The sequence below is a fragment of the Hyperoodon ampullatus genome, assembly GCF_949752795.1.
Source record: "Hyperoodon ampullatus genome assembly, chromosome: 16".
NCBI classification, from domain to species: Eukaryota; Metazoa; Chordata; class Mammalia; order Artiodactyla; family Ziphiidae; genus Hyperoodon; species Hyperoodon ampullatus.
Window position 1 is genome coordinate 9,120,497 of NC_136929.1, and position 989,075 is coordinate 10,109,571.

At 39.4% G+C, this 989,075-nt stretch overlaps 4 protein-coding genes, 1 long non-coding RNA gene and 1 pseudogene across 10 annotated transcripts; 3 read left to right on the forward strand and 3 right to left on the reverse strand.

The window, feature by feature from the left end:
* Positions 1 to 1,902: 1,902 nt before the first annotated feature.
* METTL21C (methyltransferase 21C, AARS1 lysine) lies at positions 1,903 to 9,633 on the forward strand (the record flags this gene model as incomplete). Its single annotated transcript, XM_079721665.1, has 4 exons — positions 1,903 to 2,011; positions 5,070 to 5,221; positions 8,028 to 8,145; positions 9,239 to 9,633. 4 exons carry the CDS (start codon positions 1,903 to 1,905, stop codon positions 9,631 to 9,633), a joined length of 774 nt encoding a protein of 257 aa, XP_079577791.1.
* Positions 9,634 to 12,906: 3,273 nt separating this feature from the next.
* Positions 12,907 to 82,104, reverse strand: TPP2 (tripeptidyl peptidase 2; the record flags this gene model as incomplete). 2 transcript variants are annotated; one of them, XM_079721928.1, is made up of 30 exons in its annotated part: positions 12,907 to 13,852; positions 15,618 to 15,737; positions 17,854 to 18,061; positions 21,275 to 21,405; positions 22,403 to 22,499; positions 23,838 to 23,989; positions 29,234 to 29,272; positions 31,192 to 31,270; positions 31,528 to 31,772; positions 33,100 to 33,237; positions 34,097 to 34,193; positions 34,791 to 34,891; positions 35,131 to 35,247; positions 36,398 to 36,552; positions 38,531 to 38,637; positions 40,580 to 40,656; positions 40,956 to 41,113; positions 41,832 to 42,000; positions 42,534 to 42,649; positions 44,615 to 44,763; positions 46,298 to 46,397; positions 49,048 to 49,175; positions 51,845 to 51,921; positions 52,568 to 52,722; positions 54,532 to 54,695; positions 58,719 to 58,843; positions 61,844 to 61,948; positions 64,559 to 64,654; positions 74,026 to 74,154; positions 81,940 to 82,104. In XM_079721928.1, 30 exons carry the CDS (start codon positions 82,102 to 82,104, stop codon positions 13,763 to 13,765), a joined length of 3,789 nt encoding a protein of 1,262 aa, XP_079578054.1. In that variant the 3' UTR covers positions 12,907 to 13,762. The 2 variants fall into 2 exon arrangements, with proteins under 2 accessions (XP_079578054.1, XP_079578053.1); XM_079721927.1 differs by lacking the exon at positions 29,234 to 29,272.
* Positions 82,105 to 119,141: 37,037 nt separating this feature from the next.
* On the forward strand, positions 119,142 to 131,925 carry LOC307065147. The gene is made up of 3 exons (XR_013811324.1): positions 119,142 to 119,175; positions 127,404 to 127,634; positions 131,484 to 131,925. It is a non-coding gene; the product is annotated as an uncharacterized lncRNA (long non-coding RNA).
* A 43,042-nt stretch (positions 131,926 to 174,967) lies between these two features.
* On the forward strand, positions 174,968 to 754,726 carry FGF14 (fibroblast growth factor 14; the record flags this gene model as incomplete). Of its 3 annotated transcripts, none has more annotated exons than XM_079721985.1 (5): positions 174,968 to 175,175; positions 621,277 to 621,387; positions 627,181 to 627,284; positions 751,387 to 751,585; positions 754,590 to 754,726. In XM_079721985.1, 5 exons carry the CDS (start codon positions 174,968 to 174,970, stop codon positions 754,724 to 754,726), a joined length of 759 nt encoding a protein of 252 aa, XP_079578111.1. The 3 variants fall into 3 exon arrangements, with proteins under 3 accessions (XP_079578111.1, XP_079578113.1, XP_079578112.1); XM_079721986.1 differs by lacking the exon at positions 174,968 to 175,175 and adding an exon at positions 578,105 to 578,297; XM_079721987.1 differs by lacking the exon at positions 621,277 to 621,387.
* Positions 190,308 to 190,983, reverse strand: LOC307065208 (small ribosomal subunit protein eS6-like; annotated as a pseudogene). The gene has a single exon. The product of its transcript is annotated as a small ribosomal subunit protein eS6-like (transcript).
* A 7,211-nt stretch (positions 754,727 to 761,937) lies between the features above and the next one.
* On the reverse strand, positions 761,938 to 959,434 carry ITGBL1 (integrin subunit beta like 1; the record flags this gene model as incomplete). 2 transcript variants are annotated; one of them, XM_079722094.1, is made up of 11 exons in its annotated part: positions 761,938 to 762,029; positions 762,988 to 763,101; positions 770,089 to 770,235; positions 785,339 to 785,455; positions 847,341 to 847,487; positions 856,170 to 856,310; positions 858,902 to 859,042; positions 863,162 to 863,284; positions 868,657 to 868,803; positions 958,199 to 958,416; positions 959,337 to 959,434. In XM_079722094.1, the coding sequence occupies 11 exons, from the start codon at positions 959,432 to 959,434 to the stop codon at positions 761,938 to 761,940; spliced, it is 1,485 nt and encodes a 494-aa protein (XP_079578220.1). The 2 variants fall into 2 exon arrangements, with proteins under 2 accessions (XP_079578220.1, XP_079578221.1); XM_079722095.1 differs by lacking the exon at positions 868,657 to 868,803.
* Between the last annotated feature and the right edge of the window lie 29,641 nt (positions 959,435 to 989,075).

Genomic DNA, 989,075 nt, shown 5'->3' on the forward strand with positions numbered 1-989,075 from the left:
AGCTAATAATGAACACTAGGTAGATTACTGTAGTTATTTTCTAGGTTGCTTTTTGGGGAAAAAATTAATGTCTCACATCAATTATAATGATGGGGGAGGGAAGTCATTTCATTTCACAAGGAAAAATACTACCTGTTATTGGAGTGAAAACAGGTCTCCTTTTCTTGCATGCAAAATGAAGAAATGTCTACATTTAATGCACAGAGTACCGTGGTGCTGGGTGGGTGTCCTGAAAGAGTGTTGTCTTGCCTGACTACTCTCTGCCATTGAAGATGAGAATAAGTTAATACTGTTTGCGCAAGAGGCTTTGCACAGGCTATCTCACTTAATTCCTATGACCGTCATGTGAGGTCAGAATCACCATTATCTACATTTTCAACAAAATTAGTACATGGCAGAGCCAGCATTCAAATGCAGGGCCCTTCACCGCAGCGCTGAGACTTCCTCCTGGAAGATGCTCTGGGTACTCACCGACAACCAGTCAGCTGTCTTTTAGGAGAACAATTAACTTCTGGAGTCGGAGGCAAGTTGAAGAGAAGGAGCAAGTAAGTATCTGCAAGAGAAAAAAAATAACTTCTTGAGTTGAAGAATTGGGGTAATTATTTGATTGTTTGATTCTAGAGCCAGTGAAAATGCTAAATTACTTCACAGGAGCCTCACTGATTTGAAATCCTGTTGCACATTAATGTGAGGGGCACATGACCCCTCCAGGTGTGCAATAGTTAGTAATGGTGTGGCTGGTTGCTATCCCCAGCTGGCCAAAACAATATGATGGGGCAACTCTGGTATATAAAAACAAATTGGGAAAACGATTTACATTTTGTAAAAAAAAAAAAAAAAAAGACTAGAAAACGTCACTGTGACAACTAAGCATTATGAGTAATTTCAGGGCAAACTCAGCCAGAAAACCCACCACTGAAGCAAGGCAACTCAAGCCGTGCCCCATCTCGTGGTCAAGAACATAGATCCTGCAGCTGGACCTCCTGGATTTGACTCCTGGCCCTGCCACTGGCCGGCTGCATGCTCCTGGGCTGCTTTTGAATCTCTCTGTGCTTGAATTTCTCTCATCTGAGAAGAGGCATAATAATAGCATCCGCTTCATAGGGTTTGTTGTGAGGATTAGATGAATCAATTCACTAAAAGCACAAGAACGATGCTTGGCAAAAACACGCCAAGTCCCGCAGCGATGTCATGTGTTCTTATTTGGATGCAGATCAGTGATCCCAACAGCCAGGTCCTTTTTTCTTCATCAGTAGAGTTTTCCTGAGCTGCACTAATCACTTTTGCTCCCCTGTTTCTTGCCCGCAGCCCTAGGAGGCAGGTAGATATCATCCTTCCCTTTTTTGATGATGAGGAAATGGTGTGGAGGGGATTAAGTGAGTTGCCAAGAGTAAGAGTGGGCAGCCAACCAGCCTCCTGGCTCTCAGCCCCCAGCGCTTTCTACTATCTTGCGCTAAAGCCTCAGATGAGAAGGGAGCAGCCCCGCATTTGGGGCAAATCCATGATGTCATTAACCCTGGATCCACAAGGTACCCTTAAAGATATGTACGGCTGGATCAGACCTTCTTCATCAAGATTCAGTTCCAAAAGCTCTTAGAAATACACCTTAGATTGCAGCAAGGCAGCACCTGTCTGGCTACAGTGGCTCTGCTTTTGCATTTCTCCAGGCGATGGAAAGGTGGGGTGATGTATCATGGTCTCCTTCCACTTTGCTCTGCAAAACCAGGATGGCTGCTCTCCCCACTCCGCCCCCGCCCCGGGGAACTAAGCTGAAATGCAGGTGTTCTTTCCAGCTCAGCAGATGCTAAGGCGATAAAGCTGCACCTTGCAGAGGCTCTGGGCGATTCAGACCCGGAGGAGCGCTCAGTCCAGGCCAGCTCTCTCCTCCCTGGTGGCTCTGGGATGGATGCGTGTCTGCACTCAGGGCGGCAGCCCCAGTCCGTGGACGAGGCACCGAGACCCCCGGATGAGGAGGGTCTACAGACAGACGGCAGCAGCGGACCCCCGGGAGGTAACCTCCTTCCTCAGCTCCACATCTTCTCCCATCTTTTCCTGGGGATGGCGTTTTGCAGTAAACCTCAGGCACAAGAATATCCATTTCCTTTTAACCCTAGCTCCTTTTCTTATCATGATGCTTAGTAGAAAAATGCCTTTATGCAAGCAGAAGCATGACACTAAAGGTAATCCCTATGTTTTTATTATTTACCTATTAAAGACCAAAACTTTGTTTTATCCAAATCTAAGAGAGTTAGATTTTTGTAACAAGAACTTTTAAAAAAGAAATGAAATCTAGATTCCTTCCTGCTTTTCGCCAAAATTCATTCCTGGCGGCTGCGTCCTCCAGTGGATCAGTGTAAAGTCAAGTGTACTTTCGCATTATGACAACAGAACCCTTTAGTGTTGTTTTTCTGGGCAGGGAATCAGTAGTAAATAAACAACAGACATAACAAATGATGTCAAAAGAGCCAAGATGTAACATTCAAAACATTAACAGTCAACAGTGGAAAATTATGTTCCAACTCTGTTAAACCAGGATGGTATTTTTACTAAACTGTTTATATAAAAATGCAACTCTGCCTATCTTGAAAATCTGATGTCTCTAAAACTGTCAGACGAGCATAGATACAATAACTGAAAATCATGTGCAATCAACATAAATTTCTTTTATCTTTGTAGCATGGAAAATGGTCTTATGGAGGATATTTATATGCCCATGTTTCTTTACAATGTCGATCCAGAAGGTACAACCATCAGCTTATGATCTGTCATCTTGTGAAAGGATGAGCCACTTAAAATCAGCACATAGACTTTTCCTACAGTCTTGAGAGAAAAGTTAGCCTTTATTTGTGGTTATTTGTGGGAGGAAAGGAGGAAGGAACAGTCTGGGTGATATCGAGGGGATGGAAGCTGGCAGGAGGTGGCCTGGGTCCCTGACGGTCTGGCTGCTCCAGTGATGAGAGGCTCAGAGGTAAAGAGGGCAGCCCCGTACCCACTCCTCATTCCAGATGGCCTGTACCAGCGCCTGCATTTCAGGAATTTTGCGAGCTGATTGTTAAACATGGCCATTGTTAAAATTTAAGTCATATAAACTTACAATGAAACGGATTATGTAAAAGGTAAAGGTATATGAAAAAACTTAGGTAATAAATACTCACGTCTCATCAGGAATTATTTTCCTACATTTTACGATGACCTGTGCCCTTGAGGCTGTTGAGGAGTGCCGTATCCGTGTGGTAGAAATGCTTGTGATGCTGAGCCGCTTCACCTCTTTCCCAGCGATGGCCACTGTGGGAGCGTTGTCACCATGGTGATGGCCAAACTCTGCACGTCAGTGCTTCCTCACCGCCCCCAGGCTGGTTGTTAAAGTTTCTGGGCACAAGATGGTCTGTTCCTCTGCCTTCTTATTTTCTCTGAAACAGAACTCAGAGTCAGCCTCTCAGCCTATGGGAGAAGCTGGGTCCTCTTTGTTGAGTGATAAATTTCAGGTTCATGGTTTTAGATGTTGGTAGTTTCCTTTATAAGAGGTGGGTGAGGATCAAAGGTCCTCTCCTCTCCCTACAGCCTCTCCTGTGGCACATGACGGGGAAGGATGACATCTCAGGACTGACTTGACCACTATTCATCAGCAGGTTCTTGACAGCTCAGGGAAGTCCTGGGTTTCTGGAAGCTCGCCTTTGTGGTCAGGACAGAGAATGCTCCTTCCAGGAGATCAGAACCCACGGCTGAGAGCTGCAGGCGTCATTGTGCTAATTTACAAGCTGGTCGTTTGGCCCACACTGTGGTCAAAGACCGTTTGGACACTTTTTTGTAAAATGCAACACAAATGAATTTCTGGAGGAACAACATGAAAAGAAGTACAAAGACATACACAATACAAGCTTTGGTTTTTCGTAATCAGATTCAACAGATATGGTCAAGTTGTTGTAAATGTTTCTAAGTGTTCACTCCACATTTCTGGACTCTTCTGGCTGTGACCCTGTTACAAAGCGTTTGCAGAGCCGTGGCACAGAACCGTCCAGTGTGGGTGGAAATCAGTGAAACCTGAACTCTGAGGGGTGGACCCCTGATTAGGCTTCTTCAAAGGCCCCCTACCCCTCACCCTGCGCTCACCCTGCGCTCACCCTCACCTACCTCCTTGAGTGTATGTTTCTGGTTAGAGACCTTCAGATGCTCACTGAGGGCTCCTTCCCGCTAGTCCATCCCTGGTTACACATACACAGGTAGAGCTCAGGCAGCAAGGGCTGATCTCATGCAAGTCCCCCCCACCCAGACTCCTCGCTGCCAATGCCTCTCCCCGAGGGTACCAGCAGCCCCCCGTCTTCTGCGCACGACCCCTCCGTGGGCTCAGGGTCCTCATTCTGACCTTATTACTCGCTGTTCTTTTTATGCTGAAACCCCCTGCGAAACCTTTGACATTCTGGGCTTCCATGATGTCAGCCCCTATCAGGTGCTCTTTTCCACTCATTTTATATGACATCTGAGAGCTGCGTGAGTGGGTCATGAGCGTAAAGGAGTATTTCAGGAAGAGTAATTTAATAGCTGGAGCTCATCTGACAACCTCCCCCAGGACTGCGGAGCTGGCTCGTCTTTGGGTGACCTGTACCTTTTGAGAAGCAGTTGTAGAAGGACTTAAGGAACATGTTCCAGCCAACATGTGGGAATGTTACTTCACTTCAAGACCCAAAAATAGTCAGGTCCATGCTTGCCTCGGTCCTCCTTATGCAGGTGGCTCATTCGTGCCATTCTGTGTGGTGGCCTAGCTTCCTCCTCTCACCAAAACAGAGGGAGGGATGGATCGACACCGCACTGTCTTCTCCTAAATCGAGGGAAGGGCCCAGGGCATCCTTTGGCATTTCGTCATATGATAAAAATGTCCCATAGAAATGTTATGTCCCTGTCTCCCCATATCATTCAGTTTGTGCTAGTTTGCAGCCACCGTCACCGATAGCATTCCCCCCTCTGTTTCTGGAAGATTGCTCAGTCTCTTCCCATCTGACTAATTAGGTACCGAGTGTAGATTTGCACTGGATCAATAAATAATAAAACCGATTTAATTTTCTGTCCCACAGATTCTAACAAGATAGAACCATCGCTTCAAAGCCTCCAGAAATTTGTTCCTATGAGTTACGCCAGCTACACCCAGGAGTACTATCGGTTTGCAGGCAAGAAGATTGTCATTCAAGAATCGATCGAGAGTTATGGAGCCGTGGTGTGGCCAGGGGTGAGGGAGCTGTCATACTGGGGTGTCGGGGATTCTGGGGATGAGAACAGCAATTTTGTACAACTGTGGCGCCTTGGACAACTTGCCACGTGCTCTAACGTTCTGTGCTTCTCAAATTGAGGGTCCATGGATACCCCCGCCCAGGGGTGTTGCTGGTGTACCTAGATGCTAAAGAAACACGGCATCTTTCCTGAAAACAATGATTTTCCTCTATGCTATGTTTCTTGAAACATTATTTTCTCACATTAACATAAACTTGAGTATATTGGGAAGTAGGATGAAAAATTCATATGAATTGTTAAAAAATCAGAAGAAAAGTCTTTAGAGTTTAGATTTTGTAGCGGCCACCTTTGGGCCTCCGCCACAGACCTTCGGGTATTCACTCGCCTTTTACAGTGTGGCCAGTCCAGTGGAAATGCTTAGGAAGTGGTGCTTCATCTCATGCTCTCCCTGCAACAGTCCCCAGAGGATGGAGCTGAAATGGGGGAAAACACTGAATTCAGAGCCAGAAAACCTGCTATGTTCTGGCTGAGCGCACTGTTTCCCCTGGCGGGCGGCGGTGCAGAACCAGGCTGGGACGATGGACCTCGGAGGCCAGCGCCTTCATCCTTCCCACCACAGAGGTTCTCAGCCTGTGCTTGGAGAGGCTCCGGATAAGAACTGCTCCACGGTTAGCTTCGATGGGAATCCTTCTGGGTTCTTGTTAAACGCAGACTCCGATTCAGGAGGTCAGGCTGGGGGAGGTGGACTGGGGCTGCATTTCTGACCCACTCCTGGGTGACGCAGACCTGCTGGCCCGCTGCGTGGCTGTGATCAGAGGTTCCTTGGAGCGCCCTTTGCAGTCTGGGTACCAGTGATGGGGGAGGTAGAGGGGGGGACAGGGGAGGGACAGCCAAGGGCTCCAGGCTCTTAGAGCTCCCCCCTCACTGGCCCCAGCCAAGGAAGCTCGACTTTTACCCGTTATACTTAATATAAGTATGATTTCCTTCAGCTAGATGTTTTTCTTTAGCTTAACAAGTTTGAAACCAGCAAGCGACTCCACAGCTCCCTACTCTATTTGGCAAACAGACACCCAGAGCTGGGTGATCAGAAATCAGGAGTGGAAAAGGGTGATTTGTCCACTGGACTGTTTTATTCTTAATAAGGCCTCAGCCTTACATGCACCAAACCCCGGCCCTTCTCGGGACCTCAGTTTCCTGCAGGCTGCAGAAGAAGGATCCGTATCGTGTGGGGAAGCACCTTTTCCTTGTGTGACTTCAAGAGCAGCTGTGAGAGATGACTTTTCGGAGTTTGCTAATAGGACTAAGAAGCGGGGGAGTGTTTGCTGCAAGATGTAGCTGTTCCCGAGGGAAGATCCGTCCCCAGATGGCACCCACCGGGCCAGCCTGTCACAGGGCAGGGCCCTTCAGGAATGACGCCTACAGCCACCCGTTCAGGAACTCCTCAGAGCACACGTCTTGGTGGCTCTGGATGACACTCTTCCAAATACTGAAACCCCACACAGTGAATGATGCTCCTTTCTCCTCAAGAACCAAAGAAGGCCTTTCCTCAAAACTGCCGCCCCCAGCTCCGGAGCTCCTTGCCACGGGCTGGATGCCGGTGCCACCCCGCACCTGTGCCGCCCCGCCTGTCCCCCTCCCACTCATCCTCCAGCGCCCAGGGCCCCTTGACGCCCCTTACCTCCCTACCGTGCCATTGGGAATTGGTTTCCGTCCTCCCCCCACCCCCGGCCCCGGCCCCCGAGTCCCTTGAGAGGAGCTGGGGAGGAAAGGGAGGGACCCACGGGCTTGGGGCTGCCACCAACCCTGGCGCAGGCCATCGTGAGCGCGGCTGTCTCCAACGATCCAGGCCGCCCCGTACTCCAGCCTGGGCCCCAGACAGAAAGTGAGTCACAGCGAGCCCAGAGCACCTGCAGGAAGACAAGGGCTAAAGGTGTGTGCAAACGAGAGCGTTCACGTTGCCTTTTCAGCGCAGGGTTGCAGGGTTCGCATTCCCAACTGCGGTAACGCCCTCACGCCTAGTAACTCTCCCCAGCCTCTCTAGTCCACGACATCACCAGCCGACGCCCATTGGCTCACACGGGAAGGGACCTTGATTTTCTGTACAGAAATCGATCTCAATTTATTCTTTTTTTTTTTTTTTTTACTGTGTAAAGGATGTAACCTCCTTGCTGCTACCCCCCAAAGTGTGGCCCAGCAGCACTGGCTTCACCTGGTGGCTTGTTAGAAATGCAGCCTTGAGACCCATCAGCCCTACTACACGCGGCCGGGCGCCTTTCACCAGGCCCCAGGTGACCTGCATGTGCGCTAGGGTTGGGGAAGCACTGCCCGGCCAGTCGAGTGTTTCTTAGATGAACCGCTTTAAAAGGAAAATTCCTACGCAGCTGTTCAGGGCAGCAGGCAAAGTCCAGAGCAACCTGAACGTTGGTGGAGTCAGCAGGGAGGGGATGGAGCCGCTTACAGCGCAAGTCTTACAGCGGGTGGAGGCCTGACACGACGTAAGCAGAGCGAGGGCTCGCTGCCCTGCGGCCCCTCATCTCCTGGTTCTGGAAGAGCTGAGCTGCCCTTCCTGTTCCTGGAGGCTGGTCAGGGGTCTTCTGGTACAGGCGCTTTCACAAGTCTGTGTCTCCAGTTCCTGTGATGCATGTTACAGCGTTCATATTCCAGAGGTCAAAACACGCCGTGGCACGTATATTTTGATTCTTGTGAGCTGCAACTCTTTAACATGTCTTTGAGTATTTAACTTGCAGTGGGGAACAGGGTCCCCGGTTTCCAGGGTCCAGGTGACAACTGTGAATGTTTTTCAGGCCTTGGCTTTGTGCCAGTATCTGGAGGAACATGCAGAGGAACTCGGTCTCCAAGGAGCTAAGATGCTCGAGATCGGTGCCGGACCAGGACTCGTTTCCATCGTGGCCAGTATTCTAGGTTTGTCTGTCTATTCTCGGCCTTGTTTCAAAAGACGGTTACGGTGACAACAGTGATAATAACCACTTACTACTGTGTGACGGGCTGTGGTTTAGGTGCTTGGCCGTGATGGCACTCACTGAATCTATCCAGACGTCCAGGCTAGAATGACTGCTGTTATCCCCAGAGATAAGATAACTGTGCCTTAGAGGCTAACTCGTCCAATCCATTGATTATTACCACTTGAGAAAGTTGAAATTCTGAAGGTGTGACTCTTGAATTCCTGTTGCAAACAGCTCTGTTATGCTGTCTCCTGCTTTTCAGTGCAACTATTATCAACTAATGTTTTGGAAAAAACAAAAAATAAGTGAGTGAATCCAAGGAGAAGACAGATTTATACCCAAAATGCCAGTTGTGAGTCCTGGGAGCTGGGCAAGAGGCGGGTATGTCTGGCCTACTTCAGCCTACACTATTACAGATCTTCTTCTATCAAAACCAATCTGGAATTATGATTTTGTGAAACTTTATCACTAGCATTAAAATGTCTAAAAATTAGTTTAATGCATTTAGTAGGAGGGGAGAGTCATTCAAAATAAATCATCCCTTAGGAAAGAAAACTAGGTGCTGACACCTCACGTAAGAGAACACCAAAATCTTCAGATAAAGACAGTTTGGGAGGGAAAAACAAAGATGACAGTAATCAAACGCTAAGAATCTTGGTATGTTTAGTTAATTATTCCGAAATCTCTCAAAACTGCACCGCCGTTTAACTTAGTTTCTTAAAAGACGGGAACGTTATTCTATTTCAATGGTTCTTCACCAAAGGTGATTTTTGCCCCATGAAGGACATTTGGCAGTGTCGAGGGACATTTTTGATCAGCATGACTTGGGGTTTGGGTGGGGAGGTGCTACTTGCATCTTGGGGATGGAGACCAGGGACCCTGCTAAACATCTTACAGGGCACAGGGCAGGGTGCCCCAGGAGAATTATCCAGCCCATATGTCCACAGGGCCAAGGTGAGAAGCCCAGTTCCATTTCTCCCTGAGAGTATGTGTACCCTGTGGCTGCCCGAATGTTCCAGGTAATTCGTACAAGTTTCCTCTTTCTCTCTTAGGAGCTCAAGTCACAGCAACGGATTTGCCTGACGTCCTAGGGAACCTTCAATACAATCTTTTAAGGAACACACTAAACCATACAGCATATCTGCCTGAAGTGAAAGAGCTGGTGTGGGGAGAGGGCCTGGAACAGAACTTCCCCAAGTCCACGTTTTCCTATGATTACTTGCTGGCTTCTGACGTGGTCTACCACCACTACTTCCTGGACAAGCTGCTCGCCACCATGGCGTACCTCTGCCAGACGGGAACGGTGTTGCTTTGGGCAAACAAGTTCAGATTCAGCACCGATTATGAATTTTTAGATAAATTCAAGCAGGTTTTTGACACAACACTCTTGGCTGAATTTCAAGAGTCATCAGTCAAACTTTTTAAAGGAGTGCTAAAATGGGACTAAATTAAACAAGATGCCTTTCGAAACATTAGTGTGTCTTTCGAACAGTGTTAGAAATTTTATAAGATCGCAAAGGTAGTGCACGGAAACAACTTGTATAACTAGAACAAACATAATATTACAGCAACTCTCCAAAGCAACCAGTTTAGGATTATCTGCTTCATCTAAATATACACAAATAACATGAAAACATGAAAGTAGCTTTGTTGGCTTCCGAGAGTCTCAATTAAGTGTTTAATAAATTTGACACAAATAAATTAACAAACAAGTGGATTTCCTCTCATTATTTCTACTGGAAAGCATGGTTTTAAACCTGTCAATAGACTTCTGTCACTTGCTTTTTGAAAATGAGCTTGACAGGGTCCGTGTATCTTAATCTGAAGAGTCTACTTTGTACAGATTTTAACTGTAGCAAAGGGAGAGGGTAAAGAGTAATGGAAAACAAGTTCTAGGCTTTACACTGATTAAAACTGAAAACTACGGAAACAGTTCTGGAATGAGAAAATGGATGTCACCTCAGGGGCCCAGAACTAGTGCTGAGCACACACTCTGCACCATCCCCAGTGCTTCTTTCAGAAGTTATTTATGTGTATCCAGCTCTTTCCGTTGTTTTCAGTGGTGTGGTGCAGACATTGGTCAGCATTACCTTAAGTAGGAAAACTGTCCCGACTTTTAAAAGAATTTGAAAAAGAATAGATACATGTGTAACTGAATCACTTTGCTGTCCACTTGAAACTATCACAACACTGGTAATCAACTCTACTCTAGTATATAATAAAAAGTTAAAGAAAAAAAAAGAATCCACTTTATAATATAAAAATAAATAAAGAACCATTTTGTCTCCTGTATCAATCACACAGAAACGTCATAGTTTTGCCAGGGATGGCTTCTCCTGGAACGTATGTGTCGGCATGTAGGCACAGAATAATCTAGCCTGAAAGCAGGGCTGACAAGGCAGCTTGGCGTCACCGCCCAGATCCCGGCATCACTCACCCCGGGTACCACTGATGGACCAACCTTTCTAGGAATCACAGTTCAAAGCAGACTTTGCCAGTCTGTGGCTGTATGTCTAATTTCGACAGCAAACTTAATAATCATCATTCTAAAATTTCATTATCTGAGAAAGACTTACACCTCACTGAAAGACAGAAGTAGTAATTACGGATAGAAAAGTCCTTGTTACAACAGAGAGCCAGATGTGGCTCATAGATTAAAAAAAAAAAAAAAATTGCCTGTGAACTTTCACGGTGTACTGCACATCCTGTTAAAAAGCGCTGTTAGGGCTTCCCTGGTGGCACAGTGGTTGAGAATCTGCCTGCTAATGCAGGGGACACGGGTTTGAGCCCTGGTCTGGGAGGATCCCACATGTCGCAGGGCAACTAGGCCTGTGAGCCACAACTACTGAGCCTGCGCGTCTGGAGCCTGTGCTCCGCAACAAGAGAGGCCGCGATAGTGAGGCCCGCGCATCACGATGAAGAGTGGCCCCCACTTGCCACAACTAGAGAAAGCCCTCGCACAGAAACGAAGACCCAACACAGCAAAAATAAGTAAATTAATAAACTCCTACCCCCAACATCTTCTTAAAAAAAAAAAAATCCTCTAAAAATGTTAGCCAGTACAGAGCTTTTCTTAAAAAAAAAAAAAAAAAAAAAAAAAAGTGCTGTTATTCACCACCTCCCCCTGCAGACATGTACCTCACTCAACTGCTTCTCACTACCAGTCAGGACTGTGAGTACATCCAAAACCCACCATGAACTTAACTTCTCCTTCCACATTAAAAAATATAGCGAAAAGACCAAACCCTGAAGAATAAAGTGAGAAATTAGGGAACTCTGCAACAATGGTGATTTTCTGGTATTTGAAGGATACCAGAATTTATTGTATCTTGACATAACTCAGAAGGTAGTACTTCAAAATCAATCTATTACTAGGAAGTTTCTAACCTTAAAATTACAGTAAAATTGGGTACTAAAGGCATGTTCTAAAAAAAGGTGTGATTTCAGTGAAACTGGTAGAAGTTTTTGTCAGTGAAAAAGCACCTCCGAAAATTCCCTCCTCCGTTAAAGTCATGAGAAAACGGACAAAAATTCTCAGAAGCATGTAGCAATCTTAACCAAAGGCATGTAGCAATCTGAAGCATGTTCACTCAAAACGGCTGAACCTCAGCTAAGACAGCAGTGTGCTTTGTGATGTTTTCAATGGCCCTGTCCCCATGCCATCTCCCGCTCCATGGCAGCCTTGAAAACCAGCAGCCTGGCAATCCCTGGAGACTGTTCCCCAGAAAACACCATGTGCAAGGCCTTCTTTGACTGGACTCAGATCTCTCGCAGGCCGAGAAGCCTTTCCCCAGGGGTTTGTCTAGAGGATTACAGGCAACTGTACAATTTTGTGGCTGCCTTAGATGATGGCTAACCGTTGGGACTAATTAAAAAGCCTAAAGGGAAAGGCTGGGAAATGTCCAGAGGGGCTCAGAAAGCTGTCCTATTCCTGGGTACCAGCCACGCACATCGCGGGGCTGAAAGCATCCTCAGGGAAGACCTGGGAGGGACCCAAGTGCTCACCCCTGGCTGACCCTGAGGCTCTGTGCTGCAGGTAGTACTTACAGAGATGCCAAACCTGGTTGTAAAACACGTTCTCTAATTAACATTCAGCCAGCAGCACGACCCTGGGGAGCCACCCTACCCCTTCTGAGCATCTCAATTCCCTGACTGGATTGAACTTGTATATGTGTAGGTGAAAGTATGTATTTGTCAGAGAGCATGCATGTGGTTGTTCATGGGTGGACTTTAGACTCTAGATGGCTCAGAAACTGTGCAAAATGTCTGCACGCATATTTGCACTTTTTCATGAAGGGTCTAACGTCTTCATCAGATAAAGGAGTCAATTACTCAAAAAACAGTTACGAATGACTGAGACCAGATCTCTGGTAGGCCTTTTACAGTAGTAAACTCTAAGGGAAGATTTAAAAACCATACGCACACAAACACATTTGCTGTAAGACAGTAGAGGCCTTTTAATATTGTCTACGTGTGTTTATTTTACGGAGGAAGGATGAAAGAAGTATAGTAGCCAGAGAGATAAAAATAAAAAATTACACCTACACAAAAGTTAATCACATGCTAAGATTCGGAAATATATTCAAATAATTGCAAGCCTGTAAGAAACATTACAAAATAAATTATCTCATGTTGAATTTTTTATCTATGGATTTAATATATTATTCATTTCTGTTCTAACCCCCAATTTTATTTATGAAAAATTAAGACCAACTTTAAGAAGCTTCAATATTCACTTTTATTATTTATAAAAAAATTAAGGTATGAGAGTGCATATGGTGTACTGCGATCTTGGGTTTGCACATTTATTCACGTGTTTACATTATTTCAACTTTAATAAACATACCATATATGTATCTCTACAATACCTGATACAGATTTAAGCTGTCTGGCACTTATACATGTATTATTAGCTCATTCTGATGCTCTGCACGTCAAGAAGATGTTAAAAATGATTGGCCTGAAATAACTCCAAGATGAAGACTGACTGAAGCAGTTATGCTCCAGTGTTTGTCACGCATTTATTTGTGCCGGTTTTATTTTTTCCCCTTAATTGAATGTAAACGTTTGCCAAAAAAAAAAAAAAAAAAAAAAAAAATCTGGAAATGAAGTTCTTCTGTTACTTTTTAGTCTAATAAATAATTTTAGCTACGCTTAATGTAGCTTTTTTAAGGCCTTCATACAATTGAAAAAAATTAAAGTCGCGCATGATAAAACCCTGTTCATTTATAAAATAAAAAATAGAATTTTATAGGTTTGCAGTTAAAAGTTACTGTTCAAAACCTCTCATGCATGTAACAGCTGCAACCCAACTGAAAGTCCGTGGTGCTGGCAGCCAGGGCACAGCCCGCTGCCAGCAATGTGAGGCATTAAGAAAACACCATGATGTCAGAGGTCTAGATTTACATGTATTAAGCCACACGCCAGCAAATTCTCTGATAAATACACATCATTTTAATAATCAGTATTTGATAGCAGATGAAAACATGCATTAGACTAAAAATGCCACAAATTTGTTTTTATACCCATTCACTATAAAATTTTCTTTTTTAAAATTTAAAGTCTTGGTTCCTATTTTAGAATACAGAGTAATCAGGGGGATACATGATGGGGAGCCAGTTTTCAGTAAAAGACGCACAATGGGTCCATCCAAGCAGCTTCATCAGCTATAATAAAACACACACAATTATTAAAAAACAGATGTTTCAAGCTCAGCATTTAGGGTAAACTCTGAATTAACTATTTAGTAATAATAAGGAAGTAGCAGGTAGAACTTTCCTTCCATCAACTCACCCACCAGCCTGCCTTCCTACCAACCAGCCTCTCCTGGTGAGGACTGTCATCCCCGCAACCCTCCTGCCTTCCCTCCTCCCTTCCTATGGACGTGACGTGACTTGCTCCTGTCCTTCCGACCACCCTCGTTTCCTTTCCTTCATTCTTTCTGAGTGCCTACGGTAGTCCAACGCTGTTCTAGGCATTAGGAAAAAGCACTGAACAAGCTCACTTCCCACTTTCGGGCAACTTAAGTTCTATTCAGGAAAGCCAAACAGAAAGTCAGCAAGCTAATGAACAGATAATAAATAAATAAATAAGAAGAAATGTATCAGGTATATAGCAAAAATAAAACTTGCTATAATACAGACGGGGAAGTGAGATGGTCAAGAAAGGGAGCTCTGAGGAGGTGACATTGAAGCTGAAATCTGAGTGACAAGAAGAAACCTACTCTGTGAAAATCTGGGGAAGAGCTCTCCATGCAGCTGGAAGAGCTGGGTCCTCGAGAGGGAAAAGGTGCGCTGTGTCAGCCAAGCAGAGAGGAGGCTGGGACGGCAGAAGCAGAGCGAGGACGCGGGAGTGGGATATGAGATGCAGCTGCAGAGGCCGCTGGCAGGGGCCGGACCACACGGGCCTTACAGGCCACGGGGAGGAGTTTGGATTCTACTCTAAATGTGACGGAGCTTCACCAGCAGGGGTCTGAAGCCATCTTTTCCGGCTGCTGTGTGGAGAACAGACAGCAGGAGAGCAGAGTGGAGGGGAGACAAGTTATGAAACATGCCCTGGTGTGAGCATCTGGGTGGATCTCGGGCTTCACGAATGTAAGAGCTCAGTTCACAGCCTACGTGAGGAGAAGACATTAAGTTCCAGAAAGAGCTCTCTCAACCTCCTCAAAGATCTGAAGAAGTGAATTTGAAATGTCTTACAATTTGAGCTGACAGAAAAGGTCTGAGAGTAAAGAAAACCTATAGTTTACTCTAATTACCAGAAATTGCCCCAGGAACCTACAGGTGCGTTTTACATCCAAAGAATACCTTCAATATGAAGACCAGATCCTCGGCTGCCTTTGGCAGGACCAGCGTACCCCAACCTCCATATACCCTTTAAGCATAAACCAACTATACGTGTACAAAGACAAGGCTAGGCTGAAACGATTTCTGTGGGGTTCAGTAAGTTCTTACACTTGACATTTAATTTGTGCAGAGAGCTCAACCACAGAACTTCCCTGCATATAATACATGGTAAAATAAAAAATGGCCTATCGTGTCAAATGAAGAATAAAATCAAACATAAACTCTAGAAGCTCAACCATTTTAGAACTGAACCAACACGTACTTAAAAGAAATCATCTGCTTCCTTCGTAAAGGAAAACTGTCTTCTAACTACACAAAATATGCAATGCATTTTGCCTATGTTGAAAACACTAGAAGCTAAAAATATAGGTTTTCTGGACAGGAGTGAAAAATGTTTTAAAAATTTTAACAGCTTACTGACTACCTTTCATGCATTTATTTTATAGTTCACATTATGTCAATTAGACTAATAATTAGTCATGATAAATTTGGTTCTGTTTTATCACTACCATAAGGCTTTCTAACTATCTTGTCACTCTACAATATTGAAATGACACCCAACAGTGGCAATTTAAATATCACTTACTTGAATACAATTTTTCCAGTTTTCTTTTGTTGGTTTTTCTTCCACAAGTTTAGTTGCAAATTTAAGGCCTCTCCCATACATTTTATTTACGAAGGCATGCTTGTAAGCAAATGTCAAAACCTACAATGTAAAACAAGATACAGCTTATCTACAAAATATTTACAATTTAAGGCATATTGCTTTAATAATGAAAGAACTGGACTTCCCTGGTGGCGCAGTGGTTAAGGATCCACCTGCCGATGCAGGGGACACGGGTTCGATCCCTGGTCCGGGAAGATCCCACATGCTGCGGAGCAACTAAGCCCATGTGCCACAACTACTGAGCCTGCGTGCCACAACTACTGAAGCCTGCGCGCCTAGAGCCCGTGCTCCGCAACGAGAGAAGCCCCCGCTCGCCGCAACCAGAGAAAGCCCGCGTGCAGCAACAAAGACCCAATGCAGCCAAAAAATAAATAAAAATCAAAGAAAAAAAATAAAGAAGGAAAATAATGAAAGAATTGAGGCTTTAACAGAAGTGTTGCTTTTCAACTGAACATGTTACATCAAGTAAATTTTAACAACTTTTTAAAACAACATCTTTAAAAGAGCTGGATATCCCACAGAACAGATAATTTATTTGGGGAAAGAAAGCTATTATGATAAATCACTAGCTGTTGGAATCCATACCAAAATACCTCTATGCCAAAGAAAGCAGAGCTAACGTAAGTGATTACAAAATTGCAAGTTAGAAGTACAAAACTACAGAGTCACTATAAATTACCAAAATTGCAAAAGAGGATGAAAGTAAACAAATGAAGTGTCAGATTATATAAACATGTTCTTACTTTCAACTGCTTCCTTTTGTACAAGTTTTCTACCTTTAATTACTGCATCTGTCAAAAATACTCGTAACCATTTGTTTATATCTTTAGCCTCCACTTTTAGAATGTGGAGCGTGTCCTCAAAGAAAGGAATCCTGTCACACTTACCTGTATTCTAGAGACAAGGAAAGGGCTCAACAACTGTTGCAACAGACACAGTAAACAGACAGGTGATATAATGCACACCCCTAACGTAAGAGCGCTGCGGCAAGAACACAATTCGTTATAACAGCTTTATTGTGATGCTCATCAAGGGTCTATCGACTTGATGCTGGACCAGGCTCTTATTCGTCTTTTTCCCAGCAGCGAGCGCAGTGTCTGGCACACAGCAGACACGAGATAACTCTGTTAGTAAGGAGTAACAGCAAGTATTGCTGACGTCCTTCCAGGTACGTGACACTCATTCATAAAATCCCATGGTACGCAGCACCACAGTCCCACATGAGCATTCGGTCACCCGCCTGTGGTCACACAGGTCAAAGTGGCAGAGGCAGAATCCGAGCTCCAGGGGCCTGATTTCAGATCCAAATCCTTAACCTCTGGTGCTGCTGCCTTCAGTTTCCGGAACATTACTGAGTTCCTTCTACAAAAGCACTACTGTACCGAGGTGGAACAACCTGAAGCAGAGAGGAAGAATTTTCTCCTACTTCAGAAGTCTTTACTACCGATCACCATAGTTAATCTTGAAAACAACCACCTGTCTACTAAAAAACCGCAACAGTTTGTGCTGCAAGAAGAATTCCACTGATTACATTTCCTTTTTTCTTCCTTTATGTCCAGAAGAAAGGAAGACTGGCAAATACCTGTAGCTATATAATCTCTACTGTTAAGAATTATAGTAGAGAGCTAGAAGGCATTTTACATGTTTTTATAATCTAAACCCAAAAAGTTCATCAATGTTACTTTTTCTACACTGGACTTTAAAAACTGATCAGGTACAAATCAAGATGATAGTTATTTAGAAGGTAAAGAGTTTGGAGAGAAATAACAAATATCTAAACTAACCAGAATACCCCCATCTCCATCCCTGACAAATGAGCAGAGGGACAGGTGTGGGAAGGTACGAAGACAGCTTTCAGATGCCCTTAATTTTAGCTGATACATAAATGGCTTAACCAAAAGCCCGCCACACACGCTCTCCAACTGTTTCCCAAGCTAGCGTGGCCCACCAGCCACTGTGCGGGCCGACCAAACAACGGTCGAGTGGTTTCCGAGCCGGGAAGACCAGGGAGGCCTCGCTAAGCACCTCGTCTTCTTCGGAGCCCAGCTCAGCCTTGCTCCATTTACCCTCGTCCTCTCCGGCCGGGCCCGCTGGGCACAAGGGATCTGGGATGCATCCCCAAGAACTGCAGCGAAACAAGAAAGAGAAAGGGTACCTTACTGTCGAAAAGATCAGTCCATTTTGTAGCTTCCCAGAAAGTTTCCGTCAGAGAATCCAGGGCGCTCTCTCCCTCCTCCTCTCTCCCTTCCAGGTCGCCTGATACAGCGCCGTCCTCCTCCCGGGCCTGGAGAAGGTGGTCGGCCAGGGCACAGCCTTTCCTGCACAGGGCGTCTACGAGCGTCGCCTTCTGCTTGTCCATGTCACTGTGTGCCAAACCAACACATTCCACAGATCAGGGGAGCACCTTGAAAAGTACAGCCTCACCCGAAATTAACCTCATGCCTTCTCTGCCTCAGATTTACAATGCAGGAATGTGGTGTAGCCATGGAGAGATATCTGCATTGCTCAACACATGAGCCACTGTGTTCCACACACAGATTAAATGAGTTAGGATCGCTGTAATCGGCTGAAACAGCAAGCCACGCGCAACAGAGGGGAAAGACTGTTGGGCCAATTCTGTCAGCTAAGAAACTCTCAGAACGGTATCTTCTAAGTGCTTCAACTTCTTATGTCAGTCGTTACATACTTGTGTAGTCGTGAACTGTCACGCATACACAGAGCAAAGGAATACAAGGCTTACTCTAGTATTTTAACACACTAACTCATTTATACTCAAAATAACTCTATGAGCAAGAGACCACCAGTTGCCTCTATTTTGCAAAGGAGGAAATCGAGGCACAGAGAGATCAGGCGATCTGTTCAAGGCCCCACAGTTAGGGAGCGGCAGATCCAGGACTCCGAGCTCTGCGGCTGGTCCTGGAACCCCTGCTCTTAATGGCCGGGGCCACCTGCCTTGCTCCAGGCAGGCAGCTTTGTTTCTGATGTGTTCCAATGCCCAGAACAATGCCTGGCACGGAACAGACACTCAGTAAATTGCTGCTGAATGAAATACAGTAACAGCCTACACTCCTGGGACAGTACTGGCCCCTAGAATGCTTATTTGACGCGTCCTATCCAACTCCTGTCAGATCCGTCTAAAGACGAGGATTAAAAGTGCTGAGAAGATGACCAGGAGGCACTCAGATATGGGATGAACAAACTGTCTAACGGTAAGCATGATTCTGAAGGACCCAGAGTGAAACGTGCCACCTATGAAACCTGCTGGGACTATAAAGTCAACAACAATTTGTACAAAAGAATTAAAATGAGAAGAGGAAAAAAGAACCCCAACACAACGCCAATAACCTGCTACAACCTAAGTTACCCACCTTAATACATCTGCAATGCAGAGGAAATTATGCCTAAAAGATACCCAAGAGCTTATGAGCAAAGAGGCTCAAAGTTAAAAGAGCCACAACTTCCACTCTCTTTCCTGGGAAGCGTTTCTGGGGATTTGAAGTGCTTGGTCACTGTGCACTTCAGAACAGAAGGATGGACGGGCTGTCATTTACTGAGTCCCTCCTTACCCCACCTCTTAGATGCCAGGCGGCGCCTGAAATGTCTCGGCAGTCCTTCACTCATGCTTTACAGCAGCCTCAGCGGTCAAGCGTTATCCCCACGTTGTGAGGGAGAACGGGGGCCGTGGACAGAACTGGGCAGGCAGGGCAGGTCTGGATATCCACTCCCCTACGGCCACCTGACTGACTGTCCTGGCCGCCCAGAGGAGGGCTGCAGGATGCAGAGCGTGGAGGGCGAGCTGGGGTGACAGGTGTGCTGGACTCGCTAGGCGTGGATTGAATCACCTTTAAGACCCCTTCCTATTTCTGCATGCTCTGATCCAATAACCTAAATTCCACATATCTGGAATGTTCTCTTCCTACCCTCTTCAAACTTCGAACTGACCTGCTCAGATTAAATACCTATTAATCCATGATGGTTTCCCTGCCCTCCTTTCCATGGGCTTTCACAGTTTAAAATACTTATTATAACTGTTCATCACATTCCATCTAGCAATTATCTATCACCTTCTGTATTAGGCTGTATGTTTTCTAAGAGTAGAGAGTGTCTTGTTCACTTTTTTTACATCCCTCTCAGTGGTGCCACATACAGTGTTTGGTCAATAAATCTCTCTGAATCAAAGTTAGTTAGGGACTGATCAAGGTGGTAATAGCTACATTTTAGGAAGCAACTTCAATTAGATACTTTAGTGGCCCCAGTAAACTGCAGTTTAATTAAAACTTAGATCCCCTTCAAAAATTTAATATTTTTAAGATTACAAAATGGCCGTCTTGCAATTTTTGACACGAGTGACTTAAGCGAAAGCAGCTGGAAATGAGAAACCCATGCCCCATATAATCCTTTGTATATAACTGGCATTTCATAATGTATGTAACTGGCATTTCATAATGCATATAACCGGCATTTGTATATAACTGGCATTTCATAAATGGTGGCTGCACCATCCACTATTGTTATTAACAACAATAAAACAGCAATGTTTCGAGAAGGTTCCTTTGGAAAGTGTGAAAGGGCGCTGACAATGGCCAAGAACCTATTTTAAACAATTTTTATTCCGCTTGAACACTGCTGCTTGTAAGATTCGTTAAGACCTATAATATCAGTATAAATGATGTAAGGTCAAGAGTTCTAGCAGTTTAAAATCAAGCGTTCTGTATGTATATAAAAAAAATTCTGACTGAAGCAGATGGAATCTTTAAGGGAAACTACCCTATTTTCAGGCAGCCTGCACGGTTTCAGTTTATTATTAGTTACAACAACGCTAAGAGGAGGAAACTTCCACCCTCGTAAGTTAAGGACGCCCAGGGTTGGAAATAAACCAAAGCGACAGAGGGGAAACTGGTACTGGGAGTGTTATGAGGAGATGATGGTAAGGAGTTCGTGGAAGGGTGAACGGGAAAGCCGCCGGACCGACACACCAGCAAGTGGAAACCTCACTCTCACACGGATGGAGCCTTACGAACGCATAAACCCAGCTACGCGTTTGCTGTACACATCACGTTAGAGCTTATTAAGGCTAAAGTATAATCCCCCCACCCTTGTTCTCCTCAAGTGGTACTGTAAACCCAGTTCCATAAAACTGAAGTTGCCAGATAATGGTTTTAACCCAATTTTATTTCTTATCACTTTACTAATAAGCATTATAAACTAAATTTGGAGCCTGTCACGCTATTGGTCAATAAACACTTGAAAAATTAATTTTATAGGGAGCTCTGTGTTTCCTTCTCCATGTGTCCAGTTCACACATATCCCCCAAATGGCTGGACTGCTTGATCACAGTCACTCAAATCTCTCCACCATGACAGCACCTGATGGTGGAGGAAGCAAACGACTTTTCTTTTGCTTAATCTTAAACGACTGGAGAAAATTACTACAAGATATTTAAGGATGGAGTATCCCCAAATCGGTAACTCCAATGATAAGGATATAAAAAATACCAGAAAAGAAGGATATTTTCAATAATTAAAAAAAGTAACTAAGAAATGAGATGCAAGAAAGAGTATTTACTGGTTAGGTACTTTTTTATAATAGCTGCATCGGGCCTGGGGTCACTCTTCATCGCAATATAAACTGCTAGGGCCGTTTGATCTATATGAGAAATAACAGCATTTGCAGCTTCGACAATTTCATTAAGCCTTTTCATTCGTTCCTGGGGAGGAAAGAAAAGAAGAAATAAGAAAAAAATGGATGTATCCATGAGCCTCCTGACGCATTTCACTTCTGTCGGTCACGCCCGTGAGAGTCAGGACTCCCGTGGTGCGGGACCATGTAGGCTGTGCAGCCCAGGGGCTCCACACTAGCTCCTGGTGTGACCTTTACGACGGTCAGCATCTCTAGAAAACCTGAGCTCAGACGGGAAAATGCCTACCTTACACTCCCCACTGGCGCTGAACGGAGTAATAAGCATGATAACGAAGTTCACAGAAATATAAACTGTTTTCTACGGAGGCAGCTCTTTCCTTGGGTAACTTAAAAGTTCAGAAACGTGATCAGCTGTGTTACCCCAGTCCCACAGCACATGAAAACAGGAGTAAAAAAAAGCACCAGCTGATGAGACAAATTCTGATTTATTACTGAAACCTCCGAAATGAGAGTAAACAGGAACAGAAGCAACAGAGTCTCACTACGGGCCCCGGGCTGTCCTGGTGTCCTCAGCAATCCGGCTCCTCACAGGGCCTGCGGGCTCACACTCAACCCTTGGTGACTCTTAATTGGTTATGGCCACAAGCACTTTCTACAGCCAGGACTCCCAGTGAGAGCTGGTCCACTGAGGACAGCTGGGAGCTACACAGCCAATTCTCAGAAATCAGAAACCAACTTAGCCAAGTGAGTGCAGAGGAGGTCCGCTTTTGCTGCAGGCGCCTTAGACTCCAGCAGGCCACGGCCACTGCCTTCTGCTCCCGGCTCTTCAGGCCAAGGTCAGAAAAGCCACCCTTAGGGTTTCCTGTCTACTTCTCCCCCCACTGACCAAACGTGAGTCCTGAGTCAGTTTAATGAAAATAGCTCAACAGAACATTCAATCTGAGGCGACACGTTTTCAGTCGGCGAGAAGAGAAGACAAAGACTGCCCCCTTATTCCAAAGGCAAACCTTATCTAATACTGCAAACAAAATAAGAGACTCATAGTAAAATCGAACACGCCCAACCTTTTCAGCATCCAGCTGATGAAGTCGTGCAACGTACAGAGGGAGGTAATTAGGGTATGTTTCCTTCAATTCATTATAAATGTCACTAGAATCCAGCCTACATATGTAAGAAAGAGAAACAGTCATTATTTCAGTTCTTTTAGAAAGAAAATAATGTCTTTCCTATTAACATTGTTTTGAAGTTCCAGTCAATAACCTAAGGTATCAATCTGAAATATAATTACTGACAAAGATTGTATTTATTTGCAGGCAGTATAAATATGCTTACCGAGAAAACAGAACAAAACAAAATCAAACCGGAAATTATTTCATTTATGAGTTCAATAAGATGGTCAGATGAAAGTAAGCATCGACAGCTTTCCTACGTACCAGCTATAATTAGATTTATCAACGGGAGGGAAAAAAACATTCAAAAACAGTTAAGAAAGATTAAAGGATCTAGAAATGCCTAAGATCTACAAAGAAGGAAAATTTACACTGTTTTGGAAGAATCTGAAGTCTTGAATGAACAAAGAGACAGATGTTCCACGTTCCCAGCTGGGGAAGCTGAAGAAACTACATCTGTTCTTACTGACTCCACGGCGGGAGGAACAGCAGCAGCGCAGAGGCCGCGTTTTGCCCCGCCTGGCGGGAAACCAGGGCATCCCATAGGGGCGGGGCCCCCGGGCCTGCGTTCTCAGCAGTGCCCACCTGGCAGACCCTCTGCGTCGCAGGCAGGGGCTGAGCAGGAGAGAGCCCCCGCCTCTCAACGGAATTCGCCCAGAACCTGGCCTCAGCAGCAGGCAGCGGGGCTGGGGTGCCGGCCCACAGGTGCCGACCCCCTGCCTCTCCCAGCAGGAGAGTCCTCCAAGCCGAGGGGACGGGGAGCCTGCGGTCCCGGTTGCAGCCAGTCTGGAGGAGGCTCCGTTTCACTGAGCTGGGAGTGGGAAGAGAGTGACCTTGGCTCACATACCAGAGTCTCACTTTTCTTACTGAACTTTTGTAGATGTTGTTAAATAGGTGTCTCTCCGTTTGCTGTATGTCCTTAGGATCATTTCCAGAGTTTTAAAAAGGTTGTTTTAAATTTGCTCGTAATCAAATAGTAACTGGAAAACCAGGACACAGTATCACTCACCTGCTACATGTATAAATACAGAGACAACTAATAACAGGACAATGATTATCTTTGGAAAGGGGGCAAAAAGTGATTTTTCTTTTTTGTACCTTCCAATAAAATTCTCTTCCAAGAGATCAGAATGAGGATTAGAATTTTAAAAATTCTTATCACAGAAGGGCATTAAAAACTAAATATAATTACAAGAAAATTTAAGAGCACTTGCAGTCCCATCCACTGTTAACATTTCTGAATACATAGCCTTTGCATACACACACAATACTGTTGTAACTGGGCAAATAAAAGTAAACGCTTGGAGGATTAAATTCACTTAAAACTTACTTTGTCATCCACTGAATTTTAAGATCTCGTAATGCTTCAGTAAACTCTTCTTTTAAATCTTTCTCTTTTTCTGAATCTTTTTCTTTGTCTTTGCTGCCATTCTTAGTCTTTGTTGGTGGAGATATTAGATAGTAATGAACAGGGATTACATCCTGTGAAAAATGAACGTGGAGAGAGAGTCTTAGATTAACATGCTTAATTTTCCTTATTTAAAAATCTTCAATAGCCGAACAGCACGTAACATTGGCTGCACTTGAGCTGTACTACACTGTATTTCAGATTCTAAGGGCCAAAATACGTCTGAAGTTCCAATCTGAGATCACAGTAATTTTCTCCCAAACTTTAAAGCTAATGCTTCTAATAACTCCTTTAAAACAAGGAAATAAGAACAAACTTTTGTGCATTTAAGTGTTGCTTGGTATTCTTAGTTTTACTTGACAGACTGACTACAAAAACGTACCGAGCTTTCACATTTTACATCTGAGAAGAGAAAATAATTAAATTTTACAAGAGAGAAAGAAGAGATCTGCTTTTCTAATCAAATTTAAAGAGAAATTTCTTTCTTCATTCAATCCACAGGACTTACTGAGCTCTCGCGGTGTGCAAGGTAATAGCTCCGAAGAGGTGAGGGACAAAGCAGACAAGGGCCTTTCACCCTCTGGGAAGACAGCCAGCAAACGTGTAGGTAAATAAACAACGTCAGGAACGACACGTGATGCAACGACAGCAGAATAGAGTAAGGGGACAGAGTGTGACTGGTGGGTAATGGGGGGATCCGTGCAGACAAAGTGGTCAAGGAAACACTCTAATGCAGCCTCAGTGACCTCAAGGAATAAACTGCAATGAACCTGAACAGCCAACACGAGGAGAGGAAGAGATGTGCGGGGACTAGACAGCACCTGCAGAAACCTGAGGGGGTGTGCAGCAAGCGCAGGGTTAGGTTCTGAGAAAGGGCAGCGGCCACAGTAAGTAAGCAGGGCTGACAGAGTACGGGTAAAACAATACAGGTTTTATTCTAGGTGCCACAGGAAGAGCTGTATGCAAGGCAGTGACACGATTAAGGATTTTTGTTTAATAACTGGATCCTGTATGGATTAAACACTTTGGTTTTTTGGGTTTTTTGTTTTTTTTTTTTTAATAACTCTTGATACTACCTACATGGAGAATGGATGATAGAGGCCAAAGTGGAAAAAGAGAAAACAAGTTGGGACGCAGACCCAGGTGTCCCGACACTGCCTGGAACTAAAGGACAGGCTATAGAAAAGGAAGCAATAAATGGACATGAGATGTCCCGGGAAGGCAGGACCGATGGTGGTTGCTGGTGGTATTTAAGACGAGGGGCTAAATGAGACCAGCTGGGGTGGGGAAGGGGGAAAAGAGCAAGCCCAGGAATGGTCCAAAGCTTTCCACTGTGGAGGGAGAGTCTGAGGTCACGGCAGCCCCGGGGAAGAGGCAGCATGAAGATCGAGCGTGGCCCGCTAGTGACAGCTAGCTGAAAGGCGGTGTCAGGCGGGAGAAGTAACTGCCAAACCTGACAGCACAGTGGCCGCTGATCACCAACAGAGCAAGAGCGGCAGGGGAGGCTGGTTGGGGCGGAGGGCGGAGGGTAAAGGCCGAGAGGGAGATGAGAAGTAAACAGGTATGGATGGTCCTTTTGAGAAGTTTTGCTTTAAAGAGAGCAAGTGTAACTACACCTATTTGTGTCTATTTTATTAGCACGTGAGTCTTGTGAAAAGTAATGCAGGATCTGGGAAATGAAATCACCTGTTATAGTTGCTAGATCCGTTTCTGGCACAATAACTAGGTGTCCCTAATTAAATCATTATTTATTAAGACAATTTCTAAAATTCTATCTTTAGCTTTACATTAAAAACACTGCTAAACTAAAATCTTGTATTTGTTTTAATTAACAAAGTTTCTAAAATTGGAACAAATTACACTATCAAAATTGTTAAGGCCCTATTCACATAATTTCAGAAAAAACTTTGCACAGGTTGAGTCACAAACAAGTACTGGCCCCATCTTCCCCTGAGGTGTAAATATTACATAAATATGTCCATTTTAACAATTTTCACAATTAAACTTTATTTGGGGATATAATAGTAAATATAAGCAGCTACTGTTGTAGAAGTTCTAATAAAAGAGTAACCACCATTTCAGTACAACCCATTTAAAGCACAGAAAACCACTGATGGATGAGAACCACAGAAAGCCATTTTTAGCCATTTCAGCACCACTCTCCCTTGAGGTCAGGGAGCAAGTCTGCAAGCAAAGGTCTTCAGTGAAGTGTGAGCCTGGGAAGGGGAAACAGCCCTCCCGTGGGCAGGCTTCCTTCCGGTCCCTGCCACCCATCCTGCGCTCCTTCTCGAGGTTTACTCTGCTAGGTGGACACTGCCCTGAGCTTGAGCCAAGTTCAAAGGGTCTGCAACATCTGAGTGGGTAACTGATCACCAAGTTCTCACAGCAACAGCCCACTTCAGTGTCATCTGTTTAGCAGAGACAACACACCTAAGAATTAAAGGTGTAAGTGGCCTCCAACATTTACGGTTAATAGGGCCCTACGCCCTTTGCAGTCAGGCTCCTGTACTGCCCAGTGTGCTGGAATGTGCCTGCACCTGCATTCACTGTGTGCACCCCACTGCTGTCCCCTCCTCCTCGCCTGAGCAGGGAGAGGGACAAACCTCAGGAGGCGAGGTCTCTCTGTTGTGAGGCAGTTCTTCCTCTGAGGCTCAGAGGTAAGGCATTTGCTAAGATGTTTTAGTAAAGAGAGAAAACAGAATTGAATTTAAAATGAACAATCCATTAAACTTAATCGATGATTAACAATGAACTCTAACAAAGATCTGCAAATAGAGAGAAACCATATATAATAGCAACCATAAACTATCACTAAAAATGCAACAGATACTGGGAAAGTTAATGATGAATGGCCTTGGGGTGGGGGGGAACCAAGATTTTGTAATCAGCATTTTATAGAGTAAATCTGTACCAAATTGGTAATTATAAAGGCCGGTATTATCCTATAAAATATTTCCCCAACCAAAAGAGAAATGAAGTTATTTTTCTTTCATTCATTCATTCATTCATTTTTGCAATACACGAGCCTCTCATTGTTGTGGCCTCTCCTGTTGCGGAGCACAGGCTCCGGACGTGCAGGCCCAGCGGCCATGGCTCACAGACCCAGCCGCTCCGCGGTACGTGGGATCTTCCCGGACCGGGGCACGAACCCGTGTCCCCTGCATCAGCAGGTGGACTCTCAACCACTGCACCACCAGGGAAGCCCTATTTTTCATTTATTTTACCATGGTCATCTGTTCTTTTTGTCAGTAAGTATTTTTACAACTCAACTTCTCAAGGACTTAGCATAGGGTCCATTTAACAGAAATGATTTTGTCTCATTAAATCATAAGAAATCTTGATTATGATTTAAAAAGACAGTTAAAGAAGAATCTTCAGAGCAGAAATGCTATGATATAAGCTCTCTATAGCAGACACTTAACAGTAAGCATATTTTTTAAGAAAAAAATTACTCCATTATTACAAAGTATTTCAACAGTATGTGAATTGAATTGAATATTTAGAAAATGAAATCTATCTGCCAAACCAATAACTATTTAACATACCACCATTTAAATTTCGGTTCAAAACATAATACCCTTAGCTCTTAAATGATTAAAAAGTATAAATTCAAAATTTTAATACCTTTACATGAACTAAAATAGCTATTTAAAAAATTAATGTCATAGTTGAGTGCTATTTATGTTAAAAATAACTATATTCTTTCATATTACAATGAACTTAAAAAAGGGTAACATACACTTTCAACTCAAAAGTCACTGAAACCCAGAGGACAAATCCATTGAGGATTATGTATACAAAGCTGGTATTTTGTTCAGGCAATAAATTATGTATTTTGTAATGTGACTATAAAACTATATATAATAACAATTATTTTTACAACAAGAGCTTCATGTGCACTTACACTGAAGATGGGGAGAAATGGGAGGAAGTGACTCCAGATGCCCAGCTCTAGAAGCTTCACTAACCGTCAATTAAGAATAATGTTCCTATTCATTTGATAGTTTCCTATCTCAAATAATCTAATACAAACAAAAGGCACCAAAACTCCAGAAGATCCACCAAACAGTACAACAGAAAGAAAACCCCCAGCTCTGCCTTTGGGACATGCACCTTCTTTCTAGTGGGCTCCTCATTCTCTGAAGCAGCGGCTTTCAGGCTATTTTCAAAATGAATCAAAGATAATGTGTGCATAAAATGAAGTTACAGTTTTATGAGTCTGATGAACTGACATTTTCTGTTTTTGTTGTAAGGCTGGTTAAGTTCCATTAAATGAATTTACATGGCCTTCAAATGGGTAAAGATGCTCAGTTGAGAAAAAGGGCCTACAGAGATGCCGACATTCCTCTACCTGCGAAGATAACCCCCAGTGGTGTATTTTGTTTGAACAAAGAAAGTCTTTACCACTATATAATCATACAGAATTTTAGAGGTCATTTTAATAAAGACATTTTATCTATTATAAAATGGTGGCCCCCAGTTTCACATCACTATGAATTAAGAAACACTGAATTATCTTTTGTTTCTTCTTAAAACACTAATTCTTGCCCTGCAGTGCTTCCTGCACACAGGAGAGAAATCACTACGACGACGAATGATGTCAGCAGGTCCTCACCAGAGAGCTCATGGAATACGTATCCCTTTCTCTAAACTAGACCTGAAGTACAATTTTTCAAATTAAATTTGGCTCCAGCAGTCAATCAGAGATTGTCAAATAAGTTGCAGAGAAGCTGATCACATCACTTACTAGTTACGGTCTTAAAATCTGCTCCTGCTCTTAGTATAAGTTTTAATTTGGGGCCAACAGTCCTTATTTCTGTTTTTGCTACGCCAATTGCTCTTTTCGTCTCTGCCTTTCCAGAACGAAGAAGACGCAAGAGCAGGAAAAGAACTTCACTTTAAATATTTTAATAATATTTTATTAATCAAATCATCCAATTTAAGAATGACTTTAGACTTCAAAAATAACTGTTTTGTCATATATAGCTAAAAAAAATTCATCTTTCTATACGATTTTAGATATGCCAAAGTTCAAATATTATTACTTGGTCATACCTGCAGTAAGAAATGAATAGCATTAAAATTTTCTCTATACACATATAAACCAGGGGTCTTCAAGCAATTTATGGTAGGGAAAAAAAACTTTAAGAAAGCGGTTTGTCAACACTGATAAGCTAAAAGCACTATACTGCAGAACTTAAAGAAAGGAAACTAAAGGAGAGATTTTTTTAAAAAAGATAATAGTGACAGAAAAAGAAGTTTAACTAACACGCAAATAAGGCTTTAAGACATCTTTTTAAAGAACTAACAATCAGTACCTTTTTAAATTTTCCTTGTCGTTTTGCTGCAGACTGCCCCTGGGAGTTAGAACAACATTCTGTAAGAAAACATGCGTAATCTACACAGGATGGAGATACCACCTCTGTCTATTCTTCTGCCAGTTTCCGTCCCACCTGTATGCGTCACAGTACTTAGAAGGGTCAGGTCTGTCATCAAAATGGCAGGCTTTTAAAGAAAGCAATACTGCCACTTTCATTTTTTTTTTTAAATAAAAATGCACTCAAATGTGTTATTCCTAAGGGTCAATGTTTTTCAGCTTTTTATTTCAAAAGTTTGTAAAGCAAAATCCATTAGTTATCTAAACAATTCTGAAAACATTAAATTTAGGTGACAGTCCACAGAGTCAGATTTTCAAGGCTGTCACAACGATCACACATGCCCACGCGCCAGAAACAGCATCATTCGAGGGCACTGGGAACTTCAGAGAGGGGCAAGAGGAACAGTTACCTTCGCAGCGGCCAGAACCGCAAGAAACGCACCATGGCTGAGATCCGATGAAATAAACAACATGTTGGGAATTACAATTAACTCTGTAGCTTTAGGTTTTCTCAAGAAAATCTACCCTGGTAAGTAATAACTATAGTCAATCCCACTTGTTTATAACTTAATTTCACAACTGCCTCTTAAAGAATGCAGCCAGGAAGCAGTAACTATCTCTGAATTGCTAAAAGCATACTTCTAATAACAATGCTCTTCTTCTGTCTTACTAATCACAGGCAGTGGACACTTCAGAAGTTATCTGGATAGAAGCCTCACTGTTGAAGCCCCACAGCAGAGGCAGCAATATTTCCCATAGCGGAAAATGAAACCTACTTAAAAAGACCTAGACCAGGACTTCTTAAATCAGTGCACCTATGAATTCCAGTAACTACTGATTCACTTCACATTCTACTAAGGCTATATTATACTGAAGTACTTATAATTTATACTAAAGTACACATAAGTAAACAGTACGGACTGAAATGAGACTCAAGAAATGTCAGGGCAAACAACTTGTTCTAAGCACAAAAGTCCTACATGATGACGCTCCTATGACAGCGAATAAACCATCTTTGGTTCAACAGTGGTAAGACACAAGAATACTTGTTAAGACGTTTGAGCTCTATTCATTTTGATAACAGCACTTACAAATTCCAGAATTAGGTGGTAGACTTACTTTGTAAGAACTAATGCTAAAGAGAAATGCAAAACTACAAGAATGACAACTTTTACTGGCATTGAGCTAAAATGACATTATGACAGAGGGTGATAGATTTATATAAACACTATTCTCACAATAAATTTGTAATGAAAACAGATGGAAAAACTAAAACAGGTACTATCAAACCATAACAATTATCTCTAAACTATAACAACCAGAAACATGTTTTTAACAAAAAGCACAATTGTGAAACTATAAAATAAACCTTAATGCCAAAAGAAATAACTACCTTGTAGTTAACTACGTAACTACACAAAATTCCAGTAAGAGAAAGATCTGTACAAGTAAAAAATACTGTTTATTAGTAGTAATTGTCCTGATTGGTTTTTAGAAGTCACCCAAGAAGATCTGATTTATTCCTATATCCACAATATTACGTTAGTTAAAACTCTATAAATTCTCTAATTTTAAAAACATCCCGTTCACTTAAGCCAAGTTTGATCTGGATCTACATATTTCACGAGAAGTTCAAGTATATTAGCTATGCAAGGCAGAACAGGTTCAAGGCCCAAGTACTTAGGCTTGGGAAAAAGAATACTAAATATATAAAAATACAACCAAATATTAATTGACCTTTACTAGCAACTTGGGGAAAAAAACTATTAAATTTCTTTTTCCAGAGAGATCTTCTCTTTTACTCATTCTGAAATGTAGAATTTCCATTTTTAAGGAAATGGAAATTTTGGAACAGGCACTTTCAGTGTAAAGAAAAAAAGAAAAAACCCTAATACTTACAGCTTTCTTTCCAAGTTCAGTCTTTGACAACGTTAATGATCCTGCAAGGTAGCATCCAGGTCCTGCCCCTTTAGGTATTCTAAGAAGATTCAAAAGAGGAGAGAAAAGGAACAAAAAAGAAAGTTTCACAAAGAGAATTAGGGGGAAAAACATCAAAACAATTGCATTCTGAAATAATTTCCGTAGCTAAGATTTCAAAAACCAAAGGGAGAAATAACCTTAGTCGAAAATGACAAATGACAACACAGTATAAGTGTAGCCTAATATTATAAACTAGCATTTAAAGATTACAGAGTATAAGATGGACAGTGAGTGTTAAGCAATGTTATCACTTACTTGTCATCAGGTAAGGAAGTAACAAAGAATGGCTGGTTATATTTGGGTGGTAATGTCAAGTTAGTTGATTTCTTCTTTCCTAGAAGTGCAAGACTATGATTTTCATGAATATCTAAGCTCAAGGTATTAGACAACCTATGAGAAACAATAAATGGAAGATCTTTAAGACGTTCCAAATCACTGATTTGCTCATGACGAATCTGCAGTCGAATTGTATAATCTCCTTTCTCCAGTTTCAAAGAATACTATAAAAGAAAAACAACATTTGGGAAAAGTAAGCTTTAGCCACATGAACGAAAATTACAGTAAGAGGATAAACAGTTAAGAATTACCACTTACAGAGTGCTTACAGTATGTGAGGTACAGTGCAAGTTACGACACACACATGACACGCACACAACGCCCCGACTGGACGTCAAGTGAGCTGGCCAAGGTCACGTCCAGAGCAGAGGATAAGGGAGCTGAAGGCAGCCAAGCCCTCAGCCCTCAGCCCTCCCACAACAAGAGGCCACTCCTAGGCGCCCAGCTGAATCAGCATCCGCTCAAGACTGGAAAAGGCAACGATTTTCTAGTTCCTGGGTCTTCACAGGCACGGATAAAACGACACCAAGAATGAGCAGAACTGAGGTGCTGTGTAATATCTAAGACAGACACACACACGTGTTTGTACGCACATGACTGATAACCTTTAGATCATAACCACCATGCCACCCCCCCTTTACTGCAGACGGGAAAAACAGGGAGCCAATGGGGACAAAGGAGTACAGGTCTGCCACGCTCCATCCAGGCAACCTGCTCAAGAGGATGGAATGCTGTATGCTGCAGCAGCAGTTTCTTCTGAGGTTTTAAAAGCAACCAAAGGAATGGCGGCAGTAACCCAGTCTGTACTGAGGAGACGTGCCAGGGCCTGGCTTTGAGGAAAAAAAGGAAACCATTCCTTGAATGACTAACTGAAAACCCTGTGTAAATTATTTTTATTATTTAGCATAAAATTATAAAGGTTACAGGAAATAGCTCATTTCTTTGTCACAGTCTTTCAATCAGGGATAAGATTTCTATAAATTATATGATTAAAAGATTTTTTCCCCTTCCAAATGACAGTGCCAGGCACAGTGCTTGGCACATAGTAAGTGCTCACTACACAGCTGACCAAGAAGAAACATATTTCAAAGTTCTAATAAACTGAAGACACTTGGCACTGTCGTTGTGCTCTGGATCCAGTTCAGACCTGGGATCACTTCAAGGTGCTCACATATCCTGGATGATGTGCTTTCAACGTTCAGAGAGGAGCAAGCACTGGGTAGGAAGGAGAAATACTAAAAATAAAAAGCTCTGCTGGCCAGCGTCTGCGAGCATCCTCCTGGCCCTCCTTTACCCCGAAGCCGGATTCAGCCCAACAGTGGGGCTGAAAAGCTGTCACAGTCTGTCCTGCAACAGACAGCTGAGCTGCTAGCCGTGTGTCCAAGTACTAAACGCACAACCACACTGGTGTTTAAAAAGCAGGCACGTTACCAGAGCAAGAATCCGGGCTTCATCAGCTCAAGAAACAGCTGTTAATTCTAAAAATCATACCTGATGAGGGTAAGCATCACCAGAACCCATCTGTCTTTTGTTCTGGTCAAATATAATCCACAGCTGGCTGTCAAATTCTGATTCGTACAATAATTCACAAAGCAGGGGGCAGCTTGGAGTCACTTCCCCACTCTTGGGCTGTGGGGGAAAAAAAAAAAGAATGATTATTTGATGTGGTTTATATGATTTGTAATGTAGATCTGTAATATTGCTATTGATCAGATTTTTACATTAAAAGTATTAAAAATATTTTCTTGCAGCAACCAATTTCAAAAATGCAGAACACATCCAGGATTTCGGGACTAAAAAAAGGTACTTCTCTTTTACAAGGTTTAAAAAACACAAACCTAGCTAATTGTATTCATTACTAAAGCAATACCTATTCTTCAGGACCTCTAATTAACTGTTTTTTTAACAAAACTAAAAATTTCTTTATAAAGTTGAAATTAGACAGTCCACTGAAATCAATTATCTCCCCAACAGTAATTCATATTATGCTTCAATAAGAGTTTTACTAAAATCTTACTGATCCTCCATAAACTTCGATCTGATTTTTATGCCCGTCTCAACTACCTTTACTACCCATTCAACCTAGGAGCTATTCTGATGTCTCACTGTGCCAACACCTGCTTCACAGCGAGCAATCAGGCCTGGTTCCATAATCAGAAGGCATCTGGCTTTGACAAGACATCAAACCAGTGGACAGTTATCAGAGAATAGGCAGGTGTCAGTGATTACAAAAACTAAGGCTCAAAGGCCAGGTCACAACTAAATTAGACTCTGTGACTTCAGATCTGAATGGTACTTAGATCATTCTGTATCATAATTTCCCAAAGAATAATTCTAAATTAACCAGGGTTAATTACTTGTTTCTATTTCATATATATGTATGTCACACACACACACACTGAATACACTGTCCTTCCATTTTTGCTTTTATGATTCATAGAACACAAGAGTTCTTTGTAAGGGTATACTTAGTTACACAAACACTTACTTGATGAAAGTTGTAAGTCAGGATCATCTCATAAAGTTGACGATTATTTGGCAAAACATCCCTTGATCCTAAAGGTTTTGTTTTTGCACTGAGTGGGCTATAATCAGACAATTGCATAAGAGTTCATTGAAATGACAGAAAACTATAATCAGCAAAATCTATAACGTATTACAATAAATGACAAATGAGCATTCCTAGATGCTGTCCTTTTCCATGTATTTTGTAATATTTCAATCATTAACTTATATAATTCTTTACTGACTGAACCATAGCAATGCACATAGTTAAATTTTGCGGTATTACAAAGGTAATCTTCTCATGACAAGAACATTTTCAACCATCAACTGACAGTCTCAACAGAATCAGATCCCAGGACTAGGTGACAATCCCTCACAGTGCTGAAGGACAGGGTTTGACTGCAGACAGCCCTGCCCTCGTCACGGGATGGGTCCTGCCAGGTGCCACAGCAAGGGCTCTAGGCACATGTTACTTAAAGCCAGAAGCTGCTGCTGCGGCTGCCTCTCAGAGATCCGCCAGGTTCCCTGGGCTGGAAAGTCATGAACTGAATTTTCACGCCCAGCATTCACATGATTAAAAATAAAAGAGACACTTTCCAAAGAGTGAAGAAACGCCCATCCCCCCACCCCCATCACACTGATAACCAACATCTGCAGCCCTAAAACATTGAAGATACCGCAGTGTTTGGACCCAGCTCTTCAAAGTTATGCAGGGAGCCAGATCTTCATATGTCAAGGAGGACTGAACATCGAAACGGTTGATTCCTTCTGATGCATGCTACAAAGGATATTTATCAAATTAGTTTCTCAAACTTTACTGAAAACAAATTGCATTTTTAAACAATATTTGGACCTAAATGTGTCAAACACAATGTTTATAAGCACCTATGAACAAAGACTATTGTTATTTCCAGAACCATAGATAATCTCCCCGTTAAAATGTAAACCCAACCATTGAAATTATTTCACAATAACACAAATAACTGACATTAAAAATGATGGAAATGTGGAACTTACAATGTTTAACTGAGGAGCAGTACATATTATCCCATGGAAAGAAATGGTATAATCAATATTGACATCGCTAAGACTTGCCCACCAACGAGCAATGCAAAACTCAACTGCTTTCCCACCCTGCAAAGAAAAATGAAATGAAATTATCAATGCGTAAATCACAAAACATAAATAGGTGTTTCAAAGCAGTTCTATGCTTTCAAACTTTTCCTATTTGTACAGCAGGAAAATTCAAAGAACCTTATCATTAGCTATGCTTGAAGTTACACAAATCACAGTTGCTGAGACAGAGTGCAGGTATTTAAATACACAGTTATTTACTCATAATCCTAAACTGCTTGTCGTAAGAGGTCTGAGGCAGCTTCTGAAGTACATGTAATAAAATAATGGTGAAAACAAACTGGAATAAAAACTTGGGACCAAAGGAAAAATAATTAAGAACAATGACAAGAGAAGGGCTATGGCAGCTTTGTGAGGCACATTCAATAGCCACAGCTGAGTTCTGGGCTCAGGAGCTGCCTGGCAACCAAAGCCAAATGAAATTATGGTCACTCACATGTTTCTTCCTATTAAAAAAATTAAAAACAAAAGCTGTTCTTTGAACACTGAGTTTTAAATTAAGTTTTCTAGTAATCAGTGTATTAGAAAGTTTAAAGTGAACCATATTACTCTATAACACATACAAGGACACAAGTCAAAGTTATCAGAAACATAAGAGATACAGGAAAGATGAGGTAGCCATCTGAAAACACTATGTAGCAAGTTCAAGAAAGAACATCAGTGCATTCACCTTCTAGAAGGAAGGACTAGGCACCATCTCTAACACTACAGAGAAGGCTGGAGATCTGCCACACCTGAAGTAATTTGTAGGCAGGAGTAGCAGTTTCACCTACAAAGCAAATTAACCTCATGGATTCTTAACAACAGGGCATTAATAAAATAACTAAAATAAGTAGAAAACATGTAGAAAAGTCTTAAACATGGAAATAATCTACTGTACGATGAGGAGACAATCTCAACCAGGGTCCACTTTGTGAGGTGCCAGCATCTGGCAGACCAGCACTTTCCTAAGAGATTAACATTTACCTCAACTTGGTTGCAAGTATCCTAGTAAGATGACCTAACTTCCCACATTATTCAGCATTAATAAAATATACAGTCCCAATGTGCTCTGAATACAAACTATAAAATCAAATTCAAATACTTAGTCTTAGCCTACACCCAGAACGAAAGGAAACTGTTTCAGGATTCCAGACTGTTTAAAACTTACTAAGACAGGAAAAGCTTCAGTCAGCATTCCTTGTTCTGGAAGGGAACAAAACTTATAGAACTCATGACTTCGATAGGCTCTCTGCTTCACAAGCTGCACTGCATGAAGAACAAACTTGGCAGACACCTCAGAAGAACAGGAGTACACCGTAACTTCTACAACGAGAAGGCAAGAAGCAACATTTTAACTGACAAGATTTAAAATGGACACAAAATGGCTTTCATAATGCCTACTTTGGGGGAAATACTATATCAAGAGAATGAAATGATATATTCGAATGAAATCTGCATTTTCCTTAAAAACAATGAACTGACCGAGTATTAATGAAGATGAGAGGGTAGAAAATTTAGCTATGGAAAATAAATAAATCAGGACTAAAATAAGCAACCGCTATGCTGCAAACAGCAGGAAACAGCAAGCTGTCCACAGATGGACACACAATTATCCTAATCAGGTAATTTTTAAAATCCCTCCTTTCTCTGTTACTAAGTTCAAACTTTCCTCTTGCTTTAGCTAAAAACCAATCAATTCTTGGTAAAGAGGATTTTAATTTTAGAAACCTCTACTTGTTAGCATGCCTAAGTTCCATTAGTATCCATTTATCCAACTTCACTGGTAACTTTTCCTAGTCTCTCGCTCTTGGTTTATCTGCACTGTTTGCTTCTGGAAAGTATGACTATCAGAACTACACATGCTTAGCTGTGCTCTGCGGCGGAGCTGGAGACGAGCCAGGATCACCGTGAAGCCAGGTCAGCAGATTATCTCGTGAATACCTGGCCCTGAGACAAGGAACTGAAGCAAGGCTTAATTCTCTGCTTCACAAGGTCAACTGGGCACAGGGCTCTGGGAACCTAATCACTTGCTAAGAATACAGAATCTAGTATTATGACAATATGTCAAAGTATTTGAAATAGGAATCATCTGTAGTGCATTTCTTTTTTTTTCCCTGCTTTGACTCTTTTCCCCTCCAGTTTTATTGAGAAACAACTGACATATAATATTTTCAAGTTCAGGGTGTACAACGTGATGACTTGACGAATATGTATATGTTATGAAGCAATCATCACAAAAAGGTTAGCTAACACATCCATCACTTCATATAGGTACCAATTTTTTTTGGTGGAGAGAACATCTAAGATCTACCGTCTTAGCAAATTTCAAGTATACAACCCAGTATTATTAAGTACAGTCACCATGCTGGACATTAGATCCCTCAAACTTTTCCATCTTATAACAAAGTCTGTGCCCTTGACCAACATCTCTCCCACCCCCTCCACCTCCCACAGTATATATCTAATCAAAGACTGCTAAATGCTCTGAGCTACTTCTATTCTGGATGATCTGATCAATTCTTATTAAAAACAAAAAACAAACACACAAAAAAAACCAAAGAACTAATTATTTTCAATACCCAACCTAAACAAATCATAATTAGGGCATTATAATCACTGACATTTACCAGTAAACAGACATCATGTTCAATATGAATTAACTATAGATCTTTATTCTTTGGTATGATTAGCGCACATTTTATTAGAGTTAGATGTTACACAACCATTGGGCCTATGTGAGTGGAAGCCCTGAGTTGTACCACGATGCAACTCTGACTCTGATCGTGAACAGAGAAGGCATTATTCTGAGCCAAATTAAAATCCTAACTATTACAACATCTTAAGACAGCCTAGAGCAGCGGCCCCCAACCTTTGTGGCACCAGGGACCGGTTTCGTGGAAGACAAGTTTTCCATGGACTGTGGGGCTGGGGGTGATGGTTCAGGCGGTGATGCGAGCGATGGGGGGCGATGGGGAGCGGCAGATGAAGCTCCGCTGGCTGGCCGGCCGCCCACCTCCCGCCGCGCGGCCCGGGTCCTAACAGGCTCTGGACCGGCACGGGTCCGCAGCCCAGGGGTTGGAGACCCCTGGCCTAGACAGATGACTGATATAGGAGCCCATGCAAAATAGGACTAGATCTTTAAAAAGGTTTGAACCTAATAGCAAATCTACGGTGCCAGACACCTATTACTGTTGTGAGAAAAGTCTACTGCAGATATATGAACTTTATGTGGTCATAATCAGAGCAGAGATGGAATGCACGTAAAGGTAAATGGGCAAGACAAGACATTAATTTTACTTACCAGCCCATGTTGCACCCTCAGGAACCTCAATAAAATGCCTTCGAATTTGACCAGGTTTAAAATGTACATCTGTCAAGGCTAGATCATAATGGGTTGATTCATTTACTCTGAAAATTAATAAAAATAAATGATTAAACATGACACTCTCATTAAAAAAGCTTTATATAAGCCCACTGGTACTCTAGATTTCAACAGTTCATGAGAAATGAACACAGGGAATTAAAAGATGGTAACAAAACAGTATGCACAATGTCATCTCAGTTTTGCAACATGTTAGCAGAGATACACCATGGAGATGCTTCTTCTGCTTTTTACTTGTTTGCTTTATAATTTGTCTGAAGTCAGACACACAGCTCCCTCTTTTTAGGTTAAAGGAATTCTACAACATTCACAGGATTTTCCAGTTACCAGAATCTGGACTATTGTGAGTCCAAAATATTAAAATCAAAGGTAATGTTTTGTGCCACTGATACTGCCTTATAGTTGAGACTGATATTAAATTTAATCTCTTTCGTAGCTTCAAGATGCACCCATGCCATAAATGACACAGTAAAGAAGAGAAAATACTTTCATAGCGTTTTTGTAAGGGATCAGTGAAACATAAAGGTCAAATGTATAATTACCCAACCCAGAAACCTAAAGTACATACTAAGGACAAACTCTAGTCAGTATGACAAACATTTAATGAGTGCCTACTATACCTGAGGCACTGCTATTAGGTGCTACAATTACAACAATGAATATAATGTTTTCCTTTTCCCCAGCCACTCTAGCAGGGACGGAAAACCCAACAGGGACGTTGAACGTATACGCTCGGGGGAGACAGGAAGCATTAGTGGAAAAGATGCAAGGTTCCTGGTTCACGAGGAGCGGTCAGGGAAAGCTTCCTGAAGCAGATGAGGTCTCAGCTGACTCCTGAATCTTGTACATTACCTTGTCGAAGTTCCTACGGGACTTCTAGGGAATATGCGGCTGAGAATTTAACTGTTCTGCAATCTTTTCACGTGTGTGTCACTTGTTACCTCCTCAATTTCATCCTATGTTTCATATGGGCTGAGACCTACTGCATATTAAATATTACTGTGCAACTAACTCAATAGAAGCTGTTAACTCAGAGTTCTCTGCTGTTTCCAGTACCCTCATCTCCATCTTGCCCTTCATGTACTGAATAATTTGTTTCGTACATTCTGTACAACGGGCTCCATATGGGGTAACGTAACATGCAGTCCCCGTGTCTTCCGTGGGCTCACAGTCAAATGCGGTGAATTAAAAATGACAATACACTAGCTAAACTCTGTACCACAGGCAAGTGAAAAGTGCCATGAAGCAGCAGGGAGGGATTCCCTTCACCCACAGATGACCAAGAACACGCCTGGTCATTAAGTTAAGGGACAGGAAACTGAAGCAAAGAAATCAGCTGTGCAAATGCACCAGTCCTGAGGAAACTGGGGGGGTCAGCATTGGTGAGCTCGTGGAAATGTGTAATTTGGTGATGGAGCCGCGGGAAACACTGGCTGTGAAGGGCCACTGTTTACTATTTTAAGCAGCACGATCCTTGGGTGCAATGCTGAGGTACTTTATACAGCAAGCAGTGTGATCAGATCTGAGTTCCTTCGTTCAGGGGTAGAAGACAAGATGGAAAGGGAAGAGTCTGGAAACAGGACTGGAAAAGCAAAGTGGAAGAACTAGGAGATAATGGTAATGCCAGAGATAAGGGGGAATGTGGGCCGGGGGTGGGAGGGGACAAAGTCACTGTCAAACACTGCAGGAGCATCAGGCCGGATGAAGGCTAAAACAGCCTCTGAATCAGGTGTCAGGAGGGCGCCGCCATCCTGGTGGAGGGCAGGTGACAGATGCTGTCAGTTATCCTCACCGTGAACAAGGAACACTGTGACTGACTACGCACCACCTTGAACGTTAAGCAAGGAACAGAACCAAAACCCAGTCACCTGGTTCTGCCTACGGATCCTTTAAAAGTTCACCCCATTTCCATAAACAGCCATTACATAATTACACGTAACAGCAAGCTATCGGTAACTGGGCACTTACTTTTCTGCAATAACTGCAGTGATTGGGACTCTGAACAGAGGACCTGCGTTAGGCGATGCTATATCATAGCCACATACCTTGAAAAAGGAATAAGTGTCAGTATCCATAAACAGACTTTTTAAAAAAGAGAAAATAAAAAAAGGGTGAACTACTCAAAGAATAAATTAATCTACAATTAAAACATAAAGGTCCTAAGTACAAGTTGACATCAATTTTCTGATGTCAGGCCACATAATTAATGGCAAACAGCCTGGACAAATACACGCATGACAACCCTTGACTTACTCAGACTAATGGGGAAATGGACTGCTACACAAAGACTTCTACACATTTTAAAGACTAAAGAAAGTAAAAATGAAGATACCCCAATAAATACCTCTGTATAATGCAATCCTTCTCTTAAGCCCCTGGGATCCACACGTATGTTTATGTGTCTGCATTGATTCATGAGTTCCAAATGGCTGGGACACTGAACCCATGATGAATTCGAAGTTAAAGCTAAATGAAGCTGAAGGGATATTTTCTCAGAGTTTTCTGGCATTAAAAAGACCAAAAAGTAAAGATTAGTTATTTTTTCCTTTTCTTCCATTTTAAAACGTTCTGTCGTCAAGAAAATTCCGCAGATAGATGTGGTTGGTTGTAAAATGCAGTAGGCATGGGCTCCCAAAACACAGCTTACATAAAACAGCCACAGAACCTCCCTCACACTTATTTTAGGATGCTCGGAATCCATTCATGTGTTCACGCAACACGGCTGGCTACAACCTGAACACAAACCATTTTAGTGAATATTTTTCATTACTGCATACAGTTAACAGAATCTGACTAAGAGAAAAGACTCCTAAGCTTACAGTGATGACAATTTTGTTTACAGTCGTTGAGCTGGGGTTCTCCCTGGCTGCTTCTGCTTCCCACTCTCCAACCAAAAACTCTGTCTTACACCCAAGTAGTAAAAGTGGGAAAGAAAAGGAATTTGATGCTTTACTATCCACAATTTAATAAAAGCTCCAGGTCCCTAAAGGCCCATTCTACTGTTTTCCTGGTAGTCACACTGCTAACCGAATTGCCATTGTATCAGGATCCCTAATTGCCATCAGTGTCCCCTACACCTCTATGAAATACAAAATAATAACATTGTCAATTCCTGTCTTCTCTTTAGAACATTAGCCTAAACAGCATTTTCTCTATTGTGGTACAATTCATTCAAAGCATAAATGTGAGCACATCAGCTTACTGTCCGGTTATTACTCACCAGTATTTTCTGGAAATACAGGTTCAATGCCAACACCGTGATCTGAAGGTGCAGCCACCTGAACAGGATCTCGGAGGTAGATGCCACGGTTATTTCCAACAGTAACAGTGAAACCTAATTTATTAGCAAATGATGTATTCTGAACGAGGTAGTCATAGGCTTTATCAACCTAATTAAGAGAATACAAACAGTAAGATATACACGGTTGGGTCAAGAAAGTACTTTATCGCAGGTCCCCAGTTTCTTTTCCGTTGTAGCAAAGTACAAGCAAAAAGTCAGTTTCTCCATCCGCCTCTCTGACCTACATGGAAACCCCATTTAGGAGGGCAATTCTACCTCACTGGACAAAACACTGGTCTAGCCACTGGACTCGCCTTCCACTCCACCCTCTTTACTCCCAAGTGACGCAGCTAGGAAACGTCCACGTGCCATTACGACTGGCCGGGTTCTGCCCTCTGCTGCTCTGCCGTGAACTCCACCCTCTACATGTCCTATGTCTATTACGTTTCTCCATCTTAGCCCCACAAATCTGTCTTAAGTACAAAATTTGTTTTCAGACCCTCTGCTTACAGTTCAGAGACTACTCTGGCATATAATCAATTAGAAAAAACTCAATCGTCATTATAATAAGAATATTATCCAGTAATCACTAAAATATTATCCTGCTGATTTACAACCTGTTTTTCGTACAAGCGACAATACCTGAATAATACCATGTCCTTGGGCAAACACTTCTATATTGTCAGCCTTCACTGCAGTGTTTTCCAGAGCTCTTCTGACCGAATGAACCGTGTAGTTAACATTATTAGCTTTCAGACCTAAAAGCCAAAAACAGAAAACAAGAAAGTAGTGTCCATCAGGTGAGCTGGTTACTTGAAACACTCTCCGCTCACTAGTATGGATAGCGCGTACATCCTCTGGTTTTAACGTCTTGGGTTTCAACACTCACTTTTTTTTTTTTTTTTTTTTTTTTTTTGCGGTACGCGGGCTTCTCACTGCTGTGGCTTCTCGCGTTGCGCAGCACAGGCTTCGGACGCGCAGGCCCAGCGCCCATGGCTCACGGGCCCAGCCGCTCCGCGGCATGTGGGATCCTCCCAGACCGGGGCACGAACCCACGTCCCCTGCATCGGCAGGCGGACTCCCAACCACTGCGCCACCAGGGAAGCCCCCAACACTCACTTTTAAATCTTTTTTATAAAAAAAAAAAAAAAAACCAAAAAACTGACAAACAGTCTGACTCAAGCTGCTTGTGTTAACGCAAAGACTTCATTCAACGAAAATTCCTGTGCGCCCACTCGGCAGTGGCGTGAACACGGGCTCTGCACTGGGAGCGTAAGCGTCTGAGCAAGAAGTACCAAAGACATTCGAATGACGCCTTCCTTAAACTACTGCTGGTCGAACAACACGGCCACTGGCACAAGGTCTCAACCCGGGTGCACGTTATAAACACCAAGGGTACTGAAAGGAGCCAGATAGATGCTGAGGTCCCGCTGCAATTAAATCAGCACCTTTGAGACCGGATCCCAGGCATGGACACTGATTAGAAGCTTCCCTGGCAATGCCAGGGAGCAGCGAGGCTGGGGCTGACTGTCCTCTGGGAAGGATGTGGAGGCCGCCAAGCTGTCCACCTTCTGAGAACGACCGCTGTTAGAGGCGCAAGATGAGTAAGAGCGCACTCCTGTCCCCTCCAGAACTGAACACGCAGACACTCAGGAGAGTAAGCCCTGAGCAAAACAAACATGGGAACGCTACGGCGCTCTGAGAGCAAATTAAGAAGGTGACCGTTGTGTCGGTGAGAATCCACGAAAGGGTTATGCTCCATGAGAACACATACGTGAGTCGGTATCCCTAGCAGTGTCTATCAGAGGAGACACAGGGAACACACAGGCCGAGACACGGCGGAAAGGAGCTCCAGGCAAAGAGAGCAGCGTGCCACAGACAAGAGGCGCAAGCGACCCTGAGATACTCGGCGAGGCTGAAAAGGACCAGGACTGTGGGTGGAGAGCCCAGGATCTGACCAGAGGGACACTGCTGGGGAGGGGTCTTCAGGCCCGCCGGGCTGCCCGGATGCTGAGCCCTCGTCAGGGCTGACGCCCCCCTGTCCAACACCACGGCAGCCTCTCACACGCCAGCCTGGCGCCCCGTCAGCTTCGCTGGCTCCGTGCCGATATTCACTGTCTTCTCACGTGCAACAGTAACCATGTTTTATTTTGTTCACAGTCTGTTTCTCCTCCAACTTCAACATCAATTCCACACAGGCAGGTATTTTTGATGTTCTGTTCACTAATTTAGCCCCAGAGCTAAAATAACGCTTAAGTCATTAACAGCCAATAAATACGCTTGCTGAATGAATACACATGCAAATCATTATCATCACATAAACTATTCTCCACCTTAAACTTTACTTTGGGCCAGGACATTCCCAGTTGTACCACATTTTCTCACCCTGAGAAATTCAGGAATTAAAAATACCTGCCTGAAATAAGAGAAATTTATTCCATTACTTTTCACGGCCACAATCTGACTTTATTTTATGCTATGAACAGGAAATTGTCTAGATACTTCACACCTACTTAACTAAGCTTATACATAAATCATGCATTTTAGAACCAGGACCAAGATGAAGCATAAGTGATACTTTTAAAATCCATTTTATCATGTTACTTCTATCTTATTAAGAAAAGTAAGGAAACTATGGCTGAAGTACACGCGGAATAGCCAACATCTCACTGTCGCTTCCCTGGGCAATTGAGCAACGGTAGTAAGCTGAGCAACGTGGTTACCTGACAGAATCAGGGCGATGCCTCCACACGCGTTGGGAGAAGACATAGACGTCCCGTTCATGAGCTGAGTTCCGCGCAGCGTCCAGTTAGGAACAGAGGCTATGGCGCCTCCTGGGGCGCTGATGCTCACTCCAAGGGCCCCATCGGCACTGAACGAAAGCAGTTAGAGTCTGCTTACGACGGTGGACATTGGATAAACAGGGCCTTTGTAAAAAGGCCACTGGCCAAATAAATTACAGTACAACACACGAACTATCCGCAGTCACGGCTATTTCGCTATTAGGCAGCAGTTTTTTCCCTATAAGAGGACAAAATGTCTGTATGTGTGCGTGTGTGTGTGTATGCGTGCACGTGTGCATGCGCGTATCTGGGCTTACATGTGGCAGGCCATAGTATCAAGTATGTTTTATAGGACAGTAAATGAGTGTCGCTGCTCAGACGCCTGATGAATGTACTTTTCTCGTCTGTAATAAGCAGAAGCACCCTCTTGTCTACAAAGTCTAAAATAGCGCTGTCCAGGAGAAGCATGTGGGACACACATGGCATTTAAAGTTTTCTAAAAGCCATATTTAAAAAAAGCTAACAAAAAGATGGTTTAATTTTAGTAACATATTTTATTTAACCCAACATATCTAAAATATTATAATTTCAACATGAAACTGATAGGAAAAAATGAGTTAATTTACATTCTTTTTCGTACCAAGTTTGCAAATCTGGTGTTCATTTCATACTTGCAGCACAGCTCAGTTCAGACTCTTATGTGACCAGTGGCTGCCATGCTGGACTCGAGCCAGCAGGGTCCACTGAGTTAAAGCCCATAGAGTTCACCATTGCATCGTCACCAAACACCAGCTCAACAACTACTGTTGTTCCTAGCTAGGAATATTGGGGCCATTTGGTTTCACATTTTAACAGAGAACTGAAAGCAATGCAAACAACTCCTGTAACGGGTTGGTAGCAGCCCTTCTAGTGACTATCCTAAAACAAATATTATTGGGTAAATATCTGTTGACCTGTAAAGATGTTCTCACTGTATTACCGAGTGACAAAAGTAGGTTATAAAAGTGCCTGAGTAGCGTGTGCTTCCACTTATGCACACGGTAATGACTAAAAAGATGTTCTTCGAAATCTGACCCATACATATGACAGATGATGAGGTTTAGGGTGATTCCCACTTTTCTCTTTGCACTGTCTATGTTGTCTACCACTGTTTGCACTGAACCGTGATATCTTGTAACTGGAACAAATAACTGGGAAGACTCATGAATTCTGACTACTTCCTTACTCTCTATTAATTTTCCACTAGTCTGTTAAAGTGGCTGATCATAAAGCATTTCTGGTGTTAGAAATAGTGTTCTAAAAACAGGTTCCATAAAACGTAAATAAAACTTGCATTGAAATAAAAAAATAAAATTTTCCTTATATAAACCTTACATATTCTTAGTGAAGGATTGTAGACATGGGCGTAAAATTTGTAACAGAATAGTTATGTCATACATCTAACAATGAAATAACTGTAATTTATTTCTTTAATTACCTGTTTCCCTAAAACGAGATTGTTAATTAAAATGAAAATGCAAAAACCAATAGAAAGAAACGGTAAAATGACCAAAACTCTACCCCTCCCCACCATGCAGTTTAACAAAATATTTGTAATAGTCCCATGTACTACTCTCAACCTACCTGGGGCCTCTAGAAGACCACGTGTACTGATTTGCAGGTAATTTCTCTCTCAGAGAATACTCGGCAACCATCATATCAGGAGAAACGTAGGCACCAACACCTGTGGAGTGGATCTGGTCATTAACAAAAGGACACAAGACAGGGATCCTAATTCTAAACCCACTGCTCCCTCGGCCGTGTGACCCTGGTAAATCACCTACTCTCCCGATACCACAGTTCTCTCTCACAAAATGGAAAGATAAGAAAATTTAATAACCAAGGCAAGTTTACTACATGCCAGATGTTACACTAGGTGGTATGCTTTTGAATATAAAAATATCTACCAGGATTATTATGTGGATTAAATAATGTATCTAAAAGTGTATCTATGTGTAAAAGAGAAAAAGAAATGTGTTTCAAATTTTAAAAATATAACTTTAGAAAGATAAGGAATCAGTTGACTGGTCTTCATTTTTAAATGATCACTGTATCTAAAATTCTTCCAGCTGGCAGTAGCCCTCCCCACAAAAATGGCTGTAGTAAATAAGCAAATAACAAGCATATAACATGCTACATACAGTCTTTTAGATAAACGTGCAGATGCAAACTAGTTAGACTGCAATCGCAGAACATAGAGATCAAACTCAGGTCCTTCATTCTAGAAATTTGGAAGCAGAGCGTAGAGAGATTAAAAAAATTTACTAAAGGAAATGACCGGCAGAGACAAGACTTAGAATCGAAGTCTACCAGCTCCTCATTTTTCTTTACAACACACACATCTTCAGAGCAAAGTCTAGATAAAATGAGTGAGTTAAGAGGACTCAGGTTAACGATGCTGCCACATAAAACTGTAATCGTGTTGTAAAATTTAGTTTAAAATTTTCAGTGAAACTGGGGATAAAAAAATGACAAAATACTGAGCATTGTAGCAGCGTAGTGTATTTTGATCATTAGATACCTTTGAGATCTATTTTCTGTTTCATTTTAATTTGTGTACTTAAAAATATCTAGAGGGCCTCCCTGGTGGCGCGGTGGTTGAGAGTCCGCCTGCCGATGCAGGGGATGCGGGTTCGTGCCCCGGTCTGGGAGGATCCCATGTGCCGCGGAGCGGCTGGGCCCGTGGGCCATGGCCGCTGGGCCTGCGCGTCCGGAGCCTGTGCTCCGCAGCGGGAGAGACCACAGCAGTGAGAGGCCCGCGTACCGCAAAAAAAAAAAAAAAAAAAAAAAAATATCTAGAGATCTGGAATACACAAGGGATGTATCACTGGCAGGCACTGTTATCTTAACACATGATTTAACAGAATTACTGAATCAAAAGGTTTCTAACTACATAAAGGGGTCCAGGGGTAAAGAATCCACCTTGCAACACAGGGGACGCGGGTTGGATCCCTGGGAACTAAGACCCACATGCCGCAGGGCAACTAAGCCCGTGTGCTACAACTACTGAGCCTGTGCACCTCAACTAGAGCCCATGTGCCGCAAACTACAGAGCCCACGCGCCGCAAATTACAGAGCCCACGCACTCTGGAACCCACATGGCACAACTAGAGAGAAGCCCACGCACCACAACGAAAAAGATCGCGCGTGCCTCAACAAAGATGCCAGGTGCCGCAACAAAGACCCGATGCAGCCCCCCCAAAAAAACCAAAACCAAATTACATAAAGCAAGCTACACCTTGCTTAAAATTTACAAGCTATAAATAAAAGCACGTCCTATAAACATAAGGTCACTGATATTTCGAAACAAAAACATTTTCAAAAGGACCAGTTTCTGTTCTAAGCTTTGATGCCCACATTTTGTTGTGTGTCTGTAACATCAATAGTATCTTTACAACTATAACAACACCTATGATATGTACATATCTGTTCAGGTACTGATGGATACACCAGAAAAACTGTTTGGGACCAGTTTTTATAGTCATGCATCCAATCACAAATGTTAAGAGGTGTAAGCCTTATTTTGATCCCAAATTTAAAAATAAACCAAAAAACTTTAGGCCTCATTGACTACATAAGGGATCTCTCAATTCATCCTCCTCATTCATGCTCATATTTAAAAAAATCAGGGGTGGGTTTCATGTTCTGTGGAGGGGGGTTCTGCACACGGTGGCAGCTACTGTACTATGATGGACGTTACTTTGATTACTTTCATATTATGACTGCAACTAATTTCGCTCTCCTACAACTCCTGTTGACGGGCATTTTTTCCCGTTAGATTACAGTGAAACAACACTGCATCAGATCCTGAAGACCAAAGAGTGGGGAAAAGCCACATTCATAGAACAAATGTGATTCAACTGCTTTTCACAATAATGAAGCTCCCTTCCTCTACATCTAAATCTTTCTGCATGTTCCAAGAGAAATTAAAAGAGGAAACGCGACTATAAATAAATTGCCCTACACTATAAATAAGAAGTGAAGCAAGTGTCTTTATTTATGCTGTTTACTTAGCCTGGAAAGCCCTTCCCTTGCTTGTTTCTACCTATTAAAATCCTCATTCTCACACTGCTTTCAGAAAGCCTTGCCCAAATTCTCAAAGCAGAGGTAACTGCACATTTGTAATGCCTGCATCTGTACTTCCAGTAAACCCCTTACTCCAGGCTGCTGTAGGGGAAATTCTAGATCGGCAAGCCCCTAGTAGATTTCACTTTCCTAAGGATCTACTTAAGGCTCACAGTGTCTTGCATAGAGTAGAGATACAGTTAACATTGGATGAACTGAGGTTTTTTGCCTGCTTGTTTTTAAGTCTATTTCTAAAACAGGAAACTAACCTATCACACTTGATGTGGTTCCTCCTGGGCACCCGACTGTAGAAAGGCAGGGGCCGTTATTCCCAGCACTTGAAACATAAATTACGTTATGCTTCCACACGGCTTCACTAATTACTTCACATATTCTCCTGAAAGAGAGAGACAATTCCGCTGAACATATAAAACTGTTCTACTTTTCAAGAAATATATGACCATAATGTGAAAATATTTTCAAACATGGTGTATATGAAAAAACAAACCAAAACAAGGGTTCTAAGTAGCAGAAGTAAGACGGTGGTCGTGGATCAAGAGAGGTGCTTTAGAATCACTCAGGACACCCTCAAACCACAAGTGCTGAGCTCCTAAGCCCACAGTGTTTATAACACCAAACTACGCTCAAATGCACGGTTAAGTAAATTTCGGCACATCCACCATTGGTGGAACACGATACAGCCATTCCAAGAGATACACCCTCGTTGGGTGTTAGTGGAGGGAAGGAGCTAGGAGGCCCCAGGTTACACATGGGGAAAATGCTAGATACAAAACTGAATATATGTGGGGAAAATAAACTACAAAAGGACCAAGAGCGAAGACTGAACTATTAGCAGTGACTGGGTGGTGGGACAACAGGGGTCCACCGCCATCTACCACTTAAAGTATTCAGAAATGACTCCTCGGGGATCCCCACACACAGCTGTGACGAGTGGCAAAGGTGAAAGTGGAAATAAGGCACAAAGAACTGAAATGCAGGATTTAAAATATGAGAAATCTGGTTAGAGCTTGACAGCATATGAGAAAAATGTACTGGTATTAATTAAAGGAGACGAAGTTAGACCACAGGAGGAAAATGGGGTCAATATAAAAAAGGTAAAGGGCCAAGGACACTCCAAAGTGATAAATGTGAAGGAAAGAACACCAGGGAAAGAAGACTTTAAAAGAAGGGAGGTTAAAGGAGAGAAAGAAATACACTGAGGTAATCAAGCTACTGAAGCAAGAGAAGAAGGGGCGAGATTACCTTCATGGATGAAACAACTGAGAGAGAGGGCACTTGGGAGACATGCCTTTCCTGCCCCACAAGGGACTTAGCACCAGTGATCTGAGAAAATCAAGGTGTTGTTTTCTTCACTTTTTAAAATTTTAGTCTTTAAATTAACATACAGTAAAATTGATTTTCTCTTTGGTGTACAGTTCTTCGAGATTTAACACATGTATAGCCTGTGCAACCACCACCATAAACACAGTAATAATTTTAGCACCTCATTAAAAAATCTCCCTGGGGTTATCTGTCCATTTGTAGTTACATATTCCCGTCTAAGCCCTGGCAACCACTCATCAGTCTTGATTCCAGTCATTGTGTCTTTTTCAGCATGTCACATAATCTTGAGATATACAAGATTGGGTGTATGTGGATGGCGGGTGCATGTGGATGGCGGGTGCATATGGATGGCGGGTGTATGGGGATGGTGGGTGTATGGGGATGGTGGGTGTATGGGGATGGTGGGTGTATGTGTATGGTGGGTGTATGTGTATGGTGGGTGTATGTGTATGGCGGGTGTATGTGTATGGCGGGTGTATGGGGATGGTGGGTGTATGTGGATGGTGGGTGAATGTGGATGGTGGGTGTATGTGGATGGTGGGTGTATATGGATGGTGGGTGTATGTGGATGGTGGGTGTATGTGGATGGTGGGTGTATAGGGATGGTGGGTGTATGTGGGTGGTGGGTGTATGTGGATGGTGGGTGAATGTGGATGGTGGGTGTATGTGGATGGTGGGTGTATATGGATGGTGTGGTGGGGGAGTGGGGGAGAGCTCATCAATAAGTAAAGTCTAAATAAGGTAATTTCAAAGTTATCACTATGAAGGAAAAAGAGGTGAGGCAACATGAGGTCAAGGCTAAGCCAGTGGACTTGGCGGCAGGAAGATCCTGACGGCACAGGGACGGGGTGGGGCAGTGAGACACATCCTTGGAAAACAGTGAACATACGTAACAAAGTTTTGCTGGGAAAGTAAGTGAAGGCTGTGTGAAATGAAGAGGTTTTTTAGTTAGTTAATTTTAAAGCTAGCAGGTACTAGAGCATGTCTGTGTAGTAATGACAACCCAGGAAAGGCGAGGGATGATGCTGGAGCAGTCTTTGAGAAAAGAGGAGATGAGAGCCAGATCGTAAGTGCCTGAGTGGCTTTCGATCCCAGCACTTCTTTCATTACAGAGCAAGGGAAGGCAGAAGGTTGGGTCAGACAGGTCACAGGAAGGGCATGGAAGTTCCCTCTGAGTGCTTCTGTTTTCTCTGGGAAAGAAAGACGTGAGGACATCAGCTGAGGAATGAAAGGGGAGGTCGCTGAAAGGCTCCGAGGAGAAAAGGAGGTGTAAAATGGCTGTCCAGGAGTGGAAGGGCACGTGCGGTGCGACCAAAGACGATGCTAACGAACATCTCCGATTCGCGGTCATAAACAAAGTATGACATGAGTGTGACCTCCACAGACCCGGGCAGATGAGTTGTGGGATCACTGAAGGACCTGCCGGGCTTCCAAAAGTCTAGACTTTGTCAGGAAAGTACACCTGGAAGAGGTCAGGCTGCGTGTGGATGAGGAATTCTAGTAACGGATGGGCCCTCGGGTCCACCTGGCTGGCTAGGAGGGGAAAACTACATCAAAGATGTGACTGTGGGAATGGGGGCGGGGTTCTCAGAGACAGACAGTTATCATCTACCCACCGAGTCTGCTCTTTTTCAGTTGTGATATCCAATCCAGTTCTAAAAAGCATTTAATACTTTTCATCAGCTAAGCTTCTATGGCTGACAAGCGCTAAAGAACACTCACCCAGAATTTGGCCAGTGAGTTGCTTCTCCATAGCTGTAGTTGACAAGATCACACTTATGATTTATAACCTCTATCATCTATTGAAAAGATTAAGAGTCCAGTTTAGGCAGCCATTTATAGAAACAGATGAGCCAGTACAATAAAGGCATGGAATCCCATAGTTTCTTAACCAATCGTATTCCAATTCAAATCTAAATTTATAAGTTATCCTCAGGCATATGGTTGATAAACTTAAAAAAATGTAGGAGGGAGTCACAGAGTACAGGAAGTGGTCAATAAGAAACAAACTAGCATTTGCAGAGTGGAGTTGGGGAGAGGAAGAGGGATGGAATGGTTCTTATTAAAGTCGAAATTCGCTGAAGTAAAATATAATTCATATGTTAGAATGAAATGCAGAATAATAAATTCTCCTCACACTGACGGAGCAAGCTGGCTAAGAGGTCTTTTTGCTTTTTAAAGTAGCTCAAAATAGCTTCCTAAGGGATTTACTAGAAGTGAGAGTATAATATAAATAATATTTTCATAGTTTCCAAAAAAACTTTATCCTAATAATTTTCAAAAATATTTTTTAAATGAATTAAGCATTTTTGCTTTTAAAAACAAAGTCCTGTACACCAAATACAGTTCCAATATTTTTTGTAAAGCCATAGCACTTTATAAACCTGAAAATATCCATGATCATTAATCATTAGTCTTCGAAGTCACCAGCTCACAAATACTCACCGCTCTGATAAGGCCTGTGCCTGTTTCCATTGTGCTTAGTCTTGTATCACCAATCTTGATGGAAAGAATCTGAGCACCAGGAGCCACGCCATTCCGTTCAGGTTCTTCTGGAAAATGCCCGGCAGCTATACTAGCTACGTGTGTTCCGTGAGCTCCTAGAGGCAAAAAGGGGAGAAGATGATAAAACATCCTCAGAGACTCCAAGTTTTAACCATTAGATTCAATTTGCACATTATTAATCACAATAAAAGTAATAGAATAAAAATATAGTCTTATCTTAACATCTAACAGTGTATTATTATCTTAAGTCTCTTAACGATAATTCACAAAAAGTGAATTACATACACTATTCTGCCACCCTGGATTCTACTCCGTTCACTGAGAGTGAAAATGTAAGTCACAAAGGCGAGAAAATATTTGCAACATATGTAACTGACAAAGATATTATATCCAGAACATAATCTGGATATAACATAACTCTTTCAAATTCAAAAGAAAAATGGGTAAAACACTTGAAAAAGCATTTCCAAAAAGAGAATACCAAATGGCAAATATAAGTATGAAAAGATGTTTAACTTCATTAGTCACCCGGAAAATACAAACGAAAGCCACACTGAGATGCCTCTTACTACAGTTCTGAGCCTGACAGTGGCAACTGTGGGTGGGGCCGTGCATTCACACTCTGCTGCGGGGCGTTAAGGGAGCGGCCACTGTGAAGAGGAGCTCCGAGAGTCTCAAATAGGCAACCACCACACCCAACCAGTTCTCTCAGATACTGGTCCAAATTAAACAAAAACATAATCCACAAAGACCTGTACACAACTGTTGAAACAATCCAAACGTGCATCAACAGGTGAATGGATAAACAAACCATGGTGGATGCACATGATGAAACACTACTCAACAATAAGGAACAAGCCAGTTACAGTCACAATATGGATTCTGAAATAGGCAGGCAAAAAAGAAATTTTCTTCAATTCCATTTATATACAATTCTAGGAAATGTAAAGTAATCTAGAGTGGACAGAAAGCAGTTCAGCAGCTACCCGAGGATGTGCGTGGAGACAGGGCTGGGTTATAAGGAGGACATGCCAACTTCTAGGGGTGATGAATATGTTCGTAATTTTGACTGTGGTGATGGCGTCCTGGGTGTACGCACATATCAAAACTTACCAAGCCGTGTGTATGCATATGTGCAGTTTCCTGTACTTCAGCTATACCTCAGCAGAGCTTGGGGAGGGGGAGGGAAAGAGCTGGCTGTCCTACTTCACTCTCCTTCTCCCTCCCCAGAAGTAACCACTACCCTTACCCTGAAGCTGGTACGCACATTCTTCCCACCTATGTTTTCATATTTTTACCACACACACACACACACACACACATAAACATAATACAGTATTGTTTGGCATGTTTAAAAATTTTACACAAATGTTTTACCATGAATACATTTTTTTCAGTAAAGTTTATGTATCTGAGATTTGTGCATACAGGAATATGTAGATTTATTCATTTTCATTCCTATATAATGTATTCCACAGGACGAATAACACAAGTTTTTTTAAAAATCTATTCTTTTGCTGATGGGCATTTAAAAAGTTTACAACTTTTTCTAAATTACATAGAATGCTGTAGTGAGGATCCTTTTACCCGACTCTTTGCACTCATGGGTGAATTTTCAAGGGTTAATATTTGGAGGTGAAATTACTGTTCATAAGATGAATTATGCTGATGTATTTTTTGTGGTTGGACCATGCTTATACTCCTTGAATGGAGCCTACATGGTTATGGCTTTAAAAGAAGCCAGGGAATTTCCAGGGAATCAAGTCACATCCATTATTCCAGACCTAGTTCTTTAGTAGGGATCATTCGATTAAATTCTCTATAAGGCTGCTTCTGGCTAGAAGAATGTGTCACCTTACCACTTTGTAAATTTATCTCTAGTTAGCAAATCTGAAGCAGAATACCTCCACTCGTCACTATGGAGAGCAGGTTTCCATCATCATATATATTAACGGAGTAATTCAACATCTCAGCTGTGCCAAAAGAGCCATATTCCTGGGCCTCTCTGTAATTTCTCAAAACAGTAGATTTACTCAAATCCCCATCTTCATTCGAAGCAATGCAGGCTCTGTAAGATGAGAATAAAGAGAGGTAAAGAGTGGGTAATGAAATTTATCTTATTTTCTTACTTTTTTAAAAATCACGCAATACTGTTTCTCAGATGTCTTCTCACCACTCTATCTGCTTTTACCATAACAAACATGGCAACTGCCTGTTTCACGGAGTAGACAGTAAAGATGAGGTAAAATAACTTACAGGAACCAGCCCTTAAATGAAATCATGTACAGAGAGCTTTAGGAACTGTCCTTCACGAAACTCCAGGCACAAGACCATCTATCTGCTTAAGGAATCAGACCAAAGCTTAGCCTCGACCTTTAGAATAGTTTAGGGTGATTCTGACAACACAGTTTAGGCCCTGCTTCCTTCTGCTTCTTTTAGAACTGATTTCATGAATCCAACAGCGTAGGTGGGCCCTCGAAGCTAGATGAACTATACGGAGCCTCGGACGCACATTTGTAACAGCCTTAGGCAAATATTTGTTTTTCACAAGAAGCATTTTCTACAGTTTTATGGTTGTCCTCCTGTCTGCTCTTTCCTCATTTTATTAACTTTGTAATTTTTAAAATATATATTCCAAACACTTTAGAAGACAGTCTGATTAAAACTAAATGAATCTAAAACAGTCATAAATGAAACGTATGTCATTTAAGGGTCAACCATTATGTGTTTAGCTATTAGACCTTTCTGCTCATTTTCTAAATAAGAACAACTGTGTTTTAACAAGCTAAGTACATCAATCACAATCGCTATAATGAATTAACGGAAGCCCACTAGTATAGTGTAGAGAGGGCGTTATTATAAATACTAAGGCATACATTTCATTAACACACTACAGCAATTTGGAAAGAAGAATCTCTGAAATCATCGGTTTGTTTTTATGTATACTCCACTGTGTGCCTAAAATGATTTACGGCATTTCAAAAAAATACGTACAATATAGCAAGACACAGGAGAATGAACACTTACGGGGAAAGTAAGGTAAAGAGAAAACAAGCAGCATATCAAATGGAATCAAAGCTGAGGTTAGCGGATAAAACATATGCCAACAAATCTTCCGCATCTGCTAGAAAGCAGCACCGTTGATGCCAAAATTTAAGTACCTGGCCAGCCTCCATGCTGGAAATCACTCTCAAGTCCGCCCTTTCCCTCACGCAGGCCATCACACACTGAACTGCTAACAGTTCCTCCATCATTCTCTGGATCTTTCCCCTCTACCCTCAACCCCCTTTCCTACCCTCTGCTCAGCTAACTTGTGCTGACCCTTCAATGACATCTCTCTTGATGCTTCCTAGTCAGGTTCAGATGTTCCCAGGGACTACTTGCTTCTAGAGGCTGGAGTCCATGGAGCAGCTTCTAGAGAGTCTGCTTGGTACAAAGAAGCTATGTGCCAAATGGTGAAAGAAGGCATCAACATCTTTTAACAACATTCTCGCAGCAAATACTGTGACACATTTCACAGAGCACTTCTTCTAACCACCATCTACGTGGAGGGACCCAACAGTTCAAGCGCCGTATATCAAAACACAAATACAAAACTTAGGGACTTCACTAAATAACTCCACGGAGCACAAATGTGAACATGGCGCAAGGGTATACGTTTCTGAAGGTCTGGTCAGCTTAACTCAAGGGACAGTTGTTAGAAGACAGAGAAGGCCTGTGGACAGGATTAGAGTACGTGTGTGTGAAAAGAATCCACACTTTTCATCAAACTCTCAAAGGAAAACTGAAACGAGGTCAAAAACCACTGAAAAGAAACCAATTAATAGTCTTTCCTTTACGTAGTCCTCTATAGTGTTTCTCTAACCAGGTTTTGCTCCCTATTGAGGGACAGTACTTGACACTATGCATCCTGGCAAATACTTGAGTGCAGTCATACTAGGCTACCTGGTTAAGTGCAGAGACAGGGATTTAACAATTAGTAGAATTGTGTCAAGGGGAGCGCAGACATGACATTCTTGAAACAAAACAGACACTTAAGGTCACTTTACCTCCCCTCAGAAATGGTTGGCATTTCTGACATGAGACATGAGAACACCTGCAGACAGTGCCGAGATTTGCCTTAGGTGATTTGAGATCTTTAAGATTTGCTTCAAAAACTTCTGGCTCTAACTCTGAGGTGGGGTGGGGGAATCAAAGTCCCATACAATATATAGTATTGTGCAAAAAAGTTAGATGATTTCTAGTAGCACTTGAAAGCATGATTCTGCTGTGTTTTTCATTGATTATACTAACATTTTCTAAAATGTTTTCTAGTTATCACAGATTTCACTTCACTTAGTATTTGATTAAATTTCATTTCCAACACAAAAATTCTTCAAGATGTCTCAGCATACTGTTGACAAACTATTACACTTATCACTTTCTTTGTCAATTGCCTTAATGACCGAGAAAACTTTCTGGAAACATACACTGGCCCCCTGGACATCCTAACCCCAAGCCCTTCCCCTTAGGACAACGTAGTCTGCAGTGCTTTCAGCAACTGTATAAATACTTTAATTGAAACCACCTATTGCTCCACTACCCAATCCCCGCTAACATTAAAGTATTTCCTTAAGTCCTTTTGCGTGTTTTGTAGTAAATTTTCCACGTACATTGAATTTTGTATCTAGTATCTTCCTCACACTTAACCGTGCCTCCTCTCCCATGACAAAAATCACTGAAGGTTTATGACTGGGAATGACTGTATCGTGTTATACCACGGGGTAGATGTCCCAAAATTTACTAAACCATATGTTTGAACAACTTTTTAATATTACGAACACTTGATCAAAGCTTCTGCAAAGCTTTTGGAAAAAAACTGTTCACAATGTGTGCACACCTGCACATATACACACACCAAAACATACTACAATACATGGAAAAGTTGCGTGAATATCAACTATCATCTAGATTGAAATATTGTTATATGCAAATATTTTATTACCAATTTCAGGCCCAAATGGAGTAGAGATTTCCTATTCAACTGACAATTTTATATACCCATTATCAAAGATGAGTTATTACCCACATCTGTGAGTTATTACCCACATCTGTGAGAGGAAAGCCCCCTTTTAACCATTATAAACTAAATAACAAGAGACAGCAATCAAATCACCGTATCTTGTTCTGTGTTTGCCACATCTCGGGAAACAATTCTTTGCATATGAGCAGGGACTCAAACTACAAAACAATTTCTGGAAGGGTCCCTGGTTTATTGCAGCGACCCTGAAACATGTATATGTCTAAATATCTGTATTAAGAACATATTCCTGCTTCTACACAGATCGTAATTCAAGAAGACAAACTAGCTGACATAAAGAAACACAACTGCAGTGTATGATTCACTAAGAAAGAAAGTAGAAAATGTACATGATAGGTAACTTGGTATAAATCATCATTATTAGTAGTAGTAGAAGCAGCAGATACAGCTTACACTTATCCAGTACCTACTATGTCTAGAAACATCAGATTTACAAAACCCTCTAAGGAGGTACGATTATTATCCCAATTAACAGATGAGGAAATAGGCCTAGAGAGGTGCAGATAAAGCATTCAAGCTCACATGCTAGGATTCCGTCTCAGATCTGAGCTCTACGCTGCTGCCCGCATCACGCTGCCTCGCTTCAACTTAGCTACTAGGTCTCTGTTGGTAAATCTTTACCCAACTTTCCTCCTCTGCCCTTAAAACTTTTATAGTAGATGCTTTGCAACATCCTCGTGCACTTACTTTCCAAGCTGCCCAGCTTCAATCAGGAACATTTCTACATACACCAATCATCAACCTGCTAATATTATCTGTTTAATGACTACTATCTGGTTAATGAAATAAGATTCTTTAAAACAGATAAGGGTTATTAGCTTCCGTGTCTAAAATATTAAGAGGTTCAAAAGGCTTATCTAAAATTACCCAAAAGCCAATTTGGCCCTCAAGTAGCTTTGCTTGGAGATATTAATGTCACATAAACCAAACCTCTGGGCAGTTCTGAGGGTTTAATGTTCTTCAGAGCAGATAAAATGATTTTTAAATCAAGAACTGGAACACACGGCTTACCCCCAGGTCTCACCATCATGCCACACCAAGCAGTCATATACAGGGCCAGGATCGCTGTATTTCTTCTCAAAAGAGTTAAGCAATTCCACTTGACTCTGAAGCTCCTCCTTCATCAGTTTATTTGCCTAAACGATTAAAACAGACGTTAATATTAGCACATTTTGTGCTCTTGAAAAGTGATATTAACATACAACCAAAGACACCAAAGACACAGTGTGACCCAAGAGTAAAGTCATTTTACCCTGGAAAAATGTAAGAAAATTTTCTTTTTATATCTGTGCAACTTGTAGTCCAGTTTAGTGGCAGTAACAATTAAAACATTAAACAGTAAAAAATACTTCTTTTACTCACTATCATATTCAGTCACTCCCTACAGCTGCTTTGGGAAAGACACGGTGCTACATGCTAAATGGCGCTATCATTTGGCCAAGGGTGTTGGTCACATACCTATAATTGTATAATTCATTTCCAAAAGCAATGCTAAAATTTTTATAAAATAGTTTCTCTATCGACGTTTAGATTTTTATATCAGGAACATTTCCATTTCAAATTTGTTTCTTAAGAACCCAAATAAATAACAGGAACCATGAATAGTCTTACCTCTTTTAGAATTCGCTAAGTTAAGTACATACTATGTTCATGACCAAGTACATACAAGCTGCTATTCAACCACTTTGATCTACAAAAATGGGAAATTCATATGCTTCAACCTAGGCACTTTTTTAAACTACATACTACATTAGACTGCCCTACATTCACCTGAACAGTCCTCATGAATAAAAATTTAAGTTTTACATGTTCCCAAAATCTGAAGTTGTGCTTCATTTTTATTTATCCAATATATTCAACATTTACTCCTCCCTAAGGAAAAAGACAATTATATAAACAATTCTGGCATACAATATAAAAAGGATAATTAAATTCAGATCCCTCTCCTATAAAGTTAGTTGTCTATATGTAGCACCTGGAATACTATATTTCACGTCTCCAATAGGAGGCTGAAGAACAAATCTTGATCTAATAGAAGATTATACAGCTGTTAAAAAAGGATGATGTACACAGATCAATAAAAGTTAAATGTGTACGTAGATCTATACAGGCCAGTGGTCCCTGACCCAAGCTGCATGTTAATTAAAGCTCCTGAAGAGTTTTAAAAATGCTTGCCTCCCCTGCAAGGTTTTCATTTAATTCCTCTCTAGGGCACAAGCACTGACAGTTCTTAAAGCTCCTGATGTGACTCTAATATGCAGCTAGGGCTGAGAACCACTAATACAATTGCATTCCTGATTAAGAAATGCATGCCATTAGAAGCCTAAATAGACATTTCTCCAAAGAAGACACATGGATGGCCAACAGGCATGTGAAAAGATGCTTAGTATCACTAATTATCAGAGAAATGCAAATCAAAACTACAAAGAGGTATCACCTCACACTGGTCAGAATGGCCATCATTAAAAAGTCTACAAATAATAAATGCTGGAGAGGATGTGGAGAAAAGGGAGCCCTCTTACACTGTTGGTGGGAATGTGAACCGGTGCAGCCGCTACGGAAAACAGTATGGAGATTCCTTAAAAAACTAAAAATAGAGCTACCATATGATCCAGCAATCCCACTCCAGGGCATATACCTGGAAAAGAGGAAAACTCCAATTCGAAAAGATACATGCACCCCAGAGGTCATAGCAGCACTATTTACAATAGCCAAGACAAGGAAGCAACCTAAATGTCCAACAACAGATAAATGGATAAAGAAAATGTGGTACATATATACAATAGAATATTACTCAGCCATAAAAAGGAACAAAATAATGTCATTTGCAGCAACATGGATGAACCTAGAGATTATCATACTAAGTGAAGTAAATCAGAAAGAGAAAGACAAATACCATATGATATACTTACACATGGAATCTATAAAAATGATACAAATGAACTTACTGACATAACAGAAAAGACTCACAGACACAGAAAACAAACTTATGGTTACCAAAGGCAGAAGAAGGCAGGAGGGATAAATTAGGAATTTGGGATTAACAGATACACACTATTACACATTAAATAGATAAACAAGGACCTACTGTATAGCACAGGGAACTAGATTCAATATCTTGTAATAATCTATAATGGGAAAGAATCTGAAAAAGAATATATATATACATATATGTATGTGTAACTGAATCACTTTGCTGTACACCTAAAACATTGTAAATCAACTATACTTCAATTAAAAAATTCATTAGAAGAAAAGAAATGCATGCATTAAAAGAAAAATTTAGAAGGACGAATGTCAAGTTGCTGTTACCATCCCTGGGCGGTGGCATTTCAGAGGCTTTCACTCGCTAAACTTTACATGCCTGTGTTGCCCGAAAGTTTCTGCAGCTAGCACTCATTATTTTCATACTAAACCAAGAATTATTTTCATTTTATAAACTGATTCACAAAAGTGTAACGTCAAGGATGTTGAACAACGGGAGCTCTTGTACGCTTCCTGTGGAATTGGTACGATCACTTTTTATAACCCATCAAAAGACAGGCACAAGAATTTTCAAAACAGGATTTTTCATAATAGCCAAAAACTGAAAACAAAGCAAGTATCAATCTGCAGAATGGATACATAAATCGTGGCCCATCAATTATATAGCAAGGAAAGTAAACTACTGCAACACCCCACACATGGAGGAATCTCACAAAAAACATCAAACGAAAGCAGCTACGCATAGAAGAACACACACTGTATGATTCCATTTTACAAAATTCAAAACAGGTTAAAGTCGTTCGATAAGTATCGGAAATCAGGATGGTGGCTGCTTTGGGGAGGAAGCAGCAGTGAGTAGGAAGAGGCAAGAGAGGGGCTGGGGTGCTGCATATGTGGGGTGCCCACTTTGTGACAATTCATGACAATACACTTAGGAGTTATGCACTTTTACGTGTGCGTATTCTATGTTTGTTAAGAACTTTTAAACAACTGATAGACACATATGTAAACTGACTTGAGGAAAAATAAGCAAAGAAAAATTAGTAAAAGTAAACAACTTAAAACTTGTGAAAAAGAGTCTATTAATTCTCTAAGAACTCTTAATTCTCTGAGAACATGGTAACGTTTAAATAAAAGCGACTAGCACCAACTTGGGAAAGGCAATTGTTGGCAACGTCGAATTCTTCCTGCTTTCGACAGGCTTCTGCAAGGGCGACTCTGTGAACAGGGTCCCAAATTTTCTCCTTCCGTTCTTTCTGCAAAGACAGAAAAATGACCTTCCAATGAGGTTGACAAATATTCAGGTAAACCTAGATAGTCATTTACAGTTGTTATGAGCTGGGATGCTATACAATTCTCCTATAAAGGTTAAAAAGTCATTTATAATCAAGCTGATAAAGCAATGGATCAGTTATAAAAAACTGATTAGCTAACTCACCACATATAGGTTTTAAGAGAACAAGTTTACCAAGGCACAACCAAATGTATTTTTACACATCATATGTTCCAATTTAAATCCTTCCCTTCTCCAAGAATAACTAATACCATGTCAGGTAACTGACTGAAATCCCAGTCATTTGAAGAAAAAGTTTATTTTGAACCCTTACAGAATTGGGAAATGCCTTCAGCCAAGAGCAAGAAGAAGAGAGGAGTAAGAGTGCCTGCAGTTGCATTTTGATGGACCTGCCGGCTTCCTCAATCTCCTTCCTCTCTAGCCTGTTTTTTTTCCCCACCCTCGTTGACTTGATAGGGTTCTTTGCTACTGAAATTGGTCTTACTTTCATCTCTAGTGCCTCCCAATGGAAGTCTGCTAGTTAAAGAAATCCTTTCCAGTAAAATAATCAACTCCACTGAGCTAAGGGAGGGGATCCGCTTTAATTTAACCACTTTATTTGTATGATAATTTGTACCTTAACACGGTTGATTAAATTTAATATAGTGCACAAAAATACTATGCATTTCAGCCTGAAATTTTAAAACAAAACAGTATCCAATAAAAGTTGAGTTAAGTGCATTTTTTTTTTTCCAGAATGATTGGAATCTGACAAATGAGTAAAGGTTATATATGTAAGGTACTGAGTAACTTCCTATTGTTCACTGACCCCTGGAGAAGCACATCACAATACTAGATTAGATAAAAGGGCCCACAGGTCTTACCTGTGAGGCCCCTTTGCAAGGATCACATCTTGTTTTATAGTTGAAACCTGTATGGGCTACTAGTGTCAGCAGTCCTCTAAAGCAGCACTGTCAAATATGGCAGCCACTAGCCACATGTTGCTATTAAAACTTAAATTTTAAAATATTACATAAAATTAAAATTTCATTTCCTTAATCATACTAGCCACATTTCAAGTTCTCAATAGCTACTTGTGGCTCATGGCCACCATGATGGACGGATAATGAACATTTCAAACCTTTCCTAAAGCAGGCTCCTTCTCTTTCAATTCACAGTTCTTATCTCTCTAATGACAGACTGTGTTTCCTATCCTTCAGCTGCTTTAGGTCAGAGTAATTCTTTCCCTAATACTGAATGATGACTGGGATCAAGAAAGCTGGGTAAGGGCTTCCCTGGTGGCGCAGTGGTTGAGAGTCCGCCTGCCGATGCAGGGGACACGGGTTCGTGCCCCGGTGCGGGAAGATCCCACATGCCGCGGAGCGGCTGGGCCCGTGAGCCATGGCCGCTGAGCCTGCGCGTCCGGAGCCTGTGCTCCGCAACGGGAGAGGCCACAACAGTGAGAGGCCCGCATACCGCAAAAAAAAAAAAAAAAAAAAAAAAAAAGAAAGCTGGGTAAAAACTAAGAAAATGGGAAAAATTACCACAGAAACAATAGGAACGGGAATAAATAAGGCAATCCACTTTAAATCGACTGTCTTTAACTTCTCTGAAGTTAAAAAAAAGTCCTTCAAAAATCCAACGGGGGGGCTTCCCTGGTGGCGCAGTGGTTGAGAGTCCGCCTGCCGATGCTGGGGACACGGGTTCGTGCCCCGGTCCGGGAAGATCCCACATGCTGCGGAGCGGCTGGGCCCGTGAGCTATGGCTGCTGAGCCTGCGTGTCCGGAGCCTGTGCTCCGCAACGGGAGAGGCCACAATAGTGAGAGGTCCGTGTACCGCAAAAAAAAAAAAAAAAAAAAAAAAAAAAAAAATCCAACGGGGGGCTTCCCTGGTGGCGCAGTGGTTGGGAGTCCGCCTGCCGATGCAGGGGGCGCGGGTTCGTGCCCCGGTCCGGGGGGATCCCCTGTGCCACGAAGCGGCTGGGCCCTTGAGCCGTGGCCGCTGGGCCTGCACGTCTGGAGCCTGTGCTCCGCGATGGGAGAGGCCACGGCGGTAAGAGGCCCGCGTTCCGCAAAAAAAAAAAATCCAATGGGGCTTCCCTGGTGGCACAGGGGTTGAGAGTCCACCTGCCGATGCAGGGGACACAGGTTCGTGCCCCGGTCCGGGAAGATCCCACATGTCGCGGAGCGGCTGGGCGCGTGAGCCATGACCACTGAGCCTGCACGTCCGGAGCCTATGCTCCGCAACGGGAGAGGCCACAACAGTGAGAGGCCCGTGTACCGCAAAAACAAAACAAAACAAAACAAAAATCCAATGAAAGCATATCCCATCTCCCAGAAAAATACAAATACACAAAATTTGAATATAATTTCAAGGTACTCACAGATTCCCTAAACTTATCCATGTATCCAAGATTAAGAACCATGAATGGGTGACATTCAATTGAACAGAATCTTGCTTTAAGCAGTCACCATTTGAAAGCCTCCCAGACCCCCCAAACAATTAAGTTAGTGAGATTTTAGGAAATGTTTTTCTTCAGTATGAATAAAATTTGAGGAAGAAAAGAAGTCACTGATACTAGATTGCACGTTACCTGTATTCTTTCCTTGAGAGCCTTTGGATAGAAATCATAGCCGTTTTTTATGCCAATGTGGTATCTGCCTGAGGGATTTGTCCAGCTCGCAGGAATCTATAAAAAATAAAAAGTAAATTTCTCACTCACTAAATGCTTCCCAGTTCTAATAATATAGCACTGGGGAAAAAGGTATGAATGGCTCAACTTGGATGAGCAGGCTCACATGTTACAGCAACGTTTTTAATATTCTAAGTTGCCACTTAATATCTCTCTGGCTCTTTTTTTTTCATCAGTGAGATGGTTTAAGGAGAATATCTTTCATTTACACAATGCTTTATAAAGTGCTTTCAACATCACATCAAACCACTAAGATCCTCAATTCCCGAGCATCAAGGACACCTCACCGCCCCCTTCACCACTCCATTGCCCATCAACCAGGGGGGAGGGAAGCAACTTACAGAACACTTCCACCCTTAGATCTCCCATTAAGAAAAAGAACTTCACTCTCTCCTCTACAATACTATAGGGATATGCCCAGATACTAAAAAAAAGAGCTCTTTGAGTTCTTAAGAAAAAAGTTCTATAAAATCATGTTAATTACATATAACATCTTACAATAGTTTTTCCCACTATCTCAAAGTATTTAAAACTAACACTTCCAGCTTTTAATTAACAGAATGATGTAAAGAGTATGCCCAGTTTACAAACGGAGAAAGCAAAGAAGCAAAAAGAAATTAAATTGCTGGCCCAAACAACAGAAAGGTTGAAAAGAAAACTGGAATCTAGTTCTATCACAGAGACAAAAACTTGGTGTAAGGGATATGGAATTTAAAGTCAGATAAACCTGGCAGAGTGCGCAAACTCTGCCACTAACCAGGTGGGACCTACAGGCTTCTGCTTCCTCATGTGCAAAGGGAAGAAAATAGTCTTTACCTCCCAATTTGCAATGAATAATAAGATGCACGAACATCAACCAACTGGAAATGTCAATCAAGACAATGGGGATCCTTAATACTCTTCGTCATCACAGGACCCATGATCACTAAAAACAGCTTTTAAATGCGTACAGATTATGAAGTTGAACCATCAACCACTCAGAGCTGGTGGACTGACCAGTGATTCTTACTCGTGCAGGATCTTTAACAGACTCATCCCCAAGTCCCTCTTCGTCAAATTATTCCCCAGGTAGGAAGCCTTTGAAGGAAATTTTCTCACAACTAAATAGAGGAAAACAATCATTCACAGAACTTCAAAGATCTACTGACTTTAAAAAGCATGCATATCAGGGTTTCCCTGGTGGCGCAGTGGTTGGGAGTCCGCCTGCCGATGAAGGGGACACGGGTTCGTGCCCCGGTCCGGGAGGATCCCACATGCCGCGGAGCAGCTGGGCCCGTGAGCCATGGCCGCTGAGCCTGTGCGTCCGGAGCCTGTGCTCCGCAACGGGAGAGGCCACAACAGTGAGAGGCACGCGTACCGCAAAAGAAAAAAAAAAAAAAGCAAGCATGCATATCAGTAATCTTTTCTGAATCAACTGGATGTCTGGAGTTTGTGAAATTTCAAATATGTTGGCACACAAACTAGTGCTTTTCATTCAAAGCTTATCAGCCTTCTTTAGAAAATAGAGATTCTTAACTCTAACATTCCTGCAACAGCCCGTGACATAACAACAACAATAAATAAAGCGCTGCAACAACAAAAAGGTAAGTAGTCACTAGCTGGCAAATCCAAAGACTATTTCATCACAGGTGTCTCACGACACAGGTGGCTTTGTAACCCTATGCTAGCGACAACTTCTTTGCGCAAAGAGATTACAAAAAGCTGTGAAATGCCAAAGGATTAAATGGAATAACTAATTAAAATGACTGCAAAATAATCAGATGTTAAGACAATCACAATTACTTAAAATACGTATATAATACAATAAAAATAATCCAATAGACATAATTTATATTTAATTAAAATGAGACCAAATTCTGCAGGGTCCATGAACCAGATATTTCTCAAATCACTACTATATATTTTCCTCAAAGTAAAGGCAGACTAGTTACTTACAAAAATTGAGCTAAAAAAAAAAAATCAGAAAATAGAAATTATGTATAATCATGGCTCTGCCAGCTAACCTTAACCAAGTTAGAGTGAAGCTAACTTTACTCTGAGGCAATTATGGAGTATGTCATTTTACATATTTGAGTATTTCATAATATGAAGTTACTTTCGGTCTCTTTTAAGAATCAAAGTGCTTATTTTGACCATTTTAAGCTGCTCTCTTTAAAAAAGTTTTAATTACGTGGTAACCACAACGTGGTAAGACCGATTTTCAAACGAGAAACAGAATCTCTTTAATTTCTAATTACACCTCATTTCCCTGACTCTTTTTTAAAGAGAGGATGCTTAACGAATTGAAGGTTCTCTTCACAACACAAGTGTCACCATGAGTTGTTAACGTTCCATGCAGGAAAATCTGAGTTTCTGCCTCAGAACTGTACTTCAGACTTGTCAGCCTCATGGTCCTGCCAGGACACATGGACCCTCTTTCCTTCAGCTATCACTGCATCTAACTACAGTGCTAAACCTGGCCAAGGCATTCACGGTCTCTGGACTAACCGCTTTTTTACCATGTAAGGCTACATACTGATGATTTTAAAAACTGACTTCAAGTTAAATGTGGTAAAGTTTTAGAAAGCACTGTGCTCCCTTCCAAATGCTACTAAAATTAGAGTAAGGAAAAGGAAAAAAACCAAAAACCCAAAGGACAAAGAATGGGCAATGAGGCTTTAGAAGCCAAAAGTCACCACATTTTGAAAGTTGCAAAGTAAAAAGAAGGCACTGAAAATTAGTGGGGCAACTATGGTATTTTAATACATGGTGTTGGGACAAGTGGGTCTTCAGATGGAAAAAAGGATACAGGACTCCTATTTCAAACTAAGCATTAAATCAATTCCAGGTGACTTCTAAGAACAAATATGAAAAGTAGAACAATGAAAGTTTTCAGAAAATAAATATGGGAGAATATCATGATTTGGGGACAGGAAGGATTTTTTTTTTTTTTTTGCTATCAAATACGATTTTAAAAAACTCAAAGCAGTCCATCATATTTACTCAGACATTTTGCTTCTTTTGCTAGTCCTTCATTTCTGCTGCTCCATGTTTTCTTCCTGTCTGAAAAGCCTCTTTTTACTATTTTTTAAAAGTGTATCTGCTGGCTATAAATACTCTTAGATTTACCTTATCTGGGAATGTCTTTATTTCACCTTTTCCCTGAACATATTTTCACTGGATATAGAATTTGCAATCGACAGATCTTTTCTCTCTGCACTGGAAAAATGTTGTACCACATCCTTCTGGCCCCCAGGGTTTCTGATGAGAAAGCTAAAGTCATTTGAGTATCTTTGCCATCTATACAATGGGTCCCTTCTCTCTGGCAATTTTCAAGATTTTTTTTCTTTGTCTTTAATTTTTGGCAATCTGATTAGAATGTTTCTGGGCATGAATTTCTTTTGGTTTATCTTACCTGGGGTTCACTCAGCTTCTAGAATTGGTAGGTTTATATCTTTGCCACACTTGGGAGATTCTCTGCCACTATTTTTTCAAATATCTTTTTTTTCCAGCAGCACACTCCTTTTCCTCTTTCTTGGGGTCTGATGATGCAAATATGTGCCCATTTGTTATTGAGCTACAAGCTCCCAAAGCTAAGTTAGTTATTTTTCAGTGTTTTTCTCTTCATTATTCAGAATGGATATTCTCCACTGGTTGATCTTAGAGTCCACTGACCCAGACTCCTCCGTCATCTCCATTCTGCTACTACATCCACCCAGTGATGCTTTCTTAAAATTTCAGTCATTGTAAATTTCAGTTCTAACATATCCATGTGAGTGTTTTTACAGTTTCTATATCTTTGCTGAGTGTATTAGTTATTGCTGTGTTATAAATACGACAAACTTTGTGACTTAAGGAACACACTATTTACAATCTTACACATTCCATCAATCAGAAGCTGGCACAGCTTAGCTGGATCCTTGACTTGGTTTCAGCCGAGGTGCTGGCCAGGGCCCTACTCTCATCTGGCACTTGGCTGATGATGGGTTTGACGGAGTTCACTTCCCTCTGTCTGTGAGGCTGAGGGCCACTGATTCTCACTGGTTGTCAGCTGGAGAAAGGACTTCTTAAGACACAAAAAGCCCCAAACAAAAAGGCAAAAGACTGATATCCAACTACACCAAATTTAAGAACTCCTACTCATCAGAAGACATCATCTGGAAAGTGAAAATATGAGTACAGAGTGGGAGAAGACACCCGAAACACACGTAACCCAAGGACAGGTAATCCCACAAATCATAACAACTCAGTATTAAAAACAAAGGGCAAATGAACTCGAAGAGGCACTTCACAAAAGAGGAAATCCAAAAGTTTAAGCAACATATGAAAAGGTGCTCAATCTCATTAGTAATCAGAGGAATGCAAATTAAAACCACAACGTGATACAGCTAGATTCCCAGCCTATAAGCAAAATTTTAAACGCCTAAAAACACCAAGTGTTAGCAGTGCAACTATTAAAACTCCTATATACAGCTGGTGGAAATGTATTTTAGTACAAACACTTGGAAAAACTGTTCGGCATCACCTAGTAAAGGTGTATCTCTATGACTCAGCAAGTCCACTCCTAGAGGTACACATCCTAGAGCTATCTGTACACGTGTGCACAGGATTTGTTTGCAAGAATGTTCCCTAAAGAACTGTTAGTGACAGCTCCAAACTGGAAACAACTCAACTGTTCCCCAGCAGAATGGACAGAATGTGGTACATTCAAACTATGTCACAGGCACAGCAATGAAACTCAACACATCGTCGCTCCATGCAAATCATGGCTGAATCTCATGAATCCTGCAAACACCCAGGAAAAGAAGACATGAAATGACACACAAATGAGGCCATTCATATAAAGGTCACAGTAGGCAAAACTAACAAATATATTCCATGTATCCACATAGAGGTGATAAAACTGTAAAGGAAAGCAAAGAAGAGATTACCACAAAAGTCAAAATGCATTGTGATCTGGAGAACACAGAAAGCTTCTGAGGCCTGGCAACGCTCTCGGTCTTATCTGGGTGGATAAAATGGCGTCCGTTTAAATTACTCATTAAACTGAACATGTGTGTTTCGTGCACTTTTCTTCTTGCCTGTACAATTTACCATGAAAGGTGTTACCCTTCTATTCACTCTTTTGCTTCGACCTGCTCCTACGAGTACCGCTGGCCATAAGTAATGGACTGCCAGTTTCTCAAGACAGCTTAGAACAGCATCCTTAGAGAATGAGACGGCAGGAATCTTCAAAGCACCTAAGTGTCGTTGATCTTAAACTGGCAGAAAAATTAGACATTAACCGTCAGCAGTTTACGCGCTATTTGGAAGAAGCAGAAGTGGAATACAGGTATTTAACTCACTTTGAAGCACGGTTAAATCAAAGAAACTTGAAGACTTGACTGCGTTGCCTTCTGAAAACTGTGCACTAAGGAGTTCTGAGAGACCCCACTAGCTAGAATCCCAGTGACTGACAACATTACTCTTTTTAATGACTATGGCAAAATATCTGAACACCTGCACATGCTTGAAAAAACATTAACTGAGCATGTGTGTAGCTACGGTCTGTGTATGGCTGGAGAAGGGAACTGTAACCAAGAAGACGGGTGGAAAGTTGGTATGAGGACCGATTAGACCCCCGCTGCCTACCCCACATCCTGCAGGAAGCTGATGAGAGACAGTGGGATGTGAACCCTCTAGAGAGGTCTACGGAGCAGAGGGGACAGATGAGGCACAGTGAAGAGTCCCCCCGGGGGCCTGTCGAGGCTCAGGTCCCCAGGTGCTGGCGGCCAGGCTTCTCTCTCACTCCTCTGCCCCCAAACTCCAGGCCAAACAGGCGAAGGTCCTCTTTGAGGTAACTGGGCATCTCAATGGAAAAAATATACCATAGACGGAGATCCTGGGGCCTCCCATGATAGTATCGTGACCCTCCAGTGAGACCCACACCACAGACTCTCCACAAGCAGAGAACTTCCAATCACCTTTCATGTGCTGCTAAATCAGAGACAGCTGCGGTGAGGAGACACCCGAGGAAAAGCGCTCAGGTCAAAAGCAAAGCACACGGAAGAAAAGGCCGGGGAAGGAGGAGGAGGGTCGGGAGGAGGTGAAGGAAAAGGAGAGCAAGATCAGGAGGAAGAGGGAGGACGGGAGGAAGCAGAAGGTGAGGAAGAAGAAGAGGGACGGAAGTCACGAGACAAAACTTTTCAAGACAATGATATTCTCACAGATAAAACGCTGTATACGTGATATAAAAATGTGCTCTGAGGGAACACGAACAGACTCCTGCAATTAAAAACTGGCAAAATTCAATACACGAGTTAGAAGAAAATGTTGAGAACATCTTGGAACTCTCTCAGGAAGGAAAAAAAATCAAACAAAAGCAATGAAGAAAAGGTAGAAAACATAAGAAAACTGGAGGATCAACTAAAGAGGTCAGTGTCCACTTAACAGGAGTCCCAGATAAAAGAACAGCAAAAAAGTGGGAGGAAGTAACCCAAGAGACAACGCAAGAAGATTTCTCAGAAAGGAAGGACCAGAGAGTTAAACCCTCTTCTTCCACTTTTAATTCTACAGATAAAGTCTAAAACTAGGGGGTAAAAATTAAGAATAAAAAGTATTTTAGCTTGTCATTTAAAACTCTGAAGATAGGGCTTCCCTGGTGGTGCAGTGGTTGGGAGTCTGCCTGCCAATGCAGGGGACATGGATTCGTGCCCTGGTCCGGGAAGATCCCACATGTCGCAGAGCGGCTAGGCCAGTGAGCCATGGCCGCTGAGCCTGCGCATCTGGAGCCTGTGCTCCACAACGGGAGAGGCCACAACAGTGAGAGGCCCACGTACCGCAAAAAACAAAAAAACAAACAAAAAAAAACCTCCGAAGATAATATATCAAACCTTGACCCAGGTTGAGCAGGAATTGATGGTGATCCATGGAAAGGGGACTGAACTTTTCTTTAGAAGCCTTGTAGAAGGTTCTTTAAACTCTGTAGACATATTGGATACAATTAAAAATTAAATTAAAAAAACTCACTATACTGATAGGCTGAGAACAGTTAATAGCACAGCTAAAGAAATATATCACCAAGTTGAGAAAGGATGTAAATACCAATCTATCAATTTTCTGATCTTACTTCACAGCCATGTATACAATACACTAATTCTACCTTTAAGCACTAGTAACATTACAAGTGTGGATGGTTTATCTAGAGCATGGGCTACAACTATTCAAAAATAGATTGAGGATACTATTGATACTTTATATGATTCTGAATCTGCCTGACTTACTAGGAATGCTCTCTAGTTTCCTAGAGTACTGTAACTCACAGGAATCCCATGTTTCTCTTTGAAACATACTCTAAATAACAAGGTTGACTTGGGAAAGACACGCAAAACTAGAGCAATTCAGATGTGCAGAAAGTCATTTCCCTGCAGTATTTCTTTTTAAAGCACATGGTGCCTTTGTCAGCTTGGGCTGCCATAAGAAAATACCATAGACTGGGTGGTTTAATAACAGACATTTGTTTTCTCACAGTTCTGAAGGAGCACGAGATCAGGGTGCTAGCATGGCCGATTCTGGTGAGACGCCCTTCCTGGACTGAAGGCATGGCTTTCTCATGGTGTCCTCACAGAGCAGAGAGAAAGCAAGCTCTCCCTTGGAAGGGCACTTATCAAGGCGCTAATTCCATCATGAGGGCCCCTCCCTCATGACCTCATCTAACTAACACTAATCACCTCCCAAAGGTCCCACCTCCTACTACCATCACATTGGGTGTTAGGGCTTCAACATACGAATTCAGGGGTCACAAATGCGGTCCACAACATGCGGGAAAAGAAGCAAAACTGGGATATGAATGCCTGCCATCTGCCTGTGACAGGCAGTGGAACTGTGAACATAAGGAGATATTACTCCTGTGATTATGTTATGGGAAGTAATATGGCAAAGGTGAAGGGCTTTTTCAGATGCAATTAAGGTCCCTAATCAGGTGACTGAGTTCATCAAAAGGAGAGTGCCCTGGTGGGCCTGACCTAATCAGGCACACTCTTTAAAAGAGAGACTGGGGCCACCCCCGAGGTCGCAGAGATTCTCCTGCTGGCCTTGAAGAAACATGCTGTCATGAATGAATTCTCCCAACAACAAGGTGAACCTGGAAGACGATCCTGAGCCTCAGTTGAGACCACAGTCCCAACCAACACCTGACTGAGGTCTTGTGGAAGCCTGAGCAGAGAACCACAAAAAGTTGTGCCCAGACTCAACCCACAGAAACTGTGAGATAATAAATGTAGGAACGTATGTGGTAAGCTGCCGTTTGTGTTAATTTGTTGTGCAGCACAGAAAACTAATACACTGCCGTGACGATCTTACACGAGAGACAAGGTCTAAACATGATTCAGATAGATGGTAAAAGATGGGAAGTTAAATATAGCTCTCTAGATATCTAAATAACCACAAATTTACCTTCCAAACTAATTCTGCTTATTGTTTGAAAAGAGTACAGAAACACCATCAAATTCTTGCCACTTAACAAACCCATTAGCTAATATTTCATGAACTACTTTATGTTTCCTAATAATTTTTCATGTTAGCTTACACCAGCCTTTCTACCAAGTACATGGAATAAGATAAGGTCAGATATTTAAGTCCACAAATATTAAAGCCTAAATATTTCAAGTTCAAGTTCCCAGAAGGGAAAAGCGGAAGGCAAAACTACATTCTCATCACTTTTCCCACCTTTCCGCTTAAATCTTAAAATTTTTAGAATTCAGCAGCCATACTGGAAAAAAAAAAAAATCCTAATTCCAAGCCCACTATCAAACAACAAAAACAATAACATCCACTAAGATGGACCCTAAGGGTCCACACCATCTGGTACCCATGCCCTTGTAAAATCCTCTCTCTGTAAGCGTGTGCTGGATCTACTGACTCACTTTGAACGAAAAGAACATGGCAGAGGTAACAGGCATCACTTCCAACATCATTTTATAAAGGGACCAGAGCCTCCACCTGGGCTCTCTCTGACTGCTCGCCCTGGGGAAGGCAGCTGAATGCTGTGAAGCAGCCGCATGGAGAGGCCCATGTGCTGAGGAACCAAGCCCGCCAATAACCACAAATTCCCCTTCCCCAGCCACATCGAGCCTTCAGATGAAATCACAGCCCTGGCCGACAGTTAGCAAGCTCAGGAGAGATCTTGAACAGAGGCACCCAGCTAAGTCACACCCAGATTCCCGACTCACAGAAACTGTAAAATAACAAATGTTTGTTGTTTTAAAGCATGAAGTTTTGAGGTGATCTGTTACACGGCAATAGGTAACTAATACCATACCATGAAATGTAAGGTATAAACGTAAAATGCTTTGAGGTGATAGTACAAAAAAAAAAAGAAAAAAATTCAATAAAAAGATAAAAGCTCCAACCTTAAGCACTCTTCCTGAAAGACCAATAATTTCCCCATCTTTTGGCTCCACCACTGTAGCAGTGTTCACATCACCACTTCCTGTTGTGTCAATGATATCAATGATTTTCGGTCTTCCATCAGTTGTAACCTGAAAATTAAGAGACAATTAAAATATGAATTATAGATTTTAGTTTTTATCCTTGAAGCAATGCCAGCTCCCGTATGTGTGTGTGTGCATGCACATGTACCCACACCTAAAATATCCTATAAAATCTGCATTCATTTTAAAAAGAGAATTGAAGTTTTAAGCCAAAAGCCTGACAGATACTAATGAGAAGATTTAGTTACAGAAAACAGCACAGAACCCTTCAAGTGGTTTCATGCATTCAGGTAGATACTTCTCGGGCACTTACCACAGGCCACACTTCGTTAGGTGTCGGGAGTACAGCAATGATCAGTACACAAAATTCCTGACCTCACATACTCTGTGTTACATGGACTCAATAAACAAGTCAAATATATAACATGTCAGATGGTAATCACTACTATGAGGAAAATCAAGCAGGGAAAGGAGACAGGTGGTATGGGGCTTTCAATACTAATTAGGCTGGTCAAGAAAGGTATCACTGAGAAGGTTAACATCTGAGAAAAGGTCTGAAGAAGGTGAGTTTTTGGTTGGACAAAACTTTAAGGGGAAAATGTTTAATAACATTTCATTACCGGAGGCCACACTAACACTCAAACTTCTTAAAGCAAGTTCAAACTTAGCACTCAAACTTGTCTCTCCCCAGGCCTTGCCATCTCAGGAAGCCAACACACACCCAGTTGCTCAAGCCAGAAACTTACAGAGTCCTCAGATTCTTTGGTTTACTCCTCACAGCAAATCTCTCAGGAAGTCCTCTTCCTTCTACCTCTAAAGTACAGCTCAGACCCACCTTCCCTTGATTTTTCACTACTGGTGTCCTGAACCTCTCCACCACCAGCACTTCCTGCTCATACGCGATGCTGGCTCCCAGGAGGCCCTCCACAAGCAACAGTAAAGCGAGTCGGGTTGTGCCAGTCCTCCACTGAACACCCTCAGCGGGCTCACCGAGATCGGGACCAGACCCTGCCCAGGGTGCCAGTCACTCCCGCCTCTAACTACTTGGTCTCCTTTCAACTCCTTGGACGCGGCCACCTTCCTCCTGCCTCACGACTTTCTGCGCCAGGTCCTTCTGCTGGGAATTCTGTTTCTTCAGTTGCTCCACAGGTATCCCAGTTTCACCTTTCCATTTTCTAGTAAAATACCACCCCCTTCAGAAAGGCCTCCCTGATGATCTCATTTAAGTGCTTGTCAGCCTAAGCCTGATTACTCTTTCTCACTGTACCTTGTTTCCTTCACAGAACTTAACTCAATTCGTAATTAGTTTGTGACTCTTTACCTGTTTGCACTATCATAAGATAAGCTCCATAAGGGCAACGGCTATGTCCATTTTATTCACCAAGCTACCCCAAACCTAGCAGTGCCTGTTAGGTACTCAAGGCATATGGGATTGTTGGATGGCCTGACACGAATTACTTAGCATTAAGATTGATTTTCCTCAGCTGTGGTTTCTTGGCCAGCCCCAGACTTTCAACTGGGCCATGCTGACTGCTACAGCTAACAGTAATACTGAATGAATATCCTCATTGCCTTTGTGGGAAAAACTATTTTGGGGCTCTTTCTGAGCTAGCTTTGCAAAGGGAATTTGCAGCATTCAAGATATACATGCTGAGTTACCAGCAGCAATCAGGTGTGGAGACACAAAAAAGACAGAAAAATGAAGACCCCCCCACCCTCAAGAGAGAAACAGGAATGTAAAAAAATGCCTATAGTGTGACAAGAGTACAGCCTTCAGATTCCTTTTCCACCCGGAGAATTCACCCTCTTTAAGACGAAGTGTAGTGTCCATCACCAGGAGTCTTTCTGGTCTCACGCCCTCCTCCCCAACACCAACTGCAGTGTCCTCAGAGCTCTGCAGTTAGGGTGCACCCGGAAGGAGGCGGGGGAATTCACTATGTGGAGGAAACAAACACATGTGGTTTTTCTTCGACAAGGCAAAACTAGGGGGTGGCTGGTGGGTCCCGGATCTCACTCCAATCATCGACCAACTGGGGGCTGACAGCTCTGTCAGGGGCCACACAGCTGTTATTTTTATGTATGGTAATTCATCAGCTGGATGTTTATTTCTGGGGGGGCTGTCTATACTAGTAAGGAGTATTCTAACATACTGAGAAGGCTCAAAATCATAATTAAACAAAAATCACTGCAGAAATCATACCAAACCCTGATAAAATTATGATAAAACTTAAATCAGGGGCTTCCCTGGAGGCATGTGGTTAAGAATCCGCCTGCTAATGCAGGGGACACGGGTCCGACCCCTGGTCTGGGAAGATCCCACATGCCGCAGAGCAACTAAGCCCATGCGCCACAACTACTGAGTCCGTGAGCCACAACTACCGAGCCCATGTGCCACAACTACTGAAGCCCACGTGCCACAACTACTGAAGCCCGTGCACCTAGAGCCCACGCTCTGCAATGAAGAGCAGCCCGCACTCACCACAATTAGAGAAAGCCCACGCACAGCAACGAAGACCCAACACAGCCAAAAATAAATAAATATATAAATAAATTTATTTAAAAAAACAAATCAGACACTGATTTTGAAGGGACTGGCTAGTATCTTTAAGAATAAAATAAAATGAAAATAAAGGAATGAAGAAAAATGTAAGAAAATCTAACAAAAATAGAAGCCACTAAGAGGAAGTTACTACTCTTCTATGAAGTTAAAACTAGCCAGATCATGTACTAAGACCATAAGCAAATAATCTATTTTAAAATGTATTCCAAATAAGCACATAATTTGAAAGCTACACCACAGCACTAAGAACACAAACCATTTGTCTTCACTTTCTCGTTCAATGACCAAACAACTTCGGTGACTTGAGATTGAGAATCACAAGAGATCACTAACAAGTCAGACACGGATCCCTCTCATTAGAAACCTCATTATGAGTGTGAGCAAAGGAAGAAAGCCTACCGGGATTTAGTGGCTTATTTACCATCTACAACTGCCACAAGCTTTACTCACTAGGATCTCCCTCTCTCTCTCATTAAAAATTCTCATACAGGCAGTTACTCCTTCCTTCAACCATTAGGTAAAGGGAACCACTCCACTGGAGATAAGAAGATACAAGAGGGAGTTTAGGGTTAGGAAGGACAGGTTTTAAAAAGGCAAATCAGCTGAGAATTTTGCAGAGGCGCTCTGGGAGGAGGACAGGAAACTGAACTGCTAACACTGGAACTCTATCCCTCATCTTTGAGGATGGGGAGGGGTAATATGGGCCTGAAGGCACAGTTACTATGAGGAGAGCTAAGGTGATAAGCCCTGGGAACGGGGGAGGGAGACTGAGAGATGCTTACTGGGCGCCACTGGCCGAACAGAACAGAAATGGCCCAAAGGTTCTCCCCAAACATCAAGAATCTAAGTAACTTTGGGTCTCCACTGAAACAGTTACAGTGAAGTTGGTGAGGGTTTGTAGAGGATTGGAACAAAAGGGGGAAGGTTCGCAAATTATCCTGCACAAACCAAAGTGAACGTATAAGCATCCATTTGAAATTTCAGGGGAGATACTGAAAATACTCCTTTAAGCAAAGAATGGTATGTCATAAACAAACACTATTAAATGACTGTTATTCTAAGAACATAATGATGAATGAATAAGACAGGCTTTGCTTTCAGAAAGCTTACAATCCAGTTGGGAAGACAAATGAGAAAAGAGAACAGGACTTCCTTGGTGGCGCAGTGGTTTAGAATCCGCCTGCCAAAGCAGGCAACACAGGTTCGAGCCCTGGTCCGGGAAGATCCCACATGCTGTGGAGCAACTAAGCCCGTGCGCCACAACTACTGAGCCCAAGTGCTGCAACTACTGAAGCCCACGTACCTAGAGCCCGTGCTCCACAACAAGAGAAGCCACTGCAATGAGAAGCCCGCGCACCACAAGCAAGAGTAGCCCCCGCTCGCCACAACTAAAGAAAGCCCACGTGCAGCAACAAAGACCCAACGCAGCCAAATAAATAAATAAATAATTAAAAAAAAAAAAAGAGAACAGCAATATAGGACGATAAATAATAATGATAAGGACAGTGTCTAGGAAAGCATGTAAGAACACAAAAGCCAGCTTGGGGGAATCAGGAAAGGCTAACTGAAAGCGAGGTAATAAAACTTAAATTAATGGACAGCACCCACTATTAGTAAACAAGTACATGCCTATGATAACTTCCTTACTGCACTCCATTATATTTCAGTGAATGTAAAATTAGGAAGACTTTTACAGGACTACTTCCTCCTTCCCAAACTATTTTTTCCCCATGAGGAAACTGTGGACATTATCACATATATACATTTTTTTTTCCATTCAACACAAATTGTTACAAGCACATTTCATACAAAATGAATTTGGATATATGCTTTCAAGGAATTTTAACTGAACCAGGAAAAAGGTATATAAGCTGATATACTAAAGTGAAACATTTTAGGGAATTCCCTGGCGGTCCAGTGGTTAGGACTCCGTGCTTTCACTGCTGAGGGCCTGAGTGCGGCCAAAAAAAAAAAAAAAAAATTAAGTGCTATAGGATATGAAAAAATTGCTATGAGAGCAAACTAAATAATATCACCAGGGACTGGGCCTTACTCCTCTTTGAACCCCCAGGTCCTACCACAGCGGTTGGCACATACATACACATAAATACACAGTGGGGGGCTGAATTAATAGCACTAGATAACCCCAAAGGTAACAGGTGAAGGCCCAGCTGGTCTTGAGGGATTAAGTAGGCATTTACAGGTGATTGTAGAAGGCCTGCAGGCAGATTAAACCCCATGTGCAAAGGCATGTGTTGGGGAAAGACCTGGAACATCTGGGTGAGAGGAAAGCCGTGAAATGCTGTTGGTGGAAGCACAGGCAGGGTGCTTCAATGGTGGCGTGGAGCGGCACGTGGACAGAAGAAGTGGTGGGATGAGAACCGAGGCTACGCAGAGAGCTGGAGCTGAATGGCACAGAGCCGCGCAAAGTTCAAACCTGGGGGTTTCAACGCAAAGACAACTGGCATGCCCAAATAGTTCTGTTTTATACTAAGCAAAGGTGTGATGGGTTGTTTTTTGTTTTTGGTTTTTAAGGAAAGTAACTCTGGCCATGTGAAGGGTGACCAATGGCAGCCAGGAGACCCGCTGGCTACCATGGGTTTATTTCTAGGTCCAGTCCAAGGCCCGTCTCTTGTCCGCGAAGCCTGATTGCTCCAGCTCTCACTGGTCCCCTGATCAACCTCTGTTAACAGTTCTCTGCAGGACTACATCATCTCTTAACGCAGAATGTTAGGGACCTGGCAGGTGCCGGAATATTTGCTGAGGAAAGGACTTAATCATTTATTTAATTACTCCTCCTCTCATGCTGGCCACCCTCTACATTTAACGCAGCCTACACGCTATCACAAGAGAACTGGGCCCAAGGCTGACACCGAAGAATAGGACTAGAATGGGACTCCCCACTGTGTTCCTGAAAACTCTCCCCGGCACGCCCAGTCCCCTACTCAGACACCATCTGCCTTTCCAAATGTCCAGTTCAACCTCCTCTTCCTATTTCACTCTTTCCTTCCATTTTATTTCTATCCACCTTCTTATCTTAATGATGTACACACAGATCTACAAAATACACTTGTTAAAGGTAAAGGGGGGAAAATAACCTTACAAATTCACTCATGTTTGCAAGCCACCTTAGTGAACTTCTTTCAGATGGCCATGTTTAGGTCAATCTCTCAGAGTTCAAGTTGTTAGAAGATAAGAGTTATGTTTTCATTTTACTTCAAACATGTTGTTGCTCAAACGTTTATTATTACATGCACATAATATCTAATGCGTATTTATCCTTCAGAGAGATGGTGATTCAAGATCCAGCATAAACTCCCTCTACTAAAGTCTTGCTTAAAAAAATCAGTGTTTAACACTTTTCACAAGCACTTTAAGAACTCACATGTAATTAATCACCTCAATTATCAGAGCAACACTGTGGGATGAGAATTACAGCTACTTTATAGAGAGAGTAATGGAATTATTTGATAAGCAGGTCCGGGAAATTCTACAAAAGCATTTTTACTGAGACATGACTCCTCCAAACTCTTCTGATCCCCTTATTATCCGGACAAAAGAGCCAGTGACCACTTACTCCCGCTGCTCTCCTCCCACCTATCCCTATAAAAAGTAAACACGGGTTTCCCTGGCGGTGCAGTGGTTGAGAGTCCGCCTGCCGATGCAGGGGACACGGGTTCGTTCCCCAGTCTGGGAAGATCCCACATGCCGCGGAGCGGCTGGGCCCGTGAGCCATGGCCGCTGAGCCTGCGCGTCCGGAGCCTGTGCTCCGCAACGGGAGAGACCACAACAGTGAGAGGCCCGCGTACCGCAAAAAAAAAAAAAAGTAAACACACACCACACCAGAATGGAAACCATTACTGCCCTATAATGAAGCCTCAATGAGGTGATAGCTGTCACTGCTGTACATCTTCGGAGTTCTTAAGAAAACTGGACCACCAGAGCTACCAGGAGGGAACGCATCACCTGCTCTTCTTCTGATGCACCAGAGCTGCCCAGCAGGGCCACCAAGAGGTGTGCTGCTGAATAATCAACAGGAGGGAGCAACACTTCCAGAGGGATTCTCTACAGAGTCGGCCAGACTGGGAACCGGACTGGTTCCCTTTTCCCCCGGCATTACATCCTACCTTCCAAAATGCTACCTCAGTTATACGAGAGCACAATGAGGGATGCAGAGGAGGGAGAGGCATGGGGGAGGAGGAGGATTATTAGACTTCAGGGTTTTAAGAAATACACGGGAAAGGTTGATACAAGGAAGAGATCAGCGTACAGGAGGATTATTAGCCAGGTTAGACATTTGGGAGATGAGTCTTGAACAACTGTGAAATTCTGTTTGTTGCTGGGTTTCGGTGTCAGGCTCAGGTTAGTAAATTGACAAAAGTCAAACTTTGAAGACTTCAATGAGAATGCTTTCAACAGAGAAATGCATTTTAAAAAATTACCTTTCGGCATGATACCTTGATCTAACGATTTCAAAGGTGGCTAGGGCAAAACAAAATAACTTTAAAAAATCATGAAGTATGTTGTCTTACATTCTGAGGCTGAAAAAAATATATGGAAGCATAATTTAAATGCAGTCTTAAGAGTTCGCCAAAAAGAAAGTTGGGTTCTTCTTTATATCAAAGACTAAGCCATGCGTTTCACTGACCCTAACAAGTACATTGAGGAAGAGGGTTAAAAATAGAATACATAAAAGTACCAGAGGAAACAATTCCGGAAGTTGACCGAGTTATCTTCTTGAAAGCCGGCTTTCGTGTTTCAAGATAAACTATTCCTCCCCAAACCAAACCTCCCGAACGACAGCAATAAAAATGAAGTTCTGATAGGTCATTTGCCTCTTCCCTGTTTCTTCCCACCCCCCGCTCCCATGAATAACAAAACAGTAAAATCCTCGTTTGCAAATAACAGGCACCGGCCAGTTGGTGCCCGAGACACGAGGCATCCGCGGAAGAAGGCGGTGTGCTGGGCAGGAGCCCGAGGGCCCGGGCCTGGAGGCGCCTGGGTAGGAAGGGGCTTCCTGGGCGACCGGCGGCCCTGGGCGCCCCGACCAACAGCTTTTGTCTGGGCCGGGATCAGGGCCCAGCCGGGGCGCCCAGCCGCCGGCCCCTCGCACCCCGCCCCCCGCCGGGCCCTCCGCCTCCTCCCGGCGGCTCCCCCTCGGCCGCAGAGCGGGCTTCGGCCTGCGAGGCTCCGACGCCGCGTACCCTCCGCGTTCCCGGCCCGGTGGCCGGCGGCCCGCGCCCCCGCGCCCGGGCCCTCGGCGGCTGCCGCACCTGCATGCCCGGAGCCCCGGGGTCGACCCCCGTGTCCAGGACGGCGATGAGCACCCCCCGACCGTCATACTCCGGGTAGCGGCAGAGGAAGGACGCGGCCCCAGTCTCTTTCTTCGGGAGGAGGCCGTGGAAAGGGAAGGGCTCCTCGTTCGCTGCGGTGGCCATGGACGCAAGCTCGAGGGCGAAGATGAGGCAAACTGCCAGGCTGCGCGCGGACGAGCGACGCGAGGACACCCGGGCGGCCGCGGGCCTGGGCGGGGGCGAGGGGCGGGGCCAGCCGCCGGCCAATCCAGGCCCGCCAGGGAGAGGCGGCCAATCACACGCTGCTACGTAAACCAACGGTGCCGCTCTCTGGAGCTGGGCCCGAGTGTTGCCCGGGCCGCAGAGAAGGAGGCGGAGTCGGAGGCGTTGTTGGAGGCTTCAGTTCTCTAACCTGGGGTCTTAAAAAGACTCGAGTTTGGGATTTTTAGGGGACGGCCGGCTCCCATGCAAAGGGTCCGCGTGTCCCGGGCCGAAACACTCCTCCGGGAACGGGAAAGGAAATGGGCTGCCAGTCTGTTGTAGCAGGTACCTCCCGCTGGCAAGCGATGTTTTCCGAACTTGTGGTTGTGGACTAAACTTTTCGGTCAGCTGCTGCAGGATCCCCGGTTGCCCCGAGGAAAGGGAGCCAGCTCACGCTCGCTAAACCCCTAGGAGTGTCGGATTTTGGCGAAATGCCGGTACAAGAATTTTTGAGAGGGAGTTCTTTGATTCAGTGGTGTAGGGATTGTGTTCCCCTTTCTCGAGTGTGTCCCTTTGATGGGGGGACCGGGGTGGGGGACGTATAGGGTGGGGATGGGCCAGAGCTGCCATCAACAGGAAGTGGGTTGGAGGCCGTTCAGTCGGCTTCGTAGCCAGTAACAAATACCAGCCTGAAGTGGGCCCCTCCTATCCTCATTGCTCACCCTGGGCTTCCGGGATTTCTGAAAAACATTCTTTTTTTTTTTTTTTTTTTCACTCTCTCTTTAAATTGATGTTCCTGGTTGGTCCTGAAGGTTCTCCACTCAATTATGGAGCCAAAATTTGCAGTTTTTCAGATTAACAGTGGCGGCTATCAATTGCTCCGTGCGGCACTAGTGGCCCTTAATCATCTTTCTGTCTGTGTTCTTGCCAGGGTAATCTTAGTGTTTTGTGTGGGTGTGCCAGCGACCCCTTTGGCAATCTGGCGGGGCTTATGGACACCTCAGAACAATTTTAAACTCATAAAATTTAATATATAGAATTACTCCGGAAATTATGTTGAAATAGTTATCAAAATATGAAAACCAACTTTATTATATAGCAGGTTTTATACATATAGTTATATGTATGCTTCTCTGCATGAAATAACAGGAGCTAGCGCCAAATCTAATAAGCTCCCATAATTTCAAAATAGTAAAGAGCATAAATAGTATTTTGACACACCTGTAACATACTGTGATAAACATTTTTATTGGTGAAACAGTAACAAACAGTAACTGCTGATACCACTCTGGTTATTACCTACATCTATAATTGAAGGAAATATTTAATTAAAAGGTTAGTGGAAGTAAGGATGTATTTTTTGTTTCCTACTCCAGTTTTTGAACCCCTCAGATTCTATCATGGACTCCAGGTTAAGAATGCTTGGTGTAAAGGGAAATCCTATGTACACCAGTTTCCAATCCATAGGATTGGGAGATTCTCCACTAAATCTCAAAAATTACTGTAATGGCTGTGCAATTTCTTTGAATTGTTTACTTGTCCATTTTTTCTATTCCTTAAATCTTAGAGAAGCATGTTCTCTTTAGTGGAGAGGAAATGGAGAATAGTTAATGTTTTCTTTCCTACTCCCAACTGTGTTTATGTTACCTCTAGAAAAGGGCTTAAAATTAATGGTAAAGAAAAGACACACTTAGAAGATATTCAAATAGAACATGTAGTGACAGAATGGAATAGCTTCCAGTTTCAAAGGAACTGGTAGTCCAGTTGCTTCATTTTACAGATTAGGTGAAAAGGTAGACAGGTTTACTGACTGCCACGGGTTATGAAATGGAGTTAGTGAAAAAGCTGGATTTCTGTTCTCATTGTCTGCCCCCAGTATTTTCTACCACACCTGTTGTGCTCTCCGACCAGAGTGTCACCCAGTGAATGGATGGTGAATGAACTGTTCATTGTGAAACCAAAGTGGCAGACTTTTTATTAGACTCCTATAACAATGTTCTTTAAAAAATTTTTTTTTCTTATGGCTCCCATAAAAATGTTTTAGAAAAATTACGTACCCTCTTGTATAGTTTTAATATAACTTTTGAAATTTGTCATCATACGTTCAAGAAATTATAAAGGATGTGATATCTGGCATTTTATAAATATTGACATTCTTTAATGAAACTTCTACATCATTCATTTAAATATAGCCAGTTGAATGTTACTCTTTGATATCTGCCATTCTGTTTATATACCTGCACATATTCCATTTAAAATCAGATATTTGACATCACTATTTCTTCTTGAAATTTTATTAACGTTCTACACAGAATTTTATCCTAATGTAATTTACATTTATGATGGAAAGTCCTATTGATCATTTATTATTATCTGCAACAAAAATATGTATGTTAATATTTAATTTAAAATTTTTTCCTGGGATCAAAGTGTTAAAATTTTCCTTTTGGACTATCTTTCAATTACTGGAAAGTTGATCAAAAGGACATAAATAAATCTTAAGCTTTGATAAATATTTGATTAAGATAAAAATTACAGAACAAAAAGAAAATTTTTATTGAAAATGCAGTTCTTAAAAAGATGCATGAGATGCATGTTTCGGGGCTTTGATGAAAGGTTTTACTGACAGTTTTTCAAGTCGTCCCTTTATTTGATGCCCAAGAAGCTACTTCACCTGTAGCTTCAAGGTGATGCATGATAGTAAGATGCCTTTTTTTTCTAGGAAGCTGGAGACCCAGCTGTGAAACAGGTGCGAAGGGGAGGCGGTGTGTCCTCCCATCACAGGCACGTCTTCAAGCAGATAAGTTTGGAAAAGAGTAGATAGGACATGTAAGTAAGCCTCTGGAAACTGATCATATTGAAATTATCCATGACTTTAAACCACAGTTTGAAGACCACTGTTTTATAAAACCCCTGAAATCACTTTAACTCAATAAGAAGTCATTTACTCTTTGTCTTCAAGCCACAGTATTCTCCACATTGTGCGTTTACACCTCCTCCTCTCTGGATTTAATGACATTGACAGCTAAGGGAACCCTCTCAATGCCAAGTCCGTTTGCGCAACTTGACAAACAGTTTGACAGTTCATTGGCTTTAAGAAGAAAACAATGAAGATATAGATAAATACAACTAGGGCTTAGGAATGGGGAGGAGGAGGAAGGGGATGTCAGGACACAACAGGGTCAGCGGACCGGGGCATCCTATGTGGGGTAAAGTAATAGGCTGGACGCACGCACCCTCCCACGCAGCATTGTTCGGAGCGGGAAGGGCAGAGCAGGGTGTTCCCGAGGGCCACCGCCCTTCCCCATCACCTGCCGGGTGGGAGGCTGCGCGCCAGTGCAGAGGTGCGGGCAAAGGCATCGCTTCCCATGAGTCACTTTCTTTGTAGCTATTGCGGCACCGTATCATTTAGAGAATATTCTTTAATCAAGTATCCGAAACTGCGCAGAGATTGTGAAAGTGTCATCGTGTCCCAGATGCCGGGCGTAGAAATCCTGCGCAGCGTTGCAGCGAGGCCACTCCTCCGTGGCGGCTCCCAGGCGGTGATGGAAGGAAGTAGGAACGCTAGGGCCGGGCCGTTCCTGGGAGATGAGGAACTTCTGTGACAGCAGATTTGGGCTGTCGGACTCCCCTCCGGCTTTGCCAAGCCTCCCCTAGGCTGCGTGGCACCCAGCCTCTGCTTTTCTCTTCTTTTCTCAGGGTCTAACTTGCCTCGCGGCCTGATGGCCCTCCCAGCCTTTGGTGGACTCTTGACTATTTTACCTTACACAGGCATTTCCCCCGATAGAATCCTTGCTCCTTTAAGCCAGTCTTGGCACTTGCTTCTCCGAGGACCGGGACTAAACTAGCTCACACCAAACTGAGATTCAGGTGCTGCAAACTTCACAGCTGCTGCCCCCTGGAGGCCAAGGCCGTTATTACCATTCCTATCGAATATGCCGGCTTCCTAGACATTCTCCAGTGCAAAGCCAGATGGAAAAAGGTATTTGGCAAAGCTTAAATCACATGCCTGCGTTTAGCTGTAAAGGAGGCTGGGAGATTAACTTCTGACTTCTTGCATGGGTAGGCAGGACTGATAATGTGGGAAATTCTATAAACATAGAAAGGCCTTTCAAAAGATGCCTCTTAATTCAAAAGATTTGTTAATTATACCGAATAGCCACTTGCCAACATATACATATCTATAATATGTCCATTTAGCCTTAAGACTTACATGATTCTAAATACTTTATTATTTATTTAAAAAAATTTTTAGAAGATGTTGGGGTAGGAGTTTATTAATTTATTTATTTATTTTTGCTGTGTTGGGTCTTTGTTTCTGTGCGAGGGCTTTCCCTAGTTGTGGCAAGCGGGGTCCGCTCTCCATCGCGGTGCGCGGGCCTCTCACTATCGCGGCCTCTCTTGTTGCGGAGCACAGGCTCCAGATGCGCAGGCTCAGTAGTTGTGGCTCACGGGCCTAGTTGCTCCGCAGCATGTGAGATCCTCCCAGACCAGGGCTCGAACCCGTGTCCCCTGCATTAGCAGTCAGATTCTCAACCACTGCGCCACCAGGGAAGCCCTAAATACTTTAGGTTATGCTTGCTATCCTCTCACTTTCTATTCTTTCTACCTCCAAACTAAATTAAGCATTATAACGCAGTTCCAGGTCCTTGAACCTTCAATAATAAAATGATAAACTAGGCAATTTGGACCAAGACTCCTGCTGAGAGTAATCAGAAAAACTGGACAACAAATGAGAAAGTATACTTATCAGCAAAAGAGGGCTAACAGCATGGTGAAGAATTTCTGGAGCGGATGTAAACTCAGAAACTTGAGCCTAACATTTAGGACAGCCTTGCCTTTCAGGGCAAAGGGAAGTGGGGAAAAATCCTGAAAATTTAGAAAAGTGAAGGCCAGTGCTCACTTCAGCAGCACACAAACTACAATTGGAATGATACAGAGAAGATTAGCACGGCCCCTATGCAAGGATGACACACAAATTCGTGAAGTGTTCCATATTTTTGACCTAAATGGGAAGGAAATCCAAAAAAGAGGGGACATATGTATACGTATAGCTGATTCACTTTGCTGTACAGCAGGAACTAACACAACTTTGTAAAGCAACTATACTCCAATAAAAAAATAAAAAAGTGAAGGCCATGAGCCAGTGAGATGGGCCTTGTCAGATGGCCGTTCATGTCTAACCAGTGCAAAAGTTGGTATTGGCAGGTGGATGAGAGCTGGCCTTAGAAATCTGGAGATCTGAGCTTTAGTCCTATCCCTCTCTTGGTTTCTCATTTTTAGACAAGGCAGTGAACCTCTCTGGACCTCAGTTTCCTTGTTTGCATGGGAAAGAGTTAATGGAACTTCTTTGGTAGCTACGGGGGGTGGGGGAGGGATTTGAATCAATTTCAAAACAGTATGTTTTATGGTCAGTTAATATAAAAAAAGTTTCAAAATATCCCCCAGGGCACAGAAAGGTCATGTGCGCTTAGCATACTAAGGCTAGGGTTGTCAGTTCACGAGAAATAGAGTCAATGTTATATAAACAGGAGAAGTGTGAATTTTTCACATAGCAAAGATAGGTGCCTCCTAAGCCACAGTAGAAGTCTCTCACTGCTTTCCTCTCGTCTGTGGGACCAGAGCTGCCCTTTTTCCCTTCCTGACAGCTCTGACCAGCTGTCCTTAGGAGCAGAAGCCATCCCTTCCTTCTACAGGATCTGTAGAAAGTGGGCAGAATAGCAAATCCACTGGCTTCCAGAGGACATTGGAGCTGGTAGACTTACAGACACATGAAAAACGTGGTGGATGGGGCTTGATTCTTTGTGTAGGTCGGGATGGTGTGTCCTGGGATAAGCATGGGGAGGGCTTAGGCAGAGAGGCTGCCCTCCACACAAAGCACAAGCAGATGAGGAGCTCAGCCGTGGGTGGCCACAGGCGCAAGTCCGTGCCCCTCTCTGCAGCCTTCCCCAGCTGTGTTCACTGCCATCTTCAGTAAAACACCAATTGCCGAACACCTGACTGTCAGTCCAGGCTATGCCGTGGCAGCATGAAAGCCCACATTTCAGTGGTATAAAGACAGTTTCCAGCCGTGCTCCGTCTCCACTCCACCTCCACGGCGGGCTCTGCTCCAAGTTCCACCCAGTCTTGGAGTCAGGCTGGAAGAGCTGGCAGTCTCTGGAATGTTCCTGGTCACCACAGCAGGAAAATGAGAACATGGGGAAACGTGCACTTGATCTTAAAGCTTCCGTCACTCTGCTCACACCCCACCGGCTATGGCAAATCCCAGGGTCATGGCCACGTTCAAGGGGGCAGAGAAACGCAGTTCTATCGTGGGCCCAAGGGAACAATAACTGGGATATTTGAATTGTCCTAATTACTACCAGAACCTCATTGATGTTCAAGACGTTTTCACTGTAGTGAAAGATCAGTTATGTGATACCCAAAACAGAAGTGCTTCTCTGCCCCAAGGTCAGTAACCCGTAAGAACTGCCAGACAGACAGTGAGGACATCTGTTCCTGGTTGGCCACCTAGGGGGAGGCACAGGACGGCAAATACTCCAGGTCGTCTCAGGGGAGCTAGAAATACATCTTAGGGTTCGGAAATAGAACATTCAGTTAGGGAGTTTGGGATTGACATGTACACACAGCTATATTTAAAATGGATAACCAACAAGGACCTACTGTATAGCACAGGGAATTCTGCTCAATACTCTGTAATAATCCAAATGGGAAAAGAATTTGAAAAAGAATAGATATATATATATACGTATAACTGAATCACTTTGCTGTACACCTGAAACTAACACAACGTTGTTAGTCAACGATGCTCCGATATAAAATAAAAAGTTTAAAAAGAAAGAAATAGAAGGGGTAGATTATGACTGCTAAGCTCGGATGGTTCTATCCTTCCAACTACGTACCACCTAGCACAGGAGTGCTCGGTAAATAGTTAAACTACACCAGGTCCTCCTTGGGTAAAGAATTGTTCTGAAATAGCCAATTGCTTCTTACATGGCTTCTAATACAGAATAAGTTCTCAACCTTGGTGTATTAGCCTAATTTAATCTTCAAGTTTGCACACTATTTGGTTATTACTGATTGCATTGTCTCTCGGGCTCTATTTTTTTTTTTTTTTTTTGGTTCTGATAAGTGAGAAAAGAAAATAATAGAAAAATAGAGTAACCTTATGGTTTCTACTACCATGGATAAATAGGAATGCCCAAGAAACATCTCAACTTGAAGAGTGTAAAATTCTCTAGACTTCTTTGTATTTGTGTATCTTTGCAGAAATGTTGCGTGTATAAAAAGAATATGTGTGTATGTATGTGTACATACACTCTATGACTCTGTATACATATGTATGTATGCATACATAAATGTATAAATGTGTGTGAAAAAATATGATTCCTCTCTCCTTTTTTATATAAATGGTAACATACTGCACTGTCCTGTACCTTGTTTTTTTTTCATTTTACACTATTTCCTGATAAATATTAGTACAGAGAATTACTTCTCTTTCTTCTTAATAGCTTCATACTATTCCTTTGCTTGTGTCATCATTTATTTAACACGTGAGTTAGTTTTATTTTTTATTTTTTATTTTTGGCTGCCTTGGGTCCTTGTTGCTGCGTGCGTGCTTTCTCTAGTTGTGGCGAGCAGGGGCTACTCTTCATTGCATCACGTGGGCTTCTTCTCATTGCGGTGGCTTCTCTTGTTGCGGCTCGCGGGCTCTAGAGCGCAGGCTCAGTAGTTGTGGCACACGAGCTTAGTTGCTTCACGGCATGTGGGATCTTCCTGGACCAGGGCTCAAACTCATGTCCCTTGCATTGGCAGGCAGATTCTTAACCACTGCACCACCAGGGAAGTCCCAAGTAAGTTAGTTTTTAAATCTCTTGTTTTTTAAATTGGAAATGGGTACTTCCTTGCCAGTACAATTGTTTCTAAAATGTAAACGTTTCAGGCCATAAAAATCTTCACGGGAGGTGGGATGAACTGGGAGATTGGGATTGACATATATACTACTATGTATAAAATAGATAACTAATGAGAACCTGCTGTATAGCACAGGGAACTCTACTCAGTGTTCTGTGGTGACCTAAATGGGAAGGAAATCCAAAAAGGAGGGGATATATGTATACGTATAGCTGATTCACTCTGCTGTAAAGTAGAAACTAACACAACATTGTAAAGCGACTATACTCCAATAAAAAATTTTTTTTAAATCTTCAGTTCCTTTAGTTCTGACAAAGTCAAATTTCCATGCATAGCTATAGAAGTTTCACTCCTATCCTTGGAGGACTTCAGCCCCCAGTCCCTGCTAAGTGGGCAGGAAGGATATACCCCACCTCCTTTCTGTCCATAGGTGATGGGACCAGGAGTGGTTCTTGTCCTGAGGCAGATCAAAGAAGCCCATGGGCATGTAGTGTGCGGTGGAGCGTTTGAGCGAGGTTCTTGAAAGCTGGATCCTTGGGGCCCGCTGCTGGGGGGCTGAGAGCTCTCTTTAATCCAGAGCTGCTCTGTTCTCAGACAAGCCCCGGCTCACCGAGCTGCTGCTTTTGGTTTGATTCGTGGTCCCTCCCTATCCTTATATTAAATATTCTTATTTGATATGCTTTAGAATTTTCTCTTCCTTAATCAAAAGAGCTTTACCTAGAACAGAGCATACGGCGCTTCTTTTGTTTCACCCGTTCCTGATGTGTATTAGTTAGCAAACACATACCCCCACTGAATTCCGTGACAGTAAATCACACTTATGTGGACAGACATGAATTAAATTGTGCGATGCAGGAATTGTCCCCGGGTAGTTCCTGCCCTCTGGTTTCACTGTAGGAAGCATCTCAGCTCTGTGGGTCTCTCCACGACATGGGCACAGGCTGGGACCTGCCCAGCCACTGTGGCTGTTTTTACTTGCAGTACCTGCGTGGGATTTCCTAAGTCCCATCCACCTGCCTGAACTTGGAGTGCCAGAAAAGCATGTTAGGCTTTGGATTCCAGTGAAAGCCTAATCCTGGTGATGATCCTGAGTATCCTGACTTGATGGAGAGAGGGGCAGAGAATGTGCGGGTAAGAGCACTTAGAATTTAAGGGATCTTGTCTCTGGGACTGGGGCTGTCACTAATTCGCTTCACGATCTTTAACAAAGCCTCAGTGTCCTCAACTACAAATCTGAGGGATTCGTCAGAGTTAAATGAGAAAAGGTACCTTCCGCAGTGACAATAAGTAATTGCTATTATTATATCGTGGCTGGGATGCAGCAGCAATTCAATGCACTGAGGCTGGTCATATCATTTGGCATCCCACTATCTAAAGTTAAGACTTCCATAGAGCAGGCAAATTGATTTTTTTAAAAGGATTATTCAGTTTGCAAGAAATGGTTTTTAAAAATCAACTTAGGCATGTAGTACAGAGACCTTATAAGCCTGTTTCCTTGAGGTAAATAGATCAAACAATTTACTCCATCAGTGGTGAAACATAACATGGGCAGATATGATTTTACTGTTTCTAGAACTTAATGGGTTTTTTTAACTAATAAATACATCTCCAATTTCGTAGAACTATTTTTTTTCCCTTAACAAAAGAATGACACCTGGAGGACAGCTTATAAATATCACTTTGTGTGTGAGGGTGGGGTGGCGGGAGGGTAAGAGCACTTAACATGAGATCTACCCTCTTCACAAACTTACAAGTACCAGTACCTTATTGTTAACTATATCTGCTGCTGTACAGCAGATGTCTGGAACTCACCTTGTATAACTGTAACTTTATACCCCTTGAACAACAACGCCTCACATCCTCCCCTCCCCCATCCTGGGAACCACCGTTCTATTGTCTACTTCTATACCTTTGACATTTAAATGCCTCCTATAAGAGAACTCAGGCACTGTTGGTCCTAAGGGATGTACTTCACTTAGCATCCCTTCCAGTTCCATCCCTGTTGTTGAAAATGGTAATTCCCTTCCTTTTTAAAAGGCTGAATAATATTCTATTGTATGTATGTACTACCTTTTCTTTATCCATTCATCTGTTGATGGACATTTGGATGTTTCCATATCCTGGCTATTATGAATAATGCTGCAGTGAACATGGGGGTGCAGATATCTCTTAAGATCCTGATTTTGATTCTTCCAGTATATATCCAGAAGTGGGATTGCTGGAGCATTTGGTAGTTCTATTTTTAATTTTTGAGTGAACTTCATACTGTTTTCCATAGCAGCTGCATCTTCAAACATTCCCATCAAGAGTGTACAAGGGCTTCTATTTCCCCACGTCCTTGCCAACACTTACCATGATTTTTATTATAGTAGCCATCCTCACAGGTGTGAGGTGATACCTCACTGCACCTTTGATTATAATTAAAAGCTCTGTAATTCCACTGCTCTGAAATAGAGACCAACAGCCAAAATTAGACTTTTCCTGTGGATTAGAATGTCATGTACAAACTTTTCATTTACCATTATATTGTTCTCATTTTCAGAGTTTAAAAACTTATTTTATAAACATGATTTGTATATAGTTCAATGGATATACCAAAATTTTTTGAAACATTCCCAATTTCTGAACATTTAAATAGTTTCTAAGTAATTAAATGGTTGTAATATTTACAACTGAAAACTGGCTATAGAAGAAAGTAAACTGCAAATCTACACATTGTAGGAAAGTATGCTGCTGTGGTCGCAAGCTTAAAATACGATTATAATTCCATTATAATTATTCTTAACAGGAGTAAAAATTTCTCAATTCTTTTATTCACATAAACTTTCATTCAATATCTGTGTGCGTGTGTGTGTGTTTGTGTAAATCCTGGAAAATATTCTTTATCAAAAGCAATTCATTTAGGTTTTTTCACTCAGCATTGGCTTTGTAATAGTGCCACCTGCTGGTTGGGATTTGCCTTTACAAGCTGGTGTGTTGTCCAGAGGATCCCACGGGGCTCGGTAAATTGTGATTTTGTTTCAGTGAGTGAACTGTGGTAAATCAATCTCAGCAGACTACAACCCTAAAGATGCTGGTCTGCTAGGTGCTAGAGGACAAAAAGCATAGGGAATGCAGGAAACAGAGAGAGAACTAAGAAGTTATGCCAAGCACATAAACAAACCATGTAAACGTGCAATGCTTCTTTGCTTGTAATTGACTCATTCTCTTTTAGAAAGATACAGTGGAACTGTATATGTCGCAGAAAATGTCAAATGAAATATGTGGGTGTACGTGGGTCAGGAGCTGTCCAAGGTGGGGCTTTGGGCTACAAGGGCTTCTGCTTATCTTTCATCTAAGCCTTTGAATGTAGCCATTTGAATTCATCTAAAGTGATAGACCCCAAGCCCACCCCCTCACCTTGTTTCCTTTAAAGTATGAAGTTAAAATTTGAGACAACTGCCTTAGGCATACCCAGATTTTCATAAAAGCTGTTCCCTCTTTTATTTTGGTAAAAATAATGCATTACAGCAAGTTGTATTCAACACAACTATTCAGAGTCAGTAGTAAAAATGCTATATTAGGGTCTAGGATACAGAGAGTTCCCCAGTTCCACTGTTCACTTTCTCACTCAGGGAAGCTTGTAGGTGCGAGTGAGCATCTCCGTTATAGGAAAAATCATGAATTCCCTCCCGTGTATAAAGCTCAAGGACTAGCCACTTGGATCCAGTCTCAAGATAAGAAAACCCGCACCTTTCAAATGGCCCCTGAATAGCACAAAAGGGGCATTTTATAAGTAGCAAGAATTAACTTGAGACAAACCACATGCATGATCAGGACAACTTATGTTAAGACTCTCAGGCTGAGAATCTCCCACCTATATGTCCCAAATTGAATGACTATGGGTGCACTATTTATTCTCATTTATTCAACCTTTCAGAATGTGCTTAAAGCAAATCCTTCTTACAGCCAAGTCCACTAACATCTTAGTAAAGAATATCCAGATGCATGAAATTCTTGTCGTACAGTGATACTTTTTAAAGATTTTTTTTGATGTGGACCATTTTTAAAGTCTTTATTGAATTTGTTACAATATTGCTTCTGTTTTATGTTTTTGTTTTTTGGCCATGAGGCATGTATGCTCTTAGCTCCCCTACCAGGGATTGAACCCGCACCCCCTGCATTGGAAGGCGAAGTCTTAACTACTGGACAGCCAGGGAAGTCCCCATACAGTGATACTTTTAAGCAAAAGTCATATACTCCTAATTCTCAGTCATGGGAAATAATACAGGGGTCTTTTCTAAGATAAAAATGGACACCTAAAAAGGTTAACTGGCTTTTTTTTTTTTTTTTTTTTTTGGTCTCTAAAGTTGCCAAACTTCTCAACACAAAATAAAGCGGACAAAGTGCCTGTTGATCACTTTTGCAGCCAACAACCCAAAACTGAGTCTTGAATTGATATGTGAATATTGAGAAATTGATCTGATGATTTCCTTTTATTCCCTCTCTAAATCTGATGGCAAGCAAAGCCCTTAAATCTCACAGATGTATTTATATATTCACTTGTAAAACCTATTCTTGTTATCTGGACCATCAATCACCACAACTAAAAATCGACCTGACAGACCAGATATGGTGACTCATAAATATTGATGTCCCTCAAGGAGCTAGGAGCTGAGCAGTGTTCCCAGCAAGGGAGAGCCTGTGGACGTCTCTGGTTCACCAGTTATATGTGGGCTTGTGAGCTCATTAGTCAGCCATATTCTTCAACTCCTACACTAAAGTATTTCCAAGTTTGTAGGCGTGTTCTCCAGTTAAGATTGATCAATCTTTATTGCTCTCAATTTATAGCTTCCCAGATGCTCAAGTTAGCCAAGACATTTTTATTTAAGAAAAATGAGTTGATAATAGTAAATATATCATATATTTAATAATATTGATTATAATAGATTATAGTTAATAATACCATATTACACACTTGAAAGTTGCTGAGAGAGAACATTTTAAGTGTTCTCACCACCAAAACGAAACAGTAATTATGTGACATGATAAAGATGTTAGCCAAAGCTAAGGTAGTAATCATTCTGCAAGATTTAAGTGTCTCAAATCAACACGTTGTACACCTTAAAGTTACACAATGTTATATGTCAATTAAAAGAAAGGAACGCAAGTTCCTTATTTACCCTCCTTTAACTGTTTTCAATGAACTGACTTCATGTAGCCATTAAAAGTGAATTAACAGAGAGACTTAAGTCTCTGGAAAGCATCACCAGAGTAGATGATACACAGCATAGCATCATCTACTAAGAGTGAGGGGAAAGTGAGGGGTAATAGGTTTAGGCTTTTGACCTCAATATGGCCTCTCTGACCTTTTGAAAACCCATAAACTCTACGTTTTGAAACAGAGAACTACAATTTTATTCATTCAGTTAGATAAATCATTTCTACAGGAGCAGAGATTTGGTGCTAAGCCCTAGTTTACTGTAAAACAAAGAGCTATATTTAATATAATTGCATTTCTGCTTCAAGTAAAATCACTCTATGAATTTTATCCTAAAAAGGGGTTTAGGATTTGAGGTAGTCCCTTGGCTTCCATGTGACTCTGACTTGTTAGAAATGCTCCATGTGACTAACGTGGAATCCTTTTCTGTAACTGAAAATCTGGTTTCCCTGTCTTGCATTGTTATCCTCAAATATTGCCTCTGCCAATATTTTCTTCAGGATTTCTCATGAATATTTATATGATCCAGAATTTCTTTACTGGTAAAGTGAACCATCCCATCTATGGCTCTTGGCTGAGTCCTCCCGGGACACCCTCACCCCCCTAAGACATTGTGGATTCTGTTGGTTGGTTTCTATCTCCACATCTGGCTGTTATGTCCTGGTCTCCAGCTCTGGCTGTAGCAAAGCCAGCTTGTCTTCCGCCCACTCCCTCCAATCCTGTCTCCAGCAGGTCTCTTTTAGCATCCTTTCTCTGTTATCAGCCAAAGACAGCAGCAGAAGAATGTCAATTTTGCTATCTATGCCTGCACTCTAATTCCACTTCACAGCCAGCCATGGGGTTTGCCTTCATTTAATTTCTATATTAACCTGTTTACAATTTCCTCAAAAGTCACTACTCACATTGTATTTATTCTGCCAGTCAACAGATACTTCACAGATTTGGCATTGAAAAGCCCCCTGGAAATGCAATTCAAATAAAATGTTCAATTTAGAAAGGGCTTTCAATACACCATCTCAACAGACTCAGTGGTTGAGTATCATGGAATAGAGGCAGCCATGCCTCTACAGTAACCATTCCCTACTATGAAGCTGCTCATATCTTAAGACTGAAAAATATATATGCCATGTGTATAATGATTCCCTTGCACGACTGTCAAAGAAAAAGGAATGGGTATTATTTCTGGCAAAATTAGCTCCAAGCCTCAATGGGAGTGAAGATTGGAGGAGATACTTTCTTCTGATACAGGAAATAGGCTGGAAAAGTGTTATTTGCATAGACTTTATTCCTTTTGAAAATAAGACACTCCGACACTTGTAAAGCAGGTATATAGGTGAGAGTTAGGGACTGAGAGATGGGGGAGAAGTCGTGAAAGCAGGAGATAGAGCAGCTCTCTTTTCATTTTAGTATTTCACAAGTTTGGTGATGGGGGTGACTGACCTAGATGGGAGGCCAGCCATCATGAGAACGCTGCAGTGTGGTACCCACACGCCCGAGCAGAGGGGAGGCGCTCAGTGTCAGGAACAGCTGGATGAACCATCCTAGAACCACAGAAGGATGACCCTGCAGTGAAATTTGCATGTTGCACTTTGGCACGTGCTCCTTTGTAGACTGCCATCCACAGTTCCTGTATCTTTTCCGTCTTCTCCTGCCCTTCATCACTGAGGGACTGCCTTCCCTCTCCCCCAAATTTGACATCTCAGTGAATTCCCCAGGATGTACAACCTCCTTAGTTGAGGATTGAGGAAGGCACCCAACCTGGGGTGGTGGTGCCACACTCTTCCTGTCTGCTAGGCAAAGCCAGGCACTGCGCTAAGAGCTGGGTGACTTGCAAGAAGTCTTTGATAGAGGCTATTGCCTCTCAGGTTTTCTGAGCAAAGTGTCTTGAACACAATAGGTGCTTCATAAATATTTAGGATGAATGGTTTCTAGGACTGGCATTATGGATGCCGTCTTTGCAGCCCACCATTCTGGCTGGAGAAATGGAAATTTTGAGAAAACAAGCCAGCCCTGTATTTCTAAGTATGAATCTCCCTCAGGAAACAATCTAATATCGTAACTTCCCTACCAGAATGCAGTTTCCCATTGCTTATGATGAATTCTGTTGAGCGTACGTACGCGATGACTGCTCAGACGATTCCCTGTGCCACCCCCTCAAATGGGAAGGTGTCTGTTTGGATTCAGCTGGGAAAGCATGCTAAAAGTGTCTTCACTTTGGCATTAAATCAGTTTATTGGAACATGTACACTCCAAAACTAGACGCTTCTTACTTCTCTTTTTTAGTAACATATTTCACATTTACAATCTATTTCTGGAGGTTCCAGGGACTTTAAATACAAAGGTGAGGATGTGTTTTTGCTAGCTAAAAATAGTCATTGTTTTAATTAAAATGTGAAATGGTCAGAGAGGAGAGTGTTTTACCTAAACATCTGAAAAAATTTACCACTGAGATAGAAATCATGAGGACACATGGATACATTAGTTTAGCAGAAAAATCACCTTCTACCGTAAGCCAAAAATAGGCTAACAAATTTGAACCCAAAAGGAGGATTTTCATAGCTCATTTTTGACAATAAGCTGAAAATTTACTTCTAAACAATGGAAGGTAAATCCAAGCTCTTCATGTATTCATAAAGTAACTAATTCACTCATTTAGTTAGCATATGTAACCCTGTTGTGATAAGGGAACATTGACAGGTCATGTTTTGATGCTTTAGTGATAGATGAGAATTTACTCCTAATTAGTGTCTGCAGTAGCAATGCTGGAGTTTCGTGCTAGATGAGGGCTATTCTATGTGCCCATGAGCTGGTAACTGGTGACACCATAGGTGTAAATGGTGGCTAAAATAATTGTGTCGGGATAATGAATATCTTGACCGTGGAATGTCTCCAAGACAGTTCTGAGAGTCCTCTATTTTTTTTTGTTTGCTATCATGAGAAAATACTCATTGACATAGAACTGTGACTTACATTTCATAGTGTGGTGGGTAATTCCATGCACTTCTGGTATTTCTGCCAGATTTGGGGCAGTTATGATTTCCCCCTTTTGAGAAGCTATGTTCCCTCAATATCGGGATGAGAGTCACACTTATTAGAGTTGAGATGTGGGGACCATTTGCAGCAGTAACCAGGCCCAGAAGCAGATGATTTCGGTAGGGGAAGGAGAGTGTGTCAGGAAGAGGGGAAGCAGTGGCTGGGGTCTGTGGGAAGAAGCCAGCAGAGGAAGGTTACCTTGGCTGGTGTGGCTGTGCTAGAGCACAGCCTTTGCAGTGAGCAGTGCCTTTGACCATTCCTGATTTCCTCAGCCACCCTGGGGGTGTTACAACCATGGGAGATACCCCAGGATATGCCTCTGTTTATGGAGGTATGCACAACAGGACTGAGTTACTTAGGAAATATATTAGGGTAAACACGCAATGGTTTTCTATTGGTTAGTTGAGAGCTTCAGGCCCATATACAACTCTGGAAAAGAAAAGATGCAGCAGAGCCTGAGGACCCACTGGAACCAGGGACACACATGCTACCAGGGGCCTTTTTCCAGTTCTTGACTCTGCTTTACTCAGTATGTTGGCTTCAGTCTCTCATTTCATACACTTCCTTCACTTGGTGGGACACACGGATACCGACTTCTTGAGTTTTACATCTCATGGTGTCAGCCCCTAGAGAAAGGCTGTCCTTTAGCTCTCTCCAGTATCAAGTCCAAAGTCTTTTGGATTTTACTGTCAGAGAGGGGTGGGTAATTTGGATTTGGGGGGCAGACAGTCAAAAGTCCCAAGGAAACGCCATTGGATCCCATTAGCTCACAAACTCATTGTTGTCTGAACTAGCTGTGGTCAGAGGCTATGGGTCTTTTTGGTCACTACCCTTCCTCTATACCTATTCCTTCTGGTTTCCTGTGCATCCTCCCTGACTTTGACCATTCACCTGCGGTGATGACTGCTCCTGAAGAGCCGACACGTGTAGGCTGCCTGTGACGTCACTGCCAGCAGCTGGGACCCAGTTCTTCACTGAAATGGGACCTTGATGGTGTATCATTGTGTCCACTACAACCCAGTGGTTTCCACATCTGTATTCAACGTCCCCCTGGTCTTCAAAGACTTTTCTAAATTAAAATTTCTTTCATTCTGATTTTAACTTTTTATTCATAATCTGAACTTCTACTGTAAACCAAAAAACAAAGAACATTTATTGAAGGCCAGGTATATGTCTAATACTATGTTAGACATTTCCATAAATAACTATGTAAGATATATTACAAATCTTTATGAGGCTCAGAAAGATGGAGCTTAAGACATCCTGTCCGTTTGGCATGGATACCTCCATTATCACCCCTGTGAAATCCTTCATGCAACAAGGCAAAGATAATTTACTAATTAAAGTCAGTATAAGAACACATCCAATGCTGTATTCTTTGTCGGTACTGTCCGTCAGATGAAGATGAAGGTCGGATCGAATAACCATGTTAGGACCAGTGAGTTCTTAAGCTACCCCTTTAAACATGCTGATATTTTTTCTTAAACTCATTTTGGGTTTTTTCCCTAGAGAGTCCTCAGCTGTTGCTTCTGACTGTCTTGGCTCCATCGTTACCACCCGTACATCTGTCCTAAAATCAATTTACCTTCACTTCCAGGCTTGTTGGAGCCCATCTGTGCCTCCTGCTTATAAGCACCCATCTGTTTGCTGTTAATTTCAAATATATATATATATATATATATATATATATATATATATATATATATATATATATATATATAGTTTTTCAGATTCTTTTCCCTTATAGGTTATTATAAAATATCGAGTATAGTTCCCTGTGCTATACTGTAAGTCCTTGTTGGTTGTCTATTTTATATACAGCAGTGTGTATATGTCAATCCCAATCTCCTAATTTATCCCCCCCAACCCGTTTCCCCTTTGGTAACCATAATGTTTTTGAAATCTGTGAGTCTGTTTCTGTTTTGTATATAAGTTCATTTGTATCAATTTTTTTTAGATTCCACACATAAGTTATACCATATGATATTTGTCTTTCTCTGTCTAGCTTACTTCACTTCATGTGATAATCTGTAGGTCCATCCATATTGCTGCAGATGGCATTATTTGATTCTTTTTTATGGCTGAATAACATTCCTTGGTATGTATGTACCACCTCTTCTTTAGCCATATATTATGAAAAATACGTGTCATTTCTCAACCCTCCAGCAATGCTGCAAGGTAAGAATTCTCTATATTTTACAGGCGAGGAAGCTGAGGTTCAAAGACGTGAACTGACAGGTAATATGGGGCGGAAATCATAATTGAAATTTGCTATCTCTTTGACCTCAAAGTCCAAAGCCTTTCTACTGGGTTAATCTGCTTATTCAGAAATTTCTCCAAGTTGGTAATTTGAAGTTAAATATTTTTTTCAGAGAAGCAGTACCTCCCATATGTTTACTTAACCTAAAATGTACAGCCATAGATAAATGTTCGCATATGAATTACAATTTGGTTTACTTTGAATATATCCTTCCCAGTTGAGGCAGCAGAATTTGGGAATTTAAAAACTCTAGGTTACTGGAAACCAGCCAAGTTCTCCTTGGCTTGGTAGGATTTCTGCTGAGATAGATGCTTAAGGTCATGAAGGAGATGCAAAGTTTCTCATGGTCTTTCGCTAGATCAGGCACCTAGTGGGCATCTTTGGGCCCCAGGCTCCCTTCCTTCTGCCTGTTACTTTTTTTTTTTGCCGTACGAGGGCCTCTCACTGCTGTGGCCTCTCCCGTTGTGGAGCACAGGCTCCGGACGCACAGGCTCAGCGGCCATAGCTCACGGGCCCAGCCGCTCCGCAGCATGTGGGATCCTCCCGGACCGGGTCACGAACCCGTGTCCCCTGTGTCGGCAGGCGGACTCCCAACCACTGCGCCACCAGGGAAGCCCCCCTGCCTGTTACTTTAAGAAGAGTTCCATGGTGCAGAGATTTTGTCTGCAGGCTTTCACTTCCGCTGCATGAAAGAGTTAATTCTGATAGGGGTTACCTTCCTCGGGCCTACTGCTGACTAAGACAAAACCTCACAGCTTTTCTTAAATAACTGAAATAAGCACAGAGCCCCCTGGGAATGTGTCACGGTTATTAATCACTAGCATCTAAGGAGAAATATGGGCAGAAGTGACAAAAGAAAAAACTCACAAGTTGAGAAGACTCCCCAAAGGAGTTGCCCCTAATGTTCATTGGATGCCATGAGCAGGAACTCACTCTCTTTCCTTTGCTCCAAACCCTTCTCCATGCTTAGAAGCTCCAGATAACTTTCTCTTTTATCTTCCAGAATCAGTGGGCTTGGGTCTCACTCCCTTATAAAATAAGGCTCTGGGACTTCCCTGGTGGTCCAGTGGTCAAGACTCCAAGCTCCCAATGCAGGGAGCCCGGGTTCACTCCCTGGTCAGGGAACTAGCTCCCGCGTGCCGTCAAAGAATCTCGCGTGCTGCAACTAAGACTCAGTGCAGCCAAATAAATAAATAAATAAATAAATAAATGCATACATACATACATACATAAATATATAAATAAATACATACATACATAAATACATACATAAATAATTTTTTTTAAATGTTGAGCCTTCTTTTTTAATTTATTTATTTTTTTATTTTTGGCTGTGTTGGGTCTTCGTTTCTGTGTGAGGGCTTTCTCTAGTTGTGGCAAGTGGGGGCCACTCTTCATCATGGTGCGTGGGCCTCTCACTATCGTGGCCTCTCTTGTTGCGGAGCACAGGCTCCAGACGCGCAGGCTCAGTAGTTGTGGCTCACGGGCCTAGTTGCTCCACGGCATGTGGGATCTTCCCAGACCAGGGCTCGAACCCGTGTCCCGGCATTAGCAGGCAGATTCTCAACCACTGCGCCAGCAGGGAAGCCCCAATAAATATATTTTAAAAGGCTCCGTCCTATGTCTTCCTTTCTCAGCTGCTTGGCTCTTGAAATTAAATGTCATCCTTTTTATTTTGGAGATTTTTGATTAACCTCTTGGGGGCAGCAATCCCTCAGTTCTTTATGACATTTTCCCAGACTAGATGATGTTAAATTTCAAGTGAATCAGTGTTGGCTTATTTGGTTTTTTTTTTTTTTTTCCATTTTAGTTTGTTATGATATCATTGTTTTAATTTTGCCTCAGTCCATTAACTAAAATAATAAACCTATGAATCAAAGTCAGATGTCTTTGTAAATGAACAGAGGACAGATTTGCATGTTCAACGAAGAAGCAGTTGATAAATTGACTTTCAGCTTTATTTAACACATTGTCATTTTTCTGAAAATCTATAGTGAAAAATTCTTTTTTCCCCATTAAGTAACCCAAAGAATTGGATTACTGTTCTTTAACTGTTTTATGTGTTTGTTTTCATAGCTGACTGTAACCTCCATGAGGTCAAAGGCTACAAGTTACAATATCATTTATTTTGTAATTAGCCCTGTACTTATGAATGTATTTATGTAGGCACTTAATGGTGTGAAAGCCATTGGCTTGGACTGAATTAAATTATTTTAATGGCTGTGTCCATTTTAGAAAAGGCATAATGCTAGATAATTAGAACACAAAGATAAATAAGATACAACCCCTTCATTCTCAAGGACCTCACATGTCTTTTTTTATCTTTGTGTCCTAAGTCTTTGTACTTTTCTTGAGTAGGTAATAGAGACACATGGTTCCCGATTAAAGTGAGATATTGAGACGTGCATTGAGAATTGCTGCTCCTACTGTAAACATCCCCCCCCAAGTCCAATCATTCCCCAGTTGGTAATCATCTTCATTAATTAATCCCATGTGTCCTTTTAGTGCTTCTTCATGCAGACACAGGCAAACACACATATTATGTATTTTCTTATTTTTCTTTTCTTATACAGAAGTTAGCATATAAACCACCCTCACCTTGCTATTTCCACTTTATGTACTCTGAAGATCTTTTTATATCTGTACGTGCATAGAGAGTGTTTCTATCCTATTCTTATTTAAATGGATGCATAATATTCATTATATGTATGCTTGTTTAACTCAGGATTTCTCACCCTTGGCATTAGGGACATTTGGGGCAGGATAATTTTTGGTTGTGGACATTGTCCTTTGCAGTGTAGAATGCTTAGCAGCACCCCTGACTTTGACCCACTAGATGCTAGGAGTCCTCCCCTGTTTTGACAGCCAAAAATAAATCACCCCTTGTAGAGAACTTGTGTTTTAAACAATCCTCTAATGAGGAACGCTTGGGTTGCTTCTGATCTTTTGTTATCACAAAACACGCAGTGTTGAGTAATCTTGTACATATGTTATTTTGTATGTGTTCAGGGTATGAATTACTAGTCATAGGATTGCTAGGTTAAAAACAAAAATTTCCGGGATTTCCCTGGTGGCGCAGTGGTTAAGAATCCACCCTGCCAATGCAGAGGACATGGGTTCGAGTCCTGGTCCGGGAAGATCTCACATGCCATGGAGCAACTAAGCCCGTGCGCCACAACTACTGAGCTTGTGCTCTAGAGCCCATGAGCCACAACTACTGAGCCTGTGTGCCACAACTACTGAAGCTCGCGCACCACAACAAAGAGTAGCCCCTGCTTGCTGCAACTAGAGAAAGCCTGCGCGCGCCAGCGAAGACCTAACGCAGACAAAAAAAAAAAAAAAAAAAAATTTCCCCCATAGGGATCTTGCCATTTTGGAGTCCTTTCAACAAGATATGAGACTGTGATTATCTTTCTATGTAACAGATGAAAAGATAAAGAAACAAAGAATCCCGAAAAGGCCTGGTACACTTAGAATTCAATGGGGCAGAGGTGTGGTGCTCCGAGACAGAGTGTGGGGCCATGAGGCTGCAGCTTAGACTGGAAACAGCCTTCTATGACAAAGAGGAAGGTTAGGATTTAATGAAATAGGACTTGGAGCTCATAGCCTTCGTTAACAGGAGAGTGGGGACAGGAGAGTTTGGTCTGTGGGTGAGGCAAACCTCGGGGAACACGGGATACTCACCAGAGTTGGAAGAGATCTGCCACCTGGACCTTGAGGGCCGTCGCAGGGGTCCAGAGAGAGATGGGAGAGGAAGAGGCTGAAGCACAGAGGAGTGACACAGGGCAGATACCACGCGGGGAGGCTTCTCCTGGCTGTTCATGCGCTGTCCTCCTCCCTCTCCAGTTGAAGGTTGACCATGAGTCAGATCACATCACTCCTCTGCTTACACCCTCCAGGGGCTCCCAGTGCATTATGCATAAGACCCTCACCGGTTAGAATGACCCACAAGGCCCTCTGTGATCCCCAGGGGAAACAGGCTTCCCAGGAAATAGGGGTGCACAGAGGCTCAGCTTCTCACCCTCCCCTGGCTTCTCTCCCCTTCCATCCCTCAGACGTGCAGGCCTGGGAAGCACCAGGGGTGGCTGGTTTCTGGGCCTATCTGGGCAGAGGGCTGGTGGCTTGGTGGGGAGCATGGGGTGTGGGAATTTGATGTCCATCTACGGTTCCTATCCTAGCCTTTAATGTAGGTGGCGCTGATGGATGCAGCAACTAGAAACAAGCACATTAATTCTGCTTCTGTAATTGTTGAGCTTCTGGGCATGTTCTTGCAACTAACATAATATATCACATTTTTTGTGTGTGTGTGGTATGCGGGCCTCTCACTGTTGTGGCCTCTCCCGTTGCAGAGCACAGGCTCCAGATGCGCAGGCTCAGCGGCCATGGCTCACGGGCCCAGCCGCTCCACGGCATGTGGGATCTTCCCGAACCGGGGCACGAACCTGTGTCCCCTGTATCGGCAGGTGGACTCTCAACCACTGTGCCACCAGGGAAGCCCAATATATCACATTTTCTTCAGGCCTTGACTGCCACCAAGTCACCAGTATAGGCATGTTTATTTGTAGTAAGTGTCTTACCCAGGTTCCTTTATGGTCTGAGATCGCTCTTTCCTTTATCTTGATTGTCCTTTTGTGTTCTGCTGATTAGTAGCCTCACACAGATGACCTGGCTCCTGGCTGCCCAGGGAAGGAAGGCCACAGGAGTTTCTTTGGGGACCTGTTAGGGAGGAAGGATGGGGGAATGACTGCTGGCCAGGCAACAGTGGTCATCATAGAGTTAATTTTTTTTTTTCATATTGAATGCCTCTGGAAACCGCTTCAAGCTTTTCTCAGGTTATCCTCCACATGTCAAAAAGGAAATATTCTACTTAGACATTTACAAGTGGCTAAGCATACAACTTCTGAAATCAAAATTTTAATATTCAAGTTTTCTTTAAATGGAAAAAAGACAGCTGTATTTTCCAAAATTTTAAATAAATTCTTTGGGTCAAGATCTACTGTAGAAAGTTTCATGTGAGAAGGTGATTTAAAAATACCTTAGAGCTTACTGAGACAATGTCTTACTACTGTAGTCACAAAGCTTTGATAGCTGTTGCATGAAAGAACCTCACTGTTTAATTTACAAATCTGTAAAATTTCCTCTGTGCAACTGGTGACACATTTTTATATATATTTATTTATTTAAAATAAACATATACACATATATACTATATATAATGTATGTGCTTACATATACTAAACATAGATATACACATATATATACTATATATATAATGTGTATATATTGTGTATTATACATGTATGTGTGTATATGTATGCATAATATATACATATATAAGATATATAATACATAAATACTTTGTATATATAGACAAAGATATTTATATATACCTATATTATATATAGTATGTATAAATGTATATTATGTATGTAAGTATACAAATGTATATATAGTTATCTAGGTATTCCTATATAGAGAGAGTATATCCATATTTGTATATATATATCACTATAGGTCCATTAGAATGTCATGGGATTTATTCTCTCCCAAAGCTCTCACGGCAAGCTTTGGTTTTCTACTGTGTGAATATGTTCAGAATTGTTCCTCCTGTTGCTCCTGGTCCAATATTTCCTCTACCCCAAGGCTTTCTCTCTTTGGACTCTATCCTAAGGCTGTTATGGTCTTTGTTGCTCTGTTTATTATAAAAAGAGACAAAGGAGGTGGCTGTATCTCGCTCGAAGAATAGCATTAAAATGCCAGGCAATATTAACAGGAATTGAAGAGATGTAAAAGAAAACCATATTTTGAAATATTGTTTTGCCTAAATTTGTTAGCAGCCCCAAATTATTCTCCATGTTTCCACAGGGGGCTTATTTAATCACAATAATTGAGAATTTCATTTCTAGGGCAATTTAAAGTGTTTTGTGAAGGTTTCACGTTGACTCATTATTATTAACCTCATGGAACAGAGAAATGTAGAGAAACGACATGTAAAGGGAGCGAGCTCTTGAGAGGCTGAGAGATGTAAACACAGGAGCATATCTGCTATTTCAAAAATAAGGCATTTAATAGAAACTTCCTTGGGAGATTCATAAACACAGAAGCTTAACACATAACAAGGCTGACTCGGGCTTTAAATATTCAAAGGGTAAAATTAACATGTTTAAACACCCCTCAGGTTTAAGGCTGTCTTTAATCACTTTATGAGTACTGAGTACTTTCCCTTCTTAAAATATGCATTAGCCATGTCAGTACATAAGCGACATCCCTTTGTAATCACTACTGTGAAAGCCTCGAGGTTAATTACACAGTTTCTATCTCACACCACTGATCTCCCAGATCTTTCCCAACTTCCCTACACAAATCTAACTCCTCTCAACCTCCCCTGCATTTTAGGGGCCTTCAACTGTACTCTAAAAGCTCTCGGGGCATGTTTTTGTATAGTTCTCGTCAACATCTACAATGATTGGTGATGTTCTTGTCTGTCTTTCCTACTGGAGCATGAAATATTTGAAGACAAAGGCTGTACCTGGCTCACTTTTACGCCCACCATCATGAACACAGTTTGTGATGTTAGCGCGAGTTCATGTGCCCGACACACAGTGAGGCCAAAGAAACTGAAATGTGGGAACCTGGAGCAGAGAAAGGTTTATTGCAGGGCCATGCAAGGAGACAAGTGTCTCACACCCTAAAAAGCTCCAAGCTCCCCGAAGGTTTTCAGCAAAGCATTTTTAAAAGCCAGGTGAGGGAGTGCAGGGTCTCAGGGTAAGTGACCATCTCATGCCCAGTTGTCTGATTGGCTGATGGTGAGGTAACAGGGTGGTGTCACATCAGTCCTTAGACTGGAGGAGACCTGGGGCTATCTGTTCATGGTCACAAGTAGTTAACATCTTCCATTTGTTGGGGGCTTTTCACATCTGTAAAACTCAGGAAATGTGCATCAGATACTGTTATCTAGGTACTTCAGAGAGGAGCTAAAGCAGAGGATGTGGGGGAGGGACCTGTCCTGGGAAGGCCCCATAGGGTCCTGCTCAGTTACAGTGACACATGGTATTGAGGAAGCAAAATAAAGGAAGGCATTACATATTTTTCCTAACTCAGTTTTCCTTTTAAAAGTGTCCATGGGGGCTTCCCTGGTGGCACAGTGGTTGAGAGTCCGCCTGCCGATGCAGGGGACACGGGTTTGTGCCCCGGTCCGGGAAGATCCCACATGCCGCGGAGCGGCTGGGCCCGTGAGCCATGGCCGCTGAGCCTGCGTGTCTGGAGCCTGTGCTCCGCAACGGGAGAGGCCACAACAGTGAGAGGCCCATGTACCGCAAAAAAAAAAAAAAAGTCCATGGTTATCTCTGAAATATTTACATGTTAAACAGTACCAGGATTTCCGGGTCACTTTAGTGTGAGGGATGTGGCTGGCTCCTTCTTGTTGAATTTCTGTGTTGGAAAGGAGGCTAATGGCAGGAAATGCCTCACTCAGTCCATTTACAACCCCATTGGGAAGTAGGCAAGCAAGGGAATTGTGTGCATGGCTTAAGACAGAAACACATTTCTCTCCAATATTCAGACAGTAGAGTCTGAGTATATTCAAGCTGTTATGGGGAGATGTAGATTAAATATTTGTTTAGGTTGAACACAGCACAAATGGCTAATTTAAGATAAAATCCACCTTGGGTATTGCAATGCCCAGATTTTTTACTTTATCTTGTTATCAAATAATTGCCAAGTCTGTTTTTTTTGTTTTTTTGGTTTTTTTCCTATTAGGCAGATACAGCTGAAGCATTTGTTTGTTTGAATCACCTGGATAATTGTCTTTTTTTAAAAAAATAAATGTATTTGTTTATTTTTGGCTGTGTTGGGTCTTTGTTGCTGTGTGTGGGCTTTCTCTAGCTGCGGTGAGCAGGGGCTACTCTTCGTTGCGGTGCGTGGGCTTCTCATTGCAGTGGCTTCTCTAGTTGCGGAGCATGGGCTCTAGGAGCGTGGGCTTCAGTAGTTGTGGCATGCGAGCTCAGTAGTTGTGGCTCATGGGCTCTAGAGCTCAGGCTCAGTAGTTGTGGTGCACGGGCTTAGTTGCTCCACGGCATGTGGGATCTTCCCAGACCAGGGATCGAACCCCTGTCCCCTGCATTGGCAGGCAGATTCTTAACCACTGCGCCACCAGGGAAGTCCTGGATAATTGTCTTAGGTTTCCTTTCCTGATGGATAAGTTACAGAGGATTAGATTCACTTCCTATGACTAAATGATAGTCATAATGAAACCAATTGGTCAACAGCTGAGGGATAAGGGGAGAACCCTACAGCAGATATTTCAGGAGAAAAAGGAGTTGTCGAACTACTGAGTGGAAATAATGGTTGTGAGACTGGTCTTCGTGCCGTTATCGGGAGCCTCCTAACATCAGGGGTTCAGGAATCTCTTCGGCTCTTCAAAGTGGTTTGAGGCTCAGGTCTGTATGAACCAGGCCCCAGCCTGGTGGGAGGGAGGACTACTCAAGGGAAGAGCTGGGGGGTTGGGGCTTGAAGCACTTCCTTTAGTGCAGACCATTGAAGACCACCATGAAAACGCACTTCTTACTTTGGAAAGTTAGCATTTGATTGAATTACCCATTGTGCCTGTATATCCTAGTTAAATGGAATATACAGTGAGTTTATTGCAAAGAAATAATTTTGCAAATTTTCACTGCTTTAGCCTTGAGTCTTTTGCTATTTTTCACATAAAACATTCAATTAATTATAAGACATTTGTCCTGAGCCATTACCCTTTCAATCATTTAAAAATATACAGGCTATAATTACATAATTATTGGTTGTTAAAATGTTAATACTTAGTTTTAAAATGTCAAATTAGATTTCAAAAGGAAGATATGCAACAGAAATGTATTTTTTGTATTTCAATTAGCACCATTACAGTGAAAGAATTTCTAGTCACATTACACCAACATCACTTCTTTTTTCTCTATTAAGGTGGAAGAAGTAAACAACTGTTTCTTCATCAATTATTCTCATAATAACTTCAAAATGTTTCAAAATCTATGTATAGGTGATTGATCTACTGAATATCACTTTAAAATAAAGAGGAAGGAAAGAAAACTGTGAAACAATATTTTAACAAGGAAATAAGAATTACATGGCCAGTGTGCCTATTTGAATGAATCCAGTCAGTTAGCTGTTCAGTTCAGACAAATTTAACCAAAAAATCACCTAGACTCAAATTCTAAAGCAAATTTTGTTCAAAATCGTCAGCTCTTAAGAACTCTGTTAACAAACACCTAAAGGTAAGACCGGAAACCATAGAATTCCTAGAAGGAAACATAGGTAGTACACTCTTTGACATTGGTCTTAGTAGTATTGTTTTGGATCTATCTCCTCAGGCAAGAGAAACAAAAGCAAAAATAAACAAATGGGGCTTAATCAAACTTAAAAGCTTTGCACAGTGAAGGAAACCATCAACAAAACAAAAAGACAACGTACAGAATGGGAGAAGATATTTGCGAATGATATGTATGATAAGGGGTTAATATCCAAAATATATAAAGAACTCACACAACTCAATATCAAAAAACCAAACAAGGGCCTCCCTGGTGGCGCAGTGGTTGAGAGTCCGCCTGCTGATGCAGGGGATACGGGTTCGTGCCCCGGTCTGGGAGGATCCCATATGCCGCGGAGCGGCTGGGCCCGTGAGCCATGGCCGCTGAGCCTGCGCATCCAGAGCCTGTGCTCCGCAACGGGAGAGGCCACAACAGTGAGAGGCCCGCGTACCGCAAAAAAAAAAAAAAAAAAAAAAAAAAAAAAAAAAAAAAACCAAACAACACAATTAAAAAATGGGCAGAGGACCTGAACAGGAATCTTTCCAAAGAAGACATACATATGTCCAACAGGCACATGAAAAGATGCTCAACATCACTAATCATCAGGGAAATGCAAATCAAAACCACGAGGCATCACCTCACACGTGTCAGATGGCTATTGTCAAAAAGACAACAAATAGCGAGTGCTGACAAGGATATGGAGAAAAGGGAACCCTCATAGACTGTTGGTGGGAATGTAAATTGATACAGCCACTATGGAGAATAGTATGGAGGTTCCTCAAAAAATTAAAAACAGAACTACCATACGACCCAGCAATTCCACTCCTTGGGTATACATCTGAAGAAAACAAAAACACTAATTCAAGAAGATACATGCATAGCAGCACTGTTTACTCGCACCCAGCAACCTGGGTGTCCATCAACACATGAATGGATAAAGAAGATGTGGTATATAAATATACAATGGAAAATTATTCAGCCATAAAAATAATGAAATTTTGCCATTTACAACAAGATGGATGGATAAAGAAGATGTGGCATATATATATATATATATACCACATGAATGGATAAAGAAGATGTGGTATGTATATATACAATGGAATATTATGAATGGATAAAGAATGGATAAAGAAGAATGGATAAAGAAGATGTGGTATATATATATATATATATATATATATATATATATATATATATATATATATATATATATACACAATGGAATATTCAGCCATAAAAATCATGAAATTTTGCCATTTGCAACAAGATGGATGGACCTGGAAGGTATTATGCTTAGTGAAATAAGTCAGACAGAGAAAGACAAATACTATATGTTTTCACTTATACGTGGAATATAAAAAGTAAAAGAAATGAATGAATATGACAAAACAGAAACAGACTCACAGATAAAGAATACAAACTAGTGGTTGCCAGTGAGGAGAGGATGGGAGGAGGGGCAGGATAGGGGAAGGGGGTTAAGAGGTATAAACTACTGGGTATAAAATAAATAAGATATAAGGATGTAATGTATAGCATGGGGAATATAGAAAATATTTAATAATATTTGTTTATGGAATATCTATAAAAATATAGAATCATATGCTGTATACCTGAAACTAATATACGTCAATTCTACTTCAGTTAAAAAGTTCTGTTAACTATGATATTCTCCATGAATCTTAGCTATAGCCTTTATATTTTTTAATTAAAGAGAGTACATATGAAAAGAAAAAGTAACATTCTTTTATTTACAGACACCCCCCATATTAATTATTTAGTTTCTAAAAATTCAGAGAAGTTTTGCATCTTCAATAAAACAGTTCTAATATAGCTTAAAGCTAAACATTTGTGAGCTTCTGGAATAGGTCTGGTTTTCTTTCCTTTATAAAAGGATTCGATTCCGGCCTTTTCTAACCTCCAAGATTTCTTTTTTTTTTTTCCTATTTAATAACTCTATTTTGAAGAATTGCCAGCTTTTGCTAGGCAGAGCTTCTCGGATTTTAATGCATGTGAATCCCCCTGGGGATCTTGTTAAAATGCACCTTCTGATTCAGTGGGTCTGGGGCGGGGCCTGATACTCTGCATTGCTAACAAGTTCCCAGGGGATGCTGATGCTCCTGGTCCATGGACTATATTTTAACCATCAAGGACTTAGAGAAATGTTTTCTTTTCAAACCTTTAGCTGTCTCAGACTCCTTGAAAACCAACTTGCTGGACAGAGTTGAGGTCTGCCTGTGTAGACTGGCCATGAAATGCACATAATAGGGGATAATTCCCCTTCCCTGGCCTTCCTACTGTTTCAAGAGTATTTACAATGGGCAATTTCCTTATCATTAGAAAACTCTAAAATTTTTGAATAAAAGCCAACTTATTCTCTTAAAACTTCCTTAAAAATCTTACTTTAAGGTTCAAATTTCTAAAGATAAATCTGAGTTATTAAATAAAAACTCCTTAAAATAATTTTAAAATCTACTTTTAAAGGAACCTAAAAGGGTAGATTTTGACATCTTGAATGAGACATATTAATAGTTCCTTAAAATCCAGGAAGCAATGTAAAAGAATCTTTTATCCTCAGAAACAGATTTGCTTTATCTTCTGAATAACATCTATCAGAAGTTCTATACCCAGGACTTCAGAATTTCTCTCTCTCTCTCACACAGAGAGCACTTTAAATTCATTATAAAATATGATCCTTCCCATAATTCTGAGAGAGAATTATTCATTTCATCTCTTGATCTGGCCTGCTAACTCTAGTACTGTGGTAGGCAAAAAAAAAAAAAAAGCTAGAGTGTTGTCTTTCCTGTGTCACAAGGAGGATTTGAAGATCTAATAAATTTTAAATTTTCATATAGAGATGTAGGAAGTAAGAAGTATGAGGGATTTTCCAGTCAGTAGCATCAGAGTACTTTTTGTTTAAATAATATTCAAGGGCCATGTATTAATCATGGAAACCTCATGTGGGTGTACAGGAAGATGTTGTATATAGAACTGCTGGCTGTGGATCAAGTCAATCTTTGCTTGTTTTGATTATTCATTGTTTTGTAACAAAATATTTAAAAAAGCAAACATCTTTTTTAGGGATATACTTTTTGACCTCACAAATGGTTCAGACTGGTGGTTTTCGAAGTGTGGTCCGTGAATTGGCAGTATCAGCATCATCTGGGAACTGTTAGAGATGCAAATACTCGGGTCTTGCACCAGGCCTACTGAATCAGAAGCTCAGGGGGTGGGGCTCAGCCATCTGAAGTTTAAGAAGCTCTCAGCTGATTCTGATGGAGGCTTAGTTAAACTAAATCAAGTGTTCTCAACAGGAGTGATTTTTACCCTCCACCTGGTCCTGGAGGGATTTAGTGATGTCTGGAGACATTTTTGGTTGTTGCAACTTGGGGGAAGAGTGCTACTGCCATCTAGTGGTTAGAGGTCAGGGATGCGGCTCAACATCTTCCAATGCACGGGACAGCCCCCATCCCCAGCAAACAGCATCCCAGAACTCACCAGCCCCAGATGTCCATTGTGTCAAGGTTGAGAAATTCTGCACTAAATCCTTTAGGAGGAATTTCCTGAATGTAGGTAAGTTGAGTCGACAGAAAGGCAGCATGGATTAGGGAATGAGACAAAGTCTGGAATTCAGGTTCTGGCTCTGCTGATTAAAAGTTGTGTGATTTCATGTAAATCTCTTAATCTGTTTCAGTTGTCTCACTTATAAAGTGGGAATAATCCCTGCCTAGTGCATGGATTAGTATGAGGATCAAATGGGTTAATGTGTATGAACCCACTTTGTAAACTGTCATGCTAATTAAATTGAACTGAAGGATTTTTCCAGTGGGAGGAAGACACAGACCAGAGGTAGGTGTAGGATGTTATAAAATGTTAAACATCTGATTCAACTGTCTGAAAATAACCAGATTCCTTAATGTAAATCTGATTTGTGTTGGAGTTTTTATTTATTTATTTTTTCTTAGTGCTTTTTACATCCTTTCCTGTAACTACTTGGGTTTAGCTTTGTTTCTTGTTTGTTTGTTTGTTTTACTCTCAGTCATAGCATCATAGCAAAATAGCTGGCTCCTGACTTCTCTCTGCACTAGGGGTTCCCAAAGTTTAGCCTGTATCTGAATCACCAGGGGATTTTTATTTTGTATTAATAAGAACACTTAACATGAGATCTAATCTCAACAAAATTTTAAGTGCACAATTCAATACATTGTTGACTATAGGTTGTACAGTGTTGTACAACAGATCTCTAGGGCTTACACGTTTTGCTTAACTGAAAATTTATGCCTATTTATTAGTAATTCACCATTTTCTCCTCTCCCACCAAACCCCTGGAAACCACCATTCTGTTCTCTGCTTCTTTGACTTTGGTTACTTTAGATACCTCATGTAAGTGGAATCATTCGGTATTTGTCCTTCTGTGACTGGCTTATTTCACTTAGCATTATGTCCTCAAGGTTCATTCATGGTGTTGCATATTGTGAGATTTCCTTCTATTTAAAGACTAAATAGCATTCCATTATATGTATATGCCACGTTTTCTTTATCCATTCATCTTTCCATGGACATTTAGGTTGTTTCCACATCTCAGCTGTTATGCATAATACTGCAATGAACGTGGGAGTGCTGATAACTTTTCGAGATCCTGATTCCACTGTTTCTGTATATATACCCAGATGTGGGATTGCTGGATCATATGGTAGCTGTACTTTTAACTTTTTGAGTGAACTCCACACTGTTTTCCATAGTGGCTGCACCATTTTATATTGCCAGTGTTAGTGCACAAGGGTTCCAATTTCTCCACATCCTCACCAGCACTCATTGTGTTTGTCAGAGGACTCTTGTTACCATGCAGATTGCTGGGCTTAATCCCCAGGGTTTCTCGCTCAGTGGGGCTGGGAGGGGTCCAAGAAGTTACCTTTTTTTTTTTTTTTTAACAGTGTCCTAGATGATGCTAATGCTATTGGCCTGGAGAACACATTTTTGAGAACTTACCCTATTGCTAACTGGATAATGGTAGAATTGCTGATATCTAATTGTCACTGGCAAGCTTTGGCTTCAAGCTTCTTTGTGAAGCCTGTTTTGACATAAGGAATAGCTTTTATTTTCCTGGCAAGTGATGCCATCCCCCCTTATTAATTCCTTGCTTGAAAAGGCCCATTTAGTTCTCTTTCCTCTTCCCAATGATGTTAACAATTTTAGCAATCTAGTATTGATAATAGCTTTGGCATGTTCTCGGTTAATTGAGGCCACTCTGCTTTAACAATCACAGTTAATGATAGAGGACTCAGACTTGGCCTGAAGACAGGATGTCCTAATGTATCTTAGATAAGGAGTAGTTTTGTTATTCAGTGTTCATCTTTAATGCAGGAATTATTGTACTATCAAAAAAGCAAATACACAGAAATGAAGGGACATGTCTGACTTGAAGGCTTTGTGCTTGAAATGTTTTTCACCGTGTGGCTCACAGGCTATTTGCCTCCGAGTAAATTGAGATATTTCCTTAAGAGGCAGTTTCATAGGCCCCATTCCAGAAGCAAGGGCACTCAAATGTTAGTTGCTGGAGAAGGACCCTGAGAAGGGCCCATGCAGGGCTCTGGACAGGGTGACATCAGCAAAATGGCACAGTAGGTGCTTCCTACCATTGGCCCCTCAAAGAACACTGATGAACCTACACTAACACGTGATTATCCCCCGAAAGTCCATAGTTTACATTGGGGTTCACTCTTGATGTTGTACCTTCTATGGATTCGGACAAATGTGTAATGAATGACCTGTATCCATCATTATAGAATCATACAGAACATTTTCACTGCCCTAAAAATCCTCGGTGTTGGTTTCATTTCTTTTCTCCCCACTGTGCTGTGTAGTTTATGACATAACAAAAACTTGTTGAATAAATATCTGCACTATATTAAGGTACATTTTTCACTTGATTGTCTCCTAAATCATTGAGTGTTTCACACTGAGAAGAGTCTTGGAGATTATCTGCCTTCCTTTGTTTCTGTTGTCGTTGAGGATGCTGAGGTCGTAAATGGTTAGGGTGCTTGTTCAAGGTCCCACATCTAAAACTTCTGTTTTAAGGAAGGTGTTTTTCCACTATTAAAGACATTAACAATGGTTTTGCTAATCTATTACTTCCTCTCCTTGTTTCCTAGCCACATCAGTCTGCTCACTATCAGTCTCCGAATAAAACAAATATTTGTACACCTCCGTACCTTTGCTGATGCTGTTCCTGCTTCCTAGCATGTCTTTACTTTCTTCTGCTCAGTCTTCACATCCCATCGCAGTAATGACATCCCGACATAGCCCAATCTATCACTTACTATTCCTCTGAGTTCCAGCAGCATTCCAAATATAACTGGTCAAAGTGTATGCAAGACATTGTCCCCTCTCCTTGCCTGCTAACTGATGATTGCTAGTGATAAGCTGAGGTCTCAAAGGAAACAGATATACAAGCAACACGGGACCCTAACATTTATTCTGAATCCTTCTTATGTAGAACCAGGACCAACGAATTTGCCAAAAGAAAGTAGATTCTTCCTTTGTATTGATTTGTAGCACACTCAGGCCAAGGGACCTTTCTAGTCTTCCAGGCATAGTATTTTATACTGAATTCTGCCCAACTAAAGCCTCCTGTTTGTTTCTGATGGCTGGGCTCAGAAAGATCCCTTTTCTCAAAATGAATGACTTCCTGTTTCCTGTGAAATTTTAACTTTTACATACTGTTCATCTTTCTGCCCCCATGGTATAACAAGGTCTTGCCAATTCAATAATCACAGCACATAAGAACCACACATACAAGGGGCTGGTTACAAGCTACCCTCCCATCAACTAGTAGGTACTCAGTAAATATCGATTGAATGAATAGATCAGGGAATAAAGGAAAATAACCTATAATTTCACATGGTAGTGAAATGAAAACATCTTTTCCTCTAGACATCAAGGCCCACTCAATATTATTTTAATACCTGAGGTGAGGTAAAAGCTTGCCCTTCTCAAATGAAGTATAAAACTAACAATATTTATTTATAATAGCAATTAAGTTTTCAACATCTTCCCAATCAACTGCTTGGTCTCTAGTCACGACCTACATCAACCCAGGTTGCATATATTTCCTTATTCTTATACTTAACTTTCCTTATAATGTAAGCAATATATACTTAATATGTTCTGTATTTCCTTATTCTTGCACTTAAATGAATGCAGACATAGGCATATTATGTATTTTTGTGTTAAAAATCAGGTTCTCGTCAGTTGGAGAAAATAGTGTACTAGGGTTTAGGGTCACCTCACCTTTAGTGAATGAGCTTCTTATGGTCCCTTGAGAATCCGGAGTGAAGTTTCCATTGATCACATTTCCTACTGAGTCGTCTATCATATTAATCAATGATTTTTAAAGAGTAGGTCTTAGTCTGGATTAATAGAAGACACGTAGCTATCAGGACTAGTGTGAACTTTTTTTAAAAAATTAATTAATGTATTTATTTTAGGCTGTGTTGTGTCTTCACTGCTGCACTCGGGCTCTCTCTAGTTGCAGCGAGCGGGGGCTACTCTTTCTTGCAGAGCGCGGGCTTCTTACCCCGGTGGCCTCTCCCATTGCAGAGCACGGGCTCTAGGCGTGGGGGCCTCAGTAGTTGTGGCACGTGGGCTCAGTAGTTGTGGCTTGCGGGCTTCAGAGCACAGGCTCAGCAGTTGTGGCGCACGGGCCTAGCTACTCCACGGCATGTGGGATCTTCCTGGACCAGGGCTCAAACCCATGTTCCCTGAACTGGCAGGCGACTCCCAAGCACTGCGCTACCAGGGAAGTCCCAGGACTAGTGTGAACTTTTAAACCTCGCTAGAGTGGAGTGTATAGTCCATAAAATCTTCCTCTGTTCTAATATTAATGTGTATGGAAAACTCTCCAGCAAACCTTAATTAATTTATTGATGCCAGGCAATTATTTTCAAAAAATCTGTTTGCAGGGCTGAGATAACTCTCTCTTCAATCATTGACTCATCTATCCAGCCAAATACTTATTGAACTCCTATAACTTACAAATTACTGAGCTTGATGAGTAGACTATAACAACCAAAATAGCAACTGATCAAGGCCCTGCAGGGTACCTTCATGCACTACGCTGAGTGTCTTATGTGACCTTTCATTTACTCATCATAAAGAATTGTATATTCTTTTTTTTTTTTTTTTTTTTTTTTTGTGGTACGCGGGCCTCTCACTGTTGTGGCCTCTCCCGTTGCGGAGCACAGGCTCCGGACGCACAGGCTCAGCAGCCATGGCTCACGGGCCCAGCCGCTCCGCGGCATATGGGATCCTCCCGGACCGGGGCACGAACCCGTATCCCCTGCATCGGCAGGCGGACTCTCAACCACTGCGCCACCAGGGAGGCCCAAGAATTGTATATTCTTAATTCTGCTCAACCAGCTTGAGAAATTAAAGAGTCTATGATCTACGTGCTGTTTGTAAATAGATTTAAAAGCAAATCACATATTTGACGCTCATTTCAACAGAAGGATGGACACATTCCTAAGGACCTTGGATATATGAGGAAGGAAATGATGTGTATAATGATCAGAGAGGTGTTATATGATCTGGTTAATAAGTCACACAGCTACAAACACACTGATGTTATAGGGCACCTTAAAGCGCTATATGTAGAATTACTGGAAGAATTCAAAGAAAGAAATATTCACCCAGGATTAGGCAATTCGATTGGCTGTCCTCCCTGATTTTGAAAGGCTGGTCCTGAAATTGTAAAGCTGTAATGTGGTTTGTTTCAGTAATATGAGTAAAACATGAACAAGCCTAACTCTTATTTTTAGTCTGGGTCTTAGAAGCATGTTTTTTTACCCATTGGCCTACCAGGCTTGCTTTAGCATCAAACAGAAGCTGAAGACCAGAAAGAGTCCAGGTGGCAAGTGTTTGCTTCTAACTTACAGGAGGAAAAGCAACAAGAAAAGAATTTCATTTCCCTGCAAAAACATGGAGCAGCTGCTCTTTGCAGGAAAAAGCACTGGCTTCTGTAGACCATTATACACAGTGTGCATTGTGTGCAAGGCTGAAGTTCTGGAACCTTATAGTGTGTGTGTGTGTGTGTGGGTGCGTGTGTGCGTGTGTCTTCAGTCAGCCTCCTTGCTGAATGAGTCACCATGGAGTTGTCATGGGGGAAAGACAGAAAGATGAAGCAGATAAAGCAGCTCCTTGAAGAACCTGTATTTCCACCCACAAGCATGCCAGATATGGTGATCCTCCTTTCTCAGCTTCTTCTTCTTGGAAGGAATTCTTGCTCTTCTGCAGCAGCACATGGCACTAAGGTAAAGGTCGGGTTTTGAAGAGAGTTTTGAGCCTGGACGGTCCACATTTTCGTGGGAGATAATGGGATGTTTTTGACAAAGTGAACGAATGAAAAAATGGTTCCTTGCCCCTAAAATTAGACAGATGTCACAGTCAAGCAAAGGGTGGAAAACTAGTGACCATCTTGAAGTCATTTATGCTAAACTAAGCAAACTGAATTTTAAAAAAGTTTTTATATTCTCTTGTTTCATGGTAATTCGATATATTATGCTCCATGAAAAGAAGTTTCCTCAAATCCTAATATATTCTAAATTTGCTCATTATGAAAATGTTCTTCTCTTTGTTTACTGGTTTTTATTATATTATTATATTATCCATCAGAGATCAGTGAAACCCTGCTAGTTAGATAATAAAGTTTAAATCATTTTTATTTCCTGTAATTTTAATTTTGTAATAAATTATTATATAATGTGATTCCCTTTGCAAAATAGCCTCAAACTGTTCTGTTGCAGAAGATAAATATATATTATATTATACTATGTGAAATAATATATAGTAAATATCCATATATTTAAAGATCTGAGTAGCTCCTGAATATTTGCAGCTACATGATTGTTAACCAGAGGTCCATGGATCACCTGGAATTTGGGGCACAACTGGCTTATTTTCCTGAAAATTTGATCCAGAGCTTTCATCACCTCCCTTAAAGGATCTGTGATTCAAAAAAGATTATTAATTACTATATTAAATAAATATTTAATACAGCTTATATAGTCTTTACACTGACAGAGCATATTTAAATGCCCTGAGACCTACCAGACGATGCTCACAGGAATTATTATAATTAAGAAAAATGTGTTTTTCCTGCTAAAAAACAAAGTGTCTTTCCCTAAAATCTGTGTTGTAATAAACACTTATACAATGAAAAAGTCTTATTGGACGTTTTCATCCTTTGTCTTCTGGCAGTTATGGTACCTCTGTGTATTCATGGTGTGTGGTTGATGTTTTATAGATCAGGACTTGGAGTTTCATAGCTCAAGATTTCCTCTAAAACTGACTGGGTTTGCATCCACACATTTCATAGCTTTGACTGAACAATTTCCTGGTAGATTCCTTGTTGTTTAACTGTATTAAATAATACAGTGATAGATCTCCGAAAAATTTGTCAGAGTGTATATGCAATTTATCTGGTTCTGTCATTCACATTGCCAGGAATGGAAGACTGGCAATTTTTTTCCTCAAAATAGATTTTCTTAATACATAAACTATAGAAGTGATTTTTCTGAAAAGAATTCTTTTCCCTGAGCTTTTGAGTAGATATTTGTAGAACATACTGATCATTTCTAACATTTAAAAACAGTCATAGGGAAGTAAAATTTCTCTGTTTCAAAACATTGAAAATCTCAGACATTTACTTGCTCAAAATTCTAATTCCTAGTGTATTGTTGGGTGCTGTATTAGGCACCGTACGCTAGACTAGAGAAAATTAAAGGCATCATAGTCCAAATTATTTATTTTATACATGAAGAAACTTCAACTCGGCTCCTATGTTAGCTAAGGGAATCAGAAACTGCCCGTTTTGGTTCTCTTTTAACTGGTTCCCATGCTCTGATAGATCTGAAGACTCACTCCCAAGGCACTTATGGAACAAGGGGAAAAGATCCAACTGTCCTGTTGGTGGATAACAGTGGAAGCGGCACCACCTGTCTTTTTCCGATCCTTCGTCATAAAGCAGGACACTCTCATTTGCCAGGCAAGCTTCCCCTCTTCAGGGTCCTAGCCCCTCAGATGGCTACGATTAACCTAGACCAACACCCCCCCCACCCTACCCCCACTGGGACTCAAGTAGAACCAACGTCAGAGACTTCAAAGGCTTAAACTACTGTTGTTTTTGAGTTGAGGGTACTGATCATTAGAGCTCCTACATTCAAGCTCAATGAAAGAACGTCAAAACTTATGCATATGTAATCAGGGATGTTAGAAAGCTTATTTTGGAAAATGCTGAGGCTTATTAAATGTGTACCGCACCTCTTTTCACACTAAAAATTTGACAACTGTCTCACAGGATGAAATATAAAGTTATCCACCATGAGAAGGAAGGCAGCCTCGCAGATAGGAAATAGCAACAGTTTTGGAGTCGTTCAGGAATGGATTGAATCCACTTAGGGATTGTTTCATCCTTGGTCAAATTGCTTAATCTACCTGAACCTCAGTTTTTTCATCTGTTAAACAAGAAAATGTGGGGATGAGTAGCATTTACATCAAATGGCTCTTGTGAGTGTCATATTATTACATGATATTTAGAAGATATACAACTCATGGTAGGCACTCAATAAACAGTCATCAGAGCTCATCCCATATACCCAACAGTCACGATTCTTTGTAGGGTAAGGAAAAAAGTCTCTTAAAAATGTGTTTATATGTCATAAATTAATATCAAAACTGGAAAGGCAGAGCAGACAACTGGACTGGTACTTTAATAGTATTCAATAAGATCATTACAAGTAACACGTAAAATGGACATCCTTAAAAATACACACTACTATATATAAAATAGATAACTACTAAGGACCTACTGTATAGCACAGGGGACTCTACTCAATACTCTGTAATGACCTATATGGGAAAAGAGTCTAAAAAAGAGTGGATATATGTATATGTATAACTGATTCACTTTGCTGTTCACCTGAAACTAACACAACATTATACTCCAATAAAAAATTTTTAAAAATCTTTGTAGCTTCTTTAGATTAACTTTGATTTTCTGTCTTGCTTAGAGCCAATAATAGTAATAACAGCAGTAAAACATAACTCATTTTGGGGGGGGTAGCTAATATAAATGTCATTCTACAAATTCTGAAAGTCAGATGCAAACAAAATGAGTTTTTACAACTGCAGCTCAACCTGTAAATAAGAACATTTGCAGAAACATCATTGTTAAGTATTTTTTTAAACAAGCTAAACACACTGAAAATAAAATTGCATAAATATATGCCTAGGAAACAAAAGTAATAGCTCGTGGTGTTCTTAGAGCCTGGTAAAATGCTTTCAGTAAACTGTGTTATATTTGCTTTATAATAGGAAAACTCAGAGCAAGTTAAACTAGTTATGTGACTAATGACATAAACAATTGACATTATTCTGTCTGAATTCTGTCTAATCATGCCTAACTGACATATTATATGGTTTTTTTTTTATCAGCAAGAAGAAATTAGTAGGAACTGTTGGGATTTACTAAAAATATGAGCTCTGTTTGATCTTTCCACCTTGTTCCACTTTTCTCTCCTCCCTCCCTCTTTCCCCTCCTTCTTCTCCCACCTCCTCTTCTTCCTCCTTTTTCTTATCATCAGTATCCTAATAATCCAATATTATTCGAGAAAGGTTGTTTCATGCAATTATGTACCTGGATTCCATCTTTCTAAAATGCAGCAATCCTAGTTAATTCCAATACAAGACTTAGTAGGTACTGAGTAAACACTAGTTAATGATAAGAATAGAAATAGAATCTTAACTTTAAAAAATTTTTAATTTTAATTTTTTATTGAAGTATAGTTGATTTACAACGTTGTGTTAGTTTTAGGTGTACAGCAAAGTAATTCAGTTTCTTTTATACATTTCTTTTATATATTCTTTTTCATATTCTTTTCCGTTATGGTTTGAATATAGTTCCCTGAGCTATACAGTAGGTCCTTGTTGTTTATCTATTTTATATGTAGTAGTTTGTATCTGCTAATCCCAAACTCCTCGTTTATCCCCACCCTGCTCTTTCCCCTGTAGAAACTGTAAGTTTGTTTTCTATGTCTGTGAGTCTGTTTCTGTTTTGTAAATAAGTCAGTTTGTATCATATTTTAGATTCCCCATATAAGTGATATCATGTGATATTTGCCCTTCTCTGTCTGATTTACTTCACTTACTATGATAATCTCTAGGTCCATCCATGTTGCTTCAAATGGCCTTCTTTCATTCTTTTTTTTATGGCTGAGTAGTGAGAACCTTAGCTTTGATGGATAATATACTTATTGTTCTTTTCAGTTGATGTTTAACTACATTGCCTCGGCAGTGACAAGTGCAGTTGCACTGAACTCACTCAGAAGAGCTCTGTGCTTGGGGTATAATGCTCGGTAATTGCTGTCTTGAAATCTTAATACTTTTATCTTCGAACCTGTGTTCTGAAGGGAGCACGTGCTGGGGGCTTCGAGACTGGCTCCCACGTGGTTCTGCCTGTCTCACCTCCTTCCCCCTTCCTGGGATGGATTCTTGGCTACCTGGTGCCTGGGCCGCCCCTGCCCACTCTCAGTCGAGGCAGCAACTGACAGGACGGCTTGGTTGGGAGGAAGCCCCCGTTTTGTCATCGCCTTCCCCTGGCTGGGGGCCTGGATGTGGGCACCTGGATGGACAGTGTCTGCACGCGCCTGAGGAGTCTGGGAGGGGAGCAGCACTGGGTGCTCTGGTCCATCCCCTTCCAGGTACTGCCCAGTGCCCACGTAGGTACTGTGTCCTGGGAGGAGGCTGCAGTCCCTGAGGGTCGGTGGTTGGCTGTGGGTTGGGGTAGAGGACCTGGTGGGAAGGGAAGATTGATTCCCCCATTCAGCTGGGGCTCTGCATTTTCAATGTGCATTGGACCTGGCAGATTACATAGCTGGCCCTGGCTTTAGTGTCATTATTCGTGTACTACTTACTGAGTATTCTGGTTATACAGAGACATCTCTGGATTAAACCATAAAGAAACTAAGAGTTTCTTTCCAAATCTAGCTAAGCATTCAGTAATAGATGCTGTTTGTCTAAAAATTGATTCCTAATATTAAGAGACTACCCTGGAAGAGTTTAATTTTCTTTTAAGTTTGACTACCTTCATTTCATATCAATTCTAAATACCATTTAAACTTGACTAGCAATATTTTTGTGCACCCAAAGTATCTGAGTATCTTTACAAAGCATTGTTAACTTGAAAGTACTTGGGGCCAGGTGACACTGATTAGAGAAGAGGGGATAAAAAAAGAAAAAGAAAAGGAGAAAGAGGAGATGGAAGTGAAAATGGATTAGAAATCGAGGAATGAGGAATGATATCAGAAAGATGGCAGCATAGGAGGCTCTAGCCCTTGGGTCCCCAAGGATACAGGAAACCTGCTGGATATTAGGGCACCAGGTCGGGGGAGAAGCAGGTGGAAAGAGTCTGGAGGTAATACAGCTAATAACAACTGGATCTACTGAGGGCTTACCACATGTCTGGCACTGTCTAGATACACAACATATGTGAATCCATTTAATGCTCATCAGAACTATGAAGGAGAAGCCATTATGATTCCAATATTGTGGTAAAGGGAGCAGAGACTCAGAGAGATTAAATGATGTGTTCTAGGCTACACAGCAAGGAGGCAGCAGAACAAGAATCTAATCCAGGCACTTGGGTCTGGAGACCAAACTTCTAATCATTATTCCATAGACGAGTTCTGTTTGGAGTCTGGGTTTGGAGTTTGAGATTGCATTTGGGCTGCCCATGTAGGAGTAGTGAAATTACAGAGATCAGCTTCAGTAGTGATAGCAACATTTTAGTTTTTATTTCACTTACTGACAGAAAAATAACTGGAGGATTCAGGGGGGAAAAAGCATGAAATGAAAATACCAAAGAACTTTTGGTGTGATAGTATCTTAACATTTGTACATAACATTCTGTACTTTGCAAAGTGTTTTCAGGGGTACTATCTCATTTATTTTGCAAGATGACTTGGCAAGACAAGTATTATTGTCCCCACTTTACACAGATGAGGAAATTGAAGCTTGGAGAGATTGTGATCTCCAAGCCCAGATAGCTTATAAAATGGAGATTCAAGTCTTCAGAATTCTTTCCACTAAGGATTAATTAGTAGGGGGAAAATTGTGAAGAGTGAAATATTTTCTAATCGGTTGAAACAGTTCATTACAGATCATTTTCTTCTCACTGATATCACTTTCAAGTGGCTGCTGTGTCATGTATACTTTATTAATTGAAATTGTATCAGCCAAAACAGTGAAAAATTACAATATATGAGAAGGAAGCTTGTGGATACTAGATAGGATTTAATCCAACTGATTCACCAGAAAAGCCATCTGGATACTGGTGTCCATTATTTTACTTCTTTTCTGGGCAGCTCTTGCTAGATTCACTTTAAACAATGGTCTCTCAGCATATTTTGTTCTTGAGTCAACATTTAAGAAACAGTATTTGGGGCTGGGCCTTGCCTTTGAATTTTAAAGAGGGAGTAAGGGGGAAGCAAACAGGCTGACTCATTTTCCAGAGTTATACACATTGAAGAGAGCAGCACAAAGGCGTGTACCACTCCTGACATCTGCAGTGAGCACTGGAGGAAAGGATTCTTGGCATATATCAGCCAACACAATCACCCTCACTTTCACTGGCTAGAGACTGGCTCTTTTTATTCCCTGTTTCTGCCAAGGTTATATTTTCGTAGCCCTTAGACTCTCAACAGGCATGTCAAAAAACAATATTAAGAAATTGAAACTTAGTATTTGTTTTCCCGGGAGCTCTATGAAGTAGGATAGGATTAGGCGATGCTGCAAAATTGAAGATGACAAGATGGTGAAGTTAATATGTTTTCTCTCTGTCAACATGAAGCTGAACTAGCCCCCTCGAATCAGATTTATAAAATGGTGACATCAGAGGATCTTCCAGAGCCGATGAAGACATTAATCAACTAATGAATGGATGTACTGTGCTCTGTGCAGAGCTGAGATGACAGTGGGAAGCGAGAGAGACACAGCCCTTGTCCACAGGAAGTTTCCAGCTTAATGGGAAAGATACACAGTTAAACAAGGAAGTGCCCGTTGAGCATGCCAACCACTGGTCACCTCGCCCTCTCATTATCCCATCAAGTGACTGGACAGCCCTCAATGTATAAGGTCCTGGAATATGCCCTTAAGTTAAAGCTCAGTATTGTGTGCTTGACATGTGGGGAAAACTGGGAGGACCTTGAGTGGCAGAACTGCAAGTTTCCCTACTCTGCTCCCACAGATGGGGTCCCCCAGCCAAGCAACTTCACTCCTTGCGGGAGCAAGGCACAGGGCTTGTTTATCCCTCAGGAGCAGGTTTCTGACAGCCCCCAGAATTATTCAAACAAGCCAATCTCATCCTCCCCCTGGAACCAGGGGTCACCCACCCTATTGTTACTACAAAACCTGCCTCTCCCAGCCTCTGGTTGATCACCCTGTTCCAGAGCGCACCCCCAGGGTGGCCCTGCATGGCACGGTGTCCTTTTCTTTTGGGCTGGGAGTATATGTGACTAGTAAACGACTGCCAGTCCCATCTGTCCAGTTTGGGTGTTGCAAATTGGGTTGAAATCATTGGGTGAGATTCCCTCCCTCACCTATGGAGTAAAGAGGAGGCAATCAAAACAAAGGTACTTAGACATCGAGTTAAAATTTGGTTTCCTCTTATATCCACTTACTGCAGGGAGCTGAGCTGTGAAATGGTTGATATGAATGTCGACTACTCTTTTATTTTTTTAGATATGTTGCAACTTTAATGGTTTTTTTGTGTTTTTTTAATTTAATTTTTATTTTATATTGGAGTATAGTTGATTAACAATGTTGTGTTAGTTTCAGGTGCATAGCAGAGTGATTCAGTTATGCATATACATGTATCTATTGTTTTTCAAATTCTTTCCCCATTTAGACTATTACAAAATATTGAGCAGGATTCCCTGTGCTATACAGTAGGTCCTTGTTGGTTATCTATTTTAAATATAGCAGTGTGTACATGTCGACTACTCTTTGAAGCAGTTGAACAGCAAACACAGAACAATAGAAACTAAATGCTGCTGTACACCTTCCCTCAAAACCTTATCTTCATGGACTTGGAGATGGCTCAACAAGAATGAAACTTATTCGTCGATTCGTGTTATTAGTCTGAGCTAAAAACTGATAGAAGACTTTGTAGATGTTAAAGAGGCAGAGATTGGAATTTCATATTGCTCAGTTCGAATGTTTGGCTTACTTGGGAGGTTCAACTTTTCATCTGTCAATTTTCAATCGTCGCATTGATTTAATAAGCCTTGCAGAAAGTTATTCATCTTTGTGTGAGAAGTCTACTGAGGATGGTTGACACACATTTATAAAGCATGTCAGTATAAAAACGAGTTGGTTCATGCATGCAGCAATACTACAACTTGTTTTCTTGAAGCAATAATTCTCTGACTAAGGACAGACTCATCACTTATCATCTCATCTTAATTAACGTATATTTTCATTTCAGTTAAAAGCAAACAAATCACAGTCTGGCAACCCTGGGAATGGATGTGTCTCAAGTCAGATGCTTGCAGTGTTGGTTTGGCCACGTGCCATGGTGCCCATGACAATGGTGATGTGAAATTAACGGCGACAGTTTTTACTGCACTGCACAAAGAAGAACTGGAATAAAAATATGGAATCGTATGAAAAAGGAACCGAAACAGCTATACTGTGTCACTGAATAGAGTTGGAAATGGTGAATCATAAATTTTAACCCCATGGTTATCCTAGTACAGTAAGCGGTGACAAGGGTTATTATTGAGATATCACCAAGATGACCCCTTGATCTCCATCTCACTTTTTGAGGCCAGGCTGTATGAAATTCTACTTGGAGAGATTAAATTTCTATCCTCTCTTGGCATGTTTAATTCTCAGGGTATTAGATGGCTATTTTTATTTTGCCTTAAAAATTATTTTATTGAAGTATAGTTGATGTACAATGTTGTGTTAATTTCTACTGTACAGCAAAGTGATTCAGTTATACATATACCTACATTCTTTTTCATATTCTTTTCCATTATGGTTTATCACAGGATATTGAATATTGTTCCCTAGCTGGCTATTTTATTAAAGGAGTCAGTGGGTGATAAGAAAGGAAAGGGAAATCTCAAAGGGAAAAACAGGATGATGGTGAGAGCAAGGAAGCTCTAATATCAAATTTTACCCACTTTAACAGTCTGGAGACATCCCAGATGAGAAAATGGAAAGAAAGAAGGCGTTTTGAAATTTGATAGGACATAATAGTCATAGTCACCACATACAAAGTCTGCTGAGGGACAGGTAGTATACTAGATATTTATATATACCAGAGCAATAGGGTTCTTGAACTTGACTGCACAATGGAATCACTGGGGGAGCTTAACAAAGAATAGTGATACCTGGGTGTCCCCTAGAGATTCTGATTTTATTGGTCTAGGATGAGGCTTGAGCATCTGGGTTTTTAAAAGCTTCCCAGGTGATGCTAAATTACAATGAAGTTTGAGAACCACTCAATTCAGTTCTCGCCACACCTTAGAAGGCAGGTATTATAATCCAACTTTATATAGTGGCACAAGTAATATTGAGAAGGTAAATACATTATCCAAAGTCATGCAGCCAGTGAGTGTCAAAGCAAGGGCTGGAATGCCGCTCTGCCCAACTCCAGAGCCTGGGTTTTTCCACAAGCTGTTCTGCTCTCTGATGGATTCTGTTAGAGATCAGGGCAGGGAGAGGAAGGAGGCCCTGCCCTGGGTGAATGAGAGTCGATGATATTCACCTTTTATACTAGACATGGAGTGTGCATGTGAAAACTGGGACTCCAGAAGCTTAAAAAAAGGCTGCTAACATTTTACAGGCCGATATTCCCAAGTTAAACTGATTTTCTATATTTAGAGACATTTGAGCTGAGGTTGGTTCTCTGAGCTCCTTGAGTGAAAGAAAAGAAAGGTTATATTGGAATTATGCTTCAAAGATTGAAATTGGTTCTCTTCTGTTTCATGAATGAATTGCAATGAATATATTTGGCATTTTATAATTTTTCTTACCACTCCCATTATCTTTCCTCTAGCTCACTTTTCAAGTGACAGAGTGATTTACTGACTGTCTTTTAGAAGTTCCATTTCACTGAACAAATGGTGAATCTAAAAATCTGCCACTTGACCTCACACTGACTCAGATATTCAAAAGATTCATTTGATTAAAAAGAACTCACGGAAATGGAAGCCAATAAATGTTAGATTGTAAGGAAATTGAGAACATTCCAAGATTTGTTCTTTTAAAAATCAGTGGGAAGCAATCCAAACTACATTTTCTTTTAGGATGACCAGAGGCTGGGTTTGCTTTCTATTTGTAAAGTACATGTTTTTTTTGGCCACATTTGTCTGTCTGACATTGACTTCAGTCATCTTCACCCAACGAAACCAAAACACATTAGCGCATTTCAAGAAATACTCTCAATAAACATATTTACTCTTCCTGCCAAAATCCAGAGCAGGTTACATACAGGGGGACTTGAATGTGTAAAACAAGCATATATTCGAAGGAGGAGCCTCAAAGTAAAATTAAACTTCTGTGTTCTTTTAGGAATTATTTAGTCAAGAAAGGTCTGATAATTACTCATAAAAGCAAAAGACTAGAAATAGCCCAAATGATCCTCTATAAAGGACAGGTTGAAAAAATTATGAAAAATCCTTATTATGCAGCCTGCATTGTGTTAAAGTTTTTAGGTACAATAATGGTATTGTGCTTATGGGAGATAATTTTCTTGACTCATAATATTAGTAATAAATATTGCACGATTTAGCGTTGAAATATCGCATCTGTAACTTTAAAAGTTTTTAGCTAAAACAAAAACAATAACCCATTTCAAAAAAACAACAAAACACAACAAACAAGAGAACCTCAAAAGGGGTAAACTAAGTATGACAGAAATCTTGATAAATTTTTAACACTGAGTGGTGGGTCTATGGGAGTTTATGATGTTGTTCTCTCTATTTTTATGTATGTTTGAAAATATTCAAAATAGAAATGTTTAAACACTGGTAGACCCAGGCTTCTGCCACTTGGTGAGGGATATATAACCAAGAGTTTACATTTTTGTTTATGTTTCAGTATACTTATGCAACAAAAAGGATTGTTAGACATGGAAATAGGCCACTTAATATAGTATCCAGCTTTGGCTAACTCTATGTGCATGGAAATATCCCCTAGCTCAGGATAAGTAACTGTGGCCTCATGGAAGAGTTGGGCTACAAACCCCATAAGTGGAGACTGCTCTAGTTCACACTGGTCTCAGGGAACATTACTTACAGCTTCACTACCTAAAGTAGCTCTTTAACTGACATGACTCAGTTTAGATGGGCTGGGATTCTAGCAAAACGAGGTCTCATTATTTTAATACTCTTAGTAAGATTGGAAAGGAGACTTTCAAATATCTGAAAGTTGCCAAAAAGGGCTTTCTCCAGGGTTGGTCTTAGGTAAAATTTGAAAGAAGGTACTAGTTTGCCTCTGAAAACCTTTCATTCCCAAGTTGGGTCTTACAGGACCCTTTTTACACTGAATCCTCATACTTATTTTTTTTATTCTGCCTCTTCCTATGCAGGGCTCAATGTGCATTTTGAGGGACTGCAACTGGGTCTACCTCCTTTGTTGGTGCCATGCCATGGTCCCAAGCACTCAGCACTTGGTTCCACTCTGCTGTCTCCCTGCTTACTTTATCCTATCAATATCTACTTTTAATTGGGAGACCAAGGTGTGAAATAAGTGCAATTTGGGGGAATGGAATTTGAGTCCTAAATTAAACTTGGGGCACTGGAAAGGAGCTAAAAGCACCCCAGGCAGGTTGTACCTCTGACTCCCAGCAGAGACAAACGCAATCCTTCCAGAGGGAAATCATCCTCATGTATGGCCTCCAGTTTCCCCATAGGTTAAGGTCAACTAAATATGAGCTCCTAATAAAAAAAAAATCAAACACACCAGGAAATAAATCACCATGAATGAAATTCAACAGAAACAACAAAAATTAGGTTAGGACTCCAAATTTTGGATTTTGGTGTCATCAGAGACAGAATATAAATATCAATTTGGAATTTGTTTAACAAACTGAAGGGTAAAATTTTTTTAAAAAATCAATAAGAGGTTATCCAAAATGACCAGTGACATATAAGTATGAGAATACAACATGATCAAGTTCGGTTAATCTCACAAACACAATGTAAAGTAGTGCAGACATACTATGGACAACAGTTTGGCTATTTCTTATAAGGCCATATGTGTGCTTACAATACAACCTAACAATTGCACTCTTGGGCATTACTCCAGAGAAATGAAACCTTTATTCATAACAGCCCCACCCTGGGAACAACTAAAATGTCCTTCAGTGGGTGAATGGTTGAATATATGTATATTCATACCATGGAACACTTCTCAGAAATGAAAAGGAAGAAACTATTGATGTGTGCAACAACTTGGATGGCTCTCAAGGAAATTATGTTGAGTCAAATAACGAATCCCTGAAGCTTACATAGTATATGATTCCATTCAGGTAATGTTTGTTTGTTTGTTGCAGTACGCGGGCCTCTCACTGTTGTGGCCTCTCCCGTCGTGGAGCACAGGCTCTGGACATGCAGGCCCGGCGGCCATGGCTCACGGGCCCAGCCACTCCACAGCATGTGGGATCTTCCCGGACCGGGGCACGAACCCGTGTCCCCTGCATTGGCAGGCGGACTCTCAACCACTGTGCCACCAGGGAAGCCCCAGGTAATGTTTTTTGACACAGCAACATTGTAGAGAGCAGATTAGTTGTTGCCAGGGGTTAGAGAGGGGTTGGACAGTGGGTAGGAAGGAGGCAGTGGTGGCTGCTAAAGGATAGCACGAGGGGTTCCTGTGGTGATGGAATTGTTCTGTCTTGAATATGATAGTAGTCACATGAATCTACACATGTGATAAAATTTTTTAGAATTAAATACACACACATGTAAAATTTGCAAAATTTGAATAAGATGCATGGATTTTATCAACATCAGTTTCCTGGTTGTATTATTGTACAACAGTTATGCAAGGGACTTCCCTGGCAGTCCAATGGTTAGGACTCTGCACTTCCCCTACAGGGGGCATGGATTCGATCCCTGATGGGGGATCACGCAAGCCGTGCGGCCAAAAAAAAAGATAGTTATTCAAGATGTGACCATTAGGAGACACTAGATGAAGCATATACAAAATTTCTCTGTATTATTTCTTCTCACTTCATGTGAATGTACAATTATCTCCAAATTGAAAGGTTAATTAAAAACAAAATATAGAGGTCATATAGAGGTCATTTCTAAAGCAATAAAAATGTAAAGTACATTGACATAAATCTAACACAATTAATGCATGGTCTGTATGGACAAATTTGTTAAACTGTATTGAGAGACACTAGGTAAGAACTAAATAAATGGAAAGATAATTCACATTCATGGAGGGAAAGACTTACTGTCATAAAGATATTAATGGAGGTAGAATCCAATAAAATTCCAATAATAATCCCAATGGGATTTGTTGAGGATGGTGATAAACTGATTCTAAAATTTAGATTCAAGTTCATAGGTCCAAGAATACTTAAAATACCTCTAAAGAGGAATAAGATAGAGAAGCTTACTCTACAAAATTTGAAGACTTTCTGTAAAGCCATGGTAATCAGTATCATGTAATTATGGTCAGGCATTGGCAAATGGCCTAATGAGAAAAGGTATATATGCAAATTTCTTTATAATTGTGCAGGCATTATGAATTGCTGGGGAAAGAACTGACTGTTAATAAATTGTGTTGGACACTTGGTTATCTAATGAAAAACTGAAATTGGATTATTACTTTATACCTTTCACAAAATTAAATACTCAAGTATGAAAAGTTTTAGAATATAAGAAATCTTTTTAGGACAGAGAGGTAGGGAAGAATTTCTTATACATGATACAAAAAATACCAACATAGAAGAAAAGATTGATAAATTTGATGAAATTAAAACCAAGAACTTCAGTTCAAGACACTACAAAGGAAATGAAAGTAAAAGTCAAACTGGCAGCAAATGTTTACAATATATGAAACCAATAAAGTATCAGTAATCAGGACACATAAGAGCTACAAACCAGTAAGGAAATGTCAACTCAGTAGAAAAATTAGTAACATACATTAATAGACATTGTATAGAAAAGGAAATACAAATGTCCAATAAACTTATAGAAAGATGCTCAATCTTATGAGTAGTCAGAAAATGCCAATTAAGTCAACAATGCAATACCATTTTATATCACTAGATTGGAAAAAGCAAAGAAGTCTGTTGATATGCATTAGTGAGAATGTGGGGTAATGGGCGATTTTTACACACTCCTGGTATAAAAAATGTCAATTGCTACAATCATTTTGGAATGCAATTAGGTACTATCTGGTATAGTTAAATATTCACAAAGCCTGTGTGACAGCAATTCCATTCTTAGAATACACTCTAGAGAAACTCTTGGGTGTCAAAATTCTCTTTACAACCTTGTATGTAAAATCAAAAAAGGAAGTCAACATAAATGGTCAACGATAAGCAAAAAGTTTGGCGACTTCTTTAAAAAAATTATACATACTCTTACCATATGATCCAGCAATTGCTTTCCTTGGTATTTACCCCAAAGAGTTGAAAACTTACATCTGCACAAAAATGTGTGCAGACATGTTTATAGTTTTATTCATAATTGCCCAAAATTGGAAGCAACCAAGGTGTCCTTCAATAGGTGAATGGATAAATAAACTGTGGTACATCCAGACAATGGAATAGTATTCAGCATTAAAAAGAAACGAGCTATCAAGTTATGAAAAGACATGGAGAAAACAAACTTAAATGCATATTACTAAGTGAAAGAAGCCAGTTTGAAACAGCTACATACTCTATGATTCCAACCATGTGGCAGTTTCGGAAAAGGCAAAACGCTGGAAAACAGTAAAAAGATCAGTGGGCTCTAGGGGTTGGTAGGAGGGATGAACAGGCAGAGCATGGAGGATTTTTAGGGCAGTGAAGCTATTCTGTTTCATACTGTAATAGTGGGTACATATCATTACACATTTGCCAAAACTCATAGACTGTACAACAGCAAGAGTGAACCCTAATGTAAACCATGGACTTTGGGTGATAATGATGTGTCAGTGTAGGTTTATGGATTATAACAATTGCCAGGATGCTCTCAGTAGGAGAAGCTATGCACATGTGTGGGAACCAGGGGGTGTGTGGGAACTCTGTACCTTACAATCAGTTTTGCTGTGAACCTAAAACTGCTCTAAAGACTAAAGTAGTAATATATATCAATGTTAAGTTCCCAACTGAACTGTGATTATGTAAGAGAATGTCATTTTTTACAGGAAGTATACCCTAAAGTATACAGTGGTAATAGGGCATCAAGTCAGCAACCCACTCCCCAATTTCAATACTTCAGGAAAAAAAATTGTACTTGTAGTTTTCCTTTAAGTTTGAGATTGTTTCAAAATTTTAAAAAATTTTTTGTTTAATGAAGCTGGTCCCTATCAGTGTTCTTAATGGGAAATTTCAGTGTTTAGTTTTTTGTCTGCTCATTTCCCGAAGTTAGAGGTATGCAGACTCCTAGTCATTCTTAAAATCTGCGAGGCCCCAAGGGAGCAATTACCCTCAATCTGTTGTTCACTTCCTAAGGCCACGTTTCCTTCAGGGCTGACTCAGGCTGCTGACCCAGTGAGTAAGAGTCTCCCCCAGGAGACAAGTTATAAAAGGCCATCTGTCCAGGTGCACTTTTTTTTTTTTTTAAAGGTTTCCATTTCTGTGTTCTAGAATACAGGGCTGTCAGATACAGGTACAGAGGCATTTCGGGCCATTCCCAGGCAGGCAAAATAAGGGAGGGTCTCACACAACACAATTCCCCAGGAACACAATTTTCAGCATTTCCCTACCACTCTCCCTCTTGGTAAGGCTTCCCTGTCTGTGCCACTTTTTTCCTTCCACCAGCCCAATTCAGACGACCCCACCCTTCTAAGCAGCCAGACCCCTATGTTGGCCACTGATATTCTATATTTTTTGAACTCTCTAGGTTTCTATTCTTTTTTTTTTAGTGTAAACATATAAAAATTTTAATGGATTAAAACATGCTAAATCTGGGCTTACTGCATACTTTCTACAGAAATAAAATATACAGTCATCTCAGAAAAGTTAAAACTATTGAAATACAACCTAATTTATCAGGAAGGATAAACTGGAAAGATTCTGAATTGTAGTATCAGGTAAAGAAGTGTGATGTTCCCTCTTAAGTAAACACTGACACCTCTGAAAGCTAATTATTTTTACACCAAGTAACTTGAATATATTTGGAAAAATTATAGTTCCACAAGGTCAGAACATATTACTATAAGGAAAACAATTTAGCATGTATATTTCAAAACAGAGATACTTCGCCCAAGCCTCTCCTTGGTGTGGAAATGTGCCAAAGTTATGAATTTGGGCTGAAAAAAGGGTGCCTCTTGTCAGGTATGTTTTTTCACATGTGCAAATTGTTCAATGGCCTCTGCCCTGGGAGAGGGCATTAACTCATTGGGGTATAGTTGATTTACTATGTTGTGTTAGTTTCAGGTGTACAACAAAGTGAATCAGTTATACATATACATATATCTACTCTTTTTTAGATTCTTTTCCCATATAGGTCATTACAGAGTACTGAGTAGAGTTCCCTGTGCTCTACAGTAGGTTCTTATTAGTTATCTATTCTATGTATAGATAGTAGTGTGTATATGTCAATCCCAATCTCCCAAATTCTCCTTCCTCCCCTTGCGCCTTACCCCCTGGTAACCATCAGTTTATACTGGGTTTCTATTCTTAATCAAGATTTACCTTTTAATATAAATTAAGTTTAATAGAAGCAGAATGAATGTAAACTGGATTTAACTCTAGAAATGTCTCTGGCGTGGGGTTGGGCTGCTTCCTACCTGGTGGGAGAGCCTGTAGGAAGGTCGAGAAACACTGGGTTGGGTTTATGGCCCTGGCTATTTTTTGTTTGTTTGTTTGTTTTTTAATTGAAGTGTCGTTGATTTACAATGTTGTTAGTTTCTGGTGTACAGCAAAGTGATTCAGTGATATGTATGTAAGACCTGTTGTTTATCTATTTTATACATAGTAGTTTGTATCTCCCCATCCCAAACTCCTAATTTATCCCTCCCTCCCCTTCCTCCTTGGGTAACCATAAGTTTGTTTTCTACATCTGTAACTCTATTTCTGTTTTGTAGATAAGTTCATTTGTACCTTTTTTTTTTTAAGATCCCACATATAAGTGATATCGTATGATATTTGTCTTTCTCTGTCTGACTTGCTTCACTTAGTATTATAATCTCTAGGTCCATCCATGCTGCTGCAAATGACATTCTTTTATATGGCTGAGTAGTATTCCATTGTATATATAGACCACATCTTCTTTATCCATTCATCTGTTGATGGATACTTAGGTTGCTTCCATGTCTTGGCTATATTGTAAATAGTGCTGCAATGAACATTGGGGTGCATGTGTCTTTTCGAATTAGACTTTTCTTCAGATATATAGGGCCCTGGTTTTTAATGTAGCCACCGCTAGTAGGAGGATTCATTACTCCTGTCATCACTCAAGCCTTCAGAAAAGAGTTATTTAACTTCATGGTTAAAACTTAGATGCATTTGACTGTTTAAGGGATGGAACAGTGTTTGGGCAAAAAGAGCTCTTTGTGGCTGAGGGCAAATTTCAGGATAGAACAAAAGGGAAAGTTGGTCATGAGAGGTAAACTGACTCTTACCTTTGTTATGTTTTCAAAATTTTCTACAATTGGTATGCAGTATTTTATAATCAAGAAAATAATAAAAATATACAGTGACTCTATAGATATATGTCCCAATAATGAGTTGAAGAATGAGAGTTTCAGGTCATATGGAATCCCATAAGGAAGTCATTTTGGAAAAGTATCTGCTACTCTTCTTCTTGTTCTAATTTTCCATCTTCTCTAAGTATAATAGATGTACAAGCACCTTTGCTCTTGAAAAATAAAATCAAACTTGTTCCATTTGCAATAAGGGTGCCCATTGATGCCAGTTTTGAGGGTGTGATTGACAATCGAAAATTAATTCAATATAGATTTAATGGTAACTTTAATAAGAAATTGTGTTATTTGCTACAGAAATTAGTAGTGTACCAATAATGTGGTGAATGGCTGCCAAATTTTCCTTGAAAGGTGTGATGCATTTGTTTCTAAGTATACAAGCAAGTCACTATTTTGAATTAATTTTGCACTACTTTTACTTACAGTCTTTTCTTTCTTTTCCTTTTTTTAAAGTTGATCAAAAATTAATAATATCATTCAATTGGAGCATTAATATTGCATAAGAAGGGAAGGAAGTTTGCAAACTTAAAGTTAGTTTAAATGTAACTCTTGAGTTGGCAGGAGACTTACTATTAATTATTTAGGGGCTTTCTGAGTTTTTTTATTGAAATCTTAGTCACTGTTTAAAATGTATCATTTATAGTAATTATTTCAGTTACTCATTCACTATTTATTCATCACACTTACTTAGGGTCTCTGCTATGTGCAATTTATTCCTTGGTAAATAAGAATTGGTGCTTGTCTTCAGAGAGGTTCCAGTGTAGTAGAGGACGTAAGATGCATATGAGAAATACTATAAAAATTAGAAAGTGATAAGCCCAGCAAGAATCAAGATAGGTTAAGTGGTGGTATTGTAGTAAGTGTAGTGGGGAAAGAGATGGTAAGGTCATTCTCAGGGCAAGAAGAACATGGTAAAGGAAAAGAAGGCAAAGGACCCAAGGTCTGATTTGAGAACAGGGAGTAGGGGCTACAGCTTATACAGAGAAACTGCTACTGGCCTCTAACCACTATGGTTTATATAAAGTCAATCATAGATTTGTGGGTTTTATGGTTCCTGTTCCATAATCTACCTTTGGTCTTTTCTGGTAATAACATGCTTTGGGCATGGGTGAAAAGAACCAATTCCTCTCCCTACTTGAAAATTTTGTTCTATGGGGAACAGGCAATCATATAATATTCAGCCTTTCTGTCCTCAAAGATGGGCATGTGACCCAAGCCAGAGTTCTTCCCAGGGATTTTTTTGAGTTGAGACTAAGGAAAGTGAGCCAGTTCTTCTTTGGTGTCATTCTGATGTATTTTATTTTATTTTATTTTATAACATCTTTATTGGAGCATAACTGCTTTACAATGTTGTGTTAGTTTCTGCTATATAACAAAGTGAATCAGCTATATGTATACATATATCCCCATATCTCCTCCCTCTTGTGTCTCCCTCCCACCCTCCCTATCCCACCCCTCTAGGTGGTCACAAAGCACCGAGCTGATCTCCCTGTGCTATGCAGCTGCTTCCCACTAGCTATCTATTTTACGTTTGGTACTGTATATATGTCCATGCCACTCTCTCACTTCCTCCTATCTTACCCTCGCCCCTCCCCGTGTCCTCAAGTCTATTCTCTACATCTGTGTCTTTATTCCTGTCCTGCCACTAGGTTCATCAGAACTTTTTTTTTTTTTTTTTTTTTAGATTCCATATATATGTGTTAGCATACGGTATTTGTTTTTCTCTTTCTGACTTACTTCACTCTGTATGACAGACTCTAGGTCCATCCACCTCACTACAAATAACTCAATTTCGTTTCTTTTTATAGCTGAGTAATATTCCATTGTATATATGTGCCACATCTTCTTTATCCATTCATCTGTCAGTGGACACTTAGGTTGCTTCCACGTCCTGGCTATTGTAAATAGTGTTGCAATGAACACTGTGTTACATGACTCTTTTTGAATTATGGTTTTCTCAGGGTATATGCCCAGTAGTGGGATTGCTGGGTCATATGGTAGTTCTATTTTTAGTTTTTTAAGGAACCTCCATACTGGTCTCCATAGTGGCTGTATCAGTTTACATTCCCACCAACAGTACAAGAGGGTTCCCTTTTCTCCACACCCTCTCCAGCATTTATTGTTTGTAGATTTTTTGATGATGGCCATTCTGACTGGTGTGAGGTGATACCTCATTGTAGTTTTGATTTTCATTTCTCTAATGATTAGTGACGTTGAGCATCCTTTCATGTGTTTGCTGACAATTTGTATATCTTCTTTGGAGAAATGTCTATTTAGATCTTCTGCCCATTTTTGAATTGGGTTGTTTGTTTTTGTGATATTGAGCTGCATGAGCTGCTTGTATATTTTGGAGATTAATCCTTTGTCAGTTGCTTCATTTGCAAATATTTTCTCCCATTCTGAGGGCTGTCTTTTTGTCTTGGTTATGGTTTCCTTTGCTGTGCAAAAGCTTTTAAGTTTCATTAGGTCCCATTTGTTTATTTTTGGTTTTATTTCCATTTCTCTAGGAGGTGGGTCAAAAAGGATCCTGCTGTGATTTATGTCAAAGAGTGTTCTTCCTGTGTTTTCCTCTAAGAGTTTTATAGTGTCTGGCCTTACATTTAGGTCTTTAATCTGTTTTGAGTTTATTTTTGTATATGGTGTTAGGAAGTGTTCTAATTTCATTCTTTTACATGTAGCTTGTCCAGTTTTCCCAGCACCACTTATTGAAGAGGCTGTCTTTTCTCCATTGTATATTTTTGCCTCCTTTATCAAAGATAAGGTGACCATATGTGCATGGGTTTATCTGATATATTTTATATTTTACCTCTTTCTCATAAGAGTTTAAGATCGTGATCAGCCATCATTCTGCAAAATTAGCTGTAAATGTCAAAAGGTCTCTGTAGGAAATTGAAGAGGTAATTGACTAAGCCCTCCTCCATTGGTCCTGTGTTGGTACCAATTGAAATGAGAAATAATTGGTTCAGAAGATCCTAATGCATATTCTTATAGATTTTTCTCTAGTAACACCAAAGGTGTAAGAGTAGAGAAGGAAACTGTGGGGTGAACTAGGCTAGGGGTTCCTAGCTAGACTTAACTTTCTAAGTGGTTCCGGTAGTAGGTAGTAAGATGTCATTTGGTCTGGACTGTTGAAAAAGGATTCACACAATAGAATTAATTGAATAATACCAACCACTGCTTTCTGTGTTCCAAACACACCTGCTTTCTCAGGTAAATAATCATTGGTTACTGTCCTTAGAAGCCTCCCTAGAACTTCCCAACCTGGGCATCCCCTGAGAGCCTCTCCTCTTGGTTCATAAAGTGAATCTGGTGCCTACTCAGCGTTTCTTTAATGTCAACTTCTCAAAGGTTCAGTAAGATCCAAGTTCTTTTACCGGACATAATGTTACTTAGTCTCTTTAGTAGTTTAAATCTTTCAAATTGTTCTCTGGTAATACAATAGGAATGTATTTTCGTTTGGGAGAACATGAAGATTTATAGGCATTTGAGATATTGGGTTTGTCTTATTTTCATTTAATACAATATTTATCACTTTGGGTCATTAGAACATAATATTCATCTCAAAGAAAGTCAATACTTTTATATGCCTGTGAACATGAACTGCTGTTAGATTCTAAAACTGATTCAAGGGGACAATAGAGTGACTAAGCAATGGGATTTTGCCTCTTATTTGAAAATCTCCTACTTGTAGAAATTTGTGATTTATGAGCCAAGCTGAAAAGGCTTATTAATCTCTCTGGTAATCAGATAACTATAGTGAAGAGTACCTTCGTTAGAACTTAGCAGAGTCAAGTTTAGGGCAAAATCAAGGGAAACAAAACAAACCATTATGCTCTTTCAGATATATGTAATGAAATCCATCATATTAAGAACAAGAAGCACAAAAGTATCCCCTCCTACCCCCCAACTTCGTCTCTACCACCCCTTCTGTTCTTTTGACACTGGCATACATCTCACCAAGTACATTGTCAAGGCAACATCATTCCTCATCTATTGAATGTCTGTTGTATGCCAGGTCCCGTGCCAGGTGTTCTGCTGAATGCAAACAGGAGGAAAACAGTTTCTTTAGATGAGGAGGTTGTGATCTCCTTAGTGAGACAGACACGTACAAGGTGTGTAAGACTGGCCTTGTACGTGTGTCTGCTTCCACCTCGAGGACAGGGCCAGCTGTGGTCTCTCACATTGTTGAGTGATGTGGGCTGTTATGGCTGCTGAAAGTGGACCAGGAGAAAGGCTAAGGGCTGGTGAAAATGGCTGCCATCAGAGGTGAGAGCAGATCTCAATATGGGAGGTAAAATCAGAGGCTAACCAGCAAATGCTGGAATATGATAGGACGTGAGCAACAGGTCAGGAGGAAGGCAGGAATCGATGTGTAGGGCCATGATTAGGGTTTGGGAATAGTGGTTTTAATTTTTTCTTTTTTTTTCTTTTTACTTTTCAATTGAAGTAGAACATACCTAGAGAAGAGTACACAAATCATAAAATATACTTCAGTGAGTTACCATGTAACCATGAACAAGGTCAGACAGTAGAACATTACCAGCATTTTGTAAGCACCCCCTCTGCCACCACCATTTAATTTCTTTTGGTAATGTTTTGTAATTTTCAGTGTAAAAGTCTTTCACCTTCTTGATTACATTTATAACGAGGTATTTTATTCCTTTGGATATTATTGTTATTGGAATTGCTTTCTGCATTTATTCATTGCTGGTGATCCTTTGGCCTTTGAGTCTTTTGAGGGCTCTGCTCACCTTTGAGACTCATCTACAACCTTCAGAATTGTCAGGTGCCTCTAAAGGAGAAGTGGTCCAAATGCTGGTCTTGGCACTTTGGACTTTCCTCATCCCCTGGATATGGGCCTCACAATTATACACTTATATGATAGAAAACCTGTTGTTTTCTGACAAAGTACAAGGTCAGACAGAAATAATACAAGTGAGAGTAGAAAAGTGGGAAATAGCAGATAGACTTGCATTCAGTCCTGACTTTGCCATTCTTACTATGTCTCATCCACAAGTTGACAATTGTGTCAATTTTCTTACCAAATGGAAATGGTTATAACTACCACATAATGTGGTTTTGTAGATTAACGGAGACAAAGTGAGTAAAGCTCTTTATAAATAGAAATTATCACTCCTAATTGCCATGTTAAAGAAGGAAAGCAGTATGAGAATGGCTGATAAAACCCTGAGTAAGGTCATTTGATGTAATTTGGCATACATCCTTTATTATTTCCTAAGTATGCCAATCTATCCTAAAGAATTTAGCATTCACTAAATTAACATAACAAGACTTTTAAAAAATTTTTAATGGTAATGTTTAATTAAAAATATTAAATTTGATAGCATTCTAAAATAATTTCTTTTTAAGTGGAACATTTTCCTCTTGAACAAAGGTGAATACAAACACATCTCAATTTAACCCTATATATACTGGAATTAGTGTTAAATTAGGAACATTCATCAAATACGCAGACATCCAAATGTTCTATAACCAGCAACAAATATTTTTTAAAAATGTAATGGAAGAAAAACTAAAGAGAAACGTTAACAGTTGAACATATAAGTGTGGATTTAGGTCTTAATTATAATTATGATTTTTGAAATGTCCTGCAGATATGTTGTACATTGATACATTAGAAATTAAGAAATAAATAGGCAAACTGGAGCCCCACCCTTAACAATGAGAGATAGGGATATCTTTAAAAACCTTCCATTATTAAACTGCATTGATAAAGTCTAAAGTTCAAAAAGTGATGGTTTTATGTATATCCTCTTTCTGTGGATTTTCCCCTTCCCCAGAGTGCCAGCTGTTACAGAAAAGTCTGTCACTTATTATATGAGGAAAGAGAGGGTAGATGCATTTGCTTATATCCATCACTACTGGTGAAAACCAACTTTTACCTGTCTCAATAGTGAGTTATTATCCCTATTTTCTTACATGAAGGATAATGCTTCAATTTTTTCATTAGTTCAGCTACAAACCTTTTGAACAGCGATTGATATGATTAAGTGACTTACTGACAATTTGGGCAAACAAAATAATGAGAGCACATGTCAGCCACTGAATTATTTGTTGTTCAAAAATCTGACATAACTTATTGAAAAGAAAATGAAGAAAGTCTTAAAAAAATCTTTCTTTGTGACTTTATCATTGAAGTTTTAAAAATATTTTAAAATGCTAAGGCAGCATTTCCCAAATTTATTTGAGATTTTGGTTGTTATTACGAGAAAATAATGGTCACATTTGAACATAGAAATGGTCAAATGAGTTTCAGAACATTTGGGAATTCAACCAAGGTAATCTGATTTCTTCATGTCAGGACAATTCAAAATCTGCAATGCGATAATGCCTGTTGTGAATCTCCAGGAAAGTGAAATTGGGCTAGAATTTATCAAGTATCAATTCTCAGGATCACAAAGTATATTTCTCAACCTCTTCTCTGTGGAACACTTAGGAGGAGAGAAAATTAAGGTAGTAACCATATGCTAATGGATCCACTTCAAAAATTTTGTCCTCCATGTTCTGGCAAAAATGTTATTTATATATTTTAATTCGGTTTACTTTTGTTTGTAAGATACAGTTGATTTTTGAAAACTTACATCTCAGGATCAGTATAGTAAGAATTTGGCATCTTTAGATGATGAAATAATGTCTTTGTTTGGGCTGCTAAAAAAAAAATCCCATAGACTAGGTGGCTTAAACAACAGAAAAAAATTATTTCTCATTGTTCTAGAGGCTGGGAAGTCCAAGATCAAGGTGTTGGCTGATTCCTTTCCTAGTGAGAAGTCTCTTCCTGGCTTGTGAATTTTGGGAGGACACAATTCAGTCCCTAACAAATAGTATGCTAAAAAAGTCTTTTTAGTGAGTATATTAGTTATGAGTCTTTTGATAGCAAGCACCAAAACTCAACTTGAACTATAGTAAAGAAAAAAGGAGGGATCTGTTACAATAATAACAAAGGTATCATCTAGACCCCAAGGACAAGAATGCAGCCAGGTGTCAGGAACATGTGGAACAGTGCTGTCCAATAGAAAAGTAATGTGAGCTACAAACATAGAACACATTGGTAATTTTAATCTTTCCAATAGCCATACTAGAAAAGTAGAAAGAAACCGACGAATTTAATTTTAATAATATATTTAATTTTACCAAATATATGAAAAATGTTGTTTTAATTTGTAATCAGCACAGGAATATTAACAAGATATTTTATATTTCTTTTTTTTTGGTACTAAGTGTTTGAAATCTAGAGTGTATTGTACACTTATAGTACATCTTAATTCAAACTAGTCACATTTCAAGTGCTCAAAAGCTCCATGTGGCTAGTGGCTACCACGTGGGACCATGTGGATCTAGAGCAAAGAATGACAAGAGCTTAGGGAACGCAGGCAATTCTCTCATAGCATTCAAATTTCACAGCAATTTATTTTGGTGGAAACATTTAAAAAACTTATTTAAAATCTGTTAAAGAGACAAGGAATGTCACACAAAATTTAAAAATAAATTCATCTGTATGTTATCTTCAGAAGTTGTATTTCTGAAGGTTTGAAAATAAAAACATAGAAAAAGATGTATCAGGCAAACACTAATTAGACAAAAACAGATTAGAATATCCAATGAAACAGACTTTAAGGAATAAAGAGGTGCCCAATATAATGATAAGATTTTCAATTCACCAAGAAGGTATAGCCATCCCAAACTATATCCATTACGAAGCCTCAAAACATATAGGGTGAAAATTAGCAGGACCGAGAAATTCACAAAACAATCATTTTAGTGGAATAATGTAAATACTTCTCATAGTGATTGATAGATGAAGAAAAAAATGAGGAGGGATATAGAATGTTTAAATAACGCAGTCAATGAACAATCTTAATTTGATGGACATATATAGAACTTCATACTCAACAGCTAGAGAATGCACATTTTTTTCAAACACCCATAGCACATTTATAAAAAGGAAACACCACAAAGTATCAATATAACTAAAGATGAATTATTATACAAAATATGTCCTCTTACTCCAATGCAATGCAATAAAAAATAAGTAATAAAAATAACGGAAAAGCAGTATGTAGTAGAAAATATAAATGTGCAGTGTTAAATAACACATTCCAAAAAAGACTTTTTAATGAAAATTTGAAATCACTTAGAACTGATAATAGCTATACTGCATGTAAAAACTTGTGTGATGCAGTTAATGCCATATTTAATAGGAAATGTATATCCTTAAATTCTAATATACATAAAGAAGAAAGGATGAATATTAATAAGGTCCAATTTACAAAATAACAAAAGAGCATTGGAAGAGAATACAGTTTCTATTTCCTTTTCTTTTTCAAATCATTTTGTCACTTAACACTGTTGATTCTACTTTCCAATCATCTCTAAATCCATCTTTCCTTCTCTTTTTCCCCTGCCCTTGTATTGTGGCTTAGCCTTCCTCATTTCTTCCTCATTTCACTGACTTCCTAACAGTATTCTCTATCACTCCCATCCCTCTCTAATCCATTCACTTCCTTGGTTAAATTTATTCCTAAGTATTTTATTATTTCTGATACTATGATAAATTATCTTTTTTTCTTTATTTCTTTTTCAGACACCTGATTGTTAGTGTATAGCAACGCAACTGATTTTTGTATGTTGATTTTGTATGCTGACACTTTACTGAATTTGTCTATTAGCTCTAATATTTTGGGGGTATATACCCAGAGATGAGATTGCTGGATCATATGATAGTTCTATTACTGTTTTGAGGAACTGCCATATTGTTTTCCATAGTGTCTGCACCATTTTACCTTTCCATCTACAGTGTACAAGGATTCCAATCTCTCTCCATTCTTGACAACATTTATCGTTTTCTGTGTTTTTGATAGTAGCCATCCTAATGGGTGTGAGGTGACTAGTTAGGTATATTTTTAAGCACCTAAAATTCAACAGACCTCAGCCAATATTGAACTTTCATTGACTTTTTAATTAAGCGTCTTCTTAAAGCATCACATAGTGAGAACACCAAGTCTTAGTGGCCCCTAGTCAACTAAGTCTGTGATACAAGGACCACACCCTAGCATATGCCTAGTGCAGTGCCTAGCAGAGGTCCTGCACTGGGAAAGAGAGATCAAGGCATATTTGTTGAATGAGTGAAGGGTGTGTTTCTATTGACAGTGAACTTGGAAATGAACAATGTGGTGCTTGTTATCATTCATGGATGCCAGTGTCAAATGTGTGATCACTGACAATCCTGGGGCTCATGGGGCCCTCTGTTTCTCTTTAGCAGCAGGTTGGAGGTGGATGACTGCTCTCCTTGTTGGTTGCCGTCAGTTGGTCTTGAGCTTTAATGAGTAGCAAAGAGTTGACATTCCATGTGTTCCCTGAATGCCCAACTGTCTTACATTCTAGAGCAGCACAGTAGAGTGAAGAAGCTTTGGGGAACATGGCTCTGCACCTACTGGGTATGCGGTCTTTAAGAATGATATCAATCTTCCAAAGCCTTCAAGTGTAAAATGGGATTATGATACCTACTCCAGGAAATTGTCAAGAATTTAAATGAGATACTATGTGAAAAAGTGCAATGCATATACATGTAGGCATTAAAGTAAATCTATTTTAATTAATTACATTTTTCCTTTAATGTGTGATTTTTTTCATTGATAGGAAGGTCCTACATTTCACCAACTGGAGTAAGAGTGGGCTGAGATTGCCATATTTCACCTGGCCTCAGATAAAGAGGTGAGTTAAGCAGTAAATGCCTAACCTCTTCAGTTTGAATGTCCTTGATCACTGTGATGGAGTTTACTTGTACCTCCCCCAACTTTAATCAGCATATTTATGTCAGCTAACAAAGTCATCAGCTGGCATTCCTTTGAAAGTTCCAGAAGCAGTGAGAAGAAATCAAATTTTGCTGGTGGGCATTCCAAAATTCAAAGATAGTATTTTGTTCATTATGTAGCTCATGATTTAAAACCTGAATCTCCTCGATTGCAGTATATTCAATACCTTTTCCACCAGATTAACCACAGGTTAGATATGTGTTGTGAAATTGTGGAACAGGTTACCAAAAGAGAGTACAACATGTTTTTTCCACCTGGAATAGCACCATCCAATAGAAATTTCTGTATTGATGGAAATGTTTTATAATTCTGTCCTAATAGAATAGACACCAGCTGCACGTGGCTATTGAACACTTGAAGGGTGGCTGGTATAACATTTTTAATTTTGTTTAATTCTAATTAATGAAAATTTAAACTTAAATAGCCACACGTGGCTAGTGTCTACCACACTGGGCAACTGAACAGCATAGAGTATGACAGCTTTAGGAAAATGAGAGTTGGTTTACAACCATATGAGATATACTTGAAAATGGCCTAAACTGGGTAAACTTACCTGCAGCTCCCTCACTCTGTCTTGTTTTGTTTCAGTTTTAGTTTCTATGTAATGAAGGAAAAATGTTATTCTAAACTAAAATTGACTGTTGTTATAACAGCTGTTGGAGATAACTACAAGGAGGAATAAGGCATTCTGGGGGAAAATATGTTTCTCTACTGCTCTTGGCCTTTTGTAAAGATGGAGAAAAAGAGATAGAAACAAAAGACTAAAATTTCAAAACTTTGGCCAATTCCTTGGTATTGCTATTGGGTGAGACCCAGGTTAGAAAGCCCTTCCTTTGAGCGGAAATATTAACAACATTTAGGGTAAGCAAAAGTAGACCCAGAGTTTCATAGTGGGTGATGAATGTCTTCCTTTGAATTTGCAGGTAAGGGGAGCAGGTAGTCCAAAAGTTAGGGAGCTCAGGAGCAGACAGAGACAGAGGGGAACACGTGGGAACGGAAGTGGTGAGAGGGGACAGGAAGCTGCCGCCTGGCTAGAGGCTGGGCCTGCAAGGAATGTAGCTGGTGAGTAATCCCCGGAACAGGAAGTCACTTTCACAACAGGGATGTTTACTTTCCCATGTTAAGTTGATGGCACTCCCACACTGTAAACACTTCTTTTGCCCTCTTGTCTTCAGTGAAGTCTACTCCGCCCACAAAGCACTGCATGGATTGTTTGGGGGAAAGCATTTAAAAGAAAAGGGGCTCTGTTTCCTATGTGTGTCAGCACAAGGATAAGAGAACAGCTATAAAAGGCAAGTTCAGATAAGAAGGGAACCCCAGCAAAAGCAGCAAAAGTGATTATGAGAGGATAACCCGCAAATACCTCTGGATGCATGAAGTGGTTAAAATCTCTGAGAGCCAAGTGACCGCCACAGACATGGAAATTGCATCAGGAATGAAGATACTGAACATGTTGTATTAGCTTGTTGGCTTTCCACCTCTTTAGAACTATGGATCTGGGTTTAGTTCATGATGAAGAAGTTCATATCAACCATAGGTGCTGTTTCAACTAAGCCTTTTAAAAGCCTTGGATTATTGTTTATATCATCAACAGTTCTGATTTACATTTACAGTGATCTCCTGAGTGTACTTCAGTCGCTGAGTTTATACTTTGGGCAAAAAGAAAAATCTCTTTTAATGTAGACATGTATGCAACTAGGTATACAAACAAAGATAAAAACCTCTGAGCCCCCAGGTAACTGGTGGAGTTTGAGAGGAGCTATGATACATTTACAAAGACACTAGAAGAGTCTTCTCTGGAAAATTCCAAGTGTACATTAAAAGAAACAAACAGATAAACAACAAAACAGTATTTCCTGGAAGTGATAGAATAGAATTAGAAACATAGGGTTTCTTCTGGCCCTGAAATGCTTTGAGTTCTACAACTCCAGTACCTCTTTTCTTTGAGTCTAGCCACAGGAGTTCGGTTCTACTTACCCTCCCCTTTCCACCTTGAAATTCTGATGTTTACAGTGTTTCATCACTTCCGTTAACCTTACTGGCTTTTGAGCAAGTGACTCTGAAAACACAGGCTGCCATATATAAAGTGTCAGGGCTCAGGCAACATTTTATTTGCCAAATTCCTCACAATGTGTACTTCGAACACACACTCGAGGGCTCTTGGCTGTGGCCATCTGTTAGATTTGAAGACCGGATTTCAATATGTTGGTGCCTGGACTCATGCACATTCAGTCCTGTCTTTTGCAACTCCTCCCACAGCAAAGAATCTTAATCATGGAATGTAGAAAGAAGTCCAAGTCCTTTGTGCTTTTGTTCCACATCCTGCTGTCTCCATACATACACCCTTTCACAGCCTGTACCTTGGGGTCTTTTCAGAGGACAAATGGGCTGAGTTCAAGACGGCATTTGAGTGGAGGAAAAAGGAATACGCTTCTGTCCTAGGTGAGCTACTCTCTCCTTTGAGGTTCCCGAATGAACTATATGCAGAGAACCTTGCCAGGGAAACAGGAACTTGCTTTACTCTGAGAGTGGGCCCTAAATCTCTATGTATGAACCCCTTGGGGTTGCCTGGAGGATGTGACAATCCTTGTTGTTTGGGGTAGTCATAGGCGAGTGGCTTAAAACTAAATTTCGTACTTTTTTCCCTTATTCTTTTTTTAATAAATTTATTTATTTATTTTTGGCTGAGTTGGGTCTTCGTTGCCGCGCGCAGACTTCTCATTGTGGTGGCTTCTCTTGTTGCGGAGCACGGGCTCTAGGCACACGGGCTTCAGTAGTTGTGGCTCGCGGGCTCTAGAGCGCAGGCTCAGTAGTTGTGGCGCACGGGCTTGGCTGCTCCGCGGCATGTGGGATCTTCCCAGACCAGGGCTTGAACCCATGTCCGCTGCATTGGTAGGGGGATTCTTAACCACTGCGCCACCAGGGAAGCCCTCCCTTATTCTTATAAAATGACACTTGACTCAGTACAGAGGATTGGTGGGCTTATGGATTCTGAAGCCAAGGCAGCTTGGGTTTGAATTGTCACTTAAAATAGTAACTTTTTTCTCAACTCCCTCTTCCTGTCCCCAAATTAACCTTTCTCACCGCTGTTGGTGAGTATCGTGCCCATCTCTCCACCAAATTTGTGAAGCACCCACTGGGTGTGGAATACTCTGTCAAACCCTCACGTGTTTGAGTGCGTGTGTGTCGGGTGCTGGGTCAGCTGGTCTGCCCTTTGCATATCTTGGTCCCTGGTCTTAGGATGAGCCAATAGCCCACCGTGGACCGTGGGCCCTCAAGTGTAAGGAAGAGGAGAGCTTCAAGGACAGGCACCAACCATCAGACTAGAGGCCTTTGTGTTCCCAGTTCAAACAATTTCTTTAGAATGATTTTATTTTGTTAGTTTTGCCTGGGAAGATACGCCTGGCTTATCTTCAGAGAATGTGTGGACTCCAGGAGTGGGGAGGGAGAGGAGATGGCATCACGCAGACTGGGGCTAGACTCTCATACAGACGTTCTGAGATCCTCTGTCTTCCTTGTAGCACAGGGAAATGTCATGAGAATTCACCAAGAAGTAACAATGGTCTTACAAATGCAACAAACACACAACTTCAACACTGGATACAATATCTTAAGGATATATGGAGCCTAACCCTTCACACCCACGGGCAGTCTGTTCTCTGCTATAGCTAAGGCATTAATTCATCCCTCTTTGTAGGGGAAGAGAATGACTTTCCAGTCAATGGTCATACAACTGCTCCTGGGTCAGACTATAAGTTGCAGAACCATATCTCTACCTGGGATATGAGGAGAACTCTTTAAAGCTTTGCCCAGGACTATCACCTGTACAAGAAACTTCCAAACTCCTGAGTTTCACTTTTTTTTTTTAAACATGAGGATAACCTAACAATAAGAGATCTGGAAAGAAAGGAAGGGAAGGTTTTCCTTCCTTGTCCCTGGCCATTTTCTCCCATCAACTCCGCGACCCGGAGCACGCATGCACACCTGCACCCGCGCCCAGTGCGGGAATCCGAGGGCTTCTCTCTGTGGAAGTGTCAATCGTCTCAGGTAGTCACCAGTCAAATAATGTCAGACAGAAAACCAGAAGTCTAATGGACCTCCGCTGTCCCCGTAGCCATTTCTGCCACATGGTGTCACTGTTGAAACACAGGCCGACCAGCTGCCCCAGTGCCGTCTCCTTTGTCCCCAGAACTGGACCCGGGCCTCCCAACCTCGGTACCCCCTCCCTAAACGACCTGGTGACCGATCCCTGGCTGCTTTCTGGCGCTGCTCCTCCACTCAGATACTTCTTTCCATGGGATGGAGTCACCATCATTGATTACACGTTCCTACGTGACAGACAGGTGCTTGAGCTGCCTGCCTCAGGTGTGCAAATGGAGCCCATAGACTCTTGGACCTTCCATACCAGTGATCTCGGTTCAGCTTCACTCATTGGTAACACAGCTTTTTGAGTTTAGACACAGTAGGGGTGACCTGATAAAGATAGCTCTACCCATTTTTTTTCTTCCTTCAGACCCTCCTCCCTCCGCCAAAAATTCTTTCTTGCTGTTGGATGTGTGGGGAGCCAGTTTACTCAACTAGAAGGAGGAAGGATGGAGATTATTGCCTCTAGCCCCTGCTCTCAGATCGGGCATAAAAACCTTCATGTATTTAAGCTCGGAGTCTTTCTCTCAGAGAGGGGAAGAAGATTTTCTTTGTATCTCAAAAGTCCTGGGCCTTCTTTTGAGTAATCTTTTTTTTTTTTTCTTTTAGAGGGAAGGAGCTGATATTTCCGGGGTGGAAAAGAGACGCAGCCTAGAAAGCGGAAGGTGGGTGTGGGCTTTATTATGGGCAGCTGACACATGTGTTCTGGCACAACTCTGTTGTGGCCCCAGGCTCTGGGAAATGCTGGTGTACAAACTGGAAAACTAAGCCCAGGTCCTGCCACTGGGCCAACCGGGTCAGGGCACCTGAAGCACAGCTTTCAAAGGATCTGATGGGCCTGAGCCTGCAGCTGGTGACTGCTCTACTTTGTTGACGTGGGGAGGACCAGTTGGAAGACCAAAGTGAGAAGGAAATGTCTGCTTCCTTTCTTAGGAATGGACATTTGTGGGGAGCCCTTGGGGACACACAGGATATTCAGCTTCTTTGACTATCCAACAGAGAGGGGGAGAACACCAAAGAGGTTAAGAATGGACTGACTTCATGTCAATCTGGCATTTGGGTGCCAAGCCAGATTAAATTGAATTTGGAGACATTAAAGTGATGTGAGATTGCATCCTAGTGCAGAGTAGTCGCAATAGAATTACCCTCAATAGAATTACCCACATGCATACAACTACCCATCCAGGTTCATGCCTTCTCCTGCCTGATCAGTTTCACCATCTCGGGGAACCAGAGTCTTATCTTTTCAACCTTAGCATCTCTGAGTTTCAAGGGTGGAAGAAACCTTTTCCTCTCTCAGATCAGCTTCACTTTCTGTCTCCTGAGTGGGAGATATTTTCTTCAGAAGAAATATACACCTGGTCATGTACATTAATCAAGTTACATCAAAGTTTTACTATATGTATTTATTGTACTCAGGTCATTATTGTATGGGCATGTGACCATTCCTATGGAATAGCAGCCCTGTCCCTGAGCATCTATTCAATAAGTTTCCCTTGAGCCACTGGTAGAATATTAATAGCATTTGTCCCAGAAATTATTTGGAAATAGTCTCTGGTCCATGCCCAAGACAGGGTGCTGGGCAATTTCCCATGTGCTCAGCTGGTGACCCCTCCCACTGCACTCTTCCTTCCCAAACTAGTATGAATATTTCTTTTCCCTTTATTCTGGGCATCTGGGGCTTTTCTCTTTACCCCTCATGGATCTAACACCTGCAGTAGACTGGCTGAGAAAACTTTTCTGGTCCCTTCCCCATTTATGTTTCACTCTTATTTTGTAACACAACCCTCGGAAGAGCTCATTGTCCTTGTCCTGTACATTACAGACTTGCTCAGTTCATATTCCCTTTGGCTTGAACTCTGCCTCCTTTGGAGCTGAGACTTAGAGATGGGATCTGTCTGTATTTACTTTGTATTTGGTTTCCGATTTTCAGATCATTTGCACAAATACCACTACGTCTCCCATTTCCTTTTATTCATCCTTCTGATCTTTTGATTTTGACCTTCTTATCTCTGTTCTTAATGTGCTATATGGCGACCACTTCCATGGGGGCTAGTGTAACTAGTTACCTCGCTAAACTAAAGCCTGGGCATGTGTAACGGTATATTCTACCAGAAGCATCATAGCAAAATGTTTGGACTCCAGGCAGTTAAGGGCTCCTCCTATCATAGGAGCTTTAAGATATTTAACGTCATCACAGCATGCAGAATGTTTCTGCTGGACCAAAAGGGGGCAGAGAAGAGACTCCTGTTTTTTACCTTGAGTGTTTAGATACATGGAAGACATGCAGTCTTGCACGGCTTTGCTCACAGGTGAGAGCCACTGGTGACACTCACAGTGGCCAAAAAAAAAAAAAACAACAAAAAAAAGCAGCAGATATCCCAGGGCAAGTCAACATGGGAAGGAGGAGGATACAGACTTGTTTAGCCCAGAGCTTGCTATGTCAGTGTGTCATTACTAATTCATAGTGATGCATAATTAACATGCACAATTAATATGCATAATCAATCATGCATAATTAATCATGCATAATACATTACATGTCATTCTCAACAGGTCCTTGTGGCATCTTAGCAAAATACCTCCCTCTCATCAGAATGAAAGAGACCAGTCCCATCACCCACTGTCAGGATCCAGCTGCCTCAGAGACTTCCCATCCTTGATTACCCTCTCTCTCTTTCTGTGTCTTCAACCTCTTCCTTTGTCTTGATCTCTTGCCCATCAGCTATTAAACACATCCCAGTCTCTTGCATCTTAATAAAGCTTTCTACGACTTGCTCCCTAACCTCTGTACTCTGAGAGCCGTGCCCCTTATCCGTAGCTAGACCACTTACCATAGCCTACAGGAGTGGCTTTGCCCCGTCGCCTGCTAAAATAAAAAACTGCCATGACCTGAGTAACCAGTTGCAGTATCAACACTTGAAATGTTTTGGGGCCATCATACAATGCTAGAACCCCAAGCCCATCTGCCTTGAATCCTATTGTGCCTGATTCCCTATTTGCTTCCATCACCCCCGGAATTCCAAACCTCTGCAGGCATTTGTTACCACCTCACATCACCCTTAGATTCTCTGTGTGCCCCTAATCTCTCCCAATCTGCAACCCTCCCTCCTTTCCTGTCACTGCTTTCTGAAGTTCCCGCTCTGTGATTGGCCACATCCCCTCTGGCTCAGTCAGCTCAGCCTGCTGTAACAAAGTACAGGCTGCTGTACAAAGTACTGGGGGGCTTAAACGACAGACATTCCTATCTCACAGTTCTGGGGGCTGAACCGAGATCAAGGTGCTGGCAGATTCTGTTCCTGGTGAGGGCTCTCTTCCTGGTTTGTGGACTTATCACTGTGTCTTCACAAGGATGAAAGGATGAGCTCCAGTGTTTTCTCTTATAGAAACACAAATCCCACCTCGTGGACCCCCGCGCTCATAACCTCATCTAAACTTAATTAGCTCCCAAAGGCTCCACCTCCAAATACCATCACACTGGGGATCAGGACTTCAGCCCGAATTTGGGAGGGGCACAAACATTCGGCCCATAACATCCTGCTTCTGGCCCCCCAAGTTCATGTTCACTTCTCATGTGAAATATATTAATTCCTTCCCAACAGCACTGAGGTCTTAACTCCTTCTAGCATCAACTCTAAAATCTTAAGTCCAAAGTCTAAATATTATCTAATTCAGAAGTGGGTGAGACTTGAGGCAAAATTCATCTCCAGCTGCGAACCTGTGAGACCAGGTAAGTCATGTGCTTCCTGGTGGGATAGGCCTGGGATAGATGTTCCCACTCCAAAAGGGAGAAACAGGGAAAAGAAGGAAGGGGTGATGCGTCCCAAGCAAGTAAATATTAGCTCTTAAGCCTCAAGAATAATCCTCTTTGGTTCAATGTTCTGCCTTTGAAACCCACTGAGGGGGAGGTCCTGCCTCTGACGCTCTGCTGGGCAGAGGTCACATCCCCAAGGCTCCAGGTGACTGCCATCTTGCCTGTTGAAACTGAGATGAGGCCCCCCTCTTTGAAGCTGAAGAGACAGCCCTGATGATCTCTGAACTGCCTCCTGGGTCATTCTTCCCTTGTCTTGAAGAATCATGCACATTCGCAGCTGAATACGTCTATGGTCATAGATCTACAGGATCTAAGAAGTGTGACACCTTCCTTCATTTTGTCCCATCTTCCCCTCCATCCTCAAATTGTTTTTTGTCATTCCTTCCACTTGTGGCCCTAACGGATGCCTGGAAGGCTTTTGAGGACATTGTTCCCAATTGGAGGCGTTGTTTTTCTCTCTCATGCACCACAAGATTCCAAGACACTTGGTGGGGTAGGCATCCTCCTTAATTCTCATCACCACTCCTGGAACGTTAAGCTTTCTCTTTCTTTTCCTCCTTCCTTCCTTCCTTCCTTCCTTCCTTTCTTTTTAAACTTCACAGCACTCCATTGGATTCTATCGTGGTATCACTCAGAGACCCAGCAAGGAAACAGATGGCACATCAAAGTAGGAAAATTCAAAGAGGGTTTTAAAAAGGGAGCATTTACAAAGCTATAAATAGGATGTAGAGAAACCACATGGAATAGTGCAGAAACCTGGAGCTAGTAATGTTGGTGGCCTCAAGAAAGAAGGAGGGAATTGTTATCAAAACCCAGGATGAGACACTCATGTAGGACTGGCTGCCTTGAGTTATTAGTGACCTTCAGCCAAGAGACACAGTCAGCCTGATGCAACCTGGGGAAAAAGTACTCAGGCCTCCCTGCCTCCAAACTCCTGAGAGGCTCTCCAATGGCGGAACCAGAAACCAGAGGGAAAGGGAGCCCGTTGAGGTTTTCCCTAGGAGTCTCCGGCGTATGCAGGTGCCAGCCAGTGCAGTCACTCTCTTCTCTCCCTCACTGCTTCGTCCACTGGCTCTGGGCTCTCTCCTTCATCCCAGCAAGCTTTCTCGCTGCAGCCTTCCCCTTCTCCCTGAATCACACCATCCTTCCCAGAGACTTCGACATCCTAGTGCATGTCCCATCTGACATGCCGGCCTCTCGGCTCCTTAACGAGTATTTCCCCAATCATCCTTTCCTCCCCTACCCCTCAGACTACCGCTCTCACAGTCCTACCTGAAACTTGTCATTTGGAGAAAGTGTACCACCTTTGAAATCTTCAATTTATCCCAATTCTGCAACCACCACCTTTCCTAACAGCTCATGGGCTCAATTAATCTTACTGCAAAAATTCTTATCAATGAATTCTCTCCAGTGAGCCTAGCCCAGTGCTTTCTCACTAATACTCCCCCAGCCCCACATACACACCTGTTTTCACTTTCTTCCTTGTGCAACTCAGAGCCCTTGGCTTATTATTATTACTCATTATTATTACTACTCATTATTACTCATTATTATTACTACTCATTATTACTCATCATTATTGTTACTTATTATTATTACTACTCGTTATTACTCATTATTATTACTCATTATTATTACTACTCATTATTACTCATTATTATTACTTATTATTATTACTACTCATTATTACTCATTATTATTACTCTCTTGCAATCTCCTTAACCTTCTTCTCTTTCCTTTTGTCATTTTTGCGTGGTCAAACCCCAGTCTGTGATGACTCAACCATCAACCATGAGTCCTGTCCTTACACACAGATGAATGTTGCAGGAGGAGAGGAGAAATGCAGCCAGGCAAACTGGTTTCCCTTTAAATAAATTAAATAAAACTCCAAGGTGGCACTCAGCCCGGCCTAACAACTCAACAGGCTTTGTCTTATAAGTTTCTCACTCTTTAACTATTTTGTTCCTTTTCCTTTCTTCACAAACTGCTTATTTCCCCTGCCTATACTTTCATCCCTACTCTTAACTTTGAGTCTTCTTTCACTTAAACATTGGAATCATCAGCTAGGAATTTCTTCATCTTTTCACTTCCAAGTCCAGAAACCTACCCATACTTCTTCCCTCCAGAGGGAGGGAGATCATTTTCTAAAAATTCAAAGCTTCCAATCCTTTATTTGGGTTCTGCATCCCATCTCTTTTAGCCTTCTCATACTCTGTGATGAATTCTCCACCCTCCAGCTGTACTTCTCTCTCTTTCAACTGGACCATTCCCACAGGAATACTCACTTCTTTTGTCTTGGCTTGTTACACTTCACTCCATGATTTCCTTCTCCCTAATTGACATCTTTTCCTCAGGCTCCTTTCCTGGAATCTCCTGCAAGGAAGTGAGTGTCTTAAAAGCCAGGAGAGTCATTGCTTTTGGAGAGAGATAACTGACTAGGGGCTACTGTGGGACTGGTATGCTTGCTTTTCTTGATCTGTGAAGTGGATACAATAGTGTACACCTCATAATAACTCACAAAGCTATGTCAATCAAGTAAGTAGCATTAAAAACTTAACACAAAGTTGCTCATAATTTCCTTTCTGTCCTTTTAATATGTGCAATATCTGTAGTGATAACCCCTTTCTTCATTCCTAACAGTGTGTGTGTGTGCGCGCACGTGCGCGCATGTGCATGCTTTCTCCATTTATTTTTTTTTGGGGGGGATGCAGAGTTTATCAGTTTTATAAGTTTTTCAAGGCTTTGTTGATCTTCTTTATTTTAATATTCATTTTGTTGATTTCATTTCTTTGTTTATCTTCCCATTATTTCGGCAATTTGCTATTCTTTTACTAAATTTTTGTGATTAACTCAGCTCATTAAAATTCAGCCTTCTTTCTTTCCCAATATAAACATTTTAGATTGTAAATTTCCCTCTAATTTCTTCTTTAGCTGCATCCCATATATTTTAATGTAGTATTTTAATAGTATTTTTCATTTGTTAAATATTTTAACAAATTTAATCAATTTCCACTGTGATTTCTTCTTTCACCATGGGTCACTTAAATGTATATTACTTAATTCTAATATATGGGGATTATACTTATTTTTTTGCAATTTATTTCTAGATTAATTACACCATGATTAGTGTAATTGCACTGTATTCTTCATATCTCTAAAACTGTACTATTTCATATCTTTGAAATTTGTGAAGACCTCCTTTATGCCTGATCATACACGCAAATTTTATAAATGTTTCAGACTTGCTTGAAAAGAAGATATATTCTTCAATGTTGGGTGCAGGATTACATATTTATATACCTGTATCCAATCGTTAATGTTAATTTTGCTGTTTAAATCTTCTATATGCATATTGATATTTTGTCTGCTTGTTTTATTGAGAGTATTAATATCTTCCATTATGATTGCATGTTTCTCTACTTTTCCTTATATACGTATATATTTTAATATATTTTGGAGCTACATTAATATGTGCATACAAATATAAAATTTGTTTTATGTTTCTGATAAGTTCGACTTTTTATCATTATGAAGTAAAACTTCTTTAATTTAATGTCTACATAGTGCCTTTTTTAGTATTACTTTTTCTTTCTGATTTTTTATGTTGCAAGTGTACAACATAAAGAAGTTATAGTGTGCAACTATAAATTAAAAACAACTTATAGTTGTCATTGTTGTTATTGTTTTTTATCCAATCGGAAAGCCTTTGTCTTTATCTGAATCTTTTTCTATATTTACACTTAATATATAATTAATATATTTGGGTTAAAATTCTCTATCTTATTATGTGTAGTTTATTTGTTGAATCTATTTTATGTTTTTTTCTTTTTTTACCTCCTTTAGGATTGATCATTTTTATTTATGATCATACTTTCCCACTATTTTGGAAGTCATATACTTTTTTTTATTATTTCATTGTTACTCTGGAAATTACAACATGAATTCTTAAATTATCCAAGTCTAACATTAGTTGATATTTTTTCTTTCCTCTCAGGAAATGCAAGTATCTGAGAAGACTTGTTCTCCACTTATCCCCTACCTGCTCGAATACTATTGTTAAGATGTATTTCATTTCTCTTTGTATAGAAAATGAACCCCATAAGACACTACTGTTACTGGTTTAGAGTCAGTATTTACTTAGTTTAACTCTTTTACTTATCACTTTTTATTTGTTCTTCATTTCTTCCAGCATCTCTAACCTTTAAAAATATGATCATTTTCTTTCTCCCTGGAGAGTATTTATTGCTTCCTTTAACATAGGTTGTGAATGGAGAATCTACGACATCCTCTTTGATTCTTAGCCATATCTTTGTCTGTCTAGTGGTAGGCTGCATAGTTATGTTTTTCCAGTTCACACATTCTGCTTTAAGCCTGGCTTGAACTGCTCTTAAACCTGTCCTTCTGGTTTTTAATAATTTCAGTTGCGTGTTTTAATTCTAGAATCCTGTATATTTACTTTGATATAGATTTCCTATGTCTCTTTTCATATTTTCCATTAGTTGAAATTTTCAAGCTTGGCTTTTATCTCCTTTAGTAGTAGTAAGTAGGTTACTTTTACTTGGTAGATTTTAAAGATAGATTCTAACATCTTCCACCAATATCTAGCTCTGCTTCCTTACCTTAGGATTATACTTACCTACCATGTGAAACTCAGGTGTGTGTGACTATGGGGGCAGAAGTGATGAGTATCACTTTTAAGCAGAAGCTTTTCAAGCCCGTACATGCTTCACCATGCTTTTCTTTTCTTTCACTGCGGTTATTGGTAATATTTCAGAGAGTGACTCTTCTATCAGCCTGCTACCCAGCATGAGGACAATAATGATGGGAAGCAGTGCTACCATCCTTCTTGTGATGGTCAAATGACATGAGACAGAAATAAACGTCTGTTGCTTTAAGCCACTGACATTCTAGGGTCGTTTATTACTGCAGTGTAATCAGATCTATCTGGCTGAAACAGAAATTGGAATCAGGATTGAAGTGATATTGTAGCAAACAACCTAAAATATGTGGCTTTGGTTTATGGGCGAGGCATTAGTTTGCAACAAAACAGATAATAGAGGTTAGAAGAATGGTGATCCATTTCATGTAGTGGCAAATTACTTAGTAAAATTGTTGCCTGTGCTAAGTTAAAGAAAAATTTTATGTCTAATAAATTTGTAGCTTTATGGGAAAACAAACTCTTAGTAGCATGTGTTGGCTGCATTGGAAAGCTTATTACAAGGAAGAGACAAGATCAGAACAATACTGGCTGTTTTGCCAGCAAGAATGAAAAAGAATAGAGACAGTCTGTAAATTCAGGGACTCGTAGGTTGAAAAGAGCAATGTTTCAAACACTGAAAGATGAAATTGAGGAATTATTTGAATATCAAAGGCCACTTAGAACTTAGTTTTAAGGTCTTAGTTTTAAGGTAAGGATCAAATGAAGAGTATGGTTGTCACAATGATTGTTCAGATTTCTGAATAGATTAAGATTTTCCCAGTAAATACTTTTATTTGGGCAAAACACCTCAAGAAAAAGAGACTAAGTGTGTGGCTCTCCCATCAATGTATTACAAATACAAGATAGCTGCATTTATATTGGGTGTAGGGCATGGGACAAAACAAACTGATTGGGATAAAATAGATCTTAAGCTGCCTAAGTTTTTTAGAGAATTGTACTGCAAACTGTACTGTACAAAGAGCCACCAGCTTGGACTCAGAGATGACAATTGATACTTAAGAGGCTACTTAGATGCCTGCTATACATGGAATGTTTATGTCCTCCCCTAATTCATATGTTGAAACTTAATCCCCAATGTGATGGTATTTGGAGGAGGAGCTTTTGGAAGGTGATTGGGTCGTGAGGACAGAGACCTCATGCATGGGATTAGTGCTCTTATAGAAGAGACCCCGGAGAGATCCCTTGGTCCTTCTGCCATTTGAGGACAGAACAAAAAGATGGGCATCTATGAACCAGGAAGAGGTTCTCCCTAGACACAGAATCTGCTGGTGCCTTGATCTTGGACCTCTCAGCTTCCAGAACTGTGAGAAATAAAATTTCTGTTGTTTATATGCCACCCAGTCTCTGGTGTTCTGTTACAGCAGCCCAAACAGACCAAGACGATATCCATAGTTCCACCAGAAGGAGGCTGGCTGAGAAGCCCAGCCCTCAAGGAGGGCATATTCTTCAATGCTCTCGCAGGTTGTGCTCAAGGATGCTGGTGGCGCACAGGAGGATGTCTGCGTTGTTGAGCTGAGGGGCACGGAGACCAATGGGCTGGGAAGGTGCTCCGGAGAGCAGAGCACATCCTGCTCCGAGACTACAGAGTCTCTCATGGCACCTGCTCACGGGATTCTGGAATTGCTAATTACTAGTGACTTCTGTGGGGCTCATGTTTTCGCTCTTTCAGTGCAGGAGAATGTATTGGTATCACCCTCTCCCACTTTCTTTTGGGAGTGTGAGGGGAAGATACCTTGTCTCTTTAGCCCCTGAGCATCCAGGTCAAGAAGAGCCACATCTAGATTAGATGTAGAAACTCTTGTGTATCTCTCAGAGATCCTGGCTTTAAGCAATGATTGGATAGAAATTTTGGATTTCTCCCTTGGGGACAGGTTGAGTGCACTCTGCACTGAGAAAGGAAAGGGAAAGGAATATTTGGTCTTTAGCAGGGTAGGACCTGAGAAGTTGTATTACTAGTGACCAGTTTCTGGTCTCCCACCTTTTAAGAAGACTGTGCTTCCCAACTCCATCAAACCCAGGTGTGGTCATAAGAATTGCACTAAGCAATGGAATAGGAGCAGAAGTGATGTGTGTCACTTCTAAGAAGAAACTCTTAAAGCTTGTGCATGATTTCTATGCTTTCTCTCCCCCTGCCATAGGAAATATTCCAGATGGCAACCACCTTGCCATACTAGGTTCTTAAGTGAATACACAGGTGATGAAATTATTTGTAAAAATATTTTGAAAGAAAGGGTAGTGTTATCTTCCTCTGGAGAGATTTTTTTTTTTTTTCCTTCTGGGGCTGTCCGCCCAGTTGATTTGAAGCTGGACTTCCGTCATGAAATCCTTGGAGTCACCCTTTTTCCTGGGGTACAGCTTTCAGGATCCAACCTTTGGCTGGTTCTGGACTCTCTGACTGCTTCCCCCAAAGCTCTGGGATATTGTCCCAAGCATAATTCAGCCTTTCAGCAGTTAGCTCCTAATTGATAAGTGTCCCTAGGATAGAAGCAGTGACATATACAGGGCTAAAATCTCTTAATTATTTTCATATCCAAGACCTTGGTCTAGAAGTTCCTTTAATATAATATAGTATAGTATAGTACAGTATAGTATAGTATAGTACAGTATACTATAGTATTTATGTTTTAAGAGGAATATGTCAGCTGGAGTGTTAGCACAAAGTATCTACTCTTCCATTACTTTTAGCTAAAGTAAATTTTATTCCCTATATTTCCAGGTTCTCATGGAGGCAGTCACTGTGTTTTCCAGGTACTGACAGCATTTGTTCCCTTGATGACTGATAATCTTCATTATTTACTATGATAAAACTTTTCTAATTCATCATGTTTTCTTGTTTCCCAGGCTGCCTGAAAACTCAAATTTGAAACTTATTCACATTGATCAAAGAGGTTGATTTTATACTTATTCTATTGTTTTGTATTCTTGGAAGTATGTTGTAATAAGTTGACTTTGTTCCATACAAGGGGGAAAGAGGCAGAAACAAATAACTCGCAAAAAACACAGGGCACACACAAAAGTGGAAACAGTGTATTTTGTCATGAGGAAGCAGACTTCTAGATCACATAAATTAGTAGAACATGTATTGGGTTGGCCAAAAAGTTCATTTGGGCTTTTCCAAACCATCTTACGGCAAAACCCGAATGAATTTTTTTGCCAACTCATAGAATATAGCTCAGAAAATTTTAGCAGTTTTTGAGCATATTCCAGACATTACTCCATGCTTATCTGAATAACTCCCTAACTGCACCCATTTCCTCTTAATTTTTAAAAACAGAATAAGGGAGTTTCTGATAATACTTTATTAATCTTTATATTACCTAAAGAAATGACTCACTAGCTCTACAATTATTGTCTAAATTTTAGTCTAGATTGCCTAACTCTTTTATAATTCTTCATCCTATTTTGTCCCTAAAGTTAGTTCAGTACCAGCCTCTGTGTCCTCGGCTGCTCCACTGGCTCCAGTGACTTTGTAAATGAATAATTGTCTCTATTACATCCTTAATGTAATATAGAGTGATTTCTCCTTCCTGAATTAAACACTAACTGCAACAATCTTTGTTTCCTGAGAGTTCAAACATAATCTTTACTTTTATGTTTATTTAAAAGCCATAGTGGAAATCTATTCTCTTGTCTGCCATGGGTCTGCCAGCACCATCCCATTTTATCCATGTGGTTTGAATGAGTGCTACCATGTTATTACACACTCTACACTCATGACCCACTTTCAATTTGCCCAGAGGTGGTCAACTGACCCAAGCTGAATCAATCAGAACATTTCCCTGGAATTTCTAAACTTGGGTCTGGAGAAAAAGTTTCAAACCTTCTCTGTTCCTGAAGCCTCAGGGCTTCCAGGAATCATTTTTTTCTGAACTTGTAGAGGAAGCTGCTCTGATAGAATATGCAAGACACACTGAGAGGAACAGAGATAATAGATGGAAAACCCATTTTCCTTTCATCCTTGAGAATCAGTGAAATTTTTGCTCTTCTCATACTTACTGGAGTCAATAGTTAGAGTTGTGTTTCTGTCACTTGCAACCAAAAATGTCTTTAACAAGAAAAAAATATTTCAGACCATGTGAAACTGCTCAGTGGTGATGGCTGGTCTGTAGTAGGCCAATATTGATGCCGGAACATTAGGAAAAGTTTGCAAAGTCATAGAGATTACTAAAAAAAAAAAAAGAAAGAAAAAAAGAAAAGGCAATAGAGAAGTAAGAGCTGTTATTTTCCATAGTAATCAGAAAAAAGTAGATGCACACCCCTTGTTGCTTCTTCCATGTAATCTTTGTTGATAAACACTTATCATTAAAGTTGGTGATATTTAGATAGTTAATACATATGGCATAGTATTAAGTTACCCTTTCTACTCCAATCACATGGCAGTAATGCATATACTACAAAAACCAGAAACCAAAGTTACATATCTAGGGTCAAAAATCAAGACTGATATTTTCATGAACCAGAAATAGAGTAGAACCTTTCAACAGAGGTGAAGGTGAAAGCCACAGTGAGGCTCAGGTAGGACAGAAGCAGCTGGGGGTTTGGTTCTTGAGGGGTAATGGGATCTGGGGGTCAGGAGCTGGGATGGGACTCCCTGTCTTGTCAATGGACTCTGAAACACCATTGTTCTTGCTACACCCTGGGACCTGGGAAGTTATGAGCTTAGGAAAAGAAAGGATAAAGGCAGCCATGGCATGGTCAAGTACTGCCTTGGGGATTGGACGTACAGCATCCTGAGTATCACTGAAGCTTGTGAGTACCAGCAATGCCATCAGTTCCAGTCTGGACTGTGATTCTGGGAAGTACTGGATGGAGGCAACCACTAGGGAGAGTGAGGGAGAATAGGAAAGAGAGAGAAACAAAAAATCTGAAGAGAAATCTTCTTATGCACCTTCTAAAAGCCAAAATTCCAACACGCATTCAAATCACATGCTAAGAAACACCACTAAGAAAATCAACCGCCAGAATGTGAATTCAATCCATGTTATATTTACTTGCTAGAACAATCTGACAGAGACTTTAATGTATGCTTAAGATGCTTGAGCAGAGAAACAAGAACACAACTCACATCGAGCATGAACAAGAAATCATGAACCCAAGACATAAAGTAATAAGGAATCGGTATTTCTGTGTTAGAATTTCCAGGAAAAGAGAATGGAGAGAATGGCAAAGAATAAATATCTGGGGCTTCCCTGGTGGCGCAGTGGTTGAGAGTCCGCCTGCGATGCAGGGGACACGGGTTCGTGCCCCGGTCCGGGAAGATCCCACATGCCGCATAGCGGCTGGGCCCGTGAGCCATGGCTGCTGAGCCTGCACATCCGGAGCCTGTGCTCCTCAACGGGAGAGGCCACAACGGTGAGAGGCCTGTGTACCAGAAAAAAAAAAAAAAAAAGAATAAATATCTGAAGAGGTAATGACTGTGAATTTTGGACTTGAAGAGTCTCCACTGCTTAGAATGCAGGGTCAATAAAGATAAATCCACCCATAAGCACACCATGGAGAAACTGCAGATCATCCAAGAGAAAGAGAAAAATCTTAAGAGTTACCCGAGAGTAAAAATTTACCATGTGCCAGGCCCTATGGAAGCCTCAATGCACCATATTCTGACAGCACAGCACTCCTAAATGAGAATAATTATAAAAAGAAAATAATACAAGAATCAAAGACAGAAAAATAATTTAAAAGATAGAAATTATAATAGATGCATAGTTAAAAGACAGCACTTATAAGTTATTTGAAGAATACCTTAAAATGAAAATACATTTTATGATTTCACAAATGAGTCTGATTTTAGATATTCAAGCATAACACTGGGGAGTGTACAGGGTTAAGGAAGTCTTTTGCTCATGGCTTGCTGGTTAACTTGTTCATTATCTATAATTCCAGTGTGGATGGAAGTGATGGAGAGGAGGTAAGAGGAGGTGTTGGTCTTGGCAAAACCTCACAGGATTTTACTCAGGCGCATTTTGTGAAAGTGGTCCAAACCTGTACCACGTGCTCAGGTCCCTAAAGCCAGTGTTTTTAAAGAAACGCCCACAAAAGCCCTTTTTGCAGGTAGCACCATGTTTCTCCCTTCTTTTTTAAACATGACAAAAATGAATGGTCAATTTAGGAAAAATTAAGTTCCCGGAGTTGTGATTATGTGTGTGTTCATGCAGGTTCCATGTTAGAGAGAGAAAGAGAGAGGAATAAGAGAGGACACACAGAGAGAGGGACAGAGAATTAATGTAGATGGTCTGAATTTTTAAACTTTCAATGGTTGGTCTCACACAGACAAAGCTGAAATCCTCTAGAGACTTGGAAACAGATTTTCTAACAAACACTCCTAGAAGCCGGCCAAATTTCTCATGAATTGGCTGGCTAAATGCCAGAATTAATATCAGCAGGCATGCATGATATAGATTTGCAAATATTTTTTAAATCAATAGAACTATTAATCCTCAAATACATTAGATTCAGACCAGTGGTCCACTCTGCTTTTGGCTGAATGCCATTCTGATTTTGTATGTTTGAGATAACTATTCTTCATCTGCAGAAATTGACATTTAATAGGTTGGAGAGACGTGGTGCTTGAGAATGGACTCTGTTACAAAGACATTTGTTCAGTGATGAGTACTCAGATTTCAAGGAACGACAAACAATTTATTTAGAATATCATCAGGCATCCTCTGGGCTCACCAATTAGAAAAAGGTGGAAAATAAGCCACAATTAATCTAAACATCAAACTTGGTACTGTATTCAAAACTTACCATTCCTTCTGAATCTATCTTCCTTGATCAATCTTACGTGTCTATACACTTTGTCTTTAGAGATGGATGCCCTTGGTCTCATGGGCACTTGTCATGGGTCTGCTTGATCTGGTGGGTGCATTAGCAGGAAGGCCGAGCCTTCAGTGCTCCGCAAAAAACAGAAAAAAAAAAAGGTCTCCTCTGCATGGACCAATCAGAAAAAAGGCACCCTTTCTAGGCTGACCAGTCAGAAAAAGCATAGCCTCTCGTCTGACCAATTAGAAAAAGGCACTACCTCTGGAGGACAAATGAGAAAAAGGCAGCCCCTAGGGGGGAACCAATTAGAAGATGTCCTTTCTAGTCTAGGCTGATGCCCGGGATACTGGCTTGACAAACGGAGCCCAGCTTGCATTTTAGGCCTGAATTACACCCCCTGGGTTAGCTGCCTTTGAACTTGCAATGTCTGGAATTAAACGACCATGTTTTGCTGCAAGTAGAGGTATTTTTTTCATCTATTGTAGGAAATAAAACTGAAACATTATTGATGGATTTTCTTTTCAATTTTGTTTTTTTCTCCCAGATTTTGGTGCCTGCTATTGCTAATGTTCATACTGTAATAAGGATGATAGGACTATTATCAGAAAAGTATATTTAGTAACTTTAAGCTTCTTATAACAATATTTCATATGGCTCTGCCTTGAATATCAGGACTTTCTGCCTTCAATTACCTGAACATATTTGAAAATCTCACTTAAAAGTATTGCCTTAATGGAATTATAGTAAAAGCAATTTACTAATGGAACTTTAAAATAAAGACATCCAAACACTTGGGAATGCCTATATAAAACACATGCTAATTTAAAAAGCTAGAAACAAACAAAAATATCCTAATGTGTATCAGAGCTTGAGAAATATCTGTTGATTAAGGGAAAGTGGTTGATATTGAGGTTACAGTATAATTTTTGTATTTTTTTCTGATTTTATCCTAATTGTAAATTCTTTAAATATAACCTAAAATATTGGTCTTGATGTGCTTGACTAATTACTTATGTATTGTTTATTGCCATGTTTATTTTTAAAAAACCAAGTCAATGTTAAGTAGTAATTATCTTGAGCCTTTATACCTGTGTGTATTCTATTATTTATGTCATTCAAACAAGTTATAAAGTAAAATGCATTATTGTCCAGATGCCAGTAATACGTTAAACGAAATCAGTGTTCAAACACAATATTTTAAACATTTTTCACATCTGCTTGGACAGTAATTCAATTATGTGCACTTAAATCTGCAATATTGTAAATGTTCATGAGGCTGTCTGTTGACATGAACAAAGAAATGGGACTTTCTTCTCATAATACAATCGTCAAAATCTAAGTTTACATGGAAATTCAGGACACGAATTATTAGCTAGGCATACATCTGAGATTATTAAGGTGCTGTAGATAAGTGAGTTAAATAGCCTTGATTTTTGACCTCTGGAAATTTATGATCTAACAGACTTGTGCCATTTAATATTTGGAATGTAAATTCTCTCTGACTTGGCATTTTTCTTTATTTACTTTGTAACCTAAATGTTAGAACATATGACACTTTTTTTGAATTGCAATTTTCACATTAATTCTGATAAATTGCTTTATGAATGACATATTTTAACTTAATGACAGGAAATTTTGGCTTACAAGCAAAATAATTCCATACATTTTTTTACGTGAGCATTGAATTTGATTTTATAAAACACTTTTTTGGAGAAATATGAGAAATAAGCCCAACAAAGTCATTTTCGTTCAACTCAAAGTAAAATGTGCTACAGATTCAACTTGATTTTCTCTAAAGAATGAATTGTTGGGTGGGGTGCTCAGCAAACGTTTATAAGAGGGAATACTGTTTACATGTTTAACAGTGTGTAACAAAACATGTGGATACTGAACTGAAGGTTGCATTATAACACCAGATGTTTAGGTATTATTAAGTTTACCATCCCAAACTCAAAGGGAATTGTTTATCAATGAGGTACCAGGTACCCGGAATCTAGGCAGAGAAACCAATGTATCCATCTGAGATCAGTAAGGAAAACTGAAACCATCTGATATATTAGACTTTCAAAGTGTTTTAATATGGGAACTGGGGACTTGGAGCTAATGGAAAAGCTGAGAATGACGGATGTACCTCTTCTCTTCAGGCACATATTCAATACTGTTATTCTTGTTCTGCAGTTATCTACATTTTATAAAGTGACCTATTGTCCAGGACAAATAATATTCTGAATTTTGAAATATACAAATCTCTGCCCAAATGAGAAAGTGTAGTGGACGAATTTCTCCTGTAAATTTAAAATGGTACCCTCAAAGTTGTTTTATTCAATAGTTATAGAGATTAAGGACCAGATTCCACATAGAGAAGATGTAGTTTCCCCTTAGAACATTTCAAATCATGGATGACAATGCTTTTCCACTGAGGGCATACTTCCCTAGAATAAGGCATAATAAAATTGGGGATTAGTGAGAGAAAGTAGCGTGTTGTTTGAAGTAGTTGTCTAAAGTTACCATTGCTTTGATTTGGTTTTAGTAAAGATGTTTAATTCCTATTGAATTTAAATCACATTAAAGAAGGTTTAATATGTGTATCAATAGAAAGCATGGGTTATAAATGTCCAGAGACTTTGATACAATGGGCCAGGCTGCACAGGTCCTCAAATTGTTTAGGGCCAATCCTACTTGTGTAAAGTGAACTCCTACTTGCCTCAGAGGATGCAAAGAAGGGTCCTCTGGACTCTTACCGGGCTGTACAGGAAATTAGGGCTGTACTGTCAGGCATATCTGTGTGGACTGAGATAAAGTTCCTGTAGGTGAGAAATGAAGCCTTGTGGCATTTTGCCAAGAGAAGCTCATATTTCTGAGGACTCAAGGGGTTTCACCTGCTTTGGCCCGTATCTGTTGGCTGGTTCCTCACAGCTTTATTGTTATACTCACCAGCATAATAGGAACAAAGCCAGCATAGCAGAAACAAAGAGGAGGATTTTTTCTTATATGACTTTCTAGCGGGGGGGGGGTCTTAAGAGGTGATAATTAATTCTCCCTCTTCCCTCCACTTCTGAGTTCAGATTCAGTTCAGAAACATGGTCACACAAGTTAGAAAGATGGAAATAAAAATATGAGCTTTATTACTGATAAGGTTGTTTTGGGGAAAGAAATTGAACCTGTGGGCAAGAATTGGTTTCTCTAACCATTTCCCCCACATCTGAATATTGCATTGACTGCGCAAGGAAGAGTTTGGATCTGGAGAGCAGGCAGACATTTACCCAGAACCCCTGCCTTCCCTCTGCAACCCTGTCTTGGTTTGAGTTTCCACAGAGAACGAAGATTCAAATACAAGTAGTTTATTTATGAAAGAACACAGTAGATGAGCAAGGGATGGATGGTGTAAGGAAGGGGAGAGGGTCAATGACGTGTTAAGCCAGCTCTCCTGGTGGGAGACTGTGTCTGAATTCCACAGGAAAACTTTGGGAAAGAATGTAACACACATGCCTCATCATTATCCCCCCCGCAAGGGGTAAGGGAGCTGGGTGTTTAGTTATGGAGGAATTCTCCTAGGGTGTGCTAATTCCGTAAGTGCCTGGGCACAGGGGACTTCTGTGGTTTGAAAAAATTCCTCAGGTTCAAAGGTGGAGATACTGGAAGGTGAAAGCCAACCAGAGCACACTGATGTGATAGAATGAAAGGGGTGTACATGGAGCACGGATGATGGTGGCTACGAGACCCCATAAAGAGCTCAGAGGGAGATCAGTCTCCAGGCCTGCTTCTAGAAGATGGGCTGTGGGCTTCCAGGCTGACCCAATGCTTCCTGCAAGGAGAAGCTGAAGCAGAGTAGTTTGAAAACATTTTGTAGGCAGGCAGATCCAAAGAGAGAGAGGGAGAGAGAGGGAGAGGGAGAAGGCTGGGCCACTTAAGTCGTTCCATTTTCATTGAGAGGTTGGGAGGTGGCAGAGAGAAGGACTGCAGTTCCCTTTCCAGACTGTTCCCTCCGGGAGCCAATGGAGGAACACGGAGAGAAGAAGAAAGTGGTACTACTGAGTAGTTCAGTGATGTGAAATGGAGAATTAGTCCTTAAAACATGACAATAATTGTTAACATCAACAACAGAGAAGGAATACGTGTGCAAATCACAAAAGGCACCATCTTTTCGAAAAAGGTTTCCACGGTAAAGACACTGAGGTCCTTGTCTACACATTGGTCTTCTTTTTCCTTTTCTGACCAACTCTTCTTCCAGTCACTTTTCCCTCTGTCTTTCTTCTCCTTTATTGTCACGATCATAAGCTCTGAACTGTCACAGGCTACATCCGATGGGCCGGGAGCAGGGTAGAGGAGACAAGGGGAAGTAAGATCTGACAATCGGACGTTTGCACTGGTGGTGAGAATCAGCAAGAGTGGCTGGTAAGAGGCAGCTAAGAGATCAGTAGCTGTGACAGTGATTGGAGAGGAGAGTGGCAGACTGTGAATCGATCCATAGTTTATATGTGATGGACTTGTGTTCTTTATCCTTTTAATATAAGTAAATAAGCCAAATATTTAGGTGTATTGTTACTAATACCAGACCAGTCCATAAGTCAGTAGGGAGGATAAGCTGCTGTAACAAAGTCACACAAAAATACAGTGGCTCAAACAAAATAAAAGTTTCTTTTTCTGTCATCTAACAGAACAGAGGCAGGTGGCCAATCCGGGATAGGCTGGCTGCTCTGTCCATGGTCCTGGGTTTCTCCTATCTCGGTACTTCATTCCCGGGGTGTGTTCCTGTCCATGCTCTCAGAGCCGCTCACACCATCCCTTTCAGCTCATAAGAAAGAGAAAAGAGAGAAGTGGAAGACGAGCAGCTTCCTTTGGAGAATGTGACCCGGAAGTTGAACACGGCACTTCTGCTCACAGCTTATTGGTCAGAATCTAGTCGCATGACCCTACTGGACTGCAAGGGAGCTGAGAATTAGCGCCTGTTTAGATATCCATGTGCGTTTCCGAAAGTGTGGCGGGGCTGGGATTTTATGGCAAAAAGGAAGAATGAAGTAGAAAAGTAACTTGGGAACAATTAGAAAAAGCATGGTAAGATAGGTACAAAGATTTTGATGACTAATCTCATGAATTTATATGTCCTATATTAAAATAAAATGTATATTTTATTGTGTTATGGTCATTACACTTACCTTTAGGTTTGCTTACTCTAATATACTGAATGTAAATTTAATTTTTAAGTGAACTTGATTGTAAGTACTGGGTTTATTTTACTTGAGCCTTAATGACAACACAATCATAGAGAGATTTTTTTCTCTACCTATATATACTACAGATGTTACTGTCAATTTTACAGTTACCATGAGGTTTTCCTTATTTTCTTTAGTGCAGAAACTTACATTTACTTTCTAATAATTTCCATTTTTATCATCTATTATTGATTTGAATGTAGCATGGCAAAGGGTAAGTAAATATTTTGATGTCTTCCAAAACAAAACTTACGGGTCTGAACTCAGATTGGTGTGAGTATCTTTGGATCATCCCTAAACTGGAGGCAAACCACCCTGGTCTTCTTTATCGTGTAACTGGAAATCTGGTTTAATTTTATGAATTAGCATGCACCGTGGAGTCTTGTACAGTTACTTTCACAGGGTAAATGCTCAATAAATATTGGTTGAATAATTAAACTGGGTTACTCAGAGCTCATTAGAAATGATAACTCCCTCGGAACAAAGGTGACCTGAATCAGTGTTAGGCCATGTTTTTCAGACAAAAGTACTTGGTATTTTTTGTTTGTTTAATAATGTGATTTATACCCTATCTAATGTAAATAAATAATGTATCAATAAATATAGGAAAAAACTATAGAAATTTCGTTCATTGTAAGAAAAGATTTCTCCTTCCTTTAAATAGCATAAAAGAAGAGAAGCAACCAACACAGTGCCTGACGTAATAGATTCTCTGTAAATAGTAGTCACAATTAATTACCTTTTATGTTGTTCCTTAGGTCACAGGACAAAGAAGTAGTAAGTTTTCCACCAATACAAAACAAATCATAGCTTTCTGGCAGTCATTCAATCATTCTCTATTTTAACAGGGATCAAATTCACTGTCCCAACGTAGAGAAGAGAGTCCAATTTGGAAATGCAAGAAGAGCTCGTTTGAGAAATACTCTGTCTACACAAACTTAGCATATGGAAAGATACAGTAGTTACCGAACAGGTCCCCAGATTTCACTTGTGAAATACCCCAGGGAACTCAGCAAGCTTTTACAGAACCTTCGAGCTGTGTGAGTTCAGAAGACCTTGCTGGAGAATATTTTTTATCCAACTGTCTCTCTGGCATATGTCCAGTGGTAATACATTGGGATATTCTGGAACCCCTGACAGGACACCAGAATGTTATAAAAGCAGCATGTGGTAAGTGAACCTGTCAGATTGATAACAAAAATTCTTTCCTAATGAATTGGCAATGCTATTCCATTTTACCTCTTTCAAAAAAGAATCCCGCTCTTCAATTTCTTTTTCAGCCTGATTCTAAGTCATTTGACGTTAAATCCATGGACTTTTATTATTCTCTCTTTCCTTACTTCCCAAACTTGATTTAGAGTGCAGTTAATCTTAGTAATTTCTTTAAGCTGTATGACATGATGCCTTAGGCCCATTGAGGACATCCATATTTAACTTTCAAGTTTCTTAACTTTCATAAAATTTGCTTGTGTTAAATTCCTCTTCCATCTTGCTTAAAATCAACTGACATTTCCCCAAAGGGTTCAAGATATTGGATACAAATGTTGGCATCTCAAAATTCCTCCTAAATATTAGAAAACACTAGCAGTGGGAAAGTTGTTTATTACATTTTCATATTTTGATAACTGATAATTAAGAAGTTAATTTTCTTTAAAATCAGTCCTCAACAACATAAATCTACATCTATTTGTTTTTAAGATAGTTTGATATTCCATGCAGTAGAGGTAGTAGTTTTAATTTTTTGAAATTAAGACGGAGCTTCTAAATATATTTTAAAAAATTAAACATTTTATGTCAATTTTCCCATAAAAGTGGAAATAAACTGGCATAATGTTAATTCATTTGCCTAACAGCAGTGAGAGTGGTCAATTTTACTTTTCCAAAATGCTCAGCTCACAAATATGAAATGCTAACATTTATTAATTTTGACTAGCAAGTACCCTGGAGTTTGTTATATTGTTCTTTGAAATTGTACTATTTTGTGCATTGTATTTTTTCCTAAATAAGAGAAATCAACAGCTTTGCCCTAAATCTTTCGATTTTCTGGGAAATTAGGGAGTTGGGTTGCATCTTGATGAAAGAGAAATTTTGTCCATTTTGTTACGTTAGATCGTGGTGGCCGGTGACAAGGTTGTATATTAGTGTAGCTAAGTGAACGGGGGTGAACTCAGTGTTAGTTCAGTTAATGGGTGCAGAAACAGGCAATGAATTAGTGTGTGAATCAAGCAGAGTGCTTTCTGTACCAAAAAAATATTTGAAGATAATAGGTTGTCTGTCTAGAAAAGGCATAAATGTTCTCATTGACGTGTGACCCTCCTCAGCAAAGTAGAGTTTGTCGCCCCGATTTTAGTGCTTGCCCTTTGAACAGTACTTGTTTCTGCAAGTACATATTTGTCATATGCCTAGTGTATATTTTTCAAACAGTGCTTTAAGTAGGATTCAAATAACAACTAAAGGAACGAGTTGTCCTTAATGTTTTAGATGCTGTAGATGCGGCTTTTGAAAATGTAAGGTGGAACTAATTCTGGTCAAGGAGTGTGGTACTAAACTACTGTTTCTATTTAAACCCCTGCCTCCCCTCCACCCTGTGTATTTTTTAAGGTTTACTAATTATAATTACTTTTCCTTTTCGAAATTCACTTTTAAGAGAAGGCTCTGCTAGCTGGCTGCAAGAGCGAGCAGCAAGCCTAATCATGCCGGGCAGAGGAGGGAGAGGGTCAGATAGTGGGGCTGTGGCTGGGTGCTAGTGGTGGGGGACTTCGAGAGGGGGACCAGCGGAGAGACTGCAGTGACACTGCCCTCCCTGGGCGGGTGGAAGCATCTCACTGGTGACGGGTCTGAAAGCACGTGGCTACGTCATGGAAAGCCAGTCTTTTCAATGCAAACTTCAACCCCTCCTCCTCCTCCCCCTAATGCCGGTAACTCACATCCAAGGCTGGGCGAGGAATCCGGAGGGGAGATTTTCCTCATGCTCACCGTTGTTGGAAACTGGGAGAGAGCGACAGGAAGGCAGCAGGGGATCCGAGGCGCTCTCTACCTATTACCAGCCTGACCAGGGGAGGGGTCACCTAGATTCGCATCTTTTCTTCGTGGTGGTTGAGAACTGCAGGTTCAATCCGATCCCCCTGAGCACTGGCGATTGATTATAAAAAAAAAAAATCGACACTGGGAGAAGGGAGGCTGTGTCTTCGGCTGTCAGACTCGGAGGTGGTATTGGTGTGTGTATGTGTGCTGGTGGTTTTTTTCTTTTTCTTTTTCTTTTTTCTTTCTTTCTTTCTTTCCTTTTTTTTTTTTTTTTTTTTTTTTTTTTTTTTCCCTTTCCTTCTCTCCTAGGGACTACACAATGGCAGTCTTCTCTCAGTGAGATGAATCCTGCTTTGACTCCTGCAGACTCACCCAGCCTCATAGCGATCAACTAAAAGGCTATGGTTTTCTCTTTGGGGATCTTTTGTGCATTACTGTTCTCCCTGATTAGTTCTGGTCTCAGTTGGGATTTCTTTGCTTTTTTGTTTGCCTTCATGCTGAAAAAGGATTTTTTTGCCAACCCTTTGGTAATAATCCAGTGGTGATCAAGGGGATAAATCATTCACCCTGGCCGAAAGAAAACAATCACTGAGAAGTCTCAAAGAAATATACCACGTGAGGGGAAAAAACTGGGAGAAGATCCGGAATATTATCGTTTTTCCTATGGTAAAACCGGTGCCCCTCTTCAGGAGAACTGATTTCAAATTATTATTATGCAACCACAAGGATCTCTTCTTTCTCAGGGTGTCTAAGCTGCTGGATTGCTTTTCGCCCAAATCAATGTGGTTTCTTTGGAACATTTTCAGCAAAGGAACGCATATGCTGCAGTGTCTTTGTGGCAAGAGTCTTAAGAAAAACAAGAACCCAACTGGTAAGCAAAACATGCATCATGTTATGTTTTTCCTCATAATAACCTGTCTGTTGCTCATTGAGCTAGATCTGCAGTTCGGCTACGCAGGAAGGCAGGGGAAACAGAGAAGGACCAGGACAGTGTTGTGTATAGGGGTGTTGCGTGGATAAACAAGTAACAGCTGGATCGGCGTCTGTGAGCCCCACATCATTTCCAGCATCTCGTGGCTGTGCCACAATCCATCACTAGAAGGGAGGAGGAAACTTTTTTTTTTCTTTTCTTTTTTTGGAATGTATCTGGTTGACGATGTTTGGTGGAATATTGAAGGGTTTATGGCTTAAGGTTTGGCCCGAGGCAGTTGAAGCTTCGGTAGTTGCCAGGAGAAAGCACCGCGAGCTCCCCTGACTCGTGCGGCAGGTCCGGGGCCGTAGCTCGGTGCCGAGAACCTGCTCCAGACTTTCTGAGTAGCTTGCACAATATTCGCCACCCCGTCACCTTCACCAAAGGAAAGGGGCCTCTCCGTCGCGGCCCCGCTCCCCCGCCAGCCCCCGCCTCCCGCCCCCGTCTAGCTCCGCGTGCCGAAGTATGAACTCCTTCCCCCGTCTGCCTCCGACACGCCTGCCGCTGGGAAAACTTGAGCAGGGCTCGTGCCGGGAGGGAACCCCAGACGGAGCAGACAAGCCCGGCCTCTCTAGTATATGTCATTTAAACCTCCCTTTGAAAAAGCAGTATCCTAGCCCGGCGTCGGGGTCCCCCGGGTGGGATGAGCCTGGCCCCGGGTCCCTGCTTCAGCCGCCTGGCGATCGTGCGCCCCCATTCCTAAAGGCTCCAACCGGGGAACTTGCAGTACATTACATAAGAAATGGAAATGCAGGTGATTCGGGGAGTCGGGTCCCCGGGGTTCACTTCCCGCTATCTCAGTCTGGGGGCGGCCGCGGAGCTGTGGGCGAGCAACCCCGGGGAGGCCAGGCCGGAGGGCTGCGTGGCGGCGGCGGCGCACGGGCGAGGAGGCTGGGCGCGGCGGGTCCGGGAGCCGCGAGCGCCGGCGGCGGGGTGTGTGTGGTGTCCCCCGGTTCGCTTCAGGCCGGGGAGGGACCCGGGCTGGGTGTTCTGTGTCTGGGGCCCTGTTGGGGGCGGGGCCCTGGCCGTCCTGCAGTGGCAGCCCGGGTGTCCGAGGCTTCTGACGCTGGCACTGCGGTGTAGTAGATCATGGCTCCCCGCGGGCGCCCTGACACCCCGAGCTCCGCCAGGGGCCGCGCTGGCACCCGGAGCCCCAGCGGCCGGGCAGCAAGTGGCGGCCGCCTCCCTGCCTCCGAAGCTGCCTAATGCAGCCTAGTTGGGCGGCGCGCTCCCAGTGAGCTGCCGCCCGCGGGTGCCGGGATCGAGAGGAGGAGGAGGGGAGAAGGGGGAGGAGGAGGATGAGGGAGGGGAGGGGAGGGGAGGGGAGGGGAGGGGAGGGGGAGGAGGTGTGGGTGGGCGGGGATGGAGGCGGTGGGTGTGGAGGCTGAGCACCCCTTGCAGCCCCCTCTGCTGCGGCAGAAGGGAAACTGCGAGTTCTGAGACCGTCCGGAAGGGCAGATGCTCGCGTGCTGGCGGACGCCTGGCAGTTGCCGTCAGCTGGGACCTTTGCATGGCTGTTGAGTCTGTGGGCGCGGTGCTGCAGCGGGCTCCGTGCCTCCGTCCTGGAGTTCTCATCCCTGTGCTCTAGCTCTGCCCGCTTTCTTCCCGTCCCTCTCTTCTTACCCCCGACCCGACCCCCACCCCCTCCATCCCCGGTCCTTTGACCCTTCTCTCTCTTAACTTAGCGTTTAGCAGCTCTGAGATGATCCCACCATCCTGAGAGCTACCCAAGGAGAAAGCAGTGTGGTCACCTTACCAACCACGTCTCCAGTTGGGCTGTCAGGTGTACCCTAACCCCGCATCAAGCCCAGCACTTGCTGATGCCTTGGTCATAGCTAGATCTGCAACACCACCATCTCAAGTTCACGCGAAGACCCTTTTGGCAAGACTTCCTAAAGTGGGACAAGCCAAGGGCTGCGGTGGGGTTCCTCCCTCACACAGTAAAATTACTGGTTTTTGAAGCCTTCTTGTGTTCTTCTTTGAAAAGATTTAACTCCCTCTGAGACAGGACTAGAAAAGCATTTCTTTAGACTTCGCCATTTGTTTAGGGATCTTGAAGTCAGTCCCTCCATAGTACTGGAGAGTGGGCAATAATTCAGCATGGAACAGTAAGTTTTCTTACTGCCTTTGATAATAATGTCTTTTTTTTTTTTTTTTGGGGGGTAAACAGTTTTACTGGAAACACTAAGTTTCACCCATACACGATTCAAGATCTTTTTATTACACCTCCCCCACCCCACCCACTTGCATCTCTCTGGAATAAAGTAGATTTTTTTTTCCTTCCGAGGCATTTGAAGGTGTCAAACAAATGACGACTTATTTTTAGAGCAATTTATTTTGCAGTTTATGAATGCTAAAGTACTCGGGGGTGAATTGATGGGTCAACTCAAACTCTGTCTAACAACCACTCCGACTATTCCACTAGGATAGTTTAAGTCTTAGACTGCCAGGGGTGAGAATTCCAACCTGGAAGATGGAGCATTTTGTAAATTATTTTTAAATGGGACATTAATGTGTTACACTATGTATCTCACCTTCTGAAAGTTTTGCCTTTTGAGCTTAAACCATTCCATGCCTAGCCATTCCCTTTCAGGATTGTAATTGGTAAATTCCATTCTCCTTCTGCTATTAACATGAAGCCTAAAATCGTTTGCAGGTTTTTGATCCCAAGATAGCAGTATAACTAAGAAGTTAATTAGGTAATTGAAATAAAACAAAGACTAAAATCCTCTTAACTGTTAAAACCAGAAAGAACAGATTGACTACTACCTATTATGTTATCTTAAATCTAAAATGAGGACAATTAACTGGTTTCAAACTAAGAAGCTTGTCAGAATACCTGCACGTACCAGTAGTAGGATCATGCATTTGGTGTAACGACTTCTTATTAGATGAATTTTTCTTCCCAATCTTTGTAAGTTATAAAATAATTTACTGATTATTCCCACTGCTTTAAGTTGTCAAGAAGTACAGGCAGTTCGGTCAGGGGTTCCTGAGAGGAATTTCAGAGCACTGCTATATAATCAGGTTGATGTAGAAATAAGCAAATAATAGAGTCATGAACTTAAGGGCAAAGTTACTCATCTACCCTAAAGTTCTTAATTCATGTTTAAATAAGTGTTAATTAAGTAGGTTTTTTTAGTTGTTTTTATGTAAAAGTTAACTGGAAAAGAACATGAAGAATATATTTGCACAATATATGCTTTTTAAAATAAATTGCAATAGCTTAGAAATCCTGGATAGAAAGTAAATTTACTGTCTTCATAAACATGTCCAATATCTCACAATACAACTATTATCAGAGAACACACACACACACACACACGCTTAATGTCCTACCTTCCCTTATTTTCCCAGTAGAGGAATAGCTATATGTTTAGAATAGATGTTACCTGCTTCAACTCTCACTGCATGGGTTATGCAAGGTGACTGTATTTTAGGCAGATCATTAAATAGGGAATACTGAGTCCAAGGCACTTACTTTGCCTGGAGGAGGGCTTGATATGTTTCTTTAAATTAGTACTGAGAGTTTGGACTGACGGATGTGTGTCACAGGCCAGTTTGGGAAATAATCTAGGTCACTGAAATCTGAGCAATGGCTGCTAAGGAAATAAATATGGTTGGAAAAAAGAAGTCCACAAATAGGGGACTTCCCTGGTGGCGCAGTGGTTAAGACTCCGTGCTCCCAATGCAGGGGCCCAGGTGGGGAACTAGATCGCACATGCATGCTGCAACTAGGAGTTTGCATGCCACAACGAACTAAGGAGCCCGCCTACCACAACTAAGGTCCAGCGCAATCAAGTAAATAAATAAGTAAGTATTAAAAAAAAAAAAGTCCACACTAAAGATAAATACGAAGGTCGTATCACGGATGTTTCTTCAGATACATAATGTCCAACAGGCAAAGGAAGCCACAGACCCTCAAATATATACAGCTACTCACACATACAAACTTCCACGGCTTGATAGGATTTTGGAAAGCAGAGATGTTAAGAAAAATTGTAACCAGATGTAATTTTATTGGGTACCAGTGTTTGTGGCAAGGAGGGTACGAAGCGGATGCCCTAGACCTAGTTCTGCAGAGCACGTTTAGAAAACCCCACAGACTCATGGCCCTGAGTGTTTCCTCTTCTGAACTGTCTCCCTCTCTGCCATGAAACTTTGAGATGAAACAAGCAGGGCTTGGCAGAAGTCACTGTCACTTTCTATTTCCTACTTTTTTGGGGTGTCTTCCAGCTCTGCTTTTCCCTTTGACTAAGCTGTTTTAGGTGCCAAACACATCTGGTGTGCCACTGTTACTCATTTAAATATATGTTATTCTTTTAAAGCTACTTGCTTTACATCTAGGGGCGGTCATGGCTTTGAGAAGTGAGAAAATAGGCAGAGGGAGAAGAAAAAAGAGTAAGCATGTTTCACCGCTTCCCCTCTGCCTGCCGACTCATCTTGGGTTCCTGTAGAGCTGGGTGAGCCACAAATGGGCCATACATAACCTGTGCATTTCTAAACACTGAGCGTATGTAAAACGGAGACATCAAATTCAGACTGCATGGCTGGAACACCAGATGTAAGGTCCTTCTCTTTCTGATATGCTTGCCTTCGGCGTGGGATTCCATGTAATATGAGTTGGCCTTGGATTGCATCTAGGAAGCTTCAGTACTGAAGTAGCAAAATGAGTTTTGCAGGCAGTAGCACTTCCTGAACCAAAGGATGGCATGTTAGGTAGGCTTCCAAGTATTGACTTGTTGGGAGTGTCGCCGGTTTTGTTTTATGTTTGTTTTAATTTATATCCAAGTTAACAAGTGTGAAATCCAATCAGTGATCATCTAAACTTGGTTTTAACAGTGGAGATCACTTTAGTTGTACCCATATCCAGCCTGTTCTCATCATAGGCAGCCTCCCTGAGAACATCCGTTCAAACGATGCATTGCTTTCAGAAGGTGCTAAAGCTAATTCTATAGTTCCCATTTCCTACGTGGAGCCACTCCTTTAAAAATGTTCAAACCCAGTCTTCCATGTTTTAGCAACACAAACACTGAGGACTTTTGTGAAGTGTTTTTTTTTTGTCTTTTTTTTTTGTGGTACACGGGCCTCTCACTGTTGTGGCCTCTCCTGTTGCAGAGCACAGGCTCCGGACGCGCAGGCTCAGCGGCCATGGCTCACGGGCCCAGCCGCTCCGCGGCATGTGGGATCTTCCCGGACCGGGGCACGAACCCGTGTTCCCTGCATCGGCAGGTGGACTCCCAACCACTGCGCCACCACGAAAGCCCTTGTGAAGTGTTTTTATACATATTGTAACAAGGACAACAACCAAAGTTTTTGCTCCTTTGTACATTTTGGCATCATAACTCACTCAATTGACTCATAAGCTTTCTATAAATATGTAGATGTCTCAAAATGGAAGCATTTATTCAAGATAGTTTCTTATGGCTTATGGGGAAACAGTTGGGATGTTTGAACAGTATATTTGAAGCTCCTCTACTAAGTTTTAAATGAGACATTGCATCGTGTCTATATTCTTAATAAAACCTTTGAGCCCAACTTAGTACCACCTCCAGGAGGGACAGTGGGCCAGGGAAATACCTGCAGACACGTCTATCTGCCTGGTGCCATAGTCTGTGTGGTGTTCCTTAGGGTTTTAGATTGTGTACTATGTACTACATTAAGTTATAAGAGTTGAACTTGAGCACAGAATGGCAGGGAATTGTCTGAGGGCGACTTCTCAGTTCCTCCATATGCCTCCAGAGATGCACTAACTGTTTTTTTTTTTTTTTTTGCTGTCTGCTTTTGAAGGACCAAGTATGTCTTGATGTTTTCCCTATATATTTCTCTAGTTGGTTCAAACTAATTTTCTGCTTTGGCCAGAAGTAAAAGGTAGGATGATGAAGGGAAGAGGAGTTGAAAGGAGGAATTCTTAGGGCTTTCCTAAACATGAAAGCAAAAAAGGAGGCATAGTGCAGACATGTTTTACAGGGAACACTGAAGTTTTTGTTTATCTAACCTGCTAACACCGTCGAAGAAAGTCACCTAACAGTTGTTGAGCACTGCTGCCTTTATCGCTGTCCCCTCACAAAAACTCAGGTTATGACAAGACTCAGGTTTTCAATACATTAAATGAATTAATGGTGAAAAATAGGGTTTTCTGAGAAAGTTAACTGTAACTGCCACTGTCATACAATTTACTTGGTTAAGTTCACTTAACGCCTACTCCTTTCCAGCAGTGCCAACCAAGAATTTGGCTTCTAAATGTTAAAACCAAGAAGGAAAAAAGGCTGTTAGTGGCCTTCTTTCTCTTCATGCTCCGCGCCAGGGCATCCTGAAACATGGTTTGCAAACATTCCCTGGGCTCAGGCCTTCCTCAAACACACAAGCGCATTCACCCCTTCTGGCCCGCTCAGCCTTTAAATAACAAGTGTTAGGGCACCATTTGGTTCCCTCTGCCAGAGCCCCGCTGCATTTTCTTTTCTGATCTTTAATGTTCTCCAAAAGGAAGGCATTCCGAAAAACAGTGGAGTGAATTTGAATTGTATCTCTCTTCCTGTCTGAACTCCTTTCTGTGAAGATGGTCACTGGGACCATCCGATGTGGCATGTTTCCGTTCCAGAGGGGACAGCACCTCAACAGCCTCGAGTTTCACTTGCTTTGAAAGGAGGTGCCCCCTCCCTTCCTATTTTGTTCTTTTTCGTTTTAAAGCAGTCATCTGCAAACTTGGTGGCGCCCTGCTTTCCCAAAACCACACTCAGCTACTCAGCTTCCGCCCTCCGGAGCCACCGTCAAAGGCGGACGCACGACTGGGGCAGAGCCCCGCCTGCCAGAGCAGCGAGCGGGACGTGAGCTGTTTTCTCACGACGCGAGCCGGCCACCTCTGCGGCTCGGATCTGCTTCCAGGAGTCGGGCCCCTCGGGGATCTGGCCGGAGCCGGGCTCGGAGTCTGCCTAGTGGAGCCCCGAAGAGAGGAGGCACGCAGGCGACGCGTGGCCTTCCTCCGCTGTGACCCACGGCCAGAGCTCCCGGGACCGGCCACCCGCGCTCCACGCCTCGAGGCGTCTGGGGCTCTGCGGCGCAATGCGACGGAAGCGGCCCGTCCGAGCCGCCGTAGCGCGGGAGGTTTCCGTTGCCACAGGGATGACCTCTGACCCTGGAGCGTCTCGGGGGGGCTCGGAGGCCGGCGCAGCCTTTACTGTGGAAACCACGTGGCCGGAAGCCGCGGTGTTGGCGCGACGGGGTGCGCGGGCCGCGCCAGCCGTTGACGCGACGCACCTTGGCGGGCCCCGGGCCGGCGACCTCGAGCGTGCCCCGGTGCATCCCCGGGCCGAAGGGCGGCGGAAGAGTTTGCTTCCAGCCCACAGGTGGCCGCCTCGCCCCGACGCACTGCAGGGTTTAGAGAAAAAGGGACTAGCTAGGTGGCGGATGCGCCCAAGTTCCGGACTGGGAGAGCATGAGTCCAGCCCGCACTAGCTACTGGGAGGCCGAGGAGGGCTCCTGAAATTCTGTGGGCCTCAAGTTTCTTCGACTGCAGTGCAAGGGCATTGATTAGAATAATCTCAGGTCGGCTCCCACTCTCATGTTCCAAGCGTCTTGTAACTTTACACCCGATTTGGCTTCTGAATGAACTTTTCCCTCTTCCCTGTATCTCTCCTGGACTATGTTGAGTATATTTAAGTTGTAGTTTAAACCCGAGGCTATCAGAGATCGAAGGCCACCTGCGGGCTCATGACCGACCTTTTAGAGGTGTGGCAACTCCTTCCGGGTGCAGAGGTGACTCTTCCAAGAGCCGGTTTCAGTGGTGGGGAAAGCACAGTTCACAGCTTTGAGCCCTGCAAGAAGACACGCATTGTATTTTACTGGTGACACCACCAAGAGCTCTTCATGCATTTTACAGAGTTGTGTGGTTGGTGCTGAAACAGATGGCCTTCTTTTGTATCTGTTGGATTCCCCAGATGTCTTCCTGCAGTCTCTAAACATTTTTTGGAGAGGACTCGACCTACCTTGACTTGTTTTTCCTTCTGTTATCTTGGACTGTTGGGAAGAATCACAAGCATTTTCACATCTGAAAACACACACACACACACAACTTCACTGTATATTTAGAAGTTGAAAAAGACTATTTTGAGGGTATGATAAAGCAAGCTCACTAGTTTATAAAAGAACAGCTAGATCCAAATTGTGTTTCAGTGGATGGAGTAGGTTAAGGTTACCTGCTCAGATGGCTTTACACTTTTTAAAGACTTTTTGTTGGCCTAGTTTCCAAATAGTCTTTTTACCTTTTTTTGTTCCTCTTATGATAAGAATTACCTCCCTGAAGTTTGCTTTTCAAAGAACTGGCCATCAGTTCCTCAAGAAGACTGGGTAGAATATTTACATCTCAAGGCACAGGGAAAGAAAGTAAGTGCCTCCAAGAAGGACTTTTGTTTCCTAAATCCGGAATTTTACAGTCCGTGCCAGCACAGGGGAGGTTTTGGGATTGGTATAAAGGATAGATGGGCTTTGAATTGCTTCAGTAGCTGCATTTCTGTTCTTACAAAGACTCAGTTCCTGAGACAGGGATAGTTGTTTTTAATTCTTCAAAGAATTGAGTTGCAACCTTTATGACATCAAAGGGCTAATCACCCATCCAACTACATTATCTTCTGTTTGCATCTTTAGATCTGGGAGAAGGTCTTCAACTAAGATGGAAATAAAAAGATTTCTGTGTTCTAGATTTAGAGCTTTTTGTTTTGTAAGGTCTTTCCTTCTGGGTATACATAGTTTCACTTAGCTTAGGAGAGGAGGCCTCAAAAAAAGTTCCTATCAGGCTCTGAATATCAGCTTCCAGTCTGGCCCACTTCTCACAGTAGAGCTACTTAAAAAAAAAAGTGTTTTTTTTTTTTTTTTTTTTTCCAAATATCTTGTCAGGTTTCAGCCGAGACAAACAGTAAATATTCCTGGCAGTACTGAACAACCTGTTGGACTCAAGAGGTGTCCCCAAAGAATGTGCAAAAGATCCTACCCTCCCAAGATCCAGAGCCACATCCAAAGGTAGCCAAAGAAAGACTTAGTTCCCCTGAGCGCTGGCAACGATCAGTAGGACACTAGCTGCAAGTGGAGTGCAATCCACACTTCGGCCGTATTTTGAGGGCCCTCAGCCTGATGGTTCCCAGGCCAAGTTCTCAAGACCCAAAATGAGACAAACAAGAAGGCAATAGCTGTCCCTGGGAGAGAAAGGATCCACCACCAGTGCATCTTGGAAAGGAAGGAACAGCGTGAGATTTTCCCTTCCTCTCTCAACTGGGCACTACAGACAGAGATGCGGGAGAGCTGACTCTGGTAAGAATTGTCTGGCATCTGCCAGTTTTCTTAGGCTCCAGAGCAAGTGGGGTTTAAAGTAGAGTGTAGCTCTGACATCTACCTGAATTTGGCAAGGTTTTTCACTAATTTTAACTTGAGTTTCCTATTGGCTGCTTAAGAGAATAACTGGTAGTGGTTTACTGGTTTCCTGGAGAATCCCTTGGAGTCCCTTGAACTCTGAGAGGGACGCATTTGGGGGCTACCCTTCAAGGGTAGGTGTGGGCGCATCTGTACTGTCACTAATTTGTTTATGGTCTTGTAGTTTCTTCAGAGTGGAAAGGCAGTTCAGATAGAGGATGAACAGACTGTGAGGACTGCGGTGACGGATAGGGGGAGTAGTAGAAGTCACTACTTAGAGTCTTCTGTTTTAGGTGCCTCTTGTGTCCTTAATTTTTCATTAGCCATTTGCAGTGAATCTTTCAGTAAAGCTGTTTTGGAATCTTGAAGCCTTTTGGTCAGCTTTATCCTTTAGGTAATCATTATGGCAACAGTGTGGAAAATATCTTTGCGTGGAGCGGGATTGAAGGTAAGAAAGGCCACAGAGGAAGTGGTGAGGTCAAAAATAAGGCAGTGACAGGGGCTGGAGAGGAAGTGGAGTCCCTCTATCTCAGTGGCTAGTTTGAATGTGGGAAGGGAAAAGAGGGAGGTGTCTAGGATGTTCTGACCACAGGTTTTTGATTTGGACCGTTCCTTTTGATGTTGAGCCACTGACCATTTGCCAGTAGAACACTCCTGTCGCCTCAAAGCACAGAGCAAAAACTTGACTCTCTCCAGACTGTTTGTATTCGAGGGGCTGTGGCAACTTTTAATAGCAAGTCGTAAACTTTGACAAGTTTCTCCTTCTAGATCATAATTTAAATAGGCAGTTCTAGGAGAATTGCTCTGGGATAAAGGGTTCGTTTTCTTGACTCCAAACCTGAAAGTCCTTAGGGATAAAAAAAATGCCTTACAATAAAGATAAGTCAAAGGTTTTATGTTTTTTGTTTTAAATGATATACAGTTCTTTGTTGATAGTCGATGATTTGTGTGCAATACTTTGTTCCATTTGAGGAGTCAAATAATACAATTAAAAGCCCATTTTTCAGATTATTCAGGTCTGGCAAGAAAAGAGAAGGAAGTGTGAACTTTATTGAATTTACGTATGTAAGTTTGTGCACCTGCTTCTTGGGTAGCAATGAATGTAATTGTAATTAAAATGCCTTCTTCCCCCTGTAACATTTTGTCGTCTGCACAACTACAGTGGATCACTGAAGTGTGTGGTAGCTAGCCTCTTCTGTAATGCTGCCTCTTACTTAGATAACGTGTAGTTTGGGACGGATTGTAATCTCTATTCTTTCCCCTTCCTGTGTGGAGCGTGTGGCATACTACTGTCGTACTTTAAAAAAGAAGAAATGTGAAAATAAGAAGGCTCAAAGACTAAAACATTTGTAGGGTTTCTGTTTTTTTCTTAAACAGCCACTTATTTCAGAGTCTGAGACTCATATTTTTTGGTTGTGTTTCTGTTGTACCCCAGGTGTTATTGCTTGTAAGCAAAGAAAGGGCTCTGTTTGCTAGGAGGCCTGAGTCACTTTCCGAATTAAACACTCAGCAGTTACCATCATTTGCCACAACGTGTTCTTAATTATTTTTTCTTTTACATTTAAACTTTCCACTCATATGCCAATTAAGTGACATAAAATTCCTCATACATCAGATCTATAATAATAGATATAAAATATTGGAAATATTTTTTAATAGAATGGATACTAAATGTTAGAAATATTTCAATGGTACAGTAACAAATTAAAAAATAAATAAATTTGAAAAAGATAGAAATTTAGGGGATCATGATTGTTTGTTGTTTATTTTATCTTTCCTAATTATATTTCCTTTTAAAATCTTGGGAATCATCTTAAAGAACACAGTGCTCAGGTGGTTCTTGTCCATCTGTGGCACACGTGCCTTTTCATGGGGACGTGAACCCCTGACGTGCACGCTGAAGGTGGGAGTGTGGCCTGATCTGCAGAGTTGTGGAGTCCTGCTACTCTGTTTTCCGTCACTGAAGACTGCCCGCTTTGTCCCGCTCTCCTTGTATTTGTACTGTCATACTCGAGATGTTGTCCTTTCACCTCTTCCCTTTAGTTGTGTCTTTCGAAAGGTTTGTCATCAATTTAACTCTTCAGGCAAGGCTGGGATTAGTATTCAATTGGCTTTTCAACTTTTACATGTATTACATTAGGGGAAAAAGGCAAAAAATGCTAACAATACAGTTGTCAGACAGTAAATGAGACACATCTGTCTGAACTAGAGACACCCGAAGTAGCATTTATTTGACTTAATTTTTTTCTTTCTGTGCTTCAAATAACATGTTAAAAAAACTGTGATGTGGATCTCTTGCTTTAATAGGTTATATAATTAAATAATTTGGGGATATTATTATAATTATTCTACCTTATAGTCCCACTAATGAATGCCTTTAAACTTACTAGATTTTAAAAGACTTATTGCTCTTCTACTTGAACAGAAATATCCTGAATTATTCTGAATCCTGTATTAGTATTTATGCTCTAAGTAATAATAAAAAACTAGCTTTATAGGATGCTTTCTATATGCTAGATACTTTATCTATATTACCTAATTTAGTCCTCAAAAACCATATGTAGGAACTTTTCTTATATTTATCTGAGAAAGGATGATGCCCAGGCATGAAGAGGTTAAGGAATTTGCCTGATGGCACCCAGCCAGTGGTTGGAACCCAAGCAGTCTTTCTCCAGAGACATCCTCTTAAATTCCTGTATTGCAGCTACTGCCCTAAAGACTGTGTTCAAAGCGTATATGTGAAAGTGGCTGGTGGTGTGTCAGTGTTTCTGTGAATCATTATATCCTGAAACTAAAGGGGAATGCAACATATTCAGTGTTTGCAACATGTTCAGATATTTAGAATTTGTAATGCTTTTTTATTGAGCATAATTTACATATATTAAAATGCACAGCTCTTAACTGTAGAGTTTGATGTCTTTTGACTATTGTGTGTATCCTTGTGCCAGACTCCCCATTTAAGATATAGAATATTCTCATCACCCAGAAACCTCATTCTCAGTTCGATTCAGTTCCCACCCGTGCCTTCTGTGAGAGGCAGCCACCGTTCCGCTCTCTGACTCTACCTTAGCCTGTACTAGAGCCTCAGATCATCAGATCCTGGAGTCCTCATGCCCTTGAGTTTGCTCCTTTCACTCCACACGTTGTTGTTTTTGAGATCCACCTGTACCATCGCACGTGAGATGTGTAGGCTTCCATGCGGTAACTTCTGTTTTCTTTTGTAAACTAGAAACTCCTAATTGAACACACCCACTTTTAGTTAACATCCAAAAGTTGCCCGAAACTACAAAGGGTTCGCAAGCCGACCCGGCCCAGTTACAGAGATGCTGGCTGAGGACGGAGACTCCTGGGTCAGAGATGAAGGACTGGATCACTCAGGGCACAACAGGCACAACAGGAAACAGGTTCTTGTTTCCCTTGTCCTAACATCTCCCAGGGGCAGTGCTGAGTAGCCGAGGTGGCTGCCTGCACACAGTGGATTTGTGTCACAGCTGAGGACCTCTGAGTTTAGGAAATCCCCCTTCTTTTAAGGAACGTCTTTCAAAACTGCCCAACCTTTGCCCAGCAGGGAGCCATGGTCTTTATTATCCTGGGGTCGGGGGGGTGGCGGTGGAAATCGCCCTCTAACCTGGAAGCACTATCTTTAGAGCGCAAGGTTGTCTGCAATGCAGATATCCTCGTGAAGACAGTCTGAGTCAAAAGCTCTTAGGACACAGAGCAGAAATCCCACGGATAAGTTGTTCCTTAAATCTGTTTCTGCACAGCAACCTTTTCTTCCCTTTCTGGTTTCTTCAGGACTGCCATTCTTGTTCCAAAGATGCACTTAACAGAGAGAAAAACTTATTTGGAAATTATCTAGAAAATGATCCTGAGGTTTTGAGAAGACAGACAATATACAATCTATACAATAAACCTATTAGTATTTATTAAATAACTATTTGTGCTAAGTTCCATGTTAGTTACTGGGAGAGATTTAAAACATTCCATAAGGATTTGGTCTCTGGCCCCAAAGTACTTAAGCTCAGCGTACAGAGAACACCAGTCATGAGAGAGTCTTGAACGATGGACGGACGCGGGGCGTCTGTAGGAGGCCCATCAAAGATGAGCCGGGAAGAAAGGGAAATCTTGTCGGGAAGTGTGACCTGAGCTGACTTTTGAAAGCGTGTTGCATTTGGCAGGAGAGATAAGTATATTCTTGGCAACGGGAGCACCGTGAGTGAGTTAAAGGCTGAAAGGTTCGTGGTTGGAGATTGGGGGGATGTTAATGGAATCTTATGTCGGGGGATGAGAGGAATCCTAATTCGGAATCCAAAAGCCTGGCAGAGGAGTTAGATTGGATGTGGTAAAAATGAGTGAACTAGAGAATGTTTCTGGAGTGGGAAGACGGAACAACTTTGTTTGTAGCACCTAAGGTACTTGGGGCAGCAGTTAATTTCCCAGTAAGATGATGTTTTCTAGTGAAACATCGCTGGACTGAAAATGTCACAGGCTATTTGGCTACAGGGGAATTGCCGGCAATTTGAACCACAATTTCTTACACGAGAATCCTGATAAACTGCTCTGGCGCTAGCAGCAGATCTATGTTTGAGTAACCCTTGATGACCGTTGCTTAGTGGAGAGATGCATTAAGGAACAATTTGCTAAAAGCACAACTTTTGGAAATGGATTTTGATTTTATGCTCCTTTCTGTTATAAAATTTGAATTGTGTTTTAGGGGGTCAATATCTATTTCTCGGTTATCTTAACGCTTAAGAATGCCACACAACTTATAAAATAATATTTTAAGGAATATCACTTGTTATAACAAGAGCACTAATTCAATTCTCAATGGCCATTTAAACTTTACAAATACATAACTAGTAATGCTTTATAAGCAGCAGTTTCAATTTTTTTGATTTAGAACTGGGATCCTTGTTAGAGATCCTAGTTTATAAGTTTATAAAATGCACATTTATAGGGCCACAAAGCTTAATTCATACAAGTAAGGGAAGGGATTCATTTTAGGTGGCGATAACAGTTGTAGACACCCTGTGCTGGGAGCAAATTAGTGGCATAAACCTGAATTCTGTCATTTCAGTGGATAGTGAATGAGTGATTTAACAATTTTTTGGGGGGTGACAATTAGTGTAAAGGCAATAGACAGCTGCACGATGCAAAAGGTCTGAATGCTACAGAGTTAAGTAAAGGGTCTGAATGTTGTTGCATTAACATAGTTTTGAATAAAAAATTAAAATGTGCATCTAAAGATGCCACAGTCCAAGTTGCATCATACGGATTGCCACAGCTATACATACACTTGCTTACTCAGTGTCTTGGTGGCCGCTAATATTTGTGAGGACCTTCAGGAAAGGAAATTAGGGTCATTCAACTCACTCAGTGCATCATAATCTTACTCTCTTATTTTTATTACTCAAAGCAGGAGGACTTACCTCTGTGAATCTTGGTAACAGTTTTTTGCCTAACTATGCTTTTGCTTTCTCTGTTACAATTTTAACATAAGACGGATCTTTGACCCTTTCTTTCTTGTATTCTTTTAAATTTATAATTGGTAGAAATACTTTTAAATATTATTGTATATGTATATATTTTTCGTGATGTCTGATCTTATTTATTTGTTACTCTTAGAACATCTCATGTTTGACTGGACTCAGACTTAGAAGTAGAAGCTCTCAGAGAGGACAGCCTCAGAGAATGACCTCCTTCATTCTCTTGGCCAAAAGTTTAGCATATTCTGCAGCCTCTTCTTTATTTTTCTTAGTACGCTGTTTCTTCAGAGCAATACGCCAGCGTTTGTGTTGCAGAACACGTGGAGTAACAAGACGCTGAATCTTGGGTGCCTTGGTCCTAGGTTTCTTATGTTCTTTGTTTAGGGGCTTTCTCACAACATACTGGCAGACATCATCTCCTTTAGAGAGACTGAAAACTTTGTGGATTCTGCTAGCTCTTTTGGGCCACAGGCGACGAGGCACAGTAGTATCCGTGAGGCCAGGAATACCCTTCTCCCCTTTTTTTACGATGACCAAATTGAGAATGCTCAGATTGGCCTCCACAATGCAACCCTGTACAGATTTGCACTTTCTTTCTCCAGTCCTCCTTGGTCTGTAACAGGAATGCCCCTTACTCAGTAGCAGGTGGACTCATCCATGGGTCAAGACACCCTGCTTCATGGGGAAACCCTGTTTGTCATTTCCCCCACTGATCTGGACCACATAACCCTTCCGTTCTTCACCCAGAGCATCAGCAGCAACTTCTGTGGCCACATACGCTTCTCATAAAAGGTACGAATGAAGGTTTCTCCTTCATTCATGTCAACATACACCTCCCATTCATTACACAGAAACTTCACTAATTTTCCAGTTACTTGAACTGAAAAACACCCTAGGGTCCATGTGTGTAGGTTATCACCGGCATAATTTTCTATACCAAAAATAATGAAATCATAGTAAATGAGAATAAGGAAACCTACCACAAATACATCCTTACTTTAAAGGTCATGGCCCAGCCCCGCTGCAGCCTCATGGGCCATAATGAGCATTAGCAAATGATACGGTTCAGTGTGTCTGTGATGGTGTCTGCTTCTGAGGCCACCACTTAGTGCGCTGCATCTCTTGGAACAGTGCTCCAGCTACCTGACCACATCAACCAATGCTAAGTGTAACTAGCACCATCCTTGTTAGAGGTCAGCTCCAACATGAGGAAACAATAGCCCAGGCAGAGGCCTTACGTGTGGCAGGTTCATGAGTTAGAAATAACCCTAGGTACACATAATGATTCTACTGTTGTATCTCTGGGCACAGCAAGGGACTAGGTACAGTCCAAGGAAGGCAGTGTCTTCCTCTGTGTTAAGCACTGAGCCCCACGGGGTCTATCAGGGAAACCTTTCTGCTGTGTCAGTTCCTTTTATCAAGTGATGTAAAACTTGGGAACTAGTCTCAATAAATGCCATTAGATTTATAAAAAAGGAATAAAATTAGATGCTGAGATCTGCAGCATAGGATGGAATGGCTGAACAGTAAGGTATGTCTACTTCCTGTATCAGGCTTCTTAGCCAGGCACCTTGGCATTGGACATTATGGATTGGTACAGTCTAACTAGCACTTTATACTTCTCTCAAATAAGCAGGCCATTTAGGTAACTTAGAAGTTAGTTTTGTTACCTCCAAATATATGGTATCTTAGTCTTTCTAGGGGGAGTAGAGGGGGTTTGGAAGGTTAGATAAAGGTGGAAGAGTTGCTGGGGATAGTCGGTCCTGGAGCTAAGGAAGCAATATTGATAGAGATGGACGGAATAAACTCATCCACCCTCCTTCCCCTTTTCTCTCCCATTTCGTTTTCCCTTTGCCACTGCCAATTATGTCAGGAGATTCTGCTTGTTGGACCACATGAGGGACGGATTTGGGCTGGAGTATTCCAAATAGAATGAAGAGTCCATAGCTGTCCTTAGATAGCATTTCATGATAAATGGGTACATTTTCTTTTTAACATCTTTATTGGAGTATAATTGCTTTACAATGGTAGGTTAGTTTCCTCTTTATAACAAAGTGAATCAGCTATATGTATACATATATCCCCATATCTCCTCCCTCCTGTGTCTCCCTCCCACCCTCCCTGTCACACCCCTCTAGGTGGTCACAAAGCACCAAGCTGATCTCCCTATGCTATGCGGCTGCTTCCCACTAGCTATCTATTTTACATTTGGTAGTGGATATATGTCCATGCCACCCTCTCACTTCGTCCCAGCTTCCCCTTCCCCCTCCCCATGTCCTCAAGTCCATTCTGTACATCTGTGTCTTTATTCCTGTCCTGCCCCTAGGTTCTTCAGAACCTTTTTTTTTTAGATTCCATATATATGTGTTAGCATACGGTATTTGTTTTTCTCTTTCTGACTTACCTCACTCTGTATGACAGACTCTATGGGTACATTTTTAAGTTGAAAAATACAGTGAAGGTAGCAACAACTGTAAAATAGGTTATGACTGGAAATTGGTTTATTTTCCCACAAAACCGACTAGCAATACCCTTGGGGTCTTTGTTCATTTTTTTGTACTTTTAAATTTGTTTACTTGGCTCTCAATGGGCATACTTATCTCTTTTTTTTTGTAAATTTATTTATTTTTAATTTTTGGCTGCATTGGGTCTTCGTTGCTGCGCGTGGGCTTTCTCTAGTTGCAGCGAGCGGGGGCTCCTCTTCGTTGCGGTGTGCGGGCTTCTCTTTGCAGTGGCTTCTCTTGTTGCAGAACACGGGCTCAAGGTGCGCGGGCTTCAGTAGTTGTGGTGCGTGGGCTCAGTAGTTGTGGCTTGCGGGCTCTAGAGAGCCAGCTCAGTACTTTTGGCACTCGGGCTTAGTTGCCCCGTGGCATGTGGGATCTTCCCAGACCAGGGCTTGAACCCGTGTCCCCTGCATTGGCAGGTGGATTCTTAACCACTGTGCCACCAGGGAAGTCCCTGGGTATACTTATTTAATGAATAATGCCTACTTTTACTGTAATTTAGCCTATAAGCACTTAAAAAAATTAATACCCTTATAAAACCTATAAGCACTTTAAGGAAATTAATACCATTGTGAAAATAAAACACTATTTATAGATATAGGGAATGAGCAATTTTTATATATTTATCTCTGATTAAAATATTGCTCTGACTCTTCTTACCTATATTTATCTATGTTCAAAGCATGGGCATTTCATTAATATACTGACAATATGATACTATATTTATATATAATTTGTTTGCTTCGCTTTAATGTTAATGCCATGAAGCTCAGAATTCACTGTGAGATATACATTTTACTTTTATTGATATTTAAATTTACTCTAGTTCACCTCTTAAATATCTCATGCAAAACCTAAACATTCCTTGAGATGAGTGTCATCTAAAGTTGTAAGAGAACAGCCCCTCCTGTTATATCTTACTGTGCTTTGTTAAAAAAAAAATCACCCTATTCTCCAGTAAAATCCTGTCACTGTAAATGTGCAGAGGCTTTCCTACAGCAGGTGGACATTCTCAGGGCCAATCATACGTGGAAAGGTTCAGACATGAACTTGAACCCTAAAAGTGGGAGTTAACTGTATAGGAAAAGAAACTTCATGCTCTCCGTAATACTTCTCTTGGGTTTGGATATTAGGTTGCTAGATGTAATTAGGCATTTTTGGCAGGTTGGATGCTGAGTAGGGAGGCATCCATGTATTGAACTCGAAGCTGAAAACAGGTAAACTGTATGCTAGATTATCCAGTTCCATGATATTCTGTGTTGATTTCCTTTGTGTGATATCCAAATATTTAATTACCTTACATTTAAGTATTGCAGCCCTGCCTTGGCTGTGCACTAGAGAATTACGAGAGGGGCCCTTCACCTTTACTTGAACCAGAGTATTAAACTCAGAGCAGTGCCAATATTCCCTCTCTTGTAGCCGTCCTTAGTGAGATACCCAAAGGGGAGATGCAGCTCAGGAGACATGGCTAAGGCTCTATAAGGCCTGGCTTGAAAACTTTGGAAGATCTCGGTTTTATTATCTTAAGGGATATAATACATTTTTCCTTCAAAGCTAAATTTCTTGTTTTCTGATATCAAAAACTGTTTTATTTTTAATTACATTGCCAGGGAAGAGTGCAGTTATGAGATGATTTTTACTTCACCTTCCTAACTTGTTTATTTGGACCCCCAAACTTTAAGAACAGGTGGAATTGTTAACAGCATGTTAGCATGCTGGCGTTCTTTTGCCTTAATCTATATGCACATTTAACATCCAGAAACATATAGTACATTTTTGCCCATTGAATTCTCTGTGCATGTGTGTGTGTGTGCATATGCATATGTGTGTATATATCTCCACATTATGTAGGTGTACATGTGATATACAAATGAATCAAACATAGGCATAGCTCTTTGCTACTTCCTTATTCTCTGGTGTGAAACATACTTCCAGATGCCTCGTGGGTTTGCTGAATGAATGCGTTCAGAATAAGTTTGCTTTACTTGAAAATAATATTTTTCTTAATGTCCTTAATTTTGATATCTCCAACCTAAACTGAGTAGAGCCCTGAGTACAAATAAGCACTTTAATAGAGGTTTTTGATGATATTATTATAGTGTTAAAAAATGAAACATTTAAAAATCTGGATTTTGATTTGCACAGGTATTTCCCTTTAATAGGAAGCATAGAAAAACCTCAGTTTTTTACGTCTTCCTCCATATTATAGAAGGATCTTCTGGTACAAGTCCAAGTCAGATGATTTTATCTTCTTTTGGCGTGTGTTGGCCAAGGTGTCCCCAGCCCTAGTGATTGAGATGGCTAGTTCTGTGACCCTGTCTAAAGACCACTCAGGGCCTCTGTGTTCTTAGTGTCTTCCTTTGACAACTACTGTTAGATAGGTGTATATTTTAAAACTAATTTTGGTTGCTGTTATATATATTTTTTTACTGACAAGGACAGCAGTGTATATGCGAACTTTGGAGTTAGATAAAGATTGGAATTGTGGCTGTAATTTCTCTGTACCTCAGAGTTGTTTTTGTTTGTTAGCTTATTTTTGTTTTTGGTAGTAGAGGGAGAATACTTCCCTTATGTGTTTGTAGTGACTAAAAGAGAATAGATAAATAAAGCACCTAACAAAATACCTACCACATGGGCATGTATTTATTTATCAGTTCCTTCCACCCCATTTCCTTTGCAGAAACAATTTTAGTTTCTTTCCTACGTTTTCCAGTGGGTGACCTATGCTAAAATTATTAATTTTTGTTAATTAATATAATATTTTAAAGTTTTACCTATAGTTAATACTATAGGATACGTAAATGAATTCTTAAAAAGTGTCCAAGTAAAGGTTGAACGAAGACAGATTTAGAGGCCCAGTAGGATCCATGTTCTTGCCGAGCCTCCTTTTGTACTTTATGGGCCTAACCAGGTCTTTACTCACAAGCCTTCAGGGCCTAAAGGAGCCTGGAACATTTTGTGTTTTGCCCAGAGTGGGACTGGCTGCAAACAGACAGTTTTGGAGTTCATATATTTTTCGTGAGCTAAAGAACATTGTCAAATATCTGTGATGGGGCTTCCCTGGTGGCGCAGTGGTTGAGAGTCTGCCTGCTGATGCAGGGGACACAGGTTCGTGCCCCGGTCCGGGAAGATCCCACATGCCGTGGAGCGGCTGGGCCCGTGAGCCATGGCCACTGAGCCTGTGCGTCCGGAGCCTGTGCTCCACAACGGGAGAGGCCACAACAGTGAGAGGCCCGTGTACCGCAAAAAACAAACAAAAAAATATCTGTGATAGAATATTTCAGTATCTGCCTTTCCTGTGTATCTTACAGAGTTGAGTCTTAGTCATCTGTATATACCAAAATGAGCATTTTAAAATATTTTATATGCTTTTCTAATATGTATAGTTTATTTTTTATTGTTATCTTCCTTAATTGCTTATACCTAACAATGATTACCTCAAAAATTTTGAGGTAAATTTTATGGGTTGTTCCCATTCTCTGAGGCTTTTTACCTTAGTTATAAATGAATGAAACATATTTTAAAGCAACCTTTCCTATCATTGTTCTGCTAAGAGTCACTGCCCAACTTTTTTTTTTAACTTCTTTGGATTTAAGAATCTCATTTGTAGTTTTGAACTCTTTGTTTTGCTCCTGAGCCTTCATCTCATTTCACTACCCATCCCCCCACCATTGTGTACTTAAGTCTTAGTTTTGCTACTGGGCATGCTGCTTACGCCCTGAAAACTATAAATAGCTTATCCTGCCAATTTTGTATTATCTGTGAAAATTGTAGCCCCTTTCTTTGTTCCTACCTGACTACTTTAGGCTCTGTCATTCATTTATTTTCTTTAGGAGTAAAAATAACCTAATATTTAAAGTCTAGCTTGAATTTGCCTCTTTCAGGGGCCTTGTAGGAAACGCTCTGCTTGTAAATGAGAATCCCGTCCTGGTTGGGAGCGAGGGTGGACCCCATGAGCACACTCCCCACTTCAGGACTCAGGTGACGGGGTCTGTTTCTAAGACCTGGAGCCACTGGGCTTGTGATGGCTACTTATTACTTGGGAGTGACAACAAAAAACAGACTTCTCTTTTTCTTGGGCATACCACTGGACAACACAAAATTTCAACGTGCTGGGAAAATACAGCTTAGAGAACCAAGCAAGTGAAAATGACCTGATTCAAAATGTCAGTCAACTACTAATTATTCAACTGGTTTCCTATTGAATATTTAATATGATACCAGGAGCAATGAAGTTTCACTGAAAGTTACTTTGTGCTTCCTTTAGTATTTACTTACTTTATTTATTTAGAATTATATAGTAATGGGAGTTCTTTCCGGAAGAGGCTGTGCAGGAGGAAAATACATCTTCAAGAGCACTGTAGACTGTAGGCAGTTGTAGCTACTCCTCAGAAGAGAGGCCTGGGCCACATAAAGACATGCTGGCATCATCAGTGTGTGGCCAGTAACTGAAAACTTAGGAATGAATGAAGGACAGAGGAGAGAAGGCGGGAAAGGAGAAGACAACCTAGAACTGGGTGCTGACAGACTCCAGTGCTGCATAAAATAAGAAGCCAGCCAGGCATTTTTATTGACCACAGAACCAGCTGACTTACTGCTTAGAATTCGAAAATCAATGTGAAAAATGGACTCTAGATACTATAGCTTCTGAATTAATAGTTTTTTTCTTTTCCGTAGGGTTTGAACTCAGTAAAGAAAGAAGATTCATTAGGGCACACTGTTCCTTTGGTTACGATTTTTTTGTTTTATGTGTATAGTTTTTAATCTGTTGTTGATATTTTTAAGGAGCAAGAGTGAAAAAAGAAGGCAGAGGGCTTTTATTTTTATTTATTTATTTATTTTTTGCGGTACGCAGGCCTCTCACTGCTGTGGTCTCTGCTGTTGCGGAGCACAGGCTCCCGACGCGCAGGCTCAGCGGCCATGGCTCACGGGCCCAGCCGCTCCGCGGCATGTGGGATCTTCCCAGACCGGGGCACAAACCTGCGTCCTTTGCATCGGGAGGCGGACTCCCAACCACCGCGCCACCAGGGAAGCCCTGAGGTTGGCTTTTCTTAAACTAAGAAGTGGTTATCTTGTATGGAAAGGAATTCAGGTGAATATTTTTCATTACTGGAATTTGGAGGACACAGTCTTAAAATAGAAACTACAGTTTATACTTCCAAATATAGCTTCCCATATAAACAGTCTTATCATCTGAAGGTCGGGTCTTTAATTTGCTTCATTTAGAAGGTAGATTTTATATGATAGATTTAACTTGATTTTTAAAAATTGATAAAACCTTGCTTAGTCTTCTACATCATTATCATCAAAGAATTATAATTCGTGTCAAAGAGCTGACTTTCCAGTCATTAGTATACTCCGAAGTCTTATTCCTTTAGCTAAAACATTTTATTATCTGTATTGCACTGTCTGCCGGCTCTGATTTGATCACAGCTGTGATTGGTAACTTGTGCTGGAATTAGGGATACGGAACACAGCTTCCTCCTGGCTCCTGCTGGAGCATCTGCCTCTAGGTTGATCCTGGGTCTAGCGGTGAAGATTAACCAAAACCACATGTGGATGTGGATTTCATTTGGGCGGTGTGGTAGCAGAGGTATTATTTTTTATCAGAGTGAGTGACCTTTCCTAGCATTCTCTGCATTTCCAGTTCTGCTGGGTATGGTCAGCTGAAATGACTGGCCAGTAGTTATGATATATTTATTTAGTCCAAGTCTTCCTTTAACTACAGCTCTGGTACATTGTTCTGCCTGTCTAAACTCTCGTGTGTGGAAGTTTAGTTTTCTGCAATAGAATTCAGCAAATGTCTGTTAATTGACATTCTCTCATATCTCAAGTGTTCTTTATACTGTGGGATCAGCATGTTTCACTAGCTAGCTGGCTATTTTTTGCAATTGTTTCAAGTTACTGGGAATTTAAACTGCATAAACTACCAATAGATCTGTGTTACTTTAGAAGATTTCACTTTAGCCCCTGATTTAAAAAACCTCTAGAAGGTTTTGCATAACAAAATCCCTTTCAGTAAATGTTTAGGGAGGTGAAGGAGTCTGACACACCTGCTTGTTGATATACCTAAAGTCTGACCTACAGCTTTAAAGTTTTACTTTGATATTTATTCTCCTTCAATAAAATACATAAGGTATGGATTTTGCACTGATAAGAAAATACTTCTGCCTGCATTACCCCTCCTTCACAACTGGACATAATCTCTTAAATGAACTATCGTGCACTTAAACTTCAAACATACTTATCTTATTTTTGTATTACAGCCATTTGTGTCTATTAAATTGTAAATTCCAGTAAGATCTGAGACTCCAGTGAGATCAGTAGCTCATTATTTAATGTTCAGTACCTAGAGGGGTGTCGTGCGGATAGTAGATCCTCAGAAGATACTTAATAATTGACTTGATTGAATTATTCATTTTTAATATCTCTTCAATGTGTAATCTAGAGAAGATAGGATACTCTAAGGAGGCGTGTAAATAATTGTAGCGCCCTCTTTGTGTTTGGAAACTACACCCAGGAAACAGTATTACTGAAGCAGTTTATTCCAAATTTGCACATCCAAAGAAACTTCAGGTCTAATCTAGTACTATGTTGTAGCATGGGTCATGCTGCAGTCAGACTTAGACTGTCAGGGTTGGAAGGGTCCTGATATGTCACCTGTCTCAACCTTCCATCCAGTGCTTGAGTTCCTTCTGTAGCAGGGGGGTCAACCTTGGCCACCTATTTGAATGACTTGAGGAGCTTCAAAAACCCAGTGTTCAAGTTTCGCCTCAGTCCAGTTTTATAAGCATCTCCGTGGGCGGGACCTGGGCATCAGTCTTTCTAAAAACTCCTTAAGTCAGGGGTCCGCAGGCCCCGGGGAACCGGGCCGCACGGCAGGAGGTGAGCGGCGGGCGAGCGGGGTGAGCTAGCCAAGCTCCATCTGCCCCTCCCCCTCGCTCGCATCACTGCCTGAGCTGTCTCCACCCCCCCACCCCGTCCATGGGAAAATTGCCTTCCCCAAAACTGGTCCCCGGTGCCAAAAAGGTCGGGGACCGCTGCCGTAGGTGATTCCAGCGTGCGGCAGTCAAGGTTCAGAGCCATTGTTCTATAAAATCTCTACCAAATGTTTTCCCAGTCTGATTGAACTCCTCTGGAGATGAGCACCTCACTACCAAACTTAGTCTTATGTTTATTCCATTTATGCAAATAGTGACTTAATTATGAGTGTTTAAATTATATACGAGTTAAATTACATAACGTAAATCAAGCTTCCCAATTTAATACTCAACTATTGATAAACAGCACTGAAGAGAGAGTGACGTTTGAATTATCTTCTTTGAAGTAGTACTGCAGCACTTCTGAATGACTTCCAAAAGGCTGATCATAAAAATCACTTCAATCATTTTCAAATTTTACTTTAGCAGTAATCAAGTTACTTGGTGTGACTCAGATGAACATTCTGCTCTGTCTTGGAGTATCATGATCATTTCAATTTCTGGTACCTGGGGAAACAGAGAAGAAATGGACAGATTATTTTTGTATTTACCTGCCCATACCCGTTAGGTAGACCCTTTTGGAAATGTACTAGCTTCTTAGGAGAGTCATATGCCATCTAGGAAACTTCAAATATACTGAAAGGGGAATGGCGAGGGTTTGGTTTTGTAAAGCTCTTTGATTTTAGAGAAGAATTTTTAGAGAAAGCTGTATGTGACCACACATAGTTACATACACACCTGCATTCTTGCTTAGGGACTTATCTATCCTGAGACCACTTACCTGTATATCAACTCATTTGAGTGCTTTTGCATTTCCTTTAATCCTTTAGAAGGATCTAGGTACTAAAAGTCAGTATACAGCATCATTATTAAATACTCAACTAGTTGTGAGTCAGACAAACCTGGATTTGAGTTTCATCCCTATCTCCTCACTGTTCAGCCTAGGGCAAAAATTATTATTTAATCTCAGTTTATTTGTAAAATAGAGATACTGACACATATCTGGTAGGGATGTTGTGAGGATTAGTATTCATAATGCCTATAAAATCTCATAATAGCCCCTGGGTTATAGGAGATGCTCATTAACTTAAATTTTTTTGTACCACTTGTTGAGGAATGATTGACATGTAAAAGAACCGTACATATTTAATGTATACAGCTGATGAGTTTGTAGACAGTTGTATACAACCCTACATGTTTAATGTATACATATTTAATGGTGTTATCACCGCCCTCAAGGCCACAGACACACCCACTACTTCCCAAAGCCTCCTCTCATCCCTATTATTATTAAGTATTGTTATTGGCAGGAACACCTAACATAAAGTATATCTTCTTAGAAAATTTTAAGTATATAGCAGAGCATTGCTAGCTATAGGCATGTGCTGCACAGTAGGTTTCCAGAACTTATTTATATTGTGTAACTGGGACTTTGTGCACTTTGACATCTACCTCCCTGTTTCCACCTCTCCTCAGTCCCTGGCCATCACCATTCTATTCTCTGCTCCTATGGGTTTGACTTTTTTAGCTTCCACATATAAGTATGATCATACAGTATTTATCTTTCTTTGTCTGGCTTATTTCATTTAGCCTAATGTCTTCCAGGTCCATGCATGTTGTCACAAATGGCAGGATTTCCTACTGTTTAAAGGCTGAATGATATTCCATTGGATATATTTTCTTTATCAATTCATCCATTGTTGGACATTTAGATTGTTTCCATATCTTGGCTATTGTGAATAATGCTGCATTAACCATGGGAGTACAGATATTTCTTCGAAATATTGATTTTAATTCCTTTGGATAAATACCCAGAAGTAGGATTGTTGGATCATAGGGTAGTTCTATTTTTAATTCGTTGAGGAACCTCCATACTGTTTTCCATAATGGTCATATCAATTTACATCCCCACCAACTGTGTTACTGGGGTTCCCTTTTCTCCATATTCTCACCAACATTTGTTACCTTTTGTTTTTTATAATTGCCATCCTAACAGGTGTGAGGTGGGATTTCATTGTGGTTTTGATCTGCATTTTGATGGTCAATGAGGCTGAGCACCTTTTCATATACCTGTTGGCCTTTTGTTTATCATCAGTATTATTGGGCAGATTACAGTAGTTGTAAAATAAGATCTTTTAAGACAGTAGCAGGACAAAATTCCAAGGTTAATTCTGTAAAGAACATCATCTTTTCTTTCCTTTATAAAAAAAAAACCTACCCTCAGACATAGTCTTGGACTGTGCCTTCACCAAACTGACTTTCCTGTTGAGAGCCCTAATGCTCATAGCACATGGGTGAGGATGGGTCTCTTTAAGGCCATACATACAGCCTAGGAGATGGTTGAGGTCCTTAGTTTGCTCTGGGTTACCAGGAAAGCTAGTCTTTAAGATGGCACTCTTTGGTCATCTAAGGCCCTGCTAGCATCAATTTATTGCTAGTCTTCTTGTCTGCTACGTGTAGAGTTGTCAAATAAAGTAAAGGACACCTGTTTAAATGTGAATTTCAGATAAATAAGTAAATAAATATTTTAAGTATGCCTCAAATTGGGACAGATTTAAACTAAGAAAAAAAATCATTATTTATCTGAAATTCAAATGTAACTGGGCATCCTGTAGGTTTCTTATTTGTATTTTTTTCCCTAAATTGGGCAATCCTACCTATATGCTATGTAAGAATATTTTGGATTAGATGCTAGGCAGGTTTTATCCTGGAGTAAAATGGTAGTATTTCCAAATGAAGTGGAGGGAAATACTGCTTATATAAGTGAAAATCTGGATTATAGCATTAAGATGGCTTCATTTGTTGAAATATTATAATTGTTACAGGTTGAAACTAATAAGTAAAATTAGACAATGATGATGCAGATAGAAGAATGTCTGTTTCTCTAATCCCAAGAATTTAAATTAATTCTGAACCTAAGTTTCTTCCAACTTGATACTTACAGCATATTAAAGAGCATGTGTGATACGGGCTTCCGTGGTGGTCCAGTGGTTAAGACTCCACAGTTCCATTGCAGGGGGCACGAGTTCAACCCCTGTTTGGGGAAGTCCCGCATGCCGCGAGGTGAGGCCAAAAAAAAAAAAGAGCATGTGTGATAGTATAAGTGTATCCTATTTTAATAAAGTCTGAAGTTACAAAGGGTTAAAGTATGGTTATTCATGCTTCTGAATAATTCCTTACTCAAGTACATTTAAAACATGTTATGTACAAACATTTTATTTACATATATTTTAATGTAGCATTTCCTATTCACCCCAGAACATATTGAATTGTCCCTTCTGTAAACTTTTAAAGCACTTACTTTGATATTCATTCATTCATTCATTCATTCTTTTTAACATTAATAAGCATCTTCTGAAATGTGCCAGAATTGTGTTTGGTGCTGGGGATGTAAAAATAAGACAGAATAGCTGCCCACGTGGCGCTCACAGTATAGCTGTGGAAGGAGAAGGGTAATATTGATATTATCATGAAGTGTGAGAAGTGTTATAACAATGAACAAATTGCTTCTAGATCCACGAAAAGTAGCTTGGTGGAGTTTCACCGAATAGTTTGCATGGAAACTGGGTTTTCAAGGATGAATAAAAGTTTGCTGGAGAAGAGACTTAAGGCCATTCTGGGAGAGAGAGAGAGAATGAAAAACGCTCCAATACCCCAGCCTATGAAAGAAGCTGTCAGAACTGGTTGACTGTAAGAAGATGCAGGGAGGGAGCGCTCTGGAAGCAGTAGACGCTGTGGAGCTGGCGTTTAGGTTTAAGGACGGCAAGATGAGCCCATGAAGAGTGTTTTATATCCGGTTGTACGTTTTGATTTTATTGTCTAGTCAGTGGAGAATTACCCAGTTTTAAGTCAGTGAGACCGAACTGTTTGTGTCTCAGGAATATACCTGAAATATAGAAAGACAGGTGGCCAGTTGTCATTGCAATAGTTGATGGGCGATAACACGATCACATGGGAATAGAGCAGTTGTAGCGGGAGCTTAGAGATCTTGGGCAGGAAACATTGCTAAGAATTACTAGGATTTGAACAATTTTTCTGGCTGGTTTTGTTTTTGTTTTTGTGTTTTTGGTATGGGGCAGAAGTTTTGAGTATAAAATATAGGGTTAAGTCACGCGCGTGCGTGTGTGTGCGCACGTGCGTGTGTGTGTGATCTCCCCAAGGCCTTAAGGTCATTAGAGGCAGGGCCCCTCTCCTAACACTTCTGTTTGGTACCCACAACACATCAAACAATGCTCAAAAAATTCTTGTTACATTTGAACAAGAAACACAAAATGTATAAGATGGGGCACATTTGTATATCTGTACTTTCTTATTATTTTGATAAATCTATTGGGTATTACAGGAATAACCCTGGATGCATAGTGGAAAATTCATTCTTCACCTGCTTTCATTAAATAAAATAATCCAGTATCTGATAACATAATGATCTCATTAAAATTACTCTTTGTATTTAATAATGTCTTTGTCTTATAATTGTTACCATTTACTTTAAATGTAATTGTCTCTAATCCTTTTAAGTTTTGATGTCTCAATAGAATTGTTCATTTCACAGTTAAAGAATTCTGCTAGGGAAGTCTGAGACAGACCAAATCATGAACTTTGAATTCATAGTTGTAGTTTTGTGCCTCAAAGCTTAAGACATAAATCCTGAGACCAAGAAGCAGCAAGCAGTGATGCTAATAGAAAGGCTTCCGTGTTCCAAGAAGTGTATTACTTTATACACAGAACAATAATGTGCTATTTAAATATTATTACATATGAATTCTTTATTTTTCTGGGTAATTTTTTTTACTTTGCTGACATCTAATGCTCTTTGATTGTAAGTGTAGGTTCACATGGGTGCATTAAGGGAAGCGCACCAGTTGAGGAGGTCCTGAGTGAGGTTCTCAGACACCCAGACTCTAAGGTGGCAAAGCTTAACCTCGAACAGGTAAAGAGCCACCTGGCCACAGAGTAGGGAGACAGTGTGACCTTGTGACATCCTGTCTGATAACGTCTGCAGCAAGGTACCGTGTCACCATGACTCAGCACCACTCACACATTGATTCCGCAGCACAGGGAACACACATAAGAGCAGAGCTGGCCTGTCAGATGGCGGTGAGTTTGAGACACTGCGCCTGCATTCTCAACAGTGCATCTCTCACGTCCCTGTATCTCTGACGACAGCGTGAGAAAGCAGAATGCATCTGGGCAGTTTCTGTTCTAGCTTCTGAGGAGGGGAGGCGTGCAGCAGGGGACATGCTGTGCTCCTTTCTCTGTGCTGTGGTGCCCTGGTGGCCACCCCCCGGGGCCTCTCCGTGAAGGACCGTGATAGGAGAACACCGAGGTGTCCAGAGCCTCCATGTGGCTGAAAAGCCACATTCCACTGACACCAGCACTCCAGGGTCAGGCTGTGTGACAGATGGGCCAGTGGTCCCATGGCTTAGGTTGCAGAGACATGTGTGGTTAGTTTGTCAGTGAGGAGACAGATGAGTTGACTAGTCTGTTGATCGAGAGCTCACAGTACACCCTTGGTGAAATCTCTGTGAAACAAGGCCTGTGAAATGGTGCGATGACTGTTGTCCCACAAATGGCTGGATTCTCTTAAAGAAAAGAATTCTCCTTATCGGCTCTTCCTCCTACTCATTTAGGTCTGGAGGATCCAATTATACTTTAGCTTTTTCTGTTATTGAGTTCAGAGATGAGACAGGTCAAGTCACTTCTTACATAGTTCTTTTGTGGGGACAGAAGCCCTGAAAGGTGGCATTTGTGGGCCTTTAATATCAGCATTAAAAAGCAAGTGAACAGGGTTTCCCTGGTGGCGCAGTGGTTGAGAGTCCGCCTGCCAATGCAGGGGACACGGGTTCGTGCCCCGGTCTGGGAAGATCCCACATGCCGCGGAGCGGCTAGGCCCGTGAGCCATGGCCGCTGGGCCTGCGCGTCCGGAGCCTGTGCTCCGCAACGGGAGAGGCCACAACAGTGAGAGGCCCGCATACTGGGAAAAAAAAAAAAAAAAGCAAGTGAACAGCATTTTCTTTACATGTAAGGAAACTGGCTAATGTAGAGTAATTCTGAAATGGAGTCATTGCATTATTGTCAGGACTGGTAAATCTTTTAAACTATTATCATTTCTGTCATGCATTTTATGTCTTAAGTAGAACAGGATATTTTTGCTGGAACTATCAAGTAAACTCAGTATATTAGCTTCCCAGGGACTCTGAAGCTTTGAATACAGAGGAAGAGGAGTTCCGACGAGAGGAAAAAGATCTTCTGAATCACCTCTGATCAGAATTCAGAGACAAAAAGGGGAAAAACTATGTTTATTACCTTATTTGTATGTGGTAAAATTTTCATGTATTTTATTTCTTTTAATTTTGAAAGCTATTGTATGAGGTGTACACACACACACACACACACGTGCGCATGCACACACATACACACACACACACATATATATGGGTTTTTTTGCTAATGAGGAAACAGGCTCAGAGTGGAGGAGCTGGTTTAAAACACCTGCCATGTGTTAGATGGTGTGTTAGGAGCTGAACATGTGTTCTCTCATTTAACCCTCAAAATCAGTTTCATTCTTTTAGGTATGTGAATTAGATTTGGCTAGATTATACTGTGGTATCAAACAGACCCCAAATATCAGTGGCCTAATAACGTAAAGGTTTATTTCTCTTTCTTTCTTTTTTTTTTTTTTTTTGCGGTACACGGGCCTCTCGCTGTTGTGGCCTCTCCTGTTGCGGAGCACAGGCTCCGGACGCTCAGGCTCAGCGGCCATGGCTCACGGGCCCAGCCGCTCCGCGGCATATGGGATCTTCCCGGACCGGGGCATGAACCCTCATCAGCAGGCGGACTCTCAACCACTGCGCCACCAGGGAAGCCCCAATGTAAAGGTTTATTTTTTGCTCACACCAAATTGACTATGGTGCCAGGTAACTTTCCAGGGCGACTCCTCCTTGCAGCTACTTGGCAGTTGAGGCCGGGGGAGAAGCACCGTCACCCTGCAGTTGCACTGCCCAGGTCGAGGGGCTGCCTTGTGGCTGTGGCAGGGAAAAAGCAACAGAAAACACACTCATGGGGGTTTCACACATTACTTTCCCTCATCGCCCATTGGCCGGAGCTGGTCACATGGTCTCAGCGCCCTGTAGAAGTTTGGGAAGTGTAAGGAAGCAGGTGGGGAGTGGTGACCATCACCACATCTGCCACTGAAGACAGTGGCGGAAGACTGACGTTCAGAGAAATCAGAGCCTGTTCCCCAGTTACACGCTTCGTAATTGGTAGACTTAGTTCTTGAAACTAGGTCTCTCTGGATCCAAGAAACCCTTCCATGCCCTCTACTCTCACCCCACCCCACGCTCTGAATATTTTGGTGGTTGAAAGTTATGTGTGGGTCTGTGGTAGCCAACCTCCAAGGTGGCCCTGGTGAGCCTTGCCTCCTGCGTTCATGCCCTCGTGTGGTTTCCTCCCTCGGTGAATAGGGCTGACCTGTGCAATGAGTACACTACTGCAGAAGTGACACAGTATGGCCTGAGACTAGATCACAAAAGACAGTGGTCTCCTGCTGGCTCTCTCTTGGATCACTTACTCTGGGGAAAGCCAGCCACTATGATGTGAGGGCAACTAGCGCAGCTCTGTGGAGCTCCCACGTGGCCAGGAACTGAGGCTTCCTGCCGACACCCAGAACCAACTGACCAGCCGTGAGAGTGGCCCATCTGAGAGTGGATGCATCAGCGAGTCAGCCTTCCGGTGACTGAGCCCAAGCCAGCACCCGGATGGCAACACCGTGAGAGATCCCAAGCTAGAACCACCCCCCTAAGTTGCTCCCAGGTAATTCCTGACCCACAGAAACTGTGTGAGATGGTGAATGCTTACAGCTGTTTCAAGTTGATAAGTTTTGGGGTGATTTGGTACGTAGCAATAGGTAACAATACAGACCCTTTTGGTTACTTCCTTTCATTGTGTTTTTTCCTCAACTCTGGATTCTTCCTGCTTCTGACCATGAGTTTTAAAAGTAGCTGAATTACAAAGTGGTTCATTTCACAGTGGTTGTCACACAATAGTATGTAAGGAAATTGTAGTTGAATAAGTCTTATTCAATCTAGTAGTTCTAAGCAAATTTGTTGTAAAGATCTGTAGTAAAAAATGATGTACTGTGCTAGTTCAGAAGAGAATTTTTGCAATCTGTTTTCCAACAAATATGTGTTTTTCTGCTTTAAGATATTATCTGTTTGAGATTATTTTATATTTTAAATCACTTTGTGAAGTTTGGAGAAAGAACAAGCCAGGACGTTTTTATGAACACTTTATTGTAGGGAGGAGGACGGGTTATAGAAGTAACTGCTGGCTTCTTGGCAGGGAGGAGTGTTTTCAGTGTTTTGGTCGGTGCTGTGTTGCCTGGGCAGAAGGAGGGTAGAATTGATAAAAAACAGAATCTTGCAGAGTGGAGGGCAGACAGCCACGTGTGAGGCTTAGTATTACTGGCACCACTGGTGAACCAAAATGTTCGCCAAATCCACACGTGGATCACAGACTTAATTATGTCCTGGATGCCATGGCTCGTCATTTTCATGTGATTCTGTATTGTTGATACTTAGATTATTAATCAAGGAACGTGTGATATTTAGAAATATAATTATTTTCAGAAATATTATAATCTGGAACCCCAGTATGACATGTACTGATATCATGTACCTCTATGTGTTTTAATCACTCATGTTTTACTCTTGAGTGTTGTACAGTCTTTCAGAAATGGTCTTTAAGCTGGGGGTCCCAGCACTTCCCAGGGTACCAGGAGAGAGAAGGTTGATATGAGTCAGCTCTTGCCAGAGTCTGTGAAGCCCCGTAAGGCAACAGGATGGTATACTGTTCTATTTAACATCTTCCTAATATCTGTTTCAAAATCTTTGTTCTATTGGATGAGAAGAAATTTTCTTAACGAAAGCCTCTTCATTGTCTATTCATGCCCATTTCTCTCCACACCCCCTGCCCCCCCATCAGCAAATTCTCTCTTTCTCTCCTCTAAATTTTCTATCTTGACTTACTTTGTGCCAGTGCAGAAGTGATTAGAGAGAACATCATTTAGATCAAACAAGGCATTCTTTTTGGAAACATGATTATCTCATAGCAGCATAGCAAAGGCAGAGAGATCAATGAATATACATTACATTCACATATGAAATTTTGTATGTTTACATACACAACCATAGATATAGACATTATATATGTATATTTATGTTTATTTATTCATATGTAACAACACATATGTATAACAGCTGGGAAGCAGAGATTGGGGTTCAGGCATAAGGACCTGAACAAGGTGAGTGAGCTGATGAGAGATGCATTGAAGGAACATCTAATAGATGTTAGGAAACACACAAAAACAAAGACTCAAAGATAACTCCAAGGTTTCTAATTAAAAGACATACTTTAACCTATGTAGGGATATATAAGTACAAAATTTTGACATACATAGCAGTTTTTATTGATAGAACCCAAAGAGGAATGGCAGGAATTATCATCATTTTGTGAATGAGAAAACAGCGGCTCAAAGAATTTTAATTGACTTGCTTAAAGTCTTACAGTGAGTAAGGAACAACACTGGAAGTTGAATCTGGGGGTTCTGTCTTCAGATCTACTTAGATCTCTCTATTTCCAGAGATTCCTCAATCCAGGGTCCATGCATGGTTCTCTGGGGATCCATAAAGTGCTAAAATGTCATGTATACTTGAGTGTATGTCTGAATTTTCTTGGTTGGCGGGCTCAGACTTCGAGATTTTCAAATTGGTCATGACTCAACAGAACTTAAGAACTTTGATTCTCCTTGGTTACTGTCTGACCCACGTGACCAAAAGGATGATGAAGTAGGAGGGGCAGTCCTGCCTAATGACTCGATCATGGAAAAGTGCATTCCCAGGATGGAGGCACCTCGTGGTGAGAAGAATCCTGAGTGTGGAACGAAGAGAAAAGAGCAAGACTGTTGAATTCAGTGAATTTTTAAAGGAAAACTTTTACTTGGGACTGAGCTGGCTCTGGATCCCAGTTAGGAAAACAGGTCAGACTTAAGAGCTTAGGTCTCATAGATTTTGTGACTAGGCAAAGGACTTGCGACTCACCTGTATATGCATGGGGTTTCCAGTCCCTTCTGGGGTTCCTCCTACAGACAGTAGATTTCGCAGTCTGCTGCGGGCTGATGACCACCCACAGAGGAATTGAACGGGGAAGTTTGGGGAGACTGTGGTTTCTGACCCCCGTCAGCTTGCTGCTGTGGATGGTTCCAGTGAGGGAGGTGGGTGCCTTTTGTTGAAAACAAGCTTAGACTTTGTTATCAAGGGCCTTTCTCTGCCATTTTTATCGTCTAACCTCCAATAGATCTGTTTATACTCTGTAAGTGAAATATTGTTAGGCTTAAATGGCACTGTATAAAAATGTCCATTGAGAAGTTCTTTGGTTGCCACAATTCTTTTTTTTTTTTCCCCCTCAGCAGTAGTAAACAGGAAACATTCTTAAGCATGAGACAGTGAAGAACTAAAGTGGTGAGGCTGGAATCTGAAACTGCGTGAACCAATGTAGCCTACAGAAGAGTGCTTTGGTAGGAGTTACTGTGAACATGCTAGCAACTTCCTGATGTTGAATTGAGTCCACCATGAGCTTTTGGCCTGTTATAAAAACTTTGAAACCATAAGAACAAATTGACATGAAAGTAGTGTCAGGGTAAATCATCCCTGCTGGCTCGTAACCTCAAGCATGGCCCCCTGAAATGTTTTACAGCACAACCGCTCTTGATCCTTCGAATGTTTACTAAGGAAATCAGTGCCATCACATTAATATGGATGTGCACGTTTGTGCTGCTGGCAACTAATTTAAAAGGCTTAGAGGAAAATCCTGTAACACAGCATCTTCTCTCTAATAAAAAGGTAACAATAACAGTTTGCTTCAGATCCACTGCCATGAGCCAGGGTGTCCACATGATCTACAATTGTTAGGCTCTGCCCTTCTCTCTCGGGTAGAGACAAGAAAGTTGAAAGTGTGTTTTGGGGCTAAGATATTCAAATGCAGTTAAACCACGGTTAAGACCTTTCTTCAAGAAAAGATCCTATGAAAAATTCAAATATTTCCCCGTTTAATGGTAAATATGAGGGTAAAGAATCTCGGCTATAAATTTGTGGGGATGGATAGAGAGGAAGTCATTCAAACCCTTCAAAATGGCAACAAGACAGAGAACTCCCGGCAGCCGTCCTCAACGGTTGATAGTGGCATCATATTTAAAAAAAATAAAATATTACATATTTTCTTCAGTTTGAGGAGATGCCTTTTGTTTTTCCTTTTGGAATAACAGTAAACATTCATCTTAGCGGCAGTCGCATGCCATGGGAAAAGGAGTCTTTTGTAACAGAATTTAGTTGAAGTGTCTTTGAACACGTAGTGTTCTAATCCAGCTTGTAACAGAACATACATTTTTATAGCTCTTTACAGTTTACAAATCTCTTTGAATATTTATTATCTCATTGAATAGGCTGGAGTCCTATCTCTGATTTCCCAGCTGATCTACCATGTGAAATGCAGAAAACTGCTAAACCTCTCCCATATTCACTTTCTTTTACTTGCAAAATGAGGAAATTAGTGCCATCCTGAATGAGTGGGCTTTTTTTCACATAGATTAATAAGAGTGTGTTTTCTCTATAAATAAATTAGCAACCACAGTAACCGAAGGTCACAATCAACTGATCTAAATGTGAGGTCGAACCAACTATTTAATTTGAGCCTTGGAGTACATTAATTTTTACATATGATTAGAAGAGCTTGGTGCAGAATTACATCTCAGTATCTCTGCTATTTCAATGTTTTTCTTTCACGTGCGTATGTCTTAAAATAACCAATTTTTATTGTATTTCATGTGATAATAAAGTTAACTCAATTTGTAGCAGAATAAAAAGCATATGCTTTAATGGTTTAGTTTTCTTAACAGGCTCATTATTTTCAATTAATTTTTTCCTATGGAACATAAATCTTTTCCTTTTTCACTACCTCAAAAAAGTAACCTTTTCCACTTGGATTTAACTGACATGTAATATTTTTATTCTTCATAATATGGCTAAAGATAACTCAGCATTATTTTAATCAGGTTTTAAAATTTTTATAGGGCAATATAGTTATTTAAAGTTTGAATTCTTTTTCCTATATTTGTACGGACTTCACAAATAAGTGTCAAAATGAAATCCTCCCTATTTGTTTTGGCAGTGAATGAAATAGTGGTGTGGGTAGCATTGGGGAGGGGGAAATTTCTCCATTTACCCCTCTTGAGTTCTTGTGGCTCAAACTGACACGACAGGTTAGCAGGGGAAAAAGAAACAAATTTAACTGGTTAGCCTGGAGTCTTTTAGAAATGGGACCTAAGGAGTGCCTAACACAGGCAACTTTTATATTTTTTGACAAAGAAACAATCAATTTGAGAGGAATTGACAAGACAAAGAAATTTAGGTTTGGGTGCTTAATTAATAAGGAGTTTAAGCAAAGTTTGGGTAGTAAATTAGTAAAGAAGTAAAAAGGTTTGATAATACAGGCTTCTCAGGCCCCAAACTCCCTATGTTTAGAGATAAGGGACAGTACCTTTAACATGGGAGATTTATTTCCTGCTTGCAGGGAGGCAGGAGGGTCGAAAGTGTCCCTCTTGCATTGGCTGTTTCTTAAGTAACTTTAATTCAAAATAATCAATATGCCATTGAGGCATATTTTGGGGTGGCTTGCCCTGGGCCCCAAAAGTTGCATGGTTTCTGTTCTCCACAAACTCATAATTTGGCAAGGAAGAGAGATACAAGCATATTTATTGAACATACAATACTAAGTTAAGAAAGTAGGATTGTACATAGAGGTAGAACCATTGCTTTTGTCTGCAGGCAAGATTAAGTGCCCCCATATCACTCTGTTCATATTGCAGTTATCCTGTTGATAATGTTTTATTATAATGAGTAAAGTTCCCATTACATCTGCTAATAATTTAACCACTTTGGGCAGAAGTACTCTTATTTATCTCAGTATATTTAGTCCTTACCTTTCTTTATTCTCATTAAGTATTTATTGAATTCAGTTTGGTAGACAGAAGTCAGAAGAGCTCACAGAGGAGCTAACACTCAGCAAACGAGATAACATTCATGGTGGGCCTTGAAGAATGATGAGGCAGAAAAAGGAAAGAACAGCGGTGAGAAGGGAAGTTCCAGTCCAGCAAAAATCATGAAGGAACAAAAGTTTGTGAAGTGTTTGGAAAATGGCGATAGAGTGGCTGGAAATGGAGATGGAATGGTAAACCCAGGCCATGATTTGAAGGGCCTTGACTCTGGTGGTAATGAATTTAGAATCTTCTAGAAGTAGTGAGGAAGCTGCCAGAAGCAATGACACCAGAAAGAAGGCCATGACAATAGTCCAAACAAGAGAAGATGGAGTCTTGAACTAAGACAGCAGCCTTGGGAGTGCAGAAGAGGACGTGAATTCAAGAGACAAAGAAGCCTGTTGGAGCCTGAGTTCCTGATGCTATGATATTGCTGTATCAGCCCTGGACACTAAGTACACTTGGACTGTTATTTGAGAAATAAAACAAATTCTATCATGTTTAAGCTAATGCTCCTCCTGGGCCGCAGATAATTGCAGGATGAGAGTGCTGGGCATTTGACATGCTGTTGACGGGAACATTTCTTTTTACTTTGGGACTGCTCTGATTTGACTGTCTGTCTTGAAATGGGATGCCCTGAAAAGAGCGTATCAGTTAATAATGCAGTGTTTTATAATTTACTCCTTAATTTATTAAGACACTGAGATATTACCTGTTACATAATTTTGATGTGGGGACCTTAACCCACCCTCCTTTTTTTCCATTATAAATTCTACAAATCAGACAATGATATAATTTGACTAGGAGATATTGTAGAATTACCTTCAAATGAAACAGCAAACTGCTAACTTCTTTGCTTTGCAGTTTATGCCCTAGGTGCAGAGACATCCTGGCATCATGGCCTATTTTACACGTCACTTCTTCAACAGACAGGCTCTGTGCACTAACAGAATGAATGTGTCTGCTGCTGATGCAGTTGTGTGTGTGTGTGTGTACTTTGCAACATCTAGAGTGGAGTGTACGGTGGGACCTGGCTTGGCAAAGATAGAACATGAAGAATAGTATTTCAAGGGAGAGCAAAGTCCATCTAAGGAAATTTCTCAGACAGGTGTGAATGATTAGCTATGGGGAGTGGTCATTTTCCTCCTTGACATTGACTTCCAAAGATAATTGCACCCTTACCATCTCCAGTTTTTCTCAGCTTACTATGGAGATATTACCTATGACTTATGTAAACTTGAAGTGAGTACTTATATTTTCATCTTATACTACCTCTTGAGGTTATAAGTTTACTAAGTAACTAGCACTGCATGGAATACCATTTTTTTCTTAAAATTATGTCACTAGTGTTTAAAGGATGTGGACAAGCCCTATCATTCCTTTTTAACTGCTGCATCTCACCCATGATATTAAACATTTTAAATCAAGATATTGCCATCTACGCTAAAATGCATGGGTTTATCTGCCCTGAAGTAGTGCAAGCAGTGTACATTTGGGGGCAAGTAATTTAATTATTTGATAGGTTAGTTTTCAGATCTGTAGAATGTTCCTAACAAGGTCTTCTTGGAATTGTATCCATATGTAGTTAGTATTTTTTGATTTCCTCTTTGATTTCTTCAGTGATCACTTCGTTATTAAGTAGTGTATTGTTTAGCCTCCATGTGTTTGCATATGTAGTTAGTAAATTCGATATGAAGAACACGATGTTCCATGGCTTTAAAGTAGCCACAAGCTGACAAAAGGCATGACCCTGATCCCCCATCAAAGCAGGTTTTCATACACGGCGCACCCCTTTTTGGGTGTATGCTAAGATATTGCTTTACGTGGCATTAATTATTGCTGAGTAAAAATGAAGGTGCAAATGGACAGTCAGTCCGTTCTTTGAAGGTTTTATAGCTCTTTCTAATCTTTCTAGCTCTTCGGCTTTATTTTAAAAGACATCATAATATTTTGGGTTGAAATAACACTTTTTTTAACTTTTTATTTTATATTGGAGTATAGTTGATTAACAATGTTATGTTAGTTTCAGGTGTACGACAAAGGGATTCAGTTATACCTATGCATATATCTATTCTTTTTCAAATTTCATATTCTGTAACAACCTAAGTGGGAAAAGTATTTGAAATGACATTTTTATTCAAAATCCAGTCTACTCATTCTATGTGTATTCTGTATTCTATAACATTTTCTTTCATTATATTTTAAGTACCAGAAAAAAATTGTAAATGTGGAAAAGTAAATTATTCTCCCTGAGGACTGCTTATTTTTTAACATAAAGTTAATTTTGGTTAATTTCTTTTCTAAGCCACTGCAGCAGTTTCCCAGTGGAATTCTGTTTAGAATTTCAGAAAGTTAACACATAAGGGATGTGGATTTTTTTTTTTTTACTTTATCTAATTCAAAAGTTTAACGTAAGAGGAGAATTTCACTGAGGTATGAAGGGCTAAAAATGAAACTTTATTTGAAACAGCAGCTTGTAGCTTTACTTAAACCACTGTATATTTTCAGATGCACTGTTACTAACTTCAAAATTCATATCTTCTTGCTTTAGGGAATCTGAGTGAAGGAAGAGCTGCCTTTTAGCTGGTATTAGAAAGAAAGTGAAAACTATCAAGATGTATAGAATGCAGGAGTCCTTGGTGTTTGGTTTAAACATCAAAATGTAGAAAGAACTTTATGTCTTAAAAATGATGCAAATATGGAGAGGAATATTAAGGTGCGATAATAGTTTATTTGCTCTTCTGCTGTATGTGAAAGCACATTCTTTGCATTATGCGTGGCTCATATTAGGTGGTTATAAATTTTATCTGAATTGACTAATGGACATGTGTGGCACATATTAGATGGTTATAAATTTTATCTGAATTGACTAATGAACATTTTTCTAGGGTTTAACTGGTATTCATTGTAGAATCGTATCTCAAATTAGCATTTACAACATTTGGAAAAGGAAATTTTGTCATCTGAGTCCTTCTTTTCCGTGCATTCATTATGAAGCTCTAATTTGTGGTAAAAAATTTATTTTTGTGGCCTATGGAGAGAATGGTTTTGTATCATGGAAGTAAAAACAAACATGAACCAAAACATACCTATCATGTTTTCAAGTAGAGAGGTAAGAACGCACATGTGTGCATGCATGCACACACACACATACCATGTTAACACGTAGATGCTCAAATCATAAGCTGAACTGGGCCCTGACAGCTCATGCACTCTCTCCACTGCACCCCTGGAACCTTTGATAGCATCAGACTCTACATAGTCAGGCCTCCTAACAAGACAGTATATGGTTAAAAGCCTGTAGGTAAGGAAATCCCGTACAACCACCAGGATACCCACCTGATATTAGAAAATCCTTCTAATGTTGCTGTGAATGTCTGCTGAGTATCAAAAGCTAATTTAAATCAAGCCTCAGTGAAGATCATAGACAGTCGTGATGGAGGAATTCTTTGTTCCACACAATTGATGTATTACTGAACATGTATCAGTGGATATATTTTTGTTAATGATTCATATTTCAACTGTTTTATGGGAAATCACTATTTAGAAGAAACCAAAGGTTTTTTAAATTAATGATCATTTTTCAAAGGCGCACAGCTCTCTAATTTTCTTTGTATAAAGTTCAAGTTTTGCCCATTAGAAATAAGATTTTCCTGATGTGAGATATTCTGTCAAAATGGAAATAATCTGGTTGCTGTTGGTGAAAAATCTTTCCATTCTGATGTCTCTACTCATATAATTCTTTTCTTTTTTTTTTAACATCTTTATTGGAGTATAATTGCTTTACAATGGTGTGTTAGTTTCTGCTGTATAACAAAATGAATCAGCTGCTCGTACAATTCTTTGGCATGTAATTGCTGGTCATTTATTTATGCCCAAAGATATGTACATCTAGCTCTAGAGAATGATAAGCCAGACCTTGACGGCTTATGTCTGCTTCTCTCTGAGCTTGACTGGTTGGAGACGCTTATAAAGTGGGTGCAATCAGTGAGCCCCATTTTCAGTACCTTCTCTGCCACACCTCCTCCCCCCCACACACTGCTTTTTGGTATAGAGACAAGAACACTATCAAAAAGTGACATTTATTGAACACGTATTACGTTCCAGGCTCTGTTCTAAGCACTTTTTCTGCACTAAGTCACTTAAACCTCACAATCTCCATATTAATATCCACAACTTACAGGCTGAGAAATAAGGCACAGAGAAGCAATTTGCTCAAAGTTCTCTAGCTGATAATGGACGGGCTCAGGATTCAGATTTAGGCAGTCTGTAGAGCAGGCTGTTTTAACTGTTGCCTTGAGTTGCCTTCTTTAAGGGAGGGTAAGAATTCCAGAATTAAACAGTGTATTCTTTTATCTCTGGACCTTGGCTTTGCTCTCAGGGGCCTTCTGCATACCGTGTTGGCAGTGCCCTCGTACAGGCAGTGGCCCTCTCAGTAACCTCTGCGCCCCCAGTTCAGAAAGCTCTGGGGTGTGTGTGCAGCTGCATCTCCTCCCTTTCTGGAGGGGATCTGCCAGGTACACTGTGAACGACGTGTCCATAAACACGATGCACGTGGTGTGCTATGCTCTGGAGGCCTCCATGGTGTGTGAGGGAGTGACCCTGATGAAGAGTTAGGACACTTATTTATTTATTTATTTTTTTGCGGTACGCGGGCCTCTCACTGTTGTGGCCTCTCCCGTTGCAGAGCACAGGCTCCGGACGCGCAGGCTCAGCGGCCATGGCTCACGGGCCCAGCCGTTCCGCGGCATGTGGGATCTTCCCAGACCGGGGCACAAACCCGTGCCCCCTGCATTGGCATGCGGACTCTCAACCACTGCTCCACCAGGGAAGCCCTAGGACACTTATTTTTAAAAAAACATTATAATGAAAGTAGTTCAAGCTTGTTAAAATGAAACAGCTCAGGTTTTATGTAAAGTGAACATTGGTCCTTGCTTCTCTACCACTTTATCTATCTATCTATCTATCTATCTATCTATCTATTTATTTATTAGCATCTTTATTGGAGTATAATTGCTTTACATTGTTGTGTTAGTTTCTGCTGTATAACAAAGTGAATCAGCTATACGTACACATATATCCCCATATCCCCTCCCACTTGCGTCTCCCTCCCACCCTCCATATGCCACCCCTCTAGGTGGTCACAAAGCACTGAGCTGATCTCCCTGTGCTATGCGGCTGCTTCCCACTAGCTATCTATTTTACATTCGGTAGTGTATATATGTCCATGCCACTCTCTCACTTCATCCTAGCTTACCCTTCTCCCTCCCTGTGTCCTCAAGTCCATTCTCTAGTAGGTCTCCATCTTTATTCCCATCTTGCCCCTAGGTTCTTCTGACCATTTTTTTTCTTTTGTTTTTTTTTAGATTCCATATATATGTGTTAGCATACGGTATTTGTTTTTCTCTTTCTGACTTACTTCACTCTGTATGACAGACTCTAGGTCCATCCACCTCACTACAAATAACTCAGTTTCCTTACTTTTTATGGCTGAGTAATATTCCACTGTATATATGTGCCACGTCTTCTTTATTCATTCATCTGTTGATGGACACTTTAGGTTGCTTCCATGTCCTCGCTATTGTAAATAGAGCTGCAGTGAACATTTTGGTACATGACTCTTTTTGAATTATGGTTTTCTCAGGGTATATGCCCAGTGGTGGGATTGCTGGGTCATATGGTAGTTCTATTTTTAGTTTTTTAAGGGACCTCCGTACTGTTCTCCGTAGTGGCTGTATCAATTTACATTCCCACCAACAGTGCAAAAGGGTTCCCTTTTCTTCACACCCTCTCCAGCATTTGTTGTTTGTAGATTTTTTGATGATGGCCATTCTGACTGGTGTGAGATGATATCTCATTGTAGTTTTGATTTGCATTTCTCTAATGATTAATGATGTTGAGCATTCTTTCATGTGTTTGTGGGCAATCTGTATATCTTCTTTGGAGAAATGTCTATTTAGGTCTTCTGCCCATTTTTGGATTGGGTTTTTTTTTGTTTTTGATATTGAGCTGCATGAGTTGCTTGTATGTTTTGGAGATTAACCCTGTGTCAGTTGCTTCATTTGCAAATATTTTCTCCCATTCTGAGGGTTGTCTTTTGGTCTTGTTTATGGTTTCCTTTGCTGTGCAAAAGCTTTTAAGTTTCATTAGGTCCCATTTGTTTATTTTTGGTTTTATTTCCATTTCTCTAAGAGGTGAGTCATAAAGGATCTTGCTGTGATTTATGTCATAGAGTGTTCTGCCTATGTTTTTCTCTAAGAGTTTGATGGTGTCTGGCCTTACATTTAGGTCTTTAATCCATTTGGAGTTTATTTTTGTGTATGCTGTTAGGGAGTGTTCTAATTTCATTCTTTTACATGTAGTTGTCCAGTTTTCACAGCACCATTTATTGAAGAGGCTGTCTTTTCTCCACTGTATATTCTTGCCTCCTTTATCAAAGATAAGGTGACCATATGTGTGTGGGTTTATCTCTGGGCTTTCTATCCTGTTCCATTTATCTATATTTCTGTTTCTGTGCCAGTACCATACTGTCTTGATGACTGTAGCTTTGTAGTATAGTCTGAAGTCAGGGAGCCTGATTCCTCCAACTCCGTTTTTCTTTCTCAAGATTGCTTTGGCTATTCGGGGTCTTTTGTGTTTCCATACAAATGGTGAAATATTTTGTTCTAGTTCTGTGAAAAATGCCAGTGGTAGTTTGATAGGGATTGCACTGAATCTGTAGATTGCTTTGGGTAGTAGAGTCATTTTCACAATATTGATTCTTCCAATCCAAGAACATGGTATATCTCTCCATCTATTTGTATCATCTTTGATTTCCTTCATCAGTGTCTTATAGTTTTCTGCATACAGGTCTTTTGTCACCGTAGGTAGGTTTATTCCTAGATATTTTATTCTTTTTGTTGCAATAGTAAATGGGAGAGTTTTCTTAATTTTACTTTCAGATTTTTCATCATTAGTGTATAGGAATGCAAGAGATTTCTGCGCACTAATTTTGTATCCTGCTACTTTACCAAATTCATTGATTAGCTCTAGTAGTTTTCTGGTAGCATCTTTAGGATTCTCTATGTATAGTATCATGTCATCTGCAAACAGTGACAGCTTTACTTCTTCTTTTCCGATTTGGATTCCTTTTATTTCTTTTTCTTCTCTGATTGCTGTGGCTAAAACTTGCAAAACTATGTTGAATAATAGTGGTGAGAGTGGGCAACCTTGTCTTGTTCCTGATCTTAGTGGAGATGGTTTCAGTTTTTCACCATTGAGGATGATGTTGGCTGTGGGTTTGTCATATATGGCCTTTATTATGTTGAGGAAGGTTCCCTCTATGCCTACTTTCTGGAGGGTTTTTATCATAAATGGGTATTGAATTTTGTCAAAAGCACTCTCTGCATCTATTGAGATGATCATATGGTTTTTCTCCTTCAGTTTTTTAATGTGGTGTATCACGTTGATTGATTTGCGTATATTGAAGAATCCATGCATTCCTAGGATAAATCCCATTTGATCATAGTGTATGATCCTTTTAATGTGCTGTTGGATTCTGTTTGCTAGCATTTTGTTGAGGCTTTTTACATCTGTGTTCATCAGTGATATTGGCCTGTAGTTTTCTTTCTTTGTGACATCTTTGTCTGGTTTTGGTAGCAGAGTGATGGTGGCCTCATAGAATGAGTTTGGGAGTGTTCCTCCCTGTGCTATATTTTGGAAGAATTTGAGAAGGATAGGTGTTAGCTCTTCTCTAAATGTTTGATAGAATTTGCCTGTGAAGCCATCTGGTCCTGGGCTTTTGTTTGTTGGAAGATTTTAAATCACAGTTTCCATTTCAGTGCTTGTGATTTGTCTGTTTATATTTTCTATTTCTTCCTGGTTCAGTCTCAGAAGGTCGTGCATTTCTACGACGAATTTGTCCATTTCTTCCAGGTTGTCCATTTTATTGGCATAGAGTTGCTTGTAGTAATCTCTCATGATCCTTTGTATTTCTGCAGTGTCAGTTGTTACTTCTCCTTTTTCATTTCTAATTCTATTGATTTGAATCTTCTCCCTTTTTTTCTTGATGAGTCTGGCTAATGGTTTATCAATTTTGTTTATCTTCTCAAAGAACCAGCTTTTAGTTTTATTGATCTTTGCTATCGTTTCCTTCATTTCTTTTTCATTTATTTCTGATCTGATCTTTATGATTTCTTTCCTTCTGCTAACTTTGGGGGTTTTTTTGTTCTTCTTTCTCTAATTGCTTTAGGTGTAAGATTAGATTGTTTATTTGAGATGTTTCTTGTTTCTTAAGGTAGGATTGTATTGCTATAAACTCCCTCTTAGAACTGCTTTTGCTGCATCCCATAGGTTTTGGGTCATTGTGTTTTCATTGTCATTTGTTTCTAGGTATTTTTTGATTTCCTCTTTGATTTCTTCAGTGATCTCTTGGTTATTAAGTAGTGTGTTGTTTAGCCTCCATGTGTTTGTATTTCTTACAGATTTTTTCCTGTAATTGATATCTAGTCTCATAGCGTCGTGGTCAGAAAAGATACTTGATATGATTTCAATTTTCTTAAATTTACCAAGGCTTGATTTGTAACCCAAGATATGATCTATCCTGGAGAATGTTCCCTGAGCACTTGAGAAGAATGTGTATTCTGTTGTTCTTGGATGGAATGTCCTATAAATATCAATTAAGTCCATCTTGTTTAATGTATCATTTAAAGCTTGTGTTTCCTTATTTATTTTCATTTTGGATGATCTGTCCTTTGGTGAAAGTGGGGTGTTAATGTCCCCTACTATGATTGTGTTACTGTTGATTTCCCCTTTTATGGCTGTTAGTATTTGCCTTATGTATTGAGGTGCTCCTATGTTGGGTGCATAAATATTTACATTTGTTATATCTTCTTCTTGGATTGATCCCTTGATCATTATGTAGTGTCCTGCTTTATCTCTTGTAATAATCTTTGTTTTAAAGTCTATTTTGTCTGATATAAGTATTGCTACTCCAGCTTTCTTTTGATTTCCATTTGCATGGAATATCTTTTTCCATCCCCTCACTTTCAGTCTGTATGTGTCCCTAGGTCTGAAGTGGTTCTCTTGTAGACAGCATATATACAGGTTTTGTTTTTGTATCCATTCAGCCTGTCTATGTCTTTTGGTTTTCTCTACCACTTTAGAGGTAGTAATTTTTAACAGTGTGAAATAGAACTTTCCAGACATTTAACAGGTATTCACAGAAATGAATCTCCTTCTGTGTTTATATATAGTTTATAATGAATATATACAGATTTGCATTTTATAGAATAAAATCATACTTTACATACATATTGTTCTGACATTTTCTTTTTTCACTTAATAAATTATAATTCTTTCGATTTCAGAAATCCATGTCAGTATATTGAGAATTGGTTCATTTTAAAAAAATATTTGCCGAATGTCCCGTTACGTGAATCTATTTAATGTAAATAAAATAAGTAACATTTAAAGTAATAAAATTATTTATGTAACCAATCCCCTACTATTGGAAATTGAGTTGTGTCCCAATTGTGTGATTCAGTGCATCAGCAGACAGTGGAACGTGGGATATTCAGGGTAAAGGGACATCATCTTGCCTTCAGGTGTTGAGTCTAATGTGTTTCTTGCCTCTTGGATATTTTTTCTAGCAGATTTTCAAGGTTTCTCATTAATAATGATGCATATTATGTGACACACAACTCTGTGGAGCAGAAGCTTAAGGAATTCTCCATGTTTGACTGACTCATTAATGCTCAGTTTATGTTTGTCAGGCGAGATGTTGGTATTAGCTTTCTGAATACTGTGTTTTTAAAGATCAGGCAAATACAAGGGTTTCAAACCTGAAGATCTAGGTATATGTGTAACTGCTTCAGTTATTCCTGTCCTGGAAGGAGCTCTTCAGTCTTGTTGAAAGTTGCATGGTTGGGTCTAAAAATGTTTCACTAGTAGTAAGTAGCAGGGTTGTATTAAGGAAGAGGTGTATTTCTGGGTCTGGTTTTACCTTCATCTGAGAACGGTAATACATTTCAATTGCTTCCCAGCAAGGACTCATTAGAGTCTCCTTTCTTTGTTGAAATGTTCATCATTTTCTTCTTCTCCAGTCCTCTACTTAAAAATCTGTTATGACCTCACTTCAGGGGCTAAAACTGTTTTGTGAAAAGTTCCAAAAATAATAATCCTGAGCAAGTGACTTCTACGTGGCAATACAATTGATGTCTGTGAGGGATGGGAACATTGTGCTAACTCAACTGTTACCTGCTCTCTCTGCAGAGTGGAATGAGATGGAGCAAAAATCTAAGGACTAAAAAAAAAACCAAAAAAAAAAAACCCTAAGAACTGAATTAGTCTTAGGATAACTTATTATTGCATTTTGTTGAATTGGTATGAGTGTTTTCTGTAATTTTTTATAAAATTAATTTTAAGGAAGAGTTATAAATATATTCACATTTTATTTAAAGGGTACTGCACAAAGTTTTCAGATGCTTAAGACAAACTACAATGGAGAACATACTGTCAATAAATAATGATTTTGTGAGGGAAGGGATATGGGAACAGATGTATATGTATAACTGATTCACTTTGTTATAAAGCAGAAACTAACACACCATTGGGAAGCAATTATACTCAAATAAAGTTGTAAAAAAATTTTTAAAAATAAATAATGATTTTGTAACATTAGAGAGTAGACCTACTTAAAGTTCTATTCCTTCTATAGAACACTCAGGTTTGTCTAAATTTGGGAGGATGTGCAGTTTGTGTTAATTCAGGTACTGGGATGTCACACATTCTGTCTCACACAAGAGGGGCTCTTTAAATTGGCCTTAAGCAAGCATCCCCACTATGTCAAAACTCTCAGCTTCCAGCCAGTGGTGTATACAGTTGACCCTAGAACAACGTGGGTTTGAACTGTGCAGGGCCACTTACATTAGGATTTTTTTCAGTAGTAAACAATGAAGTATGACAGGATCCATGACTCGTTGATTCCTAGGCTGGGGGTTCAGCATTGGGAGTGATCCTGGTATTTAGCTGGTTTTTGAAGCCGTGGGTGTTGACAAGACCACCAGGGAAAGTACTTTAGATGAGAAGATAAGGGAGCCATACACGGAACCCTAAATAACACCAGTAGTGAACACCTGGATGGTGGAGGAGAGCCAGCAAAAGAGATTGAGAAAGAGTACATAGACAGAAAAAGAAGCACTTTATTAGTAACCTAAATGTATTATTGCTCATGCTTTCATGGGCTGTCTCATATTTTTTCATATGAGTTAAGTATACCTTCTTACCAGGTATATTGCTTTTATTTTTAGATATAATGGTTTTTGATTCCTTGTGAACTGGACATTGAATTATAATTATTTTAGACAAGACACTTCAGAATTTGGACGATACTTTCATGTGGAGGAGGAGGAAAGTAAATCCAAACTCTTCCAGTTCAAGACACCTTTTTTCAAGGACAGGAGAAATAGAAAAAGGCAGTGGGAAGGAGGTTGGAATTAGAGCAATCAATTATAAGGGAGAATATTTGGAGAGGAAAACTCGTATTTCTAAAGATGCAATGTTCTTTTACTTACCTGTATCTTAAAAGGAGACCTAGATTATGTGATCACTGACAGCTAATGATGGACTTGTCCTAATGTATGAGTAAATGTAGATAATGTTTATGAGCTATTAAAACGACTTGTTTCCTTAGTAGTTAAAATTTCCCCCATATTTTCATCTGTGAGTCATCTAATCCTGTTATTTTCTATAGAACCCTATTGGTATTCCATAGTTATTTTTAATTGTCAAATTAAATTACTGGATTCCAGTGTTGGATATGCATGTGTGTATACAGTTTGACCCTTGAACAACACAGGGGTTGGGGTGCCAACCCTCCCTGTAGTTGAAAATCAGACTGTAACTTATAGTTTACTTATAGTTTATTATGGCAACTATCTTTCTGTTTTTATTCACCATGTTCAAGTCAGAAAAGACAAAGTGCTGAAAACAGGACATCAATTCTCTTTGGGGATTTTTAAATGGTAGAATGAATATTGACATGGATGGTGCAGCTGAGAGGGTTGTGTTGCCTGAGAAAAGCCATGTATAATTAAGATGAGGGGATGGAAGGCAGATAATGGAAAAGTTTGTGTATAAAGGGAGAATTGACTATATCAGTGGACCAGGATTTCACAAGCTTTGGTGGAACTAACTTGGGGGAATGGAAGAGCAAATAGATGATGTTGGTGTGAATTTAGTTCCCAGGGCCTCTGATCAACATCAGAGTTTCTCAGCAGCAGCTCTGATGACATTTTGGGCTGGACAGTTCTTCCTTGCGGTGGCTGTCCTGTGCGTTGCTGCGTGTTTAGCAGCAGCCCTGGTCTTTACCCAGTAGATGATGGTAGAACCACTCCATTTTCCCAGTTTTTTTTTTTAATTTTTCTTCTATATTTTGGCTGCACCACGTGGCACGCAGGATGGTTCCCCGACCCTGGCCTCCACAGTGACAGTGCCGAATCCTAACCACTGGGCTACCAGGGAACCCCCTATTTCCCCAGTTTTGACAACCACAATTGCCCCTCACTTTACCATATGTTCCCTGAGAGGTAAAATAGCCCAAGTTGAGAACCACTGGTCTAGATAATGCCTGTGGGAAGCACTGAATTAGGATAGCAGCCTGTGTTCAAGGTTGCAGTTAAGAGGAGATTGCTGAGGAAGAGGTACCTTTTTGCTAAAGGAATGTCAAAGCCCCTTTGACTGGTGAGGCCACCTACAAACGCAACTTCCCAGGTAACTACCCAGAGCTGGTGGGGGGGTGGGGAACGTCTCCTTAAGTTTCACGGTGTCTTCATGGCTGCTAGCTCCCAGATGTAGTGGTTCCCAAATCTGAGTGTGCAACAGAATCACCTGGAGGGTTTATTAAATTACAGATAATTGGGCCCCCAGAGTTGCTAGTTCAATAGATCTGAGGGCCTGAGAGAGGTTTTACATTTCTAACTCATTCCCAGAGGATGCTGTTGCATCACAGAGACCACATTTTGAGAAACAGTTTTCTAGGGTAAACTACCGTTGCCATTATCTAGTGTTAGAATTTTCTTGATTACCTTTGTGATTTTCTTCATGCTCAGGCTTGCTACCTTCAGGTTTTCTTGTTCACAATTTGCTCTTTCTATTTAATCCTTGCGTTGTTTACTTCCCGTGGTTCTTAATTGTCTTCCTTAATTCACATTCTGCACTGAGGGATGAAGGGAAAATGCCTCCTCTTTTCTTCTCTCTCTGGGCATGTTTTTTTCTTTGCTTCAAACCCTGTGAGACTCAGTTTCCCTCATTCTACATCCTGTACCATCTCCTAGGGTTGCCCATCTTTCAGGACATCTGTGCCATAAAGATGGGTTACAGACATACACCACAGTTGTCCAAAATCTGGGGTCACTCAGCATTTGATATGCTATTTTGACTGTAGTAACACATTTTAAGGAAATATCTGACTTTTAGATCCTTTTCTAAGCTGCAAGTGATTTCTTGGAACTCATCTTTCTACAAGGGACATTTGAATTATTTTGCATAAATGTGTAATTTTACACCTGCCCACATCAAAGCTTATCTGTGAATTTCCTGCCCACTCACACATCCTCTTGAGATGTCCCTATCAGACTGCATTTTATTACCCAGGAAAGATTACTTAGGGCCATATGCATTCTTAGAGATATCGCTGTATCCTGTCCTTTCTTAGTCATTAAAATGCTTTGTATTTCTAAATAGATATAGATTGGCTCTCAGGAGACCATCACCGTTTATATTTTTACAGATGCATTCCCTTTGCGGCATGTTGATAACAAACTCCCTGTCCACAAGAAGCAGAATCACGCGATCCTGTAGGAGAGGAAAAATTATTTTCCTCTTCCCTTCTGAGTTCTTAGCTGAGACCCCTGTAATAAAAGAAACTAACAAGAGAACAATTAACAAGCCTATTAACATGTATATCTTATGTGTACATGGGAGATACCCAGGGAAAAATGAGTAACTCCCAGAGGTGGATCAGAATCCAGACTTAAATACCATCTTAATAAGGGAAAGGGGAGAAGGGAGAGACTAAATGGTTTTCAGGAAAGGTGAAAGCGTCCTAAGAAGAATCTGTGGAGGTGTGACAATGTGACAAAGTCTGGCTGAGTGTAGTGTCAACCTCTGGTCTCCTCTCCTGTGACGAGTCAGTCCTCTCTGGTTGGTGAAATTCCAGGGGAGGGGACTTAGGACAATTGAGTTCCTTTTGGAAAATCTGTCTTTAAACAGATAAGGGGAGTTCAGAGAAAACTGCTCTCTGCATTTGTGGCTTTTGAAGTGCCTACAGCTCAAAATAGTCAATAAAGGAAACCGGCATATTTTGGGGTGGCATATTCTGCTACCCTCCCATCTTACTCCAACTTGGGGTCAGAGTAGACTGTTGCCTCTAACACCACCTGGTTTCCTGGTCCTGATTCTACTTACCTAGCTGACCCCAGTGAATCATCATAAGGTGACAATTCTGTCACTCTGGATCTTACAATACGCTCGTTTTTAGGTGTGCTTCACGGCAGGGGGCGATTTGGATTCTCGCACTGTTAGAAACTGTTAGAAACGTTGGCTCCTTAAGCAGCAGTGAGAGAGGCCTTCACTTGATTTCTGCGACAGGCCCTGCTCGTTCCCACCCGTGCACCTGCTCTAAAGCTGCCTCCCACTTTTACAAAGCTCAGCCCCTCCTTACCAAGCCAACTGCTGGCCACCCTTCAGCTGTCCACTTGCCCATGATCACCTCACGACCTCAGAGAGCTCCTCCGTGGCACCCAGGTCAAGCCACCCTGGAGCACCTATTCTCCTCCTTCAGGACACTGTGCACAGTGTAATTATTTAATTATTTGTAATAATATGGTGAATGACACACTCATCTGTGAGTTCTCTAAGGGCAGTGTCTACTTTTGGGGTCACTGTAAATCCATGCTGTCAACCATAGGGCCTGGTGCCTGAAGGACCTCCATACGTAATGACTAGTGGTTCCCTTCATCGTGTCTGCTATCTGGAATAACATTAAAAAAAAGAACCCTGCTTCTAAACTTCCCCACTTGACTGTCCGTGATCGTATGACTCCCCTTCATTTTTACCCTCTTAGTTTTCATTCTCTAAGCTCTGCTGACAGAGCTAAATTCTTTAGCTTTTCTTTACAGGATGTGGTCTCCAGACCTCCTACCATTCTGGCTACCCACTTTTGGATGTTCTGGGTATCAGCACAAAACACATGGAAGTGTTCTTTTCCTCTATTCAAGCATGGTCCTTCTCTAATACGCATCAGGACTGCTTTAGTGATTTTAGCCCCTGAGTCACACTGCTGACAAGTGCAAAAAATCTAACCACTGCAATGCTTCAGCTATTTACGTGATACATTTAAATAATAAAGCAATATATGACCATTATAAAAAACTAGAAAGTTCAGATGAAAAAGAATAAGTTAAAATCACCAAATAATGCTGTCATCTAGAAACATCCAGTGTTAAAACTTTATAACCTTAAAGACTTTTCCCATGAGCTGTTTATACTGACATAAGTATATACATGTGTATGTGTGTGTGTGTGTGTGTGTGTATATATATATATATATAAGCATGTTTGTGTATCATGAGCTCATATGTTCATTTTATATATATTTTATGGCTCTGTACACTGTCATATATTATGATGTCTCTTCATGTCAGTAAATATAGTTCTGTTCTGCCTTGGGAAGTAATGTGTATAGTAGTTAAAAATCCAGGATTTGAATCCAGGTGGACCTGGGCTCTGCATCCCATTTCCACTTAGCTGTATGACCTTGGGTAGGTTACTTACCCTTTCCAAATTTCAGTTATATGGTTATATAACATATACTATTTAAAATAGTTACATTGTTCATATAGCTATATAGCATTCTATTTTATGGATATGCTAATTGATAACATCTTTAGATTAGGTCCCCCCAATCCTACAATTTAATTTTTAAATCCTAAAGTTGGATTTTATATTTTTGTACTTGTTAAACTTTTTCTTGTTGACTTCAACCCAATATTTCAGGCTTTGGAATAATTTTAAAATACTTTTCAATCTTTATCTCTTGGATCTGTGCATCATATATAAATTTGATAATCGGACAACATTTAATCCAATTTATTGATGGAAGTGTTAAGCACAGGAAGTGTAGTAGAGAACTGCACGTCCCATTGTCGTTATCATTACGGTAGTGCCCCCTCCGCCGTCTCCCTAGGGCTGTGAATCCACTGATCAAGATACTTTGGCTAAGACTATCGAGTGTTGAATCAATCCAACAGATTGGTATATTCCTGATCAATTTCCCTCTCTGGTCCCAAGGAAAGGAGAAAGAAATGCTGTCAGAAGCCCTGATTGAATAAGAATATATTATCTTTTCAGCATTCTCATAATCTACCTCTCCAGTAAGAGTTTCATAAAAGTAAATAAGGTTAGATTAGTCTGATGAAGTTTTAGTGAACTCATACTTGCTCCTTGAAATTTTAATATTTTTATTAATAATATAGGAGCTATGGACATATGATTTAAATGTAACTACCTCTGGAAAAGGAAAATCTATAGCAACACATCTATACCAACATAAAAATATAAGATAGATCCATTCCAGCTTTTTACTTTAAAAAGAGATGGGGGGAAGGGAAGGTATGCTTTAGAGGGAGAAAGGAAAGAAAGGAGAAAGAAGATAAATTGGAGGATGGAGAGAATCTTTATTTGCTTCATTATTTTTTTCTTGGCACAACACTCTATGTTAAGAAAAGGAAAGGACATGCTGAAGTAGTGCCATGCTTAAAAGAAGTCATCATAGCAAAATGCGTATAGATAAATGCTGCCTACTCATATTATGAAACGTACATGTTTACCATTTCTTGTTCACCTGGGGTGGTTCACTCTATGCATAATAATGATTATTATTAAAATAACATAATACTTTTAAATAATATTGTGGTTATGCTCTCAAAAGCACTCTTTTTTCTTTAACATCTTCATTGGAGTATAATTGCTTTACAATGTTGTGTTAGTTTCTTCTGTATAACAAAGTGAATCAGCTATACGTATACATACATCCCCATATCCCCTCCCTCTTGTGTCTCCCTCCCATCCTCCCTATCCCACCCCTCTATCAAAAGCAGCCTTTCAGTATCTTTTTTTAGTTCTTCAGTGCACCTCAGTAGGTTGGTAGGGGACCTCTCAAAAAGGAGAAGAGACAGAAAGGCTAAGTGGTTTTCCCCAGGAGATCGCAGCAAGTTATTAGTGGAATTAAAACCATAAACCGGAGGTTCTATTAGCAGGATCCTCATCTAAGAGTTCAGTAAAATTTCCTTTTGTTCTATTCTAGGAGAGTGAGTCAGGCTCAAGTAGTACGTTCTAGAAGAACATCCAGGATCCTGCCCTCACCTGCTTTGACAGCCTCCTCTCCCAGAGCTCCTCACTGCATATCTCGTGTTGCAGGAATACCAAACGGCCAGTAGTTTTCCCTACCCTGCACCAGGGCTGCTTCACGCCTTTGCGTCTTAGGCAATATAAGTCCATCTAAATAAAGTGCCCTTCACCCCTTTCTATACCTGGAAGATTCTTACGTCTGTATCAAGCTTTATCTCCTCTTCTCCCAGTAGCCTTCATTGAACCTCCGGCAAGGGCTCATGTGTGGCCGTCCTAGCACTTGACATTGTAAGGTTCTTAATGTTACATTTATCCCTTTATGTGCCTCTTCTTTACTATAAGTTCTTAGCACACTCAGAACCTAACATGTAGTGACTGCTCAAATGTCGTTCAAGTGGGCTAAGCTGACAGGTTGTCTGTACCAAATAGGATGGGAGAGTAAATCTAAATCAATGAACAAATAAATGTCCTTAGACCATATTCTATTTAGAAAGAAATTTAGTGTGATTTTTGAAAATACAATTTCAAATGGCTACTCTATTGATAGCCATTGTTTATATTGTTACACATCTAATTAGTGTTTTGCCCAAGTGGGCAAAACATGAGTATTTTTTATCCAGAAGCAACCCGTGTTATATTTCAATGGCTAATGGATTTAGGAAGGTTCTTTAAGGAAGCAGTTCTATTTTCATTCAGGTTCCCTAAGAGGTTGGAGGAATCTTTATCAGAAATTGTAGCATTTTGACAATATCTATCTTTTTAAAACATTCTGACATCCAAGTGATTTGATTAAATTTAGTTTTTAATAGGTATGAGGGAATTTTAAAATATTATACCCACAGGATAACTTATTCATGGGGGATCATTTTGTAAGTGATGAATCTCTTTCCTTTTCTGGTAGAAATAGAAAAAAGTGGATTGCAGCTGCTAACTTAATAATTTTACTGATAACTAAGAATGGAACAGATCTTGCTGTGAGTTATATAATCAGCTTAAAAAGCACTCCATATTCATTCTGTGACAGAGTACAAAAAACACAAGGCAGAGAATATGGTTATTAGAATTTCTTCCCTGCAAAAGCTTAATGATGTTATATTCAATACTACAGTCAGATAAAGGTTGGGTTCGAGTGAGCAAACAGCCGCCCAAGGAGTGTATCTCAATGTCAGCCTTAAGTGGCTTTTCTTTTTCCAGCTAAGGAAGTCTAACAGGATATTAAAAAACATATTAACCTTCAAAATAGGTTTAGATTCTTCTATGCTTCTAAAAAGGCAATATGAGACTTGTGAGAGCTATGTTTAGTAGAAGGTTTGACCCATAGAATTTGTAGAAAGGGGTCACTTAAATTTAGTTTGAAAGCCCACACTCTCGTGTGTGACTCTGTCTAATATCACACCCTCCAATCCATTCTTCATGCAGCTGGTACAGTTATCTTTCTAAAGGCACATCTGATTAGGTGGTTCATCTGTTGCAAGCCCTTTAGTTGTGGAATCTAAACACATTAGGTTGGCAGACTAAGTCCTCTGAAAGCAGGTCTTGAAAATAACTGCCCTTGAAACCCATGCTTGAGCCCTAAGGAGCAACTCCCAGGGTGCAGAACACCTCAGCCATTGACTGTTTCTTATTTTAATGCAACCATCCCTGTCAGCCTGGAATGGATGCTCTCGGTCCATTCTCTCAGGGGGATTGATCACCCCCTCTCTTGCACCCATAATTTACCACTACACCACTGTCCTTTCAAGCCACTCTTAACGTTTTGTGTATGCAATTACTCTTCTCTCTTTTGACTCTAAGCTTTTATTATGTCTGTGTGGCCCTTGGTTGACTAGATTTATGAATTCACCCATACCTGAGAGACGTATTGAACGTAAATGGTCTCCAGCTTGGGATGTTTTCCTGAGCTGTTATTATTATACTTACTGATTTTGTTTTCATGTTGTAGTTTAAAACATTAGAGCTGAGTAGCTTTGGTTTATAATTTCAACTCTTACTCAACTACTCAGATTCCTACAGAAGAAAATACTTTAGGCTAAGAAAACCAGCATAGTCAGCAAAATGCTCAATTTTGACCTTTTTTCCCCGTAGAAATTTGTCTTCCAAAATGTGCTCGTTGATCCATTTTGCCCTCCACTGGTGTTTTTGGATGGGTTTAGGATTTTCTGGGGAGCAAACATGGGCAAGTCATCACCATTTTTAGCTAGATTCCTAACCATTTAGAGTGATTCTGTGTTATTTTGTTCCTTGAGCTGTCACTAATCTTGGATGCTGGATTATTGTTACATCTGAGTTATCTTAGTTATATAAAGTCAGAGATTATCATGTTAGGTATTATATGTAGTTATAGAATTAGTCATTGCTGTTGTCTGTAGGCATAAAAGTAAGTTCTGAAGTAGACACCATCACTGTGGCATAGAGCGTTGAGTTAATTTTGTCTATCTTCCTTTTATTTTTGAAGTGGAGAAAGCTGAAGTCTAGAATCTTAAGTGATTATCTAGGATTTCATGGCAAATTCAGAGAAGCACTGAGCCCCACACAAAGTATTTCCAAAATGCCTCCCCTGCCTTTTGGATCTGAAAACCATTCCAGACTACTCAGGAGGAAGCAGGCGTGGAGTTACAGTGTAGCTTGCTTTCCATTGGTGTTTTCATTGTCCCTTTGTAGAAGACTGCCACATCAATAATTAATCCTCAATGAACTAAGAGATTGAAGCACAAAGCTGCCTTATAAGTACTGGCTTTATCAAAGTGACTATATACTTTTAGGTGATGACCTAGAAGTATCCAAAAAGCTGATTTTTTTTTAAAAAGCTGATTTTCTACTTGAATTAGCAGAAACTTTGACTAGTGAGTGAAGATCTCAAATTGTAATTACTCCTGTTAACAAGTGTGCCTGTTACTTGCCTGTGGTTTGCAAGACTCCATGTTGAGCGAGGTCAGCACGGATGGCCTCGTGGAGCTACGGATAAGCTAATAAGAGAGGCAAGGGAGGGAAAACAGTCTCAAAGAAAAATGCAGGTAGTCTTGGAGTCCTTTATAAATATATCTCCACACCAATCCCTGCCTGGCACCTGACTGGCATTCTTCCTTAATAGGTCAACTATTGTTGCTAGGCGGCTTTAATCATTTTGCAATTTCAAGTTAAGAAAAAGTAATACCATAGCTTTGTGTCAGCTTTCTGCCTTTTATTCATAGTAAGAGGACATAAAAAGTTCTTGAAAAATGCCCTATCTTGGAAACCTTGCAGGAAGGTAGCCCTTTCAATCAGAAAACATTTCAAATAGCGGCTTTGTCAGCCTTCTTGCTTTGAGCTGATAATAGGGACAGTACGTGGGTTGGAGGAGGGGGAAAGAACAGCCTTTAATTCTACCTACATCAGGGGCACTTTAAGGGAAGGAACTTGACATTTTTTCGTATCCTTTAAAGCCTACAATTGTGCTAAACATGCAGTCTGCACCTTAAGGTGGTTGCTGAATGAGTGAATGGGTGTGTTGGTTGGATGGTGGATGGATAAATGGATATGGATATTTTACATTTACTTTGTGTCATTTTGAATGACACAGGATCTCTAACATAAATTTGTCTCCTCATAATGGAATACTTTTTCTTCCTTTTTTATTTGCATGAATAAAAGAATTATCCTCTTATTCTTCTCTAGTCTCACATGAAACAAAAAGAGCCTTCTTTGTAAAGCTACCCACCTTTCTCCTGGATTACTTCCCATCCTCCTTCTTTGGGACCTGACCCCTTACTTGTCTCTCTCGCTTCCCTAACGTCCGCCCCTTCAGAAGCCCTTGACTCTGCCACACCATTTCCCCTTGTTCGACACTCAGCTCTTTAAAGGAGTGTAGGTACCTAGTGCTTTCCCTCCCAGTTACTTCTTAATTCTCTGCAGTTCAGCTCAAACTCTTTGAGGATGAATATTCCCACACTTAAGATGGAAACTGTAGTACTCCCTGGCAAGGTGGTTTTTAATATTTGCTTACTGTCTGCCTACTTATAATTGATAAGTGGTTTCTCTAATTATGATGATTTGGGTCGACAATTCTCACAAAGAAAAGTCTTTTTCCCCCCCAGGCTTGGAGAGCCTTTCTTTTCCCCCTTATTTTCCCTCCAGCAGCACATCCTCTGTGAAGGTCCTCATTGGTTATTCAACTTTACTCCTGTTTCTACTTGGTGCTTATTTGCTTATTTAGTTTTCTTACGGTAATTACATGAGGCTAAGTAATAGCACATATTTTACTTAAAAAAATTCTCAGCATCTAATTCAGTGCTGAGCACATAGTAGGTAATTAATAAATACTTCTCAATTGACTAAACTATTACAGATATATGGGGGAGTCACTCTTTTGAGTAAACCTGGTTGCCAGTTTATTAAGGACTCTGAATGCCCACAAAAGTACATTCATCATGGTAATTTAATTGATTACCTTTTCTTCTTGCAGGAACTTTAGCTATTACAATAAGAAGCACTTTGCATCTTTATTACTGTCTTCTTGATCCATATATTGATTTTAAAGTTGGTTTGTCGGACACTTTACTGTATTCCTTTTCATCATAGTTGTGAGTTATTATTTCAGAATCAGGAAACATGATTCATAGACAAAGGGACTGACTAGGTAATAGAGTATCTCTGATTGTAAACTAAAGATACTTTGGGATGCATAACAAGAATTCACGGTAAAAGGCTTACATATTTTGCAGACCTTCTAGGACTGATTAACAGTCTTCTTTGGAGTGTGTGTGTGTGTGTGTGTGTTTTGCACTGGGGCAAGGATGAGAGGGCAAAGGATTGCTAGTAATCCTAGATGTTAACTAGAAAGAGAATCAAGGCTTTAACTAAATGTTACTATTATGCTTTCCTCTTAAAGAAAAATACTTTCTGATGTGAAATACAATTGCTTCCAATTCCAAACTACATGATTCCCCTCTAAGGGATTTGCCAAAATGGCACAAAATGGTGGGGGTAGGAGCAATTTTAATGTAAAAACAATACAACTGAAAAGAAATTCAGAGCCATGCCTCATTGGACAGAATTGCAGTTAAACTGAATTTGGTTGATTTTTTTGTAAATCTGCCAAAAATCTGAAGATATTAAGTATTACTTTATTATTATTTTTTAAAGTAAACTGAACTCATCAAAGTGCCTTTGAAAATCTATTAACCTTTTATCCTAATCCAAGTAGACAACTTCCTTATTCAGTATGTCATTAACTTATTCAGTATGTCATTAACCTCCACTATAACCTACAGTTGCCTTCTAGCAAACTAGTAAAAATGAAAAATGATTTGTGATAGATGCTCAACACACTTCATATGGTGTGTTCCTTTTTATTCTTGAGTACTATGAGTTATGTAGTCCATGCTATCATTTTGGAAATGTCCTTAATTTCTTTATATGTGGGACCCTCTATCTCACAGATCTCACATCACTCCTAACCATGGTGATTCCTTGAGAAAGGAGAAATGTGTGACATTGCATGTCTAAAAATGTCTTTATTTTATGCTCATGCTGTGCTGATAATTTCGCCAGTTACAGACTTTTAGATGAAAATTATTTTTCATGAGAATTTTGAAGGCATCACTCTCTTGTCTTCTAGATTCCAATGTTAATATTGAGAATCCGATACCACTTTTTCCTAATTCTTTGTATGCAACCTTCTCTCTCACTCCATTGCCTAGAATTTTTAAGTATATGGTGTGGATCTTTATTGATTTTTCTAGACATTTTCAAGGACTTTTCAATTTGGACACTCATATCAGTCAGTTTTGAGGAATGTTCTTTTATTTCTTTGATAATTCTATATAGACTGTTTGGTCTTTCCCGCTGAAACTCCTATTAGTTAGATTTTGGACCATATGGATTTTCTAAACTAGTAGTTTTGGTGTTGTTTGTTTATAAGCCCTTTCTTTGTCGTTCTGTTCCTCTTTGGGACATATTTTCTTGCTTGCATCTTCTAATTCTCTTATTGGACTTAAACATTTTCTACTTACATACTTTTAATTTCAAAGAACTCTTTTTTTGTATTTTTATCATCCTTTGTATGACATTTTGTTCTTAATTCATGCATGCATGCAATGTCTTTGATCTATGATGCTATCATTGTCAATTATTTGAAATTTCCATTTTTGTTTCTTTTGTTTTTTCTCCAATCTCATTCTCTATCTTTCAGTTGGAGGCTTTTCTCAAGCGTTTGGTAATTCTTGCTTTTCTACTCATGTTCATGCTTAAACACCAATAAGAAGCTTTGTGAGAAAGTTGGGTGTGTTCATTCATCAGCTTTTCTGTGATCAGCCAGATCATGCTTGGCTGGGGACCCCCAAATTCAGTCTGAGTACATTTTCCCCCAGTTTCTCTAGAGCAGGATTCTCCAGTCTCCTTTGAAAGCAGCATGAGCCTGGCTGTTGACATCCTAGAGCTGGCGGGAAGGAGAGATGGGTGTCTCGGTGTTTTCTCACCCCTCCCCCACCACTGTCCCTGGTGTCCTTGAGTCTTGATATTCTCAGGCTTAATTTCTCTGTAGAATATTTCCTCACACTCCTATGGCAATGAGGGATGAGTAATCACGTAATAAGTGCATTGGAGGTGGGGATGCAGAAAAATTAATGCTCTTTATAGAGACTTTCAAAATATTCTCTTATTTTCAAACTTCTTAGTCCAATATACTCTTCCCTTACACTCTTCCTGTACTTCCAACTCCTAGGCCTTTTCTAGGTTCTGAAGGGTAAATTGAAGTGAATCTCACTGGTGTCCTCCTCAGTAGGTGCCTTCCTTTTTCCTACTAACGTTTTTGGCTGTATCTCATTTCTTGGTGGGAATTGGGTTTGGTGTCTGTCTGCTAAAATGACTAAATCTTTAAAAAAGACTGGCCTACTATGGATAACAGTATGGAGGTTCCTCAAAAAACTAAAAATAGAATTACCATATGACCCAGCAATCCCACCACTGGGCATATACCCTGAGAAAACCATAATTCAAAAAGAGTCATGTACCACAATGTTCACTGCAGCTCTATTTACAGTAACCAGGACATGGGAGCAACCTGTCCATTGACAGATGAATGGATAAAGAAGATGTGGCACATATATACAATAGAATATTACTCAGCCATAAAAAGAAATGAAATTAAGTTATTTGTAGTGAGGTGGATGGACCTAGAGTCTGTCATACAGAGTGAAGTAAGTCAGAAAGAGAAAAACAAATACTGTATGCTAACACATATATATTGAATCTAAAAAAAAAAAAAGTGGTCATGAAGAACCTAGGGGCAGGATGGGAATAAAGATGCAGACCTACTAAGGAATGGACGTGAGGACACGGGGAGGGGGAATGGTAAGCTGGGACAAAGTGAGAGAGTGGCATGGACATATATACACTACCAAATGTAAAATAGATAGCTAGAGGGAAGCAACCACATAGCACAGGGAGATCAGCTTAGTGCTTTGTGACCACCTAGAGAGGTGGGAAAGGGAGGGTGGGAGGGAGGGAGACGCAAGAGGGAAGAGATATGGGGATATATGTATATGTATAGCTGATTCACTTTGTTATAAAGCAGAAACTAACACACCATTGTAAAGCAATTATACTCCAATAAAGATGTTAAAAAAGAAAAAAAGGCTGGCCTTATTGAGAAGACTTACATTATGTATGGAATAGACTGGTATATAGTTATAGGTATATAGATAACTCAACTAAAAGTAATTTAGAAAGTCTACAAGGTCCAAAATCTAACCAGTACTGTGCAAATTTCATCAGGAAGAACCAAACAATGTAATTTATATGGAAATTATCAAAGAATAATGAAATGAAGGCTACCATTATGGTACTTTAGTGTATCTATGATGATGTTGTTCTGTCTCTCTCCGGTTGCTTCCAAGATTGGGCTGTGTAAAACAGGGAGCCTGATTGGAAATGCTGATCTATAAACTGAGAGACCTAAAATATTAACATGTGATCATGAATTACTTCTCCTGTACTGAGATATGGGAAGGCCTCTGAAGGAATGGGCTGTGGATGTGTATTGATGGGAAAGTAGGTTTAGGTGGAAGGGGTCATAGAGAGGAAAAAAAGGAGATGGTTCTAACACTGTGGCTTCTAGTCAGCCAAGGTGCTGCCTGGTAGCCTTGGTGTCAGTGTGGGTTGAAAACAGGTGCTTTCCTGGGGATGGGGGCGACACTGACACAACTGCCAAAATGGCCCTAGATCCCAGAATTTCCCATCTTATCATAGTGGGTTCTTGTGAAAAATCTAGGACATCCTTCACATGATCATCTCAAAGATAACTAAAAAGCATAGCACATTTTAGAGTACAAGAGGCAAAATTCAAAATATCTTAGAAAGCTAGATTATTTCCAGTAGAGTTTATAACATGTGTGAAACATGAAGTTAGAATTCCAATCACAGAAGCCTTGTACTAGTGCATTCTTTTATCCCAACCTCGTCTGTAATGATTGGCAGTTCTTCGTAATAGATCATGAATCTTGGTGCAACAGGGCAATGTTGAGGCAAGAGAGGACATGTCGTTTGCTTTTACTTCACTGAGTAGAGCTACATGACTCTGCTGTTTCTGAAGAGTGGCTATCACTTGTATGCTTTGCTGCAAACAGCCTTCCTGGCTGCAGTAATTTAGGGGCATCTGAGAGCTAAGTCTGAAGGTGCAGTACCACGCCACCAGGAAAGCACTGAGTAGGGTGTTCTCTGAGGTGGGTTTCATGTTGTAGGTTGTGTGCAACACGCATTTCTGTTGATTCACTGGATCTACCTACCAACACGTCTGGAAGATAGGACTAAGCCAGGGATGTTCAAATCAACTTAACATTTGTTTAGGCAAATCAACTTAAAAATAATTGTGTCAGCCCAAATCCGGCAGAGTGCGTGGGCCGCTCAGGCTGGGTCTTCTGGTTTACCTCAGGTGCCTTGCTAGGAGGGCTGGAGCACACCCCTTTTGACATCATCTCTCTGTGTGTGTTTGGAGAGGCTGGGACCTGAACAGATGGCCTTGATCTGGGCTCCCATGACTACCAGGCATTCCAGGCAGGTAGATGAGTGATCTGGCTTGTTCCTTCTCTTTTAAATTGCTGTCAGCCAGAGAAAAGTGGTGAAAATAAATCAATGGCTCCCTCCTCCAGGCCCAGCATGTACCTTTCAGTCATCAAAATAAGAAACATCCTGTGGTGGCTGTTGGGTGATTTCTCTGATAGAAGGAGCCCTTCACACACTGGAGATGAACATAACTGGAGATGAGGCCAACTCATGCCTCAGAAGGGACGTTTTTTGTCAGGACCAAAAGTTGGCCCTGAATGGACAGTAGCAGGTTTGGAGGGAACATTGCTTATTCTCTCCCAGATGCTTTGCATCCTTTGGGGCTGGGCTCAGTATTTTTGGTAACTGGTTGGTAACTGTTTACATCTCCCATCCTCAGAACACATGAAATCACAAACAGGAGCCCTGCTCAGTATCTCTGGCAGTGCCTTTGTGTTCCTGCTGTACCGAAAGCTGAGGGGCCTCTTCTTGTGTCACATCCATATTCTTGCCACTTCACTGAGTCCAGAGGAAACTGTAATCCAGAGACTCGGTTTAAGTAAGACCAATACTGTAGCTTTAACTCTTGTTTCATCTTCAATATTAACAAGTTGACCCTGAGCTTGGCAACTTTTTGGAGTCACATGTCAAAAAAATTGGTCCTGGATCAGGAGAGTGTGGGATCTTTTATTTTTTAAGATTTGAAATATCATTGCATGATTAATTAATCATTCGTATATTAACAGTATGACCTTGAACTAGACTGTTTTATGACCCAGTTTCCCTTTATTTGGAATAAAGACCCCCCCCAACCTTGCTCACAAATCTATGAGTCATATGCTCACACATGCAGACTGATTTTCTAGTTGTCACGGACGTTGATGTGTTTTCAAACAGGAAACATTTCACGTATGCACATATGTGAGAACTATGTTGGGGTTAAGGTAGAAGGGAAGTTCTACTTTTTGGAATGAATCTGAGATATATATATATATATATATATATATATATATATATATATATATATATATATATATATATATGAGGCTTTTCAATTTTGAAAGCTTCATCTGGCCTGTGGGTGGCATGTTGGATATCCCAAGACTTACTTAGTGCAGTATGTTAATCTAGTTCCCAAATTTTACATAGCTTGACACATAGAACTGGTAATGTTTCTAGAAATACCATAAATAGAAATATCTTCGTAAGACCTTTACTTTGTGATCTGCTTTAAGTTGTCTCACTAGTTAGCTAGAAGCATTATGGAACAGTCAGGTCAGAGCATTAAAAGTGGGACTTCTGGTCTTATTTCTGATTTGGTTTATAACTGAGCTTTATAAGTATTTCTTGAGAAATATTGCTTATCATGTCTCTTCACTGATGCTTAAAATATATGTATGCAAAATAAAGCGGTCTAACTTGCAAGGCTTTTGGGAGGGGTTCTTTATAAATGTGAAGGCACTCAGATGTAAAAATTATTAATGACTGCAATACTTAAAACTGTCAGGAAGGATGGCAAGGTTTCAGCCAGCCCTCGAGAGGCGACAAGTCTGCTGTGAGTTAGTCATCCTCTGTGCATGATGTATTTGAGGACGTGATGCAAAGCAGTTGAATTTATAAAAAAGATGTCGGTAAAGCTCTTTTTGGAGAAGTCATGGATTGCAGCCTTAAATTCTGGGAAAATGGAATTTTCCCTCAGCTTTACAAATGTGGCAGCAGGGATCCTCACTATTTGGCATTTTTGGATTCTTATTAATGTTTCACACGCACACAGAGTCAATAAAATCTGTGATAATTAAAAATGCTATCTTAAAGATATATTTAAAAATATTAACATATAATGGCATCTCGTAATAATGACCATTTTACTTCAGTTGCTTCATTTATGCATTTTCTTTGGAGAAATGGGCAGTCAACTATTTGTTCATTCTTATCCTTGTGTTCAAATGTATGAAATAGAATGTTACCTTTAGGCCTTTATGTCCCAGGGAAGCCCCACGACTCTTAGCACAAGAAAACTTTGAAAAGTTTCTCTTCTTTTTCCTACCCTTACAACTTACAGTCAACCACCTAACATGCCCTTAAGTTGGTGGAAAATATTGACTGAGAAGGAAGTACAAAGAGGAGAAAAATGAGACCAAAGAGGTGAAGTAACTTATTTTACTCGGAATTCAGTTCTTGCACAAATATGTCTCGCGCTGGGTGCTGTGCTGGTTGCTATTTCTGTGCCCTTCCTATTCCATTCTGCCGCCTGCCCATCTATGCATTGCAGGATTTGCTCTATGGAAGTTTACTTTAGTTTCCACGGGAAGAACTTTCTTAGTGCCTGTTCTCTTCACATAAACTCAGTGGACCCCCTCAGTTTCCTCATTTATGAAATGAGCACGCTGTATGACCAACTCCAAACTTTCTTTTTTTTGAGGTACACGGGCCTCTCACCGCTGTGGCCTCTTCCGTTGCGGAGCACAGGCTCTGGACGTGCAGGCTCAGCAGCCATGGCTCATGGGCCCAGCCGCTCCGTGGCATGTGGGATCCTCCCAGACCGGGGCATGAACCTGTGTCCCCTGCATCGACAGGCAGACTCTCAACCACTGCACCACCAGGGAAGCCCCAAACTTTCTTGATTCTATCATCCGTTAATCAATTACACATGAAAAATGCTGTTGAACCCTGAAAGTCCTTCATTGTGCGTTTCACGTAGCTTGTATTCATCATGCTGTGCTTTATGTTTACTTCACCTTGTCTTAAAGATGGCATGAGAAATAGTGCTGTAATGCCTCTTGGTGATACAGTGCTCAAACGAAGGGTTCAGTTATCTTAAACAGTTGGTGACATTTTGCTTTGGGTCTTATGTTGTGAACAAGCTGGGCTTTGTAGCACTGTCCTGATTCTCCCTGCCTTTTCCGGTGGTAAGTGTAGACCCACATTACAGCACTGTGAACTGTGGAGCCCAGGGCCTAGCAAACTGTGAATGCATAATAACGAGGCCAAAATTTAGCTAATAAGTGCAGGCTGAGGATGCACATATGTGATGATGGAGCAGAACATCACTTCCATTTGGGGCCCAAGGTATTGGGATTGTACCAGAATCTATGGTAAATTGCATAAGCTGGAACTGTCTTTTGGGGCCTTGGTATATTAAAAATATTAGAGAATGGAGCAGTTCAGAATATAATCATTACACTGCTTTGTAATTTTTGACCTGGGATAATGTACAAGTGGCCATTCATTTGTTGGCTGTTTGCTGTGTTTTAAGGATTTTGCTGACTGCTTTACATATAGCATTTTGTTTAATGAGTATAATAATTCTGTGGCATAGTTTATTGTCCACACTTTACAGAAACAGACACTGAGTTGCAGAAAGGTTAAATGACATACTTAAGCACTCAAAGCTGCTATTCAAGTTGAGGACTGTCTGATTCCAAAGCCGTACTCTTAATCACTATGCTGTGATTCTCCCCCAATCACCCAGTCATTGACCACATTTTTATTGGCATATTTCTCTTTTTGATGCCAGGGAAACAGAGAATAAAATAGATAAATAATCCTGATCTCACGGAACTATCATTCTTATAGGCAAGATGGTCAATGAAGAAATGGGTAAAATGTATAGGATGTCATACAGTAATGGCAGCTTTGGAGAACAATAAAGCAGTGAAGGGAGTAGGGAGTGATGAGCAAGGGGGTGGGTCTTGCAGTTTTGAGTAAGGTGGTCAGGGAGGCCTTGCTGAGAAGATCACACTGGAACAAGGGCATGAGTGAAGGCGTAATTGAAGCGGCAGTGGGGTGGGGTTGAAACATATTGGAAAAGGCTCAAGAGAAAGGGAAGAGAGGAGTTGGAGAGAGAAAGAGTAAAGACAACTCTTTGAAGTCATGTATCAAAAACTGGTCCTGGATCAGGAGAGTATGGGATTTTTTTTAAGATTTAAGATTTCATTGCATGGTTAAGTGCTAAGTACTAATGGTCTAGTGGAGAAGGAAAATTGATTGATAATGCACAAGAGAGATGTGAGAATTGTACCAAAATGTCTCAGAGGAGGTGAGATGGATGGGACCTAGTGCAGAAGTGGAGGGCTCGATCTTCGGAGCTTGGAAAATGGTTCACCAAGATCGGAGGGGAGGCGCACAGCGCAGGTCAGTGAAGAGATGCTCCTGTGGGAGTTGAGGGCATTCTCTTCAGGTTGCTCCTATTTTCTCATCAAAAAAGCAAAATCAGATCTTGGGCTGAGGGTGCAGATGGGCGAGGCTGTGTTGGAAATCCGAGGAGGGAACAGTGCAGAATTTTCACTGCAAGAGTGATAGAGTGGCTGGAACATACCTCCACAGTTTCATTGTCTGCCAGCATTAAGGGTCCACTTGGGGTTAGTGGCCATGTGTTCAGAGTGAGACAGTTGGTGTGACTGTGGGTTCAGTTTCTGAGGAGTGAGCGTGCTTCCCAAACCAGGTCAGGATGCACAAAGGAGGTGGAAGGGGTATTGCCGGAAGAGTGTAGTAAGGAGATAATAATCATGAAATTTAAGCTGGGCAGGTGGGAAGTGAGGACATGGTGGGTGGTGAGGAACATGGACATGTGATGAGATTGATGGGTTGTGAGTCCTGGGCGGGTCCAAGAGCCAGGGACTGAGGTGGAAAACAGGGGGGGTGGTCTGAGAGTGGGGTGCTTGATGATGAGGTGACTGAAGTCTTCTTGGCTGTAACCATAGGTCTGAGCAGCTGAGGGGGCCAGAGGATGAGATCATTGGAGGACCTGAAAGATCACCATTCATTGGAGAGGGAAACCACCAAGAACTGGGGTTCTTGTGTTGGGGTTCTTCTAGAGATTGACAATGAGCTAAGATTGAAGAACTCCTACAAGGGAGTGGTTGTGGCCAGAGGCCAGTGGTGCTCGCAGGAAGGAGCAAGTTGTTGACGGCTTTTAAGGAAGAAGAGTCTGCTTGCAGTGAGCGTTGCCCACCAGTGGGACGGAGGACCTGTGGGTCTTCGGGGAGCAGGGAGGGAAGGGAGAATCCCCTGCTGAGGAGGAGGGGGACGAGGAGGACGCCAAGCTCGCATCATCCTGGTGGTGTGGAAACGAAGGCAGCCTTCACTCATGGGGCCAAGAAGAAGCTGAGTCCTCGGAGGAGAGCCAGGTCTCGGCTCGGAGCAAGAAGCTGAAGTGGGGAGACAGAGGGGGCTGGGCAAGGAGGAGTTGTACTGATGAGGATGGGCTTTGGTGGACACAGTGTAAGAATTTTAAGAGCTGGGGCACGGTGGACGGGGCCAGAGAGGAGGATGTAAAGAGCTGCACGGGATGGTAGACGGAGAGAGTAGAATGGACCGGAACTCCTGGGCTACTTCAAAGCAGAAAATCAAGTGAGCACCAATGCTTGCTGGGCAGGTAGCGGTGCTGAGGCTGGGTGTGGTGAGCAGTGAGGAGGAAGGGAGGGTGGTCAAGAGCGCGTGGGGCTTTGGGATTCTCGTCTTCCTGAAAATGATGGTGCAGAGGCTTGCAGAGAGCAAGTTGCACCTTAAGCACCAGCGTATCTGGAATGCTCTTCTGAGTCCGAGAACATGAGCAGGGCTAGGGCACACACTTGTTTCATACTAGACACTTCTGCTAAGGAACTCATTTTCTTCATTTGCGAGAGTACTCAGCTGTGGAGCTGCAGATTTTTCCCCTTTTTAAAAAAATATTTTCATTAATGTTACTGAAAGCAAAGAAATAGGTAGTTGAAATAGTTCATGCAATTTTGGAGGACTGGAGAGCCATTCTTAGGTGGCAAGTGATTACCTGACATTCTTCAACTTTATTTTGATGAAGATACCTGGAGATGTGAGCCCAGTTGCTGGAAGCTAATTATCCATTTAACTTTTGTTTTCAATTTGAATTTTTGGATTTTTGCTGGGTTTATCCTATACTAGACTGAACTATTATTCTGGTTTAACACATGAGCTGAACAGAACCTTCTTTGTAAGTCTGCCTTCTGTGGAGGAATAATTAGGATTATTTTCTTGACTTCTTGTTCCGTTCTTATTCTATAGTTTATCTATTTTGGTCTTTTATGGCCTTTCTTTTTCAGGCACAATCTCCAGGACACTGGAACATTCATTTCCTCACATGCATTTTTTTTTTTGGATCTTTTTTTCTTTTGCCCTTTTAAATTTATTTTAAAATGTAGGATTTAAGTAGCATATCAGATTTTAAAATGCTTTATAATCATTTTGAACTGTTTTCTTGTGCCCCCGTTCCTCCTGTCATCCCAACCGTGTTTCCTAACCAACATGGTAATAGATGAGGACTTTTTTCTCCAGTGAGTGATGAAGAAATGGTACTAAATATACTATTTACTGTCTACTTACTAATCATTAATTTGTCCCAAGAAAATAATTCACAAGGCTAAGGAAATCATAAGAAGGGGGTCAACATTCTTCTTTTGGTTTTGATTTACTTAAATTGAACTTAGATTATGGGATAATTCTTTACTAAGTTCGGCCTGATTATATTAACAGTTTTATTTGGCATTGTGCAGTTTGTGGCTTTTAGCATATTAAATGACATTTTTGCAAACAATTTTGGCTGCCGTATTTTCAGCAGAGAAATTTATTTTCTCTACTCCTTTGCATTTGAAGTTTGATGATTGTTCTTGGGCTTTTGGGCTTATTCTTTACATTTTGCATTTGATTTGTTATTTGAGACTATGATTTAAAACTTGAATTAAATAATATCAGAATGATTATGATTCATCTCACATTTCAATCCTATAAATAACAGTGACTATAAGTTTTCCTTTTCTCTCAAGAATGCTCAACCAGATGCACAAGGACTGATTTGCTGATTTATTTTGCTGATTTTATTTTATTTAAGCATCACCTGTGTCCACTGGAGCAAGTGTGAGAAAAAATTGGCATTTAAAATTTATTGAACACTTTTTCTTTGTTTATACCAGGCACTGTTTATGTACACTCAGGGTGCATCAATGAACAGATGGATAAAAACAAAAAAATCTGTGCCTTCATTGGGCTTATATTCAATTTAGGATAGGCAGGGGGCTTGGGGGAGGAATAGACAAAGAGCAAACATGGTAGATACATGTATATAGTGTGATAGACAATGGTAGTGTTATGATAAAACATAAAGCAGGGAAGGTAGGATTAGGAGTGCTGGGGTGGGAGTGAGGTTGCAAACTTGAATTTTAAATAGTAAGGTCAGGTCAGGTCCCTTCAAGGAGGTGAGGGCATTAACCATGACGCTATCTGGAAAATAGAGTTCCAGGCAGAGGGAACAGCCAGAGAGTGTCTATTGCACATCGAAATAATACCAGGGTGGTCAGAATGGCCGAGTGATGAGAATAAGAGGGAATGTGAGGGAGACAAGATCAGAAGGAAATGGTCATCGAAGGGAATGATCCGTCTGTAAATGGCCCACAGTGCTATTGTGGGGACTGCGGATATTCTTTCTATTCAACAAGAGAGAAAAATAATTTCATAGTGATATTTGTCTAAAAGTTTTTTTTTCTCTTGTGGATAACCTTGATCTGATTGGATACTCTCTGCCTCTTTTTAAAATTCTTTGGAAAAAATAATTCCAGGTATGATTAGAAACCAGTGTAATCTTTTCATCTTTCCTTGGCATCCTTCATTCTCTGTTTCTGTCTGGTGATATTTGAGAGCTATCTGTGGAAATCTGGCCCCATCTCTTTAGGTTCCTTCCATTTCCTTTGAGCGTTTTCTCTTTGGTGTACTATGATTTCAAAAATATCTTTTTTAAAAAAAAATCTTGTGACTGCTCTGTGTGTGGTGTGTTTATGATATTGAACTGAGAATGACAGTAAAGTTTTAAAATATTCACCTCCAACATTTCTAAAAGTATCAACAGAAATAACAACAAATACCAATTAATGGTTAGCAGACAATGTGGTAAAAAACTGTGAATTTTAATGAACTATTTAAATGTGTTAATATTTGTAATGTGCTTAGAACAGAGTTTCTCATATGAAAGTGTGATGTCTTTCTTTAATAAAGGAAAAAAAGAACTGTGAATGGGCAAGAGACTTCACCTCAGTTAGCCTCAGCTTCCTCACAAGTAAAACAGGGTTTATAACCATCTTAACCATTTGAAGATTAGAGGTCATGTTCATAAGTGCCTCACATGATGTCTGGCGCCCAGCTACCCAACACTCACTGAGGGCTGCTCTGTTCTAGTCCGTGTGTAAAGCCTTTGCACCCAGGGTCTGATCGCACTTCCACAAGAGAAGAAATCTCATCTCTATGGTTCGCTGTTTGTATAAATGATGGAGCCAGACTTTGAACCTGGGCAGAGCCCAAGCTCTTAATCACGACACCAGCAGGCTTTGGTAAGTGTGTGTTGGGCAACAGAGAGAGTGGTCTCTCCCTCCATTCTTCTAAGTCCATGGCCCCTCCGTTCCACTTTGATTTTAGAATGAGATCACGTATTAGGCACACTGAATTTTATTGCTACGATTATTGTCCTGGGTACAAAAGTATTGTCATGTCTGCCTATTATGCCCTTCTCCCTTTTCCCCTTAACATCAGCCAAGATGAACATGGTAATGCCTCCAAAGACGTGCGTGTGCTCACAGACAACACAGGCTCAGAACATACACACATGGGCTGCACACTGGGATCTTTTGAGGAGTCCTATGCTACATAATTCTCTTATGATCCCTTGAGCTAGTTTACTCTCAGTGAAATAATCACTGGTCTGGACTAAATTTGTTTCCTTTAGTTGTATGTAACAAATTGGAGAGCAGCAAATGAAACCCAGAATCTGGTTTTAAATCACTGCCCCCAGGTAATATATTTTATTGCTACTAGGAGATTAGTTTTATTCCAGTCTTTTTTCCCCTGATGATTGGTTATTGGTTATTGGATATTGGTTATTGTAGGTCATATACCTTTTTAAGTTCTCAAAGGTTAAAAAAACTCGAGGCCAGCGTGGTAAGACCTTACAATTTATGTTCTCAAAGGAGCCAGTAAAGGGTTTTGTTTTGTTTTTTAATTGGAGTATAGTTGCTTTACAATGTTGTGTTAGTTTCTGCTCTACAGCAAAGTGTATCAGCCACGTATATGTATATCCCCTCTTCCTTGGATTTCCTTCCCATTTAGGTCACCACAGAGCAGTGAGTAGAGTTCCCTGTGGTATACAGTCTGTTCTCGTTAGTTATGTATTTTATAAATGGCAGTGTATATATGTTAATCCCAATCTCCCAATCCATCCCACCCCACCTTCCCCCCTTGATATCCATACATTTGTTCTCTACGTCTGTGTCTCAGTTTCTGCTTTGCAAATAAGTTCATCTCTACCATTTTTCTAGATTCCACATATATGCATTAAAATACGATATTTGTTTTTCTCTTTCTGACTTATTTCACTCTGTATGACAGTCTCTAGGTCCATCCATGTCTCTGCAAATGACCCAATTTCGTTCCTTTTTATGGCTAAGTAATACTCCATTGTATATATGTACCACATCTTCTTTATCCATTCCTCTGTTGATAGACATTTAGGTTGCTTCCATGTCCTGGCTATTGTAAATAGTGCTGCAGTGAACATTGGGGTGCATGTGTCTTTTTGAATTATAGTTAAAATATTTTTGCTAAATTTAATCTGGACTAATATACGAACAATACAATTTCAGTTTGACTCTGAGGTGGGGTTTTGTCCTTACCAATGTCATAGTAATACCTTTTGAATATCATCTTTTTATGTATCTTTGTTAGATAACTCCTAAGAAAATTATGAATCAGACTCTTTAATGGTACTCAATTAGCTTACTTCATCAATGATAAAGACAGGAAACAAAATAAAAAGGAGCAGGTTAATGAACTATAGAAAACATGGTGTTATAAATACATAGCTACAAGTGATCCAGCCTTCATCTGAAGACTCAGAATTCCAGGTATTCTTAGAGAAATTTGTGACTAATGCAGCTGAAAAGGTCTCAGACGAACGTGTAGCAGTTTTTCTCAGTATTTCTTATATACTGGAATGTGTCAAATGCTGACACAGTATTAACAATAATTTATAAATTGACATTGCAGCAACTTTTTTAACCTTACACTTGGGAAGAAAAAGGAAAAAATCACTGGAGTCAGTACTAATTTATGTTACAGGCAGAAACCAAAGGGCTTCTATCCCACCTTTGTGCTATTTGCCAGCTTAAGAAATGCTGGCATAAGGATCAATTTGTGAGAAAAGCAAGGACTGGAGAGATCAAAATAGAACATTTCTCTAGCTTTTATTTTGTTGTTTTTAGTATCACACAGTGAATTTTCTTTCTTTCTTTCTTTCTTTCTTTTTTATTTCTATTTTTTTTAGTTTGAAGATAAACTGGGAAGAGGTAGACATTAGACATAAAGGGAACAAATGTATATTTATCTCTTAAAAGGTATGTGGGATTAGAACACATGTTACATAGTCTGTTTTAGAAATGATTTATATACATTTTAATAGGAAACAATAACCATAGTGATCTTATGAAATTTAAAAAATTCTATGTGGGCTTTTGTTTTACCATATTTTACAAAATTAATAATGATGATTCCGGGAATTCCCTGGTGGTCCGGTGGTTAGGACTCCACACTCGCACTGCCATGGGCCGGGTTGAATCCCTGCTTGGGGAACTAAGATCCCACAAGCCACGTGGCTTGGCCAAAAAAAAAGATAATTTTACCTGAAGGAAATCATGTAGGAGGCAGAGAAGGAAATATTGAACCAAACCTTTATTTAGAAATATGAGAAGACAACATATTAGGCAAAGTTTTGGATAATTTTTTTAAGAGTATGGACATCTCGAGAGTCCAATCTATAGTTACTGATGTTCTCCATCTTCATAAACGCCCGTGAGTCACCACCATTCATCATGGCAGTTATGGGATCCCCGAAGCTGCAGGGATACATTAGGTATTGGCATGGTGATGGACAGGCCTAATACGTCTTTCCCATTTGTAGTAGATGTGTTCCTGGTCTCCATGCCAGGGTGTATTTTATTGATTTCCTCCATTACCATGGTGAGGCCTCAATCCTGGTGGTAAAGCTCGTTTCAGGAAATTACAGTTTACAGTTGCTAAACTGCAAGTATTAAGCCACTGAGTTAACTGCTCAAGGAGCTCATGGCAGTACTCTGCTCATCTCAGTGTGACATTTAGAAAGCAGTATGTAGGTGTGTTTAGAAAAGTAGTGCTTCAGCTCTTCCTAGAAGGCATATCTGCAGCCCATTTGCTTCTCATTCCAGTGAATGCTGGAGGGGAAGGTGCTCAGAGAGCCACCCTGTGTTCCAGTGGTTGGTGCTTCCCTCGGATCCTGACGTTACCGGGCTCAGACCCACTCTGGCCTGGGTCTGCCTGAGGGAATTTGGTCTGTTTCTGGTGTACTTTGGGTTGAGAAGATTTTTAGAAATTAAAGGTCACATTGAACCTTTGGGTTTGAAGACAATTAAAATGTAAGGTGGGAGGAGTGCAAATTAATCTCAGTTAATAAGGACGAACCGTGATATTTTTATTCATTATAGAATCAAAAATGACTGGAATGCTACTGGCTATGAACCAGATGTGGAATCTTGATTTTGTTGTGTTTAGTGTGCCCTGCCCCGATTTAGAAAACACATTGAGGCCCAATCAAAATTAGTGAAATATACGCACATTTTGACAATAGTCCAACTGCTCAGTTACCTTCACCTATAGTAATCTCATACACACACACATACTTTTAAAAATAAAGTATAGAAAAGTCTAATAACAAGAATTTATCAAAAATAGCAGTTCAGCTTTCACTAGTAAATGAAAACGTGTGATTATAATGACCCTGGGAGGTATTACACTTCGAATTCATTTAAAAATCATACTCTGTAGAGTTGCATTGTTAAATACATGTTTTTTACACTGTGATTCCTTGAAAATTGAGAATTGTTATGTGGTGACTCCAGGTTAACCAAAATATCATATCGTGCATACCATCTCATTTATCTGTACTATGGAAATTAAAACAGTTCATATAAGTTGAAGTTCTAGCTATATATATGTACATATATATATTCAGTCATTTTATTGATAAGAAAATGCAATCGATAGGAATGAAGAGGTTTTTCCAGGGCCATCCAGCTGTTAGGTAGCCCCGGAGGGGTTGCACTCTGGCCTGGTGCCTTGCAGACTGGTGCCCCTTCCTCTGCAGAATGTCAAGCAGAAATCAGAAAATTGAATGCTTTTGAACAGCCTGAAGTTTTTCTCTGTTTCAACTGCTACCAACCACCCAGGTTACGAACTGAGCCCGTGTTAGCTACAGCCGTTCAGAGGACAGGCATACTGGTTCCAGAGGGAGTCTCCTTCACGTAGAAGTGGTTCAGGGTTTAGTGGAAGGAGCAAAGGGAATAGGGAATGAGGTCTCACTCCCTAAAGGGTCCACAGGAAACGCACACCATGGCCTCACCCGATCTCGTGTGGCTGTCTTCCAGATTTCAGACCCGCTCAAGGGGACGTGGTTAAGTAGGCGTGGGGCCCGTGGGTGAGGAGGCAGGGGCCGGTCCGCGTATCTCCCTGTGTTCCCGGGTTTGTCCTCACAGGTCCCCTTTCAAAGAGCACCTGCTCCAAGTAGGGGCACCTCCTTGACCTCAGCCTCTTATTGTGAACGAGCAATCCTGATCCCCTCCCTCTCAGACCGCATTAGGGAATTAGTCTCCAAAAAAGAGGGAATGGCCGCGTAAAGGCTAAGCATAAACATTAAAGAGAAACTTGGTGTATTGTCCCTGGGATACCTCCAGTCCCACAGCAAAGGCTCAGAGTGAGTTATATGGCTGCTCTAGTGCAGCACCAACTGAATCCAGAAGCCAGAATCCAGAACATGTCCAGAAGCCAGGGAGGGTCAGGCACGTCTCCATCTGGATCGCAAGGTTGCCTAAACCTTTCCCCACGTGCTTCTTACCTTCCCTGACCTGTGAGACTCATGAGTGTTGTTTTATTTTTTGTAGTTTATAGGGTGCTTTCACATAACCTCTTTTATTTCATGCTCACAGATTAGGAAGTAGAAAACATTATTTCCATTTTCACCAGTGGCAAGACTGGGACTCAAACTTCAGATTCCTGAATAGCTCCCAAACTGTTATTCTTTGCAGTACCTACAGCTGCTTTGGGAGGGCACACACACACACACACACACACACACAGGCACATGCATACATTCTGAATATGGAAACCATGCAGGTGTGTATCATACAGGTGTGTACAGAGGACACACCTGTATGATACACTTTTGTAGGTAGTCTCAGAAAAAGCACCTATAATTGCTTCATAAACTTTGAAGCTATTTGGGGATGTCAGCAAAGTGGCTTTCACCAGTATCCCTCTGTACACACACACACACACACACACACAGAGTGCTTAGCACATGTATATTTATATCTATAGGTCAATCACTATCCTTAGCTAATGTCTCCCATTTCCACGCAGGGTGGCCATCAGCATCAGCCTGTAGAGCTGACTGTTTCAGAGGTGATGGGAGGACACAGGCGACCTGTCACTTGGCTTGAGTGCATGGGAAGCTCCTGTGGATCCAGAAGGACTTTCCTGACATTGCTTGCACTTAAGTAGCACGTGCACACAATCACGGCTGTTTGGCCTGTAGCAGGGACACCACCTTGTTCTCTCCCCTCAGTTCCTGAGAGCTGCAGTCTCGGGGCGGCCGTCACCACAGAACCCCACCCTGTGCAGTCTCTGCGCTGCTCTGGGGAGAGCACATCCCAGAGGCCGAGTGGCATCAACGAGGCTCCTGGGGCGGGAGCCTGGGCTCTTCCAGGACCACGTTCCCAGGTTTCCTCTTCAGCATCCAGAGCCTGAGTGGTCCTGAGAGAGGCGACTGATGGTTCTGAGCCCCTGAGCGGAGCGGGAGGCATGCTCCTTGGTCCACGCACGCGATCTCCTACCTTTGCCAGCTGTGATTAGACGTGTAATTGTGCATCTAAATTTAGTCCACCGTTTGCATATGTAATTAATTATAGTATAGTTAGTTCTCCCTGGTCTCCTTTTCCTATAAATCGAATTACTCAGAGACTCTTATCTGACACTAAAATCTTTTTTATATGTACATTCGACATTTGGAAGCATGAGATTAACTGCTATTTATAGCACTCTAGCTTCAAATTCAGAGCCTTCTGCTGTGATCAGACAGCTAAGAGTGCTTCACTTTTTCAGGAAACAGTCTCAGAAACTTTTTCACAGCAGCAGCTTTTCTCTTCAATAGTGTACAGTGTTCAATATGATCATGAAAACCAGATCAGCCCAAACCAGATACGCATGTCTTCATCACCCCAGACCAGATGAATAATCCTTGCTGCCTGAATCCTTGCACTCAGCACGGACTGTACATTCACGTGTTCATTTATTTAGCACATGAATTGAATACCGACCTACTGTGGGCCAGGCGCTGTCTCAGGTAACCCACAGATAGGGGTCAATACCATCCCTGGTGTTATGGGTAGAATTGTATCCCCCCAAAGTTCATATGTTGACATTTAACCCCCCAGTTTCATGTGAATATGAAATTATGTGGAAACAGGGTCGCTGCAGATGTAATTAGCTAAGATGAGGTCATACTGCAGTAGGGTGGACGCTTAATCCAACATGACTGGTGTCCTTATACAAAGGGGACATTTGGACACAGAAATTCACACAGGCAGAACGCCATGTGAAGATGAAGGCAGAGATTGGGGTGATGCTTCAACAAGCCAAGGAATGCAAAAGATTGCCAGCAAACGACCAGAAGTGAGGGGAGAGGCATGGAACAAATTTGGACTTCCGGCCTCCAGAACTGTGAGACGATACATTTCTGTTGGTTAAGCCCCCCAGTTTATGGTACTTTGTTATGGCAGCCCCAGTAGACTAATACAACTGCGTACCCAGTTTGGGTTGGGTAGGGCATTCTAAGGCACAAGGGTTACATTCAGCTGACACAGTGTCCAGGGATAGAGTCCTCCTTCTGTGGATGGAGTCCACACTGAATTCTGGCTTCTTCCAGTGGTTTAACTCTTCCCCACCTCTGTGCCTTGAATGTCTTATAGGAGTGCTGACCTGTTTACCCTCTCAGCCCTCAAGGTGACTAGAAGGGACCTCCTCCAGTTACTGAGAATGCCAAGTGCTCTTATCAATCTTCATATGTGGCATGGGGGTAAAATAATGGATAAGTGCTAGTCTAAGCAACCAAAAATAAAAAATAAAGTATAATGGGGGTCCATTTTGATTTCCAAGGATCCAGAGTGAAGGCCAGTGCCCATGATAGCATCAGACTTTCGCCTTGCAGGGGTTTATGATCTTGCAGTTTTTGCAGGAGGCTAGATTGGGGCAGGGGAGGGTTTATCTGAGTTGAGCAAAGATACTGTAAATAGGACGATTTGTTGGAAGGACCCATCAGGAACTAAGCGAGGGTTTCCACTTGGTCAGACGGGAATTTGGAGCCCAGCTGCCTCCAGGTGGAATGTGAGAGTGTGAGAATGGACCTAGAAATCAGGGCCAGTCAGGCACGTGGTGGCGCTCAGTGCAGGTGAGATGGGGTAGGATGCTCTCTCCCCAACAGTGATAGAGGGGCAGGTCCTGCCCCAGAGGGAAGTCTTGTGTGCCTCTCAAACTTCCAGCCTCCCGAGTGCATCGAGAATGTGGTCCTATATTTGAGGAAGCGTGTAAAAGAAACAAAGGAGGTTTCAAAACCAGCGTATCTCCAAGCTATAGAGAAATAAAGAATTTCATTCATATTTAGGAAAAATGCATCCTCACCAGAGGCGGGCATACTGACATCAGCCTTATAAAAAAGCAGTTAAAATTTTTTAAATTCTGGTTCTCAAAGAGGTCTGCTTGAGATGTCGGAACAACAACTATATATATATATATATAATATTATGGCCGAAAAACAGGGTGTCAGCTTTTGTAACATTTTATACACAAACACACACACAGGTAGTCCAAGAGAGCTACTTCATGCAATCTGTAAATATATTTTGCTTAAATTTTCCTTAGCCTTCCTCCATGTTTTATGTGCTGAATTTGATGGTGAACTTGCACGGCACATGGCATTCTCTTTGAATGTTCAGTCCTTAACGTGCTTGTGCATGTCTATTCTCCTCTCTCACACTCAAGAAAACCTACTGGGTATGCAGGTGACAGAAATGATGTTGGAGAGTTAATTTGAATATGGCTTAATTTATTAAAAATTCATTGTTTTCAAATATTAATATTTTAACTGTTATTGGTAGCATTGCTTTTTACAGAGTCACATTGCTGTGACAGAGCCACAGATTGTAACATAATAGGGTGGCATCACAACTCGGTTGACTACTGTGGCTAAAAAGTCAGGAATTTAGGATTAAAGAACGTTGAAATTTTCTCCAGGCACGAAGCTCAATTTCTGGTGTGTCGCACCCCCCTGGGTTTACTGTGAGACTCCATAGGGTCTTCTGGTTTAGACCCTTGTGTCCTGGCAGGGCATACTTCCCCTTAATTAGACTGCACTGGCCAAATGCTTTATTCTTCCCTGAACAGTGTAGCTATGGGATTGCATAGCACTTAACTGTGCATCAAAGTAGTTATGTCCCAGTTTCTGCTCTGTCACAGTGCTGGTATATTCGTGAAAGAGTGTAATGTAATACACAACAGTTTTTTAAATATCCTGGGATATTGTAAAAGGGAGTAATTGGCTAGAAAGGTAAGAAGAGGGAATTAAGGCTTTAATAAATCTGTGTTAGGCTCACTGCCTTGCTGTGTTTGAGGTCTTACCTAGTTTATTTCAGGCCTGGGGTTCTCCCTAAGGTACACAGGACACAAGCTAATATATTTTAGAGGCATGATATTTGGGACAGAAATTTCCAAGTGTCATTTTGTGATATGATAGGGGAACCTCAACGATTTTAGGGGGATTACAAAATATCTCAAAAGAAAATGCACTTAAAATTTACTTTAATAAACTAATATATGCTTTTGAGTCCCCTTTCCTAAAGCTGTGGGGTCTGACCTGGGCTGTGCTGAGTACCTGGCATTTAAGGAAGAAAGGGTCACAGTGCCAGCCCTCAGGGAGCTAAGTCAAGTAGAACAGACCTGCAAAGGATGCAGTGACGCATTACAGGTACTGCTTACAGGAGAGGGCTCGTGGAGCTCCTTGAACGAGACTTCAGGGGATAGTTCTCAGTCTCCTCTGCTCAGTCAGGATGCAGGCTGAGGGGCACCTTGGAAGTGGCCTCCTATGTCCATGGAGTGTGACTAACTTTTAGAGCAATGTGTGTTTCTTTTTGAAAACATAATGAAATTTCATAAAAGGGGAGAATAGCAGGTTTTATAATACTTTCTCTTTACCACTGATTTCTTTGACCTAGCTATTAGGGAAGGCACATGTGTGTGTATGTATATATATGTTTGTATGTATATGCATATATGTATATTATATATTATATTAATATATACATTATATATGTGAATAATTTTGGAGCTAAAGTTGATATAAATGAAATAAATGAAACATTATACTTGCTCCCTTGTCCTCAAACACCAAACCCTCCTGGCAGGTGTGGCCAAACGCTTGGTTTGGAGCCTAATGGGAAATCCCTAACAGTCTATACATGAGAGGTGATTTTTTTTCTGAGAGCAGAAATGAACTTTCAGAATAAAAACAGCAACTCTGTTGTCCTAAACCTTTTTGAAACAGTGGTTGGCATTTATTCACTTTCACGTCCATCCACCTGTTTCTCCATCCAGTATTTCTTGAGTGCTTGCTGTGAATAACTGCTTTGTGAGTTACTGCGATGATGAAATGGGGCTGCCACCTCGCACAGGGAGGGATGGTCTCTCATTAGTTGTTGGATCCTTGTACCTAGTGCAGTATCTGGAAAGGGTACTGTGTGTGGGAAACAGTCAAGATATGGTTGGTAGGTTGAAATGACCTGCACTATGAAGGCATATGGACACGGCTCCTTCACTTCAGGAACTGGGTGTGACACATTGAGGACATACTCATCAGGAACTAATAAGTGCTCAGTAAGGGATAAGTGTTGCCTGGTTTTGCATATCATAGATGTTTTGGGGAATCGGTGGAAAGAAGAACCGTTCCATTGGACTAAAACGCGATGGTGTGCCAGTGGAGATGTCGGCAAGTTTATTGATAAACTTCATTTTGTAGGATCACCGTGTCAGGGAAACCATGATGCTGTTAATTCATTCTGGCTCAAGAGAGATTTTCTATTGTACAAGTAGCAGAAAGAAATTGCACCCTCTTTACTTCCAGTTGACCTCTCAGATTAGGAACCATTTCTCTTCAGTATGTAATGCTTCATGACCATGACTTGCAAGGCACAAGAGCGTTTTCTTAAATGCAGTAAACATCTTGGTAGTTTTGTGTTGGCTGTGCCTTTCTGCCTCAGCCTGGCAGAGCTGTTACCTGATTGCTGCATTTCCTCTGAGTGATGATGGAAACCGGGTTTGGTGATTTCAGAGTAGATAATTGCTATTCAGTAAGTCCTGGTTGTTTAATTATTGACCTTTAAAGCTTACTTTATTTCTCTTTCTTGAACAACTGTGTGTTATTTTGTGGAGGGACTTGGGAAGTGTCTGGGCTTTGTTGTTATTCTTCCATTTGGACTGTTGAAATCAAAGGGACTGATGACCAGGGATGATTTCCCATATGATTTATTTAATCCGACATGTTTTGGTGAATATCTCCTTTGGTTAAAAGAAAAAATATGTTCCTCTTTGGCTTGAAGATGGAAATAGTCCTTTTCAATGTCATTGTGTTATTAATCCAAAAATAAAGACAAGAAATCAAGGTGCTGTGGTCCCTCCTCCACCTTGCATTTCTGAGAGAACTCGCAAAGAATCTCTCGTTTGGACCACTCACTACAGTTCCCACACTGCTCACCGTTCCCTGTAAAGTCTGGGCTCCTCCCTAAACGCATTTCTCCATGAGTGGAAATCCAGAGCCTTCCCTCAGCTCTGATGAGAAACTCCCATCCATCTTTCAAGATTAAGCTCACATGTTACCTTCCAGGTCTCAGTTTCTGAGTTCTCCGATTCTGCTGTAACTTACAAAGAGACCAAGCACATACTTGTGACTTGACTATTTATACAACAGCCTTCACTGCCTGTGAGTTCTTTCAGGTTCAAGACTGTGTTTTACACTGAGTTGTACCTTCAAGGCACCGTGCTCTGTTCACAGTTTGAGGTTTAATACTTGTTAAACTTCCTGTTGGCCAGATCAGTGGGAACCTTGCTATGGAGCCTTGCTTGGAACTTCCTTTACCCCTACAGAACTGTAAGGCTATCAGTGTTCTGACGGGGGGCTCCAGCATCCTGAACTAAATTTAACTTTGCTCCAGTGGCTGTGGCCCAGGAAGGGACAGGCTGGTCTGCATGCCGTCGTGCAGAACACACGTGCCTACGTCATATTTGCATGTGTTCCCTGGAGGAGGAGAGGGACTCCCTTGTCTTTCTCAGGTTTCATCTACTCTCCCTGTCTACCTTCTTTTCCCTCATCCCAGGGGAGCTGTGGACGGAAGGCTGGTTTCTTTATTCTCTCTCTGTTTCTGAGGACATTGTTGGGACCAAAATAATCTGCAGTAGCTTCCTGCTGTAGGCAGCTTTCAAACCTGTGCCCTGAAAAGGAAAATAAACCTCCTTCAAGTATAAATAACCACTGTTATAGTGTCCCTAGGGCTGGCGCTGAGTGTCCTTATCAGTTTAAGGTATCCAGGAGGGCCTGGAATACCGAAACGGTACTGGGATTAAGAGCAAAATGACATGATGCTGGCAGTTTAATTGTCTGTGGGAAATATGATTTCTGGTGGATTTGATTTGTGATGGGATCTACAGACATTTCAAACCTTTGGCCCAAGTTTCAGTCCTGTTTATTTTTTAAAAAAGAGTTTTTCGTTGACCTTGGATAATCATTGAATTTCCCCATCGGTAAAACAGTGGTGAATATTAGCCTCCAAAGTTTGTTGTAACACTCGAACGAGACTATGTCCATGAAACCTCTTTGGAAACAAAATATTAGTATCGTCCAGATGTGGGTGCTATTATCAGCTCTCTCCCACTTAAGATCTTTTTTCTTTGCTTTCATCAAAATGAGCAAGTCAGATTTACCTTTCTTCTAGGCCTTGTACGTTGTTCATCCTGTCACACAATGGAAACATGAGTACTAAAGGGGACGATAGTAGTTCTGTAAATCGTAGGCAGCCTCAAAGAGAACGGGGTCCTTTATTTAGCAGGTGGGGACCTGAAACACAAGACTTTGTCACTTATGAAAAGCCAAACAGTCCTTAGCAGCATAGCTAAACTGAAACTCAGGTCCCTTGGTTTCTAAGTTCAAATTTTACTAACCCATAAATATGAAATAGTAAAATGTAGTTAATACTTTGGAAAAGAGGAGTGAAGAATCTCCCTCACCCCCTTTTTTTGCTGGAAGCTCCCGGGCGGGAACTACCTTAACCAAGTGTGGGAAATACGAGTCCCTAACAATATTCAAATACTCATGTCTGTTTGGTTTGGACATGAAAGAAACTTTTTAGTGCATCAGTATGTTTTCTACTTACGTTCTTATGTTTTATTTGGTAGATGCTGTGATGGGTCTTCTGTATTTCGAGGGAGTAGGAAGAGGGGTTAACTTGTTCTGTTCTTAAATGTGATCGCAGATATTGGAGAACAGTGTTTGTAGTTGTGCGTTAGAATAGCTCAGTCCTTTGTGTTTTACACGTCCTGTGTTCTGCGCCTTTGTTGTAACACTTTGCCTGGCCTGATGCTCATTCTCTTCTGTTTACCTCACCACCGCCCAACCCACCCCCGCCATCTACAGCTTTATTCTTAGTTATTAGTAGTATGGCAGTACTTTGAATTGCGATGGTAGTGTTTTTCCACACCTCCAACCTGTCCCAAATTCATGAGGTGACTTTTAAATCGGCCCGATTCAGCTATGGGAAAGTGTGGATGCTTGCCAGCAGGGACATTGGAGCTCAAATTAAAGACACCCTTCTTTTCTGGGGAGAATCATTGACTTTAAAAGCTTGGCTTTAAAAGCCTCACACAGAAAAGATGTTTTCTTCGGCACCAATCAGATAATTGTACCTAGTAGATCATAAAGCTCAACTCTCCAGGGCCCAGAAACCAGGGCAAGAGAAACTCCTAATGCATTGTGATCCGTTCATGACCTTCTTAGAAAAGAACAGCTTAGTTTTCCCTGAGGAATGCACTTTCAAATGCATCTCTCTTCACACCCTTAAGAAATAACCTCTTCCCTTGGACCACACTGGACATAATGAATGGAAGAACACTGAATAAAGAGGCAGTCAGAGCAGCAAGCCTATTTAAATGGCTGACCAAACCTTTCCAAATTGTGTGTGTGTGTGTGTGTGTGTGTAAATGAACGGACGTGGGCCATATGGGACACAGCTGGTAATATCAACAGAGGTAATGCTGGCACAGTAGAGGGACACAGGCTTGAATTAGGTCATGCCCTGGATGCAGTTCTCAGCTCCTGAAGATGAGACCCTGGCAATCATTTCCTGCCCCCAAGGGGGAACAATCTGGTCTGGCATCTGGCCCCAAATGATTGGTTAACTCCTGAGATAAGGAAACTCAGGCCCAGTGGAGGCCAAGCTTCCTTCACCCGGAGCTTAGGGCTTGTTACTTCACAGATAGAGGAAGAGGGCATTGTATGGCAGCTGAAAAAAAAAAAAAAAAACCCAGAGAAAAAAGGAGGTTTTATTCCTTACTTTCCTCTGTCTCCTGGCCTAGGAAGACACTTTCCTGTCCCCTATGGGCATGAATTCTGAGGACAGAAGCAACAGAGATACATATGGAAGCACAGCTTCTCCTCAAAGAGAAAAGACTCCATTCTGTTTAAAAAAGTAAATTCCCTTCTCTTTTAATATTTATCAGCCCTGTTCTTTCCTTGTGCTTCTCAGGGTCACTTTTATTTTTCGAATTCTAGGATTCTGTCAGGATTCCTCACTTTAAGTAGTTAATAATCTAAATAAAGAATAGAAAAAACCCCAGAAGACTCTCAAGTGATAAAAGGGGGAAGGGGGAGGGTGTGTGAGTGTGTGTGTGTGTGTGTGTGTGTGTGTGTGTGTATGTTTTACCTTAATAAGATTAAACTGGGCAAGAATAAAACTATTCTCCTATTTCCCCTTCTTTTCATCATCTGGACTTGTTAGAGTTAAAGCCCTTCCAAGGTCTTCCCAGTAAAAGCTGATGCCAGAATCATGGAGCTAGAAGGAAGCAAAGTTCTCATTTTATACGGTAAGAAAGTGGGTCCTAAATTGACTCATTTTCTAATTGGCAGTGATGACTAGGGTCACACAGAGGTGTGGGCAGTAAGCACCTTGTCTATCTTGTGAGAGGGATCCACATGTGTGTGAAAAATTAAGGTCATGGAGACCTTATCAGTGGTTTCCACTAAATACTAAATTGAAACTTAGCTGGTTCAAGAATAACTGAGATTCAAAGACTAAACAAAATGCGTGATGAAGATTCGGAGAGGACCTTGACACCTTATATGGAGCAGAGTGGGGAACGAGAAGATTGTTACTATTTAATTCTGTAGAATTTTCCTTAGCGTCATCCCTTTAATGGATGAACTTGCATTTGGAGCATCTCTTCAGTTTTGCAATAGGCAACACTCGTTTTGCCCTTCTGTTTACTAAACGCTTCAGTGCTCTCCCTATTTTTGCTGTTTACTCTTGAATTTACTTTTCTAGGTTTTGTGCCCAAACTGCATGATCCTTTTGTGCAAGAAAAAGCACTCATAGGCACTAAAATGCAACTTTCTTCATGCTTTGATCTGTTCCTGGCAGGATCCAGGCAGAATTCCCTTTCCTCTCCAGTACTGCCGAGTGGGCTGTGAAGCTGCCTTTCCCGGGGCTGCCGAGTTCAGGCTGATAGTCATTTCCACGGGTTTAAATGAACGCCTTTACCTGGCTTCCTTCTCTCAGGAGTTAACCAGTCATTTGGGGCCAGATGCCTTTACCTGGCTGATAAAAGCATCAGAGTCTGGAAGAGTTCCAGGGCCTCCCCTGTGCTTGTAGGAAACCGTGGTGGTGTGTGCAGGCGCACTGTGTGTTCCGTGGGTTTGGTGCAGTGCAGCAAGCTTGTGTAAGAGCTCCATGTTGATGCTTGCATCGGCTCCGTGCTCCCCTGAGCGAGTGGGAAGTGCTCACTCACTTCTGTGCAAGGGGTGTGTGTGTATTATATGCATGTATGCATTTGTGTGGGTGCATGTTTACTTTTCTTTAAATCCCATTAACCAAGTGTCAAGTACATCTGCGATTACTTACTTAGCAAGGTTACTATTTCTGGTGTCCCATTTTTATCCAGGTCTTGGAAAATTCACTACATTTTTGCTGATACTTTGGAGTGCTCTTTTTCCAAGGTCTCTCTCTCTCTCTCACTCTCTCTCTCTCTCTCTCTCTATATATATATATATATATATATATATATATATATATACACACATATATGAATGAAACCCTCCTAATTCATATATGAATGGCTCTGAGGTTTGGATATTTACCATCTTCTGCCCCCGGTACCACTCCAGGTACAAGGCCCCACTCCAGTCCTGCTGTTCAGCACGTTTTCCGAATCTAGACATTCTAATTGTGCAAGGACAGAAATCAGAACCAGGAAGATATTTGATATTTAACAGACCAATCCTTTTATTTCACAGATGAGGACATGGACGTGGACAAATGAAATGACTTGTTCTAGGTCACTCAGGTATAACCTGGGTCTACTGATCTTTAGTCCAATTTATTTTTTCTGACATCATTGCATTGAATTTTTATAGAAGATTATGAGAAGGTTGAGTTTCCCCCAATATGTCCTCTAAGTTTCTTTAGTGCCATGACTGTTACCCAACAGATCACTGGAGCTCTTTTAACTTCTTTTGAAAGTTGTAAGTTTGAAATCAGTACAGTCAGCTAAGTTATATCTAATCAGGTGTTCCTTAATGCTCATCATAGTGATTTGCACATAGTAGATGCTCAATAAATATTGAAGCAATTTTTTAATCAGATGGAATGAGAAGTGGGAAGTTGACTAAAGCTTTCTGTTATTGTTGTTAAATACAAATATTCCCAGTTGTCCACTTGGCATCTGTAAAGCCCACCCTTTGCCAACGGAGAGGATCTCTAGTGTCCTCTGGGAGAGAGCTGCCATGATTCGAGTGTTTGGAAAGCTTTTAACTAAAACTCTCCTCTGAAGATTGTCCAGGAAAAGACATCCTCAAGTAGCTGCACCTTTATGCCGCTGGCCTAGCCTGACTGGCTTCTGTAGAACAGCTGGTTGGGTAAGAGGGTCTGTTCTGGGGTCAGTTCCATCCTGAGCTGTTAGTTTGTTGTGAGACACTAAGCGAGTTACCAAGCCTTTGTAGGGTTCCTCATCTGCAAAACAGGGTGCTGTGGGGCCGTCGTGCACAGATGCATGGAAGAACTTGCCCTTGAAGCTAAAACACTGCAGGCTCCTAAGATGTGCTTGCTTCTATTAGAGTGCTGCTGTGGGGATTCAGGTGTTATTACCTGTGTGACCTTAACACATTACTTACGTTCTTTGTGTCTCAGTTCCTTCATCTGTAGAAGGGGGATGATACTAGAAGCTGAGTCATAAGGTTGTTATGAAGATTAAATGAATCAATATGTGTAAAGCACTGAGGACAGCGCCTATCACCTGCTAACACACATACACATACACTCAGAAAAATCAGCAATTACTATCGCTCTGTAAAGTGGTTAGTGCAGTAACTAGGCCATGATATTTACTCATTAAAGTAGCTCTTCTTCTTATTTACTCTTTCCTCCCTTTTAGAAGAACTGGTCCATAAAAACAAGTGGTTTCACTTTAACAACATTTCTGGATCTTGAACAGTGTTTATTTTTATAAGACCAAGTTACAAGCCTGCGTTTGTAACTCCACCTTTAAGTTAAAAACAGAATTTGTTGGTGTATTAGTTTTCTATTACTGTTGTAACTTATTTTTACCACAAACGTAGTCATATAAAACAACGTAAGTTTAATGTGTTACAATTCGGTAGGTTACAAGTCCTGTATGGGTCTCACCTGGCTAAAATCAAGGTGTCAGCAGGCTGGGTTCCTTTCTGGAGGCTCATCCAGATGTTGACAGAACTCAGTGCCATGTGGTTGGAGGGTCCAGGTCTCCATTTTCTTGCTCGCTGTTCATCATTATGCTGGCGATTTTTGTGGGTGGTATTGTCAAATGGCTCAGCAGACAGGGAAGCTTGTGTGTTTTTTTGTTTTTTTGGTTTTTTTTTTTGGTGGACTTTGCTCCTTGGGATTCAAGGGCCTCCCTTAGCATTGAGAGGCCTCTCTCCAGCCTTTGCATGTAGCCACATACATCTCAGAACCAGCAGCAGGGTACCAAGTCCATCCAATGCTGCCGTTTCTCTGCCCACAGCCAGGAAATATTCCTCACCTTTAAGGACACATGTGATCAGGTGGGGCCCACCTGCATCACTCAGGTTCTCTCGCCACCTCAGGGTCCTTAACCTTCATCACATCTGTAAAGTCCTCTTTGCAATGTGTGATGACAGATGCACAGGCCCTGGGGATTGGAATGCAGACATCTTTGCAGGGAGGTATAGTTCTGCATATACCACAGTTAGAATACCAAAAAATGACTCTGGCCCATGAACCTGGTTAATTGTGGATAGTTCAAGCTCCAAATTTCATTGTTCAGAAGGTGAAAAAGGCAGAATACCTCACCGGAAGACACACTAATTTCTCTCTTCATTCTTTTGGTCTTATGGGCCCTTAGAACACACTTATTTGATTCCTCTTTCAGCAATATTTCCGGCACAGTCTTATTTCATAGAAGCTTCCGATTTGTTTGTGGCATACTGTCAATTCTTGCTTTGTCAAAAGCCAGCTGTTCATCAGGAGACCTTCCACTTAAAGATCAAGCTGAAAGGTCATTGTTTGCATCACTCCTTTTCCGTAGCACTCTGTTCAGCCTGTCTATGGCGTACTTCTCTCCAGAATTTAGGATTCTTTTCTCTGTCTTTCCTTCCATCATATGTCTTCCCTCAGCTGTGACATGTTTTCCCTGCCCCAGTAGTGTCTGTGTGCAGGTCAGGGTCCCCTGCTGCACTATGAGGTCCTTCACAGCTAGGATTGTTCCTTAAAATGCTTTGCACCCTTAGTGTCTAATACAGTGCCTGATAGAAGAGAAGCATGTAAAGCGTGTTGCTTGTATCCCAGTGTGCTGATTAGAAAATGAGTATTTGTCTGTCACTCAGTGGTTATCTATTGGCCAAACACAGGGTGCAAAACTTGGGACCAGAGGCAGAGCCATAAATAGACACAGTTGTGGTACCCTAGGGGTTTGCAGCCTAATTTCTAGGGAAGCATCAAAGCAGTACATCTCTGACAAAGCAAGTTGTGCATTCCTCATGAAGAGATGGATGCAAAGTGCTTTATTTGAGGGCAAGAGAGGTCACTGAAATTATTAACTTTTATCTGTTAAATACTTTTCTAGAGCTTCAAAACAGAAGCCAAATATTATTTCAGGTCTTCAGTCTTCAGTTTTAGATTTATAGCACCTCTTCCCTATATTAATGCATGATATACCAAGATCAGAGTAAGTATTGGCAATATTACATGCCTCTATAAGATGGGTGCACATCATTTCATCTGTTTACTTGAATTTCTTATATTGTCTGCAATTGGCAATTTGTGTTCACCTGTTTCAGGTCACTTTAACATCAGTCCAAAGCAACAGAGGATTAGTTGAGAATGACTGATGTCACGTGCAGAATAATTTATGTTCAGATTTCTAGCTTGTTACCCAACGCAAACTTATGTTTTTATAAGAAAGTACAGCAAGTATACAGATCCATTTACAATGCTATTCTCATATTAATGCCAGATTCAACCTTAAGGTGAATGTTTCTGTCTTGCTCTTGTTATTTTCTTCATAGTCATGGCCTGGCATTGTCTTTAATCTCCTGTACTGCACTTCAATCTTCTGTTTCTGTCCTAGAAAATGTGCATTCAATTGGTTATTATATTTTAAGTCAGAGTTATTTCATTAACAGCAGAAAATTATGTTTCTTAGCATTTCTCAGATTACAGAGTTTAAAGTTCAAAGTCTTTGGAGCTCCATTTTCTATAGTTTAAGCTATTTGTGCTATTACACACATTTATTGAAGTGCTGACATTTAGGGCTTTACTGAAGGTCAGAAAAAGTCAGCTCATAACTGTTTTTTTTTTAAATCCATAATCAAAACTTTCAACTTTGTAAAAAGACACTCCTTATTTTATCTGTCTTATATTCCACATGTATTTTGGATGCTGAGTTGTATTTATATACAGTTCTTCTTGTTACAGGGCATATGACTTTTTAGATTTACCTCCTTATAAATGGATTTTGAATGCATATTTTCTTGGCTATCTTTTGCTGCATAACAGATTACCCTAAAACTCAGTGGCTTCAAAAAAGAAACATTTTATCTTTCACACAGTTTCTGGGGGATGGGAATTCAGGGGTATCCTAGCTGGGTAGTTCCAGCTCCGGGTCTTTCATGAGGTTGCATTTAAGATTTTGGCTGAGGACACAGTCATCTGAAGGCTAACTGATGGGGGAGAATCTTCTTAGTCGGATCACACACCTGGATAGCAAGTTGGTGCTGGCTGTTGGCTGGAGCCCTCAGTTCCTTCCCACGTGTACTTCTTCCTACGGTTGCTTTAGTGTCCTCATGGTGTGATTGCTGGCTTCCTCCAGAGCTAAGGGTCTAAGAGTGCAAAGAAGACCCCACAAGGTCTTTAGGACCTAGCCTTAGCCACAAAGGTATGTCCAATTCAATGCACGAGGAGGCTATAAAAAAGCATGAATACCAGGAGGCGGGAATCACCGGAGTCCTCGTGAAGGCAGGCTGTCACAGCCCATCCTTCTTTCTTATTCCTTAAGCCCATCTGACTGTGTAACTGCTGATTTTGCACACTTAGAAAATATGATTTACATTTACTTAGGCTTCAATAGAGAACCTGTGTCAGGTAGGCATCAGGAACCAGAACATAAGGTAGCAGTATTGGAGATGGTAGGGCTGGATTCAGAATCAGAGTAGCTGCAGGAATCTGGGTCAGGAAGACAAGTCCAGAGAATAGTAGGTATTGAACCAGGCACATTTCAGGGCAGCTGCCTCCTTTGATCAAGAGAGTTTGTGGGGTTACGTAGGAAGACAGGACTGTGGGGAATGGGTCCTAGAGAGCTGGGCAAGAAGCACCCCTAGCTGTTTATCTTCAGAGAGGATATTTAATCTAATGGGTTTTTCTGGTTTGTGCATGTGCTTATGGGGAATTGGGTTTGGTAGCACCCTGGCAAATAGATTTTTAACAACCTGAACTTTAGCATCCACAAAGACCAAGTAGCTTTTGGTAACTAAATTGAAGATATGAAAATTCCGGACTTACAGTGGTGGTATCCATTTAGCAAGACAGTGAAGTTATACCAAATCTCTGTTGGAAAATGCAGTGTTTAGAAATCTACATAACTTTTTATTCTTTTCCATTATGGTTTATGACAGGATACTGAATATAGTTCCCTGTGCTATCCAGTAGGACCTTGTTGTTTATCTGTTTTATAAATAGTAGTTTGTATCTGCTAACCCCTAACTCCTAATTTTATCCTTCCCCCACCCCTTTCCTCTTTGGTAACCATAAGTTTGTTTTTACAGGGCTTTTTGAACCTGATAAGATATCATTTAGTATTGTACCTACTGTGTCGAGTTTAATTTTTTTTTTTTTTTTTTTTTTTGTGGTATGCGGGCCTCTCACTGCTGTGGCCTCTCCCGTTGCGGAGCACAGGCTCTGGATGCACAGGCTCAGCGGCCATGGCTCATGGGCCCAGCCGCTCTGTGGCATGTGGGATCCTCCCGGACCGGGGCACGAACCCGTGTCCCCTGCATCGGCAGGCGGACTCTCAACCACTGAGCCACCAGGGAAGCCCTGGAGTTTAATTTTTAATAACACTAGCTGCTGACATTTATTAAGTGCTTAATGCACACTAATGTCACTATTGAGGTTCATCACAGCGACACAGCTCTGAGATGGGTGGAGTCAACTTAGAAAAGTAATGGACTGTGGCGAGAATCAGGCTGGAGTGTCCATCTCAAGCCCACCACCCATGGCCCTGGGAGTGTCGGTGAGTTATCTGACCTCTGCAAGCCTTAATTTCCTCATCTGTAAAATTGGGGATTAAAAGAATTTACCTCAAAGATTTTTGTGAAGGTTTAGTAAGGCAAACGTGTAGAGCATTCAGTACGCCTGATAGTGAGCACTCAGTACATGGTAGCTTTTAGTTTTCATGTAAACATCCTTTCTCAAATTTCAATTAATTCATTTATTCAACAATTATTTACTGATTTCTTTTTATATGCCAGGCATATTTTTGGGTTTTGGGGAACAGAAGTGAATAAAATGTCCAAGATCACTATCCTCATGGGGTGGTGCTTATGGCCATAAAGTAAGCCCCAAAATATAAAGTGTATAAGATGGTGATAAATTCTATATAGAAAATAAAACAGAGAAGGATGAAAGCAAGCGCTGTATTTGGGAAGAGGATGCTATTGATATTTTGTATAGGATCATCAAGGAAATCCTCAATGACATTTGCCCAGAGAACTGGAAGAAGTGAAGGAAAGAGTTATGCAGGTGTCTGGGAAGACATTCCAGCAGGTGCAAAGGTCCTGAGGTGGGGGCATACTTGGCATGTTGATAAACATCAAGGAGTCCACTTCAGGTGGAACAGAGTGAGGGAGGGAGTGGTAGGGGGGATGATGTCAGGCAGTGGGTGGTCCACTCATTTAGGGTTCTGAAGTTCATAGTGGGGAGTTTGCCTTTAACTACTAGAGAGGTAGGAAGACATTGGAGAATTTCAAACAAAGGAATAATGATGTGACTTACATTTTACAAGGATCACTCTAGCTACTGTGTTGGAATAGACTGCAGGGGCCAGAGTTAAAAGTAGCACTACTGAAATGGTCCAGGAACAAAAGAGTGGTTGCTTGAACCAGGGAGGTTTTGGTGGAGGTGGTAGAAAAGAGGTCCAATTCTGGACATAGATTGAAAGTAGAATTGACAAGAGTCAAGGAGAACTCCAAGATTTGGGGGCTGAGCAAATGGAAAGATGGAGTTGCTTACTGGGATGGGGAAGTTTGCGGGAGGACGTCGGAGCTGCGATCAAGAGTCTGGTTTCAGACATCCTAAGTTTGAGAAGCTTTTTAGAGACGTTTAAGTGGTGATGGTGAATAGAGAGTTGGATCTCTAAGTCTAGAACTCAGGGGATAGGGTGGGGACTGGAGACTTAACTTTGGGAGTGGTAAGTCATTGACTGAATCCACAGCTGAGGAGACAGTGTAGATGGGGAAAAGGAATGGTGTAAGGATGAGCCAGTGTTTGTCGAACACACGAACATCGGATAGGAAGGAGGACTAAGAAGGCATGCTTCCTGAAGGTGCGTGAAAGAGAAAAACGCAGTTATAGTCAACGCTACTGACATATTGCATGAGATGATGACTGAGGATTAACCATTAATATGTCTGCAACATGGTGCACTCCATTTGACCTTCTGGAAAAAACAATGAAAAAAGCTGGATATCATATTTTAAAACCTTTTTGAATTCTCCATGAGCTGGTGAGGAAGCAAAGAATACTCAGGGAGAGAACCTCTTGCCATGGCAATGCTCTTGAATAGGCAGTACGAGAAAGGTCTGGCTTGTAGGTGGAGGAGGCTTTATATTGAAGCTTGGACATGTCCACAGAAGTCACAGGACAGAGGCAGCCTATCTGGGCGCACGTGCAGGTGGTTGGAAAATAGTGGTGGGAGTGTGTGAAAGTGGGGGAGAGTGGAGTTTGGAGGAAAAAGGAAGTCTAAAATAATCTCCAGGGAATACTGTAGGCTTGCCTTCCATCACTGACCACCCGCTAGAGATTAGCAGTCGTGGTATTAAGGGGGGCATGCGGGGAAGCTGGGTGCTTTTCTCCAGTTATGTACAGCTGCATGGGCACAGGGTAGACCGGGTTTTGGCTGGTGGGTCAAAGTGAGGCGGGGTAAGGCAGGGAGGGGTGATTATGATGATGCCCCATGGAATCCACGTGGGTAAGGCCAGATGAGAGGGCGGGAGGAGGGTGAGGGAAGCTCAGAAATCAGAGCCTTCTGTTTTTCCACTTTGCCGGTGATTATAATGTATCTCCTCTAATAATTTGTATGTATCTCTACATTCCCCAGTTGCTTATAAGCCCGTGTCTCATTCTTTGATGTTTCCAACATACTCTGTAGCAGTTTTTTTCTCCAAAGTAGGGAATCCATAACTGTCATTTGGTTTGCATTTTCATATTTTTCTTAGTCATTATACATCAGTCGCATTATGTGAAATTTTATTAAAAACTCTTTTAAAAAGTCAGCTCCACATAAATATGTATAAGGAGCTGTTCTGCTCCAAAGCGCTACTTTTGATTATAGATGTATCAGCACAGCTGAGGTAAATTAAACTTTTGACGATATGGTCAATTTTGTCAATTAAGTAGTTGGATGAAAAGAAATATTTCAATAAAGTATTTGGCCTGAACTATTTGATTTGAGCTGTGTACATTTTAATCAAATTGACCTAACGCTTGCCAATTTTCCATTTTACTTTGAGGAAAGCCTAGAAGATGAAAAAAGGCAATCACCTTTTTCTTTTGAAAATAATATTTTTATAACGGTTATCAATTTGAAATTTTATTAAAGCTAGGTGTGTGTGTGTGTGTGTGTGTGTGTATGTGTTTTGGTAAGGGGTTCGTGGGGTCAGGAATAGAACATGGAATGAAAAAAGTTAAGTCAGAGGTCAGTGATTGGCAAAGGAGCTCTAAAAATACCCTCTTGTGTGTGACTGCCAAACATTAAAGACTAACAACCAAGAGTGTAGCCTTGAGGTCAAGCAATACATGACTTTCATCATCAGCTCTGTATTGTACACTTTCTCGTGTGTGGTGCTATGCTAGGTGCTAGGGCCATAGTAATTAAAACAGATAAACAGAGAGATAAGATTCTTGCTATCATGGGGTTCAGAATCCAATGGGGCTATAAATTAGAATCCCTGTAGAGAGAGAATGGGCAAATTCGGATAACTGACTAAATGTGGGGTGTTAGGAAGAGAGGGTTATAGCCAATCATACAGAAGCTTGATCCTGAGAAGATGCTGGCTTAACTTATGTCGGGAATCCAAGAGGACTGCAGAGTCTGAGGAAAGATGCTGATTTAGATGATGCGAGATTAGTTGAGAGGTCCGTACAGAGATTTGTCTGGAAATGTCCAGGGGGAATTAGGTGAGAAGCCAGGACACATACATGTGGCTGCTTCAGTTTCTAGGTGGAGGGAAGGAAGGATGTGAGGAAGCAACAGGAAGGTTGGTGGGAGTGGTGAGTTATGAGCTGGGCTGTAAAGAGAAGGATGCTTATTGTCGCCACATCCATAAAACAGTCAGTGCTAGTGCACTTTATGTCACTTTAGTTTTTGAATATGAGGTTTGTATTTTCATCACACAGCAGATTTGAAATTATATGGGAATGTACCAGGAAATAGAAGTATGTTCTAAAGGTAGAGTAGCTAGCTATGAAAATGTCAGTTAAATCAAATTTCATTTCCAACACTTGAAAGATGAAATATATATACCAACAGAAGTTTGTTTAGGGACAAGATCAGCAAGCTTTTAACGTTTAATTGCATTTCTGTATTTGGTTTATGTATTTGCTTTTCTCCCTGATGTTCTTAAAATATTACTGGGGGATACTCACATTTTGTTACCCAAGTTGATGTACTCTCAAAATCTGACCTTCCTCGGACCTAGGGAATGTCTGCTGTACTGTCCAGCCCATCTTGTCTGCCTCTTTCCTTTTTATGTGGTGCTTTTCATCTCAAGGTTAATTCTTGTGGGAAGCGCAGGAGGGGAAACAGGAGGAAGCTTTTGCCTTCCTGAGACTTTGCTCGTGGACACCCCCTTCGCTCACTCGCCGCCTTTCCTTGTCTTCACTTCCCACCCTGCAGTTGGTCTCCTCCCCAGAGCTGGGAGACGGGGGTGGTGCCGGGTCGTGGGTAGAAACCCAGGAGCCCCAGCAGTTCTCTTCCTCTTTGATTTCCCTCTCAGTATCTTGCCTACTTGCCAGCTGGTATTTCTGGCAATAGTCTGCTCATAATGGAAACGTATAAAGTCCAGCCAGACCTGTGTGCACACTGCAAATCCTAACCTTTAAAACTTGCATATTGCTTAATCCTAGGAAGCATCGATTTTGGATCCTCTGTACTGCTTTATATCCCTAAGGGATAGTTAGTATCCATTTTGGCTCTCTCGATCTGTTTCTCAAGTGTATTTTTATAAATGCCCTATTTAAAAAAGTATTTCTCCGAAGTGTATCCCAGACAAAACCACACTAATTTTTAAAGAACATTTTTGGGGGGTTGCATAGCTGAATTTGTAAATAACCATTTCATTCCATTTGTGGTATCTTTAGAGCATTTTGCTGTTCATTTTGCTTAGAAAATTCTTACAGCTTGGTACTATTCAACTTTGATTAGAAGGAGTTTTCTACCGATGTAGAAAGAAGCAGCTTTGTCACCATCATCGAGAAAGTGAGATCCTGTTGGGAAGGGTAAAATATGTCTTCGTGATCTTGCTTTCAGCACAATGGAAGAAACAGATTCACATCCAGTGTACTCATCTGATGCAGAATTTATTACCTAGAAGCCAAGAGAGAAGCACCTCACATTTATTCAGGTTTCATCCTCACTCCTATTTAGAGTTCTTTAAAAATAGACTCACTTCATTCTGAGGAAATGATATTGTTTTCCCAGACACTGAATTTAAAACAAACAAACAAACAAACATTTTCAAGTTCCCTTGTTCTTAGGGATTTTTCCTCCCGCTTTCACGGGATGCTTTACACTGTTCATCTAAGAAGGAACTTGGACGAATTTGCTTCTTATGAGCAGCACAGAATAATTAGGCAATTACCCTTGCATCTAGAATCCACTGGGGGGAAAAGGTGACAGAATTGCACAATGGGTTCATTATAAAACAGTGCAAAATAAAAACCTGAGCTTACCAGTTAAGTGGAAAACAGCTCAAAAGGGACTGTAAATGACTGCATGAAAGATGAAAGTAAAAATCATCTTCAGTAGAATGCCTTGGTTAGTCAATTGGGATCAGTGGTAATTGGTTTATTGAAAAGATGAGTTAATGAAAAAGGCAGTAAAACAGGGCAGTTATTAAAAATGATACAAGTGTACCTTAAACATTTTACTTTATATTAAATATATAAAAGCTCATTCAACAGTCCTTTGAGATAGCCCCATGGTATTTTCTTTGATTATGGTTGAACTGATTTGAATTCCTGCAGAAATCACACCCATGATCTATGATTTCTAATTTTGGTATCTTTAAGTGGAGCAAAACTTGAAGGATGTAAGCAATCTGAGTGCAGAATTCTTCTTGACTTTCTTGACACTTTCTCCTAATCTTTTGTGGTACAAGAACATACATCTTCAAAGGAGTATTTTTAGTCATTTGCCTTTATCAGGTTTTTTTTCAAGCCATTCAATCTATTTTTTCATAGAAATAATGACTCTCTCTTTTGCAGTTATACTTGTGACTTCAAAAATAATTAAGTTACATAATTAAAATAACAAGTACAACTGGTATAAATAAGATTGGGGGCCTGTGTTAGTAGGAACAGAACCCCATTGCATGGACGGTCTGTGAGGGCATCCCAGCCATGTGGTCAGCATCTGGTAGGCATCCATCACATTCCTCTGTACAACAGAAGAAATAAAAAATAGTTGGTTAATTCAATTATTTGGATCCATAGATATCAGTAAAATAAAAGGAATGGCTTTTTTATTTTTAAGAAAACTTTTATTTCAGAAGTTTTAGATTTACAGAAAAGTTGCAAAGATGGTAGTGCATGGAGTTCCCATATACCCCACATCCAGTTTTCCCTTACTTAGCATCTCACATGAGTGTGGTACCTTTGTTACAATTAATGAACTCATACTGATGCATTGTTATTCATCCAAGCCCATACTTTATTAAGCTTTCATTAGTTTTTACTAATGAAAAACTAATGAAATGTTCTTTTTCTTTTCAGGGATTTCATCCAGGATACCTCATGACATTTAGTAGTCATGTCTCCTTAGGCTTCTCTAGATTGTGACAGTTTTGCAAACTTTTCTTGCTTTCGATGGCCTTGACAGCTGTGAGGGGCACTGGTCAAATGTTTTGTAGAATGTTCCTCAGTTTGGTTTTGTCTGACATTTTCCTCACGTTTAGCCTGGGCTTAGGGGTTTTTATGGGGAAGATCCCAGAGGTAAAGTACCATTCTCGTCACATCATACGAAGGGCACCTCTCAATACGATCAATATAATTTATCACTGTTGATGTTGACCTTGATCACCTGACTGAGGTAGTGCAGTCACGTGTCTCCTCTGCTGCATTTGTGTGATTTTTATACTCGGATGGTTTGCTACAGAGAAATGGGAACATGTGCAGGTAGGTGAATTCTTTCAACGGTGTTCTCTTCATGATAGAGTTAGATAGTTTGGCCTCTTTATGAGGATTTTGTGAGTAGCTGAAAGAAATGCACTTAATGTCATCTTAGCACTCCTACTGAATTCCAGTTTCGCTGTCTTGTTTCATGTTTCTTGAGCTTTAGTGTCTAACTGAGGGAAACACAGGCTCCAAAGATGTTTTTTTGGCAGTGGTTTGGAAGGAAAATGGAACACTTTGGCTGTACAGTTGTGCTTTTTCAGTTGCACGATTCAGGATTTCAAGCTCGACTAAATGTGCCATTCCTTGGTTCAGTTTTATTTGAATCTGTGGTTAATGTTTTCTTGCAACTTAAAAGTTTTCTCACTACTCTTGGGTGCATTTAGCAGAAATGTATTGCGTATTTGATAATCACCTTGCAGCATATCAGTGGATGACCGAGACCAATTAAGCATTGATAAGTCCATTGCCCAATTGTAAATCATCCCTGCGATGGAAAGTTATTCCAATATGGTGTAGAGAAAAGTTTTGCGCTATTGGCCCAAGCTGCAACCACGACCTCTCATTTCTCATGCTTCACAGAGGAAGTTGCACAAAACCTGAGAAACGATCTTTTAATAAAGAATCAGATGCCTACACTATGCTAATCTATTGGAAACATTTTAGTATAGAACACAAAGAGATCTCTAAACCTCAGAGACCATCTGTTGCCTTTTGTGGGCCTGGAGATTGTGAGGATGTTACACAAACTTCCTTTTACCCAGAGTTATATGGTGAGAATGTGAAAACTTTTCATTTTAGAATTGAAATTCATCTACCTTTTTAAAATAATAACGGTTTTCTAACTCTCAGAAAAGAACAGAAACACTGGTCCTGGCAGTTTAAACCTAATCCTACGTTATCAATGTGAAAGGAAAATAAGGCTGAGGTCAATTCTCTTCAAGGTTTAATCTCCTGTAGCCCCAAAGGACTTTATTTTTCAACTTAATCTTGGCTGAATACAGAACGTATGCATCTGTTTTCCCAAAATCTACATCACGTGGACAGCCTCAGTGTGGACTTAACCTGGAGCAGGTGAATGATGTGAACAGCTCACTGACCATTCAGACGTTATCTTACCATCCTATGTTGTTGTCTTGGTTCTTTGCCTATTGCCAGGGTATTTGCTTCCACTGATACCATAGTATGAAATGACACATTTTGGAAAGAAGCAGCATGGCACTGTGAAAACACCTTTGGAAGGGAAATCCTAAGACATTGGTTTTACAGTTCCCTCTGTCACTTCTAATTCTAAGATCTAAAGATCCTAACCTTTGACCTGTAGTTGCCTGGGGGAGATTGAGGGGACAATTATAACTGCTTTGCTTATCTTTAGGAAGGTAGTTTTAGGATCCAGTGGATGCTAATTGTGCAAACGCATTATAAACCACACAGTGCTGGAAAATCAAAGGAAAAGAAAGAATGGGAGTCTGCTAAATGGCAAGGAAAAGTCTACAGGAATCCTTTCTACCTACACCACTATTAGGTATCACAGTGCAGGGTGTGGTGAAGACCTGTGCTGGTAAAAAAAAGTGGACCCGAGGGACAGAGAAGAGAGTGAATTTATCCACAGTGATGAGAACATCTCCATGCCTGAAGCTTAGATTACAAAGTACTTCAGTGGCGTCACAATTATGAGAATTACAACTAGTTGTTTAACAAAGACCTGATGATGATAATCATGACGATAAAGAATCCACTATAGAAATTGGAAGTTGGACAACAGGGCTTTTAAGGTTCTTCCTGGTCTTGAAATCCTCTGGATGGCCACTTACAATGATCAAACCAATGACTTAAGCTGAAGTAAACCATAGACCAATGGGGGAACAACAAATAAAAATAAATATTTTGAGATATTTTGAATAATATGCTTTCACATCTAAATAACTTCAGCTTTTAGATGAGAACATTAGTGGAGAGCTCACTGTGTGCCAGGCAGTGTTCTCAGTGCCAACCTAATTCAGTAATCCTCGCAGCCACCCAATGAGGTAGATGAGGAAACCAAGACACAAAGAGAAGGAATGACTTGACTGAGGTCATGCAGCTGGTTCTGGGGAACCAGGACTTGGACAGAGGCCATTGAACTATAAATATTAAACAAAAATGAAATAGGGAAGATGTCACTAATAGACTCGGGACAAAATAGCTATTTGGGCAATTGGGAAAATAGTGGAAATAAAAAAGGAAGAGGGGCTAACCAATTGACAATTCAGAACCAGTAACTACTTAAATGTTCAAAGACAAATGACAGAATATAAGACAAGAGAATGCCATGGTATAAAAGGAAACATCCTGGAAATTAATATTTGGAATGTATTTATTTTTAAAGTTAATATTAGGTAGTGAATGGCAAATATTTAAACACTTTTTAAATAAGACCATTCCAGTAGTTATCCTAATCATATTCAGGATATGTAGTTTTGTTTTGTTTTGTTTTTTTAATCTGTTTCTGAGGAAAGACGAGTGAAACACAAAGTTTAAGTCGTGGAGAAAAGGGCTATTATTTTAAGTTTAATTCTTAACAGGAAAAGCATGTGATCATATTGAGTAAATATACTTTCTCACTGGCTTCAGTACTTTAGTTCATAACCAGACCATAACTTTATGCCATAAGATTTTGACGAAAGGAACCATTTGTGCTATGATAACATAAAAATTGCTATGTTCCATTTGTTAAGAATTCTGTTTCCTGGTATTGTAGATGTTGTTTATTCATTTCATACTTCAGGTTTCTACTTCTGCATTTCCCTCCCTGAATACTCATGAAAAATTGCTGCACCTGTGACACGTTGCATGATTATTTCCCTCCTCTGTGTGCTCAATTTGTATATTATTGTATCATGACATTTTGAATCAAGAGCTGCTAGTTCCAAGCCGCTATCAGCAGCCGATGCCAAAAATATTCATTATAACACTTCTCAGCATGTGAGAGCACTTCAAATCACAGAGACGGAGTTTCCAGTCATTATTCTTTTCTTTTTTGCATATTATACGGCAGAAAGAATGCAAAACAAAGGGAGATTTATTAGAAAATAATGCCATGGGAAAATGTTGTAAAACATGCGAGTCACCGTTCGTGAAGGTCGTGAAATTCAGTACTGCTTTAGAGGTTCCGTCTCCGAGGCCTGCTCCCCTTTCTTTCTCTTTTCTCAAACGGTTTTCAAGTGGCATGTTTTTTGCAGTCTTTGATTACATTAAAGTGCAAACTATTTACACATCTGGAAGTAAGCAACACCCTCAGCAGAGAACCAGGAAATGAGATGTGGAGCCGACGTTTGCCTCACATGTGGCCCCTTTATGTTAACACGCTGGTCAAGACACATGTAGTCCTCGTGGTAGGACCAGGGCCATGGGAGGCAAGGGAGGCTTTCTCCTCTAAAGAAGAACAATTAAAAAACAAATTCAAGAAGTAAGGTTTGTCATTTCCTAATATTGAGAGTGCTGAGCCTGCAACTATCAGCAAATTTCTTATACATTAATTCATTTTGCAAAATGAATGCTGAGACCCGGTAGCCAACTGACAAGATGCCAGAAAATGTCATGGCAGAGAGGAGAGGGCCTTCAGTGGCATTTTTGGATACCTGACCTCCATCTGTCACCATCTTCTGGAGGAAGAAACATGGAGCCTGTTGATTGGGGAGATGGTTACCAGAGATGGAAAATTGGGGTTAGTGAGGGGACTGCGATTTGTGGATTCTGTTTCTACTGCCTGAAAAACTGGGGGCTAATAATCTTCCCTCCCTTCTTCGCTGGTTCTGGAGAGACTCTGAACAAAGGGCCGTGGAGGAGGGCATGTGTAGTTTTCATCTTAGCCTACGAATACGTATCAAGTGCTCCCTTATCTCTGGTTTCTGCACAATGTCTAACAAAGAGGGCCAAATGCCACACATGTCACTGGAAATTAACCAGCACCATTGCTATGGTCTACTGCATTCAGAAGAGATGCCATGCCCAGACCACCCCTTGGCTCTCATTGTTGTCTTCTGCTTTAGCTGCCCCGCCCTTCTTTATACAGATTGAATCCATATTTTTAAAAATGTATTCATATAGAGATGTCTTATGTCCTGCTGCGTGTCAAGCCCACTGTTTTAGGTGAAGTGATTTCTTTTGTCTGGTACATAATGTTTTGTTAACTTTTGACTTGGAAATCACAAACTCTTACCAAAGCCTTAAAGGAAAAGCTAAGAATTAATCTTTATTGAGTACTTAGTGTCTGATATCATAGTAAACACTTTATATATGAAAGCCTAGAACAAACTAATGTGCATGTCTTTTAAAAAAATAATCTACTCTTACCTGAGGAAACGGTTTAGGATACTGATCTCACATTTTCCTGTTGTATTTGAAATTCTGGAAGATAATAACATGAAAGACTTACCCTCAAGAAGAATAATACATTTAAATCTCCTGCTTTGAAAATGGTCATAAATTTCCATATTTATTTTGCTCTGGAGTGTATATTGTGAAATGTTTGGCAGGTAAGATTTGACTTCTTTTAAACCCCATGAGTTTTTGCCAATTCATTTAAATTCGTAAAAGCAGTCCTTTTATTAACAACAACAACAAAGCCCCACAAAACTTAGGCTTTCCTAAGTGGAATATGATCAAGCCATTTTCAGAAATCTGTCAACACATTTCTGGTGTGACAAAAGACTTCTGAATGGGAAGGCTTGTTCAGTATTGACCACTGATTCATGTTAAAAAATTAAATGCAAGCCAGAAGAAGGAATCTGCACTGGCTCTGGTCAGCTGGCCATTCTGCAGCTGTTGGGATTGGGGAAAAGGGGATCCAGGATCACCAACCAGGCTGGCTCTAACTCAGGTAACTGGAGAGTCAGCATTAATGTGCTGACTCATTGCAGTGACTCTGAAGCATTTCTCTCTTTTAAGTGCTTCCACATGTGTGCAGAGAGAAGGCTGAGTGGATGTCATATGGGCAAGTAGGAGGGGCAGCCTGGGGTCTTCCAGTCCCATTCGTGGTGGTCAGAACCAGAGGAGGGGAGGTCACCTGCTGAATCCGTCCAGCTGCACTGTAGCTGCTAGTTTCTGAGCTCTGTCTTTTTTGCCAGCTTCATTTTTAGGATCCCATCCATCTTATTCAGATTAAGTCCTTGAAGTTCTTCCTCAGTTTCCCCAGTGTAGCTTGACAGCATGTAGGACTCTTAGCTCCGTGCATAATTACCTGGTTCTAAAAAGCTTTATTTATCAGTCCATCTATTTTAATTTATGTTTGTGAATTTATTTACTTTGGTGAATAGATAAAAATTTCTTGAGACAGGGAAGAAATAAGCTCCACTAGGCTTCTGTTAGTACTGCTGTGAAATCTTCCACACATTTCTCCCAAACTTTCTGAACACACTAGCAAGTTCCTCTCTCTGTGTTCCACTGAGATCTTTAAATAGCACTTTCTTTAAAAAGCACTTTCTCTGCTCTAAAGGTAAGGATCAAGCCAATTGTATAAAATCCCCAGGGTCGTATCTGAAATTTGTAAACTTCAAAAGAAGAAAATGCTTAATATTAACTTTTAAATGATAGCATACAGAGGAAAGAAGATAATTCATAATGTTATTTTGAGTTATTTGGTAGTTAAATAATTTCAACAGTTTGTAGCTAAAAAGTTAGAGAATCTATATCAATTACTCTTTTTAGCAAAAGCATCTTTTTAGTACTTTTAGAGTCATGAACAAGAAAATATGCTGCTTACTAAAAAAAGACTATTGCTCAGTTTTAGTGTACTCTTTGTTTTGATTATTAATTTTTGTGTGTGAAAGTGATACAAAGTGAAAAAGAATAATGTTATTTTTTAAATGTTATTGGTTAAATAACTTATATTTGAATTCTGCAACATTTTAGGTTCCACTGAGGGAAAATTATAAACTATCAATACATAGGCTTGCATAGGTGCATAGAGCAGGTTTCACTAAGACAGGGTGGTTCTCTGCTGCTGCTGTGTCATCTCTGGGGCACTGTGGCTCCAGCAAGGGCTGGTGATGATGGCATAGGATGAAAACTATGTGATTTAAAGGTAGAATGTGGAGGAACAAGGCAGGAAAACTGCTAGGCGAGGGTGACAGTGGCCTTAGACCTAGCTCAGGGTTGTCCCCTATCACTCACTCTAGACAGAAGTTCAAGGCTACAGCCAAGTCTTGTGTATGCAGAGGAGCATGATGCTACATTGAGGCTGGGCTCAGGCACAGCACTAGAATTTAATGGAAAAGTTGGTAATTGGCACCAGAACAAAGTAGATCAGGTCCAGAGAGCCAAAGATGCGTGGTTCCACTGAACCTTAGAGGTTGGTGACTACTGCATCCAGAAGCTGGCCCAGAAAGGGAGCAGCTGTGACAGTTTCGATAATGTGCTGTGCAGCTAATTACCTTTCTACTTATTTAACCGAGCTTTGCTTTGACAACTCAGTCACTTTCTAAATATGCTGAACTTAATGGAAATGACTTAACCCTGTAAGGCTGGCATATTTTGGCCTCACTAGAGTCTTAGAGAAAGAGAGAGGAAAAAAAGGGCGCCAATAAATTTGCTTACCATAAATAAGATAATCACAGTGTTATGAGAACCATAAATTATTCAACAGTGAATAATATAATAAACATGTGTTGAGCACCAACAATGTCCAGAGAACTATGCAAGGCCTGAACCTGTGTCGGCAAATGAAAAGGGGATGCAGAATCTGTTCTTGTGGATTTTATTGTCAGAAGCAGAGGTCAGCACAGTATGACCCATCACCAAGTGCTTTTGTAAGGAGAACAAGCTAAGACTGAAAAAAAAATCTAAAGAAGACTAATATTTTGTGGTACATGAAAAATTATATGAAATTCAAATTTGGGCATACAGATATAGAAATATAGTTCTATTGGAACATAGTCACACTCATTCAGTTACCTGTTGCCTATGGCTGTTTTCACATTGTAATGGCCAACCTGAGTAATTAGAGACCTTTTGGTCCATAAAGCCTAAAATATTTAGTATCTGACTCTTTCCCAAAAAAGTTTGTCAATGGGTTTTCTAGTGGGGTAGAAAGACATTCATCAGATTATCACACCATTAAAATACACACGTGGTAAGTGCTGGGTAGGAAAGGTGTATAAATATATGAACTTGTATAATGGGACCTAGAAATGTAATGATGGTAAAGCAGACCCACAGTGGCCTTAATACATTCATCCCTTTTTTAAAAATTTTTATTTATTTTTGGCTGTGTTGGGTCTTTGTTGAGGTGCGTGGGCTTCTCATTGCGGTGGCTTCTCATTGCGGAGCACAGGCTCTAGGTGCGTGGGCTTCTGTGGCTGCAGCACGTGGGCTCAGTAGTTGTGGCTTGCGGGCTCTAGGGCACAGGCTCAGTAGTCGTGGCACATGGACTTAGTTACTCTGCCGTGTGTGGTGTCCTCTCAGACCAGGGCTCGAACCCATGTCCCCTGCATTGGCAAGGGGACTCTCAACCACTGCACCACCAGGGAAGTCCCCATTCATCACTTTTTGTTAAATTCTTTACAGGGCTCACAAGAGACCACACTGAAGGAGTGATAAACAAATTTTAATCGGTAACATAATTCTAGTAATACTAAGTGTTTAGGGGTTTCTAACTGAATACCTTCCAATCTGGTGTTGCAGGTTTGTAAGGCAAAAGGGCCAGAAATATTGAATAAGTTTAATAACAACATCCTGTAATTCTCAGGCCTTCACTGGCTACCCTTGGCACTTACTGGTACTGCAACTGAAAAAGAAAACCGACAAATTCACAGTATATTGAGAAAAATGTTGAAGGATAGATACTTTTAAAAAAGAGAAAAGACAGCGCCTGTTCATGTGTATGAAATGATAGAAATATATTGTGCTCCATAAATGAGCCCAAGGTGCTTATTTTTGTGTGATGAAGAGACTATTAAAAATTTAGAGAATAATACTTTTCTTCTGAAGGATTCAAAGTGTTTTTGTTCTAATTCTCTGAATGTTATTATGGAATAGTAAACAAAAAAAAACCTAAGTAAATATCTTAGTCTGCATTTAGAATGATTACGAAGCTGAATTGGTTGAATTCATCTCTGAACTTTGAATCAGTTTTCCCATTAATTACTGAGAATTTGGGGATATGTGAGAATAAGGCTGTTCCCCCAGTTTTGGTAGATCGTTTTTGTAAGTTCACGATGGGCTTTAGTTTGCAGGCTTCTATGAACACAAATCACCTTATCAGTCTTTCCTGATCGCAACTGAGAGAAAAAAGCTACATAAAGTAAAATCATTGTTCCAGAATGGTACTGATATAAAAAAAAATGCTAGGGTAACATAGAAAAGCCTTTGAATTGTTAGATTCTTAGACAGATTCAACTTCAAAGCCTACTTTATTCTCTGATGCAAAGGTGTTTTTTTTTTTATCATCCATCCTCAAAAGATTTTAGTTCATTTGTGTGGCTTCAAGAGATTCTCATTTATTCGTTGATCAAACAATTATCGAGTGCCCACAGTGTGCTAGGCATTGTGCCTGCTATGCACGGAATAACAGGACGATTAAAGTGAGTTCCCACCATGCTCAAGTGCAAAAAGGTAAAAAGGTAAAAAGTGGAACTCCAGTGGCCAAGGAATCATCCTCCCAAAGATAAATTTTTGTAATGGGTTGAGCGGTCTAGTAGCAGAAGGGCAGGAAGTGCTGTTTTATGCACACCTACAACCATTTTACAAGTCTCTTATTTTTAAAAATTCCATTTGATGAATTTTCATATGTTTTCTAGGGCCATTTATGTTAAGAGCCAGAAGATTTTAAAAATTAAACATTCAGTGTTAGACATTTGATCAACTGAGATATTTTCTCATGATAGAGATATAAATTATGTGATCTGCTCTACAATTCTGGTCTGAAATGTAAATAAAAACAAATAGAAAACATTTGTGGGGGGAGAAGAAAAAGAAGATATGGCATTATATACATCAATAGAGATGTTTTCACAGAGAATTACTGAAAGATTTGCAGGTCTACCTTTTAAACAGTTTCTGTGAAATTGAGATGTTAATAGTTGTTATATTCCAAATAATGTTATAAACCAAGGCTCCTTCATATTTACCTTCACACTCTTAGCCTAATGCCAGACAGAGCACATGCACCTGTGTTGCTGCCTACGTATGCAACATTTTCAGAAAGGTCCAAACAAAACCAAAATATATTTATGATAGGGACTTGGCAGCCTGGAGTTAGAAGCCTTCTTCCTGATTGCTATCACTATTAAAACTCAAATTTCTCTCTTGTTGTCAACTGTGTTTCAGAAAGAGGGAAAGCTTACCAGGAACAAAAGGTATGCCATACATCCTCGCTTGAAGGAAGGAAGAAAATATTTGCCTTCTCTAGAAATGAATCCCAGGGATTGTGTTCATAGCGTGGCTTTTATGGAATTACACAAAGCACCTTAGGTACATATTGTTAAATGTTATTTATTTAAAAGAACAAGTACTGCTTATATTCATAATCGTTTTTCATAATACTGCAAAAGATTTCTGACTCAACAGTGAAGTAATTAATCAATAAAGATTTATTGAGCACTTTTTGAGCTCCAGAAATGAATAGGTTAGTGGAAGAAGTAGCGTAACACATAAATTATGATATTCATTGGTACCTTCATTAAGCAAATGTCCATTAGGCATTTTGTACAAACAAACCTCACGCATTATGAGTGATGGGGAGAAGTGACGCTACACTACACGGTCTTTGGTCACAGAGGTAAGTTGTCATGCAGAAGACCAAAACATATCAGTGAAATGGCTGACTGAGTGTAACATGCAGTTAATAATACTGTGGCTATTTAAGCCTTTAAAAGGAAAATGGGGAAGAAGAACTTAATCAGCTCCTGTGTGATGGGGAAGGTTTGAGCAGCAGGAAATTTCTTTCAAGGGAAGGCAGATGAACAGTGGTAGGGAGAATAGAATAAGCAAAGATGGTGCCGGGGAGTAAATGCTCACAATGCATTCAGGAGAGAGGCTGTAAACACATCTGAATATTCAGCAACTGTCTAGGATTCCGGGCCCCTTACATTAAAATATCTGTGGATGAGATTACTTAACTCCATCTAAGAGGTTGGAGCCTGCCCTATGCAATAAGACCAATTTTGCCCTCAGTCAGAGCATGTTCTAAGAACCAAGGGTTCAGGGTGGTTTTCCTTCCTTCTGCAGCTGTGTTACTCTGAACGCTGTTCCAGGAAGAATACTCTCTCTCCTTGGTCCTTGTTACCAATGCCTTGCCTTGTATCACAATTCTTCAACTACAGCTCTGTTTGCCTTGAAGTATCTGCCTTGCCTTCATGTCCTATGTAACTGGCTGGGCAAATTACTTACCGTCTCTTTTCCTCCATTTTATCATTTGTAAATTGGAATAAAAACAGTTCCTACCTCAGTAGAATTTATGTATTTATGTATTAAGAACATTTAGAACAGTGCCTGGAACTTGCTAAGCACTATAAAAGTACAAAAAACTATCAAAGTATTATGTTGGCTTGTTTACAAAGATTTGGCTTATCTATTCCCTGACTAAATAGAGATCTGAAAGAGTGGAGAATTTGTGAAGGAGATCATCAGAAATATTGGGATGTGGTGTACTCTCATAGTGACAAAATAGAGGAAAACTCAGGGCAAAGGTTGTGTGGTATTAATTCTGAGTGTAACAACCCAGGTTATTTAGGAACCAGGTTTATTATTGATGTGATAAAAATGCCAACTAGCATTTATCCCACCAATCCTTAGTTCCTCCTGTTTTTAGAAATGCACGTATATAAATCATTCCAAGGAAGTTACTTTCCTAGGCTTTTTATTATCTTCAGAAAACAGCTACCATGAATATATTTCATATAACACACACAAACACAATGTGAAAATTCTTCTTAATGAAGTAGTGACATGGCGCTTGAAGCAGCATTCATAACCAAAAGCCTAGTTTTAATCTGGGTACCAAGAACATTCATCAAATCACCAAAGGGATTGTTATGGAGTTATGAATATTATCTTTGCTCTATATGAATAATTTCCTCTGCCATCAGGAGGGTATAAGTTTGTAGTAATTTTTAAATGAATAAACATGTTTAATTTATGGTCCTCCAAGATTTATTTTCTTTTTTTCTTTCTTTCATGCCTTTGGTGACTCTCCCTGCCTTTTTTTGCAAAATATGTGATATATACAGTTCAAACAAAATGGTCATACACACACACACACACACGCACACACAGCTAAAGACCTATAAACAATATTTGTGTTAATTATTTAGGGTCTTCCACACTCACCAGTTAGTAGGAAATGTCATTAAAATTTTAAAAATAGGATTGTTTGCATTTAAACAATGAATAAGCATTTGTGTTTGAAATCTCCATTGAAATGCTTTAGTTTTATATTTCTGTTATTTTATAGCTGATGCACAAACTCACACGGGGGCCTGTACTTGTAATCAATGCATAGATATGTATTTAATCTAAAAAATTCACATTAAAATTAACACAGAAACTTAACTTCTTAAAATTTTAAAGCAGAAAAATATCTTACAGAGCATCTAGTCTAATTCCATTTTTTAAATGAGGAATTGTAATGAGAGGTAGCTGCACGGTTCATCCTCCCATTGTTCATATTATGAAGGGTTAAGCTTTAGCCAAAGTGTAGATTACTGAAGTGTTTTTTTTTTTCCCTTAGGACTTTGCCGTATTTATCGTTAGTACGTTCCTCCTTTATCCAGCAACCCTCAGTCATTCCCTTACGTCAACAAATTTTATTGAGGATTTACATTTTATAGACTCCTTCATGGAGGTGATGATTAGATCAAGACAATCTTAGAAAGTTTTGTGATTGTTCTTTGTAAAAGAGTTAATATTTGGAGACTCTCGAGTGGGCTACCTGAAATATATTTTTGTGTGCAGAAGAGCTGTTTCCTAGAGTTTGAGATGCTACCAGGATACCATCTTGTTTCTGAGTACTGCTCTGTCATTGGAAAAGGAAAAAGCAAAATTGACTACAGTGTTTCCTGAAGCTCCAGTGCCAGGACTGTTTCTGTAACACCTCTTTACCCTTCACTGTTTTTTGGTCATAGAAACAGAATGTTAAAGATCATCTAGTTACACCCACTTTAAGCATGTAAAAATATCAACAACTCTTGACTATCTTCTGGTGTTTTATATGCATTACTATTCTATTTAAACCATTTAAATAATACTGCAGTGTGCATGTATTATCTTCAATTTACAGTGGAAAAATTGAGACTTGAAAAGTTTATTGACCCACGCAAGTTCACACTGTCAGTGAGTGGCATTCTGAAATTAAGGATTAGGAAATAAAATAAATGACTTAATGTCACTTAATGTCTCCCTTATGAATATATGCATTAGAGAAAAGTAATTTTCAATGCAGAATGGTTGAAGTGGATAATGAGTTCAGAGAAATATTTCAATGTAAATCTTTGAAAAAACTTATATTTCCTAAGAATGGTTGGAATCTACGCTAAATCTGAAGGATATGAAAAAATAAAACTTATGGCAAAGTGTTGTTTTTCAGTGTGAACTTTTGGATAATGCCAGTAAGCACTTCCTTCTAGTTTGCTTAATATATGTCCCCTATAATTTCATTCACATTCATCAGGTCTCACATTCATATTCAACATGTCACCACATGGGTTCTGTAGATATTGTAGCAGAGGTTGCTAGTAATTCTCCTCTCTCCATTCTCACCTTCTTTTACAGCAGTAGATATTCTAGCTGAGTGCTTGGCCATGTTCTTAAAGACTATATTTCCCAGGCTTCCTTGCAGGTAGCTGTGTCATGTGGTCAAGCCATACCCAACAGGATATGAGTGAAAATAGTGTGAATAATTTTCAGGGAATTTGCTTAAAATAGAAGTTGTAGTATGTCCACTTTTCTTTTCTCCATTGGCTGGAACATGAGTGTGAGGGTTGGAGCTGGAGCAGTCATCTTAGGATATGAAATATTGCCTGTTGAGGACTGCAGAGCAACATGGTAGAAGGAGCCTGGTCCCTCACATCTTGTAACCACCATGTCCACTTTGGACTGACTGCTTATCTCTCTCAAAGAGATCAACTTCTATCTAGAAGCCACTGCACATTTTTACATTGACAAGCTGTACCCTAACCTTTTCAGGTACTAATAAGTATGACTTGAGAGAAGGGATCCATAGACAAAAATTTACATAAACAAAGCTAGAAAGGTGTTTTTTTTTAATTTTAGGACTTTTCAGAGCTCTTATTGGATGAATGTTAGGGGTGAATCTCAAAAAGGAATTATGCAGTATTTCTAATTTTTTTATTGTGAAAATAATTTTTTAAATGGGGCATCCTATGGATGTGGACTGCATTTTGAGAACTGCAACTTTAGGAGCTCTTAGTGGCTAAGCTTAAGGTAAATGTTGAGGGTAGTACTTTGAGGGTAGAGGCAGGCACGAGGAAGTTTTGGTGTAGAGAGCCATTCAATTCAACATATTATTAGGGAACACCAAGAGTTGTGGAGATAGAAATACATTACTTTAGAAGGAAAATGAAATCAATTATTATTGGAAGCACTATGATAACTATAACTATGATGTTAAGATAGATGAAATAATTTCTAAATAAGAGATGGCTCGGGTTGCTTATGTGATGACCTATAACGAGATAGGGATACACTCAGGACCAAGATTGGGATCCCTGATGTCTTCTGAATTTATATGTGTGGAGCTCATTGGTCATTATATGGCTGGAAGAAGTTACAGGGTTTGCATGCAAATGTACGATTTCGTTTCTTTGGTGTAGTTGTGAGAAATACCTGGTGGAGGAAGGATAAATCCTGGCCAGGTCATCCCTTGTTGCCTCCACTGGTTGAGACATACAGACCCTGAGATATTTGGAGAGACATCTGGATGGATGTGTGCCACCTGCTTTTGGGAGTAGAGGTTTGAAGCTCAGAGAGATGAGAAATCTTGGAGAAGTAGATTTGGAAGTCATTTTCAGTGACAGTTGAAGCATGGAGTATATGTGGAATAAAAAGAAAAAACACAGGATAGGATTTGGGAAACAAAGCATTTAAGGCACTGGTGGAGGAAGGAGAGCTGTAGAATGACTGAGAAGTTAGGACCAGAGTAATAATGTGATGACTAGGAAAAACAGAGTCAGGGATTCCAACAAGGGAAGATTGTTAGTTTGGATAACTAGGAGGCTGTTGATGACCATGGTGGCGTCGATCAGGTTGGAGAGATAGGGGTGGGGGTTTGATTGCTCTGCTTTGAGGAATGGATGACCGTGAGGAGGGAGATGAGGTGGGGCCAGAAGGTGCTAGAATGCAGACAGGACACATTCTACTTTGCTGGGCTGCTGAATAGAGTTTTCATGGGAAGGGTCACTCTTGTTTCCTCTTCACTGGACATTCTAACTCCATAAAAGCTTCAAGGAACAGTGGCAACGCAGGCCACTGGAGCCCACTCAGAGCCTGCAGCCAGGAAACTCAGTTTTGATGCTACTCTATGTATAACGAATGCAAGGAATGTCTTACTTTTCATCAAAACAATGACTTGATTTCAGTTAGAATACATTTAAAATTATTTTTATTTACCTTTGTGAAAATATCACTCTTGAAAGCTCAAGCATTTGGAAAAAAAATAGAAACCCATAGCAAAAATAGATGAAATCCAAATTCAGTTCCCCAAGCACCTTGGAAAGTGCCTCTTTGTTCTGTTTCTTTTATGCCTGTTGACTGGAGATTACTTCTATTCATTCATGTAACCCTGGTGTTAGGTCCCTTTGGAATTTACATAGAGTTGACTCAAACTCCCAACTCCATTTTCTGTAGGGAGTTCAACATCCTCCCCACAATTTCTGCTATTTCCCAGGGACTCATGTGCTCATTTCCACCCCTAAAGCTGTTTTCATATTTCTGCTGACTCTAAATCTCATTTTTATCTCAGTGCCTGGAGCTATTCTTATTTCTCTGTCCATGTATATTCAAAAGTGAAAACAAGGGACTTTCCTGATGGTGCAGTGGTTAAGAATCTGCCTGCCAATGCAGGGGACACAGGTTCGAGCCCTGGTCCGGGAAGATTCCCACATGCCATGGAGCAACTAAGCCCGTCCACCACAACTACTGAGCCCACGTGCCATAACTACTGAAGCCCATGTGCTTAGAGCCCATGCTCCGCAACAGGAGAAGCCACTGCAATGAGAAGCCCACGTACCACAACAAACAATAGCCCCCTCTCACCGCAACTAGAGAAAGCCCATGCCCAGCAACGAAGACCTAACTCAGCCAAAAATAAATAAATTTATTTTTTTTAAAAAAAGTGAAACCAAAAGCACCATTCAAAGAATGCATTGGTGTGTAGTGCTTTACTGAAGGTTTGCAGTGATGAAGGCAGTTTACCTCGAAGAACCAAACTCTGACTTGGTTAATAACTGAATGCCCTGACTTGCCTGCCACTTGGAATTTTTTTACTGACCTCCGTTTCTGCATGATCAAACCTTCTATTAAGTTGCTGTCTGCTGTCCCATCCACTCTCACTGATGACTTGCCTTCTCTCCTCTCTAGATGCCTCCTCCACCCTCCAGATTTTGTTAACATTTCATGGATCAGTCAAGCTATTACTTGCTTTTGCTGTTTTCCCATAAAGCATTCCCCTTGGGTCACACTTCCCTGCGTAAAGCAGTCTATCCAGGTATTTTTCCTAAACAAAGATAGTTCTCTCCTTTAGGGGAACTCTGGTGCCAGCTGTTAAAATGATATTTTTTCAACATGCTACATAATTTAAAAAAGATAAATATGTTATTTATTCTTCAGTGGCTGACGTTTGTGGATACTGCTGAAATAATTGCGTATTTTCCCTGCAGCCTGTGGTCTAAGTAGGGACTGTTATTTGAACAGAGTGAATAAAAGAAATAATAATTATTTAATATGTACAGACCTGCATCCACAATATACTCAAAATATGCTTGTAATTGTTACTTACCATATAGAGAGCTTCCTCCCTGATATGTTAAGTCATGCACAGAGTACTGCTTTAGGCCTGGCCCCTGAGCACTGTGTCTCCAAATCACTCTGTTTACAGTAAGATGTAAACTCTGTAAACAATGAGCATAAATTTGGGAACGGACTCTGAAGGCATCCTGTGCATTTAGTGGGAAAAAGGATGACTGGATACTTTCCAGGGGAGCCTAGGTACATTTCAAATGGAGTCCCTAAAGGATTTTATTCTGAATGAGATGTTAATAGTTATATCATAAAAGCTTAGACTTTTAAGCTGTGTTGTTTCCGAGAAGGATTTTATTTTTATTTATTTGCTTTTTTGAAGTGAGCGAGGCAGAGGAGAGAAAATATGCATTAGCCACTGTGCCAGTTGCTTTATATTGGTATTTGATTTCGTCCTCACAATAACTCTGCGAGGGAGGTTAGCATCACTATTTTCAGATTAGAAATGTGGCACTTAAAGAGGTAAGTATCTCTCCTACGGTTGTATCCAGAGAAGAGTAAAGTTAGGATTCAACTCGGGTCCAACCTCACCATGACAGTTCAGAATATGGAAATCACAGTTCTCCATTACTCACTTCTTGAACTTACGACTTTGTATTCCTATTCTTCTCTCAAAAAACATGAGCACGGCACTGTGTAATTCTACAAGAGGAGGGGTAAGACAAATGTCATTTGTAGGAAGAATAAAGCTGTTTCAGTGAAGGAGTTGAGTCACTGGGACAGTTTTCCTTTGTATTTTTTTCCCTTAAAATTGTTCGTTATCCAAATACATTAATATTCCGAAAGTGCTCTTTTTAAAAATGGGAAATATATTAAAATAGCATGCTTGTTAAACACATGATCTTGTTCTTTAGGCAGATGGTATACTTACACAATTCAGAGCAGGGACCAGGGACTCTGGGTTTCGATGCTTGATATGTCCTGTGTTAGATGTGTGACCTTAGAAAAATTAGAGGGTTTTCTCCGTGGGTTTCTCTTTCTTAGTTTCCCTTTCTCCTTAAAGATGGTAAAATATAAGAATAATCCTATCTTATAGTTATTGTGAAGGTTAAAATGTGCAAATATATGGAAAGTGCTTAGAAGAGTGTATGGTATACAGTAAGGGATCAATAATTTTGTTATTATTAGTATTATAAGTTGATGAGGAACGATAGACAATAGTAATAAAGATATTCATATAAGACATAACTCACAGTTGGAACATTAAGAAGAAAACTCTGGCAACTGAACTGATTAAATATAACATGTACATTTTGTTAAAATATTGCTAATTGTAGTGTTATTTTAATAACCAAAAGGTGGAAATAACCTGAACCTCCAACAATAGAGAAATAAACATATAAGCTTATATATAATGGTAGCTACCAAGATATCATGCTTTCCACATAAATGTATTACATGCGCAAAGGATTAAGATATTGTATTTAATCTGCATCTATCTATCTATCTATCCATCCATCCATCCATCTATCTATCTCTATACACACATATATAAAGGACCGGATGGAAACACAGCTGTATGTTAAAAGCAGTAATCTTTCAATAAGTGATTACAGGTAATTTCCCCCCCTCCCATTTTTCTTCCTCAAGTTCCCAATACTTTCATAGTCATAAAACATCATTGAAATAAAATAAAATAAAAATTAACCCAGATGGTATATAAGCCACAAAATATATACTATATATTGTCACATCATCTTTGTTTCATAGACACTTTATGCACAGCCCCTGAAGGCAGGGCTTCAGACACATCCTGTGCTTATGTGGCTTCACAGTGGGTGCCATCATTACACTCTAGAGCACATGGGGCCAGACCTTCTGTATTTGGTCGAACATGATTCCCTCTTTCACAGTTGTTTTTTCTTTCAATCATTTAGCTTAAAAATTAACAAATGAACATTATGATAGCAGCAGGGCAGAATTTTGCAGAGTAATACATACCTTGAAGTTTAATGAAAATTTTTCTTTGTACACAAAGTATATGTAGAATGAAGCTTACTTTTGGGGTCACGTGTATAAAATCCTGCATTTTAGGGTATCTTGATCTTATTTTCTGAAGGAATGATGCATTTTGAACCTATGCTCATCCACCCACTGTTTAATCTACCCAGTCTGCTGATTAAATGCATTAGCTTATAACAGAATAACTTTAGGAATGGCTAGGGGCTGATGTCAACATATATTGCTATTTTGTTCACTCTTATCTTAGAAACTGTCCTTTTAGAATTTTTAACTTGTCCACTGTTCATTCTCTGACGGGCAAACCCTTGAGCGTCAGGAGACAGCTGTCAATTAGTGTTATCCTTCTCCACAAACCATTTTACCTCCCAAGCCTCTGTTTCTTCATCTGTGAAAAAAGGGACTCTTCAGACCCTTAGCCTGTGACCAGGAAGCCTCTTTTAATGGACTGCAGACGTTAGTAGGATGTCAAAGGGACTTGAGCTGCATTTGTGTTATTTTATTAGAGTTTAGTCATGGAAACTGGTAGCAGAGCCCTTTAAGTTGAATGATGGCTGGGTTCCCACCTTGACTACAGTTCTTGAAGGGGCTCTTCAAAGACTGTCAGCCCAAAAGAAGCATTTACTCTAGGAGTCCCATTTGGTTCAGGGCCAGTCACTTTTCGAAGCGAATTGGACAGATATAACTCCAGCCATGTATCATTTGCATTTAATACAGATAATAATGACCTGGACAGGGATAGTAAGGATGTACATTTTTAAAGATACATGCCTCACATTAGATCAGTTACATAAGTAGGCTAAGAAGTCACTGAGTGCGGGAGCACCTTTGTGGGTTCACCTTAGCAGATGCAAACGTGTGTCAGCGAAGAATTTGAGCAGATAGAAAATTAGTGGGAAAAGGATATTCAGCATTGACTCCCTTCCCTTTTCCCTTGATGAGATCCGGTAAATGACTGAAGATTTGAAAGGTCTTCCTTCTCCTGGGATCCTCCCCTGCATGGGATGCTTTCCAGCAGGATAATGGAAGGCAACGGAGCAGAGCCTGGGGTTGGCCTCCACTTGGACGTCTTCCCAGTCCCTCTCTCTGGGGAATGGAAGAGTGAGTCTCCAGGCTACAATAGACCGGTGGTGAGTTAAGTTTATGAAGAATCTTCTAAATAACCCTGGTGGGCGTGGCGTGGAACCAACAGGCTGCGTGTGCACTTGGAGGAGAGTATCGAGGCCCCTGGATGTTGCCCACACGATGGGGGGAGATTGAGAGCGGAAGTTGTTAGTGGGGCAGTCTCTCCTAGAGGACACTGAGTGTGGCTTTTCTAAGTTTTGAATAACTTTCAGCTTAAATACAACTTTAGAATTAAACAGGAATGTATAAATTTAAGGCAAAGAGACATTGTGGTTATTTAAAATGGGAATATAAAGTCAATAATGATTTCTAAAATAGATTTTCTTGGCAGTCATTCTAAAATAGAACTTCATAAACCACAAATTCTGTTGTCTAGCATCTGTTTAAAAATAAGGTTGATAAAATTGGCCATGTTCTGGTAATGTGGCAGTCGATAAAATTAAAAGCTACAAAAATACCTGAACAGATAAAATAATTAAAATAAAAAATGAAAAAAAGTCAGGCGAAGTATTACCCCTTGCATCATCTTTCTAGGTTGATACCTTCTAGCAAGCATCTGGCTTCGTAATCTATGCTTTTGCACATCCACTAATTTTATAAGGGTGACCATCAGCGCAGATACCCATAAACACGCCACCAAATTAGTCAAAGCCACATTCTTCTATTATTAATGGCATCTCTAAGACCTTGGAACCTCTAATTCTTTGCATCATTTACTGTCAACTTTAAAATGTCATGTTTGTACCTAAGCACATCATTCATGTGTTTCCAGTTGCTTATGTAAGATACTGCCTAAATAAAAAATTCTCTAGAAACATTAAAGGCCAGATACATACATCTCTTTGTAGTGTTTCAGAAAGAAGACTATGTATGCCATGACAGTTACTTGTTTTTTAGGCAACTTGAATAATGCACCGAAGGCTTTACAACTCTTCTAAAAAGGATAAATAATTGTTTGAACTGACAGTGAGCAAACAGTCTTTTCAGAGCTGCAGAATTTTTGTTTGATGGCCTGCAGCAAATGCAATAATCTAAAAGAAAGCCTCCATAATCTAAATATTTCAGTAGTTCGGAGAAGGTTCTAAGAGATCTTTGCTGATGTGCTTTTGATATACAAGGATAAATTAATTATATATAATATTACATATATACATATATTTCTAAGCTAGGCAGACAGAAATTTCCAGAAAACCCTAATTAGTATAACTCAGTAGTTAAAGTAAAAGCATGATAATTGAGACCTCAACCATGCAATGGTTTTAATTTATATCATCCCATGCAATCTTCCTCAGGACAACCTGGAGTCTCCATGTTACTAGTGGAAAAAAAAAATCTCAGACCGAGTAATTTGCAGAAAACCGTTCCATCGAGTCTGATGCCAAAGTTCATAGTCATTTCATATCCCACAGTGCGTCTTAATAATAGTATATGTATTCCACGTTCATATTTGCACAGTAGTAAGATAGTAGGTCAAGAAGTGTGTGTGATGCAAGTTTTGTTTATTTATTTATTTTTTTACTGTTTATTGCTCTTAAATCCAATTTGAGAATATGTTGACACGGTATGATGACAGAATATGTCTGTCATCCTTCCTATCTCAGCTGAGGTCATTATTATCTGTGTTAGATTGCAACTGATACACAGCTGGGATCATATCAGTTCAGTTCAATTTGCAAAGTGAATTTAGATCACTTAAAAGTTAATATGCCAAAAATCACTTTAAATAATTTTTCCTTTTTCCTAGTCTTGGGAAGATTTTACAAGGAGTTAAATTCAAGGTAGAAGAGTTTATTGGGCTAAACAGAGGTGGTCATTGGGAAGGGAAATCTCCTTTGAGGGTCCAGAATTTGGATTCACATCACAGCACGGGATTTTAGAAGTGTCATTTCTGTTCTAAAATCTGGGAGTTTGTCAGTCACAAAAGTCTGAGACCCAAATTCTACATCTGCTGTTCTTTGCAAGGATCCCTATAAGGCACTGGGATTATCGCTAAGTTGTTTCCCAATGGAGTGCCTTCCTCTCTGAGAGCTTAGCTTATTATTCTCAAATTCATTTTTACCTTCTTTACTTTTTGAATATTCCAAAAGTTATTTTTAATCTGAGGATTAGTAGAGGAATCCCTCTAGTTTTAATGCAAAATTTTCAGAGATTGTGAAAAAAGAGAAGGTAAATAACCCCTAGTCCGGACATCATGATTTAAATTCTTCATTAGACAGTATATTTTTAGTTTAATAAAAATACCAAGGATGAAGCATTAATAATTGTAGAGTGAAAAAAGAGATGTGTCAAGAGGCAGAGGCTTCTGCAAGGTATTACAGAGAGTGTTATCCACGAAGTCACACCGTGGAGAAAATAGTTCACCTTTGTCATTTAATGTGAAGACAGAGGACATAACAGCAAGCACTCAGGAGAAAATGCTTCAAAGATATGCTGAGATTCTGTCTAGTCAACATAAAATCTTGTTCACATAAAATCAACATACATTTAATTATTGTGGAATTCACATGTATTTATGAGTTGAATGCTGTGATTACCATTATGTAAATTTATTAAATAATGATGAGTAAAAACAAAACATCTGCATTGGGCATAAAGTATACAGGCATGTTTCCTGCACTTGTAGCTGAGAATCAAAGATGTAATACACAAGTCAGACATGACCAGGATATGGGTTAAAGCAGTGGTTTTCAATATTTCCTCCACCCAAGGCTCCTTTTAGAGTGTGTGTGTGTGTGTGTGTGTGTGTGTGTGTGTGTGTGTGTGTTGAAAGGAGTATTAAAGCTTGGTCTGTACAAAAAGAAAGGAAAGTTGAAGACTTTTAAGATGAGTAAAGTATTTCCTATGAATATACATCCTGGAAATATAGCTTGACCATAGATAAGCATTAAAAATCACTATTTTTTGCATATTAAATTTCAGGTGTTTTAAGTTAGTACACACAAAATATCTGTTACTAAAATGAAGAGATCAAGAACTAAGAATGTAACTATTTTTTACTCCATTCTTCTTTATATCACAAAATTTACCTTTCAGCCAATGCGATGGTTACCTTTATCATGTGAGATAAATGAATGCCTTTGGTCATTTTGGTGGTAGGGCATTCTAAATCTTATGAAAGGCACATCTGAACAGGTGGTAAATCTTCAGATTTCCTCTTGGTGAAGGCTGTGCACAGAAAAGGAAATTACCTGTTGTGGATTAATTCTGTCTCATGCTGCTATTTATTGTTCTCATGAATTCTATTTCCTATAAACACCATTAGTTGACGGATCAGTGGTTTGCTATTATTAACCAGGTTAGGTGTATTTTTGAGTGTCCTTGTCCAAAAGTTACTCAGCACGGGTTTGAACCACACCATATGTCCAGTGTTGCTACATTTTTGTCAAGATAATGCAATGCAGCAGAGTCCTGTGCATTCCCCTTAGCTAAAAGGAAAGAAAGTCTTTGCCTTTTTCTAAGGGTAGGTAGGCGTTTGATTTAGTTCTCCTGTCACTGGTTTTTGTTTATCTCCTGACAGGTCTTAAGATATGATTTCAATCTGCTTTATTTTTGGAAATGTTCTTTGAACTCATCAGATATGTTTTTAAATTAAATCAAAATAGATTTAAAACTAGGAGAAAAATCTTTCTGATGAATTTGCCACCTTGTTTTAAAATGAGATGCATATAGTACAATGGCTGAGGGAGTGGGGTCTCCTGTCAGTGTGACATAATTGAAGTTCTGGCTGTGTCACTCAATATCTGTGTCTTTGAGCTAGTTACTTAACATTCCTGTTTTTCAGTTTTCCCATCTCTAAAATGGGGGGTAATCAATGTATGCGTTTTCTACTGCATAGTTTTGTGTGTGCATATATTTGTGTATGGAGTAAATGGATTAACACATATGCAGTATTTAGAACAGTACTTTGTGTGTAGTTGCCATCCAATAAATGCTAGCTAGTATTATTACTGCCAATACTGTTACCGTGTATACTCATTTAGGAATATTTACTATGTACCTAGTTTGCAGTAGAGTATAAGAATAGAGTATAAGAATAGATTATAAGAATCTAAAGCTTATTTCTCTAACATAAATGACATCTCTATCTTCTTGGTGACCCATTGAACCATCTTGTTATGGAAGCAATTAAATTGGTTGCTATGGTGAATTTATCATTAGACTTACCATAAGATTAGCCAGATTTTTGATGTAAATAGTTTTCTTAATTTGTCTCTATTTGAATAATATAGTGTGCTTTTCCTTATATATTTTAGTGACCTAAGGAACAGTGCTAGAAATTTCCAGATGACATTGGTAGTTTTTGTTTTTAATTTAAATGATTTAAATTATAAAATTAACATGTTCATCCTAAAAAGTTGAAACATGACAGGACAGGAATGAAGAGTACAATTTTTCTCCTCCTTCTTCCGTTATTCCCTGTTTCCCTCGTTGGAACCTCTACTGAGATTTTCTTATGCCGTTTATATATAATTTAGACATTTTTCTTTGTAAACAACATTATATGTGTGTATAATGTAGTATTACTTATATAACTTTTATATAGTATCTACATATCTTATTTTTAGACAAATGAGATCATTATTCTGCAGTGTTCTCTTTTCACTTAATTACAAAATCATGCAAAACTTTTCCCATTTGTCATTTTTAGATCTTTCTTATTGTTTTTCACAGCTACACATTATTCCTTTGTATGGATTATTATGAATATTCCACTAACCCTTAAAGAGTTAATTAGATTAATGAAAGAAATATTTCTTAAAATAAATGACTTGAAATTAAACAGTCATGTTTAATTTACAAAGAAATTACTCAGAAGTATAAAGACTGAATATTCTGGTGAAGTTATTGGACCTCGAAGAAAAAGGTGAAATTTCCAGTCAAAATTATTGTGTTAGAATGATGCCCGTAAGTCAGGTTGAGTTCCTGCAATGTCCTGACCTAGATTGGCTGCTAGGGATGCAGTAAACAGCACAGACCAGATCTCTTCCTCAGAGTGCATACAGTTTGTGCCCATAAGGATGGACACATATTGCTTTCAGTTTTTCACTATTGCAACATTTTTCTCTTTTAAGAATTGATTTTCTTTCATTTACATTTCTTATTTTCATAAGTTTATTTGGTCCTATTCTAATGTCTTAGGATGCTGTATTTCATGATTTATTGCTTCCCTTCTGATCTATTCTTAGTTAAGTTGACTGTATCCTTTTTTGTGCTTTTTAGGGTATAAAAAAATGCCAGCTGGACTAACTGGTCTCTTTTAGTGGTTTTTAAAATATTCTTAGGTAATAAATTTGGATAATCATTTCTTGATTATTAACTTCATACAATTTCTCCCTGCCTTGAAAAATGAGACAGTCGTTAAAGTTTACATTTTCCTTTACTTCATAATTTTAGGATTTTAAATTATTATTTTTACGTTGTCAAGGATTATAACATTTGCATTCTATTCTGTAATTCTCATATTTATTCAGATATATTTTTTCATTTATATTGATTCAGCACTAATCTTTCATATAGCACACATTATGATTTATCATTTGGTTGGATATATATGTATGTATATATGTATAAATACATATAATATTTATATGTATGGTATATAAGTTTTTAAAGACTCACCAATAGATTCCTTATGTCTTTGAATGTCTAAAAATTCATTTCTTTTGTCTATATACTTGACTCAAAATCCTGGCAGAGTATAAAATTTGGGAGTCATATATTTTTTCACCTCTCCACTGTGTTGGACATTGAAAATTGACGTGGACATGTCTAAGGTCTATCTGAAATGCTCCTGAATTTGCTTTTCCTACATTACAGTGTGCTAAGCAGAGTGTCAGGTGCTGGAGGTACAAGGATGGAAAATTCTCTGACTCTCACTGAGAAGCTCCCAGAGTAGGATGTGGTCGAGTTCCAAGTCAGTTGTCTGACGTATGGGCATCATTCTAACCTAATAGTTTTGACTGGAAATTTCACCTTTTTCCTTGAGGTCCAATAACTTCACCAGAATATTCAGTCTTTATACTTCTGAGTACTTTCTTTGTAAATTAAGCACGACTGTTTACTTTCAAGTCATTTATTTTAAGAAATATTTTTTTCATTAATCTATTTTTTTTCTTTTTCATTTTTTGTTTCCCTCAGGAATATCGACTTTCCACATTTGAAGATTTTTTTAATCTTCTATGACTATTATTTTCTCTTCAGTGTGTTTATCCTTTTATCCTTTAATTTTGTCTGATTTGCCAGAATGGGAGAGGAAGAGAGAAAAGCCATTTTTAAATTGTGTTTTGGTTATGAATTGGATTTCTTTTAATGTTTTTGAAAGACAAGTAAATATTAGAGCTGTCTTTCTGGGACTTCCCTGGTGGTCCAGTGGTTAAGACTTTGCCTTCCAATGCAGGGGGTGCAGGTTCGATCCCTGGTCGGGGAGCTAAGATCCCACATGCCTCATGGCCAAAAAAACCAAAACATAAAAACACAGAAGCAATATTGTAACACGTTCAATAAAGACTTTTAAAATGGTCCACATCAAAAAAATCTTTAAAAAAAGAACTATTTTTTAAATTAATTTGTGGTGAGGGTCCAAGTTTCTTTGGATTACTGAAAGAATAACAAAGGACTTATGTGGGATGCCTTCCCTTTTCCACTCCAGTCTCCTCTCAGCTCTTCTTCGTCCTGCCTGGAAGGCCAATCTTGACCTTTGACCAATGGGGAGCATTAGCAAGCAACCAGCAGGAAGTGAGGTTGGGGACTTCTTCTTCATACTGTCATCCTGAAGTGTCACTGTGGGCCAGCTGTGTCCCTTGACGAAAGGTCCTAGCTTCTGAGAGAGGGCTCGTCTGACTCCAGGTTTGAATAATCACTTGCTGCCTTGCCCCTTTGGCTCAGGTGTGGTAGGAACCTCCTGATCCCCATCTTCAGTTCCAGGGTCCTTTACTATCCCTTGTGGTTTCTATACGTCCTACCCAGACTCTTGTAAACAATGCCTCTATAGACCGCCTTCTCAAATCACCCAATTGAAGTGTGTTGTTTTCTGCTGGAAGCCCGAATGATGCCGCAAGAGGCCCTTGGGCTTACTTGGTTTATATAAGTATTTTTATAGTGTCTGGAATTCCCCTAGAACAAACACAGATGGCCCGGTGGTCATATAGCTCAATCAGCTGAAATGGGCAGGACATTTATTTTTGGCCACCTTTCATGCTTTAAATGGAAGTCTGCATAATATTACTTCACAAAGTTAGAGAACTGCAAGTATGCCTCAATGTCAATAGTAGATCCTAATTTTAGGGAAAGAGAGGAAAGAAAGGTTGCAAACCTTTTCTGAGCATTGACTTTTTCTTTTTGAGAAGGAGATAGCCAACCTTATCTTTATTTAATACAGATGTATTCATTAATTAAATCAATTTGCCTCTTAAAAAAGCCTTAGCCTATGAGCATGATGTAAGATACTTCCACATCTTCATCAGAGGACAGTTCAGTGAGCAGAACCACTATAACCCGTCCCTTTTTTATTTAAAAAAATTTTTAATAATTTTTATTGGGGTATAGTTGATTTACAATGTTGCATTAGTTTCAGGTGTACAGCAAAGTGAATCAGTTATACATATGTACATACTCTACTCTTGTTTAGATTCTTTTCCCATATAGGCCATTACAGAGTATTGAGTAGAGTTCCCTGTGCTATACAGTGGGTCCTTATTAGTAATCCATTTTATATATAGTAGTGCATACATGTCAGTCCAGATCTCCCAGTTTATCCCTCCACCACTACCCCCAGCATCGATTTTGTGTTGGTGTCAGTACTCTTCATTATCCTATGTAATCCAAGTAAGACTCTCCTAAGAAAGGTATTTTTTCCTTCCTTTTATAGATAAGTGTCATGAAGCTTAGACGGTCTTAAGCTGTCCAACGTCTCAGGAATGGTAAATGGCAGAGCTGATTCAAACTCTATCTTAATCCATCAAACTTGGTTCCCTAAACCGACTGCACCTCAGAAGTACATAGGGAGCTCTTCTAAAAATCCAGAGGGCCAGGAGTAACCCAGAGTAGTACTGAAAAAAAAAAACCCTACAGGGGTGCAGCCTGTGGGTATCTTTTTATAAGCCCCATTCACCCTCACCCCAGTGATTCTGATCGCAGCCGGATTTGGAAAGACTGGGTTAAAGCTTCTGATGGGCTCTGCGCTTAAATGACAAACTTTTCTGGTTCTTGAACTTTTTGCTGTTACCTAAAACAGAGCCATTTATACAAGAGATTAAATCATTACACCGTGTAAGAGTGTTTACTGTGATTTTCCCTCTAGGCTACTTTTTTTTTGAATTCTGAATTTTAATAATAGTTCATGAATTAAAGGCAATTTTATATCCTGAAGCACTGTACTAGAAATATTTTTATCTTTACTAATACTTATTATCTAAAAACAGAATATTATTTCAGGTTCCATGAAAATCCACAGCGTCAAACTATCAATACTTATAAAGTAAAAAACAAGCAGTTAGGTATATGTTTTAATAAAAGTTGGCATAAAATGAGCATATTGGCATTTATTAATCTCATAATCTCTCTAATCTTCATGCACAACAGATATTATCTCCACTGTGAGTGCCTCTCATGTTTTTTGAAGAGTGAAGAAAACGTGATAGTATAAAAACCCTTAGCACTTGGGACCAAATTTTTGTTATGTTCTTAAATCATAGTACCATGTAATTTTCACCACCTATATTCCTTTTTTTTTTAATTTTTAAAATTTATTTATTTATTTATAGGCTGTGTTGGGTATTCGTTGCTGCACGCGGGCTTTCTCTAGTTGCGGCGAGCAGGGGCTACTCTTCCTTGCGGTGCGTGGACTTCTCATTGTGGTGGCTTTGCTTGTTGCGGAGCACGTGCTCTAGGCGTGCGGGCTTCAGTAGTTGTGGCTCACAGCCTCCGTAGTTGTGGCACATGGGCTCAGTAGTTGTGGCTCGCAGGCTCTAGAGTGCAGGCTCAGTAGTTGTGGCGCAGGGGCTTAGTTGCTCCGTGGCATGTGGGATCTTCCTGGACCAGGGCTCGAACCCGTGCCCCCTGCATTGGCAGGCGGATTCTTAACCACTGTGCCACCAGGGAAGCCCTATATTCCCTTTTCCTTTCTTTAAAGTGAAAAGTCTTCTTTGCTTAACACCAAAGGAATATTTATCAAATCTCCTTTTAAAAAATAAATCACTGATTCCTAAGATGATATGGAGTGAAAGCATCAATAAAATACAGGTAAAAGTGAACTACTTGGGGTCCTCATAAAAAAACCCAAATACCAATGAAACTGTGTTACTTCTGCGTGTCCACTGCCTACCATATGCCTACCTCTTAGTAGGTGCTAAATTTTGGCTATAATTGGCTATATTCGATTATTATTACATGATTTAATAAAAGAAGTCATGAAGTTTTCTTAGAGCTACAATTTACATAAAAAATTATCACAAGTAATCATCCCTGCTAGGAATTTTAGAAAGACCATCTAAAATAAACAACTGCCTATTTAGAGACAGTAATGCTGAAAGATTCTCAGCAATAGGGATTTTAGCACCATTTTCCTTTATTATAGCCCCTCACAGGGACAGAATGAACATGGAATGAAAAGTAAAACTTTTTGAGTTTCAGCACTTACAAGGGAGGGCCAAACAATAAAAGGTGGAAAATAACAATCTTGAATTTTTATTTCCATTTTAGATGGTAAGTTATTGCTTCTGAAAAATTTTAGATTGGTTAATCTAAATATTTTATGTTAAGCATTTAAAATGTTTATTTTTGACATATGAACCTTAAAATGTTTGATCTTGAGTATTTAAGATATTAAAAACAGTACAAGTCCTTCTTGTACTATCCAGGAAGGGCAGTTTTCCCCGACTACGTCATCCTGAAGATCAGCCTCTGCTTTATAATGTTCAAATCTGTTTGTCCAGTGGAATTTACCCAGGCCTCAGCCCCAGCTGATATGGGGTGAGTGCATGAGCCCACTGCTTCTACGCAGCCTAATCTCAGGGGGCTGAGATGAATACCAACCCTCCACGACTCCTGGTACCACTTGCTAATGAAGCCGTTCATCTCATCTGTGAGTTGTTTAGGATGGTCACACCTAAGAGGCCATGGACAGAAAGAGTCCGCCATATCCCCGACCCAACAAAACCTGTTGGTTACCCTCTATTTGTACGGTAGTAATCTCCTCTTTATTTGAAATTCAAGAGAAAAAAAATCATTTTGTCTCTAATGAAAAAATCATTTTCAGGGATTTGTTATGAAAATCCCTGAAAATAGACTAAGGGTAATTTGAATTCTAGGAATACACTTGCAGATTTCTTTATGTGTGATATATTTATAGAAAATATTGGACATTGAAAGCTGATAGCCACCCTTGTTAGTAAGGAAGCATTTAGTTATTATTTTTGAGGCCTGCTGTCATCTTTCCCTCCCAAGTTAGGGAAAAAAGGGGGTAGTGTAACGGGTTATTTTGGAATATGCAAGACATACGCTTATGAGCTATAATTACATAGTGACATCTTGGGAACTGCTATTTGGATGCTGGTTCCAGCTAATTTATTATTCTTTAAAGATGCTACATTCATATCGGTTTTCGTTTACTTTTGTTTTTTTCTCATTTCTTTATAACTGAGAGCACAGTGATTGGTTTAAATACCTCAAAGATTTTTCTCTACAACCTGCAGCCGAGGCTGAATTAAAACTTTTTATACCAGCCAAGAAGCTAAGGGTAAAGCTCCTTAAATGTTATGCAGAATCCTCTAATTGCCTCTTACAGAACTTGTGCTCTGTTTTTGGTGCTTAGTTGAGCCCTATTGTAGGACAGCCCTGATGGGTCTTACCAGGCACCCTCTGCCCTTTTCCATTTTCCCCAGATACTGATCTAAACTAAAATTACATGCATTTTATTTGTAAAACAGTCTAAATTTTCCATTTTTCAGATATTTTTGAGTGTCTCCTATGAACACAGTTTCTGCTCTTCAGTAGCTGACGGTGTATTGGGCAGAGACAGGGAAAGGGTTACAATGCCGGCACTATGGGAGCCCTGGGAGGGACGGCTCCCATCTCTGCAGGAGTTGGGAAGGGCTTCCTGGGGAAGCAACTTCTCTGCTGAGCCATGAGGTGAAAGGGGTTGTCTTCAGAGAAGGGGAATGGGGCAGGGAAGAGCACAGGAAGCAGAGGGATCCCTCATCTAACCACAGGAGATGACAAAGGACAGGCTGCCCTGGGGAGAGATCAAGTGGCTGGGTAGGATTCAGCCTATTTACAGAATGGCTTAGAATATGGTCAGTTATTTTCCTCTCCATCCCGGTGTCCATTCTACTTCTTGGCACTTTTAGTACAATGGACAGTAGTTATGTGATACAGGGGGAAAACATTTTTATCTTTAGTGTGTTGTGGTGAATTGGAGAAGAGAAGCAACTGCAGGCTTGCAGAGGGAATGAAAACATAGTGGTACTGTGATACTCCCCTTGGAACTGTCCAGAAAGCGAATGCAGAGTGGCTCAGGACAGCCCAGCAGACTGGCTCGCGGCCACCACCGTGCTTGTGGGGTATCGCTTTGCTCAGTCTTCACTGGATACTGAATCAAACTTCCTGTTTTCAAGACAGTGTGCTTGGGTTACCATAATCGTTGGTTTATTTTGTACTTGAGATAACTTGAGATTTAGTTTTTACTTGAGGTACAAATAACTGAGGATTTGAGTGTCATTTATGTATATACGGGTAATCAGGCTTCAACTGGTGTCTTAAAAATTTGCTTAAAATTTTTCTGTCCTCTCCTTTCCTCTCTCCTCCTGTTTCCTCCTTTACCCTCCTCTCTTCTTCCCTGCTTCTCTCCTCCACTTCCTTCTGCTTCCTCCCTCCCTTCTCTCTCTCTGCACTAAACATCAAGGACTTCTCTGGAGACGCACTCACTCTTACCAAATCTGTGAATTATAGATCGCTTGACAAGGTGTCGGGCAGAGTAATCCTTGTAGAGAGGTGGGGGCAGCTCCCTCCCCTCAGAACTGTTGTGTGGGCAGCAGTTACCCTTTATGCTTTGAAAAGAAAAAAGTGTTTGTGATTTTTTTTTTTCAGAGCAAAGACATAAAGCACTGGAGCATGAAAGAAATATCATTGGAATCAGAAGCAGGTTCCTAGTCCTGGCCTCTGTCACAAGCCAGCTAGCTATGTGGTATCCTGGGTGACCTGTTTTAGCTATAAAATATAATATTGGACTATAGGAGGTGTTCAGTGGTTTCTCTTTACTAGTCTATAGTTCAAGTTTCATTCATTCATTTGTTCCTTCACATAGCAAACATTTGTGGAGAAACTAGAATGTTTTGGGAGGAGTTTTAGGACTGAGGATTGTGAAGGCAGAAGAATTTTACCTTCAAAGAGCTATGTAGGGCTTCCCTGGTGGCGCAGTGGTTGAGAGGCCGCCTGCCGATGCAGGGGACACGGGTTCGTGCCCCGGTCCGGGAAGATCCCACATGCCGCGGAGCGGCTGGACCCGTGAGCCACGGCCTCTGAGCCTGCGCGTCCGGAGCCTGTGCTGCGCAACGGGAGAGACCACAGCAGTGAGAGGCCCGCGTACCGCAAAAAAAAAAAAAAAAAAAAAAAAAGCTATGTAGAGGGAGGACTTCCCCAGGAGTGATAAACCCAGAGATAAGCAAATGTATATTGATAGTGGGAGAGGGTATGTGCTGTGAGAGAGGTGTACTCAGGTTGCTGTAAGAGCAAGGATGGCGTTAGCTGATGGAGACTGGCGTCAGGAAGTTTTTACAAAGGAAGGGCTGCTAGATGAGCCTTTCACTGTTAGGTGGGGGTGGGAGACCTTGCTGATAAAGGGAAGTATGACCATGTGCCCTCGGGAACTGTGAGCACTGAGTCTGTCTGCAGGGTCTGTGTGTGTTGATGAGGGCTGCGCCTGAACCTGGACAGGCTGCGGCTGGCTGAGGCCAGATCCCCACGCTGGTTTGGGGTCTGTCATGCTTGGATTTTATCTGGAGAGTGGTGGTGGGCCACAGAAATCTTTCCGATGAGGGGGTGAGATCCTTCTTTTGCATTTCAGGACAATCTCTTTGCGCCTTGGAAGCAGCATTTATCAAATGAGCAGATGAATGAGGAGAATGAATGGTTTCTAACTTATTCACATAATGTTCTGTTTTGAGAATATTATCTCCAGGAAAATGCATCTACAGGTAAATATATATCTGTATAGTTGCAGGGGGCAGAGAGACCCCCTGAAGACCATCCAAGCTCACAGTGGATAAACTCCCTGCGCTAACGTCGTATATTTACTTTTATTAGTTTTACGTCAGTGGGATTTGTCCCAAAGCTGCTGAACTGATCCTGAAAATTTCACGTTATCGTTCATATCCTCCATTCGATTAATGAAACCAAGAGCACATCTCTCACGATTTCATGTGTAGTCCCTCTGACAGTATCCATGGCATAAAATAGGTGGAGTAAATAATCCATTGAGACAGCTGTCACTCTAGGCGCTCAGGACAAGCTGGAGGCACCAGTCCGCCACCGTACGCCACCGAACTCTCCCCATATGCGTCCAGTCCTCAGACGGAAGCTACAGGGAGACAGGAGCTGGCCACTGAAGCAGGGGTTTGGCAAACGATAGGCCAGCTCTTAGAGTCCTAGGCAGGCGGGCCAGTGTTCAGGCTCAGAAGGGAGCTAAGGCGGAGTAAGTGAGCTGAGGGCAGCGTGAGGGCGGGAAGAACGAAAACAGCGGACCGGGCAAGCAGGAGTGGGGAGGCAAACGGGATCCGCGGCTGCCCACTTCCTGATGCCACCTTGGGGGAGGGTACAGGAGCACAGGAGTAGCACCCCTGCCCCGTGCAGGGGCTCAGGTCGCGGCTGTGCCCCCAGCTGTAGGCATGATTGTCTGGGGACCTGGAGCGGGGCGGGACCCCCGTTAACTCAGCTTGAAGAGAAGAAAGGAGACTAGAAGGGATCTCCCCAGAAACACTGCACACCGGCAGTCTGGTCAGCATCCGTTACTTCTTTAGGCAGCTATCCTTTCCTTGTGGCCTAGTGGAAGCAACTGTGAAAACTGGAAGTAGAGGTGGAAAAAATACACATTCGTCACAAGATAAGTAGTCGGGGACTCTACTGATGAGAAATTCAGATGCACATGAAAAGGAAAAAGAAAAAGACCAAGATGACATCAAAACCATCAGTAGACTATTGAAATCATCCACTTCCAGTAACTACTGAAAGAATCTACTCCCAGAAAAATGTTACTCTGAACACTTATTCTTGGGTGTAATGAATTTCCATCTGGTGGTGGGTATTTTTATTCTAATGAGTAAATTGTATATATTCACCATCATTTACTCTAATGCCGTTGTCATGAGAAGAATGTCAATTCAAGCCAGCCAATGCTTAATTTTGCAGTAATCTTACTGTTTTTATGATGCCAATTATTATACAAGCCAACACTTCCTTTTTCCTTATATACCAGAAAATGAGTTTGAAACAAACCCCTCAATTCGGATAGAGAGATGTTAATCCCATTTAAAATGTGAAGGCAAAGGAATGTTATTTTGCTGGGAAAAATACCATTTATATTTTCAATAAATTTTCCGTTCATTCTTACTGTTTTATTCCAAACTACCTACATTTAATTTATAAACTTGATATTGCATAGCACATAATTTAAAGTCAAACTACATTCTACATAAGCTAATTTTATAGTATTATTAACATCATCTTAATTTTAAATCAAGAAATGCTGCCCACTTACTAAGCTTGCATACCTTATGCTCTAGCATGAGCAATTGCTAGTAAGTTATATATTAATTTAGACAAGATCTTGTGGAGGAAGTAAGTTCTGCTTAAGGTGTGGAAAATTCTGGAAGATTTATTAACTCTTTAGAACATCTAATGCAATGGTTCCCAAGAAAAGTTTGGGAAACATTCCTACAAAATTTGATGAATTGCTGGGCACCTCTGTTTTTACTTCTTCTATTGTTACTCTTTTTTTTTTTTTTTTTTTTTGCGGTACGCGGGCCTCTCACTGTTGTGGCCTCTCCCGTCGCAGAGCACAGGCTCCGGACGCGCAGGCTCAGCGGCCACGGCTCACGGGCTCAGCCACTCCACGGCATGTGGGATCTTCCTGAACCCGGGCACGAAGCCATGTCCCCTGCATCGGCAGGCGGACTCTCAACCACTGCACCACCAGGGAAGCCCTATTGTTACTCTTAAAAGACCTCTTGGATGTGTGTGATCTGAGTTCCCATTCTTCTTTTCATTTGTTCCCCTCTCTTCCATCAGCTGGTGCCATCCCTTCATGTTCTCATTCAAAATACCACTCAGTAATAATTTGGAGTTTAGTTGGGTGCTGCACCCAAACTGAGTTCCCAGATGGCAATTGAGTGATCTTGGATCCTTCTCTAATCGATGATTATATTTTATTATAATTGTCAGATTCCAGTTTTATCTTCTAAAACCTACCTTCTCTACCAGAATCTGTCCCACATCAAGTATGCCTTGTAAAGGTGTCCTGATGTGGAAAAGTTTAGAGGATGTGTGCATTGATGTACTAAGAGTTAAGGTCCCAGATGAGTTTACTTAGTCACAAGATTAGCCCTTTAGAAACTAGGTGAGGGCAGGTGTTGTTTTCCTCTCTGAAGACTTGTGTTTTTAACCCAAGTAGACACATACTACATCAAGCAGTAATAGCCTCTGGTATTCCAGCAGGAGTTTCTGAGACAGAGGAAAGGCTCTGTTTTTTGTTTTTTGTTTTTTTTCCATCTAATTGCCCACCAGAAGCAGAATTCCTTGATGAGATAATTACTTACTCACAGTTTATCCAGGAAATTACATTACTTTGTAATCTTGCCTCATTTACAAGCAAGGGTCAATCTTCCATCATAGACCTTTCTGATGGTATCTCTGCCTATGGGTTAGTAAGATACCTGACTGTACATGACAGTCTGTTTTCTTTCCTGTTTTAGAATTCTAATTTACTTCCTTAAATGGATTGTCTCCCTTCCAACACTGCTTTATTTCCTGTTCTTTGGTGGGGGTGTGTGTGTGTCTGTGTGTGTTTAATTGACTGAATATAACTCAGTAAAATTTTCCTATCACTGTATTTAATACCCAGAGATGGTTGGACATTTGTATTTGCTCTCGGTCCTGGTTTTTCATTCAGTCCCTTTCAAGCTCAAATTTTGCTCAACTCTGATCAGAATAAAGGCCCAAAGGAGTTACAGAATATGGGAGAATCATTTTCTTTTGCAGGAAGGCAGAAATGAAAGAGAAGTTCTGAGGTGGCCTCCACTGTCTCTCTGATTGACAAGGACAAAATGATTCCGTTTTAATTGATGGAAACGGAGCACTGAGAACAATGAACAGAATAAAAGGGGTTAGAGTTTGAACTCTTGCCTCAAAGCAAGAACCACTGGGTAAATTTAAATGGAACTACCTCAGATGACCAGTGATTTTAGAGGCGTCGCCCAGCTATTTGCTGAAATGGTCTATTAATTATGAATTGAAAAAGAAAGCAAGTTGGTCAGTAGCATGCAGTGTCTACTGTGTTTTTTCTGGGACTTCAGCAACACCAGTGGTTCTCAGCTGGGAGCCATTTTGCTCTCCAGGGGACATTTGCAATGTCCGAGACATTTGTAGTTGTTGTAACTGGGGTGTAGTTGCTACAAGAATCTATCTAGTGCTCAGGCTCCTACCACAGAGAATCATCTGGCCCTGAGTATCAGTAGTGCTGCCGTTGAGAAACCTTGGGCTATGACCAGATGTTAGGTGTCCCTGACTACTAGGCTCAAATAGAGGTCTTTTGGAGAGCTGTGGCCATCACTGCTCCTTAGGGATCTTAATAAAGTATAAAATTGCTCCTGGGTTTGGGTTATTTGGAGTGATTTAATATTTGGGGTTCCTGGGCTTTCCTGGCAGCTCCTGTAAACCCGATGCTGAGGAGTTTTAGGATCGTGGTTCAGTTCCTGAGGTCTGTGTGTAACCGATGTTCACCTGTCTCCTCAGGACAGATCCAGAGCTCTGGCAGATCCCCTCTGTCGACTTTGCCTTCCTCCTGCATTTCAGGCAATTCTAGAACCCTCCCAGGAACCATGGATTCTGAGTGGGTGTCGTGGGCACTCAGTACCAGCTTAACTGACAACAATATTAACTAGATTAACTTTATGAACACAGCTATCCATTACGTATTTTTGGAAGTTTTGGGGTTGTTTGGGAGGCGTCATTAATTTAATAAGCATTTTCTCCAAATAATGGAGAAATTCACCCTCACCAACATGGTCTCCCTGGCCCTCTACTGCTGGGGGTGGAAATCCTTATTACCCGGCAAGGGCGTTAACATGCGCTGTGTTTTATAGTCTGCCTTCTTCTGACCTTCATGATGTCAAAGCAGGAGGTGGGGAAGGAATCTGCATCTTATTTTTGTACAAGGGGAGCAGAGACCTGCCTCAAGACAATGAATGGAAGCTTTTCAGGTTATTTCTAATCACCAGAGTTTCAGATTTAAGAAGTACTCGATACTTACTTTTTGTTTATTTATTTATACAGTTTACAAAACTTTCATCTCTATGATTTCAAGTAAGCCTCACCCTGGGAAGCAGGTATCATTATTTTCATCCCCATTTTATTGATGCGTTCCGTGGCAGAATCAGAACCTAGGTGCTGTTTTTCCCCCCAGAAACTAGCAGCTCTCCTGTCTGTCCCCTTTACCAGAGAACACTACACTCATGACACTTCTGGTCATCAGGCGCCTGGAGGTTTTTCCCCACAACAGGCAAATCTCTGCGACACCGGCTGGATGTCCTACCATTTAGCCCAATTCGGAGACAGCATCAGATCCCACAGGCTATGGGCTCAGTCCCACAGGACTGGTCCCCTCAGCCCCACTTCAGATGCTGGTCACGCAGGGCATCTGCCCAGCTGGGTCTAGGTCAGAGGTTCCAGTGACCCCCCTCCTTGGGTTCAGTTGCTTTGCTGGAGCAGCTCACAGAACTCAGGGAAACACGTTTACCAGTTGATTAAAGAATATGATAAAGGATCCAGGTGAACATCCAGATGGGAGAGATTTGTAGGGTAGGGTCTGTGGGGAGGGGCGCACAGCTTCCAGCCCTCTCTGATCACACCCCTCTCCCAGCATCTCCATGTTCACCAAGCTGGAAGCTCTCTGAACCCCCTACTACTGGGATTTTATGGAGGCTTCCTCACGTAGGCATGATCAATGATTAACTCTGTACCCAGCCCCTCTCCCCTCTCTGGAGGGTAGGGGGTTGGGCTGAAAATTCCCAAGCTTCTAATCATGGCTTGGTTGTCCTGGTGACCAGCCTGCATCCAGGAGCCATGTAGAAGCCCACTCAGAGTTGCTGCATTAGCATACAAGATGCTCCTAGCGTGCTCTTATCACTTGGAATTTACAAGGGTTTAAGAGCTCTGTGCAAGGAGTTGGGGGCAGAGACCAATATATATATTTTTTTTCTCTTATCTCAAACCCGCTCTAGCTCTTCTCAGTGCTACCTACGTTTAGCAAGTGGCTCACTTTTTTCTATTTGATTGCGAATATGCACAATGCTTCTCCTAGTTGCCTTCTTTCCTAACGTGGTCCAGACAGACAGGATAAACTTTGTAGATACTATATTTAGGTGTCTGGGGTCAGTAATACGTTGTGACCGGGCTAGTCTAGTATTACGTTGACTTAATTTTATCTATTGTGGGTCATAGCTTGTGTAGGCTGAGATGCAGAAGAACAAGTGAAATGAGCTTTGTGGGTGGGTAAATTTCAGTTCTGATTTATCAGTGATATTTAGATAATGGTGCACTCTCGCCAATAAAGGGAATAATATTGTTTGGCGATTAAAAGAGGCTTGGTAGAAGGACAGAATTAGCTAAATTATTTGGAGGATGCTGGAAGAGAAGCCTAAAAAACATGGAAGGGGAGTGGCATCTAATATGGACTGAGGCACCAGTGCTACTGGGGTGACCGTCACTACAGACTATGCCCCCGCCCCCAGGGTGCTCCTGGGTGATTGGGACAAGGTGCCCGCCCTGGTAGGGCAGGCCTGTGAGTGCAGAGCTTAGCCAGTAGAGAAGCCCCACAGGCTCATGACTGGCTGACGACCCCCTGCACCGGATTTTAGCCCCACTCACCTCAGTCCTCAGTCCTTTTTGTGGTGTACAAGCTGTTTACGGTGTGCAGCAGCCCTGAGGTCTAAGGAGATACTGTTTCATCATGAGATCCCACTTCCTGACATTTTAGAAGATTGAATCTGGAAATGAATGAAACAAAACCCAAACCAACTGATAAGGTTCTTGGGGGATCAACAGAGCTTTCACAGAGGCCAGATCCTTGGCGCCCTCACTCAGAGCTCGCCAACTATGACGGACAGCTGACAGGTTGATTGCAAGCAAGGTAACAGAAGAAAGTGTACAGCGGGCGCCCAAGCCACCAAAAGTCAGCAGCCTGGAGGGGACCGAGTCCCCCCACCCCAGTCTCCAAGGGCCTAGATGCTCTACCAATAACATTCATGTTTATAATGGATGCCCTGAGTAATAAAATCGCTTAATTATTTTCAGAGGTTTTATTTTTAATAGCTGACGTTTTGAATGTTAAAATGTATAGGAGTGAGCTCTAGTTATCATGAAAATTCACTTATGTAGGTATTTGTCACATAAGTGAATTTATTATGCTTAATTTCTTGATGAGGTTAAACAGAGAATTGCAAAGTAAAGTACTTTAATAATTATTTTGTCATAACATTTTGTAAATAAAGGAATAACACTGTGTAGCTCATTCTTTAGAATGAACCATTAAATTATCAAATATTCCAAAAATGTTTTGGAGGTCGGGATTTCATAATATACTAAATATCTAGAATGACGTTTTAAAAAGTCTGTTCAATGAAATATTAGATTACAAGGATGTTAACTGGAGTTCTCGGAAAAAAAATTATTCCTTGGATAAGTAAATTTGGGAAATCCTAGGATTAATGAAGTAAACACGCTTCTTTATTGCAGGGTTTCTCAGGAGTTTTAACATGTTAAAACGCATTTTGGAACATAATATGTAACCTGTGCCATATGTATATATAAGCTCATGACTAAAACTCAACTCCACTTTGTCCCTTTATACATTGGGTGGGTGTGACCTCCTTCTCGCCTGGCCAGAGGACTGGATGAGGCCATGATGTTGGATCACTCTCAGGTGACAACGTTCCACTTGCTGTAAAAACAGACAATTCAAAAAGCATATGCACAACATGTGAATAAGTACAGTTCTAAACAGGTGCCTTAACTCAATCTTGGACTTCTCCCAGGTCAGGTGTGCTTCAGTTGGATGCCTGTGTCCCAGGAAATGGTGGCTGCTGCCCCCTTGCTCAGCTCCTCCGTTTGGCAGCAGCCACTTACCTCCCTGGCAGGGTTGGGGTTGGAGGTAAGAGGATAATAAGACAGGTGTGGCCCAGCTCTGCTGCTTTCCCCTCGTCTTGGCCCTTGTTCAAGCTCACCCTTCTCCCCTAATGGTGCTTGCACAGGCTTTCCCTCCCAGAGTTGGCTTGACATGGAACACATGCTTCTTTCTTTGTGGAGGTGGTCTCCTCCCAGACCCTGGGCCACGATGGCTCCCACCTTGTTCTGCAGGGGTCTGTTCTGCCGGGAGGCTTACAGGGGGGATGGGCCAAGGCCCCTTCTCACTCCTGCCTGGTCTAGGGGGAGCACTCATGCTTCCCTGCCCCAATGAGTCCGGGAGCTCAGGTCACCCTGGGTCTGCCTTCAAAGAGGGCCATCAGCCCTTCCCCCAGCCCATCCACAGTCATGGGTTCTGCAATCCATTTCGGATTTCTCATGAGGAGGAGGAGGGAATGCTACTGCATCCTCACTTTGCTTAGGAATTGGGGGATGGGGTGGGGGGCTCTCGTGCCCTCCCCCTCCCTTGGATACGTGAACGCCTCCAGGTTGGCAACTCGCCTGAAATGGGCTCAAGTGAAGTCTTGTTCTAACATCTGGTGTCATGCATTTTACCACAGAATATACTCCTTAATACACACACACACACACACACACACACACACATGCTGTTCTCAGTACTCTACTGCAGTACTGTAACTATCTGAGTGGTTGGTGATTTTTCCCACTTAGCCTCCATTCTTCACTGTCTGCTGTACCCTTGATTCTCAGCTATTGCCACCATCATTCTGCAGAGCTGCTCTCTGCAGGATCACCAGTTTCTTTCTGGTTGCGGAATCCAAAATTTTCTCATTCCGTGGTAACAACAGTATACTATCAAGGTTCTCTTTACTTTTCTAAACGTTTCTTCTTCACTGTCTCTTTCTTTCTCTTGCTCCCAAGGAAGGAAATAACACGAGGATAAACTCTCAGCCCTTTGCCGGTTCTTCCTACCCTTCTTGGAAATCTCAGGCGCTGCAAACCTTAAATCTTCACCTTCAGGCCTTCAGTTCCCTTCTGGCCTCCATTTCCACAGCTCCAGCCATCTGTGTCCCATGAACAGTACGTGTGTCTATAGAGATGTGCTGCTGTTCCTTGAACTCTTATCCAGAACTAAATTGTTTCTTTTCCTTCCTGGGCTCCCTCAGTTATCACTGTCGTAGCAGTGGCACTGTTATCTGCCACTATCCTGATCACCTAGGCTTGAAAGTTGATGTTTGGCAGCAGCTGCTTTGCTTTCGATGTGCTCAGTCACCAGGTCTCAACGGTTCTTTCCTTTAATGCTTCTTTCTCTTTTCTTCCCACTACTCATCTTGTTCAGTCATTTTTTACATCACGAGAGACTAGACTGCACATTTTTCTTTGCTTCCCGTATTTCTTTCTGCAGGCAATATGTTTTGTATGTTTCACCTGAAATCATCCTAAAACACAGCTTTGATTCTATTAGTTCTTGGTTCAAAATAGATAGCTCACAATTTCCTGACAAATTAAGTGCAAATCTAACCTGCTATCCAAAGCTCTGTGTAATCTGTCCCCAGCCTTCCTCTGCCAACCTAGCCTCCACTTATTCCTTTCACAAGCCCTGGGCTAGAGTCACACTGGCCTGCTTGGTTTTATACTGAATTTATTAAGTCAGTTTCCCAGCTCTATCTTCTTGTTTGAGTCTTGAAAATCTGAAGAGGGTATATGTTCCCTAAACTTCTGTAATAAGGCACATCTGCAACGTTTCCTCATTTTATCTATTCCCTCATTTTACTTTAGTTGGTAAAGAAGTATGCGTTAATAATTTCGAAGAGTCTAAAAGACAAGGACAATGTTTTCTACTTCGTTCTGTAGCCCATAATGCTGCATACAGTGCCCTGCAAATGGAGTACGTACAATTTAATATTGACTGATTAAAACATATGAGAGTCAGTCATAAATTTTCTAAGAAACTTGGAAATGACATTTCCTCACTTTTCCCCAAGGATAACTGGGATTTGTGTTTTTCTGGATCCAAATTTGCTTTGCCTTCTCTGCCAGTGCCAACTCTATCTCTTCCAAGTACCTTTGCAAATGAGTGTTTGCCAACTTGTCTTGATTTTAAAAAGTTGACACAGTCACATTTGTGGAACATGGTTTGCTTCCCTTTGTTAGTTCAACATTTGAGGACTAATTGATATTTGAAAATCTTAATAACAACATTACCAGGACTGCAAGGTAGTGTAAGTTTTAATGTGGATGGTTCTTTGCTTTTTCAATTCTCACACTTAGTGTGATCATTATTAACTTTTTTTGAGAGGGCATGTAGCAGAAGTAGGAGCTTAGAGATTAAGGAGAGATGAATCCTGGGAATAACTCTCTCTTTAGCCTGCTGGGTATCTTGGCCAAGTTACTTGACTTTTCTGTGCTTCAATTTTTTTCTAAGACAAAGGAAAATGATAATATCCATCTGTTACATAATCTGTTTTAAAAAGAAAGGAATAAAACAAAATATTTATAATGTTTTACACACTATGTTGAATTGCATGTTTTTTAAGAAGTAAGTAGGAAAATGGCATACGGTTTTAATTGATTGTAAGCTGCTAAATTAATGTTTTCCTTACTACACTTTTAAATTGGATAAAATGGATCTCTTGTGCACATGGGTTAGTCCCTGAATATTGAACAAAAACCAAATTTAGGACATCAAATGACACTTTAAATCCATATCTCAAATCTCATATTTGTTTTCTGAGCATGAAAGAATCCCCTAACACATGCAGTTGTGTTTATTAAATGATATAATGCTGTCAGGTGTTCATTTAGTCTAATGGATAGTTTGCTTTCAATAAACCTTAGCTATTATTATCATTTTACACAAATTATTTTTTCATGAGGGCTCTGTAGGAGTAAAAGCTAGAAAAAAACTATATCAAAATATTAATGGTAGTTAACTTAGAGATTATGGGAAATTTTTTCTAATTCCAAGATGTTATTACTTACTTAGTTAATTCATTTCTTCATCTAGTAACCATTTTATCAAATGCCTGCTATATGCCAGGCACTTTGCCAAGCCCTTGTCATCCAAAATATGGATAAAACTAACATGGTCCCTTCCTTGGGGCAACTTAGTCTACGTTTTGTAAAGACTCACCAGAAATACTTTAAAGGAAGTTCCAATAATTGTTCTCTATGTTTTCTAAGTAACTGATTCTTTTTTAAATTTTTATTTTGTTGTGGTTAGAACACTAACCACAAGATCTCCCCTCAACACATTTTTGTAAGTGTAAAATACATATTGTTGACTACGAGTACAGTGTTGTACAGCAGGTCTCCAGAGCTTATTCATCTTGATAATTAACAGGCATAAAATTTCAGTTACGCAAGATGACTATGTTTTAATAGGTTCTAACAAAAGTGCTTATATTTACATATTGCTGCAAGGTCGACCAGACATACCTACATTACTCTTCTGGAGCACCTTTAAGAGAGGTGGTTCAGGTAGCATCATGTCTATTTTTTAGACATGATTCAATAACTCACCCAAGCTTAGGCAGGCAGAAGCAAGCCTTAGGGATCACTTAAAGCAGGGGCATACACACACAAGGCCGATTTCTCTACTGGTTGGGATTTGTGAAGGGAAGATGAAATAAATATCTCTGGTGCCATCCCCTAAGCAGGAGATAACACCTTTTCTTTCTTTCCTTTGACATTGTTGATTAGAGATAGCTCATAGTTTCTACATTTTATATAATAAGAACAAATTGGTGGTTTTTCCACCACGATTTTGAAGGGCTATCACTGTGAAGTTATTTCATTCCCTGGTTCAGATACATTAAATCATTTTTTCCTCGTGCACTTGTGTGTTCACGGAAACATGTTTCTTCCTTAGAGAGGACTCAGGTTATTCACAATAATGGACCAGTACCCTCAGCTTCTGTTGGGACTGGGGAATAGTCCCCTTCACTGCACCAGATCAGGCACATTTCAGTTATTTTCAATATCCTTTATTTGGGAAGAAAATATATTTAAACCAGTTGTGCCTCAGTAATCAATGAGTGACCACATGACACCCTAAGTTGTAGGGTGGTTAAAAGATTCAGCTTGTTGCATGCCATAGCATGAAAAATCTGAAGGACTCAAGATAATGCATATATATTCATCTGATAATTTTACACTCAGCTGTCTCATCTGTTGTTTTGCATAAGGCTTCAAGACTCTTTTGTTCGATAATGTAATTTTAAAGAATTTTTGTTTCATTTAAAAATTCTGTGTTTTAGTTCCTTTTTTTTTTGCGGTATGTGGGCCTCTCACTGTTGTGGCCTCTCCTGTTGCGGAGCACAGGCTCTGGATGCGCAGGTTCAACGACCATGGCTCACGGGCCCAGCTGCTCCATGGCATGCGGCATCCTCCCAGACTGGCGCACGAACCCATGTCCCCTGCATCGGCAGGCAGACTCTCAACCACTGCGCCACCAGGGAAGCCCCCCTTTTTTTTTTTTAAGCTCACCCAGTGGTGTGTGTGAATTGGTCAAAAAGTAGAATTCTGAGTAACCAGGGAGGATGTGGGTGCTGCATAGGGAGAACCATTGTCTCCCTATTCCTGTGCATTGGGGGTGAGGCCTTCACCTCACACCCATACTGCAAGTTACACTTTTCAGTTAAAGAAGAACTCGGGACCAAATACAGAACCCAAAATGCGGAAGAATTCCGACCCAGTGCAGATCTACAACACTACACAAATTACAAGGAAATCCTGTCCCAAAGTAATAAGTACCAGCTTAGATTTTACAGAACACATGAAGGATGCAAACCTCCTTAGCAGCACTCTCGTTAAACACTTAGAATTTAAAGGAAACTTTGAAGTAATTGTAGATAAAGACTTAGCATTTTCTAAATATAATGATGTGGGGCTTCTATGGGGAAGAACACATCTCAGTGCAGACAGTATGGGATGAGTTACAGGAGAGGCACTCAAGAGCATCATCTGAGTCTAGACAATCCAAAAAGAGCAACCAGAATGGGGCTTGAAATGAAAGCATTCTCATCAGTGTGGTTGTTAAAGAATTTTATTATTTCAGTGAGAAGGGCTGTTCTTTACAGCTGTTGTATATAAATATGTTTATTAATTAAAGGACTACTGCTAGTAGCTACACTGTTGCTGACAGCGTACTATTTACCATTTCTAGGCTGAACATTTATTATAACATCATGTGCTGGATTGTTTTATCCCTGTATTACGTGCATTACATTACATTAAGACTCAGAGAAATTAACTAACAAGCCTAGTGTTTGTGAGGTCTTGTATTTAAGCCATAGCCTGCCTTCCTTCTTTCCATTTTACCACACTGATACCCGCAGCTTATGTTATAGCAATAATTGGAAGTTGGTCCTTTTCCCTCCTTAATTAGTTTTAGTTAAATAATTCAATCAGTTGTATAAATGTCAGGCCTAGACATTTATTTTTCACCAATGGCTTGGGTTTATAAAACTTAGATAATCTGTTTTGGACTTTAAAACTTTTTTGAGTTGCCAGAAGTTCATATTGAAATGTAGTTACTGCTGGAAAAGGTAGCATTTCTAAAGAGCAGAATTTGGTTGAACAAATTGATTTCTTTTGCATTTATTAAGGTAATGATTAAGCTGCAATGACAAGATGACTGTCATTTAAAGAAGATAGAAATTAATTTTTTTTAATGTAATAGTCCAACCAATTTAGTTTGATAGCTTAGCTCTGCTTTGGGAGGTCATTCAGAGACCCAGGTTCTTTCCATATTGTTGCTCTGTCTCCTCTGGGCTTTGTCCTCATCTTCAAGGTTATAGCTGAGTCACTGTTATAACTCTGTCCTAGCTTGTGAGAAATGGGAGAAAGAATGGTAGAGTGCATCGCCAAACTTCAATGGCCAAGGTATAGGAGTGGCATGTATTTCCACTCACTTCCACTGACAAGAACTTAGTCACAACATGCCTAAGAGCAAAGGAGGCTGGGAAGCATGGTCTCTAGCTGTGCAGCCATGTGCCCAGGGCAAGAGTAGAGAACTGATTTGGAGGGAAAGCTAGCAGTCTGGCACACATTGGAAGGAACAGTACCCTAAAAAGGTAGGATTGGTTGAACAAATAGTTTTCCAAGCAAACTACTGGGAAAAGGACAAAGGTTAAATATGCATAGTGGATATACCCAGAGGAGATGCTACCATGTCACTTCATGGCGTGGTCAGGGCTTGGCTCTGCCTTTTTTCAAAATTACAGATTTACGTGTTGTAAAATATTAAACATATTTAACATATAAATAAAAATTTAAATATTGTGCTTACATGTAATATTTTTTCTATTGCCTGAGGAATACTAGAGAAAGAAGAGATGGGGGCAAGACTGGCTAGGACCTCTGTGTGCTCAAAACTTATTTCTGCAGTTTACAAATCTTTTACATGTATCTTATTTTATTTTAGCCTCCCAAACTAGGTTATTCTGATAATGCTCATTATACAAATGCTTTAGATTTGAAATGCAGGCCAATGAATGCAAGGGGCAGGGGTTTGGTTTCCCATCACCAAAAGCCACTGTATCTGTCATTACTCCACTTTGGGGTCTTAGGGCCTGAAGAGAGCATTTAGTATATTTTCCATTTTGAGGTTGCCAGGAACAAAGAGTATTTAAATCTTAAATACAAAGCAAGCAAAACTTACATGGCTTGTAGAAAATTATTTCCTAACTAAAAATAAGACTTCCTGGCAGGAGCTGTTTGCTGGATCAGAGCTTTAGGGATTCTTATTGGCAGAACCTTGTCTCCAGTGGTTTGTCTGTCCTCAGTGTGCTCTAAACAAACACTTTCCTTCTTCATTAAGTGGATTGTTCTGTAGGTAATGGGAGGACAGGTTGGCTGCTACTCATGGAAAGGATTTTTTTTAAATAATGGAAAAAATAGACTGTCTTCATCTTGAAGTTTTTGAGCTCAAATTAGCAAAGCAGGTGGACAAATGATATTTTTTCCGTAGTGTAACTCCGGCGGGATTCTGGAGCTGTCTTTGTTAGTTGTCCCAGTTCCTTCTGATTGCTCCCCAACAAAGAAATCTGCATCTTTTAACTTGATTGTTTCTTCTAAAGAGTCTTTTTTATGGTGGGGGAAGAACAGGGCTTCCACGTTTGGCTGCATGGGTTGTGTGGGCAACCCTGGGACAGTGAAGACATCAAGTGACTCCTATGATTTCCGTGGACTGGGGTAAAGGTGTACAGAATTTGCAATTGTACTTCCTTTTTGAAGGATGGCTCATACATGTGTGTAGTCTGTCCTCTCTATGTGACAGAAAAAAACAGATGCTGGATTCCCTGAGAGATGGAATCTTCTAGCAGGATGTGGAAGAGCGTCCCTTTCTCTGCAATCTTCCAGCCATAGGTTATTATCAATCTGGTGGGAAATATAGACGCTAATTCTTCTAATCTGTATTTTCCCGATTACTGGTGAGATTGAAAATCTCTACCCATGTTCACCAGGCCTTTGCATTTCTGTTTTTCCTGGGAATTATCTTTTCAGAAGCCTTGCCCATTTTTATATGTTGTTCCCCTTTCTCTTAATGATTTGTAGAAGTGCTTTTCCTGTTCTAGACCTTGGCCATTTCACTACTATATATTTTGATAATATTTCCCCAAGAAGAGGGTAAAATTTTTTCTTGCATGTTGCTTCTCCCAGTGTCACTTATTTCCTACTGATGTTTGATTCTTCAATCCTTTTGGAATTTCCATGTGTTATTCTGGGGCAGGGGTTTCCCTTCCTTCTGCTCTGTCTCCTCCACAGCAGCTCTTAAAGAGTGGTCCCTAGATGGGGAGAACTGGGGCTGCAGCTGCCAGACTTGAGAGTTGTGCGTTTTCTACGACGCTGCTCTGTGCAAGAAGGGAAACAAGGAAACAGATGCAGTGGGAGGCACAGAAAATTGGTCTGTTATTTCTACAGAGGCAAATATCCACTCTCAACCTTGCTGAAAAGATTGATTTTGGTTGGGCAGCGTTACAGGACAGGTAGGAAGGGAGAGTGTGCTTTTCAAGTGCAGTTGAGTCCTTATTATGTAACGCTGAGCTGGGGAAAGCGTGGTTTTTGGAGCAGGGAGTAGCAGGGGCACCAGAATGACTGCATTTGGTTGGCCATATGCTTTTTCTTCTGTCTTGGATTAGGACTGCTGTAACCTCTGAGATATTTTATTCGTAACTTCTGAGTGCCGGTTCATAATCTTGCTGAGAGTTAGGTATGGTATCTATAAGTGGGATTTTCTTCCTCATGATGCTGATAAAAGAAATGATAATGCAGGTGCAAGGGGATGGCCAGCCTTTCTGGTAATATCCCTGAGATAGGCTGCGCTGTGAGGTGGTCAATGCATTGTGTTAAAGTTCCACTGTAAAACAGCACATCTGGGGAGTGGTTCTTTGAAAAAGTGAGTCTTTTCCTAATTAGAGTAAAATATCTTTTGTATTTTCCTTGTGAAATTATATTCTAGACTTTTCAGTCTTAATGGTGTGCTTTTGGAACACTTTCTTGCTTCCACTGACATTTGTAAAGGTGTCTTTTCTTTCTTTCTTCCTCCTCTCCCTCCCTCCCTCCCTCCCTTCCTTCCTTTCTTTCTTTCTTTCTTGCAGGGTAGTGGATTTACAATATCATGTCAGTTTCAGGTGTACAGCACCTGAATTCAGTTTATCCATCTATCTATCTATCATCTACCTATCTATCTCTATTCTTTTTCAGGTTCTTTTCCCTTATAGGTTATTACAAAATATTGATTATAGTTCCTTGTTCTATTCAGTAGGTGAAAGGTGTATTTTCTTAAACTTTGTGTTGGAGGAGAAGAGTTTCTTATCCTCCTTTTGGAAGATATCCTATTCTGAGTGGGTGAAGAATCAAAAATAATTAAGAAAGTGTCAGAGGGACTGCAGTAAGAAAAGTGAATCCTAAATTATAGGACACAGTAAAAGTGTGTCCAGATTTTCTTGCTCATTCAGTGGCTCCATTTGTTTGGAGTAGTTCCAGAAACCATAGAAACCCCTTTTGGCTAAGAACCTTATTTCATATCTTCATCTGTTTTTTTTTTTTTTTTCAGCTTGCAGGTGATCACTGTGTTGGATGTGCAGCTAATGCTGTAAATGTAGACACCCAGTTTAGCAATGTAGTCAACCTCATTCAAATCCCAAAGCAGAAAATTGATCATAGTCTTCCCTGAGCCTTGCTGCTCTGTGTGGTCTTTGGACCAGCAGCAGCAGTAGTGTCACCTGGGAGCTTGCTGGCAATGCCCCACCCCAGACCCAGTGAATCAGAATCTGCATTTTTTTTTTTTTTTTTTTTTTTTGCTGTATGTGGGCCTCTCACTGTTGTGGCCTCTCCCGTTGTGGAGCACAGTCTCCGGACGCGCAGGCTCAGCGGCCATGGCTCACAGGCCCAGCCGCTCCGCGGCATGTGGGATCCTCCTGGACCGGGACACGAACCCGTGTCCCCTGTATCGGCAGGCCGACTCTCAACCACTGCGCCACCAGGGAAGCCCAGAATCTGCATATTTTAAAGGATTAATGTTTGAGAAACACTGTTCTGCAGCACTAATAGACCAAACATCACTTGGATCTTATTATCTTTAGCTCATTTGAAAAATAGTACATCAGATACTCTTTGAACAGAAAAAATAGCCTAGCTTGGCCAGAATATGATGAGAAGGAAAAATCTACAGGAACCAGGAAATGGAAATTTATTCAGTGCAATAGCTAGCTCAGGGCTTTGCAGTCTGGCAGACCAGGGCTGGAATCCTGGTTTTGTGATTTACCAGTTTCGTTACCAGGAAATCATTTCACGTCTTGTCTGCCCTCAGCTGAAATGAAGCATTCTGGTTCTCAGTTCTACAGTACTTTGACTGCACTGTCGCTTTCCACTGTGTCAGGCTGATAAGCAAAATAGTTCATGGGCTACATAATTATATTCAGTCAGACTATTCTTTTCAATGACTTACATTTTATTCTTTATGTACTGCCTTTCTCAGGGCAGAAACATAAACCAGACACATAGACATATAAATGAGCTAGGGGTAAGGGGAAATCTGTGTTTAAGCGCTAATAGGTTATTTTAATAGTTTAAATTAACATTACTAAGTTTCCAACTAAATATTCTGCCAATTGTCTGTAAAAATGAATCAGTGACCCTGGCTGTCTCATCCTTGTCTCTTTCTAACTTTCCCCCTCTAACAATATGGGGAAATTGCTGATGAAGATATGATGCTCTGGCTCACTGACAAATTTAAAATTTTTACATTAGTATGAACTATGTCCATAAATATATCTTATTCAGCTTCTCTCTGAAATACCGTCTGATTTAGATATGAGATATGTAAATGAATTTTCATTGAAAAAGATACAGTGCCAGGCGTGCTGATGAAATGCATATCTTTTGTAATTTAGAATGGCATCCTAGGAAGGAAATATCTCTGTGACTTAGGTGGAGGTAGAAAGACAGGGTATACAAAATAGTACAGAAGATGGAAACATTCATTATATTCTAAACATTTTAGTCTCTAGAAAATTGCCTGCAACCTGTTTTATCTTGAATTATGGCATTTGTTAGTCATCAGATTAATCTTTATCTCATTCTCTTAAAGCGTCACTTTTTATTTTCTTGTTAAATAATCTCCTCAGTATATCTCAGAATATTTTGACTTGGTGCAGCTTTTACAATATGAATTTCTTATGTCCCAGTTATTTCACTTAGTAAGCATGGCACTTTAGTCAAGAGACAAATTTAATGATGATAAAGAAAATGTTGCCTATTATGTACAAGTCGGGCACATAAATGGTAATTAACTTGATTTAGGGGGAGTATAAAGAGCTGCATAATTAAAATTTAAGTACATTTAAAAAACACGATTTTTCAGATAATATGTGTCCCTAATACCAGCTTAGAGCAGATGCCAACGCACTGATTTCTCTACATATGTGGTTCAAAAATGTGCATATGAATCTATTGTAACTCAAATCACTTTGCTATTGAATTCAACATTTTACTTTTAAAAGATTTGTTATTTTAGATTTGTAATTGTTGTTTGTTAATTTGCAGATTAGAGTTTTGTTAGTTTTGCACTGTGAAATTTTTACCTTGAAAAATTTTAGTTCTCCCACTCAGACAGTGTTTTAAAGCTTTACTGACTCTTGGAGTCTTTTCTACACACTGTTTGACTATAACAAATGTGATTCCAAATTCCACTGTACACCACTGGGGAGATATCAAACCTTTAACTTTTATAATTTATGAATAATATGCATTTAATGTGTCTGACACACATATATGTGTATATGTCAATAAAATATTTACATAACTTGAGAGAATAATTCCGAACTCTTTGAAGATAGAAATATAATATCTAGAAAAAAATGTTGAAAATCACCTACTGATTTTTTAATTTAATTTTTTAATTTTTATTTTTAATTGTGCTAAGCTGCACATAACATAACATGTACCATCTTAACCATTTTTATGTGTACAGTGTCATAGGATTAACTGCAGTCACATTGTGTGCAACCATCACCACGATCCATTTCCAGAACTCCTCTCATCTTGCAAACTGAAGCTCTGCACCCATTAAACAACTCCCCATTTCCCCTCCTCCTAGCCCCTGGCCACTACCATTCCACCTTCTGTCTCTATGAATTTGATTATTCTAGGTACCTAGTGTAAATGGAAAACTATCTACTATTTTGTTGTCACATATGGAACTGCATAGTCTAATGGTTGAAGATGTTTAAAAACATAAGAGGAAACCAATCAGAAACACATTAAAAGTCAGCATGATGTAAATGCAAGGTTGCAAGAACCCAGTTTCTCATGGACTTCCTTCTTTTGTGTGTCACCACCATTAAGCACAGAGTTGCTAGACTTTCTATGAAACCGTGGAGGCAGAGTGGTATCAGAGAAGATTCTCACATCTGACTGTCCTTTCAGCTAAGAGGAGCTCAGGTATATTTCATCTACAAACTCAGGAGGTTGAACCAGGGATGATCTTCCAGGTTCATTCATTTTTTTCGGGAATTTGAGCTCTTCATTTTGCTAAGCTCTGTTGTAGGTGGGTTCAGTGGCAGAACGAACAGGTAAAGATCCCTGCCCTCATGGAACTTTCCGTCTAGTTGGGGAAGCCAGACAAAAAGTAAGCTAAATGTAAAACTGATACCGCATATTCAGTGGTGAGGCTTTGGCAAAAAGTGAAGTGGAAAGGGGAAAGGAGGTGGTATGAGGTGGGCCCAGGGAAGGGGTGAAACTCAGAGGGAGGGGGCCAGGGGCTATGTGGGTGCCTTCCACAGATGCAAGAGCACGTGTGGAAACCCGGAGTGGGGGCTGCTTGGTCCCGTCCAGGAACAGCAAGGACAGGACTGTGGCAGAGTTGGGAGCTAGGGGGAGGTGGGAGGTGATGGGTGAGGTTGGAGAGATGACGGAAGACCAAAGCGGATGGGACCTTGCAGTCAATTATACAGACTTTGACTGTTACTTGGAATGAGATGGGAGCCTCTGAAGGGTTTTTAGCAGAGCAGTGACTTGATCTGACATGTTTGGAAGAGTTACGCCCACTGCTGAAGGGGGTGAGAAATTCAGTCGATCTATATTCAGTGGCTTGGAGCAAGATGGTAGCAATAGAGGTGGTCAACCATGGCTTGAAGGCAGAAACAGCAGGACTTGGCTAAAGATGAGAAAGCTGAGTTGGCAGTTTTTGGCCTGAGCACCTGGAAGGATGGAGCTGTCACTCACTAAGGTGGGAAACTTCGAGAGAGCTGGCACGAGAGGGGAGTTGTGGGGTTTGTTGAAATGATGAGCCTGTTCGATGTCCAGGTAGAGATGAGGGGCAGGCAGCTGGTACCGAGAACGAGGGTGGTATCTTCGGGAGAGGAATTACTGTCATACTTACTACTTGCAGATGGAGAAACAGAGTTAGGTAGTGCTTAGGTAATTTACCCAGGGATGTAGAGCCAGAAAGAGATGGAGATGGGTATCTGAATTCAGTCTCTCCTCTTAACTTCACTGGATGGAGGAGATCTTACTCCTTGCTCATTCTCTAATAGGTTCTCCTGAGTCATGAAATAGCCGTTGGACTGATCCTAGGAGAGAGAAGGGCATTCCTCTGGCTGGATTGTCAGTTAGTGAACACTTAAGAAGCAACAAAACCCTAAAGCAGCGTAATTAGGGTAGCTAGTTTCTACGTCTCAAACGTTATGTCTATAGTTCTTTACCTCTGTCTGTGGTGATACCTCCTCCATCGACCCCAACTCTGCCTTCCGCTCTGGCTTTACATTCTTTCCTCTCATTTCTAAACATTTCTAGCTCATCCTTGTATTCAGCTCACCTCTTGGCACTGCTGTTGTTCATGAAGGAGATTTTTCCAAGTTCACAGTGTGCCAGAAAGGCAGGGAAGATTACTTTTAAAAGAAAGAAACATGGGCTTCCCTGGTGGTGCAGTGGTTGAGAGTCCGCCTGCCGATGCAGGGGACACACGTTCGTGCCCCGGTCCGGGAAGATCCCACATGCCGCGGAGCGGCTGGGCCCGTGAGCCATGGCCGCTGAGCCTGCGCGTCCGGAGCCTGTGCTCTGCAATGGGGGAAACCACAACAGTGAGAGGCCCGCGTATCGCAAAAAAAAAAAAAAAAAAAAAGAAAGAAACAGATGAAAATGCAAAGTAGGGTACTTATTTTATGTGACCTTGATAAGCTATTGATTTGCAATCTGCCACTTCTTCCCCATCAATTTACAATTCAAGACTTTTAAAGAATGATTCATATGTTCTACGACATATTAAACTGGTATCTGAGAGAGGAAGAAAGAAACAAATGCATTTAGTGGCAATTCAGTTCACCAGATTGGCAGACATCAAAATATGATATTACAGAAGAAAAGAAGAAGGAAAATAATTTAGGGGAAAGAATATATTTTGGATCAATATACCCAAGGTCAGATTCTAACCACTGAGTTCCCCTAAGACCTTGAGTAAGTCACTTTAACTCTGAAAGTCTCTTTCTTTACCAGGTGAATAGGGATACCTTTTTGCCCTCTTTTGGTTTGAATATTACTGAAATATTTATAAAATCTGGCTTTAGCCATCTCTAACTATACATTTATTTAATAAGCTTCAGCTTAGATTCTTGCATATATTTTTAATGCTCTCTACAAGTATTCTGATGGATTGCAAATAAATGCTCTGCTCACGCAGGACTTGAGAAAAGTTAGAGGCTTTCAGGAATAACCAACACAAGTTCCTGCTGGACTAACTATCGCAATAATAGAGATATTAAAGTGCAGGCACATTCCTTCTTGAATGCTCTTCATCCCTAACACCTGCTACTGTCTGCAAGGGCCCCTTGAGTCACCTCGTCCATGAAGCCTTCTGAGGTCTACTCCCCAACAGTGGGGTTGGGCTGGCTGGGACCCGGGAGTCTGTGTAAATTAACCACTTTCCTTTGTGCTCCCAGTATATCTTTTTATATTATTATTAATTTTTATTGGACTATAGTTGCTTTACAATGTTGTGTTAGTTTCTGCAGTACAGCAGAGTGAATCAGCTGTACATGTACATATATCCCCTCTTTTTTGGATTTCCTTCCCATTTAGGTCACCACAGAGCATTGAGTAGAGTTTCCTGTGCTATACAGTCTGTTCTCATTAGTTATCTATTTCATACATAGTATCACTAGTGTATATATGTCAATCCCAATCTCTTAATTCATCCCATCCCCCACCCCGGGTATCCATACATTTGTTCTCTATGTCTGTGTCTCTATTTCTGCTTTACAAATAAGATCATCTATATGATTTTTCTAGAGTCCACATATATGTGTTAGTATATGATATTTGTTTTTCTCTTTCTGACTTACTTTACTCTGTATGCCAGTCTCTAGGTCTATCCACGTCTCTGCAAATGACCCAGTTTTGTTCCTTTTTATGGCTGAGTAATATTCCATGGTATATGTGTACCATATCTGCTTTATCTATTCCCCTGTTGATGGACATTTAGGTCGCTTCCATGTCCTGGCTATTGTAAATAGACCTGCAGTTAAGATTGGGGTACATGTGTCTTTTTAAATTACGGTTTTCTCCAGGTATATGCCCAGGAGTGGGATTGCTGTGTCATGTGGTAGTTCTATTTTTAGTTTTTTAAGAAACCTCCATACTGTTCCCCACAGTGGCTGTATCAATTTAAATTCCCACCAACAGTGCAAGAGGGTTCCCTTTGCTCCACACCCTCTCCGTGTGCTCCCAGTATGTCTTTTTTAGAGCTCTATTTTAGAAGTCTTTTTTTTTTCTATTTTGATTTGTAATTATGTGTTTATGTGTTTCTGTTAGATTGTGAATGTTTTAAAAACAAAGGTTATGTTCAATAATTTTGGTTTATCAGAGAGTAGAACAATGCCTAGAATAGATAAATAACATATTATTACATAACTGAAGGCTATTCAATATTTTTCTCATGTGATAAAGCCATTCGCAGCACACTCAAACAATTCACCCCAAGTTTACCTGTGATTTCTCCACTGTCCAAACCCAGAGTTCATCTGGCAAATTGGGAATTAAAGCTCCTTTTCTTTATTTAGCCCTTAGCCTCCTATCCTGGCTGTTAGCAACCACACATGTAGGTGTGGGGAGGGCAGAGTCTATTTTATTTCACTGTGACGACCTCCTGAGAAGCCCTGTGCTTTGATAAAGAAAGAGATTCGAGGAAAGGAGGCTGAGAAGAAACGATTGGAGAGAGGAGGAAAGCCAGAGAAGTGGAGTCCCCCAAGCCAAGAGAGCAGGGTGTTTTCAGGAAAAGACAGTTGCCAGTCAGTAAATCATGATTAATCACAACTGTACAATCTTTTACAGCTACCATTACCGGTAGCAAGAGGTAGTGGAAGGAAGGAATACTGGGCAAAGTGCCAGTTCATGGCCTCTTTACATCATCATGGCTCTCACTTCATCTGTGAAATGGGGACAGTGGTCATTCCTATGCCATTAGCTTGTCCTGGGGATGAAGGAATTCCCTGCATGGAGCCCTACGCATTGTCAGTGCTAAATAAATACTAGTTACTAATGCTGTTGTTGTTGGTGTGAGCCAAATGAAATTAGTAAAATATAACTAGATAACATTGTGTAAGATTTTTGTTTCTAGCAAGCAAACAACTTCCTGAGAGCGAGAACACCCAAGCAGCACCCACTCTGGATCTTCCAGGCTTCAGGAGTAGTTGGACTCTGACAGCTCTCACCCGGGCTGCATAACCATTCAAGGTGCAGCCAGGAGGAGTAAAGGGCAGGAAATGAAGGGATACGAGAGGGGCGTCAGTGAAGGAGAGACGTTCAAAGTCAGTAAACTTGAGGACAACATTTTGGAATCAACCCCAAATGTATTTGAGACTGTTCCTAAAAATACACTTAATGACAGAGGGGGAGGTTTTATGTTTTAATATTCAGCTTGCAGAGGACAGTTGCACTATGTTTAGAAGGCGGCAGAGTGGAGCTGTTAAGAGCACACTTTTGGAGCCAGTAAAACCCAAGACAAGAATCCCAGCGCTAGGACATATGTACTGTGTGATCATGGGTGCTTTCTTAACTTGTCTAAGCATTGGTTTTCTTCTCTGTTAAATGGGAGATATAATAGCTAACTCCCTGGACTACTTTAAGGATGAAATTGTGTAATATTAGGAAAACACTTTGCAGAGGGCCTCGGGCATAGGAAAGGGTCAATCAGAATAGATACTGCAGGATGATAGCATATGATGGATGGATTGGTGGATGGATAGATAGATAGGTAGATAGATAGACCCTGTTTTCAATCCCAGGAAAATAGATATTAAGTACTGATTAGGCATTTCTAGTCTTAACTTTCCTTAATCACAAAAATCATCCAATTAATACTTCTGCATAAGCAAAACCACCATTAGTGTCAGAATAGAAAGGGACACATTGAGACTTGAGTGGCTTAGAATTCTGTTTATTTCATGTACACCATTTCTTAAGTGGCACCCCTGCCACATGGTAATGAATCTTAATTTTTTAAGCTCTCTTTGAACACCTAGAAAATACACTTGTGTTGGTAAAGAAGTAAAACTGTCCAACATTCCTGAGGATAAATGTAGTAGGATAAGGTAACATCATATTTGATGAAAAAAATCTTTGAAATAGGAAAATCTGCCATGAGGAAGCAGCAAAGAAAGTATGTTCCCATTTAGTCATTTTATAGTTAATAAACATGAATGAGAATGTTGGTCAACATAAACTCTCAACAAGGAAGGTGGGCTGTTGCTCAATCAGCAGTGGAGGGTGTCATATGTGGAGCTTCCCTTTGAGAGTGTATTTCAAATAAAGAAATCTGGAAGTGTCTGTGAGTCAAAGATGTGGTGCAGGCAATATATGATGTAAAACAAAGGCGTGTGGTTTACGTAGCTCAGCAGACAAGCTGTCAGATGGTGGGTATGCTTGCTTGAATGGCACCCAAGACAAGAAAGTACCCACCTGTTACTCTGAGCACACAATGGGCAGAATCCTAGATTTTTGCAACCCTTTCATTGATGACTCTTATTTTTTTTTAATACTTCATGTTTCTCTATTACTTGTATCTGTTACTCTAGGCTGCAGTAAGTCCTTTGGATAAGGCAGAGTATAAATAATATAATTTTATAAATAGACAAGGATTAGTAAAACATTTGAGTTAGAAGCAGATCTATGCCTGATATCAGATAGTTTTGTGTGATGTAGACCAGTGTTCATGGTGGCACGAATTTATGATTGTGTTTGTCGGACATTGTGATAGATATTGGGGTGGGGCACGGGGGAGACAAAAACGTATAGGATATCACGTCTGCCCCCAATGAGATGGCCACGTAGTATAGGAAGACAGTATGAAAAACGTAAGAACTGGCAAACACCCAAAATCTGTGTGATCAATTTTGGCTGGATGAGAGGTTAACTGAAGACTAGACATTTGAGCAGTGCATTGAGGAATGAATACATAGATCTCCCCTTGCAGATGGAGAGACCAGGATGTGCCAAGCTGAGGAAAAGCAAAAGCAAAATTCCATGAGGCAAGAGACTGTATGACACCCCAGAAGGAGCAGCCTGGAGGGACCCTAGTGTGGGCTGCATGGTGGACAGAATGGGAGGAAGATAATGACAGGCCTTGAACGGTGTTGTAATAATGGAGACTTTATTTTGAGAAAAATGGGAATCTGTTAAATGTTATTAAACTGGAGATAGAAAATAACCAGAGCTGAACTCTAGGGAGACACAGGCAGTAAGGCTGGAAAACAAGCCCTGGAACTGGAAATGGTAGAACATAGGAGTAAAGGAGAATTGGCTCCTAACTGCTTACTGGGAGAGCAAACGTGAATGACAGTGTGGAGTTAAATAGGATTCTGTTGTTGATGGCTTGGGTATCCAGGATGAAAGCCTGTGCCTTTAACCAAGATGGGGAACGCAGAAAGAGGCAAGGTTTGAGAAGAGAGTGGAGGGATGAAGGTAAGATGTGTGGTCAAAATTATAAGTTTAATTTTGTGGCTATTTATGAAGAAATGTTCTCAAAGTGTTAGAAATAAAGATTAGGTTTAAGTGGGCTGGCAGACACAGATTTGAGAATTATCTGAATCACAGCAGTAATTGTAAGCCTGAGAGTAGATGATTTTGCCTTAAAAGATCAGGTACGTTGAGAAGAAAAAGATCAAGAACAAAAACATAAGGAATAAGTACATTTCAGGAATGAGGACAGAAGTTTTAAAAGAAAGAAAACCAGAAGGAAATATTATTGCTGAAGTATTGAAGCTGCAGTGTTGTAGAACATTTCAAAAACATCACATTCCAAAATATTACATGTCATAAAAAAATGGAATAGGATAAGAAATGAGAGAATATTGGAATATTGGGCGTTATACAGATAACAGCAAGGGTAGTTTTAGCAGATAAATAGGATAATAAATTTATTTGTTTATTTATTTGTTTATTTATCTATTTTAACAGGGTAAGAAATTTAAAATGAGCATAACTAGTTACTATTCTTTGAGCCCTTTCTTAGTGTCTGGTGTATTCATTCCAATCCTAATAGCACCTCAATCATTAGCCCATTTTTCAGATGAGGAAACTGAAGCATGGAAAAATGAAACAACCTTATCAAGATCATATAGCCAGTAAATGAGCAAGTTATGATTAAAACCCAGGCCATTTGGCTACAGAGCTCAACTTTTTAAGCACAAATTGTAGTGACTTAAAGTCAGATGCAGTGTGTGCAGGTGTGCTGCCCGGGGCAGGGGTGAGAGGATCAGCCAGGTGGCTTCCTGATGTGCTATGACTTTGGGGAGATTAAAGCACACATGAGCTCTTGCATAATCGACTCTACGTCGATTGGACAGGAGCTTAAAGCAGACAAACAAAAACACCCTTCCGGGCTTCCCTGGTGGCGCAGTGGTTGAGAGTCCGCCTGCCGATGTAGGGGACACGGGTTCGTGCCCCGGTCCAGGAAGATCCCACATGCCGTGGAGTGGCTGGGCCCGTGAGCCATGGCCGCTGGGCCTGCGCGTCCGGAGCCTGTGCTCCACAACGGGAGAGGCCGCAACAGTGAGAGGCCCTCGTACCGCAAACAAACAAACAAAACAAAGCAAACAAACAAAAAAATCACTCTTCCACGGCTCCTGCTGCCACAAGTTGAAAGGTGTAAATATGAGACTACAACCCAAAGTCACGGACTATCTCAGTGATAGTTGCCTCAAGTTGCTAGTCACAATATGTAAATTCTGTATCCAAACAAATGCATGGCAGAATGTTATTTTTCAAGGAAAGATGATTTACTTTATTACCTAAATGTGAATTTCCTCAGTATGCCTCCAAGAAGTGATCTGGTTTGTAAAACAGCAAGAGAAAACCGAAGGGAAGACCTACTTTGCTGATCTGAAAGTAAAAAAAAAGTTATAAACTTTTTTGATTCAGTCTTTTAATCTGTAATTTACTCCTATCCTTAGCGTGTACTCAGAGAGACTAACATCATCTATTAGAGGTGATTGAAAAAGTGCCAAGTGAAAGGCAATTCTAAACTAGTTAACAGTAACATAGGTTTAATGCGGGAACTAAATCTCTTATTTTGAACTGACAGAGAGGCATGCAGTTTGCATTAATAGAAAATTGTCTCCTTTGGAGATCATAAAATAAAGAGCTTGAAATTATGAGCTGGCCCACGGTACCCACATATCTGGTCCGGCCCTGGATGAGCAAGTAGTAAAAATGGAGGTAACAGTTCTGCGTTTAGAAATGTAGCACTGAAGAGATGTACATTGAAGTGCTGGGGACTTTGAGGGAAGGCAGGGTTTCAGGAAGATTCTTTGGGCTTGAAGGGCTTGTTCAGGGGCTGAGGCGGGCTTTCTGAGTCAAGAGGAAAGGCAGGTGGAGATAGTGGTAAGTGTGCTACCACTTACTACTTAAGAGCCAGCTCTCTTCTGCTGGGAATTGGGGGCCGAGTTTGGACTTGGGAGTGGGAAGAGACTTGGAACTTTTCTGTGAAAAAGGAATCAATTAGAGTAAAATGTTTTTCTGTGCAGCATGAATGGCCAAGTTGCAGTTCTAAAGCACTAATTTCGATGAGTATGTGTTGAAACGAGTTTTTACTCTTCTCTGTGGACGCTGGGAGAGTGGAAAGCAATGGAAGCTACAAATGATCAATGATTAGTCGCTGAAGACATAGAACTGCATAAAAAATTGTCACTAGGAGATGGAGAATGTGCCAACATTGAGCTAAAACATTTCCTCTTTAAAGCATCTTTTAAGATAGCCATAATCATTGATCATCAAGGTACTTGCTCAGAGGGATAAAACCAGAGCTAGTGTTTGAGTTGTTGAGCCATGTCTTATTTTTGATATTAGGTATGTTGCGTAGTATAGTTTGGTTAGACTCAGAGGTGTGAGGACGCTTAAAGCAGCTGATCTAATAGTTTAAAGTCTATTTGGTATATATATAGCACAAGTTGCCATCTACAAATTGTGTGTTCAGCAATTCTTGGTGCTTTTTAAAATTACTTTTGTCTCAGTTTCAGTTGGGAAGGACCCTGAATCTTGCCTTCTCTTTGTCCTAGGACAACCTGTGGAAATGACAACTGGAATTCATTCATTCACCAAAGCAATGATCAAGTATCATATGATGGTGCATGAAAGAGTTAATACCCCAGTGGCCCTGTGCACAGCACAGTTCAAATAACTTCTTATTTAGAAAAAGAACTCTCCTATAGAGATACCACCACAGAGGTGATTCTTAAATAATATTTGTTTAATACTAAAACCCTCCAATCTGGAGTTTCCTCTTAAGCTGACTAGATCCTGTCAATATGACAAAGAGAGAGTGTCTTTTAATCCAAGGACTGTTTCAATGCACACTCATGCGTGAGTACATTTTTAGAGATATATTTTCTAACTTCCAATTTTTTTTTCTGTTAATCATGGTGGGGGAAAGTTACGGGATGAAAGTAGTTTTGATAACATTTTGCAACCAGACATTTTTCTTGGTTTCAGTATGTTTATATATGAAAAGCGAAGCCAGATGATAAAATCGAAGTGCCCATGCAGAGATCATGGGACCTCACCTCTCACTGTCCTGACAGCTGTAGCTCAGTGCACGTTCTCATTACCCTGGTGTTATCCTATCATTTACAACAGAACAAAAAATCAAAAAATGTTAATCTAATGTATCCCAAAGTAGAACATTTTATACATTATGCTGGTGAACAACAGAAGCAAAATGTAGGCTAGATGTTGATGGAGGTTAAAACAGGATACATGTGAATTATGACAATAGCTTTAAAAGATAGGGAAAAACACTGATGATTTAAAAATGTTTAAAAATTAGGTTAAAACTCTTGAAAGTGATGGAGCATGATGGATAGCTGCCACTGTTGCCAGTGTTGCAGAGGAGAAAAACAGAGAAAAGTTATCAAAGACAGAAAAACTACTAACAATTCTGGTCCCTTTCTTGATTTCCAGTAGCCGTGACAACTGTCACTCTTGAGTCTACAAGCTCCTGTCTCTATGCATTGCCTCTGCCCACAGCCAAATACCTGTCTCTGTATCTAATTACTGATGTTATTTGCACTGAGTCACCAGTCACATCTTTTAGCAAAGGGTCTTGCCTACACCCTGCTCTCACTCATCCTGAATTCTGGTAAATGTGTGAATGTGTATGGCTTCACTGTGTTTCAAAGTTGGTCTTTCTCTAGATAATTTGGAACCTATATTTGGAACGTAGGAAATGAGGTTTTAAAGTGAAAACTAGCCTATTCTAGGATAGTTTAACTGACCCAGATAGCATCCCAATAGATGAAGAAAGATCTAGTGAAAGCTGAGTGCTAAATAGCCCCCTCAAATATGGTTTAAATCTGTTTCCTCCATTTTCTCCTACATAGGGTCTTGGGCTGCCTTAATGGAGAAATTGTGCCTGGATTTTGGTATGTAGTCAGTACCTTTAAGAGGACTGTGTTCCTTTCTGATGCTGTATTTCAAGAAGGGCATAGATTAGAGGAGTATTTAGGGAGAATGACTAAGATGCTCATTGATCCAGAGACCACATACCACAAGGATTACTCAAAGAAAACGGGACACATCCTGAGGAAGAAATGTCCCGAATGAGACAAGCTTGCTGACCTCTATTTCAGATGAACAACCTCTAGATGTAGCAGAAGAAGCTATTCAGCTTTTCTCTTAATAAAAGGTTAGAACCAGTAAGCAGGAGGCACAAGGAGAGTGATTTCAGCTCTGAAGAGGATTCTCTAACAACCAGGGCCCTCCTCTCTCTCAGGAGGCAGAGGTGGTCAAGCCCGGGCTGGCAAACCACTGGTCAGAATTTCTTAGCTGGGTACGTGGCGGCAACACATGTCTTTTAAAAAAAAGCTTTCCACGTTTGAAACTGTATACCCTGCCAAACCAGTATTTGTGGATCATATGTGTGCCACATACTGTACTGATGCTGGGACATGCAGCGCTGAATATAGCATGGACCCTGCCAAAAAGTCTAGCAGTCTAATCAGAGGGGATGACAGGCATAAGACTAAGTATAATGTACTGTTTAAGTGGTGTAATAACGGAGTAAACAGAGTCCTAATGGGACCCAGGGAATAGCAGTTAATGAATTTAACAGCTATTTATTATACACCTACCACGTGAGTGACCCATATTTTACTGTGCTTCATGCTCAGAGTGTAATAATGAGGTCTGTTGTAACTCTGAAGGCTGTTATTACGGGATGGGGAGGCTTTGGAAATCTACAGTAAGCTCTAGGGTTGTACCAGTTGTTGAGTACAAAAAAGTGTATTGCCAAAGAGGAAGACAAACCATTTCTAGCTCCTAATCGTCTCCAAATCAGTGGTAAAAATTCCTGCTGCCCACACAACTAAGTGATTAGGATAGACAAGCAACCAACAGTTATTAGATGCCAAATATCTTCTAGTTAGTAGTGGGGTATAAAACAAAGGATACACATTCTGCCTTCAAGAAGCTTGCAGTCTAGTTGGGAAAGTAAGCAATGATATGAGATAATTAAATAGCAATTCTTTATTATGCCATAATTCTATGTTTGCAGTTGAACTTCAACCAACCATGACTAACTTACATTCCACCCCTTTGCAAGTTATCTGTTAATTCACAGACTGTATGGTTACGTCTTCATTTATAAGCCATTTTCTCCATGAGCTATCATCCCCACCAACCCAGCACTCAAGTATACATTCCGAATGGCTGAAATGGTCATGTGTTAAGTTTCTGTGATGTACAGTCTTCTTGTGGCTCGTTGATGGATTTCGAGCCCCACCTTTTTAGATTCTCTTGAGAACAGGGATCTAGCCTTTTTTGGGGGGATCCCTTCAATGCTCAGAGTGGTGGTAGGCAATAAGTTTAGAGTTAGCATCTGAAACTTCCTTGTTCTTTTACTCAGTGGTCTTGAAAGAACTATATTTTTATGAGTTTAACATTCTTCCTTTGTAATTAGTGGGTTTGGGTTCATTAGGTGATTGGGAGTTCTGATTTATTGCATAAAATTTCCATCTGAAAAAACCATTTTATCTCCAATTCTAGTTCTCTTCTGATAATAAGTGCTTCCATACTACAGTTGGATTAGAATCACATGGACACGTTTGTAAAAATTCTGTTCTTTAATTTTTGCACTGCTGGGGTATCTAGAGTTCCTTGGACATTTTGGACGTGAAAGCCTAAGGACTCATCGGAAAATCTCGTCCCAGAATCCACTGTATGTTTGCTCTCCTAGCATGACAAATGTTAATGCTGTCATAACCCATCTACGGAGAGAACTGTCTTCACTTTTATAGCTGTTATCTCAACACCCACGTGCAGTGCATTCCCATATTTTACCGAGGGGGAGAGGAATGTTGGGGAGATTAAGTGATTTGTCTAAGATTCTATGGCTTAAAGAAGGGCTGAGCTGAGACCAACATGCAAGTTTTAGCTCTGGGCTCTCTCTTCCTCCATGCGTAAACCATGATGTTAGCATGTATATCCTTATGCTGTGGAACGTCCAAGTGCTGTGAATTCAGTAGGGAAGCACATTAGTCCATGGTTGCTGCAGACACTGTGTGAAGTGCCTTTTAGTGCCAAGTTACAGCAACTTACACAACATCATTTTGAAAAATGTATAAACTACCTGGAAAAATTCTGCTGTGTTTTAGAACAAGAACATGATCCAATGTTTTACTCTTGTGTGTTAGTCACATACAGCTAAACAGGAGCTATATGGTAATTATATTAACCACCTCTAGTGACCTGAATTGTATTTTCCAAAAACCATAAATAAAAATTCATTTAAGGGCTTCCCTGGTGGCGCAGCGGTTGAGAGTCCACCTGCCGATGCAGGGGACACGGGTTCGTGCCCCGGTCCGGGAAGATCCCACATGCCGTGGAGCGGCTGGGCCCGTGAGCCATGGCCGCTGAGCCTGCGCATCCGGAGCCTGTGCTCTGCGACGGGAGAGGCCACAACAGTGAGAGGCCTGCGTACCGCAAAAAAAAAAAAAAAAAAAAATGCATTTAACATCTTGAAACTTCTAGATACTTTGCTCTCTTCCTTAAATTTCTGCATCTGTTTTTAGTAATGACTACAGAAAATAACAAATTTTGGATTTTATATGTAGGTCTAGAGTTTTCCTGCTGAAAACTCTCAGCAGGAAAACTGAGAAAACCCTCTAAATATACCTCACCTTCAGTCATCCTGCTGATGACTGAAGGTGAGGTATATTTAGAAGTTTTTTTTTTCTTTCTTTCAGAATCAATCTGGATTCTGAATTGTTTGTGTAACACTTTTATTTACCTTCTTAAATGACAAATGTAGCCAAATATTTTTGTTAGGAGAATTACTAAAATTACTCGTCAGGTAAAAACATTTCTCTCTGCACTGCTGGGTCATTTGATTTTAGAAGTTTAGAATTCAAAAACACCAAGTAGGAAGAAACCTTAGATTCTCATCCAACTTTTAGGTTTTATGCAATTGAAAATAAAAAGCCAAAAATGTAAGGTCATTTGCCAAAAGCCATGCATTTATACTTTTCATATGATTATTTATATTAATAATGTTGCTAACAAGATGAAATTAAGCTATAGCCAAGCTATAGAGTGCTGGCAGTGTCCCAGGGTTAGGTTTGGTGAATAAATATTTCTTGAGAAGCTCTGAACATGGCTCAAGTTTAATCAAAAGGAAATCTTTTGCTTTGATTGCTATTGATAAATGGAATATTTATAAATGGAATGGAATATTTCCTGCCATGTCAATAAACAAAGGATGTCACAGTCATCAACAACTTGCAACCCTCCAATGTGAGCCGGTGAGCCCTGAGGAAACTCAGGGCTGAAACGAATACTTGCCATTTAGCAGCCATCAGACTGCAACCACTCCCTGCCGTGAGCCCTGAGGAGACGCAGGATGTGAAAATACAGGATACTGGCCCCTGACAGCTGAGGTGGGTGCACATCAAAGGAATGATTTCAGTGAGCCCAGGCTCTGGCATCTTCCCATACACAGAAGAGCGCTAAACTCCTTAACTTGAGATGTCTGGTTTTCTTTAATTAACAATAATCTTTTGACATTCCCGACTACCTGTCCTTTTGTTGCAAAACTCCTATATATCCTGGCTCGTCCCGTTGCCTCCTTGGAGCAGTTTCTCAGAGCCATCTGAAACGCTGTCTCCTGGGCTGCAGTCCTCATTTTGCCCCAAATAAAACTTAACTCGCAACTCCCACATTGCTCTTTTTTTTTTTTAAAGTCAACATTACATTGACTCTACTGTGATCCTTGTGCTGGAGACATTTTATAGAATCCAGAGCTGTGAGTTGTGCGTTAGGGCTTGAGATATATAAACTGAGGGTATTTTAATTCCAATTTCAACAGCTGAACCCCGCCCACCAAAATGGTAATCCGGCCTTCCAATTACAGGAGGAAGTTAAAAGTAAACATTATAAATTCTTACCTGAAACACATTACTTCTTCTTTCGTGATTGAGAACATCATGTCTCCAAGTGCCAAACCAATCTCCACAACAAGTTCAGAGGGTTCAACTCTACAACCGATTTTAACAAGACTTGAAGTGGAACAATCTCACTTGACAGTAGAAACGCTGGAGGGCACAATTGGCATCAGGTCCTAAGTTCAGAATTCCTTCTTCTGTCTCTGGGATGCCCATTGCATGGAAGGAGCAGCCCTGTGGAGTTACTGTGAGGGAAAATGCCTCCAGGTAAATTAGCAATGGGAAGATTCTAGAGGTGCTGGGAATGGACAGTCTCTAAAGCAACTCTCAACAAAAAGCACAGTAGAGAAAAATGGTCTTTAATCTAACCAGTACAGCTCTTTTAAATCAGGGGAGAATTTGAGAAAGAAGGGAAACTGCGATGTTATGCAGGCATGACAAATAATGAGTTAATTATGAATTTGCTCTTAACTGAAAAGATCAGCTTATAATCTCAGGTTTGTAAAATAAAGAGAAAAATTCTACATGTTTATATTTCTACATACTCATGTATATATTCATATATGTCAGCATATTGTTTTATCAGTAAGTATAAAGGTATGAATGAAACCACAGCAAGATGGTAATTTTGGGTGGGAGGAGAGGAGGTGGTGGGTACCATGGGTGCAGAGGAAAGGAAGCGATGAAGAAGAGTGAGGGCCATTAGCATCCTAGCTTCACTTGAGGCCTCTTAACACAAAATAAGCCTAAGCTGTGAATGATTTGATTTTTCCCTTAATACATAATATTTCCTTTCGTTTTAATTTTTTTTTTTGCACTTCCCAGAAGATTCAGAGCTCTTTAAAATTCAGCTAGGGATTCTACATATTCCAGTTACAATTTCCAAACCAAAAATTCTACCCTCACCTCTAATTCTAATTTCACACGCCCAGATATTCTCTACCAAGTACTGCAGGTCAGGCATGGGCCTGGTGTCCCTCCTGTAACCTTGGACAAGGGCCATCCTGATGTGATCAGAAATCTCTGTCTCAGTCCTATTTGCTGAACAAATAAGATGGAAAGAAACCCTTGCTTTGTGGGCCACGTTTTTAATTCAAGCAGAGCTCTGGCGTGGAGGAGAAAAATGGGGATTTGGTGAAAGTTCTGACTTCAAGCTGGGATTGATTTCCCCCAGGAATCGATACTGCATTTGCAGAGTTAGGCAAAGCTGGAGCTGTTGAGGGCCCAAAAGTAGATTGTGCTACTGAAAAATGGAACACGTGAATGGTAGAGAGGGCTCTTTTGAAACAGGATCAGAATTTTGCTTCTGAGGAGAGTTTTCCTAAACCATTTTAAGTGCTAATTTTTGAACATTAGTTTTTACTCTGCAATATTGACTTGCCCTTTGCAGCTGTGCTTGGCTTGAGCAGGCCCTGAACCCTCACTTTAGTCCTCCTGGCTTCACAGCTTCCTCTAATGAGCATGGTTTTCCAACCCTCCCACCGGCAGGCCTATAACTGTGGGCTTCATCTGAGGCCAGCCCAGCGTGTAAGGCTCTACCAGTAGGACCTTGAATTTGCTGGTACTGTTGCATGTTGCTTTGTCTGTGTAAGACAAAGGGGGGTGACTTTTGACTTATTTATGAATTACCTTTATTTTTCTGAGTCAGTATGCTCTTTCCCTGAGTTTCATGGTTGCCACTCTTCTAGAAACTTAAATTCTAGCTTCAGGGCTTCCCTGGTGGCGCAGTGGTTGAGAGTCCGCCTGCCGATGCAAGGCACACGGGTTCGTGCCGTGGTCCGGGAAGATCCCACATGCCGCAGAGCGGCTGGGCCCGTGAGCCATGGCCGCTGAGCCTGCGCGTCCGGAGCCTGTGCTCCGCAACAGGAGAGGCCACAACAGTGAGAGGCCCGCGTACCGCAAAAAAAAAAAAAAAAAAAAAAAAAAATCTAGTTTCAACAGACAGAGTAGGCTTTTATTTGAAACCTGTTGAGAGAATGAAATGTTATTTCCTGAGGATAAAATGTCTACTTAGCTCATTTTTAGCAAATTATTTCTTAAGACATGCAAATGATTTTTTGGCTCATAATAAATTGAGGAATTCTCTGCACAATGGATGTAACACGGATGTTGGACTTGGAAATTTCTGTAAAAGACTCCCCTGTTTCCTTTAGAAAAGAAATGTCTTGCTCTGAAGGTTTTAGGAATGCCTTGTTTTTCTCCCCTGGTAGGAAATAGCAGGAAAACAGGGTTTTTTCCAGTTATACGGTAAATTCAGTGCTTTAAAATCTTCTAAGAGAACACAATATTATCTGCTTTGGGAATTAGTGGTTAGCCCATGTTGTTTTAAATTGCCATGGATTAAGAATGTTCATAATCCAATTTTGCTTTGGCTTTTATTCATATATTATGTCTCCAGTACTGTGTGATGTGATGAGAAAGTGCACTACATAACACTGGCCAGTTCGTTCCACATGTCACCTCAACCCTGATATGTAATCACGATTGTCCCCATTTTAAAGATGTAAATCATGATTGTCCCCATTTTAAAGATTGTCCCCATTTTAAAGATGAGGAAATGGAGTTTGGGGAGATTTAAGTGACTTCTTTGAGGTCATTTGACTAGCAGGTGGTGCAACCATTGAAGTCTGTTCTGTCTGGTTCAGTGGTTATTGTTTTCTTCCACTTCACCCTGCTTTCCCTCCAAGCTTCACTGAGAGCCTAGAATGAGACACATTGTAGACCTGGGCTCCATATTGAGAGAGTGACCATAGCACCAGAGAATACTGTGTATCCCCAAGCCACATGATCACCCCAGTTTCTCCTGCCGAGCTTGCATTGGTTTTTATGGTTTCTCTCCTTCCAGCTACTTAACTTATGCGCCGTTTAGTCTCCTGGCTCCTTTCTGCTCAGCTCATCTTCTCTCGTGCCTTCAGTTCACAGGTCTGGATCTATCTGGAACCTAAACCTTCAGGTCTGACTTTTACTTTCCTCTTTGTGGCTGCTCTAAAAACTTGAACAGTACAATATCAACTCAAACTCAATCATGAATAAGAACAGTGCTTTAAGAGGAGGAGGCATATGGCTAAAATAATGTACATACCATCCCTATTCCCTCTCCACTCAGAAATAAAAATGATCAACTAACATGTGTTGAGTATTGTATATATAACCCGGTGCTTGAAAAAGCAGTTTGAGATGATTCAGAAACTCACAGTTTGCTTTTGAAAAGTTCATCATCTCAAGAAGGATACAAAATGTTCTAATTGGAAATATAAATAACCTGAACATACATACACATACACAAACCGTATAGCACAGATGATAAATATGTTGCTGGTCATGGGGAAAGGTCTCAGGACAAAGATAAATGTGTGGTCGTTTAATCTGATGGTTGGGAACAAAAACTGTGTGACTAGAAAGGCTTGGGGACCGGGCATGATTTTTATTTCAGAGCACTGGCTGTCTAGGAGAGTTCTTTTTACCTTGTTGGAGCTCTGAGCCAATTTGCCTGAAACATATGTTGCATTTATATTTTCTTTTTAAGAAGTACAAGGAAAAAAATAAAGGAGTAAAAGCAGTGCCAACTTCTTCTTAAAAGACTATTTTAAAAAGCTGGAATCAAACCAGCGAATGTTAAGTATGTCTTATATTCTCAGTCATTCTAACTCAACACTCAAGGGATACTGATGCACCCAGCTTCATGGAATGGGCTGACCCTCTCTGATGCCTTTTTCCTGCTCCGTGATTCCTCAGCATCAGTTCTGTGCAGCTGGACCAGAGGCGTGGGAGCAATTAACCTGTCAGTGTCTCCCATTTTCAGTGTATTATAATTTGCATGTGAACCAAAAAGAAGTAAATTGTGAAACTTTCAACTTAATTTTCCTAGAAGAGTGAATAGTGATCTGCCTTTCCTTCACAGAATGTGGGTGGTGACATTCAGTTCCCACCAAAAAAATATATCTGTTTCCCACTCCTTTATTTATAGGTGAGTCATTCTTTCAGGATTTATGAGAACTCTTCAGGCTGATGAGTAAAAGAGTCTTTCCACACCAAATATGAACAAGGCAGGCAGGAGAGAATACCTAGAACAGGCTTTTTCAACCTCGACACTATTGACATTTTGGGCTGGATGATTCTTTGTTTGGAGCTGTCATGTGCATTGTAAGATGTTGAGTAGCATCCCTGGCCTCTACCCACTAGATGATGGTAGCAGTCCCCAAGTTGTGACAATCAAAATTGCCCCCAGCAGTAGCCAAATATTCCCTGGGGAAAAGGAGGCAAAGACACTCCCAGTTGAGAACCCCTGATCTAGAAGTATATATGATAAACAATGAACTTCATAGCAGCTTAGTGGGAGGACACCATTCCAGATGGTTACCTGACTTCCATGGGGAGAGCTGAGGGCTCAGTGATATTCAGAGAGTGTGAAGGATGAACTTAGCACATTGGGTGTCTTAGGCATGTTTACTGTGTGATGCCCAGTGTACTCCCACGATTTCATAGAAGACTGTGGACCCCTCTTGGAGCTACCCAACGACTCATCCCTTGGAAAGAAAACCTGCCTTTTTTTTTTTTTTTTCTAAATGCTTCTGCATCTTAAATGGTGGGCCCAATACTCAAATTAAGAATAAAAAAGAGAATGAAATGACTCAATCATGGCTTCAGCATAAATGGAATCTTTTCTGATGACAATATTTCATCACTTGGTTGTAAATAATTTATGGCAAAAGAAGGGAATTAATGAGCAAGTGGAGAAAGTGGAAGGGTCTTCCCGAGGAGACCACAATGGGCAATATTGTTAACCCTGCTGATTGCAACTAAGTCAACGTTTAGAGGTTGTGCCGTGCAACTCAAGGCTGTGAAGTCAAAGGTTAGGTCAAGGCTAAACCATTCCACCATTATGGAGTCAATGCTTGTTTCCCAGTTTTTCAGTCATTTCAGGAGAAGGGTATCTTGTCTACAGGACCTGACTCTCGAGTACTGATCTGAATTCTCACCTGTAGTCTTTCTCAGGTGAAAGGCAGCATCAGTCTTTCCTCCTTTCTGAGGTTGGGGCATTCTAAACAAAGACTACTGGCACCTTAGGCAATAGAGAAATGCCTTCTCATGAAAGGAGATGGGAAGACTGTGGGATGTTCTTCATCAGTACCATCTAGACAAGCTTGGTTACCTACACATGTATTTGGTGCCTGGAGTACAGAGAGAGGAGTGTTAGACTTTTTGGCCGGCTGGCAGGCAGAAGCAGGTGCCACTGAGGTTGCTTGTTGGGGAAGGGGAATAAAGAATGGTTCCATTTAAATTGTTGAGCCTATTTCTTCTCACTCTTCAATGCCATCCTTCTGATTTACTGGGGGTTTTTTGTGGGTTTGTTTTTTTTTTTTTTTTTTTTTTTGCAGTACGCAGGCCTCTCACTGTGTGGTCTCTCCCATTGCGGAGCACAGGCTCCGGACATGCAGGCTCAGCGGCCACGGCTCACGGGCCCAGCCGCTCCGCGGCATGTGGGATATTCCCAGAACGGGGCACGAACCCGTGTCCCCTGCATCAGCAGGCGGACTCGCAACCACTACGCCACCAGGGAAGCCCCTGAATAATATTTTGATCCTATTCCTGGCCCTGCCACTAGCTGAGGAATGCAAAGTGCTTTGAGATCCACACGTGAAAGGAATGTTCTAGGAGGGCGAGGTTATTTTCTAAGCAAAGGTTTCTAAACACTTTGACTTGTATTTTCCCCCGAGTGTGAATTACTGTATTAACATAGAGAACCCCTTAATGGAAGATAAGTAAAGCTCTATTAATGTTTATGCTGTTTGTAAAAAAACGTAATGGTAGAATTCCCCAGGCAGTTCATTTCATTTAATGTGTACTGATCCTTAAATTGCAAAGCAGGCTGGGTGAACCCTGGCTGCAGGCACGAATCGCCTGCTTAGTGGGCTGCTTTAGAGCTCTTTTCTAAGAAATCTCCATCTTTGTCACTGTTTTCTTCAAGGTGTTGAATAATTTTAAAAGTGGCAGTTGCAACAATATGTAAAAAAAAAAAAAATGCTGACAGCTGGCACCATTCGGCTTACTTTGCTGTCCTTTTCATCGAAAGCTCAGACTGTTGTGCACCGCGGGGGTAAGTGGCGTTGCAGATTTTATTTGGATTTAGTGGAAGCATACTGCCTGGTTAGAATACAGACTCCTACCTGAGCAAAGGTTTTTGCAAGCCTTGCTTGGCAGTCTGGTGCCAACCCATCTTGCTTCCACTACACCGATATATCTGTGCTGCTCGTTTTGAAGACGAAGATAGTTTGTTTTTTCCCCCCGTAATGGTCAGTGTTGTAATTAGTTCTTGTTAATCTGATAATAATGTCAGAATCATTATTCCCTATTTTTTTCATTCAGTGCACATCCTCAAAGCTGTTCCCAGAGTATGTCACTTGTAGCCATAAAGCAGTCAAGAAAAAGAGAAGGATGATGTGACCTATGACCTGCAGAAGCTTAAAGGTCTGGTGGTAGAGCAAGGCATGTGATGAAACAACCGCAAAAAGTATCAGGTGGGGAGTGCTGCTGAGTGAAGTTGTAGTTCTGGGCTGTTGCACTTAGGCTTGACAGTGCGAGGAATTTGTGTGCTATTCTGGAGACTCTCCTTCCATTTGCTTCTGGCTTGGGAAGCAGGTTGACCTACAGTAGTGGTTTAAGAAAAACACACGATTTTAAATAAACAACAACAAAAGTTTTGGAAGAAGCCTGAAACTGCTGAGAAGAAAGTCAGCAGGAGCTGGTGTGGAATAAAATGCACAGAGGCTGATTCTGGGGAGGCACATTGTGGAAGCAGTTAGGGGACTGGAATTGGGGCCATCTGTTCACTTCCTGCTAGCCTCTAACAAGAGAAACTCTGTAAATGAAGGGGCCCTAAATATTCTCTCAGAAAACATCTGAGCAATGGTGAAGGGGGAATTTAAGCAAAATCAGAGTATTTGACTTAATAGAACAGGAATTAAGCACTGAAATGGAAAAAATAGGGCAAAATTATATGCTCATCAAATTGAACTAAGAAGCATTAATGACAAAAATAAGTCTCAAAATTGAAGTCCTTTTTCTGAAAATCAGTCCAAAATTCACCCTCAGCTGCTGGCCACCTGAAATGCTTTCTTCAAGAGCCCGAGCTCTGTTTGGGAAATTGATCTGGGGTATGAACAGAGTCCTGTGTAAACATCGCCAATTCTTGGCCCTCTTGATTTCCACCGGTTGGATTTTGTTCTACCTTGCAAAGCCCTCATTTTCCAGTGATAGTCTCTCCCAGATTGTTTTGGATGTGATCACTTTTTACTCCTTTGCTGTGTTGAATAGGGCTCTTAAAATGCTTCCTTGACATTTAATGAAACATGTTTCTGTTGATAGTTCTGAGGTGCTACATAGGCAATAGTTTCGGCTCACGGTTTATAATTATGAGTAGCTCAGTGTTGGGAGAGACGTTAAAATACAGGCTCTTTAAACTCTTTTGCCTTCCACCTCTCACCCCCAAAAAGTTTTGAAAATCTTTCTGCCCCTGGCACATTTTACAATGAAGCCTAAATTTTATATCATAGTTGCAAAGTATGTAATTTTTAATGTATTTTAAATATTTAAAAAATCAAAGATAACATCTCTCTTTTCAGAGTCAAAATTGCATCTGGAAATTACGGTGATTTGTTAATCACCATTTTTCATTTAAAAAGCACATGAACAAGCTCTTCTCTGATGTTTGGAAAATTTCCATCATTTCCTTTCCCCTATGAACTTTTATTTTCATTTAACTTCCCTTGCAGAACTTAAAGTAATCTATTCCTGAAAGCCTTCTGTTGATCACTCTTTCATACCTCTCTGTAATAAAAATATTTCTATAACTTAAAAAATATTTTTTCTACATTGGGTCCTCATTAGAATCATTGTTTAAAACAGCATAATTTGTAGATTTTATGGTTAATAAACAAAAAATAAAATTATGTTAAAATGCATGTCAGTGAAATGGATGGAGCTTTAAAAAAAATCTCAATTAGGTCTTGTATCTGGGGTGAGTTATCACATTGCTAGAATGGGAAAAGGATCAGTGTCAATTCTATTTTAATTTTTATAGTTTTAAGTGCTGAGAACACTTGTTCATGTAAATAAGTTGATAAAAAGATTTCTCCGTCTTTCTTCTCTTCCCTGTATTGAATTTAAAAAAAATGCTTATTCTTTCTTGTTTAATAGATGCTTCTTTTTCATTGGCTAGGCACCCTTCAAGAGTATCTGAGGTCTTACAAGTTTGAATCAAGATTTCTATGGTTTGAAATCTGGCTTGGTGGTGCTTACTACAATGAAAAACCCTTTTTGTAGGCAATATTGTACTGTTCTTTCTAGATCCTTCAGATCAGAAGTACCATCCCCAGATGTGCTGGCAACATGGGCCACTGACGGCTCGCAGCTCACTGGGAATTGCCCTCAGCTGCCGGGGAACTGCCCGCCGAGCTGCAGCCAGTGACTGGCTGGTGCAGAGATACGAAGCCTGCCTTCAACTGGGGGCAGATCTGCAGGGTCATCCCAGCTCCAGAGCTCCCTGTAGAATTGGCCTGAGCTTCAGAGGGCTTAGTTTTTGTTCTGCGCAATCCTGCCTTCCTCACTTCCTTGTAGGTGTGTTCCTGGGAGCACCTCTCAAGCTCCACTTGAGGCTCTGAATCTGTTCCCAGGAAACTCATTGTGAAACACACATTCATTAACTTGCACTTTAAGAGTGTGATTCTGCAGAAGGCAGTTTAAAAATCACTCAATTTGGGGTGGAAATGATACAGTGGGTTTATTTCACTTGCTGTGGTTATTTTTTTTCTAAATTTATTTATTTATTTATGGCTGCGTTGGGTCTTCGTTGTGGTGCACGGGCTTCTCACTGTGGTGGCTTTTCTCGTTGCACAGCACAGGCTCTAGGTGCATGGGCTTCAGTAGTTGTGGCACATGGGCTCAGTAGTTGTGGCTCTCGGGCTCTAGAGCGGAGGCTCAGTCAGTAGTTGTGGCGCATGGGCTTAGTTGCTCTGTGACATGTGAGATCTTCCCGGACTGGGGCTCGAACCTGTGTCCCCTGCGCTGGCAGGTGGATTCTTAACCACTCAACCACCAGGAAGCCTCCTCGTTGTGGTTATTTTTGATGGTATCTTTTTTGTGATGTTTGTGGTATGAAATATCTGTACTCAACAGGAGGACAGCTGTTGAAAATATGACCTACCTTAATAAATACTCTTCTTGATAATTTCCTAATGAGCCGAAAATACTTGGGTTATGTCTTTTGGATTATCTGTTTTCATTCTGGTTTGAGAGGTAGGGAAAACGCGAGTGTGCAGTGTACTCAAATTTAAGGCTTTGATAATCCCCCAATTTAAAATGCTTCAGTGACAACTATGTTGTTGTTTAAAGACTTGGTTTCTAAAAGAGAACATATAGACACATACACATAATCCTCAGTAGCATGGAGCCTGGGGAAAAGCTAACTACGGTTTATGAATAATGCAAAATGTTGCTGTTTATGCCATTTCCATCTGTTGTGTGCATGATATTTATGATATTCACAAGATAAACTGATAGGAATGTGTGACCTGCTAATATGTATATTTTTAAAAGCTCTAATTACTGGTTTTTTATGGAAGAATGATGTCATGTACTCTGACTCCAGGGATATGAGGATTAGGAAATAAAACAGCAACACAAGTAACACAGACAATTTTGAACATCCAGGCATTTTATTTTTAATGAGTGACACTTGATTTGTGTCTCCTTACATTCCAGGATCTCCAGATACTTCCAGCACTGTTTCTGGTTGCCTGTTAGATGGCTCAGAAGGAGAATGGGTGTGAATGCAGTGATTCCATCTTTCCCCTGCTGACTTTCTACTAGTACTGCTTCTCCATGGCTGTGTGTTGACTCAGCAGAATGAGCATTAACTTTTTATAGTTTTCAAAGGCCATCTTAACCTTGGAACTTATCTTGGAAATTAAGGTTTTAATGAAGTGACAGCTCCTAGAGAAAACAACAGAAAAACACATTTTATTCTCCATAAACCGAAGGCACAATCCCAGCAAAGAAAATTTTGTTAACGCTATAATCTGTAGATTTTTTAAGTTACCACAGTTTTAATGAGTGGGAAGTAGTCCTGACAGGAGAACCAGCTTCTATCACTGGGTGAGAACAATCACCAGTTCACTGTGTGACTACAGGCAGGTAGTTCAGGCTCTCTGAACTTCACCATTGTGAATTAGAAAAATGCAGGGTTTGGACTAGGTGATTTCAAACATTCTTTCATCACAGACATCTTTAAGAATCTTATATACACTTCATTTTTCACCTTCAAATCCTTCATTATAGGCTCTAGGTCCATGGACACTAATTTTTATAAAAACTGATTTTCCTTTCTTTCTTAAAGGGATATATTGCAAAAAAATTGTTAAAATGCTTTGTTATTTTTCCCATCTAAATGCTTTTCAGACATTTTGATTCCCCCTCCTTTTCTTTCTCTGTTGCCCTCTTTTGTTTGAGGGATTGTTAAAATAATTTGGAGCCTGCTTCCTCCCATTTTGGGGATAATCCTAGTAATCTGGAAAGAGGTCAATTGCTTATTTTCAAATCTGGCTTTCTTTGATGACTGTCTTATGACAGTTTTCCTGAGTTTAGAGACTTAGAGGCATAAGAGGGCTTCTTGGAAGCGTTCACATTACCTGAATTGAGAAAATATGAAATCAGAGGTGTTGTGGGGAAGATTTGTATCTGACCATTTCATCAAATACAGCTTGTCGTGAATTTTTGACATTTAGGTAATCTGTAGTGTGATTTAAGATAAGACAGTGCCCCAAATATTTCTTCCACCCTCCCCCAAATTATAGCAAATACTAATATTCTTTAGACCTAGCAACATCCTCTTTGAGAAATTAAGCACTCTATTAATGTGAAGGAGTGTGTGTGTGTGTGTGTGTGTGTGTGTGTGTGTGTGTGTGTGTGTTGAAGTTTTACTGGGTTGAATTCAATACTTTAGCATCATTCCAACACCTAAATGAGTTTATACTCTGACCCTTGTAGCCTCCACAGGTGGGTTCTTTAGGTACTTTCTGGGGGAAGCAAAGTCCAATGGAGAGGTCTGTGTATGTCCAGTGGGACAGTTGGGTGGGTGATAATCCTCACTGCCTTGAACATGAGTGTACTAGTCACTGCTTGCCAGGTACCCACTTCCCACTTCCCATTTTGGGTGTGCTCCTTCAGTCTTTTGAAGACACACTGGATTACAATACAAATTTAGGCAATTTGTTCCTGAAGGTTTCCTTTGGTCTCTCAACCCTTACTTGGGGGAGAGACAGCAATATGCTGTCGTGTTTCTCTCCCTTTCTGAAGACCCTTTGTACCCTTTCTAATCTAGTATCCCCCATTCTGGGGGAATCTTTCCTATGAAGTCCAGGTCACCAGTTTCTTCCTGTGACATAGATTCCTCCCCCTCTCATCTTGGAAGGCAAATTGAGATCAGAGATTATATACTATACTTTATATCTCCCACAGCACAATATATGTTACATATATAATGTCTAAAGTCTGTGTGCCAAACTGCTGGTACTTTTCATTAACTGTGACAATGGTAGTAGGTATTACTGAGGGTTTTTATTTTTTGTGCCTTGTTTTCTGTTAAGCATGTCACACGCGTCATCTCATTCAGTCTTTCCCTCAACTCTGTAAGGTCGCTATTAGAAACAATCCCCATTTTATAGATGGAAACACCAAGGCTCACAGAGATTAAATAACTCACTTGAGTTAATGCACATGCATGTGTACGTACACACACATACACAAACACCAGTGCCACACGCAGAGCCCGTCTTCTCTCAGTTTCTGGTACTCCATAAACAGGAGGGAAGGAAGCCCTTCTGTACTGTCTTCACGATGGGGCTGGAGAGTCTGCGGAGAAGGCAAATACTTCCAGTCTGATTTGCATCCATTTTTTCCCCTGAAGAACAAAACCAGCCTACTCTGTTCCTAGGCTTTCCTGACTAGTGAAGTGAGGTGTAGCACAGAGAGGTGGTAGGAGGTGAGGATGTTTGCTTCATCCACCCCAAATCTTAACGGAGACATCGGAGAGGTGGAGAGGAGAGTCAGGAGGGGAGGGTGTGTGCCTCCTGGGAAAAGGCAACTAAGAGGGTTAAGGAAAAGCTGTCTGGGACAAACTTCAGGTAGTGTGACAAGCTTGGCAGAGCAAGTCAAGCTACCTACCTGCCAAACTTACATACGTCCTGTGGAACCTGACTTTTATTTATTGTTGCCGCGGATTCAATTTGCCCTGTTCTAACTGAGAGCTGTAATTGGAGCCACAGTGGAAGTCCATGTTCTGTAAGACTGGAGACCTTTCCCATGGACAGGACCTGGCTATCTAGTCTTTTCCACTGAGCATAGCTAAGCTAGTTGTTCCAACAGAAGCCACTTATCTAATAACATGAAAAGTGCATAGTAGGTAAGAATTAAGCTCTAATTAGCAGTTGTTTCCAGTTGTGCAACCTTTAATGGGGGGGAGGGGCAGATGGGCTCATCGAGCTAAATTGTATTTGTCCTCATGTAAATTGGTGTCAAAACTTGTGTTAGGGCTTCCCTGGTGGCGCAGTGGTTGAGAGTCTGCCTGCCGATGCAGGGGACACGGGTTCGTGCCCCGGTCTGGGAAGATCCCACATGCCGCGGAGCGGCTGGGCCCGTAAGCCATGGCCGCTGAGCCTGCGCGTCCGGAGCCTGTGCTCTGCAACAGGAGACGCCACAACAGTGAGAGACCCACGTACAGCAGAAAAAAAAAAAAAAAAGAAAAGAAAAAACTTGTGTTAATTGGGAGGAAAAAAATAAGGAATCGCAACCCAATTCTACAAGAAAAAATTAGACTCCATGAAATACAATTAAAAGCAAAGCAGGCAAGTATTTAAAATAAACTGTTTCAATGGATTTAAACAAAAATAATATAAGCATCCTAGTTTTGAGACTTCTAGATTTCAAGTATAATAAATATAACTTAATTCCACTAATGTTCTCTCACTGGTCTCATTCTTTATTAAAATCAATAAATTATGTCATATATTTCAAAGAGGTAATAGATGCCTGTTAGTAAATTGTAACGAGCATATGGGAAGAGAGAGCCATCCAGTGTCTCTCTCCAGAGGCAGTGACCTAATTGCTTTATTTTCCTAGAGTTACGCAGAATTGTATTTTTTGGTCTGAAAATTATACCCCAAATTTGCATAAATGTCATCCAATTTGAGACTTGTTAATATAAATTTAAAAAGCAGATTCTCTTTCCTCACCACCCAGCCCCTTTGGGGGCTGCCTCACTTCATTAGTTTTCGATCTGTACTTGGGAAATGCAAACTGATTTGTTACGGTATTTGCTTAAGCAAAACATAACTCAGTAGGCAAATACACTGTTATCAGAACAAAGGAAAACCCATGCCTTTCACAGTGTCAAACTGAAGTAGAATTTGCCCCATAACCCGCCTGCAGCAACCTGGTTGCAGGTCTCCATAACCTTGCTGGGAAGGGGGCTCTTTCTCAGTCTTGGACTCACTTAGGGGGATCCTAATCTGGTTGTTAGTTATCTATGGTGAAATCAAAGGAATTTCGGGAGGCCTGTGGTCATGTTTGTGTCAGTACTGCCCCCAAAGCTCTGATAAAGAGGCCCATTAGCTCCTTTTCCCATTCTCCAACACTCAGAGAATTTTGGGAAGAGCATGAAAAAAGTTATCAGCGTTGTGGTATTCTGAGTCTGAGCCCTTCTGTTGCCGGTGGTCAGAGTAATGCCACGAGTTTAGAAATGGAAATTTTGCCAAATTGTCTACTGCTTACGGATAGCACTTCTCTGCAAGTGTTTTTGAAGGTCTAGAATTACAAGTGAAAAACAATAACTCCAAAAACACGGAGGTCAGACCTTTTCTAAGATGAGTTTGCCCTCACCAGGAAGCCTGTAGTGTTAACAACTAGCAACAACAGTGCCAGGATGATAAAGTTTAACTCCGGGAAAGAGCTAAAAAGGATTTTTTTTTTTCCAGTGCAGCAGAATACAGTCTGGCATAAAAAAAGTGTTTTCCATGTAACATGAACAATAGTAAAGTAGTGGCGGTACAAGAAGGTTCCCGATTTCTCCTTCTGGCCACCTCCCTCACTCATCACGTTCCCAGACACGTGAAGTATCGTAACCTTGCCTCTTGCTAATGAGGCTCCTTTCCTTGTAGGTGAGTGAGAACAAACGCTATCAACTTCCACGCCACCCCTGCTAGTCAGTGTCTGCACACTGACAGGCTCTTTGGACCAACTGCGTGTTCCAGGGGCCGTGGAAACTTTTCCTGGAGCGTTGGCTTAGAGGAGGCACAGCTGGTCACGTTCCACAGCTGGTCATGTTGTCTGTCGCCAGTGACAGACACAGGGAAGTGTTACTCTTTCGTTTTCAACGCCACCTCTCTGTATTTGTCCCTCACTCTTCTCTTTAGTTTCGGGATCATAGCTGTGCCAGGTTAATATTTTGTTAAACACTTTTCCCCACCATCTTCTCCACTTTATCTGAACAGTCCTGCTCAGTCGCTCATCATTGAAGCTCTGGACTCTCCAAGATTTAGCATCCCCTAAACTCTTGCTAAAGAATCAGGTGCATGTGTTCAAAAGACATTTCAGTATCTGCCCTGGAGAGCATGTTCAGAGATAACAGAAGAGAGAATTAAGATGATGATATTACACCTCAGAGAATTTTTTTTAGCCAAACCCGATGCTTAAGGAATTTGTAAGTCTTTTGGGGGGAAATGAAAAAGATGGTGACTGCTTGTGTGTGTGTGTGTGTGTGTGTGTGTGCAATTAGGCATTGTCTCTTCCTGTGAACTGTGTATGTTCACTAATATAGTTTATTAATCCATTAGGTGTGTTTATTATTCTCTTCCAACCCCCTCCATATTCTCTATGCTTGTCCAGTTGGGCGCTCTTAGAGTGGAGATGGATTCAAAGGTACCTGTTGTATTTACTATGATGGAGAGATTGTCTGCTAGATCTTAAGTTTCAACATGTGCATTTTAAACTTTCCTGAGGAGGCACTTGATGAAGAAGACATTAGTTTGTTTCTTAATGTGTGGCCTCCTCAGTGCTGTTGTTTATCTGCCCACATCTTCAAGTTGTCAGGAATGTTTTGAATTGCAGTGACACCCTCCAAATATGGTTGATACTCCGCCCACTTGGTGCCATCCACAAACAGTGAGTACATTCTCTGAGTGTCATTAGGAAAAATGAAGTCCGATTCATCAGGAAAAAAGCTGACAGAACAGCTTGATTAAAAAAAGTCTCAAATGAGAATTCGGAGATTTGCATTTGCCCTGGACTAGTTGCCTGGTCGCTGGTGTATTTCTCTAGGCTTTACATTTTTCCAGTGGATAATCTGGGAAGAATGATTTTTTTTCCGAAGGGACCTGGAAGAATTCTTATTCAAGTATTTTTGAGCATTATTTATTGTGTATATCATTATGCTAGAACCTAAGAAGGTTATCAGCAAAAAAGGTTGCTACCCTCTAGGAATCCAGCATCTAGCTATCTGTATCTGCGTCTCTAACCCTGTATCTGTCTCTCTATCTACCAGTTAAGACACATTAATGATTTTTTTACCTCTTAAGAAAATTTTATAATTTTCCAAGCTATTATATGTGTGTACAAAATAATATGTATATGTATACTCATGTATAAATATTGTATAAGGACTAAGTAAAGTATACCTTATGAAATTATATGTATATAGACATATGCATATATTTATTTATATTTATACATATGCATGTGTGTATTTATAATTTCATTTAATCCTTATAGCATCCTTAATGACTCCACATCGTAAATGAAATCCCTGAGGCCACATGACATCATGTAAGTAAAACTAGGGTTTCACATAGATCTCTGGATTCTAAGCCCTGTGTTCTTTCTATTGAAGCATAATTTCTTCTCTTAAACTAGCATGAGGATGAGTCTCCAACATGTAATATAACTGGAAGGCTTGCTTGGAGAAGGTGGGGCTTGAGGAAAGCCTTGGACGTGCAGAAGAAAAGGGGATCTTGGACAGGGAGAGGAAATGCTCTAGAGTTTGGAATGTGACATGTTGAGGAAGAAGGAGAATGAACCTTACTCAGTGTTTTTAAATGGAAATAGTAAGATCTCTTGTTTTAGTACATGGGGTCTGAATGTGGAGGGGGTGTGAGTGTGGATTTTTTCTGAAGAATTAGAGTGACTACACCACCGTGCAGGGTGAATAGCACTTTAGGAAGATTGGGGGGACTCTCCGTGGACTAGGTTGCAGCCTGGAGTCAGAGAGATGAGTTCTAGGACTTTTGCAGCAGTGGGAAAAGGTGTAAAATAAATAAGGCTGGATAATAAGAACCTTTTGAAGGGGTTGGTAATCTGTCAGCTAGTTTACTGTTAAGCATTGGCATTCCAGCTCCACTGCTAACTAGCTTTGTGACCCGGACAAGTGATAATAGTTCCTGCTTCATCTGTTGTTTTGAAGATAAATTAACCAATCCACATAAAGCTAATCCTAACCCAGTACCTAGCATTTAGAAAACACTCCTTAAACATACATGAGATTTGTATTTGTAACTATTATTAGAGGTAAAGTTGCAAGAGGTGAGATTTAAAAGGATGACATATTATACAGAGAGTGTTAATTCCTGGAAGGAATAAGGTTCTATTAAACCCAGACACTGGACCATTTCCACTAACAAGCAATCAATACCTGCCTTCTCTTTGGACAAGATTTATCTTAATTTGGATGAACAGTTTCTACCTGATGCAATCTTAGTGACTCATGACAAAGATAATAAAACTGAGAATCACCTACACATCTCACGAATCTTAAGAGGTATGTAGTCGTGGAATAATAATGCTTCATGTTCTTGAGTCAGTTCCTTGTATATTTCAGGACCTTTGTCACTGTTGCGACATTGAGACATAAGAGGATAATTTGGGGCTTCACTGAGGAGACTTTAGATTTAGAGTTTGGCAAAGAGTGAGAGTTTGGCTAAGTGCCTTCCGTTGCTCAGTGAGCTTAAACCCTGAAGCCCTAGGGAGAGGCTAAGGATGTCTGTTAGTTGTGTCGGAGGCTGCCTGAGAATGGCGTCCAGGAAGGGTGGGCCAAGCTCCTCTCATCCCACAGGGTAGGCATTTTAACGGTTCTTTAAAGCATTTGAAGAATCGAATCACGTTGGCAGATTTTCCTCTCAATATTTAAAGGACAGTCAATTCCAGGAGCACTATTTAAAAAGTCCAAAAGGATGTGGAATTTGTCAGGCAGAGCAGAAATCCTCTCTGGTCTTCAGAAGGAAGAACTAAAATTACTACACCCCCATTCCTCCACTCAGAAGGATGCTGTGTTCAATTTCAGTAAGACTAGCCCCGCTGCGTTTTGCAGTTCTGTCTTCTGTGGCTTCTTGCTAAAGGTGATTTGAGGAATAGGCTGCTGCCAATAGAATATAATGTTGGTGGAAGCAGAAAGGCCCACCTGCCTGAAATATCCACTCTTTGAATCATTAACAGTGGCTGGGTCATCCTTTCTAGAAAAAATCCACGTGTCGTATTTTACGCTGATGTGGATTGATTTGTCCTAGAATTATATACTTGGAAGATACCATTGTAGTCTAACTTCCTCTTCCAGTTGGGATAATACACCCTTAGCCTTGGAAGACCGTGTTCTTTGCTTTGATCCTTATCTCTCACTGAGCCTTGGCTCTTCTTGGTGACTCAAGAAAGCACTGTGGTTTGCTGCCGCCGCTGGCCCCAAGGTCTACCTTGAATGGGCAAGTTGCAGTAAAACCTCACTGGAAGGGAGTGTGATTGAAAAGAAGTTGATGACAACTGTGAGTCAGGGTGTGTGGGTGGATGAGAAAGCTGGGAAAGAGAAAAGAGCTGGTGAGAGGACTCTGGAGGGAATAGGAGAAGTAAAAATTGCTGACTTCACCGTGATGTCCGAGGCCATTTCTCCCAGGACAAATGTTTTACAATGTTGGCTCCTATCCATTGAGAAGTTTCCCATTGATAAAGACCACCCTCCATCAGGAGTGGGCTGCTGTGTGCCCTGAGGCTTTTCTGTCTTCTGATTTTGAGAGACCTAAACTAATTTCGTACTGACCTAAAGCTACTTTGGAATGGGCTGTCGGGAGACTGTTTTGAAAACACACTTACGGTAATATATTTCGTTTATACAGTATAACGTTTATATAGTATATCTGTATGTGCACTATGCTATATATGTATAATTACATATAAATGGAGATTATTTATTTTATTGTTTATAGACATATATTATTTTATTATCTATAAAGTATATTTATAGATAAACATATATTTATATATTATATATTAAGGGAAGTGGAGGATTTATTTCATATGGGATGGTCATCTAAAACCACAGAATTTTAAAGGTACAAGTTTACCTTCCTCCTTTTACAAATAAAGAAACTGAGGGCCAGGAGAGTAGAGTGACTTGGCCAAGGTCTTAGGAAAAGGCAGTACCTTAACTAAAACTCACGTTGCTCTCTGCAAGCCCGGACACCCTCCCACACGATCCTGAGTCTAGAGCAGTGGTTCCTAGTGTCGGTGGAAGTGCGAGGCTAGGTCTCTTGCCAGTGCGTCCTAAGGGTGATTCTGAGATGTTCCCCCTCTAACTCTGACTTGATATCCATTGTGGAAGGACCAAATAGAGACATGTTAAGAAGTAATTGGCCACCTCACAGAGAGTGGGACAAGTGGGCCTGCCTTGTAAGACAGCTCTGAGCGGTGTCTGGCTTCCAGGTTATGTCATAGGCACATTCACCAGGACCAGAAGCTTTAGCTCAGTGCCTTCCAATAGCATCCGACAACAATAGCCACATACGTAATTTTGTAGTAGTGATTTTAAAAGTAAAGAGAAACAGGTAAAATTACTGTTCATAAAATTTTTTGTTCAACCCCATTCCTCTAAGTAAAAAAAAAAAGAAGTAATTGGCCTAGAGAGTATAATAAAACTTCAGTAGGAAAACGACACAAGGCAAATTTGCTATCAAATGCAAATGAATACATGGTCTTGCAATGGTCTACCCATCACTGTACTCCTGAGCAAGCAACCTAGAGGTTCCTTAGGAAAGGTGAAGAATGGTCTTTCCCTTCTACTTTCTCTCCCATTCCCTGAGACCACTAGCCCCTGCCTTGCTTTAAGGTTATTCTGTAAGGGCAGGAGAAACAGAGTCTGTGCTCAGTTATGGACTCTTTCAAAGATAAACCCCCATCTCTCCCTTTACGAGAGGCTGTTTATGGGATGTCTTCCACTACCAGGCAATCTGACAACCCTGCTGTTCGGATAACAATGCTGTGCAGGAAGGATCTTTGTTCTTCCCTGAGTCCCTTTGCTAGAGTCCAACTTTCTTCACAATTGTCTCATTTCTTTCTCCTCCCTGCCGTCTCCTGTTAGCTGTTCTGGGAAAAACAGCAAATGAGTTTAACATTTGCAGCCAGTGGCTGGAGGCCACAAGGCCAGGACACTTAACATGATACAGTTAGCTTTGTTTCAAATTAAAATTGGAACCAGTTATGTCTCAATTCTCTTGTCTAGACTATTGTCACGGCTGTAAATTACCATCCTAATGGCCATTGAATGGTTTATAATGACCTTACCAAAACATTATTTGCCAATCCTATAAACTTTCTGAACATGCTGTTTAGTTTATCCTAATTAATCTATTAGGAGACGACATCTACATCCTGCTTCCTCTCTCCAAAGTGACATTTGTGGATTCAATTCCTTTCTCTTGCTAATGCTACTCTGTAAACTCACTACTGATCTAATTCTGTCTTCTGTGTGTCTGCAACAAATTTAATCAGAAAAATCATTATCCAAATGTGATGTTCTTCTTTCTGTGTTTGAGACAGTGGTTGTTTCCTCTGTAGACTTTTGGTGCAGTTCCTCTTATGTGATTAACAGCTGTTAACATATATTTTGTTCAGGGTAGAGTTCATAGTTCATTGAAGAGTCTGCTAATAACTGTATGCAAAACTGAGTTTAAACGAACTCTTTTCAAAGAACAACTTGAAAGAGTTCAAAATGCTCAGGAGACAGGTCTCTGTACCTAAAGACTTGTCTCCACAGTATGTAAGCACAGTCTTTAAACCAATGTGAGTAAGAAACCAATTCGCCTTAGAATGTGTGGGTCAGCTAATTGTATAGTTATAAGCTCAGCTAATATCTAACTATACCATGCGTGCCCGAGCACTCGCTCATGTGTGTAGGGGGAGTACAGTAAGTTAGGGAAGTAGGGAGGGAGAGCGGATACCAGAAGGCATCAAGAAAGTGTCTGAGATCCTGGTTGCAGGACTTCAGTTACTCTAGTTATCTGCAAAGAATGTTCTCATCCTTTCTTCCTGGGGAACGCGGAGCCATCTTTTGTGTTTTTCCCTCTTCTTTTACCAAAGCACCTTGCACACAGCTCTTTTTTTTTTTGGCGGTACGCGGGCCTCTCACTGTTGTGGCCTCTCCCGTTGTGGAGCACAGGCTCCGGACGCGCAGGCTCAGCGGCCGTGGCTCACGGGCCCAGCCGCTCCGCGGCATGTGGGATCTTCCAGGACCGGGGCACGAACCCGCGTCCCCTGCACTGGCAGGCGGACTCTCAACCACTGCGCCACCAGGGAAGCCCCCACACAGCTCTTTTTGTTACAAAATGTTATCTGAAGAGTAGAAACATTGACACTGCTAGTGCCTAAAAATATCAAAGGTCCTGGTTTTGAATTCTATTTTTGCTACTTCTCTTCTTAGCTGGGTAACTTTTGGCAGGCTTCCTTGTCTCCCTATGCTTGATTTTCTTCATCTGAAAATTGGGGATAAAAATAGTATCTGCTTCATAAGATTTTTGTAAAGGTTAATCTTAACTGTCATCATCATCATCATCATAACCGTCTTCATATTCATGACCCTATTGCCATTATTTAACACACTGTTTTTTCAATTAAGTAAAATTAATGTTTTCTATTCTCAACCAACCTCACAGTTCCCCCCAATGTTTTTATTTAAACGAACATATTATTTATGTACCATAAAATCCACCCTTTCAGAAGTGTACAATTCAGTGGCATTTACTATATTCACAAAGTTGTGCAAATATCCTAATTTCAGAAAATTTTTATCATTCCAGAAAAAACAAGCTTTCCCCATTAGTAGTCACTCTTTATTCCCCCATTCATTCCCCAGCCCCTGGCAACCATGGATCTAATTTATATCTGGATTTGCCTACAGTGGACATTACGTGTAATGAAATCATGCAATATGTGGTCTTTTCTGTGTGACTTCTTTCACTGAGCATAATGTTTTCAAGCTTCATCCCTGTTGTAGCATGTATGAATATTTCATTCCTTTTTATGGATGAATAGTGGTCTATCAAATGGCTATACTACATTTTATTTATTTAGCCGTTCATCCGTTGATGGACATTTGCATTTCCCCTGCATTTTGTCTATTATGAATAATGCTGCTGTGGACATTTATTTACAAGTTTTTGTTCAGACACATGTTTTTAATTATCTTGGGTATAAACTTGGAGTGGGATTGCTGAGTCATAAACTCTATGTTAAAATTTTAGAGGAATTGCCAAACTGTTTTCCAAAGTAGCTGCCCCATTTTATTTTCCCACCAGCAGTGTGTGAGGATTTCTTTTTCCATATCCTTGCCAATAATCGCTACTGTCTTTTTGATTAGAGATATCCTAGTGGTGTAAAGTTTTTGTGTTTTTTTTTTTTTTGCAATTCCTTAATGCCTAATGATTTTGATCATCTTTTCATGTGCTTATTGATCATTTCTATATCATCCTTGGAGAAATGTCTATTTAAATCATTTGTCTATTTTTTTTTAACTTAGGTCATTTGTCTTTTTATTGTTGAGTTTTAAGAGTTCTTTCAATATTCTTTTTACAAGAAATACGAGACCAGTAGACATATAATTTGCAAATATTTTCTTCTGTTCCATGGGAGACATGTCTTTTCACTTTTATTATGGTGTTCTTTGAAGTACAAAGGTTTTTAATTTTTTTTTTTTTTTTTTTTTTTTTTGTGGTACGTGGGCCTCTCATTGTTGTGGCCTCTCCCATTGCGGAGCACAGGCTCCGGACGCGCAGGCTCAGCGGCCGTGGCTCACGGGCCTAGCCGCTCTGGGGCATGTGGAATCTTCCCGGACCGGGGCACGAACCCGTGTCCCCTGCATTGGCAGGCGGACTCTCAACCACTGCATCACCAGGGAAGCCCTAAAGGTTTTTAATTTTGATGAAATTCAACTTATCAATTTTTTTCTCCTGTTGCTAGTGCTTTGGTGTCATATCTAAGAAACTGTTGCCCAATCTAAGGTCATGAAGAATTACCTCTGTGTTGTCTTTTAAGAGATTTATAGTTTTAGCTCTGACATTTAGGTCTTTGATGCATTTTGCGTTGTTTTTTGTATGTAGTGTGAGGTAGGGGTCCAACTTCATTATTTTGCACGTGGACATCAGTTGTCCAAGGAACAAATATTGAGAAGACTATTAATTGTTCATTGAATTGTCTTTGCATCCTTGTCCAAATCAATTGATCATAAATGTCAGGGTTTATTTCTGGACTCTCAGTTCTATTCCATTGGTCTCTATGTCTGTCCCTATGCCAATAACACATTGTCATGATTATTTTAGCTTTATAGTACATTTTGAAATCTAGAAAGGTGAGTCCCCAACTATTTTCACCTTTTTCAAGATTGTTTTGGCTCTTTTGGGTCCTTTGCATTTCCATATGAATTTTAGGATCAGCTTGTCAAATTATGCAAGGAAACCAGGTCAGATTTTGATAGGAATTGTGTCAAATCTGTAGATCTGTTTGGGGAGTATTTCAATCTTAATAATAATAGGTCTTCTGATTCTTGAAAGTGAATGTCTTTCCATTTATTTAAGTCTTCTTCAGTTTCTTTCAATGATGCTTTGTAGATTTTAGTGAACAAGTTTTACGCTTTTCCTGTTAACTGTATTCCTAAGTATTTTATTCTTTTTGACGCTGTTATAAATGGAATTCTATTGTTAAATTCAGTTTTTGTAGTGTTCCTAGCTAGTGTGTAGAAACACCTCTGATTTTTAATTTGGATCTTGTATCCTGCAACCTTGATGAACTTGTTTATCAGTTTTAATAGATTTTTAGTGGATTCCTTATGATTTTCTGTATACAAGATCATGTCATATCTGAAGATAAATAGTTTTACTTCTTCCTTTCCAATCTGGATGACTTTATTTTCTTGCGTAATTGCACTGTCTTGAACCTCCAGTACAGTGTTGAGTAGAAGTGATGACAGTGGACATCCTTCTCTTCTTCCTTGTCTTATGGGAGAATCTTTCAGTCTTTCACCTTAACTATGATGTTGGTTGTGGGTTTTTCATGATCTTCATTAGGTTGAGGAAGTTCCTTTCATTTCTAATTCATAAGGTGTATGGTCTGCAATTTTTTTGGAGGGGGGAGGTCTTTTTTTGTTTTTATATTAGTAACACTTGCCCTATAGGATGATTGGGAAGTGTTCTGTTCTCTTCTATTTTTTTTTGAAAGTTTTTGTGAAGGATACATGTTCTTTAAACATATGGTGGAATTCATTGGGGAAGCCATTTGGGCCTGGGATTCTTTGTGGGAAGTTTTTTTGATTACTAATGCAATCTCCTTATTTGTTATAGGTCTATTCAGATTTTCTGTTTCTTCTTGAGTCAGTTTTATTAGTTTGTATCTTTTGATGATTTGCCTATTTCACCTAGGTTAGCTAATTTTTTGGCATACGGTGGTTCATAATATTCCCTTATAATCCTTTTTATTCCCTACAACAGTGGTTCATAATATTCCCTTATAGTCCCAGTAGTATTGCCCTTTCTTTCACTAATGATTTTAGTAGTTCAGTCTTCTCTCTTCTTGGTCAGTCTAATGGTTTTTCAAAGAACCAACTTTGTTTTTCTTGATTTTTTCTTTTTTTTCTACTCTCTATTTCATTTATTTCAGACCTGACCTTTCTTATTTCTTTTTTTTTTTTTTCTTCATGGTTTGGATTTAGTTTGTTCTTCTTTTTTCTAAATTCTTAAGGTAGGAAGTTAGGTTTTTGATGTGAGATCTTTCTTCTTTTTAATATAGGCATTTACAGGTATAAATTTCAATCTAAGCATTCATTTAGCTAAATCTCAAAAGTTTTGGTATGTTTTGTTTTCATTTCATTGTCTTAAATTATTTTCTAACGTCCTTGAACTTTCTTTGATACATTGGTTATTTAGGAATGTGTTTTTAGATTTCTACATATTTGTGAATTTCCCAAATTCCTTCTGCTATTAATTTCTAACTTCATTTCATTGTGGTCAGGTAACATACTTCACATGATTTCAATCCTTTTAAATTTATCAAGATTATTTTATCCTGGGGAATGTTCCATGTGCACTTGAGAAAAATTTGTATTTAATTTTCTTAAAAGGACTGTTCTATGTATGTCTGTTGGGTCTAGCTGTTTCATAGTATTATTCAAGTCTTTTATTTCCTTGTTGGCTTTTGCCAATTTGGTCTGTTATTGAAGTCTCCAACTATTATTGCTGAATTGTTTATTTCTCCCTTTGATTCTGTAAGCTTTTGCTTCACTCATTTTCAGGATCTGTTGTTAGGTGCATATGTTCCTATAAATGTTGTGTCTTCTTGATGGATTGACACTTTTATCCTTATAAAATGTCCTTCTTTGTCTCTAGTAACAATTTTTGTCTTAAAGTCTATTTTGTCTGAGAGTAGTGTAGCCACTCTAGCTCTCTTTTTGTTACAGTCTGTGTGGCATATCTTTTTGATCCTTTTATTTTTAAACTATGTGTGACTTTAATCTAAAATGTGTCTCTAGTAGACAGTATATAATTGGTTCATGTTTGTCTTTTCATTCTGCCAATCTCTGCCTTTTGACTGCAGTTTATTTTATTTACATTTTGTGTAATTACTAATAAGGTAGATTTACATCTGCCATTTTTCTACTCGTGTTCTATATGTCTTATTTTTTTCTCTATTTCTCCATTACTTTATTTTGTGCTAAATAAATCTTTTCTACTTTAGCATTTTAATTTCTTTATTGTTTCTTTTATTATATTTTAAGTTGTTTTCTTAATGAGGATTACACTTGACATCTTAATCTTAACAATTTAGTTTGGGTCAATACCAACTTAATGTCAGTAGTATACAAAACTTTGCTGCTATATGGCTCCATTCCCTCTCCCATCTTTGTACTCTTGTACATTATAAATATAAATATTTATACACTGTAAGTCCATCAACACAGTTTTATAATTGTTGAGTTAAATAAAATATCTTTCAAATAAAATAGGAGAAAAAAGTTATAAACCAAAAGTACAGTTATATTGACTTTTATATTTATATATCTATAAATACTACTACTAATATTTCTTAATATTTCTACTACTACTAATATTATTACTACTACTACTCTTAATATTTCTACATTTGGATTCTATTTATTGTCTAGTGCCCTATTATTTCAGTCTGGAGGACTCCCTTTGGTATTTCTTACAGGGAGCTCTGTGAGCAGTATATTATCTCATTTTATCTGGTAATACCTTGATTTTGCCTTCATTTTTGAAGAATAGTTTTGCTAGCATAGAATTATTGATTGATAGTATTTTTCTTCAGTATTTTGATTATGTCATCTCCTTGTCTCTATTATTTCTGATGAGAAATCAGCTATTAATCTGGTTTCTGTGTTGGAGAATGCTTTCAATTTCCTGGTAGGCAGTTAAAAATTCTGCCTTAGCCTTCACTTCTTGCTTTCTCAGAGCCTCAAGGTCAGCAAGAGTTGAGAGAGTAGGGCTTGCTCAGGTCTTTTGGTCTTTCCACTTTCTGCACATGTGTGTGGACTTCTGTATTCCCAGCAATATGCTGGAACTCTTCAAAGTCCTTGTTATGGCCTGAATGTTTGTGTCTCCCCACTCTACCTTCATATTTATATATTGACACTCTACTCCCCAGTGTGGTGGTGTTTGGAGAAATGGCCTTTGGGAGGTAATTATGGTTATATGAGGCCATGAGGGTGCGGCTCTCATGGTGAAATTAGTGCCTTTTTTTAGAAGAGACACCAGAGAGCTTGTTCCTTTCTTTCTCTGTGTGCATGCATCGAGGAAAGGCCATGTGAGCACATGACAAGAAAACAGCCATCTACAAGCAAGGAAAAAGAGTTCTCACCAAAACCTAAACATGCTGGCATCTTATCTTGAACTTGCAGCTTCCAGAGTTGTGAGAGATAAATGTCTGTTGTTAAAACACCCAGCCTATTTTAATGGCAGTCTGAGCAGGCTGAGACATGTCCCTTTGGTCAGCTTCTTGTTTGCCGCAACTCTCTGAGGTAGCTCTGATGTTAAACAATTACCCTTGATTGTTTTTGACAAATGCCCTGAGGGAAGATTGTTTGCAGTGAATGATCTCTGAGACAGGCCAAAGAAAGGCAGTCCTGGTAGTGGAGGTTTCCAGGAAACCAGACAGGTCAGATAGTAGCTGGTAGTGGTGCTTCTGGGGAGCTTTGAACCTTTTCTGCCCTCTCCAATGGCTGCTGGCTTTCACATTTATCATGTGTGCAAAGCTCTTGTTTTTCAAGGCTACTGTGGAGCTGGGGAGAGAGGATGGGAATAGGGCAAGTTAAAACACCACTGTTCTCGTTGAGATTCAGCTGATTTTCTTCAATAAACATTCCTTGGATTCCTCTGTTGGCTAATTTCCAGAGTTCTTAAAAAGTTGATTTTAACATTATTGTTAGTTTTCTCATTGTTTTTATGAAGGAGAATATTTTTAAAGGTCTTTACTGCAACATTTCTGCAGGGCTCTCACACCCAATGAATTTTTAATGAGTATATTGTCAACTGAAGAAAATGCACAGCCCTAAAGGTGAGAATTATGTTTTTGTTTGTTTTTTTTTGTTTCTTGGCCAAACCTCACAGCTTGCGGGATCTTAGTTCCCTGACCAGGGATTGAACCCAGGCCACGGCAGTGAAGGCACTGAGTCCTAACCACTGGACCACCAGGGAATTCCTGAGAATTATGTTTTATTCAGTGGACTTGCTGAGGACTTAATCCCTGGAGGCAGCTTCTCAGCTCTGAGGGACTGCTCTAAAGAGGTGAGGGATGAACCAGGATACATTGGAGCTTTTGCAACACAAACCAGGTAGTGGGAACATCAAAAGATTACTATTAATTAAAGAAAACCAGACATTTCACGTTAATGAATTTAACGCTTTTCTATGTATGGGAAGATGCAAGTCTGGGCTCCCTGAAATCATTCCTTTGATATGCACCTTAACTGTCTAGGGCCACTATCCTGTTTTTCTCCATCCTGAATCCCCTCAGGATGCACAGTTGGGGGTGGCTACGGTGGCTGACAGCTTGATGACCTCAACATCCTTTGTTTATTGATATGGCAGGTGACATTTTTCATCCACAATATGAATTAAATGGACTTTGTGGTTTTCTTTCCGACATTGATTTTATACTTCTCTGTGAATGTGAAGTTGGGTTGGAGCTGATCCCACCCTCAGATCCAGAGGTAATCCCTGATTGTTCTAATCCAGCATTTTCAACCTCGATTCTATTGACATTTTGGGTTCAATAATTGAGCTGTGGGGGGCTGTCCTGTGCTTTGTAGGGTATTTAACAGCATCCCTGTACTCCACCCACTGGCTGCCAGTAACACCCTCCCAGGTGTGACAGCCACAGAGTTGTCCAGACATTGCCAAATGTCTCCTGCAAGGAAAAACTGCCCTGCTTGAGAACTCTGTTCTAACCATATTAATATAGTCTCATTCTTTTAGACACAAAAGTTGATTCAGGTAAACAAGGCTTAAGTTCTAAAACACATGGAAATTCCATGATCACAATTAGTGGTTCAAGAACGGAGGTGTAACCAATTCAAGAACGAGATATGAGGGAAGGTTGCTGCAAACTGCTGGAGGAAAAGTTTCCTTCTTCCTCCTTCAAGGTTGGGTTGTGTGAGGATGTAAAATCCACTGGATGTTCAGCCTCAGCATGAAGCTAAAATGGTACATAATGTGTACATAATGGTACAATATTTAGAGTTATTATTAAGACACAAATTAGGCCTATGCCATGATCTTTGCTTTTCTTCTTTATTTTTTTAAATTTTATTTTTGGCTGCATTGGGTCGTCATTGCTGCCTGCGGGCTTTCTCTAGTTGCAGTGAGCGGGGGCTACTCTTTGTTGCAGCGTGCAGGCTTCTCATTGTGGTAGCTTCTCTTGTTGCGGAGCGTGGGCTCTAGGTGCGTGGGCTTCAGTAGTTGCGGTGTGTGGGCTCAGTAGTTGTGGCTCACAGGCTTAGTTGCTCTGCGGCATGTGGGATCTTCCTGGACCAGGGATCGAACCCGTGTTCCCTGCGTTGGCAGGTGGATTCTTAACCACTGTGCCACTAGGGAAGTCCCGATCTTTGCTTTTCATGTGAGAACTATTTAAGCTAAAATTTCTGAACTTAAATACGTTACAGAAAGTTGTAAGGGATTGTACCACTGTAGTCTGTCTCTCCTAAATCCAATCCCTCCTTTTCATAGAACTTCAACTCTCTATTCCCATTTTGCCTCTTAAGTCTTTTTTTAAAAATATGAATTTATTTATTTATTATTTTTTTAAATGTTATTAATTTTTAATTTTATTTTTATTTTTATTTTTGGCTGTGTTGGGTCTTTGTTGCTGCACTCAGGCTTTCTCTAGTTGCAGCAAGCGGGGGCTACTCTTTGTTGCAGTGCATGGGCTTCTCATTGTGGTGGCTTTTCTTGTTGTGGAGCATGGGCTCTGGGCGCACAGGCTCAGTAGTTGTGGCTCATGGACTCTAGAGCGCAGGCTCGGTAGTTGTGGTGCACGGGCTTAGTTGCTCTGCTGTATGTGGGGTCTTTCTGGACCAGGGCTCGAACCTGTGTCCCCTGCATTGGCAGGTGGATTCTTAACCACTGCGCCACCAGGGAAACCCTTAAGTCTTAATTGATTAATTGAAACACTTTTCGTGAAATACCCTCTCTCTTTTTATGTCTCTCCATTCAGCTCATCCTACCATCCTCAGTTATCTTTCCAAAGTACACCTCTGATTTTATCACTACTCCACTGAAAAAGTTTCAAAGTTTTCTTACTATCTACATGTTAAACCCAATATCTCAGCCTGTTTTTCAGTTTGACTAGAATCAACTTTTCAAACCTATCAGCTTCTACTTTTCTTCTAAGATCTAAACTTTAACCAAATCAGGGCACACCATTTCCACAGCAGTCTATTTTCTGTCTCTGTGAATTTTCTTATGCTATGTTTCACACTAGAATGTTCAAAGTAATAATTGTAATGAAAATATGTAGCCTTTATTGCTTTTACTGAGCACCAACCCTGTGCCAGATACTCTACTTTACTGTGCCAGATACTGTACTGTATCTCATTTAATTCTCCAAAACAAAAACAAAAACAAAACAATTTGTTGCTACTTCTATTTAGCCTTCTGACACATAAAAGGAAATTATAGCTTGGAGAGGTTAAATAACTTCCCAAGGTCACAAAGATATTAATTGAAAAAACTGCACCTTAAACTTGGATCTTTTCAATTGACCATATTCATGTTCTTAACCACAAAACTATATTGTTTTATCTTTGCTCCTCTTTCTTTTCCCTCTCCTCTCTTTCTCTGTTGGAATTCTGATGTTTTCTAGTCCAAATTTATATGCCAGTTCATCCATAACACATGTCCCAGTCTTCTAGTTGAGTAAGTCTTTCCCTTCTCTAACCTCTTACTGCACCCAACACAGTGTCTAGCACATCATGATAGATGGCCAGTATATATTTTACATAAAGGAGATGGATAAATAAAACTTTGAACATAAGTGTCTTGATCTTTTATTTCATTATTGATGTAAAGAGAAAAATCAAAAGTGTGCAGTATTTTTCAGATAATAGGCACTTAATAACTATTTGTTAAATTGACTGAAGTGCTGAAAATTGAATACATCAGCCTTTGGGGGGTCTGTTTGTCTCTGTGCTTCCTTTATGCAGACTGTAGCTCTGGATATAAGAGCAAGCTCTTGAGGCATCTACCACATATATGTGGAAGGTCCATTACTTTTTGTGTTACTGTGCAAGTGAGTAGGCCTGGAGGTCTATTTATTTGGCAGTTAACAAAGGGAAAGGGCATCAGCCTTAAATATTTGCAGGGGAGTTTGGAATTTCTAGCCATGTAAACAACTGTAACTGAGGCTTTCCTTCCACAGAGAAGCTGTTTTATAGGCCGTCATGATGAAAGCAAATGTGTTTCCATGGCATGTCTGTTTTGCCTGTCTCCCAATGTGTGTGGTATTTAAGAAGATCAAGGGCAGGGCCCTAAGGTGGAAAAGGGAAGAAAAAGAAGTTAGGAAAGAGAAGAAGATAATGGGCGAGAATGAAGACTAGACTAAATTAGCTGCCAGAACGGCCAACCTGGGGATGCTGTTGCTGATTCCGCTGGCCTGAGTCAGCATCCCATAAATCAATCCGTCCGATCGGGCTGGACACAGCACCCCGACAGTCCTATTCGCCTCAGGGATCCTAGCATTCCACTTTATGAAAAACGTCACAAAGTATGTAGACTTAGTTCACAGTGTAGGTGCTAGAGTTTCTCAAATGGGGCTGTATAAACATTTTCCTAGTGCCTGTGTGTTACTCAAGAAGATGACAACTTTATAATTCCCATTTTAATTGTAGTCTACAAATAGCGACGTAAGCATGTTCTATATCATCTGGGGCTCATAATGGTCATGCAGTTTCAGTCCCCACATTTTCTATTGGACCAATTGTATGATTAGCACGAGGGGACGCTGTTTATCTGTCTTAGGTTAACGGAAAAGTCTCGAGTTGTCCTCCATACGTAAGCCAGGCATGTATCTGCACGTGTTCCACACGTGCACTGCATACATGACGGAAATGCATGCCTACATGTGCCCACCTGGGCGCCGCTTGTGTAACTCAGGCACGCACCATACCAGTGGGGATTTCCTAGAAGTTTGAACAGAGAAAAACGTTGAGAAAATTGTGTTTCTAGGCGTGTCCGATTTTGTGCATGTGTCTCACATTCACACCGAGAATAGTTGTTTAGTTTCCGCAAACAATGTAGTCCTTCACGTTAACGTTATTATTTTTCATACTATTTTTGTAGTTTTCTTTGCTTTTAACTTATAAGTTAATTTTAGCTTTATAGTTGTAAACAAGCCATAAGGATAAGGCAGGCAGTTTATGTGTAGTTTTATACATTAATATTGTCATAAAAATAATTAGTTAACATATGCAGTTAATGAGAGGATGTTTTCCTTTAAATAGGCTCTTGACATTACTTAAACTTGCAAAACACTATATCATTCTATACCGAAGTGCATGTAAGTCCTAATCTGTTGGCCCCAATGAGTTATTTTAGGGAAGATAATGTTTATGTTACCCAGGGATATATTATGCTTACTAATGGCAATATTCCATTTACTATTATGGTAGCTGTGATCTCTCTGTTTTGTAAACTGTCAGCTTTACTTATTGAATCACATTTTCTTTCACCTAGAAAAAAATTACACCATATTAAAACTCGTAATTTCTTGAGGCTGTGTTCAACGTATTGTGTCCAGGCTAAGAACTTTTTCCAGAGTTGGTCAACAAAGTTTACATTTAATCTTTCCTTCATTTGAATAAATATATGACATGTTCGTTGAGTAAGAAGCCCTGTCAAAGCCTTTTACCCTGCTTTCTTGTGAAAGAATTAAAATAATAACTTCACAACCTATACTCACTTCTACATATATTATCTCATATTGTCAGAATAATGCGGCAGGGACCATATCATTTCCACTCAATAGATGACAAACGTGCAGGTTAAGTGGAGTGATTTGTCCCTTTCATAAACCTGGGAGATCCAGCTCTGAATGCAGGTGCTCTGGTTTCAAACCTCAGGCTCCTTTCCTTGAATAAAATATAAACCAATTTTTGGATAGAAATTGAATTATCAATAGAAATTTTTAAAAAAAGGATGTCCCTGGTGGTCCAGTGGTTAAGACTTTGCACTTCCAATGCAGGGTGTGCAGGTTCAAACCCTGGTCAGGGAACTAAGATCCCACAAGCTGCGAGGCACAGCCAAAAATAAATAAAGAAAACTTTAAAAAAAAGTTGAATTATCTAGGGAAGATATAATATTAACACATATGGAAATCTTTGAAGATAAATTTCTTATTCTACATTGGACATGGTTGTTGATTATTATTTTTATTGTTATTGCTACATATATATTTTTACTGAGATATAATTGACATGACATTATATTAGTTTCAGGTATACAGCATGTTTGATACATGTACATATTGTGAAATGATCATCACAATATGTCTAGTTAATGTCATTATTATTGCTATGGTTACTGTACTGTTATTATTGTTTCATTCAAAAATATATGTATAGTATTATGGAATGCTACTCAGCCATAAAAAAGAATGAAATAATGCCATCTGCAGTAACATGGATGGGCCTAGAGATGATCATACTAAGTAAGTCAGAGAAGATAAATATCATATGATATAACTTATATGTGGAGTCTAAAAAAAAATGATACAGATGAACTTGTTTACAAAACAGAAATAGACTCACAAAGATAGAAAACAAACTTGTGGTTATCAAAGGGGATAGTGAGGGGCCGGGTAGATAAATTAGAAGATTGGGATTAACATATATGCACTACTGTATATAAAATAGGTAAACAACAAGGACCTACTGTATAGCACAGGGAACTATATTCAAAATCTTGCAATAACCTATAATGGAAAAGAATCTGAAAAAGAATATATATCTATATATATATAACTGAATCACCTTGGTGTGTGTGTATATATATATATATATATATATATATTTGTGCTGACTACCAAAAAGGATTTAGATAGAACACAGAACTATACAACAGATCCTTTAACTCAGGTTGAAATACAAAAGTCAAGTAATAGAGGAAGGAGATAAGGAGAAAATAAAATTTTTTAAAGGTCTCTGCTGAAAAAGTTAAAGGACCACGGCCTAAAATTTTGTTCTTAATTATATTAAGATATAATCAAACATTAATGTGAAGGACTACATTGTTTGCTGAAACTAAACTTAAATGTGTTGGAACTCTAAAGACCTTTACAGAGAGAAAACCTTTTCTTTCCCTAACTTCTAAGAAATTTATTTCAGGTAGAATGACTTTAAGAAGCATCTTGGAAGAAAGTGTAGCCTGGGTATATCCCAAAGCTTTAGTTCTGTTAGGTAACTATTCAGTTAAAATAAGCCTGAAAAATGAATATGACAAATGCCACATTATGTGGCATATAGTTTGAAGAGAGGTTTAGAAAGCTTTTTCTCCTAGAAATAGCTCCCTCTTCAATAATTTATATTGCCACCTCTTCTCTTCCCACTGTCTCATGGCGTTTCTGAAAAAAATTAATAAAATTATTTTTCCACCGAACATTTTCTTATCTTTTCAAGGACATAAGACCTCAGAACTATGAAAGAAAACAGAGGAGAACTGTTTCCTTTTATCCTTTGTTTTCTTATGATGGTAATTATTACCTTTATGTCCTTTCTGAGCTTAAAGATAATGCATGTGCTCTTAGAAAATTTGGAAAAATATGAAGAATCAGGAAATGTGTGTTCATAATTCCAGCAATAGTAATCTCCTGGTGTATTTTTCTCAAGAAATTTTTAGCTTGTGTGAGAACATATGCTTTCTTTACTTGACATTTTTAATGTTATTAAATTTCCCCATGTTATTGAAAAACCTTCATTTTTAATGGCTACAGAGTATTCCACCATATGGCTATATTCTGGCTTTTTAAAAAATCCTGTTAATATTGAGCACTTGGGGGGTTTCCAGTTTCTCCCTGGGTTACTGAACTTCTGTACATCACATTTTGTGGGCATTTTGGTGTATCTCCTTATAACTAATTACCTTATGATAGTTTCTAAAAAGGATTAATAAGTCAAAAGATATGCACATTCTAAGTTATTTTATAAATATCACCAAATTAATTTTCAAACTCTCATCCCAATTTACACTTCCTTCAGCGATGTCTGACTGTGTCTATTCACTGTGCCCTCAACTGCATTGATAGTCTCCTTTTAATTCTCTGTTCCTTTGATAAGCAAACATTTCATCCCATTGATTTAATCTGTGCTGTTAACAAATGATGGGCCATTTATTTTGCTCATGTTTACTGGCCATTTATCTTCTTGTTTTGAAAACTGTCTAAATCACCTTCTTATCTCACTTATCAATTATCACCACTCTACCTCAGAAAAATAGAATCATCTCAATCTTAGAGATTTAGAGCCGGAATGAGCACAGTGCAGCTGCTCCCATACCCGTGAGTCTAGATAGATGAAGGATCTCGACGACAAGCTTTGGATAATTAGTGACATGTGCCTCTGTGCCTGCTGCCTGTCTTTATCGTCCCCTCACCCTTCCTTTTACTTTTTCTCTCCTTTTCTTCCATGCATCTTTCCTCACCATTTTGTTCTCCCCTCGATTTAACACTGTTGACATCCTTGTAGTAAACTGAGATTAGTAAGCTTCGTGTGCATCTCTGGAAATAAGAGTCAGTACTTTGCCTCTGTTCCAGGTTGTCTCATGTGTCACGCTGTCCTTCCCTTACATGTTTCCACCATCCTAGGACAGTTCCACTACGCGTACCTACAAGGTGCCTATGCATATAGCACTGGCTCCTTTGTGGAGCTGCCTTTGGACAGAAACCTCACTGATGAACAAGAGTCCTACAGAACCATGCAAAGAAGGCTAAGCATTTGTGTGCTTTCTCAACTTGCCCTCCCAGCAGCCCCACAGAGGGCAGCTGTGCTCCTTTTTTTAGATCTGAGCTCTTGAAAACTGTGGGCCACCTATGTTAGACTGTTTTCCCACCATCGCATAGCTAGTGAGGAGAGTAGATCTGAACCTAAGTCTGACTGATCCTGACGGCCATGCGCAGCTTCTCTGCTGTGTTCCTCCGTCTCTCTGGCAGTGGGGGAGGACTTCTCTGCTTGTGCCTGCTCTCTGCTCAAGAGGTACACAAACCGCCTCGCGTGGGGTGGGATTGAGTGGGGTGGGCTGCGATGAGCAGGGAGGAAAGAAAATGCCAGAGACCCCTTCTGTTCTGACCGCAAATGACTGAGTTCACTGAGGAGAAGGGTCAAGTCTGGGTCTTCTGTTCCCAGCCCGTGGTAGATACCAAAGAGCCACTAGTGATTACTGAATGAGAGATGCTTTTCTCTAAGCTACCATCTTCTTGCAAATAAAAGCAGGGTTAACTAGTCCATAGAGCGGGGACAAGCTGGTAATGCTTACCGCCTTCCTTCGTGACTCAGCCCGTCTTTGGCAATCCATTTATGCCTCTTAACCTCCAGTTCTTCAAAATGAGGCTACCAAGTTCCAAGTGGTGTGATTAAGATTGAATAAGTTTTGAACTCTTTGAACAGATGATTAATAAGGAAGAACAGTGTTTTGTTTAACTTTACTGGTGATCTAATGTGGAATTTCTGAATTCTGAAGAAATCCATAGAGGAATGAATTCTGAACATGTTATAGGTGAATGTCGCCTTTCAACTAGGAACACACTTATTCCCAGTCTTGGACATTCCCATCAAACACGTGACTGTATTTAATGCTAGCATAGTGCCAGTGCTACCAGCCACCTGCTGGTAGGAATAGTGTGTTACCCATCTCTCTGGGATGATGGGCTTGCATATGTTTCTGGAAATTGAAGTCAGAACTTGCCTTTGTTCCAGGTTGTCTAATATCTCCTTCTGATTCTTGACTCATATATTTGCTGTCCCAACTGCACTATTGGTGTCACATCACAAACTGCCCAAATGAATTTTAAAAATGAATAAATATAGTAAGAGTGGTTATGTTTCTTTTAATTCCTTTTGAGAACTACAATTATACAACTCTTTACAATAAATCTTCTTCTCTAATCTGAATCTCAGTAAACCTCAACAAGAAATATTGAGAAATGAAAGATCTACACTTTAAGTACAGACCTTTCTTGACTTACAGTGGGATTATGTCCTGATCAGCCCATCCTAAGTTGAAAATATTCTAAGTCAAAAATGCATCTAATACATGTAACCTAATGAACCTTATAGCTGAGCCTCGCTTACCTTAGACACACTGAGAACACTTACATCAGCCTACAGTTGGACAAATTGTCTAACTTAAAGCCTATTTTATAATAAATGTGTTGAGTATTCCATGCAATTTATTGATCAGTTTACTGAAAGTGAAAAACAGAATGGCTGTCTGGGTACAGAATGGCTGTAAGTGTACTGGTTGTTGACCCTCGTGATCGTGTGCCTCACTGCCTCTGGCCAGCATCACGATGATCTTACTGTGTATTGCTAGCCCAGGAAAAGATCAAAATTCAAAATTCGAAGTAGTTTCTACTGAATGCATATCACTTTCACAAGTCAAAAAATTGCAAGTCAAACCATCAGGACCATCTGTATTTTCCTTTTGACAAACCTGAAACTTGCTAAACTCAAAACTAGGGGTCAGCAAACTTTGTAAAGTGCCAGATAGAGAACATTTTAGGCTTCGTGAGCCAAGATAAAAAAATCGAAGACATTATGTAGGTATAAGAGAAAAAACAAATTTCCACAAAATTTGGTGAAATTCATATAACAATAACAATGATAGTTGAGTACAATTTTATTATAGGTCTATTATATTACTTTTCTACTGTAACCATAACAAATTGTCACAAACGTGGTGGCTTAAGCAATACAAATTTATTATCTTACTATTCTGAGGTCAGAAGTCCAACACAGATCTCACTGGGCTAAAACCAAGGTGTTCCTTCTAGAGGCTCCAGTGAAGAATCTGCATCCTTGCCTTTTCCAGCATCTGGAGGTTGCCTGTGTTCCTTAGGTCGTGTCTGCCTTCCTCTGTCTTCAAGGCCAGCAGCATAGCTTCTTTCTAACCCTGCTTCTGTCCTCACATTTCCTTCCCTTACCACAACCTGAAAGGTTCTCCACTTTTAAGGATCCATGTGTTTACATCAGGCCCATTTGGCTAATCCAGGATGACCTTCCCATCTCGCTGTCCACGAGTTAGTTTCCCAGAGCTGTGGTAACTAAGTACCACAAAGTGGGTGGCTTAAAACAATCAAAATTTATTCTCTCACACTTCTAGAGGCTCAAAGTCCCAAATCAATGTGTCAGCAGGGCCATGCTCCCCCTGAGCGTCTAGGTAGAACCCTCCTCCTGGCTTCTGGTGGTAGCCATCAATCCTTGGAGCTCCTTGGCTTGTAACTGCATCCCTCCAGCTTGTACCTCTGTCATCACATGGCCTTCTCCCCTCCTGTGTCTCTGTCTCTTCGGTCTTCTTATAAGGACATCACTTATATTGGATTAGGACCCACCCTAGTGACTTCATCTGAACTTGCTGACATCTGCAAAGACCCTGTTTCTAAATAAGGTCACATTCACAGGTACCGAGATGGGATTTAAGACTTAAGCATATCTTTTTGGAGACATGATTCAAACCATAACAGTCCATAACCTCAATAACATCTACCAAATCCCTTCTACCGAGTATGGGAACATTTTCACAGGTTCTGGGGATTAGGGTGTGGACATCTTTGGGAACCATTATTCTGTCAACCACACTTACTAATAAGAACATTTTTTTTTGAGATAACATGTGGTTTAATTGGGATTCAAAATCAGTGTTCCCTATCATCAAATTGATTGCAAATCTGGAAAAATCCCTCTGAGCTATGAGTCACACCAAAACAGGTAGAGAGTTGGATTTGACCTACAGGCTGCATCTTGCTGACTCTTCCTTTAAACAAAATATTATATAAGTCAAAACCTACTAGAGTGTTACTAAAAATACCATACAGTGTAATGATAAACATGATTTGAAAAATACGTTAGAAATTATAGTCCTAGTCAGGATGGACTACATCTAAGGGCGTGGCCCACATGGTAAAATGGACCCTTTTGGGTAGTTTGAACAAAGTTTCCAGATTTAGGATGCTTAATATTTATCACTGATTTATTTCAAAGGAATTCTAGTATCCTACTACCTGTGTATATTTCTCTAGGCTAATATATATATATAACCCAGCAAAGAATTTCCTATTTCATATATTACATGCATTCTTCTTGGGCAGTTACCAGTAAGCAGGATAATATGATCAGGCTTCTAATTTAGGAAAAACACTAATTGGTAAAAGCATATTTCTTTTATGATACGACTCATCTTAAATGATATTGACAAACTTCAATATTTGAGCAGAATTACAGCATGGAAATGATATAAACAATCTTAATGATTAACACGCATACTGTCAACAGAAAAACATCATCAATTTCAAATAAGTTATCTTTCAAATAAGGAAATTATTCCTGTTGACTTTTAAATGGCTAGCCCATGGTTCTGCCTTGGAGGTCAATGTTAAATAACCTCTCTCTCAATAGATTTCCATAGGAAGTCTATAACCTTTTGTCAGAAACACACTTGGATTTTCTTTGCATTAGTAATAAAATGAGAAGTTAAGGAGGTAACTTGGATGGGAAATGTTAAGTAGGGATGAGGAGTGATCATATTTATAAATCTGATCAAGTTTCGCCAGCAGATCTATTTTAGAATCCATATTTTATAAAGAAATGCACCAACCATAGAGGTATTTTGAAAGGGGATATAAGATCAATGGTCTGTTTGATCCCATTCATAAGGCTTTCTTGAGGGAGGAATTATATTGTTCACAATTTTAGTTATATATTTGGACTCTTAAGTTTATTACTAAGTTTCACTCTTGAGAGTTATCATAGAAGAGTGATAAATAACATGGTCTTTGGAGCCAGACTTCATGAGTTTAAATTTCACATGTACTCTGTCCTAGCAGGTCACTTAACCTCTTTAAGTCTTGATTTACTTCTCTGTGAAATGGGTATAAAGACAATCTCTAAGTATAACATGTTCAGGAGAGTGTCTGGTGAGTAATAAACATTATATAAGTGCTAATTGTTTGTTTATATTATTATTAATAGCAGTAGTTTAATAGTAGTAGTGTTGATGGTGGTGGTAGTAATAAGATGCCATTTATTAGTGAACATATCTGTTAAGAAATGTGGAAGCCAGGGCTAGTATAAGATTATGTAATCCCCAAACCATTAAGCATACAATTAGGTAGCTTGAGAAACCCTGGCTTATCATGGAAACACTTGAACCAGGACTGAAGGAAGTCTGCCGGTCACACTGTCACCAGGACCAGGAGCATGCTGGGAGGTAGAGGCAGAGATCGGGTATTCTCTGCAGTTCCTGGGATAGCACTGACTCTAGGGGCAACCCGGGTATTTCTCAATCACACCATCTTTCTTTTCCTTTAATTTTTAAAATATGTTAGTGAACTATAGTTGATTTACAATGTTATGATAATTTCTTCTATACAGCAAAGTGACTCATTTATACATATATATATTCTTTTTCATATTCTTTTCCATTATGGTTTATCACAGGATGTTGACTATAGTTCCCTGTGCTGTACAGTAGGACCTTGCTGTTTATCCATCTTGTATATACTAGTTGCATCTGCTCATGCCAAACTCCCAATCCCTCCCTCCCCCATCCCTCTCCCTCTTGGCAAGCACAAGTCTGTCTCTATGCCTGTGAGTCTGTTTCTGTTTCGTAGACATGTTCATTTGTGTCACGTTTTAGATTCCACATGTAAGTGATATCATATGGTATTTGTCTTTCTCTTTCTGACTTACTTGCTTAGTATGATAGTCTCTAGGTCCAAACATGTTGCTGCAAATGACATTATTTCATTCTTTTTTATGGCTGAGTAATATTCCATTGTATATATGTATTATACCACATCTTCTTTATCCATTCGTCTCAATGGACATTTAGGTTGTTTCCATGTCTTGGCTATTGTAAATAGTGCTGCTGTGAACACAGTCATGCATTTATCTTTTTGAATTATAGTTCTGTCTGGATATATGCCCAGGAGTGGGATTGCTGGATCATACAGCAACTGTATTTTAGTTTTTTGAGGAACCACCATTCTGTTTTCCATATGTGGCTGCAATGGTACCCTATTTCTTTATCACTTGCTGTAGGAAGCCCAAGGGAGAGTGGGGACCTCATGTCACAAACCCACTTCTGTGCTATTTGATCTGTGGTTACACTATTGCCGTCGGCTGTGTTACCAAAGTCCATTCTGCAGGCTGTATCTGGGATTTCTTTTAGCCTTCACTCCTTCTTCTTTTTCTTTTTTAATGTCCTTCTCTAAGATGACTCCGTCAGTATCTCTTCCTCCTCACTGCTTACTGTTCCCACAATATCAAGCCCCCAAGGGATACATAGCTCCCTGATTACAAACAGGGAATCAGATAAAATCTTTGCATTTGGGTTTAAATTATAATGGTAAATGCAACTGTAAAATTAAAGTTAAAATAACGAATGGGTGAGTATTAAGTAGTTATATTGGAAAGCTGGGGTAGCTTGAGTGAAACTGGTGTCTTACATCACCAAAGTCGGTTTTTAGTGGCCATGGGGGCAATGGTTTACACAACGGGAGGATTATGATTCTGCTTACAGAGTTTTGGTCTTCCAGCCTTCTGAGCCATAGTAGTGTTTCCATAATTCCCATTGGTAGTTGCTTTCCTTTCTGCAATTTCACTTTACTCTCGTCAAGCTCCTGAAGCAGAGCAAGGCGCTGGGCTTTGGGCATTCTCAAAGTCAAGACTCTGGGCTAGGTAAGTGGATGGATCAGTCAAGATATCAGTGAAGCCAGGGAAGCTGATCAAGGAGGCTTTGGCCCTATATTTATGCTGGAGACGAGGGTGTGATGCCGGGGGATTGCTGGCTTAGGCCATCCACATGAGTTTTGATGTCCGCTGTGATCAGGGGAAGCCTGGGGAATGAGCTGAGAGAGACACGTGATGTGTGTTGGAAGTGATGGACCAGCACCAGGGCTTGTGTTATTTCCATATATGCTTGTTAGGATATGATTAAATCTTGTCTATTTTCTTTAGCAACAGATTTAAAGGAGTATAGTGCTATCAACTTTTATGTAGAAATTGTGAAATGATGGGAGCTTTTTTTTCTGAGATGGGAGTTTTTTTCTTTACCATTTCTTCTGTGTCACACCAGCCTTGAATAGCTCTTGGTAATAGACTCCCCCTTCAGTGAATGCAGGATTTCAATGAGCCATAAGGTCCCTAAGAAAGAGCTCAAGCAGACTGCAAGGGGTTGGCTTTTTTTTTTTTTTTTTTTTTTTTTTTTTTCTGTGAAGAACTCGCTGACAGAACAGTTTAGAATAGATTTGGTGCACAGACATTGGCAGATGCCAAATCAGAAAGAGGCAATACAGAAAAGGAATGGTGTGTCTGAAAAATGGTGGTCACTGTCGCACATATTAATTGAAAAAGCTAGTGATTTTCCTTGAGAAAAAAAAAAAAGATCACTGCATTATTCTTCCTGTAAAATGAGGAGCCTGCAATCTAGACACTGACCGCCACACCAGGAACCAGTAGAAAGGACGCTAGGACTGAAACCACTGACAGCGTTTGAATTTAGCTTGGTTCCTGTCAGACGTGGCACAGCTTCCTAAGGGATCCACTACCTGGACTCAAGGTCAGGCTGTCTTCTCTATCCTATGAACTTAATGAGAAAAATATCTATTTTCTAGAAAATTTGAATCTTTCAAGTTTGTTTATTATTGAACTCTAAGCTCCATAAAGACATATTTCCCACTGGACGAGTCCCTTGGTAAGAATCAGCAGGTATGTTTTGGATTTGAGCTACGTAGATCCCAGGGCTTGTGCACACTTCACCATGTGGGCATTAATCCATCAACTCCATCATTTTTGCATTGCTGTTCTTACGAAACAGTGAATGCTTTGCTCACAGATGACCTTTCTTTTTTTAAGACTGACAAAGCAACAGCACCTGGAAAGCACTGAAAATGAGGGGAGAATTAATACAGTATAGAGTTTGCAACTATTTAAAAATATTCATGTACACAGTGCTTCAAATAATATATGTTTTTATTCCCAGTGTTTGCTTATGTTTGAGCCACTGGATGCTTTGGATTAAGTAGATCCAAATAGATAAAGTATTATCCAATGCTGGGATACAGCTGATGTGCCCCCGTTTGACCATCCTGCTACTTCACAGCCAGCAGATCTGGCTGCTTTCCATGTCTACCTGTTGTTAAACAGTGAGTATCACTCATGCTTGGTAACTGACTAACAAAGCCTAAAAAATTTTCCTGATGATGCTTACGGGTTACATGCTAGGTTATCCAAGTGTGCCCTTGGGTTTCAGAGCCTCGCTATTTTGCCCCAGATTAGCAGGATGACCTCCAGTTCCAGGCAAAAAGTCTAAGTGTATTGAAGGAGAAAATGTCCCTCTTGTGTGAACAAAAAGGGCCTTTCAGACTGATGCTCTACAGTCGTGGGCTGAACACAGGGGAGAGAGCTGTGCCAAGAAGCTGAGCTGGCTGGGCAGCAGCCACAGGGTGCCCTTAAGACAGGAGGTGATTCAAGGAGAGAGTGTCTAAGGACGGAGCAAAGGCATATTAGGAGGTTTCGGAACATGTTTCCAGAATGACTGACCAGAGTTCTCCAGACCAGATTCAGGCAAGGGGAGTGTATGTGCACATCACCATGTAACTGGACTAGATTCTAAGCTACTCTCAATCCTCCCTCCTTTCTTCATCAAAACACCCCAGTTCTATCTCTTAAACCTTGCCTTTATTGTGCCTGCCCCCTTCCGCCCAGCAACCTTCTAAGGGTTCGTAATCATGGGTACCCTAAAAAAACAGTATTGAGGGTCCATCATTACAAGGTAGACTGGGGAGAGACTGGGTTATCTGAGTAGAACAGATTTGTTTTCAACCATTGGAAAGAATTGATTTAATATTGAATCTTCCAATTTTTTTCTTCCTCAAATTAAAAAAAAAATTCGTATTGGAGTATAGTTGCTTTACAGTGTTGTGTTAGTTTCTGCTGTACAGCAAAGTGAATCAGTTACACATATACATATGTCCCATCTTTTTTGGATTTCCTTCCCATTTAGGTCACCACAAAGTGTTGAGTAGAGTTCCCTGTGCTATGCAGTAGGTTCTCATTAGTTATCTATTTTATACATAGTAGTGTGCACATGTCAATCCCAATCTCCCAATTCATCTCATCCCCACTTCCCCCTCCTTGGTATCCATAAGTTTGTTCTCTACATCTGTGTCTCAATTTCTGCTTTGCAAGTAAGTTCATCTGTACCATTTTTCTAGATTCCACATATAAGTGATATTATACGATATTTGTTTTTCTCTTTCTGACTTACTTCACTCTGTACGACAGTCTATGGGTCCATCCACGTCTCTGCAAATGGCACTATTTCATTCCTTTTTATGACTGAGTAATATTCCATTGTATATATGTACCACATCTTCTTGATCCATTCCTCTGTTGATGGAAATTTAGGTTGCTTCCATGTCCTGGCTATTGTAAATAGTGCTGCAATGAACATTGGGGTGCATGTATCTTTTTGAATTATGGTTTTCTCCAGGTATATGCCCAGGAGTGGGATTGCTGGGTCATATGGTAGTTCTATTTTTAGTTGTTTGAGGAACCTCCATGCTATTCTCCATAGTGGCTGTATCAATTTACATCCCCACCAACAGTGCAAGAGGGTTCCCTTTTCTCCACACCCTCTCCAGCATTTATTGTTTGTAGACATTTTGATGCTGGGCATTCTGACCGGTGTGAGGTGATACCTCATTGTAGTTTTGATTTACATTTCTCTAATAATTAGTGAAGTTGAGCATCTTTTCATGTGTTTGCTGCCCATCTGTATGTCTTCTTTGGGGAAATATCTATTTAGGTCTTCTGCCCACTTTTTCGTTGGGTTGTTCGTTTTTTTGATATTGAGCTGCATGAACTGTTTCCTGAAATTTGATATAGGTATTTTATTATTATGTCTTAGAAACATGTAAGTTTAAGTTTAAAAAGTAAATAGACAGTTAATACTTTTTTTGCAAAATTTATTTTGAAATCTCTTTAAAATTATATAGTGCAGTGAAAAAAACAGAAAACTGAAAGATTTTGTGTTTTCATTTACTGAAGAATTGTTGGAGGGTGGGCAATGTCCAGTCCTCAACATATGGGGGTATCTTGTAGTGTTTCTTAAGCGAATAGCAACCGTTCTCAAAAACTGTCATTAAAAATGTTTTACTGACTGTCAACATAAATCTTTTCCAATATGAATATATTTTATTCAACAGCACATATAATTATTTTGAGCATAAACAAAGGAACTTTCTTTTGAAAAATTATTGTTGCTTGCAATGATTTTATTCATTTTTGTACAAATAATTAAATATTTTCCAGCAAGATTAAAATGAGAAATGAGAGACATTAAGGCTTGCTGTTTTTATTTTCTTATGTTTATTCATTTGCTAAAAATGAAGGTTAGACTTTTAGTCTCTTCCTGGAAAGATTTTCTAAAGGAAAACTTAATTCGAAGGAAGAAACTTCCTTTTATACCTAGATGAAGGGTCTGTTGTTAGAAGCTCCCTTATCATTTGTCATTTCTGATGAACTTAAGTGCTTCAGTGTCTGGATCTCTTGAAGACACTGTCAGCAAGTATCTTTCTGAAAGCTTCACTGTACAATCATTCATTCATCAACTCAGTCGCTGTTCCGTTGCTGTTCTCGGGAGTAGTGAGTGTCTTGCTCACGGCTGATTCTTCCTCTTTAAAGACTGACATAGGGACAGCACAGGTAGACACTGGTCTGAAAATGAAGGGGTCAATTAATGCATTACATCTTTCTGCAGGTATTATTTAAAGTGTCCATGTCCACATTGCCTCAAATATGTATTCATATCCTGAGTTTATGCTTATTTTTGAACTACAGGATGCTTTAAATTGCTATCATTCTATGGTTTCATTTTCATTAAAATAACTTTAACAAAACCAATCACATTTAAAATTCTTGTTTGCATTTTTTTAAAACTTCCATTGTTAATGATTTTAAAACAATGCTTTTGTTTTTTTTTGTTATTCACTGTGCTTTGTGAGTTATTCACACAAAGACTTCTGCAAGATAAGTGGTTAAAAAATGTAGATGCAAAGAATCCGGAAGTTACAGCAAACCACATATTATAAGATGCAGGTATGGATTAGCTCTGAGGAGGACAGAAGCAACACAGTCCACACTTTCTGCTATTGCAGAGGCTTACCTTTGGTTTGTACAGTCTGGAAGACTATAAGCCCCGGGTAGCTAAATTTCACTGAAGGGTTTTTGTTTTGTTTTTAAAAATAAGTGCTGAGGAACATCTTGGCCGACCTATAGTTTCATGATAACAGAAGATGCCCCATGTTCTTGGTCACTGTAACTCTTTCACTGAACCTCAGCGCCGAACTGATTGTAAGATAAATGCTTTTGTGATGGGAGATGTGTTTAGAAATATCACACTGTGCTGAGCCTGCTGCATTTGTCTGTAAGTGGCTTTCTGTCTCTGCTAAATCAGGACAGCTGTCTGCTTGGGTGCAGGACAGAAGTAGTAGCATTGCTGCAAAAGGATGGGGAGCAGCGAGAGGGGGAGGACAGCAACAGGCAGAAGAAGAAGCAAGAAAAAGGGGAGCTGATGTTTCCTACATAGGGTTTTTGTGTCGTCGTCAACATAATGGGCATGAAAGCCATCATTTATCAGAAAAGAAAATTACGATCTTCATACCCCTACCTTCTCCTTTATGAGCTGACAGCATCACAGCGTTTTACTGACTGCTCAGTGATGGAGGAGGATAAGCCAGAGAAGGGATGGAGAGCCCTTGCCTCCTGCTTCCGGCCCCGGCTCTCTTATAGGATGAATGGGGACGAGGACTCCCCGCCCACCCATAACATTGCGTCAGCCACACACCCACAGGGGCATTTATGTTTTATAGCCTAGAACTAGTTAGTTTTGAGTTAGTTGATGGCTGTTCAACTTGGCAGCCACTAACTACACGTGGCTATATACATTTAAATTTAAATTAATTTTAAACATTCAGTTCCTCAGTCTCCCTTGCCACACTTCAAGTGCCCCATGGCCACTTGTGGCCAGTGGTTACCGTGTTGGATGGCGTGGCTCTAGAACATCTCCATCATCACCGAGAGTTCTACTAGACGGTGACCTCTTCCCATGGGGAAGCGGATTTCCTGAAAGAACTTCCTCCTATTGACTGGGAGAAAGGTTACCCAATTAGATTACTTTTGATTGGGGCTTTTTAAGCAGCATTAGATCAGTTAATAGGAAACAAAAAGACTATTATTTTTTATTTGCACATCTTTGAGCAGCAGTGTGAATTTGCAGATTTGGTCCTATAACTCTAAAGAGTTGAATTATTTCTTTTCTCAGCAGTGGGGCTTTTGTTGGTACTTTTGCTATCTGGAATGTCTTATGGGCTGGTGCTTAGCGATGACTGCCTCTCCCTTTGTAACTTCCCATCTGGGGCTTATGATTTCCGTTGCACTTGGTACAACACGTAAGAGACACGTAAAATTTGGTCGGATCATCTGGTCCCAGTCCTGTCCTCAGGGGCCTGAGTGAAACTGGCTGCTAACTCAAGGACAGGGAGGCTGGGAGGGGTGACCAGGTGTTGGGTGGGAGGGGTGAGTGGGAGGCTGGAAACAGGGGAGGAAGTGAGAGCTCTGGGACTGAGGGTATTAGGAAAATGTGAGGAAGCAAAACCGAGGGCAAAACAGCTCTCAAGAGAGGGTGTGGAAGAGCCCAGCCTATGAATGAGAGCAGGCTCTCTGGCTTAAAGGCATAGACCCTTCAGCGTAATCAAGTTGTCTAAAGATGATGTACCTTTCTTAAGTCCAAAGATAGGACTTGGGATGAATGACAGAGCAGAGCTCTCAGTCTCTCAGAGAAGAAGAGAGTAAACTGTGAGTATGTATTTTTTCTTCCATCTGTCTGTGTTGTTCCGGATCCAGTGGAGCATCGAACTCTCTTTAATTCTCCATCTGACTTTCCCGACTGTATCCAGGTGCCTTAAGCTCAGGGATCAGCAGCAGCTCGCACTGCCCGGGACCTTCCTTGGCACAGAGTGCGTTTGCCGACAAACAGTTCAGGAAGGGAATAGACATTTGTCCGGGGCTTACTGTGTCCTGGGAGTCTCCTCTGTTTCCTTTCCGAGGCTCTCTGCAGTGTATTCACTGGGTGTGGCTGGTCTCCTTTGCTCATCTAGAAAGCCCCCCTATGCCGGCCCAGCTGTGAATAGCAAGGGCCAGCCTTCAGCATGTATGTGATCTTCTTGGTGCCCTCAGCCTTGGCCAGGGTAAACTGAGGATCATGGGCCCAAGGGAGAAAGAGCTTAAGATTTCCATCCCCTCTTCTCTGGATTCTTTTTTAAAAAATTGCTAGACTGGGCTCCCCTGGTGGCGCAGTGGTTGGGAGTCCGCCTGCCGATGCAGGGGACGTGGGTTCGTGCCCCGGTCTGGGAGGATCCCACATGCCGCGGAGCGGCTGGGCCCGTGAGCCATGGCCGCTGAGCCTGCGCGTCCGGAGCCTGTGCTCCGCAGCGGGAGAGGCCACAACAGTGAGAGGCCCGCGTACCGCAAAAAAAAAAAAAAAAAAAAAAAAGTTGCTAGACTGACTCTCCCTCTGGAGAACATTGTTGTAGTCTGAGAAAAACAAACAAAAGGTGATAAGATCCTGCCTAAATCAATTTTAACGCAGATTTTCCCCAGCAATAAAATAGTAATTGATTTTAAAGAAACAGCATTTGCCCCTGTGGTTTATAAGGAGGTCAGAATAAGAAATCCAGCTCTTATTGTGCTATGTGCATTGGATTCATACAGGCTTTCTTAAAGTATTCTTCAGTTCCTACAGACAGTTTCACCACCTTAAGCAAGGACAGCTCGGAAACTCACTATTTCGACTCCATAGCCCGTCCTGATGCAGCCCCAAGAAAAGAATTAACTGCATCGATGCCATATTTCCCCCACACTGTGGAGGTCTTATCAAACATGTGCTCATTGCTTCTAAAAATAATAAAATGAAAGCAGTTTGTGGCTCCCTTTTACGCAGTTTTCCTTTTTTTTCTCTCTTCTTTCTTTCGTTCTTTCTTTTATTTTGGCATGATAAAGAAGACAGCTGCTTTTTTCCATGCAAGCAAATATGCCTCATTTTCCTTTTTCTTTTGCACTCATCTGGCCTATCTTAGTTCAGCATAGGGTGATAGTTTATTATTCAGGCTGATTCTCAGTTACGAGTGTTTCTGCAGCCAGATTAGACACTCAGATTTTCAGAACACATTTTCCACAAGTTCCTCTGGGCACAGAGGCCTTCTTCTGCAGCCCAGTTCTCCTAGGAGAGAACAACATAGATTATTAGAGCCGAAGCCTCTAATTCAACATTTAAAGGAATGGGTTACACAAAAGGAAAAATAGTATGCGGTGGAAAATTGGGTCACATTAAAAAAAAGAAAAAAACCTTATCTCTGCTCACAGCGTATCCAAATTGTGTCAGAATTAGTAGTGATGTCAACGTTAAGGACACATGAATGTCAGCTCCCTGAGAATCATGATTGAGGGAGAAGACGACCAGCATAATATTCATTGTAAGTGCTCATAGCTGAGTTAGAGGTCAGTATTACTTTTATTATAAATTACCAGGTCCTGTGTACTTGAATATGTGGCTTATATCATTAAAATCAGACCACTCATAGAATAAGGGACAATAATTTTCCTTTTAACTATGATATAGAGAAGACCCTTAGAATTTGAGAAATTGAAATTTGACTACTGTGCATTTGGAGTGTGACCTCAAAATTTCATGATATATGGTAACTTGGATCTCTGTTGAGACCTAAATTTGAATCTTGAGTCCTCCCAGCCTGGTACAGAGGAACAAGCCTCTTAGCCTTAAATGACTGTCATGCATCATCCTCTCAATTGTGCTTTACTGGTTTGCTACACTAGTTTCCTTGAGCCTCCCCAGTACTTAAAAGCCATATTTTCTTTTCAGGGGAAAAAAAGCAAGCTTCAAGTAGGCAGCCTACTCTTGGGTACCAGAGATGGAAACCACACTCAGAAAGTGAGGGCATTTTGATTGTGGGTGTTCATCAAAGTTCCCAGGAGACAGCTATTGTAAATATGAATGTCTGCACACTTTCCTAAGACCTGTGCATGTAGCAGTGAGGTGGGGAGAAGGGGCCACACAGGGGAAGTGTTAGGTTCAAGCCCCCCTTTTTAGGTCTGATTGTAAGAGGCATGTGCTATCCTTGTGTGCCGTTTTGTTTCCTCCTGAGTGCCGAAGTGAGAGGCGCAGACCTTCAACTTTAGAAAAGTACAGAGATTCACTGGTTCACTGACTTATTCACTCACTTAACAACTGATTCCTTGAGCAAGTGCCTGCTGTATGCAGACCCTGTGCTAGGCGCTAAGAACGCAGTGGTGAGCAAATAGCTCTCCAGGAGGGGTGCTTACAGTTCACTGGGGAGAGAGTTGTTAATTAAATAGGTGCAGACTGTAGAATTTCACAGTTATGAGAAGCTTGAAAGGTGATCCCGGGGAGCTATGAACGACGTGGTGACAGACCAGTTGACACGGTGTTGGGATTGGACACTGATACTGAAGAATGAGTGCAATTTAATGAGACATTGGGGGTTCGAAATCTTTGCCCTGTGGATCCATTATCTGAAGAATTACAATATATGACCTTTTATTCTCTTACAAATTGATTCCTCCTTAAATATGTTCAGTATCTTCCAAACCATATTTTGAAAACACAAAAACAAAAAAAGATCTGGCACTTCAGTTTCTAATATTTTAATGAGGATTCTCTAACAGATTTTTCAAAGTTCATGGCTTTTTGGAACTAAAGTCTCACATGTATATAGTTGTTAAATCAATGGGTTCAATGTATCACTTATTTTTCAGGCTTCCTATTTACTTACTCTTCAGGTAGAGAAATGGGAAAAAGATTAATCCAGGTATATGATTCACACAGACACATGGAAATTAGAACGTCCAGACCCAGTGTTTTTTGTTTTGTTTTGTTTTAGTTTAGTTTAAAAGGTAAACTATGAAAGGTTTTGCTTGGATTTTCAGTAGCAGTAGATTTAAAGAAAAAAGTCTGAGTATGCATGCCAAAAAATCCAGTCATGGGTGGCTTCTTTCCAGTGGATGTGAGCAAATCGTATGTTTTAATTAAAGGAAAAGGCTGGTCTGGGACTTGGTACCATAGTATTTCAGTAGGTACAGCCTGAAGCGTCCATTCATTTGTCCTGTCTTTGTCAGCCTCTTGGGGCCCAGCTTCTGTGACGTGTCCTTTGGAAGGCCGCCTCCGCACAGCTGATTCTGCATATTCACAGTAGTTATGTTCTGACTAGGTGCCTCCAGCACTGAGTTAGGGAATCCTTCACCACTGTGTCTATTTTCATCAACTGATCAATACATAACCTTGCTTTCTGTGTGTTTCCATTTAAAGACATCTTATTTAATATGTATTCATGAATATTGAACTCACAGCCACCAGCCTTAAACTCATGCCTGAGCAGAGCTTATCTAAAACGTATTTTCTCCATAATCACATCACAGCCTTGCTGGGCTCAGGAACACCTGACAGCAGTTCAGCACCACACTTCGGGGTGGCGGGGGGCATTTAAACACTGAAATCATCAACAAAAAGCACAAGAATGAAGAAAACGTGGCACTAAGCAGACTGTGAAAAGGACACTTGTTTACAGCATCAGCTGAAACCCAGCTTAGCCTCAGCTGGGGGTGAGCACAGCCATCAGTGTCTCAAAGTCTTCTCCACTCTGCACACGGCTGTGAATGACTGTGAAGCCAATATTCATTCTGGGGGTTCCAATACATTTTTAAATACATGTTAGTGAGTGGGTAAATTTGCAAATACAGACTCTGCAAATGATGAGAGTCCACTGTATTCCTTTTTTTCCCCCTATTTTTACCATCATCATTCTGATGTAGGTCCTGGTCAGTAAATTCTGGATTGCTGCAGACCCCTCATTACTGTCCCCTGCCTTGTCTTTCATTTATTCTTCCCTCTTGCTGCCACTAGATTAACCTTTTCAATTTCTTTGTTGCTGTTACCACCTTTCTCAAATTTTAAACTTTTCAAATGAAATAAAATCTTGTCCTGGCATTCAAGGACTCTCTGGTTTTACATATGTTTTTTCATTTTATATCCCACTTCTCCTAGACCAGCGTTGTCCAATATAACTTTCTTCAATGATGAAAATGTTCTATACCTGCCCTGAATCAGCACCTGAGACTGCTGAGCGCTCAAACCATAGCTAGTGTGGCTGAGGAACTGCTCAATTATGGCTGGTGACGCTCAGGCTCAGCACAGACACCAACTGCTTATTAAGAGTGGGCTGCTTGCTGTGTCCCAAAGGTGATTTGCAGATTTCCTCTTTCTTGTTTTGCCTGTATAGCTTCTCCCTCTCCCTGTTCCCCAACCTGGTCTTTATTTCCTACCCTCTTCATTTTTCCCTTTTCACATTCCACCTTGAGGGGCACCATCCATGACCACCCTATTCAGGCGGAGGAAGGGATTTCTGTGCTTTCTGAATTCCCAAAGATATTGTTTTGTTTCATGTCATCTCTTCCTAACATAATTGCAAAGTCCCTATGGGTGAAAACTGGTCCTCATAAACATAGTGTCTAATATTCAAGCAGCTGTCCTATTGATAAATCGTCAGCAGTACTTTGTAGCACAAGAAAATAGGATAAATAAAATGCATGCTATTTGGGGATTGTAGAAGTCACGATAGGCTGGGAACAAAAAGACACCCAGATCTCTTTAGCCTACAGAGACAGAGATTTATTTCTTGCTCACACCCTGTACTCCTTGTAACCTGACTGTGGCTCTATCCAGGGTCTCTGCTAATTGATCAGCATCTTAAAACTTCTGCCAGTAAGTGACGTGTGACATTTTCTTGGCCAAAGCAAGTCAGCTGGCTGCTGCTGGGGTCAATGGGGAGGGAATATATGACCCTTCTGCATGGAGGCCATCAGAACAGTTGGCAAAAAGTCATGTAATCTACAGCAGGAATCAGATGTCTAAATTACGCTCTATTTTCCCTCTGTTTTTGGAATGGCTTCACTAACCCATCTCTCTGTGTCTCTCCCTGCTCCAGGCTATCCTTTAGGTAGCATCCAGAATGTTTTCCAGGGGTGCAAAGGTCGTTTCATCACCCTGCACAAAAGCCTTTGAAGGCTCCCCCTTTTGTATATGAAAATCCTCAACTCCTCAGCATGGTACTTGTGAATCTTCATAATCCAGCCTCCTCTTGATCATGTTTGCATTATCCATGCTATGGTTTCGTGCCCCTGAATTGCTTGTCTTTGGCCCCAGCCAGATCACCTACTAGAATGCTTGTACCTGATAACCATCCTGCAGAGACCCAGCCCAAAATGACTTCTGAGAATTATTGCCAGCAACCCTGCCAAGAGATTTGTACCCTCACTGGTGCTTCTGTGAGACAGAAACGCTATCTCTGGTTAGATAGCATTGCTTAAACTGAAAGTTTTCATGGGTTTACTAGCCGTCCTCCCACTTGCTCTAAAAGTCCCTTAATCGCAGACTCCTGGAACTGCTTTACTCATGTGTATAAGCTTGGTGCCTAGTACGGTGTCTATCACAGCAGGTGCTTAATTTAAATATCCTTCCTCTATGGGAGACGAATAGCAAAATTCCTTATCGGGTAGAACATGGCATATGACGCAAGATTTTGTACTTGGTGTGTGATATCTCCTTGCTAGAGGGTAATTTATAAAATTAAAGTAGAACGAGTTTAATACCCATAAACCATCCAGGTGCTCTTATTTGTCATCACAGATATAATTTATCTGTGAAAGGTCATTTTGTGGAATTGGGCAAAGAAACATTTAAAAGTATTTACATTAATACTGTGGCTGTGGGTTTGGTACTCGATGAACTTTTTATAAAAAGAAAATCAAATGTTTCGTCTATTGGTGGAAGTTTTATGAATCCATTCATATGAAATATGTGGATGTATATTAACAGCATAGATATTTATTTAGAGGCATTTTCAAAGCAGATCGGTTCCTCTAAGATTAGAAATATTGTTTATTTTATCCTTACTGTCTTTACCGTTAACCTACATACAAATGAGAGAGACACTGCTAAGCACAGCTACTGACCAGAGGAACATTACCCAGGTTGATAACATCCTCCCGGAAAAGTCTTTAATAAACATACAATAGAGAGAAGCTGGGCAGCCCCTCACACACAAAGCTGGGGCACAAACATAGTTCATATAGGGGCATGTTTTTGACTGTTTTCTACCCACAAGAGAAACCCAGGGAACCATAACTATGGCTTCCCAGGTAATCGAGCGTCTCTATTATTTCCATTTTTCTTTTCTTTTTTAAAAAAATTTACTTATTAATTTTTTATACAGCAGGTTCTTATTAGTTATCTATTTTATACATATTAGTGTATATAATTTCCATTTTTCAATCCAAATTCACTCTCAGTTAACAAAGTCTCATGTTACATTGGGAGATGCCAGAAACTTTATGGTTTATATTCAGAGATTAGGTCTTCTGTCCAGGAAGACATGCAGTGTTACTAATACTATAAACTTGATCAGCTCTTTTGGTTCAAGCCTTTGTGATACTTTTAACGACACAAAGTGCTCATTTGTAAGACTAGATATTAGTCTCTATCTCCTGGCATTAAAAGAATTGATTTTAATGTAATGTTCATTTATAATAATTGCCTTGGAAATTTGCTCTCCGGGCTTCATAATGTGAAAGACCAGAATAGCTCATGGCTGCTTTTGCCAAAAATCTGTTTTTCTGAAAGCTTTCTCTTCAATTGCTTTCCAGTAAATGTATTCCTGTGATCCATTCTTATAATTTATCACAAAATGCCTAAAATAGCAGGCTTTGTTCAGCCCATGATCAAGAGATTCAGCGTTTGCTGAAACTTCAGTTGCCATTTAAAACAGCACTTGTTTGAAAAGTTGAAATGTGCCAGTAACGAGCTTTCACAGAACTCCGAGTTGGGACACCTGCAACTGACTCTAGTCCCTTGGGTTAGTATCTCTTAAAAAACAAGAGATAAGATACCTAAAAATGCTTGTAACTAAGATGTCTTACATGTAACAGATATTCATTGTTTCATTTAGCTTTTGCATTTAGATTCTAAGTTCTAACATCGTATTAATAAATCAGAAATTACAGAGATATTCTTAAACCACTATACTTCTTTAGGATGAAGGAAAAAGGCAATACAACTGTTTTACATGACAAGCAGATGAAAATCAGTGCCCGCAGTGAGCAGTAACATTCACTCATTCATCCGTTCTCAAAATATATTTTTTTATTATCTTCCAGGAGCACCATGCTGGGAATACAGTGATTAATTAAAGCCCTCACAGAGCTTAGAGTCTGACTGAGGAGGTTTTTTTTTTTTTTACATTGATCGATTGCTGCAAATGACTTTTATAATGGCTTTAAAGAGACATAATTCACATACCATATAGTTCACTCATTTAAAGTATACAATGCAAAGAGGTTTAGCATATTCATACAGTTGTGCATCCATCACCGTAATCAATTTTCAGAACATTTTCATCACCCCCAAAAGAAACTCTGTATCCATTGGCAGTCATTCCCAATTTCCCTTCAACCTTGACTGAGGAATTCTTAAGTTTCTATCATCCGTATTCTTTTTCGTGGATAATATGATTAATGGAAAGTTGGTTGCATCAAATATGGATATTTACAATGAAAACATTATTAAATAAAAAGAATTCCTGAAAAGCTCCCCTCAATTATTTTCCTTCATTTGCAAAGACAAGAATACATCAACTGTTTAACTGTTGTCCATCCTGAGTAAGATTTGCTCCCTGGAAGGGCGTATTTGCTGCTTTCCTATCTCTTTAGCCAGACGGAGAGCAGGGATACAGTGGTGACAAGAAAGGCACTGTTACATGAGTGGCAATGGAACAGCAGGCTTAATCTTCCCTCGAGTATGGTAGGAATTCCTTGTTTAGAGTGAGGAAAACCTCCCACAAAACATAGATGTGGAGTTCTGATAGCTGCCCTGCCTTTCCTCCTTTCTTCCCTCTTAATTTATTTTTATATATTCTTTTACTCATTAATTCATTCCTTCAAAACTTTTAATGCCTAATAAGTTGTGGGAGACATTTTTGCCTTAGTCACCCATTTGGATTTTATGAGGAATCGTTTTGACTACACTCTCCTTCCTTCATCCTCTTCTTTCTCTTAGGAATACCCTCTGTTGATTTTCCTCTCGTGTTTTTCTCTATGTTGATCGTAACTGTCAGTATCACTTTTAATATCTTCCAAGGAGAAATGCATGCATGGTTTGATGTGGTTTTGAAGACTGTCCAACTGAAGCACTGAAGTTTAGTTTTAAGTGCCTCTGTTGAGTCATAATTCAACACCCTTCAAGCTAGAGCTGAGTGTAGAGGTTGGAAGATGATCTTTACCAGTTGTTCTACCACCTTGCAACCACTTTTTTGGCCACCCCAAGGAGATATGCATTATAATGTTCACACATCCCGAATCATATCCTTGCAGTGTCCAACAGTGAGCATCCTAGGTGTCTTCCCTGCCTTTCAGCATCCGGGCTTCTTCTCCAAGCCCTGCCATCCCTCAGATTCTCCCTTCTCCTATTCTAATGGCTTTGGGGTTGTTGATCTTGAGGGGATTGCAGTGTTTCTAATGAAAGGGAATTCTCTCCCTGTCTGTGGGGTATGTTTTCATCTTCCCAAAGCCAGGTGGGAGGAGTTCCAGGAGAAGCCCTCATCAAGTATAGGATGTCTTCCAAAAAGGAGAGATGATATCTCATTCCCTAGTTGGGTATCAGTGAAAGTGGAGACTAGCTCATGCCTCTCTAGATCTTCCTCAGGTGGGGAGTGGGGGGAGAGAGCTGGATGTAGGAGAGGGACAGGCTTAAGTCAGGTGCAGCAGCAGGGAAGCCAGCCCTCTCCTGCTATGTGTCTTGGCAAAGATGCTGATTTTCCTGGAGGTGAACTGGATGGTGTTGGGGGGTAGCCGGGCTTGAGCTGTTTTGCTATGACAATATGTAGGGGGCTGTCCCTGGGAGAAGAGACCATAGCATCAAGAAACAGTGGGTGGACCATACGTAGTAGGACCTGAGGAGAGTGGGAGATGTGGAGGGGTACCAGGTGTCCCCCATCAGGGAGCTGTGCATGGGGAATCTCTCAGAAGAGCTTGCATATGTGTTGCCTTCAGTTGCCTGCAAGGACTGACAAGGAAAGGACCAAAAATGCACTCATCCCTCCGTCCTTTCTTGGAGCCCTCCTGTTGGAGCCTAAAAGAGTGAGGAGGAAGAGGGTGTGCCCAGAGCAGGGCATCCTGTGCAGGGGGACGGAAAGCTTTAATTAGAGGTGAGACTGAAGTTTTAAATTGGTCTGGACTAAGTTTTAATGACCAAATATTCTACCCAGCAGGAAAGGAGGATTTGACATAGCATATTTAGTAATATTGATTAGGAAAATACAAAACTGTTTAAAGGGTATATATCATTGAGAGGAGATACTTCAGTAAACTGGTTATAAGTAAATGGGTTCTACTTTTCTTAGTACCTGACAGAGAAAACTTTTAATTGTAAAATTTAAAAGAGGAAATAAAGCCTTAATAGAAATTCCATCAGTATTGACTGTATTTTGCAACTGGTACTTAATCAAATGTGTGTTAAATTCTGTTGTGGGTCAGGTCCCAGGCAGGGTGTTTGGTGTACAAAATAAAAAAGGTAGGATCTCTTAAAGCAATAAGCACATAATTATGCTACAGTTTGATGGGTGCTGTAACAGAGAAATGAACAATTAGCCACATCTCTGATTTTATTGCTGAAGTGTCTTCTGAAGCTCTAAAATGCCATTGTTGGCATGGTTTTCTGCAAACCCATTTACAAATAATGGAGAAGACTTATAATTTTCTTTTGGGAGCTATTTAAGCTACAATTAAGAAGGAATTATACCATCCATTCCTCAGTTCTTTACTCTGTACTGATGTTATATTCTTCCCGCTACCCCTACTTTCCATTTGGAGAAAACCTATTTCTCCTCTGAGGCCCAGTTAAAATGCCCAAACCATGAAGTCTTCCTTGATGGTGTCAGATTCATTTAATGCCTTTTTTTGCCTTTGTAGTATTTGTTCACATCACTAATTATTACATTTGCCATAATCTATTATGGCTAGTCTTGCATATGTACATAAGAAAACATATTTGCAAACTCCTTACATTTTATTAATGGGAACTATTACAATTTTGATTGATACTTAATGTTTCCCCAGTCCAGTCACTGTGACTCACAGTATACAAGTTCTGAATCAACTTGTAAATCCTCAAGTCCAACTTGGAATCCTTAAAGTGGAGTCACTGTTTAATCTCTGAGATTTAACTGTATTTACATTCTTGTTATTTCACGGACACCAACTAGCACAGAGCAAAAGCAGGGGTGATGAGGTTGTACAGATCCTGCCTTGGCTGTTACTTCTTTAGAGATTGGTTCCATTTCCTCAGAACTACAATACAATAGGGAGAAGAACAATGCCCACCTCAGAGGACTGCTGGGAGGATTAGGTAAGGTAGTGCTCATAAAGTCTTAACATAGTGCCCAGACATTATTAAGTAGCAGGTTTTTTTTTTTTATAATTCCTGTTTAGAGTATTTGTGACTCCTCTTTCTCTCTCATTCTCTGAGATTAGTTGGATTTCCAACTAAAGAAAGGAGAACTAGGTTCACGGGTGTGCTCCATGTGCAAACTTGTGTTCGTGCCCTTTTCCCCACCCTCCCAGTGCCCTCAGGGGAGAAGGAATATGGAAGCCACTACAAGATTGCAAACCCTAATCTACAGAGTGGTAACTGTGCTCCTTAAAAGAGTACCAAACACTCCCGGCATTCTATTTTGAAAACATGAGCTTCATTCACATTTTAGCCTACAATTGGGCTTGGGCTAATGCTTGAAATCTAGCAGTATCTGTTTAACTCCTCAAGACAGAATTTGTCTTCAAGAAAATGAGTAGAAAGCTGTAGAAAATGAATTTGCTTTTTCCATAGTCTTTCCCCAGTCCAGTCACTCTGACTCACGGTGTACAAGTTTCAACTTGTAAATCCTCAAGTCCAACTTGGAATCCTTAAAGTGGAGTCGCTGTTTAACATTTTGCTTCTCAAAATGGTGATAGTTTACATTACCATTTCACATACTGTGCCTCATTTGATCCATATGAAACCTGTAAAATAAGCAGGGCTGAGATGATTAACCACCTACTGTACATGAAAAGTCGACCTCCAAGAGGTTGGCAATTTGTCCAAGAGCATGCAAGAAAAATATGACAGGTTTGGGGATATAATCCAGACCTTATGACCCAAGAATAAAGTTCCTTATATTTTTATAATGTGCTGTCATTGTAGAGATCAATTGCTGTCATCTTTTCTCAGAGAAAAATACACATGTGTATCTGGGGGGGATCTACATATGAAATTCTAGTTCTTTTTCATTCTCCATCAGTTCCTTCTCTTTGATGTTCTTTCTCCCTCTTCCAGCCTCTCTCAGAATTTGAGAAAATGTCAAGTATGTTTGGAAAGGCTTTGTCTTTCTTGAGATCATTCTGAATACAGCTAATCACTTCTTATTTAGGAGAACCTCAGGTTAATGCACCTGGAAACAAGGCGAGCAGGGACATCTCTGCTCACAGCAGCTCCCGCTGAAGCTGTGCAATGCCTGATGTTAGCAAAAGGATCTGGGACCGCTGTTGCAGAGGTGAAGGAGGAGGGTGAAGTCACCTAGAAAGTCAAAAAGTGGTTTCCCAAGCAGCGCCAAATAGGCCTCTTGAAAAACCCCCTCACATCTTTTAAAATTAAACGTTCATCAGAACTTGAAACATTAGTAGATTAACATGTCAATACATTTTCCACATCACTGCACAAAGCTAAGCTCTAAGAATAAAATGCACTGTTTAGGTATATTTTAACAGACTAAAAAAATTATAGGTGAAGGCAGAACATCATAACTTGAAAAAGATCTTTCTATTTTGGAATTGCATTTTAGCTATTCATGGAACCCAGATCTGAGCTCTAAAAAGTTTCCTGACATCAGTGTTATGGTCCGAATTGTGTTATGCCCAGATTCATACGTTGAGTTCCTAAATCCCAGTGCCTCAGAAATGCAGTTGGGTTTGGAGAAAATTTCCTTAGAGAGGAAATTAAGTTAAAATGAGGCTGTTAGGGTGGCCCCGAATTCAGTTATGACTGTTGTCCTTATTAAGAGAAGGAGATGAAGACACCAACACACAGAGGGGAGATGGCGTGCAGACACAGGGAAAAGGTGGCCACGTAAAAGCCAGGAGAGAGGCCTCAGGAGAAACCAACCCCGCTGACACCTTGATCTCAGACTTCTAGCCTCTTGATTTTAAGAAAATAAATTTCTGTCCTTTAAGCCTTTAAGTGGTTCTTCGTTAACATCAGTCCTAGCAGACTGAGACAGTAGTGAGTGGGCTTAGGGGTTTTGCCAGGTCTTCAATTTCCAATGAAATGACAATGAAAGTTTTTCAGCAGTAGCGCTAACTCACTGTGGTGAAGAAAACCGCCATTTTTATTTTCAGGGGTAGAAACCCAGCATTTGTGTCCCTGAGTGTGGAGTATAATAGTGTATGTAAATGTTCGTACTTTCATGCTGTGTGCTGGGCAGTGTGAAAAAGTAGCCGCTGGGGAATCGGAATTCTCTCAAAGACCCTGTGAGCTGTGTGGACTTTCTGGATATTTTCTCATTAGTAAAATGGGCTGATTAATGTGTTATAAGATTGTTGTGAGAGATAAGTGAGCTAATGGCTATGAAACTCCGCACCATGTAAACGACAGGGTTATATAAGTGTAACTGTTATATAATAATGTGAGTCATTATTTCACGTGGACCCTTTAGTTGAAGGAAAAAGTAGAACTGGAGGCATTTGAAGCTCAACTCATCTTCAGCGTGTGATTTAACCTTAGTATGGAAGTTAAATTCCCTCATCTTTTCTTTGACTCTTTAACTGAGGCTTAAGAGGGTGGTGGAAGGGTCCCAGGAAAGATAAGAGAAAATGGGGTCCACAGCCTTGCTCTGGATGAGCTAGCACCCCAGAATCACATAATCCACGTGGCCCACAACTGCCACTTCCATTTGGGTTTAGAGATTGATCCATGAGTTATAGCTCATTCCAGTGGCAAAGAATCACAGAGCTTGGCACTTCCCCTCATGGTGACCTATCTCTTTGTGCTCTATCATAATGAATCCTCAGATTCATGGAGTTTTCCAATAGTGTTTCTTTCTCTGCCCCACCCCATAGTAGGGAAAATAAATTTTAACTGATATAAGTTCATCAAAAAAAAAATCTTTTAAAATGCAAAAGCGCTCAACTAATAAAAAAGTATAACCCCACCCCCCAATTCTGTTACCCACTGCTAATGTACCCTTTGCCCTTACATTCTGCACAGCCTTTCCTTGGCTAAACTGAAAACTTCAACTAGGCAGTTTCTCAGTCTCAGCACTCCTGACATTTGGGGCTATATAATTATCTGTTGTGGGGACTGCCCTGTGCTTTGCAGGGTGTTTAGCAGCATCCCTGGTCTCTACCTACAAGGTTCCACAGTAGCAAGTCCTCTCCCCCATTTGTGATCGCCAACAATGTCTTCAGACATTTTGCTGAACATCCTCTGGGGGGAAAATTGCCTGTAACTGAAGACCATTGGTCTAGATCAAGGGAATGACGCTTGGAGGAGTCTCAGAGAAGAATGTGAGAATGAGATGAGCAGGCTGCTGCCGAGATGAGAACAAACTCTATCTGCCCCTCAGCCCTCCTCCCTACCCAGTGCTGTCACTGCCCTTTACTGCCTGACTCCTTGACCTGTCACATCTAAGGGAGGCAAGAAGAATGGGGAACGAGGAGACAAAGAAGACTACAGGGCATGGAGAGAGAGAGGTGACTTGGAAGAATATATGTGAGAATGGCAGGCACATGGAGAAGCCAGTGCCTTAGAGAAGTAAGGGAACGGTTTCCATCATGTCATTAGTCTTTACATTACATCCTTGTAGCCCTTCTTTCAGGTGGCTATAACCTTCCCTACCTCCTATCACAATATTTACTGCTGCTGTTGGAAAAACTACCAAACAAAACATGCTCTAGAGAGCATAGACTGTTAGGACACCCAAAGACTGTAGACCATCCAGCCACATCTCTGCCTTCACTGATGAGCCCTGGGAAGGTCATTGATGCTAAGGGACTTGCTTGCAGGCACCCAGATGGTTGAACCAGGACCACAAAAAATTTCTACTTTCCCTGGTCAGTGCTCTTCCCAACATCTGCTGCTGCTTAAACCAGGGAAGCATTTTCCCTTCAATTCAGAATGTTGTGAGATACTCCAGTTCATCATCTTAATGAGGCTGGTTCTTTTATGTTTATACATATGATGATTTTTGTATCTCAGTTGATTTATAAACTTCTCAAGGAAGTTTACACTTTTTAGTCCTACACTGTTTATCATGACTGAGTAGAGGTTGTAGAACGGGGGCCTGTGATTTTCTATTATCCTCAGTGAAGGAAAGAAGAGCAGACATGTCAGAGTAGAGCTCTCTTCATTACCCCATATGCCTTAACTTGATTTACAAGGCTTTCCCAGATCTGACCGGGTCTGCTTTTGCCGGGTTATCTCCATCTGTCTTGTCCTGCCTGCCAGTGTGCCTTTGTCCTTGTCATCCCCACCCCCCCACATGCCCCTCTCCCTCCAGCAGTCAAATGAAAGTCTCCTTTCAAACAGATTTCAAATCTAATCTCCCCCTGGAGTGTGTCCTACCCACTTGACACCAACATGATGTTGCGTTTTGAGTTTCTGTGTTAGTGTTTCCCAGAGTGTGCTCTGCAGAACACCAGGTCGGAGAGATGCTTTCTGATGTAGTGTGTGCCTTGGTGTGAGCACACATGTCCGTCTTCATTCTCACTCTCTCAGAGTTCCATGTGTAGTTGTATAATAAAGTCTTTAAGAAGTGTTATGGTACAGAGATGTCTTTGACTTGCTTTATCTTATCCTCTCTAGAACTCATTTGCCATCTGTATTAGTCAGGGTTCTTCTGAGGAAGAATCATTGGGACAAAAATAGATATACAAGAGGAGACTTTATGGGGATTGGCTTAGGTGAATATGGAGGCTGAGAAATCCTACCATGTGCTGTCTGCAAGCTGGAGAACCAGGAAGCCTGGTGGTATAATTCAGTGTGAGTCCAAAGACTTGAGAACCAGGGGAGCCGATGGGATGGGGTGGGCAGGGTGGAAGGGGTGTCTCCTGGTGTAAGTCCTGGAGTCTGAAGGTCTGAGAACCAGGAACTGTGATGTCTAGGAGAAGAAGGGTGTCCCAGCTCAAGAAGAGAGAGGATTCTCCCTTGCTCTACCCTTTTGTTCTCTTCAAGGCCTCCAGTGGGCTGGATTATGCCTACATTGATGAGGGCAGAAGACTTAGTCTCCCAACTCAAATGCTAATCTCTCCAGAAATACCCTCACAGACACACTCAGACATAATGTTTTACCCACTACCTGGGCATCTCCTAGCCCAGTCAAGTTGACACAGAAAATTAACCATCACAACATTTTTTGAAAAAGCAATACCTATTAGTAGTTAAAGAAACTCATGTTTCTTAGAATTCACCATAGGAGACATCACTTTATATCAATAAATGTTTCAAACACTTATCTGGGAATCAGTTGTTTTAATTAATGACATGCTGCCTTAGACATTTCTATTTTGACTAAATTACATTATTTTAAGTAGTAAAATAATCCAAGTAAAGCACTTAGCACGTAGCCTGACACATAGTAGGTGCTCAATAACTATGAGTTGTTATTCGTAAAAAGCTGCAATTTTCTATATCTCCATAATCCATTTTCCACATCCTAATATACATAAAAATGTGCGTGGAGAGGGGACTACACTGCAGGACACTTAAGTATAAGACTTTAGAAAGCAACTGAACAGAAGAAAAACGAACATTTTACATACGGTACAACTTTCATTTTCCATGCAAGGACTGTTGACACATTATGTGTTAGAGCCTTGGAGGCACTATGCTTGGAAAACATTTTAATTCAGATATATTAACTAAAGGTTCTGCTAAAAATTGCATACCTCCCAGGTATGGGAGAGTTGCTGCATTTTGGGCATTTGCCAAGTTTTGAAGAGTACTTATTAGTCATACTGTGTGTGCACACGGCAGTTATCGAAAAACATAGCCTAGCATACAGGATGGACTAAAACCTGCACACTTCTTGTCCTTAAAATTAACAAGAAAATCATTTTTGTCTGATGAAAGCTTCTCAGTAGAGCAAGTGACAGAGATGGAAATTAGGTGAAGTTTGACTTCTTTACTCCTTTCAGCCTCTTTTTAACCCCTCCCCTTTCCGAGAACCAGGCAGATCCGCCACGCTGGGCCCCAAGGGCTCTGGGCTCCTATGCCGAAATGTTTGCATTTTCCAAAGTCTAGATAGATAGACCAATGATTAGTACAAAAGAATGACATTTTTGATGATGATATCTTTGATATGTATAGGAGAGGTGGTTTTTATTTTTATTTATTTGGCTGCATTGGGTCTTAGTTGCGGCCGCGGGATCTTCAGTTGTGGCATGTGGGCTCTAGTTCCCTGACCAGGGATCGAACCCAGGCCCCCTGCATTGGGAGCGTGGAGTCTTAACCACTGCACCACCAGGGAAGTCTTAGGAGAGGTGGTTTTTAAAAGCTGTCCTTTTGGTAATCTTTCAAAGCACTCCACTGCGGTGGTATTGACCACATGCTAATGACATGTGTATATATGGGTCTGTCTCGCTTTGTGCCACATAAGCTCTCTGAAAGTAAACCCTGCCTATTCATCTTTATGTCACAACCCCTAACCAGTGTGTGGCACATAGAAATGCTGAATACCTGATTTGCACTGTAAACATATATACCTGCATATTCGTAAGGGCTGGCCCGCCTTCCTGACAAGTCTGTGAATCTTACCTGGTCAAACACAGGGCAGAAGAAAATGTGACCTAGAGTTCAGAAGACCCACATTTGAATCCTGTCAGTTACTTCTTGGCTCATTTTGGGTGAGTTGCTTTTTCTCATCTGCTAATAAAGGGTCTTGCCTAGATATGAATAAGATATTTTTCAATACATATTTTTCTAAGTATTTTCAATAAATATTTGTCTAAGTGCGATCTAAAATAATTCAACAAAATATCTTATAGCCTCTAAATCATACTCTAATTCGTTCTAGGGTTTGCTCGTGGGTGCTATTTATTTATCAACTCGGATTTGGTCTGTTTGCATCACGGGGAACTCTTCTGGTGTCAGAGTTGTTTTTTTTTTTTAATTTTTATTGACGTACAGTTGATTTACAATGTTGTGTTACTTTCTGGTGTACAGCACAGTGATTCAGTTGTATATATATTCTTTTTCATTATGGCTTATTATAGGATATTGAATATAGTTCCCTGTGCTATACAGTAGGACCTTGTTGTTGGTCTATTTTATATATAGTATTTTATATTTGCTAATCCCAAGCTCCTAATTAATTCCTCCCACACAGTGTCAGAGTTTAAACCAAAACCCAATCACAGAAGCTAAAATGGAACCAAGTGTTGGTCATTAAGCTTCCATCAGTGCTTTGGACTTTGTTCTTTTCCCTCCTGGCCACTGTTATTTTTTTTTTTTTTCTTTATAACAAATTTAATCAGTTATACATATACGTATGTTCCCATATCCCCTCCCTTTTGCGTCTCCCTCCCACCCTCCCTATCCCACCCCTCCAGGCGGTCACAAAGCACCGAGCTGATCTCCCTGTGCTATGCGGCTGCTTCCCACTAGCTATCTACCTTACGTTTGGTAGTGTATATATGTCCATGCCGCTCTTTCACTTTCTCACAGCTTACCCTTCCCCCTCCCCATATCCTCAAGTCCATTCTCTAGTAGGTCTGTGTCTTTATTCCTGTCTTACCCCTATGTTCTTCATGACATTTTTTTTTCTTAAATTCCATATATATGTGTCAGCATACAGTATTTGTCTTTCTCTTTCTGACTTACTTCACTCTGTATGACAGACTCTAGGTCCATCCACCTCATTACAAATAGCTCAATTTCATTTCTTTTTATGGCTGAGCACAAGTCATTTTCATTAATACTCTTCACAAGTGAGTCAGATCATTAGGACTGGTTTGAAAAAATATTTTATTCTTTTTATTTGAAGCTCATGCTTTTGCTTTGTGGAGTTGAACATAGGCAGTCATTTGGAGGATTCTTATTATTATCCAAGCAGCATGTTGTGGTTGAAAGAGCAGTGGCCTGGGAGGAAAGGGATTTAGAATTGGGTTCTGATGTTGTCACTAAATAGCTATACTGATGTAAATTACATCATCTCATTGGGCCTCCATTTTCTCACTTATAAAGAGCTTGGAAAAGAGTATTTTCTAGCTGCAATACTTATTCCTCTATAATCCTGTCATAGAGGCAGTGTCTAGAGTATTTGTTGAAAGAATTAGGGAATTAATGAGATATTGCTGAGTTTGGGTTCTCTAGCAGACATCAAACCTAGAAAAGGGGCCATCTTTCTTAATGTGTTAACGGGCAAATACTGTTTTCGTGCCATATTTACAATTATGTTAGAATGAATATGACTTTGGTGCTCATCCCATAAAATGCCTTAGGAACCACAAAAATCAACAGTCACCTTCGTTAGCTAGCTACTTCTGCAAGACCCTACCCAGAGCTACTAGGTCAATCTAAACTACCATGTACTGCATGCATATAAATTGCACATTACACTGTAAATGGTAAAATAAAACTCTTTTTCCCCATTGGCATTGATAGTCAACATGAAGTGACTTTGGACAAGCAACCAGGAAGAGTTTTATGACTCATAGGAACAAGACTTGTAGAATAAAAAAGTTCATGAGTCATTGAATTCAGTAATGTGCTTTGCTTATCAGAGTGCTAGGTTGGACTTGCTCTTTTATGCCGTACTCACTATTTTTTCCTTTGGTGTCTAAGTAGAACATTATTGAAAAATAAATAGGGATGATTTTGCAAGGGTGTTTTCTGATTTGTTTCTTTCACTATAAATGGATTTCATTTCTCTTGTACTCAAATAAAATAATGTTAATATATTTCTCTAAACACTCTCCATTTTGGCAGGGTCTCCTGTTCCAAAAATGCATTAGGGTAAACAAATAATTTTATTAATGCACCAATAATTCCTGAGGTGGTTTGGGGGCCTTACGTAGCTCTGGGGAGAAGGTATATTACTTCAGCTGTTTATGAGTACCATGAAAACTCATGACTTTGGAGCATAAAGACATTAACAGTTATAACTGATCCATTGAGGGAAATTCACATTTAGAAATTTGGGTCATAGGATTTAACATATTTTCAAAATGAAAAATTATAATACCCAACTAAAATTGGCTTAAATGTAATTAAGAAGGCAGAAGGCAGGGAAGTTCTAGAGTTGGTTGATCCAGCAGTTTCCTGACGTTCATCTAGGATCTAGTTTTACATCTTTCATCCCTGCCACCTGGGGTGGATTGGCCTCTACCCTCGTGATTGCAATATGGTTGGAGCATATTCAGGTGTCACCTAACAATGTCCAAAGCGTACCCATCCCTAGTAGAACTTCTCATATAGCTCATTGGCCAGCATTGGGTCTCATGCCCATTCCTGAATGAGTCATTTGCAAGGAAAAGTAATGATCGTGATTGTCTTGATGTAATCAGCATTCACATAGTAGCACTAGGGAGGGCTTAATCTCCTCCAGCGGTACGATTCGTACTCCTACTCACAATATCTTGAACAAAATCGAGGTTCTTTTAGAATTGAAAAAATGAGATAATGGCTGTTGGCAGCAAGATCATCAGTCACACTTGTCAAATAACCTAACAAACTCCAGGAGTGTTTATTTCGGGATTTTGTTGTCATATATTACTGGGAAATTACTTGGTAGTCATATATTTATTTGACTTAAAAATAAATAGTAGATGAGAGAGTTCATTGTTAAAATGATTTAACGTTTCTGATTTAGATCATATTTTTAGAATTCTTTTTCCTTTTATGTTCATGTGCTGTTTATTCAGATGAAAACAGTTGGAAGTACATGCACTTTTGATGTTGTTTACTTAAGCTTTGAGCTGCATAATATCAAGAGTAGAGAACAAAATGTGATGGGTTGAGTATCGCACTGACTTGATGAATGCTGAATGTATGAATACACGTGCCTTAGCTAGGGTGCTTAGGTAGGTAGAGAATAGTGGATATGGAAATTGATATCATTCCATGTTGACCATCCAATGACCATAATGGGCAATATTTATAATCTCACTTAGAGGTTTTCAATTCGTGCTTCATGAAATAATACAATTGTGAGAAGATGCTTCAGAGATTCTGCTAACACTGTTTTTGAACATATTTCAAAGCATAGCTTTAAAATGTATTGAAAACTATAATAACTATCACAGTAATGCGTAATATATACAATTTTAATATGTTGGAGATCATCACTTGTGCTGCCAGTTAAATTATTTTGGGGGGCAAGCCTCTTAATAAATGACCCCAGACATAACTGTATATAATTGATTTTCTTATAAGCTGTGATTAATTACAAAAGTTGTGACTTTACACTAGTTCATTCTTCTTAGGCTTGCACATGTCATGTGTATAAAAATGGTACAATTGCTACTACAGTATATGTATGCCTTGCTTAACTGAATGCCAGCCAAGGCTTAGGAAATTTGTGTCATAGGCTACCATTAACTTATTGCAATGTAGATGGTTATGTGCATATTAAAGGTTTCGGGTATTTGTCTTTTGTGTTTATGACAATGTATTAGTTTACTAGGGCTTCTATACCAAAGTAACATAGATTGAGTGGCATAAACAGCAATTTATTTTCTTACAGTTCTGGAGGCTGGAAGTCTGAGATCAGGGAAGCAACATGGTTGGGTTCTGGTGAAGGCCCTCTTCCTGGCTTGCAGATCCCAACTTCTCACTGTGTGCTCTCATGGTGGGTTGAGAGAGAGAAAAAGAGAGTGGCCTCTGGTGTTTCTTCTTATGAGGGCACTCATCCCATCATGTGAGTCCCATCCTCATAACTTCATCTAAATGAAATACCATAACATTGGGGGTTAGGGCTTCCACATATGAATTTTGGAGTGACACAAACATTTAATCCACAGCAGATGACAAAGAATTATACTAGATGATGGATATTGTAATGAATCAATTTTTAGAGAAAAATTTTCCTGTCAGCCTTCTCAGAGGCTCCTGGATCACTATCATTGAAGAATATTCTGTTTACAAGGCAAACTGTTAAAAAAACTATTGCAATTTACAAGTACTAACTTGAATGATTCAGGATTTTCCCAGTTCTCCACAACTAAGATCCAATACAGAAGTAAACTGGAGGAATAGACAGAAGGAAGGTTGTAGTTTATTTCAAATTTTCTTATAAATATGGACCCTATTTTCATTTAACTTCAAAAATACCTGTCTTAAGCATGTATATATACACAATAAATTTATATTAATAAAATCCTTGAACCATTTTATATGCTAGACTTCTACTGATGATTTCTTTTCAATAAAACTTTCAGTGTAGAACAGTATATATCCTGATGTAATCAAGTGTTTTAGAAAGAAAATCATGAATAATGGTGAAGAAAAATAGAGCCCACCAGAGACTAAGTTGTAACTTAAGATCGGTGTGGATTGTTTTGTTCCTTAATCGTAAGATGCATGATACATACTGCTGTGGTTTTAAGACTTGAGGGCATTTCTCATGATGATCTGAACCACTCCTACTCTGTAAGAAGCTATTTAGAAATAAACACTGCTGTCTTACAGGACCTAGGTAATCCTATGGAGTCCATAAACTCAGGTGCTCCAGGTGTGACAGCAAGGACAGAGGAGGTACAGAGACCCTCCAGGCTAGATACTCAAGGCTCTGGAAGGAACCATGCTGCCCCCTGTTGGCTGCACTCTCCATGGGCATCTCTGTTATCTCCCTAGGGTCCTCCTGTCTCCTTCTTCTCTTTGCTTTGGGATTTGTTAGGGAAATTAGATCCCAAGTCCTCCCTCCTCCCATTTTTCTAGAACCATGCTAAACTCTACCAATGCATGGATTGTTGTGTCTACCGCCACATGAGATCCATTCTGCGCAAAAGAGAGAAATTTTTTGTCTTGCTTTTTGGGAGCAGAGATCTTAAACATGGTGTCTTTGGGATTCAAAAATAATTTTGAGGTCGATATGACTATATCAAGTTAAGTAGAAGCATGGGTTACAGCTTGACTGTTTAAATCTGATTCTCAAATCCAGACACTACTGGGCATATGGAAACTTCTTTTGGTCTCTTCAATGGGTTGCTTTCTTATAATATTAATGTGTAGAATGAGAAACAAGAGGGTTTTTTTTCTTGTTTTTTTTCCTGAGGAAGGATGAAATTGGTAATATTTTAGTAGATGGTCATGATTAGTTTGCAAATGTTTGCCGTACCCCTCAGTGTTTCTCTGGAAGGCTTGTTGACATTAAATATATATATCAATACATATACACACTTATATATAACTTACTAACATATATTAACACATGTTTGTCTATATAACATTATTAACATTATGTATACATATACCCTCTGGTATGTGTCATATATTTACACACACACACACACACACACACAAGTGAAAAAGGCTGTGTAGGAGGACTAATAGTTCTTCTGTCACGTGGAAGGAGTTTATGCCTCCCTCCCCATACCTCTGAAAACCATTATATGAAAGAAATCCTATAGGATAAAGCATTTAAAAGCATTTGGTGGAGGAAACTCTACCCTGGGGCTCAGATTTGGAGACAAGCTCTTGCTAAGAAAGGATACTTACTTAGTACTCCGTGGACGCCCATCAGTGGGAGGATAAATGGATATTTGTGTCATAATTGCCATTTCCTGTGGATCTGTCCAGATTATGGGGATGAACCATGGTGGAATCTTAAGGTGGCATCAGGAGGAAAGTAACAAAACCTGAAGCAAGAAAGGAAACAAGATTTGAGTACGAGAAAACATTTTCAGAAGGTATCAGATTTGTCGCTTGTGGAATAGAACATTAAACAAAGAATAAAAATATGCTTTTTCAAAGAGCAGCACTGGAAGGGACTAAGCTGAGTGATTCTATGAAAATCCAAAACTTCTTGTTTATAACTTTTAAAATTTGTGTTGTAGAGACATTTCAGTAAAATGAAGGCAACCTATATTTGGATACATTTTTGATGCTACCTGCGAATTAATGACCTGAAATGTATCAGGAAAAATTAAGATGTAAAAGGCATAGAAACTACCAACCTATCACAAAAGTGGCGCTTTCATGCTTATCACTAAGTCAAATCATTATAACGTCACTTCACTACCCTTTCTGTACCTTCAAAGCATAACAGCAAACTTTGTTCTCAGTTTGTCATATTTTTTTTCTTTTTTTTATCTTGTTTTCATTTCCGGTAGAATCACTGGTTCTAGAAAAGCCCTCTTCCTTATAAAATAACCGAAAACAAATCAAGGGAGACATCACACCTATCCATAGTTATTAGTACTTTTCAAACATCCAGGGTGACAAGATAACGAAGGAGTGTTTGCTTTTTCTGGAGAAGTTGGGTTATTTTTTTTTTTCTTTCTTTCTTTCTTTTTTGTTTTTAAAGAGTAAAACAGCTGTTGAAGATGGAGGTATTCTGCAAGTGTCACTCAAACACAGTATTGTGTGAAGATAGCAACCAAATCATATCCTATTTTTACCACAGTGCCTCATTTGCTAAGAAGAGAGGCAATGTATATCTGACTTACAAGATTTAGAATCAGTTTTGTGAACTGCATTGTGCTTGATGATTTTAGGAGTAACTCTAAGCATCCTAAGTGTGGTTTAGGCAACTATGTATAGTTTTGCCAATTTGTGACATTTTTACCATGTTGCTGTAGCAGTATTTTTATGTTACCATAATTTTCGATAGTCATTTAACTTCAATAATTTTGTATATGTCAAAATTTTTATGAGCCATTGATATTTTTTATACTCCTCGTATATGAATACTTTTGCGGGGAGAAAGAGGGAGGGGGAGAGAACATAACAAAATGGTCCATGGTTAAATGTGAGTCTGTTTTGATTTTTCTTCTCAGATTTAAGGAAAACATGCAATATCTACATATCATAGTTCAGTCACTATTCCAAGTGTGGAATTTTGTCATTTTCAAGACCTTTCTTTTCCCACAGAAAGTCTTATTTGTGCCCTCTAGTGGTAGATGCATAAATTTTTGCAGTAAGTTAGAGAAACCTGACTTATTTTTCTTTGAGTGCATAATGATTCAGCATCTAAATAATTAAGTAATAATGCTAACACATAGAGAAAAATCTCATGTAATTGAGCTTGGTATATTTTCAAAATGCATCAGAATTATGTATTGGAAAAATAAATCCACCATTTATCTAGCTAGAGAAAGTTCTTAGATCACAAAAATGTATTTCCCCATGATGTTTATGGTCCATTTGTCCAGCAAATGCTGTGATTCTTTGAGGAAAAGTAAGCACGTTTTCCACCAATGCATTTTCTCTTTTTAGAATCCACCTTATAAAGACTCTTCTAAATTGCGGCATTAATCCATAACCTGTTTCTTATTTTTGTGTTGATGAGCATCCTTAAAGAGCTGCATGAAAAAGGAAACTGTCTTGTTTAACGTGGCAAGAATTGACTCTGACAGAAAATACCCACATAGAACTAGATCCTGGCCTCGTGGCTCCACTAGACTTCTGCTGGGTTGATGCTTAGTTCTTCCTCTTCTTCCTGAAACTCCCACTACCTCCATTTGAAACATCCATTTTCTTACATAACCAAAGTTGATTGGTCCAGGAATGAAATCATTTTCCAAACCAAGCCAGCTAGGATCCTCTCCTGGGGTTTTTGACACTAGAACTGAGAAAGGGAGTAAGTCTCTTTCTAGTACAGGAGGCCCTCCAACATAGAGAAAATGTCGACGACCATGTTTACCGCTAGATTTTAGTAAGAGATGGGGAGTCAAAGATGGGGAGAAAAGTCTGGGTGACATTTCTACTCCTGGTTTCTACTTTTACTGAGATCCAACTGTCTGCCTTCCCATAATCCTGCATGTTGTTTTATTTTTCTGTTTGGGGTTTTTTTTTTTCTGTTGTTTAATCCATCCTTGGATTTTGTAATGCAATAAATTGTTAGTTTCCCTTAGGTAAGTTTGATTTTCAGTTTAGCTTCGATTGCTTTTCACCAGACTAGTATGATAATACTACTGGGTACACTGTCAGTTTTTCTGCTCAAATTTTCTCATAACCCAATTTATGGAGGGAGCATTGAGTGGAAATTGAGTTTCTGTGAAAGTGGCAGAAAATTGTGACCTCTTCTTCATTATGGGGGTTTATCAAGTCTAATTTCTACTCCTTTACCCCTAATTAGAAGCACCCTATCTTTTTTTTAAATGTATAGTGTATTTGTACTTTTTCACTCTCGCTTACCAAGACTACAAAATACTAAGTTACAGGCACACTAGAGTCCATTCACAGCAATGTGTTACCTCTCTCTGGTAAATTTTCAGCCTTTTATCTCTAAAATTCAGGAATGATAAACTTTGTCTTCTTTTGAAGTAATTTTTGAACGTAGATTGTGTGAAGTATAGAAACCTTTGGGTGAGTTGAGGGCATAACTTCTTTTGCTTTTGAATAAAATTATTATATAAAATAAAATTATTTTATTATGCTGGAGCAATCCATGATCTAGACAACTATATGATGCCTCCACGTCTCCCTGCTCAAATAAGTTTTTTGTTTATCCAGAGAAAGCACTATTTGGTCATAGCTTTTGGTTTTTAGCCTTTGTCAATTATCTTGATGTAGTTGCCAAGAGAGATAGATGCCTGAGAATGAGGTTGCTTCAACATAAATACATTGTGACCATTGGAAAAACAATTGAAAAATCAAGTTTATTAAAGAATGCCAGATAGAAGAGAAACGGCTGTCTACCTGTATAATCGCACAGTGAACCGATGGCACCACATTAGCATCCAAAAACTTAGCAGAGTTTAGAACTGACCTCATTGCTGTTTCTAAAATATAATGGGCAGAGTGGCCTAATTTCAGATTCTTATCATTGTGACAAATTTTGTAAATGTTGTTTGCCTGAGGACTCTAATGTCCCAGGGCTTATCCTCACTGTGATCAAGTCTCCAGACCTGGTCCACTAGTCAAGTATAGGAAGCAGGAAGGGAATGACTCTGAAGCATGAATTTATTTTTTTTATTTTTTATGTATTTTTATTTTTTTTGCAGTACGCGGGCCTCTCACTGTTGTGGCCTCTCCCACCGCGGAGCACAGGCTCCGGACGCGCAGGTTCAGCAGCCATGGCTCATGGGCCCAGCCGCTCTGCGGCATGTGGGATCTTCCCAGACCGGGGCACGAACCCGTGTCCCCTGCATCGGCAGGCGGACTCTCAACCACTGCGCCACCAGGGAAGCCCCATTAATTTATTTTTATATGGAATAAGCCCAATGTAAGTGAGCTCGTTCAAATAGTAATAATAGAGAAGGATATGTTACTTTTTTATTTATTGTGGTTTGGTTTTTATTTTTTGGCTAACTGGACACAGTAAGTTTTCTTATTAACATCAGTCATCGTTACATTGGATTATTTCATGGATTTGAGCCTGTGGACTCACCTTGTCAACCTGAGCTTTTTTTCCTTCGAATTTATTTATTTAAATCTGTGGGCTGGTTTGTAGCTAGGCTTGCTGCCGATGTTGATCCTCGGAAAACTAATTCTTCCTGCAGGACCATTCTGGTTGCTATAGTGCTTTTTGCAGTTAAAGCTTTTTGAATAGGAGGGCCCATTTTCAAGCAAAGCTGTGGCTGTACCGGAGCTGATTATTTTCTGTCGATTTTTTTCCTGCTGCTAATACGGAAAACAGGTTAGTATAACAGTCATGAGCGCAGACTTGTAATGAGACTGCCTGAGCTCAGCCTTCAGCTCCCAGTGTGACCTTGGACCTGCTACTTGAACTTTCTGTGCCTCAGTTTTCTCATCTATAAAACAGGAGTAATAATGATAATAATAGTATCTACTGTACAGGGTCGCTGTATTGCATGACCTAAAACACATATAGTGGTTAATACAGTATTTGGAGTCTGATAAATATCACCTGTCAGCGTTTGCATTCCAGATATGTGTAAGATTTTTATTGTTAAGATGCAAAATGCTACAAATGGAGGGTTGAATTTTAAAAACTATCATTGGATAAAGAGTTCTGGGTCATACTATGATATATTTCACTTTTGGAGGTCTTAGTTCTTTCGGAGAACACAGCTCTGCAAAGCAAATGCATTGACACGTGTAAAATAAGAGAAAAGAATTACAGCCAAAGTCTCATTTAAAATTCCCCTGGAAATGAGCTTCAAATCCCACATGTAGAAAAGTACTGTTTACAGGCAGTTTTCCAAATATCATAGACTCCATTATAGAGCTGCCATCCAAAGTCCTAGTATCTTATTCATTTTTAACTCTTGTCATGCTGCTTGTAATAAGAACAGCCAGTTAAAGGAATTCGAATGAAAATTCAGCTTATAGCTCAGATAAAGTTTTCATGTAATTGCTTTCCCGCACATGCAGTATTTGTCCACATGACACGTAGATATTAATGCTGTGGAGCTTTTTCATGGTGCAAGTGGGCTTCCTTTTAGATGTGACTTGGCACCAGGTCTCAGTTCGGTCAGATGGAAACAAAGATCCTAAGAAGAGACAACTGTCACGTTTTTCTGGTGTGTGTGGAAACAGTTTCTAGGACTCTTCTTCCGTGATTTGCTCATTCAGAGACACTTGGCCTCATTCAGGATACACCGAAGAGGTTTGAGTTGAAGAATTTAGTAGGTCCAGGAAACATTTGTGCCAACAGAGATTTTTCTTTTATTTAATGTTAAAATTCTTAATTTAAGCAACTTTGTAAAAAGATAATCACAAACCATTAATTTTGCGCTCCTCCATTCCAGATGCCATTTCAGTCATTATTAAGGAACATTCATGACTTCATATTGCTGAGTTTCGTCCTGGTGCCCCAAACAGCCACTATCAATTAGCTGAACTTGTCACTTGAGAGGAAACCTCTTTGCCATGTTATGCTGTAAGTTTGTTCCCACAATTTCTACACCAAGGTGATTAAGATTATTAACTCTGCCACGTGCAAAGACGTAAGTCCTAAGGCAGGCTAAATAATATTTGATGCCCATAATTACTTTAAATACTGAGTTCCATGGGAGTATATATCTGTACCTGTGGGAAGATGCCAATCATAGGCACTGCTTTTCCATCCATTAGACTTGATTACCTGGAGGTGGCAGATATATGCTTGTGTCATTCTCTGAGCACACTCAGCAAAGCTCACAGCATGGCCCCCTTCATAATGCAGTGCACCAGCATTTTTCTGATGAGATTTTTGCCTTCATGCAGGCAGGGCTATGTCTTATTTGTCTGTGTTTGAAACTCAAGGTTTAGCCCAGTGCCTTGTTCAAGGCCTACAGACAACATATGTGTTTAGATGTAATAAACACTACATCGAGAGAAGAAAGATGACAAGATAAACAGAATTTTTTGTTCATGGTTTTGTTTTTGATGCTTCAGACATATGCTTACTACCTGCATCTTTCAGAAAGAGATCAAGGAAAGTTGTTTTCCCATAACAGATAGTAAGGAAACATGTAAACAGTCCATTCCCTGTGTACACGGGCTAGGCTGTCCTGTGCTCATGACATGGGTATTAACCTCCACCTGCTGAAACCAGGGAATTCTAAACAAGGCAGCCCCTGGCTGATGCTGCTGTATGACAGAAGCTAAAAACACACTTCTAATGAGCCTGAATGAAACTGTTAACTAATTAATCCTGCTTCAAGTCAATTGTCAGCTAACAATTAATGGATTAAAGATGTTGGGACTGTTTTAACTAGATCATCAATCTAGGGAATCACGATTGATACATTAGAATTAATGTTCTTTTCTTTCTTTGGGAAATCCTGCCTTCTCAATTTCCATTTCTATATAAATCTCTTAGTTTATATGTTATTCTCTATATGAGTCTTTTATCATATATTCAATCTTCTACAGTATATGTGGGTAATATATTTATATATATTTCCATAATATATACATTTCTATAATACCTATGCACACATGGACACATATATACAAATATTTTAGAAAACTGATTGGCATGGTCTAAATTATAATCTATTTAATAAGACTTTCATAAGTGTGATTCTCTTTTATTCCTTAAAGTATAAACAACCATATATGTATATATCTATTTCTTTACAAATTTGTTTAATTAGGAGAAGTAATCCCAACCTGGTCATATTATTCTAAATTTTATGTAATAACTATGAACAAAGGACTATTTGGAATAGTTTGTCAGATTAAAAGCACCACAGACATAGAATCACAAATAAAAATAATTATTTTTAAGTAACACTTCCATTAAAATATTATAGTGCTGCACCAGTGGGAAATTGTCGATGAAAAATAAATGTGTTGAGGGTAGAAAATATTGGTCAGTGATTCATTTCAATGTAATTGTAGGGGATAGAATAGAAAGGCCTTCTGTTTTGATGGTTTTGATAACAGATGTTTCAAAGCTCCCTGCTGGCTATGTTTTCAGAGATAAATGTAACTGCTCAAATGGAAATGTATTTAGGTCAACAAAACACCTGAAAGTCTTTTTAACAGTTCTACCAAATGTTTCATTGGTCACTTTCAGGTTTAAATAAAGGCTAAGTAATGTGATCTGTAGCCCAAATAAACCCTCTTAGGAGACAGAAAAACTGCTTATAACTTTTAAATAAAGAATTCCTAGAGTCTGTGTATATACATCTATCTGTCTGTCATCTATTTCTTTAATTTGGACCTCAGATTGAAATAATCATGCCTTGACTTTACTAGGTCTATGTGAAAAACTGTCTTTGTAAGGTCCTTTATCTATCTATCTATCTATCTAATCTATCATTATCTATCACCTGTATCTATCATCTATCCAATCTATCATCTGTCTACTTACTCCTTGTTATTTTCTCCTAATATACACATTAAATGTCCTTAAACACGCCAATATGTAGTGTTTTGTGTATATATGTTTTAAATTTACAAAACTAGTATTGTGCTATAGATTTTTGTCTTTGTTTTCTTTCAGTGTTGTCTGTTTTATGTCTTGCCATGTTGCTTCTCTCTTCCGAGTACTATTCTAGAATGGGCTACCAGTATATTCTACCATTCAGCCCCCTACTATTGTAATGGTTTTGAGAACAGGACCCTGGGGCTAACTCCAATTCCCCATTTTCACATAAAAGGCCATGGAAAACATTTCATCCGTGTCCCTGATGAAATTTGTGAGGATATCTCTGGGATATATATCCAAGAGTGAGCGTGCTGTACCTTAAGGCAAACAGATTCTTAATTTCATAAATCCTGCCAGTTTGATTTCCAGAATGGCTACACAATGTTATATCCACACATACACAAGAGTTCTTGACTCCTGATGTCTTTACTGGTGGTTAATAATGTCAACTTTTGTAAATTCTACTATTTTGATGGATCTAATGTGTTGTTTCATTATTTATCGTTGCTGTCATTTGTGTTTCTGTGATTACTAGTGAGCTTGAGCATGTAGTTCTGTCCTAAGCGCTGGGAGAAATACAAAACAAGATGTGGGATGTAGTCTAACTGAACTTAGAACATGTTTGAAGATCAGAAAAATAATATAAAAACAAATTAGCAATCTATGGCCTTAAATACTATAGGATTTTGGAGTATGAGATTATTCTGTGTTGTAGTGATTGACTGAGGCTTCCTGTAGAAAATGGGATCTTGATATTGTGACAGTTTTGAGAAAAGGAACTCATTACAGGCCAGATAATATGAGTGAGATCAAGAAGGTGAGCGTGAAGTGAGCATATGTCTGGGAAGGTGAGTAGACCAGACTGGGGAGGGCAGTGATGACATCTTTTGCATTCCACCGAAATGCCTCCTTCTGATTAATTAGGGATTGTGATCCTGGTTAGTAATGAAAGTCGTACTGGATAGAAATGTCATAATTTTAATTTATTTATTAAACACTTTGTGTGGGTGAAAGGACCCAGTGGAACAAAATCTCAATCCATTCTCAAGGAGCCTCAGTCTTGGGAGGAGATGATCGGAAAAAAAGGAGTGGGGATAGAGTCAGGGGCTGCAGGAACACAGATCCCCAAACAATAGCAGTCAGATCAGCCTTCCCAGAGGAAGGGATGCCTAAATACAGACCTCGAGGATGATACAGAATTAGCAAAGCAAAGCAGGACATGGAGAAAGAAGATGTGAGGAAAGAGAAGATGCTCAAGGCAGAAGTAATAGCATGAACAAGAGCCTGCACTTCAGGGACTGACACCTGTGGTACAGCTAGAGCATAAGTACAAGGTTAGAGGGTGGAAAAAAGAAAGGGGGGGAAATGCCTGGAGATTGGGTGGTAAAAGGTCTGCTATACCTTGCTAAGGAGTTTGGAATTTATCTTGAGCAAAGCAATGAATGAAGAGCCAGGGTCTAGCATTAAGCCACAGTGACATGACCAGAGTGGGTCCAGATTGTAAAATCAGTTTCTGGATACTTTGTAGTGAAAGAATGGAATGAGGCAAACCAGCAGCAATGAGGACTCTTGGGTGAGTGATAGTCGTGGCTCAAACACAGAGCCCAAGCACTGCAGGAGAGAAGAGTGGATATGATCTAAATATAGGAAGCGGGCGGATGAGATAGATGTGTCAGGATGAAAGGAAAGGGAAGTGTCAAGACCTCTCTGGCCTGAGAAAACAAGGGAATGATGATACTAGCCACAGAGACAGGGAATTGAGAGACAAGAGCAGGTTTGGGTGAGAAGCAAATAACCTAATCCTCGTGCAAGCTTTCCCCAGAGATCCAAGAACAATCATAAAATTGCATAGCTTCAGAGTTCTTGTTAAAAGTTAAAGGTTGTTTTTTTTTGTTCTCCTTTCTTTTATTTTTATTTAAAAGTTTTTTCTATTTATTTTTTATTGAAATATAGATGATTTATAATAATCTATTAGTTTCAGTTGCACAGCATAGTGATTCAATTTCTTTATATATTATATGCCATTAAAATTATTACAAAATAATGGCTATAATTCCTTGTGCTGTACAATATATCCTTGTTGCTTATCTAATTTATATATAGGAGGCTGTATCTCTTAATCCTACATGCCTATCTTGCCCCTCCCCCCTTCTTCTCCTCACTGGTAGCCACTAGTTTGTATTCTGTATCTGTGAGTCTCTGTTTTGCTATATACATTTGTTTGTTTTATTTCTTAGATTCTAAAAATAAGTGATATCATACAGTATTTTTCTTTCTCTGTATGACATATTTCACCAAGTATAGTATTCTTTAGGTCCATCCATGTTGCTGTAAATGGCAGAATTTCATTCTCTTTTATGGCTGAGTAATACTGAACATATATGACATCTTCTTTATCCATTCATTTGTTAGTAGACACTTGGGTTGCTTGCATATTGTGGCTATTGTAAATAGTGTTGCTGTGAACACTGAGTGTGTATATCTTTTTGAATTAGTGTTTACATGTGTGGCTACACCAATTTACATTCCCCCCAATAGTGCACAAAGATTACCTTTTTTCCACATCCTCACCAACATATGCTATTTGTAGATTTTTTGATGATAGCCATTCTGACAGGTATGAGGTGATATCTCTTTCTTTTAATTTGCATTTCTCTAATAATTAGTGATGTTGAGCATCTTTTTATGTGCCTGTTAACCATTGGTATGTCTTTGGAAAAACGTCTTTCCAGGTTTCCTGCTGATTTTCTGTTTATTTATTTTTTTTGATATTGAGTAGTATGAGCTGTTTATATATTTTGGATATTAACCTCTTGTTGGTCACATCATTTCCCAATATTTTCTCCCATTCAGTAGGTTGTCTTTTCATTTTGTTGATTGTTTCCATTGCTGTGCAAACCCTTTTAAGTTTAATTAAATCCTATTTGCTTATTTTTGCTCTTATTTATTTTGCCTTAAGACAGATCCAAAAAAATATTGATGCGATTTATGTCATTTAAGTTCAAACACATTCTAAAAGATTTACATTTTCAATGTCATATATTATATATCACATTTATCTGTTAACTGTTTATTACAGTTACAGTTGCTTTTACATTTAAAAAAAATCTTTGTACTAGCTCATTTAAGTAGTTGATCCTCAGCCTTTACTACATATTTGCCTTTCCTGGTGGGATTTTCCCTTTCATATAGATTCTTACTTTTTTTCCACTTAGAGAAGACCCTTTAACAGTTATTTCGGGGTAGGTTTAATATTGATAAACTCTTTAAGTTTTTGCTTGTCTGAGAAGTTCTTTATCTTTCCTTCTGTTCTAAATGATAATCCTGCTGGGTAGAATATCCTAGGTTTCAGGTTTTTCCCTTTCAGCACTTTGAATATATCATGCCACTCCCTTCTGGCCTGCAAAATTTCTGCAGAGAAATCACCCGATAGCCTTATAGGGATTCCCTTGTATATGACTCTTGGTTTTTCTCTTGCTGCCTTCAGAAATCTCTCATTATCTTTAATTTTTGCATTTTAATTATGATATTTCTTGGTATAGGTCTATTTGAGTTCATCTTGAGACCCTCTGTGTTTCCTTCCTGTACTTGGATATTTGTTTCCTTCTTCAGGTTTGGGAAGTTTTCAGCCATAATTTTATCAAATACATTTTTGATCCCCTTTTGTCTCTCTTCTTCTGGGGCCCCTATAATGTGAATGTCAGTATGCTTAATGCTATCCAAGAGATCTCTTAAACTGTTCTCACTTTTAAAATTTGCTTTTCTTTTTGCTGTTCTGATTGGGTGATTCCCATTATTCTATCTTCCAGATCACTTATGCATTTTTCTCTATCACTTAGTTTGCTATTCATTGCTTCTAATGTGTTTTATTTCAGTTACTGAATTCTTCATTCTGATTGGATCTTTACCATTTTCTAGTTCCTTGTTAAAATTATCACTGTGTTCATCTATCCTTTTCCCCAATTCAGTTAACATTCTTATTACTAATGCTTTGTATTCTTTGGTAAATTATTATTTTTTTGTTTCATAATTTATGTTTTTAGGGGTTTTCTCTTGCTCTTCAACTGAGAGCACTTCCTCTGCCATTTCATTTTGCTTAACTTTACCTGACTTTATGAAGTTAGGTGAGACAGTTACCTATTGCAGTCTTGAAGGTGTGTCCTTATGTGGGAGCATTCCTGTACAGAGTGCGTGTGCCTAGTGCCTTTGCAGGAGGGCTGGATTTGATGTGGACACCAGTCACATCTTTCCTAAGGATATGCTGGCCACTATCACCTTGGTAGGAGGTAGGGCTGCAGATGGCAGGGCTAGAACTGGAGCCAGGTGTGAGGTGGGGCTTGCACCCTGCTCAGTGGCCATCACTGGCCTATCGGGGCAGGGTCTGATCCCGAGTTGCAGGAGCAGAAGCCCTGAGGGTCGGCCTGAGCTGGCTCTGTTCCCTTTAAGTGTGTGCTTTCCCCTGTCCCAGCCCTGGCACGCTTTCCCCAGAGCGGGGGAGTGCTGAAGCAAGGGGGGCTCTTGCTTGTGTCAGCTGCAGACAGAGGTTTGAGCTGTCTCCTATGTGCTGCCTGTGCAGGGGCCAGCAACTGTTTCCCTCGTTCTGCGCAGACACAGCTGCAGGTCCAAGTCCCCTCTGTCCCTCGCAGCTGATTACACCCCCAGCCTCAGCTGCCTCAGCCCTGTTGTGGAGCTGTGCCACAGGGCAGCTGGGGCCCACGTGGACTCATGGTGTGTGTGAGCTCTGGTGGACTGACCGCCGTCAGAGCTCTGGGCTACTTCTGATGCACTGCTTGAGTAAGCATCAATAACAGTACCGCCACTCACTGCCCCCGCCCCCAGATGCCGCCCAGGACCCAGGCGCCTCTGCTTCCCACGGCTGAGCTTTCTCCCTGGTCATGGCAGCCCCACATCTGTGAATAAGTGAAGCTGGAGAGTCTGCTTGGCCTGGGTTGGGGTGGGCTTGGAGGCAGTCACATGATGCCGGCAACCACTGGGGCAGTCCTCAGTCCAAACTCTCCACCCTGCCCCATGGGCTAATCAGCGTACATGCTTCTCACAAGTGGAGTCCAGGTTTCCCCCAGGCCTCCTGTTTAGTCCCAGCAGTCCTCTACACAGCCAAGGAGGCTCGTCTTCCCTGTGTAGGATCCCAGGACTGGGACACCCAATCTGTGGCTTGAACTGCTCACTCCCCAGGACGGGTCTCTGCCCATGTAATCTCCCTTTTCTTCTGATTCCTCTCCCAGGGGCACAGGTCCCGACCTGATCGCTTTTCTTGCCTTCCTACCTGATTCATTGTGCATCTTTCTTATAGCCTTCGTTGTACCAGAGTCTTTCTGCCAGTTTCCAGTAAGTTTTCCGTGAGAATTGTCCCACGTGTAGATGTATTTTTGTTGTGTTCATGGAGGGAAGTGAATTCTGAGTTCTCCTACTCTGCCATCTTGATCAATTTCCTGGAGGTTTCATATTAACCTGTTTCACCTTCCACACCACTTCATCAGTTGCCGAAAGGAAAACTAGACAATAAAGATTTGTTGAAATACTGTTATGCGTATTATACTATACTATACTACGCAAAATCTATTATACAAAGAAACAGTTCAAATCCATTTTATAATTCTATAATAGGAAGTAAGGCTCAACAAGCAAATACTTTTTCAAGTACTTATTTCCTTTATTGGGTACAAAGGCCACCTTTCTTGTCCTGCCATCCAGCAGTCTTCTGGAGGGAAAATCTCCAGAGCCAGAATGGCTAGTGTCCAATGGCTGATGGATACACACATACATTAACAGGTATAATGAACCAACATTTTCTTTCTAACTGTACTAATTTGAGGACTAGTTTTCACACATCAGTAAGTGAAGTGTTTTGTTTATTACTCTTTGAGAAGTAGTGCTATGATTCTAAATGATAATGCGTAGCAGAGTGTTAGCAATGGCTATCTGTAGGCTGAGGAATTATGAATAACTTTCTTATACTTTTGTAAGTTTTCTAACATTTTTACCATGAGTATAAATTATTTTTATAATATGACTCCACCCATAACAAGAAAAGTCAATAAAGCTTTCCAGTGTGGCCAGAAAAAAAAAAAAAAAAAACCTAATTGGCTAATGAATTGGAGAACTAGCTTGACAACCTTAGCAAAAGAAGTTATTATTCGGAATACAATCGGTGTAGTTTGATCAAGTTTACATATTAAATAATAATATCTGAGGGTTTAGTTTACCAAAAGAAGAAGGAATCAACAGCTCAAAAATTTTTTAAAGAGTGAACTAAAAACAATAGCAACATCTCATGGAAATATATGGTTATTATATTCTATTTTGAATTATGGGAATTTCATGTAGTTTTCTGAACTTTATAAACTTAACCTGGAGAAACTGTGACATGTTCTGAATACTAAAGTAGTAAGATAGTATTTCTAGAGCAAAGGGTAAAGGAATTATAGTTTTTAAATACAGAGAAAAAGAAGCTAAAAATAACATTTACTATCATAAACTTTCTCTTTTTTTATAAGTTTATTTATTTTTTAAATTTTTGGTTGTGTTGGGTCTTCATTGCTGTGCACGGGCTTTCTCTAGTTGCAGCGAGCAGGGGCTACTTTTCATTGCGGTGCGTGGGCTTCTCTTTGCGGTGGCTTCTCTTATTGCGGAGCACGAGCTCTAGGCATGCGGGCTTCAATAGTTGTGGCACGTGGGCTCTAGAGCACAGGCTCAGTAGTTGTGGTGTACAGGGCCTAGTTGTTGTGCGGCATGTGGGATCTTCCTGCAGCAGGGCTCAAACCCGTGTCCGCTGCATTGGCAGGCAGATTCTTAACTGCTGTGCCACCAGGGAAGTCTCTACCATCATAAACTTTCTATTCCTAAAATGGATGCCAAAGAATTTTTTTTCTCTGAACACATTCTAAACACAGAAAATGGAACAAAAACAAATGGGCTCAAGAGAAAGCTAGAGATGGTAAAAAAAAAAAGATAAAAGGAAAATATGGGAAACCTCAAACTGGTAAAAGCAAGGAATGTGCTAGCTCTCCAGCTCTTGGAAGAGAAGAGAAAAAAATCTGTCCAGTATATCAGAGAACTGAACAGGTGACCACTACAAAATGTTTCTAGATCTGATGCTATGCTGGTGTATTCTAAGCGTAAAAGGAATTCTGCTTTCCCTTTTGTTTTAAATCTCTTTAATTTCAGCAAATGCCAAAAAAATCTATTAGTATAGAAAATTGGCCTTTTCCTCCCTAATTTCATAGCTGGATGTTCCATAATCTTCTACTTTTTCTGTAACAGAACCTCAGTATGGCTACACCTCAACATTTCTCTCTTCTTGAGAGTATAATGATCTCCATTTTATTTTTGTTTATATTGTCATTAAAAATTTTTTTGGCTGTGCCAAATGGCACATGGGATCTTAGTTCCCCGACCAGGGATTGAGCCCCACACCCCTTGCATTGGAAGCGCAGAGTCTTCACCACTGCACTGCCAGGGAAGTCCAATTATCTCCATTTTAGTGGTCAAAATTAATGTTCTTTTAAAAAATTCCACCTAATTTTCCATTCTATAAATTACATTTTCGTATACTATCTTTTGTCCCAGATCCACACTTCAACAGTCCACAGTAATTTTTCCAGGTTTCTTTTAGTAACCTAGTTAGTACTTTCAAATGGGACAGCTTTTTAATTCTTAGTGATTGTTAATTAATATTACTTTCTATTCTTCACTCTTTTTATAACACATGCCTTGTTCCCAGAACTTACCTGAGGATGAACAGTTCTATTTCTTGCCATTTTCACATCGCCATTCTTTCTTATTCCTGCCCCAGTGCTCTTCCCTGGATTTTGGAGAATAAGGCTGGAGAGTACCTTTTCTCAACATGTAAATCTACATCTAATTCTATAGGTACTTTGCATTCTGGAGAAGTCTTGAGTTATCTTAAGTATGGCAGTATTTTCATTAACTAAGGTCACTGTGTGTATGTTTCTAGGTCTGAAGCACTTCCACTTTAAAATATTTAATTCACACAAAGGATCGTTTTTCTGGTTTCATGCTTATTACGTGTATAGGCTTGCAGGAGTTTTTAAAAAATAAATCAAACACCGTGAGTCTCAGCGTACAAAGAATTTAAAATCTGGTTTGGGTTGGGGTGGTGGATTTATCAAAAATCAGTTACCTCAAAAACTGATGATGACATCAGCTACATAAGATGCAAAAACTCTTTTAAAAAATGTAGAGCAATATGAAAGTAGAAAAATAATGGGGATCATGGACCCATATAGGGACTTTGAAAGCTTCATATTATTTGAATTCGGAAAATCAAGCAAAGCTTTGATCATCTGGCTGTTAAAAATTTTGTTTATTACCATTTCTATTTTGTCCACCACTTGACGTTCTGAATGATTGTGTCTCTTGAGAACAATCAATTTTTATTTAATCTTTCTCTCTGGACTAGATTCCTGTATCAGCAGCATTATATGCATTTAAATTAATTGCTCTCATTCTTTAATATCTTATTCTTAAGCAAAAGTTCATGTTCTAACTTCGTTCAATTATTGATTAACTTTGCATTCTTCCTCCTACCATCTTTGTCATTTTACTTAGCAAAGTGCTTAAGAGAAAATGTAGCTTCTTCTCAATCTAGTAACAGACATGGTTGGCTGCATATGACCTAGAAAATTCTGTTGCAGAACCTGATTTTATGACCTTCAACAAGTTCTTTAGTCTTTCTGTGCTTTGGTTTCAGTATTCTTACCAATAAGCTACTTGAAATAGAGGTGTCATCTTAATTAGTTCATTCTTACCAGGCTCTGTCTATCTATCTACAGCTCTCCAGCTATCTATCATATATCTATGTACCTGTCTGTCATCTTTTCCTCCCCCTCCTCATTCTTCTTCTTCATCATCTCTCTATATAATTTTTTTGTAAGGGCTACATTCCTTAGAACCAAATCACAGTTAATTTGATTACTTGGGGCCTGAGGCATTCTGGTTAAATGAATTTAATGGGTGACTCAGCATCATTTGGTAGGTAGGAGGATGGGCTTTAGAGTCAGACAGCCTAAGTTCAAACACATGCCACCTCTATGGACTCCAGCAATTTAATTAAACTTTCTCCTTAGCTTCTGTAAAGTGGAAATAACTCTATCTCAGAGTTATTTGGGCGGTCAAATGCATTAATAAATATGAAACATTTAAAAGAGAACTTGGAACATTTAAGTCTTCAACCAATATTTGCCATTGTCATTATTGAAAATATTTATTTCAAAAGTAATTTTAATAATCTTTCTAAAACCAAAATGTTCACTTTCCTGCCAGAGTATATGCAATCTACGGGGTATAACTAAATCTTTTTCTTACCATCAAAATGCTTATAAAAAGTTGTGTTTTGATTTTCAGCAATGTAAAATGATACCAAATAATCAAGGTTCATAACAACTGAAAAATACCCATTGAATTTAGCAGTAAGGTAAAAACTAGAAATCTTGCAGGGAGATCACCTTAAGAGGTAAAAAGTGCTTGCTTTCCCCAGTGAACAAATGGAAAGACTCACCATGTACAGTGAGATACTCCTGCTATCATCATATCTGTAAAAGAGGAAAAAATGGTTGTAGGCAAATGAGATTTAGGGGCTTATTGTCAGGAAACTGTGAGATGAAGGGTTAAGGTACCAGCTGTATGTCTGATGGTGGGGACGGGATGTGCTGAGTTTCCAGAGAATGAAGGAAATTTGAAAAGCTATAATGGGTAAGGAGAGAGTGCCAACTGAGACCAGAAATCCTGCTACCAGTATGTGGACTGAATATAAAAATAACAGCCTGGTATATTACTGGGAAACTAGAAAATTCCAAAATATATAGAAGTCATCAGTGTGTTAGCTGACATTTTGCTTGGGTGAGCTTGTGAATAAATTAAACTGCTTTTTAATCTGTTGTTTGAAATGCAAAAACATCCTAGGAGAACAGAACTCATGACGCTAACATAGCCTGTGGATTTGTTGCAATTGCGAACACTATTTCAGTCATTAATGGCTTCTCATTTTGTCTTGGTCGATTTACATTTGATTGCATTCAATTGAAATATAACTTTTAAATGCCAAAAATGATTCCCTTGGCAAAAAACCAGTTTTCTTAGACCCCCTAAGACAAGCTATACTGACAACTTTATTTATGTTAGACATTGAGAATTTGATGTTTAGTTGCCTTTAAGCCCAAAGAGATTAGGAGCCTGATGATATTCACAGTCCCTTAGCTGTGTTCTGAACCCACCTGATAAAGCAAAAGTGGTTCCATTACATTCTTGGTCTGAATTCAAAGACATCCTCTCCAGTCTTATAGGAGTATTTGGGTATGTACAATTTATACATTTAAGAATATTTTCAGGGAAAATGGAGGATGTATTAATTAACATAAGCAAACATTTCTACCTGAATACTCAACAATCTATAGCATATAGTTTTCAGCAACCAAATATGATCACAAATGAAAATTAAATTAAAAAAAATTTTCTTGGGAAATAAGATTCCAAGGATTAAATTTTTCTCCTGTGCTAATTTATCATTATAATTCTTAGTAGTAAACAATGAACCAAAATAGGATCCTTTAAAAAATTTTTGTGATTACTGATAGAGTTTTTTTTTTTTTTGGTAAATAGAAAAACTAAGTTTGTTAGGTGTTCATATCTTCCTAAGATGAATGGGGTGAGAGTGGTGAAGGTAAGGTCCCTTGGGCAAGAGGAGATTTTGCCAACACCAGTATTTTGGATTGTCCCTTGACCAGATTTTCTGTTTCTAGGCAATGTACCACAGTAATGTTCCTGATCAGTGAAAGGTATGCTTTTCCTTTGTGAAGTGGGGGAAGCCCGTTTGTGGGAGGGGGAGGTGGGCAAGCAGCTTAGAGTGGGCATGAGACCTCCCAGACAGGTGCTGTCTGAGGCAGAAGAATTTTAGAAGGAGTTCCCATGGAGGCTGAGGATTTGGACTCTGATTCCCTTAAACCATCAATTCCTGAGTACCTTGGAAAGTGCTTGCATATGCCCTGGGATACGCATTCCCTAATTTATTTTTATTTAAAAAAATTTATTGTAGTATAGTTGATTTACAATGTTGCATTAGTCTCAGGTGTACAACAAAGTGAATCAGTTGTACATATACATATATCCACTCTTTTTTAGATTCTTTTCCCTATATAGGCCATTACATAGTATTGAGTAGAGTTCCCTGTGCTATACAGTAGGTCCTTATGAGTTATCTATTTTATATATAGTAGTGTGTATAGATCACTTCTCTATGATACATAAGCCACAAGGCAACGCCATGCTGTACTGTCAAATCTCTTACAGCTATTATACTACTAATCAATTGTTCTAAAAGCCTCATTTCAACCAGGGCTCTGGAAGGAGTCTTTGTTGGAAGTGGGTGAGGCAGAAGATTATCTGAGAACTCACACCTGTGCTGCTTGCAAAATTATTTTATCTTCTGGTGAAAGTTACTGTCCAATAGGACCAAGTATATCTATGTTTTCTCCCTGTTCCCCTGGATCCCAGCTTCTGAATCCCTCAAACAGACAGAACTCTCTCTCATAGATCTGTCTGTTGTAAAACTATATACTTACTGACATGTTTAAATCATAATTTTCATAATCATGACCTCACAGCTTAGCCATACACTTGGGACTCTCACTATACTAGATTTTTAGTTTCTTGGTAGTTTTCTTAAGTTTTTTATTCAGTTGTTTAATGTTGTTGCTTTCCATATCTATCCTATATACCCCCCTGCATTTTATACTTATGTGCATTTGCAGTATTCTGTGTCACCTCTCTTCTTGATGAATCATCTCCTGGTGGGATTTTGTTTGGCTATCCAAAGATCTGCTTTATGGTGAGTTGAAGGTAGCCTGAAGATTTGACTCAAGCAAGGCACCAGGAGGTCTGAGGAGCTGTCTTTCGGACTTGGAGATGCCAAGTCAAGTGAGGTTGGGCAGCAGGAAGGTGAGGTATGGAGGGAGAGGGCAAGGCACAGCACTGGCTGTACAGTCACTGTCTGTACAGTATCACATGGAAGTTTCTTAAAAATACTAATGCTCAAGCCTCATCCCAACTAATTTGAATCTTTGTGAGTGGAACCTCATGTCTGTATTTCTTCTGGCTTTTTATGATGAAAAATTCCAAACATACAGAAGAGTTTAAAAACTGGAAAATAAACATTTTTATTCACTATTCAGTTTTGATAATCGTTAACATTTTCTTATATTTGGGATATATACATGCATGCATGGGAACTCATGTATGTGTGCACAGACATTTAATATATAACATTTATATATATGTATAAATTTACATTTATAAATGTATAAATATATCAAGAGATAACCTTGTCAATATATCTATAAATATATAAATAAATTATATATAAATGTATATATGATATATATCTTCATCTAATGTGATCATATATCATTAGTCTTCCTAATAAACTCCACGTCATCTAGTATTCTGTCTATATTCAGATTTCTGTCTTGTTTTTCCGAGCTATTTTCAATCCAGGATCCAATCAGATTTCATACATTGCATCCGGTTATTGTGTCTCATTAGTCTCTCCCAATCTAGAACTGTCTCCCTAACTCCTCCCCACCCCATGATATTGTCTGTTTAAAAGAACTCTCCAGTTGTCTTGATCAGTACCCACATTCGAGATTGATCTGAGTGCTTTCTCAAAGTATTTGGTAATTTGTTCCTCTACCCTTGTATTCCCTATAACAAGGACATTAGTTCTGATGCTTGATTAGATTCAGATGAATTAGATTCAGCTTTTTGTCAAGGATGCCTCATAGGTGATGCTGTGGACTTCACACTGCAACACATCAGAGGCCCTTAAGGTCACTATTATTGATGCTTAAGGTGATGATTGTCAGATCTTCCTTTAATATAGATCTCAGCATCCAATAATGATCCTTGCCTGAATCAACTCTTTCATTGATTTCATTAAAGGTTGTAGAAATTGAGTTCTAATTCTTTGATTCTTCTACCTTCATTAGCTCCAACTAGGTGAACTACACTCACTCCAAAAAAGGTAGGGTAAAGGTTTAATTATCTTCCTTTTATTACCAATGTTCAGAGAAAGGGTGTGTAACACTTACATCTCGTGGTTGTAAATGAATTGATTTTTAGTTTCCTTTTTTGGTATAACTGTGAGTTCATATATTTTATTTAGTTTACATGTTATAATCAAATATAGCATTACTTTAAAGTTTTGTTTTGTTTTTTCAAACTTGCTCAGTGGGAGTCCCTTTGAGTCCACCCACGAGTCCTTCTGAAAAGCCCCCATTAGTGTTTGAGCAATTATTTGTTCTGTGGCATCTTTAATTTTTCCCAAAATAGATAGATCTGCTGTTTGTCCAAGAATCTCAGGATCCTTTGAGTGTGGAACATACATAATAACCAATATCTGGGTGATGGAGGTTCTCATTCTACTGGAGTATTAATTGTCAGAATTAGAAAAAATTATTTTTAATCAAGTCAATACTTTAATATTACAGGGTTTTTCTTAACTTCTTTATTTGTTTCTCTCTCTAACATTTACAATCTTGGTTCCTAATAACAGTATATTTACTTACTCTATTATACAAATATAATAATTTGAAAATTCCAATTGCAATGTATACTACCAACATTAAAACTATGGTTAATATTTTCACATCAGGTTTTCTTTTATCTTGAATGTATACTCAGAGTCTTGTGTTAAAAAGTTGCTTGAAATAATTTTCTTTTGCGATTAGTTACTGATTTGGCATACAGTTGTGTTCATTTATTATATTTTATATTTTGAATATACCGACTTAGCTAAAAATCAAAATTATATAAAAAGGTCCACACAGAGAATTACTTCTTCCCCAATCCTCTCTACTTCATTCCTGCTTCCCCATTAATAGCCATTTTGATTAGTTTGTGAATAGCGTCTGCTATTTTTTACTTGTGGAGCTATGTCTTCAAGGTAGATTTCTACCCTTAGTATCAATATTGTTAAAAGCTCTCCAAGTGATGCTACTGGGAAGCTGGGTTGAGCATTCCTGGAATAAAAGTTAGGATTGGAAATGGGCTGACTTAAAAGTTAGGTGTGTAGAACCGCAGAGACATTTGCAGTCCAGGTATCAAAGGCAAAAAGCATGGTGTGAGCCGGGAAGAGGGGGGCATGACAGGGCATCATGAAGTATAAGGATGAAGGCAGGTGAAGAGTAGAATCAAGTAAACAGACAAGAAACTCAGAAAGATCTAATGTGGAGAGCAGAGCAGCCCCTGCAAAGACAAAGCCAGTCATGGCAAGAAAGAAACTATAGAAACCAAAAAGGCAGACTAGGTAAGTAGAAAAACAGACAAGAAGCTCCAAACTGAAAGAAGCTGAAAAAGACCTTGGGAGCTGAGGCAAACAGTTGGCACAGCTAGAAACTCTTTCTTTTAAGAGAGCAACCAGCCCCTCAGTTTTGCTAGCATGAGTTCCTCAAGAATAGAAAAGTGGGAGAAAAGTAGGAGCACCTGCCTATAGGTGGGGAGGTGGGAGGTGATGATGCTGAGTGGAAAGGTCCAAGTCACTGTTTGGAGGTAAGGCAGGGCTGTGTGGACCCATGAAGAGATGAACTGGATTTTTTAAGAAAATTTTTGTAAAATATGCATAACACAAAATTTACCATTTTAAGTTTGTAATTCAGTGGCATTCATTACATTGACAAATGTACAACCATTCCAACTATCTATTTCTAAAACTCTTTTATCACCCCCAAACAGAATCTCTGTTCCCATTAAACAATAACTGCATTCCTTCTGCCCTCTGGCCCTGGTGACCTGTAATTTACTTTAGGTCTCTTTAATTTGCATATTATAGAACCTCATATAAGTGGAATCATGCAGTATGACTGGCTTATTTCAGTTAACATAATGTCTTCAAGGTTCATCTATGCTGTGTCATGTATCATAACTTTATTCCTTTTTAATGGCTGAATAATAGTCTATGGTATACACACACACACACACACACATATCCATTTCCACCTTTTGGTTATTGTGAATAATTCTTCTATGAGCATTGGCCTCCAAGGATCTGTTCGAGTCCCTGCTTTCAATTCCTTTAGGTATATACCTAGAAGTAGGATTACTGACCATATAGGAGTTCTATGTTTAATTTATTTGAGGAACTTCCAAACTGATTTCCATAGCAGCTGTACCATTTTAAATTCCCACCAGCAATTCACAACAGATACAATTTCTGTACATCATTGCCAATGCTTACTATTTTCCTTTTTTTTGATAATAGTCATCCTATTGGGTATGAGGTGGTAAACTCTGCTTTTTGAGCAATGGTATTATTCCTGATTATTTGTTTCTAACACTGCAGTGGTGTGGATATGATAAGACCATGGTAAGCACAGAGAGAGGAGGAGGAGGAGCTATTGGGGCAGGAAGTAAGAACCATGGGTACAGACATGAATCAGTATCACCTATGTAACAAAATCTGTTCCCCAGGACAGCCTCTAAGAGGAAGCCTCCTCATCCAGTGTGCCATTTGTGCTTAAGTAGCTGTGCTGTCATCACCCTGGGAATAAAGAAAGGCACAGCCTTCTGAATTCACATGCCTGGTGGGCAGTGTATTCTGCACATTCATTTTTCCAATAGTATCCTTTCCTGCTCTTTTTGTCTGCCCAATTCAGGCTAGACAATGAAATGTTCTAATGCACACAGACAATATTCAGTAAGGTCTAATGTAGTGTCTGGTGCAATGAATGGTAGCTAAGTAAATATGTGCATGAATGAATAAGTGAGAGGGAAGCTCAACTTATAAGATTAAATTGTTGGTACATGACCTCTTGTTTTTTAAGCAGCCTAATCAGCTGAAACACTGATTTCCTCCTGTGCTGTAACAGACACTGTCAGGCTCTTTCATCTCCCTTTGGTTTTACCACTTCAAGGCTAATTTCCAATGACCAGTATCTGCATTTCTTTGCCTGAGGAAGGTCACTTTGGTGGTACTCTCTAAGCAACAGGGAATTAGTATCATTGCCTCTTCTCCAGTGGCCCTTATGGACCAATGAAGGACCCGAATCGGTGTACAAAAACCCCAGTTCCCTTACTTCTTGGGTGGGATGCACGTATATGCTCTACACCAGTGTTACGGAAAGTGAGGTCCTTGGACCAGCAGCACCAGCATCACATGGGGGATTGTCAGACATGCCCATATTGAGCCCCACCTCAGACCTACTAACTCAGAATGCCTGGGGATGAGGCACAGAAATTTGTGTTTTAACAGGCTCTCCAGGAGATCCTTGTGCATGACAGTTTGAGACTTGCTGCTGGCCACCTCTTCCCAGAGCTTCCTCTGGAATTGAGCTCCAGCCTTCCAAACTGGTAGCTGTTTTGAGAACACTGTCCCCATCAGATGCCTTCCTGTCCCTACATCACTTCTTCTTTCTGCACTTGCTATTTCCTTCATCTCTCAAATAAACTACTTGCACCTGAACCCTTGTCTCCAGCTTGGCTTCTGGTGGAACCCATACAAGTCACCCCTTCCAGTCATGTCTTCCTTCTTTGACTGGATTACTTGCATCGTTTTTATTCCCTTCTAGATCAATCTAACTTCCAGTCTCAAATCGTCATATTTTTTTTTTTGGCCCCTTGATGGTTGAAGGGTCAGGATTCTGTTTGGCCTGGACCAGGTTTCTTCTCAGCTCGAGGTAAAACCAGCTGTCCTCACAGTCAGATGAACCCCAACATGCTGGCTGCGGTGCCAAGGATATTTCCCTGCCTTTTCTTGAATGTCTGTTTCTTGCAGCGTGGTAGCCTAGGTAGTAACTGTTTCCTGTAATTGTATTCCCTTTACTATTGATACTGGTGAAATTTGAAGACATATGGCCTAAATATAATAGTTTTCTTCTGTGTAAATCCATCTTAACTTTACCGTCAGCATCTTCTTATTCCTGGCTCTGGGGTGATGGGGTGCTTGGGTCAAGATACTCATCTCCTGGTCTTGTATTTACTTCTGTCAGTGGTTCTCAAACGTGGCTGCAAATTGGTATTAGCCATTGGGTTTTAACAAACGGCAAGGCGATTCTGAATCAGTAGGTCTGGGGATGGATGTGGATGTATGTATTTTGAAAAAATTCCACAGGTAATTCTGACTCAAAACTTTAGGTAGACTTAGTGTAGACTAGTGATACATCCACAGTTGAATGCTAATTATGATAATCTGGCAACTGCTGTGTTGGACAGTAAATGATCCCCAGGGATCTTTGTGATTTGAGGATGGGTTCATATTCTGCTATGCCCCTTCCAGGACAGAGCTGCAGGATTTGCCAATGTCCTACCCCTGAAGGATGTGCACATGCCACAGAGGGGCAGGTTAGGGGGTGGAGATAGGGATGAAGAGAAGCCCTTGTCTAGAATCTTAATGAGCACAGTACCCAGACCAAACAGAAAGATCCTCTCTCAGGCCAATTCTGATCTTTTCCATTGTTATACCAGCAAATCCAATTTTTACAATATATCATTCATCCCTCAATGGAGAGCCATAGCTTGTTAATGTAACTTAGATTCTTGCAATTAGTAAATGAAAAATATTTGTCGTTAGATCTGTTCATGCTGCTAATTGAATTTTCCGGTGAAAGTCAATCAGAATAATTTTCTGTCATAGAATGTCACATCCTAAACTAAATAGATGTCAGTGAAGGTGTAGCTAAAGGTCTGATCTTTCCATAGAATTGTGAGCTACTTTTGTAAGACTGCAAGAACTATATCTTATACTGCATTGTGTCCCAAGTCTCTGGAATTCTGGACTCGAAGTTGGAAGACCTCAGAGAGAGGACCATGACCAAATTGCTCAAGTTTGATAAGTCTGTTTTCTCATCTGACAATGAGGAATATGTTATACTTACCCTGTAGGTTATTATGAGGATCAGAAATGAAAGTATAAAGTGCAGAAACTATAAAGTGCTGCACAAGTTTTAAAATAAAATAATTTAGCACATCAATTTATATTATAATTATAAGAATAATTATTAAGGATGTTTTTAAAATAACTCAGAACCATTCCTGTTTAATAGCATCATCCCCAAGATAATTTGAACAACTTCCACGTGGCTAGAGCAGAGTAGACGTTCAGTAAATGTTGATTGAATGAATAAATGAATGTTTATTTCAAGACCTGGATTTTGAAGTAGAGTAAATATACTTTTCAAATGATCTAATAATCTTCTGAGAAAGGAATCAGTACAAAACTCGCAGGTGATGTGTAGGAATTCCACATATGTGGTGTGACTCCAAGCTGGTTTCTAGGTTTTTTGGCACTAGTGAGTGGTGGGAGTGAAAGAGGAAACCTACAGATCCTCACCATGGCCCCAACGTGTAGATTCATGTCTGCTAGTTTGAGCTCAGGAGCCTGACCACATGGCTTGAAACCTGGCCTCTACACCTACTCTCTGGGTCAGTCACTGTAAGTCACCCTTCTGTGCCTCAGTTTCCTCACCTCTAAAAAGGAGATAACAATAGTAATACCTCCCACAGGGCTGAGGGGGATTAAATGAGATAATAAGTATAAAGTACTAGAACAGTACCAATTCACAATAAGTGCTCAATAAAGGGTAGTGATTATTTTTACAAATTGGATTTGCCTTATGTTAGATTTTATTTGTGCAATGGACTAAATGTATAGCCTAAACTACAGAACTGAGGATAACATGAGAATTAAACAGAGAAAATACAAACTTAATTTTTTTAAGTGTAAGGGCTATTTCTAAAGAAATTTTTAGTTCTTGCGTGACATATGAGATAATAAGATGCAAAGTTATTAAGAGTCAAGTCAGGCTGTGATTATCTGTCTAATGATAGGGAGGGGAACTCACCTTTATCCTGTGCCAGGTGTATTACATACAGGTGTCATTTAATACCCAGAATGACCTATAAAGTAGGAAATTATCATCCCCAAATTAGGTAGGTACATACAAGGGAAGGTTCAGAGAGGTTGAATACCCTTTCCAAGAGCAGTGTTAGTAAATGACAATATTCAAAACTTTGAAGATTGTACTACTTTTGCTATACCAAGTTCATTCTAGTTAAAAAAAAAGCATGATCTAAAATCATTTGGATTTTATTTGAAAGCTTTTTTTCATAAATACGAATATAAATCCTTAAAATGTGCTGTCTTCTTTCTGAACTGGCTATGTTCAGTTAGGGGAGATCAGTATTTGGAGAAAATGCTCAGCCCTTCGGGGAAAGCAAAGAGAGAATATTTACTATCAGTATCTTGAAAAAGTATTAACACACTGAAAAAGGCTAAGGTCCTTACTATTGAATAAAACACAGTTTCTTTCAAAATGATTTCATATTTTGTATATGTATGGGGTTTTGAATGTACCATATTTATAGCAATAATTATATGGGTGAACTACACCTAGAACTCTTTATTCTCCCTAGGCATAAACTGTGGGAACAACCATACCTCTGCTTTGGTTCAGTTTATTACAACAATCTGGAAGAAAGATATTACTCATTTGTTTGATACTAAACTGGATGGAACTGATTATCCATATAAAAGAGAAAAGCAGAAATGAAAATGCTATTGGTAGAACAAGGCAGAAAAAGTTACTGCTGTACAAAGAATTTCTGCTAGGAAATTTGGAGTTATGGTAAGGTATTCAGTGGTTAAAAGCCATAAAGGCATGAGAGCAAAAATATGAGAAGGAAGGACTTTTGTTAGAAAAATAACCAAATATGTAATGAAGACATTCAAAGAAATCTGCTATCATGTTTTAAAACTCTTTGCCAGACATAAAACGATGCCTCTACAACAAGGTTATTGAAGTTCCTGACTTGGTTGTATAGCTTGAAATCAAGCAAAAGTTCTACTCTGGAGGATTTACCTCCACCCTCCCCCCTTGACATTTGTTTGAGTGTGAAACACCCAAGGAAGATTCTTTATTTGCATAAAAATTATGTGGGGCATTCTCACAAATTTCAGCCTCACTCAATCCAAGCAATTTTAGAGCACACCGAAGTATAATAGATTTGTGTTTTAATGTGTTTAATGCAGACACGTTTAGAATTAGTTTCGAATTATATTTTTAAAATCCTTATTATACCATAACAAGTATCTAAAAAATGACCAAGAATGAAGAATTTATATATGTCATATATATAATATTCCAATATGTTATAATATGTCCCACCAGAGAGTTTATAAATTATCCCGAAAATAAGAACTATAGAAGCATCCCTAAGATTGGATCCAGGTTTAGACCACAGTTCAGTACTTTATCTGTTCAGTACTTTGGCATTTCTACATTTTGGTATATGTAGAGTTGAGGTTTGGGGAAGGACATCCTGACTAATACAATTAGCAACTGAACACCCCCTTCTAGTTTTGGAATTTATTTGAATCCCTCCCTCCTCTAAGGATGCTTTCTTCCACTTCATTTCTCCCAAATCCATGATCATCACCCATTTCACTTTCTCCACCAAAATCTTTGCTAACTAAATTCATCTTACTTTGATCTCTCATTCTTTCTACTCAACACATAAAGCCCTAAGCATTTTGGGTTTGGTGATATATTTGTCCAACTGGTTTCATTTCAACTTGTGGTTATTTTTGTGTTCTAAATAGACTGACTGTAAGCTCCTGGGGAATTTCTGTTTGTTTGTTTCTCTTTTGTTTTAATTATTTTTTTTGTTGAGCCTATGAAATCCTTAAGACATGACACAGTCTTGGTATATAGTAAGCATTCAATAATTGCTATTATTATTGCTATTATTCATCACAAGTAAGAGTATATTTTACATTTAACTCTGCCCAAAGCACTGTGCTAAGTTTTGAGGATATCAAGGGGCATGAGGCACAGCTGTGGCTGTGATGAATTTGAATCAGTAGAAGAGAGAGAATCAGAACCCCAAACCTAGATCCACTAGTGGATGCCTGTGCCCAGTTCCATGTACACGCCAAGACGTGGTAGTAGCTGGGGAATATGGAGAAAACAGTGGTTGCCAGAGAGTAAGAAGGTCATGAAAGGCCTTCTTAAAGGTGGGGACTTGATGGGGAACAGGCAGCAACGGTAGGTAAGACTTGGAAGGTAAGAGGATACGTAATGCGGGGCAGAGGGCTGTCTGTAAGAGGATTCTGTAAACCAAGCTCTGATTAGCACATTCCTCAAGTCTTCTACATCGGGGTAAAGATTCTGAAATTTTTCTTCAAGCTAACGGAAACTTTGTCCATTTATAAGGGGGGTATCAGGTAATGGTATTTCAGGAAAGGTAAATTATGATTTTAATGCAGGAAGAAATGGGGTGGGAGTAGGGAAGCAAAAAAAGGGAGCTGTTGCAACAGTTCACACCCAGGTGAAGAGAAACTGAGTCAGCAATGAAGTGAAGAAGATGGAGACAAGTGTGGAACTCTTTCCCTAGAAGACTGTGGCGACAGTGAGACACAAGCCAAGCAGCATAGTGACAAGTCTCAATGGTAGACGTTGAGAAGTCATGAATGTCTAGAGCAGGGATTGGTAAACTTGCTCTGTAAATGCCAGAGAGTAAATATTTTCAGCTCAAGGGCCAGTATGGTTCAAATGGAACTACTCAGCTCTGCAGTCGTAGCATGCAACTAGCCCTGGATAATACCTAAAGGAGAAGGTATGAATGTGTTCCAGTGAAACACTCTTTACAAAATCTGGCTCGGGCCATATTTGGCCTGTGGGCTGTGGTTGCCAAGCCCTGGAGATACTGCAAATGTGTTGCTCACTATAAATGTATTTGTGCATCATTTTTGTAGTGGTTGGGGGTTTATTATAACTAGATTAATGTGGTAATTGTCATTGGATTAGTTGTCACAACTGCGCTGAGGAAGAGAAAGCTCTGATGGCAAACACCATGCCAACTTTATGTAAATGTAGTTTTCTACCAAAAATGTTTTATCAAACTCACTTCCTATATCCTTATTACTTTAAGGATATAAGACAAGTGTCCTTTGGAGCTATTAAAAATTAATATTAATAGGAAATGCCTTTGCCCCTTTTAGTGAATGGACTTAAGAGAAAACTTTATGATGGTAGAATGCAAAATAACCAAAAGTTGAAGTTAAAAGATTATGGATTCTGTATTACTCAGCCATAAAAAGAAACGAAATTGAGTTATTTGTAGTGAGGTGGATGGACCTAGAGTCTGTCATACAGAGTGAAGTAAGTCAGAAAGAGAAAAACAAATACCGTATACTAACACATATATATGGAATCTAAGGGAAAAAAAGGGTCATGAAGAACTTAGGGCTAAGACGGGAATAAAGACACAGATCTACTAGAGAATGGACTTGAGGATATGGGGAGGGGGAAGGGTAAGCTCTGACAAAGTGAGAGAGTGGCATGGACATATATACACTACCAAATGTAAAATAGATAGCTAGTGGGAAGCAGTGCATAGCACAAGGAGATCAGCTCGGTGCTTTGTGACCACCTAGAGGGGTGGGATAAGGAGGGTGGGAGGGAGGGAGATGCAAGAAGGAAGAGTTACGGGGATATATGTATATGTATAACTGATTCACTTTGTTATAAAGCAGAAACTAACACACCATTGTAAAGCAATTATACTCCAATAAAGATGTTAAAAAAAGATTATGGATTCTGATATGTAAATCTTTATATTTCTGTAATGCTAATTGATAATAGAGGGCCTTACATTTCCAAAAGAATATTTTATCAAGTATTCTTAAAGTTCTTGCTTAAAGAAATTACCAAAAAATCTTATGATTTAAACTTTAATTATAATTGACTTTGAATGAAGGTTATTTGGGGTTACACAGTGGCTAATTTTCTTGAGACTCTGATATTTTTGAGAATACGGTGAAAGACCTTTTCCCTAGAAAAAAATGTGTGCACATGCATGAAGACACATAACTTTACATATATACATGTTCATATGTATGTACATACATGCAATTTCAGGGAATTTGTGACCATAATGGAGTTTAGCTGAAAAGACTCTGTTTTAACTTTCTTTCCCCTGTCAGTGATTTAAAAGATGAGTCATATTGAAAGGTCTTTAACATTGTACATAATGTGAAACAATATTGTGTTAAATTGAAAACCTTATTGTGTTATTAAGTCAATGAGGGTCTTTTCTTTAAAACCTTCTGGTCCCATTTGTTTCTTGACAAACCAGGCAGATCATAGGAAAAATGAAATTGTCCCTCTAAGAATGGAAGAGCCCACATATGTGAACAAGGGTTATACAATTAAATGTGCAATTTACATGTATACACCTACACATAAACTTACACACACACACACACACACACACACACGCTATTCATCTATACATTTTCACCTATACATACATACTGGTTTAAATATATACCTAACCATGGGGAAGATTAAAACACAGAACCTGTTTTCAGGGCTAATAATCTTTACAAAGAGCTGATAAACTATCAGCATGGTTCAGAGATATCCAATTTGATACCAGATTTAATTTTTTGAACACAAACCTCTTTTTAGCAAATATTTCCAATCCAGCAAATATTTCTAATCCTTTGCTGCTGTCTACTGCTACACAGTTCTGTGTCTTCCAGATCTAGTGTTAGGAATACAAGTATGTGTAAGATGCAGTTTCCTTAGGCAACCTAATGAGAAGTAAACAGATGACAACTAAAACAGGAGACTAACCACATCACCTGTTGTAATAAGTACGAAAATTTGGGTGGTTCATAAATAAGAAAGTTACATGTGTTACACAAATTTATGATGTGGAAAGAAAATAAGGAAAACTGTACTTATTTTCCCCAAAACTGATACAATAGATGAAATTTAAAAATCTATCTAGAGCACAAAATAAGTTTGATCATTTTCAAAGATGAAAAACTTGGCATACACTATGTAATTGATATTTAGTGAATTCATATTTAATGAATAATGAATTACTATTTAATGTAATTCAATTTAACATCACTATTTAGTCTAAATAATTTTAAAATGTCCTGAATAAATGCTATAAAAATATATTTATATAGTCCATTAAAGTCATTAAGAATATTTTATATGTACTGAATTCCCAAATGAGATTAGGTGTCTTTTTGATAAACTACACAAGGGAACTCTGTCTTTAGTTCTAAGAAAGGCAAACATTCCCCCTTTGCTTCAGCATACCTGTGATGCAGTCAAACTGTAAGTCTGTTTTCTGAGCATGTCTTATAAGTTCTGCTGCACATGTGCCTTTCCTTATGAAGTTCAGTCTTCCTGGAATGCCATCTTTTTCTTCTTCTACTTCTAAAATTAAGCTCCATTTTAAAGTCAGTCTAAATGCCAGCTATTTCATTAAGATACTGTTGCTTCTCTTTCTTGCATCAACTATACACAAACACACATTAACACTTATATCTCCCTTTATGCATTAAATCATAACAAGTGTTTGGAAGTGTCTAGGACATAGTAAGTGCTCAATAAATACAACCCTTTCCTTTATTCTCTTCCTCCGTGGCTAGTTGCCTTGTTTCCTCATTTTTGAAAACCCTGTAGTGCTCAAAATGTGTATTGCATTGAGTTGAATTTTACTCACTATAAAAAGTGTCAAGATGGAATCGGGCAAATCAAAACAAACAAAAAAACTTTACAGGTGTCTTTCCTTAGAGTTCAAACCTGCCACTTCAATTTTTTTTTTATTGGAGTATAATTGCTTTACAGTGCTGTGTTAGTTTCTGCCATACAATGAAGTGAATCAGCTATATGTATACATCTCTCCCCTCCCTCTTGGACCTCCCTCCCACCCCATCACACCCATCTAGGTCATCACAGAGCACCGAGCTGAGCTCCCTGCGCTATACAGCAGGTTCCCACTAGCTATCTATTTTACACATGGTAGTGTATTTCTGTCACACCTAATCTCCCAGTTCATCCCACCCACCCTTTCCCCCACTGTGACCACACATCCATTCTCTACATCTGCATCTCTATTCCTGCCCTGCACGTAGGTTCTGACCTGAGCTTTAAATATTGTGCTACTCATTTAATTCCATAGCAACTTGCCAGCAGTACTGTGGAACCACATTTCAAAGCGGTCAGCATCTAGGACAGTTTGCCAAAGTTCTGTACCTATCTCTGTTTCAGATTCATTTTTATGAAAGTTGTCCCTAAACTGTGTCTTTTACATAAAATACAATGAGTACTCATCAAATTGAAGTTCAGAAGCGGATAAAATCTGCTAAATTTCCCAAATGATGTATTACAAGGTGTGCTAGAGCCTATCAAGAGAGAAAATCAGCAGGACATGAATGTGTGTTGCTTCCATTTTGAAACAGTCCACGCTATAGATGAATTTCTTAAAATGGTTCTATGAGCTTTTCAGATTATCCTCAGTACAGGTGGGGGCCATCTGGTCCATTTTCCTCACTCACAACTAGTGCTTACTTTAATGGAATGTGATTTTTGGCATAAATAAAGATGAAATGAATATACAGTTAACTACTTGTTAACTAAAAGTCATATTTCCCCTATGTTCTCAAGAAAGCATGTAAGCATATTTTCTCTTATACCAGCCCCGCTGGAAATATTGGAAGCTACCATAAACACAAATAGAAATGTTTGCATACGACTGTTTACCTGTGATCATGTTCTTTGGGGTAAAGCTTTACCAGTTGTTAAGATTGATTTAACTTTAGATCCTTTATATTCTTAGTGGTCATGCAAACGGGTTTGTGTATCTTGGCATAAATCACTCTGCATTACATTGGCTTACTGAACATAAAAATATTCAAGTTAGAGCTTCCCTGGTGGCGCAGTGGTTGAGAGTCCGCCTGCCGATGCAGGGGACACGGGTTCGCGCCCCGGTCCGGGAAGATCCCACATGCCGCGGAGTGGCTGGGCCCGTGAGCCATGGCCGCTGAGCCTATTCATCCGGAGCCTGTGCTCCGCAACGGGAGAAGACACAGCAGTGAGAGGCCCGCGTACCGCAAAAAAACAAAAACAAAAACAAAAACAAATATTCAAGTTAAATATTTTTTAGTAAAGGAAGTTCTGTTTCTCTAGAAAAAAAATTTTGAACCTCATTACTTTTGAGATGCTTCTCTGTAGTAATCCCATGATCCAGTGTTAAATCTGTTGATCTGTTTGAATGTAAAATGCTAAAGGTAGAGACCCTGTAATCAATGTATTTACTACAGTCTGGAATCTCACCATCTTCAAAGAATGTTTATTGAAGATGCAAACTATTGATTGTAATATGTGGCAATATGTGCTGGCACTTACAGTTATTAATAGATGATGACATTGACCATTTAAAGTTAAATACGTTCTGTATTGAATCCAGTATTGTGATATTCTGACTGCCTAACTCATCTGGCTGAGTGCACTCAAGTGCTATGAAAATTGGGTTTACAAAATGACAGGCAGTTCCCGCTTAATTTCTTCCACTTAAAAAACTACTGGTTCTGGATGGCTGAATGTATTGCGAGAACCAGCATGTCAGCCAAGCCCTGTTGGAAAAACAAAATAAATGAAATAGGCTTCATGTCCCAGTTAGCTATATTTAACACTGTAATATTTCACACTTTTAGAAATCTACTCTCCAATATTGCAGAAAAGCTCTCCATCAAAGCTACTGATTATCAGTGATAAAAATACCTGGAGATGTTTTAGAATTTCTAGCAATCAGGGATTCAAAAACACTTACAATCAAACTAGATTTTTTTCACCATCTTGTCAAATATTGAGAGGCATGGAAATGGAATAAAATAGGTCAGTGGTTCTTCATGAAAAAAATTTAATTGCCTCTAATAGAGGTCAACCATGGTCAGTTAAATGATCAGGGGAAAATACCTAATTATTCCTCTAGACCTACTTAATACTGGCAGCAATTTTCTTCATTTCTCTTAGAAAAAAAGACCCAAAGACTTTGCCTGAAATAATGGAAAAATACTTCACTTTTGATCAAAATGTGAAGTTCTAACCTCCAGCAGCAGATCATAATACAGTGCCTCCAGGACACAATCATTAGTTTACTGACATTTTGAAATGAGCCAACTAACCACATTTTTCTAAGTTCTTTAGTAAATGTCCTTTCAATAAAAATAGCATGGCAACAGTTCGGTGGAGCAGAACCTCCTCACATTAAAAAAATGGATACTTTCTTTGCATGAGTTGTATCTTGCTACACACTCTGCACTTAGGTTTTGGATAAGATCCTTGCTGTAACCTAATTTGAATTCTGAAAATGTGTTTTACTCTTGATTTAATCCCTAAACATCCCTTTGCGTTTGTAAATAGGACACTGGTGCAGGGCTTGTGACTTTAGGGGCAAAAGAGGGCTCTCATGCTGGTGGCTGCTGAAATTTCACCCTTTCTCTTAAGGTTTTTAGTGTTGCTAGAATACAAATACCGTTGGGAAAGAGAGCTCTTAAATGACCAGTCTCCTCAAGCCAGGGATAAATGAATAAAGGCCACTAGTTGTGTGACCTACAACAAGTTCCTGCAGTTTTCTACCTAAAGTTTTCCTACCTGTAAAATGTAATAAGGACAGAATTCACTATGACTGTGAGTTACTATGAATGGAAACACTGTGAGGATTAAATGCGTAGGTCACTGCTTGCAAGTACTGCGTGTTCGGTAGAAGTTGGTTGTTACCATTTTCATTCTTATTGAAACTCCTTTGCAATATCAGTAGAAGTCCAGAGCTTAGCTCACTATATAATCATGTTTTTGGTGAATGTAACTATGATAGTGGTGCTAATGACTGGCTTAGGGAAAGGATGGAACCAGAAGGTTCCTCAGTATATACTTGGGTATGTTAAAGATAAACGCATTGTTTTACAGTTTGGACTGGTCATTCCTGCTTGATGACCTATTATTTTTTTGGTAGGAGACAGTGGTGGGGGCGCATTACAGGGAGGACAAACAATAAAAATAAAGTAGTAAATGGGAAGATCTCCAAAGTAGGGAGTTGGAGAAAAGAGAATGAACCTTAGCCTCTGTCACCAACTTGTTGGATGGCCAGAGTAGATGTCCCTGGATCCCAATGATGCAGAAGGACCTTTACGGAGCTAGTAATCTGGATTCCAAGATGGTTGGTGACTTTTGCATTATCCTATGGCTGAGAATGGGAGAAAGAGTATACAACAGGCAGGTGAGGACCTAAAATTCTGCCTACTCAGGTCAAGGACCTCTAAAACAGTGCTTTCCAACTTAAAGTGCATGTAGACCACATGGAGACCTTGTTAAAACGCACTCTCCTTCAGCAGGTCTGAGTTGGGGTCGTAATTTGCATTTCTAACAAGTTTCCAGGTGATGCTAATGCTGCCTATGTGAGGACCACACTTTGAGTGGCTCTGACTCAAAGCACTGATTTTGTTGTTGTTGTTGTTGTTGTTAAAAGAAGCAAATCAAGTCTGAAAGGAACTGAAAACATGGTTTTACTCATAACCTGAGGCTCTTTGAACCTTTAGACAAAGAGCATGGATTCGGTTGATAACAAACAAATCCTGAGTGATGACGTCAGAGCCTATCCAAGTACCAGCATCTTGGTCTCCGGAAATTAGTCAAAATGCTTGAGTCCATCTTAAGGTAAACCTTTTCCTTCTGCTCTGTAAGGCTTGTGATCTAAAACTACGTGGTGATTTTACCCTGTGAGAGAGGTAATGTTTCTCTGCTTCTAGAGCTTTCATTTTCTCCCAGAGCAGAGGTATTTTTTGCAGTTCTTGAGCTGTGAGCCCATAATTTACCACTGGGATTCATTCTCTTGCTTGGTTGCTTTACAGAGAGTTTAATCAAGGATCTTTACCTATTCTTCCTGTCAATCTCTTCTTATTTTGCCCTCTCCTACTCAGCAGATTGCATCGGATTTTTAAGGATGGCAAATAGACCTTCAGTGTCATCTCTGAAAAATTGACTTTTTTGGAGAAATAATATTTTGCCAGGCAGATTTCACAGTGGTTCCCTTGTGATTTAGATATTTTTCCGTAGTTCTTTTACTCTGCCTTGGCAGTGCACTAGGATGAGGACCTGCAGGCTTGGGAGCTGGCCCACGTCCCCAGCCCCTGAGGACACCGCAGGAAGAAAGGTTGCTATCTAAGACTGCAGAGACAGTTTCCTGGGAAGGTCACTAGATGGGGATGGGGACGTGGGAGGAGACCTATATATGACTTACTTCTCTGCTACTATGTGACTCTCTAAATATCAGTTCCCCCATCTGTGATATGGGGTAATAATAACTGTTTTACTTACACAGAGGGTTAGAAGGATAATATGAAAAATGCATATAAAAGTTTGTCATTAATGTGTATACAAATTAATTATTATTAGTATTTGTGCTGCATCGGACATTCCATCACTCACTGGCTTGTCTGAATTATTTTAATATTCAGTGGCCGAGCAGAGTTCCATGTGATCTTTTTTTTTTCTTTCACGTTTTCTAATTATTTTAATTGATCATCAAGGATGATGAAGTCACTGGCAAAACAGGGCTCTTCTGCCCCTCAAGGTTTTCCCTCAGGAGGAGGCTGGGCAAAAGCTCTAACCCCCAACTTTGCTGCTTACAAGAAATTAGCACAAAGTTTTCCCACTTTTCGTATCAAGGTAACAATAGTTCTCAACAAAGTGCACGCCCATTAGCATTGCTTGTTAGAATACCACAAGTATTTTGTCATAATGGTAAGGAACCCACTTCTAACCCCATTAAATATCTTGGTGGCTTTCGGCAAGGAAACACCTCTCACTGCTGTTTCTTCTTATGTTTTGTTCTTGCTACTTCTGGTTTAGAGTTCCTCTAAAATGGCTTAACTGGGAGCATTGAGGAAATAGCTCCTTATGTTATTTGTGAAAAATAAATCACTCATGCCCGGTTTATGAGATCAGATTTTAGTAGGGTTTGTCTTTTGTCCCTTGAAAGGGTGCTCTGACGATAAGGGTTTGGTGACTTTCTTCTGTTGGGGGTTGTCTGTCACGAAGGAAACGTCGGTAGAATGTTGACAGTTACTACTTCTAAGGGACTATGTTGTACGCCTGATTTTCATTCATCTACAAATTTTTATATGCTCTGAAAATGCACTTTGCTTTAGAGAAAACACAAGTATGTTTGAGATTAAGAGCAGGCGTGCTCTATTGCCTTTTAAAGACTGTCCATAATCCTTATGTTTGGCAGACAACTAAAAAAGACTTAAATTGTGAATTTAGGCCACATTCCTTTTTGTCAGGTGTGTCTATGATGTGTCTGTTTGCTTATTTTACCTTTGGATTTCTCTGCATTCCGAAGAAATTGTTTACCCTATCATATTATATAATTATAGGGAAAGGACTAACTATAGTCACATTTACTGGTTTATTTATTTTATCGTGTTCCCAAATAACCTTTTTCTGGATAAAAAGGTCATTGCTAGAAGGCCAGAGGCTAAGTAGAAGGGACATGGAAGGTTACCTGTTACAGAAATAAGAAGAGGGAGCTGTGTGACTTTGGGCCAATGGCTTTACCTTTCTAAGCTGAGGGTTACTCACCTTTAAGATATAGATTGTATATCCTATAGGAGTGAGGGGGCACACCCAGAGCACACAGACCTCAGGATCCAGCTCACACCCTGTGTCTGACTTCCTCTTGTCTTAGTCATTTTTAATAGCAGCAACATTTTTAACATCTCTCGCCTTCTGAGCAAATTCTTGCTTGTTTCACGGTTGAGTATCTAAATCTCATCAAGCTAATTATCATGCACAGTGTATTTGTAGAAATATTTCAATAGAACGTAGCAAGAATAAATCCTGAATTGCTGTAAATGCAGTGTATTTCTGAACTCACATGCTGCCTGAGCATCAAAACATGGAAGTTATCTGTAAATTGCTGAAAAAACATCCACGCACACATGATTCTGCAGCATTTGCTCAGGAAAAACCAATAGATGCTCTGTTTGTAAGAAACAAAGCTTAGAAGATGATCTCGGTGTTACATCTGGTTGTATCAGCCATATTATCATTCTAAGTGTGAATATCCAGGGACATGCCTTTCTGGAAATGGGTTATTAAACAAAAAAAGCAAATTGGCGACAGACTGTCTGCTTGTTTTCTGCATAGAGACTCAGGGTGCGTGAGGTGGAAAGGGAGCTCTTGTTTGTTACTGAGGATGGTACACAGAGCTAGGGTCGGTGGGGCGTTAAGGCAGTTGCATCGAATGTGCAGAATTAGAGCAGGTTCATTTGCAAAAACACAGGTAATGCTGGAGGTGGGAGTCAGGCCTCATCCCAATGAGGGGGAGGGCAACACATGACTCTACAGATGCAATTTGGGCTACATTGGGAGCTCTAGTGCATGCCAGTAAGTGGCCGCTCTCCCAGGCGCAAGCTCCTGTTCAGCAGTTTCCTTTCGGTTGACTGCTCATTGTGATGAGTGGACCTGGGGCTCTGGGCTCACAGTTTGGACCCAGACTTCTGTCGGCTGTGAGCTTAACACACAAGGCAGTTGTTGTTCTCCCATTGCCTCTGTTCTGTTCACACTGCATGGCTTCAAACGCTCCTGGGAGTGTTATTTGACAGATGTGCTCTAGGACAAAAACATTCTCCTGTGAAGGAGGCGAGGTGGGTAGTTTGGCAATGAGAAGACGGAAAACCATTTCAGTCATTTTACATCCCACAGAGAGTTTCTGATGTCAACAGTTTGGCCCTCAGCTCCAAAGTTGCTTTTGTAACTCTGAGCGCTGTCGGGTTGGTCTAAGACATCAGGCTCTTAACAACTTGGATCATAAAGAATGTGGCACAGTGTCAGCCCAGTCTGTTTTGCTGCTCACTGAAAGGGGATATGATAAATGTATCTGAGTTGGCACTACGATCAAGTAGACAAAAGAATTCATTAAGCTCACCATAAATGTGTCTAGAAGCATATTGGAAAGCTAGTCATCCTAGATGGATTCACCAAGTGACAGTAGATTTCTAACACTGGCTCTGACCATCTGGGGAAATTTGGAAAATGCTCAATTCTGAATCTTTCTGTTCTGAAGACCTTAGCCATTTTAGAACAGGCAGCACGTGACTGTATTTTGAAAAGAACATGCCGACCATCTACAGATTTAAGGTAGTCAGAATTGCAAAGCAACAAATGTTTGTCATAGGCATTTTGAGGCAACTATCCAGGATTTTGGAGTTCCACGTGGGAGGTATTTTTTTCAAGAACACAGCTTTTTTGGTCTTATGACCCAATTCCATAGTCAGTGAAAAGATTATGCTCTCCGATTGTTTGCCTGAGGCAGACAGAAGCCATTTTACTACAAGTACAGGGTTTATATGAGAACAGACTCTACGTACTCATGTGCTATTGTCTATAAAAACAGGCAGGCATAGACACTGGCAGTGGACATAGATTAGTCTAGCTTCACATGTATCTTGTGGGTGATTTCTTAATTTTTAAAATTTCTCATTATTCAAACAAGGTCCTGGCTTACGCTTGGTCCAGTTTCTTCCCTTCCTGGCACCTAGGAAGCCTGCATTTCCTGGTTAGCTGTCTTCTGCGCCCACCCTCCACTCAGAAAGAATAGTTCAGGGATGGTGAGTGGCATCTTGAAGTCCAATAGCTGTGGGTTGGAAACCTGCCACTGACAGCCAGAAACTGCGTGTCCTTGGAAAAGTCAGGTACCTTCTCTGAGTCTCTCAGAGCCCTGAGAGGTAAAACAGGGGAAATCACCTCCTTGCTTGGTGATTCCGATGTGTAAATAAAATCACAGATGGAAACTTGGGAGTACACTCCCTGGCTCATATTAGGTTTTCAATGACTGTTGCGTGTTCTTAATCAAACCTTTCTTCTAAGTTTTCAAACGAGGGTGACCATCGTCCAAGTCAGGGTTTTGTGGGGTTTGTTGGTTTGTTTGCTTTAGAATGAAAATTAATAAAACATCAGGATGACAAGCATAAATCAGGACTGTCCTTTACATGCCAGGCCATTGATCACCATTCTTCAAGGAGGTCTGATCTCCACTTCGAATGTCTGCATGAAGTGAAAGCTTCCCCGTTAGTTTATCTTTGCCAGTCATCTGGACAGAAGTTTAACCTGACCATCTGCATTTATAATTTTGTTTCTTTTCACTTGACTAGCCTTCTTCTATAAATTGTCATTCGTTTCCGGTTTTACAGATATTTCTTGAGCTAACGTTTGCTAAAATACATTGTTATTTCTACTTTACCCTAATAACTCTGACTTAATATATTTGATATACTCATATACAAAGTGACGTATCCCAACTCTAACAATTTTGAATAAGATACAAAAACGATGATATCGAATTGATGCCAAAGAAGTAAAGATATGTGTGTAATTTGTACTCAATGCGTATACATCTGTGTCCACACTAGTAGATTTCCAGAGTGAAAATACACATGTATACTGACCATATGTATAGATACATGGGTGAATTCTCACTCAGCTCCACCTGCACTTTCAGGGCTCCCTGACCTATAGCCTTATGCTTTCATACTGCCCATCATGCATAACACTTTTGCCATATAACATCTTTGTTAAGATTTGGAATTACTATATCTTTCTTTTCCTTTCTCAAACTACATATTACCTTTCTGGTGTCCTGTGTTAGGACCCTCCAGGACGACTAGACCACTAATCATATTCACTGTCAGGGTCCAGTGTAGTTGTACCAAGGCGTTTGCATACTATAATATTTTATGCATTAATATTATTACTGTTACCTAATATATTCATATTATGTATTAGTTTTATTTCCTATTGAAATTGACATATATCAATTTAAAAGTATGTCTATAGGTAGTCAGCAATTTATTTTAGTGTGTTACCCCTCCAAGAAACACTCTTCATTTCAACTCAGACTTTCAAACTTCTATCAAGTGCAAAGAAATATGAGGGGAGGTTCTGTCCACATGGAAGCCCAATTGGGTGAGTTGCCCCTCGGCTCACTTCATAAAGGAAATTGCCTCGCCTGCCTCTTACAGGCAGACCTAAGAGATATTGTGGGTTTGGTTCCAGACCAGCGCAGTAAAGCAAATATCACAATAAAGCAAGTCACACGAATTTAATGGTTTCCCAGTGTGTATAAAATTTATGTCTACACTATACTGTAGTCTTTAGTGTGCAATAGCATTATGTCTTAAAAAACAAGGTACATACCTTCTGTAAAAAATAATGCTGTTGGGGACTTCCCTGGCGGTCCAGTGGTTAAGGCTCTATGCTCCCAATGCAGGGGGCACAGATTCGATCCCTGGTTGGGGAACTAAGATCCCACATGCTGCATGGTGCAGCCAATAAATAAATGGATAATGCTGTTGGAAAAATGGTGCTGATAGACTTGCTCAGTGCAGGGTTGCCACAAACCTTCATTTTGCAAAAAAAACACCAATACTCAATATCTGCAAAGCACGATGAAGTGAAGTGCGATCAAACGAGGTATGCCTGTGTTGCCTTTCTTGGTTCTCAACAGATGTGACTTTAGAGGGTGTAGTTCCGGTTGCCCGCGGCTGAGAGAAGAGTACCGGCACTGAGTGTCCAGGGTGGGAGGCTTTAGATGTACAGCAAAGCCTGACTGTCCTGCACGAGTTTTCCACGTCTCCTGTGACTATATTTTATGTAGAAACACAAAGTGTTTTTTAACCATTTTAAGAAATGGGCTGAATTTCCCAGGAATGAAACTGTAAATTAGGGGAGATGATAGTTTGGTTTGCTTGGCACATTGTAAAGAGTTGTTCACCGTCTTTGAAAGCAGCATCATCAAAGGCAATGCTGCTCATGGCTTTTCGATTACTGACGTGTCGTCCTCGTATCAGTCAGTATCTGTAGCGATTGTATTTATGGTCATTTTATGTGTATATATAAACACGCTGTTAGTCCTTATTTTAAATGTTTGAATAAAAAAGAAATCATTTTAACAATCTTCAGTAGATGTAGCAGTCAGAGTCTGGTCAGGAGAGAGAAATGACAACAGATATTTGAACAGAGAAACTTTAAAGCATTCTTACTAAAAAGCTGTCAGCTGGTAACTTAAAAGGTTAAAAAGAAATGCTAAGGTACCCTGGGAATAACAACTTAAGGAAGCAGCTACCACCACAAGGGAACAAAGGGAAAAATGCAGAAACTTCGAGGCAAGACCCTGTGAAGCCCAAACTCAGACCTCTAGGGAGAAGGGTGGCGGGACTGGTGCTGGCATTTCTGAGCTCAGAGGAGGGGCCGTGAAACTGGGATCCAGACCTCTGATGAAGGAACAATGGCTGGCTGGTGTCTGAGGGAAGTGGGCCCGTGAAGCTGCTTCTCTAAGTGTGGACAAATCCACAAACTGTGTTTAGGTGCCACCAAGGAAAGGCTTTGCAGCTGATGACGTACGTCAGGGTGAGGCTCACAGGAGCCCTAGGCAGCCAAGAGGCTCCCCAGTGGGAGATGGAAGGAGCATCTTCCTTCTGCCACTTTCCTCTTCCTTCTCCAGCTTTGAGGTCTCCAGTGCCCCTAGAGGCAGATCCCCACGGGGAGAAACTTGGCCAAGCAGAGATGGGGTTTGGGGGTCCCAGACCCAGCAACACAAAGCAGAACTTGGGATAGAGTAAGTTTGGAACTAAGAGACAATGAATTAGTAAGTGGTACCCTTGGCGATTGTCTTACATCTGAATCCAAACTTGCTCATTATAATCATGTCTTTTAGTATAGTTATACCTAGGCATTTGTGTATTATAATACATTAAATGTATTTAAATATAAATACACATATACATATTATAATACATGTAATATACATAAATATAAATACATATAGTGTATGTTTTGGGTTGGCCAAAAAATTCGTTTGGGTTTTTCCATACAATGTTATGGAAAACCCTAATGAACTTTTTGGCCAACCCAATATTTGTTTCCTGTTCTTTTATATTACATAATCCTATTACATTGATTTAAATTATGTTTAGAGAGAAATAATAATTTCATTTCAGGAAAGCAAAGGAGACATTATAAAATATTTGTTACAAAAAGTGGGTATTAAGTCTCCTAGTATTAAGATCCCCCTGTCTTGGTTTGATGCTATAATATCCGTTTGGACTCTAGACTGTCAGCTTCTCGCCAGCTCAGCGTGGCAGGCCATCTACTCTCAGCTACAAGGCTTGTGTAGGAAAAGGACCTCATGTGCTATTATGTTCTGACCACACTGCAGACACCCTCTCATAGTTGGCATCCATGGATCTTCTTTTCGGAATGGGCATGCTGTAACAGAGATGTGAATCCCAGCCATCATTCTGGTTGTCCCCAGGTTTTTAGGGCTACTTCTAAGGGTCGTGAAGGCACAAGTGGGAAGTGACATTCTCTACACTGCCACCTCAGCCAGTGGCAGAATTCTGAGGCCCATTGCAGTCAGGGCCTGGGCTTTTTATGAAAATTACATTCAAAAACAATGGTTACCATTTGTTGAGCTCCTCAGCAGTCGGTGACTCTGTTAGGGGTTATAAGCACAATGTATCTACCCACAACAATTTCTAAGCAGTAAATATTATCCCCATTTTATAGATGTGGTCATTGATGCAGAGACCTTGGGACTTGCCTAAGACAACCCAGCTCCATTCTGTTTTCTACAACTTATAACTTCCTTTCACTCTGCTTTCCTGTAGCAACGCATGACACAAACTCATTATTTGTGAGAGGTTATTTTTGCAAACAGTACAATTATGTGACAGATTAATTGACACTAATTAACTGAAAGAGTCAATAAATTCATAATATAAATGCCTGATACATAGTAGAGTCTCAGTAAATATCTGTTATGTATATATGAGTATATTGATAAAATATGTTTATTGTAATGATAATATTCAAATTGATCCATTTTGACCTTGAGCGCATCATCTATCCAGTTTTTCTAAAAGGCCAGATGTGCATAATAAAGCTAATTACCCAACAGTAGAAAATGATTTTTTTTAAGAAGGTCCCCTGTCATTTGAGCTTCAGGCAAGTGGAATTTCAAAACACAAGAGAAAAAGAGGCAACGCCCTGCCAATGACAGTTATTCCCAGAGAGTTTCCAAGTACAAAATCTTGGACACAAAATAAAGAGTACTTTCACATCTATATAGTGCAGAAAAGAGTTGCTTTGAAGACAAAGCCAGTAATTAAAATGAACAGAAACAATTATGTGATTGATAAATCACTTGTCTCAGCCACTCAGGAAATCAGGCTTATCAAAACTACCATTGTTTTCTATTTCTTTTTTAAGCTTCAGTGAAGCAGAATCATTTTTGAAGACTTGATGTCATGATGAACATTTTGTTCATAGCCACCTTACATGATACTGAACATAGTTGTAGATAGAGAGGACTTTTGTAATTGAATACCAAATATAGACTTCCTTGAAAGTAAAGCTTGGGGAAAATGTGGAACGCTTAGGCAGTAACACTGACCAGAATCGCACTCTTCTGCTGGCTGGTAAAATCAGCTAACCGCTAAAAATACTAGCATCAGTTTTCAAAACATTTTATCCAGATGTATTAATGTTCCTTCTGATTGCATTGCAGGGCATGAAAGGAGCACATCTTGCTGAAATAGGCACTTATTTTATTTGAGCTTGGCTTTCCTCTGACCAAAATATCAGATATTAGGTTGAACGTCTGCCACTGCCCTCTTCTGGATAAAATATAATACATTTACAGAAATGATCTACCTTTTTCACCTCTGGGCTAAACAATTTCTCCTTCAACTTTGAGACGGGAAACAAATGATAATAGAATACAATTTGGTTTTGTTGTGAGCATAAAGGATACACTATACTCACTGCACTCCAGCGAATGTGAACAAATATTTAAAATATATTACCTTGGTACTCAATTAGTTTTCCCTACAGTCTTGAAAACGTCACTCTAAAATTAAGATTGTATTCTGAATTCTGTATCTACTTAGGCAGATATATTTATCTTTTACAAATATTTTCAATAGTTAGAGTTGAAAGAGGTTTGACCATTAATGTCTTATGGAGGCAAAATCTTGACATCATTGTGACTTGGGTCCAAATTCTTGTTAGAGCTTCAGTTTCCTAAGCTGGAACTATAAATCAAAAACTTTATACTTTATTTGATAATTGTGAAAATTAAATGAGCTTATGCATGAAGCACTTATCTTTGTACCTGACCTATGGTAATTTCTAAATACCTTGCTTCTTTTAATATTTTTTCTTTGAATTTAATTTTTGTTAGTTTGATTAATATGTGTCTTGGCATGTTTCTCCTTGGGTTTATACTGTATGGGACTCTCTGCACTTCCTGGACTTGGGTGGCTATTTCCTTTCCCATGTTAGGGAAGTTTTCGACTACAATCTCTCCAAATATTTTCTCAGGCCCTTTCTTTTTCTCTTCTTCTCCTGGGACCCCTGTAATTCAAATGTTGGTGCATTTAGTGTTGTCCCAGAGGTCTCTGAGATTGTCTTCAGTTCTTTTCATTCTTTTTTCTTTATTCTGTTTCTTGGCAGTTATTTCCACTATTCTATCTTCCAGCTCACTTATTCATTCTCCTGCCTCAGTTATTCTGCTATTGATTCCTTCTAGTGTATTTTTCATTTCAGTTATTGTGTTGTTTATCACTGTTTGTTTGTTCTTTAGTTCTTCTAGGTCCTTGTTAAACATTTCTTGTATTTTCTCAATCCGTGCCTCCATTCTGTTTCCAAGATTTTGGATCATCTTTACTATCATTACACTGAGTTCTTTTTCAGGTAGGTTGCCTATTTCCTCTTCATTTATTTGGTCTTGTAGGTTTTTACTTTGCTCCTTTGTCTGTAACATATTTTTCTGTTGTCTCTTTTTTTTTTTTTTTTTTTGATGGTTGATGCTGTGTTCCTATCTTGCTGGGTGTTTGGCCTGAGGCGTCCAGCACTGGAGTTTGCAGGAATTTGGGTGGAGCCGGGTACTGATGCTGAGATGAGGACCTCTGGGAGAGCCTTTATTAAAATACAGCATTTCTAAAACTTGATAAAATATCAGGAGAAACTTAGTCTCTGGCACATTTCAGGTTGACAGTTGAGTCAAGCTGTTATTATATATACAAATTATGTGTTAGCTGTGTGCTGTGGTGAAATGAACCCAAACAAGAATGGGAAACAAACCCGCTTACTGAAGTGTGACTTTGGGCATGTGGCCCATTCCTTCTGTGCCTTAGTACCTCTTTATGTAAAATGGGAATACTAGTTTCAAATTCATACGTTAGATGTGAATATTAGTGAGAGATCTAATACTGAGTAAGTACTCAGTGTACGTTAATTCTCCATATTATTTTTACACACATATGGAGAAGTAGCAAAGCCATTGGCTTTGAAATCAAACATCTGTATAAATATCATCTTCTATACTTGTTTCTGAAATTGACATTTCCATCCATAGGATGGTTGTCGTGAGTATTAAAAGAGTTGTGTGCAAAATGCTTAGCGTGTGTAGTGTGTGATGCAGAGAACGTGCAGAGCAGATAAAAAAACAACTTCTAATACCATTTTTGCCTACCGTCTGCTTTGTGCCAGACCCTGTGTTCAGAGCTAAAATCTCTAATTCTCACTAGGTCCAGGCAAGGTAGTCATGAGGAAACCTTGCTCAGGTCTCACTGCTAGGAAGCCCTTAAATTGCATTAATCCTTCTCTTCTTTTCCTTCTTTGATGTTTCACCTACACTGGGCTGCCTACTATTTCTGGTTGCACAGATTTTCACACTTTAGGGCCCACAAGTGTATATCATTTCCAGAAATGCACAATGATGTTTTCCAACTCCAGTCCCATCAACTTGAACCACTCCTGTGTCCTAGTTCATGAGCCACCTAATCTGATGAACTAAATCATGGCAGGGCTATTTTTGGATCTGTGTGCTCCTCCCCCAGAAATGACACATTTGCCCCCTAAAGACTGGCTCCTTCGGCCTCAGATCCTACAAGTCAGGCTCATAGAGGAACTTTCAGATAGCACAGAAGGTCAGCCATGGAAGTCTTTGGGGAGTGTCATGATTCCAAATTTACCCCACATCATCAGACCAACCCCTGTCTAAGCTGCCTTGACTCACCCTGTGTAACGCTGCAGAGTTTCAAAAGCTTAACGCACAGCTTCATGTATGTTAACCCATCTTCAAAGGTAGTTACAATTGCACGTGTTGAATTTCAATCAAAGTAGGTAGATTATCTGGGCCTGGAATCAGAATGGGAGGAAAGTAAAAGAACCAATTTATTATCTGATATACAGCAGTCTTAGCATATGTGAATTCTGAGATTTAAAAAATTTAAAAAAAGATATATATATATCATTGTTTTTGGTTGTTGTTGCTGTTGATTTTTAATTTTCTTGAGAAAGTCACTTACATTCTCGTGTAAAATGAAGAGATTTGATGAAATAAGGTCTGCAGTACCACTCAATTGTAAAAGTCTATATTTAATTTGAATTGAAATTAACTAGCAAATTGCACTTAAAGTTGAGATCAACCACTGCTCATGAAAATTGGGTTTAAGAAAAGCATTGTCTTTAGTTTTTAGTCAAGACTTGTCATTCAGCACAACTCCACATTCAGAGCCCTTCTAACTATTGATTAATCTCTACATGGGTTTGCAAAATAGTAACTTGTCCTTTTGCCTGCTTTAGGGACCTTGGATAATAAACACATACTAAACAACAATTTATGTTTAGCCACAATTTAATGGGGCTGGGAAAATATCAGAAGCTTGATTGTCAAGGCAGCTACTAAAACAAAATTCCAGGAGCAGAAATTAAAGATACTTTCTTATCTCTTCTTATCTTGTCTTCAGCTTTTCCTTTATACATGAGGTAGAGTGATTTTCCTTTCAATATTTTCAGCTTATATCTGCATTAAGGTTTAGTTGAGGAAATTCTGTTTTAGCACATCTGACCTTCCAATACCAAAGAAAAAGTAGGGTGATTGGTTTTACTGCACAGGTCTCTGGGTACCCAAGCTTTTCATCCTACCAGAGGACATTTATTCTCACCTTAATCAAAATAAATTACAAACTCCCTAGGATTATATATTGTCAGAGTGAACTCAGTTTTATTGTTCTGGGTATCAAATCAGGAAATTGCCCATGTCTTACATTCCTAACTAGTGTCGCAGTCACTGTTTATTCCGTCAGAGTTCTTCTCTTAATAATAAATCAGAAAATGGAGTGTCATCACCTTCATTTTTTCTAACAGAAACAGTAGTGTTGTTTAGAAAAATAACAAAATTGTAAGTTGCAAAACTTAGATCAAATAATTTCTCCAGCCCTTATCAGTTGAAGGATTATGGGCAAATGAACTTTCATTTAAGGATTATTTTCAGATTAAATAAATTTGGGTTAAGTATGGTGCTTGGTACATACCGAGAGGTTGATAAACTGTTCTACCTCACCAGACCATACACCGCACACACACACACACACACACACCCCATACACATACACACACAGGGAGTGGGGGAAAAGAAAAAGAGAAAGAAAGAGAAACTTAGCTTTAATTAAAATAGAATTGAATTGGTAAAAAAATGTATAAAAAGTGCATGGCAGAGTGTGCAGAGGAAAGATGGTGAGGGTTAAGGCCAATTATACTACTTTTTAACTTCTTTTGTTTAACTTTGCTTTGTTTCATATTTGGTCAATGGTATTTCCTACGAAAATTTCAAGTACAGTAGAAGGATAAATGTTGGGGATTTGGGGGGAACTTTCCACTTAAAGAATAAAAACCAGAAATTGTGATAGTAGGAGACATTGGGAATCAATATTAATGAATGTTTGGGGGGGAGCCATTCCTGCCAGTGTAGCTCTTTGTGGCTGGGACTGTCATAATCACTCCACTTAAAAGGCAATCCATCCAGCATGTTAATGAGAAAATTCACACCTGCACGGGGTGGCTCTCCTGCAAAATGCTATTCTCTTGTGCTGATTTTGATTGTAAGTTGTCTGGGGAATACATCTTCAAAGCCCTTCCTGTTGCCTTTTTTTTTTTTTTAGTGTGATTGCTTCAAAAACTTCCTGCTTCCTTTGACTATATATAATTCATACCATTATTATAATGATATTTACCTCTAAGTATCTGAACGAGCCTTAATTTTATGCCTTATCTTGAAGTGGTCAGCAAGTAATACAAGTCATTTTAATTACTAGTCTATAATTTTTTTCTCCCTGAATGTCTATTAGAACATGAAAAGAAAGTATGTAACTAAAAATGCCTTGTTAGTAGGAAAGTTAAATGGAAGAAAGAAAAAAAAAAAGTTCATTCATTGATTTTTTTTCAACACACACTTACTGACAACTCACTCTTTTTTTATTGAAGTATATTTGATTTATAATGTTTCAGGTGTACAGCAAAGTGATTCAGCTATACAGTTATATACATATATATATTGATTTTCAGATTCTTTTCCATTAAAGGTTATTACAAGATATTAAATATAGTTCCCTGAGCTATACAGTAGGTCCTTGTTGTTTATCTGTTTTACATATAGTAGTATGTATCTGTTAAGCACAAATTCCCAATTTATTTCTCCCCCCGTCCCCTTTGGTAACCATAAATTTGTTTTCTGTGTCTGTGATACTGACAACTAATTCTTGATGCTGGGATATGCCTGTGAATCAAAACAGACCAGAACACCCTATCAACATAGAGTTTATTATATTCTAGTGGAAGAAGAACAATCACAATAAATAAGAAAAATATGGAGTATGTTAAAAGACGAGTGCAGAGGAAAGAAATGTAGCAGAGCAAGGAGTCAGCGACATAATGAGTGGGGATGTTGCAATTTGCAGTAGGGTGAGCCTCATTGGTAGAATGATATTGACTAAACGTTTGGAGGCCATGGGAGAGTTCATCTTGTGGGCAGGAGGAAAAAACATTCCAGGATGAGAGAACGCCCTGAGCAAAGGTTTCAAGTTGGAGCATAAGTTATACAAAAAATGAGGCCAGTTACTACAGTAGAGAGGGATGGAGAACTAGATGAGCTCTGAGATGTAAGAGAGACTAATCTCAAGGCCGTTAGAGGAGCTGGCTTTTACCTGGACTGAAATGGAAAACTACTTTTTCTATTTCACGGTTTTGAACAGAGGAATGACAGTCTCCCTAACTGTTAAAAGACTGCAGGGTTGAGAATAGACTAACGGAGAACAAGTTGGAAATAAGAGGCATTTTCAGTAATCCAGACGAAAGATGGTGGAAGCTGGGACCAGAGTGATTGCAATGGGGGTGATGTCAATTAGCCCTGATATATTTGAAGGTAGAGCAGACAAAATTTGCTGATGAATTAGGTGTTGCACTGAGAGTAGAAAAGCATCAAGGATGAATCCAAGTTTCTTCAACAGATGGAAGGTTATTGAAACTGGATAAAGGAACCAAGTCAAGTGATTTTATGGGAAAATGGGTTCATTTAAATTATGACATAAGTTGCTGAAGTATATTCTAAGAGATTAACCAGGAATTTGAGTTTAGAGTATGTTACTTTTCATTCAAGGCACAAGAATTTATTCACCAGTATTCATGTTTAATATTGACCTCACTTAAACGTTTTCCCATCTCTCTGAGTTTCGGATTGAACAGGGTTCAAAGTCCACCATTTAAGTAGCCATTTATCCATTTTTATTGCTGTTGTTGGTTTTCTGATTGTGACTCCTGTTCCTGAAACTAATGAGAACTAGCATTTGGGAAGATGGATTAGAGGCATTTGGCAAATGCCAGTTCTATTTTGTCCCTTAACACAGCTTTCTCTTCTATAATGAACACAAGCTAACAAGAGAAGACATGGCTTCAGGATTTTTTAAATAAGACTAAGGAATAGCTCTGAGGAAGGCTTTCTGAATTCCAACTGACCTAAAGTATACTATATAGGTTTTTCCTTTTAAGTCCATTTTATGAGATAAAGCATTTCACAGTAATTTTTCACATTTATCTGCATTGTGATCTCTTTAGAGTGCTGTTGACAAAATGTTATGGTCTTAATTTGGTTTCTTCCTTTTCCATTTTGGATTCACACCATAAATTTCTTGGTGGTAATTTTAAATGTAGTCCCTGTATAGTAATAACAGAATGGGTAAATTAAATATCTTGATATGGAATTTTTGGTTTCTCTATTTGTTTTGTTTGCTTAAACAGTTATAGCTAATTTAAAAAATAATTGTTATTTTCAGAATTACAGTTGCAATAATATACTGCTGTATACATATGATTCCATTTATAGATACTAAATCTGACACATTATAATTTTACACTTGGAAACTCATTTTAGTTTTGCTTTTACAAATTTTACCATTCATGTTTGCAATTAATACATAAGTCTGTATAACACTACCTCAGAGTTTTGGCACATTTTAGCAATCATATATTATCCTTAGACATAGGGAGTTTGTAGTTTCACATGGAAGGCAAAGACATGTATTCATAGTAATGTAAATAAGTCAAAAATCTATAGGATACTTATATGATTGCTATGTATCAGTGTCACAATCACAAAAATTAGAACATGAGTATCTATTCAAAATAATAATTAGGTCATAATGAAGGCACAAAAGGATAAAAAGTTGCATGTGGTTAAAAATCATGAAGGATGGTAGAAAATATTGCTGATAATATTTCAGCAAATGTCAGTGAGATTCTTGGGATGAGCAGTCACACAGAGCTGAAAATGTGGAATTGAAATGAGCAAACCATCACATCCTGAGTGAAGGCAAAGTAAAATGTAAAATGTCTTGGGGATTCCTTGATATCCCCTACAATTCTCCCTCACTGGTTGATGCCTGAACTTTGTAATTAGAGTTTTATGGCTTTACCTGAAGCCTTTGGTACATACTTAAACATGCCAGGTCTCTACTAAGAGTTTCAAAGAATCTGTGGACCTCCAAAGGTACCAAAAAGCAAGATGAAGCAATTCTCTCTTTTGCCTGGTTAAGGGTTATGCTATGGCTGAGTGATGGGAAAGAGAAGCAACGACTTGACTTACGCCAAATAGCATGAGGTGCCTTTTTTATCCTCATAAACATTAATTCAACTTTTAAAAACTTTTTATAAGAGTTACCATTTTGCCTCCTGCTATTCAGTCTTCTCTACGAAATGTTTTTAATGGTCCTGGAAAATGAGGAGAAGGTTTCAGGCAGGATAAATTCATTAGAGCGTCCTCATCCAAAGGAATGGGCCTTGGAGCTGGAAGGACAGTCAGGTCCTCTCCGACCTTGGTTGCCTAGTGACTTCCCCTGGGTGGTCTCCTGGTGCTCTCTGCTTTCCTAGATTTCTGCTGAGGAGCAACTTTTATTTTGTCTTCAACTTGATGGTACAATATGATATATCTAGCAAATGAACTTCTATAAACTGTGGGTACATTAGATCATTACTTATAGAATAAGATGAACTCTTCTGGAACCAAGCTCATTCCCCATTCTGCTGTTTCTATATTGAGAATTAGCTCTAGAGGGAGGAAAAGAGGCCATGTAGACAAAACACCAACATTTATCCTTTTAGGTCTTAATCATTTATAACACTTTTAAAAATAGCTTAGTCTTCCCAAACATTGTAAGCATTTGGAATGTAGATCGTTGATTTTTGGAAGGAAATGAGGTAGAGAACTGAGAGAGTGATGTTTAAATTTGCCAGTCTTGAAAGAGAAGAAAATGGCTTGTAGGGGAACCAGCAGTCAGAGGGTGACGAGGCATATTTAGAGGAACTGAGGACGGTCCCAGCAGACTTGTCTAAAAGGCTTGTCTAAGACGTCAGCAGCGCCAACACTGGGAGTCACCCTTGAGTTCTCATTCTCACCTCGGTTGGTCCTTGGTTCTTTCAGCAAAGTCTATGGACACTTCTTCAGAATGTACCCCAATGTGACAAGTCCTCACCCTCTCCAGCCCAAGCTGCCATCTCCATCCTCTCCTGGATTATTACAAGAGCTTTCTAACTGGTCTTTCTGTCACCTTCCTTCCTTCCACAATCTATTCTCTGTCCAGAAACCAGGTGGAGCCTAGTAAAACCCAGCTCAGATGGCATCACACCTCAGCTCAAAACACTCCAATGGCTTCCCAAATCAGTAAGAGTGAGAGCCGAAGTCCTTATGGTCAGCTCTCCACCCCATTCACAGCTTTGCTGAGTCCGTCTCCTAGCCTCCCACCTCTTGCTCAATCCACTCCAGTTATGATGACCTTCTGGTCATTTCTCATACATGCCAGGCAAGTCACCACTTATTGATCCTGCTTTCAGACTGTTTTCCTCCCAGATAGCTATGGATTTCTTCTAGCACATCCTTCAGGTCTCTGTTCAAAGGCCACCTCCTCAATGAAGTTTGCCCTGGCACTCTATAGCAATGTCTCCTTTCTTATCACCTCCTGACACATTGTATATGGACATATTACATGTTGACTTATTAAATATATTTAGACTTATATATGTGACAAATGTAATATAACTGTAAAAACGATCTAGATCTAGTGATAGATCATCTATTTCTCCCCTGGAGAATGTAAGCTCCATGGGGATACACTCTTTATCTGTTTTGATCACTGCTGTGATCAAATAATAATTATTTATTGTTTGAACAATAATTATTTATTGATTAGACCAACAAATAACTTTTATCTTTAATACAAGTTCCTCTAGGAAAGAAAACATGCTAATCCCCTCTTTCTGTGGCACCTTGAAAGTTCAGACTTGGTTTCATTTCATACCATAGGAAAAGCATAAATTGTAAACAGTGAATTTTGAAAAACACTAAGTAAGTGCCGAAAAAGGAAGAATTTAACAGAAAAGAGAACATAAGACAGGAGTCAGTGGCAGAGTCCCTGTATGTCTCTGGGGAAAGGATACTGAGGTGAGCTACCCAAGGGCTCTCCGGGTGACTGTCAGCAAAGATGTCAGGGCAGGGGAGGGGCAGGAACAACTCTGACCATTACTCAGATCCAGTGGTGTCTAGAGAACCGCTGAGCCTCTCAGGTCTCCTTCCTAAATATCTCTGTAGCCTTTTCTATTCTCTCCGTTCTCACTGTCTGCATGATCTCTTGTCTGGATTCTAACCACCAGGTTTCCTAGACTTCAATTTTGCCTCTTCTTTCTCATTCCCATGGCCGGAGAACTCTGAAAGGTGGATGTATCATGTCCTTGCTTACAACTCTGTAATAGGTCCTCCCCATTGATCTGAGAATAAAATTTAAGCTCTTAGTACATTTCATAGGTGTTTGCAACTTCATGGCTCTCCATCCTTACAGCTTTTAACACTCTTTGGCTGGACCACATTCTCTTAGACTACCGGGCCTTCGGGGACATTGATCTCTCTGCAGCCTTAAATCTTACTCTGTAAGACTGGATCCTTCTGTTCATCTTCTGTATCTCAGTCTGGATGAGACACTTTCCCTGATACCTGCTTAGCTGAGCTCGATATCTCTATAAGAGTCCAGTAGGCTCCTGCCTTACAGTACAGATTGCACGTATCACCTGGTGTTAGAATTCCATGTTTACATACTAGAGTCTCCTCTGGACTATACATTTCTTGAAGGTGTAGAGAAATTTGCTTTGTCTACAGTTGTGTTTTCAGTGCCTGACACTATGCCTGCCACATCTCAGGTATTCAAGATTTGAATGATGGTTTAGTCTCCCCAGATGTCAATATCTGGGAGTCACAGTCTAGGAGAATGTTCCCCAGGTAGGGAGTTAGGTGGAGAAGATAACACACATTCCTCCTAACAAATGTGCGGAATTTTATAGAGACTAGCCCTTTGATAGTGGCCCTCTCTTCTCTGGGGAAACTTTGTCTTGGACCTTGTTGGGGGAGCAGAGAGACAATGATAGAAATAGCCATCCTGCCTTTGGGGATGATTCCCACCAGGGTCTTTCTTCGGCTCCAGGAAATCCTCCATGCCCTTCAGATCAAGGACTCAGTAGAGATGGTGTATCACTCATGCTCTGAACAGGGAACAGAAACCTATTCGGCTGGGACTTTAAAGCTCAGTGATGAAGATCCTGTCTGCAGGGATGTGGGCAGTATTGAGGAAACACCCTGAAAGCAGCCAAGCAAAGACCCTTTATGCCATAGGCCTGAGCACTGGCATTCCCAGAGGCTGGAGAGAGCTGGAGCTGTGTGGAGGGTCGACCCTGTAGAAAGAGGAGCCTTGGAGGAAAGCAGCCACTGCCGAATCCACGGCCAGGAGAGAGCAGCGGAAGAATTACCCTCCTACTGTCTGGTCTCCTTCAACTGTCTACCGTTGGCCAAACCCAACTAGCAGTCAGAGGGCAAGGAATCCCGGGTGCTGCAACCCATGGGGCTCCCTCCACAGCCCACATGGGCATAGAGAAGAGCAGAAAGAGTAGAGACGGATGAGTGTGAGCAAACGGAGAGCTAGCACAGTCAACTTGGCTGTTCATTCTCGGCTCCATGCTCTGCAGCGCAGAGGGAAGATTCTCTGGCGTGATCAGGCACGCCACATCCTAACTTGTCTAGCAGAACAGCTTGAGCATCGTTTTCTGAGTGTCTAGTTCCCAGAGGCCTTTGCCTCTGCCCCTTGTCCTCGGTATCCTCCCACACCGCCATCCCTGTTAAGAGCCATGAGTGAAACACAGTCCCAATTTTTCCCGCGTGTCATGGTCCAGCTCTACTTGCAAAGTGCAACTGATTCATGTGAAGGGAGCCTGGTCCTGTGCCCTGCTGACCAGGGGTCATGCTCTGAGAGGCTGGGTCTTCAGCCCACCCTCTAGACCACTCAGTACTTTTGCAGGGGCTGGAGATGAGCAAGGAGTTGATATAGTCCCAGATCCATTCCTTACCGCTGCTTCCTACAACACCAAGAGCTCCATCTACAGGGAAGCTGAGTATACCCGGTGGAAATCAGACCTGAGCTTTTTTCTGGAGTTCTAAGAACCAGTGATTTTTTTTTCATTGAAGTATAGTTGATTTATAATATTGTGTTAGTTTCAGGTGTACTGCAAAGTGATTCGGTTATACATACATACATATATATGTAATATCTATATTCTTTTTAAAAATTCTTCTCCATTATAGTTTATTATAAGATATTGAGTATAGTTCCCTATGCTATACAGTAAATCCTTGTTGTTTATCTGTTTTATATATAGTCGTGTGTATCTGTTAATCCCATACTCCCAAATTATCCCCCCTTCCCCTTTGGTAACCACAACTTTGTTTTCTATGTGTGTGAGTCTGTTTCTCTTTTGTAAATAAGTACATTTGTACTATTGGATTTTTGTCATCATCAAGACCCTCTGCAAGTCTTGGAGATGCCACCTTGATGGGGCTGGCAGGATGCAATTTGCAAATGCTTACACTAAAAATTATTCATTGTTTATCTAAAATCCACATTTTACTGGGTGTCCTGTATTTTATCTGGCCACCCTACCTGGGTGGACTCATCACACAATATGAGTACACTTAGGCCTTCCTGGCCTGGAGCAGCCAAGAGAGAGGCAAAAAATGAAGTGGTACCAGGCGCCTTGCATAACACTTTGTAGTGCTTCACAGTTTCTATCATCACATGACAGGCTACACACCCAGCAGGGGTGGAGCTGCACAGGAGGACCTCGAGTCTTCCTCCTTCCCCACCACTGAAACTTACAGAACTTCCTAATATGTGACTTGCGGGAAGAAGGTTGTAATTGTCAGATTTGTGGCTGCATTGTCAAAACTGCATGGAATCAGCTGCATACATTTTGAAACATAAGTTACAATTATGTATGTTCTCTAATAGGGTGAAAAATTGCAATTTGCTTTCAAGGGATACAATAAAACCATTGAAAAACTGTAAGTGCTACCATGTCTAATAAATTGGTGACCACCCCCAAAGGTAATTTTAGTCATGCAGCATTCACGTGCCACATCGTTAGACCCCAGCAGACACTCCCCCCACACCCCCTGCCCCAGAAAGCTAAATATCAAGGAACAGGGAAGTTGTTTGTACCTGGAAATTTATCCAACCTAGGACTTGGCAGCCTCTAAACTACCACTGTTAGAGGATCTGCATTGAGATGCTTCTATGTGACACAAACATGCACTGGCACACACACACACAGCACATAACATGCCCATGCAAACACACACACACACACACACACACACACACACACACACACACACGAGCCTGAGGCTCCCCGAGGCTGGCTTGGGCACCTGTGGGCAGGGCTGGGACAGTTCCATGAAGCTTCCTCAGAGGGGTGCTCCACCCTATTCAGAGCATCACAGGTGGTTTGGACTTCAGGGGCCCTCTTGCAGAGAGTGTGATCCACATCTTCTTCTCTGTGAAGGTTCCCCAGTGGCTGATGAAAAGGAAAGAAACCCCTCTTTCAGGGACTTGGATAGTGAGTACAAGTAGCTACCTGAAAACGTACATTCTACTCGAAAAATATGCATGGATTTTGAATTATACTTTATAATATATCCATTTTCATATGACTCTAAAATATCTTAAAATAATTTATATCTCAGGAAATTCACATGCTGGAAAGTGGCCCCAAAGTTTATCTTCTGGCTTCCCACGTGGCTTCCACTGTCTATTTACTTTCTAAGCCCTGATCTGGACCAACACACCTGGACCAAGAGCAGAGCAGGTGCCTAAGGAGCTCCCGCCCCATCTCCTGGCAGTTCACCAAGGCAAAGGCAGCATATTACATCCGGCAAGGATGTTCTTCACCTCTCTGCAGTATCTCAAGCTGTATGATTCATCTCTTTCCAGATACCTTGAAAGTGTTTTTTCTTGGTCGTTTTTATGGACCCTGGAAGTTCTGTTAGTAAGCATCCTCCATGGCCAAAGACAAATTTTAAAATGTGCAAAACTACTTAAAATGACAGTTCCTGAAATCCATTATTTTTTTTCTAAATCAACTCATTCTAAACAATAGACTTTTTCATGGCGTTGATTTTATTGTCAATAGAATAATTTTGATGGAAGTAAATATTACAAATACACAGAGCTAGATTCATCCATTTTGTTGCACGTATCCATGGTTTGTACTCTCTCTCTTATTGCTGCGTGGTTTTCAATGGTATGAACATATCATCATATTGATTTTTAAAATTTGGATTAATTATGTCATAACTGAGACTGCTGATTTAGTGATATTTAATTTAGAGACACAGAAGAATGAGCTTTATAACCTAGAACTTGGTGTTAAATATCAATTCTACCCATATTAGGCATTCAGTGAATATTTGTAAAGTGAGTGAATGAATGAATGAATGAATGAATGAAAAGATCTACCCTACAAAAGAGAAATAGCCTATAATTATGGAAGTTGGGTATCCTTATCATAGAATATTTAAGAATACACAAAAAATGTAGAATAAAAACTTCCTAGCAAATCATGACTGAGAGAAAACCATGATGGAGCTTTTGAAGTATTTACTTGTATAATTAAAATCATACACTTTTTTCCACTTAACATTTTATTGTGAAGATTTTCCCATTATTCAACTAATTTTGAAAACACTTTGATGGCTGTATACTATTATAACACGTGGACTACCAAAAAGAACTTAATTATTATGTTCATAAGTGATTTTTAGTTCTATAAACCATGTATAAGACCACAATGAACATGCTGTTCGATATAGATATAGACCTGATTATATCCTCAGTAGGAGTTCCTTGATGTGGAATTGTTAAACCAAAGCTATGAAAAAAAACTCTGAGACTCTCAATGTCTAATGGCTTTCATAAAAATAACAATTTGCTCTTATCAGTAGACACTGATCAAACTCCCTGCATATGTACCAGAATAAGATATTAAAATGTAATAAACTTCTGCCAATTTTCTAGGCCAAAAAATTAAAAATAGAAAGAGGCTGGTATTGATGTTTAATTTGAGGTTTGAATTGGTGAATATCTGAGTTCATGTTTATGAACATTCTTTGCATGTTTTTTTCTATAGCGATATGTATCTTATTGATCTTTACTTTTACCTAACAATGGTAGCAAAATTTTTGTATTTGTAGTTTCATCTATTGATATTTTCACTCTCCACCCTTTTCCTTTGGTTTACACTTAGAATGTGTAATCTAGTTCCACATATATTTACTGATATACCTTTTCTTATTTCTTATTTACATCAGTTTATTTTAACATTTACCTTTTTAACAACTTAGAAGTTATTTTTGCAAAAGGCTTGAGGAAAGACCTCATCTTAACTTTCTTTTTCACTGGTGTTCTTTCAGAAAATGATCTTGAACAAAATGTGTTTCACCCGTTGACTGGTAATTAGGGTTTGGGTTATTCAGAATGTATGAACAATTATACCATTAATTCAGAAAAACCTGTTCTGAGAAAATGATGGATCTGCATGCCAAATGACCAGATTACAACTTTATTTCTATTATTATATTTTATAATGAATTGTTATAAATAAATTATTGAAAGACAATTTCTCATTTTAATATGATCCATATTCATTGCCCAGATTTTAGAATACTTTAAATTATTAATCTGCTTTATATGAAAACCACATATGTAGAAAATTTTAAATACAGAAATATAATCTAGAAAATAATCCAGAATTTTATAAAATAGACACTTTGCTGTATTTTCTTAGCTTTTTAAAAATTTTAACTTTATTGGTGTATAGTTGATTTACAATTTTGTGTTAGTTTCAGGTGTACAGCAAAGTGATTCAGTTATACGTATGCATATATTCATTCTCTTTTCGATTCTTTTCTCATATAGGTTATCCCAGAATATTGAGTAGAGTTCCCTGTGCTATACAGTAGGTCCTTGTTGGTTACCATAGTTTAAGTTCAACAGTTAATGTGAATTTTTAAACATAGTTAATGCAGGTATAATCAGGCCTTTGAAATAGAATATTGTGCAACCAGCGATATCTTCCATTTGGTAGTTATTGCTTCTTCCCAATTAGCATGAAAGACTTAGCCAATTAATGTAAAATTTAAGCAATCAGTTAAACACTGATTTTACATGTACTGTGGAAATATCTTGCAATGAAATTGGCAATAGTGTTTCTCTATGCAACTTGAAAAAAGGGGAAGTGTTTTGTTGGGTGAATTTTGGTTTCTTGACACAGCATTTCAGTCATGTATACACGTTAGGCTCTCTTAGCTAGTATTGGAATAGACCAAAACCTGTGGTTATTTTAACCATCATCAAAAGTGGTGCTAAATTCCTCAGGAACTATATGGTAAAGGATGTGGCGTGATGCATGCCCAGTGGTGGAATAGAGAGGAGTGGGTGGAGCACAGGGGCAAACTCGGGAAACCCTGCAAGGCCAAGATTGCTCATGGCCTCAAAATCCACCTGATATCCAAGGGGACAGCTGTTTTGGGATGGGAAGCCATGAAGGGAAAACTCTAATGTGTTTTCACAGCAGAGGTGGAACACTGTTGCCCCTCCGGCTGGACGGAGGCAGTGGATGTATTTCAGCATTTGCATTTCAATGGTGGGGTGTAAAATTTCACGTTTGCCACAGATACTGCTACTTCTGTGACTTTGCATCAGCCAGTTTGCACATTTATATTACTGGTTTTCCTCTGGTAAGACATTTGCTTTTTGAGACCTCAATTTACAACTTTACTTCCTATTCCCCAAGTTCTTTGTTACTGTTCTGCTGTCATCTGAGGTTTCAGGTGATTTTTTTTTTCCAGAAGTGTAAATGAGTGATATGCTGTTCCGTTTTTGTTTATCCAAAAATGTCTTTCTAGTTTCCTCACGCAGCAAAGCAACTCGGCTGTGAGTAAAATTAACAGGTCGTAAGAGCTTTGCTGCCAAGCTCTGTACAATATCCCTCCATTGTTCTATATTCGTTGACAATGCTGGCAGGATTTGGGGAGGGGGCTATTGTTAATTTTGTTTTAAACTTGTGGAGCCCTGTACACAAATGGCTTTAAAACATTTACACAATTTTTTATACAATTTTAAAGGTTACACTCCATTTACAGTTATTACAAAATGTTGACTATATTCCCCGTGTTGTACAATACATCCTTGTAGCCTGTCCTACACCCAGTAGTTTATACCTCCCACTCTCCACCCCTGTATTGCCTCTCTCCCCTCTCCCCACTGGTAACCACTGGTTTGTTCTCTTTATCTGTGAGTCTGCTTCTTTTCTTTCTTATATTCACTAGTTTGCTTTATTTTTTTAGATTCCACATATATATGATAGTATACAGTATTTGTCTTTCTCTGTCTGACTATTCCACTTAGCTTAATGCTCTCCAAGTCCATCCGTGTTGCTGCAAATGGCAAAATGTTCTATTTTATGGTTGAGTAGCATGCCATTGTGTGTGTGTGTATACATATGTAATATGTATATCACATCTTCTTTATCCATTCATCTGTTGATGAACACTTGGTAGTTCTACCATATGACCCAGCAATTCCATTCCTGGATATATATCTGAAAAAAATAGAACTACAAGTTACTTTTATTAGTTAGGAAACGTTTCTTTCTTCAGGCTTTTTAAAAGTATTGCTTCTGTTCTTGATGATTCCTCAGTAATCCTTTAATTCTGAGAATGATATTTTGCTCTCCCTCCTTTGTTTTTGTAGGCTCTTCTATTATATTGTCTACAAATTGATTTTTATTTTCTTATAACTTCTAGGAAAGCTTCTGTAGGTCATCCTTACATCAGTGATTCAATGCACCCCTGAAGTTAATGCTTCTCTTTGCTGCCTTCAGTAAGGATAGCAATTCTATGTCCTAAAATTGAACCTTCTCACCACCATCCGGTTATAATACCTTTATTCTCCACCTTTCCTGCTTTAAGGTTGTCTGTTCTTCTTCCACAAAGATTATATTTATTTGCATCCTATCACAGAAATGAGCTTTGCCCCTCAGTTTTCATGATTTTCTCTTACTTTGCATTAGTTTGCATGGAGACGATGATATTTATATTTCCCATTTGTGTTTTGTGTGTTTGGGAGTGGCCTTAGCCCAATTTACGTTTTTCCAATACTGAGTCCCTTTATAAGCATTCAGTGCCCGCACCTACCACAGCAGATTTTCACCTATTAATATTTTTCAGGACTGAAAGTGGACTTCCTCCTATCCCTATCACCCAGATCTCTTGCATTCAAGTTTCACTTCAATGATAAGAAATGGAAACTATTGCCACTATATTATTACCCAGTAGGTATCTTCTAAGGAGGGATGAAGAGTAGAGAAAGATTGGATGTATCTGTACCTAGTTATCTACTATTGGGGTACAAAGACAGGAGACAGAAAGGGGGAAAATAAATTGATCTCTTTCTGTTACATCTGAGAAAATTGCTTGTACACAACTACACAAGAAAGACAGTGATGAAGCTCAGCTTACTCTTGCATTTGAGGGGGATGGTTTTATTGTTACTGAGTCTTGACATGATGGTTATAAAAAATTATCAAGAAGACGAAGGAAAAGTACAACAAATAGTAAACAGAGGGAGACCAGTAGAAAGTTAAAATAAGGCAAGTAACAGACCAGATAGATTACTGTCATTAACTTAAAACTGAATACCCCCCGAAGACAGCTGGAGTGCCAGATGATCAACCCCAAACCTCTCTGAAACACATTTTACTATGATTTCTGTGGATAATGGAAAATTTGCTTTGGTTGTTTTCTCTTTGCTTGTCTACAAAGACACTATTTTTAAACTTCCCCTACAACCTTGATCCAGCGCTCTATCCCCCTGTTGTTTTGCCACCTACTGTCTACACAGGAGAGCTTCCAAGGGCAGGAAATAACTCTTGGGTTTGATTTCTTTTTCTCCTCCTGTGATGTTTACCTATGGTTTAGAGAGGAGGTAGGCTAACAGGTTTGGTGGTGTAAGCTCTTAATGTTGTAAGTTACTTGATCACACTGGCTTTTTCCCCAGGCTTTTGCGTAGAAAAGTTTTATTGATCATCATCTTTTTTTCTCCCCAGTAACGTTGCAGTCCTTAGAGAACCAGTTACCAACTGCAGTAAACATGTGTATGTGGTTTGACTTCATGGCATTATGCATGAAGACAGGAGGCGAAAATAGGTCTTTCTATGGTAGCCCACAGAGGAAAAATTAAATCTTGTTTAAAACATCATGTTTTATTTAAATTGATATCTCACAGTTGTCTCATAGGCCATGAAAACTCATTGGTACAGTTCAATTTCTTTGTCAAAATACTGATCTTAAAGTGTAAAATGGAAACATTTTCTATGTAATAGCTCAAATGTAGGGATTGGGGTTTGAGAGAATACGGTCTCAAGACAGTTTTTCAGCGGGCAGTGAAAGCATGTCATTGCATCATATTCATCGCCATTAGCAATGCTTCTAAATCATTTGCATGATATGAAATAACCAAAAATGGTAGTTCTCTGGGAGGCAAATTCTTGTTCTGATTTATCAGTATCCAGCTGGGTGGGCATATGCAAGTTACTTCATTATCTTTCACTGCAACTCAGAGTCGTGTTTATAAAATGAGAGAATTGAACCAGATGATTTCAGATGGCCTTTTCAGCATGAAAATGTGATGATCCCATGACTTGAAATAAATCCAAGCTTCACATACGTATTGCTTACTTTGTGGGAACTTCTGTTGGAGACTTCAGGAAACATGGGACTTCAACGTAGACCAAGGTTTGCTCTGGAGGCATAGTTTCAATGGGTGAAGTGGGGGACAAGAGCTTTTGCTGGGAAACAGTAGGAGATATGGTGAGTGGATAAGTTAATGTCAGACGGTGGAGAACTTTGAGTATATATATATATATATTTTTTTTTTCTGCAAGCCATGGGGGACCCATGCAAGTTTTAAGATGTGTATTTCATGATGCAAGCATGAACCTAGGGATGGTGTGGGTGGGGAGGAATAAAGTCTGAGCATGGGGCCTGGAGTTTCCTGCAATAGTCTGGGTACGAAGTGATAAACATTTGGGCTAAGAGGCGACAGGTATTCTGCAGATTCAAGAGAGATTTTATTGGAAGAGTAACTAGGATTCTATAATAATTAGGCCATAATTAGAGAAAGACACTTGGGACTTAGGACTCATAAGAATAAAGGGAGAAATGTGTGTGGAAGAGGAATATTTCCTTCTTGAAACTAGAAACACTGAATGTGTCATCTGGAAAGTCCGAAGCAAATTGGAGGGGATAAGCATTGTGCTATTTATTTGGCTCCATAAGCGTTTTTGATGGGAGTTTGTAAACATGAACTTCAAAGAGTGAAATATATTTGATGGTAAAAAACTCAGGCCTGTCAGTGTCTTTTCTGCTCACTGGCTTTGGTAGAATAGCGCTGTTACTGAGAAGGTAATCTCACTGGTTCTTCTATTTTGGAGTGCCTAATTGGTTTCCAGTTGAAAATTAAGAACTTGATGCAAATTAGATGTCAGAAAAAGTAATAACTTTTAAAGAGGTTCTCAAATCATAAGCTACAGTAACAATGATAAAGAATTGGGGCAAATGGTAAGGTACTTATTACGCATCGAACTAAGCTTAATTTTTTAAAAATAGAAATTACTATTATGAATTAGTTTCCCATTTAAAATTCTGGGCATTCTACCATGATAATTAGTATGGATTCATAATACATTAATGATCCCCTGCTTAAAATCAGGGTGTATTTTAAGCCAAATTTTATTATTAATGTATTACTTAAGTGTACTCTTGGGCACTGACATTCTTAACTAGTTACATCTGAAATATGCTTAAATAGAGCCAAGAGCTACATTCCTCTACTCAAAATCTATATCATGAAAATGACTTTTAATATGTTGAAAACAGAATTGCCTGAATACTCTTTTATTAGGTTAGATAACCATAGATAATGATTGAAAAATGATCGATAGTCATTAAGTTACTTGATGATTTGGTAAATCCCTGGTCAAATAACAGTGGCCTTTTTATTGTATGTATTTAATTTTTTCCAAGCGTGTGTTATTTATTGCTCTTTCATGTATTTTAAAATAAGCAATGCTATCTTTCTGATACTTCTGGACTACATTTTCAAAATGGTAGAGACACTAATTTGGGAGAAGTGTTTTGAAGGGGTGTTTTAAACTATACTGTTACGTATCTGGAAACTCCCGAGCTTTGCTGTTGATTGAAGTTAAGTTTTGAGCAAAGGAGCCAGGGTACTGGGCTCCATTTGACCTTGATTCCTAGTGACAGAGCGTAGATCTCTTATCAGATCACATATGAATGATTTACCTTGAGCCACAAGTTAGACATTATAAACTTCTGCAGTGATTATATATATCCCTAAAGAAAGGGGTATTTCTGTGCTGGAAACTTCTACAAGTCCAATCTCCTTTCTCCTTCATATGACGTCCATCCATCCAGACCTAATAGATCTGGAATCCGAGCTGAAACTGATTAATTATTTCAATAATAATGATATTTAGTTAAACAGTGTATAAACTTTTGGAATTGTTTCTCATGAAAACATTTTAGTTTTGAAAAGAGAGTGACATTATAATATCACTTATCTGATATATATGATAGAAATTAGCATTCAGTTTGCTTTTTATGTTCTATAGCTTGTTAAAAGAAATAATTGTACATATTTGAATTGTGTGCTATATACATGCCTTGATTTTTAAGGCTACCTTTTATTTTCATTTTGTTTTTTCCCATAAATGTAACATATATTTAGATTAAGTTTTACATATACTGTTTTGGTTTTTGAAATTCACATAATAGAGGCAGTAGATTTTTCTTCTTTTGAGCTGTTTAAAACTGATTTGAAGAGGGTCCTCAATTTGTATTAAACATGATACAAGAAAATGCAACATAAATGAACATTTTCTGACATCAAAATTCAAGTGTTCATTTGTCATGTTCTTGGACTTAACCAAAGCAATACATCTCCTCTGAAATTTTAAGAAACACATAAACCACTTCTAAGTCCATGCATGAAACATATTGTCTTCAGATCTCTGAAAGGAAGGGTGGAAGCCAGTATCTCTCTAGGCCACTATCAGCAGAGGCTTACTTTGCACTTTGTGTCTCAAAAGTACAAACAATAATTTTTTCAACTATGTTGGTGATCAGCTCAGTATACTTTCAAGTAGGAACTCATCTGAAGCCAATCATCTCTGTCTTTAGATATCTCAAATTAAAGATGCCTTATCTGCATGACTTCAGTTTTCATTCTGACCTCTGATAAGATGTAGTGATTTTTCATGAGCAAATCATGTCCTAGTTTTACACTTGGTGGTACCTTAGTAATTTTTTGAGGCCCATCTCAAATGTCATTTCTCCCCTAAAACCATCATTCACTCAAATACTATGATTCTTCAACATCCTTCTGCTAATCTGGGCAGCTGGGTAAATTAAATGTCTTTGATGAAATAGTTAACTTTAGAAAAGAGGAATGACTTGTTGAAGAAGAATGATTTCCATTTTGAACATACATTTTTTGTTTAAGCTTTGTCCACATCAACAAGTGAAGATGTTTAATAAGTAGTTAAATATATTTGGGTGTGTCATCAGTACACAGATGACATTTGAAGCTATGGATTTGAAAAAGGCCATCTAGCCCATATAGTGAGATAGTAGGACACCAAGGAAGGACCCGTAGGCTATACTACATTTAAAGTGTTGTTGGAGATAATAAAAGGCCAGATTAAAATATTTGTACTAATAAAAATAAGATAAAAATCTGATTATACTGATAGTATATGCTCCTTCTAGAAAATACGAGAAGTACAGAAAAGCATAAAGAATAAAAATAAAATCACCAATAGCTTCGTGAACTAGAGATGATCACCATTAATTGTATTTGCTTTTATTTTTAAAATTTTACTTGAAAAAGAAACTTGTAATTACAGCAACTATAGTTTTCTAACCTTTTTCTTTTTACTTAAATGATAAAGTCTAAAAATTATTGAAAAACATTATTTCTAATGGCTGTGTCTTCCTTTTGGAATCAGGACTTTTTGCTGATGTTTCTTGCTCATTTCTTTTTTCTTATTAATTTAAAGTGATAAAAACATTTTGTAAGGAATAGATAATCTCTATCAAAATATTGTGAGGCATTAACTTCGTAACACTGCTTAGAATGTTTGTCAGGATTTATTTCTCTGTATTTAACTGATTTCATGCTCCCTACTAGTCCTTGATAACTTGATTTCTTCATTCTTCTTTTACTATCTTGCTTCATTTTCTATTATTCTGGCATAGATCATCAATATCTGGACGAGTCAGATGTTAAGTTAACAAATTAACAAAGAGATATCAGGTTGCCAAGGGCATTGTGAGGAAAACAAGACAACTGATGTGATAAGGAATCTGGGAAATTCCCTTAGGTTGTTGGTCCAGAAGGCCAAGCTGCAACCTGGGGTCCGAATATCAAATGAGTCTGGCCTCAGGAATCTCTGTACCTCCTATAGAGAGAACGGGAATGCACGTGCTCCCAGGGGAAGCAGCTAGGAGTGAGGCAGGAACCTAGGAAGCAGGGGCCAGACACTGAGCCCCATAAGCAGGCCCACCCCCCCCAGCTGTGGGACCCAGGCAGGAGGGAAAATGGAGACCCCTATGCCATAGGTCTAAAGAGCTAACCTTATAGATCAAAATCACTGGACTGTGTTGACTGGACTGGACTACATTCTATCTCTTCTGCCTAGACAAATATGCGTTCACAAAGGCAAGATTTTAAAATACCCATCAAACGATAAGATTTGGATGACTAAATGTTAGCAAATGATTCAAGATGACTGATTTTTCTTTATTACTGCTTATTTTTGGATGTTCTGTAAATGGGTCAGTGATCGTGTATTCATAAGAAGAAAAACACTCATAATTTATAGAAACAATTATATCATTGCTCCTTAGATTTTATTTTTCTTGCTTTCATTTTAGCAAAATCACGAATTAAGCTTCAATAAATAACAGTCCATAACATATTTTATTGACTGCAATGATCTAAAGGATTAAAAAATAAAATGTAACTGTGTTCGAAGTGTACAAAAATTAAATGCGTCACCAAAAATTCAAGTCAAGGCAAATCAGAAAAGTTGAAAAATGTTTAAATATATTTTCAAAAATAGTTGTTTTTCTAAAATATTCAAAAAAATTAAAAACATAAAAAAATAAAATTATGTATTATACTAAAAGGGAAATAATAATTATAAAACATGTATGTCAAAATTATTTATTTTAAAATTTCAATTATGTTTTATATAAATATAAAATTATGTTCATTTTAGTTTTTATATGTCTATATTATATTTTATAAATGTCATGCATTGCTGGTATTCAGTGTTGAACAGTTGTGAGGGTAGAGTTAGGATCACACTTCATGCATTTTATATCTAGACCAACTTATATTTAAATTTAAGACAAAAATGAATGTTTTAATATTACAGAATGTTTCTTGACTGCCATGCACCACTGTTGAATACAATGTGATAAATTGTGAGTACCTTTGGAACCACAAACAAGAACATGAAGAAAAGTAAGAAAATGGACACTTAGCATTTTGGGGAAATAATATTTTATTACATAGGTGTCTACCACATCCGTATTGTTTTAGAGGAAGGATTTGACAGGATAATTACTATACCTAATTATATCTAAAGCACTCAAATCCTCTCTGGCTCCCAAAGAAATGTCAATTTTTGATGCTGGTGACACAACCTATGGACCTTTGTATCACTTGGACAAAAAGTAGCCTTTGTTTTGAGAACAAAGGTGAACAGACGTTGAGAAGTGTTTCTTTGGGCCGGAGTGTGGGTGGTCACAAGAGTAGATGCTCAGGGTTACAGGCTGTGTGAGGGGCTGGCAAATTTTTCTGTAAAGTGCCAAATATTTTTGGCTTTCCGAGCCATACAATTTGTAACAGATAGCCAGCAAAAGGAGCTTTAGACAACTGATAAATGAACGGGCGTGGCTGTGTTCCAATAAAGCTTTATTGACAAAATCAGGCAGGCTGGATCTGGCCGTTGAACTGTGGTCTGATGCCCACGCCCTCCCCCCCACGAAGTGCCATCACTGAACTCCAGATCCAAGTGACAGAGGCACCCGTGTGTTCGTTAATAAATGAATCATGGGTGTGTTTTTGATCTGCTGAATGGTAGGGCCCAGGGCAGAGGCCCACTTCCTAGTTCTAAGGGAAGCTCTTGAGTAGGACAGGGTAAGGAGTTTAGAGTTTATTCTCAGTGGAATAAAGAGCAAGTTGCACATGTTCCACAGGAATACGTTGTAATGTTATTTATGTTTCAAAAAGATCCCCTTGACTGCTGTTTGGAGAATGAATGAAGTACTGTGAAAACACAGAAAGAAAAAAAGAGATTAGTCCTTCCAGGGGAAATCAATAAATGCTTTACAGAGCAGATGACGTTTGATCTGGGTCGCAAAGGGCGTCTTGGATTTTGCCAGACGTTGAGGCAGGGAGAGGCAAGTCAGGCAGAGGGAAAAAATGTGTGCGAAAACAAAGACTCCAAAAGGACTCAGCATATATTGGAGATGATGCAAAAAATCCAAGTGAGTAGAAAAACACGTGTGAGACAGGAGCTAGGCTGAAAAACTAGGTTGGATCCTTGTGTGCTGCAAATGGGTCATTGAACTGTGAGAAACAAATGTGGAACTGGCCAAGTCTTAAGTGGGTAAGGTCAGGTTTTATTTTTAGGTAGAAAATTGGGACTGTAGTGTGGATATTGGACTGGAGTAGAGGGAAACTGTCACCTGCTTGTGCAGTAATCCAAGTAGAAGGTGAAGAGAACCAAAAATGAAGGCTGGACCTTGGGGACAGACAGGGAAGCTAGTTTCAGAAGATACTTTGGAAGTAACACTGATGGGATTTGGGGATTGGTTTTATGGTGGGGATAAGTTAAAAGGAGGGATGACTCTGATAATGACCTAGGGAATGTAGAAGGAGGGCCACCTCGATTTGTGGTGAGAGGAGGAGTGGACGAGGAGGGGAGAAACAGAGTGACTTATGGTTTGGACACAGAAGTTGAACCGGGTTGGGACATTCAGGTGCAGAGTCTAGCAGGATGCTGAAGGCGAGGGACGTAGAAGTATTGGGGAATCAGTAGAGAGCAGGAGATTAATGAAACGGACACTTTCTAATCCTGGAAGTAATTCTGCAGCGCAGTATGCTTTGTCCATTATTTTACAGGGGAAATGGCCAAGCAGAGGTGTATGAACATCTCCCTCACATTACCAAATGGCTTGTGTTTAGTTACGTATACATGTATAGTCTCTAATTGATGTCCATTATAAAAGGGGTGCTAAAACACCAGGAAAGAAAATCTCGAAATACTGATATTTTAATTTATTTTTGCAAGGAAATTATTAGTATATCTCCTACCAGAAAAGTATGGTCAGAAGTTTCAGCCTTGGGCTTCCCTGGTGGTGCAATGGTTGAGAGTCCGCCTGCCGATGCAGGGGACACGGGTTCGTGCCCCGGTCCGGGAAGATCCCACATGCCGCGGAGCGGCTGGGCCCGTGAGCCATGGCCACTGAGCCTGTGCATCCGGAGCCTGTGCTCCGCAATGGAAGAGGCCATACAGTGAGAGGCCCGCGTACTGCAAAAAAGTTTCAGCCTTTTAATATCATGGTTAACTTTTATTTCTCAAAATGTAATCTTACTCCTTAAGCTTCATTTTAAAAAAAGAACTCAGTAGTGTCTTGCATAAGTGACAACAGATTGGTTTTTCCTTCTTTACATTTAGTCTATTCTGTCTTTCCTTGTTCCTAAGGATGGTGTGAAAACCATGAGGAAATGTCCATAACTGTGGAGACATACATATCCGCCATTAGATAAATGTTGCCCACATGCCAGCTGTCTAAAGGAATTTGAGCACTGACAGCTTCATTCATTCACGTAAAACTTGTTGAGTGAGTTCTATCTGCCAGTACTGTGTTAAGTGTTGAGCCTCTATTCTCATGCAACTGGCAATCTAGTAAAAACAAAGGAGATGACCTATAAAGAAAGTAGAACCAAAATTCTATTTACTTTTGTATGTAATGATATAATCACTGAATACGTCAGTGATTCAGGGGAGAATCTGTAAAGTGGCATAACTAAGATCAGGATTCCCAAGTATAATTTTTTAAAATGGATCCTTTCAGTCTCTTTCCCTGTAATATACTCTGACTGTTGCCTATAAGGAAAACTGGTAGAAAGAGTATAAACTTTTGAGTCAGATATATGAATCCGCTTCCAAATCCCAGCTCTGCAAATTAGGAGTTCTAGGCCATTTGTATGTGTCGCTTAACTTCTCTGAAGTTTTTTCTCTGAGAGATGAATATCTGCCCCTGGGTTTTTATGAGGATTAAATGATGTAACACTTATAAAGCATTGATCAAGTATCTGACACTTAGAAGTGCTAGAATAAGTATTGGTTCATGGTGGGGAAACTTCACTAAGCACTGCAGGGTCTTTATGGGTCTCCGTTAAACTTAGTTCAACCTAATACATTTATTGTGTTTTGAATTGATGACCTTATTTTCTACACTTATTTGCCTGGGGTGGCAGGCAGTTTCTTCTTATGTGCCAAGTGAGATTGCCTGGTTTAGGAGTGTTTTCAGGCAATCTCTTTCTCAGAGGGAAAGAATGGTGCCTGCTTGGGCAAGGGATAGAAAAATGGAGGATTTTATATCTCTGATTTGGCAGTTAATCTTGGACAATCTGTGACATTTGTTATAGAATAATTTTTCTTTTAGTGGATGTATGTTTTTATTACCTCAATTAAGTTATAAACTGTTAACAAATGAAGACTCTGTCCTATTTGCATAATCTAGTACACAATCAGTATCTAACAAGAATTTGTTGATTAATTTCTTCTATTGGTGTGAGGTAGAATGTGTTAAGACAACATAAAATTCATAATCCCTTACCTCAAAGGAAGGAAGATATATTTCAAAATTAAGATTTAAAAAAATTTTAGATGTCTATCATATTGTATCTATATAATATCGTGTACTATTGTATATATAGTGTATCACGTACTGTCTATAACCACTGGGCTCGGGGCAGCACCTCAGCACTTTAATATATCTACAGGAGACTATGACTGTTTATAACAAGTGGGATAAATAAGAGCTGCAAAGACCAACATATCTGTTCGGGTCAGGTTTCGCCACCAAATGTGTTCAAATGAACTTTTGGTTTTCAAATATTTTAGGGTTTTGATGGTAGATATGGGATTGTGAAACTTCTGGAAAGATATAGGATGATCCTGACAGGTACGATTCTGGTGTTTACTTATGTATATACCACATCCACTTTCTGAAATTCAATGTCTTGAAAGCTATTTTTTGTTTGCTTTTTGTTGTATAAAATCAAGCAGAGGTTAAGATTTCTAATATGAGACCGGAGTTTTTCCATCCAAATAGTTTAACAGAAAGTAAAAAAGCAAGCATCAAAATGCTAGACTTTCTTGAAAGTATTGTCAATCAGAATAAGAGTTACTTGAAAATACTTAATTTCACAGGTTGCTGGATGAAACTGTCATCATCTAAAATATCACTGTGGAGACACTAGGTGTCTTTATTTGCTACTAACTAAATTTGGTTTTAAATAATCATCCACTTTTAAGAGGACCAGGTATCTATTGATAAAAGATTTGAACCAGGTTTTGATTTGAAAATTTTCGAATTACTCTGAAATGAACCTTTAAGAGAAGCATTTAGTATAATATATTTTGGAAAAGATATCATAATGATATGTTGGTTACAAATTAATTCATTTTCATTTAATTTCCCAATCAGTGTATAATGCTTTAACTCTTAAAATGAAGAATAGCTATAGATGCATTTATCAACTAATTTAATTTCCCAATCCCCATGATCAGTCAGAACATCAATTTATTTCTAAGATGGGTATGGGTATATTGATGGCTTTCAGTTACTGGATGTCTATACTGAGCTAGGTGTAGCTACACTTTCTGCAAGTTCTACAGTGATCTGTAAAAGTCAGTGGTTATGGTGATAGAGGATGTGAGGACAATGACGTGTGGTTCCAAAGCTACATGGTTTTCTTTCTTTGCTTATGAGAATTTCCCTCAACTCCCAAGGTAGTTTGATGTATAAGATCTAGAAAGCCTTTAATTTTATGAGTTTATTAATCTATTGACTTATACTGGCTCCTGAAGCAGGAGGAAGTACAGGTATTTGACAGGCGTTTCTTGTTTATTTTCATCTTAAAATGTTTGAATCATCCACACTTGGCCTTGAAAGGAAATAAACTCCCTTAGACTTTGCCTTTGTATTTCCATTTGTTTTTAAAGCTTTTAAAACTGGAAAACAGAACACCAAGTTCCAGGAGCATGTTGCTGAGATAACCTCGATGTATTTAGCTTGCTAGGAGAGCTGATGTAACAAAGTACCACAAACTGGGGGCCTTCAACAACAGAAATCTATTGTCTCCCAGTTCCGGAGGTTGGAAGTTCAAGATCAGTGTGTCAGCTGGGCTGATTCCTTCTGAGTCCACAAGGGAGAATCTGTCCAATGCCTCTACCCCAGCTTCTGGTGGTTTGTGTCAACCTTCAGTTTTCCTTGACTTACAGATGCCTCTCCCCATCTCTCACTTCATGTTCACGAGGTGTTCTTCCTACATGTGTATCTGTATTCAAATTTCTACTTTCTGTAAGGACATTGGCGTCTGATGTCTGAGGAGGGGCCCACCCTCCTCTAATATGACTTCATCTTAAGTAATTACATCTACAACAACCCAATTTCCAACTAAGGTCACGTTCTGCAGTATTGTGGGTTAGGACCACAACATATGAATCTTGGGGGGACACAATTCAAACCATAACACCCAGGCAGGCAAACAATGGATATTTATGATGATTTGGAATTTAAAAAAATTATTCACATCTTCTGTTTGGAACCTAGCAAATTATTAGAAGGCTCAAAATTATTAAACCCATCCAAAAGAGAAAGAAGGGTTCACGGTGACAGTGAAGTTTTGTGAAAATCTGTTCCATCTGGGTGCTCTGTCCTGGAATAATGATTTTAGAGTCAATAAGAAATTGGATTCTCTGATTCATTTAGATGGAGAAAGAGCACATTTATTGATTCATGCCGCTCAAGTATGTGGAGGTAAAGGAAAGGGCATCAGATTGTGCAAGCCAAAGTTTGTGCCTTTTATTATAAATTATATATGGCCTGGGAGGGTTTTCTGGCATGTTTGAGACTAATATCATCTCAAATTTGTATGGATTGCATTTTTCTTCTACAATTTTCCTTTCATGTAGTTGACTGGGGTTCCTTTGACTATCGATAAGTTGTTTTCTCAGGAGACACAGATTTTCGTTTTTTATTTTGTACCATAATTTTTTTTTTAATTTTTGCCTTTTCTTTGAATCCAACATCTTTCTCCTCCATTATCAGCTAAAAGACAGCAATGTCAAAGACTGCTGTTTTAGGACAGGAAGGTTTTCAGATTTAAATAATTAATGTGACGTTATCTGAAGAATTAGATTTGGAATCCAGAGTAATGAATAAGAAAAACCTGCTTTTCCTCCAGAGCCGGTAAAGCAAAGGCCAATTAATATTACAAATGTGCCTTAGTGTAGACAACCTCAGTTCTGAAGTTGGACTTGAGCTCTGGCTACCACGGGTTTCCAATGGCCAAGGCCACTCATCCCTGGCAGCCTCTTCTTATTGGATTAGTTGCCAAATAACATGGGCAGCAGCCCCTTCTCACCCGGATGCTCATCACACAGTGTTCCCTGGCTGCCCCCTACCTGCTTTAAGGTAGGGTCCAGGCAGGACAAGTCAGGAAAAGCATGTTCTGAATTTGGAATCAGAAGACTTGCAGAGGAGTTCAGTGTGACAATAGGAAAGTCACCGAACCTCTAAGCTTTAAATGATTCAACTCTAACACGGAGATTATAATCTATCTCAGAGTGATGGTGTGAGTGTAAAACCTGGGAAACCACATGGAAGATACAACAAAACAATGGTAGTTACCACACACTAATCTACAGAGTATCCAGTACTCTGCTAATTGTTTTGCACACATCCATTATCCCATTAGAATTTTCACAGCAGCTACACAGTGTACATATTTATTATTACCTTCCTTTGTCAGAAGAGAAAAATAAGATGGAATATTTTTCCTAAGATAATAACAGCTTGTAAGTGGCAAAGCTAGAGTGTGACATAAGAGCTTCACTTTTTCCCACTCTTCTGCACCATTAAACAGCTTGTGCTGGACCATTCTGCAGAAAAAAAGAAAAAAAATCTGATTATATCAGCCTAGAGTACATCATTTCATGGACTAGAAACTCTCTTAATCTCTTTTGTGTAAACTTTCGTTAAAAAGAAAAACTTCGTTATCAGTTGCTGCTTCTTTTAATAGCCAAGATGATAAACCAAGCTTAAGAAAGTCTCACTACAAAGGAATGTGCACCGGACCAACTAAAGAGATCCATTCTCTTTTTGTAAATAAAAATATGTTTTGCTGACAAAAATACACATAAAGATGCAGATGTTTAAAATATTTCAACTCTTAGCCTATGTTTAATAGGCTAATGATTTTTTAAAAAATAAGTATCTCTAAATATCTCTCAAGAGATGAAATGATTAGCATAAGAATCTTTCAGGCTTGCATTATTATCTGAAGTATTCCTAAAGCAAACCAAAAATTTGAAATGACAAGATACATGCCTCTGTGTGTGTGCATGTGTGTATGTGAAAGGGGGTTATGAACTGGTTAATTTTGTTTAATAAAGCAAAAATAATCTTTGGATGATATTTTATGATAGGTACATGTATTTTATTACTAAAATTTCTCACTTAAATGTCATTCTCATTTAGGCTACACACAAGAAGAATATATAATATTTACTTGCTTTGATATGTGGGTTTTGCATTCTAAATATAGCTCTTTAATTCATATCCAGAGTTGCATGTGTCTGGCTCTTTGAATGCTAAAAAGTAACACACTCTAAATAGTTTTATGTTAAAGCGTAACACTAACCGAACACCTCACGAAAAGCTACATCTGATGGTTTTGTGGCCCAATTAATACATTTTTTTCAAATGAAATATGACAGTGGTGGCCATGGAGAGACCTGAACTAGTGGGGTAGTAGCAACGTTTATTCTGAACTAATTTATGGATGTGGAAATCATACTTTCAGTCTAGAAAATCCATACACTTACATTTTCTTTCTTAATCCTCACCTTCTGATGGTAAAAAAGAAATTAAGGCTTTCTATCTATTGACACAGTGTTGTGCTTTTCCACGATTATCTGAAGATGAGATAAAATAATTTTAATAAACCTTTTCAAGACATTCTACCTTCTATTGGATATCAAAAAAGCACTTGTAATTTGTTAATTGCGCCATTTGAGGGAGGGCTAGGGAAAGCAATATGGTAGTTTAACACAACAGTGAGCTGAACTGTCTAATAAAACTTGGTGACTAAGACTCCAAACGTAAGTAAGCCTGAGCATCTGTGCTCACTTGTCATCTTTGCTGCATTATCATACTCCTGCTGTTTGTGCTTCTTCGTAGTTAATTCATGGTGCTGTAAAATAATAATAACTTGTAAGAGCTGTTATACTAGTGTTCTTTATATTAATAAAACTCAAAAATATTTCCTGGAACTATGCATTGATTTTTCCCAGCCACTATGGATGGGCAAATTTATTTGTTTGCGGGTACATCTAAACATCATCCATTCTGTGTTTATAATTATTTTTTATCAAAGTATCTTTTTGCACATTAATAATCTTATTCTGAATATCTTTCTGGAAATCCGCTAGAGACTAGAGAGAAGCTTTGGAAGAAGGAGTTAGGAGTTGGGTAACTGGACAGCCAGGGTGTCTAGATTGGGGTAAGGGTAAAAGGCACCTCTTTGCTTCTTGCGAGTGGAGTGGGGTTTAGAGAGGTGACATCAACAGATGAACAGAGACCCTTGATGGGAAGGGACAAGACTGTGGTGACTTGGTGATGACTTGGTGATCAATCTTGTGAGGACACATTGGAGAGGAACCTGGGTGTTCATCGTCTTGCCCTGCTTGCCCTCAATATGATTTTCAAACTCTGGACACTGCTGCACGAATGACCCTCTTCATGCTGTCGTAGCCTCCACGTAGCCGCCAGGCAGGCCAGCCTAGAGCTCAAGGAGCAGAGTTTTACAGGCCACATTCAAATGCTTGAGTCACACAGTTTATTTGCTCAATTTAAGACATGCAACCAGAATCAAGGGGAAGGAGAGGTACACATCGCACTCCTCTAAATGGCATCAGGGATCAGAATGAGAACTTTCCAGACACACAAACTTTGCAGTTGTTCCTTTCAGGAGGTCCCTACGAACAGGACAACATGTTCTACATCCCATCCCCCTGCCCCTGCATGCTCCTTTCCATTCTTTTCTAGATTGTTAAGAAATTTTCATGGTAGACATCACAGCTCTGCATAGAAATCCACATCAGAAAACTGAGTTGTGCTGATGGCTTCTGTGTATCTCAACCAAGTCCTCCTATCTCAGTCTTTTGTGCCCCTCTGCATATTTTCATCACCCTTTACGGAATTCTAAAATCTTAATGTTTATGGAAGAGATCAAGCATTCCCGTTTCCGGCATCCTGTGAGAACTGAAACGTCTGTGTGACAGCCTCTCTTTCATCTGTACAGCAGTTTTCCCTTAATCATTCCTAAAGGATGTCTATTTAGCTGTCGTTGTGACATCCTCAGTCTACCTGTATGCTCACTCAGGGTCTTGATTGGAAGCATCTGAGATGCTTCTTGGACCTTCATCTTCCAGCGTCCATTGTAACTACTTGGACTGAGCATCAGAACTATCAGATGAGCAAAAGCCAACAGATAACCTCAGACTCTGAGGTCAACTTAACTGACACGGATGTGGAAAGTTTACAGTGAGGTTACAGCCACATACTTTGGGCACTGTTGCTGTTCTCTGCTTGTGCAAGCATGATGACAAGAAGACATCCCTGTTTGGAGGCCATGGTGGGGAGTCAGAGCACATCAGTGACATTTCTCCAGTAGATGTGGACTACTTTGCTTGACATATTTCATCAGTATTTTCATTAAACCTTAAGTGGTCTGCATTTTTCTGGTCAGATAATGTGTCTGGGATTTAGTATGGGGTTTGAGAGAGGTGTAGGGTCTAACAGTGTATTTCTTCCCTCTTCTTGGATGGTGGCGAGTCATCTGAGGTCCAATCTCCCCCTAAAAGTGCCTGTGCAACCATGACGTAGCCTTGAGGGATCGTGGGTTTGGAAATGATTAATGTCATAGTCCATTTTAGGGCAGCTCTTTCCAAACTGAGTTTAACTCAATGCTTCAGAGAATCCCCGTGTGACTGGAAAGTGACACAAAATTTGGTGCATATGCTTTTTTTTTTTTTTTTTTTTTTTAAAGAAGAGGAGTATTTGCTTTCATTCCTTTCTCAGCAGACTCTATGATCTGGAAAACAATTACCACTGGATGATGAAGGTGTCGCCCAGGTTTTCATGGTCTATTATAAATTTATTGACACATTTCCTTCTTCCTCAAAATAGAGCATTCATCTAATTTACTTACCAAAGGCAGCTTTCATAGTTTTGATCTCTTTTTGCAGTTGGGGGGAGCAGCACACAGAGGGGAATCTTCTCTTGGGTAATTAGCAGTTAGAGAAGAGTCAGTCGGTCAGGAAGAGAAGGCTACCTGTGAAAGTGGAGAATCCAGTTAGAAAGTGCCTGCAGTTGCAGCGCCTGTGGAGCCACAAGCAATATTATCAGTGGGCCGTCCTGATCCCAGCCCCAGGAGACACTCAGAGGGGGAAGTACAGTTGCTCTGCAGGTCCCCCCTGTACAAATGGGTTTCAAGATCAATTAACACAGCTGGCCAGAGCCATTTGGCCTTGAATTTAGACTTTACCATCCTGATGTTATTTCTGTGCAGCCCACTCATAGCATTCCAGGGTCAAAGCTTAATAGAACTTGAAACTGTAAACCTGGAGATCCTTCTGATTGCCACTTGTACAAGTACAATGCAGCAGCAGCGACCATAGCCTAGCAGCTGGGTTACATCCGGAAACTGCAGTGACATCGCCAAAACATGTCAGTTAAGCTGTCCTTAGCGTCTGAGATAATCTGAAATGAGACCCGAAAAGGTGAAATAGATGCTTAAGGTTAACCACTCAAACAGGAGAACAGGAAGAGAAGCCAGGTTTCTGAGTTCCTCATTCAGTGTCACGTTTCTCATGTGGGCCATTCTTGGTCGGTCTTCACTTGTATCCTGCTGTGTTTTCTTTTCTGGCCTTATTGGAAAAGCATCTCAAACTGCATGTGTCAAACTGCCTTCCCTCTCTTTTTAATTTCTCCCCCAACCCTGCTTTTAGAGTTCTAAGACCTTCATCTTCACTCCACAGTCTTATTACTTTAGGGGAAAAAATGCCCCACTTTCAACACACTATGAAGTATTTGCCCTTTTAAAAAGAAACCTGTTGTTCAGAATTTTAGGCTTGGCATTTAGCAAAGCGCCTAATATGATGGAATAAAGTAGAATACACAATGTCTACTTTATGTCAGACACTTTGCTAAATGAATAAGTGAAACGTGTCGCTTGAATGTTATTCAACAACTGTGATTTGATGCAGCCAGGCACAGAGGGAAGAATACGTAATCTAAGTGGTTAGAGTGACTCAAACACAATAATCCTTGCAGGAAAGGCCTGAAAACAACAGAGAGCACTGAGATCTCAGGTTCACCTTCAGCACATCACTCTCCTTATCTGGATTGCATTTTTATTTTATAAAAGAAGTAAATATCAACCGTATTGTCCCACAAGGCCGTTGTTAGGATCACATATATATGAATGAACTTCATAAGAACAATATAAGTAGAAAGCATTTATTATTTCTTCTTATCAACACAAAGCTATTTGCTAGAATGCAAAGGTAGATACAACTCAGTCTGTCTCATACAGGAGATCGTGTTTTTCTCCTCTTCCTTTCCTCTGTCTGGTAAACTCATATTCTTTAGACCAGTGATTCTCCTCTGGGGGAACATTTAGTGAAAATGTCTGAAGACATTTTGGGTTGTCACACTGTGGGTTTGCTACTGACATCTACTGGGTAGAGGTGAGGGATGACAATAAACATTCTACAATATACAAGACAGCCCCCTGCGACCAACAGTTATCCAGTCCAAAATGTCAATCATGCTGAGAATGAGATGCCTGCTTTTGAATAAAATTTTATCAAGTGTCTCTTAAGCCACAGGAAATATTAGTTCTCTGCTTTTGATATTCTCCTGAGAATATACAAAACATGTATCAGCAAGCATATCACTAATATTATGAGTTAATCTCCCCATTTGACTGAGTTCTGTGAGGGCAGAGAGGTATATATATATATACTTTTTCATATACTTTTCCATTATGGTTTACTACAGGATATTGAATATAGTTCCCTGTGCTCTACAGAAGGACCTTGTTGTTTATCTATTTTATATATAATAGTTTGTATCCACTAATCCCAAACTTCTAATTTATCCCTCCCCCCACTTTCCTTTTTGGTGACCATAAGTCTGTTCTCTATGTCTGTGAGTCTGTTTCTGTTTCGTAAATAAGTTCTTTTGTATCATATTTTATATTCCACATATAAGTGATATCGTGGTGTTTGTCTTTCTCTGTTTGACTTACTTCACTTAGTATGATAATCTTTAGGTCTATCTATGTTGCTGCCAGCGGCATTATTTCATTCTTTTTTATGGCTGAGTAATAGTCCATTGTATATATATACCACATCTTCTTTATCCATTCATCTGTCAATAGACATTTAGGTTGCTTCCATGTCTTGGGTGTTGTGAATAATGCTGCTATGAACACTGGGGTGCAGGTACCTTTTAGAAATAGAGTTTTCTCTGGATATATGCCCAGGAGTGGGATTGCGGGATCATATGGTAACTCTATTTCTAGTTTTTTAAGGAACCTTCATACTGCTTTCCATAGTGGCTACACCAGTTTCCATTCACATCAACAGTATAGGAGGGTTCCTTTTTCTCCACATGAAAGGTTTTTTTAAAACTGTTTTTGTTTATCATGATACTTCATACATTCCGGACATAGTATTCGTTCATGTATTTGTTCATTCATTTCAGACCCTTTTTTAAGCATCACTGTATGTCAGGCCCTCTTCTGGATTCTGGGGATATATATCTGGATAGACAGGACAAAAATCCTTGTCCTGTTGGAATCTATTCTAGTAGGTGTAGACTACTTATTAAGAAATGTGCCAGAGTTAGTAATAAGTGTGAGAATAGACAAGGTCACAAAGAAACAATGATGTTGACTTTCTAAATTCGCTGAGTTAGACTGCAGTTAACTAAGGAGTGAGAGAGACACGAGAAAGTTGGGCTAATTCGCTGGCAATGAGATGAGTTAGCACACGTTTCCTAGTTCAGTGGTTTACTAAATACTACCATACTTTCCCTTGCATTCCATGTTTGCTGTCCTGCAGACGTGAGCTACCTCATCATCATCCTTTACTCCACACATGGGCCCCGACCGTGCACTGGTAGTGTGTGAACCAGAACTCCTATGTGAAAATTAATTCTGTGTTTTAGAAAAATATTTTATGCAAAAGGGAATGACTAATGAAGAGAAGTTTTCGTTTCTTGGGTACGTTCATTTTTATCATAAATTTTGTTGTATCGGATATCAAGGTAAGTTTCCCTAGTTGAGCTCTGTCTGGTCTCTCAGGGCGCAAAGATGTGTACCCTCCAGTGATAAGGCTTCAGAAGAAATGGGAAGGAAATAGGAGGCTTTCATTGTGTATGCCGATGAAAGGTTAGAAAATCATGCAGGAAGCCAGAGTCTGAAGGAACTTTCTCTTAGTTTACTAAGAGGAGGAGCTACTTACCTCTAAATCCAAGATAAAGGAGGTTATAACAACTAGGATAGTCACTGACCTTCAATCTTTTTTTTTATTAATTAATTAATTTATTTTTGCTGTGTTGGGTCTTCGTTTCTGTGTGAGGGCTTTCTCTAGTTGTGGCAAGCAGGGGCCACTCTTCATCGCGGTGCGAGGGCCTCTCACTATCGCGGCCTCTCTTGTTGCGGAGCACAGGCTCCAGAAGTGCAGGCTCAGTAGTTGTGGCTCATGGGCCTAGTTGCTCTGTGGCATGTGGGATCTTCCCAGACCAGGGCTCGAACCCGTGTCTCCTGCATTAGCAGGCAGATTCTCAAGCACTGAGCCACCAGGGAAGCCCTGACCTTCAATCTTAAGGCAGAGCCAGCTAACTCACAGCCCTTGTGAAATTAATCAGAGTGTAAATGAATAAAATGAAGAGCCAGTGAATCTCACAGAAACAGTAGACAGGAGCTATGATTTTCTCAGGTACATCTGGATTGATCACCCAGAAAGAAGATGAAGTAACCAAAATGCATTTTCTAGCTTTTCATTGATATGCCTCCATCAAAACTTATGAATTTTCAGGGAATTTGGGTCACAACTTAAGGAAACTTTTCAGTGGCCCAGGCATGGCTCTTCCAGGGAAGGTTAAACAGAATCGTTTCCATTTATAGAAGAGGTAGAAAGGCTTGGTAACCTCAGATTCCCTATGGTTTCTGCCTTTATGCTTAAAAACTCAGTGCTGACACGCAGCCAAGCGGTGGCACTATGTCTAAATTGCAGGAGCAACTTCCAAAGCAACTTCTAATGTCACAGGGATAAGATAGTAGAGAGTCCATGATGGTTCTGGGTTCCTCCTGGGAGGAGAATAGGAGGAAGGGTCTAGAAGAGGGAGGCCTCTCACTACTGTACCCACTGAGCCCACAGACACAGAGCTCCCTGCCTATGGGCCGGAACTCTGGGGTTGGGGACCCACAATCTGTTTTAACAAAACCTCCAGGTGACCTCTGATGTTCTCTCAAGTTCACGGATCACTGATATACACTAACGCTGGCCAAAGAAGATGTTAGTCCTGAAAGTGTGAATAAATTAATGAAGTAATAGGTGTCACCCTTGGTGATCGCTGACTCAGTAGGGCTGCCTTAAGGGCTGGAAATTAGCATCCTCACATCTCCCAGGAGATGCTACTTCTGCTGGCCTGGCGATCACTCTTTGAGAAGGATAACTATTTAGTCTATCCTTGTTTGTTTGGTTTTTTTTTTAACGTTGTAAATACCAGGGTGAAAAAGTTTAAATGAACATAAAAGAGTTCAGATGAAGATTCCATGTAAAATACATTATATTGATGGAAAGAGAAATGACTTGTAAATTTAAAGCAATGTTTATAAAGACATTATAATCAGACTTCTGCTAATGTAATATTTTGAAAAAATCACTTTATTTCTTAAGAGTAAGTGTTAATAAATTAGAATAAATATACATTTCACTTAATCATTTGGAGATATAGTATTAAAATTTCATGCTGGATTAAAATATGTTGCCTTTGCTATATAAATGACATAAGAAGGCCTATCTTTCAGTCACTTCCATTCAAGGGTACAAAACTAGTGTACATACCAAATAGAGTCAACTAAATATTAATAGGATAAAGAATAAATCAAATTAAGAAGAAATCACTTGTATGCTGGGAACACACCAAGTCCCTACTCAGTAAATTTGTTGAACACAAGTTATTCATGATGAATGAAATGAAAATTTATGGTTCACATTGTAATAATCAGGAACTTAAAACATCCAGGAAATTAGAGTTAGGAAAAATGGCTAATATAACTGTTCTCAACTGCCCACTGGCGACTGCCCTTCATAGGGATTTTTCCAGTTTTTTGCATGACCTAGGAGCAGTGCTTCAGCCAATGTGCTGTACTTTTGTATGTGTAATTATAGTGTCGAGCAACTTAGTGGTTCATTGAAATGGCTGTGCTTACTAAAACATATAATCTTAAACAAACTGTTACCCTAAGTAAGATTATTTATTTTCCATTTTGGAATAAAAGAATTTAGGAAACATTTAATGGTGGTTGGCCTAAGCCCATTGGTATTTGGCTTTAGAATGAATTTATGGACGTACAGTTCAACACGGGTATTTCTGAACTTGAATATTACAGTATTTTTTGCAAAATAATGAAGGTGTACTGTGGATCCCCAGCCTAAAAGTTTTTAATTGGCTTCTCAGTCATCTTTCTAGAGTCTTTCTAGCTTCCATACCCCACTCTTCTTAGACCAGTGCAGAAAATCAGTTTTACTCATATTTCTGCATCATTCGTACTATCTTTTTTTACTGCTTTGTTGCTTGTTCATACTGCAGGTATAACATGGAGGAACAGCAAATGTTTGGTATAAAAGAAGAGATCTTTATCCTGGTTAGGGAGTTACTTGCTCTTCAGTGGATGAACAGGAGTGTGCATCAAACACTGAGGACATGAATGCATCACTAAACTCAACTCGTTGGATATTGGTTTGTCATGTGGTTGATGTGCAATGGATTTTCTTTCATTTTTATTTCTTTAGTTAGTTTTATGTAGCCATTTTGGAACAAGTCTTTATTCTAAATCAATTTACCAACTTTTGACAAGCAGAGAATCTGGCATGCACTAGGCACTTCTCCCGTGTTAGAAGTGGTAGTTGTCTTTGTCTGACTTACTTCGCTTAGTATGATGATCTCTAGGTCCATCCACGTTGCTGCAAATTACATTATTTCATTCTTTTTATGGATGAGTAATATGATATCACTTATACATGGAATCTAAAAAAAGTGATACAAATGAAGTTATTTACAAAACAGAAATAAACTCTCTGGAATGGAAAACAAACTTATGGTCACCACAGGGGAAAGGGGGAGGGAAAAAATAAATTAGGAGCTTGGGATCGAGATACACACGACTGCATATAAAATAGATAAACAACAAGGACCTACTCTACAGCACAGGGAACTATGTCCAATATCTTCTAATTACCTATAATGGAAAACAACCTGAAAAAGAATATATATATATCATATATATACAAAATATATGTATATAAAACTGAATCACTTTGCCATACACCTGAAACATTGTAAATCAACTATACTTCAATTAAAAGAAAGAAAAAAATACACACTTTCAAAACAAAAAGTTGTAGACATTACAATGATCTTTCCTCCATTCCATTACTTTTTCCTATTTCTTGATGAATGCTCTCTCTTCACCTTCTCCCTTTTTAAATTTCAGGATAGATTTCTTTAGGAAGTTACAGTTTTGAACATTTGGGGATGAGGTTTTAAAGCATTTTACTCCTTTAACAAATAATGCTTAACTAAATATCTCATCTATTATGACTAAAAGCAAAGATATCCATGTCCTAATCCCTGGAACCTGCGGACCTGTGCATGTGTTACCTCCCATGGCAAAAGGGACTTTGCAGAGGTAATTAAGTGAAGGGCTTGGATATAGAGAGATTATCCTGGATTATCCAGGTGGCCCAGTCTAATCGCATGGGTCTTTACAAGTGGATAACCTTCCCTGCCTGTGGTCAGAGGGGGAAGTGTGACTTTGGAAGAAGGGCACGGAGAGATGTGATGTTTCTGATTTTGAAGATGGAGGAAGAAGGCAGGAGACAAAGCATGCGGGCGGCCACGAGAGGCGGGAAGGGCAATGAACAGACTCTTCTCGAGCCTTCGGACAGCAATGTAGGCACAGCACTGCCTACATCAAGATTTTAGCCCAGTGAGACCTGCGGCAGACTTCAGACTTATAGAGCTGTGAGATAATAAATTCGTGTCGCTTTAAGCCACTAAGTTTGTGGCAATTTGTTACAGCAAAAACAGGAACTTAGTGCAATAGAGTAAGACTGTGAGATATACTTTAATAATGAAAACTAGTAAAGAGTTACAGAGTCTTTGTTTTGATCCACAATAATAATTAATCACCAATAAACTCTTGAGCCCAACACGTGGTTTTTCCCAAACACTTCCTGGCCAGCAGGGTCACCCACCTGGGTGCAGAGTATGTAGAATTCAGACAGTAGACTCTTCTGGAAACTTGCTCTTCTGTGTATTTCGCTGTGGTCTCTTTCAGATTTTATGATTGGTAAGAGGGCAAGATGTCTCCTTTTCTTCCTCAGTCTCATCTTTGCAAGATTATGAAAATATAAAAGCAAACATTAGCATTTTTTTCTTTTTCCAAATTAATATTCTTCATTGCTCTCAACTGTCTTTGTGACCTAGAATTCTGCATTTCTCATAAACTAAATATAGAAGTCCATAACTTTTGAGGTGGACCATTTCTAAAGTCTTCATGGAATTTGTTACAATATTGCTTCTGTTTTCTGTTTTGGTTTTTTGGCTGCGAGGCATGTGGGATCTTAGCCCCCTGACCAGGGATTGAACTCACACCCCCTGCATTGAAAGGTGAAGTCTTCACTACGGGACCGCCAGGGAAGTCCCAGAAGTCCATAACTTTGATCCTAGGTGCAATGTGTTTTTATACTTGTTTTTGCTCAGTATGGAATCACGAGAACCTAGTTTTCTTCTCTTTTACTTCCCTCTCTTTGATCCAGTCTTTTAATTTCTTATTCTTTCCTTATCTCTCTAGGAATTTGTGATAAATTGCATACGTTATAATACAGCATCGGACAGTTCCACTAGTAGCATTGTAAGCTGTTGTTTTCAAAGCTTCTGCTTCTCACCCGATCAGCCTAGCCTGAACCTGAGTGGCTTCCCTTCCTCTGTCTTCAGGGGGGCTCTCAAGTAGTTAGAGGTAAACGGTGTGCCTCCTTTTGGTTACAGGGTCACAGTTCTGGGACATACCAGTAGCTTGGCATCTGATCATCATAAGGGCAGGAGGAGTATCATGCTTACCACATTCCTAGGGACATCTGTGAAATGGGTGTGCAGACTGGCTGTCACATCCCTGTTTCCCAAGAACTCATACCACGTTCTTACCTTTTCTTAGAGCTCTCTGACTTTCCCCCCAGTCATTTTGGTGTTGAGACAGGTCATTTAATGGAAATATCTTTGAAAAGCATTGGCACTATACTTTGCCCAGTGGTTCTGAAACTAGTGAGTATCAGAATCACCTGAAGAGCTTGTTGAAACACATTTCTTGTGTCTGTAATGTCTAGAATAGTCTCTCTCCCTCTATTTGCCTACCTCTCACACCCCGGCCCCGGTTACAGCCTGGCAGCTGTTCCTCTTCTGCCCCTGTTAAAAATTAATCTTTCTGCTCTCAATTTATAACATACAAGGTGTTTCCTCTGAATTTGATCTTCTCTCCCCCAGGCCATTCTTTCTGATTCATCTTCCCTTTCTGTGCTCTGATTTTTGCTTCCTCTATCTTTGTCTTGAGTGTCTCTTCCTAGAAATACAGACACAGAACTAGAGAGCTAGAAGGAGCACTGGTGACTCTCAGGTCAGATGGTGCAAATGCCCACGTGTAGAGCAACTGCCTTTACACCCAAGGCACAGATGGGGAGTGGACTGTTCATCCTCTGACTCAACAGAAAGATCTTGGAGGGAAAGAACCTAAATAATTAAAAAGTGCTAAACAATGTTAAGATGTTAAGAAAGAATGTTAGCTTCTTTCTCTGTGAGATCGAGAGGGGCTAAAAATAGCTCTGGCAGTGAGAAATTAAAGTCATCAAGGCAAAGCATGGGAAAATGTTAGGTAAAGATTTAGGGGCCGCGATTTGATTTACTGACCGTCCTGGGTCAGCCAGGGGGCCTGGTACAGTGACCCTAAGACCACTGGCTGTAAAATCATTAGCCTGTGGGGTAGCAGAGCCCAAGACTAGTCTAGTACAGAACTAAACAGGTCATTGCTGATGATTGTTAGAAAGTATTTCAGGACAGGAGAGATGGGGCAGGGATGAGAGACTCTTCCTGGAAGTTTCACATTTAAATAAAGCGACCTGGTTTCTTTGAACCTATCTTCATCCAGATGCATTGTAGCAAAAGAGAAATATATATGTAAAAAATCACAGAAAGGAAGACATACATTCACCTCCACCTTCTCTTCCTGTGTCCAGATCAGAATTCACTGTCAAATCTCCTTAGAACCTTAATTCTGACATGGATTTTTCTGACAGTCTCATTTATTGGGACATAGGGCTCTTTGAGGAGTACCCAGTTGTCTAACTCTCAGCTCGGGCAACAGAGAGCACCGCCTGGCCTCTCTGTGTTACTTCAGGCCTTTAGAATGCATCAAACAAGTTTCAGTAAAAGTTTTATTTTTAGGGGATAATGCACTGTAGGTGTAGCAATAGCACAGGAGATGGAGTTAGACATCCATGGTTCAAATCCTGGCCTTGGTACTTATGAGAACCTATTTCCATTATCTGTACGATGGAAAAATAATGATGAACTCAGAAAGTGACAAGGATTAAATGGGATACTATTTCTAAAGAGCTTAGTAGGTTCAGGCATGGATCTTAGTAGGTGCTCAGGGGTAATAGGTGCTTAGTAGGTGCTGTTCTTTCTTTGTAGCGCTATCTGTCATATCCATCATATAATGATCTCAACATCTCTCTGAAGAGCAGGACCAGGGCCATGGTGAGGCACATAGGTTGGGTGGTTCAAAAGCAGGGTTGTATCCTATTTTAATTAAAAATGTGATGTTTGTGCTTCCCTGGTGTTGCAGTGGTTGAGAGTCCGCTTGCCGATGCAGGGGACACGGGTTCGTGCCCCGGTCCGGGAAGATCCCACATGCCACAGAGCAGCTGGGTCCGTGAGCCATGGCCACTGAGCCTGCACGTCCGGAGCCTGTGCTTCACAACAGGAGAGGCCACAACAGTGAGAGGCCCGCGTACCGCAAAAAAAAAAAAATGTGATGTTTTGTTCAGCCTGGATATTTCTGCATTAATATTTATTTTAAAATATTGTATTGAACTATTATTTTGATTTTGAGTTCTTTGGCACTCCCTTAAATTCTGTGCCTAAGGCTAGTGCCTCACTTGCTGCATTCATTCTGGTCAAGGGGGTAAACAGGAGAATGATGCTCTCCTTATTTTGTAGATAGAGAGTCTAGATGCAGTGACTTTCGCTGCTACTAGCATCCTCTGTTTGTGTGAACAGCCGGCATTATTAAGGGGTTATCTCTACAAATCACCTGCCTCACAGCTACGCTTCTGACTCTTTAAGAGCCTTCTCATCCACTGGTCTCTCTCCGGCAGCCAGAAAACACTGTGACTCCGTCAGAGGCTCCAGCTGACTCGTAATGTGATGACTCGTCACACTCTGCTGAGCCGGCTCCATCTCGCTCTGTCGGGTCCTGGAGTTCTGGGCTCCTGGTGGTACAGCCTCCAGGGATGCCAAGTTGTAGCCTCTGCATATTAACATCCTCTGCTTTTATATCTGCTGCTCCATTACACAGTCATCTCCTTCCTGCTGTTAGAGAAAAGAGAGCATTGGTCCCAGAGAAAAGGGAGGCACAGCTGTTGAAATCAAGGGGAAAACAAAGCTTGCATCTTCCTCTGATGTGAGAGCCTCACTGTTTTAGGTTTGTTCTCCAGAGATGCAGCATTTTGCTTTTCAGGCAGACGGCTATAGCACCGACACCCTGCAACATACAGACCCCACCTCCCCATTGAGTACATGTCCACGAGGTGTGGGGAAGTAGAAGTGTCGGTTCAAGTGCATTGTTTTACAACTGCGAAATTGTTTCAGTGTCTGTGCTTTGCTTAAACCAAATGATTCTTTGCATATAGGCTTTAAAATTAACATAAATGCCTTAGACCAGTAGGAGTTCTTGCTGACTAGACATTGCATCCTAATGCAGCCTAGTGCCAGGCCCTCCTCCCTTTCTTGAGTGTCTATTTAAGCCCAAGTAGCTCAGATCTTGTCCCAAAAGGGCTTTAAAAATCAAGTAATGTGACACTGAGGTAACAAGCCTAAGTATATAAGCCCTTTGTGTGTGTGTGTGTGTGTGTGTGTGTGTTGAAATATTGATTTGGATGGGTCTGTTAAACTGAGTATTCTGTTAAAATATAGAACGTTCCTCTTTTCTCCCAGGATTTGGTCCAGCCTGAACATTTTCTTTCTCAGTGACCCACTAACCAGTCATTTCTTCATGATGATCCTATTGTAGAACGATTTTATTTCATCTGTGCTGTGTTCTATGACCTTGCTGCTGTTTGGCTCACTTTTGTGGTTTTACACAGGTCATTACAATCAGATGTGATTCAAAGTGTTCTGTAAGTCAGAGTATTCTTGAAATGCAATGAAAAAGTAACAGATCATGAAGATACTATGAAAACTAGCATGAGTTTTCATGGAAAGAAGTTCCAACTTCTAAAGTCTGTAAAAAAGGTTAAAGAACCTTTTTTTAAATTGCCAGGCATTTTTCTAGCACATGAGGAAATTCCAGAAAGCAAATACATAGTTTGGGTCAAGTGAGGTCTTGAATGTTCAATAAAGCTCATCAGATTTCTTCTTCTGAAGAACCTTGGAGCAAAGTTGGCCTCCGAGCAATTAGTCACTGTTCCTTCTCAGGTTCCTAAAGGACAGTCCCAGGGAATAAAATCTTGCCCTGTAAGAGATGAACATCCAGAAGAGGATGAGTAGGACACCTCTGGGTTCCTGATGTCTTCCCTTGAGACTCTTCCTCATGCATCTCTGCTCCAGTACGATGCTGTCGTGATAGGGCTGTGACAGTGCAACTCTGAGGACAGTGCTGTTCCTGGGGAAAAGCGGAATGTCAGTACAGTGTTTGTTCCCATGCCTGGCTCCCCCTGCCCCAGCTTGTGCAACACTCATACACCAGCAACCCCATGGTGCAGCCCTAGAGGGTACGAGCGTAAAGGAACACAGCGGAACAAATCGTATTTCAAAATAACTCAAGATCTATGCTGGAATCCCTCAGTACCCAGAAGGGAACAAATACATAGTTTCTCAAAATATCTTAAGTTCTTACTAATTTTCTCTCCCCTTCATTGCCTTCATGCCCCGTGGCTGTTCTCTCTCCTTTCTCCCAAGTTTGTTTGTTTGTTTGTTTTTTCCTGTAAAATTCCATCAGTCCTCTTCCTTTTGCCTGCCGTATCATCCTCTTTTTCTTCCTCTTTCTTTCTGATTCTTAGTCACAGAGCACGGCAACAGGCAGACAAAGCAGGACCCTCCTTGGAAGGGAAGAGAAAGAAGAGGCTGAATAAAGTCAAACAAATATCTAGTGCTCAGTGGGGAGAGGAAAAGCTGAACACAGTTGCATTTCAGTAACTTTTATCCGTCAGAAATAGAAGCTTCCAGCGGGCAGGGTTCTTGTGCTGCCAGCGGCTGTGTAAAGGGAATACAGAGCTGTGGACCGGCAGGAGTTTTGGAGTCAGGCATTCATCTTCTTTATTTTGAATATCAAGAGTAGCAGATTTATAACCTTTATATTGATGTTATGAGTTCAAGTCCCACTCCCCCACCCCCGTCATTTTCATGATTCTGTTTCCAGGAAGCTACTTAACAGATTTGTAATTTTAGAAATGTGCAGGTCACTATGTTAATTTCATTGTTACACTCAAAAAAACCTTGATGAATAAGTGAATAGAAATCTCATCATAATGATTCTTTAATGTTTCATTCTTTTATAAAATGTTCTATTAAATATTCACATAAATAGATTCAACTATAGCTATTTTCATGGGCTGTATGTATATGCTCTTTTAGTCTCAAGGAAATAAATTTCTAAAGGTCATTTGAGACTCTCTTATAGACTCAAAGCTATTCAGTGGTCCAAGATATAGAATGATGATATTGTTATACCTGTTTTTGTTTTTGTTTTTGCTGTCCTGTGCTTTCATTGTACCTTATTGGGGTTGTAGCCAGAATTCAATCAAATAAGAAAAGATAGATTTTTCAGTCTCCCATCTGGAGGGATATTTACATTTCTAATTTCATAACAAGAGTTTAATGTGCAAAAATTAAGCAAACTATTAATAAATAAGGAATTAGAAGGACTTTTACTGAAGAGATTGTGAGCTTCTTAGAAACTCAGATCTGGGTTCTAATCCCAGAACTGGCTACACAAATGTGGGCCAATTACTTAGCATTTCTGAGCCTCAAGTATGATCAGTGCATAAGGATACTTATCTCATTGTGAGGAATAAATGAGGTGCAATGCATTGCCAAGTGCAAGCCATAGCTATCTCAGTCTAATATAGCACAATTTAGATTTCATTTTTCACTACAGAAAACTTTATGCTTGGATCTTTTTCACAACCAATCAAGCTCCCAGTTATAAAAGATGTAAATGACTATATAGAAGGAAAGAAAATTAACCAGTTTATATATTCTTTGTGGGTAGTTATATAATACAACAATGCACAAATGCTTGGTACATAAATGTAAAAGCCATAAATGTAAAGCATGAACATTTTTGCTACTTGTGATTTTTATGTAACTATATGGGTGGCATGGAAACCAATTTTATTTTCACTTGTTATAAAGCTGTTGCCAAACACCCTGTGCTTAAGTCATGCTTCACATGGAGATAGTATTGCCTAGTGCATTTCTATGTCATGTGGATCTTAATTTTCCCCTGTGATATCAGAATTGCAAGGTGAACCCACTGAAATTTACACTGAATATTCACTTATATTTTCAACTGAGAATAACCTTGGGAGCCTGGCTTGTTATGGCGACAAAGGCAAGAGAGTTACTGTGAGGGAAGAGAAATGGATAGGAGAGAGAGCTGGAGAGCAGTTTATATCTGCTTCCACACCTTTCCTCCAGGCTTCCGCAAAGTTCCTGTCCAGGACTTAGACTGAACCTGTGACATTGGTGAGATAGGAATCAACCAAAGACATCAGTGAAGTTGGATTCCTGAGGTCTCCTGGAAATGGACTCTTCCTGTTCAATATTTTGCAAAGAAAAGGATCAGATGAATCAGAATGAGCAGAAACTATTTTAAGGACCCTTTCTGGTCTGGAACCACAAAGTTTAGGTTCATCTTTCCCCTGAATACATTCCTTTCAGCCCTCTCTCGTTGCCCACTGACCTTCCCTAGCTAACGGCTCTCCCTGTGCGTTGATGCCTCTTGTTGTTGAAGATTTGTTGATTGGTTGCAGCTATTTCACAGTGATTATGTTCAGGGCCGTGTCAACACAAACTAACTCTTTGGTCTCCTTGCTTCATCTTTGAAGTCATGTGGGGGCATGTCCTCCCCAGAACACTGATCTCTGCAACTTAGGGCAGAGTGGTTCGATTAGCCCATTGATTTTTACCATCCAGTACTCTTTACAAAGTCAAGATGTGTGTTGTTTTTCTTGGCTTCCAATAAGTTTGTCTGAAAACAAATTATCCATAGACAAAGATATATTCCTTTTATTAAAGTATATTATTTTTCTTAGGGATTTGGAGGCTCAATCAATAATGGTGGTTTGAATGGAAATCTCTCACGTAGTTGACCTAGTATTGCCAAAAATTGTAAAGTGTACTGGACACATAATACCTCTTTCTCACCTTCTAACAAGTGTATGCTTGTTAACTCACTGTCTCCCTCCTATACCAGATCATAAGCTCTCTGAAGACAAGAAAAGTCATTCCTCTTCTGTTTACTCCTATATTCCTAGTATTTATCATTAAGCCTAAGACATAACAGAGGCTTAATATATGGTAAATAATCTAATGAACTGAATAATCCAGAGCCTTTCCCCATCATTATTATTAAATAGTTGTCTTGATTCCCAAAGAACATATTAGTTCTATTTCTATTTTGGTCATTGTCCTGTACAGATAAATGATGGGAGTAGAGAGAAAAAATAATTTTGTTTCATAAATCATACCATTCCAAAGATTTCCAATTTTTTCTCTTGTAAAAATCTCCAAGTCAACTATCCCTGTAGCTTTCTACTCTGGGTTAGGTTCTTTAAAATCATAAAATGAATAGCTACAATAGGCATTAGTGATCTAGTTTAATTTGCTAAGCTTTGAGACTTTTTAATGACATAATTCATGTCAATCTACATACACAGTGTTACAGTGGTTCAAGTTATTTCATTTCTCAAATGCATTTATTACATCAAGACATTTTGTTCATTTGATTAAATCTAGAGTAAGATAAAGTATCATGTACCTATTTGATCAGTAAATAAAATCTTCTGCTTTCTGTGTTGCTTCCTCCCTTTTTCAGAATCAATAGTAAAATAGAGAATTTTTTTTTGTTCCCAGAAGTTCATAATGATCTTAAGATTGGATGAGGAATGAATGTTTTAAATTAACTGCCTTCCTCCTACTCCCCAGAGCTTTTTACAACATAGTAACAGAACTCTTTATCTGCTGGATCCAGACGTTTCTGGAATCAGCTAAGCTCTATCAGACCTCAGAATGAATGCTTGTGTCACTTTACCAAAGTATTCCTCAAAGGATTGAATATGGTCAGAGGGAACCTATAAGAGGGGTAGTTTGTAGATATGGGATTTTTAGTTAATGAGGATGAGATGGAGAATGTCTTTGCATTCTAAGTTATACTATTATAAAAGGAAAGATATCTGATATTATGCATAATGGCAGTGAATTCACCAAATCAGCATTTTATTTAGACCTAAGAACATCTGTTCCAAAGAGATATGGCCACTTGGCTTTGAAGAAAGATACACATGGCAGGCAATACAAGAGTCCTTTTCTGCCCTCCTCTTTGAAGTGCTTGTTAGTTGATTTTTGGATAATTTCCCAAGCCAGTGAAGTCACCATGTGTGCTGTGACAATCATATCACCACTGTTTGTATATAAATGAGGCATGTTTGATTTCTGCACTGATGAGCTGTGGATTTCTAGCATGCACGGGGAGTGTGTTCTGTGAGCCTTGTCTCCAGCTGAGCACTTCTTCCCCTGTGGTCAGAGATGGCTTCTTCCTGTTTCATAAAATGCAGAGCCAGCAAAGCAGGAGACTTGCAAAGCCTGGAACGCCTGGACACTGTGCTCAGGATTAACATTCAGGGAGGGGTTTAGGTAACATGGTTTATTGGATGAAATTTGTTTACACCTTCGAATTTCTCCTCCTTCAATCTTCATTTATTCTGAAAGCAGAAGGATATTTGTTATTTAAAGCTTTAAGAAAGAAAAAAGAAATCCCCTGCAGTGAAGACTCCAGGGCCAGGGCAATGGCTAATTTTCTCAGTGTCCTCGGTGCATGGGGCGTTTGCTTTTACATCGTAAGCATTCGATAAATGCTTGAGGAAGGAAGGAAGAGACGAAGAGAGAAAAGACATTGGCACAGCTGCCTTTTGAAAGACACACTTTACTTTTCTTCTTCCCTTAATTTATCTTCCTTTCTGTTTGGAGGGTGATCTAATGTGACAGTTGGCAGAGTTGTGTTGTACCTTAGAGAACAGGTAGGAGAGAAGTTTGGGTATGCCTGGGATCAAGTGATACCAAATCAAACCCTGGAGTGTTATTTTCCAAATGAAGGATGATGAATAATCAGAGAACATAACTGCTTCTATTAGTTTCTCTGTTGAAAGAAAAAGGGTGCCTAAGATTGTTACCTTCTTTAGTGACACAAAAATCAAAACCATTTTGAGATGTTGCTTTAGAAATATCAATAGCCTGGCATATAATAAATGCATGTAAGTTTTGAGGGTGATGAGCCAACAAACTAAGTCAGATACACATATGCGTGCGCACGCACACACACACACACACACACATGCATTCCATCTATATCTAAACCCATCTTTGATCTTAAAGGCTATAACTGGCAAATTCGATTATACTAAGCAAGCAAAAGGTGGGTAGTTTAATAAATGAGATAGCCATATGCTAAAATGTTTCTAAACTTCTGGTATAGATTTGGCATTTTTCACAGATTTAGGAAAGTACACCTGCCATTTTTGGCTTTTCTTTTTGTGTGCCTAGAATGGGAAAATTTGAGGGATTCAAAATAGTTTCAACCCGGCACTGTCGCTACTACTGCTGCCGCTGCCGCCGCCGCTACCGCTGCTGGCAGAGCTGCTGCAAGTGAGCATCCCCCATCCGGGATACCCACCTTCACGGCATCTCCTGCGTGCCCTGACCCAGATGGACCTGCCAGCCCCAGGGGACAAAAGCCGAGGCCCCTCACCCTCTCCTGCCGCAGCCGAGGATGAGTCCAGAGGGCTGAGTGGAGAGGGTGGTCCTCGGTGGTGGGGGGAGGGGAAAGGTCTTGGTGCTCCGGCGGGGGGTCGGGCCTGAGCCTCTGAGGTGGGAGAGCCGAGTTCAGGACATTGGTCCACCAGAGACCTCCCGGCCCCGCGTTCTATCGTTCAGCGAGAGGGGACATTTTGACATTTGTTCCAGTGACTTTCTCAGAAAGGCTTATGGTTAGTCAATTTTTAAAAATTAAAGTTTGGCACACCTAAGTAGGCAATTCTAACCAAGAAGGGCTAATAGTGCTTTTAACTTTTTTCATCTTTTCTTTCTCTTTCTTTTCCCTCTCCTCCTCTCCCTTCTCCCCCTGTTTACAATTTTTTAAAGTTTTTACTAAGGATTTATATTTTTAGAGAAGTTTCTGTTTTACAGCAAAATCGAGCTGAAGGTGCAGAGATTTCCCATACACCCCCTGCCTCCACACACGCATGGCCTCCCCGCCCCGACTATGAACATTCCCCACCTCAGTGGGACATTTGTCACAATTGAACCCACATGGATACGTCATAATTACCCAAAGTCCATAGTTTACATTAGGGTTCACGCCTGGTGTTGTGCCTTCTGTGGGTTCGGACAAACGTATAATGACACATATCGTCATTACGGTTGGCACAGAGTACTTCCACTGCCCGAAAAATCCTCTGTGCTCTGTTTATTCGTCCCTTCCCTCTGGCAACCACTGGTCTTTTTTTTTTTTTTTTTTTTTTTTTCGGTACGCGAGCCTCTCACTGCTGTGGCTTTTCCCATTGCGGAGCACAGGCTCCGGACGCACAGGCTCAGCGACCATGACTCACGGGCCCAGCCACTCCGTGGCATGTGTGATCTTCCCGGACCGGGGCACGAACCCATGTCCCCTGCATCGGCAGGCGGACTCCCCACCAGTGCGCCATCAGGGAAGCCCAACCACTGGTCTTTTTACTGTCTCCTTAGTTTTATCTTTTCCAGAACGTCCTATAGTTGGAATCAAATAGCATGCAGCCTTTCCAGATTGACTTCTCTCACTTAATGATATGCATTTAAGGTCCCTCCATGTCTTTTCATGGCTTCATAGCTCATTTATTTTGAGCACTGAATAATATTCCATTGTCTGCATGGACCACAGTTTATCCACTCACCTCCTGAAGGACATCTTAGTTGCTCTCAGATTTTGGCCATTATGAATGGAGTTGCTATATATCCACATGCAGGTTTTTGTGTGGATCTGTTTTCAAGTGATTCTGTTTTATATCCGTATTCTTCCTCTGAAAGGAATGATGAGATACTTTGAAGCGGTGCTTCATCACACCATTATAATTCATTCTTTCCTATACTTATATATAAAACCAAGAGTTGATTATTTGGCATCACTTTGAAAGCACAAGCAGAGAGGGCTTAGTAAGGAGGATGGGGCACCCAGAAGAGGCCAAGCCAGAGCCCTGGATGGAGAGGCTGGAAATAGAGAGGGAGGTGGTACCACAGGGGAGCTTCTCTTTACCCTCACAAACTCCAGCTTGGGAGTGGTTCCTCTTCTTTCTCTTACCACCTTAACTTTGTCAAGTTCTGAAAACCCATCTATTATGTTACCGCATGACTTTATTCTTAATCTATTTAACTTCTTTTATTTCATTTGCCCTTAAGACAATTTTATTTCTCCTCAAACACCAATCTACTGTGAAACACCCTGAGGTTATGTCTTGCCTGTCTTTTGTCAACGGCTTCATGTTTGTCTTGCGATACCCTACCAGTGACTGCAACTACTTCTCCAGGTCACTAACTTTGGCAGGAGGGTGTGTATGAACCCTCCACATGCAGACAAAATAATCTAGAGAAAAGTCCCCCAGAGGGGGGAGCCCTGTGAAGACATCTAAATCGTTATGAGAGTAACTACTTGTTACATTAGCGTCAAAGGACTCAGTTTTTCTTTCCAGACCCAAGTATGAAGAGATATATGATTATAGCCACGTTTTAATTTTTATAATATTCATGGTACTGTGTAGCTGAGGCCATGGTCTTTTCTATGACCCAGGATCCTTGTCTTCTCTGTGGTTCCACAGGGCTTTGTCAGGTCACTAGACAGGCAAACTGATGAGTAACCTTACATTAAAGAATTAGAGATTATTCAAGACTTAATGTGATACCTCTCCTAGTGGCAGCATAAGAGATCATGATTATTTTACCCCTGCTCCTGGTTTGATCTCCAAGCTAAATGTAGAAAAAAATCTCAATAAACAATGTTTATTCTTGGCAGCAAGAAAAAAATAAATACATTGCCACAAATTCATTCATGAACAAAGTTGTGAGTGACAGCTGAAGATAGATGATTTGTTTCATCCATTTTTTTAGTGAGACAGTTCTCTGTTTAACTCAGGTGCAGGAAAAATATTCCCTGGGCAGAGGACTCATCTGGAGAAGGGTATTTATAGAATCAGTGTGCCCAATCATATCACGGCAGAGAATGCTCGTGATCTGGGGAACCAAAGACTTTGCATTTCTACGGTCTTTCCAGAAACACTGTCCTATGGATTACCCCATCTGGATGGCAGAACATTTTCAAAACACCATCCTGAAGTAATCTTGCTCATGTTTGTTTGAGCTGTTCTTTAAACTCTGGCTCAGCTCAATACTCGTGCAGCATAAGGAAAATACACCTAAATCTTGTCTTTCTCCTGGGTATTGAGAGGCTAAGAAGAGGGAAGGAGTGTGACTTACAGGTGAAGGTTTTTTTAATGTGTTTGGTGAATTTTATTGGAAACTCGTTGAGAGAAAGATCAAGGTATGTCACCATAGTAATCCTCTCCATATAGTATTTAGGAGAACATAATGAACGACTAAGCAATTAATAAAATGTTTTTATAATAATGCCATTCTAAATGATTCCCAAATGAATACACTATGAGAAAGACAATGTCTTCAAATTTTTAAACCGTGTTCCCATGGAGATGGGACTCTCAGCTTCTTGTAAAGGGCACATCACTAAAATAATGCACTAAAATGAACAATGGCATCATTAAAAATAGAAAACCTAGTCTAAGTATATTCACTTCTTAAATTTAGCATATTCTGATTTATTTATGCAGCGTTAAGAGAACAAAAGCCCACTTTGATTTTCTGAAAGAGAACAAAAGCCCACTTTGATTTTCTGAAGTGTCCTTTTCTCCACATTCTCTTATCCTTCATCTGTGCCCACTGATGACAGAAATTGAGCAAGTGGTTGTCACTCTGATACAGCATCTCATTACGTCTTACCATTCACCATTCTACCCTGTGTTGTCGGATGAATTATCTATAATACAGTAATCCTACAAGAGAGCATTACTATTATCATCTTTATTTTGTGGAAGGGAAAGCTGAGATGAGAGAAGTTAACATATGCAAGTATTATGGTTGGTAAGTGGGAAAACCAAGTTTGGACTTAGGTCTCCCTGATTTTAAAACCTAGCTTTTTCTAGACACTGAGCTGTGATTGTCTTCTCAGGATCTCAATGTGCCCTGGCGACATAAAAATATTTAATAAGTGCTTATCGTGTAAATAAATACATGAATGAAACTCTGTCTTTATAAAAGTTAAACACATTTTCCTTTTCTTCTTTGTGTTTACACCTAAGAACAGGAAGTAGCTTCTGGGCAGAGTACTTGCTGATTAGACCTAGTTGTTATCTCTGTGGAATATGCACATCTCTTTACTCTGAAATGTGGACCAAAATAAGCTGAAGTTGTCCTCAGGGCTTTTTCCTTTCTTTGTAGGAATGGCCCCTGCCTTCATGGCTGGTGCCATCTGCTGCCATTTTAACTGTTTGTTTTAATGGCTTCACATCAATTTTATTTTCTGTCTCAAACCTGTTATATAATATAAACCCACTGTGAGAGAATGTTCTGTTTCTAAACTGAAGTGAGGAGTTATGCTATTTCAACCATGTACTTAGTAAAAAGAGATGGTTCATTTAAAGTGTGAAAGTAACTAAATAGGGCCCCAAGGAAGCAGCCATACCACCTTCTTTTTCCTCTACTGCTTAATTTTAGAATGACTTGACTCTTTCCTCCATTTTAGTCTGGGTATATTTTTTCATTATTCAAAATTCAAGGACTTTTGGAATTTGAAATTTTGTAGTCAACTTTGTCAGAGTTTCTATAAAGAACTGGAAAGGATTGGTGCTCTTTGCATGATCTCTGGCTTTGGGAAACTTGACTAATAAACTTTATCTTACTATAGCATATGTATTGGGGAAGAAGACAAAAAAAACAGAGGAGGTACTCTGACTTCTTTAAATTATTTCTCTCAGGAATCTGGTAATCAGTCTATAGTATACCTCATTATAAACAAGTTGAATCTTTTATTAAAATTATTAATGTATTTGAATGTTAAAGCAAGATATAACTAGTTTTTTCTAGCTCATTTCCTGATGGTAGATGTGTAAATTGGTGGAGACTCTTTGAGGGACAATATTGAAACCTCTATTAAAAATATTTAAAAGAACATCTATTTTGACACAAATTTTCTATTTCTAAAATCATATCCTAAAGAAATAATTTGGAACATGCATACAGATGTAAACTCCAAATATGTTTATTGCAAGGCCCAGTGAAACCGCAAACTCATGAACATCAAACCCATAAAGAATACATTTCAACTAATTGACAACAGGAAATTGGTTAGAAAAGTTACCAATAGAATATACTACTATTTAGCCAACAAAAATGATGGTGTAACTATCTATCATCTATCTATCAAATCTATTTACATAGAAAGATGCTTAAAATATATTTTAATTGAAATGTAGTTGATTTACAATGTTGTGTTATTTCCAGGTGTACAGCAAAGTGATATATATATATATATATACACACACACACACACACACACACACACATTCTTTTTCAGATTCTTTTCCATTATAGGTTACTACAAGATACTGAATATAGTTCCCTGTGCTATACAGTAGGTCCTTGTTGTTTAACTATTTTATATACAATATATCATTATTTTAAAAAAGAGGTTACAAAATATGTTCAGTATGATCTTATCCAAACACACAAGTATATATGGTAAAGGTATGAGAGAATATACAATGAGATGTTAAAAATGTAATATACACGGAACTATATTTTTTCTCATTAATCTGTTCTTTCTACTTTTAATGTTTCAAAGAGCAGGTATGACTTTTGCATTGAGAAAACTTTTTTTTGTAATTCCTTCCTCACAACCGATAAATATTCAAACTGACCTAAATTTTCAATTAGTTTTCTGCAAATCAGGGTGGAGATATTTGATTCTAATTGATGATATATTGAATAATATAGATATAGAATTTGGGAAATTAGACCCTAGAGCAGAGAGGTAACTGACAAATGACTCTTAATCTTTTCCACCCAAAAACTGAATTGGGTTGTGATCACGTATCACCTGTTTCACTGGTCTTAAGTCTCCCTATTGAAAATTGAAAATTGTTTGATTTATTTTAGACAGGTTAGCTCCCATAACAAGTTCAAAGCATTAACATTTCCATCCACTTTTATAGTTTCTTTGTTCAACAGAGCAATCAAATCATCACATGGAAAGGACTGAGAAATATATCTGTCATTTTGCTATTTATTGTCCTAGTGTTCAGTGTATTGTCCTAAGGTGTGACCTAAAGGCAGTGGGACACTTACTTGGTTAAGCATCAGCATTGTTGTGTTTCCCGGTGTAAGATGTAGAGTCGTTCTAGCACCTGCCCTACAATACACATAGTTTAAAATGGCAAGACTTGGGTAATCCCCAAATACAAAAATGCCTCAGGAAGTGGAGAACAGCACCATTCAGTACTGAGGTCTGTTCATCAAATGGACATTCAGGAGAAATGGCTTTAATAACTATGGAGTGATTTGGAAAGGCTTTTCCTCACTTTGGGAAAAAATAAGAAACTCAATAACTGTGGGCAATGAAGAATGGATCCATATGTTTTCAAGACAGACAGATCAGAAGACTATCCCATAGCTTTCACATATGAAAGATTAGTGCCAGAGTCCCCAGCAGCACATACAAACTAATTAGATGGCAAGGGGTAATTTGATTTTCTTTTGATTTTCTCTTGGTGATCATAAAAGTGTTGTCTAATAAGATGGAATTGGAGGATGTGTAAGCTTCTGGAAAATTGACTTTATTTCTGTGGTAATTTCTACATAAATTACGAGTATAGGTGCCGTGAGATCGGATGACTCACCTGTGACCTGCAGTCTAGTTGCTTCCCTACCTTGATCCTCAGTGGGATCTAAGGCTCATTATTTTCTACCCCGATTCTCTGATCTCCTTCTTCCTCTGCTCTAGTTTATTCTAACGGATAATGAAATGTCTTGGAAGTACAGTAGGACCTCATTATAGTTTTTTTCATTATTGTATTAACTCAGATGCATCACCGGGAGGGTCATGTCTTTGGAATGTAACAATATAGGGGAAAGATCAGTAACCACCGTTTGCTATTATGAAAAGAGTCACAAAATCACAGGCATTTTCACAGGTCGCCCCTTTTCAGCATGTGCTCTCATAGAGCTTTTAGGCATTTCACCGCAGCAAGATTTGATTGGTAGGAAGAGATTGATTAGCACAGTTTGGAAAATAAAAGATTTGAGTCACTGAGTCACTGAATGTCACTGCCTACTGGACGGTTTCAGAGCAGTGATGCAGCTCACATCTCCCCACCCACCCTTGATAAGTGTTGTTCGCTAACTGTTAGTTCAGAAACATGCTCATAGTTTTAGAGTTTGCCCATTTTTACTTTTATCCTATTTCTCACATCTATACTATATTATAAAAGCACTCATGGCACTCTGATTACTGGGCACGTTTGCCTCAAGATGAAACCCGTTAATATACCTCGGACCTGTGTGAACACCCTACCACCCACTGTGCGTGGCATCCGGTTTAGACCGTCTCGTGATTCAGAGGGAGTGACACCCGAAGTTATTATCCACGAGAACCCTACTTCCTTTCTTTTCCTTCCGTTTCCTCTGAAACAGATTCAGAGGGTTGTGTAGCTGAGATAACCGCACTGGGAACTGTAGTTGAAAACTTTTGGTTTAAGTGTCACATCTGTTGTTTTCTAGGAAATTGATTTCTTTTTGACCTGTTGATATTTGTCCACCTCTCGGAAGTAAGATTTTATGACTCGTATTCCAGACTGTGGCATTTTCCAAGGCTTTTGGTTGTTCATTGGGGCTTATTTCAGAAAAGGTCTGTGTATTGAAAACTTCAGCTTGGCTACTTTTGGCTAGTTTGTTTCTGTGTTCAGGTAGAATAAAGTGGAGCCACCTTTTCAGAAGGTGGGACTTTCTGTAGAATTTCTGTGCTAACTCGTGGTATTTGTAAAATTAGCCTTCTTTCAGAGTTTCACTTACAAAATTATAATGGATTGAAAATAGGTGGCCTCATGTGGTGAAGTTTTGAAACTTTTCTGTAAATGTGAAATTATTCCAAAATAAAAAAATTAGTATTCTAAAATAAAAATCTACCATGTGGCTGGACTGCCTTGAGCTTCTCCAGGACCTACTATTAATGTAATTGATTTAACAATTAAGTATAACCACCTTCTGTTAACCTTCCTCAGCTGTCTTTATGTCCTGTCTTTTTATAATTGCATACGAACATATATTATTTCCCAAATACAATTTTTAAAACATTTTTATTGAAGTATAGTTGATTTACCGTGTTGTGTACAGCTAAGTGATTTTGTTATACATACATATATTTTTTTCAAATTCTTTTCCCTTATAAGTTATTACAAAATATTGAGTAGAGTTCCCTGTGCTATACAGTAGGTCCTTGTTGTTTATCTATTGTACATATAGTAATGTGTGTATATTAATCCCAAACTCCCAATTTATCCCTCCCCACCTTACCCCTTTGGTAACCATAAGTTTGTTTACTATGTCTGTGGGTCTCTTCCTGTTTTTTATATAGGTTCATTTGTACCATTGTTTTTTAGATTCCACATATAGATGATATCATATGATATTTGTCTTTCTCTGTCTGACTTACTTCACTTAGTATGATAACCTCTAGGTCCATCCACATTGCTGCAAATGGCATTATTTCATTCTTTTTTATGGCTGAGTAATATTCCATTGTATAAATATACCATATCTTCTTTATCCATTCATCTGTTGATGGACATTTAGGTTGCTTCCATGTCCTGGCTATTATAAATAGTGCTGCACTGGGGTGCCTAGATCTTTTCAAATTATGGTTTTCTCCAGATACATGTTCAGGAGTGGGCTTGTAGGATCATATGGTAGCTCTACTTTAAGTTTTTTTAAGAAACCTCCATACCGTTCTCCATAGTGGCTGCACCAATTTGCATTCCCACCAGCAGTGCAGGAGGGCTCCTTTTCCCCAGTATGATTTTTTAATAACCTTTTTATTTTGAAAGAAGTTCAGGCTTACAGAAAAGTTGCAAAGATAGTACAGACAGGTTCTCTATAAGCTTTCCTCAGCTTCTCCCATTTTCCCCAATAAGAGTTTAAAATTCTTATTGACAAAGAACATATCCTAGTTGTCTCTAAAGCCATTCACAGCACTAAGAACTCATCATGTACCTAGGACTTAATCATTGTGTTTTAATACATGGAGGGGAGATAGACAACTGAAGAAGCACATTTTAGCTGATTTATATTTTATAGATAAATAGGAGTGGTTGTTGTATTTACTAAATATATGATACAAATACCAATGTAACCACAGGTTCAGGAGCAAGCTGTCATTTATTTAAAATTTTCTATGTCTTTTCTAGGGGATTATAATGGCAGCTTCAGTTCTACAAAGGTTTTACCTGAAACTTTGAGAGAGATAAGAGTGGATCCATTTCTCCAAATTGATTACAAGTTATCACAGGAATAATCTTTTAGGAAAGATTGACATTTATTTCATATATTATATATGAATAATGTATTTTACAAGCTAGTTTTATAAGATTAATTCACATCACCAGACTGTTTCAAGTTTGATCAGTGATGAGAAGCCATTGAAAAGGGGGGTATCACCCAAAGTCCTTTTTCAGCTGGCTTTGAAATTCTTAGTTAGGGGGTTATCTTTGTAAATATTGTCATTACCCAAGTCAGCTAGATGGACCATGTCTTGAAGTGTATTGCCCTTCAAAAACCAATCAAAAAAACACACATAGTGTATTGGAAAGATCTGCGACTGACATTGATCCTCTGTGTAAAGAAAAAGATGAAAAGCCATGAACTGTTGAAGCCAAGGCCACATTAAGATATTTTGTCTGGTGCTGGCATCGAGCAGAGAAAGCTCTGTGCAAGTTTAAAAGCTACTATTTGCATAGAGAATGATGTAATTCAAGAGCAAAATCAACACTTCTTGGGCTTATTTGCATTTAATTAGGAATCTATGTGGGGATTTTTGTAACAGCATCACTAAATGGATATAAGAACTAAAAAGCAGCCCTCTCTGTGGAAAATAGATAGTAAAGCAAAGCTTGCACAATTTGTATTAAATTTTGGATTGCTTCCCTAAAGAATAAGTCCCAGGAATAAATTAAATCAAATGTCCAAAAGGCCAAAGCGTCATTCATTGCCTGACATTCCTAAGGCATTCTCTTCTTTGGAAAGAAATTGATACCACCATGTAAATGTTTGTTTCTCAAAGGCAAATCAGCCAAGATCATTACTGAGGGATAGGATAACCTCAGGTCCTGGAGTTAATGAGGCTAAGCCATGTGGGGAGGAACCATGACTCTAGATAGATACCTTGTCCTTCAGGGAGGCCATCACTCAAGTTGACAGGTGTTCAGGTGGCCATTAAGGAATACTTGAGCTGAAGGGTCCAAAAGGGGGCTCCAGGTCATACTTCTGCTTATGCCAGGACTTAGTTCCCATCTGATCGGATGAAACATCTATTTTCTACTCCTGTGTTGAATGAATCACGTAAACAACGCTTCTAAAGTGACTCATCTCTTTTCTCTCCCCAAGCATAACCAGGCTGATAGAAAATGTCTGGAATAATCTAGTCCCTTTTCAACTATAAGCCTATTAGAAATTCCCTTCCTCTCTGCTGAAGGCACTGGATGCTTTATCTTCCAACTTGACGAACAAATACTGTTTGAATAATGCCAGTCAATGCAGAAGCCAGGGCTGCAGCTTCCCTGATGAATTCTGAGACTCAGCAGCACTTGATTCAACTTGGCAGCTTTTCTGTCAGTAGGGATGACGCACAGCTAACTCTCTAGGGAGAGGAATGAGAAAGCAGAGGGGATGCTTGGGATAACAACAAAAGCACCAGACAGTGAGTTGAAAGGCTGAGCTCTGTTTTCCACTTGATCACTAACAGGATGATGACTTCAGTTTCTTTGTCAAGTTTAACGTCTGTTTTGCCTCTACACATGGGCATTAGAAACATTGAACAAATCCATTCGTCCCTGCGGGAGGCTGCCATTTTTGAAACGAGAAGAGAGCTGGCAAAGGAAAAGGCATGCATTTCCCCTTTGGATGTGTCCTCTGCGAATTACTCCCCTGACGACATTAACAAATGCAAGCCAACCCTTTGCAACAAAAACCAGCCACTTGGTTTGACATCCTTGATATAACTGATTAAGCTTCCACTGTGGCCCATGGTCTCAAAATGTGAATGTTGCCAGCTTAGCATCGTATTTCCAAGGAAACAGGCACATGATTCCTCAGTCATCTCATCCTCTCCACTCCCCTGCCCACCACGACGCACATCAGCTCACACATCGAACTGAGTTCAGTCACTCAAAGTCAATCTGATTGTTCTCCCATTCTCTTGCTTTCCTGGAGCATTCTTCCCTTTCTTCTTTACTCACCTGGCCAGCCCATTCATTGGTTTTTAACTTACATGTTATTTCCCTGGGAATCATTCCTCGACCTACCCTAGACTGAATTAGGCTTCCCTTGTAAGTGGTTCTATAGTCCCTTGTGATTTCCCTAGCATGGGACTTCGGTCCCCGTGATGTAATAGTATATCTATTTATTTCTATTCTCTCCTCCAAAGTTCCTCTTATGGGCATGGATACACCCATGTGTCTAGAAGGGATCAAATGTGTGGGCCATTTGATCCCTTAGCCCCAGGGCACTCGGCAGAGCCGGGTAGCAGAATGGATCAACTGCTGGTTCATGGTCTCATCTCTTTACTCCAGTACAAAGGTTATCATTTTTTTTCTCTGAGGCCAGGTTTGAAAATACTTGGGAATCACCATGATAATATAGCTCTTTGAGGGTAGGACCCATGTCAGGTTATTTTATCACTGTCCCCCAGAACCAGGTCCAGTGCCTGACAGACATATAACAGGAACCTGATAAATACTTACTGAATGAAAAAAAAAAAAAGGTCATTCTAGAGAGATTGAATCTTTTCTGGTATGCAGCATCACAAGTCTATTTCACAGGCTGTGAGTAGGAAAACAGAAAGTTGAAGAAACAATAGCTAAATGATCATGACAACTTAACAACCAGTTGATATTCTGGGAATGCTTTTCCGGACTTTAATTCATGAATAAAAATGAATTCATAGTTTCAATCTACTTGGGTGTGAAAAATGGACATGAACTGCTGTTGTTGAGAGACAGCTTATAGGGTGATGGTTTGAAGCTTGACTGTGTGAAAAACTCCTGGCTCTTTTGTCACCGGCTCTGGGACCCTGCACGTGCTGTTGAAACTTTCTCCCCTCGGTTTTTATAAATGAAGACAATAGTAGCACCCACCTTGTAAGGTTGTGTGAGAATTAAATGAGTCAATGTGTGCAAAGTGTTTCAAACAACACCTGACACTCCTCAAACGTCAGCATGATCATTGTCATGGTTGTAATAGAAAGGCTGCCTTTTAATGCACCTGTGCTCCAGGCATTTTCTGTGGGAACTTAGATTTATAATAATACCGGCCAAAGAGTCACCTTTGCATGCACGTCTTCAAGACACATCCCTCCTCCATGCCACAAGTTAGAGTATGATTACATGAGAAAAAAATCTATTTGCAATAATAAATCCCTGAATTGTTTTAAATTCTAGTTTCTTAAAAAATCATCTCAACCTTAATAGGAAAAAAATGCTTTGACTGTCTTCCATCATTAACCACTCTTTCATTGTCAGGGTAGGATACAAAAGGTAAAAAAAGATGGGGGAGGGGAGGGGAAGGCATAAATGGAAAAAGGAAAAGGACTTGCTGTGTCCTCTGCTGGTCCAAAGACTGGGAGGAGGTCATTGTTCCCTATAAGCAGTGACGGCTCAGTACCGTTTTGCTAGTAAGTTTCAAAAATTTCGAGCCCTTCCCTGGGGACTAAGAGACAGGAGCGGGGCCAGTTGTCTCTCACCCCTAAGATTGTTCTTTGCAAAGAAGTGTCTTGTATTAGCATCTCCGTGGTCCAGCATATGGTTTCCAGATGTCTCTCTGAGCCTAACGTGTGCTGGTTTTTCTGTCATAAGGCTTCTTTGATGAGCATCCATCACCAACAAATTTCTTTCCTGGATTTTATCTTTCCTCTGAGACCAGGTATTATGCTAAGGATGATTTTCCTCATTTCTAATTATAAAAGAACATATGGGAAATTTTCAGTGCGTTCTTTCCCCAGAGTTACTCTTCCATGTTCTTAAATGATCAAAATAATGTCTTGGCCATCATTCGTTTTCACTGTTTTCAGCTTATTCTTTAATTGTCCTGATTCTGCTCGTATATGTAAATAAGCAACATTCAATACTGTTGATTTTTCTTCTTGGTTTCCAAGATGCTGCTTTTTGCTGCTTTTCCTCTTTGTTCCCTGATGCTGTTCTTCATCCTGACCCCAAATGGTGGCTCTCACCCTAAACTCCAGCCTTGAAGGTCTGTCCTAGTCTCTTGGCCCTCTAAGAATTCCTTGGCTTCTGCCCTCTTGGCTTTTGCTGTTCTCTGTAAGTATTGTAGATAGATGACTCCTCAACCTTCATCTCCAGCCCTCTTTTCTCACTTGTAGTTTCACTTGGTTCCAGAATATTTTCATTGGAATGTTCTAGTACAGTGGAATCATAAGTGAGCATAATGGAGACCAGAGGTGCACTCTGCGGGCGAGCTGAAGACCAATATGAGCATTTCTATTTGGAAACACTGAGGGCAGTTATCAGGGGTCTCAGATGAAAATCTGGGGAAAAGTAGAGTCACGGAAAAAGGGAGAAAGCCAAGAACAAAAGATCAGAAAAGTCTCAGAATATTTACTTATAGAAATATTTACTTGCTATCCAGCTATTTTTTTCTCTCTTTTACATCATAGTTACAAAAATAACATGTTATTTTGAAGAACATACGGAAATCATAACAAACTACACGTTCACCAGCAATATCAACACCTAGAGTTAGTGGTTGTTAATATTTTGGTGTGTAACCTTCCATACCCTTCCTTTTACATGTATAAATACTCACAAGCCATAATATAATCACCTGTATAACCTGCTTTTTAAACAGTATGTCATAAACATCTTCACATGCTGTGGAATATCCTAGAGTATGAACTTTATGGATAAACTGTGGTTCAGCATATAGGTTTTATATAATCTATTTAGTAAATCCCCTATTGTTGGATGTCTAAGTCTTTTAAGAGCAACTTTTTAAAACTCCATGGACCCATTTAAAGGACTCATGGAGAAATCCCCTTTGAGTCTACATTTAAGGGCTAAGGTAGAGGAGAGGAGAGTGATCCACTGAAAGGAGCATAGTTCCAGGAGACAGGAGTGGGTTTCCAGGCCATGACCTTCCACCATCTATATGACCTACCATCTGTGTGACCCTGTGTAAGTTACTGTACATCTCTGGGCTGCTTTTCTTCATTTACGTCATTAGGGTCTTGGGTTAGTTTACCTCTCAGGTCCTTTCAGCTCGGACATTTAAAAACTCTGCATGACTGAGGACAATGCACAAAGAATAGTTGGCTGTGTAGCAAGGGATTCTGATGGAAGCCCAGAAATATGGAACTTGGGGCTAAGCTCCTGGAATGAGAATAAAGCTTGTCCTATTTCCAAAGCACTACCCGTTGGTGAACTCTCCTGTCCCCCAATGACCCCTCACCCCTATCTTTAGCAAGCAGGTGCTTCCACCAAGAAGCATCACTTTGAAAATTAGTTTGATGCTCTTGGAGAATCTGTGTGTTTAAGAGAAGAATAAAATAAAGAAGCTATAAAAAGCAGAAGCTATAAGAAGCACCTAGCTTCTGTTAGGTGACCCTGGGTGATCCACTTACCACCCTATGACTCCCTGGCCTCTAAATGACTCTGTACACAATGCTAGATTTTCTTCATTTCCTTTGAAACCTATCCAGAAATTCAACTAATTACGTATTGATTTCTGTTAGTGTTTCTCATTGCTTGTAAACTCATGTCACCTTTGATGAAGATCTTAAAAGTTACATTCTCCTTTCATAAAATGTCAAATTGTAAAAAAAAAAAAAAAATGACAACAACAAAAACTGCAGCTGTTTAGATTACGAAGTTGAGGTTTCCTCATCGGTTGCTTTCTAAAGTACACCCTCCCCCATCCACCCATCTCTACCTCCACATCCTGTTCTCAAATATTCTGAGAAACATGGTTGAAATCACTAAACTGGACTTAATAAATTATATGAATCTCTTAGAATAGTAAGGTTAAATTTCTGCCTTATGTACATTTTGGGAAAAGAAAATGGTTTATGAAGCATGGACTGTACCTCAGGCCCTCTCTGGGTGGTTCATGCTATGTAGATAATTCTATGGTGTTAAGTGTTACTGTTCATCACTTATCTCTAAGGAAACAAAGGTGCAGAGAGGTTCAAGACCACATAGCAGAGCTGGGGTGCAAACTGCAGTTTGCCCAACTCCCAAGTTCATCTGTTGCACCATGATCATATGCACACACCAATGGGAATCTCCAACATATGTGCTAATCTGAAGATTTGCAGTGCGTGAGGGTGGAAGGGAAGACTTTCTGAAGACCTTGCAAAGGCAACTGCAAATGAATTTCAGAAATCCCTTTGGAATGAGGAAACAAAAACCAGCCAATGAACAACAAACCAACCTTCACTTTTTCTTCATTAAATAAAATAATAATAATGAAATTATCCAATTTTCATTTAATATTCAATACAATTTCCCCACATAGATGATCCTACCCTCCCCACCCGTGACATTCCTGTTTGACAGCTATTAACCCACTGAAGTTGATAGCACCCCATTCTCTTTCAAAAGTGGCCTGGTTTGTGTAATAAATAATGTGATCCTTCTATTTACATTTCTCTTAAATAATTTAAATCTGTGTGGTCTTGGGTCAAGAATCAATAAGAGCCCAAGAGATCACATGAAAGAGGAATTTCCCCAGGGTCTTAAAGTGCATTTTTACATCCAGACATCCTCTGACAGTCTGTAATGTTGTCTTCATGTTGTCTTGACGGGACTAGAAGTCGCATGGTGCATTCTCCTTGTAACGGTAACTTTCATTGTTTCCTATTACACCTTCAACGCTCTTTTAATGTGAATTTAGTTCTTTTGAGCAGTGTAATGCAACTGAATGAAACGGAGTGTAAAACTTTGATCCAATTAAGAAAGCAAAGATGTTTTCTAGGTATTTTAAAAGTAGGTTAGAAAGCTGTAAGCCTTGTGAATAGAGGAGCAGAAGAGTGGGACCCACTCTTCTATCACCAAAATAGGGAAACATCTCAGTTCCCTGACTCTGCAGCATATTTCTGCTGTAATTATGTTATAGCTGGTAATGCAGGGGTTCCCAAAGTGTGTTCCCTGGCAAGCAATATCAGTGTAACTTGGGAGCTTATTGGACCCACCCCAAACCAGCTGAATCAGAATCTCTAGGACTGGGGCCAGGAATCCACTTCAGCAAGTGATTCAGAGGCATGCTTGGGTCTGAGAACCACTGCTGTAATGCCAAGCCACTGTCAAGTCAACTGTGAGTAAAACAGTAGTATTACACACGTAAAAGAATTTCATTTAAATTTAGTAAATAAGAAAGGGCATAGTTGCCTTATGATACGGGCAGTTGACTGAGAATTCCACATGTAGTAACTAATCATCTTGAGAACTCTTGAAGTTAGGATGTCTGATAGTCCTAAGGCCAAAATAAAAGCAACATTCATTCAGTCGATTTTTTATTTAGGACCCGCTGCATAATGGGCACTATTCCAGAAGCTAAGGATACAGTTGTGGGCAAAGTCCCTGCTCTCATGGAACAGGTTTTTTTTTTGTTTTTTCCTACTGGAAAAAGACAGACAATAAACAGAGATTAAGTACACCCATGTTGAGTAGTATACAGTGTCAAGACTAGTGGTGAGAAGTGCTCTGAGGTTGATTAAAAGGACGAAGAGTGCCCGGGGTTGGGAGCACTGCTAATTCAGCTGCTGCAGAAACCCTCTGATCATTTAAATGGAGAGACTGGGAGAGCCATGCAGATACCTGGTAGAGTCCTAGGCAGAGGGAGCTGCAGACACAAATGTCTTGAGACAGGAATGTGCTAGACATCAGACAACACACTTACTACATTTCTTATAATTAGGGTCTGGTGGATGCTGTTGGTCTCTGTTCAGGAGGTAGAAGAAATTGGTCCACGTAGTAGTAATTTGGTAAACCAGTGTCCTTTTTGTCACTCGCAAGTCTGGAGGGAAGAACAAAGGAAAACTAAGAGAGGATTTCCTGGCGCATTAGGTGTACCTTTGCTTTATCGATCACTGATCTCTAACCTACGTGCAAACTAGATTTGGGGGCAGGGGCCCCCAAACATAGATGCATAAAGTTCAGCTCTTTATTCTAAGCTCCGCTCCTTTGTTCCATTTTAGGGGCAAGATTTCAACCAAGTCAGAAACTTGGGTTATCTCTGATCTCACCTTTCTTCTTTATCCCCTTGCCAGCAGTCGAACCTGAATTTGTCATTTGTGTCTCCTGGATGTATCTTTGACTACCTCCATCAGTTTTCACCTGGATTATCCTCACAGCCCCTAACTACTGTCCCTGGCTCCAGTCTCTCCACTTCAGTTCGTCGTCTATTTTTCTACTAGAGTTGGATTCCAAAAACGTGGGCATCAGTCACAACCCTCCTCAGAAAGCTTCTCCACTGACACGAGCTCAGGTCCAGTCTATTCAGCCCCAAATCAGGATCCTCCATCATCTGCCCCAAATTGCTTTTTCCCACTCTCATTTCCCACATACCCTACAATTTATACTCGTTCAAAACCCAAAGAAGCTGGCACTCTCTAATCCAGTTTTCAAAATCCCTTTCACACTTCAAGGCATAGCTCAAGTACCAGCTGCTCCATGCAGGATTGCCTGATTTTCCAACTAAAGAGAAAATTTGCCCTTCTCTGTTCTGCAGCTGGTTTTATTTCTATTTAGTGATTTGTCTTGTATTACAGTTATGTGTTGACCTTTTTCTCTCATTAGATTGTGACCTATTTTAGAGTGAGGTTTTAGTCACTTTTATGTCACTCCAATTCTTAGGACAATGTTATACATGTAATTACTTGCTAAATTGAATAGCATTAAGTATTGGAAGTGGGCATGGTATATGTTATAAAATTAAAAAATGATTTAGCTCTCCCTTAAGAAGAATACTTGACTTAACTGCCCCACTCCACCAAAGCTGGAAAACAATTCTTTTCTTTTTCCTAAACCATGTTATAACCATGTTTCTGAATTTCTACTTACTGAGAATTTTTTTTCTTTCCCTTAAAATGCAACCTTTTTTGGTTTAGGACCGTGCTGTTTAGAGAAATTCCTCATATATCCATGTTATATCGAGTAGCATGCACACAAAACACAAACATGCAAATGTATGTCTTTCAAAAGATGATGAAAAAGCAAAATGCTAAATGAAGCTTTCAATGAATTTTTAGAAAAGTACTGCCCTTCAGACATTTTTGTGACCATTTACACATGACAGTTGATCACAGACATTATGATCCCTACTCTAACCAGCAGATGTTCGCTTCAAATTGCTATAATTATTTCCTATCTTGTGGTTAAGATACAGTACAAAGAATTTAAAGAAGAAAGATTGGTGTTTGTAATGCCCTTGCAGTTTGATTAGCCATATGTTAATGTGTCATGCCTGATTGCATAACACAAGCCCTGATAGTGCTATAACAGGTCTTTTAATTGTGGTGAGATCATAGTATAGAATGCATGACATATTTCAAATAACGAGGAAATTGACTAAGGGGGAAATACATTTTTCAATAAGGAGTAGCATGAGATATCATTGTAAATCTTGCAAAATGTGTTTATTAGCTCATTTTTAATTTCACATGCTACTAATTTTATTTCCTGCCGTTCTTATAAACCTCAGATTACTTTTCATTATACAATTTTATTATAATTACTTGTGAAGTGAAATAAAAATTTCACAATTTGTGATTTATGGGTTTAAGTAACCAGTAGTTAATGACTCAGTAACCTCTTGTGGGCAAAACCAATTTCTCTGGAAATTAGAATAAAAATAAGCAGTATCATACACAAAAGACTGTGTTACTTGTAAATTTAAAGAAAGAAATCATCAAGTTCACTGACAATAAGTCCTCTGTCTTGAGATTCTTCAAAGACACCTTAAAAGTTAAATGAGGATTTTAATCAAGATTTTTTTAAGGTGATGATGACTTTATTTTCCTTGTCCTCATTTTCTTTTTTTTTTTTAATATGTTCTTTTCCACTATGGTTTATCATAGGATATTGAATACAGTTCTCTGTGCTTTACAGTAGGACCTTGTTGTTTAACCATTCTATGTATAAAAGCTCACATCTGCTCACCCCAACCTCCCTTCCATTCTTCATTTTTGTTTCAGTTTCTTTTTTTAAAATTTCTGACAATTTCCTTTTGATTCTTTCTTAGAGTTTCCATCTCTCTGCTTACATTTCCTATCTGTGCTTGCATGTCGTCCACTTTTTCCATTAAAGCTCTTAATCAGTTATTTTAAATTCCTGGCCTGATAATGCCTAGTTCTCTGTCAAATCTGAGTCTTATTCTCATGCTTGTTTTGTCTTTTAGACTGCCCTTTAGCATGCCTGTAATTTTTGTTGAAAGTAGACATGATGTATCAGGTAAAAGGAACTAAGTAAGTAGCTCTTTAATGTGAGGTTTTATGTTCATCTACCTAAGATTCAGGTTGTAACTATGGTGTCAGGGGATAAATTTTTCCTTTTTTTTTTTTTTTTGTCTCCCCTCATGTCATTGGACTTCCCTAGAAACTTCTTAAATACATTGTACTTCTTTCAGCTGTAAACCCCTCTTTAGGTATAGAAGCCCTATTATTACCGTGGTAAGGTGTAGAGGGAGAGGAAGCATTATAAAATCTTATGGTTAGGACTTAGTGTTTAGTGAGCCTATGCCCCTGGCCTGTGACCTTTACTTCGCAACTCCCCTTCCCTGTAAGTGGAATGGGAAGGGCATAGGGGGCTGGAGTTGGATATTTCCCTTCCTCCACATTGGTTGTTATTTGGTAAAACCCAAATTAGTTAGGCTGTGGAAAAATAGTTTGCTTAGAGGGCAGGCTTTGGTAAGGAGAACAGAGGGTCCTGGATCTATTTCAAAATGGTTACTTTTGGAGTAACCTCTCCCTGCTTGGAGCCCAAGGGTATTTTTCTCTGAAAACCTAGTGGAACTCCTCCATGTAAAACTCAAGAAAGTGTGAAGTATGCCCCCCCCCACCCCTTCCAGAGTGTTTAACTCTTAAGCAAGTCCACAGTGAGCCTCCAGAAATTCATCAATTACAGTTTAAGTGTTTCTACAGAACTGGTTCCATCTGTGGGCTTCTGATTCTGGGTTTCTGCTCCTGATAAGATACAATTCTCTGTACCCACCTGTCTTTACAGTTCTCAGGGAAGCAGTTTGACTTGTGATCTCAATTCTCTGACAGAACTAAGAAAAGTTGTTGATTTTCAATTTGTTTAGCTTTTCCTTATTGTGAGGATCAGAGTGACAACTTTTAAGCTCTTTACATGTCAGATTAGAAACAGGAAGCCCATGGCTTTTCTGTGTTTAACCCAGCAACCAATCAAGTGTCACACATTTCAATTGGTTGCTGTGCCCCTGTAGCCACCTTAATCTAGAAACCATTCAGCTGAACTCAAACTTCTTTAACATCGTCATTGCCAGTTGAATTATAAAAGTTTTACGTTATGATTTTGTCAGACTATTTCCTCATGGAGGGGGCATCCTTCGGGTTGTTGCAAAAGAAATTTAAGAATATATTGTGTTTGGGGTGGTGATGGTTACACAATTCTGTGAATTACTAATAACCATTGATTTGTATACTTTAAGTGGGTGACTTTTATGGTATGGGCTTGCATCTTAAATTTATCTTTAAAAATATATATTGGGTATATGGTTAATCCTGAGAAATTAACCTCTCTGAAAGATGCAATACAAAGTTTTGTAATTGCAGGGTTAAGGAAGGGCATTAGTGTTAATATGAGTCCATTAGTATTGTTTCTTTTCCCTGAAATTCAGATTTAGTTGTGCTAGGTGCCCTGCTGACTTTACGTGTTACTTTTCTTGATTATTGTAACAACTTTGTGAAGTATGTTTTATCTTAATGCTGTATGTGAAAAACAGATTCTGAAAATAGTATAAGATCATGTAGCTCGTAAAGAGCTAAGCTTGACTGTAACCATTTTCTCTGGTTATAATGTTATTTGTAGTTAATTTACAGTGCTGTTCCTCTCCCACTCCTACCATCCTAACGGCTAAGTCAGCATCCCCAGAGACCTATACACAACCAATGTGGTACAGGCACCCAGAGCCCCACACTAATGCAGTGCAAAGGGCAGTCACCCTTTTGTTCTCACGGTCACATCACCCTTGAAGTACAATCACTCTTAGAAGCCAAATGAGTTTGAAGTGGACAATAGAGTTGTAGATACAGAATTAGATATAGATATGAATGGGCATTTAATTAAAACAGAAGCTGGAGTAAACAAATAAAAGAGCTTTGATAACTTCCATCCTAAGTTATTGTTCAAAATCATGCCCTTTTGTAATCACATAGGCCAGTGCCACGAAGCTCTGAATCAAGGTGCTAGCTCAGGGACAGCAGGTAGGAATCAAGTGAGTGTTTCTTGTTTATGTTCTGAGCTTTGACGTAATATTTTATGAGCACCACAGCTCTTGTGATTTTGGAAATTTATTCTCAAATTAAAAGTCGACAAAAAATATATGGAAGAAACTGTGAGATAGAGCTTTCTTAGGGGATAACTTATTAATCTTATAATAAATCTAGCTTGTGTTTGGGATGAGTAATAGAGAAAACTTGGCAAGAATTTATAGTTAGAAGTTCTCAGTGAAATAACTTCACGATGATATCCAAAAGGATAAAAAACAATAGGTTCAATGAGATATCTAATTAACACTTACAGGAGCCTCCATACGAGAAAACCCAGTTAAAGCTTATAAATGCTATCATGGGGAAAATTCTAAGGCTTGCTTACCTGTTTGCCAAGCAGTTTAAGACTAATGCATGTTTATTAATTAAACATATTTATTAATTTATATATAATATATTACCATATATATTATCCCAGCTAGTCACTCAATATTTTAAAAATGTGCCAAGATCAGTTTTATATGTGTGTATGTGTATATATATATATATATATACACACACACACACACACACACACACACACACACAAAAGAATACATACGCATGCATATATGACACGGTCTATGAAAGCTTTTTTTATTAATGGAATAACCATAGAATTTCATCAATTAGTTAATTACCCCTACATATGGATTTAGGAAATGGCCACTGTGAAACTGACTAAGAATAGTCCAGTATTTATTAAGTGCAAGGAAACATGTTTTGATATAGGGAATCAAATGTACATCACCCTTCTTTATAATCTACACAGAATTCCCTATAATCTTTCAGACAAACAAGAACTAGTGGACAATTGTTTTGTGAGCAGAAGATAAGTTGGTAGACATAAGAATTCACATGACAGTTTTGTAAATTGGAGCTTTTAATAATTATACATTAAAATTTTCGACTTTTTATACATTTAATACACTGAAATTTACAAAGAACAGTATATTCCAGAGAGGGCAGTAAATTACTTGATTATTTTAGATCTTATTAACCCTCTTAAGCAGCTACAGCTCTTTGGAAAAGTTTGTTTGAAGTAAAGTGATTATCAAAAGATTCTTTTTAAATCAATGTAGTATCAGAGGGATCAGAGGGCTGAAGAAGACTGATAAGGATCATCCAAGAGGCCTTTCTCCAGCAATCAGTAAAATTCAAAAATTCCCTGACATTGGGAAGTCAGATTCAACCTGTACGTTCAGCTTTTAACAGCAATAAAGTTCTGTCTTGGGATGAAGCCTTCAGGTAGAAGTTGTCTCTCTGTGGATAAAAATCATTAATTTGGGTTGGATTGAACCCACTGGAAAATGTCGGCTTGTTGAGCACTCTCCATGGCAGTAGTTAGTCATCCTGTCTTCATTCTTCTTTCTGAGCTATTTTGACTGACCCTCCACTAGCTTGTGCCCCAGCTTACTGACTGCTCCACGTGTCTTCCAGACTGTGGTCGCCATCTCTGCAATTACATTGTCTTCTTAGTTATTTTGCTCCTCATACTGGGGCAAACTTCTCATTTGATCACCATTTGTTTCCACCTCTGCTACCACCACCTAAGACCCTTATTCATCATCTGTCTTTGCTAATGACTCAGGATCCTTCTCACCTTCCCAAATCTGAATTTCTTTATTTTCCCATCTAAATGTAAGTGTCTCTAAGAAATTTGCTTATGGCTTCTTATTCAAGAAATATTGTTTTGTATGCATTTCATTTGAGTGGGAATGAAAGGAAATCACAGCGATACGCTCAACATTTAACAGATATGCCAGGATCAGTTGCAGGCACTGGCAATATATCAACAAATATATCAAAATTCATTCTTAACCTTATGGACCCTATGGTCTAGTGGAAAGAGATGATCATTTGACCAGTGACTCAGGTAATGTCTATGGCGAATTTGCCTTAAAAATACTAATGAAAGTAGGTTTAAAAGCTTCTTAGATTTTTTTTACAGAAATAGACTAAATGTATTTGCATGGGTCAATGCAGCAAATATTTGTTGAATATCCACATGCAAAGCATTGTTCTAGGCGCTGAGGATAAATGTGGGGGGAAAGAAAGCAGATGAAATCATACTCTCATGGGGCTAAGATTCTAGTAGAGGGAAAATGAAAATAATTAATAAAAAGATAAATCAATAAAATTAAGTGCTAAAAGTTGCTATGAAAAAGAATTAAAGCAGGGAAGAGAGAAGAGAGAGATGAGACAAAGACTTTACATATATGGTTGCCAGGAATAGTGTCTCCAATGTGATGTTTGCATAGAGACCTAAGGGAAGTGAGGATGCAAGAGATGCAGGTATCTTGGGGAAAAGAGTTGCAGGAAGAGGCAGGCTGCCTGAAGCAGGAGCCTCCTCCTTGTGTTTGAGCAGAGCAGCAAGGAGACCAGAGTGCTGGGAGCAGAATCGAGATGAGAAGACTGTTAGCAGAAGAGACCGCAGTGGTGGTCAGGGCAAGAATGTGGCATTTTTACCTTGAGTGTGATGGGAAATTATTGCAGGAGTTTTAAGAGAGGAGTCATACCATCTGAATTATGTTTTCAAAGAAAGAAGATAGTATGTGGAGGTCAGACTGTAGCCTGTAGGTGACAAGAGTGGAATTAGGGTCATAGTTAGGGATGTTTTACAGTAATCTAAGCTGGAGGTGATAATGGCTTGGACTAAGGCTGTAGCAGTTGAAGTCCTAGTTATGTTATGAAGGTAGGGCTGACCATTTCCTAACAGTTTGGAGGCGGGGACTGGGGGACGGGCTCAAAATTAGTTTATTAACCTTGAAATGGGATTTTTCTCTGTTTTGACTGTCTTCTGTGTGTACATGGATCAGTCACTAAGAACCATGGATGTGACCCTGGGTTTGGGTAGAAGTTGAGTGTCTTCTGAATCCTTGCAGATTTGGCAGGAATGGTGAAAATGGCAGAGCTGAAATAGCAGCCATTTTGACAAAACTTTGGAGAAAAAGGGGAAGCTGGCATACCATTTTATTCTACTTTTAAATAGAACTGAATAGTAATAACTGTTCAAAAAACCATGCATAGCATTTTACAGCACGTCATTTGGAGCTGCAAAAAAGGGCCAGAGATGAAGATGAAAAACACATATTTTTCTGGTTTCTTCATCTGAACCATGGATTTTTTTTTTTCAACAAAGGAAAAGCTATTTCCCTGGTAGGTGTTCTCACACCATGAAGGACAGCACTAATGCATTAGCAATGTGTCATCTATGATTAATGCTGATGATTCACTAAAACTCAGCAAGATACTGAAATAATGGGATTTTTCTGCATCTTAGAAATGCAATCATCTTAACACATGGTGCATGGGATATTTTTAATGAGTGTTAATCTTTTTAATTTCTAGAAGTTATTTAACACGAGAATGAGTTCTATGAAAATAATACAACACACACATAAATATAACTCTTCTTTTTCTAAATAGAAATCACATGTACACTTGGGAATTTGATCAATTTACTTAATTAAGCTAACTTAAAAATTGCTAGCATTTTGGGACCTCCCTCCATAGCTTAAGTATCCATTCAAGGTTGGTCCTTTTGGAAGATAATAGAAGTAACCTGATGATCTTCTTACATGGAAACTAGAAAAACTTTTTTAAAGCAAATTTCTGAGATAATTTTGTTTTTGTTGTGCTGAAAATCTTGAACTTGTGATCAATTCTTATATCTTCATGACTAATAAAATGGCTTATTGGTACAGTTATTTTTTTACATTTTAAGTATTGTCTTTCCTACTCTATAAAATCACAGATTTTAATCCATAGCCCAACTGAGTTTTATAAAAATTTATATTTTTAAGAATATTTTTGTACTTTTCTTGTTATAGATTATCCAGGTTTTATGATGCTGTCCTCATAGATGTAATTGTAATATTTTTACAACTCAGGCATGTTTCCCCCCCCCAAAAATGCTTCCTTTCTTAAAATTTTCTGGACATGTGTTCAATACAATTTAGTTGTCATGATTTTTTTTTCAATTCATGTGTGTATCTTTGGGGAATACAGATCCTAATTGCCTGTATAGCCCCCCTCCCATGAGAGTTCTACATTTTATAGGAATTGGTGATTCTGATGGACTTAAAATATAATGTTGGTTAGTGTTGAATAATAATGAAATAATGTAGAATTGAATTAACCTCTTTTTCAAGTATTCTTAAAAATTGCAGTTGGAAATGGGTTTTAGTAAAATCCATTTTATTTATTTTTAACTGAATGACTTTCAAAGAATAGTAATTCCACAGGATTTCTCCATCTTACTGAAGAGAGTGGAAATCATGAACTAGATAGATGAAAAAAAATTTTTTTATCTATCTGTTTCAGTGTTCAAGGTGGCAATAGATGATAGATTGAATTCAGCTTGGTTCTTAGAAGATTTATGACTACAAAATGGCTTATAGATGCAATTATTTTTTGCACATTTTAGGTGTGAAATACTTATGGCCAAGACACGAAACTGAAAAACATCACAATGTCAATCTTGGGATTTCTTTCCCAGGCCTTTTATGAAATCAATATAAAAGGCAGTCATATTTGGGGAGGCCTGTTACTTTACATGCATTATTTCCCTTAATTCCCACAGCAATGCCATGAGGATGATATTATCTCTATTCTATGGATGAATAAACAGGCTAAAAGAGAAGCTACATAATTTATCTGAGTTCACAGGAATAAGAAGTGGCAATAATAAGTGAACTCAGATGTCTCTGACTTCAAAGTGTAGGCGACCCTCTGTGACCAAGCAGTGAACCCAGACCATCAGGAAATGCTATCACCTGCATGGCCACCTGCCATCAAGTTCTCTCATGGAGAACCCAGCTGGTGAGCCTTTCCACATCCATGTGGGACAGGTGCACAGTGGCAGGGCTCATTCTTTATCCAAGCACAAGTCTTTGTCTTATTTTTTGGGTAATTGATGTCTGCCCAGAAATGGCTTAGCACAGCTCTGGGTTTGAATCTTTTGAAATATTTCTCCTGTTAATGCTGCCTCAGGGACACCTGCGGACAATATGAGGGTCAGCTCCTTGGGTCCTAGAGATAATGTATTCCAATCAATGAAGAATCTAAGGGCAGGAAAACTGTAAACTGGCCACAGAAAAATGCAGTAACCGGGCCTGCTATTTCTACTTTATTGGATGGATCCAGGGCTAACAATCAAAAACATGAAGATGTTTTCTTACTTTTTTGGGGGGAGGGGGTGTTGGATTCCCTACTGATTGTATTACCTCATTCCTAATAAGAACTATATTTACTTTTAAGTATTTAAATTTAGTTTTCAATTAGTGTTTGAGAACTGGCCAAAAGTGTGAATTACAATGACACATTGTTGGAAATATTTTAAGTGTAAAATGATGTTGCAAAGATGGTTCAATATTTAGTGGAATCTTTTATAATTCTGGTGTAAGGCTATCGAACTAACCCTTGCGCATGGGTTAATTCCTTTGACAGGAATACTGAATGATGGTGCTGGTTTGGAGGGATATGGGAATACAAATGATTCTGGGTAGTAAGTAGCTGCACAAAAGCTTATCTACATTCTAACAAGTTAGTTCTCAAAGGCTCTTGATCAGGTCATTTATTTATAATTCCAAAGAGCTACTATACAACATCCACTCATATCAGCTGTTGGTAGTACTCAAATGATATGCTTTCATGTGGGCATCTAAGTTGATTGTGTCCATAATTTTTAGGTAGAAGGTTCATGCAGAGAGGAGCTTCTACATAACATTACTGCATCTGAGCAAGTCAGGTGTATCACATCTCTTAGGTAATATGGGTTGGTACATGAAAACATTCTTTCCAGTTTTTTCCATCTACTTGCTAGAAGATTGACTTGGGTGAAATAACTTAAGAGCCTTCTGCAGATTTACCCAAAATAGGATGTTTAAATCAGACAGTAAGTAAGGTTTTATTTTTCCAGTTTTTCTTTCTCTTCTCTGGGACAGAGTAGGCCAGCTATATTCATAGTGTATCTCTAGTAACATGAGTAATAGGAATTTTTGTTTCTATAACACATTCCTTAGGTTTCTCTGAGATCTAGCATGTCTAGCTCCCAAACATGTTTAAAATGCAAATTTGCACTTTTAGATAATGTATGAATTGTTGTGATCTATTTTTTAGAGAATATTCTACAAGTTAGACATCCATATAAAAGCTGTTGCCTTTTAATTCATCACTTTGCAGGATGGCAAGGTGAGTGCACTCTTATTTTAGCATATTTCAGTATTCAAAGCCTTGATGGAAATTCTCTTTTGTGATGCTAGCTTACACTGGGGCACAGTTTTGAAGATTTTGTGGTGCCAAACCTTAATATTTTGAGGATGGATTTAATTTTGGAAACAAATACTTTTAGATCAAAACCTGCTGTGTAAAATGGAAAGACACAATTTGCAAACTGTGTATTAATTACAAATATATATTTGATGTGTTCTGTAACTGTGATAGAGCAGAAGTGTATCAAATTAGCATTGGGGGCCTCCCTGTTGGCGCAGTGGTTGAGAGTCCGCCTGCCGATAGAGGAGACACGGGTTCGTGCCCCGGTCCGGGAAGATCCCACATGCCGCAGAGCGGCTGGGCCCGTGAGCCGTGGCCGCTGAGCCTGCGCGTCCGGAGCCTGTGCTCCGCAACGGGAGAGGTCACAACAGTGAGAGGCCCGTGTACCGGGGGGAAAAAAATTAGCATTGGAATTAGAAGAGTTAGACTAGTTTGTTTCTATCTCTTGTTCTACCGTAATTATCACCAGCAGCACGTCTCTAAAGGGTTCTCTCTGAATTCCAAACTTTATAGTCACCCTATTAATTGGTAAAATTAGAGAAATGTGGTGGTTGCCACCCATCTTTTACCCAGTGACTATACTGGACACTAAGGAGGCTTGTTTATACCTGAGGCCACTCTGTCTCCTTCCCAACCATCTTTTCTTTCCTGAGATTCCCCAAATAGTGTGTAGAACTGACCATGGTAGCTAAGTCTGTGGGACTCAAGGTGGGTTCCTTCAAAGGCTGGCATTGCTAATCGGCCTGATGCCTTTCATCAGCCTCCCTCTTGCTACTGGTCCTAATGGTGGAGCCAATTTGTCTGTCCTTCTTGCCCATTTGGCCAAGAGTCAGAGGACTTTGTTATTCTTTTAAGGAGCCTTCCTAATTTTCCGTGGTGCCCTAAAACCCTATCTTGAAGTAAGCTTAAGGATCAGTGGTTTGTATTCCCTCTCCCCACCCCAGTACGATTTTGAGTTTATCTTTTTCATTATCACAATGTTCTCTCCTATGGTTTTCATCCTCTGATCTTTCTCAAACCTACAGCCCCTGCAGTGCTTGCTTTACTAGAGTGTGGGTTAGGCTCTGCCTGAATTCTCCGTCTCTGTCACATGTCCTGAATAGGTTTGTTCCAAAAACATTTTTGTCTTTACCCCATACCTTCTGAGTCCTGCCCTGTGCTGTGAAACTTAGCTCTAACATTAAGGTTTATGTATTGATGTGTTTACCCCCCTGATGGCAGGCTGGCACTCATAGGGGAGGGGAGTTTTCTATACACAATGAGTAGATCCATTGCAACAAATGTATTTGAATATTTTGGAGTCCACAGAGATGTTTTTGAGAAAATAGTCATTTCTTCTAAGGCTCTGAAACTTCTTGACAAATCAAGTGTGAATCCACATCTGGAAATTACTCCCTTATCAGTTGCTTTCCAATAGCACATTTATTAAAATCATTGTGATGCCCTAGTTTAAATTTTATCATTTTTCCATTTTTAATAGACTCCATTTACATTCTCATATAAGCAGAGATTTTAAAAGCACTCCTATAAGAGAAAACCTTAGAATGTCTTTGAGCTCTGGTTTTTGTCATTTTTGTTCTAATGAGTAATATTATAAAACTAACCCTTAAATCCATGGAAGTCAAAATAAATACACTAACCTTTATTCTATCTATGTTTTTGTTTAGGTAACCTAAATTGTTAGAAGTAGTTACCTTGCCTTTGCAATTTTATTTAATTAAATCAGGCTTTATTGCACATTTATCTGTTTATGGAACAACAGGGTGTTTTTTCCCCTGGAGAATGCCAAAAGTAATGAGCTGGCATTACTTGCAGATAATTAATCCTTTCATTCTTTATAAATAGCAGCAATAACACCATAAGTCTTGGCGCTTCTAGTTAGTAAAAAGTCCATTGCTTGACTTACTACTGATGGAGGGCAGCTGCTTTCCCTGCAGCCAACAGTTAAATGTTGACTGACAGTTGAGAAGGGAATCTGGAAGTCTCTGCACTTCTGAGGCTTTTTCTTGTTGCACTTTGCCCTTTGCCTGCAGTAAATGGCTCTGCATTGTCATCAGAGCCAGCTTCTGTACTGTTCTTGCCTCATTTTCTTTTTTGGCATCGCCTGTTCATCATTAACCAGTTCTATGTAGAACTGTTTTCTTTGTTATTCCATGGGGTGTGCTAACTTTGTAAGAATAGAAATGAGAGACCATCCTCTTTTGCCTTCAGCCTATTTATTATTTGTCTTTGTCTGCTTCCTTTTGTTTATCCTCTTTCTATTTCAATTTCAGGCCTTCCCCATTTTACTCCAACCTTTTGGATATAAGGTTGTACAATGGAAAAAACAAACAAACAATACTTCAGATTTGGGGGCCACAGAGACCTGGATGCAAATCATAGAGCACTGGGGAGAGTTACTTAAACTCCCTGTGCCTCATTTTTCTCTTCTGTAAGTTAGGGCTAATAATGCCTATTTTGAAAATTTTTCAAGGGAATTTAATGAGACAAAGTAAAATATCTGTTTTACTAAATAAATTCAACACAGTTTCATTCCCTTCCCCGTTGTGGGAACAAGAAAAGAGTACTACTACAGTAAACAGCCACAATAAATGTTAGTCCTACTTTCTAATCTATTTCTTTACCAAATGTGTGTGATGCTTAATAAGTGTTATAAACACTTTACAAATATTAGTTGAATTCTCATAGCTACCCCAAGAAATAGGTCTCGTTTTTTTTCCCCATTTTTATACTCAAGAAAACGGAACCACAGACTAGTTCAGTAACTCCTTGAAGGTCATACAGCTAGCGATTGTTCCAGCAGGATTTGGACTAGGAGGTCTGTCTGGGGAGTTCATGGTCCTAACCCTACCACGATTCCTAATTGCTGGTCGTGCCTTCTCTTTATTCTTTGCTCAAAAAACGGGGGTTAAGGTGACACATTTCCTTACGTGGGAGTTTGTTCATGGCTGCTACCTTGGCTACCGGTCCTGTCCTTCAGCTTTCTGCTCTGATTCTTCTGTTTAGATTTCCAACGCACAGTGGCCATTCTTCCAAGAAAGCCTCCACATCACTTTGCAGCAGGTGTGGTGTGATACATAGCAAGAGCTGGCCTATGGAGGGGGAGGGGAGTGAATCCTACTCCTCAAGGAGGGCTCATCCATTAGGGGTACTGTCTTCCTTCTGGGACCACAGTGACCTTTAGTGGCCTGTGAGAGGTAATTCATCCAACAGGGATCCTCTGAAAGTAGAGCTGATGTTTTACTAGACTCATCATTGTTTTCTACAAATGCCTAGTGACTTCAGATGATGTTATCAGCTCAATAATTTAAGAGGTACATCCTAATCTCGTTTTGCACTTATCCTATTTTAAGGCTTAGAAAGCCCATTTGGTATTTAATTGAAAAGCCATCCCTTTATTTTTGCCGCATATGCAAATGCCCTCATTTTTTTTTTAAAGAAAAATATAGTTTGCTTTGGTCTTTCAAAGCATTGGGAAAATGTCTCTGATAACAGTGTTTTCTGAATGCTGTTTAGTAACACTTCTGGCTCCATGGAATTATGATTAAAATCAGAAACTAGGCTGGGATGTCTGTTCTACTATGCAGATGAGGCAGAGACAATTAAAGAGTGTGATTATAGTAGGATAGAAATGTCAAGAAAATGCCACATCAAATATCTCCATTCTACACAGATTACAGGTAAGTGGAAACTTCATTAGCAAGATAAGGACAGCAAGGGTTTTTTTCTATGAAAAGGCAACTCTATTAAAAGAGGAGATTGTCTATTGCGGATGGACGATTTCACTGAACAGAATAATTTAAACCCATCAGAAAGAACCCCCATTTTGGTTACCATGCTTAAGTCTCCTACTTTTGCAAGAGGCATGAGTGGAGGGTTAGTGAATGAGCCCTAGAAATATAATGTAATTATAGCAAAAACTGGCTTAACTGATTTTTCTTTCAAATGGAAATTTTAGTTCACTAGCATTTTCTTTCCTGTTGGGAAAATTCTATTCTAGTTTTTCCACCCTGGAACTGGGTTGTTTTCTATGACTGAAGTTTCCAGCTAGTTGATATTTAGCTGATCTTATGATTCGCTAAGTATTTAGGTTGAAGTAAACTCAAATTCACATATACAAAATCAGAATTGATTGGTTTACATAAAGTGCAGTCATGACTCAGTGGCTCTAAGATGATACCAGGGAACATGCATTGTTTCTGTATTTTTGTTTGTTTTCTCCCATCTGCCCGTGTGATGCTGATTCTGGTCCAAGGCTAGTTCAGTGCAGGTTTCCTCTCAACAGCCCTAGAGTCACCTCCTTTCTTGTCCAGCTGAAGCAGAAAAAGTGTCATGTTTAAAAGAGGAAAAAAGGAAAGGGAAGGAGAGAAAAAAAGACAGGAAGGAAGGAAGGAGAGAAGGAGGAGAGAAAATTTGGGGACTTCTCTCTGATCGGTCATCTTAGGTCACTTGCCCCCCGTCCTCTGGCCAAGGAATCGGATGGGGTGATTGGTTTGGGTTCAAGTAACAAGTCCATTCCTGAGCCTTTAGACCAACTTGGGATCAATCTTCAGAGCGACTTCACAGTGTGGGAAAGTTGGCAAAGATGATGGAGAAGGAACCAGAAATACACTTCACTGAAACTCCCAAATGGCTGTGTTTCAAATAAGCGCTATATATTCATAAACAGGCAAATCTCACCTATGGTGTTACAAGTGAGGATAGCGATTACCTTTACGGATGGGGGCTGTGACTGGAAATGGAGCCTGAGGGATTCTCATGGGTGGACGTTACATGGGTCTGTTCACTTTCTAGCTGTATATTCATGATTTATATACCCTTCTGTATTAACTACGTTTCTATAAATAGATTAAATATAAACCTTAACTGGGAATAGAAAAGATTATAAAGTTATTTATGTAAAATACCTTACATGAAGTATAATGATTATACTCAAGGTTCCCAAACTATGCACCGAGGCATCCCGGGTTGCCACTGCAGGCTCATGGTGATGCTGTGTGCAATTTTAAAATTTTGAACAAAACATAACAATATGCCACATCTATTGAACACTATGAACTACTAGCTTGGGGTCATTGATAGCTTCTGCATTAGATCATGCTGTCTTCCTTTCAGTAATGGCCTGTCCTGTCTTTTTTTTTTTTTTTAACATCTTTATTGGAGTATAATTGCTTTACAATGTTGTGTTAGTTTCTGCTTTATAACAAAGTGAATCAGCTATACATATACATATATCCTCATATCCCCTCCCTCTTGCGTCTCCCTCCCACCCTCCCTATCCCACCTCTCTAGGTGGTCACAAAGCACCGAGCTGATCTCCCTGTGCTATGCAGCTGCTTCCCACTATCTATTTTACATTTGGTAGTGTATATATGTCCATGCCACTCTCTCACTTCGTCCTAGCTTAACCTTCCCCCTCCCCATGTCCTCAAGTCCATTCTCTACATCTGCTGCATCTTTATTCCTTTCCTGCCCCTAGGTTCTTCAGAACCTTTTTTTTTTTTTTAGATTCCATATATATGTGTTAGCATATGGTATTTGTTTTTCTCTTTCTGACTTACTTCACTCTGTATGACAGAGTCTGAGTCCATCCACCTCACTACAAATAACTCTATTTCATTTCTTTTTATGGCTGAGTAATATTCCCTTGTATATATGTGCCACATCTTCTTTATCCTTTCATCTGTCGATGGACACTTAGGTTGCTTCCAAGTCCTGGCTATTGTAAATAGAGCTGCAATGAACATTGGGGCACATGTTTCATTTTAAATTATGGTTTTCTCAGGGTGTATGCCCAGTAGTGGGATTGCTGGGTTGTATGGTATTTCTATTTTTAGTTTTTTAAGGAACCTCCATACTGTTCTCCATAGTGGCTGTATCAGTTTACATGCCCACCAAGAGTGTAAGAGGGTTCCCTTTTCTCCACACCCTCTCCAACATTTATTGTTTGTAGATTTTTTGATGATGGCCATTCTGACTGGTGTGAGGTGATACCTCATTGTAGCTTTGATTTGCGTTTCTCTAATGATTAGTGATGTTGAGCATCCTTTCATGTGTTTGTTGGCAATCTGTATATCTTCTTTGGAGAAATGTCTATTTTGGTCTTCTGCCCATTTTGGGGTTGGGTTGTTTGTTTTTTTGATATTGAGCTGCATGAGCTGCTTGTATATTTTCGAGATTAATTCTTTCTCAGTTGCTTCATTTGCAAATATTTTCTCCCAATCTGAAGGTTGTCTTTTCATCTTGTTTATGTTTTCCTTGGCTGTGCAGAAGCTTTTAAGTTTCATTAGGTCCCATTTGTTTATTTTTTCTTTTTATTACCATTTCTCTAGGAGGTGGGTCAAAAAGGATCTTGCTGTGATTTATGTTATAGAGTGTTCTGTCTATGTTTTCCTCTAAGAGTTTTATAATATCTGGCCTTACATTTAGGTCTTTAATCCATTTTGAGTTTATTTTTGTGTATGGTGTTCTTTTACATGTAGCTGTCCAGTTTTCCCAGCACCACTTATTGAAGAGGCTGTCTTTTCTCCATTGTATATTCTTGCCTCCTTTATAAAAAATAAGGTGACCATATGTGCATAGGTTTACCTCTGGGCTTTCTGTCCTATTCCATTGATCTATATTTCTGTTTTTCTGCCAGTACCATACTGTCTTGATTACTGTAGCTTTATAGTATAGTCTGAAGTCCAGGAGCCTGATTCCTCCAGCTCTGTTTTTCTTTCTCAAGGTTGCTTTGGCTATTTGGGGTCTTTTGGGTTTCCATACAAATTGTGAAATTTTTTGTTCTAGTTCTGTGAAAAATACCATTGGTAGTTGATAGGGATTGCATTGAATCTGTAGATTGCTTTGGGTAGTGTGGTCATTTTCACAATGTTGATTCTTCCAATCCAAGAACATGATATATCTCTCCATCTGTTTGTATCATCTTTCATTTCTTTTATCAGTGTCTTATAGTTTTCTGCATACAGGTCTTTTGTCTCCATAGGTAGGTTTATTCCCAGGTATTTTATTCTTTTTGTTGCAGTGCTAAGTGAGAGTGTTTCCTTAATTTCTCTTTCAGATTTTTCATCGTTAGTATATAGGAGTGCAAGAGATTTCTATGCTTTAATTTTGTATCCTGTTATTTTACCAAATTCATTGATTAGCCCTAGTAGTTTTCTGGTGGCATCGTTAGGATTCTCTATGTATAGTATCATGTCATCTGCAAACAGTGACAGCTTTACTTCTTCTTTTCCAATTTGTATTCCCTTTATTTCTTTTTCTTCTCTGATTGCTGTGGCTAAAACTTCCAAAACTATGTTGAATAATACTGATTAGAGTGGACAACCTTGTCTTGTTCCTGATCTTAGAGGAAATGGTTTCAGCTTTTCACCACTGAGTACAATGTTGGCTGTGGGTTTGTCATATATGGCCTTTATTATGTTGAGGTAGGTCCCCTCTATGCCCACTTTCTGGAGAGTTTTTAACATAAATGGGTGTTAAATTTTGTCAGAAGCTTTTTCTGCATCTATTGAGATGATCATATGGTTTTTCTCCTTCAGTTTTTTAATATGGTGTATCACGTTGATTGATTTGTGTATATTGAAGAATCCTTGCATTCCTGGGATAAATGCCACTTGATCATGGTGTATGATCCTTTTAATGTGCTGTTGGATTCTGTTTGCTAGTCTTTTGTTGAGGATTTTTGCATCTATGTTCATCAGTGATATTGGCCTGTAGTTTTCTTTCTTTGTGACATCTTTGTCTGGTTTTGGTATCAGGGTGATGGTGGCCTTGTAGAATGAGTTTGGGAGTGTTCCTCCCTCTGTTATATTTTGGAAGAATTTGAGAAGGATAGGTGTTGGCTCTTCTGTAAATGTTTGGTAGAATTCACCTGTGAAGCCATCTGGTCCAGGACTTTTGTTTGTTGGAAGATTTTTAATCATAGTCTCAACTTCAGTGCTTGTGATTGGTCTGTTTATATTTTCTATTTCTTCCTGGTTCAGTTTCAGAAGGTTGTGCTTTTCTAAGAATTTATCCCTTTCTTCCAGGGTGTCCATTTTATTGGCATAGAGTTGCTCGTAGTAAATTTTCATGATCCTTTTGACACTATTTCTGCAGTGTCAGTTGTTACTTCTCCTTTTTCACTTCTAATTATGTTGATTTCAGTCTTCTCGCTTTTTTTCTTGATGAGTCTGGCTAGTGGTTGATCAATTTTGTTTATCTTCTCAAAGAACTAGCTTTTAGTTTTATTGATCTTTGATACTGTTTCCTTCATTCCTTTATCATTTATTTCTCATCTGATCATTATGATTTCTTTCCTTCTGCTAACTTGGGTTTTTTTTGTTCTTCTTTCTCTAATTGCTTTAGGTGTAAGTTTAGGTTGTTTATTTGAGATGTTTCTTGTTTCTTGAGGTAGGATTGTATTGCTGTATTGCTCACGCTTATCTGTAAAGCTTTTGATTTCTCCATCAAATCTGAATGATATCCTTGCTGGGTAGAGTAATCTTGGTTTTAGGTTCTTCCCTTTCATCACTTTAAGTATATCATGCCACTCCCTTCTGGCTTGTAGAATTTCTGCTGAGAAATCAGCTGTTAACCTTATGGGAGTTCCCTTGTATGTTATTTGTCATTTTTCCCTTGCTGCTTTCAATAATTTTTCTTTGTCTTTAATTTTTGCCAATTTGATTACTATGTGTCTTGGCGTGTTTCTCCTTGGGTTTATCCTGTATAGGACTCTCTGCGCTTCCTGGGCTTGGGTGGCTATTTCCTTTCCCATGTTAGGGATGTTTTCGACTATAATCTCTTCAAGTATTTTCTCTGGTCCTTTCTCTCTCTCTCTTCTCCTTCTGGGACCCCTATAATGTGAATGTTGTTATGTTTAATGTTGTCCCAGAGGTCTCTTAGGCTGTCTTCATTTCTTTTCATTCTTTTTTCTTTATTCTGTTCCGCAGCATTGAATTCCACCATTCTGTCTTCCAGGTCACTTATCTGTTCTTCTGCCTCAGTTATTCTGCTATTGATTCCTTCTAGTGTGTTTTTCATTTCAGTTATTGTATTGTTCATCTCTGTTTGTTCTTTAATTCTTCTAAATCTTTGTTAAACGTTTCTTGCATCTTCTCAATCTTTGCCTCCATTCTTTTTCCTAGGCCCTGGATCATCTTCACCATCATTATTCTGAATTCTTTTTCTGGAAGGTTGCCTATCTCCCCTTTTTTAGTTGTTTTTCTGGGGTTTTTATCTTGGTCCTTCATCTGGTACATAGCCCTCTGCCTTTTCATCTTGTCTATCTTTCTGTGAATGTGGTTTTTGTTCCACAGGCTGCAGGATTGTAGTTCTTCTTGCTTCTGCTGTCTTCCCTCTGGTGGATGAGGCTAGCTAAGAGGCTTGTGGAAGTTTCCTGATGGGAGGGACTGGTGGTGCGTAAAGCTGGCTGTTACTCTGGTGGGCAGAGCTCAGTAAACCTTTAATCTGCTTGTCTGCTGATGGATGGGGCTGGGTTCCCTCCCTGTTGATTCTTTGGCCTGAGGCGACCCAACACTGGAGCCTACCAGGGCTCTTTGGTGGGGCTAATGGCGGACTCTGGGAGGGCTCACGCCAAGGAGTAATTCCCAGAACTTCTGCTGCCAGTGTCCTTGTCCCTTGGTGAGCCACAGCTGACCCCCACCTCTGCAGGAGACCCTCCAACACTAGCAGGTAGGTCTGGTTCAGTCTTCTGTGAGGTCACTGCTCCTTCCCCTGGGTCCTGATGGTGTGTGCCCTCCAAGAGTGGCGTCCCTGTTTCCCCCAGTCCTGCCAAAGCCTGCAGTCAAATCCCGCTAGCCTTCAAAGTCTGATTCTCTAGGAATTCCTCCTCCCGTTGCCAGACCCCCAGGTTGGGAAGCCTGACGTGGGGCTCTGAATCTTCATTCCAGTGGGTGGACTTCTGTGGTATAAGTGTTCTCCAGTCTGTGAGTCACCCACCCAGCAGTTATGGGATTTGATTTTATTGTGATTGCACCCCTCCTACCATCTCATTGCAGCTTCTCCTTTGTCTTTGCATGTGGGGTATGTTTTTTGGAGAGTTCCAGTGTCTTCCTGTCGATGATTGTTCAGCAGTTAGTTGTGATTCTGGTGTTCTTGAAAGAGGGAGTGAGAGCATATCCTTCTACTCCGCCATCTTGAACCAATCTCATATTTGTAGATTTTTTTAATGATAACCATTCTGACCAATGTGAGGTGATACCTCATTGTACTTTTGATTTGCATTTCTCTAATAATTAGCAATGTTGAGCATCTTTTCATGTGCCTGTTGGCCATCTGTATGTCTTGGATAGATATGTTTTACATATTGAAAACCTACTTAACTTTCAAAGCAGAGCTCAACTGTTTCCTCCTATTTAACGTATATGAACATTCCCGTCAGGAATAACCCCTTTCTCTTCCTGCTATCATGCCATTTTTAAGCCACTATTTTCTTTTTACTATGTAGATCTGTTCTCCCATTAGCTTGAAAACTCCTTAGAGCAAGAACTATGTCTGTTTAATCTCATAATCGAACATGTTTTTAAAGTTGAATTGGGCATTCAAAAACAAAACCCGCTGAGAGCAAAGCCATTGCTTAACTAGCATTTCCTTTTGAACTACAAGCTATTTTGAGGTTTTGACTGAATAAAAAGATATCACTAAGAGGCTGAGCCCTGTGATCCTAAGTTGTTTGACATTACTGGGTTGACAGTTACTCAAATTTTAATTTAGTATTTCTCAAGCACCTCACTCTAGGTGTAGTGTTTACAGATAAGATTTTTTAAAAGTCAGTCAAAGGCATGCTTTTGATCACTAAGAACTTCACTAACTAATGGAGAAGATGAAAATGGCCTAGATCAACACTAGTGATAACAGTATTCCTATCCCTGGAGTTCCTGAGTTAAGCTCCTCTAAGGATAGCTAGATAACGTTATAATAATTATTATATAATGTTATGTTATAATGTTATGTTATAATGTTATATATAAAGATAATATAATCTTATTTACACCTAGAAGATACCTAAGTGTGTCAGTTAGGCTATATTCAGCTACAAGTAACTTAATCTATAAGTATGTGATTTTTTTTAAATTGGACTGTCTGGAGGGAGATCACTTTAGGCTTTTTCAGTTGCTTCATCGATGACTTAGAAAATCAGCTTTTCCTGTCCTTATTGGGCACCTCATAGCCACAGGATGACTTCCAGAGCTGCAGGCATCTCTTTCTTATACCAATGTCCCAAACAGAAAGGAAGGGCCCAGGCAAAATGGGTTGTCATTTCATCAAGGAGGAAAAACACAAAAATCTTTCCCAGCACCCCTCCCATCACACCCCCTTCCTCCCCACTAGAAGACTTCCCTTTGCACCTCATGGGGCAGGAACTGGATCCCACAGCTGCATGCTTCTCCAAGGAAAGCTGGGGAAATAAGTTTCTATAAAAGGGACGCAGGCTAGCCATAGTGGGCTCAGAGAAATTGTGTTTCGTTCCTTGGGGTTGAGCATATCGCCACAGTGAACAGTCAGGATTCCTTTGATAAAAATGGATGGGATGCATTTTGGTGAAAACTTAGTGTCTCATACACCAAGCAATTAAAAATCTTTTGCTAGCTCTTCTCTAGGTCCTTTAAGATACTTAAACATCCTTCTGGGGGAAAATTTAGGCATTTGGAGAATTGCATGAGCTTATTAAAATCCCCATAATACAATAACTAAAGGGCATACGTTTTTAAGCACCAGTGTGCCTTTACTGAATTTCTTTTCTTTTTACTTTTTAGCACTTACCAAGTTAATAGTATTTGAAAATGGCATTCATTTGCTAAATAGTACCCAAGTGGCCCCAAAGAGCTACTGATGCACGCAGTCCCTCAGGTTTCTGCTGACCTACAACTGAGCAGCTGTGACAGGCGTAGGGGAAGAGTATTAAAGAAACTTTGCAGATAGACAGGACTGCTAACTAGTACTCATCAAAATGTGTCATCATCGAAGTCCACATTGGTCAGTGATTACATCAGGGAATAGAGCAGCGTTTGGATTCTTATTAGGAAAGTTTCCTGGAAGAGGAAAATGTTGGGCTACCCTCTCAATTTATGGCCAGAATTCAATCTCAATATGAGATCCATGGGCCATTTCACAGAGGGGAAACTGAGGCTCAGAAATATTTTTTTAGGTTATAAGATTTAATATTAAATTACAATAAAAAGTAATCCAACTGAAAAAATATTACAAATAATAGTAGAATTAAGTTAAGCTCTTGGTTATAAAGTTAATATATAAAATCATCACCCTTCATATATTAAAAAAAAGTCTTAATAGTAAAAAGAAGACTTCATTTTTAATAACAATATGACTAGAAAATACTTAGAAATAAATTTATTAGATGTGATAGTTCTGTATGAAGAATCTCTGCAGCTCTACTCATGGACAGAAGAAAGGACTTGTGTAAATGTTAAGGTTTACTGCATTTACTATACTCTTTACATAAATGTGAGATAGTGGAACCACTGATGAGGTAGGAACAGTGCCGTTACCTTGTGTCCTTCACGTAACTCCTCTAACATCTCCCCTTCCCCACCCCAATATACACACAAAAGGAAAAGGAAATCAGTCTTCTGTCTTCCATGTGTCTTCAGGTTCTTTCAGTTGAGAGCGTCTTCTCACTTGAAGTGGACTTAGTGTATAGAATGCTGAGTCCAAAAAAAAAAAAAAACCTGTTGCAAAGTTGGAGGAAGGTTATGTTTGTACTTCAGACTTTCAGGGCACATTAGAGCTGGTATGTGTCCTAATCTAGAAATGTCTGGTGGTTGTATAAATTATAAGGACTTTTTGCAGATGTGAAAATTCTGTGTCAAACTTCTCTTTTATTTCTTTTTTTTTTAATAAAAGAGAAAAACCCTCTAACTTTACCTTCTTTGTCATTAAGAAGGCTTGTGCATGGGAGCTCATTTAATGTCATTACTAGTGAGCTCATTTTATGTCTGTATTTGTGATTAAGCTGACTTCATTAGAGAAGTCTAGAAGTCTGCCCCTTTGATGGTGAAAATGACATCAGTTTCTCTCTCTCTCTCTCTCAGACACACCCACAGACACACACACACTTCTCTTTCTCAGTCATTCATATAGAATTGTTTAATAATACTAAATTTCAATGTGTATTTGGCATGCTATATATTGGGCAATTAACCTGACATACTTTTAAATTCATTTTGATGGCTAATAAATTAAGACTGATAATAAAAATAAACTCCAGTAGTAATATATAATATGCCCCTCCGAAGATATAAGTCTTTGCTTCCTCCTGACTTTTACTATACATCATTGGTAAAGTTTAGCATATTTAAAAGACCTCTTGAATACGACTCTCAAAGTTGACAAAAGATAAAACTGTATTGGAAATGCATGCTAAAGGCCTACTTGGACATCAATGCCTCTCAACAAAGTTTCCCTCTCTTTAAAAGTGAAGCTTTAAGGTTATATTTGAATTAATATCCATTAATTGCCCTGGAAAAAAGATTAAAAAATCTTTTTTCTACCATTAAATTGCCAAATGATTGCCTTTTACATAATACTTTTACTTTGGGGGACAACTAAAGAAAGATTTATTTCTAGGATTACTTTATTAGAAAATCTCAGCATTAAGTGATTAAAAACTCTGGGAGTTAAAGAGTTCTTCCTCTAGGTATAATATACAGTAATTTCACTAGGTTCAATATAGAACAATGTCTGTAAAAGCAAGCTCTCTAGATAATATAATAGTGATTTATCAATCATAAATGACACCATGCTGTTTAAGGAAAGTGATATATAGAATATTTTATCAGATCTGTGTTTCATATGCCTGCAGCTATGTTGACATGATAGGCTATTAATTCTTATTTCTAATGTTGTACAGCAGTTTGCTTTTTAGGGCAATGAATGGAACTCAAAATAGAATAAACATTCTGTATGTTACTTATTACTTGTATTGAAAACATGGAATTTTAAAACACAAAAATTAAAATGTAAGCTAATTATCAAAAACGGTAGTCCAACCATCTCTAAAATATTCGTTCCAAGTGACCATTCTGAATTAGGAGCCCTGAGGATGATGAAATTCATCAGCAGTTCCGAGTCATTTTCATGCATTTCCTGTCTGGCACCTTCAGCAGGGTTAGACATTATCCAAACACCTAAGTGACAAAGAGGTAAAAACACAAAAACAAACCTCCCCAAGAGGTAGCTGCGATGTGGTAAAAAGTTCATTCACTCATTTATTCAATAAACGTTGACTGCACAACTAGTTTGTGTTTGCAAGTTTCTTGAGGATTAAGGAAGGCTTTCTCAGAGGGAGCCATGCCCTTGAGGTTGAGTAAAGGGCCAGTGGTGCTTGAAGAGGCAGGGGGAGGGGAGGGAAGGGATCCCGGATGTTATGGATGGGTTCCAGGGAGCTGGGGCGCCATCTTTGAAGGTGATTGGAAACTGTTGAAGTTCTTAAAGCAGATTGATGGAATAAAACTTGCATTTTAGAAAATTCACTCTTTTAGTCTTGCAGATGATGAGCTGGGGGCAGGAAGGATAGATGGTCCATAAGGGTGGTAGGAGATCAGTTAAAGTCTTGTTCATTAAACACCGCTTAGACCAGGAGTCAGCAAAGTTTTTGTGTAAAAGGCCAGAGTAAATATATTAGGCTTTGTAGTCCCTGTGGTCTTGTTGTGACTGCTCCACTCTGTGCTGTAATGTGAAGGCAACCTTAGGCAATATATAAACAAATGGGCATGACTGTGTTCCAATAAAACTTTATTTATAAAAACAGACATCAGGCTAGGTTTGGCCTAAGGGTCATAGTTTGTCAGTCCCTGACTTAGACTGTCAAATACGCATTAGAGATTAAAAATGGATTGCCATATTAAAACTTGCTATTTACAACCACGCAGCATTTTTCACACTAGCCAAAAAGTAGAAGCAACTCAGGTGTCTATCTGTGGATGAATGGATAAACAAAATGTGGTGTATACGTACATGGAATATTATTCAGTCTTAAAAATGGAAGAAGTTCTGACACATGCTACAACATGGATGGAATGGATGGCCCCTGAGGACATGGTGCTAAGCAAAATAAGCCAGTCACAAAAGGACAAATACCATATGATTCCACTTATATGAGGTACCCAGAGTAGTGAAATTCATAGCGAGTAGAAGGGTGGTTGCCAGGGTCTGGGAGGAGAGGGAGATGGAAGTTACTCTTTAATGGGTACAGATTTTCCGTTTCATAAGGTGAGAAAGTTCTAGAAATGGATGGCGGTGATGTTTGGAGAACAATGTCAATGTACTTAATACCATTGGACTGTATACTTAGATATGGTTTAAATGGTCAATTTTATGTTATGTGTATTTTTACCACAATTTAAAAACAATAAATGATTGAACAAAAGAGCAAAGAGTCATTCACTATTGCTGTCTTCCCATCCCACTTTATAACGGCTGTTAGACTCATTGCCCACATACAATTATTGCAGGAGATTGAGTGAAACCTATACCATGGTGATAGGGTCAGGAGACTGTGACTCAGAGGTAGTGTCCCAGGCTCTACTTGTAAGAGTTTGGATGTTTTTTGACTGCAGATGACAGAAACTCTGAATCAACCTGGCTTAAGCAATAAGGAAATTTATTCTTAAATATTGCAGTGAGTCCAAAGGGAATGCAGTTCACATGGATAACTCAGTTCAACTATGACCTCAAATTACATCATTCAGAACTGCCCATTTCCTTGTTTTGCCATCTGTGGAGTTGGTTTCCTCCTCCAGCTGGTAGCAAAGTGACTAGAGAAGTTCCTGGCACCATAGACAAAAATACTTCCAGCGGAAAAATGAGATTGTCTCTTCCAGGGACTACTTTTAAGGAATGAAAACCAAAGTCCCAAAGTCCCCTGAGTTTACTGGCCAAGACTAGGTCACGTGGCTGATGCTAAATTTGTCACTTGCACAGTGCATTGGATTGACCTTGGATCGATTGAATGGAGTCTTATTTCTGAATTTGGGGGATGGGGTCATTTCCGAGGCACTTGGCTGCCCAAGTTAAGGTGGACATCTGAACAAAACTGGATTTGGTTTAGGGAGGAAGGAAGGTCGTTTGTGGAGAGGGAGGTTTGCGTACTAGGGAGACAAGAAATAATAGACACATACTTTGGAGAGTGGTAAGAATCACTTTTTGGGATGCATTGTGTGTCAGACAGTTTAAGAGGATCTCTGCATTACCTCATTTAACCTTGAGGAAAGCTGTGTGGGGTAGAAATCCCTCCTCTTTTTTTTTTTTTTTTTATTAGATGATGAAAACTGGGACTTGAAAGGTTTAAAAATTCATATCCTTTGACTCCAAAACCTCTGCTCTTTCTACTAAGTGGTGCTGTCTTTGAAAATGTATAAGTATACTTCACAGTTGAAAAGCATTCAGTATTTCCCACAACCGTAATTGTCAGGTAGATATATTATTTTTTACCATTTGTAAGGGAGGATTCTGAGAGATTCAGGGAGCTTAAGCCAGGGGCTCAAGTTCACACAACTGGTAAGCGTCAGAGCCTGCATTCAGACCCAGTCTTTTACTCTAGAGCAGTGTTTCCTAACCTTGGTACCACTGACATTTTGAGGTGGGTCATTCCTCACTGTGGAGGGCTATCCTGAGCCTATGGAATGTGTGACAGCATCCCTGGCTCCCACCCGCTAGCTGCCAGTAGCACCTCTTCCTCCACTGTGACAGTAAGGTCTCCAGATATTCCCAAGTGTCCCTGGGGTTGAGAACCACTGGTCTATACCCATATCTTTCCACCATGCTGCTTTTATTTCCTATTCCAAAGCAATTCACAGTCTAGTAAATGGCAGCAGACCTGTGGAGAGCATCGTATTGAGAGTCAATATGGAACCCAGAAGAGTAGAACTTAGTGGTTTTAAGAGCATAGACTTGCCAGTTAGACTGCCAAGATTCAAGATTCAGATCCAACATTTACTAGCTGTTATCCACAGACTATCTATTAATTTTCTATGCCTCGGTTTCCTCACCTGTAAAATGGGAATAATAATAACACCTACTTTGCCCAGAGTAAATGCCCTGATTATGGCAAGTTGCACTCCTCTGCTGTGCAGGGAAGAAAGTAGAGAGTAAGAGGCTTTCTATTTTGAGCCCATTGCCTGACTTCCATTATGCTTTCCCTGAGAGACAGGAGCTTATGTTTCTGGCCTCGTTACAGAAGGAATAGCTGTTTTATAAGGCTAGTTTTTGGATGGAGATTTAACAAACACCTTACCTGATTATGAAGACTTTTTGCTCTAGTCCGCCCTGAGAGAGTCCTAGAAACACCGACATCCAGGGAGGCGTTTGTGGCAATTTGCAAGTTTAGGTGCTTTCTCGGTAGACAGATGACCAAGATCAGAGAGGACTGATGATCTGTCTAGAGTTGCAGAGCTGGTTCGTGGGAACCCAGGACTGGGACTTGGGCCACTTCTGGTCAGTTTAGTGTGTTTCTCATGCCGATTGTCAGCATCTTCTTGGAGACAGATCTTTTGTAGACGCGTTAAGATATGCTTGAGAGTGACGATGATTAGCTATTCTGCAGCTAATAGATATGTTCCGTAAATTAAAAAGACAAAATCAAATGAGAACCATATTTTTAAATGTAAATATTTATTTCTTAATAATCTTTGGGTTTCCAAGAGTAACACTGAGGTTTTTTCCCTAAAATTTACTTTATTATTTTTCTAGAATAGTCACCAATGTTACTATTTAAGGGACTAAAGAGCAGGCATTTCCTGAGATACTGAGCAGGCTTTTTCCTAATCACTCTGTGGTGATAACTAGAGAAACAGTGTCCACTGCTGGTAAATCAGATAATTGCACCATATTTTTACATAGAGCTGCTCTATGTGAGGAATAACATGTTGACTTCACCAGTGTGCGTTTTCAGGTAAGGGTTTTAAGGTATATATCCTGAATGGACATCACTGGGGTTTAAAAAAAAAAGTTAGTTTTCTACTAGGTCAGTCATTAATTAATGATTTGCTGCCTCTATAAATCTAAGAATACAACCTAGTAACAGTTCCTATTTTAAGATAGTTGAGATTTAATATATTAAAAGAGTAGAAAACATAATTTTCACAAAGAAGTTTGTGTTTAGTGGTATCAAATAAGTAAAGTCAATTATCATTTTACAGTGATGCAACTGAATTTTTTTCTGATCATTTCAAGCAATAATTCACCAGAAATTTACCTGGGTTTTTTCTTTTCTGGACATTTATCATAGGTCTGGAAGAAGAAGAGTAGAAAATTATTGGAATGGGATTTTTTTCTTAATTTAATCAGAATATTTAAGGACAGCTCAGTTTGTTAAACCTTTGAAACGCAATATGTAATCTAAGAATTAAATGTATTTAACTGGACAGTTGGATAAAAGCCTAACTAGAAATGGCCTCTTTTCCAAGATTTCTATGTGCTTTAGAAAGGCTTCCTGGATTTCAGTGCCAAAAACGGGCAGCAGAGGGCCCAGCAGATTGTAACTCTGAGAATATATGTTGAAACTGAGGACAGATTTTTGCTCCTTTTATATTTCTCCTTAAAATTTGTATTTGTCTATGGCAAAAGCTAGAGTTTTATTTATTTATTTATTTTTACTACAGAAAAAAAAAAGCATTAAGATGCATGGATAAAATGGTCTTATCATGTTGGTAGAATTTATGGAAATCAACAAATAGCGATCTATCCTAGTGGGAGAAGTCTAGCTTGGATAGTTAAAAGCTAGTGTAGAATTTCAGCATTTATTAGCTTTGAGATTGAATAGCTCCCGCTATCACAGAGAGCATACACCCTTCGAGACAACTATACCTATTGATGAAGATTGTTAAAGTATGTGGAAATACTGCAGCCCTGTCCCCTGCTTTGTGATGAAACCCAGGTTGTTGAGATTTGAAGCTGTAGACCTCTGGGCACCAGGACTGGGTAGGCTGATAACATCAATCTCTCCACAATGTTGCTGCTTCCAGTGCACTAGGTTCTTCTCTTGTGACTCTCAAGGTCTCACTTGACCTGCAGGATCAGGCTGTGTGCCCTTTCTGCGTCTTCCACGTGACTTCTCCTGGGAGTTTTATCTCCCCAAGGACTTCGTCTGTTCTCACCGTTTTCCGTTTCTCAGATTCTCCCACATGTAAATTTTATTTGCAGTACATCATATGTATGTATTCACTGATTCACTGAACAAATCTTTTTTGAATTTGGCTTTAGTGTCAGGTGCTGGGAACAGAGCAGTGAACAAGACCTGCGAAGCCTCTGCTCTGGTGGAGGGAGAAATATCTCAAGTGTGTAAAGACAAAAATCCAGACAAGCTGTGACACTCAGAACAGATCTCCGCAGACGAAATTAGATGTGATCAAAAGAGCTCAGGTAGTTAGTTACTTGAGACTGGCAGTGACTTTAGATCGGACAGTCAGGAAGAGCTCTCTGAGCAGGTGATAATTGGGGTGGAAACCTGGATGACAAGAAAGATTAGGCCCTACCAAGTATTTCAGGTAGAAAAAGGCAATTTATTCCATAGCCTCAAGCTTTGTGCGTTGGAAGAATAGAAAGTAGGCCACTCTATCTCCCTTTAGTGCTTTCCAATTCACCTTGGAGAGGACAGGTGAGTGCAGGGAGTACTGTTTTCATTCATCCCCCACTGGAGAATCATGGCTCCCTTGAATGCCTGTGTTTCCCTACACACTCCCAGAGGAAGAGGAGGCTTCGTTTCACCCTCCCAATCTCCCTTTTACATTGTTCTTCTGCACTTTTTTTTTTTTTTTTTTGCCACACTGCGTGGTATGCAGGATCTTAGTTCCCCGACGAGGGATTGAACTCGTGCCCCCTGCAGTGGAAGCGCAGAGCCTTAACCATTAGACCGCCAGGGAAGTCCCCCCTTCTGCACTTTAAATCCTGTGTGTGAAAGCCTGCTTATCTAGACGTGCTGATTGTTGAGTTTCTTGCTAGCCCACCCAAGGCACACATAGTGCCTGGAAGGACTTGAATCAAGATCATTCAAAGCAAGTCCTCTATGCTGCAGGTCCAGAGAGCTTAAGTGACTTGGACAAGGCCATTTTGCCAATTTAAGGAGGAGAAGAGCCCAGGAATTCTACATCGCGTTCCAGAGCTCTTTGAGTTACCTTGTTTCGTCTGCTATAATACATCCTCTGCGATGTTCCCTTTCTCCCCTCTCCCCACCTTTTACCCCTTCCTCTTGGGTCTCATGGTTCTTTCACTTTCTGACCCTTCCCTTCATACTGTTTCCTTCCAAAGCATGACAGTTCTTTGCCCCATTTCCATTTAATGGGAGCATTTGGTGGCCTTTGGACCCAATAGCTTTTCTCCCCCATAAAATAGATTGAATACAAAGAGTAAGGCTATACCCCCGTTGAATTCTCCTCACATTGAGACTTTCAGGTGGGTAGTGCAGTTGTATAAAAACCACTGGTCAGGCTTCCCTGCTGGCGCAGTGGTTGAGAGCCCACCTGCCAATGCAGGGGACACGGGTTCGTGCCCCGGTCCGGGAGGATCCCACATGCCGCGGAGTGGCTGGGCCCATGAGCCATGGCCGCTGAGCCTGCGCATCCGGAGCCTGTGCTCTGCAACGGGAGAGGCCACAACAGTGAGAGGCCCGTGTACCGCAAAAAAAAAAAAAAACCACTGGCATTTGCAGTCTGTGAATCCGGAATAAAGATGGAAGACTGTTCCATCAGTGCGTGGAGAGGAGATTTTTACAAAGCTTTGTTACTCAATATGCAAATGCATCCAGGACCAGTGGTGCATTTAAGTGTCCTGAGTTACGTCCAGGGGCCTTCCTGGCCGAATTCTAACTTCTTCACTCAACCTTTCTAAAGGTCAGAGTTGGGCTTATAGTAGGAGATAATGTACAGAAAAGATGTACTTTCACTCTTGGGATCACGGAAAGTCAGACAAAGATAAAGGAGGGGGTGGACTGAGAGGGCTTAGGAAGCTGGCTACAGCTTTGAGCCATTTCTAATCATTGTTCAATGAGCCTGTGTACTGGTGCCATTAATAACTCTAAAGCTTTTTCCAGGAGGTCTGGAGAAGCCCTGCCACCAACACTCAGAGAAAAAGAGGTCAAGATCAGAGGTCTATGAAATGCACAGAATTATACTGAGCAGTTATTTCTCTGGATCTAGAAAGTATAACTCGGGAAAAGTTAGAGACTGATGGAGAATCTGAAACTCATCAGACTTTGTTAATTCATCAAATGTTCAATGTTCAACCGTGACTTTACCAAGCTATCCTAATTACTGCAGATGTGCCAGCTCCAAGGCAGGCTTGCTCAACCTCGGCACTATTCCCATTTTGGGGGGTTAACTCCTTGTTATGGGAAGTAATATAAGATGTTTAGCAGCACTCCTGTCCTCTACCCACCAGATGCTCAGAGCCCCTGTCACTCCCAGTTGTGACAACTGAAAACATCTCCAGACTTTGCCATATAAGCCCTGGGGGGCAAAATCTTCCCAATGGAGAACCACTGGCTCCTGGATAAAGGTATTCCTTCTTCTCAGACGGACAATTCTTATTTACTCTTTATGTCCTATCTAATTCTAGAAAAGAATTTCAAGAAGCTTATGGGAAAAAACAAGGTTTGGCATATTTGTTAGTTTAATGACTGAAGATTAAATAATATATAGTGATGAGGGAGAAAGTCATACCAGAAATCTAGGCTGAAGATAGTAATTACATTTAAAGAATATATTAAGCTTTGAGATTCCAAGGAGACAAATTTAAAAGGAAAATAAGTTACATAAATCTTACTGACAAATGAAAGGAAAAAATAAATACTAGTTTTATTTGCATGAGGTTTTCTTTCTGGCCTGGACTTTATTAGGAGAAGTATACCATGATGTTATTTTAGTAGCAATTTGTATTAGGAACCAAATGAATATCCTTCCCATGTTCATATTCAATATCAACCCAAGAAATAAGAGCAGAGGGAATCATTGTAAACATTAATTTCACAAAGACATTCTTCACCAGATATTCATCATAATTAATTTTAACAGTGCTTGACTAAGAAAAATAATTCCTGGTAAATACACAGGGTGGCCTCTCTCTGAGCCACTGAACTTCATTGCTGTGCATTCAGCAAATCGCTAAAAGGAGTCTCTGGTCGTGTGGGGATCATGCTCTATGTGCACAAATCGGCTTAGTTTCCAAGACCAGACTGTGAAGTCACAAATGAAAACTTGATGATTTGCCTGTTCTTAACCTCCATGGAATTCAACACAACAACACCGTGCTGGCAGAGCTGGTGAACGACCTGACCTCTGCAGCACTTGTCGAAACCCTGTAGAAAGCGATCCCCTGGTTTAAGCAGTGCCACAGCTGTGAAGGCTGGCCTTCTTGACTTCAGAGTTTTTCCATTTAACAGAAGAGTGAGTTTATTTTCAAACAGTGTATTCATTTTCTAGGGCTACCATAACAAAGTACCACAGGCTGGGTGGCTTAAACCACAGAAATTTGTCTTCTCATAATAAATTCCCTCCTGGAGGCCGGGAATTCAATGTCAAGATGTCACATTTGGTGTCTCCTGAGGCCTCTTTCCTTGGCTTGAAAATGACCACCCTCTAGCTATGTCTTCTCATGGTCTTTCCTCTGTACACACATCCCTGGTGTCTCTCTTTTTGTCGAAATTTTCTCTTTTTATAAGCCACCAGTCAAATTGGATTAGGACCCACCCCAAGGGCCTCATTTTAATTTAACCCATCTGCAAAGGCTCTGTTTCTAAATACAGTCATGTTCTGAGACACTGTGTGTTAGGGTTTCAACATACGAATCTGGGGGGAGCACAATTCAGCCCATACAAAAAGCTTCCACGTAAATGTCATGTAAGTGAAGAATTATTCTGATGTATTCATTATCTTCAATTGGTTCCATTAATTCATACAAGGAGATAGATGCAAAGAGAGAACTTTATCCGCAGTGACAGCGGGTGTCAAATCTTCTCACGTATCCTTCAAGGTTGAGGAAGGCTTGGAGGTGCTGTGACAAACTTAAGTGCCATCCTTTCAAGCAAGGGGAGCTTATGTGTATTTCAAGTTGTGTAAAACGTTCTTCATTCTGCTGGTGTTCCAGGGACCCCCATCCTCACCCTTTTAATCTGGCCTTTCTGAGCTGATTTATTCTCATGTACTCAGTGATATTCCTGTCTAGAAAAAGAACATGCATTTGCAAACATGCCTGGAAAGTAAATTAAGGCTCTGTGGGAAGGATTTCAATTATGTATTCTGCGAGTATTCCCTCATTCGTTCAATCGTTCATTTATTTTTTTGGCAGCATGATTTTTATTTCTTCATAGATATTTTTACTGCCTACTTTTGGTCTGGATGGATGGATGGATGGATATGTGTGTGTGTGTGTGTGTGTGTGTGTGTGTGTGTGTAAAACATGCTTTTTATTTTAATTTAAAAACTTTTCAGGATATTTTTAGGTATGAGTCTCTCTTAGTTACTTCTCCCTGGAACCCAGTGAACCCGTTTCATTCTCTCAGCTTTCCCTCTTCCCCTCCCTTTTTGGAACGTTTTCTTTCACTGTATCTTCAATGATTGATTCTTCTTTAGAAACATAATTCTTGGGCTGAATCTCTGTTCCTGGTCTTCCATAGCTATCATCTTCTTTTTTTTTTTTTTTTTTTTTTTTTTTTTTGCAGTACGCGGGCCTCTCACTGATTAAGGCCGTTTTAGGATTAAGAGATAATGTATGTTATGGGTCCACTGGCACTCAGTAAATGTTCGTTTATGCAGGATGTTTGAGATCCTGGCAAGACCTTTCCATCACCGCCATCCAGCCTTCAGAATCTCCCCTTCATTTACCTGATGCAGGACTTCCAATATCTTATTCTTTTGAGATTATACAATATGGTTAAAAATATTTTATTAAGAATTAAAACCCCTTACCTGAGCAGGAAAAGGGCATATACTTAATGCTTTTTCAGCTTAACTGGTCACAGTAGCTAGATGACGACTTAGAAGCCCCACGAGGAGAGAGACACTTTGCCGGACATCTGTATAACTTTTGGGTTTTATGTATCTGCGTGTGTCGCGGTTGTGGTTGGGGGCAGCTTGGGTATCAGGACCAAGAAGCACTGGGCAGGTCTGTTGGTAGGTGGCCTGGTTAGTGAGCACTCATCAGCAGGTACCAGGGGACCAAGTGGCTGCTCGAGACGGCTCTGAAGGGGTTGAGAGGAAATCCTGGCCTCATATCAACTCAGTCTCACAATTTGCCTGAATCTAATTGTAAAAAGTGATAAGCTTCCCATTGCCATTTCAACCTTAGCAGGAAATGTTTTTTTAAAACATGTTCTCGGGAATAAGTGCCTTTTCTTTTCTTTTACTTCACTGTACTGTGTCTATAGCTCCATAATGTCCTTTTGTATCTCACTCAGCCGAAAACAAAAGCTAGAACTGAGTTTCCTTTGTCACAGTTTGGACTGTAGGGCTACCAGCCACCCCCAGGAGGACCTTATATCCCCCCAATCTCCACCCAGTGTCAGAGGATCTTTCATGGACATAGTGGTGTAGAGGGTGGGGCAGTGTGGTCTTCCAGACAATCTCCATCAGCCACGGTTGTTCACAGGACTGCCACTAGGGTCCTTTGAGTAGGTGCTTTTGCTGTTGTTATTTGTTTTCTTCTAATAGAATTTTATTGAAGTGTAACATACACAAAGTAAACTGCAGATGTTGCAGTGGTACAGCTCAGTGTATTGGGGCAAATGTGCACACTTCCCTATCATTATCAAGGCAAAGAACCCCAGAAAGTTCCATCTTGTCCTTTCCAATCAACCCCCTGCCTCAGAGACAGACTCTTCTGATGTCCATAGGTAACATTTTCCACTTTTTAAATGGAGTCGTGATTGTACTTGTTTGTGACTGGCTTCCTTAAGTGTTCAACATCATGTTTTTGAGGTTTATTTGTTATTGTGTATACCAGAGATTTGGAATTCTTTGTAACTGGAGGGGAGTCCTTCAGGGTGTGTGTGAATATACCACAGTTTGTTTTCCATCCTCCTATTGCTGGACATTTGGGTTGTTTCCTTATGTTGTGTTTTGGAGAACCAGCTGCCATCAAGTACCACTGCAGCTTGGAGACTGCTTTCTGCTGTTGCATGGACCGCATTTATTTATCAAACCAAGGCTTCTGTCTTGTGAGTCACTGACTTATTCAAGGTCTACCTCCTTGCCTTAGTGATGAAGCAAATTAAAAGTCCGAAACTTGCAAGTACTCAAAATGTTTTTTATCTTCCCTTTGCTACTAGAAAAGTCATCACTTGAGAATATTAACCAAGTTGGTTATGGACATTTATAGTTTCATGCTTTGCCAACAATTGTAATCCAAAGTAAATTACTTGTGAAATTAAAATGTGTTCTCTACTCTGAGTCATAGTTGTAGAAACCAAAAACATGTATGTATGTAGTATGCATATTTATGTACCTAAAAGCAATAATAATACATAGATTAATATTCAGTTACTTAAACTGTAGAGAAGATTAGAATAGTATGTGAAATTAGAATCATAAACTAATTAGATAATACACCAATATATAATTAATAACATTAATTCAATCTGATTCAACAGACATATTCACAAAAGACAATCTGAAAATCTTCTATTAGTCAATTTCTGATGTATTGCTATTAAAGCATTTCCTCTATACACAATGAGAAGTTAGAGCTGAGCAGAGAGTGTGTTCTGACTACAAACACATACAAATTGTGTTTTACGGGAAAAGGCATCAGTAATTTTGGTTAGTTTTAATGTGTCTGTTTGAACATGTTTTGAGGGATAAAAATAACTTGGCCTTTAAAATACTAAGAAGAAAATATATAAAATATCACCAATGTTATTAATGATAATTCAGTCATTTCCATGTTATGATCAATGAAAAGAGATGGAGACGGATACAGTGAAAAATTAAGGCTAAAAAGGATTTAAAATGAAAAAGAAACAAAAGAGAGAAAACAGGGCTTCAGGGTGCTACAAAAACTGGTTAGCTGTTCCGTCTTTCTCTCTGCTTCTTTTGTTCACCTCACCAAAACTGATCTCAAAATCATGTGATTACGGTTTTCTCTTCCCTCTAAAATTGTCCCCTATGTTAAACAATGAGGAAAAAATGTTTTGACTAGAATTTTAGAACCTGATTCTTGCCCTCAGAATTCTTCTTAGATACTTTATTTTTTTAATTTAATTTGCTATAATTAAAAAAAAGAGAAGCTTAGCAAAAGTGAATAAGTGCAACTGATTGACAAATAACTTCAATTATAAAAACAAAACAAAACAAAAAAGCTCCTTCATTTTAGAAAACTTGCCTATAACATATTTCAATTCAGCTGGTAGTTACAAGAGATTCAAGAACCAAAGTTTGCCCAGAACCATCCCATGAAATTCTGTGATGATATTGCTTATTTATGTATTTATGGTTTCCTTTTTTAAAAATCAGAAAAAGAACCTGCCTCTTTTCCAATGGGCCAGACTGTCTTCCATTAAAGGACTTTTTTTTCCATATGAGAAAAATTGCAGAGCAATGCTATAGATCAGCACATGAAAGAAAGAATAAGCTTCCAGAAAATCTTGGACAGATATACTCTTAATTTTAATGGAATGTTCTGATCATTTACATAATATCGTACTGTTTGAAATGGATCTTGGAGAGCTTTTAGAGAAGGTTCTCTATATACTTAGGACCCACCTACCACCCCCAAAGATTCTTTTTTTTTAGGTTTCTTATGTGATTCCCGTGAACAGCAGCTGTGGAGTTCCACTGGATTAAAATAATAAACTAATTTGTATAGGAAATGATGTGCAGAAGACTTGAGGTGCTAAAGGCAAGTCCAAGCTGGGTCAACCTTGTTCTTCAGACCCTCAGCACAGTGAAGGGTACTGAGATCTCGACCCTACTTGTCTCTGCTGTGTGCAGCTCTGATCTGAAGGCTTAACATGGCCATCAGCACCCTGTCCAGCTTACCCAGAGGAAATCCACCTTCCAAAGCCTTGCACCAACGGCCACTGAATCACTTCTGAGGCCAAACACGATTCCAGGCTCTGGGAGCATCAGGCATGAGGAGTGAGCAAAGCAGACAAGGTCCCTGACTCAGTGAAGCTGAAAATCTCTCTGGGAGAGGCTTTAAGAGAATTAAGACAGAGGCAGCCTCATTTCGAAGTCTTAGTGTTTGCAACTAAAGAGAACATCAAAATGTATCCTTGGAAGAAACGGCAAGGACAGTGAGTGTAAACTACTAATTGAAGTGTCAGTGAAAGGTCTAGAGAAAACATGGCTGTTAAGACTTGGCACGGAGACAACGTGCGGGTGGACGTAAGGACTTAGGAAGCCACGGGCAAGGAAGCAGAGAGGCGAGAGTGGAAGGGTTCACCTGAGTTCGAGGGACAAGCAGAAAAAGTCAACAGACAAGCAGAAAAAACCTTTAGGTTTTGTATGACATTGGTGACAGCACTCATGGGTGGGTCAATGTCATTTAAAAGTATGAAAGCTAGAGGGACAGAAATCAATAGTGTTCTGTAATAAAATATTTAAAGATGGTTATGTGGAAGAGGGAAACATATTTTTTCCCAGTGAGCAGTACAAAATCAGGCTTCAGGCCCAATACTGGGAAGGACCTTCTAAATTTCAAGCCATCTGGAAAGGAGAGGGTGACATTGGATCTATCATGTCCTCAGTCCATGGAGGGTGCCAGTGGAAATCAGGCATCTCCTGGATGGTGTTGCTAGAATAAAACAGGACTAGACGATTTGAAGCCTCTTTGATGGAAATGCTGAGCAGAAGGGTAAATGTGAATTTAACAAACTAGTCTCTGGAACTCTGTGTGGAAGAAATTTTTATTTCCTTGACAAACCCAGAGGGTTTAGCAATATTTATTCAACTGTGTGTGTGTGTGTGTTTTAATCTAGACTGAATTGTCAAGGACTGTTATAGTGTAAAATAACTTACCTCTGTGAGGAAGATGCGGTTGAACTGTTGATAACATCTAGCCAGGAAAGTTGATGGAGAAAACTTTGCAAGTAACTAAGACCCTCTAAGGTAAAAAGAAAATGACAGAATGATTGTATAACCATACAGAGAGAGCATCATGAGAACTGGGTCTTCCAATGACAGAGTTGCATTTCTGTGTTTATCAGTACAGCATTAATACTGGGATATGGGGCATAAGTGTGTTATAATTAAAATTGGGTCTGTTTATCTAGGAGCCAAGGAATGGCCATAAAAAGAGCAATACTTTACTGCAGGAAATTACTTTTGCTCTTTATGACAGCAGACCTTGTAAACACTATCAACCCTGAATTATATTCCTCATATCCTAAAAATCTATATTGAAGGTTGTCTTAAAGACTGCAACTTGGGTTTCCCTGGTGGCACAGCGGTTGAGAGTCCGCCTGCCGATGCAGGGGACATGGGTTCGTGCCCCGGTCCAGGAAGATCCCACATGCCGTGGAGCAGCTGGGCCCGTGAGCCATGGCCGCTGAGCCTGCACGTCCGGAGCCTGTGCTCCGCAACGGGAGAGGCCACAACAGTGAGAGGCCCACGTACCGCAAAAAAAAAAAAAAAAAAAAAAAAAGATTGCAACTTGATTTTTCAAGGAAAACGATGTTACTCTTTTTGTTGTTTTGTGTGTGTTTTTAGAGTGATCTTATTGGAACAGTAAAATTTTATATCTCTGAAAGCAGAAGGGGAAAGGGAAAGATTTTGACGTTTAAGAATTCTAAACACAAGCCTTTTGATACCGTATAAATAGAATATATTCTCACCTTAAAAGGAGTAATAAAATTAATTGCAATTTAGAAGAAAGAACAATCTAATCAGCTAATGATATCCACAGCTAAACGTAAAGACTTTCTCCTTTGCGTGTGTTGTCCTCCTATTTCTTCTAAATCAATATCTCTGTTTTTAAAAAGGCAACCTTTTACAGTTATGAAGTTAGCACATGCTCCTTGGGAAAAATTGGGGGAAAAGTACAAAGAATAAAAAATATAAACAGCTATAACCCACCACCCATGGATAAACGCTGTTAATAGTAACCTTCAGTCTATTTTATGCATATATACATATGTTTAATGACATATGTCACAGAGATACCGTTTTGTGTACAATTTAACTCCAATGACCCTGGCTCTCAGGTTGATAGAAAAGTGTGGAGAAAGGGCAGCATGAGAATTGTGACATGACATGAAAATAGTCAGGTAAGTAAGTGGATCATATTGCAAACATACATGGAAATACATTACTCTGGGTATCCTTACATAATATTTATATGCTCGGCTGGTCTAGTGCTGGTGCAAATTTCCCCCAGTAACTCCTAATATGGTCACCGGCTAAGGCTCTTTGTACCCTTCCCTCCCACACAGATTGGGCACTGTTGGTGTATGAAACGGTTTTCACTTAACTTCACATGTGAAGCTGTGTCTTAACTTGGGGTTTCTCTCACTTGACACTTTCCTTCTGGAATCCCCAAGCCCCTCTCGTGTACCTGGTAGAACACCACTATTTTTTATTTATTTATTTATTCATTGATTCATTGATTCATTCATTCATTTAAATCCCAGCTTGCTGTGTTACTATTTCCAGGATGCCCTTCCAGACCCACACCAGGTGGCTGGCTCCTCTTCCCACTCTTCTTGTGCAGGCTTTACACTCTGAATCTCTTAACACTCAGTCCCGCTTATGTATGAAGCCATCTTCCCCTGTAGTCTGAGCTGCCTGAGGGTAGAATCACTTTTTATTTCTGTCTGAATACTGGGTCAAGCATAGTGATGGAGAGTTAGTGCCCCGTAGATGTGTTAACTGAGTGAATGAATGGATGGATGAATGAATAGAGGCTGATTATGTCACTTGAGACATATGCCTTTATGAAACCTACCTTTTTATGAAAATATTGACCGAAGGGGACCCATTCTGCAAATCAGATGAAGTAATTCGTAGACAACTCAGGTTCCTTAAGAATAGTGGGTGTATCTGCAAAAAAAAATAAAAAAATAAAAAGGGGGGGGGCTGCACTTAACAGAAAGGAGAGAGGAGATTTGTGTTCCAGAATTGTCTGGGGACCATATAATGGGCAGTCTTCTCCAGGGTAGCCAAGCTCTTCTGAGAAGTAAGAGGTGCAATGGACAGGTCATTGCACCTGATATCAGGAGACTCGGAATCCAGGCCTGGAGCTGCTTCCAGTTAGCTTATTACAGTAATTCCCTGACATACAAACCTTCAAGTTGCGAACTTTCAAAGATGCAAACGTGTGTGCCAACAGTGTCAGGCGTGAGCGACATTGCAGCTTGCCCTCCATCTCCTGTTACTGATGATCCTTCAGCTCTAGCATCTCCCACCTCCTCTCCCTCCTCCAGTCAGTGACTCTTCTTGCCTGTTCACTCGATACCAGCCCCTGTGTGCCAACAGTTGTACCGTACTACTGTACTTTTCAAGGTGCTGTACTGTAAGATTTTAAATGTTTTATTTTTTGTGTTTGTTTGTTTGTTATGTATTATTTGTGTGAAAAGTATTATAAACCTATTACAGTACAGCACTATATAGCCGATTGTGTTAGTTGGGTACCTAGGCTAACTTTGTTGGACTTACACACAAATTGGACTTACAAACACGCTCTTGGAATGGAACTCGTTTTGTATGTTGGGGATTTACTGTAATTAACTTACTACTTAACTTAAGTAAATTAATTAACCTCCTTGAGATTGAGTTTATTGCTCAGTAAAATGTGGTTATTAGACTAGATCATCTCTAAGATGACTTCTCGTTCTAACTTTTAAAGATAGGGCATAATGATATAATAACAAATTAAGATTCCAGTTCAAATCTAGAAATGATTGGAATTGAGGAATAAGATATGATTCTGATGCACCTATTAGTGATTTTCTCAGAAAAAATTAGCAGAAAATCAGGGGGTCTGAAGACCTCCACAAACCTCTGCCCCTTTGACCTCTTTTAGTGCTTCAAGCGTGAGAGTAGCTTCTTTCAGAGAAGGTGCTGGTTTGGTTTTTGTTGTTGTTTTTTTTTTTTCCAAGTCTTTTGAAAAGTTACAGTGTTACCTGGGATGAGAAAGGAGGTGAGGGCTGGAAATGGGACCCGAGGGCAGGTGTGTTTTACTGTTGGGTGGAGAATTAAAGAGACCAGAAGTCCAGAACCCAAGGGCCTTCCTTTCTTACTGTCTTCCTTCCTTCCCCAATCACTGAGTGAGTAGCTGGGAAGCATCCGCATGTACCAGGCCCTGGGAAGGTGAGCCCTCAGGTCCAGAGCCCTGCACTTGGGTGGCTGGGCATGTTTGGGAGGCAAAGAGATCATCCCTGGAAGCTTGAGAAGCTGGGAGTTGGTGGGAATGCATTGACTGAGGCGGAGGGTACAGTGCCCCTTCAGAGGGCACGTGAAGAAGTTACAATAAAGGTCTGGGAACTAGGACCCCTGGTTTATCTGCCTAAGTAACCTGAAAAGTAGAACGCAGCGCTTGAGCATCTGTCTGGCTCTTGTTGCAGGGCACCAAGAGCTAAAATCAAATCTTCGTAGTATAAAGACATGTGAAATTGCTGTCTCCTGTTTGTAGTCAGAATTCCCTGGCATAAACTAATCTGAGACTTGTCCTGCTAGAACTAAATCCCTGGAGAAGATCACTAAGCCCATTTTATGCGGAGGTGCACACAAGTCTATGAGCATGACCAGGGCTCTCTCCTCCTCAGCCCAGGTGGCTGCACCCGTTAGGTATCTGGGGGAAGAATAATTCTGCTTGGACCCTTTATCCCTGTTCATTGGGAAGAGACCCATTTACTGATATGTCTCGGTGTTTCAAATTATATATATTTGCCTGCAAAGTAGAATAGCTGCTATTCCAGACTCATAGCCAAAGACTTCTTGCAACCATTGGATACTCTCATCTCTAGAAACCAGTTTCAAACCTCTGTAGGGACTCAGAGGAAGGTAAAGTGAGTGACGACCTAAAAAGGGAAAAAGGGCCAGAGGAGTGAGCAAAGAGACATTTAGAGACCAGGGCTACAGAATTTGTTTATTTAAAACTCTCCATGACGTTCTGCCTGAAATTATTCTTTGTTTCTGAGGTTCCTCCTTCTCTATCCCTCTGTCCATATCAAACTCACTGAAAAATATTTCTGATTCCTTTAAAAAAATCTTTAACCTCAATGATACCTTTCATTTGTAGTCAGTGTCAAATCTAGAGTGAAGGCAAAATCTTACCTAAGGAGCTAGTCTAAATTTCTGAAAGGAAATAGCAATTACCTACTACTCCTAGAGCTAAAAAAAAATGAAAATGGAATGGGGAAAAAAACACTTTCTGAATCTATTTCCTTCATTTGGTGATAGCCTCAGGCCCTAAATCTCATCTTGTAGAGCATCACATGTTTAGCTTTAGTTTTATTCAGCTCAATTCTATGGCCCTAAATCTCATGAAAGGCTGTTATAAACTCAAGGAATTAAATTCTTCATGGATTTATGTGTGACTCAGAAAATGCATCCTCACAACCCACAGGGGAACAAAATGGCTCTGTTTCCACAATGTCTGAAAATTGCTGTACTGTTTTTTTTTTTTTTTTTTCTGAGAGATGCAGTGATTAAAGTCATAAGAAATTCAGGTAAGCAGGTAGTATCAGAGAGTCCTAGCCAATAACAAGACATCACTGAGAGCAGGGAGTAAAGCAGTGGGGGTGCAGAAGCAGGCATTAGTCAGGTTCAATCAAGTAAACAGCTGTTGTTAAAAAGAATTATATTTTGTAGGAAACAGTACTCTAATTTAAAAACTGGCATTCTGGAGCAGTTACCTTGTCCATGCTCTTGGGGTTGGGGGTGGTGATTATCAAATGCTAGGCAGGGCTCTATTTTCATGTGCTTTAGATAGAGGGTAGGCTTGGTAGACTGAATAATAGCTGTCCCCACTGCCCCCCACCAGAAGATGTCCAAGTCCTAATCCCTAGTCCTGCAACTGCATGTTTAGATGGTAAAAGGGACTTGGCAGATGTGATTAAATTAAAGATCTTGAGCTGGGAGATGATCCTGGGTTATCTGGGTGGGCCCAATGTCATCACTAGGACCCTAAGAAGAGGGGGGCAGGATGGGGGCAAAATCAGTAGTAGTAGATGTGACAAGAGAAGCAAGAGGTTGGAATGACACAAGGAAAGGACCCTGAGCCATGGAATGAAGTTGACCTCTAGAAGATTAAAAAAACAAGCAGTTTCTTTCCTCATCATTTCCAGAAGGAACCAGCTCTGTAGATATCTTGACCAAAACCCAGTGAAACTGACTTGGGACTTCTTACGTCCAGAACTGCAAGAGAATAAATGTATTGTTTTTAAGCAACTAAATCTGTGGCAAATTGTCACAGAAGCAATAGGAAACATATTGTAGGTTACTGAGAAGGACTCAGGGCATCAATTTAAGGATATAATTGTTTAGTTCTTAAGTACAAAGTAGGAACTAGATTCTGCTGAACCCACAAAATGGCATCAACTTATAATGATAACATTTCTTAAGTGCATTGCACTTTGGAAATTACCATCACCTGCAGTTTTTAGAAGTAGATTCCCAGATTTGAAGGAGATAAATAGAAATTTTTTTCAGAACCCTAAGGCTTAAGTTATTTAGCTGGACTTCCTAAAACTCTGAAAACTAAAGCAAGGATTGGTCCCAGAAATTAGAACACTTAGACCATGACTTAGAAGGAGGTGATCTTTGAGTTGTAAAGAGCCTTTAGAGAATATAGAATGTAGAATATAGTAGTTTCTGATGGACTTCATGTAGCTAAAGTGTATAAATGATACACTGGCTTTTACCTCAGTGTGTTTCTTAGTCACTAAAGTGTGCCAAAAATATGAGAGCAAATTTTCATGTAATGATTTTTTTTTTAGCCAGAAGAAATACACCAAAACTTTTAATGTCAAGATTAGAGGTGATTTTATTTATCATTTATTTTTATATTCCAACTTTTTCTTAATGAGTATGTATTAACTTTTATAGTCAGAAATGTAGTACTGGGTGTTGTGTGTTCCTTCTTTCCCTCCCTCTACAGCTGTGATTCTTATTCTTGCTTTGGAAACAGGTCACTTTGAGAATTGGATGAAAACTGTGAACCCAGGTTCCATAAAAATGCACATGTGCCCCATTTTTTTTCCTTTAGTACAAATGTGAGGGGGAATCAACAGATAATCCTAAATCCATCCATGAAACTGCTGAGAGTCCTCAAATCCCATGTGAGAGTCTCCATCCTAGAGTTGGTGCTGTGACACATAGTCAAATTTTAAATAGCTGGATGGAGATAGCTTGGTAGAAAAAGGATGTACTTAAGATCTGTTTCTTCCACTTTCTAGCATTGTAAACATAAGAATCATTTAACAACTCTGGGACCTAACATTTATCTTAAATGGAAATCATGACACCCACTTCAATACATGTAAAAGTTCTTCACAGACTATTATACAAATATTATTTAGGTGCTTTATAAATTGAGAGAGACATAGTCTCAGTTTGTGTTCAAAGAATTATGGCTAAAACCTATACTCTAATTTATTCTTAGTTTCCATTGAACTATTATTGAGAAAAATTTCAAAAGTGAGTTTAGGTAGACATTGTCTACATTCTTAGGGTAGTAATGAAAATAGTTTTCTAAGATTCTTGAATTGGGAATTTGCAAGTCATTTTTCTTTGGAAATCACTAATGCTTTACAATTATCTTTACCAGAGTTATGAATTTAGCCATGTGTTTTGGCACATGCATATGTATATATGTGTGCATATGTGCATGGGTACACATGTTCATATATGTGTTTAGACCATTTATACTACATACAAAGAACATAATTAACCTAGAACCTGTAATTGCTATGAAAGTGAACATTCTAGTAATCATTGAATATAAATTGGTTACAATGTTAAATACAGATAAGGCTATATCGTAAGTGCACACAGAATCTTCGCATTGAGAATATAAATGAAAGTTCATTTCTCATTTTTTTGGAAATTGAATAATTTTTTTCTGTTGAAATATTCAATATTCTTTTTTTAACATCTTTATTGGAGTATAATTGCTTTACAATGTTGTGTTACTTTATGCTTTATAACAAAGTGAATCAGCTGTACCTATACATATATACCCATATCTCCTCCCTCTTGCATCTCCCTCCCATCCTCCCTATCCCACCCCTCTAGATGGTAACAAAGCACCGAGCTGATCTCCCTGTGCTGTGCAGCTGCTTCCCACTAGCTATCTATTTTACATTTAGTAGTGTATATAAGTCCATGCCACTCTCTCACTTCGTCCCAGCTTACCCTTCCCCCTTCCCATGTCCTCATGTCCATTTTCTACGTCTGAGTCTTTATTCCTGTCCTGCCCCTAAGTTCTTCAGAACCCTTTTTTTCTTTGTTTGTTTTAGACTCCATATATATGTGTTAGCATACGGTATTTGTTTTTCTCTTTCTGACTTACTTCACTCTGTGTGACAGACTCTAGGTCCATCCACCTCACTACAAATAACTCAATTTCGTTTCTTTTTATGGCTGAGTAATATTCCATTGTATATATGTTCATTGCAGCTCTATTTACAATAGCCAGGACATGGAAGCAACCTAAGTGTCCATCAACACATATATTCAATATTCTTTTTAAAAACCCGATTCACTGATGTATCGTTAAATCGATGTTATTATCATCTCCAACAACTCATGTACAGTGAGGAAAGATAAGTCATTGCTCACAATTCTGAAATGAATGCTATGCACATTTTGGGTTCACTTTAATAAAGCAGGCTGGAAACCACTGAGAGTATTTTTCCAACATATTAGCCAGATTTTAAAAATATACTAGATTTGTAAAGCGAAGCCATCTGCTTATATCAATCTGGTATTGCTTCTATAGGTAAGAATGTTCACAAGTTTTCGGTACCAATAGTTTCCACTTTTTCTTTATTGAATCAAAATATTAAGTGACAATAAAATTCCTTCCAGGTTTTTTTTAATAGATGGAAATCAGTTCCCTATGAGAAATAAATATATCCAGCAAAATTAATCAACAAGACTGTTATAACATTAATGCAATCAATTACTTCTTGAAAAATCTAACTTAAAACACTTTAACATTCATTTCGATTATCCTTTGAATCTAAAATAAAGGTCAATAATACTATCACAGAAAAATAAAATAAGGTTTTGAACTTGAATTATAAGGAAGGGATGCACATTCATTCTTAATTAACTACCTGAAAATTTGTCCCAAGTGCATCTTAACATTACTTTTTGATGTTCTTCCAAATTAGTAAAAAATGAAAAGGGTCATCAGTACTGACTAAATTCTCAGAATTACCTCATACATTTTCAAATAAAACCCATTTAATCCAGAACAAAGGATGAAAACATAAATGTCAATATATCCTTTTTAACCTGACTCAAGCTCATCCCAAATTAATTTATGATAACTTATTTGTGAAAAGATGTTGGGCCTTCATATTTTATCCTTAATTTTAAGTGTTCAAAAGTGATTGACTCACAAAGGGAGCCATGTGACAAAATGGAGTGAGTCGCTTATTGTGTGGAGGTGATCAAATAAGTAAGCAGGAAATATTTGAGGAATATATGTTTCCACCCTATCTATCCTTCCAATTCAGACTCACAGGGAGATAAAAGAATTAAAACAACAACAACAATAATAGTGAAACTAAAGATATTTCAGAACACAGTTTCTCTGAAGCACTTAAAATCTATTTTAACCAAAAGATGTATGATGTCTAAGCAAAATACAGAGCATGTCAGGGTTAATAAGGGCACAGTCCCACTTATAGACTTACATAGTCCCATTATACCCCATTTCGTTGAGTCTAAGATGCAAAGGTTTTTTTTAAATAAATATCTCTGAAATTGATATACATCTTGTAATCTATGATGTGACGGAGTTGAACAAAATGGTTTTTTTCCTTTGTAGCTAAATGATGCATCTTAAAGTCAATGGTTTCTTAGATCCGATGAATTTGGTTACACTGAAATAATGGCTGTGGCAATGATATATATGAAGAAAAATAGGTAGACTGTTACTTTGTGAAAATAAGAAGTGTTAACATTTAATAATGACATCAGTGTCACAGAATATGTTCTTTAGAGTTTTTTGTTTATTTGAAGTTGAAATAATGCACTTATTTGGAATTTAAGCAACCTACTCAATAAAATAAACTAGAATATAACAAAAATGCAGAAGACAAGGGGAAAAGGCTCTTTAAATAATGAAATCAGTATCAATAAGGCTGTTTCTTGTTTATATATCCTCCTCCCTTAGGCTTTATTTACTTTTGTATTTATAGATGATCAAACATGTTCATCTAGTTTCCAATGATTGATTCAATGTAACAAATTTGAAAAGGGGGCATATTGTCAATTGGCATCCTGAAAGCAAGGGAGAAAACAGGAAGTGTATTGGGGGGCGGGATGAGTCACAAAGATCAGTAGCATTGTCCTCTCCAATCCAAGTGAAATCAGTATCGCAACATTCAGTAAGCCCCAAGAATCACTGCTGGAACTCAGAACTCAAGCTACATGTCGTCTTAGGGATATAGAACAGTGATTCGGGAAGGTTGTGATAATGAACAACTTGTATTAGGAAGCCACAATATAAATGTCATTGTTCTTGTTGGAACATTAACTTACTTGAAGGTTTAGGTCTTAAATAATTGAAATGGTATTTTAAATCGTATATAAATATATGATTATATTGGGTTGGCCAAAAAGTTCGTTCAGGTTTCTCATACCATCTTACAAAGACCCGAACAAACTTTTTGGCCAACCCAATATCTAGTATAGAATTGTCATGGATTTTTCATATTAAATATTTTGCTAATGTTTTGGTTTAAAAAAAAAAAAAGAATTACATGTCATGTTAAATTGAGCCTAAATGATCAAGCAAAGTCTAGAGGACTCTCTGTATATCCTATTTACGGGGTTGAGATTGTGTATATTCCAAATAGAATTTTAGATTTCTTTCTTCTCTTAAAGAGATCAAGCACCATGGGGTAATTTATCCTTGACAGACTGGGCTAAGCAAGATTTTCTGTTCCTCATATTTGGCGTTAACTGTTTGGCTGTCTTTGTATCCAACTTCTTTTTTTTTTTTTTTTGTGGTACATGGGCCTCTCATTGTTGTGGCTTCTCCCGTTGCAGAGCACAGGCTCCGGATGCGCAGGCTCAGCGGCCATGGCTCACGGGCCCAGCCGCTCCGCGGCATGTGGGATCTTCCCGGACTGGGGCACGAACCCGCGTTCTCTGCATCGGCAGGCGGACTCTCAACCACTGCACCACCAGGGAAGCCCTGTATCCAACTTCTTAATTCTTTAAGGCCCTACTCTGCCTTGCCCCATTTTAAGAACTGGGTATGTGGCAGGCAACAAATGAGACACAAAATATGTTCCCTCTTAGGCTTGTGTTTTAAAAGAGCAAGATAGTCCAAATAAATAAGATACGTATTAAAATACATATATAAAAATACATAGAATTTTTAGGGCTTCCCTGGTGGCGCAGTGGTTGAGAGTCCACCTGCATATGCAGGGGACGCAGGTTCGTGCCCCGGTCCGGGAGGATCCCGCATGACATGGAGCGGCTGGGCCCGTGAGCCATGGCTGCTGAGCCTGCGTGTCCGGAGCCTGTGCTCCGCAACGGGAGAGGCCACAACAGTGAGAGGCCCGCGTACCGAAAAAAAAAAAAATACATAGAATTTTTAAAAGTTGTGACTGCCATGCAGAACCTTAAATCAGGGAAAGAAGAAGGGATTGACTGTGTTTGGAGGTTGCTATTTTAGCTCGATTTGTAAGAGAAGATCTCAACTGGGATGACAATAAGTGAGCAAAGACTTTGCAGGAGGTGAGAGAGTCAGATGGAAGAGCAAGCACAGAAGTCCTGCCATAGCAACGTGCCAGGTAGGTTGAGGAAGGCAACTGGTTAATGAAGAGAGAGAAGCAGAGGTGGTGCCAGATAACAAATGAAGGTAGATGAGAGATACAGATCACATGGAGCATGACTTGTAGGCACCGTGAGGACTGAGGTGTAGGATTTTGAATAGAGGCGTAATATAATCTGAGTTATACCTTGAACACTTTGGTCACAGTGTTGAAGGCATATCAAGGAAGATCAAGGGTGAATCCCAAGGGACCAATCAGGTTGCTATTGTAATAGTCCAAAAGATCATGGTGGTAGGTAGCAGTGCATATAGTGGGAAGTGATCATATGGTAGATCTATTTTGAAGATAGAGTGAATACATTTTGTTGAGGAATTACATAAGAGGTACTAAAGAAAGAAATGAGGTTAGTATCATGCCCAGGTTTTGGGGCCGGAGGAAGAAGAAGAATGGAGATGTCATTCCAGAGATGGGGCAGATTGGAAAGCAGGCTTGAGAAAGAAGAATGAGAGTTTAATCTTGGCCATGTTAAGCCCGAGATGCCTACTAGACATCTTCATAGAAGTGTCAGTGTAGGACTTGGTCATTGAAGAAATGAAGACCTGAGTGACGAGTTAAATGATTACCGGTAGCTATCATTTATTGAATTTGCACTATTTGGCAGGCACTGCTCTGTTTTATATACATGTTCGCATTTAATCCTCAGAATCACCTTATTGCATTATTGTGACCATTTTACAGAAGAGGAAATAGAAACTCAGAGAGGTTTAGATGAATTGCTCAAGGATGCACAGTCAAGCCTATGACTGCTTTACTCCAATTGTGATTTCAGCTACTGTTTTATATTACCGAGGCGGGTGTGGGCAAGAGGCAGTAAAAGTGTTCCAGGTAGAAGGAACAACATATGCAAAGTAGAGGGGCCAAAGGGAGCATGGCATCTTCTGGAGACGTTGCGAGCACAGGGAAGTAGTTGAATAATCAGCTTCCAATGAACTAATGCTTGTGTGGTACTTTACAGTTTTAGAACTTTTTTCTCATAGGCACACATATTAATCTCTGTGAGGGAGGGACATGTTTTTATTATCTCTATTCAGTGAGTAGGGAAAGAGCCTTACAGAGCTAAGTTCACAAATGTAGTCAATTATGAACCAAAGTTTGACCTTGGGCTTCTTTTGCCAAAACAAAATAATTTTTACATTTCTAATTACTTAAAGTCTTTTCAAGTACCCAGTTCGGTGGTGAGGAATATACATGGGAATACATACATTTTGATCTTGAAAAAGACATGGAAATTGGAAAAGAATTTCCGTGATAGAAATGAGTGATCTGGGACATCATGACAATAATAGCTGTCATTTTAAAGCACTGAGGATGTTCCAGACAATGGACAAGGATCTTTACATTCACTTACTAAGTTTAACCTCACAAGCATTAAAGAGGAGATTTTATTATCATCTCAGTTTTAGAGGTGAGGAAATTGAGGCTGAGAGAAACTGAAGCAACTCATTGGAGGTCATTATACAGCCAGGATGGAGCAAAATCCAGAAATGAACGAGACTGTCTGAAATCAGAGTTCAGACTCCTGACAGGTTGGTCAGGAGCCACTCTACCTGGTCAGTACTATATTGTTTGTTTTTGTACATTCCAAGGTGAAATGAACGACACCGAGGCGGTTCTCATGAGTGTAACATTTTCTGAATTACAGCAAGGTATGGATTTCGGTTCACCAGCCCTGAACGGTTTTCACCCTGGTTTTTTGCACACGCTTTTATCACAGCTTAAGACAGCAGATGGCTCTCTTGCGTTTTCTTTCGCTTACCTCTATCTGTAAACAATTAAACAGCGTTTTGGGGAGGTAAAAGGAAAAAGGAGAGATGAAGCTAAAACACCTTGATTAGCCCAAGTGCTGCTCCCCCCCATGCTCCCTTAAAACCAGAAGCCACCTAACATAGAAGCGTTTAAGGCTTGTGAAATTCACACTCTGAGTAGACGCCCCGGGACTGAGGAGCCCGCTGTTTCAGGCGCTGCGCCAGGGGTTGGAATAAATCAGGAAAGAAAGAGTATTTCTTGGTTCTCAAAAAGCTGAAAAGCTTCATGCTCCAAGGTGGGTTATTAATGCCTGTGGAAGCCGTGAGGATTAATTTCCTTCCCGCCTTGGGTGGCTTGGGGTGGGCAGCGGAAAGCTGCTTTTAAGGGCAGAGAGTATCGGAGCCTCTCGCAGCCAGCAGCGCACCCACGCTCAGGGGAACCTGCTTGCTCTCCGCGCGCCCTGGCTGTGGCCGGATCCTTGTCCGCGGTGCTGAACCGCAGCTGGGCGTTGAAGGGAGGGGTCCGAAGGAGACAAAAAAACGACCTTCCCTTGGATTATACAATCCAAGGAACTGGGGAGAACCCTGAATTGTAAGAAAATGCCCGGAAAGAAAGGAATTAACACAGCTATAATAAGAAGCAGCTTAATCTCACTCTGTTCAAATTATTATACTACACACATATATCAGGAAGATTAAAAAAAAAGCTAACTAGGTTATGTAATTTGGGGCAGTTGTACTAGATTGAAAAGGTGACTATACCTAACATTTTGCTTCTTTGAAAAACTCATTACTAGCTTTAGGTAAATATGTTTGCTTTAATTGTAAAGTCGTTCGGAAATTCCAATCTGTACTGTCTGAAATGTCCAGATAGCCATTCTTCAATAATGGAAGGTGGGAGTAGCTACTATTTCTGTTCAATACGACTTATTTCGGTGAATTTCTTAAAAGAAACACTTGAATAGCCTTTTATTAGATGTATCCATCTCTGCAAATGTCCTTCCCTTTTAAGGCAAGAGCATGGCAATACTAAATACACTTAGTAAACATGTAAGAACAAAGACATGTAAAAGAGAGAAAAAAAAGGTAGACATGGAGCAAGATAGTTAACACACCCTTTTTTCTTCACTTTTTCTATCTCATAGGAGATTAAGGATTGCAAACTCCTGGGAAAATTACTCATGGATATTCCTTTTAATAATCATAGTTATTATATATATAGATTTCATGTAGATAAAACATGGTAAGGTGGGGAAAATAAGCTTACAGAGTATGTTCTTTAATGTTAAATAGTATATACATTATCCTAAAGCCAATGATATCTGCATTGGACTCAAATCTACACACTCCTCTTAGATGAAATTCTCTTCCCCAAGAGAGGCTTATTGGTAAATACAGTGAAAAACAGCTGAGCACTAATTGCTTCCTTGGAGAGACCGTGGATAAGTTCCCTAGAGCAGAAGGTGTCTAGCCTCCCTGTAATCAGCCCTTGTCTGAACTTCTCCCACTTGCCTGGTTGCAAGTCTCTGTAGTACTTTACTGCCTATTCCTGAGGCAGAGAGAAAGTGGGTGTTGGTTCAGAACTGCTCCCAGGGCTGCCTTCCGAGTGTGTCTCTCCTCTTTCCAGCTCTAAAGCGGTCACCTGAAAAGTGACTGTTACAAGTACCAATTATCAGATGAGTTTTCTTTCCTCCGTTCTTCACACTGGATTGCGAGAAGTCTAGTTTGTGCGTTGCTTTCCTTTACCTTCTTGGAATGATAAGCAAACAGTCTAAAGGGAAGAGGAAAAGGTAAGAAGCCATAGGAGCAAAAGCTACTCATAGTTCTGTGGCTCGGAGTGTGTCCTAGGAACCAAGGGATGTGTATTCATCCAAGCACGAATTGTTTCTCTCCCAACCTCCTTTTCTAGGGTGCTCTCCACTGGTTCCCCTCCTCCTGGACCTTCATGTTTTCGGTTACCCATGACAGAATGCTGCCAGGACACAGGAAATCAAGGAGAAGAGGCAGCAGCTGTTGTATTTGAATTTCAGACACAGTTCATGTGCTTTGCTCCCTGGCTCCCTACCCAGGGACGCCAAAGACGGCAGCTCAGACTGGAGTGTCCCTCAGTCTGGCTGCTGTCTGTTGTCGCTGGAATACTGTGACACCCCGCCCGCCCTTAATAGTCTGTGGTGGCTTCTTCAACATTCCGTTCCCGCTGCCGTTCTGCAGCAGCTACAGCTGCTGCCATCTCTTCCTCCAAGTGCTAGAGAGCAAATCTGGGAAGGGGGTCTTTCCGCACCGCCTCTCCGCGTCTTGTCCCCTTCCCTCCTCCCTCCTCGCTCTGCGACGGTTTCAACATGACAAGCCTGCTTTTCCTGGGAGCAGAAGGGAGAGTCCAGCAACTTTGGGTGGATTAGGCAGGGAGTGGAGGCGCCTCCCTCCTCGGGACACACTCTCCTCCCTCCCCGCCCCTTCCTCCTTCCCGGGCTGGAGAGGCTCTGGTGCTGAAGGGATTAGCGGGGGGCGGGCGGAAACCACCTTGCGTTCCAACCACGGCTGAGAGTTTCTGTGGACCAGGAGGCACGTTAAGATCCAGAAACCCTCGCTGAGCCTCGGAAGCCTCGGAGACCTGCGAGTTTCATCCAAGAAAAAGCGCACTGATAATTCCTTCGATTCCACCCGCTTTGGCTCAGCCTCTCAGCACCCCACCCCCTGCCATCCGTTTTAGCTTTCTTTTACAGTATTACTAATATTTTTTAAAGTCCTTATTCTATATACCTTTTTCTTTCCTTCTGAAGACTGGCCTAGGAGGGGGACGGGAGGGGAGTGTAGCGCGCTGGGAACGAAGCGCTCTGATTTGAGATCTCCGGGGACAAGACTGCGCTCTCCAGATGCTGATCTCCAAAGCACTTGACGATCACCGGCGGACTCCGAGAGCGGGCGGCAGCGGCGGCACCGGCCGGGGGGCCGCTCGAGCCCGGCGCTGAGTCCTGGCCAGCGCGCTCTGGGCGGACCGACGAGCGGGACCCGGCCGGCACCTGCCCTCCATCCCTTGCCCGGGAAGAAGGCGGCCGGCTCGACCTCCCGCCCGCGAGGCGGGCCGGGCAGGAAGGCGGCGCGAGCGGCGGCGCCCGCGGCCCCAGCCCCAGTCCCGGCTCCGACGCGGCCGCAGCGGCGGAGGGCACGACCTCAGGCTCCCGGCGTTCGCCCCGCCGCGCCCCGGGCGCATTTGCGGGCCCGGCCCCGCGCTCCGCCGAGAGGGCGATGGGTCCCAGGCGGGACTGAGCGCTCCCGGCCCGCGTCCCCGGCCCCTCCGGCCTGCCCTCTTCGCCGGCCCTTCCCGCTCTCGTGTCCCCAGCTCCCTCCCCTCGGCCCCGCCCTCCTCCGGACCCGGTCCCGGGGCCACCATGGCCGCGGCCATCGCCAGCGGCTTGATCCGCCAGAAGCGGCAGGCGCGGGAGCAGCACTGGGACCGGCCGGCCGCCGGCAGGAGGCGGAGCAGCCCCAGCAGGAACCGCGGGCTCTGCAACGGCAACCTGGTGGACATCTTCTCCAAAGTGCGCATCTTCGGCCGCAAGAAGCGCAGGTTGCGGCGCCAAGGTCTGTGCGGGTCCCGGTGGGGAGGCGCGCCCTCGGATCTCTCCCCTGTCCCTGCCTGCGTGGGGCCTTTTCGGGCTCCCCTGCCTCCCTCCGTGAAACCCCCCACCACCACCACCACCAACACAAGTCTCCCTCCCGAGCGCTCCGAGCGCCCGCCGCCCTCGGGAGCTGGGCATCTGCTCCCGGGCAACCTGTAGCCACTGAAAACTCGAGCCGCCCGGCGCCGGCAGGTTGCCCCGCTCGCGCCGCTGCCTCTCGCCCTCCGAGTCCGACGCGGGCCGACTCCCAGGGAAAACCTCTCTCTGCCCTGAGGGTCTGGGCTCCCCTCGGGGTCGCGCCGGCTGCTTCCAGCCCGGTTGGAGATGCCGGGAGTTTCTGGGTCTGGCCTCCCGGGTCTCCTGGAGCCCCCTGGGCTCCCGGACCTCGGCGGAGGGGCTGGTCCCCGCCTTGCGCTCAGCAGGGGCTGGGGTAAGAGAAGCGAGCCGAGGGTGTGTTGGAGCTGAGAGCCAGTTCAGTTGAGATGTACCGGAAGGCTGCCTCGCGGGCAGCACGGGTCACTCGGAAGCCCCTGGGTCGCATCTTGGGATGAGGAGAGGGGCGCAGAGGGCGGAGAGCGAGTCCCCATTGGGGGTTTGGCAGACGTCCCTCCTACGTGGTAGTTTGGATTCAAGGACTCGCGAATTACGTGAGGCCAAAGAAGCAGTTACTACATACGGATGACTATAATAGTTGCCTTACTATACGTATTTTTTGAGAGATAGCTAGTGCCCAGCATGACCTTCTGTTGCTGCCTTTAAAATGCCAGGGTCTGAGAAGGCGACTCACTCCTGAGCTGCAGCCCAGCGCCTTTTGTTCCTTTCCGCTCCCCTCCACATCCAGTTGTTAGGGGTGGTTGTTTGGAGAGCATGTGGGGTGTTTTGTGCGAGAAATGGGGATTGCTTGCTTTTCATTGCTAAGTGGGCCCGGCAGGAAACACTGTAGAATATATTTACGTTAATAGGAGTATATGTTTGCCCAGCACATTGTATTCCTGGTGCCCAGCTGTATTTATTTTAAGTTCCCTGTTGTTCCAAAGATGTGTGAGAGAAGCATATGTTGTACGTGTGTATCTATGTGAATGTGTGTGTGTGTGTCCCACACAATTGCAGATTTACGACCGAAAGTTTCAATGCTTCTTTAAACAAAGACTAGAACTAAAAAAAATTTTTTTAATCGCTCATTGTCACAGTTAGAAATTGGAGTTACTTGCTCTTAGAATCAAGCTTAGAAGGCAAACATTTTCTGAGGAAAATCAGAATGGAATTTTTAAGGTAGATAAATTATAGAGCTATAAAAGAAGGAACTTCATGATGAAGACTTCGGGGACAATATTTTCAGACCAGTGTAGAAACTATTAAGAAAAATGGACTTTAATTTTACACTTTAGCCTAGAGGATGATCCAGCAAACCTTGGTATTATAAGACCAACTCAACTGTTTTAAAAATTGTTGACCCATGGAGGGTCACATCATCATGACTTAACATATTTGCTTCTCACCTAATTTCATCTGATTATCTTTTAGAACACAGTTTTCACCAGGTAGAGCTCCAGTGTTGCCATCTATTTGAAGTAAATAAACATATTTTCTTCTAGATAGGACTGTTTAATATAAATTATGTTTAAAACTTAGTGCATATTCTTTAAATATAAACCAGTAGATTATTTTATAAATATGAACAATAAATGTTCTGTGTCATATCGGGTGATGGAGGAGGGTTTGCTTTACACTTGTGAATTTTAAGATGGGGATGAATTTTAACTTTTTACCAGATAAAGAAAGGCATCTGAGCTCTCTGATAGTCTATTTCAACATTTGCAACCCTGACTGTTCTCTTGACATTCATGAGTTTGCAGTGATATATTTGAAGTCACTTCTGCTACCTTATTTTTTGTGGGAGAATGGAGAAGAAGATAAGCCAGAAGGAAATTTCATCAAAACCTTTCCTTTTATCCTTCTTATATATCTTATATATCAAGAAATATATTCTTTAGTGAAGAAAAATATAGATATATCCCTTGAGTATCAGAAAGGAATTAATTATTAATTTAAGCCAAAGAAATACTAAGACTATGTTATGTAAATCATATATTGATATATAATTACATGATTTTACCATATATTATTAAATATAACTATACATTATTATTTAATTAAATATTCTTTTAGGAAACATTTTTTAAGCATAAGCATATTTTCCTTTTCCTCCTATACTCACTCTTTGCATAAGAACTGACCCCAGGAAATTTTAAAAGTCTGATTTGTTAATTTAAAGATATAACTTTTAGGTATGACCATTCCATATATCTTTGTATTTGAAAATTATTAATTTGGCAAATAGTTATTGTATCTTTGTAATATGTCAGGTCCTGTTCCAGGTATTATATGTGGAGTGTTGAAAAGAACAGACGAATCTCCTTCCATCATGGAGCTTACAGACATGGGGTAGAAAGTCACTGCATACGGCAAGGAACAAGTTAATACGAATTACAAAAGTCAAAGTCCTACAAAGCACAAAGAGGGCTGAGGTAGAGAACCACGGGGGGTGAGGGTGGGTAGGAAGAGGGACCTAATTAGATCAAGTAGGCAGGGTGGGCCACACCAAGAGCTACAGGTTGAATGCTGACATCTGAGAAGGATGCAGAGGTTTGAAGAACAATGTGTGTGAAGCCCCTGAGGTGGGAATAACCTTAGCCTGTTGGGAGAAGCAAGGGAGGTGTAGAAACTTTAAGTACACTGTCATTTTATATTATGTCTATGTTGTCTGCAGTTTGCATTTTGACAAGGAAATACAAATATATTTGACATGTTTGCCAACAAAATAAGGACTAGCTCGATATTTTGTCTTTTGGGAAAGAGTAGTATACATTTCTTAAATGTAGGGATTTTTTCTTTTTAATCCTCCTTTAAGTAGTAATTTAATATAAAGAGTATGACATATTTATTTATCCCTTTTGGTCAAACCTTACCCCCCAACTCTGACCACCTCCTACCCCCATAAAAGGATGGCTTTTGTATCTGTAAAGGACAGAAATTTGCAAGGTGGCTTAGTGGTCCTGGTGAGCATCACACTTTATCTTACCTTTCCAGAGTCATCTTCCTCTACTCTTCCTCTAACTCCTTAGACTCCAAACATCATTCAGAGTTCAACCAGGGACTTCCCTGGCAGTCCAATAGTTAAGACTTCGCCTTTCAATGCAGGGCGTGCAGGTTTGATCCCTCGTTGGGGAGCTAAGATCTCACATGCCTCGCAGCCAAAAAACCAAAACATAAAACAGAAGCAATATTGTAACAAATTCAATAAAGACTTTAAAAATGGTCCACATCAGAAAAAAATCTTTTAAAAATAAAATAAAATGCTTGGTCTTTAAAGAACAAAACCAAAAAACCCCACAAAATTCAACCACATGGTTTCAGATCCCTGTGCTTTTGTTTGTGCTTCACTCCATGCATAGATTCTTCTTTCTTCTCTCTTCACCTGTTGAAATTACCCCCATTTCTTGAAGCTTGAAAAAAAGTGCCAACTCCTCTGAGAAGTCTTCCCTCATTGCAGAGAAGTAAAAATAATTCTCCATTTTATACCTCATGATTGTTGTTTATGCCCAATAATAATTAATTCGCACACATATTCAGTAGATTGTAGTTGGGAACAGTGTCTCTGTTTTCTGCACTCATAGGCTCTCAAGTCTTTACAGAGTGTCTGCCATGCCCTGGGTACTTGTCACTGCCCTCAGATTGAAGTGAAATAAGGAATGTCAACATCTCCAAAGCTGAAAAAGTGCCTTTGAACCACAGTGCTCTAACTAGACCATTTTAGAAGTAAATATACTTTTCAAATTTTTATATCTTTTTTACTTTCCCTAAGTATACACAATATAATCTATCCCTCTTTTCAGGGATTGGAATGTGACTACCTATTTGTGAGTTACTCCCAAGAATGCAAGAATATAACCAACTTCACTCTAAGGCTTAATGTATGAAAATAGATACTTAGAATATCTGTTAATTTAGCTAAAGAAATAAGAAGGTACAAGGAAACCAAAAATTTGCAAACAGTTTTATTATTTGGAATCTCAACAAGAAAAAAAGAAAACTGAAATAGAACCTATGTGCAATGACGTATATGAACATTTTATCCTAAAAGTGTTGCATTTTTGTTATTAGCTTTTAAACCAAACAAGATCTTTCATTTTTATAGGATAATAACCTTTCAAAATCTTTGGTATAGCTAATGCAATTGTGTTTTGAAATCTATTTTTTTTTTTGGCTACTGTCATAGGAGCCATGGTATCATATGTCATGTATGTTTACTCAATAGTTTTGCGAGTTTCTTACTGACACATTTACTTTAAATAAATTACAGGATGTCATAAGAAACAAGGACTGAAAAATGAGCTACGTGATAATTGTTTTCAACTTACTCTTTTGTATAAAAGGCAGAAATATATATATATATGCCTATATATATTTATTTGTTCCTCTGTGATAATGAAACTCATCAGCTATCCTAATAAAAGAGAAGTGGTCTTCCTTCTTACAAGCTACTATTTAAGGAAAGCCATGCTCACCCTCAGAAAATAATCAACAGCCAAAAGTTATCGAAAGTCCACCATTCTTGTGCTACTGCTTCTGAGCCATCACCATTGAAAATGCAAAGACCGCCTGCTTATTTGGGCTCTTTAGGTCAAAACAAAACACGAGAGTATTTTTCTCCCAAAAGATCATCCTCCTTTTCTTTTCAGAAGTGTATTTTTTTTTACTTTTTTAGGGTGATGTCTGTGGGAGTCTTCCTACCTATCTTTTGATAATACCTGTTGCTAACTTTTTGATAATCAGAGTTTTATTATTTGTTAGGTTTATTAAGGCAAGACAAAATTATAGTTTTTCTAATCTGAACTGTCTCATTTTTTTAACAAGGGCTATTTTGTCAAATGTAGGGTTTCTAAGTAAGAGATAGTATGGGCATATTACTGACTTGGTACATAAAACAATTTTAAAGATTTTTTAAAAAACATTGACCTTGCTTCCTTATATATTTTTTCTGTGGCTTAATTGTTATGATTTCAAACATTCTGCATTCGCTATAGGCTTCTGAAAAAGGATAATACCACTATGGTGCAATAAATTAAGTGGTGGATATGGAAAGTGTAAGATAGCATAGTAGGTCAGGTAAGATGCAAGGAAGGTTAAGTAAGATGGTTTGCTTTGGGTTAAGTTAGATTCATTGATTGAGTTGAGTTTACATATATTGAGAAAATGGTCAGTACTATTAACTGGTGAAGAAATCCTTTGATATTTCTTTATACAAGATTTCGGAAGCAACAGCTCCTCTCAAACCCCCCACTAGGTTACTGTTATCAGTTACAGATTTCACTTTGTATTTCAAATTAGTATAATTATTAGTACAGCTCTTCTACATTTACCTCCCAAATTCTGTTTGTCTGTTAATAATTTTAGTCTATATAATGTTACTATAAGAAAATTATTTTAAAATAGACAGAAACCTCCCCTCCAATGTAAAATGATATCTTCTAAATTTTATTTACTTAATTTTAAAATAGTGGCAGAAATTGAAAGGGGAAGGTAGATGAAGTATTTTTCAATCTGATTTATCACTTAGTTCCAAAATCTAGGTTTCTTTCTAGGTAAACTGTATATTAATTACTCTCCAAATGGTGAGAAATTTTAGCCACAAAGGGCTATGATATTTAGATAATACAAATTGTGTATGATGTTTTAAATATTGTCATTTTGGCACTCAAGGGCTAAAGACAAACAAAAAACCAAAAACATAATGGTAAACTCAAACATATAAGAGACCATTTTAGGGGGGTTGATGCAATTTAAAGTCAACTGCACTGTGTTGACATGAACAGAAAACTAATTTAGTAATTTTATCTATAATGATTCCAGCATTCATTTTAAGAAATTACTATAATTTAGTAGTTTTATCTAATAATGAATACATCACCATTCACTGTTTCCTGGGGGTGAAGGCTAGCAGTAGGGCAGGGTAGTAGGAATCGAGCCACCTTTTATAAAAACCATTTTATGATAGTTACCACTTTGTCATTCAGGAAAGAAAAGGTTATTTTCATAAAGCTGTATTGTGTGAAACATTTCTTGTGGAATATGCGTTTCACCCTGTGCTTTTATAGTTCTTTGGTATCAGGTTTAATAGGGACCCATATGGTATGATGATGGGGGACAGCCACTTAAAAGTCAGTGTCTCACCAGTGCCTGGCATATAGCTAACACTCCACAGCATTTACTGAATGAATGATAAATCCTGTATTTCTCAGGATTTACAAGTAACAGCAGCATAGAGTGGCAGTTGAGATCAGTGTGCACATGGCAACGGCTATAACTGACTCAGGCACTGTTGAGTACTGTTTCATCCTTGAGTACTGTTTCATCCTCACAACAAGCCTATGTAGTAGGTATGCTACATTATGCATTAATTGATGATACACTAAAATATTACCCTTCTATCCATTTTATAAATAAGATATCTAAAAACTAAAGAAAAGAATGAGTAAATTGTCCAAGTTGACATAACATTGAAGAGTGGAGCTGGTTTTAAAAACCAGGTTCCAGGCTGACTCCAGGGTCCCTACTCTTGACCAGCGCCAGTTCTCAACTGCCACATATTTTATTTCATTACTTCAATTAGTTGAGATTCATCACCATTTCATAGCAAAGGAAACTAACGCTCAAAAACTTTGAGTTTTGCCAAAAGACTTACACGTAGCAAGTGATAAAACCAGAATTCAAGAGCGATTTGGTCCTTCAGTCTGTTCTTCTCACTACTTTACATTCTCAGTTCTTCATGACATCAACATTAATGGAAGACACGTTATTTCAAGGCACATAGTAGATGCTCACCATATATATCTGTTGATTGGATGCATGTAATAATGTGTTATTTACTCTTTAAAATTGAGGGTGTAGGAAAGTTTGCCTGGAATTAGAGACTTATTTGTGGGATTTGGGGAAAGAGACAGTAAATAAATAAATGCTGTATTTTACCAAGCCATTTTTTGACATAGGACTGTAGCTTTGGTTTTCCAACAAGTGTTTGGAAGTGACACATGTTTGATGCTATCTTCCTAATGAATTACAGCATTGACCTGAAATTCTGAAAAGGATTAAATTGGAGGGCTTTCGTGAGCATGTAGTGACTTTCATGATAGGTCTTTCATTAATTTTTCATTAATTTTCTTAGATTATATATTTTCAACATTTCTTATTTCTGTTAGGAAGCCTTGTTGGTTACATTCCTTATTGGCTTTATTGTACATGATAAACTGAAGCAAACCAACAAGGTTATGGAGTCATAAATCAATCATAAAAATTGTAGATGGTTAGAAATCTAGGTAAGGTATGTTTTATGCTGCTTTTGAGTTAACACATTGGTTCATAGTCCTTTTATGAGTTCTTAGATCTTATTCTTAATACCAATACCAGAAAACTGTAATGTAGTCAAGGCTAAGTTGTTTTTAAATTGTATTATGTACTTTATAGAGATTGCACATGGATGAATGTTTATTTCTGGGGCAGGCTTACAAATCTAGTTATGTGTTATTTGGATACTTTATTGGCTTATCTGACTTTTCTTTTCTTCTTACTTTGCTTACGTGGTAAAACTAACTGGTTAATCCAACTGCCCACCTACTTTGTGCCTCCACCTACACAGCTGATTTTGCCTGAAAAAAAAAAAACACATATGCATGGATTGGTTCTACTTTAAATCCATAGTCAGCAACATCACGTGGGCCCTTGGTACATTTTTAAAAAATCTATTTCCACTTAAATAGATTATATTTATCTTATTTCTCTTCAGACATCTATACCTCCTCCCCCATCCCCACTGTCAACTATGTTCTTCTATTTTTCTGAGAAAACAGAAATAATCAAAAATAAATTTCCATATACTCCACAACTGCTTTTACAAACCTATCTGCAGATCTATCCACTTTCCCCTTTTCCCTACTGAACTTGGGAATGAACTCTTAGTGTTCCTATTTAAGGTCAAGACCTCTACAAATTGAGGAACAAATCGTGTCCCCTACTCAGGGACATCAATCCAATATTTCCCTTTCTCTTCTGCATCATATAATTTCTATATCCTGCTGTATTATTCTCATCAGCATATAAATCTGCCGTAATATAGCTCATCTTAAAAGTTAATCTCCTCTTGATTATGCATTCCTCTCGTTATTAAACCAATTATCTTTTATTGGCAAAACCTCTTGAAAAAGAAATCTCCAGTTTCCCTCCTCCCACTCTGTCTTGAACCCTTTCTAATCAGGTTTCTGTCCCCACCAATAAGCTGCTTTTGTCAAGGTCACCAAGGACCTGCAAGTGGTCAAATCCAAGGGTTTCTTCTCAGTCCTTATCCTACTGGTACAGCATTTGGAATTCAACTGACACAATAAATTTGTATTTTTCACTATAATGTGGGTAAAGTTAGCATCAAAATACTTTTAACATGCCATTTACACCACTAAAGCCATTCATGTCATCTTTTCATAGTTATGACATATTTGGATTTCTAAACATGTTAATGGGTTAACTATTGCCATCATGCCCCGTGATGGCCTTCCAGACACTGCTGGTACTTAGTTGGTCCTCAGGTACCACTAGAAGGCAATGGTGTTTTCTTACTTGGGAGAAGATCCTTTTCATCACATGCATTTGTATTGGGCCTGAGTGACTTGCCTGTACAAAATAGAGAGAAGAATTTGAATGGTCTTTCTAAGAGTTAGTTTTTAAAATTTTTGTCTTTCTTGTCAAATATAGGTTTGTGACTAGATAATCACTCTTTTTTCAAACTCTTTCATTGCTAGCATAGTCAATAATAATTTGCAAACTAAAATCACTCAACATCACTCAAATTCAAGCACTGTACAGAAACAGTCCTAAATGTAAGAGGGCTATTTAACAAAATTTATTTTCTGTATGTGGAATGTTTTCACTGATAATATTTGATTTCAAGTAATGCTAATATGTTCTCTTATGTATCTCTCTATTAAAAATAGATACATAATTATTAGCTCTGGTGACAAAGTTAAGGTAACTTTTTTTACATTTGCATTTTTGATTTTTTAAAATATCCTGTTAGAATGACAGAGGACATCTAAGGTATGGGAAATGGTGAAGTTTTGGCAATTAGAGTTTAGGAATCATTTTATAGACAGAGTTCTATTATCTCTTCTTGTTAGTTTCTCCAGGGGGATATGTAACTACTGGGTTCAGTGGCTACTACATGAATATGGTATCTTTTCACAGGGAAATCTTGAATGTTTGATGGACAATTGTTTTCTCCGGAATCCAACAATTCTCTCCATTTTGAAAGGGTCTTGAAAATAGAATCTCATTGCCTGATGTCTTTTTATTCTACCACATGCCTCATTGTAGCTCTTTAAATTTCTGTAAATAATTCCTGCCTAGCCTGAGTTACATTATGCCCTTTAAATATTTGTTCACGGCTTTTTATCTTCCTTACCATTTGGCCAGCTTACAGCTGTTTAACTCTATTAATGTTTCTGCATAAGTAAATGCCACCAGCACCTTAATCATTTCTGTGGCTTCGATTGTTCAATAATTACCTCATCCTTATTCCAGCAAATGAGATCACTGCTGTTTTCATGCTGAGGCCAACCTTGCTGTAGAGAAGACTGAACACATCTGCCGTAGAGAAGACCTTCTCTCTGGGGGTGGGGTCGGACTTGAATGGAGAGATGCAGAGATTGGACAAATCTATGCAACACAGAAGGATCTGTCTTGGCTTCATGCCTGACACGTTAAAGGAGAATGTGGGGAAAGTAATCAGACATCTTCACTGAACCTGCTAGGATGAGAGGCGTTGTATATCTTATCTCTTACTTCTTCCAATCGCGGGAAATAGGGAGCATCACTTTTATTTTCACGGATGAGAGAAAGTGAAGTAATTTTGCCACAGACTCGTACTTGGCAGAAGTAGTATTTGAATGCCGATCTGACTGATACAGGGTGAACATTTTTAGAATGAACTCAGTGGATTTTAAATAATAATAGAATTCAGCATTATATTCCAGTGTCTTTCTGGATCCATCCCTGGGATGGGCTAGACTGTCAACCACAGTGTTTGCCCCTATCCATTCTTACCGGTTTTATGTGTTCTGTCCTGGGTGCTCCAGCAGCCGCTGTGACCAGTGACGTTCCACACAGGATAACGCCCTCACTCAGAAGTGTGTCCCCAGCTCTGTCTCCACTTTTCCATTTCTCTCCAGTGCTTGGGACAACGGTCACTAAGCTGAAGAGAAAGGCAGAGCCGTAATGGGTTCATTCCATAATCTCTTAGACTTTCCTTTTGGAGTAAGCTATCCCAGATGGTGTGGCAATGATGAAGTTTTCCTGTAAGGTTTGGAGTATTTTATGTATGTCAGACTTTTATATTTTTCATCCCAAGGCCTTTGCATTTTGGAAAGTTGTAAAAGTGATAAAAGTTGCTGAAGTGTCAAGAATATGCAGTTAATAAGCACAGGTTTCCTCTTCCCCTGCTACTGCTGCTGAGCTGATGCAGTTTTTAATCATTAGGAATGTCCCTGGTATCCAGATATTCCCATGACTGTTATCATTTTACTCTCTGGATGGTTCATTGTTGTAGGGTCAAGTGAAACTGAGACTTATAGTACAAGAATAAGCACTTTTGGGCAACATCTACACCAACATCTCAGCCTAGAGGTAAACTTTTCATATCTGCATAGGTTTTTCTTTTGCCGTGAGATAGTAGCAGCCAGGGATTATTTCAACAATCTCCCTCAGTTCATGAATTATAACATAAATATTCCTATTTGTTCACTTTGTCAAAAGGAAACACAGCACCTTGCAGTATGTCCTCGTAGTTGGCTGGCATCATACTGCTGTGACTTTTTCTCTTTTACCCCCTGCACAATGCCCTTTGTTGTCTTCTGAGGTAGGCCCATCGATTTTTTTCTTAAAAAGTGAACGCAAGGCAACCCCCCAGGTCTCCCCTGCGCTGCGTCTCTCATTCACTCCCATCACTGTTTTTACCACCACCAGTATACAGCCCCAGGCTCCTCACATCACACCCCTCTCCATGGTGTGGTCGGTAACGGGAAGAGTGTGGTGGACTCAGACACTGGGGCCTCGGAGCCGCACCCTGCCTCTTTCTGGCTGAGCAAACTCTATTGATACGCAGAGACCTGTGTGCAAGGAGCAGGCCAGGCAAGGTGATTTGGAAGAACACCTTTTTTGAAACATTTTTCTTGGAGCAGCGTTGGTTTACAATGTTGTTTCAGGTGTACAGCAAAGTGAATCGGTTACGCATATGCATATATCCACTCTTTTTTTTTTTTCCGATTCTTTTCCCATATAGGTCATTACAGAGTACTGAGTAGAGTTCCCTGTGCTATAGAGCAGGCTCTTATTAGTTATCTATTCTATGTATAGATAGTCGTGTGTATATGTCGATCCCAATCCCCCAATTTATCCTCCCCCACTTTCCCCCTGGTAACCATAAGTCTGTTTTCTATATCTGTGACCCCTGTTTTGTAAATAAGGTCATTTGTACCCCTTTGTTTTTTTAGATTCCACATATAAGCGATACCATATATTTGTCTTTCTGTGTCTGACTTACTTCACTCAGTGTGACAGTCTCTAGGTCCATCCATGTTGCTGCAAATGGCATTCATTATTTCACTCTTTTTATGGCTGAGTAACATTCCATTGTATATATGTATCACATCTTCTTTATCCATTCCTCTGATGGACATTTAGGTTGCTTCCATGTCCTGGCTATTGTAAATAGTGCTGCACTGACCATTGGGGTGCATGAATACCTTTTTTTAAAATTGAAAAAAAATTTACATATACATGTATCTATTCTTTTCCAAATTCTTTTCCCATTTAGGTTATTACAGAATATTGAGCAGAGTTCCCTGTGCTATACAGTAAGTCCTTGTTGGTTATCTATTTTAAATATAGCAGTGTGTACATGTCAATCCCAAATTCCCAATAGTAGGCCTTAGAAAATCAAGACAGAGCTATGTTCCTTTGCCACAGGGATTATATTTACATTAAAAGGCCATCTACAGAGTAGAATTGTCCTCTCAATGGTCTGTTCTCAGTGTCTGTCTTCCTGCCCCAGAATCCCAGCCCCTCACACTTCCCCAACCCATGTGCTTTCTCAATTGCTTTGGCCCCATGTTTCCTGTTGGCTGTTCACTAAATATAGCCTGAAGATAATTGGTTAATTATCCGTGTATCTTATATTTATTTTGCCTCTTATAATCCAAACACTTACAATCTTATCTGTTGTTCGAGCTTGAGACAGTTGCAGCTACGCCTCCTCCGTTCCTCCTTTTCTCTTTCTCTTTTTGTTTGATTGTGAGAGAAAGAGAGAGAAAATATGTTGTGTGTATGTGTGTGTCTGTGTGTAAATAAAAGATTAATGCAAAGCATGCTATGTGATGCAGATATCACGCGAGGCATAAAACAAAGTAAGTACTAAGTATGTTCAATTCTAAATTTATATATATATATATATATATATATATACATACATATATATATACACACACACATACACTTAAAATTAATGTGCTCACACTTGTGACTATTAAGACAGAAAATTTAAAAGAAGCCTACGCAGGTCCCGACTAAAAGTCAGCTCAATGCCTCCCATTACTTCTAGAACTCAATTTTTTCAGACATCTTTTTCTGTTTTTCCTTAACAAACCTCATTATATTTTTCTGGGGTTGACATTTGCCCAGAATTTTTTTTTTAATTTAGAGCTTTGATAGATAAAACCCAGTCACACTAGGTACTAAGCCAAAACCCATTTGAGAGGAATGAATTTTCAATGAGGAAATATGGAAACAATGACAAGCTTGGAAGAAAAAAGGTGTAACTAAAATAAATTCATACACACACACACACACACACACACACACCCCACAACCATGATCTGCAACTTAAATGGATGTTATGGCACCCACAGGAATTTCAATCTTCCATTTTAAGTCCTTTACGTAATATTGAACACATTCATCCAGAGCAGCATACCATGTCCCTAAATAGCAACTAGAACGCTTTACAGAGAATGAGAAAGAAAAAACAAACAGGGCTTCCCTGGTGGCGCAGTGGTTGAGAGTCCGCCTGCCGATGCAGGGGACGTGGGTTTGTGCCCCGGTCCAGGAAGATCCCACATGCCGCGGAGCGGCTGGGCCCGTGAGCCATGGCCGCTGAGCCTGCGCGTCCGGAGCCTGTGCTCCACAACAGGAGAGGCCACAACAGTTGAGAGGCCCACGTACCGCAAAAGAAAAAAAAAAAAGACAAACAGAAAACTGGAAAAAGTAATCTATGTGGTAGCATTGGATGGCCTAGAAAAAATAAGACCACTGGATGGTAACCACTTGAAATTGATGGCAGGAGCAAACTTTCTTTGGAGGAGAGGGAGAAACACTAAATCAGTGAAGTTCTCAATTTTAAGAAGTTGAATTAGTCAAACATAGGACGAAAGCTGTTGGATTTGTATCAAAAGTGCTGGTTTTGAAAGTAGGTTAGACTAATGTGTTTCTGATTAGCAATCAGCCAGTGAAACTTCAAGATTCTCAAAAATCATGACAGAGTGGAAGAGAAAAAAACATTCTTTGGTAAAAATCTCAGTAAATAGTAATTTTCCTAGTGAAAATTTTTTTTCTCCACTTTTGTCAGTTACAGAGGCAACTATATTAAAAAATCTCCCATATGTTTGTAGATTTTTCTGTGTTTCCTCTAGACGTGTCAGTTTTTGCCTTTTCTCTTTATAGGTTAATATAAAATTATTATATCTTACTGACAGATATACTGTTTTATTATAACATCTTGGTTTTTTGCTTTAATGTTTATTTTGTTTGCTATTAGCATAACTACACCAGCTTTCTTTGGTTTAGTATTTGCATGGTGATTATTTTTCATACTTTTAACTTTTCTATATACTTATACTTAATCGTGACATCTTATAAACATACGTTTATTTTGTTTTACTTTAGTTTTTGTTTTAAATACACTCAATCTCTGACTTTTAATGGGAATATTCAGTATATTTACATTTAATGAAATTGCTGATATAGTTGAGGTTAATTACACCATCTTAACATTTGCTTTTTTACAAATATTTATTTATTTATTTTGGTGTGCCAGGTCTTAGTGGCGGCAGGGGGGGTCCTTAGTTGCGGCTCCAGGATTCCTTAGTTTTGGCTCCCTGGCTCCTTAGTTGCGGCACACAGGCTCTTTAGTTGCAGCATGTGAACTCTTAGTTGCGGCATGCATGTGGGATCTAGTTCCCTGACCAGGGATCGAACCCGGGTCCCCTGCATTGGGAGTGCAGAGTCTTATCCACTGTGCCACCGGGGTAGTCCCATCATTTGTTTTCTCTTTGTCCAACCTATTCTATATTCTTTTTGTTGTTGTTTTCTTGTATTCTTTTAATGTGTCAGGAATATTTTCTATTCTGTTTTCCACCATTATTAGCCTGAGGTTTATTTTATTTTTTTTATTTTTATTTTTTATTTATTTTTTTATTAGTTTCTGCTTTATAACAAAGTGAATCAGTCATACATATACATCTGTTCCCACATCCCCTCCCTCATGCATCTCCCTCCCTCCCACCCTCCCCATCCCACCCCTCCAGGCGGTCACAAAGCACCGAGCTGATCTCCCTGTAGCCTGAGGTTTATATATCCATTATAAATATTTTAGTGATTGCCCTGGATATTATCACATTTAATATTGACTTAATAGAGTCTAACATAAATTTGAATCATTCCACTATTTTTTTTTTTTTTTTTTTTTTTTTTTTTGCGGTACGTGGGCCTCTCACTGTTGTGGCCTCTCCCGTTGTGGAGCACAGGCTCCGGATGCGCAGGCTCAGCGGCCATGGCTCATGGGCCCAGGCGCTCCGCGGCATGTGGGATCCTCCCAGACCGGGGCACGAACCCGTGCCCCCTGCCTCGGCAGGCGGACTCTCAACCACTGCACCACCAGGGAAGCCCTTGAATCATTCCACTTTTAATAAAATATTAGAATCTTATTATACTTTACCACTTAATCTCTCTAGCTTTTTCTTTCCTATTGGCATGCTTTTATTTCTATGTATATATAAAACTCATAAGAAATTATTTTTATTGTTTAATGCACTCAATATTTATTTAGATAACTGTGTTTTTCATTGCTCTTTATTCCTTCCTACATTCTTGTGTTTCCACCTGTGATTTTTTTCCTTTTGCCTAAACATCTTTTTTAATAGTAGTAGTAGTAGTAGTAGTAGTAGTAGTAGTAGTAGTAGTATTTTAACATTGTCTATTGGCTATGAATTCTGTCAGTTTTGTTTGTGTGCAAATTTATCTATTTTGTCTTTATTTTTGAATAGTATTTTTACTGGTCATAGAATTCCAGATTGGAAGTTATTTTCTGTCATCACTTTAATGATATCATTCTATTGTCTTCTGGCTTCCATTATTTCCTCTTGAAAATTCAGCTGTCATCTAACTGTCACTCATTAAAAGGGAATATGCATTCATTTTTCTCTGGCTTTTTTAAAAAAGACTTTTCTCTCATCTTTTATTTCAGCAAGTTTATTGCGATGTGCCTACGTATAGTTTTATCTGTATTTCTCTTGCATGAGGTTTGCAGCACATTCTGAGCCTGAGGTATAAGGTTTTATGTCAGCTTCAGAATTTTTTAAATTATATTCAAATATTACCATTGTCTCACTTCCATCTTTCTAGGACTTCAATTACATTTATGTTAGTCATTTTCATTATGTCTCACACTTTCTTACTCCCTTTTCCAGATTTTGTACACTTTTATGCTCTGTGCTTTAGCTTGCAAATATTCAATTGAGTGATTTTCCAGTTACTTAATCCTGTCTTCTTTTGCTGTTAGACAAGAATCTATTGATTTTCTTTCCATTATTATATATATATTTTCAATTTTAGAAATTTCATTCGATTACTTCAGTTCTCTGGTTAGATTGTCATCATTTCTTCTCTTTTCTTAAACATATCAATCACAGTTATTTTAAAGTCTGTGTCTATTAACTCTAATATCTGGAACACCTAAGAATCTGTTTTTATTTTCTGTTTCTCTGTTGGATCTTGTATTTTCTTCGGTAATTTGGCAATTTTTACTGAATTTTGAACATTTTGGGTAGAAAACCATAGAGTCTGTCTATGATTTTATCTTCTTTGGAGAGGATATTTTTTTCTTTTTGCAGATAATTAGAGTAGGAGCAGAAAACCCCAATTTATTCTAGTATTAAATATATTTGAAGTTGATTTTCAAGTGTGTGTTTGTGGGTTTGTGTGTGTGTGTGTGTTAGCTTGTCTATTTCTAGATTATATTTTGGCAAAGATTTATAGGGGTTCCAACTGAAAGCCTGGATGTTTACCAAGGCTACTACTCATTGGCAAGCCCTGGGCTCCAATTTTTGTCTCCTTAGCATTGTGGACTGCCAAAAGCTCTGCTCTGATTTTCAGCCTTTTTCCTTCCTCTGCTTCTAAAGTAGCAAATTCCGAGAGAACAACTGAAGCACGATACCATGCTTGGCTCCATGTTTCCTTTTGGGATGTTGGCCCCTCAAGTCCTGGTTGCCTGGGAAGCTCTCCAGGGCCTTCAACCAAATTTCTTTCTTTTCTTTTCTTTACTTTTTAGAAGTATCTAGCTTTCACATATGATGAGAGAGTTGGTTTTGTACTGGTTAGTTGGTCATAACTAGCAGTGAAATTGGTTTCCTAATTTTAAATCCTAACTCTCAGAAAAACTGGCAGTTCAGAAATACTATTTCACTTTTTGGTCCCCGTTTCCTGAATATAGAAAGAATATCACTATCTTGACAAAAATTAACAGAGCTGTTGAGGTACATAGGTATGATCAACAATTCAGTTACAAATTTTCTTCTAAGTCATTTCGTTGTGCTGGAAGAAAATTCTTGACCAGCTTTTAATTTTATTTCCTCTTTTGGAACATTATCTACTGACTAAATTCATTTTCAGTTCTAATTTCTAATAAAATCTGGAGCAATGATGGATTGTTCTTGTCAATAATTGTTTCTGGATATAAACCTTTTGTATATTATTTGTGTCACACTATTATACTGCTTGTATTGCCAGCGTTAAGTATTTTAAGGCTTTAGTGTTCTACTGTAAAAATGGAGTTGTTTTTTTCATTTTCCAAATTTATTTCCTGGCAGTTGCTAACAGCAACAAAGTTGTAGATCATCAAACCAGCTTCCAGAATGTTAAAAATGTGTGGGCTTGCAAAGAATAATATAAAGATTTGTATGTGTTCTAATTTTGGCTTTGTCCTTAAAGTTTACAAGAGAGATGAAATGGCAGATCCCATGCTCCAGGCTACTATAACTCTGGGAAACAGTTTTATTTGTATTCACAAACACCTTTAAAAGACTGGAGTACACTTGACAAGAATATCCTTGCTTGAATCCTATCGTATGCTTTGATGCTGGTACTAGCTTATGCCCCACCCTGAACTGCCTTGGTCTTGCAGAGCTCTTTCAGATTAGAGAAGTGTATTTTTGAATAAATGACTCAGTTGCTCCACGCTTCAGTACTTTTATTTGTGAAGTAAGTTAATATAATTATATCTATTTTGCTTGTCTCAAAAGTAAGACTCAAATGAGATCATGCACGTGAAAGTGCTTTGTAAATTGCCAAACTCTATGTACATATAACGACGGGCAAACCCTGGGCCTGGGTAAAATCATTCGGTACATCTGTTGATCAGGGCACTCCTCTTCTGCATGCATAACAACACATCTCCTAGCGCATTATGTTTCTAATTTCATTCCCAGGAATAGTAACATAAATCAGTTTGGAAATCTAGGCTGGGAGGAAAAGGTAAAGGTTATTGGTTAATTACCTTCACATTTCTTATCTTTATTTGTGCTATAGTGTATTTTCCTATGTCTTTCCTAGAAGGAATTTTTTTAAAAAATCATCCAGTTCATTAATCTTATTGTATAGATAAGGTAACCCACAAATATAAAGCCCAAATATGTAAATTTTCCTATGATGGTCTCATGGTTAGTCATTGTCAGAGCCAGATTAGAAATGATTCTCTTAATTTGTTTTGTTGATGTACCATGAGTATAACATAGCATTGCACCATTTCAGATAAAACATACACACAGATACACACATGTCTGCCTGTGTGCACACATGTACATACAGAAAAAAAAACAAACTTTTCGGGTTTCCCTGGTGGCGCAGTGGTTGAGAGTCCGCCTGCTGATGCAGGGGACGCAGGTTTGTGCCCTGGTCCGGGAAGATCCCCCATGCCGCGGAGTGGCTGGGCCCGTGAGCCATGGCCGCTGAGCCTGCGTGTCCGGAGCCTGTGCTCCGCAATGGGAGAGGCCACAGCAGTGAGAGGCCCACGTACCACAAAAAAAAAATAAATAAATTCCTTATTTGGGTAAGTCTCAAATTATGCATATGTATTTACATTTTTAAAAATAGAGTTAATAATAATTGATATGTATGATATTCTAAGAATTATGTCATGTAAATGTTTATAAAATTCTTAGTATGATACTTCACACTACTGAGTAATGACTAAATAATGGCTGTCACTATTATTATTAGCATTACGTGTTGAAAGATACAGGGCAGAGCATGAGGACTGGTGTCTCCCTGTGGGAAACAGAGAGAGGTGAGGAGAAAGAAGGATGCATTCTGACATTTCTAGGCATGTGAAGTAGGCTGCTGTGAATTATTCCTCTGGGATGCTCCTGTCTGAACGCTGGGAGTCAAGGGCACCCATCTCGAGGGAGAGCATCTGGAATCGGGTTATTTTCCACACAGTTGGGGAGAGGGGTGCGTGAGGGCATTGTGAGGGTCCAGGTATCTGGAGTGTCTGACCAGAGAGGCTCTTATAGAGGAAGAGGCACAGAAAAAAAGGGTAGAGCATTTCCCCACACAAACTACCCATCTCGCTGTATTATTGTTTCCAATTTCACCAGAGATTTGGAGATTGGGGATTCTAATTTAAATTCTTTTTTATAAAAGAGCAGAAGAAATAAATGGTGGAAAAGAAGGAAAATTTAACCTCTGCTTCGTCTCTCCTAAGGGCCAGATGCTGTTCTTAAACCAATATACACCTGATCTCATTAGTGGTCTTACCTTGATGGTTTGACATTATTCCACGTGTGTTCTTATGAATGAGAAAACAGTCTCTGAAAGGTTAGGCATTTATTCAGGAGAGGTCCCCACTAACAGGGTCTGCGTTCATGAATGTGCAGAAGAGTAGACTCTTCTCTGACTAGGAGACATTTTGTTCCAGCACGCAGGCTGTGCAAGGGGTAGAGCATTGTCGTTACAACTCATATTGTTACAACGTAGTGCCTGCTGTCCTCTCTGAGACTTGAGGGCTCTTTTTTAGTTCCAATTGTATTTCAAGCTTTGCCTTTCTGGGGTGACCTTATGAACTACAGATCTCATTTGAATGGTGGGGCTTAAATGAACAGCAGTCACCAGATGGCTCTCCCTGACACATGGCAGAGCAAAACAGATGTAAAGATTTCATGCAAGAATCCTAGAAGTCAGCATTAGTCCATTTTATAAAATCAGTATCTTCTCAGGTAAGTCAGGAAATACTTTTTGCAAGTGGAACTTACTGGTATTCCACAGATGTAGGCTGATGAGGATAGAAACAAGCCATCATACAAGAATGCCTCAACCTCCTCCCCAGAAAGGCTCTGAAATCTGCACATCAGCACATGGTGAGGGCCTTGGCATAAGTCAATATTTATGAACTTTATGAACTTAATTCTAACATTTTTCACTAGAGAGGAGCTATGTTTTTGTTTTGTTTTGCTTTGTGTTATCTAAATAAATTGAGCTTTAAAACTCAACAAACTATATTTAAAATAGATAACCAACAAGGACCTACTGTATAGCAACAGGGAGCTCTGCTCAATATTCTGTAATAACCTAAATGAGAAAAGAATTTGTAAAAGAATAGATACATGTATATGTAGAACTGAATCACTTAGCTGTACACCTGAAACTAACACAACAATGTTAATTAACTATGCTCCAATGTAAAATAAAAATTAAAAAAACCTCAACAAAGATGATTTAGTAAAATATCCAAATCAAGGAAACAAAGACTGTTTCCCCATAGGGAGGGTAAGAGACCATTTCAAAAGCAGTGGGATATCTAGGCAAGGCTTTGATGTAGGGCAGTAGTTTGATAGGCATAGAAGAAGAGGAAATAGTTTGGTTAAAGATGTGTCTAATAAATATGTGGATGTGTAACCAAAGCAGCACCACAAGGCAAAGACATTTTCAGATCCCAAAATATTTTAGGATTTAGAATCAACTCCATCTCTCACCAACTGGACAAGAGTGGGCAAATGCTGTATATTCTCAGATTCAAGTTTTCTCTGTGTATTATACAGGTTAGGCTAAAGATTAAAATAAATCATGTGCATTAAAGTTTCTAGGTCTAGTACACATATAGGAAGACTCTATTCCCCTTTTCTTTCATCTGATGAAACATCACCTTAACATTTTCTTTTTGATCAGTGGTTTGTTTCCTAACATAGAAATGGGTGGACTTCCTCAACTGTGGTTTAGTAAACATGTTCAGTTGTGTCTTTTCTCTTTACTTCTGTATCTTGTGGTTAAATTTGGGGGCATAAGATAATTCTGTAACTCCTTTAAACTTTAAACTCTGGAAAATGCATTACAGGGCTGATATTGTGACACAAAATTTAAGTCAAATTCATTTCTTCAAACATGTTAGTACATGAGAAAAGACAACAGCTATTCAGGGAGGTGGAAATTGCAGCTCGGATTTTTTTCATCTGTTTCTACACTAAATCAATAATCATGATAGTTAAACTTTATTTGTCATTTGATACTCACTGTGGGGCTTTCCCACTATTATATATAAGTAAGTAGAAATATATCTCTTAAGATGTATTTTTTTTTTTTTTTTTTTTGCTGTTTCTCATCCAAAAGAAGACATAGCCTTTTAAAGTTGTCTCCCTTTTAGTTGATCAGGGAGATACTAATATATTTAGCTTATGTGAACACATTTCAGGAAAATATTGATAAAGATTGAAAGCTTTTTTTTTTTCTATTAATGATCTTGTTACATTCCCTCCCTTCATGAAGCAACGGAGTAAGCTTGCTTAAAATATTATTTAAATTAATCCCCGGTGGAAATATCAGTAGGAATGATCTTGAATGACCTAAAGTCACAGCATTTAAAAAGTCTTCCATTACTAGACCACAACCAGCCTTAAACACACACACACACACACACACACACACACACACACACACACACACACACCGCTAACTTGCTAACATCCGCTACAGCAAAGCTTAGAATTTTGGATTTGGAAATTTAGAAACACAACCAATAAGTTTCTCAGGTTAAATTTTTAAAATTTATTTTCTCCAGCTTTCATTGTATGTAAGGTAATAGTTTGCAGCTGATAGCATTCTCTAGAATGTCATGACATCGGATCACTTTTCAATTAAGGAAAAAAAAGCCAGACAAAACAGGCTGACTGTCTCTCCACTGTTGAATGTGCCAACTGCTCACCTTGAGTTTCCTGGATGCCTAGAGCTGCCTGCAGACTGCAACCAGCCTTATCTAGCATCACCCTCACACCCTCCAAACCTAGCCTGTCAGTCAAGAGGTCTTCAGAAACCTCTTGCCCCATAATCACCTTCCCCTGACCTGGGAAGCCCACGCCTCCTTCCATACCCCACATCCTGGCCATCTCTGATTGGCCCACACCTCGCTTTGTCTCTGAACTCTTCCATTAACCATGTGGATTAGAAGGACAGCTCTTAGTGTGTATGTCTCCACCACACATTTTTCAACTAGTTATCAAGGATGGCCATCTTCTTTGGCCAGTGGCATTTATAAATGAATATTAAGTCTTTTATTATTTTTTAAAATAAATTTATTTATTTTATGTATTTACTTTTGTCTGCGTTGGATCTTCATTGCTTCATGAGGGCTTTCTCTAGTTGCGGCGAGCGGGGGCTACTCTTCGCTGTGGTGCGCGGGCTTCTCATTGTGGTGGCTTCTCTTGTTGTGGAGCATGGGCTCTAGGTGCACGGGCGTCAGTAGTTGCGGTGCGTAGGCTCAGTAGTTGTGGCTCGCGGGCTCTAGAGCACAGGCTCAGTACTTGTGGCTCGCGGGCTTAGTTGCTCCGCAGCATGTGGGATCTTCCCAGACCAGGACTCGAACCCGTGTCCCCTGCATTGGCAGGCGGATTCTTAACCAGTGCGCCACCAGGGAGGTCCCCAAGTCTTTAATTATTGTTGATCTGTTTCTGTCTAAGCCACCTTGACGTCCACATAAAACTGTAAATTCTTTAAGGAAGAAGACACCTTCAACTTTCTAGTAGATTTGGGTCTTAACACTGTCTTTTGTACAGAGTTGGAATGAAATGAAGACTTTTTCATTTGTTTCCATACCTGTGTGCTGAAAGACTGAACCAGGATTTAAAAATTGGTAACCATGTTGGAATTTCTATTCTGTACGAAATTATAAAAGTAAAAAGAAAAGAACAGGCATGGACAGGCACATGCTTAAGTGGTGTTTCTGAGTGCAGTGATTTCAAGCTTGGCTTTTCGTTTTGTTTGCGCTATTCTTTGTTACCTGAAACCAGGCTCACTGAGGTGGGACTGCAAACCTTCCAGATCGTGTCCTCCTTTGTGGCTCCCGGCTACTCTGCTTCTCTGGTTCTTCTCCGGCACACTGTGATTTCTTTCAGGGACCGTGGCAAGTCAGTGACAGGTCAGAAAGGCTTTGGGGTGAAGAGGAACTTTATGCCCCGAAGAGAGCAGGCGCGTAGATGTGAGGGTACAGAACCCCCCGTGGGGATGAGCAGTAAGTCATCCTCTTTGCCATTTCTACAGGAGCTGTGCTAAAATACACTCTCTGAGTAGTGCCCTTCCCAGCGGTTTTATTTCTTTTTTTTAGAAATTAAGAGTATGGATCTGACGCCAAAGCCGCAAACCCCAAATCCAATTTCAGCAAAGGAAATCAAGACTTAAGACTCAAGTGTGCACTTGGAAGAGATGCGGGAGGTGGAAGGAAGCTATGACTCTCAGCCAGCTCCCCACTTCTCTTCCTCCTGCCCACCTGGCACCCCGAAAACATGTCCAAACTGCGAGATCGTTTATTAAATTAGCACACTCTGACTCTGAAACTGTATTTGTGAAAGAGTTCAAGTAGAACTTAAAGAAAATTCAAATACAAAAAAATGAAAATTGAATACATAAGCTAGTGCACATTTCTCCCAGAATTGAGTAGGTCAAACTCCCTTTAAAACATGCCTGGCTTGGTAAACAACAGGGACCTACTGTATAACACAGCACACATTCAGTATCTTGTAATAACCTATAATGGAAAAGTATCTGAAAAAGAATATATATATATATAAACTGCATCACTTTGCTGTACACCTGAAACTATCACAGCATTGTACATCAACTATACTTCAATTTAAAAAAAATATGCCTGGCTCGTCCACAGCTCCACACCCCGCAGTTTGCGTTATGAGGTATGCAAACATTCTCAATCTTTCCACCGCTATAGACGTCCGCTTTCTACCTTTTGCTCTAATAAGCAAGGCTTGTCTGATTTTCTTCAACAACTTAGTGAGAAGTAGTTTCCTTGTCTCCTTCCTGCCCCCTCACAAGTGCCTACTCTTCCTCACTTCCGGATTGCTTTTGGCCCAACCTGTAGGGAGAGGAAAGGGCAGTGCTTGCCTTATTCATTGTATGGGGGGAGGGCAGTGGTTCCAAACCTGTCCTTTCAAACGGTACTGGACTTCCACTCTTTTAAAAATAAATTTGAGTTTTTCTCATATTTGTTTTGTATCTTCAGTTAAATGATTTTTTTTAAAAGCAAGCTTGAAATTAGAGCATGCACAGCAGCATTCTCTTCCCAATTCCCTTAATAGATGAACATCCAACCTCTTCTTGACACTGTCAGGGCCAGGGAACCCATCACTTTGTAGGAGAGTTGGTTCTCTCTTTCACTGGACAGCTAAGAGTGTTGGGAACTTCTCCATCTTTATTGATTAATTTATTCATATGTTAATCTTGTATTTATTGAGCACCCACTATATGACAGGCACTGTTCTAGGCACCTGGAATATGGTAGTGACCAAAGATATGACCATCACCGTCCTCATTTAAGGACATTCAACCTAGGCTTCCCTCTACTTATTTGTCCTACTTCTATCTTCCAAATAAATTCCACTGTGTTCATGACAGATTGACAGATATTGGAAAATGACTGATTTTTGCCTTTTTCAGATTAAACATTCTTTGTTCACTGTGTCAATCACTGTCCTTTAAGTCATCAGTGTCCCCTCATTGTGTGCCTTCAGCAAGTCATTGTGACCTCTATGTGGTCTGAGTGCACTTGGGTCCTCAAGCAGAGCAGGGTTCAGTGTACAGGGACAGGCTAGGAGGCCAGACTCCAGTGGTTTCAGTACCAGCTCTATCATTTCCTTGTTGTGTTCTCTTGGGCAAATCACATACCACCCTGTGCCTCAGTTTCCTCTTGTGTAAAGTGAGACTAAGAATGCCACCTACCTCAAAAAGTTGCCATGAGATTAAATGAGTTAGTATAGGTAAAGCAGGTAGAGTAGCTCCTGGCCCAAAGTATATGCTCAGGAAATGATAGTTGTTATTCTTACTATTGTTATAATTGGTGTTGGAATAACCTTTCTGTTCCTGCAGCCTCATTATTTCAGGACTCACATCATATGTTGGTTTACCAATGCTGGGGATAATTGACAGTAATCTGCTTTGGCTATAGATTCCTCTCAGCTCAGCAAAGAGTCTGGGGCAGAGTACATGTTCAAGAAATGCTGGCTAAATATCTTGGCTTTTGGAAATACTCCTAAACAGAACATAGGAAGGATTTCTCCTCTTATTTTCCCATGTGAAATGATATATTCCTGTAGCTATATTCTCAAACTTTAGTGGCTGATGTGCTGTTAAGGATTCTTTGAAAAAGTTGTTATAAGCGGCCATTCATTTTAAGCCTTAATTAAAAATGGTGGCGAGGCACCACTTCTTGTGATAAAATATGCAGAAGGTTTGGGTTTTCAGTGTATATAGATCTGGTCACAATTGAACTCTAAGTTCCAGACCAAATTCTACATCATCCTTCATGGAACTTCCACATTGACTTCCAGGAGGTTGTGTGTGTGTGTGTGTGTGTGTGTGTGTGTGTGTGTGTGTGTGTGTGTGTGTTTTAATTTATTTTCATAACCACTGGCTTAAGTGTTTTCCCTCTGTAGTTGAAGAAGACAATGTCAACTTATTATGAACACGTACCTCTGAATGCCCTCCCTTTCTGCTGCTTACCCTGCTTCTCTGGAGTTTCTGGAGGACTGACATTGTTAACAAAAGGGTTTTTTTTTTGTTTGTTTTGTTTTGTTTTGTTTTTACTGCTGAAATTGTTATTTATTTATTTTTACAGCTTTATTGGAGTATAATTGCTTTACAATGACGTGTTAGTTTTCTGCTTTATAACAAAGTGAGTCAGTTATACATATACATATGTTCCCATATCTCTTCCCTCTTCCCTCACAAAGCACTGAGCTGATCTCCCTGTGCTATGCGGCTGCTTCCCACTAGCTAGCTACCTTATGTTTGGTAGCATATATATGTCTATGCCACTCTCTCACTTTGTCCCAGCTTACCCTTCCCCCTCCCCATATCCTCAAGTCCATTCTCTAGTAGGTCTGTGTCTTTATTCCTGACTTACCCCTAGGTTCTTCATGACATTTTTTTTAGAGAAAGACAAATACTGTATGCTAACACATATATATGGAATTTAAGAAAAACAAAAGGGTTTTTACAAGGCTCATCTCCTCGTAGAAGCAGCTGGGAGACAAAGTCTGAGACAGAAACTTTAAAAGGAAGCAGACCTCCGATATTTGCATCTTCCTTAAATAGAAGTGAACAAAGTATTTAACAGTACCATTTTCCTCTGTTCTTACAGTTCTACCCATTGGGTGGAGGTCTCCCTCTAGTTCTGGATGTGAACGGGCAAAGTGGGTTTTATATACCTGCTCTGAAACACTGTTCAAAGGTATGAGCCTCAGCCCTGGAGAATGTATGGACCTGTCCTTGTTACCTGCAGTTATTTTAAAAATTTGCCCACCGTCCTGATTACTGCCTTGGCATAACACATTTAGGGAAGTGTTTCCTGGCTCTAAAGCAAATGTGTGCTAAAACGTGGAAAACACTGCGTTTCAGGCAAGGATCCCAGTTTACTGCTCTACACTTTCTCATAAGAAAGCTAATAAAACTACACATCTGCTCTGATTCTTGTTTTCATGGTTCGTGCAATAGGATGCATCCCGACTCCAATGTTAACTTTCACTGAAGGGCTTTGGATGCTGAATTTTATTAAACCATAGTGCACTTTAATTTCAACAGATGCCCTTGATTCTTTAATATCATAGCTTTTGTTCTGCTAAGTCTCAACTTCTGATAATGTAAGGACGACTGGAGAGCAACTCAGTATGACCTGCTGTAGGTTTGACTGGCTGTAAAAAGTCTTTGAGTCAAATAGGAGTTGTTTTTCAGATTCCTTAAATTTAGGGAATCCCATTTCTAGTTTCTGGAAGGAGAAGTGCATCATACTTTCTAGTGCTTTAACTGAGTGTGTTAAAGTTAACATATAATTCTCTAAGCCTTAGACTTTTTTCCTACTTTTTCTCTTTTTCAGAAAATAGATTTTCTGTCTATTTGTTGTATATATATTTTGAGAAGAGAGTTGAAATTTCTGACTATAATTTTAGATTTTTCTATTTCTTCCTCAAGTCCCACTGGTTTTTGCTTCATGTATTTGAAGCTCTGTCAGTAGATGCAGAAACATCCAGGATCATTATGGATTCTTAGTAAATTGACTTATTGATCATTAGGAAATGATCCCTACTTATACATTGTAAGACTGTTTGCCCTGAAATTTATTTTGTCCTTTATTAATATCATTTGATTATTGCTAGCGTGGTATATTGTTTTCTATCCTTTTACTTTAATTTTTGTAACCATTGTTTTTTTTCTTTTTTTTTTTTTTTTTTTTGCGGTACGCGGGCCTCTCACTGTTGTGGCCTCTCCCGTTGTGGAGCACAGGCTCCGGACGCGCAGGCTCAGTGGCCATGGCTCACGGGCCCAGCCGCTCCGCGGCATGTGGGATCTTCCCGGACCAGGGCACGAACCCGTGTCCCCTGCATCGGCAGGCGGACTCTCAACCACTGCACCACCAGGGAAGCCCTTACTTTAATTTTTAATAGCTCTGCTAAGGTATACAAGATAATAAAATAATATGTGTGTATTTAAAGTGTACCATTTTACAAGTTTTAACATATGCAGCCATCATCATACTCAACATTATCAATATGTCTGTCATCCCAAAAGTTTCCTTATGCCCCTTTGTACTCCGACCTTCTGCTCCTCACTGACCCTTCACCACTCTCCAAGCAGTCACAGATCTTGGGGGAAAAAAAGCGATTATTTCTTTATTACTGGTTTTAAGTACTTTCAATATGATGTGCCCTGGTGTAGTTTTCTTTATGTTTCTAGTCTTTGGTGTTTAAGCTGTTTAGATCTTTGGTTTTATTGTTTTCACCAATTTGGAAATTTTCCAGCCATTATTTCTTCAAATTTTTTCTTTCTTGCCCTCTTGACACTCTCCCCTGGAGTCTCCAATTAGACATATATCCAGTCATTTAAAGTTATCCCACAGCCCACTGAGGCTCTGTTAATTTTTTTTTTTAAGAATTGTTTTCTCTGTGGGTTTCATTTGGAATCATTTCTATTGCTATGTCTTCAAGTTCACCACTCTTTTTCTGCAGTTAATCTAACTTGTCATTAATCTCATTCCATGTATTTTTTTCATTTCATAAACTGTAGTTTTCACCTATAGAAGTTTGTTTTGGGCTGGCTTTATATTGTCTGTGTCTGCACTTAACTTTTGAATGTATGGAATGTATACAGTTTTAAGGGCTGTTTGCATGTCCCTGTCTGGTATTCCAACATCTGGGCCAGCAGCTCTAGGTCAGTTTTGATTTATTGATTCTTCCCATTGTTATGGATCATATCTCCCTGCTGTTTTGCATGCCTGGTAGTTTTCTTATTGAATTCCAAATATTTTTCACTTTACATTTTTGGATGTTAGATATTTTTTGTATTCCTATAAATGTTCTCGAGCATATTCTGGGATGCACTTAAGTTACTTGGAAACAATATGCTCTTGCTTTCAGAATTTGTTAGGTGAGACTGAAGCATTGCTCAAACTAAGCTAATCCCCCCCCCCCATACTAAGGCAAGACGTTTATTTATAATCTGCTCAATGCCCAATGAATTATGAATTTTTCCAGTCTGACTAGCAGGAATAGGCACAGTGCCCATACTTGTGTGTGTGTGTTTGAGGCACTGTTACCTCTGTTCCTCTCAGATGATTTTCCCCAGGCTTGAGTGGTTTCCTCATATGCAATTTTTCATTAGTACTCAGCTGAATGCTCGAGGGGACCCTCTGTAGATCTTAGAAGTTTTCTCTCTCTGTAGCTCTCTCCTCTCCCTGGACTTACCTCCATCTCAATTTAGAGAATCCACTGGGCTCCCCTTCCTTCACTGTGTCCTGGAATATCTCTCAGGCTTTAAAGTCAGGCAATAGTAGAGCTCACCTTATTTCTTTCCCATCTTCCCGAGACCTCTGCCTTTCATTTCTTGGTGTCCGGTGTCTTGCAAAGTTTAATTTGTCAATTTTTTGTTGTTTCATGTGAGAGAGTATGTATGGTCCTTATTACTCTACCTTGGTCAGAAGTAGAAGTCATTTCAGTGTTTAAAGAAAGTCTGCATAATAATTAAGCTTTCAGATTGTGGTATATGGTTCATATAGCACTCACATTATTTTTCAGTCATATTTCCAGCATTGAAATTTGCTCATTATGGTGTTTGACTACAAAATGTTAGCAAATGTTAATAATACTCTTGGGCCTTTGTTCCTTAAGCCATTCAGTTACATTTGATTAGCCTCAAACTTTATGAAGAACATAGGGAGAAGCATGATTAATATTTATAATATGCAATTATATTTTGTATTATAATAAGTATAAAGTGGCGTCTGTGTTGGGCAGCAGAAAGTGAAAGATTGTCTGTTAAAATTAAGCAGTGTCACTTTGGCCACATTATATGGTGAAATGAAAACTTTTTCTTCACTCTGTGCTATCTGGTGTGTGTGTGTGTGTGTGTCTTTACTGTAACAAGGTATCATAAGTTAAACATAGAACTTGTGAGTATTTCAGATCCACCAGAGGGCAGACAGCAGAAGCAAGAAGAACTACAATTCTGCAGCCTGTGGAATGAAAGCCACATTCAAAGAAAGATAGACGACAAAAAAAAAAAAAAAAAGGCAGAGGGCTATGTACCAGATGAAGGAACAAGATAAAACCCCAGGAAAACAACTAAATGAAGTGGAGATAGGCAACCTTCCAGAAAAAGAATTCAGAATAATGATAGTGAAGATGATCCAGGACCTCGGAAAAAGAATGGAGGCAAAGAGAAGATGCAAGAAATGTTTAACAAAGACCTAGAAGAATTAAAGAACAAACAAACAGAGATGAACACTACAATAGCTGAAATGAAAAATACACTAGAAGGAATCAATAGCAGAATAACTGAGGCAGAAGAATGGATAAGTGACCTGGAAGACAGAATGGTGAAATTCACTGCCACAGAACAGAATAAAGAAAAATGAACGAAAAGAAGACAGCCTAAGAGACCTCTGGGACAACATTAAATGCACCAACATTCGCACTATAGGGGTCCCAGAAGGAGAAGAGAGAGAGAAAGGACGTGAGAAAATATTTGAAGAGATTATAGTAGAAAACTTCCCTAACATGGGAAAGGAAACAACCACCCAAGTCCAGGAACTGCAAAGAGTCCCAGGCAGGATGAACCCAAGGAGAAAAACACCGAGACACATAGTAATCAAACTGACAAAAATTAAAGACAAACAAAGTTATTGAAAGCAACAATGGAAAAATGGGAAATAACATACAGGGGAACTCCCATAAACTTAACAGCAGATTTCTCAGCAGAAACTCTACAAGCCAGAAGGGAGTGGCATGATATGCTTAAAGTGATGAAAGGGAAGAACTTACAACCAAGATTACTCTACCCAGCAAGGATCTCATTCAGATTCAATGGAGAAATCACAAGCTTTACAGACAAATAAAAGCTAAGAGAATTCAGCACCACCAAGCCAGCTCTATAACAAATGCTAAAGGAAATTCTGTAAGTGGGAAACACAAGAGAAGAAAAGGACCTACAAAAACAATCCCAAAACAATTAAGAAAATGGTAATAGGAACATACTTATCGATAATCACCTTAAACGTGAATGGATTAAATGCTCCAACCAAAAGACACAGGATCCCTGAATGGTTACAAAAACAAGACCCATCTATATGCTGTCTACAAGAAACCCACTTCAGACCCAGGGACACATACAGACTGAAAGTGAGGGGATGGAAAAAGATATTCCATGCAAATGGCAATCAAAAGAAAGCTGGAGTAGCAATACTCAAATCAGATAAAATAGACTTTAAAATAAAGAATGTTACAAGAGACAAGGAAGGACACTACATAATGATCAAGGGATCAATCCAAGAAGAAGATATAACAATTATACATATATATGCACCCAACATAGGGACACCTCAATACATAAGGCAAATGCTAATGGCTATAAAAGAGGAAATCAACAGTAATACAATAATAGTGAGGGACTTTAACACCTCAGTTACACCAATGGACAGATCATCCAGACAGAATATTAATAAGGAAACACAAGCTTTAAATGACACAATAGACCAGATAGATTTAATTGATATTTATAGGACATTCCATCCAAAAACAACAGATTACACTTTCTTCTCAAGTGCACGTGGAACATTCTCCAGGATAAATCACATCTTGGATCACAGATCAAACCTCAGTAAATTTAAGAAAATTGAAATCATATCAAGCATCTTTTTCGACCACAGTGCTATGAGATTAGAAATAAATTACAGGAACAAAAAAGGTAAAAAACACAAACACATGGAGGCTAAACAATACATTACTAAATAACCAAGAGATCACTGAAGAAATCAAAGAGGAAATCAAAAACTACCTAGAGACAAATGACAATGAAAACATGATGATCCAAAACCTATGGGATGCAGCAAAAGCAGTTCTAAGAGGGAAGTTTACAGCAATACAATCCAACTTCAGGAAACAAGAAAAATATCAAATAAACAATCTAACCTTACTAGAGTTCAGCTAGTACTGAACTAGAGAAAGAAGAATAAACAAAACCCAAAGTTAGTAGAAGGAAATAAATCATAAAGATCAGAGCAGAAATAAATGAAATAGAAACAAAGAAAACATTAGCAAAGGTCAATAAATCTAAAAGCTCATTCTTTGAGAAGATAAACAAAACTGATAAGCCTTTAGCCAGACTCATCAAGAAAAAGAGGGAGAGGATTCAAATCAATAAAATTAGAAATGAAAGAGGAGAAGTTACAATGGACACCACAAAAATACAAAGCATCCTAAGAGACTACTACAAGCAACTCTATGCCAATAAAATGGACAGCCTGGAAGAAATGGACAAATTCTTAGAAAGGTATAACCTTCCAAGACTGAACCAGGAAGAAACACAGAATATGAACAGACCAATCACAAGTAATGAAATTGAAACTGTGATTAAAAATCTTCCAGCAAACAAAAATCCAGGACCAGATGGCTTCACAGGTGAATTCTATCAACTATTTAGAGAATAGCTAACACTCATCCTTCTCAAACTCTTCCAAAAAATTGCAGAGAAGAAACTCTCCCAAACTCATTCTACGAAGCCACCATCACCCTGATACCAAACCAGACAGAGGTACTACAAAAGAGGAAAATTACAGACCAATATAACTGATGAATATAGATGCAAAAATCCTCAACAAAATACTAGCAAACAGAATCCAACAACAAATTACAAGGATCATACACCATGATCAAGTGGGACTTATCCCAGGGATGCAACATTCTCCAGTATACACAAATCTATCAATGTGATATGCCATATTCACAAATTGAAGAATAAAAACCATATGGTCATCTCAATAGATGCAAAAAAGCTTTTGACAAAATTCAACACCCATTTATGATAAAAACTCTCCAGAAAGTTGGCATAGAGGGAACCTACCTCAACATAACAAAGGCCATATACGACAAACCCTCAACAAACGTCGCTCTCAATGGTGAATAACTGAAAGCATTTCCTCTAAGATCAGGAACAAGGATATCCACTCTCGCCACTATTATTCAACATAGTTTTGGAAGTCCTAGGCATGGCAATCAGAGAAGAAAAAGAAATAAAAGAATACAAATTGGAAAAGAAGTAAAAGTGTCACTGTTTGCAGATGACATGATACTATACATAGAGAATCCTAAAGATTCCACCAGAAAATTACTAGAACTAATCAAGGAATTTGGTAAAGTTTCAGGATACAAAATTAATGCCCAGAAATCTCTTGCATTCCTATACAGTAATGATGAAAAGTCTGAAAGTGAAATTAAGAAAACACTCCCATTTACCATTGCAACAAAAAGAATAAAATATCTAGGAATAAACCTACCTATGGAGACAAAAGACCTCTATGCAGAAAATTATAAGACACTGATGAAAGAAATTAAAGATGATATCAACAGATGGAGAGATATACCATGTTCTTGGATTGGAAGTATCAACATTGTGAAAATGACTATACTACCCAAAGCAACCTACAGATTCAATGCAATCCCTATCAAACTAACAATGGCATTTTTCACAGAAGTAGAACAAAAAATTTCACCATTTATATGGAAACCCAAAAGACCCCAAATAGCCAAAGCAATCTTGAAAAAGAAAAACGGAGCTGGAGGAATCAGGCTCCCTGACTTCAGCCTACACTACAAAGGTACAGTAATCAAGATAATATGGTAGTGGCACACAAAGAGAAATATAGATAAATGGAACAGGATAGAAATCTAGAGATAAAGCCATGCACCTATGGTCAACTAATCTATGACAAAGGAGGCAAGGATATACAATGGAGAAAAGACAGCCTCTTCAATAAGTGTGCTGGGAAAACTGGACAGCTACATGTAAAAGAATGAAATTAGAACACTCCCTAACACCATACGCAAAAATAAACTCCAAATGGATTAAAGACTTAACTGTAAGACCAGACGCTATAAAACTCTTAGAGGAAAACACAGGAAGAGCACTCTTTGACATACATCACAGCAAGATCCTTTCTGACCCACTTCCTAAGAGTAATGGAAATAAAAACAAAAATAAACAAATGGACCTATTGAAACTTAAAAGCTTTTGCACAGCAAAGGAAACCATAAACAAGGCAACCCTCAGAATAGGAGAAGATATTTCCAAATGAATCAACAGACAAAGGATTAACCTCCAAAATATATAAACAGTTCATGCAGATCAATATTAAAAAAATGAACAACCCAATCAGAAAATGGGCAGAAGACCTAAATAGACATTTCTCCAAAGAAGACATACAGATGGGCAAGAGGCACATGAAAAGCTGCTCAACATCACTAATCATTAGAGAAATGCAAATCAGAACTACAATGAGGTATCACCTCACACCAGTTAGAATTGGCATCATCAGAAAATCTACAAACAAGAAATGCTGGCGAGGGTGTGGAGAAAAGGGAACACTCTTGCACCGTTGGTGGGAATGTAAATTGATACAGCCACTATGGAAAACAGTATGGAGGTTCCTTAAAGAACTAAAAATAGAATTACCATATGACCCAGCAATCCCACTCCTGGGCATATACCCAGAGAAAACCATATTCAAAACAACACATGCACCGCAATGTTCATTGCAGCACTATTTACAATAGCCAGGTCATGGAAGCAACCTAAATGCCCATCGACAGATGAATGAATAAAGAAGATGTTGTACATATATACAATGGAATATTAGTCATAAAAAGGGACGAAACTGGGTCATTTGTAGAGACATGGATGGACCTAGAGACTGTCATACAGAGTAAAGTTAACTCAGAAAGAGAAAAACAAATATCGTATATTAACGCATATATGTGGAGCCTAGAAAAGTGGTACAGATGAACTGGTTTGCAGGGCAGAAATTGAGACACAGAAGTAGAGAACAAATGTACGGACACCAAGGGGGGAAAGCGGCGGGGGTGGTGGTGGTGGTGGTATGAATTGGGAGATTGGGATTGACATATATACACTAATATGTATAAAATAGATAACCAATAAGAACCTGCTGTGTAAAAAAAATAAATAAATAAAAATTAAAAAAAAAAAAGAACCTGTGAGTATTTCAAGATGCTACAGTTTGCTTTCAGAATCTGTCATTCCAAAGGAGGTCTGCAGCAGTTTTTGCCATGGTGGTTTTCTTAATTAAAAATAATCCTGTAATAAGAAATAGAAAGAAGGTTGTTATTAAATATTTAGACCCTGGCTGAGTGAGCATGGAATATTCTGGCAATTTAACATATTTAGTAATATGTGCTTACTGCAACTATATTGCTAAGATTTTGAAGAGTATTGGAATGGGGTGCTTTTCTAAGTGAGCTTCAAAGATAGGCTTCTTTCTGGAGCTTATAGACCCTGAATATTTGAAAAGTTCAATGCCGCACCAGGAATCCCAAGATACCTAGGTCTGCTCAAGCTCTGTCTGCTCCTTGAAGCTTAGGGTCAAATATTAAACAGGATCTTCACTGCTTGCCTTCCTGTTAATGATCTTCTCAGACATTTCCCCAGGAAGAGGCTTTACCCACTGTTGTTTTCTTAATATATTTTACCTAGAGGGAATTTTTTGGCCAAAAGAATTTTTGGAAAGTAAGTTTTAAATTTTTTGATGTTTCCCTTTCAAACCCCACATTTATCTTTATCTCAAGTATCCTCTGCTCCTCTAATTCTTAAATAAGATACAAAAATGCATTTTGCTTTTAATTCCATTTAAAGCTTATATATAGATTTTAAAAAACAAACAGAAGGTGAATTCAGTTCAATAAATATTTGTTGAGCAGCTGTTCTCTGTAAAGCATAGTGACAGTCTATTTTGAATAATGATGCAAATTATCAAATGATTTATAATTTATTTTCAGGCAGATAGACATGTAAACCCAATAATTTAACTCATGATTAATGGGCATAAAATCATATTACAGGTTCTCTCCTTCTCCCTTCAGTAGACAGCAAGCTCTCTGAGAGCAAGAACTGTACTTTTGGGCAAGATTGTATCCCTCATACCTACAGGCAAAGGATCTGGTAGGCAAAGGTGGAGAGGCTATTGTAGACTGTAGAATCTGCAGCTAAAATTCAATAGACATGATAATGCATTGGATTGGGGTGGTGGGTTCAGCAACAATTCTGAAATGGCTGAAACAAGGTTCCCAGAGGGATGGGGCTCTGGAGGTAGCATGGGGTCAGTGCCAGAAGGAAACTGAATGACGTTCTCAGAAATTAACAGAAAGATGTAGCATATTTTCACACCTTTCATTTTATTTATCATTTTCCTTAGTGCCCTTGTCTCACCCTTTTTTTCAGCTCTTTAGAAGAGTTCCTAGGCGTGGTTTATTTTTATGATTGGACTATATGATAATTTATGACTGGATAAATTATTCACAATACTATTTTCTGCTACTAGGAGTGCCAAAATCTAATTAGCTACCACAAAAATATATATTCCAAAAATTGCTTTTTACCCTGTTAAAAAAATATATGATTTCCCATAGCTAATAGAGGAGTGACATTTAAGAACCTATGCTGACAGAGAATGGACTTGAAGACACGGGGAGGGGGAAGGGTAAGCTGGGACGAAGTGAGAGAGTGGCATGGACGTATATACACTACCAAATGTAAAACAGATAGTTAGTGGGAAGCAGCTGCATAGCACAGGGAGATCAGCTCGGTGCTGTGTGGCCACCTAGAGGGGTGGGATAGGGAGAGTGGGAGGGAGACGCAAGAGGGAGGGGATATGGGGATATATGTATCGTATAGCTGATTCACTTTGTTATACAGCAGAAACTAACACACCATTGTAAAGCATTATATTCCAATAAAGGTGTTAAAAAAAAGAACCTATGCTTATAATTAGAACTGAGATTTATGTGTAAATAAACATAGTATATGTGTATATACATTTATGTATTTGCCATATAAAAATCCATGCCATATTGTACGTTTTTCTATTTAAATAATGATTTACATTATGTATACATTATTCTAAGAGTTATCCTGATTTCTCTTTTGTCAGTCTGCACATTTTATTAAAATAATTTGTGACAGTGATTGATTTAAATGAACCCACTTCTGAGAAAGTGATTGTTTTAATTTAAAATGTTGGGTATTTTTTCCCCTGTACCTGAAGGCAGTTGGACTGATTTGCATTCCTTTCAGTTCTAAGTGTTGAGGCTAATATATTATGAAACATCTTTTTTTCCCTTGATATACATGCACATCAGCTTTCATTATTTCTATTTTAATTAATATCAGACAGCATAGTTAGAGTTTCACTCAAGGAGTATCCTCAGAACATTTTTAGTAAAATGTGCAGGCACAGTAAATATAAAAGACAAAACAAAAGGAAAAGGATAATTAAGACAGGCTAAGTTTTCATATTTTCTTAAGCAGAGTAGATATTCTGAATGCATAAGTATTTTAAAAGAGAATAAAGAACTCTAACAATTTTATAAGTTGGAAAATATTTTGCATTTTTTATATGGCTAACTAAAATATAGGTGTGGGACTTCAGATATTTTTATTCATCCTTCAATTATTAATTGAGAGTCCAAGTTGTAGGAGTTTGGGCTATATAGGTATTGCAAGTAAGATCATTCATTTTGTAGCACTTTGTCACCAAACTTTCTTATCCCATTAGTTTAAAGAAAAATGTGAACATGCACCTCAGTATAAGTTTGTTTCACACAAGCAATATTTCCATTCTTTTATATCCTAAGGCATAATATTCATTTAGGGTGAGGTTCCATTCTTATCACAGTAGATGTATGTATTTCAGATCATCTTCTAAACATTTTAAAAATCTTTTGGCTGACTTCATGTGAGATTTGAATAGATTATCATTGTTTTGATACTTACTTCCATGCTTATTTTTAACCACATAATCCATGTAGAAGGTATGTCATCTTTGTTATTTTCTTCATGTTAAGCTTTTGCTTGCTTTTTCATTTTTTTGTATCACCTTTGATCCATACTATCTCTGGGATTTTTTTCCCCTACACTATCCTAACTTTAGTTAAACTAAATAATATAACTTATAAACCCGCTTAACCAGGAGCACATAAATTTCAACATACTGTAAAGCATTCATTGGGAACAGTGACTGAGCGCCAGGGTCACTGGGCCAGCCCCTCGGCATTATGGGATGCCCCACCTGCCTCAGGTACTTCAAGGACCTAATGTGACATGTGACTCTGAAGACACTGATGTCAATTCATGTTAAGTATTAGTGAAGCTTAAGTTCTTTCTCATTTTTGGAGATAATAAAATAGTAAGTTCTAATACTGGGTCTTCATACACTGCATTGCACTGTCCTACAATCCCCTTGGCCAGGAGAGGCCCTCCACTTTGGACGCTGTTGATTTAAATTGCTGCACAGTCTGGGTCCTATCCATTCCGGTAGTTATGTGAGATTTTCTTGGTCCTTTTTTGTCAACTTTTCTCTCACAGAGTCTTAAAATAACACATGTAAGTTATCTGTCCAGCACATATTAGACGGAAGTTGAGACTTGTATTGAAGTAGAGTGAGAAACTGAAGGGTTAGAGCCTTCTATTCACAGGAGATCTAGAAGATTAGTCATACCTTTGTGTGACTGCACATAACTGATGTGGTTCTTTGGTCAGTAAAATTGTTTTGTTTTGTTTTTGCTGTGATTATTTGGTTGCATACTTTAGGCTTAGGGAGAAAAGGTTTTTTTGTTTGTTTTAATTATTTGAAAGACTGACTTTAAGCTATAAATGGCCACATTGCACAATGGCCAATTATATAAATAAGGATCACAGTAAAGGTTTTATGGACATGTGATTATGTGCAAAGAGAAAATATTAAGTGGAATTCTTGAAAAGTTGGGGCAACCAGTTAATCTACAACAGTAATAGGTGTTTAGTTTACTTGCATATATGTATGCAATATTATTTGCAAGTAGGTACAAAATGCTATTTTTTTTTTTTTTTTTTTTTTGCGGTACGCGGGCCTCTCACTGGCGTGGCCTCTCCCACCACGGAGCACAGGCTCCGGATGCGCAGGCCCAGCGGCCATGGCTCACGGGCCCAGCCGCTCTGCAGCATGCGGAATCCTCCTGGACCGGGGCACGAGCCCGTGCCCCCTGCCTCGGCAGGCGGACTCTCAACCACTGCGCCACCAGGGAAGCCCACAAAATGCTATTTTAACTAATTCTTTCTCAAAGGCATTAATAGATTTATTAAAATTTCTGCATTTGCATTATAAAATTAGCATGCCATCATGATAGGATATTTTGCAAATAATAAAATATTGAAAGATAAATATTCCAATAACCATCAAAATAGAGTTATATTTAACATTTTGGCATATCTTCCCCCATTTTCTCTATGGATAGTATTTTTTACATAGTCATGCTCGTGTTATATATACATATGTTGTTACACAAAACTTTATACCACACTGAGGATTTATTTTTAGGTTAGAAGTGCAGAAAGTACAACTACCTGATCAAAAGTTGTGGACATTTTTAAGGCTTTTCTGTGATTTCTGTCTTAGTTTTCATGTTGTTGTTCCAGTTCTCACTTTTACCTGCAATATGAAATTACTGGAAAACTACACCTTTGTCAATATTCATTCAAGAAATATATATTGCATAGATCTCATTTATCTAGACCTAGGAAATGCCATGGTGAGCAATATTGTACATTTCAGTTTTCCTTATGAAACTTAAGTCCAGGTTGGAGACAGACATCAGTGATACAAGTGCACAAATGAATGTGGAATTAAAGTTATGAATTATACAGCAGAATGTTAACATCTGTTTAATCTCAGTGGTGGGTGCATGGATGTAGGTTGTGTTGCTTTCTCTATCTTTTAATGTATTAATAATATTTCAAAATGAAATCATTTTGATGTTTACAAAATGTTACACCTATAAAGAATGCTGCCATAAAAGCATTCCAAGGAGGAGTCTGACGTCTTCTGAGGTGTCAGGCAAGTGCTCCAAAGGAAGTATTGATGGAGTCAAACTTGGGAAGAAGAAAAAGGAGTAACTAGGCAAAGACGTGTGCACATGGGGTTGTGTGCACAGGTGCGCAGGGGAGCATCTCTAGGGAAGTGGATGTATTTGAGACACGTAAGGTTAAGGGAACAGGATAAAGGTGGGAGATTATGGGATCTTTGTAGGCAGCCCACAGTGACCCAAGGTTGGGCTATGTGCTGAGGATGGCGTGGGAACAGTAGAAACCAAGGTTGGTCAGATAGGATGGTGCCCCACTGCTGCAGGGTGTGAGTAATTCAGCGGGTATTGGAGAGTGGCTACATATTTCCTCATCTGATGGATCAGAACAGGCATACTGCAGGTTTTAAGACCACCTAGGAGAGGCCACTAGGGGTTGAACTGCTGCTGGCGGTGAAAATAGAAAAAGGGAAAAGAGTGAAGGAGATTTTGAAGACAGCATCTGTAGGAATTGGGCAACCCATTAGGTGGAATAAAAAAGGCAAGCATGGTGTTGGTCTTAGGGGGTGGACAACATCAGTGTCAAGTCAGGAGTTGACTTTTGGCTGAAGTTGGTGGAGATGGGGGAATTAAAGTGAAAATGATACTGTAGGAATTTAAATGTATACAGTATTAAATTTATAATTTTGGTGAGGGTTTTATGGGTAGAGATTTATTGGAAATGTGGCCAATGGCAAAGTAGGACAGATCTTAGAAGAGAGTTTCAAGAAATTTGGTCATTTCTAACTTTATGTTATTGCTTTATATTATAGATTCAGCTTCAAGTATGCAGGGTTAGGGGTTAGACACAGCTAGAGATAATCTTCGAGAACCTAGTTTAAAAAAGCAGATGAGTTTGTATTTTAAGTTTTTAAGATGGTTTAATTCGATTGTTCAATTTTTACAGGCCACATAATTTAGTAGTTAAGTGGGCAGGATCATGTCAACCCCATCTTTGCACTTATTAGTCATATGTTCTTTGTCAAATTAATTCATTGTTCTGTGTCTTCACTTTCTCATCATCAAAATGGGCTTCCTATTAAGTAAGTTGTGGTGAAAATTCAGTGAGTCAATCCTGGCACCTGAGAAGAACGCGGTCGATGCTATTACAGTTTCTAAAACAAACAAACAAACAAACAAATAATGTGAAACTATGTAAATAGAAATCAATTTGGTTTTTCTTGTCTTAAAATTAAATAAGAACTCAAAAACGCAATTTCATGTTTTACTTGTACTTTCTTATCAGACATGAGGTGTGGTGACAAATTAGGCCCTTAACCTAATGTCCTTCAGGTTCACTTCTGTTTGTCACAAATGGCAGGATGTCCTTCTCTTTTATGGCTGAATAATATTCCATTGTGTATCTACACCACATATTTTTTTTATCCATTCATCTATTGATGGACACTTAGGTTGTTTACATGCTTTGGCCACTGTGAATAATGCCTCAGTGAACATGGGGGTGCAGATATCTCTTTGAGATCCTGATTTCATTCCCTTTGCATGTATACCCAGAAGTGAGATTCCTGGATCAAATGGATCATATTTCTATTTTTCATTTTTTGAAGAACCTCCGTTCTGTTTTCCACTGGGACTGCACCTATTTTACATTTCCACCAACAATGCACAAAGGTCCCCTTTTCTCTACATCCTCTCCAATGTTTGTTCTCTCTTATCTTTTTTTAATACAAAAAAACAAAAGAGAAGGGCTCTCGCTGTGTACGTGTGAAGGGACTTGCGGGGGTTATGGGTCTTCTCACTGCCTTGCCTGATGTACTTAATTCAAGTGCAGAAGATATAGTTGCTACAATATAGGATTACTAAAAATAAGTGATCCAGAACATAAAGGTTTTGCAGAAAAACTGTCCATCTCTAAAATGCTTTATATGTTTTCATGGCAACTAAGAATCCCTACCCTTGTCCGCGCCTTTGTTCCCTTCCTTTTCTGTGCTACCTATTTTCAGTGACAAGCCAAAATATGATGCAGCAAAACTAGGAAAAGTCCTCAGTACTTAAATGGTCAAGTAGCCCAGCCAAGTCTTATTGGATGATGGGCAGATTAAGGCACAAGAGTAATTTTTTCCACTAATGCACATGTTAGAGTTATGTGATTTTTAAAATTATATACTACAGAGTAAGGAACATATATGACACAACCCTAATAATCACGTAGAGGTTTCTTTTCAAAATCCTGCTCTTCCAAAAACACCTGTATTCTAACACGCTTGATCACATGAATGCTGTGATTTTCATATATTATTTTCCAGGTTTTCTTCAATATCATAGTATCTTTGAAGAAAATCTGTGTACCATGGGGTCATTTTTCAAGTTCAGATGTAAATAGAAACAGATGTTCACACTTTCTAATTTCTTGAGAACTAAACATAAAGCTGAGGGTATTCTGTTTTGAATAGCTTTTTATGTTTGTTTTCGCATGTGCCTTTTTTTGTGTGTTTTCAGCTGTTTGCAAGTCCATCATTTTATGATTGATTACAAGATGCTTTGTTTCATCATTCTGTAATATCCTCCTGTTTTGACAGCATGATTGCATTTGCATGTGCTCTTCAGGGGTTGTGGAGAGATGCCAGTTGCCATGGCGGGGATTCTGATGCCCCCCATCAAATCTAGTCATGAGATGAGGATGGCCTTTGAAAAGCCACCTGCAAATGTTTATTTTCAAAGGTACAATTGGCTCTTTGAGAAGCATTGGACCACTAGACTGGCTATCTTTTAGATGAATCATCTAATGAGAAGTCTGTTACCATCTAACTTCCCTTTTGGTTTTAATAAACTTCCACTGCCCTCAACCTCAAGCCATTTGGGCCAAGAATCAAAAGCCATATTGTATAATTTTACTGTCCTTTTTACTTATATAAGTTATATAGGATTATATTTTTAATTCATCTAATTGGTCTAGATTATGGCCAGAGAGCTTAGGTTTGTTATTGTGTCTTGCCCTGAGTTCAGAAGTTGATTTACACATTTTCCTATGGATCACACATAAGAACACAGATGTTTCTGTGCAAGTTAGGGTGACCATTTAGACATCAAGGAAACATCCTCCATATGAGGGCTTTTTCTAAGAATGTGTACCAAATGTTAGTGTGACTTTTTTTTAATACAGCTTTTTCACATTTTGGAATTCCTTGTCAAATTAAGTAAAAAGAAAAATCCATTAAGAAGCATTTAACAAGGTTTCTTAAAGCCAGAAGTTTGCAAAACTCTTGTCCTGCCATCCTGAATCATATTAGTTTAAACTATTAAGCTAGTTAGTTTAGGACTTAACTAATAACTAAACTAACAGATTAAGTAGTTTAATCTTTTAACTAACCAACCATTTAAATACACACATATCAGTTTCATAAAATGACCTATTAGCTTCAACTGACGACTGCAGTTTCTTCACCTTCCGTGATTAGCATCTTCCAGGTTTGAGAAATACAGAGGCATCTGGGAAGCATAAAATAAAAGGTGCTATGTCCATAAAATACCCTCTTACTTCTGAAAAAGAAAGAAAAGAAACAGAAAAGAAAAGAAATTCAATTGTGACACATTGTGAGGCTTATGACCACTATGTTTGCCTTTCAGATCCCCAGCTCAAGGGTATAGTGACCAGGTTATATTGCAGGCAAGGCTACTACTTGCAAATGCACCCCGATGGAGCTCTCGATGGGACCAAGGATGACAGCACTAATTCTAGTAAGTGACAACCTCAGGCCACCAGTGACACAACTGGTAGAAGATACGCTGCTACTTAAATGACTTTTAAAAATACACTTGCAAATATTGGGTTATGTTCATTTTTACAAATGTTACACAATAGAATGCCATTGACAATTTTACTTGGACCACATGGATGGAAATATTCATAGAGCCACAAAAGAAACCTGTCATTTTAAGAGACGTATTAGTTAATCTTTTCAGTTTTTTTTCCAAACAATTGTCATATCCAGCATTATTGTTACTTTAATCTCATTATCATCAAAGTCAAGTAACTACACTAACACATTCAGGTGAAAGTTGATTACATGTTTACTTTGGAAGTTTTATCTTTATTAGGCTTGTAGCTTTTTAATGATAACTGGAAATTCAAGAGTTACAAGGATTGGTTGTTTCAAATAATAGAAATGTTATGTTTCAAATAATAAAAATATTATTTTAAAAATTCTTTGTGTTCAAGAAAAGATAATATCTTTCTTTATAGAGAGAACATGAAGGCTGTGTGCTTTTAAATGCATTGTACAAATTGTTTATTTGATAAAATTGGGTCTGTGCTTTTATTTTTTTTTAATTAAAAAGCCACCCACTTTTCCTTGTTTTAATGTCTGTCTTCATTTTACTATTACTTTATATATAACTTTTCTTTGTATTTTTATTCTGGTGCCCACCCCTCTTGTTCAATTGTGTTTTCCTTTCCCATTTTCTGTTCATATTGGCCTCTGATTCCCTTTAGTTTAGCACATCAGTTCTAAAATAGACACACTTTTTATTGCTCAGGAGAATTAGTGAAAAGCAAAAATTGATTTTATTAGAAATACTTAATCACATATTACTAGTAGATATGAATCTTTTCATTGATTTATCATTTATCCTTCATATATAGAACATCATTCTATGGAAGGAAGGAGGCTTTGAATACATATAACCAAATTATACATTCTTCCTGTTTTAAAGTCTAGTAATCAACTGTTGAGAAGCAGTGATTCTGCGAGCAGCTAATGATACAGACTATTTTTGCATTTGGTGTTGCTAAGTGAAATACCAATATTTTCCCAGCCATTGTGTTTGTATTTTAGGCTTTGGACATTGCTTCATTTTTTATTTTTCTTTCAATTTTAAATATTTTCTTTGTTTATCTACATTCTCCTCCTATTCAATGTTTAATCTTTTCCTCTCTTTGTTTATATTATGTCATGATTTTGTACTTTAAATTTTTCCCTGTCATATTTGTTCATTGATTTTTTTTCACTTTATTTCCTCTTTTGATTTAGAAAAAGAGAAGGTAAAGCAATTCAGTTACAGGGAAGAAAGAGAAGACATTTTTATTCATAAGACTGATGTCAAACATTGTTTACTTTTTGGGATTTTGATATTAGGTTGAACTTTTAAAATCATCAGCACTTGACCATCTTTGACCTACAAAAGATGTCAGTTTCTTCTGATTCATGTTAATACATATATATCTGCTCATTTTCCTTTCCCCACTTTTAACTCCTTACCCATTCTTTGACAAAACGCATTCTCTTTTTCTTACATCTTACAGTCATGGGGGTCATGGACTTTAGAGATTCCTAAGTTCTGATGTCTTCAGTGTCCTCTGATTTTCTTCGGCCAGAGTCTAGTAGAGCACGAGAACAAGTTTTCCATAACTATGGTTATGATAAGAGCTATGACACTCTGATTTATCAGACTAGAGGTTGATGCCATCCATTTTGACAAAAGTTTTCAAGAAAGGAAATATACTATAGCTGTATGAAAATGCTGCTTAGTTGGACTTCCTGGAAAAATAATTTCCTTCAAACAAATTGTTTATGAGTTTTTTCCTTACCTTCTCCTTTTGTTTTTATAATGCCAAACAAATTGGTTATTTTTCATTATGGACTCAGTATCGGGTTAAGAAGTGTCAAGTAGACACTGTCTTTTAAAAGCATATTGCTTCACAATTGAGTAAGCAGCACAATATTTCCTAAATTGTGAAAGTACAGATGTAGACATTATACACACACGTGATTATATCTGGTTATCTGCATAATATTAAACACTAGACTGGAAAGCTGAGATAGTAAAAGATACTAGACCTTCTGTTCCTGAATGTATGAGGCTTCTTTCCTCCTATTGTGTAACTGCCCCCGAGGAACAAGAATCTCTGGCTGGCTCATGAAATCCTTTCTAATCCCCTTAGATACTGGTGAGGAACAGTTCTGGGAACCAAGCAGGAACAGGAGCCCCAGTGGCCAAGCAAATCAGAACCAAATCAGAGTGACCTCACCAGAGGGATTTCGATTCCTTTGCAAAGATCTGGCTCACTGTTTCTTTTCTTACAAGTCACCATTGCATTTTATGTGCCCTTTAAGCCAGTTAGGTTAGTTTCTTTACCATTTCAAAATTTGCAAAGACAAAGCAGAACAGAATAAAACAGTCTGAGATAAATGTTTCCTTCTCAAAAGGTTATAAAAATTGTATGATTGTAAAATTCAATAAAACTTGGCAGGTTGTAGCAGCTTTATAAAAGCAATGGGAATTACTAATTAACTCTACTTTTGTGTACTATCACCATCTTAATTGAAAAACACAGGTTTCTAGGATGAATTTTAAGGTATTTTCTTTTCTCTGGTTTATCACAGTAGTCTTCTACCCCTAGGGAAATGGTTAGCCCTGAAAAGTGTTCTTTAGAAATGGGGGTGAGCATCAGAGATGCTGACAGACAGACAGGTCCTCATTAGAGCACTGCCCTTTTTTCTTGAGGAAGGCTATGATGTAATAATTCACAAACACATTCCATTTTTTTATATTTCTCTGAATACAAAACAAGGATTAGTCATCTATAGATAGGAAAAATAAAGAGAAATAACCTACACGTCACCCTGATGCCATCCCAAAAGTCATCAAATGACAAAACTGAGGCTTGAATCTTCAAATTTTCGTGATTTGAGCTCAATAAATAGCCCACTACTAATTATGAGATTACTTAAAACTAGGTAAAGTCAGAACCGACCTGCTTAGCTTCCTTTGTCAAAACATTTAAATGTGTTGGAAAGGAGAAAGGCCTGCAGACGAGCCTGATACGAATGTCCTCCCAGGCTTAACAGCCTGAGATCTAGAACTATCTGGGCAAGAAAATAGTTGATCATGGATCATTGGTCCTAATAGAGAGGTACTGGGATGCCCCGGGGGTTTTCCTGTGCTCTTAAACTTCTTTGTCCCCATTACTAGATACTGCAAGCAGAAGAGGACTATAGGAATATCCATATGCAGTAACTATTGCAAGATCAAAGCCTTACACAAACCAATCCCTCTCACCTTAGAGGTTCCCAGCCTGATAACTTGCTGTTTGAAAATGGCCGGTCACTCACAGTGCCCACTCCCGGAAAGGCCTTAGGGAGGTGGTTCTCACCTTGGCTGTAGGTCGGGGTCATTTGAGGAGCGTTTTTTTTTTTAAAAAATTCGTGATGCCCTAAACCCACTCCCAGAGACTGATTTAATTCCATTGGTCTGGAGTTGGGCATGGCCATCCTATTTTATGAATACGGCTAGTTTTAAAGTGCAACCAGGGTTGAATGAAATTCACTATTATATGGAGACTGGAGTGTTCCACAGAATGAACAAAGTAGCATGGACATCTTCATTATTCTTACTCCCCTAGGTCTTGTGATATTGCTTTAAAATTATGTTATATACAAAAAGAGTGAAAAAACATAATGATGTTTCATTTAATGTGGGTATCTGTGGTTTTGATTAGCGCCATGGTTCAGTCATGATCAGCTCTGAATAGGCTTCCACATTACGGTGGTTCTATGGATTCACTTTCTGTTTTCATCCTGTAAATTGTAATAACTATTATTATAATTATTATTCAGGTCACAACCAAAATCCTGGGGAGGGGGACAGGGTTTTTTTTAGTACAGTCATTTTAGACTATCTTCTATAATTTTACTCTTTCCCATACTATATTATTTTAGTGAGTTCATGATACACTTACCTTCTAGGATTATTCCATCTGGCCTATATCAATTATATGGCACCTACAAATACCATTAGATATGTATGAAGGTTAGAATAATTAAGTTTGAATAGGTTAGGATAGAACAGTTTGCGTGGACAGATGTATAATTATGGTTTTCAAAAAAAATTTTTGCACATAAATCAGGAATAACCCCATGATGCCCATGCTTTCAAAATGTAAGGGAGATGGGACAGTTCAGGTATTATAGAAGACAGTGAAAATGGCCAATGGCTTTCTCCCATGAAGAAGGAATACTGAGAGTTACCATGACACAAATACTCAATAAATCCACACTCACGTTTAATATTAAATAATAGAAATAAGCAAACATAAGCCTTATTCCTCCATTAGGATATCATAAGCCCCTAGAATCCAACAGAAGACAGTCCAGTATTAGTTTGCATCATGAAAGCTAATATCCACCTAACCATATATGCCCCTGAGTGTTCTTGCAGGATAATTTTCTAGGGCCATGGCCTGCCATTTTCCTTTCATCATCTGAGTAGTACAGACATCTTGAGATCTCAAGATCAGTAATATGTAATAATTGGAAGAGAGGGCATAATTTTCCCCTACCCTATTCAGAGAAAACATGTGCCTTGGAATTACATAGAACACAATTTAGAAAGTCCATTTAAAATTATGTACTGAGTAAACCTATCGATTTAAGTCAAAATTGCCCACACTTTTCAAATTATGTATCTTTTGTGGAATAAAGGTGAGAGCCTTAACCTAAGATATTTTACTTGTACATGTACTTCGACATTTTAGTGTTTTCATTGCCTCTTCTAGCCTGGTTCTATTACTTAGAATTAGACTTGAATTAAGAACTTGAATGGGAGCAGATAACCTCCCATAATTAACAGTTATCTTATAAATGTGTCTCTGATAAAATCTCCAAAATCATCCAGCAGTTATCACCAAGAATGGTGCTAGAATACCCACTACGCAGTCACATGTAACCATGGCATGGAAATGCATTATTAAGGATGTTAAGACTTAAAAAAAAAAATCAGTGATAACATTGCTGTCTGCACAATGTGAAATATACGTAAAAATACATTTTTGTCAATAAGAGAAGAAACAGAACATGGAAACATGAGTTTTTATCTCTGAAGTGGGTAAAATTGAATACTTTTCTCTCTTTGTTTTCAACCATAGTTTTATGAAATATTAATAAAGAAAATTGTCTATGAAATTTGCATGCCATTCAGTTTGATTAGTTCTTTCTAAATTTAGCACATTGGCAGGTGTGCATCATTTCTGGGTTCTGCTGGCACATCATGTAATTTAGTTTTGGAATTACCTTCTAAACTTCTTGCCTGTCCTACATGGCAGTGACGAAGCAAGCCTTCTACTTAAAAGACCAGAATAAACACTCAACTTGGGCTCTTAAAATTCTGCTCTTTCAGCATCTTCATAGCTTATTTCTTTTGGTATCAAGTGGTGTCAGAGACTGTGCTACTAGAATCATGGTTACAGGCTTGATTCTAGAATCACGATTACAGGCTTGATTCTGTTTATTATGCCATCAGTTCTTCAGAATGCTGTAGGGAGACTGCTAAGATCTATACATCGGAGCTCAAGGGCAAATTTTACTTGGAACAGCAACTTCTTACATAGAGAAATAAAAGTTAATGAATTGGAACTTCTCAGAAGGTTGTAACAAACATAATGTTTCTCAAATAGAACAAAGGAAACAGAGAAAAGTGATGGGGATGCTTTGCTTCTTCCTGCCCTTTGGTGACAGACTGTCTTTCTCTTAACAGCACTGTTCAACCTCATACCAGTGGGACTGCGTGTCGTGGCCATCCAGGGCGTGAAAACAGGGTTGTATATAGCCATGAATGGAGAAGGTTACCTCTACCCATCAGTAAGTAGCACGCCCAAGATATTGGCCATTCATTCAATGTCTGCCAAATAGCAAAAACATCAACCACAAAAATGAGAAAGTTCTGTCTCATGACTCTCATTTTTGCTTTAGTATTTGACCTTTACTGCAATGCTGTAGGAGCTATTAACTCATTAGTCATCAATGTTTGATAATATCAGTGTATCAAGTGGAAGAGTTATAGCACCTCTTAAAACTGTGCGTTTGCATATTTTTATATGTCCCAGTTCATAGAAAATTGAGCAATTTTGAAAGCATTGATATTAATATAATCTTTTTCTACTGTTTAGAATTGTGCTTGTCTTAGGGAGTTTCTTGTAAAAGATTATTTTATAAAAAGAAACAGAATAAATGGGGATTCTAAAAAAGTAAATTTAGGAGAGATTAGTTCTTTTAAAAGTGAGAATTCAGATTGAGTAAATGCTTTATTGGGAAAATAATTCTGATATCAAAATGGATATTGCATTTAAATTTAAGCAAGTCTCGGTTTTGTATTAATGTGTACTAGTAGCTGGGCACCTTCTAGCCTCTTCTGGAATATTTACTGTTTACAAATAATTCATATCCAGATATATTGTATCCATATATTATAATGCAGTTAGAATTCATATCTGTCACAAGTCCAAGCAATAGAGACTTAGATGAAAATACTTCTTTCCACTATTCCTTGAGCAAAAGTGGATAAAATCATGGAGCCTCAAAGAAAATTCTCTTATTTAGGTTTGCATGTCATCTTAGTATAAATTCTTTAAAGCTCTGTTGTTGTTAAATATCATCATCAAAAAAAACACATGTAAACATACATACATTTTATACACACACACACACACCTAAAATTTAAGCAGAGAAGAAACATCCTCTGGGGCCTCCCATGCAATGTGATATATTTTCTTCAGCAAATCCGGGAAATCCTGTCAAAGAAGATGAAATGTGAGCTGCAGATTCCCTTCGTTGTGATCTGGGAAATGCTCTTGTCATTTGGAACCTTCCTCCGCCTTCCCTGAAGGGTGTTCCTGCACACAAACCTGGGCCCTACATTATGCAAATTGCATTCTGTTTCACAAGATGAATATTCAACATATTGGGAGCAAGAGGAAGCTAGAATTCCCTGTCTCCCCTTTAGGAAAAATTCGATTCAGATAAAGATCATTTTCTAGAGATACCTTATTTCAGATAAAAGTCAGTTTCATTGATTTGACATTTGCTCTGTTATTTTTGTTTCTTTTACCCGCAAGTAATCTCTGAGATGCCTAAAAATTATTAGATGCAGTTTCTGCCGTAGCTTCTAGTTCTGTTTCTGCTGATGATTTTATCATGTTGTCCTGCTCAGGTATATGCATTGATGTAGGGGAAATGCAAATGTTTGTTTGATCTTTTTGCTTCTGAGATGCTTTCTCTTTTCTTGTGATGAGGTTGCACATGTATGCCGTTTTTCTAAAAGGTAGAGAATATCATCTTGAGTATGTGTCTCAGCTTAAAATCCAAGTGCTGGTTCTGTTCAGTGCAGTCTAACTGGTGCAGCAAGAATAGAGTAAGGACAGAGCTAACTGCCCAGTCCAGTCCTCGGCACCTTAAATATGGCCTCTCCACCCCAAAATCAGAGCTGTGGGCAGCACCTGCCCTAGGATTAGTCCCAGTAACACCATCAAGCTTTTTATCTGACCCATTGTTTTGTACTCTCACCTTCCAGATTCTCCAGGTACTTGGCTTCTGTGCCTCCCTCTTGGTGTCTTGATTCTCTGATTTGCAGATCTTGGTTTTCTCCTCTTCTCATTTTTGACTCTTTGCTCTGAACCCAGGACCTGGTAAGGAGGGCTCTCTTCACCCAGCCTTACCCTAAAAGGTCCCCTGCCCAGGCCAGGCCCTTAGAATCCTCAGCATCTTGTAGGAAAAGGATTTAGATAAAAATTGAATGCGATTTCCAGTTTTTACTAATATTCTATGGTTAAGGTGCTCTGTTTATTTCAAGGGAATGAAATTTGAACTTCAAATATTTCAGGAAAAAAGAATGTTTTCCCACATTCAGTCCTTTATTCCATAATTAGTTTCTGAGAGCCTACTGAAATAATAATCTAGAACAACACAATATAACAATTACTATAATATGTAATAATAATAATGGTTAATATGTATCTAGTGCACTCTGCCTAGCACTGTTCTAAGTGCATTACAGTCTTAGCTCATTTAATTCTCCCAACCAATTAAGCAAATATTGTTAAAATGATAATACTGATGAACAGAGAGCTTAAGAATCTGTGCAGTCACCCAGGGAGGAGACAGAGAAGACAGGATTTGAGCCTTATTAGTCTGACTCATTAGCTTACATTTTTAACTGTTTCACTGTACTGCTTTCATGCGCCAAACAGTTTTCATAATATGGTCTGGCACCCATTCTAAGAAGAAGTTATAAACACAAGATGATGTAATAAAAAATCTTTAGAGAATTGTTACCTAGGAAAGAAACTTAATTTCAATTATTAAGAAGTATCATTTGAAATATAATCTGTTTCCTTTGGAGATTCTCAAATTAAAAAATCATAGAAAATGATATTTATTGGAGGAAAGGTTGATATTATATACTGGGTGCTTAATATTCTTAAAATGTATCACGTGTAACGTTTGAGCTTAAATTTTTAAAGCCGACGTGGTTAACCCAACTAAGAAGTTTTGAACTAAGTTGAATAACTTTTTGAAAAGGAAAACTCCACTCAAGCTAAGATTTAAAGAAAAAAGTTAATGAAGATTGAAGTCTGAGAAACGAAGGAATCTGTTTTAAGCTTATGCCCACTTTAAAAAGATCAAATTAGACTAGTGTCTGATATGAGACCGCTTTTATTGAGGATCTATAAATTTAGAATGTAGGCAATAAAATACTCAGATCATTCAAAGTGAGTTCCATTAAATGAAAGTCACACTAAGGGTCTGACTTGGAGTGTATATTCCTCTATTTGTATTTCAGGAAGTAACTCTCATAATCCCTTGCCATCCAAATAAAGATATTTAATTTGTCAGATAATTCCACCTCAGGGGGATGAAAGAAGGTATCTTGACTGAGATGTAAATAATCACATTTCCGAAGCTGAAGGCACTTGTTCCCTGTGGAATCTCTTCTTCAACATGACAAGAGTCATTTCTTTTGTGGTCATAATGATTATGTTTCTTGAAGATGCCTCTCAAGAGATTTGATGTTAGATACAAACAGTTTGCTTGAAGATAGAATGCAGGCTGCATGGTCACAGAACAGAAACTGACAAGGAAATACTTTTTTAAAGAATTAGTTTAAAATGATATTTAGGAAGAATGCATGTTGGCCAACTATAAACTATTGATAGTGCACTTGTATTTCTGTGCCCATGGAGTAATGTGTGAGTTCTTTGTTCATCCGTGATATCCATCTTGTCTCTGAATAGCATCTCTGGACATCCATCCTCAGGAAACTGGTCACTATTTATCCCAGTGCTGGTGGGGTACCCTAGCCATGCCTCCCAGTGTTCTGTTTTCTTTAGGTACCAGGCAGTACATGAGATTAATCATGTAATCTGAGCTACAGTGACCGTCACTGGCCATCACTATCCATTGCAGGTGAGCCAAGGGCCTCAGTAGCATCTGATGATTGCTCATCCTGGGGACCAGCCTTTTGTTCTTTGATGTGACCCCTGGGAGCCGGGAGGCAAAACTATAACTGAGCAGGTTTCCATTCATCTGGTTACACAGAGGTGCCCCTTCCATTTTTCATCTTTCATTCTTCATCTCTCTGAATGAGTCAATTTCTTTATCTTAAAAGTATGTTAAATTTGAGATGATTGTTAATGTCTTTGTTATTCTAAGAATCTATGACTCTGTATGCATGTTTTTCTGCACAAACAATATCTAACACCTTTTGAGAATGTATATATGTGTGTTGTGTGTGTGTGTATGTGTATATGTATATATATCATTTGTGTGTATCTAGTTTGTGTGTATTTCAGTGGAATTATACATTGTGCCTAAATTACACACACATTTATTTACATGATTACAGTTCTGATCAGAGTGTTTCTATGTCTTTGTATGAAATGTTAAATAATAGTTTTAAAATTTACACCTATTCTAAAGGTTTACTTACCATGCTGAATATATATTTCTTTTTTTATCAAGTTTTCCTATGGTCTCTTCCACATTATGACTCAGTTGGATATATCATCCAGGCTCAAAATGGCTATTATCCTTTCTTGGTATTTTGGCTCAGATAATTTCTAGTAATAAGAAAGCAAGTGTAGTGCCTCAGTTAATTTCTCTCCAGCATTCCTGTAGTTCCTATGACCCTGAATACTGATGCACAGAATATGATTGATTATGACAAAGGCAAGAATACTGTCATTCTACTTAAGGTCACTTGCCGGAAGGAAAAAACAATTTAGAAACAAAAGCAAATGGTAGACTACATATAACTAATTTTAAGTCGTCTTTGGACAAAAGGAAAATGTGAAACATCCTATTCTTCTACGTTAGGTTGACAGTAGGCAATAAAAATAAATAAATAGACGTTCAGGCTCTCCAAGTTCCAGTGCCATTTTATGGAATTGAGAGGAAGGAATTGAGGTTGAGATGGAGAAGATACTAATAGGAAGAAGAGAGAAAAAAAAAGAAGTGAAAAAAAAGGAGATAATAAATCAGCAATAGGAAGATGCATTAGGCAGCCTTGGGGAAAAGGGGGAGAAAAGAAAGAGAATGAAGGGAGGATGGGAAAAGGAAACGGCCAAGGGAAGAAAATGGGGAAGATACATCACAAGGAGGGGAGAGAGGGCAGGTCATACCTTCACTCCCTCCATCACATTCCTGGAATCCACCTGACTCCTGGCTCCGGCCTCCCACTATGGGGTGGAGAAAACAAAATCCTCCTTCTAGAAGCATAGTCTGGAGATTCCAATCACACCTAAAATGTTTTTTCTTCTCTATCCCCATAACCACTTTCACCTATTTCCCCTTCCAGAATGGTAGCTATGCCTGGTTAATATTGTAGCCGTATTTAACTTCCAAAGGATTATACCTGTAAGAATTAGTGGAAAGAGGTGAGTGGCAGTGTGAAAACCATTGCAGTAGTCCAGGTGAGGGATGCTGAGTGTATTCAATGGAATATTATCACCCTAAAGAAAGAAACCTGCCATTTTCAACAACATGGATGAACCTGGAGGGCATTATATTAAGTAAAATAAGCCAGACACATAAAGAAAAAAGCTGCATGATCTCACTCATGGAATCTAAACAAGTCAAATACATAGAAGCAGAGACTTGAACTGTAGTTGTCAGGGACAAGAAGGTAGGGGAATGGGGGAATAAAAGAAAAAGAAAGAAAAAAGAGTGAATTAAATAGAAATTGCAAACTGCAAACGTGTTTTGTTTGGACAGACTGTGTGTGTATGTGTGTGTGCATGCACACACACATACACACACACTGTGATCTGAATGCCTTTAGGTTGGGCAAGTACTCTACAGTCTACAGTTTGGCCACAATGACAACTACTCCTTTCTTAAAAAATTTTTATTGGAGTACGTTTGAGTTACAATGTTGTATTAGTTTCAGGTGTACAGCAAAGTGAATCAGTTATACATATACATATATCCACTCTTTTTTTTGGATTCTTTTCCCATATAGGCCATTACAGAGTACTGAGTAGAGTTCCATGTACTATACAGTACGTCCTTATTAGTTATCTATTTTACATATAATAGTGTGTATATGTCAACCCCAATCTCCCAATTTATCCCTCCCCCCACTTTATCCCCGGTAACCGTAAGTTTGTTTTCTACATCTGTGACTCTACTTCTGTTTTGTAAATAAGTTCATTTCTAAGGGAACATACTATATACACAGTAACTTTGTTTCTACACACATGTTAACTTTGTTTCTGGGCCCAGAGACACTGGCGTTGGCAACCTGGGAATTAAGGGACTGGGAAGGATGAGAGCTATTTGAAAGTGTTCCCTGGGGAGTTATGGGAAGAGCTCTGCAGTTGTCTGGGTAGCGGAGGTGAGAGACTCACGGCTCGCTCTGGTTTGATTAACTCAGAACCTGGTGAGCTGTGACGCTTCCCTGGAAGAAAACAAAACCCAGAAGGAGGAGGGAGCCTGGGTGGAGGAAGATGCTGCATTCAGTTTTGGAACCAGGATTTCCAGGTGGGTTATCATCCCACTGCTGGATGATGACTCATGTATCCTGGAAGAGTCACATCAAAGGGCTGTGTCTTCAGAATGGTTTGCAGATGGAGAAAGAATTGTTCTGTGATGGATGGCGACTGTTTTCCTTTTCCTGCTGAATGTCAGACAAAGATGAAGAAGAGGGTCAACAGCATCTGCATGGATGCAGTTAGGTATTAGAAAGAACATGATTAAGTATCCTGACTTCTTGAAAAAGCTTTCTAATATATTTTGCTTGATTTCTAAATACACAGAATCGATAGAGGCAATTTTGGACACCGGGTAGTAGAGCAGAGAACTAGCTGAGTAAATTCATAACTTGTGCCTTTGTAAAAATGATGCTAATCATACGGGAACAAAGTATCAGGCCTTTGGCTATTCTTATAGTAACTCGCCATCCTCATTATACATAAGACTTACTCAGATAGCATTGTAAATATCCAGATCCCAGGACATTAACCCTAAAAGGTTCCCATTCAGTGAGTTCGATATTCCCCAAAATCAGAATTTTGAATCTATGTCCCAGGCATTTCTAACACACGTGCCTGAAGGGGTACCCCTTGATAAACAAGGGTCTGCGTGACTGTCTCAGGAGCTGTGACTCTGAGATGACATGATTTTTTATTTACCGTTGCTTTATGATTATTGTTATTGTTGTTATGTACAAATTCATGGTCCAGTTCAAGCCCCTTTGAAGTAAGTAGAATGACGTGACCATAAGTAGTGGTCACCTTTCCCACTGACCAAATGAGCTGGCCTTTGAGGAACTGCACAGAGAAAAGTCCCAGCTGTGATCACTCTGCTCAACCTGGAAAGAACAGGACAAGAAATGTGTCCTTGAGCATCAAGATAGTATAGGGAAAGACAGGCATCTTGCTGAGACTTGAGAAAATGAAGTAAGAGAAATAGAAACAAAGACATTGGATTTGCAACTAGTAACGGCTGGTTTGCAAAGTTGACAGAAAGCTAGTCTTCACCATGTGAAAAGCTCAGGGGTTCCCCCTGAGATGATCAGCCTGGGGCCAGCGCGCTCTGCCGACCCGAAGGGCTGGTTCAGAACAAGGACATCCTGTCAGAGCAGGTTTTCAATGACAACAAAGCTGGGTTGCTTCAGAAGTGAACTCTTTTTAGGATTTTTTTTTTGTTTTTTTTGCGGTACGCGGGCCTCTCACTGTTGTGGCCCCTCCCGTTGCGGAGCACAGGCTCCGGACACGCAGGCTCAGCGACCATGGCTCACGGACCCAGGCACTCCATGGCATGTGGGATCCTCCCGGACCGGGGCACGAACCCGTGTCCCCTGCATCGGCAGGCGGACTCTCAACCACTGCGCCACCAGGGAAGCCCTAGGATTTTTTTAAAATTACTTATAAAATAAATATATCTATATTATTTATTTATATTAATAAATTGTGTATTTTTCCTAAGCCTCTGTTTCCTCAGAGACAAGTTGGTTTTCCTCTAAGCAGGACCTTCCCATACAAGTCCCATTTCTGGAACAAAGGAAGCCTCCTTGTGCCCTAAACAATCAGCAGGTTCCTGATGCTTGGAGCTTCTTTTCCGGATCCTGTGAAGAGAGTGGGGTGATCCCATGTGGGCCCACCATTATATAAATTTCTTAACTATACCAAAGCCCCTACACCTCACAAAAATTAAACACATATGTCTGATAACAAGAGTGTGCAAGAAATATATAGAAGATCATCTCTGCTCAGTATAGTTGTTCAACACTTAAATATAGGCTGAAGAATCAAGCACTCTGTAGAGATGTGTATAATCATCAATTCATTTATTTGCTCATTCAAATCAACCAGTATTATTGTATGCCTCCCACTGACAGCTATTGTGCTGTATGTGCTGGAGCTTCAAAGATACGTGAAAAATTCCCGATTTAAAAACAAACGAACCAACAACCAAAACCCTCTAAAGTCCAATAGATATGAGGAAATCATTCAGAGGGCATCTTGGCTAGATGAGTTCTAAGAGTCTTTTCTCCTCTTTTCTCATAACCTGCGATTCCATGATTATGTTTGTATGTTTCCTATCACTCCTTTGATAGTGATGGATACGTAGGAAGTCTTCAATCTGTAGCTCTTGATTGCTTATTGTTAAGGTGGAATCAGTTTCACCAGCAAATTTTATGAATCTATTCCTTGAGTGCCTTCCTCGTTCATGCTATTTATTATGCACACCACTTATCTTTTTTCCCCACAAAAAAAAAAATTAAGCATCAGCAAAAAACATAGGAGTCTGTTAATTTCTCGAGTTAGCATTGCAGAAAAGCACTTATTTACACATTTCCTTTCCTGAAAGGGCATGATAAACTCACAGAGGCAGAACTCAGATATGCAATGTCTGCCTCTATAACATGGTCATATTTACATTAGTGGGTGAGTGGTGATGCTGTCTTCACCTTAAAAAAGAATCTCAAGGCAAAAACGTAAACCCTGATTTCTAGTAAATTGTCGCTACCACTTGAACAATTTAAAGCAAGAGCATGAATCATGATAATTAGAGAAAGGACTTCATTGTTTCTATATGTTCATAAATGATATACTTGTAGTGTCAAAGAAAAAATATCATTGCATTTTGCAATTTTATCCTACTTTACTCTCGGGTGAAACCTATAAAATACTGTAGATAGTAACAAAATTTAGGTTAGATCTAAATGTTTCAATTTTTTAAAAACCTGTATTTGTAGAGGATGGATGGTAGATGGTGAAAGGAGTTTTTATATGTAAGGAATTTCAAACACTACCTGAAAAATTGAGTCCTAAATCGATAGATAATATTTGAGAACGAACTATCTGTTTGTTTTCATTCTCCACACCATGAAAAATCTTTGGCAAAAAAAAACCCCAAATACATAAATGCTAAGAAGGCCAATATACCATATAATGAATGACAAATCAGCTCTAACATTAAAGCAGTAATTAATACTACTAAAATTGGGGGAAAATTGTGATTCTTTAAAAAATTATTTGTGCATGTGGAACACCTCCTTATTGAAATTGTATACACCATCCACCCAAGTAAAGTTGAAGGGGTTTGTTTCTGATTACGTATTTTACTTTTAGAGAATTCTTTCTATTTCTGGGAATGGAGTTGTATGTAAGCTACTTGCCAGGGACTCTGAGAACCCATGAGCCATGAGTTCATGGTGGGCTCTGAACAGAAATTGGGTGTTTCTCTCAGTTTCCTCAATGCAGCCCATTTCTTAGTAATTTATATTCCATTTCTTAGTTACTGGGAATTAATAAGAAATATTATTTAGAAAATAATTCATAAAAATATGACATTTTTTTCCAGAGAAACTACTATAGTTACCATTACTGAAAAACCAAATTGGCTGTTTTTCTTCACATTACTTACTAAAATTGGAAAAATTGTTCCTATAGTGAAAACTATATTGTTCACGTATATCGTTTTTACATATGTGAACTCCATACATTTTAACTTTGAATTATTTCTCTATATTATGGAAGGGTGTTTTGTGCTCTGAGCTACTTAGGGTTTCACTGCATGTTGGCTGTTTGTCTTAAGGTAACGTATTCAATTTGGATTGCAAGTTCGTGGAAAGGTACATAGTGTACTTCTGAGTAAGGACATAGTAGATCTCTTGAGAGTTTTATTTAGAGTTAGATATTGGTTTTAAGATCTGACAACTACAAGAAATGAAGAGATGAGTCACTTGTTAATAGGTACATCCCGACCCATGCAGCAGCCTCGTAATTGGTTGTTATTTGCTGTCCCATTAGAGAAAGATACTGAATGGGAACGAGATATTTTTGTGAGGCTTTGGAATTGCTACATCTCTGACAAGATGGAGATATTATATTTGGTTATTAATCTTGGATCCAGGTCACTATTTAGCAGAAATAGTTATTTGGACAACCAGGAAACATTATTCTACTTTACTCTTATGCTGGTCCAAATAGTACCGAAAGGTACTAGCCTGACAAATGGTGAGTATTGGTTTATGTCATGAGAGGAGGACCTTGCATCCATGTCACGTAAGAAATTAGCTGCGAATGCCTTTCACAAGGGCATCATGACAAAGCGTTGACCTTCACTGACTCCCCTTTTGTGTTAGCTTCTCCAGTTAACTCATCTGTCTCTCAACTCTGAACCCTTTATAACACTGTTTCCACTCTCTAAACCTGAGGCTGAGTGCATAAGAGATCCAGATTCTTGTCATGGCAAATTATTTTCCCTTAAGAGCTGCATATTTATTGTGGTATGGAAACAACTGTATCTATTAGGAGGCATGTAAAATGCTCACAATGCAAAGATGCACATTCATTTGCAAGCACCTCCTCTGCAATCAGTACTTATTACTCATATTATTTTTGCTATTGTGTTAAATGGTAAAAATAAAATTATGTAACTTCGGAAGAAATAATGGCACCTACTGCATTATTCATTATTTAAATATTGCCATTTAACATTTTGCTTTCTATCCTATAACCAGCAATTAATGTTATCAATAGAAGCAATGGAAAAAAATTTTTGTATTAAGAACTTGCAATTTAGATAACTCTACTTACCATATACCCAACTCCTACATTGGTTTTATTCCAATTTCAGTTAGAATTCTATGTTTCTTGCAATATTAATAACAGAAAAAAATCAACTTTAAACTGTTCAAAAGTTCTCTAGACAACTTTTACCTAGGGACGAGGTAAGAGGCATTCTCTTAATGTCCATGGAGAAATAAACTCTAATATGAAATATCATATTAATATAAAGGAGGAAATTATTAAGAAATTGTTCCACAGGTACCATAAATGGGTTAACTATTTTTCTAATGCAGTTTGAGTCCTTTACAAGACAGTTTTTATAGACTTAGCAAAGCCAAATGTATACCCAGGAGAAATAGCAGTGAGCCTTTAATTTAAAATTACATTATGTGAGAATGCTAGTACATTGAAATGGGTAGACAGAAGAATTGCCTTGGGCAGTAGTTCCCTTGTGTTTGTCTAAAAAAACCAAATAACACCTTGTAGAAATTTGAATGCAAAGTTCTTATTAATTTTTATGCATCATTTATGCAATAACAATAACCCAAAAAAGGGAAAAGGAACCATGTCAGGAAAACGTGATTGTGTCAGACTTTGGTTCTCTGAGCCCTGAAAACCAGTCCTGATTTTATTATTTTATTCCTGATGGTCAGTCTTTGGGACCAGTTAGAAATTCCTCAGACTTGTTAAACCATTAACTACCAGGACAAAAATACCATGTTATTTAATTTTTTAATGAATAATAACTTCATTAGACATTATGTTCCTAATGTGACTAGGGAAAACTATGGAATGTGGTACATTGTAGCACTTCATTTCAATTATTTAATATTCCAGTCATTTGCTTAACAAGAGACTTTGCCCAAGGGTTTGCTGAAACACTGAATATCTGGCAAATTACTGTGTACTAATTGATCCAATAATGGCATGTTAATATTACCTTAACCATTCTGCTCAATACTTAATTGTATTTTCTGTTGATGTCAGTGTTCTACTTTGGAAAAAAAGGGTAGAAATGCATTATCGGTTACTTGAGAGGTTTTTACATTTGAGGCCGTAACGGTGAGAACAGCAAGATAAAGATGTAGAAACATAATGCCCAAGTCCTGGAAATGCAGAGACTGCAAAGCCCCAGAGTTTTACGTATTAATGAACTAATCTTGTTAATCCCACTTCAAAGTGAGTTTTGCAAGGGTAACTCAATAATCTTTAGGGATGACTGCATCATACCTGAGTATGTTACCACAGGGGAAAAATAGAATTATTGTACTGGGGGCTCTGTGTAGTGTGTGTGTGTGTTTGTGTCTAGCTGTTCTATAACCACAAACTACTAACACACGATGAAAAGGGTACACACATAGAAATTAGTATTCTGATATGTAAATATGGGTGTTTTCTCTTAGTTCTCATCTAGGCATTTTTCTGAATACTCATTGTGAAGTCCTATGAACATAAAATCAATCTTTATGGATAGTATATAGAATTTATAATTCACAAATCCAGTTATCTTTAATTCTTCAAAGAGTTCTTCTTTTCATTCTTCTTCTACAACTCATTTCTTAGATGGACAACAGAGTGGGATTGGTAGGTGGGCGTGTATAATGGGAGGAGAAAATACCCAGTTCAGAAGACTGAGGGCTGTCAACGCCACCAGCACTCACTGAAGCATTTGGGCCCTCTTGGTGACTCTGAGAATTCTGATTGACTTTTTATAACATGATGATGACATTTGAAACACTTTCCAAGAAATAGATGGAACACTCAATCCTGTTTTCTTTGATCTTCAGATATTGTGATTATGTTCTGGCAGAATGAAGGCAACTAATTACGTAAGGTCAGCAAACATCGACATGCCTATCACAGACACATCACGCACAAGTCGGAACTTCCCCAGCTGTGTGGTTGGCCTGGTGGGCACAGTGCCAGCAGCAACATTCTCTCTCTGACGCTTCTTCTGCCGCAGAGAGATCCCACTGTGGAGGCACTGGGTTAGCAGGGAAAGAGGGGTGCGTTCTTCCTCTTCTCTGCTTATGTCCCAGGATCTCTCTTTAAAATTTTAAAAAGACTAAAATTATGATACCTGCAAAGGGCATTTATATTGATCCATCAGGGTATGTACATACTTGTCATCACCTCAAATAAAGATTACACTTAAGTACATGGTTCTTCAGATTAGTGCTCACACAGTGTCGATCCTTGTAAGAGATCTGCAAATATACTGGTTTTCTAAGTTTCATAAAGTCTAATGAGTTTTCAAGAGAAATGAAATAACCTTTCTGAGGTCATTTTCCAATTATTAAAACAACAAGCTCGTAGGAAGGAAAATCTGGAGCTTTGGGGTAAAAATATTTCCTTTTCTCTTCTTTTTTTTTTAAGGATTTACAGCTCAGTTCACTTCATTGGTGGCCCTCAGGGTTTCTTTATCTCATGCCTACAACTGTCATTACTATCTTTCTCTTAATGTCACATTGCTTTCACACTGTCACTGAAATGACCTAGAAACAATCCCATGAAAGTAGATCCCATAAAATAACATTTCCATGACATCTTTTTATGTCCTAAAACTAGATTAACTGTCAATACAGTATAATAAGTATGTAATAAAAATGAACAGTTTATGCATGATTCTAAGGGGAACTTGTGACTGATTTTTAAATTTATTTCCTTGAAAACTAAATTCATTCATTCTGTGGGTTTTACAGTTTTTAAACACAGGATATAACTTCATTTTGGTCATGATTTTAGGAAAACTTTTATTTCAACCTGCAGTAATATGTATCCTGTGTCATATTCTTAAGAGGGCCATTTTATCACCTTATTTGGAAAAGACAAACTTAATTTCTTGGAAAGATACACATGATTACAATGTGTGTCACCACATTGATGATTTTGAAAATATATTTTATTTAATTGTGATACATTTCTGCATCTAACAGTGATCATCTGTTGAAAAGTTAACCATATTCCTATTCATATTCGTATGAAAGAAATAACACCATCGCAAGGAAAATACTAGCATTCAAGGTGCTGATATGTATATATTAGGAGAAAAACATTTCATCCATATTTAGCTGTGAGGTTGGTTTCAGTATATTTTCCATTTAGCATTTATAATTCTGTCATAATGAAGAAGTATATAATTGTTTTATCCTATTTAATGTATGTGTAACAACCCAGGATATTTCTGGATATCCAGATTGCCAAGATGAATGAAACGTTAATGTTTTCTTTGTCAAAGAGACTGGAAAAAAATGAAGGGGAAGAACATGTCCTTGGTGTAGCTCTACTGCCTTCAAGTTTGAAGGGGGTTCCCAGATAATAATATTTCAGTCCATTTCCATTTTCATTCTTGCTAAGACCCTTGATAAGGTTGCTTGTCAGATACTTAGTCTTTGTACAGATTTCTACTTTTATATCCTTCATTATTGATTCTCAAAGATGCTGATACATTTTTAAAATAATCATAATATTTACAGGAGAAATAAGACACTACTTTGGCTTATGTATGTTTATATCATTCTTCTTGGACCATATAGTTTATTTTTAGTATCCTTTTTTTAATCTTTTACTTTTGTCTTAGGTATCATGACAGCGCTAGTAATGAACTGTGCACACCTGGCAAATAAATTAGACGCAATTCCTATTAGATCAAGCTGCTGTCCTCAGAATTACAAGGGAGCAGCACAGAGAACTCTAGGGAAACGCTGAAAAGACACACATGGTTGCATGCCGACCAGATTGTTGGCACGTTGACTGGATATGTCCACTATCCGTGCTGTTTTATAATTATACACTGACCTTTGCCGCATGAGGGACAGTCAGGACACTTTGCACTGGAGTTCAAAGCTTTCTGCCAACCTCAACTCTGAAGCCTCCCTGATCCATTGCCCCTACACCCATCACACCCCCAAACAAGGAGAAATCTTTTCTCTTCTTCAAACACCTGTAACATGCTACTTGCGCCTCACTAATGGCTCTGACGCCATTTTTCTTTGCTTAGAGACAGAGATTTTCTCAAGCTACCTTTTTGAAAAGTCACTTTCTTTCTTTCTCACCCTTGATTTCTTTCCTGTCTCTCTCAGCATGCCTGCACTGTCGTTTCTCTGATTCCCTGTCTCTGTATTGCGACCTTCGTCACTACCCCCAAATCATAATTAGCTTCTGCCACTGGATATTTGCAAGTTAATCATTTACCTTTACACGTATCTTTGTAAATGGCCACTTTAGAGTCCATTCTTTTCTGTGCCAGCAGTAATTCTCCCTGTCCAGCTGTTATAATTAGAGGAATTGCTCCCCAAGTTTTCTTATCAGATTAGAGCTGTTATTTGTTGTTTTATAAGTTATGTACACATAAAGACTTATTAAAGCAACACACTTAAGGTCTTGGATTAGAGACGCTTTCAACATGCAACAGTTTGTGAAAGCTCTTGTGATGACTATTGAAAAATCCAACACATAGCTAAATTTCCACTGATATTACACTTTTAAAGAAATTTTGTTTTCACTAATGAAGGTTGTGTTACTTACAAGTTCCATAGCAATTTTTCTTATTGCAGACATTTAAAAAAAGTCACTATACCTTAAAATATCATATTTATAACTGCATAAGGAATTTCTTCATAATTTTTTTTCTGTCTTCTGCATGTCTGGCATTACATGGCATTTACAAAGTACCAGCAGCAATATGGTGATAAGGATCTCAGAAAACAAGAACTTCCAGGCTGGGACTTCCCATTTTAGGTAGATCATAGAGATTTTCCATTATTCTACCAAATCTAGAGAGAGTCAGCCAAAACAAAGATTTTCTTGATCTGAATTCATTCCTGTACATTTCTACAATGTCAGAGGAGGTGGGAATGTTGATCTCTGGCAACTGCAGTATGATCTTTCGGATTTCCAACATCACAACTCTGCTCTGAGTTAATTGTTCTGAATTTGCCAAGGTATATTCAAGAACGCACATGTACCTCTATGGAAATATCACCCAAGCAAATAGCTGCACATGATTTAGGGAAAGTATATTCCTCCTAAACCAAAAGTCAGTAAGGATGTACATTGAGAATTATGTACTGATTAGATTTCATCACTTAATGCTTGGGAATTTTAAAAGGGGAGAAGCATAACTGCACTACCCATGCTAAGCCCAGAGTACCACGTAGTATAAAATGGGCAGTTCTGTTCTGCCGTAGAGCAAAGAATTAAAAACAAAGGTAACTCAGCCATACGGTAAGAGATGAGAGCTGTGACATACATTGAATAAAAAGCCTGTACATATGTGGTTATAATGATAAATGAGCTGTAAATATATGTCCTTTACTCACCAGGGCTCCAAAGCATAATGGTTTCTATGGAAGGTGATGTTTTCCTGCGTGGTCTTCAAGCCAGTTTCAAGGAATGTCTTTTAATGAGGATAGGAGTGCAGTGAACACAACATTTGGGGTCAGTGAGATTATGTATGGGTGACATAATGTCAAAAATCACCAGTTACACTAGTCTTGCCATGGATCTGGCTTTCCTAGTTTTAGTAAATGTCCATAATTGGCAGCAATGCAGGGATCTTCTTTCTATGACTTATTTGTCATGGTTTCAAGAATGTTCTAGTGGCTCCAATTTGTGTCCTGATGTTTGTAGTAATAGACTTAGAAGACATATAAAAGTATTTTCATGGTTGAAAGAGCTTATACCTTTGAAACACAATCTGTCTCTTTACACTCATGTAATTTCAGTTATGCTCCTATCTTGTCCATGGCAGACCTTTACAATAGGGCACAATAGGTTAATGTTGCAAGTATCATATTACAGTCCTTTCTTTCTTATAGTAATTTTAAAAGTCTAAGTATAAATAACTGACATTTATGTCCCACGTTCTTATTGTAAGTCCCATGGAGTTTGAGAGGGCTCTTCTTTACATGAAATTTACTTTTTCCATAGCCTCCTCTTCCCACCCCCCAGCCCCAGCCGCCAGTTATGCACTCTGTCACGAAAACTTCCATTCATCGGTCATAGAATGGGACAGAGGTCACCTTCGCTGATCCTCCTGAAGCCCATTCAGTCATTATATCTTCCCTCCTCCCTTATTTCTGGGTAAATAATCCTTTTGCTCCTTATTATGTTTCATCATGAGGATTTGTTGACAGTGCCATCTCCTCCTACAACTAGAGGTGAACCGCTTCAGCATATATTATCCAGCTGTGTGAGTAGCATCACATGATACATAACTTAAGCAAAGTTCCCATTCTATGCGGTGACACACACGTGAGCATGTGCCCAGAGCGAGCGCAGGTCAGAGACATTCATTTGCTTTCCTTCTATGGGATTCAGCTCTGGCTTGATGATGCTCATCGCTCTTCAAGCCACACTGGTCGAAACCTGCCTACTTGACCTCTGTCTGTCTCCCTCTTCTCAACTCTCTCCTTCTCCTTACATGGTACAGAGATGAGCACCATTACTTTTCACATGAAACAATACTCTTTCACGGCCCTTTTCTTTCCAAAGAGCATTTTAATCATCTCCAACACAGTCATCAAGTAGCATTTACCCTTTGGCTTCCTGAAGGTGTGCTGACATCTGTTCACCTGTCCTTTCTTCTGAGTCTGGATTTGACTTATTGAAGTTATCAGTGTCCTTGCCCTGAGAGGTTCTGTGTCCAGGAGCATCTTTATTGCTCCATTTACCATTTGTAAAACTAATGTTTCGCAGGTAATAACACTGACAAGTAAAGCTTTACCTTATGAAAAGAATTGCTGATGTGCTGGTAAGAAGGGAGAAAAGTACCAGATGGTTTATTAAGATTAAAAGAGTAGAGAGAGAAGAAACACAAGGGTGAAAGGAGGATGCCAGAAAAAGCACCCCCGCCTGTTGTCTGAGGGCAGAGGAGAATATTGGAAGAGGGACAGGGGGAATTTGGCACCTGACAGAGCTTAACTGCTTTTTTCCAATCACTGTGCATCCAAGGTTCCTCAGAAAAGGTGAGCTGTAATCCTAAAACTACACCAAAAGGGCAATAAAATCTATAGCTGAGTTACCATAAGCAGATCATAATATTTACAAGGAAAACTTGAAATAATAAAAAATGGACGTATATTTAGTTGTATGCATATTTAGTAACCCAGTTGTTCACACAAATAACTATAGTGAGTATGCTTTTCACATGCAAAAAAAGTACATTTCTGGAGTCTGCTGTTGAAAAATGTGGGCAGTTCAGGGGAGACCTGAAAGAAGCAGAAATTCTTTTGTTTGTGGCTCAGGGGCACTCAGGTTATCAAAATATCCACTGGTCCAATGTAGAGTCTGAGTGTGATTCAGAGAGTTGACAGTAATGACCATTGGTGTGCTCTACAGGAAGAGGAGTCATGGGAACATGGCTACCCTGCAGCTGCTATCGGGTCACCACTGGTTTCCTAGCTGCTAATTCTATGGACACTCTACCATTCCAATGCTCAGTAAATTCTGGCCACTGCATTCCCTCCCTGGACACTTGTCTTGCTCCTAGTCTTGGGTTTCATAATTTCATGGAAAGAAGCTCAAATGGTTTGAGTTTAACATGATGGGATTTTGCATTGTGTATGCTTTAAAGCAAATAGTATGTATGCTTAATAATAAATTATGTTAGAGAACAAATCTATTAGCTAAACTCTAACTTAAATGGACTAACTCATAATTCCTTTGACTTGGAAGGCAGTTTACATTATGGAACCAAAAACAACCCATACATATTTTTGATTTCTTGAAACTAGGATGAGAGTCTATAGGATTGTCTTCCTCAGTTCAATCAGTGGACCTTGGGGTATTTCCTGGTAAACCACTCTCCCCATAGGCCATGCCTAGAGTGTATTCTTTTTTCTTTTTTAATACTTTATTTTATTATGTTTTATTTCATTGGCCATGCTGCAAAGCACGTGGGATCTTAGTTCCCCAACCAGGGATAGAGCCCATGCCCCCTCCAGTGGAAGCACAGGATGCTAACCACTGGACCTCCGGGGAAGTCCCCTACAGTGTATTCTTAGTGGATAACATCGTGCAAAGAGGCAAAAATAGTATAATAAACAATGTTAATGTCTTTTTAATTGTTATCAGTCCTTATTGTGTATGCCACAGAGGATTGTTTTTAAAATCAAAGGATAACTATTTCTAATGACAGAGATACCAAATACCAATAGGGTGCAATGTCTCTACATATTATTTGGACTTCCTGATTTAATAGTGTCTATAGTGGGACATACAATTATCCCATGATCCTTACCCAGTAGGACTTTTCCACTTGAGGCCCACACTTGAAATTGCAAACAGCCCCACACTTGAAAGTGTAAACTCCTTATTACATGGAAATCCAGATGATAATTGCCCTGTTAATAATAGATTTGTATCAATCCATCTTTTATCTAGAGAAAAAAAATTTTAAACTATGGAACTATGGTTAGAATATTTATTAAAGCATAAAGACACATATCCTTGATTGTCTTCAGATGCAGATAGGTTTGAATAGTTAAGGTTATGACAATAGAAATGTATAAGGCATTTTAGAGAAAAATGTGTAATTACCTGTGTGGTTTTTTTTTTTTTTTTTGTGGTACGCGGGCCTCTCACTGTTGTGGCCTCTCCCATTGCGGAGCACAGGCTCCGGATGCGCAGGCTCAGCAGCCATGGCTCATGGGCCCAGCCGCTCCGCGGCATATGGGATCCTCCCAGACCGGGGCACGAACCCGTATCCCCTGCATCGGCAGGCGGACTCTCAACCACTGCGCCACCAGGGAGGCCCTACCTGTGTGTTTTTAAGCCAATATTTATTTGGTTGTTATATATGGTAGAGAACACTGCATTTGCTACTTTGCATGAAAGAGTTCAATACAGGTGACAAATTCTTTGACTTAAATCCATGATTTCTTTTAGTATTATTTCAATAATATCCTTCTGTGCATCTTTTAACTAGCAGTTTGTAAATGTGCATCTTTATTTACATAATGGGGTCAGACAACTTACTAGAAAGTGTATCGTTAGTGGCTTAAGAGAGTTATTACACCTCACTGAAAAGACATTCATAAATATTTTTAAATTGTGAGGGAAATTAAATAATTGACACTTAAGATGCCTATTTTAAGTAATAGAGAAGTAAGGAAAAGTTGCCTTCAAGCAATAGGATAAGATATAAGAAATTAGGAATTTCTTCTCCGTAATGTGTTTTTCTATTTTTTATTGTTGTTGTTGTTGTTTTATTTTTGGCTGCCTTGGGCCTTCCTTGTTGCATGCAGGCTTTCTTTTAGTTGTGGCGAGCAGGACCACTCTTCATTGTGGTGCACGGGCTTCTCATTGCGGTGGGTTCTCCTGTTGTGGAGCACAGGCTCTAGGTGCGCGGGCTTCAGTAGTTGTAGCATGCGGGCTTCATTAGTTGTGACTCTTGTGGCTTGCAGGCTATAGAGAGGAGGCTCAGTAGTTGTGGCGCACAGGCTTAGTTGCTCCGTGGCATGTGGGATCTTCCCGGACCAGAGCTCGAACCTGTGTCCCCTGCATTGACAGACGGATTCTTAACCACTGTGCCACCAGGGAAGCCCCTCCATAATGAGTTTTAAATATATATATATAAAATGACTGTATTAATTTCTGTGAATTGAAAAGAATAGACTAGAGGAACTACAGATCATTCCACAATTTAAAACAAATTTAGAATCCTTTTTAAGTAGATATAGTCAATATTTCTTCTGTAAAATCAGATTCAGAATATCAATGGGAATTCTCTTTACCTTGGAGTTAATTGAACTGGTATTTACATTTTAGGACAATTATTTCTCATTTGCCAAGAAGAGATTGAGGCTTAGTTTTCCTTCAATGATGTCTTCATTGGGCATAGAACTTGACAAGTATTTATAAAACTACCAGTGTTAAGGAGACACAAAAACATATCAGCCGTTACTCCTGAGTAGAACTGATTTTATTTGCTCCCAGCTCTGTCCAGGAGGTTAGGTTCTTATTTAGATAAAACAACTCTAGAGTGAAGAAGAACTATCTTTTAGGTTTTACAAGCTTAGAACAAACATTAACTTTTTTTCATTTTGCATCTGTATACATGAAGTGATATTCTAAATCATGTGTTATTTACGTGGGGCTTTCTTTAATATTTCATGAACTGTAATTCAGTTTAAACAATAAAAGAGAGCAATTGGGAGAACACAGTGGCCAAAACTTAGATGAAGCCTTATGTTCAAATTCTGTTTTTTGAGACTATCCTGAGCTCATCTATCAGTTTGTTTTGGCCTTTATTAACCTGGAAATTCTAAGAGTTGAGTTTTACATTAATTTTACCTTTATTGTGAGTCATAATTTCATCTTTCTCTTTATTTCTAAATATCCTCTTCACATATTGAATTTTTAATTTCTTTAAAGTCAAAAGCCAAGGCTCTTCTCAGTATTGCATTTGTGCTATGTGGGCTACAAATTAAATTTCACGTTGTATTTCATGGTCCATTATCACTAGAAGCAACCAAAGAGAACCTACCTTTGCATTCAACTTAAAGTTCATAAAAGCCTTTGCAATACTAAATTAAAATTATAGATTTCATCAGACACTGCAAAGTGCAGAGCAATAGAGAAGTGTTAATTTTTAGGTTCTATTTGTTAATAGATATACACCATTATTAGTATTATCATATCTTTCACGTTACTATAAAGCAGTGGATTTCAGCCTTGGCTACACGTTGGGCAACTTTTAAAATATATTAATGCCTGGCTGCACCACCTTAGAATATAACTGTTCCGGGAAAAGGTATGGGCGTTTCAGTTGATCGTTTTGAAAGCTCTCTAACTAATTTTTAATAGATATCTCAGGTTTTATCTGCTTATGGCTCTAACAGTAGACAAGCCAAAAAGCAAACAAACAAACAAACAAAATTATTTGAGAACAATTAGAAAATATAAATTCTCACCCGACTGATCATCCATGTTCCTTGGAAATTTTGCTTAGATATTCTTTACTTATCAGCTTTCTCATTACTTGAGTGGTAATTAGGTAAAAATCTTGTACCATCTGCAGTTTCTTCTTCTGAATAACTCTGTTTTTACTGAGTTGCTTGCTTAGTTTAAGCTCGTTATGCCAAAATGTATTTATGTGAGGACTTTACTTTCTGTCTACTTTGCACAACACCAGACTTCTTGTCTATTTACTTTATATCCTTATAAGAGCAGAATGCTTGAAAGTACTTTTAGCTTCGAAGAGTTCTTTTGAAAGTTATGTGATTACCAAGCAACCAAAATTCTTTGCATAAGCACTCATTAGTCCTACCAGCATTTCTCTTTCAAATATAAATGTTAATCTTCGAATAGTGACTTCCATGCACATTGTGGCTTCAGGCTTCAGGATGAATCCCTGTGCCTGTAGCAAAATCTTTGTCGGGGATGGAGCACAGCATCCAAAGTGCAGCCAGGAATCACCAGGGAGCCCTCTGATTCCAGATGTCCTCTTACGAGAAGTAGGACATTATTGAACAAAACTCCCCAGAGATGCAAAAAGTTGCAGGGCCACAGATATGGCCTTTTTAATTTGAAATATGAACACGGTTAAGATGAAATTCCTGTTGAGGAAAATTAGAATATATTTCAGAATATATTGGTATAATTATATATATAATTTTCTCATCTTTATTCAAAACAAATACATTTAAATACTAATTTTGAGTTAATCCATGAGAAAAATACCTAAAAAAAAAAAGTACTGCGTGGTTCCTACCCCTTGACATTTTGATTTAATTCCTCTGCATGCAGCATGGGCATTGGGACTTTTAAAAGCAACCCACGTTATTCTCACATACAGCAAAATTTGGGAACCATTGCTTTAAATCTTAGCCAGCTTATTGAATTAGAATCTCCAGATGGGGGTGGGATCTTATAGTTTTCATTTTAAGAAGCACTTCAGATGATACTTATATACACTGAAGTTTGATAACCACTGGTTTTACTATGTGATATTTTCTCCCAAGAAATTTTGTCTCTACTATTTGATGATTTTGTCCTTGCCTCCATGGTTCGTGTTTTAGGTGTAAATATGGCACTATTTTTTTTTCTAATTTAACCACCGTATGTGTTTATTTGCTTTGTGTAGGTTCAGGCATATACTAGGCATTCCTGTTTCCACTGACTTCTCCATTAGGACTGAGATAGTATGGTAGAGCAAAAATGGTTTGTAATTTTACATATGCTACTAAATCGCTTGGTAGTGTTTAATCAATAACTGAGGTGTAGGGGTAAGCTTCTTAAACTCTATCTCAGAACATTTAACATTCTGACAATTACTCTCTGTCTAGCCTTGGGTAGGTTACTTAATTGAGCTTTCTTCATATGTGAAATGGTAGTTGTTAATATTGGTCTCTTAGGTTTGTGATTTGGATAAGGCAGTAATACATGGTCGTACTGTGTAATTTGCAAAGTGCTAGGCAGATTTTAGGTATGGCTGTTTATATGTTTGCAAAATTAGGAAGTTTCATTTGTAAGGTCATTTCCATTTTGAAAATCTGTGATTTCTCACTTAAATATGTCCAACACATCATTTGTATCCCCCCCGAACAATTTATACAAAGAAGGTTGTCCAAGTGTGTTCTTCATTGATTATGTGGTTTAGAGTGATTAAATAATTCAAGAAAATAAAGAAATTTGGAAATCAAAAGAATGACTTAGTATGAATCTTGGATCCAACACTAAGAATTTTATATTTCTTTCCACATTTCCTTGTTTGGTTTTTTTTTTGGTTGTTGTTGTTTTGTTTTTGTTTGTTTCCTTTGTTTTGGTGAGGGGAGTGAGGGAAATTTTTGTATTCTTCCTTTGTCCGCCTTTCTGAAAATGAAGTTACAGTTGGGAGAATGTTAGAGGCACCCAGTGCTTAAAAACAATTACTATTAAAATACATATTACTGAAAAAAAAAGGATGGTTGATTTAATGGGATAGTTTGGATTGTTTATTTTAATAGTATTATTGTTTGTATTTTGTTTTGAAGCACATAATGATGAAATATTCTGGTTTTCTTCTTAAATGCGGTAAAGAGCAATCCTACTTATTTTCACAAAGAACACTGGCAGGCTATACCCAAACATTTTGCTACAAACTTTTCTGAAATGTGAAGCTGATCCATGTTTGGAACCTAAAAGATTTTATTGGTCCCAGCTGGCAATAAATTGAGAACTATTCCTTAGATCTCTAATTACTTTGGTGGTTCATAGTATACTCATAGAGGTCTGTATTGACTTTCACTGCATGTTTTTAAATATGCAGTGTAATTTTTTTATTGATAAAAAATGTGAGCTCAGATGTTTTATCTTAGCATAAAGTAATTAATGAACCAAGAATATAAGATTTGTTGATGTTTTGTGGGTTCTTCCCATATAAATATAAGATTACTTTGTTATAAAACATATTAAAGTTCACACAGTCCCCGTAAATGCAATCTGTCAGTATTTTACATAAGATCTATTTGATATACCTGATTTATTCAATCAGAATAGATAGATAGAGAGAGAGAGAGAGAGAGAGAGAGAGAGAGAACAGCTATAGATAGAATAAATAGAGAGGGAACCTGGTTACCTGACACAGAAACTTTAACTTAATTGATAATTAAGACTGAAATAAGATCATGAATAACCTGTACTTGGGCAACCAGATGTTTTATTTTTTCAATGTATATACTTAGAATGCAGTAGCATGGCCCCAGCTATAAGAAATGAGAATGTAAAACAGGAGGTCAGTCAGAGGCCAGGACTGGATGAGTATTTTGAGAATTGCCTACATTAAGATCAGAGACAGAGACAGAGACCAAGACAGTGACAGAGAGAAGGTGAGAAGGAAAGACATTAAAAAAACATTTAGCTCAATGGCAGGATGATTAGAATGAATCCACTGTCTTCCTAAATGACTACTTAGACAGGCAACATTCATTTGAACATAGTCTTAAAAAACACTTTCATTAACTGTATACCAAAATAAAGAAAGAAAAAATATAAAACCTTTCAGATATCTTCTATGTTACAGGGAGTCAAGCAAGTCAAAATAAGTTCTTGTCTTTTTTATTGAGTCAATACCAATGAAACATGTATTTCTGAAGAACAACATGTGCAATTTCCATGTTCAGATTTTTGACTTTATACAGAGAAATGTGTTCCCTCACTCACTCACCAAATATTTCTTTATATTTTTATATATTTATGAAATTACTACATGTCAGACACTCTTCATAGTGTTGAGGATACAGTAGTGACCAAAATAGGCACACGTCACTGTCCTTTTGACCCTTGGGTCCTAGCGAAGAGTTGTATGTGTGCGCACAGGGTGTGGGGAGACACCAACCCAAGGGGAAGATAGGAACTGAAGTTGTAAGGTTTATCACCGGTGCAGCTGATTTACGACATGCTAGAAGAATGTTGTACATTTCTTTTACTATTTTCATAGTTGTTGTCTAATTCTACCCTTCTTTGTAATAAACTTGGAAAGCTTTAATATGTCTCTGTGCAGTCATATTTGGTTTTGCAATGCTTTATATTTCTCTTGGAGTCAAAAGGTTTATTATCTAAGTTGATCTTGGCTGGGTTAATTTAGGAGAAGTTTGTTTAAATATTGAATATATTGGAAAAGAAAAAAATAAATTTCACACACACACACACACTGCCTCCCTAGGAAGGCTGAGTGGAGGCAACACTATTTATCTTCAGAAAAGTTTATTGCCAATCTAAAGAGCAAATTTGAAGCTTTCTTATTTTGAAACAATAAGGGAAGCTGAATATAGATTTATTGTAAATGATTTAAAGTACAGTTCTTTGTCACAATTAACATAATTCTTTCTCTTGCTTCCAAATGTCTATATGCCATTGTAGTTAAACTTTGATTCTTCCTGTGGAACTAGCAACAAATATTTTCTGCCTAGTCCATGTGTGGCTTGTGAATATGAGTACTATTTATAGGAATGTTACATGTTTACTTTGGCTTGATCAAAATTAGCAAGAAAGTTATGGTACCAGGATATCTTAACCAGTGTATTTAGGTCTCTAACTCATTTCTCATATATGACTCTTGTGCTGGTAAAATTATGAACCTTGATTCTTTTTTTTTTTTTTTTTTTTTTGCGGTACGCGGGCCTCTCACTGTTGTGGCCTCTCTCGTTGTGGAGCACAGGCTCCGGACGCGCAGGCTCAGCGGCCATGGCTCACGGGCCCAGCCGCTCCGCGGCACGTGGGATCTTCCCGGACCGGGGCACGAACCCGTCTCCCCTGCATCGGCAGGCGGACTCTCAACCACTGTGCCACCAGGGAAGCCCTGAACCTTGATTCTTATATATTTATTCGTGCCTTATCACCTTGACATCTAGGAGGTTTGAGGGACTAACTGCCTTCTACAATACATTTCCAGTCCTGTTTTGTCTTGAATTGTCTGTAATGGAAAGAAAGAATTACATCCCATGTGGTTGTTCCACTGAGAATAGAGATTTTAAAGTACTCAGTTCTTTGACCAGATCTTTCTTTGAAGTCCTACTTTATGACAAATGATAGTCAGTCTAATTTTAGTGTTGAAAATAATAATATATACTGCCTACTACTTAGCACATATAAGTGGGTCTTTGGAAAAACCTTTTGACTTCATTTAAGGAATCAATAGTGAATTAATGAAAAGCCTTCATCTGTAGTAGTGCATATCTGTAACTGTGGACGACCTGTATTTGTCATCCTTTTGCTTATTGTTTGATTAGGAATGTCTCATTTTGTTTGTTAAAGAAGACAGCTTCAAGTTACCCACATTCTCAAATGTTTAGATTATAACAATGCTTTGATACAAATTTGGAAAGTATCTGGAGATCAATACGGCGATGTGATAATGGGCCACTGCAAAATTGAATGAATGAATTTTGCAAGATCAGAGAGATTGTATATTTAATAAAGATGCACTATCAAAATTTGCTAGGAACACTTTAGCATTTCAGTTCAGGTTCCAATATTTTACATCTTTCTACCTGAGTCATACTCTCACTTGGAGGTAATTGCTTGATCAGTAGGGAAATATATTATTGGTTTGAGAAATAAAATAGCCAAGTGTTAACTTCTGAATAGCACTACATATGAATTAGGACTATGATCTTGTTTGGATGGAACATTCCATTAAATTTCTTGCATTTATGTCAGGATATAACAAAGTGCATTCATCAGCTTAGGTGGTTTGTTTACTTCTGCATTCAGCGTAATTTTGGTTTCCCCAAGTCTACAATTAAGCATCAAGACACAATAACCACCTTTGAATTTTAATGCCAATTGGCAGGGTGCTGAATTGTAATTAAACCAGTGGAGATGATGAATTACTTACAGATTTAAACTGTGTGCAGACTAGCCAACATAAAGCAAATAGTCTATGGTTTCCTCTACTGATGTACATATATCAATTGTCCTATATATACTATATAGTCCTATATGTACTATATATACTATATAATCCTTTTAAAAATGCAAGTATCTCACGTAACTGAACAACTTTTAAGAGACTGCCTTCCAGTTGTCCAGTTATAAATTAGCTAAACTTACATACTATATTTTTTTCTGGAGAACAAGAATCCTACTTCCTCATCTCTATATCCACAAGCATTGAGTAGTTAATGCCCGTCGTAACTGTCCAGTCAATACAGCTGAAAATGTTTCTTAAATGGGAATCCTGCTTCTTTTCTCTCACAATTAAAAAGAAAAGTATATATAAAACAACAACAGACCTGCTAAATATTTGTCTTTATGGGCACTTAACACTTAACAAAAGTTCTCCATTCTGAAAAGTACTTCTGTATAAAGATAGTTGAGAATCAAGGCTACATTTATATTTTAAAAACAAACAAGCTTTTAATGCCATGCCTATTCGGGACAGTGTGAGAAAAGGGTCTGTGTACCGTGTGAAAGGGTTCTATCTTCTCCCCAAACTGGCCTGACTCAGCCATCCTGAGTGAGAGCAAGGATGGGAAAACACCTCTGCTACAGCCAGGCTAGAACCCTGCTCCCGGGACAGCGAGCCACTGCTCTCTGGCAGTAGTGCCAATGAGATTGGGCAAAGTAATTATTCATTTATTAATACTTACATGGAATTGACCAGAATTAGTGAAAAAAAGCACAGGAGAACAGCAGTATTGACAAGTTCTTTATAAGAATGTAGATTCCAAACCATTTTATGAATAACTCCAATCTTTCTTCTTTATCTTAATTTTTGTGATAGAACTCATCTCACAGGACTCCTACAAGCTTCCCTCAGGGACTCTTGTGGCTCCATATCATACTGTTTACTTAAAAGTGATATCACTCATATGTGGAATCTAAAGAAACTATACAAATGAACTTATTTACAAAACAGAAATAGACTCACAGACATAGAAAACAAACATGGTTACTAAAGGAGAAAGGGGAGGAGGGATAAATTAGGAGTTTGGGAGTGGATACACGCTACTGTATATTGTATAAAATAGATAAACAAGGACCTATTTTATAGTACAGGGAAATATATTCAATATCTTGTAATAACCTATAATGGAAAAGAATCTGAAAAAGAATAGATATATGTGTATAACTGAATCACTTTGCTATATACCTGAAACTAGCACAACATTGTAAATCAACTACACTTCAATTTTAAAAAAAAAGAAGCTGAAAGAGAAAAAAAAATGAACACACTTTTTCTCCTCATAACCTCATGATCATGGAGCAGTGGTCTCATTTCCAGGGTACACAGGAGTCGGAGAAGGTAGTACGATTTTGGTCTTGGCTGCTACCTTAAGTCTACTTGCTTTTACTTCCACTCTATTCTTCTATTCTTCCCATACTTTTTGTGGTTAAGAGATGTCAACCATTCTGTACCTCATCCTGCTCTCTCTTCTTGTTTTGCCTCTTCTACAAATACCAGCTGATCTCTAAAATTTCTTCAGAAATCACTCACTCGACCTTCTTCCTAGATTTAATGACTTCCCTTCCCTGTAAACATCTAAATTCCCCATCTGATCAATACTGCCTGTAGTAGTTTCCCGAGGCTGCTATAACAAATTACCACAAACTGGGTGGCTTAAAACCACAGGCATTTATCCTGTCACAGTTCTGGAATCCGGAAGTCTGATATCAGTTTCACTGAGCCAAAATCAAGGTATTCATAGGGCCACGTCCCCCCGGAGGCTCTAGAGAAGAATCGATTTCTTGCCTCCTCTGGCTTCTGGTTGTTGCCAACATCTTTTGACCTGAAGCCACATCACTTCAGTCTCTGCTCCATGGTCACAGTGCCCCTCCTCTCTGTGTGCATCAAGTCTCCCTCTGTCTCTCTCCTACAAGGAGGCATATGATGGAACTCAGTTCTTACCCAGATGATATAGTATAATCTCCCCATGGCGAGAGCCTTAACTTAATCACATAGGCAAAGTCCTTTTTTCCTTATAAAGTGACATTTACCAATTCCAGGGATTAGGACCTGATATCTCTGATGACCTTTACTGAACTTATTGTACTGCCCAAGCAAACACTGCCATGCCCAATATGGGAGAGTTAATTTCTACCAAGCCTTCACTGGCAGCATTGGAGTGCTACCCATTTCTCTATAATCCCGCAGATTTTACTCTAGTGCAGACCAGCCTTTCTACTAGAGTTTGGCAATGGAATGCACTGATAATTGACCTTATTTTAATCCAGGAATTGATCATCCAACTTTCTAGCCACTTAACAGGTGAATTGAGGCAAAGATCTCATTACACTAAATAAAGAAATGCTTATTAAATGAGTAAATGAATGAGTTAATTGCCAAATCCAGAAAATTCTTGGGACACCAGACACCTTCTATCTCCTAGGGAAATTCACTTTTTAGTGACCTAGGATCCCAGGTTGATCTTGGACCTGCAGAATCTCCCTGTACGTGCATGGCAATGTCCCTGAATCCAAGCTCTTCCTTTAATGAGCCTGGGTTTTCTACAACAGGAAATGTTTAGGAAGCATCCTACGGAAGATGCAGTTACAGGAACATCTGGTAACTCTCTCTGTTGAGAATTCAGTAGTAACCAACATACACAGCACTTACTCCATGTCTAGCTCTCTTCTAAGTGCCTGACATATTAGCCCACTTAATTCTCACCAAACCACGTGAGGTGGTGGAGGAGGTAGAATAATGCTCCCTTCAAGATGTCCACATTCTAATTCCCCAAACCTGTGACCGTGTTACCTTACGTGGCAAAAGAGACATATCATATGTGATTAAGGACCCTGAGATGAGAAATCCCAGATTATCCAGGTGGACTAAGGATAATCACAAGAATCTTCAAAAATGGAAATGAGAGAAGCAGAAGAGAAGGGCAGCGTGATGTGATGCTAAGGACTTGACTGCCCTTACAGGCTTTGAAGATGGAGGAAGGGGCCACAAGCCGAGGAGTGCAGGCAGCCTAGGAGCTGGAAAAAGCGAGAAGATGGATTATCCCCTAGAGTCTCCAAAAGAAGAAACGGCCCTGGTTACACCTTGTCTCATCTCTGCTCCTCTTCCCCTCTGTCCTTCATCATTGCAGTTTCTCTTTACTGCCAGCTGCTCCCCAGTCCTTACAAGAGATACAGTTCTACAAGATGCCAGCAAGAGCCTCTTCCAAAATAATTATGATGATGGTGATATTGATGTGGAGGAAAAATTAAATGGCGATGCTATACTTCTATGTAGTTATTGTTTGCTTTCTCAGGTTTCTACTATGGCCACTATTTTATTTCAGATACCACAACTCTGTGCAGTAGGCAGGCAGATACATTTTACATGGAAGAGAACGAATGCTTAAGGAGATTCAGTAGCCTGCCTGAGACCCCCCCAGGGAGTAAGAGGTGGCAATAAGGACCACTTGTTCTTCTCCTCCAGCCCCTTGTGCTACAATGAAAAAGGCAAACGTTCTGAAGTCTGTAAACCCGGTTTGATTCTAAGTCGATACTTAAAGATCATGGAAACATCACTTAACTATTTTAAGCCTCATTTAAAATACTTTCAAAATGAAGGTAAAGATCTCGCCTTGTATATTTGTTATGAGCATTAAATAGGGTAATGCACGAAAACGTTTACCTCGTAGTAGAAGTTAACTGAACGTTAATAGTTTTGGAAATCTTATCCTCTAGAGGGTCTAGAATCTACTGTGGGTTAGTGATGGGGCCATTCAGACAAGGCAGTTGTTTCTGAAATTCTTCCAACCTCGAAAGATCCTGGTGTTTACTTTAGCCCTGGGTCATCGGTTTCCCTGAGAGACCAGATTTTTTTATGAGGCCAGAAATGGGTTTTAGTTAGGGTAGACTCATTTGTTCCCAGTACCTCCAGAACGATTGAATAGTAAGCACTCTGAAGAGTGTTTGGCAATACTGACTGGTTAATGCACTCTTAATTGGTATAAGACATGTAACTCACTACTTTTTAAACTATTAAAATAGTTGTTTTCAGGCTCTCATTGTTTGTAAATATATAATTTCTATTCTCTCTCTTACTGTGGTTGGCATTTCTTTATAAATTAAACAGAGGAGAACCCTATGATCGCACCTTGTCATATTACATGGAACTGATTTTGCAGAGCTTCAGTCCAAGTTGTTATCTCCCTGCTCTTTGACACCTGCATTTTTAAAGGTGGTTCCCTCACAGGGATGTATAAGAATCAGGCTGGCTGTGAGCTAGCTGGTTCATTTTCCAACTTAATTCATTTGTGCTTTCTGTAAAGAGTTTTGGATGGAAATAATATTATTCCTTAATTCTTCTTTTTATTTTTTCTTTTTGATGTCAATGCCCACCTGCAATTAGATCTGTGTCTCAGCCCAGGGATAAATAGCAAAGCTTTGAATTTGGAAGCATCAGGAGCACAGCAATTCAGACCCTGAAGGGCAGAGACCACAAATGAGCTTCCTTGACCTTGACTTAGTTGCCATCAGGAGTTTCTGTTGCCCGCTGTGACTCTGGTAATGCGTTTCCACTGAGAAGACAGGAAAGGTATGAGAGAGGCTCCACTCTTTGACTTCCCTTCCTGAGTGTGTATGTAAAAATAAAGGCAACAAAAGCAAATCAGTAGAGATTTCTTTAAAATGTGTTACTTCTTTTCTTTTAAGCCAGAGATATTTTTATCTCAACCCAGCAAGCATAAATGGAATAAAATTAGAGCATGTAAGGAATTGAATTAATCCATGGATTAAACCTGTCCATTCAGCGTAGCATGGCTATTATGGATCTAATCTAAAATTCAGTGCCAGCTGTGTGCCTGTGTAAAGCTCAGTGCACTGTGCTGAGTACTAAGGATACCGGACGTCCTTGCAATCCTGTTTGGAAACTTCATGATAACATTGATTACCCAGTAAACTCAGAAACAGTTATTACGAGGCATGCTTGTCCTCATCTCCTTGCCAAAAGAAAAAAAAAAGTCTGTTTTATTTTTAAAGTCTTTGAAGTCGCTCTAGGAATTGTTCAAGAGTTAATGAGTGTCATACAGTGACAACAACAGTTACCAGGGATGAATGTGTGCATTTTAAATGGTTTGGAGGATCTAGTGGGGATATTCAGTTCTCAGTGAGCAGCTTCCAAGTCCGTTTTATGGAAATGATTTACTGAACTGTGTTTGAATCAGCCACAGAGGAGCAAAACTGTTGACATTTCGGACACATTGAGGTTCGCTAATTGACAGGCATAGGTAGTGCAACTACTGCATTAAAACAATTGCAGATCATCTCATTGTAGCTTTAATCTTTTAAAAATATTCATAATATTACACATATATGAGATACAATGTATAATATATATAATGTATTTCATTTATAATATACAAATGAGTTATTTAAATGAGTTACACTTGGGATAGGAGAATAGAGGAGTAGATTTCATAATCATTCAGACATGACACTGAAATCTGTATTTTTGACATTCCTAGGGTGAGCCTACCACAGTGCCACATTTTTTTTAGTAAATAGTCAAATTTGCAGGTGATTTGTTTAAATTCATCTATAATGATTCAGGTTAATGTCTCTGAGCACTTGAGGGTGACCTAATAGTGAAGATCTATATTGGCTTGATTTAATCAATGCAACTAAAGTGAAACATTGTACCTTGGTGTTACTACAACTAAGTGTGCAGTGATTATTTTCATATTCCATAATTAAGGTTACCATGAATGGTCTTAAACTCACAGACAATCTGAGTTGTACAGAAGTCTAGGTTAAAGCATACTGTTTTCATTGTTCAATTTTTCTTTATAAATAAGCTACACAGAAATAATTGGAATAATGAATGTAAGTTCATATTTTCACAGATATTTTCATACATATCTTATGAAGAGATTTACTCTTTCTGGAGATTGAAGGAAGTGTAGAAAACACCCGTAGGAGAATTTATGGAAAACAAGCCTTAGATGGCTATTAATAAGAATTATACAATACATTTTTAAATATAAATACAAAAACACATTTCATTTGAAATGCCAAACTACTGGAACAGTGGGAGATTGAGACAACATTGTATTATCCTTAATTAATTAAGAGTTGAATACTTATTAATGTTTGTATTACCTCTGGTAACTGTTTTGTCATCAATACCAAGCCATCTGCATTTTAAATGTAAAGGCCATCTTCTAGTGCTATATAAAATCTGTTTTTTAAAGATGACATCATTTACCTAAAAATGGGCAAATGAAATGAGTAGCGTTTCACAAAAGAGAATATCCAAATAGCCAATAAGCTTATGAAAAGGCTCTCAGAATCATTACTTATCAGAACAATGTAAATTAAAGTGATAAAATGATGCCTCTTGTCTGACTTGAATGGCTAACATTAAAACTATTGAGAATACCAAGTGTTGGCAATGACATAGAACAACAGCAAAAAATCCCACTTTCACATATTGCTATTGGGATGCCAATTGGTACAACTATTTAGGAAAACTTTTTGACAAGGTCTACTAATGTTAAACATACTTATTTCTTAAAGAATAGCAATTCCATTCCTGAGTATATAGCCAAGAGAAAGAAATGTTTATTTATACTATAAAGATGTGTATGAAAATGTTAATAGCAATGTTACTAATAATAGCCCCAAACTGGAACAACCTAAATGTCCATCAGATGTAGAATGGATAAAAAAAATTATAATATATTCATATTATAGAATACCACACAGCAATGAAACTATAAACTCACTAGAATATGGATAGATCTCACAGACATAATAAGAAGCAAAAGAAGCCAGACATGAAAGGGTACATCCTGAATGATTCAATATATATATATGAAACTGAAAATCAGGCAAATCTAGTCTTTGATGATAGAGGTCACAAAGGTAATTACCTTCAGGGAGAGATTATTGATTAGAAGGGGGCACAAGTGAGCCTACTCAGGTGCAAAAAATGCTTTATATCTTGATCTGGTAGCTGTGTGTGTATGTATGTTTTTATATATGTTTATATGTAGTGTATGTGTGTCTGTGTATATGCTTGTGTTACATGCATGTGTCTATGTGTGTGTCTGCGTGAGTCTGTGTTGTGTGTATGTGTATATATGTATGTGTATATAATGAATCTGTAGACAAAACTTATTATTTGGATGCTTTAATATATGTAAGTTACACTTCAATAGAAAGAAAAAAGAGGGAGTAAACATGACCTAAAGAGCACTTTCAGTGTTCTTTTTCACAATCACCCTTGAATTGCCATAGCTTCTTTCTCCACTTATATGAAAAAAAAAATGACCTGACTACATTTTGATAAGTTTTGGTATCGGAAACAGAGTATTTTTTTCAAAATTCAAATTCAGATTTCCTTCTAAAATGTTAACTATGATTTTTCTATGATAGCTCAACTCAGAATCACAAACTGAACACCAAGTCTTCACCTACCCCTTAGATATATTAATTTTGGTCCTATTTCATAATTTTAACTTTATTATTAGTCAATGCTTACTTTATTCTAATTTATTTTCCCTTATTTTTAATAGCAAAAATATTAAAACCTTATAGGACTCATCTATTGGCCACCGGTGCTATACATAAAGAAACCATGTTGTTTTATATAGTCTATCTGCTGAAAAGTGCTATTTTTTTCTTATACAATCTCATGACAGAACATACGTCTTTTATTGACATAATGTGTTTTGTCAAGCATCAGAAACATCCATCCACTGATAAATTGCAGCTGCTCTTTCTCTGACATTTTATATCCTTCGGGTCCAGTGAACATCTCCCACTGGCATGTCCCTTGGTAGTTTTATATTGGTGTAATTAATTCTCATCTTAAATCTTTTCACCTGCTGTCAGCCAAGAACTAGCTATGAAAAGTTGATTTGCCAAAATTTGTAGATTTTAGACGACAAAAGTGATGAGTGTACTGTTGAGTCTCAAGCACTCTCCTTTTTTCTAATTATACACCTGTGTCTTGGCACAGCTGCCAGTCACACACATCAAGGGGGGTGTCCCCACATTTGAGGGACAAATGAATGTCTACAAAGCAAGGATTTCAGGTCTCCAGATGGAAGATGTAAAGGCATGTTTTCTCTCTGACTGTAGTTGATCTATCATGTCTCTTCATGAAAAGTTTAAAAATCCATTATTATGATAGATTTGGGCATGAATGGAGGACAGTACTAGAAAAGATGTAGATACCTGCACTGTTTTCAATGTGCGAGTCTAAATTAAGCAGATCATTGGGTTTGCAGTTTACTTGAAATATTCAATTTCACATTCTTATTTTAAGTACCAGAATTATATACCATATTATTCCTTTCCTATTTGTCTGCAATATAGATTAAATTTTAAGTTATTGATAGCTAAATTTAATGATAGGAAGATAGTTATTTCTTTACTAAAACACAGATTTCTCTCTTCTTCACCCCAAGTCCTTGGACTCAATTTTGATGTAAGCCTTCCCACTGCTACACACAGCTCTCACAATGGGCCTCTGGGCTAATCCATGTCTCTTTCTGGGTCTTTCAATTGAGTCTATTTGATTTTTCTTAAGAAAAATAACTGCCTGTAAAGGAGAGATCTTGGCTGTTTTTCTGTCACCTTTCTTCCTTCTCGTTACCTTTCTCAATAATTTAATTTGTCACGGATTAATTTAACACTTCAGTTAATATAAGAGCTCCGAAATACTAGATGAGTTTCTTAAACTCTGAGCTTTGCTTTCCTTTCCTTTCAGTTTGGGATAAGTACTCCCTACCTTATAGGCTTATTATGAGGAATAAATGGGTACAAAGCACCTGGCATAAGGTAAGTACACAACAAATGGCTGCTATCATGTTTCCAATTTGTTTTTAATTGATAACTACTCAAGACGACCCAGAGAGTAAGCCTCACAGGAAGTGAACGGAAGAAAGGATAAAGAGGTTATCCATCCTTTTGACTTAGAGTAACAGATGGGCAGTGCCTAGTCAAGGCAAAGTTGGGAAAGACAGGTAGACTGGAAATCCTATTAGTAAAAACAAATCAGGTAGGCTTACCTCTACACAGGGATACTTATATTTTACAGGTTCATGTTGCACTTCCTTTGGTAAAATAGACCTTTGTTCACCTTAAATTGATTAAGTTGTGTAATTCTCTGAAAACTTATAAAGAGTTCTAGAATGGCTAGAAATATAATTTATTGGGAAACATTATTGGCAGATTGCAATTCTGCCTAAGATACCTCTTTGTAAATATTGATGAAACTCTCCAAATGATCCAAACACTTAAGAGTACAGTTGTGATCCTCAAAAGAAGCCAAGAGGGTTTCAAATTGATGTTGTGGTGTGACAGGGACCCCCCCATTGTGATGGTCTTGTGTGAGTTGGACCACAGCACATACATATATGTCTTTTTCAATGGCTTTTCACCATTATAAGAAAGTTAGAGGATTAACAGAAACTAGGATGGAGTGTATTAGCCAAAATACCCTGTACAGCAGAGGGAAGACCTGCTTTGCCAGGCATCCAAGCTCAAGTCCTTTGGAAGCACCAAAGCTGACAGAGAAATGAATAGTTTGGTTGGGGATGATTTCTTTATCACAATTGCTAAGTTTGGGTTTGGTCCAGGAATATTTCCATCTAAAGAAGTTTTAAGAAAATAACAAAAGAGGCAAAAACTAATCTTTCACTGCTGACACAGAATATTCATAGTGGATTCAGGCTTTATTGAGCTTTTGAAGGTTTCATGTGGCCGTGGATATTTTTCCCAAGACAAAGGCTTTGGTTAGAAGCTGAAAAACAAGAGCATCTTCAAGTCAGGGTTCATGTCTTAGTCACCTTGACTTTCCAAGAGCCTTGCATACAGTTCCTAATGTATAATAAGCACTCAATAAATACATCTTGGCTGAGGGATTCAATGAGCAAGTGAGTGAAGAATGATGAGGCTGACCTACAATTTATTTAGATCATGTATGTTCTATACATTTGTGCATGGTAACTAATTTTTTACAGTCTCTGATTCTCTCTCTTGTGTTGTTTTGATCACCAAGACCATAGCTGACAATCCTCTATGAGACCAAAGAGTTAAAGGTGTTTCTCAGACTACTATGTTTGCTAGCAAGTTTTACTATTTTCTCTATTTTACATAAACTCATACTCATGCAAGAGCTAGATCCTGATGGCATCCAGGGTACTGATTAAGTTTACAGGAAGAAAGGCAGGCAGTGTAACTTAATAGAGCATCCTTATTCAGAACTTCAGAGGGTAAATTTAACCTCTTATTTCTCTAATGCCTTGCTAGTAAGAGGGAAAAAATGAATTCAAATGGAAAATAAAAGATTAAGTGTCTCTTCAAAGAACATACTGCAAAACCAAGTAATAGCATTAGTAATGATGAAATTGTGTGCCTGAGGCTATAACGGACAGAAGGAAAGAGCATAGCTTGTCTGTGCCTTGCTCTTCTGAATAATGTGTCATTTTTTAAGTATAGAAAAGTCCCAAATAATTAATCAGTATTTACATTTTAGAGAAAATTTTTTATTTAAGGTTTATTTTGTGTTTTTTAAAATTTCTGTTTCGGGCACTTCAAAGCTTCTTTTTGCTAATTCATGAACTGAAAGAAAAACTTCACATCCATTGATTAAAGGACAGAACCAGAAAAACAAGGTGGGGGAAGGGAGTAGAAACTTGATTATTAAATGAAGTGAGTGTGGCCTGAACATTGCCAGAATTCCAGATGCCCATTGAGAAACCAGGATCCTGAGAGAAGATTATAACCATGGGTTAACTCATGGACCTGTCTGGAAATAGCCACTTAAGTTCTTAGAATAATTGAACAAGAATTCTCTGTTCTTCCTCGTACGAAATTCTTTAAAGATAAGAGGAAGAAGCAGGTGAGATGCGACCTTAACATCTTTCTTTGAAGATAAAATGATTTTACATAGTTTTTAAAACCTGCCCATTTAGTCAGAATTGATAAAGAATTTGAGTTTAGCAAAATAACAATTATACCTACTATTACAATAAAAAAAGTTTCCCATTATTAACAGTGATTATCTATGCATTGTAGGAATAGGGATAATTTAAAAATATACTTTCTATATGTGAATGTATGTCTTTTATTTTCTGATAAAAATAAGTATTATAAATAGTACATTGGGGCTTCCCTGGTGGCGCAGTGGTTGAGAGTCTGCCTGCCGATGCAGGGGACACGGGTTCGTGCCCCGGTCCAGGAAGTTCCCACATGCCGCGGAGTGGCTGGGCCCGTGAGCCATGGCCGCTGAGCCTGCACGTCCGGAGCCTGTGCTCCACAGCAGGAGAGGCCACAACAGTGAGAGGCTTTCGTACAGAAAAAACCACCCCCCGCCCCCCCCCCCAAAAATAGTACATTGGATTTCTCTGTTTTAACCTAGGGTTTTGAAATGAGGCATCTATACAATAGAATAGGACATATGAATGAGGGTATAAGAAGGTTAATGAAGTACAAAAATAGCATATTTTTGGGCCTCCCTGGTGGCGCAGTGGTTGAGAGTCCGCCTGCCGATGCAGGGGATACGGGTTCGTGCCCCGGTCTGGGAGGATCCCATATGCCGCGGAGCGGCTGGGCCCGTGAGCCATGGCCGCTGAGCCTGCGCATCCGGAGCCTGTGCTCCGCAACGGGAGAGGCCACAACAGTGAGAGGCCCGCGTACCGCAAAAAAAAAAAAAAAAAAAGCATATTTTTCTTTATTAAAATATGCAAAAATCATGCTGAGATAGACTAAATTTTTTAATCCAGTCAAACTAAAGTACTGTTTATGGTCTGTAATTCTTTTCAAATCTCTGTAGCTGTAGGGCTTTTACATAATTTTGTCTTCATAAATGACATATCAAAATGCCAACCCTGGTAATTCTATCTTAGGGAATAAATTGATATTATGTTATTTGTTAGACAATTGTATCATTTCACTTATAGGTGTATTTTTAATCCCTTTCTTTTGCCATGCTATGTAGGGAGGGAGAGCAAGACGTTCCAAAAGTCAAAGATGTATATGTCAAACAAACCTTTTAAACCTTAAATCTCCCTTTAGAGTTCTATAGCTAAGAGAACTTATCGCATCTCTTGCTCATAACCCCCCACCCAGCTGTCCGCACTACTCTCCTTAGTTTCCTTCTCAAGCCAGCCTTGACTTTTGCATACTCAGGTACGTGGAACATTTTCCTCCCAGCTCACACCTAGTTTTTTTTTTTTTTTTGGAAAAGTGCTTAGGAAAAATCTACATAAGGGAATGTTACCCATCATCCTCTTCCTCCAGCTGTAACTGGTTAGTATCTTGGGTGAGCTGCCTAGCAGACAAACATATCCTTTTTAAGTCAATGAGGGGAGGGAATTAACAATGTGATGTCCCTCATTTGGCTTCATTCATCTGCTTTTGCCAAAGTGTCTCCAACCTGCTCTTCCCTTGTCTCCAGTGCTGCTTAAAATATAAGGTTAAGGGCAGGCTCAAGTACCTTGAGTCACAGCCCCGTTAGCTGCAACAACACAAAAGAATTGCAGGTGGTTCTCTATGAGCTAGCTGATGGAGATTCTCTATGATTAACCCTCTGGGGTGCCATATTGTTCAGTCCATGAGCATTCTTTCAAGACCTAAGACTTGCACACACTTCATAAACCTACCTTTCATCCTAAAATTACCTTCTGAGTAGCTTTCCTCTATTGCCTTTCACAAACATCTGCCATTTGTTTCCCAGACTTAAGATTCACTCCACCCTTTCACCTCCTCACCACAACAATCTTATTACTGGACTTTCCCATAAACATTGTTGCTTAATATAGATTCCCACTTTCACCTTCTTTCCACCAGCCCAAATATCAGGATCCAGACCTAGTAGGGAAATCAGTCTTCCTCTAACCCTCTTGTAGAGTTACACAACAACTCCATTCTTTCCTCTACTTGACATCCTGGGCTCTCTCTCCACATTAGGAGATGCCCGCTTTGTTGGTATAAATGATTATTGTAAGAATAACTGTCTAGGAGACTAATAAGTCTGTTTAGGTTTTTTGGGGTTTTTTTTGCTTGCTCATTATTTATAAATCAGATTGCTGATTGATAGTTATCAAAACTATTTTGGAGACACAAAGACTTATATGCAAAATTTCATTGCATTATTATTCACAGTAAGTCCACAACTGGAAACAATCCAAATATCCATCAACTGGTGAATGGATAAACAAAATGCAATGTATCCATACAGGGGAATATTATTCAACAATAAAAAGAAACACATTAAACATATTACTGATTCCCTTAGGTTAACCTCAAAAACATCATGCTAGGTGAAAAAGTCAGACCAAAAAAAAAACCCTAAATATTATATGACTCCATTTATATGAGATTGCTACAAAACACACAATTATAAGCAGATCAGTAGTTATCGAGGAGCGGGTGTGGAAGAGAGGATAGATTGTAAAGAGACCTGAGGAACTTATAGGGATGATGGAAGTGTTCTAGAACTAAATTGTGGTTATGATTGCATGATTGTTTAAATTTACCAAACTCATTGAATTACACCCTTAATGAGTAACTTTTATGGTATATAAATTCTGCTTTTTTTTTTTTTTACAGTTTACCTTTTTTTTTCGTTTATTTATTTTTAACATCTTTATTGGAGTATAATTGCTTTACAATGGTGTGTTAGTTTCTGCTTTATAACAAAGTGAATCAGCTATACATATACATATATCCCCATATCGCCTCCCTCTTGCATCTCCCTCCCACCCTCCCTATCCCACCCATTCTGCTTTACTAAAACTGTTAAAAATGGTGTAGATACATTTTTTAAGTCCTCAAAACTATACTTTTGCGTAGGTCTATTTTACTTTTTTTTTCAGATCCCCCTTCTTCGGACAATGTTTCTTAAACTTTAATGCACACACAACTCACCTGGGAATCTTGCTAAAAAGCAGTTCTAGGTCAATGGTTCTGGGGTGGGAACTGAGATTCTGCATTTACCAGCCCCCAGGTGGTGCCTGTGTTTCTGGTGGGGGACCATGCTTTTGTAGGAAGTGTTTGGTTGTCTCTCCATTTGCTTGGCCTTTAAGCATTACTTGACTTCCATGACAAATAAGCAGAAGCATTCATCATTTCATCCGACAGCTTATGGTATGGAAAGAACCTGTTTGATGATTAAATTCTGTAGCTATGTAGGTATGTAAGTCCTTCGACCTTTAAAATGTAGGTTGCTGCCTTGTACTGCTCTCAGTGGCCATTTAAATTAAGTCCAAAGATCATCTTATTTCTTCTGATTCCTCATCAAAGTCCTGTCGTTAAGATTGTTTTAGGAACAAGTGTCTCTGAGAATAGAGTTCTGAAGGAGTGACTTACCTACATACACTTTTCCATTAGAGGTAATGTAACTCAAATACGTGAAACTTTTATTTTAATTTTATTTATTTTTTGAAGTATATTTGATTTACAGTGTTGTGTTAATTTCTGCTGTACAGAAAAGTGAGTCAGTTATACATATATTTACGTTCTTTTTATATTCTTTTCTATTTTAATTTTAAATATATCTGTTTCTAGAAGACTTTATACAGAATCAATTTGAAATTCTTTTTTTCCTGACCAAATAGTGTTTATGGTTCAGAGACCAAGGACATTGTAATGGTGACTTAGAGGGAAGGCATGGCATGGGACAAAGAACACTGGTCTGACATTCAGGAGATCTGGGTGCGGCTGGAGGTTTTGCTGCTGCCTGTATGTACTGCTGCGAGGATGGTATCACATCTTTCTTCACCTGTAAACTAGAAATGCTTTTGCCATGAACCTCTCCCCTTTGACAGTTTGTTAAAGCCTTTGGGCCTCTCCTAAGAAAAGCATTTTGAAATGCACAAAATAAAAGTCCATAGATTGCTAAGGAAAACAATTACATTGATACATTTTTCAAAATATAAAAAATGATATAGTGATGTGTTTTTTTCAAATTAACATATTAAATAAGATCTAGTGGCCAATCTAAATAGTGATGAGCATAAATATTTTGAGATCTCTGCAACTAATTACAAAACGAAAATACCTATACTTTCTATTAATAACAAAATGTTAGGTATGGATAATACCACCGTGGTTTGCTGCTATGTGCATCGTGGAAGAAAATGTTAAAGTTCAGTAAAAGATTAATGACACGAAAGATGCATTCTTTCCCATTTTAGTTTGCAAAGCCTCTGTATCCAGTTCACTCACTGCTTGGGAGTCTGTGGTCCCCAGATTAAGAACATCTTCCCTAGAAACTCTCCAAGATCTCAACTTTACCAATGAACTGATGATGATTTGGGTAATAATATAAAGAGTTTCCAATCACGTAACATCGTTAAATAATTCAGAATGCTATCACATATTTTCCAGAGAACAACCCTACTGGGGAAAATGAGTGTCTTTTAATCACTTTTATTGTAGATGAGGGAACTTAGATAAAGTTGAAGTGGTTTAGCAGTCATATAACTGGTTAATGATAAATCGTTTGGTATTAGATCTAATAACAATCTCTGGGACCCTTTTTCATATCATTTCTCAATTTAGGAAATTAAATAACGAATTTACTTGTTCATCTTTCACTGTGTAATTCAGATAGTAACAAAATTACTTGTTAGAGACCTTCAAACTTGAGACCTAAAAGATAAGCTTAAATATTTAGGCCAATCCTTTCATTTTGCAGATGAAAAAGGGAGGCTCATAGAAACTGTGTCATGCCCAAGGTCACACTGTTAGGAGATGGCCCAGGCTCTTCCAGTTTTGCCCTTCAGCACCTCATCATGAAAAGGACAGGATTCAGATATTTTTCTGAAAACAAACAAACAAAAAAGTCAGAAATATTTGAGAACAGGATACTTTGGAAACTGTAAAATAAGCATCCGTTTCTATAGGAATGAACTGTGAACCAGCCTAAAGAAAGAGCCCCCTTGAGCGTTGGTTGGTGATACCCCAGTGTCGGAGCAGGCTTGGGGTGTGAGGAGGAGGCTGTAAGCAGAGATGAACAGAGCCGGGATGAGAGAGGGCTGAAGTCCTGCAGACGCCTGCTAAGGAGACAGGGATCTGGCCTAGATGAGTAGGAGATCCAGGGCACAGCAATGATGCGGTCACTGGTGGTGTTAGATTGCCCAGCAAGTATGCTGTATCTAATGCTACGAACAGCATGTAAAGTGAATTATGGTGTTGTTCACTTGAAATGAATTTTGAGAAGGAAAGAGCTGTGATTATTATAATACGTACATTTGAAAGATAATGATGAAGTGGGATTTTTGAAATCATGTCCTAGAACAATTGTGTACAATAACCAAAAGCCTATTAACTTATAAATACCATAGGTGTACAAAAATGATTAAGATGTAGATTCTGTTTTCCAGAAGTTTACAATCTAAATTAGTTAAGAGGTCAAACTCTTGATTCAAATACAAGCTCTGCCAACTCACTCCTAACTGACTAGTTGTCTGGCCTTCAAGAGTTTCTTCCTCTACAGAACATGGATCACAATGGAAACACCTTATAGGACAGTTGTGAGGAATAAGTGTGTTTATTGGATAGCCAGACCTGTTTGTAGGATCAACAAATAAACACCATGACCCATTTAGCCAAGAGTTAATTTCAAGAGTTCAAGAGTCCTAGATCTCTGGTTGAACTTTTCATGCTCTGTTATATTAAAATCCTTTAGTCTATCATGTATCTTGAATGAATCTTTTACCCTAGATCCAGAGAGCAAAATTGTTTTGAGCTGTTGCTGCTTACTTTGCTGTAGGTCCCTTTACCTGTTTGGCTTTGCTAGTTTGGGTCATCTCAGTTGGTAACAGCCTTATGCAGTCATTTGTAGGATAATTAATAAATTGTGAATTAGAGAAGACAAAGTCCTTTTTTCATTATCCTGAGTTTTGCTATTTTTAGATTTTATGATAAGCTCTTCAGAGCCTGCACCTGGGACAGCCAGGTGTGTGTGTGATGACATCCACAGATGTGACGTGAGGCTAATGACTGCTGTGGTGTTTAGTGGCTATTGTAAAGAGGCACATGGTTAATTATGTTTAATCAGGTTTTATGAAAACAAAAATAAAATCCTAGAATCTAAACTGAGCTCTTTTTTCTATATGAAGTATTTTTCTAACTGTGTACACTTCCATCAATTCATCTTGACATTGTTTCACTGTAAAACATATAAACAGGTGAAAAGATTTGTCTGAATTGTGAAAATGTAGGCATCATTGTCACACTTTTAATGTAGGACATATACGCAAGTGAAATAGCACTGGATCAATTCTCCAATCTCTCAGAAGTCAAGAACTCCAGAGGGCTTCAAAGCTTACACTCAAATTTTGCCTGCATTCTGGTAACTAATTAGAATGGAAGAATGTAAGATGAGTTAATAGCAGAATATCCAAGAATTGTAGCAAGGACCAAAACATAGTTTTCACGTGATTTAGGAAAAGAAGAAATTGTGAATTACATCATGTACTAAGTTACTATATTTTATGAGTGTGTTTTCCCTGTAATCATAGCAAAGTATTAAAAAGTAACATAAGCTTTTGATTTTTCTCTTTGATAGCCAGACATTGCCAGCTTCATCCAGTATATGCTCAAAACCTTTACGTAGAAAAAAATTCTAAAGGAATAAGTAATCTCTTATCTATTTGGACACCAATGTCCCAGTAGGTATTGCCAGATAACCGTAGGTGTTTGTAGAGTCATGCCTTCCAATAAGACAGAGATGCCAAATTATAGCCTCAAGCCATATTTTTATCACTAATAGCTCATTCTGGTTCTGTTAGCAAAAGCTGATTACTCATACTCTAGATCTGTGGTGGAGACATTATTTTTTATAATTTATTAAGGAATCTTAACTAAATTTCTTATGGTAATTTTTTACCATAAGATCTAGAAAACATTAAATTAACAGCTTTGTAAAATTAAACATGAGATTACAAATTTTTATTGGATTGAAAATGCATCACTTTGTTCAAAAAATGAATAATTAATAGAGAAATGTTATAAGAAGCACAGAAAGAGAGAAATGTGGAAGATAAGGAAAAAGAGAAGGAAAAGAGAAGGAATAGGGATGAGAGATAAAGAAAGACAAAAAGATATTCAGTAGAGTCACAGATACATATAAGTTACAGTAGATGATGTTCTTTTCTATAATTATACTGAGAATCATTTGAGTTATGAGTTTCTAATTGCTATTTTTTTTGGAAACCTTTGTTCATTAGTTTATTTAACTCATTCCTTAAACATGTATTGTACCTATTAGATACAAGCACAGTACTAAACTCTATGAAGGAGAACAATAAAAAGCATATTTCTTGCTCATTAGCCATTATTTACAGCTTTTTAACTGCACCAATCCGAAAACCTTACATTCTCCATTCAGAATGGATTACCAGACATAAATAATTCCTGGGCCTTACCAGCATTGTGAAAAATAATATCACTATTGTATCAGATAAAACCCAGCTGAGGGCCTAGGAATCTAGCATTTTTCTTACTCCCATGGTATATATTATGAAAATTATTAGAAACAAAATCGTGAGCTCAAAATAATGGAAATATCTCCCTGACTTGGTAACAAGTACCATTCTCTCCCAACCACCTTCGATTCAAAACTGCAATTCCTGCCACTCCCTTTCCACTCACTCCTTTGTTTGCAAGTGTTGTAAAATAAGTATACCTTTCCAGTTTAAAAAATTATGTATATTCAGCAATTATTTTCCCTAGCCTGTGTCTTGTGTACCTACCCTCAGCATGTTCTTCTTCTTTTATTTTTTTTCAAGTTACAAAATACTAGAGGAGAAAAATGATGCTTTAGTTCAGAGCCCAACTCAGAAAAATGAACATATGGTACCAGAAAGGAAAAAGGAAGCCTTCTTAATAGGAGGCAGTAAGCACATGAGTATATGGGTCTGCTTGCTTTGATACCTCTTAGGTTTCAGAGAGAACATTTAAGGTGAGTAATCTACATCCAATTCCAGGAAAAATCATAATGTTACAAAGCCATTGAATCTATTTACTTTCTGTACTCAAGTAGAAACTGATTCTGCTCTGCAGGATTAGCAACTGAGGGGTATTTATCAGGTTATAATTCCAGGAAAAATCATAATGTTAAAAAGCCATTGTGTCTATCTACTTTCTATACTCAAGTAGAAACTGATTCTGCTCTGCAGCATTAGCAACTGAGGGGTATTTATCAGGTTATAGGTTTGCTCAAGAAATAAGTTGGGGGCTTCCCTGGTGGCGCAGTGGTTGAGAGTCCGCCTGCTGATGGACGGGACACGGGTTTGTGCCCTGGTCCGGGAGGGTCTCACATGCTGCGGAGTGGCTGGGCCCGTGGGCCATGGCCGCTGAGCCTGTGCGTCCGGAGCCTGTGCTCCGCGATGGGAGAGGCCACAACAGTGAGAAGCCCGTGTACCGCAAATAAATAAATAAATAAATTCAATATTTTGATGCAATTCTAGTTTTCTTCAAGAATTGCAAAGGGAATGAGTCTTGGTTATGTCCCAGGAACTGATAAAAAATATAATTTTATGTTCAGCCTTGGCAGTTAGTCCACTAAAAGTGATGTGCTGTCTGGAGTGAATAAGGTCGTGATGCATCCTTTTCTTCCTCTGTCCTTTTTCTTGCACCATTTCTTCTGTTTTTCTTTTCTTTATAATCTTCCCTGCCTCTTCCTCCTTCTGAATTTAGTGGGCTATGTTAGGCTGGATAGAAGCTCATGCAGAACTTTATAAATGGTATTTTATTCCAGGAAAAGAAAAATAAATCACCTTAAGGAGGTGAGTATGTCTGTGTATGTCTGTGTATGTGTAATGGAGTCGTGATTTAAGTGCTGATATTTAGAAATAGTGTTTTCATCTATGTGCATGTCCTATGGAAGGTCCAGTTGTGTAGGATGCAGAATAATTCCTTCTTATCCTGTGAGACTATCTCACCCACTGTGGGGCACAGCATCTGTGACTCCTATATACTAAATGCCAGCAGCACTTGCTTCTACACACCAACACATTCCCAAAATACCTCTAGGATGCATCCACCCATTGTAATTACCACTATTGTAGATATTTCTGCCTCCACTTCATCTCATCACTGTCCATCTACTCCACCACCCACTTCAGTCTGGCTTTGACAATCTACTCACCTACCCAGCTCAAACTCAGAAACAGTATTGAAACCATTCTTACTAAAGTCCCTACATACTGCTAAGTGCTCATCATATTTGATTTTTCAGTGGCCTTAGACATAGATCATTCATTTCCCACCTGAACCACTTCAGTGACATCCACAGTAGCACACCTTTCTATGCTCTTCCCTCCTTTCTGTGTTTTTGCTGGTTTCTCTTCCAGTGAAATTGTAGATATTTTGGTTCCTTAAGGCTTGATCTTAGGCTCTTTCTAATATCACTCATCTAAATATATTCATAGTCGAAATTTCCATCTAAATGCCAATGACTTCTGTATTTATATTTCTAGTTTAGATTTCTCTTCTGAGCTCCAAACTTCTATATTAATTCAACTGCCTTTCCAAAAGTTCCACACCAATACCTCATATGCATCCAAAATGCACTATGTGTTAGACTGAATTCATGTTCTTCTGCCCCAAACCTGGCTTCCTCCAATGCTTCCTGGCTCAGTAAATACAGCAACATCTGCCCAGTTCCTCATGCCAGAAACCTGGGTGCCATCCAGGGCACATCTATCAGATCATATAGTCAATCGGTTACCAGATTCTATATTTTCTACCACCTACATAGCTCTTAAATCCATCAACTGTTCTCCATTTCTGCCATCAGTAAGGTAGCCTGTCCAAGTCAGCCCCTATTCTTGTTGGGGTCTCTGTTGCAAATGAGTCCTTAACTGTTTCCTCAGGTGCTCTCACCTCTTCTAATCACCCCTCTCAACAGGTCAGGCAGAGCAAGCTTTCAAGAACATCCAAATCTCATCATGTTGCTCCACTGTTTCTTTGATTCGTTAGATGGAGTCTGCAAGATAGGATCCTTGGGCGGAATCCAGAAGGTCTCCTGGTTCTGTAAATAAAGTTCTATTGGAAAATAGCCACACTCATTTACTTATATTATCAATGGCTGCTTTCATGTTACAGCAGCAGAGTTGAGTAGTTATGAGATGGAATTTATGTCTTGAAAAGCCTAAAATTTAATATCTGACTCTTTAGAGGAAAAGTTTGTTGACCCCTGCATTCAGCACATATTAAATATGCAATATATATTTCTGCCAGGCTATTATGTCAGATTTTCTGAAACAGTTCAACAGTCCATTATCCAGGCAGTTTCATCATTAAGTAAGTATTTGTGAAGCTTGAGGATATTCTGTCTTTTGATTATGGTTTCAAGAGATACCCTCATAAGGCACTAATTCTATTTCCAAAGCTCTCTAGAAGGAGGTAGAAGCTTATACACAATATAGCTGAGCTGTACTTTGTCAAACTATCTTGCTATGTACTTCACCAAAATGTGTCAGTTGGAAGTGCACAAGCTCGAAGAATATAGAGATTCTATAGAATAAATAAATAGAAATAAATCAGATTTAGAAATAAATCTGATGTCACTTTGGTGAAGTAGATATCTATTTTACAAGTGGAGGCATTTTTTTTAAATTATGGTCAAGGTAAGTATTATGATCATTTGCTATCCTAATTGAGGGATAATTGAGGACCAGATTTTCATACTAATGCAAACAACAGCTGGATAAGTCTCTTTAGGTTTGGATATACTTTATGATTATTATAATATGCATTATTATTATTATTATTACTGTATACCTACATTATCAATTATATACATAAATTGTGATTATTGTTATATTTAGCAATTAAGTTTGAAGAGTAGGTATCATTCTCATTAATTTTTTTTTTTTTTTTGCGGTACTCGGGCCTCTCACTGTTGTGGCCTCTCCCGCCACGGAGCACAGGCTCCAGACGCGCAGGCTCAGCAGCCATGGCTCACGGGCCCAGCCGCTCCGCGGCATGTGGGATCTTCCCGGACCGGGGCACGAACCCGTGTCCCCTGCATCGGCAGATGGACTCTCAACCACTGCGCCACCAGGGAAGCCCCATTCTCATTAATTTTTATATTTTATATTCCTGAATCACTTTTGAGGATTTGAAGTCATCTTTGAATTATAAATTATCTTGAAACTCATTTAATAGAAAGGAGAGCATAGTCCCATTAGGAAAGTAAAAGAAATTTTCAGCTGACATGCAGCCCAGGGTGATTTTTGATATACTCAGTTTTAATTCAAGACATCCTTTCTGTTTGCAAATTCTAAAATATTAATTCATGAAAATAAAAGCCTATTACATCATGGTGCTATTTCAGTGTTTCTGTGGAGAGCTAGTCAGAGAACATCCTGAAAAAAGAGCCATTTATTCTATTTAAATTTTAGCAAAAAGGCAATGCACTTGCCTGCACTCACTACTAAGGCTGATATTACCCATGTGCATGCTTCTAGATCTGTTATCATGTAATTCCTACCATAACTTCCATGAAATTATTACTGTTGACAATTCTGAAGACTTCTTCCCTTTGAATTATTCTAAGTATTTTTCTAAAGGCTTTCTTTTCTAATGTTTTACTATATCACTGTCCTCTTGCTTTTCTCCTTGCCTTGGGTTATCTTCCTATTATCCTAAGAATGTTTCACTCTGGGAGGAGAATGGGAAGTGGTCTTCCAGGTAGAGCAGAAACAAAATTCTGAATTTGGGATGGTGAGAAAAAGTAATGACTATTACAGAATAATACACACACCACATATTTATTCATTTTCCCCCAAACGTTTGACTGCTCAGTGTTTCTGTCAGTGCCACACATTATTCAAACTGATGTAAAGCCATGGTTCTCAGCTCTAAATCTTTTTTTTTTTCCAGCACCAAACTGTGAAAAGAGATATTTCGCTGGAGCAAATCGGCCCAGCAGTGCATTTGCCCTCACTGCTCATAGGCAACCCTCTGCTTACCAAGAGAACAACAGCTGAGTTGGGAAAGAGTGCAGGGAGGCTTATGAGACATCACATCAATGTCACACCAAGGCATTGATGTGACTTTTCTATCCTTTGGGCTCATATAGCCTAAGAAGCTTCAGATTTGAAAGACAAAAGGGATATCAGAGTGAACAGCTTTGAATGTGAAATGAGAAAGATCAGACAGGGAAAATAAATGTCTCCAACCTTCCTTCCCCAAATGGACTTGAGTTAAAGAAAAAGCCAAATAACACTTAGACTTGAGTAGATGTGTTGTGCGAATTCTGTACACACACAATGCATTCAAAATTCACTGGAAATCTTTCCTATGCATCAAATGTCTGTACAGGGTAGTCTTTGCCTCAGATCAACTCATTGCCAAGTGATTAATGCTCTAATCAACCATACCTCTGCCCAGTAGTAGAATACTGTAACTAGTTTTAGGAAATAATACTTCAAAATTGAAGTTAGCTCAAAATGTTACAAATGTCATCCCAAGGTCATTTGTTATGCTTTTTATTTACTCTAGCCCACACCGTCATAAGTCCAACACACACACACACACACACACACACACACACACACACACCTCTACCTAATCCCATAGATCAGTTGTTTACATAGACAGTTATTTATCTGAACAGCCCTCCTATAGACACAGGAAAGCACAGCCTACATTCTCACACAAAACTTAAAATGACAACTTGTGAGATGCATATGATTTAAAATTCGTGTTAGTCTATTCATTGCAAGATTGTTCATTGACCTATAGGCATATTTCATTTTTTTTTAAGAATGAGTTTTTTTATACAAATGAATCATAAAATAAAATTAGACTAACCTAGCCTCTAGGCGTTTATGTTGAAAATAAACTTTTATTTTAAAGTCACCCTTTCCCAAAGATCTCTAGCCCATTGCTCAAACATATGTGGTAGGTGAAGTTTTAGTCTCCACTACCTAGACAACTACCGTCATCAGTGAATGGATGGAAATAAGAATCCAGTCCTCAATGTGATGTGATATGTAGAGAATGTGATCTAAGGCTGTGTTTTGGGTTTAAAGTCTATAAATATAATTCACATATAATGTGAATTCACATATAATGCCATTTGAGTGTGGTTTCCTATGGCTAAGACATAAGTAATTTAATATTTCCTGATATTTTCTCCATTTTGGTCCACCTGTATTTGATAATATAACATTGAAAACACATTTGCTATTATTTGTTGTAGGCCAAATATATGATAACTCTTTAAGTTTTTAGAGATCAAAGTATTAAACTATAGAATGTGATATGCTTGTCTAGTATGTTAGCTTAATTTACCGAAATATGATCTTTAGGAATGGTTTGAAATCTTGAAATCAATGACAATTTTTTTAAAAAGTGTAAAGAGAAAAAAAGGTGTATAAGAACACTGTGACTTCTTATAAGAAACATCAGTAAGAAATGGTTTAAGTCACATTTTTGCTATTTTATTTCAAGATTCTTTCAGTATTAGAGTGTGAAAAATAATTTATATTTCTGATTTGTTTTAAAGCATAGTTGTGAGGACCTAGATGAAAGAAAAACAGTTATGTCTTTGAAAAAAATTAAGACATCATAATTTCTCATCAATTGATCAAGGCATATTCAGGTTTGACCATGCTTTCCTCCCCAAAATACCAGTTAGACATCTGAGATGTGGAATAGTATTATTCAAACTTCAGTTTAGATTGTTTTTCTTACCTATTATCTTCTGGACAAACTGAGTTATGAGTTACAATGTCAATAAAATCAGCTGTTTGTGAATCAACATAATAATTATTCTGAGGTCAAATTATTTTATCACAGTATATTTTTCAGATTAGAGGCTGAGATAAAACCAAAAAGTGTCCCAGAGCTTTTCTAGAGCACACATCCTTAATTTAAAAACTAATCCTTACCTCCTTATTTGTTGGATTTGCATCATAGCAAAATATATGTGTGGAATTAAATGTCTACTACATGCTCTTAATATGTTTTATTTTTATTATTACTCTAGGGGAAAATGTGAAATATATACGGAGATTGGGATTTGTTTGTTTTATTCCACTAGAAAAAAAAAGCCATTCAAGTCAGGTTTTGTTTTCTTTGGGTTTTTTTTTTTTTTTTTTTGCATGACAATGCAGAGGTCCTTAACCAAATCTGAAAAAAAAAAAAAATATATATATATATATATATATATATATATATATATATATATATATATAGAGAGAGAGAGAGAGAGAGAGAGAGAGAGAGAGAGAGAGAGAGAGATAGGTAAAGTAAAGTCCTTCCAAAGCACTGAAAGGAGATAACAGGGAAGAAATTTCAGACCAGAGCTTATCCAAGGATAGGAAATGCCTTTAACAGATACTTTCATAATTAAAAAAATATCTTAACAGCTACTAATAACCATATGCATTTTCTTAATCCAGCCTTTCCTTATAGTTTTTTGTCTCTGAATAAAAAACTAATTTTTGAAATAACTTCAAGACAATGAAAAGATTATTTTGTTTTTTAGAGACTTGTAATTTCCTACATATTCTTTCTGTACTGACTTTAAACATCCATGTTTCTATTGAGTTTGAACACACACACACACACACACACACACACAGAGAGAGTAATTCATAACAATTGAATCCCTAAAGTTTATCCCTAAGGTTGATAATTTTCATTTTCTTTGGTCTGGTCATAAATTTTAAAATGAAGAAATGGAGTACAATTTGTTTTAAAAGCAGTACATAACAGTAAAAAGCAAAGGCTGAAACCAAAGCTCAGTCTGCCTGCTAATGTGATGTGTTCTCTCTTGATTAATCATCTACCAATAAGTATTTGTTTGGTCAGCTCTTGTTGTGGCTGCCACCCTCCCATCTCCCAACCTCGCCATTTATTTTGCAGAGGGTTTACTGGAAACTCGACCATTTGTTTATGTTTGTTATTCCACTCACCAAGAAATACTTCCACACTATTTGCTGGGAGTGAAATAACAGGCAATAACCAAGAGGTGGAAGCAACCAAAATATCCATTAATGGATGAAGGAATAAGGAAGAAGGAGTATTATGTAGCCATGAGAAGGAAGGAAATCCTGCCATTCGTGACAACATGGGTGGACCTTGAGGACATCATACGAAGTGAAATAAGCCAGACAGAGAAAGGCAGATATTGTGTGGTATCACTTATGTGTGGAATCTTTAAAAAAAGAAAAAGCCATAGAAACAGAGCATAGGTCATGGTTGCCAGGGGCTGGGGGTGAGGGAGTGGAAAGTTGGTAAAATGGCACAAATTTTCAGCTATAAGATGAATAAGGCCTGAGGATCAAATGTATAACATGGTGACTATAGCTGGTAACACTGTACTGTATAACTGAAATTTGGGGAGATAGTAGGACTTAAATGCTCTCTCATACGCACACAAAGATAAGTATGTGAGGTGATGGGTGTGTTAATTACCAAGATGGGGGGAATCCTTTCACAATGTATACATGTATCACATCACTACATTACATTTTAAATATCGTACAATTCTTTTTGAATTTATTTATTTATTTATTTTTATACAGCAGGTTCTTATTAGTTATCTGTTTTATACATATTAGTGTATATACGTCAATCCCAATCTCCCAGTTCATCCCACCACCACCACCCCTGCCCCGCTTTCCCCCCTTGGTGTCCATACGTTTGTTCTCTACATCTGTGTCTCTATTTCTGCCTTGCAGACTGGTTCATCTGTACCATTTTTCTAGATTCCACATATATGCATTAATTTACAATATTTGTTTTTCTCTTTCTGACTTACTTCACTCTGTATGACAGTCTATTATACCTCAAAAGAGCTGAAATTGACAAAAAACACATTAGAATATCCAGTTGAATATAACATGGGTTGTTGTTGTTTGCGTCCCCTGTTGCTAGGCATCTCTAAGCCCCAGGGGTTCAAAGATGTGCACCAGAATAGAAACTTCAGGCTCTGAACTGCTGATTAAATGTAGAAACACAGTCCATGTATTCACTCAACATGGGTCAAAATGCTTGCTATTTGGCACTAGGAAAAAAAGGCCACTGGCAGTTCCTTGTACATAAATCGCCATGTTTTGCACCTTGTGGCCACTTATCTTAGTCGCCTCTGACTGGGAGCAGGGAGGAGCTGGGCTGCTGGCAGCCGTGTCCAGGCTCTCCACAGCCTCTGTGAGAAGTCTGCCAAGAGGACCATTCTATCTGAGACAGACCGACGGCTGACCAAGCAGACACTTCCCCTGGAGAGCTAAGAACTAGAGAGAAAAGTGCAGACTGCAAGTGGTAGGAATGCCTAGAGACTTACCGAGAGGGAGAGCATGCCTCTGCTTCCTGAGAGCCTGGGTAGTGGCTCGCTGGAGAGGGGGAGTCGAGGGGAGGAAGGAGGGAGAGAGAGAGCAAATAAAGCAGAAACAGGTGAAGCAAGGAAAGAAGTTGAGTCATGAGAATGACAGAGTGGATGTGGTTAGAAGCAGACTACACCCTTTTCCAAGGAGATAACTGCTTGAGTTGTCGATGTGACATTGGAGGGGTGTGTGTGTGCATGTGTGTGTGTGTAATACGGGGAGCATCCAATTCTCTCTCAGTGTATTTACCTATCGCTATGTGTCTCCTTGCATCTTTCCAAGAAGCCTTATCACCTAAGGTCAACAGAGCTGCTAACATTAAAGTCCCACTAATATGTTCAGTGAATTGACCATTTTCATAATAAAATGTAGAGTCAACGAATCACAGAACAGCTCTATGGTTTAGCAACGTCCATAACCTCAGGCAGGTAAATGAGCCAATCAGTCTGGCTATAGGAAGCAAAAGGCAGTAGTGGCAACAGGGGCAACTTCTCAGCTCCATCTGATTGTGTGTCAAAGGTGTATAGGGCCTGTGCCGTGAAATCTTCTGATTTTTCAAGAGAAGCTAGAAATCTCAATTTTATGTGAGTTCTCCTGATTTTTAAATGTGGGTTCAATTGGTTAGAAAAAAAAAACAATGAAAAGGGAAAAGAATATTTGTGCACAAGCTTTGTTTTATGCTGTTGGATTTACAACTAACAACAAGGCTGATTTTTTTTTTTTTTTTTTTTTTGCGGTATGCGGGCCTCTCACTGTTGTGGCCTCTCCCGTTGCGGAGCACAGGCTCCGGACGCGCAGGCTCAGCGGCCATGGCTCACGGGCCCAGCCGCTCCGCGGCATGTGGGATCTTCCCGGACCGGGGCACGAACCTGTGTCCCCTGCATCGGCAGGCGGACTCTCAACCACTGCACCACCAGGGAAGCCCACAAGGCTGATTTTTGATTGCCCTCTTGCAATGGCAGTCTGGGGCATAAATCAGTAATTATTTTCTATATTTTTTTTCCTTCACAAAAATGGCCTTGATCTTAGCTCAGCTCATGAAATAAGATTTCACTGTGTTGTTCTGAGTTTTCCTTTTCTGCTGGAAACTTCCAAGGCCCCTATCTGCAAGATGGGCAGTGATGAGTTTTGACATGTGTCCTGTATATCATTTGTCAACCCAAGTGACACTAAAATGAGAAGCTGTCATTTTGTACCAGAAACTTCTTTGCTTTATTTCCTGTTGTTTCAGTGATCCAAAGAGATGGTGGTGTCTGGATGTGAATCAGGGCTCTTTACCTCCCATCTAAGGATTTCATCAGACAATAAGAAAATAGCTTACAGTTCATTGTAATTGGTCATCTTTTTATCATCTTCACCAATTCTGTTTCTTTCTTTTTACTTATTTTACCCGAATTCTTAGACTCTGTATTATTAGTAAGGTGGCTTCCGGTTTTAATATTATTCCCTGTGACAGTTCCAGATCTTTTATCTGTAACCACTTTAATTTACACTTTTTTTTCTCATTCGTCACAAATAAAGGCTAAACGAGGCTTCAATAACATTTTCTACTTACCTTTAGTAGGTGCTGTAATTCATTGCACTCATCCTCTAGGAAGTGTTAATGCTGTGTTCATTTTGAGCTTAAATGCCAATGTATGGACACATCCAGCTTGTCATTTGACATCCAGAGAACTTTACTTTCCAAATGGATGAGTTGGACTCAGTTGCCTCATTCCCTTAATGCTCACAAATCCTAATTTTTGGATACCTTTTTATACTGTGGGTTTCACTGAACATTTATAAACTTTACTTGAAATTGTCCATGAAAGTGTTAATTTTAACACTAATGGGGGAATGAGAGGGTAGGTCAACTCTTGACTGGAACGTGGCTTCTAGAAATCTGCTATTCTACTGTCTTTGAGCTACTGAAGAAGGTTTCGATAGACACACTAATAAAAATCCCCTTTCTGGTAGGAGAAAGGGGTTGAAAATAATACTAGCAAGAAGAGGATATTTCCCGAAGAGTAGATGTGCTTGTAAAATCACTCACTTGAAACATTTATCGAAAAACTGTTCTCTGCAGACTGCTAAATGTCACACAGTTCCCAAGGAGTAAGATGAGATTTCTGAACTTACAAAAATTATAATTTAAAGGTAGTGCAGGGTGGGGGGTTGTAGGAATGGCAGGAGAGTAAAATTGTCAGCTCCCTAGGGCCAGAGGACCTCATCTACTATATTAAATCTCACAATGCTTCACATTCTAAAATATTAATGTCTAACGTGTGTTTCCTGCTCATACAACTTTGTATCACATTCTCATTTAATGCTCAAAGCAACCCTTTGAAGTGAAGGGGTGTTGTTCCCATATTACACTCAGGGGAAGCAAGATTTGAGAAATGTTGTGTTCTTCAAAGCCCACCCAGATAGAAAAAGAAAGGGCCAGAAATGGAGCCCAGGACTTCCTTGCACACCTAGCACCCCTTCATAGCCACCCTCAGGAATAGCTAACCTGTGTGCTGGTCACAGTAAATATTTTCCATCAACACTGTCAGTCCTTCCCTTCATTTGGCTTATTGACTGAGCAAGGGAAAAAATAGCAAATGCTTTCAAATGCAAAGAGTTCTTTGACACAAATGTCTGTACCAAATCCACATTGTAGTTGGTATAATGAAAACAAATATGACAAAGTGCTGATACTCTAAAGATGTACAACTAATTGCTCTCCTCTAATCCTTTATCAGCATTTATCATAACATATCCCAAGGTCAAGTTACATCAAAATAACTTTTGGATCCTTATTTAAATTACTTATTCCTGACCATAAGCCCCCAAACTATTTAACCAACCTGTCCATGGTGGGACCCAGCACTAAGCCTTTAAACACTTTCCCAAAAGTGAGGCACACTGAAGTCTGAGAAATACAGCTAGCTTATGGAGTTTAGGTATTTCATATATTATGGGTGAACTTACATTTAATTTTGCAGTGAATATAGATATTTAAAAGAAAACAAATAAAGTCAGCCAATAACACTACCCATGTTCTAGTTCCTGTCCCTCCAATGTAGTTGTAGCTACTCTCCAGAAATTAGGAGCAGATTGGTTCTCACACATTTATAATGATAACTCCTACTGGATATTATTAGAAAAAGAGGGAACTCCTGGATTACAAATTGAAAAGAAGAGAGGTAGAGTGGGTATCAGAGAGTAAAGGGAGGTTATTGCAAATAAATAAACAAAGCTTTGTAAAAAGGAGATTTGCAGAAAATTAAAGAAAAACAAAAGGAAAATGTTAGAATTAGACCTTCATCCAGAGAACAAGCTAAGACAGTTATAAGAGCAGATGAAGGAGATGGGGCTCAGGAGGCAGAATATAAGGTTCATACAATCAGAATGACATTTAACATTTGGTTGAAGGCCAAAAGCAGGGAGGGGGAGCCTTGAAAGGTGTATTATTTGTAATAAAACTATAATAGTAATGTGGAGGTGTTTCACTGAAACATTGAGGTGGGGAGATTCTGAAAATTATCTAATGATCCAGGATGATAAATCTTTTAAAATTTAGAGGTCTTTTACCATTAATATGATACGTATAAAACATAATTTACATTTTCTTCATTTAACGTGCTCTCTGATGTTCCATCTTAGGAAACTAGTAACATCTATAAGGACTTTCATATGTTCATTCCAAAAATTAGTCTTTCACCATAGTTTTATATAATATGTTAAGTTCCTATGAATCTTAGAATTTTACAGGAATCTTCTAAAACTGGAGAACACATTAATCTCAAGGGAATGGTAGTTGGTGCTTTAAATTTTGAAGTGATCCTAATAACGAGAGAAGAGTTTAGAATATGAATCGACTTCAGGTTGGTTGGGGAATCTGAAAGATTTGAAGAAGAGAGGATTGCATTTGGTGCACAGTAAAGAGCATGGTTTTCTAGGCAGTTCCCCAGTTGTGATTTGAGCTGGGAAAAGAAGGCAAAGTCTTAGAAGACATGGAGATCAGACAAGGGGGCATGAGGGTACATGTGAAACTCGGAAAAACTAATAATATTGGAAATTGAAAGAAAATAATATTTGGTACTTGATGCCTGTCAGGAGCAATGCAGGGAGAAAGAACTCTCAGTGGATTCCAGAATTACAAGCCTGAGGACACAGCAGGACAATGAGAATGATGGGAAGCATAAAAATTAGTAGGAGAAATGTTTTCTTAAGGAAGAGAGCTCCATTTCAGATACACTTCATTCTAGCTACTGAGACATTAGAATCGAAAACGTTCTGGGCATGTTCAATTACACCACAGCGACAGAGAAGAAGGGAGGTATGCAATCAGAGACATTTCTGAGTCATGGTAATTGAAAATGTGGTGGCAAATAAACCCCTAAAAGGAGGGTGTGTATAGAGTAGAAGGCAAGGCAAATCATGGGTCCTTTGATATGAGGGAAGAAGATCTCACAGTGAATATAGTCAGAAAACATATAGTCCTAAAGGTGCAAAGAACAATGAAGGAATAGGATTTCTCTTAAATCAGGGAGCATGTTGGAGGAAAAAAAAAGTGAAGAAATATTCAAAACTCTAGACAGGTGAGGCTGTTGATACTTCTAGAACTTAAAGCAAATCCTTCTGGTTGATATGACAAACACAAAATAGTCAATTCTGTGGAAAATGCACTTGGAAGAATCCAATCAATGTCTACATCTATTCCCCCTTGTATTTGGTTTTGAATTTGATCACATTCAAAGTAAGAAAGGAAGACAAGCATGTAATGGCCCAGTCACATTAAAGGAATTGATTAGGTCTCTGATAGCTACATGCTTTGGGTTCATAATAAGTTAATTTAATCAAGGGCTCCATCTCAAGACTGCTGATTTTTATTACACTAGAAGATATTTCAAAGTTTTCCTCGGTGCTCACACACATGTATAGGTTTCCTAGAGGGAGGAGAATGATTACAGTCACCCAAATTAATTTTCCCATTCAGACTCCTAATTAGCAGTTAATTGCTCTAATCTGATGGCAGTGACCTGAACAGGAAATCAGAAGGCAGACATTTCAGCAACCTCGAATTAGCTGGGTGGTTTTCCCAAATCATTGAGGCACCCAACACTAGAGTGCCTGCACTCCCCATGTTCTACATGCCAGCAGAACCACCCTGGTGATTTCAGAGCCAAAAAAGGTAATTGGAAACAGCCAGGTATTTCTATGTGATTTCACCTTCTCAGTGGGCAGAAGCGAGCAATGGGTGAAAACAAACACCAAACCCAATTACAATCCCACACACGGTGGGGTGACTGTTTAAAAGCATTGGAAGTGGGCCTAGACAACCACCACTGATGGACAGAGGCTGTGAGCTGTCTGGAGAGCAGGATGCATGCTCCCCAGAATGAAAATCAGGCTGACGTGTTCCAAGGAGATGCAGTCAGTAAGCAGAGGGCACGGAGAGTCTCTACTGAAAACCATACAAAGTTATGCCTTGAAGAAGCAAAGCTGCTTGCAAACATGATCCCTTCCTTCAGGGGTTTATAATCCAGTGAGAAAACAGATGAATAAACATACAATTAAAATATAGTCTAGACATTCACAGAGAGATAGACAAGATGAAAAGGCAGTGGGCTATGTACCAGATGAAGGAACAAAATAAAACCCCAGAAAAACAACTAAATGAAGTGGAGATAGGCAACCTTCCAGAAAAAGAACACAGAATAATGATAGTGAAGATGATCCAGGACCTCGGAAAAAGAATGGAGGCAGAGATTGAGAAGATGCAAGAAACGTTTAACAAAGATCTAGAAGTATTAAAGAACAAACAAACAGAGATGAACAATACAATAACTGAAATGAAAAAGACACTAAAAGGAATCAGTAGCAGAATAACTGAGGCAGAAGAACAGATGCATCCAACATAGGAGCACCTCAATACATAAGGCAACTGCTAACAGCTCTAAAAGAGGAAATCAACAGTAACACAATAATAATGGGGGACTTTAACACCTCAGTTACACCAATGAGCAGATCATCCAAACAGAAAATTAATAAGGAAACACAAGCTTTAAATAACATAATAGACCAGATAGATTTAATTGATATTTATAGGACACTCCATCCCAGAACAGCAGATTACACTTTCTTCTCAAGTGCACATGGAACATTCTCCAGGATAGATCACATCTTGGGTCACAAATCAAGCCTAAGTAAATTTAAGAAAAGTGAAATCATATCAAACATCTTTTCTGACTACAACGCTATGACATAAGAAATCAATTACACGGGAAAAATTGTAAAAAACACAAATACATGGAGGCTAAACAATACATTACTAAATAAACAAGAAATCACTGAAGAAATCAAAGAAGAAATCAAAAAGTACCTAGAGACAAATGACAAAGAAAACACCATGATCCAAAACCTATGGGATGCAGCAAAAGCAGTTCTAAGAGGGAAGTTTATAGCTATACAAGCCTACCTCAAGAAACAAGAAAAATCTCAAATAAACAATCTAACCTTACACCTAAAAGAACTAGAGAAAAGAGAACAAACAAAACCCAAAGTTAACAGAAGGAAAGAAATCATAAAGATCAGAGCAGGAATAAATGAAATAGAATCAAGGAAAACAATAGCAAGGAACAATAAAACTAAAAGTTGGTTCTTTGAAAAGATAAAAAAAATTGATAAACCATTAGCCAGACTCATCAAGAAAAAGAGGGAGAGGACTCAAATCAATAAAATTAGAAATGAAAAAGGAGACGTTACAACAGACACCGCAGAAATACAAAACATCCTAAGAGACTACTACAATCAACTCTATGCCAATAAAATGAACAACCTGGAAGAAATGGACAAATTCTTAGAAAGATACAAGCTTCCAAGACTGAATCAGGAAGAAATAGAAAATATGAACAGACCAATCACAAGTAATGAAATTGAAACTGTGATTAAAAATCTTCCAATGAAGAAAAGTCCAGGACCAGATGGCTTTCAGGTGAATTCAATCAAATATTTAGAGAAGAGCTAACACCCATCCTTCTCAAACTCTTCCAAAAAATTGCAGAGGAAGGAACACTCCCAAACTCATTCTATGAGGCCACCATCACCTTGATACCAAAACCAGACAGAGATACTACAAAAAAAGAAAATTACTGACCAATATCACTGATGAATATGGATGCAAAAATCCTTAACAAAATACTAGCAAAGAGAATCCAACAACACATTAAAAGGGTCATACACAATGATCAAGTGGGATTTATCCCAGGGATGCAAGGATTCTTCAATATATATAAATCAATCAATGTGGTACTCCATATTAACAAATTGAAGAATAAAAACCATATGATCATCTCAGTAGATGCAGATAAAGCTTTTGACAAAATTCAACACCAATTTATGAGAAAAACTTTCCAGAAAGTGGGCAGAGAGGGAACCTACCTCAACATAATAAAGGCCATATATGACAAACCCACAGCAAACATCATCCTCAATGGTGAAAAACTGAAAGCATTTCCCCTTAGATCAGGAACAAGTCAAGGATGTCCACTCTCACCATTATTATTCAACATAGTTTTGGAAGTCTTAGCCATGGCAACCAGAGAAGAAAAAGAAATAAAAGGAATACAAATTGGAAAAGAAGAAATAAAACTGTCACTGTTTGAAGATGACATGATATTATACATAGAGAATCCTATAGATGCCACCAGAAAACTACTAGAGCTAATCAAGGAATTTGGTAAAGTTGCAGGATACAAAATTAATGCACATAAATCTCTTGCATTCCTATACACTAATGATGAAAAATCTGAAAGAGAAATTAAGGAAACACTCCCATTTACCATTGCAACAAAAAGAATAAAATAACTAGGAATAAACCTACCTAGGGAGACAAAAGACCTCTATGCAGAAAACTATAAGACACTGATGAAAGAAATTAAAGATGATACCAACAAATGGAGAGATATACCATGTTCTTGGATTGGAAGAATCAATATTGTGAAAATGACTCTACTACCCAAAGCAATCTACAGATTCAATGCAATCCCTATCAAATTACCTGGCATTTTTTATGGAACTAGAACAAAAAATCATAAAATTTGTGTGGAGACACAAAAGACCCCAAATAGCCAAGGCAGTCCTGAGGGAAAATAACAGAGCTGGAGGAATCCGATGCCCTGACTTCAGACTATACTGCAAAGCTACAGTAATCAAGAAAATATGGTACTGGCACAAAAACAGACATACAGATCAATGGAACAATGTAGAAAGCCCAGAGATAAGCCCATGCACCTATGGTCAACTAATCTATGACAAGGGAGGCAAGGATATACAATGGAGAAAAGAGATCCTCTTCAATAAGTGGTGCTGGGAAAACTGGACAGCTACATGTAAAAGAATGAAATTAGAACACTCCCTAACGCCATACACAAAAATAAACTCAAAATGGATTAGAGACATAAATGTAAGACCGCACACTATAAAACTCTTAGAGGAAAACATGGGAAGAACCCTCTTTGACATAAATCACAGCAAGATCTTTTTTGATCCACCTCCTTGAGTAATGGAAATAAAAACAAAAATAAAAAATGGGACCTAATGAAACTTAAAAGCTTTTGCACAACAAAGGAAACCATAAACAAGATGAAAAGACAACCCTCAGAATGGGAGAAAATATTTGCAAGCAAATCAACAGACAAAGGATTAATCTCCAAAATATATAAACAGCTCATGCAGCTCAATATTAAAAAAACAAACAATCCAATCCAAAAATGGGCAGAAGACCTAAATAGGCATTTCTCCAAAGAAGACATACAGATGACCAAGAAGCACATGAAAAGCTGCTCAATATCACTAATTATTAGAGAAATGCAAATCAAAACTACAATGAGGTATCAGCTCACACCATTTAGAATGGGCATCATCAGAAAATCTACAAACAACAAATGCTGGTGAGGATGTGGAGAAAAGGGAACCCTCTTGCACTGTTGGTGGGAATGTAAACTGATACAGCCACTATGGAGAACAGCATGGAGGTTCCTTAAAAAACTAGAAATAGAATTACCATATGACCCAGCAATCGCACTACTGGGCATATACCCAGAGAAAACCATAATTCAAAAATACACATGCACCCCAATGTTCATTGCAGCACTATTTACAATAGCCAGGACATGGAAGCAGCCTAAATGCCCATTGACAGACGAATGGATAAAGAAAATGTGGTAGATATATACAATGGAATATTATTCAGCCATAAAAAGGAACGAAATTGGGTCATTTGTAGAGATGTGGATGGATCTAGAGACTGTCATACAGAGTGAAGTAAGTCAGAAAGAGAAAAACAAATATCGTATATTAACACGTATATGTGGAACCTAGAAAAATGGTATGGATGAACTGGTTTGCAGGGCAGAAATTGAGACACAGATGTAGAGAACAAACGTATGGACACCAGGGGAGAAAAGCGGCACAGGGTGGAGGTGGTGGTGTGATTAATTGGGAGATTGGGATTGACATGTATGCACTGATGTGAATAAAATGGATGACTAATAAGAACCTGCTCTATAAAAAAAATAAATAAAATAAAATTTAAAAAAAATACAGTCTAACGAATGCCATAATAAGGGTAAGTGGAGAGCATTATGGGAATACATGGGAGGCAGAACTAATGGAGCTTAAGGTATAAAAACAGTGGGTCATTCATTCACTCGTACAATGATGATCACAAAAACCAATAATAATGGCTATCCAGTAGGTTAGATAGTGCTTTATGGCTTTCAGAGGACATTTATATAGATTCTCACTGTCTTTGTTAGAACAGTATTAGAAAGTTAGGGAAAGTGTTATTGGCTTAGTTTTACAATATACACTTGAACAATGTATTGAAGAATACACAGCTAATTGGTAAAATGGGTGATGTCATATTTTCTAAATTGTAGTCCAGTGGTTTTTCCACACTGTTTATTGTATGTTTTGAATATTCACTTGGAGACTCAAAAGTAGAATTATCCTTGGATTCTGGCTTTTAGATAGTACATAACATAGTATAATAAGGAAGACAAAACAGATTGCATATTCGCAGTTGGAACAGGATTAATTAGCAACGTAACTGGAGCTATTAACGTTGACCTTCCTGGTGTGTGTATCCATCATGGAGACAGTTGATTTTTATTTAAGTTTCTTAAAAGGCACACCATCAACCTTCTAGCAGTCAGTATAAATGGTATTTGGTTGAATAGTCAGCTACCATGGGAGGAAACCCAAGAATCAGACAAATTGGGAAAAGAAAAGTGTATGGGCTGAACTGTGTCCCATCAAAATGTATATGTTGAAATCCTAACCCTCACTACCACAGAATGTGACTGTATCTGGAGACAGGACCTTTGAAGAAGTAAAGTTAAAATGAGACCATTAGGGTGAGTCCTAATGCAATATGACTGTGGTTCTTATAAAAAGAGGTGGTTATGACACAGTAACTCAGGAGGGAAGACCAGGTGAAGACACAGGGAGAAGGCAGCCGTCCATAAGCCAAGGAGAGAGGCTTCAGAGGAAACCAACCCTGCCAGCACCTTGATTTCAGACTTCAGGCCTCCAGAACTGTGAGGAAATAAATTTCTATTGTGTAAGCCCCACCAGTCTGTGGTGCTGTGTAATGACAGCCCCAGAAAACGAAGACAAAAAGCATTTTCTCTTCATTGTGAGAATCAATGGAACTCTCTATATGCAAACAGTTAAGTCTTTACCTATGTAAAATCCCTGTTGTAGAGAAATGGGTGAAATAAACAGTTCATGATACTTAGTAAATACTGGCACTTTTATAATTCTGTGAAATAGTGTAAAACACCTAGTCTGAGCCATGAGCCAATGCCTTGGTCTGGGGTATCAGGCCAATGATGGCACATTGATGGGAGTTATTAGCAGCCAGTTTGGTCCAGTTGGTGTAGGGTAAGGGTGACATCCCGTGGCTGGTTTTATCAGCCAGGCTCCTGGATACAGACTCAGGGAGTGAGCCAGATATTGGAGAAGGGGCTTTCAGATCACTGATCAATTTTATGCCCAGTACAGTTCTACAATAGGTAATAATGAAACTTTAGAAAAAGCTGTGATTAGTCTACCTTCTCAAGCCTGGGCAGTAGTGCTCTCATAGCGTTGCTATTAGAACATCAGGAACATGCTGATAGCCAAAAAAAAGCCCAAGCAAAACAAACAAACAAACAAACAAAACTACAATAAATTAACTTAATCTTTTACACTCAGTTCTTTCTACTACCTATAAAAGACCCAGAAACAATTTACAAATGGAGGAAAAAGTCCTTTAACACAATATTACTATCAAGTCAGGTACCTAACGGAATAGGGTAATGGAATAAGGTAGCCATACATAATGCATTTTAATTTAAAGGTAGATATGTTTAATTGCAGTGCCCAGTTACTAAACTACTGTCGAGAAGGGCCTAAAATGATGTTTAAATTTGCAAAAACCTATACGTCAAATTGCCCAGCCCTGAAAAATAATATCATTTTACTTTATATTTTTGGTTGATTTTCCTGTCTTCCTTTTAGCTTGTGAGGGAAGCTGACCTTTGCAACTGTGAATATGAGAGTGGAGGCAGTCGTCATCAGCTGTGATTGCTGACCCCTATTTGAATGTGTCATCCAAGCAAAAAGAAGCTATGCTGTCTGCCTTTGAGTAGTTTCCATATCTATATGTAATTCAAAAAAGATGAAGACTCCAGATATGTCAATGTCACATCCATGTGCACATTGCATGCAGATATCGGGGAGAGCTGTGTTTTTATGTAGAGGAGCAATGATTTCACTTGTCCTCCTGCTCAGATAGGGCATCGTGGGGGCAATGGGGGAAAATGGACATATTTCAGCACACGTGGAATCTGCCTTTCTCTTTTCATGGGGAAGAGTGTGAGTAAAGCTAGAGGGGATCCTGAGGGCTATTTATGACACAGATGGCAGAGACCCAGCCTAAACCTTCCGTGACCCCACCAACCCACTGGTCAGCTCCGCGAGCATCAGATAGTCCACCCCCTCAGCACTTGGTCTTGTAGGTTGCATGTACTAATGTGCACCAATGTGAGGGATGCACACATCAGTCTGATTTGTTCACCACTGCACACCCATTGCCTGAGACAATCCAAGATCAGCAGTGGGTATTTAATAAACACGCACTGAGCCCCAAAAGCCAAGAGGAAAATTGACCCAAGAGGGAAATTGACAAGTAGGACAAGGGAAAGATGAGATAGGAGTGAGCAAATAGATGGGGAACAGGAAGATTATATTCAGGATGTGGTGCGATTCAAGCATTAGAATGATGAAAGAATCTTCAGAATGGCATCAATTAAGCATTACCTAAGATTAAGAAAGGAAGAAAGTGAAAAAGAAATATGCACCCCAGAGCACGAGCCCGTCAACGGTGTCTTCTGGAGTTGAGCCATGTTGCAACTCAGTCAGGAAAGGCTTCCTGAGGGTAGGTCATTAGCTGAGCCTTGAGGGATCTGCATAAATGGAGAGAAGAATGGGGCTGCATCCCAAGAAATGGGAGAGTGTGGGAAGAGTCCTGGCAACAGAAATTGAGTAGGACATATATTTGGAAGCATTCCCTGAACTAGAGGATATTAAGGAATAGTAGGAGTTAGTATGAAAAGAAATAATGGGACCACATTGTACATGGCTACAGTGTGCAAACTTTGAACTGTAGGCAGTAACTTTTTGAAAAATCTGTAAGGAATACTAATGTGTAGTGATGTACAGGATTAATTCTAATAGGGAGACACAAGAAATAAATCAATTAAGAAGCTATTTCATAACCCAGATGGTTCCACACAGGTTTGAAATATGGTATTGGCAATGAAAATGGTAAAAATGAGATGAAAATAAGGCATAAATGTAATTTAAATAAGAATTGATAGAATATAACTCCTTTTTGGTTAAGTAGTTAAATATGGCAAATCCTTAGTGTCTAGACTATGATGTCATTGGTGGAGAAAATTCAGGACAAAGGAGCCAGTTGGGGACATGGAGGACTATTGACTTTGCTCAGGGACATGATGGCTAGATTACAATGTGAGAGTGTTCGCTAGATATTAGGAGACAAGACTGGAGTTCAAGTGCAAGTTCAGTCATCGAAATGCAGAATTAAGTTGTGAAGCCATACAAAAAGATGAATTTTCTAAAGGGCAAACGATGGATTGAAAAGAACACATACTGAATTTTAAAGACATACCTATAATCAAGGGAAATTGGAGAGACAGAGAGCCAGAGAGGAATGAGAAATATTTAGGTTTTATTAACTCACATGGTGGTTTGATTCTTTGCTTATATAAACATTTATTTAATTATTTGTCTCACATCCCAGCTTCTGAATCAGAGTTCCCTTATAATATTAAACACTTACCTAAGAATTATCAAAGTCTTTTAAGTTCTTAAAAGTTCTTTAAGACTTATTTTACATCTGTGTCATGACAAAATTAACAAATTTGGAATCTAAAAACCAGGTCTCAAATTCTGGTAGTCACTTGCTGAGTAGATGCCCTTGGGCAAATTCTAAAATCTGAGGCTTCCGCTAAAAAGTGAGGATGAAAGATACTCCACAATATTGTTAGATAGATAGATAGATAGATAGATAGATAGATAGATAGATTGATTGATAGATAGATAGATGATAGATAGATAGATAGATGATAGATAAGTAAATGTGCTAATGCAGATAAAGAGGCTATGCCAGGGAACTAAGTATTAGTCCCGACTCTTCCCTACTTCCTTAGAAAATGCAACCTGAAAAGGCCACTATTCAGTAGTCATGCGTAACACCCATTCATTCATTTAGACTTAAAGTTTCTACCATGATTACACGTGTTCCAGATGCTGAGGATACATCAGAGAGCGGGACAAATTCTCGTCTTCTTAGGGTTCCTAGACTAGTGGCAGAAAGAGACCTAAACAAGTAAACTGAAAATATATATAACTTCAGGCAGTGAAAAACTCTTTGAAGTAAAATAAAGCAGCAGAAGAGAATGACAAGATTTATGTGGGAGTAGCTCTATTTTAGATGCGATACTCGAGGGACACAAGACTTAAATGAAATGGGGGACGGGGGCATCAGCGTGGGGAGATGGCTGGGGAGAGAGTGCGCGGGGCGTGGACAGCAAGTTCAAGGTCCATGCGATGGCCCTGAGTGGGAAATACGAGGAACAGCAAGAAGACAGCTGTTGTGGCTGGCGTGGCATGGGCAAGGGCCAGAGGTCAGGGCTGCGGGCAATGGTAAGATCATGTGGGTCCTCTGAGCTAGAATCTCATCTCTGAGGGATGAGATGCCATCGGCGATTTTAGAGCAAGGCGGTAGCATCATCTGCTTTGAAGGAAAATTCGAGTTCCTAAATTCAGATAGAGAAATGCTTATTAAGTCTCTACATTGTGCTTCTCTAAGCCTCTCAATTCCTCCCCCAGCCCATAGCCTGTGTATCAGTGCTGTGCTTTGAGTTCTGTTCATGGTGAACTGCAGCAAAGATCCTTCCAAGTCTGAAGCGAGGGAAAAACAATCGCACAGTTTTAAAGGGTTTAGGAAGATTTGAATAAAAAAAAAAAAAAAGAAATGATGAAACAAATTTCCAGGGCACATACTTTTCCTTTACCCTACTTCAAACGAACAAAAGAAAGTCTCAGTATATGTCATTATACACAGCTTCCTTATTTAGACAGACACCAGTCTTTACAAGTTAGTGATGGAGACTTTGACTTCATGTTTAAGTACAAAAGTAGCAGAGACTTTAAGTTGTAGATTGGCCTGCACATAATGAATCCTTTTTTGTGAAGTGTTGCAAGAATTTCTTAGAGAAAAAAATTAGAACATATGCTGCTTCACAAGTGCCTGCTGAAAAACCACAAAATCGGCAACAATATTTCTGGCCGCTGAGATACTGTGACAGCTGCTTCCGAAAGATACATGGTAACAAAGAAACCAAGGGTGCCTTTATAACTCCACACAGTTGGTGGTATTTTATAGCTTGGTTCTTAGCTAGTAATGGTAATTCTCTCAAATGACTGGGAAAACTTATTAGCAATGAGTTATTTTAGCTTCATCTTAACTTTGAATAGTAAGTTTTGAACCACTGCCACTCAGGCCATTCCAGACACCAAAACCAATGCTCCAGGATAGTAAGGGAATAACCCAGTGCCATTCCGTTAATAAGTAGTTGTGCCACGACTAAATTCAGGTCCATCGGCTTCCAAACTCTGTGTCCTTAATATCTTACACAGAACAGCAGAGTGGGAGGTCATTCAGGGCATTACATTTATTGAAAATAAAGAAATACTACTTTATGTGCTAAAAAAGTTTTCTTAGGGAAACACATAGCTCATATAATTTATCTCATTGCTCCTCCAAAACTTTATCATTTGACAGAAAAGAAAGTGTCAGTTTTTCTTTTTGTAAATATAGTACTCATATCAAATTACCATTGGAGCACCTTAAATAAGCCAAATTACCATTGGACATTAAATGAGCATATTAAGACAATAATAATGATAGGAGTGTTTTCCATGGAATATTCAGGCCAACAGTTCAAACCCCAAATATTTATAGCTTCTTATTGGATACATGTTAATTCATTGATTTATATGCTTTTTATGTTCAGCATTTTTTACATTTATGAGAAACACTTGAGCAATATTTCAAATGGAATTAATATTAATTTAAGCATATTTTTATCTGAAAGTATTGTTGAGGCACATTTTTCCCTCAACTGTTTTTTCTTTGAAAGTTTTATTAGTCCCCAAAATAGATTAAAATAGTTGAAGCTCTCTAAGGCTTTGAGTACTGGGTCTGCTATTGTTTTTTTGATTGTAGTGAAGCCATGTTCTGAATTAGGAAGAAACTTTTATTAGTAGTAGTATATACAAATGACATTGTTGTCTGCCTGACTTTTGGTCCCAGCTGCAGTCTCTGGCCCTTTCAAATGATTCTTTAATAACATATAAAGATAAAGGGATGAGACAACTAAGGGAGGTACCAGGATTAAGAGGCCAGGGGAAGAAGAGAAGATGATGCTTTGACATCTTCTATGACTTTTTTCAGTCATTCGTTTTTTGTTCATTGACAGAAGGGTTAACAAGTATAACTAATCCTTTGTTGCCAGGGATACCTTATGAGAACAGAGGAAATTTACAAATTGGTCTTAGATATTTTGGAAGAAACAGAAAGAGTAGAAGCCACTTTCTTTAAGAAATTACTGTCTATGTGTCCATAAATACGCATGTGTTCACACATGTATACAAATACACGCAACCATATTCAAAACCCGTAGTACAGTCTATATACACTCTATAGAGAAGGGGAGATTTGTATGAACCAAAAGAGCCAGGGTTCATAAATGGAAAAGAACTTGAACTGTGCCTTGAGAATAATGAACATTTGATAATGGGGAACAGGGAAGAAGAAGTGAGCAGAGCGGAGCATAGGTAATGCAAAGACAGGAGTCAATGAGCATATCGTAGGTCAATGTCAGTGAGTCAGCAAGGAGACCGGCCTGCCTGCTGGAAGAGGCTGCCTGTAGGAACAGTGGGAAAAAGCACTGGCTGCAAGTTTAGGCCAGTTCCTGATGGTTTAGACTTTCTCTGATGCGTGAATTGTTTACACAGGGAGAACCATGCTGAAGTGGTGCTGTAATATTCACATGATGTGGGTAGTATTGGCAAGAAGTGGACAATAGGTTGGATTAGCTAATGGCAATGGAGAATATTAGGTCGGAAAAACACAAGTGAGATTTTAAAGGACCAACAAAATTTAACTATATTTGACCATTAAGCTAGTGTGGGCAGACAACTGCTCTCAGGTAGAATAACATAGTACAACCACTTCTTAAGTAAATAATTTGGCTGCCTGGACTTTCTTGATTTACAGAGGCAAGAGTCATAGCCATTTGATTTATCAGCTACTCTCACCAAGCAGCTCAAGGATATGGTTCCCTTCACATGTCTAATCACACTTTCATTACAGGATGCATACAAATTTTTTCCCCTCTGGGGTTTTAAAGGGCATTTGGGGTGTACAGGAAGTTTGAAATCTCTCTATCTAACCTTGAGACTAAATTAATGTTATTTTAGACTCAAAACTTTCTCCTGCACATAGTAGATCATTAATGTAATTGAAAGAGATTTGAATCCCAGATGTTTATGCATTTGCGATCCCAAAGGTTTCCCTCAGGGATTCATTCTCCTTTGCAGTTAGAGACACAACGGAAAGGCAGCCTCAAAGCAAGCAAACAGTGTCAGTTAAATTCAGATGTCAGCCTGACTCTGGTGACAGCCCTGGAGTGTAACATGGTCACACTAGGTCTCACATCAATTTCTGAATTTTGCCAATTAGGATATTACAAAGACTAATGAAGACTGGCATTTTAACAAATGACCCCTCTTAATGACTGTCCCTCCTTCATTCACTAGTGCAGAACAAATCCTTTTTGTAACAAAGCAGGTTTCCACGGACTCTGATCTAGAGAAGTCTCAGTGGAAGAGGGGCTGCAAACAGTAGCACTCTGCTCCGGGAAGCTAAAAGTTAGAAGAAGAGATACAAAAAAGAGATGCTCCCCACACTCCCTACACCTCAGATGGCCCTGCTGCATTATTCTTTATCCCATAAATACCCCAGCCCCTTGTCTGCTGGAAGCCAGGTTTGAGATTTGTTTTCCTGTCTTCTCCTTGGCTGCCTTGTGAATAAGCCCTGTCTTCACTGCAAACCTTGGATGTCTCAGCGTTTTGGCTTGCTGTGTTCCTGACAAAGGGAACCTGACTCGAATAAATCGCCCAGCAAAGAAAATCCAAGACACCAGTCAGATTTTTACCACAGTTGTCTATGCTGTGTGGCTGACAGGGTCTCCATGTTCTGGCCGGGTGTTAGGCCTGAGCCTCTGGGGTGGGAGAGCCGAGTTCAGGACATTGGACCACCAGAGACCTCCTGGACCTACGTAATATCAATTGGCGAGAGGCCTCCCAGAGATCTCCATCTCAATGCTAAGACCCAGCTCCACTCAACAACCAGCAAGCTCCAGTGCTGGACACCCCATGCCAAACAACTAGCAAGACAGGAACACAACCCCACCCATTAGCAGAGAGGCTGCCTAAAATCATAGTAACTTCATAGACACCCCAAAACACACCACTGGATACGGTCCTGCCCACCAGAAAGACAAGATCCAGCCTCACAAGAACACAGGCACCAGACCCCTCCACCAGGAAGCCTATAAAACCCACTGAACCAACCTTACCCACTGGGGCAGACACCAAAAACAACAGGAACTACGAACCTGCAGCCTGTGAAAAGGAGACCCCAAACACATAAGTTAAGCGAAATGAGAACACAGAGAAATATGCAGCAGATGAAGGAGCAAGGTAAAAACCCACCTGACCAAACAAATGAAGAGGAAATAGGCAGTCTACCTGAAAAAGAATTCAGAGTAATGATAGTATAGATGATCCAAAATCTTGTAAATAAAATGGAGAAAATACAAGAAACGTTTGACAAGGACCTAGAAGAACTAAACAGCAAACAAACAATGATTAAAAACAAAATAAATGAAATTGAAAATTCTCTAGAAGGAATCAATAGCAGAATAACTGAGGCAGTAGAACGAATAAGTGACCTGGAAGATAAAATAGTGGAAATAACTACCACAGAGCAGAATAAAGAAAAAAGAATGAAAAGAATTGAGGACAGTCTCAGAGACCTCTGAGACAACATTAAATGCACCAACATTCGAATTATAGGGGTCCCAGAAGAAGAAAAAAAAAAGAAAGGGACTGAGAAAATATTTGAAGAGATTATAATTGAAAACGTCCCTAATATGGGAAAGGAAATAGTCAGTCAAATCCAGGAAGCACAGAGAGTCCCATACAGGATAAATCCAAGGAGAAACATGCCGAGGCACATATTAATCAAACTATAAAAATTAAATACAAAGAAAAAATATTAAAAGCAGCAAGGGAAAAGCAACAAATAACATACAAGGGAATCCCCATAAGGTTAACAGCTGATCTTTCAACAGAAACTCTGCAAGCCAGAAGGGAGTGGCAGGACATATTTAAAGTGATGAAAGGGAAGAACCTACAACCAAGATTACTCTACCCAGCAAGGATCTCATTCAGATTTGACAGAGAAATTAAAACCTTTACAAACAAGCAAAAGTTAAGAAGTCAGCACCACCAAACCAGCTTTACAACAAATGCTAAAGGAACTTCTCTATGCAGGAAACACAAGAGAAGGAAAAGATCTACAATAACAAACCCAAAACAATGAAGCAACTGGTAATAGGAACATACATATCGATAATTACCTTAATTGTAAATGGATTAAATGCTCCAACCAAAAGACATAGACTGGCTGAATGGTACAAAAACAAGACCCATATGTATGCTGTCTACAAGAGACCCACTTCAGACCAAGGGACACATACATACTGAAAGTGAGGGGATGGAAAAAGATATTCCATGCAAATGGAAATCAAAAGAAAGCTGGACTAGCAATTCTCATATCAGACAAAATAGACTTTAAAATAAAGACTATCAACAAGAGACAAAGAAGGATACTACATAATGATCAAAGGATCAATCCAAGAAGAAGATATAACAATTGCAAATATTTATGCACCCAACATAGGGGCACCTCACTACATAAGGCAAATGCTAGGAGCCAGAAAAGGGGAAATCGACAATAGCACAATCATAGTCGGGGACTTTAACACCCCACTTTCACCAATGGACAGATCATCCAAAATTAAAATAAGGAAACACAAGCTTTAAATGATACATTAAACAAGATGGACTTAATTGATATTTATAGGGCATTTCATCCAAAAACAACAGAATACACTTTCTTCTCAAGTGCTCATAGAACATTCTCCAGGATAGATCATACCTTGGGTCACAAATCAAGCCTTGGTAAATTTTAAAAAATTGAAATCGTATCAAGTATCTTTTCCAACCACAATGCTATGAGACTAGATACCAATTACAGGAAAAAAAACTGTAAAAAATACAAACATATGGAAGCTAAACAATATGCTACTAAATAACCAAGAGATCACTGAAGAAATCAAAGAGGAAATCAAAAAATACTTAGAAACAACTGACAATGAAAACACGATGACCCAAAACCTATGGGATGCAGCAAAAGCAGTTCTAAGGGGGAAGTTTATAGCAATACAGCCCTACCTCAAGAAACAAGAAACATCTCAAATAAGCAACCTAACCTTACACCTAAAGCAATTAGAGGAAGAAGAACAAAAAACCCCAAAAGTTAGCAGAAGGAAAGAAATCATGAAGATCAGATCAGAACTAAATGAAAAAGAAATGAAGGAAACAACAGCAAAGATCAATAAAACTAAAAGCTTGTTCTTTGAGAAGATAAATAAAATTGATAAACCACTAGCCAGACTCATCAAGAAAAAAAGGGAGAAGACTCAAATCAATAGAATTAGAAATGAAAAAGGAGAAGTAACAACTGACACTGCAGAAATACAAAGGATGATGAGAGATTACTACAAGCAACTCTATGCCAATAAAATGGACAACCTGGAAGAAATGGACAAATTCTTAGCAAAGCACAACCTTCTGAGACTGAACCAGGAAGAAATAGCAAATATAAACAGACCAATCACAATCACTGAAATTGAAACTGTGATTAAAATTCTTCCAACAAACAAAAGCCCAGGACTAGATGAATTCACAGGCGAATTCTATCAAACATTTAGGGAAGAGCTAACACCTATCCTTCTCAAACTCTTCCAAAATATAGCAGAGGGAGGAACACTCCCAAACTCATTCTACAAGGCCACCATCACCTTGATACCAAAACCAGAAAAACATGTCACAAAAAAGAAAACTACAGGCCAATATCCCTGATGAACATAGATGCAAAAATCCTCAAGAAAATACTAGCAAACAGAATCCAGCAGCACATTAAAAGGATCATAAACCCATGATCATTCCTGAGTTTATCCCAGGAATGTAAGGATTCTTCAGTACATGCAAATCAATCAATGTGATACACCATATTAACAAACTGAAGGGTAAAAACCATATGATCATCTCAATAGATGCAGAAAAAAGCTTTTGACAAAATTCAACAAACATTTATGATAAAAACTCTCCAGAAAGTAGGCATAGAGGGAACTTACCTCAACATAATAAAGGACATATACGACAAACACACAACAAACATCGTTCTCAATGGTGAAAAACTGAAACCATTTCGACTAAGATAAGGAACAAGACAAGGTTGCCAACTCTCACAACTTTTATTGAACATAGTTTTGGAAGTTTTAGCCACAGCAGTCAGAGACAAAAAAGAAATAAAAGGAATCCAAATTGGAAAAGAAGTAAAACTGTCACTGTTTACAGATGACATGATACTATACATAGAGAATCCTAAAGACCCTACCAGAAAACTACTAGAGCTAATCAAAGAATTTGGTAAAGTAGCAGGATACAAAAATAATGCACAAAAATCTCTGGCATTCCTATACACTAATGATGAAAAATCGAAAGAGAAATTAAGGAAACCCTCCCATTTACCACTGCAACAAAAGGAATAAAATCCCTATGAATAGACCTGCCTAAGGAGGTAAAAGACCCATATGGAGAAAGCTATAAGACACTGATGAAAGAAATTAAAGATGATACCAACAAATGGAGAGATATACCATGTTCTTGGATTGGAAGTATCAACATTGTGAAAATGACTATACTACCCAAAGCAATCTACAGATTCAATGTAACCCCTCTCAAACTACCAATGACATTTTTCACAGAACTAAAACAAAAAAATTCACAATATGTATGGAAACACAAAAGAACCCGAATAGCCAAAGCAATCTTGAGAAAGAAAAAACACAGCTGGAGCAATCAGACTCCCTGACTTCAGACTATACTACAAAGCTTCGTAATCACTACAGTATGGTACTGGCAGAAAAAGAGAAATATAGATCAATGGACAGGATAGAAAGCCCAGAGATAAATCCGTGCACATATGGTCACCTTATCTTTGATAAAGGAGTCACGAATACAATGGAGAAAAGACAGCCTCTTCAATAAGTGGTGCTGGGAAAACCAGAAAGCTATATATAAAAGAATGAAATTAGAACACTCCCTAACACCATACACAAAAATAAACTCTAAATGTTAGTCCAGACACTATAAAGCTCTTTAGAGGAGAACATAGGCAGAACACTCTATGATGTAAATCACAGCAAGATCCTTTTTGACCCACCTTCTACAGTAATGGAAATAAAAACAAAGATAAAAAGTGGGACCTAATGAAACTTAAAAGCTTTTGCACAGTAAAGGAAACCATAAACCAGACGAAAAGACAACCCTCAGAATGGGAGAAAATATTTGCAAATGAAACAACTGACAAAGGATTAATCTCCAAAATATACAAGCAGCTCATGCAGCTCAATATCAAAAAACAACCCAATCCAAAATTGGGCAGAAGACCTAAATAGACATTTCTCCAAAGAAGATATACAGATTGCCAAGAAACACATGAAAGGATGCTCAACATCACTAATCATTAGAGAAATGCAAATCAAAACTATACAGTGACGTATCACCTCACACAGGACAGAATGGCAATCATCAAAAAATCTGCAAACAGTAAATGCTGGAGAGAGTGTGGAGAAAAGGAACCCTCTTGCACTGTTGGTGGGAATGTAAATTGATACAGCCACTATGGAGAACAGTATGGAGGTTCCTTAAAAAAACTAAAAATAGAACTACCATATGACCCAGCAATCCCACTACTGGGCATATACCCTGAGAAAACCATAATTCAAAAAGAGTCATGTACCACAGTGTTCATTACAGCACTATTTACAATAGCCAGGACATGGAAGCAACCTAAGTGTCCATCGACAGATGAATGGATAAAGAGGATGTGGCACATATGTACAATAGAATATTACTCTGCCATAAAATAGAAACGATATTGAGTTATTTGTAGTGAGGTAGATGGACCTAGAATCTGTCATACAGAGTGAAGTAAGTCAGACAGAGAAAAACAAATACCCTATGCTAACACATATATATGGAATCTAAAAAAAAAAAATGGTTCTGAAGAACCTAGGGGCAGCAGAGGAATGAGATGTAGAGAATGTACTCGAGGATGCAGGGAGGGGGAAGGGTAAGCTGAGACGAAGTGAGAGAGTGGCATGGACATATATACACTACCAAATGTAAAATAGATAGCTAGTGGGAAGCAGCTGCATAGCACAGGGAGATCAGCTCAGTGCTCTGTGGCCACCTAGAGGGGTGGGATAGGGAGGATGGGAGGGAGACGCAAGAGGGAGGGGATATGGGGATATGTGTATACGTATAGCTGATTCACTGTGTTATACAGCAGCAACTAACACAACAATGTAAAGCAGTTATACTCCAATAAAGATGTTAAAAAAAAAAGAGAGAGAGAGAGAGAGAGATACACGAAAGAAAAAGAGTTTCCCGAGCCAGGTTGTTCTAAGTGTGAGACGGATGGAGTTTGCTCTCTGTGCTCTCCTTTCAGAAAGAAAGCTCTTTGCCTGATTCTGCTGTAGATCATCAGTCGTCTCTCCAGCTTGTTGGTTTATAGTAATTGTGGAGTCTGGTGACTCATGAACCAGTGCCTACTTTTTTCATTCATTTTGTCACTTTTATCCTCCAAGCATGGCTAACTCTCCACAACAGTGTGTAGATAGGAAGGGTCGTGCCCATTCTCATATTTATTCTGGGCAGCATTTGGGCTCATGAGAATGTTCTGAGAGATTTGCAATGACCTGGCCATCGAGCTGATTGGGGAAGAACTGGGAGCCTGCTGTTTTGTCACTGGGCTTTTCTTTGGCCTCTAATTCCAGGTACTTCCATGGGAGGAGTATTGCAGGTTGCGAGGCTGGTAGCACACAGGAGCTATGGGGGTGGGAGGTTGGCAGGGAGGCAGAAGCACAGCTTTAGGACATGTTGCATGTGACCAGACCTCGGCACAGGGATGTGCTTTGAAGAAGTGTGGGGTTTGTTCACGAGCTGAGTTTTCCTTCAGCTCTTCTCAGCTTTCAGTGACCGTATTTGGAGCTATGGCCTTCTGCATCTTGAAGAGGTCAGCTTGAAAGCTGCCTTTTGCCAGCTGAGATCTGACACTGATCTATAGAAATTGGGAGGGTATTTACTGTAATGTCCCTGAACTGAAAACAGAGTCCCTGAATGGCAAGCTTCAGGAGAAAATAAACTCTGATAATGACCTGTGTGCTCCCTGGACACTGCCCTTGAGAAAGGCATCCTAATAATTATGGCTTCAACTTAAGACGGCAGTAATAACACCAAGCAATTTTCATTTTGGTGTTTCACAAAACAACTACCTTTCTGGAGCCCCGTTCTAAATTTTAATATCTTCAGGTTCTGACTGATTAACCAATAAATGCAGTTAAATAACTAGCTTTCACTCAGAGAGAGAAACGATTCAGAAAGAAAACTGCTTTCTGATTTCCCCACTGATTATAACGGAAAGCGCTGAAGGTTTGAGACATCTTTCCTGGATACCTGTGCGTAATTTCCAGCCATATTAATGGAACTACCAAATGTGTCATGTGATTAAGAAAATAGAAGTTCAGTAATCCCTGTTGACTGGGCTGGTTTTTCATTTCAGGGAATTATATAATGCTTTCATGAACTTTCCATCTTCCTGGAAAAATATTGCCATGTGATGTATGTTATAATTACTCTTAGAAATATAGTGTTTCTAATTGAGAAGTCTGTGTATGTGGCCTGAGTATTCTAGCTCACGTACATAATTGGTAGCTAGGAATAACTCAAAAGGTAAAGGTGCTTTTTCCCCTTGGCTCGGTGACTATTAATATCAAATGAAAGCACATATTGGCATCAAGGGGAACACAGACTCTTTGCCTTTCCAATTTCATTTTATACTCCCTGTTGACTTACACGAAATCCTTTAGGCATAATTGCACTTTTTCCCTAGTATCCTCATCCTCCCTTAAGACTTCATTCTTTGCTATACTAATCTACACAGAGGCAAGGAAATAGGTCTCAGTGCATCTCTTTTTTTCCCCCTAAGACATGTTGCTTACATGTAAGAGAAAACAACTTGGCAACTCGAACTCCTCCTTCCCTCTCCTCAGCCTCTCAGAATTTCTCAGCTCTCCACAAGTGTGTTTTCTCCTTATGGAGAAGTTGATTTGGTTCCATTTATAAAAATAGCAGCTATTTAAATGGGAAAAGCTTTTCCTTATATCATCTTTGGGCCAAATGTTTTTCTAAAAACATACTCTTTTTTTTTTCTAGCAGAGAAGACAGATTCTAAGTGGATTCAAGGTTCATGAAATCGCTAAGAGTTTTCTGTTGGTTAATGCATTTGAAAACTAAATTCACATAAGTGCCAAAATGAGATATGTAAATTAGATAACAGTTCTATAATTGTATTATATGTGTGTGTGGTTTGCATGTATATGCGTTATAGATACAAACTGTCATATTTATATATTAATACAAAATTATATTTGTTTCCTATATAGCATTTTATATAGTGGGTTTTTTTTGGAAGGTAGAAGGTGTAGCCAATATAAATCATTGCTTAAATTATGTTTTCTCTATCACAGGGAAGCAAAAAGAGGATTTTGTATCCCTCTTTTCCAGTCCTTTTTAAGCTCATTTATTCATCACCAAATTCAAAATTTTTAGTTTCTCCAACGTATATCCAGAAACTTGCAATTGGATGTGACCCTGAGGTTCAAAAGTCCACTCTCTTGCCCAATGAGTGATTCACTCTATCATCTATATTAGCTTTTGTTTAAACATTTCCCCCAATGGTGGTGTCAAAGTGTGGCCAGAGATAGGAGTGAGGGTCAGGGTGGACAGGACTTCAGAACCAACATAATCTTCTTCAACCACTTTGGGTGCAATAAATACATGTAAAAGCAAAGCAAAACACTGAGCTTATTATGTGATGAATTGGGCTTGCTTCATGACAGGTCACTTGAAGTCCCCTTCCCCAGTCTACCACCAGGTTGCTCTACCCTTTAAGCCCCTACACTGAGAAATTCTGACATCTCAACTGATTTCCAGTGATAGAGGGAAGATATTAGAATGCGTTCTAGTGGTTACAGATTGTCCTGACGCTGACACACACCTGCCTGGCCAACTGGCTCCTCTGCAGCAACATAAAAAGAGGGTCCAATTTTTTTTTTTTTTTTTTTTTTGGCTGTACGCGGGCCTCTCACTGTCGTGGCCTCTCCCGTTGCAGAGCACAGGCTCCGGATGCGCAGGCTCAGCAGCCATGGCTCACGGGCCCAGCCGCTCTGCGGCATGTGGGATCTTCCCGGACCGGGGCACGAACCCATGTCCCCTGCATCGGCAGGCGGACTCTCAAAACTGCGCCAGCAGGGAAGCCCCCAATTTCTTTTTAATATAATTCTTATTCAATTATTTGGAGGCAGCTATACCATTCCACTAACCCTGGCTTTTCCAAGCTAAATTGTTTGTTTCTTTAAGCATCATTGGTAGCATTTATCAATAAGAATAGTGACCACTTATTTATTTATAGCACTTTGGAGTTTCCAAAGCCCTTCTACATACTTTCTTATGGAACATGCACAGCAACGACTGTAGCTTCTTAATTTTACAAATGAGGAAACCAAGGCTCAGGAAGGATAAGTCACATACCTTAATAATTGATTCAACAAGTACTTATTGAGGGCCTACTATATGCCAGGCACAGTGCAAAATCCTGGGATATAGGAGGGAATAAAACAAATATGGTGCCACTCCTGTACCTCTTGTAATCTAGTGGAAATGGCATACATTTAAAAAATCACTACAGATGATACTCAGATAATAGTCACAATTGAGACAGAGGTAGAACTTTAGTACAAGTCTTCTGCCTCTAAACAAATTCAGTAGGACTATTGCCTTCATTGAAATGGACATTCATTTGTATATGTTAATGAGGTTCAGTTAAACTAGTCTGTCTGACAACCAGTCTTTTTGGCATGAGCTCTTTTTTAGATTGATCCTCTCCTTTCTGTAACTGTAGAATTGGGTGGGGTCTACACAGGTATACTCAACTTAAAGGAGAATTTTACATCAATTTTCTATCAAATCTTATTTTGCCATTTTTTTCTCATCACTCTAACTAGCCAACATACTTTTGAACTTTTATTTAATCATCTCTAACATATTAGTTCTCCCTCTCTGTTTCTGTTCATCTGTAAGTTTTATGAAATTGTGTTCACTTATATCACTGGCAAAAAAAATGTCCACAAGTGCTTGTGTCAAGGAAATTTGTCATTAGTTGCAAATTGGATTTCCTATCAGCTAAGTGACCTTGGGCAAACAACATCCTCTCTCAGAGAATCTGATTACTCATCTGTGAAATGAAGAAACTAGGCTCGAGAATGCTGAAAGGATTTCCCTGTATTAAAAGTTTTATGATCCAATATGTTTTAAAGCATTATGCTGAGTTTTAAATACTTTTCTTCTGGTGTGGAAAAAAAGAAATGCAAAATATGAACTGATGGGTAGCACCCCCACCCTTCACTAATGAAAGGAAGCAAATCAGCAAATACTGGCCCAAAAGCCATACAAAATGACCAACGTGTAATAGTTGTCAAACCTTGTCTTAATCTAAGACAATGGCTTCATGAAACCCCTAACAGTCTCTTCTGCTGTCTATTTTTTAAAAAATATTTAGAAACCAACAATGAACAGTCATTATAAAAACTAATATTTATTTGAGAATAATCCATAATTTGGAGTCTTCAGTGAGTCCCCTTTTTCTCCTCTATGTAGGAAAATTATCTTTGATTCTACACGTGCTACCCCTCACAGGCTTCTTTCCAAAATCTGCCTAACAAAAGGCAATTCTTATCTTCTAACTTTAATGCTACAATTTATTTGTGTCTTTGAACTTGAGTAATTTCTGGATTCTTTTTTCTTAATATCGCTTCATTAAGTCACATAATGTATCTCTTTTACATCAGCCCTACTTGGGTTGCAATATGTGGTACAATTCCTGTCATTATCTTAAATTTGCTAATTAGAGAGGATTCAAATTTAATTAATAGAAAGTTCCACCACTTTCAACCAGAGATAAATGGGAAGTTATTACAGAAACCAAAACCTCTCTATCCTGAGAGGAGAGGAAATAAAGAGGGTACCCACCCCAAAATGTAATGAGTAGTATAGAAAGTTCTATCCTGGTACCGTGATTTAAAGACAGACTATTTGGAATGCGCATCTATGTCAGCAATATTGGAAATATCTTATTTCTCCATTTAAAGATGACTTTGTGTTAATTATATGAAACCATGGAGGACTAATTAACAAATAACAATGAATTAGCTTCTAGATTGTGCAACTAAAAAATTCTTCTGGCACTCTTCTGTTACTTAGTTGTTCAAAGGCTTCGTATAATGTATCCAGGCTGTTTCTGGTTGAGGGAATTTCCCCAGTGTCCTTGTCAGTACAATAATCCTTGCTCTATTCCAATAATGTCTTTCCTTCCTTGAAGCTGTGAATGCTACTGTATTCAAATATATTATTTCTTATTTACTGCATTTTATTGAAATGTATCAAAGGCTGGCATCAAATCATATCTGTTCAATAGCATTATTTTTTAATAAATGTACGTGCAAAGTCAAGGTGATACAAGTACTTAGCAATTTAAGAGTTTTTTTTTAATTGGTTCTCCTTAAATCATGTATATTCTTAGTTTGAAAATTATTAAAATGTGTTTTGAAAACAGCAGTTATAACCAAATATATAGAATCCCTAGAGTTTCATAAAACTCAAGTTGAAAATCTTTAGAGAGTTTTACATGAAAATGTTCTGTCAGACCATGCCTTAAATTCACAGATCAGAGAATTGGGCTATCTGTTATACATTGGGGACCAAATAAATATTCAGTACTACAACAACCTTATTAAGTAAAAAACAAGATATTTATTTGTCTAAAGTCCACAATTCTGAGTCAGTATAATTTCAATGAAGTTGTCTATGTCATGTTCAAAGTTTTCATTTTGGTAGCATGAATAGACTCACATAAATGATAATTACCTACTAATGCTTTTTTTGTTGATTGTTAGCCTAACTGTAATGAGAAGAAATCTTTTCTTTCAGGTCAATACTTGAAAAAAAGGGCCATTTATCACATCAAATAATTAAAGCCTTGCAACATGCTAAATTAACCTTTCATCATGTGTCTTATTAACCTCAGTGTATTTGCCAAGGCTTTTTTAAACCTCTTTGTTCATTGTGCCCATAGAGATAGAATGCTAATGCACTATATATGTGAGTGAAATATATTACCTGCTAAAGTTAAGCCTGTAGAAACTTGAGTCTTTCAACATAAAGATTCATGCTGATTTGCACCAAAACATCCTTCTTCACTATAGATATGTTGAGATATTTATGCACTTTTAATCATCTCCTAAAATTCCATAGACCCAACAAATATCATATTGGTAGTTTGAAAATACATTTGATGCACTGTTTTAATTTTCAAGTCGTTTTAAATCTGTGTCTATTTCTTCCTGTATTGCTTACATATTTCCCCAGTCAGTTCCTTGATAGTTGTTTCTGTATCATTATTTGTTTCCAAATAATGTTCTTGGCACACTGGACTATATCTTTTGATACTATTGACTGGGTTGTTTAGAAATGTAGTATGCTCTATCTGTTCTTCAAATCAACAAAAAAGTTTTTAAGGCATCAGATTTAATATCTAGCCACTAAATTAAGTCATTCAGTTATTTTAAGCTTCTTACTTAGTATTTTTGACTGTGAAATTTCATAGTAATTACTTATCAATATGTGACTTACATTTTTTTCTTATAGTTACAGACATATCCTACAAGAAAATAATTAGAGGGTTAAGTTTTATATTATTAATAATTTAGCTACTCACAGCTCTGAGGTTAAGAAATAGGACTAACATCAGTATTTCAGGCTAATATTTTTAATATAATATTTATTAATAATCAGATAATATTTAAACTGTCATGTATTATTCAAATAGTTGTCTTAATAAATCCCACTTATAAACACTAGTTAATATTCCAGTTAAAATACTGGAGTACTTTTTTTTTTTTTTTTTTGTGGTACGCGGGCCTCTCTCTGTTGTGGCCTCTCCCGTTGTGGAGCACAGGCTCCAGAGGCGCAGGCTCAGCGGCCATGGCTCACGGGCCCAGCCGCTCCATGGCACGTGGGATCTTCCCTGACCGGGGCACGAACCCGTGTCCCCTGCGTCGGCAGGCGGACTCTCAACCACTGCGCCACCAGGGAAGCCCTGGAGTACTTTCACAGTGTTTTAATAACATGTACTGTGACAAGACAGAAATACAAATACATAGCAAAGATGGGGAAATTACTAACATCACTTATTTTGAATGTATCAACACCGATTAGTCCCTAGCAAATGGTTTAGACAAAAGTTATGGTCAGATTCAACCATTCATAAGTTATTCTGTCATCATGAATGTAGGAAAATTCAGAGAAATAAAAACTTCTATATAAATATACTTTTTAAAACATTTTCTTCCTAATATTTCACGTGGATATTCAGCACATTTTTAATGCTTGATTCACTCTTTTTGGAGTAAAATTTTTTTTAGGATGTATGATTCTAAAAATAACAGATATTTTATTATATGTGCAGTTAGAGACTTCCCTGCTCACACCAAGATGTCTACATGTTGACTTTTATGGTTTCCTTTGACCCATTTCTGATTTAGAACCAACAGTGCTTTTCTCTAAATTGTATAAACACTAAGATAGAAATGTGACATCAAAGAGGAAAATGAGAGAGATATTTTAGGTTGTCATTTTTGTATTCGATTTTGTATTCTCAATTTTGTATTCAAAAGTATCTCATTTGTGTAACAAGATACTTACATGTAAATCCACACTTAAAAATGTAAAAAAGTCAATATAATCATTTCTAGAAGAACACATTTGGTAACAAAAGTGACCCTTTTTCTCTTCTGTTTAGTTGCTTTTTCTGGGGAGGTTTGTCCCAAAAGGGTAGCATGGCCATAATGGTTTTATTACTGTTTTTAAATTTCCACCCCCTTATTTCTGCTACTCTGGGAGGACCACTCCCTCTACCCCCAACTGTCCCCACATCAATGATATTGCTAACTCTCTGATTCAGGTCATATTCCTTTTTATTTTCTTTTTTTTTCTTAATTTCCCCAGTTTCTATTGAAATCATATTGGGGTAAAATATTGTATGAGTTTATAACAGAGATTTAGTAAGGCATAAACACAAGTTTAGAGCTTATTCTTGGATTTTATTTGTATTTTCAGTTTAGTAGCTTCAGGAGGTCATTTAACATCCTTTGCTGCAACATATCAGCTTCTAGGAAAGCCTTACTCTGTATCGGTGGTTTTCAAGCCAGGCTGCATTTTTGAAACTCTGGGGAGACTTTAAAAAAAAATGTATGACCTAATATCACACCAGACTAATTAAATCAGAATCTCCAGGGACCAGCCTTCCAGCATCGGTATTTAAAACAGCTCCCCAGGTGATTCTCAAATGTAGTGATGGTGTCAAACCATGGCTCCATACAATACAGCAGGCTGCTTCCTTATACATATTAATCATAGTCTATATTAATTCATCATCACATAGGCGCTAGGAAAATTTTTGGAACAAAGGGAGAAGTGAAGGCTGGCTATAGTTTAGGCTACTTGAGGAGAGCTCTTATTTTACCTTCTGTCATATAAATTGAGGACAAGCAGACAATAATTCCAGGAGAGTGATAAATTGTGTTTCTAGTTTAGTAAAGTAAGGACTGTCATGTATAATATAGGAAAATTCTGCTTTTAATTCAGAATATTTCTCTATAGGATCACTAGAGAGAAAGTTCATCTTAGTCCTTGTATTAGTTTCCTTAAGGTGCTGTAAAATATGACCACAAACTGGGTGGCTTAAAACAACAGGAATTTATTCCCTCATGGTTCTGGAAGCAGAAATCTGAAATCCATGTGTCCACATGGTTGGTTCTTTCTGGAGGCTCTGAGGACAGATCTGTTACCTGGCTCTCTCCTAGCTTCTGCTGGTGGCCTGCAATCCTTTGTATTCCTTGGCTTGTGGATTCCGCAGCCCAATGCCTGCCTCTATCTTCACATGGCCTTCTCCCCTCCGTGGGCGCATATGTCTTCATGTACCCTTTCTTATAAGGACGTCAGTCATTGTATTTAGGGCTGACCCTAATCCAGGATGACCTCAATTTAACTTGACTAATTACATCTGCAGAGACTCTGCTTCCAAGTCAAGGCACAACATGAAGTTCCAAGTGGATGTGAATATGGGGAGACAGTGCTCGTTACTACTTGACTTCTCTGCTGCAGCTTTAGGTGTCATTCAGCACTCTTCCTAAACCGCCCCTTGGCCAGATCTTCTATGTATTACATCTTTTGCTTACTTTTGTCATAATATCCCTAACAACATGTTGCAAAAGTCTGTTATATAACTTTCTCCCACAGTCTGTGAAATCCTAGAGGGCAGGGGGAGTGACTTATTCAGGCTGTATGTGAGCACCTAATATGGTTTCAGGCTCATGGAAACACTGGAAGAAAGGAAGAGAGAAAGAAAAGGATGCATGTATGTACCGCAATGTTAGCACTATTTGCAATAGCCAAGACATGGAAGCAACCTAAGTGTCCATCAACAGATGAATAGATAAAGAAGATGTGGTACATATACACAATGGAATATTACTCAGCCATAAGAAAAGAATGAAACAATGCTATGTACAGCAACAAGGATGGACCCAGAGGTTATCATACTAAGTAAAATAAGTCAGACAAAGACAAATAGAACATGATATCCCTTATATGTGGAATCTAAAAAAATGATATGAATGAACTTATTTACAAAACAGAAACAGACTCACAGACATAGAAAACAAACTTATGGTTACCAAAGGGAAAAGGGGAGGGGAGAGTCAGATTAGAAGCTTGGGAATAGTAGATACAAACTACTATAAATAAAATGAACAACAAGAGCCTACTGTATAGCACAGGGAACTATATTCAGTATCTTGCAATAAACCATAATGGAAAAGAATCTGAAAAAAGAATATATATGTATATATGTATAACTGAATCACTTTGCTATACACCTGAAACTAACACAACATTTTAAACCAACTATACTCCAATTAAAAGAAAAAAGGGTGCATGTCACTCACCTGCACACAGCAGCAAGGCGCCAGTCTGCTCCCATGAGCACCATCAAGAAACATACATGTATGGGCTCCCCTGGTGGTGCAGTGGTTGAGAGTCCGCCTGCCGATGCAGGGGACACGGGTTCGTGCCCCAGTCCGGGAAGATCCCGCATGCTACAGAGCGGCTGGGCCCGTGAGCCGTGGCCACTGAGCCTGCACGTCTGGAGACTGTGCTCCACAACGGGAGAGGCCACAACAGTGAGAGGCCCATGTACTGAAAAAAAAAAAAAAAATCAGGATCAATGACTATTGAAACCTGTTTTTTTCAATTACTGAGCCTCATGATTTTGGGGAAATATAATCTCCATAGATTTATTCAAGAAATAAAAGCCTTCTATATATACACAACAAGATTTTGTTTTAAATGCTGATCCACCGATGTGATCTTCATTTCTACAGCTTGGGAACCTGTAGGGTGGAATATTTACTCAGCAAATAGAGATTCTTCAGGGGAAGAGTGGAAATGTTTAACACAGAGCAAGTCTGAAACTTTCACCTAATCAGGCAGTTGACCTGCTGGTGTTAATGGAAGCTGACCTTGCCTTCTAGCATAATTGGAGGGTTGACAGCACAGCATCATTTTATTACCATTTTTCTAACCTGTGGCAGAGGTCCCCTGACCAACATCGTCAGTTGTTGGATCCTGCCATTTAGAGGCTTCATGGATTTATAGCTTTGATCAAGGAAGATTCTGCACTTAATTGGTATATACAGGAGATTTTAAAGTAATTTCTCTCTTTTTTTCTTTTTGTTAGAGTATCTTAGTAGTCAATTCAAATTTCATTAACTCAGATATCCTACAACTGAAATATGAAGCAAGGAGGGAAAAGAATAGACTTAAGAGAAGGGATACAAGTGCCAGAAGCAGAGTAATATCATGTAGTCAACTGTTTAGTTATACTGACCAAAGCCATCCTTTGCTACTACTCTCATATACAGTTTGTAGAATGGATGAACCAATCCGAAATGGAACAATGAGAGCTTTGGGTTCACAAAGTGCCAATTATATACTGTGCGCATGAAGCATCACTTTATGGCAGATACATGGAGAACCCAGATGAGGGAAGTTACTGTCTGTGAGGGATTATATTGAACCCAGTGTTACCACTATCACTTTGTGGTTTATTAAAATGCTATTTACAAAACAGAAATTGAGTCACAGATGTAGAAAACAAACTTATGGTTACCAAAGGGGAAAGTGGGGGGAGGGATAAATTGGGAGATTGGGATTGACTTATACACACTATATATATAAAATAGATGACTGGGGCTTCCCTGGTGGCACAGTGGTTGAGACTCCGCCTGCCGATGCAGGGGACACGGGTTCGAGCCCTGGTCCTGGAAGATCCCACATGCCACTGAGCAACTAAGCCCATGTGCCACAACTACTGAGCCCACATGCCACAACTACTGAAGCCCGTGAGCATAGAGCTCGTGCTCTGCAACAAGAGAAGCCACAGCAATGATGAGAAGCCTGCTCACAGCAATGAAGACCCAGTGCAGCCAAAAATAAAATAAATAAAATTTAAATATATATATATATATATATATATAACAGAATACTACTCAGCCATAAAAAAGAATGAAATTTTTTTAAAAACGTAGAATCAGTTATCTTAGAAAAGTAAATTTGAAATTATGTGAAAATAATTAACTGCTTTGAAAATTTGCTGGCTTCCTTTACTTCATGACCTCCACCTTTTGCCCATCTTGTTCCCAAATAGTGACATTACTTTAGAGCAGTTAGTTACCTGGCATGATTTTTCCCCCCAGGCACTGTTTGGAGATGCTTCTGTTTGTCACAGTTTGAGGAGAGGGTGCTGGTGGCATCTCACGGGAAGCCAGGGATGCTGGTAAACATCCTGCATTACAGAGGGCAGCACCCCGTCCCCCGGCAAATGATTATCTGGTTGAAATGTCAGTCGTGCCCATGTTGAGAGACTCCGCTTTGGAATAAACAGGGAGAGGGAGAAGGAAGAAGCTGGCTTTCAAGCTAGTCAGTCTCATTTCATTGTCACTCACTTGTGGGGTGGAGGACCATTCTACACCTGGAGCAAAGATGGGGTTAGGAGCTCTCCAGTGAGTTTCAGTTTCCCATCATATTCTCTCTGCTCCACACCTTGAGATAATCAAGAGCTTAACTGCTGCAATTTGCTTGACAATCCCACACTCTCTCCCCCATTATCGCATGTGATGTTTACAGTTCTGTGCGGTGGTGGGAGCAGGTCCTCAATTTGTCGCATGCAGATTAGAGAACTGAAGCGGAGAGACAGCTTAGAGACCCACTAGGGGAGGGGCTGCAGCCCGTGGGAGAGGTCCCTGGGCTCCAGCAGCAGGACAGTGCACTGTCTGTAGAGAATTAAGAAGTAATAATAGGGCTTCCCTGGTGGCGCAGTGGTTGAGAGTCTGCCTGCCGATGCAGGGGACGTGGGTTCGTGCCCCGGTCCAGGAAGATCCCACATGCCGCGGAGCGGCTGGGCCCGTGAGTCATGGCCGCTGAGCCTGTGCGTCCGGAGCCTGTGCTCCGCAACAGGAGAGGCCACAACAGTGAGAGGCTTGGGTACTGCAAAAAAAAAAAAAAAAAAAAAAAAAAGTAATAATAATGAAACCAACTGAAATTGACTGCTTTGAATTATCCTTCTAAACACGGTCAACGATGAAACACTATTTCCCACGAGACAGACCTCTCCTAGCCCTGCCGTCTTAGTCTTCCACTGCTTTGGGACATTGAGTACCTTTACCCCAAATGAAAACTAGAGAGGAAACGGGAGTGCATAGATATAGTATCAAATTCCGCATCTGTCGTCTTTATACACAAAGCTCCTTTACCATCCCGGTCTAAATATTATAACTGAAGTTTTATAACTGTCTAGGGAAAGAAGACCTAGGCCCTTAAAATACTGTTAAATCCAAATTGTTTGGGCAGATTCCATATTAATACTGGTACGTTCAGTACAGCTGAGTCAACTAACCTTTTTCTACAAATCAGCGATCTAGAAGGTCCTTCCTGCCTTTCTGCTGGCCTTACCAATTCTGGGGACAATTGGCTGGGGGAATTTTATGAGTCTTTGATTTTGTCACAGGTAAAATAATGTGTTATAACTGTCATTAGAGACCCCTGTGCTGTGCCTTCCATTTCCCCACTACTCACTCAAATTCCAACCCCAACCAAACCCATTAGACCAAATGCTCTTAGCTCTGTGCCTCTTACAAACTTCCAGCATACTCAGTGCCCTACATTTGACTTTCTTTTTGACGAGAGGGGAACTGGCAGTTGGTAGTCCAAAAGATAGCCCCTGACCTGTTCACCATGGGATGGAAGGCTAGAGGCTGGAGTTGAGGTGTGTGTTTAGTGCAGCACTGAAAGATATTCCCCCCGGCTGTGTCAGCAGCCTGCTAAAATACAGCTCCTTGACTAGCATGAAAATATTCCTTGGGGCAAGAAGAAAAATATGACAAGGCAGGAGGGAGGGTTTGACATGATACAGATTTGGGAAAATGAAATGTGACAATTGCTAATACCTTGGAGTTCAAAGAAAACTGGCACATTTCGGGTTCCCAACAGGTATTTAAGTGTATAGAAAGTGTATAGGTATTGAAGTGTAAAGAAAAGTGTTAAAATTATGTTGACTGCACTGTGGTTCTCTCCATTTTACTAGGGGAGCATTTACAACAGTGCATGATGGGCCAGGTCTTTTGGTTTTGTCATTTTTTAACTTCTTCACCCATATTGTGTAATCACACAGGTGAACAACAGCTGGCTGAATGGGTATTATATTTATATATTTTTTAATTTTAATTTTATATTGGAGTATAGTTATTAACAATGTTTTGTTAGTTTCAGGTGTACAGCAAAGTGATTCAGTTATATTCTGAATGTATTTATTCTTTTTCAAATTCTTTTCCCATTTAGGTTATTACAGAATATTGAGCAGAGTTCCCTGTGCTCGACAGTAGGCACGAATTGGTATTATATTTACATGTGTTACTTAAGGTTATATTTCTTGTTAGTCTTTCAATGGATAATTTAAAGCATATGGAGTGAAAAAAGCGCAATGATACCTGAATTTACTTTACTTGAGTGTAGTGCTCCTAACAAAAGCTATTTTGGGGGCTTCCCTGGTGATGCAGTGGTTGAGAATCTGCCTGCCAATGCAGGGGACATGGGTTCGAGCCCTGGTCTGGGAAGATCCCACATGCCACGGGGCAACTGGGCCCGTGAGCCACAACTGCTGAGCCTGCGTGTCTGGAGCCTGTGCTCCGCAACAAGAGAGGCCACGGCAGTGAGAGGCCCATGCACCACAATGAAGAGTGGCCCCCGCTCGCCACAACTAGAGAAAGACCACGCACAGAAATGAAGACCCAACACAGCCAAAAATAAATAAATAAATAAATAAATTTATATTTTTTTAAAAAGCTATTTTGGTTTAATAAATTGGTGAGTTTATTGGATAGAATCACAAATTCAATCTGAAAGTCTGGGTTTTCCACAATGGGGTTAGAAGAGTGCACTGAAAAGTTTACCCAGCTGAAGGCAGATATCACTGATTTCATATTAGGACATGCTATTTCAAAATATTGCTTTACTGTATGAGATTTAATGCAGCCATCTGTAACTTAATCTTCTTTCAAGTGAGCACACATCTCTATAGGCCCTTTCAAACATGTTTAAGAGTGCAATTAGGAATCAGACAAAATGGCCCTACCATTTGAGTTTGGCTTCATCAGCTTTATTCAAGTCTTCTCGCTGTGGACCGACCTATAGTACAACATAGTACCTGGTATTTTGTCCTGCACAGATCATCAGTGCATCCTATTTGTGTTCAGAATGTCAACTGAGATAAGCAGAAATAAAAGGACTTTTCTCCCCAGTTCTGACTCCCTGCCAGTTTCTCCCTCTGTGACTCCCCTGTCACCTTATTTCCCCAGAGATGGGAGTTTTTCATTGTGAATTTTTGGTTTTGTTTTTGGGGTTTTTTTGCGGTACGCAGGCCTCTCACTGTTGCGGCCTCTCCCGTTGCAGAGCACAGGCTCCAGACGCACAGGCTCAGCGGCCATGGCTCACGGGCCCAGCCGCTCCGCGGCATATGGGATCCTCCCGGACCGGGGCACAAACCCGTGTCCCCTGCATCGGCAGGCGGACTCTCAACCACTGCACCACCAGGGAAGCCCCCTTTCATTGTGATTTTAAGCCTTTGGGTTGTGAACTGAATATTTGCTTATCCCTTTGCTGTCAGCAAGGAATAGAGGGGTTTTCATTGCTGTGAACTTGTCTAGGAAGCCTAAATGAGCATGTGTCTGCCAATGGCCTTCCTGTAGGGCTCAGAAAGCTAAAAGGGCTCTTCTTGATAGAGGGACCCCATGGTCAGGTGGGTTCCAAGCTTTGATCTCTCCCCTGGCTGGCCAAGTGACAGACACTAGTCACTGTGGACTTTCAAATACCGCAAAGTACAACCTAGATTATGGTATGACATTTTCTTTGGAGTTTTTCAACTAGCTAGGAAAGCTTTCCATATGTCATTATCTTGTTTTTCTTCATTTTTAAATGTTATGTAAATTACAGTGGGGAGTTTTTTTTATGGTGTCCTCTACACGATCTGTGATTTATTTGGAGATTCACAAAATGTATTATTTGAGTCAAAAATTATTTTTAATATATATCAAACACAGAATCACGCAGCATCATTTTGTTGTTTTCATGTAACAAATGTCCCTAACTTAAGGCCTTTGGCTTTCTAACCTTTGTTAATAAATAATATTGGAAAAAGAATGTACCTAATTTATATTTTGGTCTAAAAAGCAAGATTACTATATTAGAATTTTATCTAAAGCCTAAATTCTTAATAAGGGGCTTCTGTGAATTACTACTATTGTTTTATCTTTCAAGACAATAATTATACAAAGTATCAAGCATGCTGACTTCAAAATTTCTTCTAAAAATACATTTTAATTTATTCTAAAAATCCTCCTTGAGTGCTTATTTTATGCTAAGGACTGTTCTAGGTGGGGAGGATACCAGTGAATAAATCAAAGTCACTGCTCTCTTGAAGCTTCAGTTCTAGTGGAAGGAGACAGTTAATAAACAAATAAACAAAAAATAGTGGGTATTGGCAAGAGAAAATAAAGCAATGTGAGCAAGATAGGGCATGTTAGGTGAGAGGAGAGGGGTCTATTTTATAAAAGGTGATTCTGAGAGTGTCTCTAATAAAGGGATATTTGAGCAGAGACAAGTGATGGAGAGATGGGTCTTGTGGATCTGAAGGGAAGAGCATTCCTAGCAGAAAAAAGAGCAAATGCAAAGGCCCTGTGGTGGAAAGTCCTTGCAATGGATGAAGGAGTACAAGGAGGCCTTTGCGCTCAGTACTTGTTGGATTTCAATTTTTTTCCCAGGTAACCTTCAAAATTTAATAGTTGGAAACTAGGAATCGTATCATTAAAATACTAAATTAAATTGAACATAATATTGTCACTTGCTATTTATTGTTATTAGACTTTTCAAAGGTGGTTCTAAAATTTGTTCAAGCAATTGTTTTGAACAAAAAGAGGAGTGGTCTGGTCTTGGTTCTCTGTGACCCTGATTTTTAGTGTTTCTTTTTAACAACGAGTATAATACATCATATTTACTTTCATAGATAGCAGTCATAACTTTTCTTAATTTTAGGAATTGGATTTATATTTCCAATACCAGCATTATTTTAGTAAAAGATGAAAAATCAGAGATAAGGCCACAAGGGAATTAGGATACAGAGAAATTACAAAAGTGGTTATAAGGATAGTTTATATAATTCTGCCTTAGTTAACCTCAATGGAAATGATTTTTCAAGATACCTAGTAACTAAGTCAATTTTGCAAGTAACAGTTTGCAAGCACCAGATATTTTCTTTGTAATTCAGATTTATAGATGAAACATATATAGTAGTAAACATGACACAACTCAGAACATGGGCAATATTATTGTAATACAGTTATAAGAACATCATCGGGGAAACACACAGAGAATTGTTTCTCACAGTTGGGACATTGTAAAGGTCTCCATGGAGTAGGTAGCAGGATCTGAGGCTTGAAGAATTGTAATGCTGGGCTTCCCTGGTGTTGCAGTGGTTAAGAATCCATCTGCCAATGCAGGGGACACGGGTTCGAGCCCTGGTCCAGGAAGATCCCACATGCCGCGGAGCAACTAAGCCCACAACTGCACCACAACTACTAAGCCTGCTCTCTAGAGCCCGCAAGCCACAACTACTGAGCCCGCGTGCCACAACTACTGAAGCCCGTGAGCCAACAGCCCATGCTCCACAGCAAGAGAAGCCACTGCAATGAGCCGCCCGTGCACAGCAACAAAGAGTAACCCTGCTTGCCACAACTAGAGAAAGCATGCGTGCAGCAATGAAGACCCAATGCAGCAAAAAATAAATAAATTAATTAATTAATTAAAAGAAGAAGAAGAATTGTAATGCTGAAGATAAAAAGAATGAGAGGACGTTTCTGGTGGAGGGAAACACAGCAATGCAAAAATGTCATGTGCTGGAGTATGAAGTAGGTTAGAAGGAATCAAAGAAAAATAATATTACTGGTAAATTAGCACACAAGAGATGCTCATTAACTACCTGTTATTAGAATGAATACATGATGGATAAGATGATTGGTTATGGCAATTTCATCATATCACATGTTAAAAGAAATTTAAATTTTACACTTCAAGTCGTGGGGAGCCACTGATGGCTTTTGTTCATATATTTCTTTATTGAAGTATAGTTGATGTACAGCATTATATTAGCTTCAGATGTACAACATAGTAATTCAATATTTTTATAGATTATACTTCATAAAAAGTTATTACAAAATAATGGCTATATTCCCCTGTGCTGTACAATATATCCTTGTTGCTTATTTATTTTACATCTAGTAATTTGTGTCGTTTAACCCCATACCCCCATCCCACCCCTCTCCCTACTGGTAACTGCTAGTCAGTTCTCTTATATCTGTGAGTCTGTTCTATTTTGTTATAAACATCTGTTTATTTTCTGGATTCCACATATAAGTGATAAGATAGAGTATTTGTCTTTCTCTGTCTGACATTTCATAATACTCTGGCTCCATCCATGTTGCTGCAACTGGCAGAATTTCATTCTTTTTATGGTTGAGTAATATTCCACTGTGTGTATATTCCACATCTTCTCTATCCATTGGTCTGTTGATGGGCACTTAGGTTGCTTCCATATCTTGATGGCTTTTAATCAAGGGAACCGAGTGAGTGCTTTGAGCACCTGAATCATTGGAAAGCCATTTTATTTTATTTTTCATTTATTCAACAAATAGTTATTGAACACTTATTATGTTGAGATCTGGGACGGGTGCCATGTGAGATTTATTTTTCCTCATAGAGTCTCTACAGTCCAGAAGCTAATAGATCCTTCTTACCTTACTAGTGCCATCAACCAACCTATCTACTTCCTTCCTTCCCTCCTTCCATCTTTCTTTCTACCCATCCATCCTTCCTAGGCTTCATTCCAGAAAGGAACTCAGGAGGCTGCAAGGACTGTTGGAAAGCCATTTTGGCTGTTAGTAAGCCAAAAGTGCACTTTTGCTTACTTTTTATAGACTTTGTTAGCACTTTAATTCTCCCTGTGATAGTGTTTGTGACTCTGAAAAATATGTGAAGAGGCAACATTTGACAATAGGTCTTGATAGGATGAATATTGTCATCTGTCAACCTGAGGTCTTAACAAAGGGCTTTTTAATACAGGATACAGGCTAGACAAGAAGCAGTGAATGTAGAGTAAGCCCCAAGTAGATACATTTTATTTCCCGGGAAGTAAATGGTTGCAAACAATTTAGTTGGAAGAGTTTTTCCTTTCATTCTGAGTCCTGGTTCATATTTCACTCAGATGTATCTCTGTCAAAAATAGTTTCATCTAAGAACACTTTGTTAACCTACCTTGACTAAAAAAGTAGATTTTCCCTTAGTTGCTCGTGCTGTAGTCTGTGCAAAAAGAACCATTGGAATCACCCTTATTTTGGGTAGGCTCAGGGGTTGGTATCAGCTGAAAAGATGTGAGGTTTCCCTGTCAGCTGGGACATCCTTTTTCCTCTTAGGAATTTATTAGGTTATCGAGCTCCCCCTAAGTTTAGCTTATAAGGAGAAATGGGAGCCGTGTCTGAAGCTTCCAGACTGATGCTCTCATTTATCTAAATTCCATTTCCACTTCTGCAGAAAAGAGCCAGATAATAAATCTGGTCCTCTTTCCTCCACAGTAGTAGCTCCCACCCGAGGGCATCTATTCTCAGTCTGGATAGGATGAAATCATGAGGACTGGGAAATGCCTTAAAGATCAAAGGGTCCTTCCTCTTTTTTTTTTTTTTTTTTTTTGCGGTACGCGGGCCTCTCACTGTTGTGGCCTCTCCTGTTGCGGAGCACAGGCTCTGGACGCACAGGCTCAGCGGCCATGGGTCACGGGCCCAGCCGCTCCGCAGCATGTGGGATCTTCCCGGACCGGGGCACGAACCCGCGCCCCCTGCATCGGCAGGCGGACTCTCAACCACTGCGCCACCAGCGAAGCCCTGGGTCCTTCCTCTTAACGTCGCAGCTGAGCACACTGAGACCAAAAAATTAAATTATTTCCCCAACAGTAACACGGGTAGAAAGATCCTATGTAAAGTTGAAGTAGGTGATGTAAACCTGCCTCTCCAACCTAGAGATCAGAGGTTAAGAATTATAGAAATGTATCAGCAGTGAAGTGGACACTTAGAGGATGTAGAAGAATGTCGGATAACCAGGCTTTGATGGGAACCAAGAGAAGCCCAGCCCAGCCAGAAGCGGCCTGCATCTGATGTGTACCTGGTGCCATTTCTACTGCCCTCTGCTGTCCTTATGGTCCTTAGCGGGCTCGATCATCACCTGCTCTTCTTCACTACTGCAATCTCTACTTGACCAAGGTCCCTAATACACTGTGTATGTGCTCCATTCCCTGTAGATTCAGACCCCCACGTGAGAGTGTCTGACTGGCCATCTTAGGTCCTAGGCGGTGCCCATGTGGCTGCGGCTGGGACGGGGAGGTGCAGGGGAGGGGAGGCAGGTGGGTCCCTGCCTCTTGCCTCTGTTGAGATTCTCCCCAGGTCTGGAGTAATCAAAGGACCAATGCCCAGCTCAGATCTGCACACTTTTGCATGTAGCTCTGTTTCTCACTTGACTCTTTTTTTTTTTTTTTTTTTTTTTGCGGTACGCGGGCCTCTCGCTGTTGTGGCCTCTCCCGTTGTGGAGCACAGGCTCCAGACACGCAGGCTCAGCGGCCATGGCTCACGGGCCTAGCCGCTCCACAGCATGTGGGATCTTCCCAGACCGGGGCACGAACCCGCATCCCCTGCATCGGCAGGCGGACTCTCAACCACTGAGCCACCAGGGAAGGCCCTCACTTGACTCTTAAAGCAGTCACTGGTCAGGCAGCTTGAACCAAGATGTGACTCAAAATTGCAGCCCTTAGAGAAAAGGCATTTTTCTGGTTATTGCCATTGTTACTGTTTTTCTCATGTCGGAAGCAACCAGATGGCTGTTAAACCTGTAAGTCCTGGGAATTCCCTGGCAGTCCAGCGGTTAAGACTCCATGCTTCCATTGCAGGGGGCACAGATTCGATCCCTGGTTGGGAAACTAAGATCCTGCATGCTCCATGTGGCACGGCCAACAAACAAACAAAAAACCTGTAAGTCAGAGTTTCTCAAAGCATGTTGGAATACTGCCTTCATCAGAATCATCTGGGTGCTTAAAGCAGATACCCCATCCAAATCTGCGGGGCCCAGATAAGGATGCACATTGAATTCTGAGGACCATTGAGCTACACTCAGGGTCTCATATCTATGTTCCTGTAGGGCATTACATACTTTCACTAACCACCCCCCCGAATTTTTGCCAGTCACATAAGGAACTAGAAAGTTCTGCAAGTAGATCCAGAAGTGGGAGAAAGTGTTTAAAGCCCCTGAAATTATTTAGTTACTGTCTTTATGGTTACTATGTATCTGTTGTTACTATGTCTTTATGCTCTGCAAGGGCAGAAAACTAAAATATATTAAGCTCCTACTGTGCACTCATCCTATCTACGCTGAAGGAATTTCCACTGCAAAAGTCACATATGCATTTTAACTTGGTGCAGTGATTTTCAGTGTGGTCCCCAGGCAGGAGGCATCAGTATCACCCGGGAACTTGTTAGAAATGCAAATTCTCTCCCGCGCCATCCCCAGACTGAGTATTAACTAGCTTTCTGGATGATTCTGATGCACGCCGAAGTTTGAGGACTGCTGCTCTAAGCTTCCTTGCCTGTAATATAAAAACAATAATAATTCATACCTCATAGTTATCCTTCATATTATTTTCTATTGTTTTCTGAAACTAAGCTAATGTACAAAAAGGACTTGGCCCAAGGAAAGTGTTGAACACATAGTAAGAATATCATTGAGTCTATATTTAATTTCTTCAAGCTGCTCCTATTTTCTCATTGCGTACTTCCCGGTGAATCCATTGGTTGCCTATAATATAAGCAGTCATATTATGTTACATATGATGGTTATAGAAGGAATCCAGATGTTGTAAAATTGTGGTACTTAAGGGAAATGAGGGTTTTTTCATTCCCCATTTTTAAAATAGGGACAAGACTATCCATTTTTCTATTGTCACTTAAAGCCATTTTAAGACTTATTCACGAGTAACTTTAACATGGCATTAATAGGCTTAGTGGGACTTTCAATTTCTTAATCTCAGATGGGGGCCAGTTTCTTAGGGCGAAGTACAATCATCTTTACCTCGTCTTCCTTGACACCCAGATAAAACTTGCTGAATCTGGGCTTGCATTAGATTTTCAAGCTGAATCTTTTCGCAACTCAAATGCATGGTGAGCAACACTTCTCCAAGAGCGGGGATTGAGGTTTTTTTTTTTTATTAGTTTCTGCTTTATAACAAAGTGAATCAGTCATACATATACATCTGTTCCCACATCCCTTCCCTCATGCATCTCCCTCCCTCCCACCATCCCCATCCCACCCCTCCAGGCGGTCACAAAGCACCGAGATGATCTCCCTGTGATTGAGATTGAAATACGTGTCAACCCCACTAGAGGGTGACCTTTATCTTGAGTCAGGGTACAGATAAACTAAGGGCATCCTCTGTGGCCATCTCGTTGCTCAAGGTGAGGAAGAAGGCAAAGGCACCATTTCAGGCCAACTCAGACCTGTTTCTAAATGATCTAGTAGTCTGCCGAAGACATTTAAAACTGAGCTGTTGCATATTCTCAGTTTGTATTTAGGGTGAATTTCCTTCTTAATAAATGCAAGTCTGAATTTTTAAAATTCTTTAGCTGTTTCAATTCTGCTTCTCAAATGCCCACTGCCCCCCCCAAATAAAACACTACTGAAAATAAGAGAAAGAGAACTCTGTTTTGTAAAAACAAAATAAAACAAAAGGCTGGGGCTTCCTTGGTGGCACAGTGGTTGAGAGTCCGCCTGCCGATGCAGGGGACACGGGTTCATGCCCCGGTCTGGGAAGATCCCACATGCTGAGGAGTGGCTGGGCCCGTGAGCCATGGCCGCTGAGCCTGTGCGTCTGGAGCCTGTGCTCCGCAACGGGATAGGCCACAACAGTGAGAGGCCCGCGTACCACAAAAAATAATAATAATAATAATAATAAATAAAATAAAATATATCCCGATTGAATCAAAAAATAAAAAGGCTGTAGGATTTTAAGTTCCTTTTGGTGATTTAAAAATATGACAGATTCTCTAGATACCAAAGAACAGCCCAATGAAGATGTTCAGACTGTGTTCAGAGAGTCAGTTTAGATAAAACCCTAAGAAATTAATATTGAACACCAGATTTGGTTTCGCTTTCATAGTTTAGATTTAAGAAATAAAATATTTGTAAATATTAGAATAATAACTCCGCTAAAAACCTTTCACTTAAACATCAGAGTTCAGTGTTATTTTAAAAACCATCTTAGGGCTTCCCTGGTGGTGCAGTGGTTAAGAATCCACCTGCCAATGCAGGGGACACGGGTTCAAGCCCTGGTCCGGGAAGATCCCACATGCTGTGGAGCAACTAAGCCCGTGAGCCACAACTACTGAGCCCACGAGCCACAACTACTGAAGCCTGTGCACCTAGAGCCCATGCTCTGCAAAAAGAGAAGCCACCACGATTAGAAGCCCGTGGACCGCAACGAAGAGTAGCCCCCACTCGCTGCAACTAGAGAAAGCCCATGCACAGCAACAAAGACCCAATGCAGCCACAAATAAACAAATAAAATAAATTTATAAAAATAAAACTATCTTAGTAAATGTCTTTTTATAACATTTAAAATTAACTCAGCTTTTTGCAACACTATGAATTCAAGTAATATTTAATGTGTTCTACATCCTTTATATATTAACTTGACTTCTTCTACTTTGATGTTTAATAATTTTTAAGAGAAAATCTTAGCATAGGATAATGCCAATTTTTTTATTAAAATATGTAGATTGTACTATTTGCTTCTTTTCTCAAACTATTGTAAAGGATGTTTCTAGAGCACAGGATAGCTGTCGCACTGACAAAATCAATTAACCTCATGCAGAAAAAGACTACAGTAATTAAACTTAGGTTCCTACATACAAATGATATTAATTTTTATCCACCTCTATAAACCAGAAAAACATTGTCTTATAAAATGTATATCTATTAAAACATGAGGAAAGGTTTTTCTGTGGCATGAATTAGTCTGAATCCATGTTTATCTTGCATCTAAGTTCATGAGAAGAGATTGCCTTTGGAAGAAGTAAGTCTTTCTTTGAAGGATGGGTGTTTTTATTGTTTTTATACTCTTGGAAAAAGAGCTCACAGCCTGAATCGAAACCTCCCTTCCCAGAAAAATGAGCCTGCTGTGATTTTACAATAGAACAGTGTCTCTGTGCAATTGCATATGTTTTTATATACAATTGGTAAGAACTGCTCTGATAACTTTTACAATTCTCATGCATTAAAAGTTCGTGCATTACTTATCTGTAAAGGTTTACACCTATGTTTAAAATTAGGCAGCCTATGTTTAAAACTAGGTATTTCTCCATTAATTAAACAACTCCCACTTTAAGACTATAGAAGGCATTCTTGAAAATTACGTGGGGTTATGTGTAAGCATATACACTCTTATAACCACCGCAGTCTAAGAATGATGTGGACCTAAACTCTCATTTGCAAATTAGAATTGGAAGAGGGACATGCGATTTAATTCCCTCCTGATGGTGCCACTCAGACTTGCCTCCCGATGGCAAACTATGACTAAACTATATGACTAATTTGCCTAATTTTCTATCACCTGTTAAGATTTGACAGCTTGTGTGCATATGGAGAGCACTCGTCAGGCAGAATCTTCAATTCTCTCCCCAGTTTAAGATTAGATTTCTGAACTTTTCTGAATTCCTTGAAAGTTGAAGGTTTCATTTATTCATTTTTAGCCAACTGTTTTGATTCTTCCTTTTTAAGGTAAAGTTTAAGAGGTAATTGACAGACATAAAGAAAGCTAGCTAGGAGGGAATATATGAGGGTTAAGAGGGTGGGGAGTGTGGAGTGAGAATTATTCTCATTTTATTCTTGTCCAGCTATATGAGAAAATATAGATAACTTTAGCTATTCCTAATATTACTATAATGTCTCTTCTTCATTCTTTGTGCACAAAATTCAGAAATAATTTCAACCATTTATGTTGCAATTTTTATGTTTTCCAGACATTTTTATGTTTTCTATGTTATAAATAGTAATGATTCTACAGTATTTGTCTAGGTTTACATGTGTAGACTTTGATATCTATTTCTCTGTTTTATTCCAACCAAGTTGATCTGGCATATATAATATCTTCTGCCTAACTACTTAAACAGAAAGATATTTTATTTAACTTCCATTTATCTTGGGAAGTGTATTCCACTTAGCATTTTAACTCTGGTTTACAGTTAAATGAGGAGAATTGGTGTTTGATTTTTCCCCAGGTTTAAGCCCTATCGTCATCCTCTTCACCATTATTAGTGGCATTTTAGATTTTCAGTTTCTCCATTTACAGAATGGAAATTATAGGCAATGTTAGATTATTTTTATAAAAAAAGACAGCTTATTTTTTATCATTAGAATAAAGGTGTACTCTAATTGTATGGTGTAAAAGCATTAAAAACACTGAAAAAGAGAGGACAGCAGGGAAAGATACCCTTTGGGCAGAAATTTCAGCAACAAAGAAGACGGCTCTTCTCTGCTTATTTTACCTGATACATAATTGCCTTGAGGCAGGAGGAGGCACATGTGTTCAGATTGCCCCGTGTCACCAGCCTTCTGCCCTGGAATGCTGATCCTCCGGAAGGCAGCATGCTGGACTAGCCCCTGCCAGCCCAGGAGCCTGAGCAAGGACCTGGGCCCCTAGGCGCTTCTGCACAGGAAATATATATATATATGAGTGTGTATATGTGTGTGTGTGTATATATATATATATATATATATATGTATATATTCTTTTTCATATTCTTTTCCATTATGGTTTATTGCAGGATGTTGAGTATAGTTCCCTATGCTATATACAGTATATACAGTAGGACCTTTTTGTTTATCTCTTTTATATATAGTAGTTTGTATCTGCTAATCCCAAATTCCTAATTTGTCCCTCCCCCCTTCCCCTTTGGTAACCAGAAGTTTGTTTTCTATGCCTGGGTCTATTTCTGTTTTGTAAATAAGTTCATCTGTGTCGTATTTTAGATTCCACATATAAGTGATATCATAGGGTATTTGTCTTTCTCTGTCTGACTTAATTCACTTAGTATGATAATGTCTAGGTCCATCCATGTTGCTGCAAATGGCATTATTTTGTTCTTTTTTATGGCTGAATAGTATTTCATTGTGCATATATACCACATCTTCTTTATCCATTCATCTGTCAATGGGCAAACTGAGGCAGTTTTAAGAGTAAAAGTTACCTAGCTGGTATAAAAGGTAAAGAAACAGGATTGTTTCAGATACTGGGGTGTAGAGTCACCATACTGTTAAGTTCTCCAAATATAGGTCTCCTGTCTCCTGGCCGTGCTCCCTGCCTGATGATTGGAGGATGTTTATTGAGCTCTTACTAGGTGCCAGGAACTCATCTACATACTTGAGAATAAAACAAAGGTCCTATCCCTCACAGAGGTTACATTCTGGTAGAAAATAAGCAAAAAGCCTAAAGAGAGGAAAAAGAACAAAGAGCATGGAAAGAGCTTGGGGTGTGCTGCAGAAGCGATAAGTGGGTTGCAGTGTTAAGTGGAGTGGTCAGGGCAGGCCGATGTGAGGTGAAATTTGAGCAAAGACTTGAAGACTGTAGAGAGGGAGCCATCCAGGTATCTGGGGAAGATCATTCCAGGAAGAAAATAACCAGAGCTGAGACCCTAATGTATGAGAGTCTCTGACATGAATGAAGAAAATCAGGGAAGCCAGTGTGGCTGGCAGGGGTGAAGGAGGTGAGCGTAGCAGGAAGTGAGGTATGGGGAGGAGACTGGATGCAGTGGAAGCTGTCATAACTTGCCCTGTGTCTGCATAAGCCAATTAGAGTGAAATAATTGTCCACTAATTATGACACCCAAGTTGAACAGTGCAGGGGAAACCTCACTGAATTTGTGTTTTTGTTTTTTGTTTTTAGTCACAGATATTTGATTTGACCTGAAGTCCACCCTTTACTTGAAATATTTTCAATTTTTTATTTTTTGATTACTCTGCCCCAGAGTGATGTGAAACATCTATATTTGCATATCCCCCCTATTGGCTGCCTTTAGCATTTCCTAAATTATTTACTGGGACAGGGCTCACATTCTCTTTGCAGCACACATTTGAGGTCAACTCCTAGTTAATGGCAGGAGCTTGGAGAGATGCAGAAAAGAAAAGCAGGTATCAGAAAACAAGCCAAATACAGTTCATAGCTTTGGCTTTGCAATGTCTAGTCATCACCTGCAAAAATTGGGGAGAGGTGTAGGTACTGGTCTTGTTGGCTCAGACTGATATTGACCCAAGTTTGTTTTTCCTGAGCATCTCCAGATTCTAGTGGGGTGGCAGGAGTGAAGAGGAGGGAAGGGCAAGCTTCTCCCTGTCTTAGAAAATTACAGGTTGGCATGGACTCCCACATGCAGCCCAAACCCAAATTACTGACAAATTAGGCGCTCCTGATTGAAATACCTGAATGAGGAGCTGGCAAACTATGGCCTCCCTCTCTGTTTTTGTACAGCCTAAGGGCCAAGAGTAGTTTCTAAATTTTTAAATGGTTGTAAAAATCAAAAGAATAATATTTTGGGCTTCCCTGGTGGCACAGTGGTTGAGAATCTGCCTGCTAATGCAGGGGACACGGGTTCGAACCCTGGTCTTGGAGGATCCCACATGCCGTGGAGCAACTGGGCCCGTGAGCCACAACTACAGAGCCTGCGTGTCTGGAGCCTGTGCTCCGCAACAAGAGAGGCCGCGATAGTGACAGGCCCATGCACTGCAATGAAGAGTGGCCCCCGCTTGCCACAACCAGAGAAAGCCCTCGCACAGAAACGAAGACCCAACACAGCAAAAATAAATAATAAAATTTTAAAAAAGAATAATATTTTGTGATACATGAAATTATATAAAATTCAAATTTCAGTGTCCATAAATAAAATTTTCTTGGAACACAAGCCACACCTATTCATTTAAGTGTTGTCTATGACAGCTTTCACTCTGGAAGGGAGTTGAGTACTTCTGCAGAGACCGTATGGACCACAGAGCCAAAAATATTTACTATTCTGCCCTTTACAAAAAATAGTTGGCCAACTCCTAAATTGGATAATCTGAGTTAGGTCTCTAACTTCTTAGTTCATTAGTATCTACTATCCTGATGACTTCTGTGTGTTGTATAATGGCATTATCTTCTGAAAGTTACTGGGAAAAAGAAAATCCTTTTAATACCAATGCACTAATTAAAGTTATTTTGAAAGAATGTACCCAGGAACTGTTTGTAAGGGTGAGTGAGTAAATGAGTATTTCTATTGTTAAACAAATGCCACCTAACCAACTTCTACTGATTTAGATATCATTTGAAATAACATATGCCACCAGGATTCACCTGTGTAGAGAGGTTTCTCAAATAGCGTAGTGTCTTAATTCTGGCTACTATAACAAAGTACCATAGACTGGGTGGCTTATAAACAACAGAAATTTATTTCTCAGAGTTCTGGAGGCTGGAAGTCCAAGGTCAGGGTGCCAGCAGAATAAGGTTCTGGTGAAAGCCCTACTCTGGGTTGCAGACTGTTGCCTTCTCCTCAATTGGCAGAAGGAGAGTGAGCTAGGTCTCTGTCCTCTCCCTGTAAGGGCATTAATCCCATTCATGAAGGCTCCACCCTCATGATTTAATTACTTCCTAAAGGCCCCACCTCCAAATATGGTCGCATTGGGGATCAGATTTCAACATAGGATTTGGGGCAGGGGGAGCAAAATATTCAATCAGTAGCAAATAGTAAGTTCATGGCCATAACTTTGAACCATGAAAATATGTTTCATTTCTTTCAGTGAACGACACTTGTTAAAAGTTTTGTGGCAGTGTATGAGTTGTTCTGATTTTTAACTTTATAATAGAATTCTTCCTGTTTGTATCTTTTATGTGAGTAGAACTAAGTATAGTATCCAGAAAGAGTGATTCATGTTGTCAAATTGCACCGAATATCTTAGGAATTAGCATCCATTAAACCACTAGTAAGAATTTTTTAAATTAACTTTTCAACAATAATAAAAATTTGCAAACCACAAAATTGAAGGGAACAAAAGCAATATTTAGAAATAAAATTCTTTAATATTTTTAGCTGAGAAGGGAGAAATAAAATGGAATTAAGGTCCCCTTTTATCACAGGTTAAATTATAGACATGTATAATACCATATATTATATATGTGCAAATACGTAATGTATGGTGTGTGTGTGTGTATTTGCACATACACAATATAAGGTATTACTGAGTTGCATTTGCACATCATGTTTAAAATTGGGTTAGACATAGTGAAATCATGCCATTAAATATGTATTCTTCATATATTTAAAATATTGCAAGAGAAAGAAAAAGTTTAGTTTAATGTTAATCAATTCCAAAGTAATTTCTTCTTCCTTGCTAACAAAATCCCCCTTTTATTTGAGTGGGCCATATGCTCTAATCCAGGAAATTAATAATGCTTGATTTAAGGCTTAAATTTTAGACCCATCATAGCAGCCCCATTTTACTTAACCAGCAATTATTCTAGGTGTGGGTATATGCCCTTATTCTGACCAATGAAATAAATAATAAGCTCTGTTAAGGAGCTTCTGAGAAAATATTTCCTTCCTCAAAAAATAGAGACAGCCCTTTTATCCCCCAACCCTCTTCCATGTTAATTGGGATTCTCTTCTATGAAAATGTGATGGTTGGATCTATAGCAATATTTTGTGAGAGAAAATCGCCAACACATACGTTCAACATGGCAGAAAGGAGAGAGAGAGAGAAAAAATATATATATGTATATTTTCTTGGTGAAATCAGAGGCACTGATCCAAAGCTGGAAGCACAAACCCTTACAGACTTTTCACATGAGAGAGAATTCAAATTCTAATATTTAAGCCACTGCAATTTAGATAGTCTGTTCTTTGCTCCTTGTAGCTGCACACATTCTGAAATGATACAGAGACTGACTCTACCAAGTATTTTTAGTTATTCTTATAAGTGCTGATTTTATCATCACTCATTATAATAAGGCTTGTTTGGCTTTTTTACTGCTCTCCTTCTGTACCTTATATAACTGATTAAAGTTTATATTAAATATTTTTTTAAGTTATTTACATCAGATTCTGACTATCTTATGTTTACTTCTCTGATTAGCAGTGCATGAGAACATTGCGAAGATAAACATGCTATAAATCTATTTTTCAAATGTTGTTTGTGGTTACACAGAAGCAAACGCTTCAGATTTCTACTTTTCTCTTTAACTGTTGATACTTTAATCACAGATTTCATTAGAAATGTGCCTCTGTAACTTTGCTGATAGAATTTAAAATATATTGGTGTGATAAATAAAATAGTAATAAAATATATAGCATAGAATGCCGCTCAATCTCTTTCATAATTGGGCTGTTCAGTGGATCGACATGAATACTACATTATCTATATAGATCAAATTGGAAAACCTTCTCCAGAATCATATCTCCAAATCTCAGATATTCTCAGAGGGATCTGTCCATAGATGGAATTGTTTCTTTTCTTTCTTTCTTTTTTCTTTTTCTGAGAAGGTTTTTGTATCTCAATATGACTTCTTCTGAAATGAGGGAATTCTATGAAAGCTATACATATTCAGCCAGTCCCAGTGAGAGTCTATTGCAAGGGCTGGCAAACTTAAGTCTGTAAAGGGCCAGATGAATGTTTTAGGCTTGTAGGTCACACGGTCTCAATTGCTATACAATCAACTGCTGTTGTAACTCAAAAGTAGCCATAGGCAATATGTAAATTAATGAGCTTGGCTGTGTGACAATAAAACTTTATTTGGCAGGCCTGCTTTGGCCTGGGGACTGTAGTTGGCTCATCACTGATCTAGAGATTCCACTTTTGCTTCCCCATCCCGGGCATTCAAATATTGTTCTTGAGCATTGTTAATACATATATCTTCCTTAATACATAACTGCAAATTATTCGTACCATGGAATTTATTAAGACATTAATGGGAGAACCTATGCAGATGCTGCAAATCTCTGCCCCTGGACTAAAATCCTCCTCTACTCTGAGTTAGTTATCTTTCTTTTTAATTTTGTAAATGAATAGACTTTATTCTTTTTTAGCAATTTTAGGTTTATAGAAAACTTGAGCAGAAAGTAAAGAGAGTTCCCATAAACCCCTTCCCCCCCGCAAAAGTTTCCCTTTTTATTAACATCTAGCATTAGTGTGGTACAAATATTACAATTGATGAACTGGTATTGGTATACTGTTACTAACTAAAGTCCATAGTTTACATTAGTATTTACTTTTTGTGCTGTGCATCCTATGGATATTGACAAATGTAGGATATATACAACGACATGTACCACTACAGAATCATTCAGATAATTTCACTGCCTTCAAAGTCCTCTGTGCTGCACCTATTCATTCCTCCCCCTACAGCCCTGGCAAGCCACTGATCTTTTTACTGACCCCATAATTCTGCCTTTTCAGGAATGTCACAGAGTTAGAATCATACACTATATAGCCTTTTCAGATTGGCTTCTTTTACTTAGTAATATACATTTAAGATAACCCATGGCTTGATAATTTCTTTTTATCGCTGAATAATATTCCACTGTATGGGTTTACCACAGTTTGTTTATACATTCATCTATTGAAAGCCACCTTGGTTGCTCCGAATAGTTGGAAATTACAAATAAAGTCTATGCAGGTCTCTCTGAGGATGCAAATTTCACCTCATTTGGGTAGATAGCAAGGAACGTGATTGCTAGATTATATGATAGGTTCTCTTTTTATTTATTTTATTTATTTTTATTTTTTTGATGCGGACCATTGTGAACGTCTTTATGGAATTTGTTACAATATGGCTTCTCTTTCACGTTTTGGTTTTTTTGGCCACGAGGCATGTGGGATCTTAGCTCTCTGACCAGGGATCCAACCCGCACCCCCTGCCTTGGAAGGCGAAGTCTTAACCAGTGACGGCCAGGGAAGTCCCCGGTTATCTTTTAAAACACAATCTCATCCATTTTCTTGAAAATCTCTGGGGCTTATCTTTGTTGATCAGAAAGTCACAACCCCACGGCATGGCCAGCGTGGCTTGCTGTATCCCAGTGTCACATCACCACACGGACCTTAGCTTCCAGCCGTGCTGGTCCAAGACTCCTACCTCAAGGGGCTTCTCGTAATTTCTAGAAGGCAGTTCTTTTCCTTCCAAGTGGGATGCTTTTTCTCTTTCTTCTTCACCTTCACAAACTCTGATTCACCTTTCAAAAGCAGTTATACTCCAATAAAGATGTTTTAAAAAAACCCAAAACCTGTAGCTAAATAACATCATGTTTCAAAAGCTTGTGCCCTTCTCCAAGGCAGGAATAGCTATTCCCTCTTCTAGACTGCCTCCTATGTCTTCAGCACAGCATGGGAAGTTCTGTATTGTGATTGCTGACGTGATATTGATCCCCTCTACTAAAAGGTAATTGAAACTCTTGAAAACACACACACACACACACAAGCTACTTAAGGGAAACAATTTAAATAAAACATTGTGGAAAATTACCCTCTAAATATTTGAAATAATGTTCTATAAAAGGACAGAAAGCACTATGTACACTTAGGTTATACACGTAAGCTTTATTTTGCCCAAGAATACAGAACTGCAGTATTTGACCTTTCAAAAACAGCAATAAACACACACCAAATGTCATCCAGTTCCACAAGCAAAAAACCTACACACTTTGCTTGACACTCCTTCTCCCTTAGCTGCCAGGTACAATCACAGGGTACTGACTATTTGACCTCCAAAATATTTCCTCAGTCTGTGCTTTTCTCTCCACTCCACTCCACTGCCAAAGTCTTGCCTGGTATTGCAGTAGACAGACCAGCATTCTTGCATCCAAACTGGCTCTCTTTTCTATTCTTCACACTTTAGCCAGAGTGGTCTTTCCAAATGCCTACCTGATTGTGACATGCTCTGCATAAAAACTTTTAATGTTCTCCCAGTGTTTCTATGGAAAGACCTAAACTCTTAACATGACTATCTAGTTTGGCACATGGTTAGCACACAGATCTCAACTCCTACTGCTGTCTCCTTCACACTCTGCATTCCAATTTTGGTTTTCTTTTTGTCCATCAAATGGTCTGTCTCTGCTTCTGCCCCAGGGCCTTTGCACATGATGTTGCCCTCTCCAGGAATATTCTTCACCCCGCTCTAAGCCTAGTGAACTCATGCTGATGTTTTAGATCTCAGCTCCGATTTGAATGTTTTTCCGTACCAACTCAGGCTAGGTCAGGCATGTTTGTTGCGTGTTCTCATGGAAATCATTCCTTTTCTTGTAGGAACTTGTCTTATTTTGTAGTGATATGATCAGTAGTGTAAATAATTGTCTCCTCCCCTAGACTTTATGCCCCAAGAGTACCAGCTATATCATTTTTGCTCATTGTTTATATCTCCAGATCAAGGACAGTCACTGACAAGTATATAATGTCTAAAATTCATGCATTTATTTAACCAATAAACAATGGAAAAATAAATGCATGAATTTTAGATATTATTAAGTATAGAATAATGGAAACATGTTTCCATGTGTTCACAGTATTCAAATTTATTATGTAATATCTGGGACAGAATGTTTAGTATTTGTTTAGTATTAGTATTATTTATAATTAATATAATTCTTTCCATTTAATAGTGTCACATTCTCAACCAACAACCTGAAAGTAAAACCATTTAATTCATTAATGCCTGTAAAATTTCATAATATAACATGAAAATAATTCAGTGGTAATTAGACAATTAAATCCATGGCAGAATTGAGCTTCATGGTGACAGCTTCACCTGGGTAGAGTCATTTAGCCAACAGGTCGACGTTTTCCTCTCCCCAGTCACTCTTCTTCCCAGGAAGTGTTGCTATTGCCCCTTTTCTTACTTTCCTGACCTTTCTCTCCAGTGTTCCATGTTTGTCCTTTTGTGCTAACCTTTGGAATTATCGAACAACTTGCAACCAGAATCTGGGAAGTCATGGCCAATGTGTTTCTAGCTAATAAAGCAAAAATCAAAGGAAAGCAATCCTCAGGTTATCATTTCAGCACCACATGGGCTTCCTCTATATTCCACACGTTCAGTGTTGATGATGATTCTTTTTCTTCTTTTTGTTAGTGTTAGTGATTCTTTATCAGATACTGACCTCTTTTATTCCAGTAACATGAGTTATTTGATATTCTGGGGGGAAAAAATTAAACCTCTTACATTTGGTTCATATTTTCAACATTGTTATTATTAATAATTATTTGCTCAGTAACAGCAATATGTACATAAAATATCACATGGATAGAAATAAAAACATCTTAATCCATTCCTTATGAGGGCCTATACTCTCAGAGATGTAAAATCATCATCTATGACATGGAATAATGCTATTCTTCTTCTTGAAGCATTTTTAACAGCATTATTAAATCAAACAAAATATATGTGAATGGCCTTTGAAAATCATAAAGCTCAATACAAATTAATATTATTCAATGAATATGGCATTTTAGGAATATTGTAGAACCTGCTTGTACTTCCTTCATTTTTCTATGGAAGCTTGCATTTTATAGGTTGGATAAATGGATAGTTTTGATTATCTGTTTGGTTTTGGTTTTGTTTATACAAATAAGTGGTTTTGACTGGGTACGTTTTTATTAGGAAAAATCCACAATGCAAACACACATAAAAAAACTTCTATGGAAAGTTCTAACTTAAAGTGGAGCTTAAAGAAAAGAAAGTAGAAAAAGCTTGTAGATGCATGTAGAAATAGGCCTAAGGAGAGAAGCATGCAGAGCTGTAAAAATAGTTTTAAAACATAGTTCAAAGAGTTAGGCGGAAGAAAAAACCTGATGAAAACAAGCCCATGTTCACTCATAGAATTTGGCAAAGTGAAAGTCACAGTTAAATATTTGGCATTTTTATATTCAGTTTCTCAAGATAACACGGGCCAAAAACTACAAGGAGATGAAAGAAAACGTTGATAAAGTAAGATAAAGCAACGAGACTCAGTTTGGGTAGGACACGGTAAAATACTGAATTGATCTAAGTACAAAAACTAACAAACTTAATTTTTTTGCACAGCAAATTCTGCTCTTGTTTTGGCTAACAAAAAATTCTAGTGCAATATGAATTGAAAATGTTTGCTACTGTATGTGATAATATCTTGGTCTGGTTAAATATAAAAGAGCTGAATATTTTCTGCAGCATTTGTTCCACTCAGGAAATCTTTGTTGCATCACCATTCCTCACTCCCACCATCACCACCACCATTAGTACCCTGATGCTAAGAACACAGGTTTTTTTGGTTTTTTTCCCCCAAAACTTTAGAATCCCTTAATTATGCACTCATTTCTTAAATGCTATCTCCCTTGATTTCTTCCTTCTATTTCTGGTATATGAAATGTCTGAGGGACCTAGACCAGGTAGAAGGTCACACCAGATCGAGTCCTAATCCAAACTCAACACTCAAGAGACATTAGGGAAATGGAATGAAATAGAAAATAAAATAAACACTAATATGGCTGATAATTTTAAGTAATTTATCCAGTGGATTTAATAATCTTTTCTACTCCTTCCTTGAAGGTCATTCATTGGAGAAATTTTGTTCTGGAACTATTTTACTTCCCTTGCGGTTGCCCTGCCTGTTGTCAAGCCACATTTCCTGTCTTTGATTCCCTTTTAGAATTATGTATACTAGGTTGACCAGGTATAACTAGTGAGGTTGAGCCGAGGTCAAAAACTCAGACAGCCTAGGATCCATTCCTGCTGTACCACTTACTAGCTATATAAATTCTCACCAAGATACTTAACTTTAGCATCATACTTTGTTAAAAGGAATAAAATGAGGTAATTTGCGTAAAGCATTTAGCATTGTGACTGGCTTACATTAATAAAAAAATAATAATTGCTACTAATTCTCACTTTAGTTCTCCTTTAATTAGATTTATAGTCACATCCAACCCTATATATAATAGAGCGATGTTCCCTAGACTATTTGTGGTGAAGGATAGTATTTTTTTAATTTTTCCAATCTTTTGCAGAGATATACTTTCAGAAAATATAATCAAATTAAGTTACTAGAAAATACTTTAAGTACAGAATAAAAGTCCAGAGTTTTTATTTTTATATTCAACAGTTAGTAAAAATATTTTGTTAAATTGCTATAGAAGTTTATAAGTGTTTTTGCTCAGTTTTGTACTTGTTTCATTGCAGACCAGAAATAAATAATTTGTAGATAGGTACCAGTTCATGGATCATGCTTTAGGTATTACTATGATGTGGACTGTGCAATAGATTTTATTATTTACCTTTTGAATGAGGCAATCTCATTTCTAAGATGTTCAAATGCTTACTGATATTATCATGGTTAGTGTATATATATATATATATATTTGGCTTTATGTAATATGTGTGCTGTAACAAAACTACACGTCACTAACTGAATCTGAAAAATCCTTAAAATAAAGGATGAAGTAATGCCAACACTCTGACTTCGAGACATTACTAATCTCTGATGAAGCCTCTGAGTATTTCTCAGACCAAGAAACTCTTTGCATATTACAGTATGCATCTGCTATTATCATGACATTATTCACTCTGATTGTTCAGAAACTTATTAAAAAGTCATGGCAGCACTTCTCCTGGGTTTCATCACATACATCCAGTCTGATTCCTTTCACATAAAACACTCTCAGTTTTATGTTTCTCTTTTAGGCAAAGTTATATACAATTGACCCTACACATGTTGGAGAAGTCTTCTGTTGAGGAGCGGATGTATGACAAAACACCAGAACACATTTGATCTAAGAGCCCAGTTTTTAATCACAAGATGACCCACCATGACATCCTCATCCCATTCCAACCTTTCCCTGGGGAATGTAAGACTGCAGTGAGTTAGAGGGATGGTTGGCAACAGAGGGTAGCCAACTCAGTTTCTGCTTTGTTCAGCGTTTCTTTAACTGATCAATGGGGGGCGGGGGAAGGAGCGTACAGCTTGGGTAAAGGGGAGAAGAGATTCATTTTAAGTACTCCTATGTATTCTTGTTTCTTGTTTTTTTAAACTCTTTTAATAATATACTTTTTCCCCCTTAACAATGATATCCTAAGACATGTGACACTTTTGCCAAGATGACAGCATATGTCATTCATTACTCTTTTCCATCTGTGTTTGTTTTCATATGTAGTTAGATGTAGATAGAGAGCAGCTGTATAAGGTACATATTTTCTGAGTTTTAACTGAATAATAATTCAGTTGAATTAATTATCTGTATCGGTTATCAATTCCTTAATGACACCATGTAGCAAACAATGAGTGCTGAAGCGGCCTATAACAGTTAAGTGTATTAATGCTTGTGCATCTGGAGTCATATGGAGATCGGCTAGGTGGCTCTGCACATCCTGGTAGGACTTGATCCCCTGTCTGGAAATAGACTAGTTTAGGTTGGGCAACTTGGCTGTGTTCCACGTGTGTCTCTTCTCCAGCAGGCTAGCCCAGGGGTGCTCTCAGGGCAGTGGATGAGGCTGAGAAGGCAAACCCACTTGTACAAGTGCTTGTCAAGCCTCTGCCTTCTTCATCTTAGCTCATAGTGGGAAGACAAGTTACATTACATGCTATGAGAGCTTTGATCCAGGGAGGGTGAAGAATTCAGGCCATTTTTGCAATTGATCTCATATCTAGAAAAGTGCATCTCTTCAATTGAATGATAAGTGAGTAGGAATAGTTAAATTATTCATCTTGATGAAAAGAAGTGTACTTGGGCAAGTTAGTTAAACCCTCTGGGCTCAATTTCTTCATTTCTAAAATGGGGATAATAATAGTACCAATCTCACAGGATTATAGTGTGGAATGATTAGTTGATTAGGTAAATGTGTAGAACAGTGCTTGGTATAGACGTGTGCACAGTTTGACTGTTAGCTGTAGTTATTGACATTATTATTATTACCATCATCTTCATCATTATTATTTTGAGGCATCACTGTTAAGCACTGACAAATTCTAAGAATGGTATGTGGTTGTATTAATACTTTCTTAAGCGTATTTATTTTGTGATTTTTTTGCTAATATTTATAGCACTGATACCATCTGTTCATGTGACAAGCATTATTATTTTAGGAATTATACATGTCTATATTCTAGAGAAAACAGATTTAACATTATAGAACTAGTTGGCACATGTTTTAATTATAATCTTAGAGCTTCTTATTTAAAGATATACCGCAAGTACTTTATATTTTTGCTTCCATTTCCTTGCTTTAATAAATTTTATACTAGTCTTAAGATGGTAGAAAGCTTACGAATAATGCCAATTTATTTGATATTTACTAAAATTTTGTGATCATGTATTGATATTAATTTGTTCTGTATGGTAACAGGAACATATACCAATGCTTCCCAAGCTCTCATATGCATACGAATCACCTGGGGTATTGTTAAAATGCAAATTTTGATTCTATAGGTCAGCCGTGGGGACTGGAAATCTGCATCTCTAACAACTTCCCAAGTGAGGAAGTTGCTACTGATCCCTGAATACCATGTTTTAAGTAGCAATGATATATTTAAGCTTATATATATGTATTATAATACATATAAAATATATATTTACATTAAATAAATAAGATAATTAAATTACTTAATATGAATCATTATAACAAATAAAAGTTGTTCTTGCCACAATTGTTTAAAAGCATAATGTCATAAAAAGAATATACATATTAAATATAACATAATAAATTAAAATATAATATTTAGTAAATGAAATAATATATCTAAAGATATATATATCAAACATCTCTAAATGGCAAATAAGGTCTTTACTGGCAAAACAAAGCCTTCATTTACAATTTTGTTTCCCCAGAAACTAAGTAACAGCTTCTGGTCCTATAAATATAAGGACTTGTGGAGATTGTATTGTTGGTGGGAATATACTCAAAATCACTGGGTCCTATAATCAAATAAAAGCTGCCTCTTAAACATGTAAAAAATTATACTTTTTTTCTCCCTGTGGGCATTAGTCACAGCCTGATATTGTACATATTGATTATGTAGAATTTCAGATAAATAAAATGCATTAGTCAACTAAATTTTCTACTTTTGAGCGTTAACTACAAATTATTTTTTGTTTCAAAATTCATGACTATAAAATCTTCCAAAAGGTCAGAATATTCTTCCCTTTATATGTAACCTTAAGAGTGTTCTGTATTTCTTTTTTCAAAAACTGGGTAGTGTCAGAACAGTATCATTAAAGGATATAATTAATTTAATTTTATTTATTTATTTTTTTAATATTTATTTACTTGTTTGTTTATTTGTCTGTTTCTTTGCTTTGACTGCACTGGGTCCCTGTTGTGGCATGCAGGATCTTAGTTGTGGCATGCAGACTCATAGTTGTAGCATGGAAACTCTTAGTTGCAGCATGCATGTGGGATCCAGTTCCCCGACCAGGGATCGAACTTGGGCCCCCTGCATTGGGAGTGTGGAGTCTTAGCCACTGGACCACCAGGGAAGTCCCAGGATATAATTAATTTTAAAATTGTAGAAGATGAAGGAGATTAGTATGAATTTCTACTGACCTCAGGATAAACCTTGGTAGACTACATCTCCCAAAGGTAGAAAGGGAAGAAAAAGCTAACTGAGATACAGACATGTTAAATGGATCATTGAGATTTCCATCTAAAGGTGTGTCTAATTAAATTGAAACCTGTTAAGAGTAAATAACTACTACCCTGTTCATGATAACAATTAATATTTGAGTTGTACTTTTGGATTCCATTTATAGATTATAATATAGCTATAGTTTATAATTCAATTTATAATTTACAAATTATTTTTGTAATGATTTGAACCACCCCTATTATCTTATTTGATATTTGCAAGAAACCTTTGTAATTTGTTGTTATTCTTCAAGTGAGAACTTGAAGTCTGAGGCTCCCTCCTCCTCTCAACTTAAGCCTGGGGAGAAATATTCATAAGAAGTCCAGGGTCAGGGCCATTATTAGGCTGTTGATGGGAGGGGACTGAGGTTTTGATGACTCTAGAATATAATTAATAGCTATTATTTACTGTGCATTTATTATATGCTATTTCCCACAATATGTCTAATATCATTTCTCTATTCTCTCTTTTTAATCTATTTTGGAATTGCCTTGTATTCTAATAACTGCTAAAAATTTGTCTGGAATGTTTCTTTTTATGTTTTCCCTTCGAAACAGTGGTGGTGCTGGTACTAGGCAAACCTGTAAATATTAACCAAACATAATTTTCATGTAGTTGTAAATAAAAACAAAAGAGATGTAGTAACTAAATGGAATTTGTGGACTACTACATAACTAACTACTTTTACAAGAAGCCCAGGCTCATAACACACCGTAAAGGCTTTTCCGGGGATGAAACTCTGATGAAAATGCTGATTCAAATTGTATGCATTTGTATACATGAACATAAGTGCAATCCAAGCTTAATTTGGGAAGATTTGAAACTAGATTACCAACCTTAGATCAGAGTTGGCAAAATTTTTTAGCAAAGGACCATACAGTAAATACCACAGTTTTTGCAGGTCATACAATCTCAACAACCCGCCACTGCACTTTGTAGCATGAATTTGGCCATGGATTGTAGTTTGCCGACCACTGGGTTAGATTCTCAAGGTCACTGATAGCTATTAGGTTATGATTATGCTGAATTATCTGGGTTTATGGCTTATTTATTGGTTACAAATTATGGAACATGGGTCCTCTATTCCCTCCACCCCCTCCTCTCATCCTGAACTGAGAAGCCCTGCTTGGTGCATGCAAATGGCCCATCACAGTATTTTCTTAAACAAAGACATTTCCCTCAGAAGAGGAATTCTGCTGCTACTGTTAAGATAATAAGTACACCACAGATGGTCCTTTCATTTCAAAACAACCACAACATAAAAGGAGATATGAAATTTTTGTTTAATTGTTGTGTTTTTCTATTCTGTTATTTGATGATTTCGTTTGGCAAAGTTACACACTAATATTTAAGCTTCTGCTGGAACTCAACTGCTGTTGACTTCTGTTGTGATGGTGTTGGTGGCTCTAAATATAGGCTGGGCAAGAAGAGAAAAAGACACATCAAACTCCTTATCTATTTCATTTTGGCAGTTTCAAAGAGTTTATATTTGAGCTTAAATTTAAATAAGTCTTCTCATATTATCACTGCCAGTTTTAGAATGTTTCACTGGCACAGTCGTGGTATGACTCAAATAGATAAATACCATCAGTTAGGTTAGGGCTGCGTTGATAAGCCACCTGGGCTTCCTTCTTTCTTTAGTAGTTTTCTTGCCACTCTACATTGGAGGTCTCAAACTGGGTGCTCAGGGGTCCACCTCAGACCATTGGTCCGTGCTACATTGAAAAACAAAAACAAGAACAAAGAAGTAGCTGCCACCATACAAAGGAGATTTTTACCCAGAAATCTGGATGTTTTACTTCCTTTGAAAAACCAGGAAGAACGTCTGCAGATCTAAGGTTTTTATTTTCCCATGAGAACCGTCATACTTTCTGCCATTCTGTCCATCTCTTCTGTCCAGCTCTGAGCATGAGTAGGGGGCATTTATCCTCACATGATGCTATGTTGGGCTGCAGCCTGCAGGCCTGCAAGCCCTATACTTGCTCAGCTTCTAGACCTAGGAAAGAGCCCGGAGTCAGTGATAGAGAAATCAGTGGTATAATGGACAGGGGGAATCTTACATCTGTGAAGCAAGATCCTGGAGCAACACCCCACAGTGTTTGGCGGATGGCAGTCAGGAAGGGCCGCAGTCTTTGCCCCCCCGGGGGGAGGGGGGAGGTTACCAGTTATAGGGGGAATTGACATTCGCTTGGCTCATCTGTTACCAGGGAAACTAGCAGAGGGGCATGCCCCTCCCCGCCCCTTTGTTAAGCTATCAGGGCGGAGATGTTCTGATCTAAAGATTGGAACAGTCACTAGCTGGGACAGGGGCAAGTATGTAGGAAGGTCAATCAGGTGAGTAGGGTGTAGGTGAAGCAGGCCCTGGTCCAGCAGGGAATGTCCTGAGAGCAGCAAAGCAGCCATCTTGGGGGTCCTGGTCATAGAGGCTAGGTGCTCTGATGACGCCAGCCTGCTTCACTCTCGTATCTGCCTGGTCAGGATAGGCATTTGAGTTTGTGGCTCCAGCCACAAAGCTGATCTCTGGGGATCTCATCAATTACAATTTTTCCCAATCCTACCTATGGGACTATTCACTCCATCTGTCCCTCTAAAGCATATTGTAGGACTCAAACACAAAACTGTGACTCTATTCATTGTACAGTTACTATCAAGAGCATTTTTGCTTGGGTTATGTGTGTTATGTTTTCTTTATTTGGTCAAAGTCACTTTTTCCTTGCAAGGAAATACCTTGTAGAAGTTAGTGCCAAGAAAAAGAAAAGATTTTCTCTCTTTAATAATTTGTATTACATAAAGCCTTTCTCTTTTTGTCTCAGCTACCAGGAAGTTCAGAACTCAATTTAATAATGTGTCATAATTCTGGTGGTATTTCTCTCCTTACTTTATCGCCCTTGATTATTAAATTAATACTAATTACTAACATGAATACACAACTACACATGTCCTACAAACAGTTTTCAAGTCCATTTCACAGGAGATTGGGCTTCAACACATCAGTATATAATAAGGGTTACTAACTTCTCAAACCATCCTCCACAAAGACAACAGAATATAAAACACTAATCAGACTATATCATCATTCCCTTGCTTATTCAAGAACTCTGCATATCTACCTCTTGCTTATAATAAGGAGTCTAACCTGTTTATCAGAGTGCCCAAGACCCTTTATTACATTTCTCTAACCTAGCACATCATTCTGCACTTTGGCCCTCACAGAGTCCCAGTAATGGACTAATGATAGTTTTCCAAATATACCATGGCATTGCCCACATCTTGCTTTTCACAGTACCATTTACCCCACCTATAGTCCCTCTAGGAAGGTAAGTTTACCACAGCAAATATTGCATGGTACTAGCATTTTTTTTTTTTTTTTTTTTTTTGTGGTACGCGGGCCTCTCACTGTTGTGGCCTCTCCCGTTGCGGAGCACAGGCTCCGGATGCGCAGGCTCAGCAGCCATGGCTCACGGGCCCAGCCGCTCCGCGGCATATGGGATCCTCCCAGACCGGGGCACGAACCCGTATCCCCTGCATCGGCAGGCGGACTCTCAACCACTGCGCCACCAGGGAGGCCCGGTACTAGCATTTTTAAGCACAAAAATTTTAATAAAATTCTTCCAGGAAGAATCCTGTTCATTTTGTATATGTTCATTTTGGTACATCTGAGGCTGAGCCCAACAGTTCATACAAAATTGTTCTCACTGACTAATCATTTAAATAAATTTTGGTTTGCAGAATTGTTGATAGAATTGAAATAACTGATACAGGGTTATTTTTGACTATACATAATGGGAAACCTTTTTAGAATAAATATTGAGTACTTACTATATGCCAGGTCCTCTTCTAAATATGTAATGCGTATTGATTCACTCAATTCTCCCAACCACGGTATTATCCTATGATTTTTGTACCCATTTTAGAGATGAGGAAACTGAAGCCCAGGGATTAAGTAATTTTCCCAAGGACTCACAGCCAGGAAGGAGTGGGGTCAGGGTTGACCCCAGGAGGTCTGTTTCCACAGATGACATTCATAGTCACCCTGTCTCCCATTTTCAGATTGAAAGTACATTTGTCCCTTATGACAGCAAATAAGTAGTAACCAATCTCAACTTTCATTAGTCCTACCAGTTCTCATGAGAATGATGGGATTATTTTGAACTCCAATATTTCATGAGCAGATTGTATTCTTGAAATGTCTAGAGGAGTCTAGCAAAAAGCATTAGACAATAGTAACTTTGAATGTAGTGTGTATGCATGTAAGTATGTGTATACACATTAATTATTTAACCAAGAATAAAGAAGGGTGAAAAAGTACCAGCCAGTCGCCACCATCACAATCACCTGAAGGCAGTGGCTCTCACTGTGGAAGACAGAATCACCTCCCTCTGAAGTTACTGGCACAGCTTGTAGAAAGGGGATGTGTAATTGACTTCCTTGGAGTCTTAAGATGCAAACATTTGATTTAAAAAGACTTAGTGACAGAGACATACCTAACGACTTCTTCCACATCAAGGGTCTTCATTCTCATTCATATTCAACTTAGTCAATTTAGAGTAGAGACAATACACTTCTAATTGCTGATGGTAAGGCAAGCAGTGTCCTCCATGTTTCGTACATTATGGCAGTGGGGATCAATTGAATATAAGGAAGGGTTGATCACCCTATGGACCTGCATTTCCAAAGCTGGAGACCTTCCTGTCTCGAGATTAAGGTCAGTCTTCAATGGTCCTCTTAATAAGGTAAAGCTCCGGGCAGAGACCTGATATCTTAGTCAGCAGGTGCCAGCTTCTCTCCCCACTGAGTGACTTACTGGGTCAGCCTTTACCATACCCACTCCCAGTTGGTTCTACAACCGGTTTTAACTAGTACTAATAAATAGTATTCTTAGCTGCCTTGGCCTGTCTCAATAAAAAGACAAAGGACATGCCAAAGTCTAATCTGTTTGTCCTAGAAGGTACACGTTCAACCAATATCTTATATTTATTAGTCTTAGAGCATTCCATTTTATTTTCCTCACCACAAATGTATGAATACCCACCCTTTTATCAGTTTTTCCTCTGAAGTAGGGCCTGGAGACTGACTCACCAAGACTATCATTTATTAGTCAGAGAACTAATAGGAGGATATTTGGAGAAATAAAACTTTGCAGAAGACCGGAATATTTATTTGGATGGTATCTAATTCAAACCTGAGGTAGCATCATCTCAAAGAAATGAAGGTCTACATAAATTCCTTTGGGAGGCGGCTAAACCTGTCTTCTGGCTGTTTTAATCTCATCAAATTAATAACTGGAACTATCATCTTTGTCATAAAAAGCACCTGCCATTAACAAAACCTGTTCCCCTTGGAAAACGATTTAACTTTCAGTGAATTAAAGTTATGGGGCACTCTGAATAAATTGTATCCTGCAAGAGACACCACTTGATAATTAACACTCTGCTGGGAAATACTGAAAGAACATTTCTACAGACAATAATGTCACATTCCTTATTATGGCTAGCATAACTTTAACTCTTAAAGGTTTTATATTTTTAGACCCTAAAGGATATGTTTTTCAGAATGTGTATAGAAAATAACTTTTTTAAAAGAAAAACAAAAGTTACTATTTTCTGTAGTCATAAAAATCTATTAAGGTGAAAAAAATTTTAACTACCTGATATTTTTTAAAAGATAATGACAATAAAGCTCTGTTTTGCATCTCTATTTCATAAATATGGAAGAGCACAGTGTTGAGCCTATTTAAAATAGCCACAAAAACTAGTTAAGTGACTTCCATGGTCTGTAACTAGGAAGGCTGAATTTTAAAATTATTTTTCACAGAGGTCTATCTGAAATGCCTTTGTAGGTTAAATTTTAGAAGTATGTAAAACTCATCTATGAATATTTGTGTTATTAATGATAATCATAAGGTAGCAAGCTTTGTGTTATTCATCAATCAGTGTAGATAATGGCTTTGAGAGTCATGTTAACTCATTGTACTCTTTCCAAAAAAAATTTTTTTTTTTGGCTGTGTTGGGTCTTCGCTGCTGTGCTCGGGCTTTCTCTAGTTGCAGCAAGTGGGGTCTTCTCTTTGTTGTGCGGTTCGGGCTTCTCATTGCGGTGGCTTCTCTTGTTGTGGAGCACGGGCTCTAGGCGTGCGGGCTTCAGTAGTTGTGGCACGTGGGCTCAGTAGTTGTGGCTCACAGGCTCTAGAGCGCAGGCTTGGTAGTTGTAGCGCACGAGCTTTGTTGCTCCGCAGCATGTGGGATCTTCCCGGACCAGGGATCAAACCCACGTCCCCTGCATTGGCAGGCGGATTCTTAACCACTGCGCCACCAGGGAAGCCCTCCAAAAATTTTATTCAGGGCAGCTGTTGATAATTCACTTCAAGAGTTCCAGGGGGACTCTGAACCGTGGATTAGGTCATGATTTTCAGCTCCTGTCACTATGATCAGCTAACATGACATCTGGCCTCTGCTCCAGGGGCTAGTTTGTATGCCAGCTGATTGTCAGGGGCTTAGTTTGAGGTGTCAGCTTGTCTCTTTGTAGGTAAAATGTATCACCCTGTAATATCAGTGACCTAGTGAACAACTGGCAACAGGGTATCATGTAATTATTCCTATGGAAATATTGAAAATAGGCTAGACCTTACACATATATTTTATTTTGTTTAGTTTGTTGTGAATACAGGATGCTCCTTTATCCTGTTGTTTCTGTTTATACTCTGGTTGAATTGTATTCTGTTCAACTGAAATTATTTTGAGTTTGCTCCTGTATTCTAATTTCTAATTAAAGGACATCCATACTTTTGCCTATACACACACACACACACACACATATGTATATGTGTGTGTGTGTATATATATATTCCCCAAAGTAGCAACTTCTTCTCTATTCATTGTATGTTGATAAATGTATATGGACAATTAATACCTGCAGGAGGAGGTACATTTGGCCATCCCTGCCCAAGGGCTGACTCGTTGGCCATCGTGGGCAAGTTTATGGAAGAAGGAAGAGGAAGCATGAGGAAGCTCCCATTCCTTCCTCTAACTTTCATTTCTTCCTTTTCTCTCAACAGGAACTTTTTACCCCTGAATGCAAGTTTAAAGAATCTGTTTTTGAAAACTATTATGTAATCTACTCATCGATGCTGTACAGACAACAGGAATCTGGTAGAGCCTGGTTTTTGGGATTGAACAAGGAAGGGCAAGTTATGAAAGGAAACAGAGTAAAGAAAACCAAGGCAGCAGCTCATTTTCTACCCAAGCCATTGGAAGGTGAGTGTTATGGGTGTTTTATCCTTATCAGGTTTATCACACATTTATCTTTCACACTGATGACTCTACCATGGCCACAAGGAGCCCTCATGGAATGCTGGAAATGTTCTTTATCTTGATCTCAGTGGTGATTCACGGGTGTCTACATAAGCTGTGCCTCTAAGATTTGTACACTTTACTGTATATATGTATATGTGTGTATATTATGTATATATATATATATATACATACACATACATTCCATTAATTTAAATATGCCCGTGCTCATTTCTCATGTCTCAGATCCTCACTACCCCAACCTCTCTAAATAATTTTAATTAATTAATTAATTTAAGAAATTTAAAATCTGCAATGACATTATAAAGCTGTGACTATGACAGTAGGTATACTAGAAAAACTAAGTTTTGAGTATTATGGAATGTTTGAGTATTTGCCCATTTTGCTATTATCTAGCTGAAAGTAACCACATATCTGTGAATTAGTATAATTACAGGAAATATAAAGAGTTAATAAGTTGGCCTTTAAAGAACTTGTTGATATTAGATATCTCCCTTCCAAACTGCATAATTGTTTAGTAAATTCAAATGTGGCTTGACCTTCTTTGACACTCAGCTGTAAACAATGGAGCCTTCAGATTTACTTTGATTGGATTTCTGGAGAGGAGGCTACAAAATTTTAATTAATCAGAAACATCTGCACATTTCTCATTAAGGATTCTACCGGAAGCGTCATTTTATCTATGTAACATTTGTTTGGGAACTACCAAAAGAAATTGATATTGAGGCTTTTCAAAAGTGTTTTCTATTCAAATGCTTTTGTTTACCTTTTGCAGAAAATCAGACCTGCAATAACTAAGTAAACGTTTGAAGTCAGCCTACATGGTTCGATTTTTCTTTTTGTTTCTTATTCCTACAGGAAAGCATTAGCCATCAAGAGAAACGCATATTGGTTTTATAATCCATATTGTCTTTATAGGAATAAGATAATTTGAAATATTGGAAGTTAATTATTAATTATCTGTGGATATATAATTCAGCTTTCAGTTTGCCTAAGTTTGGAAAACCAGTCTTGTTGGTTAATACCGTCTTTATAATTTCAGTGATATTGACTATCACTCTTAACTAAATTTGCCTCTACAACGAGTCATTGAAACACAAACAAGTAGCCACCAGGACCTATCTAGGAAAGGAAAAATTATTCCAGTCTGAAATATGAGTGAATTATTCTCATTCTATGATAGATCATAAGGAAAATGAGAATAAAAATAAGAAATTAGAGGGTTTCTCTCTTCTTCCAAAATAACGTATCCATGATTTGGCTTTACCACTTCAAGTGAACTTTGAGATCGTCAGATATTCAAATGCGAGTGAAAAAAATTTAAAAACTAAGCCCATAGCAACTCTACAAAAATCAGGCAAAATCTGGAAACCAGCTATTTAGTATATCCAGCAGGAAATATCTGAGACCCTAAAGATATGGGATAGTAATATCACTCTGCATTTTATTAATACACTGAACTGTTGTGTGTATATGTGTTTGTTGTGTGTTTATGTATACATGAAGAAGAGAGAAATAGAATTTTCAAAAAACTAGCAGACAGAAGTACTCTAAAGACAATTAAGGAGGTATTATAAAGACAGGTTATCACATAGTGTAATTGATAAGGAAAATTAATTTCAAACTTTCAAAACCCATACAGGATGTAAATTATATCATTGGAATTGTTAGGGCAAATTAGATTCTTGATGAATTTTTGGTGCTCTGGGGTATTCATATTTCTTACACAACTTCACTGTGTAGACGATCAAGATTAGCACTCTGATGCTGTGGTCGCCTAACTAAATGACTAGTGGGAGTGAGGGACTGGAAAATGTGTCAAGGATATGGATTAATCTCTTAATCCTTTTCACGTGCTAAGTCCTTTATTATAGGTCTGATACACATGTGCTTTCAAGCCTGTGTGCTGCTGAAAGATCTCACGATGCATTTGCAAAAGGTGAAATCCTACCACCTTGAACATGGAGAATGCATCTAGTGGTTCATCCTAACAAAGCTTAAGTTCTCTTCATAAAATGTAGGCTTTCAAAACCCTAAAAAGCAGGTTGGGCAGCTCTAATTCGCTTGTCTTTCTGATGGCAGATGATTTTAACTCAGTTTTCCCCAAGCATCAGTCACCCTGAAATCTCCTTTCCCAGGATTCCCTGGAATCATTTTCAAAAAAGCCACATGAACTATTGTGATTAATGATGTCACCAGATCAATTCCCCAGAGCTTCCTCAGACGTCATTCCCACTTGCCCTCTTGCCATTCTGTACTTCTGCCTTATATGACATCAATTACAGATTTTCATGATTATACCTGAAAATGAGGCATAAAAAATATAAAACACCCCACACTTGCCTTCAATTATTTAAGGGTCTCTTTGCATGATTTCGGGAGAGGAAATCTAAACAATGATCTCCAGAAGACCCTGGCTTAAGGAAAGTGAGTTGTTTGTATTGTTCTTATGGCTTTGAAGCTGACAGTAGTGTGATTATATTGCCTTTGAAGCACTTGAGAGAAAAATTATTTAATGACCTAGGGGTGTAAATACCTAGAATGGAAAAGATGAGTGAGAATGAGTTCCACGTGTTGACAGCGTTCAGTGGAAGGAAAGTCTTTCTCGCTGAACAAAGAGAATTAGGTTAAATGCTTGCCATTCTCACATAGTTCCTGTGTGTGGGGTGTGTGTGTGTGTGTGTGTGGCCACATCCCCTATTTAAACCTTCTCTCCTAGACAAAAATGCAGGTACCCCCAGGTGCGTATTTTGGATACACAAACCAGAAAATGCAAAGGAATTAATATTTTCTGTTTGGGGGCTGGATTTTACTGCTTTAAAACAGGAATTCCCTCTTGATGGGGTTACTTGACTTCAGGGGAAACGGGACTGGGCCAACGGCTGAGGTCTGTGCGTGAAGCTAACCAGGTAACGTCTCCTTTTCCTCCTGCCCTCCCCGTCACTAGTTGCCATGTACCGAGAACCATCTTTGCATGACGTCGGAGAAACGGTCCCAAAAGCTGGGGTGACGCCGAGTAAAAGCACAAGCGCATCTGCAATCATGAATGGAGGCAAACCAGTCAACAAAAGTAAGACGACATAGCCAGATCCTCACAGGTGTTGTGACTGACTCGCCCTGAGCACCGTTGAGTGATTTATCCTGGCCACACCCTCCTGTTCCGGGGCCCAGGAGCAGCTGGCAGTAAGCAGACGCTTGCTCCCCGCTGGCTCGAACTTCTTGGTTGCAAGTGGATAAATCTCAACGTGTTGTGCCCTCACAACAAGAAGACACCTGGATAACCAGCTCAACTCAGACCATGGAATGCCCTACCAGATATGGAATGCCTTTTTAATATCTTTTCTGTGACTGTGACACTTCACGTGAATGACCTACTTCACAAGTCCACTCGATACCTTGCCTGCTGACAGCTACCCATATTCCTTTTTGAGTCCCGTTTCGGCGAATTCCATGTGTTTAAGTTCGATTTTGTAGCACACAGATACTCTTGAGTAATTTCTAGTTAGATGCTGTAAACCTGTGCTATTATGGAGTTCTCTTCTTCCCGTTTTTACAGGGCTGCTGGCTCCACTGTCTGTGACCTTTTGCAGGGATTGTGTTCCTCTCAATCTTAACTGTAGCGGTTGGCTTAGTTGGGAGAGCGATCAGGGAAACAGAAAGCCTTCTAAACCTATTATGACACATTGCATCTATAAAGATTAAGAGTGTTGTCTCTGGCTCACACTACTGATGAAACACACATATACGCTCTGTCCAGTAGCAGATACTGTGCTCCCAAGGCCGCGTGGCCGGGCTGAGAAACGGGGTCAAACGCAGTCATGGGAAGTGCTCTATGATCTGGGTTTGACATCCCCCTTAGTTTCTTTGTGTGTGTGTGTGTTTTATACATATCACAAGCTTACTGGTAATGGTAACATTTGCCTTGCCCAGCGAGCAAGACCCACTGGTTTTTGAGAAAGTGGGTCCAAAGAACTCTGTAGGCCTTGTAGGCCTGATTAAGGTTCATTTTCATCTATGAATCCTCATTATTTGGAAAAAAGGGAAAAAAAATCAATAATTACAACCTACAAGAATTGTGTTACCTAAATCCATTTCAGATAGAATCCTTCCTGTTTTTAATGAACCAAACTTATTGCCATCCCCGGTTTGGGCTGCATTCCACTCATACTCAGCAGAGCATGGGCAAGGCGGCTGTTGTGTTCTTTTCTGCAGCAGCAATGCAAACGTTAGTTATAAATTAGACTTTAATATTTTTGGTGTTTAACAAGTTTTTAAACTGGACATATTAGGAAAAAAATATTTTTTTTAGCTCAGCATGCTGAGTCAGGTACTGTGTAATTCACCAGTCCATACCTCTGACTCAGCTTCTCAGGCCCCTGTGGCCCAATGGCTCAGTTAGAGGTGCCTTGCCATGATCTCAGAATGCAGTCTGTTGAATTATTCTAGATTAAAACTAAAGGCAAACCAACACGTTCAAACATCAGGTTTTCGGTCCGATTTTTTTTTTTTTTTTTTTTTTGCTTTTCTTTGATCTTGCTTTCTTAACTTCCTTTGGAATTTAATACTGCTGAATTCTGAGCTTAGGGAAGACAACGACTAAGAAAGTCCATGAATAGTTGACTCCACAGTGAAGAAACCATGCAAAATGTTCAATATTGGATATAAAGAGTTTCAAAATGTTTGATACTAAGCTGTTTGGAAATATATTTGTTAACTCTGTGTATACTTAATAAATTTCAATGTTTTCTCCTCAGAAGAGTTAACTGAGACCAAACTGAACCTCATTTATAGAAAACTATACGTGGGATCAATGTACTGGCCTCTTGTTATTAATTCCATGTGGAAGGATGACCCAGTCGCCATTTTCTCCCATCTGCATTGTATTTACTGGGAAATTATTTTGTCACTGCTTTCCTAAGTCTCCATGACAGCCCTTGCCCAGCATTTAAAAATTTTGGCCTGCTTAGCTGATTAAAGATTTACTATCAATTTAACTGTTTATGCTTATTTCATTTTCGTATTGAATTCCACTTTAATAAATAAAATGTTAGCATAACGTTCGAGTAGATTTATTGTCGATAGTGCTAAAGTACAAATACAACAAATGATTCTTTTGACCTCTCTTGATTTCTTGTTACACCATTTTAAAGCCTATTATTTTTAACATGCTAAGTTAAAATACATTAGATGAATTTCATTAACCAATTGTTTAGGGAAGACATATATTCCGTAATATGTGGCAACTTGAAATTCCAATTAGATGGACTTACCCTACTGTGCACAGGCACACACACACACATCAAACAACCCCACCTATATGTTTTTTGGTAATCAGCCCTACTTGCTGGTTTCTTTTTCCCCTGTAAGCTTGTTTATTGGTTAAAATTATGACAAGATTTATTTTTGTAAGTGACTGAGATTTCAGTAAATGTGTATCTCTGTTTTGTTTTTTACATGAGTTATCTATAAGGGCATTTATCCCTATGAATGGATGTCAAAACACTTTCTTCTAATATATGTTTAGACGTATTGCAGAGGGGTCCTTGTTATTTGTGATTTAGTTAGATCATTTCCTCTGTGTCTGGTCTGACCTGTTGCATGGAACGAGGACAGCACTGATGAACTGCATGTTGTAGGACCTGTGTATCAAGAACCATTGGTGTGTATTAATCTACATACAAAGAGTTTGTCTGCATTGTACAGTTTCTGTGTTGAATATCATTTGTTGTATTCATAAATACAACATATTGAATAAAATATTTATATGATGGCATATTCAAAAACATTGAACAACGTTATGTAATGAAATGGCATTGCATCGTCCACAGATATAGAGAAATGTCATGTGAATAAGTTTGGTAAACTCATTTTCCCCCTTTACCGTGCCAAAGAAAATTTTAGCTCTTTCATGATACCTCTCTTGCTATTTTTCCAGGATAAGACTCCACCATTTTCTCCCCTCAAAAATTGTTTGCTGTTTTAAGTAAGTGCAATCTGTCACCTTTGGTGTTCTGTACAGTAAATCTGATAGAATTCATTTGTATTTAGAGACCACCACGTGTTCTGTACCTCCATGTACATATGTCGATCTTATCAACTCTTTCCAATATCACATTCCTTTTGCATCCATATCTGGTGTGAGAGGGTTATGTCTACTGATTTGTTATGGTAGCTGTTTCACTCATTCCTCAACAATGCTCTGGAATGTTCATTGTTTTGATAGTTCAGGTGACATCATTTTATTTTCCTATAAGTTTGCTTTCTAAAATATTTTGCTACAACTTTACTTGGAAAAATTATAGAAGAGGTGCAAATGGTTCAGCCTATATAAAGAGTAAAATGGAACTGAGCATCATGTCATTACAAATCTTGGAGAATTTAGAGACTCGGGCTCTAAATGTTCCCTTGCCCTGAGTGTTTGGGTTAAGGGCTGGCTTCAAGATGGGCCCACAAGACTCCTGCTGCAGTCCGTCTAATTGTTTGCCTCTTGGAGAGTAAGAAGACTTTATCACACCTGGCCAGTTGCTTAATGAATGCCTAAAGCACTAAAACAGTCCACTGTTTTCAGGATGACCAACATCAGATTTGGTTCTTTTTTAAAAAACAACAAGAAAAAAACTTCTTTCTTTTTAAGTTAGACATGTATCACTTAATTTAAAGTTTTCTCCCTAATATTAGAGTGACAACATTTGAAGGAGAAACCAGAGTGACTAAGAAATCCATTTTAGAAGGAATTGAAAATCATTAAAAATTTTCAATGTTATTTCAGAACAAGACTATATCCAGGGCAAGCTTTTGAGTTAAACGCAGGCATATCAAACTCCAGGTGTGAATAGTATTACTTTGGAGTAAAATACATTTCATAGTGTAGCTTTCTTAGCTTACAAAGTGGCACACAGGGCCTGTTGACTCTCTCGAATACTGAGTAGGGTTTCAAAGGTTTGATAGTGAATCCGCAAACAAAGGCTGAGTTATGTTTTTTCCTGGTTTTCTCTATCATTTGGTCTAATTCCCATGTTGTGTTTGCATTTGAGGTCGTGGAGGCCATTCCTTCCAATGCGCGGTAGGAATCTTGATTAGCTCAGAGTCCAGGAAGACAACAGGATATAGTGGTTCTCTTAGGTCTTAGGACGTTAGTAGAATCTTATTAAAAAGTCCTTTATGGAAGAATTCCTCAGTGATGGTTAGCCAAGCAAGCAGGGTTGGTGCCAACACCATCTGCAAACGTGTCGCATCTTTCCCAGTTGACGTTAATCCCACCATAACTGCCGACCAACTTGAACAAGCCAACAAAATTTGCATATTTTCCCTCCACCTATTACGTTTGTTCTTGCCCTGCCTTTTTTTTGAAGAGGGAGTTTTTATCTTAGTAATGGAATCAAAAGTCAAAGTACAAAATTACATTTAAGAAGGGTAGAATCTATGTCTTTATATGTAACTATGTTTATTTTATTTTTCTCCAACTTAAAACATGTAAATTAAATCACTTCTTAATAGATCTATTGATGTCTCATTGCTAGAGACAAAATCACACATAAAAACACGCACAAGAACTGTTATAGCAGACAGACAGAGGTAAAAAGAAAATATTTCTGTTTTAAAAGAAAAATATTCACTAGAGGTTAGGTACCATGTGACTTATGCTATAATTCAGTTTTGGTTCAATAATTCATGGCTAAATGAACCACAGAATATAGCGGACTATAATAGATTTTGTCAAAAAATTTGGACAAATCACATTCTGAACTTTATAATAAAGTAATTTCTCCATATTTAAACTTCTTAAAAAGCATAAATGCTGAGAACATTTTTCTTACACGAAAATATAAAAAGAGCAGCATTCTTGTTGCAGGGATAACAAATATAGAGAATGATAAGAAAAATAAGACACACCTAGAGTAACGTGATGAGACAGGAAACTAAGGGTCGTACCAGTAGAGCAGGATGGCAAACTACTGCTCAGCTGCAAGCCAAATACAACTTGCAATCTGTTTCTTATGGCCCAGGAGCTCAGAATGAGGTTTTTATTTTTATTTTTTCCATTTTAAAGTATTAAACATGAACAGACAAGAATCTTCTAAAGAGATGTATGTGACCCACAGTCTAAAATATTTACTATCTGGTCCTTTATAGAAAGCAGGGTTCTGCAAGAGGGGAAACTGAAAGTCATTTGTATTATGATAGCTGGATAAGGTAATGAATTCCAATGTTCGTGCATCATCACATAAGGCATCAAAATTGCAAATGAACAATGAGAACAGATTTGTTTGAGGCTTAAAGTGTTTAGATAGAGAAGAGGAAAGAGTACAATCTGTATTATTTCTTGACTGCTTATAGTCCCCTCATTTTACAAAAACTGATATATCAATTGACATACTTAATAATAGAGATACAATTTACATGGTTGCATTCCTTAATCTCAGGATAGGGATGACAATTTTATAAATCTCTTCAAGTATGAGAACACTATTAGTACTATAAAAATCAGCATCAGTTAAATTTTCTCTTAAATAATTTTCAATATCAAATTTTTAAGTAACTCAGCAGATACATAGTTTCCTTATCTTTGGTGATTTGACTTAGAAAAGTCCAAGCCATGACTCTAGAATATTTACATCATCAAGTAAAATTTCCAAGCAAAAATTTTCATCTTAAACAATATGGAAATGATTTTGTTACATTATTCTAGGATTTTACAAAATATAAATCACATTTAGAAAAAAAAGTGGGGTTTTTATTAGCTCTAAATAATTAAAGGTTGACTAAACTAATGTGTATAAGTAGACTTAACTGTAAATATGTAAGGGAAGTCCAAATTATTGTACATTTTCATAATGCAATGTGAATTTCATACAGAGCAGAATTTCACCATTAAGAAAATAAACATTTTGTTCTTATTATTGAGTGAATATTTGTAATTTCTATTTCAGCCATTTCTGGATTTTTTAAAAAATCCTCTGAGCTTTTCAGACTTTTTATTATAGTATTTCTTCTTGATTTCTTTGCATGTCCCTACTTTTCCAGTAAGTCATGTATCCTTGTAAATAAGAATCTTTTGAGAAGTGAATGTATATTTCAGGCCCATCATATATCTAGCTATATGTTGTCTTTTTAAAAGGCAAGTTACCATGGAGTAAACAGTAAAAAAATCTTATTTCTTGTATATGTAACTCTTGCCCAGTTTTTAAAAATGTTCTAGAAACAGAAAATAGATACCCCTGAATAAAAATTCATTTTTTGGGTTAATCCTCAGTAGGCAAATATATACTGACACAGAATATAAGCAACTTATGTCACCATTTATTAAAAATGTCGAATTTTGCACTTTTCATATCTTCCTTAATCTTAAGAGTCTTTTTTTGAGTTTATTTTTAATTTTTTTCAAAGATTTTTTTTTGATGTGGACCATTTGTAAAGTGTTTATTGAATTTGTTACAATATTGCTTCTGTTTTATGTTTTTTGTTTTTGTTTTTGTTTTTTTTTTTGGCCGCGAGGCATGTGGGATCTTAGCTCCCCGACCAGGGATTGAACCTGTACCCCCTGCATTGGAAGGCGAAGTCTTAACCACTGGACCACCAGGGAAGTCCCTTGTGTGAATTTAAAGTGGGACTAGACAAATGACAAATGACTTAATGGCTAAAATGACCAGGTTTTTTTTTTTTCAAAAGCACTGGTTATGTAGTTTCTGCCTACTCCCCTAGCCCATATGTGTTTGTATACCACATACCTCATGTCTCCACATGGAAATACTGGCAAAATATGGTCAATAGATTTATGTGAGGATATATCTTTTCCTTAGACTCCAATATGGTCTTTCTTGTATAGGGGTGTGCATTTCTAACAATGATGTAACTCAATGTTTCTCAGCTCAGGCACCATTGATACTTGAAGTCAGATAATTCTTTGCTGTGGTAGGTTGTCCTGCACCAGAGGATGTTTGCAGCATCCCTGGCCTCCACCCACTAGATGCCCACAGCACGCCCTCCCACCCCACCCAGTGAGACAATGAAAACTGTCTGTAGACATTGCCAAATGTCTTCTGGGTGGTAAACTTGCCCTGTTGAGAACCACTGATGTAAATTAAGGTAGAAAAAAATCTTTCTGGCGTTATTTACATCAGAATTTGCTTAACTCATTTTTAATGGGTACCCAGATTTCACTGAGGCATTCAGAAATAGAAAAACATACAATGGTCTGTTTGACCTGTCCTAGTGCTGATTATATATGGTTCCCTCTGCATTTATATGTTTTAATGGCCTAGAAAAAGGAGAATCCAGTTCTCTGCCATGGATTGTTAAGGATATTCTGTGCCGAGCCAGATTTCACATGCATTTCCGTTCCATCCATCCCAGCATTCACAGTTTCCACAGCTACAGATTCCATTCCCTGCAATAAAGTACACAGGGGAGTCATTATCATGATCGAAAGTCACCAAGTTAAAATATGTTATTCTAAACCACAGCAGTTCATAATCAAGACCATTTTATTCATCCTCTGCAGTTTTCTTATTCTGTTCTGTAGCCATCTTATCATTATCTCATTTAGCAGCTATGGGAAATGTGATTTTTCACATAATTAATGGCATCTGCTTGATGCCACCATCTGTGTATCATCTAATAGTGACCATCCTGTGTCACTCCAGGTGGCTTCCATGTCATAATTTTGTTTTCCTGTAGAGAGCAAGTTATGTCTGACTTATGAATAAATGCTAAAAACCATAAAGTCCCCTGACATAGAATGAGGTAAGCTGAGGAATCAGCTAGAAAAGGAGCCTTGTGACAGAGAGACGGACAGACAGTGAATGTCTAGCTTAATGACATACACAAGCATTCATCTTTTACCTTCAACTAGAAACAAGGAGAACCAACATAACATGTCTCTCTTTCCCCTGTAACTTGTTCAAGCAGATGTATTTTATAACCAATTATCAGGATTCAATAACTTGGGACAACAGTAGCTATGATACTGCTAAGTCTCCCTCATCCCCCCAACACACACACACCCCACTCCCTGCAGCCAACCAATACATCAACCATCTTTGAATTAGTGGTACCTGGGTCCTGTTTAAAATAATACTCCATTCCCTACACCAGGCTCAAAGTAAAATGGTTGTCAGGACGATTATTTTCTCTTTTCAACATATAACTGCATATGTGTGAGTTGAGGGCATGGTTACTTTTGTCCGCTAAGGCCCACTCCCCTTCTGTGGTGACTTCCTGTGAATAGTGGGTCTTGATTACGCAGACGCTCTCCTGCCCAGCTGTCTACGGCAGTACGTGGTGGGTATCATCTGTCTTTATTGCCAACTGTGACATAGAACAGTTAGGGTAGGTTGATACTGCACCTGTGCAAATGAGACCATCATGTTTGTCGCAGTCCCTGTCGTCACAGTCGCAGAATTCTCCCGAAATATACCATTCTTCGGCAGAACAAATGCACTTCCCACAGTGACAAGAACCTGAAATCACAAAGGGCACTACTTGCTGTCACCACTTAACTAAAGGTCTCCGTCTAGAACAGAAAATCATCAGTGCAGCGACAACAGACCTCTAATAACCTATCCTCCAAAGGGAAAAGTTTATTGAATAGCCTGTCGCTCAGAGGGGAGCCTGACTCACTGTAATTCGTAAAGGTTATCCAGGAAAGGCTTCATTATGGATCTAGACAGTTGCAATTAGCCTTGAGCAAATGTTCCATGGCCCAGCCTGGTTGAAATGTCAGTGTGAGCAGAATGTGGTTGATTCTTATAGATGGCCTTCCAAAAAAGGTATTCAAAAATAGATGTTTTTTTCTGCTTTTTTTTCTGAATTGAATCATGCTTTAAAGGTGCTTGTTTTTTTAAAGGAATTGAATAGCAAGTTCTAATAAGTGGGGATGCATTTATTAATAAAAGAAATACTAAATTATTGTGCTTACAATTCTGGATTTTTGTTTACATGATTTTCTTAAAATAGGGACGTGCCTGTATATTGGGTAGCTCTTTAAAGTGATAAAAATACACACATAATAACTCATGCATATTCAACTTATCAGATTTCATTCTCAGGATTTCCTGCCATAATCAAGGATAGCTCTAATTCCCCCCAAATGTTCATCTTTTATGAGGCTCTAGGTCCAACCACCTTTTCCATTACTTTACACATCCCCTCTTTTTAATTAATTATTTAATTAATGTCACTAATTTAAAAATTCCTCTAGTTATTAAAAACATTTTGCTTTGCTGAGAAATAATTTTATTAATTATTTAAATATGTTTAAAAGAAGAGAAAATATATGGATTAAATGGTGTCACAAAGGGAAGAAAGCTCTCACAGTCTAAATGTCTTCATCTGATGGCCTATAAAACCCCATGTGGCAAAATTACGTCTACAACCACAGTAAAGACACCTTTAAAATTTAAAGGAAAACACATAAAAAGGACTTTCCCTTCCTTCTATTTCCTTGGATGGGTTAGTCTTTCCAAGCATGTTTTCCTTTTACTAAAAGATGCTTATCACTAAATTGTTCTGGTCAAAAATCACCTTAAGAGATTGTGAAGTAGAAAAAAGTACTTTGACCTATTTAACAAAATTCCTGACTCGGTAAGTTCAAAATATAGTCGGAGAGGGGCAGGAATCAATCATTAGTGCCTCTAGGAAGCACAGTGCTTAAAAAATGAGTTAACAAACTGAGTAAAGTGGCTAGAGAAAAGGATTTCCTCATACCATGGAATCAGGAAAGGATCTGTATAAATGTATCTCAAGCATTAAGCACTATGTAGTATTTCATCTCATGGCAATGACTATCTGCATTTTAGTGGCAAAAATCCCCAATGGCCAAGTTAAACCTTCCACATTCCTTGTCATGTGGAAATTAAGGGAGTACTAGTTATGTGCTCAGAGCTGGGTTTACATTTGTTAAGTCCTTGCTTAAGCACAGCATGATTTCATTTAGTCTTGACTTGCTTTCCCGAGGGTCTTGGTTGATTTGCATTCTCTTGAGTAAAATCTAGACAACTTTCAGTTCTGATGAGTGACTGACAGCCTGATGGTTGCTTAGGAACCAGTGAGCGAGGCCTTCCGGCTCAGTCTGTGAGGAAGGCTGGCTCCCTCTTGGTCTCATTCAGGTACAGTGTTACCTTATTTTAGAAATTTATCCTAGTTTTAAAGATTTCTTTCAAATTTCTAAGCATGGGAGTGTTCACCATTCAACTGCTCACTTAGTAAATGGTTAGCAACATATCTGCAAAAAAAAACCCCAAAAACAAAAAAACAACTTGGGACATTTCATTGACTTTTCATTGAAATTTCCTCAGAAAGCACCATATTTCGTGCTTTATTTCCGTGAGTAATTACTGGAAGAATTGGATTGTTTTCAGTTGTTTCTAAAATAGTATTTCCTTTGCATTCCAAAATTATTTCTACAAAGCAGCAGAAGTAAATGACTTTATTTGTCCATGATATTCACGTCTTATGCCTAGGATATTTTTTTGTATTTTGTCACAATTCATGAAAAGATCTCACATTTCATTTTTACACTTAACCTCTGGTCTGGGAACTATTTTAATTACTGCTCTTGCTTTTGGAATGCTTAGCTTCAGTCTATAGCAAAGTATTTTCCTAAACCTGGTAAGCTCAGCTGAAGTTAATATGGTATCATGGATAGACCATTTGACAAATTCCAGTTCCAAAAGTCTACTAGTCACTGAAAAAGTGAAAAATGGGGACTGATTTTTGTACGTGCTATGAAAAAGTAGCTTTTCTCAGTCAGCGTTTTCCCCAGCTGTGTTGTTCTCTCTTGTTTGTGCCTCTCAGAGGTAGGAAATTCTTCTGCTTGTGAAACTAGGACTAGCATGTAATACTAACACACTGTGATCATTGTCAGGACCTCTTATAGCAGCGCCTTGGTTGTAAAGTGCTCTGTTTTCATCAGTAATGGGGGGGTCACACTGCCCATCTCTAGAAAGGGAAAAACTGAGGCAAAGGATTCTGTCAGTCAGGCACAGGCCACATGACTGCCAAGAGGGGAGCAATTGTTCAGCTCAGCTGGCCGGGCTCCACTCACACCCATGAGACCCAGTCCAGCTATAGGGAGAAGCTGGCTCATCTTGGCAGGATCCCTAGGGTAGTAAGTTCATGACCACAATATCACTGGCCCATTTATTGTCTTTCTTAGTACAAGGACCCTAAAGAGTGCTCTGATCTCCCTTCTGTGCTTCTCACAGGCTTCCATTCCTCAGGAATCAGCCACATTTTCTCATTTGTCTTCAGAGCATCCTTAGGACACAAGAAGGGGAAAGAAATGAAATTCTTCTGCCTTCAAAGATGAGAAAATGAGAGTACATCAGTTAACCTAAGATTCCTATCTGATTCAATCTGCTCTTGTACCTACCTCTCCCAGGGGAAAAAAAACAAAAACAAAAAAAACTTTCATATAGTTGCAAGAAATGAGTCATGTGTCCTACAGATCTGCCCCGACAGCCATATCGGGTGAGGCAACTAGAGCATGGGGTAAAGACTGGTTTTTGAACCATGACTTTCACCCTTTCTTTTTTCCAGAGATGGAGAACGGGTCAGACGGAGGGGAGGGATAAGTGGTGGAGGTACCGTGGACTTAATCTGGACGACGCATTACTCGAGTATCAATGTAAGAGTGTAAGGGGTCATTGAGCGACATGCAGTTACAATCATTGTCACACAACATCATCTTTAAGGATATCAGAGTGGATCACCTAGATCTGGGTTGAAGTTATCAGGGTAAGAAGGTTATTGTGTATTCTTGGATCCAAATAAATAAATCCCCAAACAAACAAACAAACAGCCTATAAATTACATCACGTATTCCGCAAAGGTAGCTAGGTTTAGGGGAGACCTGGCTCTGAGATCATCTCTGGTTATTCCCGCAAACAACTGAGTATAAGGGCGAGGCACCTTTGTTAGCTGCCCCATTAACAGAGTCGGACTTTCTTTTTCGTCCATCAAGCCTGACAAAATGCTGCAACCCAACATCCCAGCAGGCAGATTTCACTATTGTACTAACTCTTCCATCTGTTATGAAGATCACGACAATGTATATCTTGTTTTAAATTTTTCTATGGAGTGATTTATTGTCTTGGCTATAAATTTGTAAAGAAATAAAATGCTATTTCTTCATCGTCTCCTGAGGTGACAGCTTTATTCACAGCTCCTGGGGAGCACACATTTCAGCCTCGTTTTTTTCTGCTGGAAACAGCCGGCTTTAGGCTGCTAAGTGCTGTGCCCTGGGAATCTCAGGCCCACTGCTCGCACCTGCCCCGTGATCGAAGAAAGAAAAAGACTTGATTTCCTTTGTGAAAATCGGGGTGAGGGGTTTTCATTTACAAATTTGAGGACAAAGTACATGGCATTCTGGCAAGTCCATGAGATGTATCCAGAAATACATGGCCCCAGTTTAAATAACTCGGAAGGGATTTCCTTCTCTGCCACCATGTTGAAGACTCTTAGCCTATGGCCCCAGTTTACATAACTTGGAAGGGATTTCTCTTCTCTGCCACCATGTTGAAGACCCTTAGTCTATGGCTCCAGTTTAAATACCTTGGAAGGGATTTCCTTCTCTGCCACCATGTTGAAGACCCTTAGTCTATGGCCCCAGTTTGAATAACTTGGAAGGGATTTCCTTCTCTGCCACCATGTTGAAGACCCTTAGTCTATGGCCCCAGTTTGAATAACTTGGAAGGGATTTCTCTTCTCTGCCACCATGCTGAAGACCCTTAGTCTGTTTCATGAGCTGCTTTTCTTGTGGTTCTTGGGGTGGGGGTTGGATGGTGCCCTCTATGGGGACAAGGATAACTTCTGCATCCCCACTATTCTTTGAAAGACACAGGTCCACCATCTCACTTGTAGCACTTTCTTGCTCTATAGTCCAGCATGGATTCTTCCAGAATAGGAAGAAAAGAAAGGAGCCCACAGCCAGCTGCTGCCAACACTAGGCATGCCAGCATCATCACTAACAGCAATCTCAAAACGTACAGCCTCGAGGTAGGTTTTACATTTCCTTCTGAGTTTAAAACTCTCTACCTGTTGAAGGATAAACAAATAGTTTAGACAAATATGCTGTCAACTCTTCATTGATACAAGGATATATTTCCCACCATCCAAAGCAAACAATTTGAAAAGGCATTAACTAGAGAGATTTTCTTGCTCTGTTTTGTTTCATTTTGAGGAAATGCCTTTGGGCCAATATTTAGTCAACCTATTTTTTTCTTTTTCTTTTTTTTTTTTTTTTTTTACATTTTCTACATTTATGAAGCTAAAAAATGAGTCACTCTCCTAAGAATGTAATGACTTTAATAAGAATGTTTATTTCTTGAAAAGGGACAACTCCTCCTTCGGAATGAAATTCAGTTTGGGCAATGACAGAGTGCTATTCACTAGTCCAGTGAACATGGTTTTGTGTTTTCTTCCAGCACCCGCAACTGGACATAACTTAGCCAAGACCTGCTTACGGACACTGTTAATGATGTGATAGTGTGTCTAGTAAACAGACACACACACAATTGATGGTTTTTAAAATAAATATAAACAAGCACACAAATTTTTTAATATGAATGGGTTTCTTCATTCAGTAGAGTTTATATGGAAAGCTAATATCCTTATTCTAAGGATAATGCCATTATGGAAAACCAACTAAAAGTACCTAAACTTTGTGATATTGTGTTTGGACCTATGCTCAAAAAAATCCAATTCAGACAAATTAGTCATTCTCAGTACTCTTTTCTACCCTCCATTCTGATCTGATAGCATTTTTTTCTTCTTTCCTGTTTCATCCTTGAAGGTTAATTCCATCCCTACCTCCTTCCCTGTTTTCTTTATTAATCTCTTCCTCCTCAGTTCCTTCCCTTTGTCTTCCTTTTAACCTCTCCTTCCTCCTTTTTGGTTCTCCCAACAGAGCCTGAACCCCAAACAAAGTGTTTCCAGGAGCTGAGGCCCCCCTGAGAACCAAACTGGTACAAGATTTATTCGGGATTTGGAATTAGATTGAATTTAATGGGAGAACAAACTGCTTTAAACTCGTTTGAGAGCCACCTGACTGCTGTAACTGCATTAGGTTGAGGGCATGGCCTCCTTGCCTGAACAATGAAAACACAAGCCTCAAATACAGGATTCCTGGAAACAAAGAACATTGTTTTCTATTGAAATGACCACACTCGTATCAATTTTCAGCCTTCCTCCTGGCACCCTATGTGGTCACAGCATCCATCAGATTTTATCTTTGCAATTGTGTCAAGAAGCCCCCTTCAACCTGACAACATCAGCCTTGAGAGGAAGCAACAGCCACTGTTTAGGGGCACATCTCTGAGGGCTCCTCCATTGGTATTCAGAGATTCCCTTTCTTCCCTGTGTCTTCTTCAGAAAGATATTTACCTGCTAATCCTGCCCCAGGGCAGGTGTTTGAAGGTAAATGCAACTTCAGCTAGAGCTTTGCCCTGTCTGAAAGGGGCCGGGGGTGGGGGGGCATCATCTGTTCTGCAAGGAGGCTAGTGAGCTGAAGAAGAGAGCTGGGAAGCTCCAGGACATCTAGTTCCCTGCAGGGCAGCTCCCGAAAATTTAGTGAGAATCCGTGCACTTCCAGAATCTTCCTAGGTGTTTTCCTAGCCACTAGCAAAGAGGAACGTGACAGCCTCCTAGATGGGCCCACAGGCACTGTGAGAGCAGGATTTTAAAGCCTCTTGGAGAATTTATACAGAAGCATCAACATCAAGATAGTTACAATTCAATCTATTAATTAGTATTCTTTCTCTGCTCAGGAAAAAAAAACCCTGTTCTGCCCTTTTTGGGGGTGGGGGGAAGGGGCACTGGTGGGGTGGCTTTTCTTCTAGAATCTGTTTCTGCGGTAAATGTTTGATTGAGTTAGTGGCTCCTATTCAATCAACTTATCCTTTTGCCTTTTTGGCCCATTCAGTGCCCAGTCTATCTTGTTGGTTTTCTTTATACAATCGTCAATTCTTTTTATTCAGCAGTGACGTTGAACATAGCAAGTGCCCAGGGATCTTTTCACATGAAACCTGCCTCATGCAATTCATTTTCTCAGGCCCTGAACTTCATTTGGCAACTTTTTTTTTAATTTTAAAAATTATTTTATCTCTGGCATTTTCATTTATAGTGGCATTTATTTAGATCCACACACGCAGAGGAGGTGTGTGCATGTGAGCTATAGTCCCTGGAGCTTTAGATAAACCCATGTTTCTATCACAAATTCATTTACAACTAAAGAAAGCAGCACACAGGTATATTTGAGACTCTCCTTTGGATACTAATTTCCATTATCGTTTGAATGGGAGAAATTCCAAGCTTAAAGTCTGGTCCGGGCAGAGGACAGAGGGGTCTGCGTTCAGCAGAGTGCAGTCTGCAGAAGCTGGTTGTACCTGCTGCCGTGTAAACCACGTGTCAGAACAGGGATTCTGTCCAGAGCTGCAGCGGACACTCACCCTTCCCCGAGCACAGTACGCCATCTGCCGATTCGCACAGACTCCTGCTCTGTTCCTCCGTCAGGTTACACTTCCGCGGGTGCTGGCAGAGCTTCCCGAACCATCCTCGCCCGCAAACGCAGCGACCGCAGGAACACGTGCCGTGGCCTGCGAGGCAACCACAGGGTGGGGTGAGAGGAGTAGATGGGCAGAGAGCCAGCCGAGTCACAGTCTTTAGGAAAGAAATATGTGAACCAGAGTAGCTCATTTCCTATCAAGCCAACACACTTTCTCCTCACGCACAGTTTGGCATGTGAGTGTTTAAAAGAACTTCGCAACAGAGTTCTGGCTGAAAACAGTCCTCTGGAATGTCGCATCAGAGATGGATTCAAGAGAGAAGAGAAAAGCAATTTAAAATGGATTGTGACCGGGCTTCCCTGGTGGCGCAGTGGTTGAGAGTCCGCCTGCCGATGCAGGGAAGTTCGTGCCCCGGTCTGGGAAGACCCCACATGCCGCGGAGTGGCTGGGTCCGTGAGCCGTGGCCGGTGAGCCTGTGCGTCCGGAGCCTGTGCTCCACAACGGGAGAGGCCACAGCAGTGAGAGGCCCGCGTACCGCAAAAAAAAAAAAAAAAAGGACTGTGACCATCCTTTCTTGATACACGATACCTCCCCATTTGCTTTTTTTTTTTTTTTTGCGGTACACGGGCCTCTCACTGTTGTGGCCTCTCCCGTTGCGGAGCACAGGCTCCAGACGCACAGGCTCAGCGGCCATGGCTCACAGGCCCAGCCGCTCCGCGGCATGTGGGGTCTTCCCGGACTGGGGCACGAACCCGTGTCCCCTGCATCAGCAGGCGGGCTCTCAACCACTGCGCCACCAAGGAAGCATCCCATTTGCATTTTTATCAGGATGGAGTCTTCAGGCTTTTCCTCACTGTGCACGCCCTGACACCCAAACCAATTTGCACGGCTAGTCACGTCATCACTGCCTGTCCCATTTATTGATTACTCTCCTATCACTTACAAATAAAAACCAAAGGTTCACCTCCAGACAAATGGCATCTGGTAGTATATTACGCTCTCCCTGCACTCCTCTGCTTGCTAATAAGAACAGATATACGTGTAAGTAATGGTGTCTCCCTATTGCTGTATAGAAGTTAAAAACAGCACGAGGCTTAGACTCATATCTTTTCCTCCCTTTTGTTTCTGTCATTGGCTCCTGGTTTGGGGATGTTTATCTTTGGTGTGTATGCAACATTATATCTGTGACACTTATACACTGGCATATACATCTGACTAGTCTCTGGCCACCAACACTCCATTCAGTTGCATCATCTTCCATGTTACTTTCTCTTTCTTCCCATCAATGCTCGATTCTTTTTCTATACGTGCATCACCTTACAGCCAGATCTCTCCAAAGAGAACAAACAAAACAGCTATTTGTTTGGCAAAATTTTACTCATTACTATGAACAGTGCATTTTGCTAGGCACCAGGGGATGCAAAATCAAATATGATGGGTATGGTGGTCCCTGCCTTACTTGCAGGGATATATCAAATCGTCATTCAGACTGCTCAACCCCACTGGACCTTTTGAGACCATTCTGCCTTGACCATTTGCTCTGGCGGGATCTTCACTAGTAAATTTCTCCCATCTGCCTCTTCCTACACTCCTTTCTGCACAAGGAGGGATTGGTGGCCAATATTTAATTGTTCGCAATTCATGGTTAAGATTAAAACACCTAAGTACTCATGACCCAAGTGATAGTTCTCTGTAACACGTGACCATCTGGAAGTGAATGGAAAGCAAATGGGAGGCAAACTTAAAAGACACCTGGATGAACAGACCTATTTCTGCCGACCTCTTTTTGTCCATATGCTGATTTATTGAACTGCATCTCACTACAGCCCTCTGAGTTGAGCATTATCACCATTTTACAGTCAGGAAACTAAGGCTCAGAGAGATTAAGTAATTTTTCCTCAAATCACACAACTCAACCATACAGGATCAGAACCCGACTCCAGTTTTCTCTAATTTCAATGTCCCCTCGTTTTCCACGTCACACTGACTGTATATTTCATTTTGGAAAATAAACAATGACTATCAATCTGAGACACGTAGGAGCCTTTTCTTAATTCCTGTCTTTTTAACCTGCTGCATAGTATGAAGGTATACATTTGACGTTCGTGGGCACTTTCTTCTTAAGAAGTCTCTCCTATATTGGTTTTCATGACATTGGACTTTCCTGACCCTTTCAACCCTCCTCCTTCGTCTACTTTTTCCTCTACTTTTTGTCTCACCCGATTAATGTAGGAATCCCCTGATTGTCTATCCTTAATCATCTTCTCTTATCTCTCTACCATCTCTCTCTTGAAAAATTCATCATAGGATTTCAGATAAGCACAATGATTACAGGGCTCTATCTCCAGCCCCTCAATCTCTCTGAAATTCCTCTCCCGTGATTCCATACTTCATATTCTACTAGCATCAGAAATTGATACATCGAGACCTGCATGTATAATTTTCTTTCCAAAAGCTACGCTTCTGTATCACCCATCTCTTTTAACAGCCCAACTCTCCTTCTAGCCAACCAGTTCAAGATGATTCAGATCATACTTGACTCTCTCTCACTTCCCTCATCCAAAGAGCTGCCAGATCCTGTTTAAACAACCTCAAAATTTCCACTCCTATCACCATCAGAAACCTTTGAGAAACCTTCTATCACGTCTTTCTCCAATATTCTCACTCTCAACTTCCCATGACTCTACTCACATCACAGCCTTGAGATCTAGGACTGTGTGACTCCCTAATGCTTATGGGATGAAGTTCACCTACTTTAACCTTCCTTATGTCTTAGGTTCCTGAAGTAGATTCCCAGCTGCTTCTCCAACCTTACTTCTTCTCCCCTTCATACACTTCCTGACCCACTCATCTTTCCCGACATAGTTCCGGTGTTTTCCAGACTTCATGACTTTGGTGAGACGGGAATCCATGCCTTCTACTCTACACAACCAGATCCTGCTTAATTTTCAAAACTCAGGGAAAGTGACTACACCTCTGGAAGATTTTTCTAATATCCCCAAGTGGAATTCATCTTCCCCTCCTCTGAATTTCTATACTATCTTATTTTTCACCTCTTGTGTAACATTTTTATCTTCTACCTCATAATATGCAGTTATGTATCAGATAGACCCATTACTTGACTGAATTCTCTGATAGTAGGAATCACTTCTGATCCATCACTATAGTCTTCAGAGTGCCAAGCATTGCCTTAGACATAGTGGATCCTCAAAAAACACTTGTAGAGTAAGGTTATTTTTCAACAAAATCCCCTTCTTATTTTTTCCCACAAATCCCAACTGACAACCATAAACTGAATACAGGACATGTTTACAGGTCATCTGGTTAATAAACTGTCCTTCAAAGTCAACAGACTGTTCTTAGATGGCTCTGTTTTATTTCTATGGCCTTAGAGTGGAATGAAGTTAGCAAATCTGTGTAAGAGTTATATACTCAATGAATTGTTATGAAAACTGATTCTATCTTGACTTCTCCAATAAAACAAAAGTCCACTTAAAGTGAAGCCTACTTTAGAAGTTCAAAACAAGTTATCCAAGTTATCCACCTTTGGAGGCAGATAATGTGTGATACAAAAGGAAGAAGGAGGAGGAGGAAGAGAAAGAGAGCTTTTTAGCATCAATACCATCCAGCTATGGACTTTTCAAATGTTTATGCTTCTTACGAGCCCTGGGTTAGTAAGAATTACCATCATTTGACATAATTGGAATAATTTAATCTCTATGGCAGAGAAAGACATTCTGCCTTTGATTTAGGATCTCATTGAGAATGATTAAATGACGTCTCACCACAAGTAATTTAATATAAAATTTATATGCAAGGAAATAGGAGATTGTTTTTCACTTATTAGCTCATTTATCACATCCTTCCACAAAGTTAAGTTGGCATCTAGCCCAGACAATGGTCAAAATGCATTGGTATTTAAATGTTTTGCTTTGCTATTTACATGACTTCTCTTTACTTAAAAAATGTTTTTTAAAGCTTTCAATAATATCTTCTTTATAAACTCTAATAATTTAGTCATCCACTCAAGAACTTTTTATTATGTACTAGGCATTTTACTAGCTTTACTCTCATGGGCTTATAGGCTACCAGGGGAGAAAACAAATAACAATGAGGAAACAAATACACTTGAGCTATGGAAGAATTAAGGAGGGTGTTGGTAGATTCAGCAGAGAGAACATTATTAACTGGAGTGGCCAGCTCTCTGACACCCAGCAGCTGAGAAAGAGCCAGATAGCTAACGTTCTGGAAAAGCTAATGAAGATTCTCAGAATAAGAAAGAGCATCACATGTTATAGGCAGTGAAAAAAAGGCCAATGTATTTGAAGAGTAATGAGTAAGAAAAAATGAAAAAATAATAAAGTTGGAGAAATATTTAGGAATGAGAACATAGAAAATTATCTGTTCTTGGTAAGGCATCTACATTTTATTCCAGGAGGAAGGGGAAATCATAGAAAGGTGTTATGCAAGAGAGGGATGTGTTTTAATTTATGGTTTGCAAATTCATTTTGGCAACTGGATGGGAGAAATTAAGGTGTGTTGGGAGGAAGTGAGGATGGGGAAAGTGAGAGAGTATTGCAGAGTCCAAGTGAAAGGTGATGCAGGCTTCAAGCAGGGTGGTGGTAGTGCAAATGGGGAGAAGTGGCTGGAGATCTACCTTTATGGGGGTACCCATGGAAGTTGCTGCTGGATTGTACGTGGCAGGTGAGAGAAAGAAAGGACTAGTTTTCTGACTCAAGAAATCCTGTGAATAACGATGCTATCTTAATAGATATGGAAGCTGCAGGAGGGAGAGGTTGAGGGCAGAAAATCAGTTCCATTTTGAACCTTGTGTGTCTGAGATACTCTTAAGACAACCAAGGAGAGGCCAAGTAAGCAGCTGACACAAACTCGGCGTTTGAGGACAGGTTGGAGCTAGGTCTGTATGTGTTGGAGTTTCCAAAAGGAGATGGCATTTAAAGCTTTAGAAGTGAATGAGCCCACCTAGGGAGAAATAAGTCTTGAGAAACTCCAATATTTAGGGTAGGGTAGAGGGGAGAAGCCAGACAAATAGCATCATCCAGTCAAGAAGAAGAAAAATGAGATGACCATGTTGTCTTGTAAGACGACAAGGAGCATATTCCATACAGCAGGCCTATTGAGTAGAATGGTCCTGAAAATTGGAGTTAACAAAAAAAAGACCATAAAGGTCATAAGAGTAGTTTCAGTCAACTTTTGCCAGACCAACCCTACTAAGTTGTCTCTTAGGCCTATGAGTGGAACATCCAGGGGTAGCAGAACTGGGAGAATCATCTATAAACACCATTCAGTGAGAACAACATCTCTGCTTGGTGGTAGAGTCCACAGTGAGGTTACCTGTGTATAATAAGTATATGATAGATCATTCAAGAATGAACCTGTAGAGAGAACCAGCCTAATGAATCATTTGAAGTCCACTAAATCTGTCTTCAGGTGACTTCCCAACTCTTCATACAGGTGAGCAATTTTCCATTCAATTTTCATTTCCAGTGCCATTCATCCTCTCCCAGACACTTACCTCCTGGCATCTGGCACTCCCCTCGAGCAACAGAAATTTTTTTCCTATTCTCTTCCCTTCCCCCACACCAAATTATTCACCAAGAATGCTCTGGATAGGTGTTGTCCAATGTAGTAATCACTAGTCGATGTGACTATTTACATTTATTAACATTCAGTAAAATTTAAAATTCAGTTTCTCAGTTGCACTAGTCACATTTCAAGTGTTCAACAGCCATATGTGGCCAGTGGCTACTGTATTGAATAAGGCAGATGTGGAACATTCTTATCATCTTTGAAAATTCTATTGAACAGTGATGCTCTAGACAATGACATTTCCAATGAATCCATGGGCTCCGAGACACACTTCCTCAATACACTGCAGTGATGGTTCTCAATTAGGAAACTGACACATAAAGGTATCTAATTGCATCAGATACTGCATATTGCCTGCCCAATACTCTTTTCCCCTTGTTAATACTAGGGGAAGCCTCATTTTTTTCAGAGAGGTGATAATAGTTCATCTGGAAAATATTTGATTACTCAGGCTTTTTGACCTAGAAGTGCCCCTAGGACTTAGCTCTAATAAGTGAGATATAAGAGAAAATCTCTTGGGTGAGGTTTCCAGGAAAGCTATTGTCTTCCAAAGAAAATGGGACAGACTCAGCTAGCATGTTATCCTTTGCCCTTTGCCCTTTGTCCTATTTTCCCTTTTTTCTTTCCTGGAAGATGAGCACAATGGGAGATTTTCAAGGAGCGTGACCACAAAAGTCATACTCGAAGGGCAGAGAGGAAATGAAGAGAGAAGGTGTGTGGGACTCTGACGGCTCTCAGGTAGTTACCTCACCATCCATCCATCCCTGAAGTGACAATCTGCAGGCTTGTAGCTGAACACGGTCCTAACTGGTTGTGTGGTGAGGCCATTCAGGATGGCTGCGCCCCTGCCCTCTGTACATCCCCTGCTCGACCAGTCCCTGCTTCACTCACTTGACCACCCAATCCTCTTAATTATAGGCTTAATAAACATACTGTTTATGTACTTGTCCCTTGCCCCAGCCACTGGTTTCCCTGGTAGCTGATGAGCCAACCTGACATCAGTTCCCCCCATAAATGGTAACCTCCTCCTCCCTGGAGTAGCAAAGATTGCTGCCATGTCCTGCTCTCTACCATAAATGGTGCGGTGTCACTCCAGGACCTTTTGCTGCAGACTTGTAAGATCCCCTGCCCGGTAAACGACTGATGTCTCTTTCTTCGGTCTCCAGGTTGGGCAACTATAAAGTTTATAGGCCTGCAGGGTGCATCCCAACACTGGTACACTTACAAACTCAGGAAAGAGGTTTGTGATTTTAAGAGGTAATTTGGAGATAACCACACTGCTACCCACATTGTCCAGCTAAGAAAGGCGTGGCCTGAGTGAGTGGTCTGAACCTTCCTCAGTGTGAGAATTCCAGCAATGCCTGGGAAGGGGGTAGTGGTCACTGCACTCATACTCTCAGGCTGCCTGATCTTCTTCAAATTGCAGCTACAAACCAAAGAACTCCCTGAAGAGATGAAATGTGAACTGACTGTATAATTAAGAGGTGGCTCTTCATTATCCCTTCTTGTTTCTTAAATTGTACTCATAGTCTCATTTCAGGAGCAGAGAGGACAAAGCAGAGAAAAGCAATAACCAGTCCACTTCTTAGTCTCACCCTGGGTATATGGAGTACAAGAGGGAGATCTCTGGTTTAGCTTATATTAATTCAAAACAATTAAAACACACATGAGCCAACATGTAGATATATTTTCCTTATGAAATCTTAAAATCAAGTACCCTAAAAATGAATACATCTTAGGGACTACGTCTCTGGACGAAGTGTGTTTTTCTTTCAGTAGTGACATCTGATTTTAAAAATCCATGCAGTTGTAGGTCACATAAAATTTTTATTGTTAATAGGGATGTTTTGAGAAGATCCACATGTGGTCTATGATCATTGAACATGACTTACCAGTAAGTAAGCGAGGCATGGTCTTACTTCCTATTGACTTTCTCTTTGACAGTCCCTGTCATGACCCTCATTTTCAGGTTGTAATTTTGGTGCAATCAAAACTGAACTGCTTAAAATTATGTAATTGCTTACATTCACCTTCAGGTACACTTGCTAATTTATCCCAGCCTCACAGAATTGGTTTAATCACTTTCAGTGTTATTGTTGAGAAGGTGGATAAACATCATTGGCTTAGTTCTCATGAGCCCACTGATTAGGTAGGTTTACAGTTATTTTTGGTTTTACTTATTCCTTGTTTGCTAAAGTGCTCAGGGAGTCCCTGCTTTGGAGCCAGGGACCCGCATTTTGATCTCTGGCCACACATTAGATACGTGCTTCTTGTCCGTCCCTCCAGGTGGAAGGCCACAGACACTATGGCTCGGTGTCTGGCAGTGAACTGAGAATATTACCCAAATTCGTGATGTCAATTTTGTTCTCAGAAGCTATACCAGAGGGGTGATGTTAATGTGTTTCACACACTCCTCGTAGTGAGATTCGTCCCCCACTGGCTGCCACATCATGGGGAGACCAAATGCTTTAAACAAAGTAGCTGCCATTCCTTCCTCAAGGCACAGAACTGCTGATTCGTATGATGCCAACTTCCTTCCAAAACATTCTGTAGCTGGTGAATCAAGAAATCTAAAACAGATGTATTTTTTTGTCCTGTTTTGGAGATGGACACTTCAATGAACTCCATATCGCACAGATGTTGAGGCTTCTCTGGCTTAGAAGTCTTATGCCCCATAGGAGCCCAAAATCTCTTCTCATTATTCCTTAAGCATAGCTTCCAGAAAACCCGCAAGGGACATGCCTGGTGGCAGAGTCACAGCACTCATGGAAGCCAAAAACAATGGCATTCCCATAAGACATTCACAGTTCATTCACAACCCCTCCTAATCTAGTTGAAATGTATCGATCATAGTTCACATTACCATGAGCAACGTTGCCTGGTAACATTGGCATCTACCATCTTCATCTGTTTCCAGGGAGCTGGAGTGGGGAGGTTAACAGAGGGTCAGAGTCTCTTGCAGCAAAGTAAAGGGTTTCGTTAGCCTGTTGTCCATATTATTTCTAATACTGTCTCCAATACATCCAAGTTTTTCCATCTTTACCATCCTCCATCTAGCTAAACCACATTCATCTCTCACTAGGATGCATCTCCTAAATCCACGTTCACCCACCAACCCCACAAATACACACTCCTCCCAGCAATCCAAACTTCACCCGGCAGCCAGAGGTACTTTTTAAACAGAGTGATAACGCTGTTGTCTTGTGTAAACCCCTTGTATGGCTTCCGATCATCGCTTGAGTAAAGCCCCAAATCATTAACACAATTTACAAAATCTGTCATACCCCGCTCCCCTTTGCATTCTCATCTATCACACAGGGTTTCTCTCCAGTTCTCAAAAAACCCTTGAACATGTCACCCTCCCTTCCTGCATATGCCTCGGCACACTTTGTTCTGTGACTCCTGGGTCCCACCCATCTCTCCTCACCTGGCTACATTCTATGCATTCAATTACCAAGTATGGTGGTCATGATGCTTAGCTGATTAATACATGTCAAGCACATATCATGCATATCATTTTTACCAGATATGAAGGCATTAGCAAAGCCTTCCATAGCCTCCAGTCTATGTCAAAGCCCCTATCATGTACGTTTCCATTGAACTAGTGCTTCTCCTTTCAGACCATCCGCCTCATTATCTTTCCTTTCTCGATGTTACCCTTTAAGCATAATCATCAACTCCAATAGATTCACCACTGAATCTCCAGGGCTGGCAAACAGTTTTTGAGCTGTTTGAGCTGGAGCTCAACAAATATTTCTTGAATTAAAGAAAAAAATAAACGATTACTTCAGTTTCAACCATGCAGACTGTGGAGGAATTTCCACATTGGAAATATTTAATTCGAATTTGAAGAGTATGAAGCCAGGAGGGAATGATGCTAAGAAATCATCTTGGCAGACACTGACCTCAAGATAAAAGAGGAAGAAAGAAGCGGAGATTACTCGAGGACAGTAAACAGTGAGCAGAAAAGACATGCAAAGGCCATTTCTAGGGAAATGCTAAGATTTATTAGTAAGCTCTGAGAGATGAGCAAGAAAAAAAGATCAAGTGATTTTGAGAGAAGTGAGAGAAGAAACAGGGGGAAGGTGTTTCTGAGGTCCAGGAGACCATGTCAAGGGGGATTCTGAGTAGAGTAACCACAGCTCTACACTGAAAAGCGGTCACATAGAATGAGACCTGAACGGCACCCCGGATTTGGGCAACTAAGAATTATGAAAAACCCCATGGAGTCGGTTAAACAGAATGGTGGGAGACAGAGCAAGTTTCTATGGGTTGAAGATTGAACCAAGAGGAACGCAGACATACAGGTCAGAGGTAAAGGCATCAAGGAGATCAAAAATATTTAAGGACATGCTTGTGTTTGAGGGGCAGTGCTGGGCTTTACACGAAGTAAGTATGCAATGAGTATTTGCTGATTTAATTATTACATGATAGGATATTATTAAATAAGAAGAGATGTTCTTATTATAATGGATATTTTCAGATAGACTGAGAAATATAGAAACTTTGGCGATGCATGTTCTTACTCAAGCCCTATCGGCCAGTGTTTTCTTACCTGTGCTCCTCCCTGCTTGCAAACCCATGAGAAGCTTCTCCATGGAAGGTGCCCTGCTGAGTAAGAGCCACTAAAAATACTTCTGAGATGCATATGGCCACTTTGATTTGGTAGCTCAGTGTCAAGTGTGAGGATAGAAACTGCACTATGTAAAAAGAACAGACGAGAATTCATCTATGCCGCCCAAAATTGAAGACAGGACAGTCACAGTTCTGAATAAACTGTGGTTACAAAAGGAATTAAAAAGCAAACGTGGAGCTCTGTTCTGTGTTGCACAGAGTTTACTGGAATCCACAGCATAAAATTCCACCTGAGTGGTTATGTCTATCACTCTCTCTCTATGTATATAACACTAATGATAATATCTAATGTATATACATATGACATATGTGCTAAGTACTTTATACACATTAACTCACTTAATCTCACAATAACCCTACAAGAGACATACATTATAATCATCTTGTATAGGTGAGAAATGGGTCTTATGTAAATTGCCTCAGGTCATATGGGGAGTAAGTGGCAGAGTCAAGGTTGGAACCAAGAAAGCCTCATGTCTGTAGTCTTAACTACTGAACTATGTTGCCATTTACATTTCTAAATAGTTAAGTACATTTACATAAATGTTTGTGAAAGGAACTTGTGATCCCCTTATCAGCGGGTTTACTATGTCGTATACTTTAATACTGAAATTACTGTACGTTCAAACTTGTTAATTAATGGCATGTTTCTTGTAATTTCTGTCCAGAGAACAGCTGAGACATAAATGAAATTCAAGGCTATAATAGCCAAGGCTCAAATAATTCCTTCCATAAAGCAGTGCTCAGAAAATAGAGGAATTAAAAATCACAGTACCTTGATGAACTGTCTTAAATCATAACTGGAGGCCAAGTGCAAAACTCACGTGGGAGGTGATGTTTCCAGTGAGAACATGAATTACAGTTGATCTTCACTATTCGAAGATTTCGTATTTGATAACTTGCCTACTCGCTAAAATTTATTTGTATCCCTGAAATCAACACTCGAGAAGCTTTCCAGGTCATTTGAGAACACAGACCGAATGGTGAAAAAATTGAGTTGCCTGAGGTTCACATTCCCAGCAAAGATCAAAGAAGGTCACACTCTGCCTTCTTTGTTCAGCTCTTACGCTGTAAACAAGTGTCCTTTTCCCAATATACTTGGTGCTGTACATTTTGCATTTTTGTGCTTTTTGTTGGTGATTTCAATGTTTTTAGATGGCCCCCAAGTACAGTGCTGAAGTGCTATCCAGTGTCCCTAAGTGCAAAATAGTCTGCGATGTGCCTTACGGAGAAAATCCATGAGCCAAATAATCTTCATTCAGGCATGAGTTATAGGGCTGTTGGCCGAGTTCAATGTTAATAAATCAACTACATATGACACAATATGTCTTTACAAGACACACACATAAAACAAGGTTATGTATTGATTTGTTGATAAAAATGCTGCAAACAGAGGCAGGAACCTAGCTAGTCCTGTATTTCCCTCAGGAGCAGTGAGTCAGTATTTGCCAAATCCCTGTTCAAGACAACTTTATAGACCACAGCCACCATGAATATCAAGACTAGACTTATCTTGTCGAGGAACACTAACAGAGCATCAGTATGGACTGTAAACTATGTGCAGCTTTTCTAGCTACACGTCACTTCAGATACACATGAGCTGACCACGGATGGGGACATCTCTCTCCCTCTCCTTCCTGGAACTATCCCCCTCCAAGCAATAGGACTGACCATCAGAGTAAAGAGTCACAAAAAACTACACACTGGAATGTGTACAGATGTGTGCATAGGCCCTAGTGCAGAACCTGTGGCAGAATTTAAGGCTCCAGGCTGTCAACTGGGCTGCAGAGCTCAGATGAAGCAGGAGAAGGTAAGTGAAGCCAATCGTTGTTACCTACAGACAATCTGTTAAATTATTGGTATTGGACTTCCCTGGTGGCGCAGTGGTAAGAATCTACCTGCCAATGCAGGGGACATGGGTTCAAGCCCTGGTCCGGGAAGATTCCACATGCCGCGGAGCAGCTAAACCCGTGTGCCGCAACTACTGAGCCTGCACTTTAGAGCCCGCGAGCCACAACTACTGAGCCCGCGCGCCACAACTACTGAAGCCCACATGCCTAGAGCCCATGCTCCGCAACAAAGAGAAGCCACCACAATGAGAAGCCCATGCACCGCATCGAAGAGTAGCCCCCACTTGCTGCAACTAGGGAAAGCCCACGCACAGAAATGAAGACCCAATGCAGCCAAAAAAAAAAAAAAAATGAAATTACTGGTATTATCTTAACCCTAAATCTCTCAAGGACATTATCTGTATGTCAAAGTGAAATTTAAGAATAACAACACAAAATATTTTCAAGAAAAATTTCCAAGGTGAGTTTCCTTTACCTACTTGAAAAATGTTCCAAGATCTTTCAGTCAGTAAAATGTCTTTAATACAATCTAAAATATAAAATTAAAATGCATAGGTGATTTCCTAGACCTGGTTGCTAAAATTTAAGAAGAAACACCAATAGAATCCATCCAATTATAGTGATCAAAGATGCTTTGCTTATCTGATTACTATTGTACTAATATTTGTTGGCTGCTAGCCGACACAGGAGAAGCAGCAAAGTTTTTCCAACCTTGAAAACACGTTTGTGCTCTGATAATTATGTTTCAATATCATCTATATTTGGGAAGATCAACATCTAAGAATTAATCTCTAACTGTGTAAGCAAGGATCTCCCAAATCGTAGCCAAGGCTCTACCAGGAGGATAAGATATATTAGCCTGTCTCCAGCTACTGCTTAGTCTACTGTGCCCCATCCTGTATCCAATCAAAGAGAGGATGGATTGTCGGTAGGAAAATCTAGACGGTGGTAAAGAATGAGAAGCTGCACTATCCAGAGGATAGACCACCCGGCATGAGAGTTGCGGTCCTTCCGCACGTGTATTCTGGCAGCTGCAGGAGTCTCCCAGCAACGTCATCCTTTCTGTTATGATGACTTTCACTTGGCACCCCCTGGGTTCTCTGCCCCGAGGTTTTCTCCAGCTGCAGAAGCCTGCTCTGATCCTGTACCTGTGAGGCATGCTGGATGTGGCCTGGCAGTTAATGTCTCCTAGAAGCAATCCTCAACCAATGACTGATGATATAAGAATTGTGTGTTTTACTCGGGCTCCTAGAGTTCCATCCTCTGTGCTGGGATGAAGCTCCAGTTGACCACAGCAGTAACTGGGTTGACAGCACAGTCTTAATCGGCTGCTCCTCCTCCATGCCACACTTTCCCACTCTCCTACCAGAAACTCCTTCCCCTTTCCAAGGACTTGCATCCAAATCCTTATCTCAGATTCTTACTTCTCATAGAGTTTCTCTACAAAAATAATTCTAGTCTCTGGGGCAATTATATTTCTGATTGTATATCAAGTAATTGGTGTTCTGGGTTGTACATTGGTCTTTTACTAGTTTGGCTAATGGGAGTCAGGTCCCTCTGGAACACAGAGGACTCTCAGTCAATGGACAAATCCAGAGTGTAGACATGCAGAGTCAAGAATTAGTCTAAAAAATTATCACTTTGTGAGATGCTTTCTCACTTAACTAGTAAACATTTGATCTCTTCTAACAAGCAGATATATAGATTTGCTTTCATCTTTGGTTTCCTCCCCAAAGAGAGAGAGGAAGAGAGATTCACTGGGGGAAGGGGGGACTGGTCATTTAATGGGTATGTAGATATGACAGGTTTGTAAAATGTCAAGTACTTAACAACAACAATAAAAAGGACTATAATCTGTTTAGATATGTCTGACAACTAACACGAGTGAAAAGAGAATCTAAACTAAAAATAATATTGACATAAAGTCAAAACAGTGGGATATCACTCTGGGGGAAATTGTAGTTTAGAGAGAGATCTGTGAACTGAACTCCACAGCTGCAACCCTGAGTCTGGCGCTTTTCAGTGATGGGACATTAACACCTCAAACCTCATTCACTTTTCCATTTGTGAAATGAGAAAAGCAGGAACTATCTCTGAGGATGTCTGTCATGGGAACTGCGAGAGATAAACCACCCGGCCCAACAGTTATTAAAAAGGGCCTTTTCCCTTGGCTCACAGAGAAAGGAAAGAAGAAAATATTTTTGATCAAATTCCAAGTGTTTTATAGTTGGTTAGAGAGAGAGTAGCTAGATAGATATACATGGAGGTCAGAGAGATGATAGAGGCGGGTGGTGTGCCAGCCTTCCATCACTTGTACGTACATGTGCAGGCTTTTTCCCCAATAACAGTGCCCAACTGCATTATGATAATTATCTTAAAGAGATAGAGTTATATTCTTTTAGTGTGATTCCACGTCCAGTTCACCTCAATTGTCCTGGAAACCTGGGAGGAACCGCAATTGGCATGCACCCTCTCTACAATACGGAGCTTTGCAAGACTGAACTAGAACCCTGGTGACCCCCATTTCCTCCCCTGGATGAAGCTCAGGTGGACACTGGCAACATTCTACCCCTGGGACTCTCCTTTCTGCTGTGCTAACCTTCGTGACGACCCTCCATCTGTCTCATTCTTCCTTTGCACGGTTTATTACTTCAGTAAGTTCGTTTTGGGGTCTCAGAGCCATCATGGAAACTGAGTGTATATCTCTGGTGATTGTGTAATTAACTTTGAATATAGTCTTACTGCTTTATTTTCCAAGTCTCAGGTGATACTTACTTCCCCGATCCGTTTTTATCAGTAATCAAAACTGTAAACTGGTTGAAGCAAACCCTTTCAATGTCTTCAGAGGACTTGGTTTAGTCTCCACCATCTTTTATCAATAGCATGCTTTATCCTTTCACATACATACACGTGGATTAAATCAAGAGTCCAAGGTCCTTACCAACCTAACGGTATATTGCTTTTAGGTCTAATTGTGTATTGATTTTGTTTATCTTCTTTTTAACAGAATTTTTTTTTAAAAAAAAGGAGAAGTAGGATAAGAAAGGCAAGTGAAGCAGGCTGCAGGTAGAGAGCAGAGGGCTGTGAGAATTGCTCACCTCCACAGACCACGCCGTCCAAGTCTTCGCAGCGGCGATCATCACACTCACACGTCTTGCCATATACCCTGCCGCCTCCCGGAGGGTAGCAAGTGCATTCGCCACACTCACACTTACCTGCAAAACACAAAGGCAGAGTGCACTCAGTAGGAGGCTCACAGAATCAGGAAGGCTTTGAAAGGAAGCAAGCATCCTATTAGACTTCCTGGACCAGTTCTAGTCGGTGGCTGATAATAGCTCAGCAAATACCTTTTCCTACCTCCCTAAGGTTAAGCTGAAGGTCAAGCACAAATGCCAAGGAGGTCGGTGGGAGCTGAAGTGACAACTCCTGGCTCATGTTGTTCCCATCTTCTACTTTCCACTTTCTGTTTCATTCATTTTTGAAGAATAATCCAACTATTAAACTCTCTGGGTATTTCATATTCCACTTATGATGAGACCATTTAACATAACTGAGTCAATTTTATATATTTTGACATAATTTGCCATAATGTGGTCATTTAAAAAATATTTTTAGTGTGGGTCTGTCTGCCACATCAGAAACAAAAATGTTCACAGGTACATTTCAACCTGATATTTTAGTGATGATTTGGCATCCATTTTTGAGTTCATAGAAGTCATTTCAACATGGAACACATGTCTGAGTGCATGCCCTAAATATCTTATTATCCTTGACTTAAAGTTGAAAAATATAAACATGTTTTGGAATGAGTTTGGTTCATAGTTTGGGGATTTCTTAACTATTTATCTTTATGTCTTTTGTCATTATTTCTGGAGCTGTAACTATGCCTCAAACACTATAATTCCTTCAATTCTGTCATTTTGTTGTCATAATACCACACATTGACTAGCATTATCACTGTCATTTTACTAAACAGGATATGGAGACGTACTGAGGCCAAGTTACTTTCCCGGGTGAACCAGTTCTTAAGGGATAGATTCAAAATTTATATCCATTCTCATTACACTTAAAGTTTGTGCATCTAAACATTAAGCCATATTGTATCTTAATATCCTCATAATGCAGCACCAGGAGGCTGTATGAGAAAGTACATTTCTTTTTTCTGAGGAATTGGTACTGGTTTGCCGGAAATTCAGCTGAGTGACTACTCCGAGACATCTGTTACTCTCTGTCATTATCCCAACCATCATAATTACACACCCACTGAAATGATCATAAGATACTTCAGGGCTGACCCTGCAATGTTGTTAGTCACTCTGTTGCTGCATTTGTGTCTCGTTAAAGAAATTCTGAGCTGGGATATGATGGAAGAAAGAAAAATTAGTATTTAGAATCATATAATTTCAGAGTTGTAACTAAAGATGATAATCTAATGCAGTGACTCATAATCTTTTGTGGCAGAAATGGCGGGGTTATGATCCCTTTGAGAATCCAGTGGAAGATATGGCGATAGATAATGTTGTTCTGGCCACCCTTCAACCCATCTCTCCGCCAACTTGGAGGCAGTGCCAAGTTCAGCAGGAGTCAGAGCCCCTCCTCTTTCCCCAGTGATACCCCCTCTTCCTATGGACTGGCAGACAGAACAGAGACAAGCCAGACGCTCTTGGCCGGGGCTTGGATTCATGAGGGTGAAAGCAAGGCACAGGGCTGTGGCAGAATGCCAAGTGTAACAGCACAGCAGTGAGCATCCAGGGGTAGTAGAGCTCGGCACACAGAGGCTGAAGTTCAAAAGTGATGGCTGCAGGGGCTGGTCCTCGGCAGTGCCTTGCTTCGCTGGGGTGCTGCGTGAGCTGATTGTCCAAGCTTGTGTTCTGAGCCTAAACTCTTCTAATAAAATGACTTTTCATCCCAGTTAATGACCTCGGTTTCTGTTGTACACAATCAAGAACTCTGAGTGGTGGGACTTCCCTGGTGGCACAGTGGTTGAGAGTCCGCCTGACAATGGAGGGGACGCGGGTTCGTGCCCCGGTCCGAGAGGATCCCACATGCCGCGGAGCGGCTGGGCCCGTGAGCCATGGCCGCTGAGCCTGCACTTCCGGAGCCTGTGCTCTGCAACGGGAGAGGCCACAACAGTGAGAGGCCCACGTACCACAAAAAAAATAAAGAACTCTGACTGGTAGACCCCAGATCTCTCCCTGGAAAGATATACCAGCACGTGTTTATTTGCTATAAAATGTCAGGAGGATTCATGACTTTCTGCAGTTTATTTAATAGATGAGGAAACTCAAGTATGCTGAGGCTAAATGACGTGCTTAAGGCAAGCAAAGTAGACATAAGCAATGTTGGTGCTAGAACCCAGATTTTCTGAGGCCTGGTTAATCTCCTCCTGTGCATAAACACGCTGGTTCTCTCATAGGTAGATGTGTGAAGGACAACAACGATCCAGATTGTGGAGAGAGGCAAAATATAGGACCATCAGCAGTGTGGCCCTGTATGGTTAACTAGTCCATGGCGGACAGATGTGGGAAACTTCAACCACATCATTCCTGACAGGTAATCCACTCCCAGTTACCAAGAAAACAACACTTTTTAAGTTTGAGGGCATATGTATTTATGCTGACCATTTTATTAGCATTTTGAGGCATACAGGAAGTTTCTGAATATGTATTATTGGCTTCTTTGAAAAGGATGAACTAACTACTGGCATATGTGTTTAAATATCTCCATTTCACTGTTTTCATTCTGGATGGGGTCTTCTATTTCTCCCAATCTCCCAATTTATCCCCCCCCCCCTTTTATACAGTTGGATAGTAAAGTGTTAATATATGGTCCTAGGTACCTTTTTCCCTGACAGATTGTAATTCAAGCATCTGTTTAAAATATCACACAATAATTAACCATTTTGCAATTCATTTTTTAGGCCATGTATCTGTTGGTGTTTTAAAAATATGTTAAGGCAAATATTAGCTGAATTAACTTTATGTATGTAGCTCTAATTTAGTTTATAGGATAAAGTAGATTCTGATGGGATGGCAAAGCATTAAGCATCAAGAAAGGCTAATTTGTCACAGATAGAAAGGTAAAGAAGAGTAAATTCTTCATGTGGTCCACATTTTAAAGGGCATTATTTTGCTGTCTCATTTCACAACTTCACTCCATTCACTACCAGGACATAGACCTGCCAGGTAAATTTCCGCTCATCCTTTAAGATCCAAAGTAAATTCCACCAAATCCATGACACTTGCACCCTCCTAATCACTCATCTTCACAAAAACACCAGAATTAACTGCACTTCTCATGTGTCCTCATAATGTTTAAACCAATATTTATTGAACAGATGCACTAAATAATAATCACATGTAAATAGTTTGGTAACTTTGACACAAAGCATGAGCTTTAATGGAAGAACTTGAATTTAGAATAAGACGTTTCTCCCTGGAATGCAAAGGCATTTCCAATCACCTGAATACCTTCATTTGTGTTTTCCACAGTTACATCAATGAAATACATTCCACAGCAAATTCATCACCTTTATTCACAAACTTACTCCTTTTCCTGGATTCTTTTATCCCGGAGAAGGTCGCTATTCATTTAATCTGTCACTGGGTCTTGAAAAAACTTGACGACATACTTGATTCCTTCCTTCTTTTAATTAACCATTCTTCTCCTTTCAATTTCAAATTTCATAAAATCTAATTTCTTAAAACATAGCTATGATGATGTAACTCCCCTTCCCGTGATGGTCCCACATGATCTTTAAGGCAGAGATCAAATTTCTCAACAGGGCTTTCTACACAAGACCCAACTCATATTCCTAAGCTTATATCCAACAATCACAGTGCACTCATGTTCAGAGACTTCGTTTTGTGCTCCATTTCTTCTCTCTGCCATGCACTCTACAACTTTCTCTATAAAATTCGACCTACTGCTCAATAGCGAGTTTAAATCTGAAATCCTCTATAAACCCTTCCTTGCCATCCCTGTTTGGTCACCTGGAGGATTTGTTCCTTCTCTCTGATCCCACAGTACTTGGTTCACACCATTAGTAGATCAGTGAATGCACACATTATACAAAATAAATACATGCCTGAACCCTACCATAAATAGTGATCTATTTATGGTCCAGGCTGATTTGTAACCTATTAGCAGCCAGCAAAGTTCTCTGCTGAGGTAGTAGCAAACACAAGCCTCAGAATGGGAGAAAATATTTGCAAACGAAATAACTGACAAAGGATTAATCTCTAAAATATACAAGCAGCTCATGCGGCTCAATATCAAAAAAACAAACAACCCAATCCAAAAATGGGCAGAAGACCTAAATAGGCATTTCTCCAAAGAAGATATACAGATAGCCAAAAAATGCATGTAAAGATGCTCGACATCACTAACCATTAGAGAAATGCAAATCAAAACCACAGTGAGGTATCACCTCACACCGGTCAGCATGGCCATCATCAAAAAATCTACAAACAATAAATGCTGGAGAGATACAAAATTAAGATAGACATTTAAAAACTTTTAATAGTAGAGGGAATACAGGTAAAGTACATGAGCACACACGTCCTATAGGGTTACAAAAGGTTCCTGGAAAAGGTGAAGTCGGAATGAGTCTTAAAGTGTTTGTTAAATGTTAATCAGGCAAAGAAGAAAGAAAAATTTTAACGTAAGATTCAGTTAAAAGAATGGGCTCTGATTTTAAATAAATCTGTATTTTAATCCTGGCACATCCAATGTTAAATGTGATTCTTTGGAAGACTAAGTTAAACCTCATTTATTGCAGCTACAGGATGGGGATAATAATAAAACTGATCACATAAGGTTTTGGTTAGGCTAAATATTATCATACATATCAAGTACATAGGACAGGACCTGACACATAGTAAGTGGTCCATAAATAATAGATATTATTATTTATATTTTTATAATTAAAAAAACATATTGGGGGGCTTGAATTTCAGTAACTCACATAAAATCCATTCCTTTACTTTCTGATTCTATTTCTCTAAAAAAAAATAAACCAACTGTATTTCCTGATCCAGAATGAGATTATTTAAGAAGAACACCATATCATCAAATGCACCTGCTAGCCTGGGAACAGAAGGTACACTCTCTACAACCTTATTTTCTTCCACTTTTTAAAAGGGCAAAACCACACTTTCAGTACATGCTCAATATTTGGAGAGTAATTAGAGGCTCACATAAAACAAAAAAGAGATTAGCACTTTACTAACAGAGTCCTCCTTTGCCTAAAATAATAGGTTTACCATAGCAACCTGATTGTACTAGGAAAAGCTCCTGCCAAATGCACCCGAAGTTCCCTTGAAATTTCTATGAGAAGGAATTAAACACTTCAGAACTATAATATTCTGTACCATTTCATCTAAGTACAAATATTTTGTGTGTGAGAATAAAGTAATCTTCCATCAGACATTTGAAAGTGAAGAGGCAACTTTCACCTTCCATTTCAAAATGAGCAGTGAGACTTCTTATAATTCAAGCCACACTTTGACACTATATTTGCTAGCCAAGGAAGAGATGCTCGTAACTTTTTTAAAACATGGATAAATGTCATTCCTTCTGTTTGTGTTTTCTTAGTATACAAGGATTAAAGTAATCAATCACAGACCTTTGTGAGGAAATAAGACATTTAAGCAAATGTTGTACTGATATAGTTTTCTGTTGTTTGCCCTTAGAGTGTCTAAAATTGAAACTGGGATATGGGAGTAGCAGGCTTCACTTTTTTCTAAAGGTTTTCCAAGGTATTGAGCAGAACTTCACAGAGGAAGTCTATTAGACCTCTAAGTAAGAGTATCTCGTTATTTCAACCTTAAGATTAGTTTCTATAACAATAACTAAAATTACTCAATTCATTTATTTCTAACAAAAATTTTATGAATTAGGTAGCAATATCATACTTGTTTACTAATATAACTCAGAAACTATGCGATAGACCCGAGGTTAAAAAATCAGAGAAAGAATGAGGTTGGAAATGTGGAGCTTAGGTAATTAATCAATTAAGTAATTAATCAATGTGGCCCATCCTGAATGAGTCAATATAAATTAGAATAAGAATCTCGTTCTTTGTACCTGATAAACCCATTGACTGGACAGTGGGCAGTACCTTGCTTCAGAAACAAGGTTTTGGGATTCTGCAAACAAAAGTCCTATCACATCCAGGCCTAGGCCTGGTATTGAATTATTGATTCCATAGGGCATAAATAAACACATGCAATTGTAATTCACCATGAAAGACTCTATGGGACAAATGTCACAGATAGAAACAGACAACAAATGCTATTTACCAGTGAAAGATTTGATACAGAGAAACGTTTCTATAGAAAGTTTCTTGAAGATAAACTATATTTGGGCAAAAAAGGGATAAGGTAGAATCAGGCCTTAATCACTTTTAAATTCTTGCTTGGTTCTGTTACTTTAAAACATTCAAAAGTGTGAGTGAATATATCACTTCCTTAATACACATTTCAGGAGTGCTAATTAAATTGATTTGAAACAAGTGTGGACATTCTTCCCACATCAGGGATAATGAGAGAATTTACTTTACAAATTGAACAATGAAATCCATCTAACAATAAATAATACATTTCCATCAACAACAAGCTAATCTTTTAAAATGAAGAAAAAATATACCATAAAGCAATATTTTCTCCTAACTTATTTTTTAATTATTCTTTATTTCTGAATCTACCAATATTAGTTTTCCCAAATCATAAAACATTAGAAAGAACATTGAGTATATATGTAAGTGTATACATATATCAGAATATATGAGTATATGTACATTTAAATTTGAAGCTATTGTAACTCCATGTGAGCAACTTATCCTCAAATGGCTCATGTAAAAAAAGTTCTTTGTACTATTCTTAAGTCTTCTAAGATCAAAAGTATCTCAAAATAAAAATATTTTAAATTTTAAAAATATGCAAGTAAAATTCTAAACATAATTTATCTATGCAGCTAAATGTTTTTTAAAAAATAAAGTCTTGTCAATAATTATATATACACTTAGCCACGTGTTTTACATTCACTTTTGGAAAATATCCTTTAACGTCATATTCAGGATTTAAGCCCATTTTTTTCAATAAAGCAGTGTCAAATATATGCAGAGCCTGGGAATCATGTAGTCAAAAATGTCAGAAATTCAATAAACTTAAAATATAAGGCTATAGTGAACTCGCTTTAACTTTGTCATTTTATAGCACACTTAACATATTCAGGATTAATAGGTAAGAGTTACAGGGAAACAGAGTTTAATACTGTAATAAATAACATTATACACATCAGAGTAGTCCATTATGGAATGTGCTGCCATGGTAGGGAGTAAGCTTCCATCACTGAAGGAACTGAAGTCAAGAAGGCAGTCTTTGATAAGAGTTAAGAGTTTGTGCTCTGGATTCAGAAAGACCTAAGATAGAATTTAATATCCACCACTTATATGCTCTATAATCTTAGAAAATAACTAAACTTTTCTATTTTAAAATTTTCAAAATTGGGAATACCTACTTAATAAGTAACTTTAAAGACACCAAAACAGAAATATATTTTTTTAAGTATTACTGTTTGGATTTCCTAAGTACCACTGTGATATTTGTTTGTGGCACAGTGTTTAAACTTTAAGAAAAAAATAAATAAATGTATAACTTGAAGAGTAAAAGGCTTCCACAAATAGAACCACATATTATAATTTTATATAATTGGAAGTAATATACCATTTTTTCACAGCTAATCTGTTTCTCCCTCAATATGAATGTCTACTTCCTTTTTTGCTCTGCCAACAATATATTTCAGATAACTTATGGTTTCTGTACTAAGTAATGCTACTTCTTTAAAAGGTATTTTATTCTGACATTATTTTTCAACAAACTCCTATGGCACCTGAAAGTCCTATCTCCGTTTTGTCTCTAGCCTCAGAAATAATTTTTGACTAGCAAAACATCAATATATAAGTCAAAGCCTCCTGGGCTTCCCTGGTGGCGCAGTGGTTGAGAGTCCGCCTGCCGATGCAGGGGACACGGGTTCGTGCCCCGGTCCGGGAAGATCCCACATGCCGCGGAGCAACTAGGCCCGTGAGCCATGGCTGCTGAGCCTGCGCATCTGGAGCCTGTGCTCCACAATGGGAGAGGCCACAACAGTGAGAGGCCCACATACTGCCAAAAAAAAAAAAAAAAAAAAAAAAAAGCCTCCTAAGGCAGCCTGGATTTAAGTGGCCAAGATCCTAGAGAAAAAGGAACCAGAGGGTAGTGAGTTCTACCCAATACACAAATAATCCCCTTCATGCATTTGTCAAGCCTGAAACTTTTTAGGGCAAGAGGATAAAGCATTAAGCAGAAAGCCACATCTAAAAGATGAATAAACTAAACAGAGCTTTTGGTTTTTTCATCTGGTTGGAAAGACAGTACTTGGAACTCAGGGACCTTTGAGAAGGAGGGCATTGATAAACATAACATAAACATCCCAGGTTTTCACTTTAGAAATCATTTTAATGCCTGATTGGATTGAGGTTATCTGCCTTTGTACATATGTCTGCCAGACAAAAAGTAAATTGTAAATTATCTCTTCATGGAAGATAACATCATTCACAAAACTCTACCAATTTTATTAAACAATATTTATACCCAATTTAAAAAATAGTTATATCAATAGACAAGACAGAATGACTAAAAAGGAAAGAGAAAAATAGACAATACAAAAAGGTCCAAAAATGATACAGGTGACCAAACTAGAATTGTCAGTAATGGACTTTAAAATAACTATGATTAATATATTCAAAAACTATATTACTAAATGGAGAAATTATTCAGAGAATCACCTATAAAAAAGGAAGTAGAAATTCTGAATTTAAAAATACTGTTACTGAAATTAAAAATTGAATAAAGAGAGTCAGTGGCAAATTAGACACAGGAGAAAAGAGGCTTAGTAAACTGGAAGATAGGTCAGTAGAAAATATCCAGACTGAAGCATAGAAAACAAAAAGAATGAATAAAAAAAGCTTAAGAAATACACTGGACATGAAATAATATCCAAAGCATCTAATTGGGTACCCAGAAAAAAAGACAGGATGGAGCAGAAGTAATATTTTAAGAGGTCATAGATAAGACTTCCAATAGTGCTGTAATGGACTCAATTGGATATAATGGTATGTAAATGCAGAGGGACAAAAATAGCCAAAGCATTGTTGTCAGAGAAAAGTGGGTGGAGAAATTACAATACCAGATTTTAACACATACTATAAAGTTATAGCATTTAAGAGTGTATTGCTGGTAAAATATTAGACAAATAGACAAATGGAAGAGAATGAAAACACTGGGAAAAGACCCATGCAATATAAGGTCACTTTATTTATGACAGAGATGACATCACAGTACAGTGGGGAAAGGTTGATTTTTCAATAAGTGGTTCTATCTTGCCTGGACTAGTCACTTTTGCTTTTCAGAGATTGCTATCTGTTCTCTTCTCACATATTGTTACACTATGCTATTGAACTAAATGATCTCTAAAGTGTCGCAGATGTATTCACAGAATTTGATTCATAAATCATCAATTGTAGCTACCAGTCCTGTTTTCTAGTTAAATGTTCCAAATATGTCTGGTCAAGTTGTATAATTTGTTAGACTCTAACAGCAGCTACCAAGGTATTACTTGCAGTATTTTTCTCAAAGACAGTTACTATGCAATGCAAATATAAAAATCATACTAATTTATACAACTTATATCTAAATATTTAAATTATGGCATTCCATCACAAATAGAAAGTTGCTTGTGGTTCCCTTCAAATCAATTTATTTTCTAGAGAAACTAAGACCAACACTTCCTACCATTGGCTAAATATAGAAACATAATTCCAAATAATGGAACTTACTACGGTCATAAGTGATCCAGATTGATGGAAATATAGATATATTCTCAAAGTATAACCTAATGAATAGTGCCTGTAAAGGCAAAAAGACAGTAGTTAAAAGTCATGGAAACAGTTCAGAATGGGGGAAGATGTATGAGAAAAATTGCTTGACCTTCTTTTTCACTATTTCAAGAAAATGAAATACTTAGTCATAGCAGAGACCACAGAGACTTCATGGCTAATCTTAGCTACCTAGGAAAACTGAATGATGACCAAATCGATGAGGGTGCTCTATGTTTCTTGGACGCTACCAGATAAGAGGAAACATTTCATTTTGATAAGAGTATCACAGGGTAGTGTACAGATGTAGGAAGAAAGAGAAATATGCTTCCAATTAAGGGAAAGAGGAAAGAAGGAGGGTGCTAAAAGAGAAAGAACTCTCAAATACCTGTGATTATCTGCTTGTATTAGCAATGGAAAAGAAGGTCAGAAAATAAAGGTATTGGAAATGCAGATCTTTCATGCAAAGCTTCACATCTCCCTGACTATAGGGAAATGTAGGAGAAATAGTAGTTTGTGTGAAATAAAACCTGATCTTACTTTGGGTCCCTTCATATTATGAGTTAATCTGTGCTTATGTGTCTCTCTTATTCAAATCTTCAATAAAATCAAAGGAGTGAATATAAAATAATAAAAACAAAATCACACGTAATTGCTAATGGTCAAAAACATTTATGCCCTTGCTTGAAAAGCAATGTCTTTTTTGAAGGAACAGGAAATTGCAATATCAGCTCTTCAGTGAAATGACTTCTGCTTTCACCTGATGTATCAAAAGAAATAGGCCATTCAATCACTTATAGCAATAATAGTTAACATTGCTACTGCCAAAGCTATTCAGGGAATGAAATGAGGTAATGAAAGAAAACAAAGAAAGCCTATGTGATGCTTTAAACAATGATAAACTCTACATCACACAAAAAGCAGTGTTGGAGGAACCCTGATTACTCTTGTCTTGAGACATCTTTGGCTTAAATACATCTGATTGCCTGAGAGTCCAAAGGATTGATTGCTTGCCCATGATGTGTTATGTAATGAGAAACCACATTAATTCCACTGGGAATTTTAAATAGCATATTCCTTTTTTTTTATTTCTAGCAAATGACAACTGCTGTGTGGGAAGTATAGTTAATAAACATTCTAAACTTATTCTCCTCCAAATCTAAGTTTCTTGTTTATCCTCCACTTAATTTTAAATTTTATTTTATTTTTTGGTGGGGAGATATGATTTTAAATATGAGTTTTTATTAACTTTCACTTTTTGAAATAGTATTACAAAATATATATTACAATGAAGTACATAGTATGTAGGCTTTAGCTTCCAGCAATATGAAGAACAAAAAAATATTGGACCTAAAATAAAGTGTCTGTTCCATTGATGGGCTTATGGGAAGTCATGTAATTCTTCAAAAACTATGAGCTGGGGACTTCCTTGGTGACACAGTGGTTAAGAATCTGCCTGCCAACGCAGGGGACGCAGGTTCAAGCCCTGGTCTGGGAAGATCCCACATGCCGTGGAGCAACTAAGTCCGTGCGCCACAACTACTGAGCCTGTGCTCTAGAGCCCAAGAGCCACAACTACTGAGTCTGCGTGCCACAACTACTGAAGCCCACGAGCCTAGAGCCCGTGCTCTGCAACAAGAGAAGCCACCACAATGAGAAGCCTGCGCACCACAATGAAGAGTAGCCCCCACTCACCGCAACTAGAGAAAGCCCACGCGCAGCAATGAAGACCCAACGCAGCCAAAAATAAATAAATAAAATAAATAAATTTATTAAAAAAGAAAAAACCTATGAGCTGAAACAAGGGCAATTACCATAAGCCCATATGAAAGAGGTCCTGAGGGTAAAAGCCTACATCAGCACTTCAAGCAATGAAAGTGGAGAAGTTGAATTTGAGACTCCTTGAGTAAACTGGGGACTCTGGAAAGAAAGCTAAAGAGATCCAAGATCAGTAATATCCTGGGAGAATCTAACACAAATCTTCATTGAAGAAAGGTGTCCTGAATTTACACTTCAAGATTTTCTAGCGTTTAGAATAAACCATGTATAAGCTTACAACTGAAGACCAACAAATAGGTACACACAAGGAAACAAACCACCATGAGTGAAAGCCAGCAAAAACAATATTAATTTTAGCTCTGTGCTACAGACTTGATATTGTCTAGAAACCTGTCTTGCTATCTTTTTTCTTGAATATATTTTCCATAGTGACTCTAATATCTGTATCTGATAATCCCAATAAATGGGTCATTTATGCATGTATTTCTATTGGTTGTTGTTGTTTCCTTGGTTCTGTTTCTTATTTCTCTGACTGAATGTCAGAAATTGTATATGGAAAGATTACAGAGCCTCTGGATGATAGCCTTTTCCTCAGAAATAGTTCACTTCTTGTAAGCAGATACAGCAATGTGTCTCATCCTGGGGAAATTTTGTCCCCCAGGGGACATTTGGCTATGTCTGGAGATATTTCTGACTGTAATGATGGGTTGGAGGTGCTACTGACATCTAGTAAGTAAAGAACAGAAACACTGCTAAACATCCTACAAAGCACAGGACAGCCCCACAGCAAAGAATTATCCAGCCCCAAATATTAATAGTGCTGCTATTGAGAAACCCTAAGATAAGTGACGGCAGATCACCTTAATCCAAATAGAGATGAGCTCCCCTGAGGCTGAGTTGCATTTATTCCTGGTTTACCCCTGCCCTTTCCAAGAGGTCCAAACACACTGGCATCTGCACTCATGCACACACATACATGTGCACATATAGACACTCACATGAAAATTAGCCCACCCGAGTCTATACTTCCTCCTTTAAGACTGATCATTGTCACCCCCTCTAAGAAGCATTGTCTGCCACTTCCTCAGTCCCCATATACAACCACCACTGAAGGCTTGATTAGGTATCACTATGATGTTTAAAACAGAACCTTGGCAGCACTCTAGCCTGATACTGATCGATACTGATCAGTCTAAACAGATACTGGTTGATCTAAAATGTACTCCATGGTGTTGAGTCTGCTTAACAGTTTTTAATCTAGGCGGCTCATTTGCATCTTGCATTCAGTTTTTATGCAAATCGTTAAAACTTTATGCCATTACCTAAGACTCCCACTCACTATATTTTTTAAATGTATTCTCCCATTATCCCCTATTTTAAAAATCCCCTATTTAAAAAATCACTTCCCTAGTTTCAAATCAAGATTTTTAAATATCACACACACACACACAAACACAAACACTAAGTCCCTTTTACTTTTAAAATGATGATTTAACTGATTTAAATGTAGCATTATCAAGGCAATACATAATTATAAATCAATGCAGGATAAATGTAAATGAAAATAAAATAATACATACAAGGCAGGAAATCCCCCGTTAAATTCAGCTCCAGGAACAATTATTGTTAACATTGTAATGAATTTCCTTCTAGACTTTCATCTACACTTATTTTTACATATATGAGTAAACAAGGCAATATAATTTTATCTCAAGTTATAACATAAATATTTTAGCTAGGAGCATGTTGTAAAGGATTCATTTTAATTAATATCGTCCTTCCAGTAGCCCTTTCCATGACCTAAGCTATGGTTGGACTTAATCCTAGAGTATGTTATTATATTTTTTAAAGAGCAGATATATCTGGTACCAGCCCAAACCTCTACTGCACACACTTGAATTCCTCCTGCTGTCAGAATTTCAAGTAGATTAATTTACTTAAAACTTGACTTATTGGCCATTCTCTCTGCATAGAGACAGAATGCTGATTTAGTCACTTAAAAATCAGTTAGTAGACCATCTGTGGGAGAAGAAATTCATCTTTCTACACTATTCTTTTGAAATTTCTCATGAACTCTTACAAATGAGCTTCTTTGTCATGCGTTCCACCCAAGGGATAAGAAGAGATGGAAAGGTGGGGTGGGGGGAGTCTTTCCTTTGCCCCCTTCACTCAGGGTTGTGCTAATGCAGATTATTCAGTTGAGAACCATTTGTTCTCTGCTTCATAATCTGTGGAGACAATCATTAATATTCAACTACGGGAACAGCATTCTAGGTGTTGTATGGAATACAGAGGGAGAGAGGCTAAAATCTAAATCAAATAGATGAGTCTATGAAGACTGATGGCCCCAAGGAAGAGAAAGTTACCCTCCAATATGAATTCCAACTTCCACAGAATGAAAACTGACCTCAACATATTTTGTAAGTATAAAGAAAACTACTACTGCACTTTGGGCAGGTTTAGCTAACATGTAAGGGGAGTAATACAAAATAAAACAAATCAAAATGAAAGAAAGGGGCCCATAGTAACATGCAGAATGGGTATAAGAATGTATAATAAGATGCTCTTTAAAAAGTTTTATTTTATGTGTGATGAGCAAGTGAGGAGGAAAGTAAAATGATACCTTTGGTGTAATTTGTTTATGGATTTGGTGTATGTGTTAGGTTGTTTACCAGGATCAGTATATCATCAGATCATCAGAGAAGTGGCAGGTTTGATAAAGGCTTAAAACAATGAACTAAATGAAATGTTAACAATAAATAATTTATTTAAAAAGTAAATGATGAATTTTTATTCAACTCGAATTAAAAACTGAAGGTACACTGGGCTAAGCATAATTTTAAAGCTCACTGATTTAATACAACCTAAATGTAGCAATTATATTCATACTAACATTTTAACCCACACACACTACATCAGCTTTATTACGTTTAAGGTCATGTCAAGGCACTTTCCTTTCCGCATCTGGGCTAATTTCCCATCAGAGACAATACGGGGAATACAGTCTAATCAACTTAATCAACACTATCTGAGCACAAGAGGAACCTGAATATATATCTAAGATGTATTTTATTGACAAAAAAGAAGTAAGGAAGGAGGATGTGAAAATATATTATGTACACGTGGAGCTGCAAAAAATGTTAAACTATTCATCCAAAACATGTTCAATAAAGGTGAGGGTTAGTTATCCACAAAGGAAAGGAAAATATTGCCAATTATTATAAACAAATTAAAACATGAGTTCATTTTGAAAAGTAGGGTGTTACACTGACACTGATGGCCCTTAAATTCCGCTGTGAATATACATCATATTCTCTGGATATTAAGGCTTCCAACTGCTTATCTTAAGGGCGCTACCAATTATCAATTGCAGCAATTGATGGGAAAGGTATGGCCACTGTAACAAGAACTGCCAACATCCAGTCAGCTCATGTACCCGAACATGGCATATAGTGGGAGGTTGCAACCATCTGACTTAACAATAGGGAAGCAAATGAATTTTAGACATAATAGTGGATGTTTGTTTCAAACGTAGGCAAAGAGATGATAGAGCAACTAGCATCATAGAAAGGGGAAGCAAAAATTGGGTTTACAGATATAGAAATATTAATTAAGAAGCAGAGGAGAAACTTATAATAACATTGTCAATGTTTCCTTCATTATACACCAGGTTGCTCTCAAGTTCTGTGGTTTCCTTACATTATGAGTGCTTTAATTACATATGTAGGAAGAGGAAGAGAACTACAACAGGGATCTGCATTTTCTGAGGATGAATTATTAGTGCACTAATTTGACTAAATTTATCTCGTCTACCACCTCGTTTCGCTACATTTAAATATGCATGTCTAACAACTGCTTTTTGCAATATGTCCACTCCTCCCACATCCGAAAATAGAGAAGATAAACCAAACACCTATTCTATGCCATCAATCAAAGTGGTAATTTTGGCATGTCCATTTCCTTCTCACGCATTCTATGTGTTCCTTAGCATTCTCCCATTTTTTCCTATCTAGTAGTGGATACATTTAATTATAACAAAGCAGTTACAGGGGACAAGACATTCACTGAGACCTCCATTGTCCTTAGGCAATGAATTTGGAGTTTCCACACACTGGTTGGTCTTGGGGTTGGAATTCCTGACAATGTCCTAAGACTACACATCTGCAAGAAAACAGTCCTACCCTGAGGCAGTTGTGTGACTACAACCACTCAACTCATTTCCCGGTATTGTACTAAATATTCTCTGTCCATTGTTTGATTTCTTCTCCACCATGACCCCTTGGAAGAAAGTCCTGATTGTATCCCTGTTTTGCAGATGAGGCCCACAGACTTACAAGGTTTAAGTACTTTACTGGAAGTCACACAGTCAGTGAATAGTAGAGCCAGGATTCAATTCAGTATCTGGTTTACTCACAAATGTATAGTTTAAATCACTGGGTTATACTTATTCTTGATTGGACAAATGCCACAATTAATTAATTAATATTATCAGTTTGCATAAAATGTATTTCTTGCTTTTCAGGGTGAAATAAGGGTCATGATGTAACAATTACTCTAAACGCAAGGGGAGGTACTGGGGAAGGGTCTAACACAAACAGTATCTAGTAACATCAGGCATGGGGGAAAAACTTTGTATCACCTGCTTACAAAACACATTTGCAAACCAGTTTGTTCATTTTGAAAACAAACTAAATGTTTCTTCTTAAAGGAAAGAAAATAAGGCACATCTTCCGATGCTATTAGTATATATCTGACAAAATATAAAACCGTGGTGTGGGGCATCGATTATATTTACCTTATTCAAAAATCTTTTGGGCATTTAAGGATCTGAGGAGAATATTGAGATTCAATGGTACCATGAACTTAAGAGGGCCAAACAGCCAACTGTGTATCTCAGTCTCTCACTCTCTCTGTCTCTCTCTCTCTCTCTCTCCCTCTCTCTCTCTGTCATTCTGGCTCTCACTGCTCCTCAGCCATCTTATACTTTACTGGGAAGAGCAGACAAAGAAACCTACACATTATAGCACAGTATGCTAAGAATGTGATAAAAGTAGGTGCGGGAACACGGAGATGCAGGCAGCTTCTTAGAAAAAGTAAAGTAACACGTGAGTGAGGTCTAAAGTTAGCCTAAGTGGATGTGGGAGAGGAAAGGAGTCAGGACTTTCCCTAAAGGTTTAATATGCATTAAGCTTGAAAATTAGAAACTCAAATTTGAATTTTGGAAAGATTACCTTGACAGCGGTATGGAGAAAACCTGAATCAAAGTACATAAAACACATGATGGAGAAACCAGGTGAGAGGTTCTTAGAGCAATGAGAGATGATGATCTGGGGGAGGGGATGACAGAGGGGTGCAGAGCATCTGACATTTCTTCATTTGACTGAAAAGGAAAATAACTACAGAAGTATAAAATTCCCATAAGAAATATTATCATCCACAGAGCCAATATCTTAAAATATTTTTTAAAATCTATTTCTAATTCAAAAGATAACCCAGCTATTCATGCTTTCATTTCTTTTTCAGTTGTTTATTTAGGGACCCAACTTACATTGGTCTTATACTCTAATTGAAAAAGACAGAAATACACAAGTAAAAATGTAAATATTTAATATAAATTCTCATGTAAACCAGCCGGCAATATAAGTTGCTGATTTCAGGACTTCACTGGGTACTTCTTCCCCATAAATAATATGAAGATACAACCCTTGTGTTTTGAATGATTTCTTGGGTTCACAACAATTGTCTCATTTCAGAGTTCACCATAAAAATATGAATCAGAGAAACAGATGTATTTTCACGTGTGAATTTCAATAAAAATTAAAAACCTGTGAACAGATGTTCAAAAGCCAACAAGATTCTAAATCTAGAATTATCCATTTCTTGATTCATATGTATACTCCTCTTTATTAAGAGGAAAAATGTGTTAATCATAATTTTAATTATGGCTCTTCTTTTTAATATTTAAAATCTTATGTAGGTGTATCGTATTTGGAGTGTATTAATTTTAAAGTCATCTTATAATATACGTACAGAAAAGTGCCCGTCATGAGCCTATGACTCAATGAATTTTCATAAAGTGAACAGACCCATGTAACACGCAAATGAAGACATATAACTTTATCTACACCTCCAGATGTTCCTCTACTATGCCCCTCAACAGCCCCCAAACATAACTACCAGTTTCTACTACTACTATACTAGATCCGTAGTTTTTTAAAATTTAGGTAAATGGAATCACATAGAATACACTCTTTTGTGTCTAGCATTGTTCCTGAGATAAAGATTTAAAACTTATTTTTTCTTAGATTCTTGTTTTCTAGGAATTTTTGAAATTCATTTATTATTTTTAATGGTTAGCCTGAAATTCTTTTGAATATCTAGATAAATAGATATCCATGTCATTGGTGAATAATGATAGTTTTATTTCTTCTTTTTCTTTCCTCATGTCTTTTTATAAGTTTCTTCTCTTATGTACTGATTAGGTTCACTAAAACTATGCTAAATAGAAGAGGTACCATCAGCCATCCTTGTCTTGCTTTAAACATTTCACTGTTAAATATATTTTTCATTTTTTTGACTAATCCTCTCTTCTGTTGTGCCCAACCTGCTATTAAATTCACTATCTGAGCTCTCCATATTAGTAACTGTATTCTTATATTGATTCTAAATTTATGTTGAAATTCTACATCTTGCCATCTCTTTTCTTAAACGTAGATCATATATATCTGATATTCCAGTAGCATCTCTGGGTCTGTATTCCAAATGGTCCTAGTTGGTTGTTGTTTGTTTGTTTGTTTTGACACATTTTTATTAAATGCAAGACACTGAAGAAACTCTTGTGTAATACTTCTCCTGAAATCATTTATCTTATTTTCTAGCAGGCACCAACATTAGAGGTAGACCTCCCCAGTCCAATCAGGGACTGAGCTGACTTGATTAAGCTGCAACCTTTGCTAGGTCTGATCTCTCTCTAATTCCCCAACACCTCTGTAGACTTCTGTGATTCATGCTCTCAGTGGGTCCTGAAATTCAGTGTTTGTTTCCCGAGCACCACATGACTCTCTGAAGTTCTAATCAGCTTCTTAGTCCCTTTCTTCTTGCCTTTCTTAGTCTTTAACCTTTCACTGCTCCTGAATGGGTAAACACCTTGGAGAGAAACTAAGGTGAGATATTTGGCTCACTTTTCTGTACCTCCCTTATCTCCAAGATCATGACCCTTCAAGTCCTGGCAGTCTTGGCAGTTTCAACCTTCTATATTTTGTTTCCTTCCCTTTCAGATTCCAGAAAGTTCAAATGTCTCCTCTTTTTGTAACCAAGCCCTCTGCTGGCTTCTCACCCTCTTTCCCTGCATGAGGTAAAAATCGGCAAATGATCTGAGGGGAAAGCATTGTGCAGAATAGCAGGTTCACACCTAAATGACTTCTCTATGAGAACTTGGCTTCTCAAGCCCTGGCTGTCTCAACAGCAACCCAATTCTTTCAAATAGTTTTTTTTTTTTTTTTTTTTTTGGTATCACTGCAGCTTTTCTTGTTGTCTTTGGCCACTGCATTGGTCTATTAAAACTATTTAATCATAGTGAGAAATAGAACAATTTATTAATTTCTAAAATGTGTTTACAGTGAATTTTTGCCACACAAAATTTTATATTTTATTACAAATAAATTATAGGCAAATATTCTTTTTTCTCATCACAGAGGATTCTGAAAATGGAAAATATTAATTTAGGTAACTATTTCTCTTACTACTGAATCACTTGTTTAACATTAATTGATTTCTATAATTTTGGCAAATAGAAGTCTCAAAAACTATTCTCATAATCATGTGGCATTTTTTAATATCATTTGTCCCAGGAATTGCCTTCTAATCGTTCAGTGAATAATAAACATCATGCTAACAAGATATTTCATCACATTTTAGTGACCAAATGAATATAAATTTGGAAAATAAAAAAAAATAATTTATAAGTCCATCACTCAGAGCTTACCACTTTTACATTTTTGGCTTCTTTGTTTCCATTCTTTCTTTAAAACAGGTTATATACAATATATATAATATCAAACTTGAGGATGTATTTTAAATCTTGTTTATTTCACTTATTATATCACAACCATTGTCCATGTCTTTCATTTATCCTTTGAAAACATTTTTTTTTTAGTGTGGCTCTTCATCCTTTTGCATTTAACCATTTAATCCTGTTATTAGATATTTAAGGTGTCTTTCTTTTTCCCACTATTGGAATAAAATTGCAAAGACTATTTTTATATATAGAAATCTTTGCACCTTTGGGGGTTTTGCTTAGGTAAATTCTTTGAAATAAAAGTATTAGGTCAGGGATATAAATTTTTGAGGCTCTTATAATTTACATTGGCAAATTACCCTAAGAAACTTTAAGCTACAGCACGCTACTCATAATGAATCCTTAAACACTGAAGAGCATAAAAACATTCTTCCAATTTGTAAACAATTTGTAAACAAATTCTTTAAATTTCCATTTTAAAGAAACCTTCATATATACATTTTTCATTATTTTTTTTCTTTGGGGAAGTTGTTTAAATACTTTGATGATTCTTTTTGTAGAATTTGTATTTTTCATATAATATTTAGGCTTTTTCATATTAGAAATGATAACTTTTTTTTCCTACTGAACTCCTTCTAGGGAAAGTAATTACACCAGTTACCATAACAGTGCTTCATTCACTGAGAAACTCAGCGGAGTGGTAGAATACACACTAAATTGGTGCCAAACAACAAAAGGCAAGTTATTCTCCAGATGGTGCTTAAAGTTCGCACCATTGTGCATGTAAGGAAATGGAGGGTTAAAGCCAATGGAAACACATCAATCTAAAGGACAGCTGAGGACCACACCCAGTAGTTCTGTTCCTCCCACTGAGCACACACTCATTGGCATTAATCATTATTTTCTGCTTTCATTAAGCAGAGAACAGCATTGTATCGCTCCTGCACCAAAATTAGAGACTGCTTCTTGAGTCAGGCTGAAGAGAAGTCCAGTTGGAGGAAGAGAGAAAACTCGAATATTGAAAGCTAAACACTAGGATTTCCTCTCATTTAATTTTCAAAAAATGAAAAGAAACTATCCCAGCAAATAAAAGACAAGAAATGAAAGATTCACTTATAAAACACATTTACCAAAATTCAATGTCCTTATACATGTGTCCGAAACGACCATTCATCCCTCCTGCATCAGGCAGTCCCAAGGTCCGAGTCATGAGGTAGCCATGTTATAACCCATCTTCCTCTCTAAGAGCCTGTGTTCAGACTCTGACTCCCTCACATGGATACTGCCAGGCTCAAAGCAGATAAGATTCTTGCAAAAAGCCTGCTAACTATGCATCAAGGTATTATCATACTTCATTTTCCTGAATGAGAGAAATATGACATGATGCTAGTGGTCTATACAATAGAATGGTCCCCTAACTTCTTACGGACAAAACTATTTTATCCATGTTTGCAATGTGTCTAAATAAAAAGCTCTATTCCAAGGCTTCCTTGTAGCTGGGTATGATAGTATCCTGTCTAAAAAGATATTAACCAATGAGATATAGTAGAATGAGATAAAAACAGAACCCATGGATAGGCTCCTGAGAAAACTCCTTTAAAGAAGTGAAGCTGGCAAACAACTTTTTTTTGTCCTTGGCTTTTCACCTCCATCATTCCTGAGACACAGGCATAATGTCTGGCATCTCAGTAGATACCTTGAAAGCATGAGGGCAAAGGTGGTCCCACCCTAAGAACAACAAAACCAAAGCAAGCCTGGGCCCCTGATGACATTGTAAAGCTGTCATACTATCCCTATACTGCCCATCTTCAGACTCCTTTAAAATGAGGCACTCCCCGCCCCCGACATTCACTGAAGTTACTATTTGATTGGGAGTGGGGGTATCTGTTAATCAGAGGCAAAAGTTATTCCTGACTCATGGAATTCCTGAAGTACCCATTCAACTACCTCATCTCTGTTTTCCTCTGCTGCTCCTCTATTTTGATTATTTTTTTGTTCTATCTAGCATCTGTTCCTCTGCAACTGACTAAATATTCTCTCCCAGAATCTGGTGCTTAACATTTCACATGACTTAGAAATCCTTCTTACTTATACAGACTAAAATTTTTAATCAGGTCCTTCACATCATCTAATTTATTCCTTTATTTGTTAATTGCTTATTTATATAAATGATGAAATACTTATTGCTCATTTGAAAAAGAGTTACTGGAAAATCAGAGGCATGGTTAATTAAGAAATGGAAAAAACATATAGAATAAATTGGTGTTATAATCAGGAAGATATCCAGAAGATAGAATAGTGACAGAGCCTTTTATAAACTATAAGGTTGTGTTTACCCACTACTACCAATTTACATGCAAAGATGCTTTGATTTCTAAGTAATTGCTGAATCCCTAAAAGAGAAATTTTAATCTTCATCTGACAGATTTTGTTGAAAATTTCTTTTACAATGTGGGCTTGGTGAATTTTATTTTTCCTGATGTAATCTCCTTGTGGGTGTAGTTAGAAATCTGAGTATATCCTACTTAATACCTTCGATGTTACATCAGTATCTATCTATCTACATGTATCACAATCGTTTGCCATTACCATTATCTGTAGTAAATGTTAGACACCACTTCTAATATTTAATCCTCTGGTCGTCCTCTCCGTGAATATCACTCAGCTTCCAAATGCAATAAAAAGGATAGAATTTCACCTAGCCAGCTTCGTCTAGTTGACACATAAAACACCACTGCTTTTGCACTCTGGTGGGGAAAGGACAAATTCAAATACCTACATTGACGAAGCCTGTAAATTAAGTGAGTGAAGGCACAGAGTGAATATTTTCTTCTCTCCTAATGGAACTAAACAAGTGTGAAGACGACTGGCAGCCACACTAAGCATCAGATGAGGCAGCAGGTAGGAGTATTAGACCAAAGGGGAGGGCACTGACCTTCCATACAGCCACACTCAGCTGAGTGGACACGGCCAGTCAGGGATCGGGGTCAGTGGTGCCAGATCTGCTTTCTCAAGAGTTTCTAGAAATCTAGATGTCAGTTCTATTGTTGAAATGGAGCTAATACCCTGTGGGCCGATCTGGAGGATCACTAGGTTACAAGCCCAGGAAGAGGGGAAAAAGCTTGCTAGTGGGGGCTTCCCTGTTGGCGCAGTGGTTGAGAGTCCTCCTGCCGATGCAAGGGACACGGGTTCGTGCCCCGGTCCGGGAGGATCCCACATGCCGCGGAGCAGCTGGGCCCGTGAGCCATGGCCGCTAAGCCTGCGCGTCCGGAGCCTGTGTTCCGCAACGGGAGAGGCCACAACAGTGAGAGGCACGCGTACTGAAAAAAAAAACTTGCTAGTGATTAAGAAGTTGCTTTGTGACCACGTAGAGGGGTGGGATAGGGAGGGTGGGAGGGAGGGAGACACAAGAGGGAAGAGATATGGGAACATATGTATATGTATAACTGAGTCACTTTGTTATAAAGCAGAAAAGAACACACCATTGTAAAGCAATTATACTCCAATAAAGATGTAAAAAAAAAAAAAAAGTTACCGTGCTTCTCACTGCAAAACCAGAAGAAGTGCTGAACACATAATGGCAGGATGAGAGCCTGAGGGTCACCGATACCCCCAAACCCCTAGCCACACACAGAGAGGAGTGCAGCTCCCAGGGACCCTTCACCACACCCCAAAGATGAAAGAGGCTGATTGTGTCCAAAGCCCAGGAGACAACTGAAGCCCAGGGGCTCGGGGCTCCTCCGCAGACCGTGTGAAGCCTCGGAATTCGCCCCACTGGCTCCTGCTGTGCCCTGTTCTTCATGGCACTAGAACAGCAAACCTCCCTGGGATTTTTATAGTATTTGAATGATTTATTTGTATTATTGACACTTCATGCTTCTCAGTTTGGATTCATTTTTCTTATATTCGTTTGTTCTGTTTTGTTCTTACATACCTATTATAGACTTAAAATTTTTGATTTTCTTTCATTATTTATATTTATTTATCACAATTTGTAATTGTGTTCTTTTAACATTTTGTCTAGTTTTGCTTAATTACAGACTGAATACTTATTTTATAAATATAGGGACTTCCCTGGTGGTGCAGTGGTTAAGAATCCGCCTGCCAATGCAGGGGACATGGGTTCGAGAAGATCTCACGTGCTGCGGAGCAACTAAGCCCATGCGCCACAACTACTGAGCCTGCACTCTAGAGCCCTCGAGCCACAACTACTGAGCCCATGTGCCACAACTACTGAAGCCCACGCACCTAGAGCCCGTGCTCCGCAACAAGAGAAGCCACTGCAATGAGAAGCCCATGCACCGTAATGAAGAGTAGCCCCCACTCGCCACAACTAGAGAAAGTCCGCATGCAGCAACGAAGACCCAACGCAGCCAAAAATTAAAAAAAAAGAAAGATAAAATAAATATACATTTCTTTCCAATTTATTTTAATTTATAAAATTATTTTAACATGGAAAACTGAGATGGCTATTATTGGTAGTATTATTGTAGCCATTTATTTTGTATGTATTCTCTTTAATATATAGTTATATAATTATGTGTAAGATGTAATATAAAACAGAAATAGATATAGAAAACAAAAAGAAATGGTCTGATGGGAAAAGTTAAGACTAACCATTATCCTAAGAAAGGAAAGATGAATATTTTTTCTCTACAGTTTTTTTAACTATAGGAAAAAAAACTTCCCTTGCAAAACTCTAAGTACCTAACTGAATTATAAAAGAATGCTGTCTTTCCACATTGAAAACTACCCAATTTATTGAGGAATGTATTATATACAGTCCATTATTATTAATTAAGATTGGATTATTGGTCATTGGATTATTGAATAGTCTGTGGAAATACACAAATCTATACATCTTAGGATGAAAAGAAGGAAATAAGTGGGAAGTGTATTTCATTTTTAATGAAGTACAGTTCTAAATATTTCATAATACTGTATTATTTAATTTAATCTTTACAACATTGTACAAAAAGGACAGGCTGCATAATTTGCAGGCCCCAAAGCAAACTGAAAATGCAAGGCCCATTGTTCAAAATGTATTAGGAATTTCAAGACAGCGATAGCAGAGCATGAAAAGCTAATCTCAGCCCTTCTGAGGGTGGGGAATGTGTGCCTGCACAGGTCCCAGGCTATGAACACCCTGTATCAATAATTTCGGGGAATGAAAGCAGATCATTCTCACTGGTGACTAAAAAATCACATGTAGACCTAGACTTTAAATATGGTAACGGAATGGAGAAATACACAAAAAGTTATGATGGAGTTCTGTGCAGAACTGAGAATAAGAACCAGAATTACATAAATAAATAATGGAAAAACTGAAGGGGGTTTAAGAAGCATCTATTTTAACTCCTTTATCATGCATATAAAGAGGAAATGAAAAGAAATATATTCTTTTTACTAAAGCATATGTATACATGTGTGTGTATACACACACAGAGAGTGTTACTCTATTCATAAACTGGTTGACAGGCTATTATTGAACTAATGCATTCATTCAACAACCAGCATTTGACACCCACCATATATCCAGACATATACTAGTCGCTGAGCTCCTAAGCTATGTCAGACATTACAGAACTCATAAGATGATAATACAAGTTCCTGCCTTCAGCATGTTCACATTCTAGTTGAGAAGAAAAAAAATCTATAATACATACATATATATATAACAACTATGAAATAATAACATGCAGAAAACAGGCATAAGAAAATACACTGACTGACATAAAGGTCCATGGTGATGTCCTGCAGTGACTATTACAAAACCTTTAGTCATAGATGACAGGTATGAAAAGTACTTGATAGAAAAATGTACACTCCTACTAAATAAACTAAGTAATGGATTTTTAAAATTCGTTTATTCAGTCAGTCAGTAAGTCATCAACTATTTACTGGGACCCCATAGTGACACCATAGTTCTTGATGTGCCATTTACTAGTAGTCAAGGGCTAAATAAGAAAAGCATGTACTCTTCTGTAATTTCTATTCTAATGACTAAAAGAGACTTCTAGAAGTAAACAAAAAAATACACTTTCAGGTAGTAAAAAATGCTATGAAAAAATATATACCAGGGTAAGGGATAAACAGTGTGAGGGCTTGGTTTGATTTAGATTAAACTGAATGGACCAGGATGTTATACTCTTTTCCTTATGTGGAAATAATGTTTTCTACCATATAGACTCCCAAATGTTTTGACTCAACTTTCATCTTAGAACATTTACATATAAGTAAATCAAAAGTGTTATCACTAATAATTAGATTTCATATATTTTATTCTTTAAATTATGACAAACAAGTAATAAATTTAATCCTTAAACCCCGAATGCTTTGTTCTCTGAGATAAGAACTTGCCCAAAAGCAAATGAGGGCACAAATTTTCATGGGGTTCTTGCCTTTCTGAAAGTTGATTCAAAAATTAGTGTGTAAAGTTCCTGCTATTAAGTACAATCATTTTTACTTGTGAATATGAGTAGGAAAGATTACAAGTTGCCAAGAAGTTCCAGAGCTTTTGCCCATGACAGAATGATGGGTCCACATGCTGTATTTAAAACCCAGTTGAATGTATAAAAATAGTATTTAACTTTCATAGTCATTATGAGCTGAAGCAATTTATTGAGCCCTTCAATCAGGAGAGGAAACAAAAGATGGAAAATGGGTGGATGACTCATTTCTTCATGTGTTGTCTACATAGTGCTATTCCGATAATTGGATGATCTGAAGTTTAAATGAAATTGCGTTAATGCATTTTGGAGAGGAGACAAGCACAAAATATTTCAAAAACAAAAACAAAATACTGTAAAAAGCAGAAAGAATCCAAGCAAAGGATGTCTTGTAATTAAAAATGCATTAAGATTGTGCATGAAATGCAGAAGAATAAAATCAACTTTAAATAAAATGAAAACTAAAAAGCCAGGAAGAAAAGCCTTCCTTATACCTAAAAACCCAATTTGAAATCTTGTATCTATTCACTGTTCTAAAACGGTTTGTTTTAGAATTAATATTATAAGTAAATATTTAATTCCTTTTAAAATATATTTGAAAGAATAGCAATTTCAGGAATATCTGTAGGCTGTACTTTAAATAATTGACTTGATCATATTTCATATGAAGTAATTTGAAGATGACTCACCCAACTCCCAGTGACAAAGAAATATGTGTATTTTTGCTTCTTGTGAAACACTCATTGGTACCCTCAAATACCACTTGTTCAAGCAATTTCATCCCATGACTCTCAGAATAAAAGAAAATTTTGTCATAGGGAAACACTGGCCAAAACTCCAAAAGAAATTACTGTGAAAGATTTTCAGTTCTACCTCATTTTGTATTTCATAATTATGCAAAACTAATGCAATGGGGGATTTTTTTTTTGAGTAAGAAGATAAACGGATATTGGAAGCCAAATGCTAATTCATTTTATTCTCAACTCACGCTAAGACCTGACACCACATTCCCTTCCCTTTGTTCTTCAAATGCTGTTCCTTAAGGGCGGCAGCAACTTATAATACACCCACTATGTAGCAATGACAAATATGATGCTTTTCCTTTTTTAAGGCATTAAGGTACATTTAATTCCTACCACATTGTCTATAAAATAATGCCCCTGACCTTCTTTGAGGAGGGGAGTTAAGCTTCTAAAGATGAGCAGTACACTTTCATCAGGACTTCTCAACACACCCTGAAATTGTATACCATGGATGACAAATAAAAATCTTTTTTGATATATTTTTCATTACAGATCCTTCCTTTTTTCTAACCTTACATTACTATTTGGTAATATATTTTGTGGTGTACTAGTAATATTCCTTTGAAAAAGGGCTTTATTTTATTTTAATGAGTTTTCATTCAGTAATAATTAAATGGGGCCACACAAGTGAGGATTTGTTTTTGTTATAAAACTAAGTCACACTGCACAAAATCAACTCAACTGAGTCATGAGCAGATAAATGACATCAGATTAATTTAAGTGCTAGCAATACTGAACAATGGGAAAGTATAGTACCAATTCCCAGGATACTTCTTTTCACACAGACATGGAATTTCCATGAAAACCAGGAGTAAAAGAGGTACTTGGCATATAGTAATGGGAGTACTTGTGTCTGTGTGATGCAGCCAATATAGCAATGATTGACGGAACAAATTATTGTTCCAATCATTTTCACTTTGCTTCACCCATCACTGACTTGATTTCAAAGCCAGCGCATGCACACACACATATGCTTACATATATTCACATTTTTATATATGTATAAGCACACATTAAATTGAAATGTTTTAAAATTATTTTATTTGAAAATACCATCACCTCTAAGTCACTGAAAATGCCAAATTTTTTGTTTAGCAAAGCCTGCTCTAAACAACTTCTGATGTATCTTCCCATTTTGTTACTTTGGTGATCAATACCTAAAACTCTTTATGACTATGAAAAGGAAATTTTCTAATTAGTACCCATGGAATTGTCTAGATTTAGTAGATTCAAACATTAGCCTCAGTGAAGAGTTAATTTCAGAATTAAGTTGGATGTGATTATTTAATTATACCATAGATAAAATGACTCTAATTAAATTCCTTCATAAAACATATTTGGTATGGTGAGCTAGGACAAAATTTATCAAGGCAGTAGACGGAATCTTTGGCAACCAAACAAATACCATGACATGATATTTCCAGCACAAGACATAGCAATATCAATTCGGAAATACTGGAACACACTGAAGTATTATCAGTCATCATGACCAGTTTATTACACAGCGGAAGTGAGGAATAATGATCTGTTACAGCTTCTCCTTCCCATCTCTGGAGAGCACAAGCTGAAGCTATTTTTAAGTGGTTCAATGCACTGAAAAATTGCTAACCTAGCATTGCTAACTCGGTGACTCTAAAGACAGTCAAAGTAAAGGTTCCAATTAATTTTTAAATAGGAGGAAATATAAGTAGTATATTTAAAGCCTTTAATCTACAAATGTTTGAACAGGTTTCTAATCAAATATGGAGAATCTATATTTATGGGGAGTACTACATGCCAGTTCCTCCCAGTAGCCCTTCATTAAACAAGAGGTCATGCACATTTCTGATTCACTCAGCTTGAAAATGAATCGTAAGATTAAGTGGCAATAAACTAAGGTAACTTTCCCACTGTGCAGATATATGTTTGATGATTCAAAGAACAGGTGCGCTTGCCACCGCCTAATGAGAAAGTCGCCTTTCTCCCTGACAAGAAAAGCATCTGTAAAAGGTTTCCGATTCCCAAAAGTACATTTCTAGATTTACATGTTCTTCTATTCTGAACTGCCATTGGGAATCTCTGGGCTAACATTAGGAACAAACTGAAAAGGAAACACATTCTGAATTTTTTCCAGTGTATAACATAAAAGAATAAACTGGAAGGAAAATTATCAAAATGCGGTCTCTTACCCACTGGAAAAAAACATTCAATCTCATCACTGAGTAAATTGTTAATTCTTAGAGTTCTATAGGCTCTGTATTTTCTAATAGCTCACTGGAAAATATGCCACTTAAAGCAGATTTTTGGTTTTGGTGTTGATGGTTAGACAAACAATAATTGTTCCCCCTAAGTTTTCTTTAGATACTGGCCAAATTATGCCAAAATTAAGTTATGACGAATATAAATGGTGAAGCATTTTTTAGTCTGGATTTTCAGTTCAGATCCTCAAATGAAAGTAGAATATTAATGCAGGGACTGTTTAGAGTATTTGAAAAGGCTTTATATGCCCATCTTTATTCATATATAACCACTAACTTCTATATAGTCCAGGTTTACATGATTGGAGCGAATCCAAATATACAAAGAGCTGTGCATTTAATCTTCTCTACTTGAGTGCATTCAGATTAAGGGATGTTTCTCCTGTCCCCACCATCTACACTAATAAAGTATTTATACAACAGCAAGAATTGAAATGGGGCCACATTTTATGTATTTCTAACCCTTTGAGCACATAACACAATTATACTGCCTTTAATAAGCTTTGAGAGTATTTTTTTTTACTGCATAAACTATATGACATGGAGTAACGTTGTGACTAACATAAGTAAATTGCTTATGACTAAACTGGAGTTTATTTCAAAGAGATAATATTCTTATTCATTCTATTGAAATAGAAGTTACTTTGGGCTCTTTTATTTGGTTTATTTATCCAGATATCTAACATATGTTTTATGTTCTTTGGTTTGAGTTTTTTTGCTTCATAGAATATTTTGTGCTACAAAACCTTGAGAAACTCTTATTTGCAGAGGATGCACAGACAATTTAGGCAACCAAAATTAGTTTTTAAAAAGTATGTATGAATGGTATGAAACTTCCCAGATAATTGTACATTCTCATTTTCTTTTTGACTATATAATATACAATTTAACATGTTCCCAATACAGCTGTTACAGTTAAGATATGCCCATGAAGCTACAAAGGAAAGGACAAAAAGAAATTAAAATAGAAATTGAGCCTATTTAACTATAAAATGAATTATTTAAAAGGAGCCCAACAATGGAAACACACACACACACACACACACACACACACACCCTTATTTTCAAAAAGATCTATATCTATATATCTTTTTAAATGTAGGAAACACTGGCCTTGGTGACATAGAACATGAGAACCTCATTGCTGCCTTAAGGCATTTCCTCTCGCTGGTACCACCCAGGATCACTCTTCCTCCAAATCTTTCCCCAGCTGGTTTTCTTAGTTCATTCAGAGCTCAGCTCAACTATCAAGTTCTCATCCATGTCCTTTTCTGCTCACCCCAACTGTCCCCCTCCTCCTGCAAATACCACCTGCCCCCCACAAATCGTCACACTCAATCCTCTCTTCCCTTATCTTCGCTTCATTGCATTTATGATTTCCAAACAATCATCCCTTCTGCTTCTTTCTGCTGCTGGAATGTAAGAGCTCTGTGAGAGGTTTATTTCCTGTTTGCTGCATATGACCCACACCTGGCACATCTGGCAGAGAGCAGGTGCACTATAAACACTTATTTTAAAAATGAAACATTTGAGAGAGCTAATCCTAAATGACTTGCCCAGTAGATTCTCTAATCTTTCCTAGTAAAACATCTTTATTGGAATCTTTCCCATCTTAATGGGAAAGTACCTCACCTTGAATACCCCTAAGCTTACCCATTAACACACACCTCCTAAGCACAAACCTTGGATTCCAGGCCTTTTACCATCTCTCCTTTGAATTCCTCACTTACTGCCTCATTAACAATCAAACTTTCAATGATCTATCAAGTTATCATGTTTATTTACTCAACTAAATGCTTCTTAAATTGGCTAATATTGTCTCCCCATTTATTCTCCTTACTGGGATCTATCTTCTACTTTGAAACACCAAAATCTTAGCCTGTCTACTCCAAAAAACCCAATTACATTTTACTCAGAGTTCTGAAGAGTGAACATTTTTAACTGGAGGTTTTTGCATTGAGTGGTTAAGATTTTTTTTAATCAGCTTTTAATGGAAACACCAATTCTGGTGGAGGAGGTTATATTTTCTATAGTTGCTCACTGATTGAGATATTGGGATTAGAAAGGTCAAACTAATAATATTTCTTAATAAACTTTACTGTCTTCCCACATAATGTTTTTTATTTATAGTTCAACATTTTATGCATTACCACACTGTGGTATAATTGAAAGAAATCTCTTACCAGAATTAATGTAGTCAACCCTGTAAACCTTATTTTCTCCCCTATAATTTGAGGGAAAATATCTAACAAATAGGATTATTGCAGTAACTAAAACTAAAGTAATACACATAATCAGCCTAGCCCAATACCTGGCATGAAGTAGGAGGTATGGGGTATTCAATAATTTTCTCTAGATTTCGCTGCAATAATAGCCCCCAAATTTCACTGACATACAAGAACAAATATTTATTTCTTGCTCAGGTTACATGTTGGCTGCAACTCTTCTGCATGTATTTTTCTCATTTTGTCCAACGGAATGGCCACTATCTGTGACATGCTCTTCTTAAGGCAGAGGGGGGAAAACGCAGGAGGGCTTTCAAAGCTTCTCCTCAGAACTGTACATCCCACTCACTTTTTGTTGGCCAAGACAACTCACATAACTAAGCTTGTTGTCCAGTGGGAATATATCTTTCCCCATGTCCCCACCCCATACAGCAACATAAGTCACATGGCAACACACATGGAAAGAAGAACTGGGCACAGTAATAAAATCTACCACTCCATCAGCGACATGGCTTAATAACATTTCACAATCGCTTCCTCACCGGCCAAGTAGATATGAAAACAGGAAACTCTGTCCAAAAGTAGATATATTCATTATGAATGTGCCTTAAGTGGCTTACAAGAACTCAAACAGTAGTCAGATCAGTGATCTACCTTGAAGTTCAAGACCCAGCAGGCTCTCCCACCATACTCTGATATTCATGTACTCTTTGAAATACAAATTTGAAAGTTAACGATTTTTCTGAGCTCTTCAACCAGTACCAAGAAAGTTCATTATCCAGCAGTACTCCCCTGTCCCCGGACCAGCAGTATCAGCATCACCTGGGAACTTGTTAGAAATGAAAATTTTCAGGCTCCACCCCAGACAGGCTGAATCTGAAACTCCAGGTAATTCTGATGTACGTTAAGGTTTGAGAACCACTGCTTTGTCATTAACAGCAATTATCAGATGTAAAAACAATATTACCAGGTGGAAATTAAACTAAAGGCTGAATTTAGTCTGTGACTCAGAAGTTGCCCTTTTCTAAAGCAATATTTTAGAAGAGCAGCATTTTTACTTCCAAACTTGAAAACCTGACAGTCTGTTTTAAGAAAAACTAAGCTCAAGGAAGAAAATAATGCATTTTCCTCCCAAAATTATTTTTCAGTGGAGATAAAAGTTGTATAAATAGATCCATATTATTTTGTATATCATCCATAGAACCCATATGATTATGTATAGTGTGTATTATTTTTTATTGTTGAGTAATATTTCATTTTACGAATTACCACCCTTAACTCACCCATAAGTATTTTTTGCAGATATTTATTTTGGGTTAACACCTAAGTGGCATAGAGTTACTTTTTCCAGATTAGGTGTTCCATTTTATACTCCTAACAGCAATGTATGAGAGTCCCAGGCTTTACATCCTCACCAACATCTGGTGTTTTTAGTCTCTTCAATTTCATCTATCCTATTGGTTGTACAGGGGTAACTCACTGGGGTTTTCATTAACATTTTCCTGACAATGATGTTGAATACTTTTCCATATGGTTATGCCAAGCATATGTCTTCTTTTGTGAAGTCTCATCAAGTCTTTTTACTATGTAATTGAGTTATCTTTATTACTGAGTAATAAAAGATGCTTATACATTTTAAATACAAATAAGTTAGTGTCAGACATATGTATTGAGAATATGTTATCCTATGTGTGATTTTCTTTTTCTTTTTATTAATAGTGTCTTTTGACAACTAGAAGTTTATTTTTTTTATTATGAGGCAGTTCAATTTATCAATATTTATTTTATGGTTTTTGTTCTTGCATCCCCTATAAAAATCTCAGCCTAACCCGAGGTCACTAAAATACCGTCTCAGGTTTTCTTCTAGAAACTGGTTGTTTTAGCTTTTACATTTGATTATGTATGGTGTCCAATCATTCTTTTTCATACATTTTTTCCATTGTTCCAGCACCATTTGTTGAAAGGTTTCCTTTCCTCATTGGCTCACCTTGATGGCCAGCTGTACCTGTGCTGTAATTAGTTACTTTGACATCTCTTAGCACTCTTGCAATATTTCAGTGTGACCTAGGATAGTATGATGTGTGTGATAAATGTTTGCAATTTTCTCCTTCAGTTTCTCTTTGTGGGTGTCTGAAAATATATCTAACAACCTCATTAAATGATTTTCATCATTGAAAGAATTATAAGATATATATATACTTAACTTCCACGTATTAGTTTTACCTAACAAGAAAAACATTGGGCAACTCCATATCTTTATTTCTTTTCATTTGTAAAGAAACGCTAACTAAATATAAAATCGTAGTAAATTGGCCTAAAGTGAAAATGAGTACTAGTGGATAATTACAGCAATCAAAGGATTTCTCTTGATATTTACAGATTATATAATGATATATGTTTAGTCATTTGTGGTCAAATATAATTTCATGAAACACAGGCTCTGTGAGATGTTTGTGGGGAGAAAAGTTCTAGGATCAATTAAAATTTTAGGAGATACTGGGTTGGAGATAGTTGAGGAGTGTCCTTACTGGGGGATGCATCAGTGCCTTTAGCAAAATGATGGTCGTTGCATATTTCTACAGAGGACAGAGTAATCCACAGAGGGACAATAAGAATAACTACAGAACAAGCATAGCAACAGTCAAATTCAGAAAAACACATGCTTCTAAAAACTATTTTAGCCCTACAAGATTTTTTTCTTTGTTGATTTCAATAAGAGATATAGCTTCAATTAAAAAAAAAAAAGCCATGCAGAAGAGCTAAGATAAAAGGCAGCTGGGTGAGAATGGGAGAAGAACACAGAAAGTCAAGCACATTTGTAATTTAAAGTCTCTAATGAAAACAATAAAGGGCAATACTTGCAAGGGGGATCCATTTAATCAGTGGTTCGGAATAGAAACTTGACAATATTTCCAAAAAATGCCTAGGAAATGAATAAAGACAAAATTACTGGAAGATGATGCTGGCTGTAGGATTACCCAATCTAAAAATCATGGGTCTTCCTAGGAAGAATCAAGTACAACGGTACAGAAGTGATATTGAAGAAATCATTGACAAAGGCATTTTGACCCCAAAATCAGATCTCAGATTGAAGCTACAAACAATTCACCATGCTCCATGGAAACAGCAATTGAAAGAGATTCACATAACGATAGAATTTAAATATACAGATGTGAAATAAATGTAGATCACCTACAAAGGAGCAGATTTATTATAATTAAAATATCAGAAGGAAATGGAACATTTAGAGATAAAATGTTATCACTCAAGGTAATGATTTCTAAAGGGAACTTGATGTTTAGGTTTGGGGGCAATAGAAAAATAATCTTAGATATTCAAGGTTTTGAAAAATAAACTACCCAAAGAAAATTCTTTGGGACTTCCCTGGTGGTGCAGTGGTTAAGAATCCACCTGCCAATGCAGGGAACACGGGTTCGATCCCTGGTCCGGGAAGATCCCACATGCCACAGAGCAACTAAGCCCGTGCACCACAACTACTGAGCCTGTGCTCTAGAGCCCAGGAGCCACAACTACTGAGTCCATGTGCCACAACTACTGAAGCTCACGTGCCTGGAGCCCATGCTCTGCAACAAGAGAAGCCACCACAATGAGAAGCCCGAGCACCACAACGAGGAGCAGCCCCTGCTCGGTGCAACTAGAGAAAGCCGCGTGCAGCAACGAAGACCCAACGCAGCCAAAAATTAATAATAAATAAATTTTTTAAAAAAGAAAATTATTTAAGAATTTACTTCAAAGAGAATAACAGAGAAATGTGAATAAAAGGTATCAAAAATATGGGAGAAGGGGAAAATGGGACTGGTTATAAGCACTGTAATCATTACTTATAGTAGTTAGATTTAATGACCATTACAGCTCAATGAAAATGTCAAAAATAGTGCTTGAGCTCGGTGCTTTGTGACCACCTAGAGGGGTGGGATAGGGAGGGTGGAAGGGAGATGCAAGAGGGAGGGGATATGGGGATATATGTATACGTATAGCTGATTCACTTTGTTATACAGCAGCAACTAACACAGCAATGTAAAGCAATTATACTCCAATAAAGATGTTAAAAAAAATAGTGCTTGAAACAGAAGCAGTGTGAAATGGTCATAATTTAATTGTATTTAATGAGTTCTAAAATCCAAAGTTATAATAATAATTTCCTGTGAGTAAAGATGAGAGGAAAATAAAATGAAGTTTAATCTTTCATTTTCCATAGATGAAGGGCACATGATACCATTTACTTGGAGACCTTGATAATTGCAAAAATTTATACTATGTTTTAAAAATAATATAAGGTAACCATTCAGAGACATACAATCAGATATATTTATTTGCAAAGCATTGGAGATTCAAACCTATATAATGTGTTTGAATTTCTACTGCCTTTAACTGTAGAAATTGCCGGGTTTCCTGGAGTAGATGGTACTTTTAAAAACTAGGTGATTTGCTGTACAGGAGAAACTAACAACACTGTAAATCAACTCTACTCCAATAAAAATTAATTTAAAAAAAAAGCTAGGTGAAAGAGATGGCACTGATTCTTCAAAAGGACCATCACTCAAGTACTAACACCAGTCAGTGACTAACTTTGAAGGTCAGCTCCTTGTCTTGGAGAAAGATGCTATTCACTTACAATCACTTTTTTAAAAAACTGAAATGCCCACAAAATTCTGTTATTCTTTTTTGCACCATGAAACTAGAGTGTCATTTTCAAAATGCTTAAAAGATCAAGGATTATGGGAAAGGCTATAAAAATGTATGGGTTATAATGATACATCTTTTAAAATAGCAAAAAAGTTATGAACAATTTGTAGGCACTATTTATGAAGAAGGCTTAGATTTGTTGTGGATAATAAAACTGATGAATATTTGTTAATTTTAATTTTTTTAATGTGTACATCTTATATAACATTTCTACTCCCCAAACCATTTTTTACGTACTGCCAGTCATTGGTCTGCTTCATCACTGAATGTCTTAGATCTAGAAAATAGGTTATGCTAGGCGTATCAGGATGTAAGCACCTCTTCTGGACCACCACTGTCCCTTTTTAGACAACTATCAACAGCAAGGAAATTGATATCCAGCCTTTTCTACCTGTTTCTAAAGTTTCAATTTGTGGTTATTTCATTGAACACTCCAACTCAAATTTACTCTATTAGGATGGTGATATTAAAGCTGACAGGAGCTTTAATCATCACAGAGCCTGAAATATCAGTTTCATTTCTACTGAGTGTTCAAATAAAGTTAAACAAACATAATATTATGAAAGATGATGAAAATAATTAGGCTTATTTTTCAGGATGTGCACATACCACCTTTAGTTTCTGATATTTAAATGTTACTTCTAGGGTCTGTGCAAAATACTGAATAGAAATACTACCCCATGATGAAAAACCATTTAAAGTATATTTCCTGGCCTCTCCAATAATTAATGCAATCTTTCAAAATAAAAAAAAGTGACCTCCTTTTTGAACATTAATTTATCAAGTGCTTAAATATCAACCTTACTTTGTTGCATGTTGAGAAAGCATTTCAGACTGTAAAGGTTAAGTATGTTACTGGCGTATTTAAGTTACAAATTTCAATTTCTTGTACAAATTTACTGTCCAGCTTAGAAGAGACTAGCACACCTTATTCAGTAACTTGGTTCCATCAGGTCTAAATGCAGGACCTCATAATGACCTTACAAATGTGTTTCCAGTGGGAGGGAATATAGTGCCAAGGCATGAAGTAGAATGATCAAGAATCAAAAGATGTCACGTGGTTCCAGGAGAGGAAATTATTTAAAAAATAGGCTTGGGTACCTCAATACATCTTCCTGAATTTATTATCATTAATTTCTTTTAGGGTTTCATAGGGATACTTCCCAGGGCACTCTTTTGCCCCTTGTCATTGAAACTAGAAGAATCATTTTCCCGCCAGGCTCAGAGAAAAGTCTCAGCCTCAAGGCACTGCTATAATGTGTCACAGAGTCTCCAAAGCAGGCGTCATCACTCACCCAGACACCCTAAACCCTTCCTCTCTTAAACAGAAGCAAAAGAAAAAAGGAACAATGCAGCCCTTATTAATTCTTGTGGTGAATACCAGTCACCTGGGATGGCATTACAATGTAGAGTCTGATTAAGCAGGTCTGGGGTGGGGTCTGGAATCCTGCACTTCTGATGAGCTCCCAGGCGATGTGATGCTGATACTGCTGGTCCAAGGACCACACTTTGAACAGCAAAGGTACAATGGCTGAGGCCTGGTCAGTCAAAATCCCACCATTTATGATATGAGATCTTGCACGAGTCATTCTTCTGAGTGTAATTTCTTCCTGGGTAGAATGAGAATATCCACTGTTTTTTTTTTTTTCTTGCTGTACGCGGGCCTCTCACTGTTGTGGCCTCTCCCGTTGTGGAGCACAGGCTCGGGACGCGCAGGCTCAGCGGCCATGGCTCACGGGCCCAGCCGCTCCACGGCATGTGGGATCTTCCCGGACCGGGGCACGAACCCGTGTCCCCTGCATCGGCAGGTGGATTCTCAACCACTGCACCACGAGGGAAGCCCTAAATTATTTTTTTTAATGTTATACGATTAATGATAAATTTATGTGAAGTCCTTGGCACGGTGTCTAACATATTGTAAATGCTCAATAAAAGTTAACTATCACTATGATTAGATATGAATACAGAGTTGGGCCAGATGAGCTCTTTTTTTTTTTTTTTTGGCTTTGCACAAGATAAAAACCTTTATTTACAAATATTCTATTCCTTTAAAAAAATATATATACAGAGAATAGGATTTGGATAAAATATGATAAAATCACAGGAAGCAAAGGCAACTTCTGATAAAATCAAGGAGAAATTGGTGACATCCAGAAAATCAAAACCAGTTATAACAGTTACAAAAGGGTTAGGGCAAATAGATTGCAGGAGAACAAACCACACCAAATTTCTCTTGAACCCTCTACCCAGTATTTTTGATCCATAAGTTAATAGCCAGCTAGAAATTTCAAGTTATATAGTCTTATTTCTACCCACTTCACATAATGGTGAAGTAAGTTATTTAATAAATACAAGATCAGAGAAAGCGATTGTCTCCATTCAGAGAATACTGTTATAGAGTTATCTAGCCCTACAGGTAACCCTCGAACGACAGATGAAATGGTGTCATCCCCTGAAATCAAATGAAATCTGTCGTCTCATGGGTTACTACCCAGCTGAATTTTCATTGTCAAAGCAAAGACGTATTCAGTCTTAACTGGTAGGAATATAACTAATTTAGAATTTTAGAAGGTGCATAATCAAGAATCTATCCGTGTATAACTAAGCGGTTCTTCCAAGTCTGCACCAGGACTGTTTACTAAGTCAGTCTGCACACTGCAGGCTATAGTCACCTTCTGTCACTTTGTGACATCAGTTCTCCATCAGGACAATGATGATTAAATCTACAACCTTGGAAAAAGCATTCAAAACAAGATTGAAGCTTCAGCCAAGATTATTAGATGTACATCGTTGGAAAGAAATCATGTCATTTCTCTAATGTTGACCTGACAAATAAGACATACCCCTCCACTGAACTTGCTTATAATAAAGTGATGGAAATATCAAAAAAAAAAAAAAAACCCTACAACCTTTCATTTGGTAAAACAGGAAAGATAATCACAAGAGCTGCAATTGTGTCACCGAAAAAACAACTCTGGCTTTAAAAAATAAGTACACTGCCTCTGCCTCTACATTTATCTATCAGCAGGGGACCATTATGGGGTGACAACATTCTGTTCCAGAAGCATCATCTCTGAATAATTACCTGCTTCTTCTCTCTGTGGACTGATGTACCGGCAGCTCTTTTAATCTGGTATATGACAGGATTCACAGACTGCACCTTATTACTATAAAAAAAGATGCCTTTTCCACCCCTTACAAAAATGAGGGTAACTGTTAGCTACGTCGTGAACCAGCTGCAGTTCAGTTCATTTACAGCCTACTGATGGGGAGGGTTTCCCTTCCCTTCCTGAACCACTTATCAACAAAGGCATCTGTGGGTGGCTCCAGCTGGTTGCAGCGACCTGGATTTGAAGGCAGAGGAAATCCTTGATGCCGGGCTCTCCTGCCTGATTCTCAGTAGAGGCACTGATTTAAGAGGAATAAAATGCAGAGCGGCTTCAAGCCATGTGTCAGTACTGGACACAAACGCTCATTCTTATCCTTTTGATTTTATTCTTCCTCAGCTTTTGGTCTCACTCCATGACCAACCCCAGGTGAATCTATAATCCTGAGCCCTCCCCACTCTTCTTGCATAGACACTTACTTTGCTTCCTTTTGGAGTGACAGTCTATTTTTAAATAATTTCAGGTGAACACTGAAAGGCTCAGAGCAGGGAAAATGAAATGCACTGTAGTTATTGGAGCATAGAATATAAATGTTTGCCTAGACTGGAGATGAATTCAGGAAGAAATGTGTTTGCTTTCACTAAAGCAAAGGTTTTCACACTTGAACAACAACAGCAACAAGAAACCAGCAGAAACATTTTATTCCAAATGAAATCATTAATAGATCCTTACTAAATAAAACATATATAAGTGAAATTTACTTGGAAGAAGCGAGGGGGAGAGCTGGCCAAAGAGCAACAAATCCAGATTTTTCTCTCTCCAAAGTAACCTTTCCAGGATCCCTCCAGGATACCTCTAGGAGCCCTGGGGGCTCTGGGCCACCCTCTACACATGACTGCTCTGAATGAATACACGGCCCCGTATATATTGCTATTTTCAACAGACCGCAGATGAGCATGTTTAATCAATCTAATTGGATATTTATGAAATTTGTTCCATTAGCTGTTTTATGCAATGGGGTATTTTGAAATGAAATTTAAGACAGACTCAAAAGGCTAGAGTATATATTCAAAAAAGTAATATCTCATTCCTTTAAAACATTCTACATTTTTAATTGGTGCAGCCACTATGGAAAACAGTATGGAGGTTCCTCAAAAAACTAAAAATAGAATTACCGTATGATGCAGTGAAATTTACCTGGAAGAAGCAAGGGGTAGGGGTAGTCAAAGAGCAACAAATCCAGAGATATGCCCACTTCTGTGCGTGTATCTGAACACAACTCTAATTCAAAAAGATACATGCACCCCATGTTCATAGCAGCACTTTTCATTATAGCCAAGACATGGAAACAACCTAAATGACCATCGACAGATGAATGGATAAAGAAGATGTGGGACACATATAGAATGAAATACTACTCAGCCGTAAAAAGGAGTGAAATAATGTAATTTGCAGCAACACTGATGGACCTAGAGATTATCATACTAAGTGAAGTAAGTCAGAAAGAGAAAGACAAATGCAATATGATATCATTTATATCTGGAATCTAAAATGTGACACAAATGAACCTGTCTATGAAACAGAAACAGACTCACAGACATAGAGAACAGACTTGTGGTTGCCAAAGGGGATGGAGCGGGAGATCAGGGTTAGCAGATGTAAGTTATTATACATAGAATGGATAAACAACAAGGTTCTAGTGTATAGCATGGGGAACTATATTCAATATCCTGTGATAAACCGTAATGGAAAAGAACATAAAAAAGTATATATACATATATGTAAAACTGAATCACTTTGCTGTACAGCAGAAATTAACACATTTTAAACCAACTATACTTCAACAAAAAATAAAAATAAACTGTTCTACATTCAGACTATTCATTAGACTGCCCTGATGATCTCACCCAACATGGAGGAGAAAGTTCTTATGTTAACTGTCCGTTTTAAAATCTTGCATCTCCCCTTAGATGCATGCAATGTGAAGGTTAAGTGTGATTGCAATGATTTTCTTTACATCTTTGGAACTACAATGACTCACAGCTGAACTCATTACCTGTCGTCAGATGAAAGTCAACAGGAGACGTAGGTTTTATAATTTTATAGGATCATATTGTTAGGAATCTGTGTGGAACTATACCTGAAGGAGTAACTAAATGCATTTATATGCCTTTTATAAAAATAATGACATAATGCTTCTCTATGTGGAATGAGAAATAAAATAGAACTCTGAATTAGGTATTTGGACAGAAATAAGAAAAGAATTTCAGTATAAGAAAATATGAGATGATTCAATAAACAAACTTTCTTTTAGAGAAACCAGTAGGTAGTTAACACCCTAGAATAATTTAAGAGGTAATCTCTAAAATTTCTTACAGATTGTTGATCATATGTTAAATATTAGATCACTATATCATAGGGTCAAGTTAAATTAATAAACAACAGGTTGCATTATTGTATTAATTTTTTAAGTTTTCTTCAAATTTGTGATGAGGTATTTTTAATAGCAAAGATTAAAACACACAAGTTAGGACTTCCCTGGTGGCGCAGTGGTTGAGAGTCTGCCTGCCGATTCAGGGAACGTGGGTTCGTGCCCTGGTCCGGGAAGATCCCACATGCCGCAGAGCGGCTGGGTCCATTAAATGGAGAATTAAATCCATCTTAATAATGTTAATATCAGTGACATAGAAATTACATATTATTAACAAGTTAAAATTTTGTTCATCTGTCTGCAAAATGTACATATAATCTACTCTCAATTAGAGAAAAAATCATAAATAATGAAAAATTCCCATATTATTGCTAATAGTAAATACTCATCAAATGTGAACTACTATTACTCGTTAAATCTTCAATATAATATTGGATGCACTGCATTAGAACAAAAATTGAATCATACAGATTTTTGTATATGGGGAAAGGTTAATTCAATCAATACTTAAGCTTCTAGTACATTCCTAGGCTCTGTGCAGGCAAAGGAAACAAAAGAAATAAAAAGCATAACCCCTATCTGCTACAGCTCTGTGTGTGTGTGTGTGTGTATGTGTGTATGTATACACACACACATACACACCACTATCTTCAATCTAGTAAAACATTTTCTCCCATTTCTTCTTCTTCTGTTACATCTCTTTACTCCCAAGCAGCCCAGGCCCTTGACCTGAGGGCACACATCTTCACTTAAATCTGTGCTGCCTCTGGTTGATTTCCTTGTCTGATTCAGGCTTTGGGGATAATCCACCAACGTTTTCCATTTCCTGATTTCAATTATCCCCTCAAACCTGAATTTGTCATGACCAACAGTCTTATTCCCTTCTGACGAAGATAAAGGTCTGCTTTTTCCCCCCAGAGAAGTCGTAGAGAGTATTGAAAAAGCTTTCTTTTTGTATTATCTTCGTATCAATGCATTAAGACTCTGAAAATCTCCAGTCTCCGAAGGCTTGTGGAGACGGACAAGGGCATTTTAAAGGTGGAATAACGGCTCTAGAGTGTGGGAACACTTTTCAATGAGTATGCAAAGCTCATTTTAGGCTTAGCATCAATCTGGGCTGGATCAACTTCCTTATCTCTTCTTAAGTGAGGGGAAAAAATAGAAGGGCTCTAACTCTGAATTTCCATCACCTAAAATCTAGCTTTTTATGGACAGTGAAACCAAGACTCAAGGTCATGATTATATTTTGCTGGAAGATCTTGATGTCTGTAAGGGGTTCAGTAGCGAACTGGCATCCTGCATGACAAACAAAAACAGAAATACTGAGGCTTCAGGCTATACACTCCCAGATTTTTAAAAAATGTATTTGGAAGCAGATAAGTGAGAAACAGTTCCAGTATCATGCACACCCAGGGAATGGAAAGATTCCTGGGCTGGAAGCATCTACTTGTATAGAACTATCTAAACAGATACTTTCCTGTTAATAGTTCAGAAGAATATTTATGATATTAACATCATGAAACAGATGTCAGGCCACAAAGATGTCAACAGTTCCTTGGGGAGCATTATCAACAGTTACAGGTGGCCTTCATCTTTTATAGTGACATAAAGAAGGCCACAGCAAGTGTATTTGCCAATGATTTGATTATTATTCTTTTGGAGAGGAAAGCATAGAAAGTCAATTACAGGATGTAGAAACCCACTATTCCCTACTTTGGATACAAGCCCCAAATATGTAGGGGTCCCTTCTACAGTGCTGGGGAGGACCCTAGTAATAGGTGACATATATTTTTGAAAATTTCCAAAAAATAAGACATTTTACCTGAATTGATTAAGACCACACTTTCTTTCTATTCCAACTTCCACTCAGCCACACTTCCCCTCATGTCAAGTGGCACTTTGGGGCTTCAGCCAGACCGAAGTTGAATCAAGGATACATCAACTTTGGGATTAGTGGGGTAGAGTCATTTCCATGGCTTTTCAGGGTGTAGGAATGGCTTCTAGGAATACTAGGAATAGTATTGGGTCATGACAATGTAAAGCCAGAGATCAAGTCATAACAGTGATGCATTCCATAATGCCCAGCCCACATTTGGCAACTTCCACATTAGGGAAGTTGAGAAGAAACAAGTTTTGATGTATATAGAGCCATTTACAGAAGATGCATAAAGCTATAATTCCATCATATTCTGGACTTTGTAATGTTTGTGGTATTTGTCTGCTTTAAAAAAAAAAGTATGTTGATTTCCCTTTTCATCCTAAATAAAAATTCACCTTAACTAATTTTGTTCTTGTAATTTTGAATTCATTTTATTAAAAAAGACTCCGAAAATGTAGGCCCTACAAAACTTGGATCTATTTACTTTAGATAATGATGTACGCCCAGAATTACAATATAGAAACAGGAAAAAAATTCAGACCATAATATTAAAATCGTATAATTGTGTTCATGGGCCATTTAAGTAGAATAATGCATTAAATGATGAAATAAAGATGAATATTATTCTTGGCCAAAAGATCTTACTTAATACAGTATATAGCCATTAAAAACAATATATCCAGACTATATTACAACATGGAATAAACTGTAAAATCTCATATAATTACAAAAAGAAGGATATAAAGTTGTGTTTAAAAACTAGCTTCCAGGGTTTCCCTGGTGGCGCAGTGGTTGAGAGTCCGCCTGCCGATGCAGGGGACGCAGGTTCGTGCCCCGGTCTGGGAAGATCCCACATGCCACGGAGCGGCTGGGCACGTGAGCCATGGCTGCTGAGCCTGCGCGTCCGGAGCCTGTGCTCCGCAACGGGAGAGGCCACAACAGTGAGAGGCCCGCATACTGCAAAAAAAAAAACAAAACTAGCTTCCATTATTTTAAAATGATGCAAGAGGAAAGTCAATGAGGAAATTATACGTTAGCTAAGCTTTTTATGTTTATGCTGGTAGATGAAATACTAGCAGTAAAAGAAATACCTTTTTAACATTAGTTTTTTTCAGATTGTCTATAAGAAGTCTAAAAAATTCACGGGAATACATAATTCACTCAGAAAAAAATTCTGATTTATATTCTAGTAACTAGGCCAAAGAATATTTCCATAGATCACTGTACTATCTAGATCACTAGTGATCCACAGATCACTGTTTTTTATCACTGCTATAACAAAATACCACAAACTTTGTGGCTAAAAGCAACACAAAATGTATAACCTTATAGTCTGGAGATCAGAAGTCTAAATGGATTTCACTAGGCTAAAATAAAGGTGTCAACAGAATTGTGTCCTTCTGGCTCTAAAGGCAATATTCCCTTGTATTTGCACATTTCCGGAGGCCAACCACATTCCTTGGCTCTTGGTCCCATTCCTCCATCTTCAAAGTCAGCAACAGAAGGTTAAGTTCCCGTGTCACATCCCTCTGATTATGGCTCCTCTTCTGGCTCCTCTTCCCCTTGTAAGAACCCTGGTGATTACACTGGGCCAACCCAGATAATCCACTATAATCTCCGGATTAGCAATCTTAATTCCATGTGCAACTTTTTCCCCTTTCCCACATAATCTAACATAATCACAGGTTCTAGGGATCAGGACATGAATGTCTCTGGGGGAGCATTATTCTGCCTACCACAATCATTAATGAATTGCCTAATCATGGCGTGCTGTCCCTAGGTTATGAATCTGAAAAAGATGCTATATATCATCCTTGCTACACCAAGAAGGCTCTAGATGTCATCAAAGATTCTCAAGACCAATACCAGCCTGAAATGCAGCTGTAGCCAGTAAACATTGTTTTGTTGGCTCAGAAGGGCTCCTTGAAGTCTTAAAATCTTACATCTCACCACCCCAGCACTGCCCCCAAGTGGAACCAAGTTTAATACTCCATCAACCCCTTCTTTGGAAATATGAACTGGCTCAAAATTGATCATGGTTCCAAGCTAAGGTAATCCGCCGGTTATTTTTGTTTCTCCCTTGAACTGCCAAGGCAAAGTCCCTTATTTTCCTTGGTCAGGGCACAGTAAAAATACAACCCTAGGTGATGCTAAAACCCATGACCCTCCTGCATGGAGAAAAATTCATCTGCAGTAGGCAAGATTAACAGCAAAATTCTGACAGAAGCAGAAATGTGTGTGCTGGGGGCAGTTGAGGGTGGACATGTGCTTGCACACACACACACACACGTGTGTGTGTGTGTGTGTGTGTGTGTGAGGGAGAGAGAGCAAAGAGAGAAGGAGAGAGAAATCCCTTTTCCACTCCTCCTAAAGGTCATCTTTTCCCCTGTCTTTCTCGGTTAGGTAAGCACATAACTCATTTTTTTGTTTCTGGTTGAACTGGGATTCTGCCATTTGCATCCAAATGACTCAGTTAAAATAGATGTTGTGTAATATTGTTATATCCTCAGCACTGTAATTAATGACAAAGGAATGAAAAACATAATCAAGAAAGCTAGACTTCTTTCAGAACATAAAAACCAAACAACTCTTAATATGTCCACAACTGGGGATCTCTCTTAAATGTAATCTGGCAGCAGTAATGCTCCACCTTTTTGTTACTGAGAGTCTCTGATCTATAGTAAGCATCAACCATGGTCTCGTGAACGCTTTCCAATGTATTGCCTACATTGAACAGATAATAGCCAATATTCTCATTATGCATCATTTCTCTCAGTGAAGCCAGTTTATACATAGAAATAAAGCCCTTGGATTCAACCAGAATCTAGAAGCAACATCAAAGTTAAAATAACAGCTACCCAAATTATTCCATTAAAGTAAATATTAGGGAGATCCTCCTGGTCATTTTATATTGTCAATGTAACTAATTGCATTGAATAAAGAAATGAATACATGAATGGATATATGATGAGCAAACAGTTACAAGTCCAGGAGGTAGCACCTGGATCATTCAAGATTAATAATCACAGAAGTTATTGCTGCTCCACGACCTGTTTTTCTATCTACTCTACTGTTTCCTGTTGTATGCTCTGTCACACTGCTTGCAATTTTCTTTGATAATTTATCCCTATCCCTCATATTTCTAAGACTCATATGGATATTAACTAGCCAAAGTTAAAACAGTAATAATATGACTGAATGTTGATTAGAAAGAAGTTTATAGACTGGCTAAATCTTAGTTTGGAGCCATGGAGGTACTGCAAAACACCAATTGTATTACTGTATTATATTTTTATATATGTTAATAAAATTCCGACTAGAACTTGATTAGCATACAAATTAAATTTCCTTCTGTTCTTGTTCCTATACTCCTATTATTTCTAGAATGGCAGGTTATACTCTTATGAGCATTCCGGGCAGCAACATTTATTAATCAGAATGGACACCTGTCATGAATAGAGACTAAAACCCAGAGCATTATAGAAGAAATGTCATTCTGTTCTGAGGGAAAAACAGGAACTTAATTTTTATTCTCTGCTTGAAATTTCATCTGTGTTTCCAATTATCCTAATAAGAAACTTCAGTGACAAATTCTCATGACTTAGAATAAAATGGTTTTGAGTTTGGTCCATTTTTCGTTCCAAACTTGAATCTTGTGAACACATTTTTTTTAAAAAAGCCAAGACAATCTACCGAATGGGAGAAAATATCAATATTTGCAAATGATATGACTGATAAGGGGTTAATACCCCACATATATAAACAGCTCATACAACTCAACATCAAAAAACAAACAACCCAATTAAAAAATGGACAGAAAACCTGAGTAGACATTTTTCCAAAGAGGAAATGCAGATGGCCAACAGTCAGAGGAAAAGATGTACCACATCATTAATCATCAGAGAAATACAAATTAAAACCACAATGAGGTATCACCTCACACCTGGCAGAATGGCTATCATCAAAAAGACCACAAATAACAAATGTTGGCAAAGATGCTAAGAAAAGGGGACCTTCATACACTTTTGGTGGGAATGTCAATTTGTACAGTCACTATGGAAAACAGTATGGAGGTTTCTCAAAAAATTAAAAACAGACCTACCATATGATCCAGCAATTCCACTCCTGGGTATTTATCCCCCCCCCAAAAAAAACCTAAAACACTAATTCAAAAAGATACATGCACCCCAATGTTCATAGCAGCATTATTTACAATTGCCAAAATATGGAAGCAACCTAAGAGTCCATCAACAGATGAGTGGATAAAGAAGATGTGTGTGTGGGGGGGTTCCCTGGTGGCGCAGTGGTTGACAGTCCACCTGCCGATGCAGGGGATGCGGGTTCGTGCCCCGGTCCGGGAAGATCCCACATGCCGCAGAGCAGCTGGGCCTGTGAGCCATGGCCACTGGGCCTGCACGTCCGGAGCCTGTGCTCCGCAATGGGAGAGGCCACAGCAGTGAGAGGCCCGCATATCGAAAAAAAAAAAAAAAGATGTGGGGAGTGTATGTGTATATATATGCACACACACCCATATATATATACACACACACCCAATATATATGCACACACACATATATATACACACACACACCCATATATATACACACACCCATATATATACACACACACCCATATATATGCACACACATCCATTTATATACACACACATATATATGCACACACCCACCCATATATATGCACACACGCATATATATGCACACACACACATATGTATGTGCACACACACCCATATATAAACACACATACACCCATATATATACACACACCTATATATATGCACACACACACCCATATATATGCACACACACACCCATATATATGCACACATACACCCATATATATACACACACCCATATATACACACACACACCCATGTATGCACACACACACCCATATATATACACACACACCCATATATATGTACACACACACCTGCATATGTATGCACACACACACCCATATGTATGCACACATACACCCATATATTTGCATACACACACATATATATATACACATACATACAACAGAACACTATTTAGCTGTAAAATAAAAAGTGAAATTTTGCCATTTGCAGCAACAGGGATGGACTTGGAGAGTACTACGCTAAGTGAAACACGGTAGACAGAGAAAGACAAAAACTATATGTTGTTTATATGTGGAATCTAAAAAATAAAACTAACTTGTGAATATAACAAAAAAGAAACAGACTCACAGATATAGAGAACAAACTAGTGGTTACCAGTGGGGAGAGGGAGGGAGGAGGAGCAAGACAGGAGCAGGGGATTAAGAGGTACAAACTACTATCTATAAAATAAATAAGCTACAAGGATATATGGTACAGCATAGGGAATATAGCCAGTATTTTATAATAACTATAAATGGAATATAACCTTCAAAATTGTATATTACTATGTTGTACCCCCAAAACTTACATAATATTGTACATCAACTATACCTCAATTAAGAAGAAAAGAAGCCACATCGTAAGTTACAAATACAACTAGATCTCACAAAGTATTTCTATATTTGATTACTATTTGGATAATTTACTAATTCAACTATTAAACTATACAATGTCTAGTTAAGGCACATCTACCTCAAAATACGTTCCTTAATAATCTACTGTAACATCTCTTTAAAAGTGTTTTGGTTTTATGCAATGGTTTCTAAATCACTTCCACCTTTTGTTGATATCATGCAGCCCTTTTATCAACAGAATCTGGTAAAAGAAGCCACAGACCCGCTCTTTATAAAAATATAAAAGGTATGTATAATATATTTGTGCTATTATAAGAAGTGCTTATTGCCCTGGCACCCAACCATAAACCTCCAGAGTTGTGTGAATTTCAGGCAAAGAATTCTTGGGTATAGAATTCCAAGAATCCCTCATTACAATACAAATATTCTGGTTGAAAAAACACATCACAGATTAGTTCTCAGAAAACAATCTGTGAAGCTTGAAAGCAGGTCTAGGCCTCTGGACAATTGAGAACCATGGAAGGATATTTTTGTGAAATGAGGTTTACCCCCCGCATTCATACCCAAATGCTTCGTAATTTCACTGGATCTATTTTAAAATACAGATTCTCACTCCCAGCTCAGATATACAAAAACTGGGATGGAGCAATTCCCTGAACAAATATACCATCTTCTTTCATATTTCTGTGCCTCCTGATGGGACTTTCTGTTTTGAGAATTCTTTATCCCTTTCTCCAAGAGCATACCTTCCCCGCGCCTACCCACTGCCTCATCGCTTTCCCATCTATTCAATGGAGCATCAGGCAAAGACACCACAGGACAGTAATTTTTCTGCAACTCTTAAGCACTCCCTGAAGCCCAGTTTGCTCTGCAGGAAGTAGGGCAAAAGCAAAAGTGTCCGTCCTTCTGCTGCAGGACTATGCCCATTACACAACTCTGCAGAGCAGGGATTCTAAATGTGGCTGCATAGCAGAATCACCAGTGAGCTTTTAAAATCCCTGACGCCCAGGCCATCTCACAGACAAATTAAATCAGGTAGGAGCTCACATTGGTACTTTTAAAATACTTCTTCAACAAACTCTAAGTCTCGTCTCTGGATTCTTTTTTTTTTAATTTAATTTTTTGGCCCCACCCCAAGGCATGTGGGATCTTAGTTCCCAGACCAGGGATCAAACCCTCACCCCCTGCATTGGAAGCATGGAGTCTAAACCACTGGACCACCAGGGAAGTCCCTCCTCTCTGGATTCTTAAAGAACAAAGCCCACCCAACTTTGATCTCTTCCAGAAAACCTTCATTACTTGAGTCTGAAATTTGGTATAAATCTTTTTTTTTTTCTTTCTGTTTTCCGGCCATCTTCCCTCAGTTCGTATTTGACCCCTTTTCAATACTCAGATCTGGCCAAGCAGGACTCCTCAGAGAGGGTCGCTGACCACCTTATCTGGAGCCGGCCCCATACCCCACCTTGGCCAAATTATCTTGATTTCCTTCTCCTAGCACTAACCAAAGTTATTTGTTTTCTTGTTTAACTTCTCTGACCAAACTTACCACAAGCTCTCTGAGAGCCCTGACTTTGGCTGTCTTATTTATTATTCCATCCTAAGCTCCTAGACTGGTTCTAGGCACATAGTAGGATCCCAATAAATATATGTTGACTGTATGAATGAATTAATGAATGAATGAGTGAAGGAATATTGATCTTGTTTTCTCTCTTAAATTCTATGGCCTTGAGTTCAGCTGCTATGTCGTCTGCTTAAACCCTTGCAATCCCTCACATCTGCATGTTGGTTTTAAAGTTAATGAAACAATTTCCTATGTGCCATCTTAATCGCCCCTCACAACATTTTAGAGGAAACAGCCGTTATAATAATACTGTGTTTAGAGATAACAACTGCAGGTCCATAAAGCTAAAATACAACTTCCCAGGGCCACACAAACAATGTGGGGTGAGCACATCTGCCCCGAGAGGCTTTCATAGGCCATATGGTCATCTCTTGAATTCCTGCCCCTGCAGAGGCACACGCCCTGAGGATTGGAAAGTGACTGACTGGATGAGGCTATAGATGCTCAAAGGAAGCACAAGTTGGCAGCATTGCGTGCGCCTCTCGACCCAAACAGGAAGCAGATGCCTGTCGAGAGTTTTCCCAGGGACCGTACAAGTGAAGGATGGGAGTGACATCTGGGAACAGGGCTGAACAATGTCAGCATGTTCCAGCCCTGTCACACCTCTGTGCAGCCACAAGACTTCAGGCCTCCTACCCCATCCAGGATCTCATCTATTAATAATCCTTCTGGGCTTCTCTCTTTATGTCGCAGAAGCATCCAGAATAGTGCCTTTAGAGTCAAGCACGAATTACACCTCTTGGGTTTTGCTACTGTCTCTTTATGATTACAGTAAACTACACTCAAGTGTATAAGTTCTGCGATCATCTCACTGTTGTGACTATAATTTAATACTAACATTAATGATACGCACACTTCCAGCAAGTTAATCAAGTGAAGCTGTGTGAGACACCTTTCTAGTCACCGTATACTCTATATCTGCTGGCGATCTTTTTTTTACATTTCTTTGAAGCTCCTTCAGTTAACTATTGTGCAACACAGGGCCTTAGGGAAAAAATCCAGAGAAAGAAATCCTGGCAAATGATTTAAGGTCCTTATAAAGAACTTTACATATGACCTCAAATATTTTCTGTTTCATCCTTGGGACCGTTCAAACCTTAAACGGTTCATGACTGTACTATGCCAGACCATTTGGTACTATTTACAAGCATCCACATGGCATGGATATTTTGAGCAGCAAAGAAGCCAAAATTATTTAGAAACTTAAATAAGAAGCCAAAGAATCCTGTCTTTCCTCCTTTATCCAAATGAAAGGCATCACATAAGAAATAAATATTTATGAAGAACCAAAATCTCATCCATCTTAACTGTTACACTGCAAAGGAAAGGATTCCATAACCAAAGAATATATTAGTTTGTACCCAAAACAGTCACTTGGTAGAAAGCAGACCCTAGAAAACAGCTTGGCTAGTCACCTGATTCTCCTGAAGAGTAGTCAGCTATCTAGTTAGCTATGCAAAACCAGAGACAAAGTCTGTCAGGAAGATGAGTCATAAATGAAACACATGGGGCCCGTGAGAGCATACAGAATCTACGGATCCAAGTGAGTCAGAACACAGAGTCAAGTTCACTTGCTGTAGAGAGAAGTGAAGGAGAGGAAAAGTAGCCTGAAGAAGTGAAGTTCAAAGTCACCATTAAGGTAGCCTGTGACTTGCTGGATCATACACCTGGTTAGTGGCACAGCCCAGACTCAGTCTAGGGTTTCTCAGCCCAAACCAATAACCCACTATCTTGCCTCACTAGGACACAATGTCCTTTTGCCATTTAAAACATGCAGGTATGTGTATGCATACCCGTTACAGACAATGTGACCCTCAAAATACCAATCCAACTGCTAAACTGCTGTCATTTTACTTTGCTAATAGGAATGACTCAATAAAACAGCCACTTTAGAATTGTGTTTGTCTTCTCCTATTCCCTCAATAGATAAGTAAACATGATTGGAGGTATAGGAAAGAGGAAGAAAAGCTCAGGAGAGGATGTTAGCATACTTGTCTTGCGTATAGGAAGGTTGAACCTTGGTCACTTTAGTTACATTAAACTTGGTATTTTAGCAATGATGCACGGGGGTAGGCACTAAGCAAGGTTAACCTGGCATTTCTATGACATCATTGCAGTGTATTTAAAATCTGTACTTACAGTGTGTGTCCTTTGTACTGACATCAACCTCCTATGACAATTATGAGAACAAGAGGTCTGCAAAGAAGTTGTTTTTTTCTGTCTCAAACCCATCACAACATGGAGAGAGGGTAACAGGGGATGGGAGAAATGGCATTTGCCCCCAGGCTGCTTCCCACCACTGTCTGATTCTTCATATATCATCAAAAGTGAGTTTGGGTCTTCCCTGGTGGCGCAGTGGTGGAAAGTCCGTCTGCCGATGCAGGGGACGCGGGGTCGTGCCCCAGACCAGGAGGATACCACATGCCGCGGAGCAGCTGGGTCCGTGAGCCATGGCCGCTGGGCCTGTGAGTCCGGAGCCTGTGCTCTGCAACGGGAGAGGCCACAACAGTGAGAGGCCCGCGTACCGCAGGAAAAAAAAAGTGAGTTTGTCTCCTGTCCCCTGAAAAAGTTATTCCCTTGTTAACTCAGTGTTTCTCTCCATGGTGTTCCCTCTAGCGTGAATGTTCTTTTTTCTAAACCAGTATCTGTCTAATTCTACTTATAGGTAAACTCAGTTTTAGCTTCACTCACTTCATGAAGCCCTATATGCCCCCAAATTTATTTAGAAAATAATATCTTCTTCCCCTGACCCTCAAGACACTCAACCTGTTCTTTGTCACTTTTATCACAAATGCTTAGCATAGGAACCAGCAAACTCCTTCTGTAAAGTGCCAGATTGTAAACATTTTAGGCCCTGTGTACCATACACCTCTGTGGCAACTCTGCCATGATAGCAAAAAAGCAGCCATATGTAAACAAATGAGCATAGCTGTGTTCCAATAGAATTTTACTTACAAAAACAAAATGTGGGCCTCCTAGTCCTAGTTTCCTGATCCCCAGCTTAGCATAGAGATACTTGGTAAGGTGATCAATAAATATTAGATTTATTCAATTCGATGAGCAACATCACTAATGAAAATACGATGCATAAGATGTCAGTGTGCTCTAGTATGATCATACATTGTACATACTAATTTTTATTGAATATAATATTTGCACATATATTCATCATGCAAATATAACACTATGACCAGCCTTATAAATTTTTAATGGCATCTTATGTATCCAAGAAAGGAATCATAGAGTTCTGATCATCTACATGACCCGAACACCTAGACAAAATAATGACCTTCTGCCTCATTGATTTTCTGTTAAAAAGAAAGTCTGTAGACTGTGTAGTTCTGCGAAGATTACAGCTGATAGCAGAAGAGATTGTTTTTTTCCCACTAAAAATAGCTGGTTTGCTTATTTACATTGAATAAAATCAATTAAATAACCACTAGAGCCCCACATTACATCCTTCACTGTGTGCTTAATGTTTTAATAGAAATAAATATATAATTAAAGCAACAAAATTGTCATAGTTGTCACAGGTTTCATTTTAAGGTCCCTTAAAGAAATCGGGGTTGAATTCATGTCCGATATTCTATTTTCATTTCAAATAGATTTTGACAATATTCATTGCAGCCTTTCCTAGGAAGGTTTCTCAGCCAAAAAATTTCACCAGTTTTCAATTTACCACATAAAAATTATGCAAAATGTAATAAAAATTATGCAAAATGTAATAAAAATTGTCCTTTTATTTGGATCACTTCCTATCTTTGACACAAAGTGTTCTGTTGCCATAGATAAAGCATTTAGGCAAGATCGCTGACTGGAACACGAAAAAAAATATTCACTCTGTCTTGGGAGTGATACAGTTTTCTGGACTATGGATTAGAAAATACTCAGGTTATCAAAAAAAAACACTACGTTTATTATTTTCCATTGAATTATTTTCTACCGTCTTTTTAAAAGATAGACAAAATTATTAAATTCAGCTTCTGAATTTCCTTTGTGCTCTGCTGAATATAAAAATAGCAAGAGGAAAGGCAAGATGAAAAAAGAAGGTGAAATAAGGAACAGAGGTAATTATTTACCCACTGGAAAGGGGAGTGCCTACATAACCATCTTGCATGAGATCTTTTCTTGGCTTGTTTCCATTATTTTTAGCAGTTTCCTTCAATGTACACAAATTATGCCTTTAGCAAATGCTGCTTCTTCATATGACTGAGAAGTTAAATACTGGATTGAATTAGGACCATCCAGAAAAACACCAGTTCTGGGCACCTGCACCTTTGGCTTCCTCATGAAGGTAGAAAATGCCCCACCAACACACAGAAGTCCCAACACATCATGAGGACATAAAGGATGCTAGAGGCCCCATATTTAGTTCTCCCACTTGATCCCACTCTTTTTGTCTCTGTACTATCTTCAACAAACTCATAAGAAAGAGTATTTACATTCCTGAGGTTCTGTGAAGTGTGGATTGCATATACAGTTTAAAGACATTCTAATAAGTATTTTCTGAGTACAAAGGAAGCAAATAACAAACAGGCTTTTCTCTTCCTAGATACCATCTTTCTATTGTGGGTTATTCCATGATAATAGAGCACATAACAGCCATAACAGAGAGCACTGTAAGTTTAAGATGTGCTCAGAGATCCATAGAAGACTCCCTGGGATCCACAGACTGATTTCTCATCATTTAATGTCTATATGTCTATATGACAAAATATAGCCTTTTGCTTCTGACATTATTTCCCAATTCACTGATGTTATCCCCATTCTGTGCATCACTGAAAGCAGGATGATTCTTTCTGGATAAGGAAGAGTAAAGCAGTTAATTTTACAGGGTCATTTCTTCATCTTCTTTGGATGTGATCCTTAACAACTACGTTTGAAAGGTCATAATTCAGTGTATGACTATCCCAGGGTTCTCAAGCTCTGATAGATGGAGTGGATCAATCAATCTGAATGCCTAGAAGAGAGGAAATCTGAATCCCGCTCTCCTTCTCGAAGGACCACTGGAAGAACACACTGGGTTCCCTTGCCTCTTGAAAACTCTACACATTTCCCACTTCAGTTAACTTACAGTAAGATATCTAATTAAGCCACTAGGGATTTTAAAAATATAATCAAAATCACACTAGGTGGTGTTGTACTTAAGCTAAAATGTTTGGAGGTCTATCCTCTTAAATTTTTCAGGGGACTTCCCTGGTGGCACAGTGGTTAAGAATCTGCCTGCCAATGCAGGGGACACGGGTTTGAGCCCTGGTCTGGGAAGATCTCACATGCCGCAGAGCAACTAAGCCCCGTGAGCCACAACTACTGAGCCTGTGTTCTAGAGTCTGCAAGCCACAACTACTGAGCCTCCATGCCACAACTACTGAAGCCCATGTGCCTACAGCCTGTGCCCCACAACAAGAGAAGCCACTGCAATGAGAAGCCCGCGCACCGCAACAAAGAGTAGCCCCCGCTCGCTGCAACTAGAGAAAGCCCATGATCAGCAACGAAGACTCAACACAGCCAAAAATTTTTTTATTTAATTAATTTAAAAAACGTTTTCCAGTCCACAAAACCACACAGAAAAAGTTTAAATTGTTAACTACAGGCACTCTGTGGTATAGCAGATCTCTAGACCTTATTCATCGTGTATAATTGACACTTATACCCATTGAATAACAACTTCCCCATTTCCTCCTTTCCCCATCCCTGGCCACCACCACTCTATTTTCTGCTTCTATAGGTTTGACTATTTTAGATCTCTCTTGTGTTAAGCATTCTTACACACAAATACACACACACACATACGTACACACAAAAGCAAAGGGATACAAGGACATTTTTGGAGGTAATGGATATGCTTATCACCCTAATTGTGGTGATGGCATCACAGGTGTATACACATGTCCAAATTCATCAAATTGTATACATTAAATATGTACAGTTTTTGTATATCAATTATACCTCAATAAAGCTGATAAAGTTTTTTAAAAAAATTAAAAGACTCTCCTCCCAAAAAATTTTTTTAAAAATTTTAGAGGACTTCCAATTTAAAAAAAAAGTTATGTTCCAAATAATAATTGTATCTCTGTATACATGAATAAGAAAAATGATTTAGTTGACCAAAAAATCACGTAGAGTCAAAAACACGTAGGTTGGGCTTCCCTGGTGGCGCAGTGGTTGAGAGTCCGCCTGCCGATGCAGGGGACACGGGTTCGTGCCCCGGTCCGGGAAGATCCCACATGCCGCGGAGCGGCTGGGCCCGTGAGCCATGGCTGCTGAGCCTGCGCGTCCGGAGCCTGTGCTCTGCAACGGGAGTGGCCACAACAGTGAGAGGCCCGCGTACCGCAAAAAAAAAAAAAAAAAACAAAAAAAACACGTAGGTTAAAAAAATACATGCATCATAGAAAACTTCTCTGATTAATAAAAGCAAAAGAACTTAAAGGTGTGCTTTGCCACTAAAAAGGAGAGATAAATTACGGCTTAAATTGAAAAATCTCCAGATGGTGAGAATTTGGCATGCTATCATTCTTTGAAAGTACGTTCCTAGGTGATGAATTGAACCAACTTGCTTAATTAATTAATTAAAGCATACTAATTGATAAAAATGAGGACACGGTTCCTATTTTCTGGAAGCTACAATATTAAATAATTAGCTTCAATTTGTCATTCTTCTTCCACTCCACACCTCCCCTTGTGGAGGTGTATGGGTATGTGTGTTGAAGGACCAAAACATATGCAATACCTCTTAGAACAAGTCTGATGAAAGAAAACCAAAGGGCACAGAGGAAAGACAACAAAAACACATGGGAGTGCAATACCAAACAAAAAGATGACTTAGACATAAGGACAAATGATGATCAAAGAAGGCAAATACTGCAAACACAAACTTCTGAAGATTAATGCCCGCAGATAAATCATTTGTTTTGATGATTATAGAAGTCAGTGAAAGGAGTTTGGTAAAGTAAAAGTTTACAACACGAAGAGCAAAATACACCAAGTAAAGCGAACTAATTATTTAAAATTGCCACTGTTGGTGGGCAAAGGGAGCCCCTCTTCCACTCCTGGTAGGAGGGTATACTGGAACAATTTTTCTAGAGGCTATAAATTGTTTGGGCAATGTTTTTATTAAAAAGTTTTAATATATTTTTATTCATTTAGATCTATGCAATCCACGTCTAAGAATTAATACTTAGGATTTATGCAAATATTCCACTTCAAGAATGTAAATTATAACATTTATAACTTGAAGAAAATAAGAGACAATTTAGATGTCTAATAAAAAGAGGGTTGATTAAATTCTTTTGCTACAACCGTATTATGGAATACTATGCAGCCATATCAATAATTTTGCAGAAGAATATTTATAAGAAGAAAATATATTCATGACAAGTTGTTCAGAAAATTCACATGTTAAAAGAACACGTTAACAAATTGTGGCATGTTAGTAAATTACCTAAGATGACAGCTCTGGCATCAGAGGGCCTGTATTAAAAGTTTCTATTAAAAGTTGTACATCTGGCACCTACTATGTAAGATGGTAAACTGTTCAAATTTCCAGTTTCTTCTTTTGTAAATAGAAGAATTATATTTCTTCCTATCTCATTGCGTTTGGGGAATATTAAAGTAGGTAATGCATTCAATGCTCTTAGCATTTAACTTGTCGAATAAGTGCACATAAATGCTGTTGATAGAATTGTATAAAAACATCATTTATAAAATATATAGATATTTATGTTGATTTAGATATTGATACTGATATGATATACATATATAGTCATAAACCTCAAGTTTTTTATGCTTATCTCTTTGGATTGAGCGTGATTTTTGTTGCGTTTGCTTGTTTGTTTGCTTTGCTTTAGCTGTGTTCCCTAATTGTGTATGCAGAAGAGAGTATGAGTCAGGAGTTCTGAAGCCATAACAAACAACCCCAATATCTCAGCTGCTTAAAACAACAAAGGTTTATTTCTCACTCGTGTGACAGAATCTCGGTGGGTCAGCAGAGGTTTCTTCTGATCATCCTCATTCAGAGACCCAGGCTGATGGATCTGCCACCATCTCAAACTTCAAATCCCCTTGCCAGGGAAAAAGAGAGAGTGGCAAATCTCTCACTGTCTCAACTTCTGCTCTGAAGTGACACATTTTGCTCACATTTTCTGGCCAAAGCTAGACACATACTCAGGAGAATCTCAATAATAATAAAAATGCATTTTTAATCAAGAAGAGTTTAAAACTAATGTGTAGATTATCATAAGCCATTTAAAATTTTTGAGCAGAACATTGATAGGAGAATTGAGAAAGCTGTGCCCACCTTCCAACCCCAGGAGCAGGATGAATCACTGTACATCAATATTGTCTTTATGAAGGTCACCTAACTAAATGAAGGAACAGAAATCATGGAATCACAGGAATTCATAGAGAATTTAAAAGACCCTCTAAATTATTCCCCAACCTTTAAGACATAATGATCACACTTAGTCATCAGCAGCACAAGCAAGTAATCTAATTTAATTCTACCGGGAGAATTGTTTTTTTTCCTTGGCCCCAGCTAGCGAGCTGCTGAGGCTCTCTGGCTGGAGAACCAATGAGCCTTGTAATTGCTTTCCTCACTCATGTAACCACAGCTGCAGTTGTCATTCATAAATTGCAAAACTAATCCTTTGAAAGTTTTCATATTGGCCATTTGCTTTAAGACCTCCAGTGCCCAGGAGTTTGCAGATGTAGCCCTATGAAAAAGGAAGTCTCTAACCACTGGTCCGAGCATTGGACTGCCTGTCATAAATCCTTCGTCTTCATTCTCAGGATTCTTATATTTTGTTACAGTTCCCTGGAAAATCACTTCACTCATCAATACTTCCATTTCCCTGTGAGGAAACTAGAGAAGCTTATATTTATCTGTAAAGTGCTTCAAAAGGCCTGAATGAATTACAAAAAAATAAAAAATACAGTTCTATACATATCAACATCCTTTTAATAAAATAAACTTTAAATATAAGCTATTGCTTAAAAATGGTAGCTAAATAACTTAATGAATCTCTAGAAAGGTAGGAGACAAATATGTGTTTGTCAGAGTTTATTAAACATTGATATATAAAGTCCACAGATAATTCTCTTGCACTAGCATTATATAAAAAAATTCAAGATAAATGAGAAACCACTGGAAAATATATACATACACATATATGTGTGTGTATATATATATATCTACTTAAAGTTATTTTCTATGTTTGAGATATGTTTTATATGCTTTTAAATTTTTTCCATTGTATAATTTATTTTTATTTTTTTAAATAAATGTATTTATTCATTTATTTATTTTTGGCTGCGTTGGGTGTTTGTTGCTGCACACTGGCTTTCTCTAGTTGCAGCGAGCGGGGGCTACTCTTCGTTGCAGTGCGTGGGCTTCTCATTGCAGTGGCTTCTCTTGTTGCAGAACACAGCCTCTAGGCACGTGGGCTTCAGTAGTTGCAGCACACGTGCTCTGTAGATGTGGCTCGTGGGCTCTAGAGCACAGGCTCAGTAGTTGTGGCACACGGGCTTAGCTGCTCTGCAGCATGTGGGATCTTCCTGGACCAGGGCTTGAACCCATGTCCCCTGCATTGGCAGGTGGATTCTTAACCACTGCGCCACCAGGGAAGTCCTATAATTTGTTATTTTTAGCAATAAATAATACCAGTAGTCCAAGGAATACTGAATTTTAGTCTTTGTTATTTTAAGAGCATACTAGGCTTACTCAAGCACTATAATCACAATATTTTATTAATGCTGGTAGAACATTGCTTCCAGCCTGGGAGTATTAATGAAAGATGGGCCAATTCAGAAATGCTTCTGAAATTAAAAATTCCTTCTACCCATATCCTACCCTCCTCCTTATAATCATTAAGGATGAATATCAGAGTATGAGAAAATACTATGTTACAAATAATCTTGGAGACTTTGGGAGTTTTCTGCCCCCCCCAAAAAAACTATAAGTAATGAAAAAGACATATGATAACAAATAATGGTGAGGATGCGGAGAAATTGGAACCTTCATACACTTCTGGAGGGAATGTAAAATGGTGTAGTCACTTTAAAGAGAGTTTTGTGGTACCTCAAAAAGTTAAACATAGAGTTACCATATGACCCAGCAATTCCCCTCATGGGTAGATATCCAAGAGAAATCAAAAGCACGTGTCCACACAAAAACTTGTACATAAATATGCACAGAACATTATTTACTATGGCCAAAAAGTAGAAACAACCCAAATGTTCATTAACAGATGAATGGATGAACAAATGTGGTATATCCATACAAATGAATATTACTCAGCCATAAAGTGAATGAAGTACTGACACATGTTACAACATTGAAAACATTAAGCTAAGTGAAAAAAAAAACAGGAGAAAAAAGAACACATATTTCATATTTATATGTGAAATATCCAGATTAGGCAAATACACAGAGACAGGAAGTAGATTAATGGTTTCTAGGGGCTGAGTGGAGAGGATAATGGGGAGTGCCAGGAAGGGTACAGAGTTTCTTTCTGTGATGACGAAAATGTTTAGGAATGACGCAGTGGTGATGGTTGGGTAATCCTGTGAATATACTAAAAAAACCCCACTAAGTTGTATACTTTAAAAGAGTGAATTTTATGACATTTGAATTATATCTCAATTAAAAAGTTCACTTTTCAAAAAAAAATTACCCTGCAACATAAAATTCAATTTCTGATCTAACATTCAGATAAAGGAAATCTTTCTCCTTTTCCTCTTTCATGAATAAAATTTGTAATAACTTCAATTACCGGTACCTCTGAAAGCAAATTTCACATTAACTTTGCCATTTTCATGTGAGAGGTGAAATTGTATTTCTTATTTTGATAAATCAAAAAGAATGAAACCAGCTTTCCCCTAGATGAATTCTTCCTTCTCCTCCAATTTGTACTGATCTGATACCAAGAGCACACCTGAGGCTACATGCCATCTAAGACAAGAAAAGCTTATTCCAAGCTATCTGTCTATACAATACTTTTTCAAAAGCCAACAGTACAACTCAATAGGATGTTATTAAGTTTCAGAAATGTCAGTGGACAATTAGATGATCTTATTGAGAAAGCTCTGAGCAAATATCCAAACTGTTTTTTTCTTTTTTAATGTAGCATTGAACTGAATAGAAATTGAACAGACCTCAGAGATAAAGTAGACTGATGGGGGTGTGTGTGTGTGTGTGTGTGTGTGTGTGTGTGTGTGTGTGTGTGTGTGTGTGTGTGACAGAGAGGGAGAAAGAATGAGATTATATTTCTCCATGTACTTTCACTCATGGATATTGGAGTCATTATTAGTTCTGAAAAGACTAATCTTTCCTCATTCAGGAATCTCAGCTACCTTTTAAATAAGATACATGTGAACTGAATTCATTTGACTCACAGGAGGCGATGGGTCACAGGGCCTGAGACCCTCACTTACCCCTTCCAGAGCAAGGCAGAGCAGAGCTTCCCTGGCATTTCTTGAGGCTCTCCTCAGCTGACAGCAGGCAGGAACGTGGGTGCTCGCACTTTTTCCCATACCAGCCTACTTTGCAGTCACATCTTCCACAGTTACATTGCCCATGACCTTCACAATGGGAGTAATAATATATATTTGTTATTGTATTTATGAGCCATACATATATATATATGCACATGTATATGAGAAAAATATACCAAAGCCAGAATTAACTTTCATTTCAACAGTGAATGTCACAAATGAGTCACGATCTCAATTAAGCACAATATAAAACATTAAGGCAAAAGCTCATTTTTCTCAATGTTCTTAAATACCTGATCTAGGTATATTGACTGATCATGGGGAAAGAAAAGCAACAACTCCAGATCAGATGAACAGGTTCATAGGGCTATCAACTTGAATCTTTCAAAATCCAACTGCATGAGACTGAATTAGTCTGCTGGGGCCTAAAAGGAGGATTTGATGAATTGGGCAATTAATTCACGTGGAGGTGAGCCATAGGAAATGGAAAACAATGTGTTTTTGAAACAGGGTCTTAGTTTCTAGAGTCCCTCACACTTTATTTTCATTATCTTTTTACTACACACTACAAGCTTAGCCTATCGACCCTTAGCTTAAAACCAGTAACCTGTGTGGAGTTTGCAACCTTTGAAGACTAATTTCCTATACACAAAAGAGGTCAGGAAAGATATTAAATTTACATGGGCACAGAGCCTGTAAAGAACTGTGACAAGTACTGATATGGTATAGCATAAGATAGACCAGGTTATCAATCAAATAAGTAGGTTCAAATCCTGACCCTGTTCCCTACAGAGTAGGGCTGGTCAAATGACAACCTCGCTGAGGTTTAGTTCTTCAGTTTAAATCGGATTATCTATCCACATTTATCAGGAAGTACATAATATATCTTAAAATGCTACATAAAAGTGAGAAATTTTTATTTTTATTCACTTGAGCCCACATATACAACCAAGTAGGAATAGAAAGGAAAGGAAAGCAAGATAATTTAGCTGAGCTTTTCCTAACTCCTAATAACCATTCAGATACTCATTATTACAGATGCAATGTAAAGTAGATTTCTATAATTTCTCCAAAAATGTATGAAGAATTTTAAAGGAAGTGGAATTCCACTTTCTTTAAGTAAATCAAATATAATGCTAAAGAATAACAATCGTTGCTATTTTGTATTTGGCATCTGATATTGATATATATCACACAATATGGAAACTGGTATGGACCAGTCTTCACGGAAGGCTGGTCTGTTTTATCAGTATTCCATGAGGTCTGTGGTCAGATGTCCATCTTTTGAGTTTGAAGTATTGGACAATCCACCTATCAGGAAGCTTTTCACTATCTATAAACCTGGTTCTTCATGGAACAAATCATAAAATCATAGGTCAAAGCAGGATGAGCTATTAAGGATCAGAGTCCACATCTCTCATTTAACACTAAATTCAATTCAATGCACATTTATTGAGCACCTACTATGTAACAAAGTCTATACAACAAATTGCTGTTAATACTAATACTTTGCCTTAGAGCTCAACATTCTAAAGGAAAAAAAATTTTGATTGCTAATAAATACATATTACGTGACTATGATCATTTGGACCTTCAAATATAAGAATTTTTATTACAGTAGTTTGACTTACTAGCAATTATATCTCAGAGATTGTTGGGTTCCATGGCTTCTTGCCATTTATCCTGCCTTAAGAAGTTCCTACCCATCTTCCCAATCCTCATGTGTTGGGTTGGCCAAAAAGTTCATTTGGGTTTTCCCTTAACATCTTACAGAAAAACCCAAATGAACTTTTTGGCCAACCCAATAATTTAGAGCAAAATTTGCAAACAGAGCTATGTTGCAAATGCATAGATAAATAACAGTTTTTAAAACAAAATCTTTAACATTTAAAGTACAATCAATTCTGCTGTTTTATGGGAGCCAGTAGCTTTGAAATTCTTGGAGACAAGAGGTTTCATTTCAAGGGCAGTTAGATCTGCCATGAGGATGCTGGACAAAGTACAAAACATGCTGCCATTTGTGGAAGACAAGTTGACACTTCAACAATAAAACTGAAAAACAGAGTTAGGTTGAAAGGGGAAAAAAGCTTTACTCTTGAAACTTTAAAATAGCTGTGAAAGTTAGAACAAAACATCCAGTAGGTGAGGATGCCAGGAAATCTGTAACTACCCAAGAGGATGCCACCTGCTGCTGCAGGTGCCTGGAATTCACAGGCAGTGAAGGTCCTGATCCCTTGGCACGTGGAATAAAGTAGGAACCTGTGAGGAGGGAGATGGGGACTGAAGGGAGAACGTTCTCAAGTTCTGTAGTTGATTTAAGAGCAGCCATTACCTTCTATCTGAGGTTCATTCACATGTCAACATTAAAAAAAAATGTGGTGGCATAAAACAAATCCGTGAAGATGGTCAGAAGCTATCAATAGAGATTTTTAGAATTAAAATCTGGTCCGGTTAATATCAAAAGAAGTCAGATTAATTGTGGGTGCTTCAACAAATTTTGCAAAATGTACAGAGGCACTAGCTAGAAGAAACCTCTGCAAGTCTTTCCCCTTTCTGCCCTCATATTCACTCTGTTTTCTTTTTGTTCTATTTTCCTCATTCAGTCTTTAAGCTCTGTGCTTTTCCCCGCTAATGTTATGCAGCTTCACTTTTCTATCCCTTTGCTATTTCTGTGCACTACTACAAACTCCAGGGGTAAATGTGGCCTGTAAGGTCTTCACCTCTACTCTCTGTGCATTTAATGCAGCATCACAAACATTCTCAAGGATTACTCCTATAAGTGTCCACATCACCTCCAGGCATCACCAACTCCAAATAAAGTTGGGAAGACGATATAAAGTGTGTCCTCACTTTTACCATGTGTGTGATGATCCCTAAGCTTCCGTGCCTCTGCTTCAGCCTTGTACCCCAGCCCCTGCTTCATTTGATCAAAAGACACTCTCCAAAACAGCTGCAGGGGCTTCCCTGTGGCACAGTCGTTGAGAGTCCGCCTGCCGATGCAGGGGACGTGGGTTCATGCCCCGGTCCGGGAAGATCCCACATGCCGCGGAGCGGCTGGGCCTGTGAGCCATGGCCGCTGAGCCTGCACGTCCGGAGCCTGTGCTCCACAACGGGAGAGGCCACAACAGTGAGAGGCCTGCAAACCGCAAAAAAAAACAAAACAAAACAAACAAACAAACAAAAAAAAACAGCTGCAGTCAATTGTGTACACACTGAAAAGAACTGATGAGATCGTGTCATTGCCGTGTTTGGCTTGGGATAAAAGATTTGGCCTTTAAATAGGAAAGTATCAAAGTGGGAGAACATCGCCTAGTTCAGGACGGCCACTGCCCTTCCTCAAATCATCCACTAACGCGTCTTCTACACTTTGCCATTAGAAACCAACATCCACTGAACAAGTCCAAGCTGAGGAAAGAAGGGTTATGACAATATGGATGACTTAAAGTAAACCATCCATAATGAAATTCCTGAGAGTCAGTGACTATATGGCAACCAGGTTAAATGATGGAATAGTGGCAAACAGAGTGTTTTTGAAGGTTTCATTGTTCTGGGAAAGTAGGAATACCTAAATCAAATGCCCCAATGAAGATCACAGAAGAAGCAAATGTAAAAGTAACAGAGAAAAGGTTTAAATAACTAGTCTAGCACGATGAAAAATAGTATCGACAGTGATACTGCCTAATCTAAATGTTGATCAGAGATTAATTTGACAAGTTAAAACATAAACATAACTTTACTTTCACAGTAACAAAAATTAAATATGTTCTACATCTTTTAATAACTCAAAGTCACACGTTGTCAAAAATATGTTATGGATCCCACTTTAAATGAAACTGTACTTTTTCTGTAAAATCCTTCATGGTATTTTATCAGTGGAGTTAGGAAAATCAGTTAGAAATGCAATGTATTGATACCAGATTCTGAAGCAGGTATTTAGCCTTTCAGAAAAGGCAGGAAATCAAAAATTGAAACTGCAATTTCTTTTCTGAGGTCACAAGTTTCTCGATTCCAGCATAAAATTTATGCCAAAGAGAGAGAGAGAAGGAAACATTTTATAGCGATAAAATGAAGATGAAAATGCTTGGTTTTGATTTATAAAGTAGAGTTTAGAAATGATAAAATCTATTTAGCATGAAAATCCTTTAGACTGCCATAACATACTATATCAAGGTCTTTCCTAAACAAGTAGGGTAAAAAAGCATAAGTGAAGAAATTAGGAGGCCTGTGTCTTCCATCTAAATGTGTCACTAAGCTGGATGGACCTAGAGTCTGTCATACAGAGTGAAGTAAGTCAAAAAGAGAAAAATAAATACTGTATGCTAACACATATATATGGAATCTAAAAAAAAAGGTTATGAAGAACCTAGGGGCAGGACAGGAATAAAGACGCAGATGTAGAGAATGGACTTGAGGACACAAGGAGGGGGAAGGGTAAGCTGGGACGAAGTGAGAGAGTGGCATGGACATATATATACTACCAAATGTAAAATAGATAGCTAGTGGGAAGCAGCCACATAGCACAGGGAGATCAGCTCGGTGCTTTGTGACCACCTAGAGGAGTGGGATAGGGAGGGTGGGAGGGAGGGAGACGCAAGAGGGAAGAGATATGGGAACATATGTATATGTATAGCTGATTCACTTTGTTATAAAGCAGAAACTAACACATCATTGTAAAGCAATTATATGCCAATAAAGATGTTAAAAATTAAATAAATAAATAAATGTGTCACTAGTTCATCTTTCTGGCCTTCATCTCACTTTATCTTGAAAATGAGAGAACTAGAAGTGAATTTTACCACACTGATCTGAAATGTCATGCTTCAATGCTAGTTTTTCAAATCTAGGTGAGTATATATACACATATATTTGGTCTGCAGGAATTAATTTCATTGATTCTAACAAGGATTCCTTTAAACTCTGTAGGCAGAGGATCGACAAAATAGAGATGAAAGGTACAGAATGTTATTGTTTATCCCTGACAGCAAATATGCAGAACATACATTAGAGAATTGCTTTCAAAAGACCTATGAGCATTGTTTGAAAACACACACACACACACATCCATGACAATGAAAGAACAACATGGTGTCTAGTTTGGGTATGTAAATGGGATCACAGCCTGAACTGCATCACAAGGGCAAGAATTTGGCAGCAAGAGACACATCAAGTGGCATCACGGCCATGCTGAGCTTTAAAGGCTCTCAGGACATTATAGGCGAGCGTGCTGACACCAAAACTTATTTTTTTCTTTGTAATCATTGAGCTCTTTTGCATTAAGCTATCTAGCCTCAGAAACATCAATCCAGGACAAATGTAGTTCTATCCATTCCAGAACACTATTCTTCCACAGAGGATATTTCTTGCCTGAAAAATGATCAAAAAATGCTCATGAACTGGAATCTGATATTTACAAGTAGCTTCCTACAAAGTAATATGAAGACCATCAAGAGAAAAAAGTTGGGGGGGATAAGTTAGATCTAACTAGTACTTGATTTTTTTTTAATCCATTTGATATATTATTTTCCCTTTCAAGACAATGCAAACTGGATATACATAATCATTTCCTTCAGTTTCTTTCCTTAATGCTTTGGTAATCCACAAAGACAAATTTCCCCACGTAATATGGTTCTATCAAATGATTCCACTTCCCAAACCAAGGGAATTCTAAGCCAGGACTAACTTTGTATTTTCATCATTTTGATAGGCAGGAACAAGCTGAAAAAGTGCAAAGTCACACTGCAGCATATTTTTCCTATTAAGGGATTTAGGGAAATAGACCAGAGTGATAAACAGCCATCAGGAATAAAGAAGTTATTTCCTAATCAGAAAGTCAATTCAGGGGAGCAGCTCATAGAATTGAAGTAACAGAGCAGTTGGTACACTTCAGGATGGCTGGTCATGCCCCTGTCATTTTAGTCACACTCAAAATTTGTCAATAGTATCATCTTTGAGCTGTGTGTGTGTATTTTTGTGGGTATATGAGTCATGTTTGTGTGTGGATGAATCCATGTGTCAGTGAACAACATTTAGGAGTGAAAGAAAGAATGAATACAACTGATTTATTTGGAAGAAGGGAACATGTTTCAAAATTTGTATCCCATCCCCTATACCCATGATGCCTTAGGCACAAAATATTTACATTTAAGTGCATTTCTGAATAGATGAACGGATACAGTGGGAATGAATGAATAAAATGAGAAGGTCAATTAAACAAGATAACTATAATCCAATGGGAGATTTCCCTTGGACTTAAATAAGCTCAACACTCTCAGGAGGGCAAGAATGGGAGCTAAAAATAAAGCTGCATTTCATCTGAGCCTTATTACACTCCAGCCCGGCATAAATCACTAGACAACATCCACGTACTTGGGGTACTTCCGTCTTATATCACTAAGGTATTAACACATTCAGTAATCAACTGCATGGCTCCCTTCCTGTGGTGCAACTTCGACAGGCAATTAGGAAAACTGCGAAGACTAATAATTCACTAAGCATCATATATGGAATTCTACAGACATAGTGGGAATGAAGAAATACTCCAGAGACTGATGCCTGCCCCAGATCAGAATGATGTTCAGAGAAGCTTAGTCTTATAAGAATTTTGAGCATCCAGAGGACAGCTCTTCCTTACCAAAATAAAGTAAAATTGAAGAATTTTATTTGCATCACTCGGAGATTAAATTACTTGAGTACTTAGGCTCATGTAATGTGTTTTCAGATGACACGTAAGGGGAGTGTGAACTTTGTCAAGTTGCTTAATTTCTTTGAACATCTCCTCTTCTGTTAAAATGTGGATGAGAAAAAAAAAATGTGGATAATCACGTCTCCTTCTCTGAGTTAGGGCGAACATAAAATGGAATGAGGTGTGTGAACGAACTTGATGGGTATCTAACAGAGCAGGATCTCTGTCAATGTGTTTCTTCTTTCCTAAATTTCTCATTTTAAGTCTGGGAGACAGGCTGTGGAGAACTATCCACATTTAATTCACTTCAACAAATAAATAAAATAATCATAATCACAGCCTGATGTTTTATTGCTCAAATCACAGCCTATTACCCCATCACCTCTTCCCACCCCTACCTGTCTACACCCAGGGCATAGAGACCACGTACAAATTCTCTCCTAAACTCTTCCCATGAGAAACTCTACCAACCACACAACCATAACTGCCTGATCACTGAACTTTCTCTATAATCTTCTAGCATAGGGAAGAATGGAAAATGTGAGAAAGAAGAAAATACGGAGCAGGAAGGAGGGATGGATTAGATGAAGTGGAAAATTTCAGATTCCAAAGAGACGTCCTCAATGGCTTCCACCTGCCCTACCTATGTAGTAACTCTAGGCCTAAGTAACGTGCATCAGGAATTGTGAGCTTATAAAAGGATCCAAGTGTCAGCCTAAGTGTCAATGCCCATCTTCACCCCACAGTCCTACTCCTCACAGTGAGATGGACTAGCTCACATGATAATGATATGAGGATAATGAGGATAATAAAGAACACTCACCCAGAATGAATAACAGAAAAGCCTGGAAAGGGCATAGTCTTTGGTCCTTGTCTCTGGCATTGGACTGACCCCATTCCTGGGGTGGGACAGTAAAGAGAGTGCCACCGACAACTGCACAGAGCCCTTGGATGGGACCACTAATGAAAGCTGCTGCCTTGTGAAGTGTCTTTTTGAGAAGGTGGTCCCCATGAGCTACATGGTATACTTCAATTTCTTTGGGTGTGTCCTGCCAAAGGACAAAATGTTTAGGAAACGTTTTAGGAAATTCTCCCAAGCACAAGGGATCATCAGAAGAGGGAAATTCTTCTGCCGTGGGAAGCTTTAGCAGCAGGCTCTCCTCAGCCAGGACAGAGAAGTCTTTGCAGTTGCATAATCCTAAATAGGGCAGCTCTTTTATCTCCCTTTGCTGGCAAACTTTCTGTAGACAAGCAGCGTTTCCTCTCTATATCCTTGTACCAACCAAGCAGTCAAACATAAAGACGTGTATATGCCCATGTCTCTGTCTTCTCGATTGTCCAATATAACCAGACTGAAAATGAGTAACTCTATTTTTGCTAAATGACACTTTTTCAGATAAATCTGACTGCCTGGTTTTTTTTTTCCCCGTTTGCTCTATTAGAAATTCTGGTAAGATGTTTTTTTTTTTTTTTTCCTTTGCATTTAGATTACAAACTCCATAATGTCAAGGATCATGTTTGTCTCCTTCACTGCTGGTACCAGTGGCCCAGAGGCCACTGGCAAATAGTATCGAGAGCCTGGAAAATAGTATCTGTTCCATAAAAATTCATGGAATAGAATTTCTGAAACCACTAATTGATATTCAATTGTAGGCTGCACTGCAGAACAATTTTAGTATAGAAATCATACCAAAGAAGCAATGCATTAAACTACCTATGAGAACTATATTGCCCTAGGTCTTGTACTATATTGATATGGCTGCCATCATGGTACCTCTCCTGTTCACGGTCAGGTCTGCTAGCTTTGTATTCTCATGGTTGAGTATTCAATACTTGGAGGTAATAGTTCTTCTTGGTGAGGAATTAGACTAATTTTCAGAGAGTGGGTGCATTTTCATCTCAAATCTTTGCCCAATGTGTGATTCCTCTAACAGTTTTTCACGTTGCTTTTAGGAGTCCTATGGATACCGAATTCTTTAGAAGGCGCATTCCATTCTTTTACGGTTTCTGTGAGAAGCCAAGTAAATCTTGAAAATGGCGAAATGACTATTTTATTATTTAAAAACAGGAGTTAGGTGAGCACTTACCAGAACAGAAGTCATCAGAGTATCTGTCATAGACAGCCTTGCAGTCCCTTTCATCACACTCACAGGTGTCCCCATGAATATCCCCCCAGTCTCCAGTCGGGTCAACATCATGGCAAGAACATTCACCACACACACAGATCCCTAGAGGGTAAAAATAATTTTAAATGGGTCTAGTGAAGAAAATTCATGAGAGAAAGCATCTTACACATGGCTTTTTTTTTCTGTTGTTACTTTATATTTGGAAAATACACGTATTCAGGAAAAATATTCTATAGAGGAAAACACCATCTAAAGTTAACAGGAGAGATTCTTTAATAAACAAAAGTTATTATCGATGTCTATACTTATGTGCGATCGCAGGATGTGAAATGAGCACTGTGCTGGTTTGACTCGAAGATAATACCAACACAATTAACGTAAGATGTAATCCTTGCCCTCAAGAAGCTTACAATTTATTTGACCAAAAAAAACGCTAATGAAAAACAAACAAGCACCTCAAGTACTAACGTTTTGTAAACTAGGACATAAATACTGTAAGAGTTTGGGGAAGGGGAAATCAGTGTGGGCTGAAGTAATTAAGGTAGATGGCTTGGATAAGCATAGAGAATGGGAAATGTTCTAGGAGGACTGAAGGTAGAACAACTCAAGGAAAGTCAAGAAAGCAAGAATGAGCAAAGGAGGGTGGGAATGGACGTGGGGATCCTAAGTAGACCTGACTCATTGGAGCAGAAGGTGCATATTAGGAAGACTAAGAAGTAAGGTTGGCTGGATCAGATGAGCTCAGGTTATAGAGGACATTGGTGTAGGTGGAGAGATATAACTTTGGTCGTTTGGAGATTTGTATAGGAGAAATGCTTAGTTGTAAATCATATTAACTTTGTGTGAATTTTAATAATCATCTTTAGGGTAACCAGTTAATCACTGTGAAAAAAAACAAAAAACAAGGTTAAATCCCTTTCTTACCTCTTAGATCAAAGTAAATTCTAGCTAGATTAAAGATTTAAGGATATAAAATACAACCATAAAATATGAAATAAATTCATTTTTATTCAAAAGCCTCAAAGCAAATTATCTAAAGGAAAAAAGTAAAAGCTTTAATGACATAAAAATCTAAAATTTTGGTTGGGGGCAAGACACCAAAAACAAACTAGAAGATAAAAACAGCTGAAACAAGTGGTCATAAGTATGTAAAAGACAAAGCTAATTTCACAAACATATAAACAATTCTTATGAATTCATACCTAAAGACAAATATGCCTACAGCAAAATAGACAAAGGCAAAGAACACCAACTGGCAATTCTGTGGAGAGAAGTTATGATGATAGATAAACATAAAAATGTTTACCACTCAAGCTACCATGATGAAGGGGTGAGGGACTTTTAAACAATAGTGAGTTAGAAATTATTTCAGACATACGATTGACAGAAATAAAAAAGACTGTTAGGATCAAGAGTCGGTGAGGGTATGGAGTACAAAATGTCCAACTTTCTGGGTGGCAATTTCACAACATATACTTTTTAAATGTGTGTTACATATAACAGCACACTTCAATTAACATATCTAAAGGAAAGGAAAAGTACACAAAAGTACACGTACAGGGATATTAAATATGATGGTATTCATGTTATTGAAAAACCACTAGTGACCTAAATGTTCATCAATGGGGAATTCATGCAGTCATGGTCCATGCAGAGCTTATATATTAAAGAAAAATATAGGTGAATTAGTATGATACATAATCAGATCTACTCTGCAAAAATTAAAGACAGGACTTTTCTTTATAATTTTGGTCCAAGGTCGGGCCTTTTGTTTTCCTTTCTCTCTATGTACAGAAACCTGGCGCATTTCACTCTTCTATGACAGCCTGTAAAAAGATAAATTCGGTTGTGTGCCCAGGATTTCATGTAAGCATTACCTATTAAAGTGTATCATTCATTTAGAGAAATGAAAAAAAAATAAGTTTCCAGCTTTCTAGATTTTTACTACTGTATAGAAGGAAATTGACCACTCACTGATATCTTCAAGTAGTCAGAAGAGTCCAACATGGCTCTTTATCTACCAGTACAGCTGACAAAGGGAAAAAGAACAAGCATTTGCAAGGATTTTCCTAAAAGTGTTTAAAACTATTTGACTTGATATCAAACACTTAGTTAACTCGCGTTAAATTATATGTTAGCAATACTAATATATTTTTTAAATTCCTGCTTAAAGTCACTCTCAATTCCACATGGCTATATTTTGTTCAATATCACATTTTTATTATTGCATGTAAAAGTTAAATGACTCCATATCAATTCTGTATGGCAACACAAGCCTTCAATTTACTCATAATTAAGAAGAGAGTTTTTTTGGAATGCTCTCCGGATAATTAGATGCTCATGCTGTAGATAGTTCTGTTAGTCAAGAGACATTCAACAGAAGTATCTACAAGAATTGCCTTTTCCCTGTACTATGCCATTTCTGGATGGCTGCCAAAGAAATTACAGTCCCTGTGTTAACTATATGCTCAGTGAAGCTGAAAGTATGACAGCAACTTTCTTATCTTTCTGCTTCCTGCCCAATAAAAAATAGGAAAGAGAAGCTTGTTGGTATAGGAAATGTTGATTTACATCAAAGTCAAACACTATAAAAGATGACTTCCACATGGAAGGAAATATAGAGAAACGCTGGGTTAATAATTAAGAGGTTTGTTTTTTTCCCAATTACATAGTAACGAGTACGAAAGACACACCTCTGTTACTGCAGACTCTGCCATCTGGAGATGTGCATCTTCGCTTGCTCTCCCAGGGGGTGATGTCACATTGGAATTCGCATTTATCTCCATGCCAACCAGCCTGGCAGTAACAGTTTCCACAGTAACACTTTCCGTGGCCTTTACCCAAAATGAATTTTATACGGTGAGGAAAAAAGCAACTTTTAAAAGCAGAATTAACTTTCTACTTCTTGGTGGTCATTTTTGCTTTTGGAAATAATCCACCTGCTCCACAGCCCTTGCTTAAAATAATCAAATTATATAGTTTGCCCCTAAAACATCATAGGTGTGCCTATACCTACATAATTACACACATAAAGCAAGTCAAGGTGTCCTCTAACTTGTGCTAGCCAAGTGGCTGATTAAAATGACAGAATTTTAAAGAAATGGCATGAAAGACTGTGCAAGTCTATTATGTTCCGATCTCAGATGTGTACATCAAACTCAAATGTATATAAGTATTCACTCTAAGAGCATTTCTTGATATTTGAAATCAACCATTGAGAAATCAATGGTGCATACTTCCCTGGATGCACATTATTAATGACCATTTCTTAAACCAGAGAAAATATTTCATCTTTTCATTCAACTGTGTCCTGCAAGCTGTTGTGTCTTACCACATGGAAAAGAGTTTTCAGCTAAATCAATGTTTAGTAGTCATTTAAACTACTAATTACAAAGAAAATACCATGGACCCTTGGTCTTACAATCAAATTCCCCTCCTATCTGTCAAGAGGATACAAATGCTAGGTAAGGACGGCCCATCATTTTGTGTCCAGATGCCTCCGCACAATTTCAGCTGCCTCCATGCTGTAAAATGTTACTCTGCTTGTTTGTACTTATGTCCAAACAATCTGTAATGAACGGTCATATCATCGCTTCCTGCACCCATGTCCAGCAATCCTACAAATTCCCAAAAGATGACAATACCTTTCATCCCAAATCACTTTTTATATCCTCCCTTTTTGTAGTTATGCCACCCAACCATGAATGTATGTTCTTGTTCTTGCAAATCTGATGAAAACCAGGGCCATTTTGGTTTTTAGTCTATTCTTTGTGGTTTACAGGAATTTATGGTTTATCAGAGTCTATGGCTAAAGTCTTTGTTCTTGTCTCTCTCTTCTCCAACAGTCATCATCCCAGAGGGCCATGGGAAACTAATTGTGAGGCTATTTTTCTTTCTAAACACTATGGCATATCTGGCCAATGGCAAGAGTGTCAGTAGGGCCTAAGACACTCACATATGAAGGGAGAAATACAGTAGAATATTCTGGTCTCATGACATTCTTGTCTCTCAGATGAAACTTCCTGCCAGCAGGCATACATGAGAGAGACAGAGAGAGCGAGAGATGAAGAGAAAGTGCTATAGCGAGACAGAGAGAAAGAGACAGGGACCCAAGCATACCGTGCCAAGTTTTCTGTCTAAATGAGCTGTAATCGGGGTATCCACAGAAAACCTCTATTTAAGCTAATAGACAATGATCATTTCTACAGCAAATTTTAGTTTGTTCACTTAAGCAAACATAAAGGCTATCAGATGATTTCATCAATAATAAAATATAAAAGCTATACTTTTTTTATAAACTTCAAAATATCTCTATATGTATACACACAAAAAAAATCACATTCCAGTATTACATCACAAGCTTTAGGAACTTGAGGATTACACTGGAAGAAAGCAAGATAACTTTTCTAGGAGTCAGGTTTTTCTTTAAAACTTCAAAAAGTAGAATTTCTGCTATAATCTCAGAAATCTTCAGAAATTTATTCTTCTGTCATTGTAGGAAATTTATTTAAGATGCTACCTATGTAAGGCTTACCATGAGATTAACAAATGATCATAAATCTTCATTCTTCAAACCCAAATTCTTTGTACGTTTATAAAATTCAGCATTGATTTGGGGTTTTACTAAACAATCATTGAGGTAGAGGCGAATAGGATTACTAGGATAAATCATGTAAGGCTATACTGTATGCAGATATAGGTGGAAAATTAAGCAGATATATTCATAGCTCAAATGAAAATACTGTAATAAGACATATCTGAATAATTGAGATAAAATATAAGCCTCAGGACAATACACACTCCAGACAAGGAGCATCATTCTCTGCTTTGTGCAAACTAATGGTGTAAGAAAATCTGCTTTTGAATTGTTCCATTATTGGGCTGTAGGATCACCTCTCAACAGACTGGTTTTACGTGAATGACACATGGAAAAATCTAGAATTCCAGTCAAGGTCCCCAGAGGCTGTTTACTGGAGTGCTAGTATCTGTGGTCAGAGACTTTGCACCATGAAATTGCTTTAGCCTCAAACCAACGGAAATAATGAGTGGAAGGCTTGAGAGTTAAACATTTCCTGTTGTTTCCAGTTCAGTGTTTCTATTTACACATGCAAATGGACTTTGCTTTGGTGGTGTGCATCAGAAAACACTGGCTCCACACATGTTCCCTTCCTCTCTTTTGATCTGTAATAACTGGAAATAAGATATCAGGACACACACATAATAGCTGTGGGTAGATTTATCTAATTTTTCTAATTATTTTGGAATGAGCCCTTCAGCAGAATTGTCTGAGCAGCATCCAGCTTAGGTCACTGGCTTGAAAAATGAAGGCTCCTGTTTGTTGGTTTTATCTTGGTTGGTTGTACAGCAAGGAAACCAGAGAGAAAAAACCAAGCTGACCTAAACTAAGAGCATCTGGAGGACCACAGGAATTGAAGCCACAATGTGTTTCTGTAAACAAAAGCACAGCTTAGTGACACCGCATGGCCCTCCGGCTCCCCCTCGTCCCCATTTGCTCCTGATCCTTCAAGGGAAAATACTCCTCTGATCACCCATCTGGTATGCACGATAGGGTTCCATGCACGGAGTCTTTTCAGATTTCAATGAAAGAAGCAATTACTGATGGATAGAGAGATGAGGCCAGAGGTAACCAGGTTAAAATGCTTAATAACAGCGGAGAAGAATTTACCTAAACTGAAGGGATTCTCACTGCTGTTTACTTTCCTCTCCTGTGCCAGCACGACTGAAACTCTCTCTGGGCACAAGCTTGCAGATAGGTAAGCAGAAGAGAAGGGCACTGCGGGTGGTGAGAAAGGCTTTTCTCACGGAGCTCCAAACTCCAGGGCAATTCTCTATGGTGAGGGGTCAACAGCACAGTCTTTGGCATCAGACAGACAGGAGTCTAAATCCCATTCAACCCTGGTAAGTCATTCCAAATGCTGGTAAGTTACCCAATGAAGGTGAAGTACTTATTGCAGTGCTTGACATTAGCAAGCATGCAATAACTGGTACAACAGAAAAATGGACTGAGGTAATGGTGGTCTGTAGAAACAATCATGAAAAAAGTTATCTAAGTGTGCGGTGGGGAGGGATAGATTCTAGGCTAATAATCCTATTGGCCTTCAATGTCCCCAATAGGACATGAGACTATTTAAAGTTTTATGGTTCAGAACAGGAAAGACAATGCAATTAAAACATGCAATGGAGAGACTGGGATAAAAGAGGCAGTAAAAGAGCAGTTAAGGTGAGCAGAGAAGACAGAGTCCAGCTAGGACCACTACAGAACCATGCAGTTGGCCTGTCGCCATATTGAACTGGCTCTCCTTGGGAAACAATCTGATTTTGCATTTAAAAAGTACTAGTCTGCTCTAAATATCATATGATATCATTTATATGTGGAATCTAAAAAAATTATACAAATGAATTTATTTGAAAAACAGAAATAGGGACAGATATAGAAAACAAACATGTTTTACCACAGGGGATGGGATAAATTAGGAGTTTGGGATTAACAGATACACACCACTGTATAAACAGATAAACAACAAGGACCTACTGTATAGCACAGGGAACTATATTTAATATCTTGTAATAACTATAATGGAAAAGAATCTGAAAAAGAATATACATATATATATGTGTGTATACATATACACACACACATATATATATCTGAATCACTTTGCTGTACACCTGAAACTAACACAACATTGTAAATTAACTATACTTCAATAAATAATGGTTAAAGAATAAAATCTATAAACAATTTTTAAGACGTACTAGTTTGCTCTGAATGCCTTAGTCTAACTTTCCCTATACGAAGTGTATTCCAAATAAACATAGGTTCAACTTAAATAAGTAAACTTAGCACAGAAATTCATAGAAATAAAAGTGCAATGAAATAGGTGAAAAAAATCAAGTACTTTTATTAATTTCTGCCAAGTTAATATACATACCTCCACATATTTCTTCTGTTTCATCATCTATGCATTCTCTATCATCACACTCACAAAATTTACCATAAACGAGTCCATTTCCATCTGAATTATCACACTTACACCTGCCACAGTGACATGTACCTAAATCATTAAAACAGAGCAAAAATTATTTGTTAAATGCATATAAATTATAATTAATGAATTTTAACCTATCTCTTTCATAGATAAAGCCAATTCGAATCAATTTAGTATTCCAATTAGGTTTTACTGTGGGTATGATGAGATAGATAATAACATTCTTTCTTGAGATTATTGTAGCCCGGCAGTTATATTTTATAGCACACAGCTATTATGATTGACCTCTAATAGTTTCATGAATCTGACCTCCCCAAGAGCAGAGATACTTTATACATGTCCATCCAATCAATGCGTGAATGAATATCTTCTAATTACACCTGGGTCTTAGGTGAACTAAAGCAGAAAATTCTAAGCTTTGTGAGAGAAGTAACCTTGCTTATCTTCCTCACCAGTTATTTACTCAATGCTTTGCACAATATTTGAACATATTATTTATATAATGAATATTTGTAGAATTCATTATCAAATGCATAAATGAAAACCTTAGGTGTCCCTAATAATTTCATACCCACAGTGTTAAACTGATAGCCATGTCATTATGCCTATGGGACCAGAGTGGGTTTTCTTATGCATAGAGTCCTGGGACCTCACCAAAACCTCAGGGCAGCTCAGGGTGATACAGAGGCACTGGAGTCATCTAGTCTACCACACACAACATACCCAGCCAAGTTTGAGGATTTGACTACAACCCCAAGAGTGATTTCACTGACAATAAAACAGCATTCAAAGGATATTGAGAAGTAGAATGTCCATTTGAGGAGCTTCCTTTTTAATGCTTATTTTAAATTTTTAATTGATCATCACAGCAGTCACCATAGAGTAATTGAGACTTTGCCACTCACCAGTATCATCCTAGACTCTGGAAATGCAATGGGAGATTGATTCAGCCATAATCCTCCTCTTAAAGTTTTATATGAGTAAAAAGCAATGTGATAAAATCAGGGGAGAAGTGCAAAGTGTTGCAGAAACACATAGCAAGGGGATTTAACTGAGACCTGGTAGTCAGAGATAGAGTCTCTGGGGAATGGCTCTTATACTGAGAACTGAAAGCCAAGTAAAAATAATAGCTAAGAGAATTGAGAAGGTGAAAAAGCCCACTTCCAGCAAGAAACAACAGCAAAGGCTCTGAGGTAAAACAGGAAATAAGAGAAAAAAGAAAAAGACAGCTGGCGTATAGCAGAAAATGAAGTGGAAAATGTCATGAAAGGAAAAAGGCAACTAAGGATGCAGTTTACGGAAGTCCAAGAGGTCACATTAAACATTTCCAACTTGAATCAAGAAGAAAAATGAGAAGCCATTGAAATATTTTCAACAAGGGAGTCATGTGATCAGGTATTCATTCCCACCCTGTTACTCTGGTTGTCATATGGAGAATGAACTGAAATGAGGCCAAGTGGATATGAGGGAATGTTAGTTCATTAGTCTGCAGGAAAGAAGATAGAGGCTGACCCAGGTCATGGCTGTGAGTTTAGAAAAAAGCAAATACACATGGTGATATTTTCAGGAGAAAGAAAAGATGACTCGGTGACTGGGTATGAGAGGTAAAGGATGGGAAGGAACCGAAGATGATACTATGGATATTTGAAATGAGCTACTGGATACTGGCAATTCTGTATGTGGTATACCAGAAAGAGCACAGATTTAGGACTAAGGTAGATTTGCAGGCATCTCCAGGTCTTAATCCCCACTAGCTATACATATTTGAGGTCATTACTTTTATCTCTAACTCTCAAATTCCTTATCTGCAAATAACGTCTTCTTCATAGAGCTGCTGTGTGGATCAAGTGATAAATACATCACCCAGTCATCTATCTAAAAATGCTACTGTGTCTAGCACACTGCAGACTTTCAGAAAATGTCGGGTTCTTTGTCTTCTCCCATTAAGACATCGAGTATATTAGCCATATTCCCAAATATTTTCTCCAGACACATTTTATATTTATGGATCCCACTACTTCCTGTTTTCATACTCTCTGCATGATTCTGTTACACAGGTCACTTGTGATTTGCTCTCCTCTGTAAGGGTTCTTTCTCTCACAGTCACATATAAATGGTGATTCTGCAGAATTTGAGCTTGTTATTTTTCTTCCTTGAGAATACTTGTGTGAATTTTACTTCTATTAAACTTCATTTTCTTGCTTTTATTCCCTGAAAACTATTTTAATTTATAAACTTTATAAAAGTTCATTTCCAATCTAATCAATTCATGGTATTGCCTCATCTCATTTTGTTCTCTAATTATCACTCGTCTTTTTCATTTTCACATTTATTTATGCTGTCTTTCAACCATCCACGTATCCATTCATCAAATTTTCTCATTGCTTATTATATTATTGGCAAAGTCATAAGTGCTTTAGAAGATAATAAGATGGATAAAATTAAAACTAAGTAAATCATAGACCAAGAAGAAAGAGCTAGGTGATTGATAATTTTTACATATACATATATCTATATGAAACCAGATGACGCAAAGGCATTTGCAACAGATTTGTGACAAATGCTATAAAGATAGTATAAACCTCAGTCTGGCTCTGTGAAGGAGGAAAGGCACAGTAGGGGAGTAAGTTCTTGAGTTGGCACTTGATGTATAGATAGAATTTCAACAAGTGGAGATGGAGAAAAAACTTGTGATGTTGAAGAAAGAGCCTGGGCTAAGGAATAAGGATGGAGGATTTAACAGTGAAGAGTCTGGTTTTAGTGTGGAAAAAAGGGTAGGCTAAAGGCAGACAGTATAGGATCAAGAATATTGGTCAAGAATTTTAGAAGTTATCTGTTGGAATACCAGGAGCCCTTCATGGGTAGGGAGAGAGGTGTAACACAGTTAGGGCTATGTATGCAGTCATTGTTTTCAGGAAAGACGGGAAGGAACAGCCTCTGCCTCTGAATTCTACAACTTCTCACTGACGTCCCCCACAGGCTGGCTCACTCCAATCCACACATCTGAACTGTTCCTGGGTGATGCAGGAAGTTTACAACAGTTCAGAGACTTCCTGTCTTACTCATCAAGTAGAATTCACAACTGAGGCTCCAAGATACGGCATATGGAAGCCCAGGCAAAAGTGCCAGACTCGCGTGTTCATGCTGTGTCATCCTGCATCTCTTTCTTGGTTGCCAGTTAACTCAGTTTCTAGGATTGGTCTTCTGTTTTATGCTAGATTATTTTAGCTCTGACTTTTCATTCTGCCTAATATAGCTGCCTCTTTCTAGGATGACTCCCTGTCTTGAACACCAGTATATACTCCTGATGCAATGGTGCTGGAGCCTTGCTTTGCTCTGTAGACTGTGCCTTGCCATTCTGCACCCCTATGGAGTCAACTTCTGGAACTCCTTTAGTCCCCAGCTCCATCTCCATCTCCCCCTGCCCTTCAGTCTTCGGCCCATTCCATATACCTCCTCTTCCCCTTCTGTTCCAAGCTGCTTCCTGCAAATCACGCTGCGATATGATGGGGAAAGATTAGTATAGAGAACTCAGACACTAATGCAGTTTGGGGGCAGTGGTCCTGAACTAGGCTGGAAGAAGTAGGCATTAAAAGAAAGCTATGTGACAGCAAGATCCCCAAAGTAAACCTGAAAGGCTTAGAAACTGAGAGGAGAGTAAGAGACAGAAAAAATGATTGTGCTGCCTGTGGAAATTGTCTAAAGACACATTAAAGGACATCGAAGAGATATGACAGCCAGACGTAACACTGCCCCTAGACTGGATCCTATACAGAGGTGGGCGCAATGATGTAAAAGGCATTGTTGGGTCAATTGACACAATTGGAATATGGACAGTAAGATTACATAAAAGTATTGTACCCATGTTTAAAAAATAGAGGTAGAGATACCTTAGAAACGTATTTTATATCTTATCCAATGTGTTTCATCATCTATTGAAACACTTCTGTAAATCTTCTCCTTTAAGATGTGTTGATGTAGTGAATCATGCATTTAGATTCCTTAACATTGAAACATCTTTGGATTCCTAAACTAACCCCTATGTGGTTATAATGTGTTATTAAAAAGAAAAAATAATCCTGGATTTGAAACCCAATCAATCAATCAATTAATCCATCCATCAATCTGAAAATAGAGTACAAAGAAACAAAACTGAAATTGATTTCAAGTCTTATTACTGAAAGAAGTTTGGAAAACATGAAGTTTTCAAACAAAAGAGGCTATATGGTGAGTGTGTGTGTGTGTCTATGTGTGTGTGTGTGTATGTGTGTGTTTAGAGGGTAAGTGTCATAAACAGGAAGTAGAGAAATTCTACTGAGAGGAAAAGAAAAATGGAAGTGCTGGAGAGAAGCCAGGAGAGTATCAGTGAACACAGAAAGTAATCTGACCGTTAGCACTTTCGTCACGGTCCCGGAGGCACCACTCACAGCTTGCCTTGGCAGTAGACCTGATTGCTATCAGCAAAACACCCTACTGCACTGAATCTACACAGAGCAATTCCTGTCAATCAAAGACTGTGGAAAGCTCCCAGCTCTGAATGCAGAAGGACTCTACCAACAATGGGAGCTTCAGGGGGGAAGATACTCATTTATGTGGTCAAAGCCTGGCTTTTAGCATGCAGAGCAAGAGGCTCACACCCCTGGATCTACGTAAGAACTACCCAGAGAACTTTAAAAAACCCCCACTATAGTCCATATCAGACCCCAAAGCAATTAAATCAGAGCCTCCAGTGTAGGACAGGAGCATTCTCAAGTTCAACCAGGGCTGAGAAAAAACTGACTTTGAGGTTCTATGTGCCCAACTGTTAAAAGAGTATTTAATTATAGTAACACTGGCTGAACACCACTGAAACCAAAACCACAGTTGTTGTGTTTTATATGATTTTGGTAATTAATTTTAACAGCTCCTCTGTAAATTTCTAAGAAATATTTTTAAATGATGTCTATCAGATATAAAAATATTTTAGTCAAACAAAAATCTTGTTATCACTGTATTCTGCAATGGTTTTCACATCCAGGGCATCAGAAACCCCCATGAGATTTGAACAGTTTGGTTCTATTTGATGCCAAGGTATAAATTCAAAGCACCCTTGATCTGTAACAGAAGATAATTAAGTAAGTTTATACAAGTCCTTTTTAAAAGGATTAATCCAGCATTCAAAATCACGGCTCACAATTTACCTAAAATGTTGCCAGGGTGGTGTTTCCAGGGACTCTCCTACTTGAAGGAGGCGTTTGGAACAGCTGGAGAGCATCCGACTTGCCAGTCTCAGCAAGAGGACATTTTCCCCAATTGATTTATCTGAATTTCACTTCAAAAAACTATGCTCAAAAGCAGTCTCACTCGGAGGTTCAACATTTCTCAACGCCTACCTATTTCCATTAAAAACCCACATTTGATTATTTCATTTAAGAATTCTCAGGGCATGGAATTCTTACCTGCATTAGAGCAGATGATATCTTGAGAATTCTTGCACATGTGGTTGCTCTGTTTCTTTGTCAGGTCACAGGTCGTTGGGTACTGGCAAGCGTCCCCAGACCATCCTCCATCACATCTGCACTTTCCACAGTCACACGCACCGTGGCCTGAGAATTTAACAACATCCCGTTAGACTCAAATGCTTTTCCAAAGGAAACCATTACTGTAACTAAGGACCTTAAGAGTGATGTTGGTTCTGGACCGAGCTATAATCAATTCAAACACAGGTATACGACAGCGACTGAGGGGTAATCCTATGTATATACCATATAATGAAGTATGTGGATTTTATTTTCATAATCAACTTCGATAAATCATTCTAAAAACATTCACTTAACTCATAGAGACATTAGGATAGATAATAAACCAGAGGTCTGAAAAACCACATGATCAGAAAATTTAGCACTTAAAGGAGTCCACCTAGCACCAGCATATTCAAGACACAAAAGCCCCGTAAAAACAATTTCCATTTAACTGCATTTTATAACACATGAAATTCCACTAAACTAAACATTGGCCTTATATTTATTTGAATTTGATATGTAATAAAATTGTATAGATATATTAAATACCACTTCGGGATAAGATTGACATGAAAAATAAGTATATATTTTGTTTCTTGATGGGGTAATCTGGTTCAAGAGTCAAAAGGCTAAGAGCCATATTCATCTACTGCCACAAAAATTTCTCAACCTTCCATGCTCTCAAATCAACATTTTGCTGTTTTTATTGTTGTGGTTATTAATTTTATTAAGTCCTGCTTGAAGAATCCTGCTAATGTTTTATTGAGTACATATTAGAAAGAAGTACAAAACACATACAAGCCTTGGTCTTTGCCCTCAAGGAACTTACAAACTGAAAAGTTGAGGCTAATATGCAAAGAGGATTGTGTTATCTTCAGCCAGAAATGTTTGTTGGACCTTATGTTAAGTTGAGGGATGTAGTCTACAACCTATAGAAATAAGAGGGGAAAGATTTTCTACACTTCCTTGACTTTTAACTGGGCCTTGGAAGGTGAGTAGAGTTTGAATGGGTTACAGAGAGAAAATTCTTGTATTATTCAAGGTACCAGTACTATGTCTTAATGCCTGAAATTCATAGCCACAATGGAATGGAATCATTAATCTCGGGCCAACAGTTATTCGAGGTGGCAGCCAAAATCCACATGATGAAGTCCAGATGGTCGGTCAGAATGAATGGCTCAGAGGCATGCCATTTGGGCATGCTTGGCAGAGCCTGGATCTGTGATTGGCTATGACTTTAAAACTCCCCTGCAAGGGGCCCAGTCCATGTAAGTGTTTCTATTCCTGTTGCATTTTTCGAATTAATTATTCTATTTTACAAACAAAACCTTCCCTGCACCCTAATTGCGATTCATTTTATCAAGTGCACATTATTCTGTCAAACTGATTGTATCGTCTTGCATTCCTGTCTGGTCCTACATGATATTGTCAATCTCAGCCAACTTGGTATCATTTACAAGCATAAGTGATCTCTCCTGCCAACCATCCAGTCTATTTATAAAAGTATTAAGCCAAATTCTTGAAGTGGCTAACCCTCTTTTGGTGAATTAAGTATCTCGGTAACTGTAACAACTCTCTAATAATATTAGTGTATTAGGTTAAACCACATGAGTAGCCACTTTTATAAGTTAAATGTCAGTCATGGTTCATCCCAATAAAAAAGCTCCATATCAACTGCAAAGAAAATAAAAATGCTTTAGAAGAAAATGAAGTATCTAGAATAAAAGAATACTCAGTGCTTCTTTTATATTGGATAGAACATCTTAAACTCCAAACTAAGGTATGTATGACAGAGGTGGGTAATGGTTTGTGGGTCAAAGGTTACAGATTTCTGAAATGGAGGGAGATTTGGAAAAATAAGTAAAATGTACAGATGATAGGAAAAGACTTATTCATCCCACACTGACCAAATGAAGCATCAGCAGAAGCAATATTTTAGGTGCTTACAACCCAAAGTTAGTCCATGGAGGTCCAGTTTCAGAAACTTCTTCCATAAAAGGTTCTATGATAAAATAAACATGGAAAGAGACATGCTATATTCTTCTCTTAGCGTGCCATGATATATATTAGCACACTGAAGCCCATCAGAGGTCCTTTCATGAAAAAGCTATTTAACTTTACATAGAATATACGATTTGTTTGATTAGGGGGCCCTTTTTCCTTACAACTTATACTAATATCTTGGGCACACACTGTGTCAGGTAATGTGTTTTCAGCTTTTCCTGTAGCATCTGATTGGAGGCAAAGATGACAGACAATGTAGGACAGGGTCCTCTGTCTTTATGTTCTTTCTAATCTTCATGCCCAGTAGGGCCTTCTTGATTCACTTTCCTCCATTTAGGAAAGTAAATGAGAACCGATTTTTTTTTACTGTCAAGAATTACCAAGTAATAGCCTGTACAACCTTATTTGGAGATAAATGTATAATTTTTTTAGAAAGAAAATAATCTTCTATTTCTACTCTTTATCCAAGGTTAATAAGAGCTTTGGCCAACCTCAGGGAATGAGGTTGCTGTATTATCAAAGCAAGGTAATCTCCATTACAGTGTCAATGACATGGCTTCGGCAAACATCTAGTTTTGCAAAATAATTTATCCACTGTGTATTAGTTTGCTACGGCTACCATCCAAAGTACCATAAACTGAATGGCTTAAAACAACAGAAATTTTCTCTCTCCCAGCTCTGGAGCCCCAAAACCTGAAATCAAGGTGTCTGCAGATCCATTCCTCCTGGAGCATCTGAGCAAGAAATTCTTCCATGCCTCTCTCCTACCTACGGATGGTTGCCTGGGATTTTGGCGCTCCTTAGCTGTGAAAGCTTTCCAGGCTCTGCTTCTGTCTTCGTGTGGCTTTTTTCTCTGTGTGTCTGTGTCTTCACATCTTTCTCTTTATGAGTGCACCCGTCATTGGTGCCCATCCTACTCCAGTAGAGGCTCATCTTAATTACACCTTCAAAGACTCTCTTCCCAAATGTCACATCCACAAGCACCTGGTGGTGGGATTTCACCCGTCTTTTAGGGGCACACAATTTAAAGCTCAACAGTTGCAAACAGTAGGTCCTGATCGTCCTCTTTCCTGCTGTACAGTCATGTATAAGATGGGATCATTGATATGCAAATAAATCGGCTAGAGCTGGCAGCAAGCCCCCTCCTCCCATCTCTATCCTACACAGGGAGGGCCTGAGAATTCCCACAGACTGCCCGGCCCAGGTCCACATGTGCTTCCGCAGCTCTGCCAGCCCCTGCCCTGCCCTCCTCCTCCTGCGGTGGCTGCTCCCTGACCACCAGCCCAGCCTCAGGACATCTGCACTGCCACTGACTGGGGGGAGAGCCACAGCAGGCTCTGGAAGAGATTTGGGGACCTTCGGGGTAGAAGGTCCTGGGTCCCAGGCACCTCAGCCTGGGGCAGCAGAGGTGGCCGGGCCCAGCGCTCCAGGTGGCGACGTCCCCTTGGCCTCTCAGGCGTCCCACCCCACTCCGCCTTGGGAAAGGATGGCAGAGGAGGACCAGAGCAGAACCCCTCCTATCGTCCAGGTCGAAGGGTGGCCCTTGCCTAGGGCACTACGAAGTCCTACCCAGCAGAACATCCACCACTCCCGGCTGTCTGGACCACTCCAGTTCTGGCTCTTCTCCAGATAACTCTGTTTCCACAACTACAAAATACCGTCTTAAAATGAACCATCCAACATCCTTGAGAATAAATCTGTTGCCCTTCAAATATGTTCTCAAGGAGTCAAGAGGAAACAAACACACAAAACAAGAATGTGAGAGAAATGCCAAAACAACCCCCACAAAGGAATAAGGATGAAAAAGCCAAAGGCTATTCGCGTTGCTCCCAGGGCTGTGAGTCGTGTCGCCAGTCGCTGGAAAGGGAAGACAAGTCACGGGGGAGGGTAACATCCAGTAGTTTAGTCTCCTTTTTTGGGTAAGAATATGGAGGTCTGGTCGGCTGTCTCCAGTGCTTCCCAGATGAGCTTAAAGCCTTGATCACCACTGATCCAGGAAGGGCATTCCAACAGAGACAGAATAAAATGGGGTTTGTGATTCTTAAATAAACAATGCAACTGCAGCACTGCCACCGCTATTCCGTGATCCCTTTTACAAAGAGATGCAAAGGCACTCATCTATTCCACTCAGAGTGATGATAAGATACACTAGTGTACAGTGAGGAGAAGTTGATGCTTTTTTTAAAAAATTAAAACAAACTGTTTCCAATTGGAAATACTTTACCAGTATTGAAGAACTTTTAAAAATCAATTAGCCATTTGCATATACCAATGAAAAGTAATAGTACCTTTCTTTGCCAAACGAACAAACAAAAAAAAGCTGAAGGGGATGGCACTTAACTCTCCTCCAAGTCTACTGATACTTTGGATGCAAATAAACTGCCAAAATTAACGTGCCTATTGGATTAGCTATATGTTTTTGGCTTCAAGTCTTTTTGAAGTCTTAAAAAGGTAGATAGATAGATAATAGATAAATGTAGACATAGGTAGGCATAGGTATAGGATAAATGGATAAAGAAGCTGTAGTATATATATATATATGATATATATGTGTATATATATAGTATATATCGTATATATAGTATATATATAATGGAATACTATTCAGCCGTAAGAAAGAAGGAAATCCTGCCACTTGGGACACATGAATGAATCTTGAGGGCATTATGCTAAGTGAAATAAGTCAGATGGAGAAAGACAAATACTGTATAATTTCACTTATATATGGTATCTAAAAATAGCCAGCCAACCAAACAAGCATAAAAACCAAACTCATAGAAAAAGAGATCAGATTTGTAGTTAATAGAGCTGGGAATAGGAGGAGAATTGGATGAAGGTGGTCAAAAGGTACAAACTTGAAGTTATACAATAAATAAGTACTAGGTATGTCATGTACAACACAATGACTATAGTTAATATACATACAAATATACTGTATAGTATATTCCAAAGTTAAGAGAGTAAACCCTAAGAGTTCTCATCACAAGGAGAAAAAAAACTTTTTCTTTTTTTTTTTTAATCTATATGAGATGACAGAGGTTAACTCAAGTTATTGTGGTTATTATTCTGGAATATATGTATGTTATTATGCTGTACACCTTAAGCTTACACAGCGTTGTATGTCAACTGTATCTTAATAAAGCTGGAAACAAATCTTGATGATTAATTATTATTCCATGATTACTACTGACAACAATTTTATTATCTAGAGGAGGATGATGTTAAAAAGTGATTCTCTCTGGATGTCAGATAAGCTAGGTATTCCACTGCTAGAGCCACATGGTAACCCTGAAATAGATATTTTAATTTGAGCACTCAGTTGGCCCTGCAAATCTATTTGGTTTGGTCAAATAAGTAAACTCCCAGGACCTGCATTGTCTTATTGTCCAGTGGATTCAAACAAGTTCATTTAATAACAGACACACTCAATTTTTCTCCTGCTCTTTCTGAGCCACTATAGATCTCCCAGCCTCTCTAGGTATAAGAAACTAAAGAACAATGCCACATCTAAAATTCTAAGACAAGGATCCCTTAGCTAACTTTACAATTACTTCATGGTTTGCAATAGAAACTTGACCGTTTTCAAGACAGAGGTACAAGTCCCTATTTTGCTTCTCAGGCTAATTAAAAACTGACTTCTTAGATATTTCTGTTTCCCATTTCTGAGAACATTACTATGTGAATGATGGAAGAATTCTGTGCAGAAGGGAGTTTTGCCCCAGAAATGGAAAGATCTGGGCTCTAGTCCTGCCTGGACGCTAATCCACCAGGTAACCTTGATCAAGAAAATGGAAAAGAAGAGAGGAAAGGAAAACTAACAATTACTGGTTTGCAGGTAGAGTGAAAAGTACTTTATACAGGCTAGTCTTTTTGCCATAAGGAGCCTGGGAGACAGATTTTTGTTTCCGTTTTACAAATAGGAGGAGCAAAGGGTAATTAGCTCGCTCAAGGTCACACAGTTTATTAGCTGAAAAGCTGTGTTTTTCCTATTACAGCCAACATGATCCGTTTAGTTGCAATGTAGTAAACGTGAGAGCACCCTCTTGCTCTAGGAAAAGTGGTACCAGTAAAATCTATGGATTAGTGGCTTGATGACACTGTTTCCTTTTGTAACTCACATGCTCAGAACCGGATTAGTCAATACACCTTGAAAGAATTCTAACAGTAAGATTATCAGATTTCACTATTTAAAATTAAATAATGCTAAAGCTGGCAGATAGAAGAATTCAGGAATCTAGTTATCTAATTTCTCTAGATCTCAGGGTGCTGATCTGCAAAATTAAGAAATTGGACTGAGGGCTTCCCTGGTGGCGCAGTGGTTGAGAGTCCGCCTGCTGATGCAGGGGACGCGGGTTCATGCCCCGGTCTGGGAAGATCCCACATGCCGCGGAGCGGCTGGGCCCGTGAGCCATGGCCACTCAGCCTGCATGTCCGGAGCCTGTGCTCCACAACGGGAGAGGCCACAACAGTGAGAGGCCCGCGTACAGCAAAAAAAAAAAAAAAAAAAGAAAGAAATTGGACTGAATAACCCCAAGATTCCTTTCATCTTGAAAATCCCATACTATAGCCTCAATCATTTTCTTTTTCTTACAACAAACCAAGGTAGTTCCTACAAATGGGGCATTCAACATATTAAATCAGGGTGGTAGTGGTGGATATTGTTACCAAATCTTGTTTGCTACTGAAAACAATCATGAAACAAAATCCTGTTTGTTATTCAAAGTACCCATTAAAATACCACAGATTATCCTGATATGTTTATTTTTAAAGTGGGTTTTGGGTTGAATACTGCTAAAATTGGGGGATTTAACATTAGAATTCTGGTAACCTGAGGCAATTATAAAACATAAAATATAAATTATAGCAAATCAAGACAATGTTTTAGGTGGCAAATTTCATAAAGTCAAACCTATAATATCATATTCAGGCAAGAATTATACAAACACACTCAGACACAAGCACTAGCTTGGAAATTCAGGAAACCTAGGTGTTCATATAGATTCTGCCATAGTTGGTCTTGTGACCTTCAACAGGTGAGTTAATCCTCGAACTTTTTGGACGCAATGTTTTTTTTGGTCTGGTAAGTTAAACATGTACATAAACTCAGTATTTCTCGAGGGTTGCAGAGTATGTGTCTTTAAGGGGGAATGATTAGAACTGTCTTCTCTGCCGTTTCATCCACATTTCTCAGGAAGCTGGTGTCCCCTACCCTGCCCCATAATTAGAGCATGTGCTGTATTTCTCAGATGTCCTGAGAAGGAAAAGAGAGAGAGGAAGGACTATTGGACCAGAAGATGGAAGCTTTCAGACCTCTACTCCTCCAGCTCCCAGTTCTACGAGTTTATTCATCCAAAATCTTTACAGAGATTCCTTCATTTTCTTCTGTGAAAGAAAAATAAAAGGAGCCCCTCACTTCCTTTGGTTTCTGTCTTGGTCTTTTGATCTGTCTTGGGGTATTTTCTTCAAAGGTGTCTCTTCATCTCAAATACACCAAATGACAGAAGCCACTCAAGCCTTAGACACAATGTCCATCAACAGTATTTCTTAGCTGATGGAAATGAACTTCATCGAACTGGAATCTAAGAATCTCAGAATATTATAACCAGACTAGGAGACCAGAAATGACTGAAATCACCTCAGTTTTACTAAGAACAAAATGAAACTCCCTGTTCACCATCACCTCCTCCTCATTATAGATAAATATGTGTGTCAAGGAATCTGGTCAATGGAGATAGGTGTATATGTATGTCTGTGTATATGTATGTCTGTGTTTATTAATACACATATATGTGTGTATGTATATTTATATATGAGACTTAGCAAGACTCTAAACTTTGTCTTTTAATGTGGTTACCAAGAGCACTGGATGATTGGATGGTATTTATCAGCATCCCTCTCAATGTCGAGATTTTTTTTTCAGAACTTTGTGTATGTGCTGGGCTTCCCTGGTGGCGCAGTGGTTGGGAGTCTGCCTGCCAATGCAGGGGACAGGGGTTTGAGCCCTGGTCCAGGAAGATCCCACATGCCGCGGAGCAACTAAGCCCGTGTGCCACAACTACTGAGCCCACGTGCCGCATCCACTGAGGCCCATGTGCTCTAGAGCCCGTGCTCTGTGACAAGAGAAGCCCATGCACCACAATGAAGAGTAGCCCCCGCTCGCCACAGCTAGAGAAAACCCACGTGCAGCAACGAAGACCCAACGCAGCCAAAAAATAATAAATAAATAAAAATAAATAAATCTATAAAAAATACTATACCAATATCAATAAAAATAATGTTTTTTTTTAAAAAGAACTTTGTGTATGTGTATCTCTGAGAAATATTAATAATATGCTCCATTTGGTTATGTTAGCCTTCATCTCAAGCTGTGCTCGTTGTCCGCAGAGCAAACTCTGTTTACGCCCTTACGGCTCACAGCCAACATGGGGACGCTCTGTGTCCTCCAGAGGGTTGTGTAATGCCCTCTTGTGACAGACTGCCTAGATTCAAGTCCCGCCTCCAGAACTTGCTAGCTGGGTAAGCTTGGGCAAATACTTAGGCTTTTCATTAGTTTCCTAGGTTTGTAACAAAGTACCACAAACTGGGTGACTCCCAACAATAGAAACTTACTGCCTTCACGATTCTGGAGGCTGGAAGTCCCAAATCAAGGTGTTGGCTTGGGACTGACATGGACACACTGCTATATTTAAAATAAAATGCCTTTCCATGGGGAAAAAAAAAAAAAGGTGTCAGCTGGGTCATGGACTTTGAGATTCTGTGTACAACACTTCCTCATCTCTTCCTAGTTTCTGATGGGGCTGGCAATCCTTGGCTTGCAGCTGCATCCCTCCAACCTCTGTCTCTGCCAGCACACGGTCCCCTCCCCGCCTGTGCCTGTGTCACTTCTTCTCTACTTACGAGGACAGTAGTCATGTTGATTGGTGGGTAGGGCCACCCTAATCCACCGTGACCTCATCTTAACGAATGACACCTGCAATGGCCCTATTTCCCAACAAGGTCACATTACGAGGTACGAGGGGTTAGGACTTAAACATATGTTTTTGGGGACACAATTCAACACCTTTCATTATCTCTGCTTCCTCATCTGTAAAATGGGGATAATAGTAACAGCTATCTCACAGGGTGCTTATGGGTATGGAATGAGTTAGTGCCCATAAAGCACTCAAAACACTGCCTGTCAATACAATGTCAGCTATTAACATCTCTACTGAAAGCATTTGGGGAGCAGGCAGCCCGAATAGAGGTGTCATGATAATCCCAACCCTAAACTTAAGTGAAGAAGTATGCTTGCAGAGTAAAAAATGGACATTAGGTGCAAATTTTGATCCATGTATCTTCCTCTCGAATATTGCACAGAAAAATTCCTGATCCAAGCGAGGAATGCATATGTGTTATAGAGATAAGAAATATTCCCAGGAGGGAGGTCCAAATTTCACAAAACTAATAGGCAAACCTATTAATTAATTCTATGATTAACTGTGCCCAAATAATAAGTTTAAGACTTTAGTGTGTTAACCAGTGTTCTAACAAGTATATATACACTTAAATACATACATATTTATGTGTGTGTATGTATCCAGGTGTCTGTGTACTTTTTTAAGCTTCATAAAATTCCCACCACATTCATACTAGCCTTTGGCATTGGATGCATTTGGCAATGCAGCAAAAGCACAAAAAGCAGCAAAAAAAAAGCCGAACTTTCTTTTTCAGCTTCAGAACAAAGGTCCTGACACAAGCTCGTGGTTTCCAAAATGCGGTGCTCATCTCTAGATAAATTATAAATGAATACACAAATATAGGTAAATTCAATTTTTTTGAAGTGTGATCAGGAGTTTGGAGATAAATGATTTAAGCAATGGATTTGCAAATTTATAAGAAAGATTCTATTTCTTAAGCTAGGTGGTGGAGACACAACATTGATCTTTTAAATTATTTTTTATACTTTATGATCATATTTACTCAAAAATTTTAAAAAGAAAAAAACACATCCGTTAGAAGCAATACTCCTACAAGGGATGATGTTAAAAGGAGTGTTGTTTTAGGACTTCAGCAGCACTCAGGAGATGTCACCACCCTGACTCATATCATAAAACACTGCATGGAAGAGACAGTGGGGTTAATCTTTACAACCTGAGGGTCTGTGAAGAGCTGGTAGAATGTAGCTGCCAATCTGAATGGGAGGACACCATTATTCAGAAGGGTACAGGCTAAGCCAGGAAGCAAGGTGCAGGGAAGAGCTATGCACTGTCTGGGTCTCCAGGAAAAGGCACTGTCCCCTGCCCCCTCCAGGGGGCGTCGAGTACAGGACACAGAGAGATAGGGTTGTGCCCATTCCAGGAGATGTAACTTGACTCTGGACCATCTTAGAACAGTTTCAATAGAACAGAAATGGCTGTGAAGGTGCAAGTACCTGACACAGGCCACCACTGTCCTGCAGCAACTAGAAGACCAGAGATGATCTGGAACAGGAAGACAGCAGCAGTGCCCTTTGGGCTGTGAGCAGTTTCCTCCCAAAGACCCTATGTCCCCATCACCCTTAGCATCTGTACTCCAGGAAAAACCCCAAACTGAGTACACCCAGAATCAAACCAAAAACCATTTTTATCGTAGGTGGAATGGGAGCTGTTATGAGTTGAACTGTGTCCCCACCAATTTTAGATGTTGAAGCCCTAACCCTTATACTGCAAAATGTAAGGTCACTGCAGATGTAATGAGTTAAGATGATGTCATACTGGAGTAGGATGGGTCCTTAATCTATTGTGACTAGTGTCCTTATAAAAAGGGTACATCTGCACACAGAGAACGCCATGTGAGGATGAAGACAGAGATCAGGGTGATGTTTCTACTAGCCAGAAAACACCACAGATTGCGGACAAAACACGAGAAGCTCGGGAGAGTCATGGGAAAGGTTCTCCCTCATAACCATCAGGAGGAACCAACCCTGCCGGCAACTTGATCTTGGAGTTCTAGGCCCCAGAACTGGGAAACAAAATATGTCTGTCATGTAAACCATCCAGTCTGTGGTACTTTGTTACTGCAGCCCTAACAAAGTAATACAGAAGCTCAAGGTATGGTTTTAAAGAATTAGAAAAATGAAGGTGTATCATTTTACACTTCTGAGCTGAAGGTTTGAGGAAGTAATTGCCACCCACTGGCATAGTGAGCACATTTTAATCCACATGCTTAATAGATGACTCCATAAATAAAGGCTGACATTTACCTGCATCTTGGCAGAAACAACTAAATCTGAATGGTTCCTTGTATACCCAGGACCATCCTAAAGGTGACATTAGAAGGCAAAAATCTCTAAACAAAAGTATATATTTCTCTTTGTCACCTTGTGTCAAAAGTCAATAGGGGGCTTCCCTGGTGGCACAGTGGTTGAGAGTCCGCCTGCCGATGCAGGGGACACGGGTTCGTGCCCCGGTCTGGGAAGATCCCACATGCCGCGGAGCGGCTGGGCCCGTGAGCCATAGCCCCTCAGCCTGCGCGTCTGGAGCCTGTGCTCTGCAACCGGAGAGGCCACAACAGTGAGAGGCTCGCGTACCACAAAAAAAAAAAAAAAAGTCAATAGGAAAAGAATTCAACAGAAATCCCCCATATAATGAAACACACTCCTTATGGAATCACTGGGAAACGGGCAAAATGATTCTCTATGGCTTATCTTCCTAATCATTCTGCTTAGGATTCCTCCATTCCCCAAACCCTGTTTTCTAGAAAATAAAACCACTTTCTTTGTCTGAAAAGAATACCACACCTCTCCTGTTAGCCCTGTTGCATTATTAAATTCCAGTGGGCTGTGGAAAGCCTCCCCTATACAGAGCTTCCAAAATATGCCCAAAAGTAGACTTTACAAAAAGCCTGGACTTTTGATAATATCTACCTTTTAAAAAATCTATTTTTTAAAAAGAACTCTTTTATTGCTCCTTAAAGAAGTCTGTGCAATGGCTAAATCAAAGATTATGATCACCTCATGGTCTTCAAATGTTATGATCAAGCAATTCTTTGGTTATTTTCTCCTCATCCAACTAAAAAGGAGCAGATGGTAACTACTTGGTTTTTTTTGTTTTTGTTTTTGTTTTTTTGTGGTACGCGGGCCTCTCACTGTTGGGGCCTCTCCCTCTGCGGAGCACAGGCTCCGGACGCGCAGGCTCAGCGGCCATGGCTCACAGGCCCAGCCCCTCCGTGGCATGTGGGATCCTCCCGGACCGGGGCATGAACGCATGTCCCCTGCATCGGCAGGCAGACTCTCAACCACTGCGCCACCAGGGAAACCCCGTAACTACTTTTTAATTACCTTCTCACTTAGTTCAAAAATTAACAAACATTTACATGTTCAGTCAACTTTAATGTAAATCCTCTAACTGCGAGGACTTTCCTATTAATTCAGTAACTATCTAGGGTACCTCTGCTCTAAGCTATTATAAAGTGGATAGTGAATAAAAGTTGCTGACAGTTTGGTTCACTTGACTGGAAAAAAATGAAACCACTCTCTTGTAAGCAGGTAAAAGGACTTTAAATCATGATATTTTCTACAATACAAAGATCAGTCACCAGAAAAAATATATATCAGTAGTTGGCATGGAGACTGAATTCAGTTCATTACTATTCATTTTTAAAACTTTTTAGGAGCTCATGAAGTCATTTAGAAAATTGAAAAAAGGAACTTGTGGACAAGGTAAAATATTTTTAAACGAGGTGTCACTTTTGGTTCCCTTTTAAAAAATTTTAAATCTAGATCATTAGACAGAAAAATTAAATTGGAAATAAAGCCAGAGGGTAAGCAATGTTTTGTAGGGTATAATACTCTGTCATACTGTTCTGATAGCCCTACCTCATTTCGGGAAGAAAGAAAAACTAGACACAGTTCCTTCGACAAGTAGCTCTTTTAGGAATCGTATATATTGGAAGAGGAGGGGCAAACCTTACTGAGGAGTGTGTTCAGGTCATCAGAAGGAAAGGAAAGGTTGCTGTCATAGCCAGTACACTCATTTGTTTTGAAACCATTTAAAGTCAAGGTATTTGGAGAACTGGAAAAGAAAATAACAACAAAGGTAGCCTTTGCTCCAAACAGAAGGAATATCTTCACATGAAAACATAAACAGTTCAAGGGACTTCGCTGGTGGCCCAGCAGTTAAGACTCCATGCTCCCAATGTAGGGAGCCCAGGTTCGATCCCTGGTCAGGGATCTAGATCCCACGTGGCGCAGCTAAAGATCTGGCGCAGCCAAAATAAATTTTTTTCTTTTTTTTTTTTTTTTTTTTGCGGTACGCGGGCCTCTCACTGTTGTGGCCTCTCCCGTTGCGGAGCACAGGCTCCGGACACACAGGCTCAGCGGCCATGGCTCACGGGCCCAGCCGCTCCGCAGCATGTGGGATCTTCCCGGACGGGGCACGAACCTGTGTCCCCTGCATTGGCAGGCGGACTCTCAACCACTGCGCCACCAGGGAAGCCCCAAAATAAATATCTTTTTTAAAAAAGAGAAAATATAAACAGTTCAAAACTTACTGACTTCCAGGACCCCCTCCCTATTCTTGACTCATGAGTTATGTCATTCCCCATTCTGAAAGGTTATAGCTATCATAATGCATAATCGAAAAGTCTAACCTACCATTCAATTTTAAAATACCCCAGTTTCATCATTCTAGATAATGTATCTTGTCTTCCTTTTTTACATTGGTATAGAGATATTTACCCTGGAAAATAGCTTTACCAAACTATAATAGAATGCCTAAAATAACAAATATATATTAAACTTCTCAGTTGCAAATCACTTTAATTCATATTATCTTATTTGGTTATCAAAATGGCCTGAAAAAATAGAAAACCAGTATTACCACCCTCACTTATAGAAAAGGAAATTCTTGGTTACTGTCTTTCAATGATTCCTCCAAATTTCTAACCAAGCTCTCAGGTCGCCCACTCAGCTTCCTCTTACGTAACCCTCATCCACTCTGCCTCTTCTCCAGCCCCATAGGCTGTGTCGAGGTCCATTCCTTCCAAGGAGCCTTGATTTCTTTGCCATCTGGTTCTCTGGGGGCCCTGCTTCCTCTCTCTCCTCTAGTTCAACCTCAGCTTCATTGTTAGCACCTTCCTCTTATACCATGAAACTGAACAAGCGTCTCCTGGTCTTTACAAAATGTAATCAACGCTCCCTCTATTATACCCACGTCCTTATTTCTAGTCTCTATTCCAAGTCAATTCTCCCTTCCTTATTCAAAGCTCCAAATAGGTAGTTTTTCACTCCCAGTCTCACCTTTTATCTACAATTCGATTTCAAACCTACCATTCTACTAACATTTTTCTAAGAAAAATTAATAGGCTTTTTATTCCTTAATTCAATTAACATTTAAGTCCTTATCTTATTAGCTGCTTCTCAGTCCTTTGGCGTCTTCCCCTCTTTCTCCCACCCTCCCCCTTGTCCTTCTCCACCTCCTTGCCCCCTTCCCTCATGCCGGAACACATAGCATCAGTAAAATCATATTTCCCAGAGCATCTTACACATTATAAGGAAAATAAGAGGAATAAAAAATACTGGAATATTTATTTTGAAGAGAATTACACCTAAGATCATCATTACATTACTGAATCACACTAAGTTTTAAGCAGGCTTGAACTAAGTCATGTTTAATTGTTTTCTTTTGTTTTATTTTTTTCCATTGGCATTGAGTGAGCAGTTGGAAACTAGGAGGAAAGCTCACGAGGAATGTCAGAGAAAATTTTAAAAGGAATTAAAAGCAACATATCCTTTGCTTATCCAAATATCCAAGCCAAGTTAAATAATGTAAAGGTAAATCTTCCACATACACTCATTTATCAGTTTTCTTAAAATTCATGACGTACTTTGTTCTTACCCTTCATTTTATTTTTTCTACCTAAAATATATCTTGGAGAGATTCTGTCAAGAACTGCAAATGGGGGCTGAGATTTGATTTTCCTCTATTTGAAACTAACAAATTAGCCTGCCACTGTGTCATGGATTCTGGAAGAAGACATGAGACTCTTGGGTCAGAGTCAGAGGACTTTATTACTCGTATCAGTACCAGTAACTGAAATCTCAATTTGAGTCAGTTATCTAAACCCCAGTTCCCACAGAACAACGCAGGAGGAGCAGGGGATTCCTGCACGTGTGGTGGGTTGCATTGTGGGAGAGAAACTTCCCAGATAGGGATCCTGACTCTTACATTGGGGAGTAAGCATGCCTGAACCTGCCACAGAAGGATACACTCTCTTATTATACTAGGCTATAAACAAACTTCCCTTTGCTCCAGAGGGAGACACCAGGTCTATCTTCCAAGGCTCTCTGTACAAGCATCCATGAGAAGAGATTCTTGAATGAAAGCAATCAGTACCTGTGTTGACAAAAAGTACAGTAACACAAGAGACCATGGAGAATTGTCTCACAACACCTATTCATATCAATCATCCCAGCCCATAGAGATCTAACTAACTCTTTCTCACAGATGCATAATGTTCCACTGTATACACCACAACATGTAGCCATCCTTCATTGATTTGCACTTAACTAGTTTTGATCATTTACCACTACAAACAACGTTGTCATAAGGATTCTTCCTTAAACATGCATCTTTAAGCCGAAGTGTGAATAGATCTGTGGGATAAATTATTATAAGCAGAGTTTATGGATGAAAGGGTAGGCATATCATTAAAATTTTAATAGACGTAGACAGATTTGTTTCCAAAACTATACTAAATACACTCCCACCAACAATGTGTGAGGATACACGTGCCAACACACACCATAGAATATTATCAAGTAAACTGTGTCAATCTGAGCACCAAAAATTACATTGTATCATCTTTAATTTCTTTCATCAGTGTCTTATAGTTTTCTGCATACAGGTCTTTTGTCTCCTTAGGTAGGTTTATTCCTAGGTATTTTATTCTTTTTGTTGCAATTGTAAATGGGAGTGTTTCCTTAATTTCTCTTTCAGATTTTTGATCACTAGTGTATAGGAATGCAAGAGATTTCTGTGCATTAATTTTGTATCCTGCTACTTTACCAAATTCATTGATTAGCTCTAGTAGTTTTCTGGTAGCATCTTTAGGATTCTCTATGTATAGTATCATGTCATCTGCAAACCAGTGACAGCTTTACTTCTTCTTTTCTGATTTGGATTCCTTAGCCATTATCAAAAAATGTACAAACAATAAATGCTGGAGAGAGTGTGGAGAAAACGGAACCTTCTTGCACTGTTGGTGGGAATGTAAGTTGACACAGCCACTATGGAGAACAGTATGGAGGTTCCTTAAAAAACTAAAAGTAGAACTACTATACAACCCAGCAATCCCACTACTGGGCACATACCCTGAGAAAACTATAATTCAAAAAGAGTCATGCACCACAATGTTCATCGCAGCTCTATTTACAATAGCCAGGACATGGAAGCAACCTAAAGTGTCCATTGACAGATGAATGGATAAAGAAGATGTGGCAATATATACAATGGAATATTACTCAGCCATAAAAAGAAACGAAATTGAGTTATTTTTAATGAGGTGGATGGACCTAGAGTCTGTCATACAGAGTGCAATAAGTCAGAAAGAGAAAAATAAATACTGTATGCTAACATATATATATGGAATCTAAAAAAAAAAAAAGGTTCTGAAGAACCTAGGGGCAGGACAGGAATAAAGACGCAGCCGTAGAGAATGGACTTGGGGACATGGGGAGGGGGAAGGGTAAGCTGGGATGAAGTGAGAGAGTGGCATGGACATATATACACTACCAAATGTAAAATAGCTAGCTAGTGGGAAGCAATCGCATAGCACAGGGAGATCAGCTCGGTGCTTTGTGACCACCTAGAGGGGTGGAATAGGGAGGGTGGGAGAGAGATGCAAGAGGGAAGAGATATGGGGATATATGTATATGTATAGCTGATTCACTTTGTTATAAAGCAGAAACTAACACACTATTGTAAAGCAATTATACTCCAATAAAGATGTTAAAAAAAATTACATTGTATATTTTTGTTGACATATGTCAATTATGGATGAGATTCAACATATTTTCTTTGGTTTATAAATCATTTTTATTTTATAAACAAAATCATTTTTGTGTCATTTTCTTAAAATTTTCTGCTTATATATTTTGTCTATTTTTCTATTGGTTGTTGGATATTTTCATAATTTTTAGGAGCATTAGGTTTTATGTTAAATAATTTAGTCTTTTTTTCTGTCATTATAATGCAAATATTTTATGACATATATTGTTTCTCATACTTCTAAATCATATGATCAAATACCCTCATGCTTTCTTGTTGAAAGTTTGATTTTAATGCATAAATTTGGAAAGTTTTGGTGTAAGAAGTAAGGTAAGAAGAGTTCAAATTTATTTTTCCATGTTGCTAGAGAGGTTTTCCAACACCATTAATGAATGGTTTATTCCTTTCCCATTGATTTAAAATGCCACCTTTATCAAATACTATATTCCTGATAATAAATTCTGATAACCAGTATTTTGATTATTTTTAAAGTCTTGGTAGGCTGCAGTTTGGGTTTATTTTCCTTTTTGTAAGAGTTTCAAGAGAAATTTTTAAAATTTATAATCAACAGTGTCTTTTGTGTGTTTTATTTTATTTTTAAAATTATACAGAACTATTGACCCTACAATATTGAGAATATTTTTCTTTCAAATTCTTATACTATTTTTTTCTTACTTCACTTGCTAGCACCTTCAGTAAAATACTGAAGTTGATTTCTGTTTGCTTGTTTATGTTTATCCTGGTTCTCCTACAGGATTCTTTTCTTATCTTGCAAGTCCAATAATTCTACCACACCATACTTTACTGCTGGCGGATCTGCATTTTTTTCTAGGACATGTTTTTCCCTTTCTTAATGTGCAAATATTTTAACAAAGTAATCCTGAATTATCTATTTGAAAATCATTCTGTTGCCTGTTTTTTTCCTCTTCTATAGATATACCAATTATGGTTATGTTGGGTCATTTTTTTTTCATCTTCTTCATAAACCATTTTCTCCCTAATCTTTGATATGACACTTATTTCTAATTTCATTGTTAATATTCTCAAGCCTGTGTTCCTTGCTCCTCAGTGGCCTGGGGAGCATCTATTCTTCTTTTCTATACATTCATTTCTGTGATTTTTTTCTCTTATATTCCCCCACTCCCCCATATACTCTCAGATCATTTTTCCTTCTTAGAGGCAGCACAGTATAAAGCTAAAAGTCATGGACTCTGTCACTGTACTGCTGGTGTACAAATCCCCACTACATAGCTTTGTTGTGTGAAAGTCAGCAACTTATTTAATCTCTCTATATATCCCAGAATTCTTATCTGTAAAGTGTGAGCAATAGTGGTATTTGCATTATAGAGTTATTATAAGGATTAAATCAGATGACAATTGTAAAGTGTTTAAGATAGTGACTGTCACATAATAAACATTATGTAAATATTTATTAAATCCTTAAAATTTTTTCTCTGTTTCCCTATAATTTTCTCCTTGAGTACTTGCATGTTCTCTTTGAGCTCATTGCCTGGAAGCAATATATCCATTATAAAGAATCCTTTTGGGGCTTCCCTGGTGGTGCAGTGGTTGAGAGTCCACCTGCCGATGCAGGGGACACGGGTTCGTTGCCCCGGTCCAGGACGATCCCACATGCCACGGAGCGGCTGGGCCCGTGAGCCATGGCCACTGAGTCTGTGCGTCCGGAGCCTGTGCTCCGCAACGGGAGAGGCCACAACAGTGAGAGGCCCGTGTACCGCAAAAAAAAAAAAAAAAGAATCCTTTCTTTTTAATCTCATAACATGAAAAGTTGTTCATAATTTTTATCAGCTTCACAGTTTGATCTTTCAGATGTTGATTTATTATCTGAGTTTTGTGTATTATTTATGTTCTGTATTTCTTATATTATTTTTTACAGGCCTCATACTAATTTCTTAATTATTATTCATCACTGAATGAGAGGGATTTTTCCTGGAACAATTATTTTTATTTAATTTATTTTTTTTTTTTTTGCGGTACGCGGGCCTCTCACTGCTGTGGCCTCTCCCATTGCGGAGCACAGGCTCCGGATGCGCATGCTCAACGGCCATGGCTCATGGACCCAGCCGCTCCGCGTCATGTGGGATCCTCCCGGACTGGGGCACGAACCCGCGTCCCCTGCATTGGCAGGCGGACTCTCAACCACTGCACCACCAGGGAAGCCCATGGAACAACTATTTTTGAAAGGATAATGTGGAAAGGAATCAGATAAGTGAACTTCTCTATGAATATTGCTTTGCACATACATGCAAACATTTTATTGTTAATTTCTAAAGGTAAATTTGATGAATTAAATGTTATATGAATATATAAGTTTAATAGATATGCCCATAGTGTTCTCCAAAATGTCTGTAAATGACTTTCTTTTCCACCAACAGTTGTGAGTGCCTTTTCCTGACTTGCATTGTTTATGTTTTCTCTTCTGCTTGAAATGCTTTCCAACCCTCAACTGGAAGAGAAATCATTTCCAGGCTCCCATTATACCATGTACATATCTATTACTTCACTAACCCATAATTATCTCTTTACATGGCTTTCTGCCCCCCACTAAACAGTTACCTTCTTTAGGACTGTGATTGTGTCATCTTAATTTTATATCTTTGGTTCCTATCCGATTTTCTGGCACATAGTAATTGCCAAAAGAAAAGTCTGACAAATATACAGATAATGAAGGCAGCATAAAATTACTGTCCAGGGGCACACTACTGGTAAATAATAAAAGTAGCATATGAATCCAGTTTTTTCTTCCTGCAAATCATACTTTTTCATATATTCATAAGTTTCCTCATTTATATGAATATAAGTTAAAGAACTCAAGCCTAGGTCAAAAACCTGTTTTATATACTTGAAATTATAATTATCCTTCAAATGACTTGCAAATGACTCATTCATTCTAATACTGGCAAAATTATGGTGTATGGCTTGCACAGACATTAATAATAAGCTTTAATTCATATGAGATTTTAAAGCTTGGTTCAAATGTAGTTTCTATCTATATAACCAAAGTTTGACATAGGATTAATAAACCCTCATAAAAGTATTGCATAATTCTTTTTTTGATTAAGCTGCAACTAACCAACTATAGATAATTATGACTAAAACTCAACTGCTTCTAATGCAAACACTCTTATAGAATCCTTCTTTTTCAAATAAGATATAGACAACATTTAGAGTCCATTCTACAGTAAAATGCCTGGGAGTCCATTATAGAAATTTAATAGGTTGTGATCCATATGACAACTTTAATTATCTAGGTCGGAGAGGACAGGAACATTTCTGTTTTATATGAAAAATGTGTATGTTTTTAAATTAATAATTTTGTTTAATTAGGATTCTTGAATCTAGGAAATTCAGTGAGATTATCAGAGTGCTGTTATGCTTAATGAAATAAGATGCCCAGTTGTCAAAATTTATACTTTCATTTCAACTTAACTTTTGCCAAAGCCACACCATGGGCAACAGCATCCTCAAACTGCCATATATTTTCAGTCCTAATGGCTGAACTAAAAGCCATTCTTTGAAATGTTCTCTATCTCTAAAGACTAAGTTGTACATGAAATTATTTTAATCTAATATATTTTGATCACTTAAGATATGTATTCTATTTTATTTTTATTTTTATTCATTTATTTATTTATTTATTTATTTATTTTGCTGTACACGGGCCTCTCACTGTTGTGGCCTCTCCCGTTGCGGAGCACAGGCTCCGGACGCGGACGCGCAGGCTCAGCGGCCATGGCTCAGAGGCCCAGCCGCTCCGTGGCATGTGGGATCTTCCCGGACCGGGGCACGAACCCGTGTCCCCTGCATCGGCAGGTAGACTCTTAACCACTGCACCACCAGGGAAGCCCTCTATTTTAAATATTGCCTAAATTTCTTGGCCAAAATTTGTTTTAGTTCTTGGTATTCTTCTCAAAAAAAAAAAAAGAAAAGATAAGGAGGGGCTCTGAAGGAGGGCCTGGAGAGCCAGTCTCTGACTACCAAGATGTGCTTTCTGGCAGTCAGAGCTGATATAATTCTTTCATAGTCAGGGCTGTAATAGTCAACTTGATTAAAGTATTATGAATTTCACATATCTCAGGAGACTGATCATGGAATGCCACAGGAGGTATCACTTTAACCCTGTCATCTCTATATGCTCACCGTTCTAGTAAAATGTGTGATCATAATCAGGGAAAGGAACATTGGATGCCAGAATAGGTTTAGGAAATAATTTATGGAAAATGTAGATCATGTTCCTCATAGGAAAAAAAAAAAGCGTCTGCTTCAATGTGGAGATAAGCAAAGAAATGCTATATATTGAAAGTTTATTAAATGCCATTCATTCCTTGAATATGCACAAATATCATTTGCCCTCAATGTGTTCCAGGGAACAATTATTAACATGTGATTAAAATAAGATAATTTGACCAGAAATCATCCTCTGTGATTAAGGCAATATTTGCTATTGAGATGACCATGGGAAAATAATAGAGGGCTTGCATGAGTTTACTCAGAAACTTTCATAAGGTAAAAACAAGGGTAAGAAAGGAAGAAATTAACTCTCATTGAGTACTTATTATAAGTCAGGCTCTGTGCTAGGTACTTCATGTTCATTAGCATTAGGTTATTTACCAAAACCTTATGAGTTTAGAATGAGGAAGCCAACATGTAGGCCCATGGAGTCCGACTGGCTTCTCTCAAATCATAAAATCTGATTCAAACCCAGTATCCCTGAACTTGTCATTTCTACCACACTTCTCAGCTTCAACACTCACTCTCAATTTTTCCTCTTTCCAACATAACTTTCAGGTATATACATGACTCCATGGTTCGTTATTTTAGAATAATGTCTTAAGAAAATGTGTTATATAATCTTACCTAGATTGATTATGCTAGAGAAATTGGATGTTGTTTTATGTATTTTCTCTTCTGGAAACTAAATGCCTCTAGAAGTTTAAAAAAAAATGCAACATTGTTCTAATAGTAAGCCTGACTTGGGGGAGAGAAAAGCAATTAATATTGCTCTTAGACAAAATAATTATAGCCTTGTCTTCTGATTACTTGCCAGGCAGAGTCCTTTTAAATATAAGACCACCAGCCTTCTCCAGGTACCCATATTTAAGGACAAGAGAATAAAATAAACTGAGGACCAAATGCAGAATTTATGTCAAGAAGCTAAACTACAGAACTAACCATGAGAAATATGCTTTAGAAACTTCTCAACAAAAATTAAGCCTATTGTCAATGTTTGATGTACACTTCCTCAGGGTCACATGAAAAATATTCAGCTGGAACTTTTAATAGAATGATTATGAAGAAAGGCTTCAAATTGGGAGATCTTGCAAGGAAAATGTTTTTGTAACTCTCTCCACCAACATTTTGAGGAATCAAATTGTCTTCAAAGACCTTAAGGACAGTCTGGGACATGTTTTGTTGTTGTTTGTGAAGATTATGACAATCAGTGTCAGCTTGTTTCCACTTCTGGACAGATCTCAGATGCTCAGGAGAGCTCTCCACTTACCCTTAAGGAATGAGTCTGGACCTAAAGCTTAGATAAAGTTTCCACAGAAACACATTCCGAGGCAGCATAGATTCCAGCAAGTCAAAGGAAGTTTAGAGAAATTTCTCCAGTTATGATTTTCATAGGGGTTCAAAGATATTTTGAATGAGGCTAAAAGTTCCAACTAAGCTAGTTTGCCCAGTATGTCTTTTGAAATTTGACCACTAAACCTTTCAATGATAAAATTAATAGAATTAAACTACTAGTCAATTTTCAGATTTATTCTTGTCATTCTAGAAATTTGCTCTATGATGATGGTATTCAGTGTTGGCCTAAACTCAGCTGGATGTTGATATTAACACCTACTCATTGGGAATATGTTACCTCAATCATGTATTATTAATACTGCTTAAACAGGGTTTTTAAATTTTTCTATTCCAAATAATCCTAGGTTAGTTTAATTATATGCCTTTAAATAACCATGTAATAAAAATTGGACCTAATGTTAGGAGTTAGGACCTAATGCTTCTAGGCTTCTACTGATAACTGTAATCATCTTTATGACAGTGAAAGGCTATTATTTAGATTCATTAGTTTGATCAATCTTTTTACTTTATTACAATAGTGTTATGGAAAACAAAACATTTTTCAAGGTAACAGTCTAAAATTATTTTGCACTTGTACATTCTCACTTTATAATTTCATATTCAGAGAAGAATTTCATATGTTCAATAGTTCTCCTTTCCTTTTCCTAATCTTAAGTGCCAGGAAGTGAAGAGGACTTTATCAGGAGATACACTGTTTAGAAAATCTGCAATAAGGGTGCTGTTTATAATCTATGGAGCTTACACTTTAATAGGAAGACAGATTAATATGCAATTAGCATCTAAATATACTGATACTGAATTCCAAAAATACACATTAATATATATTTGGAATCTGCTAAAATATATTTAAGCACCTATTAAGCAGAACAATTGTGAACTTGATGATTTTTAATTTGCAATGAATAAACATACCACTTGTCAGATAATGTACTGAATATTGATCTTCTATATGCTCTTAAAATAGAAATTAGTGTCTTAGAAAAGTAGAGAATTACTGCAAATGATTTTTTAGTGCTTATTTACTTTTTCATTTTTTAACATGCACTTAACAGTACCTGAATCTTTTTTTTTTAAATTAACATGTCTTCAAATAAACAGCTGCCTTCTAGGGAATAATTTGGAAAGATTAGTTCTTTAAATAGGGTGCATGCCTTATTTTAAGATGTAAACATTTGTCTTGAATCTTTGAGAGCAAATTAAAAAGTATGAAACCTTCAAGAAAAGTCCAAATCACCAATAAAGTGCCTAAATTACTTAATAGATAAGGTAGATTCTCAATAAAACCATGAAGCAAATGGGCATGGCATCTTCTCCAGTACCCATCACCCTTCCAATTTTGTGAAAACCTTCTCAATGGGCTTGACTTCACAACTATTGTTAATGGCTAATTTTTAATCTCTTCAGAGTACTGCTTTAAAACAACACAATATCTAACCCAAAGAAAATAGGAGGACCTTAATAAATACTTAACAACTGAATAAGTGAATAAATATTAATGATACAAAAAGCTTAAAGAGAAACTTGAAGCTACAAGAAGGAATTTCAGTCCAGTGGTGGTGGAACTATCAGAGCCCTGTAATCTTACCTTGTAAGCAACTCTTTGTGTTTCCTATTTAGCGACTTTTTTAGTCACATTTTAATTACATGAAGTAATACTTCTGATTTGAACCAACTAGTATAAGATTTTCAAAAATCAACAAAGATCAATTTATAGTTTAAATACTTCAGTTGAATTTCATGAACTTGGCCATCCTTTAAAGTTTATCTCGTATACCTCCAAAGGTTTTTTAAGTCAACAAGATTGTCCTGTAATATATCTTAATAGAATGAATTGGAACACCTGTAACAGTTCCAATAGTTAAAAAAAAAAAAGCCCAGGATACTTTCAAACATGTAAACATGTAACTTACATGTAAGTTTACTTTCCTTAGTCATTTTTTGACATTAGCAATATCAGTCATTCTACTCTGCACAATACCATGTTCTATTTTTTAATAATAAAGTCTAGACATCAACACATTTCAGCTCAATGAAGGAAAAGATTTTCTAATAGCCAAAACTGTCTAAAATGCATTGGGCACCCTTGTGATGCAAGACTTCCTCTTTGCTAGAAGTGTTCCAAAAACTTTAGACAACCCCCTTAAACAGAAACTGCACAAAACTCTAGTTATAGGTAGTTAGTTCATTCATTCAGTCTTTAACTCAACAAACACTCAAGCGAGAGCCAACTCTGGGCCATGGGCCATGTTAGGTTCTCTGCAGGGAACAGTGAGCCTGCACGTCTGTGATTCCGGACTTCATACACCTTAGACTCTGGTATAGGAGTCAGTTCTTAACCAAGTAGTCACACAAACACATGTAACATTACATCAGTGATGATAGCTATCGAAATAAATAAATCGAAATAAATGATGATAGCCTAATGACCGTGCAAATCCTTCGCAAACATAAGATGGATTCATTCTTCTTGACATTCCCGATTTTAAATATCAAGCTCTAGTGTCATGTTTTAACTTTTTGATTTAAGAATCATGGCAAGAAGAATCAATGAGGCGAGGTTGAGTTCTACAATCTATCTTTCACCAATAAAAGCACTGAATTATTTCCTCTACAAAGTAAATCACAACTGGGGCAATGTGAGCAGATTATATGTACTCTGAGGTATATAATCCATGTATTACAACCAATGGTATTCATTGTTTTTGTTTTATATAGACAGGCTATACTTTTAATTGGGAGAATTTCCAGCAAGGCAGCAATAGTTCCCTGCTGATCACTTCTGCAGAATACTTTAACTTGTAGCATAGAGGAGAGGTGGTAAAAAAAAGAAAATAGTTTTCTTTTCCCTTAATCTCATTAGGAAGACAAAGATTAATCACATTTAACTGCAGTAGAAATGGCTCTGTCACCTTCTCTTTCTTGCCCACGTTAGACCAGGGAGTGACAACTCAGCTGACCATAATCTATAATTCTCAGCCATCACGTTTCACCTCCACCACAACAGACCTGGTCTGAGGAGTAAAGCTTTGGGGGAAGTCATCACGGTCCACGCAGCGATTGCTCATGGCAGCGTGGAGTGCTTGTCCCTCCCACAAGCTGGCCCTGAATCACTGGAAGTGATGCACACTGCTTCTGGAACAAAACTGAAGATTACTAGGATGGACCCACACAGGAGCACAGGGTTTTATTTTCTTTTTACAGCTACAGACATGCTACAAACTGTCTGATGCACTTCCATATTTCAAGTTCAAAGTGTTGTCAAGAGACTAAAAAGAAGCAACTCTGAATTTGAACTATACACACTCCCCTAGTGAATAAGCAATGTGTTCAGTTTTTGACTTTCCAGAAGTCACAAGTTTATGGGTTTCTGACATGAAAAACAAGCAGTCTTAGATGAGCATGAATCCAGAGCAAAAGGCTCCCTGTCAATAAAGGTGCACGGAATTTTTGTCAAAATATGCTCTCGAGATAGTAAAATCTCATTAATTTGACATTCAGTTAGCAAAAACACTTTCAGTTTCCAATATGGTGGGTGGTAAGCTACACGCTCCAGGACATGTTCTAAGCCAACTCCGTTGGCCAGAAAAGCAGAGCATTGGGTTCTCACAAAGAGGCCTGAGAGGGTTTGCCAAGGAGAGGAAGTCGTGGGAAGACTGCAAGGCTACTGTATGCCCCCCAGCCCTGGCCTTCTCTTCTTGTAAATAGGTAATGTAGGGTCATTCACAGATTGCTGAAACACTTCCAGCAATAAAATCTATTTCTTAAGAAATCTTGGATCTAGGACCATATTTATTTCAACTAGGATGGGCAATCACTTTTGGTTGATGGAACACATATGCTGCAGGAAAGGTAGCTAAAGAGTGAATTTTCATAAAGCAGCATTATTTCCATTTAGTTTACATTTTGAATCTATACAAAAGAAAAAAAAATCCCTGCATGATTGGAGGTGAAATCTTTGGATGAACACTGAATGTGTATTGTGTCCATCAGCAGTATTTTGCCTGCAGCTGCATCACCAACCACTCTCTTTTCCTTTGAAGACATTACTGCATTTTCCTAACTCTAAGATTTCATGCCATTGCCACTCTTTGCTCCTGTTCTTTGCCACTTTTCTGCCTGGATCAAAAAATTGTCTTCCCGGGGCTTCCCTGGTGGCGCAGTGGTTGAGAGTCCGCCTGCCGATGCAGGGGACACAGGTTCGTGCCTCGGTCCGGGAGGATCCCACATGCCACGGAGCGGCTGGGCCCGTGAGCCATGGCCACTGAACCTGCGCGTCTGGAGCCTGTGCTCCGCAATGGGAGAGGCCACAACAGTGAGAGGCCCGCGTACCGCAAAAAAAAAAAAAAAAAGTCTTCCCGTGCCTGGGTTTAAAGCTCCTCAAATCTGACTTTTCGTGATTTTCATTAAATGTAAACATCATGAGTACAAGGAGCCCTCACTGGTTCTGGCACCTAGAACCCTGTACATGGGACACCATAGATATCGGGACATAGTAGATGCTCAATAAATTCTGCTGACTGGATGAACCTCCCTCAGTGTCCCACTGAGGAGCTTCCCCATGTTTTTCTTAGAGTACTTTTAAAAGCTGCTCTAATGGTCTCTGTGCTCCTAATCTTTCTGCCTCCCATGAAGCAGTTGTCCATATTATTCTTCCTAAATCATGCTTCTGGGGAAGCTTTATCTATCTCTTCTCACTTTTGAGAGCACTTTACTGGCATCTCACATCTGATCTCAAATTCCTCCATGATAACGCCATTGGAGCCTTAGAAATCATAACCTCCAGGGCTGGGCTAGTGGAGGTAAATTGGATAGAATGGTGGGAGTGTCATCTTTAAACATTTCTAAAATTTTAAAAAGTTTTCTGGGGGCTTCCCTGGTGGCGCAGTGGTTAAGAATCCGCTGGCCCATGCAGAGGACATGGGTTGGAGCCCCAGTCTGGGAAGATCCCACATGCCGCAAAGCAACTAAGCCCGTGTGCCACAACTACTGAGCCTGCATGCCACAACTACTGAAGCCCACGTGCCTAGAGCCCGTGCTCTGCAACGAGAGAAGTCACCACAATGAGAAGCCCGCACACCGCAACGAAGAGTAGCCCCCGCTCGCCGCAACTAGAGAAAGTCCGCGCGCAGCAACGAAGACCCAACACAGCCAAAAATAAAATAAAATTTAAAATAAATAAATAAATTTTTTAAGTTTTCTGTATGAAAAATAACTAGCCTAGAGGGACAGACATAATTAACACAATGTTTTGATTACGATTTTACTTGAGCTCATTGTGGAGGGACAATATGTCAGGAAAAGGGATAGGGAAGCTCTTCAGCTTCCCTAGGAGGACAAAGGCCTTCTTGATGCCAGCGAGGGCGGTGGGGCAATCTCCTTTGTCCACGTCTACTGCTGTGGCTCCATCAGACTTTACTACATCCTCTGCCCCACCCACTGCTCCTCTGACATCATCTCCTTCCCCTCCCCCCTCACTCCTTCCATAGGAGCTGCACTGCCCCCTGCTAGTCCTGGAATAGAAAGGAAGGTCCTTTGCATTTGCAAGCTCTTCCTGGCCACCCGGTTTAAAACCACAGCTCTCCTCAGCCCAACAATCCCTACTCCTCTTCCTCATCTAATTTTCTGTACTATTTATCACCATCTAACGGGCTTTATGTTTTGCTTCTTTTCTAGCTTACGGTCTGTTTCCCATATTACAATGAAAGCTAAAAGTGAGCAGAGAATTTTATCAGTTTTTATTTGCTGCTTTGACTCCCACTTCTAACACAATGTCTGAAAATGAGTAAGTGAAAGAATGAATGAACTAATGAATACGGGATAACTTTCCAATATTATCCCATTAGCAAAGTTCTGTTCTTTTGAGTCCACCCAAAGTTTGTAAATATCTCTCCATTCCAGTACTTTTTATCATCCCTTCATTTGGTAACCCCTTCTGCTTTCATTTCTGCCAAAATCCTACCTCTCAAGTGGCATTTTTATTTAAGACAGGAGTCAGATACAAAAGGATCGTTGTACCTGAGCAGACAGGCGGCAGTGAGTTTGCCGCTTCATCATCCTTCATCCTCCTGTCTGTTCCTTATTTCCACCTCCTTCTCAAGCCCTAGGCACCAACCTGTTTGACTGGAAGCCTATCTCAGCTTCTGACATCCCGTATTCCCTTCCTTAGCCCCATGGACTTGTGATGTACCAGTGATCCTCTGGTTTCACTCTTCTTGCTTTGGAATCTCAGCAAATCACTTGTATTCTCAGCTTAAACTCGCTCTCCTTTCCTGCCATTTGCTAAATCCCTCGGTTCCAGTGAGTCAGCCTTGCCAGCAACCTGCCGGCATCCCCGTGGAGTCAGCAGGACACCCTGAACAGAGCGATGATTTACCCTTGAGGAACATGATTACATGCCGTCTCTTCCATGGAGCTTTGACAGCGGTGGAGGGTGGAAGTTGATTCATGACTTGGCATGTTTCCTGGCCAAAAGGTTACTTCTTTAGTTTTTAATCCCCTAAGGATAACTGGATTTCCTCTACCACTTGCCACAACTGCACTCATTTCAGGGGCTTGGGCTGAAACTTTCTAATTGCAGATTACACAAAATAAATGCTGCCCTCTAAAAAGCACTGCTAATGGTCTGTTTAAAAAAGAGGAGACTACTGAAAAATCATTTCCTCTGGAATTTTGATCATACTAAACCCACTGATTCTAATACGTTATTATTTTCTTTTACGTTGGAAAGGTTTAATGAAGCTCCAAAACATCTATATTTTTCACCAGGTCTTAGAGTCTTTCACATTATTTTTTAGGAGGCAATAGGAGAGTGCAGAAAGAAATCAGTGCAAGTTCTTTGTGATCTACAGCAAATCCTTCTCCTACTAGTTTTGATATTACCACTAGTAAAAAGAGCCTAATATTTCAACCCTTACCTCCAAAAGCACATGTACATATTATGCACGGATGATAAACTGCTCCATAGTCTGAAACTACTGTATACACACATGGCGTGATTATTAACAACATGTCAGATGTTACTATTAATGAGGAAATGCATGACTTAGCACAGGAGACACTGATGACACTTTCTTCCCGCCTGCTAAATGGACGACACACCATCAGCATCAGTATGACCATCACATGATCAAATCACCATCAACAGATGAATTATAGCAGGAACTCTACTGGATGCTTTACATGCCTCATCCCATTAATCCTAAAAATAACCATATAAGTAGGTGCTACTATTTACTCTTTGCATTCAGAAAGGAAAAACTCAGTTATTTACTCAGATTATTATTATTAGGAATTAAACTTTTGTTTGTCTGACTCCAAAGCTTATATTTATTTGCTTTATTCAATAAGAAGCAAAAAAGAGAGAAAGAAAAAAGAAATGATAAGAAAAGCAAAGAGGCTACCATATTGGTCAGTGCAAATAAAGAACGTTTCCATCAAGCTTACTGCTCTATCAGACAGCTCTGGGTTAGACGATGGTCCCCTTAGCACAGTCCCCTGTATCAGGCACAGGTATTGAGACACTTCGTGGAGGCCTTGGTAGCATCTATCACATTACCTTCAAAAGCTTTATTCCCAAAATATTTCCAAGCTTGTCTTGAAATTCCGTTATGAATTTGAACATATTTATTTTTACTACATGCCACTAACTTTATTTTCTAAGTTTAGTACCTGCTAGGAAAAGCAGTATTTTAGTGTGTGTGTATGTGTGTGTGTGTGTGCACGCGTGTGTCTGTTTACAATCATCAGTTTCAAACATCAAGAATGGCCTTCAATTTGTATGTCTAAGTATCCATAAAATGGTTAAGAACATGAAGCAGGTCCTAACTGTGATTAACAAGCTGAGTAAACTTGGAGAAGTGATTTGAGCAGTTTCCTCATCTGTAAAAGGAGATGGTTATACAAAATAAGACAATCTTTATAAGGTATGAAAGTGGTGTCCAACACAGAATGGGCACATGATTAATGGATATTGTGGTTACAATAATAGTAACATAAATGCTATGAGTATTTGACTTGGACTTTGTGAGGGGGAATAATATTTTCTGAAGGCCAAGGTTATTCAGAACTAGAGTTTCCCTAAAGTTAGACAAACTGAAAAGATGTACTCACAGTAATGGGGCTAATTAATAAACTCTTCTTCTCCCCCTGAATCAGCTTCAAAGGTTCACTAAAATGAAGTAATTAATGCAAATCAATAATTAAGGAGAGGTTCTGAATGACAAGAGAGGTAGCACTAATAGGATTAAAAAAAGCCTGCCCTGTTCCCTGGAGGTGGCACCAGTTGATACAATTTTAAAGGTGATTCATACTGTTTAGACAGATGACAAAAGTACCTGAGGAAGACACAGACAAATTAGATGTATCTAGCAAAACAATTTGGAGTTGAACTTTTAGAGTAATATACTTTTCAGTGATAATTTTTAATCAAACAATCCCATGCTAAAAAATTGCTTCAAGACAAGAGGCATAGGACTTCCCTGGTGGCGCAGTGGTTAAGAATCCGCCTGCCAACGCAGGAGACACGGGTTTGATCCCTGGTCCGGGAAGATCCCACGTGTCGCAGAGCAACTAAGCCCGTGTGCCACAACTACTGAGCCTGCACTCTAGAGCCGGCGAGCCACAACTACTGAGCTCACGTGCCACAACTACTGAAGCCTGTGCACCTAGAGCCTGTGCTCTGCAACAAGAGAAGCCACGACAATGAGAAGCCTGCGCACCGCAACAGAGTAGCCCCCGCTCACCACAACTAGAGAAAGCCCGCGCAGGGCAATGAAGACCCAATGCAGCCAAAAATAAATAAATAAATAAATTTATATTAAAAAAAAAGACAAGAGGCATAATTTTACAGTCCCTTATACACTAAAAAGGAATTTACAGGCTTTTGTCTGAAGAAGAGGAGACTCTGGTTTTGCAGACCAGAAGCTCCAGTTTAATTCTGGTTCCTTTCTTAACATTTTCATTCAACGTTACACTAAATCTGTACGAAACAGCAACCCTGGAGCTATTTTCCCAAGTGTCCAGAAGATGGGGGAGGGGAAATGTTGATGGTGCTTCAAGTCAGACTCAGCCAGCTCACCTCAAGGCCTCACACCGTGACCAGGCCTGGGAGAAGGAAAGGGCTCTTCAGGTGGGATGGAACCCAGTAGGAGGGCAGTGCTGTGGGGACTTGGTGGACCGCCGACCCATCATGGGACAGACACGCTGGTGTGCTTTCAGCAAGGCCAGCACAGGTGGTTAAGTAGCAACCTAGACCAGCTCTCTCTCCAGTCACGTCAGTACCATGTAAGCCCCTTGCAATCCCAGGGAAAGAAAGAATCCTAAATTGGCCAAGACCAACACTCTACCACACTGGTCGAATTACAGAAGTTGGAGTGTGCACCTCATAATCAAAATTAAGTTAGACTGTAAGAAAATACCTTGCATTTCTGGAACATTTGGACCTGTAGCCTAAGATCCTCATCTGCTACACATGTCAGGATGTATGATTATGACATCATTTGGGGATGTGGGTTTATAAGACAGCGATTCTTGAACTCGGCTCCATTCTGTAGTCACCTGGGAGCTTAAAAAAATGGATGCCTCTGTGACTCTATTTCTGCTTGGCCAATAACGGGGTGGGGGTGGGGTGGGGACATGAATTGGGAGATTGGGATTGACATATATACACTACTATGTATAAAATAGATAACGAATGAGGACCCACTATATAGCACAGGGAACTCTACTCAGTGATCTGCAGTGACCTAAATGGGAAGGAAATCTAAAAAAGAGTGGAGATATGTAACGTATAACTGATTCACTTTGCTGTACGGCAGAAACTAACACAACATTGTAAAGCAACTAAACTTCAATAGAAATTAATTTTAAAAAGATGGATGCCTCGTTCCACCTGCAGACATCAGGATCAGCTGGTCTGTGATGCAACCTGAGTATTAAAAACTAAAAAGCACTCCCAGGTGACTGTCGTGTGCAGTCAAGATTGAGCCCCAATATTCTAAGATAAATGTTTATATTTTATTTTTTTGTTAAAGACATCCCAAATCCTGGGAAGAGAATGATACACATCAACAGCTGGAACAAGGAAGCCCTCTAGATACCATCAGTGGCTTTAGGATGAGGGACTTATGTAGGTTTTAAGAGCCAAGCATTGTAAGTTCCTCCCTGATCATTGTCTCCCTGTTCTGGGAATTCAGGGTTTTTTTCCTTGCTCTTTTGCTGAAATGTAAATATCAAGTTCTGCTTGGGGTAGAAAGAGCCAAATCAAAATCAAGGTTGGCATATCCTCAAGTAGTTCCTTTTTTTTCTCATACCCAGATTGAGTAAAGAGAAAAGCCACATTTCTCCCTAGTGACCAGCAAGGCCTAATGTCACCTCGGCTGCAGGAATACTGGCCATAGAAACCTTTGTCAATGAATGTCAGGAGAAGCTTTGGAGCCAAAGTTCATTTCATGCCAATTTGATTTCATCGAGTCCAGATAGGAACAAACTTTCTAAATGGTAAATACATACAATTGGTGCAGTATCTAAACATACAGAATTTCAGAACTGAAGTAATTATTCAGGAAACCCAGGAACCAAGCATGTTATGTAAAATTGTTTGGACATGTTAATTAAAATATTTCAAGATATATTTATTCCTAAATAATAGAAACTTAGAAACAGTATGACAATTAGCAGACTTTCCTGAGCAAAATCTAACCAAGAAAACTTTCCTTCATTTTTAATTCAAAGACTTCCATAAGGAATGTAAAACATAATATAATTAGCTTGTGGGCTACAGTGATATACAGTCGCTATCAAATTTTTTTTATCTTTTCTTTTGCTGTTGCCTGTTTTGAGCTAGAGACAAGCAGGGTTTAAAATGCAGTTAACTACAACTTGCAACATTGTGAGTTTCCTTGAGCAAAAGCTGTGCCAAAACAAATCCAGTGAATTGCGGGGGTGAGTTGCTCTAGATTTGTTACTATGTGGCTGTAAATACAACAAACCCCACCTGAACTTCCAAAATAAATTTTACACTCTGATAATTTCACAAGCACCTTTCATTCAGACATGGTAATCTAAACCTAAGGATTGCAGTGTTTTTTAATCACCAGTGTCTTATAGTGAGACAGGAATGGTTGGAATAGAGGAGGTTTCAGAGAAAGCCTGCAATGAGAAATATCATTTCAAAAACACAGATTAACCCCTGCTGGGGTTATCCCTCCAGGACAGACAGCAACTTCTGGGGTTCTCCATGCTGGCCAGGTGGTTCAGTCAGGGGTTCTCCCCATTGGCCAGATGGCCCCATGGGGGGTGCTCCCCACTGGGCTGACAGTGCTGCCACGGGTTCTCCCTCCTAGCCAGACAGTCCCACTGAGGGTTCTCCCTGCAGGCCAGGTAGTACAAGAGGCCCACTTCAGACCGAGGGACACATACAGACTGAGAGCGAGGGGATGGAAAAAGATATTCCATGCAAATGGAAACCAAAAGCAAGATGGAGTAGCAATTCTCATATCAGACAAAACAGACTTTAAAATAAAGACAAGAAAAAGAGACAAAGAAGGACACTACATAATGATCAAGGGATCAATCCAATAAGAAGATATAACAATTGTAAATATTTCTGCACCCAACATAGGAGCAACTCAATACATAAGGCAAATGCTAACAGCCATAAAAGGGGAAATCAACAGTAACACAATCATAGTAGGGGACTTTAACACCCCACTTTCACCAATGGACAGATCATCCAAAATGAAAATAAATAAGGAAACACAAGCTTTAAGTGATACATTAAACAAGATGGACTTAATTGATATTTTTAGGACGTTCCATCCCAAAACAACAGAATACACTTTCTTCTCAAGTGCTCAAGGAACATTCTCCAGGATAGATCATATCTTGAGTCACAAATCAAGTCTTGGTAAACCTAAGAAAATTGAAATCGTATCAAGTATCTTTTCCGATCACAATGCTATGAGACTAGATATCAATTAAAGGAAAAAACTGTAAAAAATACAAACACATGGAGGCTAAACAATGCACTATGAAATAACCAAGAGATCACTGAATAAATCAAAAAGAAAATCAAAAACTACCTAGACACAAATGACAATGAAAACACGACAACCTAAAACCTATGGGATGCAGCAAAAGCAGTTCTAAGAGGGAAGTTTATAGCAGTACAAACCTACCTCAAGAAACAAGAAACATCTCAAATAAACAACCTAACCTCTAAAGCAATTAGAGAAAGAAGAACAAAAAAACACCTAAGTTAGCAGAAGGAAAGAAATCATAAAGGTCAGATCAGAAATAAATGAAAAAGAAATGAAGGAAACAATAGCTAAGAGCAATAAAACTAAAAGCTGTTTCTTTGAGAAGATAAACCAACTTGATAAACCATTAGCCAGAATCATCAAGAAAAAAAGGAAGAAGACTCAAATCAATAGAATTAGAAATGAAAAAGGAGAAGTAACAACTGACACTGCAGAAATACAAAAGATCATGAGAGATTACTACAAGCAACTCTATGCCAATAAAATGGACAACCTGGAAGAAATGGACAAATTCTTAGAAATGCACAAACTTCAGAGGCTGAACCAGGAAGAAATAGAAAATATAAACAGACCAATCACAAGCACTGAAATTGCGAGTGGGATTAAAAATCTTCCAACAAACAAAAGCCCAGGACCAGATGGCTTCACAGGCCAATTCTTTTAAATATTTAGAGAAGAGCTAACACCTATCCTTCTCAAACTCTCCCAAAATATAGCAGAGGGAGGAACACTCCTCAACTCATTCTACAAAGCCACCATCATCCCGATACCAAAACCAGACAAAGATGTCACAAAGAAAGAAAACTACAGGCCAATATCACTGATGAACATAGATGTCAAAATCCTCAACAAAATACTAGCAAACAGAATCCAAGAGCACATTAAAAGGGTTATACACCATGATCAAGTGGGGTTTATCCCAGGAATGCAAGGATTCTTCAATGTATGCAAATCAATCAGTGATACACCATATTAACAAACTGAAGGAAAAAAACCATACGATCATCTCAATAGATGCAGAAAAAGCTTTCTACAAAATTCAACAGCGATTTATGATAAAAACCCTCCAGAAAGTAGGTATAGAGGGAACTTATCTCAACATAATAAAGACCATATATGACAAACCCATAGCCAACATCGTTCTGAATGGTGAAAAACTGAAAGCATTTCACTAAGATCAAGAACAAGACAAGGTTGTGCATTACTATTCAACATAGTTTTGAAACTTTTAGCCACAGCAATCAGAGAAGAAAAAGAAAAGAAGGAATCCAAATCGGAAGAGAAGAAGTAAAGCTGTCACTGTTTGCAGATGACATGATACTATACACAGAGAATCCTAAAGATGCTCCCAGAAAACTACTAGAGCTAATCAATGAATTTGCTAAAGTAGCAAGATACAAAATTAATGCACAGAAATCTCTTGCAGTCCTATACACTTATGATGAAAAATCTGAAACAGAAATTAAGGAAACACTCCCATTTACGATTGCAACAAAAAGAATAAAATTCCTAGGAATAAACCTACCTAAGGAGACAAAAGACCTATATGCAGAAAGCTATAAGACACTGATGAAAGAAATTAAAGATGATACAAACAGATAGAGAGATATACCATGTTCTCGGATTGGAAGAATCAACATTGTGAAAATGACTACTACCCAAAGCAATCTACAGATTCAATGCAATCCCTATCAAACTACCAATGGCATTTTTCACAGAACTAAAACAAAAATTTTCACAATTTGTATGGAAACACAAAAGACCCCGAATAGCCAAAGCATTCTTGAGAAAGAAAAACAGAGTTGGAGGAATCAGGCTCCCTGACTCAGACTATACTACCAAGCTACAGTCATCAAGACAGTATGGTACTGGTACAAAAACAGAAACATAGATCAATGGAACAGGATAGAAAGCCTAGAGATAAACCCACGCACATATGGTCACCTTATTTTTGATAAAGGAGGCAAGAATATACAATGGAGAAAAGACAGCCTCTTCAATAAGTGGTGCTGGGAAAATTGGACAACTACATGTAAAAGAATGAAATTAGAACACTCCCTAACACCATACACAAAAATAAACTCCAAATGGATTAAAGAACTAAATGTAAGGCCAGACACTATCAAACTCCTAGAGGAAAACATAGGCAGAACACTCTATGACATAAATCACAGCAAGATCCTTTTTGACCCACCTCCTAGAGAAATGGAAATAAAAACAAAAATAAACAAATGGGACCTAATGAAACTTAAAAGCATTTGCACAGCAAAGGAAAACATAAACCAGACGAAAAGACAACCCTCAGAATGGGAGAAAATATTTGCAAATGAAGCAACTGACAAAGGATTAATCTCCAAAATTTACAAGCAGCTCATGCAGCTCGATATCAAAACAACAAACAACCCAATCCAAAAATGGGCAGAAGACCTAAATAGACATTTCTCCAAAGAAGATATACAGATTGCCAACAAACACATGAAAGGGTGCTCAACATCACTAATCATTAGAGAAATACAAATCAAAACTACAGTGAGGTATCACCTCACACCAGTCAGAATGGCCATCATCAAAAAATCTACAAACAATAAATGCTGGAGAGGGTGTGGAGAAAAGGGAACCCTCTTGCACTGTTGGTCAGAATGTGAATTGATACAGCCACTATGGAGAACAGTGTGGAGGTTCCTTAAAAAAACTACAAATAGAACTACCATATGACCCAGCAATCCCACTACTGGGCATATACCCGAGAAAACCATAATTCAAAAAGAGTCATGTACCACAATGTTCATTGCAGCTCTATTTACAATAGCCAGGACTTGGAAGCAACCTAAGTGTCCATCGACAGATGAATGGATAAAGAAGATGTGGCACATATATACAATAGAATATTACTCAGCCATAAAAAGAACCAAAATTGAGTTATTTTTAGTGAGGTGGATGGACCTAGAGACTGTCATACAGAGCAAAGTAAGTCAGAAAGAGAAAAACAAATATTGTATATTGACACATATATGTGGAGCCTAGAAAAATGGTACAGATGAACCAGTTTGCAGGGTAGAAATAGAGACACAGATGTAGAGAACAAACGTATGGACACCAAGGTGGGAGAGCGGGGCAGGGGGGTGTTGGTGGGATGAACTGGGAGATTGGGATTGACATGTATACATTAATATGTATGCAATGGATAACTACTAAGAACCTGCTGTATAAAAATAAAATTAAAAAAAGAAATGAAATTGAGTTATTTGTAGTGAGGTGGATGGACTTAGAGTTCATCATACAGAGTGAAGTAAGTCAGAAAGAGAAAAATAAATACCGTATGCTAACACATATATATGGAATCTAAAAAAAAAAAAGGTTCTGAAGAACCTAGGGGCAGGACAGGAATAAAGACACAGATGTAGAGAATGGACTTGAGGACACGGGGAGGGGTAAGGGTAAGCTGGGACGAAGTGAGAGAGTGGCATGGACATATATACACTACCAAATGTAAAATAGATAGCTAGTGGGAAGCAGCCGCATAGCACAGGGAGATCAGCTCAGTGCTTTGTGACCACCTAGAGGGGTGAGGGGTGGGATAGGGAGGGTGGGAGGGAGACGCAAAACGCAGGAGATATGGGGATATATGTATATGTATAGCTGATTCACTTTGTTATAAAGCAGAAACTAACACACCACTGTAAAGCAATTATACTCCATTAATGATGTTAAAAAAAACAGATTAAAACAGAATTCGCAACGCTGCTTTAAAACTATTTCGATAAGTACAAGATAAAACAAAATTAGCTCTATTGTTAAATTTTCTTTCTCTAGAGAAAAAGCAAAATAATTCTTAGACCAGACGAACATAACGGATAAAAGGGGGAACAGATTCTTTTATTTTCTTCTGTAACACAATATTGCAGTCTCCCAGTGAAAAAGACAGCATGGAGGTGTGGGTGTATAATTGAGTTAATCAGACCCTCCATGTTGTTATTCTCTTTGAGGCACATTTAAGTGCAGAAATAATAACTAATGTTTTCGAGAAAAAAGTAATTGAAAGAGGTAAAATGGTTAAACTGCTTTTTCGGTGACTGACGATAAAAGAATTGAAGCTTCAAAACATCAGCAAAGGGCCTCCCTGGTGGTGCAGTGGTTGAGAGTCCGCCTGCCGATGGAGGGGACACAGGTTCGTGCCCCGGTCCGGGAGGATCCCACATGCCGCGGAGCGGCTGGGCCCGTGAGCCATGGCCGCTGAGCCTGCGCGTCCGGAGCCTGTGCTCCGCAACGGGAGAGGCCACAACAGTGAGAGGCCCGCGTACCGCAAAAGAAAAAAAAAAAAACATCAGCAAAGATCAGTCGACTCATTTTGAAATGTTTCACCTGGATTCAAAGAGTTCCTAAACATGCTTGTTTCGAAGCATGTAATGGAAATTGCATTTCCCTTAAATGTTGACCCTACTTTCTATCTCATGGCAGAAATGTGCCTGCAAACATAAACTCTGTGGACACTGCCTGGATTATCAAAGGCAGACAAATGACAGTAAATAAAAGAAAATAGGAAAATGGCAAATGCGTCTGCTGCTTCTAGAAACCTTTAGAGTTACCCTGGCAAAGCCTCAGCTCCTGGGACTGGTTTTCAGCAAACACAATTCATAAAGAACCAGTAAAGACCCACAAAGGAAGCAATCCTTTCCTTACTCTTCAGTGGAAATACCCACAGCTTATGACATTATTCCTCTTACAACCAACGACCAACCAAAGAAATCCCACCGTCTTGTTTTATAAAGTTTCATGAAATACCAAAAGCTGGGCTAACAAAAATACCCAGAGTTTTATTTCAGGGTAATCTACAAGCTAGCTTGTAATTTAAAAAGCAAAACAAAACAAAACTGTACTCCAGTGACTAGAATCATATTTTACATCATTCGTAAGTGTAGAATGGTTTTATACACAAATTAATGTCAAATTTTTTTTTTTTTTTTTTTTTCGGTACGCGGGCCTCTCACTGCTGTGGCCTCTCCCGTTGCGGAGCACAGGCTCCGGATGCACAGGCTCAGCGGCCATGGCTCACGGGCCCAGCCGCTCTGCGGCACGTGGGATCCTCCCGGACCGGGGCACGAACCCGCGTCCCCTGCATCGGCAGGCGGACCCTCAACCACTGCGCCACCAGGGAAGCCCGCAATGTCAATATTTTTTAAAAGGAGTTACCAAGTATTAAGTATTGTCAGTCTGTTCTATGGTCCCTGGAAACAAAACAAAATCAACCACAAAATTTCATCACTTTGTCTTAATGAAAGTGTTTAGTTTCTCAAGTTTGTTCATTCAAATCATTTTGAATAAGAACACAGTGGGTTTGGAACATGTTCTCCCAAAGATAACTTTATCATAAATACCAATGCTTTTTGTTTGATGGTGAATTTTATGTTAGTTTTTGTACTTTGTATTTTTACACTTAGATGGAAGGAATATGGGAGCCCTCTGGCGGCCAATATTAAAGTGCATGTTAGTAGAGCTCAGGTTCCTCTAGCCCGTGGGCATCAGAAGCAAAGATGGAAGGAACTAAAATCACCCAAGTTCAGATACATGAGGGTGTAAACACACTACACTCACATGTCTTCAAGTTCTCAAGTTTTTAGGGCAATATTTTCAGTGGTTGTTTTAGACTCAAGTTTAAACTTTCATATAAAAGGAATATCAAAGGAATTGAAATTCAGATATTAAATGCAAGTGATTTTGAACAGCTGGAGGGAAAATTGTAATTTCATAATACTAACAGATGTAATTATTAACAGATATAAGCAATTTGTTTTAATATTTATCATCACTTATAAACATGTATCTCTCACTACACAAATGACCTCAAAAGGAGAAATGAGACACTTTAGGAAATTATCTCCTAAAAATGATTCCTAACAAAAAAAATTAAAATAATTAGATGTGATTCATGAAACAGTACCTTGCTGACCTGGAAGAGTTAATGTGCTTTAAGTGCCTTGTTTTTTCCAGGGGAGACATTTATTCTATTTACTGGAGGATACTGAGTCATGGTAATGTCAATGGTGAAATTTGGCAGGTTTTTAACAGATGCCAACATTTTGACCACTTTCACATGCACATTTCCTTTTATCTTCATTCTGGCAATAAATGTATATTTAATTACAAAGTATGCATAAACCAATCAACACACTTCATGCAGTGCAAAAAGATGGGGATATACAGGATGGAATATTTAGATATAGGCTATTTGGCTTCTAATTTTAGAATATGTCCACATTTATGTATCATCACATGAAAACAAAGAATGGATGCTAAACTTTAGATATGTTTAAAATCTCACAATACAAGATAATGATTAGTAATGAGAAAGTATTACAATTTAGGGTATTAATTACATGTGATTAAATTCAAACATTAGACAAATGAGTGCTATATATGTACATCTACACGTACTCAGGGCAGTAGCTCATTCCCAGTTATTGCAGAAAAATAAAAGTTACTACACATTATCCATTATTAAGTTGTGTTTTGAGATTGAGAAGTATTGCATGTAAGGTATTTTCCAAGGTCATTTTAATCTAGAATATAATTAGTCCAAAAAATTACTGCAGGTGTGAATAATACATCCTTATTAAGAATTCATTACTTGTAGGTCAATTTCAGAACTTGATTTCACAGGGTCAATGGTTCTCAATTAATCTGAAGTATAATTATAAAAGACCATATTAAAAGCTTTAGACTTACAAGTACAAGAGAATTGTAAAGGTACAGGAATTCTAGTCCAAATGCTAATTTTGATAAGTGAAAATAATTTTAAAGAGTATATGATTTCTCTTTTAAAATTATAATATTATCTTAAAGACTTAATAAGAAATTGAGGGAATTTCTGGTGTTCTGTCTTATCTTCTTCTTCATCATCAGCAGCAGCAGCAACAATGTTATTTTGTCACCAGGTAATAGTGTTATTAAACCTTTGTGTGCACAAGAATCACATGGGAGGCTTTTTGGATCCCCAAGCTCCATAGCCAGAAATTTTCATTTAGTTAGTCTTACCAAGTACCAACCTTATGCCACAGCAGATGCATACCCACCAGACATCAGTGGTACCTTCCCAGTATATTCCACATTTGTTACATCTGGGAGGGAAAAGGTAACTCTTTTTCATCTTTAAACTCTCCACAGCCCTCTGAACACTCCCTGAAAAATCATAATGAGCCACTAAATGTTTGTTAAGTAAAAGAATGCAAGGTTTTTAGTGAAGGAAGAGTCTGAGACAAAATGAATTCACCAGCACAAATAAAAGTATTTCCTGTCACACAGATGGGCAGGACACCAAGCCACTGCTATGTCCTGGTACAGGAAACACCCAAGCACTCCTCATAATGTATTCTGTTATAATACGTTCTGAATCCCAGCTTCTGAGAATGAGGCACAGATGTAAGAACTAGGGGAGACCCTGGCACATAGATCAACTGAAGGAAAGGTAATCATGAGTGAGAAACCATATACTCCAGAAAAGAGATTGTCTTAGTCTGTTCAGGCTGCTATAACAGAAAACCACAGATTAAGTGGCTTATAAACAATAAAAATTTATTTCTTATAGTTCTAGAGGTTGGAAATTCCAAGATCAATGTGTCGGCAGATTTGGTATCTGAACAAGCGTCCACATCCTGTTTATAGATGGCTGCCTTTTGCTGTGTCCTCCTGTGGTGGAAAGAGCAAGGTTGCTCTGGGGTCTCTTTTGCAAGGGCACTAATCCCAGTCATGAGGGCTCCACCCTCATGACCTATCACCTCCCAAAGGCCCCACCTCCTAATAGCATCCCCTTGGGGATTAGGATTTCAACATGTGAATTTGGGTGGGGGGAAAACAAATATTCAATCTATACAGATGTCCTCTTCTCAAAGAATAACCAACTTTCCCTGCAATACTTCTAGCTCCAAAGGATCATACATCCACTGTGAATGGTTTTCATGCTCACTCACAACCTATAATTAATAGTCCACAATCCTAGAGCTTGGGTGAGATTTTCATATGTGTATCCAATGATGATGAAAAATCCCATGCTCACTCTAAGTTGCATATTGATTTGTACACTTCTTGAGCAGGGTAAACATAAACATGAATCTCACAAAGAATGGACCTAAGCTCCACATTTCTAAATTTGAAACTTGCTGAGCAGAAAATGAAATTCTTAAGTGGAGATAAATCTTAAGGAAGAAAGAGGCAGAGATTTCTCAAATACTGGGTGGCACAGGTAAGATGCAAAGATGAAGGGTCAAGAGTGGACCCTGAATGGGAATGGAAAGACGATGCAAACTGAAGTAAGCACCTGACCATGTACAAGTGAAGGGGAAACACAGCATCACCCAGAAAAAGACAAGGGACAAAGAACAAGGGGAAGAGGAGATCAGGTCATCAAACACAATGACAAGTGGAAAGGGGCTGTCCACTTGAGCTGGGAAGCAAAATGGCTTAAATGAGAAAAGACAAAAATTAGAAGAGTAATAGAATCATAGGGAAACTCAAAACTCACAGAAACAAGAACAACTATTAGTCAGAGAGGGTATTATTTCAAGAATCGTCCTTTGGTATTTTTATCAGCATCCCTTAATAAAAATTGTCCACAGGAGAGCTATCTGAGAGGCTGTGTTCCAGGCTTAAGTCCTCAGTTTTGTCCATCAAATAAAACATAATTCTCAAAAAGAAATAGGAGTACCAGACCAGACTGTTCTTCAGGCATGAACATAGCTTCAAATTAGAATGACAATATGCAAATTAATCTGCAAACTGAGAGAGAGAGAAACTGCACATCTTGCTGTGTCTGAGAAATGAAATTCTCCCTCTCTTAGCTGATGCCATCAAGGAGACTGCTTGTTTTAAGTTTCTATTATAGCATATACCAGATGACCACAGACTGAGAGGCTTAAAACAACACCCATTCATTATATCACAGGCATGTAAGATCAGAAGCAGATCTTCTGTAGATCAGAAGTCTGAACATAGCTTAGCTGGGTTCTCTGATCAGAATTTCAGAAGGCTAGCAATGAAGGTGTATGTTTGGCTGTGTTCTCATCCGGGAGCTCAAACAGGGAAGGGTCCACCTGCAAGCTCCCTCTGGTTGTTGGTGAAATTCATTTCCTGGTGGCTGTAGGATTTATGACAGCCTGCTTCTTCAAAGCCAGAGAAGGAGGGGAGAGCTCTGCTGCTTTGACTCTCTAACTTCAGGGATGGCCTGAATCTTCCTTTCAAGGACTCACTTGATTAGGTCAGTTCCACTTAGTATAATCTCCCTTTTTGATTGGCTCAGAGGCAACAGACTAGGGACTAATACATCAACAAAATCACCTTTGCCATATATGTTAACATAATCACTGGAGTGACAGCCCATCACTTTTGCCATATTCCACTGGTTAAAGGCAACACCCAGGTTCCACTTAAGAGAAATGGACTATACACAGGTGTAACTCATTGGGGGTTCCCTTTAGGGTGTGTCTGTCACACTACCTGACACTCAATTACTTTCCCTATACATTCAATTCTGAACTTCCTTTCACAATTCTCATTTATAATACCTAAATAGGTAAACCCATAGTTTCTGCAAATTAAAATCATCTTCCATCCTATTCCTGGAGTTTTTTCAAAATTGAGTAGAAGAGAATGACTATTCCAAAAATTTTTTTAAAGCCAATAAATTAGGAAAACTAAGAAATCAGCATGGGCCATATTTAATTGTTCTAGTACTCTTCATTCTTTCAAGGTCACTGCATAATCTGTGTCTAGACAGGCACATTGTTAAATTAAATGAAATCAACTATTATAGTAACTAACCACAGTTATAAAATACTGGTGATTTTAATTTCAACCTGAAGTTAGCAACAGGAAATTGGAGAAGTGGATTTTCAAAAAGATTCATCTAAGGGCTTCAGCTGATATGTTAGCACTTTAAAAGAATTAACAGGAGTGCATACTATTTCCATTCACTCACTCGGGAGTCAGACACTGAGGAGGACGGGCTTCCTGCATTGCTAAAATCAGATTTCGCCCATTCATCCTCACTTATGGGAAGTCACTGCGATCCATTTCAAGGCTACAATTAGGTCCATGTACAAACCTTACCATCCAATAACAATAATGTTATCCAATAAATTAATACTGAAACAATCACAACATGGTGCTGAGCAAACCAGGTTTGATGGCATCTTTCCATTTAGAATGTGGACACACCATTAATTTAGGTTTGTGAATACAGTTAAAATGGGGTATGAGTGTTTGAATGTGATTTTCAGACTTGCCTAACACTGGTACAAGAATAGACAAATACATAAGATATAAAAGCTTTAGTTTCATGGTCTTTCTTTTTTTTGTCTGTGATTTATGTTTGGTTTCTAAGCCAATGTTTTTTATTACCTACTAATAGAAGCCAGTTTCAAATTTGATAAAGAAGATAATTTTAAAAGCCCTTAAAATATAATTCATGAATATAAAATTTGATACAGGAAGTATCTCAAAGAACTGAAACATTGAAAACATCAAAGAATTAAAAATAGGATATTCATCTGGTCTCTAGATGAAGACTCTTTCAGTAAAAGAAATCACAAAGGAAAAAATCAATTGCTTTGACTACACAGATGTTTAAAACTTCTAACATGGAACAAAACAATGTAAATTTTTATTTTAAAATAAAATTTTTATTTTATTGTTAAAAATATGAATGAATATGCATAATACCCTCAAACTTGCAAAATATTTATAATTTTTTTTAAAAACTCTACACTTCAGTGGGAAAAAAATTAGCAAAGATTTAAACAGGAACATATTCAGTTCCAGTGGTGAGGTGATAAGATGGGAGCTCTCACACATTGCTGGCAGGAAAGGGAACTGGAACAGTATTCTTATAAAACAGCTCAGCAAATGTAAAGTGTTCCAGACCTGACTATCCAAGAGATCATCCTCCCTTAAGCCAAGAAAATGATCAGAAATGTACACAGACAGTTTTGTGCAAAGATGCCCATCACTGCAGTTCTTAAGGTGGTAAAGCTGGAAAGAAACTAAAGGTACAAATTTGGGTGGCTCCGTCAGATAACAAATGTGGAAAAAATATGTTAAGTCCTGGCAAAGTGCTAGGTACTGTGGATACACCACTAAATGAAACAAAGCTCCTGCCCTCCTGGAGCTTACATTCTAGGGGATGAGAGAGTCAAGAGACACAAGAATTACAGAATGTCAGAAATGTTACAGAGAAAATGAACTGGGTGGTGGGATAAATTGAGAGAGGCCACATGGGGGGTCACTGGGCAGGTGAGGTCTCTCTGCAGAGGTGACTTTTGAACTGAGGCTTAAAATATGTCAATGGGTCAGTTTTGTGAACAGCAACAAGAGGAGAGTTCTAGACAAAGGAAATAAAAGTATAAGGAATAATACACAGGAAAGAGTTCGGTGCATTAAAACTACATTTCCCAGACTCCCTTGCAAGCAACGCCTCTACAAGATCTAAGTTTTATAAAGCAGATTCGGAAAGAAAATAAGATCAATGGGAAGTTATTTCCAAACGCTTAGCTGTGTTGTGGGTCTGTGAGCTTGCTATATCCATATTTCCTTAAAACACAAGCTACAGTTAATTATAGGACTGATGCTACAGTTAGCATCAGCTATATAAAAACACACAAGATGACTAGAAAACAGTATGTAAAAGAGCTAATGGTTTCCTAAGGCAGTTGAAATTGTGCTTTCCCTGCCCCACATTTTTCTGTATTTTAAAAATACTGAAGGATTTTTATATATTTTAATCATAAAAAAGTTAAAAACCATATGTACTAGAAATAGATATTATTTGAAGTGGGATGATAAATATGGAAAAAATAATTTACCTGTCAATACTATCATAAAAATAAAATGATTTATTTCTAAATGAATAAGTCATTTGTTCAAGAAGTACTGGAAGACTCTGTGCCAAGCACTGTCGTTGGTGTTGGGACTGAAGCAGAGAACAGAAAAGGCCATCCTTCCTCCCTTACAGAACTTCTGGTGGGAAAAGCAGAAAACAGACAGTTCGTACTTCACCACAGATTGATGAGTGATGTCTTCCTAACGATTTCACGAGGTTGGCAGGAAAAGGGTTTACTCTGTATACAGCTGCTCCTGGGTGTTCACGGGGGACTAGTTCCAGAAGCCTCCACAGATACCAAAATCCGTCAATGCTCAAGTCCCTAATATTAAATGGTGTAGTACAGTTGTTACTCCATATCCGTGGGTTCCGAATTTGGGGGTGCAGAACCCACGGATATGGAGGGCTGACTGTATTACGTGGGAAGCCTACTGGGGCATGGAGAGGGAGTATTCTTTAGATACACCCTTTAGCAACAAGGTTTCCTTTATTTCCTCTTCCCAAACCCCGGCAGTCCCCTCCTCTCCCAGATCTTCCCCAGTGTCTTCTTTTTAATATATAATTTAAAAAATATCTATTTATTTATTTGGCTGCGCCGGGTTTTAGCGGTGGCACGGTGTGCGGGATCTTTGTTGCGGCACGTGGGGTCTTTAGTTGCAGCCTGTGGAATCTAGTTCCCTAACCAGGGATCAACCCGGGCCCCCTGCATTGGGAGCACAGAGTCTTAACCGCTGGACCGCCAGGGAAGTCCCTTCCCCAGTGTCTTTATTTTTCTGTCCTTGCACAGAAAACTTTAGTTCTCCCAATTACACCTTCAAACCTACGATCTCTACTGAACAAACAAATGACTCTCTTTAGATATCCACAATCCTTAGAAACTGGAAGCGTTTCATTTTTTCAACATCACCCTGGGTAATCAGTTCAGAGTCAAGAGAGATCTCAGGAGACAAGAATCCTTCATGTCACACAAGTCAAAGGAAATCAGAAATCAGATGCAAATCAGAGGCCAAAAAACAAAAAGAAGACATTGAACCTGAAGCAAATTTCATCTCAGTTAGTGAGTCTCTCGTGTTTCCTATTGAGTCAGGAACCCCCGCAGGCTTGGGGATGCTCTGTGGAGCCTCCAGGCAGAGGGTGGGGAGAGGGCGTGAAGGCAGAGCCACTCCACACCCAGCACTGCTAACCTGAACCCTCCCTGCTTCCCCTCTTATGCACCTGCTACTTCACCCTGAACATCTGGCACATCTTCTAAGCATCCCAATACCCTGCTGCACGTGGCCTTTACAGTTGCTCTGGGAAAATGTGCCTCCCATCAAAATCCCATTGCTATTCTGACACATGACCCTAGAAACGTATCCCAAAATAAACAAAATGAAGAAACTATGGCACTGATGTTGACGTATTTTAGTTTTGTCTTTAACGATAAAAAAAATGTAAAATTTCTGGACTTCCCTGGTGGCACAGCGGTTAAGAATCCGCCTGCCAATGCAGGGGACGCGGGTTTGAGCCCTGGTCTGGGAAGATCCCACGTGCCGCGGAGCAACTAAGCCCATGCGCCACAACTACTGAAGCCCGTGCGCCACACCTACTGAAGCCCGCGCGCCTAGGTGCCCTGCAACAAGAGAAGCCACCACAGTGAGAAGCCCGCTTGCCGCAACTAGAGAAAGCCAGCGCACAGCAATGAAGACCCGATGTGGCCAAAATAAATAAATAAATAAATAACATTTCTTCTATCTTCAATATCACAAATGCTATATAAAAGTAGCAAGTTATGCCCCCTGGTATTTTGTCCTGAATCAAACCAAGGAGTAAAATTCAACACATCAGGAATGTCTTATTTAGCTCAGCGGGACATGATCACATTTTAGGACATCTGACGTTTTCTCAAATGTCCTTAGGTTAGTTCCACAGTAAGCCCATTGCAGTAGGCGCACCATCAAAAGAATATTCACTTAGTAGGAAAACCCACCTCTTCAGAAGTAGCTGGGCCTCTTGGCAATAGATTCCTCTCGTGTCACTACTGCACTGTCATCCGGGGCTGGCATGCAGCCAAAAAAGAGAACGCAGGCGCTGATGCTCTGCTACCGAAACAATTTTCAAATCTACAGACCTAGTTCCAGCAAGTCCAGTTTCTTTTCTGTCCTCAGTTTAATAGTTTCTGAAGAACTGGAAAGCTGCCACCCCAAACTGCCCGTGTTCAGTAGCTGGGTAAAGCTGTGGTATAATTGCTTCTGTGGGTGTTAGCAAGCGGGAAGAGGATGATAAAGTCAGTTACTGATGGTCCTTCAGCCTGAGAGGAAGCCCTGAGATCAGACCTCTTGTCCACATCACAGATGGTCATGAGAGGTAACAGGGAATTAAGAATTAATTAAGAATTAATTAATTAATTAATATTTATTATTATTAATTAATTATTAAGAATACAATTTAAAATTTTTAATGTAACAAGTAATTTTGACATAAAGTATAAATCAGTAAGATTTACTCAGTAAGTAGAAAATATAAATTCACAATTGTGTACATAGTATCCACATGGACCCTTACTGCAATTTCCCATAAGATTTGGAGAGCAAGAGGAACTGATATGAACATGAAATGTATGCTGTCTGCTGTGACATGAGTAACAAATAAAGTCCTTTGCTTCTGACCCAGGAATTTTGTGTCTTCTGGCAGCATTCATGATACTGCCAGGCTAACTTGTTAGCTTGCAAAGAGGGTAAAAGTCTCAGATCCTTTCTGTTCTTGACACTGGTATGTTTTGTCATCAGTGTATTCCCAGAACCAAGTACAGTATTTCTATTTATTCATTGATTTATATCTTCTGCTAGACTCTGAGTTCTTCAAACACATAAACATCTAGTACATACTAGGCATTCAAAGAGTATTCATGAAATCAGTAAAAATGTCATTTATGTGCACACTCCTACTACAGGTATCTACATGTTCTTGATTGTCAAAGGCAAGCAGTTTAGAGAGAAGCACAAATACCCTTTTAGACAATCCTTCTGACAATCCATCTAACAGTAGAGACATCTCATTCAAATACATTTTCTTTGTGTGAATGCACTGACTGTTAATTTTGGCCTTTTGTGAAGGTCTCAGCTTTTAATGTTTATAATAAATAAGTAGGCAAGCTTGAGAGTTGGTAATAGCTTAAAACACAGCATGGACCCCCAAAATGTCTCATTACTAACACTGCACGGAGAGATGACCTGCTGACCATTTTATTGTGCCCTCACCGTCTCCCACTTACATAGAATTATCCCTAATTGTACATACAAATAGGTTGCAGGATGCTGGTTTTTTTGACATTATGTGAAGATGTCATTTTCTCCAAGCATAGTATAACGCACATTAGAGAAATTTGCTAGGTATATTTTCCCCTTAAACATAGTCAAGATAGAAGCAGCAGCTACCAGAGCAAGTTAAAGCAATGAATCAGCCAGCCAGCTGTCATTTGCCATGTACTACTTTGGCTTCTTTAAGTTATTTTCCTGCAAAATAGGTGCTAAGGTGGAATGTTCATGTAACATTCTGAATTCAGTATTTATTAATATCTCCTCTCATGTAAAATGTATATACAGGACATACTTAGATTTGTATATCTAAAATGAATTTGCCAAAATGTTGATTGTAAACACTAGCAGTAAGCATAGTAGCACTTTGATGTTCTTGATGAATACTTAGATATAGATATTTAAAGAAATGCACAGAGCATTTGCTTAATTAGTTAGTGGTATTTTACTTGTGTATAATGTTACAACGCATCCTTATTATCTTATTTGATCTTCAAAACAAATTTGGGATGTAATATAAAATAGCAATTAAGTTACTGGGCTTGGCAGTCATATTGTCACGTTCAAATCCCTCACTAGACTGACTCTATCAGAGAACTTGATTCCCTTCCATGTACTTTGTATCTACCTGGAGACCAAGTACTTGATGGAGACATCAAGTACTGAGGGATGAACAGTTTTATAACAAAAATATTTTCCTTTTTTTAAAAAACATGGATCTATCCTAACCATAGTGCTTTTGACAGCTCCCCTGGGAATACATCTTTATAAAATCTTTATAAAATGTCAAATATTTTTCATAATTATTTCAACATTCAGAAAAAATATGCTTTCTTTTAAAATCACGTGTTTTTTTCCAATTGGCTTTTGTCTGTTACAGATTGAAAGGTATGTCCATATTTCAGCTACACTCTGAATTTTTCACATAATCCTAGCTTTACCAGGTCATGTTAGCCTAAGAGGACCATCAAGGTTAGAGTAGTAACTTCAGGATTTATGAATACCCAGACTTGAATACACTTCCTCTTCCCAATGACCGTTCATCATGGTATATGATGTGCTGCTGTATAGTTACTGGTTGCTCTGATGCCGAAAGACTCTATTCTGTCACCTTTAACAGTAAAAGAGGGCAGTCTCAGCACTGTTACTTATCGCCTCCCCACAGTTTCACCTGCTGAGGCCAAGGGAGGATTTTTCCCCACCAGGAACTAACTCCCCCCCGCAAAAAAGGAAACCAGTTCTCTCAATTTCTATGGTTCCTTGTTTTTTGACAAATTTGAGGTGCATCCTCCAGGGGCCATATGGGAGGTCATTTCAGAGCTGTCCTTCAGTGTCACATTCAAAGGCATGCTCTCTACTAACCATGAAAAAGGACATGGCATCCACCCAGCTAAAGGGTGACTTCCTGACTCTCCTGGATCAAGATCTTTCCTTGATCCCAGCCCCCAAGGTAGGACTATGGTGTATTGTCCTTCATTATTTCAGAATAACATTTTCCATTCTTTAGGCCTTGACTATCAGCTCAAATTCTTGTCACCATTTCTTCACAGGTCCAGCAGCTCCTTCTGGGGGGTAGACGCCTGGTGAACCCCTATTATATCCCAGTGTCTGAAGTGGTCATGCCCATGAGAGCCTCACCCCTAACCCTGACTACAAATAGCATTAAAACAGTGGGTTCACACAATTAAGAATAGGTACATGTGGCTACGCACACAACTTTATTTCTTTTCGTGTTCTGGATCCTTCTGCCTGAATCCTGATTTTTACTTCCCTAAATCTCACAGCATGGTAAGACCCTGGAGACTATAAAGTAGATTATCGCATATTTCTTTTACCAAATATGACACCTGGCAGGTTGAAAATAGCACTTGCTTCAAATGTTGTGCCAGTCTTGAACAAGCCACTATCAGACTAACGCTGTTTTACTGGGTATACATAAAGCAGGATCCCAGGAGCCCTGCATTTAAATCAGAAGGATGAAGGAAGGAAACTGTTAGAGGATAGAACCTGTAGATGGGAGAAGAAAAACGGGAAAAGGCTGAGGAACAACCCAATTCATTTTGCCTCATTCTCTCTTCTCTCCCAGGAAATGGCTGGTGGAGAAAAGAAACATCCCAAACACATTTTTCTCTTTCCTTCCATCTCAAAAGCTATAACCAGGCATATGAGAATTTAGGGGAAAAAGAGCCCCTGACACTTTTACTACTAACATTTCCTTTGCAATATGTCTGCTGCCCTTACAGTATAAGTACTACAGAAACAAATAAAATTGTGATTTAATCATATTGGTCTCGCTCATCATTGCCAACACAAGGTGCTGAATATTAAAAGTTATCAATAAAAGCACATATAATTAATAAATGTGTGAACCAGCCCCTCTACAGAGTTGCCACATAAATAGCAGTTTTTGAGAATGAGCTTCCAGGCCAGGAGAATCAAATTTATTTGGAACTATGTCTTGGCTATCTAAAATGCCATTCTAAATGTTTCAGATGGAAGAGAAAAGGCTGATGTATGCCACGTACTCTATAAATGCTTGTCAAATGCTGAATAACTGACTAAAGGAATGGGCACCCAGCCAATGACTACTTTTGAAGGGAAAGAGTGAGGTCAAATTTGGGACGGGACACGTGGCTTCTGGTGTGCCTGCAGTTTTCAATTTCCTGGCCCGAGGATTCAATCTTCTAATACTTCACTATGCCACACATGGTTGTGTGTGGTTTTCTTAATCTATGTTTTGTTTTGTTTTGTTTTTCGTATGTGGGCCTCTCACTGTCGTGGCCTCTCCCTTCGTGGAGCACAGGCTCCGGACGCGCAGGCTCAGAGGCCATGGCTCACGGGCCCAGCCGCTCCATGGCATGTGGGATCTTCCCGGACCGGGGCACGAACCCGTGTCCCCTGCGTCGGCAGGCGGACTCTCAACCACTGCACCACCAGGGAAGCCCCATTTGCCTTTTCACAAGATTTCGTTATGGTTTCCTGCAATCAATGTATTTCACGTGAGGATGTCAGTGTCAGACAGCCGGAGCCTCCATGGGAAAGCTCTTCCTCGGTTTTGCCTGGAAACTGAATCACTAGGAGAGTGACAGGGCACTGCATGCCACGAGGGGCACACCCCATCAGGACCCTGAGAAGGAGAGGATGAGGTGGCCGAGAACGGCTGGCGGCACTCACTGTAGACACCAGGACATCACCTGACAACTCCCCACTCCAGGGTCAACCATCTCTGTGAGTGTTCAGTGGGGGCATGTAGCTCAGAAGTTTCCAGAAGGCTGGGCCGCCACAGAAAGACTGGAACTGTGGAAGGTCTTCTTACCGTCTCCCCATCTCACCCTCTTTCCCTCCAGAAGAGTAATCAGATACAGGCTACTTGCATTCTTCCCAGAAAGGATTCCAGAACCTAATAATACAGGCCAGGCAGGACAGGCCAAAGTCATCAAGCCAAACAGCAGGAGCAGAGAGGTGAACCCAAGTCAAACCAAACTCTGTCCCGCTGTGAAACAGAACAGGGGCACCTGGTACTAATCATAACAATAGCCACCGAGATCTATCTCACTTCGCTGTTTAAAAGTAACTTTTTAAAAGAGTCTTCATGTATGAAACTATAGTTGATTTACAATACTGTGTCAGTCTCAGGTGTACAGCTTCAGATTCTTTTCCCTTATAGGTTAGTACAAGATAGTGAATGTAGTTCCATGTGCTGTACCGTAGATCCTTGTTGTTTATTTTATGTGCAGTGGTGTGTGTCTATTCATCCCGTTCTCCTCATTTATCCCTCCCCCTTTCCCCGTTGGTAACCATACGTTTGTTTTCTGTGTCTAAAAAAGTTCACTTTTAATCATTATTCTATTTACTGTCAAGAGGAAGCGGGAAGAAAATAAGGCTAGATAAATTGTGAGTGACTTCAGCTGGTAACCAACTGGGTAGGATTCCAAGCTCTATTTGCTTTTGTCCTGGAAAAGTCCAAGGCACTTCCGGACTGGATATTGGGGTCAATTCAAATCCCTCTGCTAGACACAGGGTTCCCAGAGGACTTACACATGTGCCCAGTTTTGATTCTTATTTGTTTTGAAAAAAGCTGTTTGAAGGCTGTAAAATGCCATTCCTCAAAAGAATGCCTCTTCTGCCTCTAGGACTGATTTACATGAAGTATAGGGGATCCGATAACTAACCCAACATTGGAAAGAGGGAGGCTCTTGACTGCCTGAGTTCTCCCTATTTTGGAGAAATTCAGAAGGATTAATTAGTAAATAATTTTTTAATTTTATGTAATTTGGAAGAATAATAATCTCACAAGAATTTTGTGGCAGTTGTTTAACATTCAGAGAGAACATTAAGCCCCTCAGAAGAAAGGATTCGTACAAATATAATAATAGAGCATAATGAACCTCACTGACAAAGAGTGACATGACATCATTAACTTGGCAGTGCTTCAAATGCATCCTTAAAAATGAAGCTTTCATTTCCAATATCGGTCAGCAGGAATTTCACTACATTAAATTCACTGTTAAAAGTAGGAATCCAGTGGACTCTTGTTCATAACTGTTCAAGAAAATGGTTTATCAAGAGATACTTCACGAGACATTTTAGTGGACTTTTCTGCTAGTACGTTGAAGCTTGCAGGCCATGATCAAAGACTACTCTAACCACAATCAATCAGATAAAGGCAATTTTGAATTTACTGTCTTCATCCTTACGGTTTTATCCCAAGAGATCATTGGGAATGAGAGTGCCTAGGGGACCACTTTGGTAGGTGGGATGGTGCTATTGATGACACCTGTAGCCCACAGGGGCACCAGGAGATGGTATCAGAGGAAGGAGTGGTGACGGGGAGGCCAAGGTCAGCACGCAGCCACCGGGAGAGCCAAACTGAGCCAAAGGCAAGAGCTGAAACAGCAGAAGATAGGAATGTGTTCCAGACACAAGGTTCCATCTGAGGGGCAAATTAGGACCCAGAGAACCCCAAACCCTGAGCTGCATCCCATTTCTTCTTTCTTTTTTTTCCAATTACTGTTATGAAAACACGTCAAACACACAGGAACGTTTTCCTTTTTCAAAGCCATCCATTAATGATCCCTATGGGGACACCTGATTCTGAGTAGAAAAATCAATCACTAAATTCTGTCTATTTATAGGCAACTCACATTAAGGGGATAGGAACAACGTGAGAAACTTCTTGTCCAAGCCAGAAGTGACAACGGTGGACAACCCTCCTTGTTCTTGTTGATCTAGTTCCAAAACTGAGTTGGGGCATTTTATAGTGAAAGTCAAAGAGAAAATATGAACATAAAGACCATAAAAGAATATTTCAGTGCTAGCAAACAGTCTGCTTTCTTTCTCCAGATAAAAACCATTAAAAACTGTACAACCTTCCACTGTAAAGCAACCACTATTACAGTCTTCTATGCTGTTGATACAATAAATTATGCATCCAGTGCCTCTGTATAATTCTAAGTGCAAAGATCTGGGGTAGGAGTTGACAGAGTTAAAAGAACAGTAGGAACCAAAGTAGGAACCAATATCTAGCAACAGCTGTTCTTTAATACATGGTGTAGAGCATGTATACCATAACAAAAGGATACAGGGTAAATGCAGAAGAAGTCTGAAATTCTTTTTTTGCGGATAACCAGGGGATTACCAGTATGTAGTTAAAGACACAGATGATGCAAAGCAAGATTGTGCTGGTAAAGGACATTCGGGAACCAAGGGGCCATGTATGCTACTAGGCTCAAGGAAATAAGATTGGTGGTTCAATAAGCTGACATATATACCATACCCATACCCATGCATGCAAATATGTATGCAGATTCATCTGAATAAATTATTTAGACAACCTGTATATTTTTTAAACTGAAAGATATTCCACATCTTCTTATCTAATTCTTTCTTTTATTGCAGTAACATTTGTTTATAACATATAGATAAGTTTCAAGTATACAACTTCATAATTCGACTACTGTATACACTACAATGTGCTTACCACCAAAAATCTAGTTTGCATCCATCACCATAATTCTTTTATTTTTGTAAAATCCTAAAGCCTTGATAAGCCAAAATTACTTGAATCCTAAATAAATCTCACTGACCACTTCGCTAGAGCTCTCTAGACATAAGTTAGTGCAAATAGCACCCCTTGCCATATGACCTGGGGAAACATATGGACTTATAAAGGTATTTCACAGGCATTAAATGATATACAAAAGAATGATTGTAATATATATCCCTATAGAAAACTATGCCTCATATTTCCACTCTCAGACACACCATCACAGATTATTTTAACCGTCTTGGCTACGCATCATATTTGAGAAGTTAAAAAAAAAGTGCACTCACATCTGCAAAGGAAATACAATGACCAGGCTTCATGCAAGAGACTTCTCATCTGCACATGTGGAACCTAAGGCCAGCCAGTGGAATTTCAAAGGAAATGGAAGTTGAAAGTGGAGACAGCTCCCAGTGGAAGTCATATGAGGTCTCAGGTAGAGAACATTTTTTTCGGTACTAAATTAAAAGAAAACAAAGTGCAATAAAAATTTTAAATGACGGGTCAGATACATTAAATGAGAATGTAAATAGCAGAAGCACCTAATCATATGACTGAACGGAAAACCTTACCAACTGAAATCCTACCATGGAACCAGATGCTACTATTGGAAAACATTCCAATCAGAGGTTGGCATCAAAATCTCCCCGACCTCTACTGGAACTGTCAAAGTATCAAACCCTACATAAGGAACACTCATCTTTGAGCAGCAGGGAATTTTGTACCTGCCTGAAATGAAAATATCTATCAGCTGAATTACTTTGAAAAAAAGGACACGCTATTTCTCTCAAGGACTCCTTAGCATCTGAATCAACTTCCAGATAATTTTTCTAGAGACCACTCGGTCGTCATTCAAAGGAACAGCCCTTAAGAAAAGCTACATAGTCACATGGGACCAGGGACAAGATGTGCTTTCAGCTCAGGAAGACAAGTACCAGCCACCTGGGTCACAGAGCACCTTTGATCAGGACTTCCGTGTAGCCAATTTCAATTAAAAGATGCCAAGTGGAATCAAAGTTTTTCTTTCATTTCTGTCTTCACTTATGACTAGTTTGCTCAATTACATAGAACTTCCAGAGTCTCGACGCCTTCCTGGTTTAAGTGTCCTGGCCCAACTCAATAAGAAAAATTGATACGGCAGTTATACATTTGTGGGATGGGGGTGGGTAGTATAAGGTAAGCAGAAGGGGAAAGCAAATGTCTTCTCCTTGTGCCTGAAACAGACATTTCCTAAAGCTGGCTCTGGCAACTGCTATCCATGTGACTGAACCCAAGCTTCCTAAAATCTCTAAGCCTTGGACCCTTGACCTTTGATTTAGGAATTTAAAAAGAATTTACCTAAAAGGAATAACGTGAGGACTAAAAGAATCCTTTTACAGCACTTATCATAGCGCTTGTACATTCGTAGTGGTCAGTTATTATTAGCTGTAATAATGAATACAGTGCTTATGAGGTAAACTTACGTACAGAGCCCAGAAGACCACTTTATCCAATGGCCTCCATTCTAGCTCCCTCCATCCCATAAAGCCAAGTCTCCCTCTCTTTAACCTCTGCATCAGACCTCCCAACTGCGAAGGCAGTTTCCAGGGCCTTTCCCACGGCTGGGTGTCGCCCTCTGCCACGCTCCCTTGGCTGCCCTGGCTCTCCAGACCCAGCCTGGCGATAGTGATCCAGAAGCTCGTTCATCCAACTCCCCAGATTGTCCACTCTTAGAGCACAGACCCGGTTTCTTCATTCCTCCTTGCACATCTCTAGGTTTTTAACCTTTGTTCAGGAAAGGGCAGGAAGCTGCCGCCAAAGGATCTTCACTGGATGAGAGGGAAGGACATGGGAGAAGACCACAGTGCCACAGACTCAGAAGAGGGAGGATGTGGGAAGTGATATCCATCTTAACAGTCTTTAACATATGTGTCCACATGTGATCACTATAATGAAAACGATGGAGAGAAGGAAGTCGAGAACGGCAATGATAAAAGGATGCAAGGTTTCAAGGGAAAATCAAACACCATTGATACTGATTATTGATATTGGAAAACCCAATAAAATGAGAAGAGGAAAAACTAAAAAATTGATGTGTTCTCTGTAGGTTATAACTAATTACAGCCATTCATTGTGAGCCGTTTATCACTCATGCCTAATTATCATCCAGCACAAGCACAATTAGGCAGATTGTGAAATATTAAAATCATAGAACCAGAATTTTTAAGCTTGAAGAAGCTTTCCAGATTATGTAGGTCAAGCCACTCCCCGGTGTGAAGTGTGAGACGTTAAATGATTTACTGGGTCACAGAGCTGTGCTCAGACAGAGGGAACCCCAGCCCAGGTCTCCTGACTCCCAGCCTCGGGCTCCATCCCTGCTGGCCACTGGCCTCCCTGGGAGTTTATCTCCCTTTGGAGTAAATGGGATTTGATTAGAGGGTGAAATTCTATACCGAGTATTATCTGTTGTCTTGCAACAGAAATAGGTTTTAAACCCTGGTTTCAATATGTTAATTTTCAGAGGTTAGTAAATCATTCAAGTAGAAATGTTCTATGAAAAATAGTAACTGTGGAGTAATACAGAATGGAACACACAGATTTCGGGGGAGGGTATCTGCATGCAGATAAGTTGTGGAAACAGGATGGTGGGAAAATTAAAGAGTATTAACAAAACCAACATGAGACAATAAAGCTTTTGAAAATATCCCACTCTATTATGAATACACACTGTAAGCTACAAGATATTAACTCTTACCTCAATGAATTCCTTTTACCTAGAATCCTTGTGTCAAGACAAAGGGAAGCTAGGCTGGTTACGTAAACCATGTAAATTTACCGCCCCCCGCCAAATGGAAAATCTAATTCCTAATTATGTTCCAGACAGAGGCAAGTAAAGACCTTTTTTTTTTTTTTTGCGGTACACGGGTCTCTCACTGTCGTGGCCTCTCCCGTTGCGCAGCACAGGCTCCGGACGCGCAGGCTCAGCGGCCATGGCTCACGGGACCAGCCGCTCTGCGGCATGTGGGATTCTCCCGGACCGGGGCACGAACCCGTGTCCCCTGCATCGGCAGGCAGACCCTCAACCACTGCGCCACCAGGGAAGCCCAATAAAGACCTTTTTAATCCTCTTCCACCTTCCCAACCTGGGCTCACCCTATGTGAGGGAGGCCCCTCCTACAGTATGACTGGAGAAGTACCAAAAATTATTTGCTTGAAAAAAATCTTCCCTCTGTTACTTCTTTCCACCGAAAAAAACTGTGTTCCCAGAAGACCCCTATACACATAGCAACAGCGCTGTTGAAGGAACAGCACCCATACACAGATTAAGCCCTGAAGATCCTTGAGATGATGGGATGAGGACAGGTAAGTTTCGACAAGAAGACTCTAGGTTGGGAAAAGAAAATCAAGCCTGGGGAAGAGGTAACTATGGTTATGTCTGTTGGGATAGAGACTGGGTGTTATCTGTGTGGGGGGCTATTTCATGGTTATGCCAATGGCAAGCTCAGTTGCTAATATTCCCATCCCTTCAATATCACACATTTCTAAGTAATGGACACCAGGGGGTTGGGGCCCAGCCATCATTCCTGTTACTTATTCCTGTTTTTTGGCAGAATTTTTCACGGTTGTCTGTATGCATACATACTTTTCCCACAGTTGACAAAGAGGAGACATACAATAGTGGTTGTGGTTTTTCAAACTTGATTTTGTATTTTACGAAATCTTCATACTTATCATTTCAATGACTTAAATTATCATATTAATTTGATGTGCTATCATGTATTTTATACTACTGGATAAATAATTTGCCTATGACTTTTTGCTTTTATAGGCATCAATGCATTAAGCGTCTTCATGTATATAGCATTTTCCTTCCCCTGGGTTATCTCCTTAGGATAGATTTCTAGAAGAGAGCTTATTGTCTCTAAGGTTAGAACTTAGAAAAAGTGAATAAAGGAAAAGTGAATATGAAGTATATGTAATATAATAACATAAAACATAACATAGAATATTAATATAAATGTTATATTTATTCGTATAGAGTATATATATATATAGGGGTGTGTGTGTATATATACATATATACACATATATATAAAGAGAGTTGTATAGTTATATATTCTGATTGAAGTGTTATAATTTTTACTAGAAAAATTATACTCATAACTTTTAAAAACTGCCACTTATTAATCAAGGAGTCAAACAAAATCTGAGGAATAAGTAAGCAGTCACCCAAAAGTTCAGTGCTATTGTCTATTTAAAGCTTGAAGGCAAATTTCACCTGAAACATGAGCTCATTTTGAGACTTTGAGAGGAAGCCACATAAGCTCTCTGGGTTTCAATTTTCTCAATTAAAACAAAACAAAACAGGAATCTCCAAACCCCCTGCTTGCTTCTTGGCTCTCCATTTGTACGCATTATTATTTCATGACTACCCAATACACACACACCGCATATTATGTCTTGTCACAATTGATGGCAGATAAACACTATGTTCCCCCCAAAATGGCTGAGTAGTGGGATATTTAGATAAATGATACTGATAGGACAAACCTAAATATGTGCTCTTGGGTTAAGTACAAGGAAATATCATTAGTTAAAACGTCTGTATGAATCTAACCTGGCACATCTCTTAGATGGATCTGAGGTTAGAAACCAGCAACAGATGGCAACATGCTTTGCACAAAGCCAATTTCTCTATAAACTTAAAACTCTGAAAGGTCCCCAAAGAAGAAAAGCCAGATAGGCTCTTAGCCAGGGTTGTCCTCGAGACAGATGAAGCTAATAGACTAGTGTCAAAGAAAGAAGATGAGATTGATGTTCCCTGGGCTTCAGTCCCCCAGGTGCAAGGACATTTTACCATCAGGCATGTAAAATACATCTTTGGGTGACTGGGAGGACAGATGTGGAAAATACATTGGCAGGATGAACAGGTGATGGAGGCCCAGCTCACATATCACTCAGGAGAACAGTCGTGTGGCTGAAGCCTGTCCTGGGTGCAGGTGTCATTACCCACCCGCAGATCAGAGCCACTCTGGTCCAAGTGAGAGAACGCAGAATGCACGTTTCAGTCGAAGACTCTCAGGACACAATTTACTGCAACATTGAGCATCATAATAAAGAGTACAGGACATGAGGCATATTAAAATGATTTAATATGAAATAGCTGCAATTTTTTTTTCCAAAAAGTAATTGAAACATGCTGTCTTCTTAAAGTTTGCCCAGCCTTCATTAGGGTCATCATCCTTCACCAAATCACTGGGAGAAAGGGTAAAAGATCAAAAAGCAAAGAGTGCCATTTTTGCTAGGGAAGGAAGTTAGAGAATTCAAATAGCCCTTTATTTATGAACTACTAGAGGCTTTCTTAGCTCTGAACAAAAACTCCTATGACCAAAATTTTGAAAATGCTTAGCATGACCTGAAATCTGCTCATTCAACAAAACCTGTCATTTCCATCTCCCTGACACCCATTCACCTATTTATTTTTTGATATTTACTTATTTGTGCATCTACTATGTGCTTAGCAATCCCAGAAACCTTGGGATTTACTCCCAGAAAATGCCTTCATAGAGAGATTGTTTAATACCGTTAAATGCATTTATACCCTAGGCAGCTTGAAGCATCTCCATTTAAATTTGGAGGGTGAAAGGGTTCAGGATTATTAGAAAAGCAATGCAAAGAGAATGAAAGAATTAATATTCAGCTTCTGAAACTCAGAAGAGGATTGTAGAGCAAGACAGTACACTTGAAAGCCAGGATCTTAGAGATTTTCTAAATTCCTTTGGTGGCTACATTTTAACCTATCACCCACTGGGACTGCTGAATTAAATCCTGGTGTTTTACTAACTGGATTTCCCAGGAGCACCGAAGGGGAAGTAAAGGAAAAGCTTATCCTTTCAAGCTCTAAGGAATTCTGGGGAAAAAAGACAAAGAAAAGAGGGACCAGAGAAAAGAAGGCAGAGGAAGCAGATCTGATCCGTAGGGGGAATTCTGACAACCCCTCTCAGGAAATTCCAGGTAACACTGCCAGCCCTAGCCTCCTTTCTGACTAACAGAAGTGGCCTCAGGAAACCTAAACAGGAAATTAGTATCCACTTTAAATTACAAAGAGGCCCTAAAAACTGCAATAAAGTGTGTCAGCTCCATTGAGTCAAATACATCTCTGGACTCTAAATGCAACCCCATTTATTCCATTTCTCTCTTCTCCCAAAATAGCAAAATCACCTCCTAACTGAATAAGGGTCAAGCATGACCACAAATACAGTCATATCTTTGAAGCAGTTGAACTTGACAAAGAAGGTGCTGCTTACACTCCAGATTTTCCTGTAAGAAAACGTTCATCCGGGGGACTCAGAATTTGCCATCTTAGAATTCAGCTTAAACCAAGTGAAATATTTAAAATCATCTAAGGAATGCGTGGCAGAAGAAAGTGGCCATGGATGATGGAAGAAAAGTTGCCAGAATTCATTTGGAGACAAGGACCCTCTGCTACCATTTGTCTAACCTTAAAAAATATCTTCCAACGTTAACAATCCAAATTCAATGTCACAGCTTGTACCTGTTTATATAAACTTTCTCTTGATGAGAAAGCCAAAAAGTGGGTTAATTTGGAAGCTATCAGCTTTATAAGGTAAATTGTGGCCGAGACAGGGAAGGTAAGATGATCTAAAAGAATGGTCAGAGGACAGCTTGGCCCTAATCAGCTCTGCCATCTGTTGACCTGGAAGAGGAGAAAACGTCTGCAAAGGAGACCCATGAACTTTATTCACAATCTTTCATCAGAGACAGAGAAACAGACAGAGTTTCCTTAATGACAAAATTCAAACACATTTAACTCATACTGGTTTACCTAATTATAAGTTGGAGGTATACAAGCACTTACAAATGATAGAGCAGAAAAGTCATTAGAACCTTCAAAAAATCATTTTATAGAATTTCCAGCCAAATGGTTTACCCAGAAACAGAAAGATCTCACATATGCGATACACTAGTATACCAGTTATTAACAATGGAGCCAATATGAAGAAGAAATTTGAGAAGTCTTTACTAAACGTCAGGAAATGTCTTTGGCTTTGGGGCAACGCTGGTGCTGGGAATACCAAGGGATTCCCAGCTCATCGACAGAAAAGCATGTTATTCAGTGATGATTTCTCTAATGACCAGAAACTCTGCTCTCTTTCCTGCAAATCTGTCACTAAAATCTGAAGCGAGAAGATAAACAGAGCCAGAGCTACTACGTTTGACTTGGCCCATGCTTGTTGGGCTTGGCATATTTTGTCAATACGTTGATTTGTAGTCTAGCCTCTTCTCTGTACTCATTTATAATTTCTCACCCCTCTGAAGTTATCACACCCCAAGGATACAAATCCCTCTCATTCTTCAAGACCCAGCTCAGAGGCACCACCTCCCACATGATAATCCCAGGCAAAATTAATGGCTTCTCACACAGTACGTGAACAGCCCATTACTCACACCTCTGCTTATAGTAGTATTATTGTAATCAGTCTTGGCTTCAGAGTTGGACAATTCTGTTTTGCTTACGAGAACTCTGTGTAATAGCTGCCCATCAAGTGTGTCTTAGCTCAGGCTACTATAACAAATACCATAGACCGGGTGGCTCAGACAACAGACATTGAGATTTCTCACAGTTCTGGAGGTCAGGGAGTCCAAGATCAAGGTGCTGGCATGCTTGGTTCTTGGGGAGGGCCCTCTTTCTGGCTTGCAAACAGCTGCCTTCTCACTGCATCCTCACATGGCGAAGAAGGAAAGAGCTCTGGTGTCTCTTCCTCTTCTTATAAGGGCACTAATCCCATCATGGGGGACCTACTCTCGTGACCTCATCTAACCTTACTCACCTCCCAAAGGCCCCACCCCCTAATACCATCATACCGGAGGTTGGAGTTTCAACATGTGAATTGGGGGACAGGGCAGCGGGGGTAGGGGAGTGGGGGACACAAACTTTCAGCCCATCAGGAAGTCTGTTTACCCTTAATGAATGTTTCCATCACTGCAAGTAAGCTCTTGAAACAAAGTCTAAAATGAAAACATTTTGTTTTTCACCTGTTCTAAAAGCTAGCAATTCTCACACCAAGACCTTTAGTCCACCTCTCAATGGTTTCTATTTTTTCACCAGTGAGTCAGACACACTGAATGCTATTTCATCAATGTGCATCAGTATTTTGGTGTCCTTTGATGTCAGTGACCTCATCTCTAGCAGTACGTTTAGGCTTTTTCCTCTAGCGTGAAACAAAATAAAACAAAAGTTTACCAACTCTCTTCCTTCAGAAGGGATCTTACCAAATGCTACTCTAACATTATTTCCACTCACGCTTCTCAGAAAACGAATCTTTCTGCTGCAGATCTGACGATGTAGGCTTGCATTTACAAAGAATTATTCTCCAAATGGTCATTCAAGTGTGACATTTTTCATTTAAATATGATCCAATTTTTGTCAATCCCTGTGATAGGTCACCTTACGTTATTTCATTTAAGCTTCACGAGAGAGATGATTCTCATTCTTCCTATGAAGCAGACTCAGAAGAGGTGAAATAACCCATTCGGTGTTGCACAGCCAAACCAAGACAGACAAGATTCTGTCTATCCAATATTTTTAACCCTGAAGCCTATATATATTCAACTACATCATCTGGTCTTTCCAAGCCATCTGCCAAAGTATTGAAGGGAAACTAAAACACATTGAGCACCTCCTATACGCCACATGCTAACAGAGAAACAGTAAGCGTTCCATACAAATTTAATGGATGGGGGCTTCCCTGGTGGCACAGTGGTTAAGAATCTGCCTGTCAATGCAGGGGACATGGGTTTGAGCCCTGGTCCGGGAAGATCCCACATGCCATGGAGCAAGAAAGCCTGTGCGCCACAACTACTGAGCCTGTGCTCTAGAGCCCGCCACAGCTACTTAGCCTACGTGCTGCAACTACTGAATCCCACGTGCCTAGAGCCCGTGCTCCACAACAAGAGAAGCCACCGCAATGAGAAGCCCACGCACCACGAGGAAGAGTAGCCCCCGCTCGACACAACTAGAGAAAGCTGGCGCGCAGCAATGATGACAAAACACGGCCAAAAAAAAAAAAAAATTAATGGATGCGAGTTGGGAAAAAAAAACCTATCATTGCAAAGCTGTATACGGTTTATATCTCAAAAGAAGTAGAATTTGATCCCTACTTTGGAACATGAGTTTTGTTTGTTGAACGTCTCTAATCTCATTGATTACCACCCCCCAAAACATCCTGTAACAGAGATTAATAGTTATTGCTATTGTCAGAACGCAGTAGTGCTATCTCTGATCTCAGAATGATGTATTAAGAATTCCATGAATAATATATAGCATACCTAGCACAGTATATACTGAGTAAATAGCACTTTCTATTAAGTTGTCCTAGTCTTCAGTTTATAGGCAAGGATAGTTGTCAGGCAGGTTTAGTAGCTTTTACATCCTGACACAGCTCTCACAAGGTAGAGTTAAGAGTCAGCTCAAGTCTTCCTGGTCCCAAAGCCTGTGACCTGGAATCTCCCCCCATGACCATTCCTGAAGGCATCCCACTTTTACAATCGACACGGGAAAACTAAGCAGCCATATGTCCTTAACCTACTTCAAAGTAAAGGAATGAACTCTGAAATGCCATCCACTCTTTTCAGTCAGGATACAGAGTCAGTTCAACGTGTATGTCAAGCTGAAAACTATACTCCCTTTAACATGACAACGAAGAGTGAGCCGATTGCTCTGAAAAGACCATGCCTTCTAATTCGAAAAGCCACTGCTCTCGTGACTCTGGCCTCTTCTGGAATCACGCTCTCCCCCGAATGCCAATGCAAGGGCTGATTCCTTGGTTTGAAAGGCATGGCTGGTGTCATCCAGACATCCTTTGGGAAATATCAATATCAGCATCTCCACTTACTGGGGTCCCAATTTCCTCCTCTGTGTCCCCTCTTCCATCACAGTGATGGACCACTGTGATGATCCCCCCTGAACCCCAGGACTTCTATCATCACCACCTCCTAGGCCCCAACCTTTCTGCACAGCTGTATGCAGCCCTCCTTCTGTGACAACTACACACTGAACATGTACCTGGCTAACCTTCCATCTATCTTCCTAGGCAACAGTGGAGTTAGGGAGGGTTAACCCTTCTTTCTGACCTGAATAATCTGTAAGGAAATACATTTTATTTTATTTTTTTTTCCTGCGGTACGCGGGCCTCTCACTGTTGTGGCCTCTCCCGTTGTGGAGCACAGGCTCCGGACGCGCAGGCTCAGCGACCATGGCTCACGGGCCCAGCCGCTCCGCGGCACGTGGGATCTTCCCGGACCGGGGCATGAACCCGCGTCCCCTGCATCGGCAGGCGGACTCTCAACCACTGCGCCACCAGGGGTGTCTAGGAAATACATTTTATAAGCTGAGATTAGATATATTTCTATGAGCTCCCCACGTTCATTTCCTTGAAAAGTAAACAAATTCCTTACTTTAGGCCATTGCTTTGCCAATATGTCTGAGCCTGACAATTACTTGGAACACTGATGAAAGACACATCTATGAAATGCACTTCTCTAGAAGAGGGGCTTAGGAAGCCCATGACAGGAAACCATCACAACTAATTCTTACGATCACCCAAGCTGGGAAAATACACCAAAGTAATTTAATTATACATCAAATATATTTTAAAATAAATTTTTGCCAATACAATTATAATTGCCAATTTTATCCATATTTTCACTGTCAACTTTTCAACAATCACAACCATATTTTTAAAGCATCCTAATTTTCTTTTTTCAGTGATGTTGAGGTAAACCTCCAGTCCAGGCCTTTCTTTCAGCCAGAGCATTGGTAATGGGGCAGGTTCAGTATTATTTTAGGCCACAGTACAGGACGTGCTGTTATCCACAGGCTCCATATAATTTCCTGTGCTCCTCAAGCGTCTCCCAGCAACTGCCCTGACATGGCTCGAAATTAGCTTGAGCAATCTGACAGGATCATAACACCTGCCTTGGAGCTATAACTACACATTCCTCTTGTGAAATCTGATGTGCTTGAGTAATATGCTAAATCTGGGATTTATTTTTACCTAAGAAAGATATAGAAACAAAAAACAAGATAGGTCATTAACATCACTGGGATTACCTAGAAGCCACAAAACAAGTTCAAGGTTTATGAAGAAATATTATAAAGAAAAGTTTATTGTAAAATATTGCCCCTAAGAATGTATTTTTGCAGCTCTTCACATAGTTTTAGATTTTTTCCCCATTTGGTTGATGCAATTTTGAAAGCATTAAAAAAAAAAAAGGCAGGCTTCCCTGGTGGCGCAGTGGTTGAGAGTCCACCTGCCGATGCAGGGGACACGGGTTTGTGCCCCGGTCCGGGAAGATCCCACATGCCGCGGAGCGGCTGCGCCCATGAGCCATGGCCGCTGAGCCTGCGCGTCCGGAGCCTGTGCTCCACAACGGGAGAGGCCACAACATTGAGAGGCCCGCGTACCACAAAAAAAAAACAAACACATTGTGCTACATAAAATATTCTTCTATGGTAGAGTAAGTGTGAAAATTAAAGAGAGTAATTTAACAAAAATGTAGATAAATGGCTTACTGAACATGCACATGGAAACAGACAACCACTGAACCTATTTCCTTGCATGGTAACATGGATCAATAGTTTGGTTTTCATTGAATCACTGTATTTTATGGCATTTGGAACATGCATTATCCAAAGATCAGTTGGAAGGTGCCATAAAATGACAGATTTGGTATATTTAAGTACAGTGGAAAGGAACACTCCCCCTTTGACTCATAGAACATTACATCTCTATTTAGGGGATTCCTTTTTGTGCGATTGATATGAATTCCTTCATTGAATATTAGTTTCTAGATACATTTTTTCTTTTTAACTTTCTTGCCTCTTCATAAAAATCCTCAAGATGCCAATATAATTTTCCATGTAATTAATTTAATATGGCTACACTTAAAAATGAAACAAAATTACCTCCCAATTAAATCTAAATATCAGATATCCACAATCACATCAATCCATTAATTTCACTGAAGAGCCACTATATTCAAATATTTATGTTAAATGGTGTGGCTGAGAGAATTATTGCCGACAGCTCCACAACGCCCTCCTGCCTACCCACCTCGCAGAGTAGAGAGGGCAGAGCACAGCTCCTGATGCCCTGTCCTCCTCTAGACATCACTTTGGAGATGTTTAATAAATGCTTGTTAAATGTAATTTAACTGAGGCTCAGAGAAGTTAAGTGACTTGCACAAGGTCACACAGTAAGTGACAATAGTGGAGAAAGAACAGTTTGTTTTGTTTTTAAATTCTAATTCCCAAGCACTTTCCTGAGCAGCCTGCCTCTGCATTTCCATCCTATCCAAACCTTCTCACTTAGCTCTCCCAAAGGAAAGATTTTTTTTTTAATAAATTTATTTATTTTATTTTTGGCTGCACTGGGTCTTCTTTGCTGCACACAGGCTTTCTCTAGTTGCAGCGAGTGGGGACTACTCTTCATTGCGGTGCACAGGCTTCTCATTGCAGTGGCTTCTCTTGTTGCGGCGCGTGGGCTCTAAGCATGTGGGCTTCTGTAGTTGTGGCGCGAGGGCTCAGTAGTTGTGGCGCATGGGCTTAGTGGCTCCGTGGCATGTGGGATCTTCCCGGACCAGGCTTCGAACCCATGTCCCCTGCATTGGCAGGTAGATTCTTAACCACTGTGCCACTAGGGAAGCCAGGAAAGATTATTAAAATTCAACAAAGGCTTTATTAATGACAGATCAGTGTATTGCCACTCATAAGTCTTAAAATTCTTCATTTGGCATATAAGCATGGATACTTGAGATATAGACATGCAGGAACGCCAGGCAGATTGATGAGTGACATATGCAGGATGTCCCCAGAAGCCTCATATCATGACCCAAAGGTGGACATACCCACCTTCAAGGCACAAAGGAAACCCTTATGATGATCTAATCAAAATTGTTCAGTTTTCTATACACATTTTTCTTCTCTCCCTGTGCCTTTCTGTCAGTTCACATCTCTTTGTTCTAAACAAGGCTCTCTATATATTAAAAATTACATGTATTTGAATTTCTGGATTTCATATTATGAACACTTTAATTTTATAAAAGCAAAAAAAATCTCTAATGGGATTTGTTCATAATAGCCAAAATATGTAATACACAAAACAACACTAGTTAATGTCCATGAAAGTAGCAAATATATATTCAACTCTCCTACCTATGTTTCCTTTTGCTTTTATAGAAAAGGAAAACCAGAGGCTGTAAAAGAGTTTCTCCCACTGCTGGCTCCAGAGAATCCTTTTTATTTGGATAATACTTGGTGCTAAATGCAATCACTCTAAGAATTTCAGTTACAGCTAAGAGAAGTGCTCTTTGTTGGTATGACAAGTAATTTTAGTCCCAGTGATTTCTGCTACTTGGACTTCTTTTGATGCTAAATGAATGAGGCGTTCTTTCTTCTGCCCAGTATTTGAGCTTTTATGCCCACTATCTCTGACATAAGACAGATAGAAGAGTCAAAAATCTGCTTCTCTAAGAAAAAAATTAAGATATATTTTAAATGTAAAAATGAGTTCCCTGGGCTTCCCTGGTGGCGCAGTGGTTGAGGGTCCACCTGCCGATGCAGGGGACGCAGGTTCGTGCCCCGGTCCGGGAAGATCCCACATGCCGCGGAGCGGCTGGGCCTGTGAACCATGGCCACTGAGCCTGCGCGTCCCGAGCCTGTGCTCCACAACGGGAGAGGCCACAACAGTGAGAGGCCCGTGTACCGCAAAAAAAAAAAAAAAAAAAAAAATGAGATCCCTGAAAATGATGTTTTCATTTCAAGTCTCCAAATTCATGAAAATATTTTCCCTAAATATGTGGTTTTAGGACAACTTTATTATGCTTGAAGAGAAGCTGCCTGGTGATCTGGGGGATAGATTTCTTCTCAGGTTACTCAGTATAATAGATGGAGAATAATAATTTTGACTACCTCTTACAAGTTATATGAGAAGTGAAAGAATTCATACATATGAAAATATTTTCCAGCAAAGTACTCAAATATAAATAGATATTTTCCCATTATTCTTTTGTATTACTAATGCAGCACTAATTTTAGGGCTCAAATCTATCCAAGCAAGCAATTGAAAGAAGTCTATCCAGTGCATAGCTAACATATCAAATATTTTCTTTCTTTCTTAAAAACAAATTTTTCTTTTTCTTTCTTAAAAATGAGTTATTTTCATGGCAATACTGCTCTTAGAGCTTATATATATAAGTAATGGTGTTGACCAAGAAAGCAAAAAAGAAAAACAGTCTGTAACTTGTCTTTTGTATTTTGGAGAAGAAAAGGTTTAATTAAATGGCCAAGTCATTTTGTTTAGAAAAATAACTAGTTTTGTCTAACTGTTCTGCACAGCAGAAAATGACAGCCCTGAAAGAGCAGTAATGACCAGTTAGGAAATACATTTACCATGCTTTGATTTTCTGATTTTGGCTTCTTACTGTCTCCAATTGATTAAATCACAAATTTATGTTAATGCCTTGCTATAAGAGAAGTTTCTAAGCAATACCAAACTCATTGACCTTCTATAAAAAAAAAATTTTAGCCTGGCTTTTCCTAGGAAATATCCAGATAAAATAATAAAACAGGAAACTGGAGTGGGTAACTATTGACTTGGAATAATTTGATGTTTGAACGAGTGACTATGTACAACTAGGATGATAGCGCCCTTGGCATAGAAACTTGTCCTACCACATAGATTAGGACTAAGGTTACACAAGGTCAAACCAGCAAGCATTCTTCTCAAGGTCTTATTTTTCTTTTCCCTTTACAAAGCCGTCATTCTACCCAGCCTTAAGTAAGATGATTTAGAGTAGAGAGAAGAAAGAGTTCTCTTACAAACTATAGTTTCTTATCTGCCAGGAAATGTGATCCTTGAAAAGACAAAGCACTCTTTTCCAAAGAAAATGAGATTTGCAACCTTCTTGCAGCTTTCAATCTTTATCAATTTAAGAGTTAATGGAAAATAGCTTGAGAATTTACCTGTGTGAGGCTCAGAAAATGCCCTGGCAGGTCCCCCTGGTCCTCCCTGTCCCAGCAGTTCTATACTTCTCCCCCCTTCTCAGATGTGACTCGTGACCTTGAATCCCAGACCACGCTCAGAATCTAAATTTCCCAAAGGACATAGGCTTCAGATCTCCCAGTTCCACCCGGTTTGAAGTTTGCTTTCGCCAAGATCCTCAACGTAAGAAGACACTTTTATTAACACTTCTGTTGACTGGTGATACCCTCTTGCGTGTCTTGGAGCCCAACTCACTCTAGTGGAAATGTGTACATGCTTGTGCAACAGCCAGAGTGCTAGAGAGCTGTGTGCGTGTATGAATGTGAGCGTGTGTAAGCAATTGTAAATCGAATGCTCGTTCAAGTCTCCTATATCAAAAAACCAAACACAAAAAATAACAAAAACTGCAACCAACCAAAATGTTCACTAATAGGCAAATAGTTTAATGAAGTAATACATCCATACTATATAGAACATCATATGCCTATGAAAATTCTTAATCATAAATATATATAAAAACTAGAATGAGGGCCATGATGTATTCCTAAAGAGAAAAAGCAAGAAAGAGGAAGGGGAACAACCTACGTGTGTGTGTGTGCGAGTGTGAGTGTGTGTATGTGTGTTCTTAACATGCATATTTATATAATCATGGGAAAATATGGAAGTATACACCCTAATTTAATATTAACTCCAGAGGTTATGATTAAAAGTCAGTCTAAAGGGGAGTCACAGCACACGTATATTTAACTTACTTGATTTCCATTATATGTGCCTAGGCAATTAAGGTATATATTTGGCAATAAAGGTAGGTGGAATTATAATTTAAAAGCACAGAAATTCTGTCATTCCATCCACTGAGTGGAGGCCCCAAGTGGGTATGAAATGGAGCAAGAAAGTGACATTACCTCTGGGGGCTGAGTTTCTTGATATCTATTTCCTAGTGTCAGCATATTACTGGGCTGATTGGCCCCAAAAGAATGATCCAGCCAAAGCCTGAAAATGTCTTCTAGCCATGGAGTAAACTCCCATTTACTAGTGTTTACTGTGCTATACTAACTGAGATATGGTGGAATAAACTCAGACATGGAGTCTTCCTTGGAGATTTGTCAGGGTAATATTTAAACTTCAGATGTTTGATCTTTGCGGTGACGTAGAACCTGTTCTCTGCCTAAGATGCAATGCTGCTGTATTGATTTTTTTTCAATAAACGTATTTTTTTTTTTACTTTTTGTAGCAAACATGTATTATGTTTTAGTAATTTTAATATACAGATAAATCAATTGAAATTTTTTAAATATTTAAATACATAAACAAGTTTTGTATTCTCTCTGGTAATTTATATTCTGGTAACCAGACATTTAAAAATTATGTCTTCTCATGGAAATAATAACCTCATAAATACTTCTAGGCAAAAAAGTAGTATATGTTGACCATGTAAACAGGTACAGGGAATATATGTCCATAACTGGTCACTTAGTTACTAGTAAATACATTTAAAAGCAAAGACATATTCCCTTTTGCCTTAAAATAATCCCCTTAGAGATGCCAGGTTTAATCACAACAGTAATAATAGCTACCATTTAGAGTGATCATTAAACATCAGTGATTCCATTAGATGCTTCATGTGTATTTTCTCACTTAAACTTTACAATAACCTTCCCCAGAGTGTTAATCAGAGCCCATCTTAGAGAGGAGTAAACTGAGTCTTGCAGAGTTTACCAAAACTGTTGAAATCCACGGAGCAGGTAAACAGGTATGAAATCCAGCCCTACTGGTCTCATGAGTTCAAGCTCTCAACCACTGTACATATTCTATTTGCCCTACTTTAATAGACTTGGACTTTTAAAATAAAACCATTGTTTCAGACAGGGTTATATTTAGCTGCCGATGACAGAAAACCCCAAAATGACAGGGGCTTAAAGAGATAAAAGTTTATTATTTTCATGCGCAACAGCAATGCAGAGGTAGGCAGTCCAGTACAGGTGTGGCAGGCTCCACAGTCTCAAAAAAATCCAGATTCCTGTCTTGTGGCTAAGCTATCCTCATAGGTGGCCATATACTCATCCCTTGATTCAAATGGGCTTCTGGAGTACAAGTTACAAAAGCCAAGATGTGGAAGCAACCTAAGCGTCCATCAACAGATGAATGGATAAAGAAGATGTGGTACATATATACAATGGAATATTACTCAGCCATAAGAAAGAATGAAATAATCCCATTCGCAGCAACATGGATGGACCCAGAGATTATCATACTGAGTGAAGTGAGTCAGACAAATATTATACTTCACTTATACATGGAATCTAAAAATAATACAAATTTATTTATAAGACAGAAATAGACCCACAGACATAGAAAACAAACTTACGGTTATCAAAGTGGAAGGGGATGGGGAGCGATAAAACAGGAGTATAGGATTAACAGATACAGACTACTATATATAAAATAAATGACAAGGACCTACTGTATAGCACAGGGAACAATATTCAATAACTTATAGTAACCTATAATGGAAAAGAATGGAAAAAAAAGGATATATATATATATATATATATATATACACACACACACACACACACATATATATATATCTGAAAATCACCGTGCTGTACACCTAAAACTAACACAACATTGTAAATCAACTCTACTTCAATTTTTAAAAGGGGGGCTTCTGGAACTCCAGGTGCAATCTAGGCAGGAAGAAAGGTGGAAAGGCAAAACAAATTCCTCCTACAAGTTAGCCCCCTTCTGGTTCTCACAACACCTCCCCCTGTGTCTTCTGTCTCCTAATCCAGCTGTCTTCCCATTAATGCAATCTGCTTCTTAAGTTACAGGATCTTAAATCCAGAGAAATATAAAGCTGGTTTATCTCATCATTTTATTTATTTCCTTTTTTCTCCCTGTGGAGGTATGATTAGAAAATTCAGATGAACTCACCAGAGAATAAAATTTCTGTAATAGTAGAATTTATTGTTATATGCAAAGCCATACAAGAAGATATTATTGCCTTGAGAATATAGAAAATTTACAATTTGGTTTATATTTTTAAGACCGCCAGCTATGAAAAAAATTCTGATGGTTTTTGCATCCAAACCTAGACTCAAGGCTTTAGCATGTAACAGGGGGCTTTGAGGAGTTTCCAAACTCTCCATAAAATGTACGTAGGATAAAAATATGTTAGTGACAAGAGTAGTACTATTATTCATAAAAAATAGGAAAGGAAGCTGTTTTAATCTTTCCCATCTTTGAACAAAGTTTTAGTGTTAGAAAAAGAGAACTTCTTTACCAACTATTAATTGTAATTCAAATGTGACTTCAGCAGCCTAATAACATTTAATTGACAGAATAGTGAAAAAGACAATCAAATTAGGAGCCAACCAAATAATTTCTCACTGTCTTCATGAAATGTATTGAAGAGGCAGTCGCCAAAAGAATTCCGCAATAAGATGCTGATTTGTAGCAGGTTTACACATGTGATAACAATCCCAAGGTGCCTTTTCTATCAGGAGTACTAGCATTACAAAGATTTGAAAATGGAATGTCTCCCCCCCCAGGTAGCAGTCCCCCAGGAAGATGCGTTATGTGTGTGTGTCTCTGTAACATTTAGATGCACACACATTCATAAACACACACATGTGAATGTGATTGTGCACATGTTTATATATTCACATATACGTGATATAAACACATACATATGTAAACATGTTTGAAGACATACTTATGTATTCACATGTATATGACATGTGCGTACAAAATTAAGGTATCAAATACGTATTCATACACACATATATATGCTTGTATGGGCAATCAGAATATATATGTACAAAGAGAACCATCTCAGGCCTTGTTATTTATATTATTTATGTTATTTATAAATACACATACATTATAAAGCAAGATGTGAAAAAAAGTAAATGTACATATAACGTTAATACCTGAGGACATCAACTCTCAGGATAGAGGCCAAGACTTCAAAGACCGTGGATGAGCAAGAAACAAGATAATAAAAATAATAGCTAAACTCCTTGCCCCAAATGAGCAGAATTTGGAAATGAAATAAAAATTATGAGTAATGAAAGAAACAGGAGTCTGAAGAGGAGAGGGATGACTGAGGCACACAACTGGGATCCTGGGGGTTTTAAGAACTAGAATGATTACTATTCAGTCTTAAGGTGTTTACATTCCTGTGATTAAACAACCCCACCCCAATGTCTCTAGAACATTTAGTAATGTTCATTAAATACAGCTGACCCTTGAACTACACAGGTTTGAACTGCACAGGTCCACTTATAACGTGGATGTTTTACAATAAACATGTACCACAGCACTCCAGGATCCATGGTTGCTTGAACCTGCAGATACAGAATGGCAGCTATGGAGGGCCGACTGTTATATTCAGATTTTCGATTGTGTGGCAGTCAGCATCCCAACCCCTGCATCGTTCAAGGGTCAGCTGCACTCAAAAACTCTGTGAAAGTGAGTTATTTTGATTTTGTTTTGTATTGTATTGCTTTTCCCATTTTTGTAAGCAGAATGAGTGGGTTCTGGGATCAACCTATTTGAGATCAAGACTTTGGAGGAGATTAAGAACAGCCTGGAAATACAGACATCTCAGTGGAAGTAAGAGACAGAAGCAGAAACACACTGAGTGTAAGCCTTGCAAATTTGCAGAAATCTTGGGGTTTCCAGTAAAGAAAAAGACTGAAAATTCCAGATTCATGGACTAATCACACAGTATTGAGGGGAGGGCTCTGGAAACTTCCATCCAAGTCAATTATGATAGTGAAAATTGGGGTGAAGTTTTCAGGGACAGGAACACAAAAGTCAGCTTCTGAGATAAAGACAGAAATGAGGGTCAGAAACCTAGAAGTCCACTGAGTTGGAGCATGACCCCGTGAGTCTTGGTTTCCTCAAGCTGGCCAGGGCTGAAAGCTCACCCAGACTTGACACTATGGAGCAGGCCTGTTGTCTGAGGTGAGATAGTTCCAAACGCTCACTGACAGTCAGAGGAGGAAATGTGAAACATAGATCGAGACCCAGAAGAAGATATGACATGGGAGGAAAATCACTTTTGGGGAGTAAATACCTTAGGACCAAGTATCACAATAGGGTAGCACAGGGGCATCTGACAGAAGTAAACATAGTAACTCGAGTGACCTACTCAGCACTCGTATGTGGCATGAATATTATCCCCATTTGATACTATTATTGACCCCATTTCACAGGTAAGGAAACAGACATTAAAAGCATCTGAGTAACTTGCCCATAGCTCCACAACTGGCAAGTGATAATGTCAGGCATTGAACCTCAGCAGTGGCTGAGGTTCTAAGTCACTCTTCATGTTCTGGACCAAAAACCTGGTATTCCTTATCATCACTGGTGTGGAAAAGTCTGGATCTAGGAACATTAGAGCCTGTAGATAAGCTCTGAAAGATGGAAAAGACAGTACTTGCATAGCCTGGATGGAGCATAAGAACAGCCAGGTGTTAATGGCCTTGGAATCTCTCTCCCTCATGTACATACATCATGGCCTTCCTCTTGGGCTTTATAGAAGGATGGCTATGGTAGGAAAAAGAAGGGCCCAAAAGATGTTCACGTCCTTGTTCCTATAAATATGTACGTATGTTACCTTACATGGCCAAAGGGACTTTGCCAATGCAATTAAGATCATGGATCTTGAGATGGGAAGATTATACGGGATATCTGGTTGGATCCAATCTAATCACAAGCCTCCTTAAAAGGGAAACACTTTACTTTAACCCCATCCTGTCTGGGCAGGGAACAGACACCCTCAGGTGACCTACAGGCAGAGGTGAGGCCAAATCCAAAGCTGAACCCCAGGAGCTGTGTGAACAAAGAAGAGAAAGGGAAATCTCTCGTGAAGCCTCAGGAGTAGCAGATAAATCTCCACAGTTAACTTGGTGTACCCTGCACCTGTGAAATACCTGAATAGACAACGAATCATCCCAAAATTGAGGCAGTAGGCTTTGGGAGCAACTGTAGACTTGGGGTTTGCTTTCTGCATCTAATTTGTTTCTGGTTTTCTGTTTATCTTAGTTTAGTATTAGAGCTTATTATCATTGGTAGATTTGTTTATTGATTGGTTCCTCTCTTCCTTTTTTTGTTATATATAAATATACACATATTTATATATTTTTTTCTTTTTCTCTTTTTGTGAGTGTGTATGTGTATGCTTCTTTGTGTGATTCTGTCTGTATAGGTTTGCTTTTACCGTTTCTCCAAGGTTCTGCCTGTCCTTTTCTTTTTTTTTCGTACAGTTTTTAAGCACTTGTTATCATTGGTGGATTTGTTTATTGATTTGGTTGCTCTCTTCTTTCTTTTTTTAATTACTTTTTAATTGTTTTATTTTAATAATTTTTTATTTTAATAACTTTATTTTATTTATTTACTTTTCTTTCTTTTTTATTTCTCCCTTTTCTTCTGAGCCATGTGGCTGACAGGGTCTTGGTACTCCAGCCGGGTGTCAGGCCTGAGCCTCTGAGGTAGGAAAGCTGAGTTCAGGACATTGGTCCACCAGAGACCTCCTGGCCCCATGTAATATCAATCAGTGAGAGCTCTCCCAGAGATCTCTGTCTCAGTGCTAAGACCCAGCTCCACTCAACGACCAGCAAGCTGCAGTGCTGGACACCCCATGCCAAACAACTAGCAAGACAGGAACACAACCCCACCCATTAGCAGATGGGCTGATTAAAATCATAGTAAGTTCACAGACACCCCCAAAACACACCACCGGATGCGGTCCTGCCCACCAGAAAGACAAGGTCCAGCCTCATCCACCAGAACACAGGTACCAGCCCCCTCCACCAGGAAGCCTACACAAACCACTGAACCAACTTTACTCCTGGGGTCAGACACCAAAAACAATGGGAACTACGAACATGCAGCCTGCAAAAAGGAGACCCAAACACAGTAAGTTAAGCAAAATGAGAAGTCAGAGAAATACACAGCAGATGAAAGAGCAAGGTAAAAACCCACCAGACCAAACAAATGAAGAGAAAATAGGCAGTCTACATGAAAAAGAATTCAGAGTAATGATAGTAAAGATGATCCAAAATCTTGGAAATAGAATGGAGATAATACAAGAAATATTTAACAAGGACCTAGAAGAACTAAAGAACAACACAATAAATGATGAACAAATGATGAACAACACAATAAATGAAACTAAAAATTCTCTAGAAGGAATCAGTACCAGAATAACTGAGGCAGAAGAACAGATAAGTGATCTAGAAGATAAAAAGTGGAAATAACTACTGCAGAGCAGAATAAAGAATGCAAAGAATAGATGACAGTCTCAGAGACCTCTAGGACAACATTAAACACACCAACATTGGAATTATAGGGGTCCCAGAAGAAGAAGAGCAAAAGAAAGGGACTGAGAAAATATTTGAAGAGGTTATAGTTGAAAACTTCCCTAATGTGGTAAAGGCAATAGTCAATCAAGTTCAGGAAGAGCAGAGAGTCCCATACAGCATAAATCCAAGGAGAAAGACACCAAAATGCATATTAATTAAACTATCAAAAATTAAATACAAAGAAAAAATATTAACAGCAGCAAGGGAAAAGCAACAAATAACATACAATGGAATCCCCATAAGGTTAACAGCTGATCTTTCAGCAGAAATTCTACAAGCCAGAAGGGTGTGGCAGACATATTTAAAGTGATGAAAGGGAAAAACCTACAACCAAGATTACTCTACCCAGGAAGGATCTCATTCAGATTTGACAGAGAAATTAAAACCTTTACAGACAAGCAAAAGCTAAGAGAATTCAGCACCACCCAACCAGCTTTACAACAAATGCTAAAGGAACTTCTCTGGGCAGGAAACACAAGAGAAGGAAAAGATCTGCAATGACAAACTCAAAACAATTCAGAACATGGTAATAGGAAAATATATATCAATAATTACCTTAAATGTAAATGGATCAAATGTTCCAACCAAAACATAGACTGGCTGAATGGATAAAAAAACAAGACCTGTATATATGCTGTCTACAAGAGATCTACTTCAGACCTAGGGACACATACAGACTGAAAGTGCGGGGATGCAAAAGGATATTCCATGCAAATGGAAATCAAAAGAAAGATGGAGTAGCAATTCTCATATCAGACAAAATAGACTTTAAAATAAAGATAATTACAAGAGACAAAGAAGGACACTACATAATGATCAAGGGATCAATCCAATAAGAAGATATAACAATTGTAAATATTTCTGCACCCAACATAGGGGCACCTCACTACATAAGGCAAATGCTAGCAGCCAGAAATGGGGAAATCAACAGTAACACAAGCATAGTAGCGGACTTTAACACCCCACTTTCACCAATGGACAGGTCATCCAAAATGAAAATAAATAAGGAAACACAAGCTTTAAATGATACATTAAACAAGATGGACTTAATTGATATTTATAGGACATTCCATCCAAAAACAACAGAATACACTTTCCTCTCAAGTGCTCATGGAACATTCTCCAGGATAGATCATACCTTGGGTCATGAATCAAGCCTTGGTAAATTTAAGAAAATTGAAATCGTATCAAGTATCTTTTCCAACCACAACACTATGAGACTAGATATCAATTACAGGAAAAAATCTGTAAAAAATACAAACACCTGGAGGCTAAACAATCTACTACTAAATAACCAAGAGAGCACTGAAGAAATCAAATAGGAAATAAAAAAAATACCTAGAAACAAATAACAATGAAAACACGGTGACCCAAAACCTATGGGATGCAGCAAAAGCAGTTCTAAGAGGGAAGTTTATAGCAATACAATCCTACCTCAAGAAACAAGAAACATCTCAAATAAACAACTTAACCCCTAAAGCAATTAGAGAAAGAAGAACAAAAAAACACCTAAGTTAGCAGAAGGAAAGAAATCATAAAGATCAGATCAGAAATAACTGAAAAAGAGGTGAAGGAAACAATAGCTAAGATCAATAAAACTAAAAGCTGTTTCTTTGAGAAGATAAACAACATTGATAAACCACTAGCCAGAATCATCAAGAATAAAAAGGGAGAAGACTCAGATCAGTAGAACTAGAAATGAAAAAGGAGAAGTAACAACTGACACTGCAGAAACACAAAGGACGATGAGAGATTACTACAAGCAACTGTATGCCAATAAGATGGACAACCTGGAAGAAACGGACAAATGCTTAGAAAAGCACAAACTTCAGACTGAACCAGGAAGAAATAGAAAATATAAACAGACCAATCACAAGCACTGAAATTGAGAGTGGGATTAAAAATCTTCCAACAAACAAAAGCCCAGGACCAGATGGCTTCACAGGCCAATTCTATCAAACACTTAGAGAAGAGCTAACACCTATCCTTCTCAATCTCTTCCAAAATATAGCAGAGGGAGGAACACTCCCAAACTCATTTTATGAGGCCACCATCACCCCGATACCAAAAGCAGACAAAGATGCTGTAAAAAAAGAAAACTACAGGCCAATATCACTGATGAACATAGATGTCAAAATCCTCAACAAAATACTAGCAAACAGAATCCAAGAGCACATTAAAAGGATCATACACCATGATCAAGTGGGGTTTATCCCAGGAATGCAAGGATTCTTCAATATACACTAATCAATTAATGTGATACACCATATTAACAAATTGAAGGAGAAAAACCATATGATCATCTCAATAGATGCAGAAAAAGCTTTCTACAAAATTCAACAGCGATTTATGATAAAAACCCTCCAGAAAGTAGGCATAGAGGGAATGCACCTCAACATAATAAAGGCCATATATGACAAACCCATAGCCAACATTGTTCTCAATGGTGAAAAACTGAAAGCATTTTCACTAAGATCAGGAACAAGACAAAGTTGCCCACTCTCACTACTGTTATTCAACAGAGTTTTGGACGTTTTAGCCACAGCAATCAGCGAACCAAAAGAAATAAAAGGAATCCTAATTGGAAAAGAAGAAGTAAAACTGTCACTTTTTGCAGATGACATGATAGTATACATAGAGAATCCTAAAGATGCTACCAGAAAAGTACTAAAGCTAATCAATGAATTTGCTAAAGTAGCAGGATACAAAATTAATGCACAGAAATCTCTTGCATTCCTATACACTGATGATGAAAAATCTGAAAGAAAAATTAAGGAAACACTCCCATTTACCATTACAACAAAAAGAATAAAATACCCAGGAATAAACCTACGTAAGGAGACAAAAGACCTGTATGCAGAAAACTATAAGACACTGATAAAAGAAATTAAAGATGATACAAACAGATGGAGAGATATACCATGTTCTTGGATGGGAAGAATCAACATTGTGAAAAAGACTATACTACCCAAAGAAATCTACAGATTCAATGTAATCCCTATCAAACTACCAATGGCATTTTTCATAGAACTAGAACAAAAAAATTCACAATTTGTATACAAACACAAAAGACCCCAAATAGCCAAAGCAATCTTGAGAAAGAAAAATGGAGCTGGAAGGAATCAGGCTCCCGGACTTCAGACTATAGTACAAAGCTACAGTAATCAAGACAGTATGGTACTGGCACAAAAACAGAAACATAGATCAATGGAACAGGATAGAAAGCCCAGAGATAAACCCACGTTCATATGGTCACCTTATCTTTGATAGAGGAGGCAAGAATATACAATGGAGAAAAGACAGCCTCTTCAATAAGTGGTGCTGGGAAAACTGGACAGCTACATGTAAAAGAATGAAATTAGAACACTCCCTAACACCATACACAAAAATAAACTCCAAATGGATTAAAGAACTAAATGTAAAGCCAGACACTATCAAACTCTTAGAGGAAAACATAGGCAGAACACTCTATGACATAAGTCACAGCAAGATCCTTTTTGACCCACCTCCTAGAGAAATGGAAATAAAAACAAAAATAAACAAATGGGACCTAATGAAACTTCAAAGCTTTTACACAGCAAGGGAAACCATAAACAAGACAAAAAGACAACCCACAGAATGGGAGAAAATATTTGCAAATGAAGCAACTGACAAAGGATTAACTTCCAAAATATGCAAGCAGCTCATGCAGCTCAATATCAGAAAAACAAACAACCCAATCCAAAAATGGGCAGAAGACCTAAATAGACATTTCTCCAAAGAAGATATACAGATTGCCAACAAACACATGAAAGGATGCTCAACATTACTAATCATTAGAGAAATGCAAATCAAAACTACAATGAGATATCCCCTCACACTGGTCAGAATGGCCATCATCAAAAAATCTACAAACAATCAATGCTGGAGAGGGTGTGGAGAAAAGGGAACCCTCTTCCACTGTTGGTGGGAATGTAAATTGATACAGCCACTATGGAGAACAGTATGGAGGTTCCTTAAAAACCAAAAATAGAACTACCATATGACCCAGCAATCCCACTACTGAGCATATACCCTGAGAAAACCATAATTCAAAAAGAGTCATGTACCACAGTGTTCATTGCAGCTCTATTTACAACAGCCAAGACATGGAAGCAACCTAAGTGTACATTGAGAGATGAATGGATAAAGAAGATGTGGCACATATATACAATGGAATATTACTCAGCCATAAAAAGAAATGAAATTGAGTTATTTTTAGTGAGGTGGATGGACCTAGAGTCTGTCATACAGAGTGAAGTAAGTCAGAAAGAGAAAAACAAATACCATATGCTAACACATATATATGGAATCTAAGAAAAAAAAGGGGGGGGTTCTGAAGAACCTAGGGGCAGGACAGGAATAAAGACTCAGACATAGAGAATGGACATGAGGACATGGGGAGGGGGAATGGTAAGCTGGGACAAAGTGAGAGAGTGGCATGGACATATATATACTACCAAGTGTAAAATAGACAGCTAGTGGGAAGCAGCCGCACAGTGCAGGGAGATCAGCTCGGTGCTTTGTGACCACCTAGAGGGGTGGGATAGGGAGGAAGTGGATATGGGGATATATGTATACGTATAGCTGAGTCATTTGTTATACAGCTGAAACTAACATACCATTGTAAAGCAATTATACTCGAAGAAAGATGTTAAAAAAAAAAAAAAAGTGAAGCACTTTTCTAGGCTATGGTGGAAGAGGGATGTGCCAGTGCAAGACGCTTAGAGGGCAGCATCATGAGAAGGATCTGACACCTGCTGTTCGTTCTGAGATGCAGATGGGTATGCAAGGACCCAAGAGAGGCTTTTGGGAGATAAGGGACACTCTAAGTTGACAGCCAGCAAGGAAACAGGGACCTTGGTCCTACAACCCCATGAAACTAAATTCTCTCAATGTCGAATGACCAGGAAATGAGTTCTCTCCAAGAGTCTCCAGAAAGGAACAGCGCTTGCCAACACCTTAAGCCCTGGGAGACCCCCGTCGGACTTCTGACCTACAAAAGTATAAGAAAATACATTTGTGTTGTTGAAGTCAAAAGATGAGTGGCAATGTTATAGCAGTGAAAGAAAACTAACACAATGGCAGGCAGGATATGGAACTTAGGAAAATGTTTGGTCTCACTTTGTAACTCCTCAGACAGGGAATTCGTCCAAGGACCAAATCACGGATCTCTGCTCCTATGGCACTGGTCCTCCACCTCCAGGCCCTGAGCATCACAAGGCACCAGATCAGACTTAACAATCTGTGTCTGAGGCCCAGGGAGCTGGGCAGCTTTTGGCGGGGGGGTGGGTTCTGATCCCAAGAAGCATGGGATGGCAGCTTTAGCATCATGTCTCAAAACATGCTGAAAGTCTGTGAGAACCCTACTGTGGCAGTTTATGCTCTACAAATTTAAAATCTGTATCACAAATAAATTTGTTCCCATGTTCCCTTCTCTTTCTGGTGAAATTTTACTTAAAAGATGACTGCTGAACTTGTCACATTGACACTATTTGATCTCAACACTATGATGTTATAAATACGCTCTTCTGGATTATGAAGGTGTGGAGATGATCTGGTCCAAGGCCAAGGTATTTCGGTGTCTACAGTAGAGCTGCAGAGTGCGGTCCAAATAAAGCCAGAGAGTTGAGAGAAAGTCATGTGCAGGTCTGGCACTTTCTTTGAGAATGAAAACCTTTAATTTTTATGTGTCCCTTGGGGTAAGACAAGATGCATTTATCCAAAATGGATGAACCTAAGAGGCTAGAGCTCAGAAAAGAAGCTTGGATGATATGGAGAAGCTGGTGGTGCGGGCTCCTTGAATGTGTTCTCCAAAACCTCAAGACATGTGAAGACCAGGATGAAAACACAAGCAAAGAGGCAACAAAGAAACTGGAGTCTGTCTGTTCAACACACTCGTTTACTGGAGGGGGCGCTAAAGAGCAGTGAATGCTCTTAGGTGCTTGGTGCTCAGTGAAGGGGCAGAGAGGATACTGAAAAGAAGTAAAGGGGGGCTTCCCTGGTGGCGCAGTGGTTGAGAGTCCGCCTGCCGATGCAGGCAACGCGGGTTCGTGCCCCGATCTGGGAAGATCCCACATGCCGCGGAGCGGCTGGGCCCGTGAGCCATGGCCGCTGAGCCTGCGCGTCCGGAGCCTGTGCTCTGCAATGGGAGAGGCCACAACAGTGAGAGGCCCGCGTACCGCAAAAAAAAAAAAAAAAAAGAAGTAAAGGGTGGTAAATACCAGGGGGCCCAGGCAGAGGTAAAGGAGCGGGCAATTAGGACAGGACAAGGTATGAAGGAAGGAAGAGAAGGTGGAAAATGGAAGCTGACAAAGAAAGGAAAAACCAAAGGGTGATTCCACAAAATAGTCTTGGAGACAATTATTCAACAATCTAAGAAAAATGCAACTGTGATGAAAAAGCAGGTCAAACAGTCCTAGGAAAGGCTATAAAGAGCCAGAAAGTCCAGTTCTCATGAGTAATTATATACAGTTCTTATACTATTTATTTAACCGTGTAGAAGTCAGAAATATCTGCAAGAAAAGTTACTTATATTTGCATATTAGGTGCATTTCCATGTATCTTAATTATTTTCATACCATGTGTGTTTACATATATAAATCAATGCTTACAAGGATCTTTATAATCTGAATAAATGTATAAATTATATTAAATATATTTATACATAAATATTAAAAATTCTTCTGAATAATACCATGCAGAAGGTAAAGTTCTTTACCTCTATAAAGACGTTCCAGAAAAAGAAACGAAGTTTCAGAAAAATCAAATGACTCTCAGGGTGACTGACAGAAACAAGTTAACCCAAGTTAACAATTCAGAGAAGATTCCTATCCAACCCCAGAAGGGCCATGAAGTCCAGACTCATTCTTCTAGGAATAATTCTTCATTTTACAGCAATTCCAGATAAAAATAAGTGTTTTTAATTTAATAGGGACTTTGCACCATTGATTAGGAGTTATCTGGTTCTTCTCACTTCTGCCACAGGCCCGCTCACTGGCACCATCTTACTCACCCTTGGGTACTAAAGCATGCTGATTCTACCTTCCAGAAGTCTTCAAAATGCCTCATAGTTCTATTCTTATTCTCTCTCCCAGGACTATAAGTTAAATAGCATCCAACCTGAGTTCCTCCCCATCAAGTGTCTACCCCAACCTGCTGCACCCCCAGACACCATATTACTTTTCATGCATCAAAGCATTAATCATCTATCGCTCCCATATTCAAACTGCTTCACGGCTCCTATACGCTACTTGACTGAGCACAAGCTTCACATTCAGGTTCAAAGCTCTCTACCACATGTCCACCTCTAACTCTCAATATATCTTCTATCACTTTGCCCACAGCCCTAAGATCCAGCGAAGCCAAACCCAGAGCCCCTCACTCTTCTCCAAACACACCCACGTGCATTTCTGCCTCTAAACCATTCCTTGAATTTTTCTTCACTCAGAATTCCAAAAGTCTACCTCTTGGATTAAAAACCTCCTTATAGGGCTTCCCTGGTGGTGCAGTGGTTGAGAGTCCACCTGCCGATGCAGGGGACACAGGTTCGTGCCCCGGTCCGGGAAGATCCCACATGCCGCGGAGCGGCTGGGCCCGTGAGCCATGGCCGCTGAGCTTGCGCGTCCGGAGCCTGTGCTCCACAACAGGAGAGGCCACAACAGTGAGAGGCCCGCGTACCGCAAAAAAAAAAAAAAAAAAAAAAAAACCTCCTTATACCTAAAGATTTATGTCCAATGCTACCTTTTTCTAGAGAACTTTTAACCACAATATTTAATCCCTACCTTAATGGAACCCTCATAGAAATTTGTAGAAACTCATAGTCTGCATTGCTTTATAGGCATTTGGTATTTCTCTGAACCTTCCCACTCAGTGGGAAGCTGTAATATATTTCTCATCTTTTATAGCACCTTTAACAGCAAACAGAGAGTCTAGCAAACATACAGCACTTCATAGTATTTGCTAAATTGGATTCAATTAGCTCTTCCAAGTTCCTAAAACTGAACTTTTTTTTTTTTTTTTTTTTTTTTGCAGTACGCGGGCCTCTCACTGTTGTGGCCTCTCCCGTTGCAGAGCACAGGCTCCGGACGCGCAGGCTCAGTGGCCATGGCTCACGGGCCCAGCCGCTCCGCGGCATGTGGGATCCTCCCGGACCGGGGCACGAACCCATGTCCCCTGCATCGGCAGGCGGACTCTCAACCACTGCGCCACCAGGGAAGCCCATGAAACTCTCTTAAGTGATATATTTCAAAAGTGATTTTAAAAGATGTTTAAGAAACCTATATTTTATTTAAGTGTAATCACAGGTATTCAGAGGGTTATCCAGGATGCCTTGAAGTACTAACTGAAAGTTTGTTTTTATGCAACCAAACATTGGACTATTCTCAAAGAAATGAGAACCAAAATGAATGTACTCCTCATTAGATAATCACACCCATAGGAATAATCGCTGGGCCAGAACTTTATGCTACAGAAGTCCAAGGAAGATTCATGTGCCAGGAGCCAGTGGAGACTCGGAGAAACAGACCACTTGTGATAGTGTAAACGTCATCACGCTCAACCAGTGCAACTAAAATAAGTATGTCTCTTATGATTCACAGTGTAAGGATCCCAATGGACTTAACTTTAAAAGGGCATGGTGCATCTCCTACAGCTGCTCTGAGGCTGGGCCAAAATAGTTATCCTTGCTTGACCTTTTGAGCTTTGGATCAATAACAGGCACAGACTACATTAACAAAACAAAATTGCTTTCACTGCATCAAATGACCAACAAATACAAAGCCAGGTTATGTATCTATCAATCTCTCTATCTTTCTATCCATCCATCTATCCATCCCAGCTCACCTTTTGTGCATCACAAAATAATGTGTTATATAGACATATATAAGCATATTAATATGTATTGAGCACTTCGTGCAACACACTTTTCTAAGTCTTTTGCATATGTTAAACCTCACAACAATCCCATAAGGTAGGTACTTTATTATTCCCATTTTACAGATGAAGAAATCAAGGCTCAGGAAGTTTATGTAACTGCCCAAGTTCATACAGCTGTTAAGTGTGGGATTTGAATCCTGGAAAATCTCCCCCAGAGCCCATAGTCTTAACCACTCTACGAGACACTCCCAGAGCCTGATTTTGTTCTCTTCATGGAGGTGGGGGAAGTCTCTGGAAGCTACTCTATTTCTGGAAAACACCTATAGGGGCTTATCATAGAGGTAAAGGCCCAGGTGCACATAAAAACATAAAAGACAACCTGCTACATTTCTATCTTGCTGGCTATAATATAGGAATTATTTCTTGAAGACGGAGTTGAGTAGCTAAACTTGAAGCACAGAACAGGCAGGCAAGCTGGCAGGACCGCCAGATAGGCTGTGTGTAAGGCTGTCCTCACTTCCCTTGCAAATGTAGCCGCAGAGGCAGATTCTGCACCAGGCCTGGAGAGTAGGTGTCAATGAGAAACAGTCAGAAGAGTACGGAAAACGAACACAGTTATTTCATTCAGCCTTAAATAGACACATTTCACCTTCTACAGGAATGCACACACTAGCAAATAAAACCACGCATGACTCAGTGCCACATTTTGTACCAAGGAGGAAGGAATGTAGTGACAAAGATGGTAGGAGGAAACAATGAATCATTTCCCATGGGAGGTAAACAAAAGTATACATACCATAGCATTAGTTTCACAGAAAGGGAACCGATCAGCTTCCTCAAAAGGGGAGTTTTATCTGGCAACCAAAACTAGCTCACTGGCTGAAAAACTGCATCTTGTTTCTTACTTTTCCAATGAAATGGTGATACAAAAGGCCCGAAAAATGTGTTCAGACTCATGATATTGAAGAGGCCTTGCCAGAGGCAATCAAAGCCGGAGAAGCCAGGTAGCAGTTGAATTTGGAATGAAATATTAGACAATACTTAGCTTTCATTCCAAAGGGCTGCCCTTAATAACACTGCAGCTTGTGGGAGTGACAAAGCTAAAATAAGTTGTGGCATTCAATATGTTTGAAGGATTGAGCCGCAGCCTTCAAGGCTAAACAAACACTCAGAAGCACCTGTGCCCCTCCAAGTTACTCATACGACTATATTTTTTTCATGGCCAAACAGCCTGCATATTAAGTATCCCCCCGGCACTTCTGGGCCCAGATGCCAAGGGAAAAAAAAACATTTTGCTATAAACTGATTCGTGATCTCTCTGTTAGTGTTGGACTCTCGTTCTCAGCTACACTGTGGGTGAAATAAGTAGATTTTTTTTTTCCTATGTATTTGCCAAACCCTGGTGGGAAGGCACTGTGTAGTCCTTTTACTGACAGAGTGTCTGGATCACTCACAATGACCTGATTGAGGTTCTTTGGCCCTAAGTAAAGAGCTCGGTTATGTGACACTGGTTAGAGGTTAGGGGTATTCTCTATGAAGAAATAGCTTGACCCCTTCCAGTATCAGAATCCAAATCACTCCTTAAAAATGTGCAAGGGAAATGAATGTATTTTCACTCCACCCTTACAAAATACCAAGCTGCACCACAGCCGAAAAATTGGAGCAGCTAAAACAATACAAAAGCCATCGCTTCCAAGAAAATAGGGCCCTGCTTGTTTTTCGGATACAGTTTTCTGATATGTGCATCTCTTTGTGATCTATATGCTAAGTATGAGAGGGCAAGTCCACGTTCAAAGACACAATCTGCTCCGCTGGAATTTAGGGAAATAATATCCCCCTGTGTTTCCTTGGTAAAAATAAAATACAGGCCAGAAACTAACGCAAGATTGTAAATCAACTATACTTCAATTAAAGTAAAATAAAATAAATACAGGCTTACAGTCTGCATATATTATGATTAATATTCGTGATTAGGGTAGGAGAGCACAGCGAAATCATTCCATTTACGAGGCAGTTGGGAGATTTGGTCCGTAATACGGAACTAGAAGTAGAAGCTAAGTGAGATTTATAATTAAGCGAATGAATCTTACACGTATTATTTCCACTGAAGTTTGGACCCCAGGGCGGAGGCAAGCGTTAAGAGACATGATTCCAGAATTGGGGAGCAAAAGGACGGCCTCCCCGGCGGCGATAACTTCCAGGGCTGTAGGAGGGGCCGTCCCCACCCCTCTCACCCCGGGAGCGCGTGCGCCCCGCCCCGGCGGGCGCGGCGGGCCACGCGGAGGGGACAGCGCCGCCCCCTTACCTGCACAGGTGCTCCCGTCGTAGGTCTCGCACATCCACTCATGGCACTCGCACAGGGGCCCGAAGTACACGCCGGGCTCGCTCACGTGACAGATGCAGACCCCGCAGTCGCACCGGCCGCGGCCGTGGCACAGAGCGCCCCCTGGGGGCTGCCCGGGCGCCCGGCACCGGCGCTCCGACTCGGCCCGGGAGAGCCGGCACGCGGCGCCCGGGCCGCTTCTGCAGGGGCGACAAACCACAGCGGGGCCACGGTCAAGCCCAGACACTGCCCCTTCTGCTCGGGGTCCACCTTGCCTCCCAGGGTCCACCCAGATCCCAGATCCCAAACGGAGACGTGCAACCCCATGGATAGGAAGCCTGGGACCCCACGTTTCTCTGGGGACCAAACTGATACCACCCATGGGCCATCCCTTAAGAAATGACCACGACCCAAAATGTCCAAGTGGTGACCTGCCCACCTGAGAACGGGACCGTCTTCCCGGTGGACTAGGTGATCCGGCCCTGCTTCTTGGCGTTTTGCCACTGAATCTTACATGCATATTTAAATACAAATTAATCCAAAGAAAGACCCTTGGCTGACTTTTCAGTTCTCTTTAAAAAGTCCCATTGCTAGCTGGTGGCCAGGGGCAGTTATTTTATGAAAAATAAGAGATGAATATATAGAAAGAGCTTTACATGTTATGATAGCTTAGTGCCTAATGCATTTTCAAGTTGCAATAAGCGATGCTTATGAACTATACTTTTAAAATGTAAAAGTTTGGTTATTGTGATGTGCCCCAAATTCTCTCTTAAAATGTAATGCAGAATGTAATACAGACCCCATGGAATAACTCTGCCCTATAGGCGGTGAGAACACCCAGGTACACATAGGATGGCAGATAATCCTCCTGATATGTATTGGAATAGGAGGAAACTATATATTCATTTAATGATTGTATTTTTCCAAAGGAAAAGCAAAAGGACAAGGGTAAAGCAATACACAGTGTAGATGTAAGGAAAGAAATAGGATCAGGTTGAAAACAGTTTATCTCGTGTCCAACTTCCTGACTGCTCTTGGCTTAGGGCAGCCATCCTGAAGCTTGAGTCCTGCCACGCAAAGCAGGGCAGGTCTGTCTGAAAGGAAAACAAACCAGACTTACCTCAGAGATGGCGAGAAGCTTTGAGGAACAGCTGACAGCCCCGCGAAGAGAAGGGAGGACGCCAGCAGCAAGAAGTTCCTGAAGCCTGCGGGACGCATGCTGAGTTTCCCGGCTGCGGAGGCCAGCAGAGCTGCTGCAAGGTGGCGCACACGGGGCCGGGGGTCGGGGAGGCTCCGGTGGGGAGAGGTGCCACCAGCAGATGGCCGGGCAGAAGGACCCACAGACACCCAGGCGTGCAGGTCCGGGGCTCTCACCGGAGCTGCAAGGGTGTGGATGAGCTGCCTGCTAGGATTTGGGCAGCAGCACTGCTCTGGGCGGGGTGCTGGTACGAAACCCCTCAAGTGGAGAGTCTAGGCAGGGAAGTAATTAGAAACAGTTGTACAAGCAGATGGTTTATTTTGACATTAAAAAAAAAGAAAAAAAAAGTCCTGTTCACAGATTTGAGAAAATCGTTTCTTTCTTCAAGTGAAGGCCCCAGAAATATTTGACAAGAGGATATTTGGGCTGGCTGATGTTAAAGGGACAGGTAAAATAATCCCTGCGATGGGATGGGGAAGGGGGAGGTTGGTGATGTCAGCAAGAACACTTGCGTAGGGAATTAGTTTCACCACATGCTTTTCAAAAAGATGAACTGTTTGACTGTTTGGGGTATGAGTTGTGAGGGGGAAGCAAAATTGATAAATAGCACTTTTTTGGACTTTTGATCCTTTGTTTTAAATTATGGGTCTCTCATTTCTTAATCCTTTAAAGAGGGTGTCATGCTTCTAGTTGTTTGGGCCAGTAGTTTATCACACCATATTTTTTCTTAACTTGGACAGTTCAAACTGTAGTTGTCCCAAGTTCACCCTGTTCTCCGCCACGGATGAAGTATGAGAAAATAAAATGTGTGATTAGTGTCAATGGCACTGAAAAATCATCAGTGTCATTTATGAAGCACATACGATGTGCCAGTCACTTCATATATTTTATCTCCAATTGTGACAATAACCACACATTTGTTTACTCATTAGGCAAACACAGGTTTAGCGTCTGTTAGGTACCAGGCTCTGGGCCAGATAGAGAAGACACAGCAGGGAATTAAGGAGATGGGATCCCTGCTCTCGGAATCCACTGGGCTGGCAGACCTAAAACAAAATCACAAAGATAAAAGGAAGGAAGGTTGAAAGTTCCTTCTAGCTTAGCTCCAGGCATCTGATCTAGTCAAGATGGCATTTGAGCTGAAGGCTGCAGGAGGAGTAGAAGTAAGTTGGGTGGAAATGGGGAAGAGGTGGCAGAGAGTGGGGTAGCATTCTTATTCCCATTATAAAGATCGAGAAACTGAGGGCAAAAGATGACCTCTTGCTCAAAATGACTGATTTGCTCAAATTCGTACAGGAAGTTGGGGTTCAGCTGAAAGCTGTGAGCCCTCAAAGCTCCCACACTGTCCCCTCCATTGTGCGGTCATCTGGGAGAGGTGTTGCGGAAGGTTCTAGGGAAGGGAAGAAACATTCTCCCTTTGCCCTAAGAAGACCTTTAGATGCAGTGGATCCTCATGAAATAGAACCAACCAAACAGTGGCCCTGGTCTTAAAATCAAGGATCATATAACAGGATGGGATCTCTCCTGTCATTTACCTACCTGAACAGACATAAGACCACCCCCAACATTTACCTGCTGGGCCAAGAAGGCAAAAAGAGGTCTCCTGAACAGAGCCCACACTTTTTCTCCTGCTTCACCAGAATCCGTCTGTACCAGAAGAGGCTCTGCCTGGGGCACATCCTTAGCCCAGGCAGCTAAGCCTCCTTCAAAGTCTGACCCTTGGGCCTCCCTGGTGGCGCAGTGGTTGACAGTCCGCCTGCCGATGCAGGGGACACAGGTTCGTGCCCCGGTCCGGGAAGATCCCACATGCCGCGGAGCGGCTGGGCCCCTGAGCCATGGCCGCTGAGCCTGCGTGTCCGGAGCCTGTGCTCTGCAAAGGGAGAGGCCACAACAGTAAGAGGCCCGCGTACCGCAAAAAAAAAAAAAAAAAAAAAAAAAAAAAAGGCTGACCCTTGGGCCCAAGCATGTACACGCTGGTGGAGCGATCTGCCATCCGGAGGACAGACTGGGGAGACATGTGCAAAGGCCAGAGTGGTCGGGGAAGGGAATTCTGGAGTCCTGGGTACCCACAGCGTGGTTTAGGAGCCGCAAACGCTCATTGGCAGATGCCCTGGATCACGTGAGTTACTCATCCTGTAGGGGAGGAGGTTTGTCTGGAGAAGAGGGAGTCACTAAACCAATCATTTCCTAAGTGTGATTGGCTGTGAACGAGCTGCAGCAGCAGCAGCAGCACCTGGGGGCTTGCTACAAATGAAAGTTCTCAGCCCCACTCCCAGACCTACAGAATCACCGGCTACATTTTAACAATACAACTGAGAACACTATTTGCACATCATATTTGGGAAGCTTGGCAAGCCCCGGGGGCCCAGGGCTGGGGCCACGGATGCCTGGGTCTAAGGATGGTAACCACCCTCACTCCTAGTTCAACTCCTGGCATCCTGTTCCTTCCTGGCCACGTTGTAACTCTATGAGGACGTAGGAACAGGCTCTCCTGCCAACATCTAAAACTCTTGGTGACTCAGAGAATATGGGAACCATAGAAGGGAAGCATCCATTCCAAAGCCTCACTAGGAATTTGCAATGAAAACATGGAACTTTTAATAAATGAGTCATGTATTACTTTTTGCATATTTTCTGAGGGGGAAAAAAAGAATCGCTGTGGAATAGGGAACTGGTGTTTGAACATTTCTTTCAGGAATTAAAACATTTCTTTTAATCTCCTACAGTGTCCCGTGCAATGAAGAATATTATCATGAGCAGTGTGCAGCTGTGAGGCAAAGATAGTATGTTCTAGGTGACTGAAACATTGACGTATTCAGATCATTATTATCACTGCGACTCAGAAATAATATTCCCAGAAAGTTGAAATAGTTATATTGCAGCTGAGTTGGTAACTCAGTAGAAAGTCTTGGATCCACACAAACTCTGGCAAGATAAAAGAAAATAACTTAACATTTTCACTTTTTAGCAAACTTTCATTTATTTTTTTTCTGCCAAAGTACCAAATATCTTGGAACGACCTACTTTCTTCCCTCTCCTAGTTTGCAGAAAACTGAAGGACACACATCTCTTGAGGGCCAATGTGGAAAGGACCCAATTGCTGTGTGAAAGGTCCTGGGTTTCTCACTGACCCCAAAGACCCTGTGACAGCTCTGGGGGAAAGGCCTCGGGGTGTCCTAGCATCTGAAACCAAGCTCAAAGGGATTGAAAACATCTTAGTTCTTAAATATAGTTCTGAGTCATCAAGTCACAAGCTCATAGAATCTTGGGTTCAAGAGATATTTTAAAGGTCGTCTAGTCCAAAATTAAATTTATTGACAATGTACAGTACCCCTGCCAAATGATTAAGTACTGAGTCTACTCGATAAGAATGAAAATTAAGGGAAACACACCCTTCCTGGGAGCAGCTCTGAAGTTTTTACCCCTTGGTTCCAGATCTGCTCTAAGAGGCCTTTTAAAATAATGTCCTGGCCATGAGCTGCTTAAAATATTTTAAGATGTCTAATATATGTGTTCCCCAGGCCCACCACCTGTCCACATACTCCCCAAATAATTTTACCCTTTTCAAGATACACATCATCATTTCCATCACCTCTTCCTTGTGTATTACACTGTCAAGCCTCCAATTGGCTGGTTTCCTGAGCATTTTTGCTTTGTCTGGTGTGGATGCTTCTGTAAAGTGTGGCAGGCACCACTGAGACCATAAGGTAGGTGTGGTTGAAAGTGTGGGGAACTGCTGTTTGGGAAAATGGGCCTTGTACATGAGGGCAGAGAAAGACCGAAGAAAGGCAGACCATTCCAGATGGGTAAGGGGCAGGTGTCATAAGCAAGGGAACTTATATATGAGGCTTGTCTTGGATGATACAGAATGAGTAGATCTCCGCACCTGTGCACCAGTATCTTAAAAGTTTATGCAGAGGCCTTAACGGAGCATATACGGTCCAGATGATCTCGACGACACGTTGCTCTCTCAGGGTTGCATCCTTCTAAAGGGCTCTCACTGCGGAAAAGTGGACAGAAGGTACATTCCAAGGGCAGAGGAGGAGAGAAGGAGCCTCTGATTTCCGAGGTCCGGCTCACAGGTCAACTGGTGGTCACATCCTCACCTTGACCTCTACCAACCGGAAACAGCTGGGTGCTTTCACCATTCTTATTTCATCTATTATATTTCTGCTAATAAACTGAAGATCACATTAACTTTTTTGACTGTCTCATTACTCCAGTCGTGTGCTTTTACAAGTGTATGTGCCCCAAATAGAAGACGATAGTTATCCTTGTTAAATTTTATTTAGGCTTAGTTCTTTTATCCAGATGGTCAGAATCATTATGGATACAGATTTCATATTTCTCTCACCCTTTCCAAAGTAAATATGATGAGCATGCTTTCTGTATCTTTCTCCAAATAACGGATGAGGTAGTTGAAAAAAATTAGGCTGAGCACCAAGCTTAGGAGAGACCTTTCTTCAAGACAATAAGAATCCCTTTATCAGCACATTTTGAATATGAAATCTAACCACTTACCAGTGTCCTGAGTTGTATGGAATCAGCCCATGTCTTCATTTTGTTCACAAGAATGTTATGAAAGTTCCCATCAGTTGCCATATTAATCTTAGTTTACCAGGTAAAACTTGGGCTTTTACATGTTTTTGCCAGGGCCTAAAACAGTACCCAATACATACTATATACTCCATACATATTATATTTCTGTCATGAATAAATTAATTGGAAATGATGCACAATATGAATAATAGATCTAGGCGTCAACAAAGGATGCAGGTGATGTAGAAGATTCTGGATCAGTTGTCAGGTGGCATTTGCAAACTTTAGTACCTTCCTATCATCATGCAGATACAGCATGAATCCAAATAAAACCAGATCCTCTTCCTATATTCCCAATTTTTATTAATTATATCATTTTACTGAATTCTTATAGTCTTTATTCTGAGAATTATTTTTGGTTCCTCTCTACAATTTACCTGGATTGTCCAGTAAATCACTGAATCGTGTTGATTCCTCCTGCTTCAACATCTTTATTTTGACTTTTATTTTGCACACCATTGCCATAGCCTCCAAACTGGCCTCACTGCATCCAGTCTCGGAGTTCTGTGTCTTTCCTTATCCCACTCCCTAGGAGGTCTCTCTAACATACAGTTTTCATCACATTCACTCCCTGTTGAAAAATAGTTAATAGCTCCCCGTTGTTTATAGTAGAAAGCTCAAATACTCTAGCACTTCATAGAAGACACTTTATGTTCGGTATCCATAGTGGATGCTCCATCCGGATTCCCCCCCCACCACAGGGCTTATGCACCCATCCCCCGGCTGATGGCAGTATCAGCTGCTGATGGCTCACAGCTGCACCCCTTACTGGAAATTGCCCTAAGCCTCAGGAACAGCCTCCCCTGCGGCTGATGGCTCAGATCCAAGATGGTACCCTAATCCCCCCTTGCAACACCTCCCTTGTGGAAATGGTAGAGCTGGGCAGCTCCATCATTGTGATTCATGTCGACAGGGCAGGAAAAGTCTCAAAAATTGAAGACAGCAAGATGTGTGCGATGTGAGGCTGGGCACGATTTTTCAGAAGTCTTTATTGGTTTACTTATTTGTTTATCTATGTATTTATTTACTTACTATTCCCTTCCTCCTGTCCTTCCTTCTTTCTTCCCTTCCTTTCCCCTTCTTTCCTTCCCTCTTTCCTTGCTTCCTTCCTTCTTCCTCACTCTGTCTAAAGCTGCCCTCCAGACCAAGCACCCTTTATTCTGTCTTATTTTTTCGGCAACCCTTCCCAGGATCTAACATTATGGTTTTCCTTTGTTCACCTACTGTGTATAATCTACCTCTCCCCAATTAAATACAAGTTCCATGAAAGCAGGGACTTCAGCTCCCTTGTTCTTTGCTGTCACTCCAGTGCCTGGCACAGAGTAGCATCTCAACAAATATTTGCCTAGAGAATGATTAAGTGAATGAATGAATGAATGAATGACTTTTAAAAGTTTGATACACCTTGATCAGATGCAACAATTTGACCTAAAGGATGGTTTTTCAGGTTTAATGGAAGGGAAGAATTAACACACCGTTATGAGATAAATGAAGGCAATTAAAATATAAAAATCATCAAGAAAATTATATTTGCCATGAAAAAATCAAGAAAACTAATCTAGAGTCAGGTAAGCAACAGCTCTTACTGATCTCTCCATATATGTGCCACACTAATTGTTCCATCACTTAGAGTCAAGTTTGAAGTAAAAAAAATCACAATTTCACTCAAAACTCACTTGGATAATATTTGCAGCTAAAAAGAAGTGTCCAGGTTTTCAAATAGTAAAGGATACATCAAAGCTTTCAGGAAGGCTAAATATTCTGGGGCAGCAATAAAAATAAGTTTCAATTTCCAACAAAAATAACTTTTCAGCTGGGCCAGAGCTGTGGAATAAAAAGGTGTCTAGTTAATATCTTTTCCAGGCATTAGTGCAGAACCAGAGGCATTTTTTTCCTCCCACGTAGTAAAAACACCTGGAAATATTAGGCACTTCTCAGATAAGAAATAATCTTTCAGTCTTCTGAATATTTTTACAGTTCTGGTTGATGCGGAAGGGAAATTTTGGGAAAAAAATATAGAGGTGGTTTTCACTGACTTCAGGGGAAAAAGATTTATCACTTCAATATTATTTGACCCTGACTAATAGACTCTGAATTCTTAAAGTCATGCTCAACGGTTAACCAGTAACTAACAACCGGGAAGATAAAATCAGGAGCCCACAAGTGGAGAGAACACTGAACTGTTTGTTCAGAGAAGGGTTTCTGATGCTGGCTCTGCCATCCACTAGCTGCCTGATCTTGACTGTGTTCCTTAACCTGTTGAATTTCAGGTTCCCAAATGGCGTGGGTGAAGGGAACGTTGGTTTTCCCCAATTCTAAATTTCTATGATTAGATTTTCTTTGTATATTTGTCCAAAGTCTTCCAATAATAAAGGGGAAATAGGATATATATATATATACATACATGTATATATATATGTATATAAATATATGCAAGCAAATGTAAACAAAGATATATATTCACTTACATATGCACATCTATTAGAGGTAGAAATGGCAGAAAGTTGTATTTAGTCTTCTGGTAATGGACATTTATATAGAGTTAGTGTATGTAGGTAGTTAAAAGAAGTTAAAAATATATTTCATTTATATGTATTTTTATGTGAACTCTGTGCTGGTTGGTGCCTTTCTCACTATGCAGGCTGGTCAGTGACTTAGCCCCTCAGCTTTCTCTTCATCATAACTACTCACGGTTTTTGTGCAGTGTACACCATACACTACCCTGTTTTAAAACTTATATTTATATGACTGTTTCCATTATTTTCAATATTATTCCAACAGGAGAAGGATCCATTCAACATAAATCAGAAAAAAATAAGCAGACTAAAGGCACATTATCTAGGTGAAGAGAGATGCTTGGCAGGTTGCATGATAGCCCCCGAGTCAGGGCCCCTGAGTGTGTTTTCTGAGACATTGATAAGCATAATAATAATTGATAACAACTGAGAGACATTGATAATAATAATAATAAGTGTATAAAAGCTCAGATCAGAGATGAATATTTTCCCACAATAATATGCAACTTATAAACTGAAATTATAGGTATAAAAAACATTATGTGGACTTTGATGTACTATGTTTGACTAGGCAGCTTGCAAACATTTTCTTATTGTGATGAAAATTGTCAGCAAACCTTTTTATTTTCATAAACAATGAAGAAATTCAGTTTTACAGAAATTTTATTTGATAGAAGCCTGGTAATCAATCTAGATAAATCACTGTAAATGGGATATGAATTAAATTGCTTTAGGAAAAAGAGGCATTAAATGAGGTCAGTAACCGAAAAGAAGAATAACTAAGTAGCTGAGTAAGAACTGGGATGATAAAGCCAGTTGTGGAAGAGACAGCAGCTCATTATCTTGTCTTTGAGTAACTCACTCGATTTCTTCTCCTTTCACCTTCTTTCCTCTTGACCTCGGCAACGCCATAAATTTTACTTGCCTTTCAAGCTCTGGCTGAAATGGTCAAACAACTCATTCTTTTAGTTAATTTTGCACCTAAATCAGTTGCTTTGGCATTGTAGATTAGAATGAATCTTCACTTTTAACAGTTCTTGAAAACCTAAATATCTTTAATATTGTCCTGATGTGTTGAAAGGATATTTAAAGCAATGGGAAAATTGAGTTCATTGTTTTGTAATTGTCATATTTTAAATTAACTCTCTTCCTAGGACTATTTACAACTGATTGCATATAAGCGTGTTTAGAAACAGAGATGGCATCTATGTCTTTCAGTTAACGTTAAAACTACAAATGTATTTAAAAGATATTAATTACATGATTAGTTTTTACTTCTTATTGTGTTCGTTCTTCCAAAGCATTATTGCAATGACTTAAGTACCGAAGTTCTTTTTTTTTTTTTTTTTTTCTTTTTTGGCTCCACCATGCAGCATGCAGGATCTTAGTTCCCTGACTAGGGACTGAACCTGCGCCCCGTGCATTGGGAGTGCGGAGTCTTAACCACTGGACCACCAGGGAAGTCCCTTAAATATCTAAGTTCTTTAAGATTGGTGACTTTACAAATGACTGAAACATCAAGTCCCTTCACTTTCATTGAGAACCTATGATGTGTCAACCATTTTCCATGCTATATTTCATCAAATATAAGATTCGTTATTATTTTATGCACCACTGAGAAAGAGAAAATGTGGCCAACTAAACTGTGATGTGTTCTTATCAGTTAGATGTTTTATTTTATACTGATTGAAAGAGATCTTTTAGACTTATATATATATATTTTTTTTAATCATATCTCTCTATTCTATAAATCAAAGAGAAAGCACAAGTGAAATAAATTGTCCTTCTAGAGACTACATCAGCTTTCCAGTCAAGGTCATGACCCTTCCCACGATGACCCATCACTGGCTAGATAAGGCAGTGGTGTGAGAGTCCAGCCATTTCCGCTCAAGGTAGTGTCACTACAGGACAATCACAGTGCAACAGCTGCCCATGGGGCTGGCACAGGGCAATGCCAGGGCAGCATAGCATTCTGATGGTTCCCCCTCCCCAGTCTTGCTTCCTCCATTTCCCTTCCCCAGGTGTTACTCCCCCCAGACCTTCTGTATTCCTAATTCCTTCTCAACATTTGCTTCCCAATCTGCAAAATTTTGCTTTTTCATCCACTTAAAATGTCCTCTCTTTCCCTCCATGCAATTAAATCTTCCACATTTTAAAGGCTAACTTTAATTCAATGCCTTTCACAAGTCTATTCAGTCTTCTCCAGCCCATGTGGATAAACTTGACAGTCTCAGCTAACGTTGGACTTATAGTGACAGCTATTTAACTAATTTTCGCATTGTACTATAACTGCCTTATATATGTTGGTTGTAGTTTCTCAGCGCTTTGAAGGTATCTACCATAGGTGGCAGATGTTGTTGGTGCCCTGCCCAGTTCCCCTCAGTTTCTCAGATTCTGTTGGTATAAGTGGTGCCCCTTTGGTACACTTTCAAAGACCGGCACCCACAGATCTTCAGGGCACTGCCCTCAGACTGTTGGCACCACTTTGTCGATAAGTGCAGAGAGTCAGAAGTGCCTGGATGTTCTTTTTTTTTTTTTTTTTTTTTTTTTTTTTTGCGGTACGTGGGCCTTTCACTGTTGTGGCCTCTCCCGTTGCTGAGCACAGGCTCCGGATGCGCAGGCTCAGCAGCCATGGCTCACGGGCCCAGCCGCTCCGCGGCATGTGGGATTTTCCCGGACCGGGGCACGAACCCTTGTCCTCTGCATCGGCAGGCAGGCTCTCAACCACTGCGCCACCAGGGAAGTCCCTGGATGTTCATTTTTATTCCCTTACCTTCTCCTCTTCCCTCCCCCACTTACCCTCCTGAAGCCATTAACTAACAGTCATTAGTCACCCAATGACTGTTGGGTGAAAGCCCAGCAAATTTCCTAGGTTTAGACATCTCTGAGGTGTAAGTTATAATTCAGCATTCCTTCACATCATCATGTTAAAGCCTACTCTCTGTGAATCTTACGCCTCAAATCGCTTCTTTTTCCTCTTTCTCTTCTGCTTCCACTTTGATCTACCCTGGGAGCACTTCTTTTAAAATTAATTGTACACACATATTCATCCCAGTGTCTGCTTCTGGGAAATTCAAACTAAGATACCATATCATATATTTTCCGTGTACTACATGTAGCACCTAATGTTATGTGGGATATCTTAGTTCAAACCACAAGCAATTGCTGCTATTCAACTGTTTATGACCAGTGAAGATGGTAGTGATCTAATAGTTGTGATCTAACAATTGTTGCTCAATATAGAATGGTTGATCAAGAGGTAATTAATTACTTAACTTGGAGAAAAAGATTGGGTTAGATTTAGCAATTGTCTTTGTGAATTAAAAAATTCATATAATAATAATAATAATAGCATATAGGCATATACACAAATACAAAATAAAATTCATGATAAGCAACCATTTTATATCCACTTATAAGGTGACAAAGGCAGGAAATAGGCTTAAATCAAGAAGATTTCTGGTGACTATTTGGAAAAACAAATATACTCTTGGATCACTGGAAGGCTTTTAATAACAAGAAAATTGTTGCTGGAGTCTGCAATTTTAGTTAAAAAGATCCATTACATCAATGGCTTAATGTTACATAAACACAACAGCCAGATCATATCTATACTTTTTATTTTGTTATATAATGTTGTGAAAATTTATAGCTAAAACAATTTTATAAGTTTTTTCACTGAAGGTTCTTATGTAAGAGAGGCAACAATATTGTTTGTATAATTTAGTTATCATCCTGCCTAGATGTAGATACTGAATCTAATGGCCTCTGCAGGCTTTTTCCAGTCTTACAATGTGAGGATGTTTCAAAAATTAATGAGGACATACTTATTCAACATCATCCTCTATTTCATTTTCACACTAAAGTAGGAAGCTTCAGTTCCCTGGCAGTTTAGTAATTAGACATTATTACAGCTGTGTTTTGAGATTGCTTTCTGGTCAGGGAATGGAAAATTTTCTGTTCCTAATATAAAAATATTTGACAGCCTCACTAGAAATACCTTTTGCATCAAAGGGAAAATTATTCATACAAAGTGTTTAATCTTGGACAATTAAATTTGGGAACTAATTGGTATTTAGTTAATTCGTTAAACAAATATTGATTGAGCACCTTACTGGGTAAAAAAAGTTTTAGACAAAGCAAAATAGGGATGCAAAGGCTTATAAGGTTAAGTTTAAGGGCCTTTAAATCTAAATAAGTAGACGTGTTTATAACTAATTACCATAAAAGACAGTATGGAAACAAGACTAGGACCAATTCATCCACTGGAAAATATTAATGTAGAATAATACATCAGGTGAATATATTTCTCACACCTTTTAGAAATGTCCCTTGATTACTTGTGATCTTTAAGGAATAGATGTGTTTTGATAGAGTCAAGCTGAAAACATCTCAAAATCAACTTTGCAGGTTACCACTGAGATTAATGAGGTTGAATAGTTTTGGAGAGAAACCACAATGCCTATTTCTTAAAGAATCCTTTTATTTACTTGACATTGTCCAAATGGCTTCATCTTTCTTTCCCCTTGATAATATATTTTCTCATTTCTTTTTTCTCTCTGTAGATATCTTCCATGAGCAAAAGGGCTATTGAATTCAAAGAAACCTGTGTTAGCACAAGATTCATTGACTTCAGAAAGTAGCCTAAATCTGACTTTATCTTCTTAAATTCTATTTTTTTTTTTATTTTGGGCCCAAACAGGTGCAATATTGTAATACCTGCAGGAATAATGTGATGTGAAATCAATGAACTTTCACAAGAAGCCTTGCTACTATGGTATTGGGCTTGAAGATATTGTATTATTTGCCAGGATAAACTACAACCCGGAGAAAAACAGATTTCATAGGAGTTACCTTCACTCATGCAACTAAACAAGACTACGAAAAAATATGCATTTCTTATAATAAATTCATAATCAATAATTTCAAATGGGTCCTTAATATTATCAGTAATCATGTTCCCTAGTGCAGCCACTCCCCCACTGTCCTAGTTGACAATTTCCCAACTTATTTTTCCCTCAAACCTCCAACACATCCTTCCTCAATCTTTACCCTCACTTGATGAGTTTCTTCCTCTTTCAGTGAAATAAAAAATAAAATCAATTAGAAGATAATTTCCACAAGCTCATGCCATCCAATTCCCCACCTCCCTGCATTTAGGACCTGACACTCTACCTTCTTTCCTGTTAATATGAATGAATGTATGAATCATCTGTGCTTCTTTGTCAGGCCAGCCCTCCTTTATCTAGTGAAGCTCAACCCTCTCTTCTACTCAGGGACATGCTTTACTTACTCATCATCTTCTTGCATCACCAAGTTTTCCCCATCCACTGCATTAGCAAAAAAATGTATTGTTATGCCTCCCATCTTAAAAAGAATAATGATTGTCTTTTCTCCACTTCCTCTTTCAGCTCCCACACCATTTCTCTCCAAATGTTTACAGCAAAACTCTTTGAAAGAATTGTCTATCTATAACTTCTGCATTCTCATCTCCCTGGCCTCGAAATGATTGTGTGTCGATTGTGCGTCCATTTTGTGTTGTGAAGAATATTTCCATATGGTTTCATTTGTTTAAAACAGCTTTTTATATAGTTGGTCTTTCTAAAATCTTCAGAAAAATATATTCCACATGGTTCTGTATTTCATGAAATGCTAATTATTTTTAAATTTCCTCTAAATAATAAAAAAGTGCTAACACTGGCCCAATGTGAATAGATTGTGCAAGGGTTTTTTTTTTCTTTTTTGAATGATAAGTTAATTAAATATGCAGAACTAGAAATTTTATTTTTAAAATGTGTGTATGTGATTTTACTCCCATCTCTTGGACTATAATTTTGTAATAGGGAATTGTTCTTTGGTTTGGGGTTCTGATTTCTCTTCTAGAGGAAGTTTCATTCAGTTTTCTCTCTCCCTGTATTTATGTGCTGTGTGTGTATGATGCTTGTGAAGACAGGACCCAACAGAAGCACTAAATCACTGTCAAGGATTCTTGGTGGGTTTAATATCTGACTACAAAGCAAGATGCCAGCGCCTGAGTAAACTTTTCAACAAATGCAGCTGAGAGGATAATGTCCCCTGGGTCTGAGCAGGGTGCTCAAATTTCCAAGATTTCCCCAAACCTGCTCCGCTGGGAGCCCCAGGAAACATCAGGTGCAGCTTCCTGTCCGGGTATCCTTACAGCGCCTGGAGGTGATCACTTTTTGAATGGGCATCCAGCCTCATGCACATAACGAAAGATTTTAATGTTAAGAGAAAATGTAAACATGCTTAAAAGAGATCAACGTCACCGATGCCCTCATGATTTAGCAGTTTCATACTCAAAGGTGAAACTAGTCCGCATCCTCAGATACTGTGTCCAGTAAGACAAGACTCCACGTACACGGGCCCCGCTCGCCTGTCCGCCGTGGCCCTACGTGTGCCCGTCCCGAGTGCGCGACGAGCGCTCGGTGAGCACACCAGGGAGCACAGGAGGAGCAGCTGGTAGGGGAGAGCCCAGCTGCTGCTGCTGGGAGGCTGGGCCGGTGGCGGCGGCCGGAGACAAGGAACCTGATGGCACCGACCTTCCCGCTCCCCTCTGCCGTCTCCTCCCTTCAGCCCGGGGTGCCTCCAGCATCCCAACCCCTGCGGCAAAGCCAACTCTGATTAAAAAAAAAAAAAAAAAAAAAAAAAAAGGCAGAAAGAAGAAAGGCCTCCCCCCCGCCTCCGCCCCCGCCCCCGCCCCCGCCCTCGCAGGCCCAGCATCCCGGGTGGAGCGCGCCGCCGGAGCCGCGGAGGTGAGGGGCCGCGTCCCCGCGGTGGGTGCGCGCCCCGCCCGCCCGCCGCCGCCTGCCGCCCGCCGCCCGCCGCCGCCGCCGCCGTGGCACCATGACCGCTCTGAGCGCCGGGGTTACAGGTTAGTCACGGCCGCCGGAGGCCCGGGGGGGCGCGCCGGTCGCTCTGGTCCCGGCCGGGCGGCCCAGGCGGGCCGGGGGCGGGGGGCGAGGGCCGGGAGCGGGGCGCGGAGCGAGCGCCCCCCGGGCTGCGCGGGGAATGGGCGCGGGCGGCCGCGAAGCGCTCCCCTGCCCCCGCCGCGGGGTGCGCCTTCCCCGGCCTCGGATGCGCGCTGGATGCCCCGGGCCGCCAGACCTCGGCCTGCCCCGCCGGCACCCGGGGCCCAGGTGCCCGGGCTTGAGGCGGATGCGCAGCGCTCCCCGGGGCCATCGCGCAGGTGTGAGGGCCGCCTGCCTCGGCAGGTTTCCGGGCCGCTCTGCGCTTCACATCCCTTCTTTTATGAATTGGCCTGTTTGAGTGGCTGTCATTAGGGTGGCCACACGGCGAGCAAAGCAGGGTCCTGCCAGAGCCACACCGTTTTGTCATTGAGCCCTTAAGAGACCGGTGTGGGTCTCCTGGCTGGAAACTCAAGGCGGGCCCAGAACCCTGAGCAGGGCTGTGTCTCTCGGACTCAGATTTTCCTCTTTCAGGGTAGCGTGATAAGTCTAAACGCAGGTCCTGATAAATGCTTGAAATATCATAGGGTAAATCTTTCAATTTTAGGCATAATTGTTCAGGGAATATACGATCAAGGATGCGTGTTCAGACACACTCAGGTTCAGGCCTCGGAAGGATGTGTTTTTAATCTCATGTTTGTACAGTCATCAGCTAGGCCTGGATTGCCCTGGCGGTGAGAGTTTGTGTACGAGGAGGTCCGGTTTGGCGAAGACCTTTAATAGGGATCAGAAAGTAACGGGTGGCTATTTTTAAAAAAAATTATGATTCATATTTTCATAGCTACAACTGTGACTTGAAATTAAATAGGAGAGGAGAGGTTGGCCTATGGCAGTTATCCGCAAGGCAGATATAGAGCAGGAATGGTGGTTTTTTTTTTAACATTCAAAGATTAAGTTTCGACAGTTCTAAATAAAAATCATGGCTTCTCAATCCTCTACAAAAACAGCAAAAATGTATTTCCTAACTGGTGGGCTTTCGTTCTGTGGGCCTTTGATGTTGGATTTTCCATTCATCTCTAGTATATTTGATCTGGCTGTTGCTAAAACCAGAGTGAAGGAAAAGTCAAGTTTGAGAGAAAAATGAAAAAGTGAACAGGCTGGTTGGACCCACTTGGAGTTCATAGAAGATGTGACATTTTGGCAGAGTAGATGGTAACCGTACTAGGAGCTCTGCAAAAGTTGAAGACACACCGTGTGAAATGGTGGTCAACTTTAGCTATGACATAGTCCAAAGAGGAAAAACATTACACTTGTAAAAGAAAAAATATCGACTTGAAATCGTAGCATTTGCTTGCGGTTTAGAGAATTGGAGTTTTGGGTACCATTTTTTTCTTCTTCTTTGGGTAGGGCATTTCTTTGAAATGAGTTCCATTTGCTTCTCCTCTCTTTCCTGCGTCCATTGTGAGTGTGTATATGTGTGTGTACACTTGGGCAGGCATGTACATATTTGTTTCATCCTTTATCAATGATGCTGTGATAATTTTAGAATTTTCATGGCTATGTGAATATATCCCAGGGGAAGAGTCGCAAGTTTGTGAAGAAAAAAAAAAAAAAAAAATCTCCCCATAACATTGTATCCCAATGTAAACCAGGCGCTGGGCTAGGAGCTGGAGTTTCAATAAGGAAAAGAGATAGACCAGGACTTATGAATCTGTCAGGAAAGACAAATATGCAATCAAGTGGAGAGACAACGAGATAGCCTAGTTTCTAGTTTTGATTTGGAAACTATGACCTTCAGTCTAAACAAACTATAAATTGCCCCCCCCCAGTATCAACACTTTGGAGGTTGTCATGTTATATGATTCTTACCTGTCTCAAGGACTTGTGCAAGAAGTTTTTACACCTTCAAAACTCGTTGTGCGCAAACTTTTAACATTTTAAAATTAATCCTTTCAATTTAAAAAGAATTAGATATGAAAGAAATGACAGAAATGATTGTGAAAAGAGAATAAACAACCATAGTCCCAGTAACCTAATACAAAAGATTGTACTATCTGTGTATTTTTAGGACTATATGATGTTTGTGTAGCTGTAGTCATGTGTTGTACATTTTTTATGCTGTTTTTTCCATTTATTATTTGTCATAAGTATTTTTCATGTTTCTATACAATTTTCTTTCTTAAAAAATTATAAATGGCTATATAAGACTATGCCCTATGAATATAGGCTCACTTAACATGGCTATAACTCTATCATGGGATATTTGCTGTTTCCAGCTTTTCATCATCATAATGTCCTGATAGATAGTTAGAGTATAGGGATTTATTTCTATTGGAAGTTATTATTTTTCATGATAAATTCCAAACAGTGATATTCCTGGAAAAAATGGATTATCTAAATTAAGTAGATATATATTATATATAAATTTATGGAAATACATATTATAGGTTATGGATATGTACATAGCTCCAAGTTGGCTTTCTAAAGGTTATAATTCTGAATAAGATGATTTATATGCTTTCTGAGGTAAATCTGCCTTCTTTTTAGTATTTGTGGATCATCTTCCCTCTTTTACAGGAATAATAGAAGATAAACTATCTTGGATTTATGACCTTTGCACTATATAAAGACTTGACCTTTAACAAATTCATCTGAAATCCAGCTGATAAAATATACCTCTTAGAGTAAAATCAAAGTAGGAATGCTATAAAAGTTGTAAAGCTGAATAAAAAGAGTAAGTAAATGCGAGGTCTTTTAGGAAAAAGTGATTTTTGAGCTCAGGTGTCTAATTCTGCTTTTTGCTTTCCTACTCAGACTTCAAATAAATGATCAAAGGAATTTATATAGTGAGAAATCTGTGCCCTAAAGGTACAGAGAGAAGAAGACCGTTTGTTCCTAGGCTGTCAACCCTAAGGCATTTCTTGTAGATTCAGTACCGATGGAACTGGGCTCATGAAACTGATGGGTAAAACTAAGGTTCAGGTCACAATTCCCTTTCTCAGAGATTTGTACAAAAAATAAGTAACAGAGCTTCTGCAGAAGCCCTTAATGTGAAGGGGTGAAGGTTAAAGGTGGAGCATTCTGTGGGTAAGACGGAATTCATTGACTTCTGAGGCAGTTTCTCCATGAGACCCCAGGGCAAGAGCAGCCACACCAAACAGAATGTGCTCAGATGACAGGGACTGACCCTGTGAGTCCAGAGGTTGGGGCAGGAGACGGGGTTCCGGGGAGGGAGTCCAGGAGAATTAGAAGTATGAGAAGTCAGCACACTGCAGCCAAGGGAATCATTTATGCAGAGATCAAGAGTGAGACTTATCTCCAGTTATGCAAAGGAAGGAGATGAAAAGAGGACTTTGTTTGGGGCAAGGATGCTATATGTGGAAGACAGCCAACACAGACACACAAATCAGTGCTCTTCCTGATGGGGAGAACAGAGCAAATGGAACACAGGCCTTGTTCTAAGGGAAATATAATAATTATTTTGTTTTAGATGGAAAAATATTCAGATGAAGATGGGTTATCATGGACCAGGAAAAATTAATTAAAAGTAGCCCACGTGTAGATCTAGCCTGGTGAACACTTTGAATTTGAAAAATAAAAAAAGGAAAATATTCCATCAGTATTTTTATCAAGTTGAAAAAAAACTATTCACAAGGGAAAATTTAGACTAGCTTCATTCTCCTCCTCCAAAATTAAAGGATCAGTAAAATACTGAAAATGTGTAATTCTGAAAAATAGCAGAAGATTCTTCTCTTACGATACTAGTACGGCTCAAAATGAAATATAAAAAAAGATGAAGAAATACATATTAGGCACCTGCTAACAAAAGAAATAAAAGGTGAGGTAGAAGTATGTAAAAACAGAATAGTTCAAAAAAGAATTAAATGAGGAAAAAGGACCTTATGATAATAAAAGTTGCTATCTTTAATAAAGTTATAATTACAAGCTTTCTATATATAATACATCTACTAATTATCATAGCATTATAGTGTAGATAGCCAAAAGTATTCTTGTGTGTATTCATTTTGGGCAACATGGTCCTTAGATGTAGTATTTCCTCAAAAGCTCTATGACCTACGATGGGATAAGGAAGCAGCATTTCAGCTTAGGAAGTAAAGAAAACAACAGAAAAGAACTAGAGAGGTGAAAAAAGAGCAGAATGCTTAAAAACATGAATGAATTCATGATGAAATAGAAAAGTTTTAGATCTGATGGAAAAAAAATAAAGCCCAGCATTCCAGTCTTTAAGACCTATTAATGTATAGCTATCTATAGGAGGCATCAGTGTGCCAAGAACTAAGAATGAGGTCAAGAAGGAGAAAAATAAGAATGGGGGCCAATGAAGGAAGGTGTTGGAGAAACTGGGCATGAAACTCTAAGGATGGGTAACTGACCTCAGACTACAAGAATGGAAAAGGAGAGGTGGATGGTGATTTATCAATAGAACAAATGCTAACAGAACTTGGTGGCTGAACCAACAGAATGAAAGGGAGGGGTGGGTGAGGAATGAATCCAGGACCTCAAGTTTGGGTGATTGTGGGCATTTTTCCTCCTATTTGTAATGCCTAGGTAGAACAGTGAATCACTTCTTTATCTTTCATTTAACTGTATCTGCAGGTTAAATCCTTTGCTTCTTTATTTCTTTATTAGTTCTTTATTGTTATTATGAAATCCACAGGAGATCAGCTTCACATATCACGTTTGGAGTAGAGGGAGGATTTTTTTTAATTACTTTTTATTTCTGAAAAGTACAAATTATGGAGGCCTGTGTCAGACAAGATACAAATTTGTATCAGACAAGATATGTCAGTGATGGCTTAAAATACTATTGAGTACATGTTATAAAATTTGCCTGGGGTAAAAAAAAGGTAATTCAAGTATGGAAACTTCCTTGGCTATTCCTCCCAGGAGCTGAAGCTCAGAGAATAAGATAAATAGTGTAAATAGGGAAGTTAAATGTTCAGAACTAGAGCTTGTTGGATTAGTCTTTCCATTTCTCTCAATTCCATATGTCAATACTTTGTGGAGAAAAGAAATTTTAAACTCTGGGGAGCCTCAAAACAATTTTCTACTTTTTATTAAGTAAAAATTGAAAGCAATGTTAAAAGCTAGTTAGTTCAACTAGACAAATTGTTTTTGCTTTGTTCCTTTCAAGAAATGAGTAGCCATATTCTAGACTAGAAAATTATAGTAGAAAAGTCAAGGAAAAACCAAATTTCTTAGTTGTCTTCTCCTAAGACAAAAATGTATTCTTGTATATCAAATATATTCAAATATATTTCAAATATATTTAAATATATCAAATATATTTTTGTGGAAAATTCTGAAGTTCTCTGAGGAAAACTTAGAATATACTTTATATACATTCAGTTATAGATCACAATTTTTGTCTCAGATTTCTATTTTACCTTTATTGTTTATACCAGTCTCTCTTATTTTTTTCCCCAATAACCAGTCTTGACTATCACCTATAATTTCTGTAGTGTCAAAATGCTCTTCTGAGCATCTAGACCAGTGGTTCCATCACTATTGGGACCAGCACTGGGAGAGTGTGTTAAGAATCACCTGGGGAGTGTTTTTTAAAAACACCATTTCCCATACTTTACCCTGCAAGGTTCTGTTTTAGTATGTCTGAGGTGGAAGATGCCCATGGTTGTGGGTGTTTACAAACCTCCCTAATGATTCAGATGTTAACCATCTTTGGAAACTACTATTTTAAAACATTCACCATTGTCCAAATTTTGTGAATTCATATTACAAAATTAACCACACGCATACATAAATAGATAGCTCCTTTTCATTTTCCATACTATTTAACTACTGTATGGAAAAGTTTTGAAAACCACCGTTTTAACCATCCATCTTCTTTGTCCAACCATTGCAAATTCATTACAAGGTTAATTAACTACAATAAAAAGAGACAATCTCCTTTTCTGATCTTTCATAATATTTAAATGATAGTAGCAGTTTCTTAAAATAATATGTCTGTCATTGGACTATTGGATGATGAAAACCCATGAAACTTCTGCCACGACCTGGAGGAAACTGGACCTTTCTAAAAAAATTATACCATCAGCCTGTGGTGATTTTTAACTCTGATACTCTTTTCTTAAAAATTTCTTACACCTACATTGTACCCAAAATAACTCACAAAATTAAAAATGCATATCCTTTCTAAACTTGGGGTGAAAGGCTAGGGCTTGTTAAAAGGATTGACTGAATTTTCTGAGTAGAGAGGTTGGAAAAGAGGCTGGTCAGCCTGCCTACATGTGTGAGCTGATTGCCTCATTTTGTAATCAATACAGTGATTTAGGAGACAAATACAACTTCTAACTCTCTCCTACTGATGGGCTGTTTTAGTTTGGCATGCAGGGTGCAGTGGTGTTGGGACATCATAGTCTATCCTGAATTCCTTTACCAAAGCTAGTGATTTTTTTTTTCTTTTTTTTTTTGCGGTCCGCGGGCCTCTCACTGTTGTGGCCTCTCCCGTTGCGGAGCACAGGCTCCGGATGCACAGGCTCAGCGGCCATGGCTCACAGGCCCAGCTGCTCCACGGCACGTGGGATCTTCCTGGACCGGGGCACGAACCCGTGTCCCCTGCATCGGCAGGCGGACTCTCAACCACTGTGCCACCAGGGAAGCCCAAATCTAGTGATTTTTAAAGGTCAAAGAAAATTCAATTTTCACAATTAAAAATGAAACAGAACTGAATCTTTGAGGAAGTAATGAGACTGTTTTGAAGTATTTGTAGAAAGACCTAGAAAAAAATATGCTGCTTTTCTTTGGGATTTAAGAAGTAGAGTCAGTATAAAAAGTGGGGAACCATTTTCTGTTTTTAATCAGTGTGTTGACGGAAGGAAACGAGAAAAGAAGAGCCTGCGGTTGGAGGTGGCGCTTTGAAATGTTTAGCTTCCTCTGTTTGGTGGCCCATCTTGGGTGGCTCTTGCTATCCTGCTGAGACTGGACCACGCATGTAACACTGTTTTTGCAGGGCTGCATCCCGATTTAGCTAGGGCCAAGACGTAGACGAGAAAGCACCCAAATGAAAAGTGCATTTGGAGAGAGGCAGGGAGATACAGAAAGAGAGATTGCTGCTGGGATCTGGGGTCCAGTTTTAACGATGTTTTAGTTTGCCTGCTAAGTGATGTGCTCTGCTGTTGCTAAGGCTGACTTAGAACTCAGGCAGCTGCCTGCCTTTCCTCCAACCACTAGGAACCAATTAGAAGAAAAGATGCATCGCATTGGGCCAATTAAGTTTCAAGAGCAAAGGGTACTTTGGGAGCAGGAGACACTTGCGCCGGGGCATTGCAGTCTAGGTGCTGCCGTGCTCTAATTTAGTTTCACTACTCAGACCTGGGAGAGGCCAGAACTTGGAGACTCCCCATCTCTGTTCGCTGGGGAAAGAGAAAGTTCTCTTCACAAAGCCCTGGAAAGGTCAGGTTGAAAGACAAGGACAACTGAATATCATGGGGGTAAAGGTCAGAAAGTGACCTTGGGTAAGGCACTCACGTTCTCTGAACTTAATTGTCATCTGTAAAAGAGGAATAACGGAGACACCTGTTTATCCGGGCAGTTGATGAGATAATCCACTCAAAGCTCTTAGCCTCACACATGATAAATCCTCAGCAAATGTCAGGTGTCATTTGTTTATGCTTAAAAACTGATGATTTCCATATTTTACTTGTCTTAAAGAAATTACAATGAAATTCATCACTGTTGCAAAACATTTGAATTGGACAAAAGTTCTTGAAGTTAAAAAGTAAGTCAAATTCTCTGCCCATTCTCTCTCTCCCTCCCCTACCTCTGTTCTCCCAACAAAATGGACTCCCTGGGTTCTAAACTTGCTTCCAGTTCATGTGGATCTGGGCAAGCTTGCCTCAGACTTTTAATCTGTACAATGGGGGTAATACTAAAAACTACATCAAAGAGGAATTACGACCTTGGAATAGTGCCTGGCACAGAGCCAGCTTTTGATAAATGTTTGCTCTCATCTTTCAAGTAAAAAAAAATAAGAGTGCATAATGCTTAAGCTTGATTCTCTTCTAAAATTATGTACAGTAATTTACAGACCACCATGCTACCCTGAGTTGATAAAATGCATAAAATTATGAGCAGCTTCAAGAGTGTGTTAAGAAATTTTATCATTGGAAGTCTCTTGGGAGGTAATCTATTGCAAACTCCCAGATGGGATAGAAGTCCTTTCTGCAAACTGCACGATGTGTGTGTAGTCATTCTCTCTGAGAATATTCGGAAAGAAGTGTACCATTTCTTGGGATGGCCAAACACATTATTATGAGAAACTTTTAGATTAAACGGTTCTTTTGTTGAATAAACAGCTACCACTTGCTAACTTCTGATTGGTAGCTCCTATTTAGTCTGGATTTTCCTTGCTAGAAGAACAAAGAACACTACAAAATAGAATCACAACCCTGACAGTGCCCTGAGCTTTGCATTTTGACTATGACAGAAGGACTTCTCTCAATAAAGCTCTTCTTTCTGCCCTAATATAATCTCTGCAGAAAAACATACACTCTTTTACCCATGTATCATAAGTCAGATCTGTTTTCTATTTTTCATGTTCTCAGCACATTCGGTCAAGAATTTATGAGACTAAAACTAACTCTAAGAAATGAAGAAATCTGTCATCCTTAGGAAGTTAAGACAGCTGTCTCTTTACTACATGATGTAAGATTATCAGATGGAAGTTAGTAAATGCTTCTTTATGTGGTTTTTTTTCCCCCACAATTTAGACAAAAGATGATAAAAGCATAATAGACTATTTCTAGGATTCATCCTCAAGGAAAAAGGCTGGGTACATGCATAATAACTTCAGCTATCTGAAAGTGACATTTAGATAGATCTGATGAGGCGTTTGGTGATTTCTTACTAGAAAAAAGAATCGACACATTTTTATAAATGTGTGGCTGGAATAACTATAATATGACTCATATAATACAAATGGATTCAGTTTTAAGAGAGGAGAATGTCTGTAGTATTTTCGCAAACAATAATCAATGCTAAGAGAGTTTAGAATTACAAGGTTGTATGATTAGAAAGTGTTGAGGGACTTCCCTAGTGGCGCAGTGGTTAAGCCTCCGAGCTCCCAATGCAGTGGGGCCTGGGTTCGATCCCTGGTCCGGGAGCTAGATCTCGCAACTCAGAGTTCGCGAGCCGCAACTACGACCCAGTGCAACCAAATAAATAAATATATTTTTTTAAAATCACGCTTTAAAAATAAAAAGAAAAAATGTTGAAAAGTCATTTTCTTTTTATTATCTATTTTATAATGTACTTAATTTTTGATTTAATAGTTCTGTGTATCACTTTGTCTTGGTTCATATCCTGGCTCATCTCTGTACCTAAATTTCTTGATCTGTGAAGTGGTTCTTGTAAGACTCGAATGACATGGTATATGACATGCTTAGAACCAGGCCTGGCACAGGAGAAGCCCTCAGTAAACATCTGTGTGGGAAGGAGTCTTTTACATGGCGGTCAGCTTAATTTGGGAGGAAATCAACTGATGAGCTCACTACTTTACCATGGGGAACTTCTGTGTCTTCCAAAGCATTTCATCTCCTTTTTCTGGGTTTTTTGGTAGATTTCTGTGTGTGTGTGTGTGTGTGTAATTGAGGATTGTTTCCCTTTTTATAACGCATTCAGACTAGGGAATATCTCTTCAGTTTTACATCACATTCGACCTATATCACTTTCCCTTAAGCACTGTTGCTTGTTAAGATCAAGAAGCAGAGCATCACTGAACAGGAAACCCCGGGGTCGCTGGGGCCCAGCGTGGGAAAGCACCACGTGCCAGGCTGTCAAGGCTGTAAGAGGCGGGCTCGTGGAGGGTGGTGCAGGGTGCCCAGGCAGCACGGGACACCCATCCTCGCTGCCCAGAGCTGAGCACTGAGTTGATCTGGGCTTGGAGAACTAGAGGACAAGTTTCAGACCCTCGAGATGGGGAGACAGGACACTCAGCTGGGCAGAGAGAGGTGCAGTCACCCCAGGCTCTGAGGCTCCAGGGTACCCGGGAGTTGGAGGAAGGGCCAGTGTAGGTTAAGTGTGCGGCAGGGCAGAAGGATTTGGGGTAACAGAAAACAAGACAGAAATAGTGGGGTTTTCCTCCTAATTTAAAACCACGGCATTAAATGTTATGATTGTGTATTCATTTGTTCTGGATGGACATGTCCTCTATCAGGAAGAAAATTTGGCCAGACAAAAACAGACAGTCTAACTTTAAGAACCAATGACATTTGTCAGCTCCAGCTTGAGGAATAAGCATCCCCTTTGGTCTTCACATTGTTATTATGATGCGCTGAAGTACAGTGGAAGCTTTTAATATGCATACAGCAGGCATATGGGGAAAGGCAGGAAACTCTTCTTGTTCCAATGGAGATATACAGGGTGGTTTGGTGTTTGGGGTTCTGTGGCCATTTAAAAAAGGAGGGAGACATAGAAACATTGAAATAAGAATTGTTTGTAATGCCCACATCAAAAAAATTGGTAACCTCGAATTCAGTTGTCTCCCAAAATATGTGGTGATACCTTTCTCAACAACTAATTCAACATTGGTGCTTAAGCTAGAAGATGTGCTTGTATCTGTTTGCCCAGCAAGGCCTTGCACATGTAAGGTTGTAAATGAGCTTAGGAGACCAGAAAGGCAAGGAAGGACAGATGTTTGAAGGTGGTATTTATTAATAGTTAGGGTTTTCTGTGCCTGCATATTTATTGACAGAGAAAGATTTCACAGGATACTGCTAGATGAAAAAAAAAAAGCTGGTTACAAAACGTTTAAGCACAAATACTTAAAAATAAATATATGCATGGAAAACATAACAGTATACGGAAAAGAAGATACTAAAAGAGATACACTCCAGACTTCCCTGGTGGTCCAGTGGTTAAGACTGTGCTTCCACTGCAGGGGGCACAGGTTCAATCCCGGGTCCGGGAACTAAGATTCTGCAGGCATGACGTGCGGCGTGGCCAAATAAATTTAAAAAAAAGATATACTCCGTATCCCATTGGAGAGTAAGCGCTCCAGCTAAAGGAAATTTCAGGAGGAGAGAGAGCATATTTGATTATAGCTCTGCTGCGGCACTTTGCCTCGTGGCTGGCGCAATGTATGCACTCAACAAATACTTTGCCAATATAGTTGAGTGCCTAGAATTCCTGATGGTTTTCACTTTGTTTCTCGTTTTGTTTTTATATTTCTAATTTTCCTACCACAAATTTTTTGTGTAATGAGAATAAAATTAAAATAAAATGATTTTCTTCTAGTTTAATGTAACGTTTAGGTATCTGAGGTCTAGGAAGGGACCAGTTGGTCGGCTGTCCTGGCTTGTTTGTGAATCTCATTATGTCTGGTAGCACAGATACAGAGGCACACTGGGGATCAACTATTCAATAGGAGGTGATGTGGAGCTAGCAATGAGGTAGTGAAAGAATAAGAAAACCAGCAGGTGGAGGTTGCAGAATGAGGGCAGAGTGGTCAGAGGCTCACCTTTAATTATCTCCTCTACTTTTAAACTAAGTATGTCTGCTGTGTCAGGAACATGGGGCATTCAGGAATTCCAGGAGGAACGAGACCAGGCATGTTTTGCTAGTGCTGAATCCACATCACCTAACATGATGGTTTGGATGATTTTTTTTTTTTAATGAATGCATTTATGTAAGCATGAATGAACGGAAAACCTCTGCCGGCAATGAAGGCCGCTCCGCCAAAGACAAAGAAGTAAAGCTTGGGGAGAGAAGTTGGAGGGATATTATTGAACATTTTGTTTTCTTAATTTCCTTCCCAAATTTTGACGGCAGTGAGATAAAAGCCCACCCTTAAATGTGTGTGTATCTTGGATGGGACAGTAGCTAAATGATTCCACTTGAACTTGAAAAGACCCCAGAGTTTGTGCACATAAATGACCAGAAGACGAGTTGTTGATTTCGATGTGTCACCAGTTGTAATGACACCTAATGACTAGAAATAAATCAGTGACTTCTGTCTTCTTTGGGGGCTTTTTAGAATAAAATAGATGCTGTAAGTCTGCTGGAGTGGTATGTTTCTCTCGTCCACACTTTTATTCCCAAACATGAAATCTTTCAGGTGTAACAAACGAATCACATGTAGAGACAAAAACCCTTTGTGAGTTAAAGTAGGGAATAGGAAGCACCGATGTGGAATTGGCAGCAGACGACAGAGGGGACACAGCTGGAAAAAGGTGCTGAAGCAGCTGAGAAAGGTTGGAGGATGGCAGGCAACGGGGTGTTTGCCCGACTCAAGTGGAGTGTGTGTGGGTGTGAGTATGAAAGAAACGCAAGTGAAAATCCCTGGCTCTCAGTGTCCTTGAAACATAAGGTTAAATAAGCTCCAGGAATGCCTTGCTGTTCCTATCACATGTCACAGTGCCTGGTACCACAGTGGATTCGTAGTATTTTCTGTGTGAATGAATGAATGGGAAACAGGATAAGGGGAGGTTGCCTGGGTTACAGGAAAGACCATCTCAGTGTGTTGGGAAGCTGATTCTAATATAAAAGACAGGACATATTAGAAAGGGTGATGTCAGGAATTCCCTGGTGGTCCAGTGGTTACAATCTGTGCTTTCACTGCCGGGACCAGGTTCGATCCCTGGTTGGGGGACTAAGATCTTGCAAGCTGCACAGCGTGGCCGGAAAAAAAAAAGGGGGTGATGTTTGTGACCATCCAGACCTGAGGTCCCATGGCCTGGAATGGGCTCTAGTAATGGGGATAAAGGGAAAGGGGCCTTGGACATACGTGGAGTGAGGAAGGAGGAAAGAAGTCACCAGTGAGGATCTGTGACGAGGGAATCTGTGCACGTGTGGAGACCTGCCTGCGGGGACTGGGAAAGTTCAGGGCAGTAGGATCTGGGAATTGAGAGGAAGGGGTGAAGTAGAAGTATGTCGGACCGGTAGCACCTGTCCTGTTGATTTTCAAGTGATGATGGTGTTGGCATGGCTACAGTTGAGGGAGTAGCCACGTAGGTACATGACTCAGTAATAGAAGCTGCTGGCCATTGACAGACGGTGATGGAAACTGTGGGAACAGATGCTCATTTGAGGGGTTAAGTACAGAGGACAGGCACACAGGACAGCAGGTAAAGGACGTGCTAGAAACCATAATGTAGAAGATGGAAGATTCAAAAGACGAGTGCAAACCCAAGAGAGTTCCAAGGAGAAGAAAAGACCAACAGGGTTGCAAGTACCTCACAGCTAAAGAAAAATGAATATATTTTCTTTTGGTCCAGAGAGAGCTGGGGTGACCTGAGGAAGTAAAATATTGCTGTCACGGACTACAAAACTGGATTTTAACCATTTAAAAGAGAGCCATGAACCAAAGTGTCTTTTCTCCCTGAGTTGCCACTAGCTGTTTCCAAGTAAAAGATTCACCAATGAACATATTGTAACTGTGCAGCCTCCACCCACTGTTGAACTATTTAAATACCAGCTACTTTTAATAAGTATGAAAAAGCAACTGAAAACCCCGCTTGTCAAATTTAGTGCACTGCCTTATAAAGGACACTTCTGTAAACAGAGAAAAAAAACATCGTGTTATAAGTACATGATAGTGATAAGACTAAGATACACAGAAGCAATTTCCCATCAAAATAATAAGTGTACCTAGGATACTTAAATATTCCTCCTGGTCTTTATCAGAGGAATAATAGGTTTGCTGTACTCAGTTATGTTGATTCAACATGAATGAATGTGTATGACAATATTTCTATATATAAAGGAAAATTATTACAATTAATTGCCTCAAATTAATTTTGGATTCTTCATATATTTGTAACTTGAACTTATTTAGTATTATTAAATCAGTTATAGGTTCAGTGATTCAGGAGCTAGTTGTTGATAAATACATATTTGTTGAGTTTTAATATATATGTGGATTAACCAGGTTTTCCTGGGCACTGTTTGATTTGGTGACACTTTTGTATTAGGTAAATTTTGAAAGTGGATGATAACTAATGTCATTCATTGTAGTTGCACTGTTTCGGTGGCTCAAATATAGCCATCGTGGAGATTTAAAAAAAAAAAAATTCTGGATGTCTACTTCTCTAAGATAACAAATCCATAATCAAAAATCGGTTTTGGGCTTCCCTGGTGGCGCAGTGGTTGAGAGTCCGCCTGCCGATGCAGGGGACACGGGTTCGTGCCCCGGTCTGGGAAGATCCCACATGCCGCAGAGCGGCTGGGCCCGTGAGCCATGGCTGCTGGGCCTGTGCGTCCGGAGCCTGTGCTCCGCAACGGGAGAGGCCACAGCAGTGAGAAGCCCACGTAATGCAAAAAAAAAAAAAAATCGGTTTTGCTCCAGATAGAATATTAGTAATACAAGGTGCATGGAATTCATATGTGAAGATTTCACATTTATACATCAAAATTTTTTGAGACCTTAACTTATGGCCAGATCACAGAGCAATAAATGGCCATTCATAAGCTTCCACTGGCTCAGTGGAAAGGTATTAATGGCTAGTAGCTAGGCCTATACATTTTTCTTGTATCATCTTTGAACTACATTGTAAAACCTCTCTTTATTTCCTCCTTTGCGTTGTGTAATCTTGAAGGATTTCTAAAAGATTCTGTATCCAGTTGTTGGGTACATAGGAGACTGTCATTCAAGAAGCATCCTAAATTGAGGCCACCAGATGTTCCCCCCCCCACAGTAAATCTGAGAACAAGCATAATTTGAATATTCTGCATATATTTCCATATCAATGTCAAGAGTCCCTAACTACAATTATGTAAAATAAAATTAATTAGTGCAGCCTCCTGCAAAACCCATATTCAAATCCAATATTCAGGGCAAGGCAGCCTGGAAATACCTAGCACATCTTAAAGGCAATTAGCTTCATTTCTTCTGGGAATAAGAGGGCCGAGCAGATGCCCCTACCTTGGTGCATCAAGGAGAACAGACATAGAGGTAGGCGCTCGAACACAGGGAATCGGATCAAAGGCGATTGGTCCTGAGCTTCTGTGTTCTCTTTCCCAGTGAATGTTGCACACACGTACACAATCTGCAAACACATTCTCGTTCTTCTCCTGCTCCCGCGAGGATTGAGTGGCACTCGCTGACCTTGGTTAGGTTTCTTTCTCCAGCCCCGAGGAGCAGCAGAGAGCAGAGCCAGCGCACCTTCCTGGGGATAGAACTACTGCATTTGCCTGACTCGGCGTCGCCGTGGCTGTGTGCTGCCTGGAGGACCTTTACCCTCCCTTACCTGCCTTTAGAAATTCTCCTAATCATTCCTCAGCACCAGTTGGGTCTACTACGAACACCTTAGACTTTGTAGTCAGAGCTTCTTTTAAAACCTCAAGTTTGCTTTGGTGACCTTGGTTGCTGCCTCGAGACTGGACTTCCTCGTGCTTGCATAAAAAGACAAGATGTTTCCTTTCTTCCACCAGTTGTAAAAATTAAACATCATTGCTAAGTGCCCCAAACATAGTTCATATCCAGAAAAGGTTAGCTCTTCTCCTTCCTTTAAGACTCAAGCCAGGGACTTCCCTGGTGGCACAGTGGTTAAGACTCCGAGCTCCCAATGCAGGGGGCCTGGGTTTGATCCCTGGTCAGGTGACTAGATCCCACATGCATGCTGCAACTAAGAGTTCATATGCCA